General features: G+C 40.5%; 139 protein-coding genes, 3 long non-coding RNA genes and 5 other non-coding genes across 195 annotated transcripts; 72 read left to right on the forward strand and 75 right to left on the reverse strand.

Moving 5' to 3' along the window:
* The first annotated feature begins 28,366 nt into the window (after positions 1-28,366).
* LOC108106191 (39S ribosomal protein L10, mitochondrial) lies at positions 28,367-29,572 on the forward strand. Its single transcript, XM_017213115.2, has 2 exons — positions 28,367-28,519; positions 28,646-29,572. The coding sequence occupies exons 1-2, from the start codon at positions 28,498-28,500 to the stop codon at positions 29,386-29,388; spliced, it is 765 nt and encodes a 254-aa protein (XP_017068604.2). The 5' UTR covers positions 28,367-28,497; the 3' UTR covers positions 29,389-29,572.
* Positions 29,435-31,533, reverse strand: LOC108106189 (homeobox protein Mohawk). 3 transcript variants are annotated; one of them, XM_017213114.2, is made up of 5 exons: positions 31,399-31,476; positions 30,736-30,835; positions 30,619-30,668; positions 29,893-30,570; positions 29,435-29,834 (listed from the first exon to the last, which is right to left on the reverse strand). In XM_017213114.2, exons 3-5 carry the CDS (start codon positions 30,660-30,662, stop codon positions 29,654-29,656), a joined length of 903 nt encoding a protein of 300 aa, XP_017068603.1. In that variant the 5' UTR covers positions 30,663-30,668; positions 30,736-30,835; positions 31,399-31,476; the 3' UTR covers positions 29,435-29,653. The 3 variants fall into 3 exon arrangements, with proteins under 3 accessions (XP_017068603.1, XP_017068602.1, XP_041674766.1); XM_017213113.2 differs by lacking the exon at positions 30,736-30,835 and having other exon boundaries at positions 31,399-31,532; XM_041818832.1 differs by lacking the exon at positions 30,736-30,835 and having other exon boundaries at positions 29,708-29,830; positions 31,399-31,533.
* A 552-nt stretch (positions 31,534-32,085) lies between these two features.
* LOC108106098 (TBC1 domain family member 17) lies at positions 32,086-35,196 on the forward strand. Its single transcript, XM_017212962.2, has 3 exons — positions 32,086-32,304; positions 32,395-33,292; positions 33,397-35,196. Exons 1-3 carry the CDS (start codon positions 32,185-32,187, stop codon positions 34,524-34,526), a joined length of 2,148 nt encoding a protein of 715 aa, XP_017068451.1. The 5' UTR covers positions 32,086-32,184; the 3' UTR covers positions 34,527-35,196.
* A 1,193-nt stretch (positions 35,197-36,389) lies between these two features.
* On the reverse strand, positions 36,390-76,289 carry LOC108106097 (mucin-19). Of its 10 annotated transcripts, none has more exons than XM_041818826.1 (18): positions 76,222-76,288; positions 67,602-68,073; positions 59,554-67,481; positions 59,320-59,497; positions 57,490-57,577; positions 57,142-57,280; positions 56,120-56,396; positions 55,900-55,989; positions 53,451-53,660; positions 52,591-52,739; positions 51,836-52,011; positions 50,759-51,148; positions 41,363-43,589; positions 41,072-41,300; positions 40,808-41,006; positions 40,507-40,741; positions 39,787-40,417; positions 36,390-39,729 (listed from the first exon to the last, which is right to left on the reverse strand). In XM_041818826.1, the coding sequence occupies exons 2-18, from the start codon at positions 67,643-67,645 to the stop codon at positions 36,945-36,947; spliced, it is 15,975 nt and encodes a 5,324-aa protein (XP_041674760.1). In that variant the 5' UTR covers positions 67,646-68,073; positions 76,222-76,288; the 3' UTR covers positions 36,390-36,944. The 10 variants fall into 10 exon arrangements, with proteins under 10 accessions (XP_041674760.1, XP_041674759.1, XP_041674756.1 ...); XM_041818825.1 differs by having other exon boundaries at positions 57,127-57,280; XM_041818822.1 differs by having other exon boundaries at positions 51,836-52,739; positions 57,127-57,280; positions 76,272-76,289.
* LOC108106099 lies at positions 57,726-59,273 on the forward strand. The gene is made up of 2 exons (XM_017212963.2): positions 57,726-58,446; positions 58,505-59,273. Exons 1-2 carry the CDS (start codon positions 57,873-57,875, stop codon positions 59,251-59,253), a joined length of 1,323 nt encoding a protein of 440 aa, XP_017068452.1. The 5' UTR covers positions 57,726-57,872; the 3' UTR covers positions 59,254-59,273.
* Positions 76,290-76,724: 435 nt separating the features above from the next.
* LOC108106126 (ribonuclease P protein subunit p30) lies at positions 76,725-77,937 on the reverse strand. Its single transcript, XM_017213006.2, has 5 exons — positions 77,772-77,937; positions 77,524-77,711; positions 77,400-77,468; positions 77,072-77,346; positions 76,725-77,008 (listed from the first exon to the last, which is right to left on the reverse strand). Exons 1-5 carry the CDS (start codon positions 77,860-77,862, stop codon positions 76,735-76,737), a joined length of 897 nt encoding a protein of 298 aa, XP_017068495.2. The 5' UTR covers positions 77,863-77,937; the 3' UTR covers positions 76,725-76,734.
* A 271-nt stretch (positions 77,938-78,208) lies between these two features.
* Positions 78,209-80,026, reverse strand: LOC108106125 (tRNA-dihydrouridine(16/17) synthase [NAD(P)(+)]-like). The gene is made up of 4 exons (XM_017213005.2): positions 79,573-80,026; positions 79,070-79,514; positions 78,840-79,005; positions 78,209-78,767 (listed from the first exon to the last, which is right to left on the reverse strand). The coding sequence occupies exons 1-4, from the start codon at positions 79,997-79,999 to the stop codon at positions 78,282-78,284; spliced, it is 1,524 nt and encodes a 507-aa protein (XP_017068494.2). The 5' UTR covers positions 80,000-80,026; the 3' UTR covers positions 78,209-78,281.
* LOC108106128 lies at positions 79,879-82,118 on the forward strand. The gene is made up of 3 exons (XR_001772385.2): positions 79,879-79,949; positions 80,756-81,600; positions 81,665-82,118. It is a non-coding gene; the product is annotated as an uncharacterized LOC108106128 (long non-coding RNA).
* Positions 82,119-84,471: 2,353 nt separating this feature from the next.
* Positions 84,472-92,551, reverse strand: LOC108106120. The gene is made up of 2 exons (XM_017213000.2): positions 91,216-92,551; positions 84,472-91,139 (listed from the first exon to the last, which is right to left on the reverse strand). Exon 2 carries the CDS (start codon positions 91,124-91,126, stop codon positions 88,223-88,225), a length of 2,904 nt encoding a protein of 967 aa, XP_017068489.2. The 5' UTR covers positions 91,127-91,139; positions 91,216-92,551; the 3' UTR covers positions 84,472-88,222.
* Positions 92,552-93,744: 1,193 nt separating this feature from the next.
* LOC108106122 lies at positions 93,745-96,176 on the forward strand. The gene is made up of 3 exons (XM_017213001.2): positions 93,745-94,006; positions 94,107-95,258; positions 95,318-96,176. Exons 1-3 carry the CDS (start codon positions 93,809-93,811, stop codon positions 95,969-95,971), a joined length of 2,004 nt encoding a protein of 667 aa, XP_017068490.2. The 5' UTR covers positions 93,745-93,808; the 3' UTR covers positions 95,972-96,176.
* Positions 96,177-96,832: 656 nt separating this feature from the next.
* LOC108106124 (protein mushroom body miniature) lies at positions 96,833-98,662 on the reverse strand. Its single transcript, XM_017213003.2, has 2 exons — positions 97,512-98,662; positions 96,833-97,461 (listed from the first exon to the last, which is right to left on the reverse strand). Exons 1-2 carry the CDS (start codon positions 98,571-98,573, stop codon positions 96,919-96,921), a joined length of 1,605 nt encoding a protein of 534 aa, XP_017068492.2. The 5' UTR covers positions 98,574-98,662; the 3' UTR covers positions 96,833-96,918.
* A 198-nt stretch (positions 98,663-98,860) lies between these two features.
* On the forward strand, positions 98,861-99,646 carry LOC108106127. The gene has a single exon (XM_017213007.2). The coding sequence runs from the start codon at positions 98,953-98,955 to the stop codon at positions 99,436-99,438; it is 486 nt and encodes a 161-aa protein (XP_017068496.2). The 5' UTR covers positions 98,861-98,952; the 3' UTR covers positions 99,439-99,646.
* A 66-nt stretch (positions 99,647-99,712) lies between these two features.
* LOC108106123 lies at positions 99,713-102,240 on the reverse strand. The gene is given in 5 exon segments (XM_017213002.2): positions 99,713-100,217; positions 100,335-100,503; positions 100,505-101,514; positions 101,737-101,898; positions 101,973-102,240. Coding segments are annotated over 5 exon segments (1,809 nt in total). The 5' UTR covers positions 102,136-102,240; the 3' UTR covers positions 99,713-99,912.
* Positions 102,241-102,906: 666 nt separating this feature from the next.
* On the forward strand, positions 102,907-104,173 carry LOC108106078. The gene is made up of 2 exons (XR_005993868.1): positions 102,907-103,330; positions 103,623-104,173. It is a non-coding gene; the product is annotated as an uncharacterized LOC108106078 (long non-coding RNA).
* A 371-nt stretch (positions 104,174-104,544) lies between these two features.
* LOC108106183 (ribosomal L1 domain-containing protein CG13096) lies at positions 104,545-107,055 on the forward strand. The gene is made up of 2 exons (XM_017213107.2): positions 104,545-105,956; positions 106,165-107,055. Exons 1-2 carry the CDS (start codon positions 104,634-104,636, stop codon positions 106,930-106,932), a joined length of 2,091 nt encoding a protein of 696 aa, XP_017068596.2. The 5' UTR covers positions 104,545-104,633; the 3' UTR covers positions 106,933-107,055.
* Positions 107,056-109,552: 2,497 nt separating this feature from the next.
* Positions 109,553-126,519, forward strand: LOC108106182 (diuretic hormone class 2). 2 transcript variants are annotated; one of them, XM_017213104.2, is made up of 5 exons: positions 109,553-109,580; positions 109,675-109,746; positions 124,212-124,320; positions 125,061-125,183; positions 125,537-126,519. In XM_017213104.2, the coding sequence occupies exons 3-5, from the start codon at positions 124,226-124,228 to the stop codon at positions 125,670-125,672; spliced, it is 354 nt and encodes a 117-aa protein (XP_017068593.1). In that variant the 5' UTR covers positions 109,553-109,580; positions 109,675-109,746; positions 124,212-124,225; the 3' UTR covers positions 125,673-126,519. The 2 variants fall into 2 exon arrangements, with proteins under 2 accessions (XP_017068593.1, XP_017068595.1); XM_017213106.2 differs by having other exon boundaries at positions 124,212-124,317.
* On the forward strand, positions 121,689-122,898 carry LOC108106181 (lysosomal aspartic protease). Its single transcript, XM_017213103.2, has one exon. It carries the CDS (start codon positions 121,732-121,734, stop codon positions 122,848-122,850), a length of 1,119 nt encoding a protein of 372 aa, XP_017068592.2. The 5' UTR covers positions 121,689-121,731; the 3' UTR covers positions 122,851-122,898.
* Positions 126,520-127,321: 802 nt separating the features above from the next.
* On the reverse strand, positions 127,322-127,797 carry LOC108106070. The gene is given in 2 exon segments (XM_017212928.2): positions 127,322-127,539; positions 127,587-127,797. Coding segments are annotated over 2 exon segments (429 nt in total).
* Positions 127,798-139,138: 11,341 nt separating this feature from the next.
* Positions 139,139-140,601, reverse strand: LOC108106076. The gene is made up of 4 exons (XM_017212935.2): positions 140,372-140,601; positions 140,079-140,306; positions 139,310-140,013; positions 139,139-139,249 (listed from the first exon to the last, which is right to left on the reverse strand). The coding sequence occupies exons 1-4, from the start codon at positions 140,547-140,549 to the stop codon at positions 139,139-139,141; spliced, it is 1,221 nt and encodes a 406-aa protein (XP_017068424.2). The 5' UTR covers positions 140,550-140,601.
* A 362-nt stretch (positions 140,602-140,963) lies between these two features.
* On the reverse strand, positions 140,964-163,758 carry LOC108106173 (unconventional myosin-IXb). The gene is given in 11 exon segments (XM_017213094.2): positions 140,964-141,691; positions 141,784-141,941; positions 142,006-143,671; positions 144,153-144,857; positions 145,460-146,026; positions 146,209-146,501; positions 153,227-153,347; positions 153,349-153,451; positions 153,721-153,776; positions 153,778-154,179; positions 163,710-163,758. Coding segments are annotated over 10 exon segments (4,344 nt in total). The 5' UTR covers positions 154,141-154,179; positions 163,710-163,758; the 3' UTR covers positions 140,964-141,379.
* LOC108106175 lies at positions 146,620-147,308 on the reverse strand. The gene has a single exon (XM_017213096.2). It carries the CDS (start codon positions 147,256-147,258, stop codon positions 146,845-146,847), a length of 414 nt encoding a protein of 137 aa, XP_017068585.1. The 5' UTR covers positions 147,259-147,308; the 3' UTR covers positions 146,620-146,844.
* Trnad-guc lies at positions 147,658-147,729 on the forward strand. Its single transcript has one exon. It is a non-coding gene; the product is annotated as a tRNA-Asp (tRNA).
* Positions 147,993-148,064, reverse strand: Trnad-guc. Its single transcript has one exon. It is a non-coding gene; the product is annotated as a tRNA-Asp (tRNA).
* Positions 152,217-152,907, reverse strand: LOC108106174. The gene is made up of 2 exons (XM_017213095.2): positions 152,857-152,907; positions 152,217-152,777 (listed from the first exon to the last, which is right to left on the reverse strand). Exons 1-2 carry the CDS (start codon positions 152,905-152,907, stop codon positions 152,301-152,303), a joined length of 528 nt encoding a protein of 175 aa, XP_017068584.2. The 3' UTR covers positions 152,217-152,300.
* Positions 163,759-164,329: 571 nt separating the features above from the next.
* Positions 164,330-166,422, reverse strand: LOC108106162 (zinc finger protein 436). Its single transcript, XM_017213073.2, is given in 3 exon segments — positions 164,330-164,853; positions 164,855-166,039; positions 166,095-166,422. Coding segments are annotated over 3 exon segments (1,692 nt in total). The 5' UTR covers positions 166,260-166,422; the 3' UTR covers positions 164,330-164,511.
* A 396-nt stretch (positions 166,423-166,818) lies between these two features.
* Positions 166,819-172,523, forward strand: LOC108106163 (1-acyl-sn-glycerol-3-phosphate acyltransferase alpha). 2 transcript variants are annotated; one of them, XM_017213074.2, is made up of 3 exons: positions 166,819-167,184; positions 171,221-171,430; positions 171,499-172,523. In XM_017213074.2, the coding sequence occupies exons 2-3, from the start codon at positions 171,255-171,257 to the stop codon at positions 172,136-172,138; spliced, it is 816 nt and encodes a 271-aa protein (XP_017068563.1). In that variant the 5' UTR covers positions 166,819-167,184; positions 171,221-171,254; the 3' UTR covers positions 172,139-172,523. The 2 variants fall into 2 exon arrangements, with proteins under 2 accessions (XP_017068563.1, XP_017068564.1); XM_017213075.2 differs by lacking the exon at positions 166,819-167,184 and adding an exon at positions 170,647-170,706.
* A 133-nt stretch (positions 172,524-172,656) lies between these two features.
* On the forward strand, positions 172,657-176,298 carry LOC108106176 (beta-alanine-activating enzyme). Of its 3 annotated transcripts, XM_017213097.2 has the most exons (6): positions 172,660-173,171; positions 173,222-173,560; positions 173,614-173,895; positions 173,957-174,390; positions 174,451-175,751; positions 175,817-176,298. In XM_017213097.2, exons 1-6 carry the CDS (start codon positions 172,825-172,827, stop codon positions 176,228-176,230), a joined length of 3,117 nt encoding a protein of 1,038 aa, XP_017068586.2. In that variant the 5' UTR covers positions 172,660-172,824; the 3' UTR covers positions 176,231-176,298. The 3 variants fall into 3 exon arrangements, with proteins under 3 accessions (XP_017068588.2, XP_017068586.2, XP_017068587.1); XM_017213098.2 differs by lacking the exon at positions 172,660-173,171 and having other exon boundaries at positions 173,453-173,560; positions 173,618-173,895; XM_017213099.2 differs by lacking the exons at positions 174,451-175,751; positions 175,817-176,298 and having other exon boundaries at positions 172,657-173,171; positions 173,952-174,341.
* Positions 176,299-176,442: 144 nt separating this feature from the next.
* On the reverse strand, positions 176,443-177,937 carry LOC108106177 (serine protease inhibitor 42Dd-like). Its single transcript, XM_017213100.2, is given in 5 exon segments — positions 176,443-176,781; positions 176,842-176,980; positions 177,031-177,239; positions 177,242-177,865; positions 177,925-177,937. Coding segments are annotated over 5 exon segments (1,119 nt in total). The 3' UTR covers positions 176,443-176,647.
* Positions 177,938-178,312: 375 nt separating this feature from the next.
* Positions 178,313-181,392, reverse strand: LOC108106080. Its single transcript, XM_017212938.2, has 2 exons — positions 180,480-181,392; positions 178,313-180,425 (listed from the first exon to the last, which is right to left on the reverse strand). The coding sequence occupies exons 1-2, from the start codon at positions 181,390-181,392 to the stop codon at positions 178,372-178,374; spliced, it is 2,967 nt and encodes a 988-aa protein (XP_017068427.2). The 3' UTR covers positions 178,313-178,371.
* Positions 181,393-181,736: 344 nt separating this feature from the next.
* Positions 181,737-185,952, reverse strand: LOC108106159 (DNA repair protein complementing XP-G cells homolog). Its single transcript, XM_017213070.2, has 4 exons — positions 185,563-185,952; positions 185,326-185,501; positions 183,118-185,256; positions 181,737-183,061 (listed from the first exon to the last, which is right to left on the reverse strand). The coding sequence occupies exons 1-4, from the start codon at positions 185,648-185,650 to the stop codon at positions 181,769-181,771; spliced, it is 3,696 nt and encodes a 1,231-aa protein (XP_017068559.2). The 5' UTR covers positions 185,651-185,952; the 3' UTR covers positions 181,737-181,768.
* Positions 185,953-186,037: 85 nt separating this feature from the next.
* On the reverse strand, positions 186,038-186,606 carry LOC108106161 (DNA polymerase epsilon subunit 3). Its single transcript, XM_017213072.2, has one exon. The coding sequence runs from the start codon at positions 186,509-186,511 to the stop codon at positions 186,125-186,127; it is 387 nt and encodes a 128-aa protein (XP_017068561.1). The 5' UTR covers positions 186,512-186,606; the 3' UTR covers positions 186,038-186,124.
* A 26-nt stretch (positions 186,607-186,632) lies between these two features.
* Positions 186,633-189,974, forward strand: LOC108106160. Its single transcript, XM_017213071.2, has 2 exons — positions 186,633-187,714; positions 187,778-189,974. Exons 1-2 carry the CDS (start codon positions 186,821-186,823, stop codon positions 189,803-189,805), a joined length of 2,922 nt encoding a protein of 973 aa, XP_017068560.2. The 5' UTR covers positions 186,633-186,820; the 3' UTR covers positions 189,806-189,974.
* Positions 189,975-190,409: 435 nt separating this feature from the next.
* LOC108106144 (protein gurken) lies at positions 190,410-192,918 on the forward strand. Of its 2 annotated transcripts, XM_017213038.2 has the most exons (4): positions 190,410-190,605; positions 190,741-190,998; positions 191,494-192,117; positions 192,217-192,918. In XM_017213038.2, exons 2-4 carry the CDS (start codon positions 190,929-190,931, stop codon positions 192,414-192,416), a joined length of 894 nt encoding a protein of 297 aa, XP_017068527.1. In that variant the 5' UTR covers positions 190,410-190,605; positions 190,741-190,928; the 3' UTR covers positions 192,417-192,918. The 2 variants fall into 2 exon arrangements, with proteins under 2 accessions (XP_017068527.1, XP_017068528.1); XM_017213039.2 differs by lacking the exons at positions 190,410-190,605; positions 190,741-190,998 and adding an exon at positions 191,167-191,349.
* Positions 192,919-193,016: 98 nt separating this feature from the next.
* LOC108106141 (A-kinase anchor protein 200) lies at positions 193,017-208,315 on the reverse strand. Its single transcript, XM_017213035.2, is given in 7 exon segments — positions 193,017-193,717; positions 194,490-195,194; positions 195,196-195,639; positions 195,901-196,341; positions 196,402-196,803; positions 196,863-197,083; positions 208,175-208,315. Coding segments are annotated over 6 exon segments (2,259 nt in total). The 5' UTR covers positions 197,046-197,083; positions 208,175-208,315; the 3' UTR covers positions 193,017-193,633.
* A 607-nt stretch (positions 208,316-208,922) lies between these two features.
* Positions 208,923-211,877, forward strand: LOC108106142. The gene is made up of 2 exons (XM_017213037.2): positions 208,923-209,197; positions 209,265-211,877. Exon 2 carries the CDS (start codon positions 209,274-209,276, stop codon positions 210,597-210,599), a length of 1,326 nt encoding a protein of 441 aa, XP_017068526.1. The 5' UTR covers positions 208,923-209,197; positions 209,265-209,273; the 3' UTR covers positions 210,600-211,877.
* A 574-nt stretch (positions 211,878-212,451) lies between these two features.
* Positions 212,452-215,094, forward strand: LOC108106154 (alpha-N-acetylglucosaminidase). The gene is made up of 2 exons (XM_017213057.2): positions 212,452-212,785; positions 212,908-215,094. Exons 1-2 carry the CDS (start codon positions 212,528-212,530, stop codon positions 214,984-214,986), a joined length of 2,337 nt encoding a protein of 778 aa, XP_017068546.2. The 5' UTR covers positions 212,452-212,527; the 3' UTR covers positions 214,987-215,094.
* A 126-nt stretch (positions 215,095-215,220) lies between these two features.
* On the reverse strand, positions 215,221-220,494 carry LOC108106153 (exportin-1). The gene is made up of 7 exons (XM_017213056.2): positions 220,391-220,494; positions 218,268-220,035; positions 217,796-218,166; positions 217,221-217,700; positions 216,769-217,101; positions 216,344-216,709; positions 215,221-216,277 (listed from the first exon to the last, which is right to left on the reverse strand). Exons 2-7 carry the CDS (start codon positions 219,757-219,759, stop codon positions 216,128-216,130), a joined length of 3,192 nt encoding a protein of 1,063 aa, XP_017068545.1. The 5' UTR covers positions 219,760-220,035; positions 220,391-220,494; the 3' UTR covers positions 215,221-216,127.
* Positions 220,495-220,980: 486 nt separating this feature from the next.
* On the forward strand, positions 220,981-222,638 carry LOC108106199 (protein fuzzy). Its single transcript, XM_017213126.2, has 3 exons — positions 220,981-221,087; positions 221,145-222,259; positions 222,317-222,638. The coding sequence occupies exons 1-3, from the start codon at positions 221,010-221,012 to the stop codon at positions 222,372-222,374; spliced, it is 1,251 nt and encodes a 416-aa protein (XP_017068615.2). The 5' UTR covers positions 220,981-221,009; the 3' UTR covers positions 222,375-222,638.
* Positions 222,639-222,644: 6 nt separating this feature from the next.
* Positions 222,645-223,607, reverse strand: LOC108106200. The gene has a single exon (XM_017213127.2). The coding sequence runs from the start codon at positions 223,566-223,568 to the stop codon at positions 222,675-222,677; it is 894 nt and encodes a 297-aa protein (XP_017068616.1). The 5' UTR covers positions 223,569-223,607; the 3' UTR covers positions 222,645-222,674.
* Positions 223,608-224,083: 476 nt separating this feature from the next.
* LOC108106093 lies at positions 224,084-225,245 on the reverse strand. The gene is made up of 2 exons (XM_017212951.2): positions 224,936-225,245; positions 224,084-224,758 (listed from the first exon to the last, which is right to left on the reverse strand). The coding sequence occupies exons 1-2, from the start codon at positions 225,243-225,245 to the stop codon at positions 224,250-224,252; spliced, it is 819 nt and encodes a 272-aa protein (XP_017068440.2). The 3' UTR covers positions 224,084-224,249.
* Positions 225,246-226,533: 1,288 nt separating this feature from the next.
* Positions 226,534-227,810, reverse strand: LOC108106088. The gene has a single exon (XM_017212948.2). The coding sequence runs from the start codon at positions 227,773-227,775 to the stop codon at positions 226,732-226,734; it is 1,044 nt and encodes a 347-aa protein (XP_017068437.2). The 5' UTR covers positions 227,776-227,810; the 3' UTR covers positions 226,534-226,731.
* Positions 227,811-228,473: 663 nt separating this feature from the next.
* LOC108106089 lies at positions 228,474-228,951 on the forward strand. Its single transcript, XM_017212949.2, has 2 exons — positions 228,474-228,552; positions 228,621-228,951. Exons 1-2 carry the CDS (start codon positions 228,543-228,545, stop codon positions 228,902-228,904), a joined length of 294 nt encoding a protein of 97 aa, XP_017068438.1. The 5' UTR covers positions 228,474-228,542; the 3' UTR covers positions 228,905-228,951.
* Positions 228,952-230,433: 1,482 nt separating this feature from the next.
* Positions 230,434-230,821, forward strand: LOC108106094. The gene is made up of 2 exons (XM_017212952.1): positions 230,434-230,457; positions 230,524-230,821. Exons 1-2 carry the CDS (start codon positions 230,448-230,450, stop codon positions 230,793-230,795), a joined length of 282 nt encoding a protein of 93 aa, XP_017068441.1. The 5' UTR covers positions 230,434-230,447; the 3' UTR covers positions 230,796-230,821.
* A 1,443-nt stretch (positions 230,822-232,264) lies between these two features.
* LOC108106083 lies at positions 232,265-234,780 on the forward strand. Of its 2 annotated transcripts, XM_017212941.2 has the most exons (4): positions 232,265-232,741; positions 232,826-233,338; positions 233,420-233,557; positions 233,623-233,767. In XM_017212941.2, exons 1-4 carry the CDS (start codon positions 232,331-232,333, stop codon positions 233,659-233,661), a joined length of 1,101 nt encoding a protein of 366 aa, XP_017068430.1. In that variant the 5' UTR covers positions 232,265-232,330; the 3' UTR covers positions 233,662-233,767. The 2 variants fall into 2 exon arrangements, with proteins under 2 accessions (XP_017068430.1, XP_017068429.1); XM_017212940.1 differs by having other exon boundaries at positions 233,420-234,780.
* Positions 234,781-234,868: 88 nt separating this feature from the next.
* LOC121530202 lies at positions 234,869-234,966 on the reverse strand. The gene has a single exon (XR_005993869.1). It is a non-coding gene; the product is annotated as a U6atac minor spliceosomal RNA (small nuclear RNA).
* A 443-nt stretch (positions 234,967-235,409) lies between these two features.
* LOC108106172 lies at positions 235,410-235,975 on the forward strand. Its single transcript, XM_017213090.2, has one exon. The coding sequence runs from the start codon at positions 235,442-235,444 to the stop codon at positions 235,880-235,882; it is 441 nt and encodes a 146-aa protein (XP_017068579.1). The 5' UTR covers positions 235,410-235,441; the 3' UTR covers positions 235,883-235,975.
* LOC108106170 (proton-coupled amino acid transporter-like protein CG1139) lies at positions 235,898-240,315 on the reverse strand. Of its 4 annotated transcripts, XM_017213089.1 has the most exons (7): positions 240,225-240,315; positions 239,847-240,066; positions 239,636-239,753; positions 238,420-238,588; positions 237,162-238,068; positions 236,848-237,020; positions 235,898-236,784 (listed from the first exon to the last, which is right to left on the reverse strand). In XM_017213089.1, the coding sequence occupies exons 4-7, from the start codon at positions 238,556-238,558 to the stop codon at positions 236,540-236,542; spliced, it is 1,464 nt and encodes a 487-aa protein (XP_017068578.1). In that variant the 5' UTR covers positions 238,559-238,588; positions 239,636-239,753; positions 239,847-240,066; positions 240,225-240,315; the 3' UTR covers positions 235,898-236,539. The 4 variants fall into 4 exon arrangements, with proteins under 4 accessions (XP_017068578.1, XP_017068577.1, XP_017068576.1 ...); XM_017213088.1 differs by lacking the exon at positions 239,636-239,753 and having other exon boundaries at positions 237,162-238,056; XM_017213087.1 differs by lacking the exon at positions 239,636-239,753 and having other exon boundaries at positions 237,162-238,059.
* A 409-nt stretch (positions 240,316-240,724) lies between these two features.
* LOC108106140 (dolichyl-diphosphooligosaccharide--protein glycosyltransferase subunit DAD1) lies at positions 240,725-241,216 on the forward strand. The gene has a single exon (XM_017213032.1). It carries the CDS (start codon positions 240,831-240,833, stop codon positions 241,167-241,169), a length of 339 nt encoding a protein of 112 aa, XP_017068521.1. The 5' UTR covers positions 240,725-240,830; the 3' UTR covers positions 241,170-241,216.
* Positions 241,144-241,949, reverse strand: LOC108106139. The gene is made up of 2 exons (XM_017213031.2): positions 241,553-241,949; positions 241,144-241,495 (listed from the first exon to the last, which is right to left on the reverse strand). The coding sequence occupies exons 1-2, from the start codon at positions 241,871-241,873 to the stop codon at positions 241,208-241,210; spliced, it is 609 nt and encodes a 202-aa protein (XP_017068520.1). The 5' UTR covers positions 241,874-241,949; the 3' UTR covers positions 241,144-241,207.
* Positions 241,950-242,133: 184 nt separating this feature from the next.
* Positions 242,134-243,000, forward strand: LOC108106138. Its single transcript, XM_017213030.2, has 2 exons — positions 242,134-242,329; positions 242,393-243,000. The coding sequence occupies exons 1-2, from the start codon at positions 242,211-242,213 to the stop codon at positions 242,943-242,945; spliced, it is 672 nt and encodes a 223-aa protein (XP_017068519.1). The 5' UTR covers positions 242,134-242,210; the 3' UTR covers positions 242,946-243,000.
* Positions 243,001-243,269: 269 nt separating this feature from the next.
* Positions 243,270-246,732, forward strand: LOC108106136 (alanine--tRNA ligase, cytoplasmic). Its single transcript, XM_017213028.2, has 3 exons — positions 243,270-243,373; positions 243,614-244,618; positions 244,672-246,732. Exons 2-3 carry the CDS (start codon positions 243,624-243,626, stop codon positions 246,575-246,577), a joined length of 2,901 nt encoding a protein of 966 aa, XP_017068517.1. The 5' UTR covers positions 243,270-243,373; positions 243,614-243,623; the 3' UTR covers positions 246,578-246,732.
* Positions 246,733-246,986: 254 nt separating this feature from the next.
* On the reverse strand, positions 246,987-248,114 carry LOC108106137 (haloacid dehalogenase-like hydrolase domain-containing protein 2). Its single transcript, XM_017213029.2, has 4 exons — positions 247,955-248,114; positions 247,593-247,889; positions 247,321-247,537; positions 246,987-247,267 (listed from the first exon to the last, which is right to left on the reverse strand). Exons 1-4 carry the CDS (start codon positions 248,089-248,091, stop codon positions 247,103-247,105), a joined length of 816 nt encoding a protein of 271 aa, XP_017068518.1. The 5' UTR covers positions 248,092-248,114; the 3' UTR covers positions 246,987-247,102.
* A 48-nt stretch (positions 248,115-248,162) lies between these two features.
* On the forward strand, positions 248,163-249,649 carry LOC108106187 (mitochondrial ribosome-associated GTPase 2). The gene is made up of 2 exons (XM_017213111.2): positions 248,163-248,527; positions 248,593-249,649. Exons 1-2 carry the CDS (start codon positions 248,357-248,359, stop codon positions 249,592-249,594), a joined length of 1,173 nt encoding a protein of 390 aa, XP_017068600.2. The 5' UTR covers positions 248,163-248,356; the 3' UTR covers positions 249,595-249,649.
* LOC108106188 (WD repeat-containing protein 82) lies at positions 249,604-250,694 on the reverse strand. Its single transcript, XM_017213112.2, has one exon. The coding sequence runs from the start codon at positions 250,627-250,629 to the stop codon at positions 249,676-249,678; it is 954 nt and encodes a 317-aa protein (XP_017068601.1). The 5' UTR covers positions 250,630-250,694; the 3' UTR covers positions 249,604-249,675.
* Positions 250,695-251,091: 397 nt separating this feature from the next.
* Positions 251,092-254,923, reverse strand: LOC108106203 (inactive pancreatic lipase-related protein 1). Its single transcript, XM_017213131.2, has 6 exons — positions 254,808-254,923; positions 252,669-252,836; positions 252,542-252,608; positions 251,957-252,364; positions 251,432-251,806; positions 251,092-251,367 (listed from the first exon to the last, which is right to left on the reverse strand). Exons 2-6 carry the CDS (start codon positions 252,694-252,696, stop codon positions 251,223-251,225), a joined length of 1,023 nt encoding a protein of 340 aa, XP_017068620.1. The 5' UTR covers positions 252,697-252,836; positions 254,808-254,923; the 3' UTR covers positions 251,092-251,222.
* Positions 254,924-255,339: 416 nt separating this feature from the next.
* On the reverse strand, positions 255,340-259,728 carry LOC108106168 (serine/threonine-protein phosphatase PP2A 65 kDa regulatory subunit). 3 transcript variants are annotated; one of them, XM_017213083.1, is made up of 8 exons: positions 259,374-259,728; positions 258,387-258,540; positions 257,906-258,324; positions 257,672-257,746; positions 256,848-257,613; positions 256,519-256,791; positions 255,677-255,720; positions 255,340-255,609 (listed from the first exon to the last, which is right to left on the reverse strand). In XM_017213083.1, the coding sequence occupies exons 1-7, from the start codon at positions 259,455-259,457 to the stop codon at positions 255,716-255,718; spliced, it is 1,776 nt and encodes a 591-aa protein (XP_017068572.1). In that variant the 5' UTR covers positions 259,458-259,728; the 3' UTR covers positions 255,340-255,609; positions 255,677-255,715. The 3 variants fall into 3 exon arrangements, with proteins under 3 accessions (XP_017068572.1, XP_017068571.1, XP_017068573.1); XM_017213082.1 differs by having other exon boundaries at positions 255,340-255,720; XM_017213084.2 differs by lacking the exons at positions 255,340-255,609; positions 255,677-255,720 and adding an exon at positions 255,808-256,208.
* Positions 259,729-260,156: 428 nt separating this feature from the next.
* Positions 260,157-260,983, reverse strand: LOC108106087 (COP9 signalosome complex subunit 8). Its single transcript, XM_017212947.1, has 4 exons — positions 260,862-260,983; positions 260,737-260,801; positions 260,496-260,671; positions 260,157-260,437 (listed from the first exon to the last, which is right to left on the reverse strand). The coding sequence occupies exons 1-4, from the start codon at positions 260,916-260,918 to the stop codon at positions 260,187-260,189; spliced, it is 549 nt and encodes a 182-aa protein (XP_017068436.1). The 5' UTR covers positions 260,919-260,983; the 3' UTR covers positions 260,157-260,186.
* Positions 260,984-261,194: 211 nt separating this feature from the next.
* On the forward strand, positions 261,195-262,146 carry LOC108106071 (40S ribosomal protein S13). Its single transcript, XM_017212929.2, has 3 exons — positions 261,195-261,301; positions 261,526-261,653; positions 261,718-262,146. The coding sequence occupies exons 1-3, from the start codon at positions 261,279-261,281 to the stop codon at positions 262,020-262,022; spliced, it is 456 nt and encodes a 151-aa protein (XP_017068418.1). The 5' UTR covers positions 261,195-261,278; the 3' UTR covers positions 262,023-262,146.
* Positions 262,147-263,283: 1,137 nt separating this feature from the next.
* Positions 263,284-270,025, forward strand: LOC108106167 (probable multidrug resistance-associated protein lethal(2)03659). 3 transcript variants are annotated; one of them, XM_017213078.2, is made up of 10 exons: positions 263,284-263,429; positions 264,541-264,638; positions 264,702-264,787; positions 265,192-265,500; positions 265,869-266,077; positions 266,133-267,760; positions 267,822-268,345; positions 268,406-268,671; positions 268,739-269,668; positions 269,724-270,025. In XM_017213078.2, exons 2-10 carry the CDS (start codon positions 264,562-264,564, stop codon positions 269,760-269,762), a joined length of 4,068 nt encoding a protein of 1,355 aa, XP_017068567.1. In that variant the 5' UTR covers positions 263,284-263,429; positions 264,541-264,561; the 3' UTR covers positions 269,763-270,025. The 3 variants fall into 3 exon arrangements, with proteins under 3 accessions (XP_017068567.1, XP_017068570.1, XP_017068568.1); XM_017213081.2 differs by lacking the exon at positions 263,284-263,429 and adding an exon at positions 263,470-263,489; XM_017213079.2 differs by lacking the exon at positions 263,284-263,429 and adding an exon at positions 263,559-263,684.
* A 994-nt stretch (positions 270,026-271,019) lies between these two features.
* On the forward strand, positions 271,020-276,014 carry LOC108106073 (probable multidrug resistance-associated protein lethal(2)03659). Its single transcript, XM_017212930.2, is given in 10 exon segments — positions 271,020-271,096; positions 271,154-271,239; positions 271,575-271,883; positions 271,951-272,159; positions 272,217-273,757; positions 273,924-274,417; positions 274,483-274,748; positions 274,809-274,919; positions 274,921-275,739; positions 275,797-276,014. Coding segments are annotated over 10 exon segments (3,963 nt in total). The 3' UTR covers positions 275,848-276,014.
* A 483-nt stretch (positions 276,015-276,497) lies between these two features.
* LOC108106090 lies at positions 276,498-276,934 on the reverse strand. The gene is made up of 2 exons (XR_001772384.1): positions 276,617-276,934; positions 276,498-276,549 (listed from the first exon to the last, which is right to left on the reverse strand). It is a non-coding gene; the product is annotated as an uncharacterized LOC108106090 (long non-coding RNA).
* Positions 276,935-276,944: 10 nt separating this feature from the next.
* LOC121530201 (integumentary mucin C.1-like) lies at positions 276,945-277,547 on the reverse strand (the record flags this gene model as incomplete). Its single annotated transcript, XM_041818839.1, has 2 exons — positions 277,416-277,547; positions 276,945-277,180 (listed from the first exon to the last, which is right to left on the reverse strand). Coding segments are annotated over exons 1-2 (300 nt in total), but the record flags the coding sequence as incomplete, so codon positions are not given.
* A 1,553-nt stretch (positions 277,548-279,100) lies between these two features.
* Positions 279,101-281,533, reverse strand: LOC108106077 (A-agglutinin anchorage subunit). Its single transcript, XM_017212936.2, has 3 exons — positions 281,362-281,533; positions 279,468-280,283; positions 279,101-279,388 (listed from the first exon to the last, which is right to left on the reverse strand). The coding sequence occupies exons 1-3, from the start codon at positions 281,423-281,425 to the stop codon at positions 279,189-279,191; spliced, it is 1,080 nt and encodes a 359-aa protein (XP_017068425.2). The 5' UTR covers positions 281,426-281,533; the 3' UTR covers positions 279,101-279,188.
* A 2,171-nt stretch (positions 281,534-283,704) lies between these two features.
* LOC108106204 (flocculation protein FLO11) lies at positions 283,705-287,144 on the reverse strand. Its single transcript, XM_017213132.2, has 3 exons — positions 286,913-287,144; positions 284,043-284,582; positions 283,705-283,980 (listed from the first exon to the last, which is right to left on the reverse strand). The coding sequence occupies exons 1-3, from the start codon at positions 286,971-286,973 to the stop codon at positions 283,769-283,771; spliced, it is 813 nt and encodes a 270-aa protein (XP_017068621.1). The 5' UTR covers positions 286,974-287,144; the 3' UTR covers positions 283,705-283,768.
* A 2,269-nt stretch (positions 287,145-289,413) lies between these two features.
* On the reverse strand, positions 289,414-291,804 carry LOC108106195. Its single transcript, XM_017213122.2, is given in 4 exon segments — positions 289,414-289,633; positions 289,636-289,656; positions 290,003-290,476; positions 290,960-291,804. Coding segments are annotated over 4 exon segments (750 nt in total). The 5' UTR covers positions 291,021-291,804; the 3' UTR covers positions 289,414-289,439.
* Positions 291,805-291,915: 111 nt separating this feature from the next.
* On the reverse strand, positions 291,916-295,762 carry LOC108106196. The gene is made up of 4 exons (XM_017213123.2): positions 295,579-295,762; positions 295,402-295,487; positions 293,565-293,691; positions 291,916-293,111 (listed from the first exon to the last, which is right to left on the reverse strand). Exons 1-4 carry the CDS (start codon positions 295,628-295,630, stop codon positions 292,816-292,818), a joined length of 561 nt encoding a protein of 186 aa, XP_017068612.1. The 5' UTR covers positions 295,631-295,762; the 3' UTR covers positions 291,916-292,815.
* A 6,236-nt stretch (positions 295,763-301,998) lies between these two features.
* On the reverse strand, positions 301,999-306,583 carry LOC108106202. The gene is made up of 2 exons (XM_041818835.1): positions 306,444-306,583; positions 301,999-302,622 (listed from the first exon to the last, which is right to left on the reverse strand). Exons 1-2 carry the CDS (start codon positions 306,502-306,504, stop codon positions 302,237-302,239), a joined length of 447 nt encoding a protein of 148 aa, XP_041674769.1. The 5' UTR covers positions 306,505-306,583; the 3' UTR covers positions 301,999-302,236.
* A 4,305-nt stretch (positions 306,584-310,888) lies between these two features.
* LOC108106178 lies at positions 310,889-314,521 on the forward strand. The gene is made up of 4 exons (XM_017213101.2): positions 310,889-311,204; positions 313,468-313,641; positions 313,705-314,093; positions 314,152-314,521. The coding sequence occupies exons 1-3, from the start codon at positions 311,150-311,152 to the stop codon at positions 313,917-313,919; spliced, it is 444 nt and encodes a 147-aa protein (XP_017068590.1). The 5' UTR covers positions 310,889-311,149; the 3' UTR covers positions 313,920-314,093; positions 314,152-314,521.
* A 679-nt stretch (positions 314,522-315,200) lies between these two features.
* Positions 315,201-315,905, reverse strand: LOC108106180 (guanine nucleotide exchange factor MSS4 homolog). The gene is made up of 2 exons (XM_017213102.2): positions 315,726-315,905; positions 315,201-315,659 (listed from the first exon to the last, which is right to left on the reverse strand). The coding sequence occupies exons 1-2, from the start codon at positions 315,846-315,848 to the stop codon at positions 315,414-315,416; spliced, it is 369 nt and encodes a 122-aa protein (XP_017068591.2). The 5' UTR covers positions 315,849-315,905; the 3' UTR covers positions 315,201-315,413.
* Positions 315,906-316,296: 391 nt separating this feature from the next.
* Positions 316,297-319,427, forward strand: LOC108106166 (protein mitoshell). Of its 2 annotated transcripts, none has more exons than XR_001772388.2 (6): positions 316,297-316,407; positions 316,533-316,861; positions 316,917-317,166; positions 317,279-318,395; positions 318,450-318,704; positions 318,872-318,972. XR_001772388.2 is itself a non-coding variant. In XM_017213077.2 (6 exons), exons 2-6 carry the CDS (start codon positions 316,537-316,539, stop codon positions 319,016-319,018), a joined length of 1,986 nt encoding a protein of 661 aa, XP_017068566.1. In that variant the 5' UTR covers positions 316,297-316,407; positions 316,533-316,536; the 3' UTR covers positions 319,019-319,427. The 2 variants fall into 2 exon arrangements, 1 of the variants encoding a protein (XP_017068566.1); XM_017213077.2 differs by having other exon boundaries at positions 318,450-318,596; positions 318,872-319,427.
* LOC108106164 (ATP-binding cassette sub-family C member 10) lies at positions 319,264-324,882 on the reverse strand. Its single transcript, XM_017213076.2, is given in 6 exon segments — positions 319,264-320,059; positions 320,123-320,918; positions 320,920-321,093; positions 321,151-321,851; positions 321,915-323,864; positions 324,318-324,882. Coding segments are annotated over 6 exon segments (4,479 nt in total). The 5' UTR covers positions 324,697-324,882; the 3' UTR covers positions 319,264-319,580.
* Positions 324,883-325,109: 227 nt separating this feature from the next.
* On the forward strand, positions 325,110-326,252 carry LOC108106198 (coiled-coil domain-containing protein 97). The gene is given in 2 exon segments (XM_017213125.2): positions 325,110-325,297; positions 325,299-326,252. Coding segments are annotated over 2 exon segments (1,089 nt in total). The 5' UTR covers positions 325,110-325,162.
* A 61-nt stretch (positions 326,253-326,313) lies between these two features.
* LOC108106197 (N6-adenosine-methyltransferase non-catalytic subunit) lies at positions 326,314-327,827 on the reverse strand. The gene is made up of 3 exons (XM_017213124.2): positions 327,678-327,827; positions 327,089-327,605; positions 326,314-327,031 (listed from the first exon to the last, which is right to left on the reverse strand). Exons 1-3 carry the CDS (start codon positions 327,741-327,743, stop codon positions 326,421-326,423), a joined length of 1,194 nt encoding a protein of 397 aa, XP_017068613.1. The 5' UTR covers positions 327,744-327,827; the 3' UTR covers positions 326,314-326,420.
* Positions 327,828-328,051: 224 nt separating this feature from the next.
* On the forward strand, positions 328,052-329,622 carry LOC108106184 (tumor suppressor candidate 3). Its single transcript, XM_017213108.2, is given in 5 exon segments — positions 328,052-328,278; positions 328,388-328,501; positions 328,503-329,115; positions 329,253-329,415; positions 329,486-329,622. Coding segments are annotated over 5 exon segments (993 nt in total). The 5' UTR covers positions 328,052-328,191; the 3' UTR covers positions 329,502-329,622.
* LOC108106185 (polyprenol reductase) lies at positions 329,576-330,716 on the reverse strand. Its single transcript, XM_017213109.2, has one exon. It carries the CDS (start codon positions 330,638-330,640, stop codon positions 329,660-329,662), a length of 981 nt encoding a protein of 326 aa, XP_017068598.1. The 5' UTR covers positions 330,641-330,716; the 3' UTR covers positions 329,576-329,659.
* A 244-nt stretch (positions 330,717-330,960) lies between these two features.
* LOC108106075 (epsilon-sarcoglycan) lies at positions 330,961-333,057 on the reverse strand. 2 transcript variants are annotated; one of them, XM_017212932.2, is made up of 5 exons: positions 332,385-333,057; positions 331,790-332,194; positions 331,584-331,691; positions 331,367-331,498; positions 330,961-331,305 (listed from the first exon to the last, which is right to left on the reverse strand). In XM_017212932.2, the coding sequence occupies exons 1-5, from the start codon at positions 332,945-332,947 to the stop codon at positions 331,194-331,196; spliced, it is 1,320 nt and encodes a 439-aa protein (XP_017068421.2). In that variant the 5' UTR covers positions 332,948-333,057; the 3' UTR covers positions 330,961-331,193. The 2 variants fall into 2 exon arrangements, with proteins under 2 accessions (XP_017068421.2, XP_017068423.2); XM_017212934.2 differs by lacking the exon at positions 331,584-331,691.
* A 304-nt stretch (positions 333,058-333,361) lies between these two features.
* Positions 333,362-335,139, forward strand: LOC108106130 (dolichyl-phosphate beta-glucosyltransferase). The gene is made up of 4 exons (XM_017213012.2): positions 333,362-333,600; positions 333,660-333,834; positions 334,109-334,505; positions 334,576-335,139. Exons 1-4 carry the CDS (start codon positions 333,535-333,537, stop codon positions 334,916-334,918), a joined length of 981 nt encoding a protein of 326 aa, XP_017068501.2. The 5' UTR covers positions 333,362-333,534; the 3' UTR covers positions 334,919-335,139.
* A 203-nt stretch (positions 335,140-335,342) lies between these two features.
* LOC108106129 (tyrosine-protein kinase Btk29A) lies at positions 335,343-378,235 on the forward strand. Of its 3 annotated transcripts, XM_017213008.2 has the most exons (13): positions 335,343-335,873; positions 338,449-338,718; positions 352,928-353,023; positions 353,100-353,295; positions 353,577-353,723; positions 375,529-375,734; positions 375,807-375,923; positions 375,985-376,065; positions 376,120-376,250; positions 376,413-376,541; positions 376,598-377,370; positions 377,436-377,569; positions 377,636-378,235. In XM_017213008.2, exons 2-13 carry the CDS (start codon positions 338,467-338,469, stop codon positions 377,732-377,734), a joined length of 2,361 nt encoding a protein of 786 aa, XP_017068497.2. In that variant the 5' UTR covers positions 335,343-335,873; positions 338,449-338,466; the 3' UTR covers positions 377,735-378,235. The 3 variants fall into 3 exon arrangements, with proteins under 3 accessions (XP_017068497.2, XP_017068498.2, XP_017068500.2); XM_017213009.2 differs by lacking the exons at positions 335,343-335,873; positions 338,449-338,718; positions 352,928-353,023; positions 353,100-353,295; positions 353,577-353,723 and adding exons at positions 359,603-359,913; positions 365,494-365,721; XM_017213011.2 differs by lacking the exons at positions 335,343-335,873; positions 338,449-338,718; positions 352,928-353,023; positions 353,100-353,295; positions 353,577-353,723 and adding an exon at positions 372,226-373,035.
* On the reverse strand, positions 346,069-346,141 carry Trnak-uuu. Its single transcript has one exon. It is a non-coding gene; the product is annotated as a tRNA-Lys (tRNA).
* Positions 378,236-385,538: 7,303 nt separating the features above from the next.
* Positions 385,539-394,550, forward strand: LOC108106155. Its single transcript, XM_017213058.2, is given in 16 exon segments — positions 385,539-385,681; positions 385,732-385,900; positions 385,973-386,278; positions 387,282-387,383; positions 387,655-387,759; positions 387,946-388,044; positions 388,125-388,223; positions 388,295-388,393; positions 388,490-390,945; positions 390,947-392,153; positions 392,240-392,338; positions 392,444-392,536; positions 392,723-392,788; positions 393,484-393,678; positions 393,681-393,936; positions 394,441-394,550. Coding segments are annotated over 16 exon segments (5,364 nt in total). The 5' UTR covers positions 385,539-385,675; the 3' UTR covers positions 394,448-394,550.
* LOC108106069 (outer dense fiber protein 3-like protein 2) lies at positions 394,470-395,160 on the forward strand. The gene is made up of 3 exons (XM_041818840.1): positions 394,470-394,694; positions 394,817-394,931; positions 395,075-395,160. Exons 1-3 carry the CDS (start codon positions 394,470-394,472, stop codon positions 395,158-395,160), a joined length of 426 nt encoding a protein of 141 aa, XP_041674774.1.
* Positions 395,161-395,502: 342 nt separating this feature from the next.
* On the forward strand, positions 395,503-395,997 carry LOC108106068. Its single transcript, XM_017212926.2, has 3 exons — positions 395,503-395,572; positions 395,635-395,744; positions 395,806-395,997. The coding sequence occupies exons 1-3, from the start codon at positions 395,503-395,505 to the stop codon at positions 395,995-395,997; spliced, it is 372 nt and encodes a 123-aa protein (XP_017068415.2).
* Positions 395,998-396,161: 164 nt separating this feature from the next.
* Positions 396,162-397,084, reverse strand: LOC108106084. The gene is made up of 3 exons (XM_017212942.2): positions 396,859-397,084; positions 396,398-396,799; positions 396,162-396,337 (listed from the first exon to the last, which is right to left on the reverse strand). The coding sequence occupies exons 1-3, from the start codon at positions 396,919-396,921 to the stop codon at positions 396,293-396,295; spliced, it is 510 nt and encodes a 169-aa protein (XP_017068431.2). The 5' UTR covers positions 396,922-397,084; the 3' UTR covers positions 396,162-396,292.
* A 444-nt stretch (positions 397,085-397,528) lies between these two features.
* LOC108106074 (serine protease inhibitor 42Dd) lies at positions 397,529-398,920 on the reverse strand. Its single transcript, XM_017212931.2, has 4 exons — positions 398,900-398,920; positions 398,002-398,846; positions 397,805-397,943; positions 397,529-397,741 (listed from the first exon to the last, which is right to left on the reverse strand). Exons 1-4 carry the CDS (start codon positions 398,910-398,912, stop codon positions 397,602-397,604), a joined length of 1,137 nt encoding a protein of 378 aa, XP_017068420.2. The 5' UTR covers positions 398,913-398,920; the 3' UTR covers positions 397,529-397,601.
* A 10,207-nt stretch (positions 398,921-409,127) lies between these two features.
* Positions 409,128-419,361, forward strand: LOC108106102 (platelet-derived growth factor receptor alpha-like). Its single transcript, XM_017212967.2, is given in 20 exon segments — positions 409,128-409,229; positions 409,563-409,761; positions 410,842-411,359; positions 412,301-412,475; positions 413,055-413,294; positions 413,615-413,763; positions 413,823-414,006; positions 414,083-414,552; positions 414,793-414,819; positions 414,894-415,203; positions 415,276-415,725; positions 415,837-416,316; positions 416,394-416,553; positions 416,915-417,141; positions 417,269-417,538; positions 417,653-417,771; positions 417,773-417,903; positions 417,967-418,039; positions 418,097-418,247; positions 418,353-419,361. Coding segments are annotated over 19 exon segments (4,764 nt in total). The 5' UTR covers positions 409,128-409,229; positions 409,563-409,697; the 3' UTR covers positions 418,919-419,361.
* A 6-nt stretch (positions 419,362-419,367) lies between these two features.
* On the reverse strand, positions 419,368-429,300 carry LOC108106107 (myb/SANT-like DNA-binding domain-containing protein 4). 2 transcript variants are annotated; one of them, XM_017212984.2, is made up of 4 exons: positions 429,178-429,300; positions 419,838-420,201; positions 419,731-419,771; positions 419,368-419,674 (listed from the first exon to the last, which is right to left on the reverse strand). In XM_017212984.2, the coding sequence occupies exons 1-4, from the start codon at positions 429,178-429,180 to the stop codon at positions 419,387-419,389; spliced, it is 696 nt and encodes a 231-aa protein (XP_017068473.2). In that variant the 5' UTR covers positions 429,181-429,300; the 3' UTR covers positions 419,368-419,386. The 2 variants fall into 2 exon arrangements, with proteins under 2 accessions (XP_017068473.2, XP_017068472.2); XM_017212983.2 differs by lacking the exon at positions 429,178-429,300 and having other exon boundaries at positions 419,838-420,584.
* On the forward strand, positions 420,714-428,779 carry LOC108106114 (vascular endothelial growth factor receptor 1-like). Its single transcript, XM_017212990.2, has 16 exons — positions 420,714-421,018; positions 422,174-422,691; positions 423,578-423,734; positions 423,831-423,976; positions 424,157-424,340; positions 424,425-424,894; positions 425,072-425,098; positions 425,173-425,482; positions 425,595-426,044; positions 426,162-426,620; positions 426,780-426,930; positions 427,205-427,263; positions 427,362-427,628; positions 427,784-428,033; positions 428,097-428,169; positions 428,227-428,779. Exons 1-16 carry the CDS (start codon positions 420,952-420,954, stop codon positions 428,542-428,544), a joined length of 3,906 nt encoding a protein of 1,301 aa, XP_017068479.2. The 5' UTR covers positions 420,714-420,951; the 3' UTR covers positions 428,545-428,779.
* A 108-nt stretch (positions 429,301-429,408) lies between the features above and the next one.
* LOC108106104 (sorting nexin-32) lies at positions 429,409-432,086 on the forward strand. Of its 2 annotated transcripts, XM_017212978.1 has the most exons (8): positions 429,409-429,508; positions 429,699-430,088; positions 430,145-430,266; positions 430,330-430,774; positions 430,849-431,031; positions 431,282-431,299; positions 431,474-431,583; positions 431,641-432,086. In XM_017212978.1, the coding sequence occupies exons 1-8, from the start codon at positions 429,503-429,505 to the stop codon at positions 431,732-431,734; spliced, it is 1,368 nt and encodes a 455-aa protein (XP_017068467.1). In that variant the 5' UTR covers positions 429,409-429,502; the 3' UTR covers positions 431,735-432,086. The 2 variants fall into 2 exon arrangements, with proteins under 2 accessions (XP_017068467.1, XP_017068468.1); XM_017212979.1 differs by lacking the exon at positions 431,282-431,299.
* Positions 432,087-432,194: 108 nt separating this feature from the next.
* On the forward strand, positions 432,195-433,260 carry LOC108106105. Its single transcript, XM_017212980.2, has 2 exons — positions 432,195-432,491; positions 432,551-433,260. The coding sequence occupies exons 1-2, from the start codon at positions 432,279-432,281 to the stop codon at positions 433,199-433,201; spliced, it is 864 nt and encodes a 287-aa protein (XP_017068469.2). The 5' UTR covers positions 432,195-432,278; the 3' UTR covers positions 433,202-433,260.
* A 70-nt stretch (positions 433,261-433,330) lies between these two features.
* LOC108106106 (cytidine deaminase) lies at positions 433,331-434,672 on the reverse strand. 2 transcript variants are annotated; one of them, XM_017212982.2, is made up of 3 exons: positions 434,454-434,672; positions 433,954-434,390; positions 433,331-433,892 (listed from the first exon to the last, which is right to left on the reverse strand). In XM_017212982.2, exons 2-3 carry the CDS (start codon positions 434,309-434,311, stop codon positions 433,456-433,458), a joined length of 795 nt encoding a protein of 264 aa, XP_017068471.1. In that variant the 5' UTR covers positions 434,312-434,390; positions 434,454-434,672; the 3' UTR covers positions 433,331-433,455. The 2 variants fall into 2 exon arrangements, with proteins under 2 accessions (XP_017068471.1, XP_041674767.1); XM_041818833.1 differs by having other exon boundaries at positions 433,954-434,469.
* Positions 434,673-434,715: 43 nt separating this feature from the next.
* LOC108106110 (cytidine deaminase) lies at positions 434,716-435,717 on the reverse strand. Its single transcript, XM_017212987.2, has 2 exons — positions 435,496-435,717; positions 434,716-435,304 (listed from the first exon to the last, which is right to left on the reverse strand). Exons 1-2 carry the CDS (start codon positions 435,563-435,565, stop codon positions 434,862-434,864), a joined length of 513 nt encoding a protein of 170 aa, XP_017068476.1. The 5' UTR covers positions 435,566-435,717; the 3' UTR covers positions 434,716-434,861.
* A 112-nt stretch (positions 435,718-435,829) lies between these two features.
* On the reverse strand, positions 435,830-436,829 carry LOC108106111 (cytidine deaminase). Its single transcript, XM_017212988.2, has 3 exons — positions 436,647-436,829; positions 436,400-436,592; positions 435,830-436,186 (listed from the first exon to the last, which is right to left on the reverse strand). The coding sequence occupies exons 1-3, from the start codon at positions 436,708-436,710 to the stop codon at positions 435,967-435,969; spliced, it is 477 nt and encodes a 158-aa protein (XP_017068477.2). The 5' UTR covers positions 436,711-436,829; the 3' UTR covers positions 435,830-435,966.
* A 206-nt stretch (positions 436,830-437,035) lies between these two features.
* Positions 437,036-438,059, forward strand: LOC108106108 (transmembrane protein 222). 2 transcript variants are annotated; one of them, XM_017212985.2, is made up of 2 exons: positions 437,036-437,209; positions 437,257-438,059. In XM_017212985.2, the coding sequence occupies exon 2, from the start codon at positions 437,264-437,266 to the stop codon at positions 437,858-437,860; it is 597 nt and encodes a 198-aa protein (XP_017068474.1). In that variant the 5' UTR covers positions 437,036-437,209; positions 437,257-437,263; the 3' UTR covers positions 437,861-438,059. The 2 variants fall into 2 exon arrangements, with proteins under 2 accessions (XP_017068474.1, XP_017068475.1); XM_017212986.2 differs by having other exon boundaries at positions 437,039-437,209; positions 437,281-438,059.
* Positions 438,060-438,187: 128 nt separating this feature from the next.
* On the reverse strand, positions 438,188-438,774 carry LOC108106113 (RNA polymerase II transcriptional coactivator). Its single transcript, XM_017212989.2, has 2 exons — positions 438,619-438,774; positions 438,188-438,558 (listed from the first exon to the last, which is right to left on the reverse strand). The coding sequence occupies exons 1-2, from the start codon at positions 438,676-438,678 to the stop codon at positions 438,298-438,300; spliced, it is 321 nt and encodes a 106-aa protein (XP_017068478.1). The 5' UTR covers positions 438,679-438,774; the 3' UTR covers positions 438,188-438,297.
* Positions 438,775-438,975: 201 nt separating this feature from the next.
* On the forward strand, positions 438,976-440,803 carry LOC108106152 (heterochromatin protein 1). 2 transcript variants are annotated; one of them, XM_017213053.2, is made up of 5 exons: positions 438,976-439,129; positions 439,240-439,369; positions 439,434-439,550; positions 439,620-439,743; positions 440,321-440,803. In XM_017213053.2, exons 2-5 carry the CDS (start codon positions 439,247-439,249, stop codon positions 440,590-440,592), a joined length of 636 nt encoding a protein of 211 aa, XP_017068542.2. In that variant the 5' UTR covers positions 438,976-439,129; positions 439,240-439,246; the 3' UTR covers positions 440,593-440,803. The 2 variants fall into 2 exon arrangements, with proteins under 2 accessions (XP_017068542.2, XP_017068543.2); XM_017213054.2 differs by having other exon boundaries at positions 440,191-440,338.
* A 349-nt stretch (positions 440,804-441,152) lies between these two features.
* On the reverse strand, positions 441,153-444,544 carry LOC108106148 (tripartite motif-containing protein 45). Its single transcript, XM_017213048.2, has 5 exons — positions 442,961-444,544; positions 442,661-442,909; positions 442,038-442,596; positions 441,835-441,983; positions 441,153-441,770 (listed from the first exon to the last, which is right to left on the reverse strand). Exons 1-5 carry the CDS (start codon positions 444,140-444,142, stop codon positions 441,153-441,155), a joined length of 2,757 nt encoding a protein of 918 aa, XP_017068537.2. The 5' UTR covers positions 444,143-444,544.
* Positions 444,545-445,263: 719 nt separating this feature from the next.
* Positions 445,264-450,536, forward strand: LOC108106149 (sodium-coupled monocarboxylate transporter 2). Its single transcript, XM_017213049.2, is given in 11 exon segments — positions 445,264-446,284; positions 447,372-447,481; positions 447,540-447,695; positions 447,751-447,910; positions 448,432-448,497; positions 448,556-448,607; positions 448,668-448,735; positions 448,794-449,159; positions 449,161-449,208; positions 449,262-449,953; positions 450,017-450,536. Coding segments are annotated over 11 exon segments (1,803 nt in total). The 5' UTR covers positions 445,264-446,275; the 3' UTR covers positions 450,093-450,536.
* LOC108106151 (metallophosphoesterase 1 homolog) lies at positions 450,459-452,001 on the reverse strand. Its single transcript, XM_017213052.2, has 3 exons — positions 451,523-452,001; positions 450,947-451,451; positions 450,459-450,890 (listed from the first exon to the last, which is right to left on the reverse strand). The coding sequence occupies exons 1-3, from the start codon at positions 451,939-451,941 to the stop codon at positions 450,711-450,713; spliced, it is 1,104 nt and encodes a 367-aa protein (XP_017068541.2). The 5' UTR covers positions 451,942-452,001; the 3' UTR covers positions 450,459-450,710.
* A 200-nt stretch (positions 452,002-452,201) lies between these two features.
* LOC108106079 (chitinase domain-containing protein 1) lies at positions 452,202-453,837 on the reverse strand. Its single transcript, XM_017212937.2, has 5 exons — positions 453,466-453,837; positions 453,209-453,398; positions 452,950-453,153; positions 452,490-452,889; positions 452,202-452,432 (listed from the first exon to the last, which is right to left on the reverse strand). Exons 1-5 carry the CDS (start codon positions 453,736-453,738, stop codon positions 452,291-452,293), a joined length of 1,209 nt encoding a protein of 402 aa, XP_017068426.2. The 5' UTR covers positions 453,739-453,837; the 3' UTR covers positions 452,202-452,290.
* A 269-nt stretch (positions 453,838-454,106) lies between these two features.
* On the forward strand, positions 454,107-460,205 carry LOC108106134 (probable phosphorylase b kinase regulatory subunit beta). Of its 3 annotated transcripts, none has more exons than XM_017213023.2 (11): positions 454,107-454,226; positions 454,290-454,441; positions 454,636-454,988; positions 455,048-455,395; positions 455,453-456,001; positions 456,550-456,576; positions 457,893-457,997; positions 458,068-458,640; positions 458,705-459,321; positions 459,388-459,660; positions 459,727-460,205. In XM_017213023.2, exons 1-11 carry the CDS (start codon positions 454,207-454,209, stop codon positions 460,016-460,018), a joined length of 3,309 nt encoding a protein of 1,102 aa, XP_017068512.1. In that variant the 5' UTR covers positions 454,107-454,206; the 3' UTR covers positions 460,019-460,205. The 3 variants fall into 3 exon arrangements, with proteins under 3 accessions (XP_017068512.1, XP_017068513.1, XP_017068514.1); XM_017213024.2 differs by lacking the exon at positions 456,550-456,576 and adding an exon at positions 457,018-457,032; XM_017213025.2 differs by lacking the exon at positions 456,550-456,576.
* A 122-nt stretch (positions 460,206-460,327) lies between these two features.
* LOC108106135 lies at positions 460,328-460,860 on the forward strand. Its single transcript, XM_017213027.2, is given in 2 exon segments — positions 460,328-460,667; positions 460,670-460,860. Coding segments are annotated over 2 exon segments (357 nt in total). The 5' UTR covers positions 460,328-460,411; the 3' UTR covers positions 460,771-460,860.
* An 87-nt stretch (positions 460,861-460,947) lies between these two features.
* LOC108106133 (piezo-type mechanosensitive ion channel component) lies at positions 460,948-489,248 on the reverse strand. Its single transcript, XM_017213022.2, is given in 33 exon segments — positions 460,948-462,196; positions 462,259-462,400; positions 462,461-462,968; positions 463,030-463,963; positions 464,029-464,173; positions 464,233-464,379; positions 464,439-464,800; positions 464,859-464,997; positions 465,791-465,937; positions 466,202-466,237; positions 466,682-466,936; positions 467,359-467,435; positions 467,498-467,872; positions 468,175-468,426; positions 468,585-468,730; positions 469,723-469,777; positions 469,779-469,991; positions 470,140-470,798; positions 470,963-471,120; positions 471,178-471,982; positions 472,043-472,535; positions 472,599-473,217; positions 473,285-473,844; positions 473,905-474,102; positions 474,160-474,393; positions 476,291-476,359; positions 476,361-476,454; positions 476,522-476,641; positions 476,722-476,848; positions 477,096-477,400; positions 477,464-477,728; positions 477,815-478,008; positions 489,123-489,248. Coding segments are annotated over 32 exon segments (8,901 nt in total). The 5' UTR covers positions 477,879-478,008; positions 489,123-489,248; the 3' UTR covers positions 460,948-461,998.
* Positions 489,249-490,282: 1,034 nt separating this feature from the next.
* LOC108106119 (putative acyl-CoA-binding protein) lies at positions 490,283-490,884 on the forward strand. Its single transcript, XM_017212999.1, has 3 exons — positions 490,283-490,392; positions 490,463-490,577; positions 490,635-490,884. Exons 1-3 carry the CDS (start codon positions 490,378-490,380, stop codon positions 490,775-490,777), a joined length of 273 nt encoding a protein of 90 aa, XP_017068488.1. The 5' UTR covers positions 490,283-490,377; the 3' UTR covers positions 490,778-490,884.
* On the reverse strand, positions 490,809-492,817 carry LOC108106117 (rabenosyn-5). Its single transcript, XM_017212997.2, is given in 4 exon segments — positions 490,809-491,179; positions 491,235-491,744; positions 491,746-491,843; positions 491,902-492,817. Coding segments are annotated over 4 exon segments (1,515 nt in total). The 5' UTR covers positions 492,569-492,817; the 3' UTR covers positions 490,809-490,939.
* Positions 492,818-493,083: 266 nt separating this feature from the next.
* On the forward strand, positions 493,084-518,769 carry LOC108106115 (proline-rich protein 36). The gene is given in 11 exon segments (XM_041818837.1): positions 493,084-493,476; positions 512,019-513,446; positions 513,920-514,660; positions 514,662-515,536; positions 515,539-515,703; positions 515,705-516,139; positions 516,205-516,319; positions 516,382-516,858; positions 516,917-517,335; positions 517,400-518,175; positions 518,245-518,769. Coding segments are annotated over 11 exon segments (5,796 nt in total). The 5' UTR covers positions 493,084-493,262; the 3' UTR covers positions 518,396-518,769.
* On the reverse strand, positions 494,037-507,840 carry LOC108106116. Its single transcript, XM_017212995.2, is given in 10 exon segments — positions 494,037-494,605; positions 494,665-494,827; positions 494,886-495,297; positions 495,577-495,771; positions 497,691-497,820; positions 498,432-498,584; positions 498,677-498,894; positions 499,031-499,535; positions 499,537-500,196; positions 507,628-507,840. Coding segments are annotated over 9 exon segments (2,853 nt in total). The 5' UTR covers positions 500,146-500,196; positions 507,628-507,840; the 3' UTR covers positions 494,037-494,137.
* Positions 504,401-505,122, reverse strand: LOC108106118. The gene is given in 3 exon segments (XM_017212998.2): positions 504,401-504,953; positions 504,955-505,026; positions 505,084-505,122. Coding segments are annotated over 3 exon segments (594 nt in total). The 3' UTR covers positions 504,401-504,470.
* Positions 508,532-509,186, forward strand: LOC108106065. Its single transcript, XM_041818838.1, has 2 exons — positions 508,532-508,582; positions 508,653-509,186. Exons 1-2 carry the CDS (start codon positions 508,532-508,534, stop codon positions 509,184-509,186), a joined length of 585 nt encoding a protein of 194 aa, XP_041674772.1.
* Positions 518,770-519,451: 682 nt separating the features above from the next.
* Positions 519,452-526,756, reverse strand: LOC108106169. Its single transcript, XM_017213085.2, is given in 6 exon segments — positions 519,452-520,691; positions 520,693-520,865; positions 521,311-521,565; positions 521,633-521,703; positions 521,705-522,283; positions 526,113-526,756. Coding segments are annotated over 5 exon segments (1,779 nt in total). The 5' UTR covers positions 522,097-522,283; positions 526,113-526,756; the 3' UTR covers positions 519,452-519,803.
* Positions 526,757-527,374: 618 nt separating this feature from the next.
* Positions 527,375-528,857, forward strand: LOC108106194 (beta-lactamase-like protein 2 homolog). Its single transcript, XM_017213121.2, has 2 exons — positions 527,375-527,656; positions 527,726-528,857. The coding sequence occupies exon 2, from the start codon at positions 527,743-527,745 to the stop codon at positions 528,619-528,621; it is 879 nt and encodes a 292-aa protein (XP_017068610.1). The 5' UTR covers positions 527,375-527,656; positions 527,726-527,742; the 3' UTR covers positions 528,622-528,857.
* A 19-nt stretch (positions 528,858-528,876) lies between these two features.
* LOC108106193 (beta-1,3-galactosyltransferase 5) lies at positions 528,877-530,643 on the reverse strand. 2 transcript variants are annotated; one of them, XM_017213119.2, is made up of 4 exons: positions 530,457-530,643; positions 530,109-530,362; positions 529,946-530,059; positions 528,877-529,833 (listed from the first exon to the last, which is right to left on the reverse strand). In XM_017213119.2, the coding sequence occupies exons 2-4, from the start codon at positions 530,320-530,322 to the stop codon at positions 528,893-528,895; spliced, it is 1,269 nt and encodes a 422-aa protein (XP_017068608.2). In that variant the 5' UTR covers positions 530,323-530,362; positions 530,457-530,643; the 3' UTR covers positions 528,877-528,892. The 2 variants fall into 2 exon arrangements, with proteins under 2 accessions (XP_017068608.2, XP_017068609.2); XM_017213120.2 differs by lacking the exon at positions 530,457-530,643 and having other exon boundaries at positions 529,946-530,052; positions 530,109-530,198.
* Positions 530,644-530,776: 133 nt separating this feature from the next.
* On the forward strand, positions 530,777-538,137 carry LOC108106095 (protein MON2 homolog). Its single transcript, XM_017212953.2, has 13 exons — positions 530,777-531,102; positions 531,373-531,504; positions 531,560-532,096; positions 532,446-533,017; positions 533,075-533,505; positions 533,618-534,333; positions 534,453-534,791; positions 534,875-535,528; positions 535,679-535,866; positions 536,013-536,175; positions 536,232-537,154; positions 537,248-537,330; positions 537,392-538,137. Exons 1-13 carry the CDS (start codon positions 530,980-530,982, stop codon positions 537,583-537,585), a joined length of 5,055 nt encoding a protein of 1,684 aa, XP_017068442.2. The 5' UTR covers positions 530,777-530,979; the 3' UTR covers positions 537,586-538,137.
* A 692-nt stretch (positions 538,138-538,829) lies between these two features.
* Positions 538,830-575,377, reverse strand: LOC108106096 (neuroplastin). 7 transcript variants are annotated; one of them, XR_005993865.1, is made up of 9 exons: positions 575,280-575,365; positions 568,323-568,956; positions 549,999-550,113; positions 548,668-548,828; positions 548,491-548,598; positions 548,196-548,396; positions 547,788-547,920; positions 545,125-545,561; positions 538,830-544,864 (listed from the first exon to the last, which is right to left on the reverse strand). XR_005993865.1 is itself a non-coding variant. In XM_017212956.2 (8 exons), exons 2-8 carry the CDS (start codon positions 568,393-568,395, stop codon positions 544,837-544,839), a joined length of 819 nt encoding a protein of 272 aa, XP_017068445.1. In that variant the 5' UTR covers positions 568,396-568,700; positions 575,280-575,377; the 3' UTR covers positions 538,830-544,836. The 7 variants fall into 7 exon arrangements, 6 of the variants coding, with proteins under 6 accessions (XP_017068445.1, XP_017068444.1, XP_017068447.1 ...); XM_017212956.2 differs by lacking the exon at positions 545,125-545,561 and having other exon boundaries at positions 568,323-568,700; positions 575,280-575,377; XM_017212955.2 differs by lacking the exon at positions 545,125-545,561.
* Positions 575,378-575,975: 598 nt separating this feature from the next.
* On the forward strand, positions 575,976-584,768 carry LOC108106157 (CD109 antigen). Its single transcript, XM_017213066.2, is given in 8 exon segments — positions 575,976-576,156; positions 578,281-579,187; positions 579,299-583,043; positions 583,107-583,300; positions 583,364-583,514; positions 583,516-583,539; positions 583,607-583,712; positions 583,776-584,768. Coding segments are annotated over 7 exon segments (5,334 nt in total). The 5' UTR covers positions 575,976-576,156; positions 578,281-578,285; the 3' UTR covers positions 583,988-584,768.
* Positions 584,769-585,055: 287 nt separating this feature from the next.
* Positions 585,056-586,049, reverse strand: LOC108106158 (TBP-related factor). The gene is made up of 2 exons (XM_017213069.2): positions 585,855-586,049; positions 585,056-585,784 (listed from the first exon to the last, which is right to left on the reverse strand). Exons 1-2 carry the CDS (start codon positions 586,007-586,009, stop codon positions 585,265-585,267), a joined length of 675 nt encoding a protein of 224 aa, XP_017068558.1. The 5' UTR covers positions 586,010-586,049; the 3' UTR covers positions 585,056-585,264.
* Positions 586,050-586,571: 522 nt separating this feature from the next.
* On the forward strand, positions 586,572-604,025 carry LOC108106100 (protein purity of essence). The gene is given in 16 exon segments (XM_017212964.2): positions 586,572-586,736; positions 586,924-587,018; positions 587,140-587,552; positions 587,950-590,098; positions 590,157-590,684; positions 590,741-594,591; positions 594,593-596,748; positions 596,819-597,023; positions 597,086-597,781; positions 597,844-599,016; positions 599,018-599,508; positions 599,591-600,002; positions 600,004-600,074; positions 600,140-602,090; positions 602,148-603,744; positions 603,812-604,025. Coding segments are annotated over 16 exon segments (15,990 nt in total). The 5' UTR covers positions 586,572-586,617; the 3' UTR covers positions 603,895-604,025.
* Positions 604,026-605,175: 1,150 nt separating this feature from the next.
* Positions 605,176-614,978, reverse strand: LOC108106101 (multiple epidermal growth factor-like domains protein 8). The gene is made up of 6 exons (XM_017212965.2): positions 614,368-614,978; positions 613,712-614,128; positions 611,666-613,588; positions 609,208-611,601; positions 606,702-609,120; positions 605,176-606,542 (listed from the first exon to the last, which is right to left on the reverse strand). The coding sequence occupies exons 1-6, from the start codon at positions 614,725-614,727 to the stop codon at positions 605,374-605,376; spliced, it is 8,682 nt and encodes a 2,893-aa protein (XP_017068454.2). The 5' UTR covers positions 614,728-614,978; the 3' UTR covers positions 605,176-605,373.
* Positions 614,979-615,917: 939 nt separating this feature from the next.
* LOC108106147 (60S ribosomal protein L44) lies at positions 615,918-617,177 on the forward strand. The gene is made up of 3 exons (XM_017213046.2): positions 615,918-616,020; positions 616,244-616,417; positions 616,938-617,177. Exons 1-3 carry the CDS (start codon positions 616,018-616,020, stop codon positions 617,073-617,075), a joined length of 315 nt encoding a protein of 104 aa, XP_017068535.1. The 5' UTR covers positions 615,918-616,017; the 3' UTR covers positions 617,076-617,177.
* On the reverse strand, positions 617,175-617,998 carry LOC108106146 (WASH complex subunit 3). Its single transcript, XM_017213045.2, has 3 exons — positions 617,848-617,998; positions 617,351-617,793; positions 617,175-617,294 (listed from the first exon to the last, which is right to left on the reverse strand). The coding sequence occupies exons 1-3, from the start codon at positions 617,890-617,892 to the stop codon at positions 617,255-617,257; spliced, it is 528 nt and encodes a 175-aa protein (XP_017068534.1). The 5' UTR covers positions 617,893-617,998; the 3' UTR covers positions 617,175-617,254.
* A 2,613-nt stretch (positions 617,999-620,611) lies between these two features.
* Positions 620,612-628,276, reverse strand: LOC108106145 (striatin-3). Of its 4 annotated transcripts, none has more exons than XM_017213044.2 (5): positions 628,175-628,276; positions 626,418-627,003; positions 622,866-623,343; positions 622,590-622,784; positions 620,612-621,923 (listed from the first exon to the last, which is right to left on the reverse strand). In XM_017213044.2, the coding sequence occupies exons 2-5, from the start codon at positions 626,817-626,819 to the stop codon at positions 620,812-620,814; spliced, it is 2,187 nt and encodes a 728-aa protein (XP_017068533.1). In that variant the 5' UTR covers positions 626,820-627,003; positions 628,175-628,276; the 3' UTR covers positions 620,612-620,811. The 4 variants fall into 4 exon arrangements, with proteins under 4 accessions (XP_017068533.1, XP_017068529.1, XP_017068532.1 ...); XM_017213040.2 differs by having other exon boundaries at positions 622,590-622,808; XM_017213043.2 differs by lacking the exon at positions 628,175-628,276 and adding an exon at positions 627,714-628,114 and having other exon boundaries at positions 622,590-622,808.
* A 452-nt stretch (positions 628,277-628,728) lies between these two features.
* On the reverse strand, positions 628,729-629,334 carry LOC108106091 (barrier-to-autointegration factor-like). The gene is made up of 2 exons (XM_017212950.1): positions 629,111-629,334; positions 628,729-629,060 (listed from the first exon to the last, which is right to left on the reverse strand). Exons 1-2 carry the CDS (start codon positions 629,234-629,236, stop codon positions 628,911-628,913), a joined length of 276 nt encoding a protein of 91 aa, XP_017068439.1. The 5' UTR covers positions 629,237-629,334; the 3' UTR covers positions 628,729-628,910.
* A 342-nt stretch (positions 629,335-629,676) lies between these two features.
* LOC108106081 (barrier-to-autointegration factor) lies at positions 629,677-630,374 on the reverse strand. The gene is made up of 2 exons (XM_017212939.2): positions 630,148-630,374; positions 629,677-630,058 (listed from the first exon to the last, which is right to left on the reverse strand). The coding sequence occupies exons 1-2, from the start codon at positions 630,271-630,273 to the stop codon at positions 629,912-629,914; spliced, it is 273 nt and encodes a 90-aa protein (XP_017068428.1). The 5' UTR covers positions 630,274-630,374; the 3' UTR covers positions 629,677-629,911.
* A 924-nt stretch (positions 630,375-631,298) lies between these two features.
* Positions 631,299-633,172, forward strand: LOC108106086 (inactive pancreatic lipase-related protein 1). Of its 2 annotated transcripts, none has more exons than XM_017212946.2 (4): positions 631,299-631,431; positions 631,916-632,078; positions 632,206-632,837; positions 632,898-633,172. In XM_017212946.2, exons 1-4 carry the CDS (start codon positions 631,386-631,388, stop codon positions 633,128-633,130), a joined length of 1,074 nt encoding a protein of 357 aa, XP_017068435.1. In that variant the 5' UTR covers positions 631,299-631,385; the 3' UTR covers positions 633,131-633,172. The 2 variants fall into 2 exon arrangements, with proteins under 2 accessions (XP_017068435.1, XP_017068434.1); XM_017212945.2 differs by lacking the exon at positions 631,299-631,431 and adding an exon at positions 631,657-631,851.
* Positions 633,173-633,179: 7 nt separating this feature from the next.
* Positions 633,180-635,731, reverse strand: LOC108106067 (annulin-like). Its single transcript, XM_017212925.2, is given in 6 exon segments — positions 633,180-633,194; positions 633,250-633,432; positions 633,506-634,711; positions 634,713-634,736; positions 634,738-635,474; positions 635,677-635,731. Coding segments are annotated over 6 exon segments (2,220 nt in total).
* A 931-nt stretch (positions 635,732-636,662) lies between these two features.
* On the reverse strand, positions 636,663-641,058 carry LOC108106192 (annulin). The gene is given in 4 exon segments (XM_017213117.2): positions 636,663-637,006; positions 637,138-638,697; positions 638,699-639,105; positions 640,772-641,058. Coding segments are annotated over 4 exon segments (2,307 nt in total). The 5' UTR covers positions 640,887-641,058; the 3' UTR covers positions 636,663-636,781.
* A 2,760-nt stretch (positions 641,059-643,818) lies between these two features.
* On the forward strand, positions 643,819-647,814 carry LOC108106066. 2 transcript variants are annotated; one of them, XM_041818830.1, is made up of 5 exons: positions 643,819-644,087; positions 644,144-644,388; positions 644,445-644,605; positions 647,516-647,528; positions 647,589-647,814. In XM_041818830.1, the coding sequence occupies exons 1-5, from the start codon at positions 643,890-643,892 to the stop codon at positions 647,812-647,814; spliced, it is 843 nt and encodes a 280-aa protein (XP_041674764.1). In that variant the 5' UTR covers positions 643,819-643,889. The 2 variants fall into 2 exon arrangements, with proteins under 2 accessions (XP_041674764.1, XP_017068413.2); XM_017212924.2 differs by lacking the exons at positions 647,516-647,528; positions 647,589-647,814 and adding an exon at positions 644,681-644,896 and having other exon boundaries at positions 644,445-644,619.
* LOC108106085 lies at positions 645,441-646,563 on the forward strand. Its single transcript, XM_017212944.2, has 4 exons — positions 645,441-645,667; positions 645,719-645,966; positions 646,023-646,196; positions 646,258-646,563. The coding sequence occupies exons 1-4, from the start codon at positions 645,464-645,466 to the stop codon at positions 646,466-646,468; spliced, it is 837 nt and encodes a 278-aa protein (XP_017068433.2). The 5' UTR covers positions 645,441-645,463; the 3' UTR covers positions 646,469-646,563.
* Positions 647,815-648,395: 581 nt separating the features above from the next.
* On the forward strand, positions 648,396-649,512 carry LOC108118323. The gene is made up of 4 exons (XM_017230941.2): positions 648,396-648,622; positions 648,674-648,921; positions 648,978-649,151; positions 649,213-649,512. Exons 1-4 carry the CDS (start codon positions 648,419-648,421, stop codon positions 649,421-649,423), a joined length of 837 nt encoding a protein of 278 aa, XP_017086430.2. The 5' UTR covers positions 648,396-648,418; the 3' UTR covers positions 649,424-649,512.
* A 2,259-nt stretch (positions 649,513-651,771) lies between these two features.
* Positions 651,772-654,715, forward strand: LOC108118336 (serine protease inhibitor 28Dc). The gene is made up of 2 exons (XM_017230971.2): positions 651,772-652,615; positions 653,683-654,715. The coding sequence occupies exons 1-2, from the start codon at positions 651,900-651,902 to the stop codon at positions 654,590-654,592; spliced, it is 1,626 nt and encodes a 541-aa protein (XP_017086460.2). The 5' UTR covers positions 651,772-651,899; the 3' UTR covers positions 654,593-654,715.
* Positions 654,716-655,287: 572 nt separating this feature from the next.
* Positions 655,288-660,318, forward strand: LOC108118338 (WW domain-containing oxidoreductase). The gene is made up of 6 exons (XM_017230972.2): positions 655,288-655,573; positions 655,640-656,149; positions 656,217-656,396; positions 659,669-659,798; positions 659,867-659,995; positions 660,066-660,318. Exons 1-6 carry the CDS (start codon positions 655,482-655,484, stop codon positions 660,252-660,254), a joined length of 1,230 nt encoding a protein of 409 aa, XP_017086461.2. The 5' UTR covers positions 655,288-655,481; the 3' UTR covers positions 660,255-660,318.
* Positions 660,319-660,526: 208 nt separating this feature from the next.
* LOC108118339 (succinate dehydrogenase assembly factor 4, mitochondrial) lies at positions 660,527-661,295 on the reverse strand. Its single transcript, XM_017230973.2, has 2 exons — positions 661,038-661,295; positions 660,527-660,969 (listed from the first exon to the last, which is right to left on the reverse strand). The coding sequence occupies exons 1-2, from the start codon at positions 661,090-661,092 to the stop codon at positions 660,668-660,670; spliced, it is 357 nt and encodes a 118-aa protein (XP_017086462.1). The 5' UTR covers positions 661,093-661,295; the 3' UTR covers positions 660,527-660,667.
* Positions 661,296-662,874: 1,579 nt separating this feature from the next.
* LOC108118315 (protein peste) lies at positions 662,875-666,516 on the forward strand. Its single transcript, XM_017230931.2, is given in 6 exon segments — positions 662,875-663,257; positions 663,787-664,448; positions 664,513-664,686; positions 664,688-664,811; positions 664,878-665,157; positions 666,036-666,516. Coding segments are annotated over 5 exon segments (1,557 nt in total). The 5' UTR covers positions 662,875-663,257; positions 663,787-663,809; the 3' UTR covers positions 666,376-666,516.
* Positions 666,517-670,042: 3,526 nt separating this feature from the next.
* Positions 670,043-674,766, forward strand: LOC121530198 (protein peste). Its single transcript, XM_041818836.1, has 4 exons — positions 670,043-670,211; positions 672,127-672,435; positions 672,519-673,309; positions 673,378-674,766. Exons 1-4 carry the CDS (start codon positions 670,089-670,091, stop codon positions 673,820-673,822), a joined length of 1,668 nt encoding a protein of 555 aa, XP_041674770.1. The 5' UTR covers positions 670,043-670,088; the 3' UTR covers positions 673,823-674,766.
* A 135-nt stretch (positions 674,767-674,901) lies between these two features.
* On the reverse strand, positions 674,902-677,247 carry LOC108118332 (protein FAM151B). Of its 2 annotated transcripts, none has more exons than XM_017230966.2 (4): positions 676,976-677,247; positions 675,971-676,189; positions 675,665-675,906; positions 674,902-675,567 (listed from the first exon to the last, which is right to left on the reverse strand). In XM_017230966.2, exons 1-4 carry the CDS (start codon positions 677,058-677,060, stop codon positions 675,004-675,006), a joined length of 1,110 nt encoding a protein of 369 aa, XP_017086455.1. In that variant the 5' UTR covers positions 677,061-677,247; the 3' UTR covers positions 674,902-675,003. The 2 variants fall into 2 exon arrangements, with proteins under 2 accessions (XP_017086455.1, XP_017086456.1); XM_017230967.2 differs by lacking the exon at positions 676,976-677,247 and adding an exon at positions 676,298-676,615.
* Positions 677,248-678,166: 919 nt separating this feature from the next.
* LOC108118327 lies at positions 678,167-774,032 on the forward strand. Its single transcript, XM_017230946.2, is given in 4 exon segments — positions 678,167-680,309; positions 768,516-769,341; positions 769,344-770,549; positions 770,552-774,032. Coding segments are annotated over 4 exon segments (3,663 nt in total). The 5' UTR covers positions 678,167-679,298; the 3' UTR covers positions 771,172-774,032.
* A 9,629-nt stretch (positions 774,033-783,661) lies between these two features.
* Positions 783,662-784,972, forward strand: LOC108106824 (serine protease inhibitor 42Dd). The gene is given in 5 exon segments (XM_041818841.1): positions 783,662-783,674; positions 783,733-784,526; positions 784,528-784,572; positions 784,624-784,803; positions 784,868-784,972. Coding segments are annotated over 5 exon segments (1,137 nt in total).
* Positions 784,973-785,397: 425 nt separating this feature from the next.
* LOC108107162 (BTB/POZ domain-containing protein 9) lies at positions 785,398-789,710 on the forward strand. Its single transcript, XM_017214574.2, has 6 exons — positions 785,398-785,961; positions 786,236-786,398; positions 786,461-786,623; positions 788,305-788,438; positions 788,557-789,227; positions 789,286-789,710. The coding sequence occupies exons 1-6, from the start codon at positions 785,837-785,839 to the stop codon at positions 789,575-789,577; spliced, it is 1,548 nt and encodes a 515-aa protein (XP_017070063.1). The 5' UTR covers positions 785,398-785,836; the 3' UTR covers positions 789,578-789,710.
* On the reverse strand, positions 786,815-787,368 carry LOC108107165 (mitochondrial import inner membrane translocase subunit Tim13). Its single transcript, XM_017214577.2, has 2 exons — positions 787,121-787,368; positions 786,815-787,052 (listed from the first exon to the last, which is right to left on the reverse strand). Exons 1-2 carry the CDS (start codon positions 787,274-787,276, stop codon positions 786,954-786,956), a joined length of 255 nt encoding a protein of 84 aa, XP_017070066.1. The 5' UTR covers positions 787,277-787,368; the 3' UTR covers positions 786,815-786,953.
* On the forward strand, positions 787,638-788,155 carry LOC108107164 (probable small nuclear ribonucleoprotein E). Its single transcript, XM_017214576.2, has one exon. The coding sequence runs from the start codon at positions 787,742-787,744 to the stop codon at positions 788,024-788,026; it is 285 nt and encodes a 94-aa protein (XP_017070065.1). The 5' UTR covers positions 787,638-787,741; the 3' UTR covers positions 788,027-788,155.
* Positions 789,711-793,410: 3,700 nt separating the features above from the next.
* Positions 793,411-800,011, forward strand: LOC108107135 (protein spaetzle 3). Its single transcript, XM_017214536.2, has 5 exons — positions 793,411-795,011; positions 797,394-797,527; positions 798,198-798,322; positions 798,984-799,463; positions 799,526-800,011. The coding sequence occupies exons 1-5, from the start codon at positions 794,051-794,053 to the stop codon at positions 799,680-799,682; spliced, it is 1,857 nt and encodes a 618-aa protein (XP_017070025.2). The 5' UTR covers positions 793,411-794,050; the 3' UTR covers positions 799,683-800,011.
* Positions 800,012-800,627: 616 nt separating this feature from the next.
* Positions 800,628-800,698, reverse strand: Trnag-gcc. Its single transcript has one exon. It is a non-coding gene; the product is annotated as a tRNA-Gly (tRNA).
* Positions 800,699-802,467: 1,769 nt separating this feature from the next.
* Positions 802,468-809,941, forward strand: LOC108107144. Its single transcript, XM_017214548.2, has 3 exons — positions 802,468-802,711; positions 803,502-803,729; positions 808,426-809,941. Exons 2-3 carry the CDS (start codon positions 803,565-803,567, stop codon positions 808,651-808,653), a joined length of 393 nt encoding a protein of 130 aa, XP_017070037.1. The 5' UTR covers positions 802,468-802,711; positions 803,502-803,564; the 3' UTR covers positions 808,654-809,941.
* Positions 809,942-815,537: 5,596 nt separating this feature from the next.
* On the forward strand, positions 815,538-818,999 carry LOC108106855 (extensin). The gene is made up of 3 exons (XM_017214098.2): positions 815,538-815,683; positions 815,761-815,981; positions 818,073-818,999. Exons 1-3 carry the CDS (start codon positions 815,666-815,668, stop codon positions 818,425-818,427), a joined length of 594 nt encoding a protein of 197 aa, XP_017069587.1. The 5' UTR covers positions 815,538-815,665; the 3' UTR covers positions 818,428-818,999.
* A 5,533-nt stretch (positions 819,000-824,532) lies between these two features.
* LOC108107089 (kinesin-like protein CG14535) lies at positions 824,533-833,354 on the forward strand. The gene is made up of 7 exons (XM_017214466.2): positions 824,533-824,779; positions 826,316-826,710; positions 828,278-828,593; positions 829,321-829,563; positions 830,261-830,851; positions 830,980-832,030; positions 832,166-833,354. Exons 2-7 carry the CDS (start codon positions 826,381-826,383, stop codon positions 833,013-833,015), a joined length of 3,381 nt encoding a protein of 1,126 aa, XP_017069955.2. The 5' UTR covers positions 824,533-824,779; positions 826,316-826,380; the 3' UTR covers positions 833,016-833,354.
* A 5,835-nt stretch (positions 833,355-839,189) lies between these two features.
* LOC108106898 lies at positions 839,190-840,319 on the reverse strand. Its single transcript, XM_017214147.2, has 2 exons — positions 840,218-840,319; positions 839,190-840,147 (listed from the first exon to the last, which is right to left on the reverse strand). Exon 2 carries the CDS (start codon positions 840,122-840,124, stop codon positions 839,513-839,515), a length of 612 nt encoding a protein of 203 aa, XP_017069636.2. The 5' UTR covers positions 840,125-840,147; positions 840,218-840,319; the 3' UTR covers positions 839,190-839,512.
* Positions 840,320-840,455: 136 nt separating this feature from the next.
* Positions 840,456-841,076, forward strand: LOC108106826. The gene has a single exon (XM_017214063.2). The coding sequence runs from the start codon at positions 840,456-840,458 to the stop codon at positions 841,074-841,076; it is 621 nt and encodes a 206-aa protein (XP_017069552.2).
* Positions 841,077-850,059: 8,983 nt separating this feature from the next.
* Positions 850,060-856,576, reverse strand: LOC108107009 (serine/threonine-protein phosphatase PP2A). The gene is given in 5 exon segments (XM_017214353.2): positions 850,060-850,885; positions 850,972-851,162; positions 851,945-852,508; positions 856,397-856,408; positions 856,410-856,576. Coding segments are annotated over 5 exon segments (930 nt in total). The 5' UTR covers positions 856,500-856,576; the 3' UTR covers positions 850,060-850,812.
* Between the last annotated feature and the right edge of the window lie 843 nt (positions 856,577-857,419).

Raw genomic sequence — 857,419 nt, forward strand, 5'->3', positions numbered from 1 at the left:
ACATTTGGACCATTATTGGCTGTGCTATGGTAAAAAATATTGATTTTTCTGACCCAAAATCAAGTAGGCGACTTTTAACAACAGAGAACCGTGATTTTTTGCAGTTTCTTAGCTGTAACTTTGTCAAAAGAAATCGCACGGCAAAAACAAAGACTGTTTTATGCAGCTGACTACCAGTACTTAAAACTCTTTTACTTACTTTTAACACTTTTGTTCTGATTTTGTTAGTGCGAGTGCTGATTTAATGGCTAAAAACCTAAAAACTAATTTTTAACCATTATTGGCTGTGCTATGGAAAAAAATATTGATTTTTCTGACCCAAAATCAAGTAGAAGACTTTTGACAACAGAGAACAGCGATTTTTTGCAGTTTCTTAGCTGTAACTTTGTCAAAAGAAATCGCACGGCAAAAACAAAGACTGTTTTATGCAGCTGACTACCAGTACTTAAAACTCCTTTACTTACTTTTATCACTTTTGTTCTGATTTTGTTAGTGCGAGTGCTGATTTAATGGCAAATAACCTAAAAACTAATTTTTAACAGAAATGTTGAATATTATATGCGGTTTTTAGCTCTAGCTCGGTCAAAACAAGACGCAGAGCCAAAAGAACGACTGTTTTGTGCTTCTAACGACCAGAACTTACTACCCCTATCACTCGTTTACCGATTTAGAGAAATTAATTTTCAACAAAATTTCGCATTTTTTATAAGGGGTACCATCATCAAAATTTGTGAAAAATGCGAAAAATTTAAGTTTCCCAGATTTGAATGCAAACCAATTGGGAATCATAGCAATCAAATTACGAGCCCTACGAGATATGACATTCCACATTTGGACCATTATTGGCTGTGCTATGGAAAATAATATTGATTTTTCTGACCCAAAATCAAGTAGAAGACTTTTAACAACAGAGAACCGTGATTTTTTTAAGTTTCTGAGCTGTAACTTTGTCAAAAGAAATCGCACGGCAAAAGCAAAGACTGTTTTATGCAGCTGACTACCAGTACTTAAAACCCCTTTACTTACTTTTAACACTTTTGTTCTGATTTTGTTAGTGCGAGTGCTGATTTAATGTCTAAAAACCTAAAAACTAATTTTTAACACAAAAGTTGAATATTATATGCGGTTTCTAGCTCTAGCTCGGTCAAAACAAGACGCAGAGCCAAAAGAACGACTGTTTTGTGCTGCTAACGACCAGAACTTACTACCCCTATCACTCGTTTTCCGATTTAGAGAAATTAATTTTCGACAAAATTTCGCATTTTTGATAAGGGGTACCATCATCAAAATTTGCGAAAAATGCGAAAAAATTAAGTTACCCAGATTTGAATGCAAACCAATTGGGAATCATAGCAATCAAATTACGAGCCCTACGAGATATGACATTCCACATTTGGACCATTATTGGCTGTGCTATGGTAAAAAATATTGATTTTTCTGACCCAAAATCAAGTAGGCGACTTTTAACAACAGAGAACCGTGATTTTTTGCAGTTTCTTAGCTGTAACTTTGTCAAAAGAAATCGCACGGCAAAAACAAAGACTGTTTTATGCAGCTGACTACCAGTACTTAAAACTCTTTTACTTACTTTTAACACTTTTGTTCTGATTTTGTTAGTGCGAGTGCTGATTTAATGGCTAAAAACCTAAAAACTAATTTTTAACCATTATTGGCTGTGCTATGGAAAAAAATATTGATTTTTCTGACCCAAAATCAAGTAGAAGACTTTTGACAACAGAGAACAGCGATTTTTTGCAGTTTCTTAGCTGTAACTTTGTCAAAAGAAATCGCACGGCAAAAACAAAGACTGTTTTATGCAGCTGACTACCAGTACTTAAAACTCCTTTACTTACTTTTATCACTTTTGTTCTGATTTTGTTAGTGCGAGTGCTGATTTAATGGCAAATAACCTAAAAACTAATTTTTAACAGAAATGTTGAATATTATATGCGGTTTTTAGCTCTAGCTCGGTCAAAACAAGACGCAGAGCCAAAAGAACGACTGTTTTGTGCTTCTAACGACCAGAACTTACTACCCCTATCACTCGTTTACCGATTTAGAGAAATTAATTTTCAACAAAATTTCGCATTTTTTATAAGGGGTACCATCATCAAAATTTGTGAAAAATGCGAAAAATTTAAGTTTCCCAGATTTGAATGCAAACCAATTGGGAATCATAGCAATCAAATTACGAGCCCTACGAGATATGACATTCCACATTTGGACCATTATTGGCTGTGCTATGGAAAATAATATTGATTTTTCTGACCCAAAATCAAGTAGAAGACTTTTGACAACAGAGAACAGCGATTTTTTGCAGTTTCTTAGCTGTAACTTTGTCAAAAGAAATCGCACGGCAAAAACAAAGACTGTTTTATGCAGCTGACTACCAGTACTTAAAACCCCTTTACTTACTTTTAACACTTTTGTTCTGATTTTGTTAGTGCGAGTGCTGATTTAATGTCTAAAAACCTAAAAACTAATTTTTAACACAAAAGTTGAATATTATATGCGGTTTCTAGCTCTAGCTCGGTCAAAACAAGACGCAGAGCCAAAAGAACGACTGTTTTGTGCTGCTAACGACCAGAACTTACTACCCCTATCACTCGTTTTCCGATTTAGAGAAATTAATTTTCGACAAAATTTCGCATTTTTGATAAGGGGTACCATCATCAAAATTTGCGAAAAATGCGAAAAAATTAAGTTACCCAGATTTGAATGCAAACCAATTGGGAATCATAGCAATCAAATAACGAGCCCTACGAGATATGACATTCCACATTTGGATCATTATTGCTATTGCATTAGTGCTATGGTAAAACAATTGATTTTTCTGACCCAAAATCAAGTACGCGACTTTTGATAACAGAGAACAGCGATTTTTTGCAGTTTCTTAGCTGTAACTTTGTCAAAAGAAATCGCACGGCAAAAACAAAGACTGTTTTATGCAGCTGACTACCAGTACTTAAAACCCCCTTACTTACTTTTAACACTTTTGTTCTGATTTTGTTAGTGCGAGTGCTGATTTAATGGCTAAAAACCTAAAAACTAATTTTTAACAGAAATGTTGAATATTATATGCGGTTTTTAGCTCTAGCTCGGTCAAAACAAGACGCAGAGCCAAAAGAACGACTGTTTTGTGCTGCTAACGACCAGAACTTACTACCCCTATCACTCGTTTTCCGATTTAGAGAAATTAATTTTCGACAAAATTTCGCATTTTTGATAAGGGGTACCATCATCAAAATTTGCGAGAAATGCGAAAAATTTAAGTTTTCCAGATTTGAATGCAAACCAATTGGGAATCATAGCAATCAAATTACGAGCCCTACGAGATATGACATTCCACATTTGGACCATTATTGGCTGTGCTATGGTAAAAAATATTGATTTTTCTGACCCAAAATCAAGTAGGCGACTTTTGACAACAGAGAACCGTGATTTTTTGCAGTTTCTTAGCTGTAACTTTGTCAAAAGAAATCGCACGGCAAAAACAAAGACTGTTTTATGCAGCTGACTACCAGTACTTAAAACCCCTTTACTTACTTTTAACACTTTTGTTCTGATTTTGTTAGTGCGAGTACTGATTTAATGGCTAAAAACCTAAAAACTAATTTTTAACAGATATGTTGAATATTATATGTGGTTTTTAGCTCTAGCTCGGTCAAAACAAGACGCAGAGCCAAAAGAACGACTGTTTTGTGCTGCTGACGACCAGAACTTACTACCCCTATCACTCGTTTTGCGATTTAGAGAAATTAATTTTCGACAAAATTTCGCATTTTTGATAAGGGGTACCATCATCAAAATTTGCGAAAAATGCGAAAAAATTAAGTTTCCCAGATTTGAATGGAAACCAATTGGGAATCATAGCAATCAAATAACGAGCCCTACGAGATATGACATTCCACATTTGGATCATTATTGGCTGTGCTATGGTAAAAGAATTGATTTTTCTGACCCAAAATCAAGAACGCGACTTTTGATAACAGAGAACAGCGATTTTTTGCAGTTTTTAAGCTGTAACTTTGTCAAAAGAAATCGCACGGCAAAACAAAGACTGTTTTATGCAGCTGACTACCAGTACTTAAATTCCCTTTACTTTTAACACTTTTGTTCTGATTTTGTTAGTGCGAGTGCTGATTTAATGGCTAAAAACTACTATCATCAAAATTTGCGAAAAATGCGAAAAATTTAAGTTTCCCAGATTTGAATGCAAACCAATTGGGAATCATAGCAATCAAATTACGAGCCCTACGAGATATGGCTTTACCATTGGTGGTGTGCTATGGAAAAAATATTGATTTTTCTGACCCAAAATCAAGTAGAAGACTTTTCACAACATAGAACCGTGATTTTTTTAAGTTTCTGAGCTGTAACTTTGTCAAAAGAAATCGCACGGCAAAATCAAAGACTGTTTTATGCAGCTGACTACCAGTACTTAAAACCCTTTACTTTTAAAACTTTTGTCTGATTTTGTTAGTGCGAGTGCTATATTACATTTGTTGCTATTAAAAAATTGATTTTTTACCCAAAAAAGTAACTTTTATAACAGAGAACAGCGTTTTTAATTTTTTGTAACTTTGTCAAAAGAAATCGCACGGCAAAAACAAAGACTGTTTTATGCAGCTGACTACCAGTACTTAAAACCCCTTTACTTACTTTTAACACTTTTGTTCTGATTTTGTTAGTGCGAGTGCTGATTTAATGTCTAAAAACCTAAAAACTAATTTTTAACACAAAAGTTGAATATTATATGCGGTTTCTAGCTCTAGCTCGGTCAAAACAAGACGCAGAGCCAAAAGAACGACTGTTTTGTGCTGCTAACGACCAGAACTTACTACCCCTATCACTCGTTTTCCGATTTAGAGAAATTAATTTTCGACAAAATTTCGCATTTTTGATAAGGGGTACCATCATCAAAATTTGCGAAAAATGCGAAAAATTTAAGTTTCCCAGATTTGAATGCAAACCAACTGGGAATCATAGCAATCAAATTACGAGCCCTACGAGATATGACATTCCACATTTGGACCATTATTGGCTGTGCTATGGTAAAAAATATTGATTTTTCTGACCCAAAATCAAGTACGCGACTTTTGATAACAGAGAACAGCGATTTTTTGCAGTTTCTTAGCTGTAACTTTGTCAAAAGAAATCGCACGGCAAAAGCAAAGACTGTTTTATGCAGCTGACTACCAGTACTTAAAACCCCTTTACTTTTAAAACTTTTGTTCTGATTTTGTTAGTGCGAGTGCTGATTTAATGGCTAAAAACCTAAAAACTAAATTTTAACAGAAATGTTGAATATTATATGCGGTTTCTAGCTCTAGCTCGGTCAAAACAAGACGCAGAGCCAAAAGAACGACTGTTTTGTGCTGCTAACGACCAGAACTTACTACCCCTATATTTCGTTTTCCGATTTAGAGAAATTAATTTTCGACAAAATTTCGCATTTTTGATAAGGAGTACCATCATCAAAACTTGCGAGAAATGCGAAAAATTTAAGTTTTCCAGATTTGAATGCAAACCAATTGGGAATCATAGCAATCAAATTACGAGGCCTACGAGATATGACATTCCACATTTGGACCATTATTGGCTGTGCTATGGTAAAAAATATTGATTTTTCTGACCCAAAATCAAGTACGCGACTTTTGATAACAGAGAACAGCGATTTTTTGCAGTTTCTTAGCTGTAACTTTGTCAAAAGAAATCGCACGGCAAAAGCAAAGACTGTTTTATGCAGCTGACTACCAGTACTTAAAACCCCTTTACTTACTTTTAACACTTTTGTTCTGATTTTGTTAGTGCGAGTGCTGATTTAATGTCTAAAAACCTAAAAACTAATTTTTAACACAAAAGTTGAATATTATATGCGGTTTCTAGCTCTAGCTCGGTCAAAACAAGACGCAGAGCCAAAAGAACGACTGTTTTGTGCTGCTAACGACCAGAACTTACTACCCCTATCACTCGTTTTCCGATTTAGAGAAATTAATTTTCGACAAAATTTCGCATTTTTGATAAGGGGTACCATCATCAAAATTTGCGAAAAATGCGAAAAATTTAAGTTTCCCAGATTTGAATGCAAACCAATTGGGAATCATAGCAATCAAATTACGAGCCCTACGAGATATGACATTCCACATTTGGACCATTATTGGCTGTGCTATGGTAAAAAATATTGATTTTTCTGACCCAAAATCAAGTAGAAGACTTTTGACAACAGAGAACCGTGATTTTTTTAAGTTTCTGAGCTGTAACTTTGTCAAAAGAAATCGCACGGCAAAATCAAAGACTGTTTTATGCAGCTGACTACCAGTACTTAAAACCCCTTTACTTTTAAAACTTTTGTTCTGATTTTGTTAGTGCGAGTGCTGATTTAATGGCTAAAAACCTAAAAACTAATTTTTAACACAAATGTTGAATATTATATGCGGTTTCTAGCTCTAGCTCGGTCAAAACAAGACGCAGAGCCAAAAGAACGACTGTTTTGTGCTGCTAACGACCAGAACTTACTACCCCTATCACTCGTTTTCCGATTTAGAGAAATTAATTTTCGACAAAATTTCGCATTTTTGATAAGGGGTACCATCATCAAAATTTGCGAAAAATGCGAAAAATTTAAGTTTCCCAGATTTGAATGCAAACCAATTGGGAATCATAGCAATCAAATTACGAGCCCTACGAGATATGACATTCCACATTTGGACCATTATTGGCTGTGCTATGGAAAAAAATATTGATTTTTCTGACCCAAAATCAAGTAGAAGACTTTTGACAACAGAGAACCGTGATTTTTTTAAGTTTCTGAGCTGTAACTTTGTCAAAAGAAATCGCACGGCAAAATCAAAGACTGTTTTATGCAGCTGACTACCAGTACTTAAAACCCTTTTACTTTTAAAACTTTTGTTCTGATTTTGTTAGTGCGAGTGCTGATTTAATGGCTAAAAACCTAAAAACTAATTTTTAACACAAATGTTGAATATTATATGCGGTTTCTAGCTCTAGCTCGGTCAAAACAAGACGCAGAGCCAAAAGAACGACTGTTTTGTGCTGCTAACGACCAGAACTTACTACCCCTATCACTCGTTTTCCGATTTAGAGAAATTAATTTTCGACAAAATTTCGCATTTTTGATAAGGGGTACCATCATCAAAATTTGCGAAAAATGCGAAAAATTTAAGTTTTCCAGATTTGAATGCAAACCAATTGGGAATCATAGCAATCAAATTACGAGCCCTACGAGATATGACATTCCACATTTGGACCATTATTGGCTGTGCTATGGTAAAAATATTGATTTTTCTGACCCAAAATCAAGTACGCGACTTTTGATAACAGAGAACAGCGATTTTTTGCAGTTTCTTAGCTGTAACTTTGTCAAAAGAAATCGCACGGCAAAAGCAAAGACTGTTTTATGCAGCTGACTACCAGTACTTAAAACCCCTTTACTTACTTTTAACACTTTTGTTCTGATTTTGTTAGTGCGAGTGCTGATTTAATGGCTAAAAACCTAAAAACTAATTTTTAACACAAATGTTGAATATTATATGCGGTTTCTAGCTCTAGCTCGGTCAAAACAAGACGCAGAGCCAAAAGAACGACTGTTTTGTGCTGCTAACGACCAGAACTTACTACCCCTATCACTCGTTTTCCGATTTAGAGAAATTAATTTTCGACAAAATTTCGCATTTTTGATAAGGGGTACCATCATCAAAATTTGCGAAAAATGCGAAAAATTTAAGTTTCCCAGATTTGAATGCAAACCAATTGGGAATCATAGCAATCAAATTACGAGCCCTACGAGATATGACATTCCACATTTGGACCATTATTGGCTGTGCTATGGTAAAAAATATTGATTTTTCTGACCCAAAATCAAGTACGCGACTTTTAATAACAGAGAACAGCGATTTTTTTAAGTTTCTGAGCTGTAACTTTGTCAAAAGAAATCGCACGGCAAAATCAAAGACTGTTTTATGCAGCTGACTACCAGTACTTAAAACCCTTTTACTTTTAAAACTTTTGTTCTGATTTTGTTAGTGCGAGTGCTGATTTAATGGCTAAAAACCTAAAAACTAATTTTTAACACAAATGTTGAATATTATATGCGGTTTCTAGCTCTAGCTCGGTCAAAACAAGACGCAGAGCCAAAAGAACGACTGTTTTGTGCTGCTAACGACCAGAACTTACTACCCCTATCACTCGTTTTCCGATTTAGAGAAATTAATTTTCGACAAAATTTCGCATTTTTGATAAGGGGTACCATCATCAAAATTTGCGAAAAATGCGAAAAATTTAAGTTTCCCAGATTTGAATGCAAACCAATTGGGAATCATAGCAATCAAATTACGAGCCCTACGAGATATGACATTCCACATTTGGACCATTATTGGCTGTGCTATGGTAAAAAAATGATTTTTCTGACCCAAAATCAAGTACGCGACTTTTGATAACAGAGAACAGCGATTTTTTGCAGTTTCTTAGCTGTAACTTTGTCAAAAGAAATCGCACGGCAAAAGCAAAGACTGTTTTATGCAGCTGACTACCAGTACTTAAAACCCCTTTACTTACTTTTAACACTTTTGTTCTGATTTTGTTAGTGCGAGTGCTGATTTAATGTCTAAAAACCTAAAAACTAATTTTTAACACAAATGTTGAATATTATATGTGGTTTCTAGCTCTAGCTCGGTCAAAACAAGACGCAGAGCCAAAAGAACGACTGTTTTGTGCTGCTAACGACCAGAACTTACTACCCCTATCACTCGTTTTCGGATTTAGAGAAATTAATTTTCGACAAAATTTCGCATTTTTGATAAGGGGTACCATCATCAAAATTTGCGAAAAATGCGAAAAATTTAAGTTTCCCAGATTTGAATGCAAACCAATTGGGAATCATAGCAATCAAATTACGAGCCCTACGAGATATGGCATTCCACATTTGGACCATTATTGGCTGTGCTATGGTAAAAAATATTGATTTTTCTGACCCAAAATCAAGTAGAAGACTTTTGACAACAGAGAACCGTGATTTTTTTAAGTTTCTGAGCTGTAACTTTGTCAAAAGAAATCGCACGGCAAAATCAAAGACTGTTTTATGCAGCTGACTACCAGTACTTAAACCCCTTTCTTACTTTTAAAACTTTTGTTCTGATTTTGTTAGTGCGAGTGCTGATTTAATGGCTAAAAACCTAAAAACTAATTTTTAACACAAATGTTGAATATTATATGCGGTTTCTAGCTCTAGCTCGGTCAAAACAAGACGCAGAGCCAAAAGAACGACTGTTTTGTGCTGCTAACGACCAGAACTTACTACCCCTATCACTCGTTTTCCGATTTAGAGAAATTAATTTTCGACAAAATTTCGCATTTTTGATAAGGGGTACCATCATCAAAATTTGCGAAAAATGCGAAAAATTTAAGTTTCCCAGATTTGAATGCAAACCAATTGGGAATCATAGCAATCAAATTACGAGCCCTACGAGATATGACATTCCACATTTGGACCATTATTGGCTGTGCTATGGTAAAACAATTGATTTTTCTGACCCAAAATCAAGTACGCGACTTTTGATAACAGAGAACAGCGATTTTTTGCAGTTTCTTAGCTGTAACTTTGTCAAAAGAAATCGCACGGCAAAAACAAAGACTGTTTTATGCAGCTGACTACCAGTACTTAAAACCCCTTTACTTACTTTTAACACTTTTGTTCTGATTTTGTTAGTGCGAGTGCTGATTTAATGTCTAAAAACCTAAAAACTAATTTTTAACACAAATGTTGAATATTATATGCGGTTTCTAGCTCTAGCTCGGTCAAAACAAGACGCAGAGCCAAAAGAACGACTGTTTTGTGCTGCTAACGACCAGAACTTACTACCCCTATCACTCGTTTTCCGATTTAGAGAAATTAATTTTCGACAAAATTTCGCATTTTTGATAAGGGGTACCATCATCAAAATTTGCGAAAAATGCGAAAAATTTAAGTTTCCCAGATTTGAATGCAAACCAATTGGGAATCATAGCAATCAAATTACGAGCCCTACGAGATATGACATTCCACATTTGGACCATTATTGGCTGTGCTATGGTAAAAATATTGATTTTTCTGACCCAAAATCAAGTACGCGACTTTTGATAACAGAGAACAGCGATTTTTTGCAGTTTCTTAGCTGTAACTTTGTCAAAAGAAATCGCACGGCAAAAGCAAAGACTGTTTTATGCAGCTGACTACCAGTACTTAAAACCCCTTTACTTACTTTTAACACTTTTGTTCTGATTTTGTTAGTGCGAGTGCTGATTTAATGGCTAAAAACCTAAAAACTAATTTTTAACACAAATGTTGAATATTATATGCGGTTTCTAGCTCTAGCTCGGTCAAAACAAGACGCAGAGCCAAAAGAACGACTGTTTTGTGCTGCTAACGACCAGAACTTACTACCCCTATCACTCGTTTTCCGATTTAGAGAAATTAATTTTCGACAAAATTTCGCATTTTTGATAAGGGGTACCATCATCAAAATTTGCGAAAAATGCGAAAAATTTAAGTTTCCCAGATTTGAATGCAAACCAATTGGGAATCATAGCAATCAAATTACGAGCCCTACGAGATATGACATTCCACATTTGGACCATTATTGGCTGTGCTATGGTAAAACAATTGATTTTTCTGACCCAAAATCAAGTACGCGACTTTTGATAACAGAGAACAGCGATTTTTTGCAGTTTCTTAGCTGTAACTTTGTCAAAAGAAATCGCACGGCAAAAGCAAAGACTGTTTTATGCAGCTGACTACCAGTACTTAAAACCCCTTTACTTACTTTTAACACTTTTGTTCTGATTTTGTTAGTGCGAGTGCTGATTTAATGGCTAAAAACCTAAAAACTAATTTTTAACACAAATGTTGAATATTATATGCGGTTTCTAGCTCTAGCTCGGTCAAAACAAGACGCAGAGCCAAAAGAACGACTGTTTTTGTGCTGCTAACGACCAGAACTTACTACCCCTATCACTCGTTTTCCGATTTAGAGAAATTAATTTTCGACAAAATTTCGCATTTTTGATAAGGGGTACCATCATCAAAATTTGCGAAAAATGCGAAAAATTTAAGTTTCCCAGATTTGAATGCAAACCAATTGGGAATCATAGCAATCAAATTACGAGCCCTACGAGATATGGCATTCCACATTTGGACCATTATTGGCTGTGCTATGGTAAAACAATTGATTTTTCTGACCCAAAATCAAGTACGCGACTTTTGATAACAGAGAACAGCGATTTTTTGCAGTTTCTTAGCTGTAACTTTGTCAAAAGAAATCGCACGGCAAAAGCAAAGACTGTTTTATGCAGCTGACTACCAGTACTTAAAACCCCTTTTCTTGCTTTTAACACTTTTGTTCTGATTTTGTTAGTGCGAGTGCTGATTTAATGGCTAAAAACCTAAAAACTAATTTTTAACACAAATGTTGAATATTATATGCGGTTTCTAGCTCTAGCTCGGTCAAAACAAGACGCAGAGCCAAAAGAACGACTGTTTTGTGCTGCTAACGACCAGAACTTACTACCCCTATCACTCGTTTTCCGATTTAGAGAAATTAATTTTCGACAAAATTTCGCATTTTTGATAAGGGGTACCATCATCAAAATTTGCGAAAAATGCGAAAAATTTAAGTTTCCCAGATTTGAATGCAAACCAATTGGGAATCATAGCAATCAAATTACGAGCCCTACGAGATATGACATTCCACATTTGGACCATTATTGGCTGTGCTATGGTAAAACAATTGATTTTTCTGACCCAAAATCAAGTACGCGACTTTTGATAACAGAGAACAGCGATTTTTTGCAGTTTTTTAGCTGTAACTTTGTCAAAAGAAATCGCACGGCAAAACAAAGACTGTTTTATGCAGCTGACTACCAGTACTTAAACCCCTTTTTCTTCTTTTAACACTTTTGTTCTGATTTTGTTAGTGCGAGTGCTGATTTAATGGCTAAAAACCTAAAAACTAATTTTTAACACAAATGTTGAATATTATATGCGGTTTCTAGCTCTAGCTCGGTCAAAACAAGACGCAGAGCCAAAAGAACGACTGTTTTGTGCTGCTAACGACCAGAACTTACTACCCCTATCACTCGTTTTCCGATTTAGAGAAATTAATTTTCGACAAAATTTCGCATTTTTGATAAGGGGTACCATCATCAAAATTTGCGAAAAATGCGAAAAATTTAAGTTTCCCAGATTTGAATGCAAACCAATTGGGAATCATAGCAATCAAATTACGAGCCCTACGAGATATGACATTCCACATTTGGACCATTATTGGCTGTGCTATGGTAAAAACAATTGATTTTTCTGACCCAAAATCAAGTACGCGACTTTTGATAACAGAGAACAGCGATTTTTTGCAGTTTCTTAGCTGTAACTTTGTCAAAAGAAATCGCACGGCAAAAGCAAAGACTGTTTTATGCAGCTGACTACCAGTACTTAAAACCCCTTTACTTACTTTTAACACTTTTGTTCTGATTTTGTTAGTGCGAGTGCTGATTTAATGGCTAAAAACCTAAAAACTAATTTTTAACACAAATGTTGAATATTATATGCGGTTTCTAGCTCTAGCTCGGTCAAAACAAGACGCAGAGCCAAAAGAACGACTGTTTTGTGCTGCTAACGACCAGAACTTACTACCCCTATCACTCGTTTTCCGATTTAGAGAAATTAATTTTCGACAAAATTTCGCATTTTTGATAAGGGGTACCATCATCAAAATTTGCGAAAAATGCGAAAAATTTAAGTTTCCCAGATTTGAATGCAAACCAATTGGGAATCATAGCAATCAAATTACGAGCCCTACGAGATATGGCATTCCACATTTGGACCATTATTGGCTGTGCTATGGTAAAAAACAATTGATTTTTCTGACCCAAAATCAAGTACGCGACTTTTGATAACAGAGAACAGCGATTTTTTGCAGTTTTTTAGCTGTAACTTTGTCAAAAGAAATCGCACGGCAAAAACAAAGACTGTTTTATGCAGCTGACTACCAGTACTTAAAACCCCTTTACTTGCTTTTAACACTTTTGTTCTGATTTTGTTAGTGCGAGTGCTGATTTAATGGCTAAAAACCTAAAAACTAATTTTTAACACAAATGTTGAATATTATATGCGGTTTCTAGCTCTAGCTCGGTCAAAACAAGACGCAGAGCCAAAAGAACGACTGTTTTGTGCTGCTAACGACCAGAACTTACTACCCCTATCACTCGTTTTCCGATTTAGAGAAATTAATTTTCGACAAAATTTCGCATTTTTGATAAGGGGTACCATCATCAAAATTTGCGAAAAATGCGAAAAATTTAAGTTTCCCAGATTTGAATGCAAACCAATTGGGAATCATAGCAATCAAATTACGAGCCCTACGAGATATGACATTCCACATTTGGACCATTATTGGCTGTGCTATGGTAAAACAATTGATTTTTCTGACCCAAAATCAAGTACGCGACTTTTGATAACAGAGAACAGCGATTTTTTGCAGTTTTTTAGCTGTAACTTTGTCAAAAGAAATCGCACGGCAAAAACAAAGACTGTTTTATGCAGCTGACTACCAGTACTTAAAACCCCTTTACTTACTTTTAACACTTTTGTTCTGATTTTGTTAGTGCGAGTGCTGATTTAATGTCTAAAAACCTAAAAACTAATTTTTAACACAAATGTTGAATATTATATGCGGTTTCTAGCTCTAGCTTGGTCAAAACAAGACGCAGAGCCAAAAGAACGACTGTTTTGTGCTGCTAACGACCAGAACTTACTACCCCTATCACTCGTTTTCCGATTTAGAGAAATTAATTTTCGACAAAATTTCGCATTTTTGATAAGGGTACCATCATCAAAATTTGCGAAAAATGCGAAAAATTTAAGTTTCCCAGATTTGAATGCAAACCAATTGGGAATTATAGCAATCAAATTACGAGCCCTACGAGATATGGCATTCCACATTTGGACCATTATTGGCTGTGCTATGGTAAAACAATTGATTTTTCTGACCCAAAATCAAGTACGCGACTTTTGATAACAGAGAACAGCGATTTTTTGCAGTTTCTTAGCTGTAACTTTGTCAAAAGAAATCGCACGGCAAAAACAAAGACTGTTTTATGCAGCTGACTACCAGTACTTAAAACCCCTTTTCTTACTTTTAACACTTTTGTTCTGATTTTGTTAGTGCGAGTGCTGATTTAATGGCTAAAAACCTAAAAACTAATTTTTAACACAAATGTTGAATATTATATGCGGTTTCTAGCTCTAGCTCGGTCAAAACAAGACGCAGAGCCAAAAGAACGACTGTTTTGTGCTGCTAACGACCAGAACTTACTACCCCTATCACTCGTTTTCCGATTTAGAGAAATTAATTTTCGACAAAATTTCGCATTTTTGATAAGGGGTACCATCATCAAAATTTGCGAAAAATGCGAAAAATTTAAGTTTCCCAGATTTGAATGCAAACCAATTGGGAATCATAGCAATCAAATTACGAGCCCTACGAGATATGACATTCCACATTTGGACCATTATTGGCTGTGCTATGGTAAAACAATTGATTTTTCTGACCCAAAATCAAGTACGCGACTTTTGATAACAGAGAACAGCGGATTTTTTGCAGTTTCTTAGCTGTAACTTTGTCAAAAGAAATCGCACGGCAAAAGCAAAGACTGTTTTATGCAGCTGACTACCAGTACTTAAAACCCCTTTACTTACTTTTAACACTTTTGTTCTGATTTTGTTAGTGCGAGTGCTGATTTAATGGCTAAAAACCTAAAAACTAATTTTTAACAGAAATGTTGAATATTATATGCGGTTTCTAGCTCTAGCTCGGTCAAAACAAGACGCAGAGCCAAAAGAACGACTGTTTTGTGCTGCTAACGACCAGAACTTACTACCCCTATCACTCGTTTTCCGATTTAGAGAAATTAATTTTCGACAAAATTTCGCATTTTTGATAAGGGGTACCATCATCAAAATTTGCGAAAAATGCGAAAAATTTAAGTTTCCCAGATTTGAATGCAAACCAATTGGGAATCATAGCAATCCAATTACGAGCCCTACGAGATATGACATTCCACATTTGGACCATTATTGGCTGTGCTATGGTAAAACAATTGATTTTTCTGACCCAAAATCAAGTACGCGACTTTTGATAACAGAGAACAGCGATTTTTTGCAGTTTCTTAGCTGTAACTTTGTCAAAAGAAATCGCACGGCAAAAACAAAGACTGTTTTATGCAGCTGACTACCAGTACTTAAAACCCCTTTACTTACTTTTAACACTTTTGTTCTGATTTTGTTAGTGCGAGTGCTGATTTAATGGCTAAAAACCTAAAATCTAATTTTTAACAGAAATGTTGAATATTATATGCGGTTTCTAGCTCTAGCTCGGTCAAAACAAGACGCAGTGCTAAAAGAACGACTGTTTTGTGCTGCTAACGACCAGAACTTACTACCCCTATCACTCGTTTTCCGATTTAGAGAAATTAATTTTCGACAAAATTTCGCATTTTTGATAAGGGGTACCATCATCAAAATTTGCGAAAAATGCGAAAAATTTAAGTTTCCCAGATTTGAATGCAAACCAATTGGGAATCATAGCAATCAAATTACGAGCCCTACGAGATATGACATTCCACATTTGGACCATTATTGGCTGTGCTATGGTAAAACAATTGATTTTTCTGACCCAAAATCAAGTACGCGACTTTTGATAACAGAGAACAGCGATTTTTTGCAGTTTTTTAGCTGTAACTTTGTCAAAAGAAATCGCACGGCAAAAACAAAGACTGTTTTATGCAGCTGACTACCAGTACTTAAAACCCCTTTACTTACTTTTAACACTTTTGTTCTGATTTTGTTAGTGCGAGTGCTGATTTAATGGCTAAAAACCTAAAATCTAATTTTTAACAGAAATGTTGAATATTATATGCGGTTTCTAGCTCTAGCTCGGTCAAAACAAGACGCAGTGCTAAAAGAACGACTGTTTTGTGCTGCTAACGACCAGAACTTACTACCCCTATCACTCGTTTTCCGATTTAGAGAAATTAATTTTCGACAAAATTTCGCATTTTTGATAAGGGGTACCATCATCAAAATTTGCGAAAAATGCGAAAAATTTAAGTTTCCCAGATTTGAATGCAAACCAATTGGGAATCATAGCAATCAAATTACGAGCCCTACGAGATATGACATTCCACATTTGGACCATTATTGGCTGTGCTATGGTAAAAAATATTGATTTTTCTGACCCAAAATCAAGTAGGCGACTTTTGGCAGCAAAGAACAGTGATTTTTTGCAGTTTCTTAGCTGTAACTTTGTCAAAAGAAATCGCACGGCAAAAGCAAAGACTGTTTTATGCAGCTGACTACCAGTACTTAAAACCCCTGTACTTACTTTTAACACTTTTGTTCTGATTTTGTTAGTGCGAGTGCTGATTTAATGGCTAAAAACCTAAAAACTAATTTTTAACAGAAATGTTGAATATTATATGCGGTTTTTAGCTCTAGCTCGGTCAAAACAAGACGCAGAGCCAAAAGAACGACTGTTTTGTGCTGCTAACGACCAGAACTTACTACCCCTATCACTCGTTTTCCGATTTAGAGAAATTAATTTTCGACAAAATTTCGCATTTTTGATAAGGGGTACCATCATCAAAATTTGCGAAAAATGCGAAAAATTTAAGTTTCCCAGATTTGAATGCAAACCAATTGGGAATCATAGCAATCAAATTACGAGCCCTACGAGATATGACATTCCACATTTGGACCATTATTGGCTGTGCTATGGTAAAACAATTGATTTTTCTGACCCAAAATCAAGTACGCGACTTTTGATAACAGAGAACAGCGATTTTTTGCAGTTTTTTAGCTGTAACTTTGTCAAAAGAAATCGCACGGCAAAACAAAGACTGTTTTATGCAGCTGACTACCAGTACTTAAAACCCCTTTACTTGCTTTTAACACTTTTGTTCTGATTTTGTTAGTGCGAGTGCTGATTTAATGGCTAAAAACCTAAAAACTAATTTTTAACACAAATGTTGAATATTATATGCGGTTTCTAGCTCTAGCTCGGTCAAAACAAGACGCAGAGCCAAAAGAACGACTGTTTTGTGCTGCTAACGACCAGAACTTACTACCCCTATCACTGTTTTCCGATTTAGAGAAATTAATTTTCGACAAAATTTCGCATTTTTGATAAGGGGTACCATCATCAAAATTTGCGAAAAATGCGAAAAATTTAAGTTTCCCAGATTTGAATGCAAACCAATTGGGAATCATAGCAATCAAATTACGAGCCCTACGAGATATGGCATTCCACATTTGGACCATTATTGGCTGTGCTATGGTAAAAAAATTGATTTTTCTGACCCAAAATCAAGTACGCGACTTTTGATAACAGAGAACAGCGATTTTTTGCAGTTTTTAGCTGTAACTTTGTCAAAAGAAATCGCACGGCAAAACAAAGACTGTTTTATGCAGCTGACTACCAGTACTTAAAACCCCTTTTCTTGCTTTTAACACTTTTGTTCTGATTTTGTTAGTGCGAGTGCTGATTTAATGGCTAAAAACCTAAAAACTAACTTTTAACACAAATGTTGAATATTATATGCGGTTTCTAGCTCTAGCTCGGTCAAAACAAGACGCAGAGCCAAAAGAACGACTGTTTGGTGCTGCTAACGACCAGAACTTACTACCCCTATCACTCGTTTTCCGATTTAGAGAAATTAATTTTCGACAAAATTTCGCATTTTTGATAAGGGGTACCATCATCAAAATTTGCGAAAAATGCGAAAAATTTAAGTTTCCCAGATTTGAATGCAAACCAATTGGGAATCATAGCAATCCAATTACGAGCCCTACGAGATATGACATTCCACATTTGGACCATTATTGGCTGTGCTATGGTAAAACAATTGATTTTTCTGACCCAAAATCAAGTACGCGACTTTTGATAACAGAGAACAGCGATTTTTTGCAGTTTTTAGCTGTAACTTTGTCAAAAGAAATCGCACGGCAAAACAAAGACTGTTTTATGCAGCTGACTACCAGTACTTAAAACCCCTTTACTTGCTTTTAACACTTTTGTTCTGATTTTGTTAGTGCGAGTGCTGATTTAATGGCTAAAAACCTAAAAACTAATTTTTAACACAAATGTTGAATATTATATGCGGTTTCTAGCTCTAGCTCGGTCAAAACAAGACGCAGAGCCAAAAGAACGACTGTTTTGTGCTGCTAACGACCAGAACTTACTACCCCTATCACTCGTTTTCCGATTTAGAGAAATTAATTTTCGACAAAATTTCGCATTTTTGATAAGGGGTACCATCATCAAAATTTGCGAAAAATGCGAAAAATTTAAGTTTCCCAGATTTGAATGCAAACCAATTGTGAATCATAGCAATCAAATTACGAGCCCTTCGAGATATGACATTTCACATTTGGACCATTATTGACTGTGCTATGATAAAAAATATTGATTTTTCTGACCCAAATTCAAGTAGGAGACTTTTGACAACAGAGAACCGTGATTTTTTGCAGTTTCTTAGCTGTAACTTTGTCAAAAGAAATCGCACGGCAAAAACAAACACTGTTTTATGCAGCTGACTACAGGTACTTAAAACCCCTTTACTTACTTTTAACACTTTTGTTCTGATTTTGTTAGTGCGAGTGCTGATTTAATGGCTAAAAACCTAAAAACTAATTTTTAACAGAAATGTTGAATATTATATGCGGTTTTTAGCTCTAGCTCGGTCAAAACAAGACGCAGAGCCAAAAGAACGACTGTTTGGTGCTGCTAACGACCAGAACTTACTACCCCTATCACTCGTTTTCCGATTTAGAGAAATTAATTTTCGACAAAATTTCGCATTTTTGATAAGGGGTACCATCATCAAAATTTGCGAAAAATGCGAAAAATTTAAGTTTCCCAGATTTGAATGCAAACCAATTGGGAATCATAGCAATCCAATTACGAGCCCTACGAGATATGACATTCCACATTTGGACCATTATTGGCTGTGCTATGGTAAAACAATTGATTTTTCTGACCCAAAATCAAGTACGCGACTTTTGATAACAGAGAACAGCGATTTTTTGCAGTTTTTAGCTGTAACTTTGTCAAAAGAAATCGCACGGCAAAACAAAGACTGTTTTATGCAGCTGACTACCAGTACCTAAAACCCCTTTACTTGCTTTTAACACTTTTGTTCTGATTTTGTTAGTGCGAGTGCTTATTTAATGGCTAAAAACCCAAAAACTAATTTTTAACACAAATGTTGAATATTATATGCGGTTTCTAGCTCTAGCTCGGTCAAAACAAGACGCAGAGCCAAAAGAACGACCGTTTTGTGCTGCTAACGACCAGAACTTACTACCCCTATCACTCGTTTTCCGATTTAGAGAAATTAATTTTCGACAAAATTTCGCATTTTTGATAAGGGGTACCATCATCAAAATTTGCGAAAAATGCGAAAAATTTAAGTTTCCCAGATTTGAATGCAAACCAATTGTGAATCATAGCAATCAAATTACGAGCCCTTCGAGATATGACATTTCACATTTGGACCATTATTGACTGTGCTATGGTAAAAAATATTGATTTTTCTGACCCAAAATCAAGTAGGAGACTTTTGACAACAGAGAACCGTGATTTTTTGCAGTTTCTTAGCTGTAACTTTGTCAAAAGAAATCGCACGGCAAAAACAAACACTGTTTTATGCAGCTGACTACAGGTACTTAAAACCCCTTTACTTACCTTTAACACTTTTGTTCTGATTTTGTTAGTGCGAGTGCTGATTTAATGGCTAAAAACCTAAAAACTAATTTTTAACAGAAATGTTGAATATTATATGCGGTTTTTAGCTCTAGCTCGGTCAAAACAAGACGCAGAGCCAAAAGAACGACTGTTTGTGTTCGACAAAATTTCCCATTTTTGATAAGGGGTACCATCATCAAAATTTGCGAAAAATGCGAAAAATTTAAGTTTCCCAGATTTGAATACAAACCAATTGGGAATTATAGCAATCAAATTACGAGCCCTACGAGATATGGCATTCCACATTTGGACCATTATTGGCTGTGCTATGGTAAAACAATTGATTTTTCTGACCCAAAATCAAGTACGCGACTTTTGATAACAGAGAACAGCGATTTTTTGCAGTTTTTTAGCTGTAACTTTGTCAAAAGAAATCGCACGGCAAAACAAAGACTGTTTTATGCAGCTGACTACCAGTACTTAAAACCCCTTTTCTTGCTTTTAACACTTTTGTTCTGATTTTGTTAGTGCGAGTGCTGATTTAATGGCTAAAAACCTAAAAACTAACTTTTAACACAAATGTTGAATATTATATGCGGTTTTTAGCTCTAGCTCGGTCAAAACAAGACGCAGAGCCAAAAGAACGACTGTTTGTGTTCGACAAAATTTCGCATTTTTGATAAGGGGTACCATCATCAAAATTTGCGAAAAATGCGAAAAATTTAAGTTTCCCAGATTTGAATGCAAACCAATTGTGAATCATAGCAATCAAATTACGAGCCCTTCGAGATATGACATTTCACATTTGGACCATTATTGACTGTGCTATGGTAAAAAATATTGATTTTTCTGACCCAAATTCAAGTACGCGACTTTTGATAACAGAGAACAGCGATTTTTTGCAGTTTCTTAGCTGTAACTTTGTCAAAAGAAATCGCACGGCAAAAACAAACACTGTTTTATGCAGCTGACTACCAGTACTTAAAACCCCTTTTCTTGCTTTTAACACTTTTGTTCTGATTTTGTTAGTGCGAGTGCTGATTTAATGGCTAAAAACCTAAAAACTAACTTTTAACACAAATGTTGAATATTATATGCGGTTTTTAGCTCTAGCTCGGTCAAAACAAGACGCAGAGCCAAAAGAACGACTGTTTTGTGCTGCTAACGACCAGAACTTACTACCCCTATCACTCGTTTTCCGATTTAGAGAAATTAATTTTCGACAAAATTTCGCATTTTTGATAAGGGGTACCATCATCAAAATTTGCGAAAAATGCGAAAAATTTAAGTTTCCCAGATTTGAATGCAAACCAATTGGGAATCATAGCAATCAAATTACGAGCCCTACGAGATATAACATTCCACATTTGGGCCATTATTGGCTGTGCTATGGTAAAACAATTGATTTTTCTGACCCAAAATCAAGTACGCGACTTTTGATAACAGAGAACAGCGATTTTTTGCAGTTTTTTAGCTGTAACTTTGTCAAAAGAAATCGCACGGCAAAACAAACACTGTTTTATGCAGCTGACTACCAGTACTTAAAACCCCTTTACTTTTTAACACTTTTGTTCTGATTTTGTTAGTGCGAGTGCTGATTTAATGGCTAAAAACCTAAAAACTAATTTTTAACACAAATGTTGAATATTATATGCGGTTTTTAGCTCTAGCTCGGTCAAAACAAGACGCAGAGCCAAAAGAACGACTGTTTTGTGCTGCTAACGACCAGAACTTACTACCCCTATCACTCGTTTTCCGATTTAGAGAAATTAATTTTCGACAAAATTTCGCATTTTTGATAAGGGGTACCATCATCAAAATTTGCGAAAAATGCGAAAAATTTAAGTTTCCCAGATTTGAATGCAAACCAATTGTGAATCATAGCAATCAAATTACGAGCCCTACGAGATATGACATTCCACATTTGGACCATTATTGGCTGTGCTATGGTAAAAAATATTGATTTTTCTGACCCAAAATCAAGTAGGCGACTTTTGACAACAGAGAACCGTGATTTTTTGCAGTTTCTTAGCTGTAACTTTGTCAAAAGAAATCGCACGGCAAAAACAAAGACTGTTTTATGCAGCTGACTACCAGTACTTAAAACCCCTTTACTTACTTTTAACACTTTTGTTCTGATTTTGTTAGTCGAGTGCTGATTTAATGGCTAAAAAGCTAAAAACTAATTTTTAACAGAAATGTTGAATATTATATGCGGTTTTTAGCTCTAGCTCGGTCAAAACAAGACGCAGAGCCAAAAGAACGACTGTTTTGTGCTGCTAACGACCAGAACTTACTACCCCTATCACTCGTTTTCCGATTTAGAGAAATTAATTTTCGACAAAATTTCGCATTTTTGATAAGGGGTACCATCATCAAAATTTGCGAAAAATGCGAAAAATTTAAGTTTCCCAGATTTGAATGCAAACCAATTGGGAATCATAGCAATCAAATTACGAGCCCTTCGAGATATGACATTTCACATTTGGACCATTATTGACTGTGCTATGGTAAAAAATATTGATTTTTCTGACCCAAAATCAAGTAGGAGACTTTTGACAACAGAGAACCGTGATTTTTTGCAGTTTTTTAGCTGTAACTTTGTCAAAAGAAATCGCACGGCAAAACAAAGACTGTTTTATGCAGCTGACTACCAGTACTTAAAACCCCTTTTCTTGCTTTTAACACTTTTGTTCTGATTTTGTTAGTGCGAGTGCTGATTTAATGGCTAAAAACCTAAAAACTAACTTTTAACAGAAATGTTGAATATTATATGCGGTTTTTAGCTCTAGCTCGGTCAAAACAAGACGCAGAGCCAAAAGAACGACTGTTTTGTGCTGCTAACGACCAGAACTTACTACCCCTATCACTCGTTTTCCGATTTAGAGAAATTAATTTTCGACAAAATTTCGCATTTTTGATAAGGGGTACCATCATCAAAATTTGCGAAAAATGCGAAAAATTTAAGTTTCCCAGATTTGAATGCAAACCAATTGTGAATCATAGCAATCAAATTACGAGCCCTACGAGATATGACATTCCACATTTGGACCATTATTGGCTGTGCTATGGTAAACAATATTGATTTTTCTGACCCAAAATCAAGTAGGAGCGACTTTTGACAACAGAGAACCGTGATTTTTTTAGTTTCTGAGCTGTAACTTTGTCAAAAGAAATCGCACGGCAAAATCAAAGACTGTTTTATGCAGCTGACTACCAGTACTTAAAACCCCTTTACTTTTAAAACTTTTGTTCTGATTTTGTTAGTGCGAGTGCTGATTTAATGGCTAAAAACCTAAAAACTAATTTTTAACAGAAATGTTGAATATTATATGCGGTTTCTAGCTCTAGCTCGGTCAAAACAAGACGCAGAGCCAAAAGAACGACTGTTTTGTGCTGCTAACGACCAGAACTTACTACCCCTATCACTCGTTTTCCGATTTAGAGAAATTAATTTTCGACAAAATTTCGCATTTTTGATAAGGGGTACCATCATCAAAATTTGCGAAAAATGCGAAAAATTTAAGTTTCCCAGATTTGAATGCAAACCAATTGGGAATCATAGCAATCAAATTACGAGCCCTACGAGATATAACATTCCACATTTGGGCCATTATTGGCTGTGCTATGGTAAAACAATTGATTTTTCTGACCCAAAATCAAGTACGCGACTTTTGATAACAGAGAACAGCGATTTTTTGCAGTTTTTTAGCTGTAACTTTGTCAAAAGAAATCACACGGCAAAAACAAAGACTGTTTTATGCAGCTGACTACCAGTACTTAAAACCCCTTTACTTTTAACACTTTTGTTCTGATTTTGTTAGTGCGAGTGCTGATTTAATGTCTAAAAACCTAAAAACTAATTTTTAACACAAATGTTGAATATTATATGCGGTTTCTAGCTCTAGCTCGGTCAAAACAAGACGCAGAGCCAAAAGAACGACCGTTTTGTGCTGCTAACGACCAGAACTTACTACCCCTATCACTCGTTTTCCGATTTAGAGAAATTAATTTTCGACAAAATTTCGCATTTTTGATAAGGGGTACCATCATCAAAATTTGCGAAAAATGCGAAAAATTTAAGTTTCCCAGATTTGAATGCAAACCAATTGTGAATCATAGCAATCAAATTACGAGGCCTACGAGATATGACATTCCACATTTGGACCATTATTGGCTGTGCTATGGTAAACAATATTGATTTTTCTGACCCAAAATCAAGTAAGCGACTTTTGACAACAGAGAACCGTGATTTTTTTTAGTTTCTGAGCTGTAACTTTGTCAAAAGAAATCGCACGGCAAAATCAAAGACTGTTTTATGCAGCTGACTACCAGTACTTAAAACCCCTTTACTTTTAAAACTTTTGTTCTGATTTTGTTAGTGCGAGTGCTGATTTAATGGCTAAAAACCTAAAAACTAATTTTTAACAGATATGTTGAATATTATATGCGGTTTCTAGCTCTAGCTCGGTCAAAACAAGACGCAGAGCCAAAAGAACGACTGTTTTGTGCTGCTAACGACCAGAACTTACTACCCCTATCACTCGTTTTCCGATTTAGAGAAATTAATTTTCGACAAAATTTCGCATTTTTGATAAGGGGTACCATCATCAAAATTTGCGAAAAATGCGAAAAATTTAAGTTTCCCAGATTTGAATGCAAACCAATTGGGAATCATAGCAATCAAATTACGAGCCCTTCGAGATATGACATTTCACATTTGGACCATTATTGGCTGTGCTATGGTAAAAAATATTGATTTTTCTGACCCAAAATCAAGTAGGAGACTTTTGACAACAGAGAACCGTGATTTTTTGCAGTTTCTTAGCTGTAACTTTGTCAAAAGAAATCGCACGGCAAAAACAAAGACTGTTTTATGCAGCTGACTACCAGTACTTAAACCCCTTTTCTTGCTTTTAACACTTTTGTTCTGATTTTGTTAGTGCGAGTGCTGATTTAATGGCTAAAAACCTAAAAACTAACTTTTAACAGAAATGTTGAATATTATATGCGGTTTTTAGCTCTAGCTCGGTCAAAACAAGACGCAGAGCCAAAAGAACGACTGTTTTGTGCTGCTAACGACCAGAACTTACTACCCCTATCACTCGTTTTCCGATTTAGAGAAATTAATTTTCGACAAAATTTCGCATTTTTGATAAGGGGTACCATCATCAAAATTTGCGAAAAATGCGAAAAATTTAAGTTTCCCAGATTTGAATGCAAACCAATTGTGAATCATAGCAATCAAATTACGAGGCCTACGAGATATGACATTCCACATTTGGACCATTATTGGCTGTGCTATGGTAAACAATATTGATTTTTCTGACCCAAAATCAAGTAAGCGACTTTTGACAACAGAGAACCGTGATTTTTTTTAGTTTCTGAGCTGTAACTTTGTCAAAAGAAATCGCACGGCAAAATCAAAGACTGTTTTATGCAGCTGACTACCAGTACTTAAAACCCCTTTACTTTTAAAACTTTTGTTCTGATTTTGTTAGTGCGAGTGCTGATTTAATGGCTAAAAACCTAAAAACTAATTTTTAACAGATATGTTGAATATTATATGCGGTTTCTAGCTCTAGCTCGGTCAAAACAAGACGCAGAGCCAAAAGAACGACTGTTTTGTGCTGCTAACGACCAGAACTTACTACCCCTATCACTCGTTTTCCGATTTAGAGAAATTAATTTTCGACAAAATTTCGCATTTTTGATAAGGGGTACCATCATCAAAATTTGCGAAAAATGCGAAAAATTTAAGTTTCCCAGATTTGAATGCAAACCAATTGGGAATCATAGCAATCCAATTACGAGCCCTACGAGATATGACATTCCACATTTGGACCATTATTGGCTGTGCCATGGTAAAAAACAATTGATTTTTCTGACCCAAAATCAAGTACGCGACTTTTTGATAACAGAGAACAGCGATTTTTTGCAGTTTCTTAGCTGTAACTTTGTCAAAAGAAATCACACGGCAAAAACAAAGACTGTTTTATGCAGCTGACTACCAGTACTTAAAACCCCTTTACTTTTAACACTTTTGTTCTGATTTTGTTAGTGCGAGTGCTGATTTAATGTCTAAAAACCTAAAAACTAATTTTTAACACAAATGTTGAATATTATATGCGGTTTCTAGCTCTAGCTCGGTCAAAACAAGACGCAGAGCCAAAAGAACGACCGTTTTGTGCTGCTAACGACCAGAACTTACTACCCCTATCACTCGTTTTCCGATTTAGAGAAATTAATTTTCGACAAAATTTCGCATTTTTGATAAAAAAAATCATCAATCATCAAAATTTGCGAAAAATGCGAAAAATTTAAGTTTCCCAGATTTGAATGCAAACCAATTGTGAATCATAGCAATCAAATTACGAGGCCTACGAGATATGACATTCCACATTTGGACCATTATTGGCTGTGCTATGGTAAAAAATATTGATTTTTCTGACCCAAAATCAAGTAAGCGACTTTTGACAACAGAGAACCGTGATTTTTTTGCAGTTTCTGAGCTGTAACTTTGTCAAAAGAAATCGCACGGCAAAAGCAAAGACTGTTTTATGCAGCTGACTACCAGTACTTAAAACCCCTTTACTTTTAAAACTTTTGTTCTGATTTTGTTAGTGCGAGTGCTGATTTAATGGCTAAAAACCCTAAAAACTAATTTTTAACACATATGTTGAATATTATATGCGGTTTCTAGCTCTAGCTCGGTCAAAACAAGACGCAGAGCCAAAAGAACGACCGTTTTGTGCTGCTAACGACCAGAACTTACTACCCCTATCACTCGTTTTCCGATTTAGAGAAATTAATTTTCGACAAAATTTCGCATTTTTGATAAAAAAAATCATCAATCATCAAAATTTGCGAAAAATGCGAAAAATTTAAGTTTCCCAGATTTGAATGCAAACCAATTGGGAATCATAGCAATCCAATTACGAGCCCTACGAGATATGACATTCCACATTTGGACCATTATTGGCTGTGCCATGGTAAAACAATTGATTTTTCTGACCCAAAATCAAGTACGCGACTTTTGATAACAGAAAACAGCGATTTTTTGCAGTTTTTTAGCTGTAACTTTGTCAAAAGAAATCGCACGGCAAAAACAAAGACTGTTTTATGCAGCTGACTACCAGTACTTAAAACCCCTTTACTTTTAACACTTTTGTTCTGATTTTGTTAGTGCGAGTGCTGATTTAATGGCTAAAAACCTAAAATCTAATTTTTAACAGAAATGTTGAATATTATATGCGGTTTTTAGCTCTAGCTCGGTCAAAACAAGACGCAGTGCTAAAAGAACGACTGTTTTGTGCTGCTAACGACCAGAACTTACTACCCCTATCACTCGTTTTCCGATTTAGAGAAATTAATTTTTGACAAAATTTCGCATTTTTGATAAGGGGTACCATCATCAAAATTTGCGAAAAATGCGAAAAATTTAAGTTTCCCAGATTTGAATGCAAACCAATTGGGAATCATAGCAATCCAATTACGAGCCCTACGAGATATGACATTCCACATTTGGACCATTATTGGCTGTGCTATGGTAAAACAATTGATTTTTCTGACCCAAAATCAAGTACGCGACTTTTGATAACAGAGAACAGCGATTTTTTGCAGTTTTTTAGCTGTAACTTTGTCAAAAGAAATCGCACGGCAAAACAAAGACTGTTTTATGCAGCTGACTACCAGTACTTAAAACCCCTTTTCTTGCTTTTAACACTTTTGTTCTGATTTTGTTAGTGCGAGTGCTGATTTAATGGCTAAAAACCTAAAAACTAACTTTTAACACAAATGTTGAATATTATATGCGGTTTCTAGCTCTAGCTCGGTCAAAACAAGACGCAGAGCCAAAAGAACGACTGTTTTGTGCTGCTAACGACCAGAACTTACTACCCCTATCACTTGTTTTCCGATTTAGAGAAATTAATTTTCGACAAAATTTCGCATTTTTGATAAGGGGTACCATCATCAAAATTTGCGAAAAATGCGAAAAATTTAAGTTTCCCAGATTTGAATGCAAACCAATTGGGAATTATAGCAATCAAATTACGAGCCCTACGAGATATGGCATTCCACATTTGGACCATTATTGGCTGTGCTATGGTAAAACAATTGATTTTTCTGACCCAAAATCAAGTACGCGACTTTTGATAACTGAGAACAGCGATTTTTTGCAGTTTTTTAGCTGTAACTTTGTCAAAAGAAATCGCACGGCAAAACAAAGACTGTTTTATGCAGCTGACTACCAGTACTTAAAACCCCTTTACTTGCTTTTAACACTTTTGTTCTGATTTTGTTAGTGCGAGTGCTGATTTAATGGCTAAAAACCTAAAAACTAATTTTTAACAGAAATGTTGAATATTATATGCGGTTTCTAGCTCTAGCTCGGTCAAAACAAGACGCAGAGCCAAAAGAGCGACTGTTTTGTGCTGCTTTTATTTTCCAAGAAATCGTCTATTCTGAAAAATAATATTATCTTTTAAGATTATATGGGGTTATGATGTTGTATGAAAAGTATAATAATCGATATGCTATCCAACATCACCGAGTACTAAATAACTATCGATAGACCTCGGACCTAGTCACCTCTCTAGATATCGAATGCTTTAGCAAAACTCGAGAATTATGAAAATAAAGAGTTTAAATAAGAGAAATAAAACGTCTTCGAAGTAGAAAAACCTTTTAGCAGAACTACACCATGGCAAGTTTTATACAGAAGAGTAAGTGCCTCTGTTTTAATTTGTTTTAATTGTAAATCCAATCGTTTGGCCTAGTACAATGTGTGTTATTGTGTAACTAAACATGCTTAAAGATTTAATAAATTGCGAAATCTTAAATTGTTATAGGCCTTCCGCTGGCAAAACCAAGAAATCCTACTCTTCTGTTCCTCCGATTTAGAGGAAAAATAAATATTCAACGGCCTAAGGAGCCGCATTATGAACGGGCCAGAGTCATCGCAGTCACTCAGCCGAAATATCCGGAACCATCAAAGGCCAAAAGCTGTTTTAAAACGCGGGCAGAGCGAACGCATCAGCATGTGGAAAACCCCTACAACGATATAATCGCACGCGAGATACGCAACTGGCTGGACCATTCCAAGCTGGTGGCCATTTTCCACCTGAACTCAATCAACGCCGACGAGATATTTCGCGTGCGTGTCCAGTTGCACAAGCAGAACCTTCACCTCAAGTCCTACGGCAGCAAGATTATAGGACAAGCTGTGGCGGATACTCGCTACGAGGCCATCCTGCCACTATTTCACTCAAACCACTGCATCGTATTCTCCCCGGACCAGCAGAAAACTGCGACTCTGCTTAAGATAACCCGCAAGGTGCCGCAAATGGTCCTTTTGGGCGGCATAGTGGAGGGGACCATGCTCAGCAGAAACCAACTGTTAACCTACGCACAGATGCCGGGTCTGCAGGCCGCGCAGGCGCAACTCGTCCATATCCTTAACCAGGCGTCAGGCAATCTCGTCCAGCACTTGTCAATACATCAGAATAGCTTAGTACGAGTGCTCGATGCCCAATCCAAAGACTTGGCGACAAAGAAGGAGCCGGAATCCAATTTAACGGCAGAGTTAAAGTAAAACCAATTCTGTTACATACTAAGAGAAACTATAATTGGTTTATTTCTTTTCAATCTAAAATTTTTTGCAAAAAAATTGTTTATTTTCGAACTGATATTCATTTTTACAGATATGATTGACCTTAACAAAATGTGTAACCAAGTACTGTTAAGAAAGTTCGGATATAAAAATCAGAAATATTGTATGACTAGATTGCTTTTTCCAACGGTGCATAAAACTTCTGCTGGAATGATGGCGTCAGTTGTGAAGTCTTCGGTTGTCTGGCCTACGAGCTGATCATGGTATGGTGCCAGCGCTGCCTGTAGTTAAAGGCGAGGTTGGCCAAGGCCTCAGCGGCATCGAGCTCATCCTTGTGATGGAGCATCCAGCAGTTAGCGCGATCAGCCGCAGCAGGCTCGCTTGTGAAGATCACCGACCCACAGCTAGTTGTACTGTTGCTCTTCTGCCTAAAGTTAAGATGTTTTTTTTTTCGGAAAGTACCCAGGAGGCCATTACCTATCTTACCTGCTCATATTCCACTCAATGTGATAATTGTTCCTTTCCGGCGTGAATTTAGAAGCACTGTCAAGCCATTTCTTAAATTGAGTCCCCGGTTGATTGGCCGCTTCCGTTGTAGAACTATCCCGCATGTATTTCTCCATCATCTGGTTCTTGTACTTGGTCCTGCCCCCCTTCTGTACTTCTTCTAAGATTGGTATCCGTCCGGACAAGTCTCCATATTCTAAATAAAAATTTTGCTTATATGGAGAAGATGAATCATTATTGGCATTCCCATCGCTGCCAGTGCTATGGCTGGACAACTCATCGTCATCGTCGCCATCGTCATCATCCACGCGCATTTCCTCCTCCCATATACTGTCCTCTGACGAGATGCTAAATTGTTCTACATTGCCCCTTGCATTGTGGTTATAATTCTTTATTAGGTGACCCCACGATTTCTTAGCCTTTTCTTGCTCAGAGTTCTTCAGCTTTCTTCGCCAGTTTGCGAACCAATTGCAGATCTGGGTATAGGTTAGCCCAGTCTCCGCCGCGAGCTGTTTTTTTTCCTCCCTGCTGGGATAAGGGTTCTCCCGACGACGTATCAGCCAATCCTTAAGCATTCTTTTAATGTCGGGCGTAAACAATCGTTTTGTAGGTCGTGTTGCTGCTGACTGTGGCTCTTCTTCCGGTGGCCAGGCGCGTCTGGAAAAGGGCTCATAAATAATAGTAAAATATATTTAAATATCTAACCTGCTGTGACGACGATTTCGTTTGGGACGCGATGACTTGTCCATGAAATTCTGAAAACGAAAAATATGAATAATAAAACGGATACACCATGGCTCATGTTATCTTTTTTAAAAATACCTTGTAAGTTAATTTATTTTCAAAACTGTGGGTGACTCTATTTCTGGCCTACAGATTTTCATGTTTTTTGGCTTTGCGGTTGATTTTCTTTTTTCTCACTCTTAAATGAAGTGAATGAAATAAATATTTTTGCTTTCTCACATATAGAGAGAGATCGTGAGTAAAAATTCGATATCACAGCACTCAAGAGAGAAATTTGACTTTTCGTAACTAATGTAAAACTCTGTTAAGGGTCTTGCCACAATTCCTATTTATGTCAAGGTGTGTGCAGATAGTTTTTCACTTTTTTCGGATTCACAAAAAATTTGGCAAATCATGTTACATTTATGTATGTCTAAACTGTACATATACATACATATATAAATATATATGTATATATTTACTCATTTGCGACTCTCCCAAAGTATTTAATATTTCAAGAACGTGACCCTTAAATGACATTTTCAGTAAATCTGATGCTTTAAATTTTGGAAAATGTCCATTTAATCAGAGGATACTTTTGTTGACACTTACAGACAATTTGCTATAAGTAATTATATAATTTGAACTTATTACTCGGGACATCCTTTTAATCACTTTCTTCGAATAGTATTTATTTATTCATTTCCATCTATTATCTATATTCGTAGTTAACTGAAAGGCTCAAAAATATTTGACACCCACCTGTGTTCGGCTTAAATTTTCTGAGAATGTTTTGTAAATTTGTTGATTTTTTATCTGACAAGTGCTTTTGCTTTTTCGACGTTCTGTGACAAACTGAACCATAAGAAAAGTTTTCAAAACAGCCAGAGGAAGCATCGTATAAAGTACTTTAAAGCTATTTACAAAATACAACGAGACTCATATCTATTTTAAAATAATCTCAGTTCTCTTCAAAAACGGTGAGTATACTGAGAATTTAAATTGATCGTGCTCTGTTGTTGCGAAATACTTTCACTCTCGATTGAATATTTTATGGTGGTTGTGATGAGGCTGTGGTCATGAAGTTGATTTATTTATGTTATGATAAGTATTGATACTGAACATATTTAAGGGATAAACATAATTGGATCCAAAGAAGAAATTAAAATAAAAGGGCAAGAGAAGGGATACATAATAAGAAAAATGTAGAAAAAATGCTTGGCTGGTGCTTGTAATTAAAAAATCGGGCATCGCCTTTCAAGTAAAAAAGTGAAATAAAGTCTGCGGATACCAATTCAAATCGTTAGAAAATAACCACTGGTTTATATAAAAACGGCGCCTTATCAGTTGATTTGCTGCCAAATGCGAGTTACCGTAAAAAAATGATGATTAAATGTGACCATTCAGCAGTATTTTTCAGCCAAACAATCCCTAATCAATTAGGCGGGCATATTTAGCACCTTTTGTTTGGGCAATTGTTTATATCTGAAACGTAATAGAGAAGAGTTAATTGAGTAGTAGGACGTAAAATTCTGATCACCAAAGGCCATGAACGAATCGGTGCGCTATGACCGCTGTCACCAAGTGCAGCTGGGCGTCTTAAGCGAGTCGCAGGCGTCTTCCGCCGATGAAGATGTCCAGAATCTACCGCCGCAGGGAACGGGCAACGTAAGTTTCTCTCTTTGCTGAAATTGTTATTTTAGCCTGACTCACGATTTTCTTGTTGTCATTTTGTGTTTTTGCAAAATGTCTCCAAAGATTTTGTTCACCCACGACGGCGTGCTGCTTAAGAAAGCCAGCGCAGAGCACATTGCCGATCTAAACACCAGTGGCTCCCTGTCCCTGGTGGAGTACTCGCGATCCGTCGCGGATCTTCCGCGTAGGAAACTTCTATTGGAGTGGCAGCCAAACGACAGCATCATGATCGCGGACGACAGCCAGGACCAAGGAGACTGGGCACTTGTAGACAGGATTTCCGGTCGAACACGCACTACCTCCGAGTGCCGTGCTTTTAACACAAAGCCCACGGAACCGAGTGGCAGTGCAGCCAGTCGCTTGAGAATTATGCGCGCACAGCTGGAAGACTTGGCCTCCGTAGATGTCCGTCATCGCGGACAGACCATCCGCTTTATGCGCAAAGGAGCCGGTGGCATCCACAGCGAGTTTTTCTTCCAGCACGGGAACGCAGACCTTTTTGTGCGTTCTATGCGTGATCAACACTTAATCGAGAGCGCCGAGACCAGCCGCAGCGGCGGCGAAGAATATGCTATCCTGACCACCGAAAACCAGAAGCTTAGAAAAACATTTGCCGAGCTTGACATTGGTCAGATTAAGTCCACCCCTTTGCCACGCGAAAGCTGGCTGCCTAACAAGCTTGCCGGGTTCCTAGGCAACATTCCAGATTACGTACAGCCACCGTTCCAACGCTCTTCCAAATTCCGACCGGGATCATTAATCTCCGGCGATCGCCAGACCTCGCCGGACAACTACCAGATAATAGGCCTGAGTGGCAGCACCAATAGTGCCTGTTCCTCGAACGCACAAAGTCGTGGAGGTAGTGAAGACAAATCCCCGGCCGACAGTGAACTGGAAAACCTAAATGCTCAGGACGAGAGAATTGTCAACAACTTGCCGGATCGTCAGCGTGTGGAGAGAGGTGAGTTGGTATTAAAGCGACTTAATCTGTTATAGAATAGAATGAATAAATTTAAACATTTTTTAAGATCAGAGCAAAGTATACTAAATGGTGTTTTCTTACAGGGCTTCCTCTCACTGAGACACAGTGGCTGGAGTTCCAGACACCTGAAGGTCAAATTTCGGACAGCGTCCGCATTAAGGAGATAATCTTCCGTGGTGGCATCGTGCCCAGCTTACGGACAGAGGTGTGGAAGTTTCTTCTTAACTATTACCAATGGTCCGATACCCAAATGGAGCGAATCGAACGCCGTAAACAAAAGTCTTTAGAGTACTATAACATGAAGGCTCAGTGGCTTGCCATGACAACGGCTCAAGAAGCTAACTTCTGCGGTTACCGGGAACGCAAGTGTCAGATCGAGAAGGATGTAAAACGCACAGATCGCTCGCTGCAATTCTTTGCCGGCGAGGATAATCCCAACCTAGCCCTACTGCAGGGTATCCTTATGACCTACGTAATGTACAACTTTGATATTGGCTACGTACAAGGTATGTCGGATCTGCTTGCCCCTATTCTGGAGGTCCAGGTGAACGAGGTAGACGCCTTCTGGTGCTTCGTAGGTTTCATGGAGCTCGTGCATAACAACTTTGACATGGACCAGGCGGGCATGAAGATGCAATTCGCCCAGGTTCGACGTTTGATTGAGTTCGCCAATGCTCCGCTATTCAATTATATGCGATCCCATGACTCGGATAACATGTACTTCTGCTTTAGATGGCTGCTGGTATGGTACAAACGGGAGCTAAGCAACGAAGACGTCCTAAAGTTGTGGGAGTGTTTATGGACACGTCTGCCATGTCCCAATTTCCACCTACTCTTCTCGGTAGCCATCCTGGATCAGGAGACGAATGTAATTATCGGTAGCCAGTATGAGTTCACAGAAATCCTAAAGCACGTCAACGAACTAGCGGGAAATGTAGATGTTCAAAAGACCTTGCAGATTGCTGAGGCCATTTACCTGCAACTCAAGGCCTCAGAAACACTCCCCAATGATATTCGCAGCATCATAGGAGAGCCACTGCTGCCATCAGGCGTCGGGGATGAGGCTGACGGGAGCATACTAGATGAGGAACCTGCCTATTCAGACGATGGTTTCGACGAACTGGTAAAAGAACTTACTCCTGAAGAGAAGCTTCGCCAGCAAGCTTTACTTGAAGAAGCGTGCGAGCGCTCTCTCTTTCTGCAATTTCATTAATAAAAATGGGACCGCATCTTTTGGACGCCAGAAAAAAGAAAAGCCAAAAGCCCTTAGCAAAACATGCGCAAATTATACTGCCCTTCAATATTGTTACTAATAAGACAATGTTTGGGGAAGCCAATTAGGGGCAAATTTTTCAGGTAGTATACGAAAAACAGAAAAGCTTAGGAATTCCCCGTGAAATATCCTTGTTCTTTTTAACTGAGGGTAAAATATATCTAACTTAAAAAGAATATATGTATATTTATCGTGTCTAACACAAGCCTTCAGCAACCCTTTTTAGTAAGAGAAAATAGGGCAGTGTTATATAGACTCAAAGTTTACTTACGCATCAAAGCAAAAAGCGGGCCAAGTGCTTTAACTGCTGATACACAGATTTATATATTGTATATTATACATATTTATACGGTTTTGTAATTATTGTAAGTTTATGCCGAATCTGAAGAGGTAAACACCACACCCCATCCTTTATTCTATCACCCCTAAGCATACCAATTCAACATTTTCGATTGCTTACATATATATATATAGAAATTTAAAACTTATTGTTTATCAAAAACTACGAGAGCAGCTTTTGTCTTTTTTAAATTTACTCAATTACTGTGAATATACATCGATATACAATGTGTAGAAGAAATATTTAAATACAACACCGAATTGCACACCATTTGTTAAATAATTTTATTTGAGTGTTACTCTTTGGATTTAATGGACAAGGTTAAGTTGTGCCTCAGATCATAGCCTATACTGGTTGTCGATTAATTTTCAAATGTTGAGTTGCTAGATGATAATTATGTTTCGTAAAATTTTAAGCGCCTGGACTGAAATATATCAACCATGATGAACACACAAATGTCTCAATCGTGATTGAAGAAAAAAAGGCGTTCTAAGACCGTCGAACACTTTTTTGGTGTGCTTTGTCAATGTGTTGGTATGAGTTCCATTATTTAATCATTCTTCATTTTCATTCATTCAAAGAAAATCTCAGTTTACTGTTTTTAATATATATATTTATTTATCATCAATATCAATAGTTGACGCTTGTTACTTTCTGTTGCTGTAGTTGCTTCTTCTGGATGATTTTGCTTTTGTTTGCTGTTCTGCGTTGTATTATAATATTTATTAAGTTATACTTACAAGTTAGGTATGCAATATATGTTAGTTGTTTGTTTTCTCTTTTTTGTGTGTGGCTTTCTAAACGTCTCTAAATAAATTGTTCTCATAAAGTGCGAACAAAAGTGATCAATAATTACTTTACTCAACTGAATAATTATAAGAAGTGCCCTTGTTGTAGCATTGCTGCCCTTCAAATGTGCAAGATTCTTATTCTCCGATTCTCAATTACATTAAAATTGATTTAATTAAAAGGTTCTATTTTTGAATAAACATTTTCTCCATTTGTTAGTTACTCGCCAGGGTTCTTTTGTTTACTTCTTTAGGGGACATATTACAATTACAGGAAATTAAAATATACGCTTGAACTATTGAATTTAGCCTTCAGCATTCCAATCCTTTCACATTCACTAATTACAAAATTAAAATTATCAAAATTACACGCAGTATTCAGGGACACACAGACAAAGGAGAGAGAACAGTATACAAAATAACGTTGAGGGTGGTGGAGATGTCGAATATGTTTCAGTATGAGAATACATGGTGCTGTACTGTATTAAAAACGGTTAAGCAATGCAAGATCCATTTAAAGATTATAAATTATGTACAGGTTCATCTATAGAGACTTTGCATGTGTGAGGACAGCGCAGGAAACCCAGATATCTATTTCTCTTCTCGTTATATATGAAAAGTCTATAATGTAAACACTTTGCTGTCGCTTATAAAATATGTGTGTAGTTGCAATAATTTAAATGGATAATCTTTATGCAGCAGAACTTTGTCTTGTTACAATTAAATTATAAGCGCTTTTTAATTATGTTCGTAACTGTATGAATATTTAAGCAATCAGAGAGGGGAAAACGATTCGTATATCAAGCTCCATTTAAGCAGCGGACCGAACTTGAGTACGACGTTAAATGGGGAAGGCGGCTCTGTCCTTAAATTCAGACGTAGTTGCAGCAGTGTCGAACTGCAGGGCATTGCGACAAACCCCAATACGCCCTCTCTAGATTGGCTCTTAACTTCTATATATAGTTTATATACGCTTCTTATACTTTACACAACTTTAAGCCTAAGGGATCTAGTGGTAACAGTTAGCCTAGCATTCAATTTTCGCCTCGATCTAGTTTGCATCCGCATCTGCAGCTGGTTTTTCAGCATTTTCCTGTCCTTGATTTTCTGCTCCGTTTGTTGTGGTGGCTGTCTAATGGTGGTATTGGCTCCTCCTCCACGTGATTTTTTTCCGCTCATCGGTGGAGCCATGTCATCCTGCTAGCGCTGGCGCTCGGATCTGCGCAATACTCATTCATTCCGATCCTCCGCACCTGACTCGCTTCCTGTGGAAAGATTTAGAGTGCTGGCATCCGCTGAAGAGCGGGTATGCCTGGTAGACCGGAGTTCCCTTCTCTTTTCAGGTGGCTGTCCTTCAACAGAACTGGACCCCTGTTCGTTTCCAGACCTTGGACGCTTCAGGCGGTTAGATGAACGTCGATTTTCTTCAGCTACCGCTGCTGCAGCCGCCGCGGCCGCAGAACTGGAAGATGAACCACTCAAATTAGCCGCTGATGTATTTTCAGCTGTATCGAGATCGTCCACGCTTCCGCCATGACTGCTGCCGGGATTGGCAGTTGGTTTCTTGAGAATTGGTTGTATAATCAGCTCATCGGCTTCTTCGTAGGGCGGAGGTAGTTTCGCTGCATCAGCAGCATTAGTGATGGTAAGCGATATACGCGATTCAGACCGCTCGGAACGCTCGCTGCTAGTGCTGGCCCCACTACTGATGGGAGGAGCAATGGTTATTGTTGTTTGACTTGGCAGATTTGCTGCCAATCCCGCAGCAGCTGCTGAACTGGAGGAAGAGCCTGATCCACCTCCAGATGCATTAAGGGGGGTTAGCGTAACCTTATCCTGTTCCGAAGGCATAGGCGCTGGCGTGGAGCTGCTGCTGGAGCTGCTTCCGCCTCTAAGACTCTTTTCTATACTGCTCATGCTGGCTCCAAGATTCAATGGTAGTCCTGCAGCGAGGGCAGCAGCGGCGAGTTCCTCTTTTGTGGGATGTATATCTCCACGTAAACGTTTAGAAAGCGCCTTCTGCTGTTGTTGGTGTTGTTGCTCTGCGTCTAACGCTGCAGCGTAGGCAGCTGCTGCTGCGTTAGCCGAACTGGAGGATGTAGATGATCCTCCCGCCGAAGAAGTAGGTATCAACGATATTCCTGATCCCAGACCTAAGGTCTTGGTGTAGTAGTCCATCTGTTGCTTGAAGGCATCCTGCTCTCGCTGTCGTTTCGAAGAGGAGTGGCTGCCACTTCCTGAAGCAGAGGAACTTCCACCGGCTCCTCCTGCAGAGCCCCCAGTTAAACCAGCTAAACTAGCTAAGGACCCAGGACCACTCAGTGGTAAGGATCCGCCAGCAGCCGCCATTGCCTGGGCGGCCATTTCAGCTAAAAAGGCCTGTGAAAAATCACTGGACATTCCAGGGATTTGTGGCAATGCTGCTGCCGCAGCTGCCGCTGCAGCTTTCGAACTCTTACTTGAGGAAGTCGATGTACCCGCACTTGATCCGGATGTCGATGGCATTTTTCCCTGTGAAAAAGCCTGCAGAGCAGCTAAATCTGCTGGTAGAGCTCCGCGGGTCAAACTCTCAAACCACTTTTGCTGTTCCTTGGCTTGTGCGTTGGCTTCATTAGCCGCTTGGCTGTTTCTCTTGCTCGAAGATGAGTTACCTCCTCCAGAAGAGCTGGGGGTTCCTGGCAGTGGTGGCATTCCCAAAGAGCTCATCAATCGAGTGGCCTGTGCTAGGTCCATGTTACTCATCCGGCTCAGCGATTCCAGAAGATGTGGATCTGCTCCTGGCATTAGTAAGCTACTCAGTTGGGCCATATCTGCCGCTGTGGGTGTGGTTTGCGGTTGGTTTCTGTTACTCGACTGCCTTCCACGTCCGGATCCTGAAGCTGAAGAGGAAGGAGTGGTAACTGTGTTGGTTCCACCGCCCATACTGGCCATCGCATTCATTAGACTCGCTGCCGAGTTTGCAGACGCTGTTGCATTCCTCGCCTGACTGGACTTTGATTGCGACTGATGAGACTTAGACTGCGTAGAACTCGTGTTGGAAGCGGATGAAGTGGCTCCATTTAGCAGGTTATACTGCTGGGCCAGCTGATCGTAAGCGGAACCAAGACCACTAGTTCCCAAGGAATACGGATTCAGACCACCTAACCCCATGGGCGGATACAGCAATGATGGATTCGGAAAAAGAAAAGGAAATCCTGCCGCCAATTGAGATGCAGAGGCTGCTGCGTTCTTGCTACCAGCTCCGCCAGAAGATCCTCCAGTGCTAGCGCTGATGGCAGCCGCTAACTGAGCAGCTTCATTTTGAGCTTGTTGCTGCTGTTGCTGCTGCTTTTTCTTACTGGCCGACGAGGATGACGAAGCGGCGGAAGAGCCACCACCCGACTGCGCCTGGCTCTTGCCGGAACCCACTCCTCCTGACGCGCCTGTCAACCCTCCAAGAGTAGGTCCGGCAGCAGCCATGAGCGCAGCGAGCGATTGGGTATCCATCCCCGCCAGATTTCCTAGTCCTCCCATTCCCGCCAAGCTTGCAAACAAATTCATGTTGTTTAGGTTGCTTAGTCCAGGAATATTACCCATTCCGGGCATTCCTCCAAATGACATGGATAGCAGCGGATTTTTGGGGTCAAAGGCAGCCAGTGGATTCTTCGGGTCAAATGCTCCTAGTCCAGGAAGATTAGCTAGCAGGCTTGGATTCAAGCCAGCTAGGGAGCCAAATTGTAATGCAGCTTGGTCCAGGGCTGCGGATGCAGCGGTTTGCTGGCGGGATGACTTCTTAGAGCTTCCAGGGTTTCCTCCCGCTGACGATTGTGTTGACGATGATTGTTGCTGTTGTTGGGTGTGGGACGATGATGAGGTGTTACTCGAGTTGGACGAAGGGCGACCACCATGCGACTTTACAGCAGACGAGCCATAGCTACTGTCTATCGATGTTGGTTTGGGTGACGGCGCTGACATAGGATTTTGCATTTGTTCCAGCCACTTTGGATCCACTTCGTAATTGGGGTTCTCAGTGAGCCTATAATAGAGAATTGCGTTAAATTATATTTGCTTTCATTTTTTAATTTACACTCACCATTGCATAAGTCGCTTTAGCTGCGGCGCTTTGTTGCCTCCCAATCGCTTTCCAGTCTGCTTGTTGATCACTGGTACAGGTTCCTCTCCTGTTAGATTCTGAGGACCAGACATCGAGTGTTGCTGCTGTTGCTGTTGTTGCTGCTGCTTTTGCATTTGGGTAGCATTCGAGGACTGCTGAGATGAGTTGCTCTGCTGGCGGTTAGAGCGCCTGCTGTTGGCACTTCCAGAACCACCTGCCCCTGCACCGCTTACGTAATCAATGCTGAGTTGGTCGCCTAGTGGACTTGTCATATCTGAGAGCCACTTGTTGACCTTGACGTCGTGCGGTGAGTTGGTTGAGAACTTGGAGCTGATCTTCATAGCCTGCTCCATTTCGGCCAGCATATTTTCGTAAGCTTTTCGTTGTGCAGGCGGAAGGAACTGCATCATCTTTTGCTGCTGTTTGAGGAAAGTCTGTGGATCGGTTGCCATTGTCTGGGCCAATAGGGCATTTAAGCTGTCCTTGGAGGATAAACCTCCCATTGCCATGTTCTGTAAGGCGCTCAGTCCGCTTCCGCCGGCTCCTCCGCCGCTGGCCGATGAGCTTCCTCCGGTACCGGATCCGCCGCTTGTCGATCCTCCCTTCGATTCTGCAAGAGAAACATTAAATTAGTGAGAAACTCTTTTGGATGCCAATCCTCGGGCGGAAAAAAGTAAAAGCGCAGAGACTCAAACTCACTTCCGGGCACTGTGGTAACAGTGATAGTAAAGGGTTTTTGGTTGGACTGCTGACTGGTCGAAGATTGCAGGTTTGCTGGCGTCACAGAAACGCTTGGCGGGATCTGCGGCTTCTTTGAGGAGGGCAGCGATGGGTCAGGGAAAGTCTTCTGCTCCTTGGCCGCCGATAGACCAAGCACGATCTCATCTAACTTCTTGCGTTTTTTCTCTTTGCCAATCACAGGCTCTTCAATGGTCTATAATAAAAGGAAAAAAATATATAATTAATCAAGCCATCCCAACTGGTTAGATTAAAAACTTACGCAATTGTTCTTCTTCATTAGTTTGTTAAGTGTATCGTCCAATTTGCTCTTGCTGCCCATTGAAGGAAAGGCGGAACTCAGAGCTGCATGCACACTAGACTTTTTGGAAGGCATAGAGAAGTCCTGAACCTCACTCAAATCAATGGCTCCAGCACTGGAGGCTGACTTGAGCATCTCCGTCATGTTCATTTTCGGTAAGCTGCGACGAGGAAATTTTAAATGCATAAGTTTACCAAGAAATGCAATCTATTTTTAGGAACCCACCTTGAGGACAGATCCATTGGTGCGCCCATTGAGGGCGGCGGTGTCTTCAGGGCGGGTACAGCCGGTTTGCTAAACTGCCCAGAGGACTGTCGCGAGAGCGAAGCATGTTGGTGAGCTGGGGGTGGCTGCATGCCAGTCAGGGCGGATGAGCTACCTCCTCGTCCACGTCCAGAGGAGCCTGTCAAAGCCTCCATGTTGGCAATCTCACTCTCCCAGTCTTTGGGTGCCACTGAAAAGAAAATAAGATTTAATTAGTAAGCACTTGCTTAACGGATTATGAGCTGCACTTACTTGTCGAACTGTTGAGCAGGGCGTGCAGTTTAGCCCTTTCCGTCTCTACGTCTATGGCGATGTGTCTCTTCCGCTTCTTGCCCACTCCAGAAACGGTGCTTGGGACGTTTAGTCCACTCACTCCACCGGCTGACGAGCCAGTAGCTGCGCTGAGCGACATTCCGGGAAGCAGGGAAGATAGGGAAGTGGCATTTCCACCCGCTGCAGCTGCAGCAACGGCCGCCGCTACCGCAGCATTTATGCTTTTGGCATCCAAGCCAGGTAAACTGTTGGCAGACGAAGGCTTTGATTGTGTTACTTGGGGCATTCCCGAGGAGGAAGATGCCGAACTGGCCACCTGCTGAATATGCGAGGATTGTAGGTGCTTTGTGACACCCTGATCCGTTGTAATGGTAATAACATCAGGTGTTGTGGAGCGGCGATCTAAACTGCTCAGATGAGGAATGGATTCATGCAGAGCAATGCTTAGATCAGTGGTCCCTTTGCAGCTAGCAAAGGCACTGTACTTGCTATCCACAGGCCACTTTCCGGACTCGACACAGGCCACGATGTGCGCAATACGGCGCTCTAATGCAAAATCCTTGAACCATCGGATCATGCACATCTCTAGCTTGGGCTTCTCTAACTTCTGTTGTTTAACGGTAGCTGGTTGGATTACTTCTAGGTCCGGGAAGCGCGCTTTGAGTTCGGCTGCCTGCTTTTTACACTCCTCCTCAACAGCTTTCTCCTTCTCTTTCATCACCTCGTCATCGTCGGGATCTGAAGGCCCAGCTCCCAAGTCAAGTATCTCCTGGTCGCCAGAAGGCTTTTTCGAAACATTTGTCTCCGTTTCAGTTGCAATAGGGGGCTCCTCAGAGGGGTCCGTTTCTACGACCGATTTTTTCTCCATTTCCCTATCTTCGGTTTGCTCCTTAGACTCCTCTTTTGAATCTTTCTTTTCTTCACCCTTCACAGCCTTATCTTCAGACTCCTTTTCGGTTAATTCCGGATCTTCAGAAGATTTACTTTCTGCTTTAGAGGCATCTTCATCCACCTCCATTTTTGATTCTTCTCCTCCAGCACATTCTGGACTGCTTGACTCTTCCGAAGATTTTTTCTCGTTTGACTCGGTGGATTTCTCAGGCGAAGTATCCTTTTGACCATTTTCGGCTATTGCTGGCTCGTTAATTTCCATTTTATCTTCGATCGGCTTGTTTTCTTCGACTACTGGAACCAAGTTTTCAGTAAGGGTCTTATCTTTATCACAGTCTCTAATTTCATCCGTGGCGTCATTTTCCGGGGTTTCTGCTTTTAAATCCCCTTCCTCCTTGACTTCAGCTTCCATCTTTGTGGAGTCTTTTTCCTCAGATTTGTTAATTTCGTGACTGCCAGCAGTTTCGATTTTTTCAGTGTTTTCTTCCGTTTTAATTTCATCTTTTACTTCAGTTTCAGGCGTTTCTTTCTTGATAACGCTTTCGTCAGTCATCAGTTCCTCATCCAGATCTATGACCTCATTCCTGATAGAAGCATCTTTTTCTGCAGTCGTCTTTTCGGCCGCCGCTGCTTTCTCAGCTGCTGCAAGCTTCTCGGCCTTTTCAGCATTAAAAGCCTCTAGTTTGATGGTTCGCTGGATTTGAGCTTCTAGTTCCCGAATGAAACGCTTTTCTGACTCGCCAAAACTAAAGTTTGGATCATTGAAAATAAAGGTTTCGGAACGATATAGTCCATGCTTGAGGACGGCGGTGATTAGCTCCTTGTCGTGCCGACCAGGCTCCCACCAATCCGGAGTATCCGCATTTTTGGTACACAGTTTCAAGCGTTCCTCGAGCAGGGGATTACGAGCCACTTCTCGCAGCTTGGCAAGTACTTCCAAGCGATCCAAAATAAGCTTGGCGTGCTCCTTCTCTATTTCCTCAATAATACCTTCAAGTCCCCGCTCCGACTCCGTAAGTTTTAAGCCTGCCTGCCGTTTGCACATGGCTAAAAATACCTTATAGTAGTCCGTCAGTGTTTCATCGCTTTTTCGTTCCAAGTGAGCCATCTGCTTGAACTTGGTCCAGTCGGGGGATAGGGAACTTGGACTGCTGGAATTCATAGGTGTGGAGAGGTGGAGATCCACACCATAACCAGTGAGAACTCGGAGGAATTCGTATTCCTCGCGACGGTTCCATTTCTTAGGAAGTAGTTGCAGGCGCTGGGCTTCACGCTCCTTAGCCGCCAATTCCATCTTGCCCTGCCGCTCCATTTTCTGTAAAAGTGACAAAAAAATATGTAATATTTAAAAAAAAAATGACTAATAAATAATGCCAGAGTACATGAATATCTCTTTAGATTTAAAGTTATGAAACAAAGACATCTAATTTATGAAACGATAATAAAGCTGTTACGATAAAAACACAGATATAAAGAAATACTATGGAAATTGTATCGCATTAATTCAGCTCAAAATTCAGTTTTATTTATAAGAAAAGCTGTCGGTTATCAGCTAAAAAAGTGTGTTTACAGTAATCACATTGATATACAATTTATTGTCAAGAAATTTGCTGAAATTATCATTTTATTTCATTTCCAATTTCAAAGCGGACGTTCTTTCACTTAGTTGGAAAAATATATTAGAAAAGAAATTAAAAAGAATCGACTCATTGCCATCGCACCACCCTTTTTTGCTCCCAAGAGACGGGATCAACCGAGGCAAGTTTCATGATGGTGGTATGATGTGGCGATACGACTACCTCCTTCGTCACCATTGTCGTTATCTTTTTCTATGAAAGAAAATACTAGAATTGAAATTACACACAAAATTTTCGCGAAAGGTAAAAACAAAATGAAAGTTAACAGGAAGACTGAATGCGAATGGCACGCGCAAAAGTCCTGACAAAGGCACAACAAGCGAGGCGATTGAGAGTGGAAATACAATAAAATCATAATAAAAGTAAAAACTCCGTTTTACACCCCTAATAACGCTCCGACTGGGAAACAGAGGCCAAAGGGCGACAGCAGAGAACAAGGTGGAAATATAGACACGGAACAATGAGCACAAAGGGCACATATACATACGCCATACTAAGCAATGGCGCCCAGACGGCAGGCGAAGGAGGCTCGAAACAGAGACGGAGACAAATGAATCCTATGAGACCAATTGCACGCGCCACAGCCAAGGAAGCTCATATGCACACACCACCCACATTACGAAAACTCTATGCCCCATTTTGTATGTTCGTTTGGATATTATGATAATAATGATAGGGGCAGTCCCTGTCTTAAAAACATAAGTAATAAAGGAGCAAGTAACTGAACTAAAAACGCAAAACTGCGTGTTATTCGGGAATGTCGTAATGCAACTCAGTGGACAACATATCAACTTCAACTGGGATACTTCTTATCGTTTGGCCTTCTTCGTGTTTAAGGTAATTCATTCAAAATTGTAGTTATGTTTTCAAATGTAGCTCAAGCTAGCGTGTACCTTTTCTGACTATAAAAAATGTATACGAGAAGGAAGATAATGGTCTGCAAGTTGACAAATAAAAGCAAAGCCAAATCGTTAACTAATTACAATCCTAACATATCCGGAATTTTTTTTGAAGTGTGTTTATAGCCTGAAATCCTTTTTTTCAAAAACGAAAACAGAAATGGATGCCAAGTGGCGCGCAGGTTGGTAACTCTGTCTCCCGTGTCTTGTTCTGCTTCCCTGTTTCTGTTTATACAACTAACGGTTTTTTTTTACTCGTCCTCCACCAAATCCCAGAAGCAGCCAACGAACGACGGCATAACGAAATCCGAAAAGGGGGACAAACAAAAACAAACGACAAAAGGAGATAAAACCATGGCGGCTCGAGGCCTCTTCTATCTTCTCTCCTCGCATACTATCCATTTACCTCTTGCTCGCTCCCATGGCATTCTCTTTCCTTCTTTGCCATCGCATTTACTCGATACAAGTGTGAGGCGACTCGAGCGATTGATTATGATTATTAGTAGAACCGATGGCGATGACTACGTTATACAACGAACGGCAGGGTAAGGAAAGGAAAGGGGAGCAGTAAGCAACCGCGAAAAAGCCAATTTAAATAGGCACAGCTTAGAACTTCAAAAACGGATAAGACTTCGGTACTTTTGTGTTAAGTGACGGTTATCAAACTACGTTTGCAAAATTAAAGAAACAGCAAATCAACATTGGTTTTTAAGGCTGATTATATCAATAAACAACTTTTATTTATGTCTGTAATTTCGTCATTGACCGTGCTTTGATATAATTTATTTTCTTCTGAAAGCCCTTCCAAACTGAACTTATACTTTAACCTCATGTGTTAGGGGTCTTCTACCTATTTTGTTTAGCTGTTTTGCTTTGGTAGTTTTACATGACTCCTCCAACACCATCATCGCCAACACTACAAGCACCTTCGCCCTCACTGGCCGTGTAAGTGGAGACGACGAGGGCGACGTTTTCCATTCTGCGTCATGTGAAATCTATAGGCATAAATTTATTGTTTTGTATTTTCGCTCGCTGCACAGCGAATTGAGAGCGAGAGGAAACCAACAGGCCCCACTGGTTTCGTCCCCTTTTTTCTCTCCCTTTCGCACTCTTGAGTCTCATTTACTTTTTCTTGATTTGCTGCCTGCACACATTCTTTGCATATTCTCTCTGCACTTTTTCATTCTCACTTTAATTAAGAGACACACGTACATATGTCAATATATTATTTTCTACCAAAGCATTAGTTGTTTCTTTTTGCATTTACCTCCAAAAAAGTGTCATTTCCATTGTTTAACGTTGTTGGTATCGCAGTGGCGATTTGTGAAGATTTGTTAAGATGCTCGCAGAACGCGGAGAAGCTACTAAAGTCCATGGGTTTAATAACCTCCATTTTCGGACATACAAAAATATCACAGTCTCACTACTTATTAAGGATTTATTGGGGCGAAATCGAAGCCTTACGGTTTCGTCATGATTATTGATTTCAATTAAGCACTAATTATCATTCATTGCGCCCAATGACAACTATTTGCACGTAGTTGCTGTTGTTGCTTCGGCAATTACATTATTCCATTCCGTTTTATTATCACTCCCTCTCCCTCTGGCGCACTCGCATTCTCGCGATTTATCGCGTTTCGGTTTTTCCCGTCTCGCTTCGAGTTTCCACGAGCACTTGGACTTTTTACAACTTTACACCGCGGCGCTCAAACAAATAATGAGCGGAGCGCATTGCGGACTAAAATACAAGACACACTCCTCACACACACAAACAACAAACGGCGACAGCGGCTAAAATCGAATGCGAATCAGCTTGGAAGAGAGACCTCAGAAGAGAGGAAGCGCGGAAGAGTGGGAAACCAAACAATCGTGAGATTAAGCCAAACGCCGTTTTGGGTGAATGTGAATATGAATGAGATGGGCTAAAAACTGAGACCGAATGCCGACTGAGGTGAATGAGCGTCACATGCAACGGGGGAGAGCGACAGAACGAGAGCGTCGACTTCGGCTTCGAGAGAGCGTCTGACTCAACGCAGAGCACCAGAAACATAGCTGTGAGTGAGTGTGCACTGGATGGACGAGTTTAAGAAGAAGCGGCCATAGCAAGCACATTGTGTCAACTGTGTAATGTAAGCAAAGAAGCAGCAGCCTGCCACACACTCACACTCGTATCCAAGCGCAAGGAGCGGATGAGGAGTTGGGACCAAACATACTGCAGAATCAGAGGCAAAAAAGCCAAGGCAATGAAACAAATGTACCACAAAAACTGTTGACGACACATAGAGAATAAAAGAGAGAAAGAGCACGCGACAGTCAAACGGATAAATAGGGGGGTTAATGCGGGACACGGCGAAAAAAGGATAAAATAAAAGAATAATAGCAGAAGCAGCGACAGCCGAAGGATAATAGGAAGAGTAAAGCCAGAAAAAGGATTAAATCTAAAGGCAAGTACAAAGTAAGGTTAAGAAATAATTTTTATCGCTAATAACGATATCGGGAAATTATTAAGGAATCAATTATATTTTTGAAGTATAAGTTATCGCTTTTCAATACATTAATCTAATATTTAATGGTAGTCTGTTCAGAGTTCAGATTGAATCAATAATATACTGCATATTTAAATATAAGCCTAAGTAAAACTATTTTGAAGACAATGGTTAGGAGTATTTGATTAACTAGTCATTATTCCGGCTTAGATTATTGCCATTTTGCAATTGTTTAATTAATTTGACATTTGGGCTATCTACATAATACAGAAACACACGTACAAAGAGAAATATGCGAAAAGAGAGCAAGGGACAGTCAGAAAGCCAGAGCGAAAGATGGAAGCAGGGCCAAAGTGCGATAAGCACGTAGTCAGAGCAAAATGAAACGAGATTATTAATCAATCCGCAAGATACAGATGCAGATACCACACGAGTGAGCGAGCCCCTGAGTGGATATCGCGCAAACAGAAATACATATGTACACGCATGAGTGAGCAGGGCAGATATAATCTCACAACCGATATGCAATGGCGACACATCTTCGTCAATGCACTCTCTCACTACTACCACTCGCGTGCAAGATCACCGCAGAGAGAACCTAAATTTTAACTTAATCACGCAGAAGTCGAAGAAGACGAAGAAATCGCAGGTAGGCTTGCTCGGTTTTCAATGAGATTTAGACTCAAGCGCAGACACGTAGCCCATGCTGATGGACTGAGCATTCGGCACATTGGTTAGACAACTTTTCCAAGTGTTTTACGACTGACAGGTGTAAAGTATATAATGCGCCGACGCAGCAGCTGCATCTCCCAAATGTACTCAGCGGAGAGAGAAAGAGCAACCATGAGACGCGGCAGCAACACGTGAGGCGCACGCGCACAGTGGGATATTCTCAATAGTTGATAATCAAAACCTGAGCTGAACGAACCAAAAGAGATAATTGGTCTGATTTGCCCCACTGTAAACGGTATAAGCGGCAGCCAAATGCTAATAAAATAATAAATCGAATGGCAACACCAACAGCAATGGCCGTTCTAAAAGCGAGCAACAACATCGAATAGCCCCAAAAGAAAAAGCATCCAAGCAAGACTAAGAACCGAAGAAGGGATCATAAAAGAATGGCTCGTGAAAAAAGCCAACAACTTCTCTAGGCTAGTTGTTCTAAATACAAGTTGCAAATGCAAAAAGGAATCAACAAAACATAGCTAAAATGCTTTTAAGCTGCAGCACCAGTATAACGTCGAAAAAGCCAACGGGGAGGTGGGAGAGGAGGCAATGGAATGGGAGCTCAAATGAGCACAATTAGGCGGCTTTATCGAAAACTCGCGGTATGCGAAAGAAGAGGACAGGAACCGAAACAGGTCACCATTATCCCCATCTGCTTTTCACTTCCAAGTCACATATTGCACTGAATAATTCAGCTCGTGGGAGTAGCAGAAGGAACAGCAGCCACCTACCACCTCATACTTTTGGGTGGGCGCACACGAAAAAGAAAAAATTAAACATTGGATAAATCCAGAAAATGTAAAATTACATATACACATTGCAGACAGCGGAGGTAGCGAATGAGGCAGCGGGTGAGGCACACAGACAGAGAGTGAGGCACTCTCGCATGGAAAACTAATACACACAGCGTCGGCAACGGTGGCAGCGAAAGTACAGCCAACTTACATAGGCTAGGCAGCAAAACCAAAACCACCCGATGATATCGAATGCCCAACAGCAACGCAACAGCAATAAAACCAAGTCGTCCACCAACGCCACTGCTTACGTCGCGGCATCCGCAGCAATCATCGTCACCAACTTCAGTTCGTCAATACAACAACAACATCGGTAAAAGCAGCTACAACCACTTGGGTTTGCTCTTCTTGCTGCTGCCTCTCGCTTCCTCATTCCCTTTTCACTCCTGTTGTTGTTCTCGTTGTTGGGGGTTTGATTAATGGCGCGCTGCCCTTCTGCCTTTTGATAATGGCGGTGTCGGGCAGTCAGTGATGACCAAAAGAGCAAAAGGTTTCTGTATCATTCCTTTTTACTTCACTCCTTCAAACACTTCAGATTGTCCAATCCTTTATATTTTAAATCACAACATACTCGAAAAACCTATGTGCTTATAGTGACACGTATCGAAGGATTCATGGCTATTAGCCAAAACCTGGCGCATCTCTAACGTCCACCACTACAGTGGAAATGCGGCGACTCGAAGCGTCAGGTTGTACAATTGACTCCGACTCTTGGCTTTGGCTTATAATATGACCCAAGCCTTTCGGCCAACACGTTGCGGATTCCACTGTATTGCCGTGTACTTGCTGTTGTTTTTGCCATCTCAAGGGGCATCACAAAAGCGAAGCAAAAGTAAGGAACCGAAAGCAACGGGTTCGTACTAGGCAGAGGAGTTGTGGTTGGGTTTGGTGTGCGGCTGTTTTTGTTTCTGCCGCCGGGTGTGCAAAGTGGTTTGACATTTCTTCCGTTTTGGCCGCTCGTTCGCATTCTCATTCGCGAGATGAGGTGAAATGAGATGAGAAAAGAGAACAGGAGATCCGACGAGAGGACCATCTGAGCATCGTGTACACCGCATTTCGGGTTCAAATTCGAGTGTATGTATTTCTTTTATTTTGCATAAATTAAGCATAAGTGTATTTTGTTGTCGTTCTTCGGCTCTGTCGCTGCCTCGTTTTCAATTCCTCGTCGCCCGCTTCAGTTTGTTCAATCCTTATGTTCACACAGAAAAAGGGAGGATGCACAGTCGCATGGCGAATAAACGGTTTTCACCTCCAAACACCAGGCACCAAACGACGGGTGGGTGCTGACTTCCCCATTTATTTAGACTGATTTTCTGAGCTTTTTTGTTTTACAACAACAGCCACAACAGATTTCTCGATAATTGTGTGGTATCGATATTTTTTAGAAAATGTTAAAAGCGTATTCGTAAATCACCCTATCGTCCTCTTAAATGGTATGTTATAATCACGCCCTTTAACTTACACACTAAGGCATTAAATGTCAAGATAGTGAAGGTCGTTTTTATGAGATTTTTGGTCGGAATAACTTGAAATTCGGATAAGCTCTTTAAAATTTCTACCATATTTTGCAACGCAGACTAATTAGTAATACGATGGGGAAATGGTTAATTCATTTTTCATACTTCGATTTTTTAACAACACATGCAGGTTAGTGAGTAACACAAGTGGGGTTAGCAGCAGTTTGTGTAGTGGTGTGGTTTTTTATGTCAGTGTTTTTTGGTTTGTGTTTCTTAATAAGGGAGTTTATTAGACTGTTCACGGTCTATTAGGGTCTCAAAGGGTGGCTTTCCTATAGGCTATATAGCTTTTGCGTGATCACCGATTGATTTCAACCCATGGCTTGAGTGGGGGTTGATTAAGAAAGGGCAAGGGGTTGATTGTTCGTATTGGCTGTGTAAGTGGTTATAAATATATAGAGAAGAGGTACTCATCACTAACGTACATTATTCATGCTGACCAGGTACATGGCAAGTTTATTGATATCCAAGTTGGCCAGCTGGCTGACATCTGTGGTGTTGAGGATGCTAAGCATTAGGCTGATGTCGGCGGCGGTGGGCATAGCTGGCATTACTCCCGTTCCGCCCGTGCCAACTTGCACGGAGCCGACACCGGATCCTCCGGTAGCTGCTGCTGCCGCCGCTGCTGAGGATGTGCTGGCCCCCTGTGATTGCATTAACGCCTGGAGACTTCGTCCACTGGCATCGTGTTGGCCAGAAGATCCTACTCCGGACCCACTGCCTGCCGAGCCGCTCTGCAGCTGCATTTGCATGGACTGAAGGGTGGGTGTGGTTGGAACCGAAAGCGGGGGCGTCGATGAAACCAGTGCCTGGAGCTGTGGGACAAATGTGATAATCACAGAAAAAGAGTTGGAGGAGTTGGAAACATCGCAAATGTAGCAACAAAATGTCGCGGATTTGAAGGAATGGCAGAGATGAGTTTATTGGGATGAACATTATGGTAAGGATATAAGTGCAATCCTCCGTCAGCGTTTTACATAGTTTTGTTAATCAGCTGTTGGCTGTTTAGTTTATTATCTTTTTTCCATTTTAATTTCGTATGCTTTGTATGGTAATCTAATTCGGTTGCCGTTCGGAACCGCTTCCACGTCCGAGTCTCTAGTCTCCGTCCTCTGTCCGTTCTGTACGCTAACTACGGTGCACGGTTCGCAACTAACTACGGCCAACAGCTAAGCAACAAAACTACGTATTTTCAACACTGGACACTACAACATAATCAAAGAACATATAATTGGTAAGTTAAAAATAATACGAAATTTAGGTAAGGCAACACACATTTCAAATTAATCTATGTTCGGAGAAATACAATAATTCCTTTAATAACTATCTGAATTCAAGTGGAAGATTTTAAATTGATTTTTTAAAAAGACAAGCAATTTAAAACTTTTGTTTAATAATAAAAATGTATTATTATCGGTATTTTTAATTATGGATAAAATGGCACTGATGTGGGGGTGGGCGGCAAAGGTTTGGTTAGTGATAAAACGTCACAGTGGACTCACCTTGGCCTTCTGCTGAAGCTTCAGTTCCTCCTTCTTGTAATTCCTCTGGTAGGCGGTTATCACACGCCGGAGCCGAGTGTTCAGGTCCTGCATCGACGGCCACATGGTGGTGGCATCCTCAACTGCTGCCACGGTGGGCGGATAGCTGCCTGCGACGCTCTCCTCCTCGTCCAAGCCTAAATGTGAGTTGGAGTTAGCATGGTCGGTGGTGTTGTTAGAGTTAGCCGCTTTGGATGATGGATTATTGGTGGTGGTATTGGTAATGGTAGTAGTAGTGGTGGTGGTGGAGATGTTTGTGGTAGCATTGTTAGTGCATGATTCCGCTTTATCGCTTTCAGCTCGGGCAATGGCAGCGCTGTCTTTTTTGGTTTCCCCAGCAGAAGCAGAAGCAGTTGACTCCGTTGCTTCCTTTTCGGTTATTTTTTTCTCCGATTCGATGTCTGATTCGCTGGCATCGCCAGCCTTGGCCCCCGTCTCCTGGACTTCTCCTGACGCCTGCGGCGAACTGGAGTCGACCGGATCACGGGAAACCGAGGCTGGAACTGGTGCTTGCTCTTTACTTATTTCAGGATCTGATGTATCTGCCGATTCTGGAGTTGCTGATAGTGCGTCCTGCTGGGCGTCCACCACATTGACTTCGCTACCCTTGCCCGGCACAGCTTCGGAGTTGGATGAGGATTCGGAAACGGTTGTGGCATCTTTTTCGCATTCCGTTTTGTCGTTGCCGCTGATGCCACTTTTGCTGCTGCTCTTACCCGACGAACTGGGGCGCTCCGGGTCAAGAAGCGAGTCCTTGTTGTCGCCCCCGGTGAGTTTGGTGGAGTCAGAGTCTTTAGTCGTGGTGGTGCCATCGTCGTCCACCTCATCGCCATCATCGTGCTTTGAATTTGCATCGTCTTCGTTTCTGTGGTTCCAGAAAAATGATTTCAAAATTAGTAACAACTTCATTAACTTTGCAATTGATTATGTATCGCGGAGATCATGCCCAACGCAATTACACTGAGAGAAAAAATTTACAACACACACGCACACACATATTCAGCGCAATGTCAATGGATCAATATGCTTTCAATGTGTGTGTTAATGGGGGACATGGTAGCAACGGTTTGCCAAGGAGCTGTTGCTTTATAATTTGATTAAAACGATCACCCAATATTTCAGCTATAGAAATGTTATGGTAATATTTTAATAGTTAAATTACAAAACTCTTGAACTTATTTAGGCTTAGTTGAACATTTTAAGCATACTTCAATGCCACGATTCGGGGATGAGTGCGTGTGTGCGTGGGGAATGGGAATGGAAATGAATTTAAGCACTTCCTGTTCGTTTCCTTCAGTTTCGAGATTGTCACCAACCACATCTATCTCGGGGTATCTGAGCTTTGGACATCTCTTAATTTTAGTACTTGTGAGTGGCGTATGTAATGGCACTCGCATGTGGATGCTAACTACTTTCATATGTATTTAAACCCGGTGTGTTTTAGAAACGAATATATAAACGATTAATTATTGATGTTGATGTTTTTTCGAATTCGAATTTTCGAAATTGACTTAATGACTAAGATTCGCTGAAACACACCGGATTTAATTAGGTTTTATTCGTTTTTAGAACTTACATCGGCAAATTCGTGACAGCCAAATCGTCACTGGCCGCACCGGCGCCCACATGGGTGACAAAGCACAGATTGGGATCGGCCCGCATTTGACGATACATTTCACAGCCATGCTTGTAGGTTCCGACCAACAGACTCTTATCACAACAAATGGGATTCCACCATGAGGATGGCACTTGATCTGGCGTTGGCGGCGGGCGAATGGGGAGCTCGCTACATATGATCGTATCGGTCGATGAGTACATTCGATAATTTTCAAATGTGTTTGGTGGATTGGGGATTTGAGATGCGCGAAAAAAGAAATGCGTTGGTTTAGTAAGAATTTAATTTTGTCGGTTTAACAATTTTCGGTATGAGGTTAAATAAAAACGTTGTAAAGTAAAAGTAAACGTAACGAAAGGAAAAATGAGAAATCATAAAAAGTAATCAAACGAAAATTATTAAATTGTTAATTGCCAATTTGCACTACAGATTTACCACTACAAATGCAGAAATTCATACAAAGCAAAATTCAAAAGTTCGATGAGCTTCCTCGCCGCATAGCTTTTTTTTCAATTTGGAATTTGTTTAATAATAATAAATGATATCATTGAACTGCATGTATAATTTGGGTTGTTCTTTTTTGTTTGTTTGGATCATGAGAACGACAGCACGTGTGAGGGATATAGTTATTGCGTAGCGTGGATTTCCCTATTCGCCTGCTTTCTTCTTAAATGCGAGAAGGGAGTGCGTGCGAGCAAGGGCGACGGGCGATGGCGATTGCGATTGATATGTCGATGGTTGGGGAATATATGGGGATATTACCTTTCCATATTCAGATTGAGTGCCAGCTGCTGCTTGGCTTTCGTACTGCTGCAGTTTTTGGTGGTTATATAATATTCGCAATGAAGTCAATTAAGTATTTTCAAGGTTGGTTAACGAATCAAAAACAAAACAAGAGGAAACGCAATAGTCGAGTGCCGCGACTATAAGATACCCGTTACTGTTTTACACAATTTTAAAATATTAATTTTGCTAGTGGAAATTCACAAGGAGCCACCTATTGTCAGAGGAAGTATGTTGAGTATGCTTATAGTGACGTCACTGCCCATGTGGAGCCTTATAACCTTAATTTCTTCATAAATAGCGAAATAATGTTCCGATTTGAAAAATCTTTTGTAAATCGATAGATATTAACAGAAATAAGTTACAAAAGGTCAAAAGAAGGCATTCATAATAATATTATAGACTCCACAGTTTTCCGCGGTTTGTGGGCGTTAGAGTGGGTGTGGCCTGAAGCAACTTCGTGGCAAGTTGCAGAGGCATCTCCTAAATACGTGTTCCTAAGCAAAATTGTGTAGCTTTTATAGTTTTCGAGATTTTTGCATTTTTGGTTTTTCGGGTTTTGTGGGCGTTAGAGTGGGCGTGGCGTGATCGGAAAAAAACAATTCGCATTGGGAGCATCATAGAAACATACATGCTTGATCCGAACTTTCTATCTCTTATAGTTACCGAGATATCAGCTTTTCTAGAAAATCCGAAAACGGTCTTTTGAGCCTTGTGGGCGTATGGGTGGGTGTGGCCGGATAGTAGTACCACTATAAGATGCGCTGTCATCTAAAGATTATACTTTCTGAAATTCAACTTTCTATCTGCAATAGTTCCTGAGATTTCAGCAATTTCAGTTTTTTGCGATTTGTGGGCGTTAGAGTGGGCGTGGCTGGATGCTGTAATAAACTTGCGCTGTCCCGGGACCTCAAGAATCTTCATGCTTAATCTCAGCTTTGTATCTGCTATAGTTCCTGAGATCTCAGCGTTCATACGGACGGACGGACGGACGGACGGACGGACGGACGGACGGACGGACGGACGGACAGACGGACATGGCTCAATCGACTTCGCTATTGATCCTGATCAAGAATATATATACTTTATAGGGTCGCAAAAGCTTCCTTCTATCTGTTACATACTTTTCAACGAATCTAGTATACCCTTTTACTCTACGAGTAACGGGTATAATAAATACACAGTGATAGAAGTAGAGTCGATATGCCGAGGATTAGTTGGCAAAAATCAGAGCATGAAAGTTAGTTACAAATGAGCAGTCGTGTGAATGATTTATGTACAAGTGCTAATACTTAAATGGACAAGCGATCGAGTGTACAAAGAGAGTCACAGTATAGAAATAGAGAGCGGATAAAAGGTGGCATTCCAACTGAACCTTGATAACCATCCGGCTCAAAGTTCCGTTAAAGAGACATTTTAAAATTCTTAACAAACAAATCACAAATTGGCATTACTAATTATTAAAGTATCAATAATAAAATATAAAATAAAATATGAAATGAATCAAAACTCTTCGGCCATCAGTCAGTCAATCAATCAATCAATCAATCAACAACAACAACAACAACAAACAAAATGATTAATAAACGCCAAGTCTTTAGTAGCCGACTCAGAGTTCCACGCCTACCTGATGGGCGTATTGTCCTTGATCTGCTGAACAAAATCGCCAATGACCTCGTGTTGTATGTAATACAGCATCCTTACGCGCAGCAACACCCTGTAAGTAATTAAATTGAATAAACAAAATGTAAGAAATAAAAAAAGAAGAGCAAAGAAGTTTTGTGTTAGTAAAAGTTAGACTCCAATTTGGGATTAGCTTAAAACAAGTTCGATTCCACACGACTCACTTATTGGCGTGTCTGCCCAAATGCTTTTTATAGGCGCCCTCCAAGTACGCATCTGCGTCGTACTTCTCCTTTTTGCTCCAGTGATTTGGATCGTGGATACTAGTGACCGCCGCTGCCACAGCACTGGCACTGATTCCACTGCCGTCCTTCTCTGATCCATCCAGGGCACTAGATTTATGAGCCGGAGTCGTGTTCCCACTATTACTACCGGATGCTGTGCCCGGTGCAGGAGTAGACAATCCGGTGGACTCTTTGTTCGACTTCCCACCGTTGCGACCTGTAAGCCAAAGCCGATTTCAAAATATTAGTAAGTTCTTGTTTTTATGAGCAGTCCTCCTTAGTTTCATTTATAAGCAAATACAACAGACAGCTGGATAGACTGGATCTTAGCTTGATCCGAAAAGTCTTTGTATCATCATTCTGGCCTACACATAAGTATAGATTGCAGATTAGATAGCTTAGCTAGAATGGGAGGTGAATTCTTATAAAACTTTTTTGATATGATAAAGCTATTCTAAAAATGTGATTACTTATTTTGGCACTATAGCTATAGGAATCACAGATTCACTTAAAACACATAAATTAGTAATGAAAGCTTCGCCGAAATAGTATTAATAACTTAATTAAGTAAGGTGTTATTCAATAAGTATATACATAAAATTAAAAGATTTAAAACCATATAGTAAAAAGTACACATTTGCATGGTAACAAAGCATACACACACTTTTCCCCGTCTTATCAAGTTCGTCGGTCAAGTCTCCGTCCCGGTCCAGTATTGAAATTTCATAAGGAAATCCGATTCGAGTTATTAAGAAAGGAGCAAAGGTAGAACTCATTTACGGATACGGAAAACTGAAGACCATAATTAGGATTAAGAGCTAATCCAGAGCCCCAAACGGATAAAGTGCAGAATATTGTACAAAAACTTGGTTGGTGTTTTCCTTTTTTGGTAACTCTCTACGTCCGTGCAGCAGTTGGAGTGTGCGTGAATGTATCTATTACCATACCTTTGGCATTCCTACCTCGTGGCACCAAGTTGTGAAGGCCACTATGATCCCTGCTGATCTTCTGCACCTCTCCATCCTCCGTCGGCGTTATGAGGTCCCAGATAAACGTCTTGATCTTCTCGTCGCCCTTGTAGACCTGCAGGCAGTAAAGAAGCTGCGAGGAGTATATAAAAGTATTAAGTTAATACAAGTTGTAAATAGCATCAAGTATCAATTGTCAAATTTCTGAATTCAGCGGGTTGAGAAGATAGTTTTTACTCAGCGAAAACCTAAAGTTTTCTCAATATTAGCATGGTTAGTCATCATTAAGGCATTTTCTTAAGTGTTATTCGCGACTTGAGCCGAAGGTTTTCATCTACTTACGATGATACGAGCACAATCCTCGACGTCTATATCCCGCCAGCCTCGTTTGAATTGCCCCAACTCCAAAAGTTCAGACCATCGTCCCCAGCTGCATAAGAAAAAAACATTAGTAAAAAAATGGAAAACAACTACTACTAGCATTAAGGTGAACATGAATAAAACAAACTAAAAGATTGCATTGAAAGTCACTTCAAAATAAACTATAATTTTCACTCAACGAATACTCATCAGTCTAGTCATCATTCGTTTTCCATTAACAACTATAAAACCGGCCAAACATATTTTACATAAATTAAGAAAACATTTTATCCTTAAAAATCAAAAACCGACCAACGTTTTCTATTATAAAATTATTCTGCACATAACTGAAGCCCTCAATAAAAATGTCGGGACATAGCTTAAGAACCGATACCCAGAGCAGGCGGTCGGTGAAATCACATGCAAGCAAACTCCATATATTCGAATATGTTGCGCCACAGGACTTGGACGTCGTGGCTATTATATATAAGTACTACTTGGAGGACTTTCGCAACTTCACTGAGGAAGAGCGTCAAACGCGTTTGGCCAGTTTGGATGCCCTCGACATGCTGCATACCATCGAGCAAGTGCATAATGATGTGGCTACTCTTAGGTTGGAGAACCACATAATGGTCGAGTTCCTTGAGAAGAACGATCCAAAGTTGCTGTTGGGACTGAGGCAACGTCGAACTTCGATTCTCAGAAAGCTGCAAGCGAAACGGGGATCTGGCCAGGGAAGTCATGGCATTAGTAGCCGTCACTCGAGCTCCAAACGATCCATACCCATGTCAGTGAATCAACTAGTCTCTATGAGCGCTACAGGAGCCCCAGAAAAGCGGCGCGGAATAGACTATAAACTAAACTTCAAGGCCAAAGCAGAAATGGCGGAGAAAAGAGCTTCTGAGGTGGAGAAGCGGGTCGCTGATATCGAGAGGAATGGTTTGTTAGAAGTCTTGTGAGTCCTCTGATTAAAACTTATTTCCAATCTATTTTGCAGCGATGACCGAGGTAAAGCAGCTAAGAGCCAAGATAGAAGAACTACGTTTTCGAAGTGAGGAAACCATTGAAACGGAAAACAACTTTATGCTCCACTTTTTGCGAGATGAAAACGACGTGGCCTTTTTAGAGTCTGCCACTGAGAGGCAGATTGAACGGAAACTACGCAAGTTCACCACAAATTGGTTTAAGAATGCACGCGCATTATTGGGAACCATGAAATTAACCATAGTGTCCCTGCAAGAAACGTGCCAACAGCATCGGGCGGATCTGATAACCAAATCTGACTTGAGTGGAATCTTGACGGCAGTGGATTTTGAGAAACTGATAATCAAGAGAACCGAGCTGGTTAATCAATTGGAGGAGAAGAACATCCACATGGCGGGACTCAAAGGAGTCACGGGTAAAACATCCTTGGCCATGACAGAGGAAAAGCAGGCCATGATGAACTTGGAGACCGAAATGCGAACAGTTTTAAACAAAACAGAAGAAGTCACACGAGCCATTCAAAAACTAGAAAAGGAGGTGGCTGCAGTTCAAATGCATAACAACAAGGACTATGTGACCTTGGATGAGTTAAGAGCTCAGCTCCAAGATTATGAGGCTCCCAGCGTGAGCGAGTACATCGAACGGAAGGAAGAGGCCCACGTCCTTGAAAAGGAGGAGAAAATGCTGCAGCGCAAGATCTACATTCTCAACATGAAACTCAATAATGCTATTCGCCGGCGAAACCGGCTCGAAGAAAATTAAAATCTGGAATAGGCCACATATTTTAAATGTAGTTTTATTTATACTGTTTCGCAACTGTGTACTTACCCAAAGGAAAGCAGTCCTTTCTCCACTTTGAAGCACTCGGACTTAGCCCAGTTCCCATATTGAATCTCCTCCAATCCCAAAGCAGCCAAGGCATCCCGTTCTCTTGGAATGTACTCATCGTTGCCCTTCTTTTCGCGAGTACGATCGCGTTTCTCCTTCCGCCTTCTTGAACGCAGTCCTGGTTGGATAAATGATTAGAGTAGAATTCATAAAAATGCCATGGGTTATCCTTACCGATTCCTCCTTCCTCATCGCTGTTCTCGTTGGATGAATCCTCAGAATTGATCTCCATCACATCCTCGTGGCCATAGCGTTTAATTTGGGTTCGCCTCCTGGGTTCGGACAACACCAAATCTTCTGTTTCATCTCGCTCGCAAGCATCTGGATCAATATCAACTTTCTTGGCCCACTTTGTCCAGAAATCTGGATCATCTATGGTAATATCCGATCGGTTGCCGGAAGCAGCAAATGAAGCCTTCGAGAAGGTTGAACCCTTCTCCGATTCCATTGTGATGACTTGAGTGCGGCGCTTGAGAATCGAATCGATGTCCTCTTCGCAAAACTTGTCGCCAGCATTGTCGTCATCCATGACAGCTCCATAGGCTCCCTTCTTTAGAAGATCTTCGATCTCCTTCTTCGACAGTTGCTTGTTGTTGCCATCCTTAGAGCCTTGTGTGTTCATAGACTGCAGGACAGCCTTGTCCAAACCAAGTTTCATTGAGGCCTTGTCGAACATTTCACGTTCGTAGGTATTCCTGCAGAGCAATCGATAAATTTTTACCATCTTCCTTTGACCAATACGATGACATCGTGCCTGAGCCTGCAAATCGTTTTGAGGATTCCAATCTGAATCATAAATAATAACCGTATCTGCAGCTGTTAAATTAATGCCCAATCCTCCTGCTTTGGTGCAGAGTAAGAATACAAATCGGTCGGATCCTGGCTTGGAATAACGATCGATGGCCTCCTGACGGAGATTGCCACGAATGCGTCCATCAATTCGCTCAAAGGGATACTTTCTGTAGACCAGATAATCCTCTAGGATATCCAAGCAACGAACCATCTGACTAAATATGAGCACGCGATGGCCATTTGCTTTTAGCTTGGGTAGCAATTTATCAATCAAAACCATTTTTCCAGCCGAGAGAATAAGATTCTTGTAATAAGACTCCGGGTCCTCGCCATGCTGGGACTTAAAATCATATTGGATTTGTTCTTCTGCTCCATTTAAGAGATATGGGTGTATGCAACATTTTCTCAATTCCATCATGGTGTTCATCAGGTTAGGGATATTAGCAGATGTGGTTCCTTTCTTTAGGAAGCTAAAGTTCTGTTCTAGTATGCCTCGGTAATATTTCTTTTGTATGTTAGTTAGCTCAACTTCGATAATGGTTTCCTCCTTGGGTGCCAAACTCTTCTCCACATCGTCCTTGAGACGTCGAAGCATCATGGGTTTCAGCAGAGCTTGCAGTTTATTTACCTCTTCCTCAGTGCGAAGACTTCCAAACTCGGACATGAACTCTTCCTGCGAGGAGAACTGCGAGGGTTCCAGGAAATTTAGCAGCGAGAACAGTTCACTGATATTGTTCTGCAGGGGAGTTCCGGAAAGCAACACCCTATGTTCCAAATTCAGCTGTCGCAAACCCTCGAGGAGCTTGCAATTTCTATTTTTAAGACGATGAGCTTCATCAATCACACAAAGGCGCCAGTTAAATGTCTTTAAGTCCATGTAATCCGTCACTATCATTTCGAAAGTGGTGATCAATACGTTAAACTTGATGGGTTCTTTCAAGACCTTTCCACTGTCTGTCTTATAATAGTATTCATAATCTTGTATCATTTGCTTGCTGGTCACCGATCCGTGGTAAACCACCACGTTCATATCCGTCCAGCCCTCGAACTCTCGCTGCCAGTTCGGAATCGTTGAAAGCGGGGCTATAACCAAGAAGGGCCCTCTGATCCCATATTCGTAAACAGAGTGCACAAAGGTCAAACTCTGAATTGTTTTTCCCAGACCCATTTCATCGGCTAGGATACAGTTGTGAGTATTGTACCAGGAGAACTTTAACCAATTAAGACCCTCTAGTTGATAAGGTCTCAGGCTATTTCCTCCCTTGTAGACCGGAGTCTTATCCAGTTTTTTCCATAATTCTGGATGCGGACGTTTTTTACCCTTCCACTCACCCCTCGGAGGAATTTTGTTAAAGCGCAGGTACTGCTCGATCTTATCATTATCCACATCTTCTTCCAATTCCCAAGTGCAATCCTCATAGGGAAGTGACTTCCACTTAACCAGGTAGTGTTTGGTGGTCTCGCCACTGTTCTCGTCGGTGTGAACGGACATGTCCAAAACTCGGTCTACTTCAGTGAAGTCTTGGTTGAAAGGCTCGTCTTCGATGTTCTCAAATATATTTAATTGCTGGGATTGCTTCTGCTGGAAGCGACGAATCTTGGCAGCCACGCGACGATCTCCCTTTAAGAGTTCCTCTTCTGTTCTCCACTCGCAATGTAGATAACTAAAATTGCGATACTTTACAAAGTACTCTTCGACATCAATAAAGACTGGTTCAGGCTTTTCTGCTTCGTCTTCGTCGCCGGTCGCCTTCTTTACGGATTCCTCTGCCTCCTTGTCCGACTTTAGTTCCCCTTCTTTTTCTGAAGTTTCCTCATCGTTTTGTTTAACAGCCTCGTCAAGCTTGGCTTCGTCAGTGGATTTTTCCTCAGATTCTTCTTTGGATTTAGGTGACTTGGGCTCATCTTCCTTGTCATCAACATCCATTTTCTCAGCGACAATCTCGGCTTCCTTGGCCTCCACTGCCGTTTCGACGTTAGAAGACTTTTCTTCCTGAGGAGTGTCTGCATTTTCTTCAGTTTTTACTGCTTCTGTTTGATCTTCAGGTTTACTTTCCTTGTCTGATTTTTCGACATCTTCATCTACTTCCATTTTGTCATCTTCAGATTTCTTAATATCTACTGTATCCAGTTCTTTGCCCTCCACTTCCATTTTGGATGTTTCGGATTTCTTTCCATTAGCGTCAGCCGATTCTTCTTTGGGTTCAACCACATCACCCTCCGTTTTTGGTTCTTCAACAGCGTCGACTTTTTCAGCTGACACTTCGTCAGATCCCGATATTTCCGGCTCCTTTTTGGAATCGGGTTCTTTTTCCGCGGGCTTTTCCGGGATGAGCTCTCTCTTTCCCATACGCATGGCCAATACTAATTGCACCACCATGCTGTCTTCATCACCAGTGTTTATATACACGTAATTGGGCTTGGATGACATCGCTGCGTTTGCGGCATCACTGGAGCTTTGTCGCTCCTTTTCCACTGCCGCCGCTCCTGCTGCTGAAGTACTTGAACTGGCTTCCAGTTGGCTGGTTTCATCTATCGGTAGATTAGACTTATCTTCACCTACTTCCTGGCCAACCTCCCCTTCGGCACCAGATTGCGGTTCCGTTTTCTCCACATCACTGCCTGCATTAGAAGTACCTGCATTGGCAGAGTATTTTTTATCCTTCTTTACAGGAGAAGCCACCAGCAGAGAGTTTTCGTCGTCGGAGAACCTTAGCATTACATCGTCAATGTATTTCTTCCTTTGAGTATTTCTTGAAGATCTTCGCTTGTTGGAATCCAGCTCAGAGTCTGGTGGAGGTGATGGCGGCGGAGTTCTTTCCAGAGTGTCATCTTCGCCATCGGATTCGGGAACAATTCGTCCTCTATTCCTTCGCTTTTTTAGTGCCTTGGCAGAGAGAGATCCACGGTTCTTGCGCGCACTACCTCCCTCCTCAGTATTTGCGTTGCGACGGCTCCTGGCGGTGGATCGCTTTCGATCTCTTCTGCTCGGAGTGGACGCAGCATCTCCTGCTGAATCTGGAACTGAATCCACTGTTTCGTCGCCAGCCTCCGCATCCTTATCATCTTCATTGGCGCTTCGTGGAATTTTTGAAACGGGAATGTCATCGTAATCTGGAGATTCTCCATCCACTCCAGTTCCTCCTGAAGTGGTTTCCGCTTCACCCTCGGCACATCCAGCTTTGGGCACCAAAGGCTTGTTGTCCTCGACTTCGCTCCCCTCTCCAGTTTGCTCAGTTCCATCTTCTCCGTACTGTTTTCTGCGCTTACTAACACTGACTCGTTTTTTTCCCGCTGCTGGGGTTTCAGTTGAGTTCGGATCATTCGGGTCCTTGAGCTTCTTCGCCTTTGGAGTCCTATCTCGCGGAGGTTTGTTGGGATCCTTTGGGGTCCTGGGCTTGCGTGGCTTCTTTTTTTTGCCACTACCGTCAGTGGAGGTATCCAGCTCATTGGCGGAGTGTACATCTTGGGAAAGATCGCCCATGCCTTCACTATACTCAAGCATGCCGACCACGCTGGTATCCCCCGCTCCTTGAGTAACGCAGTCTTCAGAGACGGGAAGCTGTGTGGTTGGGATACTTGGAGTGGCATTAGTTGCTCCCATTCCTACATTGCCGCTGATATCCATCAGATCCTGCTGTTGGCCCGCCTGGCCTTTTTCACCCTTCTTGGCGCGAGGTTTTCGTGGCTTGTTCGTACCCTTTCCTCGACCTCTTCCTGTAGTACTGGATACTTGAGGGCTCTCCACCATTTGCTGGTTGACCAAAGGATTTCCTGGTGGTCCATACATTGGGGGAACGTTCTGGAAGAGCAAGCACTGCGGTCCACCAGCACACTGGTCGTTTACCTCGTGTTGTGTCAGAAGATTTAATCGCTCCTGCATCCGCATCAACTTATCCTGGTGCTGCAGCTCGTGGCCTGGAGGCATGCAATACATTTCCTGAATCTGCTGTTGCAGTGCAGCGATTTCTTGTTGATGCAACATTGAATACGGTGGATACATGCCAGGTGCTCCCCCATACGGCGGCATCATGGGAGGCATGTGGCCCTGTCCCTGTCCCTGTCCCTGTCCCTGAGCCGGGGCATCGTATCCGGATGCCATGGAGTGTATAGGCATTCCCATGGAAGGCATCTGTTGTTGAGGCGGTTGAGCAACCAGAGTCGTAGGATCTACAGGCGGTACCACTCCAGATGCGGATTGAGATTTATCCTCCCCTAATTCCTCTACGATTTTAGGTTCTTCTAACAAAGAGGTAGACAAATCTCCTACAGGTGGGCCCAGTTGAGTTTGTTCAATCTCTTCGGAGGGTTTATCTTGCGGATCCTCTTGGACCGCTGGAAATTCTGTACTTAGACTAACATCTTGAGTTTTGGAAACACTGTTCTCATCCTGTAGCAATTCAGTTTCATTGGTAGAAACTCCTCCTACAACACCTAATCCCTCGCCTTCGCTTTGGTTCTTTTCAAACTCTGCATTCGAAGACTGCGAGTTACTGTCCAAAAGAGCTGCTGCTGCAGAAGCTGCATTGGAGGCTACGACAGCAACTGCTGCGGATGTGGAGGACATAGAGTTGTTATCAAAAAGTCCAACATCCACCGCAACGTGCTGCGCAGATTCCGAATTTCCTCCATGCGAATTCGTGTTGTCCATTAGCATCTGTTGCTGGTTGTTGCTGCTGCTGTTAATGCTGCTCTGCGAGTTGCTGTCGTGAACAGATGTGGGCTGGTTGTTGACAATGCTGTTTGTGCTACTGTTGCTGCTGCTGTTGTTGCTATCATTAGCAGCCACGGCCAATGTTGAGGAATCATTTGAGTTGGCTGTTTCATTGAGAATGCTGCTCAGGTGATGTGACGGTGTCGTTGGTTGTTGCTGCTGCGTTTGCGGCTGTGGCTGCGGCACCTGTTGTTGCTGGGGTTGTGGTACTTGCTGGGCTGGCTGCTGTTGGGGATGATGTTGCTGCTGTGGTTGCATTTGCGCTGGGATCGGTGAACTTACATGAGCTGGCGACATTGTCTGTTGGGGTGCTGGTTGCTGATTGTCTCCGAGTATGTTAGCAAATGGATCGAATTGCTGCTGCGACTGATTATAGCTGGGTAGGTGTTGTTGGTGGTGCGGTGACTGTTGCTGCTGCTGCTGGTGTATGGGGGACTGATGTTGCATTTGCTGGTGGTGTGGCGATGTTAGAGTCGCCTGCGGTTGCTGCTGCTGTTGTGCAGTTTGCTGCTGTTGTTGAGCAGTTTGCTGTTGTTGCTGCGCTGATTGCGCCGTCTCCATCGTGGGCTGCATTAAGTGGTGCATGCTGGGCAAACTTTGTTGATGCAGCGGCGAGGACATCGCCGCCAGTTGGGGTTGTTGCTGCTGCTGTTGGCTTTGAGAGCTTCCTGTTGCTCCACCACTATTACCACCGCCAACAATATCGTTAATCGAGTGCTGCAATTGATCGTTGAGTGATTGCTGTTGGTGTTGTTGCTGTTGTTGCTGTGGAGTGGCCACCACTGATGGTTGCTGTGCTGCCACTGGTGGTACAACCTGTTGCTGTGGTGTTTGAGGTTGTTGTTGCTGTCCCATTGTCTGACCATACATGCTAAGCTGTTGCTGGTGATGCTGCTGCGCCTGCAACATAGCCGACTGTTGCTGCTGTTGCGGCTGGGCTTGTTGCTGCTGTTGCGCCTGCTGTTGTTGTTGGGCTTGCTGCTGCTGCAACGCCGCCAAGTGCTGTGCTCCATGGGTTGCGCCCCATTGCTGATGGTGTTGCTGTTGCTGTGGGGATGCTGGCATTCTGGGGCCCACTGCGCTTCTGTAAGCTGAAGGGTAATCCATGGGCAGCCCGAGAGCCTGCGACGGCATCACCATTTGTTCGAGGGCTTGTAATGTGTTTACGGGAGCTGCGACTGGCGCAGGACCCTTCGCTACAGCACCCCCTGCTCCACTTGTTGGCGGTTGAGAACGCGGCGAGGGCAGACCCACCATGCCTTGAATGCTATGTTGGCTGGGCTGATTGTTCACCACCTGTTGTGGCTGCTGTGCTTGCGTTTGTTGTTGCTGTTGTTGAGGGGGTGGTGGTTTCGCAGGTGACACGCCCACTGGTCGCGGAGACATCTGTGGATGCGGCGACATCGTCGGTGGACGTGGCGACATTTGTGGCGAAAGTTGAGGGAATGGAGCACGGTACTGGGGCGAGGAATTCAGCTGGCCAGCCGCCTGTTGATGCTTGCTGCTGGACATGTAGGGCGGTGCGGCCTGCTGCTGTTGTTGTTGGGCCTGTTGCTGCTGCTGCTGCTGTTGGTGGTGGCTTCCATAACTAGGTGGCATTCCCATGTGCGGTGGCGGTAATCCAGCGCCTGGCAACTGTTGCTGCTGCATTAGCGAGACATGGGGTTGCTGCTGCTGCGTCTGCTGTTGCTGCTGCGATTGAAGCTGCTGCTGCTGGTGGGCGCCCAATTGCTGCGCAGCCTGCTGCTGCTGCGCTGTCAAGTGGTGCCCCGGTGGAGCTGCTCCCGGCACATGTTGCCCGTAGGCTGAAGCCTGGTCTAATCCTGTGTGACCATATCCCACGTGCTGGGGTGCTCCTCTGCTCGGTTGGTGTTGCATGGGACTCCCATACGGACTGTGAGCATACGCCTGAGGCGCTGGAGGTTGTCCTGCCTGGACAGTAGGTGGTCCTACGCCAGGATACAACGGATGCTGCCCCGGAGCTTGTGGATAATGCTGCGGCAGTCGAGTCTGCTGCTGACCCTGCTGCTGCTGCTGTTGTTGTTGCTGCGCCTGCTGTTGCACTTGCTGCGCTTGCTGCTGTTGTGGTGTGGGCGGTTGCTGCTGCTGTTGTTGCTGAGGAGCCAGTGATCCGTAGCCTGCCATCATACTTTGTTGCGCGCCATAGGACGCAAGTTTCTGCTGGTCCTGCTGTCCATAGGCGGGCATGTGCTGGCGGTATGCACTGGCGTTACTCTGGCGCTGCTGCTGCGCTGGTGGAGCTGCTTGTGGATGACCATAGGCCCCCAGTCCAGCTCCTGGATAAGCTGCAGCCTGGCCCGGAACCGAAGGCGCTGCTCCCCAACCGCTTATATCACCCATTCCGGCTCCAACCCCAACTCCAACGCCAAGGCCCATTGCAGCCTGGTGATCGGCGGCCCCCAGTCCGTACAGGTTCTCCGCCGTTGGCTGGTACGATGGGTATTGGGGCTGTTGCTGTAGCGGATGAGGAGGGCGATGCCGCGGCGGGTAGCCGCCGGGCGGCCCCATTGCCCGAGGGTTCGCCGCAGCGGCGGCTGCTGCGGCGGCTGCCGCATCGTAACGGTAATAGGGATCTCTGTGGGACCAGAACGTAACAGATCATTAGTATAGAAAATAAGGAATATTAACTTTTGAAAGGAACCAAAAATCATTTTCCGTACATTTTCATTTTAGCTCACAAACCCAACAAACTCACCCTTGATGATTTCCGTGAAACATATTTTGTGCATTTCCATCCATCAGATTTTGTAAACGCAGCGCATACAGAAATGTCCGTTACACGTCGACAAACACGACGCCGCTGCGGTTTACGTTTGGTCGTCTATTGGCTTAATTTTGATGCTGCTTTCTTTGCGTGGCCGTTGTCAAAAATGTCAATTACAACGTAGCCGTGTACTGAAAACCAGACGGTGGCGGAGAAGTTCCACTTCTCGGGGGTGCGGATATAATTTACCCCTGGGCTATGGCTTCTCTTTCCACCTTCGCCTTATATATTCTTATTATATATGTGTTGATTGCGGATTCTAACTACTAAACTTAATTACAACTGTTGTGCAATTTAACGTCTTGTTGTTCCGTTTATGTGGTGAAGTTTTTTGTGTCTCGTGTTTCGCGCACTTCATGGCCGACCTTTGACATATTCGCAGTGAAACACAATTCGCTCACAGCTGCAAAAATACATTTTGAAAATATTTGGAACTGGTTATAGGTATCGATTAAATTCGTAAAAAAAAAAAAAATATTTCACGTAAAACGGTAATTGTTTACGGGGAGTGGCGAACTCATTTAGATTTGGGCGTATTTTAAGCGAGATTTTGCATTTAAAAATTATAACATGGTAGTAAATCTGTAAAGAGAAGAATAAAAGTGAGAATTAGCCAAATAGAAAAGAATCGCTCGCATAAAACAATATGTGTGTTATTTCCTAAAAGTGTATAATACATGACCTTAAATTAATAACACTTTTTGCTGCTGTTGCTTTAACTTTTAAGGGGAAAAGCTATACGCTTATGAATTTCATAGAATAGCACATATAACGTACAGTTTAACCCCCTAAAATGTTGAGCAATATTGTCAGGTTCTCAAAAAAAATTATTATTTATATTAAAAAGGGCTAAAAATAAAAAAAGTGAAAGCTTCATAAATGACCAAATTCTGTTGCAAATGTATGATATTAAGATTGCTTTACTTTCTTCGGTTGATTTAGAGGTGAGAATGGGTGGTGGGTGCTGTGTCGGTCTTAGTGCTGGGTGAAAATTCCTTACGGTAACAGTGAGAAAAACAATGGGAACTCTATCGATTTTTCGCATTGTCTTTGCGGCTGCTTAAAGCCGAAAATCTAAAGTAGTAGGGGAAAATCCGCAGAGAGCAAAGAAAAAATGCGGGTGGGTTGACTGACTGGTTGTTATTGTTGGAAGCTGCGAGAGCCCAAAGATATGCAAATGGGGCGGGAAGTGGCTGGAAGGTGGTGGAGTGGCAAGGTGTGGTTGGTGTCTGTTTTATGTGTGTGCAAATGGAAAGTGGAGAGATATAGAGACAAAACTACACCGAGTACAGGGAGATATGCACTTACACACACAAACATCCAGACAAACAAAATTCGGTGCTCAGTGTACTGTTATAAATACTTGTGCAAAAAGGTGGGGGTGAGGGTCCCCTCACCCACACGCACACTGTTACTACAAGAAACATCATAAGCAAAACATATGTGTAGTAGCTGACATGGGCTAAACGGCGAGCTCAGCACAGCCCCGCACACCACATCTTAAGCACTACCCCTCCACCGCTTGCCAACCACTGCTGCCCCTTTGCTGTTTGCCGTGAGATGTTTGCGCTTATTGGACAATCATTTAGCAAGTCTTCGTCGCGGCTTTTACACATAGAGAAAGGCAAAGGCTGCTGAGTAGGACACAAATTTCAAAATAAAAACAACATTTTTCAGTTACTCGTTTAAAAAAGTTTTTCCTCACAAATGGATAAGATCCTTCCTTACTATATAAATTTGTTCTCATCATATTATTTATTAAATAGCTTTGCTAACACGTCTTTTTTCTCCAAGTGCACACTCGTTGTTTTTGCTATCCGGCTGCTTTGACTTCGCCGTAATCAATTACACTTCGCTATTGCAATTTCAGCTATTTATTTATTTAGTTTCAGGTCTTGCCATTATTATTTGGCGAGCGGCATGTACACACGCCCGTTCGATGGCAATGGTGTGCGGCGAGACTTTACTTTGTATATCTGGCAGATATCTATCAGTGAGTGTGTGTATGTCGCATTTTTTCCTTCTTTCGCTTTAGTTTTTATTTCTTGCTCGCTTCTTCTCATTTTTCGGCATGGCTATTACACAAACAAATCAGGCAGAGTAATTGCAAAAACAATAGCTAAAAGCAATAGTAGCATACATACATACATGTATGTATGTACGAATGTTTGTGGTATGTAGTATAGTGGCTCGATGTTGTTGTTTGTGTTTGGGTAAGCAAAGCAGACATCTGAAAAATTGTGAAATTATACTTTACTTATTGCCTCTCTCCTCCGTCTCTTTCTGTGTTTATGTCTATGTCTATGTCACTTTGTGTATCTGCGCACAACTGTACGTTGGTTTTAAATAAGCGAAAAATCGATTAAAGGTGATAATAGACAAGCAAATTTCAGTGTGTCCAACGACAAAGACGCGAGCCACATTTTTGTGACCCGACGACGACACCACCAACAATACGCTCCGACAATCCAACAGCACAGCACCACTACCATCAGAATTAGCATTAGCTTTCGGGACGTTTTCTTCTTCTCTACAATGCTCTATCGCCTTATGAGCCCTGAAAATCGCTCCCAAAAAAAGTTTATTCAAGTCACAATTGTCTCTGTTGAAAAAGTGTTACCCGTCAATTCACGGACTCTTAAAAAAGGTCTACATCTGTACAGCTTTATGGAGAATATTAGTAGCTTGTAATATTAAAACAATTGAAAAAATTGTAGTCTTAAAGATTTCTAATTTTCCAATATCTAACATTTTAATAAACGTAGTTAATATGTACGAACTTACAATTTTACACGTTTCGCAATAGAAAAACTTCAAAAAAAAAAGCAAAACAAAAAGAGAAGAGGGTTCATTCACCTTTCAGCTTGGCAAAAATATTTGGTTAGCCCACAATTTTTGACAGTTGTTTCGTGCTCTCGCTTTGTATTTTATCTCCAAATTATCAAACCTAACGAATATTGTAAGAGCTGAAGTCCGGTGGCGCTGCTTAGATATGCGATTCCATATTTCATTTGACCCTTTCTTGTTTTGTCTTATTTTTTAGTCCTAAGCACAGAGGTGATTGTAATATGTCGACACTTTATGGGAGATCTTCGGTACCCCGCGTATGCACAACGTGCTGGGATGATACACATATGCATACATAAATACAAATGAATCCGGCTTTAATAACAATCAAGTCAAGTGGCTGAGTTCGCGCTAACAGTAACTAAAAAGTACAGTTGGTTTTTGTAAGAAAAGCCACATTCAACATTTAACGGCGGCAGCCAAGTCCGTCACTCTGCGCGGTCCAAAAAGAGGCAAAGAGTGGCTGAAGCAGAAAGGAGGACGAGGAGGCAGAGGCATTAGCAGAGCAGAGACAGATGGGCGCAGCGGCAAAACGCGCTCACACACTTACACAAACACACATACATCAAAATGGTAATAAAATAGGTAAAGTAACAACGGCAGCTGTAGCAAAAGAAGCACAAAAGCAGAAAGCCACACACAGTTTTCGGAAAAGCCAAAGCGCTCTACTGAGAGCCGTCAGCCAAAACTCACTCTCCAACGCCTGAGAGACACATACAACAAGCCAACACAGCCGACAACCCACAAAAGTTCGCTGGGAAAAATTACAAACGCGCAACCTTTTGAATGTGTAACGGTTCATTTATGGCAGGCCCAATTGGCATTAGAGATGAGTGGAGTCCGATAGTGGCAACATCAAGTCCAAAAAATTCACTAACACCGCGTTTTTAGCACAGTATATTGTAAAACTAAATATAACACTTTTAGGCAATGTCAAATACATTTTTACCATATTTTTTTTTGCAAAGCGATATTTTGATTGAACAAAAATGGTTTGTGCTCCATTATGGCTGCTCACAGACAACTTTAGCTTCCCAAAACTATATCGTAAAAGGAGAAAGAACAACCTTCTTTCATAATCCTTTTCATTTTGTAAATTAACCATATCTCTTTAAAAAATTCATTTAAATTTGTATAATCTCTTCACTTTTTTTTTCATAACTTAAGTGATTTAAAAAAACAAAGATGATTGTGTTAAATAAAAAACCTTTTGAAAGAAAGTTGTAGGCCTAGTTGTAGGCCTGCAACAAAACAGACGCTATGTTTCCCGCTAGAATTACAAAAATAATACGAAAACTAGGAGGCTAAGGGAAGTCAACACAAGTCCTGACCCGATTATCGAGTTAAACTGTCGTATAAAATTTGCACCTGGACCTAAACCGGATCGAATGGATATAGAGGTGGCTGTTGTCAATTCAGCAACAAAAAATAGAGAGAGAGAGCGAGAGAGAGAGAGAGAGACAGTGAGTGAGTAGCTCTCATAAGAGCGAAGTGCCGGCTAAAAACGAGCGAGCGGCGAAAACAACGACAAAGCGAAATGAAAAAAAACCCAACAAGTGAAACGAGCAAATATGTTGGGGAAAAAAAAAAAAAAAAAAAAAAAAAAAAGGCCAAAGCAAGGCATAGCGTGCGCTAAAGAGCAAACCAAAAGCAAAACGAGTATATCACGTGCTGCATCAGCGAGGGAGAAGAGGGGGTTTTGTGGTGGAAAGGGGGCGTATGCCGGCCTTTGGCGACAGCGCTGCCGGCGTCGCAGTCGCCTGTGAAAATCATGAAAGACGGACGGAGAGTAAAGCGACTGCGAGACAAAGCAACGGATTGACTGTTTCGTATAGAAAGAGAATGAGAAGCAGAGGCGGCAATGAGCCAGTCAAAACAACAACGAAAGTACAGAGAAAGAGCACGCAAAAACAACAAAATTAATAAAGGTTTAAAAAATTAATAGCATCCCGTAGGCTTATGAAGAAACGTTTGGGTCGCCGATGTGGGCAAAAATAAATTTTATTTTTTAAACGAATTTTGTTATCATTAAAAGTTAAAAAAAATTGCAGGTATTATAATAAAGATTAACATGTAGAATGCCTTTAAACTTTAAGGGATAACTTATGTACATATTTGAGATATGAAGTTTCAAAGTGCGACAAAGATGAGTTTAAGTGTTGTTATTGGGTGGTCACCGGTCAGCAGAAGTGAGAGATGGCGAGGGTAAGAGGAAATTCGCAAAACGAAGGAAAGCTAAGAAAAAATACGGCGAATGGCGGCGACATTACGGCGACAAGTACAAAACACGTATTATGCATGTATGCCTGTGTATTTCTGAGTTGGAGATTCGCATGATTCGTGCAAATTCGCCGCATAGTTGTTGCTGCTATTTTATTCGCATTCGCATATCGTGGTGCCTTTTGTTTGTATGTCATGTGTATCTGTATATGCAATTGTGTACGTTTGTTTGCCTGCGTGTGTTTGTGAGTTGGGGTCGTCGTCGTTCATATGTTTGCTTGTTGTTGCTGCCTGGTGTTGTTTGGTCGGTTTTGATTCGGTTTTTTGGGATGGATGATATTATATGGTCTCTGGTCTTCGTCGCTGCCGCTGCCCGATTTTCCATCCATCGTTCGGTTCTCTCGCCCGTCATTAACTCTTCTTCTTGCGCTCGTCACTCTTTTTGGTTTTATACAGTCGTACCTTGAAAACTTGTCTCTCACTTCTCTTCTCAAGAACATGAGACAGACCTTGCCTAAATCCCTAATAGCAACTTGATTGTAACACATGGTTCTGTCACACTACTAATGTTAACCCAAGCTTTCTAAATAGTTTTTTGTGGCTACCAAAACGTATTACATATTTTTAAAATATTTTTTTATTTATTTATTTTGAATGTTTTTAAATAGAAAGGCATTCTAAATATTTTTTTATGTTATATTATTAAAACTATAAACTCATATTTTTAAATTAACCCCACGTAACTTAACTTCCGTCCAACTTAGGGAAGACCGACTGTAGTTTGCTTCAGTTTTCTGCTCCCTATTGTTGTTCTTCTCATTTGCACGTCACGTAAGTTATTTTTTCCTTTTTATTACTTAAATTTGTTTGCCGCAGCGCCAAAGAAAACAAGAACAACTATAAGCAATGAGTGGAACTGCCCACTCGCCTTAACTTTACTTTAGCTTTATTCGCATAATAACGAGTGGGGGTGGGAAGGAGAAGGCTAGAGGAAAAGAGGGAGACCACAGGCGTGTGACGTTTTTTCGCTGCTTTTTCTCTTCTTCACCGAAAAGAGTTGATTGAAATTATTTCGTTGTTGTTTGTGCGGTTGTGACTTTTTCGCTCAATTCGTTTGTATGTCTGTGACTGCGTGTCTCGCCGAACGTACATACATACGTATGTATCTGTTTTCGCTTAAAGATACATAATTATTTCTAAAATCATTTTCTGCCTGGCCATTGTTGTAAATCGCTCGCAATTTCACGATTCTGTTCGTCTAAAGGTACTTATATTTAAAACCGACTTGCAAATATTACTCACCCTTTTTAATTATTTTGTGTACTGCTAATCCATATGCATTTTTTGTTTTGTGTTATACCGCAGGCTCTCACATTTTACAGTTGATTTTTACGGCTTACATTCACCTTACTCCCTTTTATCTCTCTTTAGTTTTCTTTTGTTTTTGTGTTATTCTGTTTAGTTTTTGATCACGCAATCATTTCGGACGCAAGTTATCGATAGTTAAGCACAGCGGAATGACAAATGACGACGAATGAAAAAGGGCAACAAGAACCACAACAACAATGCTAATTCAAGTATAGATACACATGCGAAATAATAATTGTAGCACAATTGTTGGTGCAAGAGGAAGAAGCAATGGCGAAAGCTACAAAAGCGCAACGTTTCCAATTCCGAGGCTGTTGCTTCTTCTTCTCGCGGTCCGCTCCTCTCGCTTATACACTCACACTAATACACAGTAATTACAATTAAACGTACATTTTTACAGCCGAAAAGAAACAAAGAAATCGATAGATATTGCTGGAAGTCAGGGAAAATCTCTGCGTCTTGGTAATTGCACAAGTAAAAAAAAGAAGAAAACAGCAGATGGAATGAACAAAAAGAAGGAAAAATTGTTACAGCCGCCGAGAGGAAGAAGAAGAGACGCACAACAGACGACGCGACGCGTCGAGAGCGGCGACAAGCGCATGAGTTTTACACTCTCTCATCAATTGCGCGTCGTAGCGCTGGGTGTGCGGGAGATGGAGAGGCGATGGAGTGGGAGAGTCGGAGTGGCCCGGCTAGAAAAACGTGTGTCCGAGCACTGGCGACTGTGTGCGTGCGAGCGAGTGAAGTGAGGAAGAGGGAGGCAGACAGATGAGTTGACACAGCGGCCGAAGCGGAGCAAAAAGCAATCAAAGAGGAGCAAGAAGAAGAGCAGCAAATGGGGATACCGTTGCATATGTGCACTGTATCTATGTGAGTGCTATACTTCAGGCCATCAATATCGAAATATTGATGAGACCAGCCAACTACAGTGCAACCTGGCCATGAGTAGACTCAAGTAGCAAAACACGGAACATAGTATGAGTTCTTAAGAATAGAATAAAAGTTAGAAGTTTTAATAAATCAAAAAAGTTTAAATTTCAACACATTCTTCGAATTTTTGTTTGCTATTAAATAATACTTAATTTGAGTTTTAACTAGTGAAATTCAAAATCAAATTTTTGTTAATAATCTCCAGGTCAAATAAACGAAGTGATTACATTTAGTATATTTTTTGCACTTTTATTCCTCCTAGCGCAATAATAACAAACTGTGATGAGAGCAGCAAGAACGCCGACTGCGACGTCGACAGAGCAACTGTAGCAGTAGCCATTATGGCGAATGGGTGCTGAGATGTGAGTGTGTGCGGGGGTGGAGGTATAACGCAGATTGTCTCCTGCACAGGTGCAAAATGTGCGGCGCTGCATCTCCCAAATAATGTTGGCAACACTGCAGCGCAAGGGGCACAAACACATACACAAAATTTATGTTCGACGCGATACGCGAAAAAATTAGCTAAGTTGAAACACGTTAAACTTTTTTTCCAGAGTAAAGGCGGGCGTAAAGAAAATGGCGAGCAGGACAGCAGAAAAGAAATCAAAAGAGCAGGCAATAATCAGCGTGATTACAATCGAACGAAACCATGATGATGGCGAAAACACAAACGAGCATCGAACACATACACACACCGTTGAGGTCCATTTTTAATTGTATTAGACCGCCGCTCACACTTTTGCATTGGATTTTCGATGTTCTTCGCCAATTTCGCCATTAATTAATCGCACATACACACACATTAGCCCCTCAAACACAGGCACATAGAGAAATGCACTTGGAACTGGCGGGGGAAAAAATAATTTAAATTGGACATTGGCTGCTGCTTTCCAGCTTTTCTTCTTCGTCTCGCGAAATACATTTCTTTTGCTTTGCCGTTTTTCTTTTCGTCTTGTCGCTTGTCTTTATTGCTCTTTTCGCTCTCTCCCTTTTTTCTCTTTCTATCCGCTCTCTTCTTCTTTGCACACTTTTTTCTTTTCAAGTGTCTCGATTCAGAGTGCTTTTCAAATGCATAATTCGCTTTAAATACGCTCAAATTTCTTCGGATTTTTTGCTTATCCAGTTGCCGGCAACCTGACAAGAGTTTTTCCGCAACTTATATCAATTTATTTGCACTTTTTGTTACCGTTTAACGCAAAATTCTAGCAGCAAATTTCAAGTCAACGCGACACACACATCTAAGACCTCCATTTTGTTATGTTGTTGTACGCTAGAGCTGGTAAAAAAATCGATGTTCATACGAAAATATCGAAACGGTCAAATACCAAAAAAATTCTGGCAACGATATTTTTCGTGTTACCATCGATATTTCACCTTGATTTCGATACTGCTACTAAATAAGTTAATAACATGAGTTCGAAAAGACTCCGAGCGCTGGTCTCTCCTTATTGTAAACATTTACTTATTATATCATACTTAAAGTAAGTTAGGAGGTGGCTACGCACTAATTGTCGAAATGGAGTTATCTGAACCCAATCCCTGTATTGAACCGGGTTTTGTGCTTATTTCGGACTCAAACCTTGTATTTTTTGGTTATACCCTTACGTCAAAAGGCATAACGTAGCCGGTTTTTTGATTGTAATTTGTAATATAATTCAGTAAGACCCCACTAACTCTCAAATTCAAGTATTTTGTGGTGCTATCCTACTTTAAGTCGTTTATTTGGTTGATTATTATCATTCGTAACTTCGGATTCTACATCATTTCCGACTTGTGTATCTAGATCCTCAATATCATCGTCTTCGCCGCTATGTTCGCCCTCTGAACTATCTGAGAATACAACCGGTCCATTGCCTTTTACGAACATAATGACTTTGCCCAACCGTCGCGACTCAGCCTTTAAAAAAACTTGGCGGCAATGGCGATCCACAGCATTTTTTCCTTGGTCTTCCGACAACCCGAAAATAAAAGCCCTGAAATATTCAAAATATTGTTAGTTATCTTACATATACCTATTGGGAAAATATATATCTTACAGATTAGCTATATCGTAGGGTCCTCTTAACTGGAATCTGTTCTCGGCTCCACTACTGAAGATGATGTTCTTGGACTTCCCTTTGGTGCAAAAGTTCTGGGCAATCTTTATCATGTCCTTTCTATTATTTGAATCGACTATAGCTGGGGCGTATTTTATTTCGAAAAACATGCCCCGTCGAACAGCCACCTGGTATGCCTTTCGATTCACCAAAAGGCGTGAACCAGCCACATGGTCAAAGGTTATCAAGTCCCCATTGAAGGATGTGCAGCAGTGCTTAAGAGTGGGAGCTTAAAAGTGCATTCTCGGATGTATTTAAAGAAACTTACTGTCAAAGCGGAATCTGTTTTGGGTTGGCCAGCAATTATATTAAACTTTCTCAGGTTTAGGGAGACACTCTGAAACATTTATTGTGATTTAACATGTTGTTTATGCTAAACGTGGTATACTCACCATCGCATGTGCCACACTAACATCCACGTACAAAATGGTGATTCTCTGCAGAATTTTAAGTTTGTTCTGGAACTCCTTGCGCAAATGTTCGATCTTGTGGGGCTCGGGAAAAATCTCCGATCCTCGTTTGCCGGGCGCCTTTTTGCTGTGATCGAAACTCTGCTCGATAGCGATGGTTTTGTAGCCCACTGTAACGAGGGTTCTGAATACCGGTAAAATCAAAGTAGGTAAACACAATTTGTACTCACATTCCACCAGCTCGTTAAGCAGGGCCCGCATAACCGAGTCGTCCTTGTTAAAGGGAATGCTAAAATCATAAAAAGGCTTCGTTTGCTCCATTTTTGGTTTGTTTTGATTTTGTGGAGCTCAACGGCGTGCAACTAGTTTTCAGAGTGCCCAAAGCTCTCGGAGAAAAGAGCCTACTTGAGTGTGCCAATACCGCCGTACCATAAAAACATACATATATTTTATTAAGTGACTGGTCACACGCCAACCATCTCATTCAAAACAAAGAAAAACTATGAGGCGTAAAATAAGTAAAATGGCCCCATGACATGGGGCATTATTATCTCGCTGGTTTGAAAAGATTATGCCAGAAGGGACACTAGAGCTAATCATTCTGTAGCATTTTAAATGATTTTAATGTGCTTTTTATAAAAAAGATTCCCAACTTAATTTAAATGTCAGATTGTAATAAAAAAATATATTTATTTGTAATGTATTTATAATAGCGTCATAGGAACAAAGTTTCGTCAACGTCAAAGTGGATTTTGTGCATCAATCGCAACTATCGCCGGTCCGCTGTCTGGACTTCTCGACACGTCTTGGTTGCCCTCCTGCGCTATGTGATGCTCAAATTGCTTAGCCTTGGCTCTGCGGGATTTGATCAAGATCCCGTGACCAGGACAGTCGTGATCATTGTTGTAGCACCTGTCCTTACAGCAGACACGACACAGCCGAAACTCACACTTGGATCCCTGGGGATTGGTGCATTCTGTGCAGTATTCCAGGCGTCTTTCATGCCGATGTTGAATCTGTGTATCCGTTTTGTTCGGTCTCCGCTGACGCCTACGCAGTTTTTTCATCCGTTTTCGGGAGATCTCGTTGCCGTCCTTATCAAAGTACTGCCGCTTAGCTCTATTAGGATCTTCGGCCTCACGCACTTTTTCCGCGATTTTTTGGAGGTGGGATTCGGGTGAGGCCCGAATGTAGGGTTGGCACAGCCAAGGGGCCAGCAGTAGCTTCTGTAGACGACCAGAAAAGTATTACTAAACAATGTCTCTGATGAAAGATAAAGAGAAAGGCCAATAACTTACATCTTCTTCTGATCCGGCGGCCATTGGTTCGGGCTCGTAAGGAAGTTCGCCCTTATGGAAGGGTTCATATTTCGCCCGCACCTCTTGCACGACAGTTTGGAATTGCCCTAGCTGATTGGCAGTAGCAAGGTATTGTCTGAGTTCCGAGTTCTGCCTGATGTTCATACTAATAGTGGGAAAGGACACCATTTAGAAAGAACGCTTCAAATTAGGAAAGGCTTAGAAATTACATGTGATGGAAGAGCTTGAAGAGATGTCCTCGTATGTAGGAGCTTGGACAGGGGTGGAGCTGGACCAGCTCCAAGTACTCATGGGCCATTTGCCAAACAGGTGGCGACACTCCCTGGAAGATAGCCGGATTGTGGAGATTGCCCTCGGCGGTCATTACCCCATCGACTCCCGTTTCGGTTAGGCAGCGATGGACATCTTCCAGTCCCAGAATGTTACCGTTGGCAATCATGGGAATTTTGATGTGATTCCTCACTTCCTTAATGTAATTCCAATCGGCAACGCCAGTCAAAGGACCCTTCTGCTCCCTGGTCCTCCCGTGGACAGTGAGTAGCTGGCAGCCGGCATCCTCCAACATCTTGGCATATCTAATGGTCTTCTCAAGGTCCTCGAAAATACGAATCTTGCAGGTCACAGGTATGGATAGCTTAGCGTGCAGTGTGCTCACTAAAAGTAATGATTAAATTAATGAGTAATTACGAATTAGAAAAGTTTTCACACTGACCAATTTCTGTCAACAGTTCCCATTCGTCCTGCAGAAAGGACCCGTAGTGACCCCTCCTGGCTATAGCTTGTGGACAGCCCAAATTAATATCCACCGCATCGCAGTGGTCCTGAGCCAAGAGGGCTGCGTCCAAAATTTGTTGGGCATCGTTGCCGCAGAACTGGATAATCAGTGGCCTGTCCTCGGGACACGTCTGTAAAGCGTCCTTGCGATACTTGGGGTCTGTGGCAAAAAGGTTTGCATGGTACATTGGCGAGTAGCAGAGCTCTGCGCCATATCGCCGGCAGAGCATTCGCCAGGCCAACTCGCTTTGGTCCACCATGGGTGCCACGACGTAGCGCGGGGATCCCAGGGAGGAGCGGTAGAAGTCGTAGCCGGTAAGTTTCTCAGGGTTTGTTTTTTTTTCACCGCCTTCATCGTTCACCATTGCAAATTAGATCTTTATCTGAAAAAGAAAATAAGAATATCGATTTGATTACTCGAAGCTAAATATACGAGTATATATGCCTTAAAGGGTGCAGGTGCTACCTTTTACCTGTTACATACTTTTCCCTTTTTAGCCCACTTACTACCTAATTACTTATTAAGAAACCGGAAAATGACATAAACGCTTTAAAAATTTCCCAGGTGGCAGCGGGTTGTCAAATATCTGCAATTCGGTCAAATATTGTGGTTAATTTTTTAGTGGCTAGCAGGGGCTGAGTTCCCAAGGCACCCACGCATTCGCATAGCCAGCTAATTAGCGACACATTAGCAGCGACTGGGAGCGGCCGAGCGGCTGCGAAAAAGCCACGCACAGTTGGGCAAAGCCAAACAAATTAACATGGAGCTGTTTATGTTGACAGGAACTCATGGGAGAAAGCATAAAACCCGAAGGGAAATGGCAAAGAAAAGGGGTAGGGAAGGTGGAAGTTGCAGGAACTAATTGAAAACTTTTTAAATTCACCTTTGTTTACTTTGAAATTTCTCAAATTTAAATTGGACGTCTTAGTCCAAAACAAAGTGCACTGATCTGAGGGCTAAAAATCATATTGTCAGCTTCGAGATAGACTTTTGTAAATTTCCAGTTTCACTTTCGTTGCAACTTCACCTATTAGTTTGGGTTTGCTCCAATTAGTTTACCAAACCCGCCACTTAGTTTTCTTTAATAACTTCTCTATCTACCGATGTTTCACTTTTCCAGCTGCTTTTCGCTTTCGTTTTTGGGGCTTGGCCCAGTCAGAGAAGCGTGAAAATTGCGCTCTAAGTCAATGCACAGCAACAAAAGCAACAATTACGAGAAAAACCAACCAGCAACAACTGCAAACTAATTGAGTTATTCAAGTTGCGCATGCAACTCGCAGCTTTAAGTTTAAACCCTTCTTTCCAGCAACTTATTGAAGTTTCAACTTGGGGACCGCGTTGCACAGACGGATGCGCCACAGTTAAATGGCTTATGGTTAGTGCATTGCGATATTGCCTGATTGGGCTTTGGGTGCTCCCTACGAAAGTTTACTGCCCGGAAATGGCATGAAATTTTATCAACGTCCAAGGCGGTTTGTCGGAACTTTCAGGACTTTTCCTGTCGCCGAACATTTTTTGGCTGATAATGCACGGCCAATGCCTGTGCGTAATTAAAGTTGAAATAGTCGGGAAACTTTTCCCCCACGAAGGTAACTTGCATAAGAACTGAATCGAATTTAAATGCAGGCCCGCAAACGCGAAGCGGCTGCTGTTGCGCCGCCAGCTGTTTCCTTTTCATAATTATGGCCAAATTAAAACCAAGTTCCCAAATGAAACGTCCATGGAGGATTACGAGGAGCAGGAGCCCATGCTCTGGGCATTCAGCAATTAAGAAGTTTTGTGCAAGTCGAGAGACGAGGACGAAACCTACTGCAATATGAACAAGAGTGTTGATGTCGGAAGATTGTACAATGGGTAATTTACAAGTTGCAATGGAAAACTACATGCCCCTTCCTGGTGGACAATGCATTTATCGTCCAAAGTTAAGGGAACTCCAAAACTACCAAAGTCTTTTGCCCACATTATGTAAGTTTGACTTAATATTCCTATTTGACAATTAGCGACTATAGAGTTTCTTACTCTGTTTCAGTGAGAAAACTCATGATCCAATCCCAATTAGCTGCCCCTAAGTGCACTCCCAGCTGAGTAAATTGCATCATTTTCCAGCCAACAATACTTATGGCCAGCCACAGATGGCCAAGATCCGCTGCGCCAAATGTGCAATTGGAAGGACCGCAGACAGTTGTTTTGCATCTGGGAGAGAGAGTAATTGAATCGGCGGTCGAGACTGGCAAAGGCTTTTCAAAGGTATAGATGATAATTCATAATTTCCGTACCAATTAGGGCAATTTCTGCTTTCCCAGGAAATACCAGAACCATTGGGGAGGCACACGAGGATAGAAGTCCTTCAATCAAAGTGTAGCCGTGGAAATTGCTAAGTCTGCGGCACCTCCTAGCATAGTTTTTTGGAAAAGTTACATTTAGACTACAAATTACACTAGATTTCCAAAATTTATAGGAGCCCCCAAACTAACCAAACTTTGAATAAATATGAATATTTAACAAAAAAGATTTTAATAATTTTTTCTTTGGATTGGGGTTTCCAGTGCTTTTCCATAAGGTTTGATGCTGTACCCTTTTGGCTATTGAGTCCTTTCCCCTTTTCCCATTCACGCTGTTTTATTGTGTGCCTTGCTTTACATTTCCTTCGTAGTCAAACTTGCAGGGCGACAAGCGAAAATAAAAACTTAAAATGGGGACGGAGCAAGGGGACTCGAAATAGCTTTGCCAGCTCCAAAATATGACCTCATTCCCACACACACACATGCTCATGGGTTTTTCATCAGCTTTTCTCGCATGACGCACACTGCGAGAAACAAACGAAGACTTAAAAAAAACTGAAAAAATATATATATATTTTGTTTTAATTTCTAGTTGAAATCGGTTTATTTAGCGAATTTGAAGTGATGAAGAATGGTAATGGGATTTGAAGAAACCGCTTGGGACACCTTAGTTGTGGTCTGTTTAAGCCACCCCCTTTCCACCGCACCACCTGGAAAACCCCACCCCGCATAACACGCAAGTACTGCCCATGGCGTGATGGCAATCAAATTGAAAAATGAAAACTTTCTTTGCGTGCAGCCACAAACAACAACTACAATACGAAAATAGCCATGGAAAACAAATAAAAAAATGAAATTGTTGCTTTATTGTGCCAAAAGTGGCGTCCTTTTGCTATCAACCTACTCAAGTGTTTAAATACATTAACCTATTCATTTGTTTCAGAAAGACTTAAATCAAGCAGGCACTCACTTTTATTGACTTCCTCTCAGTAATAAAAGAAAGAGTTTGGTACCTGTCAGATCAATTAACTCGCAAATCGATTGATTTGCTTAACAGCTTTGATTCTATTCGGTGTTTGATTTGGTTACTTCATTTCCGCCACTTTATTAATGTAGTTGTTGGTCAGTCATAACTGTGAACGTACGAGTACATAGGTTTTCCGTTTTCCCACTTTACATTTAAAGCGCCGCACAACTTATTTCTCAACAGACGGTTGACCGGTTGTCAAAGGATAGTTTATCAAATGGAAAAATAAATCTCTTAGTAGGTATTCCTATGCAAGTTCAATTGCTTTCAAGTACAGGTTCCTGGTCCTTGAGCATCGAGCCGTGAGTACAACCATTTGCTGACGTAATAAACCATAATAAAAGGCCGAAGTGGGTAACAAGCCCGCATTATATCCATTTCAAGGACATTATGGTGGTAGCTTACCCTTAAATAAGGGAGAGGCAAAATCTTCAGATGTGGCGACAATTTGGCGTCTTCGGCTGGGCGTTTTCCCGCTTGCTGCTCAATTGAAATTGGACTTCCAAGTAATGAATCTCATTTGTATATGTTCTATTATGTAAATCTACATCTTTGGTTGAGCTACAAATGGGGCTACAGACCTTAATGTTTTATATATAAGTGTATTATATGTATTTGAATATTTTTATGCAACTTGTGTTACTAGACACCATGACCGAGACAAGTGCTTAGATACTTCCCCAAAGATACATCCGCGAGCACTAACTAATACATACGAGAACTCCTTGTGTTTATCTGTTGCAAAGTGAGGAGCAGACAAATAAGGCAAATGACACGCACCATAAATCCCCAACGTTTTATTGTCAACGCGAAAGGCTCTGCCTCTGTGTGTATGGCAGTGCGTGAGTGTGCGTGTGTCATGCGTGTGATTTGTTTTGCCGAGGCAAACACATGACACAGGAGGCGAGCAGGAAACATAAAATACCAACAGCAATTTACTTTGTTAATTTACGTGCTAGTATTTGCATAAGTAATAAAAACAACATGCCGAAAGAAAAAAACAATAAAGGGGAAAATATAAAACTTTAACCTTTGCCCAAATTCATCGATGTTTCATCAATGCAGAGACACTCAGAGTCTTGATGAATTATCGATCAGACACACTTTGGTTATCGATTATGAGGATTTTACAAGATCCCCATAAGCCCAACGTAACGTTGCGTATACGCAGCGTCCAAGGCGAGCTCGCTGGCAGCTGATGATAAATCCAGGTGAGAAGTGTCTCGCATAGTCTCTCAATAAACGAACGCGGTAACTCGACCACAAAAGCTGCAACGTGAAAAACATTCTGGAAATGAAGCCGCAGGACACAATGAAATTGTCAACACGTCCGGGGAAGTTCACCAACGCCCCATAAGAGCCTCACAAACCTATTTCGCATTTAGCTCTCCTGCTAAATATTTAAAATGCCAATAAAAGGGGTCAGAGCTGACGTCTGAGTAATGGTAATCGGCAATGATGACCCCCAACCCCAATGATGACTCCACTTGCTACCAGGAGTGCAATAATAATTTAATAGTCAGCTTTTAGCTGCCACTTGTTGTTTTTTCTTTGGCTTTTTATTTCACTTTTCTGTCGTTGTCATGAGAGCGATTCACAAGTCACTTAACTTCTAGGGGGCGGAGTACATATAATACTAGCAAAAATATCAAACGAAACTAAAATCAATATTAAATTGTTTAGCTTAAAGCAACTTTCTTTTGTTAGTATATTAATGGTACAAAGCATAGCCCCAAGTTGTCTGTTCTCAACACGTTACTATAGCACACTTATTTGGGCTTTCCATTTATTTTTATTTTAAATATCTTTATTCATTTTGCTTATAAAGGCCTTACGAACTGCACATTTTATCAAAATAGATTTTTTATTGTTGTCTAGTCATGACATTGGTTTCACACTTAATTGGCTGGGCTAAATTAATAATTATTGTTTTCTTTTTCAATCTTTCTTTTGCTTTTCTACATTCTTATTTGAATTTTATACCCCCACGTTTCCAGTCTCATACGCTTTGTTAATATTTTCTCTCTAAATTTTTGTAACACCAGAGAGCCTACCCACAAATCGGTTCAAGGGTCTATCAGAAAAGTCATTAACTAAATTGAAAAGCATATTAGGGGGTAGGGGGGTAGACGTTCGGATTCACCTATGTCTGTCTTTCCTGAATATTCCACCTGACTGAGAATTCAACAAAAGACTCGAGAGTCAGAAGTTCGTTGAACCAACGAAAATGGAAAGAAAAGCAACTGAGAATGTCATTGCAGGGCGCAGGGCTAAACAAAAGGAGTGGGTTAGGCCAGTTGGGGTGGGAGACTTAGAGGTAAGTTAACTTCCATTTGTAACAACAGCCCGGAAAGGGAGTGGAGCAGGTGGAGGCGAAAGCAACAATCTGGACTGATGAGACATCGCACCCAATTCAGGCCCAATCAATCTTGATTCGTTTGCATATAAATGTAGTTAGTAACGTTTCCCCCAGGGCAACCTGAAAAATTAAACAAATTTTCCAAGATAATTTTGATTTTACACGGTTACAATGGGGTGTACGAAATAGAATGGTATTCACGTTAAAATAATAACTTTAAACTAAACAAGGTTATAATTTTTATAAATTTTTAATTCCAGTGTTTCTCCACCTTTCAGCTATAAATGCAGAACAATATGGGCTTGCATGCCACAGAAGTATTGAAACGGCAACAAGAAAATGTTTTATAATTGATGCACGGCCATAACCAGGACAACAACGACAACAGAAGCAAAAAGAGTGTTGCATTTGTTGCCATAGGGAAAGTCAGTCAAGTGGGAGAAGCCCCAGTTCCCCGACACTCGCCCCCTCTTTTTCACGGAATATGTCTGCTTTATGTCTCGTAAACAAACTCCGCAGGCGGGAGTCGAACTGGAAATTCGAGGGCGTTGCCTGGCAGTTTTTCCTATCCATTCTTGGGGGCGTGGTCATAGGCCAGAAGCAGGAGGACATGACACGAACATGCAATTAAAGTCGAATATATTTTATACAAATAAATACGCAAGCACACATCCGCCATTTCAGTTGATTTTATCTTGTAGTGTCCCCTCCGTAGAAAAACATTCATTCCGCAGATCTACAGATATCCTCCAGGTGTCTCCTTCTGAAGTGCGACTGTGTGGTCAGGCAACCGTATGGATATATTCATTATGAATAAGGGGCAGCTCGGCAAAAGAGTAAAATACTGAATAGAAAGTAACAAAATGCTAGAAACGAACTTTAATTTAGTTTTTATTTTCTGGAGGGAAGGATTTTATTATCTAATTGAGTTGAAGCTGATGGGAAATCTTCAGAAAGAACTAAAAATTTCACACTCACGAGCACTAACACCTTCACACCAACAAACACAGATACGGAACCACAGAAGCTCCCTTAGAAGTATGCAGCGTGTTTTGCTTGCGGAAGTGAAAAAAGAAAATAAGGCAGGAAAATTGTTGCTCCAGCTGTCAGAGCAGCGAAGTCTGCATTGAAAATCCATTTATAGTTGTTGCGTTATGGTATTTTCATTCATTTACCAGTCGTCTGTCTCTTGTCACTGAGAACGAACTGAGCTCGAACCGAAGCAACCTGCAAAACTGCAAAAATGCATGTCAGACCGCCGGAAGTCGTGTCTTTTTTGATATCTACCGATTCAATGACAGTTCCCGCCCGCTTGTTCCCTGCTCTAAAGCCGTATCCATGTATTGGGATCTCCGTGAGGCAAAAATATGTGCAGGCAAGTCGAGTTCATTTGCGTGTGTGGCTAAGAATGGGGTCTCTATAATTAACTTGCCATTTATTTTGGTCTCAATTTGCCGACAGGGTGATCTAAATACTAGTGAAATGCCCTATAAGTGAAGTTAATTAATAGGAAAGCCAGCAGAAAGACTATGAAAAGTATTACTGAATCACCATACTCGACATATGAAGATTTTTAATGTTTACCTATTATCGGCTCAAAGGGATTTTCTATTAAATTAATGGAATAACGGGTTGGGGTTAACATAAATTGATTTAGAATGGTCAATAAGAGAAGAACTAATCACACTCAACCTCCTGCCTCTAGCGAATCTTTTTCCAGCTACCCACTCTCACTTCGTCACTTTGCTGTCAGTTTCAATAACAAGAACGACCGCCTTTCGGGGGGTGATAGAAAGCAACACCACCTCCTGAAACCCGGAGTGTCATGTGCGTAGTCGTTATGGCTGTCTATCCATATACGAATCAGTGCTTTTTAGCCTCGATGACTGCCCGACTGTGAACTGGCGAGGATGAGCGGCAGAAGGTGAACTCAAAACAAACCCGCGTTTGACGCATTTCCCTTTCTCTGTTGTAGAGGCCGTGTTTTCCTGACTTGTGTCGCCTTAATTATTCAGTTTGGGCATACTTAATGGGTCCAGAGGCAGTCGTCAACATCAAGTTTAGGGCCCATGACAATTGCCATCGGCAGTTGGCAGGGCTTACCCCTGCATTTGAACATTTGAATTTAAATCGAAGGAAAACATTTGCGTAACCATTTGGCAGCATGCTGCAGTTGTGTCCTCGTCATTTTCTGTCCTTTTTGGCTGCTGGATGACGCCAAATACACGGCTACAGGGATTCAGATACAGACAAATCTTCAGCTGCAGATACAATACGTAATCACACGACGCCTTTGCTTACACATTTTCCAAACTGAAAATCAATACCAGCAAAGGGGTGGGAGCGGGAAAAACTGGTAAGCTTTGGGGAAAAGTCACTCCAGCTGTTCAGCACATGCTGTTGCTTATTTTATCAATTCAACTGCAAAGTCATACAAAAGATGCCAAATAAAGGAAACAGCTCACTGCAGCTAAAAACTAACGATGTCAACTAAAGAGCTTCAGATAGAACGACGGGATTTCCTTGTTACTAGAATTTGAAAGATATCAAGAATAAAAAAACAAAGTAAAACAAAACTGCATTAAATCAAGTCTATTCCACCATCTTCATGTTACCTTTCCATGACCGACTTTTCTACTACCCAAAATTTTAAATAATGACCCGATCAAAAGCGGTAATTGACTTTTGCCAAAAACCGTATCGCATCGAAGGGAATATCTTTCACTGGCTCTGGCAGCTCACCACCCAATTCACTCCCACTTTTTCAAGTGCCATTTTGATTTAAATTATGACCTTTAATGCTTATCTGCGGATTAATTGGTTTACCGGACTGCAACAATGTTGGCTGGGATGCGTTGGACTACGGCTAAGGCTAAAACTAACCTAAGGACTACACAGAAACCATCAGTAAACTAATTTCTAGGTGCTGCTCGAATTGGAGCTGAGGCTCTGCAACGAGCTGTTGGATGCGGTTTTCCTAAGCGTTTCTCCTGCCAAGCTGCACAGATTCTGAACCAAGAGAACTGAGGAGTTTCCAGGTCCTGAGTTGCGGTTAAGCAGAGGCGAGGATGTAGCTTTGGCCGGATTGGAGTTCGAGTTGGCTAGGTTCTGGTGGTGGTGTCTCAAGGGCTGCGGCGATGTTGGATTCGAAAGGCCGGACTCGTGGATGGGCGACAGTGTCGGCGATCGGGTCCGCAAAAAGTGCTTACGCCTCTGCCGGCGATAAACATTTCCCAAACTGGGCAACGTTCTGCTGTTTGTCTGGCTGAATTGCTGATTGTGATGCGGATTGCTGGAAAATCCCAGGGTCTCAGCCAATTCCGCCAGCTCCTGAGTAGTTTGGTTCATTTTCCTCCTCGTCGGAGGAGGTAGGGCGGGCGGCAAGGTCAGCGTATAGGTAGTCACGCTGTCGTCCCTTATCACTGATGTGGGCAGCAGCATTAGCTCCTTTTTGCCGCAAGATGGACTCGTGCTAGTGCTCAGTTCGCTGCTATCCAAGGAACTTCTACTCGGGGAGCTTGCCGGCGGAGTAGGAGTGGCTGTGGAGTTGGCATAGCCACGCCCAGCTGCCTGCACTTGCAGTGGACGAATCTGATTCTGCTTTATGCCAGAGCCACCATGGTTCTGATGGTCTTTGGCTGCGATTCCATGATGGGCATGGCGACAGCGTGATCTCCGATACCGTCCCAGCAAACGCAGCATGTGTCGAAGTCGAGAGCTTCTAGGTGGCGTGGGAGTAGCAGTTGTTGTTTTCAGAGGGAGATCCTGTTCCAGGCCGCCGTTCAGGGTACGTATAAACTGAATGGGCAGCTCTTGGGCATTAAGTTTGGCCGCGGCTGTTGCTTCTTCATGTTCGCGAAACGCTAATGCCACAAGGAGATCATTGGGCACATCGGGGCTATCTGGGACTGAGGCGCAACAGTTCCACTTCCTTCGCCAACGCTGGGGCTTGGAAATATTCCCAGCTGTCGTTGCCGAGGAGGAGGAGCCCCCGGTTTGACTGGTTAAGGTGCGAGTGCTGCTACTTCCTCCAGCGCTGCTCACAGCTCCCGAGGATCCCGCTCCCGACCGGGATCCTCTTCTCAGTCGGAAAGTGCAGATGGCACACTGTTCGGTGTACTGCAGATAAGTGGCTGGTCTCTGGGGACGCGGTTCTGCCGAGATCAGAGAGCCTTTAGCCAAGCTGACCCTGCGCTGTAAGGAACTAGCTGCATAGCTGGAACAACAATGGAAGCTACTGAGCGAATCCTGTTCCACTTGAATTTGCGGTGTTTTCTCCTCCAGCAGGGAGCACATGTAGATGGACTGCCTGCTCTGGTAAAACTCTCTGGAGCTGGCACAACAATGCAACCGAAGAGATTGCTCTGTCTGACCCACCACTTCCTGTGACTGTTGGCTGGGATGTGGTGCACTGGAGCAGCAGTAGAGTTGCCGACCCCCTGTCATCGACTTGGACGGATTGTGTGGCTCGGTCGCAGAAGCCGAGAAGTGAACGTTACCATTTTTGGCCGGTCCCACACTGGAAGCTCCCTCGAGGAGCTGCTTGTTCTTGGCCTCCTGAGCCTGCCGATGGTTTCTGATGTACTCATAGGTGGTCAGTCCCAAAAAGGAGATATATATGTGAAAGAAGCACAGGTGGAGTAGCAAGCCTGCACTCACGGCGGCGAGCAGTCCCAAGACTCCCAAAAGAAACAGGAAAATTGTCTCGTTAAATCCGATGCCGCCTACGGCAGGCGTCATGGCGGTGTGATTAGTAAGGCTAATCCCAGGCTGCATTGTACTACCTTCAATCAGGGCTGTAAAGTTCTCCAAGAGAGTAGGTAGTGTGGATATAGTCATATTTGCCAGCTCTTCGTCCAGTTCTTCTTGACGCTCTACCTCCTCCGCTGGTTGCTGCTCGATTATCATCATGGTGCCATTGGCTAAGCTAAGGGTGATGTTTATGTAGTCATGGCCCTCCATGGGGCGGATCGACTCCGTAGGACACCAGTAAAAGCTCAACCACTCTGGCTGGACGTAGTAGAAGGCAATCTGGGCCACCACGGCGGCCACGATGACCAGGGTGGCCACCACTGCGCTGACCACGCACATCAAGAAGGCCACATAGTTGCGCGATCCAATACAGTGGTTTAGCCACTTGCAGTGGTGATCGAACTTTCCAACGCACTTGTTGCACACAGAGCAATGTTTGGTGCGGGAGGAGGAGGTCCGGATGTTGCACAAATGACACCGGCCGTTTTCGATCACGTGACTGTGCCTTGTCCTGTCAAATTCCGGGACGATTCGGTCGTTGCGATGCACTCGTCGCAACTCCTTGTCCGCTGGATCCGTTAGCAAAGCGGTCAAGTGGGAGACTATGTGGACCAGGTAAAGGCCTGTAATCAGTCCGTACAGAGGCCCTTGGATCCGAGAATGAAACGCTGGAATTAGCACCCAATAACTGGCCACTCCAAATAGAAGGAGCACCAGCCAGCCAAAAAGCTGAAGAGGATGAAGTGGCAGCTGCAGTCCGTGAAGACGTCTTCCTTTTCGATGCTGAACATCGGCAATGTTATTCTGGTAGCTTACCAGCTGCGATATCCAGCATAAGTGGATGGAACTTTTCTTTGGCTCAATCTGGTCACCAGAGGTTGTTGTTTCTTGAGGGATTCCACGTCTCGGGGACTGGGGTGTACTGGCCGATGTTGGTACTCCCTTTACGGGCTCCTCACTGTGCGACTCCGTCAGGCTGGCAGTGCTGATGAGTATGATATGATCCGTCTCTGTCCTGACTCCGTTGGCTCCTTTGGGTCCCGGATTTAGCCCAGCTGCTGTTGTGGACATTGTGTCGTTGAGTCTGGGGAAAATGGTTTGGGTGATAATGATGATGATGTGTGAATGATGAAAGGTCCTGTTTGACAGCTGTACATTACATTTGATACTAAGCCACGCCCTCGACGGATTATGCAATCCAGCGGCGGAAAGGCTTCATATGATTCCCAAGCGGTTTTTAGCCATGATTCGATTGTTTAATTTGTCAACTTTTGGTAACACTAGCTTATTAGTTTAAAGAGTTCGACTGCAGTTTCAATGAGTTCGCAAGCTTTTATTTTTGACAAACTATTACTTTTCACTTCACTTGGATTATATGTAAAGAATATCCTTGAAAATGTTATTTTTTTGGTATTCAACGGTTTTTTTTGTTATCTTAAGGGATCAATTAAATATTTTGTTGTTATACTCTTGATGTCCTCTACTATTTTCCACTCCTTCATTTCGGCTGGCTTTTATTACAACAACCTTTGACTGGCTTTCTCTTTGAAAATCACCAACATTTTTTTCACCAACTCATTTTTTTTTTAATATTTTTTTGTTGATTTTGTGCTCTTTCTCATACACATACAATTCAACTGTTTTGCTTTGGCTATTTTCAATTTGTTGTTGCGAATTGTGAATGGCGCAGTTAACGGTTCATATGTGAATGTATTTTTTATTTTCCTCTTTTATTCTCCAGTCCTTGTTTTTGTTATTTTTAGGGGGTGGTTACTGTGGCATCGGGCGCAGAAAAGTAGGATGGTCGCCACCCCCTTTTTTTGCGGAATTCCTGCTCTATTATTTTCTTTTTCGTATTGCTATTTGTTTTCCTCCCACACATACACGGATACAGGCAATCTCCAACACACATAAACAGAGGTGCACGTCCCGAGTGAAAATAACAGTAAATCAGGCGATGGCGTCCGCGTTTACCGTTACTTAAGCGCATCAAAACGAACAACCGACTCCTTCAACCGACGCGACCAAACGAACCAACTCCACACAGAGTAACCAACTTGGAAGCTCGCAGCGCTCAATTGAAACGAAAACTTTTGCTACACTTTAAAAAATAATGTGTTGCAATCACAGCTATTTTTTAGTTTTAATAATTTTAATCTTCTCTTATGTCATGTGAGTTTTAAAAATTTAGTTTATTTTATTTACTCTCTTCAACTTTGACTACAAAAATTAATAAGCTATAACGATGTTTACTAGTGTTCCACGTTAAAGTTCTCTCTTGTGGTTCGAAGTCGCTCTCAAAAGCCATATGAGAGACTGTGAGAGAAAGCCTCTCCTATTGAAAGTAATTGAATGAGTACCTGCAGCTGATTGAAAGCCGAAAGCTTCCCGGTTGAAAGTAACCGTTTGTCAATTTCTAGTGCTCCCAAAGAAATAGAGAGCAGCGTACGCTTGAAGCGATACTGGTAGACACCAGAAAGGAATAAGTTTGGCCTTCGAATAGGGGTTAGAGACTAGGTGGGTTATAGTAATACTCGTGGTAGTTTTAAGTTTAACAAATATTATCAATTTTTTGACCGTCAAATAATCTAAACATGACGGAACAATACATTTTCTAATTGATTTCAGTTTCTTGCGCAACCCTCTCGACGTGACATGCGTACGCCACTGACAGCAAATGCGGGGGAGGTTCGGCCATCCTCCACTTATAACGGAGAATTATCTTCTGCGTTTTTGGTGGTGGCTAAATATAAAGGAAATGTCCGTGATCGGTTAGGATGCGAATTTATAAAAAAAAAGTTTCTTTGAATTTAAATTAATCGTATTTCATAATTCAAAACCCAACTTGTCTTAAATCACAACTTATCTATAATACCTAATAAGACGGATTAATATGAAAATCGATTTATTATTTTTCAAAAAATTAAGAATATAACTATAATTAAAATACACCTCGCTCTTTATTTCCAATAGTGTAGTACTACCATCTTTTGTTACCAAATAAGTAAGGTATTATATAATTTTGAAGGGATAGGAGTGCCTAAAAGGCATCTGAGATTGGCACGCACCTTTCGTTTTCCAGTCGTGTGTTTTCCTTTTTGGGATACCAGCATCATTTTTTATTCATGCCAAAGACGGGGGACCACAAAGCAAGAGGGGCTGCCTTCGATGTTAGATGAAATGGAAAGCATACTCGAGAGCATATTTGGAACACGTGCTGCAGCAAGTACATTTAAGCACTAGATGTGATTTTATTTACATGGAATACACAACAGCGGGCGAGAGTGGGTGGACATCCAGACATTCTGACGCCTGACCAAACGATTGGCAAATATTTATGCTCGAGATGCCGGCAATCTAGAGTCGCCTATAGACGAGAAACGAGGTCACCGCCAAAGGCAGCGAGTGATACATAACCCCAGACGGAGACGGCGAAAGGTGGAGACGGAAAGTCAACCGAGGATTTATGTAAGCCGCAGACAAATCGCCGGGAATCTTCTCAAGCAAAACTGATGACACGAGCGATTTCTGAACTTTACTGCAAATGGACAAATAATTTCAATATCTATGCGCTGAAAATATAAATGAATTCCCAAAGTCTGGCTATAACAACGAAATATTTCAATAGTAGGCTGTTAGTTTATAGTTTTGAATATGTTCCTAGCTGGAAACTAGTTTTCATAAAACGCTCAGAAGATAAATGTATATTTTATATACGATTAATTTAGGGTCTGGAAAATTAAAAGCGACAAGATGATCGATATTTTGTCGCTGCCGCGCCGGAATAAGGTGTCCGGGAATCCGGCCCTTTTGAAGATGATTTCATTTAAAACCGGACTGCCTATCAACAGTCTGCCGGGATGGGAGCTGATTCCACTCAACTGTAAGCTGCCTATGCTTAAATGCCCCGGGAACCAGGTCATATTCTCGAAGAACAAGATCGGACAGGATGTAAGTCTTACCTACAGAAAACTAATTAGTCCAAAGTTAGAAAAATACTACATTTTCCGGATACCATATCTATATAAATTACATTTGGTATTTCACCCAGTTCAAAAGTGGTAAACAGGAGTTCGAATGCTCTGTTACCGAGCACATTCCAGAGTATAATCCGCTCCACGACTCGAATCTAAAGACCTTTTACTCTAACGAGCGTAACCTGAAACGCTTGCGGGAGAACGGAGAGATAACGCAGGACAATGATGTAATTTGTAACCTGAAAGACTTCAACCACCATCGCCAGGAGTTGCACAAATCGCAGCTCTACTATATTTTACAGGCATACAAGCGAAGGGAGTCGGAGCAATATGATAGGATGCTGATTGCTAATGCGGAGTCAATTACAAAGAAGGATCATCAGAATTTGGCAGCTCGGCACCAGTGCACTGAGGAGGTTCTTGCACGGAAGCAGCTACAGGAGCAGGAACGCCACGAAAGGAAGGTGCACTTGCTGAACATCACTTATGAAAAGTTTAAGCGCTTGGAGAACTTGGCCACAATGCAGAATATGTTGCTGGAACACCGCAAGATGCTTACCAATATGCGAGTAGCTGCCCATATAAGCATGTGTCAGGATCTGATGAGAAAGCTTTTAATCAAGCAGAAGAAGCTCTTTCAGTTCAAAAAGGATCGGTTTAACAAGAACATGCGAATCCTGCGGAAACAAAGGCTGGTTAAGAACACAGAGCACCAGATTCAATCGTGGGGGAAGAGATTGGATGAGCGCATTGCAAATCAGCGAAGAATCAACTACCTCTTACAAGAAGTGGAGAAGGAGCGAGAGGCGTTCATAGATAGACACAAAGCTCTCTACCGAGAAAAGTGGCAGCGAATTCAGGATGAGATTAAGGAGAGAGCTCAAAAAGCCATCGTTGCTCGCCAGCCCAAGAGAAAGCGACGTAAGAAGAAAAAGAAGCCGGAACTCCAAGAGCGGAAACCATCCTTTTGCGATGAGTATCAGACCACTTTCGAAGGTTTGCTGGACAGTGAGCTTTGTTACGCTTTGAATGCTGCTATTGCCATGGAGGGACAGACCGCTCTTACCTTTGCCCCAGATGACCCTATCTATAAGGCGGCGCAATATATACGAGACTACATTATATCTGGATTAAACGAGGACCTCAGCGACGACGAGTGTGCCTTACAGGTACTGATCTCACGAATCAAAGACTTTGTATGCGATGCCAAAAAATATGTGCACTATGTGAGTAGTGGACCTTCACTAGTTCATTTAAGACCATCGCTTATTTTCTGTAATTTCAGAAAGCCTATCAGATCATCGGATTCGCCAGGGACCACAAGGCCATGGAAGTGCCGCCGTCGTTGGCCAAACCGCCAAAGAATCACTCTCGGGCCTCTCATGTCTCCTTTAGCGGCGTGGCGAGCACTATTGGCGTGGGCAGCTACGAGATTCATCCGTTCGTTGACATCCGTCCGTGCGGCGAGCGACGGCCCACGCCGGCGGGATCTTTAGCCTCGTTGGTGGTAAGCCAGATAGGAGAGCAAGTGATCCAAGACAAGGTGCGCCTACCGCACTTGAATCGCAACCAGATCGTGTTTATAGAACACTACCTAGTGAAGTTCAAGCGGGACCTACTGGTAGGCCTGGACAAGTTGGTATTTGCGGCCATACAGTGTCACTTCGAGAATCGCATGATGGAATTACGTGAAGAACTCCTGCTGCTGGACAGGAACTACCTTTTCGAGCAGATTGCCAGGGGCATCCTTAGCTATGCGGTTAACCCTCTTAACTACCAGTCGGTACTTAAGTTGGCTGTAAGCGTTCTGTCCTGCGAGATTATCTGGGAGCTGCAGCAGACCATGCTCAAGCCAGGAATTGATCCCAGGGGTCAGAATCACCCCGTTTCCTGCGGCACCGAGAGAGAACGGGAGACCTTGGCTCTATGCATACCCTAAAAGCCTGATATGGAGAGTTGGGCGATAAAGATTGGTTTCCACACGCTGGTTTTTCATTCCCTAGCAGAATAATTCTTATAAATTGCATGTATTAGTCAAAGAAACATTTAATTTCTATGTATAAAGATGTCCTAAATTTACGTACAGTTTCACTCGATTTTGTTGCAATTGTTTGTGATTAATAAACGCGTATATTGTTCAATAATATGTTTAGTTTTATAAGTTCATATATGTAAACACCTGTTTAACATGTTAACTCTACGGTACTTCAGTAAAATCATGAATGATTCCGTGATGTCTTTAGACAATATAATAAATATATTGGTTAAAACACTTACCTTGGCAAGTGTTGGTATCTATCAATTTGTATAATTTGGCCGTTTTTGTGTGAATTAAACTCGTAAATACTAGTAAAATGAATTTTAATCCAAAAGCGTGGAAGCAACAGAAATAATTTACCTATCGATTGTGCCCCGCAGCAGAACAGCTGTTCCTGGCGATAGACTTAGGACAATCGATTGCCGCCAATGCAAAAATAAATCTTCTTTATTTGTGAAATTTTCCATTCGTTTTAAAAAAGCTTACAGAAAGACCCCAGAGGTCTTCATTATACAGACTGAAATTTAATACAAATGTGGTACAAACTAGAGGATTAGAATGTCTAAGACTATAAATCTCCATTTGGTTATCCACCCCACCGTCGGAGTGGGTTCGCGGTTCACGTAAGAAATGGAAGCCGATAATGAACATCGGTGTTGCCTCCAAAGAAATTTAGTCAGGATATTAGAAAGCCTAGAAATGTTGTCGCGAAAAATATAATATTTGCAATTCTATTGAAAAACAACATAGGAAACTTAGCAATTCGGCTTTTTAACTGTAATTTGAGTAGCACATTTTAATGGCAACATTATGCTTGTACTTTGATTTACAACTAGCTTAGGTAATAACTATTTAGAAAAACTAAATGGCGCCCCATAGGGATACATCATAGAGTTGTAAGGGGCACCAGGAGCACCAAGGAGGGAGAATGGAAACACTTGAGGAGGAAGAGCAGCTGCGACAGATGATGAAGACTTTGAGCCGCGTTTCCGTTTTACCTTAAATGCTGGTTCTGGCTGCGGCTCATCACTGGACTCAGACTCCTCGCTCTCGCTGCTGGCCTCGGTGGCATCATCATCATCTTCGTCCTCGTCTTCATCTCTCGGCTCAACCTTCATCCTTTTTGTTGGAGTCTTCTTGGCTTTTTTGTTCGCCGACTTTTGGTCCTTTTTGGCCTTAGCTGGAACTACCACAGAAACTGGAGCCGGGACAGTGCCAGCGGGAAAAGTAAATCGCTGTTCTCCATAAAAGGCGGTCATCTGGTGCATGACAAACTCCATGAAGGACTGCATGGCAATGTTCAAGTTTGGCGGATTCGGGCAGTTCTTGAGGCCATGAAACCTACCTGAACAATTGCGGCAAATCATCTGGCACTGAAAGGACGTGTGGGCCTGAAAATGCAATTTTGTTATATTTGAATACTAAGGTCTTATATACATGCCTTCTTTCCGCAGATGCCACATATCACATCGACTGTTTTCAGCCTGCCTTTTCCTTTTTTTGACTTTTTTTCGGCTTTCTCTTCCAGATCGCTACTCTCCTCTTCATCCGTAATGGTAAACTGACGTTCCTGAGAGCCCATGCAAACCACATCTTCCTCCGTCTCCTTTTCCTTCCCCTTTTTCACCGGTGATCGATTGTGTTCGACATCAGAATCGGAGTCAGAGGATGACGCCTTCGATTTTGCCGAAAGTACACCAGCCGCCTTGTTGGCCTTTATTGTTGGCGGGAGTGTTACATTGGCGGGTGGTGCGCTGCCTACCATTTCGCCTGGTTCAGGCTCGGACTCCTCATCCGAGCTGCTCGATGAACTGGAGGAGCTATCCCTGTCCTTCTTTTTAGGAGATTTGGGTTCCGGTTTAACCACTGGTTTCGGATCTGACTTTGGATTCATTAACTCTTTCTCTTTCTTGATGCTTATAAGAGATAGAGTTGGTGTTTCTGCCGGGACAGGTATAATAGGTTCAGGAACAGGTGGAGACTCCACGGCAGCAGTGACGGTGGCAGGTTGAAGACTCTCTTGCCTAAAAGACGAGGGGGCCGGGGAATGAGCAGGTAAAGGTGGATCCTCGGTAAAGTTGCCTACGTTGTCATAGTATAGCATGTGACTTTTATCGGGGCTTGCATTCTGATTTTTTCCATGCCAAGAGTTGTTGCGGCCACCGCGCTTGTTAGAGTCCCTAGGACGTTGTCCTCTTCTCCTCCCTCCTCCACCACCTTCACCGCAACCACCACCACCTCTATTTCGTCTGCCGCCCCTCTGGTTTAACTGCTGTACATTCGGCTGCTGTTGAGGATCTCTGAACTTGTTGAAAGCGTTACCATTCTGACCACATCCACCTGCAGGTCCTCTGTCGGGCAAACTGCCATTTGAATGGCCATTGTAGTTTTGATTTCCTCCTCCGGCGCTGCGCCTCTGATGATTCCTGTGCCCATCGGTAAAAAAATGTTTTCGGTTCTGCGATGAATTGTTCCAGCCGGAATTTCCTCCACCGTTCTGCATTCTGGAATTTATATTATTTATAAATCCGACTGCCTCGGAGCACGTGTTGAGCCTATTTTATTATCGATTACAAGCGATAGTCAATAGCGTTACTATCACGGTTCGTTCAAGTCAAATCCGCTAAAAATCGATCTAGCTAGACTTCATAAAAAGTTAAACAAAAAGTGTATTATGCCTGCCCATTTACAAAATGGGTATTTCTGAATCTATGTAATCGATTAATGTAAATGCACTAAAATAGAAAATACTAACGCATAAATGAAGAAATTCTTATGTGAATAAATATTATTGTCGATAGTTTGAGCACACTCAGGAACTGCCACCTCTAAGGCTGTGTCAAGCGTATCAATGGAACTTAAGTTGGAAAGCAAAAATAAAAATGAAACCACCTAAGACTGGAAAGCATAAGAATAAACTCGCTCAAATCACCCAAACCTGGGGAAAGACCAAGTTCAAGCCCCAGAAATATGTGAAACGAGAAGTACCGCCCGAGCCTCAGGCAACCGCAAAACCTTGGCAACATGTGAAGAACGACATGATTGATGATTCTGAGGATCGGGGACACCAAGGTGTAGACAGCAAGGAGGCCAGGAAGTTCATGCAGCAGCGGGAGCAAAACCATCGACGAAATATTATAGAAGCCAACCGATCTGAAGTCACCAAGTGGGAGAGCTTTGACGAGGAGCAGCAATCTACTTCCAAAAATACAAAATCCAGAATAAAGGCTAAACCATCGAAGGAAAAATCTCGTTTGTGGCAATGCAATTTAAAAGACGGCGAACTTCCCACTGCCGTTGAGAAGTTTACCTTTTCAAGAGCGCAACTTTTACCGGAAGAAACTAACGAAAGGCCTGAGTATGTCTAATAACAGAAGCTCTCTTAAATCAGCCATACAAGATTTAAAAAGAAATCAAGAGCTAAAGGAGGGCAGAAAATGGCAGAAAATGGGACAGAATGTGAACAATCCGTTTCTCAAAAAAGGGCATAATAAATGAATAAGAATAGGTTAAGCGTAAACAAAACTTATTCACATCTAGTACTGAATGTCATTAAAGGGAATGTTAAAAAATAAATTGTAAGAGTACAAATTTTAAATTTTAAAGCTAAACAACCAATTTGAAAAAGTGAAAAAAAGTTACTCGGGTGACAAGTCAGAAATGTATACACAACATTACTTCACACTTTATGCAAATCTTAAAAGTAGTGGTACAAATACATGTGGAATAGGTCGGCGAAAATAAATAAACTAAACAGAATTCGTATCCTCTGGAAGGAGAATCAAGGGGAGATAAACGAGACGCCCACGGCGCTATAGTTTCAGGCAAATCCAGATGAACCTTCAACCATTGGCGTTGTTCAGCTTTGCGATGAGCTGGTTAAACTTGCCATTGTTGGTCACCGATTTTTTTGACGATCGCACTTGCTCTGGAGAGTGCTCCAGAAAGTAAACGACGATAAATTCGAGTGTTTGATTGGCTTCCTTGGGGTACATCATGTTGAAGGTATAGTAGTAGCAGATCAACTGGGCCAGAATATCCGGCAGGTCGTCGTCTTTGGCGGCAAACGTTGCCATTATTTGACCCTCGATGTAGACCTTCGCCTCCATCTGGGATTCCACGCCATCAGCCGTTGTTATGGGTGAACCTATAGAAAGAGAAGGAGAGTTTTTGTATTCTTGTTATTAGAGCTTTTGTTTGTTATATAGAAAAGTATACTCCAAAATAATTCGATATTGTTTTTGTTACTTCTAAATATACTTACTGACTAGAGCTACCCAAGGGGCGTTTGTGGGATTCGTGCACTGTAGCGCTTCCTTGCTGAGGGAACTAATCTCCTGGTGCTTAAAGATGTAGTCGGGATCCTCGTTAAAATGATACGCTATGCCACGCAACAAATTTGCGTTAGTCTCCTCCAGGGCGCTGATCTTTTTTGTTCTTCGAACTCTTGAAGAACCTGAAAAAGCGCTCCTTTTCACCAGCAAAGCGTTTCTCCAAAGCCCGGGGATCTATGGACATCAGGAGCTCGAAGTGCTGGTACAGCACATCCTTGTCAAAAATATATGGCCAATTGTCCTTGATGGCCGTAATGTCCGGGATCTTTTCGCTGTTATTGAAGAATGAGCGCTGCAGCGGGAAACACTCTTTCATGTATTCGCTAACGATGGACTGCTCCATGGGGGAACTACCACGATAGCTAGAAATAAGATATTCCTTTTTCTGCTCCAGATCCTTATTTAGAGCAAGTGCTTTGGCGTCACCGTTAGAAGCACCACCAGCAAATTTTCGTTTTTTGTTCGAGATGTGGATTTCAAAGGTTCCCGAGCTTCCCCGTTTTTGCGGTTTGTTGAGGGTGTTATTTCGGTTAATCATCTTGGAGATAAGCGACTGCGGCGTGGTGGCAATAAACTGACCCTCACGATCCTTCTCAAGCAAGGAGTCTGGATATTTTTCGGCAGCCTGCAGTGCTACCTGACGGAACACTCGTTTTGGGATGTGACCAGATACCTCACGGAGGGCCTCAACTAAAATATTGGCCAGGGTATTTAGGCGTTTACCCAAACTACCCTTTCCTTTTAGCAGCTTCATTACGTCCCCAGGCACCCTATTCCACGGTATTAAGAAATCCTTAAACAACGCTGAGCTTTTTGCACTTGAAGGAGTTACACTGGACAACGACACGGTCTCGTCATTGGAAACTGTGGAATCATTTGGGTTGGACACAATACTGCTGTTGGCATAAAAGCTAGGATCTACAGAGCTTCCGGCGCGTTCGGATCGATTGAGCGGCGATGGTGGAGGTAGTACCACATACTCCTCAGACTCGGCGAGGAGCATCAGTAGAATTTTCTCCTTGGCTGCGAAAAGGAGTACATCATCCTCACATATCTCGCAACCGTTGCTTTCTAAGACAATCGTACTGCCGCACATACCGTATTTTTGGGCTACCAAGGTAAAAAGAAAATTATATTATTAAATAAATAAAATAAAAACAACAATATCGGCTATTGAAGCAGAGAAGATAGATTTCAATTAAAGATATTGGCATTAAACTTTTTGGTTTACATATATATTCCAACTGGACAAAACTGACTTAAGGTACTTTTTTACATATCCGAAAGTGTTTAAGTATTAAATTCTTGTCCAATTCGACATGCATTTCTTACCCTTTTCGATCACATCCTTTCGTGTGGGCAAGGACATGAAAGTCTTTTTGATCTTGCGATCGGCGCTGCATATAGTAATCAATACTTTGTCAGTCAGCTCGGTTTTGGGCCTGCCCTCGTCTCTTTCGTCACTCTGGCGTGACGCAACGGAATGTGACGATTCTACGGGGTTCAAAAAGGTAAGATGTAAACATTAGGCAACCGTTTAAATTAGACAAACAAATCTAATTTCTCACCGCAACACTCTGGCTTTTTCGCTCCTCCTGTTTGTACACCATTTTCGATTGTTGCTGCCTTTGCGGCCGGCGCTTGGTTTGGATTTGTTTTCGGACTAATCGGCGTCTGCTGAGCTTCCTGATCACCAACGGAATTGGTGGGCAGTGCGGGGGCAACTTCCATGGTTTCTACTTTTGTTTGTGCGGGTCCAACCAAGCCCTATTTTCTGTGTTTTAGACCTGTACCGTGAAATAATATTGCAGAATAGGGATGTAAAAACTACATCGATGCTTGGTGGACTACTATCGCGATAGTATCGATACCGCGCGTTCTAGTGTTACCGTCGCGCGCGTTGCAAATTTACACATAATCACCCCTTGCCGTATCGACGGAAAAATGTTATCTGTGAATGTTGCCAGTGTTTTCATGTTATTGAAATTCACTCCCATTCGTGTGACGACTAGAGCTGTAATCAATGATTAAATCAATTTAGAGATCGAATTGTTTACAGCTCCACTGTTTACATTGCTGTCTATTAAATTTTGTTTTTCTTAATATTTAATTTCATACATTGGCGGTGGCGTTAACCCGTTCCAGCGGGGCATCCAAAAAATTATTTCCTCTACACGAAAGGAAGTATCTTAATAAAAAAAAGAACTGGATTCCGAATTCAGCGACGAAGAAGGCGGGAAAAGAAGCAGACCACATCGCCAAAAGATAAAAAGAATAAACGAGGGCGCAACTCTATAGTTGACGATACCTTCTTCAAGTTAGACGAGATAAACGATTTTTTGGAGCAGGAGGACGCCAAAGAAATGAGACGGCTGAACAGCAAGCGACGTGTGGAGCAGACGGATGATATAGACCACTATGCAGAGAATTTCGGCCTAGGAGACGATAAGGACGGCAATGTCAACTATGCAGATTTCTTCGATATGGATGAGGAACTGAAAATCCAGAAGAAGACGAGTTTGGTCAAGGCGAAGAAAAGACAAAGCAGATCCTGAAAAGGACCAGGATGAGGCAGTCAGTAAAATAGATGAATCAGAATTTGTGGCAAAAAGTGGGATAGAGCCCGCCAGCGACTCAGAAACAGACTCAGAGAAGGAAGAAGATCACCAAGAACCGACCCCACCTCCCTCCCAATCTTCCAATGAAGTGAGAGAAGTACGTTTGTTCCAACGCATATGCGACTACGAAGTTGTTGTACTGGCCGAAAATCCATGGCAGCTGAAGGGTGAGGTCAAAGCAGCCAATCGACCCCAGAATTCGCTCCGTGAGGAGATCCTCGACTTTGACTCCACTTTTCCACTTCACGAAGAAGGAGGCAGATGCCAAGCTGCTGATGAGTATCACCAAGAACCGCAATGTTCAAAAGGTAACTGCAATCGTTACTGAAGTATTGTTTTTATACTTTGTTCGGCAAAGACTTATATATTAAGGAAACTAGCATTCTGTTAGAAAATCTCTTGATAAAGTTTTCGAGTCAGATTTCCCATTTTAAGATAATTGCTGTTTAAAATTTAAGTAATTTTTAAGCTTTCAATGATTTTTAAAAAACTCGATTTGCTTAGTTCAACACAACTTATTCGTCAAGGAATATATCATAAATTAAGTTGAATATGCAACCGCAAGGAGAAAACAATAAATTTTAAATTTCTTTTTCCCAGCTCTGAAGTCATCCAAGGCGTTCTTTAACAAACTGCAGGACACCACAGCGTCCATAGATGCTAACAAGCGACCGAAAAAGGATCCATCTAAAGCAAATGCCAAGAAGCTGAAGCTTTAAATGAACATTTTAAGACTCCTCCATTTGCCTTCAGCCAGCCAATTTTTTTGGTCTCCAGTCACGTGCCAGAAAATGGCCACTAGCACACACACAACCACAAAGGATTCCTATTTGCAAGAATAACTTAGGCAGGTCCTGCGAGTGTAGCCAGTGCATAATTTGAGGCTCCATGGGAGATGCCATGCGCTCGAACTTTTAATGTTCCATGTGCGAGTCTCCTGCGTAAGCATATGTGTTGTGTGGGCGATTTTCATGTGGCTATGTGTGTGAGTCAAGGACATTCATTGCCCTGGTGATGCGATTAGGCACGCGTGTAGTGTGCGGAATATGACTATTTTTAGAATTATTTACTTAAAATAAACTGTTTGCTATGTAAATAGAATCTTAATTAAAGGAAACTGCAAGTAGCCGTTTGAACAATTTTAGAAGTTATTTCGGAGTGGAACAGCATTATAATCGAGAGGATTTGTATGATTTTATTTCATATAATAAGGTATTTTTAGCTTTAAATGTTGTCTTGTGGGACAAAAAATAATTTGTTTTAAAATGTAAAATGAATATACGTTTTATTGACTTTTACTTTACTTAACTTTCTTTAAATACAAAAATACAGTAACAAATAGTTTAATATTTTAAATCGCATTATTTCACCACGATTTACTGTTCAAGTCGGGACTCAAGTCGAACAAAAAGGTGAATTTATTACTCTTTAGCAAATATCCTCACCGCAGTGGGTCTTGTTATCGATATTTTATAGTTTCAAACAAATTCCGACGTCGAGAGTTGAATCGGAATTCGTGATATATCGATATTATAGCATAGCACGTGTAGTTGTGTTGCATTTAAAATATATTTCTGCCCGAGTTAATACGCATCAGACGCCCAAGTTAAGATGGTTAAAGTACAGAAACCGCAGCCTAAATCGCTTAACAAGAGCAGCAGCATCGAAGGCGTGGCCAAGAAAAAGGGCAAGCCAGAGAAGACAAAAAAACTACCCGCCGAAGCCATTGAATCGACTAGCAGCAAAAAGGAAAAAAACGCGGTTGTGCAAAAAAAAGATGCCGTCAAAAAAGACCCAAAAGTAGTTAAAAAGGAGGCTGAGAAGAAGCAGCCAAAAGCGGCCAAGAGGCCCCTGATTTTAGCGCCACCAGAGTCGCCGGTTGCTCCTAAAGAAAAGAAACCTAAGGCAAAGCCAGCTGTGTCGACAAAAAAGATTGCAGCCAAGAAGCCTCTGATTTTGGCTCCTCCAGAGTCCCCAGTGGCACCAAAAAAGCAGGATAAAAAGCTTAAGCCTGCACCCGTTGAAAAAGAGTCAGCTCCAGCCAAGAAATCTGTTAAGGAATCTGCCCCAGCAAAGAAGACTGCAGAGCCTGCACCTGGAACCAAGAAAACTCCATCTAAAAAGTCTGCACAAGGTGCTCCTCCAGCTAACGAGACAGAAAAGATTGCTCCTCGAACCAAGAAGACGGTAACAGCTGTTCCTGAAGCAAAGAAATCCCAGAAGCCAGTTACTGAGGCACCCAAAAAGTCTCAAAAACCCGCTAAGGAAGTTCCTCAAACTGCCAAGGCTCAGCCTGCTGCCCAGCTCCAAAAGAAGGCAAAGTCGGTGCAAAAGCTCTCCAAACCCGTGAAGGCGCCAAAATCTAAAAAGCCCCTCAACAAGTCCAAGCCTAGTCAAGTCAAAGGCAAGGCCAAAAAGGAGCCGGCCAAACCCAAGAAGCAAGTTGAGCTAACCTTCGAACTAAAATCGTTCGACGAAAAAAGGTACCAGGAAATAGTCAGTGAGAATAATGTGACGAAAGTCTGCCAGGCTTTGAAGTCTTTAGTGTCAGAGGAGGTAGCCAAAAAGAAGGCTACCTCAATTTTCACCGACTACCGATACATACTGCAGGTATGCAGCTACAAGATACCCAGCTGTCCCAAACGCATGGTCAAGTTGAACCTAAAGCACTCACTGGTGGGCAGCGACGACGATGTGGCTCTCATTGTGACCGATTTGCAGCGTGGTGCCAAATTTGAATCTGATCCCACCAAACAGCACTACGAAGATCTGCTGCGTGATGCCGCCGTGCAGCAGCGTTTTACCATCTACCCATTCAACCAACTGCGCAATGAAATGGGCTCTTTCGAGGCCAAGCGCAAGTTCCTTAACAGCTACGACTACCTGTTGTGCGACGGTCGCATCTCGGGTCATGCTACCTCATTTTTGGGCAAGGTAAGAGAAACGCCTGATCCTTTTGCTAATGAGTACATTCCAGGAACACAGAGTACCCTTCTTTTGTCACAAGATAATCCTCATAGAACCGAGAAGGTTTTTAGAGGGAAGGAAATTCGTGTACTTTGGGTTCTTAATCTAAATCAGCATTCATGAACAAACTGGGATACCTACCTACATTTCTATAACGTCTTATTTCCATTTGCAGAACACACAAAAAGCGCGCAATGTCCTCCATTCTGTGCGCCTGAGCAAAGTCGGCTACCAGCTGTCACAGGAGGTGAAACGAGCTCTAAACCGTACGGCATTTAGGCAGTTGGCGAAGGGCGATCTGACGGCCATTCCGGTGGGCAATCACGAGATCAGCGCTGAGCAGCTAGCTGAAAACATTTTACTGGTGAGCAAGCAGCTCCAGCAAGTCTTTCCCGGTGGCCTGGCCAACATTCGGTCGATGTATCTGAAGATCGACATTGCGGGCACTTCGGCCCTACCGCTGTATGTCAGCATGTGTGCGCCACCAGCGGATACGCCCTATGTGGTGGGTCCTCGGGAGCAGCGGATGCTTAAACTTAAGAAGCAGGCCAACGAGGTGCTGTCCAAATTTGCATTGACCAAGGATGCTGACTTCATAAAGTTGACCAGGGATCAGGTCAAGCGCAAGGCCGAATTGCGCGTAGAGAAGGCGGCTTTGCTTGCCGCTGATGCTGCTCCCAAGGACAACGATGGCGAGGACACTGCCGTGCCGACTAAAAAGGCACGCAAGGACTCGAGCAGCGAGGGCGCCAAGGCTGAGGCAGAATCCGATGAGGAGGAGGAAGTCGAGGAGGCTGAGGACAGTGCCGGCGAAAGCGGCGAAGATGGTGACGATACTGATGAAGATGACGATGATGAAAATGACGACGATGATGACGACGAGGATGACGATGAGGAAGATGATGACGAGGAAGAGGACGATGATGATGAGGATGATGAGTGAATATCCCCATTGCAGTTCGTTAGTTTTAGTTTTATTTCTACTACGCAAACTAATCTTGCTATAATTCCGTTTGCAATTTTTACAACAGTTTTAAGTAATAAATGAGTGTTTTAAGTATGGAAATATTATTGGCTTTTTAAACTAAGGAAAGTATTGGTTCGGGTCAGTGTCAGTCATTCACCAAAATAAAGATAAAAGTCTATTCTAGAGCAATGCAATGAATCAGATATGCAGCTTTTGTTTGATTTAAGGATGTAAATTTAAACTTACTCGTATATAATTACACAAAAAACATTGGCATTGCTTAACAAATTAAAAATACTTTTCTGGGTCAGTGTCAGTAAATATGCAAAACTTATGATATATATGTGAATTTTAGTAGTCAGCTTGTAACATTCCTTTGATTTGTATTTCCAATTAATTATTCTATCTTAAATAAAAATATGTTGGAAATTATGATGAATATTTTAAAATTCAAAATTTTAATTCAGTAAACTCGTAGCTATTCGCTGATCAAGTATAATAACTTGTTGTTTTGTAAATTCAAATTCATTCAAGTGAGTGTTAGGCTTATAATAATAAAAAAGTTCTAATGGTTGCATTCAAAATGAAATTAAATTTTAAAATCTACAAACAGAAACCAATATCTTGAATACAAATGTTGAATGGTTTACCCACTAAAGTTATTTGCATATGAATGGGTTTCTGCAACAATCGATGATATGCAAATCGCTGAAACAATATAATTTGTAAAATCATTTATTACGTAATGGTTTGCAAGTGATACGCATGAATATTCATACATAAAATCATATATGCATATGGTCAAATCAGGCGTGGACCTTATGGTCGGCGATTTTGAATGCCTTTGCCAGATTGCTTGTTCGCGGGAAATGGCTCAGATTCCCGGTTGACGTATCGCAGCTCAAAGTGGATGCCAACAACCCTTCGTGGCATCCTTTGAGGTCATAAAATCCAAATATGCATTATGCCCCCGGACCTTGCTCAGCGGGTAGTTGCAACGTGTACACAACAAAGTCAATTTCAATTTTCATAAGAACTGATTTATATGCATGCGTATTTTTTCTATAAGGTTTTCTATATATATATATATATGTTTTAATAAAGCATCTCAATTCCAAAACATCCAGTGGGAGTACAGCGAAATGCAATTTCTTTGATGTCTTTAACGAATTATGTATGAGGAGGGTTTTGGGTATATAGGGGTTGACCAAAAGTGGCCTGTCGCTTGCATAATTCCTCCTAATTAGTCTTATGGATTGCTCCTCATCCGCTTCGCAGGAACTTTGACAGTTGTATGCTCAAGTTCACAGCCGTCTTGTCCAATTCCATTTGAGATCCATTCAGCTTTTTTATGTGGGCAAGGTCGCGGCTCTAGAGATTAGAATCACGTTGCTAAATAAATAAAGCAAAAGAAAAAAACAATCCAAGCCGGACACGTCGTCGGGAGCTACAAAAAACATTGTAAAGCTTTTATCAGTCCAAATTATCATTGGTCGCGTTTTCTGTGGCTGCCATAAAATCCATATATGGTATGTGCATATGTATATAAATGTATGTGCAGATAAACATGTATGTTTCTATGCGGATATGGGCAGTTAGGATTCCCTACATACGCCTTTGGCCTTTCCCCATTTCCTCTGACCATTTTTTTTATTGTACATTATTTTGCATCAGTCAAAGCTTTGAAAATATGTGGGTCAATGCAAGGATTAACAAAGGCAAAAGAACAAATTAAATATGTCGATGGTTCATTCAGGAAATCATGGTTGTTTTTTAACAAAACCAAGTTAATGAAATCGAACTATGCGAACTTCTTCCAAAATAAAAGGTTACACCAATACGTTTTGAGTTTGATTTATAGAAATCTTGGGTAATTCCAATTTTAACAGTAACAGTAACCTTTCAATTACATCAGTCAGTCCCGGTATAGCCCATGATATAACCACCTTATCTGTTTTGGTATTTCATCATTACGATATTTGGCTTTTATGGTCGACTAATTCTGAGTATGCGAAAAATAACCAAATAATTTTCGATGATAATCTATGTGATTAGTCAGAGCAGTTCCGTAGAGCGGTTAGATAACTGATGTAATGCCAATTATGAGATAATGCCAGTATTAATAATCTGGTATATTGGGGGGATTTATATTGGATTTGACGGCTGACAGCTGCCTCACAGTTGGCCCACTAATTGAAAACAATCAGATGCTGATTAGTTCCGATGCTGATAGGATGATCGATGGAAAATGGCTCGATAAATTGCTCGATAATTTTGCGTAATAGATGATTAATAAACTACTGATACAGGACGTATCTTACTCAATCCATTCCCATTGCCCTTTTGCCACGTGTTGCGTATACGAACTGTAGGCCAGCAGCACCCATCATGACTCCCCATGACTGCGCAAAATCCCAAAACCAAAATCGGCCAAAAGCACCAACCATGATATTGTGGGCGGCGAACTTCGGTTGGGAAAACTTCGGAATTTCCACTCGGGCGTCGGGTCCCACCTGAACGCGTTGAAATCTTTCGTATCCTCGCCTCGTATAAATCGCGGTCTCCTTGGCTGCCGATTTCACTTGCGTTTCAGTCTCAAAGCGGTGCAGTCAGCAAAAATAACGGTTAATATTCAATATTCAATACCGATTCAAGAAGTTTTCAAAATTTTGTTAACCGATTCTCAACGTTTTTGAACTTTGCTTTTGTGTTTTGCAGTGAAATCGATCGAAAGTATTTGGACTTTGATCACAAATATAATTCGAGTGTTGTGTGCATTTGTGAAGAAAGGTTAGTGATTTATTAAATTTATTTATACAAAACTAAGGTATTAAACTTAATTTCTGAAAAATTATAACTGTAACTCAAATGTAACTGAAATGTTATTAAAAAAATTAAGAAAGTTTTATATGTTAAATGATAGCTTAAACTGGTTTTTCGAATTTGGCTGATAAATTTTTGTATCTTTAAAATACTAAAATGAAACTTCATTTTTCTTTGATCAGAAAATATATTCTTCACAACGAATTTAAATGGCATACAATGTATTTCAATAATAAAGAATAAACAATATATATCTGAGTAATGCTTAACGCATCATAAGTACGTTTCTATATTTTCAAAAATATCCTTATAACAGTAGGGAGGCTACCTATTTCTTTAATTAAATTACACATGCATGGGCTTCCAAATAAAACCCTTTTTTTTTTAGAAAAATTTTGAAGTAAAATAATAGTTAATCAAACTTTTTATTTTTGCCGACGGTTAAATGAAATGAAATAAACTATACAGAAAATATTCATTTTAAAACAATTACAACAAGAATTGTTCTACAAAATATTCACAGTAAATTATTTATTTTAAGAATTATATCATTTAAAATTTACGAAACGTTAATTTTTCTTGCTTTAAAAGAAAATTATTGTTGCTAATTAGTAAGTTTTTAAATTTTAAAGCTTTGAGAAAGCAAACTTCATTTGAAAGACATTTAGCAAATCCTTTCCTAAGTTCGGGCCAAAAATTTGATTCCGACTCCCCACTTAATTATGTTTTTATGGCTCAAAATTTCATATGTTTATAATTCAGCAAATGCCCTGGCCTTTTAGAAATTGCTTCTTAGCTGGCCTAAGCCATAAAGTCAACATGGAACCCAGGACCAAGGCGGTGGACCTTCGATGATGTGTGTTGAGCCCAGGACATTTGTTGCTTCCCCTTTGTCCTTCCTCATTGGGCTCTCTCTTTTGAGGCTTTGGCCTAGGCGACCTTTTGCCCCTTGTATCTGGGCAAAATCTTTATTTTCTTGCTGCAAAATTGAAGTTGGCCCCTTGGCTTTATTACCTCTTGGCCCGGGCCAAGTAAGTCCTTTGGATTATCGCAATCATTTTAAGCTTTACTCTGCTCTCATATTAGAGCACCCTTATAGTTTTATGATTTTACCAAGAGCTCTACCCGCTCCTTTTAGCTGTTACTAACTTAAATTGCTAAAACTTTAGCGGGAACTTCTGCTCAAACTTGTGGAACTTCTGATCTTTAAGTTCGGCAGTTGAAATTAATTTCCCTGTATTAACAACAACAGTTGGTGCTCCAATTTCTCAGAAATTGCTGATTTGTTCACTCATTCGAATGACTTGATGCCCTCCAAAAACGTATACAAAAATCAATGGAAATTCTGTTAAACATCAATTTCAAGAACAAAAAAATAATAAATGAGCAATTAAATTTCAATTACGTTTGCATCAAACTGAAGACTATTTAACCGGGTTGATAAAAAAACCACTATAATTGAAAAATGATGAAATTAAAAATGTATTTAAGTGCGGTGCCTCGCAAAAGCCGCTTAGCTGCGGCAGGAGTAAACCTGAGTTGGTTTGGCACAGTGTCCCAAGCTAAATGCACCTAATCCTTCTGATTTTTTACATGCATTTTATGTCAATCATGTATAAATTGCATTTTTAGTTTCGTGGAAGAAATTGTGAAAAAATCGGATTATGTTATTATTGGCTTTGAATGTCGTTACCTTTACTTCGTAATTGCTTTGAAGGCTTAGGCATTAATCATTCAAAGAGAATATATATTTTTGATATATTTTGTGATTATATAGATTAATGCATAAAAACCGATCGATTATTAATACTGCTTAATATTGTTAAATAAAAAATGGTTTCGTAACTTTATCATTCTATAAGTAGTTTACCACAAAGTGTGGAAAGTTTATGCATATTTCTTAATTCTTTGAAAATGTATAACTTGCGATAAAAGCTTTTTAATATGGTTAAAAAAAAAATGGAAACCCTAATTTTTCAAAAAGTAGTCTATCACGATGACATAGTACTGTCTTTTCTTTAAGTATTTTAACTTTTATGAATGTTTGTGACTTCTTTCAACTTCCAGAACGTTCGAAAAGTGGTAGAGTTGTGACAAAAACAAAAACAAACTGGGCCTGCACTAAAAACCATAGGAATATCTTGTGGTTCCATTTCTTTGAATTATTTTTAAATCGAGAAAATAGAAAGTGATCTATCTAACAACCATCAGTTTTTTATAGTAAAGAGTTTTCATATCCACTGTCACCACATCTTCAGCGACCTTTCGATCATTTTATGTTGTCTACTTTCTTGCGCAAAATGCCATGCCTGGGAAATTCAATTCTCTCGCTCAGGTGCTTTGAATGAAGTGGAAGTGGAAGGCGTTGAAAACTACTTATTTTCATGCCATGCCCTTCGGTTGTTTATGAAATGCTTCAGACTGTGACGATTTGTGGACGACTCTTGTTTTCTTTAAATTTACAAAATGGAATAATACGCAACAAAAAGGACACCAGAGACTGAGGCAGTAAGAGGGCGGATGATTTGGGTCTCGGGATTTCTTTTTCTTTGCCGTTCATTTTCTTTTATCCTTGGGTCTGTGAAAATACTTAGATGCGGAAACTTTTCATACTTAATTAATTCATGTAAGAATAAAGGAGTTTACCTCAACTGGGCAACAATTAAAAAATGCTTAAGCGAGAGGCTTTAAAAATTCACTTGAGTGGGGCTTACATCCCGAAATACATAGACGAAGCTTAGGGAACTTTTCGGCTAAAATGTTTCTTAACAAGCTATGGAACGAGAAGCGTTCTCTCTAATTAAATTTGCATACTTTTTATTAATTAAATTGTTTTGCCAGTGTTTACTAGAAGCTTCTGGATCGATGGACCTTCTCACATGTGCATGCTAATCACCGCAGGGCTGGGGAATCCCCTTTGAAAATTAACACGCCCCATGGCAATGAAGATGCAAACAAACTGGGGACAATTGCAGATGAAATTCGGATTCTGGCCACGCTCGCTTACTTTCTCTCTCTCTGATAAATTCAAACATTCGGGCCATTTTCAGGCTCATTTCCTCATTTATTGCATTCTTATTACGAGAAGCACTTTGTTCATAATTTTACAGTTTTATTTTCCCCTAAAAGAACTCTGTGTGTATTTAATTGGGCACGATTCTCAGTCCGAAAATGTTTACGCCTCTAATTAGGCGAGTTTATGAATTCATAAACGCACCAAATACCAAGGGTGTTAAACTCGAGTCAAGGGGATTTAGTATGTGAGAGCATATAAACTCTTTACAATTTGTTAAAAGTTTGCTTATATATTTCGTTTGTATGCATTTTTTATGGTTACTACCCGAGAAGTTGTTAGGGTCTGATTAAAAGTTTCAACTTGATATTAGAAAAAAGTGTTTCCTTGCTAATTATGGTAATGAAGTAAATTTTATTTTAAGAGTTCTGAATATCAGGGTTTAAGATTTATGTAATCCAAAAGATACCTGACAATCCGTCCGTAACTAAGTTACTAAACACATCCGTTGTTTGATACAATTGGGAAAAATGCTCTCTTGTTTAATAGACTCGTATTGCTTAATTTACCTGCTCTGATAATGCGTAAAATGCACAGCACTATTCCTGGCATGATCTGGTCATGACTTTGTAGAATTGATTTGCGGTTAAACATGTAATGTCCCTTTAGGCCTGAAAGTAACTTTCAACTTCTTAACTTACCTATATGTACAGCCAATGCAAGAGCCTTTCCGTGCTAATTATAACACTTTGTAACATCTAATTTGTAATTTAACTTCTAACCCAGTCTTGAAATACTGTATTTTCGAATAGTCTGCATCTTAACGATAGCTTTCTGTATGTATTAGATATTAGTTATTTCCACACGATCTCGTATTTCGCCCAAATGTATAAGAGCCTCGCGCGTAACAAGCCAGAGCTAGGTGTCGTTGGGGCACTTGTTTGTACTGCTTATATAGTAGTGCATCAACGTTCAACAGTACAACTTAAAGAGCTTAGGAAGAGAAGAATAATATGTTTAAGAAAAGAGAATATGGTACCCATATGTATATTCCAATTTGTGACAGACTTTAAGTACCAATTCTTAGATGAGTACCTCGCTTACTTTTACTGACCTACATTAGGATTTATTTCAGTGCTCTTATTTTGTTTGAGCTGCTTTATCTTCGATCCCCCAACCAATATTGAAGTTTAACTACAGGTAATTTCTCACTCCATTTGATTCATCTTTGCTACTTACGCCTTCATGGGAGATAAATTTGGTCATGGAAAATGTTAGCCTCTTAACATATAAATTTTCACTCTCCATTTCCATTTGCATCGCCATAAACTCCTGATCTGCCGCCCTCCCCCGACAACGCCCTCTTTTCCTCTAGCAACACTTTGATGGTATTCCAGGATACAGCTGCCAAATATTTATTCACATTTAAAAAGTATTTTATGTTGCATTTTCCTATAAGCATTCTACGGGCTCTGGGCTCCTGCTGCCACGTGAGTCCAAATACCATTCCTCGGTGATAAGACATGCATTTCGATCCCCCTAAAACCCCATCCATCTCCTTCACTGTCCTGGAACATGCTTTGACGATGGGTTTTATGTGTGCTCCTTCCCCGGGAGTGTTTGCTTTCCTCCCCAACTCCCTCCCTCGATGGCCCCCTGAATTGTTTGTATGACAGAGTTTGCATTTTGTAATAAATTCGCTTTAAAAATATTTGAACGTTTATGGTCGGCATTTAAATTAAATACTCTTCGCCAGCTCAGCTGGCTCTGAGAAAAAAAACAAAAGCCGAATATTAAACGTGGTCCAATAAAATGTTTTTTGTGCTTACAAGTATGTAAGAATTTACCTTTAAGTTTGGGGAAAAAATATGAAATGTTCATTATGCTAATGGTTTTCGTTATGGCAGGTTTGAAAACAAAAAAAAAAGATGTTTTTTTAATAAGAAAATGTAAATAAAATTTATTACCCCAATGAAAACAATGCCAAAACTTGTTTCACCAAGCATTTGAGTACTCTCAACTGCATTTTCTTGTTTACTTGTCCTGGCCCAAAGGACCCATATGCGTGGTATTAAAACTTAAAGATCTGGAAATTGGCAGAGGCTTAGGCTCGTTCAGTTCTGCCACTCCGAAGGCAATTAAAGGCACTTGAACTACCAGCAAGCTGCGAGGGTAAACATCACAATGTACGAGTAAAGCGAGCGGGCTCAAAGTAAAGCTTTGTGTTATCGATGAGAAACATTTACATTTTGCAACTGGCAAACAGAAATTCAATGCAAAATAAGAGCAATCTAGCGGGGTTAAGTAAGGGATGAAGGGGTGGCAGTTCACTGTTTGTGTTGAGCAAAAGTTGTGGCAACAATGCTCATAAAACATAAACAAACCAACAAACAAACAAACGTCATTGCGACTGGTAGTTTATCAGCCAGCAAATAGAGTAAGTGGGTGGCCAGTGGGTTGCATAATATGAAGTGGTATGTGGTAGAAGGGGGAGGGGTAGGGGGCTAAAAAGGAGGTTTACCAACCTGACAATGCAATCAAGCGAAAGTGACAGAGCAGCAGCAGGAACAACGCCACTGACATCGATATGTCGACAACTGGTGCACATGATGACGGCACCGGGGATTTGGATTTTGTGGATGGCAGTTGTATAGATGGTGAATGTTGGATGTCCCCACCAATACTCCTACTCTTGGCAAAACAAAATGGCAATGGCAAAGTATTTAGCCAAACTTCGCCACAAGTTTTCCCTTTTTCCACACACAATTTTCAATTTTTTTCTTGTTGTGCTGTGGTTCCCCTTAGCATAGTTGGTGGTCTTCGTTTCATTTGAATATTTTGCCACTCTTGTGACGCACTTGTCTTTTGGCCCTTTTCTTCATATGAGTTACGTGGCCCTCGTCTGCTGGAACTTTTCAAAGTAAGAAAAGTATTTCCCAAGTTCTTTCTTCTCTGAGTTCATCTTTTTTAAGAGATATTTACTTTTTTTTTTACTCAACTTGCAATAAAACCTTACAAAAAGTTTATGCTTACTGCCCTTAAAAGTAGGCTATGTATTTGTTATTCGAATTGCTTGTTTTTATTATTATTTAAAATAACTATAAAGGTAAGTGTTAAGATTTTATTAGTTATTTTTGGAAAGATACTCTGCAAAGATAAGTTTTAAAAAATAGTATACCCAAAATGTTATTTGCACTCAAAATGATGTCCGATACAGTGAGCAACATAAAACATCTCATCCATTGAAAATGGAATCTTCTTGCACTAAATTTATACGAGCAGAAATAAATAAAACATTTTAAATATTTCGCTTGCCGGACCTTGGGGACATACTTTCTTTCATCTTGCATTTAAAATCGTTGGTTTGCCCAAACAACGAAATCTCATCAAAGAATAAAACATCGAATCGAATTGTGGCTAGGAAAAAACCAAAAAGAGAACCCAACAATTCCGAATCACCGGAGGCTAATTCACAAATTCCCACAGTTTGCATACAAAAACATATACAAAAGAATAAAAACATTTGCCTAACACCAAATTCCCATTTGGCATAAACCTGTTGCCGGCATAATTTGTGGCTGGTTCGGTGTTAACCAACCGCAAAATCCAACCGAATGCCCAACCCGACCCCAACTCAAGACTCCGTTCTAGTTGAGTGCAATTATTTTAATCTGTTGCCGACATTTTCGGCATAATTTTTCATCAATTTTAAAGATTCAAGGTTGGGACGAAGAAAAATAAAAGAATTCCTTGGGCCGCAATGAATTTTTAAGTAAATGTAAAGAGTGCCTGGGCCGAAGTAGAGATTCCGCTCTCTCTTCACTCTACCAGAATCTGGTTCCACCTCATCCGTCCCCCATCCATCCTCATCCATAACCTGAAAGTCGTTCTCGAAAGCAAACCCAAGGCGGCGCGCTCGCGTGGCAACTCCCAGGAGGATGTTATCCTGTCGGTTGTTGCGGGCAATGCTTTTAGCCTCCGCAAGTTAAATGTCCCCGCCCCGGAACTCCTCACCTTTTGGCCCACCTTTCGTTCGCCTTTTCCACCTCATTGTCTTTATGTGTGGCAAAAGAAGGTCCTTACATTCCCCCAGCTCCTTGTTGGGTCAACAATTTTTACATTGTTTTCGGCATCCGAGAAATGCTCGGGTATCCACAACAGGCGCATCGAGCTTGTCTCTGCTCCATGTCCCTTAAACTGGGACCAAGTAAACTTTGCCCCAAAACTTTACCTCCCATGAGGATCTGGCAAAGTTTTCTTTCACTTTTTTTAATGGTACATAACCATTATAGGTTATACAATTATAATTACTAGTGGCTTCTGACGTGACCTTTTAGGTGGATGTGTGTGTGAAGGATAAGTTATTTGTGGGTTGTAAAAAGGGTGTAAGTATAAACTTATAGTTTTTATATTTACTTTTGTCGTTTTTTCAGGTGAAGTAACACTAAATTTTCTATTAAGAATCAATTACCTTTCTTATCATTTTCACCCACCAACAGCCCTTTTAAGGTCTAAAATCCTCCATAAATAACAATAAATACAACTTAAGGGTGATTGTTGAGATTGGAGTGTTGACGTCGCGTGCTTTAAAGTGATAATAATTGTGGCCATAAGCAGCCTAACTAATTTCGCAACCAATCTAATCGCTTAGAGATTATTGCCTTGATTGATGTCTCAAATGGTTTTGCCTACAGATTTTTCACACTTTAAGTTGTCGTGTGTCTGACTTGTTGATATCTCCCAGATTTATGCCAGATTCCAAGTGATATTCCGGGAATGGACCCTCATCTCAAAGTTGTGGACTTAAGTTTATAAGTCGTAAAGGAAAAACTTATTTTTTCAGCTGACCCTAGATGGTTAAGTGCTAGCTTATTAGCAGTTTCCATTAGCCAGACTTTTCCTTTCATTCAAGGTGAGAAATAGTTACCAAGTGGCCAAGAACTCACCTGTTTACGGACATTTAGCCGACTTATGCCCAGTGGCTTTGCCAAGTAATCAGTTAAGATGGCATCGCATCCGCACACAAAGCGAGCCGCAAGGACACAGGACACGCTCAGCCGAATCAGGGCAAATCAAATGTCTGCCAACACAAATCCAAATCAATCTTCTGTCTCCGGCTGTGTGGGTCTTGTTTGCTTAATTTGACAAACGGAATAATTTGATGAATATCTAAAATGGCAGCTAGGAACTCAGCGGGGCAGCCCTCCCATTCCCAACAAAAACCACCACTACCACGGCCACACTTTGAGTCCCAGAAGCCCGGACACCGCAGAATCCTCCACCCAATCCGCTGACTTTGTCACTAATTCAATAAGCATCCAATTACAACGCGGCAGGAGAGGTTTTCCATTGCCCCCCAAATGCCACCCCCTTCCATGCGTATACGCAATTTTCATTTGGTATATGAAAATTTAATGCAACTAAAAGTGCCTGTCGCGGCAATAATTTGCCCTAATTATTTCTGCTTTCCCTTACCTGGGACCTGGATTTGCTAAATTAGGTAAAATTTATTCATTTTCAAGCGTCAACGAGAATGGAATTAATGCAACGCTAATTAAATAATGGCAAAGGTTATGTTTAAAAGGGAGAAACTTAGTTAATTTTAACCATCTTTCTTGTCCTGTTTTGGCTAACAAATTTTGTAATGGTTGTTTTTCAGGTGTTTTTGGTTGAGGTTTATTCTTTTGACCTGATTAAACATATGTTAGAATAAAATAAAATAAAATAAATCTAAGTTGATGAAACTCTTGAGGAAAACTCTTTTGGGTTGTTTGGCAAAATATAAAATTAAAAGGAAATATGGAAATATCATAAATATCCTCAGCCAATATACCCACACAAAGGCTATAACTGCTGGGTATGAAGATTAAAGCACGTGGAAACGTTTTTGATTGTTGATGCCTAGGAAGTGGGCTAAAATCCTTAGCCCTGGCCTTGGGATTGAATGACCCAAATTCAATTTGCCATGCCGTGTGCCCAGATCCTAGATCCCAGGTCCACACCATACGCACCACCTCAGATTGCCCCACCCGCCAATCATAAGTACGTTTTCAGTTACCAACGCAGCGGGCCTCCAGGCGACCCACAAAAGCCAGCGTTTCAGAGGGTGTGAGTGCGTCTTGTGTTGTTGGCCATAATCAACGCAATGCAATTTCAATGTCTGACTCTCGTGTTACACTTTCATCCCGGCACTGCACCCACCTCCAACCACCAACCTCCCACCACCATCTCCAAGCTCTGTTAACGGGAGACGAGACTGCCACTTGGCCAAGGTGAGAGTCCTGTGTGGGCAGGTGGTGGCAGCAAGTCAAGCATCTCGTTAGGTAAAATGCCTCTGCTGACTGGGCAACACTTGATTTGGGTTAACCACAATAACCAGGGCCAAGCTGCCCAAACTGTTTGGCCTATTCCGCTTGATGGGATTTGAATGCTCCATGACCATGGGAGTCCATCTTCGTTTGGAGATGGGTCATATTCGACGGGATTTTGAATGCCAGATTAAGTCGTCAACTTTTGATTGCTGAACATCCTTTTGAAGTTTGAGAATTTAGCTTGTTAGAAGATAGCATCTTCATTGTTGAGTAGCTTGTTTGGTGGTTTTTGGTTTTTTGAAAATCAATCTTTGTATAGCAAATTAGAGATAAGAAGTACTGGGTTTATGCTGGAAATTCTTTTTAGAGCGATGAAAGTACAAACACTGTTTTAAATGCTTTTTCAAATTTCAGCATAACGTAGTGGATTTTTTCCTTAGTTTGACAACAAAAGTATAGTACTGTAATCGATTTTAGGTTTGCTTTCTTGTATCTTGTAATTAAAATATGTAGTTGATGTGTTTTCTTTAACTGAGTATCACTTTAATACATTAAATAGTTCCTTCATTTAACTTATATGACATCACAACTGGGTATCCCTTATAGGCCAAAGTTCGTCGCCGAGTGTTTATTTCAATTTCAAGTTCAATATTTTACTCGATTAATCGCCTGGCACTTGACTGACTCCGAGGTTCATAAACTACGAGTGGGTGCATCGGAGATCAAGCAAGCTGTGAAAATGCAATCGGCGGAAAGAAGTCGATGAGGTTAAGTGGGTGGTGGTGCTCCATGACTGCGCCTCCGACCCACCCATTGTCAGTCCTAGCATCCTGTTAGCCCAGAGGCAAATGCTCACTGACCGAATCGGATACTTTCCATAATGCCAGTTTATTTACTCTCTTCCGTCCTCAACGCGACAGAAAATATTTACCAATTGTGTATATTTGCTGATTATTTTTGGTTAAATACTATTTGCATCTCGGACTAAGCCTTTAAGCCATGCCCACGCAGAGAGCAAATAAAAAATAAATCGAAATTCATGTGGGCTCACACTTCGTTGAGTTGTTCGGTTAGTTGGCCGGTCACCCCGGGCGTATACTTTATTTATGTATTTGCCGACTACAATCAACTCCACTTCAATCCACTCGCGGTGGCCCATAAATCAAAAATGATTGATAAACGGTCGGCGGGGGAAGCCAGGCGCATCGAATACGGATGGCATTTGAGCAGCCTAATAATTGCACATGAAATGTCACCACAGAAAAAAATTTGAGGAAAGGAAAACAGGCGGGCCACGTCGGTAATCATACGGCCGGTGCCAGAATGCCAGAATGGTAACCGAAATTGCCTGACGGTGCGTGAAATCCGTTGATTACTTTATTTGGGCTGAAAGTGCGCAACGCACTCGCCCGTGGACTCCTGTCGCCCTGTCTGTACGGGTGTTACTCGGGTGCCCTCGGCGATAAGCGGATGCCCTGAACTACAATTAACCTGTGGCTGACCACATAGGGAACCACCCAGCTAACCACATAACTACCCACAACCCCGTATGTGCAAACAATCCTGGAGCTGGCAGTAAAACGCAATCGAACCAATGAATCTCCTTTGTCCTCCTTGCCCAATTGAAGTGGCATTTTATTTGATTTTAAATCTGATTTCAATAAGGACTTAAGCTTAATAAAAAGGAGCCATGGCAAGAAGATGATGACTCCGCTGGACCTGCATTTGCTTTTATCTGCCAAAACGAAATATATATTTTTATACGACCGGGCAAATCCTCGAGGGAAAAGCTCAAATGTAACCATTTAATCGGAAGGGAATTCTTCGTGGCCAGTTGAGCCTGATTGAAAGTGTTTCCTCTTGGCTAAAGACGATTGAACTCCCACGTTTCTTTAAGTTAGCCAATTGAAAAGCAATTCATTTGGGTAATCCACGTTTGGGTAACTTTTAAAGATTTCTTAAGATTAGGTATGTTATAAATATTAAGAACTAAATGGGTTTTTAAATAAGTTTATTTGTGAATTAAAGTTGAAATTCATTTGAGTTCTGATGTAATAATTGGCTATAATTAGTGAGTAATAATATAATCTAAATCTAGCATAGCATATTAAACCACTTATATGTAATCGAATTGTTGTGTTTTTCCCCTGGTGCTTGATGATTTTCCCAAATGGGTGGTTATTCCCTAAAACGAAACCCACTCATCGTTATCTCGCATTCATTGGCTTTTCTGTGGGTTTAGGGCGCTAATGATATTAACGAATTATTTCGAGGGGTCACTTAGCATTATCGCATATGTTACATTATCGAAGTCACTTAAATAACAAATCTAAACAAAGTCCAGCTACGTATACAAATTATTGGATTCGCTTCTTGAGAACAACGCACCATCGAAAATCGCCTCTTTAGCAGCTGATATGATAATATGCCAGATTAAAATTATCTGTCTGAGATAAGGCATTATGAAGAAATATTGCTGCGACCTCAAGTGGTGGGCGGCATCGCCACAGTGGCCAATAAATCTTATCATTAGACAATTTGGGCTGTGATTGATGGCAAGTGCTATAAATTAGACCCGGCCCTACGATCAGCAGTTAGTCGAACTTAAGTAGACAACAAAACAAGACAATGTTCAAGTTAATTGGTTTCGTAGTGCTTCTGGTGGCTTTGGCCGCTGCCGAGCTCCACCGCGTTCCGATCCTCAAGGAGAAAAATTTTGTTAAGACGCGCCAAAATGTTCTGGCCGAGAAGTCCTATCTGCGCACCAAGTACCAGTTGGCCTCCCTTCGCAGTGCGGATGAGGAGCAGCTGTCTAACTCGATGAACATGGCCTACTATGGAGCCATCTCCATCGGAACTCCCGGCCAAAGCTTCAAGGTTCTTTTTGATTCCGGATCCTCGAATCTGTGGGTGCCTTCGAATACCTGCAAGAGCGATGCCTGTTTGACCCACAACCAGTACGACTCCAGTGATAGCTCTACCTACGTGGCCAACGGCGAGTCTTTCTCCATCCAGTATGGAACTGGCAGCCTTACTGGTTACCTGTCTACCGATACCGTCGATGTTAATGGCCTAAGTATCCAGAGCCAGACCTTTGCTGAGTCCACTTCCGAACCGGGCACCAGCTTCAACGACGCCAACTTCGATGGCATTCTGGGCATGGCCTATGAGGCTCTGGCCGTGGATGGAGTGGATCCTCCGTTCTACAACATGGTATCCCAGGGTCTGGTTGACAACTCCGTGTTCTCCTTTTACCTGGCACGCGACGGCACCTCTACCCAGGGTGGTGAACTGATCTTCGGCGGTTCCGACTCTTCTTTGTACTCCGGCGAACTAACCTACGTGCCCATCTCAGAACAAGCTTACTGGCAGTTCGAGATGGCTTGTGCCTCCATCGCTGGTACCCCTCTGTGCGATAACTGCCAGGCTATTGCCGATACTGGTACCTCCCTGATCGTGGCTCCCTACAATGCCTACATGTATCTTTCCGAGACCCTGAATGTGGGTGAGGATGGCTACCTGGACTGCTCTTCTGTTAGCTCCCTGCCGGATGTGATCTTCAACATTGGTGGCATGGACTTCGAGCTGACTCCCTCGGCCTACATCATCCAGTCGGATGGCAAATGCATGTCCGCCTTCGAGTACATGGGCACTGACTTCTGGATTTTGGGCGATGTCTTCATTGGCCAGTACTACACGGAGTTTGATTTGGGCAACAACCGTATTGGCTTTGCCCCCGTCGCCTAAGTTACGATCTGCAATAAGTGATCAATAAAGTAATGAGTACCTTGAGAATGCCATTGAAGTGTCTGGGAGCCACTTAAGTACGTCACCTTCTTAAGGTTGGAGGGTGTATAAATCTTATCTGTTTACAACTTTGGAAGAGGAGGTGTGTTCTGTCCTCAGATTCCAATGGCCCTTAAATTGATTGAGGGTTTTTTATTACAGTCAGGGCAATGGATTTTACAAGCTGAATTTACTTCACATAATTTATATTAAATTATCTGTTCTGCAGCAAACCTTAAAATTATGGGTTCTTATAGAATACACAAGAGAATATTAATAGTTCAAAAGAAAACTATAATTAATTTCAGAATCAAAAGAATTTCAATATGAAATAGTATATCGTTTAAATGAAAACGCTTCTGAAGTGCACTACCCCATCTATCTCGTTGCCGTGATTTATTGACACTTAAGGAGACTGAGGTGGTTATCCAACTGTGTTATCTGGTAGTCCGCAAATCCCCAGCTGCCAGTGGGATAAATGTTGACTCTGCCCGATGGCAGTGGTCCAAAGGATCTGAGGTGCAATGGGTGGGTGGCGTGTTATGAAGGCAATGACAGAAACCATCAGCTCGAAGAGAGCCAATTCATTTGTCCAGCCTGTTGCCTGGGCAATGATGTGTGTCACCGGGTGTCAAGAGGGGTCTCTGGGGACTGCCACAGATGTCAGGGATAGTCCCGGGTGCCAAAGGGTAGCCAGTGATGTCAGAGAATTGTGCTGGACTATAGTTTTGCAACTGTAAACAGAACAGTGACAACACCATTTAGGAGTAGCTGAAGAAGGATGAGGGGTATCCGTGTACGATGACAGGAAGTGGAAGTGCAGTTGAGCAATGCAAAAAGTCGAGGTCCTTTGAAAACTGCGAACGGGGACAACAGGTCATATTGCCGCTGTTGCCGCCAGTTTTCTAAGGCAAATGAGTTGGGAAGGAAAGACCGAAAACAGGAAGGGTAACCCAGATTGGGACTGCTTCGTTGAGCACTTAATGAATCACTTAATGGAAAAACCTGGTCGCCATCGTCAACCGACTTCCGTTCTGAGTGGAAACTCAACCCCCGGCATCGATTTTTAATTGCGTCTGATTGATGTTGACCCTAGAACACTAAACCGCTTGGCTTTGTTGAATATTTATGAAAACACTTGAAAAAATTAGCTGATAGGTGTAGAAAATATTTTCAAAGGGTTAGTAAATTCATAACTGGGATATTGAAGATAACCTGTTTAAGGAAAATAATTACTATTTGGTTTCATTGGTTGATAATAAATATTTCTTTAAGTACTCAAATCACTTCATATCTAATTTAAGACTTTTAATCCTTTTTAGGAGACAGCCGCACGATGATGACAAACCGATGTGCTTGCTTCGCCTTGGCTTTCCTCCTGTTCTGCTTTTTGGCCATCTCAAGCATCGAGGCAGCTCCAATGCCCAGGTAGTTGTACCGTACTCCCCATCCACACATCCAGACATGTCCTTTCAAAATTTGCTGAACACATACAAAAGGACATAACCTAATTAAATTCTGGCACTTTAGCTGCAAAAACCAAAAAATGTGGCATATAAATATTTAAGCAAAAGCAATTACCCCACTGAGTGCCAGTCAATGTTGGCTCAGACCGACTCTTGGCCATGTGGGAGATGAAAATATACTTAGGCTGCCGAATTTTCCATTCAAATGAGTTTTCACACTTTGGAGTGTCAGCTTTGCTTTCCATTTATATTCAAAATCTTCGCTCATAACGAAAGACAATTTTTAATTAATAAAATGTAAACGTTGACAGAAAAATTTGCCAAAAATTTTAGTACTTTAGTACTTGGGTGCTTTGCACTTTAGCAGTACATAGGGAGACACATTTTAAAGGCAGCTAAGATTACCGATTTGAGGAAATTTAAAACTCAATTTCGCTGCGTTAAAGCAACTATTAAAAATTCATTGCCCCTGCCCAACTAATTAGCAATTGCTCGAACGGAAAATGCCTCAAAGATTTGGGCATTAGCAAGTAATTGGGTTCCCATGCAAATGAAGATTTTAAGCCGGTCAAATGTCAAATTTAACAGAGCCAAAGTAATTAGATATCCTGTTCATCCGTCTTGTACATAGTACCCGAATGTATAAATACAACAAGAACACCATTAGCTAAACTCTAATTTTCCATTTCGGTGATTTCGAAATAGCCAATACAATGGCGGTGGCGACGGCACTGGCTATAACGAACTGGATGAGGTGTCCGAGGCTGTGATGAATTTGATGACTCGCCTTGGACGCACCATGTTACGAGCACGAAACGATGTAGAAAAGTAAGTATATTGATATTTAGTATTGAATGAATAAGTTTTTAATTAGGTAATATTGATAAATGGGTTTGCAATTAGTCGAAATATGCTGACTTCTGAGGGATAGCAGACTCAACTCTCTCTATTAACCAATTACAAAATAATTAAGCTAATAACAGATGGGCGCCATGAGGTGTTTTATTGGCGCCACCTATATTTGAAACTGTAGACAATGTCAGATGACCTTTTAACATTACATTCTTAATATTTTCTTAAACAGTTGTCTGTTCTAAAATATGAAAAATTGCATTTTAAATGCCAATTACTTAACTATAAGTATTTTTAACATATTTCTATTAAACTTACGTGTTTTTTAGTACCAAGCGAACCGTGGACTTTGGCTTGGCCCGTGGCTATTCCGGGACTCAGGAGGCGAAACATCGCATGGGTCTGGCTGCAGCCAATTTTGCTGGTGGACCCGGGCGAAGGCGGCGTTCCGAGACCGATGTCTAAGTCGACTTTAGGAGTTCGGGCTGCGAATCCTGTGGACGTTAAGGACGATTGTCAACTTCTCAACTAAAACTTGACCCATTCTCGACTCTTCCCTAGAGCTTTATTTTGAATTCGAATTTTCGACTTTCGTTTTATTGTTTGTTATTCATTGTACATATATATTTATTACGGACCTTTCCTCATGCATTCATCACATATTTTCTTACATGTCTTTTGTGGTATTATGAAAAAATAAATATTCAGCTGATATCGAAATTATATATACCAAAAGCGAACACCCAAATAAAAGCGTTAAACTGTTGCTCTGAAAGATAAAATGTTGAACACTATTTATAAAATTTTCCATCTCACATTTAACTCAGTCCTAATTGCTCGTTTTAACCCAAAAATAAAAGGGGAAAGCTAAAAAAAAAGAGAAGGAAGAAATTTAAATAAATATCCTAAATATATATTCAAGTGTAAGCAAAATCGCGCAAAAAATCTTTAACTAGGTATGTCTTACATAAACAAAAAAAAAAGAAGAAGCTACAAAAAGCTACACATTAACACGTACTTATATGCAACACACTTTTGGCCCCCAAAAATGAAGCCCATAAAAGCCCCAACGAAACTGAAAGTTTATTTCGCCAATAGCCCGCGACTTTTAAGTATTGTAAATATAAATTACTAAAACACACGTACAACTAATGCGATACAAATATATATATATATATATATACATATATACTTACGGAATTCTACTTGCATATATTTAATAATTATTGTGTCTATGGAAAATGCTGCAAACATATTATTAACCGTGAGTCGGGACACGATCAAATAAAATTCTACATTTTGAGAAACATCATTTGGCTGTTTGATTTTCGTTCTGGAAATTGGTTCTTGGTGCTTGAAATTCTCTTTATCTTTCATTTTGAAATGGTTATTTTATCTTTGGCCCCAGTCGAGTATAATCGCACACTTGACCCAGGTGGTTGAGCTTCAGCCATCTAATTTCCAGGGCTCATAAAATGTATCCATTTGGGAGCCACAAATGCATTACAAATCGCTTACGCAAACAAACCATTCAGTGAAGGAGCGACCCCGAGCTGCAAATGCAATTGATTTTATTTATTTACAGGCGAATTAGAGTCGGCTGATTTATGCATGGAGTTCGATGGGTTTCCTGGGCAGATAAGTGGACTTCGAGGTACCATAAATGACACCACAATTAATTCAGATGTGGTAATAAATAAGATAAGAGGAAATTAAGCGTAGACACATAAACATAGTAGGCACATACTCGTTAATGTATCAAATATAATTGCTAGTATATATTCATATCGGATATGGTTAGAATTGAACTTGAAGAGATATCGGCAAAGGCTAATTCAACGATGACCTTAAAAAACCTTAAAAGCTAATAAACTTTTACTCGTGTTGTAAATTTGTCAAATCGTAAACACACGTCTGCTTAACTTTGAGTTCTGTGATTCAGAGATACATTTATACCACTGTTGACTATAATGATAAGCTTTTGTTCTTGAGCAAATTCTATGGGGCAAAATATTGATATTGACAGCGCTTTCTGGCAGAAAAAATATAATTTTTGATTAATAAATGCAGAATTCGAAGAGTAAGTGTGGTTGGGTGTCCTCTTGCCAATTAAGTTAATCCCAAATTAGACCGTGTCGCTGCTCTTGAGATAAACTTTGAAGCTGGGGGTTAAGTATTCCTGCAGACACTTGCTGCCAATAACTGCGTCGATTTTTTCGAGATGCTGGATCTTCCTCCTCGTCTCTAGGAATCACATCCATTTCCTCCAACTTAAGCCTTTGCACTTCTTCGCGTAGCCATTGATTTTGGAGAGCCAGTATATCCACCCAACCTCAGATATTAATCGTTGTTACTTTAAATAAATGTACAAGCCCATACTTACGCTGTCTAATTCAAATTCCATTACAGCAATAACCTCATGGGCTTTATCTAACTCTTTTTGAATACGGGACATATCATTCTTAAGTTGTTCCGACTCTCAATATCCGCAACAGCAGTTGATATTCCCAGGTGTACTTTTTGGTAGCCGATTAACTCTTCTTTTAAGGGGATTCACATTTCTAGTATTGTAATGGCACGTTCTATCCATTAGAAAAGTAAACCGGCTCTATCTTGGTCAAAACAAGACTTACAGCCAAGAGAACGACTGTTTTGTGCTGCAAACGACCATCACTTACCACCCCTATCACTCGTTTTTCGATTTTGAGAAAATTAATTTTTGCTCGAATTTCGCATTTTTATAAGGGGTACCATCATCAAAATTTGCGAAAAATTGAAAAAATGGAAGTGTCCCAGATTTGAACGCAACCCAAATGGGAATCATAGCAATCAAATTCCGAGTATTATAAGATATGACATTCCATGTTTGGACCAGTTTTGGCTTTGTAATGAACAAAATACTGATATTTTAGAATCGAAATCAAGTACACGATTTTTTGCCGTTTTTTAACAATAAATTTGTCAAAACAAACGGCACGTCTAAAACAATGACTGTTTTATGCAGCTGACTACCGAAACTTAAAACGCCGATACATACTTTTGTAATGATTGTTCTGATTTTTTGCTGCGAGAGCTGATTTAGTGACTAAAATATCTAAAACCCATTTTTTGTCAGAAATTTAGAATATTACTTGCGGTTTTCCAGCTCTATCTTGGTCAAAACAAGACTTACAGCCAAGAGAACGACTGTTTTGTGCTGCTAACGACCATCACTTACCACCCCTATCACTCGTTTTTCGATTTTGAGGAAATTAATTTTTGCTCGAATTTCGCATTTTTATAAGGGGTACCATCATCAAAATTTGCGAAAAATTGAAAAAATGGCAGTGTCCCAGATTTAAACGCAACCCAAATGGAAATCATAGCAATCAAATTCCGAGTATTATAAGATATGACATTCCATGTTTGGACCAGTTTTGGCTTTGTAATGAACAAAATACTGATATTTTAGGCTCGAAATCAAGTATACGACCTTTTGACAGCAGAGAGACACGATTTTTTGCCGTTTTTTAACTGTAAATTTGTCAAAACAAGCGGCACGTCTAAAACAATGACTGTTTTATGCAGCTGACTACCAAAACTTAAAACGCTGATACTTACTTTCCCCATGATTGTTCTGATTTTTTGCTGCGAGAGCTGAATTAGTGACTAAAATATCAAAAACCCATTTTTTGTCAGAAATTTAGAATATTACTTGCGCTTTTCCAGCTCTATCTTGGTCAAAACAAGACTTACAGCCAAGAGAACGACTGTTTTGTGCTGCTAACGACCATCTCTTACCACCCCTATCACTCGTTTTTCGATTTTGAGAAAATTAATTTTTGCTCGAATTTCGCATTTTTATAAAGGGGTACCATCATCAAAATTTGCGAAAAATTGAAAAATGGAAGTGTCCCAGATTTGAACGCAACCCAAATGGGAATCATAGCAATCAAATTCCGAGTATTATAAGATATGACATTCCATGTTTGGACCATTTTTGGCTTTGTAATGAACAAAATACTGATATTTTAGGCTCGAAATCAAGTATACGACCTTTTGACAGCAGAGAGACACGATTTTTTGCCGTTTTTTAACTGTAAATTTGTCAAAACAAGCGGCACGTCTAAAACAATGACTGTTTTTTGCAGCTGACTACCAAAACTTAAAACGCTGATACTTACTTTCCCCATGATTGTTCTGATTTTTTGCTGCGAGAGCTGAATTAGTGACTAAAATATCAAAAACCCATTTTTTGTCAGAAATTTAGAATATTACTTGCGCTTTTCCAGCTCTATCTTGGTCAAAACAAGACTTACAGCCAAGAGAACGACTGTTTTGTGCTGCTAACGACCATCTCTTACCACCCCTATCACTCGTTTTTCGATTTTGAGAAAATTAATTTTTGCTCGAATTTTGCATTTTTATAAGGGGTACCATCATCAAAATTTGCGAAAAATTGAAAAAATGGAAGTGTCCCAGATTTGAACGCAACCCAAATGGGAATCATAGCAATCAAATTCCGAGTATTATAAGATATGACATTCCATGTTTGGACCATTTTTGGCTTTGTAATGAACAAAATACTGATATTTTAGGCTCGAAATCAAGTATACGACCTTTTGACAGCAGAGAGACACGATTTTTTGCCGTTTTTTAACTGTAAATTTGTCAAAACAAGCGGCACGTCTAAAACAATGACTGTTTTTTGCAGCTGACTACCAAAACTTAAAACGCTGATACTTACTTTCCCCATGATTGTTCTGATTTTTTGCTGCGAGAGCTGAATTAGTGACTAAAATATCAAAAACCCATTTTTTTGTCAGAAATTTAGAATATTACTTGCGCTTTTCCAGCTCTATCTTGGTCAAAACAAGACTTACAGCCAAGAGAACGACTGTTTTGTGCTGCTAACGACCATCTCTTACCACCCCTATCACTCGTTTTTCGATTTTGAGAAAATTAATTTTTGCTCGAATTTCGCATTTTTATAAGGGGTACCATCATCAAAATTTGCGAAAAATTGAAAAAATGGAAGTGTCCCAGATTTGAACGCAACCCAAATGGGAATCATAGCAATCAAATTCCGAGTATTATAAGATATGACATTCCATGTTTGGACCATTTTTGGCTTTGTAATGAACAAAATACTGATATTTTAGGCTCGAAATCAAGTATACGACCTTTTGACAGCAGAGAGACACGATTTTTTGCCGTTTTTTAACTGTAAATTTGTCAAAACAAGCGGCACGTCTAAAACAATGACTGTTTTATGCAGCTGACTACCAAAACTTAAAACGCTGATACTTACTTTCCCCATGATTGTTCTGATTTTTTGCTGCGAGAGCTGAATTAGTGACTAAAATATCAAAAACCCATTTTTTGTCAGAAATTTAGAATATTACTTGCGCTTTTCCAGCTCTATCTTGGTCAAAACAAGACTTACAGCCAAGAGAACGACTGTTTTGTGCTGCTAACGACCATCTCTTACCACCCCTATCACTCGTTTTTCGATTTTGAGAAAATTAATTTTTGCTCGAATTTCGCATTTTTATAAGGGGTACCATCATCAAAATTTGCGAAAAATTGAAAAAATGGAAGTGTCCCAGATTTGAACGCAACCCAAATGGGAATCATAGCAATCAAATTCCGAGTATTATAAGATATTACATTCCATGTTTGGACCAGTTTTGGCTTTGTAATGAACAAAATACTGATATTTTAGGCTCGAAATCAAGTATACGACCTTTTGACAGCAAAAAGACACGATTTTTTGCCGTTTTTTAACTGTAAATTTGTCAAAACAAGCGGCACGTCTAAAACAATGACTGTTTTATGCAGCTGACTACCAAAACTTAAAACGCTGATACTTACTTTCCCCATGATTGTTCTGATTTTTTGCTGCGAGAGCTGAATTAGTGACTAAAATATCAAAAACCCATTTTTTGTCAGAAATTTAGAATATTACTTGCGCTTTTCCAGCTCTATCTTGGTCAAAACAAGACTTACAGCCAAGAGAACGACTGTTTTGTGCTGCAAACGACCATCACTTACCACCCCTATCACTCGTTTTTCGATTTTGAGAAAATTAATTTTTGCTCGAATTTCGCATTTTTATAAGGGGTACCATCATCAAAATTTGCGAAAAATTGAAAAAATGGAAGTGTCCCAGATTTGAACGCAACCCAAATGGGAATCATAGCAATCAAATTCCGAGTATTATAAGATATTACATTCCATGTTTGGACCAGTTTTGGCTTTGTAATGAACAAAATACTGATATTTTAGGCTCGAAATCAAGTATACGACCTTTTGACAGCAGAGAGACACGATTTTTTTGCCGTTTTTTAACTGTAAATTTGTCAAAACAAGCGGCACGTCTAAAACAATGACTGTTTTATGCAGCTGACTACCAAAACTTAAAACGCTGATACTTACTTTCCCCATGATTGTTCTGATTTTTTGCTGCGAGAGCTGAATTAGTGACTAAAATATCAAAAACCCATTTTTTGTCAGAAATTTAGAATATTACTTGCGGTTTTCCAGCTCTATCTTGGTCAAAACAAGACTTACAGCCAAGAGAACGACTGTTTTGTGCTGCTAACGACCATCTCTTACCACCCCTATCACTCGTTTTTCGATTTTGAGAAAATTAATTTTTGCTCGAATTTCGCATTTTTATAAGGGGTACCATCATCAAAATTTGCGAAAAATTGAAAAAATGGAAGTGTCCCAGATTTGAACGCAACCCAAATGGGAATCATAGCAATCAAATTCCGAGTATTATAAGATATGACATTCCATGTTTGGACCAGTTTTGGCTTTGTAATGAACAAAATACTGATATTTTAGGCTCGAAATCAAGTATACGACCTTTTGACAGCAGAGAGACACGATTTTTTGCCGTTTTTTAACTGTAAATTTGTCAAAACAAGCGGCACGTCTAAAACAATGACTGTTTTATGCAGCTGACTACCAAAACTTAAAACGCTGATACTTGAATTAGTGACTAAAATATCAAAAACCAATTTTTTGACAGAAATTTGGAATATTACTTGCGGTTTTCCAGCTCTATCTTGGTCAAAACAAGACTTACAGCCAAGAGAACGACTGTTTTGTGCTGCTAACGACCATCTCTTACCACCCCTATCACTCGTTTTTCGATTTTGAGAAAATTAATTTTTGCTCGAATTTCGCATTTTTATAAGGGGTACCATCATCAAAATTTGCGAGAAATTGAAAAAATGGAAGTGTCCCAGATTTGAACGCAACCCAAATGGGAATCATAGCAATCAAATTCCGAGTATTATAAGATATTACATTCCATGTTTGGACCAGTTTTGGCTTTGTAATGAACAAAATACTGATATTTTAGGCTCGAAATCAAGTATACGACCTTTTGACAGCAGAGAGACACGATTTTTTGCCGTTTTTTAACTGTAAATTTGTCAAATCAAGCGGCACGTCTAAAACAATGACTGTTTTATGCAGCTGACTACCAAAACTTAAAACGCTGATACTTGAATTAGTGACTAAAATATCAAAAACCAATTTTTTGACAGAAATTTGGAATATTACTTGCGGTTTTCCAGCTCTATCTTGGTCAAAACAAGACTTACAGCCAAGAGAACGACTGTTTTGTGCTGCTAACGACCATCTCTTACCACCCCTATCACTCGTTTTTCGATTTTGAGAAAATTAATTTTTGCTCGAATTTCGCATTTTTATAAGGGGTACCATCATCAAAATTTGCGAAAAATTGAAAAAATGGAAGTGTCCCAGATTTGAACGCAACCCAAATGGGAATCATAGCAATCAAATTCCGAGTATTATAAGATATGACATTCCATGTTTGGACCAGTTTTGGCTTTGTAATGAACAAAATACTGATATTTTAGGCTCGAAATCAAGTATACGACCTTTTGACAGCAGAGAGACACGATTTTTTGCCGTTTTTTAACTGTAAATTTGTCAAAACAAGCGGCACGTCTAAAACAATGACTGTTTTATGCAGCTGACTACCAAAACTTAAAACGCTGATACTTACTTTCCCCATGATTGTTCTGATTTTTTGCTGCGAGAGCTGAATTAGTGACTAAAATATCAAAAACCCATTTTTTGTCAGAAATTTAGAATATTACTTGCGGTTTTCCAGCTCTATCTTAGTCAAAACAAGACTTACAGCCAAGAGAACGACTGTTTTGTGCTGCAAACGACCATCACTTACCACCCCTATCACTCGTTTTTCGATTTTGAGAAAATTAATTTTTGCTCGAATTTCGCATTTTTATAAGGGGTACCATCATCAAAATTTGCGAAAAATTGAAAAAATGGAAGTGTCCCAGATTTGAACGCAACCCAAATGGGAATCATAGCAATCAAATTCCGAGTATTATAAGATATTACATTCCATGTTTGGACCAGTTTTGGCTTTGTAATGAACAAAATACTGATATTTTAGGCTCGAAATCAAGTATACGACCTTTTGACAGCAGAGAGACACGATTTTTTGCCGTTTTTTAACTGTAAATTTGTCAAAACAAGCGGCACGTCTAAAACAATGACTGTTTTATGCAGCTGACTACCAAAACTTAAAACGCTGATACTTACTTTCCCCATGATTGTTCTGATTTTTTGCTGCGAGAGCTGAATTAGTGACTAAAATATCAAAAACCCATTTTTTGTCAGAAATTTAGAATATTACTTGCGGTTTTCCAGCTCTATCTTGGTCAAAACAAGACTTACAGCCAAGAGAACGACTGTTTTGTGCTGCTAACGACCATCTCTTACCACCCCTATCACTCGTTTTTCGATTTTGAGAAAATTAATTTTTGCTCGAATTTCGCATTTTTATAAGGGGTACCATCATCAAAATTTGCGAAAAATTGAAAAAATGGAAGTGTCCCAGATTTGAACGCAACCCAAATGGGAATCATAGCAATCAAATTCCGAGTATTATAAGATATTACATTCCATGTTTGGACCAGTTTTGGCTTTGTAATGAACAAAATACTGATATTTTAGGCTCGAAATCAAGTATACGACCTTTTGACAGCAGAGAGACACGATTTTTTGCCGTTTTTTAACTGTAAATTTGTCAAAACAAGCGGCACGTCTAAAACAATGACTGTTTTATGCAGCTGACTACCAAAACTTAAAACGCTGATACTTACTTTCCCCATGATTGTTCTGATTTTTTGCTGCGAGAGCTGAATTAGTGACTAAAATATCAAAAACCCATTTTTTGTCAGAAATTTAGAATATTACTTGCGGTTTTCCAGCTCTATCTTGGTCAAAACAAGACTTACAGCCAAGAGAACGACTGTTTTGTGCTGCTAACGACCATCTCTTACCACCCCTATCACTCGTTTTTCGATTTTGAGAAAATTAATTTTTGCTCGAATTTCGCATTTTTATAAGGGGTACCATCATCAAAATTTGCGAAAAATTGAAAAAATGGAAGTGTCCCAGATTTGAACGCAACCCAAATGGGAATCATAGCAATCAAATTCCGAGTATTATAAGATATGACATTCCATGTTTGGACCATTTTTGGCTTTGTAATGAACAAAATACTGATATTTTAGGCTCGAAATCAAGTATACGACCTTTTGACAGCAGAGAGACACGATTTTTTGCCGTTTTTTAACTGTAAATTTGTCAAAACAAGCGGCACGTCTAAAACAATGACTGTTTTATGCAGCTGACTACCAAAACTTAAAACGCTGATACTTACTTTCCCCATGATTGTTCTGATTTTTTGCTGCGAGAGCTGAATTAGTGACTAAAATATCAAAAACCCATTTTTTGTCAGAAATTTAGAATATTACTTGCGCTTTTCCAGCTCTATCTTGGTCAAAACAAGACTTACAGCCAAGAGAACGACTGTTTTGTGCTGCTAACGACCATCTCTTACCACCCCTATCACTCGTTTTTCGATTTTGAGAAAATTAATTTTTGCTCGAATTTCGCATTTTTATAAGGGGTACCATCATCAAAATTTGCGAAAAATTGAAAAAATGGAAGTGTCCCAGATTTGAACGCAACCCAAATGGGAATCATAGCAATCAAATTCCGAGTATTATAAGATATGACATTCCATGTTTGGACCAGTTTTGGCTTTGTAATGAACAAAATACTGATATTTTAGGCTCGAAATCAAGTATACGACCTTTTGACAGCAAAAAGACACGATTTTTTGCCGTTTTTTAACTGTAAATTTGTCAAAACAAGCGGCACGTCTAAAACAATGACTGTTTTATGCAGCTGACTACCAAAACTTAAAACGCTGATACTTACTTTCCCCATGATTGTTCTGATTTTTTGCTGCGAGAGCTGAATTAGTGACTAAAATATCAAAAACCCATTTTTTGTCAGAAATTTAGAATATTACTTGCGGTTTTCCAGCTCTATCTTGGTCAAAACAAGACTTACAGCCAAGAGAACGACTGTTTTGTGCTGCTAACGACCATCTCTTACCACCCCTATCACTCGTTTTTCGATTTTGAGAAAATTAATTTTTGCTCGAATTTCGCATTTTTATAAGGGGTACCATCATCAAAATTTGCGAAAAATTGGAAAAATGGAAGTGTCCCAGATTTGAACGCAACCCAAATGGGAATCATAGCAATCAAATTCCGAGTATTATAAGATATTACATTCCATGTTTGGACCAGTTTTGGCTTTGTAATGAACAAAATACTGATATTTTAGGCTCGAAATCAAGTATACGACCTTTTGACAGCAGAGAGACACGATTTTTTGCCGTTTTTTAACTGTAAATTTGTCAAAACAAGCGGCACGTCTAAAACAATGACTGTTTTATGCAGCTGACTACCAAAACTTAAAACGCTGATACTTACTTTCCCCATGATTGTTCTGATTTTTTGCTGCGAGAGCTGAATTAGTGACTAAAATATCAAAAACCCATTTTTTGTCAGAAATTTAGAATATTACATGCGGTTTTCCAGCTCTATCTTGGTCAAAACAAGACTTACAGCCAAGAGAACGACTGTTTTGTGCTGCTAACGACCATCTCTTACCACCCCTATCACTCGTTTTTCGATTTTGAGAAAATTAATTTTTGCTCGAATTTCGCATTTTTATAAGGGGTACCATCATCAAAATTTGCGAAAAATTGGAAAAATGGAAGTGTCCCAGATTTGAACGCAACCCAAATGGGAATCATAGCAATCAAATTCCGAGTATTATAAGATATTACATTCCATGTTTGGACCAGTTTTGGCTTTGTAATGAACAAAATACTGATATTTTAGGCTCGAAATCAAGTATACGACCTTTTGACAGCAGAGAGACACGATTTTTTGCCGTTTTTTAACTGTAAATTTGTCAAAACAAGCGGCACGTCTAAAACAATGACTGTTTTATGCAGCTGACTACCAAAACTTAAAACGCTGATACTTACTTTCCCCATGATTGTTCTGATTTTTTGCTGCGAGAGCTGAATTAGTGACTAAAATATCAAAAACCCATTTTTTGTCAGAAATTTAGAATATTACTTGCGGTTTTCCAGCTCTATCTTGGTCAAAACAAGACTTACAGCCAAGAGAACGACTGTTTTGTGCTGCTAACGACCATCTCTTACCACCCCTATCACTCGTTTTTCGATTTTGAGAAAATTAATTTTTGCTCAAATTTCGCATTTTTATAATTTTTCAAAATTTGCGAAAAATTGGAAAAATGGAAGTGTCCCAGATTTGAACGCAACCCAAATGGGAATCATAGCAATCAAATTCCGAGTATTATAAGATATGACATTCCATGTTTGGACCAGTTTTGGCTTTGTAATGAACAAAATACTGATATTTTAGGCTCGAAATCAAGTATACGACCTTTTGACAGCAGAGAGACACGATTTTTTGCCGTTTTTTAACTGTAAATTTGTCAAAACAAGCGGCACGTCTAAAACAATGACTGTTTTATGCAGCTGACTACCAAAACTTAAAACGCTGATACTTACTTTCCCCATGATTGTTCTGATTTTTTGCTGCGAGAGCTGAATTAGTGACTAAAATATCAAAAACCCATTTTTTGTCAGAAATTTAGAATATTACTTGCGGTTTTCCAGCTCTATCTTGGTCAAAACAAGACTTACAGCCAAGAGAACGACTGTTTTGTGCTGCTAACGACCATCTCTTACCACCCCTATCACTCGTTTTTCGATTTTGAGAAAATTAATTTTTGCTCGAATTTCGCATTTTTATAAGGGGTACCATCATCAAAATTTGCGAAAAATTGAAAAAATGGAAGTGTCCCAGATTTGAACGCAACCCAAATGGGAATCATAGCAATCAAATTCCGAGTATTATAAGATATTACATTCCATGTTTGGACCAGTTTTGGCTTTGTAATGAACAAAATACTGATATTTTAGGCTCGAAATCAAGTATACGACCTTTTGACAGCAGAGAGACACGATTTTTTGCCGTTTTTTAACTGTAAATTTGTCAAAACAAGCGGCACGTCTGAAACAATGACTGTTTTATGCAGCTGACTACCAAAACTTAAAACGCTGATACTTACTTTCCCCATGATTGTTCTGATTTTTTGCTGCGAGAGCTGAATTAGTGACTAAAATATCAAAAACCCATTTTTTGTCAGAAATTTAGAATATTACTTGCGGTTTTCCAGCTCTATCTTGGTCAAAACAAGACTTACAGCCAAGAGAACGACTGTTTTGTGCTGCTAACGACCATCTCTTACCACCCCTATCACTCGTTTTTCGATTTTGAGAAAATTAATTTTTGCTCGAATTTCGCATTTTTATAAGGGGTACCATCATCAAAATTTGCGAAAAATTGAAAAAATGGAAGTGTCCCAGATTTGAACGCAACCCAAATGGGAATCATAGCAATCAAATTCCGAGTATTATAAGATATTACATTCCATGTTTGGACCAGTTTTGGCTTTGTAATGAACAAAATACTGATATTTTAGGCTCGAAATCAAGTATACGACCTTTTGACAGCAGAGAGACACGATTTTTTTGCCGTTTTTTAACTGTAAATTTGTCAAAATCAAGCGGCACGTCTAAAACAATGACTGTTTTATGCAGCTGACTACCAAAACATAAAACGCTGATACTTACTTTCCCCATGATTGTTCTGATTTTTTGCTGCGAGAGCTGAATTAGTGACTAAAATATCAAAAACCCATTTTTTGTCAGAAATTTAGAATATTACTTGCGGTTTTCCAGCTCTATCTTGGTCAAAACAAGACTTACAGCCAAGAGAACGACTGTTTTGTGCTGCTAACGACCATCTCTTACCACCCCTATCACTCGTTTTTCGATTTTGAGAAAATTCATTTTTGCTCGAATTTCGCATTTTTATAAGGGGTACCATCATCAAAATTTGCGAAAAATTGAAAAAATGGCAGTGTCCCAGATTTGAACGCAACCCAAATGGGAATCATAGCAATCAAATTCCGAGTATTATAAGATATGACATTCCATGTTTGGACCAGTTTTGGCTTTGTAATGAACAAAATACTGATATTTTAGGCTCGAAATCAAGTATACGACCTTTTGACAGCAGAGAAACACGAATTTTTGCCGTTTTTTAACTGTAAATTTGTCAAAACAAGCGGCACGTCTAAAACAATGACTGTTTTATGCAGCTGACTACCAAAACATAAACGCCTGTTTAAAAATGCAACTGCATCGATTGAAAAATGTTGGCTTTAAAAATATACAAAGGTTCTCCGTCGTCAATCACCCCCATTAACGATAAGTCGAAAGATATGTTATCACTTTTTAATTTTTCTTAGGAAATCTTAGCAGCCATAAAACAACTTCTTTCATGCGAATTGGCAAATTTTTTATCTTGTAACAGATAAAGGCAAATTAGAATACAGATTACATCTGATCCTATGTTCAATCTGAAGGTCTGAGGTAGTTTTAAACGCTCATTGGTGACTATGTGACTCACTGACTATGCCAATTCAGGATCGAATTCGATTTCCATAAATCGCGAACTCCAAATATTTAAACGGATGGGCTCGAATGATATGTTTAAGTTATTACAATCACCAAGAGACAGGACCTAGAGCGGTTAATAAAGTCAGAATTTATTAGATTATATATTAATTTAATATGTTCTTACCGTTTCTGGAGTTAATCCAGTATTGTGAAGATGTAGGGTCACTGGGCATAAACGAGAGCCCAGAACTTTTAAAAGGCGTGATTTGCTGAGTTCCACCGATCGACAGGCTAACTTTGTAGAGGACAGATTGAGGATCTTTAGCTTGGGGCAGAGGCTTATGGTATTCCACAAATAGTTGGGCGGAGGTACTTCCCGCATTTGCAACAGATGTAGCTCCTCAAGATTTCGCAGCTTTTGGCAGATAGAGAGCAGCTGCTGGGTATCGATGTCGTCTTCCTGCAAGACCAACCGGCGAAGATTGGTCATGTGCACGATATTTTCTGCCATCCGTTCGTTATCCCAGAAGGAGTCGTTAAAGAGCAGCGATCGCACCTTAAGCGGTTTGTACCGGGTGATAGAATTTAGCGAGGATTCAGAGTAGTCCCGGGTGTAGAATGCCAGGCGGCGGAAGTGAGGCAGATTCATCAGGCGATGCATAAAATCGCCCAACAAATGGTGGTCGTCAATAATTAGCTCTTCCAGGGTGGAACAACGGGTGACATCGAGAACTTTCTCCCCCAGATTCACATTGTATCCATAGTATAGCAATGTCAGCTTGGTAAGCTTAAGTCTGCTGAAGATCTCCTCGAAGTAGTCCGACTCCAGGTACTCGCACCAGATGAGATTTAATTCCTTCAACTGCTTCCATTGCCACAAATGGAGACCTGGAATTATGATAAAATGGTATAATGTTGTTAAATTTTTTAGATTCTCATTACAAAAATCCTACCTGTGGTGCTGCTGTTCAGCGTCAGGTTAGTCAGGAGTGGAAACAGCTCGGTGAGCAGAACCGTTTCCTCGTCGGCTTCCTCGAGGTTATAGTCCATGTGACAGTCCAGCGTCCGGAGGTGGGGAAATGAATATTCCGACCATTTCTGCAGAAGATCTCTACTGGCACTGGCCAGTCTAAGCCGCTCCACCGACTTAGACCAACTGCCCAGGCATTTTTGCATCAGTTCTAAGTTAATTTGAATAATAAATATTTATCATTGTAATATTTTAAAACCAATTTCAACACCTAACCCTTGTTCTGGTCCAGTGCCTCCAGATCTTCGCGGGTTAGCATCACTGTCTTTAAGTGGCCCCAATAATATTCCACATAGGATGATATATTCTGGTTGACTTTTGCCAGTTCCAACTGGTCAGTCATGGGTAGGAACTTTAATATATTTATCCATATATCTTCATTTATTTTCTCCATTGAAATATAATTTAAAAACAAACAAAACAGAACTGATAGGTCAGTCAGCTGGTTGGCCTGCTTGCGGATCGAGTGTGAAACTGCTTGCTATAAAATTACACAGCTTGAATGTTTCACTGTGAATGGCAAAAAACGGTTATTAAAAATTCAAAATTAATTGACAATGAAAGAAAAATTGCTCCAAATCTAAAATTACTAAGCGTCTGATATTGAAAGACCATTTATTTTAATAACTCTTCACCTTCTTTTTATAGCTTTTAAGTTGAGTTATGGTCACTCGTATAACCACCTCATATCTTTTTATTGATGCAACACAATAACTTTAATGGTTAATTATCTCAATAATACAGACAATATTTCCAGTTTTGACTTTCCAGAAACAACCTCCAATATAACTATTAAACACATTACATATTTCAATACATGCTTGGTTTATTTGAATGATGAACCTTAATGAAAGAAAATACACAACTCTAGAATGTATGCAAATATAAGTTTGAATGGATTTGTTGAAACTTAATTAAGAACTTAGTGTATTGGCCTTTAACGATGGATAAAGTAATCTCAGTAACATACAAAATACTTATAAAATACATGGAAGAACTTATTTGATTGGCACTTGTGGGTGTGTAATTGAAGCTACAACCTATCGATTGGCGTTTATTTATAAACACGAAATTAATAATACTACGTAAATCCGGGGCCAGTTATAGCACCTCAGTTAGCATGCGATTCTTAATAATAATGGTTGTTCTTAAGTCTACCAAGTGGATTATTTACAGTCTTGAAAGATGTGGGTTATAGTCCGATGGTACCCCAATATCTTTTGTTCAAATTTTTACACCAGTAGATTGGCCAGCCGGAATGGGAGCCAGATTGGTTCCACCAGCAGTCTCCGAAGTAATGAGTTCCATATATTGGAAGGGCACATTAAAGCTCTGGCCCTTGTGCTCCACCAGCAGGTGACCCCGCCCAGTGGACGCCCCCATTACGGTCACTATCTCGCCTTTCTTTAGCTGCTGTGCATCCGATTGGCTCTCCTCGGGAAAGCTCATTTTCATGACCCGACTCTGGGGGTAGCCCAGCTTAGAGTTGCCGGTGATCGTGTAGGATCGAGACGGTGGAACGGGTGGTGGACGTTCCTGTAAGAACAACATTAAAATTAATATTATTGAGCAAATAGTAGTTTTTATAATATGAATCTTTTTTTCCGAAGAAACTTAGCAAAACTTACCAAATCCAGTCCATAAAGGTTACAGGTTTGTTGTATGATCTTCTGGTCGCACTTCTCTTGCGGATCCGGCGGAGGAGTTCCAGCGATGGGCTGTGGTCTGGGTCTGGTCACTGCTCCACTGATGCCCAAGCTCGTTGACTTGGCCGAAAGACGTGGTACTGCTGGTAAAAAAATCGAGAGTTAGATATATTGCCATATACAGCTTGGATATAGGAATCCCACCTGAACTGGGAGCTGCAGCTGCCACTGCGGCAAGGGCCGCCATTGTGGATGCTGCGGCCTTGTTCTGCGCAGTGGAGTTCTGTGTTGTCTTCGTAACCGGAAGAGGAGCCGACTGAGTCTGTGGATGACCTGCGGCCCTGGAGCGCTTGGCCGCGCCACTGCCCACCTTCTTACGCCACCACCAGCCACGCCAGGTGGCCTGCATTAGAGTGGCGCTCTTGTGCCGGATCTCTGTCCGCAAATGTTCCAAGTGCTGGCGTATGCCCTCGCTAAGGAAAACATGACGCTTGCCGGGAGCCCAGGCCAGTGTAACAGATCCATCCAGCACAGGTGTTTGCTCCATGGCGTACTGCAGGATTAACTGGCAATCCTCCAGAGCCTTGTCCTCGCTGCGGCGTAGAAGACGAAACGGGGCCAACATCCGATAGCGGGCGTTGAACTGCTTGAAGCGCATGCGATGCGGAAACCCACTGGCCATCAAGTTGACCGTCTCCAGAACCTGCAGGGATCTTATCTGTCGTACTACTGTGGCCCGATCAAAGCTTCCAGCAGCCTCGTTTCCGTTGCCGCGGATGCAGCGAACAAAGTGTGGACGTGCATGCACCAGGGTTCTTAGCAGGTTGTCTAACCTGGTATGGAAGTCCTGTGTCAACGTGGACACTGGCTCATCTCCGTTCAGCAGATCCGAATGCGAGGTGGGCGAGATCCGGAAGCTTAAGCCACGCGGTGCCTGCGGCTGAGCATAGAGAGCCTTCAGCTCGGAGCCAAAGAGATGGGTGGCGAAGCCGAAGTTGCAGGTGTGCTTGTAGAAAACGCTGACCAAATCGTCGGGAACCACATCCCGATTGGTGTCCAGAAAGTCGGTGGTGTCGTATTCAACCCGCCCAGCAAAGTGTCGGATAAGGAACATACGCGGATCATGGGGTTCTGCGGTGGGTTTCGTCTCCAAGCGAGTGGAGCTGCGATGTTGCACCTTCAACTTGGTCACATAACTCTCTGCAGTGCCCCGAACTGAGCACTCAGCGTCCAGCATACTTAGCAGACCAGTTCTCAGAGAGGATATCAGGTCGATGCAGGGGACATTGTCCACATAATCCACTTCTGTGTCGCACACGATGCCCTCATCGCGACATGACTCCACCGAGGACTTAAAGATGTGCGTATTGTAGAAGTGCTGCATGGTCTCGGCGCATAGATTGATGCACAGATGCTCCAGATGGGCGTGTGGCGAGGGCTCCTCGAAACCGAACATGTCAAGGATTCCTATGAATCCATCGGTGGCATGGCGCACTGCATTATTAAGGGCAGCCATTGATTTGGACCCCGCGTTGCCGCCGCCAATCGTGGAGGCGTGTTGGGAGGCGGCATCCGCTTGGTTGTGCACCGATTCATTGGAGTCCGAACTGAGAGTGCCCAGTGTGGATCCCAGACGTTTCAGACTGTTGGCCCGACGGACAATAGTGGCCACCGTGCGACAATAAAGCGCTTTTGCCAGACAATCCCGCGTCATGTTGGCATCGCCGTCGCCACAAACCGACTTCACCAGCTGGCCACGAACATTATGAGTCCGGGTAGTCAGTCCACGGAATAGGACTGCCGGCGGAACGCCCAAAAGGCTGGCCACCGAGTTCAGCTCTGTTTCTCCCTTTACGTCCACTTCGAGGCCCTGTGAAATCAATATATTCTTCGTTAAATTTTTAATTAGGGGAATCTCTCAATATTAAATGTTAACCGATATAAAAAAGCCTTTGTTTATCAAAAATATTTCTCGCTCAGCACATTTTTTCCGCAAGGCAGTTCAGTCGTAAATTACCCAGTGTGAATGAATTTTATATATATCGAATATATAAACATCAGCGCGAGAAATATTTTGGATGTATGAACGGAAGGGTTCGAGCGGGACTCGAACTCGCGCGAACGGATTCCGAAGGTCACCACTCTAACCAGAACACCAACACAGCATCAGCGAACGCGGTGGCGAACAATAAATGTAAGCAGAGGTGAAAATCCCCGCTAGATGGCGATAATGTAATGAAATTAAATACAGAAGGCTCTTTAAAAAAAATAATAGCACCACAAAACAATCAAACTCAACTAAATAATTGTAAATAAGTATCACGTAACAAAATCTTTCAAATACTACTTACCCCACCATCAATGAACTGAACATTTCCCAACAGCAAAACAGCGGCAAGGACACGAACAACGTCCAAAAATGGAATGCCCAGTATGCCGAGACAAGTCTTCCAAGCCTGGAACCTCAAGGCATCTTCCGGCTCATTCTGGCCAGTGTCTCCTCGCAAATAACGAAGATTGGCTGGCGAGTAACCCTCCAGATGTAACTTCTGGCGCTCCTCTCGACTGAGACCCGCCAGCAGTTGGTAGAATATATGGTAGTTCTTCTCCTTCGGCAGCGGACGGATGACGCGCGTTTGGTCCAAGAAGTAGCAGTGGATCTTAGTGCGATAGAGAGCACCATCCGTAACTTGTACTTCGATGAACTGGCCAATGCGACTCGACTCCGAGTTGGTGGTGGTCTTTGCCGATCCCAAGGATCTCAGGACTGTAAAGGCAGCGGCCAAATGCTTGAAGGCATCTGTTTCAGGACCTCCGCCGGCAATGGCGAAAAGCTGGCGCAGCATCAGCATTGCGTTGGCTGTTTTTCCAGCTCCCGATGTTCCCGAAAGGATAATGGCCTGCGGATATCCAGTCTCACTTTGCTGACGCACTGCCTCCTGGACGATCTTCTGAAGTTGCGGTGCCAGTGGCATGGCGCGGGTAGAGGTGAGGGTCAGAGGGTTGCCAACGTCCAGGTACGGGTTGATGGACAGCAAGATCGGACCGACATTCGTCTGAAACATGGCGCAAGATTAATGACAGTACATTAATTATCCCGATGAGTCAAAAGGTTTGGAGGTCATTCAGACGAATTCGAGGAAAAATTGGGGTCGACAAGCACTTTAACAAAATACTTAACAGTTCCCAAAATAAGCATTGTTAGAAACTTAAAATACATAAAAGTTTAAGTTTTTATCAAAACAAATCGTAAATAAATTCTTTAAGTCCTTAATGTAAATAATAAATCTTTAGTAAAACTTCTTGAATTAGACTGATACCAGTAAACATTAACCACTACGCTCTTTGGTAACTAAACACTGTCAATAAATGTGCAAAACCCGATCCCAGCCCCACCTCATATATGATCACACCTCATACCCATCTCCGACTGCCATTCTGTTTCCCCTGACTAGACCAGATCGACTTCCTTTGCCTTCCGCCGAGTAATTGTCGAAATTAGCAGTTAATCTGGGGCTGAGTGCAAACGGAGCTGGGTTTTAATGACAAACTATCACAATAATTGCTTGAGACCCGTCTCCGGGACCGGTTTTGGTTGGTTACTGATCTTCGGTGACTATAGAAGTGATTTGAAGAGGCGGATCCCGCTAATACTCACAAAGTACCGCTGCTCGTTGAAGCGGGCCTGCAGCGTTCGCATTACAGCATGCTCGGTGAGCGGTCCGGATAAGTGGATAAGGTCCTGCATGTCCTTTGGCTGAGAGTTGGCCTGCTGCTGCTGCAGCTTCTGTTGACCCCCAGCGAATCCGAATCCAAACGGCAATGTCTTCACACTCTGGCAAGGATTCGCGTGCTTCGGCTGCGGGATAAATGGCAATTGTTGGCTGTGGGCGTGGCTGAGGTGATGCCCTCCGCCTACACCATTGGTGCCCAGGTGTCCAGAGTTGGAGGTGCGCATAGGCAGAGTGTTAGAGTTGGTGTTGACCGGGGCATGGGAATGGGAACCATGCCCCAGGATGTTTCCCATGCTGCTTATGTGCGGCAGCGTCCCAGTGGACTGACCATGTCCGCTGCCACTCTGGTGGTGCGACAGACCCGGCTTTTCGACCAGCTGGTGCGGAAGTGGGTGTGGAATCGAGGTGTTCCTCGCCGACACCACAGCTCCGCCTCCTCCTCCTGCCCCAGAGCCTGAGTTCGGTGGCAGAGTCTGGCTGAAGTTGTGATTCTGTAAGGAGAGTGAAAACAAATAAACACCTCAATATAAAGAAAATAAGCATCAGTAAGGAAAAACTTGTGTCGAAATATGGAATATTAAGGCTGCCTTTGTATTATTTATATGATATTTAAATATTATTTACTTTTTCTTATAATCCTAGAGAAAGGATATTTGTATGTTGACTAACTTACCTTCGATGCTGAATGATGTCCATTGGCATGCTGTTGCACGGCGGTAGCAGAAAGTCCAGCACCGCTGGAACTCAGGTTGAGATTGGGACTGGAGGCATTCAGATCGAAATTGTTGGCCTTGGGACCCGCATTGGGTCCAGTTGGAGAGCTGTGGGACTGCGACCCGTTTGCCTGACTCTGATTTTGACCTGGTCCATGGCCCACATGTAATCGATTTCGCAGAGTAACCAACTCGGTGCTCAGGCTCTTGAGCCGTTGCTGAAGATGAACTGCCTCATTGGATGAAGATGCATCTGAAAAGGAGAACACAGCTTTTATTAAATTTTAATATAAAGCTAAAATACCTTAAATGGTGTTTCTTCTATAAAATGTAATAATAATATCCGAAATGAAAACAACTTGATATTATTCTTATTTTACAATTAACACATTTTTATTTGTCAGCCACTCAGAATCATCTCATATTCTTGCCTGTATGACTTATGGGCAATAGTTAACAGAACAATTTAGTTGACCATCTTATATAAGTTATGCGTTCGTAGATGAGCTAAGATGCTCGCCAGGTACCTTCAACTAAATGAAGCAGTCCTTAAATAGGATCTCAGGTCGACTAAGAACGCATCAAAAGTCCTTTGTCTAGTGAAGAAAGGAGGTGGATGAGGACTTGGAATACCGCCCTCTGATCATGGGTGGAATTGGTATGCCTATCCTCATGGAGGTGTCCTTTGAAAGAGGATAAACAACTGGACGCCGCTCTTCTACCCATCGTATCGGCTCGGTTAAGTTCTGGACAGTAACGTCCATTTTAATGCCGCATTTTCCCTGATGCCGCTGAAAAACGTCTGGCTTGTGCATGATATTGTGCGGATCGCGATAATAGTCCCGGTATTTCTGGCTTTCCATATAGAAATTGTCGATCCTATCTAGTTCGCTATAGTCCACAATGCCCAATCCGATTCGGGGAGCGAAGCCCAAAATGCCTTGCCTGTGAATCTCTGCACTCTGGGCCACTATCCTCATATCCACTTCAGGAACGGTTTCGCCTTTCATCTCCAACACTTTAGTGTAATTCCAAATTCAGAGTCAATATATTAAGTATGTTGTTGTAAGGACTCGAATATAAAATGTTTGTTAAGTAGCCAAAACTACAACACGACAGAAGACTCAGAGAAAAATAATTTACGAAAACCAAATTAATTGCACGTTTCTGTTGCTTTCATATGCATTAGCACCTGTCTGGTTCAGTAAATGCTGGTTTCCTTCTTTCTTATAGTTTTTACTTGTTCTAGAAGTTCTACGTATATATATAGCTTTTATAGTTTTATCATAAATTAATAATTGTTAAACTCGGGAAAAGTTATATTATTTTTTCCTACATCGGTTCTTTTGACACATCCACCAGTAAAACAAAGATTCTGAAAGAGAACTATTGGCTAACGCCGAACACCGTCCTCGATAGTATAGTGGTTAGTATCCCCGCCTGTCACGCGGGAGACCGGGGTTCAATTCCCCGTCGGGGAGATATGTGTAAACATTTTTATTTTTTTATGTTTAAAAGTGTATTATTAACAATTATTAATCACTAATCACTATTTTCTTACAATATATTAAAGCTAATCAAATTAAAAAATAGCGGAATATTTTGAATTTTGGAGCCCGGATGTGTTTTATTTGTTTTTTCTTTTAATAGCTTAAAGAGGGATAGAACATTTTTTAATCTTGTAAGACTGATAAAAACAATTCTTTTAAACAAAATAAATAAATGAAAAAAGAAATGTAAACATCTCCCCGACGGGGAATTGAACCCCGGTCTCCCGCGTGACAGGCGGGGATACTAACCACTATACTATCGAGGACGGTGTTCGACGTCAGCCAAAAGTTATATTTCAGAATCTCTTTTTTACTAGTGATTTCCTTAAGAAATCAAAATAGATTTGGCCATAATTTTAAATTACTTTTGTAGACTAGAAGGAAAAGCTATACAATAAGTAATAACTATTTATTTAAGTATTTATATATGGAAACGTTTTTGTTTTTTTATAAATTAAACAAAGACGCCGAAGAGGTATTATGTATGTATGTATTATGTATGTATATGTATTATGTATCACTAATATAAATTACAATGTTTCTGTTTTTTGGCTAATTAATGGCGCAAATATTTTACTATTTTAAATCAAAGTGGTTTTGTTTATGATTTGAAAGCAAAATGCATTTCATGGTATGTTAAACTCCTACTTTAAAAATACTTCATCATCTGACTTAATGGAAATCTTCATTATGGCGAAGAGGAATTTGTTTAGTTCTAATTAACAAGTCAATACAACAAAATTGAATTCACACCGATTAATTTCGCCTAGGCTAACAGACATTCATGCACGCGAATCGGTCGGATAGGCTTGTGCCGACGGAGCAGCAAAAGTCATTTTAATAGATATAGATGGTGAACATTTACATAAAATGTTAATGAACCAATTTCGCCGGAGTTGGAGAAAAATAGAGACACAGAAAGCGCAAAGATGAAACACAAAATTGGCGGCAGGTGGAGACCAAAATTCAAAGAACTGTGTACATTTAGAATATAAGATCAATGAGAAGACTCGACGAACAGCTTATAATGCCAACTGATTTATGAAGACTTTCAAAACAGGGCCGAGAGGTCATTGTTACAACCCAACACCCCGAACTAACAAGATTTTATTAAGTTAATGCTTTTGAGAAACCTGTCCACTGCCTTTTACAGCCCAACCAAGAAATCAAACTAATTAGCTAATGAAAAACGAGGAAAACTTCGAAAAAGAGTACTACTAGCCAAGGTATACCTTCGCCCGATGGATCTCTGAACCAAAACAGAGAGGCAGAGCTTAGCTTACAACAAAATCAGAGTCGACAAAATACAAAAAACAATATCATTGATGACTTTAACTCTGACAGAGAAAACCAGTTTTGGTTTTTTAGGTTTTTTTGTGTTTTCTGTTGCCCAAAGCTGCACTCAAGAAATATAAGACAAAAGCCACAGAAAAAGGTACAGAAAAGACTTCCATCGAAGTCATGCCAACAGTTTTGAGTCTTTTCAGGGTTCGTATATGATGATTAGACCTTTTCCAATTTAGTGACCGACAAATCAGGCTTTTATTAGACCTCAGAAGAAAAAGAGTGGTGCTTGCCAACCAATTAATTGGTGATAATTTCACAATCGAAAGCATCACTAAAATGAACTTTGGAATATTTTTAAAGTGAATAGTAATTAGCTTTATTGGCTTTTCCTCGTTGTTTCTTGTTTATGGTCTCCGCTTTTTGCATGCTGGAGATGGCGAGAAAATTTCTTGGAAGCTGAGTAACAAAGTTGGCCCAAACTGGTCGCCAAGCACAAGTTATATGTCGTTGGTGGCGCACTGTGACTTGGAGAGAAGGGTAACGTAGAGGAACAGTCGCGTCGCACAAATGAAATGTTGCAAGTCGAGAGGCAAGCGACACCCATACAGCCAGGTATCCATATATGCGGATTCGGCTTGTAGTTATTGCCGATGATTATGAATATGAATGCGATCGACTGCGAATGCTCATGGAGGTTGATTGAAAAACATAAACCAGCAGCCCAAGATGGTAACGACAAGTAAGCCGAGAGCCAATCAACTGACACTTTAGACAGATAGTCCAGAAAAGAAACCCAGCAAATTGCTTTAATGGTCAAGCTCAATGAAAAATTTGTAGAACGAAGCTTAAATAGCAAACAACGCTTATATCTCTGCCGGCTTTTGCTTTGTTATTACAAAATACATACCGATTTATTAACACTAAAGTAAATGGTTAAGCGAATGTAAAAAAGTATACAATTAATTTTATTTGTTTCCATAAAATCAGTTGGCTCTAAGCAAAAATTATAATCGTAAATACGCAGAATTTGATTTGATGAAAAGAATTAATTTCACAAATTTAATATATCTGAAAAACTTTCGAGAAAATTTTTGTTACACTGCACAGATTTAAGGAATCGAAAGACTTAAGCAACAAACTATAAATTATCGTGATGGTAATTTTACTTAAGCACTTCGTTTGGTTTAAGCAATGAATGTCAAAGTTTATTTAAGTTGTAAGTTTTAAGAGTCCTAATTTCGTTAAATTGTGTTAAGCAATTCAAAAGACTTAAGAAAATTCATCTCTCATCTTCAAATAAAGCCGAACTAAAAACAGACTCTCACAGACTCCTATCCTGCATCTAATACCGCTCAGATACAGTTCAACTTACCCTGCAGCTTCTTCTCCGTCTCCCAAAATTTTTGCAATTCGGTAAAGTATTTATCCAGTATGAAGACTTTTGACAGGCCCAATGTGGCCATCGTTGTTGAACATTTGTGTGGCCACGGCGATTTTCTTATTTGAATAATGCCGTATACAGGCTCTCACCGACACCGATACACTGGCAAATGGCCGGAGGAACAGGTTTTCGTATTCGTATTCGTATTTCGTTTTTCGTTTTCCGCACAGGCTCTGGCAGGCATCTATATCTATGGCATACAAACCGAACCCGAATCCGAGTCCGAATATATGTACATACATATATTGAAAGACATATATATATACGTATATACGTATATATGTTAAGGCGGACGTATGTGCAGCTGCAACAAGTGAAGCAACCGCACAGCACACGAAAATAAGTAAACAAGCGAAAAGAATGCAGAAGGGCGAGCGGCGGCCAAAAACCAAACCAAATCACAGGGAGCCTGGCCTGGTCGTCAGGTTTTGGTTATGGTATTGGTCTTGGTTCTGGATCTGCTTTTGCTTTTCTTATATTATTGTGCTTTATTTTTTCCCCTGCTTTTCTTGTTGTTGTTTTTGTTTTCTTCGCGGCCGCGCTTATTTTCTCGTTTTGTGCAGACTTTTTTTCGTCGTTTTGGTTTTGAAAAACGAGTTTCCAACTTCAACTCCAGGTCCAACAGGCAGCCAGCCAGAGACCCAGTGTAGATGTGCGCTTAGATACCTCGAAGGTACACACCACTATACACCAACGGACCAAGAGGCAGGGCGGTGGGATGTGAGATGGATTCGACTTTTCAGATTGATTCGCTGCCGCGGATTTTACTAGTGGCACTTTCAACTCTCTTTGAGCAGACGCGTGACCTCTCCGCCGATTAATTATAAACTTTAATTGGGTTTTTATGCGATCGTTTCACTTGGTTCGAGTCGAGAGAGAGAAAAAGAGAATACGAGTGCGAGCACGCGATGTGAGCGATTCAAACTCCAGACGCAGACTGATCGCCAACGCTGGAATGGATGTGCTCCCTAAGATCTCGGTTCGGGTCTCTCGTTCGCTTAACTCTTGGTGAAATACTCTCCCGCTCGGCAGGTATCTTTTCTAACAGGTAAAAGGCTCTACCCTCCGAGATGCGTGCAGTTGTTCAAATATGAGGTCAAGTGTTTGAGCCTCCACCCGCCGACCATCTCGTCTCACTGGTCGCGTGTTAATTAGTGACGATTGTTTGTTGCTTTGCTGCATTTTGCAATTCCCACAGCACTGCAGTGAAAAATGCAAATTGCTTACACGAAGGTTTTTTGTTTGAGCAAAGTACTAAAACACAGCGTCTTTCCAATAACGATTAGTTTTAGCAAATAGGTTCGATCAATTGTAATTTATCTATCAATTCATCGTATGTATTTTCATTAATAAAATCACTTTTAAAGTTAACGGCTGAACTGCTTGCAATAGGTTCACTGCTTTGGGTTTATACGATAACATTTGATTGGTAAAAGTTGTATCGAATAACCGGTTCGCCAGCCCTGAAGACAAGCAGTGTATACTGCTTGATAAAAACGAAATTACTGCTTTGTCTTAACAATGTCTCTTGTTACTGCTTGCAGTCTAGGTTCTATTTTTTAACCGTTTAAAATTTATAATTTGACTAAGAAATGTCTATTGAGAACTTTAAAATGTCTTGTGATTTAAATCGTAAAGTTAAAAGAAATATGAAATTTCGATCCAAACATAATAATAAAACAATTCGTAATACCCTCGAGATACTGTTTGTTTTAATTGCATATATCAGTTTAAGATATTCTCTACATCTGTAATGTTTTCAAATTGCAATTTATCAGATTGCATCGATCAAGTCAATGACAAACTCAAGTCCGCCGTAAACTTGTCCATTCTTTTTATAAAGAATAATGAACTTGTTTAGGCCCTGAAACAAGATTGATGGCCAGTTATGTGGCTCAATCTTGGCGTTTCTAATATAATATTCGCCCTTTCGAAAGGGGCACATCTCTCCGACCGGAGGCAAGTTCGAATCTTTAATCATTGGTAGAAAATATTTACCAAAATAGTTGGTAAACCAATTGCACGGCTTGGTGCGCACCTTCATGTTACTGGGGACCCAGTCTCCATTCCTATATTGATCAATATCAAGCCAAACTTCATAGGACTCGTCTAGGTCGACATGATTAATAATTGATCCATTTAACAGTCGTTCTCTCCCTAAAAGTCGCGTTGTAAAAGTGAAAAGAGTTTCCTTATCACCTTCTATAGCACCAATCGATTCTACTCGGGCCTCTAAGTTCATTCCCAAGCACTGTAATTCCAAAAATGAGATAATTAATATTTTACCCATTTTAAGAACTCAAAGTTCTCGATTAGTAGAATGACTATACCATTGAGGCTGTCCACAGGATCAGAAAAACTTTAAGCTGGCAGGGCGGCATTTTTCTAATATACACCATCAGAGTTTATGATAAAACCACTGGCCTTGCATTTCCTTCTTATATATTCAGATCAGGCTGCGAAAATGTTGCATGTCTATTGTCGATTTAGTTAGTTTTCACCACTGGTCGCTGTCTGATAACAAGGGGGAGTGGCTACAACTGATGTTTCACGAAATTAAAGATCCATATTACATCATAAACACATACACACAGTTAACTATTTTCCCGATCAAAATATATATCCAGTTAGTTAAAATATATAATTATAATTGAAAAGTACATCCACATATACGCGTATATAGTAATAATTAAATCCTACCTGTTATATTTCCTGTGGTTTTATTGCACGTCTTCTTTCTTTTGGGCACAGGTAATGTGTAAATGGCCGAGAACTTGGAAAACCTCTCCACCACAGCTTTGGTCCTGCTTGCCTTGAAGTCCCTTTATATCTTGACTTGGCTTGACTTTTCCTGGTGGGGATGTGGATTTGCACTGCACTTCGGGGATTGAGGCTTTCCTTTGCTTTGGTGATGGCGTTGCCGAACTATGAATCAGAGACATATATCTTCTACAGTCAAACACCTTCTGAAGCTCTTATATTAAATGAAAACATTTAAGCATTTCTGTGCTAAGCGTAAACCTAAAGTCTTAACAATCTAGTATAATCTTATCACTGCTTATAAATACACTTAAGTTTAAAAATAAAATATATAATAATACTTCATCTAATTCAAAAATATCTTTTATAAGGCTCCATTACTTCTCTTTGATTATAAGCAATAATAAAAATCTTACAAACTAATAGAGACTCACCTGACTGCCTTGTGATACTGGCAGAAGAAGTCTGGTCGCATGCGATGTCGGCATAAGGAAGTCTTCGCACAGCCGCAGGACATCATCATCCTCGCAGTTGTCGCTCTGACTTGTGGTCTCGCTCTCCTGATCCTTCGCTGGCAATCCATCGTCGTCCTCATCCTCCTCCTGATTCCGCCTCTTGGGCTGGGCATCCTGATGCACCTGCGGACTGTACAGAAAGGCCGGAAGGGAATCCCCTAGAAAATCCGGTATGTTCTCAAAGAAGTCCGCTGTTCGCTCGTAGCTGCTGCTGCTGGCATCGGAGCTCTTGGATCGCGAAAGCTTGGACTTCAAGCCGCGACTCCTGCTTTTGTGGTAGGTCAGCAGCTGGTGGCGGCCCACGTTATAGTCGGCATATGTCTGGTCCGGCAGCAACATATCAGCCTCATCCTGATTGACCTACCAGCTAGTCAACAGCTGGAAGAGAACATTCAATCATAATTAAAAACAAAAAAAAACGCAAAACCAGAAGGAAAGATATTAAAACTTAATGAGTTGTAAAAACATACTCAAAAGAGCCTTGTTAAAATTGGCAACAAAAACAACACCGTTTGTAATTTAAGATAATTAATAACAAACGTAAAAAGTCTTTAAAAAATGGCAAACAAATTAAGCGCATTTGATAAAGAATTGGAACTTTGCAACGAGGCGAAAGTAGGACATGGGATTTGGCCTGCTTTTAGCGTGTGCTAGACGCATCGAGTTAAGCTCCAGGCGAAAAATCAATCGCGACATCAACTCGCATTTTAATTGCTTTTAAATCAAGTGCGCATGCGTCTGGGGGCAGGAGGCCAGCTTCCGCGTCTGCAGGTCCATAAACCTGTCAGTTTATTGGCGCAGCCGATTACCACGATTAGCGTGACCATGACGAAGGTGACAGACACGGACGCTAATGCCTTTTACTGCCCAGCTCAGTGCTCGAACGGGAATGGATCTGATCTTGGGGCGGGGCTGCATGAGGAGATGGACCTGGACATGGAGGTGGACATCGAGATGATGATGCAGCCAAGGGGTACAGACTCAAGCACATGCAACATGTTGCAAGCCCGGCTAAACAGATGAGTTGCTTGGCCAAATGAGACGCAGTATTTACGCCACACGCGGCACTTCCCCGTGTGGTCTGCCGAGCTCTCTGCCTGTTGGCAATTAACTCAAATGATTGTCATAAAGTGTTGGACGTGTGTGGAGGCACATGTGGCCGCCATCAGCAGCAGAAATCGGAGACCAGGCCGCTGGCGTCGGCATTTTTCAATGTCAACACAGCGGGCGGCAGCTTTTGACCAGGAGGAACACCAAGAAAAAGTAACAAGGAAATTCGTTCAGAAATGGTAAACTTTAGATATCAAGATATCAATCTTAATTATAATATAAGACAAGCATTAGAGCTCTTACATATCTATTTTATCTTTATCATTTTCCATTTTTCATTTGAGATCAACAGTCTCGTATAAAAGTATAACAAACTTACTAAGTTATAAAGCCTAAAGCATAAGAATTTCTTTTAATATTTAATATAGATCATGTTAATGGTACATGGAAGTGGCCAGTCTGGTTTTTCTCTCACTGTAAAAGTCTGTCTGAGATCACAGGTATCTGGTTTATTACGCAACCTGTGAGCAGAGGCTTTCTCAAAGGAAGGGGTAAACCTGAAAGGGCTATTCCCACATGGCCAACAATCTAGTACTTTGATTTTGTCAATTTATTGCTGCTGATTGGCTCCACTTCCCCCTCTTTTCCGCCACATGAAGACTATCTACAGCGACTGACAGATTACACCGACAAGGAAATGTTCGGCCATAAATCGGCTTAGCCAGTGGAAACCAGCGGAAACGAAACGGCAGCCATTCCATCCGGAACAATTTGGCTATCTAAACATGGCTAATCGCCTGGTCCCGTCCTTTTAGAATGAATAAAATATGTCATCTAATAAATGCGCATGGACAGCAGGAGCTGGAGTATCAGTATCAGGTAGCGACATCGCATAAAATAAAATAAATCTCATAAATATGCAGGCTGTGGAAGGCGGAGAGATGGAGATGCAGATGGAGGTGGTCCGTCGAGACCCGTTCTCTGGAATACCTTAGCTACCTGGGCAAAAGTAGCGACTGACTGGGCCTCCAACTGAAATTTATTTATTCTAACTACGAGTACGATATACAATTTCCACTCCAATCTGTAAAGTGGAAGACAAACGCTGCTGTGGGTCGCTCCACTCCAGCTGGAAACTTTTCTTGCAAGCTCCTCCCTTCGGACCCTTAAGATCGCTTTCTCATGTGGGGGGCCATTTACAATTTGCATTCCCTGCCAGTTCAACAAATCAGCATTCATACAACTCAGGTATGAATTAATAAGTTAGCTAAAGTTTGGACAGCTGGAAATGTTTTTTCTCATTTCGAGTGGGAAGTAGCCCACAGTTAGCTTTACGGCACAGATATTTGATACTACTAATGACGTAACCCTGGCTTCCCATATAAAAAATGAAGAAATGAGAATACAACAATACATTCCGATATCAACAAAAGTTTAATTTTTGAGATAAACTTAAAACCCGCCTGGGCAAACATTTACAATCAATTTGAACCCATCGACTGAGCAATTTCCCAGGCCTGCAGATGATTACAGGTCTAGGATCAAGCCCTTCTCTCGGGTCTAGAACTCCTCCCCCGTGCTCAGCGTATAAGAAGTGCACTTTTGACTTGCTACATGGAAATTACATGATTTAACTTAATTTAATAAAGAGCCAAGGGCACTACTAACTCCTTCTCTGGACTATGTCGGTGCCCCGAACAACAACAGCTGGTATCGCATCGTGGTATCGTGGCTCGCTTTTGTGATTTACCGCATGTTTCCTCCCCATTCCCCAAAATCCCTGCCAAGGGTCGAACACCGCCCCCGCCAAGCTTCACATAAAAGTACACTAGTAATCAGAATTTTGCCTTAAATGAAATTGAAATTGGTTTCATCGAAATAGGTTTTTCATCCAGTAAACTCGGGATATCAAGTAATTTGCAAACAATAATATCAAGTTATTTTTTAAATCCAAAAAAAATCTATTTTCTTAACAAAAAAAGTTGTTTGTTGTTATTAAATAAATCAAATCACACATACGAAATCCCCAATTTTGTAGACCTGTGTAGCCAGAGATGAAGTTTTCGCTAGAGTCAAAGTCAAAGTCAGAGCCCTGGCGTCTTGGTCGTCCATCAACGTGGTGGGGCTGCTGCGGATGCTGTCCCCGAACTTGGCCACACTCCAAGAAAGCTTCTTGCCGCCCAATTATATGGGATCTTTAGGCCGAATTCGGACTGCTGCAAGGTTTCTCGCAGTGTATGGATTTGTGTAGATCAAGAGATTTTGATTAATAGGTGGTGGTTGCCAGGGTCTGGACGGTCTCTACCTCTGGAGATCCGGACGACTCCTTGGCCATGGCCTCGGGTTAGACATTGAGAAATATTTTTGCGAATCGAGTCGACAGACGAAGGCAGTCGAAACTCAATGAATTTAGCGTGGTGGTTGTTGCTCTTGTTGATTTGGTAATCGCGTTTGTTCTGCCCGTTGTTTTCTGCCCAATTGTCTGCGTCCTTTTATTGTACTGCAGAACTTGGCCATCTTTCACTGAGAGCCCAGCGGATTTTAGGCATTAATAATAATTTTCTAAGAAGATCGATATCTGAGTGCTCATGTGCCATGTTTTTCATGTTATTATAAATTTGCATTTAAAGTTTTTAATGGTTTCGTTTAACGCTGAAGTCAAAAGGTTAACATTAGTTAACATTTAACATTACATACCTTTAAATAACAAGTGCATGAACTAATGTGTCTATTGACTGACTAAGCACCTATTAAGGTGAACCCTATCAAGTCGTTTAACCTCCTTCCAAAACACATAGTACCTTTACCTTCCCGCTCGGGGCTACAATTAAAACCTTACCCAGCTGCTAGTTAAAACACAACGAAAATACAAGGTTTATCCAGAGAATCAGCCACAATGTATGCGAATTTCGATTCCGCTTTGAGTTTCGCATTCGGCATTAATATTCGCATTCCTGCCGAACATTTTCAACGGAACTTAAATGCATGAAAATTGCAAATATCGTCACGTTTCTGGCTTTAAGGATAATTACGTGTGCATAGCTCAAGATGCTGTGGATGATGTTGTGTGGGGAAAAAAGGGGCAGGCAGTCTTCAACCTGTGCAAGATTCAATTTACGAATTTCACAGCCATAAACAAAGAACCAGCAGCCAGCGAAGAAGAGATTTCAGTCACGAATGAGCCCAGGAGCCGAGATCTTTGCTGATCTTGGGGGATACGGGGGACTCCCAATGGAGTCCCAGATGGAAAATGGAAAGTACTTGGTACGACTCTTATTAAGCTGCTTGCCAGAAACCCAGAAGCGGAAACGGATGAGGAAGCGGAAGGCGGCAGTACACTCAGCAGCACGTAACGTGCTAATTTATGTGGGAGTCCCGGTCTATTCTCCATCCCACTCAAACATCGGCACACCTGCCATCTACCTCCTATCCTCGAACCCCTTTGCCACGAAGAAAGGTGTGTGAAAACTTTTAATCGAATCTTAATTGCATTAGGTCCCAACAAGGCTCATCGCTCCAGCTTTAGATCCAACTCCAACAATGCCAATTTGAAGCACGACGATCGCTCCATAATGGATCGATCTAAGTTTAGGTGCATCAGCGGACACAATAATAGTTACGAGAATATTTTTATTTCTATATTTTAAAGTTTATATTTTAAATATATATTTATTATTTTATTTATTATTATTATTAAAAATTCTGTAAAAATATATCTACCAATTTAACAAATATATGTCTTGACGAATTGAGACTTTGTTTAGAGGGTATTCTTCGCTAACCTCCACTGTGCATTCATCGATCTATCCGCATTGCGTTAAATTTCTTGTCGCGTGCAGGTTACGCAATATCGTATCGTATCATGATGCATGTGGATGTGGATGCCAATGCCAGCACGTGTAGCCCGCTAAGGACCTGGCCAAGATCACGATCGCAGTTGGCCCACAAAAACTTGTCCACACCATTCCGACGGCGCTGCACATTCACAGTGGCAGTGGCATTGGCATTGGCATTGGATCGATCTCCAATAAAAGGAGGCAAACAATTAGACGGCTGCCGTGCCGGGACTTCTCTGCTCTAAGAAATGCCAGAGTTCTTCAGATCGACTGTTAATATTTATGAATTGCAAAACCTTCGCATTGCCATTGCATAAGCCATCATCAGTCAGTTGGCGTCGCTGTGAGTACAAGATCGATCGCCTGCCGACGGCTTCAACTTGACCTCTTGCTTTCCTCTGATCTTGGATCTTAGCTGTTTTAATGCCAGAGGTAAACAAACCAATCAGCGGAATCTTAATGATTGATTTTTCAAACGAATTGGTGGGTTCGAGTTTTCCTATCAGAACTTTAAAAAATATTATCTGGATTGGATTGAATTGGATTTTCGAAAAGCTTACTAATAGCATACTATAAAAAGTTTAAAAAAAAGTTAAAAAAGATTGGGGACAAGCGAAATTGCATTTCCAGTTTCTATAAATCATATTTTCTTTCGCAATAGGTTTTTAATTGGGTCATGCGTGCAATAAATTATAGAGCCCACCCCCATATCACGCAGTTTAACTAAACCCGACCCAATTTAACTTAACCTGTTTGCTGGCAATTACTTTAGCTAACTGCTCCAAACTAACTTACTGCAATTTTTTATCGATATGATTTTCCTCACAGCAAATTAGTTTGAAAGAGTGCGTGGACAGAAACGAGTTTTTAAGGGGTTAGTAAAATGTTAGTCAAATATTTTGCTTTAAAATTAAATATTGTTTAAATCGGTTTATATATATAATATACTCTCCTGTTATATAACTCACTCTAAGGCTTACATCCTCAGAAATTCCGATCTTTGGTCTATGTTATTGTTCAAATTTTGAATATGTTTTTCTCAGACTTAAACTTAGTTTACCCAGACTATCGTCTTTTCTTTAACAAATATTATGTATTAATAAATGATTAAAATTATACTATTTAACCTGTAAATATCAAAATAATCTTGACATTATTTTTATTTGTGTACTAAAGCTTCCAGATTTTGGGATCCTACCATAAACTTGCCGCAAAGCCGTAAATCAGTAAGTAACCTGCTATGGACAAATCTTCTATTGGAAACCGCATATTTATCTATCTCTCCCACGCGGCAAGTCAAAGAGCACCACGAGGATCGAGAGAGGGAATTCCTCAATGGGGCTCTGTGGCCAAACAAATGTGGACACGTTCGATGGGCAAGTGACCCACGAAGGCCCCGGCACAGACTCACATACATAAGTTGGCCAAACCCCGAGGAACGTGAAATATTTTTGTAATTTGTGCAGGATGCGATAAAGAAAATGCAATCGCAATTGCCATGGCCATGTCCATGGCTATGGAGCCAGAGAACTATGGCTATGGCCAAAGCAATTGCACACCCTTGGCCACTATTTCCGCATGGGCAGAGTGGGTATGGATCAGCGGATAGTTGACAGCACACACAGCTGCGCACACCCACAACGGATACAGATGAAGGGGATTCTGTACTGGAGTAACTGCCGCTTCGGGGTCCAATCCCGAGATTGGACCTAACCTCGCATCACCTGAACATCTTGCAGTCGATCGCCGAACCTGGGTCAAAATTGCTTGTCGGAATTTATTCGCAAGGGTTCTGCGATTGGCCTCCGCTGGATTGGTATGCCCAGTTCCTGGGCCACTAATTTGTGACTGTTCCTCGCAGACAACAGGAATTTCTCAAAAGTGGAAATGCTGATTCGGATTCGACACACCAAAGCCACGGATCGGGCAATTTACACAATTATGGAAATCATCTGGCATGAACTGCGGCTAAAAATATATAATCCGAATGCTGAAAAGGGGATCAATTCGAAAATTTATCAAGACTTCGCAGGTTCTATACCCTTCCAGTTACATACTGTTTATAAATCTTGTTACTTTGCTTAGGGAATCGATCTATCTGTATCCAAGACCTCTGAGTTTTATAAAATATTACGCAATTTTACAGCAATACTGAAAGTTTTTCCCGTTCATGATCCCAACATTCAGAAGCCAATATCAAATATTGACAAATCTTCAAACTCCATTTGCTGCTGGGCAATAAATATTGTTCCTATCTGGGGGTAGATTAATAAGCAGTTGGCTGGGCACTAAGCAGAGGCACTCACGATTGACATTGCAGTTCCAGGGGCGCTCATTAAATATATATATATCCTCGACGGGCAGGCGGAGACACTAACAACTAATTAACACTTCCAGCTACTTCCACGCCCACCGGACCGGCTAACCGTTTGCCGGCTGAATTAATGAACGAATTAAAGTTTGCGTGACGACATGAAGTCACTCGAGGACTGAAGGGGTTGGGATGTGGATGGGATGAGACGCTGCAGACGACGTCATAGCCATCGTCACCAGAATCGCCACCATGGAAAAATCGGAGGCGGGCAACTGACTGCCATTCAGACAGGCCAACAACACAACATCAGGCCAGCCAAGAAGCAAATGTCGTGCCAAACAAATACCTCAAGAGATCGCCGAGGACAGGGAGCCAAGGAACTGGTTTTTGGCGGCAACCTCATCGCGACATCCAGCGAAAACGAGTAGGAAAACACAAGGATTCTGCTCGAATTTGGGAGCACCTAAGAAATGGAGATCGTAATAATTTTAATGGGTCATTTTATATAAATGAAGAGATATATGTTATATTGATTTTGTTTTGTAAACAAACGATATAAAAATGTAAACACTAAGCCACTCAATAATAAGTCAAATGGGAAAACAAAATAATTAGAAATCCCAGCTGGCCTTCCTTAATAAAATCCTCAATGCCCATTTCATAATAACAATCGCAATAGGCCTTAACAAAGCTACCAGTAATGTGCAATAAAAGATTCAAATAACTGTTATTATAGCTTGTTAGGTCCTGATTTTCCTGAAGTGATAACTTTAAAATACTCTAAGATACTCCTGAAAATCAGCCTTATAGATAAAAACTTGCTCAAACGATCCAACGAAGTAAAACACCCTTTACGAGGATATAATGGCAAAAAATTGGCATAAATGTTTATGATACAGTAAGCGGATGACGACAACGAAACGGCTGAAGATGATGAAAAACCGGAGGTCTAACACCGCCTGTCAGCCAAGTGGAACGTTATACTCACAGTCGTACATACATGCATTATTTGCTGGATTGCATTGTCTGCGAAGAAAGTGAATTGTAAATTGAATTGCATCTGATCAAAATCAACCCAAAACGGATGTGAAACGAAAACGTGTGTCTCTCACCAGTGGAATACTTTTAAGAGAAACTGTATAAAATACTTATGAGAGATTAGCTGGTGGCAAGGAGACGAGGAGGAAGCATTCCGCTCGAGTGACAGATGTAAAAGTGTCGTCTGCCTGGCTGACATTGATGCATTCGTATAGTCGTACGTTTTCCCATCATTCCATCGGCAGACGACGATTTGCAATACACGATGCACAATGTGGCATGGGTGAGATGATGCCCCACCGCAATATTTGCGATAAGGTCTTTCCTGGGATGGAGCTAAAGGGCCCAACCTGACAGCCTGAGAATAATGTAAGATGGAGAAGACCTGAGATCCACACCAAATACAATGCTAAATTATCTAACATTGGATCTTCTTGGGTTTGGTTGAATGATTCTGGGAGAGTTAATTGATTACAGGAGAAGGAATTTAAAAAAGATGAAATATTAGTATGCAGGTATAGAAATATGTTAGTGTTCATTATACTCATACTTTTTTATTGTAATTTTTTATATTGTCTTTTGAATACATCATCCAGATCTTGTGAGTTATGTTTTCAATGGGCTGTTCTGAGAGCGTGTAAATAGCCGTAATTAAGTTGTTGCGTGGGCTGCTGTACAATAACTAAAGAATTCATAGCTCGAGGCTTGTAAAACACTATTCCTGCAGAATATTCTAACTCAGTTTGCGGTGCGTGCTAGGAATAAGTTTTCCATCAAACTGGGGCTCATTAATCTTCCCAGGAAGAAGAAACTTGCGCCCTCCAGCTTATCGAAATGGTTAAGACTTAACCCTTTGCATCCGCAGAAATTAAATTGTTTTCGCAACTGTTCGCGGATCCACAATCCCAGCACTTTCGCACCACAGGTGGTTCCACTGAATCTCGTGCAGCCCAGACACGCAATAAAGGAAAATAACGAGTAAATTTCACTGCGGTAGCTTATTTATCGACGGCTTCAAAGATTCTAATGAAAGCTGTCAAGAATCGAGAGGTTTTACTTCTTTATTAGTTTATGGTTAACTAATTCTTTAGGGGTTATAATGATGAACAAAAATAAAGTCATTATGCCAATGGTCTCTGATTTCGAATTTATAAATCAACTTCCTTTTTTTTCTCCAAACTTCTTTTAAAAAATTTATATAACCAGTAATCAATAACTATATATAAAAGAACCACTTACATTCTTCAAGTTTTAAATGGACAAAAAACCAACGACACGAAGGATTCTATGTCTGGGAACTGGGAGCTGTCTTTTATGTGCTAGTGCCTCTCGTGTCCCTTATCTTTTTGGGAATGACAAAAGTTGCTACTCGAATCATGCAAGCTGCCGAGCCTTGACCATTCCTTGATCCCCCAACCTTGTGGTTATTTCATTTCAATCAAAGAAAAGCTGCGCGGACCGCGGATCATGCCCCGGCTACATGTTCATTTGTCATGGCTGGGGATGAGTACAACCAGAACGACGATGGGCAGAAGAATGGAAACCGAGGGCGCCCAGCGGGAACGCCAACACCTAAACACCTAAGACCCCAGGCCAGAGCCGACAAACCATACATACATAAATCGCCAGCGAAGTGACCCTTCCCGATGCCAAGGTAATTGCGTACTTACCGCTCTCAGCGGAACCTGAACCTATCCAAATCCAAATCCAAGTCCAAGGCCCAAACGAACCGTAAGGTGAATTCGAATTCCCTCGATTGCGTGCCCGTTTCGGGAATAGATTTATCGTCTCGTTTGAAATCCGCACTTTATTTATGGCAGCTTGGCCACATTTCTCTGTGGATCTCCCCCACTTATTCTTATTATTTATTATTCTATCAAGCGTTACACTGTCAGCACCAGCACAATTCACAGCGCGCACTTCGAGAAGATTACGAGATCGAGATCTCCAGGCGATCGAGTTGCGAGCGCAGGCTGTGTGACTACCGTACGAGGCGACCTCGAGAAACAATCTGCAGCGTTGCAGTAGCTCCAAAGCTTTCGGAGATGTTTGTCTTCGGCTCGGGCCACTTGCAACTTGTTGCATGCAACTTGTTGGCCTGGCCTGCTACATAGTGGTTTTTAAAAATTGTTAAAAAGTTTTCTTATCAATTATTATATTCACTTAACTATCGCTTCTTAAATAGATCATTTAAACGCTTTAAGGAAAATGGTTGGGTTTGAAAATTTTAAATGTACTTAAATAAACGACATTTCTGAAACTCTAATTAATTTCCCATCTTTTTTTTTTGTAAATACGTAGGTAACCGTTTATTAAGAAACCGCTAAGCTAAGATTTTGGCAAATATTAGGCTGGAGACTTAAATTTAGAACCCGTTAGTATCTGTAGAATCTTTAATCTTAACACCTAAAACAGCAATGAATTTTAAAACTTTTTTCACCTACATACTAAAAATAGTGTTTGTACATAATTCTACTCCTCGGGACGAGTCTCGCTATAGAAGCCCAGATTCATGGTAGGAATCATGTTGCTATAGAAAGATAGTTCAGAGGCCGAGGGACGCATTGGCGGGGGTTCCTTCACAATCGGCGGCATCATAGCTACTGGAGCCTGCTCGGTAATTTTCAGAGGCAAAACAGATGCCTCCTGAGCCCGCTGCGCCATCTTGTGCTGCAACTGATGGACCTTCAAGTGATTCTCCAGCTCAATCTGATGCAGGAAACTGATGCAGCAGATCGCACACGTAAAACTGGGTCCATGGGCCTCTAGTTCATGGCGATGCAGTTGTTCTCGGCGGTTAAAGCCTTGATTGCAATATTTTGCATGCAAACAGCGAGTCCATGTGGAGCGCTCGATGTCGTTGCAGGTCGCGCTCCCGCTGGAAGGCCCGATCACACACATCGCACCGGTAATTTCGCGAGTTTTTGGATTGTGCCGGTGTCTTTTGCTTCACCTGAACTGCATGCTGCTGCTGGACCGACAGTTCGCCCTCCAATGGGGGAAGCAATCCCATTTGCTGCTGCTGCTGCTGGTCCACTCCTCGCCTGGTGTGCACTTGCTGGTGGGCCACCAATTTATCCTTGCGAGTGAACGAGCAAGGGCAGCGGGTACATTGAAAGGCCTTTGCATCGCCATGGGAACGTGAGTGCCTCATCATTTCCACTGCCGTCTGGAAGGATCGCGGGCATTGCTGGCAAACAAACGGCTTAACACCGCTGTGAATGCGAAGGTGCTTGGTCAGATTGGTGTTTCTCGAAAAGCTTTTGGAGCACACGTTGCAGGTGTAGGGTCTCACGCCCGTATGTACTATTGTGTGCTTCTTGAGATCGGAGCGACGAACGAATCCCTTTCGACATTGGGCGCATACATACGGGCGATCTGGATCGTGCAGTATTTTTATGTGCGAAATCAAGGCGGGACGGGTAACCATCGCGAGGTTGCAGAAGGTGCAGCAGTACGGTGCGTTTGGATCGTGAGCACTTCGCTCATGCTCCTGACAATCGGAAGGAAGAGTGAAGCCCAGATCACAGTACTGACAGAGGAAAGCACGCTTAGGCCGTGCCGTTGAGGAGCTTGTATCAGATGCAATGGATTTTTGAGCCGCCATTTGAGCCGCATCCATTCCCAACGGCATGTCAACATCCTCTCCATTCTGAGCATCTTCCTCGTCATCCTCATCGAATTCTTCCTCTTCCTCCTCATCATCATCGTCATAGTTTTCGTATTCCCCATCGGAGCCAAGTGCGAACTCATCTTCACTGCTCTCCGCCAGCTTTTCCGGGTCGACGTCTACGATGTCGCAGCCCTCCTCAGGCTCAAATTCCCCGGGATTACCATTTAGTCCGGGTCGGTATTTCGCATCATCCTTAATCAGGACCTTAAGCTGTTCCTGTAGCGTCTTTTCCCGCTCCTGCATGCCTCTTCGTTGCTCAAAGGCATCTTCCAGGATATCCAGACATTCTGGGCATATGAGCTCCGACAAAAACTCATGGCGTTCATACTACAAGAGCAGGAGTTACTATTGGAACCGCTTAATGAATTTTAAGGACTCTTACCTGAACGCTCCACAGACCCTGGGAAATCTCGGCAATGGACACGTCCTTACAGTACTCCGCCGAGCTCTCAAAAATGTTAAGCGAGTTGGGTTCCGTCTCACGATGGCACAAACGGCAGGTGATCTCAGCCCGATCCTGAACAACGTCGGGCTCCGATATATACATTATGTCGAGTAGAAACTATTTACTTCAACATAAATTTGCAAAAAGCCGCTTCGCGAGAAAAAAACGCGTTTTGCATTAGAGCTGGACCGACCCATGCGCGATAATATCGATATACCTCAGTGTTCATTGTCAGGACCTATCGATTTCTTAGGCACAGTGGTTTTCTTACTAAAAATTTATGAGTAGTACACATTGAGCCCGTTAGTGGACTTTATAAACCATTATAAAAATAATTTATATTTTGTATAAGCTTGTCAACTTAAATTATTCAAATATAAATGAATCCGGTTAGGTTCATATTTTTAAAAATGTAACAATGTAAATGCCTTTCCAACAATTAAGACGCAAATTATATTCTTCCTCAGGGATGAAAATTTTGTTACCTAACACGGTAATAAGTAAAACGCAATAGCTTCAATATTTTGACATTAGTAATTGAACATTTTTAGTTAAGTAATAGTTTTTTTACGTACCGTAACAGATGAAGTACTGTGAAAATAGGTACCTAGCTCCATCACTACATACAGGTTAAACGGAAACGCGGCGAACATGCGAGGCAAAAGCTTTTTCAATTGCCCGCGGTCTCTTGATTAAAGCTGACGTTTATTTGAGTGCCGGCACTCTTTCGGCGAAAGTGGAAATTGTTTAGAAATCTTTGTGAACTCGGGAACAATCCTTCGGCGGATCGGGATTAATTCTATTGTATAATTGCAGTGTGGCTTTTGTTTAATTGCAATTGGTCGCGTTAACGTTATTGGAATTGATTGCACCGCAGATGCTGCAAATTACACTGAAACGCACACTTACACATCGGCAAAACAACTGTTACGCCTACGCAGCAGCAGCAGAAACAACAACAATAACAGAGAGGAATTAGCAGTCGAGCAGAAACAATTTTCCACCCAAAAGGGGAAATAACTGTTTCGTGAGTTTGTACTATTTAAGTTGTTGTTAGTGTTTTTGTCCCCCATGTACATTTTGTCTTTATTATGCTCCTGTTCCTTCTCCTACAGCTCTGCTTCCCTCTCCTTTTCTCTCCCATGCGGTTTATGTGTTATTCCTGGAGGAATACAAACAACAGCAACCCCGTGTACATTTATTACTCTCTTTCTCAATGTACTGAAAGAAAAATGTTATGTGATATGATTAGATAGTTTGAAATCAGCTCTAAGGAATTAATCAATTGATCACGAAATATTTTTTTTGTTTTTTTTACTGAAAGGGGAATAATTTAGGATCAGTTACATGCAGACATTTTGTAGTTGATTTATTTAATCGCATATGTATATATTTATTGCATAACATCGAAATTATAATTATTCACTTTGTATGTCTTGCAGGACAGTTTTATGATTTTTGTCAAATTAAAAGGCATTTGAAAGATGTAACAATATACATTTATAATTTTTTTAAAATAAATATATAATTATTTAACATCTATCCATTTAATATATTATATTTTTTTCTGTGTTCCCGTTATCCTGTTGACACCGCTGCCTTTTAGACCGAGGCTTTGCCTTGACGCTCTTTAACTCCCATGAGTTTTATTTTTTTTTGGCCGCTTGGTCCCTGTTGATTTTGAGTAACTGGGATCCCTCACTTTTCACAGTTGCCCTGTCGTGTGAAATAATGATTTTGTGCGTTAATAATTTACGACCTTAAAGAAGAAAAAGAGAATTTATAATGTCACAAAAGTGTAGACAGTACATTACTTATATTAACCTCTTTAACAGTTGATTAAAAATGTGTGTTGTACTAGTATCAAAAACAAAGACGTACAGCTAAATTATGAATAATTACCTGGACTGTATTTTCTTATCTGTATCTCCAAAAGAAATGGATTTATTTTTTAGTGGTCTTATTGGAGTCCCCTTAAAAGGGATGATATCACCCTGCCAAATCAATAAATAACATCACCATGCGATGCTATTCGACATAGTGTCTAGCCTACGAGGCTATTTAATATAGTGCTTACACCTGTATACAATTACTTTAAATATAGCCAGGCACATAAAAACTGATTCAAGTTTTTGTATATTATTGAAAAACAATAGAAAGATTACTGTGCTAAATATTCCACTCGGCAATTAAGTGTGGGACATGATCATTCGATGAGGAAAGTCCAATCAGCAGATCAAATGAATCGGTGCCATGACTCAGGTTGGGTCTAGTTTTAGATTCTCCCTCCGCTGGCATAAGTCTGTGCACTCGTTGACTTTGAACTTGACTGAAAGCGCTGACGCTAAATTGGCTGGCAAATTGAGGCTGCAGGGGAGATCCAGACATGAGTCTGGACTTTTCTAGTTATTCTGTTTTCCCGTCACATGCGTACGATCGTTGTAATGAAATAATGCCTATCATTTTCCAGCGTGGAATCATGCCACTATCTTATCGGTAAACTGAGCCTTATGCTAGCTTTATGAATCGATGTTCCGCTGTCGCACACCAAAAGCTTTGCTGCGATTGTCAAAAAGATAATAAAAGTCAAACCATATACCCCCTTCGCTGTATATGTATGTAGGTGGAAACGGGCGGTGCCGGTGGAAATCGTAAACAAAAAGGCAAACATTTGCCGTTCACAAATTGATTTCAGCACACTGAAAGAATGTTATTTTAAGATATATGTTAGGAGTGTGCATATTACTTTTGTAAAATTTCTTAATTTGCATTCTACTCACAAGCAAGCTGTTAAATCAAATATGTAATTTTCTTTACATTTTTGTATGATTTATAGTAATTTCAATACGTTGGGGGTGGACTATCTAATGGGTTCTAGGAAATAAAATATCTACTTTTGGCTAATAGTATCACTTTTCAATTACCCTTTAATAACAGCGATAAATAGTTTGTATTCTTATTAATCAAATAAATAATTCTTGTTACTTACAATATAAACAAAACAAATACAAAACACTTATCAAGAAATGTGAAAATTATGCCTGTTTAACGACAGTTTTCTGTTTATTCTTAAAGAAAATATTTATAAAAGTATTTCTTAGAAACCCAATGTCATTCCCTTCTCGAAAATTATTAAAACACACGGGTATAATTAACGATAAATCCTTTGAAATATTATAGCGAAGCCTGCAGAATTATTAACATACAAAAGCCATTTATGACCCATTACAATGCCGCAATATCGAGAACCTTTATCGTTCTTCTAATTACATACAAAGTTTGCCGTCACAATATGGTGTTAAAAGAAATGTGTCATTTGCAAAAATTTTCGTACATGCTCAGACAAAAATCAATGAAAATCCAAGGTAGCTAATGCCATTACCATCCGATCTCGGCGCTTGATTAAACTAAAGTGCCCATTCAACACGTAATTACTTCCCAAAAGGTCACTTCAGTATCAACATTTTGACATCAGTTCAGAGCTTCAACTGCCGAAAGTTGTATCTGTAACGATAATTATAATAGCCATAATTGCTATAGCCAACATTAGAAGTCGTTTCGTGAATAATTTACAAGCTCAGGTCATAAACAGTAACTTCCAGTTCGACAAAACAATTGAGAATTGGCTAGTATTCTGATTATAGCCCTAGTGTTTAGGAGCTGAATTTAATATTGAGATGATGTGGTCATAAAGATAAAAGGATCATGTGATGAATTTTGAACAAAACATGTGCTAATCTCGAGTAGTCTTCTATTTTTTGAAGTACCCTTGACAACAGGGCAAATGTGTCAAATGTTGAATAATATACACAACTTTTTGTGAGTAATTACACGACTAATAGGGTGTGGACTAAATTTGTCCCTATAGATGACCCGTATGTCAAAGTCAGAGTTGAGCTGTGAGTTCCACCACTATCTCAGTTGTGATATAATTAATGAGTTCACTTTTATTCACTCATTCAAAAGTTTGAAAATGAATATTGTAGCACAGAACTCTTTATCCTCAAAGCGAATTGGGTTTGCTTGTACCCAAGTACTTGGATTCTTGGCTTCTTCTAATGTTTAGATTAGTCCAGCATAAGTATTATTTCTTGTAATCTTTTGATTATGTCGATTGTGGGCTTTCATAAATAAAAAAAGCTGTCAAAGTGTAAACTACGTGTTGTAGCTATAAAAAGATTACCACATATACCCTAAACCAACAGTAATCTTTAGGTAGAAGTACATACCTCCTTTGTTAACCACTTAAAGCATTTAGCCAGCAGCTGATTACTATTCTGATCTCCCGTATCTTTGTACTATTCGTCATGTTTTTACCAAAGCTGATTAAGAAAGTTACGTTTAGCTAAAATAAAATGTATCAGCGAGATATCAAAGTTCAGTGCGTTAATCCAAAAAAAAAACAATTGGAAACATTTTGATAAGCCTTTCGCAATTCCCAGTTTAAACGGTCCCACACGGCATGGTACTTTCCAGTTTTATTTGTCCAATCAGCCGAATCGGACGTGTGCCGACCTTGTTAAGGTCTTTAAAAAGTTCGTTACCAGAGGTAGCTCATGAATTTATAAACGATCTTAAGAAATCTAGAAGTGCTGCCAATAGAGCATAGAACTGAACCCACTTGGAGTGAAAATATTTTTTTTTATCATTTCAAGTGCCCACGTTGAATGGGCTTTAATAGTTTATACTTAAGTATAGGGCTTAGAAACACAGCACATGATAGTTTATTGACCAATCAAGACAGCATGCAAATTGGGGAGAATTGGAAATAATTGCCACAGTGCATCTTATCGTACAATCAGTAGTAATCCCAAGCCACATTTCCATATTCAAATTTAATAATGAAAATCAATTCCTAATCAATTAATGAAGTAAAAAGCTAGTGTCAATAGAAGAAAACGTTTTATGTTAAAACCAGAAAATTAAAAAAAAAATATGTAAAACAAAAGATTTCAAGGTACCAAGTAATAGAAAACTAAGCATTAGATTGTCTAGTACCAAACACATATATTTTAAACTAAGTTTTTAAAAAGTTGTTAAAATATAATTCAAACGTATTTCAGAAAAAGGACCTTCGAGATCAAGGAGCGTATTAAAATGGCTTGCACATGCGAAGTAATTGGCCTTGCCTGCGTGGTGGCCCTAATTTTGAGTGCTACGGCCAAAGCTCCCTATCAGATGCGCATGGTCTTTATATTCTTTGGGGCGGGTGCTATAGTCCTGGTTTGTGTTCCGTTTATGATCCTTCGACCTAGAGACTATCGAAATGCGCTGTAAGTAAATATTTTATTTTATTGAAGTACTCAACTGATAAAAAAAACCTGATTAAATTTTTTTTTAGTTTCCCGGCTTGGTGCTTCCGGCAACTGTGCCGCTTAATGGGCATTACAATGGAGGTTCGGGGTCTAGAGAACGTCCGTAAGGACCACGGCGCAGTGGTGATAATGAACCACCAGAGTGCTGTTGATCTTTGCGTTCTGGCCTACTTGTGGCCAGTGATTGGTAGAGCAACAGTTGTGTCCAAGAAGGAAGTTCTGTATATCCCGTTCTTTGGCATTGGGGCATGGCTGTGGGGAACCCTTTATATCAATCGGTCCCGCAAGACTGACTCGATCAACTCACTGCAGAAAGAAGCCAAGGCGATACAGGAACGCAACTGTAAACTGCTGCTCTTTCCTGAGGGCACACGCAACTCCAAGGAATCGCTACTGCCCTTCAAGAAGGGATCGTTCCACATTGCACTCCAGGGCAAGAGTCCTATCCAGCCGGTGGTCATATCAAAGTACTCCTTTATGGACGATGAGAAGAAAACCTTTCGTCCTGGTCACGCCCTAATTCACATCCTTCCAGAGGTTCCCACCGAGAAGTACGCGAAGGAGGACGTACAGCAGCTAATCGACGAGTGCCAGTCCATTATGCAGACGGAGTACACGAAGCTGAGTAAAGAAGGCCTAGCCTTGAGCTCGAAAAAGCAGGCATAAAACTATATAGGTTACGATATAACTCAGGTTACACGAAAATTACACCCAGATATACACAGAAGTTCCTGCTTGAGGATTTAATTTATATTCGATCTACAAGATATGTCTGTATATATAGATATAGCGTGAATGACAGAAATCAAAAGAAACGGAAAGCAGATATTTGAGGGGCTCGGAAACATTTGTCTAGTATTAAGTAAGCTACATTACATTTTTGAATAATATTAACTGTTTTACCTCCAGTACTTGCATGTTAATGCCTTGAGCTTTTTTTTGGCAAAGAGAAAAACCAACAAAAAATATTTTTACAAACAAACCAAATTTGTTAGATGTTTAGCTTTATGCGAATTAAATATAGATTTATATATTTGAATAATGAAATGAACAATGGATTTTAAAAATTAAAAATATTTTTGGGGATTCTATTCTTAGTGTAAGGTTTGAGAAATTTATAAAATGAGATGTTAAACAGGGATCTATATAACAGATGCAATGCAAATGAATATTCAGAATTTTAAAATTGCTAGTTTAGTGTAAATGACCGTGAATTTCTAAAATTGAAATTAAATCGGTATTTAAGATTATCGATATATCGATCGAGATAGAACCGTATTGCCACCACTAATACTGCACGACAGAACAAAACAATAACATTCGGTTTGTTTTGTAAACAAGTTGCATATGAAATGGAAACTGATGGGACAAGTTCCAAATTGGCGGCAGATTCACCGCCAGAAGACCACCGTACCAGCCAGAATTCGGAAATCATGAGTTCTTTAGATAAGGGCTCAAAAGAATCAACTTTAGAAAATCAGGCAAAACTTTACGACATCAACAGGCTTCGATTATTCAAGGATGTTCCCTTTCTCATCAGGCGCATGGAGCCCCAGGACATGACTTTAACGTATGACAGGGCTGTAGAACAAGTACAGATATTACTGAATATGTTGCAAAGCAACAATGTTCCAGCCGGAGCGGGAATTGCCCTCCGAATCACGGAGCACACGCCGGCCTCTAGTCTTCTTATTCTAGCGTATGGATGCTTAAAAAACGAAATATTAGATTCTAATGCTTAACACATAGGATACTCAACCACAAGTGCCACTTCTTTCCAACGGATAAGATGCTGCTCTCCCAGGAGCTATACGAACAGATGGGCGCAGCTGGAGTGGATTATCTTTTCGTCAACAAGCATTTGGCAGTTGGATCTCTAAACTTTTTGCGTCTGAGCACCATTTTAGTGTTGGATGAGGACTGCAAGCTTTACAAGGTGAAGCACAAAGTTACCGATTCTGCTGTAAAGGCCAAGAAGCCCCTGCCCGCCAATATGTGCTACACCATCACCACAACGGGAAGCACAGGAAAACCCAAGGTCATACATGTGCCTTACGAATGTATCGCCCCCAACATATTAGCGCTTAGGTAAGTGTTCATGCAATGCACCAATACACAAACTTACTATTATATCCTCCAAGTCAGAAGCTAAACGTTTCCATGGCCGACATCATTTATCTAGGCACACCCTGCACCTTCGATCCCTTCGTGGTGGAATTTTTTCTAGCTCTGCAGAATGGAGCTACTTTACTAACCAGCCGCCACTCTATGAAGGAGTCCCCTAGCAAGGTGCTAAGTGCCCTCTTTCCCGACAATTTGTCTACGCCGGGAATCACAATCCTGCAGATGACTCCTTCGCTGTTCCGGCAATTTGGAGCCACTTCAATCAAAGAGCGAGTGTTGAACAGATCCAGTTCACTAAGGTTGGTTTTCATAATAACTCCTTAACACATGCTGTTTTATATTTACATAAATCAAGTACAGAGTCCTTCTCCTTGGCGGTGAACCGTTTCCCTCCAATGCTGAGCTGGTTACTTGGATGGATCACAATGTCCTTTTGCAAAAACATATTTGCAACGTTTATGGAATCACAGAGTTATCCTGTTGGAGTCTCTTGCACATTGTCCACTCACTACAAACCCCTGTGCCTTTGGGTATGCCAATTGAAGATGATATGGTTTTACGAATTCAATGTCAAAATGATGGCGAAATCCAGAAAGGAGAGCTTTTTCTGGGCAGTACATCGCGGCTTTGCTACATTCCAGAAATAGATGACGCAGCGGAAACTTCAAAAAATGATTCCGGCATATTGTTTAGAGCGACGGGGGATTTAGTCACCCGACATCAGAACGGAGCAATATTTTATGAGGAGAGGTCAAACGATGTGGTAAAAAGAGCTGGTAATCGCATTAGCTTGGGTGAGTTTTTCTATTAGCTGAAATCAATGTTTTCAACTACAATTATATGCTAAAATACAGGTTTAATCACTCGAAAAATACAAAAATGTCTGCACAGCAGCGAACTTACCACGTGCCTGTGGCTCGAAGATTTGCAGAAGCTTATCTGCTGTATTCGCACATTGGAGCCAAAAACTAAAGTTCAACAGCGAGCCCAGACCTTTGATATACTTTCCAAGGTATCAATTGCAGAGCAACCAGATAGATTTGTTTATCTGCAAAACTTCCCTTGCAATATACATGGCAAATTAGACAAGCAACTACTGCTCAAGATGTGCATCCCCCTCGCTCAGCCAGCTCAACAAATATTGAAAAGTTATCTGCACGATAGGCTGGAATGTGTAGAAGACTCTGAAAATAAATCGGCAAAGAGGCAGCGTTTGGATGATAGCGAGCCCTCTGGCTACGACTTGAGCTTTCGGCAGGCTGGTGGCACATCTTTTCATGCCATCACCATTTGCCGGGAGATAGGGCTGCAAATGTGCATTGATGATGAACAGCGACACTTATTTGAGATGCTGCTAGACGAGAACATTCCGTTGCGCACAGTTTTCAGATTCTTGGACACTGCCAAGTTGGTGGCCACTAATGTCAAGCGAAAACTAGTTGAGCCGGCAGTAGTTAGCTCCTGCCCTGCTGGCCTCGTAATCAAAAGAATTGAACAGCCTGTACTCAAGCTTCAATTCCACTGGAAAGTAGACTTTGAAAAATGCGTTGACTCGCCAGTGACCGAATACGAGGGACGCTACATTTGCGTTGGCGCACATTCCAAAATTTTACGAACTTTAGATCCGCAGACTGGTAGCGAGCTTAGCACTGTCAGGCTACCAAACCGAATCGAGTGTAAGGTGACGTTTCTGAGCGAGAAACTGGCTATGGTTGGCTGCTATGACGGTTGCCTTTACGGATTTAATCCCCAAACTGGTGACATTGTGTTTTGCGTAGAGATTGGGGGAATGATTAAGTCCCAACCCTTGCTAACCGCGGATGGTCGTCGAATTATAATCTGCTGCTATGCAGAGGACTATAATGTATATTGCTTATCCGCCGAATTGCAAGAAGTTCTTTGGTGCCTGAGGATCGGTCAGAAACCGATATTCGCCGGCTCTCTAGAGCTGCCAAGCGAACAATCGGTTATCATCTGCACTCTGGACGGCACCTACTCGCGTGTGGCTATCAACGATGGCTTGGTGGAGTGGACGCAGAAGTATAAGGAGCCCATATTTTCCACACCCGTCCTTCTGGAATCAAAGTCGAATATTTTTTTGAGTGCTGAAGTTGCAGGGCGAGTCCACGCTTGTCATGTGGGGAACGGAAAAATTGTAAGTAATCGATTTCTATTCTTAATTTAAACCCTGATAATAGCAATTTAAATTGACATTTTTAGCTGGCCACATACAACGCAGAAGGCAACATCTTCTCCTCCCTGGTGGTCAAGACTCCACCGACATTTATAGGGCATTCATTTGTCGTGTTCGGTTGCATTGATAAACATGTTTATTGCCTGCGATGCAAATCCGGCATGAGCGGAAAATCCGTTGACTTTGAGCTGCACTGGAAGGTCAATGTAGGCGCATCCATTTATGCCACACCTAGTCTTCTCACCGTGGAACCAAATGGACTTCTGGTTTGGTGCGGGGCAACCGATGGACGTGTCGTCCTAATGAACTTCAGAAATGGCGAGATTCAGTGGTCGGATAAACTTCCTGGCGAAGTTTTTTCCAGTGCGTGCTATATTGAAAGAATGCGTCGTATTTACGTGGGATGTCGAGATAATTTCCTCTACTGTCTGGGCATTTAGAAATTAAGCCCTAATAAGTATAAAGTGTATATTTTAAACTGTATATCGTATTACAAATTTACAAACGATACTAATAATTTCTATTATACTAAACATTGGAATACCAATACTTGAAGCGTTTTCAAGTCAACTTGATCATGTCCATCTGGCCATATGAACTTAAAACGAATTCGGGTAATATAAGAGATTGAAAGTTGGGATAAACGGAAAATTATTTCACAATTAACATATTTTGGTTATCATCGGCACAGACGCTACCTTCGAATGGTTCCAGATAAAGTTGACTTGGAGTCAATTCGATTGATTATTTTGAAATTGGTTATTGGTCGCGACTTCGTCTTTTAATTATATTTCCCCATCATGACAGGTTATATTTGAGTTTAAATTCATATCCGCAATTGTGCGAGATAAAGTACTTTATTGATCTGGTCTTACAAAGTGGCCCTGAAAGTAAATTGTGTTTTTATCGCGAATGACGTAGGCAAACGGATGATCGGCATTAAACTCGAATGGACGCATGCAATTTCCACACTTGAATCGTGTTATTACAACTGCGGATTATACAAATTTATTTGTATCAAATATTAACAATCACAAAACGACCAAATTACCTGTTGCAGCAGCTGCCTCGGCACCTTCCTCATTTACTTCTATAAAGGCCTTTTGGAGCGCTTTGCCAATATAGCCAACTTTTGCTGTTACCATCCCACTTAAGTCTGCAGCTGGCGTGAACGCATCTCGTATGCCCATCTATTTTTATAAGTGTTAGGATTAAGTTACAATATATACTAAATACTCACTGTCGAGAGAAGTAAATTTAGGTTTGCAGAAAATTCGATTTTAAACTTGGGAAGACTTAAATTTACATTAGTTTTCTTTAGGGGCTGGGAGAATCCTGGGATCTTTTTCTCCAATTCTTGTAGGCCATCAACTTTCTCCGGCAAAAAGATGACCATCGACAGACTCGAATTCCGGTACGGAAGTTCGATCACTTTGGCATCTAATTCTGGTATTCCGCATTAAATCCGCCCGATAATGACATCATCTGGACAGGAACGCGTTCTTGGCTGGCAGTTCGGAAATCGGCATTCTTGGTATTTTTGGGATCAAATTCGTATTGCCACTGGCCTTTAAAGTAAATTGCATTAACAAGTAACACTACTAGATCCGACAAATCAGCACTGTTAACTATGTCTTGGATCCTGCCGTGTGTCTGATTATTAACCCACTCATTGATAATCGAAACGGCACGCTCGACATTATTTAAGCTAATAGACTCCGCTTCGGCCTTAAAGGAATCTTTAACCACTTGGTTATATTCCGGAGTTAGCTTGTAAGAGTTGCTTACGTATATGCGGTTTGCCAGATCAAGGATGGCAACTTTTTCTCGTTCTTTGAGATTTGTAAAAAATGCTTTGTATTTGGCAGCCACTTCCTTTTTGTCCGCTGACAATTTTAAAACGTCCCTCATTTCCTGGGCTGTGTTTCCCTCAGCTGCCATGTAGACCATGCCCAAGCTAATTTCAGCGGAAAGGGGCGATGAAATCAGATTCTTGTCTGCATTTTCTTTTGCCAAGAGTTGGTAAAAGTCATCAGTAAATCGTCCAGCCACTGACGTGGCCAAAAATATCAAACCTGAGAAGAAAGGATTTGAAAATATTTGATATTTTAGAAACATAAGTTTGTGTACTTACACAAATACTTCATTTGGATCTCCCTTTTAAACTAAATAAGGGTTCTATGAGATGCGCTTATATATACTCTGTATTGTAATCTAATTAGCTTCACATTGAGTCTTCCAATTCAACCGGTTCTAAAGGATTTATTTATATAATAGTTATAAGTTGGGAGCAGCAGAAGTTTATTTCAGTAGCCGCTCCACCCCAACCTTGAATTTAAACATGTTTCCTTATTTTTTTGTCAATACATAAAACACTTCAAATCGCAAATGAATAGCGTAATTTAATAAACATAATTAATAATAATTTGTTCAACAGAGTCCTGGGTATCTGACCGTCGTGATACCTCTATCTTACCTAAACCTTCTAATGATTTAAATTTACTTTGAAGAAAGTGATTTCTATGACATTCCGGATAAACATTTACCAAAAAAAAATGGTTACATTTTTCAAAGAAATCTACTATTTTATTGAACAGATGTGATCTGCAATGCCATCGGTGGAATCTTCAGAGCATTTCTGAGTCCAGATCAAGCCGCACTTGCTGCACCGTCGGCAACACAATGATGAGGCTGAGCATTTCGTTTTCATGCCCTGCAACTCCTCCTGGATATCCTTGATGGCTTGTCGCTCGCGGTGCGTTTGCCTTGGAGCTTTGTACAGGGCGCTGAGCGGTCTTCTGTTTTTTAGAAATTGCTGTTCCTGTTTTCTACGCTGCTCGCGTTCTTCCTTTTTTGCGGCAAGCTGAGCCTTTCGTTTTTGTTTTCGGACAGCGGCTAAAAGAATCTCTGTAGGAGTCTTGGCCTGTTGGGCAATGTAAGTGGCCAACATCTCCCGCCTTTGTTCCAGAAATGCTTCACTAAGGTCTAGAGGATCAATGTGGATGCTTTCACCTGAACATTTTGCAAATAATTCCTCCTCTGCCTTTTGTAAATAGTTTTTGATTTGCATGTCCTTTTTCCTTTTTTCCCTTGAAAGCACCTCCATTTGATGGCTAATGTATTGAAAATTTCTCTCCAGGATTGGCAGCTTCTCCTCATATTTTTCATCAGAGATGTGTTTGCCAAGTGATAGTATTAGGATGTTGTAGTGCTGAGGATCAGTTTTATATTTCTTAAAGATCTCGAGATCTTTCCCATCTTCAGGCACCTGCCTACCCATGATCATGATATTCATTAGCTCTACGTCCTTGTCAAATATCCTAGATCTTAACATATCCATTTGCGTTCGAATAAAGGATTCATGGAGAATCTTAAGTTGGGAATCTCCTGTGTTAGATAGCTTTTTAAAAAGAGGAAAAGAGCCATAGGTATTTGGTACCTGGTAGCTGGATCTCATATTCTTATTAGCCATTTGGGGCTTTTTTGTTCCTGCTTCTGGCCGTCCAACGGTTTGCTCGATTTTGAGCCACTTGACATTATTGTGTAACAGCTTTTGAACATTGTGAATATATCGCCACTTGAGAATTTTTTTAAGTTTTTCAGCATCCTCGGGAGTTTTGGCATTTTCGGACCATCCTTTATGCGTCTCCACCAAATCACTCCACACAGCATTCATCTGATCCGCTGGCTTTATCATCGATATCTTTCCTAAAAAATTGTTAGAAGACATTCTTGTAGCGTCGAAATTATTAACAAACTTTTTTGATTCATCTAAAGTTATTGTCTTTTCTTCATTTAAACCGTTGATAATGGCAGTGGCCATTGCTGACATGGCTGGCTGCTGTGCGTTATTCTTTTCCAAGCTCTTAGTGGATTCCGTAGACAGTCTTTTATTAAACTGGGAAAAATAATCCTTGCTGTTTCTTTGAGTTAGAAGCTCTCTTTTAGAAGGATTAAAATTTGGTAGTTTTCTTTTAAAATCACTTTGTCGCTTGGGTTTAAACCTAAAAGCATGGTAAATGGATTTCAAGTTTTCGTAGGTAAAAGATCGATTATTTGATTTGTCAATGGTAGACATTTTCTTGCTGGAGCCCATTTCTGTTAAGCTTTTTGACCCAGCAGAGCTTTTGGATAAAATACTTTTCAATTGATTGGTTATACCATTATCTGAAATCTCCTTTAATTTATTTTTATGGATTCCTGAAGATGTTTCTGTAAAATTTCCTAGGACCTTTTCTTCTGAATTGTATACAATTTCATTCAGATTTTCCTTAATTTTAGGTTTCGTTTGGTCGTTATAAGATTCTGTTGAATATTTTTGAAAATTTTCTTCAGACTTATTTATAAATTTTTTCGTATTTTCTTTATTTTTAGGTTTCTTTGGAATAATATAGGATTCTGACGAATTTACTTCATGATTTTCGTCTTTGTTTTTAAATCTATTCATATTTTCACTAATTTTAGATTTCTTTTGAATAACTTTGAACGTTTCTCTTAAATTTCCTTGAAGATTTTGATCTGATTTATTTTTAATTTTATTCATACTTTCCCTAGTTTTAGGTTTCTTTAGATTGATAGAGGATTCTGAGGAATGTCCATTAGGATTTACTTCCGATTTATTAACATATGCATTTTCTGTAATTTTAGGTTTCATTAAATTATTATAAGATTTGGTCAAATTAGACCGACGATTTTCCTTCTCGGATATATTTAAAAATTTATGTTTTTTTTCTTTAATTTTAGATTTCTTTGGGTTGATGTGGAATTCTGGTGAATTGTCTTGAAGATCTCCTTTGAATTTATTAACAAATTCCTTTATATTTTCCTTACTTTTTATATTCTGCGGCTCGCCGTAGGGTGTTTCCCTAAGATTTCTTTCAACATTTTCTTCAATGTTAACTGTCATATTTTTCAAGATTTTTAAAGCTACTTTAGGTTCTGACAAGTCAATGGAGCCTCTGTGATCCTTTAAATAGTCACTTGAGTCAAAATAATTAGCTTCTTTAGGTATAATCCGTTTACCAAACTTCTTTCGTAATTTAGTCACATCACCAAAACTACTTCCCTGTCCCACAAGTTCTGGATAGGTTATACCGAATTTTCTTTTGTTTGTCATTTCATAAGGTGATCGTTTTATTTCTTTAATGCCATTAATATCCTCTTCTGTATTGATTTTCTTGTGAATTTTAATGGCTTTAAAAAATTTCACGATGGGTTTTTCAAAAGACCTTTTCTGAACTCGTCCTTTTGGTACATTTTTCCCTCCCAAACCGAAATTTAAAATTATATTTTCTGCCCATTTAAAACAATTTTCAGCCTCACTTCTATTGCCCTTAGTTAACCTTCTTATTAATTTCAGTTGAGATTGCAAAATCTTCCCTTTTTTAAAGCAATCTAGGCCATAAATTTCTTTATATAAATTTTTGAAATATTTTTGGAGATATAGACTGTGTGATTTATGACTTTCCAATTTTCCCAAAAGTATATTTAGCGCTCTGCCGTTGCGTGCATTATTTAGATTCATTTTATGCAGATTTTGATTTTGATGCCGCAGCAATGTTATGGATTCAGCTAGCAAGAATCGGCACTTATGCAGGGACATCCTATAAATCTTCCTTTCAAAAGAGTCATTTTCCATCAAAAGTCTGCTTATGAGTTGTTGCCCTCGAGGCGCTTTAGACTTGCGCCCCTTCATGTAAGACGATTGGAAAGAAGCAGGTCGACCATAATTTCGTTTCAAGACCATGTGTAAGCCTTTATGCAGGTATCACATGCAAAAAGAAAATCACGGATCAGTAATAAACTCTAAATAAAACTGACGTTTTTATCAAGGTTTCTGCGAAATACTTAAAATCTGTTAGTGAATTGATACACATCTCCCTTATAGCATAAGCATATCATTAAAAGCCAAAACATCCATCCCACTTAATTTGATTTTTATAAAGCTCCATTTAATTGATTTATTAAGAATATTAAGCTTATTTTTTCTTCGCTTTAGCTGATTTCTTTAAAATCTCTGCTGCTTTGGCCTTGTTCAGGTGCATCTGTTCCAGGTCTTTTTCCCTCTGAGGAATAATTTCTACGGTGTTGGGAATTCGTGGACATTTTTCTGGTTTTGGTGCCGACTGTGATGTTGAAGGTTGTTCCGAATCCGCTTCTGCTGTTTCAGTAGCAGCCTTTCGTTTCCCACGCTTGGGGCGAGAAGTCTTTGCCGTGTCCACATTATCCACATTGGCTACATCATCATCTGCTGCCGGAGCTACCTTCGCGCGTCTTCCGCGAGTCACCTTCCTTGGCTTCTCTGGCGTTTCGTTAATCTTCCCCGTCATCTTATCAATAGCCAGTTGGACACGTTTGCTGACCTGCGGTTGCTGAACTCGCAAAGCACTCTTGGTCGTAAAGTAGTTACGAATGGAACCCTGAATTTTCTTTTCATTGATTTTCTTCATAACGGGCATAAGAATATCATCTGTTTTCGAATTAGTCCAGCCAAAAGACTTTCGCGCGAATTCCCTTATTGATTCCACATCAGGGGTGCCCCAGCTGAATGCATCTCGATTGTCGTCGATCGTGGGCGTTAAATAGGCCTCTACTACTGCCCCGTTGGGGAATCCCTCATGCAGTTCGATGTTCTTTAACTTCTTGCGAAGAGAAAGGCGTGCCGAGCTTCCAGGAGGAAGATTACTGCTTTTGTGCGCCAGCCACCAATCCCGAAACTTCGTTAATGTTTGCAGCACTGATTGGTTGCAGACACCCTGGGCATTCGCATCCTGTCCAGAAAACGATGCCAAAATCTCTAAGGCTGTCACAGCGCCAATACCATGAATACCCGTGGTGTAATCACTGCCCACCAAACATGCCAACTGAATCAGTTTGCCCCTGTTGCAGTTGAAAGTTTGCTCAATCTGTTCTGCACGAAACTCCATCACGTGCTTATTTTGGGCAAAGAAGTTCTTGTAGACGGTTCGACCACCAAACAGCCAGATATCACTGTCATCCGTTATGGTTCCGTGGGTAAGATCGGTGGCATTGAGAAAGGCGCATTGCGCCTCCGCCTCCATCGGAGCCACAATGTACGGGATGCCGAAAAGGCGTAATAGCTCCTGGCAATCGATGCTCATGCGCTGGCTGATGGACATGCCCATGCGGTCCTGTCGGTTACGCTCGATCTCTAGTTCCTTGCGTTCCTGAGCCAAGTTGGTGGCCATCTCCTGCAATTCTTCGGAGGTCTTCTGCGATTTCAAGGATTCGGCCGCATCTCTTATTAACTCCTATACGATAAAAAGTAAAGATATACAAACGAAATACATAAAAAGACAGGACTTACCTCAGGATCTACAGTTTTTTCATATTCCGTCTGCTTTTCTTCGAAGAGTGATTTCGAAGCCTTACTGGATTTTTTCGTGGGAGAAACTTCCTCATCACTATTGTCCTCCCTATCATTAGCCCTTTTACGTCCAGACCTTGGTGTTCTTTTTCTATAAAAAGGCTTAGGGGTCTTTGGCGTTCCAGGAGGTGTTTCATTCGTCGATGGAGATTTATCAGGCGTTCGTTTTACCACGTAACTGGTCTCAAAAAAGTCCTTAATAGATTTGTTTTTGCTGGGCGTTTTATTTGGCGATATTCGATTCTTTTTATTGTCGTCGCTGTCGCACAACTCAATTACTTCTTCCTTTGGAGCTGCCTTCATCGCTTTCGATGTCCATTCATCGTCTGAGGATAATACGATGGCTGCAGAATTGTTAAGCTTAATTTGATCCAGACTGATGTTCTTAACTTCGGCCATCTTCATTTTCAGATCGTCTAATATAGAGCTGAGTTCAACCTTTGGTTTTGTTTCCTCTGTTAAGTTTAAATGAATATTTTTAACTGCAGCGGTTTCCCTTTTAAGATCGTTTAATATGGAATCAAGATCAGGTTTAGGTTTAACTTCAGTGGGAGTAAGTTCCTGGCTGTCTTTCAATTCGATAATATCATCACTTTCTCTTATTTGATTAGTTACTTGATTATCTACAGTTGTTTTTGATGTAACATCCTCCTTAGACTCTAACATGATTTCCTCACTGTCTTGAACCTCTATAAAATCATCATCGTCGTCACTTTCACTTTTTCCCATATCCTTGGCATCCTCTTCCTCAAATATATCCGCGAACAAATCATTAGAATCTTTTAAGTTTTTAGTGATATCAACACATATTTCAAGACCCTCCTTAGCTTTACCAGGCTCTGGAGCTTCCATAACATCCTCCAAGTCTGAGTCAGTATCTGTATCTATAATTTCAACTTTATCTTCATTTATATTGTTTTTGCTTTCCTCAATCGCTTGGGAAATTTGTTTGCTTTCCTCAATAGCTTGTGAAATTAGTTTGGCTTCCTCTATCGAATTGTTTGCCATATCAGTTTTAAATATGGTGGTTTCGAACATCTTCTCTAGACTTTGGGTATCATTAAGCTGAGTGGTCTCCATGATGTTGCCAACCTCCTCGACGTTCATACCGCCGTATTCAATCATATATGTCCTTGCTGGTCCCTTGGCGGCATGCCGCAATTGCTTGCTCTGAGCCCGGTTCAGGCGTAACTCTTGGTCCGAATCGTATTCATAGTCCTTCTCATCGTACACTTTGGTCTCCTCCATTGACATGGACAATGCTTTTGCTAAATCCTCATCGAACTCCGTACCTAGTTCAGTACTATTACTTGACTCTTTCTTAGTGGATGTACTTGGCTTTTCATCTTCTTCTGCAGGCTCCTCCTTAATCATCTCCATTTTTACCTCCTGCTTGGTGCTCTCCAAGGCCTTTTTCTTCAGATCCCTGACCAGCAGGAATCGTGTGTGTTCATCCGAGCTGATCTGTCGAGTGCTCTCTTCTATGGCCGTTGGCGTTACGATACCCTCCTCGCTAAAGAAGTTGCACAACTCCGAATATGTTAGTGTATGTCCACCCATCTCCTGTTCTGCCTGTTCCAAGCTCTCCTGAACGGCGCGACGTTTTAGAAGACGCTTCATTTGAAAAGAACAGAAGTCATCACTCTTGGCGGGCAACTCATGCAGCCGTCCCCAAGAAGACTGCTTCCGCGTCTCCTTTATGTCTGTTAATATCTCATGTCGCACGTCGGCGGGTAGATTGCGAAAGTGCTGACTTTTGACATCAATGGCCTGCAAACTAGAGTTGTAAGAATGTCGAGCGGTTGATTCATCAAAGGAGCTATCCGAGGTATCCCTGTCGCTTTCGCTGGGATTGTCCTGTTCCACAGATGCTGCCGGGAGTTCCGGCAGCTTAAACAAGTCATCCTCGTCGTTCTTCTTGGCTGGTGGCGGTCGCTTAGCCGGAGACTTTAGCAGTAACTCTGCATTTTTTCCCAGTGCCTGCTGAACAACTTTTTCCTTTGCCAGGGATTTCAGAAGCAGGTCCTGAATACGATCGGCTTCGTTGCTGAGCTTATTCCTTTGCTGCTGACGACGGGCCTAGAAATTTGATCCAAAAACGGATACAATTTATAGGTTTGTCTTAGTACAAATTATTTTAAAACTTACAATGGTATCCCTTTTAAGTTGTGGCACGCACCCATCGAAAATAAAAACCGGCCGCACACGATAATATAGTAACTTACAGAGCCGATGGAACAAACCTAGTAAATGGGCATTACTCAATGCCGATCCCTTGTTGTCCTGAAAGCCCTTTACAACCTGGTGCAACCATATAGATATATCTGGAAAATATACAGCACTCTAATCAAGAATATTTCATTAGTCGGCGAAATCCATGCTTACCCACTGCCAAGATTTTACCCTCCAATGTCTCCACAGGCACTGGTTTCCCACACGGCTCAATCAGCTTCCACAGGCCCGTAACACCCATCTCATTAATAAATATTTGTTTTAATAAGCATGCACAATAATATCTTATTAAACTTAAAATAAATTTCCTACGAGCTTAGGACGCAGTTTGTTGTTGACCAGCTGTTAAAAGAGATGCCATTTGCGAAAATGTCAGTGATTCCCAATGTAGTGACTTTTATGAGTGATTTTATGGTCACATAAATATTGTTGTTAAATGAGTTTTATTATTCTTACTATAGTTTTGTATACCTTTTTAATGGCTTTATTTTCTTCTATTTCGCCTCTGGCCATTGTTCGGTAACTTAAAATTTAAAAGTTTATACATACAAACATGGCAACAAACTTGGAATTAACGCTACTTTGTTTAGTAACAGAAAAGTCGCAGAATAAAATACCCATATACTGATTGTATTTATTGTACTTCGTTTATTACTAAGTTTGTTATTAAGAGCTAAAGAGGCCAACAGTTCCATATTATTAGGACCATTTGAGATCACTCGTTTGCTTCCTCGCCGGCTGCAGTGCTACTGGCGTTGGGATTCTCCGAGGTGCTCGTGTCCTTCTTGCTGGCCTTACTCTCCTTTTTGTCCTTGACCATTTTTCGGTAGACCTCTAAGTCCTCAGTCAGCGACGGCACAAAGCTTTCGAAGTCTAGCTCAGTTAGGGTCTGAAGGATGTCCTTCGCTGTTATGGTTTTGTGGTTCTGTTTGTGAGCCAAAGCCGTTGAAGAGGAAGTCACAAAAATGGCAAATACAGATGCGGCCCTTGCGATCGCTGCTCGTGCCTCCTTGCTGACGCTTGCTGACTCCGGCAACGATTCCTTGATGAGCCGAGCTATTACGGCATTTGGCAAATTGAGATCCTCGATGCGCTCGACCATTTTGCTTTCGTTTAACTACGTTAATTTGATGTTTCCGAATTTACGTCGAAGCGTCGTTGCTTCCCGCGTAAAGAAAAACAGCTGAACAGCCAGTGTTAGTAAACGTCAGCGTGCACGCATCTACACCCACGATGTGGCAACGCCCTAACTTAGCGCCGCATCGTTCATATCAATTGTTTACACATTTTTATAAATAACAGCCAATAACCCCGGCATAAATGTCCAAGGAGCGGTTCGGGCCTAACTTGAAGCTGTTCCCCGACGAACTTACGTGATACGAGCCCTGTGCGTGAGCCCGCGAACACGCACATGGAGCAGCAACAGGCGACGCCGCCAAAGAAGCGCAGACACAGCGAGTACCACGATCCAGATTATCACCAAACGGAAGTTTCCACCCAGAATCAGGATGAAACCAGTACGGTGGCTAGCATGCCAATCCATAAGAAGCGGCCCAAAGTGGAACAAACGGCGGAGAAGATGGCAGCTCTCCCTGACAAATTTGAACGCATCCGGGAGCTTCTCAGTCTGGAGTTCCAGCGCGAAATCACCAAAAAGGTGGAGCAGCTGGCCGAGATTGACCGACGACTGCTACAAGGACGACAGTTGTTGGACAAGCTTCGCTACCATGTGGTCAACGAGTATTACCGGAAGCAACAGGTTCCCCTTACAGCCGCCGACGTGGCGAAGGTTCGCGGTGAAAGCCTCTTTGGAGACGATCAGGGTGCGCCGCAGTTGCCTCTGCACCCGGCCATCAAGAAAATTGTTGGCAAGCGTCCGGTTCCCATTCAAAATCATCTGCCAGAGCGCACGGCTGCCACCTTGGCCAAGCAAACCATTCGACTAAGGAATCCCGCACATCGTCGGGCTGAAAGGCGGCGACAGCAAAAGATCAAGCAACAGGGCATCGTAACCGACCACTCCAAGGACTCAAAAAAGCAGCCAGAGCAAGGGACTCCGATTCCCGTTAAGCTGGATGAAGAGCAGCCATGCACTAGTCGGCAGGCCCATGAGAGACAACTGGAACTTAATGCCTCTCGGCTAAACAACAAAAACAAGTTTATTTTTGTAGTTGGCAACACATCCAAGTACATTTGCGAAGGTTCTCAAGAAGAAACAAGCGGTGGTCAAGCCTTGATCTACAAGTGGTTGGTTTACATACAAGGCAAAGATCTACCCCAACCATTGGAAAATTACATTAAAAAGGTTGGTATTCCTTTTAAATCCTAAAGACTACCCTTAGAAAACACATTTCTCTTTCCATTTTAGGTTCGCTTTCACCTGCATCATTCCTATCGACCCAACGACATTGTTGACGTGCACCGTCCTCCGTTTCAGCTAAACCGTCGGGGATGGGGTGAGTTTCCCATGCGTATCCAGCTGTTCTTTCAAGACTACTTGCAACAGAAGCCCGTGCAATTGATGCACACAGTGGTGTTGGATAAAACAAGATGTGGGCTGCACACGATGGGTGCGGAGACCACTGTGGAGATATGGCTAAGAACAGAACAGGCATTGACAAAACAGAAAAGTGTGAAATCTCCGCCTACGTCTAATCTGCCGCTTGCAAGTGCTGCTCCTCCAATTGCTGCGGAACCTCTTTTAGAACCTGCACCGTTTCCATCCCCCGTCGGGTCGTGCAAGCCACGAACCATCTCGATTACACAAAATAAGGAGGAATTAGATGACAATCTGTTTGCTGGGATTAACAAAATTGAGCTGAGCGACGACATCGAGCAGATAGAACCCACTGTGCTAGTTTCGGAGCCTCTGAAGTTAAGTTACAGTCCCAGAAAGCAGGCACCCGTTCCATCGACGCCTCCCAGGTCTCAGCTTCGGTTAAATGCGGATCCAGTCAGCGCTTCTCGACCTTCAGTAGTATATCTACCAGTAAACGGCAGAAGTCCAAGGCAGGAATCTTTTCTAGAAAAGAAAAGTCTGGAGTATTCCCCAGTGAAGCACAACACAGAGCCTTCGCCACAGAAAGCATGGCAGGAATCCTTGTCAGATCAGCCCCTTATAAAGCCTGTGCGGAATGGACATCATCAGGGCAAAAAGAATGTTGTGTTCCAAAGAGCTGGAAAGCTGTACATAATTGATCCCTTGCAGCGGAAGATTAAGCAGGCTGCGAAACAACAATCGTTGCTGAAGCCACAATTGAGTCTTCTAAAGCCGCCTTCAGTAACGCGCTGGCATCTATTACTGTGTATTCAGCATGATCATGGGTATGCTAACATGAGCGGCGAGGTGGAGGATAACAAAATACTATCCTATATTGTTACTCCAGTTGTGGAAACACCGTTGCAGAGGAGACCCAGAAGGTTGGAGCACATCTTTGAGAGTGTCGAATTCCAAAACATGCGGAGTGCAGTGGAATTCCTGCTGCGTCGTCTGCCACTTACGGCTATTAATCAGAAGGAGGAGTATCCTTTCACATGTATAACCCTCGAGGAATTCCAAAAGCAAACTGCTTTAAAGCAACGGTGTTTTGAGTACTTGCGGGCACGTCTCCTGCGTCGCTGTTTGATGCAACATCACAATCTGCAGCAGCTGGATGCCAGTGGGATGGAACACTATTGGAGCTTGCGGGAGATTGTAGCGTTCGCCAGGGTCCATGGTTACACACCGCCTCTTAAAGTTTTTTTATCCGGCGTGGAAAAAAGACGGAAACAAAAACTGGCCGCCGAAGATCAACTGGCTCAGCGAGTGCAAGCGCAACTCAAAGGAGAGCCACAGCCGCAACTATCGTCCTTTAGTAGTCTCAGTTCAGGGAATCGGCTGAACATCTGGATAGGCAAGCAATCCCAACGGCTGATTGGACACAATGAAAAGATGCAGGATAAGGAGTTTATTGATGTGCTCGGTGTTGATAAGCCACATTCACACGCGTCGCCCGACATTACTTTTACAAGTAGATCCCTTCAAATGGCGAATAATCGCCAATTGCTTTACCTACCTCCACCGAAACATTTGGATTCGGCCTTGCAGCTGGTTCAAGAAATCTGCAAGGATATCAATATCACTCTAGAGCCGGAGGAATCTCCACCCGGAATCTTCCAGCCGGTGGCCCTTACCGTACTTGGGCAGGTGCTGCGCACTTTTGTAGAAAGATTGGTACGTCGGTCCTTGGCGGCCAAAACGCAACAGGAGACCTTAGAGCACCTGCCACCGGCGGCGGCTAATGCCCAGTTTTGGCTGCAACCGCAGGACATAGGCCGTGTCATTGGTCAGTGCTCCGAGCTGGACTTCCTAGGAAACACACACTTGGGTGTTTCCCCGATGGAACCACCAACTTAAAGTTTTGCCATTGTTTTGAATTTATATTTTATCAAGTGCTCGTTATAGTTCAAATTCTACTGAGATATATATTTATATATATATTAGTCGATATTTAATTAGTCTCTTGTACTCGTTAGTAAGGATAAAACTAAGCAATAAATTATCTTAATTATTTCTTTAAAAAAAAGTTTGGCCAAATAATGGGTTTAATTTATCTTAAACAATAAAACATTAAATTGTAGACTTGGAGATTTATATAACCGACACCTCTGGAAATGTCAGTCAAAAAGCAAAAAAAAAATCCAGTTCAATATGATTCTAATTTGTATTCTCCAAATTTATCAATTACTTAAAGGGGAATTTCTTTGATTTTTTAAAGATTTCAAGCGTGTAAACCTGTAAGTATGCAGCAAAAAATTTCTCACGGATAACTATATTTGATAACTGTTAATGACCGTATTTATTCTCTTAGCATATCTATGCAAATTATTTGCTTAATTTCTGCTTTTGAGCAATTGCATCTCTTGGGGACGCTCTCTTTGCTCTCCCTGCTCACCGTTTGACTTCATTCATATTCATGGCGCATGCCGTTGGGATCCATCTGTTTCTCTGGCTCTGTTTTTCTTAGTCTCTTTCCTGACGTGCGCGCAACAAGACCTAAAATCAAAGCAGAGCAGAGGAGAGCCCGCTTCCCGCGCTTGCTGCTCACTAAATTAACTAATTAATTCTCCCGATAAGTTTACGTATTTAAAATGATTCACGTGTCATTATAATAATTATAATGTCAAAGCCTTTCCCAGGCCGACATTGCTGCTCCAGTACGTCGATAATAGTCTATATTAAGCTTTTGGATCACCAAATTTTTAGTACTATTTTTTTATTTGTGTGTGCATGTGTGTGCTCGTGCGACAGAAAATGTGGAAGCGCTAAAATGTTCTATTTTTATTTTGCAGTAAAATCCACAAGGAGATGCAAGTGTGTAGTATGTTTCTGCTTCTGTTGCGACGCCAAATTGCATTTGCGGCTAGCACGCCGCTCGATCCCTAGATCGTCTTCACCTCTCCATTGACTCAATTTTCCTAGAGGTGGACAATCGGTCCACCCACCAGATATTTTTCGGAACGCCACAAAGCGTTTTCCAATGATGCAAATCCTATTTACTCGGATATTCAAAGTAATTTTCGTGCTCTCAACAATTGTCGCCGTCACAGGTAAGTAATTTCATTTTTCCAGCTGAACTCAGAACACAATAAAATATAAACATCGTTCAGGTTCTCAAACAATAAAAAGCTATTTTTGGCTATAAAAACATAGAAAAAGGCAAAACATAGCTTTACGAAATTCGCAAATGGGGTTTTTCGTTTTATTTTTAATTTGCTTCAAAATGCAATCGATATAGAGGCATACCATTAATAAGAATTTTCTTTAGTTTTGAAAACATAGGTTTAAAAATTATTTTACAGAATGAGCTTAAATTTAAAGGAAGTTGATGTATATTTAATGTAAATCAAACAGCAAACAATTTTATTAATAGTTGCACTTCCAAATATTTTTGACAAAAGGTAGTTGCCAAACAAAGATCAGTTTATTACATAAACACCAGCATTTCTTTAAATTGCTTAGCTTAAAGTGCTGATACTTAATCCGGTTTATTTATATGTGTGCATTTCTTCCTGATTTTTACTAAAATCACTTCCTTTCTGCAGATTGTTGTTCGAGCCGGATCTTACTGCTCCGAGAGCATACGCTGAAAATTGTGCAGCATCAGCACAGCCACATGCATGAGCATGCGCACGAGCTTCAGCAGCAGATCCAGGACACTGCGGTCGAGTTACTCAATCGTCTGGAGCTGCAGCGCAAGCAACTGGAGGCCTCGGCTCAGGAGGAGGCAGAGCAGTTGCATCCCGAAACGGATAATACCAATCCGGAAACGGACAGCCAACAGCAAAATGTGGACAATAACCCTGTGGCCGTTGATCCCACACAGGATTCAGATTACGATAGATCCAGTACTGCAACCTGGTTGACCAACGAGAGCAGCACAATAATCATTGCCTCCGAGACGGTGACAACAACCGAAACCGTTACACACACAGGAGAACCGCCACCTGACCAGAGCTCGACTAGTACGCCCACACCCAGCACACCCAAACCAGTGGACAAGGAGGCCGAGATTCTGATGCTGCCCTGCAGCGAAGCCTACAACACAAGCTTCTGTTTAAACGGTGGCCACTGTTTCCAGCATCCGATGGTCAACAATACGGTCTTCCACTCCTGCATATGCGTAAATGACTACGATGGAGAAAGGTGCGCTTACAAGAGTTGGAATGGTGAGTATCCTCGTATGTCAATAGGTCGAGAGCTATAATCTATTAGGTTTATACCTATCCCCATCAGTCGATTAGAACTAATCTCGTTGATCATTGCAGGTGACTACGTCTACACGCCTCCAACAGTTCATCGAAAGGTCAGGATGGCGCACATAGTCTTCTCCTTCCCCGTACTCATCATGCTCTCGTCGCTCTACGTGCTCTTCGCAGCCGTCTTCATGCTTCGCAATGTGCCAGATTACCGGCGGAAGCAGCAACAACTACACCTGCAAAAGCAGCGCTTTTTTGTCAGATGTTAAAGGACCTCCGAGAAAAAAAGGAGATGTCCTTCTCCTTAAACTTCGATTTGATTTGGAAACACTTTTGGTTTCGCCTATATTCGCCTGATTTTTGGATGGCAAATTCTTTTTGACCATATTTTTCTTTACGTTGCGCAGCGCAAAGTTAACGCTTTAATTTATTGAATACATTTAGTGTACTTAGTAGGATTTTCTATTTAGTTGCAAAAGACGCACAATTAGTATTTGCTTTTCTTTATCATTTCTTAGTTTCGTATTTTTTTCGCTTTAGAAGCTTTCGTTGGAGCTTTTGTAGTTTGTTTGTAGTAACATTTTGTTACGTTAAATTAACCATTACGAAATATTAAGAATGTACTTAAAACATAATCTTAGCGCTTACTCCAATTACCAGGACAAGTTGGGTATTTTTGTAACACTTTGTTACACAACATGTATATTGTAAAGAAAAACTATTTTTTTGTAGTGTATTAAAGAAGAGGAATGGGACTCGACTGAAAAAGAACTAAAACATTCAAAACAGTGTTTCCTTTCTCCGGTTCTTCGTATCGTATATCTCTCTTATATTTCAGCCGGTGGATATGAGTGAAGCACGCTTTTGGGTTTTATATTTTATAATATATATTTTATCCAATATTTCGTCCAAAAATTCTTTACAAATTTCTTCGAACTTACAGTTAAATGTATAGTAGAAATTATTCAAAAAATTCTCCTCACTTTCATCTTTTCATCGTATATGATTTGTTGATTCGTTTTTTTTTTCTATCAAGATCATCAATATGAGAATGGTATGTATGCGCATGTGGTATGTGGTGGTGGATGTGTGCTTTATGGGTGATGGATGTGGTATAGGGTATCCCCCCGATCTGGAATTCAAAGGCAATTCAATGCAAAATCATTGATGCCTGCGCGTAGGTGATTGATTGATTGAGTGGGGTGTGGTTATAGTGGTGGCGTGGATAGTGGTGTCACGTGTAAATCGGACTTTTGCTTGCATATATCTTGGATTAGGGATATGAAGTTCGTACAAAAAGTATTTAAAATATGTAAATGTTTAAAAATGTATTTTTACTTGTTTTTTGTTTTTGTTTTGTTTTTATCTCGTTTATCTTGTAATTGTTTGTTGTTTTACGTTGCGTTCTTTTGTTGTTGCTTGTATCGTTTGTTGTTTTTTTGTTTTTAATAATATGTAATATTATATATAATAATTATGAGTAGGATTATTCGCATGTAACGGGCAGTTGTTCCTGTGTTGTAACGTCTGCCGCGGCATTCTTCTCCTTCAGATCCTTGGCGAGATCCACCTAGCGAAAAAGAAAGATATTAATTATTTATCAATCTTAGATTTTTATTTAAGTGTTGAATGCAAAAAAAAATTACAAACTGAAAGCACAACAACAACAATTAGGAAAAAGAAGAGACGCGACAACTGTCAGCGTAAAAAATAAAAACAAATACAAAATAATGTTTTTTAATAAGCGATTGTGAGTGCGTGTGCGTGTTTTCAACATTAAGGTACTGTTGTATTTTTATGGTCTTTGGTTTTAGAGAGAGCGCAAGAGTTACGACAGCCAAACAGATATATTGGGTTAGGAGAGAGCGGGAGTAATAATTTTCTGTTTTCTAAATTTGTGTTTTTGTGTGCATGTATGGATTAGGATGAATGCTGTGGTTTTATGTTGTGTTTATGGACTTGGTTTGTTGTGGTTAATACACAAATATGCAGTCGCTTATCCTCAGTTTAGTAGTACGTACTTCATTCGCTTTAAATCACCAAATAATCATGCAATCCCCGAGCAAATCAATCAATCAATAGATGTACCAAACACTAACGAACTACGTATTAACTACGACCAACAAGCGCGCTACCGACAGCAGAATAACTCTGATGCCATTCGAGTGAGAAACACACACAGAATGGAGAAAGCAGGAAAAGCACTCCCAGGACAAAACTCCATGCCCACGTAATGGAGCGGCAGATGCAAAATGGTATTATGTTCTTTTTGAAGTCGATGTGTTTTGAAGAGTTGAGGGTGTTGCAGTTTTTAAGACTCACTGCCAGTTGCTATTATTCACCTTGTTGTTGCTCTCGCCATCCAGTTCCGCGGGTCTCACATCCAACTCAGCCAGGAGATCGCCACTTGCTTTGGTGATCGGGGCATCTAGATCGCTGATGATGTTTCCAACCAGGTCGATTTCGTTCTCCTTATCGTTATCGCTATGCGCATCTTCGGAAATGACTTGTTCCTCGGATGTTTCTTGCTGGGAGACTTCTACAATAGGTTCCGGCAGTTCTTGGATGACTTCTACCTGAGTTTCAGTTACCGCCTGCTCATTAACTTTCTCTTCCTCTGAGGAGTTGGAGCTGATGCTTGCGGTTTCTTGCTTTACTTCAGAATTCACAGATTCCGTTACAGCAACATTTACTTCATCCACAACAGCGGAAACTACGTCCGCAGGATCAATGACAGCTGGAACTGAAACAGATTCTTCATCGTTGCCTGTGGCTAGATCATCCTGAACATCGGGGCTTGTAGGAGCTAGATCAGCCGTTGGGGATGAAACCGTTACTTCTTCGCTTTGAACTGGCGAAACTTCATCAACTACAACTGTAGAGGCAACATCCTGAACTACTTCAGGAACAGACTCCTCCTTGACATCTTCCTCTTGATTCTCCTTTTCGGTGACAATCTCTGCCGCCTGCTCGGTGATTTCAGTCACAATGTTGATGGCCTGCTGTTCGATCTCATCGCGATTTGGTTCGCTCAGTTCAGGGGTGTTTCGGGGTGACCTGCTCCTCGATAACCTCATCGGACAGGACAAAAGCGGAGACACGAGATGGAGGCGGAGATTTGGGCAATGGAGGTGGCGGACTGGTGCTCCTTACTTCCACAATAACAGACTCAGATTCAACTTGGGGAACATCAGGTACCTGCTCAGTTACAACATCGCAAACTTCGGGCTCCTGTTCAGTTTTAACTTCGTGAGCCTGAGGTACAGATTCAGTTTCAATTTCTGGAACTTCAGGAACGGATGCAACAAGGGTAATGGAAACAGGGACCTCGACTTCTGTGGCCACAGGAGCAACAACCACGAATCCCTCTGCCTCCGCCTCAGTCTCCGTTTCGGGCTCAAGTTCGCTGCTAACCGCCTTGATAATAGCCGCCACAACTTCCTCCTCCGCCTGGCTGTTGGTCACTGCTTCTTCAATCACTTCGTTGCTGGCCTGCGTGTGGGAGGTGGGAAGGATCGTGTTGGTTGTTTTGGTTAGGATTGTTTGGGTCTGAACTAACTCTGCGGCTGCTAGAACGGTCTCGGTCACTGTGCTTGTGCATGTTCTTTCTGTTTCTGTACTTATTGTTTTTAGTGCAGTGTTTTCTGTGATTTCGGTTGTTGTTTTTGTTGTTGTTGTACTTGTATTTACAGTGAAGTTTTTACTGTTGTGTTGTGTGGTGCTGTCTGTTCTTGTGTGGTTTTGGTTGTTTACCTCAATTTGCTGTCCCTTCTCGATCTCGACGGCCACGGGAGTGGGCGGGGGCGTGGTAGTGCCATTGGTGCCATTCTGGTGCGGCTGCTCGTCATCAACGTTGCTTGGAATGTTGCCAGCGGCTGGTGCTGTTTCGGCTACAGGAGATTCGGCCAGTCCATTACTTGATCCGTTGGTCAGCGCCTCTCCGGATCCGTGTCCATTGGTAACCACTTCGGGCTCTGGCTGGCTCTCTTTTACGGGAACTTCTTCGGTGGCAGTGACTGTGGCTGGTTCCTCGGTGGGCTTGGGCGGTGCCGCTTCCTCAACTGTGGCTGGTGCTGGCGCCGCCTTCTCGGCTTCTCCGTTGGCCTGTTTCTCCTGCTCGGTCGCTGATCCATTCTCGGTGGGCTGTGCCTCATCCTTAGACGCCGGCTCGCTGGTGGTATCAGCAGTGGCAGTCTGATAAACATAAAACCATAAATTAATTATTGTTCTTCAAATAGTAACTTAGTAACTTACCTCAACTGGTTTATCGGCCTCGCCATTTGTGGCGGCCGCTGGCTCAGCGGGAGCTGCATCCGCAGCAGGAGCAGTCTCTGCCTCTGCCGTCGTGGGCGACGTTGTGCCAGAGGTGGGGGAAACAGCATCCTCGGATTTGGCCGGTTTCTGTTTGTCCTTTTTGCCAAAGGAGATGCTGCGGAAGGACCACTTCTTCTTAACCTTGTCTTTCTTCGACTTGGACTTGATGCTTTCGTCGGCCAGTGGGGTGATATCCTCGCCAGCAGCGGCAGCACCCTCCTTGGGAGAACCCTCTTCCCCCTTTGGAGTTTCAACAGCTGCATCTCCACCCTCGGCGACTGCGGCACTCTTTTCAGTGGTCAGATCTTTGTCGTTCTCAGAATGCTCCTCCGTTTCCTTTTTCTGTAGCGAAAATGAGAAATCAGTCTTTGTTTTTAGATTTTAATATTGTTTTTGCTTACATCTCCCGCCGCCGCTTCATCGCCACCCTCTTTGGGTGTGGCAGCGTCGCCATTCACCGCAGGTGCGTCCGTCTTCTGGTCCACATCAATTTTCTCCACCTTGCCGGCCACCTCATCACCCTCGCCGACCTTCTTGGGATCGGTGGTGATATCGATTGAACGCTTGCTCTGAGCTTTACCCATTTTTTCTTGCTGATCCTCCGTTTAGTCGCTAGTGTTAACTGTAAGAAATTAATGTGAGTATTTAGTTTAAATGTGAAGCATTGTTGAATGGGAAATAGCACAAGTACGGCAGCCCTTTATATTTATAGCTTGTGTGTTTCTCCTATTTTTGCGATTGACATTTTCAATGAGTCGCACTCTAGATCTTTCAAATGCAATGCAATGACCTCAATAAGGATTGCCGATTGTACGTCAACCAAAGAGGGCTTATCAAATAAGTTAGACCATGAAGCAAATAAACACGATAAAATACTATCTAAACTATTGTTAGAGTAGGGAATATAAATATGCCTTTTATGAGGGTGTTGCTAGTCTTGCAGAATTTTAACTAAAAGATCGGCGTGTTAATACTATAATCTAACCTGAAATTCCTAGAAAATACTAACTGGCGTCTCCTATTACCGAGAAAGTACTGTAACGGCTAGACCAGACCGCAGTAATCGTAAACAATTCGAACGCCTCCCATGATTCACCGACTCTTGAATGTTATTCTTTTTCGTTGGGAAGTTTATATGAAACAACGAAACAGACACCACAGCAAAGAAAAGAGAATAGGGAAGGAGGAGGAGGGTTTTTAGCATGCAATGCGTCATTTTCAAGCAAAATCGAATTACACAAATTTTTTGCTAGAGAGAATGAAACAGAAACCGTAGCAAAGAACCAAATTTTTGGGGCGGTGAGAGGTGGCACAACAAGAAGTTTGCGTTTTTTAGGGGTTGTAAGTGGGAATAAAACGGGGAAGGTGTGTGTGCTCGTGTGCAGTTAAAAAATGGCGGCAACACACACACTGGCACACAGACAACAAAGGCCAAAAGAGCAGCTGTTTCGACCGCTATATCTAGACCAGTGAATCAACAGCCTCCCACATCCGACCCATCTGCACCACTCTCCTCGCACACCCTTCCACCTCTAACACTAATACAAGCGCAAGCACACGCACCACCGGCACGTGGTGCGCCATATGCAAATGAAGACTTCTCCGGGAATCCATCAGTGACTCATTAGCTTCAATTTACCAATGCCTAGTTAGTAGACATGACTCAAGGCTTGGGCAGGAAACTAAACATTAAAGCAATGAATGATTCCCAGACTGATAGCCGTAAATTGAAACGTTACGATATTGGATTTGCTCGAAAGAGGATTGAATCACTTTCAATATCGTTGTTTACTAAACAAGGGTGTGACAAATTTGTTTTGATTACAAAATTAAAAGCTAAGTGCTAAAAAAGGAATACTTTAAAAACTAATGACAGTTTTACGGCAGTTACAGTTCCCAAAATTTTAATTGACAGCCTTGCCTCATTAAATAAAGCCCTTAAAGATAAGATTTCCAATTAGAAATAAAAACAAAAGCCCTTAATCTGCATTGAAAGCGTACATTCGCGCACTCTACGCTCGGCAAATATATACATCATATATCAATTTAAATACGTAACAAGAAAAGAGACCTCAAGTTTCAAGACTCTATGGGTTCAACGAACCCGACAGCAATTAATACGAGACAACACAATATACCATACAATACCGGGCCAACTGAAGCTTCTCGGTTATGTATTTCGATCGGACTGATAATGGAGCGAGAGAAGCAGAGAGACATATTCGATGTGAGAAGAAGAATAAGGCTATGGCTATTAATTCCTGGCCTATGTCTATGCAAACTGGATGAGTAATGGCCGAAATATGCCGAAATACCATCCCCTATCCCCGCTACTCTTTACTGGGGAAGGTAATAACATAAAAGCGCAAGTAAACTGGCGCGCATGACGCATCAAGGAAAAGGACATCGAGAGCGAGAGAGTGAGTGAGAGCGGAAGGATTTGAGAGCGAGGGTTGCCGGCATTTGGCAAGCAACTACAACAATAATAACATTAACGGGTCTGGTCATTGCACGTTGCTATGCCAACCTAGCAACAACTGTTGTACCTCCCTCTTTCTGTTTCACTTCCTCGTCCTACACCCTCTACCCTTCATCTACCCACAACCCTCTGCTGTGGGGCGTGTGAAAATAATTGAGTGCGGTCCGAAAATTATTCGATGTATTAGGACATATTGGGGTTGCCAGATCATTGTAAATGGCACTGCTATACTCGTAAACTTTTAACGGATCCTAACACGAAATAAATGTTATTCTCCTTATTTTGTACTGTAATATTATTATTTTATTTAGGTAAAGCATCAATATCTTGTTACTAAATAGCAACCAATACCTTTTTTAAAAATTTCAAAAAGGAAAAGTACCACTGCATTTCTCTAAATAAATTTAAGAGTCGGGGAAATTGAATATTGGGTAGTCACTTAAGGGTGGATGTGCCGCCTAAATTTGTAATCTATGAAAATTACTTAATGGGCGACAGCAACGACCGTTTTCGGGGCCTTTGTGTCTTGGTTTTTATTAGTTTAATTCAATTAGACATGGCTTTTGACATATGCGCCCACTTTCACACGCCCTCCCCCTTCCCTTTCCAATTCCCTCTTAACTGTCAAGCCGATGGACGACAAAGGAAAACGCAGAGCAGAGCTCTCACAAGCTAACAAAACGGCAGCCGCAGTCTATAAATAAAAGCGCATTTATCAACAATGGAGTGTGTTCGAAAAAGAAGCAACAGCACAAAGAGGCGTGAGTGTGAGCTTCAATTCATTCCCACTCCCCTGCCTTTCGAACGCAGCCGCCCATCAATTTTGACACTCCAAGCTGTTGTGTATTACTTTGCTGCTCCTGCATTCCTCCGCGAACAGTGCTGATCAGAAACAAAGCTAAATTACAATAACTTTATAACAAGTTGCTTATACGATCATAACGTATTTTAAATTACAGAATTAAATGAAGTTAATATTATCTAAGAAAATAAAATGAAATGTGTGCATATTTATATTTATTTGACGTAAAAACGATTCATTTTTATTTTGTTTAATTTAATAAATAGAAATATAGCTGGAAAAAAGCCAAACTGACAGCTCAGACTACTCCTTCCAATTCTATCTATCCATCTGGCTGTCTCATTCTCGCTTCTCTGCGAGGGAGAGATGAGACGTTTTGATACGTAAATTAAATTGATTGTGCTGGAATGTGCCGGCTGAATGACCGTCTGAATGTCTAGCCGGCCGGCCGGCCGGTCAAACATTAATTTGTGTGTGTTTGAGAGATGCTGGCCTGGCCGTTGTTTTGCTTGTTAAAGCGCAGGCGCAGAGCCATCATTCTCAAACCCATACCCAATCCCAATCCAATGATTCCATTTGCACTCCCTCCAAGATCAGTGGCAGTGTGGCATCATGAAATGTACATTGTTGTGCAATTAAAATTGAAAAGTTTCACCATTTGTGGTGTATAGGGACAATGGGCGAGTGCATGCGCACCAGCACAATTGAACTTTTATAAACTAATCAAGAGAGACCGTTAATGGCATCGCTCGCACACATATCAAACATCCATAAAGCCATCCATCCATCCGTCAGTGTGTCCAGCCATCCTCCTCTCAATTGAGTGGAAAGTTTCCCTCAATCAGGCTCAAGTAGACCCAAGTTTCGAGTGGGAGAACAATAAGACGGCGAAGAAGGAGAAGCAGAAGAAAGCAGAGTGCACTTTCATTGCATTGTTGCCTTCACTGCCGCTGATAAGCCACGCCTAAGCCGCAATCAGACGATGCATTTGCCTTTATTCAGCGTATATACTGTGCTGTAGCAGTTCACTTTAATTGTCATCAAGAAACATTCTTGTTGTGGCCCCCCACGCAAAAAAATGCACACAATGCGGATGCAATCTTATTGGCAAGCTAAAAAAAAAAAAGATACAGAAGACGATTCCCAAAAAGCGTGCGAAAAAAAAAAAAAAAAGAACCAACAACAAGGATGGCAAAATCTGAATAGTTAAATTTACACTTACAAAATAATAGAAACCAACTTATCGTCTAGACAAACTATAATAGAACGACATACTTTTTCTATTCATTATCAAATCAATCAATTGGCTAGAACGTATTTAAAATGCAAAAAGCTATTTCTGCTTATCAAATTTTATAAATAGTCGCAGTTTTCCAAAGTTCAACAGATCTACAGTCTACTACATAATGTCATATTAATCATTTCGAATAATCTGATAAGCCTAAAAAAAACTTTATAATGTAGCTGACTTGTCTGGAAAACAGTTTAGCATGCTAAAATCTCATGTCAAGTTCCTCACAGATTTTTCTTTCTGTTTTAGCCTAGTTCAGGCTTGTCAACCTTAAACCAAAGTTTCCAAACCGCTAAGGCAAAACTTACAATAAAAGGAGACAAGAACCAAACCAAGAAGAGTAAAAAGGCCGCTATACGAAAATATTGACAACAAGCTGAGAGTCTCAAGTAACCACCGGATATAATCGTTGCCGTTGTTGTTGTGTGTGTGCTGTACTGGAGTTGTGGCATAATGAAAATGATACGATACGTAAAATGAATGCATTCCATAATTAGTAGCAAGTACACAATCCCTTGCACACATATCACACGCACAAGTTGACAAGACCCAAAGAAAAGAGAAAATATTTTTTTCAATTATCATTTCCGGTCAATTCGGAATGTTCTGACTGGACACAACAGACAACCAAAATAACCTCCCTCCATCCCCTTTTGATTTCGTGTGTCTTTACAATCACTTTTGATATGGATACATTCACATGGCTAAAAATAAAATAGAGAATCATTGCTAACGGTACTAAGAACCCTATTCTTCAATATCTGTGTTAATAATGACGATAACAGTAGAGGAAGTCGTGTTTCTATTTGAAGGGAAGGAGTGGAGAAGTTTAGTGTACAGGAACCGACTGTTCAATTGATAAATGCAATATTTGTAGTAAAACAAAAGAGAATCCATATCAGCAAGTGATTCACTGAATGCGGGGGATTTTTCACGCAAGTACGAGTACGACTACGTGATCAATATATTGTTTCACCCATGTTTTGCTGAAATATTTCACCCGAAATTCAGCATGTTTGGCAAGTCTGATGGTGATCTTGGCAAACATTACCTGCCCCATAAAATAAGAACTTGCAGAGTGTACACATTGTAGAGACGTGCCCCAGTCAAGTTTTCCTCGACTACTTGACGGCAGATACAGATACGACCGGCTTATCTAGCCGGTTTTTATCATATCTTCAAGATATTCATATTCTTGTGTACTCCAAGCACTCTTCTGCCACACACAAACAAACAAATCGGGCAGAAAACTGAGGAGAAAAAAATGGTGGTAAGGGGCATCGATCGTAAAATTAGACGCACTTGAAAATATCTTCTTCCTCTTGGCCTGCCTGCCATTCAAAAACTATCAAAACAGCCACACAATCGAAATCACACACATGTACGAAATATAATGAGGCCCAAAACGCATAAAATCATCAGCAAGAACCGTAAAATTTTATGAGCTCGTTGAGAACGTCCGATATGTCTTTGTACGAGAGTTTCTCTATTTACATATATGATGGCTCGCAACGTATGCCAACTTCTTTTTGCAAGGCGCAAAACCCGAAATGGCATACGAAATATGCTGCCATGGGGCTGTATGTGTCTATAGTACTTGAAAATATTTCAACAATGTGTAATCTCGAAGACAAGTAGCAATGATGGAAGTCTTCTTTTTATAGGAAGGAATAAAGTGTAGTTACATTTATTGAAGATTTAACTTAAATGTTATTATAAAACAAATCGATTTTATATAACTTCGGATTCTTTCTTAAAAAGACTATTTAAAAATAACTGGGATCCTTTAATCCCAAAAATCAAATACAAATTGTGCAAGTATTTGTGTGTAGTGCTTACTAATTATGAGAGTTTATTTAAAAGTTTAGACGCATTACTAGAAAATGTAGCATTTAATTTAAAAGATAAGATTAGGGTGCTTCTTTCACTTTCTAATTCCGTCAGGTCGAGTTTATCTAATCAAGATAACTTATACAGGATTTTAGATAAGTACTAAAAGTGTGATAATAATTTGACTAGATTTCATTATTTAAAATTTTATGGCCTGGATGGATATTTGATATAAGTTTTAGACCTTTACACAAATAACCCCAGCACTCAAACTATACAGGGTATCCATTGGGCGCGCACTTAAATCAACTACTCTGTGGGCCGGTGTTGAAAATAATTACAATAAATATTTGAATATTCAAAGCTTGGGGCTTCCTTTTTTCCTTATAGACAAGAAAGGGCGGATGAGCGAATAAGTGCCAATAAATTTGTCGCCTACCCACGCACAGTCACTTCTCCTTCTTCTCCTACTTCTCCTTCTTCTTTCATGGCTCAGAGAAAAAAAGGATAAACGAACACAAAGTAAATCGGAGGAAAGCAGCAACAGAAAAAGAACCAGAGCGCCCACTAAACCGGTTCGCTTTTCTTCTCTTTTTCCTGCCGCTCCAACTCTCTTTGCTGATTCTCTCGGTCTTCATTTTTCTGTCTTCCTCTCGTTGCGGTTAATTAAAACTCCGAGAGGCGTGCGACAGTTGTAAGTTGTGTATTAAAAAGTGGTAACAACAACAAGTTAGGTAGCGTGGCCAATTAGCATTCATTTTCCGCAAAGAGCAGCGGAACACAGCTTTTCTGATTAGAAATTCACAGTGGGCACTCGAAGTGTGTCTGTTGTAAACGGATCTTTATTTTTTTTATTTTATACATTATTCATTAGACCTCTTTGGTGCGTTGCTGCCTCTTTCTGTCATTTCCGGTACTTACTATTTTTTGCCAACCGTGCGGGTGGTCTCTTTACTTCCTCTCTCTCTCTTAACTGGGTGAAAACTAACTGTGTTAACTGTGCAATTAACTAGCGAGAGTAATAGTTTTATGGTTTGGCACTCCGCGTTCTTTTAGTTTATTTCTTTTGCTTGCAAGCCAGACTGGAATCAAATCCACACGAGAACCGTTAAAGTCGAGCGAAAAACGATGACTGAGAGAGCGAGTCTCGATCAATGGCAGCAGAAACTTCTCATGCAGTTGGCAGAGGCGTCGACAGAGGCAGCGACAGCGACAGCGACGCCAGCCGGAAGCAGAGGAGCCGAAAAAGCAAAGAAATGCGGGCACACTCACTCACATACATATACACACACTCACTTATTGACCGTCAGCTGCCGATAAAGATAAAGGCGTGCTCCTGGTGCCCCCTCTTGTGGTTGTGCTTCTTTTCCTTCCTTTTCTCACTCCTTAGTCAATAACAAACTAATGAGCCTTGGCGGCGTCGATGCGTATGCTTTATTGCTTTATTTTGCTGCCATTCACACAATGACCCCACATGCAACAGCAAAAGCAACAAAAACAGAAGCAAAAGCAGCGGGAATAAACAATATGCACATATAAGGGGAGCCTCACACAAACGCACACACTCACAGAAAAAGACAAAGGGAAATGAAGAGACAGAAAAGGCGTGAAGAATCACCGAAATATGTGGTGTAACATTCAACGGGACTCTTATATTGTTATTTAATTATCGCCCGCGAATGGGAAAGTAATTGTGCTTCGGGGGGAATGTAAATGCATTTGGAGGGGATATTCTTCAGTACTCCAAACTCCAATTTAAGATAAATCTCTGCTGTGGTCGCGGGGTTAATGGAACTGGCTCCTGTTGAAAGTGGTTCCCATAAACTGGCAATCAAATCTAATAAGTTTTTGAACCTTTTTTCAATGTTATGAAAGTAATTACCCTGGTACGATAAAACCTTGAAACACATCTTGTTTTTAATCTGATTTTGATCGCATATGAACTAATGCGTAATTTTCAACTGCGAAGAAAGTACATAACTACAGTAATGATTCAGAAACTTAAATCTCTGTTTGTACCATGTGTAATGGGGAAATACAATATATGTATGTAATATATTACAAAATTAAACACTTATATGGAAACAAATAGATTAAAATACCTTCATGTATTGGATATTTTAAGAGTAATCCCAGAAACGTTCGTATTCATTGTATGATCAAGATTATTACTGTACCTTCGACGACAGAGAACAAATAGCGGCTTTGATAAGCACAACGCAACGGCAAAGGCAAATCAGTAAACCGCAACATCGAAATCAAACGCCGCCAAGAGCTTCAATTTAAATAAAAACCCAAGATCGGTAGAGGGGGATATAGTGGAGATCGGATCGGACCGTAGCGTATCGTATTGGATTGATCAGGGCCGCTTATCTTTGCGTCCAACGCTTTGTTTATTTTGGTTTCTGGGGCTACTGCGATTGATTTTTAGTGCGGACTACACACATATTTTCCTATTTTCCACTTTTCTGTTGATTTGGCATTAATACAATGCCCATTCGGCATGCCAAATGCCTCGTAAAACAATAACAACTAACAACACAAATAATGTGCACCCAGCAATTATGTTTGTGTGCCTGAAATCAAACCAAATTCCTGGGGAATTAGTGGCTTCAAGTGGTCGAATAGTAGGTGGGGGCCGTGGATGAATATCACTCCAATTCTTCTTTAAAAATAAAACTTAAAATGAAAACTGCTCAATCTGCGAACATTTGCCTACACTCACAGCAGCAGCAGCCTTCGAACATCTTTCACACAGATGTTTGCATATTAAATGAGAAATTCGCTCGCTTTGTGTGTATACAATACATGTGTTCGTATGTTTGTATGTATATTGCACAGCGGTGACAAGGGACCTCTCAACACTTTGGCTTACTTACACCCATGCTCCCCAATTGAGCTTCGGACTTTGAGCTTTATATGTTTAGCACAAATAGGCTGGCAAACGACTTCCCTTTTTCAGCTAGAAATCGCTATTCTGTTCTGCAGTTTCTAAGATCGTATGGGTTACATTGGAAGTTACAGGTTTTATTTCATTCCGCGAAGTAGCTTTACTTCTATTGGTATCCAATTAACTTTTTATTAATTAGAGGCCAAGATATATGCACTTGAACTTCAGATGTACAAATTTGGGTTCGAAACTTTATAAAGTGAGCAACGATCTCTGAATCATCGAAAGTGTGTTTATATTCACAATGATTCACATCATACCTACCCTACCTGTGGACTTCTAAGAATATATATTTCTGTTAGCACTTAGATTTGTATTAAATTTCCGGAAAGGTGTGCTCCATATTTTCTGATAAATCGTAGTTTAAGAACCTTAATCGACAAATTTAAGGCCAATTGTTGGGATCGAGCTTTGCCGGTTAACCGCGAATCGCACTTGACGAAACGGTAAATTTGCCCTCAGACTCTCCCCATTGCGATGCAATGTTTACTTGCGATTGAGCAAACGTTGACAAATTCGCCAATAAAGGCAAGAGCAGCAGCAACAATAACCAAAAGAAGCATTATATTCGTCCTCAGCGAACGACTGGTAAATATGTACAAGTAATTCGAGTCGACATCAAGGGAAACCCGCCATAAATTCTCTGGGTCCCGTTCCCCCTTGGCATTAAACAAATTTAAACAAAGATATATTGGTGGGGAGACCACTACCTAAAAGCGCAAGAAACTCCCACGAAATAAATCAATTTTATATCCTTAAGGGTGTGAAATGCAAATTGGAATGCAAATTACATTCATATCAAATAATACAATTTCAAAAAAATCTTTTAAATTCTGATGCCTTAACTGGGTCATATTAAAAACCTATGAAAACAAATACAAAACTATTACTATTACTAGAAAGTAAACATCAAGAAGCTTTTGAAAAATTCAAACCACTATGAAGAAACAACAACATCAATGGATTAGCATTTCATAAGTACCTAATGTTGTTTTATAGGTGTATAGTTGTTGGTGGGATCATATAAATGGTGCTAATAACAATTATTTTATAAAAATATAAATAGTATATATGTACATACATCAAATCTCCTCTCAAAGTAATTTAAATTGCAGTTGACAATCGAAAATCTTGTGATTCCTCTTCTTCTTCCTGACCACCCACTCCATTCGTAAAGGACCCATACATGCACCGAGGCACGCACACAAGCACACTATACCAGGCACGCAAGTACATACACATATATACACACCCATACAATGCCATGTAGGCGACGCCAGTTAGGGCGGTGGCTGTCTGCCCGTCTGCGATTGAACGACTGAGTGACTGACTGACGGTCCAACTGTCAAACCAACGCTGCACAAAGTGCGACGCAATTTTTTGCAATAAAAGTGTAGGAAAAACAAAAAGACGATCCTCGTATCGATAATCTGAGTAAACTGAGACGCAAAAGGGGACGACAAGCATGCAAACACATACAAAGATCGAATGTTGGAAACAGTGAACACTATATAAATGCACCTTGCATAAGGATGTTTGGCGGCGAAGGAGAAACATGTTGGCAAGTGTAATCAGGCGTACAATGCAAACAAAGAGGAGACAACGACAATGAACCAGAAGTCAAGGCGAAGCGATGACACAAAGGACAAGAGCGAAGAGCGGGAGGAAGGAGGCTAGGCAAAGGAGAGACACAAAAGGGAGAGAGCAGCTCAGTCGTAAAGAGAGACCGAGTGAGAGAGCGAAACGGATACAAAGCCACACCGGCATGGTGTTTGCCTCTGCCGACGTCTCTGCCTGTGCTGCTGCTGCGGACGCCGACGTGGTGGCAACGCCGACGCATTGAAGGCGGCACACCCAAAAATTTTGTAAAAAGGCAACTATTCCAAAGTGGCGAAATTCGAAAAATTGTTTTTTGCGGGGGCACGGGGTTGGAACAAAGAAAAGTACCTTTTTTCTTTTTATATTAATAAAACACTAGTTTTGAGGATCTTTACACACCCTCTCTCTTTCTTTCTTTAAGCGCTCACGCACACTAAGCCGCCTTCCATGGCGTCCTTTTTCCTGCCTGTGTGTGTGTGTGCGTCGGCGGGCGTCTCTTTTACAAACACTTGAGCTTCAAATACAGTTAGCATTTCTTAAAACCAGTTATTAACATTTTCATTAGATACCCTTTGTCTCCTTTTTAGTCACAATTCCTTTGAAACAGACGCGAAGTACAGAGCGGGTATAGAGAATTTCAAAAGTAGCACCACTCACGCACACTCTCACACACACACAAAAAGCCGTCTGCCTGCTTGGCTTTAGTTTCTTTTTTCTTTAAATTTATTATCTGATCTTCTTATGACTTAAAGTGCAATTTACCTGGCTCGATTTTAGGTTTCGGTTTAAAAACACACGCACTTGCTTTCTTTACTTTGCGATTCTACACTGGCAGCAGCTCTTTTTGCCTGCTTTCCGTTTCGGTTTCTTTTCTCGTTCTTGTTGCGCGCTCCACAAATAAAAATGTCCGCTCGGGCCAGGTATTTTCAACGCGTTAAGCTGTTTTTTGGCCAAAACGCGTTAGGGTGTCGAAATAAATTCATAGTGCTGGCCACTTATTTCCCGCTAAACTACTTAATACACAAATTACCAATACGTATATATTTAAAATTTATAACATTTGATGTGTTTATGAACAATATTTTTGGAAAATTGCAAAATTTATTTATATATATTTTTGTATTTATTAATTTTACATATTAATTGTAAGTTTTCTTCTTTTAACATAGCACATTTCAATGTTTCATGTTTTTATGATATTAATATAGTTAATAAAAAAAGAATGGGTAATAATATCTTTAAATTTTATAGTGTATTCTCTTACGCCACAGAATCTCGTGAGTCTACAAAAATGTTCATCCAATAAAAACCTTCATATATATTTAATTTGACTGGTATTAAGTTGAATTTATTAATTTTAAATTATTTTCTTGTTAATAATATTAATGAGCACAATTTCTAAACTTTACTTATATTTATTATATTTATATATTTTGTGTTATTTAAAAAAAAAATTTTTTTGCAAGTCCTTTTTGCAAAAATAAGTTGGCATTCCTACAACTCACAGTTGCGTTTTGCTGGGCGAGGGAAAAAGTCGTAGAATAATTTTTATACCACACGAACGGAGTTCCCTAGCCCAATAACAAAAATCAGCAATCAATCCTGAGGCACAGGAGTTGGCAGAGAAGGAGAATATATTTAGGATAACATCAGCAAGCGTCAACTGTCCCACAAAGCCTCCAGTTGTTAACGGATTACAGGTTGAGGTGGTGGGTGGTGCTCTTATCGGCTTGCAAATTCTCCCATGCCCTCTGCGATAAGAGCCAGGCGGATCTGCCCGTCCAGGTATGCATAATCATTTTAAAAAACTGGATTGGAATACTTTTAAGTAACTGTTGTTTTGTTATTTTAGTTCGACAACATGGGCTGCATTACCAGTAGCAGCAAGCTGAACGAGCTGCGTGGTCATGAGAATGTGTTTCGAGTGCGAGTGGCCCACCTGCAGCCCACTCCAGGAACGCCCATCATCCGGAGCGGCTACCTGGAGCTGACGCCCCGAGAACTGATCTTTCAGACTCCTGGTTGTGAGCCAATTGTTTGGGCACTCCAACATCTTCGGCGCTATGGCCTAAATGCCGATCTCTTTTCCTTCGAGGCCGGACGCAGGTGCATGTCCGGGCCAGGAATCTATACCTTCCGAGTACACAACGCCGAACAGCTATATCCGATGTTCCAGCGCTACATCAACGCGGTCAATACGGATGCTTTTGCGCAGGGCGAACGTGAGAGGGTGAACTCTTCCCATTCGGTTTCTGTAAACATGGGCAGGACGGAAGGGAACAACTACCTAGAGCCTGCTCCCTTGATGAACCGCCAGCTGGGCAACTTCCACAATGAGCTCTCGAGTGCAAGTGCATCGCATCCACTGCAGGCAAACGACTCGCAAGTCGATGACTCTCCGCCCAATTTGCAATCTCCAGTCCTGATCCCCAGTGCCTACTTGGATCAACCTCTGCGGGCTTTGCAGGAGTGTTGTCTTGAAGGGCCCGTTACGGATCTTCTGTCTACCCCACCATCTGGCAATAGGTTAAGCACGAGGAGGCGTACTTTGGATTTACCTCCCCTGGAATCTGCACCAGCTCCAGTTTTAAGTCCCAACGATGCAGTGCACATGTACGCCAATGTAGAAGCGCTAATCTTTGATCTGAGCAATGAAAGGTGCTATGAGAACGTGAATCGCCTAGAGTTGCCACTGCTTCCAAGGGAACCGATTGCCAGTCAGGAGCCCGCTACTCCTACAAGCTTGGCTGGTAGCAGCGGAGTAAACTATATAGTATTGGATCTTGATCAACCGCGCAGTCCCGTGGGTCCAGCTGGCTCTCCCAAAGCGATCAATGGATTTGGCAGTGGCTTATCTCTAGTATCGACCCCAGCCCCTGTGACTGCACCAGTAACTCCAGAGACGGGCACTGCGTTGGACGTTCCCCCACCACCCATTCAAACCCAAAGCCTAAACAGCGTCCTGGCTCCTGAAGCTGGAGAGACCACAATGAATAAAGCAACAGAGTGTTCTGGGACGCAAGGGTACTCCACCATCGATTTTATTCGTACCTATGCGCTGAACAAGTCTTCCTCAGAAATGGCGGAGCCAGTGACTCATCGCCAGCATCCGGCACACGATGCTGAGGAGTTGAGGATTACAAGGCACAGCAAGTGCATACGGAAAGCCTACTCCATAAGTGAATAAGATGGAGGTGAAAGAATTTCGATTGGTGGTGCACAACGAATTTACAGAAAATGTTAACCAGAATGCTGACCATATAAGCTCTTGAAACCAGAATGTCTTTAAAAGCGGAAATCAGAAAAGTAAAGCACTAAAGTAATGATCGATTTAAATTGCATAATGTTGACCACATATGCTGAATGCTGTGAAGTTGAAAATTTCAGCATAGAATTAAACTTAAACCTATACTGAGCAAAAAGAAGATTGAAAAGACCGTATACAAAAGGGATCAAACTGGATTTTATTGAAGGAATTGTTGATACAACCGGCGTTTCAAAAATTTAAAAATCATTCAGGCGAAAGACGTTACAATTTCGTTTGGTTCGGCGCACAAATTAAAACCAAGCTGGCTCTCCTGATTTTGAAAAGCACATTATAAAAAGGATGTCATTAAAGCTATGTAAGGAAATTATTCCGAAGAAAGAAAGATGATAGCTCTCTGCAAAACTCAACAATTTTAGAGAGCTCGAGGAAAACGTGGTGCACAACGAATTTACTGCAATCAAGGAAGGGGAATCGCAAGGAGATTGTAGTAATGTGGTAATTGAAGAGTGATTTGTCCAAAGATTTGTTTGCTTCTCCCTGGGCCAAACGTGAATGCAAACGATTAACAATATATTAACCAGGTTGTTTTAGTAGTCAGTACAGTAAACTCACACAGCCAAAAACACATAGACATGAATTGCATACGTACTTAACTTGTATTTAAGGATAGTGACCTAGAGTTACTTAGTGATTAGATGATTTGCGTACTTGCCAGCGGCTGTTTAGAGCTAGTCATTTTTGATTTTGAGCATAAATATTTAATAGTGAGCAACACGAAAGGCTTTTAACATTAAATTTGTATATGGTAGATATTTAAGAGTAGATTTTAAGCACCACAATATACATAGTACATCACTGACGTACATGCATGTACGTTTGTTGTTGGCCAAGGCTTTGAAACTGTATTTTGTTGCCAGAAAAAGATTTAAAAAAAAACAATGATAGAAAGCATCGCGTTGCATTGTCCGCTGTGAGTTTATAATTTTATATATATATATCGCTAAATTGTTATTCAATTTGTTAGGAATTATATACACTGATTGTCGCACGCAGCATTCAAAATTGCGTGATTAATTGGAGGTTTTGCAATTACATAAATTTACATACTTACGATCGCGGCTTAGTCGGCGGCATAAACTATATTATTGTTAGTGTCTAAGACAAAATATGTGCAATAAAGCTCAAATGACCTTGTAATAACATCTTTTACAAACTGGAACACACACAACATATAAAAGGCGGTATTTAACTAGGGATGTGGGTTAGTTTCAGACCATCGGGATGGCAGACCAAATCGGAGTAGTTTTTACAGCTACATGTGAACTGAGAGAAGAGAATTTTCATCTATTTTAAGACCGATTATTGAATACTCTTGGTTGAAACTAGAATAAAAATAAAAATTATATAATCAAAGAATGTTTGCACAATGGGTTTTGTGAAAGTTAACGAAAAGATGGCTAGAAAACCTACCGAAATGGAAATTTGTTTATTTATTTAATATTAAATCTTTTTTTTTATGGCTGCCTAACGAAAAATACATTTCTGGAAGCCTTAAAATCAGAGAAAGAACTGATCTTGTTGATATTTTCCACAGTGATATCACTTTCAAAGAAAGGTCTTAAATCCGTCCCTCGGAGATCTTTAGTGTCGTCATTGTTTAATCTGGCGATAAGAAAGTGATCGAATCCAGCTGCTCTCCTCATCCATTGTGCACTCATCGCAATCACTTAGTGCTCTTCAGATCCCGCATTCTTTGAGAGAGCTTCAATTGCGAGAGGAGGAGCTGTCAGTCAGTCAGTCACTTGGGCCCCGTTGACATTGACACATGGGAGAAACGGACATAAAAAATGCAGCTGCATTGTAATCTGGCCTTAACCTTGCTAGCGGTTCTTTGTCTAGATAGTGGTCGCGGGTCGGATTTGGACTTGAATGGGCTCCCAGGTAGAGAAATGGGAATACGGATGGCTGCCCACTTGGCACCTAGTATTCCCCAAAAGGTTCAGGAGAACGCTGCCATGGCAGTCATCAGTAGAGTAATCGGGGGACGATCATCTCACTTGTTTCAGGTTGAGGTCAATAAGGGAATAGCGCTTCGCAGCTTTAAAGTAAGTACAAATTCTAAAATCGCTAATTAAGTACTTTTAATTTAAAGATTTATAACTTTTTAAAAGTAGTAATATTAATCAATACATACGAAATTAATAAGAAAATCTGTTTCCTTTCGCAGATTAGCATGCTGGACGATGGGCGGATACTGCTAATGGGATGGGATGGTATCTCCGTGTGCAAGGCTTTCCATCACTACCTGAAGTATGTGCTAAACAAGGACGTGGACTGGTTCAAGATGCGGATCGAGTTACCCACCAATCTACAGTTGCCCAATGTTACCATCGAATCCACTTCAGCAAGCCCGATTATCTATCATCAAAACGTGTGCACTTGGAGCTACAGCTTCGCATGGTGGAGCTTTGACCAGTGGCGTCGTCACCTGGATTGGATGGCCTTGATGGGAATCAGCCTTACTATTGCCCCAGTCCAGGAAGCTATCTGGGTGGACGTGTACACGGAGATGGGCCTTAGTCAAAAGGATATCAATGACCATTTGGCTGGACCCGCTTTTCAAGCCTGGCAGCGCATGGGCAACATTCGAGGATGGGCTGGACCATTGACACCGGAGTGGCGACGATTGCAGCTTCTGCTGCAGCTGGAGATCCTTTTAGCACAGCGAAATTTGGGCATGACTGTGGCCTTGCCAGCTTTTGCTGGTCATGTGCCGAGGGCAATGAGACACCTTTATCCGAATTCTACGTTCATGGAGGTGCAGCGATGGAACCAGTTCCCCGACCGTTATTGCTGCGGACTCTTTGTGGAACCCACGGAGCCACTTTTCAATCAGATAGCCGAGATTTTCTTGAGTCGCGTCGTATCCACGTATGGTTCGAATCATATTTTCTTTTGCGATCCCTTCAATGAACTGGAGCCACCGGTGGCCAAGCCGGAGTACATGCGATCCACGGCGGCGGCGATATATGAATCCATGCGGGTTATTGACACCCAGGCTATTTGGCTGCTTCAGGGATGGATGTTTGTTAAAAATCCTTTCTGGACTACGGACATGGCTGAGGCTTTCCTTACGGCTGTACCACGCGGCCGGATACTGGTGCTAGATCTCCAGAGCGAACAGTTTCCGCAGTACGAAGTGACTCAATCCTACTTTGGACAGCCTTTCGTCTGGTGCATGCTGCACAATTTCGGTGGGACACTTGGGATGTTCGGCTCAGCTAAGCTTATAAATTCCGGAATAGAGGCAGCGCGTCGATGGCCAAACAGCAGTTTAGTGGGTACGGGGATCACTCCTGAGGGCATTGGCCAGAACTATGTGATGTATTCATTGACTTTGGAACGCGGCTGGAGTGATTCGCCCTTGGATTTGGATAGTTGGTTCACACTTTTCCCATCTACACGTTATGGTGTAAGTGATGAGCGATTGGAGCAGGCTTGGCTGCTGTTAAAGAATAGTGTATATTCCTTCCATGGTCTGCAGAAAATGCGAGGGCAGTATGTGGTTACGCGGAGGCCGTCCTTCAATCAGGAACCCTTTACTTGGTATAATGCAAGCGATATACTGGATGCCTGGCACTTGTTGCTCTCCTCTAGGGATATTATTCCACTGGAGGATGACAGATACGAGATGTATGAGCACGATTTGGTGGACATAACCAGACAGTACCTGCAGATCACAGCGGATCAGTTGTATGTTAATGTAAGATCGGCTTATAGAAAGCGGCAGGTGCCGCGATTCGAATATCTTAGCTCAAAGCTGCTTAAATTGTTTGATGATATGGAACTAATCCTGGCAAGCAGTAGAAACTTCCTGCTAGGCAACTGGCTGGAACAGGCCAAGCGTGCGGCACCCAGTGCTGAGGATCAAAGCAACTTTGAATTCAATGCCAGAAATCAAATCACTGCATGGGGTCCCGATGGTCAGATCCTAGACTACGCCTGCAAGCAATGGTCGGGCCTGATGAGCGATTACTACGCACCTCGATGGAGTCTCTTTCTGGAAGATGTAACTGTGGCTCTGCACTCCCAGCGACCTTTTAATGGAACCGCTTTTAAGCAAAAAGTCTCGCAGCGAATTGAACTGCCTTTTAGCAACAGACGCGAAATTTATCCTGTGGAACCAGTTGGCAATACCTGGCTCATTTCACAAACCATTTTCGAGACATGGAAGGAGTATTCTAAGGACACTCATTTTCTACACAACAATCGATTGTCTGTGCCACGAAAATTGGGTCCCAAATAATTCTATATTTTTATTCTAAGCAATTGTATGACTGCCACTTTAAATTTCTTCTTTAAAATGTTAAATCGACTTTAAATAATCCAAATAAAGTATCTTTTTTTGACAATATGTCTTTGGTTCCTTAATGACACCTATTCAGATTATAGGATATTAGTGATATTATGTGGGCCCCCGATACAGAGGGTAATCGTAGATAATTAAAACTTGAATATATCTTTGCATCATACATCAATGTAGTTTTAATTGATTTTTATTTAAATTAATGTACAAACTAATTATGTAAAAATTTAAACATCATCATTAATACGCATTACTATGGTTATTTTTGTTTTTTTCCTTGATGTATTTGTGTTTTGGGTATTTGCGTTTTAGTTCTATTTTTCACACATTGCATGAACTCTATTCTGGTTATGATGCTGTGTTTTTCTTGATCATCTCCTTATTGTGTTCATCGTCTTCATCGTCGTGTTAATGCTAAATTTATGCAAAACGTATGCATATCATTTTATTACTCCTGCTGCTTCTGATCTGTTTATGTCACTACAAATTAATTTTTATTTTAGGTTTTTACTCATCTTATTGTTGTTTCCTTTGCTCATTTATGTGTTTGTGTGTGAAGGGAGTTCTCTGAGAGGTGTGTGTTTTTTGTTAACTCAAATATTCATTCATACTCGATATTTCTACAATTACTCATTTAAAAAATTCCAAACACATTATTTTATATTAGTACAATAAAGTTTGCATTTTTCGTATCGGTTGCCTTTAGTATGAAGTTTTACAACTATATAAATGTGGATAAGGGGCGGGAATAGGGAGTTGGCTGGGCTTCTTATTTATGCTGGTATGTCGAGGACAATGCGCAAAAATATGTTAATCATATTAATGTATGTAATTGCGCACGAATAACCATTTACTCATTCACCATTTAACGCAACTATCTCTGTATAGGTGTATGTGTATGCATGTGTGTGTGTATGTGGGGTCGTGTGTGGGTGTATTTATATATATAACGTACTTATATGCATTCAATCAAACAAACATTTATACTTTCTCGCTCGAGAAACACTCATACATCATAATCCTCTTATCATTCTCAAGCATCAACTAAAACATTCTAGCTCAGGGACATCGACATCGACATCTATTCGTCCTGCATATCCTCGGGCAACTCGTGCGGATTCAACATGCCTGGGATATTACGCTGCATTTGATGTTTGTTAGACTGCTCCTCGGCCAGGGCCGCTTCACGCTCCTCCAAATACAGATCGGAATCGTCCTCGCCGGTGGCCTCCTTTAATTGTTGATTAAAAAACATTGTTATGGATTGCATTGTTTACATTCAGCGCCAGATACTCACGCGAATCTGTATGAGGAAATCTCTCAAATGCTCCTTAAATGCTTGCACATTTTCGTCTAAATTGAAAAGGCCAGTGACAAAGACTTTGATCTGATTATCGGACAGATGATTGAATGCCGATTTCAGCAGGGACGCGACATACTCCTGTATGAATATCATATTATCTGGAATAGGTCCCAGGTCCACCGTAATCTTTCTGTTCTCCACCAGTGAGAACATGTACGCCAGAATGATGGCATGATTGGGCAGCCCAGCCGTGTGGGACGTGTCGGTGACCACCGAGAATATTTGCATCAGAATATCTGTAAAATAGGTCTGGTAGAAGCTTTGCGCCGCGCCCGGATGCTGGTCTAAGTTTTGAAGCATCTGTAAATAAAAGACCCATTAATACCAAAAGTTGAAGGGATTGAATATATGGTATTTACCTTGAAGAGGATATTTAATCCCATGTCGGCCACATTCCGCATGGTGTGCTTAAATGCCCACACCACCGAGTCAAAGACCAGTTTGAACTGAGCCGGCGGTATATTGAGGAACGCCTTGAAGCAATGCGCATTAACCGCCTGCAGCAGCTCATAGAAGCTGAGCCTGTGCTGGGGGAAGTCCTCAAAGTTTTTGTTGATCATGTCCAGCGTGCACTCGAAAACTGCGTCAAATATTTTTGGTACTTCATTCGTGATATGCTGGCGCAATTTATGCACAATGGTTGCCATCGCACTTAAAACCTTTGGCTCGCGTGCAGATGGAACTTTGCAGCGCTACAAAAAAAAAATTTGGTTATAAATTTCCTATAAAACATGTAAGTTTGTATGTAATTCAAATTGCAGAGATTGATAGGTTTTCCCAGGATTAATAATAGTTACATTAAGGAACATACCTGATAATCTAACAATATAGCATCCAGCAAAGGCGGTATGAAGTTGTCCATTACCAACTGATTGTCGTTGGAACGAGACACCCACTCGGATATTAAGTTGAGCGTCTCCTTCTTTACCACATGCATGGTCTTGATCAGGGGCTGATTGTTTACATTGACGCCGTTTACTTCGATCGCCTGGATGATATTTTCTGATGTTATCTTATACACATTCAACATGTCCAGATATATGCGACCCAGTTGAATGACATACGCGTGTCCCAAGGCTTTACAGGCAGCCACGTTGGTCTTAAGGATACTGCCTAGCTGCTTCACAGCGGTCATGTTTTTCAGGAAGTCAACGTTTTTTGATGCGCGGGATATAATATCATCCCACACCTGGTTAGGCAGTTGCATGTACCGTTCAATGAGCACGTCCTGCTGCACCTGATCCACCTGAGCGGAGATCATGTATCCGACAGCTTCATAGAATGTGTGCACCTAAGAATTATATGAAAGTTAATATTTATTCAATTTCAATGGGATTTTTTCCAGCGATTTACAAATAATATGAAAGTACATTAATATGAGCTTACCTGTTGAGGCTGCAGATCACAAATAATGCTGCTCATTGTGGTGAGAATCTCGTCAATAAATGTGCAGACCTCATTCGGCTGAATGGTGACGAAGTAGCGGCGGCACTTAATAGCAATCTTGATAAAAGTATCGCATGCCATGTCCTGGACTCCATCGTGCGTTTCGTGCATAAATTCGAAGAGTTTGTTTACTACTGTCTTGAGGAATTTCCAGTGGGCGCGCAGGAAACGCGGATACTGTCCTACCACGTACATGATATTGGAGGCAATAATGGCCTTGTTGTCTTTGCCCTTTTTCTGTTCGCACAGGCCTAGCAGATCCTTGATGACCGTGACCAGGAACCGCTTCTCGTCCTCCTCACAGAAAGCACCTAAAGATGGAGAATAAAAATGAGATTTAAAAACCAATTTTATCAAATATGAAATAAAACGTGAAATCATCATTTTAAAAAAACCCCAGATAATAGCTTACCGGATATAGAACCAATGGCCCAGCATAGCGTGTTCAGGTTCTTCCAAGAGAATTCCGATCCGTTCACCTGATTTAGCAGTTTTAGTGTCATGATGCGGTCCGTGTCCACAGAGTCTAAATGGGTAAGAAATACAAGCGTTTCGCGCATGTTCTTGTAAAGGTTAATCGAGTTGGTGTCCTTCATAAATTCCCGCACCACCTCCCCGTTCTCGTTCTCCACCACCAGCACCTCCTCAGGCTTAGCCATGCGCGAGATCATAATGAATCGCACTTTGGACAAGATGGGGGCGTAAAAGCGTCGTCGGGGATACACCTGCTGTCTCTTTGTTGACTCCAGGTTGGGGTGGAAGAACTCCGAGTTGTAGAGGTCTTCCACTAAACTGTTCCAGTACTCCAGGCAGATTTTAAATACCTCTACATCTTCCACCTCGCTGATCATTACCAGATACATGAGCGCCTGGTTTAGATACTCCACATATTTGGTATCCTCCACCAATTTGCCGTGCTCCTTGAGGAAGGTGCACAGGAACATTGCCAAATTGAGGACCAGCTCCTGCTCCGTGTCAGAGCCGTGCTTGAACACGTGGTTCATGTTCATGTTCTGGCCGACGATCTGGTCCAGTTGCACCATCGTGTCCTTGAAGAGCGTCGCGAAATTCTCGTCATAGTTTGTCGCCGTCAGACCGGCGATTTCGGACAGGCACTTCAGGGTCACATTTCGGAACATAGGCACGCTGAGGAACTTGAATATCAGCGTCTCTATCTGCTGCGTTTCGAAAATATAGCCAAGTGGGATCCAGTTGAGGAACCGCAGCAGAGTCTCAAGTGTGACGTGGATCAGGGCGGCATTCATCGAGTTCTCTAGAACAAAGGAGCAGAGCGTAAAAATCTGCGAGAACTCCGAGCACATAGTATCCTTCAAGTGCTTGGCCTTGGTCTGCGTGATCTGGCCCTGCGAGAAATCGAATACCTCTTCGCTAAGGTTCTTCAATATAACCATGTTGTTCATGCACAGGCTCTCGTTTGTCTTGGATGCACCAACAATGTCACTGATGAAGGTCTCCCAGTTGCGCGGCCATTCGCGCTTTAGGATGTGCACCAGAATCATATTCAGCTTATTTAGATAAACCTTGTTCTGCTCCATGATATTGGGATCCGACGAGGTCTTAATGATCAGACTGACCACGTACTTCTTGATGCCCTCGCATTGATTGCGCGGCAGTACCTTCCAGCGTGTCTTGATCACCTCTTCGAGGATCTGCAGAGCATAGAACTTGGTCCGCTGGTTCTGTGAGTACTCCAAAATGCTGTCCACTCGCGTCCACGCCTCCGGATGCTCCTTCAACGTGGTCAATATGCTCTGGGCAAGGCGCAACTGCTCCCCCTGCGCTGTGTACACCACCTCGACGATCTTGTCCAGCAGATTGATGTCCAACTTCTGGGAGAAGTCGAGCAGCTTGCTCGCTTCATCCGATGTCAACATTGTCGCCATCGCTTTATAGTAGAAGCGGCGTTCGCGTCTGCGTCGCTCGGCAGCTGTGTCCGCGTTAATTTTGATAGCTTCTTGGCTTCCTCCTCCGCCGGATGAGCTGGGATCTCACGTTTTCTTTCCGGATTTGTTGCTTTTTGTATTTTATTTTGTTGCTGTGACGGAGGTGTGTGCGGCGGCTTCTTGTGTTTCTTCTTCTTCGCACAGTGATGACGGTGAGGAGCGGCGACTCTTGATCTGGATCGGGATCTGGATCTAGTGCCGGGACTGGACCTGGAGCTGCGGAAAAGAGCGTTGGTTACATATATTGCGTACTTTTCAGCCTGACGGCAGGCAACCATATTTCTTTTTTATTTTCTTATTTCATTTTTTGGAACACACTTACAACTACAAGCGCACACTTACTGCCTGCGCGCGCTTACACTTTTTCGCACACGCACACATACAAGCGCTCGAAACACCATACACACTCAAACTCAAGCACGCACACAGGCACAGGCGAACGCATCGCCGCCGCAAATGCGACGAGCTACTGCGGCGGCATTTTATAATTTTTGGAGCTTTTCTCACGCGCTAGCGATGAAGCGGTGGGTATTTAGCAAACATAAATATCCTATTCACCTATTCAGCTTACCTTTTTCCGATTCCAGAAAAGAGCAGCGTGTGAAAACGACGACGACGGACAATGCGAAATGCAATTTGTGTGAACAGTGTGGACGTATTGCGGTCTCGTTGGATTGGTGAAAACATACGTCTGCAGCCCTGCTGAGCAGAGGTGCATTGATGTTGGTTTATATTATCGATAGATTAACAAAAAAAATTAAATAAGGTCGAAGAATTAAGATCTTTAATTTATAGACATAACTTTATTTCAGGTCTCAATAAAAGGCTTGCCGGTTTATTAATTATCCCTCTATCCTCTGTTCAGCTATGATGAAGACTGACATCATTAATAAAGTTCTTTGGAACATGATTTCATAATTATTGAAACTGGTTCTTTCACTCTAAAGAATAATGATTTAATTCAGATCAGGAAAATGTTTTATACCCTTTATATACTTCAATAACAACTTTTAAATGCAAAAACAAACTATTTTAACTATAATTGAATGCTTCAGTATTTTTAATAGGTCGGTTTGTTTCAACGATCGACAAGTGGTATATGGAGTAAATCGATGTTTTTCGATCTTTAAATCGATTTAGTTTATGTTATCATCATACGTTGCAGGTTTGGTAAAGAAGAAGAACTTGCAATGTCTATTTACTTGTTATGTTTGACAACAAATGGCGGATTGCCTGTGTTTACGCGAAAGAAGGGGGACTGCGAAAATGTAAGAGCAATGGATAGTACTTATTTCTGGCCAGGTTACATACTTTACCCTCTGCAGCTGCCCTTTTCCACGGTCGCCTCATTAAATGGCTTTCACATGTTCTTTAAATCGTTGGGCATCCAACTGGAGGCGACCACAACAAGCAAGCAGCAACCCAGCCAGAATCAGGCTCTCGCGGATTCAGAAGAATGGACGTACATTTGGCGGGACAGCAACGCCATTACACTGATCGTATGCGGCTGCGGAGTGGGATCAGAGCAGCTGCTCCAGACACTGGCAGATCTGGTTTTTGGAGCTATTGGCATGTTCATCACTCGTGCGACGGAAATGGCTCATGCCACGTTGCTGGAGCGGCTGAAGAAGGACGCCAAGAAGTACGTACCCATTGTAGACGCAATATTGGAGGCTGCCTGCGCAGGTACACAGCTTCTAGGCTACACGGATTGTCTCTTGGCTGCAGAAAACGCACAGTTGCTGCAATGTCTTAATGAGTTTAGCGGCCACTGTGGTTCGCTTTTTTGCTGCCTTGTAGTGGGACATCGCATCGCTGTGGCTACTGAGGGCTGGTGGGATCTGGACACTCGCGACCGGGAACTCCTGTTATTTCTGTTAAATTCATCAAACACTCTGCAGCACGATGTGCCCGTATATCTCCCTGTAAAGAGTCCCCATATAGCCTATAGATTCGTCAGCATTCCCGTAGGCTCAAATAGTGCTTTGTGTGTCTTGTGTGGAGCTGAGAATGCATCCTTCCGGGAGCTACATGCTGCTGCCATGAGTACCTATAGAAACGAGGGCAACCTTCTGGCAGCAGCCGAACGCTGCGTGCCGCGCAGTCTGCCGGAGCACCTGGAAATTGATGGTAATGTGTTGGCTATCATTTTAATAAACCGGCACACGCGGAAAAGTCTTTTTACCGGGAATCTAAACCAGTCCTCAAGTGTTAAGCGCATTATTGTAGGCGATCTGCAACGCCTCGATATACTTAAAAAGTTTTTCGATCAAACTATGGATGCCGTCCATCAGTTTGAAGCAGATTCGTCGAGCAATAAAACAATGTTGCTAGACCAATATAGCTGCTCTGATTACCATAAGTGCTACGCTCTTACGGATGAGTTAGGAAATGTAATGTTTTTGCTGTTTGTGGCTGCAGTGCCATCGCACGCAATGAGGTATGAAGAGAACAGTCTTACCGGAATATCACCACTATTAACTATCTATATTTACAGATTTCTAGCGCAACGCATTCATGGTAACCTACTCCAGGAAAAGTCTGTGTGCTGGTGAATGGTTTTCCCTTTCCGAATTCTGAAAGACTGATATTTTTCTGCTTTTTTTATACGTAACCAAGTAGTTTTTACTTTTTTGCGTAGAGGGAAAGTGTATTTAATTAATGTTAAGTACAAATGTAATCAAATTAAGCCTAAACGGCAACTACTCTCGAATTGAACTTAAAATATGGTACATAAGCTTATGTATTTCCTTAAAATTATACTAGAGTGGCATTAATGGCCTATTCAAATCCGTCCTTATAAATCTATTTATATTTTATACGCTGTATTTTGTGTTTTAGGCAAGTGGGTATCACTATAAAACAATTATATTGGTCGGACGACAATACACCAGTTCTTTGTTTTTTAGCTGGAAAGGCTTTTTGTTTGGATCCAAAAAAAATTTTACCCGAGAACCAACTTTGAGCAATTCGGACTGGTCCTTTTCAAAAAGAATATTAAAATTTCTTCCCGTTTCAGGTGATACTAGAGCCATTGAAACACCAAATTCCTTAAAAATACCCAAGACTTTAACTGTGTAGGTGACTGTGCTCTTACTCATATGTCGCTTATCCATGTCCATATTCTTCAGGAAACGCCGGAAATCGTCGACATAGCCTCCTTTTACAAAGCGACGATTTGGATTAAGTTTATGCTTTTTCTGTCTGGTTGGCAGGTACTGCTTGGAACATTGATCCGGCACAAGTTGTGTAACTTGAGAGGATTCAATGCAGCTATTCTCGGACAAATCTGTGCAGTTAGAATCGTTCAGCAGGGTTTGGCTTACTAACATATTCCAAGATGTTTGAAAGAAATGGTTTGCTCTGGGTTCCTTACTATGGTCCAGTGGAGCAGTCCTTGGGGATTTTTGAACTACAAGGGACAAGGCTTTGGCTTGTCGCTTCGTGCTTGGCCAACTAGTGTTCAGGAGCTGTGAACATGTCAAGAAACTCGTGTTTCCCGAAGAATCCGGTTGGCTTCTGCTTATTTCCGACTTATTGAGTGTTTGCCATGAAGAATCAAACCTGGATGGAGTATTTCTGCGATTTGTGGACGCGGACTCAACCAAAAGCCGACTTTCACTGGCTCTTGGTGAGGAAAGGTCTTTTAATACAAGAGGATGCTTGATTCTTAGGGCTTTAGCATCCCGATTATTCTCTTGCTGATTGTCGTCCTCAAAAGGAGAACTGAACTTGCGTTTAAGGCTCATACTAGTTTAGAAAGGACTACATATTTTTGGTTATTTATATTGAAAAAGTGTGACCCCACTAACGGCGCCAAAATATTTATCAGTCACATAACATCGATTAATCGATAAGCCAATTGATAATAATTAGCGCCTTAACTTACTTTTGAAACAAAAAATTATATATTTTGGTTATACTTTGCAGTAAAAGTAAAGTATACGAAAAAAAAATACAAAATATAATATATTTTGGTTATACTTTGCAGTAAAAGTAAAGTATACAAAAAAACTTTACTAAAAAAAACCATTTTAATTTTTTGGGCCTGCAAAAGTATTATTTTTGACTCTGACAGCGAGAAATAAACATGATCTTAAATAAAAAATTAAATATAAAATCATAATCATATAAAGGTTAAACATTGTCTCCTGTTTAAAGATAAATACATTGGGATCAATGGATTAACGAAATAAATCCGCAACAAGTCTTTGCTATAAGGGGAAGAACCTAAAAACGGCGAGCTGATAAGTGTTATATTTCAGTAAGTATTACGTTTTTCAGTAGTGTCTTCTCGGAAATATTAAATGATAAGCATATTTATACTATAATATAGTATAAATAAAATCTTATCGAGGATTTCTTCTTATCGATACAGATTCATTGAGAACAAACGTTTATTTTCCATTATTTCGTTATGAATGGCATATTTATAAAGTGTACTTATGGGCTTTCCTCGTTAGCATATTTTGACCTGTTGCACGTCGCTTGCGTTTGCCTACAATGGTTCCCAATCCAGAAACTGTGCCCAATTGGAGGAGCAGGGGATTGCTGACCAAGGCGGCAGCTATTCCCAGAACTGCAGCACTTGCTAGTGGTATTAGAAAACTCTTCGCCAGTAGAGCTTTGGATGAAACGTCCCCGTGACCGGGACCCTTGTGCGCGGCTATCTCGTGGGGATCCAAGGGATACGGATACGCATACTCTGGCGGGGAGTAGTGACCATGGCCAATACTGTGACCCGGACGCGAACCATAAACGTCGAATGGAATACCCGCCTCGACACTGGAACTACCAAAATAGGCACCACTTCCTAGACTAGCTCCTGCTCCTCCTCCACTGCTGTGGGAGTATTCGTAGGGATACGGATGTGAATTACTTTCAAAGCTGCCCACTGTTGGTGTATGCGAAGATACTCCTCCCGCAGCGGCATGGTGACCTGGTGTAATATTAAATAATAATCAAAATAATTTAAATAAGTTTTATTTTTGATAATAATCAATTGTTTCGAAAGTCAAAACAGTTAAAGTTAAAGTTAAAATATGATATTGATTTACTTTACTTTTTTTTAAACCATTTTCTAGATAATTTAAAAAATATTCCATTAGTAACTTACCCACACTGATACGATCCTGAAGATTAGCAGCTCCAGCTCGCCACTTATTGTAGGTTTCACTAAGACTTTCACCCACACTTCCTAGAGAGGGCTGACTTATGGGATTAGATCCTAAGCCAGCTCCTGAGCCAGGACCGCGATAAAACTCAGGCGGCGGCTCAAAACTTTTAGCTGTAGCCGAACCAGCCAGGTCCAGTTGATTTATTGTTCGATCGCTGGCCCTTTCATTGCTAGAATTTTGGGCTAAAGCGAGAGTCGCCCAGAAGATAAGTCCAAAAGCGATCCCAAGCTCACGATTGCAGGCGAACATGATGACTAAGCTCGCCGGCGCCATGTCATCGACTTTATAATAAAGTCTGAGGAATTTCAGGCGACTACGACTGGCGACAAATTGTGCTGTGCAATTTGGAGCTAAAAGTGTCCGCATCGCTGCGTCCATTCAGTTGCGCCAGTCTTGTGGGGAATTTCACTTTCCTTAGCAAGTTTCGTCTTAGCAAGCACCTATTTGGGATTTGGTAATGCTAAACTAAACTTAAACTCAACATACACTGCAAAAGAAATTGAACTTTATGGCCACTTAAGAAGTCAATAAAATTAATATATTGCAGAATTTATTTATTTTATTTTTTTTAAGATGGATTTGTTAGTTTTATAATGATATTAAAGTTGAGAACCTTTAAATATATTTTTTTTAAAGTAATAAATAATTGTTACATATTAGTAGAACAATAATGAACAATATAAATAAGAGAATAATTACAGACTTTTATATAATATTTATATTTTTTAAAGATTTTTGTTTTAGGTGCACTTGGGTAGAGCTTCTAAGTTGGTAGTGGGAAGTCGGAGAGAAATTACTCAAACCCCCCACGGCACTTATTTAAAATGATGAAAGATCGCAACGCAGCTAAGAATCGTTAAGAAATTATCACCGTTCCCGTTGGCTGCAACCGACAAAACGGCAGCAACATTACTCGAAAAACATGACCAATTCATTAGATGGTATGTCCAATTTAAAAGAGAGATGCAAAACGATCGAAAATGGCACTGCCTGATGTGTTGTGTTTCCGGCAGACGGTGCCCGATTGCAAAAATGGAAGTCTATGGAAACGTATCACCTTATCTAGTTATTGGGAATTGCGTTGGTATTTCGCAGAATTTTGCTATCTCCACAAAACACTGAAATTAAATATGAAACATTGTGCCACTTATCACTACGAGTCACTTAATCTAAGCCATTCGTGCTACCACCTTGGAATACCTTTTCCTTACACATTGACGCTGCACCACTCTTATCTAAAGCCCAACATTACTGACTCTAATCAGAATGTTTGTCGCTCTGCGACCTTGTTGTCATTAGTATTGAAGAAATAATAGGGACTTATAGATACAATTGAATAATAGTGGAATTAACTTAAGTGAAACTGCGTCAATAAATCTGTGCAACGACATAACAAAGCTTAAGTTGCATTTACTATTGCTAAGCCAAAGATTTTGTGTAATATGGCTAAGTAAGACAGTGTCTTTTATTCTTAAATATTTTATTAAAACATTTTAATATGCATATTAAACTTAATTTTGGAACAATATAATGTTAAACTTTGAAACATTCAATATATTTTTACAAATAAGGCAACCATAGTTCTAGCTGTTGAAGCGTCGGGTATATAGATCTTAGAAGTTTATAAAGATTATTATTATACCTATTATTTATTTTAATTGGTTAACTAAAGTCGGCTTATTCGAATACAGGGTTATATCAATGAGCTTTAATGTTTAAGAGAACAGAATCAGAGTCAGAGAGTGTCTGACGACTTAGCTGAAGGGCTAAATCCAAACCCACGTGCAATTTCTGGAGTTGGTCTAGGTGTTTTGGGATATTCCACGTGAGACTGACTTTCAGATACAAATGGAAGCGTATCTTCAACAAATACCTCTTCACGAACAGCTAAGTCCGAAGAGATAATTGTTGAAGATCTGATCGTTTTTGAAAAGCTAGCTTTTCGCTTGTTAAATCCTGATTGATCGTCAGAACTTCCTGCCTCGTCTACTGATGGACTATGCTCAGCCGTTTTAGACTTAATGTGCTCCTGGGGACTCAGTTGGGCGAGTATTTTTAATAAAATATTTGACAGGTCCTTTGGTTCTGCAGCATTATTTAAACTGGAGGATCCTTTCAGTTGAGATCTCTGGGCTGCCTCCATAGCCGCTGTAACCATAACACGTCCCAGAGTTTCGCAGATCATCTTAAGCTCCCCAAGATTCGGCAGGTCAATGGTGTTTGTGCCTTGATGTCGGTGTGCAGGCGATTCCTTCGGAATGTCCTCTTTTAAGGGACCCTGCGGTGCCTGCTCATTCAGAGTCTTCTTCTTCGGAATCAACGACCTGTCACGGCCACAACAAGGGCATTCCCTATCCATCGGTTTATCCCGCATATTGCTGAACCGATTGCTGGTAGTGCAAGGCGGTGGAATGTATATGGGCAAAATCCTATCTTCTGGACGGAGAACGTAGTACACTGGTGGCGGTTGGTTAATACCACCGGGGGAGTGACGATGGCGAGAGCATCTGAACTGGTTATGCCAAGGTTTTGGTGGAGCACAGATCTCGACAGGGTTTCTGGAATGCCCTCGGTTAGGATCCTTTGACGGAGCCATCATATTCTGTGAAACCGATCGACGAGGTGGTTCATTGTTCGTTTTAGGCCTGGGAAACAGCGGAATTGCTTGACATGCAATGGGCATTGCCTGTATCTGTCCACTGGAGTCCGGCTGCTGGGAAACCAGCTGGATCATAATGGTGTTAGGCTGACCTGCCGTACTTGGGACACTTGACTTCATCACTATGGACTAATCACAACAAATTTTTAATCATAACGAACTCTGACACGTGTAACTCTACCTACTGAGGGTATTCAGAAGAAAGTAATTGCAAAAAGTTGTAGCTTTGACCCTGCGTGGTAGGAACTTAGCGGCATATTTGATCCCATTACGAATCGAATCTGGGAGCTTTGACGTCTGAGGCCATCGGCTTTTATATCAAATTTTAAATTTGTAGAATGTAGAATGTTTATGAGCACCGAAAATTCGCAATTAAGCTTCAATAATCTAACTCACGGATGCAAATTATAAGTATAAATTAGGAACAAGGAAGTTTTCCCGATCACATAAAGTATATAAATAAGTCTTCCCCACTCTAACGCTCGCAAATCACGAACAAACTTAATAATATTAAAGGTAAACATTTGGTTGGAGAAAATCTAAATCTTTTTTGTCAGACCAAAAAAAAAGCATCCTGCTATACTGTTTAAAACGCAACTTTGAGACGCCGTGTCCTCTCCAAACCCTCAACTTATCAAATCATTGCGTCAACTTAACTTAGGGGCGCGAATATTGCGTTGAGATACAGATACGGTGGGCGATACATGGTGCGATTATTTCCAAACGATTTCATGTCGCTGCCAAAATAGAATTTTGCACAGGCTTCTTGGCAAGATAGATAACTGATATTCATGGAAGGTAGTATCAGTGAAGGTGTGGAGTATATAAACCGGCGAGTTCGCTCACTAAAAGCACATTCACGGTAGCATTCACAAGCCAATTCAACCATGAAAGCCGGTAAGTCAGCTGCAAAGTCTCCGGCAAGGAATCCAAATGCTCAAGGACCATTCCTTCTCGATCCATAGCTCTACTTATCCTTTGTCTGGCCGTCTTCATGGCGCTCTATGCCGCTGACTACGTGTGCGAACGCGATGGCAACAATCAACCCGATTGCAGCAACTCCAGCAACGTGGAAGTCCCAATCCGTAACTTCTGGGATCCCACCCGCTACTGGTGGTGCAACTCCACTAGCTCAACTGCCTATGGCATTCAGTGTCAGCCGAATGGTAACACCACCACGGGATTCGATTCGGCATTGAAGAAGTGTGTTCCTTGGGACGAGTGGACTTGGACTCAACCTTGCGCCTAAGCTAATAACATTTTTGTAACACAATAAAAATGAATGGCATTTAAATAACAAACTTGTGTTTTAATAATTATCATAAGTTCTTCAAGTTATTTGGTTAAATTTAGGTCTGTGAACGGATCATAGTTTTAGCCTAGCGATTGTAAATAATTGCTTATCAATTATTTTTCTTTTACAAAGAAGCTTTGGAACTCATTTTAATTCACTTTCTTGATATCTATACTAATATTATAGACCACAACCTTTAAATACAAATAAATTAAGGACGGGCTTTATTTGATAACTATAAGATATAGCACGTTCTTAAAACTTAACATAACAAATGCCTAAAAATGATCAAATTCGATTTATATAATTGGGTTTTATGTATTATATATACAAATTATTTATATTTACCAGACAATATTTTATTGTATTTTTTAATTCGACACTGTATCACCCAATAAGCATGAAATTGGGTTACGTGTGGAAGGTATAAAAGAATAAAAACGGCACAAAATTTAATTTTGGGGCGTTGCCTTAATATTAACATTATCGAAAAATGATATAATTGATAATTGGTTGGTTATAAGTTCTTAATAAAACTTATCTATTTCATTATTTTTCAACCTAATCATAAGCCATTTATTTTTAAACAATAGGTTTTATTAGTGCTTGATTTTCTAATGGGTTTGATGTCTTTGGCCATGTCTTGTAAGTTCCTAATATCTGCCTTGTGTGGGCATGACTAATACTTTGGGGAAAAAGAAAAATATTTATTGAATTTATTTTGTTTAAAATGTGATAATATTTAGTTAGATATAACAAAGAGAAGACTTTCTGACCAAGGATAAGATGATAATAATAATTATTTTGAATACAAATACAAGTGGTCGCTAATTTAAAATTCATTCACACTTTTTGATTTTATATTTCGTTATAATATTATGATCTACGATATTATACATTTCTCAAGTCGCTCTCCATTTTTTTTATTTCTTCAAATCTTTTTTAATAATTATTTAATTTCAAAGGTGGGTCGTGGTGGGTCGATAGGGGTAGACATGACCAACTATTGAAGAAAACTGCGATAAGCAGGTGCCCCAATATAATTGCGTGCCTAATCCAAACATTCCACCATTAATAGACCCCGAGATCACAGCTTTCAAAAGGGGGAGATTCTGATTATGATTCAGATTCTGCCTACAGATAGATTATATCCGAAATAGAAATTAGACTATTTACGAGAAGTAAATATAATATTTATATTTTCAAAGAATTGATTTAACCTTTTTTGATACCAAATATAAAACTCTCTCTCTAAATGGCACACGCTTCATATGATTTTTGGATGGCGTCATCTGAGTCAATTGACAAGATACAGATACCGCCAGTGATCGTGCGATTATTTTTAAACGATTTCATGTTCGTTCCGAAATAGAATTTATCATTCCGATAGTCGTAGACAAGGAACATGGAAATAGTTCAGGGATAGATAACAGGTAGCTATATAATGTTAAAAGTTGTGTTCGGATGTCATTCGGTACTAATCACCCGAACTAGCACAATGAAGGCCGGTAAGCTCATCGGGTGACCGCATGTCCTTAGAAAGATGATATACTTATTAAGGATTCTACTTCTAGCTGTGATCATTCTGTTCCTGTCTCTTTTCGTGGCTATCTACGCCGATTCCAACTGCGATCCCAATGGTGATGGGCAGCCCGACTGCACAGGACGCTCCGGGGAGATATCCCGTGACTTCTGGGATCCCACCCATTACTGGGAGTGCAATAGTTCCGGAAAGGCTGGTCTCGTTGCATGCGAACAGGGTACGGGATTCGATCCCAAAACAGGAGCGTGTGTGCCCTGGCTCGAGTGGCAGTGGTATCCACCATGTCCCGAGGAATCTACTTGAAAAATAAACTTTGATGCTTGATAAAATTTCTATATTTTTTATTTTCCAAGTTGAATGATGGCTGGTAAAGTAAAAAGTTAAACAATATTTAAATACTACCATAATTCGTCAAGGTAGATAGGAATATTCGTCACGGTAAGTCTTTATAACCAAAATTTTAGATGCTTTAAAACATTTTTCGTTGCGGGTGATTACCTCGTTAAGAAATGTTTGTAAAAGGAACTTCAGTTACTTAAAACGATTTGATCTTACGGGTTATACGGCCTAATTATGTGGAAGCTTACAACCTACAGCCTTTTTCTCTTTGCTTCTTGGGAGCTGACCTTTGCTAACCCTAAAACTTCATTCCAAACCACAATTGATAACCTTGATGTACACCAGGAAAATTGGTTCAGATACAATTCCCAGAGGCGAAATGAAACTCAGTTGAAAATTGACAAGATGAAGAAAGCCCTCGAATGCCGATTGCAAGCCTTACAAGTCCAGATGGAAAATGAACTGAAGTCACTACGGTTTCCTATAGAAAACAAAAGAAACAGGACGGACCCAAAAGTTACCCAACAGATAGATACCACGGTTTTCAAGAAGATAGGCTCAAGACACTTTTACGTCGAGAGGCAAAAGTTAGCCAATTGGTTTTCTGCCTCTCTCAGATGTCGAGAAATGGGCGGCCACCTGCTGAATGTACGAAATAGGGCGGAGTTTAAAGAAATATTTTTTAATGTACCCCATGGTACCTATTGGGTGGATATGACCGATCTATCTCATGATGGTCGCTATTTTTCCACACTAACCGGCAGGAAACCATTTTTTGATGAAATACATTGGGATATGGGCGCTAAGCACGAACACTGTGCTAAAGTAACCGCAACAAAATTGTCCTTAATTGATTGTTATACTAGAGTCTTCTTCATATGCCAAGCCCCTAATTGGCAATAAACCAAACTGCATCCTCGATGGATGCCCAATATGAATAAAATAAAATAAAAGCATAAATCTTTTCTTATTGTGTACTTAAATATATTTATATACATTACCTTCTTATTAACATTAGATGTTATGTGGCTTAAATATTATTTTCGGGGAAAGAAGAACATCTTAATCTTTACCTGAATATATGAGGTCATTTTAGGACGAGTATATGTATCTTATAGACTTAGGAGCATCTTTAATTCATTTTTGATTGCATTTAAGGTCTACCTTTAAACCTAACCTTATAACCTAATCTTTGAATTGAACGCAATATCAACTTGCTTGGAAACCCAGCAAAACAGGCTGATTAAAGCAGACTAATTAGCTAGCAGAATATCTACTAAATATCCAAAATAAAGTAAAATGTTAGAGCTTCTGGTTAGATTTAATCCAGCCCAAAATCTTTGAAAACTTCTTTGACTAATCTGCATTGAGTTTTTTATCTGAATTTTCTTATTCTACTCGTATCAGTTATCATTAATGATTTTTATGTTACACAAAATTTTGATAGTTTCTTAAATCCGTTGTGTTTTCTTAATTTAAATCGTTTCGTTACCTAGAAAATGGTTCGGAACTCTGGAGCGGAGTTGGAGCTACCCGTTGCAGGTTGGAATCGGGGTCTTTCTTTCGATCAGATGCAGGCGGTAGATGAATTGAGAGAAGCATTAGACTTCGATATCAATGTAACTCGAGACTGTCTGTTGCGTCTGGGTGTACGTCCTTTGGTTGGAAACAAACAGCTTCTCAGGATTGTTCAATTAAGTCGTGGACAGAGTCTTGCTTTCCTCTACTTTCTGTTCCAGGAACACTACAGTTCCGGCAAATCATGCGGAAAATATACAGTTAATGGACAACTCTTGCTCTCGGCTATTGCCTATCTTGATCTGCCGGCCACTATTCGAGCCCTAGACGAGGTACTTCCCCTGCGCGGAAATCGTGTCAGTGAATCGAATACTCCACTGGAAGTTCAAAAGGTTAGTTGCCAAATAAGTTAAACTAAGTTTTTGATTCCAAATCGAACCATTTAAGTCAAATAAAATAATAAAAAAAAATCTTAGAAGCACTCTGCTCGTCAATCGGTGTTTGGGGTAGAAAGTGAGAAGCCGTCCATTGCTATGCCAGCTACACTTCAAGTGGAAGACAAAGTTTTTTCCTCTAAGGTGACACAAACAAGGACTCGATCTTCGGGACAACCTGTCAGAAGTGCACAGCCTTACTTTCAGAAGCAGCCTCGTCCAAAATCGTGTTACCGTTCAACTCGTTTTTTGGCAAATTACCCGCATTTTCAGGTGCAGATTCCCAACGAGGTGGGAGACGCCAAGGATGACGATGATCGGTGGTTCGCCAATTACCAATTTCATCCGATCCAGCGAACTGTTAAGGCATTTATTAGCCACGAGCTATGCCACCTATTTGACCAAATAGACGATTCCCTTAGTAATCCTGACCAGGAGCCAAGGGATCTGTGTGAATACCACAAGGGAACTCGATCCCAGAAACGACTATCGTTTCTAAACGAGCAACGCCGACGATACCTGAAGATGCTTGATGTAGAAGGGAATGAAAAGCGGGTGAGTTCGAATTGGGAGTAAGCATATTTAAGCCATAAAAACAACACACTTATATATTAAATACTTTTTTTCTGCTTGAAGCTTAATAGAGAGCGAATTATCCATCACCTGAATAGAGATGTGGATGAGTACCTTCTTAAGTTTGGTGACAAGGGTTGGAGTCCCGGAGTGCCTGCTTTTCGGAAAACCGGCTGTGTCGCCTGCAACGAATTAGTTCACGTAAGCTTGGAGACTAGTCCACAGGTGTTGCTACTCGAAGGTAAATGGGGTGTTCTATACGATAGGAGTGGTCCCAAAATGAGGCTTTGTGGTGGGGAGGATAATGAGAAAATGTTCTTGAAAGATAAGGATCCTAAGGGCAATGAAAAATATTTTGCCGCACCCGGAGGATATAAACCCTATGCTTTTAACTATGATGAAGTATTCGATAAAGACAGTGAGCACGCTTTGGGCACCGTGGATGTTATTCGGAATTCAATAGTGAAAACCCTTTCTAACGGTGTAGACCTTTCTGATGGTATAGACCGAGAAAATGGTTTATCGCAGACAATTCGGAGCAGCCACATCGATGAAGCTGTCTCTCGGTGTGTGGGAAAAATCTTCGAAAAGAGTTTACTGGCAGCGCCATGTGTGGTCACTCCCAGAGGTTCCAAAGAGCGCCTCGTTTATAACCGCAGTTGGATCGATCCCGACGACGTGAAATTCATGGACCAAATGCTTAGCGATGCGTTCAAATTATTACGACAGGATTCTAAACTTGTGCTCGCCAGTCTACCCGAAGGCCACCAAATTCCGGAGCTAAGAGAGTGGATTCGGAGACGATATGGAAAACGATATGGTGCCCAAAACCATGAGGAGTCTGAAAAGATTAAGATTAGAATGAATGAACTTTCGGAGATGACAAAGAAATTGATTCCACTGATGGCTGATGTAGACCCCCGAATAGTTCGACAAAATCCTCTACCTTTTGACTTATACAAAGACATTATGGAAGTGTCTGAAAAATTTAAGAAATCGTACCGGGAAAAAGTCATCGAAATCGTCCTTAAGCAAACCCGACTTTGTTGGCAGGCGCAGCACAACTTGCGCTCCTATAACAGTTCCGGACTCCGCCGTACCTTCTTTTCATACCTGCCAAGCACTGCCCGAAATAGGGACCCCACGTTCAGCATCTATTTGGCACAAAAAAATGCCAGAATAACCTGACTTATATATAAATATTATAGGCAGTTTATTCTGGCCGTATGTTTGTTACTGACGGCAGGGGAAATAGTGCTTGGCTTGGACAGTAGCATGATTTTTTTTAAGATAATTGACACGTTTATTTGACAACTATGCTCTCAAAATTTATGAATGTTTTTATTCTCTGACAATGTACTCGTATTTTTGTATATTTACAATACGTGTAAGCTAAAACTAAATAAAAAAGCAGTTTACTGTTATTAAAAAAATAATATAATAATAATTTTAATTTATTATTATGTTTAAATAAAGGAAAACAGGTAGATAAAATAAAAGTAAATGTAACAAAAAAATTTGTGGACGGCTTTGTCTTGTGCCTAGCCGACCGTTTGTGTGTTCCATCCTTGTCTAGGGGAGTGCTAACTTGCTCTCCTTCCAAACAACACGACCGTTTCATTTGCTTGTTACCTTTTATATGCACGTCTTGCGGAATAAGCACTTGGGAATTTTAAGCGCGCAGGCGTTGGTTTCGAGTGCATGCCATATATGGGTTATTTGTTTTTAATTAATTTATATTACAAAATAATATATAATAAGTAAAAACATTAATACCACATTTAAATAATATAAATTAATATTAAAAATAATAATATTATTATAACAATAATAATATTATTCTAAAAATATATACATGATATGCTAACATTGACAATGAAATTAATTACCAACTTCCCCTTTTAAAGACCAAGGGCCATCGGTGACCCAGTCATTAACCATATGACCACGTTTTACCACCGAAAATTTATTAACCCATCCACGTATTTGCCAAAAAATCATATAAAAAGGCAGGTTTCAAACCTTTAGTTATCAATCATCAACGATTCCCACATAAGTTCGGTTATCTGTATTCACGAAGACAATATGTACAGCAACGTGAAGTGTTCCAGTTCCTTCCTGGTTTTGATCCTGGCACTTGGAGCAATTTCAGCGCAACCAGCAAAATCGACAAAACAACTAGAGAAACAGCAGGCAGCGCCCTACCCATCAGCGGATGAACTAAAACCCGAAGTGCCATTTGAAGAAGGAGAGCCCGATCAGACCTACGGACCTCCGGATCTGACGTACGGACCTCCGCCCACCGACGCTGTAGAACAGTTACCCAGCGATGAGCAGGCGCAGGACTTTACACCTGATTCAGATGCAGAGGAGGTTCAGCCTATCCAGCAGTCACCCGCCCGGCTGACCAAGCAGGTCAGAAGCCGTCCACAAGTACCAGGATTGATTCTGCTATCCTCGAATCCATTGCGAGTGTTGGATTCCAATGGAATCCCCGTTCCAGTCGCTGTTCAACCACTGTGGTAGAAAAACTACATTATACAGATTTTTATAAACATTATATTAATTATTGTCTTTTGTTATCCGTTGAACCATTAAAGAACATTTGTTTACACCGAATTGATGTATTTACAAGACTGTATCGGGGATCCAATATGGTATGTGGAGTATACATATATATATAATTACAAATATAAGAACGATAAAAGTATGCAGATAACTTTAGCTAATTTCGGTTTTGGGAAATTCTGAGCAGTTGCTTTGGAATGATCTGTCCCGATCTAGACTACATAGTAAAAGCTAAATAATAATTTATTTAAGAATACTACGTAAAATCACTTTTGGCATTGTGCGGTCCTCGAGTTAACACAGAAATAATCTCCAACTGACAAACTGAACAAATATATTGTATAACTTTCTACTTAAAATGCTAGTTATTGTCTGGTACGATTGCAGCTAATTGATAACAAAAAAATGCAACTTATTCACGATAATAATAAATTAAACACACTAGAGCACCGCCACTGGACTGGATAAATACCAGTTTCGAATGGGTAAACAGCTAATGGTAAACATATTCGTAGTCTGAGAGTAACTACATAAAGCCTTCGGTCATAAATTCGCACTCATTTGTTAGGCAGAACTAGCCAGGTTCTGCTTATGTGTCCCTCTTCGTTTTTAAACTTAATGGGTCCTGTCGTTCAATATTTGAGCTAAACTGGCCCATGTACCGAAGACAAAGCCACAGAGTCCGAAGATTAAGATGAGAAAATCTTTCCACAGCATCCAGTTAAAGCGGCCATAACCAACGTTATAGAAGGTTATTACTTCAATGATTGGTGGAGCGATGAGGGCTAAAGCTGAACTGCTAACGGCTCCCACCAGGGATATAATGGATCCTAGATTGGGAATGCAGGTCGCTAGTAAAACTGTAAAGAATATGCGTTGTCAATAAGAAGTGTTCAGATAATTACAACAGATAATGAACTTACAGGTAAAAGTGACTAGAACGATTCGCAAGACAGTGGCTGAAAGATCCTTGGCCCTCGTGGTGTCGAAGTGACTCCTCACAAAAGGCTCAACGATATTTACAGGTACATAAAATTGAAGCGTATAAGAGAGGAAGATGGCCACCGCCATGGAGATTCGCACCAATTGAGATAGGCTAAAAAGATAAAAATATCTATATAATATTATATAAATAAATGATTTGGTAAATATTTCGACTAAGGTTTCAAAATTAAAGGCCATAAATATAAGTTATGAGGGGTCTAAAATCTATTATGAAACTAATGTAAGGACTCACGTATCTCCCTGCGGCAGATTTAGGGTTATACTACCCTCCACATGTTCGCCGTACTTCAGATAGCCAAAGAACCCCACTGCTGTATAGAGACATGCCACGATTACCATGCCCGTATTAAGGACACCAGTGGTGCCGCCAAAGTCCTCGGGGGTCCGCATGTTGTTTTCGAGAGGCAGGACAACACCAATCCCTTCAAACGCATAGATGGCGGTTCCAAAATACAAGGGCAATGTTGCCCAGGTGGCCACCGGTTTGACCGTGTGCACATCGGGAAGATCTTGCAGCATGTAGGAGAAGGTAATCGCCAAACCGGCCACAGTGAGGAGAGCGGCTACTAGCGAAACGGGCGTCAGATACTTAAGATTTCGCACAAGATTCAGTAAGATCATTGGCCCGAGCATCATTAGCAAGTAAATCTGAACAGGCATCTTGTAGTAGTGATCCATAACATCCTTGATGTTCAGCGCCACAAACAGGAAGTAGACACAGCAGAATCCAATTTGGGTAATAAACAAAAACGTGGTTACTATACGCCTGGCCAGCATGGAGTACCGTCTTAATCCCAAAGGTCCTGACTCAAAACTGCAGTATGCCACCTCCGAAAAGTCCAATGCTGGCTGCTGAAATCTCCGGCAGAGCTCATGGGAGCAGTTCACCAGCATGTGCATGCAATGGGTGCAAATGGCTCCCATGATCATGGTTCCAAAGAGTCCGACATAGAGTCCAGCATTCTTGAAGGCATCCGGCATGGCCAAAATACCCGTGCCAATGTTGCCTTTCAGCAGATGAACCAGGGTGTCAAAATTCGATGTCGGATGCTCCAAGGTGCGATGATGGGTGGGGTTGTAGTTGAACTTATCCGTAGATCCGTTTTCATCATCGCCGGATCCCGAGGCTGCTGCGTGCACTCACGGAGAAAAATCGAAAAAAATATAAGTTTTATGTCAGCGAACATTTATGTTTTCCCGGCCTCTAAGAAAAAAAATGTGAATTTAAAGTTTCCCAAGTTTAAAATCGAATTTTCGATGGACGATATGAATTCGAACTCTATAGAACCAGGAGTTCTTCGAGTTCTTTGAATATCCATGTAAGGTCTCCAAACCAAAATTTGCTAATAAATTGCGAAATAATGTTTTGATTTAAAAATATTTGACGTTAACTAAACATCATTATATCTCTCTAATTTTACAACTTAACTCTCTATATTAAGTAGCCATATACAGATTAATCTGTGGTTAAGACCAGGTCAGAAACTCACCTGCTAGGCTGTCCTCGCTGTGTACGTTGACCAGCGTATTATCCGGGGGAGAGCTGCGTACGGGACGTGCCGACGATCCTCGACTGCCCTCGTAGTCGGAGGCATCGCTCTGAAGAAGCAACGGTTGGCGCTCTGACATTTTTTTCTTGCGCGGCGCACCCTCGGGGAACTGAAAACAGTAGCAGGTATTTAATTTAGAACGATGCACTTTATAATGCGCCCACCCCGGCTGCACAAAACACACTGAAACTGCGATTTAAGACGTCCGCTTTTTGCCTCGGAAATTTTCCGCTGACTCAGTTTTCCACGCGTATAACAATAGGAGTTGCAGATAGTGCAGCGGATAGTGTACAGAAAACGCGTGCCAGGCGGGATGGAAAATTTCGACCATGCTGATTAGTCGGAGACAGCCTTGGACTTGACTCAAAGTGCGATTAATTTGATCACTTCATTACTCTGCATATGGGTTTGATTACGACGCTCGCTTGGGAAGTCGATATCAAATTGTCGAGTCCAGTGTTTCAATAGAGTATAGCTTTAAATTCGAAAACACTGACAAGTCGCAAAAACAAGCAATTCGAGGTGATAAGACCCGCATATCGCCTGCGAACGCATAAATCACAATTATATAATGTGTATCCAGACGGTGAATCAAATATCCACCCATTATTTTTTTTTATTATTATTGACTTATTGACTCAGCGAAATTATTCATATTGAAACTCATATTCAGCAGTTAATTGATATGAAATACTTTTGATTGATTTGAATTAAAAATGAATTTTTTTAGTTTTACTAATATACGTAACGGATAAATATTATTGATTTAAATGGATAATAAAGAAAACATAAAATAAATTAAGAAAAATAAAATAATCTTGGAGATACTTTCCATCTAGATAGATTAATTAATTATTTACTTTTGTCTGTGTAGTTTATTTTTTAGCCAACCTAAATACTACTTAGTCAACGAATACAGACTATTTTCTTAGCGAGGGATTAACACAGATTACATAGCAGAGTCTACTTTAATCCAGACAAACATAAGACGTATGTCAAGAAATCTTTATTTCAGAGCAATAAAGAAATCAAACAAAGCATCAAGAATTCTAACTTATTTTCGTTTTATCTTGCATCACAGACTTGCACAACAAAGTGCGACATTACAGATGTACATATGTATGTATGTACAAACCTGTATATTGTTTTCACTTACAGAGAATCTCGCAAATTAGATGAATCTCAGCCCGAGATTGTGGATTTCGCTTGATTTTTCGTAATCGAAGAAATTCGGCTTTTGGTCAGTAGAAAAATTAAAAAGCTTGGAACTAAAACTGAAAAAAGTAATAATTAACAGATGAACGATAAAATCAAAATAAACCCATTCAGCATGCGCATTTTGGTGGTCAGATGTGTGGGTGCTCTACCTGTTGAAGGTTGGTTAATGGCGTCAGGTCCTCCATTGATTTTTTCCCGCTTGACACTGACAATGAAATAGGTGCTCCAGCGAAGGTCACGTATTGGTGCGATTGCGATTTAGCAATGTGAAAAGCCAATCAAATTAAAACCAATGTGCTCCTAAATTTCATTAATTACAGAATTGGTGTGCGTGGGTGGTTAGACGGATGCCAATTATCTTTTCCCAGTCTGCGAATTGAACAGAAAATCATCAATGAATCATGGAGTTTTCATTACAGTAGTTTGATAAGACGATGCATCACTGTTGCACAATTGAGAGTATACATTTATTTTGAACTTGCAACACTCATCATCATCTTGGTAGCATTGTGCTTTAAAACACATACGTTATAATTTGCTTCGAGTTTTGCTCGTAATAACAACTGCCTCTCACCCCGGAACACTGAAGCAAAGCAAAACATTAGCAATCGAGGTTGGTGTTTTCCGTATCTATCGATTATTTTGGTGATTTGATGGTACAGTAAACAGCCCGATTTGACAACTATGCAACAGAAAATTATACGTGTATTTTAAAAATATAGCATATATATTATCTAAATATGCTATTAAATTTAGGAAAACTTCATTTTGGATTAAAGCCAAGGTATTTCTATTTTGTTCACTAGAAACATATCTAACATACAAATATTTTATTTTAATAATTGTAGATATAAACGTTATGAAAATTAATATAGCAAATATATCATTTTTTTCATTACATTAATTGAATTATTTAAAAAAAACTTTTAAAATGTTTAAGATTAAAATTTGTTTTGAATGCAATACACAACGTACCTAAGCTCTCAACGCCAGCGTTTTTGGTATTATTTTCACATTCCAGCTACGGTCCGACTTTCGTGTTCTCTCCCAATTTGTGACGTGTCTGCGGTGAATTTATTAAAAATCCCTTTTATTCTTAAAAATTTCCGAAAATTAGCTGCAATACGAGCACCATGGTAGAGCTATCGAGCGTCATATCCAAGTTTTACAATGACTACGTGCAGAACACACCCAAGAAGCTGAAACTGGTGGACATCTACCTAGGCTACATTCTGCTGACCGGCATCATCCAGTTTGTTTACTGCTGCCTTGTGGGAACCTTCCCGTTCAATTCATTCCTATCTGGGTTCATCAGCACCGTCAGCTGCTTCGTCCTGGCGGTGTGCCTCCGCCTTCAAGCTAACCCCCAGAACAAGACCGTATTTGCAGGCATTTCGCCGGAGCGAGGATTTGCCGATTTTATCTTCGCCCATGTGATTCTGCACCTGGTGGTTATGAACTTTATTGGTTAAAAAGCTATGAGACTCGGATATATTTATGAATAAAATAACTAATAATAGATCTTCCTGTATGCGCCCATAAAATCAAAAGGCTCTTGTGTACAATCAAAACGAAGCTGTGGTTCTGGAATGTCCATCTCAACTGGTTCCACTTTCTCGGCATAATCTGCCAATTGGGGCTCGCTTTTAGCCTTGGTTGGGTCAGTTTCTTTAACCGGCTTTTCCTTCGATACATCCGCCTTGATCTTGTTTGGCAATAGCACGGAATCGTTGACATTCAGGGGCACCAGATTTTTAAAAACTGTTTGGTCGGGCGGAAAGTTCATCTTCTGGGTGACCTTTAAAGTTCAATATCGACATAAAAGCTGTTTCAGGTATATGATGACAGGATTTACCTTTGGTGCCATGGCTGCCAAATCATCAGGATGAAAATTAGTGTCCAGCTTAATGGCGGATATGATATGGACCTCATTTTGTTTGCGTACGGTGGTGTTGTACTGTGGCTCGGAAAACTTGTGCACTGGATTTTCTCGCCGGTACGTCTGTCCGCCACTTTTTGCTTTGGGACTGCCCGGCGCCGACATCTCTCCCTCTCGGCCGTTACAGGGTTTAACGTGGACATTCGGCGGTGCTGATGACTGGTGTGCCGATTGAAGTCGCCGATTGGCTGAGTTCCTTTGGTTCATATTAACTCGAGACTTGCGTTTGTGCGGCATTTTGAACTTCAAAAGTACTTTTCTATTCCCCTCTGATCATAAACAGCAAGCAACACTGATTTGAGTGTTTAGCAACACTGCCAACAGCTGCTGCTGTAGTAGTCTTTCTGAGATAAATGTACGGTATTCTTATGGATAGGATTACTGAATGTTTATACTCACGTCATTAAGCAATTCGAGTAGGAAATGTTTTTAATAGTATTTTTCTTAAATTTGATTTCATTTTTCTAATATTTACCGTAACTAGCCACGCCGGTTTAGGTGTTTTACAACACTGTTCGATCAGCTGTTTTTGTTTTTGCGTCAAAATAAAATATTTTGATTTACTTCGTGAAAAATGGCTTTATCTCGCGCTAAGCCCGATGAACTGCCCAAGGATGCGGTTGTGATAACAGAGGATCAGGCCCTAAAATACCAATGGAAGATTATAACCGCCTGGGATAAGATCGGTGATGTGTAAGTTGAATGGAATCTTTATTGAAGCCGCTTACCTAACAACTATACCGAAATGTCTTGAAGGTGGTCCCTGCGGTACACTCCCGGAATTCTGAGTGCCGTGGCTGCGGGTACGGGAGCCTACATTAATAACCACTATCGCACAAAATTGCGACTGGGGGCGCATGGTCGTTTGTCCAGTTACCTGCCTATTGTTGCCGTTCCCGCCATTTTCACTATGCTGACGCATAAGTTCTTCATACAGCGACCCATTCTATTGAACCCGCTGGGCGAGTGCCCTGTGTGCATACAGTTGCGCAGTGCCGCCTTTCAAACGAGTCTAGGGATTGTGTATCCGACGATCCTGGCTCCTTTCGCTGCATTTATGTTTGCAACCCGTTGCTATACGTACCGCATGCCATCGATTACGGAGAGCCCGCGGGAGGTGTTTCAGTTGTGGCGGAAATTAACACGTCCCATTGTTCCAGCCCTGGGCACCATCATCTGCTTACAGGCATTGCTCACCATGTTCCTCACCGGCCAGGAGGATAAACAGAACTTTAAATTGATGCTGCGCATGAAAGAAATCGAACATCAGCTGGAGGAGGAACACCTGCCTCAGCGAATGGACTTTTGAATTGTTATAACTTTTTAACTAGCTGAAATAGAGACGCATTTTGTTGTTAAGCCCACATGCAATTTATAAGTTTTATTCGCTTTTATGGTGTATAACCCGAGAATCAGATTTTACTTTTAAAATTTTTTTTAAACTTATTTAGATTTTTCTTATTTAAGACTTAGACTTTTTGTACTATTTTTTGATCTAAAGTCATAAAGACTAGACAAGTGTCTGTTACTCAAAGTTCCTAACAAAGTAATATGATATTGATCCCGATGACCTTTTTAAAAATTTAAAAAAACGTTTTTTGTTAAACTTTTTGATCATCCCTGAATTTATCGATAAGTCACAAAGTTTGCCGCATTGTCTATCGGTAAGGTGCGAATCTCACACGTTGCTGCAGTCGGCTGACGAAATTGTTTGCATTTGCATTTACTGTTGAAAACGTGAGTAATACATAACTTGTTTTGTTTGATCGGTAGAGCGAGCAAACTCACAACTATATAAAACAAACGAACGGATGTTTTTCTGATTAAATTTGCTTGAAAATTGTGTAATTTGGTCACGAAGTGTGCAGTGTGCACTTTCACTGCTTTGATTTGTTAGCCATTTTAAGGGGTTAGGGAACTTCAATTGTCGCGTGGCAAGGTTTTAAGTAAAGTTTCCCCACCACTTGTGCATTACAGAACCAGCAAAATGAAGTTCCTGACTGCCAAGGAAGTGCGCGATGCTTATCTGGGCTTCTTCAAGGAGCAGAAGCACATCTATGTCCACTCGTCTAGCACGATTCCACTGGATGATCCCACACTGTTGTTCGCCAACGCCGGCATGAACCAGTTCAAGCCTATTTTCCAGGGTACCGCTGATCCTAACAGCGAGATGGCCAAGTGGGTGCGCGTGGCCAACACGCAGAAGTGCATTCGTGCCGGCGGCAAGCACAATGACTTGGACGACGTTGGCAAGGATGTCTACCATCACACCTTCTTCGAAATGTTAGGAAACTGGTCCTTCGGCGACTATTTCAAAAAGGAGATATGCTCCTGGGCTTGGGAGTTCCTTACACAGCGGCTAAATCTCCCCAAGGATCGCCTGTATGTAACTTACTTTGGTGGCGATGAAGCCAGCGGCCTGGAGCCCGATCTGGAATGCAAGCAAATGTGGCTGGATTTGGGCCTGAAACCGGAGCACATCCTTCCGGGCAGTATGAAGGACAACTTTTGGGAAATGGGTGAGACTGGACCTTGCGGACCTTGTTCCGAACTGCACTTTGATCGTATTGGTGGACGAAGCGTACCTGAGCTTGTAAATATGGACGATCCTGATGTCCTTGAGATCTGGAATCTCGTGTTCATCCAGTACAACCGGGAATCTGATGGCAGCTTGAAACAGCTACCCAAAAAGCATATCGATTGTGGCATGGGCTTCGAACGTCTGGTGTCTGTCATTCAGAACAAGCGGTCCAACTACGACACTGATCTATTTGTGCCTCTTTTCGAGGCCATCCAGGCCGGTACCGGCGCCCCAGCTTACCAGGGACGCGTAGGCGCTGACGATGTAGACGGCATCGATATGGCCTACCGCGTGCTCGCCGACCACGCCCGCACAATTACTATTGCTCTGGCTGATGGAGGCACTCCCGATAACACTGGACGAGGTTATGTCCTGCGACGCATCCTTCGACGCGCAGTGCGGTAAGTGAAGTTAAAATCTATATCTATTGAACTTTAATGTTCTTTTCCTGCAGGTACGCCACGGAGAAGCTGAACGCGAAGCCCGGCTTCTTTGCCACCCTGGTAAATACAGTGGTGGATTTGCTCGGCGATGCTTTCCCGGAGGTGAAGAAAGATCCGCAACACATCATTGACATTATCAACGAGGAGGAGTTGCAGTTCCTCAAGACCCTGACGCGAGGACGAAACTTGCTGAACCGTACAATTGAAAAGTTGGGCAACCAAACTACCATTCCCGGTGATGTTGCTTGGCGGCTGTACGACACCTATGGCTTCCCAGTTGATCTTACCCAGTTGATGGCAGAGGAGAAATCACTGAAAATCGATATGGATGGCTACGAGGCAGCTAAGCAGAATTCTTATGTGCTTTCACAGGGCAAGGGTGCCAGCAAGATCGAGGAGATCAATTTGGACGTGCACGCTATTTCCCAATTGCAGGAGCAGGGTGTGCCACCAACCAACGACTCCTTCAAGTACAAGTACGAGGCTGTGTCTGAAGAACGTGACTCCGCCTACAACTACGGTGTATGCAACAGCAAGATTGTCGCTCTGCGATTTGAAAACCAGTTTGTGAACGAAATCAGCAGTGGCCAGAAGGCGGGCATTGTTCTGGACAATACTAACTTCTATGCAGAGAGTGGTGGTCAAATCTACGATCAAGGTGCTCTGGTTAAGGTCAACGACGAGGCAAATGAATTCCTGGTGGACCGTGTTTACAACCGTGGAGGCTACATTCTTCACATCGGCGTTGTCGAGGGTACACTGAAGGTGGGCGATGAGTTGGAGTTGCACATTGATATCGAGCGTCGCTGGCTGACCATGAAGAATCACTCGGCCACCCATGCTCTTAACCATTGCTTGCTCCAAGTCTTGGGTAAGGACACGGAACAGAAAGGCTCTCTAGTGGTGCCAGAGAAGCTGCGCTTCGACTTTAACAGCAAGGCAGCAATGACCATTGAGCAGGTTGCCAAGACAGAGCAGCTGACTAAAGATATGGTATACAAGAATGTGCCCATCTACGCTAAGGAATCAAAACTGGCGCTGGCTAAGAAAATTCGAGGCTTGCGATCTGTCTTCGATGAAGTTTACCCAGATCCCGTTAGGGTTATCTCATTCGGCGTGTCTGTAGATGAACTAGAGCAAAATCCCGATTCTGAGGCCGGCGAAAAAACCTCCGTGGAATTCTGCGGCGGTACCCATCTCAGACGCTCTGGACATATCATGGATTTTGTCATCAGTAGCGAAGAGGCCATTGCCAAGGGTATTCGGCGCATCGTTGCTCTTACAGGACCCGAAGCTCTGAAAGCATTGAAGAAATCTGAGGCTTTCGAACAAGAAATCGTCCGACTTAAGGCCACAATCGACACCGATCAGTCTGGCAAGGACTCCAAATCCCATGTGAAGGAAATTGTTGAGCTGACTGAACAGATTTCACATGCAACGATTCCTTACGTCAAAAAGGACGAAATGCGCAACCTGTTGAAGGGTTTAAAAAAAACTCTAGACGACAAGGAACGTGCCATGCGCGCTGCCGTTTCGGTCACTGTTGTAGAACGCGCCAAGGCCCTGTGCGAAGCCAATCCCAAGGCCACCGTGTTGGTCGAGCAGCTGGAAGCCTTTAACAATACCAAGGCGTTGGATGCTGCTCTCAAACAGGTGCGCAGTCAACTGCCGGACGCTGCTGCCATGTTCTTGTCAGTGGACGTGGACTCAAAGAAGATCTTCTGTCTGAGTTCGGTGCCCAAGAGTGCTGTGGAGAAGGGACTTAAGGCTAACGAGTGGGTGCAGCATGTCTCCGCTACCCTGGGTGGCAAGGGAGGTGGCAAGCCGGAATCAGCTCAGGCTTCCGGCACCAATTACGAAAAGGTAGACGAGATCTTACAGTTGGCTAACAAATTCGCTCAGTCAAAATTGTCATAAATGCATAAAGAACTCACTGCAGCTGCAAGACCTTCAATTACTCACAATTTTGATACACACTTATGCTTAATCTTAATCCGTTAATCTGTTTCAAACGGCATTTCTGAGGAATTTTTACGGCTATTTATAAAATAAAAGCATTTATATTAATACAACCCTATGTTTGATTTGGGAAGCTTAGGTACATAGAAAACAACGATGAAAGTAACATCTTTCAGATGCATTTTTTGGAATATTATCTCTTTACCTTTTTTGAAAAATACAAATTGAATAAATACATTAAATAAAGATTTCGTCCATAACTTCGTTTGAATTTGACCCAATTTCAGAGGACCCATTAAGCTTAAGATTTGTTTTTTTGTATTATCCAATCGACTGACGTTCTAGAACCACAGTAAAATAATTTGTATACATTTATAGAATTGCATATAATCATATTAAAGCCTTATTGAATAAATACATTAAATAAAGATTTTGTCAATAGCTTTCTTTGAATATGACACAATTTTAAAGGACCCTAAGAGCCTAAGATTTGTTTTTTTGTATTATCCAATCGACTGCCTCGGCGAAGTTTTCTACCAACGCTGTTGGTGGAGGAGATGGATTGACATCAGGTAAATATTTTCCAGTCTTGACCAGAATTCCCTGCATGCCCACGCTCATGGCGCCAACAATGTCATCATTGGCATCCTAATAAAGAGAAATAATTTGAGTATTATAAAGGATATAAAGAGCCCACTTACATCTCCTATCATAACGCAGGAGGCTGGATCCCGACCAGCCAAAGCTCCTTCGAAAAAGTAGGGATTGGGCTTGCCGATCACTTTGGCGGTTCGTCCAGTGGCGAACTCCAGACCCTTGACGAAACACCCTGGGCCCAAAGCTAGGCCATCGGCTCGCTTGTAGTATTTGCCCTGGTGCACTGCCACCAGTTTGTGATTCTTATTCTCCAACAGAACACTATTGGGAAGATGATCGTTAATTAAGAAATGATGGTCTTCATCTCGATGCCCACTTAAAAGCCTCGTTCAGCTGGACATAGTTAAAGGCCTTGGGTGCCAGGCCAATTACAACTGAATCCTGGTAGCGCCTTTTATCCTCCGGGGGAAAGTCTTGGCGAGCGTCGTCAGGCAAGATATAGTACGGATTCAGTTTTTCATTATCCACATATGCGACTGCGGCACTTAAAGAGCTGTAGATCTCAGAGGGGTCCATCTCGAAGCCAATTCTGCACAGGCGTTCGTGAAGAGTTGCTTTCGAGTCCTTTGTGGTATTTGTAACGAATTTGACTGCTACTCCAGAATTACGCAGTCTACATTAGAAATACGTTCATAAATGTTTTTATAAATATTTGATTTTTAATGGTATATGTCAAACCTTTTTAAAGCCTCAACGGCATTAGGAGTAGGTTCATCTTCCACGTGTAATGTACCACTAAGATCTATTAGGGCTCCTTTAATAGACATCCTTCTTATCTGTCCAAAGCTTCTGCTGCCTCTCAAGAACAAAAACATTTAATATTTTCCAGCTGGTTCAATTATTTCCGATAGACATTTCGATATGTTTCTGTATCAGCAGGTTGATTTTGCATGGGCGTAGTTATATACTCTTTGAATAAGAAGTACTTCTTTGTAACAAAATGTTCTACCTTTTATAATGTTCTACATTTATAAATTAAATTTACGCAAATTTAAAAAGTTAACCTCTATCGATTTTTGTTTAGTTATCAGAACATAATCCAGTAAACCCTTTCTCACAGATGTTATTCTGCTGACGTCCATGCATTCTAGCCCTTCAGCAATGTTGTTTTCTACCGGCAGATCATTTCTTGTACATTTTTCTTTGGATATATCCAAAAATGTTAAGCCATTCGGAATTATAACTAATGCCAGCTACTGCCAAGTGGCAACTGCTCTGCGTCCAAAGAAAGCCAAATCTACGCGGAAAGAGGTAAGATCTTACGTTAAATATCGAATTTACATAACATTAGCCATGCTTTTAAAACCTCCAATCAGGCTCAGTACTTCTCCGATACCAAAAGGATACGTGCCATCGGCGGAAAAGGAGGCGATGGATGCGTGTCCTTCCTACAGCTATGGTGCAATGAGAGAGCCGGTCCGGACGGCGGAGACGGTGGCAATGGCGGCCATGTGGTTTTCCAAGCCTCCAACGATGTGCGTAACTTCAACCACGTGGACAGTGTCCTGAAAGCGGAAGAAGGAGAGTGTGGAAGCTCCAAAGATTGTCATGGCAAGAACGCCAAGCACTCGGTAGTTAAGGTTCCTATCGGCACAGTCATCAGAAATTCCCAGGGCCTTATTGTAGGTGATTTGGGTCAGGCGGACCTCATGTTTGTAGCTGCTCGAGGCGGAGCTGGAGGCAAGGGCAACCGGTTCTTCACCACGGATAAGGAAACGAGTCCGAAAGTTTGTGAATACGGACCTAGTGGCGAAGATTTGTCCTACACCCTAGAATTACGAAGTATGGCTGATGTGGGCTTGATTGGCTATCCTAACGCTGGCAAAAGCACACTGTTGAATGCCCTGACTCGAGCGAAACCAAAGGTTGCGCCCTATGCCTTTACCACGCTGCGTCCTCATTTGGGAACCGTCCAGTACGATGACCATGTTCAGCTCACCATTGCCGATCTTCCTGGACTCGTTCCAGATGCCCATCGCAATAAGGGTTTGGGTATTCAGTTCCTGAAGCATGCCGAGCGCTGCACCTTATTACTCTTTGTCCTGGATGCCAGTGCTCCTGAGCCCTGGACGCATTATGAGCAACTCATGCACGAGCTGCTTCAGTTTGGCGGGAGTTTAGCGAGTCGTCCTCAATTAGTGGTAGCCAATAAACTGGACGTGGAGGAGGGTCAAAGCAATTTTGAGGAACTGCAACGCCGGCTCCAGAATCCCGTGCTCGGTATAAGTGCCAAGATGGGTCACAATCTTGGACAACTCCTAAACAGCATACGCAAAGGCTATGACCGCCACAAGAACCAGGCCAAGGAATCCAGTTAAAAGTCTTTGTTTATGTTATTTTGAATTGTTATTTATAAACTAAACTTTAATCTTATGAGCTACGCATGCGTAAAACATTGACTACACGCCCTCCTCGGATGTGGGCAACCAGAAAGCCATGTTGGTGCAGGCAGAGGCCAGCATCATGTATTTCGGATTAAATTGGACGCACTGTACCGGCCCCGGGTGGTCCCCATTCAGCACCGAGACCTTGTTGCCCGTATCGGCGTTCCATATGTGCACGCGCCCATCGGTGCTGCCTGAAAAGATGAATTGCGAGTCCGGACTGAAGCTTGCCTCGATGGCGATCCCCTTGTTGTTAGGATAGCCTGTGAATGTCTGCAGTGGAGTGCCGTGGAAAGCATCAACCAGTCGGATGACCGATCCGTTCGTGCTGATTAGGATGGTTTTACCGTCTCGAGAAAACTTCAGTCCTGTCCAGTCGCACTCCTTCTCCTGGTTAAGCTTGAAGGTGACGAAGGGCCCCTTGTCGAAAGAGCGCAGGTCATAGAGTTTAATGCTCTCTGAGTTGACGCCGGCGGCAAAAATTAATCCCTCCGGATCATAGGCGGCTATAGGTCGTCCAGATAGGTGCATCAATCCTTGACAGTTGGGCGAACGCAAGTCCCACAGTCGCAGCGTCTTGTCCAGTGAGCCAGAGAGAAATGTGTCCTCCACTGGCGAGATGCATAATGAGATTACCTTTTTGGTGTGTCCAGGGAAATAACGCAAGTATTTGTTGTCGTGTAGGCTCAGATATCGGATGGTGTCGTCCACCTTAGTGGAGCTGTGGATGGCCGTGTTGTTGGCGTGCGTGAAGTGAATTAGATCCACGCCGTACTTCTTCGAGTTTACCGTGCGCGACTGCGTTCCCTTTTCGCAATCATAGATCACGATCTGGTCATCCTCGCTGCACGAGATTAGGTGCTCCCCGTTGGGCGCAAAGTCTATGGCGTTGATCTTGTCAGTATTTTCTCGGAAGATCTTCGCCACCTTAAAGCTGCGCACCACCGAATCGATTAGTTTTATCTTCATTTTTTGTGCCGAAATTCGTTTTGTTTTTAATAATTTGACGCAAGGCTGTGTTAGCGATGACAGATGTCTACGACTCGATAAATTATTACATTATCGATATCGAGCCGCTGGTTCATGCGTGAACTGCAAGAGCGGAACTAACAACCAGATTTCAAGAGTTTATAATGCCGGCATTTTTAACGGCTTTTTTGACGTAAGGTTTGCTTTTCTTTTATTCTTATAAAAATAAAAATTTAGAGATGAAATAGATTTCGAAACTCTTATGGTAATAATACTATCAAAAAGTTTAGAAAAAAAGCTTAGGCAATTAAAAACTAGAAACCAAACAAACAAATGTTTACTATCTTTTCTTTTTTCACATGGAACTTTTGACCAGCCTGTCTATGCAATTAAATATTGTTTACAAATCTGAAAACCCCGCTTCACTCCTTCGTTTAAATATAATATACAAAAACTCACATATTTTAAGTTCAACAAAAATTTATGTAAATATTTTTCGTATACCAAAGTGTGGTGTATAACATTATACAATAAAAGCAACATTAATTTAGCTACATAACAAAATATACCAAGTGCAATTTTTAATGGTCTATTTAATTCGTCTGGGGTGGAGGGCAATCACAGGTTATACTGTGGGTATTTCCTAGCAGCTCCTTGGGATCAACGTACACGGCACCCTCTTTGCCTCGAGCGAAAGGTGTTTGTCCGTTGGTTTGTAAGTAAAAGTCGCCATGTATTCTGTAAATTACAATTTCAAACGATTGGAACAAATTTCAGCTTTAAATTAAAATACAGTACTTACGTCGTCGGGCAGTGGTGACCCATCACCACTGGCGGGCAATTCTCCACAGTTTTGTTTTGCTTGAAGTCCGCCCATTTCTTTGCTGGCACAGCATCGAATCCGATGGGATATCGATCTGAGACACTTTCAGCCCAGAACCACCAGCTCCGACGATGACTGGACAGATCGTTATCACTGAGCATCTTATAGTTTCGTTTCGGACAACCTGGCTGCAGACTGTGGCCACCGTTGGGCCAGAAATCCGCCGTCCCAGTGCTCGTCGGAGCCCCGTATAGCCAGGCATCTGTGTGTATCACATCTACGAACTCAGCATCACTAGCAGAAAGGTGTGTGCCCGGGTAGAAGAGCGGAAATGCGGGATCCAAAGCGGAAATTCTGAAAAATTTAAAAGTTAAATTTAGTTATGTATAAAAACTGATAAAAGGTCATTTGTAATTGAAAAAATCTGCTACGAAAAATAATTGTATATAAGTTTTCTAAAAAACTTCTTCATTACCATTACCTTCATTAAATATCAAAATTTACCTCTTCAGCTTCCTAACACCTTTGGTACGTTTGAATATCTCGCGGCCGAGGACTCCAGCCAGTTGGCCGCCCATTGAATGTCCGACAATATGAAACTTCTCAATGTCCAGGCCATGGTCAAACATTTTAAGCAGGACTTTGGCCAACTCCGGTCCCAATTGCTTGAGATTGGGAAAGGCATCGAACATGTAGTTGCCATCGGCCAGTTCACCCCAATCCAAAACGATAAGGTTGGTGTCCTTGCGTTCCAGATAGGCCTCAGCTATGACGTGAATGCTCTCCACATCCGGATCTTCCAAATAGCCGTGCAAATAAAGCACGGTATTCTTGGCCAAATCCAAGTGCTCGTCCTCCAATAAACTTTGGAAATCGGTTAAGTCATAGATATCGCTATCTGCTACCGTAGGTCTGTGGATGAATAGATAAAACGTACGTTTTAAATAAAATTAAAACCTAAGACCATGATAAATTGATCATAAATTGTTTTCAAAAAATTTGCAACCTCATTCAACAATATTTCTGATAAGTAAGGGCTGTATTTATATGTTATATATTTTATTTATCTACATATTTAAGTTAACTTACCCGTAATATAGTATAAACTTCGCCGTCGTCAGATCTGCCTTAGAGTTCTTGAGCCCACAGAGCAGCCCTGTGCAATAATTATCCAAATTGTATTAGCGGAATTTTCCATTTTCGCTCACTCACTTACTGGATTTGTTTTTAATGGCCTTGTGCATGTTACTGGGGGTTGGCGGCTATTAGTCCATAAAATGATTGATTACGTGGCCAGTGGGTTGTCCGGATATCCTCTGCTCCCATGCGGTGATTGGCAAAGACTGTGCCGGACACTCGGTTAGACGGATAATTGTGGCGTGGCCTAAACCCCATTGAAATTGATAACTCTAATTAAATTTCAATATATTTCGGATAAGATAGTCTAGTAATAGTAAGTGCTGCCCAAAAAAGCTTTGCGGCATGAGCATCGTGAATCACACGCGTAGTACCAACGGCGGCAAAGTCCGGCTGGAGGTCCAAACTTTGGGTGCCCATGCATCATTCATGTGTACATACAGTGGAACATCCGATTTTGGGCACTTGAATATTTTAAAACCCCCTATTATTCACCCACTTCGATGGGCTGAACAAGTTTAATCGAACGCTAATCCCATTATGGACTTGAAAATCAATTTTAAGGTGATTGAACGAAAGTAATAAATTAAAGCTATAAAAGCCTTGTCGCCAAGTAGTCTATGAATTTCGTCAAGCACTTAATACGAATCTCATTAAATTTAAATTTTAAACGATTTTTTCCAACAAAAGTAAGGAGAATATTAAAAAGTTACGAAGTTGTAAATTTCAAAGTTCAATAGCTTTTAGACTATGATAACTCTAATTTTAAAATTGTAAGTGTATTATGTACTTTATCCATTAACTTCTTTTTAATTAATAAGATTAAATTGCTAATCAAAATGTGTGCTTTTTATATACTGCAAATATATTTTCAATATCGTAAAAATCTTTTATGATTTCATAAATAGCATTTAACCCTCAAAACCCCACTTGTCACTCTCAGCAATGTTCCATTATATGTTGGATGTTAAAAGGTCATAAAGCTTTTATTTTTTTATTGCTATTACAAAATGAGAAATGTTTGTCAGATGCTAGTTCAACAAGCTGTAGGGCGCACTGTCCGTTGCCACAGATTACCTTAACCCAGGCTAAATGAACAAACTACAATGTTCAAATATGCAGACTTGAAATTACAGCAATGCCACACACACTCTCTTGTAAGCTACAGTAAAACTTCCATAACTTGTATTAAAACTTAAAGTATTGCATATATAGAACACAAATTGTTTTTTAAAATTAAAAAGTTAAGGACATATAAAGCTTTCTTTCATGATTTTAATAATTAAATACACCGAATTTCAAGGCTTAATTTTAGGTCACGTATTTAAAAAAGACTTTAATATGCTTGGGCTTGTACTAAAAATCCGGGTTGCAAATTTTTTCTTTATAATGTTGTTTTTATGAAAACCTTCTTAATAAACGAAATTTTACAGTTTGTGGTCATTAAAAACATTAAATTTTGACCCTATATTTATAATATTTATATATTTGTTTAACACTTCGTAATTTACTCGCATTGCACTACAACGTAGTTAACGTAGTGAATTAAGACTGTAAAAAATATGTACAAATCGCAGCCCTCTGACCCTCGTAGCTTCCCCAAGGCAATCGTAATTTAAGTACCGGCCTTTTTTTCCTCAATTTCGTCGTTATACTGCGGACATAAATAAAGAGCACTTCAATTTATATATTCGGGCTTATCGGGGGAAAATTAGCCGTCAGATATTGCCGTCATGAGGACGGGACGGGGGTTCAGATCGGCGCCAAACACTTGGCGGAAGGTAAAAAAAAAACCTAAACGTTTAGCAAAACGCGCCACTTGGGGGAAGTGAATACGAAAAAAAACTAAAATAATGCAGCAATAATTGTAATAACAGCTCAGCATTTTTGACATATGCGCGTAATTAACGCGTACTTAATAGAGTATATGTATATGGACACTTGTTGCGCCGACGAGGGGCAGGTGGATCGTAGGTCAGTGGACGGAAAACGGACCCGGAGATTGCGACAATAGTGGGGAAATTTATAATGGTCCGCATTCGCCTGTATTTGGACACACAAACACCTCGGATTTTTGTTATATATGTACACATAATTGATTGGTTCCACCCATTTGCCCAATCAAATTTGCATCTGATTCCCCTATTGACTCGGCATTCCACGGTGATTGTGATGTGATGGGGCTTGAGCGCCAGACGACTAATTCAATGGCACTTACGAGTGGAATCGGAATCGAACGAAACCAAAAGTTAGGCAAACATTTACCCACGCGCAGCGAAACGACTAAAACACCAAGCGCGTCGGCCCGTCGCAAAAGTCCAACTGATCTCTCGCTCAAAACTGCTCGCCACCGCTAGCCAAGCAATAAAAAGAAACAAACGCAACTATCGCCAGGTGTCAGTTTAGGACCTATCGATATCAGAAAAAATTGACAGTTAAAAAACTTTTTTTCCAAATTTAAAATTTTAGATTCGACAAATGCAAAAATACTAATTTTAGATTTAATTAATTGAGGTTTTATAAAATTTTTGAGCGTTAATATATAATGTTGTGCCAAGAGAGTTAGTGATAGCAAATTATACCATTATTAAAAGAAATTATGTATATTATAATAGTAACGTAAATTTACAATGTGTATTTAATAACCGGTATCAGAAAAATCCTGGATCAAAAAAAAAGTAATCTGTTGAGTTTAAACACTGCTATGTATATTAAACCTTTAGAAAATCCCGTCATTTAAAAATTTACAATTATGGTTTCACTACAATTTTATTTTGCATTCAGATGCGTTCAAATGTTCCAAACTCTACACATGTTTTTAATAATGATCTTTATGCCTATGGTAATTTTATATATAATATAAGTATGTAAGTAGTAATGTTTAGCTGTTTCGCGTTTAGTGGGTCTCCTCCCATGCTGGCCCTGGTGGCTCTCCTCGTGTCCGCTCGTTTAACTCCCGACTTCTTCCATCCATCCATAATCCAGCATCGGCTGCAGCGTTAAACACCTCCCGGGCTCCACTACAAATTTCCATTCTTAAGTGTTGTTGCTACATAATATGTTTTGTTGCCGGCGTTAAATACATACAGTTTTAAAAATAGAATAAAAAAGATGCAAGAAGGTTGATTACGCTGTAAACAAATATACAAATATATCATTGCACACAAACACAGAGTGGGAAAACGAGAGACGGCCACGTGGTGGAGATGATACCGGGAAAGAGACAGAGAAATATGGTTCAACATTAGTATCGGTCAAAATTTGATTTGCTATACTCGCACTTGAATCTGACTTCTAGCTTCGTTATCTTGTACAAACAAACAGGTATGAATATGTTTATCGTGGGCAAGGAATTATAAACACTTTGGCTATGGATCTGGCTGGAGAAAGCGGGAGGCACATTACACTTGTTATGGTTGGCTACTCATCCTCTAACATTCCGAGTCAACCTTAGGCGGCTCCATAGCTGCCGCTGCCTTGCCGTTCATCTCCTGCAGAATTTCATCGGCAGCCGCTGTCTGTGGAGGTGGTTCCACGATCAGTTTTGAGTCCATTGCCGCTTCAATTTTTGCACCCATACATGGCGGTATTGCTGTTCTAAACACATTCAGTTCCATTTCTACAGCAGGACAGCAATATTAATTAAAGCCAAACCTCAGACGCACATTTATACTAAATGAATTTGTGTAACTCTCACGTTTCCTTCTTGACACTTGTTCAAACTTTGCTACTTTACAGTGCAACGTTTTGTAAAAACAGATTTAAGATGTTTAAATTGTTAAGACTAACAGTTAAATTCTGAGGTATCGGAAAATGTAGGTGTCTTAAAAAGTAAAATAAAAGCTAATGATGTGGTGTCAAACTTTCTTTCTGTTACTTAAATTGAAAACCCTGTTATCCCGGACAAGGTCAGACCGATAATTCCTTACCTGCAGCTATACCGGCAATGGCCTGTGCAGCAAAATGCTTGACGTCCACATCTGTGTCTGAGTTCAGTTTATCGAGTGTGGGCTTTACTTGAGCATCGATGACGCTGGCCTCGAGGAAGGGCGAGATCTTCTGCAGGGTCTTGGCCACGTTGAAGCGAACATTAGCAACGGGATCAGCGGCAAGCAGGAGTACTGTGGGCAGCAATAGTTTGGTGGTTATATCTGTGCCGCAGACCTCTGCCAAAACGTTTAGACAGAACAGGCAGGTCATTCCTGTAAAAATTTTCATGAAATAACGAATCCTAGGAATTAGTTAAACCAACACTCACTGTGCAAGTAGTTCTTGTTACGTGACATAACTAAGATCATGGGAATGATGGCCTGCTCGGCCCAAGGGGCTCCGAACTGCTCAACCAGCTTCTTCATATTGAGGGTGGCAGCTTCACGAATGGCGTAAACGTGATCGTTGAGCCAGCCCATGCACAGACCCCGCAGTTTCTGGTCGAAGAACTCCTGGCCCAACTGACCGGCCAAAGCAGGCATGTACTCAATGATGGCGAGACGCACGCGCCACTTGGAGTCCTCGGCCAACTCGACAATAGCGGGCAGAAGCGATTGTGACAGTTGCTGAATACCGATGACGTCGTTTACACAATCCAAGTTCGAAATGATGTTCAGGCGCACCTCCGGGCACTCATCTTTGAGTTGAATGAGGAACAATGGCAACAACTGCTCCACCGTCTGATAAGCGCCCAGCATCGGACTCAAGCCCATAATAACTGATGCGAGGGCAGACTTGACATGTGGGTTGGGGTCCGAAACAAGATCGCGCACATACGGCAAAATGGAGCTAAGGATAATTTGCACCTGGTTAACCTTGTCCAGGTTGGCACAGAAGTCCTTGACTTTGGTAGCTACCGCGGCGCGAACCTCGGCTTCGGCGTCCTTGAGCAAGTACTGGAAAGCGGGCACCAAGTCCACCCGAGTGATCTCAGGACCCACGGCCTTTTGGAGGTCTACAAACTTCTCTGCTACCATGTATCGTACCCTCCACGAAGAATCACTGGCGCACTGTCGCAGCGTGGGCAGAACCAACTAGAGAATGAACAGGTTTTTGTAAGTTAAGGTACTTTGGATTTCCATGTCCACTTACGTGCTCCACATCGTCCTGGGGCAGGAGCTGGGCAATACTGACGCAAGCCTCCACAGCCAGAAGGCGAACAGAGTCCTGAATTATAAATTAGGATAAGTATTTTCAGGTCATAATAAGCAAAATAAGATTGTTAGTCACATGTTAAAACCTTTTCTTAAGACCTTTTGAAAGCTTGTTTCACAATCTAGGTTTTTTTATTTTAAGGGTTTTAACTAATCTGTTGTAATTGCTCACCTGGTCATCCTGTGCCAGCTGCACAAAGTTCGGAATCAAGTCAGACTTGAGATACTCCGTTTCCACGACCTTGGCAAATTCTCCCAGCTTATTGGCTGCTGCACGGCGCACCATTGGTGTCTCATCCTGGCAGAGCTTGCGGAAGTTGGCGCGCAGCTCAGCTTTCACAGGCTGAGTGACTCGTGGATAGCAGACTGAGAAAAGTCCACAGGCAGATGTACGGGAGGTGAACCAGTCGCCGGAAACCAAACGCTGCAGAGTCGGCACCACGTGGATCTCCAAATCCTGTGCGCTGTGCTCAGCGGCCACAGTGCGCAGAGATTCTACCGCCTTGTCCCGTACCACAGTCTCCTCTACGGTCGCCAGACTCTCCAGGGGCGGGATCAAGTACATGGCGAATTCGGGTCCACCAACAAGACCTAGCGAGAAAAAGCAAAAAATTGGTGGACTTTCAAAAAATCTTTTCTATCCATTTGCCCACTTGTAAAGTTGCCGAGTTGATCGGCCAAGGCCAGCAACACCTCGTCCTCATCGTATATGGTCTCGGTGAGGAAGGGAATCAATTCGGAACGTGTGCGCTCCTCTCCCAAGGCCAAGGCGATAGTAGACAGCTTCTTGATGGAGTTTAATCGAAGCTGTTGGTATAGAAAAAATATCATTTAAAACTGAAGAGCTTACGCCATTATATTTATAAAATAATAAAGAAAATACACTGAAAGCTCTTCAAAATGCTGGTAATGCGGTAAAACCTTTAAGTCAATTTCATTATTTGGTGAATAATTTCGTTTTAAATAGGTTGACAAAAGAGACGGAGAAATTATTTAATCTTAATCATATACTTAGATTTGTTTAAAATTGACTTTAAATTTAAGATTTAATTGTCATTTACATAGAAAAAATTGTATTTTTCAACCAGAGTAGTTGTATATTTTATATTTATAAATAAATAAATTGATGTATTGTCATTGAAGTCGGGTTAAAACTTCTCATGCTTCCCCCTTTCCTTAAAATAAGTAAGTCGCATATTATTGATTAAAACCTTGCTTCTATTTATAAAGCTAGAAGTTCCAAATTGTATTTGCAAATAGCTTGTACGTATAAACATAGCAAATATAATATATACATACATATGTACACATATATATTACTGTAAGATAACAAAATCTACATATTTCTGAAGGCAGTTAAAAAAGCAAGGTTATTATTTCAATTATTTGATAATAACTTCTCTTTATGCTATTCTGGAAAACACTAATCTTGTGTATATCGAAATTTGGTAAAATTTTTGCAGGGCTTTCAATGCACACGCTCCCACCAACACAAATAGCCATGCACACACAGTGACGCATTTTTGTACTACTACAATCACATATCGGAGGAGTAGAGGGCACGCTTCCCCAGTTTTAGCACTACAATTTTTCTGTTTTCGAGAAAAATGTGCCGATTTGGGCGTTAACCCATTACTAACCTGAACATCTTCGTTCTTTAATTCGTCGATTAGAACGGCAATTGGATATAGAGAATCGTCGACCGATTTGTCGCTCGCTGCCATTTTTTCCGCTGTTGCTGCTGCTCACACACAAACGCACTAAAAATTGGTTTTTCTATTCTGCAGGCAATCAATTTGGTTTTGCCCTCTGGCCAGACGCTTTTCACTTTTTTGGGTTACAAAAATGTAAAAATGTTCGTTTTCTTTGTTCTGATTTGCAAGTAATCTACACAATATCCTTTGATTGCTTTTCCAATGAAAATCGTTCGTCGTCGGTGCAAATTAATATTTTTTTCTTCAAGTGACACAACGGTAGAGCTGGAACACAAATCGATGTTTGGTGGATACTATCGATAATTTCATATATGTGCCAATATCGATAGCTCAATATAAATTTCTTTTATTCATGACGAAAAAGTACGTTCTAATCTTTAAACACTCTATATTGAGTTTACAAAAGAAGAAACAGATAAAAGACGAACTAACATCTCAATTTAATTACCTTGTCTAATAGCATTGAGTAATAGTTTAGTTTACTTAGAATTATTTTAAGGAACAAAATTATATCTAGTACTCTTTTAAAAGCAAGTTGCTCCAAAACTAAATGGCGCGACATATGCTATTCCAAATTTCTATCGATTTAGAGAGTTTAGTTAGTATAACCCACTACAAGCATAAACAATTCCACAAATTCCATTTTAAAAATCTATACAATTTGATGGTTTTTCTAGCGCTTTGTGGCCATAAATTGCTTCTATAAAATAAAATTAATGTACTGAACTTTATTAAAGCTTAATTCTCTAAGAAGGTTACAAACTCGGTTAATTTGAGCAACTGGTCATCGTTTCCGCGACTGGCCGGAGCTTCCTGGACCTTGGGCTTCAATATCACCCTGTCACCGTCGAGTTCCTCAGTCCAATTTAGGGCTTCACATGCTTTTTTTAGCTCATCCTCTGACATCAGGGACAATTCCAAGAGATTATGCTGATAGATCGAAACATAGGCGCTGCTCATCAGTTTAAACAACTCCTCACGTTGTTTTGCTAAATAAATATTGATTCTTTTATTTCTTTTTATAATAACCTTAAAAAGAAAACTTACCCAACAGATCATCCACGGGCGACTTTACCCTCTCGGACCACTCGTACTTAATGTTTTTAAAGAAGTCAGCATAGTTATTGTTCTGCAGGGCCAGATTGAGCAGGTTCAGTTGGATCAGTTCTTTGTCCTCCTTTAATTTCGCCGGAATACGCATCCATAGCAGTTTAGCGTCAGCCCTTAATGATAACAGTTATGTATATATGTACATTGTTGTTGTGCCCTAAACAAGTTTTGCACTTACAATTTGTTTTGATACAGATAAATCGCCAGTAATTGTTGGTAGACTTCAGCTCCTAGTTCGACTTGCTGTTGATAGAGGGGGCTATTAAGTTCGTAATAGGATAGACAGATTATACACTACGTCACCTCGAATTCCTCGTTCTCAAGTCGTTCCACCAGTTCACTATACTTATTTAAATGCATTATTTTGGTAAATTCTTAGTCGGAAAGCAATAGTGAGACCGTTTAGTGTGAAACTGTAAAAGGTAACCCCGTCAATGCAACTCTGAATCTTTGTAGAGTTAAGTTAACAAGAGTATTCGATTATACGCATTTAAATTATGTAAAATTTGAATACAGTAGTCATAAGAATAAACAAATAAAATGCAGTTAATTATATCGTTTTAATATTACTTTGAATTTTTAACGTATTATACAAATATCGGTTGGTTGCCTGTTATCGCCACTATCGATAGCAGATTTGACAGGTCTCCACAATCGCAGAGCTGTCAACGTGCCAAAAGTCTCCACCTTCTTTTCGGTGTCAAAAACTAGACTATCAAGATGGGTCGTATGCACGCTCCTGGGTAAAAATGCGATTTTTTTATGTTTTTGATGCAACTGCACAAAGCTAAATGTTTGCAAAATGTGTCTGCCGTACGGGTTAATCAGATGAATGTGATAAATGTAATTCCCTGAGCGGCTAAGGTCGTTAAATATCCACCGCAGGGGCAAGCACATGGTGCAAACGTATTCGCTTTTGACAGGCGCCGCCATAAACGCTCACTAACATTCGTATATTTCTCCGCAGCAAGGGTATTTCCCAATCAGCCCTCCCATACAGACGTACTGTCCCATCCTGGCTAAAACTGAACGCCGAGGATGTCAAGGACCAGATTAAGAAGCTGGGAAAGAAGGGTCTGACGCCCTCCAAGATCGGTAAGTGCGCTCACCGATATGTTGTTGTTTGAGGTTATGTTTATCTGGATTCCGGTTTTCTCAGGCATCATTCTGCGTGACTCGCACGGCGTTGCCCAGGTGCGTTTCGTCAACGGAAACAAGATCCTGCGCATCATGAAGTCGGTTGGTCTGAAGCCCGACATTCCCGAGGATCTGTACCACATGATCAAGAAGGCCGTCGCCATCCGCAAGCATTTGGAGCGCAACCGCAAGGACAAGGACGGCAAGTTCCGTCTGATTCTGGTCGAGTCCAGGATTCACCGTCTGGCCCGCTACTACAAGACCAAGAGCGTCCTGCCACCCAACTGGAAATACGAGTCGAGCACCGCTTCCGCCTTGGTTGCCTAAGTCGTCCTTGATTCGCTAGTTGGTAGTTTGTTTTCAAGTCTTGCGGGGTCCTACATTTCCACCAATGTACAACCAATAAACCCAACAAATAAAACTGGAAATCGGAACTATTTTATAGACTAAATAATTGTGTTGCGACCTTTTTAATTTGGAGGAAAGTTTGTTGTAGTTCAAAGCAAATGATAGCCAATATAGAAATATAGTTAATCTTGTGTGATTGGCATAATCTTTTCCAATATATATATTTTATTTTTAAAGGTCATTTTATGAAGTGTTATTTCCGAAATTTCTTTCTAAAAGGATTACAGATACTTCTGAAGTTTAAGAAGTTAATTGTTAACAAACTATTAGAAAACATTTTACTGTTTTAAAAAAATTAATTTTAGTAGTTATTGAATTGCATCTGAAAGAAATATAGTGAAAAATTAAAATTACTTTATTCTTTTGAAATGTAAAATGACCAGATTTCTCATTAATAAACTTTAGTACACTAGGTTAGGCTTTAAATTGGTTGCATCCCATTGCCAACTTTCATCATCATAATTAAAAACTTTTTGTGTGACAACATATTTTAAAAAAACAGCCTTGCGAAACATAATGGAGTCATTATAAACATACTGCTGAGAATTGATATTTTTCCATTTTTTTAATTGCACTTGTTGCACTGCTTTCAACAAGAAATTGCAATTCACATCTATACATACTCCATGACAGGGTGGCAGTAACGAATACACAGTCATACTTCAGTGACTTGAATCAGTATTTATAAATCTGTGAACTTTTTTAAGGAAAAAGCTAAGTATATTAATGAAATTTGTGAGTAATGTTTACATATATATGAATATGTCTTCTTTTGTAAGTACATATACATACATATCATTATAATTATGTATAATCGTTAGAAATATGACAGCTCGTTTGGAGTTTTTGTGTGCTTTGGTCATCAGTTTCGTAGAAGATGAAAAGTAAACTTGATGTTGATTTTGTTATACACAGTGAAATTTCAAGAAAATGGAATAATACGATATTATAATGTGATTTCGTTTTGATAATTCCTATGAGGTTTAAATTGCAGTTAGGAAATTTTATTCGAAAATATAAGTTTTTTTTTTGTTTAGCATATGGCGACTTCAGCTAAGGAAGCTCTACTGTAGCTTGTGTGCGCCTGGGGTTGGGGGCGATTTTCGTATTTAGAGCCGATAGCCGCCGAAACCGCCAGTGTTCAGAATTCAGCATTTCAGTAGCCTGCTGCCCTTTCCGGCGGTCGGACCGAAGTTTCTTTTATTATTTACAATACGTATATACTTTTTTGTTTCTTTGCCGGGTCTTCTATCTTCTATCGCGATTTTTTCACGTTCGCTAGCAACAATAACCATATTGTTGAATGTAAACAATATTGAAACAAATGTACGTACATGTGATTCGCAGGCAATGGCAATTATTTTAATTGTGCTCACCGATTGCTTGGTAATTTGTGTGCCTGAAAAAATCCATGTGATTAGATAATTTACAGAGAAACGAAAAATCATCGATGCGGCCGCTATCTGTGCGCAATTATTTGTTTGTTGCTTGATAAATGTAATGGATTTGCATACATTCCGATAAAGTTTTCCCTTTTGCCAGCAACAACGTGGTACGGATAGCACACCCGCGCATAAATATGTATGTATATAAATATATACATATGTATTAACATATATACAATATGGGCAAACGGTAAAAGTCCCAAGTGCTTATTCTCAGCGGGCGTGAGTGAAACAGGCAGAGAAGAAGAAACAGTCAATTACAGTGGATACAACTTGGCACTTATATACATATATTTATTTAAAAAAACACAAGTGATTGTGAAAAAAGGATATAAAATAAAATAAAGCTAATATAAAGCTTTAGGAAAAAACGGTTTATTCTTTTTAAACCATATATTTATTGATCTTTTATACAATAAAAAAAAAATCCAAAACAATCCATCGCAATGAATAACTGTAGGAAGAAATTCTCTCATTCCTTTTTTAAGATGAAACATTGAAAAATATGTTTTGATATTTTAAAAAGTGTATCAACTCATCAAACGAAAAACAACGCAAAACAATAAACAAGTTTTGACTGTGAAACATTTACTTTAACTAGATATTTACTGTTGAACGAAATGAAAACCGGGTGTTTTGTTTTAGGGAGCCAAATGCCTCTTAAATTTGTCTGATTCCCCGTGCCTTTTGTCAAGCTTCATTATGACGAATTACAAAACTTATGACTAGTAACCATCCCTTAATACCCAACCCATAGTTAGTCTACAAAAAAATAAAAATTACGCTGACTTCTCCAAGTCGTCAAGCCAACGTCAATACAAATCGTAGATAAATAAAACAACACGGTTTGTTTGATTAAGAATTGCCGTGTTTGTGCTCACATATATCGACTTTTGTTTTTAAAACCACTCAGCAGAATTACATATTTGCCATATCGAATAGTACTTAGCTTATCATACAAATGCTAAGAGTAATAACGCCTTTTATTTCAGTTTCATTAGAGAGAGTACACCATGCAGTCAGTAAAGACGGCAGATTTGCCGGAAAATCCCCGGGAACGTTCCAATTTTATTTCGGCAGCATGTTTCTGGTGAGTAATAACCCCAAATTTCAAAAAGACGTTTGTGGTTTAAATACATTTTTACTACCTTAGGTACACCATTCCCACTTTTATCAAAGGTCGAAAGGACACGTTGGATACCAAGGATCTCTACAGGGCCTTGAAAGAGCACAAATCGGGTATGGTGAAATTATGATTATGATTCATTATGCTGAATTGCGAAATTGAAAATCGATTTATGCATAAATACATCATATCAATATATGACAGTTTAAGATTTTTGTTATCAGTGCAAGTCATAGTTATAGATAAAGATCATTCCAAGAGCCTTACATTTTCCAAACACACTGTATGTACATACTTATCACGAGAACAATTAATATGACTGATCGATGCATGTACATAGTATGTTCGTTGACCGTCTTAATTGATTTGCTTTTTTACTTCAATTGCACTCATGATTCTGTGTTTTTATTTTCCCAAATTGATAACTGTGTCTCTGGGTAATCATTGTTTTCGTAATCCGAATTTATTGTCTCCCTTATCTTTGATTAAATTGTGTTAATTTGTGGATTTATTTCAGAGACTCTGGGTAACAAATTGTGTGCCTCTTGGGAGCAGGAACTTGAAAAGACCAAAGGAAAACCAAATTTGTTAAGAGCACTGCTCCGCGTTTTTGGCTGGTACTTCGCCCTTCTTGGTCTGGTTCTCTTCCTACTGGAACTGGGTCTTCGAACTCTTCAGCCGATCTTCCTGCTAGAACTCATCGCCTACTACACCCATGGATCGGAATCCATTGAATCGGCCTATTACTATGCAGCTGGAGTAATCCTGTGCAGTGCACTTAACGTCATAATAATGCATCCTTATATGCTGGGCACGATGCATGTGGGTGAGTCAGCGGTTTAACTTTTATTATTATTATTTTTTCCGAGGAATATTATATATTTATAAAGCATCACCGGTCCACATTTGTAATTATTAGGCAACTGTAAAATGACTTAATAAGTCTAGCCAAAAAACCCCCTTACCGAGTTTATACAATATCGGCATAGATAAAATACTAATCTGCAGACCCAATTAGTATCATTAAGTTAGTTAAGTTGAATTTAGATAGCTATTAAAATAGATGCCTTAGGAACAGAGTATTGTTGTCTGAAAAGAATTATATATTCCACTTCATAATTTTTGGTATAATAGAATAGATTATTAAAGACAAAATAATATCAAGAATTAATCCTCATCCCTATATTTATTAAGGTCTTAAGATGCGTGTTGGTATGTGCAGTATGATCTATCGAAAAGCTCTACGGCTTAGCAAGACAGCACTGGGAGACACAACGGCTGGACACGTGGTCAACCTTATGTCCAACGATGTGGGCCGGCTGGATCTGGCTACCATTTTTGTGCACTACCTATGGGTAGGACCGCTAGAGACACTATTTATTACATACCTGATGTACCGGAAAGTAAGTAATCATTTGACAAATATTATATTTTAAGCCTAAACCAAAATCTCTATAGATAGGAATCGCTGCCGTGTATGGTGTGGCATTTATGCTGCTGTTTATCCCCCTGCAGGGGTATCTGGGCAAGAAGACATCGGTCCTGCGTCTCAAAACAGCACTCCGGACTGATGAGAGAGTGCGAATGATGAACGAGATCATCTCGGGCATCCAGGTGATCAAAATGTACGCTTGGGAACTGCCATTTGAATATATGGTGGCTTATGCCCGCAAGAAGGAGATCAATTGCATTCGGCATGTGTCATATATTAGAGGTATTCTGCTCTCCTTTATCATTTTCCTGACAAGAGTCTCAATTTTTCTGAGTTTGGTGGGTTACGTACTACTCGGGAAGTTTCTCACCCCTGAAGTAGCCTTCCTGATCACCGCCTACTACAACATCCTGCGAACCACCATGACCGTATTCTTTCCCCAGGGCATCTCCCAAATGGCGGAGACCCTGGTGTCCATTAAGCGCGTTCAGAAATACATGCAGTCTGATGAGACGAATGTGTCGGACAAGAGTGTGGATCTTCCAGAAGAATCGGCAGGTAGCAATCAGGTCACAGTTCATTACGACGGAGAGGAAGATCGCGATGAAGCTGAGGATAAGCTATTGGGACCAACATTTACCACTATTAATGAGAACGCCAAGTTGTCAGAGGCGGGAATCTCTATAAGCGGACTGATGGCCAAATGGGACACAAACTCTCCGGACTACACGCTAAATGGAGTAAATCTTAGGGTTCAGCCAGGAACCATGCTGGGAATTGTTGGACGCACTGGATCCGGTAAATCTAGTCTTATTCAAGCCATTCTGGGTGAACTTCCCGCAGAAACTGGTGAGATAAAGGTCAATGGCACCATGTCTTATGCCTCTCAAGAGCCGTGGCTCTTTTCCGGCACTGTGCGTCAGAATATCCTTTTTGGGCAGCCAATGGATCGACGGCGGTACGCCAAGGTGGTAAAAAAGTGTGCCCTGGAGCGAGATTTCGAGTTGCTTCCGTTTAAGGATAAAACCATTGTAGGAGAGCGTGGCGCTTCTCTTTCTGGCGGTCAGAAAGCGAGAATCAGTTTGGCGAGGGCTGTGTACCGAGAGACCTCCATCTACTTGCTCGATGATCCACTAAGTGCCGTAGACACCCATGTGGCTCGCCACCTCTTTGAACAGTGCATGCGTGGCTATCTACGTGAGCGGATTGTTATCTTGGCCACGCATCAGCTGCAGTTCTTGCAGCAAGCCGATCAGATTGTGATAATGGACAAAGGTTGCGTAAGCGCGGTGGGCACCTACGAGTCGCTACGTGAATCTGGACTAGACTTTGCCACTATGCTGGCTGATCCAGAACGGGATGACCATTCTGAGGAGCGATCGAGATCCCGATCGGGCAGCTACAGTCACAGTCATTCCGACCAGCGCCGCAATAGTGAGCAATCTCTGCTATCCATTGCGGAATCGTGCATGGATGACGCTGAGGCGGAACAGGCTGTCAACCAGGAGCGCCAGGTGGCGGGACAAATCGGACTGCGTCTGTACAGCAAATACTTCAAGGCGGGCGGCGGATTCTTTGCCTTCTTCGTGATGATGGGTTTCTGTGTGCTCTCGCAAGGATTGGCATCGTTGGGTGACTACTTCCTCTCTTACTGGTAAGAAATTGGCTTTAAATATTATTTGATGATTATATTTTAAAGTTATGTTTTTTTGTAGGGTAACCAAAAAGGGAAAAGTGGCTAGCCGTGCAGATAATAATGACACAGTCCGCTCGGAGGAACTGGAGCCTCGCCTCTCGATATGGCTGCAGGATCTGGGATGGTCCGTGGACGCCGAAATGATGGACACATATATTTTCACGGTGATAACAGTATTGACCATTTTGGTAACCGTGGCGCGTTCGTTTCTATTCTTCAATCTGGCTATGAAGGCCTCAATTCGTTTGCACAACTCCATGTTCCGAGGCATCACACGAGCTGCCATGTACTTCTTCAACACGAATCCATCTGGACGCATCCTAAACCGTTTCTCGAAGGATATGGGCCAAGTAGACGAGATACTGCCTGCCGTGATGATGGACGTCATTCAGATCTTCCTTTCTCTGGCTGGCATTGTCATAGTCATAGCTATTGTTAACCCGCTATTTCTCATTCCAACCGTAGTGTTGGGCATCATCTTCTATCAACTGCGTACCTTCTACCTAAAAACTTCGAGAGATGTGAAGCGTATGGAGGCAATTAGTAAGTGGAGATTTATTTATAGATAAAGATAATAATTTACTATTTCTAATTTTTTAATAGCTCGATCTCCAGTGTACTCGCATTTGGCTGCCTCGTTGACCGGCCTGTCCACTATCCGAGCCTTTGGAGCTCAGCGCGTTCTGGAGGCGGAGTTTGACAACTATCAGGACATGCATAGCTCAGCATTTTACATGTTTATTAGCACTTCCCGAGCATTTGGTTATTGGCTGGACTGTTTCTGTGTGGTTTACATTGCAATAATTACACTCAGTTTCTTTATCTTTCCTCCTGCGAATGGAGGTGATGTAGGTCTAGCCATTACACAGGTGAGCTTAAACGAAATAGTATTAACTGTTGACTTACTCATCGCTTACTGCTCTCTTTCTTTGGCAGGCCATGGGAATGACCGGTATGGTTCAATGGGGAATGCGTCAATCCGCTGAGCTGGAGAATACAATGACAGCCGTGGAGCGGGTGGTTGAGTACGAGGACATTGAGCCAGAGGGGGAGTTGGAAGCGCCGGTTGACAAGAAGCCACCCAAGACCTGGCCAGAGCAAGGGAAAATCGTTTTTGACGAGCTGAGCCTGAGATATACGCCGGATCCCAAGTCGGAGAATGTGCTAAAGTCACTCAGTTTTGTTATAAAACCAAGGGAAAAAGTGGGCATCGTGGGACGCACTGGAGCAGGAAAGTCCTCGCTGATCAATGCCCTCTTCCGGCTGTCCTACAACGATGGATCCGTGATCATAGACAAAAGGGACACAAGTGAGATGGGTCTGCACGACCTGCGTAGCAAAATCTCTATCATACCTCAGGAACCCGTGCTGTTTTCCGGCACAATGCGATATAACTTGGATCCATTCGACGAGTACAGTGATGAAAAGCTTTGGCACTCCCTTGAGGCAGTCAAGCTAAAGGATGTGGTGGCGGATCTTCCCAGTGGCTTGCAGAGCAAAATCACCGAAGGCGGAACCAACTTCAGCGTGGGCCAGCGCCAGTTGGTCTGCCTGGCAAGGGCCATCCTGCGTGAGAATCGCATTCTGGTGATGGACGAGGCCACAGCCAATGTGGATCCCCAGACGGATGGGCTCATCCAAACCACCATTCGCAACAAGTTCAAGGAGTGCACTGTTCTGACGATAGCCCATCGATTGCACACCATCATGGACTCCGACAAGGTGTTGGTCATGGATGCTGGAAGAGCGGTGGAGTTTGGAACACCCTACGAACTGCTTACGCTAGCAGAATCGAAGGTGTTCCACGGCATGGTAAAGCAGACTGGTCATGCCACCTACGAGAGTCTGCTGAAAATCGCACAAAAGGTTTGTTTTAATACAATTTAAAAGGATATTTTGAACATTTGAAATATAATTTCAGGCATTTGAAACCGCCCAGAGCCACAGTCTTTCCTCATGAAACTCAACTATTATGTGAACTATGTTCTTTGAAAATGAGCCGTGGTGCTTGTCACCAAATCTTTAGCTGGTTAAGACTAGTTAATATTAGTTATTAATAATTTTGAATGTGTGTTTTTAGTGTGAATGTAAATATGTTTGTAAGTGTGTATGTTAAATACCTTATGATTGTAAACTGTGGCGTAATTTACTATTTGTATTTATTTAACTTTCACTGAGTGCAAAGAAGTGCCTTTAATCAAAATAAAATACTTTCTTTGTTTACTTGTAGGTTAATTTTTAATTTCTATAAATAGTTGCGATACAAAGCTAAAAAATCTATTTTCTGAAGCATTCTACAACAAACAAAAATGTTACTTACAAATTAATTAATAAATAAAGTGATAAAAATTGAAAATAGCTTCGTTTGTTAAGATAAAGGCATCAATAATTTTATTGCAGTGCTATTACTGGTATGGGCTTTTATTAAGAAACAATCAACTCATATTTGATTAGAACAGTAATAAAATAATAAAAGCTATGATATTTGGAAGTTTGAAATAAAATTAATTCGAATAAAAGGTAAGATTTATCCACTTTTATTTAACTCTCTTAATTTTGTTATCTTATCTAACCACCTCCAAGATCTGTCTAGACGAAATGTTTACACATGCCTATACCCTTTCAGAGGGTATTACAACTTAATTCATTGGTTTTCACGGCAGTAAAGGAGACAATTTTCACACAGCATCAGAAACCGAGGATCATCTAGTTATGATATTAGTGGCACGGTTTAACTTAAGGGTATAACAAATTCCAACTCGCCTTAGATAGCATTTGTTCCGATTTTAGTCTATGTTGTGGGTAATAAATTACTTGCAGTAAGCTGAATTGGTTTATCCAAAGTTGCACGCATTTAAACTGTCTTTTAATTGAATATTTATAAACACAGATTTTAGCAGAGCTTCTAAAAGCGTTAGTAGAATTATGCTTTCTTTCGGCGATAGCGCCGAGATAAGTTATTCTTATCTCAACTTTTTGCGGCGAATTCGGCACTATATATAAGCCGTTAGCCTTTGCCGCCTCTCATCAGTTGCATAGATGGTCATCTATTCAGTGAGTGGCGCTTGTGAAATATTTTAACTTTGTTTTATTTATATAATATTATATATATTTATATATTATATATTATATATATAAGTAAATCAAATGGTTTTAAACTTTTAAGGCCTTAAAGGCAACATTTTTAAACTCTTGAGCTAGTTAAGTAGCGTTAAAAATGCAGTCCGTAAAAATTGAAGATCTGCCGGAGAATCCTCGAGACCAATCGAATTTTATTTCTTCATCATGTTTTTGGTAAACAATTGTGGGATATAAAGAAAAGAAATGTTAAATTAAACAAATAATTTATAGGTACACTATGCCCATGTTTTTTAAAGGGTCTAAAAACACATTGGATACAAAGGACCTGTACCGACCCCTAAGGGAACATAAGTCTGGTAAGATATTAGAATCCCTCGTCTAACTAATCAACCAGCTTAAGGAAATTATATAGATATAGCATCCGCATAAGAAATGGTATTGATAAGAGGTGTCCGATTTTTCGTTTATGTGTTTCGTCATTTTGCCAAATACAACTTTGTAAATTCATAGCATTTGTAGCAGAGTTGCGTTTCTTGACTAAAAACATATTCAAATATTCATAACATATATATCATATTGAATATCTATCATACTCATCCCTTTCTATGTGCTTCTATCTCCCATATAATCTTATCTGAGATATGTTTAATGGCTGGCTTAAAAATAATTGTTTAATTAATAAAAATCTCAGATACTCTTGGTAACAAACTGTGCACCGCCTGGGAGCGAGAGCAAAGAAATTGTAAGGAAAAGCCGAGTTTGTTGAGAGTTTTGTTGCAGGTTTTTGGCTGGCAGTTAGGACTTCCCGGGCTGGCAATATTCTTTGTGGATATCGGACTGACATCTTTTCAGCCAATCCTTCTGGTGAAGCTAATTTCGTACTACTCAAATGGCTTAGAAGCAGTTCAAAAGGGCTATTATTATGCGGGAGCTTTGATTCTGAACAGCGCACTGGCAGTGATCATCTCAGTTCCAGTCTCGTTCACCATACATCATGTCTGTGAGTTAGCTGCGTAGATTTTTGATATCTTTGATTTCCTCTCTATATGTATTGGATTTATTTCTAGGCTTTAAAATGCGGGTTGCCTTGAGCAGCATGGTTTACCGGAAGGCTCTGCGCCTGAACAAAAGAGCATTAGGCACCGCCACTTCTGGGCATGTGGTCAACCTTATATCTAACGATCTCTCCCGCTTCGACAGGTCGTCCTTTACTGTACACCATCTTTGGGTGGGGCCTCTGCAAACCGTTTTGGTAACCTATTTGATGTATCAGGAGGTAAGCAGATAAATAGATCTTTAAACTGGTTCACAGAAATGGCAATTCCTTTTGCAGATTGGAATATCTGCTGTTTTCGGTGTGATCTTTATGCTGCTCTTCATACCAATACAGATGTACCTGGGCAAAAAGACATCTGAGGTTCAATTGAAGGCCGCCAAACGTACGGACATCCGGTTGCGGATGATCACTGAAATTATTTCGGGCATCAAAGTGCTCAAGATGTACGCCTGGGAAGTGCCCTTTCAGAATATGGTGGAATATGCGCGCAAGAAGGAGATCAAACATATTAGTCGAGGACAAATCATAACTGGCTTCCGTATAGCATGCAGAATAATTCTCTCCCGTGTCTCCATCTTCCTCAGTTTGGTTGGCTACGTAATCCTGGAACAATTTCTCACACCGGAGAAGGCCTTTCTAATCACTGCATTCTATAATGTCCTGAAAGCGTCCATGACCATTTTTTTCCCTCAAGCCATTTACCAGACGGCACAAATTATTGTTTCCGCCAAACGTGTGGAAAAATTCATGCAATTGGAGGAGATAAATGGGTCGGAAGATTTCCCTCAGGATACGGTCATTACTAAAGCAGAGGAGGAAAGTCTTTTACTTAAATCTCTATCTGATAAGGATCAAAAGGACGAACTTCCAAAGTCTGCAATCTCAATAACAGGACTCAGTGCCAAATGGGACCCCGAATCTCCTGATTACACGCTTAAAGAGGTAAGTCTAGAGATTCAGCCCGGGACCCTAGTGGCCATCTTGGGTCCCACTGGATCTGGCAAATCCAGTCTTATTCAGGCCATTCTCGGCGAGCTTAAAGCGGAGTCTGGCCAGATTTGGACAAATGGTGCCCTGTCCTACTCCTCCCAAGAGCCATGGCTCTTCTCTGGCACTGTGCGTCAGAATATCCTCTTCGGCCAACCCATGGATCGCCAAAGGTATGACAACGTGGTACAAAAGTGTGCCTTGGAGCGGGATTTCGATCTGCTTCCGTTTAAGGATAAAAGTCTAGTTGGAGAGCGTGGATCCTCTCTGTCGGGCGGTCAGAGGGCAAGGATAGGTTTGGCGAGGGCTGTCTTCCGTGATGCCTCCATATACTTACTGGACGATCCGATGAGTGCTGTGGACACCAAAGTGGCCAACCATATCTTTGAGCATTGCGTGCGTGGCTATCTCGAAGGGAGCACCGTAGTTCTGGTTACCCACCAGCAGCAGTTCCTCCAGTTAGCCGATCAAATTGTGATCCTGGAGAAAGGACAGGTGAGTGCTGTTGGAACCTACGAGTCGCTGCTAAGCAAGGGTATCGACTTTGTTACCATACTGGGCGAAACAGAGGAGCGAGATGATCCGAAGGAGGACCCACCGTGTTTGGACATCGAAGTGCGTCGCAACAGTGTGAAATCTGTGCATTCCATCGCCGATTCGTGCCCCGAGAAGACTAATAAGGAGCACCAAGAATCAGGTCGCGTTCGTCTGGCATTATACAGAAAGTACTTCCAGGCCGGAGGCGGATGTTTTCCATTCCTTGAGATGGTAATCTGCTCAGTACTCGCGCAGGTCGTGGTTTCGAGTGGCGACTACTTCCTGAGTTACTGGTGAGCTAATAATCTTAATCTTATTCTTACTATATTGTATTTGTTTAAAAGTATACAAAAGGTAGATCGGGGAATTAAAGGAGCAAGAGAGTTGGGGGATAAGGCATATAGATTCTAGTCTTTGGCGTAACACTGAAGTTTTTCCAATTTCTGTTTCTTGTTTTAGGGTCAACCAGGAGCGCAACGAAGGTGTTGAAGGAGAAAAAGAAATCCTGGAATCGCAGCTTTTACCAAAGGGAGTGGTTATAGACTCTGATACATTGGACCTATTAATATTCACGTCGATTATAATATTATCCATTTTATTGACCTTTTTGTTCACGATAATGCTGTTCAATATGGCACAGAAAGCTTCTATTCGTTTGCACAGCAACATATTGAATCGGATTCTGCGAGCTCCGATGCACTTCTACAGCACAAATGAACTGGGAAGCATCTTGAATCGGTTTTCCAAGGATATGAGTCAAGTGAGCGAGCCACTTCCCGAGGTGATGGTAGACGTGATACAGATCTTTCTTTGGCTGGCTGGAATCATCATCGTTTTAGCCATTGTAAACCCTATGCTGCTGGCTCCAACCCTCATTTTAGCAATTATTTTCTGCTATCTGCGTAACTATTATCTTAAAACTTCAAGGGATTTGAAACGCATTGAAGCTATAGGTAAGAATCTATTTGCCATTTTAGATATTCAGTTTTAAAATTTAGTTGATTGTTTATATTCAAAGCTCGGTCTCCAGTTTATTCACATTTGGCTGCTTCACTGACCGGCCTGTCAACCATCCGCGCATTTGAGGCCCAGCGTGTCCTGGAGTCGGAGTTTGACAACTATCAGGACATGCATAGCTCAGCTCTTTACATGTTCATGAGTACCTCCATAGCATATGGGTATTGGATGGAGTGCTTATGTGTGTTTTACATAGCAACCGTTACACTCAGTTTCTTCATCTTTCCCCCGGCAAACGGAAGTGATGTAGGTCTGGCCATAACTCAGGTGAGCCATCTCAGAATAGTTTACACTCCACAGTTTGCTCATCCTTATTCTCCTTTTTAGGTCATGGCTATAATGGGCATGGTTCAATGGGGAATGCGTCAATCCGCTGAGCTGGAGAATACAATGACAGCCGTAGAGCGGGTGGTTGAGTACGAGGACATTGAGCCAGAAGGGGGAGTTGGAAGCGCCGGTTGACAAGAAGCCACCCAAGACCTGGCCAGAGCAAGGGAAAATCGTTTTTGACGAGCTGAGCCTGAGATATACGCCGGATCCCAAGTCGGAGAATGTGCTAAAGTCACTCAGTTTCGTTATAAAACCAAGGGAAAAAGTGGGCATCGTGGGACGCACTGGAGCGGGAAAGTCGTCGCTGATCAATGCCCTCTTCCGGCTGTCCTACAACGATGGATCCGTGATCATAGACAAAAGGGACACAAGTGAGATGGGTCTGCACAACCTGCGTAGCAAAATCTCTATCATACCTCAGGAACCCGTACTGTTTTCGGGCACAATGCGATACAACTTGGATCCATTCGACGAGTACAGTGATGAAAAGCTTTGGCACTCCCTTGAGGCAGTCAAGTTAAAGGATGTGGTGGCGGATCTTCCCAGTGGCTTGCAGAGCAAAATCACCGAAGGCGGAACAAACTTCAGCGTGGGCCAGCGCCAGTTGGTCTGCCTGGCAAGGGCCATCCTGCGTGAGAATCGCATTCTGGTGATGGACGAGGCCACAGCCAATGTGGATCCCCAGACGGATGGGCTCATCCAAACCACCATTCGCAACAAGTTCAAGGAGTGCACTGTTCTGACGATAGCCCATCGATTGCACACCATCATGGACTCCGACAAAGTGCTGGTCATGGACGCTGGAAGAGCGGTGGAGTTTGGAACACCCTACGAACTGCTTACGCTAGCAGAATCGAAGGTGTTCCACGGCATGGTCAAGCAGACTGGTCATGCCACCTACGAGAGTCTGCTGAAAATCGCACAAAACGTAAGAAGAAACTTATTTTATAAACTTTTATTTTGAATATATGAAATCCTATTTCAGGCATTTGAAACCGCCCAGGGCCACAGTCTGTCCTCATTAAATGAACAATGAATGAATTAATTAAATAATATGAATTATTAAAATGTGTCATAATTAAAGAAATCTGGAGTTTTAGATGCAACTTAATTGTGTTCTAGCTCTCTAGGTTTTTTAGAGCCTAAAGCTTAGACGGTCATACGGATGTGAGAGCGGACATGACCTTTTCTAGTGGTCGTGATAGTGAGAGGGGAGTTGGAGAACTGGAGTAGTGAGAGCTGGAGGTAGGAGGATGTCGGATGACGGTCTATGGTTTACATGACCAGAAGCGTAATATGCCTTTAACTTTGGGTGATGCAAAGTTAATGTTTAATGTTTATCAAATAAAGTCATTTGTAAAGGATAGAAAATGCTTTCTTTTTATTAAATATGCATACAAATAATTAAAGGTCTTGGGAAAAATAAATATTATAAGATTGAAATGGTTATTTAAAATTTGAAAAAATAGACAATTAATTCGCATTTTCTCAAAGCATGAAAAGTTAATTCCTTAAAGTATGTTCTTTAGTCCCAGGCCCAAAATAAGGACAAGGGCGCCAACTGAGACATGCAAACTAGGGCTCCCGTTGCCCGTCTGTGAACTAGGGACATGTTTGCCATTGCAATTATCCTCCGTACAGATTTTACATTTATCGTCAGAGTTTTCATGAATATCAAGTTTTTTCCTCAAGGCCTCGCAGCTTATGTCGGGAATCTCCGCACAACCAAGTTGTTCCACTATAAATGTTTAATAAAAATTAAACTCAATTTTGAAAATTGAAAAGAAGTTTCTTTTTGTACTAACCTCCATTCACTTCGATGCTGTAGCAAGCAGGAATTAGAGATTCGCCGTAAGGATTGGGAGTTGTAGAGGATTTTGCAACTTTTCCGGTTTCGGCAATGGTTCCGGATGAGTTTGAAGACTTTCTCGTTGTAGAATGAATTGAAGATTTCGTGGTAGTTTCATGTTTGGTTTTGGTGGTTTCAAGACCCTTAGTCGTACTCGTAGTGGTTGTAGTAGTAGGAATAGTATGAGTTTTGGTATTAGAAGAAGTAGTAGTAGTAGTAGTAGGAGAAGTAGTAGTAGTAGTAGAAGTAGTAGTAGTAGGAGATGTAGTAGTCGGAGTAGTAGTAGTTGTAGGTCTGGTAGTTGTAGTAGGAGATGTAGTAGTAGTCGGAGTAGTAGTAGTTGTAGGAGCAGTAGTAGTAGGAGTAGTAGAAGTTGCGTTGGTTTCGGCATGCTTATTATGTTGGTAGCCTGAAGACCGCGTGAACCGACTCATTGGTGTTGATGAAGTGCAAGTTTTCATTTTAAACGTTTTCACTTGACACTCTTGTCCAGTACAAGTGTAGCACTGCAGGGCACTTGCTGAAAAATGTTTAACAGGCTAATTAGTAAAAAGAAAAGATGATTTTCAAGGCCTTAAATTCAGATACTTTTGTATATTAATTAGACATTAAATTGCCAATACTAAAAACTCAACTACTATTAAACTTTAATGATTTACATTTCAAAAATAAAACTATTTTTAAAAATGGAAACTCTAAACTAATAAAGTTTGTGAATTTTAAGCACGTAAAATAATGAAATCAAAATGTCAAACCTGTCCAAATCGTGGAGTAGGCGCAAAATGCAATCACTAACAAATTAACCGAGATGAAACGCATTTTGATTTTTTGCTTCAAGCGGACTGCTTAAAATGTTGGGTGCTTAACAAGCGTTATGTTTGACGAATTAAAGTATACTAACCAAACAGCGTCCCAGCTTGAAAAAGGAAAACAAAATTATCAGTAATACCATGGTCTGACTCAACTGCTCTCTTTAATCCAAAAAATATTTGGGAATTTGTCATAAGCGAGTCATAAGGTTGAGTATAATAAAAACGAGAGTTAGGAGTAACAAGATTGTGTTTGCCTGCACTACTATTGGATCTGCTGGGAAAGCGCCTTGGTATACCCTCAATGCTGGAGTTATCGCAAATCAAGCTTCACACATTTTTCGACCTAATCCGTGATGATTACAAAATATTTTCAACCTGAAAGAAACTGAATTAAAACTGAAGCTGGTTAAAAAATATAGAAATAACCTTTTCTGCTGAATTGTTTCTAAGTCATACTATTTATTAAACGTTTTCTAAGGAATTTTGTAGAGTTATTCACTCATTTAATATTCACTGTTCACCGTTATTTAGTCATGTGATACAGTTTTTTGGAGCCAAAAAGAGAGGAAGTATTTGAAAACTTTTTCAAACATTTTATTAAGTTTTTAATAATAATTCAAAGTTTGTTTTTAATCCCTTACTCTTTGACTAATATCAAAATCAGTTAAATTGTACAACATTATTTATATAAGATTTTTAAAAAAAATCGGAAGCATTAATAATAAAGAATGGGAGCGCATGTCATTTACAATGATTCAGTGTAATATATACAAGAGTATTCCGAACTGATGCCCAAAAGTAGGCATCGAATCTTAAACCAGTAGACATCAAACTGTAAAAACTTTAAGTGAGAAAAATTGTATTCGGGGGAAAAAATGTGAAACAACTTCTATATTTTTTGTACAAAAATTAAAATAAAGTAAAGAAAAAAGCTAAAATTTGTTTCTATGCTAATTATGATTTAATATAGCATTTTGATCAACTGAATCGTCCTTTTCATCCTTGTCTTGGCCTATATTATTACCATAAGCCTGAGTAATTATAGACACTTATTATACGAAAATTTACGAAGACTTATAAATACAAATGCATTACAGATAATATTTAAAAATAACAAATATTTACCCAACAACTCTGTTAGGCCTATATAGGTAGGTTTTCTTACATTCTACTTTACAGGAAACTGGTGCCAAAACTGTAGATAAGGAGCTAAAGTTATTTTCTTCTTAGCAAACTATATAATGTGTTAATATTTTAAGTAAATTTCATTTGCACAACAGTCAAGTGATTAATCAATCAATCAGTTAGTTGAAGTTTAGTAATATAAGCTAAATGATAAGGGTGTATCGTGTCAATATGACGTAGAATGAATCATATGCCACTTGCTTTCATATAACAAAGGATATATCATCACGAACTGGAGACTACTACTGGAGATAAGACGGATTTTTTATAGGTTTATTGTGTTGTAAAAGTCAAGTGATTTTGATGACATTGGAAATATATATATCTGAGCCCGTATAAAATTAGCTCCGATTCTCGCTTTATTTTTTAAGAAAAGCTAAAGATTGCCTTCATATTTCCATAAAACCATATTCATTGTTGTTCATAGCCCGACTGTGCCAACCTTCAATGTTAATAGTTTATTTATTAAATACGGTTACAAGTTACTAACAAATATATACATAATAATACTTAATAATGCCCAACTTTGTCTTAGAACAGGTTCTTAAGACCCATGGCCAGGAGGAGGATCATGGCGCCAAGTGAGACTTTTACACTAGTGCTACCGTTGCACCGATCAGTCAAGCAGATATCACACTGATCGTCAGAGTCTTCTGTTATATCAAGCTCAGTTTGCACTGCCTGGCAGCCTCCTACGTCATTGGGAATCTTAACACAGCCTCGATTTAGCACTGTAAAAAGGAAAATGTGTAAGTTAGTTCAATATAATTTTTTAAAAAAGGACCAAACAATCTTCGTTCGTGTAATTACCTCCATCCTTGTAGATGCTGTAGCAAGCGGCAAGTTTATAACTTATGGGAGGAGAAGTCGTAGATTCGGAAGTGGAATCGGTGGTGCCAGAGCTTGACGACGAGGAGTCTGTAGAAGACGTTGAAGAACCCGCGTCTGTAGTAGCTGTTGAGGAATCCGAGTCTGGGGTAGAGGTTGAGGATTCTGTGGTTGACGAGGAGCTTGTAGAAGACGCGGTAGTTGTAGAAGAGCTTGAAGAATCGGTAGCTGTAGGGCTGGTTGAAGAATCGGTAGTGGTAGAGGAGCTTGAAGAATCGGTAGTTGGAGCGGTGCTGGTGGAATCGGTGGTTGTAGAGGTGCTTGAATCGGTGGTAGAATCACTAATCGTAGAGCTGGACGAGTCCGTGGAAGTCTCCGAGGGTGAGGAAACGGTTGATGAAACTGTGGTTGTAGTTGTAGTTGATGATGAAGTTGAGGGCTCGGCGGTGGAAGATGTAGTGGACGAAGTTGTGGTCGTTGGAGAAGATTCGGGTCCAGCAGAAGTTGAAGCCTCTGTGGTTGTGGTTGTAGTTGATGGCTCGGTGGTGGAAGATGTGGATGTTGTGGATGATGAAGTGGTCGAAGTTGTGGTTGTTGAAGAAGATTCGGGGGTTGTAGTTGTGGATTCCTGACCGTCATCTCTTGGCATCACCGAAAGCGCAGATCGCCTGAATCGATTTAATGCAGCGCTGGTCTCCAATACAAACGCAGAAGAGGCATCAAGGTTGCAGGTAACCGTCTCGACGTTTTCCACATGGCATTGTTCCCCAACACAACTGTAGCATTCCAGGGCACTCGCTGGGGAAAAAGTGGGTAAAGTCAGTGGTTGAGTCAGTGGAAAGGGGAGCGGTGGGAGTGGACAGGTTGGGCGAAGGCCAAACGAGATAAAATTCGTCGCTCGAGAGCAGGCAATAACTCTGATTGATAAATCAAATACGAGATAACATCGCCACGGTTGCCTCACAGAGCAAATCGGCCAACTTTCAACGCTCATTGTTTTTAGGTTAACCTACTTAAATATCTTCTTATCGGTTAACCTTTCAACTCAAAGAGTACTCCCATTTTAATCTGGTTCATGAGCTATACTATACAGTTTTTCTTTTGGAATTTACCAGTCGTTTTAATCTGTAAATGTTGCAGCTTTTTTTATCAATAATTTTTATGAATCAAGAAAAAATTTCAGGGAAAATCCACTTTTAATAAATGCATTTATCTTTAATTTAATGTCGTCATTAGCAGTTGAGAAAAAGAATGTGAATAACTGTCTAACTTTATCAGCAGTTTAAACTTTCAAAGTATTTTTAAGAAATATAAATTAATCGCAATCGGATGCTGTCAACTTGCATATTTGGTTTTCTTATCGGAGTTTACAATGAAAACTTTGTTAAATTTTATGAAATATGAATTTGATATACTATAAATAAAAAAAGCATTTAAATAACTTTAGTAACTGTGTAATTTTTAAAACTACACTTAAAATTTAGTTCTCTTGAATTTGGGTACAAAAACTTTTTTGGCTTTCTGACTTTTTTGGTGGACTTTTAAGACTTAAAATATGATTTTTTTTAAACAACCTTAAACACATTACATTATTTAAGATTGTTTTGCTTTCTTTTTTTCACTTTCAGGTTGAAAACTATTGGCGGCAACAAAACTAATTTCAATAATGGAACTGGCCATGGCTCTATTTTAGACAGAAATTCCTTGTCAATACACGGCTGATAAGGCCCCACGTTTATTTTTCGTTTACCGTACTAAAAACTGTTAATAAATTGTTGGTAAATTCCATTTGTACGTTTGTCGCGAGATTAAACAATCAATAAATTTAATATTCAGGACTACGGCACTTCAAGATAATGGACTAACTAAGACCAACCTGGCCAAATAGCGGAGGAGGCACAGAATGCCATCAGCAAGAAGTTAACAGTGATCAGACGCATTTTTTCCTTTTTCTTTGACCGAAAGGATATTTATCGAGTAAAATATATTTGTGGCAAAGTTCAGAGCGTTTGAGAAAGAAAAGAATCGCACCGCACGACGGTTGAATAGGAACTACCAATTAAATATAATGTTAACTTGGCTTTTTTATCATTTTCAGCCACTGATAAGCGTCGGCAGAGCAGGAAGGCAGCGGAAAAGCACAGCCACATTCATACACAGCTTTTGTGGTGCTTCTTCCTGGCGATACGGGCCATAATAGAGTACAATAAAATTATGGCCGTGATCGTTGTACGATAAGGATTTTTCGTGGGCCGAATGAGTGTACACTTCCTCAGGATGCACGATTTGCCCCAACGTTTATTGGCCTTTATTGTTTTCCAGTTATTTGGTCATTTGGTCAATCGTCTATTTGATTTCGAGTACTGCCTGCGTATCGATAAGGTATCAGTAAAGGGGGAAAGACCTATTGTAAACTGGGGGACCTATTATTGTTCCTTTTTTTAATGATTTTTTTTTCAAGTAGCAAGTTTTCGAGTGATTCACAATTGTTATAAAACTAACCTATTGGTTACACTAAGATAGACATTTAGACCTACGGTTGCGGATTTAAGCAAAGTAATCGCTGGCTTGGAAATTCAAAAGGAAATCTAATCAGTCGGATCCAGTGGTCTTTATAATAAGCCTAAATGTTTACACAAAATTGTGAATGTATTTGGCCATATATACACGTAGAAGGAAATTAGAGGTAAACAAATTATTATTATTTATATTCCCTTCTTTCTTTAAACAATACTTGTATAACTCACTATAAATATAAATGAATCCTTAATAAAACATTTTTAAGCTAAAATGTAACTGACTTCGTTTTTTTATCTGTGTATCGTAAATAACCTTCTTGCACCTTGCGTGGCCTGTTCAAGTCGCAAAAAAATATTTCGATAAATAATCTAGCAATATCAGGTCGTGCAAATACCATTTAAGGCATATATTTAGCATGATTCATACATATTTTAGCCTGGTTAAATAGCTAGTATTATCTATATAATATATATGTATGTATTTACCATGATTCATAATACTTTCGACAGCTGCCTAATAGATGAGCACCGAAATCATCTTCAGTCTGTGTACTTTGTTCGTTGTAAAGTTGTGACTTCCCCAGTAGTAATTAAACAAAATGATTTATTGAAAGTTCCCCTTGATAAGTTAAGCTAATCTACACCAATAATCTTGTGACGAAATTCTTGGCAGGAGCCAGCTTGTCTATTGTCATGTACTTCAGTTATCAATACGTATAATATGCAGGTCAGTTATGACTTCAAATGTTAATCATCAATGAAAATCAGTTAGGTTCCAAGATAAGCCAAAAGGTTAAAGCTTTAGATTAAGGATTGCAAGTAGCGAACATTCAAAAGGCGGCATTAAATAGTTTGTTACTGAACTTATCAATATATTTATGGTGGTATTTATTTGGCGCCATAAAAGCACTCAAATGATCAACGCGTGGCCACATATTTATTTCGTTTATTGTTCCATAAGTCCCAAATAAGTTAAACGAAATCTTATCTAATCGATGGGAAACTGTGGTTATTTGTGTGTTTGAATTTCTTTTTTTTTGTCTTGAGCAAATTTGTTTAGCATAAATGGCCTAAAAGTATGCCTTCACTTGTTCCTTTACGTTTAATGTTTGCTCAGTGAATGAATAGTAATAGTACCACTAGGCGTATACGTGACATTGGCATTGGTAGGTCCACGTACTTTCCCGTCTATGTTTGTTCTATGCATACGAAGTTCTATTTGCAAGAGTCTGATAAGATTAATTACATTTAGTCATCTAACCATAATTTCTGATTAATAGACTCATTAAAGTGCAGTACAAGAAGTGGGGAAGTTTGAACTTCGAGTGAGACTGCCATTAGATTCCCCTAACAAAATGCATGAGGTTTGAAAATATTATTACTTTGGCTGTGAAAAAGTACCACTTATCTTCGACAATATAAGAGATGCCATATAAAGTTCTCTGAAGATATTATCTGAGAGTATTATATGGTTAAAGATTAGATTTATAGGCTTATTGGTCTTTGGTGCAGAATGATGTCATTTTAAAGGTTGCCAATTGCTGAAATGCCAAAAGAGGAAGTGCAAACTTAAACTTCTTTCTTGATTTAATACATATTACATATTATTATTTATTAAGTCGCCTGAAGCTTTACATTTGGTTAGATTAGAGTTGTATATATTTCGATATTCGGTTTGTTGTGCATTTGCCTTTGTGTGTGTTCGCCTTAAAGAAACGAGGAATACTAAATTAAAGCACCGGGTGATGGATGATGATCTGGTTCTCAGTTGCGCTGAAGGGCAAAGGCCACCAAGGCCAAGAGCAGGGAGGCCAGAACGGAGTTCTGCAGTGCTGAGCTTCCATTGCAGGCATTCATACTGCAGGGATTGCAATTGGCCAGCTCTGTGCTGTTGTTCTGAATCTTCAACTGCTCGCAAACTCCCTCGAAGGTGCTCACCCGCGAGCATCCACGATCTGTCGTCATTGAGCCGTTCACTAAAAGTAATTAAGATAAAGGTTAGTATTGATTTTAAAGTATAATTTACCAGGTAACTCACCTGTAACCTGGACGGAGTAGCAGTGATAGGTGAACTCGGTGTTGATCACTGCTCGCCGCTGCCTGATGGCCAGTGAAGGAGTCGTAGTCTCCTCTCCAGCATCCACCGGCACCAAACGGGTGGTGTTCAAGGCCACCGACAGAGCAGCCAGATCCTCAGCGGGTGGTGTGGGCACTCCAGTGGTTGTCTGCACGGGTCCGGCGGTGGGTGGCGTTGGAATCGGTGTCTCAGTGGTCTGAGTGCTCTGGGTGGTCTCAGTGGTCTGTTCGGTGGTGGTAGTTTCCACTGTAGTCGTCGTGGACTCTGTTGTTGGAGGATCCGTTTCAGCACTTGTGATCGCCGTGGTTGTTTCTACTGGAGCCGCCGTGGTTTCCTGCGTTGTCGTGGTGCTCGCTTCGGTGGTGGAGGTAGTGGTCACCGTAGAGGCTTCTGTGCTGCCGCCAGGATTAAAGAAATCCTCATTACATGCCAGCAGGGGGGCATCCTTCGGCAGCTGGGCACAATCATCGCACACATAGCACATGAGATCGGCGCGGATTACTGAAATGATTGGGAAAATGAGTTTGATTTATTTTTTGTTATCTATTTTTAGTTTCATTTTATTCCTTTTTTAGTACCCAATATAAATATAAATAGTTCGAAAATCATACAAATTGACCTAATTTAAAGGTCATGGCTTGTTTATGATCCGATATAAGCTATTGTTTTTTGTTCTTTTTATAATACCCAATTTCAAATTGACCTAAATACGTATAAATAAACTAATATAAATCCTATATATATAGAATTATAAACTATTTTAAAGGAGAGTCTTTTTGTTTGTATTAAGCAAACTAAGAGTACCCTACTTTTGCACACCTTTTCCGGGTTCGCCACTTTATCATAGGCAATTGTTAAACCTTTGACGGTTATTTACCTGGCCTTGCCCTTTTCATATACAAATTTTATTGGACGCCAAGATATCTATCAGTTAAAAGTGCTCAATTTACAGCTTTGGCAAACAGGAAAATCGCGATAGCAGATAAATGATGACAATAAGAACAAAGAACATGTGAGCACCATAAATCACTTCAAATCCAAAGTATTTGGCGTATTATTTGCCGATTCTTTAGTATTAGTTTGTATGTGCCTTTCCCTAGCCTTTGATCTAGCGCAAGTAGCTGTTTTTATCAGCTTATACTAGGGCGCACTTCCCCTCCACCAGAGTAAATCGATTTCATTTGCATGTTATCGTCATCGCAACAATGGGTAAATATTTGCCAGTGGCAAACAGGTAAATAGAAAAACTTATCGCTGTGGGTACACTATCATGATTGGGTTAATTGTCTTATCACTGGATGCGGCTACCCCACAATGAGTCCAATTATCTATCAAAACGGTGAGTCATACGATTATCCGACAGAAAACCAAATCTCTGCTAGACCTATAATGATAGCATCTAGATATCAGAATTCGTGCCGAAAAGTTAAGTTCTTTTAATTGGCATTTTCTTAAGTGCAGAAGATTTAGTAAAGGGTTCGTCAACACTCTCTATAGCAATCGAATGGTTCAATGTATCTCTGACTAAGTTTTGTTGATTTATTATTTTAAATTTATCATAAATCATTGTGATTGATGGGGAGTTTTTCGGGGGTCTGAAGGCAGGGCTTAAATTGTCCGGGGGGAATGACAGTATTGGCACGTGATAAGCGCCACCTCACCTAGCAGTTAGAATTTTTGCACTTTTCGACGTTCTCATAAATAATAAACATTACTTGTTTTAGGGTTGCTATTAAAACAAAAGTGCAACTCGGGGGGCTTTCGTGATGATTGCAAAATATAATAAAAAAAAAAAACAAAGGGGCAGCTGGGATTGTCAATATTTGCTTGGGTTATTCCATAAAACTCTCTGTGATGCAAATGCTGTTTGTGTAAAGGTAATTGAAAAGTCATTTAAAATGCCCAAGCCAAAGTTCGTTCTAGGCAACTTGCAGTCGTTTAATCTTCCTTTTTCCCTTATAAAATAAATATATATAAAAAAAACACGTTTAAAATGGTATTTCAAAGTGCCTTTGAATATATTAGCTAGTCTTCTCGATTCACAAATTAAATCATTTGCAATTGCGTCAAAAGAAGGCATCGTGAAAAAATATCGAAAATTCAGGTTTTGTTCGGTTATTTTCTGAGTGGTGCTAATGGCCAGACAAGTTTTTCCATTTCGGGCCGCCTTTGCGAAAAGTGTTAAGTGTAACTATAACATTTCCAATTAGCAGTCGCTGGCTCAATGTCAACTAATATTTGTTCATTATTCTCAATTTCCCCATCTGACTTTTCCTTTTCATTTGAGGCATAAATTAGAGAGGGCCCAGATGAATTTGGCTTATACGAAGGGTGGGAGCTGCTGACTGACTGGTTGGATGACATTTCCGCATCACAGAGTAATAAAAAAATATAAAAAATACCCGCAAATTGGCAACAATCTTTGCATTATTTATGACAGTTAAATAATAACAAATAAATTGGCCGTTTTAAATGTCGCTGCGTTGTCACTGCTGCTGCTTGATATGCAAAATTTTATGGCGAAATGTGTTCATGATCTTGAATTCTGAATTCATTTTTTCTTTCCTTTTATTTTTTGGCAACTGCATATACACCAACAATAACAACAACAACAACACTTGAGACATGGGTGTATATTTTTATATATATTTTTAGCGGCAGCCACAAATTAAAATCCTCAAAGATATGTTTATCAGATCGTTTGGTTCCTTCGGTTGCTATCTGATATATACCCATGATTTAGACCTTTTTAGGCTAAATAAGACACATCAAAGTTATCACGACACTTTTCACATTGCTCTAATAGCCTCAAATACCCAAATGCTTTTTACCTGGCAGGGCGATTAGCAACAGCAAAGAGCTGGCCAAAACGATGGGGCTACTGTTGAACATGATTTCTGTTTTTTTTTTGTTTATTTCGAAATATATATCTTTCAGATATATTCTAAATAATTATGTTGACTATAGTATTTGTACTAATTTTAGTTAGCTGTTTGGCGTTTGTTATGCTTTTCTCGCGTTTCTTGATCTAAATTAATATTTATTGGGGCGACCGCAGTTTGCGAATTCTAAAATTTAACTGAAAATCTTGTGATTTGTTTGAGACTTTTTATAGAGTTTTAAACGCGGACTGCGCTGCCACTGCGACGTCAGCGGCTTCAATGCGTAAGAGAGTGAGTAGCAGAAAGAGACGGCAAGCGATGACCATAGAGAGAGAGACAGAGAGAGGGGGCGAGAGATGAAGAGCGGGCCGTAAAACAAGTTTACCCCTTCCATTATTGATAACAAATTAATTTATAATGCAGACTAAACGAGCACAAATTTAAATTATCAACCAAAGAGAGAAAAAGATAGGTAATTACTCTTAATTTTATTGCGGGTGGCTCTCTTAATATGCTAATGTGTGGAAATGGGTTCTTCCGGGGAGCGATCTTGGGTTCTTCGGCTTTTCCCCCAAAGGCAAATGATTCAGATCTGGGAATTCATTTCACTTTTCTGTACCATTTCTCGCACTTTGTGTTTTATATACCGATAAATTCTTTGTTCCCCGCTAATTAAGCAGCTGATTGTTAGTCAGCATCTGAAATCCCGAAATTACCCAACGCGATCTGAATTGAGTTAATAGCCGCCCTATCTGCCCCCCGTTTGCATAATATTCGTCATTTATATAGAGTAGTGAATGATATCCCATGATTATTATCCAATATCAGAGCACGAAGAGCAAACAAATGCGGATTAGGCAAAGCCGAGCAATTAACAGGGATTTTGTTGTGGTTCGTGTTGTTGCCTCAACCCATTGGCACCTCGCCCATTGTGCAAGCTTAGAACTCTGGATTCGCAATAGCTTAACGAAATTTTCCAGTTGAGTAAGCCCCAAGGTCGTGTTCGACTCGAAAGTAATTCACTGCGCTGGCTGACCCAGAAAAGGCAGCCCTCGAGACGAGGGCAAGGTCAGCTGATAAGCCGAGGTTTGGAAAGGTGTGGAAGGGTTCTCGGTTTTATATTTTCATTTTAGATAACAAGTTTGAAATTTCTTACCTTCATTAAAGGTCAAAGGAAAAACACCCTTTAACTTCATGAAAATATATTTAAATCTAGCTTAGAAAAATGATTTTCCTTAATCTTTTTAGTGCCTAATGCTAATTGATAAAGATCTTGAATCAAATATTGGACTGGAATCTCGAATGTACTTAAACAAACTCTCTATGTTACCATAATGCCTGGCCGTGAAACTTTACTGGTGCATTTTCGAAAATCGTGCGTCTTAGCCAAGTGCCAATAATTCATAATTTATCGGCCATAGTTCGTGCCAAATGTCGAGTTGATCTGGTTAGTGCCGGCTTAACTGACGCATCGTCTGAAAAGCGCAGACGGGAGATAAAAACTGTAAGTTTACCGGAGACAAAAAGTCAGCGGCAAAAGTTGCATATAACTTGCAAAGTGTCGACGACATCACGTAAAGTGCTAAGTGCTAAGTACCGATGACGATTCTCTTTCTCTTCCCGTTGAGATTCTCTTTAGATTCTCTTCGGTTGTTAAGTTAAAGCCGGGCTTTGGGAGGTTTTTTTTTTGCATGCTCGTCATTACAAGGTACTTTACCGTCCCGGAAGGCGACGAAAATAAAACGGGGAAGCGTTTAAAAATCCCCAACGCGAGCCCACAAATCGAGGAGTCAAAAAGATATATACTATATATACATATATGTACACTCTACGTCAGCCCAACGAATTTGGCAGTTGCATTTACAGTTTAGAGCAAGTTTCCTTAAAGCGATACCTTGTTTTCGGTCGCGTTTCCTCATCGCTGTATTAAGAACTCTCCTCAATTCCGGATCCCGAAATAATGCCATAAATCTCGAAAAAGTTTTAGGCAGAAATTGCCACTCGACTTCGTAACGCTTATCGGCCTAAACGCTTTTGGCCAGTTGATGACTATATATAATTTTATCAGTTTACGGCTAGCATGAAGTCATGAAATCGTATTGGGAACGGGAGCACCCGACTCCCGACCAAGTATTCCTCGTCACCACTTATCGCCAAAAACTAATTGATTTAATTTCGATTTGGCTGCAACTGAATGAACGTTCTCAATGAGCGAGCACTTTCCCTCCAACGGGTGGAAGAAGAAAAAAAGGGACATCGCCTTATCGATGTCAATTAAACAATTATGCGAAAATAGCTCAGGTGCGCTCATTGCTAACAAAACTTTTACGAGTGGTAAGCGAGCCATAAATAGACACATCATAAATCGGTTAACGCTCCCAAAAAGGAATGAACTCAGACACCAAAGTCGAAATCTAACTTTGTTGGCCATATATTTTGTATTTCTATATACCAAATTAATTGGCCAAAGGTAATATTAGATCATAAATGCCATTAGCGTGAGTGCTAGTAAAGTCCAAGATTGTCCGAGATTTCTACTGGAGGACTCCTGGTTGATGGGCTGGTTGCATCCGTCGTCCTGGCACAGCTGACACCCAGCCACGGTCCAGTTATCGAAGAGTCCGTCGCATCCACCCGTCTGATTGCTCATCCTGGCGGTGGTGCAGCCCTCTTGGTGATCATCGATTCGTTCACTGTAGAGGGGATAGGATAATGAGGTAAATAAGTATCTAAATTTTAGTATAATTTTGTCTAATTAATAGTACTTAATGTACTGATCACATTTTCATAAAACAAATAATTTCTATTAATTCCAAACTCCCCTTTTACTTAATTATTATTAAAATATTAAATTGCATTATTTAAGTTTTACCAATGTGTACCAAGAATTACTTTCAGTGCATTCGCTTTGACATTCTGATTATCATTTCATGGATGACTAATAAATCGATAACTTATCGCTGCCAATGGGAGCATCGCACTAGACAGCTTTTTTGATTTTATGATGTGCACCAGTGGGAGTGGGAAACTGCTGCTTACGTTTGAGTCTCACTGTATAGCAAAAGTCGATTGGCATATCGAGGTCAACCTGTCGGGCAATTGATCTCCGTTTGCGTCGCTCCTCATCCTCATCTTCGTCCTCTTCTTCCTCCTCTTCGCTGACAATTTCTCCGGCTTCACCACCGGTGGCTGCTGCAGCTTCTCCGCCATTTCCGGCTCCGGTTCCGGGTACACCGTTTCCTGCTGGCATAATGCCTATGGTAGCTGACTCTTCGCTTTCATAGTCTTCCTCTTCTTCGCTGACATCAGATGGAGATGGCGATGCAGCAGAAGAAGGAGAAGGAGACGGAGCAGGACTTGGACTTGAACTCGAACTCGAACTGGGACTCGGGCTTGGACTGGAAATGGCAGGTGTTCCCTGTCCATTACCACTCATAAGTGGCCCATTACACACTTCCATGTCACTAAGCTGGGTATTCTCGTCGCAGTCCTCGCATTGGTAGCAACGCAAAGCTGAGCAGGGAAAAATATTTTTAATAAGTGGTAATAAAAGTTTACAAAAAAAGTTTAGAGACAAAGTATTTTACATTTGTTTTTAAAAATATAATTAAACTAATACTTTTATAATCTTTTACCTTATACTATAAGAATTATGGTTTTTATCTATTCATTGCTATAAAAAAATATATTTTTTTAATATTTTAGTAATTCAAACGTTGAGATTTTTGAAATATTTCTTAGATATGTGATATTTATATTAATTATGTGCAAAATACTGATTGATATTTTTCTTAGACGAAATACAGAGCCATGACTCTTGGTTATAGCCTTCCTACTTTTCCCAGCCAGCATTAAGGTGTGTTTCCTTTAGCTTCGCCTTATCAGCTGGATTTGTCTGGCAATAAACCTGCAACGCTGTTAGGGGTCAGTAGACCACATATCATGTGGTAAGGTGGTAAAGCTTATATGCCCTTATTATTATTATTTATGACCTACCTGAAACAGCTGGGCTACAGCCAATGTAAGCCAACAGGAGTAGAAACCACAACAAACGCATTCCTGGGCAGGTCAATACGGGTGAAAACTTTCAATTTGCAAAACGTCAAAGTGTCCAAGTCGGAACTTTCCAGATTGAGGACCTGCAAAACTGGGCTACTCTTCAGATTTTTTCTAGATTTTTCGCGGTCTGCTGTCGTGTCAGCAGTTGCTACCGAAAATTCAAATTGAACTGGCACAAAGAACTTTCCGGAGGCTGTTGTTTCCTTTATCAAAACTGAATTTCTTGGACTGGCGGAGTGAAGGGATGGTCCATAATTTGCGGCATTGGTGAAACATGTAGTTCCGGGAAGCGGAGAATAATACTACAAGCGACATATGATAGCATCAGGCCAAGACTTTCAAATTAAATGCGAAAAAAAGAGACGGACTGTGGGTGCGACAGAGGTAGAGATATTGATAGACGGGCTGGGGGCGAAAAACTGGAGCATCTTACATGAGTAATGGGAAAATTATCTTTGATTGCTCGAAAAAAGGAAAAACAAAAAAGATAAAAACAACAAAAAAACAAACGTGAAATAAAGGATAGGACTTAGGAACCGAATAATGAAATACCTTTTAAAATTTATTTTGTATATTTCTTTAAAAAATTTATGTTTTTAAGAGTAATATTGATAAATACAATACTCATACGCAATGTTGCCCAAATGAAAATAAAAATTATTTTGTTCTTCAGTTTTTCTTTATGTGAAATAAAGTAATTTTGTAATCATAATCTTATTATTATTTACCTTTATTGTTAATCCATTTTGGATCCAAAGTTTGCTTTACCTTTCCATTCCTTTTCCACAGCATAACAAAATTTAACTAAAAACCAAGATACCCATTCCGATAATACAGAAACTGTTATACAGCTACAGACATCGTTATCGGATAGTAATAAATTCGTACACAAGTCTCTGTTATACTGTCATACAGCATTTATTCGGTGCTCTCAACGTTCAATTTAGTTACCATTTCAAAACTAGCTTACGAACTAAGCAGAACTGATAGCTCAAATCGGCGCAAAAACATATGGTACTATATAGTGTGTGTGGCTTGCAGGCGATTCTAAGCTCACATTGCATTGCTTTTTGTTAACATTTCTTCTAATTGCACATTTATTCACTTTTATTGCGTTGTTGTTGTTGCTTTTAAATTTGTTCTCCTAAATTCGCGTTTTGCTTTCAGTTGATTGTGTTTGCTCGCGATTTGTACAGTAAATTTACTCATTCCCGTTATTTAAAACACGAATTTATGATTTAATTACTTTAAGCACTTTCTGAATCTACCTAAGAATATACACATTTATCGACGCTATTACTTCACATCTATATCGATTGCTATTAATTAAGACAAATTAAAGGCAATTGGTGACTTCTTATATTCATGTCTCCTATAAATTAAATTTACAAACTGAAAAGGTAACAATTTAGAGGTCTGTCTCTAGAGCTAACGGCATAGAATCCCAAACATTGATATATAGGAAATGGCACCTTGCAATCTTGGTTACTCGTATCCCTACTCTATTTTTTGGTATTTGTTTTCGAAATTAAAAGTTTCATATTTGTTTTGAATCAAAGCGACTTTGTGTGTTTGTATTGCATCGGTGTCTTCTGTGTAACTATGTGTGAGTGATTACATTTCTAGGGTTAAGGGTAGGGCTAACTGAGTGCCTTTGAAACGCTTGTACGAGTCAGCGACACTGCACTTAAATATTTGCCAAGTAAACAGCAAGGGAAAGGCAAACGGTAACTCAACTTAAATGCAACCACCATGCCACCATTTAATCCATCTGGATAACTTGATCCAATATTTTAACAGCCCAATAGGATCATAATCAAGGACAGAACGGAAGCCACCCAAAGCGTATTGGCCGCCGCTCCATTGCAGGAATCCGTGTTGCAAACTTCGCAGAAGAACGCATCCTCCGCGGAGATTTCTTCACTATCATCCCCATTCCCATTCTTCCGTCTCTTATTCTGATTGCGATTGCGTTGTTCCAGCTCCTCGGCACTGGGGATTCGCAGTTTGTCTCTCAGGATCTGACAGGCATTGGAGTCCCCGGTGTCCAGTTGACAAAAGCGTGCAGTCACCACTTTTCTGGTTTCAGCTAATGATGAGTATAATGAGAATTAGGTTTTTAAGGTTTTTCTTGGTTTTGAAATATTTACTCTTCTTAGGTTAAAAATATATTTGAAATAATATTAAACTAAATTATTATATTGAGGACTAAAACCTAAAATTATGGTTTCAAATAATAAACTTCTGCACTTTGTTTTATTTTCAATGAGTGTTATTTCGCGTGAACTATAAACCTGGCATTTTATCTTTAAAACTTGTTCTATTGCCTTATAAAAATCAGAGTAAACAACCTGCAACATTGCAGCAGTAAACGCGTATCTAATCACTTGATAACAAGCATTTATAAGCCATGGCTAATATGGGCTAATTTCTTGGGACATATAAGTCAAAAGAGAAATAATGAATCAAATTAAAACTGAACTAAAATATTAAAAATATGTAAAATTAGTTACTCCTTAAAGGCATACGTGCAAATACTCACGGTCTTTGGCCACAACCTTTTCGCAATTCATTAGCGGTTTTTTATTGCCACCGTTATCGAAATATGCGAATTTGTTTAGATCCAGAAGCCAGGTGTCTAGCGATTTCATTTTGTCCAATGTACATTCCTAAAATAATCCCACAGAAAGGCACTGAGTCATTACTGGCGTTTGCTAAACATTTCTTTTTTAGTAACTGAAGAAACAATGAATGGGTATTGATCTACAATCTTGTCGCCGCCAGGTAATTGAAGTATTATTGGCTGTTGCAGTTTGTGCTTAACTAATTTATCTTATCACTATGAGCATATGTCCATATCGGTAGCGATGCGTTTCTCCGACGGCCTTGGTTATCGGGCGATGAGCACTTGAACAGCTTTTATTTAACCCAGATATCTGAGGAGTTATAACCAATTCTAGTGAAGTCGTTAAAGCTTTATGGGCATAACAATATTCATTTATCAAAAAAGGGGAACACCCTAAAGGTGTCAGAGTTAAGGAATGTTTGTTAGCAATAGCCAAAGCAATCTTAAAGGCTGAAAAAAACCCACCAACAGCTAAAATGTTACTAACTAAATTGACCAAAAATGACCAAAAATGTGAAGTGTGGTCTATAATTGGAGCAACTTATGGCTTAATCTACTTTTTATTTTAGGAAGTAATCTATAAACATAACGTTTTGTGACGTTTTTGAATTCGCATTTGCGCATTCAAAGGAGATAAGAGTTAATTTCTTAACAATCATTTAAGGCTTGGCCGTAATAGCTTCTTTTTTGGCAAATTCAAATCTTAGTTTTGGCAAACCTCATAAATTGAAGGGAATTATTTGGCACAGCTAATTAGATTTCGCAATATTTATTTTGACACAAAATTGAGTTTCGATAAGATTCTGATGACACTGAATTCTCAGATTAATCAGAACTGTTTGCAGTTTGGCTATTGCGAGTTCACATCTTTGATTTGACAAATGAAATAAATTTTAAGAATTAATTTGACTGCTTTAAATATACTTTAAATACAAATTTGTTTATCGCTTTCAAAATTGATAAGGCACTCGCACGGGACTTTTCACAACTTTGACATTTCATTTGATGATAAGCTCAGTTAGTTAATAGTTTTCTTTTTTCGAGGAATAATAATGGATTTATGATACATGATTCATATAAGTACTTTTAAGTTAAGTGATATCACAAAATCAATGAATGGATCATGAACTTTGTAGTAAATTCATAACTTTTTAAGTTCCCACAAAGGCTCTGAAAGTGTGAGTCACTCACTATAATGATCCATTTTAATCTCTCAGGTGTCGCCAGCTTAAATCAAATTAATTCTGCTAAAAAATAGCTAAGACTTTCACTAGAACCTGTCAGTCTGAAAGATATATATATAGTTAGACTTTTCTGAAAGCATTTCAACCGTTTGGCACGTGTTCGGGTTAAGTTGCCTTTCTTACCGCCACACTCCCCTGCAGAAAAAAGGCAGAGATGCCAGTAACAGAAAATTCACTTAGCATGGAAAGGGGAAAAACGGAAAAAGGGGCTGCCACAAGAGGACGACGACGTAGCACGTTTCCGTTTCCGCTTTTGTGAGCCCAATTTCTAACAGTTCCCTTGCACTACACATTTTTTTTTAGTTTGTAGGTTGAGAATTTATGTGCCAGGCAGTTTAAACTTGTGAGCCAGAACTTTGATTAAGGTCAACCTAGGACCGATTAGGCCGGCTGAAAAGGTTGAACCAACTTGACCTGGCTGCCCAAGTGGCCCACCAACAGGTCTTAGGCAAATCGTCAATCAATTCGCTTCGCAGATAATGTCTTGGCAATATTCTCAATTCACTCACCTCCGCCACTATGCTAGAATTGGAGTCCAGATCGGAGCAGCTGGGATTATCGCTCGAGTCGCAGACAAAGCACTTGATGGCCGCGCCTGTGGGGTATGCAACATAGAATTTTTATTTCGGAATTTTTATAATCTGCAAAAACCGCAGGCAACAACAACAACAACAACACACACACACCATTTGCAACGAAGGCCAGCAGGGCCAAAAGCAATAAAATTCCCGACATCATTCGCACTGTTATTTTCCCTCTTTGATTTATATCCCTTTTTTCAGTTGGAGATTTTTCAAATATTTTTCAGGCACTCGCGAGCTGCGTTTTTCTTTGGATTCTCCGCTCAAAGTTAGACGAGAGGTACCGTCTTTGCCGTTGGCCAAAGGCAAACTGAAATTGTTGGCCAACTACGCGAAGGCAATTTGCCTGCAAAAGGACGTGCGCCACGATGACTACGTCATCGTTTTTGGCCCAGAACCGAAGCCCAAGAACACGAAGCTGCTCGTCCTTAGTCCTTTGCCCTGGGATCCCATTGCTGCGTGGGTGCGTCGTCGCTCGAGTGGCTTCTGATACCGACAGTAATAACGTCTTGGCCGCGGTCGCCCCACATGGCAGCCAAAGGGAAAAATTATTTAAATTGCAAAATGCACCAACCCAGGCCAAAGATGGCAAAAACTCGTCAAAGGAGCAGCAGGACCGCGACGGAAAAAATGCAATTTTCTTATGGCCAAACACTCGTGGTCTCTGTTCTGCGGCTCAACACCAAAGCCAATAAGATATCATAAGACGAAAATGGAAAATTTGAATTGTAAAGTTTGATCCCAAAAATAGATTTATGAACGCCAAAAAAGAAAAGAACAGAAAGGAAGTTTTAGTTTTTGGTTTACAACCATTTTAGAAATTTTTATTTGATTTTAATAACTTATTTATTAATACATTTATTATATTTTATTGATTTTAGTGTTGCTTGCAAAACTAAGACTGAGACTAAACCAAGAAACCAATGTAAAATATTTTAGAAAATATTAAAAAAAAGAACAAAAATTCACTTGGAAAAATAAGAACTTTAAGTAATTAGAAATGAATAGTAGGTTAAGGCATAGCATAATAGTTTATACTTATAAATATATTCTTTGCTCAATGTTTTAACTCAATAATATAAAACTAATATTAACTGTAGAATACATATTAAGCAACCAACCCAGAACCAAGTATAACTTTCTCGAAACAATGTAAGAACTATTGACTTCTCTTTAACTTGGAGTGCAAGAACAATGGTTAAAGTTATGTAATTTTTGTAAACCTTTCTTTGCCAAAACAAAATACTGCAGTTGTAGTTAAAAGATAACAAACCTAGCTGATAATAACCTAGCCATTGAAGCTCAAATTAAATTATGTATTCATAAAATAAACGCAAAATGTGGAGACAGGCGGCTCCAGCGAGATTCTGTTAAAATACGAGTGCCCCGGGAAGCAGCTTAAAACGTGGAAAAAAGCTGGGTGAAACGAGAATAAAGGTGTAGGTGCCTGGGGGATGCGGTAGCAGCAACAAAGCGTAGCAATTAGTGGCACCCAAGAGCGAAAAACTCATCCGCATTTCTGTATTGCGGCTTCCTCTATTTTCCTTCCTGACCTCGTTGCATGGCCACAGGACGACATCCTGGGCGTGGGCGCTCATTTATCGCCTGCTAGCTGGTTGTCCTCACATTCAGGAAATCCCATTTCCAGCGAATCCTTTCGTATCTCGAATCCCGCAGGGCAGAGCAGCTGGCAAGCGTTTCTATTCATCATAAACAATGCAGACCGTGATTGGTGTAGGTCGCGGCCCTGGCCCCAAAAATCCACCAAAAGGGTTAGCTAATGTGGCGGCTTGTTTATGGTGGATAAGAAAGGAGCAGGTGGATAGTGGGTTGCGTTTGGGGATTTACCTTCAGGCACTCACTTTGCGGTAGTTTAAAACATAGTTAACCTTATGTTCTGCTCAGCCACAGTGGTTGCAGTAGGAGTTGCTTAGTTGTAGTTAAAAAGTGAAAGAAACTTAATTTTTTACCTACATTTTAAGAGTAAACTTTATAAAAACTTAGTAACTTTCTCGCACCGAAGTTTGTTTAGGTTGTTTTTGTTTTTCTTGTAATCAACCTTTGAGTTAATTAGGGCATTAACAGCTCTTGCTGGCCTTAAAAGTTAAAGGAAAACAACCAATTAAGTTTCCTTTTAGCCAACTAAGCCAGATCCCAATGCGAAACTTTCGAGGGGTTTGAAGTTTTAATTGTTACAACTTTATTAAAAAGTAGGCAAAAGCCAATGTAACCCACACCAACGACTCCTGGTGGAATTACGATTCAGCGCCAATTTCAATTACCCTTTAGAGCCGGCCATTTCCACTGTTTTTCCTGGCTGTGGGCCATAAAAATGCAGCCTGTTGCCCAAAGGGAAAATGGAATGAAATCAGAACTTGGCCAATTTCACTACCAAATATGGCTGCCGCGTGACAAGGACACATTTGGAGCCGTCTGGACAATGGCGATGATGACGTCTACGTGTTGATGTCATAATTTCTGTGGTGTCCAGTGGAGTTCCTCCGCATCGCATGCCGCCACTTCATTTGCTAACAGCTACAGGACATAATTAAGACTCTTTACGCGCACTTCCGTTTCCGGTTGGCATTTGTACTCACAGGGTATTTTCCAGAAGGTCAGCCATGGATTATGTTTTCGATTTTTACAACTTGACACATTTTCGTTGGCTCTCGTTTTCGGTTTACAACCTCTTTATCTTTGCATCGAACCGTACAAATCGTAAGCTGTGTTTTTCTCTTTTTTCGTTCTGTTTTAAAATGGCCATAAATTTAGTTTTGGCCAAAAAAAAAGAAGAAAATGCAACAACATTTTGCGGGTCAAAAGTTTTTCTGCTGTTGTGGATTTCCGCCCACAAAATGGCCTTTAATTAGTTGAAATTTTCACTCGGCATGCTAATTGAAAAACTTTTTTCTTCAGCAGCCACAGCGATGAATTATTTACGTTCGCTTGGCAAAAGTGTGTCAGACAATCCTTAACAGAGGTACAGTCGCAAAGAACCTGAGTCTGTTAACGGCAGACTTCTGTGTTGACTCTCGTTTAATTGAGTTTTATTACGTATACGCACTGGGGCACACACCTTGCATCGAGTTTCCGTTTCCCAATTAACTTGCCACTACTGGAACTGCAAAGGACGCATCGCAGCTGCCAGCAATAAACATAAAACTTTATCGTTGGCTATATCTGCAGCTTCTGGGCAAATCAATCGCTACAAATGCACTTGCAAATGCCGGAGTCTTAAATTGCTGGGTAGCTGGAACATAAAAACTGCTCTCACAAATGCAAGCGAATCCCACACACACAGTTCGAGGGAATTATTCTGCACATATAGCATATGTTGCTGTGCCAGCGAAGGTATTTTATGGCTGGTTGGGGATTTAACTAGCTCGAACTGAAACTCAAATAAATTTAAATTGACTTGTTAAACTACCTTTCTGAGGCAGTACACAGCAGTGAATTAAACGCAAAGTGACATCATTCGATTACCTGTGCTGATTTGCAGTTAAAAGCTTTAATTTTTTAAATGGAAATTTATTTAATTTAGTATATTTCTTAATCTAATCTATAGTCCTTTGTCATTCTTGATTTAAGTATAAACTTAACTTTTGAAACAAAAGAAACTACCCTTCTTCTTCACTTTTTAGGGCTTTAAATATAAACAAATAAACCTATTAGCCCAGTTCTCTTTAAGAAAGTCACCGACGGAGTCATCTGAACAATTGCCAGGCCGCTCATCTCTGGAATGCTAAGCACATGAAATCAATTTGGGGGCAAACAATGCCAAAGTACGTAATTTTTTCCAGCAATCACTTGCACTTGACTGCAATTGCCGTTCGAGCAGCCTCAGGTGGACCGAAGGCTGAAGCGAAACCTGCCAAGAAAATGCAGGGATTTCCTGCTTGTTTACCCCCTTGGCCTTTTTGGGATTCACAGGTCAACGAGCTGACTTAGCAGGATGGCGGACTAAAAGATAGAACGAAGGAACTTGAAGAGCAATTGCAGTAATTTTTCTTGTGATGCACGTGATGCACAGAAATGCAGTAGTGAAAGCAGCTTCATCACCATCAACAGCAATCAGCTTCTGAGAGGGAGTGGCAGACACAAAATATCACTGCATACTTTTAGGTAGCAAGTAAAAAATATTTACTCCACATTGCGTATACGCCACGATGGCTACGGAACGTGACTCAATGTGCGCATTGAACAATAAAAATATTTATGTGCCTTTGGCAAGAACAAAGCCAACTATAAATCATGCAGCTGATTAACATGCAAAATCTGCAAGTCGCTCTAAAATTCTAGAGAATTCCAAAAGAAAATGTTTGCTTGTGCGGAAGAAAAACTTTGTTGAGATTTAAGGCTAACAAAACACAGAAAGATAACGACAATAATCAGCTTAACAGCGCTTGCTTTGAAAGAATTTGTAAAGGAAAAGAAAATATTCTTTTAAAGTGGGTAAACAATTTTGATTTTTTATTTCAATTAAATTTTTTAATAATAAAAAACTTTAAATTTCATACATAGAAAGCTCATAGCTTGTAGAAATACCGACCCTAGAATTATGGTTATTGCACTGCAGAAATATTTGCGCGATGGCTTGGAAAGAAAAACAAAATGTCAGAGCCCCGCAGACAATGACAACTTTATCCCCCAGTGGGGTTTTGTTTTTCTACTGCTCTGCCAACGCTGCGTATGCCCAATTTGGCGAGTAATGTCATTTATGTAAGCTTACTTTTATGATGCATACTTTGAAGTTGCTTTCAAGTGTGAAACTTTTACCGAAAATAATTACAAGAGAAAGCGGGGAGCTATTCAATCATTATTTGGAAACTAGGTTACTGAAAAAGTTGGGTACATTGCAAGTAAGTGACGCTCAAAAAATACATTTAGTAAGTTAAGTTTATACCTAACTTATTCATATATAACTTCAATTTATGCTCGAATGTTACAACATTCACAAAATAAATTCAAATCAAAAGTCAACCTTAAACATTTACGATTTATAATCTAAAGAAAATCCTCTGCCAATATGGTTTACAAATCAAACAATTAAAGAAAATTCCGAAGCAAAGAAAATCCAGTAACCAGCAGTAAGAAGTGATTTGAACAGCGTTTTTGGCGAGGGCGCTCAGTGAATTCAAGAATCAATGTTTTTTATGTTGGCGCCAAGCTGTCCACGAAAATAAAGGGAAGCCAAAGACTGAGCAGACAGAAAAAAGGCTGCCAATGAGCCTGAGGAAGGGGGCGTGGCCGGACCAGTGGGCGACTGAGCGGAAGGCTGTCGGGGCTGTTGCTGTTGCTGTGGTAACAGCAAGGCGCCAGCCAGTCGACAATACGCACCCATAGACAAAAGATGCAGAGCCATTCGAACATTTGAGCTGGCGACGACAGAACACAAATGCTAACGCATGTAGGTCGACCTAGTAGATGTGTTTGTAGTTGTATCTGTAGCTGTATCTGTATCTGAGAATCTGTGTGAGCGTGTTCTGCCATCTGTATGTGTGCCGAAGACAAACAACAACTCTCTGCGCATTAAAGTTGCTGGTCAAAGCCAAAAAATGGAATACACACTGATAGAAAAGGATGCCAAGTGCAGTTCTGAAATAAATAAACATTTATTTAAGGGAATATTTATAATATTTCCCATTTTTTGATTTGTTTTCAGTGTACATAGCCCTGCCAGTGTATGAGTGCGGTTCTGTGCTTGACTTAATGGGCCAACATGTCGTCAGGGTTTTCATGCTCATCCTCAAGTATAAAACTAACAAAGTTGCCCTATTATTTTTGGCCTGCGTAGACAGTGACTTTAACTCTTGGCCACAAAACAATTTCTGTAGACATGTTGGCAGCAACATTCAAGGCGATAGACAGAGATGGACAGCGTGAAAGGGAGTATGTGGGCGAGTCCTTGGGCAACTTAAGCGTTTCTCCTCCACTTTCACATATGAAAATTTCGATTTTATATAATTTACACATCCAACCCCCTTGCAAAACCTAAACATTCCGCTCTCTCCTAATGTTGCTGAAAGTGATTTAAGTGCTAAACATAAATAATTGAATCGTTGCAGGGCGTTGTGTTTAAGCATCGTTAATTTACTGTCAACATTTTGTTTGGACAGCATAATTTGCCAAAGAAAAGCTAATGATATTGAACTATTTGCTATAGTCATCGAAGCTTTAAGTTTGTTCAATCTATAACACTTTAAATGATAAGTGAAGGCGTTAATTAGTTTCAGTGGTTGCTACTAATGTTTGATGATGGTAAAGATAAAAAGGTAAAGTTAAAGTCAAAGAAAGTGTTGAATAAAAAGAATTCAGTTAATCAAAATCTTCACTTTAGTTTACTTAAACTAAGCCATATAACTTGATATTTATGTTCTCTTAAAATGATCTTGCTTTCCAGTAATTTATTCCTTAAAGTTAAACGTTTCGAAAAGAAGACAATTACACTCTTATACTCCAAGTTAAGCCCACTAATTTAGTAACATTACTTAAATATTCTTATTTCCCATTAAAATTGCAACTATATAATTTAAATATTATGCTTATATTTTCATAGAAATTAAATAAAAACACAAAATACGAGACTAAACACAAAAGTTGCCAGTTGACAGATGGGATGTGTACACAGCTAATTATGGCAAACATCAAAGGACTTAGTGCAAAATATTTAAGACTTAGTTTAACCAGTTAAGATAAGGTACTTTTTGGATGCAGGATACAGGATGCACGCACAGGAGTTAAGCTGATCGGGTGCTTAGTTAATTTAGTGTCTGAGAATGGTGGCCACTGCCAGACTGACCACGGATGCAACCAGACTGTAGCCCACCTGGCGGGCTCCCAGCAAGGAGTCGGCTCCGTTGCATCCCTCTTCGGCACAGGTGCATATGATCTGTTTGTAGCCCTCGTTGTCGGCCGTGAAACAGGCATTTTGTATCTTCTCCTGGATAAATCCGCAGCTCCTTTCAATCCTGTGCTCATTGTTCTGATCGAACTTGATCACCGTTTTCCGGCAGAAGGCCTCCTTGCCATTGGGAGGAATGCAGTCGGTCAGGTACTGGTTGTCCCTCTGGGCACGGGGAGTGTTCACCACCAGGCCATCGCAGTCATCGTTGTCGTGCGAGTTGCACTGATGACACCGAATGGCGCTCACTGCAATGGGGAATGAAAAAGGCGAGACCACATAAATTAATTGCTTTTTAATTAGGTTTCAAGCAGCTCTCGACTAATTAATAATTTGTAATCAACCGAATGTTGTTCTCTAAACTAAACTTTAATTAACACTAAAATGAAATAAAATATTAATATATAAGTAGCGGAAATTCTACGCTATACTGCTACATATATAAGTTATATACTGACGTTAAACCCACTTTCTGTACAATGCCTTACTATCTAAACTTGTCATTAAAGGGTGAAATAATATAATACATTCTGATTCATTGTGCTCCATTGGCTGGCGTTAAAATGGGCGTGGCCACCTACTGAATCAAACATTCACTGTGCAGAAATCTCTGAAACACAATCTCTTTTGAGTTCAAAGGATCTTAGCGCTCAATACGGGCAGAAGACAGGCAGAAGGGCGGATAGTGGGACATTGAAAATCGCTTACACAAATGATCCTGATCAATATATACCTTTTCCATCTGTTACATACTTTTCCACGAATTCATTATACCCTTTTGATTTAAGAGTAAAAGGTTGTTTATATACTACCCCTTCATATAACCAAAACGAGTATGCCTTTCCAGTTAAAGATAAAGGTGTTCTTCTCATCCCAAAAATAATTATAGATTACAGGCAATCTTAGTTTTAAGTGGGAATTTAATACATAATGAAAGAGACACACTAAAGTTTTTCTTTTTAATTTTGAAATTCAAAAATAATACATAATAATATAAATTTCAAAATGGTTTGCAGATCGTAGATGCTTACTCCATTTGCCCGGCTTGGCATATGTAAAGGTTAGCATTGAGACAACCCTCCCTGAACATTTCTACTCCGGACACACGCATGCAGTGATTGTGTATCGGGAAAATAGTTTTCGGTTGAAATTTGGTAAATGGTGGACTCCTGCCCGTGAGTGTTGAGACGAATTTACCCATATCACCATTATCACTGATGTCCACCCAATAGGAGCCATGGGGCACTCTAAAAAATATCTCATTGAACTCCTGCTCATCTTGTATGTTTGCTAGGTGACCGCCCATTTCCCGACACTTAAATGCTGCAGTAAACCAATTTTCAGTCTTTTTCTTCTCGACATAAAAGTATCTTGAGCCAATCTTCTCGAAGATTGTCGTGTTTATCTGAGAGGGAGTTCTGAAAATCGTTTTCTTCTTTAAGGGGCCTTGAGGATCTTCCCAATGGCCTTGTAGCGTTTGCAATTGAGCTTCTATGTCTCTCTCCATTAGATCAATTTTGTTCAGAGTTTCGTTTCGTCTTTGTAAATTGTATGTGAACCAACTTTGCTGGTGTTTTGCCAGTTTATCAATTAGGGATGTTAGTACTTGATTTGTTTGTCCAGCATGGACTTTTCTTAGTCCGCCAGAAACGAATAAAAGTAAGAAAAAGGTTGTAAGCTTCCACATATTAAAGTGTTTAACTTGTAAGATCCAATAGTTTTAAGCAACTGTCATCAGACTTAACTGCTGTTAACAAGTTAACCAACCGCAACTAAAGTGCTTTTAAAGCATTAAATTTTCGTGTAACAAAGTCGGTAGCCGTATAATATGACGATCGTATTTATACTCCTCACACATTTCTTTCTTTTCGAATAAGAAAGTCGACACAAGCTCTGCTTTAATTAGACCACTTTTTCCCTCCTCGACGGTAATTGGATACGTGCAACCTCTAATGGCATTCAAATGCCTGGCGATTCGCCCTTTTCAAAGTCCCCGTCAAACTGACAGTAAATTGTTTTATTAGCCACCCACCACCACCCCCAGGTGCTGTCGGCAGGTGAGGGCTCTGACTGACAAAGTGACTCCTATTCGACTGCAGTAACCTGAATAATTGCATGTCAACTGCTTGGGGCCAAAAACTAAATGCCGAAACATCCAGACTTTGGCACGCAAACCGTCGAGAACTCGGCAAAAACTTGGCTTGAAATCAGTTTTGGGTTTAAATATGGCGAATTTTCGTAACCCTAACTAAAGTATATGTTAAATTTAAATAAAAATTAAAATATATCAAATTTAATAAATATTTGCCTAATTTAACCTTTTCCAAAACTAACCCATTGAGATATTAAGAAGATGTTATTAACCGCGCTGAATTTTCTTTTAATAATTACAATTTAAATCCATTTAAGAAGGATTAAATCAAAAATGCAAGTCTAAGCAATTATCCTTTCCTTTTTTTCTTGACAGCACCATATCCATTTTCCTGTAAGCTGATTTGACAGTCGCTATCCAATTTGGTTAGCATTTGACAGAAACTATAGCCCAAGGAAAGGCAGGGAATTGCTAGACTTCAAGCCATCACTCAAAAGAGAAGTTCCCCAATGAAAGTCGTAAGGAAAAAGTACTCAGCCAAAGGGCAAGGACATTCTGTTCTTGTTAATTCGAAATATGTCTAAGGCTGTCAGGATTACAAATGTCTAACGTTTTACGGGGCGTATGCATAATATTATAACACTTTGGTGACTACTCACGTAGACCGTTTGGCAATTAAGCCAATAGAATCCAGGGCAAACAAACATTGAGTAATAAAAAGTCACCTGCCATAAAAAAAAAACACCACAGTGGCAGTTGCACTTCGGAATTTGCATTTTTAACATTTCTCATTTGCATTTTACATTTGCTGCATATTCATGCGGTTTACCAGTGAACTTGGAGGAAAAGCGGAAAACTAGGAGGAAGCCGAGGCAGTCGAGCGTAATATCTCTCAACCATTGCCATTGTTGCAACTTTTCGCTTGACAATTGTTCGCTAATGAAACGCGCTCTTGAGCTTGCCGGAGAAAAGTGAGGAGTACTATTCACCCGCCGCTGGAATGTCCATAAACGTGCATATTTGCCCAAACGATTAATGGATCGAGTCTATATATATATTTGTATATATATAAGTTCGCGTGCAAATACTTTCAATATTATTTAACGCCATTTAATGTTCCCTTAACAAGTGAGTGCGAGCCGCGAAGTTGCTTGGTCAATCAATTTACTCTCGACGGCGGTGGCTTACAAAGGATTGTGTGTGCGTGCTGCGATCCAGTGACTAATTAGAATAAGCTCTCGGATTTTTTAAACAATTAACAATTTATAGTAAGCCTTATGGTGGGCGTTAAAGTGAGACGCAGAAAGATGAGATAATTGCTAATTGAGCATCGTTAAATGATTGAAATTGTGGAAATAAAATGCATTTTCTGAAATACATTTTTTATACATTTTAAACTTGTTTTTCATCGCCTTTTCTTCTCAAGAAGTTTTTTCTCTGTGTACTTAAATATATTTGATATCACCTTATCGTGCTTAGAACGCCTTTAAACTCCCTGTTAAAAACGTTAATGCTATGAATACTAACTAACTAATACTAACACCTAGCAATATCCATTTCAATAGACATTTACGACGACCATCCATCATGCCTAACAGCTTCCACATAAAATCTGACTGGGAAACGTTTTTAGCCAGCTAAATTTTAACTTTTTCATCTTTTCTATTCTTTTTTCTCAATCGGAATGGAACTCAACCAATGGAACTTTCAGGGACTGCTTTGTTTGTCAGCAAAGTCTTTGCCATTAGTTTCCACATGACCGATTAAGTGGCTTAAAAGCTAAAGAGAAAATCAATCAATTAACCAAATTAAATGTGAAACCTCTCTAAAGTGTTGGTTAATCAGTTAATGTACAATGTACTGAGCTTAATTGAAAGTGTTTTTCAATTGATTAACTAAACAAAAGGCAACCAGCCCACCTTCATTGTACTAATTACTAGATATAGTGAAATACTTAATTATATTATTTAAATTCACCTGTTAGGAAATTCGCAACCAATGCCAGGCACACGGCATAGATAAACATAGTTGTTGACATTTTGTGGTTTTTTGTTTGGTTTTTAAGATCTCCAATAGATGATTTTTCCAACGCCGATGCTGTAAGAATTAATAGAATTTTCTTTTTAATTTATTTGATTTTTCTGTGTTTTTCTTGTGGGGTTTGTTTGTAATTTGATTAGCGATGAAAGCGGCGATCTGTTCATTAGCATTGCCTTAGTAATATATATAATCTATAATTTCAAGTATACGGTTTCATTTTTACACTGGTAAACCGGTATAAGAACGTGGCTGATAAACGTGACAAGTGCTAATATTATACCAATGCAAATTTCAAGATTTATAAGCATTAGAATATTTAATGAAAGAATCAGGAATATAAACATATTTAATATAAACTAAATGCTTTGCTAGGTAAGCAAACTCCTTTCACAATATTAAAGTTTGGAAAACATAGATTTGAATTTTATTTCTATATATTTTTTATGCTTTAATCACCTTTAAAACTCAACTCTTTATTGTCTTCAGTTCTTACAACACACAATTGTACTCCCACAAACGAATTATTATTGGTTTATTGCGAGCGGACAACTTGACGCGAGCACCGTCGAGATTAATCTGAAAACTCGTATTTAACTTTTTGAAAAACGTTGATTTTTCAAAAGCCAGCTCAGCCCGAAATGAGAGACCCGGAGAGCTGTTCTGAGAGAGGGAAAATGAGCGACTTCAACAACAAGATCGGCCCTAAAGTCAGCAAATGGGAAAAGTGTATAAACTTCCGTCACTCGATCGTCTTTACGGGGTCGTATTATATGAATACATATATGTATTATATATAAGGAGGGGGATGCTAGGCAAGGTAGCTCACTCGCTGCAGTGATAAGCTCTGGCTTCGGTTGGTTTCAGCTTGGTTCTTAACCCAAAAACAAAACGCAATCCAAATGGAATCCACCGGCTTGAACCGGTTAACACCGCCGTGACGTCACTAACAAACAGACAAAAAAAGTAAACAAAATATTACAAAATCATGTCTAATTAGCTGGCACTGGCCTTTCATCTGAATACCACGTATTATGCCTTTTAAGCATTTAACAATTAAAGGTATTTCTTGTTTAAAAAACATTGTCTATGATCAATATCTCCCTATATCTATATGATAAGACAACAAATATGTTTATATATTAAAATATTTACTTAACAACTTTATCTATAAAACCTTAGCTAAAGATAAAGATTTACCTATAATTTGTTTGTTAGAATTTGATGTCATTAAATATTCACATTTTCTGTTTGTAATTAACTATTAAAATAATCTCAATGGACGAAGCTGTAGTGCAAATTAGTATTAAACATTAAAAAAATAATAGCCATTTTAAGTGCCTTGATTTTTGGCTTATGATCGGAAGTTCCGAGAGTCATTGCCTCTACAGTGTTTTCCTATCGAGTGAGATCACTTTGGTTCCGGTGAGCTGGCTTTAGCGATAGGAGCACGTTCCAACGGCCATAACATGGAGTGTACAAGTTCCATATAGTAGTGCCATTCCCTTATCAACGACGCTGATTAGTTAAAACTGGTTCGCACCTCCAAAATCTCAGCTGTGGTGGTTTGGTCTAGTCGACATCGGTGACGAAGTCAGACTTTCACACTCATCTTAATTGCGGAAAACAGTGGCTGTGATAGGGAGGAGGATGGTGTTGCTTATCTGTCCTAGTTCAAGGCCCTTTCGAAAGCCCCGACGATCTCCTTACTCATCGTTACGCGAGCTAAATAAGGTTCTTAAGGTTCTTTTAATTATTTTGTTGCAATAAATAGGTGTCAGTTTCTGCAAACAATGCAACTAATTTGAAATTTCCACGCTACTTTTAGTGGGGAGCCAGGCCAAGCTGAATAAAGTCAACCGTCAATCGTGCAGTTGCCGGTTTTAGCCAGTTCAAAGTGGTTCTTGGGACAAATAAGCTCTTACATTCAAGGCGTGCATGGCCATAAAATAGTGGAAAAATTGTGGGAAACATAATAATAAAGATTACAATAAATGTGTGGAAAATTTGGAAATTAAAAACTATTATTGTCTTCTTAAGTTTTTAATCTACCAACCGAAATATTTATAAAGTAAAGAGAACATGAAAAGTGCATTTAAAAGTGAAAATTTAGAAGAAGAAATTTCTACAAAAGGGAAATTTCATTTGTAACTCCATAGTGCCTATGGAAATAATATTTTAATTCCTAAAAAATGTAGCTATTTGGTTTATTTAGTTAGTCAAACTCACTTTGCTTATCTTCTGAATATTTTTTTAAAATTGAATTAAGGAAATTCCGAAGCCATCGACTGTAGAACCAAACTGCTGCAAACCGAATGTGTAACTGGGGCCCGTGAGAACATGGTCTTTGTGTTTAGGCAAATGGCATTGGGATCAAATCGCTGATCGCTGATCAGCTGATCTGCGAGCGTTATTGGGAGGTCAGACTTGGATTCGATTATAAAATACAAAACAAATTCAGGAAAATGAACAAATGATTCTTGTCTGCTGGAACCGGTTTGTTGATATATTTATTATTTCTAACGAGTGATTTCTGGGAATGTAACTCCCCTCTGCCTTTTATATCCACTGCTCGACTGGAAGATTAATTGCGCATAAATATACGAAATAAAAAGTTTAACCAGATTAAACAAAAAGTAAATAAAAGAGCAACCGTCGTTTGGGGTTAATGCTCTAACCAAAACAGGGGGAAATTCTCCAAACAAATAACCCATATTCCTGCAACCTGAAGCTTTTAGTCGGTTCTACAACTTATTAGAAGGCATAGCTTAAAAGCTTAAGATGTGCAAGCTTTAGGTTCCAGTAAGTCTCAATGTTATTTAGATTTAGGCAATTTGTTGCTTAGTATGTTAGTCAACATTTTGATTACCCGTACTTTAACCCCAATCCAAAGCCAAAACTCTTTTCTTACTATCGCTATTTATAGTCACGAACATAATTTAAGACAATCAATTGAGGGAGGCTGCACCCAAAACAAAGTATAGTAAACTATATTAAAATAGTTACACTGTTTAATATATTATTATTGGCCAGCTTTTAATATTTTCATGAAATCAATTGATTATAACTACTGGGTTCCATTTTTATTTTATTTTGATTATTATTTTACATAAATTGTTTTTCTGATTTTAGAATCTTTAAACATTACCCTAAAAAGACAAGGCAAAGCAATCAGATCAATGTCGTATTTAATATTTAATATACTATAATTAATAATTTATTATTCCAAATACTTAAAGTTGAATTTCTTTCTGTGCAAGTACAAACGAGACTGGGAGACTGGGTAACACCGATCTCCCCAAAGGGCAATCTTCCCCCATGGCTTCTTCAATTTCGCGCACTGATTGGGACACAAAAGCCAGCCAAAACGATCTGCAAAAATATATAGCATGAACATATATATTATATATAGTGAGTGAAAGAGAGATTTAATTCAATTGACAAGCGTCTCGGGGCAGCAATTTGTGCGACTTTGCGATCAGCTTAGTTGGATCTCCAAGAGGAAGCCTGCGATTAAGCTTAATTAATGCACCGGGCAGATTTATGCTTAGGTTATGCGACTGCTCCGGCGGTTCACGTGTGTGCCTATCGGTCTCCGGATTAAGTGTCTGGACGCCTAGTTGAAATGGCGCTCAGGGTTATAAGTGGATCTAGTCCAGTGCCCTGTCTTCGTCTAATTGCAGGTTTTAATTGCGGGTACTTAAATATACATAAATAAAAAAGTAAACAGACAAATTGGGCAGAAATGAGGAGGGAAGTATGTGTAACTTGAGTGATTTATTTTTTTTCATTATTAAACATTTTTTAACTTTCTCCCAAAAAAGTTTTTAAAATATTTAAGTTACACAATTTCTTTTTTCTGTAAAAATCTTTAAAATGTATTTGAGATTACAGCTAAGATTTCATTAACCTTAAACAGCCCTGATAAGAGCAAAGTTTTAATGTCGTTACATCCTTTTCTTTTAGAGCTCAATATCATATTCAAATACAATTTCTAATTTAATTTTTTTTTAATTTTTTCTGAGTAACATTTAAACGAAAACTTCTGATGAACATCAAAAAAAAAAGGATCTTTGTTTTTAGTAAATTTAAAGTTTAAACCCACAAAAAACTTTGAAAAGACGAAAGAAAGACTTCTGTTTTGTGGACTAGTGTCGGTTGAGACACTTTTTGCAGCCACACTTTCGTGCCTCCTGACTGCAAAAATACACATATTGTGGGAAACGTAAAGAGGACGCACACTCGAAAGCTTCCCGGCCAAAGCTCTGTGGCTGTAAGCTGAAAACTGAATCTGAACCACCCACCATTCTCCACCACCCACCCGACCATCCGATCCGACTCATCCGCCCCGTTGACTGGCCCGTCCGCAATTCGTGTTCGTGGTACATTTGTCGAGTGCGGCTGCTGTTTCGCCCAGTCGTTTGCCGTTTGTCAACCGTTTGCCAGCGTTTGCCGTGAGCGCTAGTTTCTTGCAAGGAATATATATATATATACAGTCCATGTTCAGCGATAATACCTGAATTGAAAAATCTGTGAATATAGCCTTCTGTGAGCGGCCCACGGAAAATCGTGAAAATCGAATAGAATATACAAAATATTTAGTGTTCAACTAAAGAGTGTTTAAAGTATACAAATTAATAACAAAAATGCAGTACATCTATGTGATTAGTGCGCTGATTTTGGCTATCGCCGTGCAGCAAGGTAAAAGGATTTAAGTCAACTTTAGACCAACAGAATTTCGATTTAATCGCTGAACGGACATCCGACATGGCGAAACGATTACATAATAGGAGATATATGATATGGAAGGGGCACGCTCCTGGAGGGGGGCGCTGAGTATTGGGAGAGCTTGCGGCGCCATCCGGACGCCACAGAAAAGCCAGAGTATCTCCGGGTATCTAAGCCGGCCGCCGTGGCGCCTTTTTGTCCAACCCACTGAGTAATATTTGCATTCAATAGATATAAGTTTGGTTCCTTGGGGCTCTCTGAGAAAAGGAACTTTTTTCTCTACTTCATTTGTTGGCTCTCTGCCACAGCTTTTTCCTGGGCTGGGGCAATAAAAAAGAAGGAGGGGTCATCCATATCGCCGCTGCAAGTTGACACCTTAATTAAGACAGATCATAATTAGCTCACACAGTATCCTATCCTTCCGCAAAGGATAATCCCCAGGAACTCATGTTAGCCTGAAGTTTTTCCTTCCTTCTTTTTTCCAAATCCCTTTTAAACTTTTTCCCACATATGTGTGTATGTGCAAGGATAAGGCAGGACATGCGCACTCTATTTGGTTAAAGGTCCTGGGGGCCAGTTGCAGTTATCCGATACCCAAAAACCCAAATCCACTTGAGGGCTTATATAAAAATATGTTTAAATAATGAATTACTTTCGTAAATAGATCGATAAATTTTTTTCTTTTTATTTCGGAATTTTTTTTTTATTTATTTCTTTCTTTTTTGCGTCCAAGGCATTTCAATCAATGCAATTTATTTCTATTTATAGACTGTAACAAACCTTAATTGGGCATGACTAAGTGTAAACAGTGGGGAATGTTGGCGATTTCATAAGAACAATATCAGAAATAAAATGAAATATATATCAACAAAAACAATATATATTGAAAAATCATATTATTGTTATAGATCTGAAATACTTTTTAACATTTGTTTATTCTGAAACACTAGACAAAATAAGCTTAGATTTCTTTCTTTCTTAAAATCTCCTATTTGATAATAATATAATCTTCCTTTAATACATTAAAAAACAGCTAATAATTTGTAAAATGTAAAAGTCCTAGTTTCATAGAAAAGGCTATGAAGGTTTTAAAGGAAAAACCCAGTATACAAGCATAAAGTCATATTCTTTCAAACATCCCAAAACCTCCCATTTTTGGCACTCTCTTTTAGCAAATTGCATTCTTTTGTCATGATGTAGCTTGATGAGCTTGTAGCTCTCGGAGCATCTAGCCTACCCCATAGAGTGCTTCATCTTACCAGAAGTCCTTTTTCCATTGTTCTCAAGTATCTTCGCCTAGAAGCGGGCAACACATTTTTTCCACCCTGCTTATGTAACCCAAATTGACTGAGAATGGGCAGTGGAAATATTCAGAGCGATGTGAAGTGAGGCAAAGTTATTCGAGCCCATTAGCAATGTCGATGTCATAATTAGCTAGCCACTCCTAAAAGCCTCGCAGTCTGTCACTAATGGAGGCGTCGATGGATTCGCTGGCATCACTGACATCTCCATGCCATTGTGCCATTTTTGGCACAGCATGAGCACAAAAGCGCATCGCAAGTTGCACCATTTTTATGCGCCTGGAGCCAGGTGGCATTCGAGCAGACGGACAAACGGTACACAATGTTTCCAGTATTCGTATAGTAAGAAAATTGAATAATGCGAATCTCGTGTCGCGCACGACCTTAAATTCAATTTAGCTTAGGCAGCGACAGCATTCACAAGTACCTTAGATCTCTTTATATCTGGACTCGAGTATTTGTTTACACACTTATTTCCTTCACATTTGCTTGTTTTGTAAAACTATTAAGGTTAAGCATATGCTGCAAATGGAAATTTTCTAATTGGCATTAACTATAGCTTTGTGGCAAAATAAGTGAAAGATTGCATTCGACGGCAAAGTAAGTGGCAGTTAAAAGGAACCTAGAGGAAAGGAATATGCACTCAGGATGCGCAAATCCAATTACGGCATTGCCTTGTAGATGCAAGGAGAAAAATAAAGTGCTTTGATGGAAAGGTGGGAGTAAATAAAAATGAACTCACGAGATATACAACATAAATGAAAATGGAAGATGAAGCTGATGACTTGGTAGCTTATGATGCTTTGGTTCGGGTTTGGATAGAAATACCTAGATAAAAGTTGTAGGGAAACATTGTAAAACTGCTTACCTAAACATATTCCTTAATATTCAAAAAATTAAAAGAATTCTTACCAATTTGTTTTTATATTTTAAAGGATATGCCATCAAGTGTTTCGTCTGTAACAGTCACAAAGATGCCAACTGTGCGTTGGACATTCCGCCCGAGAACTTGGTGAAGGATTGCGATGAAGAGTACTCGACCCGCGGCAAAGGGATTCCCACATACTGCCGCAAGATCACGCAGATCATCGAGTTCTCCGTGAACAGCCGTAAGTACAATAATAAAATAAATGCAAAGAAAAATGAAATCAACCCGACAATTCCCATTTCAGTGCCCCCGGATAGCCGTGTGATAAGGACCTGTGCCTATCAGAACCAGACCTCCACCAACTACTGCTATCAGCGTGCCGGGTTCGGTGGTCGCCAGGTGGTCTGCTCCTGCGATACGGATAACTGCAACGGTGCCGGGGCGATGAGCGCCTCAGCGGTGGGCGTGGCAGCCATGGTGGGACTCTTGCTGAGCGCCCGTCAATATCTGCAGCGTTAAGGAAGGAATAGAGGGCAAGGCCCCCTCAGTTGTTTTTGTTTGTTTTATCGATGCATCCACCCAGTTTTTCGTTTTGTTTTCGTATTGCTGCTGACTCTTTGACTTCTGTGACACCTTCACCGCTTTTTCCCTCATCATTAACAAGGTCCACTCGCAGAGCTGTTCCAGAATCTGGTAATAACAATTACTTAATCATAAATTAAAAATAAATTATAATTACAAATACTTTCAGCTCTGGGGATCAGCCCGATTTTGTAACATTTTTTGAATGGAGAACCGTAAAAGCTTTATACAAAGTATTTAAATAATAAAATAACTCCCTAACTAGAAGTGTATATAAAAACCAAAGAGAGAGCATGTAACAATTGGCCAATATAATCGTTCAAATCTATTTACATTAACAGGAATTTTGAAACTAACTTATTAAACGGAAGCAAGGAAAATAACGAATAAATATAACTAAAACCTACCGCAGTTGAAAGTATTTAAAAGATCGAGATAAACGAATAAGTCAAAGATGGCCACAAAGCTAACAATGTTAAAAATTAAGGCCTACCAAAATGAAAAGTAGTACATAATAAATGTTAACACTCTTCGCCTAAGTTTCTCTAATTTTAATTTCGTAAGACTAAAACTAAATTTCTAACAAGCAAGCTAACATGTCAGCAATAGCGAAAAATAAAAATTTTAATATAAACAAAATTAAAAATAAATCTCAACGAGGAGTACACTTCATAGAATAATTAGCAAGCAATTGGGAGGACACGCTTAGGGGCGATGACCGAGCCCATATCTACCGCACTCCCAAGGGGAAAAACACTCGTTGTTGTAACCAACTGCCAAAAACGGAAAATTTTGAAAACGTTTCATCTACCGCATAGGCACTACAACCCAGCAAGGAGACGCCAAATTTATGGTACATCCAGTAGAGGAAACACCAAATGAAATCTTTTGTCCAACGTAGCAATAAACGCAAATGCAAAAACCAAAAAATACAAAATTAAAACGTTACAGAAACCAAAGCAACAAATACATCATTTTTAGTTCGTATAGCAAAATAACAGTTTATAGAACAAATTTTTTTAGTTAAGAATCTCCTCTATAATGCAATATTTATAATGCAATAAAATTGTAAAATGTTTAAAGTGAAAAACAATAAATATGAATACAAAATCATTATGTTTTCATTGTGCAGAGATCATTGTGAAGGAAGATGTTTTAAAAATTCAAAATTCCTATAGAATTTTTTTAGATATGAGCCCAAAATAATTGACATTTCAATAAAATTAGTCAGTTTATTTAATTAAATGCCGTTCCTTTACAATAATGTCAACACAAATATTTTAAATAGAAGTTTTTTAAAATTATTTATTTAACGAAGCTTGCTAAATGTACTTATAATCGTTCATTCTCTCTCTACTACGATCAAATTCAGGAATTCAATTGGAATCTTTAGCAATGCAAAGTTTAGCAAAGTTTTCAATGATCGGGAAGCTAGGTGTCCTTATGAACTACCCTTTTAAGGGCCAGGAAGCAATGTCGAGTGCTAAGATCGTGATAGCCAACGGGCCCTCGTTCACAATCTGCACAAACCAAGAATTTTCTGCCGTCCAATGTGTTCGAGAATCCAATGTTCTCAAACGTCATCATGTCTTTTACCAGCCAAAAGTTCTTTAGCGTTTCGCTGCTTAAACTGTCCGCTGTTCTGTCTTGTTTTTGCATCATTAGGGGAACGTCCACCTGGCCGGAAAAACATAAACAATTAGAAATTGCCAACCTAAGAAATCCAGCCAGCCCGACACTTACTTCCTCCTCGCTGTAGGTGCCCTCTTGGGCCTTTAGCATCAAACTATTGCAGAACTGGCAGCGCACATTGGATTTGTTCTTTCCATCGACTATTTGCTCGCTAAAGGCACCTTCCTCTGTCATTTTTAATGGATTTGTCTTGGTTTTTACCAAAAAGACAAGTCAGACCTGCAGCAGTCGTTTTACAACACTACTTAATCAAGCGGTCACTCTAGCGTAATCGATAACCGATAGCTATCGCAACTGGTAAACTTCAAATTCAAAAAGATAATGTTCTGTTATTTCTAACCTCTCTTGTGACTTTGTTAGCAAAGCTTTTTAACATATAATATAATTATATTAAATAGAAGTAAAGTAAATGATTAATAATATGATAATAAGTGGTATTTAAGAGATTCAATATCACCATATAGCTACAATGGAAACCGTTCAACGTTTGTTTAATATTCTGAAAAACGAAAAGTTTTTCAAGTTGTATGGCAAAGATATGGTCTTACTAAAAGCACTCGATAAGATAGGATTTGCCGATAACTTATATCGTACATTGACATCTCTGGTGTCCGTTTTTTAAAATTTTTTCTTTTTCTGTTCTGATTTTCTAGGGAGCGGACGGCTTTTTCTTTTGGCCAAAGCTCTGGCATCTGCCACTGGATAAATAGAACATACCAACATTTCACTCCTTGTAAGTTTCTTCGAAATATTAAGTGATCCACATGGGCTTTGTCCTTAAGAGCTAACCTTAAAAGTGGAATATTTTCGAGCTTTTTAGAGCTATTTAATTTTAATTTGGAAACCGTCGCCTACCAGAAACATGAACATTCCAATCTACCAAGTGCCCTCGGTGACCATGCAGGCGATGCACCAGCAGTCGATGTACCATCAAACCTATTTGGATCGCAATCGCATGGTCACCGATGTCTTTGTGCAGGAACACGTCTCGCAGAGCTCTTGGACAGTGGGCACTCCAGGTCCATCGGTGGTGTTTATACCCGGCACTGCTAATTGCCCCGTTGTGACGGCAAATGCCCATGTGCAACGTAACCAGACGGTTCATCATCAGCATCCCCCAAATGTGAATCCCCCTCAAATGGCCTATATGGCCTTGCCGGGAATGCAGTACTATGTAGCCAGCTCTGGTGCGCCCTCATAGCCGCGTTGCGTCAATTATTTCATATTATCATTTTTTTACAGCTCGTGTCAACGCCTATGGCCCGGGTCATGTATATTCAGCTCGTGCTTCGTCTACTAGTGGCAACACGGCTGGATACTCTTTGCCACAATACTATTCAAATGGCATTAATGCTCCGCCGCCCCCAAAGCAATTCTGTGCCACCCAAACTCAGACCCAAACGCCTATTAAGCGTAGTTGTGATGTAGCCACCCAAGTGGATTTTACTCTCTCATTATCGAGCACAGAGATAAGAAAGAGTTTTCAAGATAGGTAAGGTTTTTTTTAATATAAATAAGATTCATGAGTTTCTATCACTTATCAAATATTTTTATTTTGAATTTAAATTCAAAATCTTGAGATCTTAAAAAAATTAAAGTTTCAGTTTTGGTGCCGATGAATCCAGTATTAGTTCTTTGGACAGCGGTGCAGGCGATGGGTTGCGAGTTCAGAACGTGTTGCGCAATTCTGATGTCGTACTGCTCGATCAACGCCTTCATGACATTACTAGGATCTCACTTCAGGGAAGCGAGATAGCCGAACGTTTGGCAAATGTCCATCACAATCGCCCTTGCTTCAAAAAGATTGATACCCTTTGTGCCCGCTTAAAGCAGGACCTCTTGCGTCCGGATGGTGTGCTGCCCAACATCAACTCCCAGGGAATCGCTTGGGCTGTCAAGGATTTCATATTCGTTTTTACTCGCATTATAAATGCCTGGGTGATACTAAAAGGTTATGTATATAACACCCCCGAGGGTTTAAATAAGATTAAGGACGAGTTGCCATTGGGTTTCATGGCCACCTTCGACTCCTGGCAAGTTTCGACCTTGGCGCTTGTGCAGATGATCATAAAGTCTTTTGTGAGTCTGGACGAGCTGCTGCAGAAGCAGAAGAACAGCTTTTCGGGAAAAGACGGCGCAATGATCAACTTGAATAATAGTAGTTCATTGAGAGGTCTAATAGATAGCAACGATAATAGCAACACTCAAGGTCTAAGTTCCTATAGCATTCCCATAAATCAAAATGCAATGGCAAAGTCATTCTCAGGAGGTCAAGAGCCGAATTCTTCTGCTCTCTACAAACCAAAGTGTGCATTAAATCTTAACTATCTGTACACCATGATTGAGGATTCAGAGGAAACACAACGCCATGTGAGTGCTAATGGTACTTATCTAAAAACTGGAACCTATCAGCCTCTGCAAAAGGAGTCAAAACAACTGGAGATGCCACCCTTGAAGCCAAAGGATCCCCATATGGAGTCCCAGTGGCAATGGAATGTTCCACAGAAAGCGCCAGTTCAGGAGATTCACGAAGCTCCTGCTACTATTCCTACTTCTATAGCTTACCAGGAGCCGGATCATCAAAGAGATGTCAGGGCATACACAAACCCATTTAGCCTAATCGGGAAAGAGGTTACTCGTCAACTGTACGAGTTCAGCGACCGCGTCATGAAGTTGGACAACTTGGAGCGTTTTTTTAAAAAACAGTTCACACGCAACTACGTTAGTAATCTTTTTTTAACTATTCGAATATCTATTATAGCATTTCTGTTTTAGTTCCCAGATTTCTTCGAACAATGCCATGACGATTTCATAGATGTGCGCTCCATTATTCTGCAGTGCGAGAGTGCCTCATACCATCACCTCTACCAGGCGATTCACGATCTACGCCGGATCGTATTCGCGGTGCGCTGTTACCTGCAGGTATTGGTTTGATTCCATGCAACCGCATTTCAATCTTTACACTGTTTGAATCCAATTCTTCTTCGTTGCTGCTTATATAGGTCAAGGAAGCATATATCTATATCCAAGGTATCAGTATGAGTTGGCCATTTAATGGACTAATGTACTAATCACTGGTCTCATTCGGGCACTAATCTCATATATAACCCATTAACCATTATTTGCAACGTACTTTACTTAACAATTATCCAAATAGTCATTGCTCTTTACTGATTCAAATTTTGTTGAAATCCTAGATGTACTCAGACGAGAATCTCCAGTATTACATTGATCTCTACGAATGCTCTGTGAATGAAATGCTGTCAAAGCCACCTCATATGCCCAATCAATATGATCATATTTTGGGCAGACCGGGCGAGAAGCTTTTTAACTATGAAATCTAACTGAAAAGCTTTAGCTATTACATAAAGTTTGGCACTTTTAGTATTTAATCATTTAACTAGACTCAATTAAAATAATTTTAGCGAAGAATTTAATTGCGAAACCTAAGAGAAAATCTAGCGGTTTACAGAAGTGCCTTAAACATAAATTGAAAAAATCCTCAAATTAATGCTCCAATAGAAAATTTTGGGTTTGATTCACTAAACCTTAAAAGTAGCTAATAACTAAATTTCAGAACTTTTAAGCATTCCCATTTTTTTTGGTAAGAACTAGTCAATCAAAAACTTTTATATTTTACAATATAATATAATTCTGTACACTTTGTACGGGTTTAATTACTTTGTTAAATTCACTACAAAAATAGTTGGTCAATCAAATTCCTTTGTACAATGAAATAAAGCTAGAACAAGAGATTTTAGTTTTTCTCAATTTCTTAATTAAGTAAACTCAAAACGGAATTATAAGTTAGGAATACAAGTAAAATACAAATTAAATCAAATAATAAATAGAATCGTGTAACAATTGACTTATATACAATTGGTAGTTAATAATCTTTCCTTAATGCTATTTCGGTCTGACGAAATCCTCTGGATTAATGTCCTGGGCAACTAACATTCCATGAAAAATAGTTGATGTATTAGAAGCCAATTCTTGGGGGTTGCCTTCCTCACAAATTCTTCCATCATCCAATACTATTATACGATCCATGGCGTGGAGTCCGCGCAAGCGATGAGCAATAAATAGGAGAGTGCAACTCTTAAAGGCATTTCTTAAGGCTTGCTGAATGCTCAAATCAGATTCGTCGTCTAGATTGGAAGTACCCTCATCGATGGCAACCACCTTTGCATTTTTCAGCAAGGCCCTTGCCAAACAGAGAAGTTGCCTTTGACCAGCGGAAAGGTTGTTGCCACATGACTCAACTTTGCCGTCCAATCCTCCCAACTGCTGAACGAGAAGAGTGGCCGCTGCAGAGTTCTTAATAGCGTGCCATATCTCAGAGTCATAGAAGCTATGTCTGGGATCCAAATTTTCCCGCACAGTGCCTGGAGAAAGGTAAAAGTTTTTATTAAGTTTAATAAATAACAGCTAATAAACCTGATACTAACCTTCGAAGAGGAATGGCTCCTGGGTTATAACCCCTATTCGTTCCCTGAGTACTCTCAAAGCCAAAGTTTTCAAATTAACCTGATCTAATCGAATTTCTCCTTTCGACAATGGCGCCACTCTCAAAAGGGCAGCCAAGACAGATGTTTTTCCTGCTCCTGTACGTCCTACAATGCCAATTCTCTCAAATGCCTCAGTTTGGAAGCTAACACACTTTAAAGCTGGCGCCAAGTGTTCTCTGTAGCTCAGTTGAACATCCCTGAAACTTAGAACTCCTTGGGTAGGCCATCCAAATGGCGGTTCTGCACTTCCAGCAGCATTCTGTTCTTCCTCCAGTTGTAGATACTGATCTATACGCTCTACAGCCACCAACTCCTGCTCTGTTTCAGCCACAGCATGAAGTAGATCGCCTAATTGACCTGTTATGGAAAGGGCATAGGAGATACACAGGCCCACCAATCCAGGATTGGTTGTATGAGAGGCTGTAATGGCTGCCAAAAGACCTGCTCCTCCAACAAGCAATGTTCCCAGCAACTGCAGTCTAAGAGCTAACCATTGTTGAGCTGCTGATTGGGTTAACTGGGCCTTAATGCTCTCCTCGAGCTTCACTTGGAAATCCCTCTGAAACCGTGGACTTGCTCGCATACTTCTGATAGTCGTTAGTCCCTGAAGTGTCTCCGTGAAATGGGTGTAAAGCGGTGACATTGCATTGCTCGATAATCGTTTGATGTCCCTGGAGGCATGGCGGTAGCGTTGCTGTAAGTTTAAGTAGATTGGTACCATGGGAATTATCACCAAAGCCCAACCAAGGCATTGCATATAGGCTGACGCAGAAAGCTCCAACTAAGCCAGCAAGTTGCGCCAATAGAATATTAAGGATGAATGGCAGAGAGTCGTCCACAGTGTTTGTATCGGATGAGAAGCGGTTCAGAATACGACCCACAGAGGTGATGTCAAAGAAATTAAATTTGGCCTAGAAAATGTAATTATAATTAAAAATTGTAAAGGATTTAAACCGTTAGATGCTTACAAACATGACTTTCTTTAGGAGCTTTTCATGCATATAGATTGCCGCCTTTATTCCAGCGTAGGCAAAGAGAAACGCCCTGGCCAGAGTCACCAAGGAATTGGTCACAGCGATGGCGGTGAAGATACTCAGATAGAATCTTGTCGTGTGTCCCGATTCCGTTTCATTTCCCAACGCAGGTCGCATCAATTCGTGATCCAATGAAGTATCATTAGAATGAGGATCCAAAGTAGTTTCAGTTACCCAGTATGCTAGCCAGGCATCGCTTAGATTTCTTGTCAATTGCATAAGAAGTACGGAGAGCAAGACAGTGAAAGCCAGTGGAGAAGTCACAGCCTTCCAATAGCAGGTAAAAACGTCCCCTGATAGATGTCCATACTCTCTAGATTCCTCCAGAAGCAAACTATCTACACTCTTCTTGTCATCCTGATTGGATAACTCCACTGAACGTCGCCTTGATGCCTCTTTATGATCATCATCCGCCTCTTCTTCATCACTCAAATCAATGCTCTGGGTCATGTATTCACTAGGAAGGAGTTGTCCATCTTTTACCTGAAGAATCTGATTAGCGTGAAAAAATAACTGAATGCTCCGTGTGACCACAATGCGCGTTTTATGCTTGAGCAGACGCAGAATGCAGTGCTTGATTATATGTCTGGACACGTGGGCGTCTAAGGAGGAGAGCACATCATCCAGAAGGTATACTGTCAAATGAAAAAAATGTGAAATAATATTATCTAAATTTAATATATACAGGACCAACTTACCTTTCTTATCCTGATAAACAGCTCTAGCCAGTGCCACTCTCGCCCTTTGACCTCCAGACAGCGTTCTTCCGTTCTCACCCACGCCGATGAGATCTCCTCCAAGGATGTGGAGATCCTCCTCCAAAGCACAAGCATGCAACACAGTTTTATACCACTGCTCATCGAACTGCGATCCCCATACGATGTTATCCCTAATGGTTCCTCTCTGGAGCCACGGTGACTGGGGCACGTAACCGAATCCAGTGGTCAATTCTTGGACGCACACCTCGCCATCGGTGCACTGGAGATTAGCCACTACAGCAGAAAGAAAGCTGCTTTTGCCACCTCCAACAGGTCCTTCGATGCATACGAGTTGTCCTGTTTTTATATCCACGTTTATATCTTTCAGGCGGAAAGTACTTGGCGATGTGTTTTCTATGCTGTCGTGGCAGAAACTAGCGCACTTCATCTGCAAAACACTGGCTTTTGGAGCATCCAACGGAGCATCTTCTCCGACTCCAGATCCTCCGCTTCCTCTCATTATCGGATTGTAGTAAGAGGAGTAATCCAAGTTGGGAACATCCATCAGTTGCTGGACTCTTTTAATGGAAACCCAAGCTTCAATCAAACCATTCAGCACCCATGGAAAGGCATTTAACGGTCCAATGAGCATATATAGCAAGGCAACACTGGTGTAGGTAGTAGAAGCTATCAACTGATTTCCCATTAATACGGATACTCCAAAAGTAAGCAGACACATTAGCACAGGAGTAGTAGCCCAAAAGTAAACGCACATGGCATCCAGGTATTTCCTCTTCGATAAGAATCGCAGCTCCTCTTGCCGAAGCCCTCGAATCTTGGTGATAAAAATATCCTCCCAGGCATTGATTTTAATCTGCTTGGCTCCCTGCATTGTTTCCGTGGTGGCAGATAGCCTAGCATCTTTTGCAGTCATTAAACCAGTTGAAAATATGCCAATTCTTTTGGCCAGCCATCTGTTGATCGGAATAAGCAAAGCGGCAAATACTACACCCGCAAGGAAAGCTGCTCCCAATTGAAGATACAGCAGGTACAATGTGGTAAAGAGCTTGAAGGGAATGCTCCAAAAGAAGTGGAAACTGATGCAAGAGTTTACAATTCTATCCGTATCCGTTGACATAAGATTTAGCACATCTGGCTTGGACTCCTTTAAGCCCCTCGCCTCTAGGGCCTTCCTGTATATGGAGTTGACGACTCCCACTCTCATTTTCATGGAAACCATGGCCATGCGCCAGTCAAAGTGAGTGGCACACAAGGCCGAAAGTAAGGTGCTTCCAAAGAGTCCAAGGGCATAATAATAAACCTGGTTGGAGTCCGTATGATCCTGTCTGAGTAATCCTCCGAGTAGTAAAGGACCTGCAAAGCCACTCAAATCTGCAATCAATCTAAGGACTCCTATGAGATAAAACTCCACTCCAAAGCATCTGTGCAGTGCTCTCCATAAACTCTGGGACTGGGATAGAGCTAAGTGCAACCTCTCACTAAGGCGAGTGATATTCAGGGCGTCGGGGAGATCAAACAGATCCTCAATTTTTCTTAACTTTCCGGCCACTCCTTTCGAGATTAGGGGCTGAACCCAGTGGAAAAGAAATCGCGATCCCCAGTTCGCTTCATCCTGGGCATGACCCAAATGGCTCTCATTCCCATCGACATAGAAATAAGTATATCTCTGAGTTAGCAGAGCCTCATCCTCTCTATCAGAATGTCCTCCTCTGGGTAAGCTTGAGTAAACAGCACTTCCTTTGGGTATCAAGGTGGCTGCAAATAATAGATCACATATCAAAGTGGCCAGGCTCCAAGGCCACCAGTCAAAGTGACGACTAGTCCGTAGCCATACCGCATCCAGAACGACAACTGTGAGCCAAACGACATTGATTAGCAGCGATCCACGATGACTAAGCTCTCCATATTGCCGGGCTGTCAATAGGAAACCTGTGGATGGGGTACAAAGAAGAAGGCTGATTAAACAGGGGTCGTAAATTATTATGGTAGGTTTATCTTTTTTTTGCAATTTTACTTATTTTTCTTATTAAACATATCTGTTTTGTAGGAACTCGTGTATGCTTGTATTTAACGAGGCTTTATTGTTCAGTTAAATAAATACCAAGAAAGCAAAAATTTATATTTCAGTTTGTCCTTTTTTTAAGTACAGAATAAAATCTTTCTAATTAATGCCAAATTTTATTTTGATTTTAAGAAAAAAAAGGATGTAAGTTAAATGTTGCAATTCAATTGTTATACAATTTAATCGATTAATTTATTTAAATTTTCATTTAAGTTAGAATCAAAGAAAGCGAAAAGGAAACCCGGAACATGCCCGCATGCATCTGTACATAAGGTATTGACTCGAGGTAAACCCCCGAGAAAGGAAAACCGCACACTTACCGCTGTGAACCACCCACATAATGCACTCGGCACTAACCACCAGCACATCCACTGCGACTAGTTCAATGCCCTGCTGGTGGAAAGCGAATACCTTGGCCACCGGGAGCAGGGCCAGTACAATGGCCAAGAAGGCCCGGATCCATAACATTCGCAGTTGCAATCCATTCCGAACAACTGGACGCGACTGATTACCGAAATTGTAGGCGGATATGGCGGCAAAGATCGTGTAGATGGGCAGCTGGAGCAGGATCTTCTGGAAGCAGGGCAGCAGATCGTTTGTCTCGTTGGCGAACGGCTTTAATCCCGTGGGACAGAACTGTGTCCAGTTCCAGGAAAAGTCGCCCCAATCAATAGACGACATCTTGATCGATTCCTCCATCTTTTGCTAGTTTTGATTAATTAGTCATCGCTGGTTAGGCATTTGCACCACTAAACCACCGAGTGGCGTTAAACAAAGCGATAAACACAACAATTCGACGTCTGATAAAGTTCGTAATGAAAATACAGCCGCTATGCTGAGGGTTGCCAACTTTTATAGAACTGAGTGTTTCCGATTTCAGTTTCTTCGAATTTCTGAATACTAACATTTTTAAACAAATTTGGAGGTTCAGTTTATTTATTTTTTAAGTAGGGTATTTAGTTAAATATTATTAATGCTCTAAATAAATAAAGTTTAAATAATGCAATTAATATTATTTTAAAATATCACATATTAAAAATCCCTATATTTTAGAAAAAATGGGAATGACTCCAACAAATCGTTGTGAACGACATAAACACGTAAGAAGAAGAAGCATTTGTTTACATTTTATTTAACACTTTTTGTGCAATTTGCGTAAACAATTATGACGACTGGAACTGAAAACGAAGTGGAAGGAGACGATGAGAGCCATGGGAAGGCTACTTTACAAAATACGGAAATACCTCTGGAACTAATGGATATCTTTAAATCCTTGGCCGAAAACAACAAAATCGTCTTCAAAGTCACAGCAAATTGATGATCCGGAAATTCCTGTTGAGGAAAAAGAAAATATAGCACGTGAAGCATTTGAAAAGAACAGAGAAAACTTCCTTATTCGATTTGGAGGCTTTCTGAATGTTGGACAACTTGGATCCTTCCAGAACCTGGCCGTCAAAGAACCCATCAAACCCGATGAGAATCTGGAGGAAATGTGCCTGCTGCTGGAGGATTTCAAAAGAAAACTTAGCACTCGTTCAGTATGCATTAAAAATAGAAGATACCATGCTATGCAGCAGCTCCTAGATAAGGGAGAATACTTCAGCGAGCACGAGATGATGCAAAGGGCTCCCGATCTCTATCAGGAGTTAGTTGGTCAATACCTAACGGAGGCCGAAAAGAAAGCTCGTGATAGTTACGATGTTAGGAACACCAGCTTTTCTGGAATACTCATGCACACGTTGGAAAAAAAGCAAAGAGATGAATTGCTAGAGGAAACTCAACCGAATAAAGATGATAAAAGGGAGGTAAGAAGTGAAATCCATACTCCCGCCGACTTTGAAGTTCCCGTAGCTTGTCGAAAGCAATGGGGTGGATTTGAAGATGATGAGCCGATTGCCTGCTCAACAAGTCGAAATGCAGAGTGTAGTATTCCAGCTAACATAACTAATATCTCCACACCGGAGTTTTATAATCCTGGAGAGCGAGAACTGCTGCGAAATGAGTTTCTTAGCATGATGAAGGAACGCTTCCTGAGTGGAGAGGATAAGGACTTTGATTATTCAGCCGTAGATGATAACACCTTGCTGGATGATCTAAAACAAATTGAGCAGGATGAGGAAGATGCCTATTTCGAGGACAGCGATGATGAAGAGGATCTGGGGAACCATAATACCGAAGATAAGGAAGCGTCCAGCGAGGATGAGTTGGACATCTACATGCGACATTTAAACAATCACCATAGCTTGCAGCATTAGTCAAAAAAGATAAGAGAGCTGCTGGAAGGCTATCTTAACAAAACCATGTAAATCCACAGGGTACTGGGCATTCTGCAGCAATAGTCTTTAATGTTAGTCTTATTCTTAGCCTTAAACATCTTTGATCTTAGACACTAGAATACATGCAGTTGTAGAGTAAAAATCTGGTTATCTGGGCCTACCACGACCACGTGGAAAGCCGCGTCCTCTTCCTCTCAATACCTTGCTATTCGGCGGAGGACTCTTGGGCCTTAAAAGTTCAATCCTACTGGTGCAACCCGTCGCTGGTGCCTCAGCAAAGTAGGTCTGATATAACTCGGAGTTGAAATTCGAGTTTGTCAGTTCCGGACCCACAGTAAGCCAACCTGGTCGGATGCTCGAATCCCTGCCAAACAAATGCAAACGTCGTCGACCCAAACAGAAGTGTTCGATGATGTGAAATATTTCGATAGGCTTCTCAAAGCTACCAAATTCCTCTTCCTCCGAGATGATCAAATCGATGTCTACGTTGGCGTGGATGAAATCACCATCTGTAGAGCGACGAACGGTTCCCTTGATACCCATTAGGCAGTGCTCCTTGGTGCGTTGAAAGACCGCTTTCGGTTCCAGTTGTTTGGAGTGTCCGGGCTTGTTAATGTTGGTGCGTATCCAGCAGATGTCCTCGCATCTGCGGAACCCCCACTTTTTCAAGCAATTGCGGCCCATGTCTAAGCCCTCCGAGGAGCCGCACCACAGAAATACAAAAGATCGGTGAGCGGCAATCTCGCCTACATCTAAATCTGTCAAAAAAACACGGTTATTGGCATATGTAAGACAATATTTTGCAAGCTACTTACTAAGTATGTCATCCCAGTTCCAGAAGACCCGAGGAGCTCCTCCAACAGTTGCCACCGATGGAGCTGCCCTGGCATATTCCTCCAGTGGCGGTTCAATCAGTATGACATCAAACTTGGCTCCCAGGGTCTTGACATCAAGCGATTTGAGATCCGCTTTTAAGTACATTGGAGCGGATGCCGTGTCCTGGATGAGTTTGTCCTTCAGTTTGATTAGTTCCCTCAGTTTGGGATACTCCTCGAAACGGTCAGCCAGTCCAACATCGCGAATAAAGTTTTGAGGACGTTGACCGGTGTCAACGAAGTGCTGGCAGTAATCATTGTGCGGATTGGAAGACTGAGTTCCCTTGAGGAAGGTGGATGAGTCCCTGTAGATAATTTCATTGGGGGTTTTCTTGGAGGAAGAGGCCCCACCATCCTCTTCCTCACGCTGCCCACCTTGATTTAGCTGGCGACTGCTATTGATATCTTCCGCATTTCCCAGGACCTTCTTCAGATCATCCACGCTCGACAATCCCAACTAAGTTAAGAAGTACATAATTTATGAGTAAAATATGACGCCGATTTATATATACGTGGATGGAAAACTTACAGTTTGCGCTAAAAGCAAACGGCGCTTGCGGGATCGCTCCTGGGAGCTCTTCAGCACGTCGCTCATACTAAAAAATGCTTTAAAAACGTACTTAAATGCGTTTAAAAATCACAATTCTAAAAAATTACACTAGTGACCGCACGGCGGTCATAGCAGTATCGATAACACCTTAAGACACTATCGGTAATAATAACATCAAATTAATTCATAATATTTTCAGCATTGGTTTTTAGTATATATGATTTAAATTGATTATGAATTCAAAAATATATGACTACAAAATTCAAAAATATATTTTTGTTCTTAAAACTACCACATCAGATTAATATGATCTATCGATATAGTTGTTTTCCCCACATCTAGAGAATCGAAAAGATAATTCACAGTGGACGACACGCAGGTGCCGCTTGCCATTCACAATCAGCTGCATGCGCCGGAAAAATATTTTGGATTAAACGTTTTTTCTGTGATTTTGCGTTAAAGTAGTGAAATTGTTAATAATCTAGCCTGCAGAATGAGGCTACTGCACAAGACGTTGCTTAGCGGGCTGCTGATAGTGGCGATTTTCGCTATTTACGCGGCCGGGCAAATAAGATCCAAGGTTTGTTTGTGGCCACGTCACTTTTCCGTGGACATTCTAGTTCCACATCCCAGAATGCCGGCTAGAAATAAAAATATCATGTTATTAATGGGCATTAAATCCCTTTCAGTCGGGCCTTACGCTGTCGGAGAAAGTACAAAACCTAGTGGACATGAACGCTAAGAAGCCTCTGCTCCGCTTTAATGGTCCCAAGTTTAGGGAGTACGTGAAGAGTTCTCCTCGGAAATTATTCTATGATTGTAATGCTCACTGCTTTGGCTCCCTCGAGGCAATGTCAGATATGCCGACACGCCCACGATGAGTTTGCCATCGTGGCAAACTCGTACCGCATCTCTTCGACTTACTCTAACAAACTTTTCTTCGCCATGGTTGACTTCGATGATGGATCCGAGGTTTTCCAAATTCTGCGCCTGAACACGGCTCCGGTGTTCATGCATTTCCCGGCAAAGGGTAAGCCAAAGGGTGCCGACACTATGGACATTCATCGAGTAGGCTTCGCTGCCGATTCTATTGCTAAGTTCGTGGCTGAGCGAACTGACATCACAATCCGCATATTCCGTCCGCCCAACTATTCGGGCACCGTGGCCATGATCACTCTTGTGGCCCTGGTGGGCAGTTTCCTTTACATCCGGCGGAACAACCTGGAGTTCCTGTACAACAAGAATCTGTGGGGCGCCATTGCAGTGTTCTTCTGCTTTGCAATGATCTCTGGCCAGATGTGGAACCACATCCGTGGACCACCACTGGTGCACAAGTCACAGAATGGTGGCGTTGCCTACATCCACGGTTCTTCGCAGGGCCAGCTGGTGGTTGAGACCTATATCGTCATGTTCCTGAGTAAGTATTTTTTTTTTAGTTTTTTCTATTATCATTTCCAAATGATAAAAAAAAAAAACATAAAATTTTCTAATTCGAGTTTAAAACACATAATTTCCTCTAACTAAAAACATAAACACATCATCTTTTCATTTCAGATGCAATGATTGTGCTAGGCATGATTCTGCTTATCGAATCGGGAACCCCAAAGAGCCATAACAAAAACAGGATAATGGCGATGACTGGTTTGGTGCTCCTCACCGTCTTCTTTTCATTTTTGCTGTCCGTTTTTCGATCGAAGGCACAAGGCTATCCCTATAGGTAAAACATTATATTCCCAAATCAATATCATCACATATTTAACTGGCGTTCTCCACTCTTTCCCACACAGTTTCTTGTTCAAATAGAATCGACTGCAGTCCTGTTCCAGTTCAAGTTCCCCCTATATCGTTTTGTAGTTAAAATCACCAGCGAGCACACATTTTTCGTGCGTGTAAAACGACTTTAATAAATTCCACTACTAAATTATTTGTACAAAAATGCGAAGTATTTCCAGTCTTCGGACTCAGAGCAGGAACGGAATGATGGCACGTCTGTTCTTCGGATATTCCCTGAATGTTTCTCTGTACCATTTGTGGGTTAGCAGAGCATTAATCGTTTGATTGCTGGCCACCCAGAGGAAGATAAGCCGCCAAATCCTCACGGGCATATAGAGATCGGCAATGCAGAAGTACATGACCACCTCAAGGAACATGTGCGGCGACGAAAGCAAATTGAACAGCCCTCCCTTGGGCAGGAGATGCTTCTCCGTTCTGACATTTCCAGTCTGTGGATCTTTTCTTAGGTTTACCAATATCATGTTGCTGGCATATTGCTGTTGCCATGCGGCAAAGAAAATGACGAGGTAGAGTATTTGCTGGCCCGTTAGCTTGTCCAAGCTGAACTCCATTGGCTTCGAACCGCGCACGAAGCCGGAGGTATTGGATAGTAAAGCTATAATAGCTCCAAAGTAGTGCACATAGCCCACGGCATAGTGGGACAGGTTGATCTTGCTCTTTTTGGAGAAGATTTGGACAAAGTTAGTCTCGTAAAAACGCCGGGTGCACTGCAATGTAAGCATTAGTGTGCCCACACAGGCCGTCGTGGAGTCGATTTCCACCTTCCGGTGACTCCGCCCACCGCCCATAATATCCAGGAATCGCAGTACATATTCCGGCGCCTCCTTTTGTTCCTGAACAGTTGTTATGAGCAGATAAAAGCCTAACCAGCTCCAGAACAAGGCGAAGACGTAGAAGTGTTTAAACCAAGACTTCGGAACCTCTAGCCAGGCCACCAAAGGATCTGTTTCGCCCTTGAAACTGTGTTTTCCATAACGGAAGGACTGACGTATGCTGTTCGGCAAGTACTTCTCCACGAATGTCATCAATCCGCCAAAAAACACGATCGTGGCGATGAAGGTGCCGAAAATCATCTGCAGGAGGTTGATTTTATATCGGTCAAGAAGATTTTCGAAGACCTCGAGAAGCCCATTATCGGCGGGCGCCATTGCGAATAATTGTTGCCCGGTGCAGCGCGCAAAAACTGTAAAAACTTTCTCCGAAAAACGAAAACTTGCGGAATATTCATTCTAGAGCTGGAAATAAAAATCGATTTTCCAATCGATATTTTGGCTTTCACTGAATCATCGATTTCATGTTTGAACATCCTTTTAATATAAAGCGCGAAAATTTCAAAAGTTTTCTACTTTGCAGGTATATATAGTATAGGTTCCAAGAAATTTTTCAAATTCCATTTTGATTTTGATTTTCTTTCTTTTAACTAAAAGACTTTAGAACCCACTGATCAAAAAATTTTAAAACCCGAAGATTTCTAAAAAAACGACTCCTTTATTTAATTGCCTTCATTCTCAAATGGCAAACTAAATTGGCTAGTTTTATGCTTGCGTATGTATATAAATTGATAATTACGATATGGTTTGTCTAGTTCGGCAGGTGTGAGTATTTATGCAATTGATATAACGCTCCTCGATATTGCTTATTGAGATTTCATAGGTTCAGATCCAAAGCCTTTTAGCAGTAAAGCACTCGGGGAGATGATTGTCATATATTCACTCCATTTCGTCCCAAAGTGCCGCCCTTATAGGGCGGTGGCTTGGGTCGAGCGTAAATGCTTGAGGTTCCACAGTCCAATTGGTAAAAGCTATTATTAGGACTGCAATAAATAAATTATAAATATTATTAACTAAGTAGCTCTATTTTTACATTTAGCTTACCTCTGAGATCGAATGCTAGTATTGTCCAAAAGGAAGTTCGGGTCCTTGAGGCTTTTCAAGGTTGTTATGGGTTGATTGGAACACTGGACCATTTGAACAGTCGATGACATGGGATAATCCGAGTTCGAAGAACTAAAAACAGGTCACAGTGATTAATAAAATATTTCAAATTAGATCAGGGATAAAAAAAAACATAATAAATATATTGGAAAATCACCTCTCAGAACCATCATCCGCCCCAGAATCGCTTGTCGCGCTTGGCGCACAGGACTCTTCGCAGATGTGGAAAATGTTGGCAAAGAAAAACTCAGAATGCGGATCGGAACTGAAGAGCAAAGAAACATAAGGTTACAAAAAACGTACAAAAATTAGAATACAATTAAATCAAAATAATTTCAATTTTTCCCAAAAATGGGAACTCACAACTTCTCGTGCTGGAAACACAAAACAGCGGATAACATCCCGATTAAAATTGCGAATATCATGCCTGGAATGGCGAAGGCAAAGGCGAATTCGTCGATGTAATTGCGCTCCGGAACATCTTCCCTGGATATTCCCATCCATCGATCCTGTTGCCTTTGATTCTGGTCCTCCGCCACCTGCTGCTCATTCTGCTTGCCGCTGTGGAAGAGGATTTCTGTGGGCGATTCCATACCAACCATTCGAAAGGCGCACCAATCCAATTTGAAGCCGACATTCTCGAAGATTTTCTGGACGGATGTGCGCTTGTAAGTGCATGAAGGCAGTTTATATAATGGACGCACTTCCTCTTGAAGTTCCATTAGTCGGGGTGAGAATTGGGCAAAGCTTCCCACATGGACAATGACTCTGTAATGGGTTACATGTTAATGTTAAAGTTATTGATGCTGCCCAAAAGTATGCTCTGGAAAAATGTAACACATTGTTCTGCATTTATTCAGAAGAGAGTTTATTTCAACATACTTTAACGCACTTTTTTGGTGATTTTGAATCTTCGGGAAAATCAACAGATCCTCTGTTTATACATATTTCGACTTACCCCTCACGCTGCTGGGGTCGTAGAGGAAGACGTCCTCCCATATTCACAGCAGACTCCATGAAGACCACACTCAGATCCTCTTTACTATTTGGCCACAGATCGTTGCGGAATATGTTGCGTAAGTTCTCCACCCTACCGGGATCTCCAATGATATGAACCCAATTCAGATTGTTAATTTTCATCTGCACTACATTGGGTGTGGGGAACTTGTGGGCCACAAACATTGAGACCACGACATGTCGGGTCTCGTAATTTTGCCGATTCAGGGCCACCACATCCAGGCTAAGGTCCTTTCCAGCCGCCGATTCTGGTGGAGTTCCGTATAGGAAACCGGCATGGTATTCATGGCTATACATATATCTCATCCAACTGGGCAAATCGGGGTAGCTCTTCAAAGACGGTCTGTAGCGAAATTGCTGGCTGATAACCTGGTGTGTCCAATTGAAGAGTTGTGGTTCAATTTTATAAGAGAACAGCTCCCCCACATTTGCCTGCAATTTTAAACCTTCGACTCTATTGCAGATTAAAGCTAGTACGGTCACTATAAAGTTTATAAACTTCATTTTTGTTTTTATTATCCGTTAACGATTCACAAGCACATTTTAATTGACTATAAACAAATTGTTATTCTTCAGATACGAAGAAAAATTCCTATGGTGTGTATCTGAATGGGAGACTACATATATTCCACCAAATTGTTGTTTTCTTCTTTTGAAAGAGAGCGCCTGCGCGTTTTTGTCTTGACACCTAGAAACCTGTGACTAAGGTCAGTTATGAGATGTTTACTTAACTTATATCTAATTATAATAGCAATATTATAAAAAACAATTTCGTCATTTTTTTATGTTACTTGATCTCGAGCCTTTTTTGAAAACCGTACCGTATCTATTCCATTTACAATAACATTATTTTAAGCGATAACCATTTATCGATATTAGCAGTCTTGGTCGAACGGTCACAGATTTGAGGGTACTGCCCATCTCTAAATCTAGGTGACAACCCTAATCAGCTGCGACACAAAACTCGGGCTAAAATTCTTGGAATTCAATACGTGGCTCCGTTTATCTCGCACAAATTGGAGAAGTAATGTCTGCCGACAGGTAGCAGGCGCACCTGTTCAAATACACTAGCCATAAAAAAATCCCGTACGATGTGGACCTGTGTGTGCCAGTTGTGTTTCTATCTGCTCTCGGCTATTGCAGTTGCGGCCTTGTCGGTAAGTTCTCATAAACATTCGCCAATCATTATCATATTATTGATAACTTGTGGTTTTAGATCGTGGCTGTGGTTCTTTACAAAACGAAGCCCTATCCCAACATTAAGAGGCACAAGGATGAAGAGACCTTCCTGGATCCGAACAGCATAAAAACATTCACCTTTCCCAGCCTTGAGGATACCCCAAGTGTGGAGCTCAGTGTCATTGTGCCAGCCTATAATGAGGAGCAGCGATGTATGTTAGCTTTGTTGATGAATCACAGACAACTTTTTATCTATGCCCTTTTATGATTGAACGCTCCAAATTTTCCACCGCAATTAGGGTTTTTTACATTATAGATTTCTGGGTAATTCACCAGTTTGCTTAATCTACAGATTTTAATATCTCCTAGGAATAACTCCTAGTTGGAATTCAATACTAAAATGAAAAATTTTAGCTATACCTATAGAAGTTGATTTGTTTATATAGTTTAAGTATATTTAATAATACCATTTTTTTATATTTTTAGTGCCTGCTATGCTGGATGAGTGTTTGGCGTTCCTAGAACAGAAATCCGCAGGAAATCCTAGCTTCACGTACGAAGTAATCGTGGTGAGTGATGGCAGCCAGGATGCCACAGTTAGCGTGGCCCTGAGTTACTCAAAAAAGCATGGAGCAGAAAAAGTGCGTGTCCTGGAACTCATCGAAAATCGTGGCAAAGGAGGAGCTGTCCGCATGGGCATCTTAAGCGCGCGAGGTCGTAATCTGCTTTTCGCGGATGCTGATGGAGCCACCAAATTCGCAGACTATGATAAACTGGAGGTTGCCTTAAAGCAACTGGCTTCCGAATGGCGAGACGATGGCATCGCTATAGGATCAAGAGCTCATCTAGAAGACGATGCAATTGCCACGAGAAGTTTCTTTAGGTAAAATATGGTTTAACATCTTGAATAAATATATTCAATTTAAATTTCATTAACACGATTTTCTCCGCAGAACTATTTTGATGCACGGCTTTCATTTCCTTGTGTGGCTTTTTGCGGTACGGTCAATCCGCGATACCCAGTGTGGCTTTAAGTTATTCTCCCGGACTACGGCTAGAAAGCTCTTCACCAGTCTTCACGTAGAGCGATGGGCCTTTGATGTGGAGCTGCTGTACCTTGCCGAGAAATTGAAGGTGCCCATGTCTGAAGTTGCTGTTCGTTGGACAGAAATCGATGGCTCGAAATTGACACCCTTCTGGTCGTGGCTACAAATGGGCAGAGACTTGTTCATGATCTGGCTGCGTTACCTGGTGGGCGCTTGGCGGATTGCCTCCATACAGAAAAAGGAGAACTGAAGTGGAGGTCGAGGGAATCTCATTCCCAATATTAACTAGCATTTTGTGTAGAAACCTCTTCGCTATCGTGCATTACCAAAAGTCTTTTAACTTTAAATTCTATTTTTGTAGGCCTCATAAAATGTAAAGAATACTAACTAGTTAAGTACTTAAGTACAGTATTTTTTCAAATAAAAAAAGATTGCTCTGGTAAATAAACCTTTGGAATACGTTGCACAAAATTGTTCTAAAATTTTAATGCATATTTGTAGCTATGATTTTTAAATAAAATAATAAGATTAATCTAATAAATAATTAAATAATTAATCTCAAACAATATTGCGCGGGAAAAGAAAAATTGTATATTTTTATAGTATTTTTTACAAATATTTAAAAGAAAGTGATATTGGGGCCAGTAGTATATTTCCCCAAGAAAAACTCGGTCACACTCCAGCGAAGTTGCGGCGGCGCGTTTAGTTCGTTTTATATAAAATCGTTATTATTTAATTATAGTTTATGATTGTAAACAAACAGAATAACAGCTGGAACGTGAATAAACAATAAAACTTCGGGGTAAACCATACATTTGTAAAAGTGCAAGTATAACAAGAGCCACAAAGTGAAAAATTCCAAGAATCCTACGTTGCGCCTGTTGCTCCTCTCTTTCCAATTTGTGCAGGTGTGTGCGGGTGTCTGCTCGTCTGTGTGAGCGTCTCAGCTGTGCCTGCGTTATATATTGTTTATAAAGTTTTTTTTTCGCAGTATGCAAATGCTGAACAAGCCGGTCGGTTGATTTTTCGTATTTACTCTCGTCGCCGCGCAAACGAAAGTGATTTGTTGTTGTTTATTCGGTCTGTTCGGTCCAATTGGAGAATTGTGATTTGTTGTTAGTAAAGTGTGTGGTCGGTGTTATTGGTGTTGTTGTTGTTATGCGGTCGGGTCATTGCTTCAAATTGCTCAATCAACGGCACTTGTGGTAAGCGCACTGGCACAGTTATCAATTTCTTCTTTCTCCCTCTTTCCTTATCGCTATCGTATTTCTTCTTTTGTTCTTTGTTTTATCAGCACTAATTCGATTGCATTTCAAGCTGCGCTTGAAACTATTGTATTCTCATTGGGGGCTGATAAGGAAAGAGCGCTCCCAATTCGATGCACTCTAATCAGACTGAATTTCCAAGAAGGAAGGCTACTTAGGGTGCATATGTTTGTTCAACGTATTCAATTGAGAACGCTACTTGTGACGCAAAGAATAAATCAGTGTTAATTTAAATGATTATGCTGTTCTCATTGGATTTGTCTGTTTAGAGCTTATAAGAGTGCGTGTTTTTTTTTATCTGATCAGATTATGTTGCACCCTGTGTTGAAATTCTCACGTTTAATAGGAATTATACCCATTTAAAGTATTTATTTTCAGTAATATAAAAACAAAAGATTGCAAAGTTGTTACATTTTCAAGTTGGTTGGAAGTCAGCCATTTTATTTCGAAATAATATTTAATTTTTTAATGTAAGTCTTCCCAGTTTAGTAAATATTATGAGTATGTATTATAAATGCAATTATATTTAAAAAAAAATTAACTTACCACTTTCGGTCCAAAAAAGCGTAAACAGCTCATAGATCACTTGATTTCCAATTAGACTGAAATTCTTTTTAAGGTCGCACAATCTGCAGTCTTCTTCTTTAACGTCTCTCGACTAGAAAAAGCGCGACAATAAACAAAAATTAAATGCAAAGAAGAATACAAACTAAGCGCGACCATTTGCGTGGCGAAATTCAAAGTCAAAAACGAGTTGCCAGGCCACGCCCGCTATATGTATATAAATCTATATGTATATATCTTCATACCTACATATACATTCATATATGCACATACAGCCCAGGTCTTTGGGCCTCTCGTTCCACCAAAAAGATTTATGTACACATTGCGCCTTCTGCCTTTCTGCCATCCTTTTTTCCTTTTTGTGCCTTGGTCCGTGTTTATTTTATTACTTATGGCCATGCGCGTTGCGCTCAAGATTCTCGTAGTCCCTCTTTCTCTGCTCTGTTCCCCCCACCACTGCTTTTATAGCGGCTCTGCTTGATTAAAGTGAGGGGGTGAGGTGGGCGGAGGAGCTGGAGAGAATAAAGAAGAAGAGGATCCAGCTAGTTGTTGTCGCTCGAGCATTTGTCGCTTTTGTTTTGTTTCGCTTATTTCCAGACGAGTCCGTTCATGTTCCTTGAAAGGTCAGGAGCGGATTTGTGAAAATAAGAATATTTAATTGGTATTTTGTATAGAAGGGAAGGGCTACTTAAAATAATGCATACATAGTTACATAATAACTTTGACATTCTTGATATTTTTGGTTTATTGATTGGTTTTGGTTTTTCTTTAAAACTAAAATAAGGTAAATTGTTTTATAATAAATTGAATTTCCTGTAGGAAATACATGTGTACATACATACATACATATATTGAAAGATGCAAGAAAATGTTGTCATTCGCCAATTTACAGAATGCCGGTCCTGTGTACCTTTCTGTCACTTGTTAGCTTTTGTTGAAGTGTGATAATTCTGGAGATCGTATTGTAGCTGCTCCTCTGACTGGAGTCTCCGCTTCAACGTGCCGTTTGTTTGTGTACACGCTTCTCACTTAGCAAAACGAAAAGGAAGCGAATCGGAAAAGGGAGAGGGGCATCGGGAATATACCGCTTTGGGGCTAATCCTTTAATCCACTGTGCGCGACTTCAAGGTCAGCTAGTGATCTGTGTATCAGTATATACACAAATATTTATATGTATGTATATAGTATATATATGAACATAGCTCCTCTCTAGTCCAGAGCTAATTAATTGTCCATTTAATCGCCCGATTTGCTGCCTGACTTGTCTGTCCACTCGACCACTTCCTCTGCCTTCTTTTCGCTATCCTCCGTACCTTTATTTCTGTAAATGTATAACTATATTTTCCCCTACTGTTTACTATTCCATTCTGATTGATGTCAGCCGGAACGCCCACGGCAATTAGTCAACCAGGTAACTCCCAATGCTCCAAAGTTTCAGTGGTTCAATGTTCCACGGTCAATGCCTCGAGGGGCGCTCAAAAGATTCGCACGCCCACGCCCCCCAAAAATAGATTAATGGCCTTGTCTTCAGAGTGTGTTGTAACCAATTTTTTATGTGAGCGCTTCTAATTTTAACCCCCTGGATACCAATGCGACATTATTTGTGACGTCCCACAAAATAGCTCATAAAACTATTTAAAAATCTTTATTTTGCCCGTTGGTTGATTATCTTATATTTATATTTAAAAACATCTTATAATTATTTTAAAGCAAGTGCCCAAATATTACGGGAATTCGTATTACTTTCAAATCACTATAAATAAAAACTTTTATAAAATGATTGGTTATAAAAAAATATGCTAAGAAATTAGTACATATACAATTTTTTCTAAAAGTCTTTTTACCCTATCTAAAAAGTTAACAAAAGGTTTCAAATCAATGTTGCTTGCCTGTAAAAATTAACATCGGTTTTTGGTAAGCTAATATTTTTCTTCATTATCTTGTTTTGCAGACACTTTTTCTTGTCAAGATGATGGGCACAAAACATCGAAGCTCTCATGTCAATGGCAGCATCAAGTCATCATCATCGCTTCGATCGAGCAGCAAATCCTTTCAGGCAAAAATGGATAGAATGTCTGAAAGATTGTTTGATGTTGTCAAAAGCGGTTCGATGGTTAAAAGGGCCCAAAACAAGAAACGCTTTACGCCTGTAAATTATAAACATCGATGGTTTGAGCTGACCAAACGAACTTTCTGCTATTTCGATGTGGAAAATGTGGAGGTGAGTCATTTGGTTATTGAAAGACCAACAGGTTTCATTAGGTATATACGCCGTATAAGAGCAAATCAACATAATCTAATTTGAATTAGCGAAAACAAAACGAAAATCTAGATAGCATCAACGGATCGGTAATTTTAAGAGACGCGGTAGTAAATTGGTATTTTATCTGATTAGTAAAATCAATAAATTTTATTTCGCTTCTGTATGTTAAGCTATTTGATTTTATTAAAATATTTTTGACTCTAATACTTTTTTTTGATGAATGAATGAATAAAACTCAAAAACTATACATAGTATCATTATTAATAAGTAACTACATTTATTCAAACCGATCTAAATTTTTTAAAAATCTTATTAAGTCTAATATCTAGATCGCAGATAGCTCATCACATAATTCTATCCTCTGAGGCAGTCTAAAAAGCAGAGTAGAGTTAGCCAGTTGCCAGGCTGAGAATGACAGGTCTTGAGATCCGAAGGACTGGGAACTCGGCACTGGGAAATGGGAGAACGATGAATCAAGGAGGGCCGTTTCATTATTCATGTTCAAGTGGGCGTCTCATCTTGTCGTCATGGTTTCGTCATTTATTGCGTCGTTATTATGGCACCTACCGGCCCGCAATTTTCACCACCCGCCGCCGTCCGGGAAAAGTTACCCTGCTCCGGCAACCGGCTGCATTCGTTTCAAAACAAATGTCGCTTTCGTAGTGCCCGGTTTCGGGAAAAAGTCTCCAAGCCGAACTTCGGTCATATCGGCCATCCAGTCTCCAGTCTCAGTGGAAACTAACCACTGTGGGGGATGGAAAATACACACACAAAAGCAGCTGTTAGCCGGCACAATGTACGAAACCCACCCTCGAAAGTCCTTGGGTGTAGACTCGATGTCCTATCCCGTTATACCATTCCAATTGGAAGCGGAGTTTCCCTTGAGTTTCCCTCTGAATATCCTGGATGAAGTTCAGTAACCGTGGCAGGAGTTTCTATCCTGGCTTCGTCGCGTGTGGACGTGCGTTAGATTTTCGCTTAATAATAATTTACCAATTTCCGGATATATGTAATAATTATATTAAACTATTTTCAATAATAATGTGACAGATAAAATTAAACAAGTGTTTAGTAAACTTTAAAAAAAACTTGGTTATTTGCCGTTCTTGCCAAAATACAAACAGTTTTCTAATGCGCCGGCTGCTAGCCTTGAAAATTTGATTGGTTTTCAGCGGCAAAGTGAAACCACCCCTATTTCGCATGTTTCTAACTATTTAAAAAGATTTTATTTATATTAAAATAAAAATATTAACCATAAAGGTGATTAAAATAGTGCAGTGTAACTTATAGATTGTCGAAAAGAAAGCAGCCAAATAAAACATTTAAATCGCAAATTCCTTCCATGGCGTCGTTGGAAAATTTTTTGCGATTCTAACCGAAAGCCACCGCAAAAAAAAAAAGAGAAGAAAACGCCCCACCCAAGGCAAAAGTTTTTCAAGTGTATCCAGCTGCCTTTGTGTGCGTGCGTGGTGCGTTTGTGTATGTGCGTGAGTCGCTGTGTTGTTGTTGTCGTTTTCGTCTTGTTTTCGCTGCTTTTGCCGCACCCCGAATTTCGAATTTCGTGTGCCTGTGCCTAAATTAAAAGGATTATCCTGACGCCCAAAAAAGGAAGCATTTTTAGTCCTAGGTAAGCTGTGGAGATGTGGGGTGGGGGGTGGGGAAAAGGAAACCCTCAGGGAGATACTAGTTTTATGTGCCAAGTTTGAATTTCGAAATTGAATTAGATTGGGTTTTTGTTCTTGGGGATACGCCTAAAATTATGCAATAAAAATACACATTACGCTTCATTGAAATTGAAAATCTTTGGGATGTCTTTCATTCTGTGTTTACTTAAGAAGTTTCTATTATTAAGCGATGAAATTTGAATAAAAATACAAAGAATTTGTAATATCTTTGAAAGTTGTTGAAGCTTTAACTCGAACAACAGTTTTCAAAATATATTAAAACATATTTTTTATATTATTCGAAGGGTGTTTAGTAAGTTACATAAGTTATATAACATCAAAATGAACAAATTTGAATCAATTAGTTTAATAACTTGTAATCAAATCTCAAAGGAACCTAAATCGCTGCAACCAGACTTAAGCTCCTTTTGCATTTAAGGAGACATGCGACAGTCTGATGTCAATCACTCTTGTCACTCTATACCATCATTTTCCCATTCATTTATTCATTTCGCTGATTTTCCTTTACCACCACCAGCACTGCTCTTCTTTTGTCCTCGTTTTTAGGCCTGCTGCGGAGTTCGGGGGTTCGATGAACTCGTGTAGAAAATGTTCAATTAATTGATTGATTCGCGGTGGCTTCTTTGTGTGGTCCCACCCCTTTTTTTGAAAGTTGAGGATATACCCAGCTGGCACTCTTGGCACCAAAGCCAGCCTTCCTTCCTGCCTTTTAATCCAATGTCCGAGCCTGTCATGTTTATTGGGGTCAGACCCTTGGACGTAGACCGGGCTGATTAATGGGTAGCCAGCAACAAGCTGAGCAGCCCAGCGTATCCACATAGCCACCTAGTCATTGCATTCCTACACTAAGAAAAATACATAAATTTTGCAACACATTAAGCTAATTTGTATCAAAGAAATTTGGTATTATGCCATATATTAAAGAAATACATAAACCAATAATTTACTTTGTTGAAATATGGTAATAAATTCTTAATAATTGATTAATTAAAGAATAATGCCATAGAACTTTTTTTTTGTTGGGTGTAGTCATTGCACTCCCGCCTTGGCTTCATCATCATCATCACCATCGTTGTCGTAGTTGTGTCATTAACCTGTCATAAAAATCGCAGCTTGGGCCAGGTCCCAGTTACAGTCGCAGTCCCACGAGTGGCAAAAGAAGAGTGAAGTGGGATGAAGTGGGGAGGGGGGGCCTGGAGAACCGAACCATCCTCTATGGCTCACCGCCGTGGTATGCTAATTGAACCTGGACTTTTTGTTTGCCAACACTTTGCCGTTCTCTATGCTCTCCGCTCCGTGCCAATGCGTTCGTTCTGCTCTCTAATACATTTCGCACAGATTAAGGCTGTAAATAACAATTTTCCAAAAGGAGGCGGTTCGCCATGCAATCCGCGTTAAATAGGAAAATGCATAGGGGGCGAAGTGTGAGTAACGAATGTGGGAATGCACTTTCGTTGGGAGTTTCAAGAACCATTTGAATCAAAAACATATTGATATGACTAAGCAGAAGAAGTTAGTTGAATGAATTATAAACATTAAATGGTTTTATTAAAAGTACCCAAAAAATATATCCTCTCCTGGGTTCTGTCAACGCACTTAACTTAACCCCTTTAAATTTCACCTGAAAGATAATTTCTTTGGCTACCTATTTGCTTGATATATTTATAGCTGAGAAAGATAAATATATAATGTGCATACCCTTTCCCCATATCTATTGCCAAGCCAATGGCCACTGCCCTTCCACTAATGGAGGTGCCATCTGCTTGGGCTTGAGTTCCTTGCCACCTCGGGTCGTAAATGTAAATGCTTTCCCCATTATTGATGTTCCTCTGTGGGAGTGGAAGTGTGCGAGGACTAATCCTGTCCAGTAGCCCACTCAGAAAATGAACGCTTCTCTTGGCAGCAAAAACTATTTTTATGACTTTTAGGGGAGTTTTTATTTTTTTACGACTGACACGGAAAGTGTCTTTGTTTGGAGTTTGGAGCCCTGCTCTAGGCCGGGACTGATCAATCTCCCACAATTGTGAGGCATACCCAATTAGACATTTAAATTTATCACTTTGCTGGTCGCCACCTCTTTTTCTTGTTTTTTCTCGTTTTTAAGCCGCTTCGGTGAAAGAGAAATATGTCTCTCGTGGGGATTATTACTCATCGCATGCATTTTAAAATTCTTCACGAATTGACACCTTTGGGAGGCCTCCGTCGAATGGCTTAAAGCTGATTTCGTAGAATTACAAAACCCGCATCGCTCTTTCTTCCCCCAACTCCATCAATGCTGACAAATTAGCGAGCCAAGCTGAATATTTTTTTATATGTTGGGTGGTCCCGTTTCCAATCGTTGTCTTTATGCCTTTATAAATCTTCGCGCTGCATTTTATTTAACACGAAATTGGCGCCAAAGCCAAAATGTTTTTGATAAGCTTGGTCTTCTGTTGTGTGTTTCTTTTTAACGTTGGGTTGGGGGAACTTGAGCCTCTGACATATGTCGCCCCTCTTTTCAGATCTGAAAATGAGCGGATGGCATGAGTCTGTCCTTGCAAGAGACATACAACCTGACTTCGTTTGCGGTTGGCAGTTGCAGTTGCAACCGCAGGCTAAATGACTGAAAAGTTTAAGCCTGATTACAGTTACTGGTTTAAGGATGCTACCTCTTGATTTGTGGGGTATATTGGGGTAATATAGATAATTTATATAAAAAATAAGACTTAAACTTTTAAAAAACATTTATTTTAGCTTGAATGATATTCATAACATTACTTAAATTGTTAATAAAACATTAAATCACTCAAGAGGTCAGTATAAATTCTTGGAAATAATAATCCCAAATTCGAATCCCCCTTTCCATATGACAGCTGACATATGCTGACTAATTACAACCTCTTTGAAGCCATTTACATGTCCACATATGCTCAATACATTTCAATTGTGCAGAGACCAAGCCCTTTTCGTAAGCACTTGTAACAATTATGAATCACAATCGAAAAGGTAACACTCCAACTCCGGATCCGAACTGGAACTCGAACTCGAACTCGAACCATGAGCTTGGGCATGATAGTAATAAAATTATAAGGAAAACCTGTTGGACAATTGGTGGTCTGATCGTACATGATTTGCCTATTAACGGATTTCAGACCACGAGATGATTCATTCAATGAATGGAAGACTTTTTGGTGTTATCCGGCGTGTCTTGAATGCCAAATTAAGGTTTTGCAGCGTCTAATGAGTTAAAAATCCCTAAAGGAAGAGTTCGCGGGCCTAGACGTATATATATATATATATCACACCTTTTGTGCCTGGACTCCAGACGTCGCATTGTCTGCTTGAGCTTAAGCTTTTCATGCTTCATTATGCTGCCTGCCTTGAATGAATCTCTCGCTCTTGTCTATCTCATCCCTATTCCTCCTCCTGGCTGCCTTTGTCTTCCTTCGCCCACGAGCTGACATTGAGTTATTACATCCAGACAGAGACCATCTGCCTGCCCTAAAGTTGGCCGTAAAAATAAAGCCCAGGCTTAATCAAGTCGCTCCCACAGCAAGTGAGCCTAAGCCTAAACACCTTTTACGCCTTATTATCGGTCAGAGACAATAAACAATCGTTTAATTGGAATTATGTTCGAAAATAAACGCCTTTCTATGGAAAAACTAAAAGTCTTAAGCGTTTTTATTGGCATTATCGCTTCAGCTATTTCCGCTGTTAATTCAAAGCTCACGAGCCATCGAATCAAATACCCAAAAAAAAAAAAAAAAAGAAACTGAAACCCCAGAAAAACAAACCGATCCCCAATAATTAGAAATCAAAGCCGGTTTCATCTAAATGTGTAAGCATGTGTGAAACAGTGCGGTTCGGTAGTATAAGGAAGAAATTGAAAAATTTAAAAAAAATTTAAGAGATTAACATAAAATAGGGAAAATACTTTTTGCAGAAAGAATGACTGCTACAACCATTTTTATACCCTTTCGAAACGCACTGTATCTGAAAGCGATTCCGAAAAACTTGTCTACTTTCGTATTCAATAGTGTTATCATGAAAGATGGTCTGAATGGTCAGACGCAGACCGCAAACTCGGCTCCGGGTCCCTGAGATCCAGATTGTTGAGAGCTCGTAGCCTCCCCCTTTCCCCCCTTGTGGTTGATGATTGATCTTATCGCGCGCCGCTCGCCTCGTGAGTCATCATAAAAAACACATATTTTTCTTCTTCAGCAGCAGCCGCCGCAGCAGTGATCGCCATAAGTTGTTAGCTGTTTTGTACTTTATGGCCTTTTGGCGGCGAAATAGGGGCGGCGGATCGCATAAGGGGGGGTTCGGCTTCATAACTCAATGTGGGTTGTCGTTTCGGTTCTGTTTAAGCTGCGTGCGAGACTTACTTTCCTCATATTTTTGGCCCACACAAAGGCCGTTGCTAAAGTACTATGGAACGAAACCTAAACTCGGACGACTAAAAGTGATGTTTTAACTTGTGGGAAAAAATGTAATTACTATAAACTCTTTAAATTGCTTCTTCAACTGCATGAACATTTACGACTAGACGTAAATCATGAACACGAAGAACTTACATTTTCATTAGCTTTGTGCCATTTTGCAATATTCTAGCTAAACTTCCTTTGTAATCTTACGACGTTAATTTCATTACAATCTAATTAAATGAAAATACAAAAAGACTTAAGCGGAAAACTTCAATTGCAGCGAAGATGACAAAAATTGTTTGCAATTTCTTTTATAATTTCAGTAGTAAATATTCCTCCACTGTTCATCAACCCATTCTTATTAAATGCGTAACTGTAAACTCATCCCGGCAATTGTCCAAGCCGACAGAAATGCAAAGAAATATTCACACACTGACTGAAAAATGTCCAAAATGATAAATGACTTTGGCCGTTCGCCGCTTTTGACTCCGACTAATTTCCGCTTCCAGTGCAATTTCGCCAAATCAAAATTGCCTTGAATCTGTCGTGTAAAAGATCCTGATACGAAATGCAGTCAGTGTGAGTCTTTTCCTGAATGCAACATAGGAACACATGTAGGCATGGCCCATGATTCAATCTGCTTGGCATCCACCCCATTTCCGGTTTCCATTACAGTTTCCCAGGCAGCTCTTTCACTCGGCATGTGAGCTGGTCACCGCTTGGATCTTTCTTTTTTGCCATTTTTAGTTTGGGGGCGTTTCGCAGTCATCGGTCAGGAATTGGCGCAGACACTGCGCTTCTGAAAGAAGGAGGATTCCAGAGCTTCGACCCAGACAAATTGCCCCGGCGGGCGTTGCTTGTGTGCTCTACTGGCTATATAACCCGCGATTCAGCCCGAACTACAGTGTTACTTTTATAAGTTGACCTTATAAAAAAACTTGCTGTACAACATTTTGAAGGATGCATTTTGTTTTTTCGCCAAAACTTTTCATAGTTAGGCTTTCCAAGTTCCAAGCAAATGATGGTTCTTTTTATCGAGGCTCCACTTTAAATATGAGCTAACCAAAGGACCGACCGCCCTCTTCCTGCCCTAATTATGTTGTTGCACATGCAGTTTTATGAATGAATCACAGCCTCCAGCTCTTTCCCACACGTATTAAAATGAATGAAAAATATTAAAAAAAAATATTTAAAATTTGTTAAATTAAAAAAAGTTTGGCCGCCCGAACAGGGACTTGAACCCTGGACCCTTGGATTAAAAGTCCAATGCTCTACCGACTGAGCTATCCGGGCACATGGCAACAGGGCCGCACAAAACCCAATAAGAGCAAAGAGAGCGAAAATCAGGAAGAGAACATTACTGGCGCATTTTATTCTCGGCTCTCTCTCTCTCTGTTTTGACTAAGGTGAGCTCCCCAAATAATTGGCTTGCTTGCCAATCCTAGTGGGAGGTTTTGAATATAAGCAGTGCATTTATTTTTAGATTAATATTTTTTTAAGTTGATATATGAAAAGTTTATTTGGGACAAATAAAAACTGTTTTGTTTATGTTTTTATTAATGAAATTTACTGGTCTCTAATTTTCTTTAACTGTACATAATGTAGAACAGGCCTTATCTTGTGTTGTTTTCCACTATGACGTTGGACGATGTTGATGATAGATATTGAACGCTATACTAAAATGTATGATTGGCTAGCATGGTGAAATACAATTAATACAAACACAATCACCGAAAATCGAATAAATTAGTTGACCGAAATCGGAGTTCTACAATTTTTTAATCAGTAACGTAATTTAAGGAATTTAACAAAACCAAGACCATGAAATTCAAAAATGTGTTCCGCCTAAAATCGAATTGGAAAATTAATCCGATTTGTATTGATATCCCAATTAGAGTTCCCATTCAGAACCGATGAAAAAGTTGAAGAAATGCAGTGAACGACCTCCGCAACGATTTGCTGATGTCTGTGAATGAGATGCGGCTGGAGAAATGCATTTATCAAAACATAAAAATAAACACGAATTGCTTCGGAAATAGACAAAGGGCGCAGAGACCAAATGTTTCCCTCAAGAGATCCGAAGAAGGAGTATCCATGTAGATATATTTAAACAGCTAACCAAGCAGTGGAAAATGCCTATGCGTAGGGGTATATTTCTTCGACTTCGACTTCGGCTTTTCCTTATGTTTTTTCACAGCTGTCAAAGGAAAAAAAAACTCTTTTCCCTCGCATGTAATTACTTGATATTGGGTAGATTTCAGAGGATAGGAATTTTGGGATAGGGGTTTTCTTCGGATCCACTCACTACTGCTGACCTTATGACTGACAATTTCCTCAGCCCATTTATATCTTGCGGTCCCCTGCTATCTCACTTTGTTCCCCACTCACTTTTCAATTATTCCTCTTTTTCTTTGTCTCCGCGGCAGACAAGTTTTCCATATGTGTGTTTGCTTAATACGTTTTAAGCGCTTTTTAAGCGTTCAAGTCACGATTTTCATATTTATAGAGTTGGCTGGAAAAGTATGGAAAAGGGGCCAGGGATCGCTGATTGATCAGCTGTATATATGTATGTACATATATATTTATGTGGATGTTCAAGCTCTTCTTGATGCCTATCTGGATTCGATTTTTCTCCTCTTCTCCGTTGGCTGTCTTTTCTTTTCTATAAATTTAATTATTAGGGTTGCTCCGAAGGCAACTTTGAACTTTGTCTTATCGTTAATTACATCGCCAACGCTTTTTCGTTTTCCCAAGATTTCATGTGGTATTTCTCTTATTCTGCGACCCAATGATGGATCACTCCCATGTGTAGGGGAATTCCAAAGAAATCGCAGTTCATGCTTTGATGGCTTTTCTCAGGACGCAAGCGGAAAATTATGGTTTTTGTTCTCAACTAGCGTCCAAAAAAAGTATATCAAAATTAAACTTGAAGAGTTCTAGAAGGAAATTATAGTCAAACTGCGTCCTCAAGGACGAAATATTAAACATTTACAGCGAAACGAACCATACACATATTTGTAGGTATTTTTAACACTTTCAGTTTAAAATCAAAACAAAATGTTTTTGAAAATATTTTTGCATATTTCCCACAGAGCGTATAATCTGCATATGTAGCTATAATTTTTTATGAGGTGTACGGTTTGAGTTTAATGCAAATTTAGCGATAAAAATAAGCAGAGGAAGTGGAGTTGTTCTGTTGACAAGAAGAGGCGAAGACAGGCTAGATGAACATGGAATGATTTAGCACAAATTACCCACACTAAAATTAATTACTTCGGCTTGACCAGAACATCCGAGTCAACCAACCATGTCCTTTTGATGGCTGGGAACCAAACAACCAAAAGACCAGTGAAAACAACAAAAAATTATGCATAGGAAAATTTTTGTTTTCATTGGAAAAATGCATAAATTTTCCACGATAGAGGAAGCAGATGCAAGGCAAGGCAAGGCAAGGCAAGGCAAAGAAACAACTTGTCTGTGTTTGCTTACATTCTTCTTTTAACTGAAATTTATCGCTTTTTGGCCGCTCCTACGCGTGAAATTGTAATAATTAAAGAAAAACCGGACGGAGTTGGGGAAATTGAAAAACCATTACGCTGGGGCATTTTGTACATTTGGTTTTCTCTTTATTACAGTTATAATTTATTTGAGGCGATTTTTCAATCGCACTCCACATGCGGTCAGTTAAAGAAGCGCTCCCTCCCAGTTGCAATCAATCATGGGAATTGTCAGGGGTTCCCCTACCCTACATACGAGTATGTTTGTATATAGTTTTCCCTCGATCAATCGAAGGGAACATATGTATGCACATATCTTGTCCGATTCGTTACGCGGCTCAAAGTCGAACCGAAATGGCATTTTAACATGCCACATGAGGCAGTTTGGTTTTCATTAATCAACATTGTAAAGGTTTCACTCTTGAACCTCGAGGATGCACTTGAGTGGGTGATTTGGATAAAGAGTGGGAGGGAAATACACTTAACTGTCCAATGGAGTGTATCTAGCATTATAATCGGGTTTCTATCATTCTAGTTTTAAGAGCACTTACGGTCGCCATCGTGGGAATAAACAGTTCAGGGAGTGTTTTAGATATTGGTAAATAAATTCCATTTAAGTAAGATGTGATCAATTCTCTGTACTAATAAACTTGGAACTAATTTTTAATATTTATGTTTCTTCTTTTAATGGAGCTTTAACAGAAAAATTCTAATAAATTGCATTCTACTTTTAATTGCATTTTCTTCGCTTACTCTCTTTTAACTATTCTTCAATTATCGTTTCAATTTCCACGCTCTCTCTTTCTGCTAACCCACTCCACTTTGACCCTCTGCAATGGCAATTTTCACTTAATCGTTCTCCTTTCTTGCTGCTGGTACTCAATTTTCCGGGACTTGTGTTGTGTTTTCCTTTACCGACTCCCCTATTTTTCATTATTTTATATTGTATTTCTTTTTCTTTTCGTTTCTTTCTTTCTTTTTGCCTACCTGAGATGCAGTTTGCTTTGACAGCTCTCTCAATTATGCACAGGTGATTGCCGTGCCATTAGGACGCTCCTTTCCTAACCCTCCCTCGCTTTTTCCTCTAACAATAGAATTAAATAAGGATACACACGGCTGGGGTACCTTTACAGGTGCGTTTCGTGTTTCAACCTGTTGTCCTTTTTAGCATATTATGTTACCTTTTGGTCGGTCCCTTGGCTGCTTTTTATTCACTCGCTTCCGGAAATTCCTTTGCCATTTAAGAGTGCTGGAGAAGAAGTAACAAAAGGCCGGCCAAATTATGCAAGAGAAAAATACGTTCTTAACAAGCAACGAATAATTAAGTAAAATATTCCCATGTCAGCGGCATTTCCTACTGTCATAAAGTATTAGCCCCAAGGAAGTTTTCTCTCAGGTTCTAACCCAACTTTGTTTGCTCAACCAACTTTCGACACCCAAAAACAGATCTTCAACCATATAATTTCCATTTTCATATTCATTCTGTGTTTTAATGGTTTTATTTTATTTTGTTTAGCTTGAGGCCATTTCCGAAATGTTCGAAACCCAAAACTGAATTTTGTTAATCAGTTTGATTAATGTTGCCCTAATTGACTTTCACTTGGAGTGGAGTTTCGTTTCGTCTGGGCCTTTCCATTTCATTTCGCTTCGAAGGTATATCAATTTTTAAAAGAATTTGGTTAACCAGTTTTACAGGGTACTTGGGCTTTCTTTTTCATTTTTCGTTAAAGGAAATTTCCATTCGAGCTTGAAAGATCTCGATTTAATTGCCGGCAATTTTTAGCTCGTTTTCACTGCGAATCAGTAGCAGCTGCATCTCTCTCCATTTCGCTTATTGATGCCACATGTCGGGACATATGCTCAACATTTGTGTGCAACCTTTAGATACGCCTACAGATACAGATACAGATACTTTTTGTATCTGCTAGTTCGTTGACCTTTTCTCTAAGGGGGAAGTCAGAACTTTGTCCGCAGATATCAAAGCAGAAACCATAACTAGCAGTCATACTCTTTTCGCAGTTATGTAGTTCTACTTTTCATTTCTACATCCATTTCGGTTCAGTTCAGTTCAGCGCAGTTCAGTTAGTTGGCTATTCACGAGAAAGTGGCACGACATGTTCCTCCTCTTCCACCTCCTCCTTCTCCTCCTGCTGCTCCAACTGGCTCTTCCTCCAAGTTAACTTGGCGTGTTCAGGAAGCATCGTCTGGCCAACTATACTGAAACTGGGTTGAATTGGCCTGACAGACGCCGGATGTCATCTAGCTGTCGGACTATTTTTCTAGCCACCTCCTCCTCCTCCTCCTCCTCCTCCTCCTGCTTCTGGTTTTCCGCTCTCTGTTCCTATTGATGGTGCTATTCTTCTCCCACTCCATTTATGTTGTATTTTTCAATTCACTGAAAGTTTGTGGGGGAACTACATTAGCTAATAATGTAGAAGGAATTCCTTGAAAAACTTACTTCTCATACTAATTTATTCTACTCATTTTGGAAATTAAGAAACTTATAGATATGTCTTAGTAAATCTCAATACGATAAGACGACAAGTTTATTATGATAAATTTTGATAGATCATATGATAGATTTTGAATTGTTGATATGTTTGATACTTTAGACTACCAATATTTTGTAATCTTATATGATTTCTTAATTGAAAACCAGTTTTAGTACCCCTATTTCCCTGTACCCTACATACCATCGAACGCTGTATGTACTTATAAGGGCCAATCATTTTTTAACAAACCCCGGGTATGCATATCATTCGCGTACCTTGCTGACAGGCTTAATAAACTAAGTTAACTGGATGCCGAAAAATGTGCGCCATTTAAATTCGTATCGCTCCTTTTTTCGGCATCGTCCTGGCATTCCACTTGACGGCACTTGAGCGACGTCGTCAACGTCCTTTCTTTTTGCCAGGGGTAATTTTTGCACGTGTGCCGGCACTTGAACGGCGACTTTCGAGGGAAGCAAAAAAAAAAAAAGGTGTGGAAAGGGGTGAGGAACTCCCGGCGAAGACGGTGCAACAATTGGGGAAGACCTTAAAGCGCTGCCAGCTCAATTAAGTCAACGTAATTGGCCTAATTGACTCAGACGGCCAACAAAGGCGCTGCCATCTAAGACATAACTTCCAGGGCACGAGGTGGGGATTCCGTTGGAACACACAGGCAGTGTTGTTCAGAGAGTGAAATTTTAAGACCAGGCAGATAAGCACGTTGTTGTCTGTCGGGTTAGCTCTTGGCCCCGACTTATCGCGGCAACCCAGAAACCAAAAAAAATCTATCCAAACACAAAGTGAGGCAACCAACGGCAGACGCAGCATAAAAACCTCATCAACAACAGCGTTGACACAAAGACCTCAAATAAACAAGCAGCAATTTCAAAATAAGAAAAAAATAAAATCAAAAGCTCTACAGAAACAAAAACCAAATCAAGGGAAGGGGTAGGGTAAGGGAAAAACAAAAACTGAAATCAAAGAAAAGAAATTGAACTTCCTTCTTGGGCTTTCCAGACTTCAAGTTGTTAAAGAGAACAGAAAGAAAAAATTGAGTAAAATGTTGGTTTTATCAGGTAGCTTGGAAGCCTTCTAAGGGCTCTATTAACCTTAAACCATAATATTGAAAAGTATATTTTTTAAGCCTTAAATATGATCGTTAGTTCTTGAAAGATACAGATATATCTTATAACAATTCTACAGGATTGATGACGGTTTTTCTTTGTGTACATAAAATGTCAAAACCTATTTGGGTTAAGCCAAAAGCTAAGTGGTGGGAGGGAAAAAGGAGGAGCGAATGGGGAAGGCGGAATCATGAGCCAGCAGAAACTCAAATTCAACTTCAAATTCGTAATGAAATTGAAAATTTGTGTTTGTGTGGAGCAGGAAAAGCCAACTTGGCGGCCAATTGAGAATTGAAATTGAAACTCGCACTCCCCACTTGAAAATGAGCAGGAAAATCTACAAGGCGATCCGTTAAATTGGCGCTGCTAATGTGTGAGTTTGTGCGATGAGTGGGAAAGATGATAATGCCGATGAGCATGGAGCTGCTAATGGGTCCGATGATGATGAAGACGATGATTGAAGAAGCTAATTTACAGATGGTATGGGTATGGGTATGGGTATGTTATTTAATGGAAAGTCTGCTGCGTGAAGTTTTTTCTTTGTTTTTGTTATTTGTAGAAAACGAAAAAACGCACTTCCGTATACGTTGAGGAATTTAATTAGTATGAATTGGAGCATAACTATATTTTAAATCGATTTGCAGAGTCCAGAACAAACAGTTTAATAAGTGAATTAGATACACTTGGAAGAAGTTCTCATTTAACTTAATTAACTTTTAATTGACAGCAATTCGAAGAATTGGATTATCTTTTTGTTAATAACATAGAATGGGAGTTGGAATCAAAAAAGGCGTTTAAGGTTAAAGCTTCAATAGAGAGATGACTTTCTCATAACAATATTTTAGGTTTCAAATCGATGACCATTTCCTTTCCTTGAAATAAAAACAGGCGTTTCAATTAGTTACCGGGTTGAAATTAGTTTATTCAAAAGTTAATTACAACTTTCCCATCTTTTTGTTTCACTTTCAGCGGAGACGCGAACGCGGTCGCATTCATTTGAAGGGCGTTCGCCTTGTGGAGGAGGCGACGGTCAGTGGCGAGGGCGGCGATCCCTTTGCACCGGATGTGAGTAGCCAAGAAATCGTTGAGAAAATAAATCGCAGCGATTCATTAACAAACGTTCAAATCCAAATCCATCCAGGGTTATCCGTTCCAAGTGGGCTACTGTGAGATCTCATCGTCTTCGTCGGCGAATTCGCATCAGTTGGAGAACGGCAGCGGCGGCGGGGGCGGCATCGAGGGCCAGCAGAGTGGACGAGCGGTGCCACAGTACACACTCTACGTGATCGCCAACAGCGAAAAGGAGCGCAGCGAGTGGATCCGAGCCATCCGCCAAGGTGAGTCTCCCCCCATTGACTCCGATTGATGATGACCCAAAAAACAAAGGCAAGGGAAAACAACTGCAGCTGTTTTTTTTGGCCAGATCAATCGATGGCTATAATAAAGAGAAGCCTGGTTTAGCAAGAAGAGACGTCTGGAAATTAGTAGAAGTTGACCGAAAAGTATGAAGAAATTTTAATTGCTTAATGACAGATGCTAAATATTTTAATAAATATGTTGAAACTTTGAAAACTGCTAAATTAAATAATCTTTTTTTTTTAATATCTTTCATTTGCAGTTTGTGAGGATAGCAATACTCCAAAATCGTATCGCTATCATCCGGGATTGTGGTCTGGAAAGAAGTGGAGTTGCTGCAAGGGATTATCTCGAACCACCTTTGGTTGCCGAGCTGCCGCCCATTGGCGTGAGGCAAACAATAATCCAAGTAAGAATATTAACAATGATTATTAACAATATTAACAAAGAAAGGAATATAAAATAAAATAAATGCTCGTATGAGCTTGAGGTTGCTTCCTTAAGGGTTTATGGATCATGTTTATTGAGAAATTGCTAATTAAAATAAAACAAAATCTTTTTCTATGATAGAAAAATATTTGAAAAGCTATTTTAAACTTACAAATAAAATGAAAAGTTTATATGAAATGTATTTTCCTAGACATTTATAAAAAATGTAAATCCCAATTCCTATCTTAAGCCAACATGAGAGCCCCGACTTTTTGCCGGAGTTGAAGAACCTCTTGAGGCTAGCCTTGACTTGACTGGCGACTTCCTTGCCGTGTCAGGCAAATGTCATTGTCAACTGTGGGAGTTCCCCCACTGACTTTTCCTGCCTCCAACTGTCCCCTACCATTCGAAAAATCTTCCTTTGTATCATGCACATTTTTTCTCACTTATCGCCCCTTGTTTTTCACACACATGTTCTGCATTCGCAACGCTTTTCCTTTTTCCTGTCGTCAGGCCTTATTTGACACATTGTCTGCGGTGCCAACTGGCTCCCCATTTGGATTTTTCTTTACTTTTTTATATTGTGTGTGCGTGTCTGAAGTGCAGCTCTTGTACTTCTACTTTTCTAAGCCGTTAATGAGCAGACTCCAAAAGGAGTAGGCTGACGATGAGAAGTATCTGAGAGTTACGCAGATACTACTTGCAGATACTTCTGTGTGGCCGGAACAAATACCTAAGCAAAATGGGTATACAACTCTAATGCAACTTGGCACCTGGTGGAAAGTTTGTTATTGACTAGGTGCGAATTCCACATAATGCGTCTGTGGCCAGCAAATAGTTGCTAAAAAGTTTGTTTTCCATATTTGTTTGAGGATTTCAGGAAACTTTCTTAGGCTTGAAAGCCACCAGCTCTGAAATTACTTTACTTAAAAGTGAAAAAAAGATAATCTCTTCTTCTGCTTTCGTCACTTGAATGTATTATCTGAAAGAAAATGTCAGAATAATATACATATTTACCCTTTTTCTTTATCAACCTCACGAGACTTACTGTTTGATCTGGTAAGATTGTGTCAGGGTTTTTGAGTCATCAAAACAAATCTTTGGTTAGCCATAGATAAAAGGCTATACAGGAAACTAATAGGAGAATAAGAACGCCTTTCTTTGGAATCTTTTCAATCAAATTTCTACAATAGTTTTCATTTATTTGTTCAATAACTAATGTGTGAGATTGGAATGTAAACACCCTTTTGAATCGTTTTATTTCCCAAATCCTTTGCTCTCATTATCAGCTGTCACAAATATTTTGATGTAGATTACCTTCTACAACCTTAACCCCTGACCGCCCCAGGCAGCTGAAATTTTTGTCGAGAACTTTTCCCATTCGCCGACAGCCCGCAGATGTCGAGCTGATTTTCTGATTGCTCATTTATGTCATCAGATTAGATTTGGAAATGGAAACGAAACTGGGAACCAGAAGACAGACCCCTAGATGCCATGTGTGACCACATTGTGTCTCATTGTTTGACAGTTTCTCCACCGAATTTAGGGCCCAACAAATTTAAGTTCCCTCCGGTGGCGATATCTTCATGAGGATTCTCCCCCCTTTTTATATATTTGTTCGGCGAGGACATCAATTAGAGGCGTCACTTTAAACTGCCGTTAAGTCTGCCAATTTCGGCCAGTCATTGGGTGCAAGAAGAAGGGCATGGCACGGCATGGAAGCAGGGCTTCCATGGGGATCTCGAAGGAGCCAAGCGGAAATAACAATAAAAATCAGGTCGACTTCATCTTCATTTATCAGCTGAAGACAATGAAAGTGGAATGACTGGGCCTGTGATTGCGGGAGCTTGTCAGTTGCCGTTACAATAAATTAGCCTGTCAATTTTCTCCTTCGGTTATCTTTCACTCCGCCCCACGGTCCTACGCCCCCGAAATCTTCAGAAATTAATTATGCTGCCCAAAATCCTTTTTCAACAGATTTTGACTTTCGCCGCGTGCCGCGTGCCTGCGATGTGTTGGCATTGTGGCAATTAAAAGTCCACTTCGAATGAATCTTAAAATGGTGTAAAAAAAGGCTAAAAAGAACTGTGAAATGATTAAGAGGAAAAGTGTTGAGCTTATGACAGTCAGAATATTATTAAGTGGTAATAAAACGGAACTTAAATATAGCAGCAGTGATTAAGGAACGTACTAACATAAGCACTTGTAAAGATACTACTCAAAAACAAGGATAAAAGTTGGTTTAAGATTATCAAAAAGTTGTAGATTACAAGAAATATTACACAGCATAATAATAATACAAACTTTAAGCAAGATTCTGTTAAATATTTTATATCCCAAAGAATCAAAAGAATGTCGGAAAATTTCGTTGATTCATTTAAAAGATGGAAATAAATGAAGTAATAAACCCAACAGAACAGAATAATCAGGCGAAACGCAAAGAGAACGGCCTGCTAGCTGCAATTTAACGATGTCGTTGCTCTTTCTTCAGATAGTTTTTACTGGTTCGGTTCCACTATTCCCGAAAACTAAGATTTATGGGACTCGTTTTAAGTGCTTCAAAAATAGTTTCATGTTGTGATTATTATCTCGGTTACCGCGGGCTAAAGAAAATAAAGAGTGAAAAGGAAGGGGTTAGAAAAATGTAGCCCATAAAAAAGTGAACTCGAAAACAAAGAAGCAAACTGAAAGAAGTTTTTCTATTAACTTTAATCTCCAAATTTTGGGTTGCACTTTTTTCGGCCTGATCTTTCTTTTTTATGTGTGTCTCCTTTTTTATTATTTTGACAAACCAACAAACACCCCCACCGAAGGCAGGGAGGTTTCCTTTTGGCCAGTGGCCAGTTCTCCAAACTGGTTTCGGGTTTTAGCCAGCTCGGATGTATCCGAAAAAGCAGCCAGTTCGATATTTAAGAGCAAGTCTCAAGAGAACAGCAGCCACAACAAAAACTGAATCGCTGGCCAAAACCAACGAAAAAAAAGCTGAAAAACCGAATACAAACTGGTTTTTATTTTGGCTCTGGCTTGGGCCAATTGTTTAAGCCTCGAATGGAAAAAGTAAACAACAACAACAACTGGCCAGTATCTTCTTGGGATCACTATCATTGTGTGAGTGTGCCTAGGCACGTGCAATGAACTTGGCCAGAAAACTAGGATGCAACCTGGACTTACAAATCCAATGTGCTTCCTTTATGGCCGCAGGCTTTCAGAATTCTAAAGGGAGGAACTGCCCTGTCTATCTATCAGTCTGTCGTTGCGCCTGTCCCCCTGATGATTTGATTAATTTTGCTATTAGCCAATCTTGGCCAGCCGTCCGCCGCCCCCTTCCATTTGATTGTAATTAGGTGCCCCTTGTTGTCTCCTGCAGCTCGGAAAAGAACACCGAAATGCGTCGGGTGAGTGACCATGAAAACGGACCTAAAGTCGGAGTCTGATAAAAAGTCATAGGTGCACTGGAAGAAAAACAAATGGGGTTTTTATGTTAAAGATGATTTAATAAGTGTTAAACAATAAAAGAACATAAAGGTATTGAATGTTATTCGTAATTAATACGTTTTTTAACCAAATCAGCAAATAAGGCCAGGTTTACAGGGTTTCTTCCTATGTAAATATGGATTATTTTTTCGTTTAAGCTGTAAATTTGTTAAAGAATTCTAAATAGGCACTTAAAGATCTTAAATATTTCACGATGTACAAATCCAGTCTTATCATATTTAATTATTTTTGATAGGTAGTTCTTGGTCTAATATGAATCGATATCTTTACTATGACAACAGGACATTGAATTTTTCTCCAGTGTACGTTGTCCGAATCGCGTTGCTCTGTTCCCGTTCTTGAAAACCAATCCGCCAGACAAGAAACGCGCCTTTGTGGCTTGTGTTAGTTGTTGTTGCTGCTGCTGCTGCTTTTTGTTCATGCATCTTCAGTGGCTAGTGGCTGGTGGCTGGTGGCTCCGATGCCTTCGACCTGCCCAATGTGCTTTGCTTTTGGCTCCATTCTGTTGGGTTCTGTGCTGTGCTGAGTTCTGTTCTGGTCGGATCTTTTAAAAAGTTTTAGGCCGACTCGCGGTCGAACTGCGGCATCCCCGCCGCACCCCCTGGTCATCCTGCCATGATTAATGATGCGTTCTGTTGTGATTCGTTCTAAACGTGGGAAATCGGCAGCAGAAGCCAAGCTTTCGAATGCTTTGAACCCTTCGCTTTTTTTTTTTTCTTTTTTCTTAACTCCGTTCTCCTTTGTTAACTCACTCAATTCTCTTAACCTTTCCATTTCGGAAAAGACTACGCAATAATTATTTTCGGCCATACATAATATCTTGGCAAATTTCTCAACCAATTAATTTCTTTTCACGACGAACTGGCGTGTGACAAGTGTTTGATTTCCCATAATCGGTTATTATATAATGGCAAGAGCTTGTCTTTCTGACAGGATTTGTTATGCTAATCCCGGGGATTATCTCATCTCTGCAGAAAATCAAGAGAAATGGAAAAGAATTTCTATAATTCAGCAAGCAGGTTTGGCAGTTGATTAAAGGCATTTAATCATGGGATATTGAGAGGTTTGAGTCAAATATGTTTGATGGATGGTATGATAATGAATTATATATAGGTACATATGTATGTGTTTACTAGTATGTAAATGTTTTCATTAATTTAGGTGGAATTTCAGTTCTGCCTGAAATAAGAGTTTCAAAAAAGGTGTCTTTTTAAAGGAAATTTTAAATTGTTTTGCACTTATTTAAGCATTTTCAGTTATGTATAAATCTATGTATGTTTATTATTTATGTATAGGTTTTCCAACTGATGTTTTGCTTTTTCCTTGACTAAGGAAACCAAAATATTCTGTTTGATGTCAATTCCCAAACTTTTCCTGTCGTCTTGTTTTTGTTTTCTTGTTTTGCCTCACAAATGTTTTTCCTAATTGCATCTTATAATTGATATTACCCATGTCTTCTCTCTCTTCTTCTCCCTTTCTCTTTCCCAACTCCATTTTGGCCACCAGCCAAAAGATGCAGCAACCACCACCCCGTCTCTCCCCTTTTCCCTTTCGCCATCTCATTCTATCTCTCTCTTTATATGTGTGTGTGCTGCATTGCAAGTTGCCTTGCCCAAAAAAAAAAAGTAAAAGACACATAAAATAACTTGCTCTTGAGCATTTGCTGCTCATTTCCTTAGAACTTAAAAACTTTATTTTATAAGTCTTATGGCCCCGCTCTCTCTCTAGCCGTCTCTTTTTTTCTCTCACAGTTACGCATCCAACTAATTTTTAACTGATTCTAACTGTAATTGTGAGTGGCTAAGTGCACAAGTGCTCATTGATTTACCTAGGTTACAGAAACAACAAAAACTCAACGATTTTCTGTTAAAAGTGCTCTTCTCTTTTGCTGTGTTGCACTTTAAAACTCCACTCTTCTCTCTTCTGATGCTCCATTATTCTCTATCGCAGCTGCTCCACTCGTTTTGCTTACTTCTTATTGTTGTTTACCCCCTACTTGGCGGCTCTCTTAAGATCTGTAGTGGCTTCTCCCCTTTTCCGTAAACGACGATCTCTCTCCCACACATGTTGGGCTGCTTGTTCTCTCTACACTTGCAAAAATATCTTCAGTCTGATTTTTGAGTAATCACAGTTTTTGGTTTAATGATTTTTTTAAATGATTACTCAATAATCTCACCTATAAATTTAATTTCAAGTCTATTAATAGCAACAAGATTGCCATTAGTAAATAAAATATATTTACATAGACAACTATTTTTTTCGAGTGTGTTACCGCTGCGCTCTTTTGTCACACTCCTCTCGCACTTTGCGTACGCTCCCAACTTCTTGAGCTGCTGAAGAGCGCTAGACGCCTGCGCGATTCGAGTCGATCGAGTTGCTTTTGAATCGTCGTCGAGTGCACAACGCAAAGCGGAAAGCGGGTTGCGGTTTCGAATTTAGCTGTTGTTACGATTGTCGCGTGTGCCATTGGAAAACATAGAAATAAATACTAACTGAATACAACGCTAACCGAATTGCTAGATCACTGGCCGCGTTAAGCCGCAAAAAGTGCAATAAATTAGAAAATTTGTTTACGGCCGAAACGTGCGGCGGCGACAAAATGTAAATGCTCAGGCAAAAGTGAAGTTTCTCAAAAGTGCTTAAAAGTGTTCTCAGTCCCGAAAAAAATTCCAAATGTAAATATCTACAAATAATGTATTTTGAAAATAATAAAAAAAAAGAGTTGATTAAATAATAAAGTGTGTTTGCAGCCAGGCGAAGCGTAGAAATTGTGTTTCTTGATTTATTACCGCTGGAGATCTCACTCATCTCCCAAACTCATTTCTAACAGTAAAAGTTGCTTATGTCACGGCACTCATACACACACACACACACGTACCCTGCGTTCAAACCCTATTTAGTTGACCAATCTGGCAACACTGGGGAGCCGAGTAAAGTTGTTTAACTTGTTTCTTTTTGGCGTGCCACAGCAGTTTTTCTGCTTTTTGCTTTCATGCTTATCTTTTGCGCATTTTCTAACAGCCCCCCTGTCACCTGTGCCACCCCCCTCACAAATTCATTATTTCTTCTGCCCATTTGCTTAATTAACTTGTCGAAAAAACACACACTAAATACAGCAAACTTTCGTAAGGAAAAGAACTCCCAAAAGGTTTATATTTGGTTTATGATCTTCTATTGTGTTCTTTTTTTGCTATCTAAATGCTGATGGGCATTAATCAATGGATGTAAATTTTGTGATTAAGGCACGTGTAAAGATTTTGATCTTACAATAATAAATTCTTTGAAAATCCTATTATATTCTAAAGAAGTTTCCGTTTGCCTTCCTTTTCTAATTTTACATATTCTTTTCATCAGGAAAAAATGTCTCACCGTACTTATTTTTAGACTGCAGTAACTAGTAATTGAATATAGTTAAAGACTTTACAGAGCAATTACTCAATTTATTTTATTTGTTTTGTTTAAAAGTTATGGAATAGGTTTACGTTTTTATAATAGATGTAAATTCCCCTATTGACTCATTAATATTTTGAAAACGTAACTTTTTTAAGACAACTACCTATGTATCTCCCATTCTCTACTCATTTCACTTCTCTCTTTCACACCAGACCAATTAGCAAAGTGAGGGCGCCTCTGATCCTAAAGAACTTCAATTTCAAAGTCGTTTTATGGCTCTGAAAACCTGAGAATTAACCTAAGCAGGTAGCCGAAATAGCCCATCCCGAAATCCTCCACTGTTGTGTAATTCAATATTATTCTTGTGGATATTTCTATATATTTCCCAAAAACAGGATCCTGAAAACAACTCTCTTTTCGATCCATTCCTCGTCGTTTGCTTTCCGATAGAGTCTTGGGTTTTGAGTTTAGGTCACTTTGCTTTAACGAGAATTTGTTAGCCGTTCGCCGTTTGTTTTGTGTTTATTTGTATTTTTCGTTGTTTTGTTGTCTCTTGTGAGGCCAGCACGTTCAGGCAAATGCTTAAATACTTAAGCCTGCTTATCACGTAACCCAGCTCAGAAACGGCCAGTGGAAAGCCATGGAATAACACTACCGACTTAAAACCGAGAGTCGAGTGTTGGCATAAGGCACTCACTCTATAACAAGAGATATTGCCTGGGAGTGGTCATAAAGGAAGTATCAATCTTCATCGGGTCCTATGGGTATTTCATCATGCGTAGTAATTGTCTTTTGTGGTGATCCTTAATGTGCAGGATGGATCATTGTTTTACTATTTTCTATTTACTTAACTTATAACTCGATTCATTCAAGTCAGTTGTAATAAATCGCAATAACAAAATTCCAATTTGCTTACTCATAGAACAGGAATCTTGGAAAAACTAACTTTTCTTGCAATAACATCTCGCCTCGGCTTCCGCCTTGTCATTGTTTTTTTATTCGTAATGTTTCCCAGTAAGCGGGGTATAGCCCCCCATGTCTCAGCTTACACTCTAGTTGCCCTTACACATTTCTCTCGACTTTCGATTGGCTTATCAGTTTGGCCCTTATCGCATTGCATTTGCTTGATCCAAAGGCCATTAAAAAGAATCACAAAGAGCAGCACTAAAAGTGCCGTTTCAAATTTCAATAGAAATCAATTCAAGTCTACTCGTGTTTTCTCAGCTTTCGTAAAGCTTTTGTTTATAGAAAACATTTTCTCCTCATCTACACGTCCGCTTCCATTTTGGTTTCTCCATGGTGTTCTTTTCATGGGAAGAGGGTCCATAAAAAATAATAAAAATAACAAACCAAAAAGCCATTAAAAGGTAGCTTGAAATTGTCATTAAAAACTGAAAAATAAGCCGAACAAAAGGCCAGAAAATGAACGAGAAAAAGGAGGGGATGGTATGAGTGAAAGATATAAAATCTCATACATACATGGCGGGGCATTAAATTTGTAACTCCAAAATGTAACTACCGAGTCATAAATGTTTGGATTACAAATATTTTGATGGCAGGCGATTAAACAGGGCGGGAGGTTTACTTTTAACGTTAACCGTCTCATGAGTGTGTGGATAATTCTTGGTAACAGCGATTGGCATCTCTAACCTCTCTCCATAAAACCAAATAAAACAAACGGGGCAAAATGTTCTTAACAAATGAGCAAACAGTTAAAATTCTCTTGACGTTGTAAAGTACTTTTATACAGTTGTGTTCGTAATTATAGTGACATTTGGATATCAAAATCTGTTTATTTCCTTTTTCTATATAAATTTCAAATTATTTTATTATAACCATAAAAGCTTTGGAACTCATTCATGGCATTTACTTACCTTAAATGTTACCTTTTTAATTTAACTAATATATTTATCGAGGTCCTTGAACTATTTCCTTGTCCTGCGCTGTGCTGCTTGTGTTTATGTATGGCAGGTACCTAAGAGAGCTATTCATTGTCCATGTTAATTATCGGTAGGAAAAATGTATGTTTTCCACTCGCAAACAGGCCAAACCACTTGTGTGGCTGCTTGGCTCAATTTATAATGCAAACCAGGTTTAAAATCGAAGGATCCTCCGCCTAACGGTTGTGTGGCACTCCACACACACACACTCACACACACACATATAGACCGTCTCAGATAGTCAGACACACAGATATGAAAAGGTAGTTTTCGGATGCCTCCTCGAAGGTTGCAAATAAAAATCGGAAACAAGTTTTTCGCCCCATCTCGCTCTCTTTTTGGCTTTTTCCTTAGGCCAGCAGCAGCTCTCTTTGAAACTGGTTGAAACTCTTTTGCTTATTGCGAAAGCCTGCATTTAGCAGTCTTTTTTTTTACTTTACCTTTTTTTATGTTTTTTCGGTACCGTTAGCAATTTGCCAAAAGTAAATTGGCCCAAAGATTCAATTGCAATTTGCTGTTTGCCCGCTGCGGCTGCGGCTGTGCCTGCCTGTGTTCATAAAAATTGCATTTTATGGTAGCCCCAAAAGCAGCGGGTCAAGGTCAGCTACGTGCCATTTCATTTGCCGACTTTTTAACACCAGAGAGCGGCAGTAAACCGCCGAAATAAGCAGGGGGTTAAGGGACGCCGAGGAAGTCGGGACCACAACAGAGGAGGGCAAAAATAAAAACATGACAAGCGAAAGCTATAGCTTCTTGACCGCTTTAAGTTATTTGGCGGATTTGCTTTGTTCACGCTCCTCAAGTTGTTGGACTTTCGGCTGTTTTTTTTTTTTCGGCTTTAGCATTTACCTTTTGGAATCAGGTCAAAGCGGTTGCTTTCTTTCACTTTGCCACGCCCCAAACGGTTTATTTTGTATCTTTTATTTTTGGCAGCGCTTTCCTTTCGCCCCGGAGGCAGGCATCTTAACTCTTTTTCTGAATTTTGCAGGGTCAGGCAAGGTCAATAAGAGAAGTCCATATGTCACAGCTTTAATGTATTCATTTATCCAATTGTTTGTTTCTTTTTGGCTCTAAAGTTTATGCCGAGTAAAAGTTGAACTGTTTTTCTTGCTTTTTTGTGTCAACACTCTCGCATGTAATTAAAGTCGCGACTTTAATGGCGGTTGTGTAAGGCGTGAAAATTTCACTTTCCCAATTCGACACGAGTTTAAGACAACCAAAACTGTAGCACTCAGATCTAGCCAATGCACAACAAAGAGCTCTCTGCTATGAAACTCTGATTCAATCAGGTATAAATGATTCTTTTGTTTGCAAAACTCCCACGACTTTTCATCAGTCTTTTAAGTTTAATTTTCTCAAATAAACTATTTCTTGGCCTTGGTAGTTGAACTGAACTTGGGAGATTAAACTGATGAATCAGTTTAAGTATGAATAAGCATAGAATTTTCTTTTCCTGAGTATTTATGAAGGCAATACCTTTCATTTTATTTAGTTTTTAAGACAATAAGATTGTTTTATTTCTCAGAAAACCAATTTGAATGTGTTTTTTTTGCACTTCTTTTTTCAAATGGCACACCATTTGTTATAGATTTCCAAATAAAAACCCCGTCCACACCTGATCAATGTATCGTTTTAACTGTTTATCAAGCTACTACCAATCAGTCTGTAAATAGACTTTAATTTTAGTACAGGGCCACGCCCATTTGCGTAAACCGCAAGCCGAGCATCGTTAATCACTTTGAAAGTTCATTAGATTTTGTGTGTTTGTTCCACTGAATTAAGGAACCAACTGGGTTGAAAAAAAAAAACAAAAAAACCTGAAATTGATGTTAATTATGTTGCCAACAGTTGCTACTAAAAAAGCAGAGAGACACTCAAGCCAGTGTGTGCGTTACAGTAGAGCTCAATGAACTGCGCCTAGGTCTCTGCTGCCCACGGCTATAGATTGTTGTCTAAGATGGGATTCGATGATGGCGTGTTTTGCCTCTTCACTGGGTGCGTTTTGTTCGCTTCAAGGTTTTCACTTGCCTTAAATGAAGTGTATTATTTCCATGTTGCAAGTAAATGAAAATTGTTCTATTTAGCTTGGCTTTAGCTCGCTCACAGACTCATAAATCAATTTTGGTTTCAAAGATTGGATCCGTCATTAGCTTCTACCGCACAAAAACGTTTATTAATCGAGTAGGGCTGCGCTTTAGTTGAGCAATTACAATGCGAAAATCAATGAAGCTGATGATGATTGTCGATAATGATGGGGCCAACCTCAACCGACTTTGGCTGCCGCATCATTAGCATTTGCAACAGGCTAACCCCGATTGTTTAGCATCTTCTTTTTGCTTCTCAACTGCAATCTGTGCCAAGCATTTTAAAGGAAATTCTCGCAACCATCGCGAGGAATTCAAAATAAATATCCAAACGAGACACGTTTAATGTTCAGCAAACAAAGCATAAATCAAAGGCAGAATGCGTTTGATTTATGAGAGTTTCATGTGTACGAGGTAGTTAAAAGCATGCCTTCAATATTTATATTCAATTGCCAAAACAGGAATTCAAATTTCGTCGGCTTCCTCTGTTTTTTATATTTTGATTGATTGTTTCAATGGTCAGGCATTTGTTTTGCTTTTTTTTGCGTTTTTTGGGCAATTAAAGCATCCATGAATTTGATGGACTTTAAGTAGTGTTGTAGTTTGCTTCCGCAAACGTCGTACTTGAGAAGCAGAAGCCCATTAAGTTGTGAACCTAATGTACTTATGTGTGACTCCCGCAAATCGCAATTACAAATCAGTGCAAGACAAAAGCAAAAATAAACGCAAATCGCTTCGAATGGCTGAAAACACCGCTTGCCCAACTCTTCAACTTTAATGACCCACAACGCGTCAATGTTTTTTTTTCTAAACGAATCTATTTCTCCCCCCTCGCCAGCAGTTAAAAGTTTAAATTGAATTAAGGGAAAAAATATCGTTTTGAAAACGCGTGTGCAGCGCCAGCGTTTTTGAGTCGCCATCTCAATGATTCCCTGCGTGAGTTTGGCCGAAACGAGCGTCATTGGCAACATGAAGGAGCGGGTCAAGGAAATGAAAGTGTTCGGCTGCCGGCTGAACTTCTGGAACCACATTGGTCACAGTCTGACCAGTTCCAAAACCAAAGAAGGTAAATATTAAACGCTAACAGCGGGATCAATAGACTTAATACAAGTGCTTAAGTTGTCTTACTTCTACCAGAAAAAAAGAGGAACATGTGTTTTGTGTTTTAAATAAATTATGACAAAACCTCTTAAGAATTATGTCAAATATTTGTTATTGGAGATATACTAAGATATACAGGCAAACCTCAGGGGAAGAACAATAAAGTAAATTAAGCTAAAAATAGCATATAATTTGGGTGTAAATACACCTGAAGATACAAACAGGTTCTGCCTGTTAAAATTCTCATTCGAAAATCATTAATATGGCTGGCTAATTCTAAGAAAAAGGCACTTAACTTTTTCAAGAGTTGTAAATTTACAAATTGTTAACTGCAAGCAAAGTGCTTGTCATGCTTAGAAGTAACTCTTACTAGACACGTTGTATCTTTGATCAAATATTAGACAAATGTATCTGTACTGCAATCTAGACATGGGTTCAAGGAAACTAAAATGTTTTGTGATTTTACATGGCATTCAAGCATTCTGTTTCAATTTCTAAAAATATTTATATTTTTGATAAGAGTAACTTCTTGGTTCGTTGGTTTGTTTACTTCCACCGACAGTTTTCACAACGCAAACAAATGATTCTAATCTGATGAAGCCAATCCCTGCGTAAAATGCTAGGAGTGCATCAATTACGTAAATGTCTGGCAGCGTAAACATTTCTGGGGGCTTTGCCATACCAATTGTAAACACGAATCCGTCCGAAAGGGGATCCATAAACCAATTCTGATATGTATTGCCGCCTTGCATGCAAAGCGAAAGCTCAACTCTCGCATAGAAGATGACGACGAGTCATCCAGCAGAGGCGTCGCTGGCGATGATTGCCTTCCAATGAAGCATTCAGTCGAATCATGCACTGAGGAAAATGTTTATTTAGTTGGTTATAGGAAGCTTTTAGGGGTATTTATAGGTTAGTTTCGGTTCTAAAAATTACCTGCACAAGTCAAAGATAAACTTGTATGTTTTGGTCAAGAAAAGATTTAAAAGATTGTTATGAAAATGATTAATTTAAGTTAAAAATTGAGTTCATTTTTGAATTTTCAAAATGTTTCATTCACAAACATGGCTTTTAAGAGCGCATTTTATCAGTGTTTTACCAGCCAAGCCAGCCTTTAGCGACAGTCTGTGGATGCGATCAGTGCTGGCAGCTCTTGGTTCTCCGCTCCCTGACAATTATCATGATTATATGGCCATGGCTCGGATGGCAGGCGGTTATTAGATGATCGTCAGCAATGCAGCAGGCTGAGGAGCGAACACAAGAACATATGACACCAGCTGGGCGAGACGATGCCAGGCACACGATAAAGAAAGCCAGAAGAAGAACAAGGAAAAAAAACAGTAGAGACATGGCAATTGCATAATTGAAATCAATTAGCAGTCGTCGGCCAAGCCCAGAAGAAAAACCTGAAGACGTAAGATACCAGAGATCCCAGTGATCCATCCATCCATCCATCTAGCAGTGGCAATAAAACCGAAAGTGCCACGATGAGGAGGGGAAAATTGTAGATTCTCGATTGTATGACTCTCGATTCTCTCCAGAGGCTGATGCATCAATGCCAATCGAAAAGTCTGTTTTTGCATAGTAATTTCATATGAGATACGACGAAGATTGAAAGCTGCTCCATCCACCGTCGGCTCCCCTCTTGTAGCCCCCCCACCATCCCATTTGATCCATTTTTATAGCACGCCCCAGTTGGAGCGTTTTGTTCGCTTTTTTCTCGCTAGACTTTCGGTTTTACTTTGTGTTCAGTTTGGCTTTTTGTTTTCTTTTTGGCTGATTGGCATGCCAAAGTTGACAATAAAATTATTGCATTGTTGTAGCTGCTGCTGCTGTTTGTGCCTATTTATGGCCTTTACTTAACAATGACCACAAAAATTTGCAATTTGCATTTGCAATTTGAGCCAAAAGCACAAGCCATTGGCAGCTTCTCTCTCTCTCTCTGTCTTTCGCAGCCACTTGTTGTTCGACTGTCGAGCGCGGTCTCGGTGCTTTAAAGTTGACCAAACCAATTGACCAGAAACATTCAATTTACTTTGCAGTTATTTTTATTTTTTGGTTTGGTTTCTTATGTACGATTTTATGTCCATGTCCAGCTGCGTTTTTAACGCGTTTTCAGGTGGTATTATTGTGGGTCTTTAACTTTGAGGAGGTGTATATTTTTGCAAGACATTTCATATTTTATGGCTGCAGCTTCCTTTGGCTGCAACTATGTATTATTAGCTTTGTTAGTAACTTATTACTACTACTGGGTATTAACCTAGTGTAACCCTTAAGTTATTCAAATTTAATTTCATTTACCTTGCTAAAAGCAAAATGACGTCACAGAACTAAGTTCGTGTCGCAATGCGAAATCACCGCAAACTTGACGCAGATGCTAATTATTACGGCAGCACACCTGCCTCAAATCGAAAACTTAACAAATGAAACCAAGTCAAGTTTCACTAGAATTTAGAAATCATTTATCGATATGTGAAAACCCCAATGGCATGTGGATTCCGATAGCGGCGATACCATTTCCAATTTACCACAAACAGCCTTCGCTGGCTTTTTGGAAAAAAGTTGTCTTAAAAACGAAACCGAAAACAGAAACAGAAACAGAAACCCAAGAGACGCAAATCTTGTGAGCCGGCAATGGCACGTTCGGTTTAAGTCAACTCAAGTCGAGTTAACTCAAGTTAAGTTAAGTTAAGTTAACTTGGGCAGTCGCCAAACCAGTTGGCGACTCAAAGCAGTTGCAAAAAGCGTATTTAAATATTATTGTAAATTGTCTTTGGCCCGACAAAGCGGCAATCGGTGACTCTTCAGACACAGACCATGGGGTTTCATTTTGCTTCTGGGCACGAAGCTACATACGTGCACTATTACCTGGTGCACCTGGGCAGCAGCTCTCAGAGATCTCCATTCTTGGTTCGCTGGTTCTGTTGCCATGCAAAATAGGTTAAAGATCTTTGGCTCACCATCCGGTTGACAACTTTTATTTATTGTAAATTCAATTTGCATCGAGATGCGAAACATTAAGTTATTGACAAGACGTCTGCCTGAAAATGGAAAAATGTCTTTCAGACTAAACTTAAAAGAAGAAAAAACCAAAAAAATAAACCATAAAATATCAAGGTCGGAGCGCAGCTCAAAAGTTGCTTATCAACTTTATGATTTTGAATTTTAAGACGCTGCGACGTTGGGATTTCTCGTTGTCATAAATACAATTTTCATCTGCCTGCGGTGTCTTAAATGGTTTCATTAAAAATGCATAAAAAATAAAACAAAAACCCAGTGCCCAGCGCTGCAAGCTGCGGGCCAGAAACTAAACAGAAAAAAAAAATATTTATATTGAAATTTTGAAAAAATCATAAAGCAGCAGCAACGCCCGCTTTATTTTCGACGTCATTTTTCATATGCAAATTGGTTCGATTCATTTCGCTTTGTCCCCGACTATTTCTTCCTTTGTTCGAGGTTTGTTTTATATTGTGCTAATTGGAGACATAAAAACCCACAGGGGGAGTGGCAAGCGTTTAGGGGCGGTCGCTAATCCCCAAAGCTGGTTGCTTGCCTATAAAAGTGATTTAAGGTTGGTGTCGATCGCCTGGGGATGTAGTTTTTCAGGGAATTTTCGACTTGGGTTTGATGGGAATTTTAAAAGTTGCATAATATGGCTTTTAAATGGCTTAGAAATCGAATAGCCAAGTTGATAATGTAACTTGGAGTACGTTTTTAACCAACGTTTGCCAACTTTTAACATTCCGAAACCATAAAAGGTAATCAAAAAGATTTGGTTTTAGAAGAACAACAACAATTTAAAGGGAGAAACAATTGATAATGTAATCTAATTATATGGAAATTATCTGTAATTTGTTTTTATACGTTACCCAAACGTTGTTAAGTCATTGAAAAGGGCAATTATCAATTAGGTTTTGTAATAAAACTGCCGCTATCATGTAACACATTAAAGTATGCAATTTCAGTAGCTTTTGCTGTCAGATCCCACTATTACACCTTCCCAAAGAACTTGACTTATTGATGAATACAAACTTATTCATCACCCACTCGAAACTGGCACTTCCGTCTGGCATTAATTGAATGCCAGAATGCAAATCCCAATCGAATGCATAATCCGTTGCATTCCTGGTTATAAACTGTCTAAACAAATTACAGTTTTGTTGTGGCAATTAATCAAGAGGTGTAAAGTTATTGGGCAAAGGAACACCCACAAGATAATCGCGAGAAACATTTCAATCAACTTGGCTAACTCTGTTCTGTCGTTACAACAAAAAATGTTGGCAAAATGATTAGAATTCCACAGAGACTTGATTGCCGCAATGTTTTGTATTCATGGCGCATGCGTTGAAATGTTATTAACCCACATTTGCATAACAAATAAAAAAAAAAAATGGCAAATAACAAAACAAACAGAAAAAGACGCGACCACGATTACAATTTGTTGTTTTTCTTGTTGTTGTCTTTTTTTTGCCGTTTCCTGTTTGATTATTATTACTGTTTTGTTATTGTTTGTTGTCGCTGGCGTCGTTGGTGTCGCTGACTGCACAATTTTTCAAACAATTTGCGTGTAATTATTTGTTTTCTTTGCCGCATGCAACTTGCCAATTAGTTAACAATTTTTCACACGCTTTTTTATGAGCCTCGGATGTAAACATTTAACCTTAATTTTTTTTCGTACATATATTTGGTTTTTTTGATGTAAGATTATTGACAATTGCAGATTTGATAATTAATTTAAAAGGTAAATGATATGTAATTGTTATTGTTGGGATGCTCCTAATGTAAATTAGTAACAAGTAAGAGTCTATTTTACGTATTTTCTTTATGAGTAATTATTTACTAGCATCTTCACATATTTTACGTGTCTTCTTCCTATTATGTTTTCCTCGAGTTTCCCTGTATTACAAACTCATTTGTTAAAGGAGCTAAATGGTCTTTAGGCGTGTGGCAGCTGGCTTTCTTCTTTAGATGATTATCATCTATTTGTTCATTGCCACTTCTATTTTTCCCATTAAACAATACAAAAAGCATTGTTGTGGCAAGTCAAATGTTCACAATACCGTTGCCTACTTTCAGGCAGCATGTAAAAAACGTTATGAAATGGGGCGAAACTTAATGAATGTTTAGGGAACTGTTTTTACTGGGATATTACTTTTATTTAAAGTAAGTAGCATTGCAAATGTTATTTAAATAATAAATTAAAAGATAATAATAATTTTTATTTTATTAAAAATAATGTTTTATGAGTTTCTACTCATTTATGTAGAGGTTTTCTTTAACAAATACATAAATGTAAGAAATTCATTACTAAAATTTTCCATTGCTTACAAGTACATAAAAAAAAAAATAATTATCAAATAAACACTAATAAATGAAATCGTATGAATTGCAATTTTTATTATATTCCCATAGCAACATGTTGCTGGAGTACTGGCAATCTTTGTTGCTACTGCCAACCGTTTCAGTTTTTAAATTTATTAGCTACCGGCTTGGCAACACACACTCTTGCACACACACACCTGTGCAGGTGTTTAGACATCGCCTGTCTTGCTCTTGCCTGCTGAGTTTCCCGCCTGTTGCTTCATATTGGCAAAGAAGAAACAACAAAAGAAAATCTTCGTTTTTTCTGTCTTGTCTTCTGCGGCTTTTTTCGTTTTTCCACACACTTTGCTATTATACAAGTGAGTCTTTCGTGTTTTTGTTCTCCGACAACTTTAACGTGCCAGCAAAAGTTCAAAAGTTTTGTTTCGTTTCATTGATGTAATTGTTGTAATCGCTGCAGTCGTTTTTGTTGTTGTTTTTTGTTTGTGTGGCCATTATGGCAACTTTACCGTTAACATTCAAAGAAAATTCATTTTACAGTTGAAGGCGCATCGCTTGGTAAATACAACAAAAATTACAAACAAAAATTGTAAAAATCATAGTTGCAGCTTCACAAGCTTGAACAAAAAGAAAAAGAAGAGCTGGCTCTCAACTCTGCACCTTGATCGGTGATATATACACATGTGATTATTTTAGTGCACTGAGAAAAGTCGTATATAGTGCACAGATGCACTAAACTGCACTTTAACTGTTTACTCGTACTTAAATTCACTGCCATTATGCATAAAATCTGAATGATATTAAGTTTATGAAACAACTTATAGAATTCTTTGCAGAAGGGTTAAGGTTAAAGGTTAAAGTCTCACCTTTTTGAAATCTCAATAAAACATTTATTTGTATATATTTTAAATTTCAAAAGTAGAGCCTTAACAATAAGTCAACGAAATTGTTGGCAGTGTTTGTTTATGTTGCTCAAGTTGTCGTCGTTTCGCTTGGCGGCTTCTGCTTTGTAGAGCCTGCTGCTTTTGCTCTCCATTCTCTCCACTCTCCGCTCTCCACTGCTACAATTAAGTTTTACTTTATGTTTATGGCCTCCGTTGTTGTTGCTGTTGCTGCTGTTGTTTTCTCAGCCAAGTTGCTGCTGTCTGGCTAAAAAAAAGTCAGTTGCCATTTCAGTCAGTTGGCTTTTAAACATTTACTGGAAACAGTTCGCGTCGCGCACAAAATTTGATTTTTTTCTATAGAGGAGAAAGAAATTCAACAAAAAAAGATATTACTATTTCCACTACTTGTTGTGATTTTATTTATGTTTAAAAATGAAATAAAAAACAAAGTTTATAACCATAACTGATGATAGAAAATGCAAAAAAAAGTAGTTTTATGGAAAATGTTTTCAAGATGGCGTCGCCTTTGGTCGTTGTGTGAAAGCAGACTTCAGATATTGCATAAATAAATAATTAAAAAAAATAAAAAACAAGCACAAGACGAGATAACTAGAATTAAAGATCTTGAGCACAGGAAGCTCGGAATATTTTTATTCATTCGAGGGCCGCCTTAACGGTAAAAGCCGCTCAGCATCGCTGAATGGGGAACGCTTAAAGGTCAACAGCAAGCAGCAAAAGCAACAACAACAACAACATCAACTACTTTAATAACAAAAAAGCAACAACTGCAGATTGCAAAAAGGAAGCAACCGCGAAACCAGTTTGCCAACAACCTGAAACTGTAGTTCAAAGAATTGCAAATTGAAAAGAAGAAACATAAAAAATAAAAAAACTGAAAAACTGAAAAACTAAAAAAAAACAACGAACAAGCGATTTATGTGAAAGTGAATTGACACAATTACTGCAAGCTATCGCCGACGAGTGGAATTTTTTACTGAGTGGAGTCACCGATAGGTCTTCACCACAGACATCCGCTGAAGCAACTATGATGCTTTTATCGGCACTGAAGCTGGGTAAGCTGGATTCGATCGATTCTGGTCTTGCTTGCTCTTTTATTGGCAGATAATTAAAAAATCTGGAATTGGTAGACATATTTAAGTATGTTTTGGTGGATTATTATGGGATTTCTGATTGAATGTTCTTCTTAAGAGGGATATCTTTATATTTTTAGATATCTTTATTTTTGACTTCATTTTAATCTAAGAGCCCCAACATAGTTTAAGACCCTGATCTTTTTTATAACTTTTGTGGGCGTTTTCTTAGCGCTGCTGTTTTTTGAGTCATCAAGCAAGCATTTTGATTAGTTTCACCTGCTTGGAATAACTAATAGAGAACAAAGCAGCAAACACGTGTTTGAAAGTCTTGCAGCTCTTGATTTCCACAAACACTCGGCTCGAGGTTGAGCCCCAGCTGCAATAACAATACTCGCATTAACAGCAATAACAAGAATAGCAATTTGCATAACAAATTGTTGGCAGAGGAGAGGAGGTTAAAAGGGGGCGGGGGCGGTTTGGAAAAGAGGCGGTAAAAGCGGAGCAGAGACAAAGCACAATTACACAATTAGCTATAAATACCTGTACAGCGGTAATGACAAATGTTGCAAGTGGGCTTGGAAATGCAACGCACCTGTTGATGTGGCTGGCAGACTCATACTCACTGGAATATGTTTGCTTGCCCCTAATAATATCTCCTCTCTCTCTCTCTCTCTGTGTAGTTATTAGCCATTTATGAGCGAGCTTTGACTTTTACGCGAATACAAATGAAAAATGTACTTCCGTTTGGCAATTTTCAGGTGTTTTGAAAATGATTTAAATACTCAACTAGCTGGGTAACTTGAAAATCCAGTTGAGGATTTATGAGTGTCGATACTCTGCAAGGAAAATGCTTAGACACTTTTATTAATAAACATACAAAGTTTTTCCCATCTAAGTCAAATCCAAGCACAAACTACGACACCCTTTCGGAAGAAGGCAGACATCAAAGTTGGCAATTTTCTTATTATAAGTATATGTAAGCAGGGAAAATGCTTGAAGCGCTTTTCATTTGCATGGAAAATGGCCAAACAAAAGCTTGAACATACGGCTCTAACAACCGGCAAGTGCGCGATTGTGTGCGTTTGGCTGGGAAAGAAAGAAAAACTTTCTATTTTTGGTTTCAATCTTGCATCAATGCAGGGGCACGAGTGCTCAACTGGCGTATTGTGTACGAACTACGTAGTTGGTGTCTTGCCTCGAAGGCTTTTGTCATCTTTTGCCGGCACGTTTTCCTCGTAACGCTGTTGTTTGGCTTGTTTGCGAGAATGGGTTGAAAAAGGGGGCGGGCCAGAGCCAACAAGTTTTCACATGAAAAATGTGCTTTGTGTCTCTTTGATATTGAGAAAATTGCCTTATCAATTGAAAGTCAGTGGCATATAGTGGCCACTCACAAACTGCAGGGCAATTTTTCTCTTACCATATTTTGTATCAATTTGTTTTTTGAAAAATATTTCGCGAGTTGGGAAATCGCTAATGCCATAGGCAGTCACTTTCGCTTTGCGATTAACCTTCACTTTTGTTTTAAGCCAAACGGCGCTCGCGATTCTCGAGCAGAGGCGCCTACCTCAAGCACTTCTTCATCCGCTCATCCGATGCAAAGTGGATTCCGAGTGCCAGCGTACAAAAAAAAAGAAAAATCCAAAGAAAAAACTTAAAACAAAATGTGTATCATGAGCCGAAGTTGACTCATTTGCTGAGGGCGATTGCATAAGAGACGCCCACTCAACTGCCGAAACTCGACTGCTCTCGACTGGCATTTAAGTTTCATTTATTTATCTTTATTTATTTTTTCTTTAATTGGGGTTACGCTTTGAGTTCACTTTGAGCTAACGTTATTATTATTGACGGGCACTCGAAAAACCCCAGTTGGCAAACACTGAAATCGCTTTAAGCCGAGCAAAGTCCAGCTCATCAAAAAGCTTTCCGAATGCCCGATGTCTTTGATTTATCTACGAATTGTGGGCGACTGGCTGAGCGGGCGCCTTGAACCATTGAAAATCTTGTCAATGTTCAGTGTCAGCGCTTGGCCAGCGTCTAATTAATTATCACCTTGACAAGAATCGCAAGCCACCAAAAACTACAGAAAAAATACCAAACAACATAAGGCGATTTTGCGATATTTGTCGATGGCTAATTAATTGGACAGCCCTGGGGCCTGAAAAATGTTTAAACTTAGATTTGCGTGTAGTGCATGGAGCACCAATGTAAAATACCAAAGTGGTGTTTTTAAAAATAATCTACAGATGGAAAATATTGTATTTGATTTGCCAAAAAGATAGTTATAAGGCTAAAATATTAGAGTTTGTAACCACAATTTCGATTACAAAACGAAAGACTTAGACAACGAACTCGGAAAATGGTCTTAATAAGTTTGTAATTATGATTGATCATTACAAGATAAATATCTCCCCAGACACAAACTTAAACAAGTTTTCTAATTACGTTTTCTTTTTTTGTTTTGGATTTTTTCAGGCAACGGCAGTTCTCCAGCCCAGAATTCAACGCGCAGCATCAGTCCCAACAGCTCCACGACCAACAGTCAGTTCAGCTTGCAGCACAACAGCTCGGGGAGTCTCGGCGGCGGAGTGGGCGGCGGTTTGGGAGGCGGAGGCAGCCTTGGCCTAGGTGGCGGAGGAGGAGGTGGCGGCAGTTGCACGCCCACATCGCTGCAGCCTCAGGTAAGTTTCGTATGGAGACATCGCTCAATATCTGAGCTGGCACCTAATCAACTTTCCTTTCTATTTAAATAGTCCTCGCTGACAACTTTCAAGCAATCCCCAACTTTACTGAACGGCAACGGAACTCTATTGGATGCCAATATGCCTGGCGGTATACCCACCCCCGGAACTCCCAATTCCAAAGCCAAGGTGGGCATTAAATGCTTATCTCAATTTGAAATAGTTATTTATTTACGGTTTTTTTTTCCAGGACAATTCACATTTTGTCAAGTTGGTAGTGGCACTCTATCCGTTTAAGGCCATCGAAGGCGGCGACTTGTCACTGGAGAAGGTAAGACTCACTTTGCGTTATGAGTGCCAAGTTATAGTATTGATTTATTTACAGAATGCCGAGTACGAGGTCATCGATGACTCACAGGAGCACTGGTGGAAGGTCAAAGATGCCGTAGGGAACGTCGGCTATATACCCAGCAACTATGTCAAGCCGAAGGCGCTGCTGGGCCTGGAGCGTTATGAGTGAGTAAAACAAGTTTTTCAAATAATATAACTTTAAACCAAATACCATGCGGTGGTATAGTAATAACCACTCTGTGAAGTCATTTAACTTAATGTATAGTTTTAAAATAAATAGTTGCGGATCTAATGATTGCTTATTAACTTAATATTATCATTTTCCAGGTGGTATGTGGGCGACATGTCACGTCAGAGAGCCGAGTCCCTGCTCAAGCAGGGCGACAAGGAGGGCTGCTTTGTGGTCCGCAAGTCATCGACCAAGGGTCTCTACACACTATCGCTGCATACCAAAGTGTAAGTTAAAAGTAAATCCTATATGGTTATAAGTTCTAATGGCATGTTTTCCACAGTCCACAGTCGCATGTGAAGCACTACCACATCAAGCAGAATGCACGCTGCGAGTATTATTTGAGCGAGAAGCACTGCTGTGAAACTATTCCGGATCTGATCAACTACCATCGCCACAACTCGGGGGGATTGGCCTGCCGACTCAAGTCCTCGCCCTGCGACCGCCCAGTTCCGCCGACCGCGGGATTGTCCCATGACAAATGGGAGATTCATCCCATGGAGCTGATGCTAATGGAGGAGCTCGGTTCGGGACAGTTTGGTGTGGTTCGGCGTGGCAAATGGCGTGGATCTATCGACACAGCTGTCAAAATGATGAAGGAGGGCACCATGTCCGAGGACGATTTCATTGAGGAGGCCAAGGTGATGACCAAGCTGCAGCATCCGAATCTTGTGCAGCTCTATGGCGTCTGCTCCAAGCATCGACCCATCTACATTGTGACCGAATACATGAAGCATGGATCCTTGTTGAACTACTTGCGTCGGCATGAGAAGACCCTGATTGGTAATATGGGTCTGCTGCTGGACATGTGCATACAGGTTAGCAAGGGCATGACCTATCTGGAGCGCCATAACTACATTCATCGAGATCTGGCTGCCCGTAACTGTCTCGTGGGCTCCGAGAATGTCGTCAAAGTGGCTGACTTTGGATTGGCCCGATACGTTCTGGATGATCAGTACACCAGCTCCGGCGGCACCAAGTTCCCCATCAAGTGGGCTCCGCCCGAGGTGCTTAACTACACGCGCTTCTCCTCCAAGAGCGATGTGTGGGCATACGGTGAGTGTTTGTCATCCACAATTGAAACTATCTTACTAATTAATATACATTTTCTGATGTTTTAGGTGTATTGATGTGGGAGATCTTCACTTGTGGCAAGATGCCATACGGCCGCCTAAAGAACACCGAGGTTGTGGAGCGCGTGCAGCGCGGAATTATCCTAGAGAAACCAAAGTCGTGTGCCAAGGAGATTTATGATGTGAGTGGCATAATCTTGGGGGAATTCAAGACTTTTGTTAATACTTATGTTTTTATTTGTTGGTAGGTCATGAAGTTGTGCTGGTCACATGGACCTGAGGAGCGTCCAGCGTTCCGTGTGCTCATGGACCAGCTGGCTCTTGTGGCCCAGACGCTAACCGACTAAGAAGCGGACCAGATTGCGAGACCCATCGCCAGAAATTAACACGCACTGAACACACACTGAAGCATCTTAGGATATTGAAGAACGTTAAAGGCATTAAATTTAAGGTTGCGAAGGCAGCGAAAAGAAAGATATATATTTAGATTTATACATACATGTATATGAACCATAAGATTTAGTTAAGCGCGAGCCAGTTTACGATTACGGCCCACAAGCCCCCCCATACGATTATGGCATACTTGGATTATTTGATAGAGCTAGAGATAGAGCTAGAGCTGAGCCGAATGATATCATTATGTTTATGAACGCGTTAACTGTTAGTCGGTGAGATACCAAGCGCAACAAACTGACAGTCACATATAGCAACTATATTAAAAGTGAAAACGGAAACAGAAACGGAAACGGAAATGCATTAAAGTATAGAAGAAAACTGTAGTTAATAGTCAAATTTTTGATACATTTCACATACCGAAAGCGAATTAAAAACTTATAACGATACATGCATATGATATGATATTTAAATGTGCTTTTTTAAATAGCGAGCCACTGTGCTAAGTAAAATATGATTATCTCTAAAGAATGATAGAAACAAACAAACAAGAAAACTGATTAAGCATTAAATATTAAATGTAAGCCTCAAGTCGAAAGCGAAATGTTTGCACAACTGATTATGGAAGGAAGGAACCGAAGAACCGATGAACGATGATTAAGGACATGTTCGCCAAAATGGAACATGAACAATTTTTAGACTAGATTTGTACGTGCTTAGTTTAAGTTTTGTGATTTATTGTTTAATTCTTGCAGACGATTTTTATTTTTATTTAATTTTTGCGATGATCTTGCGATGACTTCTCCCACGCTCAAAGTATGAATCAAGTACGATATGATTACGACGAAATTGATACGATATGCTTTATATTTTAACTGAATTCTTTCGTTTTTTTAAATGCTTATGCGATATAAAACCATATATCTACACACACACATATTTTACCGTATTTTTATGAACGTTTTACTTAATTAATTTTATCATTTGATTAAGCAACCAGAAATACAAAAGAGAAAAAGAAAAACAGAAAATCAAATAAAATGTACGATGAACATTTATTAACTTTCCCCCCTTCTTTTCTTATATTTCATTTTTTATTTTATTTTTGCAAAAATCGGAGACTGCAAGCACAGAACTCGGTTTCACACCAAAATGTTTGCGAGCCAAGTTCAGAATTCAGAGAAGAATGAGTAGAATTCGATGCAATGAGAACAGAACCAAAATAGAAGCAACTCACATAGACTTATAGCCAGACTATACCAGACACCAGCAGAAACCAAATCGAACAGCAAATCAAGCCGAAACACCAAAAGCGCATTTTGTACAACTTTTGATACAGCATTTTGATACGAGATACGAACTATATACAGAAACCGCAAAGGTTTGTCTATGTTTATATGAATGTGCTAGCCAGTAAGCGTCCTTCGTACGACTAAATATATATATATATAGCATTAGCCGATCCACAGAAATGGTAATGTCTATCTATGATGATTCCTTTTGCTGGGCGAAGGGCAAATTGATTGCCCATCCGCAAAATCCTTGCCGTAGCCACTATCCAGACTAAGGTCAACTTATGCAATCTACAAATTACACTACTAACTTATAATACGCGGCTTAGTTGATTTCTTGCGCCTATGCATATAGAACTATATATATATAAATATACATATATATACGATAAACTTACAAATACGAAATACGTTTATTGCCATGAAACCCACTCCCAGAAAAATTAAAAACAAAACCAAAAATCATCAACGTGATATTGCTAATAAAAGAACCGAAAATATCTCTTGGTTTTCGATGTTTTATGAATAGTTGGGGTTCTATAAAAAGAAGTGAAGGTGAATGTGAGAACTGCAACTGTCTTCAAGGTGGCGGTGAAATGTTGTTAACAATATTCATATCACAGCCAGCTTTGAGGAGCGTTGCGGTCTTTCTAACTCGAACCTTTTGTAAGCAAAAGAAATAAACGAACTTCAAAATACAAAAGTGTTTTTATGTGTCACGGACCGGACTTGGGAGTTTGTAAAAGCTTGAATTTATTTTATTTTCTTTGATTAACATTGCTATTTAGCCTGAAACTATGCCACATTTATATTGACTCTTGGAGAATAAAACTATCTGCGAAATGAAGTTGGTCTTTATTAATTTTTTAATTTTTATATGGTAGCCTACTATTTAGGTATAATTTATTACAATATATTACAAATATATATATCAATAATATCAATTTTCAGGAATTAACTTTATATTTTACCAAACAAAAAATAAATATAAGACCGAAATTTGGTTTTTTTATGTTTACTCATAACAGTTTACATTGACAAAATAATTTAAACTTGTATTATTTGTATTTATTAAAACTAAATCAAAATAATCTTGGTTTGTGTGCAAAAAATTTGTCATGCTCCATTAGGCACGTGTGTGGGTGAAGGCTGTCTGTGTTCCACCGCAGCAGTGGTTCAGAAATGGTGGGTCACCGAGGGGTGAGTTAGATTCGCCGGAGGCAAGATCGCGGACTCGCATTACATAACCACAATCAAGCGGCATTATTTGTTGTGAGCAGCTCCATAAATAGGCCTCCCGATGAGCGCAAACCCAGTCGAATTACAGATAGTCAATGAGCCATTAAGATACGATTGAGCTGTGGGCAGGAGACCGGGGGCAATGTCTATCTAAGGCGACCTTCCCCTAGATTTGACTTTCTCAATATGCAAATGAGCCGCAAAGCCTAATTAAATGGTAATCGATCTTTGAAAATATTTATTTGGATAGGGAAATTGAATCCGTTAGCACTCCCAGAAAGTTCTTAAGCATATAAGGAAGATACAAAATCTTTTATTTTTATTTTATTTGTAAGATATATATTACGAGATGAAGTAAAGCGATTGAGGTTGTTTAGGGAATACCATAACCATTGTGTTTGTTAAATTTAAATTAGTTTTAAAAACTGTATTAAGACACATATAAATAAATATTATATCTCAAATTAAAAAAATAATATAAATATATATCAAAATAAGCTTTAAAAATAACTTTAAATAGTTATTAATTATTAATAATTTATTTATTTACTTAAAAAACAAACAGCAAAGTAGTTAACAGAGGAAGTTGATGTTAGCTTCTACGTTTACTGTTAACGCCAACGCGAAAGCTTACGTTACGTCTTAGAGGCGCTACGTTGAAAATTTGAAACGAAAAGCGAGCGTTAGCGACTTTGCACCGCAGTTTCTGTTCGACAGCCCTCGAGTGCGGTTCTAGCTCTTTCTCTTAAAAAAAAAACATAGCTCACGGGTGCCAATCGGCATAAGTAAATCAGCAAAGTGTAATTTGTTTTCGGAAATCTCTCATAGATTTCAAACTCGAGTCAGAGACCGACGCTCTACACTCGAAAGCAGCTGTCACTTGAACCCAATCAACGAACGAATCAACGAAATAATAAATCACCCACGAAATCAACTACAATAACAACGAAAATAGAAATCTCTTCCAGTGAACAGATGTTTTGAAAACCCCCCGGAAAATCGCGACTAATCCTGACAAGGACTCTAAGCATTTGAAATTATTGTCATCGCGATAAAGTGAAGTTTTTTACTGTGCAAAAGAAAGTTACGGATATCAAAGCATCGAGCGGAAGCAGGAGGAGATTCTCCCCAATCAAAGACTAGCCTGCGGTAAGGATAAAACTGGAGTAGGCGTTAACCAAGTCTGAGGTCCTACTGAACAGTCAGTGGATTGCGTGCTGACCCGACCCAAAAGTTCATTGACTGTCTGACTATTGGCATTTCCTGGTGGCATAGGGCTAGAAGAAAAAAACTCCACCAGTCAGCTGTTCCGCCCCCTAAAGTGTTCCGCAGTGCTCCTCCCATTGTTTAGTCAATGACACTCTCGTATTGATGTCACTTGTTGGCATAGATGTAACCCTTCCGCAGGTTCGACGGAGTTTGATACCTTTATGTCTGAGCTAACCGCCCTCGAGAGCCCATGACATCAGCTCTAATAACCGGTCGACCCGACTTAGCTCATTTTTCAAAGTCACTGATTATGGCAGGCACAACACAAAAAAGCGTTAACCACACAAAAAATAGCAAAATAAAGAATGGGAAAAGGTTAAACAGGAAAATAATCTCACAAAAAGAAGAGAGGGGAAATGCAGTAATCGCTAAATAAATATTTATTAAATGATCCAACAGGTATTTATGTGTTTCAATATGCAAATTGTGTCAGCGGCAGAGATCTCAGTTACCAGAAGACGGTGTAGAGACGGTTGAAGCGGAAGAGAATGTCCCACTAAATCGTCGTCTTAGTCTCAGTAATCATTACAAGCCATTTGGAAATTTTTATTAGTGCCTCGAGAATTGAGATCCAGTTGTTCTTCGGAGAAGGTTTGCCAATTTTTCCCGCCTCATTTCCCAGCTTTCTCCGGGTTTTAAGAGCCAGAACACGTTCGCTGCAGAGCCCAGAGAATGTTGAGCAACTTAATTAGATTTGGAGATCGCAAACTAGTTCACACAGCTGACGTCAGTCATTTATCAGAGCCGAGAGTTCAGTTCGGTTTGGTAAATGTTTTGGCTTTGATTCTCATGTTTTTGTTTTTCTCTGCTTCTTGGCCTTTTGCCGGCTGGCTCACTTGTTGTCTGTTGGCTGTTTTTGGGGAAAGAATTGCTCAACTTGTTCGCTGTTAATTAATCTTATACACACCGCCACTGTCTAAGGCGAAAAAGTCAATAGTTAATAGAGACAGCACACGAATTATGGCTATATAAACGCGGAGTCATAGAGTTGGGGCTCTGCGTGGGTCGATCCGCCGTCTGGAAACCCAATTCCGAACTGGCTTTTTCGGACCACTAAATGTGGGCTAAAGGAAACGGCGGCCGCCGTATTTGGGCGTAAAAGCCTCCCAGATGGACGGCTGGAAATTGTCTAAATTTTGGGAATGAGCTCATATTTAATTCGCCATTTGGAGAGCGTGAAATGAAGTCGAAAGAAAATAAAAACGTTTTCAGTGAGTGATTGTTGATCGTGTCGGATAGTGATACCTAACTTATCAGATTTGAGGGTATATCAATGAGGTTATTCAGTTAAATGATATTTCAACTTTTTGGAAACTTATATAAACTCGAAAGGGAATAAGAAATACTTAAATCCCTTCTTGCTTTCACCAAATAAATATATAATATCCTTAATAACATTTTCAACAGGGTATTCCTTCTCTTGTATTCCCTGAAGCTAGCGTGTTTATTTTTATATTTTTAAAGTTGATATCACAAATTGAAGCTGACGTGTGCTAAATTTGTTGTTGTCGTCACGGGTCCACAGTCGGGTCAATTGTGTGAATATCAATTTAAATCAAACAAAAATAAAGCAGCAGCCAACAAATCACTGAAGGTCACAAAGATAATGCTGAAAAATTGAAAAAGTCTCTCCCAATCAGTATCTCTGTAACTAATCATGGCAGTCAAGGTTTGTTTCTAAAAAGTGCAAATAAAAATTGTTTATTTAGATAGAGAGATAGAGAGATTGAAAGTCAAGTGAGTGGGCGTTGATTATTTGCTCTATAGCCGGTTTTCACGCTGACCCCCCTGTGCATAGATTATCTGATGCTCGATATAATTTGATTAATGAAATCTGATCGCCACATGCAAATTCATTGCATGAGCCGACGCTCTATAAACTTGATTAAAAGCGACCTCTTGGTCGGGTTCCCCAAACTTTTTTCAATTTCAAATACACTTAGGAAAAAAGCAAGCTGGTCTTAAAAACATAAGAATAACAAAAGAAGTTTATAGAAGTATGTAGAAATATATCTTATCTGTTAAATAAAATGATAAAAGTAAATGATTTTCCTTTAATTTACAAAATTTTACTAATTTTTAAAGTATCCTATAAGGCTACGTCGATCTCTTAATTTAATTAATTCATTCAGATTTGTGTTCTGGCTGCTTATTTTAATTAATATTTATTAAACTGAATTTAAATCACAAATTGTTTTTGGCTGCTAATTTAGAAATGTTTTCCAGAATATTGATCTTGATTTCGTTGCCATTTTATTTACTTAACTCGATTTTCTTCAATGCAAATTTCTGGGGGTAGACAAGAGCCTCATAGACTTTGTCTGACAGATGTCTAACTTCTGTTGGCTAAGCTGCCGGCTGTGATTCATCTGCTAGATTTTCTGTTTTCTTAGCTGATCTTGGCCTCGAACAGCAATTGAACATGATGTTTGGTGTGTGGGTTGACCAAGCTCATGATGGTGATGTAAGAGTTGCCTTATAAGACCTGCTGATGGCTGCTGCCTTGCAAACAGAATAATGTTTTTCTTTTTTTTTGTTGAATTGCATGCGAGGTCAGGAGTCGAAAGTGGCAAGTAACAAGTGCGGCTTTGGCAGGAGAACGACGGCTTTATTGGCCCTGTTAACAGCCAGGGCACGCCCCCTAACATAGCTGTAATTATTTACACAGCCAGGCGAATTTTCACGGCCAAAAGAAGTGGCACGCTTCGCTTTTCTTTCAGGTTCGGCTGCGAGTTTGAGTTTGTTTTTGTTTCGGTTTTAGTTTTAGCTTTGCCTTCTTTGTCCGTCATGCAATTGTCGGCCATAAGTCATTAAAAGTAATCGTTTTGTTGGCTTACATGCCCCACAAAATGGGCAACATTAGCACTTAGCATACTTCGTTACGTTTCGATTCGGGGCGCAACCTTGTTGACCAGGCCCCGTTCTTTTTGGTTGTTATCACGGAACCCCTAAATCTCAGGGCCCGTCAAATCCAAATTCAAATCCAGCCCCTATATCGATTACACTCCCAGATGTTTGGTAACTGACGTTGGTAGACGGGAACTCCTGATACCAGCCTGGTACCGTCTGTTTTCCACACAGTTTTCCGCCAGCCTGTCGATGGGCAACACTTCGGTTCCCGTGTGCTGAGCTGTGAAAAGAAGGTCATCATCCAGGGCAGCCGGTTTGGGGAATAAAAATGTTGTTGAGGGGGGTTCTCATTAAAATGTTTATTATGTGCAACTCTTTACTAGCTGGAAACTTTTTTACTATTTCTTTTGTTACGTCTTGAGAGTTAGTTTGTCTGTAATAAACTTGTCTACTATAAAAATTCATGACTTTAGATTTCTCCTTTCCTGGGGATATATTCTTTGGGATACTTTTATTTTTATATATTTAACAACTACATTCATTTGTTTTAACAACTAGTGATAACTATTGAAATGTTTTATGCTGATTTTTACTTATAAGATAAAAGATCTAGGTCGTCTTCATTGGAAACATGTATATGAAGTCCACTATATAAAGGTTTTTTTCGTATTTAGTTTTATCAGAACATGATTATATTATAACAACCTAAGGATCCATTCATTGCATATTTATGAGCACTCAAATCCCTTCCAAACTCTGCCCCTGACAACCAAGATTGACGAGCCTACCGCAAAGTTATCGCCATTGTTTGTCTTTCACGCGGTGCAGCGAATTCGCGGCTAGAAAAAGAAACAACTTGCAACAAATAGTGAGCAACAGCCACTGCAGAGAAAGAAAAAGAGTGACAGCCGCCACACGACACGCCCCCATCCACTCACCTGCCCCTGATTTCCCTTTATGGGCATACTATATACCCACACGCCTGGCCATTAGCCACCCCACGGAATTGGCCCAGAAAATTCGAAACAACACCCAGAGCCCAGACGATTGATTTTTGTGTCATCGACTGGCAGGTTGGAGTAGGGCGGAATTTGGATTATTAGGTTACCCAAATTTAGGGGTCGAACTATAGATTTCAGTTCTGAGCCCATATCACCCTCTCACACGCTTAAATTTCATTCGATTTTCTGTTCATAGGGCAAACATTTTTCCGTTATTGATATTTTCTTAAGTCAAGGCAGCAAGATGAAGGTGGTTTGATGCAAATAAGATATAAATGATTTCATTTTGTTTTCCATCAGGAAAGGAATAAGGATCAGGGACCCTGCGCCCGAGTGCGTAAGATTCGTCCTCTAAACATGGGCGGCAACGTGGAGCAGCGTCCTTGGACTCCAACGGTTAGGATTGGTAGGATCGCAGCCGAGACAACCAATCCAGGTCCAGCCACCGTCACGCTTCCGACATTGATCGGTAAGTCCAAGCGATTGCAATAACTAGTTAGGTAGATAAACGATGATTAAATCATCGATAAATCCCTTTTAGGTAGCAAAGTTCCGGATTCAAAGAAGAAGGCTGCCCCCTCGTACTCCTTTGGGCACAAGTTGGGCGGAAAATACGCCACATCCGGACCTGGCCCAGCGCAATACAATGTTACAGGTTTGCGGGCGAAGGGACGCGACTATCCCAGAGCTGCCACTCTGCAGAGTCGTCCCAAGGAACTGACACGATTCTCGAATCCGGGACCCGGCGAATACGACGTGGCTCCGGCTGCCAAAGCGGTTATCGATGCCACGCCCAAGTACACTTTTGGCCAACGGCCGGCGGCTTTGAAGACGTTCCAGATTCCAGGTGAGTCTCAGGCTTCTTCCTCTGGTGTTTGAATGGTCTTTTGGACTTGGATTTTGGAGTTGGATTTGAATTTGAATTTGGCGTTGAATTCGGTGTGTGTTTCGGGCTGCTGTTGTTGTTCTTGCATGCGCGGACTAAGGAAATCATCAATCAATCATGGAGCCTCATTGTATATAGAAGCGAACTCATTAACCAATCCGAACCCATGCCAGTTGTATCTTCCTGCAAGCAGCGCGTAAGTTGCTAACGCCCTTCTCCCCTTCTCCTAGTTTCTTTCTCTATCTCAGTAGTTAGTGTAGATGTAGCCCACTTTCCTTAGCTTTCTCTATCATATCTCCTCCTGTATCTTTGGATATCCTTTTGAAGGGATCGTAGTTAGTTACACACTGTAATGGGCATAAATGTTTAATCTTGATTTACGAATATTTTCTTTTGGAAATCTAAAACATTGTGAGGATCTTGCTGATAAAATAATCAATAAATAATATTAAACAAGATCGTTGCCTTTGATAACCAAAGATAATTCCCAAGCTATTTTTGGGTTTGTGTCCAATTCGATTAAATTTATTAGATCTCTTTTAATTTCCTTCTCTAAACTTTCTTTAGTTTCCTAATATAGAATCAAGCCCACGTAGGAGTAATTGGCAATGTCTTTATTGGGCCGCCCACTTTGTTTTAGATTGCCGACATCTTGGCTTGAAATGAATCATTTTTTATTTTTATTTATTTATTAAGAACAGACCAAGTTAGGTCTTAACGGAATGGGGAAACAAATGTCTTTATTTCCCATGCATATTTTTTGGTAATACTTCTACTTGCAATCTGATTTAATATTTCCTCTATTTTTAGCCACTTTCCGGTATAAAGTGTTATTTGTATATGCGTTAGTAATTAGTTAATGTTTCAGTGTGTGTATTCGTGTTTTTGTTTTGCCTGATTTGATTTTAATTTGAAACGTTTTTCTCTTTCAATGAATGATTGTCGTGGCATAATCGAAACTCAGGTCCCAACCATTACCAAGTGGTGCCACTTGATGTCGTCAAGCGGCGTGCCCCACGCTACTCCTTTCGCATTAAGGTTAACGTGTACTTAGTTAACAATCCAGGTAACCCATCTAACCAACTGCCTGTCTGTTGCCCACTTTGTTACCTTACTTTTGGTGTTGGTCTAGCTCCGCTCTCTCTAATGTCTGCCCCCAATTCAAAGCCACCTCATCACTAATTCCCGAACTAATCACTCTTTCTATATACATATTATACTTACTATACTTACACACCCTTAGTCGTAGCCCACCTAGTGTAGACCTATAGTTTTTTTGATTCGAGTAGACTAAAACAATGGCCGTACCAATTTTTATGTTTTATTAACACTAACAGCTCCGAATAGCTATTGCCCTGAAAAGGTCACGCAATCAAAAAAGAATGCGCCACGCTACACTTTCGGTAGACGAACTAAAATCGAACACGATCAGGGCACACCAGGTAATATAATATAACCCAACATCCTCCAGTAGCTGTATCTCTGTATCTCTGTTTGCTACTACCCCCAATCAACCGAGGCACCACTTGCTCAAGCGAACCCAATTGGACAGTATCTAAATAGCGCTTTTTGTTTTTCATTTCCCACATTTCCTGCCAACATCAATCTGATATCTGTCCCGCCCGCAGCTCCTGGCGCCTATTGCCCCGAAAAGGTGAAGCTCAACAAGACGCCGGAGTTCAGTTTCGGCATCAAGCATCATGAACAAAGGCCAGATTATACTCCAGGTTTGTCTATAATAGACTATAAAGAATGAATCACGTTTAAATGCAGTATCATGCTTTCACAACTTTCGCACTTTCATCAGCGCCGGGCACTTACAAGCCAGAGCAGGTTGTCCAAGAACACATACCAGCCTTCAGCTTCGGCTTGAAAACCAAACACATCCAGGTCAGCGACACTCCAGGTAAGGCTTGCATCTCCACTGAGAGTAGTCATTTGGCGTTAAGAACACACTTTTGTTACCACCATGTGCAGCACCCGGTGCCTACAGCCCCGAAAAGTCTCGACTACACTCCACACCTGCTTACTCAATCACCGGAAAGGCCTCGCAAGACGTTGTCGATTGTACACCTGGTGAGTTATGAAGGGAATTTTGTATAGATCCATTAGTTAATTAAGCGACCATCCCACACCACCCTCAACTTTCACACCTTGCCCACTCTATTGCAGCGCCCGGAGCATACGAACCCGAGAAGTGTGTGCTAAGCAGGACACCTGCCTTCAGCTTTGGCCACCGCGTGGAGCTTGCCAAGTCCAGTGACACGCCCGCGCCAGGAACCTATAATCCCGAGAAGGTGCGGATGGACCACACCCCCGCCTTCACCCTCTCTGGACGACCCGAAACAAAGTCCGTCAGCGAGACTCCGGCGCCCGGTTCGTATGCCCCGGAAAAGTATCGGAACGATAGAACGCCGGCCTTCACCTTCGGCGGTAAGCACGAGCAGCGGCTCGAGAGCTTCACTCCGGCACCGGGCGACTATTGTCCCGAAAAAGTCCGGCACGATCACAATCCCGCTTTCTCATTCGCCGGTCGCCATGATTTGCACAAGACAAGCGACACACCAGCACCCGGAGCCTATGAAACGGAAAAAGTCCGTCAGGATCACAATCCCGCCTTCTCCTTTGCCGGGCGACACGATCTGCACAAGCCAAGTGAAACGCCCGCTCCGGGCGCCTACTCTCCGGAGAAGGTCCGACAGGATCACAACCCTGCCTTCTCGATGGCCGGGAAGTATAGTCAGAAGATATCCAGCGATAGTCCGGCTCCTGGTGACTACTGTCCCGAAAAGGTTCGCTTGGATCATACTCCCGCTTATAGTTTTGGCATAAAGAACGATCCTAAAGTAGAAAACAATACTCCGGCCCCAGGAGATTACCACCCCGAAAAAGTAAGGCAAGACCACAATCCGGCGTTTTCATTCGCTGGTCGTCACGACCTTCAAAAACCAGACAACACCCCCGCCCCCGGTGCCTACTTCCCGGAGAAAACAAGGCAAGATCACAATCCAGCTTTTTCAATGGCTGGAAAGTACGATCAGAAGATTTGCAATGACACTCCTGCCCCTGGTGACTATCACCCCGAGAAAGTCAGACAAGATCATAACCCTGCATATTCCTTTGCTGGTCGCCATGACCTACACAAGCCCAGTGAGACCCCTGCCCCGGGAGCTTACTCTCCGGAGAAAGTAAGACTAGATCATAATCCAGCTTTCTCAATGGCTGGCAAGTACGATCAGAAGATCTCCAATGGCACACCTGCCCCTGGAGACTACTGCCCGGAAAAGGTTAGATTAGATCATACGCCTGCTTACAGTTTCGGAGGAAAGAATGATCCTAAAATTGAGAATAATACCCCTGCGCCAGGTGATTACCATCCGGAGAAGGTGAGGCAGGACCACAATCCTGCCTTCTCCTTTGCTGGTCGGTATAACCTTCAAAAGCCAAGTGATACTCCTGCCCCAGGAGCCTATTTCCCCGAGAAAGTTCGCCAGGACCATAATCCAGCATTCTCTATGGCAGGCAAGCACATCGAAAAGCTTACAAATGGTACTCCAGCTCCTGGCGACTACAGTCCCGAGAAGGTTCGCTTAGATCACACTCCAGCTTACACTTTTGGTGGAAAAAATGATCCCAAAATCGAAAACAACACACCTGCTCCAGGTGATTATCATCCGGAGAAAGTTAGACAAGACCACAACCCTGCCTTTTCTTTTGCCGGGCGGCATGACCTTCATAAGCCTAGTGATACCCCTGCCCCAGGTGCTTATTCCCCCGAGAAGACCCGTCAGGACCATAACCCCGCATTCTCAATGGCTGGAAAATACATTGAGAAGATAACCAATGGTACGCCTGCTCCTGGTGACTACTGCCCAGAGAAGGTTCGCTTAGATCGCACTCCAGCTTACACTTTCGGTGGCAAAAACGATCCAAAAGTAGAGAACAACACGCCTGCTCCAGGAGATTATCATCCAGAAAAGGTTAGACAGGACCACAATCCCGCCTTCTCATTTGCAGGACGTCACGATCTCCACAAACCCAGTGACACCCCTGCACCAGGAGCCTATTCACCTGAGAAAGTTCGCCAGGATCACAACCCAGCCTTCTCTATGGCTGGAAAACATAGCCAAAAGATCTCGAGCGACACCCCAGCTCCTGGGGACTACTGCCCCGAAAAGGTCAGGTTGGACCACACTCCCGCTTACTCATTTGGAGTGAAGAATGATCCTAAAATAGAAAACAACACCCCTGCTCCAGGAGATTATCATCCGGAGAAGGTGAGGCAGGACCACAATCCTGCCTTCTCCTTTGCCGGCCGTCATGATCTTCAAAAGCCTAGTGATACTCCCGCCCCAGGAGCTTATTGCCCCGAGAAAGTACGCCAGGATCACAATCCAGCATTCTCAATGGCAGGCAAACATATCGAAAAGCTTACAAATGGCACTCCGGCACCTGGAGATTACAGTCCCGAAAAGGTTAGATTAAACCACACCCCTGCTTATAGTTTCGGAGGAAAGAATGACCCTAAAATAGAGAACAACACCCCTGCTCCAGGAGATTATCATCCAGAAAAGGTTAGGCAAGATCATAACCCAGCCTTCTCCTTTGCCGGCCGTCATGATCTTCACAAAGCCAAGTGATACTCCCTGCCCTGGTACCTACTGTCCAGAAAAAGTCAGACAGGATCATAATCCTGCCTTCTCTATGGCTGGCAAGCATGATCCTAAAGTTTCCAATGACACTCCTGCCCCTGGCGACTACAGTCCCGAGAAGGTCCGTCTGGATCATACACCTTCCTATACTTTTGCTGGCAAAAATGATCCCAAAATCGAAAACAACACCCCTGCTCCAGGTGATTACCATCCGGAGAAAGTTAGACAAGACCACAACCCTGCCTTTTCCTTTGCCGGGCGACATGATCTTTATAAGCCTAGTGATACCCCTGCTCCAGGAGCCTTACTCCCCGAGAAGACCCGTCAGGACCATAACCCCGCCTTCTCAATGGCTGAAAAACACATTGAGAAGATAACCAATGGTACGCCTGCTCCTGGTGACTACTGCCCCGAGAAGGCTCGCTTAGATCACTCTCCAGCCTATAGCTTTGGTAGTAAGAATGATCCGAAGGTGGAGAACAATACACCTGCACCTGGAGATTACCACCCTGAAAACGTTAGGCAAGATCATGTTCCAGCGTTCTCCTTTGCCGGCCGTCATGATCTCCACAAACCTAGTGAGACGCCCGCTCCAGGAGCCTATTTCCCTGAGAAGGTGAGACAAGATCACAATCCAGCCTTTACAATGGCGGGTAAGCATGATCCCAAGATTTCCAATGACACTCCGGCACCTGGGGACTATCACCCCGAGAAAGTTAGACAAGATCACAATCCCGCCTTCTCCTTCACTGGTCGCCACGACCTGGTAAGGCTTAGTGAAACACCCGCGCCTGGAGACTACTTCCCGGAGAAGGTTAGGCAGGACTTCAATCCGGCGTTCACTTTCGCTGGCAAGCACAATCCAAGATCCTTGGGTGAATCCCCGGCACCTGGAGACTATAGCCCCGAGAAGGCGCAACTGGACCGAGCACCCGCTTTCAGCTTTGGTGGCAAACACGACCCCAAGGTGGAACATCATCATCCCGCGCCATGCGACTACGCCCCCGAGAAAGTTCGCCTCGACCATACACCCGCCTACACAATTGCAGGTCGTCCAGCCGCCGATCCCGTGAACCAGACGCCGGCTCCGTGCGATTACCATCCGGAACAGTGCCAGGTGGACAGCACACCTGCGTTCACCTTTGGCATGCGACTGGGAAGGGAGCTAATCTCGGATACACCAGGCAAGTTAGGGGTAGAAAATTAGAAGAGATACTTTTTTGTCTCCTCACATATCGATCCACCATAACGAGCATCAGTACCATTGCAGCACCCTCCGCCTATGAGCCGGAAAAGCACTCTCTGCACTCCACTCCCGCCTACAGCTTTGGCACCAAGTCGGACATCCGTGTGACAACCGATGCCCCAGGTAAATAGTGGCTTCCACAAAGAATATCTATTAGTGTTGCATGTTGCTGTTCTGTACTGCATGTTTCCCGCTTTCTTTGTTTGTTTTCCCTGTCCCCACATTTAGCCCCCGGTCACTACCATCCCGAGCAGTGTAAGCTGGACAGCTCGCCAGCGTATAGTTTTGGTCTGAAGACAGTGCCCACTGCTTCGCTTCCAGGTAGGTGACACCCTCTTCCGCTTTTATGGTGCCGGATTCTGCCCAGTTCGTCCGGATGCTTACGATCTGTTTTTTTTTTTGTGTCCTGTTTTCCTATGTTCCATGTTTGTTCGCACACATTCCTTGGTGTTCTGGCCATGCTCTCATCCGTTTCGAATCTCTGTAAATATACTCACAAATCACTAGAACCCAGGGGCGTGTACATCGAAGATCGCATTGTCCAAAGGCGCGAACGCCGCCTGGCCAGTCCTGGTAAGAATCTGCAAGTTCATCCATTCATGTCATTGCTATCATCTTTTTAAAGTCGTTTCAAATGCTGCAATCAGTTTAGATATAGTTTATTATGTTGATATATACAAAATAAAATATATATAAATACGAGTGCAGATACAGTTGTTATCTATTAAAGTTAAAAAGTTTTTAAATATGATAATTTCATGCTAGGCTGCGTAGTTAATTATTATTTTGAAAGGCATCCGTCATTGGCGGCATACTCTCTGTAGGCTTTATAAGCCAGACGGTATAAGCCTCGATGATCAAGGCCACTATTTACCCACAACTTGCGTTCAATCACCAAGGACAATGTCTTGTGCTTACGAGGTCCCAGACTTGAGTTGCTGAAAACATCATAACCAAAATCTTTTAACGTGATAAGAAATCATCTTTTTAGGGTATATTCCAAATGTCCAAAAGTAAACAGTTGCTACTGCTCGTTAAAGAAGTTTAAAGATAATTGCAACTTCTTCATGACAATATCAGGGTCTAATCATTTTGGCTGGGCAGCAGCACCAGTAATTAACTCAGCTGCGTAGAGAATTGAAACGATTTGCTTCTTATGTAAAATATTTAAAATATATGGTATATAGACACACGCCATTGCATCTTCTCATTTATTTCTTAGTTTGTCAATTTTTATTTCCTTTATACTTACGAAAACTTCCGCACAGTACGCAACAATGCCGAATGCACCACCACCACTACCACCAACAACACAAACAACGCTGGTAGCAACAGCAGCACCACCACTACAACCACCACCACCACAAAGACCTTCATCAATGGGGTGGAGCAGCCTCAGTTGCAGAAAAAGGAAACTACTAAGCAGGTGAATGGCACACACAAAGAGCTTAAGTCAGCACCACCAGCAGCAATGGCAACCACTCGAAAATGGTCAGCACCACCACCACCCTGCAGCAGGTTGCCCACGGACAGAAGGAGAATGGCAACCTTAAAGTGGTGGCCAGCGGTAAGTCGGATGCTAATGCTACCAAGGCAGCGGCCGTAAGTCACCAGACTGTGGTGCGGTCGGATGGCGCCATTGTCACCAGTGGCCAATCTTCAAGGATGCAGACGGTTAAGTACGCTGTGGAGGCGAGCAGCGTGCAGGAGAAGATTATCAGGTAACCAGAGTGACTTTAGACAGTGAATGCTCCTAACAGTGAAATAAAACGCTTACTTTTTAACGTTTGATATGAAATAAACAAATATTACTCATCCGCAACGTTGACCTCATCTCATTCCAAGGCAACTAATCTCTAAATAAAAAAGTAATTATAAACAGAGTGTCAAACGAAACTTTGAACTATAGCAGAAAACGCGAAATGTTAGTTACATCAGAAAGTATTTATAAGGGAAATACCAGTCGTATGAGTAATATTCTACATTTTTTACCATTTCGAGCGTTGACTGTTTTGAGAGCTCTTACTTCTTTGGTGTTTCCGTTTCCGTTTCCGTCTCGTGTTTTTTTTTTTGCAGGCACGTCATGTCAAGATCACCCTATCAACCAACCCGAAACTAACCCGAACCATTCAAACACCAGCCCAAGAGACTAGCTATTGAATTAACCCCCAACTAACTCTTAATTTAAACCATCAAATTACACTGATTTTTCCAATCATTGACAGCTCCTAACGTCTACAAAATACCCACCGTCATGGGCAGCAGCAAGGAGGGCAAGATTCGCTCGGCTCCGGCTTATACAATTACGGGTCGCGAGAAGCCTCCGTTGATTCCAGTGATGATCTTCCCCGGACCCGGATACTACGATGGCGAGTACACAGCGGTCAAACCGAAGCCACCGGTGTATTCGATGCGCGGCAAGTACAAGATGGGCAGCGAGGACTCAAAGCCCGGACCCGGAGCCCACTGTCCGGAGAAGGTAAGATGGGGGAAATACTTTTCAGGGATTAGGTTCCTGCTAAATAGTTTTAAGTATAAAATTCCTATATGAGAAAGTATCTTTATGACTATGGATTTGACTACCAAATGATTCACCCACAGTACTGGGAGAAACGTTCACCTCCCGCCATATCCTTTGGCATCCTTCACTCGCCCTATATCAAGAAACCCGTGGCGGTAACAGTACCAGAAAAATGCCTTCGCTTTTTGTTGGAGAGTCGGGCGGACAAGCCGTACGACAATATCTGATACTAGCAAAATAATGCAATTAAATTCATTTAATCAACGCAGTACTTAAAGGTTTCTCTTATCATTTAATCTTTATCAATAGATAAACCTCTCCCACGTGCCTGCCTACAGCTTTCGGTATCAAGCACTCGCAGTATCTGGGCCGTTTGAACGAGAAAAACTCCGAGTTTGACTATAGCTTCTCCGGAATCTGCTGAAGGTGGATCGCTTCTACCCAAATCCTCACTCTGCCCAAGACGGTCTTCGATGAACAGCTTCCTTACCATAACTACACTACCTTCGCTACTCGTATCGGACTAACCTTAAGTTTTAAATGTTTCTGAAACCTATTTGTAAGCCGAAAGTTTTGTGAAATGTTACAATTGTATACACTGATATATAAAAAGATATTACTAATGCAGATTACACGCTTATTTGGCTTTGAAATGTATGAGAAACTCTGTCTCAAAGAAAAAGAAAATTGTAATTTTCATACTGGTAATTGTTAATTTTCTGCCATTTTGTTTTTAACTTACTTTCAATCCAACTGATCATCTGTAATGAAGCTATTGCTTTTGTTGACAATATTTTCCGTCAGTTGGCTTCACTTAGAGGCTAGAAAGCGCATGAGTAAGAGTAGCCTTGATCCTTCTGGAGCAGCTCACCAATTCACTCGATTTTTGATCTTCCAGCGAGAACCACTAGCTGCTTGATCCATCACATGTACCAACACGAACGACATTGTAGGGGTCCACGACGCATTTTTTATGTCTTCCATAGAGTGATATTTGACTGCATTAAGGTATCCATACCCCGCATCAGCCCAACGTGACCAATGTCCATCTAGCTTTCGGCAATTCCAGGTGACCACCAAGTGCCGACAGATTTACAGAAGGAACGAGTTCAAAACATTACGTTCATGCCAAGATTACTGCTCGTACCACATGAAAGTGCCCAAGCCAGCGGAATCAACTGCTTCTGGAGATGGATCAACTATTGCAGCAGGGGGCGATGTATCGGCGCCAACTACAGGTGCCCCACCACCTGCAGAGTAAAGCTGAGAGTAAAAATACAAAAGCAAATATGAATTCTTTGTATCAAATTAGAGTCCAAAAACATTACTTTTTTCACGAAAAATTTAAATATCGATTTACTGAACTTTAAAAACGAAAAAGAGTAAAACTTTTAAATTGAAAATTTAGCAATAAATAGCATTAAATTGTTCGGTATTTGTTGTATATTTATTTTCTGCGTGCACCTCATTACCAGTTTTTATTGCATACGTATTTACATTTACATGATTTGCAAGACTCAAAATAGAAACATAAGACCTCCGATCGATGTTCACCCTTAGTTCTTGGTAAGTTCGATTTCGGCATGCAAGCAGGATTTGCCCTGAAAACAAAAACAAGGCCTTTAAAGAGAATATGTTTAGGATTAAACAGAATCACTTACGGTGTCATGTTTGATCTCCGCATCGATGATCAGATGACCGCGAGCCATGCCGAGCATGGCTTTGTATTTGCTTAGATCGACGGTGTGCTCGTTGGCGCACACCTTTTCCTCGCCCACAGGGCAGGTGGAGGGAGCTCCGAATAGCTTCAGCATGTCCTTGCCCTCCGACGAGGCCTGATCGATGGCGGCGCACAGGTCGATCTTGCCCTCCTTCATCACGATGCCATCCTTTTGGACCTTGAACTTGGCCACGGCGGTTCCAAAGGGCTTATTACTAATGCAACCCGAGGGAACCAGCTCGCACTTTTTGTTCAACTTCAGGTTGAAATCACTGCCCACCGTCATTATGGCATCATCGCCAGCACAGTTCTCCATCTTCACCAGCTTGGCCTTGTAGCCATTCTGAAAAGGATATCCCCAGGGGGTTAGTTTAAGGCCAATTGATATCCTGAAACACTTACGCAAGCCAAGGCAGCCTCGAAGGCACTGCAACTGAGCAGAAAAAAGCAGATGTATCGCAGCATTCTGTACCCTCGAAGTTTTGGATGAATTTTGGAACTCCTGGACTATCCAGCCCCTATTTATATGGAACTCTTGCTAGCCCAGTTTTCCAGTAAACCACAATTATTTGCGCATTAAGCGGTATTTGACTGCTGCGATCAGTGATCGTTCGGCTCAATTGATTGCTGAACCACCACTGGGCAGACGGTCATCCATTAGCCCGGTCTAAATGTCAGAATTACGAATTATTATGGCCAGCCATTTTTAATTACCTGCGTGACTTGGTATTGTTTCTATTTAGCGTGTCACTATAGTTTGATCTTTTGATCTCCCCGAAATTTGTTTGCACCCGAAACTATTTATATATATTTCAAGCCAGTCACTAAGAGTTAAAATCAACTCTCCCTAATTGATAAATGGCCGTAACTCTTGTTAGCCATCAACTGCATGAGCTCGGTGCGATGAAATTGCTTTAATAGGAAATGGATTCCATAGCCTTTGTTTACAATTTATTGGCTTGAAATAATTGCTTAAAATGTAGGATTACGAAAGCTCAAAAGATCAAATTTAGCAATCGCTTTCGCTTTGGATTAACATTGTTCTTTAAAATAAAATGTAAAATAAAACTCCTTTAATAATTGTATGCATTTATTATTGAATTTTATTTATTCCCCTTTATGAGGGATATAAGATAAATGCTACTTTATTGACCTGGCTTTACAAAGTGGCCCTGAAAGTAAACGGCATTCTGATCGCGAATGACGTAAGCAAACGGATGATCGGCATTAAAATCTAAACGAGGCGGGGGTGTGCATCTTATACATCTTAACCCTATAGATACAGCTACGGATTATAAAAAAAATTGTATATTATATTATGTAAATATGTATTAATACCACAAATTACCTGTTATAGCTGCTGCCTCAGCACCCTCTTCATTTACCTCTATAAAGGCCTTTTGAAGAATTTTGCTAATATAGCCTTCCTTTGATGTTATAAGACCTTTTAAGTCAGCACCGTGTGTGAAGGCTTGTCGTATGCCCAACTATAATTATAAATGTTATGATTTAGGATATTGACTAGGATAATCACCAAATACTCACTGTCTGAAGAACTTTCGTTAGAGACGTCGAAAATTCGATTTTAAACTTGGGAAGCTTTAAATTCACATCAAGTTCCCGCAGAGGCTGGGAGAATCCTGGGATCTTTTTCTCCAATTCTTGTAGGCCATCAACTTTCTCCGGCAAAAAGATGACCATGGAAAGACTTGAATTCCTGTACGGAAGTTCAATCACTTTGGCATCTAGTTCTGGTACATATGCCGCCTTAAATGTGCCCGATAATGACATCATTTGGACAGGAACTCGTTCTTGGCTGGCAGTTTTAAAATCGACATTCTTGGTATTTTTGGGATTGAATTCGTATTGCCATTGACCTTTGAAGTAAATGGCATTAAGAAGTACAGCTATTAGCGTCTGATCGGTCATGTCATTCTTTGTAACTATGTCTTGGATTCTGCCGCGCGTCTGATCATTCACCCACTTATTGATAATCGAAGTGGCACGATCTGCATCTTTTAGGCTAATAGCCTCCGCTTCGGCTTTAAAGGAATCTTTAACCACTTGGTTATATTCCGGATTCAGCTTGTATTCGTCATTAACGTATATGCGGTTTGCCAGATCAAGGATGGCTACCTTTTCCCGACCTTTGAGATTTGTAAGAAACTCCTTGTATTTGGCAGCCACTTCCTGTTTGTTCTCTGACAGTTTTAAAACTTTCCTCATTTCCTGGGCTGTGTTTCCCCCAGCTGCCATGTAGACCATGGCCAAGCTTATTTCGACGGATAAGGGCGATGAAATCAAATTCTTGTCTGCATTTTCTTTTGCCAAGAGTTGGTAAAGATCATCAGTGAATTGGCCAGCAACTGACGTGGCCAAAAAAACCAGACCTGAAAGGAGAGAACTTACTGTATTTTATATTTTAATAAGTTTCTTTACTTACACAAATACTTCATCTTTGTTGGGAACTAAAAAGTGTTCTAAGAGTGGTGTTTATATATACTCTTGGTTCTAATCTAATTAGATTCACCATTCAATATCTTAATTTAAACGGTTCTGTTGGATTTCTTAATTTATTTAACATTTATATTATAAAAGAAATAAAGAAAAACTTCCCTGTTGCTTTGTTCCGTTAATTATTTATCATTCAATTTATTATATAAGTATTTTGAAAAAAGTTTTGATAACTCAAAGTAATCCGAATATTAAGAATTAAGATAAAAACTAAATCTCATATTTGAGTGTCACTACTATCCGTTACTCTGTTAACGAAATTCGATAAAATTCAGCTAACAGAAATTGATGCGTTGTACATTTTTTTTTACTAACGCCATCTGTGGCTCGTTTTTTAAAAGGCTTGTTCAATAACAGACTTCACAGAGATGTGCAAGCATCTGAAAATGTGCATCCTTAATCATAACATTCTAGCTAATATTGTACCCGAGCTCTTAGCGCTCATATGAACTGCAAGACATGTTTATATCAACTCATTTATTGATCCTTAACAAGAATGTGCATACTTTATTGGGTCGATGGTTAAAACCTTATTAACGAATATATTTTACCCTGTTACTCGACAAGTAGCGGGTTAAAGATAACTGGTCGAGATTTTTTGTCAGCACTATTGACATGTTATTCACTTTATCTGGCTACCTTAGTACCCTTTTCCCCTGATCTGGCAGCGCCATTTGGTAGCGTGACCCCGTTAAATTTTTAGCTCGTTAGTTCGCGTTAACTTTTTGAGCTGTTCAGACGTGCTAACGGAATAAAATATCGCGCGCTTTTCACTCGCTCAGTGGCAAACTGTTCAAACTTTGCCGACAACGCAGTTTATTTGCTGTTTTTGAGCAGAGCTACCGATATATAAGTCCCCCACGCAAGAAGTGCTAACCAAAAATCCACAACGTAAGCGGTTATTTAGGAGGGTTTTAAAAAAAAATAAATAAATAAATATATAATATATAATAACGTATGATATCTAACCGAAACGAAGTCGTGCCGTATATAAGTGATGCATCAAAGGTGCTAAGCAAATGAATCCGCATTCGAAAGTTTAGATATCGATGAAGAACCACACCGCGGCATAAGTAAATAACAAATACAGATACGTGTTACAAATACAAATACAACAACAACAGGTGGTTGACAAAAGTTCTCAGTAACATTGAATTTGTAAGCCTTAAAATCGAATTCTGGGCTAGTGTCAATGCAATTGAAACATATATAGATAACCAAAAAAAAAGTCACTGTGCATATGTATAGTATCAGCTATATATATGTATTGATTGTTTGTGCGCATCTATTATCAGTGGCCTCTTTGGGAGAGTGTGTGTGTGTGTCTCGTATTATTCATTGATAAGTGTATGAAAAGTGCGTATGTCTATGTGGAATACGTCAACGGCATTCCAACTAAACCGAAACCACCGAAGCCAGGTATTCAAAAATCGTGATTCATCGTCGATCGTGACTGTAATTGTTATATCTTCATGGAGTATGTTGTTGTTGTTGTTGTTTTTGTTTTTGCCAAGCTGTTGCTGTAAAACGGTAGACTGCGTAAGACTATGAATGTGGTTAAGATCTACGATCTTTGATATTACTCATTCAGCTTTTCCAGAAACACCCAAAAATATGTTTGTCTATACGTATGTGTTAGCCTTTCTTTTGTTTGCCTGACCAGCAGAATGTATGTATAATATATACATATATAAAGACTTTCTTAAACCGGTTCCACCATTCCTACGTTTCTTGACCAAACGAACTGTTGATACATTTCCCTCAACGTGACTCAGGATCCAGAAGTTCAGATCGAATCAAAGGCCCATAATTCATTGCCTCCAATTGGGCCGCGGCTGCAATTGCTCTCTGTGCCCAATTTGTTTATTGGATACAGACCTCCAGTCTTACACTGCTCCATTTATCTTTGGCCACTTCAAAAGTCTGGTCTTGCTTCTCCTGCTGGCCGTCAATCACTCTTCCTGACTGGAGTGGAGGAGTCTAGAGTCTAGAGGAGTCATAAAAATGTCAGCAGAAGGCGGGGTGAAAAAAGCTGGCCAAGCTGCCGCAAAAATATTTACTGGAATTCCCCGTCCGAATTCGCAATTCTAACAACTGTTGTGATAAGCCAGAAAATCAATGGATACCAGCGGTTCTTGGAAATTGTGTTCCTTAGATGGCTACCATCCACTGGCCACTTGCAGCTCCTTTTCACACCTTTCCATTATGCACATGGCACATTAATCAGACGGGGCTTATGGCCAAGTATCCAGCTATCCACCAGATACGCACACCCCCCGTGGGTGTCAAATTAAAGTTACTTTACCGCAGTTGATTATGGTGAAGTAGTGGCTCCATTACGAATAAATTACTTTGCCTGCACTGTGGGAAAAGAATTAATATTTATTTGATTTCAATAGGAAATGCCAATGCGATTAGAAATCGTTTCTAAATTTATCGTAAATATTTAAAAGCCTAACAACTCAACCCAAAGGGCTTCAGTAGAGGCGTTTAAAATAAATAAGTTTATATTCATGAATGAGATTTTTCAAATTTATGAACAGAACTTGACTTCCGTTCACTATAAAATGAGAATTATTAGATTTTAATGTAAGTTATTTTGGCGATAAAAGTTATTATCAAAGCAACCCAAATTCTTAACCTACAATTTTTCTCAATTTATAGATTAAGCTAAAAGAGTTTTAAGAACAGCTCTAGACCTCTAAACCTTTTAACTCTTTGGGCGAATTTTCGCATAAATAACCATTTGAGATAATATCTGTTTAATTGATTTTGCCGGTTACCAATAGCCATAAATAAAACCCATTCGGTGCACAATCTCCGCCAGTCTCGGCCAGCATTGAACACGTTTTCACACCACTTTGTGTGGTTTGTTTGGCATTCTATGAATGGACACCTTCGACTCTCCACATCCGCTGTTGTCTGTGTCAGAACGTAAATAATAAATGGACAACGGACAACAAATATTTTTGGCCAGGCCATCGAAGCTGTCTGCATGGAAAGGAGCTAAACGTTTAACGATGGGCTGGTTATAAATCTCCGGAAAAAAAGGCTGAACAGGCACTTGGCTTTCACCTGAGCCCTAGAATAGATCCCATTCATTAGCTCTGGAACGCCGTTAGCAAACTTTGTCCGCGTCATAAACTTCGTACTCAACGGCTTTCCAGAAATGAGTATATGCGAGTATGTATGCATATGCATAGCTGCAATCTTGCTTCCGCCGAGAATAAATAAGTTCACCCGATTATGTCCAACCAAGAAATGCATTGGGTAAACAAATAAACAAAAATTGAGAGAATGTTTCATCGATGGCAGCCTGTTTTGAGGTCACGGCGAGGCACGAAATGAGCTATATATGTATATCTATATCTATACCTATAACTATTAATCGGGCGAAACCCAAAACAAACAAATTAAACACTTGTCGGCTATTAAGTGAACGCATATAACATTTCTATTTATTTCCCCAGCAGCTGGTCAACAACTTGTTGTCGCCACGCGTTGTAGTTGTATAATTTCTGGGCAGAATGCCAGCTATTCAATTTCACTGGCAGCGGTTTTTTTTATATATTTTTTATTAGATTCGCAGTTCATGGAAAACAAAAGAAATCGCTTTTCCAAGTCTTACAGCAGTCCAGTGATTACACAACGAATAAAAGTTTCCCAAATGACTCATCTAAGTGATACTTACCTTCCTCTTTTGCCCAGGTAATTTCTCTTATATTTAATTTCACTTTCTTGGCTGGCTGTGCAAAAAAAAAGACATTTAATTAATTTCCCTACCAGTGCTAAGGTATTATTTAACCTTTTGCGTTAAAGGCAGAAATGTTAATCTCTTTCCTGGCCTTATCGTAACGCCATTTAAGAGTACTCGCAAAGATAGACCGTTGCGAAACTATCCAGCGATAAGGTCCGTGGTGATAGTCAGTATCAGTATCTGCCAGATAGTCTATCTTAGAGTATACCCGCAGCTTATAAGGGATTGCGCTATCTTGCAGCTTCTCGGGGATTTGCCACTGATTTCTTTTACCACTTCCACTCGCTGCCGTTGTGCATTTGTCTTGCAGATTAGCCCGGCCTGCTGCTATCGCTTCAAAAATGCATTAGATCTGTGTACAGTAGCTCGTATTTCAATTTCTCAGCTGGGAATTTCGTGTGGGCGTGGTTGGGGAGCAGTAGGCGGTGGGCGAGGCTGACAGCAAAAAGAGCCAACACATAAATTGCAAAACTTGCTCTCGTCTGTGGGCGGAATTCACAGCGGGTGCTGCACTTGCCCAAAAAAAGAACAAATAGCAGCAACAAAAAAATGTCAATAAAAATGCAGAAGGGGCGGGCTGCCCCTGCTGCCATTACTTGGAACATATATCAATTAATTAGAGCTCGACAAGAGGCATTAAACAAGATGTTCGTGGATTGCTCCCGCTGCTAGCTCCCCCGCAAAAGAACTGACCTCGATGTTATGGCGCCAAAACGTCTGCTTAATTAATCAAGTCCAGATCTATTAATTCTCGGAACCTTGGCTTATAAATCCGCTTGGCATTGTCATTACATTTTACTTGACCAAAATTAATTGTCTGTTTTTTCTGGAATCAAGAGTTAGTCCATTTTATAGCACAATTAGCGGTTTATTGGGTTGCGTTTCTAATCCGAAAGCTACTTAATTCAAACTAACTTCTGAACACAAAACTCAAGTATACAACAACTTTAATGAATTACAAAATCTATTCAATTAGTTGAGTTGAACAAGCTTGACTTTGGCAAACAATCTTCTAATGTAAATTATGTCACCCGAAAAACTTGGCTAAAAGTTTATTTCTTTCCTGTGAAAAAGTTGCAGTTTATATCATTTCCAACTCAAGGAAAGCCTTTCAATTCCATATAAAATACTTACCCCTGCCATTTCTTATGACATCCTTAGGCTCATTAGCGTTCCTGGTTAGCTCACGCCTACTTATGGACATTTGCCGTCCCAACGAAAGGCTCTTGGCCAAGTTAATGGAATTAACTGACATTCGCAGTAATGAAACATTACCATGTCACCATTCCCTCCATCATTAAAAGACACGCAAACTGTGCCAAAGTCGCGTCATTATGCAGAACGACGATTGGGCGTAGTTTTGGCCCAAAATATTAAAAAGCGAGAGTTAGCCTACACGCTGTTTTTCTAGTCTGGGTGGGCAGATCTGGGCCTAGATATCGATGCCGTTGTTAGCCGATTGACTGCCAATTGACAAATAGTTTGATTTATGAGCCAGCAAATCTTAGCTTGGCCTAAATTGCAAATTTGCAATTGGCTTTTTTGAATTTTTAATGAAGCCAACTGAAGCAAACCCACACCCCTTCGTCGCTTCCAGGCAATGCAGATGAATAAAAATATTTCCTGATACAAGCATTTCGTATTTCTTTGGGCCTGTTGCTCATTATTTTGGCCAAGAGCCAGCGGCATGTTTGCAATTGCAATCACAGAATTTCTGTACGAACAAACTTTCCATTAAGATGTTGCGGGCTAAAAATTTCAATTGAAATGGAAAACAAAGGAAAACTCTTGAGTTTTGCACAAATAAACGCACCGCACCAAAGGTCAACGGGGGGAAATCAAATAAAGGCGGCAGGAAAACTCTGGCGAAAGAGTCGTAAATTTCCGTTGGGCACAGGGAAAAGGTAAAGGTAAACCGAAACAAGGAGACACCACTTTCTCGACTCCAGATAATTGCAGAAATAAACTCTGAGTTGTAGCCCATAGAAAATTCAATTTGAGCCAACTGCTTGCCAAATTAAAATGAACAGAAGTGGAAAACCGGAGTAAAATTTCCCCGTGACGAGGGTCAGCACTTGGAACTCAAGCACGTAGCCTGGAAAACTTCGGTGTGGGACGGGAAGGGGCGTGAATCGCAGAACACGTGACTGGAAACCACAAAAACCAAAACCCAAACATCGAAATGAATCTGTTGCACATGCAACGAGTGAAAATCACGAGTCGGGCCACTTTTTCATTTATTGGCCATAAAGAACTGAATTATGGTTGAAAGATTTTTGCCCGGCAAAGCGTTAAACTGTCAAAAGTTTGGACATAAAAAAGTGGTGGAATTTTCTTTTTTTTGGCGAAAAACAACATGGAACTAATAAGAATGTTGGCTGTTGATGGAGCCAGAACATGAAATGGCAAGTCGTTTTTATGGCAAAAGAGCATGAAAGAGTTTTCTTGTCTATCCATAAATAAATAAGTTTACTTTGCCAATGTGTAACACTTGCTTCTGCCTAAAAAGTGTTTGAAAATATATAAAACTTGGTTATTTCCAGAAACTGAAATGAGTCATGTTAAAAGCCTACAATTTATTAGAAATTTCGATTGGATTTTGGTTTTTACTTGAGACATGTGGCTATTCCAATAACAAAGTTTTTTTTTTTTGTTTTAATATAAAATATTATTGAATGTACATATTTTTATTACTGTTTCCTAATCTATAAACCTAATGTTTTGTGAGTATTAGAAGAGACTTATTTATGTCGTAAATGGAAGGAAATTCGAAGAACTCAATCGCCTTTTTTTAATCAAACTTGCATTTTTCCGCAATTTTTATTGTTGTTCCTCGCAATTATCAAACCAAAACCCAGCTTTTCAATTTGCAATACTTATGTTTTGTTCGTAGAATATTTTTTATTTTTTATATTTTATAGATTGGGTCTCTCCGTAAGCAATGTGGTGTTACCTTGTAGGCTCCTTAAATGTTTTTCTCTCCTTGAAATGTTTTTGTTTTTAGTTTTTATTTACATTCTGCTGCAAGATCACTTCTTCAGAACAAAAGATTTCGCAATAAGCTCCCGATCGATGCAGCGATGATTAATGCAAGGCGACACTTGCTCTCAAGGAGAGCTCTCCCCTTGCAAATGCAGTCAGTCAACCGGTTTACGAACTTTACTTGCTATATATTATATCAACGTAGAATACATATTTGAATAATGTTAAGAAGGTGTTCGTAGGCTGTTGTCACTTATGTAAACGGAATTTCATGTTAACGTGACCGCCGACGTCACACATGAGTGACCAAGAGGTGGGTGGGGGAAGGGGATCATTAAATGGCGGGACATTGGCGAATGAATGAGCGAATTAAGGCGGCGCCACTCGACCATGGAATGACGTCATTCTTTATTATTTGTACGACTTGATGGTCGTAAACAAATGTCTGATAAACATATGTTCAATATCTATATGGGCCTCGATAATCGTGGATTGAGGAGTGACCCCAAAAACAGATATAAACGAGTCTTGATTAATTATCTTAATTTGTATCTCCCAAAAATACTTAAACTACTTAGAAATCTTAGAGAGTGTGAAGAGAATTGCAACGGGGAAAAGTCTAAGTAGAATGACTAGGCAATTAAGTGGAAAATGTGGTTTCTTTTGTTCAAGCAAGACAGATGGAAAATTCAAATAAATTCCAATGATGCACAGGAAAAATATGGAATTTATTTCTAGATATCATCTTTACTTACTTATTTTTTGAATTTCTTAACTAATTTTTCGGATAAAATGATTTTAAAGCCAAGGTTATGTATAAAAACTTTGTTTACGTTCCTCATCATAACTGACTTTCTGCTGAAATGTCATGTGTGATATATTATATCATTATTGTGACCTTAAAAGTTATCAAACCAATCTATAAACAATATAAAATATTAATTCCATTTCTGCAAATAAAGAAACCAAAATTAGGGCAGCTATTTTCAGCGTTAATCGTGTTTTGTTTGCCCACGGAAAATGACTAAGTGCAGAAATGTGTACTCGAGATAGGGAGGAAAGCTGAAGATCCCCTTCTTTTCTTACCAACTGGCCTCATTATGTTCAGGCTAATTGCACGACCTGAGCCTCCGTGGGCTGCGAACAAAAAACAATCAGAAAAATATCAGAGCTGCAAAAGGGATTTGCCTGCAGCTGGGAGTGCAATTAGGGCTCTCTGTAATTTGCGTCACGGGCACGTGAGGAACTTAAAGGCCAACAAAAAATGTTGCCAAGATATAAATAGCCACAAACGGGGATGAAGGAAAATGCCATAGCCCAGAGAGTCGCCCTTGAAAATTGAAAGTAGGCGTGTCGTCATGACAACATTCCAGCGACAACACAAACCAGTGCACAGCAAGAAAGCAACTCGAGTTTAAATTTAAATTTGGAAGAAAATTGAAAAAGTATCGATAGATAGATTTTAAAAATTAAAAAAAAAAAAGTTAAAAACTCAAAAGTTTTACCAAATATTTCTACCCTAGAAAATGTAAAACTTTTTTTTCTGTGCATTGAGTGACTTGCAGGAAAGGAATTAGAGGAGTTGTAAGTACTCCACGTCAAAGTCCAAAGATATCCATAGCTAGCGGGCAGGAACTCGCAACATGCAGCATGTTGCCAGGCACATTTGATCGACTGTCGGCTACTGATTGCGGTTTTCATTGACATCCTTCCATTTATTCTGGGAATTACAGAAGATTGAGTTTTTAGAAAAAACCGATTTCCGAATTCTTTTAGAAAATGAAAAAGTTTACAATCGCCTTAAATAAAAAATGATTCTAGTTTCGAAATGAGTTCGAAAAACCGGAAATATTTTTATATCAGAAAAATTTGTATATAATTCCCTTCGCAGTAAAATAAAACTAACAACAGAAAGAAGCTAGCTTCGACATGCCGATGTTGATATGCTTTTGCAGTTTAATACATAATGTTTGAAATATAAATAAGAGAACGATGAAAAAACAAGAAAATATAAATAAAGTACTCGACTTGAAGTGTATTCAGCAAAGCACTGGGCCAATCCTTACATTTCTGCCTTTTCATCGTGCCATTAGCTACTCCTCACAGGTGATTAGCGACCAAGTCAATATTTGCCAGTTGATTCCGTTTAATCCGCAATGCTCATGGTCGGGCCTGGACATGTGCGACAGGTGAAACCAGGGCGATTTCAATTAGCCAATAAACGACCGAACGGGCTAAGAACTGACACTGACCTCGACTGAACGGTTGTGACAAAGATGAATGGCTTTATTTGCTGACCATCTAGCAATTAGCCACAAAAAGTCGACTAGGCCAAAATGTCATCACGAAGGCGTTGGAGGTGTGGCCACAAAGTTTGCCCGCAAATTAAATTCCAGTTTATTGATGTCAAGCGAGGAGTCGGGACACTTGTTGTTGTCTCTGGCTGAGAGGGATTACATTTTTACGACATCACCACGGAAGTTGCCCATCAGCAGTCAGCTCGTTTGCTCTAATTGCCGGCAAACGATGGCGCCGGTTACTCACACAGTGAGAAATGTATATAATAATATTAGTTTACTGGATTAAAGGATTACGTATTTTCATATTATTTATTGTACTTTTGCCTTTCAAATTAAAAAATATAAAATAAATAAAATCTTCGCAAAGGAAATGCCATTTTGTTAATCCTATACTTCCAGATTAAATGCCCAAACTTTAAAAATTTCTTGTTCAAAAATCTTGATAAGAAGATATGTTTTTAGCAAATCTCTTCCAATGGCACACACGTTTTTAATGAAATATAAAAAAGGAATTAAGAAAACAAGCTTTTTGGCAAACATTTTATCCGCAATCAACCCTCAGTCGGAAATGTTTTCTTCACGCGCTGCAAACTTCTCCTTCTTTTAAAATTATCAATACGCTCCACAAGAAGGGCATAAATGTTCGAGTAGATAGCCATGGGACATTGTTTTTATGTTTTTAATTTTATCTTTATTTATTTTTTTGCTGTGTGGAGAGTAGTTAGTTCAAGTTGTTTAATTGTGCATGTCCCGTTGTCATTTAGTGACTTGGACTGGAACAGCGTGTGTGACAGTGAGTTATGGCCACGTGGATGACCTGTTGCCTCACTCGTAGGTGTGGCCCACTCGCCTCCCTCGGGCGTTATATCGTCCGGAAGCTCTCATTTCCGGATTTGGAATGACACAAATAAAAATGAAGAAATGTCTGAAAACCGAGAAAACTTATGCTTATTGTTGTTGTTTATGCATAAGCACAATATCTTGTACTTGACGTATAAAACGGTTTTCCACTTATCAGAACATATCGGTCCTGAATGAAGTGAAGAGCTCATATGTGTGTATATATATATATATATATACATCTTTATATGCATATAACAGAACTCCTTATCGCTTTCTTACTCCAACCGTCCAGCAGAAATCTTTACTCTTCGCTTGGCTGCTATGCTGTTCGTTTGTGCTTGAAAAGCGGATTGAAAGCGATGGAAATAAAGCATCAAGTATATATATATTCGAGTATATATAACGGGCGAATACTAGTGTACTTAAATCAATAAAAATATTTTTATTTTTAAGAAGGCTTAATATCATCTAGACATTTAAGTTTGTCTAGTAAATGTATAATGAAACCTTTCAATAAACATTAACCGATGTTTCGAAAATGTTCCTCAAAACATTATTTACAACCTTTAAAATAATAATAAAACAAACGCATAAAAAGTGATTAAAATCAAAAAACAAAAAAATAATGAAGTTAATTACAAAACATAAAATCGAAATAATTCAAAAGTTTTCAACTCTAACCAAGGCAACAAACTTCCTTTTTCTTGCAGTGCAGCGCTAAGTGAGCAAAGTGTCTTCCAGCGTGACCATGGCATTTCTGGGCCAAAAGTGTTAAATTGTTAAAATTTAGGAGAATACAATTAGTACGATATTTAACAGCAAAACAAACAAACAAATCTATCCACATGGCACTGCTACGGAGGAGGATGCTGCTGCCCCTGCTAGCCTGGATCTCGCTGAGCGTCGCGTGTAAGTAGTCTTCCACAAATCTCATTCAAAAAAACCCATATTTCTCGATAATAAAACATTTTTTATTTCGAAGAATTTCCTGGAATTGATAAGAGAAACCCCTGAAAACCACAACATGGCTAGCGCTTTCAATTTGCACAATTTAAAAACAAACATATCTGCAAAATGCATTGATATTTATGTGGGGGCTGCTTCCTGCCAGCAATCTCGCATTCTTTATTGTTTTAAGCACTGAGAAAATCGACGTAAAGATAGTTATCTTCATGTTCAAAACTAAGTTTCTTTTTGTACAAATCTTAAGAACTTGTAACGATGAAATTTAGCTCAAAAGACAATAATAATCACTTGGCAATAGCTAAAATATATTTGTATTCTCTCTGTGTAAGGCCATAATCTGCCCATCTTCACGCTTTCACCAGTCTAGACAGATCCCAGAGCTGAGGTCTGAACTGCTTTGAACTTTGAATACAAATTGATAAGCCGCCGAATTTCGGGCGCGACATGATCTTCGCCTATTCAATTAAAGTGCGGGTTAGATTTCTATTTATGAGCATCGTTTTTTACATGCACTCTTATTTTTGTAGCCAGAGCGGCAACTATAGTATAAAGCCTATCAGGTCCATTGTTATCGCTGTCAACAAATAATTGATCCCGAAGCAAAAAGGCAAAACAATCTACTTGGGCGACCAAAGCAAAGGCGTAGCCATAGAGATGCGACGGGCAATAAAATATGAAATATGCGATCGGTAGAGGATTTTGCATCTGCGCCCATGGCGATCCCTAGAGGGTCGCTCAACCGCAAATCACTTAAAGTCATTATTATAGCGCCACCAGTGGCTGTTGGATTGTTTTCCGAAGGGGAAACCGGCGGCTGGAGCTCGCCAATAGATAAAGCGGCATGTGAAGTGGTTTGTTGTGGGGCATTCGATCAATGAAAAAAATATGAGTACAGTTGACCTTCTGGTCTACACTGAAACAATTTAATAAATCAATCAACTAATTTATCTCAATTCAATGTATTTGACAATGAATTTAAAGTAGTAAAGTTGTAACAAATTCTCATACTCCCCAACCTTTTAGCACCCACGAAACAGTTCTCGACGGATACCGATGACCTTACCGAAAACTGCGGTGGTGAGAATGGAGCTCCCCTGATGACACCCTGCAAGAACTTCATAATTCTGAATGCCCAGACAACTACTACACTGAAATGCGAGGGCAACGAGACGATGAGCTGGTGGACCAACCACCCGACAGAAGCCAGAAAGGAATCCTTTGACAACACAGAGGATCCAGAGCGACCTTACGGCACCAGCCTGACACTATTCGATGTGTCAGCTTACGATGTGGGTGCCTATTACTGTGTGAAAGATTCGGAATTTAGCCAGATAGATGAAGAGGATAGACCGGAAGAGGCGATGGTAGAGCTGGTGAACCAGGGCAAAGCTAGCTCCATCTATGTGTACGTGGATGACCCGGTGAATAAACTGGTGCCCATTGAAAATGCAGTGACGGCTTTGCAATACACCGATGTGGTCATACCCTGTAAGCCAGCGATGCCGGATACAGAGGTGCTGTTGCAGCCCAACACTGGAGATGTAAGTGGATAAGATCAGGTTTTAAAATAATTTTCAAATTATGCCAAAAACATAAAGTTTGATGAACCAAAAAAGGCCTGCATGAATCCAGCACAGGGAATCGAAGCGGAAGGGGTTACAAATGATTTTTTTGCCAAAATTCTAGAAAGAATTATTATTGGTAGTGTTACTTACTAGTATATTTATGTTTATAAACTACTCGACGATACTAAATATATTAAAGTATAAATATTCCACATCAGGGTCAATAGCCGAATCGATTTAGCCATTGCCATCTGTCCGTCCGTCTGTCCGTATGAATGCTGAGATCTCAAGGTCTCAATTAAAGAAGCTAGACAAATGTCATTATTACTAATTCAAAACACGTTAAATTTGATAATAAAAAAGTTATTAAGCAGATGGTAAACAGAGTAAGGAGTATCTGATAGTCGAGACCTTCGACTATAGTGTTTCTTATTAGTCATATTTTATTCTTGCTAAAGTCTTGCTGGTATAACCTTGGAACCCATCATTTTCTTTTCTCGGCGCGCAGAGTTCTTGGAAAATCTCTTCGAAAAGGAAGGTTGAGGTTCATCCAAAGTTTGCCCAGAATGTGAGGTACGATCCCATGTTGGGCTTCACCTTCCATGTCATTGATCGTTTTTCCGGTTACTACGATTGCATTGGGCCGAAAAGTTCCACGATAATTGACGTTATATACATACCGAGTATGTCACAGTTTGTCCTAGAATCTAAATTCGTAGTTAGCCCCTTATAGCCCACATATGTATATAAATATCTATCTATCTGTACAGTCGATCCATTTCCCAGATATTTAACTATATAGTCTTAACCAATCAGCTCCAGTCCCACAACTGCATTGATAGGCAGCAGAAAGTTAATACGTTGTTAGGCTTCCATTTGATTACCCGATATCTGACCTTGTACATGCCTCTGTGCAGATGCATTCCAGCAAATCTGTCGGTCGGTACGATCCGCAACGGGGATTCACCATCGAAATCCGCAGCATCCTAGATGGCGGCGATTACTATTGCCGGCCCAATCCGCCCTACCCGCATAACGAAGAGGAGTCAACCAGCATAGAAGTGCGCTTTATTGGTAACGGTCACATTGATAGTGAGTTTTTGCACCCCAAAGTTTGTGATTTGTGATTTCCGTCTATACATGTCGTAAATATTGCTTTCCACTTTTCAACAATTCTTTTCGGAATCGATCATCTGAAGCGGTTTCGGTTACGGTTTAGGTTTTCCATAGCCCAAGGATCTAATCTATGCAAACTTAATCTCTTCCAAATTCATGGCTTTAATCACACTCTCTACAGCCTAAATACGAAATTGCACTGCACTCAATTATGTATGCTAACTCTCACAAACTTTTAAAACTGATTTGAAATTTGGTATTAAACTTAAACTTTTTTATGTTTTTGAAAAGACAATTCTCCATGGTGATATTCATATTGTTCTCTAAATGTTAATAAAAATTTCGACTTGGTTCTTAACATTTAAATATTTCTCAATTCACAATCGCTAAACATTTTTGCTGCTCACCCATTAAAAAAGCTTGCAACTTACATAAGTGTCTTAACGAATGGTATTTCTCCCCTCCTTTGTGTTCCACCCCCCACAACCTTTCTCCAAAAAATATTGATTGATCGTACACCTACCCAATGTTACGTTAATCTGCTAACTCCTCCAGAATCCGGATTGGAAATTCCCAGTACCAGCCCGCCGACTTCGGGGGCCTTGACTAACATGGGGTATACGTATGCACCAGGTGTCACCGATGGCGATGACGAAATCCTCACTCTTACTAACCAATCGACGGGTAAAATGGCACTAATCTATGGTGGTGATGGAGCCTTATCCTGGGATCGGGCAAAGCGAAGTCCAGCCAGTCTGGCTCCGATGAATGCGTCGCCCTCACCCAGACCAGGGCGTAAGTGTTGTCCTGGTTGTTGTTGTTCTCTTTTCTGTTCGTGTCGTGTTGTCCTAACTGTGCCTTATATTTTGCACCCCTTACCTTCTCGTTTTGTGTTCGATTTTAGTTGGTTATGGACTGATTTTAACAGAGTAGTAACCCAATTTGTTACTAACCCTAACTAGCACCTACCGCCTAAGTACTGTAAAAACCCTAACCCATTTGTGTCTACGTCTATGTCTAACCCACCCATCTGCATGAAGCTGTAGCATTGCTGGCCAGTCCCAGTCCTTTGCCAAGGGTATCTAATAAAGCTAAACTCTTTACCAACGCCACAGAAGACGGCAAGCCCCTGCCAAAGCCCGTGATCAAGTCCTCCGTGGAACATCACGTCATCACGGACACCAACTTCACCCTCGTGTGCGAGCAATCCGCCCACGTCGAAGCAGTCTACGTTATGGAATGGATTACTCCGTCCCGATCTAAGGTCAGTATATAACATAATCCAATCCTTTGCGTAAAGCATAACAACGATTTCAACCGTAGGACCGCATAAGAACCTCCAAAGCTGAAACCGATCCAAGAACAAGGAACAGCACCCACCAGACGGGCAGAAGCACTTTGACGGTTTATAACGCCCAACCCTCAGACACCGGTGTTTACAAGTGCGTGACCTCAGACAAGATACAACATAAGGAACATTGGACCACCTACAGGATTAGAGTCATAGGCGAGTATCCAAACATATTATAATGCGTTTTATCAACAGTAGTAATATGTCATTTTCTACCAATTCCAATAAGCAGGACAAGGCGAAAGCTACTTGAATGTGGGCGAGCCTTCAGGTCACTACAATGTGCAGGAATTCGCCAACCGCACCATCCAGATGACAGCCAACTACGAAGGCTTTCCCACGCCCACCTTCAGCTGGTTTAAGCCGGACGGAACGGAGGTCAGGCAGTCTGAGAACAATTTCAATATCCAGTCCACGGAGCAGAGCACAATGCTTCAGGTGCTGAATGCCCATCTGCAGGACAGCGGTTCCTATGTCCTTCGAGGTTCGAATTCCTTCGGGGTCGTAGATCGTGTGTACAACGTGAGTGTGATTGATGCCCCAGAGCTGAGGATGTCAGACGCCTACGTCCAGGTGGGGTCCGTGGCCCGAATGGAGTGCACCGTTCGCGCCTATCCACCGGCGATTGTCACCTTCTTATTCCGACCTTGCAAGTTGGTGCCACACTGGCCTACCTGCTCCTCTTTCAACCAGGACTTTGGCGTAAGTATCATGTTTATATTTCATCTTAAGAATATATCCTTGTTTCCGGAATAAGGGCTATAATTATAATTTAAACAAGAATCCTATTACCTGTTCTGAATCTATATTCTTTTATGTAAGCTTTCACCCTATAATTATTAATAATCAATGTTGACAACTAAACATTTGTATTTGTCCCTTTAATCATCACCCAACTGCTTTTACTGTGTCGTCCTATGCTTCGGTGTTGTCGTCCTGCAGCTGCCAAGTGAACAGGAGAAGTATCAGGTACCTTATTTCTTCACAACCCCCTTTCAAAACCTTCGAGTGGTATTTAACAACCTTTTTTGAACGACCCACAGTTCCAGTCCAAGCCGCGACCCGGGAAACTGAGTGTGGAAACCATATACGAAGTAGCCTTCCTCCCCACGGAGCCGGGAATCCTGACCTGCGTAGCTCAGAATCTGGTAGACGGAAAGGAACGAAGGACAATGACCAAGGCGCACGTATTGCTGGGCAACATCTCCGAGAACATGACCATATATGGCTTTGATAGGGATCACAAGATCGCCAAAGAAGACGATGTAAATTTCACCTGCGAGGCGCTGGCTTACCACTTCGATGGAAATCTTAAATGGTTCATTAATGGCGAGGCTTTGGAGGAGTCCAAACGTAAGATACTTTTCACTAATAGTTATTATTTTAGCGGCTTAAACTTTGAATTACTTTCAACTTATTCCTCAGAGGTTTCAATCGAAACTAGCCAAACCGACTACTCCTACAAAAGCACTGTGCGTATTACTTCTATATCCGACAATGATCGAGGAACATACGAGTGCCGGGCCTTCCGCAACGAGAACGACTCCATGTACAGCAGTCGTGAGATAGACTTGTATGTCCACGATCCCTTGGCTCCTCAGTGGGTCAATGTCAACCAGAATGGCCACTCAAAAGTAAAGCGAAAACTGAGCCAAACTCTGGAGCTGGAATGTGCCTCCACGGCGGTCCCCTTGGCCACAGTAAGGTGGTTCAAAGACGACAAGGAGCTCACCGAATCGAAGCTCAGACACATCATAGAAAAGGAGTCCAGGCTACTCATCACGCACCTCTATCCCGGGGACGAAGGTATCTATAGGTGTGTGGTAGAGAACCGTTTGGATAAGATCGAGAGATCCTTTACGGTGGTTATTTCGGGTATGTCCTCATTTAGATCTTTTTTTAATTCCCAAGTACAAAACTAAAGTCTCGTAGGTAAAAACCCTAAGAAATTAATATTTTTCTTTATTTTTATTAAATATTTTTTAGATCTTCCCGGCATAAGCATGGGCTGGGTGTGGTTAGGTGTGATACTTTTCGTAATACTCATTAGTTTGTGCCTCTTCCTTGCTGTTCGATACCAAAAGGAGCACAAGCGTCATCTGGCACTAAAGGCAGCCGGTTTGGCCAACTTTGAGGAGGGAGCCGTGGGGCACATTAATCCCGATCTGACCCTCGACGAACAGGCTGAACTTTTGCCCTACAATCGGGAATTCGAGTTCCCGCGGGAAAACTTAAAACTGGGCAAACAGCTAGGAGCCGGAGCCTTCGGCGTGGTTCTTAAGGGAGAGGCTAAGGGCATTCGGAAGGAGGAGCCCCTCACCACCGTGGCGGTCAAGATGGTCAAGAGAACGGCCGACAACGAGGTTGTTAAAGCACTGGTTTCCGAACTTAAGATAATGGTCCATCTGGGCCAGCACTTGAATGTGGTCAATCTGTTGGGAGCCGTCACCAAAAACATCGCCAAACGTAAGTTTTATTATCAGAGAATAATCAAATATTATTATACCTTATCTTATTTTTAATAAACATTCATCTTTCCTCAGGCGAGCTTATGGTTATAGTAGAGTATTGCCGTTTCGGTAATATTCAAAACTTCCTTCTGAGGAACAGGAAGTGCTTTATCAATCAAATCAGTCCAGATACCGATCACATTGATCCCACAATCATGATCCAGCGCATTTCCGACAACTTTGACCTGCACCGGTAAGTAATAACGGGCTAGTAAGGTGACTAACAACCCATTAATTTATAGAATTTAAAATTTAAAACCCCAAAGCTAACTGACCCTATCTTAGATAAGCATTGTGTTGACTAACTCTTATATTGTTTTGATTTCTGGTTTTGGTACTTGGTATGCTAAAATTAATCCACCGACTAACAATAAACCCAACACGATCCACAACATAATTAACTATTGATAAACTCCACACACACACACACAAAACCACTGAATGTTTTGCACCTGTGCTTGTGATCCCGCTCCTGGTTGTGGTCTCCTCTGTGATCCCCGCTCTATGTGTCTCCCCCTGTGTACTTGGTGTGGCAACTAAACATCAACTAACAGCGATGCGAATGGTGGCAGCTTGAAGTACGCCAATGTCATTTTCCCGAACCACTCGTACATAAATGAACTCCACAACAATAACACGCAACCGCCACCTCATCGCAGAAACTCGGACAATGATCCCCGATTGGGCACCCGAGCCGGACGACCGGGATCCGGTACGGCAACCTACAGCTACGACCGCCAGATGGATACCTGTGCAACCGTGATGACCACCGTACCAGAAGGTAGGTTTCCACAAATCAGTTATCAAGATACAAGAGTTTATATAAAATATTGTTGAGCGCAAGCTAAACTTCATCTTTTTGTAATCCCAATTAATTAATGACCTCAATCTCATATCATTCTCAACAGATGATCAAGTAATGTCCAATAATTCAATACAGCCAGCCTGGCGTTCAAATTACAAGACGGACACCACAGAGGCGATGACAGTAACCACCGTTGACTTGATCAGTTGGGCCTTCCAAGTAGCCCGCGGCATGGACTATTTGTCTTCCAAGAAAGTGTTGCACGGTGACCTGGCTGCCAGGAATATTCTTCTATGCGAGGATAATGTCGTAAAGATATGTGACTTTGGTCTGGCTAGGTCCATGTATCGAGGAGATAACTACAAAAAATCAGGTATAGTCACTTTAAGAAATTGGCCGAAGCTGAATGCCGGCTTAGGGTCAGGAAATATCTACTCTTACACACATATTTTACACTTCATTGACTCAATTTTCATTGTGATTTCAGAGAGCGGAAAACTGCCCATTAAGTGGCTTGCGCTGGAGTCACTTAGCGATCATGTTTTTAGTACGTACAGCGACGTTTGGTCGTATGGAATCGTTCTTTGGGAGATGTTCTCGCTGGCTAAAGGTCCCGTATCCGGGCATTGATCCCAACCAGGAGCTGTTCAACAAACTGAACGATGGCTACCGAATGGAGAAGCCACCATATGCCAACCAAGAGCTCTACGAGATTATGCTGGAATGCTGGCGGAAGAAGTAAGTGTATATCTTCTTTATACAATCTGACTAAATTATTTAATTTACAAACTATTATTCCAGCCCTGAGAGCAGACCTTTGTTCGCTGAGCTGGAAAAGCGTTTTGCCGACATGTTGGGCGAAGATGTAGCAAACGTAAGCGAGAAACATACAAATTAGAGTAGTTTATAATACAATACCTGTACATTCTAGCACTACCTTGACCTGAACAATCCGTATCTCCAAAGCAACATGGAGTCCATGAAGAACCAGTCTACAGATTACCTTGCACTGATGGGATCCCCCGACGAGCTGGCGCCCGCAGCCCCGCGCTACGTAAACGGACACATAGTGCCCGATATCCGTGAGTATTCTTTCAGCCATGGCCATCGTTCAGGTTACTAACTCCGCACAATCACATCCATCTGACCATCCAAATGCACCCACTCACGCTGGCACACTAACTCAGGCATCGAGGAGCTGCCGGACGACTATGTGGCGATGAGCCCGGACTCCGATCCCGATGCCAGCACAGCCATATTCTCACCCACGCGCCTCGAAGGCGAGGCCTCCGACTTTCCGGACTTCTCAAGCGAAACAACTTTTAATTTCCCAGCGGCGCGCCAGTCGCCTACGTTAAGTAACAACCTAAATAGCGGATCGAGTAAGCCGCTCCGCAAGAAAAACGGCATGCCAACGGTAGATGCAGCGGATCAGGCTCCGGAGGAGATACCCATGCTGCACCGCCGCTCCGCCGGATCGGATGATGGCTACCAGAGTCCAGAGCAGAGGAGGCGATTCAATCAGGGCCTCAAGCAGCAGTATGTCACGCCCACGCCTTCCCCCCGCCATCATGTGGAGACAAAACTCAACGGAGAGTCGTCCGAAAACTATGTGAATGTCAAGCCGCCAAGGAAGAATATCCCTGGCAAAAGCACATCAGGTGGTGGAGTTGTAGCACCCACGGAAGCCTTCTCGAATCCCAGCTACCAACCACTGTCTACCGTCAACGAGAAGGAACAGCGAAGGTATTAGAAAGTCCCGTAGCCATTAGCTTAAGACGAAGCCTCTACGCAGCCTAGTTGGAGTTTTAATTCAATTTTAAATTAGAAAATGATAACGTAATAAATTAAAACATAAAGTTATCTGCTAAACAAATTTCTAATGTAGTGACCATAATTGGCTTAAGGAAAACCTTTGGAAAACGACACAGCACGATATATTTCAAAATTTGTAAAATTTGAACTTCACTGTTATGGGGGCCTTTAAAAACGATACTACTTAGTGGCATTGTCAAGACTCTGATATAGCTTTAGGACCACACACTCACTCCATGTTATATACTATTAATGCCATTTCATGTTTAAACTAAGTCTAGTTATAAGTCGGTTATACTTATCTATGTAATTATTTGTCTTGTATTATGTATGCATGTACCTACGACTACTCAAATACAATGAGTATAATAACAATATCAACAGACCTTTTGTTATTTATTTATTGTTAATTTTCAAGTGAGTTGGACTTGACTTCGTTTGCGGCATCTTTTCTAATGCAACGTCGTTTTTCTTCTAGTTCTAGTTCCATGAGTTCGTTCTTCAGATTAATTGACCGTAGCTCCAGGCGGTGTTTCTCAGCAGATCTGATATTTTCATTGTAATAAAATCTCTGTTGAAGCCGAATTAACGTAATTTTCTCATCGTCCAAAGATCTGTTTTCCCTGATGGGCGAGAGTGAGGACTGGGATTCGGTTGCCAGCGGAATTTTTCCGCAAACTCCGTAGGACGGTTCCTAAAATAAGTTTAAATTGAAAGGACACTAAATATAAGTGAATCTGAACACCAAACCTCATCGATTGATTCTGTTTGAATAGGGGAAGTTCTATCGTCTGAAAATAGAAAGTGTAACAATTTAAAAAGTTCTTTGAGGGTAAACAAAAATAACACTCCCTTACCTTGGTGATCCAGCCGTTCGCTGTCCAGTGAGCTGCCAGGATCTGGAATGTTATCATACACCACAGAAACACAACTGCTGACTGGATCAAACTCTTCCGCCATGAGAAATCTGGGCAGCATTGTGCCCTCGTTCTTAAGCTTGGTGTTCATGTTCTTGTACTTATCCTTGAGAGTTTTCCAGGATCGTTGTGAGCCAGTGAGGTTAGATAATTGCTGGGATAACTTCTCCCAAGTGTCCTTCTTTAATTGGCAAGTGACCACATCGGAGCACTTATTATCGATGATGTGCTTGTAGGGTTGAAGAAGCTCCAGCAGTTTCATCTCTTCGGAAATAGCAAAGTTTTTGCCCCTTTTACGCGTTTGCTTTTCCGTTTGCATTAGTTTAAAAAAATTTTTATTTAATCGGGATTAAATAAATCAGGATTGACACTTCGGAATTACAAAGCAGACTTAACAGTCGGACTTTCCTCTGTCGATCCCCGTCCAAACTATCGATTTGTCGATAATCAATCTGTTGTCACCTCAACTAAAAACCCGTATTGTTAAGAAAAAGTTAAACCAAGTTCTGCAGTGTCCTGATATCTCACTTTGGTTTAAAAATGCACATTTTCATTAATAAACATGTATTTAATATTTAAGATATGAAGGTATAATAGCATGCCGCCGTTTAAGAGTAGTGTGAAGATAGCGATGTTGATGGCAAGCCAGAGAGAGAAGGCAAAAAGGCGAACCGAGATTCTATTTACGTACTGTGCTTACATATATGGAATTAGGAACTTTACGAGTGGATTTCATTAAAAAATTAAATAATGTTTTTAAACAAACTACAAATTAGCGATAACAGACACAGTATATACCAACAAAAACTTTTAAAACTTAAATTTGCCGATTAGAGCCTCGGCTGCCGAATTAATCTCTCATTCCCCTTCAAAGCGTCGTGAACTACAGTTGATTTAAAACGAAACGGAAAGTGATTTCTAACAACGCGAAAATAAAGTTAACCAAATAAACCGAATTTAAATAAAATAAATAAAAGTGTTTTAATTGTGATTAAATATGAGAATTCAATTGTAAAAATCTAGAGCCGCAAAGCTAAATAACAAATTGAGCCACATGGCACTCGTTCCCTGGAGGATTATTTTGACAATGCTTCTCATTGGAACCTCATGGAGTTATACATGTAAATTGCTTTCTTGAAATCTCAATAAAAAATGATAAACCGCGACCATACGAAAAATAAAATGAAACAGAAAAGAAAAAAACCTCAAAAAAACACAGAATGGATAAAGATTTCAGTTTGCGCAAATAAGAAAAAACATTTTCAGAATAACCTTTAACATTTTTATAGAATCTACTATCTATCAGCAGTATTTTAAACTCTTGTTATATTTCAATAAGTGCTACAAGGCGAATCTTTTGTTATATTTCATTTTAATAAATCGTGACAACACGTCTGTTCGCTATATGGCGCCATTATCTGTTCAATTGTCTTAATTTGACAACGCTGAGAACTTTGCACTCCAGCCGATTAATCTCCGAATTTTAGAGCTTTCCAATTTAGTTAATCTTGAGTTATTATTTATTAATTATTTTTTGTCACGTCTATTGTTGTTGCTATAAATTAATAATTGAAGCGAAAGCCAAAAAGGAAAAGATATATAAATCTAAAATCTCTCTTAAATCTATATATTAGGTTGTCAAAAAAGTGTTGCGGTATAAAATTGGTTACAATAATGCGATTCAAGTCAAATATTTTTTGTTTTGTTCGATGACGCGTTCCCAACGAGATGCCAACTTCATAATGCCCCTCTCATAGAAGCTCGCTTCCCTATTGGCAAAAAACTCGGAGCGTGGCGCATCTTCGACCACCTCTACACCAGAACGAAAACGTTGAACCCATCGTTGTGCGGTGGAAATGGAAACTGTATCGGGTCCATAAACTGCACAAATTTTATTGACGGCTTGAGATGCATTTTTGCCTTTATGTAGTTACTGTCAAAATGCCGTATTTATTATTTTGTATGACTGCGACGCTATAACTCCGCACGACTTAAAGAAAAATGGTAGCTAAATTTCCAAACAAGTATAGCATGACCTGATGCGACGAATAAAACAAGAACTAAGCGCTTTCAGCGCCAACTAGCGAAAATACCGCAAGACTTTTATAAAAATATTATGAATGTAATAAAATTAAAATAAACTTGAAAATAATTAATTACCTATTATACTCTACATATTTAGTAAAAGCTTATTCGGGTGCAGAAGATTTTATTAAAAACTGCGATGAATTTAAAGTAAAAGTTGTAACAAATTCTCATACTCCACAACCTTTTAGTACCCACGATTCAGTTCTCGGCGGATACCGATGACCTTACCGAAAACTGCGGTGGTGAGAATGGAGCTCCCCTGATGACACCCTGCAAGAACTTCATAATTCTGAATGCCCAGACAACTACTACACTGAAATGCGAGGGCAACGAGACAATGAGCTGGTGGACCAACCACCCGAGAGAATCCATAGGGGAATACTTTGACAACACAGAGGATTCAGAGCGACCCTATGGCACCAGCCTAAAACTATTCGAGCTGTCTGCCGATGATGTGGATGCCTATTTCTGCGTGAAGGATTCCGAATTTAGCCAGATTGATGAAGGCGATAGGTCAGTAGACACGATGGTCAAGCTTGTGAGGCAGGGCAAAGCTAGCTCCATTTATGTGTACGTGGACGACCCACAGAATAAGCTGGTACCCGTTGATAGTCAAGTCATGGCTCTGCTGGACACCGAAGTGGTCATACCCTGCAAACCAGCGATGCCTGACACGGAGGTGGTGTTGCAGCACAATAATAAAGATGTAAGTAGAAAAGACCAGATGTTAAATTCTTTTAAAATCATTCCAAAAACATAATGTTTGATGCATATGATTTTTGAGCAAAAATCCATTATTTAGGCCCGTTACGTTATATATGTATACATGCATATATTACATGTACCATATGTATGTGTCAGATCGATAATTACACCTTTTATCATTTCGTCAGAGTTCATGTTCGAGCTAAGTTGTCTATTTTTCTTCTTCAGATAGATAGCTTTGCCTCATTTCCTTTTTAAATTTTGTTAAAATTATCTGTTCGTACTCGTACTAGCTTGACATGACAAAATACCGAACTGTAAATCAACTAGAAACGAGACATCGAACTTCAAACGAGAGGCAAACAACGAGCCGTTACATTGAAATAAATTTAAATTTTATACAGTTAATCATCCGGATCAATAGCCCAAGGGATTTATGCTGCGGGCTTAGTAGTATAACCTACAAACTCATCACTTTCCTTTATTTTCTTTTTTGTGAAAAAGGTTGAAGGTAATCCCAAGTTCTTCCAGAATGTGAGGTACGAACCCAGGTGGGGCTTAACATGCCCTGTCATTGATCCTTTTTCCGGTTACTACGACTGCACGGCCGATAAATTTCACGATAATCAATGTTACATACATTCCAAGTATGCTACAGTTTGTCCTAGAATGTAGATTCGTAGTTAGCCCCTTATATCTCATATATTTATATATATATATATATATCTGTACAGTCGATCCATTTCCCAGATATAAAACTATTTTAGCGTAGTCTTAACCAATCAGCTCCAGTCCCACAACTGCATTGATAGGCAGCAGAAAGTTAATACGTTGTTAGGCTTCCATTTGATTACCCGATATCTGACCTTGTACATGCCTCTGTGCAGATGCATTCCAGCAAATCTGTCGGTCGGTACAATCCGCAACGGGGATTCACCATCGAAATCCGCAGCATCCTAGATGGCGGCGATTACTATTGCTGGCCCAATCCGCCCTACCCGCATAACGAAGAGGAGTCAACCAGCATAGAAGTGCACTTTTATGGTAACATATTTCATCTAATTCTTTGTCTTCCAAAGCCACTGTCCTTCCTAAAAAATATATTACAAATCTAAACTTTCTATAAATGCTACTACAAAGAGCGCAAGCCACTACCGATGCCCGTGATCAAGACGTCTGTAGAACACCACGTTTTCGTGGATACCAACTTCACTCTCGTGTGCGAACAAACCGCCTATATTAAAGCAATGTACGTAATAAAGTGGATCACTCCGTCAAGCTTAAAGGTAAGTAAATCGAAATCACTAAAACCAATTAGCCGCTCTATTTTCTAAGATATCGTCCAGTATAATACTAAAAAACCATAAATAATTTAAATATAAAATAGTTAATTAAACAATATCTAGAAATTTGTATTGTCTTAATCAAAGTAGAAGCAAAAAACCAATCGTAATACTTTCTTACAGGATCGCATAAAAATCTCCAACGCAGAAATCGACCCAAAGTCTAGGAATAACACCTATCAGACAGGCAGGAGCACTTTGACGGTATATAACGCCCAACCCTCAGACACCGGTGTTTACAAGTGCGTGACCACAGACAAGATACAACATAAGGAACATTGGACCACCTACAGGATTAGAGTCTTAGGCGAGTGTCCAAACATATGAAAATGCGTTTTATCAATAGTAGTAATATGGAAATATGTCTTTTTCTACCAATTCCAATAAGCAGGACAAGGCGAAAGCTACTTGAATGTGAGCGATCCCTTAGGTCATTACAATGTGCAGGAATTCGCCAACCGCACGATCCAGATGACAGCCAACTACGAAGGCTTTTCCACGCCCACCTTCAGCTGGTTTAAGCCGGACGGAACGGAGGTCAGGCAGTCTGAGAGCAATTTCAATATCCAGTCCACGGAGCAGAGCACAATGCTTCAGGTGCTGAATGCCCATCTGCAGGACAGCGGTTCCTATGTCCTTCGAGGTTCGAATTCCTTCGGGGTCGTAGATCGTGTGTACAACGTGAGTGTGATTGATGCCCCAGAACTGAGGATGTCAGACGCCTACGTTCAGGTGGGATCCGTGGCTCGAATGGAGTGCACCGTCCGCGCCTATCCACCGGCGATTGTCACCTTCTTATTCCGACCCTGCAAGCTGGTGCCCCACTGGCCTACCTGCTCCTCTTTCAACCAGGACTTTGGCGTAAGTATCATGTTTATATTTAATCTTAAGAATATATCCTTGTTTCCGGAATAAGGGATATAATCCAAAACATTATTGTAATCCATTTTGACAACTAAACATTTGTGTTTGTCCCTTTAATCCTCACCCAACTGCTTTTACTGTGTCGTCCTATGCTTCGGTGTTGTCGTCCTGCAGCTGCCAAGTGAACAGGAAAAGTATCAGGTACCTTATTTCTTCACAACCCCCTTTCAAAACCTTCGAGTGGTATCTAACATCCTTTTTTGCACGACCCACAGTTCCAGTCCAAGCCGCGACCCGGGAAACTGAGTGTGGAAACCATATACGAAGTAGCTTTCCTGCCCACGGAGCCGGGAATCCTGACCTGCGTAGCTCAGAATCTGGTGGACGGAAAGGAACGAAGGACAATGACCAAGGCGCACGTATTGCTGGGCAACATCTCCGAGAACATGACCATATATGGCTTTGATAGGGATCACAAGATCGCCAAAGAAGACGATGTGAATTTCACCTGCGAGGCGCTGGCTTACCACTTCGATGGAAATCTTAAATGGTTCATTAATGGCGAGGCTTTGGAGGAGTCCAAACGTAAGATACTTTAAAGCTTTTTTGTCCTTTGTGCATAGCCTATTTTTAGTACAAATTAAGCCACCTAGTATAAACGGCTTTAACTTTAAATTACTTTCAACTTATTCCTCAGAGGTTTCAATCGAAACTAGCCAAACCGACTACTCCTACAAAAGCACTGTGCGTATTACTTCTATATCCGACAATGATCGAGGAACATACGAGTGCCGGGCCTACCGTAACGTGAGCCACTCTGTGTACAGCAGCAAAGAGATTGCCTTACACGTCCACGATCCCTTGGCACCTCAGTGGGTAAACGCCAACCAGAATGGCAACTCAAAAGTCAAGCGAAAACTGAGCCAAACTCTGGAGCTGGAATGCGCCTCCACGGCAGTTCCCTTGGCCACAGTGCGGTGGTTCAAAGACGACAAGGAGCTCACCGAATCGAAACTCAGGCATATCATAGAAAAGGAGTCCAAGCTACTCATCACGCACCTCTATCCCGGGGACGAAGGTGTCTATAGGTGTGTGGTGGAGAACCGTTTGGACAAGATCGAGAGATCCTTTACGGTGGTTATTTCAGGTAAAGCTGCAATGAGATTTTAATCATATTTTATTTCGCATCCTTAATTATCCTATCAAACCTTTTGACTCTCAGAAATGAAAGAACTCATAATACATTTTATTAAATATTTTTCAGATCTGCCTGCTATGAGCATTGGATGGGTGCTATTCTGTATTGTACTATTCCTCGTCCTTATTGGCATAAGTCTCTTCCTTGCTGTTCGCTACCACAAGCTGCATTCTAAGCTAAAAACTAACTTCCAGAATGGTGATGTGGACAACATTGATCCGAATCTCAACGTGAAGGAGCAGGCTGATCGTTTGCCCTATAACTCGCGATTCGAGTTTCCGAGGGAAAACTTAGAACTGGAAGGACAGCTAGGAGCTGGATTCTTCGGTGTGGTTCTGAAGGGAAAGGCTAAGGACATTCGAAAGGAGGAGCCCCTCACTACCGTTGCGGTTAAGATGGTGAACCGAACGGCCGACGACGATGTTGTGAAAGCACTAGTTTCCGAACTTAAGATAATGGTCCATCTTGGCCAGCACCGGAATGTGGTAAATCTGTTGGGAGCCGTGACCAAAAATGTAGAGCAACGTAAGTTAAAGATTGTTGTAGCCGAACTTAAAAACTACAAAAAAATTTAAAAAAACACTTCAAAATAATATTGCGAAATTATTATAACAATTATAAAAATTATAAATGTACTAGCAATAGCAATATTTTTTTAATTAACATATATCTATCTATTTTCAGGCGACTTTTTGGTTATAGTAGAATATTGTCATTTTGGCAATCTTCAGAACTTCCTTCGGCTAAACAGGAATAGCTTTATAAATCAAATCAGTCTAGATACCGATCGCATCGATCCGAAAATAATGACTCGGGCTAATGACGGGTCAATAAGGTAGCTAACAACCCTTTAAGTTTAATAATCTAAATAATGTAACCTCAAAGGTCACTTAATTCCTATTAACTTTTATGTTGTTTTGCTTTCTGGTTTTGGTATTTGCTAAAATTAATCCACCGACTAACCATCAACCAATCCGTTAACCCAAAAAACACTGAATGTTTTCCGCCTGTGCTTGTAATCCCGCTCCTGGTTGTGGTCTCCTCTGTGCTTCCCACTCTATTTCTCCACCCCTGTGTTCTTGTGGTGGCAACTAAAATTCAACTAACAGCGATTCAAATGGTGCAGGCGGGAGCTCGGACAATGGTACCCTTGAAAGAACACGAATAGGTAGGTCTGATCCAAAAGAAGAAATCATCATCTATGTATGAATTTTGTTATGCTATGTTGTTTTTCATATAATTTTAATTTCGTGTCATTTCCTACAGACAATAATAATTTACCTATACCCTCAATACAAGCAGCATCGGGTTCCAATTTGGAATCGGACACCATGAAGGCGAATACGGTGAGCACTAGTGACTTGGTCAGATGGGCATTCCAAGTGGCCTGCGGCATGAAGTTCTTGTCCTTACGAAATGTCTTGCACGGTGATCTGGCTGCCAGGAATATTCTTCTTTGCGAGAACAAAGTCGTAAAAATATGCGACTTTGGTCTATCTCGATCGATGTATAGAGGGGCCTACATGAGAACAGGTATTTAAAATTTGTGAAGAAGTTTATTGACCTCAAAACATATTCCACTAACAGATGATGTTGATTAGTAGTGATGTATGGTCTGTTTTAAGAAATGTATACTGGGTCAATGTATCTACGATTTAAGAATATTTCTGCTTTTAAATTATTTTTAGGAGCATGCAAATTGCCTATCAAATGGCTGGCCTTGGAGTCGATAACTGATAATGTATACAGCACATACAGTGACGTTTGGTCCTATGGAATTCTCCTTTGGGAATTGTTCTCGTTGGCTATGGCTCCGTATCCGGGAATTGCATCCAATGATGAGCTGTTTAAAAAACTGAACGATGGATACCGAATGGAGAAGCCGCCATATGCTAACCAAGAGCTCTACGAGATTATGCTGGAATGCTGGCGGAAGAAGTAAGTGTATATCTTCTTTATATAATCTGACTAAATTATTTAATTTACAAACTATTATTATAGTCCTGAGAGCAGACCTTTGTTCGCTGAGCTGGAAACACGTTTTGCCGACATGCTGGGCGAAGATGAAGCCAAAGTAAGCGAGTAACATTTAAATAACAAAAGTAATTCAGATAATTTCTGTACTTTACAGTACTTGCTGGTTTTGAACGACCAGTATGAGAAGAGCAACATGGAGCACATGAATGACCAAACCACGGATTATCTAGCGATGATGGGACAGAACTGTTATTCCATTCCTGATTTTAATGCCCCAACGCCAAGACAGTTAAGTAACAATCCCAGTAACCTAAACGAGAAGAACGCCATGCCTAAAATGGATCCAACGGATAAGGCTTCGGAAGAGATACACATGGTGCACCTCCGTTCCACAACAACTGATTGTGGGCCTAGAGCACCGACAGCAGCCTTCTCAAATCCCATCTACCATACAACTACTCATGAGAAGTAAAGGTATTAGAAGGTCCTGCAGCCATTATCTTAAGACTAAGACCCCCAAACAGGCTAGGTGGAATATGTCCTTTTAAAACAATAATATGTAGTGGCATTGTCATAATTCTGATATAGATTTAGAACCACACACTTACTCCACGTTATATACAATGATGTTTCAATTATAAATAGTCGATTACACTTATCTATATAAATAATTGTCTTCTATTATGTATATACTATACTGTACTATACTATACTATACTATACTGTATACTACTTAAATACAATACGAATAATAAAGAAATATCAAAACTTGTTGTCTATGATGGGCATCTAAAACAATATAGGTCTTCAAATTCATTGATCTAAAAAGAAATGGAAAAACTGGAAGGAATGCCTTTTTTTAATAGCGTCATCTGTAGCTCAAACCATTAAACCAATGATTAATAACTGATGGTGGAGTAGCAGCCCATTTAACGCCATAAAACCAAAACGAAATTAGGTTTAAATATGAACATTTTCTTGTAAATTTTATAGTCTAACATCTCAGCGTACATACGGACAAACGAGAATACTGTCAGGCGGACTTAACTTACTTTTCAACAAATAGGTTCTCACCATAAGTATTTGATGTTTTTAATCTAATTACCATTCATTTCAATTTCGCTTCAAAAAATAATTGTTATAATAATTTATTCCACCGTTTGGTAATAATTTAGTTCTTTCGGCTGTTTTCACTACAGTTGCAGTGCAATGTTAACTTTCCACTCCGTTTCTTCCCACTGTTACAACCCATGAACTCATAATAATAACTCATGTTAACCAGCAGTGTGACCAGAAAATGTTCACATACTGAATTTTTAAAGAATTCTTTGTTTGGGGAAGCCGTATTGCCATCTGGCATCACTGTCAAGCTCTGTAATTTATAATAATATTTTTTAGCCCAATTCGATTGTTATTTACTCGGCCGCAAAATGATGGTAAGTGAAATCATAAGCCCAACGAAACTTCATAATAGAAGTATTATTTAAACAATTAAAGTACATGAAAGTACTTCTCTTTCGTGGCATCCAAAACGACGCCCCGCCCGCAAACAAAGAAAACCTTATCATTAAAAAAAAAATGGGCGTAATTAGAGTCCACATCAGTTAATGATTTTTTGCCCCCTAGGACGGCATCGATGACTCAAATCTGCTGAATAGTCCCTCCGCCAACAATGGCGCAACAATAGAAATCGCCTCGCCCACAAATCCGCTGGTTAATCCACCAGCAACAGGCGGAGCACCCGCACTAAGTGGCGCCACAAACGGCAGCGGATCTGCCACATCGCCGGATAGCTCCTCCTCCGCCCCGGCCACGCCTGCAGTTCTCGGCGAGAACGCCCTCCACGTGGAGATTTCCGATGCGTTGAGCGAAAAGGAAAAGGTCAAGTTCACAGTGCATACCCGCACCACTCTGCCGGGATTCACGAAAAAGGATAACAATGTAGTGCGCCAGCACGAGGAGTTTGTCTGGCTACACGATCGCATCGAGGAGAACGACGACTACGCCGGCTACATTGTAAGTTTGTGGTCCATGACATTGATATGCTGATTATTTGTCGAAACTTAACATAGATTCCGCCCTGTCCACCTCGTCCGGACTTTGATGCGTCTCGTGAAAAGTTACAGCGCCTTGGTGAAGGAGAGGGTAACATGACCAAAGAGGAGTTCAAGAAGATGAAGTCAGAGCTGGAGGCGTAAGTAAAAATTATTGCTTATATTTATTGCGCATACTCATTTAGTTCATGTCTACCTTATAGCGAGTACCTGGCCACCTTCAAAAAGACGGTGGCCATGCACGAGGTTTTCCTGCGCCGCCTGGCAAGTCATCCTGTCTTTCGCGTTGACCAGCACCTAAAGGTATTTCTAGAGTATGACCAGGATTTGTGCGCTAAACCACGCAAGAAGATGGCCATTTTCGGAGGCTTTGTTAAATCCCTCGGCAAGACCACAGACGAGATTCTGCTGAGTGCCACTGTGCGAGATGTGAATGACTTCTTCGAGAACGAGCTGCAGTTCCTCACTGAATACCACGGTCATTTGCGGGAGGCAGCAATCAGGACGGAGAAAATGACACAACGCCACAAGGATGTTGGCGACTCTCATCAAAAGATTTCAAATGCCTTGACGCAGCTCTCGACCACAGAAAAGGGGAATATGGAGACTTTTGTGGCTAAGACGGCGGAGATATTTGAAAGGATCAAGGTGGGCATGACTAGTAAAAGATTTCATTTGTGTCATTCTTTAATAAGAAGAGGTCCTTTCCTAATATTTATTAGAATCTGGAGACCCGAGTAGCTAGTGATCAGGACCTTAAGCTAGGGGACACATTGCGCTATTATCAACGGGATAGTGACGCTGCGAAAGCTCTACTAATCCGGCGTCTAAGATGTTTGGCCGCCTACGAGACCGCCAATCGAAACCTGGAAAAGGCCCGATCCAAAAACAAAGATGTTCATGCGGTAAGATTAATTAAAGTCTAGAATACGTTTTTTCAAAACTATGTTTCAGATCGTTCTAAGAGCGATTGTTCTCCCCTTAAAATTTTACAGCGGGGCAATTAATTCTCACGCTTCACTAATTACAAACAACAACATATTTGCGTTCTTGTATTTTATTTCTACCGTCCACAATCCCACATTGCTCTGCTCTCTGCTCTGCCTATCCCTCCCTCTTCACTATTTGTGCGTATTTGTGGTTCTGTTTCTGCAGCCTTTGGAGGTGCAAGAGGTATTTGGCATTTAAAGTTTTAATCGTCGGTTTAGTAGATGTGTCTCCACCCCACGTAACTGCTGCATGCCTTCCACCGTTGCTCCACCCCTATTCACTTTAGCATGTCCTTTTTGTGGCCCAATGTAATAGAACTAAAACATCACTAATATATTATAATTAACCACTGTTCAGGCCGAGACTGCTCAAGCGGAAGCTTGTGAAAAGTTCGAGTCGATGTCTGCCTGCGGAAAGGAGGAATTAATTGGATTCCGCAACCGACGGGTAGCTGCTTTTAAAAAGAGGTAAGTTTCGATTTTTAAAATGTTTAATTTACTAATTTTCCGATTCTCCAATTAAAGCCTCGTGGAACTCTCTGACTTGGAGATCAAGCATGCCAAGACCCAGTACGAATATTTGCGCCAATCGCTGCTAGCGCTCAAAGAGATTGCCTGAGACGGGGAGCCGGAGGCGGAGGAGCCGGAAGTGGATGAGGGATAGGAAAATGAGTCATCCGCACATTGTTTACACACCCCATTGAAACGCATTCCTCATCGATAACACACCCCCGGGAGACGAAGTAAATCAATTGTTTATTGCTAAGCAAACAGTTTATTATTGCACAGGCCAGATCGTGTGCAACATTATTACCTTAGCCCACGTATTATATTAACGAATATCTATTTGTTTTGTGAACAGAGCGCTTTTATATTTGTCAAACAAGCATTCCTCTCTAAAGCATAAACTACAACTATATTGTAAACACTTGCATTTGAAGCAGAATATAAACAAGAAATATTGTACAGAAGGCGGGCTGTTTGTTAGCAGTTAGTATACTAGCATTGCTTGGTATCGGTTCGGTAGCCTGGATACATAAAACGTTCCAAAATTTAGCGTCCCAAGGAGATTCCTTCCCCACCGCTGCTGAAAATTGTGCTTCTTCCCAAAGTTCTTCAGTTTCCTCTAGTTGTTTGTTTTTTGGTTCAAAAATCGTCAAGCCATGGATGAATTCGGCGTCTTTGATTACAAGCGCCCGGCCAACGCAACGGCTCCGGATTCGAGGACCTCGACCTACCGAGGGCATCGTCACATCACTGACCTTAGGTTGGGAAACAAGCTAAATGCAAGGTTTGCGGACAAGGGCATTTATGTGAACGATCCCATACTCTCGGAGAAACTAACTTCGGAATGCATGGCCAATTATGTGTGGAAGGTGAGTAGATTTTTCTAATTTCTTGCAGCAATTGAATGTTTCCACTCGTAATCTTTTAGTACGGCAATCCAAATACTCTAACAAACCCTTCGCTCAACATGAAAACTCAGTACATGAAGCCATTCGAGGAGGGCTGTCTTCGATTTATAAAACGGAAGATGAAACCCATTTCTAGCGTTAGTCATGACTCTTATGTGCTAAAAGAACTGCCAGAGGAGCAGGAGATAATACCGATTGCAATGCCCACACCGGTGGCGGCCACAAAGCTGGTTATTGACCGTTCGCAAGCTTTATACAGCAAGTACCTGGACCCCTCCGCCACCACCTATAATCTTTCCTATGTGCGCTTGAGCCCCCAGGATGTAAGCGCCAGTGTAGCTGCCCAAGATAATATAACATATTGGAATTGGAAGGAGAAGATGCCGCCCCCACGGAAAGTATCACCAGAAGAGGATCCCACGCTGTGCGACGAGGGTAACACTCATGACTGTCCAAAACGACGCTGCGAGTTCCAAAATCTCACAAAGCGCGTTCCTCATTCGGGAATGGTCACCGAGGTGCGTGCTAATTATACAGATCCGCAGTTCCGAAAGGTTGAATTTGATCCGGATGTGAAACCGGTACTGGTGCATGAGGAAGTTATGCCGTTTGCCACGAAAAGCGAATACGCCATCTATGGATCTGGGGATCCTGTTATTAAGTATGTTTGAAAGTTCCAACCATTTTGACTTTCTGCTCACTTCATAAATTAATGTAATAAATGATTTTAAAAAAAAGTTTCGATTGGCTTTTACAGTGTTGATATATTTTTAGTGGCAGTTATAATTTAACCATTTATGGAGACCGCTTCTACTGTAGTTCATAAAATCTTGAATTAAAATAGTATATCCAAAACGATTTAGGAAAAGAGTCGTACAATGGTTCATAAATATTAAATTTGAAATTTTGTCCATTAGATCGGAAATCATTCAAATGAGTTGAAGCTGTATGGAAGCAGGTGGTAGGCGGAAGTCACCAGTACCTCATCCTCATCCTGAATCGCAGGAATGCAGTTCTCCTGCTCCGGTGGCGGTGCTTTTGCAATATAGATGGGAATGTCCTTGTGTACAAACTCGAGGATGAACTGGCGACAGACACCGCAAGGTGTGGTAAACCCATCGGGATGATATGCCACAACAGCACCCGCCGTGTATTTCATCTCGCCTTCGCTAATTCCCTTAGCCAGAGCACACCGCTCCGCACAATTACCAGGAGTGAACGCTACGTTTTCGATATTGCATCCCGTGTAGATCCTACCGCACTTAGCACGAAAGGCAGCACCTACTTTAAACTTGCTGTACGGCGCATAGGCGCACCTGCGGGCGGAAAGCGCTGCTTCCAGCAGCTCACGACCATCTTCGCCTGCGGAATATATGGACAATGAAAGGGGATAATGTTTCACTAAAATAAACGCAGCACTTACCAACAGAACAGAACGCCACCGTATACTCCTCCAACATTTCGGGATGCGGCAGATTTTCAGATTCACTGGCTCGACCCTTGTCTCCATTGAGACGTGCCTCCCGGCGGGCCAGCTGACAAAGAAATCCTTCTAAGGTCTTCATATACTTCCCTAAGACCTTCTGTAACGTTTTCTGACGCAGTTCCTTGATCTTACCGCCAGCGCACTTAGTACCAGATTGCTCCTGGCGACGAGCTAGATCACACTGCAACGACTCCAGTTCCTTCATCTTCTTCTCTAACTCCTTTCGCTTGAGCTCATCTTGTAAAGCATTCAGGTTTTTCATACACCGCTGGAGGAGCTTCCGCTTTTCCGACATTTCGTTAGACTTAAAATTTATTTTTAAAAAAAACTATGTATTTTTGTAAGCCGGAAACAACTACTGATTTTTTGACAATCTGTAAAAGACAAATGTTAATTTTTTGACAAACTCAATTGAATCATAATATATATAAACTTACGTAGTTAATTGAAAAACCGTATACATATCTATAAAAATCAGCCACTGCTCCGGTTACCCTCTTTCAGAAATCGGGAAATCCCCTGTAATTGAAACTATAAAATTCGCTAGAAAACACATTTAATGTACTTATTTATGTACATATACATAATTAGTGATATTTATTTTTAATCAGGCTATCAAATTCTTTCAGAATATTTCTATGTGGAAATCTTTAGCAAGTTATTTGTCTCCCAATATTTTTATACATATATCGATAAACGTTTAGCTTTCTTTAGTAGTGTAATTTTCTTTATTTCAGGTGATTAGATTAAAATTATATAGATTAGACTATTTCCAGGGGCAGTGACGTGTTGTGGGGCAACCTTGAACTAGCCACCGCTCTTGCTTTCTCTCCTTTCCAACAGCGTTATTTCCGATATGTGTGAAAACTGCTAGGCAACAAATTGAAGATCGAGGTGCACAGAATGGGATCGTCACTCTGCAAAGGTTCTTCCTTTGCAGCAATCCTCGCATCAATAGCCTGGGCCACATAAATGGGTATATCTTCGTTGGCAAACTCCCGGATAAATTGTCGACAGACGCCACAAGGAGTAGTGAAAACATCAGGCTCGTAAGCCAATACAGCTCCGATTGAAAATTGAGTTTCTCCCTCGCTTACGGCTTTAGTAAGGGCCGTTCGCTCTGCACAAGAACACGGCGTAAAGGCTGCGTTCTCCACATTGCAGCCAGTGAAAATCTGTCCAGTGGTCTTGGCCTTAAAAGCAGCCCCCACTTTAAACCCACTATATGGCACATAGGCCCGTTGACGCACTTGAAAGGCAGCTGTTAAAACTTCTTGAACCGATGGATCTGGAAGTCAATACAATACACGTCACAAAAGAATTGCAAAAGAATACAACTTATAACTTGATATTAACACTTGGTAGTTGTATATATATCATAATTATATATACAAAATGGTTTTAAATATATATTATGGATAACTTCTAAGATATTTAATGATCGTATTTTTCATTATTTATCTGGTAGATGAACCTTACCCAGACTGCCGAAGCTGACCACTTCCTCCGCCTTTTCAGGACGTGCAAAATTTTTGGTCAGATGTGTCATTATTATTTAATATTTTTGGTCAAGGGAGGAACACCTCTTTTCTAAAATTTTGTTTTATTTTTAGCAAGGCGAGTGCGTGGCTCGTTGTTTCCCCTTTGAACGTCCGCTGGCAAATGGACAGTTTGTGGTGACAGAGCCGCGCAAAGTTGGCTATGATGATAGCGCTCTCCGTCGTGTGGTGGTGACAAAAATAAACACTTGGAGAGAAAACTATTTGACTGATAAGCAACGATCGTGGAGAGCAGTGAAAAACACACAAACAGATGCGTTGCCTTGTATAAGCTAATTAATCAACAAATAACGAGGGTGGGTTAACAGAATATAACAAACTCGGAATCACATAAACTATTGCACATAGGTTTCAGCGGCATTGCACCCTGTCCGGGCAGTATATGCTTTTCCTATTTTCCGTTCGAGAAACTGAAGCTGTTGGGCAGCAGTTGGAGAACGCTGGTGCAGAGCACCCTCAATGGAAGGTTGGTTGGCTTGGCAGCATATAGGGGGATGTCCTTGCCGTTGACGAACTCTGACAGGAACTGCCGGCAGACCCCGCATGGCGTGGTGAAGCCATTATCCTGCTGGGCCACAACTGCACATGCGACAAAATCGCGTTTGGCTTCACTGGAAAAGAAAAAAAAGTAGTAAAGTCAGTTATTATAGTAAAATTCTTATGAATTTTTCAAATTTGTACATATGTATGTCTATAGCACTGTATTGTTTAGATTTGAGAACCAATGTACATATGTATTTTATATTGAAATACAAAAATGTAAGCTTTTACAACTACACAAAATTGTTTTCCTTTGTTACGACCCAGATTATTGACAAACTAACCTAATGGCCTTGACAGCTGCAGTGCGCTCCGCACAAATGCAGGTTGCGTATGCACCGTTTTCAATGTTGCATCCTGAATATATTGTGCCATCACTTGTCCTCAGGGCAGCTCCCACTGCAAAATTGCTGTAAGGACAATAAGCCTGCTTCCTGGCTTCAGTGGCTGCTAGGATGAGCTCTTGAATTGATGGATCTGAGGAAAGGAAAATAAATTATACAGTTTCCTTTCGCGTTCCCTACACCGTACCCAAACTCTCGAACTCCCGCACATTGAGCTCGTCTCTTGCACCGTTAATAAACACCTGTGTCATGGCCAACGTTAATTAATAACGTTGTTAATAAAAATTTCGCAATAGAAAAAGCAGCTCAGCAAATAAACAGCTCAAATTATCACTCAACACAACAAAAGCTAAGGCTGCAACAGCTGATTGTGAGAGGGGCTCAGGACGGATGATTTTTCTGGGGGTCAATTAGAGGTGGTCATCTCAATTTCTAAAACAATATTTCAAGCAACTTTTTTACAAAATGTATTTAAATATTGTCAGTAAAAAACCAAATTTAAACAAATTCTGGGAATAAACCCTATTAAATTTACACTTGCATGCCTCTGTTGCTATCTAACGTTTTCCAGCACTGTTATACCCTCGATAAGTAAATACACAGGTGTATGTTGGTGAATTTTGTTTGTGCCGTACACATACTCCCAGCAATCCGTGAATTTCGTCTGGTTTATATCCCCCTTATCGTATAATTCAAGCCAAATCGGAAAAGTTAGCGACCGATTTTGTGGACACAACGACCGGAAAGACCGTGAGTGACTGTTCTTCTGGTTTCCCCGCACTATTAACCTCATTCAGTGTAATAATGTCGACGAACCCAAGACCCCAACACCAGCGACAACAGTCAGAGGACGTACAGATCTCGATGGGTGGATCAGGTGGAGGTTCTGGCGATGGCGTCCCTGAAAGATTACCGCCGATTAGCGAAAAGGATCAGCGATTTCCCTACTGCATCGTCTGGACCCCCATTCCTGTGCTTACTTGGCTGCTGCCCATGATTGGCCATATGGGCATTTGCACCTCGGCCGGAGTGATCCGTGACTTTGCCGGCGCCTACTTTGTGTCGGAGGACAACATGGCATTCGGGCGACCGACTCGGTACTTACGATTGCACCCCAAGTACGTAGAAGGCGGTAGCTACGCGTGGGATGAGGCTGTGTCCAAGGCGTCAGTGCTGTATGGAACCCGTATTCACAACATCTTATGCGACAACTGTCACTCGCATGTGGCCACGGCTCTGATAAACATGCGCTACAACAACAGCACAGGATGGAACATGATCATCCTCAGCATGTGGCTCTTTGTCTGCGGGCGCTACGTCGGGATCGGAGGCTTCATTAAGACCTGGCTACCGTTTGCGATACTCCTGACCGCCTGCATCCTGCTGGGTGTCTACTTTTAGTGACTAAGAATACGTTAACTTTACTTTTAAATAAATGTTAATATGGTGTAGTTTAATAAATAAATAAATATATGGCGTAGTACTGTTCGGAAAAATGGTCTTAAATGAGTGTAGCTGAGTCCATTAAGATAATTCGGCTTTAACTCTTTATCTTTGTGTTTTTGTATAGTGCAATCAATAAACTGATTATTTATTTATATATCCGCTTTTTGTGAATCTATTATGTGAGATATAGAAACATTAACTAATAGCACTTAAATCGATCATTCCATTAAACTAAATCTCACTTTTATTGGACGGTCAATTAAAATACAAATTGGCAATAAATATGGTTGAAAATAACGTTTATTCACGGGGACTATTTAAATGATTGTATTTGGCGTGTATTAACTTCATATATCCTATGGCTTAAAGGTAGTCGTTTTGATTAACTTGTATTAATCTTCGACGGCGCGCGTGACTTCCTCAGCCACTTCAAGGAGTTTTTTCCACTGCTTTATGGAGAGTGAGATGCCCTTTTTGCCGGGCAAATTTTCGCCGTTCTTCTCATAGTACTCTCGTATGTCCACCATCTTGCGCCCGCGGAACTCGTTGATTCGCACCTGGCGAAGTCCCTCAAGAGTCCAAGTGGTTGGCCCATCTCCGGCATCGGATTTCGTAGAAGATTCCTTGGCCTTCTTGTTTGCCGGCGGATTGCGCTGTCATACACAGAAGATAAAACCAATTTGAGATTGTTAATTTATTTCATGTTGACTTACATCCTCTGGGCCGCTGTCGCTTTCCGAAGAGGGAGTACGTTGCTTCTTTGCTTTAGGCATTTTTTCTATTATTTTTTACGTTTTGCGAAAAATAAAGCAAGCCGGTAAAAAATGTGTGAATGTTCAAGCGCGCTTACAGGAAGAGCAAAAGCAGCGATATATCGATAAAAACAGCAGTTCAAGAAAATATCGAATTATATCTGATTTAACTGGATATTTTTTCTTTATAACAACAAAAATAATAGTTTTCATAGTAATTTAAATCTATTGTATGCAACTGAAATTTTAAATCCGTGATAAATATTCAAAACGAAATGAAATATCGATTACTATCGATTTATTTCAGTGTTGGGAAACGGCGCGTACTTTCGGCCGGCGTCACTTTAGAACGCGCATTTTTTTGCAGACTTTTCATTTTGTAATAAATTGTCTTAGCGTCAGTACACTAAGTGCTGAAATTAAATTAAGTTGTGCAAGTGGAGTTATATATTTTCTCTTGAACTAACTAGTGGTAAGTGACTTACAAAATTATAGTAAAGAAGCGACTAAAAGGGTCTTTTGCATGTGTTTGTGCGCGTGTGGTTGTGCAAATTTTTTGTATTTTTTTTCACCCGTGAGAAGTATTTAAATGGCAAATAAAATGGCCAAGAAAACCGACAATCCTGAGAGCACCGGAAAGGGTTCAGATGGTGAGGAGGAGGAGGAGTATGCTGTCGAGAAGATCATCGACCGGCGGGTGCGCAAAGGAAAGGTGGGTAATCCGTAACGGATAATTGCCTAATTTCTGGTCCTAAAACGGCATTTTCCACCTGCAGGTTGAGTACTACCTCAAATGGAAAGGCTACGCAGAAACTGAGAACACCTGGGAGCCGGAGAGCAATCTCGACTGCCAGGATCTCATCCAGCAGTACGAGTTGAGTCGCAAGGACGAGGTATGTGCTGCGGAGCTTAGTACAGTTGTGCTCGCTTGGATTTCTATTACATCTTATTGTTATCCGTAGGAAAAGGCGGCTTCTTCTAAAAAAGATCGACCAAACAGTAGTGCCAAGGCCAAGGAAACAAACACAGGACGCGTCAGCACATCAGCGACCACAACAAGCAAGCGAAAGTCCGAAGAACCAGCAGGTAGGTAACCCACCCAACCCAACTTGGAAAACTCCGGAGTGTAGGAAGTGGTTTACGTAATGGAGTGTACCTATGAATAGGTACCTTCATCATATAGTGAAAATCAGTTGCCGGTTAAAATAAGAAGCTTAAGATACATACATATTCTTCTTGATCAGTACTACCAGCCAAGCCGATCTACCCATGTCCGTCCTTGTTCATTTGAACACAGATATCTTAAATACCTTGAGCCTATATGTTGGGACTAAGCACTCAGATTCTAATGAAAAAAAAGTCAAAAGTCTAACTTCCTTTTCATTTTAATTGTTTTTTTTACCTATACATTTTTCAAATCACACCGTTATTTTAGTAGATGTACTAGCTTAAGGCCATAAGACATCACGCCACAGGTTTTACCAATAGATGTTTATTATATATGGATTAGTCTTTTTCTGGTTTTGTTTTTAGGACCCATGTCCATGTTCTCCGATATTTCAATAATTGAAACAAAAAAAAACGGTAACAAATTAAATCTTAAGACCTACAAATTTTAAGAAATATTCTGCAATTAAAGGAATTTTTAATTCTCTTTCCTTAGCACCCGTTAGCAGCAAAGTAAAACGTACAGCAGAGGTAGAACAGGACGGCGGCATTTCCGCAGTTGGCTCTACAGGATTTGACCGCGGCTTGGAGGCCGAAAAGATTCTGGGAGCCTCTGACAACAATGGGCGCCTGACATTCCTCATTCAGTTCAAAGGCGTAGATCAGGCTGAAATGGTGCCCTCTTCAGTGGCCAATGTAAAAATCCCGCAGATGGTGATCCACTTTTACGAGGAGCGCCTGTCCTGGTACTCGGATAATGAGGATTAAAACTGTCGGCTGAACGACAGCGGAAATGAGCGCTCATATATCTAACGAAAAAAAAAACACTTAGAATTATTTCTAGCCTACCTGCAGACGTTTACAAAACTCCCCTACAACTCATGAAACGTCGGACAACATTTTTATATGTAACCGTCAAGCACTAATATTTGTATTTATGATGTTTTCAATGAATAAACAAAAACTATGTTCTGCCGCAGTCTAGACATCTATTGTGATGGTCAGGGTATGATGCTCATGTGTTGACCATGTGGCTGTAACTGGACCTTTATTGCCCACTCAAAAATTTCCATGTAATTCCTTTTGTTTAGGAGTGTGCTGGTAATAGTTCTGTAACTCTTTTTTTCTCTTATGTTAAAATTATGCTTAGCAAGAGTCGAAGGACATGTAGACTATTAGCTGAACGGATAAATTAAATATGGTTATAATCTAATTAATATTAGATTGCCTCATTTGCCTTAAGAAAATAAGGATATATAACATAAAGACGCTCCAATATAATAGTTACTTCGTTTTTTTCTATAATTATCGCATATATAGGAACCTCACTAGTTATTCAGAAGTTTATTAGCCACATTGCATTCTGAGTTCTCTAGCACATTTGCACAACAGGACCAGTGGCGTCTTCCCGGATGTCCTGCATGTCCATGACCGCAGCCGATGTATCCGGGCATTCGTCCTTCACATGAGCACATCACATTCCGGTTGCCTTTTCCGGAACAGAAAGAACAGCAGTGGTATATTCCCGTATGCGGGCGAACCTGACGCGCCTGAAAGGTAAAAGGGCCTCCCTTGATTGGTCGCTCGTTTATCGTGATCGTGAGAATTAGTGAACCCTGGGCGTCCGGCGTAAAGGAGATGTTGTAGGTCCCGTCCCGATTGTCCGATACTTCTACGGGCAGAAACTTGGAGCTCGAGTCCTTGTATTTCAACATGCAGTTAATCTCGAGTCCACCGTGACATAGGGAAACCCCATCAGCATCTCTGGAGTGAAGCAGAAGATCTGCCTTCTTGTGGAGTCGCAGCTGAGAGAAACCTTCCCATTCCAAGGTGCACAAGCCAGGTTCCACCACCTGCATGGTGATAATACCATATAGAGGAATATCTCGCTGGTCCTTCGTCGACGGAGCTCTTATTTTTGGAAGAAAGTGCAGGGAGTCGGAGATCTGGACAGAAATGGGATACTTCTTTATGGTAAAAAGTTTTTTAATAAACGATTAGTTATCCCACTTTCGGATCCACTGGAGGCTTAAATTGTTGACAGTATTCCAAGCGCCTAAGAAGTATAGCAACAAAGCTCAGGATCTCGACATCGGCCCCGATCTCGGACAACTCTTGGCTAAATCGTACTGCATCTTGGGCCTGCTGAGTACGTTTCTCTATGGGATAGCAACAAATCAAATAGATTATACTTGAAATAAAGAAAATCTCACCCAAATCCAGTTGCTGCTTGACCACAACTTCTACTTTGGATTCCCTGGCTCTACTGATTTGCTGAAGAAGGGTCCTACGATGCACTTCCAGAGCCTCGATGTACTTCTGCATATATCGCTCTACTTGACTCTGGATCTCGTCACATCTGTCGTTGATACCTCGTGCTATAGAATTCAACCTTTCGATAGAGTGCTCTGCATATTGACAAAGGGGTCGAGTTTGGTCCGTAGCCTCTTTAAGGAGTTTTCCCTGATGCGTAATGGCCCGGGAAATGGCTTCATGTCGATGGCCTTTATGAAGCAACACTAAACAGTCGGTGCAAGCTAATTGCCGGCAGTGGGTACAGAATGCCTTAAGTTCGAAGCTGGTATGGATTCCACATCGCAGCACCAGCTTGCTATTGTCTCCCAATCCCAGCTGCTGTTGCTTTTGTTTCCTGGCGCGTCTTAGTTCCAGGATGCTTCTCATTCGGTGATTTGAGGTGCTTCTTTGTCTCTCATGTGCCTCCTTACACAATGTACAGAGGTTCAAAGTGCAGCTGATGCAGTGATAGGTGGCCTAGAAACAAAAACAATGTGGGCCTTTGGTCAGCCGTCAAACTTCTCAAGACAGTCTTCCTTACGCTGATCTCCTCGGTGCAAAGAGAGCACCAAACCTTGGATATTACATCCTCTCCAGCCTTCAGTCGCAAGGCCTCAATGCGTCTTACTAACAAATAGTTTTGAGGAAGCTGTCGTATTCCACCCAACGGAAGATCCGTAGGATAGTTACAGCTATGACAACGAATACATCGGGTAGACGCCTCGCTTACAAAGCTTCCGGTGAAACGGGTGCCGAAGGAACTAGTCGATCGCTTCCCTTCACTCTTGGACTAATGAATGGACTAATGTTTATTGTGCATCTACTAATCTCGTAGTCTTACCCTGATCACTAGCCGATCCATGGACTTTTTTCTTCTCAGGCTGAAACTTGCTCCTCGTTGCCTGGCAGGTGCAATTGTAGCCGTGAGTTCAGCACTCGAACCACCCATATCGGATCTTAGACTATAGCTTGAGGGATCCTCACTACGGGCTGGGTCTGGCTCCCACAAAGACTCGTCTTTAAAGTTCTCGCTAACCAGACATTGCAGGCAAAAGGAATGCAGGCAGTACAAGGTTCTAGGATCCGTGTAGACATCCAGGCATATGCCGCATTTAAGATCATCCGTAAAGCTAATGGTGTTCTCGGGAGGAGTACTGGGTCTCAATGTTATGCTGGGTGATGGTGAAACTTCGGGAGAGACCGCTGGCGATCGTGAGGGGCTTCTAACAAGTGGTGAGGGCGCATCAAAAATCTCTGCTCGCGGAGAGACTGTAAGAAGAAGCTGAGGTAGCATCTGCAGCTTAGGTTGGGTAGTGTCTGGTGTTGGGGGAGATATCCTCAATTCCGGTGAAGCCTTCAAGCTTAGCAACCTCTTAGGATGCAGCTGCTCCTTAGATTTGATAGGCTGGGCCACTGTTGCATTACTTGCCTGACTACTGCTGCTACTTTGAACAGAAACGGAAGAGGCGCCACTAAGAATGTTGTCTAGTAGAGATTCAGGAGACGTAGAGCTGCCGCCTCCGGCCAAGCTACTGGTGGGCTCACTGCCACTGTCCCTGTCTTGAAGTGCAAGTTCCTCAGTGGTGATCCCAAATGTTCCTACTTTGACGCCATTGGACAAACCCAAAGTCCTTGACCGTGGCATGGAACTAATTGGCGCTAAAGCTGGTAGTTTTGGTACTATTGTTTGCTGTATTTTCGAATTCGCTTCACTTTTGGGGGCAATGGAGAAGGAAAAGATCTGTGGTGCTGACTTGCGTCGAACAACATCTACCATGGGAGCAGCTTGAAGATTTTTCGACGGACTCCGTGAGTTCTTTCGCAGGGAAATCTTAGCAGAGCTTAGTTTCAACATTAGTTTTCCTTGACCCCCAATGGGTGGTGCAACTGTTGGAGGCAAAGAAGTCGGAGCCACCACTTCGAAATCCCCCTGGATGCGTTCATAATCGATTACATGGCTACTTTTGCTTCCGATGCTCGTTTTCCGCTTGAAAACGATTTTTGAGGGATTCGGTTTGCTCATGTTTCCAGATTATGAAATTCTGCAGTTTGGCCACGGATTCTCGGCAATCTGGAGCACCAACGAGTGTTCTCTTTGCAATTGGGACTGAAACTGAGAATGGGTCTCGGACTTGGTTGCTGCCTAATCCAATTACATTCCGCATTGGAAACTCACGGCGCAGTGCGAATGGAGAGGTGGCCAAAGACTGACACTGACAATTGTGCAATTATATATTGTGGTTGCTCATTCAAAATAGTTCTCCCATGGAGACTCGTTATTGATTGACTATTTCGATTTATTGGCCAAGAAGGGAAATCGGTACTTCTAAGTTCTCCGTGGATGGTTGGAATTATACAGAGATATTAAATATATCAAAAGGAAGTGTTACCACTAATCTGCCACTGAATCGTGACTAATCTCACCGAAGTTAAAACGAGAACTCATATAACTTCGCGCCAAGATTTTGATACGCCTTTAAAAATCTTAAAAACGCAGCAACATATTTGAATTAATTATAAGCTATAGGATCCTATGTATATTGAATAGCTATATAAATTCGACGCATAATTTGGTTTATCGCAATGTTAATGCAGAATTTAAAAACGAATGAGCAAGTTGGCTTTTGTTAGCTTGTAAACTAAGCGTGCTAATGGCATAGAAGCTTGCTGATATATAGCTAGATCAACACGCCTTGTAATACGTCTTGAAAAATAGGTGTACTTTTTTTATAAAAATAACCCGTCCTCAGCGTTACAAACATCTCACGAAAGCTACTATGTTGTCAGAAAGGGTATAACAACTCTAAATTTGGAATGATATCTTCAGTGATTCATAGGCAAATTTAACACTCATTTCCTGAAAAATTAAAAGAAAACATTTGAATTTAAATTGCATCCCCGGCAAGCGGGCAATTATATGCTTTCTTTTATAAATTGAATGTTATATTAAAACAATAAAAATAATTAAAAACCAAGGCCTTAATCATATTTTTGAATTCTTAATAGTAGGTTTAAATTTGTATTCAGAATAAAAATGTCTTTTAAAAAACTGCAGGGCAATTTGAAATATTAAAAAATGAACACCATAAATGCGTCATTTCATAAATGTTGAGTGTGAATTGCTAGTAAAAAGTGTAAAGTATCTGAAAAATATTGATGATATTTTAGTTTAATGCATCTTTGCGAATTAGTTCCGTTAATAGCTCCATTAGCTGATCGAATGCACAAGTAGCAACTCTCATTGACATAACACAGTGAAGATTACAAAAGCCACAGGAAGCTTTCTCTCCGGCCTCGTTCTCGCCAAAAACCCTCTCACAAAACCCACGTTACACGGTGCCGCTCTTTCTCTTTCTCAACTAAAGGGAAATTAATGGGTGGGAGAGGGAGCTTTTTGAGCCCATTAAACGTAGAGTAGAAAGGTATCTTATATTCCTTAAAATTCGTGTAACTATATACCACTTTTGCGCATATATATTATTAATACAAGTGCTAAAATTAAAATTATTAAATTTTGTGCTAATAGAATTTGTTATTACCGTATTTGATAATTAATATGCGTTTTTTTCCGGGAGTACCTCTCATATTATGGTTGGGTAATGGGTATGTGAGGGTCGAGTCTCTGGATGTTATTTCTTCCACTTTTTTTTAGTCAAGCAGCTGGCCCAGTGGCTCTTATTTTCGACTCGCTCGTAGACATCAGTTGCAGTTCGGAAGCGGAATCGGCTGATGTTGTTGGTTCGGTTCGGACGTGGAATATTTCACTTTTGCACGCTCCTATTTTCGACTTCAAAGAATCGGCGAACGCGCACAGAACAGACCGATAAAACTTTCCCTTCACTCTCGTTTTCCGCGACGCGATTTACATTTTCAAGTTTGGTTTTAATGTGTTGTATTCGATGTAATTAATTTACATTTATAACACCTTTTCAAAACTCATGGAATCGGACAAAATCCGTTGACCCATTGTGCCATAAGACTTTTTCCCTTGCGTTTCGCGGATTGTCGGCTGTCGGCTCTTTCTGCCCATTTATCGTGTTTTGCTTTGGTGTTGATTTTCGTGAGCGACGCACACTTTTCTGTTTGGCCTTGCTGCTTCAGTTCTGGAAGCCACCCCCACCTTTGTAAATCTCAACGTTTGCCGGTCCTTACCAATATGGAAACGGTACGTATTCGCACCTTTCTCCGGCCTCAAATATTGAAAGCTATTTCTGGGCTGAAGAGAGGGAGAGCGGAGGGAACCGGCATCTGTGTTACAAAGTCCGGTGCGATAATGCTAATGCTGCTCGAGATATTGCGTAAAAGGTTAAAGTCGCTTCTCCCCGAACTGAGATTCGATCGTTTTCGATTGATCATCGCGTCAGTCAATGAACTAAAATCACACAGACGAGATATCATAATAGTAGATATTTTATGCTGATCATCGTCTGCGTTGTGATTTCACGTAACAAATAAAAAAAGTAAAAAAGGGGATTCCTCAGCATTAAAACTGTTTTAAACTTAAAATATTTATTACCCATTTAGGAGAATTGTTAACATATTTTTAATTAATTGATTAATTAGTGTAAAATGGTAATAATTGTAGACTTCATTACTTCACTATTTATAAATGTTTTTCTATTTATTTACGATGGCAAACGATTTAAAATAAATAATACATAGGGTAATGGGTTAAAGTCTTTAACCTATTGAGATTGGCCAGCACGCTTTGATTTGATATTTGATGAATAATAAGCAGGCACCTGCTGATAAGACCTGATTCCCATGACTCCACTTGGAGAATTGCGGCTTTAGAGACTAAAGTCTGTCACTTTTTAAAATTCGGTTTTTATAGGGGTAAGATATTATGGGAATAAACAAAACAAGTTTATAATTTTTGACATGGCATTTTGAAGTTTTTTATTTTTTCTTCAGAAAATCTGTTTTACCTTTGCGACTGTTTGTTTGCGAATAGTTAGGGGAGTCCAATTTTCTTCTTATGACCCATCGAGATAAGCTACAGCAATTAGAATTAGAATCCCAGACGTATAATTATTATACGGGCTTTAAGTCCATTTCGCGCACTTGTGCACACAAAAGAAATAAACAAAGTTTTAAAATCTCAGCACCAGCTAATATTAAATAAGGTGATTGTTACCTTTATTGCACAAAGGTCTATCCGTAAGGCAATGTAAGGTACTAATGTCTTAAAGGGATATATGTAAATAAATAAAAAGATCATGGAACTGATAACAAATAAAAATGTTCACTAGGTGGTGAAGAATGGCATGGAAAACTACAGATTTGGCAGTGTGGACTATGTAGTTTTCTTGGGCATGATTGTATTATCGACGGGCACGGGAATCTATTTTGGGTGCATCAAGTGAGTCACCTTCAATACAAATCATCAGACTATTGCCAAACAATTGCGTTAATTACAGGAAAAGCAAGAGGAAGCTCGAGGAGGCGGAACCCACTCTTCCGACGACAATGCCAGAAAGGCGCAAGCACGATTTCGGATCGGAGAAAATGAGTGAGTATCTGCTTGGGTCACGCAATCTCAAAGTTTTTCCCGTTGCTATGAGTCTGATAGCTAGGTAAGTATGATAATGCTTCCTTTGAGCATCCGTGTAATCTTTACTCCTATTCTAGCTATATATCTGGCGTCACGATACTAGGCACCACCTCAGAAATCTACAATTATGGCACGCAATATTGGTTTATAGCCATTGCAATCGTGCTCCAAGGCATAGCCGTCTCCTATGTGTATATACCCGTATTTTCGGCTCTTCAAGTAGGCTCTTCCTATGAGGTACGACACTCGCGACTACCAGAAACTGATTTATTGTTTTAAAACGTAATTAATCGGGAAGATTATGGTACAGTAAAAGTAAAAACCTAACATATTGAAAATTCTCATGCATTCGACAATATTTTTAAAAAAATTTAGGACAGTTCAGTTAAAACTTTGTTGATAAGAATGAGATACTTTGTTAGTTGTTTCCGTGTGCCCCCTTCTTTTCACTCTTTTATATATTTGCAATCAATGGACGGGAAATGTAGTGAACACTTTAATTAATCAAGAATCAGAGACCACCCTCCTTAAGTGGAATTTCTTGGACTTTGCTCTCGCCCACTTGTTGCGACGTTTTTTTATGTCCGATATAATTAATTGCAAAGTATTTTGCTGCCACTTGACACATGGGTTTGAGCAATTCCCTTTCCCGAAAATCAACAAGTGACGTTAGCTTTCGAACTCTACGTTATTGCCAGGCTTAATAACCAAATTGAAACTATTTTTATTTTAATGTATAAAGATAAATTTACTTTCAGTACTTGGAGATGCGTTTTCACTCGGTGATTAGAAGCATAGCATCGTTTATGTTTATACTGGACGAGGTAAGTTCAAGCTTAAGGACGGATATCTTAATACAAATAATCATTGATCTGTTTGCAGATACTGTTTCTGCCTTTCATTGTGTATGTGCCAGCTATAGCTCTTAATCAAGGTAAGCTATATTTTTTATTTTTGTTTTAAAAAAGCCTAAAGTATTTTGTTAATCTTGCAGTAACAGGCATTAATCTCCATGTGATTGCAGTGGTAATTGTTGTCGTGTGTGTTTTCTATACGTTTGTGGTAAGCTTTGGAGTAGGTGATCCGCAAAATTATGTATAACTGAATTATACATTTCTAGGGAGGGATCAAGGCAGTGGTCCACACAGATGCCTGGCAGGTTCTGGTGATGTTCCTTTCCGTTCTTGCAGTGGCTGTTTTGGCAACTGTCTATGCCAAAGGCTTAAATGCCCTTTTTGACGATGCAGCCAAAGGTGGACGATTGATATTTAACAATACAAACCCCTCGCCCTATGTTCGACATACCGTTTGGAGCGTTCTCATCGGTGGTTTCTCCTACTGGACATCTTTTAATGCCGTCAATCAGACCATGGTTCAGCGCTATATGTCTCTTCCGTCGCTAAAAAAGGCCCGTGCTTCCATGGCAATTTTCACAATTGGAGTTGCTGCATTCGTATCAGTTTGCTGTTATGTGGGATTGCTTATCTTTTGAAATGTACAAGGATTGTGATCCTCTTAGTGCTGGACTCATCACGGTGTGTAAATAATAAATAACTTTTTAGCCTTGCTAACCTTTATATTTCCACAGCATGACGATCAACTCCTGCCCCTCTTTGTTATCCAGAGTGTGGGTCACATCTATGGAATGTCTGGCTTGTTCATAGCTGGAATTTTCGGAGCTGCATTGAGTTCTCTTTCCGTAGTTCTTAACTCTACTTCCTTAGTGATCCTGGAGGATATAGTTCGCGGCTGCTTCAAGATGCAACCAAGTGAAAGAGCTTCCACCATTTTGGTCAAGTCAACTATCATAGTACTTGGCTTAGTGGCCCTCTCACTAGTGTTCGTCCTGGAGCAACTGAGTGGAATTTTGAGCATTTGCACTTCAATGACGGCCATTGCAGCTGGAACCACTTTTGGCTTGTTTACTCTGGGAATGCTCGTTCCTTGGGCCAATACTGTGGGCACTGCTGTGGGCGGAATTGCAAGTGCTCTGCTTGCGGGATGGATATCCTTTGGAACGCAGTTTACCATTGCAGCGGGCGAATTAAATTCTCAAAAGCTTCCCGTATCCGTGGAGGGATGTGTGGGTAACGTAACTCTTCGAGAAAACGTTTGGGTAGATGAGGAGCAAGTTTTCCCACTGTATCGACTGTCCTACCACTGGATAAATCCCATTGGTGTTGCCACAGTCATCGTGGTGGGCGCTTTAGTCTCCCTTGTGACCAAACCAACAAATATCAAAACTCTGGACCCGGATCTGATATCACCAGTGATTCACAGGTAAAAATAAAAAATTATCCCCAATGTACGATTAAATACTATAATTGAAAACTTCCTTTTCAGATTCCTTCCAAAAGAGTGCTTTAGCGGTCGCAACCTTCAAGTTCACGCACACAAAAACCTTCTAAATGTCTCCTGAAATACACGCCATAACATCCTGTGCCAAGTCATAAGGAATTGATCGAGAAATTGAGGTCCTGTGGCATTGAATTCCACCAATTTGTTTTGTTAGCGTAGTTTGTAGTAGTAGTTTCATTGCGGGAGTTACCTTACAAATAACCTAGTTTAGTACAATGCGATCCAGCTATTGGATTGGAAAACACAAACCGAAGTACAGGAACCTATGAATCTGCATCTCCATCTCCAGAGTGCACAATCATTGCCGTAGTGTAAATATTGTATTATATAATAGCTTTATTTAATTGATCTGTTCGTATCTGTTCTTCACTTTCCAGCTTATGTTCAAGCGTTATTCTTTGGCATTTTCGATTTGTAGTCAGCAGACTGTGTCTCATTATGTATTCCGTGTGACTTTACAAGCATAATGTCTGTGATAAATTCAATAAATAGATTATCGATCGAATTGTTTACACCTTAAATATAGTTAAGCGGTTGCAAAGCAGCAGGAATGATATGACCACTGTCTGGATCTGGAATCTGAGTCTGGAATCTGGCTGTATCTAGTCTAAACTAAGCCCCATTCAGGCGTAAATCACAAAAGAGGATGTGCCTTGTAAAGGCTCGCTCGTACGTACAACTAATTGACCTTTCGGTGATCTGCGACCGAAGACTGCCTTCTACTTATAATATACTTGCGCAGCTGGAACGAGATGACGATGAGGCAGAGGATGCCAGCACTCAGGTAGCTGTTGAAGACAAATTGTTGCGGCAGCATTTTACACTTGGACACCACATAGTCGTCAGGGGTGATAGTGGCCTAAAAATAAGAATATTAGTACAACATACAATCATAAAAACCATTATAATACCCACCAGCATAAAGCTGGGATTAACTTTGTTCCGCCAGCTGAATGAGGCCACCGTGTATTCATCAATGCCGAGCCGATTGACACTATGGCAAAAGTGATGTGAATGGCCGGCGAATGCCAATCTAGGTTTCAGTAGTTCCCCAAGCATATCAGTCGCATCCTTAGAGAGAACGTGGAAGCGCTCGCGGAACGTCTCAATGTAAGGAGCATCGTGCTCTTCGCACATGGTATCTGAAATACGATATGTTGGAAAGTGCTGGAGTAGAATCGGCTGGCTATATGGATGCCGTCTTGTGCGCGCGCACTCCGCCTCTAGCGGATACTTCATGCAATGCAGAGTCCGCGAAATGTTCTTTAATTCATCTTCGGCCTGTGTGCAGAACATACAACCATCGGCCTCCATGGCCATTGAGTTGATTACTACGAAATGTATTTGTTTGATGGTATACAGATTCACCGAGGAGTTATTTAGATAGTTCTCAAAGCGCGTCATAAAGAATGGATGCATTCTATAAAAATATTAAAAGAAATTATATTGAAGGAAATAGGGACAAGTCTTATTCATATTTGGATTACTTACTTGTAGTGGAAGCCAACGTCGTGGTTTCCCGCGACACTTATGAGCGGAATTCCCGGCGGCAAATTAAACATCTTCAGATATCTCCATACATACTCCTGAAACTGCTTGTCGCTCACCATGTCGCCCTCATCAAACAAATCCCCCAGGACGAACACCACGTCTGGTTGAAATAGACGCGACGCCGCCTGAAAGGCCCGCGTCATGTGCCACTCCCGGTAAAGCTTGTCCAGCCAATGGCCACGATGTGGTCCTAGGAGATGGGGATCCGCTAGAATCATGGCTCTCAGCGGATCGTCCACATACTTCTTCCGCTTGATCTCAGGCCACTTGCACTTTTGAAGGACCACGAAGTCTGCCACGTATTCGCAGAAGATCAGGGCACACAGTACGATCACAAAGCAGGCGTATAGGAATCGCATTTTTAGATTTTTTTAACCGGCTTAAATAATAATAACAAGTTCAATCCGACACCAAGGCGATTTATATCGATGGTTTAAGATATTAATATCGAGACTATAGTTACAACCACTCGATACAAATTTCCGCTATGCCGTATTCGATAACCTGACCATGGTTCTTAGCCTACAGCGAAATAAGAATTGGCGCGTTATTTAAAATTTAGTTTTAGCATTAATTAAATGTGAATAATTTTTTTTAGGAATTACACGATACGGTAAAAAAATTTCAATACTAATTTTAATTGTTAAGAAGCTTTTTAGCTAATATAGCGGACAGTTTATTTTGGAGTATGTGCTGGTTACGAGATTTCTAAAAGAGATCGTAGAAATAGTTTAGGCCCTGCCCAAGTTCCCAGATCGAAATACCAGTGCCCAACTCCTGGGCCAGCTTTATTCGCTCGTTGATAGAGTAAAGAGTGGGATAGAAGACAATGTGGCGACCGTCATCGTTTCTTAAAATAAAAAAAAATGAACTTACGATATGTCAAACTCTTACAATAAAAACTCACTTGATCTCAAAGAAATTTTCCACATCCCGCTCATCGAAAGTCAAATGTTTCTTCACATGTTTCACTAGATCCAAGTACTGGGAGAAAGTTATGGGGCCACCGCCATCGGGAGTGTAATCATTGCCATACATATTAAGACCCAACAGAATCTTAGAACGCTTTACTGCCATATCAGTACATCCTGCTGGAGCGATTGTCTCCACAGCTTTTCGCACAAAATAGAGAGGTGCATTTGCTCCAGGACGCTGCACGCTGGAGAAGTCGTAGGTCATAAGTGAAAAGGCGAATATGTGCTTGAACAGCTTGTCCATGTGTTTTTCGCCAAAAAGGTTTCCAGTATCCTTGCGGAATGGAGGAATAACTAGAATGAGGCGTAACTGCTGTTTCTGGAGTTCCTTGGCTAAGAACAGATGGAAGAATTATATTAATAATAATGAAACCATTAACCCACTAAACCTACCCATTTGAAGAACCAAAGTGTATAGGATTTTGTCATCTATGCGTCCAGCCAGCTGAGACCAAACCTCCAGAACCAGTCCGTCAAAACCATTTTCCTTACAGCACTTAATCAGAACCTCGTTGACTTTTGTCCTCTCCTGGGAGTCGCTAAGCAAAAGCTTTATATCCCGGTCGGTGAAGTGGTCGAATATGAATCGAGGAAACACTTAAATGTCAAGAGCGTAATTGTAATATTATAGGAATGGGGATTATTTTAGTACCTTTAACTGTTCTCTGATTGTGGGACTGTTTTCCCTTTCTTCGGACATCAGTTACCCAACCTGCATCGATGTCATGGGTTCCAGCCACGGAATAACTATCCCCCTGCTTTACGATCTGCAGCCAAACCGGTGAGATGATATCAAACTTCTTGGCGAAGATCTTGGCTACATCATAGCCATGGGAGTTCCACTGCAAAAAAGGTAATAAACTACATTACTACACATACACAAAAAGGGGGAGTCTTTCTTCTGTTTACTGGTGTCACATAGCCTAGGGTCGTGCTATTAAAGCGCCTCAATCCTGTCTCTTTGAAGTATCCACGATGATTAGTCACGATATCCTTGGCCAACGGTTCGGGGCTTACTAATCCCAGATCAAAAACATCGCTGTCTTGGGGACCGCCACGCAGTGAACTTTCCTTTAGTTTGCTCTTCGATTTCTGACTGTCCGGGGAGAGGGTTCCGTGAACGGAGATTACGAGGAGAAGCAGGGCGGCAAGGAGTGGTAGAAGCACATTTGAAGCACTCATTTTTGCCAAAAGCAATCAGGACCACTTGGCAAAAACGAATCACACAAAAACCAAAACAAATCGTATACAACAAAAGAAGCCGGCAGCTTAGAAAACAACACTTATCGGCGACTGTCGCATATGTTCTAAGTGGTCACCCTAAATTGTCTATCGAACTTAAGCAAATGTCTAACAAGATACTAATGATACCGCAATATGTATTACAGTTTCTTTGTCAAACTGTTTCTTTTTAGTTAATTTTACAATTAAAAACCCTTCTATAAAGACTTTAATAACAAATCCCGTACTTCCGATTCAAATTAGCCGCCTTAAATTAATCGATTAGTATTCCATCCCCCATTTCAGCACGTTTCGTTGCCATATCGCATCAAAAAGCTGCTCAGCTGTTAGAAGCGTTTGACTTTTTTTTGACTTTGATACATTTTCTTAGGCGCAATTGCTTATTAATTTGCAATTGCAGAAGAAACAATGCGTAATGTGCCGAAATCGTAAGTATTAAATATCGATGTAACTGCCTTAGATAATAGTATGCTCCATTTTCCAATCGGAAGACTCGGTCTCTCGGTCACAACTCCAGGCGGCAGTTCGGGGGCTCCGGACAGCGGACGCCACAACAGTTTGGAGGACATCAATCTGGACCAGTTTCTAAAGACGTCCAATTATGAGGACACTGTGAAGCAGCTGGACATTTACTATGGCATCGGTGAGGATTTATATAACCTTGGATCTGTGTGTAGGGCGGCCAATTGAGCACCAATTGAAAGCATCTATTAATAAGCATCGGACGTCGCGAAATGTCGACGCCCCAAGCTTGATTGTAAACAAAATCGTTTGTTTATTTGCACTGCCAATTAAGAGGCGATAACCGGGAGCTTCTAACACTTTCCCTTCCCGCAGTCAAGCGTCAGTTGCTTCGTTACCAGAGCCCCATTACCGGGCTGTTTCCCGTAATGAGCACAGACCAGGTGGTAGGATCCGTACGTGACAGCGTCTACTGTGCCTCCGCTGTGTGGAGTTTGTACCAGGCATACAGGCGGATTGACGACGACCGGGGTAAATCCTACGAATTAGGACAGAGCACCGTAAAGTGCATGAGAGGAATACTGGAGTGCTGGGTGAAGCAAGCATCTAGGGTGGAACTCTTTAAGCAGCGTCAGTCCAATCAGCACGCCCTACACAGCAAGTTCCAACTTCACACCGGAGAAAAGATCTATCCAGATGAGTTCTACAATCATCTCCAGATCGATTGCGTGAGTGCAGTAGGTTTTCTTGTCGAACAACATTTTATAAAAATGGCTTCCTTCCTTAGGTTTCTCTCTATCTGCTGTTCCTCGTCCAGATGATAACCTCTGGCCTGCAGATCATATACACCCACGATGAGGTGGCCTTTGTCCAGAATCTGGTATACTATGTGGAGCGCGCCTATCGTACTCCCGACTTTGGCATGTGGGAGCGCGGCTCTAAGTATAACAATGGTACACCAGAGATCCATGCCTCCTCCATTGGGATGGCTAAGTCTGCTTTGGAGGCCATTAACGGATGTAACCTGTTCGGCGAAAAAGGAGCGTCCTGGAGCGTTGTCTATGTCGACATTGATGCCCACAACCGCAATCGCAGTATTTTCGAAACCATGCTGCCCAGGGAGTCTAGCTCAAAGGTAGCACCATAATATATTTTGTAATCTTTTTCCCAATTTGCTTATCTTGATTTTCAGGGAGTGGATGCCTCACTGCTCCTAACCCTATCCTTCCCAGCATTTGCCTCGCATGAAGACCGACTGGTTGAGCAGACTAAACAAAATGTTGTTAATCGTTTGCGCTGTAAAATGGGATTCAAACGCTTCACTCGCGATGGTTTCCTCAGCAAAAACGAGGACAAATCCCGTCGCTATTATCACTCTGGGGAGTTAAAAGAATTTGAAGGCTTGGAATGTGAATGGCCGCTTTTTTTCATAGCCATGATTATCGATGGCGTTTTCAAGAACAATAATGAACAGATCGAAGAGTTCCAGAACGACCTGCGCCGCTGTTTGCGCACTGATGTCAATGGAGATCCTGTTGTGACAATGTACTACGCGCCGGATGGAGATGGCTCTTATATGCGTGCTCCTTCTCAGTCACTCTTTCTATGGGGTCAGTCCTTCTTCATCATTGCTCAGCTGCTGACTGCAGGACTTCTGCACATCAACGAATTGGATCCAATTCGCCGCTACTTGCCCAGCTACAATCGTCCCAGAAGGGCCGGTCGGTATTCAGCTTTTCAGGTAAGTTGAAATCGGGGTATATGTGAGGTATTAAACGCTATGAAGTGATTTAAATCCAAAGGTGAAAACAAAGTTCTTACCTTAGAAGATAATGTCTTAAATATGAAAAAAACGACAAAATAACTTAAATTTAATTAAATTAATCTAGCTTGAAGTTAGGATCAAAAAGTTCGCCAATTCCTAAAAAAAAAATACTAATTGTAAGTTGGTTGAAAAGACATTTCATAGCGTCTGGTTTATAAGGGTTTTAGAATTGCCTTTCTGGGAGTTTCTGCTTGCCGCCGCTGCCGCTGATGAGTTTTGTGTGTCTGCCGTGTGTGTCTGCGTTCGCTCCCAATTGGAACATTTTACACATAAGTTCTTTTCTGTTACCTAAGTACTTTGTATGGGTAAAGATAATAATTGGCTCTTGATATTTAATTCTATCTACATTCTGTTCATTCTCTACTACCAACCACTACCACATACTACCGCTACCACACATCTATATATCAAAAATGAACAAAATCAAATCCCAAATTGTATAATAATTGGTTTCGTAATAACAGGGCAAAGCTATTGATGATAAACACAAAGTAAGTAGATGTCCTGCTATATCAGAATAATTATTGATATCCAAATTCAAAATTATCTAGACTCTAAATTATACGTATGTGTACAAACTAAATTATGCTTTTTAGACCACAGACACATTCGCACCAAAGATCACTTAGTTAACTTATTGTGGCTTTTTCATGTTCGGCAAGATACACTGATCGAAAAGATATAACTATGACACACTTAACGATCAAAACACACACATACTCGTACACTATAGAAATGATTATTTGCTTATTTTCAGTATGAATTTTTATTTCTGTATTCCCGTTTTATTTGTATATAGCGAACAAATTTCTTTTTGGTATCTAAATCAAAAGTTTTCTCTTTACTCTTTTCGGTTTCCTTTCCTCTCTATATACCTATCAATATACTGCATATTTTGTTTAAAAATCAACATAAACACACACGCTCTATAGGCTAAACCGGGCACTGTAAGTAATTTGTCGCGAGACGTTTGGGTTTATTTACGTAGTTTGCAGTTCCTAATTCATGTAATTAACCAAAAGGCCTTTGTAGTTCAATCAAGCTTGTTTTAGCCTAATTTTGTTAAAAAGGTGTTAACACTGGGAATTGGCTTTAAAATATAATCAAAGTAAAAAGATCACACTTCCCAATGTGCTAAGCATTCTAATTAAAAATGTTATTCGGGGCAGCGCTTGAAAATAAATTGCCAAAAGACAGCAGCTTTGCTTGAGCCCTTAGAATATGTTTACTAATAACTAATTGCCATTGCTAAATATCCAATCCCCTTTACTAAAAATTCCACACTGCGCATAAAGAAACCACGCATACCTATAATATTGGATGACAAAAAGGTAATTTGTGGTTAAAATTTTGGACCTGGGCCGGGTCTTCTTAATTTTACTTAGGGACACAAATTGGCAGATATAATATAAATTGGAATTCTTATAGTAACCACGAAAAATTGACACCTAATCACGTATTAAAAATCTTTTAAAAATTTATTAACAAGACGTTTTTAAAATGTTTTCCAAATTCTTTTGTAAGTTATTTCCAAATTATGTTTTGCTATTTCGCCATTTAATCTCTGTCTGGCATGTTAAAAGCCCTCAACGCCCTATTCACTCCTTTGCTAGTATTCCCCCTATCCTTTACTCACTTTTAATTCCCCTTTGTGTGTTTTTGCATTTTGGCATCTGGCTAGTCAAAATTTTTCTTTTAATGTGATTAAAATCCAAGAATATTGAATTGGCCCCATGCATCCTAACATGTTTAAATCACCTTCTAAAAATAGTTACATTTTGTAATAATGTTTCGGCAATCCTTACAGGGCACTGCCACTGATCTTGTGGTGCAGATTGTCCTGATTGCCGAGTCCATGCGACTGCAGGCCATGATGGCTACCTATGGAATTCAAACACAGACGCCACATGAGGTAAGTCCACTATTCGTTTCCATATTTGATTGACAATATACAGCATATTTCATCACTTGTCCTCTTACAGGTTGAACCTGTGCAAATTTGGAGCTCCACAGAGCTGATCAAAGTGTATCAACATCTTGGAGTCAACAACAAGGTTGGTTTGTCTGGTCGTCCATCCAGACCTGTGGGATCCTTGGGCACCAGCAAGGTTTATCGTATCTGCGGCATGACCGTTCTCTGCTATCCACTGATTTTTGAGGTATCCGACTTTTATCTCTATCGTGATATGGCACTCCTAATCGATGACATAAAGACGGAGCTTCAGTTTGTCGGCAAGTACTGGCGTTTATCAGGCAGACCTACGGTGTGCCTGCTCATCCGAGAGGAGCACATGCGTGATCCTCAGTTCAAGGAAATGCTTGACCTATTAGCTATGCTCAAAAAGGGCTACTGCGATGGCATGAAAGTTCGCATCGGTCGTCTACAAAATCTAATTAGTAGTTCCTGCATAGAGCATTTGGATTTTATGAACCAAAGCGATCTGACCGATAATGAAAATGCGTTCTCTCAGATAAACCATGAGTACATCGGCTACCAATCACTAACAGATGTACCCAAAGCACTGACTTATGTGGAGGAGAAGATTTCCGTTGCGGTAAGCAAACTAATTTTAAGAATTCTAAAAATTCACATGTCTTACTCTATAAACTGAATTACAGCATTTTGATACTAAACCGACGCCGGATATCATTAATGCACTGCGCAGCACTGATTCCATATACTGTTTGTGCCAACTATGGGGTATTATTCTCAACCGAGAGGGACCGCACTTCGAGGTGAATGGCTTGAACGTAAATACAGCTTTAACGCAGCTTTATCACCGAGCTGGTTCCTTGCGCTACTGGCGTGCCGTGCGATACTGCTCTTCTCTTCTCCACCACATCGTCGACTCCATCAGTCCATTTATCACCACTGTGCTGGTAAATGGCAAAGAACTCACAGTGGGCATAATTGGCCAGAAAGAGACGGTGTTCGACAAGCCTATGACGCCGGCGGAGATTCAAAACGTAATGTACACGAGTGTCCAACCCTACGACGTCATCCAAGCTGTGCTGCAACAGGAAGTTGTTCTGTATTGTGGCCGCTTAATAGCGACAAATCCATCGATGTTCCGTGGTATATTGAAAATTCGGATTGGTTGGGTACTGGAGGCCATGCGAATCTATTTGCAAATCTCAGGTCAACAGAGTATCGATGTGGACAATCTCTCACCGTTCCAAGTGCGGATACTTCTTCAAAAAGTTCTAACTGTCAGTGAGTGGGCTGTGGAGGAAAAGTGAGTGACTGGTTTAAGAAGCTTAGATTACGTATCATATATTAATATACAACTTATCTTAAATAGGCTTACCACTTTGCAACGTCGTCAACTCGAGGGTTGCTTGTGCCGCGTGCCAAAACATTTCTACAACAAAATCTGGGAAATCCTCCAGCGAACACCTCAGGGTATTTTGACCCAGGGACATCACTTGCCAGCAACGCCCACTCTTACGAATATGAGTCGCGGCGAGTTGACATTTAATCTGCTGGTCGAGGAAACTCTGATTTGCATTGACCGTCCGGAAAGACGACAGATAACCGTGGAGCTTCTTTGCATTGTGGCCACCATTCTCAATCGGTAAGATATACACAAATTTATATCTTTTATAAAAGATACAACTGCTAAATGGTTGTTATGTTTTAGCAATCCCGAGTTGCACTTCAAACAAGCTCTGGACTTGGACGGCATCTTAGCGGAAGCTTTTGCAATGTATTGCAAGGATAACAATATACAGCACCAACCGCAGCCGCAACCCCAACAGACCAAGAATGAGGATCTTAAGGCTTTCTACTCGCTGCCATATTCGGAAACCACTGGTTATTTGGCTCGCGCCGCGGTCAACAAGGTTTTACAGGGAGGCATCTTTTCAACCACCGAGGAGGATGTTCAGCTCGATGGGGATCGTTTGCACGATGACAACTGCAAGGTGTCCTAAACGTAGGGACCCTGAAACTAGATTATGTACATAGCACAGTTTGGCATATCTTCGTTGCACTGACCCACCACTAGCTCGAATTTTGTAGCTATTTTATTCTGTTATTCTTATTTAACTTGTCTCTCTTTGTGTCCCTCGCCGTTCTCCTAGTTCTTAATTAAATGTTATGTATATTTTGTTGCAATAACCGAAGGTGTTACATGTCCAAGTGTTTGATGAGTTAATAGGTCAATAGCACTGGGGGTGGAAACCCAAGCAAATGAGCCCTAACCTTGCTTAATGCAAGCCGTATTGATTTGCGCCTCGACTTATATCATCTACAGTTGCCTATAAAAGCTCTTGCTCGATTCCCCACTCGGTTTACTTGACCAGCAGTCGTCGCAGTTGAACATTATGCGCGCTCCCGAGTGGATGAGTTCTGAAATGGCCCGCCTCACATCCAAGCTAGAGCGCTACAAACCAACTGGCAGTGGATACAACCGTATACAGTCGATTCGCCTATCCAAGAGCGTTACTCAAATGCTGAACAATCCGATGCCACCGACAGCGACCGCTGCAACCGATAGGACGCAGCAGGAGAGCTCCTTTACAACTCCGCGACGGCGTGGAGTCTTAAGTCGCAGCGAATCGGAATGGGAGGAAGTGTATCCCGCCTGAAGTTCAGCCGCCAGGAGAGTAGGGAAAGTGCCACAAGTGAGGACAGCGAGCTGCGGTTCACACATTATAGAAATTGTGCCACGCGAATTCCCTAATCGGGGATACTAATTCGATCTATGTACTTTGCAATATTTGTAAACTTTTATCTGTGTTAAAAATAAAATAAACAAGAAATACCCCTCGAATTTGTAGTGTTATATTGGATGCTTAATTGGGTTTAATTCAACGATGATTAAAAATAAATAGGATCCAAATATAAATCCATTTCGTTATTACAATCAAATTCGATTCTTTATTTTATTTCGTAATTATTCCACGTAGTTGTTAAGCTTATTTTGGAAATTAAACACTAAAAAAATAGATACATATTATAATTACGTTTTAAGTTTTTCGCTTGGTACAAAAATTCATTAATTTTTACATTTATCAATTTTAGTTCGTTTCGCTACATATAAAATAGAACATACAGAGTTAGTTGGCGTTTTACTAATATTAAGAGATTGCATATGGGAGATATTGTGTAGTTGATCAATTTTCATTTAAAGCCAACGCACTACATCATTATAAATCTTGATTTTTGATATGAATTCGCCTAGAAAGTAGTCGATCAAGCAAATGATATTTGCATTCAATACAAAAATATGTCATGTGATATGCCTATAACTAAAGTCAACGCTCTATATATATGCAACATATATCGATTTAGTTTTATAACAAACATTATAACATATACGTAATATCTTTAATCAGTTTTGTAAAGGGCACAAATAGGCAAATAGCATAGAGCTGTATGCGATTCGAAGCAAATTGGTAATATTACATGATCATTTTTTCGTATAAATATAAAACATTAATTTTCTAGGCGCTATAATTATTTTTACTTAATAATTCGGATGCTTTAGGTTTGTATTATATTATATATACGGTTTCTGTAAAATGCTAAATTCCCTGAATATGAGTTTTCATCATTATTATTAGTATTTCCGCACTTGATCTTCCTTTTTTACACTTTAGAAAATAACTTAAACAAATCATTAGCTTGTTTAGGCAATTACAATTCACTAGTTTCTTCATTTGTTTAAACTAACAAACAGCAACACTTTTCGCTTACTTAGGCTTATGACTAAATACACAGGGCAGTACTTTTGACAAAAAATCGAACGACTGTATAAATGGGTGATGTGTACTTTTGTGTTTTGATTTGTGTTCTCTTCCTTCATATAAAAAGGTTTAAAAAAGACTATGAAACCTACATTAACACAATATACGTACTAAATACGTAAACCAACTCTACATTACTTAAGCATTTGGGTTAGGCCTATGTTATTGTGGTGGCTGCGGTTGCAGCTGCTCGGGCCGGCGTACACTCATTCGACTGGGAATCGAGTCGGTGTCGCCGTCATCGTCCACGTACTCCTCCTTGGGACGTGTCCACTTGATTAGCGTCTCGGGCGATCGGTACAGGAAGAGTAATTTCGCAAACAGATCTTCTTCCAGTGCGAATTCTAGAGCTTCGCGTACCTACAAAAAAGAATAGCGACATTAGTAACAGTTTGATTCAGTATCTTGGATATTTTAACTACCAAATATATATCCAAACAGAGTTGCAGCACTCTATCCACGTAAGGCAGATCCTCAAACATTATCTTTCTGTTTTGCCCGCCAATGAAGGACTTCATGAATCGCGAGGCCAATAACACGAAGGTGGTGTACAAACCAATGATGCTATAAGAATAGATATTAAAATTTAAAATTTGGTTTCTAGTGGATGTTCTGCCCACTCACCCTCCCGCTGTGAGGAAACTGAAAGTCGATGGGAACTTTTTGTCGTTGAATGTGTACATCACGATTCCGGAAGTGCAGTTGCTGTAGGCAAACTTGGACAGTGTTTCGTTGTAGAAGGTGTCGTTGCAGTAGTCTCTTATCTCCCACCATAACCCATTGGTCTCGCTGTCCCGATGCATTTTGATAACTAACGGTCGGTATTCGTGGTGTTTTTCGCTTAAAACACTAACCACAGCAGCGTCTCCCGAATTCAGAACCTTTATAAACTTAGGTATCATGGCGGGAAGTACTACAACTTCTTCAATTTCAGGAACAGTTCCATTGGTTGTTGTATTACTATGAATTGGCTCAACATCATGCGTCTCGCTAAGCATATGAATAAGTGCTGCTCGTCCCTCGAAGGATTCGTCCAGGGAAATTGCATGCTCATCGCCCACATTTTCCTTTAATCCCTTGGCAGGAGCCTTTCGCGTGAGGGAATAGGAGAAGCGCGCCTTCAGTGTGTGATCTAAAATATTTAAATAAAAAAGTTTTATCAAAAATGTTTAGATATCAAACGAATTTCTTACTGTTTCTCAAATCGTTTAACAACCGCTGCCTATCCGGCGGTGCTATATTCCAAAGAGACGGCGAGTTTCCAGCTAGTCTAACCGCCGCCACGTCCGTTGCATCATAGCCAGTAATAAACGTTAAAGCCTGTTTCTCTTTAATATATGCGTTAGTCATCTGAGAGTACATCTCAGGCTTAATCTCGAAGATGCTATCATAGTTATTCGTTGTGTAGATGGGATCATAGGGTCCAATTCGGATCGACAGTGACACCTGGAAGGGAACATTTGAGGTACCCACCGCGTTACCGAGGGCAAATAGGCACAGTGGTCCCCAAATGCAAATCACAATCAACAGGACAACAGTGCCACCCATGATGAGCTTGGAAAGAGAGGCCTTCTTCTGAGCTCTCATGGCCGGAAAATCAGTCTCCGACTGTCTGGTGCACCGGATCAGATAGATATTCGAGAAAATGTCTTCCATCTTAAGCCAGTCAAAAATTGTCATTGTGCTATCGATGCACACCCAATCCAAAATTGTTCGTAGCTCGTACAGGAAAGGAATCTGCATGTAGACCTTAAAAGCGATCATGTTGACCATCGAGAATCCCTTGGTGAAGAAGTTGCCCAGAATGCGTTTGGGGTAACCGGATTTGATTTGATATGAACTCAGCAGCATATAAAAGCACTTGATAACGTAGAAAATGATTGGCGGTGCCAGGGAATTGAAAGTACGCTCCGTTACAGCTGGCACCACAAAGAACATCCAGATGTGTATTCCAATCACCGAGAAGAAGTGGAAGATGATCTTGTTCACCAGGGCCTTGCGCAGGTACAAAGCTCGGTCTATAACGATGAGCAGGAACTGGACCAGTAACATGATCAGGAAAGGTATGGGCACTTTATTCTCCGCCAGATAAGTCTGGACACCTTCATCGCTTTCCGTTTGTTGGGTCTAAGAACAGGAAATAAATTGCAGTTAGTATCTAGAGACTGTACAATTCGTTTAGTTTTACGCACTCCAAAGGCAGTGAAACCAAAAAGTAGCACAAAGAAGTTCACAAAATCGCAGAGGAACATCAGGGCATAAACATCTGTGGCTAGGCGGGATTTGTGAACCAGACTAAAGAAGAACTTGTACAGCGAAGAAGTGTACTTGGTCCGCCTGAAATGAAAAGGAATATTATAGTTAAAGATTTCTTTGTTGCCTAGCTCGACACTTACTCTAACTGATTAATACCGGTCTTGCTAAACTCCGGTGATCCTGGCAAAGAAGCCTGACTCACTTGAAGGCTTAACTTTTGAGCAGCATCATCATTTAGTTGGCGGGAATCCGGCTGCGATAGATTGTCACTATCATCGCGTTCATCACTAAGACAGGATACATGTTAGTCAAAGTAAAATTAATTTTTCTACTCCCTTTAACTTACATGCTAGCGGTGGGTTTGGTAAACTGGTTATCCGTATCCTTGTAGCCCGATTTCCACAGACCCTGCGATTTAAGCAAATAGCGATGTAGGAATAAGACCAACAGCAAGATCAGGTCATAAATCGCATAGTGGGCCTTGTTCTCCACCCCAAAGATCTTAGCAGGTGCCAGAGGTTGGTTGGGTAGTTGGTGGTAATTTGACCAGATCAGCTTGAACTGGAATATGCACTTGATCAGCACGATAGCCTGGGTGTATGCAATCAGGGTGACCCAGAAGGTTTTCGTTGGACGTGGCAGAGACAAGGTTCCCCATAAAAACACCATAATGGGCAGGGGCAGCGAGATGAGACTGGCATTGACCACCTATAAAATAAAATGGAAATTAAGTTAGATATCACTGGAAAATAATCTAGTATTTTACCTGATTGATGAACACAACAATGTAACAGATGAGATCTGTATTGGCCAACAAGGCGTACCACGAGGAGATTAGCACTTCCACAATGATATGATGATCTCGTTGAGCGAAGTTCTCTTCCTCCAAGTTGAATTCACCCGCGCTGGAAGATCATCATAATAATATTAGATCAAGAATAGCATTTGCACAGGTTCGTGGAATCTATCAACTTGACATGCCAGGTGCTGTTCTTTTTAGGAATGTGTGCGCTGCATGCTCCACAGTCTACATGCTAGTGCATTGTGTGGAACTTGGGTGGAACACAAAACTAGGTTTAAACTAGGGTTAATCGAAGCCAGACAAAGGTACATACTAGCAAAGAACGCATAGAGATAGGTTTAAATCATAGCAGCGAATACAACTTAGTGGAGAGGCAGAAATACAGATACAAATACAGAAAAAGATGCAGTTACAGTTACCAAAAGATACAGAGGGGAGAGACAGAGAGTCGTGATAGATGGTTTAGTAGTCATGAGGATCAACCGTGACCGTGATCATGATCATGAGGATGGGCATGAGCTTGAAAGATACATAGATATAGAGTATGTTGGGTCGATTTATAATTCAATATTCTGGGGATATGTCCAACTCTTGAGAGATATTATACAAGTTTGAATTTAGATATCAAATTATCATTTAAATTGCAATTTTCTTTCTATCTTTGGTTAACATATTTTGTAAATCTTTATCCATAATAACTTTATACAAATATTGCATAAATATCTATAGGTTAAGCATCCTCCAGGAATTGTTTTTTCATAAAATCGACCCACCTTTTTAAAAAGAGTTATAGAGCGTTACGAACACAAACCGAAAGATACCAACACATTAATAGGCACATCAATAGGCTAGGGGGATAGTGAGCTATACGCATAGTTAGTGGGCGGGACCAGTACCTGTCCACTTGTTCGTAGGACCAGTGCTTGCTCAACGATCCTGAGCCACCGCCGCTGTGGTGATTATGATAATAACCGCGCTCGACAGATGGCGCTTTAATGCGAATCTCAGGCAGGCCACAGTCCGATTTTCGACTGAGCATCGTGCTATATATACGATTTTTATATATGTCACAACGCATGGATGGAGGGCGGGGGCGACAGGAATGGAATGGAAAGTGAAATGGAAATTGGTGTCACAATGCAGTAGAGATGAGGTTTACATACATATAGAGAAAATTGCTCAAGTATTAGGAGATCTTAGTAGAGAGTCTTAAAAAGACATATAACATGGTTATGTCTCGTGTTGTTAGTTGACTTTTACTGATCTCGATTTAGTCTTAGATTGATAGTATGGTTCGATCTACTTACCCCTTTGCTGGCGGCGATGAATTGATTGAATGTTTTCTAACAAAACATAAATTTTTCGGATGATCGAAATGCACGCAGAAGAATGTAAAATGTAAGAAAAATAAATTAGTAAGGATCTGTTTTTTGTTCATTGTGGATTTTGTTTTTTGATATACACATAACATTATTTAGCTCTAATCAAATAAAATCGGGACAAATTAATTTTGTTCTAATATTTTTTTTTAAATTAGGGCAATGTTAAAAAGGTGCGGTGCACATGAGAGAAACTGGAATAATTTATAATTTGTTGTCTAAAAATTGTATTAATCAGCATCCATTTTATATTTAGAGTGCAGTTAAATCAATTTCTTTTCATCTTAAAATTAATTTTCGAATGAAGGCATTTGGTTTTGGATCTAATCTATGGGATTTGAAGATGGAATCTCTAATCCCTTTGGAGTCCCTGTACTAAAACAAATGATTTCGGGTGGTTTGGGTTACCTATAGGTGACTCCATCAACGGTATCTACAGGCAGTTCGATGATTTCGTCGGCATCGCGATTATGCTGATGCTGTTGCTGCGGTGTACTGGTTGTAATTGGTGGTTGCAGTGTTTCGGGTGGTGATAGCGGTGTGGTTGTCGTGTTCGTGTTCAGTGTGGTGCTGGTGGGGTCAGAGTGCTCGTTGGCATTCGCTGGTGGTACGATGACCACCCGCCGCGGGGTTGATGAGGAGGCTGGCGGATTACTTTCATCGCTTTAACAGCACCAACAGCAACATCGATCGGGTATCAAGAACAACAACAACAACATGGTGGCACAAATGATGGAGGTGAGGTGGTGAGATATTGTTGCAGGTGTGTTGTTTCGATTCGAGAGTAGTAGTAGTATGTTGTGGAAGCAGGTACAGAGTTTCAAACACACGGAACACAAAAGTAAAACGGATATGCAAATAAAAAAGAAGAAAAAGAATATCAAATAAATATTGAATCAAAATCGAAATTGAACACAATTCTAAATGAACGTAAAGTACAAATAAAATCAACATTTTGTAACGCGACCAGAACACGCTACTCTAGGGACGCTCGGGTTTCCAGTTTCCAAAAATCAAAACTTAATTCAAAACTCAACGCAAGCGGCGCACACTGGACCTGAATTCCAGAGTGGCTTTCTAAATACCTCTCGAGATTGGACTTCAGGAAGTGGAACATGGCAGCGGCACTGGACAGCCCCAGGCGATTCAACGAGCTTGATTCCTGCAATAAAAAAATGAAATTAGAATTGGATGTAAATTTATTGAAGAGATTCTAGAACCCACCTTGAGGGTCTTCTTCTCGCCGGCCAGAATGCGGTTCACAAAGCGATAGTTACGCGAGAAGCGGTTCAGTCTTATGGTCAGCGTGACCAAGAAGCCCTCGAGAAGTCTGATAATAGGATTGGTATCGAAGTCCTCATCCGAATCCTTGGCCGTCACTTCGCCGCTATCGACCTCCATTTTGGACTTGCTATCGGAAGTTTCCTTTGAGGTGGCCTCACGTCCCAGTCCAGAGGAAGGTGGTGGTATCACTGGCAGATCACCCACATCTCTAGTGGGCGCTGGACTAGCAGAATTAGAAGCCGTTGCCGCATCCCGTTCCTTAGATATGCCCTTGCTGGTGGAGGGGAAATCGCCAGTGGGAGCATCCTTCGACTTCTGTGGATGCAAAAAACATCAAAAAGTTAGATCATTTCGAGCTGGTTGAGACGAATGAGAAACATTTACACGATTTTAAAAACCAAGCTCATTTATACAATATGCAGATACGAAAAATCATTTGTAGTTCAAAGATATTTTTGTACAATATTTAGAAGGTGAGTGCGCCCAACTGCTGGTCGGCAGCTTGATATTGCGAGCGCAGTTGAAAAACTTGAGCTGGTGACCAAAATAAGTGAAATCAACGGGAAGTGCGCCAATTAAAGACAAGATATGTAGAAAACTCTGATCCTCAGACTCACAACCTCGAGCAGCGTCTGGCTGCGACGACCGAAATCAAGCGGTTCGGACAGTGTAGAGGTGCGCATGCCCAGATCGCACTCAATGGTGTCGTCATCCTCATCGTCGTCGGTGGCTAGGCCCAGATCGTGGCCAACCTTATCCTTCTCGTCGTCCAACTTCAGAGCTATGCGAGAACCCGGCTCTGAGGCATAGGAACGTTCACGCATATAGAAGTGGCGACGGTATTCGGCATCATTGAGATCCTTCCACACCTTCGATCACAAGTCAAGGCAATTTATGATTTTTGTTTTTGTTTTTTAGAGGGAATTTACAAGAATTTAAATACGTTTCAAAAGTCATGCGGACGAGGATGGCATGCAGCATGGCCTGATCTCTGAGAAATATTAATCAAAAATATTTAATAACTCACATCGTAGAGGGTCTTGCGGCGCTGCATCTTCATCTCGCTCTCGGTGATGTTCTCCTCCTCCAGAAAATCAATCTCATCGTGTATCAAGTCAAGTTCAAATTTATCGTCCATCTCCTCGAACATGTAGTAGTCACCAGCACGTGTGGCTATAGGGGAATATTTGAAATAAAATTATTACACCAAATTCTAATCAAAATTCGAACAAATAAAGTGGAAAACAACATTCAGAGGGGATAAGTAAGTAATTGCTAGGAGAAGGCTTTTCTTTTTGCATTCAATTTACAGAGCAGCACACAGAAATTCATGCAGTTAATCGGGAAGAGTTTATATACATGGTATGGGGTCAGCTTAAGTATCGAACAAATAAGGCACAACAAACAAAAACTTTACCATGTGGATGTAATTTAATTTCCTTCCTTCTGCGTACTGTTGGTGCAGGAAGTGGATAACCATGTTCTAAAAAATAATCAAATACAAATACAAAAACAAAAATTCAAAAATAAAATATATATAAAAATAAACGGAATTTAGGCGTTTGCTTTCAATAGAAATTAAGATAGAAATAACTCTAGCATCGGCTCTAGCCGAAGTCTTAAATGTTGTAAGTATTTTCTGGAGAGATCCCAAGGCATTCAATATGCTTATAGCAATGGGAACCATTTCGAGTTTGTAAATAAAATAAATATTGTAAAACTAGATTCCATATCATTTTAAAGAAAGAAAAGAGATGTATTATAAAAAGCTTTAAGGAAAATTTTGAAAAGTTGTAAAGAATCTCCATGCAGATTGAAAATTTTGATTTACAACACAAGTTAATCCCTGAGATAAAATAAATTGATTCTAGAAATCACATCAAGATCGATGAAGACATTTATATTACACTTGTAGAAGCGCTCAGGATCTCTGATCGCGCCTTCATTCACCAATAAAGAAGTAATTGGGAGCAAAGTTGATCTAAATTAGTGATATTTACAGGTCAGACTCAAGGAGGCAGTTGCTTGGGGTCTGCTACACACGACCCCAATCGGTTTTATTAGCTTAAAGGGCACGCACATTGACATGTTGTTTATTTTGTACAGAGTTTTATTAAAATTAGCAAAATTATTATTATTATTGAGAGTAAAGATTCATCCAATACATGGTCCATGCAGCAGTGCGGGCTCGTAGAAGGCGCACATCAGCGACTCCATATAGGGAGGCCGTACCCACGGGTCCCCAGCTATGCGGTCTTTGGGCAGACCGCAGAGCAGTCTCGTCCCTGACTCCCGATAAATTGCTGGATAGGCGCTTGCGTTGCGTTTGCGACTGGGAGGCTTCGTCCAAGGAGTAGCTAGCGTTGCCCATGCTTTGGTGACGACGATGCAACGACTTGTGGCGCATGGTCACCACCTCCTCCTTATCCGCCGACTGTTTAGTTTATGGAAGATATGAGTGATCGAGCAGGATGGTTTCATCCAGGAATGCAAACCACTTTTAAGCTTTTTATGATAAACTTGTTAATCAGAACTAAATCATAATTTTAAGCGGTCTGCATCCCTGACTTTTCCCACTTTACCATTTGCTTTTTCATGGGTGAACGTTTGATGGACACGGTTTCGTTCCAGGATACAGCGGCATTCGTAGAAGACTGGCGGCGATGTTCACGGCGAAGATTCGGAGTCAGATTAGATGACAGCACGGAGCTGGCTGCACTGGAGGCCATGGCTGTTGCATAGGCAGCCAACGGAGGGGCTAGGGTTTGAATGCCAACTGGAGCACTAAGCTCAGAAGGAGCCAATCCCAAGGAGATTCTCTTCGGTTCCAAAAATCCCTCGGTAAGGAGAGTGGACAAGGCATCTGTACTCGGGGTGGTTGGCTTCGAAGAAGCTTGAGATTCCATAGATTTGGTCAAAGGAACCAATAGCTTCTTGGGAACTGCCACCGTTGCCTCTTCCTCACTAATCGAATGCACATCCACATAATCTGCGATCTCCTCACAAGGCATAACGTTGATCTCGGGTTCGATGATCACAGCAGCATCTGCACTATCCACGCTTTCCACACTACTACTACTGCTAGAGAGGATCGAAGCCCTCGCTGGCGAAGAGGTTGCCGAGCTTTCGGAGCTATGCTCATCGGGAGTCAGATAGCCAGACCCCTGGCAAGAGGTGAAGCTGTTGTTATGGGCCAAAGGCACCGACTCGGACATGGCCTGCTCTGTGGGCGTGCGTTGCCCTTTAGGAATCCGAAAGGTTAATGTTTGACACACGCGCGACAATTTCCAACGATCAAAATACAAAAACGAAAATTGCAAAATTCGCGACAAGAAGTACAATCGCCAAAAAATGTCCGTAGAGGGGGAGAAAAAAGCCCCTGAAGGAGATTGCATAACAACTTACCATCGAAGTGGGTTTGTTTGTCCAAGGGCCGCAGCATCTTCTGCTGCGTGGCTCGGATGCGCTCCATTTTCCGTTTGATCTTGTGCAGCACCTGTTTCTCATGGTCGTGACGATGGGCAATCTGTTTATGCCGTAGGCTTTCAATGATGTCGGCTCCTCTGTGATAAAAATAAATTGTTAGAAAATTGGTCAGAAAAAACTTAAAAAAAACCAACCTTGAGGCTAGGATATTGTTCGCCTTGGTGTCCGTGATGATGTGACAGAAGTAGTGCGACTTAAAGATGCGAAGCTGGAAGATGATAAAGGCGAAGCAGATAGTGTCCCACAACAGAACCACCTGGTGGGTGATCTTGGGACACTCTCCTGGTTGTAACACCAAAACAGTGTCTTCGGGGAGTATTATTTGCTCCTTGGGTGCATTACTCGTGCAGGTGATGCCCAGCATGTGCACCAGCCAGCAGCAGTCTTTAGTCAATTGTGTCATGAAAAGACAGCCGGCCATCTGGAAGGTCGTCTTGATGAGTATATTGGTCACATTGAATGCCAACAGCCACTTCCATCTAAAGATGATGGTGTGTATGGGTCGCAGATAGAAATCAGATCCCTGCCACAGGAAGATGAACGCTCCAATTAGATAACCCAGAGCCAGAAGATCCGCGATATTGGTGCCAGCAAGGAAAACCACTGCCAGGGTGAACCAGTAGAAACCGCACAGAACTCCGTTCTTCAGGATATCCGAGTAGTTGCGTATGTACGAGCAAAAGTCGTGGGTGGGATTGTCGAAGGGAACGCGACCTAGCTGCGCAATATCCGCGATTACACTGCGGTTGCTGCCACCTGGATAGTCGTCGTTACTGGCATAACGCTGTTCGATGCAGAAGATACTCTTTTGACGGTTCAAGATGATCAAGACTATAAAGTCAAAGATCAACTTGGGTACGTGGTTGAGGTGTAGTGCTCCCGGCAGCATCGTCCAGCGTTGAATGCCCTCGCCAAAGGGTCCCTGATCCCAGGGATAAACTGCAAGATGGAACAACAAAGTTAATGAAGTTAAATTAAATTAATTGACTCAAATCTTACCCAGACATGAGCTCGGCGGTAATCCAACCAGCACTATGTACTGTGTCAATATGGAGATGGCAAAGAAAGCCTGGAACACGCCCCAGATCTTGGCGCATTGAGATCTCCTGAGGAGCAGGAGCACAACCAGCCACAGAGCATAGGCCACGGCCACTATGTCTTGACGATATGTGATGGTGGAGACCAAGGCGATCAGCGAAATCTCTATGCCAAATTTGTAGAAGCCAAAGTTGAGGAGATACTTTACTAGTCCGACCAGGTCCTTCTCAGCATCTGCCCGAATGATATTGGGGAAGAGCAGCTTGGTGGGTGGTGCGTTCAAGGCTCCGATCTTCACGCGCATTTGGAGCTGTCGCAAAGTGATCACAGCATGCATGGTCACAATAACCATATAGATGATGTAGGTCCGCAGCAGGCTCATCAGTCCGCCTGTAACCTTATCGGCCTTGGTAAGGCCAATCCACTCGGCATTGTTGGCAGTCACATTGTCAGACTGTAAAATATAATTAAAAATTTAATTAAAGATAATACAGTTTACAGTTACAGATTAACTTACACAAACTACGTTATGCTGCGAGTGACTCAAATACTCGATCTGGTAGATCATTTTCGACAGCACTATGATGGTGACAATGAAAGAGATGAGGCGGCTGATCACCACCTGGACGGCCTTGCGCGAGGTGGCGCCCAGCACACAGAAGCCCACGAAGGCAATATGCAGAACACAGACTTCGCTGACGCTGCACACGAAGGCTGCGATATACACAGCCTTCATGATGTGCAGCTCCAGGAAGCGCCAGAAGACGTCCTTGAAGTTCTTGAATATATACTCCGACTTGTTCTTAATCTTGCGGAACGAAATGCGCACCAAATCTCGCACAGATGTCTCAAAATCAGTGGTGGCTCCGGGAGCAGCCTCACCCGATGGACCCTGCGAACGTCGCAGTGAACCGGCGCTGCCCCGACGCTTCGATGGCGCTGGTTCCAATGCAGTTGTCTCTGTGGGTTTCTGCTGTGCCGATCCGCCAGCCGATGGCTGCTGTTGTAATGAGGCAATAAACCGCTTGTGGAAGTAGTGCACTTGGATTACGGTCAGGATCACGATTATAGTCGGCGAAACCAAATGGAGAAAGAGATCCTTGGTCTGGTAACGCTTAAGACCAATATCCTTTTGCCTAAAAATCAAGAATTAAGTTAACTGTAAGAAAATCATACAAGTTATTAATTCTTAGTTTTACTTACAGCGTTTCGGACACATTTAGATAGTCCCTCCAATACTTATCAAACTTATCGAACTGATATGTATAGATCAATATGAGTATGGACATGGCGTAGAAGATCAGGAACAGCCAAAAGCCGTACATGATCTTAACCCAGGCCTTGGACGACGATTGAAAGACCAGCAAGAAGAATAGGAACAAAGCCATGTAGCAGATGCGAAAGCCGGTCATATTCTCGCCGGTGATCGCACACAGGAAGATAACCAGCACAAGTAGCCAGATCCACAGGCGCACTAGTAGATTCTTGATCACATCGCCGGCCTTTTTTAGGAACTTTGAGGTCTTCTTGCCGTCGTTGATGAGGTAGCTGGAGCCAGCCGATCCCACGGTAATCTGCAGTGGCGCAATTATGTCCGCCAGGGTGCTATCCCTTCGGCGATCGCGCTTCTCTTTAAAGAACTGCCGTGATGTCACCCAAAACATCAGTACGAAGGCTGTCTTTACGATCAGCGGCACACATGGACGCATTTGGTTCTCAATGGGTCTTTCGAAGCCAATTTGCTGCAGGTTAATGCCCGCAGTCTGCAAATACTTAACTTAATTAATTTAAATTCATGATTGATGTATGTGTCGCAATCTTACAGGAACGCTTGTCGGCAGTTCTTCGTTGTTTAGATCCATGCCATAAATATACTGGGCAATCAGGAGTGCCTCGGCATATAAGACTATGAACGGACTAGACCGCATCATGGCCTTCCTTTGGTTGGGAATCATCCATAATACATTGGCCCAGAGTAGCAGGACAAAAGTCAGCCAACTATGGTAGACAATGGACCAGGCCTGCCAAGACATTTGTTTAATAATCTGTTATTAGGAAACTATCTTATATCCACTTACCATCATCAGAATATTGGTGAATATATAACTATTCTGATAGATGAAACCTCCCACGCTGACAAATCCATACGATATCTGATCCAGTATGGATGTAGTGGTGTTTTCCTGCTCCGACCTCTGTTCCATTGAGTCCAGCTGAATGTCATTGCCTCGCTGAGTTCCACTGGGCGCCACCGAGGATCCACTTTCCACTGGCTGAGGGGTGCGTGCCTTTCGCGTGCTTTGACGCACCAACTATAGAGAAAGTTATCTGGTTAATTAGCTTAGAACTCAGACTACCCACGCAGACATAGAGGAGATAGTTCAGCTTACTAATTTAAATATGTACATACAAAGAGTTCTAGAGTTCTAGGGCAAGCTACGGGTGTTGGATGTCGATTGGTTACTATCCGGGTGAGTGTTGCAAACTATGTCGGATCGCTTTAGCGGTGCTCTATAGCCCAAAACACACACATACAGTCACACTTAAGAGCTTAGTATCATGTTTAGTTTAGTACTATTGATTAGGATTTCATATGATTTGAGGGAATTACTGGGGCGGTTAGTACTATAGATCGCTAGGGATGTTAGACAAGAACAATTTTACATCGACAAATGACGAGGGTTAGGAAAGCTTAATCCAAATGATACATAGAAAGACAGAGGCATAGAAAGAGATAGGCTAAAGCTAGTCTAATGGTTATTCTGGGAGAAAGATACACAGGTATTGGCGCAAAGTGGAGTTAGTTTACGTACAGGCGTCGTCTCAGTCGGTTCATTTAACGTTGCACGCTGATCACGGCGCAAAGAAACCTAAAGCGGAAGTAATAAAAGAGAGAGCATAAACAAAAATCAAAAGAAAACAACAAACGTACTAAAAGAAAAATGGCAAGAAATATCGCAAAACAAGTTGTCAGATTTCAGCAAAAGCGCACATAAATCGCCTCAACTTGGGCAAAGTTTTTGGGGTTAGACTTTAAAGCACAGACAAACATTTAGTTTGGGGTTTAGTTAGGGTTCACTAATCGTGTATAGTGTTTGCATTGATACATTGATGACCTGTTCTATCTGAATAATATTTTGTAACTACTTTAACCCCAAGTTTTATAGGTTTCTGAATATCAAATTTCAAATTTTGAAGCTAAAAAAACCGCCGGAAAAGGCAACTGAAAACTAAAAATGCAAATAAAAGTGTTCAATGCGAGATAAGTTTCCCATCAGTTTTATTAATGGATTATACTTTTCCGGTCATATACATAAACCGGCTTATTGGGAATTTTGTGGCTTTTCTCCCTTGGTTCTAATACACCTATTCAATTTTCTTTGTGCACCCGAAATGCCGGAAAATATTCAACATTCACACGCTGAACACAGATCGAAAAAATAAAATCCCCAATCTCAATCCACTCGCTCGCTTACACTCAAGCGCTGATTGCGGATTGCGGCCGAGGTGGTGGTGGTTGTGGTGGTGATAGTGGTGGTGCCACCTCCGCCAGGATTGGACCCATCCCGACGGCCGCGCGATGTCTGCGAGGTGAGCAGCGATAGCTGGCGGTTGACCTTGTTGCCGGTGTTGTTGATGCTGCTGCTATTGCAATCTAGCTGCTGGCCAAATGCGGTGGCGGGCTTCGATTCCAGCTATGAGCCGGTGCCCAGGTGGTTCAGTGATCCGGTGTTCATGGTTTCAGGTGTTCGGAGTGTGGCGTGTTAGTGACGATTTGTTGTTAGGTGTTAGAAGTGTTTTACATGTTTATTTATTTTTGGTTTTGGTTTTTTGTGGGCGTGCAGAGTTTGTTGTGTTAGAAAGTTTGAAATTGAAGTGGTTTATCCGGATGCAGGAATGGCAGCAGAAGAGAGCAGAAATTGAGAGCAGGTAAAACTATGTTCCCAAGATATTGGCTTGCTTTTTCAATAAGAATGAAAGCCATTTAACTTATTATGTTGTATAGTTAATATAACTTATCATTTTAGTCTCTACTTTTACCTTTGATAAATAATATTATTTCTTTTAATCAAACTAGCTTTCAGTCTTATTCATTAATGTTTTGAAAATTTTGATAAGTAATCCGTATTAGTTGTTCTAAACCAGATTAAACCAGAGTAAAAGCTGATCGAACAAAGGACTTAAAGCCACTCATGAGTTAAGACTTACCCTTGGCTTAATGAGATGCTTCGTGGTCAGGGCCAGTGCGAAGTAGGCGAAAAACAACGCAAAAGGATTTGAGGTACGAGTCCAGAGACAGCTTATTATTATACAGAACGACTCGTATATCCGGCGAACAGTAGGATTCAATAAGCGGTTCCAGTCCAATCAAACTGAGAGATGGTAGAGTTGGGTGAAAGTCAGATGATTGCACTAGCAAGGCCACCGTCCTCAACTTACCGAGCTGTCAGGGTGGTATGATTGAGGTGGCTCTGCATCCAGGGTGTCTGATAGGAAACAATGGACAGGGAGTGCAGCCCGAGAACGACCATCACGCAGCGCAGCAATAACGCGAAGCCCCTGCAGAACAAAAAGGTGCGAAAATACAAAGAGAAAGTCAGAAATGTTTCCGGAATTGATGGCGCTGATGGGACACGCACCGTTGCAGCGTCTGGCAGGTTGCCCAGTAAGAGCCGGCCAGCAGGAAAATGAGAAAGTAGAATCCACCTGGCACCGAGGGACGCAGCACGGCCGCAAAGAACAGCGTGGCCAGGCAGAACAGAGGAGCTGTCGATGGAAACGATTCATTAATTTTGATTGAAATTTATCTCACTCAGATGTCTTCAGGAAATCTCTGTGGTGATAGTCTAAGAACTACTTTTCATTTTCTAACTAATTCTTGATAAATACCTAGATTAACACTTAATTTTACTTGACTTAAGTTATAAATTTAAAATTTTTTATTCAAAAAGCTAAAGAGTTGTCTGGCAAACCAACTTTTAATGTTCGGTGCCACACCATAACATCCACTTACAGATCTTAATCAATCCCTCGAAGTGGATATGCTGGCTGATCATGGAGACGCGCTTCCTGAGCTGCTGTTGCTGCTGCTGCAGTGGCGTGGTGGCCGTGGCCTGTTGCACATCCCCACCATTGGCATCTGTAGCAGGAGGCTGAGAAGACTGGGCATTTTCCATCTGCCCATCGAGCACTTCGCCATTCTCCAGCTGCTCTGCACCAACGGGCTGAGAGGCTACTCGCTTTACAGTGAGATATGATCCCAGAGAGGTGGCGAAGACCAAAACCTCTGGCACCAGCCATTCAATTATGGCGAATGGCCTATAAAAAGTAAAAAAAAAAACATGTATTAAATGGCTACTTTATGACTTCCAAAATACCCACTGTAGATCGATAAAGCTCACGAAGCCTATGTGTCGCAAGAGGCGCTCACTGAACGAGCAGTTGTAGATCGGCAGCGTGAGGCTGACTGCCAGAATCTGGAGCGTTATGTGACCCAAGAGGACCAACGTGCTCAGTGTTAGCAGGATGATGAAGAAGGCAGTCACAGATCCTTTGAAGTTGCGACGCGTGGCCAGAGGCACAAAGGGCGACACAAAGAACATAAGCAGGTACACAAAGGATATGCCTACCGGTCGTATCAGGGCAGCTACCAGTTTAGGAAAGTAGATAAATTTTTAGTTACCATTTAAAAAATGAATAAATATTCTTCCCAGAAGTCTTCCTTTTACTTACCGAGTACCAGGACCGCTGGCACCACGATGCGCTGGAGCACCATGCAGGCATAACTGAAGACCATTTTGCTGGATGCTTGCGCCTCCGTTCTCCTCCAGATGCGTATCCGGACTCAGACTCCGACTTCGACCCAGTAGCATTCATAAAAGCCTCAGCTTTGAGTGCAATTCGTTGCCACAAGCGTCGCAGAGCAGCTGGAAGTTGTAAGGAAACAAATTAGAGTTAAATTTCGTTGAGAACTAAACTTTCAGGGAGCCTGTTGCTGCCGCTTTAAGGCTTAAAGTTTAATAGTCCTTAATTAAGCGGACCCTAGAAAATCCCGAAACTAATTCACGGATATAAACATTGACACACTTTTAATTAACGCTGGCAAAATAAAAAAAACCAAAACAAATAAAATTCAGTCCGTGCTAAGAAGTGGGCGTGGCAGTAGGTAGTCGCACGCTATCCTGGCTTGGGTTGGGTTAGTTTCAATTTTCCTTTTCCGCTTTTCACATTTTCCAGTTGCGAAAGAAGCGAGGAGTGGCCACCCAGCTTGAGCTTTAAGGAGCAAATCGGGGAGGAGACGGCGGGCGGGGTCACGGAACAGTTCGTTTATGGACAAATGTGTAATTGGCATTCAATGGCACATAATGTGGCATTTATTCGAATACGCTTTGAACTAATGGAGCAGAAACTAAGCTAGATGAGCAACCAGAATGTTAAGGATAATGGCGGTAGACCATGACAAACTTAATTCAAATTTGTTAAGGAAGATAGTTGAATGAGTATATTAAGCAGGGGTGCTGAAAATCGTCTTACGGCAGAGCATTTACTAACTAAAGGAAAGGGTGCACCTATATTTAGTGAAGCTTTTCTGTCGGTTTGCAGTTGAACACTGAGAGAAAGAAACACACTTTTTTTGCTAACCAATTCATTACTTATGTTACTGACCGTCCAAATAGTCCACTGCGAAATAAACTTTAAAGTGAAAACAGAAAGTACAAGGAAAGAATTCCAGTGCAAGTGCTCGAGGATGATCCAGGAAGAGACAAAAACAAAATATATTTATGTTGGCGACGGAATAAGGCGGAAAGAGGAACACGAAAAAGAATCTTAGAGAAGCTTTTCTGTCGGTTTGGAGCTGAACACTGAGAGAAAGAAACACATTTTTTTTTTGCTAATTCATCACTTATTTTACTGACCCTCCAAATAGTCCACTGCGAAATAAACTTTAAAGTGAAAACAGAAAGTATAAGGAAAGAATTCCAGTGCAAGTGCTCGAGGATGATCCAGGAAGAGACAAAAACAAGAAAGAGGCGGAAAGAGGAACACGAAAAACTGTTATTGGAATAGCGCCGCCCTTGTATGTATTTACAAATACAAAGGAGCACTCAGAGATAAGGCGATGAGTTCCCCGGATATAAAGGGTATACGCTAGAGTGTCGAAATTTTTTCACTTTAAACATTATTGCTTCTTTGAAACTTAGTCACAATTGACAAAAATAATTAAAGAAATGTCTTACAAAAACATTTTTGATATCTAAAAGCTTGAACGAACTTTAATTCTATTTTTGTTCTTCCAAATAACATTTTGTAAAAAAAATGATAACATTTAATTTCCGTACATTTCTTTCAATGACACTCAAAAAGTCAAGCTTAAGTCTAACCCTATCAGCAAAAACTTCGTTGTATTGTAATCTTAGACTTTCTTAGGAATTCGCTCAATTTTAAAAATCCGTTTCCGATCTCTTGGAAGACATCCAAAATAACGAATAGTGGCATGAATTCCTGACCTAATGCCACACAAACACTATGCAAAATACAAAATATAATGCACAAAAAACCAGCAAAAAACATCAACAGAGCTGCTAATTTCAGTGAATGGCGAAAAAAGATCAACAGCCATGACGTAATTTGGCATGTATAAAACTTTTTAATTCTTCATTTTTTTTTTTTGGCTGGCTGGGTTAACAAGAACAAGAACAAGAACAATGGAGCAAACACAGAAACCAGCAACAACGAGTGAGAAATCGCGAGGAGAAGAGAAGCAACTCACGCCCACGCCTCCAACGCAAATATATCCGACATAATGTCAGCTAATAAGAGAGGCAGCAAATTCGAAAAAGCGAGGGTCTGGCAGTTGAGCCACCGAGCCGACAAACCTCAAGTGGTGCCACACCTAACCCCACAACCACCACCCACCGCGCCCTAGGGCAAACAAACAGATTCAGCTAGACAGAAAAAACAAAAACACAGAATGATAGAACCACAACAACGAGCCAGGAGAGCTCCAAACGACGATAAAAAGCAGCAGCAGTAGGCATATAAAAAACAAAAAAAAGCACTCTACTATTTTAGCTAAATAAATGCTGGTCGTTGAGGCTTGATAGGGAAGAGAGAGGGGTGTTGGAGGGTTGTAGGGTATCCCCGTCTGAGCAGATGTCTAATGGGACAATAATGCTGATGGGAATGCGACTGTCTATATGGTTGTTTAATACACACAGTCACAGCAAAAAGTTAGCTCACCAGAGACCGAAGTGGGTTAGCTGTGAAGGATAGTAAGATGATAGTTTTCTTTAAAGTAAATGCTATACCATGAAATACAAATTTTTCCGATTTATTAAATAAAAACTCTACTATAAATATAAGTCAGACAATGTAAATACAATACCTAAGTTATTTTGGCTTTAGGTTATCAATTTTTTATGCTTTATGATAAGCAAAAAACAAATATTTTGGGGGCTTTATAATTTGATCAACCCCTTGTTGGCCATAACCAAAGGGTGGAAGCCCATAATCACAACTTTTTTCCACTTCCATCCGCGAAAAGAGAGCGCGGCACGTCGCATCGTTCCATCAAAATCGAATGAGACACGTGTTGCTTCTATGCTTTGCGGCTTGATTATGGGCCTAAAGGCATTCCATAGCAGACACACACACCACACCCCCTTTTTGGGGCCCTCCCTCCCGCAATGCCAATGAATATGAAATGGCAGAGGAAGAGGAGGGAGGGTTTAACCAGCGTGTTATTCGCTACTAATTCATTTGCCATGCACGCATCGCTGATTGCTGAGCTGCTGCTGATGCCTCTGCTGCCGTTTGGCATTATAATATAAGCATTATAATGTATATGGATACCCAGATATCTATAGGCCAATCCATTGGGCCAGCTGCTGTTGTCTGTCCGCAGCGTTGGGGTTGCCTTTTTCTTTGGCCTGTTGCTGCTGTCGTTTTCGGTTTCAATATCAAGTTGATTCCCCATTTCCATTCGATCCCAAATGTTTATTGTCTTTCCATTTGCCCCAGCGGAACAAGAAGAATGTCAAACATAAGCAACATTTGCTGGTGCTTTTATTGGGTTAACTTGGCACACATATTTGCAACGGACACTTCAATGTCGCTGTCGGTATTGAGCTTCCCAATGTTGCCTCTGTGTGATATGGTTAATGCAGATGAAATGCATGTCTTGGCACTTGAAAACAAACATTAACATTTGTTTTGGATGGAACACAGGCAGCTGGTGGCGAAATGTCTCAGAAATCAGTCCATGTGGCGTATACGTGATTTTAAAGTGTTTCTTCGATATAAATCATTAATTAATGTAGGAATTGCCATTAAAGTTGGCAAATTACCTAAATTGTATTGTCATTTGAGTTATCTTTTTGTTTATTAGTCTAATTTATAGCATAGAATCTTATTTTTATCGTTTGAAGACTTTAAAAGTATTTATTTCAAGGATGATTTCGCATAATACCCATTTCAACTTCCCCCGAAGTTTCTGTATAAGCGAAATGAAGTGTCTTATCTTAAGCGGCTTACATGGAATAACGAAATTGAGCTGCAAGAGAAGAGCTCAATTTGCAGTCTACTATCGTCTCGCACTCAGCAGCCGACCTTCATGACCGCCCCCAACACCCCCTGACATTCATTAGAGCAGCTTCATTGCCAAGTCTTCCAGCCACTTGAACTTTGTCCGGGCGTTGGCATCCCTCGTTTAGCGGCAACTCTTGCAATAATATTTGCAATTCTATTTATTCGCAACTGCAGTGGCGTAACAGAAAAGTCGGGAAAACGTTGACAAAGTCAACTAATCTCTGTCCAGTTAGTATGTTAGTCTTAGCCTTCCTGGCCGCGTGTCTTTGGGCCATTAATTTACCATTAATTGCGAGTGTCCAGCGAGCTTTTCTTGTTCTATTTTTACTGTCCACTTTCCAGTAGAGGTTTAGTTCTTTTTTAGAACCTCGTAATCTTAGAATTATTGTGGTGGGTTGGAGACCTCTCCCTGTTTTTTATTTACTTTTCGCTGCAATTTTTGCTAAAAATACATATACAGATGCCAGACTGGTGCATGTCACACGATTTTTGATTCTGATTTAACTTTTTAGATGATGACGTCACTTTGTTTGAAAACTGTCAATGTCATTACTCGGGCAATTGTTAACCCCTTGTTGCCACGCCGCTTCTGGAGCTTTAAAACAAAAAAGCTATCCGAGAATCAAAGCATAATTACTTAAAAACACGCAATACTCGTTTCGAAAAAAGGGAGTAGCGAAAATAATGAACAAGTTTCAGTTGACATTCTTCGTGTGCGTTTGACAACTAAGCTTGCCCATAAAAGCGCAAGAAGCGGAAAACTTCACATGCCATTTTCCACATCAAGCTGAAAACTAACTGAAAAGCGTGAACAAAGTCAGCAGAATATGTTCTCACTTGCTGAGAAGTTGTAAGTTTCATTTAAAAAGAAAGTAAATCAGGAAAATAAACACTTTGATTAGAAAGTAATCTTTTAATTTTGTATTTATCGAAACAGTCATATTTAACAAATATATTTTTAAAATTTATTTAATCAAAACAAAAACATTTTATTAGTGATTCTTTATTATCAGCGGCAGAAGTCGTTTCAAAAGGTCATCATATACGAGTATTTCTTGTCGAATGATAAACCACATTAATTACTTTTCGACTGTCATCCGAAGCCCGCATTAATCAACAAGGGTTAATTGAATCACACAAATTATGGTTAATGTACAATAAATCCAAATGGAATCGTTAATTTCATATGCATCGGGAGCAGTTTGGGCGCCATCTGGCCAAGATTTGGGTCACTTGCAGCGAATTACTTGCTCTTTTATGCAGGGCCAGTTCTTACAATTACGTATACGTAAATTTCACAAGGGAAATTAATTTCAAAGTGGTTGCGAACCCCTCTACACACACACACACACACACACAGACAAACACAAACACATATGAACAATGTACGGCGAAGGGCAGAAAGAGTGAGCTAATGGGCCAACAAGCTGCGGCCAACGCCTTCGTTTCACTCAAAGTGACAGGAGATGGCCAAGGAAACGGGACGCAGGAGCAGCTCTGGGAGCAATGGGGGCGGCACAACCAAAATGCATATTCGTCTTTGGTCTTGGCCTACATTTATCTTGGCGACCGAGCCTCCTTAACCCTACCCACCATGGAGTAAATTCTAAGAATGTCATTTAAAATAATTATATAAACAATTCATTTTGATTTTGTAAATAGATTCCTAGAAAATGTTTAATAAAATAGTTATAAACAAGTATTTAAACTTACAAACTTACTATATGTTTAAAAAAATATCAAAAAGACAATGAATGAGTAATTATTTCCTAAACTATTTTAAGAGGAATTTTTAAAATAGTTCAGGAAATAATTACTCATACAGTTTACATTTTGATATCTTTTTTATACACATCGTAAGTTACTTTGATCTACAGAATTAAATGTATGCTAATAAAGTTTAGTTTTGGCCAAAAATATTCTAGCAAACTTAGTAAGGAATCCAAAAATTTTTTATCTAATCTTTAATAGCCCACAAAAACCACAAAATTTTACACGAAAATTTAAAGTCTTCTGCCCATGGTAGAACAGTGCACACCAGCTGTGCACAAGAGCATCGACTACAAAGTGGCATGGGGCAAGTGGGCGATGCGGCCTGTGGATTCTCCATAGTGTGCAAATATCATAAAATGTGCAGCGCGCTTCTCTGTTTGACCTGTCAGTGCATATTACACATCCGCCATGTGTGCTGTGTGCCTAAAACGAAGGGAAAAAAAAAAAAAGAAAGCTCCTGCCATGTTGTCCATTAACAAACAATTTGGCTGATGCATTCGGGCAAAGGAACAGAAGCAGTTAGTTACGCATTCGTTTTCATGGTTTATTTCATGTGGGTTTCTTTATTATTTCTTTGCCCTTTTTAATCTATTTGAAAGGCTAACAAAAAAGTCCAACGAGCACGTACACTCGCCGACATATGTGCAATTACTCCGCCCAGAAAATTGTCGCGTACCGCTAACGCGGCATTAATAGTGACAAATGTAGCAAAATGGTAATGGACTGGTCACGACTTTATCCTTCGGCACATTCATTCCGTTTTCCGTTTCATTTGGCCTGTCGTAAAAGTCTTTTTTTAGCCGGTATATGACAGCTACCTTTGCCTTTCACTTGCCAATTTCATTACCATTGGACGGACCCCCGGTAAAACAGATAGTCTTCTTTTTAGCTGAAAGCACCATTAAAGCCACTGAAATGTCATATTCCCCCTCATTCATCATCATACATCAACGGAATAGTTAGTCCCACCTTCATTCCATTCCCCAATTCCTCAGAGGAGACACGCAACAGTTTTTTTTCAGACACTTTTCTTTGGCAACTGGGTATGGGAAGTGTCGTCCTGACAGGCGGTCCTTTGGATTATGACCTGACATTAACATGCTTCCAAATAGTTGACTCAACTCGACATCAGGGAGAGTTGAGTCAACAGGTTAAGGACCAGAAATGTTGAACATTACATTTACGTCGAAGTAAGGCTTGTCATTTCACTTTGAAAGTTATCTAACAACTTTGTTAAAAACTTTTAGGAAAGTTTATTAAAAACTATTTATTTGTCATTTATATTGTAATGGTTGGTGATTCAAAGAGGGATTGAGAATAACCCTTACAGATACAGATTACAGTCATAATGAGTCAAAACAAACATATAAGAAAATACTTAGATTGTCTTCTAAAGTATTATATCAATACTTTAAGTTATTTATTAGCCAACTTTTTGTTTTAAACTGTCTTATCTTCTTAACCTAACTTTGCTTATCTTCAAGCATGCTGTAAATGCAGAAAAGTGTTCTTTATAAATAAATTCCTGATTGGCAGTGAAGCGTGGCCACAGCCACCCAAACGCATCATTGCACACTTTGTAAAAGGGCATTCAAGATCGAAAATTAAGACTACGCTGTATGGGTGAGCAATAATTGAGAAGAAAACTCAATGAAAACACTGAACCCAGACTCAGTTGTATTCTCACGGCCTTCAGAACATTGCGAAAAATCCGAAACAAAAACATTCACGCATGAGAAGTCAACCAGCTAGAAATCATCTACATATAGCCGACACCAAGAACTATCCAACTATATATCTAATATATCTCATGAATATGTGTGCTAATACAGACGAATATTTATTTTATTTTCTGATTGCAAACCCCACACCCACAATGTGACGATAAGCAGAAATTAATTTTATTTCTGATATAAGTAAGAACGACAGCGATAAAACTGAAATTTAATTAAGGCATTTAGAACCTGTGACAGCATTTATGTAGAAAATAAGGAAATTCATACATAAAATGTAAACTATGTTGTTGGTATGCGCTTAAAGCGCTAAAACAAAATATTATAAAAGCTAAACTCAAAAACAAGTTCTGTGGCCGAGAACAACCGGCAGATGACTAAATTCCAAACCAGACTCAGACAGTGTGTGAGAGATTTGTTTTATTGTACCTAGATATATGCTTATATATGACTCTGTGTTTTGGGGGTATACTATATACTCTTACATAGTGCCACTACTGTTCCGTGTGCGATGACGCAACTACGCATAAAATGTTAAGGAATTCGTTTGCTTTATATTATTTTTTCTCGCTCGCCTCTGGCGGCGGCATTTTGTTGAAGTATTTTAGTTCAAAAAAGGCCACCACAAGGCAAAGGCCAAGAGCAGGTAGGAAACCGGTGGTGAGGAAACCATAACAGCTGCTGCCTATCGCCTCCTTAAAATGCATCCTTACCTGAAGGTAGGTGCTGGCCAGAAAACCGGAAAGTTGGGGGTGCCACTGGGAATAAGACAGAAAATAGACCAAGTCATGTCTTTGGAGGAACTAGAAAAAAGGTTTGTGCAATACAAAATACCAAAACGTATTTATATTTTAAAACAACTAGAATATTTTAAGACTTCAAAAAATTTAAATATTGAAAAAAACACATCCCATTATCCTGAAACTCTTATAGCTGCAAATCGATTATTTCCTAGTTTTTTAAACCTTAAAAGCTAATTTGTTTCTAGAATACAATGATGAGCATTTTTCTATGTTTCGGGGCAAATCGAAGCCATTTTTCAGGCATCAAATCGAACGTGAATTGATTTCCTCCATATGGCATTTCAATATATTTCACGTGGAAAAAAAATCCCCAAATTCTATGCAAAAATCGAACAAATATGTTAAAAAAAAAAAGGGAAAAAAGAAAAGGACCCGACCTAGTGAGCACAAAAGAAAAATCGCAGTGGCATCGTCGAGCGACAAACAAAACAAGTTGAAAAATAACTGCAGCTGTTGCAGTTTTATAAATGTGGTTCCCCCAAGAACCTACTCCCTCGGCCACCCATCCGAAAGGGCTACCTATCCTATCTGCACACATATAGTATAGATATAGTATAGGCCAAACATATACCATATAGAAGTGGGTAGATGTGGATGGCCTGTTGTCGCACGGTTGGTTTGCTCTCCACAATAAAAGTGAAATTTTCTCGTGCCAAATTTTTGTTGACGGCGAAGGCGGGTGGTTGGGCCTTCGGTGGTAACGACTGTTAGGCACTGACACTGAAACAGTTTGTGGATAACTTTTCCGAGGTTGAACAAGGCAACATAAACTAATTGCAACCACATTTCCGTCTGCCTTGCAACCAAGAAGTAATCAAAAAAGCTACTTTGATAAATTAAATGAGAACTAATGATAGCGAACTGGCAATTAATCAATGTGGCTCTTGTTCATTCATTGCATTCATTCAGTTGAATGTCTAATTTTTTGTATATCTTATTTAGCGTCATAAAAATTTCATTGGAAACCAACTCAAAAGGCTAATAGCCGCAAAAGAAAACACAATTCTTGTTTATAGATCTCCACATTTATTATTCCACTAAACTGAACCAAACAACTCTCATCGAAATCCAATTTTGATTTCATTGATCTGATCAGAATTCAAATACCTAGAGCCAAATTATGACAAGGAATCAGTGGAAGAGAAATATAGTTTTTAAAAATATTCATGAAGTCATCAGTAGCATCTGGAATGAGTGTTTCATTGAGAATACAAATACTCGTCTAGATTCCCAAGCTGTGATAATGCCACAGGTCTAGCCGGGCAACGGTCGTGGGCCTCACCGAATGAAATGCGTCATTTATTGATTGCAAATAAATATATGGGAAAGCAACAAGCGACACCAAAACCAAAAGCTAAAACCAAATCGGATGCAATTGCCTCATTCGAAAATGAGTCAATAGCAAGGAACTGCCCAAATGAACACAAATATGATGATACCATTTACATTCACAAACAATATTAGTCAAATACAAATTCGTTTGAAAGAGATATCACTAAAATTTTACAATTAAATGTAATCCATGTTTCACATTTCAGCAATGTTGAGACATAATTGACAAAACAGTTTAAGCTTAAAATAAATGAGTATTTGATTTTACTTTTTCATCGTAGCCCGTATCACCTGACTGGAGTAAACTTGACAACTTAAATAATAAACAAACACTAAGAGTTGCATTCCCCCAACTATAGTAGGTCGTGTGGCCCCTTGCCATATGCTCAAGACTCAGGATAGATAACACCTGGGCGCCCGTTTTTACCCTAACTCATATGTACAACAACTGCAGTCATAATAACATTTAATATTTAAAATAATTAATACAAACACTATTTCAGAACCAAATTTAACAGTTTTAAATATTCAACGATTTAAATATTCGACGATTCAACAATGTTTATAAGGTCATTCTAAATTTTCAAATATTTCCTTTCATTTGAAATCAGAACTCAAGTATCTATTTCTGGGAAAGAACTTTATTGCTTTATAATTTATTTAGAAAATAATAAAAAAAAAAAATATGTATAATGAACATACGAGGTGTGTTCAAAAAGTAAGGTGACTCTTCAAATTTCGCGAATTTCAAATTTTTCGATTATCGATTTTTTTGTTTTGTTATATTGGTACACTCTTCCCTAACATCTGTACCAGTTTCAATGGAACATCCTCTTTGTTTGGTTGTGATAGGCGTAAGTTAGTTATTTTGCGAGCTCGGCGATTTTTGCTATCGAAAATATGGATCAAGGATTTGGATTTTTGGCCAAAAACAACACCACAATAATGCCTCAGCCACCATATTCACCGGATTTGGCCCCATGTGACTTTTTCTTGTTCCCAAACTGAAGATAATCGAAAATTTGAAAATTTGAAATTTGAAAGTCACCTTACTTTTTGAACACACCTCGTATAACTTCTAAAAGGTTTCGATAATCGAAAAATTTGAAATTCGCGAAATTTGAAGAGTCACCTTACTTTTTGAACACACCTCGTATATATTGGACAGAACTGTGTTCCGACTTCGGATTATCTCTCTTATTTTCGTCAACCACCCATCCATGACCATGACTAATGTGGCTTTGAAAGCTAATGGGTCACTTCTAGCCGCGTTATCGGTGCAATTGAAAGGAAATACGAGTTGAATGAATGGGTTCGCTTTGGAACCGCTTATCTCCAGAGCAGAAATGTAAATAAATGAAAGTTATTTGCGCTGATTCGACGCTTTCTGGGCCCGTGCTAATTCCCCAAACTAATTGACACAGATAAAGGCGAAGGAATGGATCTAAAAAACTTGCAGTGCGTTAATGAAATTAAAAATAGATCAACAGCTGAAAATACACGGCGAGTGAGAGAGACGGGGCGATTAGTAAAGTAGCCAGAAAAGTCAAACAAAGGCAAACAGGGGTAAAAGAGGGAGAGCGCGAGGAGAGAGGGGAAGCAAACACACAAAGAACTAGAACATGGTAAATCAGAATGGAAAATCAAATGTGGTTTGTCTTGTTTGTTTGCTCTTCACACTTGTTATTACACAAAATCTCGAATATGTTAAATGACGGAACCTTCAGCTTTTAGCGCTCTTTTTCATCGAGTTGCTAGGCATTTGGAGTCGAGCAAAACAAAAAAATATGTGTAAGTTCCACGGTGTCTTACCACATTTGCATAAGCTCTACGAAAGAGACCACAACAAAAACCAAACGAAACGACTTTTTTTTACCGATTTATCAACCAAACGCACACTAAACCATCCACTTTCTTTATTTTTGTGAACTTTTACGATCTTTTCGATCTTTTTGAATACTTTGGCTCACTATTCACCGCTTCTTTTCTGTCGGTGCAAATTATTTGGTAAGCACTTTAGCGCCTTTGTTATTGTTTCGTTTTGGCTTCGATTTTTACAGGCGTCGCATTGCGTTGCGCGAATCCGATTATTGCACCGATTTGGTTTGCAAACTGTGTATATAGCGTGTTATCCGTATCCGTGAGCTTAGCAGGAACAAGATATTTCGTTAATGTAACATTTTCTCCCGGCGATTTGTGCACTTTTTGTTACTTTTAGCGGAGCACCGAAAACACGGACAACGCGGATGAAAACATTTCGAACTGAGTGGGTGTTTGAGCGTTGCTGTCGCCTTAAATACCCACCGAAGAAACCACTCAAACGCGCTCTCCCGCTCTCTCTCTGCGTTTATACGAAGCTCAGTTCGTAAACAAAGTATATTTCATTTAGTTCATTAGACAGCTTTATACAAGGAACGGTAAGATGTTGTTTTATTTCCACTACTACGAAATTTCATAATCTAAGAATAATAAATTTTTGACTCTGGCTTGGAGAAGAGCATATCCAATGCTTTAGTTTTTGCCATTTTTTAGCATAAACCTCTCTTTTTTCTCACAAATTCAGAAGAGAGCGAGACAGTGGGCAAAATAATAAAATCTTACGATATTTATTTTAAAATGTGAAAAAATGTATTTTATAAAAATTGTATATAGTAACAAATTGTTCTTATTTTAATTAGCTCCGATTTGAAAACTACTTGAACATGTTTTGATTATTAAAATATAAAATGGGAATGCAAGTATTCATGTACATATAAAAACACAATATATAAACTCTTTGATCCAATCCAATAGTAGGTTCCTAACATGATGACAATTAATTACGTAAGTTCCCCAACAATAATTAATTAATCGAACTAAAATTATCACTCAATTCACACATTTAAGTAAAAAGCAAAACTGCCAGACCTGTGAAATAATAAGTACCGGCAAAAGCCGTGTTGCCGTACTGAGACAACGAACTCTGAATTGAATTGAATTTCAAATTTTTGGTCACACCAAAAAATAGACCTACCTTCTTTGCATTTTTTCCTAGATACACTTCCGCTAGATAGAAATTCTAGAAAACATGTCCGAATTACAAGTGAGATACCATTCTGTTTATCTTAAATAGTGAACTTCTTATAAAACAAAGTTTACTTTAAAATCAACAGGAATTCAACCAGGCGGCCGAGGATGTGAAAAACTTGAACACCACACCCGGTGACAATGACCTTTTGGAGCTCTACAGCTTGTACAAACAGGCCACAGTTGGCGATTGCAATACAGGTGGGACTCGGTCATTATCCTTTCTTGTCCATCATAACTAATCGGTATGTAATTCAGATAAACCCGGCTTCCTCGACTTCAAAGGCAAGGCCAAGTGGGAGGCTTGGAACAATCGCAAGGGACTGAGCAATGCCGACGCCCAGACCGCCTACATCACCAAAGTCAAGGCCTTGATCGAGGCCGTAGGCCTTAAGTCTTAGATTTAATCCACAAGGAATATTGCATTTTAAATTTGAGTTGTCGTCAAACGCACAAACTTTAATTATCCATCTTTCGCACAAAATACACAATGAATGCGTAACGTAAAGCATATAATTTGTCATAGTGGGAATGGTTATATATTTAACTATATAGGATACTGCTTAGGCTTCTGTTGGGGAGGTGGCAGTGCTGCCCTGGGACTGGCGTTGGCGCTCATACACTTCTCGCTGCAGCTCGCGAAGATTCAGTTCCAGTGTCTCTACAACATCGAAATTCATGTCCTGACGCGCCTGCTTAATGTAGCCCTTGATGATGTTAATCTGTTCGATAAGCGGATCGTCCAGGGTAGACTTGCTGGCCGCCTGCGGTGCCGACCAGTTGGTCAATGATTGAAGATCCGACTGGGGAGCATATGGAGTTACAGATGAGGTTTACCAGCAATCATTATCTACTTACCCCCTGAGCGAAGGAACCGCTTTCTGGACCTGGAACGGCCACTCCAGATTGGTTTGCTATGTTATTTCGTTCGTAAGCTTCCATGGCCATACGCTGTTCGGTGAGGATACGCTGCTGCGTTTCCATGCGTCGACGCTCCTGCATCTGACGGATGTGCGCCTCCTCTGGCAGTGGTGGAAGCGATAGCATTCGCTCTTTAATGGCTTGAATGCAACCCAACCGAATGGCTTTTTTCAGGGCCTCCTCTCGGCTTCCTGGCTCACAAAAAATGGCTAGGATGCGCTTGCTTCTCATGTCCATGGCCTCCGCCACTTGTCCAATCTTGCCCCGCAATGCACCCGCATCCGCCAGCGTGAAAATGGTGTCCCCGTCGTTTAGGCTATTGATGATTTTCAGATACATATCTAGATCGGGGGTCACTTCTTTTTGCAACTGGCGAATTTGTTCGTATACTTGCACGAGAAGTGGGCGACAAGTGCGACTCTCGTGCATGTCCCGCCGAGTGTCCAAGCAGCCAAAGGCAATGCTCGCATAGCCGGATAGCGTTCTCATGTTGGTGCAGCTGCTGGAGGGACTCACTTCTCGTGGTGGAAAGACTAGCCAATTGCACTAGAGAATTAGAAAATGATTAATATACATTTTTAGTTAATTTTTTACGCTTACTAACTTGCATCCTCTAAGGGTAGGAATTTAGAGCAATCATTGCACATTATTCCGCCACACAAACGGCAGTGGTGCTGTCTGCGGGCGATGTGGAAACTTTTTGCGCAGCTGGGACACAATTTGACGGAACTTCCATCCAGCCAGGCAACCGTTTGCTGTTCGTGCTGACGCCGCTGCACTGAATCCGTGGGCAAATCCTTAAGTAGGCGGTGTAACCTAATTATCAATTTGTTTGTTTCACTGGCATATCGCTCCAGTCTGGGGTTTCGAATGGACTGGAAGTAATCCAAGTGGGAGCACTCAGCTCCCGCCTGCTGCCTGGCCATATGGTTGAAGATGTTAAGACGGGAGCGAGCATTACTGGGTCCATTGCGATCTCCGTTACCATTAGCATTCTTGGCAGCACCTGAAGAGGAGGATCCTGCTGGCGAGGCTACAGAAGGCGGCTTTTCATCTTCAAATGGGTTTAAGATCTTCTTTTTGGCCTTCGTAAAGATGTCTTTAAGGGATTTCAGAGCCGCTTCTTCCTCGGCATGCTGGCGGGCAAAGTGATCCGTGAGTACGTCAATGGACTTGAGGTCCGCTCGGCAAATGGGACATAGGAATCCCTCGAGGATCTCCCCACTAGCCGAGCTTTGGTCATCATCACTGTCAAAAGGATTCCCAGACATTCCGGCGATGAGTAATCGAAAATTATTTGGTGGGTGTGTTTTTGTTATGGTTTGCTCCCCGAAAATCCACCGTTTAGAAGCTTTCCATTTGTCCTAAATCAATAGCATGACTAGACATACGCCAGCTAAAGTTCGCAGCTTCGTTTTCTAGTTAAACTTATCAAAACTAATTCATTTATTTTTTATGGTTAATATTTCTACAACTAATCAAAATCAGTTTACTCTTCTTTTTGCCTAATTGCCATTCACCAGGAAATGGAGGAGATTGGGCTTCAGCAAGTGCGTTTGCAGATGGGGATAATTAAAAATAAGCTACGCTACTACGGGTGTGGAAAATGCTTAAGATATTTTTTTTAGTGATTATGGTAATTCGGTGTAAATGAATTTTTCTAGACATTATGTAAGCAAGCTTAACAAATATATCAAACCTATTTGAATATTTAAATATTTTTGATGTTTTCTTATTTGCCAATACTCATCACCTGCAGCCCTGGTAGGAAAGCTCTTCGCAGTGAATGTCAAACGCTCAAAGAAGCAGAAAGTTGCCTGCCTGGAAGTTTTCTCGGGTTTTCCGTTTTAAAACAGTCGTGGGTGTGAAAATCCTTTGGATAAAAAGTCTCTAAGCAAGCTCAGCTCTTTCGGCACACCTACGCATTAAATTAACCCAATTTAAAGCCACAGATCGGCTGCTAAAATGTCGGAAAGATCGAAAGGTGACGTGTCCGCTCGCATAAACAACAATGCAAATCCGACGCGTGTCGTTAAAAATCCGCTTTTGAGCGCCTCCGTGACCGGCCTAAGTTTTGACGACTTTCCCAACAAGCCGCAATTGCTGCCAGCTGCTCCGCCCGTGGTCCATGCGGCGCTTCCTCCGGCTCCCGTCCTCATCGCTGGCATCTTGAACCGCGGTAAGTGGGTCAGGGCTCGCTCGAGAATCCAACGTGTAGTGGGGGGTCACCTGTTGCTCCAGTGCGACAATGATAAGCTGATAAGCCGAGTACTTAACCTTCTAATCAGTTTATTACACTGTACATTGCATTACAAATGAACAAGATACTTCAAGCTTCCCAAAAATGTCGAAGAAAGTTATTTGGGTCAGCACTTGTTTTGGTTTCCTACGTTCACATTTTCTTATATTTAAGGCTTGCTTTTCGATTCTTAGAAGTTACTAGTTCTTTTGATTACTCTGTAGGTTTCTGTCTAAAGAAGCATTAAACGTCTCATTCAGTAAGGTCGGGCTTAAAATTGTAGATCAGAATGAATTTGTAGTGGCCTTTAATTGCAGTTGACTAAACTCTTTAGAATTCTTAATGATCACCAGTTTGTGGCACTGTTAAACTGATGTAAACTACACTGTATTTCAGTGTTTTCTCTGATAAGCTGTAGATTAAGATCTTTTAAATATTAGTTTCTTTTGCAATTTGGTCATTACGATTATCTAAAATGAATGAAACAATTTCTTAGAAAATTGAATAGCTCAAACAGGTGTCATTTTATTACTTCTTATCTGGAATGGCATTTTTATTAAACTCTTTCGACTCTCTTTTGGCACAAAAACATAACAACAATCTACTCCATGCTCCTCGTAGAGTGTGATCTATATGTGGGCAGCTCCAGCGTTGTCTTTCTTCGCCGGCAACACCACACAATGCTCCAGATGAGAGCCGCGATCAGCAGGAGCAATAAAATGGCTCCCAAGCAGATGGCTGCAATGGCTGCCTCGCTTAAATACACATCCCTCACATCGATGGTGAGGTTCCTTTGATTACCCGCCGCATCAATTGCGATTAATGATACCTTTGGTTCGCAGCAAGAGGCCATGTATGTGGCCTTTAGGGGTTCTGTGCTCCCTGCGGTATAATAGTTTCTGTAGAAAAGACCTTCCGGCGGCGTAGCCTGCAATCGCAACATGCCCGACTGCCAATCCTGAGCGGTAACATCCACGGTCCAAAAACGCTCTCCACAATTTTGGGATTCGGGTGTAAGGTAATCACACCGGTTGCCAAACTCCCAAGACAATGTAGGTCCGGTTGAGTCCTTAAAATAGAAATTAGATTATAGTCGTTGACTCATTAGTAAAAGTGTAGCTGACATACTTGTGCATCTATGCTGGTCACTACTTTGAGATTAACTGCTAGAGTAGATGTTTCACGACCATAATTTGTAAAGGTGATCCTGTCTGTAGTGCCTTGAGCAGTCCCAGTGGGCACTAATACTGTCAGTCGCACTGTGGCCGTCTCCAGGGCACGCAGGCTCAACCTATAAAACAGAAATTAAGTAATTCTCTACCTAGGAGTAATGTTTAAAGTACTCCAACCTGGTGGGGTTCAGTTGGACCAGAAAACGCCGCTCGTCAGTGACCTGTATTGTGGAGTAAACTGTCTCTGTTTTCATGTTGGTGACCTCAAAGAGAAGAGAGGCTGTCTGACCAGCCATCACTAAAAGTTTAGATTCTGTACCCAGCTCGATTTTTGTGCCACATCGCTGAAGGAGCATGGCATTTAGGGTGCTCCTGGGCTGTCCCGTTGTGGAAGCCAACAAAGTTTGATTCAGACTTGGAGAACTCTGAATTTCTTTTTCTGAAAAGGTTTCAATTTCGTTCTTTGGTGATTCCACATCCTCCTCCAACTTCTCGGTATCCTTTTCCTTGTCGGGAAACTGGATTTTGGCCGACTTAGCCTTTGTTTGCCCGCTTTTGTAGTAGCTATCGATGCGCTTGATGATGTCGCCTGTGGGAAAATGAGGAAAAACATTAGAAAATCAGTTGCGCACACGTGTTTTTGTCATTATATGAAAATGTAGAGATGATGGCGTCAACGCTGACGTTTTCATCCAAGGTTGAAGCACGGTTATCAGCCGAGATTCGTATTCATTCGGACAAACATAACAGATCCCGGGCTCTTATCACTCAACCCAGAGTCCCAGAGCAATTAATTAGCTAACGGGGCTCAGTTCTCTGCGACGATCGATACCGCCAGGTTGTTTGTTACTTAGTTTTCATAACTTACCCAAGAAGACATCCGCTTTTCTTTCGGCGCGTACGAAAACATTGTACTTCTCATTCAGCTCGGGCTGTAGTTTTAATTTGAAAACTGCCGCGCGTCGTAACTTGTTTAGCGGTACGTAAGCATCAAGCTCTTGGGGATTCGTTGTCTCGGTGATATTAGCTCCTCCGAATTTTGCCAGTTTCTTCAAATTAATCTCTATAAATAAAGTAAACAGAAAAATAAACAAAAAAATAACAGCTGTTTGCTATTCACCACGCCACGCAAACATTCGTTACAGGTGTTTGGCCAGCGTTGCCAGACCACTGCAATTCGTCCCACTTTCAATAAAAACGTAAAAATTGTGCAACAAACATTCAATTCGTTAGGCATCAAACATGTTTTCCAAAACCACAATAGCAAATACTAATTAGCAAACATTAAATAAATTATTTTCTTCGGTAGTCGTGCGGTAAATCCGAGGCCTTGGCAACCCTGGTCTAGCAGCTGCGCCGTAGTTGTTGTGAAAGAAAACACGTCTACAAAAAATCGCGACAAAAACAATTGGTTTTCCTTGTGAAACCAGCGAATTACGAACGATTAAAAGCCGCAAAAGTGTTGACAAATAGGCATTTTAATTGCCGGTCTAGATCAGTGCTGACAACATAGCCAGCAAGTGCAAAAGCACAACAGAAACTTGTCACTTCTTCAACTTGGCCTTGACAGTGAGTCGATTTGCCTAATTTTGTTGTTAAAAAACGTATGTATGTTTGTATGTGAAATCAACCAAAAAAAGTGCTATACTAAAAGATGTAAAATTCCACTCAAAGGCAATATATAAAGGACACAAACGTATAAGTGTCGATTGCCAAGTCTCTAGGTTTTTAGTCAGTCTTTATGAATTTAATTAAATTATTCCGAAATATATGTGACTGAAGTGAATTTTCAAAATTTAAATAACTCGCCTAAAAGGTCACAATTCATTTAGAGTTGAGGCAGGCAACGAAAAAGCCGCCGCAAAAAATTGATTTCTTCAGGGTGTACAAGTTATAGTGTGCATTTGTATTGGTGACTTCCGGGAGATAACTTTGTTTATAATCGCCTGTTCCAAAAGTTATAAAAAGTTTGCAATACTTTCACTGCTTATTTTCAGTTTTGTGCGATAAGTGGCTGGGCTGTTTTGAATCGAAATGTTTTATTCCATCATTTTTGAGTCATAATTATTTTCTGTCTGGCCCTGTGCAATCTTCATTTTATAGGCTATATATAAAAAATTGGACTTTGTCCGGTCGTTCAACGTGGCGTATGATTAATCTGAGGGAACGCTTGTTATATTTGATCCATTCTGTAACCATTCTACCTTTAAAGTTAGTCAACAAAAACATTTTGTGCCGGACAGTTGAAAGTGCTCTATGTTTAAATATTATCAGAAAAAAATATACTCACCTTAAAGGACGAAACACAAGAAAGGGACTAGAACACAAAGTGCTGACACAAGAAATTAAGGTGAAGTCCGAAAAATATATAATTTAATAGCTTAACACACAAAAATAAAACGATTTTTATTGGCAAATGTGTATTGTATAAATTAGTAATCACCATTTAAAATCGTTATCTTTTGTGTGGTTTAGTGTTAATTGAGTTTGCTTTTCATCGTTTTCGTTTTATTTGTGGACCCTTACAAAGCTAAAACATTTATTACTTTATCTGTAAAACAGTAAACATACATATATATTGAAAACTCCTTTGTACTACAGTTAAGTGTTAAGTGTTGTGTTTTGTTGAGCATTATTATTATACTAGCGTTTTGGTTAAGGAAAGCGTTTGGGACTTCGGCTATGTACAAGGATCAGCATAGCTGACTTGGGATTAGAGAGCAGCAATGCCTTAGGAGTTAGTCAAGGATCTTACGAGCTAAGGACATAAATTACACAGTAGTACAGTTGTTGTTCTTTCTGGGAAGCTATTGGACGCTTGTGCCATTATCAAGAGGATTAGACTTAGAATCTAGGTAGGTTTGGCACACAGACTCCTACACATTTAAGTCGCTTAACAATTAAAATACAACCCTGCGTTAGTAAGTGCAAAAGAGCAAACGGAGTCGGTGCTTGGTAACTCGCTTTTTGCGAAAGACTAACCACCATTCGGCGTCTCCATTGTCGCCCGTCTCATATTCGCATCAATTCGCACATGGAGACTAGACAACGTCGTGTCCACCGGCAGGTCCAACTCTTGGGTACCCTGATACGCGTCTGCAACCAGGGTGAGCTGAAAAAGTTAAGTCATATTTAATGACCTGTTTTTAAGAATGTAAAGATTACCGCTAAAGTGCCGCTAAAAGCCATAGATCTTCGAAAAAAAATTGTTGTTAGTTAAATCTACTTCAAATGTTCCCTCGCTTTTGGGGCTTCCCAAAGCCTCCAAACGCAGGAAGTTCCAATTATATAGATTTCTTGTTCCGCTTTGGAGAATTGGAGAACAAAATACTTAATTTGCCATTTTCGATGTTTGGGTTAATTTCGGAATTTTTTGTCTAGGCTTCCTTTCTACCAACAGATTTGCCCTTCACTTTTCTTTCCATAACCTAGTTTTGCAGTGGCCGCACAGCAACAAAAGATGCACCATCATCGACAACAAGTCGCGCGGTCTTGAGCACCACCTGTCGTCGTTGCCGGTGCCGCCTGGCCACTGGAGAGGTAATCCAAGTGGCTTCGTCTCAGTTGGCTGCTTGGGCAACACTCGGCTGGATCTGGTTGCCACTTTCAGTTTCTCAACACTTAGGCCTTACCCGCCTTACCCGAATCTGGCTTTGGCCCGCACACTTTAATTACCCCAATTGCGGGTCAGGTTTGCTGGCTATAATCGCGCTCATATCTCACCGTATTGCCAGCTATATGCTGTCCGTGCTCGGTGCTCACGATGTGGATGATCTCGCCACCAGATCGGATGGCCACCTCGCCCAAAATACCGCCCACAGCGTCCTCCGTTTCGTTCTCGCTGCCCGAACGCTCCCCATACCAAAGAAGGAATAACTGAAAAGATTTTAAGGGTTTCGCGAGATTTCAGATTAGATAATTAGATATAAACTTAGAAATTTTTTAATATGATCTCTTGATCAACTCACCCTGATCCTCTTCTTGAGCAGAGTGATGGCTGCATCTTGGACCAGTTCCGTGTGTGGTGGAATCGATGCTGTCGATATGAAAACGGCACTGTCGTAGGGAACCAGCTCGGCGGCATGGAGAACGCCCACAAACGAGTTGCCGCCTTCATGCTCCTTGGTGCTGTTTAAACCAGCGATGAACTCGCGGGTGTTGTTAAAGCTGAAGGCAGAGGGGGCACCTACATAGGGGAAGAAGAATTAGTTACGAAACTTTACTGGTTAAGAATCAGTTTTGAAAAAGAATTTAATGTGATTTTAGTAGATTTCTACCCTTTTTTATAAATCATTTAATAAGGACGGAAGACATTGACTCACCCGCTCCATTCAGAGTTACCAAAACAATCTTGATATCGATGTTCTTGTCCTGCAAAGCATCGATGTAAAGTCGCTTCGCCTGTTCCAGAGATGCGGACGAGGGATCCACAATGACCGCCAGAGGCATGCGGATGTACACATCCTTGATGTAATTACGCAGCTGATCGGCCGGCAGTAGTTCCGCCTTTGAGCCACCGCTCACTTGGATGTGTTTTGGCTGTTTTCTAGGACTGGGCGTTGTTGTTGTTGTTGTTGTTGATGTGGTGGTAGTTGTCGTGGTCGAAGTGGTTGTCGTTGAGGTAGTAGGACTGGCAGTAGGAGGATTAGGTGCCTGGGTGGTCGCCCAAGGGAAGCCACCGAAACGAGCCGTGAGAATTGGCAGAGGTGGCTGAGTGGTGGTTGTTGTGGGATTTGACTTCACTTCCGACGGCTCATCGTAGTAATCATCCTCAGAAGAGTACTTAAACTGATTGGGTTTATCCTGACTGGGCAGTTGTTGGACTTGGAGCCTGAGGAATAGGATCATGATGTTCTACTTGATAAAACTGATTAGCGGGTGGCTGTTCATCCATCGATTTGGTTGCCTCTTCCTCGACGTAGTCGGAGGATGCATGGTGCTCCTGGTCTCGCTGGGGAAATCTTTCCGCCTTTGCCTGACGCACATATTCCGGGATCATGGTGGTGGCAATCTTTGCTGTGGTGCTAGCCACCATCTCATCCTCGGCCGTGTCTTCGTAATAGTAATCCCGAACAGGTTTGTCCACCTTTGTTGCTTTTTTCTGCGTTGGAGCATCTTCCATCATCTCGGCGGCAGTGTTTTCCTCGGAATAAGGAGCCATGGTGTTCAGCCTACCCTCCATGGGCCTCATGGTGCTCATTTCCATTTCCATTGCTTGGGAGTTTTCAGTTTGATCTTCCTCCAAACTGTTCCGATGCTGTTCCATCTCCTTTTCTACCTCGGTGTCTAGCTGAGCCTGATCGAAGATCTCATCATTGCCTCCCAGGCTGGAACCAATCATTTCGCCGCCATAGTCCTCATCCTCACCAGAAACTGTACAACTTAGGAGCAACGCCACCAGAAGCACACCCAGCCGAAGTTGCGTTCTCAAAATCATTTCGTTCGATATATTTCGCCTCTAGCAATCCTCACTTGTCACCATCAAAGTCTGCAAGAAATAACCAGACAAAATGTGTCAGTTTGCGATTTTTGGAAAGCTTTTGAGAGTTCAATGATTGATTGATTGGCTGACTTCTTTCGCTACTTAATTGACGCAATTATTCATGATTATTTCGAGTTCACTTTTGTCCGACCGTTATTTTTAGTTTTTCTATAGGTTTTTCGTGTTATTTTTTTTTTTCATCTGCCTGTCTTCTTTTCCACACTTTCGCAATGCTAAAAAGTGAAATGTTATGACTGCTCGTTGTGATTATCGTCTTGTTATTAAAATCATTTTCAATAATTATGCCTAACAAATTGAATATTTGAGGAAATTTCCATTTAACTACGAAATTCTGGGGAACTTGTTGCTAAAATTTGTTTTCATCATTCGAAAGTTTTTAATTTTATTGAAGGGAATAAGAAAAAAGATAACCGGGGATTTTTTCTAAATTTCTTAGCTATATATATAATTAAAGGTCTTTCAAAAAGATTTTACTTTAAATATTACAAACTATTAGAACTTAATCTTTCATAAAACAAAGTTCGTTAAGATTTTAAACCGACTTTGATCTAATCTCCTGTTTACCTTGTTGGAAAACGGATCTAAACATGTTTTATAACTATTAATTGGTACTAAAATATGGTTTATATCATGCCCCAACCAAGGAAAAACAATCACATAAAAGAATACGTTGTTAAAGACAACAAAAAATGTAATAACTTTTTTGAAGCGCCAAAAAACTTTTTGGCCAAAGTCATGTTCATGAGCATGCAATAATGCAAAAGTAAGCCTTGATGCACGAAACTTAGCCAAATTATTTAATGTAAACAGACATAAAAGACAGGGAAAACACAAGTATGTGATGAAAATTTGTGCTGAAGATCAACTGAAAGCCCAAGCAGCTCTTTGGAATAAAACCGGGCAGGGTATTAAAGATATACATACTAAGATATGGTCAAGGTTATGTTAAACCTGCTGCAGGTGAGGAAAATAGAAACACAGAAAACGAAGACGACGTTGACAATAAAGCAAATTTGCCATAAAAACAAAAAAACGACTTCTCGTGGCTTTGTAAGCTTTCATACATGTGAATTCATTTGTGTATAACAAAAACAACAAAAAATAAAAACATAATAAATAAATAAACTTGATTTAGTCGGGGGAACACGCTAACTTTTTGGCTTCAATTTGATCAATTTATAATATTTAATTAAGCAAATGTAATTAACACATTGGTTAAGGAATCATGCAAACGTTTTTACGATATGCTATTTCCCTCTGCACTCGTCGTTTGTGTATTTAAACTTTTTGCTGCATTTTTGTTTGCCTAACAAATTGCCCACAAATCATTTTGAGTGATTGATTTCTTGGCGGCTCTCGCCCCGCGATGTGCAGCGTAAAGAAGAGCTCGGTGGTGGGGCGCAAGCAGCTGCCATTAATTAACAATATGCAAAGCCGCAAAAAAGAAATAAATAAATATATATATATATATATATATATATATTCAAGTTGAAACAAGCAAAAGTATCGCATTGATGCGTAAAATGGAAATAAATTAAGTTAAAATATTCTGCGTTCGTTTTTCTCGTTTGGCAGGCTGCCTGAATCAACTTCAAATTGATTTGTACATTTTTGTGCGTTGCAAGGTCATCGCATTGGGGGTCAGCGGGGATCATGCAATTTAATGGCCAGAGCTTAGGCCTCTTTTGAGGTTCCCCCATTTGTATTTTCTCTTTTGTAAATCTTAGCCATAATAAATTCGTAAAAGACACGTTCGTCTGTCGTACCCATACTTGGTCTTTATCGGTTTCAAAAGCTTAAATCCATTGCACAATCCCCATTCATAAGACATCTTCGAGCGAATGCTGGTTGGCGTTTGTTTTCTAGATTCGCAACCTCTGCAGGTCACGTAGTTCTAGGGAAGATTAGCCTTAGCTCAGCGGAACTCCTCAGTTCCGAAAAATTGAAAGTTTTTGGAGAAAGAAAGTGTTCTTGGCTATGAAATAAATTTTTATTAAGAACAAAAGTATTTTTTTGTACTTTTTTCAGTGGAAAACTTTGTTGTGAGAAAATTTTGCTTGATAGGTTTAAAAAAAGTCTGGAACTACCTACAAGCTTTGAAGTTTTTAGTCCATTTATAAGTTCGACTAACATAATATATCATTTTACCTTATATAATAGCATGTGGTACTTAATTCCGCTATGAATATGTTAGCCGGAAGATTAAGAGGCAGCTGTAATTAGAGTGGACCATAACGGTCCGCACTTCAATGGGGTTCTTCATTATTTATAGGCACTTTATTTTGTAATCAAGGAAAAGTGCTTAGAGAAAAAACCAAGAAAAAAAAAAGTAAGAAAAAACTTTAAAAACAAAACCCGCTGGGGCAGTTCATCAATCAGCCACAACAGCCGTCAGCAGCTGATTCGCTTTGGGCCCATAAAAAACTACACAGCGGCCACAAAAAGGTTCTATAAACAAATTAGAGAGGCGAGCACGTTGTCGGTTTTTATTTATTTACATATTTCTTTTCAGTTTTTTTTTTTTTTTTTTTGTTGCCTTTGCAATTACGTGGAGTGAGTCGCCGAGATGTGATTAACAGACGCGTAAGCATTTATTTTCGCTATGATTTTTATATCACTCGGACGTTATTCTGCCGTTTTTATGGTCACAACAAATTAATGAAAAATAATTGCGAAAATTATAAATTCAAATTGCGTTCCTATCCATCCCTCCCTTTGCTTTCCCACTGGGCCCCCCTTCGTGTCAGCTGAATCGACTTGAAATGCACTCTAATTGTGGCAGCTTTGTTTGACGATCATCAGTGATGAATGCCTCGTGGATTGGTCAGCGGGGATTGGATTGGATCAGGGGGGGAATAGACCCTTTATTGTTGATTTTCTTGACATTGAAAAGCCAATTGATGTTGTTGATTTTAACGGGCTATGAAAAGTGTTATTTGAGGGGTTCTATTGGTAGTAGAAAAAACACTTAACATTCTTGAAACTAATGGGATTCAGTTCGTAAACTTTGAGGGCAGGCTGCATGATAATAAATTAACAATAATAGATTATTCTTTGCTGAATTTTGTTCCGCCTGCTTTAGTTATTCACTGCTTTGATCTATATAGTTTATATAGCTATTTTGCATTTATGCATATCCCACATTGATTATTTTTGATTAAGTTAGCTTAGTTAAACCTGCTTTTCTTTCACTTGCCTTTTATGAAACTTCTTGTCGACGTGGCCCGATCAGCTATCCAGCCTTCTTTTCGATTAATACTTCTTATTAAATGTTTTGTGTAAATTTTTGAAATTCAAAACAAATAACTTAGGCAACAAACTTGTTTTCGCCTCTCTTGCACGAAAAAATCTCAATGAATTTTAATTACACTTTAAGCGGTGCACTTTATTTATGAGTTTTGCCCACTTCTTTGCATTGTTTATTAACTTGCAGATTATGCAAATCACGGCAACAACAAAACTCTACCGCACAGAAATTCACTTGCAGCAGAAATTGCCAACGACCGAAACGACAACAACAACAAAAAGCTGTATAAAATTAAGAGCGTTCGATTTTTCGGCTGTGTATTGGATTAACCCGTTTCAAAATCTATATTTCTCAGGCGCGACTTTGGCTCAGATCATAAAGTTGGCAAAGCAGCTGCCGCTGTTGCTTGTTTTTTTGCTGGCGTTCGCGTCAACGTCTCAAATGAAACTGAAAGCAGAAACACAAGCTCCGACCAGCGGAGCAGTTCGCAGTACGCTGCTCATTTCCACTCCACTCTGCTCTGATCAGCTCAGTTTAGCTCGGCCCTACTCGGCTCGGCTCTCTTTACTCGGCTAACAGCAGCAGGTATATGGCTCTGGCTCTGACTGTATGGTATGGATGGGCGATGATGCTATGGCTATATGGCCAACCAGTGGTTGGAATCTAGAAGAGCGTGCCACTGATAAACCGAAGCAACGTGCTGGAGCAGCGGAGCTGATGCCACAATTGGATATGTTCATGACACGATTGTTTGGTGGCAGCGCCAATGGAAATATCTTTGGTCAGCTGGCTATTCTGTTCCCCATGGTATTATCAAGTTGTTATGCAACCGGTGCTATATCATTCTCAACACTAAACAAGCTGATATTACAGCTTAACATTCAAGATCTTATCTTCTTAATATGTCATAAGCAATAAAACATAAACTTAAAGCTAGGAATGTTTAACGAACTTTTGATTAATGATTTATTTCACCAGAAATCAGCAAAATTAGATCATCTATTTGTGACTACTAAACACATTTATATTGTTCCTTAAATGCCAGGATACGAGAGGTAATTTCTTCAGTCATTGGTCCCATGCCAGCCGACCGATATTTGGCAAGAAGAGTGAAAAGTTCGTCCCTCGAAGAGTTATCTGGGAATTGTACTAATCGCTCCATGTCATCGGCAGCTTTGATTATCTTTTTGTGAAGCTCTGTGAACACATTAAATATCATATTCGATTGGTAGTCATTTAAGGGCCTGGTCAGCGCTTGTTTTTTAGCTGGCGATCCTCTCAAAAAGGGTGTTTCACCAGCTTTGTTGAATCCCTGGCAAAAATCCATTTTATCTTTCAACGGGCTTGTCTTAACGATAGTCCTTCCACTATCCAAATAGTTCTGCATTGTTTTTTTATAATCTGCATACTCGGGATAGGGCAACAAAGCGATGATCATATCCCCTAGTAATCTTTTCATTAGGATCACTGATTCATCCCATTGGTCATCTTGGAAACGCCTGAACGTGGTGGAAGAATTCGCAAATCGCTGCGGTATTGCCTTCAACAGGATTACCCCTGGCTAATGTCTGTGATTCCCACAGGAATTACTTTATGGAAAAGTATTTTCATTTACTAATACTCACTAGCAATCCCAGGAACAGAATCGTCCGTGGAAATATCATTTCTCAATTCTTTGCAACTGACTGCGATTTTCCAAAGGAATCTGTCGCTTTTATATGAGTTCTTGGATCCAGCTAATCAACATATTTCCTCTATAATATATAAGAAATACCTTATCTGGTAAATAATATAACTTAAAACAAAGGAAAAGGCAATGTGGCTGCTTATATATAAGATCATTAGTCGGAACACAGCTCGGCAGTTTTTAAAGCCAGGATACGAGATGCAATATTTTCAGGCAAAGGCTCCTTATCCTTACTTCCATATTGGCCAAGAAGATTAAGAAGTTCCTGATTTTTATATGCTGTAATGGGTAGCACCATGTGTTTCAAATTGTTTCCATTAAATAATACTCTTGTTTGAAATAGTGAGTATTCCTTATTTAAGTTTGTTTCGAAATCATTAATAACTTTTTTTGTTCTTTGGCTCCTCATAGATATTAAATCTACAAAAAGATTTTTATAAACTCCAAAATATCTTTGGATATAATCTATATTTTGCTGCATCGAACTAGTCTCGTTGATTAACTTTCCCCGCTCTAGATACTCTTCCATATCTGCAATGTCTTTTTTAGTCTCAGCCACATATTGCTCCAAAAAGTTTTTAAAATGTTTAACTGAATTTTCCCACAATTCGTTGCTGCCGTTGACGGTTTTCAAAAAATGGCAAATTAGTTCCTTATCTGCATTCAGGGGATTACTTCTGACCAAAGTCTGATGGGGTTCAAGAAGAGATTATCTTAAATAATGTTTTTAGAACTTGTTATTCTTACCAGTAGTGAAAGAGACAAGATGCAAAGGAAGTACATCTTTTTGGGTTCTGATGTTGATTATAATTGCTGAACTCTTTTTATAGAAATTTTTCCTTCTTTGTTCTTGATTATAGATTATCATTATCAGGTCTGAGTATATCTAGGTTCAATAGGCCACTCGACTGATACTGACTGCAATGGCAAACATCTACAGTGTCCACTAACTTTGTGGAATAATTTAAAACATTTTTCAAGTTCAAAGTTATTAAATTCTGTTAGTTTTTTTTTTTTGCAAAGTTCTTTGCATGTTGACCTTTTTCTTGGGGGGAGAATCATTATGGCGAAAAATAACCGCATTGGCCGCATGCAAACTGAATAAATAATCACCTCGGCGGTCGTCAAAATTCAGGCAAAACAGAGCGTCTCTGAACTTGTGTAGGAAGTTCGACTACCCGGCAGGCCGGCGCATTAAAATGGAGCGTGAAATGAATTTAATATGATACTCCGACTGCCTGCCATTCGCTGATAGCGTCAATAAAATCATAATAAATACAACCGCGTACGTATATAGTGGGCCACTTAATATACATATATATATTATTTAAATATTGTATACGGAAACGTTAAGGCTTCCTTTTCATCTCTTGATGATGTGATGTGAGCAATTTAAGGGTTTAATGGGCCTGCTTTCTTTACCTGCCTGCCACTTACAAATTCCTTAGAAATTTGTTTAGCCAAATGGAGTACCTGTACCAAGTACCAAGAATGTTAAATAAAGCCAAACTATGCCATTACTTTGCCTATGTGTGTATGTGCGTATGTGTTTTGTCTTGTAAAAACACATTTTATTGTTATTCCCACAGAAGAACCTTTGGCTGTAGAACAAATGTGTAAACACCGCAGCTACGACATTTAGGCACAATGATTCTGGTGCTTTTAAGCTTGTATGACAAATTGTTGAGCGTCTTGAGCTTGACATGACGTATTCCCCATGCAAAATCGTGCCCATCTTGACCTACGTGCCTCGGTCGAATACTTCCTAATACTGAGGTCTTTGCCACAAACCATTGAACCACTCTATATTCGGCTTTGAATAGCCGCGCTACGTTGAATTATTGAGTGCTAGTTTTGTGGTTTTACTGCGCAGACATGGTCATGCAGATTTGTTCAAAGTTATCGTTTGGTAAGAGTTTTGCTTTAAAGAATGTGTAGAAAATATGCTTTTTTATATCTAGATATAGATTTATAAACTAACTTTTCAGCAAAGGGTATAGAAAAGTCGAAAGGGGGAACGAAAGAGCTTGCAATATTTTGAAAACTAATTTATTGCATCCAGAATTTATGCAGCTCACGCAAGTTTCACTTTGCGAATTGTGCGCTTTTGTTTTGCGTTTCTCTCTCTCTCTCTTTTTTTGTTTTTTAATAATTATGCAATCAGTTTGGTTGCTTGCCTTCTTGTGCAGTTGCTCCTGCTCTCTGATATTGGTATTGGTATTAGTATTGGTGCAATTAACAACTTTCCGGCATCGAACGCAAATGAAAAACCCTTACAATAAAACAAATTAAATATTTGGCAATCGTTTTGTGTCGATTTTTTTGATTATCGTTCCATTTGCCGCTTGCTCTGATCGGCCTGTGATTTCGTTTGTGCGCCGCTGTTGTTGCCCACAATTTCGATGCCGAGGCTGGTTTAATTTTATGATGAATATATAAACACGTACGCATGTCCCAAGAGTGTTAATCAAAAATTACCAACTTGTTTTCGCAGTGGCAGGCAGCCAAACGAGCCTCTCGAAGAACCAACTGGTGCAAGGCGGTATCAGCTTTTGTTTTATTTTTAGACGGATGTACAGCAGATGCTGATGATGTCACTGGGCACTTGTTGTCCTCACTAATATCCTTAATCCTTTCGTTTATAATTCACTTGCACTGAGTTCACTTTGGTCACCTGTGGATCTCACTCACTTCACGTCTGTCGATCGACTAAAACAAACTCCACTAATTACTGACCTTTTTGTAGTTGTCGCACTCGCATATATTGTGTGCTTTTGTGGCTCATAAATTGTTTAAATATTGAACAATTGGTTGCAAATGGATGTATTCAGATAAAAGTTGAAAAGAAACGGCACACCCCGTGCCGCTCAATCGATAAGATATAGAGTCATAGGAATCCAAAATCGGAATAACCCGGAGGAAGCGAGATTGTGGCAGATGCGTCACGGGTCGGTCAGTGGTCGGGTGTGGCAGTGGGTGGCTGACACAGTTAGCATAACCCTATCCCAAAAGGTTTACTTATGCCTTGCCCGGGGCAAAAACAAAAAAAACCCCGAAAAATACCTTTGAAAATATGTGAGTCCCATCACCTTTTTCACCTGAACTTGCTGCTACCTGAGTTTGTTGCCTAAGTCTTTTGTTAGCCTGTCCTGAAATTATTGCCTTACCCCCAGAAAGGGTACATTAACTTTGTCAAGTACTTGTATAGATCTCCACTTAGACTTTGAACTGTAGAAGTTTTCTACGATTGACAGACAATCTCCCTTGTCTCCTAGGCATTCAGATTATCTATCTCAGGGTATTTATAGAAATTAAAGATAGTGCAAAAGTCCCAACAGAATTCTATATAGCAACTAGCTTGCATCGGAGCTGGTCAGTTCTTTAAAATGTTTAAGAAAACTTGGATGCATCTCGTCTTTGTTTGGCTGGCGTTTTTGGTGAGATATTGCCTAAAAATATAATAAATATTAGTAAAGTTAATGTGTGTTAATCGCAGTTACTGGCTAGAAGCTTGCAACGTTGCAAACCAAGGAGGAAAATATTTGCGAGTTGTTCAGAAATATCAGCAGACTGCAGGATGATGAAGAGGCTTGGTGGGAAAGAAATCGAAATTTGGCCAAATCAATTTTGGAGACAAAAATTTGGTATTCGGATTTAGAACCATCTTGTAAGAAATTTGTGGATTCTCTTCGAGAGTTACAAAGCCGCGGTGATGCCTTGACTTCATCTAGTTCTTGGGCTCAAAAACTGGACTATCTTAATGCATCTTCTGAGGAATATAAAGCCGGACCCTGTGTTGAAAAACCGGGATACTATACATTTATATCATCGAGTATCTTAGATAAGATGAACGAAGATTCCTTGGAATTGAGAGGAAATGTGAATGATAAAAGGGAATACAACAATTTTATTACACAAATTGCTACAAAGGATGGATTCATGGATGCATTATCTGGGATTTCGGTGCACCTACTGGAGTATTTAACACGTTTTCAGAGGTGTAATTTAACAATTTTTTTAAAAGACAATCTTAAACCCTGAAATGAATTTGAACCGAATTGAAGTTAATCAACAAAATAATTATATTTAAGGAAAGGCATTTTATAATTACATGTTAAATTAAGTTGTAACGTGTACTAAGCTCTGGCTGAGATTGGAAAACCTCTGCATAGAGTATTGGCAGTTTATTTATATTACTTAGCCGCTGGCAGACGCAGACTGGCCGTCGTCTCAAGCAGCTTCTTCAGCCTTATTGGCGCGTCGCTCAACTTCCAAAAAGCACGCATTTTATTGAGATTTATTTTGATTCAATTTCGGTCTCTTTTTCTGATTTTCTATAATTTTTTTTTGTTTTTTTTTGCCTGGGGGTTCAATGCCAAACATTTTTGCCGTCTTTTGTTTTCTTATTTTGATTTTCAGACCGCGTTTTTGGCATGCGACCTGCACGAGCCTTTGGCCAGCGTTTAAATTCCCAAATTGATGGCAATCTTTTTTTTTGGGGCAGCTTTATGGTGGCATTGTTTGTGGCTGTCTTGGTGAATACATATTATGCTTGGGTATCCTGCAAATGATTTCATCGTGCTTGACGTGCTCATGTGGGCCTTAATTGTTTTATTTGAGTGCCATTATGTGCAGGCACTTGGGACGGACTTGGAGTTGGGCCTGAAGATCTTTCAGAGGCTTCTTCTTTTGAGTGCTGAAGTGCCCGAAATCTGGTTATGATGTCATGCCCAAAACTAAAACAAAAAATTCTTCCACTTTTTTATGTGTGTGTGTTGTTCGTTTTTTTTTTTTTATTTTTTTTTTTTAAATATTTTTTGTAGGGAAGCAATTTGAATGAATTATGCTGTTCTACTTTTTTCCACCTTTGCGGTTAGACGAACGACCGTATATATTTGTTTTAACACATTTGTCGTAATGCGTCATTGTCATCGCGAGCATTTGTAAATATTAAAACAAAAAAAAACCACCTCAAGCTCAAACTAAAAACTGGAAATTTTCGTCGTTATTTAATATTTTCCAAGCCCCACCCCAAGCTGTGGCTATAGCTAATCTTTGCCTAGCCGTTACAAATGACGACCCTAAAAAAGTGACAACAAAAGCTCGACAATGTCAAGTGCTTCAAACTGACAAAAAAAGAAAATATTTTAAACGTTTTTACTTGGAGAAATAAATCGTATTTATTTCACTATTAATCAAATTTACAAATTTGAGGTCTTATAAAAAGATATTAATCATTTCCACTCTTGGGGGGTTTGGGCAGTTTAAATTTATATTAACTTAAATTATGTTTAAGTTCCCACATTCTAATCTGACTTTATGACTTGTATTATCCCTCAAGGGTAAGCCAATATTGGAATATTACTGGTTCTGCTACAGATTAGACTGAAAGCTAAAGTACAAGACCAAATATTATGACTCAATTCACTTTTAAAACAGGAAACAACTCTTTGATGAATTAATATTATTTCTTTCGAGATCTAGTTTAAGAAAATAATTAAACACAGTTACAAAAATCTTAGCATATTTCCAACGAAACCATAGCTGTTCCTAGGCATACATAAAAACTCCCTATTAATTCCATTCTATCATTACCATATTAGCATTTATATGGAGTGCCATGTAAGTGATTAATAGACTTGACTAGGCAATCAACTAAATACAAATACAAACTGCCTTAAAAGGAACTTTGCTATGCAAATGCAAATGCTTATTCCGGGCGCATCTTTATGGACTTTACACCTGCTCTATGATGTTTATAAGCTTTATAACTTAATTCGAAGACCGCATTTGAAATCTCATTAGTACGGCAAATATTCATAATTCTAAGCCATTGGCCTGCGGTTCGAAATCTGGTTATGCAGCTGCTGGGGCAAAAATTCCAAACTCGCTTTTAAGTATGTGAACAATGCAGTTCTTAAAATAGTCTCAAGTCGGGGTGTGAAAACCTTTCGGCCAGCAAATACTCGCCTCGTTGCCAATCACGTTTCAAGATCGAGGTGAATTCTTTGACGTATTTGCTAGCCAAATGACACGTTTGCCATGTTTTGCCGGCAAATGCTTTCATTTCACATTCATCGGCCAACTTCGCAGAGCTTCTTCTTCTACAAATGCCATGGCATTTGGTGCTGCTAATGTCAAGATTTGCCTTTTTATGACATCCCCCAATGCAATAGAAAAAAACCCGATTGTGGATTAAGCCCGCTTTAAAACGTTAACTGACCTGTTTGTTTCCCTGCTCGCCCTCGCCTCTGGCGGTTCATGTTTATTATGGGTTAATCAAGTGCTTAAGCCATCAAAGCTTAATGATTAAACCAATATCAATTCAAATTGAAGGCGGAAACTATTTGTGGGGATTAAGTTGCTGCAATGCTTTAACGTTTGGGAAAGAAAGGTGTACTAAGATTAATAAAATCTCATCATCCTTTTAAAAATGTCTATAGCATCGCCCTCGTTCAGAATTACAATTACAATATACCAATAGTGGGACTAAAACTGAATCTAAAGCTGTCTCAGTTCAATCATCGGGAGTGTCTCTCTCCCTAACCGATAATCAACATCTCCATGACCAATTCCACCTCCGATTCCAAGTGCGAATCCGTAAACCAGTTTAGAGCGGTTCCGTTTTTAATTGTGTTTGTCCGCTGGACAATTTGCATTCATTACAAACCATAACTTTTTATTAAGCTTTGATTTATGTTTGTTGCTTTTGCGCGGAGAATCAGAACGAGAGTGGGGAGGTAGCCCCACCCACCTAATTACTTCCGAGTTTATATCAAACTCAAACAATTAATTATTAAAATATATTGTTGGGGAATAATATTTAAGGATCTTTCTAATCCTTAAACTAATTTCCTTTCATTTATATTCCAGAACCGAAAACATTGGTTACCGTAGGCCAGCCATCAAGCATCGACGACAGCGAGGCCCTTGACGAGATTAACTTGAATACCAGCAGCGAGGATTCAATAGGCGTAGGAGGATCGAGTCCATATCAAGGAGCAGGCGATCCAAACGCCAATCCATTGCTGGAACCACCTCAGGAAGCTGGTAACGATTCGCTACTGAGTCAGGCGGCCTCCTCCTTTACTGCCCTGCCAGCAGTGGCCTCCAATGTGTTTTCCACCTTCTCGAAGCGAATCTACGCCGGCAGCAGGGAGTCCTCAGAGGAGCCTAAATTAGACATCCAGCCCACATACATTCAGCAGGCTAACTACGTTCAGCCAGTGCCACCGGCACCAGCACCCTTTTACGCAGCTCCTCCAACGGCGGCGAGTGAAGGGGTTGCCCCCGAACCACCCAAGTTCTACGCACCCACGGAAATTCCTGCGCCTAGCGTAGGAGTTCCTGGACCACCGCCTGCAGCAGGGAATCCCAACACTTATCGATTCACTGCTAGAAAGAAGCTATACGCTCCCATTCCTGGATTCTCAGAACAATCCGGACCGGCTGCCCAGATTCAACAGGCACCTCCAGCAGTTCCGTCATTCCAGACACCCCCATATCCGCCACAGCCAGCCCCCGCAGCAAACTCTGCTCCATTTGACATATCAGCTCATCCAGCACCAGCTCCCACAGAAGAACGAAAATCCGGCGGAGGACTCTTCTCTTTGACCAGCCTCGTACCTACGGGAGTTTTGCAAAATATCACAGGACTCGTCCAATCCGCCACTGGCCGAAGCAGTGAGCCAGGCTACAACAATCCTCAGCAACCAGGAGGCTACTTGGACAGTTCGACAGGAGCCCCAGCTCCAGCTCCATCGACAAACTTGTTTGGAGGCTTAAATCCTCCTGTACCGTCGGGAGGTAACTACTTCGTACCTGGTGCGGCTCCGTCTCTACCCCAAACTGAAGTAGTAGCTCCCACTGCAGTGGGAAGTTTCTTTGCGCCACCTGCTGTTTTGCCTGCACCATCATCAGGAAACGTAGCTGAAGGAATATTCAAGCCGACAGCTGCGCCGCCACCTGTAGGAGGATTCTTCAGTCCTGCACCGACACCAATTGTCCCAGCAGTTTCGCCTTCAGTTTTTAATCCAGAAGCAGTTCCACCTGGTGCCCCTCAGTCTGTTCCAACAGTCAGCACTTCAGCGGTACCACCAGCAAATCTACCGCCAGCATCAACAGCAGGAGGATTCTTTAGTCCTGCGCCGACACCAATTGCCCCAGGAGTGCCGCCATCGATTTTTACTCCAGCAGCAGTTCCACCTGTTGTCCCACAAGTTGTTCCACCAGAAAATCTTCCTCCCACACCAGCTATCGGAGGATTCTTTACTTCAGAAACGACAACAAGTGTCCCAGAAGGTCCACCCTTACTTCCTTCTATTTTCACTTCCAGGATCAGTTCCCTCTGCTGTTCCATCAGTAGTACCACCAGCAGTAGGAGGTTTCTTTAGTCCTGCACCGACACCAATTGCCCCAGGAGCGCCGCCATCGATTTTTACTCCAGCTGCAGTTCCACCTGTTGTCCCACAATCGGTTCCATCAGTACCAACAGAAAATCAACCACCCACATCAGCTGTCGGAGGATACTTTACTTCTGCAGCGACAGCAAGTGTCCCGGAAGTTCCATCCGCAGTTCCCTCTGTTTTCACTCCAGGAGCACCTCCACCTGCTGTCCCACAGGTTTTACCAACAGTAACTTCAAACATCACCAACAGTACTACCATCAAATCTACCACCAACATCCGCGGTAGGAGGGTTATTCACTCCAGGAACAGTGACTCCTGCGTCAACTGATTCCCCATTGGCTCCAAACTTACCTGGTAACCCTGCAGCTTTGCCTCCTTCAAATCTGCCTCCAACATCAGGTATTGGAGTGTTCTTTAATCCAGGAGTAGTTCAACCTGATGCCACAACAGCGCAAACGCCTTTCAGCTTACCTGTAACCACACCAGCAGTACCACCAGCAGGATTCTTTCCCCCAGCAACTCTGCCAACAGTCCAGACAGCTTCTAATCCTAATCCCCTGCCAGGAGCCCCGCCTGTGGCAGCTGTTCCACCGCCAGCTGCTGGTCAGTCATCATATCGCCTTCAAAAGGGGACTCGTCTCTACAAAAGCCCTTTGACGGCACAAGAGACAGCAGTGTCTTCTGGATTTGCTGCGCCTTTGCCTCCCACATCTGCACCGGCGGCAATTTTCAACCCATTCGGAGCACCAGCTTCAGGATCGTTCAATCCAGTAGCCCAGCTAGAGCCTCAAAGTAACCAAGGAGTTCCATTCTTTACACCACCAGTGGGCAATTCGTCAGGACAAATATCTCAACTAAATCAAGGATATTCTGCTCCGCCTTTGGAAGCCCTGGTGCAAGGAGCTCCATTAAAACAAGATAATCCCTTGTTCGGGCCAACATCATCGGACAGTCCCTTCTTTGTTCCACAAGCGACCAAAGAGGCTCCAAGTGGGCCTTCAGGAAGTGAGCAACTAGTCGAAAATCAAACGCCAAACCAAGGCATACAATTCTTTGCACCACCACCTTCGGCGCCAGCGGGAATAAATCTTTTTACAACCCCAATCTAATCAGGAGCCAATACAAGCAAAAGAGGAACCCAAGCAGTCCAATATTCAAGAAGAATCGATAACTACGCCCATCGAAGCCGCATTATTTGCGCCTCCTGTTATCGAACCTGTTTTGGAAGAAAAACCACCAACCAGCTCGGAAGTAAGTGCTGCCCAAGTTGTGTCCACAAGTGAAGTAGATCAAGGAGAAAATATTTATTCGGCTCCATCAGCGCCAGTGGAGCAAGAGGTTCCATTATTCGTGCCAGTGCCAGCTTTATCGGGACAAAGTCCGGGCATACCATTGTATCCGCCACCACCAACAGCTGCACCACCAGCGACTTCAACTGCTGCACAGTTTGTTGCTGAACCAGCACCTTCTTCAGTTTCATCGTTCTTTTCCCCTGCTGGAGAGGATTCTGCTGCATCCTTATTTGCTCCGCCTACAACATCTACATTATTTGCCCCCATACCAACAACCCAATCTCCACCAGATCTGATTCCGGCTACATCGGATCAGCTTGCAGTAGAAGCTCCGCCAGCTTTCTTGGGAACACCTGAGACCACCTCGACCAACTTGTTCCAGAGCACCAACGACACCCAAACTGTTTTTAGTCCGTTTTCACAGACTAAGGCTACACCTTTGATTCAGGAAACTGGAACAGAATTAGTTCCACCTCCAATAGGATTTTTCGCCAAGCAGGTCGAAACCGAGGCACCAAGCCAACCACCACTTGCTCCCTCGCCCCTGCAAAGCTTCTTTAACCCGGCTGCTTCTTCGGATTTCAATTTCTTTGCAAATCCCGCACCCGGGAGCGTGTTTCCCGAGCTACCAATCCAGCAGGGAATTGCTCCGCCACCATTGGCATTGGAGCCACCTTCGGAGGCTGCTACTGAAAAAGTATTGCTTCAGCTCCATTGGGTTTCGAGTTGCTAAGCCAATCCCAGCAAGCGCAAGAACAAACACAAAGTTCAATCGAAAATTCGTATCCAAATTCAAGTGTCAACTCTTTCACCGGCTATTTTGGTGGCCCCGCTGCTCCTCCGCTACCTTCCGTCGCCCTCTGAACCGACCGAAGCACCTGTTGCTCCAGTTATAAACTGTGATCCGGTCAACTTCTTTGATCAGGTTCCGGAGTCTCAGTCCCAAATCCAGCAAGCTAACGAAGATCAGCGTATCCAAAACTTCTTTAACAATCCACCATTGCAAGACCAACCCGCTGCACCAGGTGAACTCAAGTACGACATCGTGCACAGCGGAGTGGCTGTAAAGCAACTGCAGGAGCGTTCACAGACGCCCGTCTCCAATCTCGTTGAACCGCCTTCGTCTGCCTGTTCCGAGTTCTCTACTCTTGCACCAGCCCCAACGCCATCCCAATCAGGAGAAGATCTATTGCAGCAGCATCTGGGTGAATTGCCTGAAGAAGTCCTCAGAGAACTCAGAATGGCGAGTGCCAGCAACGACAAGGGTCAGGTGGCAACACCTCCCGTAGCTATAGTATGTTAAAAAAATTAATTAATATGTTCGCCAGTTTCTTTATATTTTTTTCAAATATTTTGTAGACCTACTCACCAGTGGTGGCCCATTGGTTCTATAAGCGCAGTGTTGACACGAAGTTCATCTGGACACCATTCAGTCACTATGATTCGGCACTTTTGGAAACGAGTCTACAGCTTGGTAAGCAAATAATATCTATTCTTTAGAAAGGAAATCATCTATTAAGAAAATTGAAATTTCAGACGACTCCACTTTGATAATTCCGGTTGAGGGTGGCCGCTACGATGTCAACATCAAGGAACGCACCAAAACTCCTGTTTACTGGGAGGGAAAGGCCATCGAGGTACGGCGTTGCTCTTGGTTCTACAAGGGAGTTGACTCAAAGTACGTTCCTTACACCGAGGATACGGCAGCGTTGCTTGAAGCGGAATACAAGCGATCTGCGGAGACTGGCGAGTGGCATCAAAAGATCATGCTGGCCAACGGTGAACAGGTGGTCTTTCACGGACCCACTGTCATCGTGCACTTCTTGCCTCAACAGAATGGCGACACATGGGGAGCCAGCACGCAGGGCTCTATGCGCCCAAGAGTTGTCAAAAGGGACCTGGATGACTTCACGATCGAACAGGGTGAATCACAGCGAGTGGATCATCTGCTTTTCATGGTACATGGCATCGGATCAGCCTGCGATTTGAAAATGCGTTCTGTCGAGGAAGTTGGTTAGTTATATGAATGAAACAAAGGTTTGGCAAATAATCATTTGTAATTTATTTACAGTGGATGACTTCCGGGTTATTGCTCAGCAATTGGTTCAGTCGCACTACAAAAACTCCACGGACATGGGCCTAGTAGGTCGCGTTGAAGTCTTGCCCATCTCCTGGCATGGTCACCTGCACTCCGAAGAGCTGGGCATCGATGAAAAGCTGAAGTCCATTACTTTGGAGTCTATTCCACGCCTGCGAAACTTTACCAATGACACGCTATTAGACGTGCTTTTCTACACAAGTCCGAAGTACTGCCAGAAGATAATGAACACGGTGGCCGACGCACTTAACGACGTCTACCTGAAGTACCGAATGCGACATCCTGAATTTAATGGGGGAGTCTCGTTGGCAGGACACAGTCTTGGCTCTCTAATCTTGTTCGATCTTCTCTGTCATCAGGAACCGCTCAAGGAAAGCGAGGAGGAGAATAAAGTGAGTTAAAACTTGATCCTTAATAATATGTGTGTTCTTAACAGTAAAACATTTATCCATTAAGGAGAATCCCGACCAACTGCCCCAAAAGCAAGCCCCTCAGAAGGTTCAGCTTCCGACCAGCGACCTTCTGCCCAAGCAAGTAAGCTATGCGATGGGACCGGAGGGTACAGGACAGCCCGTAATAACATATACGCAGCTCATTTTCCACCCGAAGAAGTTCTTCGCTTTGGGTTCGCCAATCGGAATGTTTGTTACCATCCGGGGAATCGATAAGCTTGGCCTCGACTTCCATTTGCCCACGTGTTCGGGCTTCTACAACATATTTCATCCATTCGATCCGGTAGCCTATCGCATCGAGGCGCTCGTAAATCCGGACATGAATGGCATTCGACCTGTGCTAATTCCTCACCACAAAGGACGCAAACGGATGCACTTGGAGTTAAAGGAGACGATGACACGAGTGGGTGCGGATATCAAGCAGCGATTTATGGATACATTCAAGACCACGCTGGACAGTGTAAACTTCTTGGCCACGGTGACGAAGGTAAAGAAGGAAGCCGAGGAATCCCTGGAAAAGGAGACAAGTCAGACATCTTCGCAAGCTTTACAAAAGCAAAGTGAAGATCAAGACGAGAGCTCTGTGGCCAGTTCATCCTGCAAACTACGAAATCGAACCGATTCCAATTCGACCACGGCATCCGATCCGGAGTTTGTAGAACTCGATTTCCCACTGGGAAAGCTAAACGACTCAAAGAGGGTGGACTACGTGCTTCAGGAAGCACCTCTGGAGTTCATAAACGAATATATTTTCGCCCTTAGCAGCCATGTGTGCTACTGGTGAGTTATTCCCTTCATCTACTAACGTTAATTTATATTTACGACGAAATCATGGTTTATATAAAATAGGGGCTCTGAAGATACGATTCTGTTCGTGATGAAAGAGATCTATGCCAGCCTGGGAATCAGCACCGACAGCCAAGTGCCGCAGTCATCAATGACCATCGAACGACCCGTCTCCCACGAAAGCAGTGTCAGTCAGTCACTGCTGCCGATGTGAGTGCACCAAACCCCACAGGCTCTTCGTTGGATCTCCGGATCCCACGAACTACATGCAACACCATAACTATATACATTTAGTACCAATTTATTTAGATATGTTATTTGTTAGCCAAATCATACAAAGAATTTTCCATATGTGCAACTCTAACATGGTTAATGGTATTATCAAAGTAAGACGTCTTTATCGTGTGAGTGACTAATCCCTAGCAAGTTCTCGAGCTCTACTAAATGACCTATGTATTCATCGGATTTGCACCGAGGAGTGCTGTTTGTTATTTTTGTAATATCACCTGTGTAATTGACTTTGTAACAATTATGCTAAACAAAAGTGTATGTCTAAAACTTTTAAAATAAATAACCATTGTTTTCAAATTTTGCGGGTTTTTAGTATCGAAACCACTGTGATACTTATCGAATATCCGATTACTGCTTTTATCGCCAGCGGTATTTTTTTGGCTGGGCCGCGGTATTTTTCAGAACTAGCAGCAAATGTGAAACGCTGAACATCGGAACACTAAGTTTAAAAATGTTTGGAAGATAATAGGTATATTTAAACTAAATTTTACTTAATAGCTTAAATTAATAAATGCAGTAAATTCAAAATACTTGACTAAAAGTGTTGATCAATAACTATTTGAAAAATGGCTCACATATAATAGAAGGGGAAATATACTGATGATAGCTTTTAAACATTTTTAGGTGATATGCAAAGTGTAAGATTTTATAATATTAAAGACATTTTCGGAAGTAAACTGAAATAGAAAAAAAACTCCTATTTCTACAAAAATATTTAAGATAAATGTGAATAATAAGGGAATACATTATTCATGAAGACAGTACCTAGTTTATGTTTAAACTCACCTTACCAGATCCATTAAATAGATTAATCAACTCTCTAAAGCCGTTAACGTGGGATTACTCATGATTGACCAATGATAAGAAATAAAGGGCTGTATCATTCCTATAACCACAAATTTTGTTTCCTACAGAAGGCTATTTTGAATAGTTTATGATTTCAAAAGACAGCATATCCCAGAAATTAGAGAAAAATAAGTGTTTTGATTCTCTTGATATACATTAATGTATTTAGTGTTAAGATATAACCACAGTTATCGCTCAGTAATTATCATTTAAATAATGGCATTCAGAATGCTAAAATTAAACTACAAATTTTTTAAAATGTACTCGAACCGCTGTTGAACCGCATGCATATAGGCAGATGCAGGGATCGACAACGACATTTGTGATATTTCTAGGACTTAGAGACTATGCTAATTTTATAATCCTATAAGCTGCCTTTGCTATTCATTCTCTACTCGTACCATATTACATTTATATTTGCTCTTCTTCGTTAAAGACCACACTGTGTTCCTTAGACAGGAAATCTAAACTCTAAACTTAAAATACTATTTACACTTGGTGGTCTGGTCCAGCAGCTTCTTCCACAGATCAAATTGTTCGTTCGACTTGATCATGTGCACGCTGATCGCATTGCGTATATTGCACGGGTTGAACGAGATGCGTCGATTGACGAACTCGTTCGCCTGTAACCGCTTGATATTCAGGCTCTTAGCAACTATTCCCGTGGTGAACACGTCCTCCAGCTTCAGATACACGGTCTTCAGTGATCTTACATAAAGTTCGTGTACAATGTCTCCGGTGAGAACGTAGGCAGGTCCAGTTGTAAAGGAAGGAAACACGCCCGCCGCGAACTGGTCCACAGATACATAGTATTTGGACTTCTTGTTGCGGATAGGTTTCCATTTCTTAGCCAGGCGGCCATATATAGTTCGCTTGTCTTTATGCTTGTCAAGGAAGGTCAGCAGCTTAGGCACATTGATGAACATGTCGTCGTCCGTTTTAAGGATGTACTTCGCCTTCGGGCAATGCAGATCCGCCCACTCCAGCGTCGAGATTGTCTTAAGGGTGAGGTTGTTGTACGAGTCTATAAAGTTTCCCCTTATCAGATCCCCGTATATAAAGTTTTCCTGGGTAAGTGCCTTGTTTAAGGTTTCATTAGTTCCACGTCCCAAGACGAAAGCCATTCCTACGTCCCTTCTGCTTCCATAATGCATCCAAGTCTGCCGGATGGACATTCGGGCCGCATCATGAGACATCGCAGAGCTAATGAGAACCAAAAGCTTAATAAACTCTCCGTTTCTCGGACATATGCGCTCGGCGTCGATTTCCTCGTCCAAGTGACCTGGCTCGTAAAGTTTCTCGGTGGCAACTCCCTTCGAGGGATCCACTGGAACAAGAGGCACCTTGGCCACACTCTTGCCCTTTGTCGTTTTTCACACTGGCCACAGGTGGTCTGGCGGATTTAGGAGGCAAAACTGCAGAATCCTTTGCATCTTTAATTTCCTGTATCACCTTGGAGACCTCCTGCTTTTCGGAGTCAACTTTCAAACCTTCCAGTTTGCCGTCGATTGAATTGAATTGTGCCACGTCCGGTTGATTGCCTTTATCTAAAACGAGAAAACCAGACCATTAGCACTTCCTATATCATGTTAACGTAATAGAAATATGAATAAAGACTTCAGTCAATTCTAACTCGCCCCATAAACATCTGTTCGACAGTAATCCAATAGTCTAAAATAATAAGTGATTGTTTACAACGCTTCCATAATGAAACACGACACCTGGCTATATAAGGGGAAGGCACATATCATTCGCCATTGCCATGGAGCATTACAAATGGGTGCGCCAACAACGAGTCTTTGTCTATACAAATGTTTACTTTTGGAGAGGTTTTATATAAGTATTTATGGCAATTCAGGGATCATTAGGGCGAATATTTCAAAGGAATTACATGAGAAACGATATAAGCAGAGTTAAAGATTAACTTGAAATGTTATCGATGTTTTCAAAACACGTCTTTGTCAAAGATAAATCTAACTAGAAAATAATTACCTGTGTTTGGGTCAGTTCCGGTTGCCTGGACAGCCGCTCCATTTCCCGTGCTACTGTTAGAGGTGATGTTTTTCAGTATCTTATCAGCATTCTCGATAAACTTTTGCAAATTGGAAGTAGGTATGAGGAGTTCCGCATCGGAAAGGCCTGGCTGCGACTGCGGTTGTTGCTGTTGTGTTATCTGAGCGGGAATCGTTTGTTTTACAACCAACGTGTCTGCAGAACTGTTGTTGTTGGTGCTGCTGTTGATATTGCCTGCGGAAGATCCGAGTCATTAGCTTAATTAGCACTAGAATGTTAGCTTACCAACTCCCACACCCACCTGTGATGCCATCAACGCTCTGGCCATACTGTTGCTCCTCTAGCAGTTCTTCCGCCATGACATTGGGCGTCCTCAGCACCACCAACCTGCGGACTGGCGCCGGCAGAGCCACCATCAAGCAGTGCATCCTCATCGATTGTAGGCAGCCGGTGCTGTGGATGCTTCTTGTGAGTCTCCACTGTTTGTGACTGTCTGCTAGAAATCTTTGCCGTACTTTCGCCACCAGCGGGCGGGCTGTACTCCTTGTCCGTATTATTGACTATCAGAACTTGATCCATGGGCTGGCGGCCCGGATGACCACCTATCAGCTGTTGCGGTGGTGAAGCCGCAGAGCGCACATGATTTGTTGTTAAGGTGGCCGTCGTTGAATACGAGGCGTAGATGAAAATGGTGAGGATCACTACGATTAATACTAAAAGGAAACGCAGCATGCGTGTGTTATGCAGACTTCCAATGGCCGCCATGATGGCCCTTTCAAAATCTCGCAAATCTCAATCAGTCTAGGTCTCAGTTTCAGTTTGGACTCCGCTCCTCTTATTCGTTTTCGTTTCTAGTTTTTCGTTTGCTGGATATCGTTCTCGTCTTCAACTTGTGAGTATTATGATAACGATGCCCTGGACACGTGCAAGCCTGGCGACGATTGCGACGTAACTGGAATGAGAACACCACGGAAATGTAAGTAAGTAACTGATTCAGCTGATTTGTTAAGTGCTTTTATACCCGGCACTAGGCGAATAGAATGATACACCTTTAGATCTATATTGAGAGAGGGCAAAGCTCCCAGTTATTGAAAAACTTGCCTGGCTGTCGACAAATAAAATTTAGATTAAAACATAAAATTGTTTTGTTTTCCTTTCGGAAAATTTAAAAGGTATTTCCCAGTCGAGTAAAAACCTAAAACCCTGTTTTGTTGTTTTCGTTACCATTGCTGAGCAAAAAAATGCAAATATTTTGATAGAGAGTGAGTGGGGTGGAGTTACCTACGCAGCAAGATAAGGTTTTTGTATACGTTCCGAATTGTTTTAAAAGCAAACTAACATTGCAATTACGATAGGACTTATGGTGAAGTTTTTGTTTTATCATTTTGCATTCTATTTGCAAAACTCCAGACAAAGCATTAATGAACAGTATAAAAAAGTTGTTTTTATTTGAACAAGGAGCTATTTGGAGTACGTAAAACGCCATGTTTTTAAAAGTAATTTTATAAAACAAACTCATTTTTCGTAATTTGCTAGCAATAAGGTTTTTGAAAATAGTAGAGCTCAAGTGCTGAATGAATGAGCTATTCTATTTTGGGAAATCCAAGGCAAATGTTTAACTGATTTATATGGTAATGGGAGTGACGAACGGGTGGTTACTTGGGAAGTTTCCGTGAGCTAATGAATTCCCAGAACGACGAGAGCACGCACAGCATCCAGAATCGTCACGACATCGCTCAGGGCTCTGTGCCCACTTTGCATGCGGCTCGAACAAGTCAACAGCAGACTTGACCCGATTCGGTGGAGTCTGAAGAGAAACCCAACGAAGGCAGAACAGAAAACCTAACATCAGGCAGACTCTTGACCAGAAGCTCTGGAGCCACTTGAGTCGTCTTACCTTGCCTTAGCTGACTATGCGATAAGATTTCTTATCGGTCGAGCCCATGCAGCCGTTTCAGGGCTTTCTTGAAATCCCAATAGTCCCTGTGTATATATAGATTTAATAGGGGCTTTACGGTTCTGCCATAAAAATAGAACCAGTAGGTTGTGACAGGTTGTGATATGGAAATCAATAAAACGCCGGGACAGGTACTTGTAACTCTTCTAGCAACATTCGATTTGGCCACGAACAATCTTGAATAGTCAATGAAAATTCCCAATGCGTCACTGCTAGCAAGTGGGCCATCTTAATTGATTGTCGATAAGGTAGTTATTATGAAAATATTTCCCCTTATCTGATCTAATGTATAAAGGTATTTTGTACATTCGATATCCTAATATTTGTATAAGAAATCTGAATTTTGTCTTATAATTAAAAAGCGTTTTCGTTTCAAGCAATTAACAGACTTTCGAAACCTATCTAATCGCCGTCGCTTTACGTCGCAAATCGACGAGGAAAAACCCAATCAATTTAAAATTGTGTACGGGTTGTTGGAGTTCAATAAAAAACACATTGTTTAAAAAAAAAATAATTTTGAAATAAGAAACCAAATCACATGCAACACAAAAATCGCTTTCATTGCAAAACAGAACCCCTTTACTAATACTTTGTTTGCAAAACTTCAAGCTGATAAGACAAAAACTAAATTCTGCGTATTTCCACTTATCGTTTAATTATAAACACTACAAATTTACTGGCCCATAAATGATAAACAATTTATTATATATATTTTTGAACAGATAATGGTATACTGATAGCATAACAAAAAGATTTAATTAATGCAGTTTTGCCTAATATTTAGCCAACTAATGAATGGCAATTAGCCAAATTCGATGATAAACTTCAATCGCATTCAGAAGCGAGTCTTTATCAACGTGCTCTGGTTTGGTCAAATATCTACTCTTCTGGTAACCGGAAAGAATCACACCGAGTACGGACACAATGGAATTTTTTGGGGACTGAATCCGACATGGTCGTATCGTGTTTGCGGGCTTATCGTAAAGCTAAACGGACGCACACATAGGAAGAGCTAATAAGCATATTGCTATTTCTATTTAGAACCGCAGCGTGACGTGCAGCGTATTGATAAGAGATTACACCCTTTGTTTTTCCATCAAGAGCGAAAGTGTGGCTTATCTTTGGGTTGAGATGAATCACTGGCACTGCATTGGTAAATTGCACTTAATAAACCGTGAAGTATATGGGAATTTTTTTAATTATCGCCGCCAGTTTCTTATCGGACTTCCACTTCCCTTTGTACAAGTTTGTATTCTATATGAAGAACTTTCCTAGGTCCGACTTGAGCAACAATAAAATCTGTTGTTTTATCAACACAAAAAACGTATATGGAATTCCAAATATTCAATTTTGTTTTTGGGCTTTAATTTCTATTGCACAAAACACATTTGGTTTTCTTTAACTACTTTTGTAAAAAGTATAACGACTACCACATTGTTAAAGTTTCCTATAACTCAAAATGCATATAATTGTTCAATTTAGATAATTTCGTCTGAAATCGTTCTACATGTTTCAGCAGTCGGCTGTATTTAGTGCCTTGTAATTGTGTGCGAAATTGCCAAAGAGCCGTGAAATTTGACAAGAGCGCGTAATTTGATGGAGTGTAACTTGAATTCAGCAGAAAAAGTCGAAGGTTTTGGAGAGAGGGGAGTGGCGAACGGAAGTGGGGTCCAAACTTCCAATCCGGCTGACGGTCGGTTGTATTTTTTCGTGGCCCCTCTCCGACTCTGCTAATAAGTACAATGAACCGCAGATAATCGCCGGTTTGGCGGCAAACGGGTTTTCGGGCGTCTTGAAACTATCTTCACCTCAAACTGCCCCCCTATCAATCAGAGCTTTGGCCAGGAAGATTCAACTGGACGCCGTATCGTGTTGATGAAAGTCTTTGAAAAGTTTATGTCAATCCTAAATCTAAAATTAAGAACGGGTATTTTGTTTTCAAAGCTGCACTTCCACCGGTTTTGTATTAACGATCTTGTTTTATTAGCCAATAACTGTGTCCTAGAAATTTTTAATTATTTGCCAGAAGACGTTCAAAAAATTAATGCAGATAGATATGAATCTTGTATTAGCATATATAAGCAATTTGAAAGAAAGAGGTAAACAAAATTTATCACCTGACTTATATCTTCTTTCTTCTATCTTTTAAAAGCACTTTAAATGCAAATTTAAATTAAAGTAAGTTTCCTAAAATAATTATATTTGATATGCAGTATTTTCTAAAACTGCGTTCACTTCTAAGATAAAAGCATTCTTAATAACAAAAAAGCTTTTAACTTTGTTTTACATGGGTTTTTCCAGACAATCTTTCATTATCAAAGTTTTGAAACTTTGAAAAGGCACTTTTGGGACCTAGATATACTGTAATAATTAATATATTCTTTATTTCAAGGCAGTAAGTTACTGATAAGAAAAAAATGTTCATTAATTATGTGATAAATCCATTGATGACCGAATACATTAAATATTTTATGAAATTGATAGTGAATAATCACCCAACTCTGAGTTTTTGGAGCGTATGTGACCGACAGAAGATTTTTACATGAAGTGCATTTAGTGAGCAATGGTTGTGATCCCAGGAAGATCAATATGGAGGTTGAATGGCGTTAATGAAACCTCCACTTCAGCTAACTGGTGGTGCAATGTCCGGCCGTGGAATTTGGAAATATGCGCTCTTCGGTTGCTTAAGCAAACATAAATGTGTGTTAATAAAATAACAAAACCCTAGGCAACGCATCGTCATCGTTGCGTCGCCGAGTCTTCATCGCCACCATCGCCCCTCCCTCGAATCTTCCAATCTTTGGGCAGACTTATTATAACTCACCTCCCAGCGTGGTTTAGCTGCGTCTCTGTTCCTCTTGCGCTGGAATCGGAGATGGGGCTATTGTTGGACCAGGGTCAAGCATAATTACTTGCTTGCCTGCTTATTTTTAATGTTTATTTAACGTTAAAAAAGTGCCTTTTGTTGACAATTAATAATGATGAATTGCTGTTGGCGTTGTAGTTATCCTAGTGGCTGTTGTTGCTTTATTAGTTGTTGTTTTTTTTGGAACCCTAGGCGCCACCACAAAGTTTGCTGATGTGCGTTAGTGTGCCTTGGGTAGTTTTTGTTCAGGCTTTTAGTTTGTCTGAGTATTTCGGCTTTAATCGTTTTTAATAACGCCAACCCGTTTCATTAGTCATGCGAAGCATGTTTTATAAATAAATAAGCATTAACACCTTGGCAAACCAAGAAATTTGTTGTTGGTGCGGAGCACAGACTCTGATTTAATTTCGCGTTTGTCCTCGATTATTTCGGGGTTTTCAATTGCAGTTTGCAGACATAGCGCAGTTTTATGACACTTTTGAGGCTTTGCACAATTCTCTTAGTTACAGCGACCGAACGTATTCCAATTTTTTTCTCCGTTTTTGTGGGCCCATTACTCCCACTTCCAAACGGATTTTGCGATTAGCTCAAATGCCAGTGTGGCCGGATAGTGACCAGTGTGGAAATGCCATTTGTTCATCTGGTCACACGAAAAGGCAAGTTTACTTATCGATTGATTCATTTAAGCATTAAGCAGATAAGTAAACTTTATATATTTATTTTCCTCACGGTACCGAATAAATTTGTTTAAAATATGTCTAGTATATTTATATTTCTTTATTATTTATTCTGTTGCCACCTTAATTTTTTAACAGCGCTGCAAATGTATATCTAATTCTAACGTTTCCAACACTAAACACCAGAAGCTTTTTAATTTGTACAATTTCAAATACTTTTAAAAAATTAATGAATTTTTCTAATATTGTTTTTATTTTTTTATAGGAATCAGAAACTGTAGTATTATTACGATTATTTTAAATATTTCTGTGTATCGGGGCATTAGGCAAATGATGCGATATGTTTGTTTGTATTCACTTTAAATTGGCCATTTCTTTAAATTAATTAAATTAATTAAAAAGCGGCTTACAAAATGTTCTCGCATTAATCTGTTTGAATTTAATGCAGATTGAATGTTTAGAAGGAAAAAAGGAAAAACCAGGGTCGTTACAGAAAATCATCAATTGTCTGTTAACATTTGGTTACCATCTGGTAACACTTAACAAAATTAATTAATATATGAAAAATAATACATAAATAACATAATAAATTAAACATATAATTAAAAGTCAGAAATATTGTTTTTAGGTTGTAAGAAATTCTATTAATCGAAATCTGTAAAAAAAATTTTGCGGCATTCACTGGTGTTTTTTAACCGCAATAAAACAAGTGGAAGTTTCGTTGATAAGAGCAAAGTTCATTCTAATTGCTAGAAATAACTTTATTAGTTAACAGAAAAAATAAAATTATCTTCCTTAAGCTTTTAATATTCCTTCTTAGTTTTAGTAAGTACTTAAGCTTTGCTCTATAGATTCCGCAGAGTAATCGTTATACGCACTTTATCATCCACTTAGATATAGTAAACAAAGAAATGGCTCTGATTCCGGCTGTGACCCGACTCACTTCCTCTGTCATAAGGATCCTGGGCTGCAATCCCAGTCCCATGACGCTTCAAGGTACAAACACCTACCTTTTGGGGAGCGGAAAGAGGAGAATACTGATCGACACCGGCGATGAGGACGTGCCTCAGTACATTGCGCACCTAGGAGACGTACTGCAGGAGGAAAAGGCCTCCATAGACACCATCCTGCTGACTCACTGGCACCACGATCATGTCGGCGGCGTCAAGAGCATTCTTGGCACCAAATTGGCCGACAAGGATTGCCGGGTATTCAAGTTCGGTCGCACAGATGCTAAAGACGAGTGTCCCGAGATCCCGTCGCATATCAAACTCCATCCACTTGTCCACAACCAGGAGTTTTCTACTGAAGGAGCAAATGTCAAGGTGGTACACACGCCTGGCCACACTACTGACCATGTGGTTCTAGCAATGAACGAAGGAACGCTTTTCAGCGGAGATTGCATCTTGGGAGAAGGTACCGCTGTCTTCGAGGACCTGTTTGAGTACATGAAGAGTCTGGATAAGATATTGGACATCAAGCCACAGCGCATCTTTCCGGGTCACGGCAATGTTATTGAGGAACCGATTGGGAAGATTGAGTACTACATAGCTCATCGCAATCAGCGCGAACAGCAAATCCTGCAGTTCTTCGTCCAGCGACCCAGCGAACGCTGGCAGGCGATGGATGTAGTCAAGGTGGTCTATAAGGAGACTCCGGAAAATCTCTGGCCTGCCGCCGCCTACAATGTGAACCACCACCTCAGCAAGCTGGAGAAGGAGGGAAAACTGCGGCTTATCAAGTCCGAGGATGAAGATTTCTATGTCTTCCAGCCAACAAGTGCGCTCTAGGTTGATTTGCTTGCTTACAGTTTCATGTCCCTAACAATGTAAATAACTAATTCTTGTTTGTTAACAATCGTTTATAAAAAAGATATACTCAGATATTTTATATTAATTAACATTCTATGGTGCAAGAAGAATCCATCGTGCCATAGTTGCATAGTTGTGGTATGACCATCGGATAGCTACCTTTCTTAGTTCAATCAATTAATATGTAAATATTGTAAATATACAGATACATTTTATTTCTAACCTGAAATCACTGCTTATAAGACGGCTGTTATCCGATGCACTTAATAGTATGGTCCAGTAATTTTTTCCATAGGTCAAACTGTTCATTGCTTCTAACCATGTGAATGGTAATCCTGTTGCGAATGTGACAAGCCTCGAACTTTGTGCGGGTGTTGGCGATCTCGCGAACATTAATCCGCGGAATGTTCAGACTTTCTGCAACGATCCCTGTGGTGAAGACGTCCTCCAGCTTTATAAAGGGTGTATTTAGCGATCGAATATACAGAGCGTGTACAATATCACCGGTGAGCAAGTAGGCGGGTCCAGTGGTGAAGTAGGGAAAGGTGGCCCTTCCATACTGAGAAACGGGTATGTGATATTTTGACCACTTATTTCGAATGGGTTTCCAATGCTCAGCCCGGCGTCCATAAATTGTGCGATTGGCTTTTAGCGTGTTTATAAAGGTTATTAGCTTGGGCACATTAATGAACATGTCATCGTCCGTCTTCAAGACGTAATTGGCCTTTGGACAATGAAGATCCGCCCACTCCAGCAAAGAAATGGTCTTCAGAGTGAGATTATTGTAAGAGTCTATAAAGTGACCCCTTATCATATCTCGGTACATAAAATCCTCCAAGTCGATGGCCTTGTTAGCCACCCTGTTGGTGCTTTGCCCCAAGACGAATGCTATTCCCACGTCTCTCCTGCTTCCGTAGTGCATCCAAGTTTGGCGAATGGACATCCTGGCTGCCTCATTACGTGGTGCTGAGGTGATTAAAACCAACAACTTTGTGAATAATCCTCCCCGAGAACATATTCTTTCCACGTCAATCTCATTGTTGAGGTGACCGGGCTGGTAGATAGTTCTTACTATAGGCATTCGGACGGGAACATCGGTTTCTATTGATAACAACCCCATTGATTTTTTCGCCAAAATACTTTTGGAATCTGTTAACCTTTTTGTAAAACCATTCTGCCCTTTATTGCTATCTGTAAGAAACAACCAAATTTAAAAAGATTTTAATATTTAAGTGCTCTTCTAAGAAAACTTATTTTAAAAAAATTGAAATTTATTTTAATGAAAAAAGAATGAAATTCTTACTCTGCTTCGTATTCTTGTCGACTCTCCTGCTTCTGATTAGGGAAATTAAATCTTTGGCTTTGACATTTAGATTATTAGAAATGGTCATATCATTGCTGCTGTCACTGCTGTTTCCTGAAATTTAGGTTTATGAGATAATATTCAGTTTAAACGACGAACACACCGTTAGAGTTTTCGAAAGTTTCCTTCCTGAGAATCACTTCTGGCGCTGCAGAATTATGCAGCCCTATATGACTCATAATTAAATCGCCTGAATTGGGCTCAGAAATCTTAAGGTAGTTATCTTTTATCATCGCCCTTGATTTGGAAAAATACGAGAAGACTGTCAAGCTAACAAGAATTAGAAAGAAGATGCAGTGCAGCAGTCGGCTCGCCATGGCTATACGTTTGGTCTAATTTCCCAGGAATATGTCCACTCTGCAAAGATAAATTTACAAAAGCCCCAGAAAATCATATTAAATATATTTAAAAAAAATTTAGCAAAACAAGTAATGCACACTTGACAACTTACTTTTAAGTTTCAGCATTTTTAATGACACTTTAAATCCTTTCGGCATCTTATAATTTTATACTCAGCATTATTGAATTCATGAACCCTATGGGTTTTTTGCAGGTCCTGGCTTAAAATTATCTTAATTTTCTCTTTTCCTTCGACCCACATATTTTCACTGCAACTCCTGATGTATTAACGGTGTTTTTGTTCACAACAGTTCTACCAATGTTAGTTAACATGGTTTCAACGGTTACCAACACTGCTCTGTGTACGTCAGCTAGAGATGAAACGACCGTGGTTTTCGATGTACCATCGATGTTTACCTGTTAAGACCTCGAAAACTTCGATATTTTACAGCGCTAACGTCAGCTGTCAGTCGAATCATTTTTCACGGCTTATATTGTGCGCTGCATTATTATTGCATTTCCTTGAATCCATAGCGGTTGCGTAGCATATGCGTGGATCGGTCGTGGTACTTAAATGTGGCACGTATCCGGTGCAGTAAGAGTCAATTGACCAGTAGGCAGTACAACCAGTGACTATGTCGTTTGTGGGCGGGGGAGGGTGTGGGGGCCAGGACGTACACAAGTTTGTGGATGCGCTGCAGGCGGATTTTAAGACCCTATCGCTGGAAACCAAGAAGAAGTATCCTCAGATAAAGGAGGTGAGTCCTGCTGACGTGTGGTTCATGGCCGTGGTTCTCTAATTGCGGCACTTATCCGCCGACACACAAGTGTGTGTCACCCACCTACCAACCCACTTGGGTCGGTTCTTGGGTGGTGGCGGAACGGTCGGTGGGCGGGGGGTGGTTTGCTCTGGTTCCACCTGTGCTTGTTCTACGCAATTATGAAATTGATAGCCTGTGCAAATGAAATTGATTTTATGACATTTCCACTTGCCCATTAATTTCCTTACGTTTCCAATTCCCAATCAGGCATGTGAGGAGGCCATTTCTAAGCTCTGTACAGCCGGCAGCAGCCAGCAAAACTCGGTATACTACACCGTCAATCAGATACTCTATCCACTGGTGCAAGGATGCGAAACCAAGGACCTAAAGATCATCAAGGTGAGCCGGCGTCTTACTAATTAAAAACTTAAATTAATTTCTTTCTCATCTACAGTTCTGTCTGGGAATGATGCAACGACTCATCACCCAGCAGGTGGTGGACCAGAAGGGCGCTCTCTACATCACCAACGCATTGTGGACTTTGATGGAGAATAACATCGAGGAGGTGAAGGTGCTGCAAACGGTGACCCTTTTGCTAACTACTAATACAGTGGTGCACGGCGACACCTTGGCCAAGGCCCTGGTTCTGTGCTTCCGGCTGCATTACACAAAGAATCCGACGATTGTAAATACAGCGGGTGCAACTATTCGACAACTGGTGTCGCTGGTGTTCGAGCGAGTCTACCTGGAAAAAGATTCGGTTTCTAGCCTCCAGCAGCAGCAGCCTAGTGGTTCGCCATCCGAGGGAGAGGGCGCCGGTCAGGAAGTGCAGACCTTTGCCTCGGACGCATTCCTGCTGTTCCAGGATCTCGTGCAGCTCGTAAACGCTGAGCAGCCTTATTGGCTGGTGGGCATGACAGAGATGACGCGCACCTTTGGCCTGGAGTTGCTCGAGGCAGTGCTGACCAACTTCAGTGCAGTTTTCCACGAGGTATGTTTACATTAGCTCAGACAGGTGTCGATATCGGGTTTATTTTCTTTTGGTTTCCAATTAGAGTAAATATTGTTACCCCTTTCTGTGTACTGTTCGATAAGAACATAATATGGAGCTACGTTTATTCTTGTGAAAATACTTTTAAAAGTGTACCTAGATTGTTAGTTTGAATGGTACCATATTATATAAATGTTACAAACATTTGTTAGCCAAATTTCTTATTTTAATGTCTCTAAATTCAACATTAGGCAAGAAACCAAAATTCAAATGATTTCAAAATAATAAACGTAATTTGCTTTTCAATGTATATTTGATAAAATATTAAAATATTTTTTTTTTCCCTCAGAGCAACGACTTCCGATTGCTGCTTAAGGAACGAGTCTGTGCCCTGGTCATAAAGCTATTTTCGCCAAATGTCAAACATCGTCAGCTGCCTGCACCAAGCAATGGAAATGCTCCTGCACCTGCTGAGAAACCATATTTTCCCATCAGCATGCGCTTGCTGCGCCTGGTGGCAATACTTATACAGAAATACCATACTATATTGGTAACCGAGTGCGAAATCTTCCTGTCGCTGATTATTAAGTTCTTGGATCCCGATAAGCCGGCCTGGCAGCGAGCTCTTGCCTTGGAGGTCATACACAAGCTGGTCACGAGATCCTCGCTTATAGCATTTTTCTGCAAGTCGTACGATTTAAAGAACCATGCCACCAATATTGTGCACGACATGATTGCCGCTATGGGTAGCTATGTGAGGTATTCCTTGTACAATGCCTCGGCTATGCTAAATGGTCAGCAGAACGGAATGGCCAATTCGTTGACCGCCTTGTCGGGAAATAATCAATGTGGATTCATGTTCCGAGGAGCTTACCTCCCTCTAGTGGCCACCTATGCCCCAGGAGTCTCAAAAGCTGTTTAGTAAGTTTAAGCAAGCTACTTTGAAATTATCTTATACAAAATGTTTTTTTTCTGCAGCTTGGAAATGCTAGATAAGCTAGATGCTCCAAATATTCCTGACAGCTATGGCATCTCGGTGGGACACGCCATACTCCTAGATATAACACGTTCTATTGGAGGCGTCATTCAGCGAACACCGGAGCTTCATCCAAGCCACAACACAGCAGTGATAACGGAGGAGGAGCACAAGCCACTTTGTCTCCAACTGGTGAACTCCAGCTGGTCTGGCCTTCTCAGCGCTTTTATTCCATTGGTGGAAACCTCTATCGATGAGGCCACCACGGAGAACATCCTCAAGGCTATGCAAAACTATGCAGCTCTATGCGGAATGCTGGAACAGCTACAGCCACGAGACGCCTTCATCATGGCTATGTGCCGTGCCTCTTTTCCGCCCCACTATGCCATGTCCATATTTGCCAACACCACGCAGGCGGATGGTGAATTAAGATGTGAGTACTTCATTTTATTATCTGAGTTATTATGTTTGTGTAAAACACACTCAGGTAAAAGCAATGTTTTATATATAGAAAAATATTTAATAATGCCATTTAAATTTTACAGGTCATACGCGCAGCGGTAGTCAGGATCTGAGCAACCAATTCATTAACAACTGCAGTGGCGATTCGGGAGACTTTCGACCTCAAATTGTGGCGGTGGGCACACCCCTGCCATCTGCCTCTCTTCCCCATAGTGTTATGCAGGCACCGGTGATGCTGACCAACAAAAATCTACAGTGCATGCGAGCGATCCTTTTCCTGGCGCACAACAACGGTGGAATACTGGGCACCTCGTGGCACATAGTGCTTCAAACTCTCCAGCATTTAGTATGGATCCTGGGCTTAAAACCATCTACAGGAGGAAGTCTTCAGGCTATGCCAAAGCCAGCGGTAGAGGCAAATGTGGGCATTCAAACGGCAGTGATGGCTGATCTTCCGGTTTTGTCACAAATGCTAAGCCAATTGTTTGAGTCCAGTCAGTATCTGGACGATGTCGCGCTGCATCATTTGATTGATGCTCTATGCAAACTGTCCCACGAAGCCATGGAGCTGGCCTACGCCAATCGGGAGCCTTCCCTCTTTGCGGTAGCCAAACTGTTGGAGACAGGTCTAGTGAACATGCCTCGCATTAAGGTATTGTGGCGGCCGCTAACAAATCACTTGCTGGAGGTGTGCCAGCACAGACACATTCGCATGAGGGAGTGGGGCGTGGAAGCTATCACCTACCTGGTTAAGTCCGCACTTCAATTCAAGCACAAAACACCTCTTAAGGATAACATGGTAAGTTTGGCTTCGGTTCATTAAATAGTGTCTAGAAAGTCTTTTTAATTATTTATATTATGGGAATATGAAAAGAAATATCAACGATTTATTTTTCGAATCTATTTTTTTGCCTTTAGGAACTACAAACCATGCTGTTGAGTCCGCTCTCTGAGTTGTCTACTGTTTTGCATGCAGACGTACGGCAACGACAGCTGGACTGCGTCCTTCAGATCCTGAATACGGCCGGGGAAATTCTCTCATTTGGCTGGCCGGCGATTATTGAGATCATTGGGGCTGTAAACGAGCACCATGGCGAGCCCTTGATCCGCACAGCATTCCAATGCCTTCAGTTAGTTATCACAGATTTCCTGACTGTGATGCCGTGGCGATGTCTACCTTTGTGCATCAGCACGGCTGCTAAATTTGGCTCCCAAACCCAGGAACTGAACATCTCCCTAACGGCTATAGGTCTAATGGTAAGATATGTTATAGATTAAAATAATCTATGCATTTCAGATTCTGGGAATATAATTATAATAAAACTGTTATTTCATTACAGTGGAATATTTCAGATTTCTTTAATCAAAACCAGGACAAGCTTATGTCTACTCAGCTGCAGGATGTATCCATTCTGCCAGACTTTCCGGGCACGGTAAAGATGCCGCAGTTCGATAAGTTGTGGATGTGCTTGTACGCCAAGTTGGGCGAGCTGTGTGTGGATCTGCGTCCGGCGGTGCGTAAATCGGCCGGCCAGACGCTCTTCTCCACCATCTCCGCCCACGGCAGCCTGCTAAATCCGCCCACGTGGCAGGCGCTTGTCTGGCAGGTTCTCTTCCCGCTGCTGGACAACGTGCGCGCCCTGAGCAGCTCGGCCAGCAACGAGAAGGTGGACGCCAGTGGCAACATTCTCATCCATCACTCGCGCAACACTGCCCAGAAGCAATGGGCAGAGACGCAGGTGCTGACCCTATCGGGTGTCTGCAGAGTGTTTAACACAAAACGCGAGCTCCTTCAGATGCTCGGTGACTTTGAACGAGCCTGGTCCCTAATCCTAGAGTTCATCCAGAATGCGGCCTTGAGCAAGAATGGGGAGGTATCTCTAGCTGCTCTCAAGTCTCTTCAGGAGATCATGTACCACAACACTACAGAGCGAGCGGAAAGGGCTTTGAAGGACCCCCAGACGGCCCAAGAGCAGGATGATGAAATCTGGACTGTGAGTAGAGTAGAAATTAGCTAGAACCACTTTCGAACCACCACTTTTGTAAAAGTCTTTTGCTGAAACTTCCAATTCGATCTCTTCTGGATTAATTTGTTTATTTGTTCATACTAAACAGACTTTTTTCTTCGTTCTTTTCCTGAGCAGATTGCCTGGAACATTTGGCTTAGCATTGGTATGGAGAGCACCAAGATGTCTACGTCGACCTCAACGAAGCTGCATCAGCAAAACAGCAATAGCGGCGACAGTCAGGATGACTTTTACATTCCCAGTCAGGCCTTCCTCACCGCCTTGATCCAAATCTTCCCCGCCATCTTTCAGCACATACAAGTCAAGTTAGTAGACAAATCTAGGAATAAGCTTTGGTAAAGATGACCAAAAATATGAATGTTAGTGAATTTAAGACATGTAAATTCAATCACGACGATCATTTATTTACCACGATCATCTAATATACAAATTAATGCAAAATGTTTTTCAGATTTAGTGCGGCTGACTTTGACAAATTCTGCTCGGTCCTGACGAACGCTGTATGTATTCCCGTCCAGACCGATGCGGTGCCCTACATCATGTCCACAGTGTCGGACACTCTCTTGACCCCACTGCACGATGGAATCCTCGATTGCATGGAACTGATACAGAAGGCAAGGAAATTTTAGATTAATATATCATAAATTATAATAATTAATATTTCTTATAGGTGGCCACAAAGACAGATTCTCACATCAGCCAGCTCATTCCTGCCATTTTCCGGCAGCTGCTGATCTTCAGCAAGTTTGCCTGCGCACCGCCCACATTCCAGCAGAGTGTGGAGCACAAGTATGCCAAGTCCTCGGGCCACTATGCCAACAATGCCTCCGTTGAGGTGGTCAGCATGAACTACATACCGTTTGGAGAGAAGTCCATCAGTATTTGCGTGAAGCTTTATCAGACAACGGCCACCGAGGATCCGGTGGTGCAGGAGCAGATCTTACACGATATCGTCAAGGCGCTGCGCACGCCGCTGGCTATGAAGTACAAGTGCCTGTCGTCCAGCACTTGGAAACTGGCCATTTCCAGTCTGATAAGCGTGCTACACACGGGTCTCAAAGTGGCGCGGGCCAAGCCGCAGCATTTCGCCAGCCTGTGGGACGACTTGGCCGACACTTTGGACAAGTTCCTGTTTCCGGCGAGTGTATGCACCATCGAAGATCGCGGCCTGGAAGAGATTGTACTAGACGAAACGATCGATTGTCAGGTGATTGAGTTGCTGAGAGATGAAGTATTGCCTCATGCCCACGAAATGCCGCACCAGTTCATCATGCAGATCGTGGTATTGCTGAACAAGGGCTCTATTCACTCCGCATCGGATACGAACATCTGCTACGAGTCCGACTGGAAACTGCGCGAGATTTTTGCCAAAACGTGCTTCGAGACGCTACTGCAGTTCTCTCTGCTAGAGGACCATGCCAACACCAACAACAATCGCCTCAATGCCAATTTGTTGGCAGCCGGAACAGCGGGAGCAGGTGGCAAGGACTTTGCAGGCAGGCTGGCAGTCACCGCTCTACTGCATCGTTTCCAAGAGGTGCTCAAGCGTTTTAATGACGACGAGAGACAAAGCGGCAAATGCCCTCTGCCAAGGTAAGTTTATATCAAATATTTTGCTTTTATATAAAACAAAGAATTATTTGAAACATTTTTTTAATTGACTTACATTATTCATTTGCCTATCAGGTTTAGACTGTCAGAGATATCGTTTGTGCTTAAAGCCATTGCAACGCTTGTGGTATCCATGAAAAAAGCGCCATCATCCAAGGGTAATAGATATATCTCTTAAATAAGGATGCCTGTTGCTAAGTTTTTTGATTTTCCTTTTAGTGAACAAGCCAGCTTGGGATCAGTTGATTGGCTTGTATCCATACCTGGTGGATTGCACCACAACAACGTCGCCGGAGGTTTCGCGATCACTGCGAGAAGCACTGCTCCAGTACACGGATCTGCTGCAAGCGCCTCGCACCTGCACAGGACCAACCTCAAACGACAATGCAATACAATCGAATGGACAAGAGTGAAAGTATGCCTAGACACAGAGACTTAGTCTGGATTTGGACTGGTGACAGCTGTGCGATGTTTTTTCTTAGTTGTTTAAGTCGAAACGTTTGAATATATTTATTTTGTGCATAATTTATGAATGTTAATCTTAGCCCTCCCTCGCATAGATGTAATGACTAAGCATCTATGTACTTACATACATACCTAAACATATATATATATATATATATTTGTAAAAGTATTTTGTAGTTGAGCTATGAAGTATATATATATAATAGGTCTATCTGGCGTTGCCGGGTAGCCGAATAACCAATTTAAAACCCTACAAACCGCTTGGCAAAGGGAAGTAACACAGACAGCAGATTCCTTTAGTACCTTTTCGAGACGCAAAGACAAAGAACTATATTAGCTATACATATACAAATCTAACTACGATCTATTTGTGTAGCGCATTTTAAAATACAGACTTGCGTGTTATCTGAATCAAATATTAACCATTAACCATGATGCAACCAACAACCAACTTTGTAGTGACGTTTTTAAATAAAGCAAAAATTATTATTACCAAACGATAAGAGTGGTTTATTTATAACGTCAGATTGCCTCGGGAGTTGAACAGACGGATGGATGTCTCAACAACAAGTTTACCTCGCCGGTTACCTGAGCCCACACATCTACTGTTAGCCTATCCTTATCGCATCCGCAGTGAGCAGCCACCTTGAACTGCCTCTGGAATTTAATTCTTTTGACTTGGCAACAACTCTTTTTATGTTTGTGAAATGTGGTAACTGATTACTCTCGTTTTGGTCATGTTTGCTTAGACTATGAACCGTATGCGGCTACATTATAAATGTTTATATAACTGATAGGAGGTTGTTTAGCGGAAAATGATCTCAGATCTAAAATTATTATTATTTTTTGGCAGGTAAAGTTGAATGACTAAAACTGGAATTATCGGGATAACTTTGCCCCAGCCTCATTTTGAACTTTAACATTTTAGCAATAAGGCATTGAATTGGTGTGAAAGCTGAAACAATGCTACTCATCTATTATATTTATCTGACTGGTTAAACCTGAAATATTTTGTTCCAAATACAACCTACCTTTTGGTTCCCCTCGTGCATGTGTATGACCAGCGAAAGTGCAAACATTTTAATCTAAATAAAATTTTTATTTTAATTTGTTTTTGTTTCATTTTTTTGTCGGTTTTCTGTTTTTGTTTTCATTTTAATCGGTATAATAAGTATAATAACATTTTTTGTTGTTCTTGTTTTCATTATTATTATTACTGTTAATGTTAATGTTTTTATAGTTTTTTTTGTTTTCTTTTGGTTTTAATATTAGAATTAGGCAATCGAGTTTAATACTACCTTCGTTTTAAATATTATGCAACGAATTTTTGGGTTTTTCCTTTCTCATGATTTTTTTGTTTATGAATTTTTAAATGTATATATTTAATAAACTCATTTCCGTTCTGGCTAGGCAACTTCTTGTGTGTCGGGCAGCCGCACACACTCCGTTGCTGTCTCGTATATTTTTTTGGATTTTATTTATTTTTTTTTGTTTTGTTTTGTTTTATGTGCTTGTCAACTCTTTTGGTTTTTTTTTGTTTTTATTTTTTACTTAATGCCGTGGGCGCTTAATGTACAGTTGCCTTGTAAAAATGTACAATTCAAGCGCTTGCTTTAAAATATTTGTTTTTTTTTTTGTGGTTTTTCGGTCTTTATTTGTTATTAATCTATATTAGCTGAAAGTTGATTTTCAACTCTGCCCTATAAATCACTTTTAATAAATAGCCGCCAAGACGCCTTCTTCTTATTTTTGGTTTGGTTTAGCTATTTACTTGTTTTAGCGCTTGTAATTAACATTTTTGTCGTGTTCTCATTATGTTTAACTTTTGTTTTAATTTCATGGGCTTAGATATAATACAATTTGTTGTTTATTATTATTATACTGCACTAACGGTCTCGTTCGGCTCGCTTTCATTTCATTTACTAACTGCCTGCTTTTCGGGGATTTTTCAAGTTCTAACTGCCAGCGGCTGCAAATTATGCTTCACTTTGATTTCGCTTAAACTTGCTTAACTTGTTGTTCTGCTTCTTCTTCTTCTTCTTCTTCATGTAATATTTAGTTAATGTTTAATGTGTTTGTGTATGTATGCTTGTGTTTTACGGTTTAACAATAGTTTAGTTTTAGTTTAGTTTAGTTTAGTTACTAATTTAGTGTAGCACATCCGTGAGATGAGACGAGATTTGCGTGTTTAGGATTTCGGTTTTGGATTTTGGATTTTGGGTGTTTTAGGTTTTGGGCTTAGGTTTTTTTCTTCTTCGGGTTTTCGATCTAAAAAACTCTATTTATATATATATGTAATGTATGTATATATAGTATGTATGTTTATAGTATGTTTTGTATGTATATTAATTTATCTGGTTTAATTAGTATTTGTTAAACAAAAGTAACGCAAGAGATTTCATTTAGTGCTAAAAACAAGTGTATGCTTATGTAAGTATTCGGTTTCCCTCAACTTTTTTCCACCATTATAATTATATTTATATCATATAATGTCTATGTAAAGAGATGTTCGGTAGATAGGCGTAAAGAGCGCAGTTTTCATCTTATTGGAAATTCGTAAAGTTCGTTAGAAATCTGATCTGAAAGTTTCATTAAAGTTTTCTCTTTTTTTTTTGGTTTTGGTTTTGGTTTATTTCTCAATTTATTCGATAAACTCTTTACATTAAATTACTTAGCTAAATTGTTGGGTTCTTTTCACCATCTTCTGCTTATGTTCGTTTTTTTTTTTTTTTTTTGGGTTTTTTCGGATTTGTTTTTTGCCATAGCCATACAAAATGTTGTGTTTCTTTAATGTATAACGTTAAGTACATATACATATGCTCCGTACATATATGTAACCCTTTTGGTTTTTTAGTTTAATGAACACTTTGTTGGGTTCAATTTCAATATTAGTTTAAAAAGTTAGTTATAGTTTTTAAGATTAGCGTTGGTTTTACATTTTCTTGGTTTGGTTTAGGTTTAGAAAAAGTTCTGCTTGTCGAAATTAATATAGTTAAGAAGCGCTGTGCCCTGTTGACTTGTTTGTGATTTCTCTTCGGTCTAGATTTAGGATTAGGTCTAGTTTTAGCTTCGGTTTCCATAATTCATTATCTATGTATTTGTATGTATATATGTAATTTATATAAATTGCTAAAAATCATAGATTTATCGATTAGTATTCATTTGAAACAGTTTTGTGTTCGCTCTAGTTGAAGACATTTCGCCAGGGACCGGCGGAACCAATTGGAATTCTTCCTTTGGGACTTGGTATCGAGTTCTATTTGGTTATCATATGGCGAAGTCTGAAAAGGGGAGAGGCGGGGGCTGGCACTTAATTGATTTCTTATTCTTCGGTTCTTCTTCGTCTTCTTCTAACTCCCCTAAAGGCTTATGCGGTCAGCTATCCTATATTTCTAGCTCATCCCGGAAGGATTCCATTTGCCTTCGCCGGCCCATGGGTGTGTGTGTGTGTGTTTTGTGTGACATTCGGTTACTAGCTTGGATTACAGAATATATTTTACTGCTTTTCGGTTCTCGGTTTTTATGGCGAACCGTGTTTACCCGTAGTACTAACTGGTTTATAGAGTGCTGATGTCACACCCCCTTTTAAGGCCAAGTCACACGTTTTGCTCAAAGTCGTCGCCGATTAGGGAAATGATTTAAAACATAAATAAATTATTTCTTAATGTTTTTTTTTTGTTTTATTTCTACTGAAACCCTAAGGCAATTATTTGTTCTCCTACAGTGTGTCCTACAGCTTGTCCACTTTTTTACACTACTCTGGGCGCCTGCGGAAAACAAAGTTAGGTTTTTACGGGTTCGGTTAGCAAGAATCTTAGCCTGGCCGGCTAAAGGCTCCTCATCCATATTCCACCATTTCCTTCTCTATCGGAAGCTACAAGCTCTTTTCCAGAGCTGGAAATCATACAAAATGTGTGACTTGCCAGTGAATTCGCCAAAAATCATATTCGTAAAAAAAAAAAAAACATAACTTGGCTCTGATTTCGCAAACAATGTCTTTTGGTTCTGGAATTTTAATGCTTTTAATGCCATAACAAGTGTTTTTGGAAATCATTGATTCCAATGTTTAATAGTTGATCTTTGAGAGCATTTTGTCCTTTTTTTTCATTTTTCCATCATTAGGTTTACAGATCCAAAACACACTGTATGGAAAGTCGAAGAGAGACAGTTGTGATTTAACTATATATTCTTATATATTCACTTTGTAAAAACTAAAAAAAAAAAAAATAACTAAGGACCTTCCTGAATTTGGAAACTAACTTGTCAATTTTAGCTTTAACTAATTTGGTTGCCCTCATGGATTTAACCGATGCGAACCGTTATTCTGGCTTAAGTTTAGTCTTAGCTTTCGTTTCGGCTTGTGACTTCTCCCCTCGACATTTGGCTTACGCGACTAATTAAACGTACGTGTAATTATTAATATTATTTATTTATATGTTATATATATAATATATATAAGGTTCCTTCTTGTAACTTAACTAGAGCTTCGTCTGATGTTCACATTTAGCTGCTCTACTCATGAAGCGACTAACGCGTGAGGGTCAAAAGTGTGTGCCAAGAAATTCTGCATTTGCTGATTATATTTTTCGATAGTTAGCAACAATTGATGGGTAAACAATCGATGTCGATAAATGAGAGAGTGATGCTTAAGAGGAATTGGGAGTGGAAATAGGAATGGGAGTGCTTTCGATAAGTCATACATAAGTTCTATCTGAGGAGTTGTAGTTAGGATACACGATTTGTTTGTTTGTCAGGCTTAGTTTGTCGTTTGTTTTCTGTACAAAAAGACATACAATACTGCGTATGTGGTTGTTTGTATATAAGTGTATATTATATAAGTATGTATAGTTTCCGTTTCTTGCATCCTTTTCCATTGTTACTATGTATGTTGTATATATATGTATGTATGTAAATAGCATAGTTGACGAGTGTTCCGAAGTTGATTTTGGTTTGCTTTAAAGTTAGTTACGTGTGTATGGTTTAGTTGTTCATGTTGTTGTTGTTGTTGTTGTGGGTAACATTACGTTATACAATATAGCAGTAAATAGGTATCGTAGCTGTTGTTGTTGTTGTTTTCCTTCTTGTTGGGCTTACTTTTCAGTTCAAAGAGTTTCAAGGATGTCTGTTTTCAAGGGGGTTTTCCATTTTTTTGGTCGAAAGAGAGAAAGTCGATGGGGAATCGGTCTGATAGGAAACCAAGCCGACAAATTAAAAGTAAAAAGGGGTTTCACGCAGATACAATGAAATGTACAGTTATACATAATAGATCAATTATAATATGTATATAAGTAGTAGTTGTTGTCATTAATAGTTGTTATACACAAATAAGCCACAAAAACTGTACAACAATTGTACATGAATAAAAAACTTATGCACGAGAATTTATCGACGGTTTCCAAAAAGTCTCCTCTCTAGGCTATTATTTACCTTTACCTTCTTCCTCTATTTTTGTAATTCATCGCATATGTATATAACTATGTAATCGAACATGCACACACACACACGTGATCTATATATATATAAATATATTTATTTATATATATAGCAATTATATATATATATTCTTTATTTATATATATAACAAGAACATTCTTTGTTGGTTTTTGTCAAGGGTTCTGTTTCTTTTATTTATTATGCTCATTTAGTTTACTATACAAATCGTCTCGCCTTGTGTCATTTAACATAATTTTATTTCATTAACTTCATCGTTTTGCTGAGAACACAGTTTACTATGTAAATATTTAAAGCTTTGGTGGCGGCGAAAAACACAACAACGAAAATACCACGAAAATAAAAACATTAACATAAAACTGAAGTCGTTCAAATTTATACATATACTCAAATATATATATATATATATATATATATAAATACGATTTATTTATGATTATGAGTTAAGATGTGAATTGAAGACCGCTTTAGTTCTTAGTTCCTTTCGCACTTCGATTTTTATACACATACATTATACATAAACAACCGAAATTAACAACAACAGAAATGAATTAACAGAGCTTATGATTTCTTTTATTTTTTTGTATTTAGTTCTTAGTGTGTTTTGATTTTGGTTTTTTTAGTTTTTTTGTTTACCAAAAATGAGGCTAAGCAAATAGTACTGAACTTTACAAGTTTTGGCAGTACGCATCTGATTTACGTCCATCCTTTCCTCCTAAAATTATGCAATATACAATGTTTTCGCTTCTTCCAACGCTTCTTCTTCTTCTTCTTCTTCGTCCCTCGTCTACCTCTCTATCATTCGTCATCAGCTACTAGTTGTGGTATTAATCCTTTTAAAATATACTCATAACGCGCTACTTAATTGTTTAAAAAGTTCTTCTTCAGTTTTTAATACACCGTATTAACTAAGTTTAATAAACAAAGTTTCTTTTCCTTTTCTAACATCGTTTTGCAATCGCTTTTCCATGTGATCATGTCCTTCTCCGCCATCTTTCTTTTTGCGTCTTCCTATTTCTTCTTTAAGTTCCGTTTTGAACTAAAAACTAACCTCAAAATATCGCTACCTAGAAAATTATAGTCGTATAAAGAGAGATAGAGAGACAGAGCCTGGGCTGCTGCTTGCTTCTACAGTGGGTCAGGCAGGGACAGAAGATCCCCTTCTTTAGCTTTCCTCAACGTTTTTTTTTTAGGTTATGTACAATATTATTCTGTTGTTCAGAAGGTGGAGGGTGCGTGGGAGGGGGAGTAGTGGCATGTGCGACATTTTTGCTTTGGAGTTAACGCTTCACTTTATGGTTAATTGCTAAAGTTCCATTATTCTGCCATCGTTTATCCATATTCTCTTATTAGTGTTCGTTTAACTGCTATCACTTTCCATTTAAATATTATTTTAGATTTACTTCGGTTTCGGCTTCCACTTGTTTTAATATTAATTGTTTGTTTTTAATTGTTTTACGGTTTTTTGTTTTTAGTAAAATACAATTTTGCTAAACAAAGTTTTTGGTTTTCCTGGCTGATGTGGTGGTTGAGGGGAGGGGGAAAATGGGGTTTAGAGGTTACACAACTTTTTCTCTTGCTCGGTTTTCTCATTAGCACTTCTCGATTTCGCTAGTTTTATGTAGTTTATGTAATGTCTTAATGCATTTTACTTTCTGTTATGTGTTTTTGCTCATATATGTTTTTTTTTGTTAATGGTATTATTTGTTATTCTTTATACGGTGTGTTCTTTCTTTTGCTTAGGAATTTTAATCATAATTTCTCCTTTTCTTTTTCCTGCAATAAAGAATAAATCGCAAAAATCACTTGAATTAGTTTTTGGTGGTCTTGGCTTATGGTTACTCATGATTTGGTGATTGGTTGGTTCGGGTTGAATTTTGTTGATCGGGAAATTTAAAGGATAATGTCGAAATCAGAGATATTATATGTATATATTGATATAAATGGGGGATCAATTAATCAATTAACTTGTCTATGCTTCGATACAAACTAAATAAATAATATTAAATGGTTTGTTAGTAGAAAAATTAGACTACTTTTGCTTGTTGCTGTTGCAGAGATGCCGTAGATGTTGCTATTGCTGTTCAGATTGTTAGTAGTTGTCGTAACTATTTTTGGTAAATTATTGCAGTGATTGTAGTTTTTGGAGTTGTTGTAGTTAGTTGTTGTTGTTGTTTTAGTTAGTTGACGCTGGGCACATTTTGGATCAGATTTTGGTTAGTCAAGGCGGGTGGTTCATGGAGAATTGATCGAGGGCGAGGTTAATATTTTGGGTTAGTTTTCGTTTTTTTGTGGTGGTTTTTGGTTTTTAGTTTTCAGTTATTTAATGATGATTGCAGAAAGCAGCCAACCAAATCGATCGATCGAATCAAGCGGCAGGTTCTTCCACATCTTTTCTGTTTGTTTTTTTATTTTTTTGGTTTTTAGGATTTCTCATTCAATTTAGTTTTAACTAGAGAGCGAACTTGATCAACTACTCAAAGGAAATGTTGGTTTTTAGTTATGGGAAAATAAGAAAAGAATGGAAGATACATTTGATTAGCTTTCCATGATTATCTTTTACGACGAGTCACTCAAAGATACCACAAATCTCCAATAACAGCAAATCAAAAGTCAACCAGCAACGAAAACGGTAACGAAAGTAAAACTAAAACGTATTAACACAGGGGATATAGTGCATATATATCAAATATATCCCCGATAACAGGCAGGCGCAGGCAAGCAGAAACCAGGATCTGAGAAAACAATAAAATAGGATAATAACACAGGACAGCACTACGTAAAAAATAGAGAAAACAATAAAAATGCAGATTGTTTTTGGTTTTGTTCTTTTTTTGTTTATTTTTTTTAAAATATTTTTTGTTTTTTTTTTTATTTGTTTAATTTACAATTGTATTTTTTGTTGTTTGTTTTATATTTCGGTAGAAATCAATCTCAAAACGCACAAAATCATAATGGATAGTGTTGGTAATCGGTAAAGAATAGCACAGGTGTTTAGATACTAGATACAAAGAATCGAAATCATTAAAGTTTTCATCAAGTTTATACACAGCAAAATCAACAGAGGCGGCGACAATCAAAATGATATAAGAAAAAAACGAAAAGTGCGCAAACTAGATGGGGCAAGGGGCAAAGGGGGGCGGGGTAAAATACTCTTTTTTTTTGTGTACAATATACAAATAATTCTAATTATAATTCCAAATCAATGCAAAAGTGTTGAGCTACGATTTCTGTGTGTTCTTCTCTTCGTGTTTATATGTATGTGTGTTTTATTCACTGCCAAGAAATTAATAAGCTTATATAGTGATTTATAATTATACATAAGTAACGATTAATTCTGTTTTTGTATTCCTCACAAAGCAAAATCAAAACTTTTGCTTTGCCTACGGCGGTGTTTTTGTGTTTGTTTTGTTGTTGTTGTTTGAAATGTGGTTTTGTTTGTAGTTGTTGTTGGTTTTTTGTTTTTTAATGTATATAATTAAACAATAAGTACTTAAAAACAAAGTTGATAACATTTTCTTGTCGTATTCCTTTACATGATAATAATAATAATAATATTATGGACTGGACTTTGACATAAAAAGAAAGTTTTCGTTTATGTGTAATCAGTTTCCTTTTAAGTTTTGTTTGTAGTTTTTTTTTTTTATTTATTTTTAAGCAACAGAAACAAGCATAGCGAAAAAATGAATTTTCGATTGGAAAATAAGCAAGAAATTATAAGGCATAAGGCATTACGATGAATTAAATTTATGGTATTTAAATCTAGAGAACTACATATTTTGTTTCAACTCTCGGTTGTGTTGGTTTGAGTTTGAGTTGTGTCTGGGTGTGTGTGTGCGTTCGTTTTGTGTTTCCGTTTCTGTTTCCGTTTCCGTTTTGTGTTTGTCAATAGTTTTTCTTTTTCTTAGACGAATCAAATATACGAATCGAGGATATATATATATATTTGCCTTCGCTTTAGCACACATCAAGAAAAAGAGTTCAAAACCCAAAAGGTTAGCTCCATTTCACTTCTAAGGGTCCCGTTAAATTTATAATTTTTTATTTTTAATTTTTATTTTTATTTTTATTTTCAATAATTCCTTTGCGACGACGCTCCAGGCACATTAGACTTTATTATAATACAAAATTAGCAAAAAACTATATAATTTCTTAACCTTTAACTTTCCATTTTATCGCTTATCTTCATCGTTTGCGTCAAACACAAAAATTCATTCAGTTTTTTCTTTCTTTTCTTTCTTCCCTTCCTTCTTCCTACTTTTTTTTCTTTTGCATTTTGGTAACTATTAGAAATTGTTAACTAAGAAAATTTCACTAATTGTTGTAGCTGCTGCTCCTCCGTCCGTTTGTCTGTCCGTCCGTAAGTACGTTGCTTCTCCGTAACTGTATCTGTAGTATCCGGTTCCGTATGGTTATGTTTGGGTCTGGTCTGCATTTGCATTTGCATTTTGCATCCGCCTGCAGCTTCAACGTCTTTAATTTGCAGTATAAAACTAAAATTTCAACTTTTTTTTCCTCATCTGCTGCGTTTCGTTTTGTTGTTTTTGTTTGTTTGTTTGTTTTGTTTTGTTTGCTGATGTTTTTTTTTGTTTAATATTATTTGGTGTTGACAGTTTATGTTGTTGGCTTTTTGTTTGTTGTGGTGTTGATTGGTTGGTAGGTTGATTGGTGTGTTGGGTTGGAGAGTAGGCACACTTACTGTTCTTGGGGATCAGTATCACTCTCCTCCAGTTCGCTCTTGTTGCGGCGCTTCTCATAGATGAGAATGATGATGCACAGAATCAGCACCTCAGCACAGATGCCCAGGAAAGGCCACACGGCGGCAAATTTGCCTATGGAAAAGATGATGTTTATTAAATTGGTTATTTATTTGTATAGCAACCATGGTCGTTTATGATCTTTATTTACTTTAGACTAATAAACTTAGTTCTTCATGCCAAAAGATATAATAACAAGATATCCAACTGACAGAACTTCAACAATTTAATTTAGGAAAGCACACTTTGACCTCAAAGGAAAATAGCGCTAACATATCTCAACGCAGACCATAGTTTTTCGGCGGATATTAAATAAAGCTTAGTCGACACTCCCAGCGTTTGGAACTTACCCTTAACACGCACGTTTGTGAAGTCACTGGCAGGAGCGGTGGAGTTATCACCATAGTCATTGGCCGCATTGCGTCCAATGCATTTGTACTCGCCTCTGTCGTCCAATGTCACATTGTCCAGTGTCAGGATGGCGTTCTGGACATTGTTATCATCCGCTTTCAGGACGAAGCGATCTGTGGCGTTTGTCAGCGTTACATTGCCTGTAGTTATATAAAAAAAACAGCAAAGTTAAAACCAAATTCCATCAGTTGAGATCAAGAAGAGAGACAGAGAGAGAGAGATTTAAGGACTCACCAAAGGTCCATGACAACTGGGGGTCAGTTCCCACGACGGTGCAGGTCACCGACATCTTCTCACCCTCCACAACAGCGGTATTTGAAGGCACTCTTACCATAACGCGGGCTGTAGATGATCAAGGAAAGCAATTAATTTAAAGTTAGTGCTTCGTTCCAAGGGTTTCGTAAGACTTACCAATCACTGTGATATTCTGGGACTCTCCGTTGTACTCGCAACTGTATAAGCCATCGTCGTGCACGTCCGTTTTATCGATGATGAACCTATTCTCGGCTGCGATTATCTTAAAGCGACCTTTCAGGGAAGGCACCTCCGTCACAGCGGTGTTGTTCTTTTTCCTGTTGGCGATTGGAAAGCGGATATTGGAGTGTTAGTTTGAAAGAAGAAGGTGTTGAATGGGCAACAAAAAATGTCTCCTTAGTATGCCTTCCCTAAAGAAACTGTTTGTGTTTAAGAACTTGCATAAATTAATTGGAATTTAATACAATAATGTTAACCTTATAATTTGTTTTCATTGTTTTTTCTCTGTGAATATTTTTGCCAGGAGAAAAAGCCATTTATCTAAATGAATTCTACAGTTATCGCCGAATAGCCGGGCTGCACCTACTTGAGGAGCAAACTTTCTCTTAGCCCTTCGCCTTTCTCTGCGCCTCTTTTGCCAATTATTCAAAGACTAATTCCACAGCGAAGCACACGCAAAGTTTGGCCCTGGCCCCAGAACAAAAACAAGAACAAGAACGAGAACTAGGGACCCGGACAAGTCCCGGAATGAACAAAAGTGTCATTACCATTACCAGACCGGGCCAACAGAGCTCGGAGCCACGGCTACCAACACTAACTGGTCCCAGACAGGAAGGCACTTTTCAGTAACCACCTTTCCCTAGAAGTGCCCCCCATCACAGACCCCACACTCAGCTGTGCACATTCGCACAAATGGCACCTTGTTGTACCCTTGCAAAGGGTATTTTAATTATTTTCACCCTGTTCGGAAAAAATAAAATAATAGGGTGTCCACATTCGGCACTAATGAAATTCGAAAGTGTAACTTAAAGTCTGCTTTGAGTTTCAGAAACATTCTAGATCCCAAAACATATCGTTTACTGAATATTTCGAATTTACATAACTTACAATAAGTCGAAACCTCTTACCAGCCTACCCATAGCCTACTTTTAGACACTAACAAAAGTGATTTGAATCCCCCAAAGAAAATTGATATTTGACACCTGTGATAGATATATTTTCTATAGTGTATTTGACGCTTCGTTCTTGTTTCGGTCAGCAGGTTACGTCAGTCAGTCAGGCAGTCAGTTAGGCAGTCAGGCCAACATAATTAAGCAAAAGTGCTTAGCTGTGCCGTATTAAAATGATTGCTCTTATAACTACTAACTATGTGGGGCACAGACACAAACATAGACCCATAGACCCAACCCACCCTCTGTGCCTTGACAACATCCCCCGGATATTTTTTTGGGATCCCTGAGTTAGGATGTTACGGAATGATGACTTACCATATGAGTACGCCCGGCGTTTCGTCTTTCACGTTGCAGCTGAGAACCAGCGGAAATTTGATGTCGTAAAATTTCATTTTATGCTCGATATTATCATAGTTTGGCACCAGCTTATCTGGAGATGGTATAGATAAATGGAATATATTAGTCAAATATTGGCATGGGCATTAGGGCGTTCTAATGTTTGGGATACGAGAAAACGTTTACATAAAGAACTGCTTAAACAAAGTTTATTCTAATAACTTGTATATAAAGATAAATATATTTGCTTATAGGAATAAATTGAGAACGAGCTTAAAGTATGAGAGGTTTGGTGGAGATTTTTTTGATAAGTTTGGATAGATTTCTGAGGTTTTTGATTTGATTTTTCATTGGCTGAGAGATGAGAGCTTGATATTCGGTTTTGAATACTGACTAAATTGCTTAGGAGAGTAATGATGATTTAGCAACACACAAATCACTAATACCAAATCAAAGGTGGAGCAAATAAACCAAAGGATATTCGTAGAACTAAAACTATAACTAAAACTAAAACTAAAACTAAAGAATACGTATAAATAAAACAAAAGAGCATACAATTTGGTCAATCGAATTTTATTCATCCTGTCTGGTATAAAAAACACATTGTCGTACTATTTCGAAACTTGGACTGAAATCAAATAAACTTCATTTTACGCTGCATATGAATTGAGATTACTTTGATTATTTACGTTTTGATGTTTTGATTAGTTTGGTATGTATAGTAGTATAGTTGATTAATTTATCGGTTAAGTTAGCTGTAATGTAAAGTAGAGCAAAAAGGTTGGTAAATTTATGTTTATCGATATACACAATGCGATACATACAACATTTAGATCGATTCTCGATTTATCGATAGCTCGATAGACAAGAAGCGCAAGCAAAATAGAAAGCAAATAGAAGGAGAGAATCGAAGAGAATCAGCGACTCGTCACATGTTGTTGTTTTTCCGCCTTATCTGGCAGTCTGATTGATTATAATCAGCTCGTAAGCCAAACGCTGCCAATTGTAAACTTATGCGTCATCGCAAACTGGCTGCCAATCAAATTCGAATCGAAACGAAACGAATTGGAATCAGAATTGAAATTGAAATTGAAATCCGAATCGTTCGCTGCACCTGCCAGCTGTGTGTTCAACAATCAGAGTAAACAACCAAAGCGTTAAAATAGGAGAAAACCAAGGAGAAACAAAGGGGACGCAATACAGGAATACAGGACAGGAGGAGAAGGCAAGAGGCAATGGCAAAGAGATAACCAAAGGAAAACAAAGACAGAGATAGCTACATAGTTCACAGAGGACACAAGACAAAGCAACAAATGAAATCAAGAGAAAGTAAAGCACAAAAGACAAAGAAAGAGCGGCAATGATGAAAAAGTTAAGGCAAACAACTCAAGCTCAACTTAAAGGTGTGACCATATGTGAATGTGTAGGTATGGTGTGTGGTGTTGGCTGTGTGTATGGGCGAGAGCAAAAGAGCGAACTTGTCAAAAGTCACACTGAGGGGGAGCGAGCGGGAGGGCGAGTTAGCTAGGCGAGCGATTAACGTTTAATTAAAAACCAACAACACCGAAATTAGACTAGCAAGGCTGATGCGATGGAAAGACACGGCGAGAGCAAGCGAGAGTGAGGGGGAGGGAGGGCTAATGAGGAGAGCGAGGGCGAAAGAGAGCGATAGGGTGGGGTGTGGTGCCAGAGCTGAGATCAGATGCAGTTCGAAAGACACAGAGCAAGTGGGTGGGGGTGGGGCGCACATTTGCAGCGATGACACTTGACCTTGTTCCCATTTTCAATTTCCCAAATCTCTAGTTTTAAAACGGTTATATAAAATTCAAGTCAAAAAGTATGCTAAGAAAAAAACGTTATTTTTTAAGGCATTTTCAGAAACCCTTCTTTATATAAAAGATAAAGCTAGCATGAGTACAAACATCTATTTTTAATTATTGGCAAAACATTGACAAGAAAAATTAATCAGAGATATTGAAAATGAGAACAAGGCTATAGTTTTTGGTACGATAACAATTACAATGGCAGTTTCGATTGGCGCGAGCGAGATAAAAGCCAAAAAACGAACAACAACAAAGTGGGCATTTACAAGTTGAACTTTAATAAGAGATTTAGTGGGTGTTTCATGTGTGTATTGCGTATTTGTGTTTGTGTGTATGTGTGTGTGTGTGGCTCACCCATCTTGACGGGCAAGAGCGTCTGGTGCTGCAGATGGACCTGATGCCCCTGGCCACCCATCAGCATATGGCCTCCAGCACCCAGCATTGGGGCACTGGCACCCGCAGGATCTCCCGCAGCACCGGTGCCACCACCAAAACCAACTCCACCCATCATGGCCTTTGTGCTGGTGGCTGCTGAAATGGTGGTCTGTTCTCCTTCTCCGACTGTAACTGGTCCTGCTCCTGTCCCTGTTCCCACCACTGGCGGAACATAGTGCGGTGCATAGGTCTGGTAACGCTCATTCTGGCCAAGATTGGGTCGCGGCGGCAGTGGCAACTGGAAGGCATTCAACGTGTGCTGCGCCTGTTGCTGCAACTGCTGCTGATGGTGGGAACGGTGGTGCGCCGTCGTCAGGAGCAGGCTGGCCTCCGTGGCAGCGGCGCTGGCAGTGGTATGCGTCTGATTGTATAGTATAGTTGGTGGCTCCGGTGGCGCCACCGTGTGCTCCAGCAGATTGAGGCGCGGTGGTGGGAAGTCGGGCGGTGTGGCCGAGTAAACGCGGTGGATCCCCCCTCCACCAGCCGATGGATGCCACGGCTGAGAGCCGGACAGACTGGTGTTTCCATAACCCAAATGCGACTTGTGCTGCTTGTGCGACTGATGGGGCAACTGTTGCTGTTGTTGTTGCTGCTGAGTCTCCAGCCACGCTCGTGTGAAGAAGTCATCCGCCGAGTTAGGCGTCAGCTCGTCAATGGTTTGATAGCCAGACTCGGTGGGTTCACTCGATCCAGCTCCAGCTCCCTTGGAATCTCGAACGTGCAACATATAGCCGCCGTGGCGATGGTTGCACTGGTAGCGACCCTCGTGCACCTTGAGAGCATGCCGCACGCTCAGGTGTGCTTCGATCTTGTGCTTCTCACCTTTAGCGGGATGAGCAACAGATGACCAGATGAGAGGTTGAAACAACTCCTCCGGAAACAAGACCGCCAAAATACTCACCCTCAATAGCACTCTCCGACAAAATGTAGGCATGATCATCCCGCCCGTGCCGCAGATTGTGCCGTGTGATCGGCTCCCCGTTCTTGAGCCAATGGATCTGCTCGTTGATCGGGATAATGCAGGTGATCGAGAAGGGCTGGCCCAGGTTTACATTGGGGTCGCCATAGTAAATGGTCGCCGGCACCTGGAACTTTGTGGACTCCTCGCTCAGGTCGTTGGCTGCTCCCGCACACAAAAAAGCGAACGTTGGTATATATTGGGTTCAAGGGTCAAACAATGAACTTATAACTAGTCTAGGAAAAGTGCTGATCAACAAAATATGTTTAGCAGGCGTGTAACCAGTTCATAATGCGGCAGAAAGTATGCAATGATTTATTTGAGATTTTCCAACGCACTTTTTGGAGATTTAAAAAAAAGAAAGAAGATATTCCTGTGACAAACCTTATTGATTTCTGTAAGGCCAGCCGTGATTGAATTTTTCCGGCAGTTTATTTAGTTTTTTAAAGCAATAAGTGAAAAACTTGATTTTCCGAATATGAAACTGCTTGAAAAATTCAACCGCAACCACCAAATTCCGTTGACCAGTGAAAACGAATTCAAATCATAAAAACAAACTGAAAACCAACGCAAAAAAGGAGAAACAAATATCGATCATCAATACTTCCTAATAATATAATTGTTTATGCGATGACTTATATTATGTGTGTGTTTTTCCCGTTATGGTTATTTGTTGAAAAAGTTGCGATCGATTATTTGATTTCAGCGCCAAGTTGCAAACGTATATATCAATGTTGGAATTTATCTACTCGAAATGCTTATATGCTTTGGGCAGTTTTCTTTTCAGTTTTCAGTTTTTTTTCCTTTTTAAGGGGGGTGGTTGGACGGGGTGGGGAGGCTAATAAAACACATTTACACACAGAACACAAAAACACAACGAATGGAAAATAAACTAACATAAATCGAAAATTTATTTACGTAATGGTGGAAATTAACATTAACTTATGTATCGATATAAATGGGTTTTTCTTTCTTACTGCACTGAGTGATTTATCGTAACTTAATTGATTCAAGGCTAAGAAACAGTGAAGGGCCTATATTAAGACAGAGAGATATATACTATATACATTACTATAGAAAACTTTGTTCTTCATTTCTGGGTATTTTTTTATTAAGAATGATATTGTCAATATAAAAAGGATTCTCCTAATTTAGTTGACAAAACAAAGTTAACGTGCAAGGTTTAGTTTTTCCCTGTAAATTTCCAAAATATTAATGGAATATAAAGTAAAAAAAATATGACGTTAAAGGCAGCTAACAAAGGAAGGGAAATACATATATCAATATGTATACTGTTTCGCAAAACCTAAATGTTTATTTTATTTTACAAATATAAACTTGAGAAATGTTTTGTTTTTTATTTATCTTTTAAAAACAAATATTTCCTATGGTTTCTGTTTAAATTTGAAATAAATTTTCGTTTAATGTATCAAAAGCTTATTTGTTTCTCATATCAGAAACATAATATTTCCCCCGAGACCTTGACAACTGGACTTTTAGCTTGACTTTTGGTTCGATAGTCAAAGAAAAAGAAAAAAAGATAGTCGAAAACAATGACGTCAATGACGACCGTCCGGTTTGAACTGCATCGATGACGTCAATTTCTACCAGTTTGAACTGCATAAACCCACAGAGACCTGCTGCGAGGCCTTGTGGCATACCATAATAACTTGTTGAGCTGTTATCGCCAAGTACCCTCTGATAACACAGAAGCAGGGCCATAAATATTAGTGTAATTGTGTACTTTGGGCGCATGGAGGGAGGGAGTACAGTACGTTTATTTGATCGTACACTTGCCTATATATTTGCCTGTATATTTCCCCCGAATGTATTACAAAATGGACTGTCGAGAGCTTGATAAAAAAAAAAAAAAGTTAAACCTAACCGAACCGAACACAGCAATGCGGAGCCGAATGAACCATGAGCACACACTCTTATCAGCTGATTAAAGCAGTTAGCGAGCGGTTGGACAATGTCTTTATCTTTATCCTTATCGCTGTCATGTCAACTCTCGCACACGAACAAACTCGCACGTTTGCACATAACTGATGTTAAATTATGTTTACGTCTCTTTTGCCATCTGCTGACATCTTCATTCTTTCATTCTGTCCTTCGCATCAAAATTAACCCTCTTTGGGCCAAACAACTTGGGTATACCTTTTAAATCAAAAGTAGGTTTAAATATAAAAAAAATTATAAATAATACAGGGTAATTTCTACCTTTTATTTATTTTATTTAAAATCCTAAACAATGATATATTTCATCATTAAAGTGTCAAAAAAAAAGCTATTATAAGTAGCAATAAAAAAATAGATGTACTTTTAAATCATTTATAATTTAAACTTTTTAATTTCAATTCAAGTTGAAATAAACAAGTGAATTATTTATGTGCCGCATATATCCTTTAGGCACTAAGAGGGTTAAGCGTAGGGAAATGTAGATTGTTCCACGCACACACACACATACACACGCATCGAAAAAGAGATGGAAAGAGCGCGAGAAGAGGTACAACAATTTATTTTACAAACATGTTACATGCACGAGTCGCGCTCTACAGCCATAGTCTAAAACCCCACCTTACCACCTAACCACCCAGCACACCTACTTTCCCCCAACCAACACCAGCCGAAAATGCTTTTGTCACTTTGGACAGGCCAACTACATGGCCAATAGGCAAGAGGGAGATGGGGCTACACAACACAACTGAGCATATTGCAGCCGGCAGAAGCCGAAGGAGGGAGACAGAACGAGAGGAGACAGCAGACAGCTGAACAATAATTTAAATTTATACAACACTGTCGCACACACACACGCATTTGGAGGTATTTATATGTACCTTACAGTTGCCACCAGGGCTGCCAACCTCTTTTAAAATTTAATTTAAACTAAATATGCTTTAATAGAAAATAAAGTTAAGATATTATTTAAGCTATTAAGTTTTTAAGACTAAATCAAATAAAAACTTATAATAATTTAAAGGTAATATAAAAGCTAAACTAATGATACTTTAATATATTCATCTAAATTTTAATAAATTTAAAATAAATTAACCTAAGTAAAGGCAAATAATAATAAATGATGTATTATTACGTATACATAAACTAACATAACTTTAGAGGCATACTAATATGCATAAATAATATACTTAAAGGTACCTTTAAGGGGTTGAAATTATTATAATAAACTTAAGGATCGCATTGCGAGTAAGAATGTTATCAATGAAGTCATTATTATTCCTGAAAAGCACTAAAATCTTGTCACTTTTTGAGGTGCTTAAGCTGTGATGACAGTTTCTCAGAATTTTGTTTGCCGTATACGTAATAAAATTGCTCATACGCAACGTTGTAAGGTTAGTAAAATTTTAGCCTATAAATAATTCTATATTTTCCAGCTTATGAATAGTTCTAAGGGGCATACATTACATAGGTATATTTTCTATTATTCTTCGAACTTTAAATAAATGTGAAATACTTATCAAAAATTAAATCTAAGAAAACAAAAACCACATTAGAAAGCAAACGCTGGCCAAGCTTTCAGTATAAAGGCAAATATTTCAAAAGGCTTGCAGCCCTGGCGTACAAAAGCACACCTTAACATTCCTTTGATGGCCCTTTCTCCTGCCCTATATATCCACCACATTTCTCTGCCCCGACAAGTCCTAAACGCTTAACCGCTAGTTGCCGTTTTTGTTGCTGTCGGAGAACAAGAAATTTATGGTTTATTGCTTGTTCATCCAACACAGTTTTTGTCGCATTCCTGCCTGCGCCAAATAGAGCTGAGCACAAAAACAAATGAATACGATGCGGAGCTGTGCGGGGCGGTGCGGAGTGGGGCGTCTAAAAAAGCGCAAAACTAAAAGTTTATTTAATCAAATTTATGGGTCTGCCTGTAGTCTTCTATGCAACGGCCCCCCTTGGCCACACCCCGTAAATCGAACGCCCCCTGAATCGCAAACTTGTGACATATTGTCTAAGGCATTTGTCTCTGTGTGTTTATGTGCGTACAAATTGGCAAAGCGTAAATATATGTACATATTTAAGCACAAACACAACACTAGATATTTAGGTTTCAGAATTTCCAAACCATTTCGATGAATTTATGCATCATACTTAAGTGATAACAAAGTATGTTTAAAACAAAAGTTTTAAACTAAATTGAAAATAGAAAAGCCAAAATTGAAATTTCGTCAACAGAAATTCAATAAGCGAACAAATTAGCAAATGAGCAAGTTTGTGTTACACTTAGCTTCAAGTTTTGTACTTTTTTTAGTCAAAGGTTTTAAAACAAATGATTGACTGTATTGGGTTTTTAGATTTTCCCCATGTTGTTGTCAAAATCATTGTGGCCGAAAGCAATTAAAATAAAATTTACACAGAAAATTTGCAAAACCCCGCGAAAACGAACGCGAAGTGCACGATAATTACACTAAACGAAAACAAAAAATAAACTCAGTATAAGAAAAATTAATTAACACCAAGCTAAAATTCTCATATATATATATATATATATATATATGTATAGGAGTATGTGTGTGTATGAAGAATAAGTGGCTTTGAATGTATCTGTGATTTTGTGTGTTATTTTTAGCAGGCGCTGCGCACGTGAAGGCACAGTTTGAACTGCACTGGATAGACACATCGTGCGCAAACTAATTCCGAACAGTTTGAGGGTCATCAGCAGAGCAGGCAACAATTTCGAAAAACTTTATGAAAATCTGATTTGCAACTTTTGCAGTTGGTTGAAGTTTAAGCTCATTTGTATACAATTAAGAAAAATGTAAATCCATGACTAAAAGGTTTTCGTATCCTGTAAAAACTAAGTACTTCCTGAAAAGTTAAGAACTTTATGTTAGGTAATCTTTTTAAGTCTTAAATAAACCTTTTAAAACCTCTTAAAAAATATATATAACATTTTTAATAAGCTCGTTATTTTACAACTAGAAAAGCACTTAAACCACACCATTCCAATTTACGAACTTAAAAGGGGAAAATATTAATAAAATCTTCATTACAATCAACAGTAAACTTGGTTTAGAATCTATAAAACCATTATGCTTATTAATATATGAACTTAAAGTTGAAGTTTTCATTAAACTAATTCCCCAGAAAGAACTCTTTTCAATTAGAAAATAACACAAATCCAAAACCATTTGTAAAAGCTAATTGTTTTGGCCTCAAAATCGGATCCCTCCATTGCGTTGCTTTAATCAGCAATTATATAATTGATTTTTCCGAAAATGTTCAATACTTCAAGTGGCTGAATGATTGACTCAATTGCCGTATTGACGATCGATTGAGAGCGTCTGAACGGACCGGATTTAGCGATCGATACCGTCGATACCGTTTATACAGTCGCTGGGTCAGTGAACGCCAGGCGAAGGCAATTGTTCTCGTATGGAAAGTTCATTAAGTAAATTGCATGAGAAATGCCAATTAAATGCAGAGAACTCGACTACACTTGACAAACAACACACAGATATACACAGCCAGAGACACTTGCCAACAAAAACAAAGTAATTTAGATGACAAAAACAAACAGCGGTGATAGATAATGCAAAGGGAAAGGGAAACCATAGGAGAGCGGCGAGGGGGGGAAGTGTCACTTTTAAAATGCGCCAACTAACCATTATAGTGATTATTATTATCATGCTTATCATAATCAGCCAGAGATTTATAAATAAATATTTAAATACGCAGCCGAGTTACGCGAGGAAAAGCAAACACAATGAAATGGGTGGCTGGGAGGTAGGTAGGTAGGTATGCCAGTCATGTGTCTCTGGGCATAGTGTGTTTGCTCAGACCTGCGAAAGTGTGCGTGTGCTGCTCTGGCTGCTGCTGTAAATTCAAATAAATATCAAAAAGAAAAAAAATTGTTTTTCTATTTTAAAATTAGCGAAAGCAACCAAAAACGAAAATGACGACGGCGCACTCCGTGGCTAAACCAACCGTGTGGTCCCTCCCCGCCTTTCCACTCTCCACTTTCCTACCTTTCCAACCAGAACTACAACAAAAACACCGACTATAGTATTCTGAATATCTCACATGTACATGTATGTGTGTGTGTGTGTGTGTTTGGCTTTTAAAAAACTTTGTTTAGCTTAACCCCACAAAGCACAAAAGCATCAGCCGCGCGAAAACAAGACCGCACGCAAAGTGCATCGGGGGATAAAACGAAAATAAAAAAAAAACAAAAACAATAGCAACAGTTGCATTTTGCATTTTGCATTTGCAATTGCAATTGCAGTTGCAGTTCACTTTTTCCGCTGATAAATTGCCAGGACCTTTGAGGGGACACTGGGGGAAAGCTGTTCATTGTTTCGAGTTAGCATGTCTTCAGGAAAAAAGAAAACTTTCTTTGACATGAGAATTCTATTATTTTCGGTGTCAATTCCCTTAGAATACAGAAAAAGTTGCTAAACTAAGTAGTAATACTTTGTATGCGTGGGCAATATGTAGTCTATGATGGTTAATAGTTAATGGTTTTATAACATATTACTATCGTTATAAGTAACCCTTTTTATTTAATGCAATGCAATGTTTACTCAAACTTTCTGAGGAAGAATATTCCAACTTTCTAAAATTCAACAAAAACTAAAGTACATGTGAGTTGGCGTTCTGCAAAACAGTTGGCAGCCCTGCTAATATCGAATAGAGAGTCGTCTATCGACGAGCCCGTTAAGAATGTCCAGCACTAAGAAGAAGAAGATAAAGTTGAAATAAAGTTGAAAAGTTGTCAGCGTCATAAAACAATAAGGTGAAAAGTTGTCAAACTGTTGTAAAGTCCAATCTCCAAATTAGTTGTCCAACCATAACATAAACCTAAATATTTATTATAACTATTAATAATATCAAATTACCTTACATACATTTTTACAAATACTGTAAAAGTTTTGAAATAATTTGCCTTGAAACAAAATCAAAGCAGTTCAGCAATGCCCAATAAAACCTAATAAATACTTCAATTTAATATTTAAGCTTTGTAAAAACTTTGCAACTAGAACACATCCCTATACTAACTAATAGCATGGTTTTGGTAATACAAATACAATCTCTATGGGCACACATGTGGTTCTACAGAAAGAACTTGAAAAATGTTGCTCATTCATTTAGCTGCTGGCTTTTGGCCTCTGGGATTTTTTTCTCTCTTTTTTTTTTTTTTTTTTTTGGTTTTCGGACAAATGCACATTAGACGTCTTTAAAGCAAACAAACATTAACAAAACACTTGTTTAATGTTTTCAAGTATGTAGAAATAACAGGGGAATTTCTTTGGATGGTTTTCTAACTTCTGCTATCTGCCTTCTGCCTTCTGCCTTCTGCCTTGTGTCTGTATGTACATAAATATTTTATTTGCTTGCAGTTGGTGTGTCTAATTAAACGAAATAAACATAGGCTAAATTTAATTTCAGCCTCTCTAGAGTGGCGGTTTCTTTTGGCCATGGAAAAGCCATACAAAGCGAGGCGAACCCGGAACAAAGAAGTGTGGATTTTGATATCGTTTAGATACATTTTATTGGCTATGAGCTGGTTCTTTTTATCTTACAAAATGCTAAATAAGGTGACCTAAAAAGTCTTTAAAAACTACAAAAATAAGTAACATAAAATATTAAGCTAGCACTATTAGAAGCTAGCTGTTAAGAATCTTTCAGAGCTTTCTTAACTTTTTTCACAACAAACTCAATTTTTTTACAAAAATCTACCTCATAATAATTAATTTAATATATTGCCTTGACTTTTGGCTGAAATATAAATTGTTTTCAACCATAAATTCCGAGGAAAATCATCAGTTTTCAATCGATTTTCGTTGTTTATGCTTGTGTAATATATTTGGCTTTATACTGTTTGACAGGCACTGTCAGTGCGATCATTGTTTGGGAAGAAAAATCATTGCGCTTTGCATACGTCACGGGCCATCAGAATTGATCAATAAATTGTTGGTCCCACATATATATACTAGATATATAAATATATATACGAATGTCTGGCAGTTTCGTTGAATATTTCATTTGAATGCCCTGCTTTTCGAGCCAGCCATCCCCTGCTATTCCCCTATGCTATTGGCCAACCCCTCTGGGCCCACTATGCGCCATTTATGTCAATTATTATTGGCTTTGGAATTGGAATTGGAAAGCGAAACGCAAATTGATGCGAAGAAAAGAAAACTAAATCGAGGAGAAACTTGCAGATACAAATGTATCAACGCACGTGTGGGCGCTCCGCCTGCTGCCGGCCATCAGTTGCCAATTTATTTATGTATTTATGGTACTTGTAAAAAACAAAATAAAAATCTAATAAAAAAAAACATTACCCTCCGTCACCCATGGAGTGAATACTGACTGATGGATGTGGTAGGTAGGTAGGTAAGGCCCCTTTTAATTGATCTTTGTTTTTCGCAATTGCTGTGGAAAATGACGCATTTTAGTGCCTCTGCCAGCCGGAATTTAATGGCCAAAAATGTCCTCAAATGTTCTATATATTGTAGCAACATGGTTTTATTTTCATTTTATACGAGTCTGTACTTTTGAACTTTAAGACAAAGGCGCTTAGAGAATGAGGGACGGGGAAAGAGCCAATGCCACAGGCGATAAAGCTGTTTTTTCCAAGCTCTTATCAATATGGTCGTTTGCTAAATAAGAGTATATAGTAACTTCGAGTTCTGATATTGGACATAGCAAATAACAATGCCATTACTCTGTAAGCTAATCAAAATAGAAACTCATGAGGGCAAAAATTTACCAAAATTTGTTTTTTCATAATTGTTAAAAAACAAAACAAAAGTTTAAAAGCTAAGTAAATCTATCCCTATCAGAGTTTGTTGTGCCCTTTCGGGTATAAAGTATAATTTTGAATCAAAATATATTAAAATTTAAATATTTTTGAAGTATTTCTTTATAGTTAGTTTACTTGTTTAAATCTATAAAAATCTTTTTACGAGTTTCCTAGGTAATGAAATATTTTCAGAAAAATATCTGCCAGGACTTTTCCCAACAAGATCTCTCACAATTTATACATCCTGCTAGAGATTTGCATTTACCATCTTGGCCACATTTTCTATATACTTCTTGCCCAACGTCACAATGGAAAAATTCCTCTCTTTCGTGGAAATAGCGACAGCAATTCCCAGACAGTCACTCAAAAAGAAAATATTTGAGCAAAACAGAAAAAAAAAGGAGGAATATATATATTCCACTCTGGCTGGTCAAATGCCCCACACGAGGGGCGGGCAGCTGATTGATTGGGAGGGAAAAAGGGCCGGGGGAGGGGTGGTGGCATTTTCTTTTTGGTGACGTTGTTGGCGACTCTTTGGTTTGGCATTGCTTTTTGTTGCCGCCGATGAAAAGTCAAACACAGCAGCAGGAACAACAACAATATAAGAAAAAAAAGAAAAGCCGTGGAGCACTTCTGGCAGACAGTCAGACATTCAAAAAATACACACATCTATATAATCTATAGGAAGATATATATATATATATATACAGCCTGGCACAGTGGGCCGCAATACGCAATTGTCTTTAAGTGCGAAAATGAAGGAAAAAAAAAGAAGAGAACAAAAGATGAGAAACGAAAGAAAACTTGACATTTCGGAAGGAGAATATTTTCAGAGCAAACATCGAGAGAACCCGCAGCGCTATATGTATATTTTTATTGTTCTCACGCAGAAAAAACAACAAAAAAAACCAAGAATAACACTATATTTATTTTTAAATATAATACTTAGCCTATAACAAAGGCAAATATTGGAGCGTGCATAGAGATACAGATACAAATAGGCACGGATATAGCCGCCGCATGAAAGGTCTGCCAAATGTGTGAACTTTAAGCTTTTATCGAGTACCCGCTAATAAAAGAGCAACATGGGGGCCGGGATGGTTTTTACCACGATAAATAGATAAGGGCGTTAAAATACAACTTTGTTTTTGTATGCCTTGGTGTGGCGTCCCCTACCCTTAACGCCCCTCAATTAGCAGGAAAATGCATCAGACAAAAGGTGCACACACGCATATGCTTACACTGAGCGAAAAAAAACAAACAGAAGAAGGCCGCTCGAAAGTCAAGGTTGCGAATATTTGATTTACGGCCATTTCACAACGCTATTGTGCGTCATAAAAATGCGAATTTAATTCTCATCTTGCGTCACTAGACCTTAATTAAATTGGCAACAGTTTCGCTCGTCTCGCTGATGAGATACTGTGAGATACTTCTTGAGTATCATAATGTAATTTCAAGCATATTTAAGTTTTAAAACAACTATCTATTAGCTGTTAGCATGTTATTTAACAAATATTTTCTAAGCTTGAAGGAGTGCTAATTGTATAAAATTTTTACTTTGGGTTTTTCTTATATTTAGATCATGCTCCATGGTTCATAAACACAAATTTGCTGGCCTTAAGTTTAAATTAATAAGAATTTCACGTTTCGTACTAATTAAGGCATGTGATTCTTAGTGTTATGAAACAGAAGCTTTGCTTTTCTTAATATTTCTACTATGACAAATGGAATTCAATAAAACCCTAACTCAAATCAGTTTATTGATAAGAAAATTGTATATGCCAAAAAGTAATCAATCTATTCAGTATCTATTAAGTGAGTAAAAAGGGGGAAATCCTCACTGATCACTCACTGAATTTTATAGCTATTTATTGATCAACATTCCCTCTTTAAGCTTGGTTTTTCGCCGTGTAAAAATCATACATACAATGCACACTATATAAAAACATATATATATTTATGGACGTGCCCTGTTTAAGCAACCATTATCTGGCACCGACCGGAAACACAAGGCAACCTCTATATTGAAGAACAACAAGAACAAGAGTCAGAAGAACAGGCAGCAGCAACAGCAGCAGCAGCAGCAGGAGAAATGAAAGAAAAAGAACAAGCAGAATGTGCCACAGCCACTGTGGAAAGTTGAAAAGAGACAGAGCCATAGAGTTTTTCACTGCAATCGCTGAATTCCAGACAATGTGCAATCAGAACTGAAAGGGGGAAGTGCAAGCCAATGCCACGCCCACACTGAAGCACTAGCACTATGCCACACACACTATAGAAAACAGAAACTGCCAGCCAAGCCTTTCTTTCACCATGACGCCTTTCTCTCTGTGGGGGTGTTGGGGTGGTCCTCAAAAGACCAGCAACACAACCACATCCTCAAACCCACCCAATCTCAGAGCAAACCAAACCAAACCAAACTGAACTGAACTAAACTGAAGCAGTGACATTGAAAGGGAAATTACATTTCATGTTTATTGTCTTAATAAAAATAATGTTTTCGCAAAAGAGGCAAAACACACCCATAGACCCCCAGCCTCTATCCCTGCCGCCACCGCCCACATCTCTCCTTCCTTTCATATCACACAAATCATCTCGGATTCAATGCAAAATGCAGATACCCCAAGACAATCTGTGCCTTTTGTAATGTATTTTTATAGCAAATGCAGCAGAGGCAATGGCAAAGGCAAGCACAGGCGGCGCCTTGAATTATTGTTAGCAGTTCAAGGAGTTAAAGCCAAATCCTCTTGAGATTCTTATCAAGGGGTATGATTTATGCCCCAAAATGTGTGTCTGTCCAAGGAGATATAGAGCTGGATATGGACAAATTAGGTTATAGTTATGGCAAGGAAATTTACTTTATAAGATAAAAACATTTCCAAGAATTCTAATTAGTTAATTAAACTTACAAATAAGAAAGTCAAATTTAATATTCACAGTTTTCACATCACAAAACGTAAAATTTCTAACATTGAAAAATACAAATTTTGAATTTTTCTTCTTCAAAAAGGTTAATGATCTTCGTGGTTTTTCAAACTATATAAATTACAAATCTTTTTTAGTTCCAAAACGTTCATAATTTATATCAATGTCCCCTCAAAAAATCATAAAAAGAAATCAATTTTGCATTTTAAAAACACTTTTTACTTATATTAAAATCCTAAAAGAGAGTTTTAAATAAAGTTAAGGGGATAATTAATTAGAGCCCCCAAAAAGTTCTATAACATTTTACCCACTTTTTGGCCACCTTCAACCCACTGTGCCTCGGTTTCGTTTTACGCTCCTTGTTTGCCTTAGCTTCCTTTTGCTGGGTGAGCCGAAATTTAAATATTTGACATTTATTAATGTAATGAAAATGTCATTAAATAAACATGGCAAAATGAAACTGGTTAGCCAAATGTGCGCAGTCAACAGCCGAAATGAAAGCTTTTGCCAAGGCATTCCACCTGCTCGGATATTCCATCAAAAAAAAACCCCCAAAAAAAATGAAGGAAAAGTACATACGAGAGGTATGTGACAAGACCTAGGGAATATTGTTAAGCCTCGGGCCAAAATGCGGCAGAAGCGGCTATATTTTTTGGCTCTTCGCACATTCGTCCGCAGCATAAACACCTGGACAACACGTGGTTTTTCCGCCACTAGCTAAAAATTGCTTTGAAGTGGTGGTCTGAGGGAAATTCAGCGGGGAGACAAAGGAATGCTTCTTTATATTGGCTTTCTGGTTTTTGGTCCGCCTTCCTCCCTTTCTTAGCCCACCAAAACAAAACGCAAAGTGATTCATGTAGTGCAAACATATGTACAACTGTTTGCCCCCGCCACCCCCACAAGATCTCCCCAGAGGAGGTAGCGTTTTTCTTCTGTTTCCATACCATCCGGGTTTTCCTCCATCCAAATGCGTGCCTGGAAAACGTTCGTTTTCTTTTATTTCCAATGCTTATTTACGTAAACATTCTGAAATATCATTGAAAATATGCTACACTGAGGGGAATATGCAAAAAGTAAAACCAGTAAATGTACAATTAACCAAATTGGCATTACCTAAAAATAGGCTTTTACTTTTTGGTTCACTTAGGACTATATATTCTTCTGACATCCATAATTAGCTTTGCAATCTGTGCTCATGTTTAAATAATTGAATAAATCAATCACAGAACCTAATAAAGACATGAAAATAACCTTAAATTATTTACGCTCTGCCCTGGTCTGCCTTTTAAACGGCTCGGCTCCTCTCTCTGTTCTTATGGCCCGAATACCCCCAATCAACTATGAATAAATGCCAGCATATGAACAGCGAAAAAAAAAAAGGAAAAAGAAAACTCAATTAATACACCTTGAATGTGAAAATAGCTGCATGGGGCTAAATAATGTACGAAACAAAACAAAAACCAGCCAAACTGAACGGCCAAAAAGCAAAAAAAAAAAATCAAAATTCATGAACATACGTAGGTTTTGGTAGTGAGCCAGACGGACATTCCGCCGGACGGATAGATAGATAGATAGATGTATGGAATAAAGTAGAATAGGTAAATGGATAGTATGCATAGAATAATAAATATGTATGGAAAACACACACATTGATAATGCCCAAAGGTATAGCTGGGGGATCGGAGGTTGCTTCGTTCCAAAATGTAAACAAAATGCAGGCCACCATCTCCGACCGGTTCGTATCGGGTACGTACGTATCGGTTATTCGGTAATTTGGTAAATCGTTTTGTTTTCAGTTTGCTTCTCGCTACGGCTCGCCTGAAGTTAACATAAACAAGCGGGAAAAACCAGAGACAGGCCGTAATTATTGGACCGCATGTAACATACATAGCCTCAGAAAAAGCTAAAACAAGACAACAACAAAAAATTCTTAAAGATTTCCCGCACTAGAACCTATTTGAAAATGAACTTGATACTCTTCGTTCTCCACAGCTTTTCTCGACATTTCGCTCTGCTCTGTTTTCTCTTTTAGCAATTGTGTGGAAAATTGAAAATCAAATGAATGCGGTCGCGCGCACGGGGAAAAACGTACGAAGAAACGGCAACAATGTCGATATGGCGGCAGCACAGCAATCCAATCCCAAGTCCAACCAACCAGCCGACCGACCGACCGACAGACTCAACCCAAAGCAACCAACAATATGAACTATAAAGGCAACACGAAAATATCGAAGTCCGCTTTTAACCAAAGGCCAAAACAGTAGAATGCAGAAGAGACCTTGTCCAAAGTTGGAAAATGGTTGGGTGGTTGGGTTGTTGGCTAAATGGGTGGGCGGCTCTTGCAATATGAAAAGAGAATACATAAAGCCGGGCAAAGAAGAAATGCGATTGTCCATTTTGCGGTTCTCTTTCTCCGCTGAGAACGTGGGCGAAATAAAAGTTTCCTCTTCGAAAAGCACGCTGTAATAGATATTGATAGGATAATGGATTTTCTAATAGTACTCTATTATAAAAATGGCTTTTAAAATTTCGAATGGTTCCTTTTGAAGTTTTGGATTTACTGAAATTGGCTTTTAGAAGGGAAAAATAGCTACCCTATGGAGTTAAATTATTTTTAAGAAAACTTAATTTCTAGCCAATGGCTGGGTCAGTTTTATTTCATAATTCTTAAAGATTTCCCAATCAAAATTCTTGAAAAAAGTATAACCTTTCCTAATTAGCTATGTTTTATAAATATTCTTCAAAATCTCAGGACTTTAAAAACAGTTTTCCGAAACAGTTTTTCAGAAATGTTCGATAACTTCGCCATCGATTCGTGTCACCGCTTATTAATATTGTTTGCCTTCGCTATAAGGTGATTTAAGAAGAGGTGGTAAACTCGGGTGGGAAGCCCTCGCCCCATATACTCATACGAGTAGTAGAGTGTAGTTTTGTTTAAGGCGGCATGGGCCAATTTTGGGGGCGTGGCATAAGGTTAGTGGGTGTTATAGTAAACCACAAACAATCTGCTGTTTTTATTTATTCCCCCCTTCGCGTTTTTTTGCCCCCCTCTTTGTTTTGCTTCTTTGTTCGGTTCGGTTGTGTTCTGTTTTGCAATTTCTGCTATCACAGCTGCAGTTTACCCATACGTTCTACGTTATGTACGTAAGCATGTACGTATATTTTTTTATTCCTTTATCCTCGGCTAGGTATGTATGTATTGGTAGTGGTGATGGTGGTGGTGAGAGAGATACATAGAGAGAGAGATGGAGAGAGAGAGGGGTATTGTTGTGGGGTGTGGGCAACTTATAGGTTAAAAGGGCCTTCTTTGTTTATCATTATGCTTATTGTAGGGGTAAGGGAGCTGGTAAGGGAGGGGGCGGGGCTGTTTTGAAGGGGTTGTGGGTTGTACTCACCAAGTGATTGAGCATAAATCGCTAAAAATATCGAGAGGAATGAAAGAGCGCTAGCCAAGAATTTTGCCTCCATCTTTGGTATTGATCCGTTGTTGTTGTTGGTTGTTATTAATTATGTTGCCGATGTGTGTTGTTGTGGCTGCTGCTGCTGCTGCTGCTGTTGTTGGTGACTTGGTGTTGTTGTCGTTTTCGTTATTTCCTTGTCATTTGCATTTATTACAGATTTGTGAATTTACTCCGTTTAATGATTGATTAATTATTTGTGGTTGTTGGTTGGTTATAGTGGTTGTGGTTGTTGTTGTTGTTGTTTATTGGTTGTGGTATTTCTTCTTCCTTTGCTTTTCTCTTTTTTTTGTTTTGTACTTTAAGCTTAACTTACTAAATCATTATGGTAAATATTAATTTATAAATAGATCTTTAAATGTATACGTTATTAGGCTTAGTTATTTAATTTGATATTAGTTGATGCTGTTGATGTTGTTGTTTGTCGGTTGCTTGGTTTGTTTTGTTTTTGGATCTTATTTTTTCTCGTTTTGGTGTTTTTGCTTGAATGCGAATTATCTATTTAGTAATTAGACCAGCTTTTTATTTTTTGGCTCTTCCAGCTTTTCTATTTTGTTCTTAATTCATGAAGCTATTTTAGCGCAAAAATCACAACAAAAAAACGTGTGTTATAGAATTTTCTCGTTTTGCATTTCGCATTTGAAGGCAAACTTTTCCTTCTTTTTGTTGTGTCTTTCGTTCGGTTTTAATTTTATGCTTTTTCTCACAACAGAAATAAAATATGAAAAGTCAGCAACAGAAAGAGAAAGCAGGAGACAGCGAGAACTTTTCAAAATACATCAATTTTCAAATTAGGAAGGTAAATTATGAGGAGGAGCAGAAGAGGAGCAGAATCAAGGATGCAACAAAACCGAAAAACCAAAATCAAAACGAAAACCGAACGAACAACATTTAACATTCAACTAAATTTATATTTATTTTAATTATTCTTTTTTTTTTGTTAATTTTTTTGACTGCTGCTAAACACGTGCTGTTCACTTTTAGGGGGGTGCAAGGGTGGGTGGGCGCTTCAGCCTGCTAATTTAACGTTAACTTTCTCATTTTCTGTATTTTCACGCACATTCGAAAAAGCTTTCACACAGTCACACACACACACACATACGCGCCTCAAACTTGTCCCAGTCCAAAAATTCTATTTTTTTGCTGGCAAAACAGAAAAAAAGAAATTATGGCACGTTGACGACTAAAATACTATTTTTTCAGGCTAGACGCAGTCATTGCAAGAGCAAAAGAGATAGATTGTTAGAGAAAGAGACACACACACACAGAGAGAATGAGAGAGAGAGTGGGATTCTTGAGACTGAGAGCAAATAATTATGTTTTACACAAGGAACGCAACAATTTCTAGCTGCTTTTTAGCCAATGGCCATTTGTTGTTGTTGTTGTTGCTAATCCGGCAAGGTAGTGGTCGTACTTGGTTGTAGTTGTTATTGTTGTTACACAACGGGAACACAAGAAAGCGAACAAAATTTGGCAAACGGGCCAAAACGAGGCGAACAGAACAGAGCGAACGGAGCGAACGCGGCGAATTCAGCGGGCAGACTGAAACCGCACACATGACCATCGGACGAGAGTAGCCGCCACCTTCGCCGCTGCCTCTGCCGGCAGCGACGTCGCAGTGATTTGGTTTTGGTTTGATGATATACACTCGTCAGCTTATCTTCACAGTTCCGCTGTTATCTTGACCAGGCCGATTATGAATGCTTCACAAAATGTGTGAAGAATACAAAAAAAAAAGAATATCTCGCAACTTTAATGCCCTTTAAAAAGGAAATCCTATAGTGATATGAAACAACTTAAAAAACTTTCAAAAAGTATGCTTAGAATCGAAGTAAACCTTAAACCTTAATGAAAAATCCAAATATTTATAAATATCTTTAAAAATTCTGTCCAAAAGTATGCCACAATATATCTTAATTCCAAATCTTAAATAAATATCGAAAGTTATACAGAACTATATAGTTGAAGGCATCTTTTTGAGAACTTTTACAGAACTTGGCACTTCTAATTAAGTTGACGGCCTATCTTAATAGTTCTGTCGTTATCTTGACCAGGTCATATACGACTGCTTATAAAAATTCCGAGAAAGTCTTAGGTAATCGTAAGCTTTCAAAGTAACTAACAATTTGGCTTTAATCCAAAACTAGAATGTAGCACACCACGAAAAACGATTTAATTATAAAATATCATGATTCCTTTTAAGTGGATCCTCTGCTCTGGAGAGTATTGGTACCGCCGTTTCATTCCTTAACTTATCTTAATTGTTTTTATCTAGAACAGGTTGATTAGGAATTTTTCACAAAGTGGTGAAAATATATATGTACATGAACCTAAAGGAACGTTTCTTTACATTTAAAAGCAATAATAGCAATAGCAATCTTCTGTAGAAAAATGTGATCCACTCTAGAAAAACAATTTACGTACAGAATCAAGAAAAAATGATACTGCAATCGAGCAAAGATTGTAGTAAGATCGTCAAATGACACTCTCTGAGAGTAATTACGACCAATTAGGTGATGATCGAAGAAAAATAACATTCCATTTGCCTCACTGCATGATGTCCGCATAACCGCTGATAACAGACGCTGCCTTGAGATCTATTATTTTTTTCGTATTGCGGATACGTAGCCAGAACAACTATTTCCAGCCTTATCAATGCGGTAGGACAATCCCTGACTGAGCAGCGGATAAGATAAGAAGTGGAGAAGTTTCTGCTTGCTACTCGCCAGTGCTGACACATTTTAAGATCATAAACCTTATAGATTAGGGAGGTATCTAAGCCAGTTATTATGGGTTCAAAAATCTGTCTAAACTTTTTATGATAAAATCCCTCACGAAATATGTTTTCTTCCAAATATTATTGCTTGAGAAACTCTTAAAATATTGAACTATCCGATGTACTGCTATCCGCCCACAAGAATTACCATAAAAACGAGTAAACATTGTTTTAAACAATTTTAAGATGCAGGAAAACAGCTAAAGAAAATAAATTTCCAAAAATTCTGGCAATAAAACAGACAAACCGACAGCGCTAAATCATAGCCGGGGTCGCTTTTTGTTTACCGCCAGACGACGTGAGGCCAGGCAACGGCAGATGGACTACGCCAGTAGTAGATGTTTCCGTAACGTGTCACGAATCAGACTCTCATTATATCGCATTAAGATAAAGCCCCAATGCAGTACTTTGAACAAATACGGATCTCCCGTTCGTACCATCACCAACGCCATGACCAACAACACCCTAGCCTCATTATATAATATTATATTATAGCGAAGCATGGTCGACAACGACGTCAGATGTCCGCGGCCCAGTCACAGAGTCCCAAAGACCCAGACCGTCCAAACTGACCGCTCTGGTCCATTGCCGTCCCGCTCCCACTGTCGCTCCCACTGGTTTCGGTCGGTTCTGTGCGGTTCGCACATGAATACATATACATTTATACATATGTATATATCCAACTTTTCGGGCAGGGAACTTTGCTAATTCGGCATTGCTGATGGATCCGGGGTATCAGAGGAAGCGGAACCAACAGGCGGGCGGACGGTGGGTCGTCTCGTCGCATTTATTATTGGTCAGCCGTATTTATTTTTACAAATCTGTGAGAACAAATATGAAATCAGCTGATTGCATTACCCGCTGAGCGTAGCGATTAAGGGTATATAGTATTCGATGAGCTGTTTGCGACATTCATCCCGAAACATTTGTAATCATTCCAGATTTAGCTTAAATTAAAGCATTAGTAACTAATATACCTACATATTTTCTATTAATTAAGTTCACTTATCTATCAGTTCATTTAACTACCTGTATTTCCTAGATGATAGTAAATGAAATATCATTCTAGAAGACACTTTCTATGACGACAATGCGTGATTTCACAGTTTATAAATTTTCCTAAGCTATTGCAAATTGATAACACATGAATGCCTAGGCACTTATTACTCATGTTTGACAGGCTGAAATGAAAAACTTTATTGAGATAATGTGATTGATTAAGGAAACAAATTATCTCTTTCGTTTTTCCTTTGTAGCATTTAAGAAATTTCTATTATATTTTTCAGTTGATTTATAAAACAATTTCTCACATTTAAGCCTCTATTTAGAAATATTCTAATCAAATTAGTTTGAAGACAACAGTCAAGACAAGTTTGTCAAGGAAGGAGCCCCTTCTTTAATAATGAAGTATCACATTAAATGAAACTTAAATAAAATTTATGGCTATATAATAGGCCATTTCACTATCCAATGAGACAACTAAATATACAAAATTGATTTCATCTCATAAATTTGGCTATATATTTCACTATTTTCTTGTAGTTTCAAATTAAATTTATGATGGAGTAAGAGCATCCTACACAAACTAGTTTCGAAAGCCGCGTTTTGGAAGGGGCGGAGGGCGCATGGGTTGCTGTGTGCGGCATGTTATCGATTCGGAGGAGAAACAAAAAACAATGCTATCGATTTGCTGCTGGCCTCGAGGTCAATCGAATGCTAAATGCCATGGTAGTTGTGTGCGGGCATTTGTGCCAAAGTTTTGTTCCTTCTTTTGCGTTTTATTGGCAAACTTTGAGCATAAACACTTTGGAGACAAATTGCCCTAACCGCAAGCTAGGCAGCGGAATATAATAGAGCAGCAGCATAACGTCATCGTCAGCCATGACTCAGTTTATTTGCTCTCTCGCACACTCACTCAAACTTAAGACCCCCTCCCTCAACACACACACACACACACACACACGCTCAAACTCATTTTCAAGCGGCACACTCACACAGACGATGCTGTTCTGAGCTGAGGCCAAAAATCGAACCTGAGGGATGCCCGAACAAAAAATAAATTAAATAACATTCGGCAGGGTAAGGTGCCAATTTAATTGCCTTAATTAAAAGGCTTAGAAAAATATGACTGAGCTCCATCATCATCGCAATCGAATTCACGCGCTCGGTTGAAAACTCAGCTTCTTCTTCTTTATTTGGCCAATAAAGTTCATTCAAATGAGTGTGTGTGTCGGTGGTGTTGTCATTGATGGTGGGGTACAGTAAAGACAGGCTTTGAAATCGATTGTATAAAGCTATAAAGAACATCTGGTATATTATTTTTGATTAAATGGGAATTAAAGAAAAGAATATGTAGCTCGAACTTTTTGTCAAAAAAACTTAAATAATTTGAAATTTCGTAACAATCTTCTCTAAAAAGAATACATATAAAATATACTATAATATAAGAATTGTTTAAGTAGTATTGATTGATATAATTTGCTTCTAAAAGTTTTAAATGTATATCAATACTGAATCAAAACTAACTTGAAATTTTATGTAAAAGGGTTAACTTTGGTCAATTATTCCTCCTTTGTTTTTAACAAAATACTACACAAAAAAAATTGACTTTAATATTTGAAAACCAATGTTATAGAGTCCTAGGCATTATCTACTTGTAACCCACTGTGGTTGTGATCCGTGGAGTATGCAACGGAATTTTAGTTGGAAAAAAGCACCGGGGAAACCGCAATTAAGGATGAGTTGAGCTATTTTGAGCCATTGTTCATTAGTTGAGAGCCATCACTGTATCGATGTTGATGTTGGTGTGTCATGGCAGGCTGGATGACGTGATTGTCTCCTCTCCTCTTCTCTGCCACTATGTCCCTCTCTCTATCTTTCTCGCTGCTTTTCTCCTTTCTCTGCGCCCGCATATGATTAAAACGGCAAAACAAGATAAAACTCGTTGGAGCAAAGGAGCTGCTGCCGCCTGCTTATTGTTTTTGTTGTTGTTAGTTGGTTGGTTGGATAGGCTTTGCCAGTGGGTCAGTGTTGGAAAAGGGGCAAGGGGAATGGGGTCGAAAGGGGGCGTTTGTGGGAGGAAAAATATACGCATGACACTCCTTGCCGCCGCACTCATACACTCGCACACACTCACTGGCAGATATACCAACACCATCGTAGCACGCGACACACGCATACGAGGTCACTCACACAGGCGCAGGGCCGTACTCCCCACACCCACACACTCGCACGCATTAAATGTTATTAGTTTATTTACAGTATTAACAAAAGTTCTTGGCAATGGAATAGTGTACATCATACATACATCACACTGGAGAATGAACAAAAGAGCAGGGCAAACACCCACACACACACTATATGTATGTATGTATATTCTTTAAACACTTTTCGGCATAGTAATAGTAACGCGTTGAGGTTTTAGTTATTCGGTTTTTTTTCTTTCTTTATTGGCAAGGGAGGGGATGGGTTTATCATTCTCTTTTTCGCTTTCTTTCTTTTTTAGCAGCGATGACGACAGCGTGCGCGGCGCTTTTCCCTACGCTGCTCCGCTTTTTTGCCTTCAATAACATTTACACTTTGCACTATTTATGTAATAGTTTTTCAATCGGTGCGCGGTGTTTTATCTCAGCACGATTTTCGGGCACTGGCTGGCGAGCAGTTGCCGCAGACTGGGTTACGAATTATGTACATTTTTCACATTTTTCCCCGATGATTTTTCTTTTGTGTTTTACTACCAAAGAAGAGAACAAACTACCAATACACACGCACGCACTCTCGCACACACACACAGCGAGCGAGGCACGCACCACACACACTCACACATTCGTACACATGTACACCGCTCAATGACGAAATTCCTCGCACAACGTTGACAACTCTAGGTTCTAGCTCTCCCAGCTCCTCTGCTTTTGCTGCGTGCGAGTGTGTGTGTGTGTGAGAGAGAGGGTACTTGTACTGGTGTGCTTTTCGTCATAATTTTTGCGTTGGGCAACCCAGCACCTTTGACTTCTTGACGACTTTTCACATGTACTATGCACGAGCAGGCGCACACTTTCACCGCTGGCACACGGGCTGGGCTTTAAACCGATCGACTTTGCACTCTTTTTTGCAGTTACCTAGCACACAAAACACAAAAATTCGATTTTTTCCTCGCTGATATTTTCACGCGAATGACCTTACATCACATGCATACAATACACACACACACATACAACTGAGGCGGCTGTATGACCAAAGCATGCAGTTCTTGGCCGCAGAAATACTTCACGATTAATACTAGAAAAGCAGCCCTCGGCCATTTTACACCACTGGAAGGAAAGATGGAAGCTTTGCCATCCCTATTTTTGGTTATTGAAAGTAGATTTGTCTCTGTCTCACCCAGGACAAAGCTGTTCGTGAAATACTACATATTTCTCAATAAAAAATATACAAGTTTCTTTTGCAGTCACATTACCATCTCAGTAATTTTTTTTAATTATTATGAAATTTTAAAAATTGTCAGAAAAATAAATAAAATTGTGACATGTAGCCAAAAGGAATCATTTACTTGAGATTGTTTCCTGCATTAATTACCTTTGAGAATTATTAACTAAAACTTTATGTATTAATTTTTTAAAATTTAATAATGCAAAATGAGGTTCAGCAGTTAGCAAGAGCCGATGGTATTTTCAAGTTTTTTTTGCTAAAGCTACAATTGCAAAGATACAGATGGAAGTTTGAAATCAAAAACCGAATCGAATTCCTATTTTTAAACACAAGAAATCCGGTCACACCTGCGTTCTGGTATTTCCCAAAACAGTATATATTTTTTTGCGCTTTTAAAACGGTCACACTGCATCAGTCATCAAAGCGGGTGTGGATCACTGTTGGTTTTGTGTTGTTTAAGTTTTTCGAATCTTTGAGTTCCCGAGTTAGTTTTATTTACCTTTCTGTTGATTAATACAATGTGTATAGTGTGTTGAGCAGCTTGAGCAGATTAATTTCGAAAACGAGGTAAGTAAAGGAGCGTTTTAGATGATGCTCCACTAGGCGACCCGCCCAATTTGTGTGTTTGCCTGTCTCAGAAATGTCTAAGCCAGTGTTATTGTGTTGTTGTTGGCACATGGGCGTTGACCGAAAATTTATGTAGTGGCTTAAATATTTGATTCAACTTTTCCCTACTTGTTTTACAATTAAAGAGGAATTACATATTAGTAAGGAGTTTCTTGTGAGTAGTTTTTCTCCTGTTTTAACGAAATATGAAGCTGGCGTTTTAGCCACCTGCTGCCCAATTTGATTCCGGCGTCTGGTTGAGTTTTTTCTTTGCCCCTAAGCTCTCGAATTTCGCCAACAGTTGCTCCTTTGACCGCCCAAAATGTCCTGCTTGCCGTTTCAATTGCTCTTTTGCCCTCTCAACTTATTTTGAATGGGTCTTCTCGGCTAATTAATGCCCACTTTACTTACAACGTTTGTGGTGGTGTGCCCGCGTGCACAGAAAGAAAAACAAATGGAATTCCATCCCTTGTTGAAAAGTAGAATGTAACATAATCCACATATTCAAAATATTTAAAAAATATAAATAGAAAATTAATAATTTTCTCTACTTTAGTTTTATATTTTGTGTAGCAAAATAATTTAATATACCTAAAGAGATATACTTTTCTCTCTGTGTAGGTGTGTGCGAAGGGTGGATTACAAGTCGCACTGTTGAAATTATTACGAGTTCGGTATTTGTTTTCACTGTCGAGAGTAGAGACCCCTATAGGCCAGTAACTTCTGCTGCTTCAGTGCACAGAATATCTCGCCCGAGGCACATATAGACACCTATATCTATGGTCAGGTAGCAGCCGTTTTATTTGCGTGTTTCGCTCAGTTCCAGTATGTTGGCTATCCCTTCCCTTCCCTTCTATGCCTTTCCTTTCTTTGCCTCACCGGTAAATGCATTTCAAATGCAGACACACTCCCTCTGCTTTACAGTTTCATTTCACCTTTTCTTTGTATGGTATGGTATGGAAGTCGGTGCCTCATTGTTCTCCTCCTGACTTGGTATCCCTTTTTTTATGTTTGCCACAAAGTGTTGACTTTTTACCTAGCTTAAGGAGTTAGTACCTGAGTAGGGAGATTCTAGAGGTCCTTGCTCGAATGATGTATTCCCTGCCACCCGGCTGATCGTGTGCTGATAAGCCAAAGGTCCAGAAATTATGCGCATATTTTAATGTTGCAAACATTCCACCACCGACAATTTGACAAAATATTAAAAAAATAACGGAATAAAAAGGCGAGCTTATTTTTTAATTGCAAATAATATTTACGAGACTCCATTAAGGGCTTCATATTTATAACATTAACCTATTTGTGAATCTTTATACTGAAATAATCATAAACATTTCATTGGCTGTATAATTATATTCGAAATCAAAGTGGTTTTTTGTGAAGCAGGGATTTCATAATCCTCTTCCAAATCAACCATAAATTACGGACGCATTAAAAACGCATCGGTCGGGAAACTTGAATGCCCCAAATCCCTGCGTGGCACACATCTTTCCATCTAAGACTAATTGCGCACCCACTTGAATGACATTTTACTTAATGTTTGACATAGTTTTAATAGTGCCGCTTCTGCCCCTTCACATGATCTCCGTGGAGATACGTTCATTGCTCCTGTCAGATCGACTCTAAAGTCTATTAATACCAACTTCGGCGCCCTCATTAACGACTTGTTCGCAGCACGCGGAAATCAACCGACCAAATACAATCCTCGAACACGAGTTGCGGCCCATGATTTGTGCAGTAGGGTGTGTCAGGCTTATATGGAAATATTTGTGGAATATCTTTGATCAGTTCCTCAATATGTTTTCCCTTAATTGTTTAGCAGAAGTTAATAAATAAATATCAAAAACCACGTAAAGAAAGTTTAACCTATTTCTCTCGTCTAACATTGAAGAAAATTGATAATATTCTTTTGGATCGAAGATTATATCTGGGCACCCATTATTTGCGTTGAAATATTGATGCACCCTATTGGACAGGCATCAAACAACAGGCAGAACACCCAAATCAGAGCCCTCTATTTATAGTACACGGGAGATGCAACTATATTCTGCGATTCTAATTCATTCACTTCTGACTTCTCCTCAGCAAAGATGTGGCACTCGCTGCGCGCCCTGCTCGTGGTAGCGGCCGTTTTGGATGCACTGCACCCGACGGTCAGTCAGAGCGACACCTACTACAATCCCAATCAGAATCAGCAGAATCCACAACAACCGCTCCTGCCCAACCAGCAGTGGGGCAACAATCCTCAAACGAATCAGTATGGCAACAATCCTCAGATAAATCAATACGGCAACAATCCCCAAACGGATCAGTATGGCAACAATCCGCAAACGAATCAGTACAATAATGGCCAAATCAATCCCAACGATCGCCCGCCGTTCAGGACCGATTCGGGAAGCTACAATAATCTTGCTGGACAGAATGAGTACGGTAAAGAGGGCTTTCCGAACAACGAAGAGCCTAGTTTGACAAGAGGAAAGTCTTCGTATAACATCAAAGCCACCTTTTTGGAATCACTTCATTCAAGGGAGCCTACTTACTTTATTGTGGCCTCCCGAATGGTCAGACCTGGTCTAATTTATCAGGTGTCCGTGTCCATTCTTCAAGCCCAATACCCGATAACAGTTCACGCTAGCATTGCATGTGATGGTGTCCAAATCAGCGGGGACTCCAAGGATGTCAAGGAGGGCGTGCCAGAGACGTTACTCATGAGGATCCCACCCACCAGTGTGACTGGAAGCTATAAGCTAAGAGTAGAAGGTTTCTATCAGAATGTTTTTGGTGGGCTAGCATTCCTGAACGAAACGAGACTGGACTTCTCACAGCGATCCATGACGATCTTCGTGCAGACAGATAAGCCGCTTTACATGCAAGGAGAGACTGTAAGGTTTAGGACAATTCCGATCACTACCGAACTCAAGGGATTCGACAATCCCGTGGATGTGTACATGCTGGACCCAAATAGGCACATTTTGAAGCGGTGGCTCTCACGGTAAGTTAACTTAAAATGATTCCTGAACAAAAAGTTCTTCTTTCAATGCTTCTTAGAAAATTATACTGTTGAAAACATTGATTGACTAAACCCTTTCTTTTGTATATGCAGACAATCTAACCTGGGTTCTGTTTCACTGGAGTACAAGCTGTCGGATCAACCCACCTTTGGTGAGTGGACCATCCGTGTGATTGCCCAGGGTCAGCAGGAAGAGAGTCACTTCACGGTGGAGGAATATTACCAGACGCGCTTCGAAGTAAATGTCACCATGCCAGCGTACTTCTTTACCACTGATCCGTATATCTACGGAAGGGTGATGGCCAACTTTACCAGTGGTTTACCTGTAAGAGGTAATCTTACAATCAAGGCTACGATCCGACCGATTGGGTACTTCAGCAACCAAGTGCTGAATGAGAAGTTTCGCCTGGGTCGGTCGCCTTTAGAGCAGACTAATCTTTACAATGAACGGTGGCGCTACAATAATCCAAATCAGAATCCCCAAGTGCCGTATAACATACCTGGGCAGCTGCCCCAGGATGGAGCAGATCTCTCCCAGGATGTTCTCTACAGGAATCAATATGTGGTTGAGCGGCATTACCAGTTCGACGAAGAGTGGCCTTTCTGGGTGAAAAAACCAGAATACCAGGAAACCTACGAGGCTTGGACTGGAACTTATCGAAAGACCTTGCCGTTCCTGCGCTACTTTAATGGTACTTTTGACTTTAAGTGGCCCTTAAGGGAGCTGGAGCTTCTGGTGCCCAACTTGGCCAACTCGGAAGTGCTGATCACAGCCACAGTTGGTGAGAGGTTCTATGATGAGATCATCAGTGGTTACTCCGTGGCCAGGGTGTATAACTCCAGTTTGAAAGTGGTCTTCCTCGGCGAGTCACCTCAGGTTTTCAAGCCCGCCATGCCATTCACCACTTATCTGGCAGTAGAGTATCATGACGGTTCGCCAATTGATCCAAACTTATTGCGCCAGGGATTAATGGAAGTCACTGGCTTCGTAGAAAGTCGCAATGGTGGTAGGAGAGATTGGCCAGCCCAGCGCTTGCAGATGTCACAGCAGAGCGATGGCATCTGGGAGGTGAAGATTGACATTAGGAATGATCTGAACCTAGATGAACGACCACAATCGAGGGATTTCTTGAACGGCATACAAAATATGCGATTGCAGGCGAACTTTATAGACCCCCGAGGGGAACGCATTCAAACGGAGCTTCTGTTGGTGTCCCATTATTCTCCCAGAAATCAGCACATCAAGGTAACCACCAGCACTGAGAAGCCCGTAGTTGGAGAGTACATTATCTTCCACATTCGTACGAATTTCTACCTCGAGGAGTTCAACTATCTCATCATGTCAAAGGGTGTTATTCTGGTGAATGACCGCGAGACCATCACGGAGGGTATCAAAACAATAGCTGTGGTCCTGAGTTCCGAAATGGCACCTGTAGCCACTATGGTGGTATGGAAGATTAACCAACAGGGACAAGTTGTGGCAGATTCCCTAACGTTCCCAGTAAATGGTATATCCCGGAATAACTTCACCGTATACATTAACAACCGCAAGGCAAGAACTGGAGAGAAAGTGGAGGTGGCCATCTTTGGAGAGCCTGGTTCCTATGTCGGATTATCTGGCATAGACAGTGCCTTCTATACGATGCAGGCGGGCAATGAACTTACCTACGCTAAAATCATAACAAAAATGTCTAGCTTCGATGAACAGACCAACGGAACTTACAAGCACATTTGGTACTCCCACGAGGGCAATCCCGATGAGTTGGTGTACTTCCCCGCCTCGTCCTTCGGCATCGATGCAAATCGCACTTTTGAGTACAGCGGATTGATTGTTTTTACGGATGGCTATGTGCCCAGAAGGCAGGACACGTGTAATCGTACTTTGGGTTTCGGAGAATGCTTAAGTGGACGTTGCTATCGTCTGGAGAAGCAGTGTGATGGCTTGTTTGATTGTGACGATGGAACGGATGAGATCAATTGTCATCCCAGGAATGACACCGAGCTCTTAGACTACAGAAAATATCGATTCAATCGAGTGCTGCGTCATTACGAGAATGTATGGCTCTGGAAGGATGTGAACATTGGACCACATGGTCGATTCATTTTTAACGTAGAGGTGCCAGATGTTCCTGCTTACTGGATGGTCAGTGCTTTTAGTGTGAGCCCATCCAAGGGCTTCGGAATGATCAACAAGGCTTTGGAATACGTGGGAGTTCAACCTTTCTTTATCAACGTAGAAATGCCAGAGGCTTGCAGGCAGGGAGAACAGGTTGGCATCCGTGTCACTGTGTTTAACTACATGACCACTCCTATCGAGGCTATTGTGGTGCTGCATGATAGTAAGGACTACAAGTTTGTGCATGTGGAAGAGGACGGCATTGTGAGGTCTTACAATCCTAGAACCAGCTTCGGTGAGCATCAATTCTTCATATACTTGGAGGCCCAAGGATCCACTGTGGTTTATGTTCCGGTGGTGCCTCAGCGTCTGGGCAATATTGAAGTGACCCTGCGCGTAGCTACTCTGCTGGGTACAGATACCATCAAGAGAACATTGCATGTGGAGTCGGATGGTCTGCCACAGTATCGTCATCAATCGTTGCTCCTTGATCTTTCGAATCGTGCCTATGTCTTGGAGTACATGCATGTAAATGTGACCCAGACGCCAGAAATCCCCTACCAAGTGGATCGTTACTTTGTGTACGGCTCGAACAAGGCTAGGATATCCGTTGTGGGAGATGTGGTGGGCCCGATTTTCCCCACCATGCCTGTGAATGCCAGCTCTCTACTCTATTTGCCCATGGAGTCGGGCGAGCAGAATGCCTTCAGTTTCGCCGCCAACCTCTACACGATTATGTACATGCGATTGATTAATCAGCGCAACAAAACGATGGAGAAGAATGCCTTCTACCACATGAATATTGGCTACCAACGGCAGTTGAGTTTCATGCGGCCCGATGGCAGCTTCTCACTTTTCCGCTCCGACTGGAATAACTCAGACTCGTCTGTTTGGTTGACCAGCTACTGCCTGAGGGTATTCCAGGAGGCCAGCTTCTACGAATGGGAAAACTTTATATGGATCGATGCCACCATTATTGAAAAGAACATGCGTTGGCTTCTGCAGCACCAAACGCCACAGGGATCTTTCTATGAGGTCACTTGGCTCCCGGACAGGAAGATAAATCGCACCAACTATGACAAGAACATCACGCTGACATCTCATGTGCTCATCACTCTGGCCACGGTAAAGGATATTTCTGGAACCCTGGGCTCCAGAGTTGCTTTGGCAACTCAGCGAGCTTTGGCCTATATAGAGAGAAATATGAATTTCCTGAAACACGAGGCGCAACCATTTGATGTGGCCATTACCGCCTATGCTCTTCAGCTTTGCAACTCTCCGATTGCCGAGGAAGTGTTCTCCATTTTACGGCGCCAGGCCAGAACGATAGGCGACTTTATGTACTGGGGTAACCAGGAAATCCCGCAACCTCCACGCAAATTGGAAAATCAAAAGTGGTTTTCACTGCCCCGCCTGCCTTACGAATATGATTCTTTAAACATAGAGACCACCGCCTACGCGTTATTGGTTTACGTGGCACGTCGCGAGTTCTTCGTGGATCCCATTGTGCGATGGCTTAACTCTCAGCGCTTAAACGATGGCGGATGGGCGTCCACTCAAGATACCAGTGCAGCACTCAAGGCCCTTGTGGAATATACAGTGCGGTCGAGGCTGCGCGAGGTATCCGCGCTAACAGTGGAAATCGAGGCCTCATCTCAGGGCGGAAAAACGCAAACCTTTTACATTGATGATACAAATCTGGCGAAACTACAGAGTATTGAGGTAAATTTCTATATATTTTCAAAGTTTTAAAAGAATTTTATAAATAATGAATACCTATTTCAGATTCCAGATGCTTGGGGTACCATTAAGGTGCAAGCCAAGGGTGCAGGTTATGCCATCTTGCAAATGCATGTGCAGTACAATGTGGACATCGAGAAATTCCAGACCAAGCCCCCAGTGCCAGCATTTGGACTTCACACCAAGGCAGTCTTCCATGGCAGGAATCAGTCGCACATCTCCTACGTGGCCTGTCAAAAGTAAGTATTATAAAGTTTTTAAATTATAATTCATATTTAAACGTTTATTTATATCTTTTTTAGCTGGATAAACCAAAACGAGTCGCAACGCTCGGGCATGGCTGTTTTGGATGTGGCCATTCCCACTGGCTACTGGATTCAGCAGCAAAAGCTTGACAGCTATGTGCTCAGCAATCGTGTTAGGAATTTAAGAAGAGCTCGCTATATGGAACGCAAAGATTGTCTTTTACTTCGATTATGTAAGTTTGATTTTCATAAATAAATTTAAACTCAAAATTAATGGTGAATTTTGTTGCTTTCAAACAGCTTGATCATGAGGACATCTGTGTAAACTTCACCATAGAACGCTGGTATCCAGTGGCCAATATGTCGCGCTATCTGCCGGTGCGGATCTATGACTATTATGCACCGGGTAAGTCGAGTCTAAAAATTTCCAATGTTTGACAATCCATTATTTCTCTTTTTCTGATTATAGAACGCTTTAACGAATCGATATTTGATGCTCTGCCGACATATCTGCTGAACATCTGCGAGGTGTGCGGTAGCTCTCAGTGTCCATACTGTTCCATCTACAACATGGGCTGGCGCGCATCCATGTCCATGTCCCTGCTCTTCTTTAGCGTTTTTATATACCTGCTGCGGAGTCGTACGCACCTGGTCTTAAATATGATGCAGCTGCTCACATAGAAAAAGAAAGAAAGATATCCACAAAGTCACCTACGAATCACTTTGCTAAGATTTATAGTGTTTTTGTTCATTTATTAGTTTTTTGTTTTGAGTTTTAGATTTTTTTGTTTGCCAACGAAATTGCATTCCGTCCAAAAATGCTGGTCAACATTTTGGTTTTATTTTTAGTTTTTTTCTCTGTAGTACTCCATAGACCCGCTGTAGAATCGAATGTACAAAGCAGCAGTTAATCATAATTTAATTTTTATTTTTATTGCTGAACAAAGAATATTCTGCTAAACATAAAGCAGACCACATGTAGCCACCTAATGTATCTTGTAAGTTGTAACGAACCGTACTATGCCTTATCATAGAGCGGGCTCCAAGTGCGGAATGAAAAATCAATCAATGTGTCTTTCACAAAATGCCTTTAATAGATTTTAGAAATCGTTAGGAAATGTATCTTGACAAAATGTTTGAATGCATATCAAATGAGAAATTATCTAATTTGTATTAATCTTGAATTATTTTTAAACGAAACTAAGCGAAAAACGTTGAATAAACCGTCCAATTAATTTATGCAATTAATGAATCTGCATAGTTTGTAAGTTTTATACGTATTCCCTCCAAATGAATTACAAATAGTTTTTAAATTCTATAAAAAAATCTCACATATCCATGTCTAAGAAGCTGAATAATACCACATTGAAAAGTCCCCTTTCTTACTTTAAGAATCGAATCTCCATGCATTGTCTTGTGTTTTCTTTTGTAATAAACGAACTCTGAAAATAAATAAAAATAATGTTTTACAAATTGTGTTTTATTTGTTAAGCATGCTCAAAAAACACTGAAAGTAGTCCAAAGAGCTGATTAAAGATGCTGTTTTAAAAATAACAAAATTAACTTTTTTTAATTTAATTTTATTTATACATGCTATAACCAAAAGTTTAACTTAAAAATATAACTGATTTAACTCAGCTCGACAATAAAAGCGTTTCTTGTTCCGATACTACATTTCTAGTTAACATAAGATAAACAAGCTTTTATAAGACATTGGTAGCTTAAATTAATCAGTTTAAAACATTTCACTTTTTGTTAATTACTTTATTTCAAATATGAATGATTCGTTAATATAAAAAAAGGAAGTATTAAATAATTTCTAGCTTTGCTGCTCCTAAATACTTTCTGTTATATATATTTTTTAAAAAAGGTGCACATATAAAAAAATGGTTGATTTGGAAAACGTTACTAACTTAAGTATATAGATTACTTATGTAAATATAGATGCCATAATTTAACTACGTCTTCCGAAAGCTTAGTAAAATAGGTGAAATAGCCTCCAGGCAGTCCATGATGTCCTTGCGCGACTTGGCGCCCGTGAACACAACCTTCCCGTTAACGAAGATCAGGAGAACAATCCGTGGCTTGACCATGCGGTAAATGAGTCCGGGGAACATCTCCGGTTCATAGGAGCTGAATTGTCCGTGCACCTGGTTAAGGTTCTCTAGGCGGATGGGGAATCGTAAGTCGACGGTGGCTACTATGTTTTGCAGCTTGTACTCCATGAACTTTACAGGAAATCCCAGCTTTTGCAGGATGCGAGCAAACTTCCGGGATCCAATGTCGGCCTCAATCTCATTCCGAGCCCCGGTGCAGATTATCTTGCCCGTTCGGAAGATGAGGGCAGTGCACCTGGGCGAGTGCATCCGCATTATGACGCCCCTAAAGCGCTTGGGCGAGTACTCCGAGTTCCTGGTGCGCGAATTGATCGCCTTGAGGTCCAGTTCACAGTTTACCGAGAAAGTCGCAACGATATTTCTGCAAGTTAACAATTTATTGATGTATTTTTAATTATTTCACTACAAGTTCTGGGTATGTCGTCACTAACTGCAGTCTGATCTCGTGCTGTGCATCCTTGGGCTCCACGAGTGCAGCAGGTTGTTGCGGCTGCAGTGCGGTGTGCGGATTAACACCAACATTGCTCGGAGCCGCCACATTGTCCCTGTCCCTTTCAGCATCTGCAATTTTAAAGTGAAACTGCATTGCTAAAAATTGTAAACAAATCCTGAAAGTGAGGTGTCCAGTGTTGCTCTATTGAAAGAACAAAGAAAAATGTTACATGCCGGTTTGGTATTTTTATTCACAACATGAAATGCAGTAAGGTATTTTTTGAAGCACTCAAAAAAAAGTCTTTCATTTATGTACTTATTACTATTAAGCTTATTGTTAAAACAATTATTAATGTAGATAAAAGTAAAGTTAGTCATTTTTCATTTAACTTATACGCAATGAATAATTTAAAAAATTGGAATTTAATAAACTTTAATAAAGTGTTCAAAAATCTTCGGAATTTTGTATGAAATTTTAGTAAAGCAAACCTATAATAATTATAATAAAAATCGTTGGCAGCCCTAGACATATTGATATTAGGCATAAGATATTGACTTCCAATTATTTTAAACAATTTGTAATCAGTAGATACCCATCGGTTAAGCACATTAACGTATTAACCAATAAAGAATTGGGGAATATGTGTCTTAATAGAAAGCTTTGCAGCCCTGCGTTTATGGTATTTACGCGCAAATTCAATCCGGCCACACTGCTAAGTAGGCCGAGTACTTTCGAGCAAATTGACGACAATTAAAACAATAATGTCGGCGCACAGCGGTGGAACGGATTGGAATTCCGTAGTAAAAGCTCTTCTACTGAACCGCACTGGAGCTCTCAACAAGAACGAAGTAGTTAATCTGCTTAAAGCCATCACAAGATGGTAAGTAAAGCCGACCAAGAATTTTTCTCCTGGGGAATGGCGCAGTGAAAAATATTTGGGGACTTCTGCAAGTGCAAAAAGTGACTTGCAAAATTAAATATGGCCGCCCCAGTGACGAAACAAGCAAAAGCTTTGAAAATTCTTAATTTTCAAGAACTAACATCGCTCTATTTCGGAATTCGTATAGTGAACATGATTTTTTCGAGGAGGAAAGCAATTTCACGCAGTTTTACACGGCCTTTGCGGCCCTGGCGGCTGACAAACTTATGCAAATCGAGACAAGTAAGTGCACCCTAATGATTTTTCGCCAAAGAAACCACAACAAAGAAATGTTTGGCCAAGAACTGAGTGCTTCACTCATAGTATTAGTACACTATACATGTATAATCTTTGGGTTTTGCAGTTTGCCAGACCCAGATTTGTCAGCTGCATGATGCCACCGCCGTGCTCATACGGTTCATCATCTACAGGCTGCCTAGGGTGTCCGTGTACGAGACAAAGTGGCTTTTGGGCGCCCTTAAGATGCTTTGTGAGGGCCGCGAAAATCCCTCTACTACGTCAACAAACATGTTTGACTATAATGCAGTAGCCAATGTTCTCAAGAGTTGTAAGCATCCAGAGTCAACCACCAAGAGCATACTACCCAGCAGCAGTTCATCCGGAAGCGGTGCCAGCAATGACAAGGAGTCGCCCAAGTCAGAGATTAAACGATCCCGGTCAGACTTGTCCTCGGTTATCCTGCAGCAACTGATAGATCCTCTGGAGGCCGGGAAGATGACATGGGTTCCCCTTAGCCAAGAGTTTACCTTCTGCACTGTGAGCGTAAAACATCTAAAGATCAGCCTTGTTCCATTTGTTTTCCCACGATTTTTTGTTGTTACTCAAAGTAATTTCTTTACAAATAGCACAACCAGTGATGTCAAAAAATTGTGAAATAATGAAAAAAATGCATTAAATGTAAAACATAAAATATTATACGCAACATAGGGTAGAAAGAACATTGTTTCAATCATGTAAATATTTAAAAAATTTCTCTTTTGAAAGTTTTTGTTGAATTTTATCTTAACTCTCAAACTGCACAGAATGTAATACCCTCATCAAAGTTAAAGTGGGTTAAAACCGAACAAGGACTGAATAAGACATAAGTTATTAACATCTTAAATTAATGTTTAGCAATGATTGAAGCGCATTATTAAATGTTTCTTTCTTGCAGGACCAACTTATTGCGGCCAATGTGGAGTACTTCCAGGAGCAGAATGGAGTTGATACCCTGCTTGATGTGTGTGTTGGCTTGCCCATATTAAACCGCTACCGGTCCAAATATTTGGAGACCATTAACGGTGGCAAGTCGCTCTATCTGCCTTTGACGCAAGTAGAGGCCACTACTGTGAAATCGAGCATGAATCACATGCTCACTGATCTCACCATTTTGAGTCAAGCACATGCATTGATTGTGCTACAGCCACTGACTCCTAGTCGGATTGAACGCCTGTCAGTGTGCGGCATTGCTGCGCTGTACAATGCTGTGCTAACTTCAATAGCCACTAGTGTGCTAGGAATGAGCCAGCCCGGATCCCAGAAGCAGCAGACTGCATCTACTAGTCAAGGCAGCGGAGGAGGAGGTTCTAGTGCTGGGCAAACGAACAAAGACTACGACGACTTTGAGGAGCAGGCCTGCAGCATAGTTAACAAGGCTCTAGAGATTTACTCTAATATTGGCGATATGTTTAAGGCATCGGCCAGAATTCATGTATATCAAAACCATCTCTGCTATGGCAGCTGGCTGCTTATTAGCGGCATCCAAGGAGCAATGGGTGCATCCGGAAGCGGCGGAACAAGCTCGGAGACTGCATCTAAATCGTCAACCAAAGCGGCCAAGTCTGGAAATGAGGCTGGAACCGCTCCTACCACACCTATAGCCAGAGTCAACCTATTCAAAGTCCAACAAGGTTTTGGGGAACTTAACGCGGCCATTGCTAACCACAGCATTAAACTTCTATCGGAGTTAATTGAAGATCTGAAGATTGAATCCGCTTGTGGACAAAGTACCGAATCCACGGAACTGCCGGAGCCCGCGCAATTCGACATTTTGCAGAACTACAGTTCCCTAGAGAGGATTGTACGAGTGCTCAACACCGCTACACTCCACCAACTCTTCACTTTTCTGGCCACGGTAGCTTATCGCAAGGCTTGTACCTTAAGACGCGCCTCTGCCAAGGATCGCACAGAATGCGAACCCATTAGCTACTCGGACTCTACTACCTACTTTAACGATTCTCTCTCCTGTTCAGATAACTCCGAGGAGGACGATAGCGAGAGTTACCTGGGACACTGGTTTAAAGAAACTCTTTCCCCAGAAACGCATGACGATAATGCAAACACATCCACACAAGAGCGTGGAGAGCAAAAGAGCGCTCTCGTCCCCAAGTTGGATGAGCCACATGAATATCTAGATTTGGCGGCGGACATATTCTGTTTCTTGGACCAATTTCTAGCTAATCGGCACGCATACATGCAGCGCTATGTAAAGGCTGGAGTGAGTGATCAGCAAATGCTGTTAATGGCTAACATTATCAAGGATTTTGATAGGGATGTCATGCGAAACGAAAGCGTACAGGCTTCGGGAAATGCCCCAGCTGCAAATGCAGGAACAAGTGGCCCCGCAGCTGCTGCAACCAAGTGGCAGACCTCGATGATTCGCTTTTCAGGAGCAGCCGGTCGTTATATTCACAATTTGATATCCACATCGCTTCTCTCAGAGCAATTACAGTCCAATCTGTTGCAGCATTTGTCTATATCGCCGTGGTCAACCGACACAAACACTTGGCCCCTACAGGTCTATCCGAGTACCTTGTCAGTTCTCGTGCAAATTCTATTGCTAAAGCCCACTCAAGAGAAGGAGGCCGCCTGCCTTTCTGTGTGGCATCGCCTTATAAACACTCTGGTTGAGGGAGTCTGCTCTTGGTCAGCCGCCAGTGATTCTGACTACGAAGACTTGAACATTGAGCACGCACAGCTGCTGCTTTTCTTATTCCACTCACTGAATCTGATGCAGAAGAAGTCAATACTGCTTCTAACGGCAGGCGGAGTAATTCGTTGTGCGGAAGTTTGCCGTGGAATTAGTGGGGATCGACCCGTAAGAAACAGCCAAATGATGCTGTTGTCCCGTTTGCTTCTATTTTTGGAGTATCTCATGAAACACTTGTACAATGCGCCTCCAGAATTACTGGACCAGGTACGCTGGAATCTGTTCAGCGTTAGCAGCATGCCGGAAAAGACCATAGATCTTCTAAACGGCCGTACCTATTGCCGCCAAGATATTGAAGAAAAGTTCCGCAAGTCGGCCGGCGAATATGGATCAGGTTAGTAAAAATTTCTTGACCCAAAACTTAATACTAAAAAGGATTTATTATATTGCAGCAATTCGCCCAACTTTTTATTCTCTCGTAATGGGCGATCCCGAGAAACCTTATTGGGCACAGGAATTCAAGTTGGATGGCTTGGCTTGGAACTTCATACTCTGCACGCCGGACAAGCTGAAATATCCGTTATTGGTGGATGCCCTGACTGACATTCTCTCAATCACCGACATGTCTGCATATTCCAAAGAAAAGGAGAAGGAAGCAAGCATGCACAACCTGTGCGCCATACAATATTGCTTTAGCATCGCCTGGAAGCTGGTTTTGGGTCTGCCACCCTCTACCTCACACGTAGAAGCTCTTCAGGTTGAACGAGCACCCAACCTGCATTCACTCATTTGGAGTATACGCTCTCCCCTGGCCCATTCTCACTACCTGGTGGTTAATAGTTTAATCAAGCAGGGAATGTATACCCAATACGCTGAGACGTTATGGAATCATGTGGGCGATGTAGCGGCCGATATGAAATACAGTCTTAAGCAAACCATTCTTGGAGTAGAAGCGTTCAATTGTCAGATGAATGGAAACGGTAAGACTATATAAATGTTGTTTTGATTTCATTGCTTAAATATTATATTTCTATAGGAACCCCCCGCCTGTCCGATCTCATCCTTTTCGATTCTTTGGTGGCCCATATGCAGGCGGTTGCTTGGGCCAATAGGGAGGGCTATAAGTGGCCCCGCAAGGAGGACGAAGATACTTCAAACTGGTCATCCTCCACATCTGGTACAACAAACGATCCCGAACTGTATTCTTCAAACAAGTCAGTCGATGAAGAAAAATCAAAAGATGAAGAGGATGATAAGCTGCCCTCAAATAAGTCAATGGATGAGCAAAAATCAAAAAATGAAGAGGAGGGAAAGCTTCCTAGTGATCTTCGGAACGAGCTTATTATAAAGCTAATGGGCTCTTACCGCCTGCTTTCGGTTATTGTGCGGAGCCAAATGCTGAAGCAGTTGTCAAGCTCGACTCCGGAACAATCATTGAATCTTATTGTGCCCATTGCTAGCGACAAACCAGCTATTATGTTGGAGCTGCATGTAGCATTTCTCAAACTTCTACCTAATGAGGACAAACAATTGATAGCAAACGAGTGGCCAAAATGCATAATGGTAAATGATTCCGCATTTGATGGCAGGCAACATCCAGTAGAACCGTATACGTTGAACGTGATTGATGCTCATATTTTAGAGCTGACTCGAGGAGCCAATTACTCAACCTTGCACACTGTGAAGCACTGTTTGAAATCAATCCTACAGTTGTTTGAACTCCTGCTTCCTCATTGCCCCCGCAACACAGAGATGATGGCTCAGCTCAAGCTTTTGTTAACCGCCTCAATGCTGGATATGCGAACTGATTACTTGCAAGGACAAAGTGAACAGTGTCTACGCGTGATTCTCTTTGGTATTACACCGGAGGTAGAGAAGCTTCTGCTCTATGAGCATATGATTGGATATTGCTATCGCATGCTCAAAGATTTTGCAGCTGAGCTTCGCCAGCCACATGCTGGTGGGTCTAGCGGGGTAGCTCCCTTGGAACAGGATCGTGCTATGTTTAACGAGTCTATGCTATTTGCCGTGCTCAAAACTATGATCAAGATGCTAGAAAAACCTATAGCGGTGCGAGCCATGCAGCAGTTTTTCATGGAACATGGGAGTCTTACGACACTTTTACTCTCTTTTACCGGCACTAGTCTGCCCGTCAGCTATGCGCGTAAGATGCTGCAATTCGTTGAACGCCTGTTCCAGCAATCCATGCAAGCGGATTCAGAGTTTCCGCATGAGGATCTAGTTGAATGCTTCTCGGAGCTGGCCACAGTTGATGTAGCTCGTTTAAAGCTCTGGTTGGCCCACATCATTTACGGGCCAAATGTTAGTACGGATGTAAGCACCTCCGAAGCATTAGATACCACCTGCCGGATGCTGACAAGCATTTTACAGCCATCGAGCAGCTCCAGCAGCAATGCTCAGACTCCAACGAACATGGCCACCGTTTCAGCTATGCCAAGTATCTCTGACCAGTTGGATGCCATGGATATTGACTACGACTGCGGAACTGCAGCAGGTGGCGGAGAAAGCGGTGCTGGAACAGGAGGAGCTGCGGCAAGTACCTCTCGTATCCTGAGCCTGTGGCAAGCTGCTCAACCAAATCCCTCGGAAGAATCCTCTCAGGCCTGTGATCACACTGGAAGCGAACGAAATGGAGCGCTTCTTTTAAGCTTCGTGAAATCCTTGGTCAATGATCAGAGCAAGGCATCGCAAATAGCTCCCCCACTGTTCCAAGCATTGCTGCAGTTGGGACAAACTTTAATTTCCCCACCCCAAGATGGCTGCGATTTTGCGGATGTACTCCAGATAATGATTACACTGGCTGACGCCAGCCCCGCACGGGGTCATGTCGCCTTGTTTAATACCACGATACTTTGGCTGGAACTGGCTAAGCTTCAATTACCGGAAAAGCATCTCAAGCATGCGGAAAACGTTAGCGCTCAGCTGCGCTATCTTAGCGAACTGCTGCAAAGTATCGGTTATCGAGGCAGTCGACAACACGTACCGCCATGGGATGATGAATTGCAGACCGATATTGACGATCTTTATGACGAGCTGGCCGAAGAGGGGGAGCAGGACTCATTGCTGGAAGACTCTGATGAGGATACGCTGAATAACAAGCTATGTACCTTCTCGCAAACCCAAAAGGAGTTCATGAACCAACACTGGTACCACTGCCATACTTGTAACATGATCAACACAGTTGGCGTGTGCTCCGTGTGCGCAAGGGTTTGCCACAAGGGTCACGATGTAAGTTACGCCAAATATGGAAATTTCTTCTGTGATTGCGGAGCCAAGGAGGATGGATCCTGTCAGGCATTGAGCAGGCGACTTGGTACCAGTGAGGTGAGAGATTCTGCCGGAATGGGTAGCTACCTACCGTCTCACATGAGCTTACTAGCCGGAAAAAAGAGGAGCAGCCCACCAGTTAATCAACCAATGCCTTCCCGGAAGGATTCCTTGACTAGCGAACGAATTGCAGTGCTTAGCAAGCTTTTAGAACCTTATCGAGAGACTTTGCAACACCAGGATCAATGGTTGCTGGTAGTAAAATGCATTCTGGAGTACTTTGACGTGTTGCTTCCATCGATAAAAGAAAACTGTACGCTATACTCCATTGTGGGCTGCCACAAGAGGGCGAAAACGGCCTTGGAGCGACTCCACCAACTTGAGCAAAGCTTCCAAGTTACAGATCAACTTATGTTCGCCACATTGGGCTCACAAGAGGGGGCCTTTGAGAATGTGCGGATGAACTACTCTGGCGACCAGGGTCAGACTATAAAGCACTTAATCTCTTCTGGAGTAGTCCGACGTGTTGCATTCTGTTGCTTGTCATCGCCCCACGGGCGTCGCCAGCAGTTGGCTGTCTCCCATGAGAAGGGAAAGGTAACTATTCTTCAACTGTCGGCACTGCTTAAACAGGCAGATGCCTCTAAGCGAAAGTTAACTCTAACACAGCTGAGTTCAGCGCCCATTGCTTGTACGGTTTTGTCCCTGGCTGCAAACCCCTGCAATGAAGATTGCCTGGCAGTTTGTGGCTTGAAGGAGTGTCATGTGTTAACCTTTTCAAGCAGTGGCAGTACCAACGAGCACATTGTGGTGAGTCCTCAACTGGAAAACGGAAATTACATAAAGAAAGCTGTGTGGTTGCCTGGCTCACAAACTCTTTTGGCAATTGTCACCTCCGATTATGTTAAGATCTATGATTTGGCAGTGGATACCTATAGTCCGAAGTACTATTACTTAGTGGCCGTGGGCAAGATTAGGGATTGTACCTTTATGTACCAGGATGGTAACTATTACATGCTAAGCTTTGCTAGCAGTGGATACATTTATACCCAGCAGTTGGATCAACAAAGTTTAGCGGTCCACGGCGATTTCTATGTGACCAATACCTTGGAGCTGACTCACCAACATATCAAGGATATTAGTGGCCAAGTTGGTGGCGGTGGAGTGTCCATCTATTATTCCCATACCCTGCAACTACTCTTTTACAGTTACTCCTCTGGTAGGAGTTTCTTTTCACCACTCACCAATGTAAACGATGGAGTGAGGGGAATTTACCATCTGGACACCAATTCGGCCAGCAAGTCTGCCTCGAAGGGACCACTACAGCCACTGGTTCAATGGACCGAGGTTACAGGACATCCAGGATTGATATATGCCAGCATGCAGACATCAAACAACCCTATTATATTGATGATAACTCCCGAGCGGATTTACCTGCAAGAGATCAAGGCACAGTCGGCTAAGTCGCGAATAATGGACGTTGTTGGCATCCGTCATGCAGTGGCCGGAGTGGAGAAAACCACGCTTTTGCTGCTTTGCGAGGACGGAAGCCTTAGGATCTTCTCCGCTCAACCAGAACACACGAGCTTCTGGCTCTCACCCACAAGTTCAGCCATTTGGTAACCAGCTTTATACATCCACTTTGATGGCTAAGGGAGGAATTAGTTCAACACCAAAATCCAAGGCTAATGCAGCGTCTGGAAAGCTGAACAACAGAAAGGCAAGCCAACAACAGAAACAACTCGAGGCAGGAGGTCATCCTGTGTTCCCAATTGACTTTTTTGAGCACTGCAACATGCTGGCTGATGTGGAATTCGGAGGCAATGATCTGCTCCAGATTTACAACAAACAAAAACTAAAGATGCGTCTATTCTCAACGGGAATGTTTGTGGCCAGCACCCGTGCGAGTGGCTTTACTCTTGAGGTGATCAACAATGATCCCAATGTGGTTATCGTAGGAATAAGGGTCTTACTTGGAACTCAGGATGTTCAGCGTGCTCCGGTATCAGTCACCATCCTGGGACGCACAATTGCTACACCGGTGCGAAGGGCTCGCTGGTTCGACATTCCTCTGATCCGGGAGGAAATGCTGCAGTCAGACAAGCTGTTAAAGGTCATATTTGCCAAGTCTCAAGACCCGGAAAATGTGACTCTACTGGATTGCATTGAGGTCTATGGCAAGTCTAAAGAGTTGGTAGGCTGGCCCGACGAAAGCGAGGATGCCGCTGCTCCAGGATCAAGTGTGCCAGCAGTATCTTCTTCACAGGCAAGTAGCGCCAACTTTGGAGAGGGATTTAACTGTATTACCCAGCTGGATCGAATGGTTAATAACCTTTTGGAGGTCATGGACTGTGCGCTTCACTTGTTGGGATCTAGTGTGCCTTCCCCCATCCGGCAAAAGGCAGTAAAAACAGCGAGTGCCCTCTTGTTGTTGCCCACGCCCAATCCTGTCCAGACCCAGGCCCGATATGTTTTGGCCACTCTTTACGGAACCAGGGCATCTTATCACAACTACAAAGATGGAGTACTACTTCAGTTCGTTCATGGAGAACTCCAGGCTTTGCAGCCAAAGCTCGAAAAACTGGAATCTCTACAGGAGATCGATCCTGAGGCCTTCTACCGCCTTATTCTCCTGGTTCGTGGCATCGCCAACGCCCGTCCACAATCTCTAGCAAAAATCTGCGCTGAGAACAACTATGATATTGTGCCAACCCTCATGGGATTTGTCTTGGAGTTGCACAAGGTCACCCCGGCATTGGATGAGCCCATTAATATTGTGAAACGAGGCTTGTGCCAGGCAGAGACCATTGTTCATTGCCTCGTCGAGATTATGTACGGATTTGCTTTAGCTGACCCCGGCCAGGTCGGACGGATGACCAAGTACTTCATCGATTTGCTCAAGCATGATGCTAGCGTTATTAGCCACAGCGCAAAGGAGGCATTGATCTTGTTGCTGAGTCCGAGAGTGAAACGCAGAAAGGTAGCCATAGTCACACCACCGGCTAGCTCTACACCTACGCCATCCAACGCCGCCATGCAAGCGCTCCAAGCAGTGGCTGCTTCAGCTGCTAATGACATTATTGAGGAAGCAGCTGCTGTTGCTGTAGATGCTGCAGCCGGAAGTGGTGGAATACCCGATCCGAATCCGGAAGCAGAAGGTGGAGTAGTGGGGGCAGGAGGTGTGGGCCAGCAACAGATGCTCAACCTCGAAGCCTTCATGGGTGGCAGTTTCCCTCGCTTACTGGGTCTTCCCGAAGATGCGGATGATGAAACCATTATGGATATTGCTATCGCATTAAGTCTCCAACAGCATGGAGGAGATGCAAATGCCTTGCAGTCACTTCAGCAAGGATTGGCCAATCTTCAGGGCATCCGTCAGGCTGCAGCCATGGCAGCGGCAGTGAACACAACGGCCAGTGTCTCCGCAGGTGGTTCTGATGACGATGAAGCTTCAAATGTGGCAACCGATGGATCAACATTGCGGACTTCACCAGCAGAGCCCGCTGGTAGTGGTGGATCAGAGAGTGGAGGCAGCGGTGTGGAGAGTATCGGTGGAACATCTGCCAGAAGCAGTAATTTTGGCGATCATGCGAATGCTTCGCCTCCTCGACAGGGTTCCACAAAGGATGATCAAGAGCAACCTGGTCCAAGTGGCATAGGTGGTTCCGGCGGTGTTGCTGGCTTGAGTGCCATGAGCAGCAGCGAGGATAACGAAATCAACGAGGACGAGAAGCTCAGCAAGCTACATGATCTACGGTATGTGTGATAATACAAGTTGCTCTTTAAATTTTACTTATTCACTTTTAACTATTTTGTTTTTTAATAGAATTGCTGTGCTAGAGAGTATTATTCAACACCTGGGCACATTTGATCTATGCAATGGCCTTCAGGCAATACCACTAATCCAGGTAATTCTCATGCTCACCACCGATCTTAATGGCAACAATGAGAGAGATCAGCAGGTACTTCAAGATCTACTCACTGCTCTCGTGGAGTATGTGGAAATTGGCAAACGGGGAGCTGCCTCAAGGGTAAGTAGAAGATTTTTCTTGAGTAAATTAAATAAATTGAAATGTCAAAATGTATATTCAAGATGGAAACAAAGTGTCCTGGCAATGAGGTGCGTCTGGCATTGCTCTCACTGTTTGGAGTCATGATGGGTAAGACAAAGTCAAAGCAGACTGGAACCACATCGCCACCGCATCAATTCAAGGACAACAGCTCCTTTGTGGCCAGTACCACAGCCAATGTTCTCAGCAAGAGTGGAGCATTTGTTTATGCTTTGGAAGCATTGAACACGCTCCTGGTTCACTGGAAGAACGTGCTAGGTGATCCCTACGCAGCGGGTGGTGGAGTGGCAGCCTCGCAGGCAGCTCAACCGAGCGGTGGAGCTTCAGGTCCAGGAGTTCAGCTACTGAAACCCATTAAACATGGACCTAAACCTGATATATCCATATTAATTCCACATAACTATCTGAAAAACTACCCGGATATATTTGAATCGTATGATGGTCTGCTAACTGAGATTATTGTACGATTGCCGTACCAAATTCTTCGCTTAAGTAGCGCCCATCCAGACAACTATGATAGTGGCTTCTGCGAAGCCATGACCTTTACACTTTGTGAGTACATGATGCTTAACCTAAACACTTTGCTTCGTCGGCAAGTGAGAAAGCTGCTCATGTACATCTGCGGCAGTAAGGAAAAGTTCCGCATGTACCGCGACGGTCATTCCCTGGATGCTCATTTCCGGGTTGTCAAACGGGTGTGTAACATAGTCAGCAGCAAGGTGAGTTCAAAAATAGTCTTAATAGTCTGTTAAAAATAAATGAATTTATTTTTTTGATGTAGACTGGGGCTCCCTACAATGCCAATCCTCCTTTGCTTACTTATGATGCTCTGGTGGAGCTGACAGAGCATCTACGTACTTGCCAGGAGATAAGCCAGATGCGTACCGGCAACTGGCAGAAGTTCTGCGTCGTTCATGAAGATGCGTTGGCCATGCTGATGGAAATTGCCTGCTACCAGTTAGATGATGGGGTGTCCCCCATTATTATTCAATTGCTGCAGGCGGCTGTTTGTAACTTGCCCTCTCCTAATGGATCTAAGCAGGCACAGCCGCAACCATCGACCTCGTCGTCATCTGGAAAACTTCGGACCGATCGGGAGAAGAGCGAGGACACAGATGCTTATTACTCCAAGTTCGATCCTGCCCAGTGCGGGACATTTGTTCATCAGATCTTTAGATACGCATGTGATGCGCTGATCATCCGGTTTGTGAGGATCTTCCTGTTGGAGAATAACATAAGCCAGCTGAGATGGCAGGCCCACTCTTTTATGACCGGACTTTTTGAGCATGCTAACGAACGACAGCGGGAGAAACTGCTAAACATATTCTGGAACCTATGGCCCTTGGTACCCACTTATGGTAGGAGGACAGCGCAGTTTGTAGACCTCTTGGGATATCTGACACTAAGCACCAGAAGTATCACTGAGCGACTGCCAGAGTTTGTTTCCCGGGCTGTTGACGTTCTCAGACAGCAGAATGAACTGCTATGCAAGCATCCGAATGCTCCAATATACACAACCCTTGAGTCTATTCTTCAAGTAAACGGCTACTATCTCGAATCGGAGCCTTGCTTGGTGTGCAACAATCCAGAGGTGCCGATGGCCAACATCAAATTGCCATCAGTTAAGTCAGATTCAAAGTACACAACGACCACTATGATCTACAAACTGGTGCAATGCCATACTATTTCCAAGTTGATAGTAAGAATTGCTGACTTGAAGCGAACAAAGATGGTAAGGACCATAAATGTTTACTATAATAACCGCAGTGTCCAGGCGGTGGTGGAGCTCAAGAATCGCCCAGCACTGTGGCACAAAGCGCGTTCAGTGTCCCTGCAGTCCGCACAAACCGAATTGAAAATCGATTTTCCACTGCCGATCACGGCTTGTAATTTGATGATCGAGTTCGCAGATTTCTTTGAAACTGTAAGTGGATCAAGTGAGAATCTGCAATGTCCCAAGATGCAGTGCAGCAGTACCGGCATACCCGGGAGTATGTGGAAATTGCGGCGAAAATGTGTTCCAATGTCATAAATGTCGGGCTATCAACTACGATGAGAAGGACCCGTTCCTGTGCCACTCATGTGGCTTCTGCAAGTACGCTAAATTCGATTTTAGCATGTACGCTCGTGTGTGCTGCGCTGTTGATCCTATTGAATCAGCAGAGGATCGAGTGAAGACCGTTACACTGATACACAGTTCCTTGGAACGAGCGGATAGAATTTACCGTCAATTGCTAACCAACAAGCAAATGCTGGAGCTACTTATACAGAAGGTAGCTGAACACCGGAGCAGCGACCGCATGGTTGAGGACAACATGGCCAGTGTACATAGCACTTCGCAGGTAAACAAAATCATACAGCTGCTGGCCCAGAAATACTGCGTAGAATCACGGACCAGTTTTGAGGAACTAAGCAAGATCGTCCAGAAAGTGAAGGCTTGTCGCAGGTTGGTACACTTATATCTATGGTTGCACAAATGCGACTCAAGATTACACTGACATACTAATTGAAATTAATCAACTTTCTAGCGAACTGGTGGCTTACGATCGTCAACAGCAGGATCAGCCACCTATCAATCCCGGCTCGTCAACTGGTGCCGAGAATCCTACAACAAATCGATGCTACGGATGTGCCCTGGCGTCCACCGAGCAGTGTCTTACTCTTCTCAGGGCCATGGCTTACAACTACGATTGTCGCGTTGGACTATATAGCCAGGGACTAGTGAGTGAACTAGCCGAGCACAACCTTCGGCGAGGCACACCCCAGATTCAGGAGGAGGTGCGCAACCTTCTGGTTGTGTTGACTAAGGATAATTCCGAGGCATGCATGCACCTACTACAACTGGTCACTACGAGGGTAAAGAATGCGCTAATGGGATCGATCCCCTTGATTAGTTTGGAAGCAGCTGTGCATCAGGAAATGACACTGTTGGAAGTGCTTCTTGGGCCAAGACGACGTATGCTGGGAGTACAAGCTTAAAGTTATCTTTGAGTTGTTCATTAGCAATTGCAGGTTAGTTTAATTGTTTTAAGCTTTCTAAAAATCATGATTCATCTGTTAATTGTTGATCTCCACAGATTGCCTCGTGGTCCGGTAACATCGGTACTGCATCCCTGCCTACGCATTATGCAGAATCTCATCTGCCCGGTGCTGCCGAGCAGCAAGCCAAACCAGAAAGTGGCAACCACAGATCTGTGCAGTATGAAGCTCCTTGAGGGCAATACCGTGGACTACAGAGCATGGCTTAACTCAGATCGCAATCATGAGTATGCCGCTTGGAGCAGTCGGATGCCTAGCAATAGCCAGGTAAAGCAAAAGAACGCCAAGGAGCAGACACCTCCAGCAGCGGGTACTGGTGGTTCAGCAGCACCAGAAGCCCCGCCAAAGACCAGACGAGAGGTGCGGGCCGCCTTCCTAGTCGAAAAGTATGGAAAACGCTGGCGTGAGCATGTGCTGGACAAACAACGAGTGATAAAGCCTCTCGTTTTTAATGCTAAGTGGATCCAGCCGTTGCTTTTTAATGCAAACTCCAGATTTGGTCGCCAGCTGGCGTGTTCACTACTGAGCAGCTTGAGCAGAACGAACGAAAGAAAGCAACAGTCCTTAAACATGCTTACATCGTTCTTAAAGCATGTAGGCGAAGCTGGCGAGGCCAGTGCGGAATATTTAATGCTGTACAAGAGCATGGCTACGGAGCAACCCTGGCTGCAGTATTTGGTGCTGAAAGGAGTACTTGGCCAAATCTCTCAGCTTCTGGCTATTGAAATAAGCAAGGTGCATCGTATGGAAGAGCACTCTCTCTCCTCTGATTTATCACTGGGATATGCTCTGCGACAGTATGTGGAATTATTGTGGCTACTGCTTGAGTGTCCCAACATCCGCAGGACCTATAAAACTCGCATGCTAGGTCCTGTTTTGGAAAGTTATCTTGCCTTAAGAAGCTTGGTAGTGCAGCGAACACGACTAATAGACGACGCCCAGGAGAAGCTGCTTGAGATGCTAGAGGATATGACCAGCGGTACCGAAGAAGAGACGCGAGCCTTCATGGAAATCCTTATCGACACCGTAGAGAAGACGCGCATGAATGATATAAAAACTCCTGTGTTTATCTTTGAGCGGTTGTACTCCATTATACATCCTGAGGAGCACGACGAAAGTGAGTTCTATATGACTTTGGAAAAGGATCCCCAGCAAGAGGACTTCCTGCAAGGCCGCATGCTGGGCAATCCGTATCCCTCAAGTGAAATGGGATTGGGTCCACTAATGCGAGATGTCAAAAATAAAATCTGTACGGATTGCGAACTAATCGCCTTATTGGAAGACGATAACGGCATGGAACTGCTAGTAAATAACAAAATCATTAGTCTGGATCTGCCCGTCAAAGATGTATACAAAAAAGTCTGGTTAGCTGAAGGTGGCGATCGAGATGCCATGAGGATTGTTTATCGCATGCGCGGTCTTCTAGGAGATGCTACCGAGGAATTTGTGGAAACCCTAAATAACAAGAGTCAGGAGCAGGTGGACACTGAACAGCTCTATCGAATGGCTAACGTTTTGGCTGACTGCAATGGGCTGCGAGTAATGCTGGAGAGGATTGGTAGTCTGCAACGCATATCGCGCAATCGAGAGCTGATCCAGGTGCTTTTGAAACTTTTCCTTATTTGCGTAAAAGTGCGCCGTTGCCAAGAAGTTCTCTGCCAGCCTGAAATTGGAGCCATTAACACATTGCTCAAGGTGCTACAAATGTGTCTCCAATCGGAAAACGATTCAATCCAGTCATCCGTCACCGAGCAATTATTGGAGATCATGGAAACGTTACTCTCAAAGGCAGCCAGCGATACGTTAGATTCGTTCTTACAATTCTCGCTAACATTCGGTGGGCCGGAGTATGTGAGTGCCTTAATATCATGCACAGACTGTCCGAACGTTAGAAACAATCCCTCGGTGCTGCGCCATCTCATTCGTGTGCTTGCCGCTTTGGTTTATGGCAATGAGGTGAAAATGGCTCTATTGTGCGAACATTTTAAGGTAGGTGTGCCTAATTTATTTGACAAAATTTAAAACCAATTAATGTTTTTTTTTTAGGACACTCTGAGCTTTAAACGCTTTGACAACGAGCGAACGCCGGAAGAAGAGTTTAAATTGGAACTTTTCTGTGTGCTGACTAACCAAATCGAGCATAACTGCATTGGTGGCACTCTTAAGGACTACATAGTTAGTCTGGGCATCGTAGAGCGATCGCTAGCATACATCACAGAGCATGCGCCTTGTGTCAAACCCACTCTCCTGCGAACGGACTCCGATGAGCTGAAAGAGTTCATCTCGCGACCAAGCTTAAAGTATATACTACGCTTCCTCACCGGTCTCTCAAATCATCATGAGGCAACGCAGGTGGCTATTAGCAAGGACATTATACCCATTATACATCGCTTGGAGCAAGTATCTAGCGATGAACATGTGGGCAGCTTAGCCGAAAACCTTCTTGAAGCCCTTTCTACAGACTCAGCCACAGCAGCGAGAGTACAGCAAGTGCGTGATTTCACAAGAGCAGAAAAGAAGCGGCTGGCTATGGCCACGCGGGAAAAGCAGCTTGACGCCTTGGGAATGCGCACGAACGAAAAGGGCCAGGTGACTGCCAAAGGATCTATTCTGCAGAAAATCGAAAAACTGCGTGACGAAACGGGCCTGACATGCTTCATCTGTCGCGAGGGTTATGCCTGCCAGCCGGATAAGGTGCTGGGTATCTACACGTTCACTAAGCGCTGCAATGTCGAGGAGTTTGAGCTTAAGTCAAGGAAGACAATTGGCTACACCACGGTTACTCACTTCAACGTGGTGCACGTTGACTGCCACACATCAGCCATTCGATTGACTCGAGGCAGAGATGAATGGGAGAGGGCTAGCTTGCAGAATGCTAACACCAGGTGTAATGGATTGCTGCCTCTTTGGGGTCCTGCCGTTGGAGAGGCAGCTTTCTCCGCTTGCATGACCCGGCACAGCAGTTACATGCAGGAAAGCACCCAGCGCTGTGACATCTCCTATACAAGCAGCGTACATGATTTGAAGCTTCTGTTGTTGCGATTTGCCTGGGAACGCAGCTTCCATGACGATGCTGGCGGAGGAGGTCCGCAGTCTAACATGCACTTTGTTCCCTACCTGCTCTTTTACTCTGTCTATCTGCTGCTTTCTTCACGATCTGCGGCCAGGGACAGTAAGACTTTGCTTACATATTTGCAGGCAGCACCCAATGAAAAATGGTTGGAATGCGGATACGAGGTAGACGGCCCTCTATACATGGCAACCATTTCGCTCTCGCTTCATAGTCGCGAGCTGTGGAATAAGCATAAGTTGGCGCATCTGAAGAGGATGGTAGCCGTGGCCCAGGCCCGACACATCTCGCCGTCGGTGCTGTGCAAGGCCTTGCTAGCACCTGCGGATCGGCAGACTAAGGATTACTCTGTATACAAGCCTTTCCTAATGATGTGGGCACTGGTAGACTTGATCTACAACAACCTATTCAAGACGGTAACCACCCCAAAGGAGGAGGATTGGCCTATATCGCTGTTCGACTACCTGCGAAAGAATGATGAGGCTTTGCTGAAGTCCACAGACAGCATCCTGCAGACACTAACAGATGAGTTCCTGCCGTGCGCTTCTTTCGGAGAGTTCTGCGATGTGGCTGGTAAGTGTTTTGTTTGTAACAGTGTTTTTTAATTTAAATATTTAATTTTATATTTTGTATTTTTTAGGTCTTCTGCATCTCATTGAACAGCCGGACAGCTTTATCGAAGAAATTCTTGTAGCCCTGCCTTCAACCACAAGCTCTAGTTAAAATGCAATCGATGATTCGAATCCATAGAATTCGAGGCAACGACTTGCTTATATGTAAACATACAGCATAAATATATATATTTATCACATCAAAATATTTAATCAATAAAAATTATTCGTTTGCACAATGAATTTAAGTACTTCCATATGTTTCTCTTGGAGTTAATAATTAAAGTCAAAATAATTTGTTCATATACCATAGTTTCATCTTTATTGCAAAAAACAGGTTACAAATAAACAAAAATATAATAAATGTATAAATATAAATATATTGCAGAATGGGACGATTCGATTAGTTTCTAAATATACATCAGTTCTAAAAATTTTGCTAATTTCGTAAACTCAAAATATACAAAAATAGTACCACATATTAGGAGGGAATTCTAAACTAAATCGATATAGTGAGAACTTCTTACAACCTTTTGGTTACTGAGAATAGTGTAATGTGTTAGGAAAGATTCTGTAGGATTTTGGATAGTTAGATGTTTTGCTGGATAATATTCAAATTGGATATCATTCCAACTTTCCAGCGCCGCATTTATGTTTGTCTGCTGTGAGCTTTTTGTTTTGTGTAAACATAACAAGTGTAAGTGAAAAACTGGATTGTACGTAAAAATAGTTTTTTGTTCTTAAAATAGTAGGTACACCGGTGCGTAAGTGTGCGCAGTAGAGAGCTAAAGAACTAATTGAGCAAATGCTAGTCACCAACAGGGAAGGAATATCATAATACTTTATACAATACAAATATATACTAGGTACGCGAGAATAAAAAATTATATCGTACATATTGTAAAAAGAACCTATTTGAGCGACAGACAAATGACATCCACTTAGTTTCGGAATTATCGACATCTAATTGCTATGACACTTTCAGTATACTATATTAATACGTATATCTTGATTTCTTTGTTTTTCATATGGCTTTTAAATGTTCATTCATGTGCGACATTCTGTATCCCGAAAAAATTGACATTCTTAAATGTATTTTTTAATTTTGTTCTGCTATATGCGTAATTTGAAGTTTCTGTTTGTTATGTTTAATTGTATAAAAATTATGATTTAATTATATATTAGCCAAATTAAATTTCATATAAATCAGTCCGAAAATTTGTTCTGTGTTTAAATTATGTGAATGCAGATGCAAGACCCAATTCCATTATGATATACTTAATATCTAATATTTATCCATTTCCTGTATGTTTATCTTTTGATAAGTATAAACTTTAAATATAGACGATTTGTGCGTGCACAAGTTATCATCTACCACACTTTTTGTTGCATATTTATGTACACATAGTAATAATTATTTGCGTTATCTAAACGTTATGTACAAAAATTACCTAAACTATTCATATACATACACGGATATCTAAACGAATGTCTTTATGTACTTCATACATACATGCACGGATATTTAACTAAGTTCGGCTTTTAGACATTGACTAACAACTAGTTTGTTCGTGCGAATAGAGATTCCAATTTAAGCCGGGTGATGCGCCACATTCTGACCTCTTTGAGCGCGCATAAAGTGACGGGGATTTAAAGGATATTGCCGTGAATAAGAAATGAGAGTGGAACCAAGGGCGATGCTCAATGGAGCTCGCGAGCGACCTGGTAGGCTAATGAAAACCGTTCCTACAGCTGCCAAATTGTCACATGTAGGCTCGATGGCTACCATCATGATACGAGAGCTTTGGCGGCGACTGGTATGGTGCATCACTGGTTGAGAGTCGCCAGCAGATTGTTCCTGAAGTAGAAGCGCTTGGCGAGCACGCTGTCGCATGGCACGGGCCGAAGAGGAGGAGGAGGTTGGCTGTGGACTGTCCATATCTAGACTGCCTGAGGCCAAGAAGATCTGAGCGAACGGGCGCTTGGCCAGGTGCAACATCTCCACCACATGCTGTCTTCTAGCTCGCCTCAGGTCCGCCGCCTGTTTCACCTTCCACACAATCACGCAGACAGCGAGGAAGAGGAAAAAGCAGGAGAAGAACACTGAGAAGAACACAAATAGATCAATATGCAATTGGTCCTGGCGGAATACAACGGAACCATAACTGGGTTCAGGTCCAGAGCTTGCTCGCAAAGCAATAAAGAACCGTGTGGCACTCAAATTGTGAGCATGTTGGGGCAGGGTTAGCACCAAACGATTCTTTAGCCCAAATAGACGCAACAATGTGTTGCAATGATTAAGCGTGACATGTGTACTCAAATCTTTGGCGTGCTGATCCTTAACTATGAAGTTGTGACCCCCATGGCTCTTGCAGTCTTGTAACTGGGGCACATAGTATGCATTGGCTCCTATTCTCTCTCCTCCACCTCCTCCTAGGCCACCGCCACCAATGCGACGCTCAGGAGAAAACAGTTTCTGGATCGTTACGTTATCGTGTCTTGGTAAAGCTACATTTAGGGGATGCTCCCGCTTCATTTTCGGGCCCCAATTATATCGGTTGTCAAGGAAGATTTCGTGGTAGCCGGTAGTCTCATTGGTCTCAACTATAAAGGAGTCGTCTTGTGGCGACATAAACACGTCTAACTCGCCTTGTGTCACATCGATAATAATCCGTATATCCACATTCATAAAGCGTGGCTGGATGACAAAGAACACAGTCTGGCCGGGCTTCAAAGCAGCTGGCTTCGATTTGCATTCCTCTGCGGAAAAATGAGACAAAAAAAAAAAAAATTATAAAAATCATTAAGACTTAAAAATGACAAATTAATAGAACTATTCTCTCATGTTCCAAGTTATTTCTTATAATAATTTGGCTTAGCAATGTTTATTTAATCTGAAAAATTACTAAAAGCACTTACCAATAGGCTTTGCATCGAAGCACATCCGCGACTCGACAGTTATTTGCTTGTAGCACTGGTGTCCATCTGTGGGGTTGCCGGCATAGGAATCACGACACTTAGAGCATTGAACCATCCAGCAGAGCTGCGCCGAGTTCTTCCCGCCACCAGCGGTACAGGTGGCATCACTTTCCGTGTTGTTGGCGCAGTTGCATTTCTCTCCGGTGACGGGATCGCAAATGTTTCCATGTCCATGGCACTGACACGGCCGGCACTCCTTGTGCAGGTCCTCGCTACCACGGAAGTAGCCATTCAAACAGCTATCACAGCGGTCTCCAGCCGTGTGATTACCGCAACGCAAGCAGGTGGCATTGTACGCTGGACCTTCGGGTAGTATCCTTTCTAGCTCAGAACGGGTCATATTGAATACCGCCGGATCTGCATCATAGGCCACACAGACGTCACTGTGGCCGTGACAATAGTCAAGGCATGGCTGGCAAGCATGACCTTCCCGTGGGTTGCCAACAAAAAGCGGCTGACACTTCTCGCATTGCTCTCCCATTGTATTGTTATGGCACTTCAAGCAAATGTCCAGACGACTGCTGGATTCGCAGTTGGAATGACCATTGCACAAACATTGGATACTACAATTGGCGCCCACGTAGCCAAAGTCGCACTGACACTGATCTGGACTTACACAATTGCCCCGAACACATCCCTGGCTGCACACAGGCATACAGGCACCCTGTTCCTCGCGATATCCCTGGGCACAGACGCATTTGTATCCAACTGTTGTGTCCAGGTCGATGCACTGTTCCGACACAGCATCGCAGTTGTGATGGCCATTGATGCACTCATTCTCTGCCGGGCACTGCACATAGTGCCAGGAGACGACATCAGCTGGCGTTAAGAGTGAGTCATTACGCCAGCTGGAGTATATTAAATCGCAAGTGGAACCCGATGGGTGTTCCTGCTTGTGTTCCAAAGCTCCCTCCGTGCAGATGCCGTCGCCATTGAATCCTTCGCGGGCACACCAACCACAGTGGGCGTGCTCCAGGCAGCTAGAGCATTGTGTGTACACGTGACATGGTTCTGGGCAGCGTTCCACCTCACTGGATTCTAGCACCAATCCACAAACGCCACCAGCACAAAGTAACGGCTGGGAACTGGGCGTCAGGCACAAATTTAGCATGGTGGACCACTTGCAGTCCTGGTGATCCTGATTTGCCGTTTGACTTAGACACAAGCTGCAGTTCTCGTGGGTGTGGCACGGCGGGGGACAGCTTTCGACAACTCTGTATTGATTCTTTTCTACCAATTCTCTGGCTATGCACTCCACAGTACCAAGTTCATTCCTCGCCCAGTTGCATTGCGGCTGAAGCATACAGCTCTCACAGCTTAACTGATAACACTGAGGGAGGGGACACAGACCCAAAACTCCCACACTGAGTTCCTTATTGCACCAGGCACTCCTCCAGCCGCAATCAACTCCGGCAGGAACGCATCTTCCACGAATGCCGCACTCATCACACCACTGACAGACTGGAGCTACTTCTTGATGGGTTGGCCAAGCTGCCAGACAGGCGCCGCAGGTGGCGAAACTCGAGCAATTCCTGCTCGCCATCCAATCGTCATCACATGCAGCTCCATTGTTTACCACTAACGTGCCATTGTGATTGGCACATGGAGTTCGTCCATGACTGAAGCAGTGGCTGCTGTAGCTATAAGTGTTTTGAATCGTACAGTAGCTGCAGCCCATGTAGTGTCGGCATTGAGGCTTTCCACTACTCCAAAGCTGACAAATATCATCGGGCAAAGTTATTTTTGTAACATGACTGTGCGTGGAACTGCCATCCCATCCGCCAATGACAAAAATCACACCCGTATCCGGATCAATGGCCATATCCTCAGCATAACTTGAGGCCGGAACACGACCTATAAGCTCCACATCCTCTGTCAGTCGCACCCATTGATTACAGGCGTACACATAGGCAATAAGAACATCTGTTCCATTAAAAGGCTGCGTCCGTCCACCATAAAGAATCATGTAGTGTTCGGTGCTTACGGCTGAATGGAAATAGCGAGCCCTGGGTAACAACGAGGCTGGTGAGTTTAGTTCCCTGAAACTGGGAAGTTCCGTCCAGCTCAGTTTTTGTAAGTCCAATGCATAAAGATTGCTCTGTGGCTCTGTAGAATATCCTCCGAACAGATAAACACTGTTTGTCTCCGGATGATAGACAGAAGTGTGACCATAAAGAACTGGCATTTTGGCACCCACAGCCGCCAGCTGTTGCCACCGACCAGTGTCCAGGTTGAGTTCCCACAGTTCGAGAGGTCGAGATTTATTCAGAGTAAGTCCACCAATCAGAATCAATGACTCGTGCTCCTGATATCGCAAATGGGTAAGCGTATGACCGGCTAGAGGCGGCGGTACATCAACCTGTAAATATTTATAAACACAAAATAATTATAATTGTTTAATACGATGTTTATTTAATTAAGAATTATATTTTTTTTAGAAACTTACCTGATATTCCGCTCCACTAGGTTCCACCTCCACCTTTATCTGGCTCCATCGTTGGTTCTGTATCGAAAACATCCAAAAGTCATTTAGGAGCTGAGAGTTTGAACCGATTCCTCCATAGATATAGATAATTTGCTTTTTAACGTAGATCTCAGATGCGTGGAAATATCGCCCGAGGGGCATGCGATCCTCTGGGGTGGAAGACTCCACAGTAACCTGCAGCCAGGTGCTATTTTTCGTGTCGAATTGCCGAAAGTCGTTGAGGGGTCCGTGGTTAGGTGAATAGCCACCAAACATCCAAAGAGATCCTCTACGATCTGCATTCACTGAATGTCCAAAGCGGGGTATGGTCTTTCTCAGATGCTCTAGACTTTCACTTAGCAATTGCGTATTAAATAGCTCCGTCATGACCAGGTGGTTACGCTGAACTAATGTGCCACAATCTGCCCCCGCATAATTGGCATTACTGCAGATGCACCTGCCATACTCGGTGTCGCAGAATCCCTGCATCCTCTTGGCGTTGCAGTTGCTCGGACATATCTCAATCTCGCATTTGGCGCCTACATATCCTGCCGGACAAACGCATCGTTGCTGGGCGTCACAGATGTGAGGATGGTGACAACTTCCGGCCACGCAATTCATAACGGAGTAAAGTGCATTGAAACCAAAGTGTCGCCTTTCACTGCCCTGTTTATAGTGAACTGTGACGTGACTGGAACGTGCCTCAATAATTCTGGCTGAACTGTAGGGCGCACATACCACGGCCAGAAGCTGATTTTGCTGAGTGGCACCTGTCAGATCTGGCAGACTATCGTATATGTACACTGCATTCTCATCGCAATCCATGGCCAAGTTCTGCCACTGGAACTCTAGTTGAAGAAGCGACTTCTCTGCTTGTAGAGTCTTTGGTTGTAATATCCACAAGCATTCCTTCACCTCCAGACTTGCGCCCCAGGGCGACCGATAAGACTGATACGAGCCAATGGCACTGTTGCCAATATTGGTCAGTATTCCCCTAGATTCACATTGGTAGTAACATTTTCCGCCTTCTCGGGGATCACCGTAATAGCCGGGAGCACACAAATCACAATTGAGACCCTGGGTGTTATCCTTGCAGTAGCATTCTCCATTGCTGACGTTACAGACTCCTAGATCTTGGTGGCCGTGTCCGTTACACTCACAAGGTAGGCATCCATGAGGAGCAGTGGCATTCCCGTAGCTGCCCTGGCGACATCGTTCGCACTTTTCACCTTCTGACCAATCTTGGCAAAGATCGCATTTCCCCAATCTCTCACTGCAAGTAGAGTGGTTATTGCATCCACAACTAAGACCGCAATCGGGTCCGGTCCAGCCCAAAGCACAACGACAAGTGTAATCCGGAGGACCCGAGCAATTTCCGTTTTGACACAACTCGTAACATGTCCTGACACAACTGAATTTCCCGTCCCCTATATAACCTCTCCGGCAATGACAATTGTAGCTGCCCTGGGTGTTAGTGCACTTGGCCTCCTTGTGACAATCGTGTAGGCCTAGACCACACTCGTCGACATCTGGACACTGTGCGTAAGCCCATTCCGCGTCATGATGTGAAGAACTATTCAAAGCCAGAGAACAATTTCCGGAGCTGTAGCTGAAATCGCCCTGCATGCAGATCCCTTCTATGGGATTGTCGCGATCGAAACACCAGCCACAGCTCAACGTCCTCAGACAAGATGAACAGTTTCGATGCTGTTCGCAGGATTTGCACTGCTGCTGTTGAATATACGGAGATTGCTGCAGTTTTTGATCCGCATGGTCTTGCGGCTGGCGACTCACTACCTGGTCCATCCATTCTCGGCACATTCCAAACTGGTACTCACTCGTGTAGACAGAAAAGCTGAAGCACTGAGAGCTGGCCTCGCACCAAACGCATCGTCCACGCTCGCCGAGGCACTCCTGACAACCATTTCGTTCTCTGCAGGACCTGGGACACTGTTCCACCGCCCTCACACTACTGTTAGACTTGCCGATCCTGCCGCAACGAGCGTCCTCCGTCCACCACTCGCATTCTCCACTTTGAGCACAGGCCTCGCAGCTTACATAATTTGTGCAGTTCGAACATTGACTGGGCTGGCTAATCAGGTACGACCAATGAACGTTTTCCAAAGTCTCCTTCCTGCATACTTCAGTTTCATTAACGGATCGCAGGTGACAAATGCTAGTTAGGGGGCACCAAGCACATGAGGCATCCGTTAGGCAATGGAGGCAGTTAGAGTACTGATTGCATTTGCCAGAGTAATACGGCTCCAAGTACTCGAATGTAAAGGCGTTCAGCTGACCGTTATGAAGGTGCTGTAGTTCCATCTTGGTTTTTTGATAGGCGTTGTAAATTCCGTTTCCTCCAATCCGTCGGCGAGCCTAAAGGGGTTTAAAAAAATGTAAATTAGGATTAAAGGGATTAGGATTAGGATTGAGAACGCACCTGAAAATCTATGGTGAAAGGTTGTTCTGTGGTTGGCAGTTGGACGTTGCTGCAGTAACTCTGATTCGAGCTTTGTGTAGTTACGTTGACAAGCTCATCGAGATAAAGTCCCAGACCAGCGCGCAGTACGGCAGAAGAGTAGCTGGTACAGACTTGGATGGCCGAGTTGTTCCACTGATGTTGCGGCCGCACGAAACCCACTAGTCTGGCCAACATCTCTCCCTCGAGCTTATGCTCAAAATATGTGGTAAACGGTGGTGAGGCAAAATCCACCATAGTAGCGTTAACAATACCCACGTAATCCGGCATCGTATAGTTAATCGGAAAATGGTACTTTATGTATGTAAGCCCTGGACGCCGGTCAGTACTGGTGCAGAGCGAAGGTCGACGAATCTCGGTACCTTTATCACCCCACCAACCTGAACTATCTCCGCATATGCCGTAGTTGTCATCACGGTGGTGGCATTTTGCATTTTGGACACACCATGTACATTCATTTAATCCTAGTTTGCTGGCAACCGAAAAAGCTGCTTTATTTCCTGATGACTTTCCCCACTGAGAACCGTGAACTAAACATGAGTGGCAATCACCGAGTGAGGGGCAAATTCCTGGGCATCTAGTGGTCTGAAGATTGGTTGTGCAATTGGCGCCGATCGTGCGGCCATAACAGCTACTATCTGCCGAACACCAGCCACATTCTGGATTCGATAGACAAGCGGTGTGTGAGGCATGTAATCTGCAGGAGATCTCCGGATTATAAAGTGTATTTTCCACTCTTAGCACCTGGGGAAGTTCGTAGGCAAAGAGGTCTGCATTAACATTTCCATGGTAGCCCCCCACAATCAAAAGAGTGTGATTCCGACGCAAAGCCGCAGCTTGGGCAAATACGCCCTGCGGTTTCGGATACAGACTATCCTCGGCAGAAACCACTTGATTTATCCAAATATGACAGCTGAGATGGTACCAATACATTTGGTTGTCGTAACAAATTTCATCCTTATTGTGACGGTGCGTATAGCCTCCAAAGACCACCATGTAGTTGCCTGAAATTGTTGCTGTATGGAATGCTCTTTCTCTGGGTATATTTGTGTCCCTTAAAGCGGTTCGAGGATATAAAATCTCCGTCCAGTGCATTTGGTCTAGTTGAAAAGCGTAAATCCGATCGGAAAGCTTTGAAAAGCGGGCCAAACTTGTCATGATTCCTCCAAAAACGATTAGTGAATTGGTAGCTTTGTAATAGACCGTTGAATGCGCTGCCAAACGAACGTCCAATGTCTTTCCTCCTCTCGGTTGAACCAGCTCCCATTGCGAGTCCTCGGAAAGAGGAAGGGGAATACGATACACGCTGGATGAGAACTCACCTGTCTCTAGGCTACCACCGAATATATAGAGATAAGCTCCAGCTGTGTTTAGTGTATGCCTGGCCAGAGCCGGAGGTTTCACCTCAGACCTAATGGCCATCTGCTTCCACTTGCCACCGCTTTCCGTGTTGTTGTACTGCCACAGATCACTGTAGAAACTTCCATTCGCGTGCTTGCCACCATAGATAACAAAGCCGCCGGGCACACGATCTGCCGCATGGCCGTATCGTCCATGAGGCTTGTGATCTGTAACCTCTTCTAGTATATCCTCCAGATACTCGTTTAACTCTTCATCTGTGGAGTTGGCATTCACAATGGTAAGAGGCAAGGAGGAGCGAGTGCGACGCTGGTGCAGATTGGATTCCGCCAGGGTGTACAGAATGTTTCGGAAAAAGCTTACATCGCTGTTGAGGCCCCAGAGCTTAGCCTCGTCTTCGTTCTTGTGCTGAAGTACTGCCTTAAGCAACGTATGATCAATTTTTTGCGGATGATAGAAATGACGACGACTCTGCAGCGCAATGCCCCATTCATCCTCCCACTGGCTGGTGCTGAAGCGATAAATCTGTAACAAAATCATCCATATTAGCATAACTCAAGTGCATTTTGTCAAAAATCCAATTTCTGTGCAGTGTTGAATCAAATATTAAAACAAAAACCCATGAAATATATAATGTATTAAAATTACCTGCAGCGTGCTAATCACATTGTTCAGGTCATAGCCGCCAAACACATAAAGAGCATCCTCATCCTCAATGTAAACTGCGGTGTGGGCAGCACGGGGCGTCATGCCTTCGGCGTCGGTGGCCAGCCAGCGCCAACTGCTTCCCGCTGGATGATCGCTAAGATCGCAAAGCCGGCCACTGAAACCGCGCGAGCAGTGGCAGATGCTCTTTTGACAGCGTCCACGTCCTTGGCTTTCACCACATCGCTGCGGACAGGCCTCGTCCTCGCAATCAGGACCCACCCACTCGCCGTGGCAAACGCACTGGTGACCCACGCACTTTCCATGATTGTGGCAGTTGTTCAGACAATTTGTTATGTAGTAGGAAGCTCGAAAGCCATCCAGCACGTAGTTTGTGTCACTGTACATCAAGATGAGCATCTGAGGAAAATATAAACCATGAGGATCGAAAAGGAATGTTTCGAGAAAAAGTGTTTGGCATAGTTCCATTTTATCTATAAATGTCCTGATTTATGTTCAAGAGTTGCTTTTGAAGTCAAATGGATCTCCTAATAATCCTAATCACTAGGCCATTTAGTACCCAAAACTCATTTTTAATTTTTTGATATGGTTACATTAGACTGGATTTTGAAAGGATCTAAACGGGAAACTATACTCACGCTTCCGCTGCGGGCCACCAGGCGCTGGGGCTGCGTCCGTCCGCTGAAGCTGCCCAACAGGGTCGAGTTAAAGGAGTCCCCGTCGTAGACGTAGATGTAGTCGTAGGAGCACTCGGTGCCCATACTATGGAAGGTCAGCGTGATAAACTGACTGTCATTGCGTGCCTTAATGAGCCACTCGCAATGCGAATCCTGTGTATAATTGAAGCCGGAGGGTCCGTCGGAGATCTCACCGTAGGGCTCCGTGAACACCTTCCGGCTGCGATCGCACGGCACCGACGGCGTTGGATGTGCCTGCTCCGATCGCAGTACAAGCGTCCAGAATGTCAAGGTTGCCAGCAACGCGTACATTTTCTGCATTTTAATAGCTCACTTTTTATGCAAATTTTTGGCATCTATCACTGGGGGCCGTTTTGGCTATTCAGATTAGCACCAGCCAGAGTCCGCTGGCGTGTGCCATTGCTCGCGACTAGCCGCTGGGCCCGGGCCACCAGCGAGACCGTTTTGTCTACTGGATATTCGTTATATTTCCAATTATTTTTGCAAGAAAATGGTTGAAAATATTTCGATGCAGTGCGATATTTATCGGAACTTCCGCACTATAAAAACAATCCGACGACTGTCATCGATATCAGGAGCTATTATTTCGAGGACTATTGCTGGAAACATCTGATTTGCAAAAGGTGGCAACGCCACTTTCACTTTTTGGTATTTTTTAAATTAGATGAAATCAATTCGGGCAGCACACCAATAAGAATTAAACCAACTAGACTGAAAACCGAATACTGATTCCAGCAAGAGAATTGACTCTGTGCACGTAAAAAATTAATAAAAATTAATTTAAGTAGTTTCTAATTTGAATATACAGAAAAAACAATGGTAATGATTCAATAATAAATTTATAACTTATAGAATAGAACAATTTCACCTAGGACATGTAAATTTGGATGCCACGGTAACGGCATACATATGTGGAAGAGATTAAAATTGGACGACTATATGTCAAAAACAAAAGCGCGCCATCTCGGTTGAGATGGCACTGAGCTGTCAAACCATAACTAGGACTATCGTTAGTTATATAGAAGTTATTAAACATCGTGTTCTTGTTGTGACTATCGATTATTAGGGCAATATGGTTTAGTTTCAAGCTTATCGATACTCGAGCAAACATCCTTGATTAATATATTTATTAATTTTTTTTTTATTTTTTATTTTTAGTGTTAAATTTATAAATTGCGCGTTATAAGCAAAATTGGAGGAATTGAATCGGATACAACCTAGAGGAAAATTCATAATTTATTTTGGTTGCACCCTAGAATTTTAATAGCTATGTCTTCCTCAGAGTGGAGTCGTATTCAATTGGATAGAGATCTTTTCGAATTCTAATTCTGGGTGGAAAATAATTATACAACCGACTAATCTAATTTTCTCATTCATTATTAATAACTTCATGTCTAAGAATACCAAAACAGAATATTTAGGAAGATTAAAATTCAACCATAGTGTAAAAGGGGCTTTACTATCGATCGTTCAGTTTCTCAAACTCACGATATTGAAGAAGTTCGATATATCGATAGTTCTACATATGGTTTGACAGCACTGTTCCACCTCTAGATAAGTTCCTTCTTTTTTCGCTTTCCTGAAATCAAGATGGTAAGCGTTCGTGTTGTTCTTTGAAATCGGCTAGCATCCACGTTAGAAATGGCTGAAATCGAGCGGGGTCACTACGAAAGCGCGAATCGAAGCACGGCTGGCTCAAGGAGCGGAATATTAATAGCCGCGCCGAGCTCCAAGTGGGTTGCTGTTCGGCTGGAAGAAATCTGTATTGCACTGGGTGATTTTCTTTATTAAATTGTTTTCCTTCTTCCTCCCACAGGTGAACGTACCCAAGCAACGCCGCACCTTCTGCAAGAAGTGCAAGGTCCACAAGCTGCACAAAGTGACGCAGTACAAGAAATCCAAGGAGCGTAAGGGTGCTCAGGGTAGGCGTCGTTACGACAGGAAGCAGCAGGGTTTCGGAGGTCAGACCAAGCCCATCTTCAGGAAGAAGGTAAGTTCCCCGTAGGGCTGGTAAACACCGGTAAACTTGCCACCAGACTGTCTTAGATCAGAGAATATGTGTCTAAAACAAAATTAAACGTCGGCCAAACAATTTTGTATTACAAAGCTGTTTAGTTCGCCTTGCTATGTAAAATCATCTCCACTTACCTTTGGTTGCATTCAAATCCTAGTAAACAGCGACCAGGATTGGCCTACTTCTAATAAGTTCCAATGATATAAAATCTTACCTAGAAAACACTAACAGTATTTCTAAAGATGTGACAGTCTTGGTAGGTTAAGTAAAATATCTTAAATGGCGCTTCGTAGAACTAAATCGCTGCGCTCGATGAGCATTATGCTTTTTGGTGGGAAAAAACTGTGCCAGATCAAAAGTGTTGTTGCAACGGTGCGGCCGAGAAGGCAACGTTGTGTGGCATCTACGCCCATATCGACTCACCTGCAACTTCAAACAACTAATTTAACCCACAACTAAATTGCTCTTGCTAATCGAAATTTTTATCCCATTACAGGCCAAGACCACCAAAAAGATTGTGCTGCGTATGGAATGCACTGAGTGCAAGTACCGCAAGCAGACTCCCCTGAAGCGTTGCAAGCACTTCGAGCTGGGCGGTGACAAGAAGCGCAAGGGACAGATGATCCAGTTCTAGGCTCCTTCTTTAAACCGATACATTTTGCTAACGAAGTGGTTTTAAGTTGTTTTTACGCTGCTTTATGGTGGCAAATAAAACAAAATAAACTTGTAGACGTAAGATTTACAAAATATTTAATTGAAAAGTGTAGCAACTAGTGCTATATCACAAGGTGGGTTTTTTCCTTTACAAGCAGCTCACTCACGTATTCCATCAGCCAAGATCAGATCGGGATTGCTGAAATAGAGAGTACGGTTGAGATAGAGACAAATGAGTTTAACCAATCAACTTACTCCAGAATACGAGGCTCTAGCCCCTCGGATTGCATTTTTTGCTTAACAGCCGGAGCGGGTACTCCCACGTGAACCATTTTGAAGAACTTTCTGTAGCGCGCATCCTCAGAAGCACGCACTCCAATGCATTCAGGAGGGTCTTCCGTATCAGATTGGATCTCTGTGGTGGGAAGTTCCGTGGCCGGTATTGAAGCGTTAGATTCGCTGGGTGCTGAGGTAGGCGCTGACACTTTCGGCTTATCATCTACCAAATGGGGCTCGGTGGGTATGGACGCCAGCTTGGCCTCTAGGATTAAAAGGGCGGCCTCCGTTTTTTGTAATTGCCGCTCCATCTGCACAAACTTGGTCTCACAGCCCAGAGCAAACTCATTTAGAAAGGTGCAAGTGCTGACGAGAAAGTGATTGACAAAGGCAAGGACGCGCTTATGATTCAACGGCGGAATCTAAAGAAACAACTTTGTAAAGGTGTCTGCTATCTTCTGCAATAATCCGCGTACCTGTGTTTTATCCACATCAGCTGTAATTGCTGAAGTTGCATCCATGATTTTGTTGTTTTCACCAGACTCTTTTTTAGCTCTTTATAGGGTTGCCAGCCTAATGCCAATATGGAATACAAAATGTTGGGCTGAACCTATAATTTGGTATTTTCCACCTAACTCAAAACAGTTCTATGAGCGCCCAATTTGAAAAAGAAATTAACCGCCGATTTGTTGTTTTACAATTGAAAATAATAAAACAACAGACACGAAGAAAAATAAATACTATTTTAAAAAGGACATGATGAACTGCCAGTACAGCCCAAGAGTTTAAATTGCGAAACAGTCTGCAGTTTTATGTGTAAATTTTAAAGAATATTTTTGGTTTCTGAATTGATTAAAAGCCATTCATTATTATGTTTTAAATATTTTATTTATTCATTTTATTATATCTTAACATGAAATGTGTGAATGGTATTATTTCGAGTATTATGTACTTCTTCATCAATTTATAAAAGTATCGTTCAGTTAATATGCATTCTTGCTTTTTATCTTTAAATATATATGTATGTATAAACTTATGTGCTGGGTGTTCCTTTAGGACCAGGGACCATTCCTATATGCTCAAATCTACAATGAACTTGTTTTTCGACTTATTTAAGTAATGCTTATCGTGCTCTCCTCGACTACACAGCTGCGGCTTAAGTATTAGTTCAATGCTAGATCGGATTCTCAATTTTGTATATTTGTTACAACTTTCAAGTTCGCGTCTTACATGCAGACAAATTACAATCTTTGTTTTTTTGCATAATATTGGAGAATTTCTCTTAGGATTCTCAATCTTCTTGTTAGAACGAAACGCATGCGTGCAGCTTGTGTTTAACGGCAATTTTACGGCAGTGGATTTGTAATGATTTTAAACAAAAATGCTATCGTGTTGTGCAGTGTAGTTCGGAAATTTGGGAAATCAAAATGCTGCCAGCAGCGAGAACTTTTCTAAAATGAAAAGGCAACAGCTTATTGGCTTCTTGGTGTTTCTGTTCTGTACTTTCAAAGTAAAAGTTCTTGATGTTTGCCACCGTTGCAAACGAGAGCCAGCTGGTCTACAACGTTCTCATCAATGAAAATGGTGTCTGGTTTTGGGGTAATCTTGGGGAATCGAAAGGCAAGTCACACGGCTTCTTTTTGTAAAACTTTATTTAAAATAAAAATACATGGTAATAAAAAATCAAAAATTTACAGTTAAAATTAAAAATCAATAGATTTATGTATATGTAAATGTATAAATCTGCTATATAACTGTGAGAGTGGGTGCTTGCTGGTCAACCACTTCTATTATTATTACCATTATCATCGGCTCATCGGTTTGGGATCACTTCTGAGGATCCAAAAGTCGTTTCGGGCTCTGTATTGTAATTATAACAACTAAGGCGTAAATTAAAATATTTAATTGCAATAATAGAGGATTTGCTTGGCTTACACAGATCGCAATCGTTTTTGATTTTGATTCATCGGTTTCGAATATCAAATTTTGGGTGTCGTAGAGGTGTGTATGTATGGAGAGTGTGTCGGTGAAAGGCTTCACGTAATAATAATAATTGGTAATACTAAAACTAATATTGAGTTGCTCGGCTTTCACGTTCAAGTCACATTCCTATATCTGATCATTCAACGTGGGTTTTTCTTGATTAAAATTACGAGTACGCATCCATGGTTAGCGAATCTAATTTATATTCAACTACGAAATCCATTGGATCAGCGATTGGCGCCAACATTTTGTTTCATTCGTTTAATACTACGCATAAATTAAATAAATAGCTTAGCATACGGTTTATAGCTTGCCTGCAATTATTATTTATAACTCATCTTCACATGGTCGTGGTTCTTTAAGCATTGCGTACTCCCTTGGTAATGACAATAGAAATTATAGAAGCATTCTGCACGTACTAATTATAAAGATTTTTTGTCTCACATCCAGTTTTGTGTGGCTGGTTTTCGTCTCGCTACTTGACATAAACAAACCCGCCTTCATCCTAGTCTCACCTCGACTGTCCTCTAATTAATGTTAATTTACAATTTTTTTTGACGCTTTTTCGCTAATATGGGGTCGGGTTATATGGTTGGTTATATGCATATGCCTTGCTTAGTCTACAGAATTTGATCGTCTACATCGTTACGTAAATGTTTCATCACACTTTCCTCCGCCTGCAGGACCCACTTATTTGCTCTGCAGGAGGAAGGAAACGCGTCGTGGCACTTGCACAGCGAGAGTGCCTATGAATATGTTGAGCCAGACGATCCATTTTCAAGTTATTCCATGGGCATAGAAATATATATATATATATATAATTGTTTTTATATATATGCGTGTTTGTTTTATGTATATAAAATGTACAGGAAGTCTAAGACTGATTTATAGGCAAACACGTTATCGAACAATCGCTGTGCAAGTGCTTTTAAAACTAGAACCGAAAAGAGGGTCGATCTTGAGTTGATCCCGATCAAAGGGGGATCCACAGCAAGGTCAAACTCTTTCATTGCTACAGTGTTATTTTTAACAAATACATAATGTTTATGTGTTGCACTTATTTGTGGTTATATGCTGTATTATGCATTGCTTTAGAATTACGTTCCTAGATTACGCGACTCTAGTCTGTTACTTGACTCTGTTGCTCTTCTCGAAATGCCGTTTCTCATTTTGAATTTTTTTTTGTTTACTTCAATAGCAATCGGTTTTTTTATGTTTGTGGCTTCTTCCCTCTCTTATAATCGTATGCATAATTGGTTGTTGTTCTCGGTTGAAGTATAATTAGTTTTAAGTGTATAGTATATTTATAATGTATGTATAATTATTTAACTCGAACGCAATCGCTTAGCTGTGAGCTGCTGGCTGTGGATTCTGCATCTGTAATCTGCACTCTGCACTCTGGATTCCGAATTCTGAATTCGTTCGATCCGACGCGGCCAGGTGGGTGGTGGTCTCTCTTAGACAAACACCTTGGCGAGGCCATCGGCCCCGGCACTAGCGATGTACGGTTTTGTGGCATGGAAGGCCACATCGAATATGCTCTCGTCGAACTTCTTACGATGCGCCGTGATTTCCTGCACGCACGTCTTATTGTCCAGGTTCCACAGCCGTATCGAGCAGTCATGCGAGCCGGACAGCAAATACAGACCGTGAGCATCGACGGCCAGCGAGGTGACCGGCTCTAAATGCGCCACCATCGAGTGTACCAGCGTGCCGGAGGTGTTGTCCCAGAATCGGATGTGTCGATCCTCGTGGGCGGTGATCGTGATGGGAAGCGTTGGGTGCGACACTACCTTGTTGATGAACTTCCCCGTGTTGCCAGACATCTCCTGTGCCGCCTCCAGCCGCACTACCTGTTTGCCAGTCTCGGTGTCGTAAACGATACAGTGGGCACTGTTGTAGGCCACCACGATGTGGTCTACCTCGTTGCGCACAAAGTCGACGGAGGAGGGCGCACCCTCTGCTTCCGAGGCGGAGTAGGTTCGCAGCAACGGCTCCTTATTGTAGGGCGACCACAGCTTAACCGTTCCGTCCGCCGAGCATGATACAATGTTGCTCTGCATGGTGGTAAGGCCCCACACGGCGTCCGTATGCCCCTCGAGCGTGCCGGAATGCACGTTTGGATCGTAGCAATCGTACGGATCAATATTTGGCGACGGCAACTGCCAGCACTCAATGTTACCGTCCAGGCCACCGGAGTAACACGTTTCGCCGTTGGATGACATGCCCAGACACAGAACAGGACCCGTGTGGGCCCGGAAAGTATATAGCGGCTCCACATCCAAGCTAGCAGACTTTTTAGCCTGCACTGTTTTTTGTAGATTCCATAGCTTTAATGTGTGATCTTCGGAGGCGGTAATCAGCACCGGCTCCTCGGGGTGAAAAATAAGTGAGCGCACTCCGTCGAAGTGTGAGCGAAGCGTGTACTTGGCGTTCCAGGTCTTGCGGTAACCAGCACCGCCAGCACTGCCGCCAGTTCCATCCTTAGAATTTGCATCGTAGGCTCCATCAGATTCGTTATTCACCGTCAGTTGGGCCAGCTCGCCCAGTCCCAAAGAGCCGTCAACCTCTGTGGGAAGATTAAGAGATGCTGTAAGTATTAATCATATCACATTATAGTTTTCAACGCCTCAAGGAGAATCTGACTAAATAACCACAGGGACTGCTTGTGTTGTATTAAAACAAATTATACTGATATTTTTATAACTATTTGTAGGATCAATTTGTTATTAATGCAGAGTGTATAAAAGGTTTATTTTTTAACTTTAAAGGAATAAGGGAAATATTACTAAAATTACTAAAACATTTTTTTTATGAAAAATAGGGTTTCTGTGGTTTTCTATTTTTCTTATACTCCTTTGAGGGTTGAGTGGTTCATAGTTTTAGTCTAGGCGAAAGCATGTTAGATCTGTTGAAAAGCACCTTCGGTCATGAGATTCATATCGTTCAATAGCTGCTCTCCCACATCGGCCTCAAGATCTACGAGCGTAGAAGATAGAGTTGCCAAAGAAACAGAAGCAAAAACAAAAAGTGTAAGACAAGAAGCCAGCCATAAACTAGGAATGGATTTCTACATGGGTTAAACAGGAGCTGGGAACTAAATCGAAATGATTTCGTAATTATTTCTACGATTTGACAAACATAAATTCGATAATGCGAGGCGGGCCCATGCGGGAGTAGGGCTAAAAGTAGCAGGCTGCGGGCTAAGTGGGAAGTTATCAGGAACTAGACCTACCCTCGCTGAGCATATCCTTGCCAGATTTGGCACGCTTGGCCATCTTTACGTCCGTGTCGTCATTGTCGGTAGCCATCATATCTAGATCATCGGATATCTCGTCATCATCAGACATTTCGGTGGCGCCCAGGAATTCAAAGTTCGCCATAACAGCTGCCTCGGTATCCACAATTATTTCGTCGATCGATTGTTGCACTTTTTTAGCGGGAGTATGACGGCCTGATGTGAGCAAATTATTCAAATCTCCCAACAGGGGGTCGTAACACAATCACCTACCTTCCGTCTCCGAAGCACGCTTGTTGCTCTCGTTTCCATTGATGTTGGGACTCAGATTCTCGCCGCCGGTACCACCGCCAAGTCCACCACCCAGACCTCCACCGCTGCCGTCGTGTTCTGCATTGTTGTTCAGCCCGAGGATCGAACGCACACGATTCGAGCGCACGTCGATAATGTTGTCTGTGTAGCCAATCTCCGCCAGATACTGACGCAGCATCTGACGTCCCTGACGCCACGTAGTGTTCGAGACACTGCTGTAGGGCACCTCTGAATCAGTGGCCACCTCTCCGGCCAGTGCAGCGTCTTCGTTCGACGGCTTGAACTCATTCAGTTGTGGCGGATCTGTGCCGTATTTTAAGCGGTAGAACTTGGCCCGCTCTTGGCGCAACGCGTACTCCAGCATCTTGATGCGGCGCGTCAGGTCCGATTTAAGGCTTTCCAAGCACTTGCGCTCTCCAAGCAGCATTGCGATGCGAGCCTGTAAGACATAGAAAGGATTTCATTATTGGATGTTTCTCTTTTATTATTAAAAATTTGTATTAAAAGGGAAAGTTTTTAAATGCTAGTGACCAGAGTAAAATGATTCACCTAATGTGTGCAATAAATCCCAAGTGGAAACATTAAAACTATGAAATTATAGAAAATTAATTAATACTGCTAGTAAAAGCTTTCCCATGTGGCTTTGTCCCCCTTTTTTCTGCCGTTGCAATCCAATTGCGTTTGTTTGTTTGTTGTGAAGCATAATTGACGCTCCGCTGCGTCAAGCCAACGAAAAACAATTAAATTCAATTAATAGTAATACAAAAAAAAAAAAAAAACAAACAACTGGCACAATTAGCTGGAGGAACAGCTAGGGGTAAGTGGGGGAAGGGAATATCTAAGCTAGCTGTTGGTTCAATTAAACTAAATGCGTAAAAACTGCAATGTACCCAACTTTTTCCACTCCGCCCCTTCGTTCCACCCATTTCGTGTTCATTCAGCAAGCGTAGCAACAGCGTGCGGTTATGACTGCGCAATTCGCTGAGCATTTGGGAGGAAAATCAAGGAGGGTGGTAGGACGGGGTCGAGGGGCAGGCACTGCACCTGACATAGTTGCGGCGGTGCAAGGTGCGTAAAGGAATGAAACTTTTGCTTTTTGCTGCTTCCCCATTTGTTCCCATCCCCTCCTTTTCCCTGCCACAACTATGATGACGCCCCCTGCACAAAAAAAGCACAATCCACGGGGAAGTGGGCGGCACCCACGCTCCTACATTTAACGTCACTTTAATAGTTTTGTGTCTGTTTACTGATATACTAAGCAAATGCTAGATTTGTTTAAAAGTTTGTTTAGAAGTTATAATCACACTTCACACGAATGAGGTAATCGCAAAGACATTGATTTCTAGAGCAAAAAGTTTGGTCTCCCGTTTTCAATATTTGCAAAATGTTTTCTCTTCTTTGCTTAATATTCTCAAAAACTTCAACAAGAACGTTCCTATTATTATGGAAGTAAGTGTAGTTAACGAACGCATGTCTGTGGAATGAGGCGGGCACAGAACCAGAACTAGCAGCAATAACAATTTGCCCATGCTAATAGTAACGAAATGCTGGGAGAGAGACGAAAAGGGAGAAACAGCCTTTGTACGTCTGCTGCTGTTAATGAAAACATGTTGTGCATTTAAATTACCGCTCAATGGCATTTCGTTTGGCTCCTTAAGTTTGCTAATTAAAAGCAGCGCTAATATTGCGGATATTCGGAATAGATGGGCGATGGAGCCAAAAGGGCCAAGTTGGTAACAACACACGCCAACGCCTTTAAAGCAGGCTCTTCACAAATCGCTCCGCGACATGCAACTTATTTTTATTCGCCGTGTATCCGCAATTAGAAATTACGAATGCCATGACAAATGCACATTTGTAACTTAATTGCCCCAGAGAAGCTGAAGATTTTGATTTACACTTCTCAGAAACGCATGGTAACAAAAGGAGCCGGGATTTGGAATTATTCATTACATAATACGGCACGGGAAATGCCTATATCGTACACATGGGCGGTGTATAAATAGAATTATTAATATGACAAGTGCCAGCGTCTTTGGTTTCTCTAATCTGTAAATGCATTTGCACACAATTGCGATGGCGAAATGATTGAAAATATATTAGCAGGCAGCTGCCACGTCATTCTCGTTTACAGTGTTACATATTTAAAACAATTATTGGATCCTATCTTTTGATAAGAAGAATATTATAGAACTATTTGTATCTTTGAAGTGTAATATGTTTAAATGGGAGTTTATAATATAATTTATTATTGATTTATGAAGAAAAAGGAACCCCAGTTCATGTCCTATATCTTTGAAATTTCAAAATAAATTGAAATAATAATATAAAGCTATATTTGTTTAAGTCTTTAAATTATTAAGTATGATTGGTAGAGAAACCAGTACTACATTTTTGCCCATAATAAATAGGTTCTGATCACTGTGCTATTTAATTGCCTGACAAACGCGACAGCAGGAAAAGCCGGCCGAGTAGGAAGTGGAAGTGGATGCATTCATGGGAAGACCGGGGAAACTGTGATACAGAGAGACAAGGACGTTGCATTCGCAGCAGTCGACAGTGACACACAAAGCGATGTGCGGTGAGGATGGAAATATAAATAGATGATGGCAGGGAACAGATTCCACTGACTGGTGAAACAGACCCAGCTAAGATGGCGTCGCCACTGCCCACCCGAACCCGATTCATTTTTACCAAAATGCCAAACAAGGCGAACAGGTTCATAAATCGCTGCGACAAACGTGCGTCGTTGTTAACTCGTTCTTGTTTTTGCCATGCCATTTTCCACATGATGCAAAACAGGGAGAGAGATTTGAATGTCACGTTGCATTTAGACCGTAACGGAATGTTCATAGGAGGCGGAGAGGAGCTGCGTTATCGATACCGGTCGTTATCTGGCCCGGCTGACAGGTGAAAGCGATAGGGCGTGGGTCGACATTGACACTGACAATGAAGGCAGAAAGAATCCTCTTCGCTGATGAGATAAAATCATCCTCCCCACGGCTATACTTTTATCGTGGTTAATAGCGTTTTGGGGATTCGCTTACCGTCTGCGACAAACAGAGCATAAATTCGATTACGCCAATTGCTCAATTCGATTCGGTTGCATGCAGACAGCCAACCCTGGGGTACCTCCTTTTGCCGCTCCTCTTTGCTGTTTTCCTTGCATGTTCATGCATTAGCGCCTCGAAAAATCATTGAAATGGAAAGTGAGTTCCCGCTGTCGATAAACAAGGACCTTTTAACCCTCCACTTGCCTTGAACAACGTGCTTGCCAAATTGCTTTTGCTCTTTGGGTTTCGTTTGTAGTATTATTTTGGGATGTGTTTTTTGTTTTTTTGAGGATATGGCCAATTGGCCATTCCATATTCCTACTTCAAATAAAATCCCTAACAATTTATTTTAGTTTTTTACCATTAATCCTTGATGGAGGTCTATAATCTTACTTAATCAATATTGAATATACCAACATATACTATGGAATAACGAACCAAAATGTTCAACACGACTCACCTGCAATTCTGCCCTGTCCACGTCCCATTGTGATCGCTCTAGCTCGAAGCGCGACCACTCGTGTTGTATAAAGTGCAAGATGCCTGGTATTGTGTACTGGGGCGTGGTTGCCTGCTGGTTGTTTGGTCCTCCGCCGACCATCCCGTTGCCGCCGTCGTCACCGCCTACGTTGCCCATTCCGCCGCCGCCGACTAGGCCGCCCACATTGGCGTTCTGTCCACCAGCGTTCAAACCGCTGATGCTCAGACCGCCACTGCCGCCTCCGCCCAAACTGTTGGACAGGACGCCGCCGATCGAGGAGTTGGCGCCGCCCACTCCGCCGCCGCCAAGGACGCCGGCACCTGCCGCACCGCCTACCGGCTTGTTGTTGATGCCAGCGGTGGCTCCCGAGTTGGTGCCCATTGGTTCACGTCGCTCTCAGTGGATGTGCTGTCTGCCGGGTGTTATAGCCGCTCCTGATCCTGTTCCCGCTTCTCCTGATCCTTCTAATCTTCGCTAGCCAGCTGTCTGCCTTCAGGTGCCCAGTGCAAAGTCCTCTATTCGTGGCTCTCTCGAACTTGTTTGTTCGCTGGTCTTACGGATGGTCCTATTTCGTATTTTTTATTTTTGGTTTGGAAAAAAAGCAAAGTTCCGTACATGAGACAAATGAGGTCATTGAATTTTCCGAAAAAGGGAGCGAGCGGGAGGGGGAGCAGTCACAGGACTCTCGCTGGCTGTCTCCCTCTCGCTCGCACTCCGTTTATATTATGTACTACTACTACGCTCTCTCGCACCGGAACCGCCCCCACTACCGTCCCGCACTCATTCGCTCCCCCTCACTCTTGCTGCAACTCTCTTTACGACACACGCGACTCTTTACTCTCTTTTCCTCTCTAGTGTTGCCAACGCTGCTCGGTAAAAGCTAAATTACAGCAGAAAAAGCCGTGAAACAGCTGATGTAACGCTGGAGATTTAAGTTTAAATAATTTTTGAGTTTAGATAATTGTGCCTGGTGTTACGGTTATATTCCACACTTTTCAATAGCAAATATTGGTCGAACAAATTAAACTGGCAACACACACGCACTCACCCAATCGTAGGGAAATTTGAATGGCACACACATACACACGCACACGGCGGGGATTTCGGTGGGGTTCTTGTTTCTTTTTTGTAATTTCAAAACTTTTTTCTAATGCGTATTTTCTTTTCGCTTCCTGAAAAGCGCCTGCCAACGAACTCGATTAATAACTTTTTGCTCGTTTACTTAACAATTTTGTTTACTATTTACAGCTTTTTCCAAGGAAACGTTGTTGCTACCTTTTGCGCGATTGACCGTATTGTGTGAGAGGAGCAAACGAATTTTTAAGAGGAAGAATAAGAGAGCGCAAAGCTGGTAATTTGATTAGTCCATAATTTGGTGCATAATTGCGCCCGTTTGCAATTACTAATTAATTAAGGCGAAAAACGCTGGGATGCACACAAAAAGTCGATTCGATTCGGCCGCACATCAGAATGTTTGGCCTGGAACTCTGAAATAACACAGAGCTGCAGCGCCCGCACAGCATTCTTCTCGCTCGCACTCGCGCACCTGCCGGCCCGTCTAGCCGTTGAATATGACCGTCTCTCTCTGCGAGTCTATATACAAAGAAAAACACACACACTAGCACAATGGTACGCATACGCCAAAGCCGAGTTAATTTCACTTTGTTGAATTTGGCTTGCTTTGTTTTTGCATTTAATGCCCCGTCTTCGACATTTGCTCTTTATCCGCCGCTTACTTTGCGTTTTATTGCACCGCTTGGCTATATTTTGCAATTTTTCTCTTGATTTTCATTGGTATTCACGCGTAATGTAGTTCTTAGAGCTGGAACAAAAATCGATGCTTACTCGATACTATTAATGGTAACAAATATTTGGCAACATCGATGGTTTTACTGCAACTATCGATTATTTTATGTTTGCCGAGTGATTTATCGAATAATTAACGGCAAAAACCATTGAAGATCGGGATCATAATGGTCTTAAAATAAAAGCAAGTTAAAAATATTTTTCAAAACAATTTTATAGTTTTTTTATTTTCGATATATGGTTTTTATGATCTCAAACAGGGCTGGGGTTTGTGTATTTGATAACTATCGATAAGAAACAATAACAAATGAAGAGAATAGTTCGATAACCAATAAAAAAGAATGAAGAGTAGCGCGCAATTTTAAACAAAAGCGTCGCACATTTTTCTGCTATACATAAATTGAACTACCACAAACTGGACATTATCATTGCTTGGACGAAAAGAACTCTTGATGGCCTTCGTAGCGAATTAAAACCATAAGTATACATGAAACCAAAGGTTATTAATGTCAGAATTTGAAAAGCAGAATGCTATATCTTGATTAACAGATGCACAAAAAATTAGTTGAAGTTAGAACCGTAACTAGGGAGTTGTTTTTTTTACATAATATTAAGGGTGTTCTCTTTAAAAGGGAAAATAAATCGCATAATAGTGGTAGTTATCATCTAACTGGATTCCTTTACAAGAACTCCTCGCAGGCAGTTGTAGCAATCGGACGCTTGCTTGGTGTTTGCGTGGCAAACTCCATTTATCCAATCCTTGAACAGCTCCTCGTCCTTCTTCAGCACCAAGTACTGTCCCAAAACGTTGAAAGCCTAAAATGGTTTACAGAAATCAATTGTTTGGTGATGGGATGTACCCGCACCTTGTCAAATCCAGCTTCCGTCAAGCGTCTTCCAAGGGTTTCGCCGATTCCTGCCAGTTCCGTTACCGTCTTGTCTCCCATCGGTTCCGCCACAAAGTTCCTATATTTCTGGGAAGTGCTCGACATATTAAATTACTTTTTCTTGGCAAAAATATTTTTTCTTTAGATTTTTTAACTGCTACTTGAGAAAGCGGCGTTTTAATTGATGTGCTTTCAAAAATTTGAAATTTGTGTACGTGAAAACTCAATACAAATTCGACGATAAATGAAGATCAGCTCAAAGTTAGCGTTTTAACAAGACAATTAATCAGACTTCGTTAGAAATTCATGTTCAAGGTCTTATCCCTTAGTTTGCGCATTAAATTCGAATAATAGCGTTGATTAATGTAATAGTGTATGTACTTACATAATAAAAGCTACTGAATCACAAGGATTTTTTTTAAATATATGTCGTTATTTTTTTGATGTTAAATATTATTAATGATGTTAAATATTTTACAACCCAACAATTAACTTAAACTGCCATTTTGATCCTCCTTACCCAATAAAAACAAATTTATACCAACTGTACCGCTATAGAAATCGAAGGCCACCCTCAGGACTCCTTCCAGGACTGTACATTTATTCAGGTTAGACTTTAAATTATATCTTAACTACATACTAACAGCATTACGAACATGAATACATCAATTGCTTATCTAGGATGGCGCCACTTTGTTGGACTACGAATATAAATGAAATGCCTTTTCCTTTTGCAGATTCTTTTTGATCAATATACACAATTTCTCGAACTAGATTCCTTTACAAGAACTCCTCGCACCAGTCATTGAGGCAGTTGTAGCAATCGGACGCCTGCTTAGAGCTCGCGTGGCACACCTCCTTCATCCAGTCCTTGAACAGCTCCTCGTCTTTCTTCAGAACCAGATACTGCCCCAAAACGGTATAGGCCTGCGGTAAAACATTTAAAATGTACAGTGATTATTTGTATTTGGAATTGTTTATTTGGGCACATGGCGTCATCGTATTTATGCACGCACCTTGTCGAATCCAGCTTCCGTCAAGCGTCCGCCGAGGGTTTCACCTATTCCGGCCAACTCCGTCACCGCCTTGTCGCCCATTGGCTCAGCCACAAAGTTCCTGTATTTCTGTGAAGTGCCCGACATATCTGCTGTTTGTATTCTTTTTGCGCGTTGCGAAATTAAAGGTTGAAAATTTCAATGGCAAAATATTCGCGGCGTTTCTATTAATGACGCACAACCAATGTGACCGCAATGCATAAACGAATTATACCAAATCGGTACCAAACAAATCTCAAAATATACCAATTTTGATAAGAATTATACCAAATTATGTTTAACTTAGCAAATGTTTAAACCATTCGGCGAATCCATTGATACGTAGTATCAGTACCCAGTGGGTACGTACTAAAATTAAACAATAATGATAACTCAAGATATATCAAAATATTAAGATATATTTAATTTTGATGATATTTAAGAACTTACATTATGTAATAACATAATAACTGTTATAATGCTGTTCAAATTTTATTATACACTTAAACTGATGGATTGTATTTTACACGATATTTACATGTAAAAAAATAATTTATGTCATTTGTATATTTGTTATACAATTAAGATTAAGAATTGTTGTATTTGTTTTTAATAAGATTTTAACAAAAGTTATTTCATATTAAAACTGTATATAACCATGAGCATTTCATATTTTGGAATCTCGTATAACTACATTTATTTAAATGAATTTTACATGTCATATTGAATGTAAATCTGCTGTATAATACAATTTCGAATTTATCCAGTTTCAGTTTAAAATTTCAATTTAAGTAATATGTATGAATCTTAATATTTCTTCGAAATCTTAGTTTATATTTTATACCATTTATTGATGTAATGATATATTTTATAGGTATATAGTAGTAAAAATAAATTTTTCAATATGAAAACTATTCTAAATATATTTTAAAATATATAGATTGTTCCACTTTGCAATATTAGGGCAATGCACCTGAGATTAGTATGCATCGTAGAACTAGGCTTAACCCAATTTAACAGCGCCGCGCCTTGAACCTCCAACTGAGTCGAATGATAAGAACCTCCCTACCGAGGCTTCAACTGGTGGAGCAGTCCGTCCAAAACTCCAGTCTTGATTGACACCTGGCCCGGTTCTAGCTTATCAATGCCTAAGGGCTCATCCGCTATAAAATCCGCTTCTTTGAGCCCCGTGACACATTAAAGCCTCGTTTGCCGCGAAGATGTTGGCGCTTTGCTGGCTATGTGGCTTGGCCCTTAATTGGATGGGTGAGTTACGGGGAATCGGATATATGAGCATCTGGCTTTGTCTCCATCGACTTCTCCGCTGACCGAGATTCGTGCGTACACATCGCATTGATGCTGAGTAATTAAAGCGCTCCAGGCCAAGAATTAATTGCTGGGTCGGAACCGGTTTCGAGGATTACTAATGCGTCAGCCACCTTAATGAACATGGAGTTGGAAGCTGGGAGCTCCGATCTGGGGCCTTAGGTTATCATTGAAGTCCGGCGCCTGATCAGTTGAAGATCGACGTTTAGCTGGTCAAGATGTCCTCAAATGCGCTTGCCTGCATCTGCAATGTGATAAATCCCTGTCGCAATGAGGTCTCCAACACATTTGTGGTGATTCAGTGGCTCATCACCGGCTTTGCAGCCCTTGCCCAAGTGGTTCGACCCGTGCTCCTGCTCTGTAAAGAGAGTTTTAAAACCATAATAGTTACTTTATTAACGATATCCATCGCCTTCTCTTTTAGTTGGCATTCGTGGTGAGGTGGCACTAAACCAGGAGGACTACAACAAGACATGGATTTATATGCCCAATGGCCAGGGCAAGCCGGAGGTGGCCTATCTGGTGGAACCTCCACCCGAAAACCGCATTAATTTACCACAGCTTATTAAATTTGAACTATATGGAAGGTGAGTGAAAAATATTGAACTTTTTCAGTTTGAAATTGATTTCATCATTAAAAAAAGACATGGAAACATATCTTTCAATCTTTTTTTCCCTGAAAATTAACTTTAAATTTTCTTCCACCTGTTACAGTGACTCCAGTTCCAGTGCCGATTTCTGGATAGATGAAGACAACTTTGAGTTTCCACAACGACACAAGCGAGACACTTGGCAGGAGATGGCGGAAAAGTTCAATCCGGACTTGGACACAAAGATTCTTGTCCATGGCTGGAAGTCCAGCACTATGAGCAACTCCATCCAATCGATTCGAGGAGCCTATATCGAACGTGGTCAGGTGAATGTGTTCGCCATCAACTGGAAGGATCAGGCAGATAATATCTACTACCTGACCCCGGCTCGATATACGGTGCAAGTGGGTAGGGCGGTAGCCAAGTTAATAGATCTCCTGGTGGAGGAAAAGGATGCGGATCCGAATAGAATTCATCTAATTGGCCATTCGTTGGGTGCCCACATTATGGGTTATGCGGGGTCATATACAAAATACAGAGTTAACCGCATCACCGGCTTGGACCCAGCTCGTCCTGCCTTCGAGGACTGCATTGGTCCGGAGAATCACCTAGACGATACGGATGCCAACTTTGTGGATGTAATTCATAGTTGTGCAGGTTATCTGGGATTCCGCAAACCGATTGGTATGGTGGATTTCTATCCAAACGGCGGAGGACCACCGCAGCCTGGCTGCAAAGAGCTTTCCCAGATCTTCAGTAAGTTGGGAATGAATATATAAACACACATTACCCATAAGATTTATTTGAAATTTTCAGCTGGTTGCAGTCATGGACGCTCCTATGAATATTACGCCGAATCCATTAACTCCCCAAAAGGTTTCTATGGTATTCCATGCTCTGGATTGGACGAACTTAAGGGAAAGAACTGTACAGGCGGCAAAATTTTAATGGGTGATCCTGTTCCCCGAGAGGCGCGAGGCATATTCTTCGTAAAGACGGCTAACAAGCCAAGCTATGCCTTGGGCATCGATGATATATGGAGTAACTGACCGATCCATCTTTCATAAAATATTCACTATTAAATATTTCTTGTTAACATTATTGCAATATACCCTACATTAAATACATTATGCAAAGTGAGGTTAAAACAATCTATCACATGGGTTACTCTGTGGCCTCCAAAGGTCTGCAGCAGATCCTAGGAACGAGGAAAAATTTCATAGTTCACGTAGCCATCCACATCATCCAGCTCAGAGGAGGTGAACTTGGAAACCATTGTACCATGCCCCACATAGGGTGGCGTGTATTTGAATGTCACCTCGGCGGTGCCTCCCACTGGGGTATCGTCAATCTATAAGGAGCAGACACATTATGTTGGTCATTACTTGATCTTTAGCCTTAACATCCGAGTTTAGTCAACTCACCTTAATCTTTAGGGGCTTTTCAAGCCCCGGTCCTTCCACGATGAACACACCTTTGCGCAAGGCAATAGGCAGGGGATTCTCTAAACTCATAGTCACATCCATCTCCTTTTTGGCTACCACGCTAGCCTCTCCCATCTTGATCTTAATGGATGGCTTGTGTACTCGAAAATCGTCCTGGGCGTAGTATTCAAACTCAGTGTTCTTAACCTGAGCGGCTGCCGCAATCCGGAAGGTGGTCTTTGAAGACATCTTTTTGAAGTACTCCTTAAAGCTGATATCCATGCGAAGGTACTCACTACTTTTGGGCTGCAGTTCTAGTTCGAATGGCATGAACTTGACCCTCACTCCGTTTTTACCGGTGTAGGAGATGGAATCGCAATTCATTTGAACTTTGGCCAAGTGGGTGGTTGTCTCGCTTTTATTGGTAACCTTAAGCGCCACACTGAAGTTCTCCCCAATCATGATGTCATGACTGAGATTCATTTCAAATTCTATATCATTGAATTCGTCATTTAGATAATATCTGCTAAAGGCATGTCCAGCTTGCTTGAGAGCCTTGTACATAGCGCATCTTTCTTCTTTGGAACGCTCAGCGTGTTTGTAGGTATCTGTGATGTCTTCTCTTTTCCATTCCAGCACAGCTTTTGTGCTGATTTTTTGTCCAACGGACTCGATATCTCTTCTGAGGAGCTTTATGGGATGCTTGGGTCCATTAAAACGCCAATAGAGTATATCAGCATTCACCTCAGCAAAGACAAATCCAATATCGTAGGGGGTTTTAATCGAAGCACTTTTAACAGCCGAAACGGGTGCAGGACCTAGTCGATACATTTTATCGGAAGTCTCCTGAGGCGTGGCATCCACCACTTGCCAACCATCGAATGTTCCATGCTGACCCTCTCCCAAGTCCGGTCGTTGCATCCACAGTTCGTTCCACACATGAAAGTTCCATATGGAGTCCGTCGTCCTATCTGTTAATTTCTTGTTATCTGAATCCACGAAAACATCCACAGTCAAGGAGGTTTGGGTATCATGAGCAGCGGAGTAACAGGTGATTATCCTAGCTGGTATTCCCAGACTCCGGGCAATAGTTGCCAAAACACCGCCATAAACCCAACACTGAGCATACTTCACAGGCTTTTTCGTTTTGTAAAATTCCTGAATGATCTCAGTCGAACCCGTCCACTTGAAGGGTGCCACGCCACCCGGAGAAATCCTTGGACCAGTTTCCCGACCAAAATACCATCGTCATCGATTTCATTTACCAGTGCGGACAAGGCACGAGCCACTTTCACGGGATCTCCTCTGAAGGCAGGCAGTATCTTGCCCACCGTTCCCAGGATGTCTAAGCTGCACTCGAGTACATGGGGTTCAAATTGTCCGACTTTCCAAGCCGATTGGTGGAGGCTCTTGTAGGAACCGCTCCAAATGAGGGTGGTATCGTTCATCACGTACTCCTTGCGCTGGTCAAGATCCCCCAGATAGACTTGATCGTCTTGACACCAGGGATTAAAGAGTACATAGATAGGCAGTGGCAGGACATAGGTTCTCGATCCATTTCCCAACAGCTTGGTGTCAATCTCTAACGTCCACACCGTAACGGGACAGTTGGCTGGTGGTTTAATCAGCACAGTAAGCACTCGATCCTCGTTTGATTTGATCCCAGCACCCCATTCCAAAGGCTCTCCCAAATCATCGATGCCACCTTGCGGAACTAGTGCATTTAGAGTTCCGTTACCATGACTCGGTTTCGTGTCATCCGCCACGCTGAAGATAAAACTGATCCCATCCTTGCTGGGGCTGAAGTCTCTGTTGAAGTGTAGCTCTAGCCTGAAGGGCTCTCCTCTACGAACTATTAGGGCTTCCTTTTTAGTCGCCGCATTGAAGTAACTTGTGTGGTGATCAACATGGTTGTCATTCAGGCAGAGATCTACTTCCAGAACGGTCAGCACCTCTGAACTGGAGTCATCTTTTGAATTAAATAAGAAATGTAAATTATTATTTCTGTTGGTTTAAATTAAACTATTCAAAAAGATATTAGGTTTGGGACACAAATTTAAAACTTTAAACAAGTATAATAAAACTATTTAATCACAATTCTCAAGCCAATTATAATGAAATTTAAGTTGAGTCTAAGTTACAATCTCTCAAATAGGTTTGGAGAAGCATACCTTCAAGATTCGATGAAGGTCGAGTGCTGAGGAAAGGATTTTCACTTAATTTCATTCGATTTATTAAACACTTAAACAATTCTGCCATGATGGTTTTAAAACTGCGTATTAAATAATTGATGTTTTTTGAAGCGAACACCACAGAACTCTAAACACAACTAGCGTTTGGGGAAAATTTTGGTTCATTTATATTTAATATTTTTATCTAAACCTTGTAATGCGTAATTATTGATTAACTCAAATTAGTAATTTCTGAAATAAATGTGACAAGTTTGAATTCCCCAGAAAATTTTTAAAAATTTTTTGTTTGTTTGATAAAAAGTTTTCTTGCAAGGGGAAACTTTTGATGATATTTCAATTGAAAAATGTAATCATGTTTTTGAACATCTATGTTGTTCAGCAATGTTTTAGGCATCTGTTATTTTTATGTTATAGGCGAGTGCTCATTTGTTTTTGTAAATGCTCGCTGCATATAGGCGTGCTCGTCCATAAGCTTTGAGCGCTCGCGGCACTATTTAACTTACAATTTTTCGTTTTCCTCTTTCCTCCTCATTCCGTCGCCAACTGTAATACAATTTGCTTTTGTTTCTTCCTCGATCTTCCTCGAACTCCTTGCTAACCCACTAACAATTTTTCGTTTTCCTCTTTCCGCCTCATTCCGTCCTCAACTGAAATTCAATTTCTTTTTTTCTTTCTTTATTGCACTGAAATTCATTCCTTATAACTTCTGTTTGAGCTTTGGAGTTTATTTCGCAGTGGACCACCGACGTGAGTGTTAAAATGAGGGAATTTGTTAGGAAAAAAAAAGAGTTTTTCTTTTTCTCAGTGCACATCTTGAAACCAACACTAAAGCGTGTCACTAAATATGTGCACGCTTGCTTATATTTGTTTTACTAAATGCTCTGCCGTAAGAATAGTTTTAGCATCCCTGTTATAGGCGATAGGTATAACAAGAATTAATAGCAGGTTCGAGGTGAATCTTCTTTTGTTGTTCATTAAAATAGTAATTGTTTATATAAAAAATTAATTTGTATTAATCATATTATTTACAACACATCACTTAACCTACGAAATACAAATGGAAACCACTGCAACTTAAATTAGTTTAGGCTATGACATCAGTGCGTCTGCGGATGATGTTGCTCCGCCTGTGGCTTCCGTTGGGCTGCAACAGATCCTCCGGTCGGGGTTCAATTTCATAGTGCCTATAGCCGTCCACATCATCCAGTTCCTTGGAGGAGAACTTGGCCAGCATTGTGCCACGGCCCGCATAAGGCGGAGTGTATTTGAAGGTGGCAGCCGCAGTGCCGTTCACTGGAATTTCAGCGATCTGAAAAACGAAAAGAAAAAGGTTTTTATTAAGATTAAGATTTTCTTATGATTAAAGTAATTTCATTAAATAGTTAAACCGTTAATGATCTTCAAAGATCTTCCTTTACATCTATATCTGTGGAAACCTACCTTGAACTTTAGAGGCTGATCAATGCCCGGTCCCTCCACTGTAAAGATGCCCTTATGCAGAGGAATGGGAAGGGGATTCTCTAAGCGCAGGATCACATCCATCTCCTTCTGGGCCACAATGCTAGCCTCTCCAAACTGGAACTTAATGTCCGGCTTGCGCACCCGGAAATCATCTTGGGCATAGTAATCGTAGTCGGTGTCCTTAACCTTGGCGGCTGCGGATATCTGGAAGGCACCCTGCGAAGAGAGCTTGTCAAAGTACTCCTCGAAGATCACCTCCATGCGAACGTAGTCACTGCTCTTGGGCTGAAGTTCCAGTTCAAAGCCCAAGACCTTGACCTCCACTGCACCCACGCCGGTGTAGAGGACGGCATCGCAACTGATTTGACCTGTGGCCAAGTGGGTGTTTGTCTCGCTTTTATTGGTCACCTTCAGAACCACACTGAAGCTCTCCCCAATCTTGATGTCATCCTTTAGCTCCATATCGAATTCTATCTCGTTGAAGTTGTCGTTGAGGTAGTATCGGCTAAATGCTTGACGGGATTGCTTGAGAGCTTTGAGCATAGTGCTTCTTTCTTCCTCGGAACGTTCGGCATGTTTGTAGGTATCAGTGATGTCTTCTCTTTCCCATTTCAGCACCGCTTTAGTACTGATCAGATGTCCAATAGCCAGGGTATCCTTTCTGAGCAGCTTTAACGGCTGACTGGGTCCATTGTAGCGCCAATACAGCTTATCCGCATTCACCTCCGCGAAGACGAAGCCTCCATCGAAGGGTCTGAGGATTTCGCCGTGTTTTACAGCCGCAACAGAAGCTGGACCCACTCGATACATGTTATCGGAAGCCTCCTGTGGAGTGGCATCGACCACCTGCCATCCGTCGAAGGTGCCGTTCGGACCGACTCCCAGATCTGGTCGCTGCATCCAAAGCTCGTCCCATACATGGTAGTTCCAAATCGAATCGGTGGTCTCTGCGTCTAACTTCTTGTTATTCGAATCTATGAAAACATCAACGGTCAGGGAGGCCTGTGTATCATGAGCGGAGGAGTAACACGTGATGATCCTAGCCGGTATTCCCAGACTCCTGGCAATGGTTGCCAGAACGCCACTGAAGTTCCAGCACTGCGCATACTTCACTGTCTTTTGGGTTTTGTAGAATTGCTGAAGGATCTCCACAGAACCTGTCCACTTGGTGGGTGCCACGCCACCTGAGAAATCTTCCGACCAATTGCCCAGTAGGACACCGTCATCATCCACCGAGTTCACCAGAGCGGACAAGGCTCGAGCCACTCTCACGGGATCACCTCTGTAGGCTGGTGGAATCCTGCCCACAGTTCCTAGGACCTTCAGGCTGCACTCAAGAACATATCGTTCAAATTGTCCGATTTTCCAAACAGATGGACGCAGTCTGTTGTAGGATCCCCGCCAAATAAGGGTGGTGTCATGCATCACGTACTCCTTGCGCTGGTCACGATCCTCCAAATAGACTTGGTCATCCGGACACCAGGGATTGAAGAGCACATAGATGGGCAGGGGCAAGGGATAGCTCCTCGATCCATCTCCCGAGCAACTTTGTGTCAATGTCCAGTTTCCACTCCGTCACAGGACAGGTGGATGGAGGCTTGATCAGCACTGTGAGTGTTTGACCTTCATGCGATTCAATGCCAGCTCCCCACTCCAGAGTGTCTCCCAGATAATCGATGCCATCATGTGGCACCAAGGCATTCAGTGTTCCGTGTCCAGGACTGGGTTTGGTATCATCCGCCACCGTGAAAATGAAGCTAATGGCATCCTTGCTGGGGCTGTAGTCCCGATTAAAGTGGATCTTTAGCCTGAAGGGTTCTCCTCGCCGAACGATCAGTGCTTCCTTGGCAGCAGCCGCATAGAAGTGACTTGTATGGTGCTCGTCATGGTTATCCTCCAGACACAGATCGACTCTTAGTACACCTAGTATTGCTGAACTGGCGGCATCTGTAGATTAAAATAAATATTTTATTTAGTTGTGATTAAATAAAAAGTCTTAAAAGTCCTCGTCTTGATGTATCACTAAAATTTCTCAATTTCTTTTGAGACCTTAATTAGAAACTGGCAACTGAACATAACTTAACTTAACTTAATTAATAATCTTTATCACTGATTATCTAATTATCTTCTGCCTCTTAATAAATTCCCATCTAATATCCACTTCGTGAGTAATAATTAGTTTTTGTGCGCATCCCAAACTAAAATCTGTCAACAATTGGTTCTTAATTTCAAAAGCTATTTTTGCGTCTCTTTTTTTTCCATGTCTTTGGCAGAGGATGATATCATAAGGCAAATGTGCTGCCAGTTGTGTTCCCCAAAAGCTGCAGCATTAAATTGACTAATCGCCTTTGGCCATAAACATAACAAACTTATGAAATACTGGCCAGAAAATCAATGCCAAGCCAATTAATTTTCCTAGTGGACAATCAAAGTGACGCCAACGCTGAGAGCAGAAACAGCAAAAAAATTTAAATAAAATAACAAAAGAAAAAAATGTACAAAATAATCTGTCAGCAAATGTGCCAAAAATAAAAGACAAAAGTTAGAGGGAAAGTGTATATTCCTAGTTCGAATTTAAAGGAACGCTATTTCTTATCAAATAAGCAATGAAATTCAAATTAAAATTAAGCTTTTTCATACCAAGTTCGGGGAGTTCAATAATAAGACGCTTTATGATTAAATTCAATTAACTTAGGTTACTTAGGGTCCCATTGCTGAGCATAAAAATAGATTTCTTCGGTGCCTCTTTGAAAAGTTTTTATTTTCTACAATTAGTAATTGCTTTTTTAAGAGTAAGCACTTTCCATGATAAAGCCAATCAGGAATGTTCTATGATTTATAGGGGCATATTTTTCCACATGGCTGATCTGGTCATCGTTTCCGCATAGCTTTCATCTTTCAGCAAAAGCAAAAATAGAAAATCTTCTCAGTTAGAAAATTTTCAATTGCAATATGCATAAATAAATAGATCGATCAATTCAAATATTTAAGTATTGCAAAGGTTGGGTTTTCGTTTCTATGCTATGTGCTAGCAAATATTGCCAAACAACAAATAGCAAAACCACCCAAACGTGTCAAATAACCGACAACGCAAATTCCCAAAACGGAAATAGAAATAAGCAAAATAAAAATGAAGTCATACAGCAACAATAAATCTAAAATATTATAAAATTTCAATGATTATCGGCTATTGTTTCCACCAAACAAAATGTGACACAAATAGATTTTTATTACTGATTTGGTTTGTATATTTTTAAGAGTACTTTTTAAAAATCTGCAAACATCTCGAGTAAAAGTTCAAACAGTCTGAAGTCATCTAGTGTTAATACTAAACAAATTATAATTTAATTCAAAATAATTTGCATTAAGACTTGTGACAAGTTGTTTAGACACATTTTTTGTTTATTTTTGATTCACTTGTGTTTTCATTGGGGGAACCTTTTGAACCCGTCAGACAACCAGCTCAAGAATTTGAAATGAAAACAAAACGGCACAGAATGAAGTCATAGACCGAAAAAACACAAATTACCAAACCAATTAAAATCTCATTTTAGTTATTTACAAATATTTCTAGTAACTCTAAACTTTTAGATGATTGATATCCTAGAACTACCTTCAAGATCTGCAGATGGTCGTGTACTACGGAAAGGATTCACTCTACGCGGCTGAGAATTTGGCAGCCAGCGCTGCAGCCAACTGGGCGTATAATTTCGATACCAATAACTCATTTTAGCTTCCGGCTAATACGATTTGGTTACACAAAGATGCCCGCTGTAAGCCACAATTTATGTGTAACGGTTAGCACCGGTAATGGCCACAAAAGAAGAATGAAACTAACGGAAGCTGCGCTTTAGCGTATCTTTATTTATCGGATCCGCTCGAAGATCTTTCGATGTGAACACCGCGACGATTTGAACTTAACTGATCGCAAATTGCCAGGGCCCGATAGTTTGGCTCTCTCTTTTCGATTCTCTCGGACTCTCTCTTTCTCTGCTTTTCAGTTCTGGTGGGTTTATCATTAATTATGTACGGGAAGCTGAGCTGGGCTGGAGGGCAACTTGGCTAGACAAGATGTGGTTAAGAAGAAGCTCTTGGCGAGCGACTACGTCATCGTTCATTGGCAACATCTTGATCGGAATGGTCATTAAGTGAGCATCAAGTGCTCTTCCGAATGATTCTCTAAGAAACCCCCTTCATCAATTCGCATTGGCAATTTAAGGCTCACTCTTATTAATCATTTCATTGGCTGTTTATCATTAATTATTGTATAAATATTACATTTTTGGGTATAAAAACTGCTGTGTAAGCTCTCTGTCAGTCAGCAGGTGTTTCTTGCTTTTTGTTTATTTTAATTTAATTTTCAAAATTTGCAGGTATAAAATGAGCAATTCAAGTGGCAAACTACACTCTGTGGGCAGCACTACTATGAGTGTTTAACACCCACGGCAAACCAATTTGCATTCATAAAAGGCAATAACTATAGAACAAAATGCATAATTGTTCGAATCGGTGCCATACACTTCAAAGTAAATCAATTTTAAAGATCGGCGAGCGAAACGCAGAGATCAAATCTAATTGATACTATAAAACAAATTTAATTTGAAAAGAACATTGGGAATCAAAAGGAAAACAAAGAGGTCGAGGCTAAAAAGGTGACACTTTTTGGGTAGAATTTATTGCTAGATGATAGGATCTTCTGTTTTCTTTCAATAGATTCTTCGAAGATTCTTTTTTGAACAATTTTACTCTACAAAAATAATTTGTTTGAAATGGCATGTCCGTGGATCGTTAAAAGTAACAATGTTGCTGACACAATTATGCAATTTTATATTTTCAGAAACTAATTATTGTTTTCTCATTTGGGACAAAGGAAAATATAAAGACGAAGTACGAGAATTTTGGTAATGTCTATATAGAGTATTAACTTGATGTTTTATTTAACATAAAATCTCTAGGAAATACTAAGCAAAATGAATAATTAAAACCTCGTTACGGTATTCTAATTTGATATACCCATTTCGGGAGATATAAACTTGCCTGTTTCGTCGTTTTTTGGGGCACCTGCCAAAAAGTTGGCATTGACATTGCGCATACGCAGCTTAGTCTCCTCATTGCCTTTGCTTTTGCACCATTGCCAATCGTCGCAGTTTCTGCAACACGAATATTTCTGACCCATGTTTCAAGTCGAACTAGACTCAGGTATTATTATATGTTAAGTGCGGGCGTAGTCTGGCTTTATCTGTTGGGCAAACCGGTTCGCCTGTCAATGATGATAAGCCTAACTTTGTTGATTCTCTGATGAATTTTTAGGAGTGGTGTTTGAATTTCAATACACTGTTGTTTCACTAGAACCCAACGCTGGCACTGTCCCCAATTAACTGGCGTGACATTTTTGGGTTTACCAACTCGTGGAATGCAAAATCGAGACAATTTAAACTGTAACAGCTGGAAGAGGGATCACGTCATCGCCGACGACGGAGGTGAATCGAAGCCGACTAGAACGCTCCAACATTCGAATGATACTGATTAGGTTTGCTCTCTGATTCAAACGAACCGATACGGCATCTTCCCGCAGTGATCACATTTTACATACCATATGCCTCTAGTGACCCCAGTGTCATCTAGTCGACGGCCTCGGTTGTCCAAAAACCAGACATGCGTCTGTAAATTGATCAGCTTTAATGGCATCCAACTCAGAATGGTTTGTTGTGAATCATTATTGACTTTGATTGCCACTTGTTAAGGACTCTCTTGGGTAACTAATTGGTACAGGTATCGAAGGTGCTAAAGGGGAGTGCCTGGTATTAAATCTTTTTGATGTCTGTCAACGCGAAATGTTTATTGCGTAATGGTCAGTTCTTAGGAAAACTACACTGTTAGGAATACAAATATTTTTTATCTTTCCAAACCAGAAAATATTTTAATTTATATTCGTATAGAGACGTGCTTACGTTTATACTTAAATATCAAAATTTAAAAATATAAATGAATGCAGTTTTCGGAAGAGTTACAAAGCATTTTTGTCATCTTATATGAATAAACTTAGAATTATTTTTAATAAATAATATTCATGGCCCCAAATATTTTAAAAAGTTTATGTTAATTAGGTTCTGATTAAATTGTTTTTTTTTCGGACTTAAGTGTTTTTAAAAGTGTAAGTTCTTATAAGATTTTTTGAGTAATGCTCAGTTATTTGGAAAAAACGCATTACTAATAACTAAGAACATTTGTTGTCGTAATAAATTTAAAAATACTACTATTTTGAGTAATGATCCGTTTTGTCATGTTTTAATGGTATTCATAAAACAATATTCATTGACGAATGTCATTGAAAAACCACAAATTGTGTACTTTCCGTTTGCCTGTGATTCATCATTTAATTATTTTACTTTCTTTAGATTTTATTAGCTAAGCCCCCTTTTTTTAGATCATATTTAAAAACCAAAACATTTTAGAACGTAAACAAAGTTTCATCAGCTGTTTTCCGATCTTTCGATATATACGCAGAAATGAGTAGAAATGCTATCGAAAGTTTATTCAGGCTGGCTAGCTCAGAAGGTGGTTAAGCAAGAGCATAGAAATATTTGTGACGTCAGAGTATTAAGAAAAATAAGAGAGCGCGTTAACCAAATGAGATCAGTATAACTTCTCATTGAAGATTGTTGCACGTATAAAGAACATCTGCTCCGCACACTATCATTTTTCACAGTCTGAACAAACAATTAATAATAATGGGTTTTAATTCAGTAGAAATAGCTCGCGATCAGTGGCCAGATTTAAGAGACTTATATGCCAGTGATAGAACAAACCTCACCGGTTTCGATCTAATTGAATACTTTGTAAACTACAAGCCCTCATCTAGTGTAGAGTCTATAAAGATATATACAACCGATAAGGATTGGATTACACATGACAGCTATATTCTAATCGTAAATATGGTATTACTAACATAACTTTGTAAATATATATAAGATCTGTTTTCCAGCGTAACTTTGGTAGCAAGGCGAATGTTTTCTTTGATACCATTAAGGGCTCCTTAGAAGATCTAACCTCTTTGTTGTGTTCATTGAATCTGAAAGTTGTCCATTTAATCTGTGGCTATGGGGAACGTTTAAAGCCAGTTGTTGAGAAATATTGGTTAAATTTGGGTCAAAAATTGTGCAAGCTAGAACATTTAGGCACTATTGTTTATCATCTGCCAAGCTCGGAAATCTCACGTTTGGAACCAAGGCAAGATGAATAAATATTCTACAAAACAAAGTTAATTTCATGAGACTTCCTTTTAGTTTGAATCCCTCAGCTAACGTTCATTATCTCAGTTCGAAATATGCTGACTTGGTTGATAAACACTCGGCTTATCGCTCTGCAGATTCCGTAACCTTAATTAAAGGCTTAATGGAAAACAATTTAGCTGCTGGAGTTTTTGATGAACAAGGAGAGCCCTATAGCCTGGTGCCTGAGGTAATATAAAAGGATCTGACTTTCCCAATTTCTTTTACAGCATCTTGTATTTGCTTTTTAGATCTCCTCATGGTAGCTTGTGCAACTTGCATGTTTTGCCCTCACATCGTCGAAAAGGACTTGGGTCTTTGGCAGTACGGTTCATGGCTCATAATATTAGTTCCTCGGGCTCAGAAGTCCTGGCCACAGTTGTCTTCGAAAACGAGAATTCCCAAAAAATGTTTGAGAAATTAGGATTTACTCCTATTAATAAAGTCTACTGGGCAGTAATGCCTTCTGTTTTATAAATAATTAAAAAACTCTTTTGGTTTTATAAAACATCATGAAAATAGGTGGATTAGAACATTAATCATGAAATCAAGAGGTTTCTCATGTCCGCTTTTTTTTCATCAATTTTTTTGTAATAATATACAGTTAATATGTGTTTCCTTATATCGCTCTCTTAAATATTTATTCTCTTAAACTCAGAGTACATAAATTGAGTTATACTCATTATTTAATTATTAAAAGGGTATAATGAGTTCGATGAAAAGTAAGTTAAGGGAAATCTTCCAACCCAATAAAATAATCATATTTATTTTCGATCCGTCATTTTTTCCAGCTAGAAAGATGGGATCAGGGATGCCCCTTACAACACATCGCTAAAATCTGTGTCTCCCACATTAATTATGAAAGGTTTTAAGATGGGAAATATATGTCGCTATTAAAGAAAAACTCAATCAAAACAGAGTAAAGGGTATTTTAAATTCGAATCACTCAACATTTGAGTTCATCTTGCCTCTCTTGGAATGTTATGGTTTAAATATTAGTCTTCAATCGGCTTTCGCTGGAAGAGGTTGTCGCCATGCCGGAGGAGGATTCTTTGGTTGAGATTCCCCGCAGCGATTGGGCTGAGCTGCGAGATTTATATGTCCAGAGAGACACCGATCCCCAAGGCTATCCGTGCATAAATAATTTCATTCAATGGGTCGAGAAAGACCCTGAACTTAAAGTGAAATTCTTATCATTAAACGGTGATTGGCAGAGTGATGGAACCTTTGTTTTAACTGTAAGTAGTGCGGGTAGTAAAGTAAACTGTTAATAATTTTGCTAAGCTTAGGTGGATTTGGGAACTGCTTACAAGCACCTTTACTTCAATACTCTTAGCGACAATTTAGATCGTGCGACCAAAGCTTTAGAATGCTTCAAATCCATTGAGAATGAATACGTATTTTTTGGTTTCTGTTCTCGATTAAAACCTGTCGTAGAACATATTACCAAGAAGTATTATACCACGAAAAAGATTAAAATAGTGGAAACCTTTTGGTATACTGTCAGCAAGGATCTTATAGATACTTTTACCACTGAGTGAGTATCTTTTTTCTGTTAATTATTTGTTATTTTATTGATTGATTTTAATGCAGGGTTCCTTCTGGCATAACTTTGTTGAACTTGGCCCTGGAAGATGCCGAAACCATCAATGAAATCTGGCCACATCGTGGTCCTAACTCGATTAAGTTCGTGAGAAGCTTGATAAAGTTTAATGTGAATTTGGGAGCCTACGATGACAATGGAAAATTGGTTGCCTGGTGTTTAAGGTAACTTTTCCATATACATTTTGTAAATGATCTGAACTTAAGTTTTTTCGTTACCTCTTAGATTGCCCATTGGGTCCCTGGGTCTGTTGCAAGTTTTGGAGTCACATAAACGTCTGGGCCTGGGCAGTTTATTGGTGAAATCCATGGCCAAGAAGATCTCCGCTTTGGGGGATCAAGTTACAGCCCCTGTGGTGAACAAAAACACAGCTTCGAAAAGCATGTTTGAAAAAATTGGTTTCCATAAAATCGACTCATCGTATTGGGTTGAGTAACAATATTAAACCAAAAATTGTGTAGAAGACATTAAAAGTGAAAATTAAAACACAAGTAAAATTATATTTAATAAACTCATTGAACATATTTAGTACATATATAACTGCTTACTGTTTTTTGTAAATATATATAAATATTTACATTTAAAATCTTTGGTTTAACAAAATGATTTAACAAAAACACTTCAACAACAATTATATTTAAATGGGCAAATGTTATTCAGACTGAGCTTAATTCAGGTTTTGTAGGTACAGAAACGAACAAATTTAATTTCAATGCTAATTAATAAGCAACAGATTATATTCAATCCAGTATTTAAAGCAATTGATTCCAATCAAACTTAGCTGAGACACACTTTTTTTATACCCGTTACTCGTAGAGTAAAAGATTCCTTGAAAAGTATGTAACAGATAGAAGGAAGCGTTTGCGACCCTATAAAGTATATATATTCTTGATCAGGATCAATAGCGAAGTCGATTGAGCCATGTCCGTCTGTCCGTCCGTCCGTCCGTCCGTATGAACGCTGAGATCTCAGAAACTATAACAGATACAAAGTTGAGATTAACCATGAAGATTCTTGAGGTCCCGGGACAGCGCAAGTTTATTACAGCATCCTGCCACGCCCACTATAACGCCCACAAATAGCAAAAAACTAAAATTGCTGAAATCTAGAAAGTTGAAATTCAGAAAGTATAATCTTCAGATGCCAGCGCATCTTATAGTGGTTCTACTATCCAGACACACCCACCCATACGCCCACAAGGCTCACAAGATTGTTTTCGTATTTTCTAGAAAAGCTGATATCTCGGTAACTATAAGAGATAGAAAGTTCGCATTAAGCATGTAGGTTTTAATGATGCTCCCAATTATTTCGCTATTTATAAAGAAATTAAGGTTATAAGGCCTCACAGGGGCAGTGACGTCACTATAGGCATACTCAACAAACTTCCTCTGACAATAGGTGGCGCCTTGTAAATTTCTACTAGCAAAATAATATTTTAAAATTTTGTAAAACAGTAACGGGTATCTTATAGTCGTACCCTTAGCCTGGTGCCTGAGGTAATATAAAAGGATCTGACTTTCCCAATTTCTTTTACAGCATCTTGTATTTGCTTTTAGATCTCCTCATGGTAGCTTGTGCAACTTGCATGTTTTGCCCTCACATCGTCGAAAAGGACTTGGGTCTTTGGCAGTACGGTTCATGGCTCATGAAATTAGTTCCTCGGGCTCAGAAGTTCTGGCCACAGTTGTCTTCGAAAATGAGAAGTCCCAAAAAATGTTTGAGAAATTAGGATTTACTCCTATTAATAAAGTCTACTGGGCAGTAATGCCTTCTGTTTTATAAAAAAATAAAAAAATTTTTTGGTTTTATAAAATATCATGAAAATAGGTGGATTAGAACATTAATCAAGAAATCAAGAGGTTTCTCATGTCCGCTTTTTTTCATCAACTTTTCTTGTAATAATATACAGTTAATATGTGTTTCCTTATCTCGCTCTCTTAAATATTTATTCTCTCAAACTCAGAGTACATATACTCATTATTTAATTATTAAAAGGGTATATTGGGTTCGATGAAAAGTAAGTTAAGGGAAATCTGTAAGGGAAATCATCCAACCCAATAAAATAATCGTATATATTTTCCGTCCATTTCTTCAGCTAGAAAGATGGGATTAGGAATGCCCCTTACAACACATCGCTAAAATCTGTGTCACCCACATTAATTATGAAAGGTTTTAAGGAATAGAAACAAAGATTACATTGTGCAATGACATCACCGCGAGTAGAGGTGTGAAATATATTTCGCTATTAAAGAAAAACTCAATCAAAACAGAGTGAAGGGTATTTTAAATTCGAATCACTCAACATTTGAGTTCATCTTGCCTCTCTTGACATGTTATGGTTTAAATATTAGTTTTCAATCGGCTTTCGCTGGAAGAGGTTGTCGCCATGCCGGAGGAGGATTCTTTGGTTGAGATTCCCCGCAGCGATTGGGCTGAGCTGCGAGATTTATATGTCCAGAGAGACACCGATCCCCAAGGCTATTCGTGCATAAATAATTTCATTCAGTGGGTCGAGAAAGACCCTGAACTTAAAGTACAATTCCTATCATTAAACGGTGATTGGCAGAGTGATGGAACCTTTGTTTTAACTGTAAGTAATGCGGGTAGTAAAGTTAACTGTTAATAATTTTGCTAAGCTTAGGTGGATTTGGGAACTGCTTACAAGCACCTTTACTTCAATACTCTTAACAACAATTTAGATCGTGCGACCAAAGCTTTAGACTGCTTGAAATCCATTGAGAATGAATACGTATTTTATGGTTTCTGTTCTCGATTGAAACCTGTTGTAGAACATATTACCAAGAAGTATTATACCACGAAAGAGATTAAAATAGTGGAGGCCTTTTGGTATACTGTCAGCAAAGATCTTATAGATACTTTTACCACTGAGTGAGTATCTTTTTTCTGTTAATTATTTGTTATTTTATTGATTGATTTTAATGCAGGGTTCCTTCTGGCATAACTTTGTTGAACTTGGCCCTGGAAGATGCCGAAACCATCAATGAAATCTGGCCACATCGTGGTCCTAACTCGATTAAGTTCGTGAGAAGCTTGATAAAGTTTAATGTGAATTTGGGAGCCTACGATGACAATGGAAAATTGGTTGCCTGGTGTTTAAGGTAACTTTTCCATATACATTTTGTAAATGATCTGAACTTAAGTTTTTTCGTTACCTCTTAGATTGCCCATTGGGTCCCTGGGTCTGTTGCAAGTTTTGGAGTCACATAAACGTCTGGGCCTGGGCAGTTTATTGGTGAAATCCATGGCCAAGAAGATCTCCGCTTTGGGGGATCAAGTTACAGCCCCTGTGGTGAACAAAAACACAGCTTCGAAAAGCATGTTTGAAAAAATTGGTTTCCATAAAATCGACTCATCGTATTGGGTTGAGTAACAATATTAAATCAAAAATTGTGTAGAAGACATTAAAAGTGAAAATTAAAACACAAGTAAAATAAACTTATTGAACATATTTAGTACATATACAACTGTTTTACTGTTTTTTGTAAATATATATAAATATTTACATTTAAAATCTTTGGTTTAACAAAATGATTTAACAAAAACACTTCAACAACAATTATATTTAAATGTGCAAATGTTATTCAGACTGAGCTTAATTCAGGTTTTGTAGGTACAGAAATGAACAAATTTAATTTCAATGCTAATTAATAAGCAACAGATTATATTCAAGCCAGTATTAAAAGCAATTGATTCCAATCAAACTTAGCTGAGACACATTTTTTTTTTAATATAGGTTGAATAATTTTAAATTTACGAGCAAAAGGCTCCTGTTGCCTTGCTCAACATCACCGCTATCTCTTCATTTTAAAGTACTTGGTAGCTCTTCATAAATAAGTAAAAAAATTTTAATTTAATTTGAAACGTACATATCTGAAAAATGAGACAGACTTTTGTCTACTTTTAAATTCATATTAGGCTGTCAAAAAAGTCTTTCGCTAGTTGGCGCTGAATGCGCGTAGTTCTTATTTTATTCGTCGTATCAGGTCATACTATACTTTTTTGAAATATATATATTATATATATATATATATAATATTTTTTTCAAAAATATTTTCTTTAAACATATTTATTTTATTCATTTTAGGATATACAAAACATTAAAGGCTATTAGCCTAACTTATCTTTTGGGCTATGCTTTTTAGGTTTCAATATTATTTCTCTGTATTTACTTTACAACTTTATTACGCTAACAGAAATATCCTTTTAGATCATATATTTCTATGACTCGTTAGGCAATAGTTATTAGTAGAACACAATAGGTTTCGTTGCTATTTTGTTATTATACATTACTCACATCTAGATTTGTCAGTTCAATTTATAAAGAATTTGACGCCCACAGTAGCGTGACAATTGTTCCCTAATTTATTAGCTGACCTGCCTTTTAAATAGAAACCTCCCACAAGGTTTGATTTTAATTTAGATGAATAATCATCCGATTTTTATAGTTTTCAAATTACGTAGAAATGGCTTTTAATGACCAATAATGAAATTTTTAATTGGTTTAAATGGTTTCAACAGGCCAATCAAACCCTTTTCGATATTAAGCAGTGTGATCTTCAAATATTAATGAAAATATTAATGATTTTATAAGGGGTTATCCACCTTTATTTTGTACTTCAACATTATAGTCACGCTCAATTTTATATATGTACATTTTTTCCGAATCGTGTGATTTAATCTTTCTTTGTTTTTAAGTTATCAAAGACTTTCGAAGCGTATTTCCGGATACATTTTCGACGATCCTTACTTTTTTTTGCAAAATATTTGTTTTTGAGAAATGGAAGTTTCAAGTTTTACATAAAACTTTCTTAGTGGTTTTTATATTATGAATTAATATTATCTTATAATACAAATATTCAGAAACCTTAAAAGTTTGTACTTATAGACAACTTGTTCATTAGAAGAATCTAATGTATAAAATATCTAAATCAAAAATTAAAAACATCTCAAATTACTTTAAATCTATTTGTTTATGTTTGACCTAATGGGTTTTTGCAACCGGCGTTTAGAAATATTCTAATGCATCGATCAAAGTTCAAATTAGTCACAATTCCCCAAGTAACTTATTATGCAAGTCAGGCTTATTTTTAAATTACTACGGGTAAGTGCGATGGTAAATTTGTTTCGTCATTTAAAACCCATTTGCATGCACATACATATGTGGTTCTTATGGACCAGAATCGTGCTCATCTTATCCTAGCTGAGGGAATTCCCACAGCTTTATCACAGTGTCAATGTGGGCAAACTTTCCAATGACAAAACCGAGAACACGCATCTAACTAAGCTAATAAATATTTAAAATATTTACTCACCTTAGGTGGGAGTGAGAAAAATATACAGTGGCTGTGAGAATTTTAATATGCACGTCACGGGTCACACACACACTGACGAACGCAGAGAGAGAGAGAGAGATCGATTGGATTTCCGCTATAGAGTTCGCAGAATATTGAAGGCGCGGGGCAGTACATCAATACAGAAAGTACCGATCATCGAAGATCAATAACAAGTGCAGATCCCATAGGGGGCGGCCATGTAAACAAACCTGGGGTATAACCAGTGACTAGTCAGCGAAAAGCTCTCCAAGATCAGCTGGGGATCAAGAGCGCCGGAGACCGGAGCTTGAAGGAGTGTGTTTGCTTGATAACGAGTTTTCGATTCCAGTTTTATAAAGATGCGCACTGAGCGCCATTAGCTCAGTCTGACTTTAACAACCCGCAGAACCACATCGCGTTTAGAACTAGAAAAAAAAATATTTTTATATATAATTACGCATATATATATACCTATTAAATACTATATATATAGTTCGTTGTGTGCGCTCTTTCGAGATTAAAACAAATTACAAAATGTGGCGCTCGCTTTTGGCTCTTTTTATGATCGGTGCGGTGTTCTGTGAGTCGGATCTTTGGCGGGATCACGTTAGGACTCCGGAAACGATGGCCTATATAAATTCCCTAAAGCAGCAAAGGGATCAGAAGAGGCAGCAAGAACAGCAGCAGCATCTGCCGCAGCAGCCACAGCCAGAGCAACCGCAATATATCCAAGCAATTCCACCTACGGCGCCCCTGCAATCACCCAGCCTTGTAAACGGATTTCCCGCCCAAAATGCTGGCAGTTCCGTGAAACAGCCGGTACCAGCTGCCTATTATCCCACCTACGTGGATCTTCCCACATCCGATAAGATTGCGGAAAGGGTACTAAACTTCGCTAACGTTTTGGGACAACAGTTGGGCTATGCCAAGACCGTGATCTTCTCCCCCTTGAGCATTGTCCACTCACTGGCATTGCTACTGCTAGGAGCCAAGGGTCGCAGCTATGAGGAGCTATCAAGTGTCTTTGATATATCGGATACATCCCGGCTCCACGAGCAGTTTGGTTTGATGCTGCAGGATCTGCAAAAACCCACAAGAGATAGTATATCCCCAGAGCGACCCTTGACCAATTGGAGAGCCAACAGTCAGATGAGATCTAATCGACGTGCCCAAAGACCGGGCGCCCACGAGGTGCACATGGCCAACGGACTGTTCACACAGACCGGCTACTCACTCAACCCCGACTACAGGTGAGCTTTTCTGCGGATAATTGTAAATTGTAAACTGAATCTAAAGTGAGCTCAGGTTGGGAAATGCCAGATGATTAGCAATCGCCTTGAGTGGTTACACGGTGAAAAAATCAAGGCTGTCGGGTTGATAAAGTCTCCATCCTTTCGAGCCTTGTTTGATATACAGAGAGCAAGGTGTTTTTAAGGTTGTGTTGAGGTAGAAATGATGTCATCTTTTTTAAGCAATATTAAAATTTGTTTAAGGTGGTGTTTTTGCAAGGCTTTGTTGGGAGTTTTGTCCCTTTAAAGTTTAAAGTTTAAACCCAAGGAGAGTCTCTTAATAAAAAGTTAAAGATGAAATGATAGTCAAATCGAGTTTAGTTTTTGTCAGATTTTTGATAAGCACTTAAATTGCAGTATACCAAATTATTTTTTTCCATGTAGGGAATAGCTGTTAAACATCGCAAACGTATAATTTCCTATTCTTAATGATATTTCTATAGCCAATCATTCATTGAGAAATATATAAGTACAACAAACTTGAGAATTTCCCACTGGGATCGTTTGTTTGAAAAATATTGAGAGATTATAAAAATATATGGTTGTAAAGGTTAAGAAGTTCAAAGCGAGGCGAATCAATCGGAACTGGAATGAAATGACAGATTTTTACTCAAGATAAGGCTTAAACGTATGAAAACTTCCGAATATGACAGTGAAAATGACTTAAGTTTCTTATCATATAATGCCATAGTGATTTAATAATAAAATACATAGATAAGGATTCAAGGATTTAATATTGCAATACTAAATAAAACAGTTGGAAATATTATTTAATTTAGGAAAGCTTTCGAAATTTGCCATTTACTCGCAATATACTTATCAAAAACTGCATAATTTGTAAACCAATATTGTTTTATTTCGCTCACTAAAGTTACTATTGAGTCCCAGTTAAAAATATTACAAATTCAACCCATCGTCCCCGCGTCCAATAATCTTGTCCCAGTTTATGCAACGTTGTTTGCATGCTTAATAGGTAACGTCTTATTGATTTATTACTCATGAGCTCTACTTTTTTTTTGCAATTACAGGCGAGTAGTCACCGAGGTCTACGGCTCTGATCTGGAGGTTCTGGATTTCGAGGGGAGTCCGGCTACTGCACGTTACAACATCAACTCCTGGGTGGCAAAGCACACGATGAACCACATCGAGAACATCATCTCCAGCGACATTCCCCAGAGTACCAGGATGATTTTGGCCAACGCTCTGTATTTCAAGGGCTTCTGGGAAACTGACTTCATAGAGTCTGCCACGCGGCCGGATAACTTTTATCCAAATGGAGAGGGAACCGAACCTGTAGTGAGGGTCCAAATGATGGCCACCGGAGGATCATATCCTTACTATGAAGATGCCCAGCTAGGCTGCAAGATCATTGGATTGCCTTACAGGGGAAACCTGAGCACCATGTACATCATTCAGCCCTTTAAGTCGTCGGTTAGTGAACTGATGGCACTGCAGAAGCGTTTGTCCGCGGATAAGGTGGAGGACATGATCAGCCGGATGTACAGGCGGGCAGCTCTAGTTGCCTTCCCAAAGATGCATCTCACCGAGTCGGTGAACCTTAAGACAGTCATGCAGAGAATGGGTCTGGGAGGCATCTTTAGCACCGTGCAGAATGATCTCTCACTGATCGCCACAAACGAAGCGACCAGAACGAATTCGCTGGGCGGAAACAGTCTGCAGAATTTGGAGGCCCAGCGAAGAGCTGGAACGGGAGGAGCACGCTCTGATTTGGTTGTGGATGATATTGTCCACAAAGTGGACTTCAACGTCAACGAGCAGGGAACAGAGGCGGCGGCGGCCTCAGTTACGTACCTCAAGAAATCTGGCCCAGATGTCGTCTTTCGAGGAGACACTCCATTCATGGTGCTCTTGCGCCACGATCCCACCAAACTGGTGCTATTCTACGGTCTTATAAACCAGCCCCCAGCGGCCGTCTAATCCCAAGGATTCTAGATTTTTAAGCCTTAGTACCTTAATTTGTTGACTTTTTAGTTAGGAAGCCAATATATATCATTTTAAATGATAAAAATAATAAATTAAACGATATTATAGTAAAACTTATTCAAATGGTGTCATTATATTGGTAAAAAGTTTAATAGTTCGAGTTGTGCTATCTGAAATCAATAAGATAAGGTTTTAAATATGAAATTAACCTGCAAATACTAACTAACTTAATTACTATTTTTACTAATAACAACTTACATGCCGAACTAAGCTCAAGTTAGACATCGTGTTGGGGCGTTTCTGTTTTTATGATCTATATGCATCTTTCAAGCTTTTACAAACCTGAATAAAATGAACAGTCAAATTTAAATACATATACTTATCTCCAAAGCTGCCTAAACTTGTAAGCCCTGTTAGTTTAAAGTAATAAAATTTTTCCAAAAACAAGTGTAATATAAATATATATTTGCGATTTTAAAGCTGCTGTCGACATAATATTTTATTATTCAAAGGCACGGCCAGTTTAAATTATTGCATAACGTCAAGTTGGAAGCGCTTAACCTTAAGGTGGGATGATATGTATTATCATTAATGTCTAAATATAATATTTTTATCATAAAAACATCAATCAAGGGAATTTAAATTCAAATATATAACGAACCAATGTTATATGCGCCTGTTAACCCACCGGTTATGTTATGTTGCGCGCGTAGCAGATCAGCTGTTTTCTTTGAACATTTTCCAACACAGCTTAGCCGGCGGCCTATCGTTAATCGACTTCAGAAGGAATTGGCTTGGACTCCAAGCCTTGGAGTTTGTTTTTATCTAAAAGTTGAATTTTCCAACCAAAGAAACCATTTAATAATATTAATTCCTAAACAAAATGATGTCCCTACCCGATACGGATAGTGAGGATGAACTGCCACCTGGCTGGGAAGAGCGAGCCACCGATGACGGAACTGTTTGCTATGTGAAGTGAGTAAAGTCAAAAGTCAATTGGAGTCGTAAAAGAAAGATAATAAAATTTAATTATACTATTAGCCAACAAGGTAAAACGTCACAATGGACACACCCGAGAACAGGTCGGTCCAAGCGAATTACTGGTGAGCTACCCTTGGGCTGGGAGAAGTACTACGATGAGCAGGGAAAGCGGTTTATGTTCCTCAACAAGGAGACGCAGCAACGGACCAATGTCGATCCTCGTTTGGCTTTTGCCGTGGAGGAGCCCACACAGAATGTGGCCCAGGTGCGCCAGCGATTTGACTCTTGCTCGACGGCTCTGCAGGTTCTCCATGGAAAGGATTTGCATGGACGCACTGCCTTGATTACGGGTGCCAATTGTGGGATTGGCTTTGAGACCGCACGATCGTTGGCTCAACACGGTTGTGAGATCATCTTTGCCTGCCGAAACAGGACTTCCACAGAGGCTGCTATCGAAAGGATTGCCCAGGAACGTCCAGCAGCCCGTGCCCGCTGTCGATTCGCCGCCCTAGACCTCAGTTCCTTGAGATCAGTTCAGCGATTTGTCAAGGAAATCAAGGAGACCGTTAGGTTAGCTATTAGTTATTATATAACCTCTAAAAAATAACCCACTAACTTCAATTCTTATATATTGCAGCCATATCGACTTCTTAATCCTGAACGCTGGCGTATTTGCACTGCCTCACACAAAGACCGAGGACGGTCTGGAAACCACATTCCAGGTCTCGCACCTGTCGCATTTCTACCTGACATTGCAACTGGAGGCACTGTTTGATTACAAAACACGGATTGTTGTGCTGTCATCCGAGTCGCACAGGTAAATTGCAATTTGATCATTTTCACACGTAATTTGATTGAGGGGATTAGTTATAGAATGTATGATATACGATCTTAGAACGTAGATGCGCTGTGTTTGTGTCCCTTTTGCTGGAGTACAGTATAAACTATTGTTAACATAATCAAAACTTAATGCACTTTTTCGGTTTGTTTATATAGGAATTTAAACAAGCACTGATTCCATGGCCTATGTCAACTTTGTTTGAATATACTATGGCCATGGTTTTAGTGGATTTTAAAAGGTTTTTAACATATTGGAAATGTTGGAACTTCAAGAAAATCGCAATTTTTTATAAATTTTGCATTTTGGAGTAAAATCCTTTGAGCTCTCGTTTTAAAGTTTCATCATTTTTTGTGCTGACAAGCATTTTTTGCTTAAATATATTTAAATATAAAAACAATTTAAATCAAAGGAAAATTTTTAATAACGTAAACGAATTTGGAACCTGTCATAATTAAAAAATATCTGAATCGTATTTACATTTCATTCAATTTATGAGACAGAATAAAGAAAACATTTTGCAATAATTGTGCCAATTAGATTACTTGTCATTGAAGTCTAATTTATTCTTATCAAAAGCCAAAAAGTGATTTATTTATAAACTAGAATGGCGTCTGTTATATTGTTGTTATTAATCTAACAATGTGTTATACATCAAGCTCTAATAATAATAAATCTTTTAATCTTTTACAATGGAAAGTATCTCTGTATTACAGCGAGGTCACTCCAAATCTTGTGTCTGGTATCAAAAAAAAAACCAAAATAGATTATAGTGGATATATTTTAGTCGACACCCCAAGGCTTAAATGTGTGTCTGGCATTCCAAGTGGTCTTCTTTTATTTTTGCAAGTTGATTGCACTTTTATGAATCCACACAGTGGACTTTGGACCGACCGGTTTCTTTTCGCACTTTGCGGCCAAAACTATTCATAGCCCAGGCCAGAAATAAGTGTACGAGTGTATTCCGCCTCAGTCATGCCGGCTAGTGTAGCCTTTTCCAAAATGTATTTCTGTTTGCCACACATCTCGGGTTGTTGTTTTATTTACAATAGATGTTTTTCGGCTTGGTTCGATTTCAAGGCAAAACGTAAATGAACTTAGCTTGGAAAATATTGTTTTTTTCCCAGCCCAAAGGCTTCGTTTACATTTTGTGCTGCGCAGTCTTAAACAAACAAAGAGTCGAAGAAAAATAATTACGACGCTGACGCAGCTGTGATTGTACTATCAAAACCATAACCACTACTCCGGCCCACCCGTTCCCCTCTTAGTGATTTGTACATAAAGGCAATATGATCAGCCTCACGTGCAGAAGTAAGCACAGTGGAAAGCAAAGCTCTCTAGGGATCTTAAAATATATATAAATGACATTTTAAAAACTCTGATCTTAAGTAAAATGTCCTTCCCACAAACCATTATCTGCTCCTAAAAATTCATTTAAATTACTTTTTATCGTTACAACTAGTTATCCTTTAGAGGAAAGTTTTTTAAGGACAAGTTTCTTTATTCTTGCTTCTTTACTGCAATTACTGCTAAAATATATAAAAATATCTAAAGCTATCAACTTCTGTTCCATATTTCCAACAAACAAAGAACCCTTCAAAGCTCTGTCACATGGAAATAATCACCCACAATTCCCCTAATCTGCGCTAACTCGCTTAATTAAATTGATTAATTTAGGGAAACGAATGACCCACTGTGCGAGCTGTCAAAAAAAAAGAAATAAATAAATCATTGGTAAACGAATCTCGTGAAGCGGCGGAAGAAGCACAGCACAAATTCAGTCTGAAGTGGTGGTACATACATGGTTGTTATTGGAGGTGGTTTTGTATCTGCTGCTGCGTTCGTTGCTTGGCTCACGTACAACATTTTTTGTTTCATGGAACCGGGTACATATCTTTCTCTCACTCGGGCGAACGTGCAACAAAAGTCTCGTGCGCCATTTGGAGTACTCGCAGATAGTCATGTATGCCACTACCACCAGCACCAAACAAGCGTTCAGATATGATGAATTACACTTGGCTCCTATTGGGGTCAATGCGAGCTATCAAAAGTCGGTGCTAACTGATAATCACTTTCAAACGGCACATAAACAAATAATGCTGTTTGTGCAAATTTTCATTTATTTTCACACCAGCCCGCCGAAGTTATTAATTTACTTAAATGTATTCAGAAATTATTTATTCTAAAAACCGATTCAACAAATAACAACAAGTTAAATGTCGTTTATATTTCTCAAAGTGTTCAAAACAATATTTACATAAATATCTAGTTGATTTATATTTTTGTTTTTGTAAGAAAGTTAGTGTTTATTTTTGATATTATTATCATTTAATAAGAAAAACATTTATATTAAAAAGAGTCATATCTTCTAGCTATCAAAATAAACTAACTTATACTATACAAACTTCATAACTGCCATTTAATAATGGCCAATCGAAGTAATAAAAAAAACTTGCTTGCTTGTATTTGCAATTTAAATTACTTTCATCAGCCATTTGTCAGTCTGTAGAAATAAATAATTTGTGTAAATATGCATATTAAAGCCAGTCCAGATAAAGAACACTTAATTGCTTAGCCAGTACCTACCACAACAAAACAAAAAACACCATCAACGGGTTAAGCTTATTGTATGGATGCCGACTGCGGCCCATACTTATAAATAAAACAGAATTTGCATACATTTTGCGACGTTATATTTACATCGCCCCCAAGCCGAGCGCTAAGATTCCATAAAATGAAAACAAATCCAAAGTCCAAAATGTGCGCAGCGGTGTTTGAGGATAGAAATGTTTTCTATGTTGCGGCTCTTAGTTCTCCGGAATATATGCGACTTGCTCATGCGCTACTCTGAAAGATGTTGGGGCTTCCCCCAGTGAAGTGTTTGAGAATAACTTGGGGTACTCTAGAAAGTTCAATATTCATTTCCGAATGTCCTTGTTCATTGTGTGGCTTTGTTTTCGCCAGCCACACACTTGTTGGCGCCATTGTCCATTGTCACTGTCACCAGCAGCTACATATTGTGTGCCCTGCACTCTGTTGATTCGGTTTATGCCCTCTGCATCTCGTTAATGAAGAGCGTTTAGAGCCGGCTATGCCATTGGCAAAGCCAATCAAGACTCGTTTTGCGATTGTCGGCCGGCGAGGGCAAAGTCCAGTGGGTTCAGCTGGACGAGGAATGTGTATGTGGGACTGGCTGGCTGACAAAGAAATGCGTCGTTAACAATCTATATACAACATATACTTCCTTGCAGATTTGCCAATCTCCCCGTAGAGAATCTGGCCGTGCATCATCTTTCCCCGCCCCCGGAGAAGTACTGGAGCATGATGGCCTACAACAATGCCAAGCTGTGCAATGTCTTGTTTGCCCAGGAACTCGCCCAGGTGAGTCATGACCAAATTAAGTTAAAATCGGGTCAATTAGATGCAATTTGTCAACCCTTTCTATCCAGCGCTGGAAGCAGCGAGGAATTTCTGTGTTCAGCCTGCATCCAGGCAATATGGTATCCACCGACCTGTCGCGAAACTATTGGTTCTATCGCCTGCTCTTTGCGATAGTGCGTCCCTTTACGAAGTCACTGGTAGGTTGGACGCGAATTTTTTATAAAGAAAAAGCTCTCACTACGTTTTATTTGTAATTCGATATTACAGCAACAGGCGGCTGCCACGAGTATCTACTGCGCCACAGCCAATGAGCTGACGGGCTTGTCTGGACTGTACTTCAACAACTGCTTCTTCTGCGAGCCCAGCAAATTGTCCAAGAGTGCTGCACTGCAGCAGCAACTTTGGCAACTCAGTGAGAACTTGATTTCTGAGCTCCTGGAAGAGGAACAGCATTAACTTTCCAATTGGTTAGATTTCAATATATTTATATATTCCGGGGAGATCAATTCTCTGAAAGTAACTGGGAAATTTATAAGCTTTTTAATTTTTAGTTGATAAATAAAAAGATGTTTAGATTTTAAATTAAATGAAAATGTTTTCAAATGTGATTGACAGAAATATAATGTTTTTATGAAAAATTTATCTTTTTATGTCCAAATATTAGTTTAATTTCATGAACTTTACTACTTCTACCATCAGCAATTTCAAAAAAACTCAACAAATTTAAATAGCTTTAAAAATATATTGTATTTTTTACTTTTTACACTAAACACGAGTATACATTTTTTAGTTTTGTTTTGATTGATCAAGTCTTAATTGTTAGCATTTAAATAACAGCCTAAGTACTAGCTAAGGAACTCTTTGGGGGACTAGAAATCGGAGACACGTCCTTTGCGCTCCCAATCGCCATATCGCGTGGGTTCCGGTCCAGCGGGTCCACCGATCTCGCCCGTATACGGATTGGTCTGGTTTGGCCAGGGCTTGAGGGGCTCCTTCTCCTGGTAGGGATGGCGTGAGAACTCGTCCAGTTTGCCCAGCGGCGTCTTGGCGCGCAGCTTCTTCTGGAAAGCCATAAGTTTCTCGGTACGGGTCTTGGGTTCCTTGATCTCCACAACCATGTCACCACCTCCGGCTGCTGCCCTCCAGGCTCCGCTCGTGGAAAGATAGCTCACTAAATTTAAAATAGATCGTTAGGATCAGCACTACTAAACAGTGACACTGGCTGAAGCACACACACACCTTGCTTGCCCACTTGGGGAAGGGCTCGCGCAGTTTGTCTGGCCATAGATTGCATTTTGTTAGGATTTTTTATATCAGTTATGCAAGATGCCGGTAATTCTTCGGGGCTTCCGTTTGTTTTTTGAAGTTATTCACTTGAAATGTTCACTTCCGTTTGGGAGTTATTGTCACTCGCTTGATTATGCGCGTCTGAATTAAAATCGGAGGCTGAGATTGGCTTTTATAGCCCGCGTCGCTGCCATTCGGTTTCTTTATTTATTTTTCCATATGGTAGATGGTACGTGAAAATGTACTAGATATAGCACGAAAACTGCTTATCTGAGACATAAGCCATGGAGGAATACTTTGATGAACATTTAGCTGTGACTGAAACCTCTAACAGTCTGGCAACGATCTGTGCTAATTTCTAACTGGCAACACTAGTATTCAAAATGCGAACGTTTCGCTTGTGAAATATTATTAAAACTTTGAGGATTGATTTTTGATTGTTTGTTGTTGTTGGTTGTTATTGGTTGTTGAAACAGTTAAAAAAGTAACTAAGCGAAAGTAAATAAAACTTAAGATATTGAGTGCTAGGAGTCTCCATATTATAAAAACATAAAATTCTAAAGAAAATCATTTTTATATTGTTTATTATTACATTTAAGAAAAACTATCTCATTCGAAGTTCGAACATTTTTTTTTAATTATATTATTTTCAAATTGTTTTGTTTTATTTATTTAATAAACTTTTTTCTTGTGGTTTCCAGTGATGATGCTTTGGTGTTATGATGCATCATTTTAATAAGTTATATTTTTTTTATACAACTTGGTTACGGCAACTTTTTTATTTTCAGACATAAGCTGAATAAGCTGTAATTCCAAAACGAATTTTAAACTTATCTCAAAAATCACAAAACCCACTTGTTGACTTTTCAGCAAAGAATCAGGGAAGGAATACGTTTTTAAACGGATTGAAACTCCGTTGACCGATTGTACTATAACGATAGGTTTTGTAACCATTCATTCATTCAACGTTCAATGACGTCTAATCAAATACTCAATGTATTCAAGACTGGCAAAATCTTTTTGATTAAAGGGATTAAAGGGAACTTATATATGACTATATAATCGATTGGCTGTCACTTTGATTTTCCCAATAGTAAGGTTTCCGTTGTGTTGTCATATATCAAGTTGATTAGAGGCATCGATTGGTTGAATCACAAATAAGCTCACCCTTTTCATATTTTAAACATCGAAGTGCACTGTTTAAGGTCGCCTGGGGGCTCATCTTATCGCCCTGAACCATCGCAATTGAGAGCAAGCGATTAGGAATTGGGGCCCGGACATTATCTTGGCTTATCAGTTTAAAACCAAGACCCTTCAGTCCATAAGGTAAGAAACCCAAAATTGAAAAACATTAATCGCAGGTTGAAGTTTACCTTTATATTGCTCATAATGCGAGTGCTCTCGGTTCAGGAAACTCCAATATTTTAAACACTCACAAGGTATCATTAAACTTGGAGCCATTGAACCGAAGAGTTGCATTTAATCTCTACGCGATTTACAAACTATAAACTGAAGTCTTCAGAGACACTGGGAGAAATTGTGTTTAATATTTGGAAGCTTTATTGATAAAATGGACTTTAAATGTATTTTATAACTTATATAATTTTATAACTTGTATAAGCTGGTGAAGATTGGAGACCAACTGCAATGCAATAGGATTTTGGAATGCCAACCTTTATATGTGATGTTTGGTTTCATAAACATTAAGCTGTGATTAAATTTCTTTCAGTGCTCCTTAATTAACATTTAGTAAAGTTCTGTATCATTTTATTCTGACAATTATGTTTATTTTCCCCGCCGTTCTATATAGCTGTCTTGTCGTATTGAAAATATTTTCCAACCGCCAGTTCAGTCGTTATCAAGTCGGCATTCGAAGTGGTCGAACCCCCAATACTAAGATACTGGAACATCGAATGGATTACGTCCACTGAACTATTCAGGACTCCAATTAAATTGAATAAAAATAGTTCTAGAGTTTCTTTAGAGACGATTCCAATGGGAATGTTTGCAACTTGAGTTGCATTATCAGAGGTGCCAGATAACCTCCACCCTGCTACGTGGACTTGGACTCGGATCACATCAGATCAGACATCATAAGGAAGTGGAAGAAATCAGACAATCTTCATATTTTTCAACTGTGCAGACGCAACAGCGAGCAAAGACCCCATTCGAGTGAGTTTCTAAAAAAATTAAAATAAAGCAAACAACTATTATTAGTTTATATTTTTAAGTTTAAGTTAAGAGAAGTGATAAGTTTGGGGCAATGCAGTAAATTTCTATAAAAACTCCTATTTGAGATGAGCTGACTAGCCTTTATAGACAAGGATCATAAAAATATCGTATTGAAAAATAGGTTAATTGCCCTTCTTTGGGCGAATACGTAAGATTGGCAAAAAGTGAAGTGAAGTAGCAACGTAAAATCCGTTCCGGAAATCAGATTAACTCCATTTTTACTAATTAAAATATTAAATACTGAGGTCTAAACAAGATTTTCTTTGTGTCAACATGTGAGCTACAGAATAATTGACTAGCTAATGTCCTAGTCCAAGAAGTTAGACTGGTAAATTAACGCAACACAGTATTTAAAGAGCTTAGCCAGCAATTACGAGTAGTTTAGCATGACACCGGTAATATTAAAAACGAGTTGAGCATGGCCAATTTATATGTTAACTAAGCTATAAAACTCTCTTTCTATTTTTAGGTCTAACACTGGAAATCATAACTATGATTGGAAAACAGCGCATTTTGCGGACAAGTGCGGCAGGTCTGCTTTTGGCCACTTTCAGTCTTTTCTCGGTGGTTTATATGGAACAGATTGAACGTTGGATGATCGAGTGGCTGATGGTTCTGAGGCCAGGAACTCTGATAACGAATCTTTGGCAATCGCCTTCCATGGATATAAACGTGGATCTGTATATTTTTAATTGGACAAACTCAGAGAACGTAAGCGATCCCACAGTGAAGCCGAGATTCGAGGAGCTTGGACCTTACCGCTTTACGGAACGGATGCAGAAGGTCAATGTGGAGTGGCACGATGAGAACCACACGGTGTCCTATAGACGTCGCAGTCGGTTTGATTTTGTGCCAAACCTCAGTGCTGGTCATCCCTCAGATCCCATCGTGGCTCCTAACCTGCTAATCGTTGGCTTATACCAGAAGATGATGACTTGGAGTCCTATGGTCAGATCCCTCATGATGATGGCATTAAATCTTTATGGAAAGGAGCACACAATGGTCCGGCCCGCTAGGGATTGGATGTTCGACGGATTCGACACGCCGTTGATCAAGATGAGCAAGATAGTGCCACCAACACTGGTTCCGGAGGTGAAGTTCCCTTATGAGAAGATCGGCTATGCATATCCAGTAAGTCTTGACAAGCTATACAAAAAAACATTTATTTTTAATATTTAAAACTTATTCAATTCAGCGCAATGGTAGCATGGAAATCTACGGCCATCACAATGTCTACACAGGACGTGATGAATTCAAGAAACTGGGTCAAATAGCTAGATGGCGATATAACAATGTAACAGAAGCCAGTCCCAGGTGTAAATTAAAGGGCAGTACTGGGGAGTTCCACCCAATACCGCTGGTGATGGGTAAGACCCATATCATACTTCCTGCCGGACCTGTGCCGTGAGCTACAAGTGGACTATTCCGGGACCACAATCTTCGAAGGTGTCGAGGCATTCGTGTACAAGGGCAGTGCACGCAACATGGCAAATGGTAAGTCAAACATAAATAAAGAAGATGGAATATTGTGATGATAAAATTTTTGATTTTTTATTCTAGGCACTGAAAACCCTGATAATAGTTGCTATTGCCAAGATAACTGCCAGGAGGTGAGATCCGGTCTACTCAACATATCCTCCTGCTGGTATGGGGCACCTGTCTTTGCGTCCTATCCGCACTTTTATAAATCGGATCCCTACTACGCGGAGCAGGTGGAGGGCATGAAACCCGACAAGGATCGCCACGAGATGGTCATTATGTTGGAGCCTAAAACCGGAATGGTGTTGGAAATCAAGGCCCGCATTATGGCTAACTTACTAGTCGAACCAAAAACCCATTTGTGAGTACACTTTTACAGCTTAGATTTTACTACCATTTTTTTTTCCAAGAAAATGCACATAAAATTTATACAGAAAAAGAAAATGTATACTTTTTGGAAATACTTCACTCTTAAATAATTTTATCAGACGGAAATTTTATAAAATTGTTTTTTCGTAGAATACGAGGTGTGTTCAAAAAGTAAGGTGACTCTTCAAATTTCGCGAATTTCAAATTTTTCGATTATCGAAACCTTTTAGAAGTTATACGAGGTGTGTTCAAAAAGTAAGGTGTCTTTTCAAATTTCAAATTTTTCAAATTTTTCGATTATCTTCAGTTTTGGGAACAAGAAAAAGTCACATGGGGCCAAATCCGGTGAATATGGTGGCTGAGGCATTATTGTGGTGTTGTTTTTGGCCAAAAAATCCAAATCCTTTGATCCATATTTTTCGATAGCAAAAAATCGCCGAGCTCGCAAAACAACTTGTAACTTTACGCCTCTCACAACCAAACAAAAGAGGATGTTCCATTGAAACTTGGTACAGATGTTAGGGAAGAGTGTACCAATATAACAAAACAAAAAAATCGATAATCGAAAAATTTGAAATTCGCGAAATTTGAAGAGTCACCTTACTTTTTGAACACACCTCGTACAATGAATAATTTTAAAATGTACATAATCTTATACAAATTCGAAATTATACTCCATTCAGCTTTAATGACATTTTTTAAGCCTTACTATTCATGAAACCAAAAATTCTTTCTTTTAAAACGGAAAGTAAAATAATCTGGAAATCTCTTCCGACTAAAAACGATTAAAATTCGTAATTGGAAAAGAATTCCAAATATCATTATTATTCAGATATTTTTTACTTCTTAGTAAAATTTTAAATATTTTAGAATATATCGCAATGCGAGGAAAACTTTCTTCCCCTTGATCTGGGCTGACTATAATGTGCGCATCACGGACGATCTTCTGGGTTATGTAAAGTTAATACCAATTACGGAGATGGTGGGCAAGATCTGTGGCATCTTAGGCGTGGCTTTGGGAGTGGTGATGGTCTTCTGGTATCCCCACCAGATGATCTGGCAAAAAAGCTATATGCAGAAGATCGAGATTAATACCCTGGAGACGACCAGGACGACAGATTCCACGAAAAATAATGGTGTGGAGGATTCACCGCTGCTAATAGGATTGCAATACACGGGGACCAAAGATGGGGCGGGAAATTTAAACTGAGGTGTTTAAGTTAACTAAGTGTTTATCATGTCATAATTTTAAGTTAGCAAGGTTTTTCTTGCCTAGTCTACAGTTTAAGCCAATAAATGGTAAATGGTGTTCAAATACTCGGTACCTGAAATGTATCGATTTTATAAAGTATGCCCTAATTTCGACTTTTACTGTTGTATGGGATTGCTTGTTGGTATTTCTTATCGCACTGAATCATACAGTTATTTACAGGCATTCAGGAAAAATGGTTTGACACTGATTAGTGATAAATGCATGCCATTTATTTGTGTTGAAATAATAAGAGGTTCGAATCGCCTATTAGCAATGAACTGGAATCGCCTCGACCGATGCACTTATGTATGTACATAACCGTTTCAGAACCGATTCAAGAAAATGCTGAGACCAAACCTGTTTGGAAAAAAACAAGAGAGTGCAAGAGCATAAAAATGAGAGAGCATTTAACGTTTGCTCATTTGGCTTACGCCGCTATCTGACTGCACCCTACAATTGCCGAAGCCCATTGATTGAGATGTTAAGGGTATGCATAATATGTAAATTTAAATAAATAAGACATTATTATTTTGTAACTCGTTTAAATAATAATCAAATCTGAATATTGAATAAATTTTACATTCCATATTTGTATCATATATCTTTAAAAGGATATTTCTTATGTATTAATAGTTTTCAGGATTCTATAGACATTTTTTCGTTTCGTCAGCTGGTAACACTATTTCCATTAACGTTTAACAGTGGCGCAAAGGGTTTTTGATATTCACCGTGGCCGACCGCATTTGGACCTTAATGAAGAATAAATAATTGCTGCTTGGTGGTGGCTCTTTGGAAAATACTTATTTAGTCGCAGGCGCGGCGCCGCTCAGACAAGTTCGCTCTCATTCGCGCGCGTCAGTTCAAGATCAACAATAAACGGTGCGTCGTCTTTGCCCCCTGAAACCCCGCAAGTGGGAGTGAGACGCCGAATGGCAAGAAATAGACGCGTGCTGAAGGAAACAACAACACACGCGCAGCGGTGAAACGATCATAGACTTTTATTTATACAATATTTACACCGTCGCTGCAATTAAAATTGATATCAATTGAAAAGTATTTGAAAGAAATTAAAAACGTGTCGTGACGAAAAACAAACAAATTAGTAAACACCGTGAACTATAAGAAAATGTAAGAAAAATATGAAAAAACTAGAAAAGAGAGAGCGAGAGAGCGCAAACGCGAGAGAGTTAAACGTGCCAAATTCAACTTTTTTTACTGCTTCGCTTTTAGATAATTTTTTTTAAACAAATACGATAAAACCACATAATAGTTCTTAACTTTATGTCGAAATGGAGTTTGCATACTAAAACTCTGACGCACAGTGATGAATTGAAAAAATTCCTGAAGAATCGAATGTTAAATACATCCCGCGCAACGAATTGTGTATATTTCTGTTGGCACATTGCACTGTGTTGCTGGTTATTTTTAGGCTAGAAAAAAGAGCAAATAAGGCAGAACGATGACTGAACACATAGAAGAAAAAACATTGTCAACAGGTTGCGGAAGTGATGCCCAAGGTTCAAGGATAAAACCAATGTTAATAATTTCGAGTGTTAATGTGTTAGCAAGTGTAGAAAATGGCAATTGTGCGAAATTCGCGTGATTGATGTTTGTACAAATGATTGGACACTATGTGAAGTTCATAATCTGGTGTAGTAAAGCGCGAAATAATCAGAGCGCAAGAGCGGGAAGAAGGACAGGGGGTGGGCGTGGCATGTGGGGTGTCGTTGTTGTAGATAAAGAAAAAAAAACCAGCACCAAAAAAACGGGTTTTTTTCTCTTAACCTCGCTACGTGTGCATTAGTAACAAAAATAAGTCAACGGACGCAGTACGTGTTTTTACGACAACATATATATATATATATATATATGAATATATATTATATATTAAAATCGCTGAATTATCACCAATAATGGGCGTAACTAAGGCCGAAAAGCCCCTCAGCCAGCGGTTGCTAACCAGCCCCAAGAAGTGTAAACAGTATTCACTATAACGCCCCCACATCCCGCCCTTGCGCACTACGATTTTATGGTTGTGTCAGGGTATGGAAGACGGAATATGAAGAATGGAAAGGTGAACCTGTTTTCGATACAATCCCTCAGTCGCGAATCAAAACAAACAATACTCGAGGAATGTGCCGCGGCAGTGAATCACATACTTTCCAACCTTAAAACATCAATAATATTGTACTAAATTTCGGAGTCAGCAAACGGAAATAAATACTCCGATTCACTAGTACAAAAGTTCGGAGTCAGCAAACTGAAAAACCTCGATAGTAGTAGTAAGGTTTTGTGTGTACTTTTCTGGGCTCATAACAGTGGTGTCACAAATCATTCTAAATTACTTATAAAAGCGTAATCAGTTTTATTTAAAGAAAACTTTATAAGATTCAAAGTCTGCCAATTAAAATTGGTAGTCTTTATCAAAAACTGTCTAGTTTTATAGTTCAAATTATTCAGGAAGTTGGTGTTCTAGTATTGGACCTGTAAAGCTATTGCTATTTGCTAACAGGGTCATGTTACGCTTAACGTTTCAGTGGTATTATGCCAACGGTGAAGAACAACTTAGTGACTAAGCGTGGCTAATCAGTGTTTTATATATATAGTATAGAATATAAATAAATGAAAAAAAAACTATAGTCTGAATATAGATTCCGTGAATAGATAGCTCAAAACTTCATGCTCTGCCGACACCTGACGTAATTCATGTATTGAAGAGAATAATTTATTTATTTAAGCCAGCCCTTCGGACCGGTTTAAAAGCAACCCCAAAAAATAACAGCTCGCATACATATGCATGTACAATTATTTCGTTAATTTACAAGGGTACAGTCTTACATCTTTAACGTGAATTCAGCTAGTCCTGGCATATGACAGATGGCAGTGAATAAAATGAAATAAAGTGTTTCTGGGGAACATTTCGATATTAAAAGTAGATTAAATTTCAGAAAAAAAATGGAGCCAGCTTTTATCAAATGAAAAATGTACAAAATATTCAAAACTATTTACTTATCGTAAACTCTGGTGATTCAAAATAGCTTTTTAAACATGTGCTTAGCTAATCTCAAATTTTTTGATAAATTGAATTCCGATAAGTTCCCCAAGTTTCTCCCAAAAAAAAATATGTTTCAAAGTGAGCTCGTATTTTAAATTAAATTTAAATCTAAAAATCTTTTAATTTTCATGTTATAAAAGTTTCACTATGGCTATATGACACTTGTAGGTATTCATTTTAGTATGTGCATATTTAGTTTGCGGTTTGGGCAGCGCCAAGTGAAAACTTTATTACAATTAGACAGAAAATGTTTATAATTACGCCGCAGCTCGACTTTGTGATCGCTATTTATGCGTCGGCGCGTGATCAACCGCTCTCTTTTCTCTCGGAATTTCCCGATCCTTAGGAAATCGGGTGGCGAGCCTACTGGGCCCCAAAAGTGTGATAAGACTGTACAGTGGTCTCCGAGCCCAGCGATAAGCCCGCATTTTTCCACATTTATTAACGCTCTAATTCATGGTCTCGCTCTTTCTCTTTCGTATAGACGCTAATAACGGGAACGTAGTCGAGACGAGGGTTCCACACTCAGTGCGAAGCAAGAAATTGGATGAGGAAGACGTTCGTCTATATAGAACATTGATTCTCAGTACCAACATCAACGCACAGATACACCAAGATGACATCAGGGGTGCGTCATTGTGCCCGTCTGGGCATCGTCGTTCTTGGGATCCTCTGCATTTTCTCTGGGATTTACCTTTTGCTCAATTGGATCGACATGTTTACACGCATGCGCGGCAAGGTAAGTGCTCCAATATCAATATCAAATATAAATATCTGCAATCGTTTCGATTTTATCTTATCGGATCTTTATTGCAATCGATTCTTAGACCTTCGGGTTAAATTTTGCAAATTGGCAAATTGTTCAAAGGTCAACTGAGAGGCTACATTTACATACCATTGAGATGGCCAGAAGACAATATTGTCCATTGATTGAAAGCAATTGAAACGAAAAGACATCGAAAATTGAGTTTGTGCAGGTGTTCGAGCAATAAAAATCAGCCCAAACCTTCAGATAAGATATGGACTAAATCCAACAACATTCAAAAAATGATCCATCATAAAGAGCGTATTAAGAAATGTATCGATGGGTTGGTAAAATACTTTTTTATACTATCGTAGGGGCCTTTAATTAGCATGTTAATGCTATCATTGTGTTTATTCTCTATATGTAGAGTGCTTAGTCACGGGAGTTAAAACTCTCATTGAAAAACATTCCCCCTTAAGCTTTGGGGCAATGAACGAAAAACGAGGAACCTTGTTTAAACGAGCCTTAACTTTATATAAGATCTCACTTAAATCGAAATAACTTTTTTAATATATATTCTACTAAACATGTCAACGATCTATTAAGAAGATCTTATTTCCTTTTTTTTTGTATAAAACAAGTAAACATGATTGAGTTCCAAAATAATCATCAATCAAAATTAATCAATTTGATAATTTTTGGGGTGGCCAGGTGTTATTTGACTCATGAAAGTTTTGATTGTGACTCCTTTTTTTGTTGTTTAATACTTACTCAAGTCGACTAATAATATTTAGTGATTAATTAAGTTGATCGGAAAAGGGCACACCTGTCAATGTGAATCACGGGGTCAATAATCCAAAAACGAAGTTTTCCCGAAATGTTTTTCGGTTAAGCGGAAATTCCATTTGAATTTTTTCGAGTTGGGCCGTGAAATTGCAATGGGGTTTTTGCTATCTTATCTTGGAGGAAACCTGGAAAAATAAACCATTTGGCGATAGCCATGTGTTCGATTAGACAACGCTCTTCACTCTAATACATATGTATATAGCGAAAGCATTCATAAATGGCCTTAACTATCCAGACTTGACATGTAACCGCACTTGTCTAGGTCCGATGACCCTGACCGAACACCTGTGCTCCACTACGATACGACACGAGTCCAGGGAGGCATATGTAATCCATTAGGATTTTACAGGGCTTTTTGTGGACATAGACGAAACCGCTTATAACCCAATTCGAATTTCTTTTTATCAGCTTAGTCATTTCCTGTAGCCCAGTCGCAGTTTCAATTATAAAGATTAAAGGGTTCTGGGCAATACAAAATGGCCGCCCACTGGCCTACGATCAACGTGATAGTTAAGTCCGTCATTCTGGCTTACAATGATTGATGGCTGATAGCACTCATCCGCCTAACACATGTAATCGCACCATAACAAAGTAGCGCAAAAATACAGTAAAAATAGTAGAATTTTTAAGAAGAATGAAAATGTTTATATAACTTAGTGAAATTACCCTATCATCTAAGGTTATTTATGTATCTCAAAGTATTCACATAACTTGTGATTGAAAAGCTCTCAAGTGAACAGTAAATCAATTGTTCAAAGCCAATTCAAGATGCACAAGTTCTCCCTTTGATATAAACCATATCAATTATGAAACCTCCAACTGGAGCCAATTGCACAGATCATTCGTGAACTTTGTTCAAGTCGCCAATATGCACACAGTCTATATACGAGTGTTCTCAATGCGCATTTTTCGATGTGCAACTGCTTTGGCAATTTAGCAACCAGTTATCCTCAATTATAACAAAATGATTATGTAAATCGTTTATCATTGAATACTGATCGGCAAATATCAACTGTGTTATGTCAAGCTTATTCTCAAGTTTATATTTCGTTTTGTTTTTTAGGAAATGGCCTTGAGCCCCACTTCACGATCATTCGAAGGTTGGAAGGTCTCTCCACTGCCTCTCAATTTTGATGTCTACCTTTTTAACTGGACGAATCCGCAGGACTTCTATGTGGGTTCGGGTAAAAAGCCACACTTCCAGCAACTGGGTCCTTATCGGTTTCGGGAGCTACCCGACAAGGTGGACATCGACTGGCACAATCAGAATGCTTCCGTCTCGTTTCACAAGAAGTCCTGGTTCCATTTTGATGCTGCTGGCAGCAATGGAAGTTTGTCGGATATGGTCACCCAAGTCAACACTGTAGCGCATGTAAGTTCAAAAAAACGTTATATACATTAAATTATTATCTCAATTAATTGGAATATCTAATAATTAATCGTTTTTGTGCACAGGCTGCTGCTAAACGTGCCGGTGCCACAGACTCTTGGTTCGCAAAAGTTGGTATTAACTTCGCCAATACGGCTAATAGTCAGGAATTGACTGTCACCCATACCGTTGAAGAAATGCTTTTCAAGGGCTATGATCATCCATTCATTACCCTCGGAAAGTTTATTCGACCCCAAGATGTTCCTTATAAGCGCGTGGGCTTTCAGTACCCGCGGAATGGAAGCGCCGACTTCGATGGATACATAAACATGTATACCGGAGCAGACGATATTACCAAAATGGGTCAAATTCACACATGGAATGATCTGAACCATACGGGAGCTTTTGAGGGCGCCTGCGGGCAGGTGCATGGCTCCATGGGCGAGTTCTTTCCGCCCAATTTAAGCACCAATGATACCGTCTACATGTACATGCCCAAAATGTGTCGGGCTATACCGCTGGACTACACAGAAACGGTTACCGTTCATGGAGTGACCGCCTATAGGTTCAGCGGTACTCAGCACGCCGTGGACAATGGCACTCTGCACCCGGACACGAAATGCTATTGCGTTGGTGGCAAGTGTATGCCCATCGGAGTGATCAACATAGGACCATGTGCATTTAACGCATCTGTCTACATGTCGTTCCCGCATTTCTACATGGCGGATCCAAGCTATCTGGAGGCCATCGAAGGTCTGCAACCCGAACGTGAAAAGCACGAGTTCTTCATGACCCTGGAGCCCAATGCGGGCGTTCCGATGGACGTGGGCGGTGGCTTTCAAGCTAACTACTACATGGAGCCAGTTCGGGGTATTTCGTAAGTATTTTATAATTTGCAAACAAAATTTTGGCAAGTTTTTTGTTCTTATATTGCTCTTATTTTAGACTTTATGATAAGGTCCCAACGATGATGATTCCCATGATGTGGTGCGAAGAACGAGTTCGCGTCTCAGAGGAAATTGCCTCCGATATCGCACTGGTTCCACTGATTGTCCTTCTAGGACAGATTGTAACTGGCATTCTGCTGGCAGGCGGTCTGATATGCACCTGCTGGTACCCCACGCGACAGGTTACGCACTTTTGCCACAGCGATCCCAAGGCAAAAGCCAGTGTCTTGCGTCCTCTCACATCGTTTGGTGTGAATTCCAAGGCACCTACGGCCCCGACGTTGTTCCGCAACAATACTAGTTCGTCGGGCAACGAGCGCGTTGGTGTGCGCCTTTTGGACTACAATCGCGACTCCGGATTAAGGAGGGAGGTTGGAATTACGGAGAGCTCGGCCAGGGAACGTCTCATCGGCGAGGACTCGCCTGATGTCATAGTTAGATAATATATGCGTTGGCATCATGCCTTCCTGACGGTGCCTCCAACGATCATCTGCCTAAGACTCATTTACGTCGCCGTAGCTTAGAATACAATAAGAAAACGATGAAGCCATTATGCCTTAGCCGGGCCGAAAGAGGCTGGACCACGTTGCTCACCAAGAACATTGTTCCGGATCACATCGCATACCACATTACCAAGCACGCCCACCCGCATTAGGAGTTTCCTCAACACATCTGCACGCTATGCGGATAACGAGAGAGATTAATAAGATTATTTATTTTAGTGCCAAAAAAGAAAAGAGAAGCGCAGAGTTAAGCGCCAAGCAAAAGTCATTAACTATTTTAGTAGGCTAAACTAAACTGTAAATAGAGCGAATCATTCATTTTCTTAAATCTTTAATGTTAAAACTGCTCATGCCCAAAGTATTTATATTTGTACGATAATGCATATCTTTTGTAAAGCGATATTTTAAGTTTTAATTCAAGCCGAGATGAAGTGATAAAGAGAACACATTGAACAGAACATAGGAAGCGAGGAGTTATCACCATTGCTCATTTAGATAGGCCTGAGACTGGGCAAACGTTCGTTTTAAGTCCTGTGTACAAATAATACTAACACTGCAAAGGTTACACATATCCCCTATGTACATATGTGAATCAGTGTAAGATCTAAATACCTAGATAGTAGAGCACAGCTGTGAATCCCCGAAAATATTTCCAAAAATTCCTTAAGATAAATTAATAGAAGAGAATAAAATTAACTGCTTAAAATCAAGTGATCCAGAAGGGACTTTCAATGAATTTAAAGACATAGTTGTTGAAATTTTTATAAATGGATGCCCTTAAAAAACATTTCCCAAACATATCCAGATACAAAATGAAATTTTACGTTGAGTTTACCAAAAAAAACCCATTTAATGTTGGGTTTATAAACATTTGTTGTTATTAATACATCATTTAATGTTACTCCTGATAGATTTTGAAAGAACAATATTTGAGTTAATGAAAGTTAAGGCTGAAAAGCAAAACCCAGGGCGATATCCAAAAATTCCATTTAACAGAAGAAAATAAAGCAATCAATATATAAAATTAAATCGTTTTATTACATTATTGAAATTGTATCAAAATCTTTTGTTGTTAACTCGTTTTAACAATTGTACCTATTTGAATCACTTGGTGGACACTATTACATCCTCTGCAGCCAGCTGGACAGAGCCCAAAAGCACAGGCTGACGAAACTGAAGCCGAACAGGGACTTAAAGGTGCTGCCGGCATTGCCAGGAGTACCCAAATCCAATTGCGAGGCCAGTTCCTCTGGCACGTCCAAGTAGATTCGTTCTAAGCCAAAGCTGAAGATCAGTTTGCGTAGCTTTTCCACATCCACATAGTCGCCGTCAGAAGACCAGATGGTAAGGGTGCTCTCGTTTGTCTCGTTAACCGCGGCAACCAGTCGATGTAGTTGCTCCGCGCTATTGGCGGCGATGCCAGCGCGCACGGGAAAGGTAATGCCCTGACCGGTAGAAAGGATATTATTGGAGTCTAGCGATTCCACCATGGCATCACACTGTTCTTGCGTGTATTCGCCATCTCGGAAGTCGGAGCCCCAGTTGGTTGTCCAGCCGATCGAAAGAACTGCCTGCTTGTAACGCATACAGCCGGCGAAGAAGCGATCTGGATCCACTGGCACGGTCTTATTCTGCTCCACGGGACCACTCAGGATGTCGGCATTTATCCAAACCGGGTAAGTCATCTGTAAAACGGTAGAAATTGTTAGATAAGATTTTAAAGCATTAACAAAATAAAGTTTAGATAATAAATTTAAGCATAAATTTGTTTTTTAAACCCACGTTAGGAATATTCTCGTCCAGGATGTCCAGGGATCCTTCGAAGACCTCGATAGACTTAAAATCGAGCTTGACGCCCTTTTCCTGACCTTCGTGACCTCGATTAAAGTCCATGATCTGTTTTAAAAATTCCGCCAACGTGAGATCGGAGATGATAGCTGGCGGATGAGCCATTACAGGCATATCCTCGCCCTCGCCATTCAGTTTGCCCAGAACAATGTCTGCCTCGATGAAGTCAATATTACCTATGAAAAGAAGAATCTTTTGTTACCCTTTCATAATCAAAATAGTTTCTGGCCGGGATCTTACTAGTTTCTGTTAGTACATCGCCCAGCAACTGCTGACTGTTGACCGCATGGGCCCAGGTGATGGCGGTCAGGTTTGTGCCCCATACCTTCACCATATCGGAATCTTTCAGCAATAAATGTACGATCTCAGGATCGGTTGCTGGTGTTCTTTCCTCAGTCACTTCTTGGTACTGATAATTGCTGGCGTTCAGAGCTGCCCCATTGATTTTGGCCACGAGCACTGCGAGTGGGTGAATAATATGGTATTAATATTCCATAATTGAACGATGGGACGCATAGAGGGCATATTATGGGCAATAGATAAGCTCCGTGGGCTTCCTTACTTTACCTATTGTTCCACACACAGACCGAGACAAAGCCGTACAATATCAATTTGTTTACTTCTCAGTTGGAGGTATGCGTATGTGTGTGTGTGTGTGCATAAATGGAGGGAAATTAATTGTTATTGTTATTATGATTATTTCTGTTGGAATGCGCTCTTCTTCCACTTTCACCGAATGCTGTAATGCAACTGCACAACAATGATTTGCCGCAATCTGTCAGCGCTTCTTCAGCGCATGCGCAGAGAGCAAACAGAAATGAGAATAACGAGAAATGGAGTTGTTTTAGGAAAGCCGAAGACTATACACCCTTGAAGTTCACTAGGGCAATAAGCTCACTAAGGTATTCTTGAGGTAAACATCGTTTATTATTCTAATTCGAAATCGAATTAATCGATAATCCGATTAAAATTGAATTTAATATAACATACGATTTTTTTTTTAGCTCCTTTGACGTTTTGGATGTAATTATATTAAAAATAATGTGTTTAGGTAAAAAACAAGATTGTTATAGTGTGTAACTACCTGGTAAGACAATTTAAATGTTTCTTTTCTATTCAATATTTCCGATTGAATAACTTAAATCAGATATATTAAACCTATTAAAGGGTATAAGAGCGAGACGCAAACGAGGGTAATGAAGTGTGGCGCGCAACGTGAGGAATTCAAATTGCTGAATGTGTTACCGAGTAGTAGTGACATCAGAAGAGCGGGCTTAATCGAACCCCCATATCCGGAAGGATCAGTGGACTTGCAGTACTTGAACAACATCTTGGAACCGTGGTTTGATAGGAACTAAATTGCTCGAACGTGCTGTGTTCTTAGGTACGATTTTCGATAGCTTTTGCTGATTTGATTAGACTTTGATTAGGATTGTAAAGTTTTCTTGATAATTATGGTTAACTTTAATCTCTTAAGTGGAAATAGTATTCGCTTAACAGTGGCAAACTTTTTTATATTATGCAAATAACACAAGTTTACAAAATTATAATAAAAAAGAATGTTATTATTTGACAAAAAGTTTATAGTTCAACCTATCTAACATTTACTACATTTAATCATAGTACGTTATTACAAATAAAATAAATAATAATACGAACAATAATAATAATAACAACAATAGAAGTTAAAGTTATAAGTAATGTACAAAAACGAACACAAAACCGTTAAATAATGCATTGATAAATGGTCTATTCATAAAACAGCTGATTTAGTCATCGATAACACAGAGTTTTAGTTCTGTTAAGTTTACAAAGCTGAACTGTTAACTGCTTTCGAACTGTTAACGAGCTCGAAATTTCACACAAAACGACCCTGCCTCTTTTACACGGCATGATCTCACAATGTTTAAATTTGTTTCGAGCTAACTGAATTTGCTTTAACATTTAAAAGAAATGTGGCGCGCATTTTAAATGTTGCTGTTAATGTCGATATATCTTATAATTTTTAAGTCATTATAAAATCAAACTAAATAGATTTATTTTTATATAAATTTGAGAAAAAAGAATTCCAACAAATTTAAGGTGTTCACGTTAACATAACTTTAATTTAATTTAAATTGTACGTCTTTTCACTCTGAGTATTATTAAAAAATCAATGATTTCAGCATTAAATGTTCTCAAAAATGCACAATTAACAAAAACATTTCATTTACTCTTTACTGTTTGCTTAAAATTCTTAATTTTACTTCGCTTTTTACATAAATCGACAAAAATTGGCGACAGTGTGACCGCAGCTTAGTCATTTGATTATACCAAACTTTCGAGTCAGCCCGCGAACTTAAAATTCGTTCCTCTCCAGCTGCCAATCCCCGCCCGAGAGAAACACCTTCTGTTTCTCATTCGAAAGAAGCACATATATTTGCGCAAGTCGCGGCAAAGTGCCGCTGTTTGCTCTTGCTGGCGAGCCGCCGCTTCTATCGTTTTCTCGCTCTCGAACCGTTCGGACGTGTCGCTCTCCGTGCGAGGGCGTGTGTGTGCGAATAAATATATCGAGGAAAAAGCTCGCACGTGCGACGCTTGCAAAAAAAAAAAAGAAATATAAGTAATACATAGATATATTGCGAGGAGAGGGGCCCTGCAGGCCAGAATCCAAATAAATATTCAATAACGAGTGCAAAAATAATTTGCAAGCGCAAAAAAAGATTTATAAATAGTGCAACAACAACAACAACAACGGCAGCGGCAGCAACAAATAAAAGAATTTGTCAGGCGGCGTTTGTTTTTGTTCTCCCCTCTCTCTTTCTCTCGCGCGCCCGCTCTCTGTCGCACTCGCTGTCTGCTCTTCTCCTTCTCCGTCTCTGTCTGCCGGCCTTCGTCGCGTGTGTGCGTGTGTCTCCGCGTATCCGTGTGCCTGTTTTGCACGTGTGTGTCTGTGTGTGTCGTCTGTGCAGCGCAAAGATAAAAAAGTTGAGAAATTGAGATATACGAAATGAAATACAAAAATTCAGCTTAAGAAATTGCGCCGAAGAGAAATTAATTTATGGCGAAAATTTAATAATAAGTGCAGGGCACAGGAAAAGTGCGCACAAGTCTTATATATATTACAGCCGACAAAAGCCGGCCGATATATATATGTATATATATATCTTTATATGTATTTTCTATAAATACAACTGAAATAATATCGAAATATTCTAAACACGCGACAAAAAAGTAAGGCAAGTAAGCCAAGATAAATCCTGTGCATGTGTTTGTGCGCAAGCCAAAATGCCGTCGGCAAAATGCTAAATGCTAAATGCAAAATAAATTAGTTAAACTTGCTGACAACAAATGTGCCAAATTGTTAAGTGAGAAGTTTAGACAGAAAAGTGGAAATAAAGGTCACCTTTAGAGGGTTAAGCAAAGCATCTTCGTGAAAATGTTGCATCCCTAAAGGATAGTTAATCACGCAGATCACGAAACTATATCCGAATATATCGTTTAAAAGTCAAGAAGGCCTCGACATTATCAAAATGGATTTCTAGTACAGCCAATCGGAATTTGGTTAGTCTAAAGTATCGCCGACAAAATGACCGAATACGTAACGTCCATGATCAGCACCGTCTTGAAGAAATACCAGACGAGTGCCACGAAATCGCTGCAGGGACCAGGACACGCACTAACAACCGCCGGTGTCCTGGACATTGCCACCAATGGACGAAGTGAGAGTCCTGGCCTGGGCCTGTCCAATGGAAAGTGTCAGGCATCTCCGCCAGGTGTTGCTCTTATAAAAAAGGAAATACTCAGTTCACCGGAACCCCAGGAACTCCATCACCATGAGTGCTCATCGCGGGGCACGCCACCACAGATATATCCACCTGCCACACCGCCTCGGGAACTCTCACAACCCATCCTATCGGTAGCGGATTCGGGATGTGGAGAACTTTATGAGACAAAATTGGAGGGAAAGACCATTGGATGCTTTTCCGTGGGCGGGGAAATGAGACTTTGTCTGCCCCAATTTCTCAACAATGTCCTCAATGACTTCTCCCTCGAGCAGATCAACAGGATCTTCGATGAACTGGGCATATACTGCTCGCAGTGCACGCCCGATCAGCTGGTAGAGTTCAAGGCCGCCAAGATCCTGCCTTCGGATGTGAAAGCCAGTGGCCTGATCACCAGAACCGATGCCGAGCGCCTCTGTGCAGCGCTGCTCCATCGTTCGGATCGGAATAGCTATGTGCCGATCGAGAGTTTGGCCAAGGGAGCCCTGAGCTTCCATGTGTATCACAAGTGCTTTGGCAAGTGCGAGGGCATCTGCACTCCGGACATGTACTCGTATCAGAAACCGACTTGCATCAAGTGCCTCGAGTGCGACGGCTGGTTCTCGCCCCAGAAGTTCGTGGGTCATGTCCATCGGAAGTTCGAGAACCAGACCTGCCACTGGGGCTTCGATTCGCGCAACTGGCATGACTATCTTCATGTGGCGTTGGATGTGGAGAATCGCGAGAAGTACCAGATCGTCCTGGATGAGCTGAAGGAGGTGGAGCTGAAGGAGATGCAAAAGGCCCAACGGGAATTGGATCACAAAAAACGAAAGGTGAGTTTGGTGTTTAAGTTTTTTAAGCTTTCAAAATGACACTGAAAATGGGTAAAAATATAAAAAAAATATAAAAATAATTTATAGTTAAGAGTTCTTTGTTTCCCCTTCTTAAGCGCTTATTAAAAATTAACTAAATTAACTATTATTATTGGGAATATAATTTTCACCTTGTTGAGCAGGTCAACAATTTCCCAGACCGCTGGGGGATTATTATTAAGTTGATAATCTTCCCGGCTTTCGTTCGCTCAATTATTTCTCTCCCCTAATTTTTTTTGAGCACACAAGTGTTTTCCCCCTCCCCTCCCTGAACTTAATTTTAATTATGCATAAAAAACGAACGCCCCACGCGAGCAAGCGGCTACTGCGGCTCCATATTTGGACTTCCATTCACATTCAATTCGATCTTCTTTAACGACACTACTTTGTGTTTGCCGTTGAAAAAGACATAAAAAGTACAAAAACGCAAACGCAAAGAATAATATACACTAAATATATATATTTTTATATATATATATATATATATATATATATATATATATATATGAAAACAAATTTCACCGCTAGCCATTTATAATGAATTCATAATAATTATAATTCCAATGCAGCTGCAATTTATGGCGCTGTTTTTGTTGGCCATCGTTGGGGTGTTAAACATTTTTTTTCGGCTAGGCCATCTTTTTTTCCATCTGATTATTTATTTAAACTACTTAATTTTATGCTTAAACAGCGCTCGCTAAATATTTCCCCGCAAGAACGACAAACCAAAAAAAACACAATAAATAATACATTTTTCCGCTGCAGAATTTTTGTCTCTTTTTTTTGTTCTTTTTTGGAAAAGGTTGTTGTTTTTTGGAGTTTGTTGTAGCTGCCGCTGCATTTTGCGGTTGCCAAAGCGTCTGCCGCATTTCGGCATGTTTGCCGCCGAGGCAGCGCATCAGCCGTGGCAGCGAATGTTGGAGCTTATTTTTAGCTTTTCGCTCAATTTATTTGCTGTCCCGTCTGCGCCTGGTTTTGTTTGAAGCCTGCAGACAAAAGGCTTTCGATTTAGCTGTCGCTATGCGGGGGATACCCTGTACGGGGTGTACTGGGATGAGGGAAAAGTTAGAGGAAGATTAACTAGCTGAAATACTGATTGTATGTTTGAATTCCATGAAAAAAATCTTAAGAAAACTGTTTAAATTTCCTTGCAATTTGTGGAATAAACTTCTTACTCTCTCTTTCTAATACATTTAGATTTCAGCTAGATTTCTTCTTGTATTAATATTCTTATACTTAATATTTAATGGCTACATTTGCCTTTTAATTTATCACGCTTCATGGCTTTAGATGCACTCAAACTAAAATGATCTTAGTAATAGCTAGTTTAGTTTGGTTTGAAAACAAAACCAGTAGCGATGCCAAGTATTAAAAAGTACAACTAATTGAGTTTTGAATCTATAAAAAATGATTATAAAAGATTAATTTTTGAACTAGGGCTAATACTATTTATTATTCCATAACTTAAAACGCAAAAGTAAAAAGCTGACTGTCATGAGTTAATGACCAGTTAAGTATAGTATTAAATATATTATATAGTTTTCCATTAAGCTGAAACAAAAATATTTTTAATCATTTCTTCTAAGTTGCTACCTAACATGTTAACCATTTTTCTTATTTTCTTTTCATTTTTTATTTGAAAGATACACTTTCCGACATAACTCATTCAAAAATCTCCTTCAAAGGCTAAGTCCTTTCCCCATTCCAGGGTATGTTGGGCTTCGGAACCCCTGCATTATTTCCTTTTATTTATTTTCATTCTGCGCTCAAACTGCTGTGTGTGTGTGTGTGTGTGTTTGTGCCATGAAAATCCGCTTCGACCAGCTTCAATGTTAAATATTCAGCAAATAATAATAATGAGCCAGTGCGAGCGGGATGGGCTGATAGGGTGGCGGTAGAAGGGAGATCGGAGGGGCTGTTGCGACTGGGGGGTAGCAACAAAAATAAATCGCAAACCGGTTGCCAACATTGTCTGCTCCGAAGTCTCTGTACTTTGGCTCTGGTCTGGGCCCTCGTCTCGTTATGGGGATGTGGATGTGTGTTTTCCGTCTGACGGAGTGGGGGATCCAATCGGATCGCATCTGAGCAGGGCCCATGGAATCCCTGGAGCGGGCTTGGAAGCGGGAAACTGAAGTCAAAGTCGCAGAAATAACAAAACAAACGACTTGCGGCACATTTGTTGCGCAAAAAGACAAAAAAAAAGAAAAGAAAATATAAAAAATAAGAGGAATTGAAAAGGGAGATTAAAAAGAGAACAGAACAACTTTTTTTTGGTGAAGAAAAATAACAATAAATTAACAAGGGATTTAGGTGGGTGAGAAAGAATGTTATTTACTTTTTTATATACAAAATCTAAGCCGATACTTGACCTCGTCCAAAAAGCTTAGCAATATTAAGAGAAAAAAGAAAATAAAAATCTTTTTTTTTATAAACTTAAACTATTTCCCAAAGTAAACTTAAGCATGATTTTAATTCCAAAACAAAAACATAAATTTAAAAAGAAAACTCAAAAAACAAAAAAAAACGAAAACTCTATCAAGCTGGCGCCAGAATAAAACCTTACAAATTAATTTTCAAATCCGATTTTTAACATTTTCTCACCTTTTTTAGCCATGACTAATCCAACTTGAATCTCTCAACTTTCACTCTTACCCCTCCCTCCCCTCATCTTTACCTTATATAATCAAAGTTCCATTTTGGACTTTGTTATTGAGTCCAAGAATTTAAATTTTGAGTCGCAAATTTTTGGGATTTCATGTTTTGAAATCAAGCTGTTTATTATGGCGGCGCCAACAGGTTTATGTTTTTGTTTTTGTTTTTTTTTCAGTTCATAACTGTTTTTGTTTTTTTTGGGTTTTGCGTTGCTCGCTTATCGCTCATAAAATTTTCAAATTTATGCTAATCTCTTTTATTAAACATTTTGGGTTGGCCGTTGTCATTCATCGTGTTTTTCTGGTTGTTCAAAAACGAAACACAGCACGTTTCTGAACGGCAAGAGCAAAATCAACAAACAATTTTTGAGAAAAAGCTCCTAGTTATTTTTTTTCTGCTTATCAATATTTTTTTGGGCCCACTGATAAGCTTGCTGCTCTGTTGGCCACGTTTTTGCAAAATCCAAAATCGAGTCAGGGTTTTCTTTTATTTTCCCCCATCTAGCTGCTAAGATTAAGTTGAGTTACCCTAGTGATAAGAAATGGCTTATGGTTTATGCGTTCATGTCGCCGCCTTTGTTTTACGAGGCGTATTAATATTTTTTATGGATGCGTATACGCCATGTGGGGCTGCCATGAAATGCGAATAAAACTTAAATTAATTTGCTGGCCATTTGAAATTGGAATTCCAAACAGATCTGTGTCTTTTATGTCATCTGCTAATTGATAAATCATGGAGAGAGAATGTGCCGAGAGAAATGGAAAAATCTGGAATGAATAGCATTTGATGAGGTGCTGTTGGCAGAAGCAGATTACACAAGATTATGTGGGTTGTTTATATAATTAATCATGAGAACTTTGGGAATAAAAGTCTTTACTTTAAAGCATGTTCATTAATAGTTATCAATTTTGCATAACAAATAGTTTAATCTGATTAAAATTAAGCCCTGAAAAGGTTTCTTTTAAAATTGAGACTATAAAATTTTGATATTTTTCTACAACTTAAGGTTGACCTTTGCTTAGGAATATTATATATATTTTTTATTAAATTTATTACTTAACAAGTCTCATTTCTTATAGTCCTTATCAGGACTAACATATCCTGCCTAATGTTAGTCATTTCCCTAACATGCAAATCCCTGCTCATCAGATGATCTCAACTAATTGCATCTTAAATAAGACGGACAAAAAGTGCAGCGACTTAGCCTGATGGATCTGCCTTATCTCACTCCATGTACAATATATTACCCCGCAGGGCTTTCGGTCATTTCCAGTCTCAGTTTTCCCTCCCCTTCTTACCCCTTTTACCATACCTTTCCCTACTGCCAGCTGTCAGTTGGCGATTTGATAAGCGCGATAAGCAAAGAGCGATCTCTTTCAGTGTCCCCCCCAGCCGGACAGCCCTATCCGCTCCACTTCCCTGCTGCTGCCCCTCTCTGTTAGCAATAGATTGGACTGTGGGCAGGTCTCCAGACCGAACTTTTCCCAACCCACCCAACTTGTCATGTGATGTTCGCTTGTTCTTTCGCTCTGCTGATCTCTTCTGCTCTCCTTGCTGTTTTTCATTCTGTGTGTGTCTTTTTTTTTTTTTTTTGCTTTATTATTATTAGCAAAAACTTAAGACACACGACAAGGCAAGAGAAGAAAAAACAGTGAGACAGTGAGTGCTGGATAAGAAGTATTGTTAATATTCAGAAATTTATTTAAATTTAATAAAATTAATTAACTTATATAATAGCTGTAAGGCATACAGTAAAAGTTCTAATAACGACCACGAACTTCTTACTTAACAGGGTTAAGAAATTACAATATTTTTGTCAAGCATTTCTAATGCATTTCTATTTCATATTTTAAAAATTTTAACATTTTTAAATTTTTTGTTTTTTTTTTAATATTTTAACTTTCCTAGTTAGGCAATGACTACTGTACAAGTTTTACCATATTGCAGAAGGTGCGGCCTTCTAGTTGCGATTTGGGAAGTGAAGGATGCTCAGAGCAGTAAGTGGTGGAAGAGGAATAAGAGGAGGGGGGGCTCTGGTTATTCGTTAGTGGGGAAGGTGTATTCTCTGCTCTGTACATCGTTTTGCTTTTTTGCATACATTTATCGGCGCCGTTCTTGTTCTCCTTGTTGTTGTTACTAGAGTAGTAGTTGTTGTTTTGGTTGTTTTCCCTGCAAATGTTGTTGTTTTTGGTGCCTGAGACAGGTGTGTGCCGCCTTCGCCTGTCCCGCTCTAAAGTCTCTTCTTTTTTATAGGCAACCTTCTTTTTTTTTCTAAATGCGTTGTTGTCTATCGCTGATCTTACATCTAAATAGGCTGACGTCGCCGTCGTCGTCGTCGTCGTCGTCGTCGTCGTAGTCGTTGCTTGTTATTGCAGTTCCGTTGGTGGGCCACAAAACCCCCCTATCTCGCCGCCTCTCTCCTAACCAACTCCCTTAACCCAAGCCAAGACAACAACCTGATTTCCAGACCCGTCTCGAGATCACTTCCAGCCCTTCCCCCGCACACCACTTTTAACCTGTATCTCTGCCACTTAGCAAATGTTTAAAAATCATTCTCGTGTTTATTTTAATTAAGGCAGAATACACATATTTAATTTGATCTTTCGATTTTGTTAATACTGTTGCTTGCCATAGTCAATCATCTTTTTTTTTTGTATACTTTTTCTCGGGAGTAAAAAGCAAAAATTAGTGAAAATATTTAAATAGCCGAAACGTGTTTAAACAATTTATTTTCGCTTGGAAATAAGCAAAAGAAAACAAGGAAAAATAGGTGAAAATTATTATGTAAATATTATATTATATTATATAATATATTATTAAATTTAAGAATTTTTAAAGGATTTTAATAGTAAGTATTTTAAAATTTATTATAAATTAAAATACAATTTTTTAAAAGATTTTTTTACAATGATAATAGTAACAAAATATATTTAAAAATAAATTAGAAATAATATTTAAATATTATCATCATTATATTTCTGTTTATCAGGGCTTAAAATATTTTTTTTTTAAATTAAAAAACTATTATCATTAGTTTAGCATTAGCATTTAGCATTTATAGACTCGCAATTAGCATTTTCTGCTTATTTTTTACGCATTTTTCCAACCAGCCATTGACCTCGCTCTGATCTCACTCCCATTGTTAATTGCCATTCTGGGTTAGGCCTAGCAAACTCCTAAGCAAATTAATTTGTTTATTTATTCATTTATATAATATTCAATAATACTTACTATATACTATATACTATATATTTCATTTGCAATTGAATCGGCCATCTGAGCTGATAATTTCCAACCAAAAACGAGGTCGCCTTGGCGGGGCAGTTTTTCTTATCAGGTGGTTAGTGCTCTCCGGATCCAGAATATATATGTATATATATCACTTGATATTTATGCTATCGCTTTAGTTCTCTCTTCTTCCCGATTCCCTGGTTCTCTACTCTCTGCTCCATTATCCAGTTATCTAGACCGGGGGTCAGCAATAACCCACGTCTAAGCGTCTTATACTCCGGCAGACGTGACAAAATTTGCATGGCGATTAAATCGCTAACCGCCAGTCCGCCCGCTGTCTCTAGCCCTGTCTCTGTCTCAACCTTATCTGCAATCTCTCTGAGCTTTGGGCCAGCATTTTTTGTGTTTTTCGCATTGTTTACCAGCGATTTCCTAGTGTCATTTCCCATCTTTCCTCAGTCTCTTGTCCAGCATTTCCGTTGCAAGTAGACGTTGCAAGGTGGGCATAGGAGAGGGGGTAAAATGCACAGAGAGAAATTATAGTAATAATCAAAGATTCAACTTTTATATCTTCCGAAAGGTATGTCTTATAAAATATAATATTTCTATAGAACAGATTTAAGTTACTCATAATCTTCTCTCTGTGCATTACAAAAGGCGGTGTAGAGGGGAAGGCAATGCCTATATAGTTTACACCTGGCAGTCACCTGGCAATGACGACTTGCTTCACTGGTTAAGCTTGCAAAAAAAAAAAATAGATATAGAAAAAAACTAAAGTGGCAGGGGTTTTCTAGTCTGGTTTTGGTTCTGGGTCTTGAACTCGTTTGCTTCCTTCCTATTTGCTTAACGGTCTCAGTCACCTCTTCTCCCTCGCCACATCAACTTGATTCAACTCCCCTTTTCTTCTCCCAACAATCACGACTAATTGAGCTGCCCAAGCCAAACTCTAATAACAATTCGCATTTTCGTAATAATAGCCATTCGCTTGGTAATTATTTTGACAATTTTTTTTTTGCCAACTTTTTGCAAATTAGAAAGAAAAGAGAAACATTTTACGGTTTGCCTTATATATCTCTATATAATAGAAGAGCTGTATTTGAGAGCGGGGAAAAAGAGAAAAACAAATTTGTTTGCCATGTTTTTTCAATACAAGTGCCAAAATGGCCGATAAGTAGCCAACTTTCTACAGATGTGTTTAGAAAATGTCTTTGAGGTAAAGATAAAATTATCAAAAATTGCGTTTTAAAATGAAATTAAAAATATTTTTAAGTTAAAAGAAATTTTAAGAATTTTAATAGGTAATTGAGAAAGCATATTAAGTATTTTTAAGGGAATTTGTTTTTCAGTTTTAAAAATTTATATATTATTTTAGTTTTTAAATGGAAAATATCAAATTTTCTATGGGTTTAGGCTCTAGAAAAATATTGCTTAAAGTTAAAAATGCATTTGGTTTTACCATTATTTTAAAGAATTATATAGTTAAAATATATTGGGTATTATTAGGTGTAAATATTCTTAAGTTTTCATATTTTTTTATATTTTTTAAATATTTTTATTGCTTTGCTTTTTGATGTCAAAATAGAATTTCTATGGAGGTTTGCCTTTAAAAGTTTTTATTAAAATGTAAAAATGCCTTCACAACCTTAATAAGTTTTAAGGAAATATAAAAAGAAAACATGTTAAGTGTTATTAAGTTAATTTCATCATAATTTTTTATACCTGCAATATTTTTATTAATATTTTTATTAATATTTTTATTAATATTTTTATTAATATTTTTATTGCTTTGAAATCGTAAAGATACGATTTTCAGCGATAATTACCTTTTAGTTGTTAATTTTTGTTTATAACTTTAAGAAGCCTTAAAGTAATTTATATGCGCAATATTATAAGCATTAATTTTGATATATTTACAAATATTTACTTTATTTTCCCTTGACCCTTTGGCCCACTTTAAAAATATTCTCCAAAACGAAATTCCCATTTAAATCCACTTCCCTGACCATTTGATTCCCACGCTCTGGCATTTGCTTTCGAAAATTACAATTGTTTGCCAACTTTTGATATCAAATGCGTAAGCCGAGATTGAAATCAGTGAACGATTGGCCAAAATAATTAATTTGATATCTTCTGGCCTCCAATTTATGCCAGCCCACTTTGGTAATTTAATCGGCAAACTGCAAACGCCAATCGCCACAAATGTAAGTTTTTGATTGACAGCTTTGGTAATTCAAAACTTGACATTCGTTTTATAGGGCAGTCTGATAATGACGAGGCATGATCTAGCTACTAGATTTTAAGAGCTCCCTCCCATACCCATTTCCCACCCTCTTATCTGTCTCGCTTTCAGCTGGCTTACATCTTAATCTTTATCCCCGCTTTTCCGCAGCCTCAAAACTTTCACACGCGATGTGTGATGACGACAACAGCCACGAAAAATTCTATAACAATTGTTGAGTTGTTTTTTTATGTTTCTTTTTTTTTTTATTTTTATTTTTTTTTTGCATTTGGCTGTTTTGAATTTCAACGGCTACTCGTGTTGAGCGTTCAGAGAGAAATTCTAGACGTTTAAATGTCATTGTTGTTGTAGGTGTTGCTGCGGGGTCTCATGTTATTGTTATTGTTGTTGTTGTTAGCTTTTGTTGTTGTTGTTGGCGCTGTCACTGCTGCAGCCGCCTGTCAGTGCGCATGAGTGAACATTGAGCAGCAGCAACAATAATAGAAGCAACGCCAGCAACGGCGGCAATAACTAAAATACACAGCAAAGATAATCCGAAACTATATATTTTTTATTTATTTAAAAATTTAAAAAAGAAATTTTAAAGTATTTTTATTGAAAATTTATTAGCTATCAAAGAGAGAGAAAAGCTTTTGCTTTATATTTCCGCTTAACCGACTTCAAATTTGTTTAAAAAACGAAAACTAAAAACTATTTTCTGGCAATAATATTCTTAAAATAATCAACAAATGACTTAAACTTATAGAATGTCTTGCATTTTACCTTTTAAATCTTTAAAATCTTTATTTTAATCACATCAATAAAAAGTTTTCTTAAGTAATAAAAGTAGATTTTCTCTAAGTGCTTCCAACACAGTCAACGTCAATTGTAGATTTTGCGCGACATGGCGGCAGAAAACAACAGCAACAATAACCACATCATCTAGCCCCCAAGTGCAATTTTCCTTACCAGCCAAACACCCATCCAACCCACCCACTCACCACCACCACCACCGCTCCTCCTCCTTCAATTTCCACCTGGCAACTCGGCTTGCTGTAAACGATATTGTCGTCACACCGACGGCAGCATTTGCATAGTGACTGCCGCAATGTTGTTGCTATTGCTGTTGCCTTTCCTTCACCCCCTTCCTCCCCTTTTTCCATTCCTTGCTGCCCGCCCCCCTGTTTTCCTTCCAATTCGATTCGCCGCAAAATTCAACAAACCACAGAAGCAACAACAGTACTACAACAGTAACTACAATAACAACAGCGATGACGTTGCTCATACACTTTGGAGGCAAGAAGTTCGAATAGGGTCGACTGATATTGACATTGAAAGGGATTTTAGTTAGGAGAATTTACTTTTTAAAACTGTTTTTATAAGGTGATAAGATACAAAATGAAAATATGTAATATCTTGAAGAGAAATTATGAAGAAGAATATGCAATTGATCAGTTTTGGGGGAATTATAAAGTAAATAGTTAAAATCAAAAATATTCTTAAAGGTATTCGAAGAAGTTCAGGTTTCTCTTTAAAAGCCTTTAAGAAGAGTTTAGAAATTTACTTTTTTATCATTATTTTTAAAGCATATATTTAGTGAAATTAGTTTTGATATATTCCTAATAACTCTGCAATCTCTGTAATATGTAAAGAAGAATTATTGAAGTTAAGCAATATTTTTAATTTTTAAACATAAGAAATTGTAATGAAAATCTTTAAGCTTTTCATATCAATGTGAGTCAGGCATTGCAGATAAATATGATAATATGATAAATATATATAATCAGATATCTGAGTAACAACTTATTTCTTGATAACTAATCTAACACTTTATGAAAGTAAGCAAAGCAAAGGATAATATTGGATCTAAAAACCTCATAACTTCCCTTCCACAATATTAACTTAAAGTTGTATTGGAAATTTCTTTATTTCTCATAGAGCATAGACACTATAGACCCTAGACATTTTAATTTAACTACCCGAGGGCATTGTATCTTCGTTAATTGCGGTCGAATTAGTCATCTGTCTGTGAGTAGTTAACCACCTCATCCGCCCCCCTCTCCCTCTTTCTCTTGTAGGCCTCCTGCACTCGTCATGTGTTGTTGCAGTCAGCGAACTATAAAAATCATACATTGTTGCGCCTCCCACTCGAAATGTCACCCCCCTCAACCCTCTCCCCTACGGTTGCGTTGCATATTTTTCTTGCTTTAATTGGTGCACGCAAATTGTGCACATAACCTCAAAGTGGCTATGAGCTGGAAACCCTCAAAACCCAACCGCCTTTCACCTTCCTTCCCTCGTCAACCCACCCAACCCAAAAACCCAACTTGATAATGATAATGATAATGATGATGATGGGAATGACGTAGACTCTACACTGTCTCTTTCTCCTTCGATATACCCATCTCTTTCGGATGCAACCCAGGGAGGTCTTTTGGAACGGGCACGCGACTGGCGACTTGCGATGTCGAGACACTCTCTGGTTCGCCGCCTAATGAAATATTAGAAGCTGACGCGGCGACGAAGACGACACCCAAAGTGGGCTGAAAATGCAGGTGAAAAAAATGGGGGGGGTGTTGTGGCCCAGGTTTGGTGCATTGTCATAAAGAGGTAGGGGGAGCTTACTTCGTAGGGGGTTAGCCAGATTCACGTAATTATAACGTAACGTAACGTGTACAAGAGACAACGACAATGTTGCCGGCTGATGAGCACACACACAGACACAGACACACTCAAACATAGGGCTTGTGATTTTGTAGCTGTAATTAATGAAACGTTTGCTGTCCTCTCTCTTTCTCTCCCTCTCTTTCGCCCTTTTCTTTTAGCTCTCTTTCCTGGCCACTTGAAAAAAATATTCTCAGCATTAACGTATTTGCCTTGATTTTGGTCTGACATGAAGGGTAATTTGTTAGAAAGATTAATAGAATGGATTTCTGCTTATTTAACTAAGATTTGAATTGATTCTTATAAAGTAAACTGTCTAAATTTGTATATTTAATGATGAAATTATTTTTAAAAATCTCATTTATAGGTGTTCTACTGTAGTTCTATGTTAAAGCATACAAAAAGTGATCTCATAACTATTCCAAAAAACTCAAAAACTTCAATTTGGAAAGTTTAAGCTAAAAACCTTTAAATTTTCACTTAAAACTAAAAACTTTTCCTTTCTAAATGTTATAACTTAACATTGATCTTGAGCCTTAAGCTGCTTTAAGCAACTTAATTTTTAAACTTTTTCGGAATTCAAACGAAATAACAAATTTTAAAGCTAACTTTTTCCCAAAAATATATTTTGTATTTTATATTTAATATTTTTAAGTATTTTTCGTGCCTTTTTATGCCTTTCCAAAAGCATCAATTTCTTGATCACCTATTTAGGGCGCCGTTTTTCTGCCTTTCATGGTTAGCCTTGTTTTTTTTTTTAAGTGCATGCCCATCGTTGTTTACGGAAATGTTGAGACAGCGCAAGCCAAGTAAGCGACCTCTTTATTGAGCCCTCACCCTAGACTTTCCGCTGCAAACGCCCCTCCACTTCCTCCTACCTACCTACCCTCCCAACCCGTTCTTCTTTACACCCAAACCCCTCCCCCTTCAGAGTCTTCTTCTTCCTCTTCTGCGCACTTGACGCCGCATTGTGCAATGTATTGACTTTTTACACGTGACAGGCAATTGACGAGTTGCCATTGTTGCTGTTGCTGTTGCTGTTGTTGCTGCTAGCTAGCTCGTGTTGCTATTGCTGTTGTTGTTGTTGTAGTTGCCGGCATGTGTCTGGGGCATCGCACGTCTAATTGCTGTTGCTGTTGCTGTTGCTGTTGCAGTTGTCTGACCCTTTGCCGGCACATGTATAAATTAATAATTATGAGCAGTCTTGAGACTTCAAGACAGAATCAATCGTTCAAGTTTTCGTTTCCCTTTGCTTTTCTTCCCGTCTGTTCTGTACAGATAAGACCTTTGACCCCATCGATGGCAGCAGGCACGCAAATTGCAGGTGTGAACTTTGAGGTGCCAAATGCAACGGATGTTGCTACTGTTTTTGCTTCCTAATTGCGGCCAAGTCTTTAAGTTTGTGTTTGCCTTAAGTTTTGATGTTAAATATTACATACGAAGAAGTGCGATTAAAGGGAAATTATGAGTTATTAGAAAAGTGTTTGCAAAGTATTTATAATCATAAGAAGTTAATTGGTGGAATTGAGAAACCAAGTTATGATTTTAGGTATTAAGATCTTAGAAGATACCTAAGACATGGTGGAAGCCCTTATAGGGGAAATTAAATATGATTGGAAAAATTCTATATGATTATAAGATGGGATAGTTCTTCCGCTTTTTTCTTTCTAATGTTACAAGCTACGAGTATATTATTTAATATATATTTTAGTGAAAGATATATCTTTAGTTTAGTATAGTTTAATCATAAGATTCTTTAGAAGAATCTGTAAATCTAAAATGCTAAAAAATATCTCAAAAAACTAACTGCAACATTGGCTAGCCATTTCCATCTTAGTCTTAGTTAGTCCCACAAAGTTTAATGAAAGATATACTCGTATCTTTGGTTTAGTTTAGTTTAGTCATAAGATTCTTTAGAAGTATCTGTAAGCCTAAAATGTTAAAAAATATCTCAAAAAACTAGCTGCAACATTGACTGGCCATTTCCCTCTTGTACTAACTAAGTAAAAAAGTCCCACAAAGTTTAAGGCAACAGAAAATCATGAAAACATGAGGAAATTTACACCAATCTTAATTGTAAGAAACTTATTTAATATCATTTTATTTTCCAGATAATAAATATTTACCATAGTTGCTGTGTTAAATTCTGAAAAGAGGCTAATCATCAGCCTTGTAAAATAATACCTTAAACTTTCTGCCATTTAGAAAATTTTTGTTGCTGTTGCTTCTAATGTTGCTGCGCTACTCAAATTTGATTGCTGCCACTGATAGCCGCTATTTCAGCAGCAAACCCTCTCTCCTCTCCCCTAGTAATATTCCCCCTTGTTGCCCCAAACATCTGCTGCGTATCATCAGTTTTTGGATGTGGTTGTTAATGTTGCCCCAGCCTATACCAAGTTTAGTTTTTCTTCGCATTTTCACTTGTTAAACTTCGGCAGTTGCAAGTTGCAACTTGTTGGCATTGCCTGTTTTTAGTGCCTCCAATTGCCGTTGGCCACGCCCCGACAATCGCCTACTTTGCGCCTCAATTATGCCAATTGCCGCTGCAGCAGAGCCATGACCTTAAAAAGGCAGCATGGAAATTGTCTGAGTCGCTGGCTCGTTTCAGTTGCCGCCTTCGCAGTTCCACCCCTGCCCCTTTTTTGGGCCTCCCCCCGCTAACCCCCTCCGCTTTGAAAACGTTGCAGCTGTTTGATGTGCGTTGCTGTCGTCGCAGTTGTTGTCTGGCGAAGTCTTCGTCGTCTGCCGTCAGGCCATTTGTGTCTCCACGGAGAGAAAACGGAAATTCTAGGTGTCTTAAAAAAGATAGTTTATTATTTATATAATCATATATAGGATAAATCAGTAGGATCACCTTGGGATAATCTACTATCTAGTACGAAGTACTTTTCTTAATGAAAAATATTTTACTAAAAGCTCGCTTTTATGAATGGAAAAGTCAACTTATGACCAGAGAAACATCTAACATGCTGTGGAAATTTCAAACCTTTTCAAGATTTTCCCTTCTAATTCATTTAACACAATTTTCTCTCAGTGCTCAGCTCGAGTTATGCAATTCGTAGCCAAACATTTTCTGTCCGGTCAACAGAAGAAAGAGCGGCGGGAAAGAGCAGAGAGGGCTGGCGAATTTTGGTTAAATATTTTAAGTGGTTCTTGCCATGCGCTCTAAGGTTGGCTCGAAACTTAACGCATTTGACCCACTAACAAAGAGCCAACAGACGGCTGGGCTATACTATAGTTGGGCGAAAATGTTGGCCAAGGTGTGGTGAGGAGGGTAAACAGGGGCGCGCGTCGAGGCGAGGGAGGAAAAACGGACTAGACCAGACCATGGCCAAGCAATTTTCCATCGTTTTGGTTTTTCTTTTTGGCCGCTTTGGCCATTCGCATTTTCAAGTTAATTACGCCTCGCATTGTTGTCATTCATAAGAGTTCTCGCTGGGACGGTTGAGGACAGATGAGTCAGTCACCTTGCCACCGAAACATACACATTTTCCTCGCATTTTCCTAACAAAATGAAATCCAATTGAAATCAGTTCACGACTCATCATGCGAATTTCACATGAAATTCGTTCGAAAGAGTTCTTCATTCAGGCGGCGGTGGAAATGCGGTGGGCGTGGCCAGCGACAAGAGACAAACAAATTTGACTGCCAACACGACGGGGAAATTTCTTAAAAAAATTTTCTTCGTTTTGCTTTTTTCGTTGGCCGCCGCAAAGTGCAAACAACTTGAATATTTTGTAATTTATGGCGATTTTTATTTGTTGCTGCCGCCGACGGTCTAGGAAATGTTCTTCGAGGGCTGGGTACTCAAGGGGAGTATTGGTTTTGTCATTGAGAATGTAGCTGGGATTTGGGGTTATTTGATGACTAAGATTTTGGGGATTTTCTGGAACTGGGAAATTCTGATTATTAGTTTTTGATATTTTAAAATGGGTTTTGAGGCATTTTTTTAGGCCTTTTCTTAGGTTTTTATTTTTATATTTAATATTAGGGGATCTTTTAGCTGATATTTAAGGGGAATATTAGTTTTCTGAGAGAGAATGTTGGGAGTTTCTGGAACTTAAAGTTACTTTTTTTTTTAATCATTTTTAGGCATTTCCTTAAGTTTTTAACTTTTATATTGATATCCAAGGCATCTTTAGACTTAGTTATTAAACTTATTACCCTATCTATATATCCTGTTGTCGTTTTGATTTTCATTTTTTAGCCTGTCTTGTCAGCGACAATTAGCCGACGTGGCTGTCTTTGTGGTCGTTTAAAAATACACAAGAAAAAATAAATCAAATTTATGCCATGCAAATATTTCTCATATCTGCCTTGCCTTGCCGATGTATATATATTAATGTTCAGAACATTAGTTCCCCCTTACCTTACCCCCTTTTTCCGCTATTATAAACCAACATGCCACATTTCGTATACGCGATGTTATCCCCTGCTTAATCGCCTCTGTAAAGATCTGAAAGATCAAAAGCTAATATTGTAATGATGCTGATGGCTGGGTTTAATAGTTTGCAGATGAATTGAAAAGATTTGCACCTTAGAAAAGCGACAGACAGTGGAAAACAACCCTAAGCAGTCGACCACAGAAGGCAACCCCAAGGAAAAAGGACAAAAGTAAATTGCGTTGCTCGAGACAAACAAAGTGCGTAAGGGTCAGAAAGACAAAGCAACACCTTGGGTCATATGGTGTCCTATATGGTACAGATTGGTATATATATATATGTGATATTGCAGAGGGGTTGCTGTATATGGCAAAGTTCTGAGTGCGTTTGTGTACTTAAGCTGCCATTATATCATTTTCTAATAGACCAAAGCTCGGCAAAGGGGATAAAGGCTACAGGCTAACCTCTGTAAAGTGAACTTTGTTATTTGATCAAGTTTAACAGTTTGATTTTATGAGGTGTTAATCTTATAATAATGTAAAGTTTCTATGATTAATTTATGAAAATAATTATTAAAAATAGAAGAAAGTCTCCTAGAACTTCAGATTTGCCTTCCTTATATACCAAAGTTCCTTCTTTCTTAGGCTCCACTGTGTTCCCTTAACAAACTAGAAAAAATGCGTAGCCCCTAACCTTATTTCCACCCTTACCCAATATGCTTTTCCCTTTTGCCTTCAGAGTTCATCAACTTTTCTTGTCTCTGCCTCCCTCCCCCCCTCTCCCCCCTCTCTCTCTTTTAATTTATTAGATTTTCCCTCTGGCTGGGTTGGCTGCTATCGTCATAAGATCTGTAAATAGCTACTGCTCTTCCTGGCCCCCTTTTTGGTGAACTAGGGGTTCCCCAGTTGGGTTATTTAAGCCAATCTGGTTCGATATCTAACTATAGCAGAAAAGGGGTGCTAAGGGGGGGGAGGTGCCACAGAGCTTTGCCTGAAATATCCTTGAAAGGTTAAAGACATTACCAATGCAGGACATCGTCACCATTGTCGTTGTTCTGTTACGTCTGCTACTCCCCTTGGCTTCTCCTTTGGCTCTGGCTCTGGCTCTTGCTCCTTCTCCTATATCTACTCCTTCTCCTTCTTCTCCTCCTGCTCCTTACCTTTTCTCTCCTTTTCCTTGTTCGTCGTTGAACTCGTTTTCCAAGCCATGCGGTCGCTGCCCCTGGCCTTTTGTTGCTCTGCTCCTTCGGCTTCCAACCAACAGCAGCGCATTGTTGTTCTCAAGTTCCTTTCAATGACAATGCGTTTGGGTCTCCCTTGTCCCCTTTACTCGCCCCCTTTTCGACCCCGCCCCTGAGCTGTTTGTCGTTTGTCGTCATTCAGTACAACGCACTCTGGAAATCCCTTTTTTATGTGCCATCTTAGGTCCAAGTCAAAGGATTGAAGACAAAAAATCAAAACAAATTCGCTTTTTGGAATGCAGTTTTCTATCATTATTTAGTTTCTTCTAATATCTAGTTAAATTTGGATTCAGAACAGCTTGATAAAGAACAAAAACTGCCACCTCATAAAAATCCCAAATCATAAATTCCAAATTTATAGATTTCTTATTTCAATAATCATTATTCTTTTTCAAAATTATTTACTCATGTGTTTCATTTTCAAAAAAGAAAAATACAAAAACAAATGCAAAGAGGAAAAAAAAAGAACATTTGCTGCGCAGATAAACTTTTATCTGTATCTCAGCATTTGGCTGAGCCTGTATCTGTGAGATACTTTGGACAACTGTGAATTAGTTGGCATACAGCGGCGCGACTTCGGCGACGAGGCCTGCGAATTAATGCCGCCGACATAAATTATAAATTAAGACAATTTTAATTAAGGTTTTTCTTCGTTTTCCAGAAAAACTTTCTCACTATCTCCTCTGCTCAACCAGAACTTCTAAGGAAAATTTGATTTTTGCTTAATTTTCCGTACCATTTCTTTATTTTTTTAAGCATTAAAAAGCTTTCCCACTTCCATTTATAATTTTTGTAACAATTTTTTCCGCTTAGTAATTGCTATTTTTTTTTTGTATTTATTTTAAATTTCTCGTTTTGCCTCGTTTACCATTCAATTCTTAACGACGAGTAGTCGTTGTTGTTTTTGTTGCCTTTATTGCTGCTGACAATTGGCCAAGCGCCAATAATTTTCATAAATTTTATTATACATTTTTATACTGTCATTGCTTTGGCTTTATTTGATTAGCACTCGCTGGCTGTCTACCTCTCTCTCTCTCTGTCTCTTAGTTTGCCTTACTTTGTGGTTCATTCTTGATTAAAATGTATATTTAATGTAGGAATATCTATATTAGTTTGTATATTTACTATATAGCTCTAATTATTTGCCCCAGGTCTGGGCTCTGTTTTCTTAGCTTGGCAATAATTTCTTTAGTTTTTGCTTCCTTTTTCTTTTTATTGAATTTTCCTCTTATCGCCTTAGTTTTTCTTTGTTTTCATTGCTCTTGATTTTGATTATTATTTATATTTGTTTTTGCTTTTGTTATTGCCGCCTTTTCACTGTCTTTAACAAGTCTCGTCTGGTCTTCGTCTTTCTGTCGCCAGCTGAAAAATGTACAACGTTTCTATTCAAGTTTTGATAACAAATTTGTAGCGCCATATCTGCAAAAGCTACTTGGGTCTCTCTCTCTCTTGTTGTTCTTTCTATGATAAGACTAGTTTTCTGTCTTCTCTGTTCCGCCTTGGCTACTTCAAGTGCCGAAATAGCTTTCTGGGTGGTATGAGTTCTATCTGAAACTTAAAAGAAAAAATACTTTAATCCACATTTTATTGCCGCGGCTCATTGACAAATGCCAAGCGATCGTTGTTAAGGTCAACGCCAAAAGTCAGCAGTGGAGTTTTCCCCTGCAAATGGTGGGGGAGTTTCTAAGGGTTAGAGGGGGCTGCTATTCAAAATGGGGCGAATTATGATGCTTCCCGACAACGAAACCATTAAAAACTAATTACGCGTGTCTGCTTTTGGACGCGTGTATGGGAGAGTAGATCAAAATGGTTGGGATTGTGGTTATTGGAGTGTGCCGCCGAGGTCAAAGATCAATTGGTGGCATTAACTAGGCCTTTAGAGGGAAAGGAAGTGAAAGAAGCAATCTAAAACCAAATCTTAGAAACTAATTAGTACGACTTAACTGCCACAAATGGATGAAATTGTAATTTAAAAAAGGAGTTATTACAATTTTTAATGTTCTTTAGCAATCACAAGACTCTGTTTAATCACTTCGGTTAGGCCTCTTCCTGCTGCACATTCTTTTAGTTTATTAAGATCTCGCCTAGAAGTTAGTACTCATGTCTCCGTTAGTTTGCCATTTCGCTGTAACCATAAACAAAGTTCGCAAAGTCCGGCAACATAATGTGAGGCAAGCTAAGGCAGACATTATAATGTTAATTGTTATTCACTTGTTACTCCGCACGTCTATGCAGAACATTACACTAAATCACCTGTATAATTTTCGCCTGTTCTTCTTTATTCTCGTTGCAGGTACGTACATGTACATACATACATACAGAGCAACAGGAGGAGTCATTCATCTATGCCACATGGTGTATGCCCCTCTCTCTAAAGAGCATACATACATACACTGGGGACTCGTTGAGAGTCTTTCCTTCTATTGGGGGCCTTTGGCTGTCGTCTTTTCTGTGTGATTTGCACAAAATGACACTCGGCTGGTACATTTCCGGTTCTAAATGCGTAAGTCTAGTCAAATTAAGGCAACCACGGCCAGTGATAGCCATGGCCATAGAGTCATAGAAGCTAAAGTCAAGAGTGAGAAAGAGAGAGAGAGACTTCACCTGCCAGAAACACCTGTTTGCCTGGCCCCTGGCAAAATGTTGCAATTAGATAAGCAGAAATTGTTATGTTGACATTGCCGGGGACAAGATAAATGCCTTGGATTAGGCCTAACATTTCCCTCTCTCGTGGCTGGTTGCATTTGAATATTTTAATTCAATGTGGCAACATCTAGCCCAGATAGATGTTGCAAGTTAGTGTGCATGGAAAGAAATTGATCGATGGAATAGCAAAGGAAATGTCTTAAATGTCTTAAGAAATCAAGCAGGATATTGATCTGATTATTCTCATACAGAAACATAAATATTCAATAAGTTTTAAAGTTAATGCAACTTTTTTATTAATATTTAGATGCACTCTTTTCCCTTGGTGTAGTTGATTTGAATGCCTTTCTAGTATCTTTCTGTCGTGTGCCATTATTTGCACTCAAGTGCATCTCTTTGGATGTCAAGTTGTAAGAGCGTTTTCCATGTCGGTTCGAGGCGCGTTCGCAATTAGTTTGCAATTGGGCCGTGAGACAAGCTCGGTAAAAGAGCTGCTGCCGCCGCCGCCAGCTCATTAAGTATCTCAACTCGGACAACAGCAACAAGTACCAAACGAACGTACGTCTGGCAGCAGCAACACTAAGAGCGACCAAAAGCAACACCTCGCTAAACGTGAAATACACGAAATGAAATTACAAGTTCCGCTTTTTGGCTATTACGTTTTGGTCGCTTTTCAGTGTTTTAGTAACCCAAATGTTTGTCTCTTTGCTCAAAACACACACACTGGCTAAACTATCTGTATAGATGAGTATCTGTGTGTTTTGGCTGGTATCTATGTGTGCGTAATTTGACCGCCGGCTAGGCACATGTGTCTCAAAGTGCCCCCAAAGTGTTGATGATGATGACGCCGCGAACGATGATGATGAATCGTGTGCTGCCAACACATTGGTTACAGCCTGTGAAGAAATACTTATAAAAGTCATTTCAAATTTATAATCGAAGTTTAGTATCTTTAACCACAAATCTAATGGCAAAAAGGAAGGTTAAAATTATAAGGAATTTGAGGCTGTAGAGACTTAATACCCTGTACTTCTTTAAGGTTTGAGATGGGAAAGCTAGAGCTAAGGGAATTAAACTTGTTTTTTCATTTATATAAATCTTTTTAAAAAATGTAGATTTAGTTAAATAAATTTTAAAATTAGTTAAAATATAAGTATGTTTTAGTTTAAAAACAGATTCTGGAAGGTAATTTTTAAAAGAAGATGGATGGTTTTTGGTTTTCATTTACGAAAAAAAAGTGTTTTTTATACTGGAAAGTGAAAAATATAAGAGACTTGGCCTTAGTTCCTTGTTATCGTGAAGTATTAACCAAGATTTATGTATTTAACTCGATTTTTTTAAAGTTTTAGGAATTTTATGAAGTTTTGGGAATTTTATGTATTTTTAATCTTTTTGTTAGTTAATTCAAACTTTTTATTAATGCAACTTTAATGATTTTTGGATTTATTACCAACCCTGAAGGACAGCTGTAAATATTTTAAAAAATATTTTAAACCTTTCTTGCACTACCTTAAACCACTGTGCCTTGTTGGGGGCATTTGATATTTGGTCAAGCGGGTGTTTGACGGTCTGGGTCTCAGTACCGCCGACCCACTCGGCCCCCATCCCCATCCCCATCTTGATCGTAGTTTGCGGTTGGTCGCCAGAGCTGAGCTTAAATGTTAATAATTTTTATTGCCGCTTGTCGCCGTCTGCCGCTGTCGTCGTTTGTCGTCGTCTGTGCTCGGCTTGAATATATATATATAGATATGGATATGGGTGTGGGTATTGGTACGAGCCGGGGGTTTATATTGTATATTCTGTAGTGTATAGGTCTGGGCTTTGAGACTCTCGAGTCCGCCTCGAAGGCAGCCTGAACGATGATAATGCTAATGGCGTTCGCTGCTGGGTCATTGTCTGGTCATTGGCCGCGGCGGAGCGTTGAAGTTTTGCACACATCAACAGAAGAAGAAGAAGAAGAAGAGGAAGAGGGGGAAGAAGAAGAAGAAGCAGCAGCAGAAGAAGGTGACGCGGAGTTTGGAGTCAGTCAGCGAATTGCGAATTGGTGCACTGAGCGAAAGGAGGTCAAACAAGATCATTTATAAAACATAAACTCAGCTATTAAAAGGTGACTAAGAAGGGGCTCAAATTTGAAACTAATTTTCTACAAAATACTATTATTATTAAAGTTAGTAAATAAGTTAATTTTTAATAGATTTTTGGCATATAATCAAAGCTTTTTGAAAGTCAATTTTAACAGTGTATTTAAACTGTAAAATGTTTATGTTAAGCTTATGACTTAAATACCAAAAATTTGTTACTAAAAATGGCATTTTTTTGGTATTTTTTCCAGTGTAACACCCCTTTTTACTATTTCCCTTCAATATTTCAATATGCAACAGGCATTTGTTGCAGTTTTTAAAATTCTGGAATGGTGACACACCTTGCCAAACTATAATCCAAAGTTTCGATCGCCTGACATTGATTTGATTTTCCGCAAAATGCATTCAGCGCCAGGCACATTGAGTTAATTAAAATATTTTGCATTTGCAAATTGCGAATTACAATTGAAAGTGTCAATCACAGAGCAAGAACACAAATGCAATTAACAAATCAAAGCCAAGACACGGCGCTATCCACAGAATTGAGATACAAAACAAAAGATACAGATACGAAATTAGCGTTACAATTCCAACTCGTCGGGCAGCAGCTGTCAAGACTTATAGACAAAGTCCGAGTCATTCATTCATTCAGTCAGTTAGCCAGCTAGTCAGTCAGAGTCAGCCCCTCAAGCCATTTGAAATGGCCTTCAAGTCACACAATCGCATTTACAATCACATCCATCTAATCTACAGTTCCATTCGCGATTTCTTTCGATTCAGTTCAGTTCTATCCGATCCGATCCGATCCGATGCGACTCGACTTGACTCGTTGTCTGTTTGTCTCATTGATTTTCCGCAGCAGCCAACAACAGTTTCAAGTTCAGTTCTCAGTTCTCAGCTTTCAGCTCTCAGTTCTTCATCAATCAAGTTCTGACAACTACTAAGCAGGACCATAGTATTCAAGAAAATTCTCTGTCTATGCTCTCTATAATCAATTTTCGATTGATTCTGAGCAGATCAAATGAATGGAATGCAAAATAATCAAGATTTATATATGGTTAAGCGAACTATAGAAACTTTCAGCTTTTTGGCTTATTTTGAATGGAGAATGTAACAATTTGAAGCTATTAAATTTTATAGGTAATCTTATTTTTTATGTTCGCACAAAAAGAGAGGTTTAAAAAAATAATGAGCATGTTAACTTTTAGTAGTTAGTTTCAGTTATTAAAATTCGTAATTAATGGTTAAAGAGGTGTCCTGTTTGACAGCTATGAACTTTCTGATTTCTTACATTTTTCTTAGCCATTTTTTTATTGGCATAAAATTGATTAAAGATTTAATTAAAACGCAAAACCTCACAAAATGTTAACAAACTCTAGACAACCTTAACTTGTTTATAAAACTTAGACCCACTCTATCTACCATAAGCAATTGATCATTACTTCCCTACATTATAGACACTAGATTATCAATCAATTTTCAAGACCACCGGAATACAAATCTTGTATTGGCCATAAACTGTGTGTTCTCCATCGAGCTGATGAGAGAGAACCGCGTGCCAGACATTAGGAAAATGTTTGCTAAACTTTCGTAATGCGCCCACATGGTGAGCGGCAGACTCAACAAAGCAATATTCGGACTTCTAATAAACATTGTAGGAATCTGGCGAATTGGCCAACTTGTCTGCCAGCCAGCCTGCTGCCTGCCTGCCTGTCTGATCAGAACATTTTTCTTGATTTCACCCCCAAAAAGCTGTGGGTTGCCTTCACCTTTTGCGGATTTCTTGATTTCTTGAATCAAAGTGCAAAAATAAACAACAGATTGTGGGGCTGTGATTTTGGTTTTTATCATTTTAAGAGAGAGGAAATACAGATACAGAGAGGGAAATACAGCCAGAACGGGACAGCGCGAATAGCTGAATAAATAAAATGCGCACTGACTTTTGGCTTGTTTGCTTTGCTAATTTATTTTCGAATATGATGTAGAGCTTTTAAAATAAACAAAAAAAAAAAAACAAAGAAAAAAACGACACACAAAAAAGGAGGAAAGATCTGAACGCTGAACACAAACTTGGAAACAGTCTGCGATGGGCACGGCGACGATTAGCGTTGAAGGAGAAACAAACTAGGAACGAGACGTCCAGTACAGTTCGTTTCATGAGTATAAGAAAGAGGGGAAAATGTTCATTTGGTTATTGGAGAACTTACTTTACTTTACTTACTTACTTACTATTTTTAATAAACAATAAAAGTTACTTCTAACTTGCATTTCCTGATTATCATCATTATTATTATAAATCCAATTTTAGTCCTCCATTAATGTTGAAATTCTATATTGTTGAGTTCTATATAGTTTGCTAGTTCCATAGCACTATATTTTTAAAACCATATTAAAACAACTCGCTTTTAAATCCTTTTTATTGCTTAAAAATCTGCAGTTAAAATATAAAATTGGATTTTTAAACTTAATACCCACTCAATTTAAAATTTAAACACCGACTTTATAGTAGTCATAACCCACACTTTCAATGCTCTCGCACTTTCTCAGCAATCAGCCTTGGGGCTGATTAGATGTGACCGAAAAAAAAGAGACCATAATAAATATCACTCATACGACTCGTTGACCGATAACTGGCCAAACCGCAAAAATCCAAGGTCGGTGCATAGTTGCTCCCCCCTGGCATTTGCTACGCTGAGTACTTTTCCGATATTAACACCATTTGGACCGAAAAGCGTCTCCCAGGCGCTAACGAAGGCGCTAATGAAAGACACGTTTCCCCTGGCCAAAGAGCCAAGCAAAAAGCCAGGCTAAAAGCAACAACAAGACCCGTAGAAGCCTTGCCAGACATGAGGCATCCGGCGTGATCAGCTCGTGGGCAGATGTGAGCTGTCAACAAGCGATCGGATCGATGGGGACATGCAGAGGAGAGGGTCTGAGGCTATTGGTTTTAGTTCAGAAGAGGTTGGGTGGGGTTTTTGCAAGCCAAATATCGAGGCAGACGAAGTGAAATGGTTAGACAGATAGATTGTCACACGCAGCGTTTCGGTTGCAGGGCAAGTATTTGAAGACAGTGGGTTGAAAGGGTTTGAAAAAGAAAGTTAATAGTTGGAAAATTATACAATACCAAATAAATCATATTCCACATAACTGTAAAGTTAACTGTTAAATTAGTTATTACTAACAGTTAATAAAAAACCACTTTTAAAGTTAATTAAGCAGCAATCTTTTCATAATTGCCATTCACTAAACGGAACGAGGCTATTTTAGGAACAGGTCTTAATTTAGAAAAGCTATTTTTAAACCATAATTGGTTGTCGTAATTCGGTAAGCAAATGAGTTTAATTTTTTAATTATATGTTGGGAAGAACTATTATTATCAGAAAACCAAGAGAACATTATGAACATCATTTTAGATTGCTTTTTTATAGAAATTTTCTTCAAATTAAAGTTTTTTTTTGTTTTTTTTTTTTACAAATAAAGTAAAACCTAAATACGTGAAGGATAAAAGCAATTTAATGTATTATTTTGTTATGTAGCAGGCAGCCATACTAAAATGTGTAACAAAAAGTTACAGTTACTTATGGCTACATAATTAGTTGTTAAGCACAATGTATTCCTATCCCTTACTTTTGCATAAATAACATGCTAACGTATACTATGTGTGTCCTGTTCGCACGATCAGCAAATGTCACCAATACATGAAAAATGAGGCTGAGATAGAATAAAAAAGAAGAAAAAAGGGAAGAATAAGAAAGAACACTTCGTTTTTGACGACAGAGGAGAGCAGCATGTTCATAAATACAGTTAGTTTGTATTACAAATTAAAAACTGATATTTAAATTCTTATTAATATTTAATCTTTAAAAATAACTAACTTTTAAGCACTTAGACCCACTGTACGAACCTCTGGGGAGGTCTTAACGAAGTGCGACAATCAATCAGCCGCAAGTAGTGATGGCGGCAACAACAACAAGAACAACAACCATAACAACTAAAGCAAAGACGTCGGTCAGCAGGTCAAGCCCGGTAGGTGGCGCTATTGGTGTTGCTGCAACACATATGCCTCTGTATATACATATATATATGTATATATAGTTGTTATTGCTGCTCCCGTTGCTGCTGTTTGTCTAGACTTTGTTTTGACTTTATGCTATATATGCTAATTGATGTCAGCAACTTGTTTTGCCATTGTGATTGCGTCGCCTGTTGTTGTTGCTGTTGTTGTTTTGTCTAATTTGAAAATTGCATTGGCCTCCACAGGCAGTTTTCTTTGGCCCCCCCTCTCCCCTTTTGCTAAACTACCCCTTTACACTATTTTTGTTTTACGGATTGAAACTTTGCAGCCTTTTATTTTCTCTGTTTTTTTTTTTTGTTTTTTGGACCCACGCACTATAATTTTTCCCAACTAGTCTAACTGTAAACACGAGACGCGTCGCAATGTCTGCGGCTGCGGTGGAAAATGTGGGCATATAGCGGGAAAATAGTGATAGCGGAGAGGCGGTTGGCTTCCAGGCGGGGGCGTGCCAACGAGCTCGCTGCCGAATGCAAACAGCTCCTCGACATGAATATGAAACGTATGTAAAACGAAGGGAAACGCATTGCAATTTGCTAAGCGCAGCAAAAAAAAAGATATAGAAAAGGGGATAAAGCTTGGCTTTACAGTGCCAAAAATCACATAATGCAGAGAAACTAAAGTAAAGAAAAGACTTCTATTAGCAAAACAAAGGAAATGTTTTTGTGTGCAAACATTTTTATCAGCCAATATTATCTTTTTTCCATATCAACATTGCCATATCAAATTTTTATATCAGTTTCTGATTATTTTCAGTGTTAAGTTGATTAGAAAGTAAAATAAACTTTTTATTTTTAGATATTAGTTTCTTAAATATTTTCGCTGAGTGTTTTGGGGCTGCTGCTCATTTTAGGGGTTAGGAAACGAGGGTCTGTCAAGCCATCTCCTTGTCAAATATTTTCCCCCTTCTTTTTATTTATTTGTATAAAGTTCTGTTTTCCCCTCTTTTTGTCACGCTGCTTTTAAAAACCCTCCGTTTAGTCAGTGGAAAAGCTTTAGAGGGGGAAATTAATTGGCAATGTTGATGCACTTGCAACAGCAACAGTACTAGCGAAGGCAACATTGCTGCATCAGCAACATCTCATTGTCATTAGGGTGTTAAAAGGCGTCTGCACTATCATTAGTTGTGGCACACAGCTGCTGGTGGGCGTGGCGTAAGAATTTTTCAACATTTTTCATTATTTAATGTTGCTGCTTCAAGTTGTTTTTCCCTTTTTTTTTTTGTGTTTTTTTCTGTTTTTTGAGAGGGCAACACTCTACTCTTTCTATCCTTAGGCTAGCTTTCCATCTCCCTCTCGTTCACATCGCTCTTTCTCTATCTGTGCAAAAATGCCCTGGGGCGCTTTTCTTATTTATTTGCGTTATTTATTTCTTGGCGCTGCTTTCGCTTTTGGCAGCGCCAGACGTTGCTGCTGCTGCTGCTGCTGCCGTTGTTGTTTGCATTTGTGACAAAAATAAATGCGCTTGCATTAATTTGCCGTCTGCAAATTGCCACCGGCCACACAGTTTTCCCCTCTCGGCAATAGCTGCAATTGCACAAATTCAAGCGAAATGTAAATGTTTGACAAACGAACTTTTCCCCACGATGTTTGCTCTGTTTCTCTGTTTCTCCGTTCTCATTTGTGAGTTCTGAGTCAGCGTTAGCTTTAGCTTTAGCCAGGGAATTCGAATTGAGTAATAGTCAAAGGGAAAGAATAAAGAAAACCACTTACTTTGTCCCTTTTTGGCCTGGAAAAGTGCAGACCAAAGGCTCAAAGGTGTCAGCCAAGCAAACAAATCCCCTGCATTAAGCCACAAAGACGAAAAGTCAGCGGTTGCAAGTGCAACGGCTGCTGCTGCTGCTGCTGCTGCTAGTGGTAGAGTTGCTGTGCAAACATGTGTTAAGCCAAAGCAACAAACCAACAACAAACCGAAGCAACCGACAAAGCAATCAAACAAACATTTCCCAGCCATTTGAACAATAGATAAAGGCAGATCATAGAGAGTCATTAGAGTCACCACCTAACCATAATTATTGGCATAATTACGGATGGATGGCTGAAGAAGTGCGTAAGACGGACACGCGGAAAAAGTCTATAATAACATTGTCGTTAGGTTAGTTGGGGGTAATCAGTGTGTGCTTATCGGCCTTATAGGAAGGGATCCCCCACCCCTATCCTATACGACACTGATCACCATGACTAGGCATGAAATGGATTTCTAATGAGACTCCAAGAGGGAGCCACATTGCTGCAACCTGTGTGTTCTGTAAGTTTCCAGGTGGGGGGAGAGATAAGAATAGGAACGTAGAATTCCTCAAGTGGATATGGAAAAAGTGGGAATGCAAAGAAGGGAAGTTCTAGAAGGGCCAGGGAGACGCTTATAGAAGTTCAGTGATATGGGGTTAATGTTTGTTTGCTAAACAAATATTGGGTTAAAAAGTAAGGTGTTTTATTATGAAAATTTAATAAATTAATAATGTATCTTAATAAATGGATATAATAGGTAAAGTTATAAAAGAAAAGGTAAAGGCTAAAGATGGAATTTAGAACATTCTTAACTTAGTATTAAGCTTAATACTGGTTACTACTTGTCTTTCTATGAGAAGGACAGCCTTCAAAAAAATAAACAAAATTTCAAATTTAACTGTTTAAAAAAGGGCTGCCAGCTGAATTTATAAAGAGTTGCCACATACTCCCTCAGCTGCTAAGAGCTAGAGCTGCCAACTATAACTGATCAGAGCTGCCAACTTTACTCAATTTTCCAAATTTTCAATAAATTTTCCTAATTTCAATTTTGACGAATTTTCCTCTTTTATGAAACACGAAGCATTTTTCAATGTTTTTCAATGCTTTTTATTAAGAACTGCGGGTTATAAGGCCTCCTCACATGGGCAGTGACGTCACCATCAGTTTGTAAACTTGCTAGGTGGCGCTTTGTCCGTTTTCGCTAGCAAATGTAACGGCACTCAACTATTCCGTTTCTTCTTGTTTTATCCTAAAATCTGCGCATTGTCTTTTCATCAATAAACTTCAATTTTTTATAAACAATATTAAACATTTGTTTAAACCCTTATAAGGGAAACATGTGTTTAAATAAACTTCAACTCTTTGAATACATAAATATATTTCCGAAAATGTAGACAACGTTTCTCGTCCTCCGTTTGCTTTCGATTTCCCTGTGACTGATTGTGGCTACTCTGCTGAATTTGTGAATTATTGATGATTCCGATTTCCGATGCAGTTACTCAGCTCAGACTGATTTCCATTCAATACATCGAAGCTATTTCCTTTATTTTTACGAGACTACGTTTCGGTTTGTCGGATTTCAATTTATTTTTATTTATTTATTTTCGTTTTTTGTTTTTGGTTTTTTTTTCTTGCGGACCGGGACTTGTTGCAGTTTTTATTGCGTATACGCCATGTGAGTGTCACAGAAAATTTATGACATTTTCAAGAGCCGTATGCAAAAATTGTGGAAATTGTTTCGTGGGCATGGTAGATAGAGAGAAAAAAAGGTAGCTGGAAAAAAAAAAAATAAATATATTTTGCCTGCAAGGCAAAAATTCCGATGCCATCAACGGGAGAGCCGTCAACACCTGCAGTGTTTTGTTGCCTGCAGCCATGACGACAACGCCCACAATCCAGGCAATACGCCCCCTTTTTCCGCTGGGCTCACTGCTCCAATTTGTTGTGCGCTTGACAAAATGCATGGCCAAACAGCCGGCGAACCAGCAACTTGCAACTGCTGCAACATCAGCAAGAGCAACAGCAACTGCAGAAGCAGAAGCAGCAGCAGCAGCAGCAGCGGTCCAATGCATGCGTTTGAAATTAAAACTGAAGTTTTGCACGCTACATTTAAAGCGGCAAACGGAAAATGCAACAGCGGCAACACTAACAGCAGCAACAGCAACAAGAAGCCAACTTGCAACAATGTGAAAATGCAAACTGCGATCATAAAAATTGTGGCCCAACTGCAACCGCAGCCAAAACGGGACGTGAACGTGGACTTGGACATGCTCGTTGCTGTGGATTTGGCTGGAGGAATGCAGCCAATGCACATGGAAAAATAATTCGGAATAAATTAGAATATTTAATAAGTATAAGGAAAAGACAAAGAAGCTAGTCAGATCAATATGAAATGTAGTTAAATTTGATAAGAAACTAATTTAGAGGGAGTAAAGTGATCTAGAAGAAAGTTTAGATAGGTCAGAGAAGGCTAAAAGTCAGTCTTCAGTCTTAAAACTTCATTTAGTTTTCAGTTCTTCTCTAATGAAACCTTCCTTTCCTTTTTTTTCTTAAACGATTTGTTAAATCAATAAATAAACATCAATAACTCCACAGTAAAGTAATTAAATCCCCCAATTAACAACTTTTCAATTGCTCTCACTTAACTTTGATTTATGATAGTCTATTTATTATCGATATCAATTTTCTCGCTGTGCAAAGGAAAGGGAGGGGCTGGGTAGCAGCTCGCAACTCATGTGGAATTGATGTGTGGCATGACTCGTCTGTCTGCCTGTCTGTCAGTCAGCCGCCAGCGGGGAAACGAGAAGGCCTGCGGGGTCTGGGGGTAGGAAAAGTGGGAAAAGAGGTGCACATTGTTTTTTTTTGGTTTTTTAGCCGTTTTGTTTGAACTTTGTTTTCAATGTTGCACACAGCGCAGCGATGCAACAATTTGCGGGCCTCACTGCACCCCGCAACCCGCGCTCTATTAGTTAATTTGCAATTAAAAGCTAAACACGTTTTGGTGGCATCCAAATGTCTTTCGGGGCCCACCCACGTTGCCTGAAGGCGTTTTGATAATCGTCGCTTCGATGCTCTGTCTATCGGTGTGTGCCTGCCGCCTGCCTTCTCTTGTCTCTGTGTGTGAGTTTTGGCCAAGTCGAAGATGCAGCCAACAGCCAACGGCCAAGGCCAACAACACGTGCTGCTCGAACACGCCAGGCCAAGGGAGCTGGGGATGGGAACGTGATTGCAAAATGTTAGAAATCTAATCTTTATTTAATATAAAGTAAGTTTGAAGGATTTTAATGGAAATTATTGAGTTTTTAAGCGACTTTGTTAACAAATTGTTAGATTTCAAGTGGGAGGTTTTAACAACAGAAAATATATTTGTTTTAGATAATACAAGCTAACTTATCAAATCAAAGTTAATCCGTTTTATGTTATATAAGAAAGAACTACCCATATTGATTTATCGCCTTAAAATTAACAACTGCCTCTTGCTATCATTATGAAAGACTTGTTGTAAAGTACAGTAGTAATAGTAGTAGTAGTTAAGTAAAGAAGTTTAGGTTGACACATTGAATCATTACCTTACACAATGCCTTTTCAGTAAGTTGGTAATGGGATGATGTAGGTTAGCGGCAACTTTGACGTACTCTTCAACGTTTACTAAAATATACAGTTAATCGTACATTTTAACGTAAACTTTATCATACAGTTTAACGTAAGCGTTAACGAACACTTTAACGTACTCTTTATGTGGAAAGAAATCTAGCTTATAAGGCCCTACCATGGGCATTGACGTTACCATCAGTTATTTAATATGATTTTTTAACAATAGGTGGCGCTTTGTTTGTTTTTGCTAGCAAAGTTTATCATATACTTTAACGTTACACCTTATCTTACAGTTTAACGTAAGCTTTGACAAATACTTTAACGTACACTTTATTTGGAAAGAAGGTTAGGATAGGTTAGAAAGCCTGACATGGGCAGTGACGTTAGCATTAGTTATTTAATATGATTTTTTAACAATAGGTGGCGCTTTGTTCGTTTAAGCTAGCAAATTTTATCGTAAACTTTAATCTTACACTTCATCATACAATTTAACGCAACCTTTATCCTACACTTTATCTTTTCGAATGCAATTCTTTAGAGTTCTATCATTTTAATGCACTCAACGCAGGTTATTTCCTTTAAACCAATTGGTTGGCTATGGTATGCTGCAGTTTGATGTTAACGTTAACATACAATTAAACGTTTACGTAAAGATAATTTATCGTACACTTTAACGTACACTTTAACATACAGTTTAACGTACCCTTCAACAAGCTCTTTATCTTTCCGAATGCAATTTTTATAGTTATTTGTATCTTTTTATGGCACTTCCATGCAAGTTATTACCTTTAAAGAAAGATAAAGTTGATTAGATAGAAAACAAACCGGAAAAAACCTTAAATTTGAATGTGTTTCCGATTAAATTGCCATGACTAGCTATTTCTCTATATATCTCCAGTCAGCACGACTCACGTTGTCACCTCTGGGGGACTTCTCCTCCACCTTCGAGGCAATCTCTTTTATTTTGCTTTCCGCTGCATGTGTGCATGTGCATTGGCATTTGCATTGCTGGCGTGGAGTTTGCCCGTCGCCAAAGTCGCTGTCGAAGTCGTCTGCTGTTGCTATTGCTATATCGCTGATTATCCGGCTCCCAATGCCATTACCCATTACCCATTACCCATTGTTGCTGCTATTGAACTGAGCGATTTGTCTTCTATTTGGTAAAGGGGTTTATATGGGGACAAGGGGGGTGCAAATGTCATGCGACAGAATGGAAAATCGAAGCAGGCGAGTCGAAACGTGAGCTGGCAATTAAGCAAGCCATCGAGTTGCGGGCCAAACTTAGATTTGCAATGGCAAAAATGCCAATTCCAAGACAAGTCTTAAGAGTCCGACTCCCCTTTGGCCATCCATCTATCTATCCATATTCCAAGTCCTGCTGACGGATCAGCCAGAGACGTCATCTGGTCAACTTTGGACTCGGCTCTGAATTCAAATGGTCTAGGAATATGGCCTTATAAGTTCACAAAGCACTGAGAGAAAATGTTCTTAACTAAAGTTCATATAAGATCTGTAAAGTTGTCTCTTGGTTAGTTAGTATTTTGTCAGTGAGGGAATTCCAATAATCCCCCACTCCAACGACTGATTAGTTTTCCCCATATGCAGGCTGGCAGTGTGACGAATGCGGCATCAATTGAGTGAGTGAGCTGACGAGGGAAGGCTGCTGTTTTCCATCTAACCATTTTTCCCAGCGGTTTACCATTTCCGGGAGACAAACGGGGAGACATAAGCCAAGCCGCGGAAAATGCGCGCGAAAATTGTGTGAGAAATTTCCAAGAACCTGGAATAAATGAATGACTGAATGAGTGATGGCCAAATGAATGAATGATGGTCATCATCTTGTGGTTTGTTTTGTCTGCGGCTTTAGCTTTCTCTCTCTCTTTCTTACTCTCTATTTAACCGATTTTAATCATTTAATTAAAAAGTCTGATTTTTAATTAGTTCAGCAGAAAATTGCCAAAGGGAGGGGCTAGGAAATAGTTTGCTTTGCTCACGCAATTTGTAAATTTTCTTTTATTAACAAGGCAGCAGAGAGTTGAGGGGGTGGTTGTGGAAATATCATTTGGAGTTTAGCCCAAGCACAAGTCCAGACATAAATATCATTTACACGCAATGAAAGCGATGTTCGGCCGAAAGATATAGAAAGATATATATATATGTGCATATATTAAGGCAGATATAGATCTCTATGCAATTACAACGCTCGCTTTACTGTGCGAATTGTGTGTGCGGTCAAATTACATCAATAAACAATGGCAGTTGAAATCGCAGCCGTGCAGCGATGCGAACTCTGCCGCCCTCCACTTGCCACAATGCCATGCCGAACCCCAAATCAAATCCATTAACAATTGGTTTTTACTTTTTTCAGGCTTGTTAAAGGTTTAAATTTACAGCATTTAAGCTTAGTTCAAAGATTAATCGCCCTTTCTACGAGGCTAGCTTAGTTTCATCCCAAAAACATTCCATAGAGAGGGCCAACGAATTTTCTACCTTTTGCCCATGCAGGCAGGCAACCTGGTCCTTGTGCATTTTTCATGTTCGCCAGCCAGGATAATTTGCATTCCTCTCCTGCTGTCTTGCTTTGTCTCCTTTGCCTGTCTGCCATGTCAACGTGTTCGCTAGCTCTGTCTCTCTTTCTGCCTCTCTCTTTCTAGGTTTTCCCTTTTCATTTTCCAACCACCTACCCTTCTGCTGCCCCCCTGTGCCATTTGCATGATAACGTGTTTATAATTTTGACCCAGTTTGCGGAGACGCCACATCCTCTTTGCCCCGCTTCTCCTGCATTGTTGGAAAGTGTTTGTGTGCGCCTGTGGATGGAACACGAATTGTGGGTGGCATGGCTGCATGGCTCCCCCCCGTATTTCCAGTAGTTGCATTTATCTTTTTTGGATGCTGTGGCAGGCGCATCCCTGATGCTGATGTCCTTAATTGCTGCGGGCTGCAGTGGCTGCGGCTGACACAAATACAGAGCGCCGCTCTAAGGAGAACTTTGCCATGTTTAATTTTCTGCAAGTCAAACAAAACGGCGAGGAAACTTCGTGCCATTCATTTTCCTATATCGAGGATGAAATTTGCATAACTTTGTAGGAGGAACTATATACCTTTTTTAACTTTAGAATATGTAAAGAAAAAAAAACTTCTATCTTTAATCTTCTCTGACATTAGGAATTTCCCCTTGCTTATTTTTGGTGCCCCCCTTTTACAGTTTTCATTCGATTCGGCCACTAATTAATATTTCATTTGCTGCACTCTATGCTGCCGGGCCCCCTTAAACAAATAAACTCAAGATGAGCGTTGGCCAAAGGCAGAAATTTTCCTATTTGCCCCCTCACCCACCCCCCTCCTCATCCACCGCTTTTCTTAGCTATTTCTGCCATTTCTGCCACATTAATTGCAAGAAGCGGTTTCTGTTTTTGTTGTTCCATTTCCTTTTTGCCTTTGCAGCTATTTTTCACAAAATTTTTCATTAGACGTTTGTTTGTTGTTTGTGCCCCACACACCCCCCTTACCCCCCCTTTCGTTGTTGTTGTTGTTCTTTTCGGGGTTTTTCACAATTTGCTCGCTATGGCAGTTGATGTGGACCGAACCTTGAGCCATGATTTGTGAAAAAGGCAAACAAGGGACAGCGAATGGCAATGCTGATGATGATGAAGGCGATGATTGCGATTCTATGAGGGAAATTATGATGATCAAGACAATAATGCCAGTGGACTGAATGCATTCATTAGAATAAATCTCGCGGGAAATTGGATTTTGGGGCAAGGAGGTCAAGAAAGTAAAAGAATTGCTGAAAAATATGAAATTATGTGGGGAATTTGTCATTCTAAGTGAAGAAGTTTTTATACCAATAAAAGTTTTATAAGGATTATTAAAAATAATATCTTTGGCGAAAACAAGTTTTATGACTTTTTTTGATGTTTTTCCATCTCATATTCATGTTTTACAAGCTTAGAAGCTCAACACTGGTCAATTAGGGGGGGAGAAAACTTAGAAATTTAGTGCACTTTCTTTCCTTAAAGCCTTCCGCCTGCCACCAGGCTCCCCCTTTATGTTCCTCCCATGAACTCTCTCCCCAACAAATCCCCAGAGAGAACATCCGCAACATCCCGCGGTCTCATTACAATAAATTATGCAAACAAGCGACAGCACAGCCATCTCTAGCCCCATCTCCATCTCTAGCTTCATCGCCATCGCCATCTCCATCTCCATCTCCATCTCCGTGGAAAGACCAACAACCACGAGGCGAAGACGACGACAATGTCTACCCCCGACATCAACGGGGCAACCTCTGGCACGACGAGGCTGTAATTAAAAGCCATTTCGAGGAGCAGACTTGTCTTTGATGTACCCTGAGTGTGGGTTCCCTTTTGCCTCACACCCACCTCACCAGCCACCTTTTCGTTTCTCTAAACCGCAACCACAACAACGCCCCCCCTGGGCTGACACCAAAACCCCAACTGTCCCGCGAGCTCTTGAAACCGCTGGCCTGTGGGAGCAAATGTTGTCCATAATTAGCGCAGTTTTGCATTAGGCAGAGCAAGGCGACAAACTTACACCTGTCTCAGGTGCACTGGGATTGAATTTTAGGTAAACTAAGTTTAAGATTTTTTATATTTTTTAAGGTATTTAAATTGAAGTCTAGACTTAGCGCTTATAAAAATCATAAAATTGGCTTCTAATTATTATTTTCTCCTAAAATTTACTTGATTTTGTCTCCTTTCTTCCTCTGTGCATTTTCCTGTAATTTTTCTCTGCTTTCTTTTGCGGTTTATCCTTTCTTTTTCTCCCCTCTAACCGCCTTGTCCCTGTGATTTATTGTCAGAACCCCTTCAGGTGCAACCCGAGTGGTTTTCCTGCCTTGCTAGTTGTTTTTTTTCTGTTTGTTTATGGAAAATTGTGTTGGCACCTTTCTTTCCGTATATATATTATTCTTACTGGCTGATAGTAAATCAAAACTGTATTTTAATGGCGATTAAGATGTCCTGGTTGGGTTTTTATTTCCTCGTTGTTCTGCGGCAATTAGCTGCGGCGGCCACCAACCAAGAGTGACTAATGTCTGATCTCCTTTTTCCACATTTTCCTCTACACTCTCTCTCTCTCTCTGGCGGCCTCAGGCGACACGCAATAAATTAGCGTAAATTTACAACATTTGCTAAATTAAAAATGGCAACCCGATGGAGGCAAAGAGGGGCCAGAGGGGCGACAAATGATAATGATGATGGTCGTATAAATAAAACAGCATTAGAGGGATGGCAAATATATATATATATATCGTAGGGTTGGGGGATATTCTCCCTCAAGATCTGGCGACTTTTGCAACTGTTTGCTCGTTTATCGTTCGCTGTCATTCAGCTCAAAGGGGGCAATTAACGCTCCCCACAACAACAACAGCAGCCTGGCTATGACTGCAAGGGGAAAAGCTAGGAAAATAGCACAAAGGAGGGACAACAAGCGGGGATATCGCTGCTCGCCCATATTCCCAACGCCCGGCGACATATTGGCGACGCCATTTTGACGCCGTTCGTCCGTCTGCCTGTCCGTCCGTTTGTTCGCATTTTGCACGCAAAAGGACAAAAACTATCTGTCTCTGTCTCTGACTGACTATCCTGTCTCTTTCTGGCGACAAACAGAACACAGAAAACCCCTCTCTAGCCACCACTGGCCTCTATTGTTTTCCTTATTTTGTTTGCAGGGCTGTAGTGTACGAGTGGGAAAGGGTATTCCTTATTTTGTTTAGTTAGTTTAAGTTATAAGAAGAGTTTATATTAAAGTCAAATATGCGCCGTTTTGTTTGATGACGCGTTCCCAATGAGGTGCCAACTTCATAATGCCCCTCTCATAGAAGCTCGTTTCCCTATTGGCCAAAATCTCGGAGCGTGGCGCATCTTCGACCACCTCTACACCAGAACGAAAACGTTGATGCCATCGTTGTGCGGTGGAAATGGACAAATGCACAAATTTTATTGGCGGCTTGAGATGCATTTTTGCCTTTATCGTAGTAGTACTGTAAAATATGCCTTATTTTCTGTTTATTTTGCTTCATGATTGCGACGCTAAAACCTTAGGAACGACTTAAAAGAAAAGACAATCAATTAAACACGTGTTAGCGCGTGAAATAAGCTTTCTAAAAAGGTATAGTATGACCTGATGCGACGATTAAAACAAGAACTATGAGCTTTCGCCACCAACTAGCGAAAATACCGCAAGACTTTTTTGACAACCTAATATTATATTTTTTAATATATATTTTTTATAATAATAATAATATATTTTTACTGGCAAACAAAGGGCTTCTTACGAAAGAACTTTTCTAAAGTTTTTAAACTTTCACCCAAATCCAACTTTAATAATTAATCATTTAATATTCCCAGGTACAAAATTCTTATAAAAACTTTTATTTCAAGGGTAAGAGTATCTCCCATTCGCTGTTCTTTTTCTTTTCCTTACTTTTTTTTTTGTATATTATATTTTGTGTTGTTTCCTTTGAATTTATTGTGTTAATTTATTGGGTTCCGCGGCCTAAAGCCAGTGATGGCTGCGATTTGCATATTATTGCAACCATTTGGAACGATTTATGCGCTGCCCCCGAACCTCTATATAAGCATAAACCCCCCCTCCCTCCTTTTTCGGCAAAAGAAAACACGGCTAGCTAGCTTGGCCATAACTCAAAGTTCAAATTACGGGAAAAACGCCAAAGTGACTCACAAAAACAGAAGATTAAAAATGATATTAAATTAAGAGAAACCAACAATTCGATCATTTTTAATTGGCAGCCTTTACTTACTTTCGATTTGGCAGCCAAACACAAATTTTGCATTTTGCATTTTTATTTTTAATTTTGCATTATGCACTCGCTGGGAAAGCGATCTGAGTATTATAGGGCTAAGCAGTATTGGCCTGCTTCTAAGCATTTGGCCAAAAACACTTTTAGAAAAATCAACGCCATCGAAAAGAAAAACAGGGGAAAAGCGCCAGCGAAAATAAAGGGAAAAATTGCAATGAAATTGAAAATAATTGCCACGAGTCGGGCAAAGAATTTTGTTGCTAGAAGAAGAAAGAGAAGAAAAGGGGGTCTAAGAAAGGGAGAGGAGGGGGAGGAGGTGGGTTGTGTTTTGGCTGCTGGCTGTGGCATGCAGTGCAACATAAATCTTTGGCAAAAAGGCAAAAAAAAAAGATCAAGAAATAGAACGCAGCAGCAAAGTGCAAATCCTCGGCAGGAGAGCCACCAAGGAAATCGGTGAAAACTTTGTGAGGGCAAGAGGGAGGAGGAGGAGGAGGCGGAGGCAGCGCCGTCTCTCTTACGCTAAAAGCCAAAATGTGTTTTATTGACAAATTAATTGCAGGCATTGCAGCAATTAAAATTGTTGCTTTTGCTCAGCTCTCGCGGCAACAATAACAAATTCATTTTGGCAAGCAAAAATTTCAGCAAACTAAAAAAAAAATAAAAACAAAATGGAAGGGGGGAGGGGGGTGGTAAGAAATAATGCCAAAAACTATTTCATTGATATATTTTTTGCTGCTTTTTTCTTCTTGTTGTTGTTGATTTTTCAACCTCTCTTTTCGCTCTATTTGCAGGTGAGTTCCATTTACCTTTGATGCTGCGGCTTTTGTTGCCGCAGTTTTCGGTTAGAGGCCCAGACAAGCTTAACTGTCACATGTAAGTAGATTGCGGTTGCTTACCAACAATATCACAATCAAAAATGTTATGGGCATGACAAATTTGTTAAAGGAAAATATAATATCAAGCTGGATTTTAGATGCTCTTTAAAAGTTAAGTAAAGAAAAGTAAAAGAAAGAAGGGAAAAGGTTAGGTTAAATTCAGATGTTAAAAAGTTAAACTAAGATAAGTTCATAAATGTAAAACTTCCTTCTTCTTTTTTAAGTTAACAATTAGTGTGTTAACTAGCTTATTCGAACTCCTTTTTAGAGGGTCTAAACAAGTCGCCGTAACCACAATTTTGAGACATGTTTTCTGAGGGATTTCAAACAATTAGAGCAGCTTTTTAGCTTTTTTGCGTAGTTCGAATTTCTCAACGTCAATTGGCGTCTCAAGTGATTTACATTTATTTATTTTTGATTTTTTTAAGCTTCCACTTTTTAAGCTTCCCCTCTCTTTACTTTTCGCCCATATTCACGAGCCAAACATGACCAGTAACCAGTTAGATCTGGTTTATGGCCACAGAGGCTGTTTGCCGCTGTTTGCTATCTCATTTTTGACACCTGTTTACGCACCTTTTTTGAAAGCAGCTAACAAAAAATGTGTATAAAATATATATATATTTTTATATATATTATATATTTCAACTTAAGTTGTAGGGCAACAAGTGTACACAAGTGCTTGAGTCTGAGATTGGGGTACGGGAGGCTTTTCAGGGGTTATTAATTTGGGTATTTTTGAATGTGGTTATGAATATGGCGAAAGATATCATAATTAACCCAAATAAAGTATTAAATGTTGATTAGAAAAGAGGAAAAAGGCCTTAACTTTATTCAATACTTAACTAAAATCTATCTTAGTAACTTATTAAAGCAACTTAAACTCTTATTAGAACCTTAATTCACCTTTTCCTTTAATAATAAACATGAAAAGTTAACCACTCCTCCTTATTAAGAAGCTGTTAAAATATTTAAAGATTAATTTTTCATACTTAAAACTTCTTTAACTACTAAAAACAAAAACAAAAACAAAAACGAAAGCAAATACAAATAAAATTCCAAATTGGGTCACTTGATTCTGCACAAAATGAAATTCCACTCAACTTTGAAATCAATAAAACACAGAAAAAGGAAAGCCAGCAGAGCAACAAGAGGAATGAGATGTCATAAACCACCCTTGAGACGTTCCAATATATATATATATATATATATGTTATATATGGAAAATGAAAGACTACTGGGAAAAGGAAAAACTAGAGCCATAGGGAAGAAAATAACTATAGAAGGGAAGAGAGAAGGGGAATGCAGATGGAGACAACTTGCTCCCTGGTTGAAACGATGCCATGCAATGTCGTAAGAAAAAAGGGCGTCAAAGTGGCCCACCCACTGGGTAGCTCAGCAAGAGGGGAAGTGCGGAGGGAGTGGCAGGGGCAGGGAAAGTTGGCAAGAACTAAGAAGCAGCACAAGAAACTAACAAATAAAATACAAAAAATACTTTGCCCCACTCACACACACACAAACACACACACACACACAAACAGCAACACTTAGAAGTGGAAAAACTTTTTGGTTCAGAGTGAGCCAGGAGAGCCAGGGGAGGGAAAGAGAGGGCCCGATTCGAATGACGCCCTCAGACAAATTTTGTTGCTGTAGGTTGTGGTGGCAACAGCTTTGCAGGGGGTGGTTGCTGGGTCGTCTTATGGCTTAATTGGGTGGCTGGGCAGCGTCTGCCGAGACGACAGCTACAACAACAACAATAACAGCAACAGCAACCAACGTTGGCCATAAATGGGGAAATTGCTTTTTGGGACGACCCGACAAAAAAAAAACACTTTTCCCCGGCTTTTCCCTTTGCGTTACATAGGCGGCGCCTTATCTTTCTCTGTCTCACAAACACATTCCCTCTCTCTCTCTCCCTCTCTCTCTTTTTAACCACCGCCCTGCCTTTTCCCACTCCTTATATATGTATGTACTTTTGTGCTGTCTGCCAGCGTTACTAGACGCCAGCTGCCTCGCCCAGAGCTTCCGTTTCCGTTCCACCACCCACTTCCTCTTGGGCCCCAAGCCTCTTCTTCTTCTTGTTCTGCTCTTCTTCCGCTCTCTGCTGCTCCCTCTCCTTTTCTTCTTCTTCATCGTCTGTGAGTGCGACACAGTTTTGTGTGTTATGCGAGTGTTGGTGTGCGTGAGTGTGTGTGTGTGTCTCAGTGTCTGTGTGTTTGTGCGCTTTTCTGTGCCAAATGTATGGCTCGTTATGTCTGCCAATGCATACATATACACACTCTCCTCTGAATCGGTGTGTGAGTGTGTGTGTGTGTGTGTGCTTAAGAGTGCCTTGGTGTGGGTGTGCGTGTTTGTTGTGCGTCTGCCTGTGTGTGTGTGTGTGTGTGCGAGTGTGTCTGTGTCTGAAACTGTGGCGCGTGTTTGGCATTAGTGACAGTCATGTCAGCAAAACTTTGAGGCACATTCAACATTCCAAGTTTATGTCGTCCTGGCCTTTCGTACCTCCTCCCCTCCTCTGCTCCCATACTGCTTCCGCCTCTCGCTTTCGCCACCCTGCGGGACTAACCATCGTCTTCTTTCTTTCGGCTTGGGCGTGGCTGGTCTGGGGCCATTCCGAAAAGACATTAAAGTAGAAGCTTTACTTTAAGTGAATATTTTCAGGACTTTAAGAGGTTGATTTTTCAGGCTTTTTGTTTTTTATTTCGATTTTAAAAGTTTAAAAACATTTTCAACTTGAACTACTTTTAGGTTTTCTAAAAAACTTACAAAATATACATCAAAAAGTGGGAATTTTTTCGATTTTTAAATATTAGTTTAACTTTTGATTCATAATCTTAATATTAGCTAACATTGCCCAAACTTAAGAGTTACTTTCTAGCTTTACAGAAGCTTCTTTTTTTCTTATTTTTAACAACTTTTCTTTAATAAACTAATTTATTAATTTAACATTTGTCTGCTTAGAAAGTCGGTGGCATTCACTGTATATTGCTGGGTTATAACTTTGTCATAATCCAGAAAATAACAGCCCTTGGTGGGGTTTTCCTTACAACCGTTTTCCAAACTTTTTATGAATTTGGTATGTAAATAGGCAGCTGGTAGTAAGGGAATGACCAGCAGCAGAATGGAAAAGGTAATAGTTATGACTTTTCTAATCATTATTAACCAATTTACGTTGTTAACAGTTCCGAAATGTACTCAAGACTGACTTTAATAAGTGAATTTTTCATCATTTTCCTGCCTTAGCTAGCTTAGAATAATCTTTGTCTAATAATTTTATGAAAAAAATGTTAATCGTTGCAGTTTGATAAGGTTTAATGCGTTTTAATTCGTTTTTCATGGCGTTATCATAATCTAATCATGATTCCTAGGAAAGTAGCTGCTGATATTTACTTGCCTTTTTTTTTACTTTTCCACTGATTAGAATCGGTGGGATATTTCCCACATTTTTCAAAGCCTTTCCAACGCATTTCCGACGCCCTTTCAGTTATTTTATCAGATTCGGCGAATGCGTTTTTTACCTTTCCAAAGGTTGCATTTTATTTGCTCTTTTTAAGAGTTCTTTTTTCTTGTAGTTTTTGCAAGCTTCCCCACCCATTCTTAGACACCCTTTTAGACCAGTTTTTTTTTTTTTTTGGTTTTTTTCCAATTTTTAAGCTTCCTTTCCAGAAGCGTTTTGTGGCTCGTTTGGCCGACGCCTCCTGCAATTACCCAATAAAGCTGTGCAACCTTCTTATTACCCTTCTATGCCTTGGAAATTGGCCACTTCGAGAGCTGCCTATCAATTTGTTGGAATCATTTCCGCAATTTTATTTGCCTCGTGCCAGAAACGTGGGCGTCTCGCCCAGAAGAGAAATTATACTCTCTATCTCAGACGCTCTTTATTATTTTTTAGGCCATTATTCTTTTTTAGGCAGCTGGTGTGGCTGCCGCTGCTGCTGCTGTTGCTGTGGCAAGTTGGGATACATCTAAATCCGTTCCATGGTCAGGTCAAGTTTGGCCTTTTAACTGGGTTGAACACGAGGCTAGTACTGCCGCGACTCTGTTTTCTTCTTTTTTGTGGTAATAACTTGTTTCTCCTCCTTTGCCGCCCGTTGCCAAATGGTTTTTTGCATTACAATGTCAGATTAATCAAAACGAGCCAGCGAACAACGTTAGAGAAACCCGACAATTGTTTGGTGCACTGAAAGAAATTCGAGAGAGAAAGCTTTTATAGGGAATAGATCTTAGCTAGAAGAAGAGTTTCTAAAAGGTTAACTTAGATGTAAACTATTTGGTAAGACGTTTTGGAAACTTTTGGATGAGAAATAAGAAAAGATTATATATTTTCTACAATATATAGTTTTTTTTTCTTTGCACTTATGGACAGAGGGGGTGGTGCTTTAGGGCGTATGGCTGACTGCCGCGCTTCACAAGAAATACGAATGCATAAAATTTTATGTTTTTCTGCTACCACACTTGATGACGACGATGGTGGTTGTTGCTAGTTGGTAGTCGTTCGTTGGTGGTGGCAACAAGTGGGCCAAGCCAGTCAGCCAGCCAGTCAGCCAGCCAGTCAGCCAGCCAGCCACCAACAAAACTGCAACCATGGCCGCAACGGCAACAGCACCAACAGCAGCAGCAACATCTGATGATTATCGGCAACAAGCAACAGCAGCCACATCAACAACTGAAGCTGCCTGTGCATTAGTTTTTATTGAGGCAGTTGGGGCTCTCGACTTTGCCTCAACTGGCAGACAAAGCGGCGCAGTTCTAGCACCAACAAAATAGCAGTAGCAGCTGCAGCAACAACAAAACAAAAGCAACTGACAGAGCAACATTTTCATTACCATTCATCACCTGACGACGACGACTACGACTATGCCGAGTGAAAACCTTGTGCCGACGACTGAAAACTACTGAAGACCTGAAGCAATGATGGCCAAAAGACCTCGACTTCCTTTGGGTCGATGTAACTGTTGCTGTTTGCCATTGATTCTAGGCCCCCTCTCCACCTCCCATGCCTCTCTTCTTAGTGCCCCTGGGGCATTATTGCTTGCCATCCATTGTGTGTGTGTGTGGCCCATGGCCATGGAAGTTGCCTGTCCAAGTTATGGCTTTCCATTCTGATCAATGATCAATGGTGGTGGGGTGCTTCTGTGATTGGAAGTTGTAAAAAAGAAGACGGAAACAGGGAGGTGGCATAGGGGGAGGGTCGGTTAATAAAAGTTAGAACAAGCTTAGAAGCTTGCTTTGGTTGGTAATGGAAAAGTCTTTTCATTTTGAAACTACTTAAAAAATATTTTTCGTATTTTTAATGTGTTTTTTAACATCTTTCCTTTCAGTTCGTAGTATAACTTTTCTGTTTATCTCTAACAGCCATTATCAGCCTTCTCTAGATCCATCTTTCTATTTTGTTTCCAATGCGTGTTTCACGAACTGTTTTCCCATTTAGCATTTCCACTCGAATTGGATTTAATTAGCAGATTTGGCAGGTTGTTTTCAAAGATTTCTCAATCGCATTTAGCAACTCAATGTTAATTTCTAGCATATAAATCAAAAGAAATTTATAAAAAGGTTAAGCTTTTATGTTTTGTAGATTATTTATTTGGTTTAAAAAGAACATAAACGAGCAGCCTTGAGAAATGTCCTCTTAAAAGCCCAAAAAAGTAGGCAATGAAAAAGGTTTGTCATATCAACTGAAAGGGCCTGCCAATACAGTGAGTCACAGATATAATAGATATGAAAACAAATGCTAAATGAGAATAGAAAAAAAAAAAACTTTCCCAGAACTTTTCCTGTACTCATTCACCATTTAGCCAGCCTAGAGACTAGGGAAAATTTTCCAGTCCCAGTCCAGTTCTCAAGCCCAGACTTTTGACCTAACTGGAGTCATTATTATAGCCTCCCGTTGTTGCTGCCACGCGCTTTTTATGACATGTTGTGAAGGACAGTCGGGCAGTGTGTGTGTGTGTGTTTGTTGGCCCATCAGGAGTTGGGGGAGTTATGTAGTTTCGTTGGGTGGAAAAGGGACAAAGTTCATAACTGTGACATCGTCCCTTTTTCCCCAAGTCATCGTCGAGCAGTTTTCATCGATAAGCACGCAAAAAAAATAGAAGCAGGACAATGGGCTTCTCCTGCTCTGCTCCATTTTGGCCTCCTTGTCCTGGCGACATCCTTTTTCCTGTCTGCGCCGCTTTTGCTCTGCTTTCCTCTTTGTTTTCCTTTTTTTTCCTACTACTCCATCGTCTGCCGCCTCATTTTCCTCCTGCCACTCTGCCACCTCCCGTTTTTCCCCAAATGTCTCCGCTTTTCCTGCCTGTCTGTGTGCGCTCGTTTGACTTTCACCAGTATTGGTGCGCGTGTCTGCCGCGTCCTTTTTCCCCGCCCTCCCCGCGGGCGCCTGTCGAAAATGTTTTCCATTTCAGTTAGCAAATTATGTCGGCCAAAAGAGCGAGACAGCTGGCGAAACAGAGCGAGAGCGGGCGAGAGAGTGAGCATAAAAAATAAATGAAAATTTCAGACGCGACGCAGTTGGTAATAAATGGAATGGGAAGGGCTGGGAAAAGGAAAGGGGGGGGGGGGGTATGGGGTGTGGCAGACATTGTTGGTTACACAATAGGACGAAGGACACATTGGGAAAATAGGTTCTGGCGCTGCTGCTTCTTCTTCTGCTGCTTCGTGTTGTGTCGCACTCCTCGGTCCATTTTTGTTTTCATTTCCCTCGTTTTTCCCACTTGGCTTTTATGGCGACGCTTTCCGCTTGAATTACGCGTCCAGCGAGCCATGCAAACAGCAGGGGGAGTGGATGGAGGAAAATGGGAAAAGCTGGACAACAACATAAAGTTGCTAAAATGTTGCTGCAGAAGGAGAGGGAAATGGAATTCAGCACAACTAGAGCAGCGGAAAAAAGGAGGGAAAGCGAAGGGAAAGCGTATAGGGAGGGAGGAGTATAAAGTAGGAGACATTCGCCATTTTGAAATTGAAGTAAAAAAGAAATTGTGGAAAATAATAAAGAGTAAGGGGAAAACGGAAAATGGCTGCCAGCGCAATCGTTGTGTCATCGATAATAAAGATTAAAAGTGATATGGAAATGCCAGAAGAAGGACGAGTAAAAGAGGGGAGAGAGGAGGTAGGAGGGGTGGCGACTACAGATTGTTGTTCGGTTTTTGCCAGCTCGCAAGTGGTTGACTAACAAAAGAAAATGCAATTCCATTGTAAATAGTCGAGGGACACTCACAAATACAACAGCCCGAGCACAAACACAGCCATGCAATCTTTTATACACACTTACAGTGGGTTGTGGTGTACAGTGAAGACCATTTAAGTTAGCTCTTTGTTAAGGGAAGGGATTTCTGTTTGATATAGGTATTATATCAGAGATTTTCCATCATCTCTATGTAGCTTTTCTTTAAGATTTCCTTTCCTAACTGTAGCTTAACTTTCTCTAGTGAGTGCCGACTGTATTAGTATTCCCCCATTTCGCATTGCTCCATTATGCCAGAGACTCGTCAAGAGTCTGCTGCTTGGGCTCTCCATTTGTATGAAATGTAGGTGAATGTGTGTGTAAATGTGTGTGTGTGTGTGTGGTTAGCCAAAGTGGTGCACAAAGTGCTGGCGGCGACCAACAGAGAATGTGTGAGAAATGGAGAATGGTGATGGCGAATGGGGATATCGGGGCTGGGGGATCGGGGGATCGGGGGCAAGGGTGGTGTAGAAAAGGACTCTGTTAGTTTCAGTTGCTAGTGGTTGGTGGATGTTGGTTGTGCGGGTTTCTCTCGTTTCTCATTTCAAACAAAACGACCTTCAACTCGTGCTGGCAAAAGAAAAGATGAGGAGGGCTGTGGACCAACAGCAGGAATGGGCTAAAAACCAGGAATCAGGTCACAACCAAAGAGTGTAGGGACTGGGCAACAAAACCGAAATTGCAACCAGCAAAATGCACTATGTACTTGTGTGCTTTCATACCCACCAAGGGTCGAGAACTCAGTTCAGTTTCAGTTTGATTTTCGCTCTACAATATTGTGGAGAATGCATTATGCATACATCAACAAAAGGAACCGCAGAAGAAGAAAGGAAGCTGGATATCTAAGCTGCATCCTGGCAAATAGGCCCACTTTGGGGTTTCAAATGATCCGGTTTGCTCTGTGGCTACAGGAAAAACTATGTGTAAAAGCTAACTGAGCTGGAAAACATGAGAGCTTTTATAAGTAAATGACTTGAAATAGCCATGGTTCACTAGGCGTATACTTAACGTCAAGTTACCTTTAACGTCAAGTTAAGTATACGCCTAGTAAACCATGGTTATTTCAAGTCAATTACTTATGCTTACTTATGCTTATTCACTGGAAATGTTATAGATAGCCTTCATAATCCAACTGTCTAGTTTCATCAACTGGTTTTAATATTAAATCCATTTTTTTTGTGATTCCACTGGCTTGACTGAAATGACAGAAATCAAATGGCATGACCCACTGACACTGCCACCCAACTGGCAGCTAAGCAGCTCAAGTTGGACTCAATTCAAATCCCACCCACTTGATCCACTGCACTGCCATCCATCCCAAAACCAGCAACCGAGCCCACTTCCCTCTCCCCTGTACCAATCATATTTCCGCTGCTGCGCTGTCTATCATCTGATTTGGCCCGATGTCTGGCAGTGCATGGGGAATCTCTCGGTTTAAGTCGTCCTGCATCGCATTCATCATCATCGGCCCGGTCATAATCGTCAACTGTCGGACGCGTTTTGCGGTCGCTAGCAAATTGAATGTAGGTCGACCAGCGATGAAGCGACGGTCGCGTGACCACAGAGAGCCATCGATCAGGGGCTTCTGAACATGAGGGAGGGGATGAAAGGGGGAACCGAGAAGGGACCTACTGAGGTGAGGAGTCGTAATGAATTGGCCGCCTGGATGTCTGACATGACTGCTGTGGACAGCGGGGAGTTGGTTGCAGGGTTTTTGCGGTCAGTCAGTGTCATGAGCTCTTGACATGCATGAATCCCCCATCTTTGGCCCCTTAAAACTCCACCCAGAAGCCAGCCCTTCATATTTTTTCTGCCCTACTTTTTCAGCTGTCTGCATTTTGAAATGTGTTAGTAGTGTTTTTAAAGAGAAACTTTTTTGTAAATAAAATATATTAAGTAAATATTTCTTTTCCAAAATTGTAACAGATTTAAGTTTAGGTGAAAATATTTTTAATTTTCCTCTTTAAAACTGAAATAATTTGTAATTTGCTTAATGACTCGTAAACTCTTAATAACTTGAAAAATATTCAAGTTTTGTTATGAGAAATTCATGAATATATAAAATAAAGCATAAAAGTTATATATTTTCCATCTCTCCCCAGTCGTACTTCCTTATAATGGCCCCGCCCCACCCCACCAAAAAAACAGCAGCAGCAGCAACGCTTATTTATTGCCCCTGTTCCTGTTTCCTCTACCAGAAACTTTTCGCAGCTTCTGTCTGCTGCATTTTAAAGTTACCTTAAATAGGTAAATAGCGGGCGGGTCTTTATGTGTACCAGGATGTTCGTATATATAAGTGAAAGAATTCCATCGGAATATTCCTTTCGAGCGCTCTATATAAAATGCCTGCCCCAAAATGTATGCTACACATTTTTTGCTTTGTTTGCCGCAGCTGCTGCTGCTGCTGTTGTTGTTGTTGTTGTTGTTGTAGTCGTTACTTTCAGACACTCCTTTTTGCAGTTGTTCACACAGACACAGACACACCCGAAACACACACACACACTTACACACAGCATACACTAATACTTAAGCAGGAGAAAACACAGACACGCAGCCATACATACATACAGAGACACACAGACAGTGGGCTAACTGATTTTTAGGTCGATGGCGAAAACGACAGAACGACGAACAAAGTCGGCTGAAATCGTGTGGATGGGTGGTTGGGTGGTTGACTGGCTGGCTGGGTGTTTTTCGGGTGGTTTATGGTCTGGTCTGCCGGGTCTGGCTCTCATCGTTAGCACACAGACAAGTAATATATATGTATATGTATGCTTCTGTATATATATATATGTATGTATTTACTTGGCAAATTCAGGCAGACGCAACAACGTCATCGCGAACATCATGATGCCGTTTGTGTGTGCTCGTTAGCCGTGGGGAAAACTCCCGTTAGCCACCACCTAAAAACCAACTGTAGTTGAACTCGAAAGCAAACCAAAAACCAAACTGAAAACCGAAACCAAACCCAAACCCAAACCCAAGCCCAACTCAGACCCAGTCTGTTTTTTTCCCTCCGCAATTTGGTTAGACATGAAACAATTTTTATTTTTATTTTTGCGCAATTGAGGCGATCTCTTTCGCACGCGTTAGAACTCTCTCTCTCTCTCTGTCTCTCTCTGTACATCTTGCTCCCCGCCAGATGGCGCCGCCATTTCGTCTCTTTTCCGCTCTCTTTCTGCTGGCTTCATTTTTGCCATTTTTTGGCGGGCACTTTTCTGGCTTACATAGGTTTCGCTCTTTGATTGTGTGTGTGTGTATGTGTGTGTGTGTGAGAAAGTATATAAAATTGTATATAGTCAAAGCAGTTTTTCATTCATTTCGTTACTGTCCAACACAGCAACAGCAGTACACAGGGGGAAATGAAAGTGAATAATGATTTTCAGACTTATAAATTTATTAGATTAAAAAAATATGAGAAGACTTTACTGGAAAATTCCACTAAAAATGTAATAATGAAAAGAAAACTCAAAAATTACCTAAAAAGACTTTAAAAACGTCAATCTAATACTTTTAATTTAGGAATAATTACTCTTAATGTATACTTTTTGTACAGTTTAAGTTCTTTTTTTCATTAAATAATCATTTTGATTGGCCAAAAGTTGGGAAAAATATAATTTTTATCTGTGTAAAAGCAGCAGACAGCAGCCGCATTTGGGTTTGCCCCGTGTGGATTTTTGGTTCGTTGGGCTTTTGCCATTTTTCCCTTGGGGGGATTATAGTTGGTGGTGGGTGGGTGGTTGGTTGGTTGGTTGGTGCTGTGCCCGTCGTCCTCAATGTGGCCCGCATTGTGCGCTAAGGTTTTCCTTCTTTTTTTTTTGTATTTGTCCTTTTTCGTACCCACTCCCCGTTTTCTTGTCCGTGTCCCAGCTGTTGTTTGGCTCGTGCTGGCTTTTTTTTTTTTTTTCCACCCACTTTGCAACGGTTTTTCCTGCTTTTGTCTGCCTGTTCTCAGTTTTTCTCAGTTTTATTTCGTTTTGGTATTTATTTTTTCTTGGGGTTCCATTTTTTTTCTGATGCTTGTTCCTCTTGCTGTTCTTTGCATCCGTCGCTGTCTAAGCTTGGGAATTTATATGCCATGTGCGCTAGCTCTTTCATATTTTTTCCGACGTTGCCATGCGGGTTGATTCCTTTGTGCGGATGTCTGTGTAGGAGTATGTGTGATTTCCACTGGGATGTGGGTGCTGCAAGATATTTTCTTTACTGTTTTTTTTGTATTAAATATTATTTGCTGCATCTTGAAGGAGCAGCTGTGACAGCTTCTGTAGAGACATTAAAGAGGTGAAAATCTTTAAGTAATAGAAAATGTTGTAGACACTCCTTTTTCACTAAGCCACTAAGTGAAAATCCCATTTTGCTGAGCAAACTTCACGGTTCTATCATAAATTAAAGCATACTTATGGGCGTTAGCTTCACCACACACACACACACACAAGTTTCCTCCTTTTAGGCGGCTGTTTTGCGGTTTCCGCAGTTTCTGGGACTTTGTCACGTTCTCCCCAACCCGCTAGTTCTTTGCCCTCCCAACCACCCACAGTCACTTTCGCAGCGAAAAACTCCCCCTTGGGAAAACTCAGCGAAGCAAACTAAGACAGCGCCTGACAACTACCGAAGAACAAGGAAAAAGTGTCAAAAGTTTGGCTTAACTTTCGCACGAGCGCAGCTCAAGGGTGTAGGACACCTGCACTTAAAAAATATGTAAACTGTATGTTATATAATTTAAGAGAAAGTTTAAAGGATTGTTCGGGGAAAATTCCAAAAGAATTTTAACCGATTTCTGGAAAAACTTTATTTGGTAGTGTCTGAAAAAGGTTAAAAGAGCTATAAGAGGGGCCAATTCTCTGCTTAGTTTTTAGTCAATTAAGAAATGATCTTTATGTAATTCTTCTACTTTCTACTTTCTCCCTGTGTATACCCACATATTTGTTATACTGAGACAAGAAGGCAATTGAGTTTGCTGGCTTTTGCGGTTTTCGTCTCGATTATGCCGAACATTAGCATTATTCCTTTGGCTGCTGATTCTTCGTCTCCGTTTGTTTGTGCGTCACCTCTCCCTGTCTGTCGGTTGTCGTCTGTGGCAAGTCTCCTTCCTGGGGCCCCCTTAACCCAACAGCCCTTAACCCACAATAGCCCACTACTAATCAGGAATGTCGCTTTTCTGTCGCTGTCGCTGTCTTGTCTGACATCTGTCTGTCTAGCTCTGTTACTCAGCCTCAGCATCAGTTTTAGCCTAAGGCTCCTTTTCTCTTTGCCTGCCTCGGGCAGACTTCTCTTCTTGTTTCTGGGAATTTTTGGTATAATTTGCATATTCAATGAGCTTTCCATGTTTCGGTTACTGTTCCAAACACACACAGAAACAGAAACAGTCGGAGGTAGTGGCACGTGTTACATAACTCGGCTACGTGTCTGGCAAACGACGCGACTTGTTTCGTTGTTCACCATGCCGCCGCCTCACCCTTCTCTTTCTAGCATCAGGCATCTCTCTCTATCCCTGGCGCCGCTGAAAGTCTTTACACGTGGCAAAATTGTTTTGCCGGCAGTAAATTTAATTTGTTTGTCTTTTACCCCAAAAGTTAGGTGGTAGGTACGTTGGTACTATCCCTTAACCCCTCTTTCCCTTTCTCTTAGAAGGTCCTTAAAATACCGGCACGTGGTTGCCCTTTTCGACAGCTCCCTCTCGCACTCTCTCTCTTTGCTTTATGGAATTTATTGATTAACTTTCTATATCTATATATAAAGCATTTAAATCTCTCCCTCTCTCTCTGTCGCACGAATATTTCTAATTGTTTTCAGAAGTTTAAGGCGGCTTTAAGGTTTGCCATCGAAATTTGATGGATATAGAACAAAACGGAGGGAGCCGGGGGCAGAGGTTGGTGGGCAGCCAGGTGACGTGCGCCCCAAGGACATTTATTTTAGGGGCGTACAACCAGAATTTCGTGCCTGCCTTTAATATTTACTCAATGTGCCACGCGTCGTATGCGTAATAATATCAAGTATTCCCTTTCGCAGGCATACAAAGTTCGGCTAGAAAACTTTAAGCCAGCTGTGGTAAGAAGGGCAAAAAGGACGTTATAGTTTCCATAAAGCCAACTTGCTTGTCAAGTACTTCGCTATGAAATCCAGCCAGTACTTGAGTTGTTAGGCGACAGGAACTTTTGCCTCTAAGTCAGTGGAAGCCTGCCAATTAGTATGTAAGGGAAGAGGGGATGGGAATGGGAGAATCCTGCCCTTCTGCGTCACGTTTTTCACATTTCATTTCATTTCGCTTCGCTTCAGTGAAACCTCTGGAATCTCTGACTTTGAATGGGCTTTTCTACTTCCCATATTCCCCCCCGTCATAGCAAAACCCCATCATAGCCTCAAGAATCTGATTCTGAGTGGCATTGCCAGGCAAAGCCAGCTACTCCTCTTGTTTGTTTCGCTTCGCCAAAGCGCTATGACAATGACACGGACGCGACTCTGAGCCCGACATGTGACTGCATTAATCATCAGGAGCCGGGCTCATGACTCGAGTACAACAATCCCGGGCCTCCACTCATTAGGACCAACACCAAACCAGACCTGACTGCAGTGCAAATCCTTCAGAAGTCCCTCTGTGGGGCAGCTCAGCGAAACCTTCACTTCATTTTCACTATTCTCTGGGTAAAACCAAAGGCCTTCATATTGTCCTCCTCTACGCTTTCTTCTTTTTTTGTGCTTTTGTTTATCCTTAAAGTACGAGGAGCAAGCGAGATAGCCAAAAAGGTTGTGAGGGAGATAGCGCTGGCTGTGCACTCATTTTGCCGCTGCATCTCTCCTTGGCAACCCCAGTTTCTTTCTGTTTTTTTTTTTGGGCTTAATTTATTTTTTCAGCTCAGGAATGTATATTGGTAAACACACATCGAGAAATATCTGATCTTTATAGTTAAATATCTTAAAAAGTTATAGAAATATCCAACACTTTATCATTTATAAACTTTCCATGTTGATAAAGCCATGTAAATAGTTTCCTTTTTTTGGCCAAAAAGGACTTACAACTTTTTCTCACTGTGCACTTGCAGTCGTATACACCTCCTCCCCTTCTCTTCTCCCCTCGAATTCTCCCTCGCAGTTTCGCCACTCGGCAAAACAAATACCGTCCACGTCTATACACAAAATCAGACGCTCAAGGACTCTTGAGTTACTGCGCTCTCTCTCCCAGCTCTCCCAGCTCTTCACCTCTCAACCTCTCAACCCCTTTCACACCCATCCCTCACCCACTCACATACACATACCTACCAGCTCATACACACATTCCCACTTGAAAATGCCGTGCAATGAAAGTAATTTCACCAAATAGACTCTGCTCGCTGGCTGCTGAGTTTGCACGGCTCGCTGGCTATTTTTTCCAGCTCCCCCCACCTTTTCCATTTCCCTCAGCTTTTCCCACACTCTGCTCTGCACTCTGAACCCGAGACTCATAGCCATTAGAAAAATAAATGAGTGGAAACGGCAGACGAACTAAAAGGATACAGATTAATGAGTTAGCTGATGGGAGCAGGCAAACTCTTCTGAGGGGTGGATTTAGAGGCAGAATGCATCTGAAAATTAAATAAAATTGTAAAATATATTAATTAAAATAAACCAAGGAATGTTTTTAACAAAAACTTTAAGTTTATTTTCTTTCAATTGTTTAATTTATTCCCTTAAAAACTTTTTACTTCAAATAGACGGCCATTAGGACGAGTCCAGGTTCTGTTCCCAAATGATTTCCGTTCTCGCAAAGAAAAGGAAAACTCCGAGGAGGACAACACAATATTTAAATGCGGAAAGGCCCTTGACAATTTGGCTCCTCTAATTGCTTTTCATTGCAAATGTCACAACAATAAAAGCCGCTCTAGAAAAGGCAAAGGCCAGGGGAAAATTCTCGAAGAACTGGCAGCCGCATTTCAACATTTGCTCAGTTAAAGTTTTCCTGCGTTTCCTCTGCGGCAAAGTTTTACCCCAAAAGCCAAGACAGACAAAAAAAAAAAGGCAAGGAAAACTTTTGCCAGCATGCGGCTTCGTTTTTCTTTTTTACTCTTTTTCTTTTGGCTTGCTGTTTGGCCTCTTCCTCATCTATTTTTCCCAGGCTCCTCTTGGTTTCTCTCTGTTTTGGTTTTGTTTTGGCTGCTTTTGAGCTCCATTCAAATCATTGAAGAAGCCGAGATCTGTTGCTGGGCATCATCATCTCGACCCCCAATTTTCCTCCTCCTTTCTTGTGTCATTCAGGCTTTTGGGGTTTCTCTTTGCTAAGTTTTACATTCATACATCCCATCCCCGATTTGCCCCTTTTGCCTGTTCTGGCAGCAGCAGCAGCTCTGGCAATATATCCACGTCTGCCACAGCGTCTGCCTTGTGCAACTGCTGGTGATTCGTCTCCTTCCACGGCATCTTCCCCATGACCCTCCTCTGGCTCCACCACTTTGGACTCTTCAGTCTGTCTTTCAGTTTCGTTTCCATTCAGTTCTGCTGCCTGCTCTACTTTTTGGTTTTGATGCTGAATTTTACCCTTTCTAATGGTATTCGAATTTAGCTGGAAAAAGACCTTCTTAGGATATGGGAAAGGCCCTAAAAGGTGACTTTATGACTTCATAGATATCTTAATCGGAAAAGTTACTCAACTTATTTATAGATTTCGTTCATCAAACTTGTTTCTATATTAATGCGCCTTGAAAACTTGACTTGACTTTTCATTTGCATGCTACTCATTTTCCAGCACTTCTCCTTCTTCTTTTCCCTCTTGTGCTGCTCTGTTCGTGCTCTCATTTCCATTCCATTTGTGGAAAAACAGTTTTCCGCGCTTCCTTCACCGCCCACTTCCGCTCCACATCCATCTGCCATGGCTTGAGTTTTCATTTGTCCGCCTCTGGTTACTCTTTCCTTGTCATCTTTCACCCGTTGAGTCCCATGCCTCGTATTACCTTTGGGTAATCATCATCATTCCGTTGTGCCACACTCATCCACCCAACACCCCCTCCTCACCACGTCTATCCCTCTTCTCCTTCTTTCTTTTCCTGCTTTGTTGTCGCCTTTCACTCCAGGGACTGATTGTCCTTCGCTGGGAATGCTTTTCCTTTCTCAGCATTTTCCTTGGTCTTTCTCTTAATCTTTTGGCAAATTTTAATTTGTATCTCTGGGGGTGGTGCAAGGGGTGGGGTGGGTGTTATCCCCAAGCGCTTTTCCTCGTCAAGAAGAAGAAGAAGTGAAGAACCATTTCTTTATTTCAAACCCAGCACTTCTCGCGGGAATTTCCAATAAAACTTTTCCCTGTCTTCCCTATTTTGGACTGAGTTTTTAAGTCCTTTGAAGGGAGTTCAAGGAAAAGTTGTTGGGATACTAAAAATACTTCTAAAAATCAAAGATCATACTAAATCATTAGAAACTAGCATTATCGAAAGACATTACCATTTCCCATATTTCATTTTTTTCTCCCAATCGATTCGAATCTGGCTGGCATCTCTCTCTCTGTTCTTGTGCTCTGCCATGTCAGCGGCTACTTCAGTAGCTTTGGCCACTGGTCACGCCTTCCCCCTAAGACCACTCGCCAGCAACGTTTTCCCAGCCCAATCTCTGGCGATTTATCTTAAGTGGCCTCTCAGTGAATTACAACAAATTTCTATAATAAAGCAGACAAAAATCTTCAAATGGCCGATGGCCAAAAGGAAGAGGCCACCAGAAGAAAGAGGAGCTTTTTTTTTCGGGTGGTAGAAGACTTGGGAGTGGAGAGTGGGCAGAGTGGGCAAGAAAAACCGCTACTTAAAACGGTCAATCAAAGATAACAATGTGCTGTGGTTGTTGTTGTTGTTGTTGTTGTTCTTGGACAGTAGATTTCACCATAGAGCTGGAGAATTTGTGAGAGAAGTTCCCTTCGATTGAACGAAATCAATAGGTTTGGCCTTCCCTGCTATATAGATTTCTATATATATATATATGTTCCACTCGAAAAATGATGGGGGGGGGTTCATAGAAGGGGAGGGGCATAGAGCACAGTGGGCCTTATCAGCACCTAAGCAAATTGCGTGGGGCCGTAAACAAAAACAATCATTCCATAAGCTTGATAAGCTTGGCGCTACAAAAAGTAAAAAGCTGAAATAAAAAATAGAAAAAAAGGCAGCGACATCGACCTTTGAGTTGCAGAAAGAGAGAGAGGCAGAGAGAGAGAGCTGTCCTACACTGAAAAAAGTTAATTAATTTGAGATTAATTAGGATTAAACTCAAAAAAGAAACTTTACCTTGATTATTACCTGCAAAAAGTTTAAGTAATTTCACTTTTTAAGCCATAAATAATATTTTAAAAACTATGAACTACTATTTTCTCGCTGTGTACCCCACCTAAGCCAATCTAGTGACCAGACACAAGTGGCAGGCATGATGCCGGAGCGTGGAGCGTGTTGTTCCTGGCCCGTAAGCCCACCATTTTGGTTCAGGGGGCCATACACGGGGGGTAAAAGCAATAAATGTATCGATTGCAGGCCCCAGACTGAGGCAACAGTCCCAGGCAGGCACCAAAGCACCTGTTCACTTCGTGGCTAGTTGAAATCAAAAAAAAAAAAAAAGAAAAAAACAAACAAAAAACAGGAAAAAATAGAAAAACAGTACGGCGAGTTGGTAGAAGTAAAAAAAAAGACTAGAGAACCGGCCAAGTTATCAGCATCTGCCCAATACTAATAACCCCCAGTGTGTGTGTGTGTGTGTGTGTGAGTGCCCCTTGCTGTCGATGCTGCTACCCTGCCACATGCCACAAGCCCGATGCCACTCGGTTTCTGGTAGCAACGATGTGTCGTTCACTTGCAAACGAGCCACCAGCAGCGGTAAAAGCAGTCAAGGAATAAGAAGGAGCAGCAGCCACCCAATCTGCCTCCCGCCATAGAAAGAGGCAAGAGGAGACCCCTTGCCACTCGACCATGCCCCTGCCCCTTGCCTTACTCCTCCTGCTTCCCTCTCTCATCATCTGGGGTCTCCGCCTCTTGGTTTTTATGAACTCATTTCGATGGCAACGGGCCAGTAACCTACAGTGGGATGAAGGCAGGCAAAAAGGTGACCAAAAAAAAATATAGAAAAATACTAGTAAATTTATATCGATTGTTGAATCAAATTCCTTCAAAATTTCTTAACTACTAAGCAACTTTATCTAATTAAAAATGTTTAAATTAATTTATTAGAAAATAATTGGCTTTCAGATTTTCTCTAACTTGGTCTAACTTGCTCCACTGTACCATCAATGTTTTAAGAGCTCGTGCGTGGCAGAAGCAGAAGTGGCCACCCCATGCTCTCCTTCTGTCCCGCCTCCTCCTCCTCCTCCTCTTACTCTTACTCCTCCACCTGTTTTCCTTTCCCTTCGAGAAGCCACCCCTTTCTTCATACCAAACACGAGTCCCGGCCACGCTTGTTCATAATCAAAATTAATGATTGAAATTATCTAGCCAGGTAAAGTAGGCAGCAGGAGTCCGGCAGTCGCCATTCGCCACTCGTTCCAAGAGCTGGAAGTTGGAAGTTGGTAGTCGGCCGATCGGTAGTTGCAGTTGCAGTTGCACTAACAGTTGCACTTGCAGTGGCCAGAACATCGTCAACAACATCATCGACGGCCAAAAGCAGCAGCAACAGCAGCAGCAGCAAGAACTGGAGGCAGAACCTCTGCTGATGGCAGCACTTAGACAAGGCTATCAGCACCCGAAAGAAAAGAGTTTTGGCTGGAGAGTTGAGTTGGCCAACAATTTCATATTAAATTGCCAAGTACGAGTATTAAATGGGCGCGCGGCAAGGAGAGAAAAGCGAAAAGCGAGCCATCCACACTCGATCGACTTGGACTTGGAGTGTGTTTTCCACTTCCTTGTTCGGCAAGGTGCGGATTAGCGAAGCGGACGCGCTTTTCCTTGGCCTTTTTTCCATTTTCTTCATCATTTCTGCCTGCAAGGGCTAATTTGTTGCCGAACGATTGGCGCGGCGATCTGGTTCAGTCTGCTTAGGCTTCGTTATATTTGCCATGAAAACTAATTACTGACTCGACTCCGATAATCATCTCTGACCAGTAATGATAAAATGGTGGGTAGTGGAAAGACTAAATGCAGGGACCATCTATTCTACGAAGGCGGAAAAACTGGAACCAAGAACTTATAGAAGAAAATCGCTTATAATAGTTAGTTGGGAAAGCAAAACGATGGACAGTGACTGTCAATTCATATAAATGTATATATTTATTAAAATTAGTTTGATGTTAGAATCAGAAATTCATTATTAAAACCATTAAGATGTTAAATTTTGAAGTACTTTTGGTAAACTTTGCTTAAATATTATCAAGAAACCGACTTCTTTCCTCCTTTTAATTAACTAAAAACCCGCAGCCATAAGGAAGATGTTAACTATTTATCATATCGCCTTTTTCTATCACTTTTAATTAATGAAAAAGGAAGTTGTTGGAGGATTTTCACACGCTGCGAGGCCCAACAAAAAGTGTCAACTTGGCATTTCCAATCGGATCAGCAGATCAAGAGACCCAATTCGCGTTGCCAGCTGTGTGTTTCCTGCCACCAAGCTCAGCAACCTGCAGAAGCAGAAGTTACCAACCTGATCTTAAGAGCCACGACAATTCCTGTACAAACCAAATTGACAGGCGATTTCCGCTAAAAGACCGGAGTCGTCCCCCTGGTTGAAGGGGGGCAAAAAGAAAGAGGCAGAAGCTGAAGGAGGAGGAGCTGGTGAAGCTCCGTTAAGGCCAGCAAAATTGTCCGTCTACTTAGAGTTTGGCGCCAGTCTTCCCCTTCCCCATGATCTCCCACAAGCGGAGAGCGCCACGCGCCGCCGCCAGCTCTTCTGGGCGCCAAGGCGGCATTCAAATTTGAGCTACCTCTCCACCCCACACAATATTCCACTATATCAGCCCCGGATCCAGCCCATTCTAGTCCACGCCTTCAGCTCTAATGGCTGGAATTAGCACTGAGAGAAAATTATAGTTAATATTATTAAGGATTTTAAAATGATGTTGATGTTAGAAAAAGGAAAAGTTTGTTTCTTAAGGAAAGTTATGAGGAGATGTTCTGAGATTTCTTCTAAGACACAGCAACATTTTCCCTCAGTGTAAATAGCTCTTTGGCTAGCTTCTTCCAGAGTTCAACACGACAATGGCAGTTCATTATAGCAGGGCATCGCATAAGCGATCCCGAGAAGAGAGGCGAAAATGCCGCAGGCTCAAGGACACGCCCCACCTAATGATGAGCAGGTGAATGGTCCAAGCTGGTCCATCGTCGTCGTCGTCGACGTCGTCGCCAGGAAAATTACTGTTCTCTGGGCGGCTAATCACAGACGCCGCCACCGCTGTCGCCTTCCTGAGGGGGGATTCTATGCCCCTCCCGGACTCCTCAACCCCCTCATCCACTCCCCCTACGCCCATTTAAACGGGGCAAGAGCAACTTGCAATTGCAACTGCAATTCCTTGGCCAAAGTCGCCTTTATTATTTACTTTAATTAGCATTTCCGCACAGCCTGTTGATTTACCACTGAATGGCGTTCGATTTGAGTTCAGGTTCTGCCCGTCGAAGGCAGATATTCCGCATCGATAAATAACATTAATTAAGTTGTTCTTTGGGCGGCACTCCCAACTCTCAACTCTTAACTCCCCCGACTCTCTCGTCGGCCCCAACTTGAGCTCAATTTTAATTAACCATTCATGGCTTATTTCTGTTTAGTTCTTAGTTCGCAGTCCTCAGTTCTTAGTGTTCTTTAAGCCAACTATTGTCCGGCACTCCACTTGACTATAAGCCGCTTAGCAGCGGTCTTTTGTCTTTCGTGCCGCAGCTGTCAAATGCCAACAATTGGAACAATGCAACGAATCGAAGGCACTAATCAGTGGGCGGGGGTCGTGTCTGGATGGGGCTTCTGCTCTCTGCCATCGCAGTTTAAAATCTACTTAAATTGCCATTGTTAAATGTTAAATTCCTCGTTAGGGATTAATCAACAGTCAGTTAAACAATAACGATAGGCTCATTGATTTATCGGTTGAAGATTATTTGTTGCTTTTGATTCCTAAAAAGACTTCTTGTTAAAGCTGCTCGCTACTTGGTAATGAGTTAACCCTTTTCAGATACAGTTTCCCTTACATTCACTGCCATTTCCATTTCCTTTCTTTGCTGCATCTGTCTAACCCTTTCTTACCTTTCATTTAAGCCAGCTTTCCCCTTAGTTGCGCTTGGCAAAAAATTAAATGCTAATTTCTTATAATTTCTTTGATCTTGATGCGTTGATGCACCCTACGCAATCCCCTTTCTTGCCATAGTTAACATTATTTCTAACTGTGTTTGCCTTGGCGTAGAGGAAGTGCATCCACATCCAGCCTGGGTATGGCCTGGACATTTTGACAGCTGCTCATATCAGAGGGGGAAAATGTTGCAGCAGGTCAAGAAGCGCTTGGCTGAACTTGGCTTTGGAGGTGAGGAAACAAGTAAAGTTGCCTCTACTGCGCTTTTGCGACCGGCTAAGCCGAGCGTTTTGCTTGAGCGCCTCCTTTGTACCGCTCGGCATTAGAGAGGGGAGAGATCCAGAGAGAGAGAGAGAGAGAGAGAGAGATCACAGATCTGGAGATCGATAAGTGGTAGTGAGTGAAGTGAACTGAAAGCGGGGGCGCTGGCGATCAGATCGTAAATAAGCGTTGAAAACTTTATAAATGCCCAGTCGCATAAACTTGGCCACGTCGCGGGCCTTGTCTTGTGTTTTTTACGTGTTTACGAGGCGGCAACCACAATGGTGGTCACGATCAAAAGCGGTCAGCGGGCAACAGCAACTGCAACTGCAACTGCAATAGCAAATGCAACAGCAACAGTAACAGCAACAACATTAACGACAGCGGCAAACTTATTGTACTTTACTCGAAGCCAAGTCGAAGTCTCTGTTTCTGTCTCCGTTCGTGTGACAATCGCCACTGCTCAAACTCAGGCTGAAACTGGCAAAAGCCAGCCCAGACTCAGATTCAGATTGCAGACACGAAATGCACTCTGGAAAATTGAAGCGGAACAAAGATTATAATAATTGCCAATCAGAAAAGAAAGTGATGAAATAATCGTCAGGAAATGTCTGAAATGAAAGATTGAAATCAAGCTTAGCTTAGATATTACTATCTAATAGTTAAGTGTTCTCATTGCTTCTGATCTTTAAATCAATTTCAGAAACTTTCTCTGTAATCTTTTACCTTAATACCTTAAGTTTTTCTCAGTGCTTAGAGCTGGTCAAAGTGATTTGATCGTGGGCAGTCGTCGCCATTGTGGCTGTTGCTGTTTCTCTGCGGTGACATTCCTGAGAAAAGCGAAAAGCTGTCGAAGGCATTGTCATAATTATTAATAAGCTTAGAGTTCGATTTGAATGTGGTCAAGTGGTGCTGCGGTGGTGGTGCACAACCAGCACCACCAACACCTCCACTCTGCGGTGATTGAGACTGCGGCTTGAGTTCCATCGATGTGTGTTTGGCATATTTTCTGGCCAAGACAAGTGGCGGCGGCCTTTTTGATGTCGACCATTATGCTCGAGAGATTTGTCATTTTCTTGTGCAAGGTTATGGCAGGTGGGTGTGGCAGGCAGCAACAGCAGCAACAGCAGCCCGCCTTCTAATGACGCTGTCCAATTGAAATGTACGTCACGCACCTGAACGGTGAAAATGTAGAAGAAAAAAAAACGTCGAAAAAGGAAAAGCGCTCGGGAAAAGTTGCAAGATGTTGATGGAGATGTGGTGTGGCAGAGAAAAACTTTTGCCTCACAGGCTTCTCAAGCAAAACTGATTGCAGTTTGCAGCTAATTGCAACACTCGAAGGCAAGTGCAGCACCAAAGGCTAAGGCTACCGACTTGATTTCGCCACGATTCTAGACACTGAAAGATGTTAAGGAACATTTTGCTAAGATCCTTAAAAAGTTAAATCAATAAAAATGTTAAAAAATACTTATAATGTTGCACATTTTTAGAACTTAAAGAGATTATTTTTTAAATATTTGTTATTTATTAGTATTAGTACCTGAAAATACTTTTTATGGCTTAATAAAGCCTTTTGATTTTTCTCTAAGAAACTAAATTGCAAACTCTTTTTTCTGCAAATTTGGTAAACTCATTCATCACATTTTCCCAGTGCCATTTTGTTTCTCTTTCCACCATGACACATGGCAGCTGTAGGCTGAATCTAAATCTGAGGTTGGCTCCTGCTCCTCATTTAAATCGCACATTTGTACGCGTCATCTTCAAGTCTCTGTCTCTAGTTTCCCCCCTCCGCCTTCCTCGCTATATGTTTTTTTTTTTGCCTCTCATTGCTGGCAGCTTATTTCCCTGCCGGGAAATCGCAAGAAAATCAAAAAAAAAAAAAAAGATTCAAGAAGAAATAGAAGCGGGGCGAAAAAATTAACTCTTTGGTATAATTTTTCATTTCTCGGAATGAGTTTGGAGCAGCCGCAAGTAACACGACTTGTGTCAGTATTTCCCCGCCGCTTGGCTTTTGCTTGAGGAATTGTAGCACAAACATTAGAAAATTGCCTGCCCGTTGTTCTTGGCTCTCTTCACCAACCACCCACCACCCCCCCTGAATCTGCGGCCATCTCTTTCTGCGAGTGTCTCTGTATATGTAAATATTGGCTCAGGTTCTATCATTTGCAAAAATCTGTGGCCAGCCAAGCAAGCATATGGACTAAGGTGGCCTCAAAAACAGGGAGACGAGGTGGTGGCAAGGAAGCTGGGGATCAGCTTGGAGGAGGATAAAGAAGGAACTGCTGGCAGAGGCGATGACTTCTTGAATGAGCGCGCCCCCAAAATGCGGAAGTTTATACAAAAACAGAACAAAATACACAGATTTATGAGAATATATATGAGGGGCAGATGTGTGTGTTTCTGAGGGGGCAAGGGATAACACGCTGGCAGTGCAACATTTGCAACTGTCAACGCGACAGCCCGATTTGGCCGGAGAGAGTTTATTACCGGGTTGGACTAAGGCCAATAATGATGAAGGCTCCCGCTCTGTCATTTGGCAAAGAACAGCGAAAAATACAAAATGCATAATTGCCAAGGGATTTTGTCTGTCTATTATTAAAGTTGGCAAAAGGGAGATCTAAATGAGGGAAGCTAAAAGATTCTAGGGGCTTAATAATGACTTTACAAAAGTTTTTCATTAGAAATTAGATGGTTTTCGAACTATTTTAAGCGATGTTGCATTCAGTGCTAGCTTATCAAACTTGTCAAACATTCTGATAATAGCATCCTATCAAAACTTCTCATTACTTCACTTCTCAAACATGCTGCTCCCCTCCCACACATGGCTAATAGTATGGGTTTTTCTCTGCCCGAACCTTGAAACATAATTCTGTACCCAGCGTGTGGCGACCACGAAAAAAGCTACAGAGTTAAGGCAAACAAATAGTAAAGCACTCGCAGAACTCACAAAGCCAAATGCTTTTCAAATGCATTCGACTGTTGGACTGACTGGCCGAGCTGTCAATGACATGGATTTGCAGCCACCAAAGAACCAACAAGAAACAATCGAACCGAAGGAAAAACAAAGCAAAAACCCCTCGCCACATGTGCAGTGCCAAATCAAAACGTCAAATTATAATTGTCTACGAGTTCTCGTTTTTTTGTGGCTATTTTTTTTTTTGTATATAGTATTTTTTTTTGGTTTGGCACGAGCAGCGCAAAAACAGTTAGAGAGCACGACCAGCGGGGCCAAACCCAAGAAACGACACCCACGCAGGAAACCAAGAAAAAAAAAATAGGAAAACCGAAAGCCAAGAAAAGCGCCCAAGCGCAACCGACTGGCATTGACTTCAGAGATTGCACAGTCAAAAATTTTCAAGGATTTTGTAATATAAATTCATTTTAATATCTATAAAGATATCTATATCCAATCTATAAAACCCCATTAGTTTTTTAATAAAATTTAGGTACTTAAGTTAAACTTAAAGAGAAACGTAATAGTGGATTTTTCAACCTTTAAATACATCGACTATCGATAATTTCCCATATTTTTGGTATTTAATTGGTATATACAATATGTAAACAAACTGTGGTATACAAAATAAAAATAAATACATTTGTAATCGATAGTATAACCGATTGTTGTGCAGCGCTATCTAAAACCATTTTATTGCAATAGATTTAAGTTATAAACTAAAACTAATTAATATTTAAAATTATTAATTAAAAAAAAATGTTAATCAAAAGTTAATTTCAGTGCAGCGTCCACATTGCAGTATTTGAATTTGAATTTAAGTTGAAGTTGCACTGCGACGAGGTCAGGCCTGAAGTCCGAACTCGAACTCGACTCCGCACATAAATTAGTCAGAGTTGCATGCAAAATGAGCAGTCGCCCCCCTTCCCACCACGCCCCTCACCGGCTGCGTCGTCAAAATGTCTGGGTTAACATTCTGTCGATTGGCAATTAGCCCGGATCTCCCAACTCCAGCCCCCAATCGCTATTCGCTGGCTCATTGCTCATTGCTCATTGCCCGATTGTTCAATTTCGGTTAATTGGTTCTGATTGTTTTCGAGGCGTGTAGTTGATTTTCTCTTAGTTTTTTTTGTCTTTGTTTTTGTGGGTAGTGAGTGGGAGGAGGTCCAGTTTTTACTCAGTGTGGATTATGCACTAGGAAATTAATGAGGTTTATCTTAGTAAAGGGGGATTTCTGTGTTTTCAGAAAGAAGATAAAGCTTTTATCGAAGTTTAATATTACATTCCACATTAATTAAAGGATTTATCGTTAATTGGTAGTACATCCAGGCTAAAACCGAATATATATTCCTTCAATTCTTAAATTGCAGCAATGAATATTTCTGGCAAACATAATGTTGCCTTACCTAATCCATTTCAAATATTTCCTTAGCATACCTAACCCACTTATTAACATGGTTATTAGCTTTCAGAACTACTAATTACGACTGATTGACAAGTCAGATGATAGATTGTACATTCTAGATTTCTAGTTTAAGTATGCAAATGTCTTGCTAGTGACTAATCTATCCGTATCTTTTGCATCTATCTTTACAGGTAAGCGGAGTCTGGCTCTTTGAAGCCAAGGTCAACGCCAAGTGGCATCACCTGTAAGAGTATGTAAGTCCCTGCCTAATTATCACCCAAGTTGCTGGGGCGTGGGTGTGACCCACGCGTCATTCTGGTAGACTGTCTATATCTGGCTGGGGGGCCACTGGAATTGAAATCGAAACTGAATCTGAATCTGAAACTGATTCTCCCTGGCCTGAGGCTCGTCAAACGACTTGCGGCATCGTGCCGCTGGCAATTATATTCCATGCTGCCTTAGCTATAAATTAATTAAATGGAAAATAATCGTGTGCAGCCAGTCAGGCAGCAAGCAGCGTTCTTCAGAGACACCGATGCCGACAAACGGAGCCGAGTTCTAAATGCTTTTGTAATTTTAATTGCTCCGCGCCAAATGTTGGTTCTGCCAAATATGGCAGCGGTAACTGAAACTTGCACTTGCACACACACACATCCACATCTATGAGATACAGATACAACCTGCTGGTAACAAGCAGCCTTTGCCTTTCGTTGTTAATGTCTCAGTTTAGCCAACTTCCTTCTCGCGTTTATGCCAAAAGAGAATAATGCATCACGAAAGGTTTTCCCCAGCAACAGCACGAAATTCATTGCCACCCGCCATCGTAAATGTATCTTTGGCTGTCGTCGAAGTTGTATCTTTATCTTATGTATCTCTAGCTCCTACCTCCTCCATCTGCATCTGCATCTGGCTGTTGGCGGCTTAGCGTTTAATCGCTGGCTTTGAATTATTTATGTGACTGGCTGCCACAAGTGCGATGTGTGATCTTGACGATGAATGCCAATCGATTCGGTAATGCCCCTGATTGAGAAGTCAGGCAATTCGAAAATATCTTTAAATTGCAGATACATATTTTCTGGTTTCTTAGCTCTCAAGGTGTTAGGTAATGTTAATACAAAATCTTTAAGTGTTAAAGAGCTTAAATAGTATCTGATAGGTATACTGTGGCTATTCTTAAGATATTACAGATACTTAATTCATATTTGTTTAGTTTTGAAATCAAATCTTAGGGTTTTATATATAAATACCTTAGTTTATCCAAAAGTAACCCCAAATACTCCTCCTCCCTTAACAATCTGAAAGCCTTTTTCAAATGTTATCGAACTCACTCACTTTTAATTCAGTTTAAATCAATTATTTAATTTAGTTTGCGCTCGCCCTGAGCTCCTTTGAGCAAAAACAGATTTTTAAATGCATTCATTAACCCCTGGTGACCAATGTGGAAAGGGCTCAAAGGCCGTTCGGCCGTTCGTTGGTCAGTGCTGGCCTTTTGTTTTGGCCACAGCAGGGCGTATGGTGGTGGTGTGAGAGCGGCGCTCATATTGAGTTACCAAAGTACAGTGAGCACTCCACTCCGGAGCTCTTTTGTTTGCCTTTTGTGCTTTGTGCATGCCAAAATAAAAAGGCGTAGTCCGTTTGCCAGCAAAGAGAAGGCAGAGGGGAGTGGGTTTGTGAGGGGGGAAAAACTGGGCGGAGGCGTTGGCAGAGCGGTGGGCGTGGGCCCGCTCAATGGGCACTGGCCGCTTGAAGCGAACGAACGAACGTTGAGTGAGTGACGGACTGGTCGAGTCTGACATGCACTGCCCGAAAAGTTGGGTATAGGACTTGCCCTAATTGACCCACCAAATGAGCTACTTAATGTTTGAGGATTATTAATTAATTAATTACTTCCCAAAAACTAAATCATTTAGTCCACTTGAAATATAGATTTCTCTCAGTGCAGTCTGTCTGTAGTGTGAGTGAGTGACTGACTGACATGCCCATTTCGCATGCCTTTGTGTTTTCGGCCTGTTTACCTCGCCCACAACCCGGCAGGACCCCACCGCCCCTCCCTGGCATCTCCTGCATAGGCTCTCTCGTATTCCTTTCTTTTTGGCGCAACTTTTTCGGCTGTTTTTTTCCCTCCTTTTTTGGTTGTGCAGGGGGGTGGGGGTGGTGGTCTGGTTTGCTTTTTGCATTTTGTTTATATTACGTGTCGCTCGCGCGCTTCAAGGCGGCACCACCACCACCACCACCGACTGACTGACAACTTCAATCAGCATCAAAGACACGGAGCCGACTCTCGACTCTCTGGACACTAGAGCCCCCTTTGCCCCCTTTTCTACATGTGGCATGTGCCACGCCCCGTTTGCCGCTCGTGTAATTGGAGCAGCGTTGAAGTTGCGGGCTTTATTCCGTTTCAAAGCCGATTCTTTTCTGTGGGTGTTGACAAAAGTTGTTGCTGTCTGCCTGCCGATGGGGGGTTAATTGCGGAATAGGCCGCCAGCGGGTTAAATGTGTGTGCGATAGGCAAAAGGAAACAGTGTATACTCCATGCAAGCGACAAAAGCTATACAAGCAGACTTTATATAGATTACTCGATTCATAAATAACATGAAAAATATACAAGCTGGCTGAGGCTGCCGCCTCTGGGCCTTGTTCGATCGATTTGGAATCTCGGTGATTTGGCATGTTTATTCAGTGGTCGTTTTCACTGTAGCAGCACCAGTTCTTTATGCATGCCGCAAGCGTGACTTCATCTTGACCTCGCGCATACGCAGCATAGCCGGCATACGTATACGTACGGGTATCCGAGCAACCCAACCAACCAGCCATCCATCCATCCGCCTGTCCATTGGTCCAACCCATTCCATTCCATCCCATAGTGATTCTATAGCGACTCCGATTCCAGCCCACACAAAAATGCCGCCAGCTTCCAAACGAGACACACTGTCTGCGGTTCTCCTTTCTTCGCTACTCCAATTGGTAAAGGAAAGGGAGTGGAGTGGGGGAAGCCCCCTTTCTCTGTACAACCCCCTCCCAACTCCTACCCTTTCCATTTATTCTGCGGCGCTTTGCAAGTTATTTTTATTGATGAAGCGTACAAATTGAGTCAGGGCGACGGCAACAATGTTGCCCTGGCCACTGGCAACATTTCATCTGAGGAAACATTGCCTTCATTAACGGCGATATTGAATTTATGTTGCTGGCAACAATGTTGCCGCCTCTTCTGCTGCTTCTTCTTTATCTGCACTTCCCCTACTACAGTGATGACAATGACAAACGGTCGCCAGATTGATTCGTCGTCGTCGTCGTCATCCGACATATGGCCATATGTCCAGCCATCCCAGCCATGTGTGTGGTCCGATCTTCATCCACTTCCTCAGGGCATTTTTCTGGATTTTTCTTCTTTTTTTTTTGTTTTGTTTCTTTGGTCGTTATCAGCCCGCCATTTAAGCTTTGAGTGCCTTTTCTAATTCACACTTTTTTTCAACCGATTCTTCCCCTTTCTTCTCTTCCCTTCTGCCGTATTCTCTTCCATTCAGTTCCCAGCATGTGACGACGTTTGCGTTTTTACGCGTCTGGCAAATGGCAAGCGACAATGAAGAATTGAGGCGGAAGGAGATTGTAGCTTTGGGATTCTACAAATTGTATACCCTTAAAAAATACCACAGGGGGATTTGGTATTTTCTAAGTTTAAAACGTTGTATATGCCTATTTTGGAGCATATCTTAGGAGATTATTAATTATGCGAAACTTGAAATGCATGTTCCCAAACCAGTTTGGTTGAGATGTCATATTTGGATGAGTGAAGGTCAAAGTTAACCGGAAAAGAGACATTATTAAGACACAACTTATGAATTTATCATTAACAAAAACAGTTTTTAATATTACCATTGATAGAGTTCAAACTTATTGATATAATAATCTGGATTCAAAATAAAGTTAAGTCGTGGTCTTTAACTTTCTATAACTTCCTTATAATACCTTCAGAAAGGGTATCACAATAAGAAACTGAAGTGAGAACGGATCGGGGGGACCACACACGAAGCCCAGCCCAGAGAGCGGCATTCGTCTAGGCCTCCTCTTCTGCGACATTGCGACGTGATGAATGGGCAGCGACAACATCAGACGCAAATGCAGGCGGTTGGGAAATTAGCGGGGAAAATGGAAGGAGGAAAAATGGTGGGAGGGGAGGAGAGGTAAGATGGTGGTTGGTCAATCTGAGTCGCTGTCAGCTTTGTGCGACTCTGTCAACGCCGTTGCTTTTGGCACGCCGCTTTTCTCAAAACCTCATATTCTGACAACGACGGCGGCGGCGGCGAAGGCGGCTTTTTTAAACGGTTGCGCGTTTAATTTGCAAATGAGCTTAGATCGGAACCCTTTGGAAGTCTCTTTACAAAACTGACACATGACCTCGGGCTTCTTCTAGAGGCCATGACCCTTTAAAAAGAAACGCTGGAATGTACTAAGATTCCCTTGTACTGATTAGCTTGGGAGTACAACCGACGTTTTCTTTGCTTAAAAAATGATTTGCTGAAATCTTCTCATCATCCTCTAAGACTAAATGGCAATTCTTTCTAATGACCTTTAAGTGTAACTAGTTTTACATTATTATCATGGAGAACTCTCCTTAACCCTTAACTCTTAGTGACAGTCCGTAATCTAAAAGTTAGCTTATAGCTTAAGTTAGTAACCCATACTATCTCTTCTGTCCTTCACCTGAACTTAAACCTTTTGAACAAATTGCAGACTATCTTTCTCCTCTCGCCTGTTAATTAAAGCCTCCCCCTTACAGTGTCAGCAGTGTTTGTTAACCCATTACTTAATTATTCCCCTACCTATCGAACAGAAACGAAAGGAATTAAATTCATTTGGCTGTCTCCACTTCGGAATTTGTTGTTTTCGCTGGCTCAGCATTCCGCTGACAGACAGAACAAAAAAAAAAAAAAAAAAAAAAAAAAAGGCTTCGAGAGGCGGGAGGGGGCGTGGCATCCGAAGTCTATGTCTGGTCAGGGTTTTAAGTTGTGGCGCTGTGCCATTCCCGGAATTGTTTGTCTTGTCTTTGGCCTTTTGTCTTTCGTCTTCCCAGTCCGTCTGCGGATCCCTGGGATCTCAGCTCTCTGGCTTTGGGCTTTCGGGCTTGGGTTCAGATGTTTGTTTTGATGCTGGCACAGCATTATAGTATTTTTTATATATACTATATATAACGGCCACGCACCGATTTGTGTGGACTTCCAGGAACGGAATTCAGAAGTTAGAGTGAGAGGAACAGCACTCATTCATAGGCCATTGATTGAATTACAGCGTGGCCTGAACTTGTTTTGAATGCGATTCAATTTCGTCAAGTTCGCAGAACTTAGGCAGGATCGCGTTAGGCAATCGTCATGATGAGCTTCTATATCCCTCTATATTCGCTGGAAAAATGTAGGTCGTTGCTGTTGGGGTTCGCAGGGCCAGAAGTTTGACCCATTTCGGGGGAAGCCGCATGAGGGCCTTTTCAAAACAGAAACGAACGAACCGAACCGCCTACCCAACAAATCTCACATCCCATAAATTATAAAAACAACACAGAGGAAATGTCAACTCCGTCGTGTGGGTCAGGCCAACAAATATAGAAAATATAATACCAATCGGAAAGTAAGGCAACGAAGTTCATATGCCCTTGATGTATTATATTTTTCGGGTTTGAGTTGGGTTTCTAAAAATATTTATGTAGAGGAGTAAGATGAATGTAACCTAATATTGAAACGTTATTTTGAGTTATTAATTATGAAAAAACCTATAAAAAATATCACAAAAACAATCTACCCTCTAGAAGAGTAAATATCAAAAAAACTCAAACGAAAATCCATTGCAGCCCTTGGCGGAAAGATAAAAATCTATCGTAAAAATCAAAATTATGTCAGAAATGCAACCCACCCAAACACCACCCACCTACCTACAAGACATTTGTGATTTGTGGCTCTCGTTTTTATTTCCAATCAAAAAATGAAAAAAATAGGAGAAGCCAAGCGGCAACCTATGCTAATCAGTCTCCCACATGGCCAGACAGAAATCGAAACAGAAAGAAAAACAAAAACTTGTCTGGCCAAAAATAAATATGTTAGTTTTTTTTTTTGGAGTTTTTCTGTATTTGGAGGTGTCGTCTTCATTGGCAGCAAATGAATTTATTATTTATTAATAGAGTGGCGCAATTTAATGTGACATTTTGGCATATCATTAAAAGCGTATTAGCCATGGTTGTCTGTTAGCCATTAGAGAGTGGATCTGGTCAGTGGCTTTAAGGGTTAACAACGGGCAGTAAACACAAATCGAACGGCAGCCAGTCGAGTCATAAAACTATTTACGGACACTTTATTGGAGTGGTTAATGTGAGAATTTTCCGCCTCGCACAGTGAGGAATGCCAATTAGACGATTTAGTGGTTGGAAAACTAGCGTTTATAGGGACAGAATAAATGGGAAACAATGTCAATTGCTAGGCATTATGAATCTATGGTCAATAAATATTGCATTCAATTATAATAAATATAAACCAAAAACATCAAATTATAAGCTTGCAAATAGTTAAGTCCCAAAAGAAAGAATAAAAGTATCTTTGGCTAAGCTTTCTTTATCGAAACGAAAAACTAAAATCATGAACATTCACCGGGAAAGACGATTAGGCAGTCTCCTTTTCCCAATCATCTTTCCAAATCTTCAAAAGGCCTTTCTCCCATTCATTTTGAACACTTTGCTGAAAGAACCCTCCATTGAATGGAAAGTTTCCTGGCCAACTTCAAATATCCCTAATTAACGCCTTCTGTGCCGACTACCAAAACCATTTTGCCCACTTCATGACAGTTAACCGCACTTCACACTGCCTTCAGTGTAATTATGTGCTTCCTTCCCTTGAAAACCTTGTCTTTCCTCTACAAATTTTCCCGCCATTTTCCCGCTGTTACAGCTAAAGATCAGGTGCTAGATTCTAGATTAACCATAAAGCGGACGAGCGAACGAACGGGTTATGTGAGACGATAACAGAAGGCGGCAGCGTCAAAGTTAAAGTTAAAGGGCAGCGGCGAGACGCCAACGCAGACACAGCTAGAGCAACTAACTAGCGGGTTAAGGTGGTGCTGGTGGTGTTGGTGTGTGGAGGGTTAAGAGCAGCTGCTGCCCCAGCAAAGGCAAGCCATGGCTGAGATGAGCACTTCGAGGAGAGATACAACGAGGACGCGGGCACTGCAATGCAACATAAATAAGCAGAAAGGCAAAAATTGTCTTTTATGATAGCTGTTAGATGGTGAGGGGTTTCCCGGGGGAAAGATGAGGTGCCACAGTGATCACTCGCTAGGTTAAACAACAGTTTGATGCAATGTTATCTTTTCAAAATGAATTCAAATTAGCTTTTTAGCTGTCCTTTAAAAACTGAATAAACATGAAAGATATATAGGGGGGCCCACGGAAGATTTGCTTTCTAAAATCGCTATAAAAATATCAATATTTCCCAATTTTCTTCGGGCGTAAACTTAACCATTTCGTTAACCGCAACCTTCTACTAAATATCTGACACATTGACAAGGACATTCGAAGTTTAAAAGTCAAAATTGTTGATAGTTCAAAAAGCAAACGCTACATGGGTCATCCTGTATCTAACACTCATACCCCTCTAAAACACATTCTATATATCTGAGGGATCACTGCTTTCTAAATGCAGTTCAGTTCTCTTCGGGATTTTCTGCCTTTTTCCCTGTACCATTTGCTTTGGCATTGGGCCCTCTTCCTGGCCCCCGCCGCCGCCGCTGCCCCTACCGCCGGGAGGCACTTAAAGGTGCAGCGCGTGTGCCAACGCATGAGAGCATGGGAGCGAAAGAGATGGAAGGGTTAAAGGGACGGAGCAGGAGGAGGAGGAGGCCGGGTATGGAGGATGGAGAGCGGGAGATGGGGCGCAAAATAAGCGGAAAGGCACAAAACACAATGTTGCGCAAAGAACGTTGAACTCTCTGCCTCTTGCCACTTTCCAGCGATGCTTATGCACGTGTGTCTGAATGTGTATCGTTGGTGTGCGTGTGTATATATGTGTGTGTGTATATATTTTTTCATAATTTTTCATTTTCACGCACTGTTGGGACATTTGAAAAAAAAAATACAGCCAGAGAGATTTGCAGCTAACCCCAGTTACCCCCAAACCTTGCTCCTTTCCTTTCCACCCCCTCAGCTGCATTCTGCACTCAACTTAATTGGGGAGATGGTTTGGCAAGGATCTTAAAAGAGGGGAAGTCCTGGGAGAAATTTAAAATGCATTTAAAAAACATTGAAATTGCAAAACTCAGATGGAGAAGGCATAGGGGTGGCTTGCTAAACGACTGGAAAACATTTTTAACTTTAAACGAGTTTCGAAAGATAATATTACTTTAAGGTAGTAGAAGTTTTAGTTACTATCAAGATGTACTAAAGTAAAACATAGTTAAGCTTAAGTAAACTAAATTATTATCAACCCAAAAGTCCTAAGGATTTCTTCCATTTCTTAATTTACCAAATGAAAGATCTTAGTTAAGCTTAAACTTTATACATTGTGCTAACTTCCCTCTTCTAAATTGTCCAAAAAACAGATCATTTCTTTTTATAAATCAATATTTATTAAGGAATTTTAACATTTAGCTTTAACTTTTATCTCTTAACTTTCAAGTTAGAAAACTAAACTTTATAGGAAATTTTTTCATCTAGTAGCAATCCCCCGATATAGTTAAGAACTTTCAAGTGTCAGGCCTGGCAGCTTGGTTTCCCCTAATCCACTGACAGTTTTAGCCGCGTTTTCTTCTCAAGAAAGCGAAGAGTTTTCTGGCCTTTTCGGTTCGGGGTGTTGTTGTCTCTCGGTCTGTCATAATGTTTGAGGATAATGCGGCCTGAAACCATTTTGTTTGTAATTGGCATAAGAGTCTCTAATTCCAAATGCATTTATTATTTCGACATGGCCAAAGACAAGTTCTTGGCACGCAATTTCAGCGGCAGGAAGACTGGAAAGGCAGGGTGGAGGGGCGTCGTTACAGCCCGGCTAAGCCAACTTAAGCTGGAAGCCATGACCAAGAGTCCCGGCCAGAAAAACAGAAACAGATCAGCAACGCACAGAACTCGTTTCGCTGTCTCCTCTTTTTCAGTTTTAATGTTGTATTTTTCTCCTTTTTTTTTGCGGGATATTTTTTATACGAGATTTTTACATTCGTGCGCGTTTTGGTTTTGCTTGGCAGCAGCAGGGGTGAGGGGCAGGCATGAGGAGTACGGAGGAGGATTTACTGGAGAGGACCTTGCCAGGTCTCAAACCTGATTTGGATGGATGACGACCAAATAAAACGAGCAAAATAAAAAAAAATACAAAAAAAAAGCGAACCCAATCTGGTTTGCCTTGCAGAAGGCGCGGTGGAACGGTGGAGCGGCGTGGTGGGCGGGGTAGGCCTACCTTTCAGACATCTGCGGCATTTCAAGGTCTGAGTCAGCAAATCGAGGAAAAGGAAACGCAGACCAAGTTAAATCGGAGACCATGGAGCTTCGTTTGTCTGTCGCCGGCTGCGCCCTTTTCTACCAGCCACGCCCCTCTTCGATCCAGCCATCCAGCCATACAGCCATCCGAACATCTAACCATCCAAACATCCAACCATCCAGTCATCCGCCCCATTCCAGTTATGGCGATTCCCCTCCAGACACACCTAGTTTCTGTCTCTGTCTCCCCCCAACGCTGTTTTCTCCTGTTGCTGTTCCTTTATATTTTTTGGGTTTCGGGATTGGGGTTTGGGCCAAAGAGATCTTCGTTTTGGGGCTTTTGTCTGCCGTTGCGGTTTCTTGGCCAAGTTATTGAACTCTTCGCTTCTTGCTGGGGAATAGGGATGCGAAGTTGGAGGGATATGCGCTATATTGTTTGCTTCCTGTTTAGGCGGAAATACTAGAACTAATAATAGTTTAAATTTGATTACTGTTGGAATACCACCTCTATTCAAAATACAAAAATAGCATGCATAAATACTAAGTGAGGTATTATATTTGGAGACCTAAGTTGGTCACACTTGATCTCTGTCTCTTTCCTTCCTCTTCCTTTGACAAACTGTGCATGAGCAGTGGTGTTGCGAAATTAGGAAAATACTAAATGAAACATAGAAACTATAGTGTTATTATTTAATAGTAATAGAATCTATTTTTCAATAATTACCATAAATATCTGATTAAAAAATGTTTATTTTGTTTAGTTCTTTAAGCCATTTTAAGGCACAGTTTCGACTTAACCAACTTATTTAGTTTTTATAATCTTTACCCGGCATCTCTGCTACTTTGCTTTATTATTTTTGGGATGAAAATTAATATGATCGGAATTATTTTAACTTATATATAAGCCAGTTTTAAGTTATATAAGTAACTGTTTATGTTTGAGATAAAAGTGAGAAATGTTTTCTCTTTTAAAGATGCCACTAAACAAACATTAACTTAACATTACTTTATAATAGATCTAATAAGGGTAGACTATATCTATTAGGGACCCTACAAACCCTACTGATCACATTTCTCATAAGTCTAACATCTCATTTAAGAAAACTGTTCTTACTTCAACCCATCCTTAACCCATTTCAAGATACTTTTCCAACTTAACCAGAACTTTAACCTGCCATCTCTACCTCTCTCCGGTTTGTTCTTCCTCTCCTTTTGGGCTCAATTGTTTACCTGAAGTTTAATCACACATGGTTTGGTTTTGAGGAGTACCGAGTGCCATGTAGCCAAGAGGGAAGAGTAGAGAGTAGAGTACCAGTGTCCGGGGCATATCAAATATCATTTGATGCTTCAAAGGAGGCCGACAAATGTGACAACAGCCACGGCAACAATGGCCCAGAGCAGCAACAATAATTTAGTTTTGTATGCTACGAGTATTTAAATTATAAACTGACCAAAGGAGAGGGTTTTTAGTTTTGTTTTTTTTTTTTGCCTTCATTTAAAAGCAAAAGAAGTCACATCAAAGCGTTGACTCTTCAGCTCAACTGCTGTCAATGACCCCACGAAAGGCAGGGCTTGAATTACCTTAGCCCCTGTGCTTCTAGGCGGCTAAAAGGGGTTAAGCCACGATCCTTTGTAGTTCCACCGAAATGCAGAAATGAAAGAGAAAAAAAACATCAACAACAAGAGCGGTTTCAATTACGCAAACAAAGTGCCGACACAAATTGGGGGAAAGAGCTGTGCTCTTAGCAGAACGGGAGGGAGGTAGAAAAGTGAAAAAAGAAAGCAATTACAAATAGTTAAGACTTATTTAGCCATGTCAGGCGGCTGCCGGCTGCCGTTGGCGCCACTTGGCCATTAAAATTTGATTGTAATTATGACCATACAGTCTTCGCCACTAAACCAGCCGAAAGGTGCCACACCGATTCACCCACTTTGCATATAGCCAAACCAAACTGAACCAAATGAAAATCCACCCACTGTCCCTCCTCCCGATCATTTTCTGCCCAGTTTTATGGGGCCAAAGTCCAGAGGCGAAAAATGCTGAAATTGCCATTGAATGCAAATGGAAAATGCGAAAAACGAATACGAATACGAATACGAATGCCAAATGCAATCCAAATGCGAATGCGAATAATATTTTCTATGCCATGCGCCATTTGACACATGAAATGCAGTATCGTTGGTGGGAGGGGGAATGGCAAAAGGGGGTTGGGGAAATGCATAACTCATACGCAGGGTGTGACGAACAAAAGAAATTCTTCTAAAGGTAATGGTGGAGGTAGACGATTTGACATTAGGTTTATAGATTTCTTAAAGAATGAATCAAATATTAGATAAATCTCTTTTAAAGAGGAGGAAGTTTGATTAGGCATTCAAATTAAAGCCTATTAGAGTTCTAGAGTTGCTTTCCTAACGCCTTAGGCTCAACCAATGACTGTTTTTTGTAGATGACTACCGAGACTTAAGACCCCTTTACTTACTTTTACCATGATTATTTTCAGTTTTTGCTGCGAAAGTTGATTTAATTACTAAAAAGTCAAAAAACTTATCCTTAAACAGAAATTTGCAATATTACTTGTGGCTTTCTAGCTCTATCTTGGTCAAAACAAGACTCACAGTCAAAAGAACGACTGTTTTGTGCTGCTAACGACCAACACTAACCACCCCTATCACCCGTTTTTCGATTTTGGGAAAATTAATTTTGGCCCAAATTTTGCATTTTTGATAAGGGGTACCATCATCCAAATTTTCAAAAATGGGCCAAAATTAAAGTTTCCCAGATTTGAATGCAAACCAATTGGGAATCATGGCAATCAAGTTACGAGCCCTACGAGGTATTACATTTCTCATTTGGACCATTTTTGGCTGTGCTATGACGAAAAAACTGATTTTTTGTTCTCTTACTTTACTTTTTACAAGAAATGTTCGATTTTAGATAACAATTTAGAAATATGAATATTCCAAAATTATGCCTGAACTACTTCACTAATTATCTGATTACGATAGCAACTCCTCGCCCAACTCCCCATTTTCACTAATGAACCAAACTTCATTCAAGGAGGCTTAGAATTCCCTAAGACCAAGTATCAGATTCCATTGACATGTCGGTCTTGGGCAGGAGGTTTCCGTTTGGCCAGTCACGTGCCCATTTGGATCTTCATCTACTCAACTCAATCTCCATTTACAGCCCCAGCTTCATCTTCATTTTCAAACCCCATCATCAGAACACAGAACGCTTAACCATTCGCTAAACTTGGCAGCTTTTTTCGGGCTCATTTTTCAGTTGTCTTGCCCGGGGGGCCCAAAAGACTGAGGATTGGAAGCCGCTTTAACTACCGTTTGCGGACGCAGGAGACTGCTCAGAGTTTCTTTTGCCTTTTGGCCATTTGGCTACTGCAGCAGCAGCAGCAGCAGCAGCAGCAAACTTGCAACAATCGCCAGTTGGCGGCAATGTGGCAATTAACTCTTTGATGGATTTACTGCCCGCTGCTGATGCTGACGTCGCTGGCGGCCCAACAGCCTGTAAACTCTCTGAATCTCTCTCAATTAACCCTCTTTGATTTTACAACTGCCGTTTAAATAGTAATATAGTTGCTAGTACTAAAACTTAAAATGTATTTAAAGTAAATTAAAGTGAATTACAAATTAGTAAAATAACCATTTTAAACGGGAAGTTTACTTGAATTCTAATTTGTATTTATTTAAAAGTCTCTTAGACCTTCTTTTCTCCTGCCAATTGCCATCTCCATCTTTGTTTGACTATTAAAAATGGCCACGAAATGCGTTTTTCGACTGCAACGGATGCAGTGGCCAAAGAACCGAACCGAACCGAGCCGCCGAACCAATCCAAACTGAACTGAACACTCCACAATTATAAAATAACCATCATTTATAATGGTCGTCGTCGCTTTGCTCTCTCCCTTCTTGGCTCGTCTAGTAAATTTGCCAGAGGCAAAATTCTCAATGCGAGCGGAAACGCAGCGCAAACTGCAAACTGCAAACTGCAACTTAAAACTGCAAATGCAACTGCAACTGCAACTGCAGGGAAAACCTGCGTGTGGATTTGAAATATTCTGCAGACATTTAGCGGCGCTTTTGGCCGGCAAAGCTGAAATTAAATCCAACAAACGGCGGCAACAAAAGTGGCTGCAGTTTTTCCGAGTCAGAGAAGCGTTTCAAATTACAGACACCAAATAAGCCGACGCCGCCGCTGCCGCCGACGCCACGGCCGGTGATGATTCCCCAAACTTCACAGTCCCCCCTCGGAAAATCTCCTGCCCTCCCCCTCCCCTACTCGTTGCGGTTGCCGCCTCCGAAAATGGAAAACTGACTGCAGAACGGCATCGTTGAGGCCCGACAATAAAATGCGTGGCAAAATGCAATTGAGAAATTAATTTCTTCCATTCATTCGGGCTCCTCTTCTCGCATTTTGCTCTATAATTATAACTAATTTGTGTATGCGAGGAGATCTACCCGCAACAATAGCAAGTGCAACAAATGCAACATCGCCACATTCAGCGGAAAAACGCCCCAAACAAACACTTGCCTTTGCTCAGAAGGGGAACTTCATAAAGAGGTGGTTGCCCATTCCTATCTGCCCATAGCAGAAGGTCCATCTAAGAGCTTTGCAAAAATCTTTGGCCAGTAATTAAGAGTTTCTTTCAGCTAAAATGGTGTGTTATTACAATAAAAATTAGCATTTTGTAGTTTTTATTAATATTTTTTACAAAAAAAGAGCCGAAAGTCCTAGCAACTATGGCTGAAACTTTTCCTGTAAACTTAAATTCCTTAAACTCCTTTTTAAAACGTAAAAATTAAACTTTATTTACAGCAAAGTTCATATAAAGACCTGTTAATACACCAACCGCCTTATCAATTACAAGAACTAACTAAAAACTAATCTAATTTACATTCTATGAAAATCAGAGCAGACCCCAGTTGACCCCACACTCTGCGAAACATCCTCGATAAGATCAGAAAGTCGGTTGGGGGGGTGGTGGCAAATCTTTTGTGCATAAATAATTAGAAACTATCCGAACAACTCTGGCATCAAATTAAAATAACAGACCAGCAGATTTCCAAGTGGAGACAGAGTTTGTGGCAGTTGCTGGATATATATAGTTTTTTTTCAGGTCGATCTACTTCATCCAGGCGTGCTAATGAGCTACGGCCCAGGATGAGAGATGGATGGGCTGCTGGGCTGGGCTGATGCCTCCCGGAGAGGCCCATTCATGTCTGCTGTAAGGGAAGGAGGCTGTGGCCATAGTTGAAGCACTGGAGGCATGCAACCAAATGAAGTGCCAGAAATGCGAAGCGAAATTGCATAAACCTCTCGACCGAGCCAAACGTTCAAGTGGAAGGGGCAAAAAAAAAGAGTAAAAAATACGAAATATTTTTTACAGTCCTCCGATGACTGAGTTCATTAACATTCCAAACTTAAAAAATAAAAATGAGAGCACAGAAAAAAAGGAAAAAAGAAATGGGGACTTCTCTGCATTTCAGGTGCTGCCTCTGCTGCTGCTGCCCAATTCCTGTCAAACTGTGTTTAAGTGTGTGTGTGTTAGTGAGGTTGTTTTTTCTGGGGTGGACCACTAGCGCATATCCCTGCAGGACTTGCTGCCATATCTACCCCAAGCTTTGCAAATCTAAATGACTTTATTACTTTTTTCCCCCATTTTCCTTCCCAACTCTGGCATTTTATTTTCATTTTGTTCGTTCAGTTCTGAGCTGAGCTGCTCCTAGCTGCTAGCTGCTCCTCTCGACATTTTGCTCCCTCCGCTCGGCTTCATCTTCCACTTCCACTCCACTGCCACTTTCATTTGAAATTCCCGCAAGGATACAACAAAATGCGGCAGAAAATCAGCAGAGCCAGGCAGTGGAGAGAAAAAAAGGCGGCAGCTAGGATTGCAGCAATGCAAATAAAGGAGGCTCGGGACTGTAGGGGTTTTGTGATTCTATTTTTTCCCCACCCACCCATTTCCATGCCAGCCCCCTCTCTTTCAAGTGCTCTACGGATTGTTCGGCTGTGCGGGGCAGACCCTAACCCCTAACCGCCCCCAACCACCCCCCGTGCATTCGCTCGAGTTGCTGTTTAAATGCTGTGTGCAAGTTGCATGCCCCAGCTGAAATTTAATTAGACAACAAAAATCCAAAAAGAGGGGTGAAAACTTTGGATGTACTGGCATGCAGGATATATTGTGTGGGTCGTGTTTCAAGGGTAATTCGTTGATGGCAGGGGGGTGGTGGGTGGTGGTGAATACCCAGGAGAGGTTGCCATTTCCCAGAAAATCGCGCTACTCCACTTAGGGTTTATACAATGAGAAGAATGGGTAAAGTGGGAAATTCCAAGGAGCTCTCCCATACATTTTCAGCCATTGTTGTGTGATGTCTCCCGCTTGGGGGCATAGCATTAATTGCATTGCATACTTTTGGGCGTGGAGCCAGGGCTATCCCTATTCCTGCTGCGTGTGTGTGTGTGTGTGTGTGAGTGCCATTTTACCCCTTTTTTCTTTGTTATATGTACATATATTTATTAATAATGAATTAAACTTGACTTTCGCTTCGCTTGTCAGCCACAAAAGAAACGTTTTTTATGCTCAAATTAATAACGAATGTTGTATGCCCTGGGAGGTGGTGCTAGGAGTGGTGCTGTTTAGGTTCTTAGATATATGATAGGTCATAGTTCAAATATTTACTGAGAAGGAACTCCCTTCCATATATATATTACTTAAAACCCTTCCCTTAAATTCAAATTAAATCCTAGAACCCAAGCTTATGCCAAGATTGTTACCTTAAATCTCCTATTTAGATTTTAAACCCAAAGTAGAAGTAGGATGCTCTCATAACTCACGTTTTAGTAGATCTTTTTTCCATTCTTTAATGTTTTTGACAGTTGCCTTTTGCACAGGGACTTCTCCTGCTCCCCTATTTCTCTGCTTCTGCTTCTGATTCTGTAGCTTTTGCTTTTGCTTTTGGTTTTTGCCTGGCTTGAGGGTCTCATTTTGCCGCAAAGTTAAGTTCAATGACATTTCCTGGTCGCTGCTCGAGAACTGCCATAAAATGAAATTCCAGTTGCGGTGACAAACGAAAAATTACAACCAAAGGCAAAGAAAAACACACGCCCCGAAAAAAAAAGTGGGCTCCCAAGGCGATGCCATTGGCCCGCAGCTTTAACGGAGCTCTGCAGAATTTACAGAAGAGATTTCCACTTGGATTGGACGTGATCCTAATTAAAGCTGGAGGAAAGCCCCGCATGATTTGGCCTGGAAAGGCCGCGATAGCCGGCTCATAGAACTGCAGAGAGAGATCAGCTGGCGGTCATAAAGTTTTACTGGCCTTCGACTGCTTCTCCCTGGTGACCATCTTTGGTCAGATGGAAATGCTGGCAATAAATAAATCGAACCACTGCTTAGAATTGAAACGAAAACCGTAGCCGTTGGAAAACACTAAACAAAGATGGCCCGGCCGAACGAACATTTTCATAAATCGCCGAGAATCAAACCTCCTCTCTCTTTCTTTATGGCATTTTTGTGCAAAGCTTTTCGACCATTTCAACTGTAAAAGAATGGCGGCAGTAGGAGGTCAAATGGTCAACAATGGGCACTACTAAATGCCAAACACCTTCTTCAAGAGTCGCGAAAATCTCTCCTTCACTGACAGTTTGACAAACATTTCCCCCGCCAGTTTCCCAGCTACCCCACACTCCTTTATCGTCTTTATTCTAGTATCTAGCCCTTTCTCCCTGCCTGTCAGTCAGTCTCCCTCCATTCGAGTGCAAACCAACTGGAGCTTGACTTTGTCAAAAGTCAGAAGGCATGCTGTTGGATTTTCCCTCCTCTAACTTTGGCTACAAAATCCATACAGAACTAGTCATAAATGGCTGCACAGAAAGAAAAAATGGAATTAAATATATTTTATATATTTATCAGAAGATATTACTCCAAACTCCATTATCAACATTTCAATTTCAATCTCTGATCTGTTCTTTGTGTTAAATCTAAAATCAATCTCTAAGATACATTTCTTTATTAATATATTCCCTGTGCAATCCAGATACTCTCTGAGACCTCCACTATATTCTATGCAAAGTTTGACTGACGTTTCGACCTGTCTTAAGGGGCGTGGCTGGGAAGTTTTTCGCCTTCGGGGCTGGCAAAAGTTGCCGAGAAGTTTTCTCTAATTTGCTGTGGTTAAACTTTTTAATTTAAATGACATGGCCAAAAGAGAGAGAGAGAAGGATGAGCTGGTTAAGAAGTGACGCCCACGACAAGCGACAGTTGATGGGCATTGGGGGCGTGGCCGGGACATGTTCATGTTGATTTTGGTGCCATGCCCCGAAAAGATTTTCATTAGCCCAAGAACAACATGAAAGAAACGTAGAAGTGGAGCGGAGGTGGGTCTATCATTTACCGTTTTCTCACAGTGTCCAGAGCAAAAGGCCAAAACAAATCATAAATTTTGTGGGCCAATTGCCGTGGCCAATTATGCAGCAAACAAATGACCCATAATGAAGCGGAGAGCTCTATCTTCTGCCGCAGTTGCTGCTGAGGCAGTGGCAGTGGCAGTGGCTGTTGCAGCTATTGGGGCAACCTGACAAAGTCAACATTTATCTTGCCATATACGAAACGGAGGGAAGTTTCGAATTTCGTTGGGGAAGCTAAAGTGGAAAATGGAATACTCTTAAAGAGCGTTTAGAAACATTTTTTAACCATTGCATTACTTTTGTCATTAAAAACTATCTAGAAAAGAGTAAAATTACTCCTGCAATAACTTATTTAACCCAACTACTTAAAGCCCTTGAAGTTTTCGTAAAGTTCTCACATTTCCTAGTACTGAAGTGGCTCTCATATGATAGCTACCCCGTTTCCATGACCATCGCCATCCATTTCCGTGGCACAGACAATAAAGCCTTGGCGGGCAACAAATAAATTTCAGCCTCATGATGGCCAAGGCGGCTGCCAACTATTTTTTTTTTTGCTGCAGCTCGAACCCAGCCTTAATTGCCATGTTGCGGCAACATGTTGCTGATCAATAAGAAACCCCACTCAACTCGACTCGGGACAGATGATAATGGCTATGCAGCGGTTGCAACGGAACGGCAGCATGAAGCAAATTGTTCATGTCTAAGACCAAGTCCAAGTCCAAGACCAAAGCTAAGTCCAAGTCAAAGCCGAAAACCCGATGCAATGGAGTCCCCATGATTAATGACAATAAATTTGAGTCTCCTTCAAGGGGAGGGATCTGCTGGGTTTTGGTGGATCATCAGCAGCACAATGGAAGGCTTGATTAGAGCGGCCGAGAGCAAAATCAGAAGCTGGGCCTCGTAAATTTTGAAAATATGACACGGCGGCTGTCATAAAAATGCAATGCAATGTTGCAATTTGTTACTCTCTTTTTACCGCGCTGCATAAAATTAAGTGTGACTTTTGCACAGAAAAAGAAAATTATAAAATTTAAATATCTTTTTATAAATTATAGTTTTTTTGATATTTTCCACTTAAAAGTTACAAAATCTTTAGTGTTGGTTTTAGGTTTTAAAATTTAACTAGTAAACTTGGAACTTGCAAACAATTTAATTTCTTTCTGTGTGCCGTTGTGGCAGTTGCGCTTGCGCATTGTCTGACTTTGTGCCATCACTCAAAACGTCGCACGCTAATTGGACAGAGAAATTGCCGAGTGCAGAGCAGGGAAAAACACTTCAGATATAAAGGAAAAGTGCAGGGAAACGCTCCCAGAACTGCTGCGACCCCGACATGATTTAGTAGACAAGACATTAGCTTTGTATTTATCTTACGCGCAGATTCGGTTTCATTTAGTTCCTATTGGAATTTTCCTGAGCTAATTAAGGCTACTGTGGCCAGCCAGCCTGAACCTGAAGTGGAATTTGTTTTCGACTTCATTAAAAGTTGATTTAAATATCTTCCTAAACGCAACGTATTTTCTTCTAAGCTCATATATCTTTTCTCTTTCCCCTTTTTTATATATATAAATATATTTATTTTAATTAGTTTTTCTTGAGCTTTCTTCGTTTGTTTCGCGCTTTTTACTGTTTTTGAGTTCTGAGCGTTGCGCTCGAAACGCTGATGATCTTTAATTAAATTAGCCATTATTTTAATGGATCTGCATGAAGTTATTAACATGAAGGTGGGAGTGGAGATGTCTAGGAAAGTGCAGATTCTAATTTAAATGCAGAAGCTTAGGTTTAACATTGTTGTAGACTAACACCTATTACTAACTCACTGAAATCGTTATGAAGTTTAAGTAAAGTAAACATTAAACCAAGTTTAATCAAAGCCATATCCAAATCAATAACTCTTCTTCTCCTCAAAGCTATTGAGCTGGCTGTGTATGTCATGGTCATGCTCGGAGACTCTTGACAATAGTTGACTTTGTTTCTGTAGCTGACTTTTTTCTTAGTTGCTTGCTGGATTTTTATTTCGCTGCTGTTTTTGGCGCTGCCTTCGCTCTCTTTCCCTCTTACGGGCAGACAACAACACGAATGGAAAATTGTAAAATGTCGCCGTGGAAAAAGGGGGAGGAAGAGAAATGGGATAGTAGCGAGTGTAATGTCGATACGAATTCGGCGGGGTAAACAAGTTTACAACCAGCGCCAGACGCAAACAAAAACAGCGAAAGAAAGCCAGGAGTACACTGAAACAATTTTGATATATTTTGGTTTTCTATTGTAAAATATTCTTTAACCGATTAAGCTAAGAATCCTGTTTATAATCACTCCTTTCTTTATAACATTTCTTTTCTATTTAGAAATGGTTTAACCTTTAGTCTTAAGTGCATAGCAATTTCTTTAACTGCATTGCAACATAAGCAGCGACAACAAGATGACGCCAAGAAATGCAGATGAAGCTGACAGCAGCCAAACTACGACGATGTCGGTGCAATGTTCAATGCATATGGGTCGCTGCTCCATTTCCACATGGACGCCACTGCATCCCAGTATCCAGTATTCAGTATTCAGCATCCCGAGACCCCAGACCCCAAAACCATCCTCATCAATTGGGAAACATGCAAGAAAGCAGCAGCATGAGCAGGAGCAGGACGACGCCGATCTTTGGCTGCATAATTGCCAGTCTAAATCAATGGGGCGCAAGTTGTTGCCGCTGTTCATGTTGCTGTTGTTGCTGTTGTTGGCGTTGTTGGCGTTGCACCCATACATGACTCGGTCGGACTTCATTGTCAACGCCGTTTGCCATTGCCGTTTGCCGTCTCCATCGGCATCTCCACATCCACATTCACAACCATCTCCATCGCCATCGCCATCTCCATGTCCCATGTCCCAAGTCTTATGTCCATGTCCGTCGCGGTCGTCGTCAATATTTGCCATGATCTTATCGTCAAGCGGAGTCATGTCGCTGCCATGGCTCTACTGCCGTCTGCCTTGCTCACGTCTGCCATTACCCCCTCGCCACCCCCTTTTTGCCACACCCCTGACCAACAGCAGCAGTCACTTGGGTGCAATTATTTTTTTAGATACACTTACCAAAAGCGATCCTGGCCTTCAATGGATTAGGTCCAGCTTTAGGTACTATATTATGTTAGATAAAAATTACCCAATATGAACTTTTTTAGAAGTTCGATGATTTTTCCGGATAATGGTAGTTTTCTTTAGGTAAGCTGAGACTTTCAAAGTTTGATTACTTCCTATAACTATTTCCTTATAGTTAGGGTATACAATCTTTAATATATATTGATCTTTGACGATCTGCCTGAGTGTCTCCCCTTTGGGGTCTCCCGCTGCACATCATCTTTGGTGCTGAGTTATGGCAAAAGACCTTGGACTTAAGCACTAGCGTCGTCGATATTGCGTCCCGCTTCCCCAACCAAACGGTGCCATGTTGCACCCGCACTAGCAACCAAGATGACTCCGCCACCACCTGCCCCTGGCCAACAACCCCTTCTGCTCCTCCCGTGCCAATAGTGCAATTTGTCATTGCACCGTCAGCGACGACGCGTGCGCCAGCATGGAGACTCGAGTCACTAAGCTGCCGGCTCTTCCTCAGCCACTCTGCTTCAAGGCACTTGAAGAAAATGTGTCTTACATCTTAAACAGTCAAGAAACTCCAAACTAATAGAAATCTATCATGTAAAAGTGACATTTGGGGTTAACCTAAAGTCAGAAGCAAAATATCGTATTTAAAAAGAAGTTAAAACAATAAATCAAGTAGGTTATGATTAATAATATTGTGGATATATTTTCGCTTGATTACTTTTCGCTGAGTGCACACTCGAGCTCCTTGGCTGCCACAGAGCCTCGTCATCTATCGCTGGCTGCCATCTGCTTACAGTTAAAGCGACTGTCGGTCGCCGAGCTTCGAGCACCGGGCATCTCCTGCTGCGGCTGGGGCTGAGGCTGAGGAGCTGGCGCTCCTTTGCGACGACTTCTTTATGGCTCTTGATTTTTATGATTTTGCTGTTTAATGGTTCATTTGTGGGCCTCCACTGCGAGTGCGAGTATGTGTCTGGCTTCCAGTTTTCTTATCGCCGCGTCTATATCTCTCTTGGCTTTTCCAATGGGTGTCTTATTTTGTTTTTATATTTTGTATTTTTTTTTTTTTGTTATTTAGTTTGCCATCGTCGCCAGTTTGGGGCCATGTCTGCCAGCTTAATCTCTCTCCTTGGAGTGCTGTTCTTTTTTTTTCAATTTATTTATCTATTTATATTGGTAGCCTTTTTTTGGGGCCAACTTGTTAACCCGATCGCAAACCAAGTCTGAAGTTATATCCAATAAAGTGGAAAATTGTAAGTCCGTGTTGCATACTTTGAGGATAACAGAAGGGAAGGAGAAAAACGAAACTGGTTGTTAGGCCAAAAGATTTAATGGTAGCTCCCCTAAAAGCTGAAACCCAATGCCATGATTATGCTAATTAGCCGTTGTTGACACGCTCGCTGATCTCCGACTCCGACTCATGGATCTACAGATCTCCATCATCATTAGCCCACCTTTCGGTTTACCATTTACCAAGTCAGCGGCAAATCTCCAAGAGGCGACTTCCTACAGACTCGTTTCGATCATCGCCATCGTTTGCTTTGGCCATTTGTTTAACTGCCGCTGTGACACCTCCTCTGCGTTTGGCAATGAGGATGAGTATGGTTAAAGGGGGCTGGAGGACGCAGTTGGCCATGAAGCTGGCGGTGGAGATGGCTATGGCTATGGCGATGGCTATGGCTATGGCTATGGCTATGGCAATGGGTAATGGATAATGGCGCCGCCTCCATTCAAAAATCACTTTATGGCTGCTGCGAATGCAGCTGAGGTTGCGTTGTCCATAATTGGACGCAGTGCCAATCATTTTAACAGCTACACAAACACGCAAACCGCGGAACCGGCTACGTTTGCTCCTCTTCGTTTTCCCCAACTCAATTCACTCCTTCCTTTAACCATGCTGATAATGCAAATATGAGTTAAAGTTTGGTTAAGAATTTTGAATACCTTGTAGCTCACTCTGTAGGTCATTCTGTAAAAATTAAACTTCTCATTAATTAACATTTCTGGTTTAAATTTTTATAATATCTCATATAATGTATATTTAGGACACATACTTATAAGTGCTACTGTACTTTCGAGACCCACTGTAGACTAGAATAGCCCAAGTTAACTGTAAGCTTTGTACTGTTATCCCTTTCTACCTTTCTATGAATAAGCATAACAGATACATATATCCATCTCACTGACGAATGAGGATAAGACGAGGATAAGGAAAAAGAGGAATGGCGACATTCGGTTTTTGTCGTTGAGCGAAAGCCGTTATATTATAAAGGAGAGCATTTGCGTATTTAACCTGCAACATATACGCCCATATTTCCTGCATATACAGGGTATAATGAGTGGTAGCATGTAGAATGAGACAACTGCTGGCAGCCACTTCAAAGCCAAAGCGGTCTCCAGTTAGTTACAGGACCTGGAGAAAACCGCCGCCGCCCGTCCAGTTCGGTGCCAATCTACTACTCAGTCTTCTCTCTCTAACCCCCGCCAGATTCTGGTTTCGTCTCAATGACAATTGGCGCCATAGCCGCGGGGTGCGTTTGGGGCTTGGTGTCTGGCTTTCGAGGATCGCTCCTTGGGTAGTTGGGTTGTTTGTTTATAATTAGCCCACTCGCTCGCCTCCGACTGCAATTCAAATTGATGATGGCTACTGGTTTTGCCCGGCTTCCACTGCTATTTTTATGCTCAATCAATTTTCTAACAACCTTAAGGCTTCCACAGCAAACAACAATCTCCATTTAGTTCAGGTTTATTGCTATGAGGAAATTATTAACAAGCCACTTTAAATATTAAATCTATAGACAGGTGCATCACTAAATTAGCTAATTAAAAGGTTTTATATAACTGTTTATTTATATAACTGTCGATTTTATTTTTCAAAACTCTCCGCTATATAATTCTCTTTAACTGTCCGATATAAAATTATATTATTAAGATTTAAAATGTACCAATTGGCCTGTATTTTCTCTGCGTGTAACCCCTTTATGATCAATCAATTTTCTAACGACCCTTCCTCTTACTCCAATCTATTTGCAGGCGGAAATGCTCATGGATGACGGTCTTTTGAGTTCGGGATATGTTCTTGGATTGGCGGGACATCCTCATGGACTGGTGGGCGCCTTGGCCCCGCCACCGCCACCGCCTATGAAGCAGCCGCAGATGGACATTCCCAGTGGCAAGAAGCAGCTGCAGCAGCTCAAGGGGGCGTCGACGGCTGCCACATCCACGTTCGATTATCAATATCAGCTCATGTATGCGCACTGTGTGCAGAGGGAGCGGGAAAGGGAAAGGGAGCGAGAACACCTGCCGCACTCGCACCCAATGCCCCACCAGCATCGAGCAGTTCTGGTGGCCGCCGCACCCCATCCGCATGCACCGCATCTTCACCCACCACCTACGCTGAACTCCTCGTCGGCCTTCCGACCTTGGGGACCCAACACCACCAAGGCATTTCTGCACGCCTACCCGTTGTCTACGCTACCCTATGCCTGCCAGGAACCACCCGAGCTTCAGAATCCGGAGCGCGTAGTGCGAAGTACAGACAAAAGATACGCGGAGAGGACGTACCAACCGAATGTGGCCTTGGCACCCCGAAAGAGTATACTCTCCAAGGAGAGGGACAAGGACAGGGAGCGGCTGGAAAGGGAGTTGTTGGAACGTCAGAGATTAAGGGAGAAGGAGACGGATCACCAGGTGGTGCACATCAAGCAGGAGAGATCACAGACACCGACACCACCCACAGCATCGTCGCCCGAGGGTGTGGCAGCCCCTCTGGATGTCGTTGAACCGCCACACACCTCCTCGAGTGGCAGCAATTCACCACTACCCGCCCACCTGCCCGCAGCACTAGCAAGTGCGCCCCCAGTGCCGCCGGTGCACCGCCAACACCAACTAACCTTCGAAACATGCGAAGTCCGGAGGAGTTTTCGGCGGGCGGCAGCAATGAGATTACCTCGTCCACCTCACCACACCATCAGCAGTCGTCGCACCACCAGGTGGGGCAGCAGTCGTCAGGAGCTCAACCACCGTCGCAGCACATCATAGCCACCGTTAATCAGCATGCCAAACTTTTGCCCAGCTCTAGTTCCCTGCCAAACGGCAATGGCAGTTCGACGCTAGCGGCCACGAACAACGAACCAAGTCGGATTAGGATCAACAAGAACCTGATGAGTCAGCAGCCGGTGGTTGCGGTAACCGGCATTGCCCCACATCACCACCAGCACCACTCAACGCACATGCATCACTTTAGCCATGGGTACTACAAGAGCCAGGCCTCTTCGCCCACCCAATCCTCCAGTGCTGGCCTGAATCTGAGTACGCACTCATCGAATGTGGTCAGTTCGCCCCATCATGCGAACCAACAGAAGTCCCAGCACAGTTCGGCAGGATCTGGGAATCATAGCCTGCCAAATGGTAAACCTCATTTGGGCAGTGAGTTTGAGCTGTCCACGGACACAGATGATACGGACAGTCTGAACGGCGAACCCGACTCGAGTGCCATGTTACCACCCTGGGAGCAGGCTGTGGAGTCTCTGAGAGAAACCCGACCCAGAGACCGGGAGAGAGTGCTCCACCTACTCCAGAGATTACTGCAGGAGAACCATCAATATCGATATAATAACATCCAATTGAGTGAGCTGCTCCACAAACAAGATGCCCATATAGCCGATCTTACGGAGCAGCTTCAACGGTATCGCAGACAATACGAGGAACAGGTCTGCAAAGTGGATCTGCGAAAGATGCCGTTCAAGCAGCAGACTCGACTGGAGGATGCCGTCGAAGAGGGTCGAGGCGAAGCAGAGGAGGACGAGGACCTCGAGGAGGAGGAAATCGAGGACAGGGCCAATAACAATAATCAACTGGAGCTATCTCCCCTGACGAAGCCTCCAACAACCCTAAACTGTTGTGGGAGCGAAGGGGATCTCGAAAGACTCGATGAGCCGGAAAACAAAAGAATAAAGCTGCAGGAAGTAGAGAAACTGGAGCACAGGCAGGTGGCTGAAGAGGAGAGTCCATCTAATAATTCGGAATCCGATGATCTGGAAAAACCTCAAGAAAATGGCGAGAAAACCCTCTAAGTAAAACTCTTAAAAGTCCCCAGCCCAGTCAAATCTCCAGCGATGAGGAAATGGATGAAGATGAGGACGAAGACGAGGCGGATGAGGACGAAGAAGTTCAGATTGAAGCTCCCCATAGTAGTGCTCTGGCCACGCCCCCCACGGCAACAACGCCCCTTTCGCCGGATTCGGCGGCAACTGCTGGACAATTGTTCGATAGCAGCAACAGCAGCGATGAATCCTCAATGAAAAAGGCCCAGATGTCCGCCTGTCATGCACTGGAAAAAATCAGCAATAATAATGGCAGTGTGCAGAACAATCAGAGGCTGGAGGAGGAAAGCCAGGAGGAAGAGGCGGACGAGGAGGATCCAGAAGAAGAGGACTCCGATGACGATGAGATGCCATTGCAGCAGCGACAGCAGCAACAACGTCAGCGGGTGGTGGTTCCACAGACGGTGGTCAGTGGATCACTTACCGCCGGACACCATCAAGCATCAGCACCACATACCCCCATGGCCACCAAGGCCAGCAAGAAGCAAACACCACCAGCACCACCCACTGCAGCCACATCCACCACCACCACAACAACAGCGACAACGAACTGCGAGTTACAAATCAAAAAGGAAATAGCCTAGAGATAGAAACCCCAAAAACCTCTCAGAGAAAAGCTCTTTCCACTCACCCACACACACACCAACACGACAAAACAGTTAATACTTGGTTAAGATCCCTATTTTATTTGGAAAGCAAAGTGCAGCCGTAACTCAAGCACAAAGCCTAGACGCACATTTTGCCCATTTTAGGGATATGACAAAGAAAGCAAATCATTAGTAACCAGGAAGGGATTAGATCGTATTTGACATTTTTTAGGCAATGCTTTTCAAAGAGCCCGCTAAGTGAAAGTGACTGTTAAGCGGCAAAGTAAACTTTCTAAGATAACTTAAAATGTTTGGTTCTCTAGAAACAAATATTCAAGATAAAGTTAAAAACCTTTTATCAATTTCTCAATATTTTTTAAAAATGAGGTTTCTTTGATGATGTCAATTAACTGACAAGCTTAAAAGCCTCAACAAAAATATGACAAAGGGGAAGTTTGATTTGCATGCCGTTTACCCCATAAAACAAAAAACTATTCAAAATTTTTTAAATATATTCTAAAACGCTTTTACATAGCTTGAATCGATCTCACTTTTAAAAACAAACAAAAAGGACAAAAATAAAATTCATCTACGCTTTCCGATTTCGAAAAACCTTTCAGCGTTGCTTGCAGAAATTACAAATGAAACCAAAGCTTTAAAAAAGAAAATGAAATTTGTGTATATTATCGAACGACCAATTTGTGCGTGTGTTTTTACCACTTACTGCTAAACCTAATTAAGTTATTGTTTTTGTTTTTTAATAAAAACTTGTAAGCTCTGCAAGACATTTAAACCCAAAACCAGATTCAAAGCAAGGCTTCGAAAGCAAAATTTAGGAAAGTTTTTCTTTGGTCAAACAGGCAGCTGGTTCTTATTAGGGGAGGAAGCTTGCACGTCGCCCTATGGTAACCAATGTAATTACATTTAGTTTAAACCTAACTTTAAGTTAAACAGACAAATTGAAGGAGCAAAAAGAAAGAGAGAGAGAGGGAGAAAGCGAGAGCGAGAACACACAAAATGAACCCACCACAGACAAGAGCAGAAAATAAATGCTAAACAATTCTAACATAATTCTTATTAAAGAAGGGAAAACCAATTTTTATGAATAAGAAGTTGCCGCGTTAAATTTATACAATACAAATACGAGTATATGGTATGAGTAATATTCAACGATATATGATAGATGATGAGCAGCAAATGCGGGATTATTAATTAATGCTAAGCCCAAGCCTCCACGAGAGCGCGTAAACATATACATAAACATACAAACATAAAGATTAATATTTATTGTAGCTGCTAGTTCTAATTCGAGCAATTCTCTTAATTGTATAATTATAGTCTTCTTCTGTTCTTCTTCACCTTGTAAGCTTTGCTCTGTAGGCATTTAGTTTCGTAGATCGTAACCGTACAACAACAACAACAACAACAACAACCACATTTGCTAACTAGTTCTTAAGGCTTCTTAAGCTCTTCTTCGGCGGCTCAGTTCTTTGTCTATTGTGAATGGCATCGACACTGGTCCTCAATTTTTTTGTATATATATATATATATTATATTTTTCCTTCGACGAGATTAACGTACTATGGATTTTAGTTGCCAACACTTTGTGAGAAGCGTATAAGCATATGCTAGATATCTTCTGGATGATAAACCTTCTTCTGGAATAAACCCAAGCCAAGAGCCAAGCGAAAAGAGCGCAGAGATTTCAAAAATCTATAAACTTTTGTTATTAAAAAACATATTTCATAAATTATTTATGCCTGTGTGTGTTTGTACTTTCTAAAAGAAAACATTTCGTTCTGTATTTAAGAATACATTTTCTAAGCTAAAAACAAAAACAAAATTTCAAAAACGAAACAAAAACATTTAAACAAATTTATAACCGAAATTTGTCTACATCATAAGCTAAAATTGTGTAAAATTGTATAAATTTAAAAAGGCTATAAACGAAACATTTAAAACGTAAATAAAACATTTATAAATCATTTAAATTGAGACATTAAACGTGAAACAAATACATTGTTATGCATATTTAAAAAGGTTCGATAAAAATTGATATGCAACAAAAATACGAAAATACAAAAAAAAAAAAAAAAAAAAACAAAACGAATTACAATTGCTATGCAAAGGAATAAAAACAAAAATATACTTATTATTGTAAATGAATTTCTCCAAAAACTTTTGTGTTTCATTTGCCAGACCAGAACCAGTACGTTAATAAATAAATAACTTTAAACAAATTGTAGAAGACAGCAGCAAAGCAGTTAAGTACCGAATGAATAGGGACGAAAAATGGTTAATCAAAAGCGTCGAAACGGTTTTCAGCAAATTTCGTGTATTTATGGCCAAATTTTACAAACGATGGAAATAGTTGAGCATACTACAGAGACGATAAAGACCCAAAAACATTTTTTGTATCATTTTTGCTAACAACCCAAAGAGATAAACAACAACAACAACAACAACAAAACAAACAATCATTTTTATAATTAAACGTTTAAAATATATTGACAAATTTTACATAACCCGAGTGTTTATATATGAAATATTATATATTTAAATTTAAATACGAAATAGAACGATGCCCAGCAGAAAATAAGAGCATCTTTGACCCCGCTTAATGAATCGACTTCAAGAACTTGTTAAAAACTTAATCGTGCAAAGGCTAAGCAACCAGAAGAACAAGAAATCACAAAATAATGGCATAAGTTATATATATATATATATATTAATTATTTAAGCATGCAGCAACAAATCCGCGTCTTGTCAAAATACAACATATACATACATATAATAATAATATATGTCTGACGATTCAGAATGCAGAAATAAAATGTACAAATTGTGGAGCAAATAAACAATAGAAAATGTAGTGAGAATTTGGGGGACAGAGGCGTATGGACGCGTAACGAAAACATCAAATGAAATGCACCACAGCAAATAAAGTTTAATCAAATTAAACAGTTAATGAAAAAGCAAATTTGACTTCAACGTTTCATATTTAAGTAGTGCAGAAACAAATAAATACAAACGAAAACAAAAGTAAATTATTGCATATGTAATGAAAACAAAAACAACAAATAAAAAACCGATAAATATTATGCAAAACATTTCAATGAGACTTTTATTTACAATGAAAAAGCTGGTAAACTTCATGTTTAAAATTAAATTTAAAAAAAATCAATTTTTGCTTATTACCAAAAATTTTGAATTCATATGCAAATTTAACATGAACTGGATTTATTAAGTAAATATTTAGTTCTTAGTTCAATTTAACTCTTCTTAATGGGTAAATTTAATTTTTTTATTTAGAGGCATTCGGAATTGTCATTTAATTATATTTTATAAACCCCTTACACTCCCTAAAAGATGCATTACAAAATATCAATCTCAAGTTTAGGTTTATTAATTGCGCTTAAAATCAATGAAATCACTTAAAAACGTAAATACAATCTTTAATTTTAATAAACATTATGTATATTACACCGACATTTTGCCGTTATGTAGATGACTTCTATGTAGATAAAGATTTCGGGTAGAATCAAATAAGTAAAATAGGATTATGTTGTTTCTACCTAACAATAGATGGCGATTGTCTGTATGTAAGAAGTAGAAAAACAAGATTACAAGACAAGAAACAAGATTTGTTTTTACAGTGAAGATTGCCGATATTGATCAAATTTTTTTTTATTAATCGGAATTTTTTGAGTGTGGTACACAGTTCGACGGGGAGGTATGACGAGGTATGACATTCCATGCTACGATCATTTTTGGCTTCGTAATGAGGAAAATACTGATATTTTGGGAGGTAAATCGGCACAGACTGATTTTCGGATTTTTGGAAAGGGGTAACATCATAAAAATTCACGAAAATTCTCAAAAAAATCACTTTTTGAGTGTGGTACATAGTTCGACGGGGAATTTAATTACGAATTCAACGAGGTATGACATTCCATGCTACGATCATTTTTGGCTTCGTAATGAGGAAAATACTGATATTTTGGGAGGTAAATCGGCACAGACTGATTTTCGGATTTTTGGAAAGGGGTAACATCATAAAAATTCACGAAAATTCTCAAAAAAATCACTTTTTGAGTGTGGTACACAGTTCGACGGGGAATTCAATTACGAATTCAACGAGGTATGGCATTCCATGTTACGATCATTTTTGGCTTCGTAATGAGGAAAATACTGATATTTTGGGCGGTAAATCGGCACAGACTGATTTTCGGATTTTTGGAAAGGGGTAACATCATAAAAATTCACGAAAATTCTCAAAAAAATCACTTTTTGAGTGTGGTACATAGTTCGACGGGGAATTTAATTACGAATTCAACGAGGTATGACATTCCACGTTACGATCATTTTTGGCTTCGTAATGAGGAAAATACTGATATTTTGGGCGGTAAATCGGCACAGACTGATTTTCGGATTTTTGGAAAGAGGTAACATCATAAAAATTCACGAAAATTCTCAAAAAAATCACTTTTTGAGTGTGGTACACAGTTCGACGGGGAATTTAATTACGAATTCAACGAGGTATGACATTCCATGCTACGATCATTTTTGGCTTCGTAATGAGGAAAATACTGATATTTTGGGCGGTAAATCGGCACAGACTGATTTTCGGATTTTTAGAAAGGGGTAACATCATAAAAATTCACGAAAATTCTCAAAAAAATCACTTTTGAGTGTGGTACACAGTTCGACGGGGAATTTAATTACGAATTCAACGAGGTATGGCATTCCATGTTACGATCATTTTTGGCTTCGTAATGAGGAAAATACTGATATTTTGGGCGGTAAATCGGCACAGACTGATTTTCGGATTTTTGGAAAGGGGTAACATCATAAAAATTCACGAAAATTCTCAAAAAAATCACTTTTTGAGTGTGGTACACAGTTCGACGGGGAATTTAATTACGAATTCAACGAGGTATGGCATTCCATGTTACGATCATTTTTGGCTTCGTAATGAGGAAAATACTGATATTTTGGGCGGTAAATCGGCACAGACTGATTTTCGGATTTTGGAAAGGGGTAACATCATAAAAATTCACGAAAATTCTCAAAAAAATCACTTTTGAGTGTGGTACACAGTTCGACGGGGAATTTAATTACGAATTCAACGAGGTATGGCATTCCATGTTACGATCATTTTTGGCTTCGTAATGAGGAAAATACTGATATTTTGGGCGGTAAATCGGCACAGACTGATTTTCGGATTTTTGGAAAGGAGGTAACATCATAAAAATTCACGAAAATTCTCAAAAAAATCACTTTTTGAGTGTGGTACACAGTTCGACGGGGAATTTAATTACGAATTCAACGAGGTATGGCATTCCATGTTACGATCATTTTTGGCTTCGTAATGAGGAAAATACTGATATTTTGGGCGGTAAATCGGCACAGACTGATTTTCGGATTTTTGGAAAGGGGTAACATCATAAAAATTCACGAAAATTCTCAAAAAAATCACTTTTTGAGTGTGGTACACAGTTCGACGGGGAATTTAATTACGAATTCAACGAGGTATGGCATTCCATGTTACGATCATTTTTGGCTTCGTAATGAGGAAAATACTGATATTTTGGGCGGTAAATCGGCACAGACTGATTTTCGGATTTTTGGAAAGGGGTAACATCATAAAAATTCACGAAAATTCTCAAAAAAATCACTTTTTGAGTGTGGTACACAGTTCGACGGGGAATTTAATTACGAATTCAACGAGGTATGGCATTCCATGTTACGATCATTTTTGGCTTCGTAATGAGGAAAATACTGATATTTTGGGCGGTAAATCGGCACAGACTGATTTTCGGATTTTTGGAAAGGGGTAACATCATAAAAATTCACGAAAATTCTCAAAAAAATCACTTTTTGAGTGTGGTACACAGTTCGACGGGGAATTTAATTACGAATTCAACGAGGTATGGCATTCCATGTTACGATCATTTTTGGCTTCGTAATGAGGAAAATACTGATATTTTGGGCGGTAAATCGGCACAGACTGATTTTCGGATTTTTGGAAAGGGGTAACATCATAAAAATTCACGAAAATTCTCAAAAAAATCACTTTTTGAGTGTGGTACACAGTTCGACGGGGAATTTAATTACGAATTCAACGAGGTATGGCATTCCATGTTACGATCATTTTTGGCTTCGTAATGAGGAAAATACTGATATTTTGGGCGGTAAATCGGCACAGACTGATTTTCGGATTTTTGGAAAGGGGTAACATCATAAAAATTCACGAAAATTCTCAAAAAAATCACTTTTTGAGTGTGGTACACAGTTCGACGGGGAATTTAATTACGAATTCAACGAGGTATGGCATTCCATGTTACGATCATTTTTGGCTTCGTAATGAGGAAAATACTGATATTTTGGGCGGTAAATCGGCACAGACTGATTTTCGGATTTTTGGAAAGGGGTAACATCATAAAAATTCACGAAAATTCTCAAAAAAATCACTTTTTGAGTGTGGTACACAGTTCGACGGGGAATTTAATTACGAATTCAACGAGGTATGGCATTCCATGTTACGATCATTTTTGGCTTCGTAATGAGGAAAATACTGATATTTTGGGCGGTAAATCGGCACAGACTGATTTTCGGATTTTTGGAAAGGGGTAACATCATAAAAATTCACGAAAATTCTCAAAAAAATCACTTTTGAGTGTGGTACACAGTTCGACGGGGAATTTAATTACGAATTCAACGAGGTATGGCATTCCATGTTACGATCATTTTTGGCTTCGTAATGAGGAAAATACTGATATTTTGGGCGGTAAATCGGCACAGACTGATTTTCGGATTTTTGGAAAGGGGTAACATCATAAAAATTCACGAAAATTCTCAAAAAAATCACTTTTTGAGTGTGGTACACAGTTCGACGGGGAATTTAATTACGAATTCAACGAGGTATGGCATTCCATGTTACGATCATTTTTGGCTTCGTAATGAGGAAAATACTGATATTTTGGGCGGTAAATCGGCACAGACTGATTTTCGGATTTTTGGAAAGGGGTAACATCATAAAAATTCACGAAAATTCTCAAAAAAATCACTTTTTGAGTGTGGTACACAGTTCGACGGGGAATTTAATTACGAATTCAACGAGGTATGGCATTCCATGTTACGATCATTTTTGGCTTCGTAATGAGGAAAATACTGATATTTTGGGCGGTAAATCGGCACAGACTGATTTTCGGATTTTTGGAAAGGGGTAACATCATAAAAATTCACGAAAATTCTCAAAAAAATCACTTTTTGAGTGTGGTACACAGTTCGACGGGGAATTTAATTACGAATTCAACGAGGTATGGCATTCCATGTTACGATCATTTTTGGCTTCGTAATGAGGAAAATACTGATATTTTGGGCGGTAAATCGGCACAGACTGATTTTCGGATTTTTGGAAAGGGGTAACATCATAAAAATTCACGAAAATTCTCAAAAAAATCACTTTTTGAGTGTGGTACACAGTTCGACGGGGAATTTAATTACGAATTCAACGAGGTATGGCATTCCATGTTACGATCATTTTTGGCTTCGTAATGAGGAAAATACTGATATTTTGGGCGGTAAATCGGCACAGACTGATTTTCGGATTTTTGGAAAGGGGTAACATCATAAAAATTCACGAAATGGTACACAGTTCGACGGGGAATTTAATTACGAATTCAACGAGGTATGGCATTCCACGTTACGATCATTTTTGGCTTCGTAATGAGGAAAATACTGATATTTTGGGCGGTAAATCGGCACAGACTGATTTTCGGATTTTTGGAAAGGGGTAACATCATAAAAATTCACGAAAATTCTCAAAAAATCACTTTTTGAGGGTGGTACACAGTTCGACGGGGAATTCAATTACGAATTCAACGAGGTATGGCATTCCATGTTACGATCATTTTTGGCTTCGTAATGAGGAAAATACTGATATTTTGGGCGGTAAATCGGCACAGACTGATTTTCGGATTTTTGGAAAGGGGTAACATCATAAAAATTCACGAAAATTCTCAAAAAAAATCACTTTTTGAGTGTGGTACACAGTTCGACGGGGAATTTAATTACGAATTCAACGAGGTATGGCATTCCATGTTACGATCATTTTTGGCTTCGTAATGAGGAAAATACTGATATTTTGGGCGGTAAATCGGCACAGACTGATTTTCGGATTTTTGGAAAGGGGTAACATCATAAAAATTCACGAAAATTCTCAAAAAAATCACTTTTTGAGTGTGGTACACAGTTCGACGGGGAATTTAATTACGAATTCAACGAGGTATGGCATTCCACGTTACGATCATTTTTGGCTTCGTAATGAGGAAAATACTGATATTTTGGGCGGTAAATCGGCACAGACTGATTTTCGGATTTTTGGAAAGGGACATCATAAAAATTCTCAAAAAAATCACTTTTTGAGTGTGGTACACAGTTCGACGGGGAATTTAATTACGAATTCAACGAGGTATGGCATTCCACGTTACGATCATTTTTGGCTTCGTAATGAGGAAAATACTGATATTTTGGGCGGTAAATCGGCACAGACTGATTTTCGGATTTTTGGAAAGGGACTGATTTTCGGATTTTTTAAATTCACGAAAATTCTCAAAAAAATCACTTTTTGAGTGTGGTACACAGTTCGACGGGGAATTTAATTACGAATTCAACGAGGTATGGCATTCCATGTTACGATCATTTTTGGCTTCGTAATGAGGAAAATACTGATATTTTGGGCGGTAAATCGGCACAGACTGATTTTCGGATTTTTGGAAAGGGTAACATCATAAAAATTCACGAAAATTCTCAAAAAAATCACTTTTGAGTGTGGTACACAGTTCGACGGGGAATTTAATTACGAATTCAACGAGGTATGGCATTCCATGTTACGATCATTTTTGGCTTCGTAATGAGGAAAATACTGATATTTTGGGCGGTAAATCGGCACAGACTGATTTTCGGATTTTTGGAAAGGGGTAACATCATAAAAATTCACGAAAATTCTCAAAAAAATCACTTTTTGAGTGTGGTACACAGTTCGACGGGGAATTTAATTACGAATTCAACGAGGTATGGCATTCCATGTTACGATCATTTTTGGCTTCGTAATGAGGAAAATACTGATATTTTGGGCGGTAAATCGGCACAGACTGATTTTCGGATTTTTGGAAAGGGGTAACATCATAAAAATTCACGAAAATTCTCAAAAAAATCACTTTTTGAGTGTGGTACACAGTTCGACGGGGAATTTAATTACGAATTCAACGAGGTATGGCATTCCATGTTACGATCATTTTTGGCTTCGTAATGAGGAAAATACTGATATTTTGGGCGGTAAATCGGCACAGACTGATTTTCGGATTTTTGGAAAGGGGTAACATCATAAAAATTCACGAAAATTCTCAAAAAAATCACTTTTTGAGTGTGGTACACAGTTCGACGGGGAATTTAATTACGAATTCAACGAGGTATGGCATTCCATGTTACGATCATTTTTGGCTTCGTAATGAGGAAAATACTGATATTTTGGGCGGTAAATCGGCACAGACTGATTTTCGGATTTTTGGAAAGGGGTAACATCATAAAAATTCACGAAAATTCTCAAAAAAATCACTTTTTGAGTGTGGTACACAGTTCGACGGGGAATTTAATTACGAATTCAACGAGGTATGGCATTCCATGTTACGATCATTTTTGGCTTCGTAATGAGGAAAATACTGATATTTTGGGCGGTAAATCGGCACAGACTGATTTTCGGATTTTGGAAAGGGGTAACATCATAAAAATTCACGAAAATTCTCAAAAAAATCACTTTTTGAGTGTGGTACACAGTTCGACGGGGAATTTAATTACGAATTCAACGAGGTATGGCATTCCATGTTACGATCATTTTTGGCTTCGTAATGAGGAAAATACTGATATTTTGGGCGGTAAATCGGCACAGACTGATTTTTGATTTTTGGAAAGGGGTAACATCATAAAAATTCACGAAAATTCTCAAAAAAATCACTTTTTGAGTGTGGTACACAGTTCGACGGGGAATTTAATTACGAATTCAACGAGGTATGGCATTCCATGTTACGATCATTTTTGGCTTCGTAATGAGGAAAATACTGATATTTTGGGCGGTAAATCGGCACAGACTGATTTTCGGATTTTTGGAAAGGGGTAACATCATAAAAATTCACGAAAATTCTCAAAAAAATCACTTTTTGAGTGTGGTACACAGTTCGACGGGGAATTTAATTACGAATTCAACGAGGTATGGCATTCCATGTTACGATCATTTTTGGCTTCGTAATGAGGAAAATACTGATATTTTGGGCGGTAAATCGGCATAGACTGATTTTCGGATTTTTGGAAAGGGGTAACATCATAAAAATTGACGAAAATTCTCAAAAAAATCACTTTTTGAGTGTGGTACACAGTTCGACGGGGAATTTAATTACGAATTCAACGAGGTATGGCATTCCATGTTACGATCATTTTTGGCTTCGTAATGAGGAAAATACTGATATTTTGGGCGGTAAATCGGCATAGACTGATTTTCGGATTTTTGGAAAGGGGTAACATCATAAAAATTGACGAAAATTCTCAAAAAAATCACTTTTTGAGTGTGGTACACAGTTCGACGGGGAATTTAATTACGAATTCAACGAGGTATGGCATTCCATGTTACGATCATTTTTGGCTTCGTAATGAGGAAAATTCTGATATTTTGGGCGGTAAATCGGCACAGACTGATTTTCGGATTTTTGAAAAGGGGTGAAAAAAATACATAAAGTAGAATTATGTTTTTTCTACCTAACAATAGATGGCGCTTGCCTGTATGTAAGAAGTAGAAAAACAAGATAACAAGACAAGAAAAAGATTTGTTTTTACAGTGAAAATTGTCGAATATTGATCATCGGGAAATATTAATAATTTGTATAAACAAATTCTGATATACATAAAGACCTATGTTGATGATTTTTCATGTTTTATTAAATTAAAAACTTTTAAATCGCATCAAAATATGCAAAACAAAAACGAAATGAAAATGCTAGATATTTATTTCATAAACTTTTGGTTCCATAAAACTAACAAAATCATTATATTTTTATTGTGTCACTAAACACTCTTGTCCGCCTGGCAAACAAAACGGAATGTCACGCTGCACTCGAGAACCCACATGAGATCGTGATAAACAACAACGCAATGTTGATCTTCGGTGTAGGATTTGGGTTCGCCGAATCCCCATTTTAAGAAAGTAGCTCTTTTTCCGGAGGACCCAGTTCTAAAAACGCCCTCTTCCTGAATATCATTTATGCCGAGAAAATACGAAACAGATGGATTCAGTCTTGATTTAAGTTCATTAAATTCATTTTCACTGAAATTGTAGGCCAGGTAACCCCCCATAAGTTCACACTCGCGCGCAGCACTGGTCCAATTTAGAGTTTCATTATGCTCAATGTAGAAATATTTGTTCCCGATTCTCTCGAACTTTGGTAGTAGTCTTTTCACTTTTTTCAAGAGACATCTTAATGTCAAGAAGTGTTTTCTGTATATCTGTTAGTTGAGTCTCCACTGTGACTTGCTTGCTTTCGATTCTATCAAGTCTGTCCTCGATGCTCTCCGATATAATCTTTATCCACGATTCCTTCAATGATGCTTGATGACCTTCAATCTGATCTTTAATAGCAGTCTGCTGCACTGATAATTTCTCCAATTTTTCTTGGGTTTCGTTCAGCCTAACATTGTCGCAGGATTGATGCGAAGGATGCTCCAACAGGTACTCAGATTGAGTAATATCCTTGGTTTCTGACAGCAATACATTTATAATAATTCCGAATACAAAAATACATATAAACTTTAACATGCTTAAAAAGCTTAACTTCTCCCGACAAAAGTTTAAGAAACACTGAATTTTTATAAATTTGTTTACTTGCCAAGATGCCGAACTTCTGCTGATAAGCAAAAAATCATAAAAATGTTATCAACTTGGAAATGGGGAAAACATAATAGCATTTATTTAAGCAGTGCAAACTTGTATATGTATATAATGAGCAAAATCTGAATTATAGTTTGGACTTTAATATATTTGAACGAAATTTAATCATCAAAAGAAATTACGAATCAACCTGCAATTCTCAACCAACAAGGAATAGATGGATTCATTCTTAAAGTAAGTTCTTCAAATTCATCTTCGCAAAATTTGTTCTCTAGGTAACCTTCTCTGGATTATTTTGACTTTTTCAAGACAAATTTTAATACCAGTTTTCTGTATATCTGACCGTTGAGAATCCATTGGGAGAAGCTTACTTTTCATTCTGTCAAGTCTGTCGTCGATTCTCTTCGATCCGATTATATAAGTCTACTTTTAAATCCGTAGAAAATTAGTTTGATCAACTATGACGAATCCAAATTATCTTTTATATATATTTAAAGTCAGAAAGCAAATAACTTTCAGTCTGGAGCAACCTTATGAGAGACCAATAAAATGAAATACTTATGTAAGTAAAAGAAAAAAATATTTATGGCTTTCTTAAAAACTCAACCACCCCTTCAAAGTCTTAGCCTTTTTGGCTACATCCGTGCTAGGCCAATTCACCGAAAAGCTCTTCCACAATTTAATCCAGTATCATAAAAACAGCAATTTCATAGTTTCGACTCTCAGCGTAGAGATCGGCATGAGCATGATCCTCGTGGGAGCGGAAGAAAACACTGCCAAAGAACTGAGGGCTGCTCTCCTCCTGCCACAGGATAAAAACCAGGTGGCCAGCCAATTCGAAGATCTCTTATCTTATCTCGATAAGCGTAAGAAGGTGGCAATGCTACATATAGCTAATCGATTATTCGTCAACGAATCATATGAAATTAACAAGGACTATAATGAACTAGTCAAGAAGTCATTCAGGGCCGAGGCAGTGACGATTAATCTGGCTAATCAATCGAAGGCAGCCTGGACTATCAACGACTGGGTTATGGATCAGACCCTCGATAATCTAAAAGGTGTTATTGCCCCCGAAAACTTGGCACACGATGAAACTGCGGTGCTGGTTAACGCCGCTTTCTTCAAGGGCTACTGGAAGACTAGGTTTAGAAGAGTCCACACCGAGCCAACGACATTCTACGTATCTAATCATCATAAAGTTTCTGTCAATATGATGTCTCAAGTGGGGAGATTTAAAATGAATGAACTCCCTTATGGCCAAATCATTGAGCTGCCATTCGCCTACTCAAACCTTTCCATGGTAATCGTTCTGCCGAAGAACAATAGTTATCTAGGAAAAGCGGAGAGCGTAATCGAAAGATACTCCGAGGTACTTCCAAACGAAGTGCATGTACGGGTGCAGCTTCCCGATATTTAAAATCGAATTCCGCACAGAACTCATTGGAATTCTAAAGAAGGTATGTGTCTTCTGTTTAGTTTGTTTCTACTCTCATGTTATCAATTTACAGATGGGAATAAAGGAACTCTTTACCGATTCCTCCGACCTCAGCAGCCTTGTCAAGCCAAAAGGTACCAGAATCAGTCGAGTCGTACACAAAGCCTATATAGAGATTAACGAAGAAGGCGCCTCGGCTGGAGGAGCTTTTGCTGGAGCCATTTCTGTTGCGGGGCTTATCTGGTACTCTGTTGTTAATTTATCCATAATTTTAAATTTTATTTGTTATCCTCCCTTCCGCAGACAATGCGCCCAAGGCATCTTTTAGGGCCGACAGACCGTTTGTCTTTCTGATTCGAGATAAGAACACCGTGTTCTTCAGGGGACGTCTCATGGATCCGATGTCTATAGCGACAGTTTAACATCTCCAGAGTCCAGACATATTATTGATATATTATTATTATTATTTGATAATAATATTGGGAAGCGGAAAAATACAATTAAATAATAAAACAATAACATCGCATGCTGTAAACTTGAATCATTGCATTGGCATTGGTAATCATATTATTAAAGTTTGTCAAACTAAGGTATTTCTGACAGAGAAATGTACAATTACGCTAACAGGTATAATATCCTGTTGCCTTCGACTAAATTCATTCATTAATACAAATATATATAGCATCCCTAAGAAACTCATCTGTGAAAAGAGCATCTCGAGAGAGCGCAACAATGGAGAAAAGCAAAACAAAAACTAATCTCGTTTACCTGTTTGGGAGAAACGTTGAGAAAGAGCCAAAAGAGCAACCTGGCCGAAGTCTCTTCTTCAGTCTTTACTAAATCGCGATCGTGAAAAGAACAGCCAGCGGTCAGCTGAATGCAGATTCTGTATTTGAAATATCTAAAAGCGCAATAAAAATTTTCATTCAATGTCTATAAATTAAAAAGTATAATTTTAACAAGAAAGTTGTGAAAATAAATACCATTTATTATGTTTTAAATTGTTTTCCCAGACCGTTTTGTTTGCCAAAACGATTTTGTGGCTTGGTGTTGGCCAAGAATTTTCAGCCAGGAACCGGTTTCTGGCTCCCACAAATCCAGCTATTAAAAGAGAGAAATTAAGAGAGTTTCTCCTTGAAGCGAGTCGTGGTAGTGAAAACATAAACAAACCCCTTAGCAAAATAATAACAAAAACAAGTGCTTGAAGAGGGACATGGCAACACGTGCATCCCTACACGATTGATTGCATTTTCTCAAAGCTAAAGACCTATATTTCCAAGTTAATCATGAGTCTGCCCCAGTTAATCGACGACCTGCAGCGCCTTTCAGAGGATCAGGATAGTGCGGATGTGGTATTTATTTGCGGCAGAGATGAGCGCATCTATGCCCACAGATTAATGCTGATGGCACGGTAAGTTCCAAGGTGCACAGTAAAAAATGCGGAATTAACTTTTTTTTATTAAAATAGAATATTAATGGTCTCTAACTTTATTACTAAATTGTAAAATATTTATATTTTCCAAGCCATTTAAGTACTTTTGCTTTTCTCACTGTGGAAGAGGATAATTACCACCATTCGTTTTCCTTTTTGGGACCTTACAATGTTGCGTGCTGGAATCTCGGGCATTCCAGTTGGTCACTCAATTAATTTGTGCTGTCTCTTCATTCACTCAATTCGATTTCAGATGCAAGAGCTTCAAGACAGCGAAGAGAGGTGAGGTGTGTCGAATTCCCGGATGCACAGTTTCCCCAGCTGCCCCAGGAGCCTCAACTCCAACTACCATAAGGTTGCCCCATGTGAATCCGGAACTATTTAGGCAGTTTATTCTATACGTTTACACAGCAAAGGTACGGAATAAAAAAGTGATTTGTTCTTAATTCTTAATACATTTTGTAAAACGGATTTTCAGTTGGTTCTCCAGGACTCGCAAGTTTTTCAAATGATGATGATGGCACAGGACATGGGCGTTGTCGATCTGCGTACCGCCTGCGAGGATCACGTTATATCCACACTATCGGTGGACAATGCCTGCACATTTTTAACCGCCGTAATGGATATACACGAAAAAGCAGGTGAGCTTATGGCTATAAAAAGAAAATACTACGAAATCTTTAAACTTCGCGCCAAATTAATTTCCATATTTGACATGTCAAGTAAACTGTAAAACCAGAGAGGACGTTCAGAGTAACATTTCTGGTATTTTTAATTAACATCAAATATAACTAAACCTGCAACCACCTATCGATAGACAAACATATGCACGTTGTGTTATCAGAATCACGTAACACATGTAACGCATGTTTTTATTGCATTATTAAACTGTATATATTACAACTAATCAATAGCTGGCAGATATAGTTAGTCCCGATCTGCCCCAAAATGCAGAAGCCGATGTGTGTTCTCTAGAAATTTGATTGTTCGCGCTGTAATCTTTGGCCATAAGTCCGAGAGATGAGGTTCCACGAATCCATAAACCGGTCCATGCACATGGAAATGCATTTCTATATCGAAAATTTCAGAAATTGGGATTAAGCAATAATCTTTTTGCACTTAATAACCCATAGCTTGCCTGTTCAGAATTATCGAGAGACGTTCCCGGCTTGTTGACACATTTCTTAAAGCACTTTTGCGTCATTTGTGTGAGCAATTCCTGGGCATTCGCAACAGCAATCTGTTGCTTTACCTGATCCATAAGTTCGCCCTTATCAACATTAGCCATGGCCATTTGTTGTATTTTATATAAACTATACTTTAATTCAGCTACGAAATATGGCAACAACTTCAGCCACCAACCACACAAACTTAACAGTGGGATGGCGATAGTTTATTTATAAGCGTTTATCGATATTGCGGTGATTAGCAATATATGACCATTTTGGTATTTTTTTATGTTTTGTGTGATCAACGATCTACGTCGAAAGCGTAAGATTCAGTTTCTTAAACAAATAATTAGCAAGACATTTTTTCAACATAAATATTCTTCAACAACGAAAATAAGTCAAACTTGTAGTTATTCGATAGTTCGGCTTACACTCCACATATTGACTCACCTAATCTGAATGTGGCCGTTTGTGCTATGTGATATTTTCGCAAATCGATAATTCTGCTTATCGCCTGGAAAAAAAAAGACGCCGGCAAAAAGAAGCGAAATTTTGTTTAACTGAATTAAAACCTCCGGAAATCATCGAAAATGTCGTTCAAGGGTAATCCCAAAGTGCAGAAGGTGATGGTGCAGCCCATCAACCTTATCTTCCGATACCTGCAGAACCGTTCCCGCGTGCAAGTCTGGTTATACGAAAACATATCGCTGCGTATTGAGGGCCACATTGTGGGGTTCGACGAGTACATGAACCTGGTGCTGGACGATGCCGAAGAGGTGTACGTGAAGACCCGCCAGCGTAGGAATCTCGGCAGGATCATGCTTAAGGGCGACAACATCACGCTCATACAGAACGTTAGTCCTACGAAGGACTAGGGGATAAAGCTCCTATCCTGCGAATTCTGAGATTTCCACCTGCTCCAGCTACGCGTCCTAAATATAAGTTAAATAAATGTAAAGCCGAAATATGAAGACGAATGTTCAAATAAAAAGTAGACTTTCTAAGTTCAAGTGTTTTAATGGGTTAATAAGCAAATTTCAGTAAAAGTGGACATGTTAGGAAAATTCTTTATTGGGAAATTTTCAAAGGTAAAACATTTGTATCTGCCTTTTAATAAATAAGTATTAATCATCACCTTTCCTTCTATTTGTAGGTGCAAAATGCGCTGCTTCGTTTATGGAACGCTGCATCATCTTTATAGGCGAAAATGCCAACGAGTGTGTCAAGACAAATGCGTTCCTTACTTTGACCAAGGATGCCATCATCAAGATTATTTCATCTGACTATGTAAGATAACTACATTCATAAACGACTTAAAGTCTTCTAGTGATGGTTTTAAACCACAAAACGTTATATCTTAATGATCATTAATCTTATATTTAATTCCTTGTATTACTCCCAATAGTTCTGTTTGGAGGAAGAGGAAGTTTGGCGTTGCGTTTTGTCCTGGGCCAAATACCAGGCGGGTGTCACCCAGCCTACTGCACATTGGACTGAGGAAGAGCGTGCTAGAGTGTGCCAACACCTAAGTGGTGTTATGGGTCATGTTCGTTTGCTTCTAATAGATAGTCAAGTTTTTGCGGAAGAAGTGGAGCCCACGGGAGCTGTACCGATGGAGCTATCCCTAGAACGCTACCGCTATGCCGCCTTGCATGCCAACAAAATGATGGATAATGATAAAAGACTGCAGCCCCGCTTGACTGTAGCGGTTAACATGTTTCCTGGCTCCCAAATCCTGAGGAATGATAACCTACCACTACAGACTGTTCTCAATAATTGGTTTGGAGTGCCCAAGCAAACCTGGAAATTAGTTTTCAGGGCATCAACCAATGGCTTTGATTCTGGGGCCTTTCATCGTTATTGTGATGGGGTGGCTCCCTGCATGGTTATTTGCTTGGGATCGCACGGTGAGATAAGTGGTGGCTTTACGGATGTGGCATGGGCTAAAACTAATCGGAAAGGTGGATACATCCAGTCCGAGAGGGCATTCCTTTTTGCTCTGAACCCTGCTAATGGTGAGCAGCCTGCCAAGTTCGAAATTGTTAAGAAACCGTATGCAATCTGCTATCATCCTGAGTAAGTCCAATGTCTAAACGTTAATACAGCTTACATTGACGTTTGTCTATGTTTTTAGTTGCGGTCCTATTTTCGGAGCTGGAGCGGATCTCCTCATCTCCAGCAACTGTAATACCAACATGGACTCCTATTCGAACCTTCCGCATTCGTATGACGGTGCCAACGCTGCTCATTTGACGCTCTTCGGGGACTATAATTTCACCATCACCGACTATGAGGTGTACACCGTAAACTCACCAAGTGGAAGTGGAAACAGTGGAACAAGTCAGAGCAGCAATCATAACCAGAACCTCTCAGCAAATAGCCAAGCTCCTGGGGTGCCTACAAAGGCTAAGTACGATAGATATTAGAAATCGGAAAACAACATGTAGTTGCATCAGCTATGCTGGCAATAAAACTATTTCCTTGAACAATTCAAAACACTCGAATATTGTAATCCCAGATCCGCAACGGCTGGGCTAATGGCATTAGGTGTCGGGTTCATGACTCCGCCCAAGGTAAAAACCAGAAATCGAAAGGTAATTAATGAATTGTTATATAAAGAAAACTTTTTTGGCGGCTGTCTTGACTTCCATCTAGATGCCAAGAATCGAACCAAATTAATTAACTGGTTTCCCACTTGTATGTAAAGCTGAAAGTGTTACCGAAAAAGAAACAAGAGGGCGGCTCCAATAGTTGGTAGTTTTCGCAGAATAAATACTTGAACATGGTACCAGGTACCAGTGCTGTCACTTCAGCTTTTCCCACAAAAACCTTGACTTTTAAATATAATATTAATGTAGGGTTCTTACTGTGTCAATTTAAGTTTAACATTCATTCTGAATTAAAAATGTTTTTTTATCTTAGCTAGATATCTTGAAAACTATTAGTACAGAATCTGTCAGCGAAAAGCGATCTTTTCCCTTCGGCACGTTCATCAACCTATGGCTTCACTCTCGCAGTGACTGCTCCATATTGTTACAGATATATAATAGTTATGAATGTGCACTTGAACCTCGTCCACACCTCTCGAGCAGTGGAACAATTGACAAAGAAAAACAAATGCGTAAATGGCAATTTCAGTTTGCTGTTTCAGTTCACTTCAGTTGGGCTTAAGCTATAACAATAATAGTGTCGGCTAATGCTGAGTTATAATGAAATCTGCGGCAACACCTCCCTAACACCCCCTTCGGAAATGAAGCTGAAGTTGCTCTCGACTGGTTTTCAACTACTTTTTAAAATGCTTCTGATAAATTGGTCCGCGCTCTAAATTGGTTCTAATTAAAGCTTTTTTATGCTGATCGAATCGATCAACATCGATGGCTGGCTTGGGCCCCCACATTTTTGTCATTCGTTTCGATCCGGGGATTGGACATCCAAACCTCCGAGAAATAACCTATAGAGAGAACCCCTTGACAATGGCAGCCAGCAACAAACACTTGATGTTTGTGGCGTTTTATTTTATTGTGGCTGCACAACGGATTGGCAGTTAAAATTTGTTAACGACTTAAGGCCAAAGCTCGAGAGCCACCTTTCGATAAGGTCTACAAATTGTTGCCGGCGCTGTTTCACTTCTCTTTGACAGACGACCAAAAAAGGCCCGCGGCCATATAATATCCAGGTCCAGGCGCTAGAAGGAATGTCATTTGTATATCTCGATTCAGTTCGATTTCGCGTCAAATTATTTGATTGTCGAGTGGACTCGGCTTTTGGATTTTGGAGCCATGGATTCGTTATGCTCCATGTGCTAACAGCAAAATCCGACCAAGAAGTTTCAATGTCTGTCGCATGAAAAGGGAAAGGCAAAAAAAAAAGTTGTTTTTTTCGTTTGAACTGAACTATGTGCAAACTTGTTCTGGCCTTAAGAAATCGGTTCGGTTCAAATTGCATCTGGGCTTGCAGCATGTGAGCACAGAGACTAGGGACGGGCAGGAAGTGCCATTGTGTCGGATGAATCATTAGCTTCCTCATATGGGGAAAACTATAAACAGTTTTATTGGCTTCTTCTGGGGAAACGGACGGAAGGCAGGGCTTCGATGCAGAATATTTGCTATATAATAAATATATACAGATCTGTAACTATATACAAATTCTATGTTATTTATTGAGAGTATATTTCTGATGCCCAAACTCCGGAAAAACGTTTGAACTTGTCATGCCTAATTTCTTATTAAACTAAAAACTGTTACAGTTCTTATTTTAAATAGCTTTCCGTCCCTGGATTATGAAAATATGCGATATTGGTTTGGGCTTGGTCAGCAGCAGCCCCCATGGAACAAAGGCCTGGCTATTAGCCATGGCCATGGTTATGGTTATGACTTGGCCAGCACTCAACATTACACAGAGAATAATACAAAAGACTTAAATGACGGGAACCTTATTCGAAAAGTTTCTATTTTAGATTTCAGGTTATTGTTGGGGTGACACCTTTTATTTGATTTGGCCTATTTTAGTAGATTTGTAAACAATCTACAACTCTTATGATACTTTTTTAGTATTTAGATTCATCGCTGGAGATACTAGAAATGTTATGGAATAAAGTATTACGTACTCCTTTTCATTTTCAATATTTTTCCCAGTGTCTTAGGCAGACAGCAGCTGGCCAAACCCAAGTGTTACACTTTAAGTGACTTATTTGCATGTAAGAATGCGAAAAAGGAAAAGTGGCTCAAGTCAGCGCGAGTGACCCTGAAAAGGGGATCTGGGTAGAAAAAGAATCACCCACGGGCCAGGGCAGTATCGTATATCCTCCATCAGAAAAATTCCCCACTCGGAACTGATTCATCGATCAAACAGGACGGACACCATTAAAGGGCGTTTTTCCCAGAAAAAATCATGCCAAAGATAAGATCATAGCACGCTGGGGTTGCTTATACCATCCGTTTCCGGCTCTCGAAAGGCGGGGAGCTCCAATTCTATAGGTGCTACTATGCAAAGTGGACGCATTGAACCGAGATCTGTGACGTAGACTTGTCCACACCTCCATCGATTAGCTGTTATACACCGAGTCATTCATTCACAGCATCATCGCCCGTCATCCATTTGCTCATCGCCCGATGCACTCGACACACTTCAGACCCCGCTGACCCCACCCTGTAACCACTAGCCACTGTTTCAGCTGGCTAAGAGAGAGTGTGAGATGTGAGACGCAGAGATATGCGGATGGAGAGAACCCTAGGGAGGAGGGTCTCCCATTATCCACTCTCTTAGACTGGCAGTCATGTGTGTAACGACTCGACTCGCGATGCTCTTCACAACCAGTTTTGAAAGCCCACTTTAAATATACTTTTGCTTTTCATTGCCTTCGATGTGAAATAAAACAGCGCAGACTTTGATTTCGGTTTGGTTACTGTGATTAATATGCGTTTCTCGGCAAAAGCCACTAAAAATGTATATCAGCCGCTTACGAGTCGACTGTTCGACGCATCCAGGCATTGACCTAGGTCACAAATGGCACCTCCAACGGGGTTCTCATTAACGTTAACCTAATCTCAGTTTGAGGGATGCCGTCGGCACTTGTCGAAGAAGATTCCCTCGGTTAAGGTATAGCAGAGGTATATTCAATTTTATATTCCAGAATCATTTTACAAGTTTTTATTCTTAATATAGTGTATTTAAGTTAGGGTTTTTTTAATTTTGGTCTCATTAACTTCTTAAAGAGGTTTTCAAATATATATTAAACCAGCTCTTAACTATGCCAAACTATTAAATAAAACCTCTTTTCTTAATCAAAACATTAAAGCCAAAATAATAAAAGACCTGAATGAAGATTTGCGGCAACTGTCAACAACTTTAAGGTTCACTATTTAAAATGCCAGATCAGAGGAGTTCCATCAAAATATATTATTTAAGTTTATTGGGTTAGTCTATCAATCATAAAACTACGTTTAAATATGTGCACTAAATAACGAATGTTGTTTAAAATTATGAAGTTTGTAAGTTATTTTTTGGAAAGCATTCTCTGATTCTATGTACTTACCTGTAAGGCATTGTGTTAAGAATATCATCAGCTTAACACAGATTTAAGTTATAAATTTTTCATTAATTTTATTCAAGATAAAATTCTAAGAAAGCTAACATTTCAGCTGAAAACCTACCTACATTGTAGTAAACATTTATCTTAAATTTAATGTCTAACACTAAGAGCATTCGCTGTTCGATCGACTCCGTATTGATTACTTTCCGGTTTTGTTTTATTTTTCGATTTGCCATTCAGCAGAAACCGAAAAACGAAAGATAAAAACGCAGCTCAGTTCGCCGAGTGCTCGCTCTTAGCCAGATTCAGAGATTGAGGGAGCTGAGCGCAATGTTTCAAGTTGCGGAGATTTTGAGATTTCGAGAGTTGAAACATTTTCCACCCATTAAGTTTTTTTTTTAAGGCGCACACCGAGAACGGCTCAGTCTCGATTGTCAGCTTGTCGTGAATGGTTTTTTAGCACACACGCGGACCGGGGACCGGAGCTAAAAGTTCGCGCTTAAGTTATTTAATAACAACAACATCGTTTGCACATACCTCAATATCGCCATATATACATATATTTCTATATATATATATATATATACGACATAACCCGCCGACCGACGTGTGTGTGTGTTGATATTCTGTGTTTGCCAGTGTGTTTTTGCCATTGTTGCCAGGGGTGGGAAGTGGGAAGTGGGAGCTGATCTGACTGATTTGTTATTTTTGCATAAATCAATTTCGAGAGCGCGCGCCATCAATTTCCGTGCGCTGATTCTGTTCTAGATGATGTCGCATGCGCGGCCGGATCGAGTTCGTGGCCTAAGTCTTTCGTTTGTGTATTGAGAGGGCAAGCATATTTCGCAAATATTCCGCACCACCTTCCATGGCTCTGACGAATTTCTCGCTGCCCTTCGGTGCCCTGGGTCAGCCGTGGGGAGTCACCCTCGCACCCCTGCATCCGATCCACCAGCTGGCCAGCAATACCAATAATCTGCTCTACTCACCGGCGGATCACCAGCAACAGACTCCGGCAGAGGCAGCTGCCGACCCCGAGTACTTTAAGAACAATCCCTATGGGCCACCCCAATCGGGAGGCTATCAATATCAAAATACAGCTGGACGCCGTAAGCAGAGTAATGCCTATTTACCGCCAACGGCTCCGAATGCGGTCCGAAATTCCGTATACCACATTCAGCAGGTGCAGCAAACGCAACAGCAACAGCACCAGCAGCAGCAGCATCATCACCAGCAGCAACAGGAAAATGAGAACAGCGTGTCCTTCCAGAGCTCCAGTTCCAGTTCGAGGTCGAGCAGCAGCACGGGCCAAAGTTCCATTCAGCTGACACAGACGCATGCGAGTGGCCGGGGTCCAGCAGAGGGTTCGTACAGCCGATATCCCGGACAGCAAGCCCAACCGCCGCAGCAGCAACCACAACAACAACAAAAGCAATATTTCAATGCCCATGGCAGTGCCAGTGCCACTTTTACTAAGAACAGCGGCAGTTTTAGTATTACCAGCTTTGGCAGCAGGCAGCAACAGCCGCAGCAGATCCCGTCTCAACAGCCAACACAGCCGCAACAACCACCTCCATCGCAGCAGCAGCAGGCACCACCACCCCCAAGGTCCAGGGCCTCCAAGCCGGAGGCTCAACCTGCCCAGACCTACGGAGTTGCTCCGCAGGATAATTACCCGGAACGAGCCCCGGGCTTTACAAGGGTTCAAGCTGGACAGGGGTCCCGGACTCAGGTGCACGCTGTGCTAGACTATGATGTGGAGGAGGGCGAAGAGGATGAAGAGGAGGAGGGTGAGGAGGAAGGACAGTACTACGAAGGACAAGGGAAAGGTGAGTGATAAAAACTATATATCAGACTTGGGTTTTCCAAAGAAAGTATTTTAGAAAAGAGATCGCTTTTTCTAAGAAACCGTTTTCTAGGAGATTGGCCAGAAAACTGTTAAATGATCCCGAAAGTTTTAAGGTGTTTTAGAATACCAAATTCGACACTAAATCACTTGCTAAATGTTAAAAGAATTATTAGCATCGTTCCGAAGTAACCAAATGCATTAACTTTTTTGTTAAGCAAGTTAAATTTTAACTTAAAAACGTAAACAGAAACCTTCTAACTAGAATGACAGTGTTTTTCAGCTGAGGCCACTTGTTTTAACTACCCCGCGTAAATGTGATTCATGAGGCTGTTAATTAAATATATTTAATCACATAATAAATTCAACATAAAATTTCAAAAGAATAAGCTTTGTAGAACGTCAGTTGAAGAGCCGGAGAATCACTTCCTCATTCACTCGAAAGAAATTCCCGAGATTCGGCCGTATCGCTCCTCTGAGTACATTCCATTTTGAGCGTTTCCTGATTCACTGCGATGGCAATCTGAACAATTAACAAATAAAAACAAATGTTGGTGGTTCAATTTGTTTGCCTTTGTGTCAAAAGGTATGTGTAGTGTGAATTTGGAGCATGTAGATCATCCAGCGAGATAAGCGAAAAGAAGAGTCCCACGTCTGCACACGATCCAAAGGCGGGCGCTGAAAGTCATGTTAATTTCTGCGGTTTCGCCTGCTACTTGTTTTTTGTGTGTCTTTCCAATTGAGAGCAACTTCTGCACAAGATCGCGGAGCAACTATAACACATAACAAATAACAAATAACAAACCTGTGGGGTAAACAAGCGCACAAGCAACTAGCGGCGACAAGGTCAAAGGTCTACAAACCGATCGGCAAGGTCACTTTCAAGACAGTAATGGCCAGTGTTTGACTTTTATAGCAACTAAAAGGCTGGCACGCATCACGATTTATGTTGTGCCGGGGTGTATCTGTATCTGTATCTTAAAAATGCCTATCTAACGGCTCGAGTATCTGTGTATCTGTATATCTGTGTATCTGATGCCCTTGTTGTCCTCTTGGAAAACTGTCAGCGGCGCTTCACTTTTTCGGATGTTTCACTTTCGGCCTAGCTTGTGGCGCCTCTTTGTTTCTGCCACTCCATCTCTCAATCTGCGAGTCGTCGAGGCATTAGCCAGCCAGCAACCTGCCAGACTTCAGACCTCAAGTACTCAACTCGGTTACGGGGCTATTATGCAAGAAGTCGCGTTTCAATCTTCCGAAATGAGGGGCAAGGGGGAGGACGAGCTCATGAACCAGCTCTCATATGAAGACGTGCGCACGCAAGACCCAAACTCAGATACTAGTTTGGGTTGCTTTTTGTCTTGGCACTCCAAGTACTCAACACTGGGTTTTCACCTTTGTGCAGGCAGAAAAAAAGATCATAAAAGAAGCGATCTGATCTTAAGTTGAGATCAGTGCACAGAAACAAAGAATCTATTTCACAACATGCCAAAGAATTTCTCATTAGCTGAAAGTGACATGATTTTGATGCACTGAGAGAAAATTTTGGGTTCTAACTAGATTACATTTTTCGGGTTTTAAGATGTTGGACCTTGAAATTAACTGCTGATTATAGATAAGGTTTTTAAGTTAGAATTCCTTTTGCAAAAACTCTATCTTAAGATGCTGTAAACTTAGCTTAAGAAAAGATAGAATTACTATTTTTAATAGTAACAGTTTTCATAAGTAGCTAAAAAATAAATTACATTTTTAAACTAAATCTTTGTTAATTTGGGAAAAATAAAAGTGATCAGGAATACTGAAATACATCGCACTGGAAGTCAGGAAGAGGATTCTATAAAAGTTTGGTTTTTTAGCTTCTAAAGAGTTTCCAAGTAAATTTCTAAATTTCATTCCAAAAACATTTGAATCCTTAAGAATAGAATTTGAAATACCTAAAAAGGGCATTTCCTACCCTTCCTTAGCCTTAGATTTGAGTACCAAATTTTTGCACTGTATGCTCCCGTTTTTCGCATTCTCCAACTCGTTTTGCATCCTGCAGTATGACTATAAAAGGGAAAGTTTCTGTCTGCGCCCAGATCCGGATCTGGGCATTACAAATGCCAGGCAGACATGAAATTTATACATGCAAGTGTCAACTGGAGTGCGATTTGTATGCAGACACCGAGTGCACTTGCAGTTGCAATGGCAGCTCAGCTTTTTTTTTGGGTTTAACCGGGCTGATTAATGCAGTGACAACGGCCACGGATACGACATTTTGGCCGTCCTTGCCATGAATCACCGCCGCAACAGCAGCAAATTTAAAAGCACTCCAATTTCCATTTCCATTTCCACTTAATTTTCGAATCCATTTACATTCCGTTCACAGATAAGCCGAATAACAATCAGATGCCCACGGTGACGCCCATCCAGGGACCGATCTACTTGAAGAACGGGACGGTGCCAGTGGTGCCGCTCTTCTCCTATCCGAAACTCAACAACGGATCGTTCCTACAGATTCCGGTAAGTGTGGGGCGGGACGGAAAGAGACGGTGGGCGGTACGAGGTTCTAAGCACGCGCGCACCTTAATTGGGGCACTGAGGGAAATATTTGGATTTTAACTTTATATTATTTTTGAAATATTTTATTTAACTTAAACACAAAATTAGGCTGATTAGTAATCGAAGTTTAAAGTTAATGTCTTTCTATGAAGTTAAATCGGTTTTCTTTAAGTTCTAGTTTTCTTGTTTTCCTGCAGTGTACTCTCGATATCGATCGAGTTTGTTCATTTGCGGAAATAACTTTGACGATTTTGTGTTTCATTTCGGTTTTATTTTTTTTTTTTTGTTTTTGTTTTTTGCGCACGAAGGTCGTGCGAGTTCGTTTCATTAAGAGGTGTGATGATGTTGATGACGACGAGAGCAGAGAGAGAGAGATTGATATTGAAAATCGGCGCATGGCGACTCGAGGAAGCTTAATCCCAAAATCCAACTCTAAACTCCACTCCCCGCCTCGCGAAAACCCCAATCGTAAAACGCTCTTTTATGTTTTATGGCTTACTTGAGTCATTTTCACACCCCGGCCATAATTTGTTATGGTCGGCAAATCAATCTGAATCTCAGTACCTCGCCTTAACTCAATTGCCTTCTTCAATGCTAAATACATATACAGATATATCTCTGGCCAATTTAGATCTGGTGGACGGCTTTGTCGGTGGCTTTGGGACTGGATGTGCGGGGCGATGTCATCAAGGGAGTGCCATGCATCAAGCGATATCATCAGCTGTTCTGCCCGACGGCCGGCAACAGTTATCCCATGTAAGTAACTATTGTTCTCTATTTTTGGGCTATATGGGAAATCCCAAATGGAAATGGTATTTCCCTTGGAATAGAATCTATCACGATTGTGACGACATTCCCTTATGGTTAAGCTCAAGGATGTTTGAGTTTCTGTGGTTTTCTTTTACTTGACTTCCTCTTCGCCAAAACTCTGATCTGAATCACATTTAATCCGGCTGACTGTTCTTAAGTGATTTAGTTAACGGTTCTCATTAGCATAGGCACGTAAAATTACTTTGAATTTCATCATTAGGCTTAAAGCTAAGCCGAAAAGTGTGAGTCTACCAAGTTTAAGCCTTTTGATCTATTCTAAAGTTCGTTAACATCAAGCCACTAAGCTAGATTTTTGAAGTTGACTAATCCATTTTCTTAATCAATTCAATCCAAAAATATTAATATTAATCACCGTAGAGTGTCTATCTGACCTTATCTTATCACCTTTACGGTCCCTCTCAAATTAATTTATTATTGCCAAATGATTATTGTTTTTCAAGATCAATCCCACTAGCAAATGACTTAATTTGGCAACTTATTTTAGCGGAAGAGTTTCTCTTAAACATTATATCGTCTCATTATAAGAGAACTATAAAAATCTATAAGAAATAATTTATATTAACTTTTCTTCTCCCCTAACTTCTAGTGACAAGATCGAACGTTTCATAGACGACAACAAGGCTCTGATGCGACGGATGTATGGAGACTTTGAGATGAACATGGAGGGTCCTGGCGGAGGAGGCGGACGCCAGCAGGCCAAGGTACGAAAGCGTCGTTTCATAGACGAGCCGGATATATTCATACCGCCAGGAGCATTTGCTGCCAATGCTGGCGAGACCGTCGAAGCCGGAGATAGTTATTTTGGCCAACTGCGGAATAAGCGCCAGGCTGCCGCCGGAGGAAGTCGAAATAGAGGCGGATCTGCTGGCGGTAGTAGCAATGGGAAACCTAATGCCAATAGGCCACCGGGAAATGGAAATAGTAATTCGGGAACTGGAAGACTTGATGCCTGCGAGTCGAAGATAGAAATTGTCACACCCTATTGGGCATCGAACTCGGCGGGAAAGATCAGGGCCATTGTGAATACCCAACATTTCGAACAGGCCATCCATCAAGAGGTCTGCAGGTTAGTAAGATTATAATTTGAAAAATTAAATCAGAATTATATAAACAAATATTATTTTCTAGTAATACCCAAACTCCGAGATGCGAGGGCGAATGTGGATGCGAGCAGAAGTACAAATGGCATCGCCTGCTGGCCTATGATCCCGACAACGATTGCAAGGGCATTTTTATGGATTGGTTCCTGTTTCCTTCGTGCTGTGTCTGTAGATGTAATCCCTAGATCACCTGACTCTGAGCAAATAATAATAAAATACGATTGATAAATGTAATTGAGACAAGTAATTGTAGGTAGAATGCCACTGAATGTATTTTAGTTGTTGTTAAGTAGACCTTACGTAAGCCCTAATCGGTAGCTCTAGTTAAGATCGCTTCCACATATAGTTAAGGTGTTATACGAGCCATATGTATATCTCTCCACTTTCCCTCCTTCTTCCCCTTCCATCGACATGCGATTAAACTCAACCTCCATTTTTTTGTTGTACGGTAATTGTAAACGTAATTGTAAAACGATTCAAGTGAATAAAGTCTATGCAAATATTATATACGAAATTTGGGGTTCGAATCACTGTCTTATATCATACCAATTAGCACGTTGCGAACAGCTTAGAATACCACGAATGAAATTCAGATACTAGCTTCAGGGCTTAAATAATAGAAATGCTAAAGCAAAGCATATGTATAAATATCTTCTAATAGTTTGATTTTCTCTTTTATGGAAGAAACAGCATCTATCCAGGCTTTCTTTTGACTCATTCGGAAAACTAAAACTAAAACAAAAACAAGATCGACCGAATAGTATAAAATCCTTTGCTTAAATTGTATTTTATTACTAAACATTGTTAGGAGGCTTTCCTCTGCTTTCTTATTAGTTAATAAGTTTATCGAAAAGTAAAGACAAGGAAAGTGAAAGTTCTAATTTTGCTTGAAAATGTAGTCACTTATTTATTGTGAAATACAAAAATAGGTAAAAAATTATATAAATCGCAAAATGTATAGTGTTGCGGGGAACTCATTTTAGTTCCATGATTTATTTGATTGCCATATGACCGAAGGGGAAACCCCTCAACAATTATTGACGTTTTAATTAATTTCAACTGTGAAGTTGCTAAAATTAAAATGATTTAGTTAACCCTCAGTGAAAAAATGAAAAATAAAAAAATTGTTTTGCATCGGCCGGGAATCGAACCCGGGCCGCCCGCGTGGCAGGCGAGCATTCTACCACTGAACCACCGATGCTTGTGACTAACGTCGAACGTAAAGTAATCATAAGCTAAGTGAAATGACGTATTCAAACGTAAAGTACAGAAGATAAAGTACCACATAAGCAGCGCCACCTATTTTTAAAGTTACTTTCAATTACGTATACCATATAATACCAAAGGCGTTAAGGAGGTGGTTGTTTCGGAGGTAGTCCTGGAAGATTTCGATGGGTAGCGAAGAATAGATCAGATCCGCGAGTGGTGGTGTATGGCTTTTAAGCTAATTACTCAAACGGCATTAACTTAAATTACATCGACTTGACCTGTATATATTTATGGGCTTCAAAAAATAAATATTACTGCTTCACCAAGGAAAATAATTTTTCAAAAAGCTAAAAAACAAAAATAATAAAAAAGACGACAGGCTGTTCCGAACCCACAAATCAACGATCGGAAGACGGGTGTCTTAACCATTCGACCAAAAACTAAGCAACTCGCGCAGAGACAAAATCTAAACTAGAATATAGGAAAGTTACGTTCCAACACAACACGAAAAGGAAGAAGTGAATGTTTCATTTTTTGAGTAATTGTTTTCGTTTTTTTAATTTCATAGCATAACCAGAACGCAATGAGCATCCACAATTTTGGGCTGTTTCATAAAGCGTTTATATGCGAAGGGCCATAAATTAACCAGCAGCCGAATGGTGGGCGAAGTGTGCGTATGAATGGGCATATTGCTACTAGTATCGGGGCCGTAAAACCCTTGCCTCGAACCTCGAAACTGGGTTACTTCCCATGCTCGTCACGTATTCAATCACAGCAATGGCTACACAAAACTGCGCTATATCAAAAATTTCGGTCTATCAGTCGTGCGTGGTGTACAAATGGTCCATTTTACCGACACCACAGATATCCCAGCGGCGGAGAGGAAGACCATAACCATTGAGTGCTGGGCTCCAGTTAACGCTAACCAAAGTCATAGCTCCGGGGACTGGGACATTTATTGACGCCCGCAATGTCAACAATTGCAGCCATGACGACGGCAGTCGCAACAGCAACGCTACTAACAACAAGTTCAAGTGGGTTAATTAGGTTCTCGGATGGTGGAATACCCTGTAATCTTTACTAGTTACATTTAAAAGTATATTTTAACTTTCTTAGAACCAACTTAAAGCCTTGGAAACAAATTGTAATTGATGTAGAAAAATTTTAAAAAGAAATCTATAAAGTTAATAATAATACTATAATACTCTATAATTTTAATGGAATTTCTATTAGATTCCTTATCCGAAACCTACAGAATTCCAGTCACTTGTTCCTCCCAACACTTCCTTTTGCTGACTAAACACCCATTAACGTGATGACAAGAACAACCCACTAAAGCCAGCAGCGAGTTAACCATGAAAGTTGGCCAAGCGAAACCATTTCGCCAGATGAAGCTGGCTGTTTGGGATGCTGGGAGTACGTACTGGGCGTATACGTATTACGACGATGACGCCCGATGAGAGCAGGACAATAGAAATACGAGGCCACACACACACAGGGTCGCATACAGGCACCGCCACAACCACAGCCACAGCCGCATGTAAACGAGTGTGTGTGGTGACAATGAAATGGATAGAATGTTGTTGCTACTTTCGCTGGCTTTTCCCGACGCTGCGCGCGCACTAAAAGTGAAATGATAGGGGGGGGTGGGGGTTAAAGAAAAAAGAGCTCGGCTTCGGTGACAGGACAAACCAAAGGCTAATTCGAATTCCCCATAGGGGCGTAGCGCATTCGTTGGGCGGAATATCCGGGCCGTGGCAGAAAGCGGCGGCGTCCTGGCGTCATCTCCAAATCTCGGCCAGTGCCGCAATTTTGGCTATAAATACAAATGTCGGCACGCAGCTTGGCTTAAACTTACATTGTTATCCTAGTTCACAACATCGCTCGGGGTCTCCTTAACGCCGCCGAACAAAACACATTCGCTACGTGACGTTGTTAAGACGGGAATCCACCCACGCATCGCAGGACCACTCCACTCCGAAACTCCATCGAAGCACCACAAACTGTGAGTCACAGCGGGCTGCAGGTGCAGATGTACCAGTTGCCATCGCTTCTGGTTTCAGTGTCAGTGTCATAATCATAAATTTCGGGCATTGTGTAATCCTCTTTCGATTGGGTAAACAAACCAAGTGGCTCTGCTGCAGTTTTATTATCACTGCGCAGCCGAGAAAACGCGAATTACATTTAAATTGAAATTTTCGAAGGCGCCACTTAAAGGGAGAAATGAAATTTTAAGCTTTGCCGGAAATTTACTAAGGCAATAAAGAATAAAGTTGGGAAATCAAGTTTTACGAAAAAGACTTTTAAAGTTAAAAAAGGTTTTAGTTTCCGCCGTTGCAATATAATCTAAAGGAGAGATAAGTCTCAAACTCTCGCTTTAGCCATATTTACTTTTAATTTAACAAATGCTGTTAAATATTAACAAAGAATTATATTTTAAGCAGTTTAATTTCCAATCTGATTGCAAAACTACAATCAAACTGAACAAATTAATAACAGATTCCCATGAGATATCCACAAGAAAGCATCCATTCAAGATTTATGACTGCCTTTAATGAAATCCCAATGGATGACTCTCCTTCAGTCGTCAGAAATAATTTATCTGTTACTCGATTCCCAGCAATCTGTGAGTCTCTGACTCTGACTCTGACTCTGTGAGATGCATTTCTGGCTTGCCTTTATTCCCACTACGACCCCACCTTAAAAGCCATCACCATTGCCATGCCAATTACACATCCTGCAATTGTCTTCGTCTTTTGGCTTACATACTTCCCTCTCTCCCGCTCTTCTTGCAGCCCAGTGCCACGCCCTATTTAAGTGCAGACACCACACCAGAACGCCCCCCTACCAGGACAACAATGGGAGTCACAAGGAGGCAGGGAAGTGGAAGTGGACACAGGTGGCTCTTGGTTTGGATGACGGTGCTGCTCCTGGTCGTCCCACCGCACTTGGTCGACGGCCGTTACCTGCCGACAAGGTCGCATGGCGACGATTTGGACAAGTTGCGTGAACTGATGCTGCAGGTGAGCTTTTGTCTACACTGGGCGAAAAGTTGGGTATAGCTAAGGGTGTGGGGAGTGTTGTTATGTGGGGATTTCTCTTAACTGATTTGGGTTTACTTTTATTTATTTTTAGTTTCTTTGCTAATGAAGTTTAAAGGAGATAAAATATTAATTTGAGTGGAAAATATTACATAAAATTATAAGGAAAATATATCAGAAATGATGTATAAATTCTTAAGCTATATAAGAAAGGGCACAAAAAGTGATATTATTTTGTAATAGTTAAGTTTTGTAAGTGATGGCAAATCGTTTTCATTTCTAGTAAACCAATCAGTAATAAAAAACAAACTTTAATCCAATATAATTTTCGTTAAGTTTCTTAATTCGCTCGTATGTATGTTTTACTTTAATTACTGACTTGTCTTTATTAATAATTGTGTACATAATTACACCTAATTGGCTCACAGCATAATTAATGAAGTGTTGAATTATGCTGTTATCATTTGGCATTTATCATCAAGGCATTAATGGAGTCGCCTGGCCAAAATGATCCATTATTGACCATTTGCTCAGTGTATCTGGCTGGGTGAGTGTGTATCTTCGGCCGAGTTTTGTGCATTGGCATTTTTGGTGCGCTGTCAATATAATTAACTAAATGAAAAGAGAGCCAAAGCGTGGTATTAAGTTGCAATTATGTCGCCAATTATTGGGGTTTTATTTTCGACTTGTTTTTGTTTTCGTGCGTTTCTACCTTTTGGTTTTTTGTTTTCTTGTATTTTTGGTCACTTATGGCGTGTAGCGAAGACGAGTTGAATGGAATGGAATGGAGGTTACGTCATCGTCTCTGGGTATAAGGTTACACAGGTCCCTCGGCCACGGCCCCAATGTTTCCACCGAAGAAGATTCCTGCTAACCGCACCCCCTCTCTCTCTTTCTTTTTCTCTTTCTGGCTCCAATCTCCTGGCGCTGCGGTTTCTTGTGCGTCTGCAAACCATTTCAGAAATATTTTTACATATTTCGCAAGCGTTTCTTCTTTTTTTTTTTTTTGTTGTTGTCTTCTTGCCCCCCCATCAATGGAGCAGCAGCAGCCTGCTCGGCTACAATCGCCAACTTGGCCAACACTTGCATGCCGGGCACCTCATCTTTTGCACAATTTTTGATTCGCCGCCACCACCGCGGCAGTTTGTTGTTATTTAATGTGTTTTTTTTTCGGCACAGTTTCCTGTTCTTTTTCGCAACCAAGACGCAAAAATGCGGCTCAACTAGGAGGGTAGGAATCAAGGGGATCACAAGGGGGTCACAAGGGGATTCGGCGAGGAAGCCCCACTTAGCTGCCTGTGTGGATGTTCAGAAATCCAATGCAGCTGCACGTCTGTGAAAACTGAAAACTGAAAACTCCGGCCTACTGCAACTGTTTGTCTACCAACGAATCGAGTATCTGTAGCAAACAGTTTCAGCACTGGAACAAAATGTTCGACTACTGCGTTGGATTTGGTCAGTTAGGGCAAGTTGAGGGAATCTTATTCGAGATTCTTTCATTTTTGGAGTTCATAGTGCTATGAAAGTGCTCTATATAGCTTAAAACTTCTCTCTCTCTCTCTATAATAAGTTCTTATAAAAATGGAGATTACTTTTTCAAAGTGGAAACTGGGCTAGCATATGTCCAATCTCAAGGAAAACAAACTAATAAGATAGCCTTTGTCTTAAAAGTACAAATAATATCCACAAAAACCAATAAGTTTAACTTGATTTTTTAGCCAACATTCATTATTTTTTAAGAACTGCAATATATATTTCAAGTTTCGCATACAAAGCTTGTAGATATTTTACAAAGAGTGGCCTAAAAAATACTTAAGAACTACTTCTACGAAACAAAAATACTTTCATCCTTGACCCTAAACTTTGATAAGGAACGAATACTTTCTCGCTTATAGAAAAGCCATCAACGATTAAAATTTAATCTCGAAACAAAGGAATGTCAAGAATTTCCGGCTTGTAGGTTTCTGGGCCACATTTTTTCCCCCACTGTACTCAACTCAACCCCTTTTGCAGACTCTTTTCTGAGTCATGGTCCCTGCAAATCGATAAGTCGCTGACGTGCTGCGCAGACAAAGACCAAAGACCGAAGACCAAGAGCAGACCATGTTTGGACAAAAAAGCGAGCACAAAAATAAAGCATTTCGCAAAGAAAAAAAACACAAATACAAGAAGCAGGCAAAAGAAAAGGGAAATCAAATGTCAAATAGCAAATAATGACGGTGACGTGGTCGCATTGCCGCTGATGAAGGTTGACTTGGCTACGTCACTCGGAAGACTCAAAACTGGCGATGAGCAGGGGGGGGTGGAAAACTCAGTGGAATGCGAAATGAAAACACTTGACACACAATAATGCATTGAACCTGAGGAGTAGATGGTAGCAACAGCAGCATTAGAGACATGAGACAACATAACTTGGCCTTTAGCTTATTGCCTTCCTCGGGATGGATGTCAACAGGAAGACACACGACATCCCCCTAACCAAACCTCCTTTGGCTTTCAGACCGACCGAGAGAGAGAGATGACAATGAAGTCGGATGGTATTCCCAGAAGCAATTTGTGTTATAGAATGTGGAAAATGACAATTTCATAATGCTCTTGACTTATTAGAGATATATTGGATTATAATTGCCTCGCTCCAGGGGTGGCAGAACGGGCTACGTGGCCAAACTTTATAATTGTTTTAGGGATTTCAAACTAATTCAAGGATGAACTTGAGCTTTTGATTCAATGTTAATTTAATAAACCGACGTTGGGGGTCTTAAACATAATCCATTAAGCAGCCAATTTAATGAGCTTAGAATGATACTCAAATGGGTAGGTTAAAGTTACTTAAGGAAACTAAATTAGCTTAGCTTGTTGAGGGAATCAGAAGGGAAAGCAATTTGTGGTCAGGTAACCTTGGAATAGGTATTCAAGGAAATTGAATTTGTTTGAATTAGATTTGATTTAATGAAATATTTTACAAACATTTTGAAGGGCAGTCCATCAACAAAATACTCATCTAGAATCACTGTTTGCTTTCCACTTTTAACTTCAAATCTTGAAACCAACTTTTCCTTAACTCTCCCCTATGGAAGATTCTCTTGATACTTCTTTATTACCATACCTATAACTTTTTCCTCCCTTATCACAACATTATGTCCAATTGATGGCAATTATTTTCAACATTCTTTTTGCCACTTGCCACAAATGTCTTAGCCGACAAATCCCACCACTTATCAAGTGGCCCATACCATAAAGCTGGAAAGGCCGAACCCAGCGAATTCCCCCTTTCGTATAAAACTCAAACCAAACGCAGCTGTTTATTTATAAAGTATCTGCCAACTCCCTTTCCAATTGCCAAAACGAAATCCTGGCCAGAAGAGCGAAAGAGATCGATAAATGAAAATGGACAGAGATGGCTGGAGAAGGGAGAGGGAAGCCAAACAAAATCACATAACTTTTCACTTAACGACAACTCTCAAATTAAACTGTCCGAAGAGGCCTTAATGAAAAGCAGGGAGATGAAGCCCAGCTGACACACCAGCACCCTCCGTCACCCCTGGAAAACTCACCCTCTTCAACTCCCCTCCCCCTGGGCGACAACCAGATGCAATGCGATAACAATCCCAGAGTCATCATCGCTTCCCTGTAGACCTCTGGTCTCCATTAATGGCATTTAAGTCAAGGAAAGCGAAAGGAGGCAAATATTGCAAGTTGGCCGAAAATAGAAAACATTTTAACCTTTTTTTTTTGTTTTTTTGTTTGCTTCTTCAAAATTAGCAATAAAATAATTACTTGGCGCGAAATTGTTTTAGGTTTTTCGCTTCATTTGTGGTTGTTTGTGTTTGTTCACACATCACCAGCCAGAGACTTGGCCAAAAACAGAAGACAAAAGATCAGCTCCAGAGGGGCCAAGGCGGGTGGAGGGATTACAGTGGTAGCCAGAAAAGAGGTTGGCGGCTGATAATTACACGACAATACCCCCCATTAACACATTTTCAGCTCATCAGTGCTCACAGCAGCAGCAGCAGCAGCAACGTTGAGGGGCCAAAAGTTGGCAGCCAAGTCAAGAGGCTGCGAGACAGGTTAACCCATTTTGGTTGCCAGCTCAACTTGATCGATAGATTCGCCACATTTTTCACATATTTTTGTTACCTTAATTGGGTAAATCTAAAAAGAAGTTAACACATAAGAAATACCAATAAAAAGCCTATTAAAGTTAAGATTTAGTCAATCATTAATCATTAGTGAATCTTTTTGTTTTTAAATTATTTATGAAGGCTAGTAAAGGCAAGCTTATAGTATCATATATTGCAAATTAATATATTAAAAACATTTAACTAACTTTACAAGTTAGCCACCAATGGGTTAAGCCTTGCCAACAACAGAAGCTGGCAGCCTCGTCGTTACAGATAAAGTTCATTCGATTTAATGATGCGCCAAAAAGCAAAAATTAAAATTTAAAAAAAATACAAAAAAGAAGAAGAAGAGATAACTAAAAATCTGTGACGAACTTCCCACGTTGGATAAATAAGATTTCGAAAAGATTTTTGAAATAACTCACTCCATCACTCTGACAAGGCGGCGGGGGGCCGAATCGTGTTAACAACAGCAACTATACGATAATTATAACAACCATAACAGCAGCTCGGAGTTTAAGTCTTTCTCTGCCCCGTCTTGCGTTTTGTGTTTGCAGATTTTGGAGTTGAGCAATGAGGACCCACAGCAGCAGCAGCAGCAGCAACACCCACAGCTGCGTCTCCGCAATGAGGCCACCAGCAGCAACAGCAACAGCAACAACAATCCACGCGTGTCCAACGGCAACTCCAATGCCGCCTGGCTGCAGAAACTGAGTGCCATGGGTGCCCTGGATGAGTTGGGCGGTGATGGAGTCCGATTTGGACCCAACTATGGACGTTACTAAGCCATCTGAGCCGAGGACACCTGACGACGACAACAACAACAACAACGACGACGACAAGGGAAATGGAAACTGGGGGTTGGGCGGGAACCATGTTGTGAATGAAAATGTTTTGTTTGGGACCGAAAAAAGGGATAGTGTAGTGTCGGAAATGTTCACAGGATTAAAATCCAATTGGAACGAAAGCAAAGTGCGTGAAAATGGACAAATAAATGGGGCAAAGGATTCTCGTGGAAATCGTGTCCGAAGAGGCCTTTGAAGTACGTACTTTGAATGAGCTTCTGCCAGTTGGGAATGTAAAAGAGGACACTCTGTAAAATCACTTAGACCTTTCTTTCTATTAAATTGAAGTTTTTGCAACCTTTTTTAATCCTTTCATATGCGAAAGTTAACTCTGAATTTGGCTTAAATTAATTAAATTAATGGAAAATAACTTAAATCATATGTCTTGCTAAGTTAAAATCAAACTAAAATCCATTTTAAAGCTTTTAAATTAACCTAAAAATGTGTATAAAAAAACAGATACTTACAGGTTTTTATACAAGTTCCATTTCCAACATGGTTTTCCCTGTACCCATTAAAGATTTACAAAAAAATACAAACTGAGTAAAATCTCAGATAATAAACTGAAAACTTGAAAGGACAAAGACAGTTCCTATGCTAGAACAATAATTTTTAAAATCCTTTGGGTAAACCCGATGGCCATCAATGTACCTATATGTATGTACCTATGTGTTGTAGAGCAACCCCGTCCCCTATGAAAAACCAAAAAAAAAAACACACAGAAAAACCTCTGAAAATGTAGCCCTTTTAATGGCGTAGACTAAGTGCGGATTTTCAACTTCTTTTTGCGCGGCCAAAGAAGAGATAAAATTGAAATTACCATTAAATTGTAAATATTTTAGCCCCGAAAACCGCTTCTCGCACTCCCGCCCCACGAAATAACAATAATAACTGGAGTTTTAATGGGCCCCCAAGGCTGGCCGGGGCATATGAAGATATATAGTAAATGTATTGTGTATTTATAAAATTATACTACTCCCAACTAACCTCCACTAGATGGCCTCCGCTGGAAGATGGGCCCAAGTTAAATGCGTTTTCGGCTGCGACTTTATGGCCAACAACATGTCGAGGGAGATATATACCTATATATATACACTATTAAATTCGTAACTATATATATATATATATACTTATAAATGTACATTTAATTGTTGTTAACTTACGTTTTATCGTTATTACTTATGATTCGCCGCCGAAGCAAAAATAAACGAAATCATTTTCAATGCAAGATCTGAAGCCTCTTTTAACTAGATCTCTGTCCAGCGTTATAGATACAGTCAAGCCTGTTATGCAATGCACCTGTGAGTGTGTAGAGAGTAACGTAAGTTTACAACATACGGTCTCAGATTCATCTTCATCTTTAGGCTCAAATACTCAAATGTACATTTCACATCCATCTGCTTGAGGGCGCCGCCAGCCCAAAAGATTCCCATCTATCTCAATTTACTTTCTCGTGCTTCAAGTGCAACACTCTCGACAAATTAAACGCCGCAAAGTGGCACCCACCAGAAAGACACATCATATCTCATCTAACCAAAAAAACCCAATCCAATACTATACATCATTTTCGAACCCATTCCCAATGTCAGTTCGAACCCGTTAAGTACTTTTTACCCGGCCAAGTGCCGTTTCTCGTTTTGTAAACGAAATTATAATTGTTTTTGTTTCTGTTTCTTTTTTTTTTTATGTAAATATAATATCATTTAAATGGTTCCGTCTGCCTTTGTTTTTCGCCTGTTACATAAAGTCACAAGAGATACAATATAATAATTAGTATCTGTGCATGCCGAGGTGTAGATGGCAGCGAGTTGGTAGCTGGTGGTGGGCCATTTTCGGGGAACTGTGTTACTCGGTTGAGGCCATGGAGCCATGGAGCCATAGAGCCATAGAGAAAGCCGAAAGATGAATGCGACGCTGATTATATGCCTCAGAATCGCTGTGGCATAGCGAATTCATTAAGATCTGGCAATGTGCCATGCATAATTCGCATAATGGCCAGCAGAATGTATCTCTCAGATGGTAGCTCATCCCAGAATGCATAATGTATCTGCGGGATTTCAGTTGGTTGAATTCAGCGAATGATATATAAGGTTGTCAAAAAAGTCTTGCGGTATTTTCGCTAGGTGGCGTAGTTCTTGGTTTATTCGTCGCATCGGGTCACATACTAAACCTTTTTGGAAAGCTCATTTCACGCGCTAAAACGTGTTTGATTGATTGTCTTTTCGTTTTAATCGTTCGTGGGTTATAGCGTCGCAATCATGGAGCAAAATAAAGAGAAAATACGGCATATTTTACAGTACTACTACGATAAAGGCAAACATGCATCTCAAGCCGCCAATGTGCAGTTTATGGACCCGATACAGTTTCCATTTCCACCGCACAACGATCAACGGTATCAACGTTTTCGTTCTGGTGTAGAAGTGGTCGAAGATGCGCCACGCTCCGAGTTTTTTGCCAATAGGCAAGCGAGCTTCTATGAGAGGGGCATTCTGAAGTTGGCATCTCGTTGGGAACGCGTCGTCGAACAAAACAGCGCATATTTGACTTGAATGGCAATATTGTAACCAATTTTATACCGTAAGACTTTTTTGAAAACCTAATATGAGACTTTTCAGCCTCCTCTTGATGCCTGAAAAACTACTAATTTTGTCTGCTTAACAATATTTCCTCATTATTACCTATTAAGTATGTTATTTACAATATTATTAATCTAAAATAATACAATTACAACCCATAAAAATTATTAATAAATCAGTCAAAAGTAACCTAACCTAACCAACCTAACATTTGGACACCTTTAATGTCAAATTAATTTTATTTCCTAATAAAAAACTAATTTTATGTCTACCTCAGACTGACAGACCACTCGTTTTTATACCCCGTTACTCGTAGAGTAAAAGGGTATACTAGATTCGTTGAAAAGTATGTAACAGATAGAAGGAAGCTTTTGCGACCCTATAAAGTATATATATTCTTGATCAGGATCAATAGCGAAGCCGTCCGTCCGTCCGTCCGTCCGTATGAACGCTGAGATCTCAGGAACTATAGCAGATACAAAGTTGAGATTAAGCATGAAGATTCTTGAGGTCCCGGGACAGCGCAAGTTTATTACAGCATCCTGACACGCCCACTCTAACGCCCACAAATCGCAAAAAACTAAAATTGCTGAAATCTCAGGAACTTTGCAGTTAGAAAGTTGAAATTCAAAATTATAATCTTTAATTGGCAGCGCATCTTATAGTGGTACTACTATCCGGCACACCCACCCATACGCCCACAAGGCTCAAAAGACGGTTTTCGGATTTTCTAGAAAAGCTGATATCTCGGTAACTATAAAAGATAGAAAGTTCGGATTCAGCATGTAGGGTTTTATTATGCTCCCAATGCGAATTGTTTTTTCGATCAAGCCACGCCCACTCTAACGCCCACAAACCTGAACAACCAAAAATGCAAAAATCTCAAAAACTATAAGAGCTACATAATTTTGTTTAGGATCACGTATTTAGGATATGCCTTTGCAACTTTCCACGAAGTTGCATCCGGCCACGCCTACTCTGACGCCCACAAACCGCGGAAAACTGTGGCGTCTATAATATTATTATGAATGCCTTCGTTTGACCTTGTATAACTTATTTTTGTTAATATCTATCGATTTACCAAAGATTTTTCAAATCGGAACATTATTTCGCTATTTATGAAGAAATTAAGGTTATAAGGCCTTACATGGGCAGTGACGTCACTATAAGCATACTCAACAAGCTTCCTCTGAAAATAGTTGGCGCCTTGTGAATTTCCACTAGCAAAATAATATTTTAAAATTTTGTAAAACAGTAACGGGTATCTTATGGTCGCGGCACTCGACTATAGCGTTTCCTCTTGTTTAATGATAAAATTAACAACAAGCCATTATTATTTTTACAATTCAATTATTCGATTGGTCTACCAGCCTACCTGTTACATGTTTTCCAGCTGAGAAAACCATTAAATTTTCTTTAATGCCTCAAATGGCTTTATGCAACATCAATAAAATTGATATATTTATTTTTGGTTTAGTTTAAATTTAAGTTAATCTTTACACTTTGTAAGATTTTGCTTCTGAGCTCCCCTTAGTTTCCACTGATAAAGATAATAGGTCAAGGGTCCCCTAGGGGAAAGCCCGTTTGATTGGCCTAGCCGTCCGAGAGTAACCACAGATGAACCTGCACCTGTTCCACCTTCGTGGATTCAGCATAATTCACCGCAGCCATGATGATTACCATGACGATGATGGTTTTGAATGTGAAAGATGAGCGTGGAAAATTAAGGAAATGCAATCCGTGGAGAGGGAGGTGGGGCTGCAAGCAAGTGCAGTCGCCGAAGATGAACAACAAAATCAACACAACCTGCCATTTGGCTAACGGCATTATAAATGATGCCATCGAGGAAAAGTGACAGTCTGCGCTGGCTGTGACTCTCCAGTTGAATCTCTCAACTGTTGCAGGTTGCAGTTGCAACATGGAATGGTAGGGGCCTGCTGCTGCTGCCTCTGGCTGCATGGTGTGTCGTCCTCTGTTTGGCGCCACTGGCCGCTAGCCTGATTATGCCATTTCATCAAATTCCGGCAGCAATTGAGCAGGAGTGGCCACAAAATGCGACCAAGGATCGATGCAAAAATGCTGATTGCCATTTATAGATTATGTGCATAGATCGGGTAAAAAGCTGGATATAGCTTTGGGGGTTATGAGCCATGGAAAAGTTGCAAAACATTTTGCCAATCATAATTTTTTCATCTAATCTTCTCTAACGCAAATTGTCATGGCCGGGGCGTAAATTATTAAATAAAACAAAAACAACAAAAAACAGGGAAAAAACAAATTGAAGAAATTCAAAATATTGCAACAAAAACAGAAAATATAAAAAGAGGAGAAAAATTAAATAAAATGCTCAAGCAGATGGGGCGACCCAACAAGAGCGTGAAGCTCATTATGAAGCTTCGTGGCCAAAACGCGGACAGCAATTACAACAGCAACAAAGCCAGTAAAAACAATAACAGTAACAATGATAATAATAATAACAACAAGCCAAGCCATGCCAAGCCAAGACAAGACAAGGCAATCCAAACCGAAAGACAGAAAGAAGCTGGCTAACAAAAGGCCGAAAGAGCATGAAGAAATGAAATAAAACCAACACCAGATTCAGTCCCACTCCAGAGCACAAAGAGCTATGCCCCCACACCCCCCAACCCATTTCATCCCATTGCAATCCCAAACCATTCTCCGAATCTCTGGCTAAATGGGAGTGAATCCACATCACATCCCCATCCCCATCCACATCCATTGAAATTGAAAGTGAATCGTGCCACACGATCCGATCCGATACGATCTTATTCAGAGTCCATAGTTGGTTACGAGTCCACTGCGATTGGATCCTCCAAATGACCAAAATAACCACATATATATATATATATTTTTATAAAAATATATATAACTAGAAAAACAAAAATGAGGAAAGCAGTAAAGACCTTGTTTTTTTGGTATTTTCCATTGCGAAAGAGAAATACTCTTAAGGGAAATAAATTGATTAGTTTTATCAATGATTATCTATATTGTAGGACGATGCTTGGTATCGTCTTTATCCATAATCTTCTTAAGGTTGAAATTGATAGCCAGGCCCTTCTAGGCCGCTTGAATATCCATGTACCTCTTAGGATTTCTAAAAACTATATTCCTCTATCTTTAGAGCATTGTAGTTCGAACTTTGCCCAACTACAATGATCTTTATAACATTACTTCTAACTCTTCTACTAACACTTTGAAAGTTTCGATTCTAATCCATTTAGCATAAAACTAACTTTCCTCGTATCTTTACTAATCCACTCGGAAATATCCCCGTGTTCCGAGCCGTACGTCAGACGGCAGCGCCCCTCGGTCGGTTGGGCGGGAGGTGGGTTGCACATCAAGCTACGGGAGTCAAAATACAGGGAATAATAAGCCACCAAATCTAAAACTGCTTTTAATAAACTGAAAATCAATATCAAAAAACTTGTATATTTTTAGAAATAACTTTAAAGGTTTAACATACCTTACCTTAACTTATCTTTTATGTCTTAGAAAACATAATTTATTGACAAGAACCAAGTTCTTTTGGGGGATATAATCTTCAGGGTAAAGATACTTCCAAAATATTTTCTCATATTTAATAAGATCATCAGCTTTTCTGTTGTATTTCTTCAAAACACTATATCCGGCTGATTATTTCCAGTTTAGGGCCTACCATAAAACCGTTTTATTTCCTTCCCTTGAAAATCCCATAATTGGGCCCCTAAAAAAATTAAACTTCTTTATAAACCAGCTGCCGCTACCATATTTGATGGCCTTCCCGCCTGCAGTTTAATTGCAAATACAATGTACCCTTCAAGTTCCTTATTTTCCCCTTGAAAATAATCCTAGTTGCCCCGAGAAAAACAAAAATTCCGCAACCACAAACATAAAAACCACGAGGAGAAGTTGTTAATCGAAGGAGGAAAACCGAAAAAAAGCGGACTTTGCTGTCTGCGTCGCGGCCAGGAGCTGCATCTTGGGAGCAGCTCCAGCAGATCATGGAGACTGGCCAACTGCGGTTGCTCATTGGACTTGGCTTAAACATTTCAATTTCTTCATGGCTATATGCCGCGCTCTTTGCCAACTGCTCAGTTGCCGTCGACCGAGGCAGCGACTGAAGCGGCAACAGCAGCAGCAGCAGCAGCAGCGGCAGCAGAAGCAGCGCTCTTGGTCGTCGTCTTGAATTTTACTTAATTTTTATTTCACGCGCTGCGCCGCTATAAAAGAAACTGCAACAATCGTTGTGGCATGCAGTAAGAGGTTCCGCGTCGAAGCAGCAGCACAGTAACCATCAGTGACTAGTTACCACCTGGAGCAGTTACTAAACCCGAAACGGATATAGCCGAAAAAAATCATTAAAAACTCACCCGAATATGCAGTCCAGTTGTGTGGTATGATTATCATCATCATGTGACCAATATAGTTTCCGTGACTTAACTGGTGTTCTCCAACCCGTTCTCGTCCGCAGTTAGTGGTCGTCTTAGCCTTGGCTGGCCTGGTGGCCGCTCGTCCCGAGCCACCGCGTGATTCGTACAGTGCGCCCCCCTCCAGCAGCTATCAGCCTAGTGGGCCCAGCGGAGGCTACGGCGCCCCAGCGCCCCAGTACGGTCCACCCCAGCAGCCGCCGGTGGTCCATAAGCATGTCTACGTCCATGTGCCACCACCAGAGCCGGAGTACCAGGCACCCAGGTGAGCCTAATGTTTAGAAATATCTTAGCCAATAGTTAAAGTACCCTTCGGCAGCTCCTCAGCTATCTTAAAGATCTTAGCTATATAATCCGAGTATCTACCAAACAACTGACTTCCAAAGTCCATAAACCTTTGGTTCGACTTTAGTTTGTTATATCTTTTAAATCATCTTCCGGTTATATACCAATTTATTATGATTTTAACCCTTTAATCTGAGGTATTTCATGGACATTGATCCTTAAGGTTTACGATAATATCAGAATTTAAATAAGGCGCAGGCAAGAGCTTAACTTTGCAGCTGTTTTAAAAGCCAAATTGATCTTTGGGTGATGAATGCTGTTTATTAAAACAATAAGTAGTAGTTACAGGTTACAGGTACAGTACATTCTGAAGGTAAAGTCCAAGCCGATTAATAAAGAGTTATAGTATATATTCTTAACAACAAGGATTATTGCAGATAACTTAGGCAGACCTTGCACACTTTGTAAGGTACTTAATAAACCCATTCTTGAGCTTTTCTTTTTATTATTATTTCAAGGCTGAAATTAGTAAATTTAAATACGAAATATTTAAGCTTTGTGTAACAGAAACTTTGACCATATTTATTCGCTGTAAAGTTTGTAAAAGGTAGAATACGTACCTTGGTACCTATTAGGTAGGTATTCTTGTTGAAGATTACTATAGACTAGAGCGGTAGTCTGTGTATCCATATCTGTCTGCCCGTATAAACGCGGAGATCTCGGAAACTATAAAAGCTTAAAAGTTTGGGTTAAACATTTAGATTCTAGAAAAACCTTCGCTGAACACGACCACAAACCAGAAAACTGCAGCATCCTTAATATCAATGTTAAAGGCTTGGCTTGACTTTAAATATTTAAAACTTTCTAATCAGAATGAATATATATTTACAAGTTATAAAGAATTTCAAATTATAATGACAAAGCCCTCAGCTCGAAGGGATGCCTGCTATGCTTTCAGCAACAGATGGCGCCAGTATAGCCTAAGGGAAGATAGGAAATAGATTTCAGATTTCCACTGAGAGGCCACAGAGAAACTGCACATCAAAATCAGTTAAAACTATTCACACCCGCGCCCCTTGCCCTTGTTTTTTCATTCATCTCGCGTGATGGAGAGCAATGATTACAAACGATCTCGCTTTATTTGTCTTGTTCCACTTAAGATTGGCAAAAAAACAAAAAAAAATGAGGGGAAAAGACATTGTTGTGTTATGAGTATATAATCCACGGCACTTATGCAGATTCTCTCACAATTCATCGCCGTAAACCAACTAGTGCCGCCAACTCCCAACGATAATAAGTAGACAAATGTTGCAAGACCCAACGCCAATCATCTAATCCAGCTCAGGGCCCTTTTCCACAGCTGTTGCCTCATTTCCAGGGTATTTAGAGGGTCGCTTTTCAAGGAGGAAAATTATTTAATACCCAAGAAAACGAAAGCCATCACATCAACACTTCTCTCTCTCTCTCTCGTTTCACTGATTCAAACCTTTTCTGTCGTCGTCGTCTTCTCTATGTTTTCAATTGGAGTTGGAAGCAATGTTAATTACCTCAGGTGGGGAATGATATGGCTTTGCAGATCGCCAAACCGTGACTAAAATGTTACCTAAGCACACCCGTATATAGTAAATACATATATATATCAGTAGCATTTCCAAGCTAATTATCAGACGCAGAGGGACAGGAACACGATTACCATAGGGGAGCTTTATGTAAACCCTCGTCTCGGAGCGGTTGTTGTGACAGTCGTTGTCATCATTACAATAGTCATCATCTCTCCATCCGATTAGCAAAACCGACAAGCAGCTGCAGCTGCATGGCCATTTTCGGGAGGTCAGCATTTATGAGCATGCAATTTGCATACTCCTCGAAGAGAAACTCCAGTCTCCAGCTTCCTTCCCATTTCATTTTTGTTCATGGGGAAAACCATGATAGCCTTGCCTTATACTCTTTAAAAAATTTATATCCGGTATGTAAATTGGCATTTACATAAAGCTGAAAGTTCATTTAACTTATAGAACCCTTGTTTTCCCCTTAAAAATATTTAAATTTCAAATATTCTAATTTTTCCTAGGAAACCCCTGTACGTGCCTCCTCCCCAGAAGCACTACAAGATCGTGTTCATCAAGGCGCCATCGCCACCTGCCCCCACTGCACCTGTAATCCCTCAGTTCCCGCAAAACGAGGAAAAGACTCTGGTGTACGTGCTGGTCAAGAAGCCAGAGGAGCAGCCCGAGATCATTATCCCGACGCCAGCTCCCACCCAGCCCAGCAAGCCGGAGGTGTACTTCATTCGCTACAAGACCCAGAAGGAGGAGACTGGTCCCTATCCCAACAGTGTGGCGCCACCAGCACCCGAGTATGGAGCACCAGCTGCCCCGCCCGCACCCTCTGCTCCGAGCAGCTCGTATGGAGCACCTTCCCACTAATCGAACCAGCACATCCATACCAATCCGAATTCCGATTTGCGAATCTCAACCCAACTCATGGCAAACTGCATATCTTATGTGTATTATTTTTTCTTATCTTTCAACGACTTTAACGCGTGACAAAGTTTACCTAGTTAACGAGAACCCTCATCTGATCCCCGTCATATCTTCATGAATATTACCCTCATTGATAAGGTAATTCTGACCTCTGAAGTTGTTTCTAGCTATTGTACGAGATGTATGTTTTCCATCTAGGCTGTTTGTTTCAAATTGTTTGTTTAGTCTTAAGTTTAGGTGTTTAAGCGAACGATGCGTTATACACTGATACACACAAAACACTCGATACATTTAGCCTTAGTTGTCGATAGAGATATCGATGCCGATACCGATAAACGATATATGATACATGATACATGATTTTCATCGCAAATGCATTTCTCTTTTCACGATTGTTAATAGAGATTGTGCAAACCAATCGAAAAGCAACAAAAAAAAATGATACTCAAGTATGTACATATGTGTTAGAAATCAAAACATCAATGGCTAAATAAAAGTTTAACGAATTATCAGTAGAAAATTGGTTATTATTTCTCATTATTATCTTGCATTAGTTTTTTAAAAAACATTCAACTAATAGATTATCGATATCTCTCTCCTTACAGAAGTACGAAATGGGCAGGATTAGTTTACCAATTCCTGCCAGTCTTGTACCTACGATTCCATGCCATCAATCCATATCTTAAATGAGAATAAGTAACCTACATCGAGTCTACTTACCAAACCCTACAACTCTTTCAATTCCAATCCCACAGCCACCAGCACCCCTCGTATTCTTTGTATAATTAATGTTGCAATGTTTTAGATAAAGTTTATATATTTTATCAAGATATTTATTAAGAGCTGAAAAAATGAAATTACAAAAGACATTTTAAAGTTGCCTTAAGCCCTTTAGTTTAAGCTTTAAGCATTACAAAATATTTAAACTAATATCGGTCATCAGCCTGGCAAATGAAATAATAGTCAAATTGCAACTATAAAGCGACATGCCGAGAATTATACACACCAGCGCAGTGCTGATATACGGAAATGGGATAGGGGTTCACGCGGTAGCCATTTAAAGGTAAGGAGCTCTTTTTCCGGAAGGCCCAGTTATGAAAACGCCCTTTTCGTCAATATCATTTATGCCGAGGAAATATAACTGAGATTTATCCAGTTTTGAATTAAGTTCTTCAAATTCTTCTGCACTGAAAAATGCGGCTAGGTAACCTCCCAAAAATTCACATTTGCGCGCAGCATTGGTCCAGTTTAATTTTTCATTATGCTCAATGTAGAAATATTTGGATCCGATTCTCTCAAATTTCTTCCATTTTTCCACTTCTTCGTAACTCAACTTATTTTCAATTTTCTGTAGTGGAGTCTCCACTTGCTTGCTTTCCATTCTAACTAGTCTCTCTTCAATGCTCTTCAATGATTTCTCCAAATTTTCTAGTGTTACGTTCAGCTTAGCATTGTCGCAGGATTGATGCGAAGGATGCTCCAATAGGTACTCCGAATGAGTAATATCCTTGGTTTCTGACAGCGATACGTTTATAATAATTCCGAATAAAAAAATGCTTATAAACTTTAACATGATTAAAAAGCTTAACTGCTCCCGACAAAAGTTGAAGAAACACTGAATTTTTATAAATTTGGTGACTTGCCAAGATGCCGAATTTCTGTTGATAAGCTAAAAATAATCAAAAATATTTGAGCATAAAATTGTAATCAGACTTAGGTTGACTAGGGTAAGGAAGTGATGATAAATAAATTTAAGTATTATCAAGAAGAAACGCTATAGTCGAGTGCAGCGACTATAAAGATACCCTCTAACCTAATTTTCTTAAAAAACAGCGAAAAAGTTTTCCGATTTGAAAAATCTTTGGTAAATCCATAGATATTGTCAAGGAACTTAAAAAACCTTCATGCGGAATCTCAGCTTTGTATCTCTTATAGCTTCTGCGATCTCAGCGTTTATACGGACAGACGGACGGATGGACGGACAGACGGACATGGCAATCGACTTGGCTATAGATCCTGATCAAGAATATAGGCCTTTATAGGGTCGGAAACACTTCCTTCTACTTGTTATATGCTTTTCACCATACATACAGCCACCATATTCTTCAAATTACTTATTTTTCTGAAAAAATTCAAATTTTATTAGACATATTATATTAAAAGTCGAAAAACTCAAATTACAAAAAGTATTTTAAGCTGGCACAAGCCCCAAGTAGCTCTGTCTGCACCTTCCTGTTGCTCTTCTTTATATTTAAACAAAATTTAAACATCCGCCTGGCAGATGAAACGAAGCTCTGCGGAGCAATTGAACAGATACATGACAGTCTCATACACAGAAACGCAATGGTGACGTTCGGTGTTAGATACGGGCTCACCCGGTTCCCATTTAAGGAAAGGAGCTCATTTTCCGGAGGATCCAGACATGAAAACACCCTTTTCGTCCATGTCATTTATGCCGAGGAAATAGTCAACAGATTCATTCAGTCTGGAATTAAGTTCTTCAAATTCTTCTGCACTGAAAAATGCGGCTAGGTATCCTCCCATAAGTTCACATTTGTGCGCAGCATTGGTCCAATTTAATTTTGCATTATGCTCAATGTAGAAATATCTAGATCCTATTTGCTCGAACTTTGGTGTTGCTCTTTTCATTTTTTCAACTGGCATCTTGATGTCAAGAAGTGTTTTCTGCAGATCTGACAGTTGTTCCTCCACTGTGGCTAGCTTACTTTCCATTCTAGCCAGGCTGCCATCGATGCTCTCCGAAATCACCTTCTTCCAGGATTCCTTTAGGGATGCTTGCTGACCTTCAATCTGAATCTGAATTGCAGACTGCTGGATCAATAATCTTTCCAATTTTTCTAGTGTTACGTTCAGCTTAACATTGTCGCAAGATTGATGCGAAGGATGCTCCAATAGGTACTCCGAATCAGTAATATCCTTGGATTCTGACAGCGAAACATTTGTAATAGTTCCGAATAAAAAAATGCATATAAACTTTAACATGTTTTAACAATGTTTTACTTCTCCCGACAAAAGTTTACAAAACACTATATTTTTATAACTTTCTTGACTTCCCAAGAAGCTGCAGTACTGTTGATAAGCTCGAAGTATTTAAAAATAAATTATTGGAAAATCCAATCAGCATGGAAACGGGCATGATAGCATTTTATTTTAAGTTTATAGCTTAGAAGCAATGCAATATACATGATATAAAATATTATAATTACTGAACAGTGCACGAAATGATTGATGACGGCTTAGATTGAATATACATCTATGCTAGTTAATAGGCTGGATATTTGTTGTTGACCAAAACGGCAAGTTAAATGTTAGTCATGCTTAATACACGACATGATTTTGTCAAAAAATGAATTCCACGATTCCTTCCAGAGCATAATCTGAATTATATATACTTCAATAATATATATTTGAACGAAATTTAGGCGTCAGCCTGGCAAATGAAATTACGGATCAAATTGCAATTGTCAAGCAACATGCCACCCTCATGCACAGAAGCACAATGTTGTTCTTGGTTTTGGGACACGGGTTCCCCAGGTTTCCATTTAAAGAAAGGAGCTCGTTTTCCGGTAGGCCCAGTTATGAAAACGCCCATTTCGTCAATATCATTTATGCCGAGGAAATACGGAATAGATGGATTCAGTCTTAAATTAAGTTCTATAAATTCCTTTTCACTGAAATTGTAGGCTAAGTAACCGCCCATAAGTTCACATTTGCGGGAAGCACTGGCCCACTTTAATTTATCATTATGCTCAATGTAGATATATTTGGATCCGATTTGCTCGAACTTCGGTGGGTTTTTATTCACTTTTTCCAGAGACATCTTAATGTCACGAAGTGTTTTCTGTATATCTGACAGCTGAGAGTTCACTGTGGCTAGCTTACTTTCCATTCTATCAAGCCTGTCCTCAATGCTCTCTCGAAATAACCTTCTTCCAGGATTCCTTTAGGGTCTGTTTGCTGACCTTCAATTTGATTCTGAATTGCAGTCTGCTGGATCAATAATCTTTCCAATTTTGCTTGGGTTTCGTTCTGCTTAGCATTGTCGCAGGATTGATGGGAAGGATTCTGCAATAGGTACTCAGAATGAGTTATATCCTTGGCGTCTAACACAGATACTTTTAGGCCTATTGCAATAATTGCGAATGCAAGAATATGTATAAACTCTAACATGTTTAAAAGGCTTAACTTGTACCGACGAAAGTTTACAGAACACTGAATTTGTATAAATGTCCTGACTTGCGTAGAAGCTTTATTGATAAGCTGCGAAGTATTTAAAAATAAATGTAAAGTGGAACAATGTAATCAGCATGGAAACGGCCAACATGAAAACATTTTATTTTTAGTTTATGTTCTAGAAGCAGTACAACCTATATAAAATATAGGGCAGGGAAGACTCATAAAGGCTAAGATTAAACATATTTTCTCAGATTTTCCTCAGATGGTTAACAGCTTGAAGCTTTATATATTAAGATTTAGTTTTGAAAGTTAATGTTAAATTCTTTGCACATAAAATAAAATGCTTAATGTTTAGCTATGTTATTTTTTTATTTTTTTATGCTGTACATTTTCTCCTTTTTTAATTTCAAACCGTAACGCTTTTTGGCGCTGCCACCCGATGTTAATCCGCCAGATGGCGCACAGAAATGACTGCAAAACTGTGGAAAAGTGCTTGCCAAACTTGCACCTCCTTTCACTCGACTTAAGCTTTATTTTGCTTGTTTGTTTTGTTTCGTTTTTGGCGCTCGGATTACATAAAATTTGATTTGGCCAATGCGGAAAAAGGCTTTCCACGGAATTTCCTCAAGTTTTATGATAATTAGTAACGAAACACTTTAAAAGCGGATTGGATTAACATCGTTTTCCTGCAGCTACCTTAATAGCAATCAGACTGGGCCACTTTAATTGAGACGTTGCCATTGTCCAGTTGGTAAAACCAAAACAAAAATACTGAAAAATAAAGTTTAAAACCCCACCCAATCACCCATTCCCAGGCACATTTGTATGCTTTTAAATACGAACACACACTCAACAGCTCCTTCACGAGCCTGCCAAATGTAAGCGAACTTAAAAACACATCGTTTGCATTTGGACCCCACCCCACCTCCACTGCCCCATGGAAAGCCACCTCCATCAGCGACAGCCCCTCCAAGCGGCACTTAAGTGACGCTCCAGCAGCTCAACTATCACCGGGCTCACGTGTGCTTTCTTATTCCTTTTATTCCAGGTACTCTCGCAGAAAAAAGGTATATTGTATTTGTGCAATTGTATCTTTGAGATCGTAAAAGCCATAGCCATCAATTCGGATGCGAAGCTTATGCTTTAAGCCATCAAAATTTCAATTATTTTCAATTTTAAAAATTCTTAAATGTTATCCTATACTGATATCATTAATATTGCTATCCTATAATGATAATATTTTGCTTATCTAAGTTCTAATAAATTTTAAGTAGTAATGTCGAATTTGTATAGTTTTTAATTGACTTTTAAGCTAATTTTAATCTTATTATATTAAGTAAGAAACGATGTTTAATGTCTCTTTTAACTCAACATATATAAATAAGTTTATTTTTTAGAATTATTATAGAAAGGTTAAGATTTTTCATAGGAAAAACTTAAAAGTTTACATCAGCGAATTTCCAGCTTTTTGGTTAGTGCACTTTCTTAGTGCACTTTTCAAGGCATTGTGAAGACGAGGTATTGCTTTTTGATGTCTGCAATATAAACATGATTTGCAATGTGCCTTTTGTTTTTAGCCTCGTTGATTTTGTTTACCTGAGCCTCAAAGCGCCGACATCGTCTTGGGCCCAAGAAAGAAGAGATTTTCCGGAAGAGAAGTTTAAGAGTGAAAGTCCAACCGACCACCCTTGCTTGAGGTCAGGATTTGGGGCATTGCCATCGATGGTTGGCTTGCTCTTTTCTAACTCGCACGCCTGCGCCAAAGAGAGGCGGAAAACTCTTGGGAAATTCAAGCCCAAGCCGAAGCCGAAGACCAAAACTGGAAAACGGACTTTAGTTGCCATTGTAATGCCAACGCAGTCGGCACGCGTTTGGCTCTCTCGCCTCGCGGCTTTTTTATTTATTATTCGCTGTAGTGAAAGAAAGCCAACAAGAAAAACAACAAGAGTCGCTGAGAGTCGCGTTGGTTTCGGGGAAAATCCCAGTGTGTTGGCTAAAGTATAAATCATGTGCGAGGAAATCAAGGCAATTCGGAAAGTCGAAGGAGTTGAGCCAAAGATGAAATCAACAGCGAGAAATTGCCAGTCATAAAAAAAGGGTTTGTGTTTGTTCCTGTTTCGTGTTAGTGTTTGTGTGTGTGTGTGTGTGCTTGTGTGTGTTTGCGTGAGAGTGTGTTGTGCCAAAAGGGAAATCCCTTAACCCCCACACACAGGACCCTTAACCCCTGGCTACAGGCTACAGCTAGACTCCCCTATTGTGCGTTGTGTACAATTAGAAGGCATTGCCAATCGATTTGTGTGAAAAGCCAAAGCTAAAACTCAAAAGGTGGACGGACGACGCCAATCCTCAATAAAAAGGGAACCCGGGCAGGCAAAAAAAAAGAAGAAAATAAAGGAAATACCCATGTAAAAGAATGGAAAAGCTGGCCAAAGAAGTTCCCTTTTGGCTGGCAGGTGCGCGTAGTCTGAAAAATGAAGTTGAACCGACCCGAAGTTGTTGCCTGTCATTCAAAGGGAATGGCAATATAGAGGAGGAGTGGGCATCCAGCTATTGGGAGAAATGGGGCTGGGAGAAACAGAGGACAATATTAATGAAAGACGTTGCAAAAATGTCACGTTTTCCCCAGTCAAATTGAAATAATAATGAAGGCATTGAAGAAATGTCACGGCGCGCGACTGACAAGCAAAATGAAGAGCAGACCTTCGGAATTTGCATGAATATCTCAAAAATAAAGTTGTTAATTTCAGTGATATTAAAACCTAACAAGCTTGATAAGAGACAAGTCCCATAGGCCACATCATTCCGAGGGAGAAATTCACATCTAACAATTTCCAAATAAAGTTTGTGTGACGCGACTAAGAAAACCCATCCCCAAAGAACACTTTGTAGGCGCTAAACCAAAACCCAAGAGAAAAGAAATTATTCATTTTTACCAACAAATTAATAAATAAATAATTTTACTTTGAAGTGCAACTAAAAATTAATAAATTTTAAAACTAGAAAGGCAATAATGGATTTTAAAACCCCCCAAAACTCTTTATAACTCCAACAGACAGCAGAAAATTGTTAAAAGTTGAGGCTTAAAACTTTTAATAGCCAAAAGCAACTTAAAATTATGTACATAAACTTTTCAAATAGAATTAAACTGATGTGAAATACGATGTTCCTCCCAAAAGAACACTCCAAAGACAACGGAGCGCATAATTTGCCACCATAAAAACCCCCAGGAAAATTCAACATAAATTTGATTTTATGCACAAGATGCTACAAGTGAATAAAACACGAGCTTAGTGACAGTGACAGTGGAAAAAGCGTGAGCGTGATAGTGATGATAGTACAGTGAAGCATATGCCCAATAAACAGATGGCCCATAACCATAAACCGAAAGTGTTATGGCCATTACTAAAGGACCCTTCTCGGCGGCATCACCAAATAACTTATGCCCATCGGCCCGAACCGAAATCGCAATTTATGACAGGCCCAGCAACTATTTAAAGAACCATAAAGCCCCTCCCCAAAAAAAACAAACAAAGTTTATGGGGAGTGACGATTGCATTTTGAGATCCCTGACATAAAACAAAAGCCAGGATTTGGACGCCCTTATTAACTCCCAATTTTATTCGTTTCCCTAAAGGAAACGCCAGTGCTTCCAGCAATAAACTTCCACCCAACTGTGGCAATACCAATAGACAAGGAACCATGTCGAATATATCCCGGAATGGTGGCTTCTGCGGTGCACTGCAGCGTGCGCCACCGCCAATGCCGCCGACCCTCATCCGTCGTTTGACCAGCCGGGAGTGTTATGGCGTGGGCAAGGTGAAGGTCATGCTGCGGGTGGCGGAGCGGGATAGAAACTCCGGCGGAACAGAACCGGACTTTATGGCCCTGGACAAGAAGAAGCGACAGGTCACGCTCACCGATCCAAAGAACGCCTGTCCTCCGCCCCAGGCCGCCCAGGAACGAGCTCCCATGGTGGCCGCACCCAAAATGTTTGCATTCGATAACCTCTTCACCGCGGAGGATAAACAGGTGAGTTTTCCAAATTGAAAAATTGGTTTCAATGGATTTCCTCAACTGGTGAAAAAGCCCTTTCAACATTTCAATTTCTTAGGATATTTATGTTCCATTAGCTTAGTATGCTCTTTGAGTTTTCTTTAGTTTAAAATTTACCTAAAAAAGTGATTGAGAACCTTCGATTTTGGCACAAACGTTGTTTATTTACATTTAATGTTATTGCAAAAACAAAATCAAAATAAACAATAACAGAAAAGCTTAGCAAGGGCAACCGTAACCAAGTAAAATAAATATTTGACTGGTTGCTGTTGACATAAAGTATAATATTAATTTTGTAAATAAACAAAATCAAAGAGTATTCCTCCTCGATTCATTAACTAGACTTTCAGCTGGCCTAACAGTAAACATAATATTGACACTTAAAAACCATTCATTATGTGCAGAGCTATCTGAAAAGTTATATATTTCCAGGGAACTGCAAAACTTCAAGCAAACTACAAAAGTTTAAACTGTTCTAGTTTACTTTCCCTTTAAAATCAACAAAAGTTTCCAGACCTCTCGCGGTGCTATTTGCCCTTAGCAAATGAATAAATTTCACAAATGCTAATATTGACCAGAAATTACAAAACTTTAATTGAGCGTGGGAGTCAACAGAAGGAGAACAAATTACACATTTTGTCTCAAAGTTATGCCATTTAACTTGTTATTAGATTACAAAAGAGGTGTTGGTAATTCCAGAGAATAACAAGTCACCACAAAAATACTGTAATCAATCTTCATAATTCATGGCAAGCAGAGTTCCTTTCATAGATTTATGACCCTTGAAGTGCAATCACTCATAAGGCAATCCCTCCTCAGTTCTGAACGAAAGAAATACATACCGCCCCCCGATGGAATTAACACATACGTGTATTGTCCTCCCCCATTGGATCTAATCAGCAATCGAATTAACCCCGCAATCGAACCCAATTCCAACCATTAAAGGAGCCCATTAGTATGCCTTATTAGCCGCCACCCACTGACCTCCACTCCACACCTATTCATTTTATTTTTCACTGTGAAAAATACTCTGAAAAGTACGAAGGTTCTTGTTTATTTTACAAAAAATACTTCAAATACTATTAAGTTTCATTATAATATTTTACAAATTTAGAACTTATACATGAACTTAAGAACTGCTTTTAATATTAAGCAATCCAAATTAAGAGATCTTTCTTAAAGAGATCCCATAAGTAAAAATTAACTAATAAACTTATTAACTACAAATAAGTTTGTAGCGCTGCCCTAGTATATGCAGCCGTTGTTACCGGCTGACTTAACAGAGATTTAACATCCGTGCTTAAAACTATCGATTCGTAAATTCGGCGTTGCCAGATGCCGCGATACATATTAGGCACATATAAATGCTGTATAAACATTAACAAAGGCTAATCACAAGTCAACTTTTTTGTTCCAAAACTATTTTTTAACTTATAAAAACTATTATAAAGTTATCAATAAGCCAAAGATTTAATATTTTAATATTAGAGAAAATTTCAACAATTAACATTAATATTTTCTCTCCGTGTACCATATATTTCAGTCGGATGTGTGTGCATCGGCGTTGAGCGAAGTGATACCCGCCGTGTTAGAAGGCTCCGATGGCTGCCTGCTGGCCATGGGATATCCCGCCACCGGACAGCACCAAACAGTGCTTGGGGATGTGGGCAGTGGGAGTGGCAGTGGTGGGGTGTGTTCCCTGGGAGCTGCCCCCTGTGCCATTGCTTGGCTCTACAAGGGCATCCAGGAGCGGCGGCAGAAGAGCGGGGCGCGCTTCTCGGTGAGGGTCAGTGCCGTGGGCGTTAGTGCCACCAAGCCGGATGCCCTCTCGCAGGATTTGCTCATCTCGCATGCAGCCGGTAAGCATATGGCGGGGAAAAGCGGGTGCTTCTAGAAGCGATTTCTTTCAACCATTCAATGTTTTCAGGTCAAAGAGTTAATGTCCAACTTGTTGTTATAAGTTTTTGAAGGAATCATGTTTCTTTTGTAATAAAAAACTTTTGTCAATTTCATAAAAAATATTACAAACTTAGCCCAAACATAGTTAAACTTACCTAATGGAAACTATAAGTTAACTTATTTAACAAGAAAACCATAAAGTATTCGGCTGTTTGAACTTGTAGTTCCCCTTCCTTGTTCCTGTTTAACTTAGTTTGTTGGCTTCTATTTCGGGTAGTTAGTGCTGGCAACTGCGATGGTCCACCTGTTAGCTGCCAGCGGCCAGAATCGCCGGCAGGATAAATGGCTCCGTTGTGGGCGGGTGCAGAGGGCGTGGCATAATGTTGCCCCTGGGCCAAACAATGATGATGATGACTGGGGCGTTCGGCGGGTCGGGGTCGTAACTGGCCCAATTTGAATAAACTTAACCTGGGCAGCAGTTCCGACACCTACCCCATCCCCTTATCATCATCAACGCCCCCCACTCTTACTCTCTCTCTCTTTATGCAGACTTCCCCGTAGAATACGGCGTTTATTCCCACATAAAACCTAATGCCCTTTTCATTCACTCCCCGCTTTCTTCTCTCTTTTTTTTTTTGTCGGTCTCAATACTGGAACACTCCGGCTCCAACAACTACGGCTACACAGAATCTGACGACTCCCCGGGGATTTATTTGCGTGACGACTTCCTTGGCGGTCCAACGGAACTACGTGCACCCACCGCCGAGCGTGCGGCCCTGTTTCTCGATTCAGCGCTCGCCGGACGCTTAAAAAGTTCCGGATCCACGGGATCTGGGAGTTCGGGGAGTTCTGGATGTGCCGCCCCCTTGGAGTCCGCCCTCATCTTTACGCTGCACGTCTACCAGTACAGCCTGTCCCGCAAGGGAGGTGGTAAGTGTCCGACACATTGTTGTATTCATGCCCTGCCAAAAGGGGCGTGTTCATAACAGTTAACTAACTCCACAACAGTTAACTACTTTGGTTCAAAATGTATGAATAAGGTCTGATCTGCCTGGGATTAACTATCTTTAGAATAACTTAAAGCAAACATTTTAAATGTTTACAAATTACTTTAGGCTACCAACTTTGATAAAATTTTGATTTCTATATTGGCATTATTTTTTTTTTTTTTTATTATTTTAAACTTAGTTCTAGTGTATTAGAATCTTCGGCATACAAAATGTTTCCCCTTCCTCTTGTTATTGCTATTGTTGCTGCCACTTTTGTTGCTGCTGCCACTCAAGTGGCCCGCTAAATGCTTCACTACCACTAGACGGCAGCGCCATTAAAGTGTCGCATTTCCTCCACTCCAACACCCAACGCCCAACGTCACCCCCATTTAAACCCACTCCCACCCACTTCCCTTTTACACAAGCACAGAGAAAAATGGAACAAAACATCAGATGTAATCAGATTTTTAGCAAGCTTTTAAAAACGTTTTTAGGTTTTGCATAATTTGAATAAATAATATATAAATAATAAAACATAATTTATAAAAAAAAAACATTTTTTAAGGGTGTTAATTATGTAATAATTTAAGCCCACCTTAATCCCACTTATTTTCCCCGCTTTCTTTCTTTCTGTGCAGTTGCTGGCGGTCGGAGCCGCTTACATATCATCGACCTGGGCGGGTGTGCGAATCGCAGCGGGGGTCTGCCGCTGTCGGGGATCGGGAACATACTGCTGGCGATACTATCCGGCCAGAGGCATCCCCGCACAAAGGACCACCCGCTAACGCCGCTGCTCAAGGACTGCCTGGCCCCCATCACCTGCCATGTGGCAATCGTGGCTCATGTGCGGCCAGAGCAAAGCTACCAGGATGCCCTCTCAACGATTCAAATAGCATCCAGGATTCATCGCCTGCGTCGCAGGAAACATCGTGTTCCCATGCCGTTGGCGGTGGGTTTGGCACAAGGACTCGGCGGCAATGGCTCTTCGGCGGGATCGGGGGCGGATCCATCAAGTTCGGAAATCTCAGCCGACACAGTCATCTATATGGGACCCAATGATGATGCTACGGATGGAGAACATCCGCCCGTCTATCTGCCATCTCTGACTGCGGGGGATAATCGCGGGGTGATGAGCAAGGCCCTGAAAGGTAGCGGTCTGGAGAAACCCCCCTCGAAGTCAGCCAACAACAGTCCCATGATGATGAAAAAGGCCATAGCAGCAGAGAAAGGTACTAAGATAGAAGTTTTAACTAACTTTTAATGGCTATCTTTCAAAAACTAAAGTTAAAAATATTTAAAGATTTTTATTTAAACTCTAATTTTATTATTTTTAAAAATTTTCCTTCTCAAATCTTAGCCAAAAAGCTGCCGGTAAGCAACACAGGCAGTCTGAAACGCCAGGCGGGAGCCGGGGCCTGCTCCTCTCCACTGATTCCCCATGAACAACCAGCACAGGTGCAGGCAATGGGTTCACCAATACCGATACCAAGGCACATGGTGTCCAAGGGATCGATGGTTCCCTCGCCCAAGGGATCGCCCATGCGAAGAGCTCATCCGGGAGCAGCTCTAGAACAATTAGAAGCCGGAATGAGGAAGATAACTGAGGAGCAGTGGATCGATGGACCACGAGTTTCCAGGGCCAAGGTGGCAGAAGCCCGTCATCTAATGAGGGAGGTTAATCATGTCAAACAGTGCGAGACCTGGGTGGATGGGCCAAAGTCCCAGTCCTGTAAATCCCTGACAGCCGGCAATCTTCCAACAGCCGGCGCAAGTCAGACGCAGGGTTATGGCTTCATGGATGCCCACAAAAAGACCATGATTCGTCAGTGGGTGGAGAATCAGACAACACAAGTCTTCCAAAGTACAGTGTCAGCCAGCAATTCTCCCACTGCTTTGCATTGGAAACTCTCGCAATTGAAACAGAAATCTCTGGATCTGCCGGACAGACCTGCGTTTAATCCGGAACCCTCCTTGGATCTCAATCAGCCATGCTTTGAGAGTTTACCTCTCTTGGATCCGGCTCCACCCGATGGCGACGAGGACGAGGATAGTGGTCCTTCGGAGGTTCCGCCTGCCCTTCCATTACTAGATGATCCTTTGGGTTCCAGGGATATATCACAGGATAACCTGCACAGAATGCTGTCCCGACATGTGTCCAGGGAACAGCTCCATGAAGCCGAACTGGTGGCCAGTAGAGCTTCATCTTCGCATCATCCGTCGCAACGGAGCATCGATTGTGGCCTGCAAGTGACAGAGGAAGAGATAGCCAGAACGATGTCCAGAGATAGGGACCAGGATCATCACAGTGCACATCCTCTGTCGGCCTTGAGTCACTGTGACAACATATCCTTCGTGTCCAGCTTTAACATGGCCTGTGAGTCCTTTAGCGAGTGCGGCGAAAGAGCAAGGTGCGTTGAATCTTAAGTTTTTTTTTTTTTTGCAAAATGTTAAGTTTGTTAATTTTTAATTAATGAATTGTAAACTTTATAACTAAGTTTAATTTTATATTTTTTCTTTTTGCTTGAAATTTTTCCCTTTGGCAGACATCAATTCGACCAGCTGGCCCGTCTGCATGAGATCTTTACCTCCCAACTGGCCATGGCCGAAGTCACGCCCTCCGCCGCCCTCTTTCGAACGGATATCGGAAGTGTCTTCAGTGAGCCCGTCTACCATTTCAATGTAGGCCAAAGTAGCGTCTGCAGTGAACCAGCCTACAGACTAACACCCAGTCCCCCGAAGCAGCCATCCCATAGTCCTAGTCAAGGATCGCTGCCCAGTTTGAATGGCATCATGGAAATAGCCGGAATGGATGACTATTCTTTACTTCGCCAGCCAGATGGAGCTTCTGATCCCAATCTGCAAAAGGGTGAGAAACGATTTACCCCTCAGCACGATGATATTTGCGAGCTGGATGAGAAATCCATGGCGGCGGCGGTGGGTAAGAGAAATTCTCTGGAGGATACGCAGCACAAGTTAAATGAGATCACGAATATATTGCCACTGGCTGCCCAGTCACGGCTACCATTGCTGCCCCTGAATACCAGTTCCGAGGCCTACGACAGTGGTCATGACTCCAACTCTACCCCGAGAACCTCCAAGCATTCGGGGATATCGCGAAGGGCAGAAAGTGGTTATCATAGTGTGGCCACTGTACGGGATTCAGATGAGAGTAGCTTCGCATCCGGTATGTCCAAGGGCCAGAGACATCGCATCACCATTTCGGGATCAGGAGCAGTCACGTCGACGGGCATTGGAAATTACCAAAGACAGTGCCACAAGAAGCGACATCATCGACAGGATCAAGGGGGCACTAACAAAGGACTCTGCAATTGGCTCTTGACGCCCTTTTCCTGCACTTATCCAGAGACTGAGGGTGAGATCAGCGATTTCTAAACAGCAAACAAGACACCGCATCCAAGTCCAAAAACACCCACCAAAACGTAAAAAACCGAGCTAGTCCAGCATTCGAAATGGCCAAAGAAAAAAACAAGAAACAAGCTAACGTAAACCAAAAAGGATAAATATCATACAGTTTTAGGAACAAAGACGACTAGGATGAGGTGTTAGAAGGATAGAGGATCTTTGATAGCGACTGATTAACTTTTACTAGGCACAACGGCTGCCACTAGAGAAAACCAAAAACCAAACAGGAAAAAAAAAACAAATCATGCAATTTTAAAGTAATCTAATAACTAACCCAATTACCTAAATAATAAACTCATAATAAAGTCAGTGGGTTGAGAAGCTGTAAGGCAGTTCAAGTTATTTTGAATTTATTTATGAAGCATTTTGCTAAAAATCAAAAGTCTTTTTACAAAGTATACATATCTTTAAGGCAGGGGTGCTCAAATTCCTCCTCTTACGGTAAAGCATTTACTAACACAAAAACAAGAAAGCGTGCACATATTTAGTGGGGCTTTTGTGTTAATTTGTAGCTGTGCACTGAGAGAAATAAAAACACTTCTTCTTACTAACTAATTCATCACTCATTTTACTGACTAGCCAAATGCGAAAGAAACTTCAAAGTGCAAACAGAAGTTATAAGTAATGAATTCCAGTGCAAGTGTCTGAGGATGATCGAGGAAGAAACAAGAACAAAGTATATTACAGTTAGCGACGGAATGAGGCGAAAAGAGGAAAACGAAAAATTGTTAGGGGAATAGCAAGGAGTTCGGACGATGATCGAGGAAAAAACAAAAACAAATTGTATTCCGCAGAATAGTGCGGAAAGAGAAAAAGGAAAAATTGTTTTTGGAACTGTAAACTCCTAAAGCGCTCAAAGCTTACCGAGCTAGCCCATATGTACGACGCATTTACAAAAACAAACAAGGACTCAGAGCATAGGCGTTGAGTATCCCTGCTTAAGGCCACCTCAAATTATAAAGCTTAACAACGAAGCAGTTTTCTGAGACCATATCTTTGAAATATCATAAAATATACCAAATACTTTTTACCACTTTTAGAGTCAGGAACTTCAGCTGCCTTACAATCACTTGACCCACTGTATACGCTATAAATCAATCGAATCAATCACTCAATCGACTCACTCACTCACTAAATACACGCATAAGTTCAAACGGGGCTTTAAATATCTTAAGTTGCCAGCTAGCATAATGAAGGATAATCGGGAAAGGCAGTTAAAATTAAGAAAAAAGAAGAGAGATTCCTGGTTATCCGTATTGTATCTATAAATATTGAACATAATTATATTAATTAACATAATCAGGCTACAATCACTATGACTTTACAAGGCAGAGATACATCTATATACATACACTATATATACACCACGCGAACATATTTATATACAGACATTCAATATACATGCATATATATATATATAGATATCATATAGCTATTTATTGTTTAGTTTGGGTTATCTGTTCGGGCAGTCGATTTAAGATCAAGTATGCTAAATGTTGAATGTTTGCTTATTCAAACGATTTATTGCCAATTATAAGTTACAAAATGTTTAAATTAATTGTTAGTTAGCTAAAGTTATACACATCTACTACTACTAATCATGGACAAGAGCGACAAGAACTATAACGACTATAAAGCGAAACGGTTTTTGCACAGTAGACAAATGTTAAACATACAATTTTGTTGCCATTTTTGCCTAAATAAACTATGTTACAAAACGAAAAAAACGAAAAACGAACAAAATGAAACAAAAAACCCAAAAACGGAAGCATATGAAAATTCAACAAAAAATATTAAATAAATTATATATTTATCAGAGATACATATACTATAAGGAGAGCGAATCGATGGATGATTTTATGGAAACCTATTGCATATTCATAACATAAATAAAACATAACAAAAACATATTATACAAAAGCATAATAATAATAATGAATGAATGATGCAAAGCTAAAATGAAAGACGCCCGGAGGTATGCAACAGTTTGTGCACCGCCCAAGGGGGTTAGCTAATAACTTTTGTGCCGCATTTTGTTCGTTTCGATTCGATCAACAAACTATAATTATAATTATCAACATTCCTTCATTGCCTTTTTAGTCAGCGTCATCAGCACATACATACGTGTATTAACAAAAGCGAAATGTCTAAGCCATACAAACACACACACTAATTATATTGCATTATCCATACATATTTCGTACAATTATTATTCCACTTATCAAGCGTAGTTAATCAACCACACAACACCCGCTCTCGTATGCTTTAAATTTTAAACATAATCACCAAAAATCGCCCCTCCTCACACACACCAAACTTCTTTCAACCCAAATTGCAAAAATGCAAAAATGTGCAACCTGCAAAATCCAACCTACGTACATTATATACGGATACATTCAAACATACATCTATGATGGAGTCGTCGACTTCGGCGCTGAATACAGACTAATTATTTTTTATAATATAAACAAATTGACAGCTGGTTTTATTGCTAACTGGGTGGTGTTACTGGCTGGGTGAATGCGGCAAAGGGGGATGCTCCATGGAGTCGGAGTGGGAGTCAGAGTCAGAGTCCTATATACACGTATGGTCCGTACTGTTTCTGGCTTTTGGCTGGAACGTTGTTGGGCAAATAAAGTTGACGTTTTATAGATAGAGACATGTGCGATACACCCATCCAATGTGTGTCGTAGATCTAAACGTGCCACAACCCCCGCACCACCCCCACCACATCAACCCAAAAACAGATGATGGAAACGTGCGGGGGCCGGTGAATTGTCGAACAATAAAACACGAAAAGGAGAGCAGGACTTTGCTGAACTGAACTTTGTATACCCTGCTAAAGGCTAAACAAAGATACTATTTGACGGTGTAAGTATGTGGAAAAGTCAAGAAAATGTGTTTGCATTCCCCTCAATAAATACTGCAATCTTTTGTAGTTTGATTGAAGCACTCTTGAGGGGGATAAATACAAATAAATTTCACTTCAGCTCGTCTAGAAATTTTCTATTTTTCTATTAAGTGAAAGGTTTTGCAAAGCTGTGCCTTTTCTTGGGCAACTTCAACAATGTTTGCATATCAAATAGGGAAATATTCTAAGCAAAGACAAACAAGTTTAATATATAGAGCCAAGCTGAAAACTTAATATTTTTTAATATTTAAAATTAATAAAATATTTAGTTTTAAAAATAACTTAAGGTAAGGCTTTGGAAATACTTAATTCTGAAAATAAGAAACTAAAACAAAAGCCATTTAACCATAAAATCTATGCCAAGGCAAGCGTTAGGAATACAATTTTTGCAGTAATAAAATAATTTAAAATTGTTTATAAATACACAGAAAAACTTCATAATCGAGTTGAAAAATATTGTTTCCAAAACTTTGAAAGTACCCTCATCTTCTAAGGGTACAACAATAAAATGTGTTGGCACCTTCTGGCAAATGCCGCGCGTTCTACAATGCGAAAAACTCGTATAAGTAAAGTTCTGCCCCATCTACCATTTACATCCTTCAGTTTTCCCATCACCCCCGCCCCCATTGAGTCGCATTTTCCCCCCCTCCAAGGAGCCGGCAGCGATTTTTCTTGTTTGCTGCCTGCGTCTTCGTCTTTTGTCTGCCGCCCTTTTCATGTCGCGCTCCTCGCAAACGTCGCCATTTTTTCCAGGAGCAACTCCATCACTTCCCCCTCTCCGTCCCGTTCCGTTCCGCTTCGGCTCTGCGCTTTTTGTACTTTTACAACCCTCTTATCGGGAAAACTTTAAATTTTCGCATTCGCAATTCGCAGTCACAAATGCAAATGATGCCCCGCCCACAAACTACACTAGAAAAAAAGGTATCGAAAGCCTCTTTGAAGCCATGAAACCCCAACCCAAAAAGTTTTCATTTAAATATTTTAAGACATTAAACATTGGTATGATAGTTTGAAAGAAAAGAAAACTTATTAGGGAAAGTTTCTTTATAATTTTAAATACAAATTTATGAGAAAGAAAAGAAAATGGTTAAATTTGGTATAATTAAGCTACTATATGTACAGTGAAGTCTTATAAAAGTCTTCTAAGCTCAAAAAAATGTCTCCTTTAACTAAAGACATCTATTTTTCTATATTTAAATATGATTTCCAATTTAATTTATTCAATCGATAGTTACTTTTTTAAGGTCTCAAGTTAAATAGTTTTCTTAAGAAGTAAGTCTTTAGTTTTTCTTTTGGTGTGTAAACATTGTGAAAGGAAAATCATGGGACTGGGTAACTGCGGGATCCTTCGGCCTGCTCTCAGGGAGTCTGTTCACCATATGTTGCCAATTGAGGCGAAAATCGAAAACTCGTCTATGCTGGAATTGTTTATGACCCCAGCGGATTGAGCACATTGAGGGACTGACTTTCTTTTTGCTATCGCTCTAGCTCCTCCCCCATATAACATATCCCTGGCCCTTCCTGCCATCTAACCCACTATTTCATCACCTTTTTTTTTTTCCTGGTTTTTGCTTCAACTTTTGCCCATATTTTCCCCGAGTTTTTCTGCTGTCGCCTTTTAATTATGGCTCGCAAATTATTTTCGAATTTTTCCATCATACTGCGGAAATAAATGTTGACTGCAATTTCCCACCGTCCACCGTTCGCCGCTTCCCCTCTCTGCCATCCTTCAACCCAATTCCGAACAGGATGGAAAAGGATTCGAACCATTTCTTGTATTTTTCCTGTGTGTTTTTCTCTCTTTGCAGTTTTTTCCTGCTATTTTTTTTTTTAGCTCTACCTTTCGGTTTATTTATTTCGCCAGGTAGAAAGAGTTTCTACAGTCCAGGAATCGGAGTTGGAGCTCTCTGATGGAGTCCTGGTCCTGGTCCTGTTCTGGTTGCTGCTGTTGTTGTGACCTAAAAAAATATTCACACTCACTTCACTTGTCAAGTTGAATAAAGCAAAACGCTGCCCTGGAATCACGGCGAGGGGAGTTTTTGTGGGCGGACAGCGGAAGGAGTGATAGTTGGGGGAGTTGGAAAAAATTTATACAAATTCCTATATGCAAATACAGTGCATTTCAGATTCGTAATTCTCTTTGACAAAGTGCCATCTATGTTTAAACTAATTTCTAAGCAGAATATCTTTAATAAGTTATAAGCAAGGTCTCAATTTGAACTCAAACTAAAAATCTTAGTCACATGTTTATGTCATATATTTTTGTCCCGCACTGTTTCCTGGATATATGTTTGTTTATACACTCATTAAAATCCGTCCCACTTGCAATTAGAGTTTGTCATTTGACAGCAGCACGAAAATATATGAAATATATTGGTGAGAAGCGAGCAACAAATAATAAAAGTGACAGCATCGAAACCAAAGCGCTGAAAAACCGGGAAATTATTGATAAATGTCATCACCGGTTCTCCACTCCCGTTTGTTTCATAAGTGGAAAACCGGATTTTATAATTTAGAAGCTTTTTATGTTCGATTTAACACTTGTCTATGAACAAAAGAATAACCGAATGTTTTTGGGTTTAATTTTAAACGATTTTTATTTGATAAAATTGGACATAAGCCATTGAATTTTCAATTATTTGATCTACCACTGGAAAATAATCGAAATTTTTGTTAGTCTTTAGTTTTATTAACAACCCTTTTTAACATTTTCTTAAGGTTTTCTTTTAAAAATTCATCCAATTCCCCTTAAAGAGCTTTCTAATGGGCAAAGCGCTAAAAAATACAAACTTAGAATAGCTCATACTCTGATTACTTAATAAAAACATTGTCTTTAAGCAAACCTTTTTAAATTACCCACCCTTTTTATTCATTATTGCCAATCATTGTTAATACCTGCTCAGCCTGGAAAACTCTCCATTCAGCTTCAGTCAACGTTTTCAGCCGAAGGAAAGTACCCGCCACAAGTACTTATCGACAGATACCGTATCTAAAGAGTACGATTGCCTTGTTATCCGGCCAAAATCAATTGATAAGCCCCCTGCTGAAAGACAGCAACCGTTGGCGAAAGCATTTGAACGATTTCGAGCCTTGAATCAGCGACTGCTTTGAGGGACTGACTGGGAGGCACTTATTGCGCATTGGTAATCGCCGATATATCATTATAATGTGTGGGTGACACACCAGGGAAGCCATAGAAGTCAACTCCCTTAATACACTCGAAGAAGTGGTCGTACTATTTGATATTTTGATATGTAATTTTAACATTTTGGGCTTTATAATTGGATACAACTCAAGTTTACACTGGAATATATCTAGAATATGATCTAAATGCAAAACTTCCTCCTAATTATGCATAAGAAAGGGTTACATTCTCAGTGTAGAAAGCACAAGGTGCTTGAGCAATTACAAAAACATGAGCAAACATGAACACAGCAATTGAAAAGTGGCTGAAATGAAATTTAATACGGGTCAAAAGTCGATTCATGGAAAATTAAACGGGACAAGGAAACCCTTGAAGCGAACAGAGCGGTTAGGGGTTAAACCAAGGATAAGATCAGGAGTTGGAGGACTCCACCGTCTTCCCGAGCAGGTGTAAAAACAGAGCTGTGCCGCACACCTGCAAATCTTCTCCGGCATCCTCCTTGATACTGTCCACCAAAACCACTCCATACTTGACAACAATCATGACCAGCATCATTCTTAGATAGAGGAAGTTCCGCTCCATATATGCCAGGAAACCGAGGGATACAATATTGCCCAGAACCGTAAGATTCCGCAAGCTGTCGCTGAACGCACAATCCCGCCGATCTTTCGCTAAGGAGCAGCCCAAATCGCAAACCAAAGGAAGTACGAAGACGGCATGACCCAAGGCAATAGGACTTAGTCCGGTGGTCTGCATGTAAAGATCCATATTGACCAGGGGCAAGGGTACCAGTTCCAGGACACCGTGCGTAATATCCCTCAACTTCCGGCACTCCTCCGGCTGCCCGCTAGCAAAGATCACCCTCAACAGTCCGAAAACCGCAGAGAATCCAACCACCACACAAGCGACAAGTGCAAAGGGGTGCTCCTCCGGCTGCATTTTACGGCCGGAAAATACCGCCGTACTCAGCAGCAGCCCGTTGTAAACGAAACGCAACCAGGGACCCGAGAGCGGTTCGCTCATCGCAACCGCAGACTGCTGGCCAACTATGAAATTTAGATACAAATTGATGATCCAGATGTTACGGAAATGAGTGTTATGAAAAGGCTTACTGACTTGGAAAGGGTATAGGGATTTCTCAAAACTGAAAAATTCAGCTTTTGTACAAGAAACTTTTGAGAAACCACTTGCGGTAAACGCAATCCAAAATAAACACCAAAACATTAGGGATGCATGTTTAAGCTATCGATTAGATGACTATCGGCAATGCCAATAGGAATAGTTTGACAGATCGACTTGTTTATAATCCGATAATTTAAGCAGAAAGTTTGTGCCGAACCGAAAAGTTTCCAAAATGGAAATGGACATGCTAAAAAAACTGCAAGACTACTGCGTCCGCCACGGAATGCCATTGCCCACCATTCAGATCTCGGAGAAGAAGGATAATCGGCCAGCCCCGGAATTCGAGGTCTGCTGCTCCGTGGCTTCGATAGTTCGCTATGCGAAGGCGACTAACAAAGAAGAAGCCGAAAAGCGAGCTGCTGTCGAAATGCTGGCCGTCATCTCTAATGACGCGGAAGAGTTGGTTCCGTATGAAAAGGAGGTGAAAGGCCAGCAAACTAAGGAATATCTTAAACTAAGAGCTGTTCTAGATATTTTTGAGGCAGAGCGCGGTTCGGTTGTTACTGGTTTGCGCCTCTGCGATCGCCATAACTACTTCAAGAACTTCCAACCTGCCCTGAAGCAAGCTGCCTTCGATGTCATCGAGTCAGAGGGCTACTCCAGCTACAAGGACAAAGCTCTGAGTCTGCTGACCGCACTGGAAATAACACCCACAACCAGAACTTTGGAGTCCAAAGCGGAGGAACCCATACTGTGCATCGAGCTGAATTGTGACTTGGATGTGGTCTTTGTGGATCTGGAAAGCCAGATTTACGAACAAATGATAGAGTATCTGAGAAATATGTTGGTCTAAAAGGATGTTTTGTAATGGAAGTATGTAAATATGTATTTTTTAAAAGGGGTTTGGTGTGTGTTAATATGTATTGGAATAGAATAATAAATATACAAAGATTTCTAAAAGAATTTGTTTAATTTTTATAACAATTACTTAGATTAATACTTTACTTAAAATAATAAATAGTATGCAACTTCTTTATATTGTCCCAAAGTTGTGGAAATCCAAAATTTAAAGTAAATAAAATAAAATGCGGGCTAAAGTATTTACTCAGGGCCCTTCAATTAGGCGTCCTTTTCATTATTCCTTCCGCTTATGTAAATGTATAATTATGTAATATGTATGTACAAATATACACTCATACATATATGCAATTTGGAGTTTTTTTGCCTAATTTGTTTACTCTTTACGGTAATAAACTTTTACGTTCTTTACAAAAAGAAGACGTGAGCCAGGGAAAATAAGCCTGAATTTAATGTTAACTAAACTCACGCATGATTATTATCCGGAAAACACACGTGGTGAAGCAATAAAACCTCAGAAATTTGAGAGAAATTTAAAAACTTCAGGAGCCTGAACCCGAATGGCAAGAAAATCATCTCGATTTTCCCAAATAAACACGCAAAATGAAGTCAAAGTACTTTTCAAGGTAATTGCTCTACAGGCGGATCCAAAATTTTAATTAATTTTCCGATTTTATAGCAAAAGCAATAGCGAAATAGGTAACATGTAGGGGTGAATTTGTGATTTTATTTATTTAATATAAAATAAAAATGCATTACTGGTGAATAATAAACAACTAAACCAAACGTTGGCAGTTGAACGCCTCTTACCAAGGGTTGGCCACCTATCCTCACTCACTGGCATCAGAGTGAGGTTGTAAAATAAACCATAAAACTTTACTAAGATAATTAAGTTAACGAAAATTCAGTTATAAAAGGAAAAATTTAAAATAGTTTGGCACTTTTAAAGGGCATGCTGTATGGCCTTTTAAAAGTTTTAAAGATATTAAACAATTTAGGGCAACTTCAATTTCTCTTTATTTTACAGTTTAATTTGTTTTTCCAATCGTTGTCTTCGAAGAATAAAAGTTATAGACTGTGTCATTACTTATAATTTATGAGCATTAATTAGCATTCTGAAGGATAAGATGGCATTTTAAAAGTAGAAAAGGAAAAGAAAACTCACCTATTTCTTAGTTTGCAGCTTAATTTATGGCTTTTAACTTCTTTCTAGGGAGAAGAAAAAGAAAATATTATCTTCTTTGTTATCATTGATGACTAACTAAGCCGTAAAATCGTAGAAATACTGAAAATGCAATGTTATGTAGCATACTTAAGGCTGCTACTTAAGGCTGTGATGGCGTTTCAAAAGTTTTTAAAGATATTAAACAAAGGAGAAAGTCACAGTAGCTTAAATTTTAAACTTGAACAGCTTGTTTTAGCACAACTCTTTCAAACAACTTCTTTAACCTATAAATGATGACCAAATAAGCCTTAAAATAGAAATAGAAATACTGAAAATTTAATATTATTTAGCATATTTAAGGCATTCTGGCAAGCGTTTTATAAGTGCTGAAGACTTTCAAGAATGTGCCGAAGAATTCGCCGTGTTACCAATATGGTATTTCAGTAATCCCCTCTTTAAAGCTTATGTCCTCCAGTCTATTGTAGTGTGTGTGTCTCTGTGTATGTTAGCCCGATGGGATAACGAAGCGAATATGCAACTTGGCAACACTTGAGCATTCCAGGCACGCACCACGCCCCCAACCACAGACCCCGCCTCCTGCAGGCATAAAGAAAAATAATAATTCAACTTTATTTGTGCCACACACACACACACACGGACTCACACTCACTAGCATACCAAGGATACTTCGACGTTGAAGCGAGAGAGCTATAGAGATGCGAAATGGCAGGATCTTCCAGCTGTTCCCTGTCAACACCAAACCCAACAACAACAACAACAGCAACAGCAACAAATACATCGAGCATCCGTGGTAAATTTAATCGAAAGCGTGTAATTGACCTCAGTAAATGGCTGGGAATGGGCGTGGAAATGGGAATGGAAATGAAAGTGGGCAGAGCTGGGGCTTTGAGGGGGGCAGGGGCTTTGTTGGATGCCATCAAATCATTATCAGTTAAATAAACGACAGCCAGCAAGTTAAAAAGATAACGAAGCTTCCGAACAGAAGCTACAGCAGCACGGCAGCAGCAACAGATGATATCTCTGCTACAGGACCAACATTCCCATACCATTTTTGGCTTTGATTCGGTTTCGGATTGGGAGTAACCCACCATCCACCCCCTTGCCGCTCCCCAATAGACAGACGTAAGCCGCCTCGTTTTATGCTAATTCAAATGGAAATGGAGCCAGTCAGCAGCTGCTCGCTGGATTGCGAAGAGGGTTGCACTGGAAAAAAAGACTAGATGGTTGAGTAAGTAAGGTTATATATATTCTTTCTCGATTTTATGTCATATAGTACATGTTCCTTAATAACATTCAACCACAATCTCTCTCAGTGTCCTTTAGGATAGGGCGAGATGAGCCGCGGATGAGGGGCACCACAAGTTGTCAACGGCGTCGCCAAAGTCGAAAGCAAAAGCAAAAGCTCGTTTCATTATGCGACGGGCGCTGGGCCAGTGGGCGTGGCTGGCGCCTTGATCGGGCACACAGATAGCCGTGCTAGCTACATATGCAGATTGTACGGGATGCGGATTCCGGTGGTCGGAACTTCTCGGAACTCGAAACAAGGAGCATGAACCATAGAGCACGGAGCACAGAGCCCAGAAGCTGTGGACACGACTCGCTGGCATTCCTTGTAAGGCAAATTCGCCATGATTTTCATATAATTTCCGCATCATAAAGCTGCGAAAGTAATTTTCCACTTGAAAGCACAGCGCAGCCAAAAAGTGTGAAGCTATAGGTTGTGACGGAGGAGGGGGGTGATGGTAAAAAAGAGAGAATGATTGAAGGGGAGGGGTCAGACATTGGTCCAGCTAAGACCTCAAGCTGTGTCTGTGCTCTATGAGTGTGTGCTTTTGTACCTTCTAGTCTACCCAAAATCCAGGGTATGATCTTTGCTGGGTATGAAAGTTAAGAAGAAACTAGAACCCTACTGCCCAGAACATGGAATCTAGTATCCGAAATTACCTAAGATGTTTACTAATAACATATGTAACATATATATATCTATCTATCTTTATATATATCAATCAAATGTCAAGATCTTCCTAAATTTAAACCAGTTTTTATTGATGAGCAAGCTCCTTAAGGCTTCGAAAAACTTTGGTAGAGCTATCTTTCCTTTGAATATCATTTTTAATAACATCATTTATCTATGTAAGAAATATTTTTATTTACAGGGTATCCCAACGTCTTCAGAGCCTTATCATCTAATGTAGTTTCCTTGTCTGTTTGTTGGGCAATGTCGATGATGGTAGCTTGTTTTTTGGCACATTGAACATTTGGTGTTGTCACCTTTCCGGCGAAGCACATGCAAATAAGCCGACAAACAGGACAAAGACGGAAAACCAAGGCCAATTCAGGCCGAGATTCCTTAGCATTAAGTCGAGAGCATCATTTTGTGGGCGGTGGGGATGTTGGAGGTGGGAAAAGTGGAAGGAAAGTATGGGTTGGGGGGTTGGGTAGCAATGACATCTCTTTAAGGCGACATCAGATTAGGCTAAGCAGCTGGGCCAACACACATACTTATACATTACATATATACATATATATATATATAGCAGGGGAAAGCGTCACACACACACAAAGACAATAGGGAGTGGCAAATTTCATTATGCGGCTCACGTGCGAGACAACCAAATTCACTGAGAAATAAAGAAAAAAAAATGTCCAAAAGAAAAGCAGAAACCGAAAAACAGAGGAAAAAACGTTGGAAAAAAGAAAAATACAAATACAACACGGAAGGTAAGGAGTTGGGGGAGGGGTAGGGGAAAAGAGGGGAGCAGAGGGAAAGTAGGAGGAATATCGGAAGGAAGCAGCAATAGAAAACGTACAAAAGCGAAACACGCAACCAAGAAGACGAGGAACCAGGCTCCAAAACCAGGAGATTTCATCTTCTTCTTCAACTTCTCCACCTCCTTCTCTTTCTCCGCCTTCTTGCCTTCCTTCCCCAGCCCCCGCATTTTGTTCTGGCAGCCAGGAAGGAAGTCAGTCAATGCCCGCAGCAAAAAGGCCAAAACACAAAAAAAAAATCAACAATAAGCGACAAAGTAGAAACAAAAACACAATGCAAGCACAGTGCAGCCTTTAAATAATTAACTAAGTAAAACAATTTGGGAAAATATTTTAAGGTTGTTAACAAGAACTTACTGGATTTTAGAACAAATTTGTGTTATGGCCAAAACTAAGTAGACTTTAAAAGTAAGAAAATATTTATTATTAACTAAAATATCAAGATTTTATAAACTTTTAAACAGAAATCACACTAAATTTTTGGGATTTAAGTTTACTGATTTTTTGTTTTCTTTTGGAAATTTTTTAAGAATTAATGATGTCATTTCAATGTAAGGCAACACTGCGAATGAGTAACAAAGAATCCGCCTAATCTCTTCAATATATAAACCTAATACATACTATCGAGTTAGCACTGTCTCTAGAGCTAGGATGAGGGAAAGTTGAAGGGAGGTGGCCGTAGAGTGACTAGCGAAATGCCCTAAAACCTACAACACACGTAGATAAATTTGAGTAATTCCTGCAGGTGAAAACGGAAGCGAAACAAAAGTAAAAGCAAAAGAGCAAACTAAGGTCTCATCTCGGCGAGGGAAAGAAAAAGTTTTCCGGCCTGGAAAAGTGGGGTGGGCGATGGGTGGCATTGGGAGGCAGTGGCAGAGGCTGGCTGTGACAACATCTGGTTGTTGTTGCTGACGACGCCACTGAGCTAATTACTAATTTAATATTCCATGCCCATTGACCCCCACAAAAACAGCTCGGTTATCTGCTTGTTGTCTAAAGTCTCACATTAATTATCTTATCTAATCGGACAGTGCAATAAGTTTCAGTTTAAGTTAGATTAGTTGCTAAGTAGTAGCTACGTTGGATACCTAGCCAACAGTCTTTAGGGAGTTAGAATGGTAATATAGGTTAGGGCTATATAAACAATAAGAAACTTTAATATAATCCAATAATAATACGAGAAATATCTTATAATACGTTTGCTTTTTATTAAGTTAAAAAGTTAAAAGTGAACTTAGAAACATTTTATAATGAATTTCTAAGTCAATTTGGTTAGCTTATAGAAGAATTTTTAAGAAATATTTAAAAGTAATCTTGAAATGAAACCTTTTAAGTTTGCAAGGCAGCAAACTCTGCAAGAATTCTTACCATTTCTTACTCACTTTTTAAGGATTTTGGATTTATATTAAAAATTTATCATACCGTAGAGTTTAGAGTTAGGTTTATAAGTATATAAATATATAGTCCAAACCTTAACATTAATAAGGGTTTACTTTGTTATTTAACACCTTACAAGTTTTAAGTGGTTTTTGCTTAATTACTAAAATAAATATTTATAGAACAGTAAAAGTAAAACCATTTCTGGCAAGCATGATATTATATATCTGTCTATCCCCTTCCAACAGACCTAATATTTTAAAGTCCTTAAAAGCTCCTAACATTGATTCATAAACTTAGTCTTAAGCACCATAAACCCAATAATGTAGGCCAAGTATTAATAGTCCCTTAAAAATACATAAATAATAAATACATTTTTCTGCAAGTACCCACATCCTTCCTCAACCTTCACTAACCCACATAAATAAGTACTAAATTACTTTTATTAAGTGCTACTTGTTAAATTTGGCATCCCGAACATCCAAACATTTTGGCCCTCGACGAAGACCTCAGACCAAATGGAATTTTCCACAATTGCTATATACCCTTTCAACACGCTTCAAGTGCCGAGTGCAAACGATTGAAAAAAAAACAGAAAAAAAACAAGACTAAAAATTTAAATATATACAGAAAAACTGGCTGAGACTGAGACGCAAATCGTTGGGGATTTATCAGCCAAGGGGAAAGGCAGCAGAAACAACAATAAAAACGATGGAAATAAAGAAGAACAAGCCGGAGAGCAGGGAAAACTTTTTGTATATGGCCAAGTTGAGGCTGAGTTGAGTTGAGTTAACAACGTTACGTTAACTCCACAGCTCCCCTAACTTTTTGGGTATTTAGCGGCAATCGATTTTCGTTGATTTTTCACCACCACCACCCCCCCTTGCCAGTAGAAAGAAGAAAAAGAGGCAATCTCGCCATCGGATCTGCTGGGAAAAAGAGACCAGCCCACCTCTCAAATTTTACCCCACCGAAGGAACGTGTGAGTGAGTTGCAGGCCTGACCTTTCAACCTTTTCCCAGAGCCAGCACGTGGCGGTAGAATCAGAGTAACCAGTCCCAAAAATTCACAGCAGAGCGCGGCATCATCATCATCAACCGGAGCGGGAATGGCAACTCATCATCATCATTGTAGTCTGCAAAGTTTATTTAGGCAAAGCGCTTCAATTTTGGCTACACTCTTCAATTTTATGGCAACAAATTTGCATCGTAAAAGATACATCCCCAACCCCATACACACTAGCCCCGAAATTACCCCCCCTGAAAGGAACCAAAACCCATCCCACCCACCCACACACACAAACGATAAAAATACAAAAACGTTTGTTTAGGCACGCCCTCTCTTTCTAGCTTTTAGGAAAACCAGTCGTAAACTAAGGACAAAATCGTAAAAAGTGAGCAGTTCATTTAAATTTTTAATATTTAGGCTACCTACAATGGCAGCGCATCCCCCATTCCCACTCCAACCCATCTCACATCCCGACCGTAACCTTAACCGTATCCATCATACCGATTCACTTACTTTTGTTTTATGATCCAAACATTTTCGGCCATCATCTGTAAGCAAGAGTCGGGATACACTCAACAAATCTGGGATATATATCAATGGATGACCAAGTTTTTAATATATTTGAAATCTTTAACTAACTATTTGTATACTCAAGAACGAATCTTTATAACCATTATTGAGACGCAATTCTTATCTTCCTAAACTTCGTCCACAAATCATTTTTCTTCTTACCAAAAAGTTTGAAATATTTCCATAGTGTGAAAAAGGAGGCTGGCCAAATGGGGTATCCTTCATCGTTTTGAATTTATGCCTTTAATTAAATACAAAATCTACCTAGGATTCATTTTGGTGGGCAACTTTTCTGTGGCATTCCTTTACTTAATAACAGGCCATCAAATAGAGTTGTATTTCTGTGGGTTATATTCATGCCGAGCATCCCTACCCGCCACGCCCCCTGTTCGACCCTTGAACACGCACTCAGGATTTATTTCCACATTTATATGAGACGGCGGGGGGGAAGCGCCGAGGCACTGGAGAGGGTATGTAAATTTTTCAGTAAAAATTCACTTCGTGATAATGGATTTTCCATGTCGCATACGCCGCAGTCGCCGTCGACGTTGCTGCCTGTACGACAAATACAATCTGCTCCAGGCCCCTACCCTACCCCATCTCTCTCTACTGAAAATCCTGCCCCCTCCATCCCTGTAACTCTCTCTCTACAGCAGCCAGGGCGACAATTACCTCCTACCCCTCCTGAATCCTGTGGAGCTCCTGTTCTGGTTTCGGGTTTGTTGGGGCATGATAGATGACAAGTCTCGGTAGGTGTACGTTGGTTATGGTTGTGTGTGTGTGTGTAGCAAGTTCTTGGGCACTTGAGGTCCCCAGCTTGTTCTCGAATTTGAATTTGCATCCAAGCCAAAACTCACATGGCTACAGTACAAACTGTTGATATTCGATTTATCTACTTATAAGGAATTATTATTTACAAATATTCTTAAAGAATTACACAAATCCGAAAACCCTAAGAGTTTTTAAATCCTGATTCACTGAACCTTCTAATTTATCGTTGTTTACCCCATGTTTAAATATATTCCAATATTATTCAGCAAATATTAAAAATATAAAACCAAAGGGGTTTTTCATTCAATAATAAACCAAAAAAAAAGAACTTTAAAAAGTATAGTTAATCTTTCTTAGTAAAATACACTTTCGAGAGATTAAAAACTAGTACTTAGTACTTAGGAAAGTCTTAACAAGAGTTGATAAATAATGAACTAAATTCATAAACATTACATACTACCAATCTATAAAAATGAAAACACAAAGTAATCCCATTTTCGAGCGACCACTGTAGACGACTTTTGCCAGTTCATGTGGGATGCTAAAATATGCAAAAAATTATACAAAGTTGGCAAGATTTTTGCTTTCGCTTTCGCTGGGAATCAAAAGCTGCCCGGCACTGATTTAGATTTTGACTTGGGCATCATTGGGTGGCAACACGACCTCCGCCTGCCAATCTGCCCCCTGCCCTCGAACCATATATATCACCTCCGCCCCCCATCACGCCTCTTTGTGGTCTCAATTAGGTGGCCCGTTTGAGGCTCGACTTCCGCTTGTCGTTCTGGCTTCGTGTTATCTTGGCCATGCTCGCATACATACTACCAACGGAGGCCGCAGGCTAAAAGGCAACGGCATTGCCAGCTCAAAAAGTCCCTTTCGACTCTCTTAAAGGACTTTTTCCCTTGCCTTGAAACGAATCAGCTTTCCCTTGAGATGTCTCTCCACTCTCTTATATCCTTCTCTTCGTCTGCAGTTGGGATTGTTTGTTTGTTTGTTTTTCTTTTATTATTATTAAAGTTACATATGAACTTAATTGATAATGAATTTTTTTTAATCGTTTTCTTAGCTTTTTTTTTGTTTGTTTTTTAATAATTTTATTCAGCTTTTTTTTTATTTAATTTTAATCAGTAATATTAAACTTTTTGTATTTCCTTATTTTCTTTTATAATTTTTTGTTTTTGTATGAATCGCTGGCCTGCCCCGCGCTTCCCCAATCGCCTTGGCTTCTCCTCTCCTCCTGCTGCTCATGCCACATACTGTTGCTACTTGCTGCTCTTGCTGCTTCTGCTGCTACTCCTGCTTGCTTCATCGTAATCTTCCTGCTATGTCGGTCGTGGGTCGTCTACTGCTGCTGCTCATATGCTGCTCGTCCTGGCGTTCGTCCTAACGTCCCGTTTAGTCCTTCGTCAGCCCCTTCCACCCATACACACATCACGTCATAATCCATGAGTCCATCCATCCATCATCATTCCTCCTCCCTGGCTTTCTGCTGCGACGCTTAGTTCGTTATTTTTATAAATTAACAAATTTAGCTAAGTAGTTGTAGTTCTTCTTGTTGCTTGCGGTTGTCTGTCGGTTGGTTGGTAGGTTTGATTGGATTGTATCATCGTTTCTGTATACTGCTCCTGCTCCTGTAACTCCTCATCCTTCTTCTCCCCTTTATCTTTGATATAACTGTTCTGTCTGCCGCCCCCGCTGGCGACGTTTCCGGTTTCTTTTATCTGCTTTCTTTTAAACTGTGGGCAACAACAATAACTGTTCAATGCATTTTGTGTTTATCGACTGTTATGGTTAATTTTTTCTTTGTTTATACAATATTTTCCACTTCATTCTTTTAAAAACGATCTCCACAAAACAAATGCATCGAGGTTTTAGTTTCGGGTTGTTTTTTTTTTTATGGTAATTCTTTTTTTTTCGACAGCACTTGCCATTTTGTTTATTTTGTTGCTGCTGGTTGGATTTGTATATATTATATATTGTTTCGGTTCTTGTTGTTATAATGCGATGTAATATGTGTAAATGTAAGCTGCGTAGGTGCTAGCAATCCAGCTTAAAGGAAATAATCGGGTGTTCTTCGTGTAACATGAGGCTCCCCGCGCCTTGGTGCTGGATCAAATTGTAGGCTAAAAATATAAGCAAATTATTAATCACAGATGCGTCATTTTGGGGTAAGGCTAACCGCCCATAAAAAAACAAAAACTCCACTTACAATGAAAATTTAAGTGAATCATCCAGTTCCATGAGGGCCGCTTGGTTGCCACAACGGTAGCAATAGTTTGGCGCTGAGAATATTGTGACCACGTTGCGATCGTGACACCAGTTGTAGCCCTCCATTACCAGTTGATGGGCACGCGAGACGAGTGTCAGGCCGTTTGTGTTGTTAAAGGTTTCCGAAATGTCCTAAAAGCAGTACAAAAAGTTAGTCAAAGTTTAAAATAAAACTTATCAAAAGATTTTTTCTTTGTGACGGCTTAAATATGTTAAAAATGATTCTTTCTTGTGTTTTATCATAAATAGAGTATATATATGTTGAATTTTACTTTGTTAATGAAATTTTCTTGTTGACTGATTTACTCCATATCAAAGCCAAGGGCTTTATTTCCATAGATTGTGCTATCAGTGGGCTTAATTTAGCAGTAAATTCCGATTAACGATTACTGATTATTGATTTTATCTGCAGAAAGCTGAGAGTAGTGATTGCTTTTGATAAAATTGGCAAATAAATATGAAAACAAAGAAAAAAGTATTCTCAGTTTAGAGTTGAATTTTGAAAAGGACATTAATATGATAAACCAACTTCTGAATTTATTTATATTAAATGGAAAATCAGTAAAAGTTTAAATGCTTATACCGCTTGAGCTAACAGCATTGCCAATTACGCAACCAACTAATAAACACAGAAAAATAATTGAACACCCTTTGGTTTTAGATTACATTTAAGGGTCGTTATCAGTACTTAAAACAGGTTGGGTTTCTAACATTGTAGAATTAACAAGTGTTTAACTTTGTATAATTTTTATTATTAGTTTCGCCATAAACTTTTTTATGATCTTGACTTATTGTAAGCAATTGTTATAGACGTAACCTAATGTAAAAGCTTCTCTCTCCATTACGTAATTAATATTTTTGCAAAACATTTAGCCAGTCAATTGAAAACATCTCTGTCAATAGACATTACTCACCTGTCCAAAGGTGTAACCGGCACCACGAGGCGAGATTCCCCAGCCACCCCTGTCATCGGGATCGGACCAGAGCAGATCGCACATGGGACCTTCGTGCGGAACCTCCTGCAAGCGGTCGAGGGCCCGGATGTGGTCCAGGCTGTCGATCGAGGGACTGAGACCACCGTGCAGGCAGAAGATCTGCCCGTCGACAAGCGCTGTCAGCGGCAAGTAGTCGAACAGATCCGTGAAGTACTTCCAAACGTTGGCATTGCCGTACTTGCGTAGGCACTCGTCGTAGAAGCCATACACCTGTGTGATCTGGCGCGACTCGTGATTACCGCGCAGGATGGTGATGCGCTCCCGATAGCGAACCTTGAGGGCCACCAGTAGGGTCACGGTCTCCACAGAGTAATACCCACGATCCACGTAGTCACCCATGAACAGGTAGTTGGTGTCCGGGGACTTTCCGCCTATCCGGAACAGCTCCATCAGGTCGTGGAACTGACCGTGTACATCTCCGCACACTGTCACCGGGCATTTCACCTCCTGCACGTTCGACTCCTTGGAGAGGATCTCCTTGGCCTATAAAAGAAGAGAAAACAATCAGTCATTTATTTATTGGATGTTGTTAAGGGAAAATGTTTTCCTAAAATTATTCACAGGCTGCTGCTTACAGCTGTAGAAGTTAATAAATCACTCTTATTAAAATCATCCGCCTCGTAATTCTGGATATTTCCCATGATCAAAGCGTAGAGTTTACTTTCTGTATCCGAACTTACTGATAAGGAATAACAATGAACTGCAATAACCGTTCATTGATGGTTCGAAAACAAATACATCTCCCATTTGGAATATTATTATCTATGCCAGATTAAAATATATTTTCCCAAAGATAAGTTTCTAGTAAATCTATACGAAAGTGTTTTAGATTAAATCTGTACCAGGGTCAAAGGAGATAATGCAAACGATTAGTACATTGTACATTATTCACTATACTAAATGACTCAACGCCAACACTCAAAGTTGATTCTAAAACAAGAGGAAACGCTATAGTCGAGTGCCGCGACTATAAGATACCCGTTACTGTTTTACACAATTTTAAAATATTAATTTTGCTAGTGGAAATTCACAAGGCGCCACCTATTGTCAGAGGAAGTATGTTGAGTATGCTTATAGTGACGTCACTGCCCATGTGGAGCCTTATAACCTTAATTTCTTCATAAATAGCGAAATAATGTTCCGATTTGAAAAATCTTTGGTAAATCGATAGATATTAACAGAAATAAGTTACACAAGGTCAAACGAAGGCATTCATAATAATATTATAGACTCCACAGTTTTCCGCGGTTTGTGGGCGTTAGAGTGGGCGTGGCCGGATGCAACTTCGTGGCAAGTCGCAGAGGCATCTCCTAAATACGTGTTCCTAAGCAAAATTGTGTAGCCTTTATAGTTTTGAGATTTTTTGCATTTTTGGTTTTTCGGGTTTTGTGGGCGTTAGAGTGGGCGTGGCGTGATCGGAAAAAAACAATTCGCATTGGGAGCATCATAGAAACATACATGCTTGATCCGAACTTTCTATCTCTTATAGTTACCGAGATATCAGCTTTTCTAGAAAATCCGAAAACCGTCTTTTGAGCCTTGTGGGCGTATAGGTGGGTGTGGCCGGATAGTAGTAGCACTATAAGATGCGCTGTCATCTAAAGATTATACTTTCTGAAATTCAACTTTCTAGCTGCAATAGTTCCTGAGATTTCAGCAATTTTAGTTTTTTGCGATTTGTGGGCGTTAGAGTGGGCGTGGCAGGATGCTGTAATAAACTTGCGCTGTCCCGGGACCTCAAGAATCTTCATGCTTAATCTCAGCTTTGTATCTGCTATAGTTCCTGAGATCTCAGCGTTCATACGGACGGACGGACGGACGGACGGACGGACGGACGGACAGACGGACATGGCTCAATCGACTTCGCTATTGATCCTGATCAAGAATATATATACTTTATAGGGTCGCAAAAGCTTCCTTCTATCTGTTACATACTTTTCAACGAATCTAGTATACCCTTTTACTCTACGAGTAACGGGTATAAATAGCTTGTAACTAGCAGAGAAGATAAAACATAGATATAGGCTAAGTGCAGTGCCTAAGTCTATTCGAATGCTTTACAGAGAGATCGGAAAAATAAAACTTTTTCTCTTTAAACATTCAGCGATATAATGTTAAAGCAAAATAATCTCAAACTCTTAGCCGATTCCAAAAATAGCTTTCCACAAAACCCTATAAAACTCTGCGCATAAACATTTCAAAGAAAACAATGCTTTATCGACCAGACATTTTTAGAATTGATATCCAACTAGAATAATAAGAACTTTATAAAACATAAAAAAAGTTGTTTCTTAAGTTCGTCATCGTTTAAGAACTAATCGTTTGATATCTTCAAACGGCCAATTTTGTATCTTTCCATTTCACATAATTCGGTGAATGGTGCATGACACGACAGAATATCTGAGAAACAGAAAGTATTGAAGAAACCGAAAGTGATTCCCAAAATAAATGGCAACTTGTACGGAAGATAGATAAGGCCTTGTCAAAGGGCAAGGCCAGTTGCCAAGACTCAGTCGTAGGTCGTAGAACCTAATCGCTCTTATTGAACTAACTTATTATATGAACCAATATTTCAAGGTGCTAATAAATGGCATGTGAAAACCAAAACAAAGACAGCTAAAACTCTTCGAAAAGGCGAGATAGGACCAATTTTAGGCTTGCAATTGAAATTTAGAAGAGAGTTAGTATAGTATAATTTAAAAATTACAGTTTCACGTTGTAAATGAGCAAATTAACCACTCTTAAAAATAATTATATTGCCTTAGGCTTCATATCATTATTAGCTGATGCAATGTGACTTAACATGTTGAAAGATAACGTGAAAGAACCTAACAAATCTGGAATCGTTCTTAAAAATGAGTCATACAATTTAATTTTATATTCTTAAAACACATTAGTTTTGTAAACAAAAATATTATTTTATTTTCATTAAATCTATGAACAGTGAAACACTGAACTAATACAAAAGAACATAAAATGAAAAATTATGTATATCCCAGAATAATTTCTAACTAGTCATCCATGTTGCAAAAAACCGGTTCTTACAAATCAACAAATGTGCTATGTTGAAGAAACAGAAACTGCACATTAAATTTAACCATTCCGTCGTGTTCTTTTGGCATTTCTCATGTTTATCAGCTGATGAAAAATGGGACATGACAACAAGTTCCGGGGGTAAAATCCGGCGAATCCGGCGGAGCAAATGAGCGATTTATGCGTGAGCCAATTAGATTTTTTGCCATATGCACATTACCTTGGAGGCTGTTGCTTCCGCTTGGCCAGAAATCAGGAAAAAAAAGAAAATAAATAATATAAACTCATGACGAGGCCAGCACACCCATACAAAAACAAGTACAAACATTGATGCAGCTGCTGCTCCTCTCTGTCTCTCTCTCTCTGCTGTCTCTTCTCTCTCTCCGCTTTTCTTCCCAAGCCAACAGGATGGAGACAGGCCACAGAAGACGCGCCCGAGAAGAGCGGAGAACGTTCTTCTGGGCCGGAGATTCGAGATTCTAATGGGAACACTGGCAAATATTTGGGTGACGCAAACATAACCCCACTTACTCCCAAATCAATGAATCGTTATCTGTTCGCCCCTCTCCACTTCTCACTCATTCTCTCCCTCTCGCACTCTTTCCGTTTGTTTGTTTGTTTGTGTGCGCGCCGCGCCTGATGAACGGTAAAATCAGCAAATTAAAAACAATTGATATCAAAAGTGTTTAATTGAATATGGTTGGGAATAAAAAACGGACCACGAACACCAGTGCAAGTGCATTATTCTAGATACGACGGGTACATAGATACATATTCTAGGGGAGCGCACACCGACACACAAAAACATTAAGTAATATTTACTCAGCAGAAAACGGTGGTACCCGGGGGACGGACGCCGAGAGGATAACTGCAAATTTCCAGCGGACGCAACGACAACAACAAACACGCACAATTCACTATAGTTAAACAATCGTATTTGTACAATAATACAGAAAGAAATATCTCTTTTTGCCCAGGTTTAGCCCATTAGACCAAAGCGTTGTTCTAGCTGTCCCATTCACACTTCACGCACTTGATAATGGTCGTCTCGCTCGCACTTGTGCGCAGCAATGCGTCGCTTGGCCGTTGGAATTTACCAATATTCCAATATGGCGACGCAAGCCGCCGCTACTGTGCGAGCAAGAGGGTACATCATGAATCATGCTCTCGCGCTCTCCACTCCGCGCCTCACCCCATTGGAAAGAGCGAGGGACAGAGGGGCACGCAGTGGAGGAGCACCATTTGCAAAAAAAATTGCTCGCTCGCATGCAATGACGAAAATTATTTTTATAACATCTCCTAATTGCATGGGGAAAATGGGCAAGGACCGGGCCTTACCTTGTCGCAGAGGGGTGCGAACTTGTGTCTCTGTCAACTGATTGCATTCATTTAACTGCTCAATCCATTGATCAAGATCTTTTGTTGTTGCTTTATCCTCCATCGCAGTTGTGGTGGAAGAAAAAGTCTCGTCAATCTTTGTCGATTCAATTTTGACGGCTTTTATTGTAACTCGGGGGTGCAGGGAAAATTGACAACTATAGTTGCTTTTTGATCGCCAGGCGCGTATTCACTCGTTTATCTTCACACAAATTCTTGTGCCCACTCGAATTGTGTCGATTCTGCGCAGATTTTCCTCGTATTTTTTTGTTCACAAAAGCGACGACGACACGATATACGAAGGGAAAGACTGCCCTCGGTGTGACCGTTTGTCGATTGCCGCGAAAACATAGAAGCGCGACGCCCCGTGTATGTATCGATTAGAGACGCGTATTGGACACTTCTAAAAAAATACCGAATAATGTTTTAGACGACACTCAAAATGTAACAATTTTTAATTTTCAAAGGAATATTATATATATCAAATATAATACCAAATAAATATTTGGCTGTTATTCCAAATGGGCTTTATTTGGTGTTGACGGAATAGTGACAGGTTTAGGAGAGACAGGATTGTATATGTATGTATAATCTGTATATTTATTATATCATAGTCAAACATAACAATGCAATTGATTGCATTTAGTAAACATATCAGAAAAAAGTGAGATACGAATGATCCAAAGAAGTTTCTTCTCCTTCTCTTATTCCCACATTCACATTCTGATATGCAAAGGTATTTTTCAAATTCGGTTGATGAAATATATTGAAAAAGTTTAAAGATAAATATACAGTTAATATATATGGTTAATACTTTTAACATATCTTTTCATATATATTCTGATATTTACCTCTGTTAATGGACGACAGGAGTCATTAGAAGAATTTGCTTTACCAAATGTGTCAGTGTAAACGCACAAGTTATCGATAGTTCCGACCTGCCCAATACTACTTGCGCGTTCTGACAGTTGAAATCTTAACGAG

Source organism: Drosophila eugracilis, unplaced genomic scaffold (genome assembly GCF_018153835.1).
Source record: "Drosophila eugracilis isolate 14026-0451.02 unplaced genomic scaffold, ASM1815383v1 contig_386, whole genome shotgun sequence".
NCBI lineage: Eukaryota > Metazoa > Arthropoda > Insecta > Diptera > Drosophilidae > Drosophila > Drosophila eugracilis.

What these genes read in the sequence shown, in the direction of transcription:
- LOC108106191 (XM_017213115.2), top strand. Translation starts at nt 28,498, where the DNA reads ATGGCAAGTTTTATACAGAAGA. An exon ending in GGCAAGTTTTATACAGAAGA is followed by an intron (nt 28,520 to 28,645) that starts GTAAGTGCCTCT and finishes AAATTGTTATAG; the next exon opens with GCCTTCCGCTGGCAAAACCA.
- LOC108106189 (XM_017213113.2), bottom strand. Translation starts at nt 31,500, where the DNA reads ATGGTTCAGTTTGTCACAGAACGTCGAAAAAGCAAAAGCACTTGTCAG. An exon ending in CGAAATCGTCGTCACAGCAG is followed by an intron (nt 30,571 to 30,618) that starts GTTAGATATTTA and finishes GCCCTTTTCCAG; the next exon opens with ACGCGCCTGGCCACCGGAAG. An exon ending in ATTGAGTGGAATATGAGCAG is followed by an intron (nt 29,835 to 29,892) that starts GTAAGATAGGTA and finishes TCTTAACTTTAG; the next exon opens with GCAGAAGAGCAACAGTACAA.
- LOC108106098 (XM_017212962.2), top strand. Translation starts at nt 32,185, where the DNA reads ATGAACGAATCGGTGCGCTATGACCGCTGTCACCAAGTGCAGCTGGGC. An exon ending in CGCCGCAGGGAACGGGCAAC is followed by an intron (nt 32,305 to 32,394) that starts GTAAGTTTCTCT and finishes ATGTCTCCAAAG; the next exon opens with ATTTTGTTCACCCACGACGG. An exon ending in TCGTCAGCGTGTGGAGAGAG is followed by an intron (nt 33,293 to 33,396) that starts GTGAGTTGGTAT and finishes GTTTTCTTACAG; the next exon opens with GGCTTCCTCTCACTGAGACA.
- LOC108106099 (XM_017212963.2), top strand. Translation starts at nt 57,873, where the DNA reads ATGTCGGGACATAGCTTAAGAACCGATACCCAGAGCAGGCGGTCGGTG. An exon ending in CGCTGATATCGAGAGGAATG is followed by an intron (nt 58,447 to 58,504) that starts GTTTGTTAGAAG and finishes TCTATTTTGCAG; the next exon opens with CGATGACCGAGGTAAAGCAG.
- LOC108106097 (XM_041818822.1), bottom strand. Translation starts at nt 67,645, where the DNA reads ATGGATGGAAATGCACAAAATATGTTTCACGGAAATCATCAAGG. An exon ending in CGATGAGGAAGGAGGAATCG is followed by an intron (nt 59,498 to 59,553) that starts GTAAGGATAACC and finishes TTATCCAACCAG; the next exon opens with GACTGCGTTCAAGAAGGCGG. An exon ending in AGCTTCAGCAGAAGGCCAAG is followed by an intron (nt 51,149 to 51,835) that starts GTGAGTCCACTG and finishes TTTGTCCCACAG; the next exon opens with CTCCAGGCACTGGTTTCATC.
- LOC108106126 (XM_017213006.2), bottom strand. Translation starts at nt 77,862, where the DNA reads ATGGAGCAAACGAAGCCTTTTTATGATTTTAGCATTCCCTTTAACAAG. An exon ending in GCTTAACGAGCTGGTGGAAT is followed by an intron (nt 77,712 to 77,771) that starts GTGAGTACAAAT and finishes CCCTCGTTACAG; the next exon opens with TGGGCTACAAAACCATCGCT. An exon ending in TTAGTGTGGCACATGCGATG is followed by an intron (nt 77,469 to 77,523) that starts GTGAGTATACCA and finishes TAAATGTTTCAG; the next exon opens with AGTGTCTCCCTAAACCTGAG.
- LOC108106125 (XM_017213005.2), bottom strand. Translation starts at nt 79,999, where the DNA reads ATGGTGAACGATGAAGGCGGTGAAAAAAAAACAAACCCTGAGAAACTT. An exon ending in GGAACTGTTGACAGAAATTG is followed by an intron (nt 79,515 to 79,572) that starts GTCAGTGTGAAA and finishes CATTACTTTTAG; the next exon opens with TGAGCACACTGCACGCTAAG. An exon ending in CCGCCGGATCAGAAGAAGAT is followed by an intron (nt 78,768 to 78,839) that starts GTAAGTTATTGG and finishes GGTCGTCTACAG; the next exon opens with AAGCTACTGCTGGCCCCTTG.
- LOC108106120 (XM_017213000.2), bottom strand. Translation starts at nt 91,126, where the DNA reads ATGTCCACAACAGCAGCTGGGCTAAATCCGGGACCCAAAGGAGCCAAC.
- LOC108106122 (XM_017213001.2), top strand. Translation starts at nt 93,809, where the DNA reads ATGATCGATATTTTGTCGCTGCCGCGCCGGAATAAGGTGTCCGGGAAT. An exon ending in AGAACAAGATCGGACAGGAT is followed by an intron (nt 94,007 to 94,106) that starts GTAAGTCTTACC and finishes TATTTCACCCAG; the next exon opens with TTCAAAAGTGGTAAACAGGA. An exon ending in CCAAAAAATATGTGCACTAT is followed by an intron (nt 95,259 to 95,317) that starts GTGAGTAGTGGA and finishes CTGTAATTTCAG; the next exon opens with AAAGCCTATCAGATCATCGG.
- LOC108106124 (XM_017213003.2), bottom strand. Translation starts at nt 98,573, where the DNA reads ATGCAGAACGGTGGAGGAAATTCCGGCTGGAACAATTCATCGCAGAAC. An exon ending in GTGGCATCTGCGGAAAGAAG is followed by an intron (nt 97,462 to 97,511) that starts GCATGTATATAA and finishes TTGCATTTTCAG; the next exon opens with GCCCACACGTCCTTTCAGTG.
- LOC108106127 (XM_017213007.2), top strand. Translation starts at nt 98,953, where the DNA reads ATGAAACCACCTAAGACTGGAAAGCATAAGAATAAACTCGCTCAAATC.
- LOC108106183 (XM_017213107.2), top strand. Translation starts at nt 104,634, where the DNA reads ATGGTTAAAGTACAGAAACCGCAGCCTAAATCGCTTAACAAGAGCAGC. An exon ending in CTACCTCATTTTTGGGCAAG is followed by an intron (nt 105,957 to 106,164) that starts GTAAGAGAAACG and finishes TTCCATTTGCAG; the next exon opens with AACACACAAAAAGCGCGCAA.
- LOC108106181 (XM_017213103.2), top strand. Translation starts at nt 121,732, where the DNA reads ATGTTCAAGTTAATTGGTTTCGTAGTGCTTCTGGTGGCTTTGGCCGCT.
- LOC108106182 (XM_017213104.2), top strand. Translation starts at nt 124,226, where the DNA reads ATGATGACAAACCGATGTGCTTGCTTCGCCTTGGCTTTCCTCCTGTTC. An exon ending in GCAGCTCCAATGCCCAGGTA is followed by an intron (nt 124,321 to 125,060) that starts GTTGTACCGTAC and finishes ATTTCGAAATAG; the next exon opens with CCAATACAATGGCGGTGGCG. An exon ending in GCACGAAACGATGTAGAAAA is followed by an intron (nt 125,184 to 125,536) that starts GTAAGTATATTG and finishes CGTGTTTTTTAG; the next exon opens with TACCAAGCGAACCGTGGACT.
- LOC108106076 (XM_017212935.2), bottom strand. Translation starts at nt 140,549, where the DNA reads ATGGAGAAAATAAATGAAGATATATGGATAAATATATTAAAGTTCCTA. An exon ending in GGCACTGGACCAGAACAAGG is followed by an intron (nt 140,307 to 140,371) that starts GTTAGGTGTTGA and finishes AAATTAACTTAG; the next exon opens with AACTGATGCAAAAATGCCTG. An exon ending in GCTGAACAGCAGCACCACAG is followed by an intron (nt 140,014 to 140,078) that starts GTAGGATTTTTG and finishes TCATAATTCCAG; the next exon opens with GTCTCCATTTGTGGCAATGG.
- LOC108106175 (XM_017213096.2), bottom strand. Translation starts at nt 147,258, where the DNA reads ATGAAAGGCGAAACCGTTCCTGAAGTGGATATGAGGATAGTGGCCCAG.
- LOC108106174 (XM_017213095.2), bottom strand. Translation starts at nt 152,907, where the DNA reads ATGCCGCCCTGCCAGCTTAAAGTTTTTCTGATCCTGTGGACAGCCTCA. An exon ending in TCCTGTGGACAGCCTCAATG is followed by an intron (nt 152,778 to 152,856) that starts GTATAGTCATTC and finishes TTGGAATTACAG; the next exon opens with TGCTTGGGAATGAACTTAGA.
- LOC108106163 (XM_017213074.2), top strand. Translation starts at nt 171,255, where the DNA reads ATGGCTTGCACATGCGAAGTAATTGGCCTTGCCTGCGTGGTGGCCCTA. An exon ending in AGAGACTATCGAAATGCGCT is followed by an intron (nt 171,431 to 171,498) that starts GTAAGTAAATAT and finishes ATTTTTTTTTAG; the next exon opens with TTTCCCGGCTTGGTGCTTCC.
- LOC108106176 (XM_017213097.2), top strand. Translation starts at nt 172,825, where the DNA reads ATGGAAACTGATGGGACAAGTTCCAAATTGGCGGCAGATTCACCGCCA. An exon ending in TGGTAATCGCATTAGCTTGG is followed by an intron (nt 174,391 to 174,450) that starts GTGAGTTTTTCT and finishes GCTAAAATACAG; the next exon opens with GTTTAATCACTCGAAAAATA. An exon ending in ATGTGGGGAACGGAAAAATT is followed by an intron (nt 175,752 to 175,816) that starts GTAAGTAATCGA and finishes TGACATTTTTAG; the next exon opens with CTGGCCACATACAACGCAGA.
- LOC108106080 (XM_017212938.2), bottom strand. Translation starts at nt 181,392, where the DNA reads ATGTCCCTGCATAAGTGCCGATTCTTGCTAGCTGAATCCATAACATTG. An exon ending in TATATCCGAGAAGGAAAATC is followed by an intron (nt 180,426 to 180,479) that starts GTCGGTCTAATT and finishes CTAAAATTACAG; the next exon opens with AAAATGCATATGTTAATAAA.
- LOC108106159 (XM_017213070.2), bottom strand. Translation starts at nt 185,650, where the DNA reads ATGGGTGTTACGGGCCTGTGGAAGCTGATTGAGCCGTGTGGGAAACCA. An exon ending in GGGTAAAATCTTGGCAGTGG is followed by an intron (nt 185,502 to 185,562) that starts GTAAGCATGGAT and finishes TATATTTTCCAG; the next exon opens with ATATATCTATATGGTTGCAC. An exon ending in AACTTAAAAGGGATACCATT is followed by an intron (nt 185,257 to 185,325) that starts GTAAGTTTTAAA and finishes TCAAATTTCTAG; the next exon opens with GCCCGTCGTCAGCAGCAAAG.
- LOC108106161 (XM_017213072.2), bottom strand. Translation starts at nt 186,511, where the DNA reads ATGGTCGAGCGCATCGAGGATCTCAATTTGCCAAATGCCGTAATAGCT.
- LOC108106160 (XM_017213071.2), top strand. Translation starts at nt 186,821, where the DNA reads ATGGAGCAGCAACAGGCGACGCCGCCAAAGAAGCGCAGACACAGCGAG. An exon ending in TGGAAAATTACATTAAAAAG is followed by an intron (nt 187,715 to 187,777) that starts GTTGGTATTCCT and finishes TTTCCATTTTAG; the next exon opens with GTTCGCTTTCACCTGCATCA.
- LOC108106144 (XM_017213038.2), top strand. Translation starts at nt 190,929, where the DNA reads ATGATGCAAATCCTATTTACTCGGATATTCAAAGTAATTTTCGTGCTC. An exon ending in AACAATTGTCGCCGTCACAG is followed by an intron (nt 190,999 to 191,493) that starts GTAAGTAATTTC and finishes TCCTTTCTGCAG; the next exon opens with ATTGTTGTTCGAGCCGGATC. An exon ending in CGCTTACAAGAGTTGGAATG is followed by an intron (nt 192,118 to 192,216) that starts GTGAGTATCCTC and finishes TGATCATTGCAG; the next exon opens with GTGACTACGTCTACACGCCT.
- LOC108106142 (XM_017213037.2), top strand. Translation starts at nt 209,274, where the DNA reads ATGGGCTGCATTACCAGTAGCAGCAAGCTGAACGAGCTGCGTGGTCAT.
- LOC108106154 (XM_017213057.2), top strand. Translation starts at nt 212,528, where the DNA reads ATGCAGCTGCATTGTAATCTGGCCTTAACCTTGCTAGCGGTTCTTTGT. An exon ending in TAGCGCTTCGCAGCTTTAAA is followed by an intron (nt 212,786 to 212,907) that starts GTAAGTACAAAT and finishes TTCCTTTCGCAG; the next exon opens with ATTAGCATGCTGGACGATGG.
- LOC108106153 (XM_017213056.2), bottom strand. Translation starts at nt 219,759, where the DNA reads ATGGCGACAATGTTGACATCGGATGAAGCGAGCAAGCTGCTCGACTTC. An exon ending in GTGATCTGCAGCCTCAACAG is followed by an intron (nt 217,701 to 217,795) that starts GTAAGCTCATAT and finishes TATAATTCTTAG; the next exon opens with GTGCACACATTCTATGAAGC. An exon ending in ATTTCCTCATACAGATTCGC is followed by an intron (nt 216,278 to 216,343) that starts GTGAGTATCTGG and finishes CAACAATTAAAG; the next exon opens with GAGGCCACCGGCGAGGACGA.
- LOC108106199 (XM_017213126.2), top strand. Translation starts at nt 221,010, where the DNA reads ATGTCTATTTACTTGTTATGTTTGACAACAAATGGCGGATTGCCTGTG. An exon ending in AGAAGGGGGACTGCGAAAAT is followed by an intron (nt 221,088 to 221,144) that starts GTAAGAGCAATG and finishes TACCCTCTGCAG; the next exon opens with CTGCCCTTTTCCACGGTCGC. An exon ending in GTGCCATCGCACGCAATGAG is followed by an intron (nt 222,260 to 222,316) that starts GTATGAAGAGAA and finishes CTATATTTACAG; the next exon opens with ATTTCTAGCGCAACGCATTC.
- LOC108106200 (XM_017213127.2), bottom strand. Translation starts at nt 223,568, where the DNA reads ATGAGCCTTAAACGCAAGTTCAGTTCTCCTTTTGAGGACGACAATCAG.
- LOC108106093 (XM_017212951.2), bottom strand. Translation starts at nt 225,245, where the DNA reads ATGTTCGCCTGCAATCGTGAGCTTGGGATCGCTTTTGGACTTATCTTC. An exon ending in TCAGGATCGTATCAGTGTGG is followed by an intron (nt 224,759 to 224,935) that starts GTAAGTTACTAA and finishes ATATTACACCAG; the next exon opens with GTCACCATGCCGCTGCGGGA.
- LOC108106088 (XM_017212948.2), bottom strand. Translation starts at nt 227,775, where the DNA reads ATGAAGTCAAGTGTCCCAAGTACGGCAGGTCAGCCTAACACCATTATG.
- LOC108106083 (XM_017212940.1), top strand. Translation starts at nt 232,331, where the DNA reads ATGGTTCGGAACTCTGGAGCGGAGTTGGAGCTACCCGTTGCAGGTTGG. An exon ending in CTCCACTGGAAGTTCAAAAG is followed by an intron (nt 232,742 to 232,825) that starts GTTAGTTGCCAA and finishes AAAAAATCTTAG; the next exon opens with AAGCACTCTGCTCGTCAATC. An exon ending in TAGAAGGGAATGAAAAGCGG is followed by an intron (nt 233,339 to 233,419) that starts GTGAGTTCGAAT and finishes TTCTGCTTGAAG; the next exon opens with CTTAATAGAGAGCGAATTAT.
- LOC108106172 (XM_017213090.2), top strand. Translation starts at nt 235,442, where the DNA reads ATGTACAGCAACGTGAAGTGTTCCAGTTCCTTCCTGGTTTTGATCCTG.
- LOC108106170 (XM_017213086.1), bottom strand. Translation starts at nt 239,882, where the DNA reads ATGGAGGACCTGACGCCATTAACCAACCTTCAACAG. An exon ending in CAGCGAGGACAGCCTAGCAG is followed by an intron (nt 238,069 to 238,419) that starts GTGAGTTTCTGA and finishes TTTCTCCGTGAG; the next exon opens with TGCACGCAGCAGCCTCGGGA. An exon ending in AATCTGCCGCAGGGAGATAC is followed by an intron (nt 237,021 to 237,161) that starts GTGAGTCCTTAC and finishes TTATCTTTTTAG; the next exon opens with CCTATCTCAATTGGTGCGAA.
- LOC108106140 (XM_017213032.1), top strand. Translation starts at nt 240,831, where the DNA reads ATGGTAGAGCTATCGAGCGTCATATCCAAGTTTTACAATGACTACGTG.
- LOC108106139 (XM_017213031.2), bottom strand. Translation starts at nt 241,873, where the DNA reads ATGCCGCACAAACGCAAGTCTCGAGTTAATATGAACCAAAGGAACTCA. An exon ending in TGGCAGCCATGGCACCAAAG is followed by an intron (nt 241,496 to 241,552) that starts GTAAATCCTGTC and finishes TGAACTTTAAAG; the next exon opens with GTCACCCAGAAGATGAACTT.
- LOC108106138 (XM_017213030.2), top strand. Translation starts at nt 242,211, where the DNA reads ATGGCTTTATCTCGCGCTAAGCCCGATGAACTGCCCAAGGATGCGGTT. An exon ending in TGGGATAAGATCGGTGATGT is followed by an intron (nt 242,330 to 242,392) that starts GTAAGTTGAATG and finishes AATGTCTTGAAG; the next exon opens with GTGGTCCCTGCGGTACACTC.
- LOC108106136 (XM_017213028.2), top strand. Translation starts at nt 243,624, where the DNA reads ATGAAGTTCCTGACTGCCAAGGAAGTGCGCGATGCTTATCTGGGCTTC. An exon ending in ATCCTTCGACGCGCAGTGCG is followed by an intron (nt 244,619 to 244,671) that starts GTAAGTGAAGTT and finishes CTTTTCCTGCAG; the next exon opens with GTACGCCACGGAGAAGCTGA.
- LOC108106137 (XM_017213029.2), bottom strand. Translation starts at nt 248,091, where the DNA reads ATGTTTTTGTTCTTGAGAGGCAGCAGAAGCTTTGGACAGATAAGAAGG. An exon ending in GCCGTTGAGGCTTTAAAAAG is followed by an intron (nt 247,890 to 247,954) that starts GTTTGACATATA and finishes TTTCTAATGTAG; the next exon opens with ACTGCGTAATTCTGGAGTAG. An exon ending in CAGCTGAACGAGGCTTTTAA is followed by an intron (nt 247,538 to 247,592) that starts GTGGGCATCGAG and finishes TCTTCCCAATAG; the next exon opens with TGTTCTGTTGGAGAATAAGA.
- LOC108106187 (XM_017213111.2), top strand. Translation starts at nt 248,357, where the DNA reads ATGCATTCTAGCCCTTCAGCAATGTTGTTTTCTACCGGCAGATCATTT. An exon ending in CCAAATCTACGCGGAAAGAG is followed by an intron (nt 248,528 to 248,592) that starts GTAAGATCTTAC and finishes ACCTCCAATCAG; the next exon opens with GCTCAGTACTTCTCCGATAC.
- LOC108106188 (XM_017213112.2), bottom strand. Translation starts at nt 250,629, where the DNA reads ATGAAGATAAAACTAATCGATTCGGTGGTGCGCAGCTTTAAGGTGGCG.
- LOC108106203 (XM_017213131.2), bottom strand. Translation starts at nt 252,696, where the DNA reads ATGCACAAGGCCATTAAAAACAAATCCA. An exon ending in AAGTTTATACTATATTACGG is followed by an intron (nt 252,365 to 252,541) that starts GTAAGTTAACTT and finishes ATTCATCCACAG; the next exon opens with ACCTACGGTAGCAGATAGCG. An exon ending in GGTCACCACTGCCCGACGAC is followed by an intron (nt 251,368 to 251,431) that starts GTAAGTACTGTA and finishes TGTAATTTACAG; the next exon opens with AATACATGGCGACTTTTACT.
- LOC108106168 (XM_017213084.2), bottom strand. Translation starts at nt 259,457, where the DNA reads ATGGCAGCGAGCGACAAATCGGTCGACGATTCTCTATATCCAATTGCC. An exon ending in TAAAGAACGAAGATGTTCAG is followed by an intron (nt 258,541 to 259,373) that starts GTTAGTAATGGG and finishes CTATACCAACAG; the next exon opens with CTTCGATTAAACTCCATCAA. An exon ending in CATTGCCGGTATAGCTGCAG is followed by an intron (nt 256,209 to 256,518) that starts GTAAGGAATTAT and finishes GTCCTGCTGTAG; the next exon opens with AAATGGAACTGAATGTGTTT.
- LOC108106087 (XM_017212947.1), bottom strand. Translation starts at nt 260,918, where the DNA reads ATGCATTTAAATAAGTATAGTGAACTGGTGGAACGACTTGAGAACGAG. An exon ending in TTGAGAACGAGGAATTCGAG is followed by an intron (nt 260,802 to 260,861) that starts GTGACGTAGTGT and finishes CTCTATCAACAG; the next exon opens with CAAGTCGAACTAGGAGCTGA. An exon ending in TATCTGTATCAAAACAAATT is followed by an intron (nt 260,672 to 260,736) that starts GTAAGTGCAAAA and finishes GTTATCATTAAG; the next exon opens with GGCTGACGCTAAACTGCTAT.
- LOC108106071 (XM_017212929.2), top strand. Translation starts at nt 261,279, where the DNA reads ATGGGTCGTATGCACGCTCCTGG. An exon ending in GGTCGTATGCACGCTCCTGG is followed by an intron (nt 261,302 to 261,525) that starts GTAAAAATGCGA and finishes ATTTCTCCGCAG; the next exon opens with CAAGGGTATTTCCCAATCAG. An exon ending in TCTGACGCCCTCCAAGATCG is followed by an intron (nt 261,654 to 261,717) that starts GTAAGTGCGCTC and finishes CGGTTTTCTCAG; the next exon opens with GCATCATTCTGCGTGACTCG.
- LOC108106167 (XM_017213078.2), top strand. Translation starts at nt 264,562, where the DNA reads ATGCAGTCAGTAAAGACGGCAGATTTGCCGGAAAATCCCCGGGAACGT. An exon ending in GCTGGGCACGATGCATGTGG is followed by an intron (nt 265,501 to 265,868) that starts GTGAGTCAGCGG and finishes ATATTTATTAAG; the next exon opens with GTCTTAAGATGCGTGTTGGT. An exon ending in TAGGTCTAGCCATTACACAG is followed by an intron (nt 268,672 to 268,738) that starts GTGAGCTTAAAC and finishes TTTCTTTGGCAG; the next exon opens with GCCATGGGAATGACCGGTAT.
- LOC108106077 (XM_017212936.2), bottom strand. Translation starts at nt 281,425, where the DNA reads ATGCGTCTGATCACTGTTAACTTCTTGCTGATGGCATTCTGTGCCTCC. An exon ending in CTCCTCCGCTATTTGGCCAG is followed by an intron (nt 280,284 to 281,361) that starts GTTGGTCTTAGT and finishes CTTTTTCCCCAG; the next exon opens with CGAGTGCCCTGGAATGCTAC. An exon ending in CAGCATCTACAAGGATGGAG is followed by an intron (nt 279,389 to 279,467) that starts GTAATTACACGA and finishes TCCTTTTTACAG; the next exon opens with TGCTAAATCGAGGCTGTGTT.
- LOC108106204 (XM_017213132.2), bottom strand. Translation starts at nt 286,973, where the DNA reads ATGTTCAACAGTAGCCCCATCGTTTTGGCCAGCTCTTTGCTGTTGCTA. An exon ending in GTTGCTAATCGCCCTGCCAG is followed by an intron (nt 284,583 to 286,912) that starts GTAAAAAGCATT and finishes CAATCATTTCAG; the next exon opens with TAATCCGCGCCGATCTCATG. An exon ending in CTACTCCGTCCAGGTTACAG is followed by an intron (nt 283,981 to 284,042) that starts GTGAGTTACCTG and finishes AATTACTTTTAG; the next exon opens with TGAACGGCTCAATGACGACA.
- LOC108106196 (XM_017213123.2), bottom strand. Translation starts at nt 295,630, where the DNA reads ATGATGTCGGGAATTTTATTGCTTTTGGCCCTGCTGGCCTTCGTTGCA. An exon ending in GCTGGCCTTCGTTGCAAATG is followed by an intron (nt 295,488 to 295,578) that starts GTGTGTGTGTGT and finishes CATACCCCACAG; the next exon opens with GCGCGGCCATCAAGTGCTTT. An exon ending in AAAGGTTGTGGCCAAAGACC is followed by an intron (nt 293,112 to 293,564) that starts GTGAGTATTTGC and finishes ACTCATCATTAG; the next exon opens with CTGAAACCAGAAAAGTGGTG.
- LOC108106202 (XM_041818835.1), bottom strand. Translation starts at nt 306,504, where the DNA reads ATGTCAACAACTATGTTTATCTATGCCGTGTGCCTGGCATTGGTTGCG. An exon ending in GGTTGCGAATTTCCTAACAG is followed by an intron (nt 302,623 to 306,443) that starts GTGAATTTAAAT and finishes TCCCCATTGCAG; the next exon opens with TGAGCGCCATTCGGTGTCAT.
- LOC108106178 (XM_017213101.2), top strand. Translation starts at nt 311,150, where the DNA reads ATGCAGTACATCTATGTGATTAGTGCGCTGATTTTGGCTATCGCCGTG. An exon ending in GGCTATCGCCGTGCAGCAAG is followed by an intron (nt 311,205 to 313,467) that starts GTAAAAGGATTT and finishes TATATTTTAAAG; the next exon opens with GATATGCCATCAAGTGTTTC. An exon ending in CGAGTTCTCCGTGAACAGCC is followed by an intron (nt 313,642 to 313,704) that starts GTAAGTACAATA and finishes TTCCCATTTCAG; the next exon opens with TGCCCCCGGATAGCCGTGTG.
- LOC108106180 (XM_017213102.2), bottom strand. Translation starts at nt 315,848, where the DNA reads ATGACAGAGGAAGGTGCCTTTAGCGAGCAAATAGTCGATGGAAAGAAC. An exon ending in GCACCTACAGCGAGGAGGAA is followed by an intron (nt 315,660 to 315,725) that starts GTAAGTGTCGGG and finishes TTTTCCGGCCAG; the next exon opens with GTGGACGTTCCCCTAATGAT.
- LOC108106166 (XM_017213077.2), top strand. Translation starts at nt 316,537, where the DNA reads ATGAACATTCCAATCTACCAAGTGCCCTCGGTGACCATGCAGGCGATG. An exon ending in AGAAAGAGTTTTCAAGATAG is followed by an intron (nt 317,167 to 317,278) that starts GTAAGGTTTTTT and finishes TTAAAGTTTCAG; the next exon opens with TTTTGGTGCCGATGAATCCA. An exon ending in CGGTGCGCTGTTACCTGCAG is followed by an intron (nt 318,597 to 318,871) that starts GTATTGGTTTGA and finishes TTGAAATCCTAG; the next exon opens with ATGTACTCAGACGAGAATCT.
- LOC108106197 (XM_017213124.2), bottom strand. Translation starts at nt 327,743, where the DNA reads ATGAGCGACGTGCTGAAGAGCTCCCAGGAGCGATCCCGCAAGCGCCGT. An exon ending in GTTTGCTTTTAGCGCAAACT is followed by an intron (nt 327,606 to 327,677) that starts GTAAGTTTTCCA and finishes TTCTTAACTTAG; the next exon opens with TTGGGATTGTCGAGCGTGGA. An exon ending in GAACTGGGATGACATACTTA is followed by an intron (nt 327,032 to 327,088) that starts GTAAGTAGCTTG and finishes TTTTTTTGACAG; the next exon opens with ATTTAGATGTAGGCGAGATT.
- LOC108106185 (XM_017213109.2), bottom strand. Translation starts at nt 330,640, where the DNA reads ATGGCGCCCGCCGATAATGGGCTTCTCGAGGTCTTCGAAAATCTTCTT.
- LOC108106075 (XM_017212932.2), bottom strand. Translation starts at nt 332,947, where the DNA reads ATGAAGTTTATAAACTTTATAGTGACCGTACTAGCTTTAATCTGCAAT. An exon ending in TGTTTCCAGCACGAGAAGTT is followed by an intron (nt 331,692 to 331,789) that starts GTGAGTTCCCAT and finishes TTTGCTCTTCAG; the next exon opens with TTCCGATCCGCATTCTGAGT. An exon ending in ACTAGCATTCGATCTCAGAG is followed by an intron (nt 331,306 to 331,366) that starts GTAAGCTAAATG and finishes TATTTATTGCAG; the next exon opens with TCCTAATAATAGCTTTTACC.
- LOC108106130 (XM_017213012.2), top strand. Translation starts at nt 333,535, where the DNA reads ATGTGGACCTGTGTGTGCCAGTTGTGTTTCTATCTGCTCTCGGCTATT. An exon ending in CTATAATGAGGAGCAGCGAT is followed by an intron (nt 333,835 to 334,108) that starts GTATGTTAGCTT and finishes TTATATTTTTAG; the next exon opens with TGCCTGCTATGCTGGATGAG. An exon ending in GCCACGAGAAGTTTCTTTAG is followed by an intron (nt 334,506 to 334,575) that starts GTAAAATATGGT and finishes TTTTCTCCGCAG; the next exon opens with AACTATTTTGATGCACGGCT.
- LOC108106129 (XM_017213008.2), top strand. Translation starts at nt 338,467, where the DNA reads ATGATGGGCACAAAACATCGAAGCTCTCATGTCAATGGCAGCATCAAG. An exon ending in CTGGGCCTGGAGCGTTATGA is followed by an intron (nt 376,251 to 376,412) that starts GTGAGTAAAACA and finishes ATCATTTTCCAG; the next exon opens with GTGGTATGTGGGCGACATGT. An exon ending in CTATCGCTGCATACCAAAGT is followed by an intron (nt 376,542 to 376,597) that starts GTAAGTTAAAAG and finishes TGTTTTCCACAG; the next exon opens with TCCACAGTCGCATGTGAAGC.
- LOC108106069 (XM_041818840.1), top strand. Translation starts at nt 394,470, where the DNA reads ATGGGCAGCAGCAAGGAGGGCAAGATTCGCTCGGCTCCGGCTTATACA. An exon ending in GAGCCCACTGTCCGGAGAAG is followed by an intron (nt 394,695 to 394,816) that starts GTAAGATGGGGG and finishes ATTCACCCACAG; the next exon opens with TACTGGGAGAAACGTTCACC. An exon ending in CCTTCGCTTTTTGTTGGAGA is followed by an intron (nt 394,932 to 395,074) that starts GTCGGGCGGACA and finishes GCCTGCCTACAG; the next exon opens with CTTTCGGTATCAAGCACTCG.
- LOC108106068 (XM_017212926.2), top strand. Translation starts at nt 395,503, where the DNA reads ATGAAGCTATTGCTTTTGTTGACAATATTTTCCGTCAGTTGGCTTCAC. An exon ending in AGAGGCTAGAAAGCGCATGA is followed by an intron (nt 395,573 to 395,634) that starts GTAAGAGTAGCC and finishes TTGATCTTCCAG; the next exon opens with CGAGAACCACTAGCTGCTTG. An exon ending in TGATATTTGACTGCATTAAG is followed by an intron (nt 395,745 to 395,805) that starts GTATCCATACCC and finishes CGGCAATTCCAG; the next exon opens with GTGACCACCAAGTGCCGACA.
- LOC108106084 (XM_017212942.2), bottom strand. Translation starts at nt 396,921, where the DNA reads ATGCTGCGATACATCTGCTTTTTTCTGCTCAGTTGCAGTGCCTTCGAG. An exon ending in TCGAGGCTGCCTTGGCTTGC is followed by an intron (nt 396,800 to 396,858) that starts GTAAGTGTTTCA and finishes TATCCTTTTCAG; the next exon opens with AATGGCTACAAGGCCAAGCT. An exon ending in CGGAGATCAAACATGACACC is followed by an intron (nt 396,338 to 396,397) that starts GTAAGTGATTCT and finishes TTTTGTTTTCAG; the next exon opens with GGCAAATCCTGCTTGCATGC.
- LOC108106074 (XM_017212931.2), bottom strand. An exon ending in TAACGAAAGTTCTTCAGACA is followed by an intron (nt 397,944 to 398,001) that starts GTGAGTATTTGG and finishes TTATAATTATAG; the next exon opens with TTGGGCATACGACAAGCCTT. An exon ending in TGAGGCAGCAGCTATAACAG is followed by an intron (nt 397,742 to 397,804) that starts GTAATTTGTGGT and finishes TATAATCCGTAG; the next exon opens with CTGTATCTATAGGGTTAAGA.
- LOC108106107 (XM_017212983.2), bottom strand. Translation starts at nt 420,216, where the DNA reads ATGCAAACGGAAAAGCAAACGCGTAAAAGGGGCAAAAACTTTGCTATT. An exon ending in CGAACGGCTGGATCACCAAG is followed by an intron (nt 419,772 to 419,837) that starts GTAAGGGAGTGT and finishes TTCTATTTTCAG; the next exon opens with ACGATAGAACTTCCCCTATT. An exon ending in AAACAGAATCAATCGATGAG is followed by an intron (nt 419,675 to 419,730) that starts GTTTGGTGTTCA and finishes AACTTATTTTAG; the next exon opens with GAACCGTCCTACGGAGTTTG.
- LOC108106114 (XM_017212990.2), top strand. Translation starts at nt 420,952, where the DNA reads ATGGCACTCGTTCCCTGGAGGATTATTTTGACAATGCTTCTCATTGGA. An exon ending in TGCAGCACAATAATAAAGAT is followed by an intron (nt 422,692 to 423,577) that starts GTAAGTAGAAAA and finishes GCCTCTGTGCAG; the next exon opens with ATGCATTCCAGCAAATCTGT. An exon ending in CTGGAATGCTGGCGGAAGAA is followed by an intron (nt 428,034 to 428,096) that starts GTAAGTGTATAT and finishes CTATTATTATAG; the next exon opens with TCCTGAGAGCAGACCTTTGT.
- LOC108106104 (XM_017212978.1), top strand. An exon ending in AGATATTTGAAAGGATCAAG is followed by an intron (nt 430,775 to 430,848) that starts GTGGGCATGACT and finishes AATATTTATTAG; the next exon opens with AATCTGGAGACCCGAGTAGC. An exon ending in GTAGCTGCTTTTAAAAAGAG is followed by an intron (nt 431,584 to 431,640) that starts GTAAGTTTCGAT and finishes CTCCAATTAAAG; the next exon opens with CCTCGTGGAACTCTCTGACT.
- LOC108106105 (XM_017212980.2), top strand. Translation starts at nt 432,279, where the DNA reads ATGGATGAATTCGGCGTCTTTGATTACAAGCGCCCGGCCAACGCAACG. An exon ending in TGGCCAATTATGTGTGGAAG is followed by an intron (nt 432,492 to 432,550) that starts GTGAGTAGATTT and finishes GTAATCTTTTAG; the next exon opens with TACGGCAATCCAAATACTCT.
- LOC108106106 (XM_017212982.2), bottom strand. Translation starts at nt 434,311, where the DNA reads ATGTCGGAAAAGCGGAAGCTCCTCCAGCGGTGTATGAAAAACCTGAAT. An exon ending in GGTGGCGTTCTGTTCTGTTG is followed by an intron (nt 433,893 to 433,953) that starts GTAAGTGCTGCG and finishes TATATTCCGCAG; the next exon opens with GCGAAGATGGTCGTGAGCTG.
- LOC108106110 (XM_017212987.2), bottom strand. Translation starts at nt 435,565, where the DNA reads ATGACACATCTGACCAAAAATTTTGCACGTCCTGAAAAGGCGGAGGAA. An exon ending in GGTCAGCTTCGGCAGTCTGG is followed by an intron (nt 435,305 to 435,495) that starts GTAAGGTTCATC and finishes ATTGACTTCCAG; the next exon opens with ATCCATCGGTTCAAGAAGTT.
- LOC108106111 (XM_017212988.2), bottom strand. Translation starts at nt 436,710, where the DNA reads ATGACACAGGTGTTTATTAACGGTGCAAGAGACGAGCTCAATGTGCGG. An exon ending in GCGGGAGTTCGAGAGTTTGG is followed by an intron (nt 436,593 to 436,646) that starts GTACGGTGTAGG and finishes TCCTTTCCTCAG; the next exon opens with ATCCATCAATTCAAGAGCTC. An exon ending in GCAGCTGTCAAGGCCATTAG is followed by an intron (nt 436,187 to 436,399) that starts GTTAGTTTGTCA and finishes TTTCTTTTCCAG; the next exon opens with TGAAGCCAAACGCGATTTTG.
- LOC108106108 (XM_017212985.2), top strand. Translation starts at nt 437,264, where the DNA reads ATGTCGACGAACCCAAGACCCCAACACCAGCGACAACAGTCAGAGGAC.
- LOC108106113 (XM_017212989.2), bottom strand. Translation starts at nt 438,678, where the DNA reads ATGCCTAAAGCAAAGAAGCAACGTACTCCCTCTTCGGAAAGCGACAGC. An exon ending in GCGACAGCGGCCCAGAGGAT is followed by an intron (nt 438,559 to 438,618) that starts GTAAGTCAACAT and finishes TGTGTATGACAG; the next exon opens with CGCAATCCGCCGGCAAACAA.
- LOC108106152 (XM_017213053.2), top strand. Translation starts at nt 439,247, where the DNA reads ATGGCAAATAAAATGGCCAAGAAAACCGACAATCCTGAGAGCACCGGA. An exon ending in GGCGGGTGCGCAAAGGAAAG is followed by an intron (nt 439,370 to 439,433) that starts GTGGGTAATCCG and finishes TTCCACCTGCAG; the next exon opens with GTTGAGTACTACCTCAAATG. An exon ending in AAAGTCCGAAGAACCAGCAG is followed by an intron (nt 439,744 to 440,320) that starts GTAGGTAACCCA and finishes CTCTTTCCTTAG; the next exon opens with CACCCGTTAGCAGCAAAGTA.
- LOC108106148 (XM_017213048.2), bottom strand. Translation starts at nt 444,142, where the DNA reads ATGAGCAAACCGAATCCCTCAAAAATCGTTTTCAAGCGGAAAACGAGC. An exon ending in TTTGCACCGAGGAGATCAGC is followed by an intron (nt 442,597 to 442,660) that starts GTAAGGAAGACT and finishes TTTTGTTTCTAG; the next exon opens with GCCACCTATCACTGCATCAG. An exon ending in AGCCTCCAGTGGATCCGAAA is followed by an intron (nt 441,771 to 441,834) that starts GTGGGATAACTA and finishes ATTTCTGTCCAG; the next exon opens with ATCTCCGACTCCCTGCACTT.
- LOC108106151 (XM_017213052.2), bottom strand. Translation starts at nt 451,941, where the DNA reads ATGCGATTCCTATACGCCTGCTTTGTGATCGTACTGTGTGCCCTGATC. An exon ending in GACGTTGGCTTCCACTACAA is followed by an intron (nt 451,452 to 451,522) that starts GTAAGTAATCCA and finishes ATATTTTTATAG; the next exon opens with AATGCATCCATTCTTTATGA. An exon ending in TTAATCCCAGCTTTATGCTG is followed by an intron (nt 450,891 to 450,946) that starts GTGGGTATTATA and finishes TCTTATTTTTAG; the next exon opens with GCCACTATCACCCCTGACGA.
- LOC108106079 (XM_017212937.2), bottom strand. Translation starts at nt 453,738, where the DNA reads ATGAGTGCTTCAAATGTGCTTCTACCACTCCTTGCCGCCCTGCTTCTC. An exon ending in CAATCAGAGAACAGTTAAAG is followed by an intron (nt 453,154 to 453,208) that starts GTACTAAAATAA and finishes TTGACATTTAAG; the next exon opens with TGTTTCCTCGATTCATATTC. An exon ending in CACTTTGGTTCTTCAAATGG is followed by an intron (nt 452,890 to 452,949) that starts GTAGGTTTAGTG and finishes ATCTGTTCTTAG; the next exon opens with CCAAGGAACTCCAGAAACAG.
- LOC108106134 (XM_017213023.2), top strand. Translation starts at nt 454,207, where the DNA reads ATGCGTAATGTGCCGAAATC. An exon ending in GTCGGTATTCAGCTTTTCAG is followed by an intron (nt 456,002 to 456,549) that starts GTAAGTTGAAAT and finishes TCGTAATAACAG; the next exon opens with GGCAAAGCTATTGATGATAA. An exon ending in CTATTGATGATAAACACAAA is followed by an intron (nt 456,577 to 457,892) that starts GTAAGTAGATGT and finishes CAATCCTTACAG; the next exon opens with GGCACTGCCACTGATCTTGT.
- LOC108106119 (XM_017212999.1), top strand. An exon ending in AGTTGGCGATTGCAATACAG is followed by an intron (nt 490,578 to 490,634) that starts GTGGGACTCGGT and finishes TATGTAATTCAG; the next exon opens with ATAAACCCGGCTTCCTCGAC.
- LOC108106065 (XM_041818838.1), top strand. Translation starts at nt 508,532, where the DNA reads ATGTTTAAGAAAACTTGGATGCATCTCGTCTTTGTTTGGCTGGCGTTT. An exon ending in TTGTTTGGCTGGCGTTTTTG is followed by an intron (nt 508,583 to 508,652) that starts GTGAGATATTGC and finishes GTTACTGGCTAG; the next exon opens with AAGCTTGCAACGTTGCAAAC.
- LOC108106194 (XM_017213121.2), top strand. Translation starts at nt 527,743, where the DNA reads ATGGCTCTGATTCCGGCTGTGACCCGACTCACTTCCTCTGTCATAAGG.
- LOC108106193 (XM_017213119.2), bottom strand. Translation starts at nt 530,322, where the DNA reads ATGGCGAGCCGACTGCTGCACTGCATCTTCTTTCTAATTCTTGTTAGC. An exon ending in AACTTTCGAAAACTCTAACG is followed by an intron (nt 530,060 to 530,108) that starts GTGTGTTCGTCG and finishes CCTAAATTTCAG; the next exon opens with GAAACAGCAGTGACAGCAGC. An exon ending in CGACAAGAATACGAAGCAGA is followed by an intron (nt 529,834 to 529,945) that starts GTAAGAATTTCA and finishes TGTTTCTTACAG; the next exon opens with ATAGCAATAAAGGGCAGAAT.
- LOC108106095 (XM_017212953.2), top strand. Translation starts at nt 530,980, where the DNA reads ATGTCGTTTGTGGGCGGGGGAGGGTGTGGGGGCCAGGACGTACACAAG. An exon ending in GGAGTCTCAAAAGCTGTTTA is followed by an intron (nt 533,018 to 533,074) that starts GTAAGTTTAAGC and finishes TTTTTTCTGCAG; the next exon opens with CTTGGAAATGCTAGATAAGC. An exon ending in AGGATGATGAAATCTGGACT is followed by an intron (nt 535,529 to 535,678) that starts GTGAGTAGAGTA and finishes TTTCCTGAGCAG; the next exon opens with ATTGCCTGGAACATTTGGCT.
- LOC108106096 (XM_017212956.2), bottom strand. Translation starts at nt 568,395, where the DNA reads ATGGAGGCAAAATTCTTGGCTAGCGCTCTTTCATTCCTCTCGATATTT. An exon ending in CCAGAATATCACAGTGATTG is followed by an intron (nt 548,599 to 548,667) that starts GTAAGTCTTACG and finishes GATCATCTACAG; the next exon opens with CCCGCGTTATGGTAAGAGTG. An exon ending in CCAGTTGTCATGGACCTTTG is followed by an intron (nt 548,397 to 548,490) that starts GTGAGTCCTTAA and finishes ATATAACTACAG; the next exon opens with GCAATGTAACGCTGACAAAC.
- LOC108106158 (XM_017213069.2), bottom strand. Translation starts at nt 586,009, where the DNA reads ATGCAGTTTCACTTTAAAATTGCAGATGCTGAAAGGGACAGGGACAAT. An exon ending in CAGCACGAGATCAGACTGCA is followed by an intron (nt 585,785 to 585,854) that starts GTTAGTGACGAC and finishes GTTAACTTGCAG; the next exon opens with AAATATCGTTGCGACTTTCT.
- LOC108106101 (XM_017212965.2), bottom strand. Translation starts at nt 614,727, where the DNA reads ATGCAGAAAATGTACGCGTTGCTGGCAACCTTGACATTCTGGACGCTT. An exon ending in TGGTGGCCCGCAGCGGAAGC is followed by an intron (nt 614,129 to 614,367) that starts GTGAGTATAGTT and finishes TATTTTCCTCAG; the next exon opens with ATGCTCATCTTGATGTACAG. An exon ending in ATGTGATTAGCACGCTGCAG is followed by an intron (nt 613,589 to 613,711) that starts GTAATTTTAATA and finishes ATTTTGTTACAG; the next exon opens with ATTTATCGCTTCAGCACCAG.
- LOC108106147 (XM_017213046.2), top strand. An exon ending in AGCCCATCTTCAGGAAGAAG is followed by an intron (nt 616,418 to 616,937) that starts GTAAGTTCCCCG and finishes ATCCCATTACAG; the next exon opens with GCCAAGACCACCAAAAAGAT.
- LOC108106146 (XM_017213045.2), bottom strand. Translation starts at nt 617,892, where the DNA reads ATGGATGCAACTTCAGCAATTACAGCTGATGTGGATAAAACACAG. An exon ending in CTGATGTGGATAAAACACAG is followed by an intron (nt 617,794 to 617,847) that starts GTACGCGGATTA and finishes TTGTTTCTTTAG; the next exon opens with ATTCCGCCGTTGAATCATAA. An exon ending in CTAGAGCCTCGTATTCTGGA is followed by an intron (nt 617,295 to 617,350) that starts GTAAGTTGATTG and finishes TCTCTATTTCAG; the next exon opens with CAATCCCGATCTGATCTTGG.
- LOC108106145 (XM_017213040.2), bottom strand. Translation starts at nt 626,819, where the DNA reads ATGGGCACCAACTCGGGAGCCACCGCTGGCATCAACAACAAGCCGGTA. An exon ending in GCGTGCTTCGGAGACGGAAG is followed by an intron (nt 622,809 to 622,865) that starts GTAGGTGATTGT and finishes TGCTCACATCAG; the next exon opens with GCCGTCATACTCCCGCTAAA. An exon ending in CAAGGATATGCTCAGCGAGG is followed by an intron (nt 621,924 to 622,589) that starts GTAGGTCTAGTT and finishes ATCTTCCCACAG; the next exon opens with AGGTTGACGGCTCTTTGGGA.
- LOC108106091 (XM_017212950.1), bottom strand. Translation starts at nt 629,236, where the DNA reads ATGTCGAGCACTTCCCAGAAATATAGGAACTTTGTGGCGGAACCGATG. An exon ending in CGGAAGCTGGATTTGACAAG is followed by an intron (nt 629,061 to 629,110) that starts GTGCGGGTACAT and finishes AAACCATTTTAG; the next exon opens with GCTTTCAACGTTTTGGGACA.
- LOC108106081 (XM_017212939.2), bottom strand. Translation starts at nt 630,273, where the DNA reads ATGTCGGGCACTTCACAGAAATACAGGAACTTTGTGGCTGAGCCAATG. An exon ending in CGGAAGCTGGATTCGACAAG is followed by an intron (nt 630,059 to 630,147) that starts GTGCGTGCATAA and finishes GTTTTACCGCAG; the next exon opens with GCCTATACCGTTTTGGGGCA.
- LOC108106086 (XM_017212945.2), top strand. Translation starts at nt 631,710, where the DNA reads ATGTCCTCAAATGCGCTTGCCTGCATCTGCAATGTGATAAATCCCTGT. An exon ending in TCGACCCGTGCTCCTGCTCT is followed by an intron (nt 631,852 to 631,915) that starts GTAAAGAGAGTT and finishes CTTCTCTTTTAG; the next exon opens with TTGGCATTCGTGGTGAGGTG. An exon ending in AAATTTGAACTATATGGAAG is followed by an intron (nt 632,079 to 632,205) that starts GTGAGTGAAAAA and finishes CACCTGTTACAG; the next exon opens with TGACTCCAGTTCCAGTGCCG.
- LOC108106066 (XM_041818830.1), top strand. Translation starts at nt 643,890, where the DNA reads ATGGGTTTTAATTCAGTAGAAATAGCTCGCGATCAGTGGCCAGATTTA. An exon ending in ATGACAGCTATATTCTAATC is followed by an intron (nt 644,088 to 644,143) that starts GTAAATATGGTA and finishes TCTGTTTTCCAG; the next exon opens with CGTAACTTTGGTAGCAAGGC. An exon ending in ATCTCACGTTTGGAACCAAG is followed by an intron (nt 644,389 to 644,444) that starts GCAAGATGAATA and finishes ACTTCCTTTTAG; the next exon opens with TTTGAATCCCTCAGCTAACG.
- LOC108106085 (XM_017212944.2), top strand. Translation starts at nt 645,464, where the DNA reads ATGCCGGAGGAGGATTCTTTGGTTGAGATTCCCCGCAGCGATTGGGCT. An exon ending in ATAGATACTTTTACCACTGA is followed by an intron (nt 645,967 to 646,022) that starts GTGAGTATCTTT and finishes ATTTTAATGCAG; the next exon opens with GGTTCCTTCTGGCATAACTT. An exon ending in TTGGTTGCCTGGTGTTTAAG is followed by an intron (nt 646,197 to 646,257) that starts GTAACTTTTCCA and finishes GTTACCTCTTAG; the next exon opens with ATTGCCCATTGGGTCCCTGG.
- LOC108118323 (XM_017230941.2), top strand. Translation starts at nt 648,419, where the DNA reads ATGCCGGAGGAGGATTCTTTGGTTGAGATTCCCCGCAGCGATTGGGCT. An exon ending in ATGGAACCTTTGTTTTAACT is followed by an intron (nt 648,623 to 648,673) that starts GTAAGTAATGCG and finishes TGCTAAGCTTAG; the next exon opens with GTGGATTTGGGAACTGCTTA. An exon ending in TTGGTTGCCTGGTGTTTAAG is followed by an intron (nt 649,152 to 649,212) that starts GTAACTTTTCCA and finishes GTTACCTCTTAG; the next exon opens with ATTGCCCATTGGGTCCCTGG.
- LOC108118336 (XM_017230971.2), top strand. Translation starts at nt 651,900, where the DNA reads ATGTGGCGCTCGCTTTTGGCTCTTTTTATGATCGGTGCGGTGTTCTGT. An exon ending in TCACTCAACCCCGACTACAG is followed by an intron (nt 652,616 to 653,682) that starts GTGAGCTTTTCT and finishes TTGCAATTACAG; the next exon opens with GCGAGTAGTCACCGAGGTCT.
- LOC108118338 (XM_017230972.2), top strand. Translation starts at nt 655,482, where the DNA reads ATGATGTCCCTACCCGATACGGATAGTGAGGATGAACTGCCACCTGGC. An exon ending in GAAATCAAGGAGACCGTTAG is followed by an intron (nt 656,150 to 656,216) that starts GTTAGCTATTAG and finishes TATATATTGCAG; the next exon opens with CCATATCGACTTCTTAATCC. An exon ending in GTCCCTTTACGAAGTCACTG is followed by an intron (nt 659,996 to 660,065) that starts GTAGGTTGGACG and finishes TCGATATTACAG; the next exon opens with CAACAGGCGGCTGCCACGAG.
- LOC108118339 (XM_017230973.2), bottom strand. Translation starts at nt 661,092, where the DNA reads ATGCAATCTATGGCCAGACAAACTGCGCGAGCCCTTCCCCAAGTGGGC. An exon ending in TCCCCAAGTGGGCAAGCAAG is followed by an intron (nt 660,970 to 661,037) that starts GTGTGTGTGTGC and finishes TTTTAAATTTAG; the next exon opens with TGAGCTATCTTTCCACGAGC.
- LOC121530198 (XM_041818836.1), top strand. Translation starts at nt 670,089, where the DNA reads ATGACATCAGGGGTGCGTCATTGTGCCCGTCTGGGCATCGTCGTTCTT. An exon ending in TTACACGCATGCGCGGCAAG is followed by an intron (nt 670,212 to 672,126) that starts GTAAGTGCTCCA and finishes TTTGTTTTTTAG; the next exon opens with GAAATGGCCTTGAGCCCCAC. An exon ending in GAGCCAGTTCGGGGTATTTC is followed by an intron (nt 673,310 to 673,377) that starts GTAAGTATTTTA and finishes CTCTTATTTTAG; the next exon opens with ACTTTATGATAAGGTCCCAA.
- LOC108118332 (XM_017230966.2), bottom strand. Translation starts at nt 677,060, where the DNA reads ATGTTGTTCAAGTACTGCAAGTCCACTGATCCTTCCGGATATGGGGGT. An exon ending in TCTGATGTCACTACTACTCG is followed by an intron (nt 676,190 to 676,975) that starts GTAACACATTCA and finishes ACCCACTCGCAG; the next exon opens with TGCTCGTGGCCAAAATCAAT. An exon ending in CGATGTACTAACAGAAACTA is followed by an intron (nt 675,907 to 675,970) that starts GTAAGATCCCGG and finishes TTCTTTTCATAG; the next exon opens with GTAATATTGACTTCATCGAG.
- LOC108107162 (XM_017214574.2), top strand. Translation starts at nt 785,837, where the DNA reads ATGAGTCTGCCCCAGTTAATCGACGACCTGCAGCGCCTTTCAGAGGAT. An exon ending in AGATTAATGCTGATGGCACG is followed by an intron (nt 785,962 to 786,235) that starts GTAAGTTCCAAG and finishes ATTCGATTTCAG; the next exon opens with ATGCAAGAGCTTCAAGACAG. An exon ending in TATACGTTTACACAGCAAAG is followed by an intron (nt 786,399 to 786,460) that starts GTACGGAATAAA and finishes ACGGATTTTCAG; the next exon opens with TTGGTTCTCCAGGACTCGCA.
- LOC108107165 (XM_017214577.2), bottom strand. Translation starts at nt 787,276, where the DNA reads ATGGCCATGGCTAATGTTGATAAGGGCGAACTTATGGATCAGGTAAAG. An exon ending in CTCTCGATAATTCTGAACAG is followed by an intron (nt 787,053 to 787,120) that starts GCAAGCTATGGG and finishes TTTTCGATATAG; the next exon opens with AAATGCATTTCCATGTGCAT.
- LOC108107164 (XM_017214576.2), top strand. Translation starts at nt 787,742, where the DNA reads ATGTCGTTCAAGGGTAATCCCAAAGTGCAGAAGGTGATGGTGCAGCCC.
- LOC108107135 (XM_017214536.2), top strand. Translation starts at nt 794,051, where the DNA reads ATGGCTCTGACGAATTTCTCGCTGCCCTTCGGTGCCCTGGGTCAGCCG. An exon ending in CTACGAAGGACAAGGGAAAG is followed by an intron (nt 795,012 to 797,393) that starts GTGAGTGATAAA and finishes TTCCGTTCACAG; the next exon opens with ATAAGCCGAATAACAATCAG. An exon ending in GATCGTTCCTACAGATTCCG is followed by an intron (nt 797,528 to 798,197) that starts GTAAGTGTGGGG and finishes TGGCCAATTTAG; the next exon opens with ATCTGGTGGACGGCTTTGTC.
- LOC108107144 (XM_017214548.2), top strand. Translation starts at nt 803,565, where the DNA reads ATGGGAGTCACAAGGAGGCAGGGAAGTGGAAGTGGACACAGGTGGCTC. An exon ending in TGCGTGAACTGATGCTGCAG is followed by an intron (nt 803,730 to 808,425) that starts GTGAGCTTTTGT and finishes TTGTGTTTGCAG; the next exon opens with ATTTTGGAGTTGAGCAATGA.
- LOC108106855 (XM_017214098.2), top strand. An exon ending in CCGGAGTACCAGGCACCCAG is followed by an intron (nt 815,982 to 818,072) that starts GTGAGCCTAATG and finishes AATTTTTCCTAG; the next exon opens with GAAACCCCTGTACGTGCCTC.
- LOC108107089 (XM_017214466.2), top strand. Translation starts at nt 826,381, where the DNA reads ATGTCGAATATATCCCGGAATGGTGGCTTCTGCGGTGCACTGCAGCGT. An exon ending in GCTCATCTCGCATGCAGCCG is followed by an intron (nt 828,594 to 829,320) that starts GTAAGCATATGG and finishes ACGGCTACACAG; the next exon opens with AATCTGACGACTCCCCGGGG. An exon ending in CCTGTCCCGCAAGGGAGGTG is followed by an intron (nt 829,564 to 830,260) that starts GTAAGTGTCCGA and finishes CTTTCTGTGCAG; the next exon opens with TTGCTGGCGGTCGGAGCCGC.
- LOC108106898 (XM_017214147.2), bottom strand. Translation starts at nt 840,124, where the DNA reads ATGAGCGAACCGCTCTCGGGTCCCTGGTTGCGTTTCGTTTACAACGGG.
- LOC108106826 (XM_017214063.2), top strand. Translation starts at nt 840,456, where the DNA reads ATGGAAATGGACATGCTAAAAAAACTGCAAGACTACTGCGTCCGCCAC.